This window comes from Peromyscus californicus, unplaced genomic scaffold (genome assembly GCF_007827085.1).
Source record: "Peromyscus californicus insignis strain IS unplaced genomic scaffold, ASM782708v3 Scaffold_10__1_contigs__length_136768540, whole genome shotgun sequence".
NCBI lineage: Eukaryota > Metazoa > Chordata > Mammalia > Rodentia > Cricetidae > Peromyscus > Peromyscus californicus.
Genome location: NW_026294391.1, coordinates 22,274,047 through 23,328,120, shown reverse-complemented (window position 1 = coordinate 23,328,120; position 1,054,074 = coordinate 22,274,047). Strand labels below are relative to the sequence as shown.

The following is a 1,054,074-nucleotide window of genomic DNA, read 5'->3' as shown; positions in this document are numbered from 1 at the left end:
AGTGTATGCGACTATATCCTGTTTTGATGTGGTACAGGGGACCAAACCCAGGGCTTTATTCATGCTTGGCAAGCAACTCTAGCAACGGAGCTACATCTCCAACCCCAAAGGGGCATTCTTAGCCTGAACTGTGTGTACAGTAATACTATCTGCCATCTGTTTCTCCTGTTATCATCCAAGGTGTGTAAATGGAGTTTACCACCTAGAAAAGGTCACATGGGATGCACATAGCCTTTAGAAAAATAATCTTTGTCATCGACATTAACCTAACTCTTAGCTGGGTCTGGTGACACCTGTAACTCTAATACTTTCAAGGTAGGGGTGGGTACTCCTGTGAGTTTGAGGCCTGCCTGGGCTACACAGTGACTTCAATAAGATCCTAGATACTATAGACGAATCCTGTCTCAGAAAACCAAAATAAAACAACAAAAAGAAAAAAAAATGACCTTAACTTCACAAATTCTAGATTGACTCAAAGTTGTCAAGATTTTCTGCTTTCTTCTGAAAATTTAAAAGTTTTAGATTTGACATTTCTGTCTATGATCCATTTCAAGTTAATTTTTGTGAATATGGAGAAGGGTCGATAATTCCCCCCCCCCGAAACTTTTTGGATGAATTGCAACCCTGCCGAACGTAGAATGGTTATCTGTCACTGTGCACTGTGTAGCTGGTTAAATAGACTAAACAGAATGAGGACAAGTAATTGGCCTCGGGCAAGTGGGATAAGGAGCGCTCCCAGTCCAACTTCAGAGAAGGGCTACCTCCTGCCTGGCTGCACTGAATGCTGGTGACCACCTCTTGCTCCCAAGAGAAAATGGGTAGAATTTTTGCCAAACTAGGCTCTTGCAGCTGTGCGCAGCTGAGCTCCATAAACACAAAGAAGCTATTAGTTCGCAATATTCGATGCTGCGAAGTTAAAGAAAGCCCAGGAGCGCTCAACACGTGCGTCCAGCTTCCCAGGCTCTTTGCAACTCGCACACAAACCCACCCTTCTGGATAAGGCAGTACTCAACACCCAAGCTGCTGGGAAGAGTCACCTGAGCAGCTGGCAGCACTCTGATCGCCAGCCGCTGGAAGTAGCATTCGAAAGTTCCCCAAGTAAATCCAGTGCCCGGGACCTGTACAGAACCTTTCCGACCACGCTTGAGTCTGGGTTTCGCCTGGTAGAGACTCGGAAACTGGGGCGGGCGGATCCACAGATGTCTCTCTACCCCCACCATTCCAGGCACCAATGTGATGCCCACAAGCTTCGCCCACTCTCTCAGACGCGCAGTGACTGCACCGATGTCGCCCTTCCGGACTGAGGACACCAGGCAAGGCGGTGCAAAAAGAGGGGCCTGGGGTGCCTAGGGATCGATAGGTCGCCGAAGTCCGGGTGCTGGAGGCCCAGCCCACCAGAGGGACAACAGCGCGCAAAGACTCCAGGGTGACTGGGGGGGGGGGGTTGGGGGGCTCCCTTGCTGCACTTCTTTCTCCCCGGGCGCAGCCGCGGTGGCTCCGAAGCCGCGTTGCTGCCGTCCCGCCCCGGAAGGGAGAGCACAGCGCCCTCGGAGGTTGCCCGGGCAAGCGTTGGCTCCTGCCTCAACCCTGGTGTGGCTCCCACCTGGTCTCCTGGTTGCTAAACTTCTTGGTGACCACCTTGCCCAGCTCCAGGCCCAGGCGATCGGCCACGCGCTGCGACAGGTCCTGGTGAGAGCTGCCGCTGAAGAGCACGATGTTGGGCATGGTGACGCACGGTGGCTGAGGGGCGCGCTGCGAAGGAGAAAGTGATAGCGACGCAGACTGCTGCTGCTACTGCTGCTGCTGCCGCTGCCGCTGCCGCTGCCGCTGCCGCTACCGCTACCGCTGCCGCTGCCGCTGCCGCTACTGCTGCCGCTGCCGCTGCCGCTGCCACTACCGCTGCCACTACCGCTGTTGCTGCGGTGCCCGCTGCTGCTGGTGGAGCGGGAAAACGCGGCGGCGGGACCTTAGGGGGAGGGGAGGAGCTGGGGGAGGAGCCAGAGAGAGAGCAAGGCAGCCAGAGAGGAGGAGCAGCCGACTAGTTGCTGGAGGGTGCTGGGTAGCGGCTGCTGCCCATGCAGGCTGGGCAGCAGGTTGTGAAGCTCTGGGTGGTCCAGAAACACCCAGGTGCGGTTGCTCGGTAGGGGAGCTCGATGCTCCACACTTGACCTCTCTGACTGGGGAGGTCAACGAACCAGATGGAGTGGACAGAGAGAGAGCAAGCGATTGCGGGAAGGGGCCATAGGGGTGCCTCGCAGCCAAGAGCCGCCTTTCAACCCGGAAGCTCAGAACTCAGAGGTGATACTTGGGGTTCAAGTGCACCCAGCGTCCATGTGGGAGAGACCCACACAGCTACCTGCATTTGCACCCGAGTGTGAAGCATGTTTCACTTCATGTGATGGTATACATTACCTTTGAAGCTGGACTAGGAAAAAGGTTTTCCCACCAACGAGAATTCCTTATCTCTCATACATTTAGATGTGTATTTTGAAAAATAAGCTCAAGTATTATTTTGTTTTTTATTTTTTTCAGTAGTAGCTGAATATTCGTTTTCTTTCTTATTATATAAATGCCTACACATACTTCTCTTTTGCCTCTTGGTCCACAAACCCTGAAAATTTGAGCGTCTGGTTCTTAATAGTTAAGTGTGCTGCTCGTAAAGAAACCACTGATGTGAGCCACCATTTGAACCCTAAGCTCAAGTGCAAGGGGGAAAGCCTGTTCTCAGGTGGCCCATTGACTCTACCCAATGGGCTCTGAGTCCTCATTTTTATGTAGATAGGCTAGTCCTCTGGCTCCTTTCACAACACTGTCTCTTGGATTCTCATGAGCCTAACTCCTCAAAAGCTGAGGTCCAGGCTAGGGGGAAAAAGCTAATGCACTATCAGAGCCAATCAATGGGCACAAACCAAAACCAAATGTAAGGAAAGGAGATGCATCCTGAGCTCATGGAGGAGTGGGGCACTGGTGATCCTGATTACCGTTTTTTAAAAGCCTGGAGAGACAGATTAACCTTGTCAGATAAATAGCTGGGCTCTGTAATGTCCACCGAGAATTGGCTTGCCATCCACAGCCAAGGTCACTTGCAGCTGAACTGGAATTGTAGCCTACTCTAAAGGTACATCCTGTGTTATTGGGATTAGGGAGATTGTTCAAATCCTTGTTTTTGTTTTTGTTTTCATTTGGGTCCTTCCTCGTACTTTGTAAATTAGATGTCTGCTTTAGTGATGCAAGCTTTTAATCTCAGCACTCTGGAGGCAGATACTGGTGGATCTCTGTGAATTCAAGGCTAGCCTGGTCTAGTGGAACCTTGTCTTTCAGAACTCCTACCGTCCCTCCTCCCCACCACCCCCCTCGGCAAACCGAAGCAAATTAGATTTACAAAAGAGTTTCTTTTGAAACTCCAATGACCTGCTTACCAAAAAGTTCTCCAAAGCACCATTACAGTTAATTTCTGTCCCCTTTCATTCTGCTGACAAAAGTGTATATGTCCTATTGTATTTTTTTAAAAAGCCAAGGTGATGGTGATATAAGTAATCACATCTATTGGGAAGTTAAGATGGAGATCAAGAATCCCAGGCCAGCCTGTGCTACATAGTGAGACTTTGTCTCAAAAACAACTGCAGCAATAATAATCTACCTACAGTGGGTTTTAAGCTACACCCAGTCATGTGCTGCATAAAGATTCAGATGACAGACCACACCATTAAGATTATATCGTTTAATGATGTAACAGCTGTCTTGGTTCATTTATGTACACTCTACTATGCTTACAGGAGCATGAATTCACTTCATGATGTATTTCTCGAAACATTCCACATGGTAAGTGGCATATGACTGTATTCCATAATAAATTAAATTGTATAATAAATTGCCATCGAAATGAGATTTATACTCATACTCAACCATATGTCTAAAAATTTTATTGAATGAATCTGCTAACATAATTATACTTAAACTCACCTAATAAAATTTACTACCAGCAATGTTACTGTAATTTTTCTGTCCTTAAATATTTGTCTCATAGACAAAATTTATTAATCATGACATGTCTCTAAATAAATACATGCTATCAGGGGGAAAGTAGTTTCTGATCAGTGTGGGGTCCTAGGATTCTTTGATAACAAAACTGACGGAGCATAAAATAATATGTTGAAGTTCCCAATCTCTAGGTTAATTCATAGATGAGATTCTAGAAGCTAAGATTAAGTTGTAACCTTGATAATAGCATGAGATGAAATATCTGTGTTGGCATGACAAGGAAAATGCTTGTTAATAGACTATGCTTGAGTGTTGAGTGTACAGGGGGCAAACTGTGCTTACAATTGATGAGGATACTAATGGGAGTTAGCAAAAAACCATCCTAAGAAGCAGGCTGTGCACAAAACCATCACTGAGGAATGTACAGGCGTAAGAAAACACCTATAGAAAGAAAACACTTTCTTTCCCAAGCACCTTTGTCTTTGATCCACAGGAGGCTGATTGTGGAAAAACGTTCATCTACAACTGTCTCTCAACTTCAGCACAACTGACAGACTGGGTGATTCTTTGTTGTGGGGCTTTCCTGTCTATATAGGATACTCAGAAGCATCCTGCCCTGGTCTCAACCTATGATAAACCAGTAGCCCCTCTCTACCTGTTGGGACAACTAAAGTGTCTCCAGGAACAATTAAATATCCCCTGGCAGGGCAAAATGACCCCAGGTTAAGAACCAGTTGTCTGAGTGAGCCCCTGGACCTTTCCTCCTCCATGTGGACTTTTCCTGGTGGTCATTCAGGCTTCCTCACAATGTCGCTTCAGAGTTACAAGAAAGAGTCATCCGAAAAGACAATCCTCAATAATAAATGAATAAATGAATATATGAATGGAACTGTACTGAGATTCATCTTGTACTCTACCATCAAATTAATTAAAAATAAGATAATCCGTGTGAGCAAGCACTAATACTCTGCTTGTATCTTGCTTGCTGATATCCTGCTGCCCAAAGCAAGTCACATGGTCAAGATCAGAGTCAGTGTGGTGTGAATGAACAAAAGAGTTGCACGTTATGTCCACCAAAGATCCACCACAATCATCTTCATTCCTGTCGGGAGAGGGGCTCCAGGAAAGCACAGCCTCTGCTACTGTTTAAATTTAGAAGCAAAGACTACATACTCTGTGCATATGGGCTTTTAGTCCTTACCCATATTGCACAACGTTTACTATTTTAAGATCGATATATTCTCGGGAAAAATTAAAATGGTGAGAATTCCCATTGCTAGTATGTGACTTCACTTGTGAATGGAGAGGACTGAAATGGGAAAAGAATCAAATGTTCAAACTTAGGGACAGGTTATAACTTGTATTTTCTACTTCATTTATCTGATTTCTTTTCATGTAGTGAGTTTTCTGCATGTTTGCTGAATGAATTTATTTCTCACCTAGGATGAGAAATATATGTATGTAATGTATGGAATAAATATCTCAAAGGTGCATGGCTATTCAAAGTTAGCAAAGGAATCAGAATGTGAGTGTTCTAGCACATTCTTTTTCACTTTAGAACAGTGTTGCCCCAAGTGCATATACTACAAGCTTCATAGATAATTCACATTTTGCAAATAGCACAAAGAAACTGGTGACGTCATTTTAATAATACACATTATTTAATACAAAATATTCAGACTAGTATTACTGTAACATGTAATTAACAAGAAGGAATTAATGAGATGTTCATTTCATTGTCTTGTTGGTTGCAATCCTCAAACTCTGATGTATATATTATACCTATAAATTACACATTGCAATGTGGAATGTGACTTTCCCACACCTGAACTGCCAGACATCCAGGGATGGCTAGCAGCTGCTACCTTTCAGTTATGATTTCTAAGAGTAATCAAAGCCAAGTTTCCCTGACAAGTCTATTCTCTTAGCAAAGAATGCACAGCTAACTATAAAAACACTGAAGCTTATCTACAATTACTTCTCAAAATAACCTAAAGTGGGGCCTCAGAAGATGGCCCAGTTGGTAAGAGAGCTTGCTGAGTATGCTTGAAGACATGAGTTTGGATCTGCAGCACCCCATGTATAAAGGCCAGGTAGAAGCCTAATATATCCACATGCCTATTACCCAGTTCTGGGAGTTGGGTGAGTGGGGAAAAGAGGAGCTCTGGGGCTTGTTGGCTGCCAGTCAAGCTCCAGGCTCAATTAGAGACCATGTCTCAATGGGAGAAAGAGGAGATGACAGACCAGGACATCTTAAGTTCTCCTCTGTACACATATATGCACACCACATATGAGCACTTGCACACACACCCCTGCATATCTCCCGGATATCCTAAAGGGGGCTCAACTTTTCAGCTTTATTGCTCTATTAGTGACATTTTCATTTGGAATCCCAGTGCTTTTCTGATTTTAATTTCTACGTATTTACTTTTCACCTACTACTTACAGATTGTTTTCAATGGAGTTTTTAAATCTATCCACCACATATAGCTTTTGGAACTGTTAAAGTTGTTGCCATATTTTCTTCCAGCTGCTTCAGATGTTCACCTATTTCTTCTAATCTTTAATTAGTGTATGTAAAAAGGATAAGACCATCAAACCATACACACTTGTCCAAAATAGATAAAAGACCTCAACGGAAGAGGTAAAATTATAAAACCCTTGGAAGAAGACCTGTACAAGTCTTCATGACTGTGGCTCAAGAAATGGTTTCTTTGATGACATGACAATTATGTGGTGATACACTGTGTACCCCCAATAGAGCTTACCTGGGGATCAGAGGGACAGAGCCAGCCACTAAATTAGACATAGAGGCCAGACAGTGGTGGCACACACCCTTAATCTTATCACTCGGAGGCAGATATCCCTCTGGATCTCTGTGAGTTCAAGGCCACACTGGGCTACATGAGAGAAACAGAACCAGGCAGTGGTGACACATGCCTTTAATCCCAGGAAGTAATATGGCAGGACACAGAAAGGTGTATAAGGTGTGAACAAACAGGAACTCACTCTCTTGAGGCTGAGGATTTTGTAGAGGTGAGAACTAGTGGCTGACTGTTCTGCTTCTCTGATCTTTCAGCTTTCACCCCAGTATCTGGCTCTGGGCTTTTTATTGTCAAGACCTTTTAAGATTCATGTTACATAACTATAAGCAGCTGCCACTATAAAAATGTATAAACTGGACATCAAAACTGAAATAAAGAAGAATTTGTGCTTTAAAAGATAGCATCAAGGAGGCACAAGAGAACTCAAAGTGTGATAGAAAATGTTTACAAATCCTGTATCTCATGAGAAATTTGTATCTAGAAGGTGGTATGGAAAAATGACCACAACTCAATAACAAAAACAGAAGTCAGTTTAAAAATGGGGCAAAGGAGCCTGCACATGGATTTTTTCAAAAGTTTTGTTCTTTTATTTCACTTGATAAAACTCAGAAACATCTAAGATACTCTTCAGTAGGTGAAAGACTAAGCAAATTATGATATGTCCGGGTGATGGAATACCATTTGTGGATAAAGGGAAATAGATTATCAAACTATGAAAAGACATGGAGGACAGGGTTGAGGATGCAGCTCAGTTGGTGGAGAGCTTGTCTGGCAAGCATGAAGCCCTGAGTTCCATCCTCAACATCACACAAATAGGGTGTGGTATGGAATACCTATAATCCCAACACTTGGGAGAAGGAGGCACCAAGATCGGAAGTTCACCACCTGGTTTGGCTACATAGTGAGACAGAAATCAGTGTGTAATGCATGAGAAACTGTATTGAAAAATTAGTCATGGAGGAAATTCAAATGCATATCACCAAGTGAATATCATCAATGTGCATGACTCCAACTGCATGACAATCTCAAAAAGACAAAACTATAAATACAGTAAGAGGAAAATCAGGATCTGCCTGGGGTTTTTGAGAAAAGAAGGATGAATGAACAGAGGATTGTTTTTAGGTGGGGAAACTATTTCTTACAGTGGATATGTGTCTGTGTAAATTTGTTAAATCCACAGAAGGTACAGCATCAAGAGTGGATTTTAACATCAACTCTGACCATGATATGCCACAGAAGTACATATCATGAAGTGGAGTATTGGGTATGGTGAAGGCTGTGCATATGTGAGAGCAAGGGGTCTACTTTTTTATTTCATTTTGGTGTGGACATAAAACTTCTCTAAAAATAAGCTCCATTAAACAATGGGAAAATACATAGGCAAAAGACCTGATTATATATGTCTCAGAAAACAACAGCTGCAAATGACTATTAAGCTACCCAGTAGGGTAGCAATCATCAAAAAGACAGTTAATCTCAAATGTTGGTGAGAATGTGGAACAACTGGAGCCCTGCTATACAGCTGGCAGGGATGTAAAAAAGTTCATCTGCTTTGGGAAACAGTCTTGCTACTCCTTCAGCATTGAGCACAGAGTTACTGTATGAGCTAGCAATCCCATTTATTGGGATATACCCAGAATAATTGAAAGCAGGCACTCCAACACTTTACATGAATACTCTCAGCAGCATGATTCAAATACAAAAATACAAAAAAAGTGGAAAGTAACCCAAGTGACCATCATGAACATATAAATGAAATGTCATGTAACCATTTGTGATAGTTTGAATGTAATTGGTCCCCATCAGCTTATAGGGAGTGATGCTATTAGGAGGTGTGGCTTTGTTGGAGTGGGTATGGCCTTGTTAGAAGAAGTGTGTCACTGTGGGGGTGGGCTTTGAGGTTTCCTATGCTCAGGATACTGCCCAGTGTCTCAGTTGACTTCCTGTTGCTCTCAAGGTGTAGCAGTCTCAACTCCAGCACCATGTCTACCTGTGTGCCACCATGCTTCCCATCATGATGATAATGGACTAAACCTCTGAAGCTGTAAACAAGCCACCCGAATTAAATATTTTCCTTTAGAAGAGTTGCCGTGGTCATGGTGTCTCTTCACAGCAATAGAAACCCTAATTAAGACACCATTCAATATACTATTCTTCAGCAATAAATATAAATGAAAAGCTAGAGGGATAAGTCAGTGAAGGGATTGCCACGTAAGCATGAGAACCAAAGTTGGAATCAGCCTAGACTTCCATCATTTGGTGGATGAAGATGTGATACATATATACAGTCAATTTGGTTAAGACCTTAAAAAATTACTAAATCAGAAAGGAAGTGGATGAGACCAGAAAATATTATATTAAGTGAGGTAACTCAGGCTCAGAAAGTAGTGCTTGTTCTCTGTCATATGCAGATTGTAGTTTCTATTTTCTTTTCATCTGTATTTGTGTAGGAATGGGTGTGTATAGAACTCAGGAAATGAAACAGCGATTCATGAAAGGAGAAGAAAGATGCTTCCACGAAGAGTGGTGAGATAATAGAATCCTGACATAAATTTGGAAGGGGAATAGGATAGGAAGGATTTAAGCAGGGATGAGGAGCAGGGAGATGGGAGAAGCCTGGGCGGGGGGAGGGGTCAACCAAAACTAAGTATGTATGAGAATGCCATAAAGAAATATGCTGCTTTGCAGGCTAGTTAAAAAAAAGTCATGCATGGTGACACATGATCCCAGTACTGAGAAGGTAGAGGCAGATAGATCCCTAGGCCTGGCTGGCCAGCCAACCTAGACTAACTGTCAAATTCTAGGTCAAGTGAGGACTCCTGTCTCATCAAACTGATCAAAACAACAACAAGAACAAAATCCAAGTTGGATGGTACCTCAAGAATGACACTAGAGATTGTCAAGTGGCCATCAGGTACCTCCATGGACACAAGTGCAAGCAATGCACATGTCCAATAAAGAAATAAAGTTCCAATACATGCTACAGTATGGGTTAACTCCAAAATCAGGTGAGCAAAAAAGATCCAGACACCAAAGACTGCATACTGCATGATCTCATTTACATCAAATGTTTAGAATTTACAAATGTATGGAAAGAAAGTAAATAAGAGGTTACCTAGGATTGGGAGCCTGGCAAGATCGAGGAAGGTGGAACTATAGCAAAGGGATATGAGTACTTGGTGAGGTGTAAAGAAAGTGTTCTGACATTGATCATGGTGCCAACTCTGCAAATAGGCTAACAGCCATCAAATTTTACATGTTAGTTGGGTAAATTGGACAGGAAATGAATTGTATCTCATTAAAGTTGTTAAAAGCAAAGATACTTGTGGTAGTTTGAATGAAAATAGTCCTCATAAGATCGAGTGTTTGAATAAATGGTCCCCAGTTGGTAGAAGTGTTTAGAGAGATTTAAGAGGTATGGCCTTCAAGGAAGTGTGTCACTAGGGATGGGAAAAGCCCACATCATTTCTTCTCTGTGCCTTGTACTGTACTTGTGGATCAAGATGTAAGCTCTCAGCTAGTACTTCCATGCCATGCCTGCCTGCCTGCCTGAGGCCATACTCCCAGCTATCATAGTCATGGACTCTAATCCTATAGAACCATGTACCCCCAATTAAACTATTTCTTTTATAAGTTGCCATGGTCATGGTGTCTTATCACAGCAATAGAAAAGTAATTAAGACAGAATAAACATTATTTTTGTCTCCAACACCATTGATCACAAAGAGTATAACACATGAAACTCTCCTGCAGTTACAGACAGTGAAATTCATTGCTGGTTTTCATGTAACAACAACAAGTTTCTTTCCATTGTAAAGGTGTTTTGAACCTTACCCCACAGTGCAAACTTTCTAATCTTGCCATTCCTTCCTATCTATGGGTATTAGCTGGAACTGCTCAGCAAGGTGCTTCCCTTTCTCTTCTAGTGACAGTTGATTACCCTAATATTTGATTTGGATTAGAAAGGCACAATGCAGGTTTACTTTTTAACCCAGCAAGGTTTATATGCTCTCCTTAAAGGAATATGCTTTCTTTGGAAATCTGGTTGATTCAAGTTCTGGGGCAGGAATGGATGGGATGTGAACCAGGACATATTTTGTTAGCTATCTCAAAGAAAAGAAATAGATCAAAAGGATGAAAATGCCAGTTTATGTCAGTTACTATGATTCAAAAGTAAGAAAATGTGAGCAAAGATAAATTCAAGTGTATCCATGTATGACATTTTCAAAGAGTAAAAAAATTAAGTTGCAATTGCTTAAAACATACCAAATATATAAAAACCAAAAAAGCCAAAGTGCAGTCACTCAAACAAAAACGTGAACAAACTAAGTGGAGATTTTCATTAGATTCAAGTGATACCTAGTTTTGTTACTTTCAAACTAATCGATTTTCATGAAAATTGTTCATTAAAGCCTGTTTTCTTGAGAGACAATGTGAAGGTGGAATGACACCAGTATCTCTGGTTGTTCCACGAAATCGGATGGTATTAATGAGACTGTCATTTTCATGTGAGCTGTGTCAGGCACTTCTGGAAATAAGGTCAAACACAAGGAGTCTGGTGGCCTCTTTTGGCTGCAGATAGCTGGATACAGGATGGCAGTATGCATAATTCACACAGAGGAGCGGAGGCAAGACAAGTAGTATAGAAATTTACAATCTGCATACAAACGGGAGTATAAGCAACATGTATAACAGCCAAGGTAGAAGGTTCTTGCAGGGAATCTCTCACCAGTTTGTGTGTTGGAAGTTTGGTCCCCAGTATGGCAGTGTTGGGAAACTGTGGAAACATGAAGAGGCAGAGCCTTGTGGTTGGTCATTGCAGCAATGTTCTGGGAAGAGGAAGGTGGTTCTTGTGAGACCCTGAGTTGGCTTTCCTGCCACATGGGCTCACTTCAATATGATGCTATCTGCCCTGAGCTTAGTGCAGACCACCTGGTCAAATTTAACTTTAGTGTGAGACAAATGAACAGAGAAGTGGAGGGTCTAAGGTAAGTGAGAACCAATAAAAACAAACTGTCTCAAATCTTTTCTAGAATAAAGTGGATTTTAAGAGGAGGAACAATTAAGAGCCTTGTGATGTCAGAGAGCTCTCCTCCTTCACTTCCTGTAAGTACAAGCAACAGAAGCAATTTGACATCATTGAGATAAAAAAAAGGATTTCTCATTCCTCACAGCAGTGGACTCAGCTTCTAAATAATCTTAATAATTCAATGTGTGTGTGTGTGTGTGTGTGTGTGTGTGTGTGTGTGTGTGTGTGTGTGTGTGTGTGTATGTGTGTGTTGTGCTATATTTGGATGCTCATGTGGATGCATGTGTGTACACATGTGTGTTGAGGCCAGAGGTCAAGCATGGCTGTTTTTCCTCAGGCTCCATTCACTTTTTTTCTTTTTTAAGACAGTCTCTTACTGTCCTCAGCCTCAATGATTAGATGATTAGCCTGAGTTGGCCCACCAAGAATGGGTAGGGATCCATCTATCTCAGCTTCCCAGCTCCCACATCTGGCTTCTTTACATAAATTCTGAGGTTAGAACTCAGGTCCTTATGCTTGAATCCAAAGCACTTTCCCTACTGAGATATCTTCCCAGTCCTCAATGATACAGTTTGGATGAAGATTGCCTTACAAGCCAAGAAATGCTGGAAAGTGTTTCAACACGCTGCTTTGCTCACCCCCGTTTACTGCCCCCTCTCGAGTTCTGGTGATGGAACCTAGGGCTTCATGCATGCTAGACAGGTGCTCCACACCATCCACACTGCCAATTAGCCTTGGTTTTTTAAATTTTGCTCCTTTACAGACTCTTTGATGCCATCAAAGCCCATTACTTAATCCTGATGATTTACTTGTTTATGTCCCTAGCTTACAACTTTTCTCTGAAGGTTACAGTTGAACATACAACTATACTCACAAGGGCTAGCAAACTATGGCCCAAGAGCCAGATCCTGCCTCTACCTTGTGTTTTTTTTTGTTTTTGTTTTTGTAAACCGAGTTTTACACAGGTGTATACCTGCTCACCCACATATTTTCTGTGACTGCGCTCATGCCACCAGGATAGAGATGATAGGTTGGGGGTATAAATCTTTCTGGCCTGGAAGCTTCCAATCTGTGCTTCACTGCCCCCCTCTAGCACATTTAATCTTCTCATCTTGGCTTAGTAATGTCACATCCTTACTCTCCCTGCATACAATTCTCTTTTCTTCCCATTCCTGCCCCGCCTTTTCTTTATCTTATTGTTCTGTGTGTGGATTGCCTTTGTAAAAGTTATCTTAAGTTAGCACTTTCTTGTCTTTCTTCGCATATTGATTGTCTTCACCACTGTGACTGAGATGTGGGGAGCATTAGTCTGGAGATTAAGTACATCTGAACACAGTTTGATCTTCAGAGTCCTACACAGTGGCAGTTGAGACAGTAAATATGCTTGGCTTTGTAAGCTACAGGGTCTCTTGCCACTATCCAAGTCTTCGGTCTTAGCACACATAAAGCAATGGTTGTGGTTGTGTTACTAACATTATCTATGAATACCCAAATTACAACTTCATTTCATTTTTAATGTGCCATGAAATCTGTTTTTTAAATGTATTATTCCTTTGTGGAATTTCCTCTAATCATTAAAAAATCTAAATACTATTCTTAGCTGAAAGACTGTATGGAAGTGGAACATGCAGAATTTGGCCAGTAAGCCATAAGTAGCTTACTGGCCCCTCACTTAGTACCTTGGCAGGCAGATTCACATAAAGTAGTTTCTGTTTTAAATAAAGAAGGCATACAAATCTGGGCAGGCTGGTACATGTCTGTAATCTCAGCTTTCTGGAGGCTGAAGCAGGAGGATTGTGAATTTTAGGGAAGCCTCAGCTGTATAGCAAAACCCTTTCTCTAAATAAATAAATAAATAAATAAATAAATAAATAAATAATCATGTAAAATAAAGAATGTGTGTAGTCAAGAGCTTAAAAATAAGAAATGCTCTTTAACCTTGCTTTTCTGAGAAGGCATAGTACATATTTACATGAAAGCATGATTCTTCTGCAATTGATGTGATGTAGGCAGCATGCAGGAGTTTGCTAGGTGTTTGGAACCTTTGAGACCCACTTCTCATCCCCTGCAGGTGCACCCACACTAATAAATAGTTTAGTTGTAAAGCATCATTGGGACTGAGTGATCCCTAGAAACTCATTAGAGCAGTAAGTGCTAACAGCAGCAAAGCACACCTTTCTGATCATTGTGTAAAAAGGCACATACAACCAAAACAGCACGGGCCTGCCAAGTTCTATCACAAGTGTTTGTCCCTCCAGATCCTGAACTGTCTCTTCTCATATCTCAAACAGAGGGATGGCATGGGTGGGTGTTGAAAAGCACCCCATCTAGCTGGGTTTGAGTTCTGCATTGTTGAGGCTTTATTCATGACTCAGATACTTAGACTGTCATTGTCTCTTCCTACCATCATCAGGTGGTGAGGACTGAGATCATAACCTTGTTTCTCCTTTAGCCCGTGGACAGGATCCTTTGTAACTGAAAGACCGGAGATGCCTACAAAAAAAAAAAAAAAAAAAAAAAAAAAAAAAAAAAAAAAAAGACGTTACTTAGCCAGGCAGTGGTGGCACATGCCTTTAATCCCAGCATTTAGGAGGCAGAGGCAGGTGGATCTCTGTGGGTTTGAGGCCAGCCTGGTGTACAAAGCAAGGTCCAGGAAAACCAGGGCTACACAGAGAAACCCTGTTTCAACAACAACAAAAAACTGGCTGAGAGCGGTGGCGCACGCCTTTAAATCCCAGCACTCTGGAGGCAGAGGCAGGCGGGTCTCTGACTTCAGGCCAGCCTGGACTACGTACTGAGTTCCAGGATAGTCAGGGCTATTACACAGAGAAACCCTGTTTTGAAAAACCAAAAAGAAAAAAGAAAGGAAAGAAAGAAGAAGACATAAACTATAACCAGAAGTGGTAACACATGCCTATAATCTCAACATTCAGGAGGCTAAAACAGGAGGATCATGAGTTCATGTTTGAGTTATACAGTGAGACTCTTTTTCAAGAAAAAAAAGACAACTAGTTTTTATATTAATATTTTTCACCGAGGCATCGAGGAAACACTAAAATCAAGGCTTTCTTAACATTTTAAACTATTTGTATAAAAATGATATTACTTTTTAAACGGTAAATATTTTCTAAACATTAACTCAGAAGGAGGCAGAGGAGTTCAGCGTGCACTCTCTCTGAAGCTTTCTCATCACACCAGAACTGGATTGCACCCACAGTTTGTGAACAACAAAAAATGTGCTTTCCCATGAATGCCAACTAAAAACTGCCTCCGTACCGATGCTGAAAAACAAGATGTAGTTTCATTTTAGAGCTTTTCAAAGAAGGATTAATGTGACCTTATTCAGGCTTGAAAAGCCTCAGCTCAAGTGTCTTTAGGGAAAAAGCCCTGCTTAGTAAATGATTAACTTCCCTGGCATACCTTCAAGGTCATCCTGTCACGGGTAAGAGAAAAATTGGCCAGCCACTACCAGGGATTTTCTATCGGCAGTCTCCTCTCTGCTGCTGTGTAGACCCTCAATACCAGATGCTTCAGATAAAGCCATTAAAGCATATTGTGTAAAATACAAAGGCTAGAAATCATATCAATCAAATACAGTAAAAGATTGATCATTCATTCATTTGTTCATGGATGCTACCCCAAGAAGGGATTGTGGGTCTTATGGTGTGCTAAGCTCCTTTTCTTATGAATATGGGAGTCTCACAGCAGCCTTGCTAGGCATTGCTTCACCAGTTCAAATGAAGAAACAGGCTCACACACAACAACACATCCAAGATAACCTGGCAAGTAATGGAACTCTTTCTTGTTTTACGATTGCTCAGTGCCTAGTATTAGAGAGGGCAGGCTGACCCTAGGGAGCCAGAGGAACTCTAGGTATCTCCAGACATCACTTGGGTATCACTACTTTACCAGCTGTGAGTCCTTTTCTGTTCCAGGGTCCAATGCAGGTTACCATATTGTAAATAGTAGATACTTTTTGCTGCTTACATTTCTTAATTTTATTTTAATTTTATATTTCTTCATTTTGTGTGTGTGTGTGTGTGTGTGTGTGTGTGTGTGTGTGTGTGTGTGTGTGTGTGATGTGTGGGCCTTGACATGGCTGTGAAGGTCAGAGGACAACTCTTAGGAGTTGGTTTTCTCCTTCTACCATGTGGGTCCCAGGGATAGAACTCAGGTCATCAGGCTTTATGGTAGGTGCCTTTATCCACCAAGCCATCTCACCGTGATCCCTGCTTTGTTTCTGTATCCCAGGCTAGTCTTAAACTCATCTTCCTGACATACCCACATTAGGATTTTTGGATGTTGCTTGTTTGTTTTTTATTGCTTTCTGTTTGACTGTCCTTTTTCTTTTTCTTTCTTTCTTTCTTTTTTCTTTTTTCTTCTTCTTCTTTTTTTTTTAGATAAAGTTCTCATGTGGCTCAGGTTGGCCCCGAACCTACTATACAGATGTGGATGATCTTGAACTCCTTATCCTCTTGCCTCCATGCCCCAAGTGCTAGAATTATGGGCCTTCATTACTACATTCAGATATTTGTAAAAGAAAAAAAATTTTGAGGCAGGATCTTACACATTCTAGGTTGTTCTGGAACTGGATATGTAGGTTAGGAAAACCCTGAATTTCTGACACGGCTATGTATATGAAGATAGTCTTGAACTCCTAAACCTACTACTTCTATTTACCCAGTGCTGGGATTAAATAAACGGGTGTACAACATACCTAGCCAGCATTTTTCCTTTAGTATGTCATCTAGAGACAATTAAAAAGAGCACTGCATTTGTGTCAGTGTTTATTTTATGAAGACATCTTCCCTCTAAGACACAGTTAGGAAACCAACTTCCTACACATCTCTCTTCCAGGTCTTCATAGACATGTTTTGTTGTTGCCTTGAATCTGAGCTAGACGCCAACCAGCTTTGAAAATGTGGAAGATTCATATAAACACCAGATCTGTGACTCTTCTTAAAAAGTAGAACCATCTGGCAACCCTGATGCTACCTTCCCCTGCAGCCACGGTAGTCTGCCTGTCCTGTAGCTGACATTGACACCTCCGCCCAGTATAAGTAACATCCTTCCCTTTAGCATCTGCACCAGCAATCTCTACATTAGTTCCACCAAGGCCAAATGCACATTGTACTTGTGGGTTTCAACTGTGCTTGAGCTTGCCCTTGAGCCAGGAACTACCCCTCTGCTTGATTCGTTAGCTCTTGTAGGCATCTGCCTTTGCCTGTGTGCCTCTAAGCCTCGGGACCTGTTTAAATTAAAGGGCAAATAGCTGCCTGTCTCCAATTATGCTGGGCCTGCACTGCAGCTCAGAATGTGCATGTAGCTGGAGGAATGTAATTATCTTCCTGGAAGAGAGGGTGTTTTCACTATGCAATGAAAAACAAACAAACAAAAACTAGAAGCAAACAAAACAACAACCCAAGGAAGGCACCAAGCAGGTTGGAGTAGCTGTTGTCTTATTGAAGTGGTGGTACTGAAGCTTTAGATCATGTACTATCTTTATTAGAACACTACAGCGAAGGTCAGGGTCAGGGATAGACTTCCACAGTGGCTTGGAACCCCATCCTCCTCACCGCAAATGATCTGCTGCCTGACTTGTATCTTAGGTAAGTAAAATTCCCATCTTAGAACGAATAACATAGCCCAGAGAAAAAAGGTAAGAACAGAACTTTGGGCCTTCTGATTTGTCTTTCAGATGCTGCTTCTTGGTAACTTTCTGTTCCATATGAGTTTTAGCTATAGGAAGCTGGAGATTTGCAGGTTTAGCTTAGGGCTCCGGATAGTACTCATTTTAGAACATATGTCTATGTTCATTGTCTTCCAGTGAAAGGATTAATTGAACCATCATGGTTTGATTATTGTCCTTATGATTGGGAAGAACTACAGTGTGGAAAGCAAATGCTACTTATGGTAAAACCTTTAGTAAGAATGAAAACTCACCATTTTACCTCTCCAGAAGAAACTGCTGGGGAATCTGTTTCTTGAAAAGTAAAGGAAATTTAAGAAAATGTCACCTCTTGGTTACATGAGCTCATGTATTATAAACTTGTGATTTTGGAGACAAACAAATGAAATGACTTGTTGTGGATCATGTATTGTATTACAGAAATGAGACATTCAACTGTCCTAATAAATTAGCAGTTGAGGGCAGCTATTCTTCAAAGACATGGGTATACATATGAAGACACGCGCGCGCGCGCACGCACGCACACAAGCACACACACACACACACACACACACACACACACACACACAGGTTTTCTTTTAAGTGAGTCAGCTTTTGAAAAGGAAAATACCTTTTTAATAATCCCTACACCTTTTCATAAAAGAGAATAATTTGAATTGTGCCTATTATTCAGAATGATGAACAATAAACTATCTGGTCATAGGTTCTCTCTAGTTTTCTTCTTGAGAGCTTGTTTGGAGGCTCTAACAGTAGAGCACAGGTACTTGTCCACTCCTCCTCCAGTCTTCAAAGCAGTGAGTGGGCAGCTTCAGGAGGGACACACACGGAAGAGTAAGGAGACATTGTCTAGCCAGATTGCCCTCATATCCCAATTTTCTTCTTGAAGTAAATCACTGAACTCTACTCTATTCAGCTATAATACATAGAGACAAACATCCACTATTTTCATTCATTTTTCAATTAATTCTTATGAAACTCAAAGAGGGATAAACTACTAGATCCATTTTATAGATAAATTAACTAAAGGCTAGAGAGAAAACACTAACCTGATAGGCTTCTGTGGGGTGGCAGAGCTGAGATTTCAACTCAGGATTTTCTAATTTCCCAATCTGTCTGCTGAACCCCTGCACCTACTATCCTTGCTTATTGTAATGGCCTTATGGCTTTTGATTCCTGTGTTAAGCAAAAGAAAAGTAGCACTGTTCTTCCTTCAGCCCCAGACCCCACCCCACTGCCATTGCTGTGAGCAAGAAACGGGGATCAGGGGTCTCTTGGCCTCCAGTCTTCTGGATACCTGCTTCCTGACCAGATCTAAAAGATCTGGAGCTGGAAATATCAACTGTGTGTGTGTGTGTGTGTGTGTGTGTGTGTGTGTGTGTGTGTGTGTGTGTGTGTGTGTATGTGTGTGTGTGCGCGCCTGTGTTTTAATTTTATTTCCATTCCTAAAGGGATTTGGACCAGTTTCAAGACAAACAGTACAAAAATAACCAGACTAAACCCTACTAACATAGATTAAAAATGACCAAGTTGATTTGGAAGAATTATGTTAGAAAGCCAAGTCAGAAGAAAACATTTGAAATGCCAAGCAGCCCCAAGTTTCCAGGAAGCCATGGGAGGCCCAGAAGGTAACAAATGGCTTCATGATGCCTGCTGGTGACAGAGAGAGGAGCCCACAGCCTCGGGCCTTCCAGTGATGCCTTGGGTGAAGTCTACTTGCAGGAAGAAATGAAAGACTCACAAACTGTGATGAATTTAGCACCTATATTCTTTTTTTTTTTTTGAGACAGGGTTTCTCTGTAGCTTTGGAGCCTGTCCTGGAATTTCCTTTGTAGCCCAGACTGGCCTTGAACTCTCAGAGATCCGCCTGCCTCTGCCTCCAGAGTGCTGAGATTAAAGGTGTGCACCACCACCACCCGGCTAAGCACCTATATTCTTTTTTTTCTTTTATAATTTAATTTAATTTTACATATCAGCCATGGATTCCCTTGTTCTCCCTCCTCCCCCCCACCTCCCCCTCAGCCCACCCCCCATTCCCATCTCCTCCAGGGCAAAACTTCCCTGAGGATTGAGTTCAACCCGGTAGATTCAGTCCAGGCAGGTCCAGTCCCCTCCTCCCAAGGCTGAGCCAAGTGACCCTGCATAGGCCCCAGGTTCCAAACAGCCAACTCATGCACTGAGTACAGGACCTGGTCCCACTGCCTGGATGCCTCCCAAACAGATCAAGCTAATCGACTCTCTCACTCATCCAGAGGGTCTGATCCAGTTGGGGGCTCCTCAGCTATTGGTTCATAGATCATGTGTTTCCATTCGTTTGGCTATTTGTCCCTGTGCTTTATCCAACCTTGGTCTCAACAATTCTTGCTCATACAAATATATCCGTTTTACTAGTTCTTTACTCTGTTGGAAAACAAACCCCCAAGCCAGGGGGCAAGATTGAGTCCATTTAATGTTTCTCATATGTGTATGGATTTAGGGCTGACTACTTGGGGTTGGAGAACTCATCGGTGGCCTCATCCCTGGAGGAAAGTGAGCTCTGTTTACAGGAGCCAGAGAGGTATTTGTAAACAAACCAACGCTCTAAAGACCTTCAGAAACAGACTGATCCAACACATGTGAAAAGGACCAAGCTGAATACAATGGAAACCAGTTTTTGCAAGGAACAAAACCAGTGAGTATGACAGTGAAGGTCACTTAATGTTCATGGTGTACATTCGGTAAGTGGGACACTTCAGATTTAGGGTGCAAGCAAAACATGAAATTCTAATATGGAAGAACTGGAAGAAATCTTATTTGAGAAACATACAATGTGGACAGAAGAAATCTCACAAGGCTTCACCCCAAGACGAAGAGCTACAGGTAATCAATGGCTGATGAAAGAGCTTAATTTTCTCCAGGTATGAGACTCTTGATGGTTTCTCCAACCTCAAGTGCTCAGCTCTAAATATATATACATATGAGCAACAGTAAATGAACTCAGTAGATTGTATAAGCATGCATACCCATACAGATGTATGTTTATATGTATATATGCACGGATGTGTATGTAACAATAATAATTGAAGAAGAGATCATAAATTGAGAGTGAGTAGAGAGCGTAGTAGGACTTGGAGGAGGTAACAACATTAAATGGATTCAGTATTATACAAGCATACATATATATATATGTACATGTGTGTATATATGTATATATACATAACAAGAAAAAGTTATGAATTTGAGAGGGAGTGAGGGTACATGGGAAGAGTTGGAGAGGGATAAAGAAATGATGTAAATATAGTACTGGTATATGAAATTCTCAAAACAACAACATAAATTTTAAAAAGTTGTACAAGGACTTCATTTAAAAATCAAAAGAAAGAGATGTCTTTATATGAATAGAGATTTGATTATCTTGAAGCCACCCTAAGTCGAACAGGCTTTAAGGTGATAACTGATTAGTCAAAGCAGACACTGTGTTTCTTCCACGTGTGATAAAGGGTGAGTCAATCAAGACACTGTGTTTCTTCCACGTTGTCAGTCTCACAGGAACCCTACTTTACTGCACACACAAGAATGGGTGATAAGCCATGCAGTGTACAAACTGCTCCCTATGAGCCTAACAGAAGCAGGTTTCTTTGGTTGGCGGGATGTTCCCCTTTCTGCTTTATTATCTGATGTACAGAGAAGTATGGTAATGCAGAAGCAATGACTTAGACTAGACAAATACGAGTGCTTCCTTAGCCTCAACCCAAAAGTGATTGCTGAGAAAGGTGACTCCAAAATTAGACTTTTAGAAATGTAACATTGTTTATTATTATTTTTTGAGACTTTCACAAAACGTATTTCAATCATACTCCCCATATCTTCCAAGATCCACTCCCACCCCTCCACACATTCAGCTTCCTGTTGTCACTCTTTTTCTAAACACAGAAAGTCTAAATTTTATTGCTTAAATACTCCTGGGTCTAGGTCCTACCCTTGACTATGGTTAACCTACCAGGAGTCATACCTTTTAAAAGCCCCGGGTCTCTCTTTCCCTCCACAACCAAATGGCAATATCTTCTAGCTGGGTGTGCTGCTTAGTACCTGAATCCCTAGCTCTATGCTGAGATTTTGTCAGGCTAGAGCTTGAGAAGGTATTGTTCATGCTGTCACAGCTGCTTTGAGTTCATATGGGCATCAGTCCCGCTGTGTCCAGAAAGCACTGCTTCATTGGAGTTCTCTATCACATCTGACTCTCCCAATCTTTCTGCCCCTTCTTTCTTGAGGATTCCTGAGCCTTGGGTAGAAGGGGTGCCATATAGATGTTCCAGAATTTCAACTGGGCTTTGAAATAGATAAGGAGTCAGTCATCAAAAGAATTCTGTGGTGAGTTAGTCCTAAAAAAAGCATTTCAGAAAGTAATCATCCTCAAGTGATTAATTCAGATTTTTCTGTATTGAACTTGGTCCAGGGGAACACTGTTGGAATGCATGGATCCCAAGTCTAGGGAAGAAAGTCCGTGCGAACATACCCAGTTCCTAGCTCTGGCCTCTAGGTGCTGCCAAGGGTCACTTTAAGGGAACCACAGCCTCCACCTCCTTTAGAAAACAAATTTATTTAAGAGGAGGAAATGTTAGAACTGCACATTCTTCATCAGTTTCCCATCCCAGTCATCTTTGGACCATCCACTTAGCATGCCTATATAGAAATTTAAGAGCCACCCGGGATCCTTGAGTGTAATCACAGTACAGGGACTGTACTTCTGTACTTTACAACAGAGGTTAGATGAGATCATCTATGCCAAAAGGCTTTTGTGAATTGGGCAGTTCCAAGCTCATGATCGATCCAATCACATGGAAATAAATGCTAAACACTAAGAATCCAGTGATTCCCAGTGATGGAACCATCTGGAACTTCAAAAATATGGATGTCCTGGCCACTCCTGGAGATTGGGATTTAGGTGGTTAGAAATGCGGCCTAGGCTTTGGGAGTTTTAACAGGCACCCCCGCCCCCGGGTGATTATAATATGTAGATATATTTCGGAAGGACTGCTATAGTTCACCTCCTGCCCTTTACTAGGGCAAACTGGCTTTGAGTCTTTTTTCTTTGGATGATGGCTATGATGATGAAGATCATTAGCATACATAGACAAATTCATGATACTTGTCCTTGTGAGACTTCACAGCATCAGGCATAGTGGTCCATGCCTTTAATCCCAGCACTCAAGTCAGAGGCAGGTGGGATTCTAAGAGTTCCAGGCCAGTCTGGTTTACATAGATCCAGACCAGCCAGGGCTACAAAGTCTCAAAAAGGAAAGGAGGAGGGAGTGCGGGGAGGGGGGGGGAAAGAAAGGGAAGGAGGAGGGAAAAGGGAGAGGAGGGAGAAGGGAGGAGGGGGGAGGAGAATTTCTCTTAGGATAGATCCCTACTGGATTCTTGTGCCCTGATAAAATAATTTAGACATAAATGTTGTCAGACGTCTTTTTTTTAATTAAAATTTTAAAATTCATTCTATATACCAACTACAGAAGCCCCTTTCACCACTCCTCCTGTTCTCCCCCAGCCTTCACCCTCCTTGACTCATCCCCCATCCCCCCTTCCAAAAGGGTAAGACCTCCCATAGGGAGTCAGCAAAGCCTGGTACATTCAGTTGAGGAAGGACCAAGCCCCTCCCCCTGCATCAAGACTGAGAAAGGTGTCCCACCATAGGTAATGGGCTCCAAAAAGCCCACTCATGCACCAGGGATAGATCCTGATCCTACTGCCAGGGGCCCCTCAAACAAGACCAAGCTACACACCTGTCTCCTGTATACAGAGGGCCTAGTCCGGTCCCATGCAGGTTCCACAGCTGTCAGTCTAAAGTTTGTGAGTTCCTATTAGCTTGGTTCAGTTGTCTTTGTAGATTCATTTCCCCATCATGATCTTGACCCCCCTTGATCATATAATCCCTCTTCTCTCTCTTCGACTGGACTCCTGGAGCTTGGCCTGGTGCTTGGCTGTGGATCTCTGCATCTGCTTCCATCGGTTACTGGAGAAAGACTCTATGATGACAGGGTATTCACCAATCTAATTACAGGGGAAGGCCAGTTCAGGCACCCTCTTCACTACTACTAGTAGTGTAAGCTGGGGTCATCTTTGTGGATTCCTGGGAATTTCCTTAGCATCCCTTACCCCATAATGTCTCCCTCTAACAAGATATCTCTTTCATTGCTCTTCCATTCTGTCCCTCCCCCAGCTGGACCATCCCATTCCCTCATGTTCTCACCCCTCATCCCCTACCCTCTACTGGCTCCCCCTCCTCCCCAGTTTATTCATGGAGATCTTATCTGTTTCCCCTTCCCAAGGGAATCCATATATCCCTCTTAGGGTCCTCCTTGTTTCCTAGCTTCTCTGGAGGTGTGGGTTGTAGTCTGATTATCCTTTGCTTTATGTCTAGTATCCACTTATGAGTGAGTACATATCATGTTGGTCTTCCTGACTCTGGGTTACCTCACTCAGGATGATATTTTCTAGATCCATCCATTTGCCTGCAAATTTCATGATGTCATTGTTTTTTTACCGCTGAGTAGTACTCCATTGTGTATATATACAACATTTTCTTTATCCATTCTTCAGTTGAGGGACATCTAGGTTGTTTCCAGGTTCTGGCTATTATGAATAATGCTGGGATGAACATAGTTGCGTAAGTGGTCAGACGTCTTTTTTAAAAACCTTGTCGTGTGTGTCATATGTCAGATCTTAAAACTTTTGGTTGAACCATGCATCAAGCCTTTTGAACAAATGCTCTGCCTTAGTTCACATTCTGCATTAGTTCTGCATTAAAAACTCAAGTTTCAAGGAAAAGATATTTGAGTCCTCTGCATAGACTGGCGAGGTCAAAGGCGATATTATTAATTTGGCCACTAGATGGCAGGACTTTATAAATTAAAATGAACCCAAAGTCCATAAAAAATCCAGAATTCATATTTCAAAACCAAATAAATACCTGCTAGGGGAGGATGAGATGATCTTAGGTAGTATTTTAAAGGTAATTCATCATTGACACATGTAGAATTTTAGAATTGTCTTTCTCCTTCGGATTTCGTTTTTTAATACTAGCAATGACACAGGCGTGTTCCCTTTTCCATGATTTCCTCTGGCAGTCTCAGTGCTCCTGGGGCCCGAGAAGACCCAGGAGAGGAAATCAAATGGCCGACTAAACAAATTACAACAACCCCAGGCCATTTCATGCAAGGCTTGGGTAAATGTTTGTTTGTTTTTCTTTTTCTTTTTTCCCCATCCCTTCAATCCATGCTTCTCCCAGGCAACAATGCAACCAGTAACGTCAGGAAGGGCAGATGGACTTACTGCTACAGGATGCATGCTGTGTCCACTTGTCAGTGGAGGAAGCCAAAGGCCTGTGGGATGGAAGTCCAGTAGGTGCACTGGTCTGGGCGCGTAGACCGCAAAAGTGAGACTGGAATTGCCTCAGGCTTAGGTGTTACAGAGATGGAAAGTAAAGATAGTTTGGGTAATCCTAGATAACTACCTGTCTGTGCTTGCAGGGAGATGTGACCTTTTAAAAAAGTACTTCCTAGCCTCAGGTCAGGTAGGTTTTCTCAGTAAGCCTGCACTCTTGGGGACACTACGCCTTTTTGTGTCTCCTCTTGCTTGTGTTCTTCAGCCCAGCACTTTTGTTAAAAGTCATATTTCTCTTACCAGCAGCAGTTCAAAAAGTTTTCTGCAAATATATATGTACTGATTTTTCGAGACAGGGTTTCTCTGTGCAGCTTTGTGCCTTTCCTGGAACTCACTCTGTAGATCAGGCTGGCCTCAAACTCACAGAGATCTGCCTGGCTCTCCCTCCACAACTATATTTTTCTTTCTTTTAGAGTCCCTTGTTTGGTGGGAAGCCTTGTTATCCAGTGGCAAATGGTGGACGAGAAACACATTTTTGAGGTTCTGAAAGTCTGAAAATGTATTGAGCACATTTAAAATTTGGTTGACTGTAGAAATGTTGATTGGAAATAATTTACACTTATAGCTTCCATTGTGTCTGTTGAGAGGTTCAAAATTAGTTTTATTTTTTATTTTTCCCATCTAGGATCATCTGTGAGCTTCTCTTTCTTCTTAGCAGGTGTCTTAGTGTGGTAATATTTTCCTCCTCCAGACTAGATGACTCTCATGGGACCTTTTAATTCTAGGATAATTTCTTGAATGATGTATCCTGCTCTCACATTTTTTCTGTTGTTTCTGGAATTTCTTTTATTTAGTAGTCAGACCTCCTAGAGCAGCAGGTTTCAACCTGTGAGTTTTGACCTCTTTGTGGGTCACATATCAGATATCCTGCATATCCTATATTTACATTGCAATTCATAACAGTAGCAAAATTACAGTCATGAAGTGTCTTTGAAAATCATTTTATGGTTGGGGTGTCACTACAACATGAGGAACTGTATTAAAGGGTCCCAGCATTAGGAAGGTTGGGAACCACTGTTCTAGAGAGAGAGAGTTCTTATATTGTTTCTAGTTTTTCACTTACTTATTTCTTTCCTCGTTTTCTGAGAAATTTCTTCAACTTTGTGTGTATGGGTGCGTGTGTATATATGTGTGTGTGCACATGAGCGAGTAGGGGCACATGTGGAGGCCAGAAGTTGACATCAGACATCTTTCCACCTTAGATTTTGACACCGTGTTTCTAACAGAACCGGGACCTCCAAGGATCTGCCTGCCTCTGCCCTACCCCAGCCCCCATTACCTGTTTTAGAAGCCGGTAACTCGGCTCAGTTTTAGGTGGGTGTACTGGTTTTGGACTTTGGTCCCCATGCATCCGCAACAAGCACTTTACCCACTGAGCCACCCCCACACCCTCCTCAGTTTTTTATTCTATTGAGTTTTTCATTTCTGGGTTCCTATGATGCTGAAGCATGAAATTGCCAATATTTGAAGATTGCGATCTTAAGAATGGCAATTTCATATACTCCAGACTGATATTTTTAATTTCCAAAAGCATACTCCTGCTTTCCAATGTTCTTCTGTTTTGACAGCATCCCAATTCTTATTGCAGGAAGACGTCTCTTCTCTTATCTCCCAGAGAAGATATTAATGGCAGGTATTTTTGTGCATTTTCATCTTCTTGTGTTGTCTTTCAGCGGCATGTTCCTGCCTAATCATCTTATTCTCTTTCGCATTAGAAAGTTTCCTCAAATAATGATAAAAGCAGATACTCTTAAGTGTTTCCGGTATATTAACTCAATTCATCTCAACACTAGTCCTGTTTGGTAGGGTTTTTTAATACATGAGGGAAGCAAAGGCGCACATGTAGAAGCTGGTTGCCAATAGTCACCATGTGTCTCCAAAGAAAGGATGCCAGTGATTGGGAGTTGTGAACTCGGAGGCTTGCTGAGAGTCAGGAAGATCTCTATACTTGGTAGAATAATGAGCCTGAGGATGTCTATTCCTCAGTCTCTGGAACCCATGAATACATTATCTCACATGGGAAAAGAGGACTTTGCACAGGTAATTAAATGAAGGACTTTGAGATGGGGAGCATTTCCTGTATTACTCAGATGAGCCACATGTAATCAAAAGAATCCTTGGAAGTAAAAGAGGTGGTGTGGCAAATAAGAGTCAAAGAAAACATTATCATAGAAGTAGAGGCTGAGGTGATTTGGATCCATGAGTCAAGGAATGCAGAAAGCCTCTACACACTGGAAGGAAGAAAGAAGGGGGGAACATGAATTCTTCTCATTCTAGGCTTTTGTAGATATAATAAAATGTTTGAAGCTAGGCACTTTATAAAGAAAAGCAGTTTTTTTAGAGGGTTCAGATCAGGGTTAGAGTCAGGGTTTGGGTTCTTCACAAAGGCAGGAGCGTGTGTGTCAAAGAGAGCACATGGCAAAACAGGAAGCAAGAGACTGGAAATAGTCCAGGCTCTCTCTGTAGTCATCTGCTCTCACGGAGCTTCATTTAAGAGTGAACATACTCTTACAAGAACAGCATCAGTCTCTTTTACAGACCCAGTCTCCTCTCTGGTCTGTGGGTGTGGTTCATGGTTAGAGTCTTGTGTTGCTAGAGTTTTCCTGCCTGGCCCACAGTCTGGACAAATCTCTCACCCGCCAGTCCCAAGCCGCTCAAACCCGATCAAGTAAACACAGAGACTTATATTGGTTACAAACTGTATGGCCGTGGCAGGCTTCTTGTTAACTGTTCTTACAGCTTAAATTAATCCATTTCTATTAATCTATACCTTGCCACGTGGCTTGTGGCTTACCGGTACTTTACATCTTCCTTATCCTGATGGCGGCTGGCAGTGTCTCTTCACTCAGCCTTCCACTTCCCAGCTCTATTCCCCTCCTTGTCCCGCCTATACTTCCTGCCTGGCCACGGGCCAATCAGTGATTTATTTATTGACCAATCAGCAACACATTTGACATAAAGACCATCCCACAGTAGTCTTGGCTTAGCATTTCCCAGGCCTTGGGTTCCAGACTTCACAAAATAGAGACCTGAATATCTATCTAACTGGGCTCCTCCCCTTAAAAGTTCCAGATGTTTCTCACTGGGGACCAAGCATCATCACAGGAGCCGCAAACCATGTCCAAATAATGGCATCCAGCTCCGTTGACATCTCGATTTTAGTTCCAGGTCACTCATTGTGCGCTTATGCCCTCCAAAACTATAAGACAGTAGATTTGTGTCATTTTGAAACATTTAATCTATAGTTACAGCAGCAAATGAAAACTCCTATGTGGTACATGTCACAAAAACCCTAATAATGTTGGCTGTTTCTTCTTCTCCTTCTCCTTCTCCTCCTCCTCCTCCTCCTCCTCCTCCTCCTCCTCCTCCTCCTTCTCCTCCTTCTCTTTCTCCTCCTCCTCCTCCTCCTCCTCCTCCTCCTCCTCCTCCTCCTCCTTCTCCTCCTTCTCTTTCTCCTCCTCCTCCTCCTCCTTCTCCTCCTCCTCCTTCTCCTCCTCCTCCTTCTCCTCCTCCTCCTTCTCCTCCTCCTCCTTCTCCTCCTCCTCCTCCTCCTCCTCCTCCTCCTCCTCCTCCTCCTTCTCCTCCTCCTCCTCCTCCTCCTGAGATAGAATCTGGTTGTATAGCCCAGGCTGACTCAGAATTAATGATTCCTCTACTTCAGCTTCCCAAGTGTCAGGATCACAGGCATCAGTATCATTTCACTTGGGTTAGTGCAATTTTTCCGGAAAGAATTTTGAATTTCCCGACTGAATGTACATAAGACTTTACCTTATTCTGTTATTGATCTGGTGCCTTTATCCTTAACAATAGATTGTTTCTGTAAGGGCAAGGAACCTTTTAATTTTCTTAGTTAAGAGCATAGAGCTGGTTCTTCTCCCAGGGCAAATGAGAGGATGTTTCCTGACACCATGATGGAGGGCAGGGTGAGGGCAATCACTTGCTTCCATGAATTTTCCTCATTTTCAATTTCCATCTTGCACTAGTACTCTAGGGCTGCTGTCATAAAGTGCCATAGAGCTGGTGACTCATGTAACCAGAATGTATTTTGTAATGCTTCTGAAGGCTCAAATCTGAGGTCAAGGTGCTAGCACCTTCACCCAGGGGTTACTTCTGCGCTTCGTAATGGATGATTCCATTATAAGCCTTTCTCTGTGGCATACAGTCTTCTTGTCTTTTCTTATTGTCTACCCTATCTATGTCTATACTCAACTCATCTCTTCATATAAACACAACAGTTGTGCAGCCATGCTAACCTGATCATCTCTTTAAGGACCCTAATACTAAATAGGGTTGTCATCTCTGGGACTAGGGGACAAGTTTTTAACAGGTGAGTTAAGGAGCATAGTTCATTATTGCCCTTTTATTTCTGCTTCCATAGGAAACTGGGATTACCAGTTCCTGAGCATTCTGGGGGACCGGCTTCTTGACATCTGCTCCATGGAGTTAGGATTTGGCTGCCTCCAGCTACCAAATCAGTTAGTATTTATTTTTCCATTTTCCCTCCTCCAGTGTTATTTTATTATATTCTCTTCCCCCATTTCCTGTGTGTGGGTGTATGCCTAACAATGCATCCCAATATTTTGCTTGAGGAGACTTTTGAATGGAACAGAAATAATTACTTCATTTCAGTGGCCTATTTTTCACTGAAAGTTCTGGTTATTAAATTGGTATCTGTGTGTCTAGACAGAAGCCAAAAGAAATTTAAAATCTGATTTTAAAAACTCATGTGGCATCCCTTGAAAATGAGCCAAATTAGCTAGATTAATATGTGCTCTGCCTTTGTTTCTTCCTTCTCCCTTTCCTTCCTTCTTAGCCCCCCTCTCGCCTTTCTTCCTCCCTCCCTCCCTCCCTCCTTCCCTCCTTTCCTTCCTTCCTTCCTTCCTTCCTTCCTTCCTTCCTTCCTTCCTTCCTTCCTCACTTCCTTCTTTTCTTTCCAGGTAAAGTTTTACTATGTAGTGAGGCTGACCTCAAACTCTTGGTAATTGTGCCATTCAGTTTCTCCAGTGCTTGGATTATAAGCAAACTCCTGATTTTCCATTTTCTTTAAATAGTTGGATAGAACTCTCAGAAGAGTTTTGAATCAACCTCAATTCTTTGTTATCTTTAAATGGTAAAAAGTATTGGTGATAATTACCTGGAGAATCGGTAGCAAGAAATTATTGACATATCTTAACATATTTTTAAATAACTACATCACTTAGTCTCTGAGAAGTGTAGTTTTTGTTGTTTATATTTTAACTTTTGTGTTTAAAAAAAGTAAATCATCAAATACACTCCCATCCCTCCTCTCCAATTCCTCCTATCTTCTCCACCATGATTCCTTCCCAACTTCATGTGCTCTTATCAAATAAGATCTGGGTCCACTTAGTGCTGCCAGTATGTGTATGTGTATGGAACTAAAGCATAGCATAGTCTCTCAGGGGACACATCCTTTAAGACTACTTTCCCTCTCCCAGAAGTCATCAATTGTCAATAGACCCTCAGCTAGGGGTGGGACTTGTGACCCTCATCTCTCCATGCATGTATGGCTTGATCTTGTGCAGTTCTTGTACATGCATTCATAGTTCATGTGTGCAGCAGTTCTCTCATGTACAGAAAACATAATTTTACTGCGATCATCCTCTATCTCTTATAATTTTTCCATACCGCTTCTGCAATGACCCCTGAGCCTTGGGAGGAAGGGGTGTAATGTAGATGTTCTATTTAGATCTGAGCACTCCAAGTTTCTTATTCACTCCTCATTGGCCAGTTGTGAGCATCTATATTAATAGCCAACTGTGACAAAAAGAAACTTCTCTAATGAGAGTTGAGAGAAGAACTAATCTATGGGTATAAAGGTAACTACTTAGGGGGCAGTTTAATACTGTTTGGTTATAATAATTCTTTGTTTAGCAAATGGTGGTTGGCTCTCCCCTAGGGCCCATGATCCACCCAACCAAGGTTCTTTGGCTTAGTTATTAATATGAGACTTGAGTTTTATCTTGTGGACCATGCCTTAAGTCTTATCATAAAATGGTTGTTTGCTCCCATAACACGGATGCCATCATTGCACCAGTAAGCACATCTTGTTATAACGGTAGTTATTGCTAACTTTCAGAGTTTACAACTGGCTAAGACTGATAATGTGAATTATCAGTGATTCAAGTGATTCTCACAAGTCCATGAAGATCATACACTTCATAGAGATAGATATTTCTAGAAATAATCCTGAGACTCTTTTATGAATTATGCTATGAAAAAGAAACAAGTGTTTCCAATTTCCAATGATCATTCAGCACAAATATCATCTTTTCATAGAATCATAATACAATGTCATCTAGTGATAATTATGGCCATTATATATTTTTTCCAAAAAGATCCCAAGTTCTTGACAGAGAAAAAATATTGCACATATTACAATTGACCCCATTACATGAACATTCATGAAGGGAATTGGCATTCTGTGTAGCAGGAAATCAATCTGACTCAATCTTTCTCAGGTGCTTGTATCTTCTACTATTATCCCTTCTTCTTGAATCTTACATCCAAAGCATGCATCATTCTTGGAAAGCCATGCTTTAGGATACCTACTTTTCATTTTGCATGTATATGTGTATGTGGTATGTAGGTTCACACGTGTGTGGGTGCACACATATGTGGGTACATATACGTGTGTGTTAGGTCTAGGCCAGAGGCTGAAGTTAGGTATCTTCCTCCATTGCTCTCAACTTTATTTTTAATAATTTATTTTTATTTATTTTTCTTTCATACAATACATCCTAACCTCATCCTCCCCTCTTCACTCCTCCCTGACCCTCCCACTTCACCTCTCTCCAAAATCCACTGCTTCTCTGCTTCCCTTCAGAAAAGAACAAGCCTCACAGTGATATCAACTGAACACGGCATTAAAAAGGTGCAATAAGACTAGGCACAAACCCTCATATCAAGACTGGGCAAGACAAGGGTCCCAAGAGCAGGCAAAAGAGTCAGAGACACCCTCACTTCCACTGTTAGGAGTCCCACAAACACCAAGCTAAACAACCACAGCAGGTATGCAGAGGACCTAGCAGCAGATCCATGCAGGCTTTGTAGTTGGCTCTTCAGTTTCTGTGAGCCCCTATGAGTCCTGCTTAGTTGATTCTGTGGGCTGTGTTCACCTGGTGTCTTCAACCCTCTGGCTCCTACAAACCTTCCTTCTCATCTTCTGCAGGCTTCCCTGAGCTCCGTCTAATGTTTAGGTGTGGGTCTTTGCATCTACTCCATCAGCTGCTGGAGGAAGCCTCTCTGATGACTATTGGGCTAGTTACCAATCGGTAAGTATAGCAGATTATCATTAGGAATCATTTCATTGACTTTTTTTTCTGTCAGTCATGTTTGGTTCTACTCTAGTTCTCCGAGCTAACCAGCTTCTTGTTCCTGGCCATCCAGGCAGTGTCAGGCATGGGCTCTCTCTGGTGGCTTGGGCCACTTTATTTACTGGAGCTTCATAGTCTAGCCAGAGGGCTTGCCTTGGAGATCTCCTGTTTCTGCCTCCCTAGCACTAAGATGACAGGTGACCTTCATGCCTTGACTTTTTTTTTTAAAAATATGCATACAAGGGACATGAACTGTGATCCTTAAATATGTACAGCAAGTGCTTTACCTACTTAGTCATCCTCCACCTCCAGAATGTCTACTTTTTCAGACTATTATTAGAGCAGTGGTTCTCAAAGTGTGGTCCGTGGATCAGCAACTTCAGTATTACCCTGGAACTTGTTAGAAACTCAAAATTTCCACCGCTGTCCAACACAGATGGTTTAGAAGCTTGGGATTCAGTTGTTCTGAGCATTCTAACAAGCTCTCCAGGGGTTGTGTTAAACAGCCAGGCATCTCTTTGAGGACTCCAGGATGAACTATTCCAACATGTGACATAGTGCCTGACATACTGAAGATACTCAATAAATTCTTCAGAGAAGGAACCCTAAGAAGCAGTCACTGGAGGGAGACACATGCTGTTGGAAGTGACAGCCTATTGGGCACAGCTTGTCTTTAATCGTCATAAAGAATCAGTAGAAGACTCCTTCATGCAGACAGTCAATGAATATTGCTTAAACATACTTAAAGATATTATGTCTATTTTGCTTATTTAGTGCCAGGTTGTGATAAATGAGCTTACTTTGGAGAAATGTTTGTCTCTGAAGAGAAATAAAAACAAAATTTGTAACCCATGATTGCCAAGAAATTTAGAGCTGTATAATAACTTTCCATTTCCTTTGTCTTCTTCACGTGGGTCTTTTTATTCTCCAGCTACATTCTTATGCTTTTTTCTTGACAATGTGATCAGCCTCAAAGCAGTTGGGAATAAGTAGGTTACAGATTTTAGGTAAAAAGTACCATGAAAGGTTGAAGGCAGCTGGAAAGGCAGAGGTAGACAAAAGCTGAGGCCAGAAAAGTGACCTTTGATCACTGAGTTTTGCAGGAAACACTAAGGAAAATGCAGCACATGGGGTTGTGATCAGTGGCTCCCACTTCAGAGCAAGTCAACTGGGACAGAGCTTCAGAACACTTGCTGAAATGAGAGCGCATGATAGAGAATAGAGAACTAACCAACCAACCAAAACAACAACAAATCTGGAGAAATAACCACCACTAGCTTCTGAAAAGATCCTATATATCCTAATCTGGGGTCTTGAACTCATAGTCTTCTTGATCAGCCTCTTGAGTCCTAGAATCACAGGCTTGTGCCATCTTATCTAGTTAATGTAGTGCTGAGGATTAACCCTGGGCCTTACGTATGCTAGGTGTCTTAGGATTTCTATTGATATGAAGAGACACCATTACCACAACAACTCTTATAAAGGAAAACATTTAATTGGGGGTAGCTTACACTTCAGAGGTTTAGTCCATTATCCTCATGGCAGGAAGCACGGTGGTGTACAGGCAGACAAGATGCTGGAGAAAGAGTTGAGTTCTACATATGAATCATCAGGCAGCCAGAAGAGTGACACTGGGTCTGGCTTGAGCATCTGAGACCTCAAAGCCCACCCCTAGTGACACACTTGCTCCAAACACTCCAACAAGGCCACACCTCCTAATAGCACCACTCTCTATGGGCCTATGGGGCCATTTTCATTTAAACTACCCCACTAGGCAAACATTCCACAATAAATAAGCATCATTTTAAGCCACAAAGTCAGCACGTTTTGCTATGGTAATAGACAGCTGCCACAGGAGCTGACTATATGTCCCTTCGGTGTCAGAATGTCACATTCTTGTTTGTGGTCTGTAGCTCCTTTCTTGCCCTGCCAGTCACTTAGATTAGATAGCTGAGTTCCCTATACTCCTATCCTGTTCTCTTTCCTTTCTTTGTTCTTTCCTGAGATCTCATAATTCCATTCAGAATGAGCATAGTTCAGATAGTCACCCAACAGCCCAGTCTTCAAACAGACAGTGAATTGTTCATGTCTCCGGTTACATCCCTGTGCCTCCAGAAGAGTGGGCTTCTTTCCCAGTCCCAGAGGCCAAACCAGAATCAATGTAAACCAGTCACTTGGTTTGAGGGCATTTCCTCTGGGTCTGCCTAAGGAGATGGAAAGGGAAGTTTTCTCAGAAGTTTCTCTTCTCAAAACAAGACGTTTCAAAGTATTGGCAGTGAAGACCTTTTGACGTTCACCTTTTCCATTCACTCCTGCTTGAAACACAGTTGTTCTGACTGGATGTTTCAATGCCTAAGACAACATGGCCAAGTGATGCAGGAGCTTGCTCTCTGCTTGCACTAAGAGAAAAGGGCCCATGGTGAAGACAGTAAGTTGCTTACACATGGTTCAGTGAGAACAGAGACTACTGTTCAAAAGAAGAGGTTAATATGAGTTTGCCACTAAAATGGCAAAGTCTAGAATAAAAGGAATATGAGAAGAGGGCTTGTAGGTGGGTGTGAAATAACCGAAATAGATAAGAGGGAGAACAGGGCTGTGGGTCAGGGACAGTTACCCCCATCCCCCTTGAGGGTCATATATTAGGCACTATTGTCGTTTATTTTTTTTAAATAATTAATGGTATTACATATACAGCACACACACACACACACACACACACACACACACACACACACACACACACACAGGACATGGGGGCATGCCATGAAACACATGTGGAGGTCTGAGGTAAAAGTGCAGGAGACAATTCTCTCCATCCAGCATGAGTCCTGGAGACAGAATTGAGGTTGTTAGGCTTGGGCACAAGCTCCTTTACCTGCTGAGCCATCTCAGCTGTCCTGTTGTCTTTTCTTATATCCTTGCTTCTACTGCAGCTAATTTTGACAGACTAAGTTATAATAAAGATTACTGCTAAAATTACTATCTTAAAACACCTCACAGACAAGAAGGTAAATGTGAAGTAATCATAATGTGGGCATTCCATGGTCTGGGGTCCTGTTTGAACAACAACAACAACAACAACAACAACAACAACAACAACAACGTGAAACAAAATGAATACTGGCATTCACCTCTTTCTGCTTTTTCAGTGTGCTGCAATGTGCATCAGGGACCTAGTTCTCCTGCCAACACATTTTCTCCACCATGCTAGGTTGTACCTCAAACTGTGAGACAATAAAAGCCTTCCTCACTTTAGTGCTTGGTAGTTATTTGGTCACAGTAATGAGAAAAGTATTTAAAAAGCACAAGGGAAAATTATAAAGATACCTCAATGTTCTCTCCAAATTTGGGGGCTATACTTTATGGATTCTGAAGGCCTCTTACCCAATTTCGGTGCATTTTGCTTCTGATTTTGAGTATCTATCACCTTCATTGAAGGTCTGCCATTGGTACAATATGGTTCTGGAACCAGAGCAATGAGACCATACAATCCATGACAGCAACTGTTCTTCTTGAACAGCAGTGGCAGCAGAGTGATGGGGCAGGAGGAGGGATGTCTGGCTCCTTTCTCATGAAGTAGAACTGACCTGAAGAGGGAATATGCATACCAGAGTCCACCATATGCCCTCACCATATGCCCTCGTGCTGTGGGATGTTCTGTATGGCAAATGTGTTGCTCTGATTGGTCAATAAATAAAACACTGATTGGCCATTGGCTAGGCAGGAAGTATAGGCTGGACAAGGAGGAGAATAAAGCTGGGAAGTGGAAGGCTGAGTCAGAGAGACACTGCCAGCTGCCACGATGAGAAACAGCATGTGAAGATGCCGGTAAGCCATGAGCCATGTGGCAAGGTATAGATTAATGGAAATAGATTAATTTAAGCTATAAGAACAGTTAGCAAGAAGCCTGCCACGGCCATAGAGTTTGTTTTTGTTTTTGTTTTTAACCAATATAAGTCTCTGTGTTTACTTGGTCGAGTCTGAGCTGCTGTGGGACTGGCGGGTGACAGAGATTTGTCCTGACTGTGGGCCAGGCAGGAAAACTCTAGCTACATATGCCCTCAGCTACTAAACAACGAGGAGAATGGAACCCAGGTAGGTTGTCTCCAGGGTTGAAATGCTTTGATTTGGCACTCTTGATCATGTACAATGTACAGAAATAAAGTCTAAACTTTATAAAATTGTTTGGAGATTTATCAAGATCACATTTAAACTTTCAGATGTCCCATTATCTTTGAGTTCTTGTCACTATGTACATTCAGTTTTATATATTTGTATTGCCATATGGCATTTTATGTTTGGAATTTCCTCTGTACATTACACAATACACATCCTTCAACCCACAGTCTTGTATTCCCAATCCTCTACACTTTGAAAGCCATCCTTCTCTAGACCATCTCCACCCCTTCTTAAGGCAGCTGATTCTGCAAACAGGAGGATGGTGTAAGAATGTAAATGCCAGAATTAATATTTTGGCTTTGCTACATCTGAATGGTGTAATTACTTCAAATCTTGAGCAATTTAATTTCTCTGTGTCACATCTTCCTTACCTATAACACTGGGGTCATAATAAAGGTAGTGACCTAATGTGATTGTTGGGAGGCAGAAATGAATACAATTTATACTGTCCACGGCAGAGTGCCTGCAACATAGCAAATGTTCAATATATTACTGGGAACATTACAATTTTGCCCTGGTTTCTCAATGCTATCTTGACTGGATATTGGGTTTTTCATCTGTAATTATTTTTTAACAGTTTATAAATGTTATTTCACTTTCTTAGTGCATGACACAAATATGATAGCCATTATGTAAATTGGTCACTTTCTATATTGTAATATTTAGTGTTGTTTATGAAAACTCTGATGCTAATTTTTACCTTTATAAGTAACATTTTTGTCATACTTTAGACTTTCGTATGTGAGTATATTGTGTGGTGAGGATATTCCTCTCATGGCACTCTCCCTCCTTTCTTGCTTCCTCTTACTCTCCTGTTAGTCCCCTTTCTCCTCCCAGCAGTGGTATATATTTATGTGACTTTAAGGAGCTATATAAAACCTTGGAACCAGAAGTGAGAAACAATGCATGACATTTTTCTTCCTCAGATTCATTTAATTTACTAAGTATGCTTATCTCCAGTTGCATCCATATTCCTGCAAAAGTCTTGACTTGCTTCTTCCATGTGGCAAAAATGTATTCTTTTGGGTGTGTATGCTGCATTTTCCTCTTCTGTCCCTCTCGTTGGACATCTATTATGTTTTGTTGCAGTCTGAATAATGCTTATAAGCTTCCCTCTGTGCTTCCAGAGCTCAAGAATATTATCCAAGTGCTACTACACAAATCTCTCTGATTATCTGGACTTCATTGAGCCTCTTCAGTTCTCAGACTTGTTTTTCTTCATTCCAGGAAAAAAAATCATCCTTCCATTATTTCTTTACTTGTTCACATCCATCCAGGCTCCCTTTTCTTTTCAAGAGCCTAATTACCTGCATGTTGCATTTTTTCCAGTTTGTCTTTTGGGGTTTCGTCTTGCTCCTTCATACTCTGTTTGGGTTCTCTTCTCCAGAACTTTTTCATCTTTTCAAACTGAGTTGTTGTGCTTGCTAAACCCTCTATCTTTCTTCCTCAGCTTCTGAAAAGTACCTTCCTATTTGCTGTCATTTTGAATATCAGCACCGTATGTAAGTGGAACTGTATAGTATCTGCCCTTTTATTGTCTACCATATTTCACATAGAACATCTTCAAATTTCATCCGGGCAGCAGCACGCTCCACAACTACAGTCTTTAAGGTTAAATAACTTCCCATTGTCTGTGTATATCATATCAGCACTAGCCATTGATCTGTCTGTGAACATTTGGGTTCCACCCACCTTTTATTTATTGCAATCAGGACTGCTGAGTTACTGATCTCTGCATATCTGTTCATGTCCTAGACTTCAATGGTCTGGGCGTGTGCCAGAAGTGGGATGGTTGTGCAATAACATAATTCCACATTCAATATTTCGGAGCTGCCATACTTTTTTTTTTTTTTGCACAATGGCTTCAAGATTTTAGATTCTCTCCAGAAATGCCAAAGATTCCAGTTTCTACACATTCTTATGTGTACTTGCTATTTTGGGGGTTTATTTTTTATTTGGTTTGTAGTTTTAGATAATAGCCATACTAATAGATATGGGATTGCTTTGATGTTTTGAATGGAATTGTCTTAATTGTATGGCATCTTCTGTCCACCTTCTCTCGGGTAAACACATTTTTTTCTGAGACAAGTTTGCATGTATCCCACACTGGGTTGAAGGATGTAACAAAGGATGACCTTGAAATCTGATCCTCCTTCCTCTGCCTCCTAAGTGCTGGGATTACAGGCTTGTGCCACCACATCTGGCATAAGTGATACTTGGGATTGAATCCAGGCTTTTGTATGTTAGCCAAGAACTCTATCAATTGAGATACACCCCAGCCATTTAGGTAAAGCATTTCTGGTCTCACTGTCACTTCCATTTCACCCATTGGACTTTATTCACTTAACAATAGAGTATTTGTATCCTTACTATGTGTAATGACCAAAGAGTGAAGAAAATCAATAATTTCTCTTTGACAACTTGGAAATAATTTTTTTAGTTCCAGAAGTCTTTTCCTAAGATAGGAGGGATGATTTGGAGATGGGAAGCAGAGGCAGGTGGATCCCTGGAGCTCACTGGTCAGCTATCCTAACCTATGTTGTGAAGTTTCAGGCCAATGAGAAACTAACACATGGCACCTGAGGAATGATACTTGTCTTAGGGTTTCTATTGCTGTGACAAAACACCATGATCCAAAAAGCAAGTTGGGGAGGAAAGGGTTTATTTGGCTTACACTTCAGCATTGCTGTTCATCACTGAAGGAAGTCAGGACAGGAACTCAAACAGGGCAGGATCCTGGAGGCAGGAGCTGATGCAAAGGCCATAGAGGGGTGCTGCTTACTGGCTTGCTTTCCATGGCTTGCTCAACCTGCTTTCATATAGCACCCAGATCAGCAGCCCAGGGATGGCACCACCCACCATGGGCTGGGCCCTCCCCATAAATCATTAAGAAAATGCCTTACAGTTGGATCTCATTGAGGAATTTCCTCAACTGAGGCTCCTTCCTCTGATGACTCCAGTTTGTGTTAAATTGACACACAAAACCAGCCAGTATAATACTCAAGCTGTTACTTTTATCTCTACACACACATGTACATGCACTTCTATGTATGTGAACACATGCACACACTCATCTACAAGGTAGTCTTCTTCTAGTGTTGATATTGAATTTGTTGAAGTATCTTCTTTGTATGTGGTGAAATGTGAAATTATGGTAAATAATGTTTAGTAATACATACATTATCCACTCTTGCTTCCCATTTTAGGGGTTCTGATTTAATTCTCTTTCCCTGAGTGTTGGGATCCATTCACTGAGAGCTAGCCTGTACAAGCAAGTGAACTGGGGGTGTTGATACAGGTATAGCAAAATGCAGTCTCCACTCAGGTGGTAAAGTTAGCCCATATGTAGGCTGGTTGGGGAGACAGCATTTCTCTGCCAAGATCTCCCTAGTTGTAGCTTTAAAGATAGTTTGCTTATTGTTTGTTTCTTTGTTTTATATATCATAGACAGGCACAACTGGGTCCACCTGAGCAGATATCCCTCACAGGTTTTTTTGGAAATGAAGAGCCAGTGGGCTCTTCTCGGATGCAGCAGATAACACACTTCTCAGGGGAATTCATACATCAGCAACTCCAGAAGAGTAGAGTTAACTCTACTCTCTTTATTAGAAACTACTGAGTGCATCCTGTTTTTGTTAAAGCATGTTTATGTGATATACTTGCAAAGCTTCCTCTAAACCTGAAGGCTTTGGTAATCTGAATTTTTAACCTAATATTCCTCAATGAGCTGTCTCTACTTTCATTGTTTGGTGATGGGTGGGAATGGGATTTTAACTATGGCCACTGGTGAAGTAAAAAGAAGCAGTGGAAATAACAATATTAATAAGAGTGATTGAAAGCGTCCAGTGCAGAAGTTTTAATTTGGTACTTGGGGATGTAGGTGATATACCTAAAAATGATGTGTCCACAAGGATCCCACGTGAAGGGAAACATAACATTATACTTGATGTTATGATGCTACTTTGTTCATTTGCAGCATCCTAAAATGGTTAATTTTATGTATCAACATTTTTTGGGTCATGAGTGTCTGGATAATTTCCAAACACTGTTTTGGGACTGTCAGTAAGGGCCTTTGTGGATGAAGTTAACATTTAAACTCTTCATAATGTTGATGGGCCTCACCCAATCATCCTAAGAATTGGATAAAAAAAAAAAGACCTTATGTAGAGAATTATATTGCCTGGCAGCCTTTGAGTAGGAATATATGCTCTTCTTTATTCTGTTGCATCCTGATGGCTGTTGGGCTCAAAGTGGTGTGTCAGCTTGGCAGATTCTCATGAGCCAGCTCCACACAACACTTTGATATAGGTATTCACACATCTGATTGGTTCTCTTGCTCTAGGGAAGCCTGTGTAATATATACACTCTCCACAGGTATCTGGGGACTTGACCTTGAGCTAGGCAGCTTTATCTTTTGTTTCTTGGTTCACTAGAAGAAAAAGAGTCCTGTGCCTAGGCTGGAGAGATGGCCCAGCAGTTAAAAGCACCAGCTGCTCTTGCAGAGGACCCAGGTTTGGTTTCCAGAATCCCAACAACAGCTCACAGTTGTGTGTAATGCCATTTCCAGGGGATCTGATGTCCTCTTCTGGCCTCCAAGGGCACCAGGCACACATATGGTACATATACATACATACTTCAAGCACTCATATACATGAGATAAAAACAACTATTTTTTTAAAAAGAGAATTCCTTTTTTAAAAAGGAAGCCATTATTTCTTGTGGGACAGTAGACTGTAACTTCCCTTTCAGAAATGGGTTGAATGTCCCTCTCAGTTGAAGGAAGGAATGAATTTACTTACAAATTACATCCATACATCCCTCCATTGGTAAATCAACACATACATACTTATAATTAAATGAGTGAACCACTCTATTAATGTAACAAACATGCGATACAGAGAGAAAAGAATACAAGCACAACTTTCCTCTTTTACTCCAGTTAGTTGTCTTGCATGACTTCTGGGGTGTTTGCAACCCATGTGGTAGACCTGCAAACCTGCTGAGATCTGTCCAGGGCTGAACTGTGGCTGCAGGATGTCTTCCTGATCCTCCTCCTCTGCAGAGATTCTACCTCAAGACATTGATGTCATAAGACACTACATGTAAAGAATGGTTGTCACATGATTTCTACTTTTTTGTCATTATGTCTCTCCAGTCACATAGTAATCTTATCATTATGACAATCTAGTCATGTGGTCATCTTGCTCTCCACCTTAAACTACAAGGAGTTGAGGATCAGAGTGGTAAGTAGATTCTGAAAAATATCATAACTGGGGGCTTGGGCTGATAGCACAGTTGGTAAAGTACTTGCGTTGCAATGAACTAGTGTTCCATCTCCAGAAACTATGTAAAACAAACAAAAATGCCAGGTGTCATGGTGCCCACTTGTAATTCCAGCCCTGTGGAGCCAGAAAGAGGTGGATCCCTAGGCCTAACTGGCCAGTCAGCCTAGATTACTTGGTTGAATACTAGCCAGTGACAGACCTTGTCTCAAAAAAAATTTTTTTAAAAGGTGGGTGGTACTGAATCTGAGATTGTCAACAGGTAAACACACATGTATCCCCCAACATGAACACAATTAAAAAATATGAAATAAAAGAATAAAATATGGGCTGGAGAGCTCACTCAGTCATTAAGAGCACTGGCTACTCTCCAGAGGACCTAGGTTTGATCCCAGCACCCACTTGGTGACTCATAACTAACTGTCTATAACTCCAGTTTCAGGAGATCTAACTCCTTATTCTGGCCTCCTTAGCTACCAGAAATACACATGGTTCACAGACATATATGCAGGAAAATACCCATACACATAAAATAAAATATTAATAATAAAAGAATAAAGTAGCATAATTGAGATTTGATTTTCAACCTCTATAGCTTCCAAGATTCTAATTCCAGGGAAAGTTCAGTCTACTCTATCTGTCAACTGAATTGTTGCTTGGCTTCTTACAGTTTATTAAGGAGCAGACCTGGATGGCCCCTCTACCTCTAGAGTAAACCTGGTCTTTTACCAATTAATAATTTATTAACTGTTTATACACAGCCTATGAGAATATGCAGGACTCAGGGAAGGAATTATTGGTTCCTAAAAATAAAAACAAAACTGGCACATCAAATTTAACTAATGCATTCAATTAAAATGGTCATGGGATTTAATATGTTAACTTTATGTATTATCAGACTTGGTAAAAAATAAGTATTCCCAGAAATTCCTAAATTCTATAGAAATTTCTGTGTATTTTTAACACAATTTAAAAATTGGAGTTTGTTCTTCTTGAAGTACCTGAGTGTTTATGAGAAGAGCCAAGAAATTGTGGTCAAAAGTTAATTGGATGATTACTCACAATAAAACAGTTCCAGAAGCAAATTATAAAAGCCTTTCTTTTAGAATGACTATGTTTGCTTAGTGTGGGAAACAAGTGGCTTCTAAAATTTTGCTTTCCAACTTTTTCTATATAGAAATGTTGGAAGAACAATGACACGATCCCACATATACTCATCACCTAAACTGAGCAATTGGCAACATTTGTCATAATTTGCTTTACCCATTAAGCATTTATGCATAATTTTTGTCAAGACTTGAAAATTGCAGTGATGGTTTTATATTACACATCTCCTAAAATAAGGACATTTAAAATGATATTTTAGTTTATTTTTTGAAAACTTCACACGTGATACAATGTATTTTGATCATATCAATCTCCCTGTCCATGCACCCAACTCTCTCTAATCAGCTCCCCAGTATATCTCTTTTCCAACTTCTTGTCCCTTTGTATTTATTAACTTACTGATTCCAGTTAATATTGTCCATATGCACACAGGTATGGGACCATACACTGGACAATGAACAACCTTACCAAGGCCACTCTCCCAGAAAAAAGAGACTTCCCCTCTTTGTAGCCATCAACTGCCAGTAGCTCCTTTACTAAGGGTAGGACCTCAGAAGCTCCTCACTGATAAATGTTGGAATTTTTACTAGCTTGATCTTGTAAGGGTGTTATGCAGGTGTGATGGTTTGAAAGAAAATGCCCCCAAAGTGAGTGGCACTATTAGGAGGTATGCCTTTGTTGGAATAGGTGAGGCCTTGTAGGAGGAAGTGGGTCACTGTAGGGGTGGGCTTTGAGGTCTGCTTTGCTTAAGCTATCCTCAGTGTGGTAGACAGTTCACTTCATGTCACCTGTGGATCAAGATGTAGAACTCTCAGTTCCTTCTCCAGCACCATGACTGCCTGCATGCTGCCATGTCCCACCATGATGATAACGGACTAATCCTCTGAAAATGTAAGCCACCCCAATTAAACGTTTTTCCTTTATAAGAGTTGCCATGGTCATAGTGTCTCTTCACAGCAATAGAAACCCTAAATAAGACAGCAGGTAATCACAGCTGCTGTAAATTCAAGCATGTAACATCTATGCCCTGTCCAGAAGAGCACTCACAGTCACTCATTCTCAGCACTTTGACCAGTTATGAGTCTCTGCATTAATAACTGCCTACTGCAGAAAAGAAACTTCATTAACCAAAGATAAGATCACAGATCTAGGGGCAGGAACATAAATATTTAGAAGGTAATGTAACAAGACCATTTAGCAGAATAGTCACTTCCCCCTGTAAGGCTTATGACTTCTCAAGCCATAGGCTTTTGACCAGCTTTACAATGTTAGGCATGAAATCCCTCTTGTGGAGAAGGCCTCATATCCAGTCAGAAGGCAGTTGATTACCTCTATAATGGTGTGCCAGTATTGCACCAATGGGTGCATTTGCCTAACAGATCAGAATTGTAACATTTAGGGTCCAGTGTTAGATAAGGGCATTGATGCCTTTTCTCCCCCAGTAGTCTGTTTAGCACCTTATGGTACTATGAAAGCTAGTCATCATGGAGTAATGTAGCATGAGTCTTAAAAGTTCTTATTAATATAATCAAACCCGAGCCAGGTAATGGGGTGAACACTGGAAGGTCAGAGAGACAGAACAAACCACAGCTAACCTCACCTGGCCAACTTCTCAGCTGGTCTTGTTTCCTCAGACTGGAAGCTTCTGTGTCCTCATCTCAGTGGCTCTCAGCTGAACTGCTGCTCGAAATCCTGAACGCTTAACCAGCCAAATGCTTAACCAGGCAAATGTTGCTAGTTTCTGGTCCTCACGCCTTATAAATCTTTCTGCTTTCTACCACCACTCCCTGGGATTAAAGGCTGCTTTCTGGGATTAAAGGTGTGAGTCACCATGCCTGGCTGTTTCCAATGTGGCCTTGAACTCACAGAGATCCAGAGGGACTTCTGTCTCTGGAAAGCTAGGATTAAAGGCGTGTGCTAACATTTTCTAGCCTAAGTATCTAGTGGCTTTTCTGTTCTCTTACCCCAGATAAGTTTATTAAGGTACACAATATTTTGGGGAACACAATACCACCACAGAGTAAGTTTCCCAATCAGTTTGATTTCTCTATGTACTGTAACCAGATTGTGTGGTGTCTTCAGTAATAGAGTATACCATCTAGTTGTGATCGGCAACCATGGACAGAGGCAAATAACAGCCCGTGTTGCTTTGGGTACATCTGAGGCCTCCATGGCCAATAACTTGTAGTGAGCTAGCCTGTGTTGGGCAATGAGGTTTTCCTTTAATAATCTATGTCTTCTTGGAGCAGAATTAAAGTACACAGTTTTACATAATTATTGTACCTAAGAAAAGTAATATTGGCTTGAGAGCATGCAATAGAGTGTATATATGAAACAGCATTATTGTTTCCTGTATCTGTTTTCTATTGCCATGTAACAACACCCCAAAACTTCATACAACACCCATAGCTGGAGATGCCTTACCTCACTCATAAGTATAGGCTGAGTTTTAGTGGGTTATTCTGGTTGCCTTTGAGCTCTCATGTCTTCTGTAGGTCAACCAGGTCATTCTGTTTCTGGAAGTTACCTTTCTATCAAGCAAGGTATTAAGTGCAACTTAATAATTAATTTTTAATTTTTATGTCTCTCTTCCTCTAGCAGGCTTGTCTGAGATTACCCAAGCCTAACTCCTTTTTTTTTGGTTTTTTTCGAGACATTTTTCCTATGTAGCTTTGTGCCTTTCCTGGAACTCACTTGGTAGCCCAGGGTGGCCTTGAACTCACAGAGATCTGCCTGGCTCTGCCTCCTGAGTGCTGGGATTAAAGGTGTGTGCCACCACCGCCTGGCAAGATCCACTTTCAAGGTGATCTTGAGCTTCATTTCTTCTCATGGTGTATCTCCCTCCAAGGCCTCTTTTCTATGGAGCCCTGGCTCCCCAGCCCTGTTTTACAATTAGCTTCATCTTTCCTTTATTATTTCAGTTACCTGTATGGCAGCCACTTGAACCAGAGAAGCAAGAGTGACTTATTAATTATGTAATATTCATGTAATCTCTGCTTCTAGTTTATCTTCTATTTTTTGTCTACCTTTGCACCTTTGGGCAGTTGTGCCTAGCCTTAAGTCAACCAACACCACAAAATTCATAATGGCAAAAGCCAACCCCGTGTATGCATATGGGGTAGTCAAACCTCAACCAGCCAGTAGTCAGACTAGAGCTCATGGTGACATTGAGAGTTACTGAACAGGTCTCCTTAACCCCCCTATTTCTGCTTAGCACAGGATTCTGACCATTCTTTCCCTTCTTCCTCTTTTCCATAGAAAGATCTAGACACAGTGAGTAGTCTCCACAAGTGAGCAAGAAAGGTAGCAGAGAGAATTTTAGTATATTCAAATGAGGGACATTAATCAATACTTGAATTTTCTATTAGAAGATGAATTCCCAACCTGCATTTATCCATATGTTCTAAGTTTCCCTGTTGCATGACATCAAAGACCAGAGTCATGTTTCTTCCCTGCTACTTCCACTTTTCAAAGTCCAGCTCATCTCTCAGACATGAAAAGTAGACAGGACCACAGAATTCTTTGGAGGATTTAAGGAGCATAGTTGAAATACAACACTGTGTGAGCCTTGGAAATCATTGCTAAGACAAGCTGATGTAAGGAACAGAATAAAGCTTGGAAATCTCAACTTCCTTCTGTTTTGTTTTTAAGTTTTTTAACTTTTATTTTGGGTTATATATCCTTGGCTGGCCTGGAGCTTGCTGTGTAGACCAAGCTGGCATCAAATTCACAGAACTCCACCTGCCTCTTTGTCTCCACTGTTGAGTTTTGGGGTTAAAGGAGTATGCCATTACACCAGGCCTGAATCACCATCTGAATTACCTGGAGTGGAGGGAGCTCCTCTTTCTACACTGTCTTAATTAGGATTGCTATTGCTATGAGGTGACAACATGACCAAGGCAAATTATAAAAAATTAGTTTTTATTTGGGGGCTTGCCTAGAGTTTTAAAGGGTAGTCCATTATCATTATGGTTGGGAGTGTAGCAACAGATAGTAAGGCATGTTACTGGAGAAGTAGCTGAGAGCTCACATCTGGTCATCAAGTGGCAGGAAGAGAGAGAGAGAGAGAGAGAGAGAGAGAGAGAGAGAGAGAGAGAGAGAGAGAGAGAGAGAGAAACTGGCCTGGGCCTGGCATGAGCTTTTGAAACCTCCAAGCCCACCAACAATACAACAGTGGCACAAATCCTCTTACAAGGCCACACGTCCTAATCCTCCTCAAACAGTTCCACCAACTGGGGGCTAGGCATTCAAACATATGAGCCTATGGGGATCATTCTAATTCAAACCACCACACACGTACTCATCATAATCTCTCACCTGGCTTGGAAAACAACCTGTCCTTCCACTGATGGAAAGACATCACATATCACAGTCTCCAGTAAATTGTTCCCTTCACTCAACCACAAAGCATTAATTTTTTTGTTTGTTAGAGCTTATTACATAACAGATAGTTTTGGAAAATATCTCTTAAATACTATGCACCACACAAAAACTGTAAAATAGAAACTGTTTCCTCTCTGTCGTACAAATGAGGAAACTGAAACACATTCACATGGGATGCCTCACCCAAAGCTACAAGTCAACAAACAATGAATAAACAGCAACATCAAACGCCAAATCAACAACAACAAAACCAAAGAGACAACTTTGGGCCTATGACTTCACCAACAGCAAGGTGATTCTAAGTGCAAAATAACTTAAATATAAAACCCAAACATCTAACTACAGAATGTTGTTTTCATTAGTGGAAATTTTTGCAACAACAAAAGGTTCAGTTTATTTATAAAAGCAAGGCCCATTAGGACCACTCTCTTTAATAAAGCTCACACTAAAGAGCATCAGTAAAAAACACTTACCTGCAAAAATAATTCTATGTATCATTAAATCTGAAAATTAAAAAAAAATCATTTGGAGCTCAGCAGCCTAAAAGTATATTTCTCTCTGGAGAGTCATATTAAGCACTGAATTATGTATCCTTCATTCCCAGCACTACTTGGTGGGGCATTCTAGCCTAATGATACTTCAAAGCAGCTAAAATGAACACATTTGCATAAAGTCAGGTCCTAAAGGGCTATTGGAGATCAGGGTTTATTACTGTTATTCATTCAACAGTAAACATTTAGTGAGTATCTGTTATTTGCTGTTTACTAAGGGTATCTCTAGTTGTTTGAATACATATATGTGTACATGTATTCATATATATATACATATATATATATATATATATATATATATATATATATATATATACCTATAATTAAAGTACATGTCTGGATCTGAGGAATGCATTACTCAAGAATTAGGATCCCGTGAGTTGGGGGCTCAGAACAGCCTGGGGAGGCAGTTGGGGTACAGAACAAGGCCTGCCTACATGAATGGAGGCTCAGAAGGACAGATGTTTTATAAATAGGAAAATCAAGAGCAGAGAAGCTTTATTAATTTAACCACGAGTGTCCATTTCAAGACTGAAGATTAGAAACCAAGGCTTCATGTAGGGGGTCCAGGAACCCTTCCTCCTTACAATGTGGAAAATGACTTTTGGTATAGTGGGTGGCTCTCACATGACAGATGGTTCCATGCCAGTTTGATGTGTTCATCTAGTGTACCATATACAAGCAGTTAGACTGTGACATCTAGGGGGTATCCATAGATTGTGAATTCTAGGGGCTTGGGAACAAATCTTAAAGTAGTGATTCGAAGAGAGTATGCAATGGCAGGAGCCTCATTTGGGAACTTTCCAGAGATGCAGATTCCCCTGCCCTGAACTGGAAACCCTAGGACAGTAACTGTGGGCAAAACCCAACCGTCATGCCTTCCCAAACGTCCTTGGTGACTCAAATGGAGGAGTGCTGTTTTAGGGAAGTTGACACATGTCAAGGTGCAAGTTGTATATTCCTATGAGTTTTAATGTGATGACAGATGGATAGAACTATATTAATAATTTTAAATTTTATATATCCACTATGCTGGGGATGTGGCTTAGTTAGAGGTGGTGCTTATCTATAATCTAAGTGCTTATTAGGTGGAGGCTAGAGGATCAGAGGTTCAAGGTCAGTCTTGGCTACATTGTAAGTTTGAGGTCAGCCTGAGTTACATGAGATCCTGTTTCAAAACAAAACAAAACAATACAAAAAAACCCTCAAAAATAAACGTTCTTTATCCATTCTTCAGTTGAGGGACATCTAAATGGTTTCCAGTTTCTAGCTATTATGAATAAAGCTGCTATGACCATAGTTGAGCAAGTGTCCTTGTGATATGGTAGAGCATCCTTTGGATATATGCCCAGCTGAGTCTTGAGATAAATAATTTCCTGAGAAACCGCCATATTGATTTCCAAAGTGGCTTGCATAAGTTTGCACTCCCACCATCAATGGATGAGAGTTCTCCCTGCTCCACATCCTCATTAGCATAAGCTGTCACTTGTGTTTTCCATCTTAGCCATTCAGACAGGTATAAGAGGAATCTCAGAGTCCTTTTGATTTGCATTTCTCTGATGGCTAAGGATGCTGAACATTTCTTTAAATGTTTCTTGGCCACTTGAGATTCTTCTGTTGAGAATTCTCTGTACCCCCATTTTTCAGTTGGATTATTTGGTTTGTTGATGTCTAGTTTCTTGAGTTCTTTATATATTTTGGAGATCAGCCCTCTGTCAGACCTGGAGTGTGTGAAAATCTTTCCCCATTCTGTAGTCTGCCATTTTGTCCTATTGACAGTGTCCTTTGCCTTACAGAAGCTTTTCAGTTTCATGAAATCTCATTTATTAATTGTTAATCTTAGTGCCTGCATTGTTGGTGTTCTGCTCAGGAAGTTGTCTCCTGTGCCAATTATTACTCAGCTCCTAATAAAAATAACATCATAAAATTTGCAGGCAAATGGATGGAACTAGAAAAATATCCTGAATGAGGTAACCTAGACCCAGAAAGATAATCATAGTATGTACTCACTCATAAGTGGATATTAGTTGTAAAGTAAAGGATAACCAGGCTACAGTCCACAGCCCCAGAGACACTAGGTAACAGGGAGGACTCAACGGGAGATCATGAGTCTCCCTGGGAAAGGGAAATAGACTAGATATCATGGGGGAGGGGGAACTAGGGGTGTATGGGGATGGGAACAGGAGGGATCAGGTTGGTGGAGGGTGGCAGGAAAGAGTACTGGGAAAAACACCTGGAATTGGGGAGGGTATCTTGTGGATGAACTGGAAACCTAGTGCAATGGAAACTCTTAGGAATCTATGAGGGTGACCCTAGCTAAGATTCCTAGTAATGGGGAACTGGCAAAAACAAGTCAGTGAAATGATCCCCAATGATATCCTGCTATACTTGTAGACAGGAGCCTAGCATTATCATCATCAGAGCAACTGATGGAAGCAGATGCAGAGACCCATAGGCAAACATTAGGTGGAGCTCAGGGAATACTGCAGAGGAGGAGGAGGAAGGATTATAGGAACCAGAGGGGTCAAGGATACCACAAGCAAACCCACAGAATCAACTAACCTAAGATCATAGGGCTCACAGAGATTGAACAGACACTCAGAGAGCCCGCGTGGGACTGACATAGGTATTCTGCATATATGTTACAGTTGTGTACGGTTGGTCTTTTTATGGGACTCCTAACAGTGGAAGCAGGGGCTGTCTCTGACTCTTTTGACTGCTTTTGGGACCCTTATCATCCTACTGGGTTGCCTCATCCAGACATAATGTGAGAGGAGGTGACTAATCTTACTGTAACTTGATATGCCATGTTTAATTGATATCCTTGGGAGGCCTGCCCTTTTCTGAAGGCAAAGTGGAGTGGATGGGGAGTGGATAGGGGGTTGGGGAACTAGAAAGGGGGAGGGAGGGTAAACTGCAGCTGGGATGTAATATATGAGAGAAGAATAAAAAAAAATAACAAAAATATACTCCATAGCAGTTTCATCACTATTTCAATACATAAAGAAAGTCTTAGCATTTCAAACCCTCCTTTTCTGTTTTTCTGGTTTTTTTAGTGACATTTGTCTTAGTGTTTGTCATGTGCTAGGTATTGTCATCAATGCCAGTAATACATGTGAGTAAGAGGTAGATACTCTACCAAGCCAAACGGATTTTTAAAAAGTTAGTATTGTAATAGAAGCATTAAGGACCCACAGCTCAGACAAAGGCAGTTTACTTTTAGGCATGGTTGAAGGGTCAGTCACAAACAGCAGTCCAGTAATCTCAGATATGACTTCAGAAAAGACGGGGACTGGAGCAACGGCTTAATAGTTAAGAGAATGTCTTCTAGAGGACCCAGGTTCAGTACCCAGCACACACATAGTGGTCACATCCATACTTAAGTCCAGTTCCATGTTATCTAACGCCCTTTTGGTCCTCCTTGGGCATGAGGCACACATGTGGTACAGAGACATACATGCAGGCAAAATGGCCATACATCTAAACTATAATAAAATTAAATTAGAAGAGTAGGCCTTCATTAACGGAACAAAGCAGAAAAAGGGCATTCCAGACTCACAATTGAAGGTACAGACACAGGGAACAGCTTGGGGTGTTCAGATTTTTAAGGAGGGAAGGCAGTGTAGTCAAATTTGCATTTCAGAATGATCACTTTGAAGCAGTGATATCACTAGCAAAATCTGGGGCTCCTTGTGTCCCAGTTTGTTTCTCCATCACTGTAAGAAAACACTAACCAAGACCAACTTGAAGAGTAAGGTTTTTTTTTTTTTCAGTATAAAAGGTATATTTCATTGCTGAAGGAAGTCAGGGCTGGAATTTAATGCAGGAACCTAGAGGCAGGGACTGATGGAGAAGCCAGGGAGGAATGCTGTTTATTTTCTTGCTTTCCATGGTTTGTTCAGCCTGCTTTCTTATAGAACCCAGGACCACCTGACCAGGCATGACACTCCCTACAGTGGTTTGGGCTCTCACACATCAATCATCAACCAAGAAAATGCCACCATAGACTTGCCTATAGTTCAGTCTGATGGAAGCATTTTCTCAGTTGAGGCTGCCTCTTCCTAGGTGACTCTAGTTTGTGTCAAGTTAACAAAAATTAACCAACATGCCTTGTAAAGTATATGCCTATTGCTTTCAGAAGGGATGTGTGCCTTCTCTCTAACAAGCAGGAAATGGAAGCTGAAAGGGGGAAGGAAGACAGGAAGAAATTTGATTTTTGGTGTGTGTGTGTGTGTGTGTGTGTGTGTGTGTGTGTGTGTGTGTGTGTGCTCAATCAAGTGCACACATACTGCTTTCATTCTCTGCTTTCTCATCATCCCTCACCTCTAATATATCTTTTATCTTTATAAAATTTTATCTTTTGGACATTTCAAATCAATGGAATTATTTAATATGTGTCCTTTTGTGACTGGTTCTTTCACTTAACATCATACTTTCAAGAGTCATCATGGTAGCATGTAACAGCTTTATTCAGTTTTATGGCTGAATAAAATAGTCCATTGTCTGGATAGACTACTGATACAATTTGGATAAGTGTCTCCAAAGGTCCATGTGATGAGGGTTTTGTGGCACTGGTGGAAAGTGGTCTAACCTTTAGGATGTAGGTATAGTAGGAAGTTGAATGTCACTAGGGGGCATTCCCTCAAAGGGGATTAGGAATCCTGGCCTTTTTCTGCTGTCTTCTACTTTCAAGCTAGAGGTTAATATGTTTCCTCTACCACACTCTCCTGATGCAAGCTGAAATACAATGGGGTCATCCCACCATGGATTGAAACCATCATCACTATGAGCTAAACCTTCTTCTAAAGTTGACTATCTAAAGAATTATGGAAAATTTGATTAATACAGCCACATTAAAAAATTCCTTTATCAGTTCTTCCCACTATTTTTTACTACTATAACTAATGTTTCTATGAACATTCCTGCTCAAATTTTGTGTCATTATATGGGTTTATTTCTCTCCATTCTACCTGTGAGTGGAGTTGCTGAGTTATATAGTAACTACAGTTAATCATTTGAGGAATCACCAGGGTATTGTCTCTGTATTTGAAGTCATGTGAAAGCACTGAGTAGACAGTGGCAAGCTTGTTTCTAATGTTTGCAGTCCCAGGCACAGCAGATATGACACATAGGAGTAGGACTTCCTAATATAACCACATATTCACATCTGCCTTTCTAATGGACACAGTCAAGTTGGAATGAGTTTAAGAGTACTAATACTGGTTCAGAGCACTCATGTAAAATTAGTTTTCCTTCAGATCATGGGTCACTTTGCTACGTTCCTTTTTTGTTGTTGTTGTTTTTCAAGACAGGGTTTCTCTGTATAACAGCTCTGGCTGTCCTAGAACTTGCTCTGTAGACCAGGCTGTCCTCAAACATCCACCTGTCCCCGCCTCTCAAGTGCTGTGATTAAAGGCATGTACCACTACCACCTGGAGCGTGGCTTCATTCTTAATAAGCAGAGTTAAAGAAATTTTGTTCTCCAGGACAGTATATGCCTGTGCTGTCCAATATAGTAAGCATCTGTGAAATGAACAAAAAGTCTAGTTTCCCAGTTGCAAGTATTTCACACCCGCACATACTCAGTGCCTATTAATGGCCAGTTATAGAAATGTGTAGTTGTAGAAAATCCTATTGCAGCCGGGCAGTAGTGGCGCATGCCTTTAATCCCAGCACTCAGGAAACAGAGTCAGGAGGATCTCTGTGAGTTCAAGGCCAGCCTGGTCTACAGAGCGAGATCCAGGACAGGCACCAAAAGTATACAGAGAAACCCTGTCTCAAAAAGAAAGAAAGAAAGAAAGAAAGAAAGAAAGAAAGAAAGAAAGAAAGAAAGAAAGAAAGAAAGAAAATTCTATTGTGGTGGCCGAAAGACTTCTCTCTTGGAGAGAGCCAGCTGAGATGCGTGCGTGTTCTACCAGGTTATTAACTGTGTATACATCATGCCATATTCAAGCCTGGTTTCAAGCCATGAAGGACCTAAGTATTGTGGATTATGTATGGATTCCTGTTTTCTTTCTTTTCGTGAAGATAGTATTTTTATTTTTTTTTAGAATTTCATATAATGTATTTTGATCATATTCACCCTCACTCCCCTCAAACTCTTTTAAGATCCACCCCACCCCCAACTTTGTGTCCTCTTTTTTTATAACCCATCAATTCCAATTTATGTTTTTTTTCCTTCCTTCCTTCTTAACCTTTTTTCTTAACTTAAAGGTATTTATTTTCACACTTTCATTTTCCTTTCTTTTCTTGTATAACTTTTGTTTTGTACCCAGTGCCATTTTCCTTCAGGCTAAACTACTCTACTAATATTTCTTTTGATAAAACCATTCCAGCAACAAATTCCCTGGTCTTGTTTATCAAAGAATGGCTTTGGTTTTGTTTTGTTTTGTTTTTTATTTTGTATTTCACTTCACATTTGAAAGATAGCTGATCTGATCTGGACAGGTCTGGATAAGGAATGGTTAGAGATTGCTCCTGAAAGTTTTGCCACGGCAATCTAAGAGTGACTTGACTTCCTGTCTATCTTTTGGGAGGCTTGTTGTGTTTCTTGAATCTGTAATTATTTTTCTGCTTCCCCTCTGCTGTCATTCTCAGTGGACTAAACAGATGTCCTACAGCCTTCCTTCCTCACCCCCTCACTCTGTCTCCGCCAACATCTGAAGGCACTCTCAACCTGGGCATCCACTGACCATGCTAGCCTGGGAATTAGGCAGGAGATCTTCATTCTCCTTTCTGTTCTCCATTTGCAATTCCCCCAGTCTCATCCTTAGCCCTGTAGCAGGCCACCTGCAGGGGCCTGTCTTCTTTCTCTTCCTTCATTCCCTTGGAACTGGACAGAGTTTCATGGCAGACCCAGCTCTCTTGCCTCCTGCAGAGCCTCTGAGCACCTCACACGCCCAGTTCAGCCCCACTCTTTTGGTGTCAGCTCCCAATACCTAGAAATATATTCTACCCAGGAATTCTACCCCATGGCCATACCCGGCAGGGACTCAGAAGTACTCTATCTACCAAGCAACCCACAGCCACAACAGTCTACTAAGATCCACAGAGGACAATAAAATCAAAAGAACAGAACGCTCACCTAACAAAGACATGACCAGATACCAACACCTAGAATTACAATAACTTCAAATCCAGATGCCTAGATGCCAGCACAAAAACACAACTGACAAAAGCTAGGGCAATATGTCTCCACTAGAGCCTAACAATCCTACTATGGTAGACCCTGGGAAATGCAATATAGCTGAAGCACAAGACAAAGAAATAGCTATAGTGAATATGTCCAAAGGCCTTAAAGAGAATTTGCATATATCCATTAATGAATTCTATGTAATTATTTTCTGCTATATTTTTTGCTTGTTTGTTTTCTGAGACAGTGTCTTGCTGTGTAGCTCTGGGTGCTCTGGAAATAGATATGTAAACTAGGCTTTTCTTGAACTCACAGAGATACAGCTGTCTGCCTTCTGAATACTGGAATCCCCATTTTTCTGAAAGAATGACAAGAAGGCTCTGCAAAAAGCTTCAGACATGCTCCTTGTAAAACAAGTCAACTGGTTTTAGTATGCTCCAGGGCAAAAATGATCAGCAGTGGTTACCCAGCCATAACTGTTAACTCATTTGTAGCATGTTTATGGGCAAGTCTCTGTGGGCTTCTTAATTGCATCATTAAAACAGCAAGCAGGTGCAGTTTTGAGAGGGATTTCGCACCCAATATTTGATGCCTACAGAATATGTACATATATGTAAATTGAAAAATATGTATAATAGGCATAAATTGTTTTCTGTGAAAATCTTGGCACTAGTGGAACTCATTAGAGAGTCTTGGTTTGTTATTCTTAGTTGTATACATAACAAAGAGAACCAATACTTTGAGCTTCGTGCTAAACGTGTTTCAGGTCTATAGAGGAATTTGGACAAAGGGCTTCTCAGCCTCAGCACTTCTGATATTTTGGGCCAGATATTTTTTAATTAAATTTGTTAATTTATTTTGCATCCTGACTATAGTTTCCCCTCCCTCATCTCCTCCCACTCCCTCCCCCACCTTCCCTCTGCCCCCCTCATCCACTCCTCCTCTGTTTCTGTTCAGAAAGGGGCAGGCCTCCTATGGGTATCAACAAAACATGGCACATCAAGTTGTAGAAAGACTAAGAACCTTTCCTTGTATTAAGACTGGGCAAGGTGACCCAGCATGAGGAAAAGATTCTGAAAAGCCAATCAGAGCATTAGGGACAGCTCCTACTCCCACTGTTGGGAGTCACACAAGAAGACCAAAACATACAACTGTCAAATATATGTAGAGGGTCTAGGCCAGTCCCATGCAGGTTCTCTGGTTGTTGGTTCAGATTCTGTGAGTTCCTATGAGTCAGGTTAGTTGTTTCTGTGGGTTTTCTTGTGATGTCCTTGACCTTTCTGGCTCATACAATCCTTCCTCCCTCTCTTCATCAGGATTCCTCAAGCTCGGGCTAATGTTCGTCTATGGGCCTCTGCTTCATCCATCAGTTAGTGGATGAAAGCTCTCTGATGACCACTGGGGTAGTCACCAATCTGAGTATAGCAGAATATTATTAGGCATCATTATGTTGACTTTTTTTCTCCAGTCATGTTTGGTTCTTATTTTTTGTTGGTGTGTGAGGGGCATCTTAAGCACTTTGGGATATTTTAGTTGTGCGTGTGTATTGCATTTGCCCATGTATGTACATGAGGAAGCCAGGGGTCAATGCTGGTGTCTTTCTCTATCACTTTTCACTTTATTTTTGGAGAAGTGTCTCTCACTGACCCTGGAACTTAACAATTTGGCTAGGTTAGCTGGCCAAGCAAGCAGCCCTGGGATTTCAACTGTCTTCATTTTCCAGTGTTCAGAATACAGATGTGTGCTGCTATCCCCAGCTTTTACATGGGTGCCGGCAATTCCAACTGAAATCCTCATGCTTGTACGGGAAGCACATTACCCTGCTGAGCCATTTCCCCAGTCTGCATTTTGAGATTTGAAGCAGCATCCCGGCCTCTACCCTTTGGTATTATTTCATATATTTCAATAGATTAAAATAAGAAATGTTTCTAGACAGTTCCAAGCTTGCTCCAAAGTTGCTTGTGATAAGCAATTATCTCCAGCTGATAGAACCACTGGGCTAAGGATTTCCTAGTCTGAACTGGCACTCAGTTACTTCTGTCAACCTAAATCAGAGGAGAAAATTGACTCTTGGGTGACTTGAGTGTAATTGGAAAAAATTACAAGAAGATATGGAAGATTTGAAAAGAATAATAGAATGGGTAAATTTGATAGAGCCAAGTCAAATAAGAGGTAGAGTCAAATCCTGTTTGTTTAAATCATCGAACACAATATTAAAAATCAGCCATACCATAAAAACTGCATGGCATGTACTTTAGTTTTCCTGTCTCTTGGCAGAACAATCATAGATTCCCAAGCTCTGGCTTTTTGTGGTAGAATCCCTTTGTGTGTGTGTGTGTGTGTGTGTGTGTGTGTGTGAGAGAGAGAGAGAGAGAGAGAGAGAGAGAGAGAGAGAGAGAGAGAGAGAACACCCAGGGAACTATTATCTTTGTCGCCCCCCCCCCCCCCCCCCCCCCCCCCCCGCCCCCAGCACTGAGACCATATAAGCACATACCATCATGCCTGAGTTTTATACCAGTGTTCTAGGAAGCAAACTTGGGTCCTTGTGCTTGTACAGCAAGCTGTCTCTCCAGTCACAGAATCTTTCTTAGAGCTGAGGGCTGGCCATGTGCACTGTTGTACATGAGCAAGTCCAAGTGTATGTGTGTTGGGTGTGTGTGGGGAAGGTGTTGAGAAAATTTTACACAGAGGCTTCTTGTGTCAGAGGCACTTTCCCTTGACTGACTACAGCTACAGAGAGGTTAAACCATGCTTAAAGCCATGGACAAAGGGTTCAGAGTACAAATTCTCTGCTACTAGACTGTCCATCTGGGATACTCCTTCACTTGTCTGGACAGAAATGTATTAATCGGGCCATCACTTAGTGAAATTATGCAGATATGTGCACAGCACCTAGGATTTAAAATAGCAAAGAGAAATACAACTTGAAATAGCTGAAGTCAGAAGTTAGTCTGTGGAAAAACCCTACTAATTACTCAAATGTGTAAGATTGTAAGCAGAGGATTCGGTTATTTTCAGCTACTTAAAATATAAATACTCTCATGTCAGAAATAAACTATTTATTTTAGAATTTATTTCTCAGGGTTTTTATATGAAATTATATCAATTAAGTCATAGAATTTATACTATGACAAGACACAGACAAACTAGCCTATCAATGAGTGTTGTCAACACAGACACAGATACAGACAGACACACACACACACACACACACACACACACACACACACACACAGAGCTACTGCACAAGTACCTTCAAATGCCTTGAAGAGTAATAACTTATATAGGAAATAAACTTGGTAAGTTTTCACCAATTTGACAATTCTCATACTTTGTGTGATTTTATTACTGATGTTTTGCACACGTGAGAAGGTTTTCTAAGCCAAGGAGAGGAAATTTAAGAGTATAAAGCAAAAAGACTGTGGACCAGAAAAGAGGCACTTTAGCAGTTGATTAGTAATTGTCACTTTATGACTTGTGTTTACAGCATTTACCAATGTCCTGAGGGAATTTTGCTGGAATTTTTCTCATCATAAATAAATGAGGCTGTATTTGCTTTTGTTTCCTTTTCTAGTCCATAATGCCTTTAGCAGGAAGAATCCACTGTACTAGTTACTTCCTTCATTTCTATGACAAATTGAGGGAAGAGTATTTTGGTTCACAATTTGAGGGGACAATCGTTTATGGCAGGGAAGGCACAGTGGCAGGAGCAGGAGGCAGCTTGGAACATTAATTACACCCTCAGTCAGGAAGCAGGGAATGATGATCACTGCTGCTCAGCTCACTCCTTTTTATTCAGGTCAGGATCCCAGCCCGCAGGATGGTACCAACCAAATTCAGGGTGGATCTTCTCACCTCAGTTAACCTAATGTAGAGACTCATTCACAGAAGTGCCCAGAGGCATGTTTCACTAGTTATTATAAAACCAGTCAGGGAGATGATAACAATTAACCATTATACCACCAAGCCTCACAAGTCTGGAAAGGACACTGACAGACCCAATCAACATGGAAGACTATCTGGTGGTTGACTTCTTAACTCTAGCCTAGTGAGGGCCACAGGCACAAAGGCTTTTTCAAAGTATCATTATGTGTGCTAGACCTCTTTTAGTACTCCTTATTTACCCAACTCTTCTCCCTCCCAGGTTACATGACCCTCTAGACTCCAACCAAGTCATATCAGACAAAGGTTCACAGTGTCTGTGTTAATGGCTTACCACTGTGACTAGGATGTTCCATGGAGGAATAAAAAGGACATTTGAAAAAGATACTGGGGGCCAATGAGTGGAAAATATAGAAGACTTTGGACTGTATCATCTGTGGGAAGGTAAAATATTTAACCCCAAATATGTTTCTTTGGTATATTTAATTTGGACGATTCAGAAAAGCTACAGACAACTGCAGACAGGATGGTTCGGTGAAGTTGTGCCTTTGTAAAAAGAAATGTACATGTGTCTCTGCATTAGTAAAAGAAACGGTGAGTGTAGATATGAGCTTTTCTTCTCTACTTTCCCCAATTTCTGCCTAGGGAGCTCTTCCCACAGAAAGAAGAGATCGAGTGTGTGACATCTACTCAGATGGAGATGGCCACAGGTGGATTCTACCTGGGAAGACCTCATCTGCATCAGTCAATTCTTGCTGAGTGTGTGTTTTCTTTCCAAGCGTTCCATAGCCTCTGTCACTTTTTTTCATTCCAGAAGTCCAAGGTTAAATGATAGTCAACTTGAGCTGGGGCTATAGCTCAGTATGGAGCACTTCCCCTGGAAGTCAAAGCCCTGGATGTGACCCTCAGTACCACAAAAAAGGTGGGACAAGTATTTGGACCCATGTGAATTTAATACTCACATGCCTTAGAGATGTAATACAGTTTGTGTACTCTGTTTTCTGTCTGTTGCCCAATTATTTCGGAGATGAAAATTACTGAAACATCAGAGGGAAATGAATAAACTTAAAATTTCCCTTGCCAGGAACTAATTGGCAGCCACTCCATGATTTTGAATAAAAATATTCATACACACATGTGAGATAAAATAGTGAAAATGTTTTGATCATGTCAAATTCTTCATTATTATTTGGAGTGGTAGAATTATACTTTAAATTATATATAATAATGTTTTGAATTTTCATGATTATTTGTTATTTCTGTATTTAGTTTTATAAGATATATTAAAATTAATTTTGGTTGAATGTTATGGGAGATTATTTGATTAATTTGATTCTTCTCTGTTAATTTTTATATTTGGCCAATGTGGTTAATAAATAAAATGGCTCAGGCTGAGGTGGTGCATACCTTTAATCCCAGTACTTGGAAGGCAGAGCCTTGCAGATCCCTGAGTTCAAGGCCAGCGTGGTCTATAGAGTGAGTTTGAGGACAGCTAGGGCTACTCAGAGAAACCCTGTCTTGAAAAAAGTAAAGTACATTCAGTTGAAGCAGGTCCAAGCCCCTCCTCCCTGCACCAAGGCTGCACCAAGTATCCCATGGGAGACCTTGCCTTGGAGGAAGTGGGAATGGGGCGTGTGTGGAGGGGGAAGGCTGAGGGGCGGGAGGAAGGAGGAGAGGGGAATCTGTGGTTGGTATGTAAAATGAATAGGAAATCTCTTAATAATAATAAAAAAAGAAAAAAATAAAGTAAAATAAAATTAAAACAACTCAAAGGATTAACTTCCTAAGGCTATAACAATATATAGTTATATCAAATTAAGCCTGAACATTAAGTCTTATGATACTGAACACTAATATATTCTGACCTGAATGCATTTTGCTGTGGTAGTTTGAGAATGTCCGCTGTCAGCTCATTTGTTTCAATACTTGGACTTCAGTTGACAGAGCTGATTAGGAAGGATTAGAGGGCGTGGGCTTGTTGGAGGAGATGTGTCACAGGGTGGTCTTTGCGGTTTCAAAAGACTCATGCCATTTCCCCATTTCAAGCTAGTTCTCTTTACCTTCTGCTTGTGACTTGACATGTGGTTCTCAGCTGTTCCTGCTGCCATGCTTTTGTTCTACCAATCATAGGCTATCATCCTCTAGAACTATATATCCATTTCAGTGCTTTCTTTTATAAGTTGCCTTGATCATGGTGTTCTATCTCAGCAATAGAAAAGTAACGGATACAGCTGTATACTGTGAGTGACACAAAACACTTTCCTGGCAAGTGGTTACTTTAAATTGTAACTAAAAATCAAGATGTGTTGATCAAAAATGCAATTGTTATGATAATCTTATCTTGTGATGATTTGTGTGTTGCTGAAGTAGTATGTAAATACAGAAAAAGATTTAACTCTTCCTAGACCTAACTTAATTTTTATGTCTCCAGTATTTTTCTTACTGTGTCAAGTCTCAATATAGTTGACTGGAGACTGTCCTACATGGAAACTGTACACAGAAATCATACTTTCTTCCTGAAATACCACAAAAAACACTATTAAGATGGTCAGTGAACCATACTTATTACTAAAACATCTATCTTAGCCGCTTTGTGTGTCCTCTGTATAGCAAAATTAAACTGATATTTTTATTTTCATCTATGTTTCTATCTTAACCATGTTCCTTCCTTATATTTAGGGTTGCCAAGTGCTTTCATAAATAACACTATAGTTTCATTTATAAAAAATTGTTTTGATAAGGAAATGAGTACACCAAGGTATTTTTGCTCTTCCCCTTCAACTTTAGTTATAGACTAAATACTTCAAACAGTGTATGCCCAAAGCCTCCAGATCACTTCTGTAGCTGCTACTCAAGAACTTAGGTATCTATTCCTCTCCTGAAGCCTATACTTGACTCTTCTCAAGGGAATCTGCCCTTTCCCCTTATCAAAAGGCTCACTGATTTTGTTTCCCTTTGACTTTAGAATCTGAGTAGAGGTCCCTGAGGCTCTGAAACAAACTCCCCCTGCTTTTCTACCTGCAGGGAACTGTATTCTCTAATGCCAGTGACATTTCTTCATACTTATGAATGGCACTCTGTCTTCAAAGATACATTTAAAAGAAACAAAAGAGAAGAAAACATAGAACAAACACAGACATGATGGTGTGCAACTGTAGTCCCAGCATTTGAGGAACTGAGGCAGGATGACCATGTTTTGGGGGCTAACCTGAATTACATAATGTACTAGGGTACCTGGGGATATAATGCAAGTTCAAGGCCAGCCTGGGATATATAGAAAGTTCAAAACTGAACTGGGCTATCCAGCAAGGCATTATTTTTTGATTTTTTTTCAAGCATTTGAGATTGGACTCAGAGCCTCATACATGCTAGTGAGTTACAACCAGAACACACAGGCTCCATCTTGAAGACACAAAACAAGCAAAAACAACACAGGACAAAATGAAACATATTCTAATACCACAGTTGAGTTTTTCTGAACAGAAGCATCCAATGAGAAGAGGACCACAAAAAAGCTAGATGAAGAGCAATAGGGGAAAATGTCTTTCTGGGTTTGTGCATTACTTCCTTTATGCTATTTTATTTAAGATGCTTTTAAAGGTGACAGTGATATTTTTATATGTCTACTGATATAATTATAACATCTTATTTTCTACCCACTTTTATTGCACAACAGAAAATAATTCTAAATTATCATCTTTCACTCATAACGTGATGATGTGACCGAAAAATAAAATGGCCTGGTTTTCAGAGTCCCATACCTGGCTTTTTGAGGACTGGTTAGTAGGTGGGTTCTGACACCTCACAGAGGGGCGCCTCCAGCCTCCAGCCCTGCTATTGGTCAGGTTCTGACCAATAAGGTGGTTGCTAGGTGCCAGGTGGAGAAGAGACGCCCTGCGACCATTTCGTCTGTGTTTTGCGGGAGTGTAGTCAGGCTGTCAATGGAAAGATACCAGCTCTGGTCACCATGGACCCCACTGGATGAGAACTTGCGATGGCTGCGGCACACAACACCTACCCTTTCCTCCAAACACCCGTTTAGGGTTTCTCCTTGTTTCCCAAAGAGCCCTTCTGACTTTGAAATACAACAATGCTTTCAGGAAGTCTCTGTAGTCTTAGACAGCCCACCGATGGAAACTGGAGAGAGCCCGGAGTTACCTGGCCAATTCCCAAAGCAGGAAACCACCACCAAGAAGAATGAATTGGTTAGGAAGCCCCAGCCCGTCCGTCTCATTGGAGTGGATTCTGTCTTTGGCAGGATTATTACAGTCCAGCCACCCAAGTGGACTGGAACCTTCAGAGTTTCAGACCATTCAGCCTTCAGCAAAATTATCAGCAAGGAACAACAGTGGCCCATTGGTCTCAAGGAGCCTCAGATTGAGATGACCATGGCCATGTGTAAACAGATGCTACGCTCGATCCTCCTTCTGTATGCGACATACAAAAAGTGCACCTTTGCCCTGCAACACTCCCAGTAAAGAGTCCCCATGTGACCCCTGAACTTCACACCACACTCTATGGTATGTACCTGGAACTTACACAGATCTGTCCACGTAACTCAGTCTGTAATATCATGCCTGACATTTTGCTCCTCTGTCAAGCTGTGACAATTCCCCACCCTTTCTCTTCAGAATCAGGGCCAACAAACCTGAGCAAGGAAGAACATTTCTGTGGAATGACATTTAAAAGTTAAACCACCATGGACATGGTCATGTGGTAAAGAACAGTTCAACAAATCACATACACCAGACAATCTAGTGTGAACACATTCAAGCCCCAAAGATAATGAAGAGCTGGGGGCAGAAAAGGAACATTTTTAAAAAGACATGCATGGGCTTTCTGGGTACCAGAAGATGAAGGAATCAAAAATCAAATCTTTGTGTGGGTTAAGGACTAGTTTGAGATCAGGCTTCCATAATCAAACAGATATGACAACAGCAAACCCTAATACCAACATGTGTAAAAATATTAACAAATATTAATCTTTACAGCCTGGCAAGGACGAAATTGATAGCAGCTTCGAGACTGGACGTTTTGGTGGAAGTCAGGAGAGTCCCCATTTTAGTTCCTGGTGTTCAATTTCCAATAAACCACAATTGTTTTATTTGAAAAGAGTTTAAAGTTTCTCATTTCAAACTTTAATTTAGTCCTGAAAATATAATTCTTATACAATGAATAGAAAAAAAACCCAAATGGTAGTTTCACTCTATTGTAACTGGGTTCTGTTAAAATTGTGAGTTTAAAAATTGTCCTACAAATGTTGAATATTCTCTAATTGGAGGCTCCTAGCTCCAAATCTTCAAATGTGAATACATAGCCTGTAGTGAGTATAGAAACCAGGAAAGTAAAATGGGACCATTGCTAGGATAGGAGACTAGCTTTCATGGTACCAGGAGGTACCATGTAAGCTTCTAATGAAGAGAGACAACCAACCATCCTATCTAGCTATAACACCCCTGAACCACATCAGGGGTGGCACCATCCACAATGGGTAGGACCCTCTCATACCAATCATCAATTAAGAAAATGACATGCAGGCTTGCCTACATCCTGACCTTATGAAGCCTTTTTCTCAATTGAGACTCCCTCATCTCTGATGATTCTAGCCTGTGTCAAGTTGACATAAAACTAGCCAGTACAACCGACACATTGTCATCCTGACACACAAACACATCACTGTTGTGCATTCATTTTCATTGAAATCTAGGAAGTCTTTAATTTCTTTATTTCTTGCTTGACCCAGTGGTGATTTAGTTGAGCATTACTCAGTTTCCATGAGTTCATACATATTCTGCAATTTGTGTTGTTGTGTTTTAACTTTAAACCATGGTGAGTAGATAAGATACAGGAGGTTATTCCGATTTTTTGTATCTATTGAGATTTGCTTTTTGATAGAGTATGTGGTCAGTTTTAAAGAAGGTCCTATGAGGTGCTTAGAAGAAGGTATATTCTTTTGTGTTTGGGTTGAATGTTCTATAGATGTCTGTTAAGCCCATTAGAGTCATAACATCTGTTAGTTCCCTTATTTCTGTATTAAGGTTCTGTCTGGCAGACCTGTCCATTGGTGAGAGTGGAGTGTTGAAGTCTCCCGCAATTAGTGTGTGGTGTTTGATGTGTGATTTAAGCTTTAGTAATGTTTCTTTTCTTTTTTTTTTTTTTTTTTGGTTTTTTCGAGACAGGGTTTGCGCCTTTTCCTGGAACTCACTTGGTAGTCCAGGCTGGCCTCGAACTCACAGAGATCCGCCTGGCTCTGCCTCCCGAGTGCTGGGATTAAAGGCGTGCGCCACCACCACCCGGCTTAGTAATGTTTCTTTTACAGATGTCGGTGCCCTTGTATTTTGAGCATAAATGTTCAGAATTGAGACTTCATCTTGATGGATTTTTCCTGTAATGAATATGAAATATTCTTCTCTATCTCTTTTGAATACTTTTAGTTTGAAATCTATCTTGTCAGATATTAGGATAGCTACACCAGCTTTTTTTTTAGGTCTACTTGATTGGAAAATCTTCTCCCAACCCTTTAATCTGAGGTAATGTCTGTCTTTGAAGTTGAGGTGTGTTTCTTGTATGCAGCAGAAGGACAGATCCTGTTTTCATATCCATTCTGTTAGCCTGTGTCTTTTTATAGGTGAATTGTGTCCATTGATATTAAGGGATATTAATGACCAGTGATTGTTAATTCCTGTTATTTTTGTTGTTGTTGTTGTTAGTGTGTGTGTTTCCCTTCTTTGGGATTTGCTGGTGTGAGGTTATCTATTGAGGCTTTCATGGGTACAGCTAAGTTCCCTGGGTTGGAGTTTTCCTTCTATCACTTTCTGTAGGGCTGGATTTGTGGATAGGTATTGTTTAAATCTGGTTTTGTCATGGAATATCTTGTTTTCTCTGTCTATGCTGATAGAAAGTTTTGCTGGGTATAGTAGTCTGGGCTGGCATCCGTGGTTGCTTAGTGTCTGCATAATGTCGGTCCAGGACCTTCTCTCTTTCAGTGTCTCCATTGAAAAGTTGGGTGTAATTCTGATGGGTCTGCCTTTATTTATTTATTTATTTATTTATTTATTTACTTATTTAGGATTTTCGAGACAGGGTTTCTCTGTGTAGCTTTGTGCCTTTCCTGGGACTCACTTGGTAGCCCAGGCTGGCTTCGAACTCACAGAGATCCGCCTGCCTCTGCCTCCCAAGTGCTGGGATTAAAGGCGTGTGCCACCACTGCCCAGCTGGGTCTGCCTTTATACGTTACTTGACCTTTTTCATTTGCAGCTCTTAATATTCTTTCTTTATTCTGTATGTTTAGTGTTTTGGTTATTATGTGGCGAGGGGACTTTTTTTTTTGGTCTAATCTATTTCGTGTATCTTCATAGGCATTCCCTTCTTTAGGTTGGGAAAGTTTTCTTCTATGATTTCGTTGAATATATTTTCTGTGCCTTTGAGCTGGTATTTGCTTCCTTCTTCTATCCCTATTTTTTGGTTTAGTCTTTTCATAGTGTCCTAGATTTCTTGGATGTTTTGTGTTAAGACTTTGTTGGATTTAACATTTTCTTTGACTGATGAATCTATTTCCTCTATCATATCTTCAATGCCTGAGATTATCTCTTCCATCTTTTGCATTTGTTGGTTATGCTTGCATCTGTAGTTCCTATTCGTTTACCCAGATTTTCTATTTCTAGAATTCCCTCTGTTTCTGTCTTCTTTATTGCCTCTATTTCAATTTTCAAGTCTTAAACTGTTTCCTTCACCTGTTTGATTATTTTTTCTTGGCCTTCTTTAAGGGATTTATTGATTTCTTCCAATTTTTGGTTTGTCTTTTCCTTGATTTCTTTAAGGGAATTTTTCATTTTCTCTTTAAGGGCCTTTATTATCTTCATAAAGTCATTTTTAAGGTTGTTTTCTTCTGCTTCATCTGCATTGGGCTGTTCAGGTCTTGCTATTGTAGAACCACTAGTTTTTGGTGGTGTCATATTGCTGTTTATGTTGTTGAATGTATTCTTAGACTGCTGTCTGGGTTTGGGGTAATTATAGGTACAGGTGTTGATTGTTCTTCCAATTAGTGCAGGTGGTGCCTGTGCCTCCTGGGGCTGCTCTTCCCCTAATCCAGTGCAGGTGGTGTCTGTACCTCTGTGGGTTGCTGATGCCTTGGGGGATGGTTAGTCAATGATGATGGGTTCTGTGTGTTTGGGGGGGCAGAATGGGACTTGTAGGTTACAGGGTCCAATGGGTGGTGGAGGTGGTGGAGCGGTCTTGCTGGTCTCTTCTTAATCACTGCTAATTTCTCAGCTTCAATTGACCAGCATTGAGTATCCCAGCAAAGCAAAGGTTTCACTTTAGTAGTTCTGGTATTTTGTTAACCATAGCTGTTTTTTTTTAACCCAGCTAATGAGAACCACAGACAGTTAATTCAAAATAACAAATGGTCTGACAGAGTCTTTAAATTTCCTGTTGAAACTTCCCAAGCCTGGCTTCTATTGTCCTCAATATTCTTATCTTCCAAGCTCCTACAGAACATCTTATCAAGCTTTGAACACTCAGTGGCTTTTGTAGCCCCAAATTCCAAAGTCCTTCCACAATCTTCCTCAAAACAACATAGGCATGTCTGTTACTCCTGGTACCAACCTATGTCTTAGGGTTACTGTCACTGTGATGAAACATCATGACCAAAGCAACTTGGGGAGGAAAGGGTTTATTCAGTTTACTCTTCCACATCACAGTTCATCATCCAAGGAAGTCAGGAGAGAAAGTCAAACAGCACAGGAACCTGGAGGCAGGAGCTGATGCAGAAGCTGTACAGAGATGCTGCTTACTGGCTTGCAACCCCTGGCTTGATCAGCCTGCTTTCTTAAAGAACCTGGTAACACAAGCTTAGGGATGACAGCACCTGTAATGTGCTGGGCCCTCCCCCATAAATCGCCTATTATGAAAATGCCCTACAGGATTACTGACAGCCTGATCTTATGGAGGCATTTTCTCAATTTAGAATCCCTCCTCTGGGATGACTCTAACTTGTGTCAAGTTGACATAAAACTAGCTAGTCCAAATGACATCAATGACAAGCATGGCACAATAACTTTATGGGTGCAACGGCAGCACACATACCTTGGCAGTAACCAATGGCTCTCTGGACCTAAGACCCACTCAACTAGGAAACCATGCCTGGTGCTGGAAACGTAGCCAACTATTCAGTGCTAGCGATCTCATGGATATTGGAGGAGAATCTATAACCACTAATATACTAAACCAGCATAATCCCTAACAACAGTCTGTAAACATTTGTGCTTATACCCACAGATAGGTGTAGTCTTCACCCCTTACCAAGGAAACGACTCTTTCCAAGAGATGGAAATCACTACAGAAACCCAAAAACAATCAATACGCAGAGTTGCAAAGCCCAGTCCTAATGAATACATCTACGAAACACTCCCACTTCTAAATATAAGGGATGATTGTGGAAGAGGGGGCAGAAAGATTGTAAAAGTCCTCTGAGGATCAGGGAATTTGCTTTGAGGTGTGTCTCCTAGAAAAATTAGAGGTTATACTCATAAAGTCTCACCAACATGACCCCCAAATGTGCACCAAACAAGAACACCAAGGAACGTGTCAAACTGGATAAGGAAAAGCTGATGACCCTACACAAAGGACTACAGGCAACTGAGTAAAAATGGGAGCAAGAGAGGAGGCCCTCCCCCATGGAAGAGCACACCAATTGTCAAATGGTCGGTCAGCCCTTGTACATGCATACAAGTAACATATTGACTCCACAGGTTACATTTGGGAATATATATGTATGTACAAATACATATATGGAATGCAATAACAATTGATGAAAAAAAGGAGACCATTAATTTGAAGGAGAGCAGGGAGGGGTGCCTGAGAGGGATTGGAAGAAGGGAAGGGAAGGGAGAGATTTGTAATTAAACTAATCTCAAAAATCAACAAAAAACCAAAAACCTGTTTTAATAAAGCACAAAATTGTTCACTGAAGGCACTAATCTCTTATTGATTGCAGATAATTTTTCAGCCCCAGCTGATTAGCAAACACAGATTCTAAATCCAAAATGTTACCCACACTACCTTTAGTTATGTTTTTCTTTAAGTCCTTGTTTCACTCTGAAACTCCACAAGTCAGGACTCCACAGTCCTCATTTATCTTGGTATTACTGTCTTTCAGGCACCCACTAGAATGCACCATTAAGAGCAGAGCACTCCATGACTTTCTCAGCTCAGAGTTCAAAACACATCTACAATCCTCCTGTAAAACAAATGTTCAGGTCCATTGCTGCAACACTCCTCTTCTCCTAGAATTCCTCAAGAAGAATTGTGAAATGACTTTTTAAAAAAATCTTAGCCGGGCAGTGGTGGCGCACGCCTTTAATCCCAGCACTTGGGAGGCAGAGCCAGGCGGATCTCTGTGAGTTCGAGGCCAGCCTGGGCTACCAAGTGAGTTCCAGGAGAGGCGCAAAGCTACACGGAGAAACCCTGTCTCGAAAAACCAAAAAAAAAAAAAAAAAAAAACTTAGAACAACAATAATTATGCAAATCTTTACCTATATGGTATATTATGAACCTTTCTGTGTTACAAATGAAACAGTGGACAAAATTTACAACTGATATTTTGGGAGAAGATATTTGCAATGTTCCAATGAAGACCTTGTGTCAAAATGCACAAGAAATAACTTGAAATCATCATCAATAATAACAACAAAAGTAGAAAAGTCTACTGAAAATATCATTACATTAGGAATAGGGGAGGGGCTTATGAGGCCACACCCTCCCTAAAGGACAGTTGGCAGTTAACAGTCACTCCAGCAAAGTGTATCATTTTTCTTTAGTGTTACAGCCACTGAAAAGTAGTACAGTCTCACTCATGATCATGCAACCAACTCTAATTAAACTTGTGGACACACAGATATGAAAGTTGGAAGGAGATTTCTTGGAAAGAAGTGTTTTAGTAGAAGTGGGAAGGGAATATGAGAAGGTAATGGGAATTCTTAAAATTCACTATCTAAATGTACGAAACTGTCACACAATAAACAAAGAAAATATCAGGCTAAAGATGAAAGGAAGTAAGGAAATAAAAAGACAAGGAAACTGAAACACTCAACCAAACGAAGAGATACTTGTATTTATCTGTAAGCAGAAGATATAAATTACAAATAATAAAGAAATAGAAATCCATCAAATAGGCAAAGTGATGGATGAATCTGGATGATGGGTAATACTGAACTGTTGTTTGGATAATATGAAGTAATGCTCTGTGGGAATGTAGATAAAGTGAAGCCATTTTGGTCAAGTGGTGTTTGTGTGTCTATATTGTTATAACAGGACTATATTGAGATGTTAACTTTAGTTTTGTTGGAGGAGGAAGTTGAAGGTCATGTAGTTGTCCATCATTGGGAGAATAGTAATGAGGGCAGAGGTACATGATGAAATATTATACATTAACTGGAAATCATGATTCAGCCATGGAGTTCATAGAACAACTTGGAACCTATTTTTTCCAGTAATAATGCGGTGGACATAAAAATTATAATAGTTGAAATGAGATCCATTTTGTTAAGTTATATACACACACACACACACAAAAGCACTGTGTTTTTTCTAAGATACGTTAGATGTTGTGCCTCCTGAATAAAAAAGTTCCTTTTCTTCTCTGGTGCGTCTGTGAGTGTTAGTAAAATTCTACTGCAAATGCTTTTCTATGTTGTTGTGAAAAGTAACAAAACACAAAAATTTCTCATAAAAATAGGAGTTAGGGGGCTGGAGAGATGTCTCAGTGGTTAAGAGCATTGGCTGCTCTTCCAGAGGAACCAGGTTCAATTCTCAGCTCCCACATGGCAGCTCATATCCCTTTGTAACTGCAGCTCCAAGGGATCTGATGCAGTTTTCTGGCCTCTGTGGGCACTAGGCATGAATGCGGTACCCAGTTACATATGTTGGCAAAGCATTTATACATTTTAAGTTAAATTAATTAAAAATAAAGATAGGAATTGGAGAAGAGGGAGTAGGAGTGAATTTGATAAAAACACATTGTATACATTCATGAAATTCTCAAACACTAATAAAACATTTAAATATTTAAATATAAGCATGCATATTTGAAAGCACTTTGGTTTGGGTCAGTATAGAAGAATGCTCTATAGAATAAATTGTTTAAATATTTAATTAGATATATAAATTATATGTATTTTTTTCTGGAGAGAGCAATCAACATGTCTCCATGTCTACCTCTCCTTATAATATCCCTTTTAGAAAGCCTGTCTGCTTTGGTAGCCTACTTAGAAGGGCACAGTAAGAAGGAAAGCCAGCATGATGGATGTAGCCTGCTGTGTGCATTGTTTTGCTTTTGCAATCACCGTGGCTGCTTAGCCCTGTCCAATGGAGGGGAATCGATACTAAGAAAGCTGAAGAAGAGCTATTCCTTTTTCAACTTTCATACCTAGACAGGCATCCTAGTGATGTTCACATGTCTGGACAAAAAACACAGCTACAAGAATGCTTTTTATAGTAATGTTGTTTGTTAGCAAAAAATTGTAAACAGTTTGAACATCCACTAATAAGAGTATAAATTTACTTTGCAATACACTACTATGAAGCAATGAAAATAAGTGATTGCGAACTATGTCCATCAAAAAGTATAGACTAATGTTAAATAATAAACTGATGTTAAATAATAAAATCAAGGGTTGGTAGGATATGTCTGTTTACACACAGTTTTACAAATATGTTTAACAACACTGTATGTTACTAGACGAGCACATAACTTAATGGGGATTATATTAAGAACTGTTTGGAGCTATCATAAAAACAAAACCAAGTGTGTTGATTTCTGAGGAGGGAGAAGCATGAAGTAGGGAAGAATATTCCAGCTCTCTCTCTGATGATGATTTTTATAAAAGCAAGAGCCAAATCAACAGCTGGAAGGATCTGATAAAAGTGATAGGTGTAAACACAGGAACTGATGAAAAAGAATGCATGATTCAACTATGTCACACTGATATCGCAATGTCAACAGATACTCCATGAAGGAGATACATGAGCAGAGTCACCCACGAATCTGTATATGTAAGCCTATATGATGGTCCTGGCTTGATGTTAACACAGGCCATGGCCACACCATAGCTAAGGATCAGAAAAGTGTCAGAGCACAGCTCTACATGCAATAGAGGATTTCATGAAAATAACCTAGCTCACTGCTCTGAATCAATACCTATGAATAACTAATGATTTTCTGTTTGGTGGATACAACAGACAATGGTAAGTGAGAAAAAAAATAAAAAGGAACAGAAGGAAAACAACCTTGAATTAAAGAAAGACACAAGCTTCCAAGGGAAAAGAGCAGGCAGATACCAGGTAAAAAGAAGAAGGAAAATTCTAGACTTCAAAACAGTTTTGCAAAACTGAGACTTTTGAATATCTTTTTGGTGAAGATGGAGAATACCAGTAGAATAATAATAACTCATCAAATTGATGCAAATGGATGCTGGGACAATGGCATTCATATGATTTTTAATTCTGGAATCCTATACATAGTGAAATTATCAGTTAAACATGGGCAAAGCAAAGTTATTTTCAAACTGCAAGAATTCAAAAAAGGTTACATTCTGCATAATTTTTATGAGAAAATTCCTCTAGGTAGTACTGGGTATAGAAACTTCAGGCTCTATTCTGAGAATGGAGGAGGGGGGCAGTTCCACCATAGTATTTGTGCCGATTAAAACCAGGTTCGTACTAGAAATGAAAGTTGAAGGCTCCAGGAAGAGCTTATTTCATGGAACAGATAACACAAATAGAATGCTGGATCATGTTGATGTCTCACATAGCTCCTCAATGGTGTCTCACATAGCTCCTGTTTGCCTCAAAATCTACAGGTGACAAGGATGACCTTGAACTTCCAATTGGCCTGCCTTGACCTCCCCAGTGATTATATTACAGGAAAGAACCACCATGTGCAGTTTTATGCCAGGCTTGGCATGTAGTTGGGTAGAATGCTTTTCTAGTATTTAAAATGATCTGGATTTGATCCCTTGTACTGCAAACACCAGTATGGTGATGCATGGTAGTGAAGGCAAGAGAATCAGAAGCTTAAGGTCATCCTCAGCTACATAACAAACTCAAAGTTAGCCTGGCCTATGGAAAGTACATATGCTCAATTGATGGTGGTTGCAGATTTCTTTTTTCTTTTCCTTTTTTTTTTTTTTTTTGCTAACCCTACAGTTGAGAGGAGAATCATTTCCTTTTGCTTAAAACTGCCTTGCTTTGATAACTCCAAAAGTCACTCAATAACCATCTAGACTAGGAGGGATGATGCCTCAGAGCTTCTGCCTGGCTATCTTGGGATGCTCAGACTGAGATGTTCTGTTTTGGGGAGCCATTCACCATATAAGAAATGCTGGTTTTTCTCAATGCTGTACTGGGAGAAAGCCAAGCCTCAGGGAAATGACCCTAGGTTTGACAGGTTTGATAGATCCAGCTGGTCTTTCAGTCCAATGGTAGCCATGTGAGAAGAATTAACAGACCTGTGTCAAGCTGCAGTAGATTCTGACTCCATCATCACTTGATTGCAAGTCCTTGGGAGACTCCATGTGAGGACTACCCAGCTGAGCCCATTGCTACCCCCAGGAGGCTTGACAGAAACTGATTCTTTTTTTTTTTTTGAGACAGGGTTTCTCTGTGTAGCTTTGTACCTTTCCTGGAACTCATTCTAGCCCAGACTGGCCTCAGACTCACAGAGATCTGCCTGGTTCTGCTTCCTGAGTGCTGGGATTAAAGGTGTGTGCCACCACTGCCCAACTTAGTAACTGATTCTTTAAGCTTCCACATCTTGGGCTGCTTTTCATTGGTTGTTGCTTTTGTTTTGGCAATGCTGGGGCCTTGAACTCAGGGCCTTTCACATACTAAATAAATGCTCTACAGTGTGAAGCTTGATTCTAATTAGTCTTAACAATAAAAACCTGGAGTCAGATATTAGGGTGAAAGTTGAAAGATTAGAAAAGCAGAGCAGCAGCCACTAGAGACTTCTACGAAATCTCAGACTGAATGGTGGGCCGAGATCCTGTCTCTACCCACCTTATATTCCTGTCTCTACCTCCCTAGTGCTGGAATTAAAGGCATGCACCACTACCACCTGGCTCTGTTTCTCTTTTAGACTTTTTCAATTTTCTGTAGCTAAGGGTGGCCTTGAACTCCTGATCTTCCTGCTTCCTCCTCTCAAGTGCTGGGATTAAAGGTGTGTGCCACCACTGCCTGGCCTTTATGGTTAACTAGTGGCTAGCTCTGCCCTCTGATCTCCAGGCAAGCTTTATTTGTCAGAACACAAAAGATCATACAACAATAGCTGAGCAACATCTTTGATCTTTTGGGATGGTTTCTAATGTATCAGTAGATATGCACAGTGTGTTTTCATTTTCTCAGTACAAAAAGGAAAATCTACAGAAACTCAAGGAACACTTTAAAAGCAACCTAGCAAGTATGCATTCAAGTACAAGGAATTAAAACATGCCGTGATTTTGAGAAACTGATATACTTTCATCTAACAAATTAAAATAGCATCAATTATAGTTCAGTTCAATGAACATTATTTTAAATGACCCAGAAACCATGATATTGTGTGTGTAGAATTCTTGTAGCCTAATGATAATCATGACAGAAATATTGATTATTGGACTAAGGAAACCTAAATCAAAGTACAGATGACTCCTCTTTCATCAGGAAAAGGAAAATATTATCTACCTACACATGGAAGGCACCACATAGTCAAACTCTCCATTTGGAAGGAGTTTCAGTTAAGAAGGACTCCAAGAAGCAAGCATACAGAAACTTTGTTAGGTAATATGGTATGGAAAACTGCCTTCCTATAACATATATAGATTAAACGAACTTCCGATTGTATCCCATCTACAGGGACTAAATTCCTTCCTTTTCCCTTCAATCTGCCTTCCTCAAAGTTCAGTGATGATGACACTATGACATGGTCATATCGCAATACCAACACATTTTCATATTTAGGGACAGTTACCACGTTGAAGAATTTCAGTCACAGTAAATTTATGATGGGAAAATATCCACTTTAATTGATTGCCTTATTCAATTGTCAAAGTAGTCTGGAAGATACCTCTTCTGCAGATATTATACACTTTTGTAACTGTCAGACATTGAGGTTTCTTTGGTTGTTTTGTTATGAGCAAATATAAGTGAATTGTCCCCCCACTTACTAGTCACATTCCATCTACTTTGATATCTCTTGTGGAACGATACTGAAATTCTTTTGGAAATATTAATCAAAGTCTCTCTGTGTAGATTTAACTTTTACAATGTAGTTTAAATGATTTAACTTACAAGACAATGTATAATGGCATGAAGGGTCGTGGTTCTTAACTTGTACCTGTTAATCAGTCAGCATGCAAGTCTCTAATTTGAGCATGCTTTAGAATCATGTGGAAGATATGCTGAGTCACAGATGTCTGGATACTACCCAGTTCCTTTGGCTTTGGATGAAGCCCAGTGGTTGTCATAGCCACCGTGTTCCTAGATAATACTGATACTATTAGTTGAGGGGCCACATTTTGAGATCCACTACCTCACAGTAGTCAATTTAGTTAATTGTATTTTCCTTCCATGCCTAGGGCTTTTTGATTTACCCAATGGAAGAGTTCTGGATAACCTCATGATGTTTTTGGTTATTTGTGTGCATGTGTATGTGTGTGCGCACATGGAGATCAGAATTCAACTGTAGTGTCTGTCCTCAAGTGTTATCCACTTCATCATTTGGAAGAGTGTCTTTCACTGCTTTGAAGGTTGCCAGATAAGCTCACTGGGCAGCCAGTGAGCCCCAGAGATTCTGCCTGTCTCCACCTCCCCATTTCTGAGATTATCATGCCCAACTTTTACACTGTGGCTTCTGAGGATTGAACTCAGGTTACCTGGCTCTTTACTAACTGAGATTTCTTCCTAGTCCAACTTCATGGTTTTTTTTGTGAAGGCAATTGACCATGCTGTTTCTCTGGCTGCATTGGTTTAAGTAGACGTTATCCTAATTACCACAGAAAATATTACTAATAATGACAATATTAATTATGTAAATGGAGAGAAATGGTGGCCTAGAATAGAAAGGAGTAAAGAAATGGTGGGTGGAGGGAAGGAGATGATGGGGACACAAAATACTTCATTTCTCATAGGTAAGAAATCAAAGAGATTCCCTAATGATGACTGAACAAAAAAACCAAAAATCTAATGATATAATATGAGCTAAAGAAATAGTGAAGACTATAATGTAATGATGTCCCCATGGAATACTTGTTAGGGGAGGAGAAGATAAAGTGAGGGGTGATATAAATAAGTTATTTAATTATTTTTCTTTTTTTTTTTTTTTTTTTTTTTTTTTTTTTTTTTTTTTTTTTGGTTTTTCGAGACAGGGTTTCTCTGTGTAGCTTTGCGCCTTTCCTGGGACTCACTTGGTAGCCCAGGCTGGCCTCGAACTCACAGAGATCCGCCTGGCTCTGCCTCCCGAGTGCTGGGATTAAAGGCGTGCGCCACCACCGCCCGGCTATTTAATTATTTTTCAAGGGCAATTGTCAAAAATCATTCCAAAGTCAGCAAGCCATGAAGTTGGATTAAGTATATCTATGAAAAATTACACAAAGAAACTGAAGATACAAACTGGGGCCAGGTTGGGCTAGAATATGTGCTTAGCATGCTGAGGTCCTTGGTTCTAAGGCAAGAATCACCAATAAGGAACACTAACAACAAGAAACCAGATGAATTAGGACTGATGGAAGGTGGCTGATTGTTATGAGTTCTTTGGTGGAGTTTGTTTATTTTGTGTGTGGGAGAATTGTGCCGTGGCACGTGTATGTGGGGTTAAAGGACAGCTTATAGGAATCTGTTCTCTCCTTCCACCATGTGGGTCCCAGGGATTGAACTCAGGTCATCAAGCTTGGAGGTAGGAACTGCTGTCCACTGAATCATCTCATTGGCTGGCCTCCTTTTGTGGAATTTAACTGAAAACAACCACAACCTACATACTGGTATTTCTTTTATTAAAAGCAAGTAAGCAGGCTACTGGATTTAAAAATACAAAGGAAAGGTGTAATTAATTTCTTAGACAGTGTCTCACTAGATCACTTGGCCTTAACCTTGCAGCACTTCTTCTGCCTCAAGCTCCTGAGCCTGGTGAGTTCAAATTTCAAGTCTCACTGACATGTATGATTTGGGGGTAAGTTGTTTGGAGTCTGTAGCCTCAATTTTCTTTCTTAAAAGTTGGGAAGGTAATTTATCAGAGATTGCCCTGAGAATTTGAGGTAATAATTATGCATGAATATCATTTAACACAGTATTTAGTGTAATAAAGAAATAATTTTGGCTACTGTTACTATGAACATCATTATAATCATACTTGCAACAGACTGGCAGCTGGATTGGCAGGAGTAGGAGCTATAGACAAAATGGAGGCAGAAAAGCCAAATCTGGTCTTGCATGGCTTACTGAATGACATGCTATAGTATACTTATTTACTTCCTGTGCAGTAGCATATGTGAGTGTCTGGATTACTTTTGCAAATAAATCAAACGAGTACTAGAGATGGAATACTCCTTTTCTGTAAATATGATTCAATAATATACTTAATATAACTTCATCAGGTGTGGTGGCTCACAGCTACCATCCCAGCATTTGCAAGGCAGAGGCAGGATGATTGCTATGAGTTTTGTGGCAGCTTGGGTTAACTATTGAATTCTAGGCCATTCTGGGCTACAGGGTGAGACTTTGTTTCATCTTCCTACTCAATGTAGCTTGATATGATTTTGGAAAATAGAGAGAATAAATGGGCATGGGATATACAAAGAAATGATTCTTACTTCATATTCATCTTTGTTAGATGGTCCATGAAGCACCCTCTCAAGGTACTCATTCTTGGAGTTCCAAGTGGAATCTGTTGGAGAACTGAACTTGAATGTACAGGCTTTGTTTCCAGATGAATAACGTAGGAGCAAGTGACCTGAGCTGACTTCATCCTCCTGCCCCATAAATACTTGAGAAAGGCATAGTTACACTGAAGTTCTGCATCTTCAATAATTCATCTGTCAGGTTGAATTATTCCATCTAAGCTGATCCTGACATTATAACGTGACTCTAAAATGAGTGCAGTGAGAGAAGTCACGTTGCCACAAGAAGCTTACCTATGAATTTAGCACTAATAAAATCCTGACCCACACAGGTCAGTACATCATAATTATTGGACTTTCCATCCCCTGGGCAACTTGGCATGTCAACACAGAAATATATCTAGAGAATGGGCCTGAGCCAGGACAAAGAAGGCCAAAAGACATCCCCTGTGGCCTTTAATGACTCACACAGGGACTGTATTTCTGCAGTAGAAGAAATGTCTCCATTACTCCTTCTGACCAGGAGAATATGTAGTTGAGTCAGTAGTTGAGGCAAAAGCCTTGGATAGCATGCCAAGGTGGTCATCAAGATTTCTGTCCCCAGTGTTTCTGCTCTGTCCAATCCTCTGCCCTGAAATCTGAGTAGGACCTATGTGTGATGTGCTTCTAACTTAGCATAGAGTACAGGAGAAAGTTTAGAGATGGATTTAAAATCCCAAATCTGTTAGCTTTTTAGATGATCTACTTATTTATTTATTTATATTTATTTATTTATTTATGTGTGTGTGTGTGTGTGTGTGTGTGTGTGTGTGTGTGTGTGTGTGTGTGTTAGTATGTGCAAGTGAGTGTGGGTGCCTAAAGAGGCCAGAAGATGGTATTGGATCCTCTGGAACTGTACATATAAGCATTTTTGAGCTGTCTGATGTGGGTGCTGGGAACTGAACTTATATCCTCCATGAAAGCAGCAAGTGCTCTGTGATGGCTATTCTTGGTTATCAACCACTTGAATATATTTGGAAATAAAACCCAAAAATGGAGGGCAGATCTTCAAGGGATTTTTTTTTTTTTTTGCTTAATTTGAAGTCGGAAGATTCACCTCTAATCTGGATCTTTGAGTTAGGAAGGAATACACCTTTAATCCAGATCTTGAGATAGGAAGACACATCTCTAATCTGGGCTTCATGTTCTGCTGGAAGCCTATTTAAAAACATGGAAGAAGGAAGCTTTTGTTGTTTGCCTGCTTGCCTTCACCTTGCTATCAAGTACATTTCTTCATGGGCATTAGAGCTTACTTCTTCCGAATTCCAGTGTATATTGAAGACAGCTGAGACATCCAGCCTTGTGGACTAGGCAACTACTGAATTCTTGAACTATCTGTTCACAGCCAGCCATTGTTAGATTAGCTGAACTGCAGTCTATATAAGTCATTCTAATAAATCCCATATATATATATATATATATATATATATATTCATCCTATAAGTTCTGTTACTCTAGAGAACCCTGACTAATGCATGATCTTAACTCCTGAGCCATCTTTCCAGCCCCAGTTTTTAGAAAACCAAAAGGAAGATTAACATTAGCCTGACATGATCAGATGAAAACCCCTTAAAGGTATTGTTTTTTAATCCTGAGTAATACTCCATTGTGTAAATGTACCACATTTTCTTTATCTATTCTTTGGTTGAGAGGCATCTAGGTTGTTTCCAGATTCTGGCTATTACAAATAATGCTGCTATGAACATAGTTGAGCAAGTGTCCTTGTGGTATGATTGAACATTCCTTGGGTATATGTCCAAGAGTGGTATAGCTGGGTCTTGAGGTAGATGGATTCCCAATTTTCTTAGAAACTACAATACTGATTCCCAAAGTGGCTGCACAAGTTTGCACTCCCACCAGCAGTGGAGGAGTGCTCCCCTTGCTCCACATCCTCTCCAACATAAGCTGTCATCAGTGTTTTTGATCTTAGCCATTCTGACAGGTGTAAGATTGTGTCTCAGAATTGTTTTGATTTGCATTTCCCCGATGACTAAGGATGTTGAAAAATTATTTAAGTGTCTTCTGGCCATTTGAGATTCTTTTGTTGAGAATTCTCTGTTTAGACCTGTACCCCATCTTTTAATTGCATATTTGGCATTTTGATGTCTAGTTTCTTGAGTTCTTTATATATTTTGGAGATCAGCCCTCTATCAGATGTAGGGTTGGTGAAGATCTTTTCCCATTCTGTAGGATGCTGTTTTGTCTTATTGATGGTGTCCTTTAACCTTACAGAAGCTTCTCAGTTTCAGGAGGTCTCCTTTATTAATTGTTGCTCTCAGTGTCTGTGCTACTGGTGTTCCGAGCTAGTTGGAGCTCACTGAATCTGGACTGACAGCTGGGGAACCTGCATGGGACTGAACTAGGCCCTCTGAATGTAGGTGACAGTTGTGTGGCTTGGGCAGTTTGAGGGGCCACTGGCAGTGGGACCAGGATTTATCCGTGGTGCATGAACTAGCTTTTTAGAGCCCATTCCTTTTGGAGGGATACCTTGGTAGGCCTTGATACAGGGGGGAGTGTCTTGGTTCTGCCTCCAACTTGATATGCCAGACTTTGTTGACTCCCTATGGGAGGTCTTACCTTCTTTGAGGAGTGGATGGGGCATGGGGTGGGGGAAAGTTGGGGGTGAGCAGGAGGAGGAGAGGGATGAAAAAAAATTTTCAAGCTAAAAAAAGAAACGAAAACCCTTAAAGGCAGACCAGGGCCCTCTTTAAGTCAGAAGTCTCCTTTAGCGTGTTATACATATATACCCTATAGAATGGTAAGCATCCTCTATGACTTCCCAGAAGACTCAGTTTTTCCAACCAGCAAAATGCCAGGGCCTCATGGAAATAGTTGCAGGGAATATTTTCTTCCAACCACCTGCATGAGCTCAGAAACTGACTCATCTTCCACCACACATTTAGATGAAATTTCAGCCCAGATATAACTTTGACTGAAACCTTGTGAGACTAGCTATGTCCAAATTAATGATTCATATAGAGTTCAATACAATCAATGTGTTTAATTCGAAGCCACTACTTTGCTTTTCTTTTGTGGAATGGAACTGGGAATCAAACTGAGAGACTCACACATGCTAGCTTGGCAAGTACTGCACCTCTAGCCTCCATGTAACGTTTTGTGTAAGTGACAGGAGAAACAAAGGGAGAAAGAAGACAGAGAGAGGAAATAGTTCACCACTGAAGACCATATTTCAGTTGGCATCCACAAAACTCTGAGTACATGTCTTCTTTTTCTCCTTCACACACACACACACACACACACACACACACACACACACACACACACACACACCTCGAAAAACATGTTGGGCTATATCCCCTATATCCCATGAACTTAGGAGTAGTTTTGAATCTAAGATACAAGTTGGATCCAAGAAAAGGTAGAAAGATGAAGTCTAAGCAGAAGAAAGTTCAGGCTCTGAGCTCCTAACTGGTATAGGTTTAGACTGTGTTAGGAAGGATGTGTTTCAGGCAAATGAGTTGCTATGCTGGCTGTTAGGTCTGTATTTTCCATTCCCCACTGCTTTTGTCCATGATTTTGAAACTCAAGTGTACACAAACTTCTATTGCAAATGTTCAGATCTTGGGGAAGAATAGTTATTTGTGCCAATCACACATTACTGCATAAGGCACTGTGAAGAATATTTGAGTGTTTTGAATGTGTGTGTGTGCATGTATGTGTCTGTGTGTGCATGTTTGCTTTTTTGAGAGTTTTCCCAGATGTTTATTTACCTAGGACACACACAGAGCTAAGTAATATAATTTGAGTAAAGTGAACTCACATTGGACCCAATGAGAGAAAGAAAAGTCTTTATCTGATGCAGTCTTCATTAAGTATACCGTTGAGTGTATTCAGCATTTCCTGTGTGAAATGGGTAGTTAAAAATGTCTGGCATGACCAGTTTATGGTTAAATTAATTTAAATTATATAAAGTTACAAAATCAGTTCCTTGGTCAGACATGTTCAAAGTACCCAGCAGTCACATGGGGTTGTTTGCTACCATTTTGAGGATCAAAGTTAGAAAAATGTCTGTTACTGTAGAAAAATTCTTTTGGATAGTGAAGGATACTATTTTTGAAGGCTGGCTTAGATACTTTAAATGTCTGAGTAAGACAGTCCTCAATATTCATAGTTTGATAAACATGGTTTTCACTTGATATGTTTTATCTGATCATTAATGTCTAGCAACATAGTTTGAATTCCCCTTACTATGACATGCTTACGGTCATTGCTTCAAGCCCTTCAATCCAAAATTCGCTATGTAAATAAAAGATGTGTGTGAAGGTTAGCAACCAATCACATCACTTCTTTCAAAGGCTGACAGTAGCTGCTCATTGAGCACCTGCTGGTCAGTTCCTGCACAGAGAGCAGAACCTGTAGCTGTGCTGCCTCCTTTGGTTCCCTGAGTGAGGAGACCCCAGAACGTTTTAGAAAAATGGGATACTGGGAGAAAAAACTAGCTAACAAAGCCGAAAGTGCCACAAAAAAAACAAAAGTGGCTATGCTGGCGGTGGAGTAATTGAAGCAGCAGCTGACTGTGGGGATGACAGTGTCTTCATTTGGGACGTTAGATGTGCAGCCAGAGACAAGCAGAAAAGGATGAAGCTGTCTCAGAGGAAGTGACAAAAAGTCACAGTAAAGGGACTCTTGGAGATATTTCATAAGACTCAAAGCACAAACGCAAAAAATAAATATTGGAAGCTCATCCAAATGTAAAAAAGTGCATGACAATTTCACAAAGCACAGAACTTTTCAAATTACTCTTGATAAGGTTTTATGGGAAAGACTTGTTTTAGTTCTTTAGTTTCTGATGTTCCTTGCTTATTTCTCAAGTGCTTGAGAGTTTTTTAAATTGGTATATATTCATTGTCTGTAGTGGTTGGACTTCACAAAAACAATTTCTCTAAACTATCTTTGAGTACTTTGACCATATTTACTACCCTTGGTTCTTTATTTTCTGAGGCATGGTTTCACAAATGAGCCAAGATTGTGCCTATACCTGGCAGTAGAGTGATTTAAAATACTGGAAAGCCAGGCACAGTGGTGCTTAGATATAATATCAGAACTCAGGTGGATGAGTCAAGAAGGTCACAAGTTCCAGGCCAGTCTGGGCTACTCAGTGAGACTCTATCTTAAAAAACAGACAACCAAACCCTAATTAGTTTCACAAAATTTTCTAATGCCCCTAAACATTTGGAATTAATTAAAGGAAGTGTATTCAAGTTTTGAGAATTTTTTTTGCATAGTTGTAGTTTATTCTGGTCTCTAAGATGGGCCTACACACAAGTCTCAGCTTATCATCTTCTCATCCACATGTATCCTGTAAAATAAAGGCTGTTTGAAATGCCACTTCTCCTGAACTTCTCTTTTGGCAGAGAATGATAAAGTCTTTTGCTCATTCTAGAATAGGCACCCCAACTTTGATGGAAGATTTATCATTCATATTGGTCACTATACCCACACATTATTTGTCCACCATTAGGAAGTTATTCATAGCTGTTGAATGAGCGAATAGAATCAGCCTGCCTTTTTTTAAAGTAGGAGACAGAAAACAGTCATGGATCATTGATGGAAGGACAGGACAGATAGACAACAGACAACAGTGAAAATGGAAACAGCAGAAATAGCTTTTAGTTGGAGGTTTCCAAGGAAGTTAAGATCCCTGGTAGGAAGCTTCTATAGTAGTAGTTTTCCGTTAGGCTTTTTCAAAGGTCTGTGGTATTAGTGTTCTCTCCTTATACTCCCTCATACTACAGGGGAGTAATCACCAGTCTTATCCTGTTGTGACCCTTGTGACCTGCAATAACTACTGGCCTGGCAGGGTATCCCCACTTCCACAAATGTTATGGAAGTAACCAACCGTTTTCTGATTTAATTTAAGGCCCACTCCACAGAATTATGCCTGGTACCATTAACTGGGCCAAAAACCCATGGATGGATATAGTCATAAACCATAGGAAGATGCTTTTATTCTTCTAAATGGATATAGTATTAAACTGCCCCCTATTTCTTATCTCTCTATATAGATACTTTTATTTTGTTGTTGTTTTTTCCAGACAGGATTTCTCCGTGTGGTTTTGGTGCCTGTCCTGGACCTCGCTCTGTAGACCAGGCTGCCTCAAATGCACAGAGATCCTCCTGGCTCTGCTCCACGAGTGCTGGGATTAAAGGCGTGTGTCACCACCACCCGGCCTATATTTATAGATTAGTTCTTCTGTTATAGTTGTTATCTGTTATAGATTAGTTCATCAGAGGATCTGCTTTTTGTAGTAAATGGCTATTAAGACAGGGATCACAATTGGCCAGCATTCAGAAAAATAAGATACTATGGAGTGCTCAGTTGTAAATGGGACAGCTCTATCACACTTCTCCCTGCAAGACTCAAGAGTCATAATGAAAGAGGGGACAGAAAGAGTGTAAGAGTTGGAAGCAGAAGGTGTTTGCTGTGAAACTGTTTTATTGGATACAAGAAGGCTGTCATATAGACAAACTTACAGTAGCTGGGACTATGTACACAAGACCTATATAAGAACAGTGCAGCCAAAATTTCCCCATGAATTTGGAGGGGACTCACAAACTCCTTCTCCTAGTTGGAGAGCTATTGGAAGTTGATAGCTGGTGAGGAAGGAATCAGTTTTCTTCAGGGATAAACTCCCTGAGGGGTACCAGTAGATAGTCCTACACTCGTTCACACAAAGGCAGCGCTAAGTAGACTCTGTGAAATTAAAAACAGAGTACATGAAGGAGAGGAGAGGAAAGTGATAGGGGGTTAAGAGAACAGTTGAGGGAAGGGAATGGGGTGAATTTGGTCAAAGCACATTATATGCATATATGAAATTCTCAAACAATAAGAAAATAAGAAAGGACAAACACCACATGGATCTATGACTATAGTGAATTTTACCCATATATTGTGAATAATATGTCACATATGGCACAATTTTGGTTCAAGCTGTGAAGTGGAAAATGAGAATAAACAAGAATGAAAACAAAACAAATCTAAAGCTCTAAAATGATAATATAAGAGAAAATTCAGATGTAATTATAAATATGGCTGAAAAGACCAGAAGAATCTCAGCTGAAGGCAGCAGTTAATTTTATAAGCTACATGGGATAATTATCTATTTTTTTTCCACCAGAGTACGATTTATTTACTTCCACTATTTTGTGTAGCAACAATATTTTGTAGATAGAATGTTTTTCCATAGATTTCCTAAGTAGAGGCTTTGAAATTAAAAAGTGACCTTTATCAACCCTCCTCCCAAGACTTGGAGAACATCCTGTGAGAGCAGGTGGGAAGAATGTAAGAGCCTGAGGATGAGGAGGAGTGTGATGAAATGCTGTTCTTTGGTCATGATATGGCTCCTCCACTCATGAACTCACAGCAAGTGTGGTCACCTCCACAAGATTAACCCAACTAAAATCTTTCTTCCAGCATGGGTGGCAGAGGGGGATTCGAGACTCTGCCTCTAACTGAGGAGCTATTATGAAGATGGGAGGTGGATGCATTGGAGGGATCTGAGGGGAACCGAAGAGAAGTTGGAGTGGGTATTTTAGTTATATATGTATGAAATTCTCAAAAACTCAGTTTAAAAATATTTTGAAGTTGAGCTAGGTAGCCAAGGGATAACTGGAATAACAGAATATCCGGTTTAGTGATGATGGTCAAGTTGTTATGAATATAAACTCAGTTCAGAAGGTAGAATTCTTGTTCCTTGTTATTCTAAAGTGGAGTAGCTCTTACTGCAATCTGCCTTTAAGGGAGGATTAGGCACATTTACACTTCTTTTTCATATTTTATGTATTATCAGACAGAAAACGAATACTGAAATCCATAAAGCCAAATTGAAAGCTGGTCTCACAGACAGACAGACAGACAGACAGACACACACACACACACACACACACACACACACACACACACACACACAAATTGATCATGTTCAAAGCAAAGACAAAATCAGGCTAGAGACAATGTAATACTCATGTACTTTGATACCCCACAACAATGATTCCCTCTTTGTGTCTATCTCTCATCCCCCTTCAGGCCCCCTTCTTTCCTTTCCCTCCCTTTTCTTTTCCCTTCACTTCTGGGGATGGAACCCAGGGTCTTGTATATGGCACACATTCAGGTTTCTAAATGTTTAGATAAGAAATTGGCTTGAACACAGCTGATTTGTTCTCCTTTGATTTCCAATTTCAAAAAGTTATCAGGAGCCCAATGAGTGATAAAGAACAAATTGCCCCATTTGCAAATCAAGAAAAATGCAGGCAGAAGAGATTAAAGCAATGTTTTGAGTGTCTCAGAAATAACATTAAGGTATATAACTGTAGATCTCATCATCTATTTCTCTGTCGTTGGGCGATCCCTGTGTCTTTCTTAGGGTCCTCTTTACTAGGTAGCTTCCCTGGAGTTGTGAGTAGCAGTCTAGTCATCTTTGTTTTACATCTAGTATCCACTGACGAGTGAGAAAATACCATGTTTGTCTTTCTGAGTCTGGGTTACCTCACTCAGGATGATTTTTTCTAGTTCCATCCATTTGCCTGCAAACGTCATGAAGTCATTGTTTTTCTCTGCTGAGTAGTACTCCATTGTGTATATGTACCACATTTTGTGCAAATTGGGGTTGGGGGCGGGGTAATGGAGGGCAAGGGTCAGGGGAAAGAGAGCTTAGGGGAGAGGGAGGTCCCAGCTGGATCAGGAGTAGTGTGGGAGAATGGAGAGGGAGATACCATGATGAATGAAGACCCCAGGGGAATAGGAAGAAGCAGATTGCTAGAGAGATCTCCAGAAATCCACAAAGATACCTCCACTGTAGACTACTGGCAATGGTCAAGAGAGTGTCTGAGCTGACCTGATTTGGTGATCAGATGGCTGAACACCCTGGCTGTCATGATAGAACTCTCATCCAGTGTCTGATGGAAGCGGATGCAGAGATCCATGGCCGAGCTCCAGGTGAAGCTCTGGGAGTCCAATCGGCGAGAGAGAGGAGGGATTGTATGAGTGAGAGATGTTGAGACCATGGTTGGAGGAAGCACAGGGACAAATAGCCAAACTAGTGGAAGTGCATGAACTGTGAACCAATGGCGGAGGAACCCCCATGGAACTGGACCAGGCTCTCTGGATAAGTGAGGCAGTTGATTAGCTTGAAATGTTTGGGAGGCCCCCAGGCAGTGGAGCTGGGACCTGTCCTTGGTGCATAGGCTGGCTTTTTGTAGCCTGGAGCCTATGCTGAGACGCTTTGCTCAGCCTTGGTGTAGGGAAGAGGGGACTGGACCTGCCTTGGCTGAGTTTGCCAGCTGGGCTGACTCCCCAGGGGAGACCTTGCCTTGGAGGAGGTGGGAGTGGGGGTTGTATTGGGGAGGAGGACTGGAGGGTGGGAGGAGGGAGGATGGGGGAATCCGTGGCTGATATGTGAAATTAAGTTAATTATAAAATAAAAATACTATAAAAAGTATATAACTGGCATTGGAAGTATATGTAAATGGAATACAAGTGAATGGAGAGTATCTTCACCATGAAAGATCAACTTCTTAGCAAAAGGAATCAAACTTTTGTATTGGTATTGTAGTTGGTGGTTTCAAAACTTATTTTCAGCCCCTCTTTTCTGGAAAATGTTTGCCTATGTGATTGGACTCATTCCTGTTGAACACAAAGTTGGTGGTGTCCATGTAAATTTTGACATTTAATGAAACTATATCAACTAGTGGATCTTACTAATGCTGAGATTGTTGTTCACGTGACAACTCTCACTCTTCTGTCAACTATGCTCCTTCTGACAAATCCACTTACATGAAGTATGAAGGAATTGAGGTCCATGTGCTCAGACCAACTCTGAGTTCAAAGTTCAACTCAGAAAAATGAAAACACACACACACACACACACACACACACACACACACACACACACACACACACACACATATGGATGGGGGAAAGAGACAGCAATTGTAGACAATGTCTTTGGAGGCTGGGTTTGTAGAGGACTTTTGTTTTCATTATCATTCATTTCTGTAATTTTTGTTTAATGATACGGAGGAATTGCCCATTTTTGATCTGTGAAGTGACATGGTTATGTTTACAAGTTCTTATTCCCAGAAGATTCTTACTGAGATATTCATGGATTAACCAATGTGATGTCTGGGATTTGTTTCTAAATAATACAGGCTGGGAGGAGGTGAGTAGAAATGGAGAAAGTAGAACCAGTCAGAAGTTGATGTGCAGTGAGTCCTCAATTGGTTCCTTGTATAATTGTGTGCAGTCTTGTACACATTTGTACCTTTTATAATGACTGCTAAATAAAAGTGGTGGGAGATACACTTGGGAAAATTGGCTGGACACTGAATGTAAACAAACTCCAGTGCCACGTAGCTTTACTCTCCAGTTCCACACTTCAAAATTTAGTGACTATAACTCTACCTGTGACAGTATTTTGCATACATGCACCAGGCTTGTTTGTTTGTTTATTTGTTTATTTATTTATTTAAAATTATGTACATGTACCACTGTACTATTAGCCATTATAAAACATACACAAACATAAAAAAACTAGATAAAAATAAACACAAGTATCATTCTAGTATGTTCTTCCTATACTCTAATGGACCTGGACTCCAGTTAGGAGCCCCATGCTTAGAGAAGGGAAGGGGGCCTTTTGAGATTTTTGAATAGTAAAGACTGTTTAGGAGAACAGAAACTTACTGGAGTAGCCACAGGAAATATGAGATTGGCTAGAAAGACCCAGAGCTATTTCCCTGAGGCTTCTCAAAGAACCACAATGGACTAGGAAGTTGTTCTAGCTAGATTTGCAATTTGAAAAAGGACCATCATTTCCTTGTAAGCTTCTTTTCAGTATATGCATGACACATAATGTGTTCTGCACACAGTCAGGATACAATATGCATAGAAAACAAACATCCTCCACATAGTATCTTGGGCAATATATTTAACACAACAATTATGATAATTATAATATCTAACATTGAATACTTATTCTCCATCAGATACTGTGGTAAGAACTTTACAATACACAATTTTACTTAAAACTTGTGAAAACCCTATGGAAATAGATTTCATTACTGAAGTCCATTTCACAATAAGGAAATCGAGACTGCGAAAAAGATAGCTTTCTGAAGATGAAAGGGCTAGTAAATGGCAGGACCAAAATTTAAATAAAGATGTTTCAGACCCCAAGCCCCATATTTCATAACTACTAAACCATAATGCCTCCAGAAGGAACTAATGATAGTGTCCAAATCAAGAGATTGCAGAGATGACTAAATGAGATAATACATGTGATAATGCTTAGCACATTGTCTGACACGGAGCACACATCCTATTATTGTTTGTATTATAGTACACAGAATATTTACTACGATTTTCCACAGTAAACACCACTAATGTCTCTCAATAGCAAAACACCAAATATTTAGAATTGTAATGAAATAATGTTTTATTATTTAATCAAACATTATTTATAATAACATAGTCTGAACCCCTTTCATTGGTTACAATCTATAAATCTGTGGTGTGGCTTTTGCTGAGTCTCTGTGGAATGAATGGCTGACCAGAGAGAAATAGCAACTGTGGACCTTGCTAGGTCTCCTGCATGGCAGGCTACAAAATGGGAAATATTGGTTCTTGCTATACTACTCTTATTCTAAGAAGCCATTTACATAAATAGAATGTGGAGAGCTTGACTACGGAGTGATCCAGGAACTACATATGTACATATCAATTTAACTTATGATCAAAGAGTTTGCCGCCTTTTGTTTTGACCCAAATGTATTTTTAGAGAGATGACAGTTGAGAACATAACTTTTGCATTACCTTAGTTTCACTTGAAATGGTCAAATTTGCCATGTTTCTGTTCAGATTTCATATTTCTATCAGCCAAATGAAGTACTGATTAAATAAATACTACGTTTTGAATCATGGTTCAATTATCAGAGTAGTCATCTCTCCTTGATTTTCTGGAACATTCTAGATTTGAAAATTTGTCTCAGTAGTAGGCTGTCCTTCCATGTTTTGTTGCTAGCATGATACCATAGGAAGCTCTTCTTAGAGCTGAGGGCAAGGAGCTGAAGGCTGAGCTGTGCTTGGTGCTGGTGTGCGGTCTGATTTACAATACTGGGTCTGCACTTTTTGTGATGATTAAGTCTTTTGTTTTGTGTAATTCTACAAACACTTTACTAGGTGTTCTCAAAAGGAAGTCATAAACTTCATGATTGAATTGGAAGAAAATAATGCCTTTGGTTTATGTATTTTGACATTGAGTAGAAGCAGATCTCTCTTTTTCACAGAACAATTTAATTTTGGCATTACTAATTCCATTTATTTTATATAATTAGATAACTTATACCTTTAGCTATTGCCTAGGATCCTGCCCATCATTTCCTCTGTTCTTCTATTTGGGGAAGTTTTAGAGTCTAGAAATACTGTAAAGAGCATTTATGTTGACACAATGGAATCTGTCCACCCCCTGCCCATCTGTAGCCCAAATAGCATAAACCAAAATTAAATATGTGAGAATTCTTGGAAGAAAGCATCCAATAACAAAATACTATGAGCGAAAAGTTAATTTATTATATATATTCTCTAGTAATTCGTAATAGCTTCTTGAATTTTAAATATCCCTTTGCTAGTTCCAATGCTTAAAAATCAATCATAATTTTAAAGCATAAGAACTGTTTTATATACATTTTGGTTTCTTTTCTATTTTTTTCTTTTGACTTTTACTTCTAAATATGAATGATAGGGTCTCTAAGTATCCACTTGGAAGGAGAGGGGATAGGATTCATTGTTTTCCTCTAACATGGTAGAATTTAAAATCTCACATCATATGCCTGGAGTTTTGACTATATGAAAAATAGCCAAATGCCATCATTTTCTCATATATTCCTTTTACATGTAATATATGTATAATATAAACAGAATACATCTGATTAGGACATTTCAAACATTTCATCAATGTAACTTCTATCTCCTATTTTATATAAAAGAACAAAATATACAGAGAGAAGAAAGGAGACATCTGTTCATTGTACACAGAAAGTAAAGAAAAGTTCATGTATGGCTTTGCAAAGGTAGATTATGATGTGACTTTCATATTTATTTATTTAAAAGCATCTTGAGAGAACGTGTTAGTGTGCTTACAAGAGCGGCCATGGTGGTTGAATGTCGCATCGATAGTCCAATACTAGGATCCCCAGTGGTCTTGCCAGTGGCTGCCTCAGCAGCTTTCAGGAGACAAATATAGTTTATGACCACCTCATCAATCTTCGCTACAATTTCCTGCCGCTGTGTTTCAGAGTTCACGACTTTCACTAACCGCATGCAAGCTTCTGTTAGGCAACAGAGCACTTGAAAACTGGAACTCATGGCTAGGAGCATCTCTTCTGGGCTTTTCTCAGCCATTGCCATTTTCCTACAGGCACTTCCCAACTGTCTGGACTCAATGGATAACAGTTGCTTGTACTGAGAAAGTGTAAGGTCATATGCTTCAGGGCATGACTCCTCCCTCTTTGCCTTGGTTGCCCTGACAAGGCAGAGCAGCTCATTGGCATCATTCTGGGCTTCGAGGAACCCATCGGGCATTCCATATGTGCTCGCCTTTAGGGCATTTATTCTTGCAATCCGGGCATCAAAAGCCAGACTGCTGAAATCCAAGTCATCTGGGCCACTGGGGTCTTCTGTCCAGACCTTCAGCACTGGCCCTCTGCATAGTTCTCCTTGTTTCTGCAGTCCAACAACCAGGGATGACTTGCTTGGTTCCTGCATGGCTTGAGTTATCTGTGGTCGATAGAGGCAAGAGACCTGAAGGGTGGCCTCCCCCTCCTCTTCATCCTCATCCCCATCTTCATCCTGTCCTTGGTTCAGAAAACAGTAGCTGAAGGGTCCTCGGCATCTCCAGTTGCTGCCCTCCAGCTTCCGCAAGGGTAGGGTCCTATACAGCTTTGAGTCTTTATGAGACACTGGGGACCTTTTGTGAAACTTTCCCTCAGAGATAAAGTGCATCGAGCTTTGGGAAAAACTTTTGGTGAGCTTCTTCCCCAGTGGGAGTTCTGTTCGTCTTTCCGAACTGGCTTCCTGTGCTTCTGTGATACCTGGATACTTCAAGCTGACTGCACCCTTGGTTCTCTCTTGGAAGGTCTCCAAACCTACGGGTCCTGAGAGGACACTGCTGCTTTGTCTGAGAGCCCTCTGGCTGGGGGGTGTCCTGAGGCTCCCCCCTCTCAGATCCGCTGGCCACCAGCTCACAGCCTCTCCGAATGCCTGGTTTGCTTGGGAGAAATCATTAGGGTCTTGATTTGGGCTTGGCACCTTTGATTCCAAGTGAATATTTGATGGTAGCAGGATGGGATCAGCTTCAGGATGTTGAGACCAAGCTGAAGGCATGCCTCCTTGTCTCTCCTTCCCAGGCTCTGTCAAAGCTACACTAGGGGTAGTAGAAAAACAGAGAGATTCATTAAGCATCTCCTGGGTGAACATTTTCCCTACTGCTCTATGTTTTACCTGCCATTTCCCAAGGGTCTATTTTAAAAGAGCTGCCATTTGTCAGGGCTACCCTGCTTCCCAAAGATTCCTCCCTGATAACTCATAATAGTTTCCAATGTCAATGGATGGCAAGAATTCCTGGAGTTTATTACTTCTGGAATTACTGACCTAGTTAAATTTGTCTAGAAATGTGAAACATTTGTATGGAGACAATCTCATTTCATGAATTTCCTTGTTCCTGATATTTACCTATGAAAGGTTAGACATATAGTTAGTAAATAAGCATTCCACTGCATATATTATTCTAACAGGATTGAGATATTTAAGTTACCATTTTTAAGTGTCTCAATTGAATTCTTGCTAATTAATTCAGCTACTTGTTTTAAAAGGACAACATGAGTTCTGAAGTTTGTTTGGTACAGGGCTTGAGGTCAAGACACTAGACAAGTTGTTCAACTTTCATAGAAAAAAAACTGTCATGTGAAGAAGAGCAAGAGGTAACAAAGGCAAAAGCTCTTTGAGATCCATGGAGGATTAAACGGTATTGTTTGTAATTTCTTTACGGGTGAACATGCAGTCAGACAAGGAGTTGGGTAACGTTCACAGATGATAACTTTCCCAAGGCAGGCAAAGTTAATGGTAAGTTTGGGGGACAACTAGAAAATCTTTTGAAGACTCTTAAAGATATTTTTAAAAGGTAAGACTGGAAATTAACCTGTATTAGATCTCAGTAACCTTTATTGGCCACTATGGAAAAAATACTATTGTCATAACACGAAACATTGAGAGCATCTACTTGGGTCTCCTGATAACCAGCCAACTAGGTCAGGAAGAGGGTGAGCCTGATGGTTTTGGGTTAGGATGGGCAGAGAAGGTGGCTATGTTATTATTTCTACTTGATAGAAATTTGATTTGAGGGGCTCATCATAACTCTTCGTACTCTTCCCAATACTGATGTCCATAGGCGACATGAGACTTTAGGAAGGGTGTCCCCTAAAGGTGAGGGAAGAATCTGTGACTCCACTGAGCAACATAGAATCTTAACAAACCTCCAGTTTCTTAACAAACCTCCAGTTTCCCTCACTGTCTGCTCTATATCCTTCCCTAAACAACACACAGCAAAACTAGAAAGGGGTGATCTCAGCAAGAAGGAAATAAAAGTCCCATGTGACCTTAAACAATACTATCTTATAGCTCGGAGTCATATGGAGAACTCTGTACTCAGAATTTAGAACAAAATTTATGACTCCATCAAATCCTAAAGTAAGAGCAAAGCAAGATTATAATGAGAAAACCCTATTTCCCACATTGTTCCAGACCCAGAAAACACTATTTATTGCCAATGGGTCATTGATTGCTTCTTAACAGCTCTGTGGCCTTTTATCTACCTTTTACTCTATATTTTTAGGTTTGCTGTAAATAAGGTCCCCATGATCCCGGCACATAAAATAAAACCCTAAATCCATCATTGCTGTACCTGTGGTTTCCTTAATCTTGGGCAGTCGATGGCATCCATCTCTCAATGTGCCAAACAGGGGGTCAGCATTAATGGCTGTGTGCAGAGCAGGTACTGTCATGCGCGGACACATCCCTTCCGTCTGTGGGTGCAATTCCTTGAAGGTGGCTCCATGGCTGGGATGGCCAGTGACTCTCTCCTCTGGCGAAATGTAACTCCCACCTTTCCCAGAAGCATCGGGAATCAGGTGCTTCCCCAGGGAGGGGCAGAGGGGCGATTCCACAGGAGTGGCACAGGTACTGCTACCACTGCCTGGGCCACAGCCTGTGTCCACTGAAGAGCCTTGAGAGCTCTGGAGAGAAAAATGGCCCTCACTCTGCAGGGATGACATCCGCTTGGCCAAATGGTAGTCACAAAGGCGGGCCACACTGTCTTCAGTCTCAGGAAGCTTAGTGGCATGGTCACAGGTGGGCGAGTCAGCATCTTCAGGGTTTTCTAAGTCTTTGGCTGAGGCCACACAGGCCATGTCTGTTAGGAAGCGGTCCCCTTGGTTAAGTCCTGAACCTTCATCAGTGTCTCCTTCCACAGTGCCATCCTCCTTTCCTTCAGCCTCCCTGTTCCCCAGACCTGGACCTCTGGGAAAGGTTTTCATGGCTGGTGCTTCCACACCACTTTTCTCTACCACCCCACCATCAGAGGCCACATACCATCTTTGGCTGTCCTTGCGAAAGGCAGTTCTCTCCAGGTTAAAAGTGCTGAGGTGTGGACTGTCTCTTGAAGACACAGTGCCAACTTTGCCTTTGGTGTCCTCCTCCATCTCTGCCATTTTGGTTCCTTGCTGTTTTTTTCCTGGTGCATTCCCACTCAGGGGGACTTTCCCCTCTCCCTCAGCAAGTTTGCTTTTCCTTTTGCTGGTACAGGAATATGCCACTGACCCCATATGCAGTTTGCTAAAATAGTCAGTGACCGACTTGGTCTCCATGGTTTCTGGCTCCATTTCCATGTGGTCTGAGTGAAGGATCTGCTTGGAAGGCACAACTTTGGGTGGGAGGTCAGTCGCTGGGCGAGCAGCCAGGCCATGGGAGGACTTTGGAGGCAAGCCCCCTGAGGGGGCTTTGGAGGTGGGGAACTCTGTCTGCTCTTCTGCAAGAGGGTGATAGCCTTCATGAGTGGCCAAGAACATGCGCGAGAGGCTTTCCGACTGCTTCTGTGCTGCGGCTAGCTCAGAACCCTCTGTCATTTCAGAAGAGTTAGTCTCATTGCCCGAGTCTGATGAAGACTCAGGACTATAAGCCCGCAAGATGGCTACACCTGTATACCATAAAAAACAAGAAGCAGTTAATGGCTGGAGCAGAGGCACTTAGAGACATGCAAGAAAATGTGACTCATTATTATTACAAAAATGAAAACAAACAACAACAATGACAAAAATAACAAAATTTAAAAAAAAAACCAAGATTTTTCCCTTTTTAATAAGGACTCTGATTTTATTGCACAGTTGTTCCAGAAAGGGGGGGGGTGCCATAATTTATTTTTAAACTAGCAACAAAGGAAATCACCTAACGTGAAACCCCCATGACGGTAGATCAGCATGTTTATGAAATGGGACATGTATGAAATGGAGAACATCGCATAACAGGACTCCAGGGACAAATGGCTCAAAAGGATGAGATGACAATGGTTATCAGTGAATAAATGTAACAATGGTGAAAGAACCTGAATTGTCACTCTTCTGTTGTTCTTCTGAAAGAGCTTCTAGGGCTTCCAGTGTGGAAACGACAGCAGGGTCCAGTCCCTTCTCACACTTGCCCTCTGCGCTGGTGGGCACAGCATCAATGAGGGACACAGGGATCTCCTCATTCTGTAGGCTGCTGCCTTGTTCCTTGTCCTCTTGGAAGGATGTTGCCTGGCTCTGAGTGTCCTCCTCATCAGAACTGTCTCTAAAGCCAGGTGGGGGAGCAGCGATGGCCATGTTCAGAGAACGCAAGAGGAAGTCATCCTCATTGTCATCGCCTTCTGGAGGAGGCAGGCTCGTGAGGTCAATGATGTCATCGCTTGACCCTGACAGGTCAAGGATGGCTGGTTGATTCATCTCTCCCACCACAAGGTCCTCCTCGCAGCTCACCTCATCTTCATCTTCTGCATCGTCAGTGTTTTCTGCATAACAGATGTCATGTAAGAGGGGCTCCTCTATCCCCGCAGGGGCCTCAAAGTTCTTCACATCACCTATGTTTGCGTATACAGAATTTGCCACAAACTGGATGCTGTCTGTGTCTGGAGTGAGGTCCAGGTTTTTCATGTCATTGGCACTGCTGATGTAGAGATTCCTCTGCTTCTCCAGCATTTCTGGATTCTCATCTAACAGTCTTTCATAGCCTAGAGTTGGGGGATTCATGCCATCATCCAAGGCAAGATCTCCAAAAATAAAGGACACTTTAGCTCCTCTTGGGGATTCCTGTGCTTTCTTCAGAGTGTCTGGTCCTGAGAGGGTCAACAGGGACCGCTGAGCTAGGCTTCTGTAGTCGGCCTCACAGGGGGTATCACCTGGCTGAGTCAGTGGTTGGCTAAGTTCATCTGAACTGTATGTGTTGTCGATATATAAATGCCGGTGCTCTTTGGGACATAAGGTGCTGTCTGTCATCTCAACTGTCTTCTGCTTAGAATCTATATATGTGATTTGGGCTTCTTGTTCCCCTTCGCCAATGAAGGTGGTCATCTGAGGCATACAGTTCCAATCAGGGCCAAGGATATTATGCTTGCCTTTATTTTCTGTTCCTAAAGAGAAAGAATCAGGTAGATAGGTTACTAAGCTGTCTGGTTTCAGGGATGGTAGAGGTTCTTTTTCTTTCTCTCTTTTCCTTTCCTTTCTTTTCTTTCTTTCTCTTTCTTTCTCTCTTTCTCTCTCTCTCTATTGCACACAATGTATACATATGTGTGTATGTGGGTATGCTCAACCATGAGCATGCAAATGAAAGCCAAATGAATGCCTGATATCGATCTCTATCATCTTTCATCTTATGTTTTCCAGTCAGGGTCTCTCACCGAACCCAGAGCTTGCTGATTCAGTTAGACTGGTTCACTAGTGAGCCCCTGGGATCCACTTGTCTCTGCCTTCCCATTGTTGGGTTATAGTTGCACATCACCAAGACATGGATTTTCATGTGGTTAGTAAGGAACCAAACCCAGGCTTTCATGTTTTCACAAGCATCTCATCCACTCAGTCATCTTCTCAGTCCTGTCTGTGTTTCTTAATTTAATGGATTGTACTATCACTCTTTGAGCACAGTCACCCAACATTCCAAATAGGGCACTAGTTGAGGTAGGCTCCAGGTGTTAGATTCGTTGGTTAGGTGACTTGTCCTTAACCAAATTAATACTGCATAAAATAGAGATGCTGTTTGATAACATGTTATAGCATCTTGGAGGAGAGGATTATATTTTAATTCCCTCTGACCCTTGTTTCTATTATTAGGCCTCAATGATATCCATGAACAGAAATATGTAAAATGACTTTTACAATCTTTAAAGGTGATGTTCTAATGGACAGTTTTTCCAGAATATATGCCATTTATTTTGTGAAGTAAGATCTAACATTATCTACTTGGTGGAAGAGGATAATGGATTTCCTCTTCCTTGAGTTATGAGAAAAGTCAAGGATCTTCATACATCTCTCACATTTATTAGGAAACTAAATGTAGTACCTCTATTTTCAGCCTACTTGTACCTTGTGGACATAATATTTTCATGTATAAATGTCAGTATTCATATCTATATGTATGTATATATGTGTATATAATGTACAAGGTAGATCACTCACAGGACCTCTTTTCAGCTATTTCTGGGCATAGTTAATATTTGGGCTTATTTCAACACTTGTTTGCATTATGAGAGCTTGTGAAGATTTGTTTGATGTTTTTCACCAATTAAAATTGCAAATCACGAATTTAAATATTATTGTTTCATTTGCTCTTCAAGGGTGTTTTAATGTGGAATTTACATGTGGAGATTTACTCTGATATTTAACAAGAGCGAGAAATAGGTCATTCTGTGGCTATTGCTTTGTCAATTCCAAAAGCAACATTCTGAGGAAAATTCAGGGCACTACTAGTTTTTCATCTGCTTTTTCAGACTGTTCCCTGTCCCATATTTGGGGCATACTGACATCAGGTATATGTGACATTTGGAAAGGAAAGTCAGTTTTACTAGAGTAGCTTTTGTTCTTCCAAAATTATGTGATGCTGAGCAATATTTAGTGTAATTTTGCTAAATATTTATATTTTTATAAGCTACAAGCAAAAGACATACTTTTTAGGACATTGAGTTATGTACACTGGCTGTATTTGCATCTTACTTTGCAGTCAGTACACCTTGTGTGACTTCGACACTGTTTCATCAACAATAAAAATTTGATTATGATACTGTCACTCAGTGTGTTTGTATGTGTGCATGTGTGTGTGTGTGTGTGTGTGTGCGTGTGTGTATGTGTGTGTTTGTGTGTGTGTGTGTGTGAGAGAGAGAGAACGAACATGTGCAGGATGGATTGCTGTTCACAGACAGAGTAATGAACAGAGCTTCTTAATTGTAACATGGCCCTAGATTTAGACTAGAATTTGGCAAAGACTTTCTAGAAAGAGTGTCAAATAGGAAATATTTGATGACTCTTAGACCAAGTTTAACACAAAAGCAGCCAGAGATTATAGCTACATAAACACATGGGATTATGGGTTGAATGGCAGTCTCTGAAAGACATGTTCACTTTAAGAATGTTTCTTTTTTGAATGTGTGGTCATATTTGGGAAAATTGATTTGTATATTTAATTAAGAATCTTGATAAGAGACTATCCTGAAAAATCTGTGCAGTTCCTTAATCCCGTGGCAAGTGGCTTTAGGGCAGAAGAGAAAGAAAAGAATCTGAGCCACATAGGGAAGAACTGAAGGCCATGTGAAGACACAGGCAAAGGCAAGAATGGTGTGACCACAAGGAATACTGGCAGTCATCAGTGACAGCAAGATATACAATGCATTTTCCTTTAGATTTGTTGGAGGAAGCCAAGATATGTCTATACCTTGACTTTAGATTACAGCTTGATTTTAGACTTCTGGCCTTCAAATAATGAGAGAGTCTATTTCTGTTTCTTTCTCCAAGCCACTACATTTACAATTATTTGTTGTCAGAACCTCAGAAAAGTAATATAATGTGTATGGTTTAATTCAATAAAACTTTATTCACAAGAACAGGCATCGGCCCATTGGTCATGGTTTTCTAACTCTTGAGTATGGACAACAAGAAAACTAAATAGGGTGGAAAGCTAAGTGCAAATTATACTTATTTAGAGTCTCCTAAAGCTAATAAACACACACACACACACACACACACACACACACACACACACACACACACACACACATATATATGTGTGTGTGGGGTCGGGAATTTTGAAAATGTTTAAAGGCAAAATTCCAAGATAGAATAAAAAATGTTAGCTTATAGGTTCTTATTAGAAGGTTGACTAAAGTCTACCTCAACTTGAGATAAGAAAAAAAAAGTATGTGCTCAATTTCAGCTTTCTTCCTACAATGAATACTGTTTCCCTTCCTGGAATGATTCAGGAGACATAGAAGACTCTAGGGTGGGAGTTGTGGTTTAGTCTTCACTGGACTAAGCATGAAGTGTAATGATTACTTTTCATTGTCAACTTTATTGGTTTTCGAGCCATCAGGAGACACACCTACTGAAGTTGTTTCCAGAAAGGTGTTAACAGAGCAGGAAAGACACAACCTGAACGTGGATGACACCGTCCCATGGGTTTGAGTACCAAGCTGAATAATAGTGAGAAGGTGCTGAATACCAGCACAGCATTCATTACTCTCTGCCTCCTGATAACAGAAGCCATATTCTCAGCTGCCTCAGGATCCTGCCACCATGCCATTTCTGCCATGTTGGACAGTATCCCCATACTGCTAGCCAAAGTAAGCTTTTCCTTAAGTTGCTTTTGTCGGGTATTTGCTCACAGCAATGAGCATAGTAACTGATATCAGAACTTTACTTTTCTTATGTCTCAGGAGACCTTCTAGGAGTTTCCAAAGGGGGAAAGGTGGTACTAGCCATTACAGGATGCTGACAAGAAGTAACTTAGGGGAGCAAAGGTTTATTTTAGGTCACAGTTCTAGGTTACAGTCCATCACAGACAGGAGGAAATCAAGGTGACAGGAATTTAAAACACCTGGTAACATCATATTCACAGTCAAGAGCAGAGAGCAATGAATGCATTGTTAGTTCTCAGCATATTTCTTCCACTCTTATACAGTATACTGCATAAATCCTGGGAATGGTGCCACCCACAGTGGACTAGGTCTTCCCATGTCAATTAACAAAATCAAGAAAATCCTTCCCAGATATGCCCAGAGGCCAGCTTGATCTAGAAAGTTCCTCATAATATCTCCTTGGGTGGTTTGAATAGTAATGGCCCCTATAGGTTCATAAATTTGAATGCTTGGTCATTGGGGAGTTTCACTACTTGACAGCCATTAGTAGATGTGGCCATGGAGTAGGTATGGCTTATTGGAGGAAGTGTGTCCCTGGGGTGGGCTTTGAGGTTTCAAATTCTCAAACCAGGCCTAGTGGCACTTTCTTCCTGATGCCTATGGATCCAGATGTAGAACACTCAAGCTATTTCTCTAGCACTATGTCTGCCTGCATGCCACCATGCTTCCTACCATGATGACAATGGACTAAACTTCTGACCTATAAGCCAGCCACAATTAAATGCTTTCCTTTATGAGAGTTACTGAGGACCCAAAGATGGATGCATGGATCACCCTGGGAAGGGAAAATAGATGAGATCTCCATGAGTAAACTGGGGGTAAGGGGGGCAATGGACAGTAGGGGATGGGGAATGGGAACATAATAGAGTGGTATGGTTGAGCTGGGACAGGGATGGAGTGGGAAAGCAATGAAAGAGATACCATAATAGAGGGAGATATCATGTGGTTAGAGAGAAACCTGATGCTAGGGAAGTTCCCAGGAATCCACAAGGATGTCCCCAGATTAGACTACTAGCAATAGTGGAGAGGGTGCCTGAACTGGCCTACCCTGGTAATCAGATTGGTGAATACCCTAAGTGTCACTATGGAGCTTTCATCCAATAACTGACCGAAGCGGATGCAGAGATCCACAGCCAAGCACCAGGTTGAGCTCCAGGAGTACAGTCGAATAGAGGGAAGAATGATTACATGAGCAAGGGTGATCAAGATTATGATGGGGAAACCTACAGAGACAACTGAACCAAGCTTGTGGGAAATCACAAACTTTAGACTGACAGCTGTGGAGCCTACATGGTCCTGTACTAGGCCCTCTGCATATGGGACACAGTTGTGTAGCTTGGTCTGTTTGAGGAGCCCCTGGCAGTGGGATCAGGATCTGTCCCTGGTGCATGAGCTGGCTTTCTGGAGCCCATTACCTATGGTGGGATGCCTTGCTCAGCCTTGATGCAGTGGGGAGGGGCTTGGTCCTTCCTCATCTGAATATACCAGGCTTTGTTGACTCCCCATGGGAGCATTTACCCTTTTGGAGAAGGGTATGGGGGGTCAGTAGGGGGGAGAAGCTGGGGGAGGAGTGCAAGGAGGGATGAGAGGGAGATCTGTGGTTGGTATGTAGAATGAATAATTTAATGAATAAGAAAATAATTTTAAATTAAAAAAAGATTTTTCGTGATTATGGTGTATTTTCACAGCAGTAGAACATTGACTAAGACACTCTTCTAACAGGCTATTCTAGATTATGTCAAGTTGACAACTTATTTTATGTTCAAGGCCTTAACCACTAGGCAATCTTGATGCAGGCACAAATTGGCAGCGAAAATTGACTATCACACTAAATCCCAGACTATCTACTGTTCCACCATTTTGTTCTTTTGGTGGCTTGTCCATGCCAATATCTGTGAGAGTGAGGAATGTGTATAGAGAATGTATTTGTACTTTCACTCTTGTAAAGTTAAGAAACACCACAGAGAGGCTAAAGTTCTATTCTTTCTCCCAGTAATAATGCCTACAATGACTAAGCCATTTTGCTTCCCACTTTTAAATGAACATCACATCATGTGTCACTAGAAATTGGACGGCACTAAGACTACTGTAACAATTTTTGGAGTGCTTGGTTTCCTTTTGTCCCTGCACCTGTACAATTTCATATCTCATGGGAAAAAGAGGATTTATTTTCTGGGTAAACTTTATGATTTGAAAATAAAAGCCCAGACACTAGTTTTCCAATGTGAAAGGATTGCATTAAATTGCCCAACTGTTCTTTGGAATCTCAAAGGTCATTGTTGAATGGCTGTAAATCTCCCTCAATGAAAAACATGGTTGTAAAAATGTTCACCACAAGACTCTGTGTATGTACTTACCACTTCCTTTTCATTCTGTCCTTTTTTAAATAAGTTTTTTTTTTGTTATGTGGCCCTGGGGATGGAACCCAGGGCCTTGTGCATGCTAGGTAATTGCTTGACCACTAAGCTACACCCTACATCATTTTTCGTCATTTACATCTCTCAGGGCCTCTCGCTGCCTCTTTGTATATTCCTCTCCCCTCTGTATTTATTTGACTTTCATTATTATTTTTGCATCATTTTTTCCCCACCACCAACTATTATTGGAATCACAGAACATCATTTTAAGCATTATACACAGATTTTTTTTTCTAATTCTTACTTCCCAAGCTAAACTTTTAGTAGAATTATATGAATGAGGAAACTCAAACTTAGAGAAATTTGAAAATCCATTAACACTTAAAGTGGCCTGGAAAGCCAAAGCTGCCTTCTCAGCATCTTTTTCCCTTCCCTTTCTTTCTTTTGGTATGAGTACCCCTTATCCATGGCTAAAACTCCTGTGTTTCCCAAATATCATAATAAAAATTACATGGGTCTATATGTACAGATATGTATCTATATACTACAATGAAGATTTATATTTTGGACTCAGTTTGAAAATGAAAGGATGTTTCCTTTCCTTTTTTCCTTTAGAAATAGTGACAATGAATTTGTTCTCAATAATTCTTAATACATACATACATACATACATACATACATACGTGTGTGTGTGTGTGTGTGTGTGTGTGTGTGTGTGTGTGTGTGTGTATGCGCACGCCATTGCAAGCATGTAGAGGTCTGAGGACAATTTGCAAAATCAGTTCTTTCCCTCCACCATGTGCGGCCTGGAGCTCAAATGCAGAATTTTAGGTTTGGCAATAATTGCCTTTACCCACTGAGCTCTCTCACCAGCCCTAGAATTCTTTCTATTATTATTATTATTATTATTATTATTATTATTATTGCTATTGTTGTTATTCTGAGACAGAGTCTTGTTATGTAGCTCTAGCTGACCTGGAGTTTTCTATGTAGCTCAGGCTGGCCTCAGACTCATGGTGCTCCTTAGTGATTTATCACTGAGTAAATCCTGGGTACTTGGATTACAGGTGTGCTACTATGTGTAGCTGGCAGTTCTCATTTTTCTAAAAACAGAAGTCCTATTTGTGGGACCCTCAATTCTAATTTTGTCATTGTTCAGTAGTTCTGATTTGTATGGTAGCATCTATTAGCCATATTTATTGGGCATCCACTGCAGAGAGAAGAAAATAATTATAACTACATGCACTCACTGGAATAGTCAATTTAAGACCTATGGTCCTCCTTGCCTTCTGGGAGAATTTTGTCCTATCAAGTAGCTGGAATGAACTCTGTGATAGTTTTGCCTTATCAATGTCCATATTATGGCTCCCAGATGGTGACAGGGTAGAAGAAATTCCTTTGAGAACTTCCAAGTCCAAACCATGTTTGGTGGCTCACACTGAGAATCCCAGCACTCTGGAGGCAGAGCCAGGAATGCCATGACTTCAGATTAGCCTGGGACATAGTGAGTTCCAGCCTAGCTTGGGCTATATACTTTGTCACTAAATAAATGCTTACATACATAAGAAAATTAGTGTAAATTAGTGAACTCATAAGATGTCAAAGCTCTAGTCTAGGAGTTTAAAGAAAAGAGAAACTCTACAGCAGGGAACTTAGTTCTCAGGGTCCTGGACAATTAACAGTGAGGCAGGAAAGATTTAGTCACAGGACCATGACAGTAGCTTAGTGTCAGAGTGTCTGTCTAGTATGTAGGACTAGGTGAGGACCTGGGTTCCATCTCATAAGCACCAAGAAAAATAAAGAAAAAAGAATAGGAAAAGGACTATCAAGAGTTCACAGCAATAAAACCACTGCCTTTGAAGTGAGTACCTGTCATTTCCAAGTTACATTCTAGGTGCAGTGGGTAAATCGGCATGTTTATTTTTAATAGTTAATCAATGCCATCAGTACTTAACGGCTTTGTTTTATATTTGGATATTATATTTTTTTATAGGTACAGCTCTAGCTTTTCTCTTTTCTTCATAGCAATGGGGATTGAAACAAGTGTCTCACATGTGCTAGGTAAGCACTCTACACAATTTCCATGTGTGTATGTGTGTGTGTGTGTGTGTGTGTGTGTGTGTGTGTGTGTGCGTGCGCGCGCGCGCGTGTGTGATGTATGTGTATGTTCACATACATGTCTGTATATGGAGGCACGCATATACCATGGTATGCATGTGGAGGTCAGAGAACAACTGTAGGTGTTGTTCCTATCTTCTACTGTGTTTACGGCATGCTCTCTTTCTTGTTTGCTGCTGAGCTGTATACTCCAGGCTGGCTGGTCCTCAAGCTCTCCTGGATTGTTTTGTTGCTGCCTCTTATTTTGTTGTAGGAGCACTGGGAATACAGATACATATCATGTGTCTAGCTTTATGTGAGCTCTGAGCATTGGAACTCAGGTCCTCATGCTTGTGTGGAATGCACTTCTCATCTCCCCAGCCCTTGGAATCAGCATTCTTAAGTATAAGACTTATTATTAAGACTATTGAATTCTGTTACTGATTACTATTGTTGGGTGAGTTCTCAAAAGGTGAGTACAAGGGTCAGTCAGCACTTCATGAATTCAGAAAGAAAATACCTGTGTCCTGTGTGCCTGCATTTTTCTTGTTGGCCATGTTAAATATCGACCTTCTGGAGTCCACAAGCAGCCGGTAGTATCCAGCCGTCAGACAGGCCAGGTTCATGGCGTCTGATGACTCCATAAGGAGTGTGATGGGCTGAACAACAAAGAAACACACAAGGAAGAATTTTTAATTAGTCTTCCTGCCTAAAGTATTTATAAATGCTTATGAACTGTAAGCAAAGGAAGTTACTAAGCAAACATTCCGTTGGAGCAATGTAATGAGGGGAGAAACTCAAAGGCAATACAAGGTGCCTTACTGAGAAAACATTCAGGAGACACAATTGTCAACGCCTGCTGCCTTCACAGAGGAGTTGACATAACTGGCAGAAGAGCTCCGAAAGAAGCAGAGGACCTAGCCTGAGCCGCACTGCCACGTAGGGAGGAGTGAATTAAGGGTATTAGGAACATTGGGAAAGGATTTCTCCAGAGCAAATGAGAATGCACCCGTTCTCTGCAGCAGGAAAGGTGACCATAACAGAAACAACATTGAGTTCACATGTGCTCGTTGTGCTTATGGGAATTCATGGACTGAATTTAAAATTCTCTTCCAACTCATTCTGGAAAGAAATGAGTACCAAGCCTCATGAAACATAGATTTTCTTTTACAATAGCTAAATGTCTAAAGAGTAATAGTTAAGGATAAGTTATCTCAGTTACCAAGAATCAAACCCATTACCTGAAATCCTCAGAAATATTAAATTTGAGATTCATGAGATTGGAGAGATGGCTCTGCTTGACAGCTTGTACTGCTCTTCCGGGGGCATCTGAGTTTGGTTTCCTACACTTCCACCTGGTGGCTCACAACTGCCTGTTACTCTAGATCCAGGAGAGCCAATACCTTCTTCTGGCCTACAAAAGCGCACGTGCGCGTGCGCGCACACACACACACACACACACACACACACACACACACACACACACACTTTAAAAAATCTTATTTAAAATGTGGGATTAGTGATGAAAAAGAGTGTTCAAGAGAAATAAAATGCAAGCCACAATTTTTACTATAACTGTAGAAAGTGTCAAAGAGAGCTAAGAAAAGGATGTTTCTAAAAGAAGTTGTAAATTTACACAAACATAAACTAGAGCTGAGAGCTGGGAAGAGCATGCTAACACTGGAAACAATGAGCTCATATGAGGCCACATATCCTAGGTATAGAAGGAAATGCTCATAGGACAACCTTTTTCATTGGCTTGCAGGGATGTGTTCTTGTTGGAAGAAAGAACAAAGGAGGCAGAAATATGGGAATAGAAAAAAGCAGGCAACAAAAAGGCCAAGACAGCAAAGTGACAAGTCTCTACTTCTCACTCTTAGGAGTAGGACAATGGCCAGGTTCCATGCAATTGGTTATTGGAACAACACTTCCCATCCAAAATCCATGAATTGTCCTTTCCACATAACTGAAGTCTCTGCTTAGTCTCTAAGCTACCCATTATCTGTCAGTCCAGAGAGGAGACCATTAGCAGGGTCTCCTCAGTCATTTCTGATTGGGACATACTATTCCTATTACTAGTGACAATATCTAGTTCTCATCCATTATGTCCTTTCCCTACAATGTGACTATTTCTCTCAGCATTTTGGGCCATGAACTAGGAGAGGCACTCCAAGAATCTTGCCATACTTATGTTTGGCTAGGAAGTCAATTGGAGCCATCTAGAATTAAGGACATGACATCCCATCTGCACAGGTGACATGTGAGCCTCCATTCTCTCTGTCATGGTAATCTCTTCCTGCTGTAGAGCATGCTAGTACATTCTGATTTGCTCTGCAGAAACTCATTACAATCACCCCAGTGTCCCTTGATCCATTTCTCCAACTCTGCCATAGTGAGAGTGACTTTAGGGTTGGGTATCCCAACTTAACCAAAGAGAATGAGAATTCTAATGAAGCTAGGGGAACTCTCACTGACTCCTTATGTGAGTCTGAGAAGAAGGGTCTGAGAGATAATGACTTGCTTTTTTGTGCATAGATGGAGAAACTGTGCCCTAAGAAATATAACAACCTATCCCCAAATCACACAGCAATTTAATGAGTACTAGAGTCCCTGGAATGGAATTGTATGGATTTATTTTTTATTTTTTCACAATATATTATCTTTGAGGCCCTGCATATATCAATTCTTTCCAGTATGGTGACTGCCATCAATGTTATCAGAAATGAGCGGTTCAAGCCAGGACTATGGGTCAACATTTGAAAGGCTCACCTTCACATCTAGCACGTGCAACTCCACCCTCACCAAATTCTCCTCTTCAGTAAACATTTCAATCCTGTTGACATGGCTGAAGTCAGCTAAAAGAGCCACCAGATTGGTTTTGGTGTTTATGACATGGCTTATGCCATACCGGGGACCAACCAGAAGAGTCACTTCTGAGCGCTTTTCTGCCTGCTGAGGAAAAGAGAATGACAGAATATTTCAAAGCCTGGACTTCTAAAGCACTATGTAAATCTCAGTCTGAAAGTCTGTTTTCATAAGATCACATTGTTTTCTTTAGAAAGTTTTTCTGGGTCACACTGTACTAAATCATCCAATTAGAAGGACTCATATATGAGTATATGGAGATGCTGATAAATTATGAATAACATAGAAAGTAAACATTATCATGATACAATATATTTATAAACATCAGAAGCATTTAGAAGTGAAACTTGCAAATTTTTCCCATTCTGGCTCAGTGATGAAAAGTCATCATTGTTAAGAGTCCTTTTGATTTCCTTGTTTCTTTGCATTTCTTTTTACAGGGACTGCTACAGCAACGCTATCTGGTTTGAATGTTTCTCAAGCTGTCTTCAGACTATCTTCAGACTTCAATCCTAACCAGGAAAGATTGCCAGACTCTTTGTTTTTGTCACAAGGGACAACTCCTTGAAGACAGCCCATGCCGTGATATTTGCAGGCCTCTGTGGCTCCAGAAAGAAAGAAAGGAAATGCAATTACCACTAACGTTGCCTTGAACACACGGCCTCCATATAGTCGCAGGTCACTGAGGAACTTGAGATAGTGGACCTTGGCTTGCAATGCAGACAGCTAAGGAGAGAAAAAAGAACTCAAACGTGGACTCTAGTGGGTGGGGCCCTTTCTGCTTCGGAAATAAAGGCACAAGAGAAGCATGCTTTTTTTTTGAGACATGGTTTCATGTATCCTAGGCTACCCTCAAGCTTACTATTTAGCCAAAGATAACCTTGAACTTCTGATCCTCTTGCCTTCAACTCTAGAGTGTTGGAATTACTGGTGTGTGCCACCATGCTCACTTCATGCTTGGGCAGAGTCCAGGGCTCTGGGTTGTCTATCAACTGAGTTTCACCTCCAGTCGCAAAGGATGCTTTTATTGGGGAGATGGGATGTGAGAAAGACTCTTCAGTATGAAGGGTAGCAAATTGCTATATCCTGGATTTTCTGGTGTCAAACTGCAATTTGACACAAAGATTCAAGCTTGACTGCTTCTGGAGAAGTGTGTGTGTGTGTGGGGGGGGTAGGTGCATGGGTTAGGCCATTTAACAAGTGAGAACAAAGTAAGACATGACTACCCACTGGGAGGTTACAATAGGCAAGGGACTTTCCAGCAGTGATCGGGGCAAAGGAATGTGGCATGTGGCCTATAAATTCTCCAATAACACAGGAGACTCACCTGCACATGAATTTGTGGGGGTTTCTGAAATCTATGCAAAGTCTTTAACAGGCTTGCTCAACCTCCCCTCTCAAGTTTCTTCCACTCTTTTCAAGTTTCTAGGAAGAATGAACTTTCTGAACTCCAACCACTGGAAAACTGTCTGAGGTTGCTATGTAAATCCTTTTTTTGTTAATTAAACTCTGAAAATCTGTTGAGAATTCTCTGAGTTGAATTACGAATATCCAGGTAGAACCAATTTTTAGAGACTTCAAAATTGTAGGCTTTTACATCATTTTAAAAAAGAGAAATTTGACTAGAAATGTGTCCTTGTTTCATACTGAATGCAAAAGGAATGTTTGTCAGGGTGAAATTTTCAACAAGGTATAGATGATCACTGTTAAGTAGCAAAGATTGTAAAATTCTGTTTTAGCCATGCATGACTTTCCAACTCTTGATAACTAAAATGACAGGTATTGCCCTTTGTGTAGTTGGGATTTTGCACTGTTCACTCACTCTAAGTCTCACCAAAAAACCTGAAACAATTTCTGCAAACCACTCACTCATGGCTAGAAATGCTACTTTTTATAGCAAACACACACACACACACACACACACACACACACACACACACACACACACACACACACACACACACAATTGGTACATGATAAATGATAGAACAAACTAAAATTGGTGGTTGCCAAATTATTACAAGACCAGTAGATAGACCAGGCTTGGAAAATAAACCAAATCAAATTAGTTAACAGAAATCAATTTTGGGCAAATAAGAACAAAAACTGTAAAACTGAAGTGTGTGTGTGTGTGTGTGTGTGTGTGTGTGTGTGTGTGTGTGTGTGTGTGTGTGTGTGTGTGTGTTTGTGAGGGTGTGCATATATATGAGTGTATGTGTGCGTGGAAGACAGAGGACAGCCTCAGGTGTGATTTCTCAGAAGCCAGTCACCTTGTTTTATTGGAGATGGTATCTCATAGGCCTGAAGTTCACTAAGTAGGCTAGGCTGCCTGGCCAGTGAGTTCCAGTGAGCACCAGTGAGCCTCTGTCTATCTTCCCAGCACTGGGATTATAAATGTTAGTCACCACATGGGTTCTGGGATTGAATTCCGGTCTTCCTGCTTGTGTAGCAAAGCTTTACCAATTGAGCAATCTCCCAGCCCTGGGAATCATAAAACTCTTGACCCGTGGTATCTTGCTATTTTTCTGAAGCTAAGTACTCATAGTGAGGTGCTAGGAGACATTTTCCTTTGAAACTGGGAAGGAGAATGTGGCTGAGAGTGTACTGAACTTGATTATATGTTTAAAAAAAGTTTATGGGGTGAAGCTTTATAAAATGACAGAAAATAAGATACTAGACCAAAGAACTACCCACATGGATGGTGAGTTGTACTGGGGTCAGGCAAGTTTCAATAGCCCATATCAGCTGCAATATGTACGCAGGCTGTTTGCTATTTTATAGGCTCAGAGATTTAAGGCTCCTTGTCCTTCTACTTACTGGAATCTTTGCTCTCTCATTACTTCTAAACCATACCTTTCTTTTTCTGACCAACAGTATACTTTTAAATGGTCTTTGTGTGTCTCCTACTTAATGAAAACAGAAATGAATACAAGGATTTTAACACCAATGATGAGTAACAGAAATAACTTTGCTTTGTCTTTCCATTGTAGAATTTAATCCAATGGTTGTCACTGGGAATGTTGGTGGTAGTGATTTTGGGCATTAGGGCATATTTGGTAATATCTGGACACATTTTTGTTTATAATAATTAAGGGAGGGGTGACACTGGCCAGAGTAGATCAAGGATGCCGCTTCATATTTCACAATGCCAAGCATAGCACCCTTATATCTTGGCAAGGAACAACCTCTTACCAAATGTTCACAGCTCCTGTAGAGAGAATCCCTACTGTAATACATACAGTAACTGGCCTGCAGCACCCCTTATTGGCTGTTGTGCATTAAAGTTAGTCTGAGCAGTAACCAATCACAGGATAAAAATGTACAATTATCTTGTGATTTAATCCCCTGACTGTAAATCTCATGTGAACACCCCATACCTCCTGCCCCACACAGTAAGTAGTTTCCAATTTGTGAGAAAGAAATAGATTTCTGGAAGGATTGGTAGTTTTTGTTCCTTTTTAGACATATCTGAATAGTGTATGAAGTTCTTCTTGAAATATGGTGTGCCAAATGTGTTCTTCACAGGCTAATTTTAAATGATTTCTTGAATGCATGCAAGCCTCTCTGCTTAAAATCTAGATCCTATTAGGATGTGACTGGGATACCTTTTTACCCGGTGGTACCAAGTTTTGATTTGCTTTGACAAGGTGGGAAAGTGCTTTCTTGATGTTCTTCTCTTTCATGCTCTGCAGCACAGCAGATGGAAGAAATGTCTCCAGTCCCCATTCTTTCCTGCAACAGAAAGTGCATCATTCGTTCCTCGTTCTTGTGATGATGACTTATATAGGACCAATTGACACTCTGCTGTTTGTTAGAACAAATGGACTCTTGGTAAGACAGGGAGGCAACTTTTAGTTTACATGTAAAAAACACATTATTGGATCATTGATACACATGTTCACATTTAAAAAGAAATGTACATATTCCTCACTCTGTAGAAAGACCACTAACAGCCGGGCAGTGGTGGCACACGCCTTTAATCCCAGCACTAGGAAGGCAGAACCAGGCTGATCTCTGTGAGTTCGAGGCCAGCCTGGTCTACAGAGCGAGATGCAGGATAGGCACCAAAACTACACAGAGAAACCCTGGCCCCCCCCAAAAAAAAGAAAAGAAAAAAAGAAAAGAAAAAAAGAAAGACCACTAACAATGGACATTAAAGAATCATTTTGTTCAACCAATTTCTGAGTCTCTTAAATACATCCTATATTCAGGTATTTCCAATATGCTTTCTTTGCTGCCCTCAACTTGACCTTACTGTCTTCATTGATTGTGCTTGCCTTAGGGATATTTGTGTCTTTATTTTAAAAGACACACACACACACACACACACACACACACACACACACACACACACACACACACACTTATATACATATAACACATATATGGGGGACAGTGCTAGGGCTCAGAGACCTAGGGTAGAATAAAACATGGCTGACCAAAAAAACAATTAAACAACAACAACAACAAAACAAAAATCTAAAAGTCAATGAAATGATTCCTAACAATATTCTGCTATACTCATAGATTGGTACCTAGTCCAGTCATCATCAGAGAAAGTTTCTCTGGAAGCTGATGGGAGTAGATGAGGAGACCCATGCTCAAACATTGGTCAGAGCTCGGGGAACCCCATGGAAGAGGTCAAGGAAGGATTGTAGGAGCCAGAGGGGATGGAGGACACCAGGAGAATACCATCCACAGAATGTACTAAGCAGGGCTCATCGGAGCTCACAGAGACTGAAGAGAATCACGGAGCCTCCATGAGTCTGACCTAGGTCCGCTGCATATATGTTATGGCTGAATAGCTTGGTGTTCTTATGGAATTCGTAACAGTGGGAGTGGAGGCTGTCTCCGCCCCTTTTGCCTGCTTTTGGGCCCCTCTTCCTCCTACTGGGTTGCTTTGTCCAGCCTTGACATGAGGGTTTGTGCCTAGTCTTACTGCACCTTCTTATGCCATGTTCAGTTGATATCTCTGGGAGGGCTGCTCATTTTTGAAGGGCAACAGAGAAGCAGTGGATCTGGGGGAGAAGGGAGGTGGGGAGGTACTTGGGGGACTGGAGGAAGGGGAGGCTGTGGTTAGGATATATTATATGAGATAAGAATAAAGAGAAAATTCAAAATAAAAAGATAAAATACACACGCATATAAAACATATATATATATATATATATATATATATATATATATATATACACACACGCATGGGGGGATGTGCAGCAGTAAGGCAGGAACCAAAGGCTTTATTCATTCCAGGAAAGTGCCCCTGCGCTATATTATTATCTTACATGAACATTTTTCATATCATTGTGTCTTTTAAAATACTTTCTTAGAGAGTTTTCTACAACATGTTTTGATCACAGTGATCCCCACTCTCCTATCTTTCCAGGTTTACCTCCTTCTCTGCCCACCTAACCTCCACTTAACCCATGAAGACTGATTTGCACTGTCCAGACTTTCTCGGACGTGTGTTTTTCCACTACCATATCCTTATGTCTCATCTTTACACTCAGATCACAAGTTCCTTGATGGTTGGGATTATATTTAACACAAATTAGTGCTTTCTACTATCTGATGCAAATACTATATACAATGCTCAATCAGTATTTGATAGAAGATCTGACGGCTATCAACACTGTTTCGAGTGAAGCTAGTTATCTTTGAGAGGCTCTGGTCTACATAATGTTCTACTTGGGAAGAAGTGGCTAGACAGTAGGAACAGAAAGATGTGCTAGTTTTTCTGAAGGTAGGGCCTCTCACTGGCTTAAGACTCACTGATTAAGCTAGGCTTGCCGGTCAGCGAGTCCCAGGAATCCACCTGTCTCTGCCTCACCAGTGCTAGGATTTCATGCCCATGCTACATGGATCACCAGCTTTTTAAGCATGAGTTCTAGGGGTCAAATTCTTGTCCTTATGATTACACAGCAAGCACTTTAGTGACTGAGCTGTGTTCCCAGTCCCCCAAATGCATTTTAGTTGTCTGAATGTTCTTGAGTTGTGTAGGCACCTTTTCAAATGGCAGCCAGTTTTATCTGTACCCAGATAGTACTTTAGATAGTAGAAGGAATATGTGAATGTGTCCACCTGATATTGAGACCTGTTTTTGAACAGACAGTTTCTCAGACTACAGTCATTATGTGTATGCCATGGGGGAAAAGGGATGGACAACTCGGGAGAGTGAACCATATGGGAGGGCTTTTCATTGTTTAGGTGGCAATAGGTACATTTGTAATTGACCAAACAGTGGCAACAAATTGGAGCTGTAGTCTTCCCCAAGCCAGGCTCAAAAGCCTGTTGAGAAAAGGCCCCAGGTTAGGTAGTGTGGCATCATGGTACTTTACAAGCAGCCCCTGGGAAAGTGCCTTTGGAAAATGGGATTGTATTCATTTGTCCATGTTTTGAGCGTGGATGGGGAGAAATTCAAGGCTTTTAGCATGGCGTTGAGATATGGATTCAGTCTGGCCATAAGAACTGACACATGATTCACCTTTTTGTTAGCATAAAGAGCTGCTGGGATGAAGTAGGTGGTATTTGCTTTAGGCTAGAGAATCTCTTGCTGAGAGACTGAGCCTTCTCTCTTAAAGGATGACCCTTAAATAGATTCATCAGCTGGAGGCAAAATAAACCACCTATTTTCAAGGAAAATAGGGTCTTTCTTGGCCAAAGAGGGATGCTGGTAGTAAAATGGCATACTCAGCAAGAGAAGGCATCCAAAGTTTACAAACAAGATAAACTTCACAGAGTCAACTTTGCTGTGTGACATCTTTGCCAGCCACTTCACAGGGTTTTTTTTCCCTACACAGATATCAAGGCACTATGCTTCCTGATTGTGGCATTCTTTTCTTCAAGATTTCTTTTTATTTGATGTGTATGAGTGTTTTGCCTCCATGCTTGTATGTGCACTAAATACATGCTTGGTGCCCACAAATGCCAGAAGAGGGTGCCAGTGTGCACTGGGACTGGAGTTACAAATGGTTGTAAATCACCATATGGGTGCTAGGAACCAAACTCCGATCCTGTGCAAGAGCAGCAAGTGCTCTTAACTACTGAGTCATTTCTCCAGCTCATTCTTTTTTTTTTTTTTTTGACAAGGTCTTATTATGTAACTCTGGCTGGCTTCACACTGGTGATTCCCCTAACTCAGACTGCCTCAATGCTAGGACTATAGGTGTGAGCCACCAGGCCCAGCTCATCTCCTGTTGTGAAGACTCTTCAGAAAAGGTCTCTCTGTAACAGTGGTTCTCATCTTTCCTAATGCTGCGACCCTTTTTAATACAGTTCCTCATGTTGTGCTGACCCCCAACCATAAAATTATTTCATTGTTATTTCATAACAATAATTTTTCACTATTATGAATTGTAATGTAAATATCTATGTTTTCTGATGGTCTAAGGCAACCCCTGTGAAAGGGTCTTTCAACCTCCAAAGGGGTCTCGACCAACAGGTTGAGAACCACTGCTCTATAACCACCCTGGCAAGAGAGAAAGGATTCTAAAGAGGCAATTGTGCCCATCCTTTGTTCTACCAGACTATTAAGACAAAAGAACCCCTAGGAAATGGAATTCTTCTAGGAATATCACACTGGAAGAAGGCAATGGCTGAAGAATCATCCATGCAGACAAGGAACTTGCCTCCTAGGAAGAAAGTTCACCCAGTCCCCACAATTTATCTGAACACCATGCCACAGACAGCAGACAATGATGAAGAAATGGTGAGCAGGACCACACCTTGACTAAGACTGCCGAGTTACATAGAAGACTTGCCCTCTCTTAAAACTTACTTAAATCTAACCCTCATGTCAGGACCCTGAATACAGACTCCGGTCTGTCTTTGTTCCTCTTTTCAGTTCTACCACGTGAAACTCATCTTCTTTCTTCTCTTTTCCTATTACTTGTCTCTTCAATTGGTGTATTTTAGAGGCGTGGCCAAGCCTAACTAGGCTCCAACAACAATTCAGTCTATCACACAAACTAAGGCACAAGAGTAGTCCCACTGCTTGGGATTTAACCCCGTCCCAGCCCCACCCCTGTCCTGTGACTTGAGAAAGTAACAAGGTACTTAATCATTTTATACCTAGTTTACTCATTTATCTTTGAAGCAAGTCCTATGTGCCAAATGTGCTGTTACTAATTTTTTCCTCATTCTGAGATGGGATCTCAGGAAGTTGCTCAGCTTCGCCTTGCACTTAGTCTGTAGCACTAGAACTTGGGATTCTCCTGCCTCCGCTTCATGAGTAGTTAAAATTTCTGGCCTGTACCACCAGGCTCTGCTGTTTGTTCATCTTGGTGTTTTGGGGACAAAATCTTGTTATGTGGTCTCAATTGGTCTTGTACCCATACTTCTGTCTCAGTATGCTCTATTGCTAAAGTTGATGGGATGGCAGGAGTGAGCCATCATTCTGGGGCTTACTTTCATTAAAAAATTTACTTTCACCTTGCCTGCAATTTTCTAAAGGTGGATAAAGTGAGAAATGGATCTTTTCTATTATAAAAGACAAAATATTTGTATATTTTGCCACTAGTTTTTAAATAGTAGACCACAAGCAAGATGAACTCCGCAAACAGATACAAAAAAGCAAAGAAAACCCCACAGCATCTCACTGCATTAAGTGTGAACACTTACTCAATGTATTTGAGGGAGATTTTCTGCGTCTGTTTGGTGGTGACAGTGGCGATGTACATTTGTAACGCGGCCAGCCGCAAGGCAATGTCGTATTTCAGCTCGGGTCCAAATCGCTCCTGAACAACGTCGTTACAACTCTGTGAAGAGACCAGCAGAGGGCGCAGTTCATCAGAGGATGGGCTGTCTCGTGCTCCCCTTTAGAGGAGCAGGTGACACGCATTCCCCCAGTGTTTCAACCTTCACTTCTAAGGCACTGAGGCTAAATGTGGAAACATCTCCACCGTGCTGCTTGGAGCCGCGTCAGTATTTAATTTCACAAACATAGACCACACAAAACATTTAACAGCCATCGACAAGCTGTTATTTAAATATTTAGCTTTTTGTAAAAAATAATTAGGAATTTAGGGATGGAATTGCCAAACACAGGTGCTGCAGCTGAAGACAGAAGCATTGTGGAGGAATGCAGTTTTTGCTGCTGGACTTGGAATCCTGGCTTACAAACTTCATTCATTTCACCTAAGGTGTGGCCTTGGGCAAGTTCCTAACTTGATGGTGCCTCACTTTTCCTTTCTCTAAAATGGAGTGATAGTGTTCTCTAACAGCAGGGTGTTGTGAGGACTAAAATAGTTGAGCTGTGCTTGGAAGCTGTAAGCACACTTTAAAACATTTATTTATGTTCTTCTTATTCTTACTTTGTGTGCTACTGGGGGTTTGCCAGTATCAAAGTCCTGGCTTTGCCAACAAAAGCGATCACATTTGAAATCTTACCATTTATTTGAACTCTTGCCCTCGGTTTATTCATCTGTGAGTGGGGCTCATAGGAACTACTTCACTAGAGCTGCTTGAGGATTATAAGAGGTGTGCTTTATCGCAGGACATTGGTGTATGCTGTAAGGCTAGTTATTAAAACCTTCCATTCATTTCAATGTCTACAGCCCTCCCATTTCAAATGTGTGATTATGTGGGAGTTATTTCACATCTCTTGGAATCAGTTTGTTTAGTTCACAGAATTTGTGGCTAGGGTCAAAATGTCGGCCACGTATGGTGCTACACCCTATAGTTTCAGCTACTGGTGAGGCTAGGATGGGTGGATGTCTTAGCTTTTCTATTGCTGTTCTAAGTATCATGAACAAGGCAACTTATAGAATGGAGAGTTTACTGGGGGCTTACAGTTCAGAGGGTGAGTGCATGACCATCATAGCCTGGAGCATGTCAGCAGGCAGGCAGGCATGGTGCTGGAGCAGTAGTTGAGCACACTTATTCAAAAGGAGGCAGAGAGCTAACTAGGAATGAGGGCTTTTGAAACCTGAAAGCCCACCTCCAATGTCACACCTCCTCCAACACGTCCACACCTCCTAGTCCTGCCAAACAGTTCCACCAACTGGGGACTGTTGCAGGAATCTTAAAGGGACTTATTAATAAAAACAAACCTGGAGCCAGTTGTTGGGGTGAACGCTGGAAGATCAGAGAAGCAGAACAAGCCACAGCCACCTCACCTTACCAATTCCTCAGTTCATCCTGTTTTCTCAGGATGCCTCTGAGTCCTCATCCAAATGGATCTCAGCTGAACTGCTTCTCGAAAGCCTGAATGTTTAACCAGCCTAGTTCCTGGTTTTCACTCTTTATATACCTTTCTGCTTTCTGCCCTCACTTCCTGGGATTAAAGGCTCACTTTCTGGCATTAAAGGTGTGTATCACCATGCCTGGCTGTTTCCAATGTGGCCTTGATCTCACAGAGATCCAGAGGGATTTCTGCCTCTGGAATGCTAGGATTAAAGGCGGGAGTGCCACCATTTTCTAGCCTCTGTATCTAGTGGCTGTTCTGTTCTCTGACCCCAGATAATTTATTAGGGTGCACAATATTTTGGGGAACACAATACCACTACAGGGGACCAAGCATTTAAATACATGAGCCTATGTGGGCCATTTTCATTCAGATCATCACAGTGAACTGCAAATTCAAGACTAGCCTGGGCAAAATCACCAGACTGCATCACAATCAATGAAACTGGCTGAGCATGTGTTACAAAATGCTAAGGTCCCATGTGACCAGACTTGAGTAATGTATTCCTTTCTCTTGTTAGGAGCAAAGGGGGGAAGTAGACGGAACATGCAGACTATGTAAGCAGATTCTATATGTGTGCTAACTTAGTTTTACTTTGAAAACTGGGTTCTAGTAAGAGAAAAACATATCCCCTCTCCTGCATCCTTATTGCATTTTTTGCCTTGTCTCAAGTAGACATCAAAAGGAAACACATGCTGCAATTATTTTTACTTCCTTTCTAAAAGAAGCATGTTAGTAATCACCTCATATACTGATTTTATGAAGTTAGGACCATGTATGTAATATTTAAACACTGCATATTTAGCACATCTTATGCTTTGTCTCTACATACAATGGATGCATATTTCTCAGTCCACTGCTTCATTGCTGAGTCCAATTGTCCTCCCAATCCATCCCTAATAAGGTCTTTCACCTTTGTTTCCCTGAAAAATCTTGATGCTTCCTGGAACACACAGCAGCTCGTATCTGAAATGTGTCTGTCAAGAAACAAGACCTAGCATGGTTGGGACATACCCTCAAAAACAATTTAAAGCTGCCACTTTGTTTTGTTTATTTTGGTTTTCACAATCGTGCCTAAGTGCTTGAGGCAGTCAATCTTGGCTCCAACGTGTTAACAGCCTAGATAAGGTTGTTTTATACAGTCCTGTAAGAGAACTGGAAGCCCAGAATGTGGTGTGTGTTTGTGTATGCTCACATGCTTAGATGCACATGTATGTATGGGTGCACAGGCATATGTGTGCCCATGTGTATTAGGTCAAAGGACAACTTTGGATGCTCTACCTCAAGAGCCATCCACCTTTTTATTATTATATTTTTATATTTAGACAGGATTTCTCACTGGCCTGGAATTTACCAAGGCTAGGTAAATTCCTAGGCTAGGCTAGCTGGCTGGCAATCATCCAGGATTTGCCTGTCTTTACTTCCCTAATGCTGAGATTGCAAGTGTGTGCTGCCACGTCTTACTTTTTGCTTAATGTGGGCTCTGGGGACCAAACTCATGTCTTTCTGTTCTTTATGGACTGAGCTTTTGCCCTAGCCCTAGATTAAAAACAGAAGTGTGTGTGTGTGTGTGTGTGTGTGTGTGTGTGTGTGTGTGTGTGTGTGTGTGTGTATAAAAGCCCAGGTTTGATGGTAGGCTCTGTCAACTATCATTACATTTTCTTTAGCCATGACATGTTAGTTTTCTTATCTAAAAATAGGTGAACTCTGAAAAACAGCTAACTTGAGAGCTAACTAAATTGCAATGTTCCTGTGATAGCTCTAAGGTGGTTAATTCATAAATGGAATGTGTTATATAAACATAAGCCATTATTGTTACTTTTTCTAAGAACTCTGGCCTGAACCATTTTTTCCATTCCTGTTGTACCTTGCTGTGGTGGTTTGAATAAGAATGGCCCCTATAGGCTCATATATTTGAATGTTTGATCTCCAGTCAGTGGAACTATTTAGGGAGGATTAGGAGATGTAGCCATGTTAGGGTAGGTGTGTATCATTGGGGTGGGCTTTGAAGTTTCAAAAGCCCATGACATTCTCAGTTATCTCTCTCTGCTTTGTGATTGTGGATCAGGATATAAACTTTCAGCTGCTGCTCCAACAAAATGTCTACCTGCCTGCCACCATGCACCACACCATGATAGCATGAATTCACTGAAAATATAAGCAAGCCCCAATAAATGTTTTGAAAAAAGTTTTCTTGGTTATGGTGTTTCATCACAGCAATAGAACAGTAACTGAGACACTTGCATTTAACCAGACTTCTGAGTAAATCTTTTGACAAGGCAATTAATCACTTAATTATTATATAATTAGTTAAGAATGACCCTGGAGAGTTAGTGTGCAGTGTGTGTGTGTGTGTGTGTGTGTATTAGAGAGAGATAAAGAGAGAAATTAATCATCCTTTTATTACTCTTAAATCTATTACTTAAAATACAGTCTCACAAGTGAATAGTAGCAACCATTTTGCTAAGTAGAGGTCCTAACAGGCCCCATTGTAGGCCTATAAAAAGTTCATTTGTAATTAATATATGCTTAAAAGGAAAGCAATGCTATTATCTTGTTTAAAAAGATTTTTGGTGGCTCATGGATTATATCCTGTTTATTAATTGGTATAAATAACTTTTTCTGAATAGAGAGTGGACAGGGCAAACATCAGCAAGCATATTATTACAAATTAAAACAGTCTAGATTATTAGAGTTTACTGTTAATATATATGCTAAAATCTGTAAAAGACCTCATGGGCTATTAATGACTCAGAGATGAATATATATTATCACTACTGAAATCTGTTTGCATCTTCATGCTTCATCTGGCCAATGGTGACTGCTCTCATTAGGAGCCTGCTCAGTTAAATTGATTTTGGTTTTGTAAAGTGCTATGTGTGGCTTCTGTTTCCTCTTCTGTTCTCCAGGCAATTTCATTGCATCTTTGTAGTAGCTTAAAAATCAACACAGACACACGGGAGACCCAATGACTTCTAGTAGACAGATGTGTTATTTTAAACGCACTACACATTCTGTGATACAGTCATTTCCAAGTAGAGTCTGAGGCAAAAAAACGTTCATTTCCTATTCTCTGAGGGGGAAATATAAGATGATAGTCACTTGATTTTAGTCTCCATCGCCCATAGTATATGGTTATCCATCTCCCCTGCTGCCTATTCCTTTAAGACGTACATAATCTACCACCCACATGAAAGCCAAGGCAGGAAAATGGAAACATCATCAGTCTTTTTTCTTCCAGTCCCCAGGCAAGCTCTCCAGAAAGGTTGTCTTATTTTGAGTCCAGTCCTCTAGTATAAAAGATGTCTTTCAAATGAGAAAATGCTCCATGCATTTGATTTGAGCAGGTATGCCTTAAACAAAACATAATGAGCTTTAGAGGTACTTCTTGTCTCCCTTCCCCAAGACAAGCACAGCCATGTGTTTTCCTCTTTACAAAGGCAATGGACTTCTTGCAGGGTTTAAACAGAAGCCGAATGGTTTGAAAGCACCATCCTGTTACCAAAATGAGAATGTAATTATAGAGAACAGCCCGTACCTGTATTTCACTGTCTACAGTTTTATACTAACAGGTACCTGGAGCTATTCATTTGGACTAACTAGCTAATAATTGTAGTACATGGTCTTATTGGAGGTGACCTAACCTCTGAGTGATGCTCAGCAGGAGTATGGGGAAGATGCAGTAACCAATAAGCTTAGAATCAAACTCTTTGTTTCATGCAGTCATAGTTGGCTGGGTTTCCTGGCCTACTGGAGAAACAGAAGACATTGTTGCCAAATCAGGGGTGCATATGACCTATATTTAACATTGAGAAAACCCGGAAGACAATAGTCTCACTGTTTAGGTTGGAAATGCAATATACATTTAAATTATTTTTTATAAACAGGGTGTATATACTGAAAGGATTAGACTTATCTTGGAGATGCAGAGCTATCTTCATGAACATTAATCAACCTCTTGAGCTAAAAAAAAAATCTTGTTCAAAGACCACAGAGGTGGAGAAAATTACTGGGCTCTTTTCTGAGGATCCCTACATACTAGAATGTATATTCTGCTTGCATATTCTGCTTCTTTTCCTCTCTGACTTCATTTCTGATCTCTTGAGTTTATTGCTACTTGATGTCAACATACCTAATTTGCCACATCTATCATGTTTTTATCTTTCTTTCACCTGATACCTACTTTCTTAGCTCAGTTTTTCTCCTTCTTTTGTGTATGTGAAGGTAAAAGACATGCTTACAGACACTTGGAGTGATTCTATTACTGTGTACTACACATTAAACAAATAGATCCTTTTTGAGATTTTCTTTTTCTTTTTATGTGTATGGGCATTTTGTCTAAATATATGTCTATATACCACATGCATTCAGCATACATAGAGGCCAGCAGAGGTCATTAGATCCCTTGGAACTGGAGTTACAGGTGGTTGTTAGCTGCCATATGGATGCTGGGAATCAAATTCTGATCCTTCAGAAGAATATTCAATACTATTAACTGCTGAGCCATTTGTCCAGACCCAACAAATAGATTATTAGTGTTTACTTTAATTGCATTGGAAAATTTAAGTGAGAACAATAGGATGGATTCATAAAAGTATAGGAACATCTAAATATTGAATCACATAAACTTATTTATATATATCTATACCAATAATTTCCTCTTAGATGAATTGTCCCAGATACTCACTCCTGGAAGTTTCATTTTGTGTGTGTGTGTGTGTGTGTGTGTGTGTGTGTGTGTGTGTGTGTGTGAATAATAATAAGCTGGACCATCTAGAGAAGATATATCTCTCTTAGAATCTTAAAATTTTGAAAATTATTAATTCCAATATTAATCATTATCACGATGTCTCAGAGAAATTTAAGCATGAAAATGAATGAATAAACATACAGAGAACGAAAAACTTTTATAGTATACCAACTGATCAACAAAGAAGACATAATGAGATTAGGCATATTATTTTAACTCATCATGATAACAATAGATTAAAATAAGAATCACCAATTAATACTATGAATAAAAATTAGTGGGTGATAATTTGATGAAATATAAGATGATAAAAGTCACAAAGTGACTTGCCGCAAATTTCTTATTCATTATCAAAGAAAAGTCATTAATTTTTACAAGGATCCTATCCACGTAAGAGTCAACATTAGCCTCACAATGAAGGGGATAAAGTGGCGCCAGGTGGCTCCTCGTGTGCTGCACTGAGAAGGACACAGCCACTTACGTCATTCTTTGCAAATCCCTAACTTCAATGTAATCATGAGAAAATACTAGAGAACCACAAATGGCCAGATTTCTATAAAATGTCTGATTAGTACTTCTCCAAACTCGATGTTACAGAAGTCAAGGGAGGATAAGGGATGGACCCGATGTAAGGACACTAAAGAAACATGACAACCAAACTACATGCAAAATTAGATTCCACAGTAAATTCTATTCTAGAAAAAAATGATGGCATAAAGGACATTTGGGGGACAACAGGCATCACTAGGATGAAGAACAAAGATGAGACAAGGGACATACATCGATATCCTATTTCCTGATTTTGTTTATTGAACAGAATTTATATAAGAAAATATGTAATATATAATTTATATTGGAAAATACATGGCACATTTAATATAAAAATAATACATGATTCTGGCAATTAGCTTTCATGTGCTGTAGAAAAAATATGTTTGTGTGTGTGAATTTCTGTGATGAAAGAGAAAAGGAATATGTACCTGCATTAAATATAAATTACACTTGAGATAATACTAACAATGAATCTAGATGGAGGGTATAGATTACTATTCTTGACACCTTTATGGGAGTATAAAGTTATGTCAAAACCAAACATAGAAATGTAAAGAGCATCACACACTTATTTTATGTTTCACTGAGCTTTGGGTGGGTGATAGGAAGAACAGCAATGAAGAGGTCACTTTATGTTCACCTCAACATTCATATAGAACAATCTAAATTTTTACCTACCTGAACATAGAGATACTCAAAAGCGACTGGATCTCTCCTTAACAGGTCAATGGGATCCTTTGGGACAAAACTGATCCGGAAAAGACACCTCATCTTATGGGAGCTAGGCCTCTGTGTCACCTGGATAACCAAACACATCATTTAAGAACTTCTTGGTGCTGACTGAGAAAGGGCTGAGAGCCACAGAATCAAAATCCCCTTTCTTTCTACATTAACACAATCTTCAAATTGGCTTTTGTGTGAGGCTGGGGTCCCCAGGTGCAGACTTGGGGGTCAGGGTTTGTACATAACAGACTTGTTATGGGAATGTTCAAAGGAGAGACTGGGAAAAGAAAGAGAAGGCAGCACAGGAAAGGAGAGAAGACAACAGGAGTTTAGACACACAGCAATATCATACCAATTCTTATCCTGCTCTGAGACTAATGGTTTCATTATCCTGCATGGTTCAAAAGTATGTAGCTGCCTTTTTTTTTCAGGATATTTAACCCATTTTATTAGGTTTTGGATATAGAGCATCACAAAAAGTTTTTAATCTTTGTTCACCTAAATCACCATAACGCTTCCCCACAAGGTCCATGCAGTAGGCAGAAGTTTGAGCAGAACTGGAAAGGGAAAGGGAAAGTTGTGGGACTCCCATTAGATTCAGGAACTGGTGGGCTGCCCACATCACTCTACCACTTACTGCCACAGGCTAAAAGGTTATTTATGACATGTACCTGTGACCGTTGGATGGATCAGGGAATTTGAGGAGTCATCAGGCATAGCCCACTATCAATGACAGGCCAACTGATTGCTCAGCACACTCCAGATGAGGAACCATTGACAAGTGTTCTATGCTGCCACTTGGAGCTTTCTAGTAGGATGGGGCTCCAGGTCACATGGTGGAAAGGGCTTAATGAGACATTTCTATTGACTCCCAATTTGCCATATTCCCATTTTCCATCTCCTCCCAGTTTTGATCATGATCTCTCAGGGAACTTCCACACATTCAAGCGTTTGGCTAAGGTTCTATTTCCAGGGGAACATGGATACACACTGAGTTTTCACTTGAGGAGTTGTGAACATAAGTGATGCTTCCCTTATGACAATACATAAAAGAAGCCATCTATTTCTAAGAGTGCTTTGTCATGGGTTATTTTACAAGTGACTTTAAATAAAGCTATGTAGATTTAAATCTGATTGAAATCATAGGTCAAGATTAGATAAAGAAATGGCAATCAATATTCATTGTAACTTTCCTAATCCATTATATCCTGTTGGATTCTGTTAAAAGAATAGGACTATTTGAGGTAATTGATGTGTGCAGTGTTAGGTTTTGATTTTTGTTTAAAGAATTATTTTCAGTTTTAGTTACATATGTACATGTGAGTGCAGGTCCCTGAAGAGGCCAGAGGTGTCAGATCTCCTGGAGTTGAAGTTCTAGGCAGTTGTGAGCGACCTGATGTGGGTTCTGGGAATTGAACTCAGGTTCTCTAGAAGAGCAGAACATGTTCTTAACTGCTGGCCATCCCTCCACCCCGCTCCCAAATACTAGCTTTTCATTACGTATCAAGTTAGAAGCACTTTAGCATGTCCTTCCATGCCCTTGGTGCTATCTTGCTGCTTCAGCTGATGATGTCCCCCGCCACACCCTCTTTCTAGGGTTATCTCTTCACTGAACTTTCCTATGCAAGAAGACGTTGCAGATACTTAGATATTCAAACAAGATGCTCAGCTTGTTTAAAGTTGAGACAAGTGGTGGTGGTATGTTGGATGCAGCAGTAAGAAGTCGGCTTGTCAACCCAGAGAACAGATGGGGGTAGCATCTTTGGAACCAGGAATTGGGACACATCGGTAGATCACATATTCCTAGTGGGTAGGACTGGGGCAGTGGTTGAAGGCTTCCAAAAATAGTCAAAGTCATCTATGTTGTCTTCAGTTCTGGATGACTTTGGTTCATTTACATACCCTTAGGAACAATTTTGTGTTTAATGATTTTGAAGAGACTAGAGATCAAAAGAAGCATTGCAGTAACAGAAAATGTCACTCTGCAGAGCTACATTCCAGTATCCGCCTGGCCTTTGAATGACAGATCTGGAAGGTCTGCAGCAGATTGGCAAAAAGGGGGCTATTGCTTTGAGGTGTCAAGTGCATTATGAAGGTAGTGCTTCCTTCAGGGAGGACCTGGGCGGGGTAGAAAAGCTATAGGGAGAGGACTGGAGGGAGGGCATTTGGAGATAGCACAGGCTCTGCTTCCACCAGCAGCATCATTTTGGGCTTACTTCACAGACCTGAGTGAGTGTCTCCTGTTCATGAAGCAACAGTAGCTTGGTCCCGGCCCCTTCGGTCCTCTGCTCCAGCATGAGAGAGAAGTGCTCAATGCCTTTGATAGACAGCTTCTCTTGCAGGGTTAAGATGACATCCTTACAGAGCAAACAGTGACATGAAGAGATCAAAATCAACACTGTCCCTTTTTATTTTTTTTAACAGACTACCATGACCAGAAACTGGTATATCTATTTAGGCTTTACATTCTGTAATGGAATACTGTCCATTGGTACTGAAATCTAATGGTGTTAAGAGTGAAAAAGCACAGAATTGAGGCCCTTTCTGGTTTCCACCACCACTGAAACTTTCTATGGAGTTCAAGTCTGAGAGATAAGGTAAACAGCTGGAAGAAGAGTTTGGTGATCATAGAAGGTTCTTTTTTTTTTTTTTTAAAAAAAAACAAACAAACAAACAGTGTGCATGGGTGTTTTTCCTGCATACATGCTGTGTAGCCCTTGCATGCTTGGTGCCCAGAGAGGCTAGAAGAGTGCATCACATCCCTGGAAATGAAGTTATAGGCAGTTGTGAGCCACCATGTGGGTACTAGGAATCAAAGCCAAGTCCTCTAGAAGAGCAGCCAGTGCTCTTAACTACTGAACAATCTCTGTAGCCCCTGTGCGAGGTTCTAAATTAGAAAGGTTTTTAACAGAGGGAGGGCTAGTTTCAATCTCCTCTTTTCTAAATGAGAAAACAGTTAAAACAGCTCTGAAAGTGTTCTACCCCAGGGACTGGTAAAGTATAGCCTGCATGCTAAATCTAGACCACCACCCATATTTGTAAATAAAGTTTTATTGGGACAGAGTCAAACCATTTGTTGTCCATGGTTGCCTTATTGTTCATACACTGCATGAACAGAGTTGATCCTGTGAGGCCTGAAATATTCATCATTTTAGTCCTGCCCCCCAATAGTATACAGGCCCTAGCCTGTTCTGAAAGAGCACCATGGTAGTGGTGAATCTCCTGAGACAGTCTGGTTTCTAATTCCAGTCCTCATGCTTCTAAACTTCACAGTGCTGGGTAGTTATTCAACCTCTAAGTATCTCAGTTTCCCTACCTGTAAATTGAAAGTGATAATAATGCCTGTCTTGGAATTGATATAGGAATCAAATGAGTTCGTACTTACAAAGCATTTATTATAATGTCATTTACACAGAGAGCACCACCACAACAGTATATGTTTATTTTACATCCCTGGGGAAGATAAAATGAGCAAGCTATGTCTGCAATCTTTGATAGGATTAAACATTTATAGTCAGAAAGTGTTGAGTACACAAATAGAGGATATACTACAAGGCACAGCTAGTCTCCTCAGCCTTTCATTTGTTCATAGATTTGAAACTAGTAAAGGATCCATCTTCAAGGTAATTTTTAGTCAAGTGCCCCAAGTCCTGTAGAACAGGGCTTCTCAATGGGAGGACATGGTTTCCTATAGCCACATTTGGACATTTTGGGAGACATCCTTTGGTTGTCACAGCAGGGTTAGGGATGTCACTGGTATTGGGTGGGTAGAGAGTGCGGATGCTGGTCAGTGTCCTAACAATGCACAGGACAGCCCTGGCAAAGAATCGTCTATTCCAAAGCCATAATAGTTGGGTTGTTAAGGTAGAGAAACCTTCCCATATATAAAGTTGGGTTTTGATGGACTCTTTTGCTATTTGAGTCTACTTTCTGCCCTTTTGCCATTCCTTCAGGCTTTATTAAGACAAAATCCACAAAAGCCAACTCCATGCCTCTCCAAAGAATAATTGTTCAACCAAAATTCCTTGGTTGTGTTGAATGTGATCTAAAACATTTCCTGCTTTATATATATTTTTTGCATGAAATTGAGGAAAGAGAAACATAATCCAGGTTTTTTGTGGCTCCATGAACTCTATGTGACATTTTTTGTAAATCAGTGCGGCGGGTGGGGGGGGGGGCGGTGGAAAATGACCTCAGTAGTTGCTCCCTATTCTAACTCTGTAACAAGAGTTTTGGCAAATTGCATCCAGCAGCTGTCACCTTCCTTTCATCACTGAACGATTTCTATTTGACGCTCGACAGCCAATGTCTGTTGTGCTAATCAGGCTGCTAGGTACAAGACAAGGTATCTTGAATTTGATGTGAACTCTTTGCACAGCTCTTAGTTTCCTCATTGTCACCTGTAATCCACCAGGAAACCAAACTCGGTCTAGTGTGACTTTGCTACAATAAAGAAGCCAGAAGGAATGAACAATAGAACTTCTTTTCAGTTAGACTGGTTTCTGGTAAGAAATGGACTCAGGTCTTAGCATATGTCTTCAAGTGAGATAGAAGGTGTAACAAGGTGTAGCAAGGAACTGAGCAGTTGAGAACACAGAATAAGTCCATAAGAGCAGAGAGATTCATAGTAGTGTACTTTTGTGCATGGGTTCTAGGGTCTGCAAACAATTGCCCATAGGTCCAACTGGCCATCCTCATTTGCTCACACAAAGTGTATGCAGGAAAGAATCAGCATTGCCTAAAGAGAGATGTGGCTCTGATGTGTCACTCTTGGGATGGACCTCTTAGCTCTTCAGTGGTCTGCTTGGCAGGAGTCATTATGCTGTTGTTAAAGCTCTGGTCCATAGCAGACAGTCTTTGCTATTAGGAGCCCACAAATAATCTTGGGCCGTGCAACATCAATTTGACCTCTAGAGGGGCAAGGCACTAAGTCCAGCCATGCAGTTGGTCAGCTGTGTCTATGTGACCAGTCTCCAATAAAATCTATGGACATCAAGACAAAGGGGAGTTTTCTTAGTAATACTCTGTGTATATTGTTACATCATTCCTGGGAGACTATAACACTGCCTGTAGGTGTCCATAGGGAGGGGACTCTGGAAGCTGTCCTATGGGCTGATTCCCTTGTTGAATCCAGCTTCTCTTCTCACCCTCTGCTATAATGAACTAGAATGTGAGAGGAAAAATATTTGAGATCTAGGTCTTCTCAAGAAGACTATTCACCTAAAAGGTAGTCCTGAGGCCCTCCCAATGCCTCTCTGTGGCTGTTTTCCTGGTGCAACAAAATAATCCAATAGTTCCTACAGATAACAGATGGCCCCAAAGCCCAAAATGGTTACTCTCTTCTTCTTTCCAGAAAGAATTTGCCGACCCCCCTCTTACTTGATTATTAGATCAACTATCCTCTCGTCATACATTGGTATTGAATAGGAAAAAAGGAAAAAGATTTTTATCAGCCATCACCATTTCAAAGTATATATGAAGGGAACTAGTATTTCATCTGGAGCAATTAAGGATGACTTGGTGCTCCTACATCCATCTACTAATATTGTTCCTTCTACTGCCTACTGAATCACCATGTATTTAAGGCAATTTAAACCCAGCTGCTTGCTGATATTATGACAATAAGAATGCACAGCAAGTGAGCTGTGTAGAACTGTTTGCATAGGTGAGATCTACTCTGAGTCCTTTCAAACACAGAGAATTAATGGTTGACTATTGATAGACATTTTAAACACAGACTTGATAGTCTTTTGCTAGATTATGGTACAGATCATCACTAGGTACATTTTTACCTCCATAAAATCTTTCTGACTGTGCCATTTGAAGAAAGCCTATTTTAGGCTGATGAGACATTAGGGAGCAATCAATTTCTGAACATACTTTTGTACAATAAAAGAAGAGGAGAATATGCTCTTTTCTTTTCCAGGAAAGAAGCATGGGGGAAAACCTATACCCTTTGCTATGAAACCTATTATGTAAAACTCACCTATGGCTCAGAAATCATGGGACTGCATGATGGCTCGTCCTTTAACCCCATCCTGAGAAGTAAGCCTCAGTTTCAACTTGTTATGTGGCATTCTCCAGCAATTGGTTAAAGCAACCAAAAGTAAATGTTAACTTTACATTATTCTACCCCTTGTTTTTGCTGGACACCAAAAATGACAGATATTTAATTAATAGTTAATACCCTAATCTTCTTGGTGGTTGACATTGCTAGGAAATCCTGTTGGCTTTGGGCAGGGTGCCAAACCTTCTTGGTGACAGTCATGCTATTTTAATTAATCTGTGGTTGCATGAAAATCATTAGTCCTTGTGTTTCTTTATAGAATGCATGTTATAGTGTTTGTATCGCCAATACAGACAAAAAAACTCCAGAGCCTTTTCTGTTTATGCATTCTGTCTTGGTTTGGTTCTACATACTGAGTACAGGCCCAGAGGTTCAAATGTCAGCTTACCTTGATGGAGGTGCTGCAGTCAAAGCGAAAGGATTTGGTCTGTCCATTTTCCAAATAGACTTTCAAAACATTTGGCATAAAAAGAAGTGAGTTGTCTTTAACAGTTTCCTGTTTAACAACAGAAAAGAGAAATGGTGGCTGTGACGGTCAGTCAAATTAGAGTTTTACTCTTGGCAGTAGGAACACATGTCTATTGTTTATTCTTATCACAATAGAATAATGAACAAACAACCAAATGCTCACAGACCAAATAGGTATCCCTTTGGTGGGATCTGAACTAAGGCGTTCATAGCAATATTGTTTTCCAGCTACAAATAACCCATGAAACTCCAACAAAAGACATTTTTGCCTATCAGAAAAATCAGATGCATTTTTTTACAAAGCAAGATTCCCCAATGGAAAACATTATTACAGACATAATTCCTTTGTAGTCAAGAATCTGTGTCTGGAAACACAAGCCCTGACTTTTGTGGATCAGGATTAAATGAACAAAATGAAGACCATCAATGATGCGGTGTGACAGGAGACTGCTGGTCCCTGGCGGTGGTCATGCAAATGAGTCACAAGCATGAAGGAGCTCAAGGGTAAAGTTATTTTTTAAAACTCTTTGTAACCCATTTAGGAATGTTTCTCATCTCAAAAGGAAAGCATAAGAGGCAAGCTAGTGTGCTAAAAGAGAAAAAGACAGGGTCAAGGCTTTCAGCTCAGTGGTACAGCACTTGCGTAATGTCCTAGTTAGCTTTTTTGTCACTGTGATAAAATGCCATCACTAAAAGTAATTTGGAGAGGAAAGGGTTTATTTTAGTTTACAGGTTATAGCCCATAATTGGAGGAAGCTAGAGCAGGAATTCAAGGCAGGACCTGGAGACAGAGACCGAAGCAGAGACCATGGAGGAATACTGCTTACTACTTTTCTTCCAGGCTCACATTAAATTGCCTTTCTTATACAATTCAGGACTACCTGCCCAGAGATGGCACTGGTCACAGTGCTCTGGGCCCTCGTATATCAATTAGCAATCCAAGAAAACTCTAGAAACATGCCCACAGGCCAACCTGATGAATACAGTTTCTTAACTAAGTTTTCCTCTTCCCAGGTGTCTCTAGTTTGTACCAACTTGACAAAAACTAACGAGCAAACCTGGTATGTGGGAGGGCCCTGCATTCCATTCCCAGTGTCACAAAAAAAGAAGTGAAGTGCTAAGTCAAAGCGATAATGAACAGCTCATAATATAATCTAGAAATAACTCAAACATGATGCCAATTTGAAATATGACCAAGAGTGAACCTGAGAAATGCATTCCTTAGGATGCTTCCTTTAATTGGAAGTCAAGAGAGATGATGAGAGAGATGAAAGAGAGAAGTAGATGCATTCCTGTAAGATCCATGAGTCCTTGGAGGGAACTGTGTTATACACATATATTTGTTTTCACAGAGTCACAGGGGCTTGGGGAGACATAGAAATAGCAAAGCCATATGTCCTTTGGCTTGTAGATGAGGGAACTGAAGACCAGATGCACAGATGTTTATAAGTGGTTTATAGTCTGAGCAAACTCAACCCTTGTATAACTCATTAACTGGTCCCTTGGCTTTCACTGCCCATTTCTTTCTCTGAATTTCTTCTCCTTATTTCTACTGCCATGGCCTTCCTCTGTGACCTTCTTGCTACTTGATTCACTGAGTAAGTCTGACTTTAAATTCAGAAGACAAGCCACCTTGTGGCTGAGAAGAGCATATTACAAAGGATGAGATTCCATGGGCTGAGGGTTAGATGTGCAAGTGAAGATCCTGCCTTTATAGGATCATGGCAAGGCAACAGAGACTGCAGAGAACACTGGCTCTTCCTCAATGTCCTCACATTCCAGCTGCCTCACATGAGCCCAGGTTAAAAAAAAAGGGTTGAAATGACACTGTTGCAGAAGCTTCTAGAACATTATTCTCTCTTTAGATGCTCAGTCACATGCTGAGAAGCCCTGGGGTGGAAAGGTAATTTTCTTATGAAATTTTAATGTGATATACTTATTTTTCTATGCCTAGAATCTTCTGCTCCTCCACTGAGTTGGTGACATGTGGTAACTGTGTGCCTAGATTGATGGAGATCCATTGCAGGGAACAGAGTGCATCAAATTTACAGGTCAGTACAAAATGTTCACAGGATAACAGTGACAGCCTCAGACCTTTTCTCAAAATGCCCCAACAGTTTGTCAGATTGACCAACCATGATACTTAATCCTTATTATCAACTAGTTTTGATTGAGAGCCACCTAGGAGATTAGTAAAGCACACCTCTGGGTGTATCTATGAGGACATTTTTAAAGATGATTGACAGAGGGGAGAAGACCTGTCCTGAATATAGGGGCTGTCATCAAATAGGTTAGGGGTCCAGATGGGATAATAGGGAAGAAAGTTTCAGACCCTGTATGGACACAGATTCTCCTTCTCTCCTTCATATTTTCTCTATATTTCTTTCTTTCCTCTCATTACCCATATCTATCTCAATTTCTCTTTACTTTCTGGATGTTGTGAGCTGAGTAGCCTCTGCTACAAGCTCCTGCTGCTATGATGTTCTGCCTCACCACAGGGCAAGAATCAAAACCCAAGGAATAAAGACTGGACCCTTTGCAACCATGAGGATCCTTCCTTCATGAAGTGGTTTAGGCTTGGTATTTTATCACAGCTCAAAGAGAATTATCACATATTTCAATTCCCTAATCTCCAAGGTGGAAAGTTCTAGGTTGGGCTGGTGATAAGAAGATTCATAAGTGCCTTGCTCAGGATATGCTTCCAGTGTGATCCACAGCAAACAGATCACAAATGAAGGTCTATTCCTGAGATTCATTTAAACATCACCAATAACAGCCAACAACCATCAACAATAAAAATCTGAAATTTCCAAGACCCCCAAACTATTAGTACCCTTGTAAAAACTTCCCAAAACCTAAAACAAAAATGAAAATGAAACAGAATGCATTCTCCTATCTTTGGAAAGTGTAGAAAATGAAGTATCCTCTTCAGGTCTGCATTATCCATGTGGAAGATCATGAAGCCATGCTTTCCATGAAGACCTATTTGTATAGACCTGGTGGATCATTCTTCAGTTCTAGCTTTATATACAAAATCTGTTCTTTCAATGACTTTTGACATTTATACACACACACACACACACACACACACACACACACACACACACACACACACACACAAACTCAAGAGAAACATAATTCTTTTCACAAAATATATAAAAGGTTATTCTGTGGAACCATGCTTAATTGGCACAATAAAGTGGAAATTTCAAAGGAAGCTTACTTTACCTAATATAAATGAGGCAACATTAATGCTACCAGATCAAAGTGAGGGTTCTAATATACCAAGTATCATAGGAATCACTGGGCTAGCTCCTATTCTGGTTGTGTTAGAATTGAGGACAATGAGGTGGTGGTGAGTCAAGTCCTTTGTAGTCAAGATTTGACACCCCCATAATAAGATAAGAACTAGGTCCAGAATGAACATTCTAGTAACATTATTGGCTTGATTCAAGCACAAAGCCTCTGCCTCAGTGATTCTCTGCATAACAACACAGATAATGGTAAACTTACCGACACTTGGCCATTGATGATGACCTCTTCGGAAAAGCGCACTTTGACCGGGTTGGACTTCAATCTTGCCTTTTTTGCAGCACTAATAAATGCTGATTTGGGAGACTAGAGGAAATGGAAAGATTTTTATCCAATTACTGGCATTCTAACACAAACCTTGTGACAGTTTTTTTTCATCTTTATCCTCAAAGGTACGCATCATTGTCGCTAAAATGTAAAATATTCGGTGCATGCCCAATTCAAGGACAAAATGCAAATTATGGATGTGATTGAAACTCTGTCATGACTGTAAATTAATAACCTTGATTTAGTGACCAGACAAGAAGCACAGTATGTCCCATGTTCTTACTATTCACAATCCCAAGCATCTTTTAAACCTTGCTTTGAATGCAGAGCTCTGAAAACAATTCAGAAGTGGGAAGTGATTTTGCCTTAAGCCTCTATGCTTTATGTCTCTACAACCTGGCTTTCAGCCTTATGCTGGTAATCTATGATCTTGGATCTTAATGGGCAGAGTAGGAGGAAACTCTGACTTACAATTAAGAGTTGAACTCCGGACTTCATGGTTTGCCTTATCTTACAAGTGCATTGTATTCTGTGATTCTTCCCTGTTTTTCTTGGAATTAAGGGCTGAATGGCATGGCTCTTCCTTGGAAACCATAAGAGCAATGGGAGCATTTGCTTAAAAGGGTGCTAGGACAAAGGGGATTCCTTGCTGCATGGCCTTGGTCAAGTCAATCCATCTGAAAATCATCCTTATGTAATTTTTGCAAAGCCTAAAGGCAATTGAACTCCCATCTATTAACAGCATCACTAGTTATAAAACAAAAACAACCTTTATTCTCCATTGGATTTAACAGAGAATCGGATGATTGCTGGTTCATAAACTAAAATGGTCAAATATTGGCAATTGCCTAGTGTACAGACTGATTTGCATGCTCCTTATTCTGCAGGCATTGAGACTTTCGTATAATACAATCTAGTAACTGACCCTTGAATCTACATAAAGGCTTAACCTGATGTATATAATATTAGTTTCATGGCCTCCAAACTTATGATCATAATGCATACCTCTTTTTAAAGTTAAATAACAAAAATTTTAAAGGACTCCCAACCTTGCAAAATACACATATTCTGGAACTCAATTAAATAAATAAAAACATGATGGAATGGATATATAAAATATGGTATGTTCATACAATAGGATATTGATTGATGATAAAATCTTGAAAACATGGTATGAATGAAATCAGGTAGAAAAGACCAAATATTGCATAATTGTATTTATGTGAAACAGCCAGAACAGAAAAAAGACAGATTTGGAACAGGGGCAGAAGAAAAAGGAGGAATAAATGTTTAATAGGTATGGAATTTCCTCTGTGAGTGATGAGAAGGTTTTACAATGAGATAACAGTGATGCTTAATAAATCATGGATGTATGTAATACTGCTGAATTGTACAGTTAAAAAGGCATACTTTATGTTTCATATGTGTATTTTATTATAATATAAAATCATTGTTGAGAATATGCAATGACATATATGTTTGGGGGCAGATATTTTTTGTCTTAATATCGGGAGAATACTATTTTTGTTTGTTTATTTTTGAGACAGGGTTTTTGGTTTTTTGAGACAGGGTTTCTCAGTGTAGCTTTTGATGCCTGTCCCGGATCTCGCTCTGTAGACCAGACTGGCCACAAATTCACAGAGATCTGCCTGGCTCTGCCTTCCGAGTGCTGGGATTAAAGACATGTACCACCACCACTGGCTTAATTTCCAGGGTTTATAATCCTTCTACATAACCCTTCCTGGCACCAGAATTACAGGTTTGCAGAACTATGCTAGGTGATGTTTCCAACATTCCCCTGCACACCTTTCTGAACCTATGTGAACTGTGGGCATTATCTTAGAAGCCTTGACAGATGGATGATTTCTGTTCTGAAGTTTCAATTCACCCACTTACACAAGCCATTTTAAAGAGAATGGCTGTTCTTTAAAAAAAAAAACTGGAAAAGCACTCTGGATGAGTGGCCATCAAAAGATGCCAGTGTTGAGCAAGCTCTGTGTGAGTTTTGGAAGTCATACTGCGGTGCTGGAGTGATGTGACAATGGTGTGTTCTCATCAGTGTCTGTGTAATTATAGGCCAAGTTTAGTGATGATTAACGAGCAAATCATACAGGGGTGAGCTCATTTGCTTTTGATATGCCATTTTTTAGCTGAAGGAAAAACATTATTCCCCCTTAGCGATTCTGAATGGCAGTGTTTACATTGTCACAATGAGTTTAGCACAAGTGAAGTGGCTGCAATAAAAATACCAGAACAGACATGACTCATAGGTTGAGATGTTACAAGTAATGTCCGACTTTTCTAGCATTGTTTGACAATAAAATGTTCAACTCATTCAAGGTACCTTATACTCAACTTTGACTTCTCTGTGCATCCTGGTTTTCCAATTTAACAATTTACTGTATTTTTCTAGAATGTTCTACATAATTCCTTGCCTCAGTAAAAAGGTATGTGTATCAGAACTGACTTTTGAGATGTGTATCATTTGATATGATTTTAGAAATAGAATGATGTTACTCAGCTTCATTGAAAACATAGCATGATTTGTCTATGTTATGGTTTGAATATAAAAATTTCCCCATAGGCTCATGCCTTGAACATTTGGCCCTAACTAGTGGTGCTATTTTAGGAGGTGATTGAAACTTAGGAGATAGGTAGGGGAAATGGGTCACTGGGTATAATGCTTAATATTTCTTGTTAATTTGACAGACTCTGAAGTCACCTAGGAGACAAACCTGAGCCTGTGTGCAAACAATTACCTAGATTAGGTTCACTGAGGTATGGAGACCCACCTGCACTGCGGGCAATATAATGCCATGAGTTGTTGTCTTAGACTGAATAAAAAGAGTCAGAAATGAAAGTGAGCTGAGCACCGGCATTTATCTCTCTGCTTCCGGTCTGTTGATACAATGAGACCAGTGGTCTCAAGTTCATGACAACATGATGGTCTGTATCTGTAAACTGTGAGATGGTACAAACCCTCCTTTCCTTAAGTTGCTTTGGCTCAGCAACAGGAAAAGTACCTAATATACTGGGGGTGTGCCTTCCAAGGTTTGAACTGGTTTCTGGGCCCTCCTCTCTGTCTGCTTCCTGTTTGCCATAAGGTGAAGTTTCTTCCTCTGCCACATACTACCACTGTTGTGATACTTCGTCATACGATGGGCCCAGAATCAAAGGACTGAGACCTGCAGACAGAAACCTCTGAAATTGTGAGACAAACTAAACCTTTCATCCTTTAAGTTGTCTCACAGATACTTTGACCTGGTCAGTTTTCTCTCAACTTGACACAACCTAGAATTGTCTGGGATGAGGACCCTAAATGGAGAAAATATCTCTACCACTTCAGCCTGTGGTCCATTTTCCTCATTGATGATTGACATGGGAGGGCCCAGCTCACTGTAGGTGGTGCCATCCCTGGTGGTTCTGGGTTGTATGGAAAAAGTAGGATGAATAAGCCATGAAGAGGAAGGCAGTAAGCAGCATTCTCCTATGGCTTCTGCTTTAGTTCCTGCCTCCAGGTTCCTGTCCTGTTTGAGTTTATGCCCTGACTTCCCTCAGTGATGGACTGTGATGTGGAAGTGTAAGATGAAACAAATACTTTCCTCCCTAAGCTTCTTTTGGTTATGTTTTTATGGCAGCAATAGAAACATAACTAAGGTATAGATCTACAGAAGCTGACTAACATAGTTCATAAAGTTAGTGACTGTAGAGAGCAGGATGTGCCATGCTAGGGATGCTTCACTTTTCTTTGTAACTTTAGCATGTACACCCTGGGTAATCTCTTTACTGTATTAAACCATGTACTACTGACAAACATGGGAATCTAAGATGATCAAAATAGAAATTTGAAGTCAACAGACTTGGAATAAAAGCCTAAAAATCCACCATAAATACATTTTTTTTTTGTTCTGGATTGGCAAATGTTTTATACGTTAGTATGAACTTAAAATGACTTTTTTGGAGCTGTAGAGATGGCTCATTAGTTAAGATCAGTAACTGTTCTTCCAGAGAAAATGGGTTCAAATCCCTGCACTCACATGGCAGCTAACAACCATCTCTAACTCCAGTTCCAGGGGATCTGATGCCCTCTTCTGGCCTCCATGAGCACTGCATGCATGCACGTGGTACACAGACATACTCAGAGGCAAAACTTCCATGAGCATAAAACAAAACAAAAAAAATCAAAACACTTCAAAACCTTTAAACAGCTTTTTGGTGATAGAAACACAAAAAGTCTCCAAGAAGGCTATCTAGTCATTATAACTGGCAACATGGTGCCTTGCTTACTCTGGTGGCTAGAGTTTCAGGTAGATAGGATAGTGCAAACCAAATATAAATGCAGTTCTAGCTGATAATTCTCTTTGTTAGTCAAAGCATATACACTGCACACAGCTCAGAATCCTGGCAAATTAGCTATCAGCAGCTATAGGTGCTGATCATAAGCATTTTATATCAGGTGGCAGAAATGACAAGCAATTAACATTTAGAATAATGAGATTCTCCTGCTGTTAGTTGATTTTAACTATCATGGCCCTAATCAATTCCTGCATTATTTTCCAAATTTGCTATTGCTAAGATGGCCATAGTATAGGGAATATTCTTCTGATTCTTTTAGAAATGACCAGAACAGAACTTGAAAAAAATATACACAAATAAAGGGCTGGAGAGATGGCTTAGTTGTTAAGATGGGTTAGTGGTTAGTTGCTTCTTTTGCAGAGGATCCTAGTTCAGTTCCTAGTACCCACATCTGGCAACTTACAGCCACTTGTTTGTTAAGTTCCAGGGGATCTAATGCCCTCTTTTGGCATCCTTGAGCACCTGCATATACACAAACAGGCTCATACACATATACATAAAAAAGAGTAAAAAAAAATAAAAAACATAAGACAGACTGATATCTGAAACTGCATAATATGGCTTTGAACTTGCAGCCCACGTAGTCTTGGAGTAGCCTATAGCTACTAAGTAACTTGTTTACAATCCTCATAAAGCCGATACCAAGACAAGGCTTCATAAGCTGGTAGGTAGTCTGGGAGGTGCTTCTAAGAGATACAGGCAGGTGGGTGGGAAAAGGAGAAAGGAAAAGGGAAGAAGCCAATAAAGTTTTCATTGTTAAGCAAGGCACCACTCTAGGCAACTGGAACTTATTCCTACTGAGAATCGCTGGGAAGCAAGGCTGACCACATGCCCCAGAGTTACATGGTTCAAAGGACAGAGGCAGGTGGTGTATTTATCTGCCAGCTCTTGTGATCACTAACTGAATAGCTACTCATAAATTTTAAAGCCTTTGTCTTCCTGACATGTCAGCATCCCAACAAACAGGCTCTGAGCACCCAGTCTAGGCAACCAGGTACACCAGTGCAATGAGGTGGTCCTACCACAAATTCTCCTTCATATCCATCCCTGACCTTGACCTATTGATGTCTAAAAATACTAATGTAATTATCTTACACATTTTCTGTTTTTCTCTTCTTCCTCCTCTCCTCCCTACTCCTAACTCTTTGACAGGATCTTGCTAAGTGTTGTCTAGACTGGCCTTGAACTTCTGATTTTTCTGTGTTGGCATCCTGGGTGCTAGGATCACAGGCACATTCCATCACTCCCATTTCTCCTTAACTTTTCTTTGTGTTCACCCTCAATAAATGTACTTGTCCACAGGTCCTCTCTCTTTCTCTCTGTTCCTCACCTACTAGGTTGAACCCACTTCCTCAGTGCTCCCCTTTCATGTGACCCTCCTTTTGATACATAGTGATTGGTCTCTTTAGGACCTGTAACTGTAACAATGGTATTTTCCTGTTTCTTTCTTGTGTCCTCTCTTGTGGATGTATTTGACTGACGATCATCATGAAGAACACAAAAGTCTGCCCTCCAGGAGTGATAAGTCAGCACATTCAGTCTGCTTCAGGAGATCAGCCAGAAAGGGCCCCCAGGTAAAGACTCCCTGGTATACCATCCTGGAAGTTTGACTGCCATGCTTAGCAGGGGATATGGCTTATGCTGTGAAGCCACGTGCTTGCCCAGGAAACTGTAGTGGCAGGGTTTGCAGGGAGAAGGCCTAGCGTCCCTCAGGTGTATGGGACACACTTTATTGGAGCTCATCATAAAGCAGCAAGGCAAGCTGCTTAAGAATTTCTTGCTAGCCAGTTCCAAAAGAAATGTAAGTGCTCTAAGAAACATGAAATGTATAGATTTTTCTCAGACAGAAGCAGAGTCTACAGATCTTCTCTTGTTTGGCTAGGTTATTTGTATTTTTTTTAACTCTATCTTGTTTGTAACAAATTAAACCCTGCTTTTTGCTTGTTTGTTTATTTTGTTTTGAGGCAGGGTCTCACATTGTAGGCCACACTGGCCTGCAGCTCACTAATGTAGCCCAGGCTGGCCTCAGATTTGCACCAACCCTGTTACCCCAGCCTCTGAAGTGCTGAGATTACAGGCTATACCCAGATTGAATTTTTTTTAAAGAAGCAATCTAGAAGGAAAATCCCAATCTTAAGGTACAAGTCAAAAGCATCACAGTTTCTTCTGCCATCTGCTCTTCTCTGTCTATCTAGTGTCTCTGTCTATTTTAGTAACTTCAGGGTATGCACATCCCTGGTTCAGAGGAGGCAAATCATGTTGGAGCGGTAAGGAGGGGCATTAAGGCACTACAGTGGCTCTCGACTGGGAACAACTTTATTTTGAAGGGACACTTAGCAATGTCTGCAGATATTTTTGATTGGCACAACTTGGGGAAAAGGGTGAAATTCGAATCTGCTGGACAGATGTCATCGGTGTTCGCAAGCATCCTCTAATATGCAGGGCCACCCTCAAACAGGAAACTCTTCAGCCAAATGTCATCAGTGTCAGGACACGAAAGCCTCTGGCAGCATTTAGAATCAGGGCTGAACTTTGAACGATGGGAGGATTTGGCTGGCCAGAGGGGATAGGAGGAGTGAAAAGCCTGGTCGGCATCTCAGGAAGGAAGGATAGTTCAAGATAAGAATTCACCTGCAACGATTGGCTAGGGGAAGAATGGAGTAGAAGAGTGGCTATTGGCAATAAGTGTATGCAGCATTCCCTCCTGAATGACATGGCTCACATTGTGTTTCAATGTAGAAAAGCAGCCACTGGACTCTGGAAAACAATCCAGATTATCAAATCAAAGTACCTGGTTTCACTGACAGCAAGGAAATTTTCTATACCAACAGGTCATGAAGACTCAGTTGGACAGAAGAGCTAACCCTTAAATCCTAACCCTCACCTATTAGGTTCCCTTTGAACTTGAATGCCAAATGCCTCTTTTTACTTTTCTTCTTCCTTTTCTGCATGGACTAAAACAGCAATATACAATGTAAAAAAAAAAATCAGCGTCGAGTGATAAAGGTTCTGATTATGTTTTTGTTTTGTTTTGTTTTTCGAGACAGGGTTTCTCTGTGTAGTTTTGATGCCTGTCCTGGATCTCGATCTGTAGGCCAGGTTGGCCTTAAACTCACAGAGATCTGCCTGGCTCTGCTTCCCCAGTGCTGGGATTAAAGGTATGTGCTACCACTGCCCGGCCTGATCATATGTTTTTAAGAAGTTGCAAAGTAAAAAGAAAATTCAGGTAAAAGAATACAAATTTGAGAGATGGGAGTAAAAACAGCAATCAACATCACACTGCACTTAGAATATACATATTATTCTGTGAGGAGAAAACATGGAAGCCATGCTGGTTAGATTCTCTGCCTGTCTATATGAAGGCCCAAAAGGTGGCTGGCCATAAAGCCATTTTCCTTAGTATTTTCTGAATGTATGACATTCACAAGTAACAACAAACCTGTAGAAAGAGAAAAATTAGCAGTTGCCTGGGGTGGATGGTGGTACCAGGCATTAACTGAACGTGGGAATTAGGGGTTGTAGAGGGGTGATAGAGCATTCTGAAATTGGACTGTGGTGTTAACTGCATACCTCACTCGGTTTTGCCAAGACCTTTGTCTTATGCATGTAAAATGAGTGAATTGAACACCATGAAGATTATGTCATCATAAAATTGTTTTAAAAAATCCTAAGAATTGGGTTTGACAGTATAGCTCAGTTGGTAGAGTGCTTGGCTAGCACAGGCAAGGCCGTGGGTTCAAGTTTCAGTACTTTATTAACTAAATGTAGTGATGAATGCCTGTAGTCATAACACTAGAGGTGGAGACAGGAGGATCAGAAGCTCAAGGTCAACCTTTGGCTACTTAGCAAGTTTAGACCAGCCTGAGATACATGAAACCATATCTGACAGACAGACAGACCGACAAGCAAACCAGAAAACCTAAGAAATGAAAGCAGTATGATCATAATCAGTTTCTCCCTCCCAATCAAGGTATCTGAACTCGAATTCTGACAGTGGTATCCCTCTCATGTCTCCTTTGAATCAGGCTTAATTATCTAGTTCTCTACCAAAATAATTACGTGGGGACAAGAATAAAACTTTCACACAACTTCCTGTAATTAGATATTCCCATGAGCCTTGTGATTCGGAAGCTGGCAGACAAGAAAGTCTTAGGTTTTATATTAGTTGCAGATGTGGAATGCTCACAGGCCTGCATAGCTGATTGTCTTTCAGGATATTTAGGGAAGTGCAGTACTTTTCACTCCAGTGAATGGTTTTAGTAACACAGAACACAATAGAAATGATCAAGAAGTTTAAGCTTGCATTGTGAACACATGTTATTTGTCTCCACTGTTATTCATCCTGGTGGCTTTCCTGGAGTGGGTTGAGGAGACTAGAAGTTCAAGAACACTGAGTGGCACTTTTGCTCACAGAACACTTACAGGGTAAGGCTGAATGACAGTGAGCAGGATCGATTCTTTGCAGCTTCTGTAAGAGAGAAAAACAAACAGATTTACACAATGTGCAAAGCACACACTCAAACAGAGACGGGTTTCTTTTGAGAGGAAATGTGTGTGGTGGGTTGGCAAATGTTCTTGGGCTCCCAGTTCAGAAGAAGTCTTCAGACCACAGAGAAAACCCCAGTCAAGGGTTTTCTGACTGCAGCAAACTATCCAATTGACTGGTTCATAAGCAGTTTCTACCGGCCATCTGATTTGTATGACCAATCAGCCGGGGCCTCAGAATCAAACTTGGTGAGGAAAGAATGATTTTAGAAGCACCAAACTCAATCAGCCCATAGACTATTCTTGACTCTGAAAATTGATTCTCCCTTTCTGATTTTCATATAGCCTACTTTTCTCTGCTGCTGAGAATTTTCTGTTGATTTCTTTGAAGGGAGAGATTTTAAAACATTCTATCAGTGCATGAAATGTGTTCTCAGGAAAAGCATCATGGAAGAGAAATGTCATTGGAGGTTGTTTATTTTAAAATAGTAACACCGCCAACATTGTTCCCCACACTGCGCAACTCAATATGTGCAATACCCAGAACCAGAGCTGCTAAGTATTTCTGACAGGCAACAATTGGGAAATAGTGCTCACAGTAGGAAGCACTTCACAGCTAGAGCAGAACAATGGACTAGAATGGCTTATTTAATTTCCTCCAAGTAACCCAAACCCTTGAGGAAAAATCATATTATGGGTTATAATATTCTCTTCCCTCTTCCTTTGTTCCTTTTAAATCCTAAGTAAAAACCACTTGCTATTTTGCTGAAGAAGAGCTACCTATTTTTTACTTTAGATTCAATGAGTTACATGTTTTTGTGATTTATTGGCCAAATGAGTAAGGTGAATTCTGTTCCCTTGGAGAAACCCCTGCAAATCCCATTTCTCTCACTCATGCAACTGTGGGTCAGCACACTCTGTAAGATCACTCTGTAAGATCAGACTGTGATCTACTGACTCCTAGGAGAAGAGTATGCGTCCCTTGAGCTGGAGAAGATGGTGGGGAAGAGAGGGGTCATTGGGATGAGAAGGGAGTCTAGATCTACAACTCCAGCAAGAAGCAGGACACTAAGGACGACAGTGATACTGACTGGTGGCTAGCACAGTGCTGTTGGCTTGACCACTCCCACAATTCCTCAGTTCTTCAGGCTGGCAGAGTGCCCAATCACTGCAGTAGACAGAGCAATGGTATATAATCAAGGTTTCAGTGGGTGTGGGAAAGGATTGTATGGTGGTGGCTGTGGGGAGGAGCCATTAGGCACCATTAGGTTAAGTTCAGTGTTAGAAAAACAAAACAAAACAAAAAAACCCCTATAACCTAGCCAGTACATCCTGGCTTTATTTCACAAGGAATTCTGCTTCTCTCTTGTAAGGAAATGAAGATGACAATGTTGCCTGTACCAGAATGTGTGGGGGTAACATGCTGGAAGCATATGGGGTGTCCATTTTAGCAGGTAGCAGATGAGAAACAAATAAGCAGAAAGCAACCCAAAGAGAAGGAAAGTCTTGTTAGTTTTCACTTCTTGGCCAATGGAAACAATTTATATTCTACAGGTAAGAAATGCAAAATAGGGCCCAGAAGGTAGCTTAGTCAATAAAGTGTTTGATCTACATGCATGAGGACCTGAGTTCAATCCTTAGTAAGTAGAGACATGTAGATTCCTGAGGGTCACTGGCCATCCAGGCTAGCCTACTTGGAGAGTCCAGGGAATGAGAGACCTTATCTAAAATAAAAAAAGGCACTTGAGGATACCTGATCTACATACACATGCATACAACACATTCATATATACCTTTCCCCACAAGAGCACCCACACACATATGAACAACACACATATATGCATGCACACATATAATGAAATAATACCCATAGATCAGTGTATCTCTCAACCCTTATTAGAGAAGCTTCTTTTTACAGTAGACGGTGATTAATACAGAGACCCACAACTGGTCAATGTGCAGAGAAAAAAAGACTATGGAGTGTTTAGCTCTAAATATCACACCCAACCCCCCACCAACGCCCAGGAATCATTGCAGAAGAGAGGGAAGAAACATTGTAAGAGCCAGAGGTAGTGGGAGACTGCAGTGAAATGGTGGACACAAGAGGGTTTTTGCACACATGACCTGGTAGAAGCTGTGACTGCATGAGCAAGACCTGTACAAGATCAAACTGAACAAAATCCCAGCATGGATGATTGAGGTAGCTCATGAAGTTCCACCCCTAGCAGAGGAGATATTTGCAGTTGATGGCTGGCAGGTAGATGGAGAGTCAGTTTTCTTCAAGGATGTCATCCCTGAGAAGCTTCTCATGTTCCAGTAGATGGCACTACACTGTGCACATACCGGCAGTACTAAGTAGATTCTTATGGTTGAAAAAGAAAAGAGCACCTGAAGTTGGCAAGGACACATGTTTGATCAAAACATGTTATATACATACATGAAATCACCAAACTATAGCAAATTAAAACTGTATATATACAAATAGCTTCTAATCCTGAGTGAGGTAACACAGACTCAGAAGGACAAACATGGTATGTATTCACTCATAGGAGGATACTAGATGTAAAACAAAGATGACTAGACTGCTACTCACAACTCTAGGGAGGCTACCTAGAAAACAGGACCCCAAGAAAGACACAGGGATCGCCCAATGACAGAGAAATGGATGAGATCTACATGAACAACCTGGACGTGAGTGGGGGAAATGAAGGGCAAGGGTTGAGGGAAAGAGAGCTTAGGGGAGCGGGAGATCCCAGCGGGATCAAGAACAGAGAGGGAGAACAAGGAATAAGAGACCATGATAAATGAAGACCACATGAGAATAGGAAGAAGCAAAGTGCTAGAGAGGTCCACAGAAATCCACAAAGATACCTCCACAATAGACTACTGGCAATGGTCGAGAGAAAGCCCGAACTGACCTACTCTGGTGATAGGATGGCCAAACACCCTAATTGTCATGCTAGAAACCTCATCCAATGACTGAGGGAACCGGATGCAGAGATCCATGACCAGGCCCCAGGTGGAGCTCCAGGAGTCTAGTTGGCGAGAAAGAGGAGGGTTTATATGAGTGAGAATTGTTGAGACCAAGATAGGAAAAAGCACAGGGACAAATAGCCAAACGAATGGAAACACATGAACTATGAACCAATAGCTGAGGAGTCCCCAACTGGATCAGGCCCTCTGAATGGGTGAGACAGTTGATTGGCTTGATCTGTTTGGGAGGCATCCAGGCACTGGGACTAGGACCTGTCCTCAGTGCACGAGCTGGCTGTTTGGAACCTGGGGCTTATACAGGGACACTTGGCTGAGCCTAGGAGGAGGGGACTGGACCTGCCTGGACTGAATCTACCAGGTTGAACTCAATTCCCAGGGGAGTCTTTGCCCTGGAGGAGATGGGAATGTGGGGTGGGCTGGGTGGAAGGTGGGGGTGGGTGGGAGGGGGGAGGACAAGGGAATCCGTGGCTGATATGTAAAATTAAATTAAATTATAAAATTTAAAAAAGCAAACAAACAAAAAAACAAATAGCTTCTAAAATAGTTATTCAATTCTAATCTATAAACAAAACAAAACTATGGAATGCTGTTGTAGAATATTATTTCAAGATGTCTTACATGTGTTTATGCTGTGGAATATTTATTTAATGATGCAAAGATGTGTTGCATTCTTTTATGTTTCATTTGTTTAACTTTGTGAATCTGTGTTACTCTGCCTGTCTAAAACACTTGATTGGTCTAATAAAGAGCTGCAATGGTCAATAGCTAGGCAGGATAAATGATAGGCAGGGCTGGCAGATAGAGAGAATGAATAGAAGGAGAAACCTGGGAAGAGGAGATAGAGGAGCAAGAGAAGAAGGAGGAGGACATCGGGGACCAGTCACCCAGCCACACAGCCAGCCATGGAATAAAGAAATAAAGATATACAGAAACAGAAAAAATGAAAAAGCCCAGAGGCAAAAGGTAGATGAACTAATTTAAGTTAAGAAATGCTCGATAGAAAAAAGCCAAGTTAAGGCTGGGCATTCATAAGTAATAATAAGTCTCTCTGTGTGTATATTTATTTGGGAACTGGGTGGTGGGCCTCCTAAAGAGCCAAAGAGAGAAAAAAACAGCTACAGAATAGTATTCTATTTAGTTTTAAATTTATAGTCTATTAAAAAGCAAATACATTCACATAAAATATAATACATTGGGACTCCTGAGTGTGGTAGCCAAGTCAAACTTATCTACTTAACGTGGCCTATTTTGCCCAAACTTGCTTCTAGAGACCTCAGTAACAGGCAATGGATCCTGAGGACTCATCCTCTGGGAGCAGCTGATTGTAGGAGAATGTTGGAATGACCCATTCAGATTTCCTCTCTCCAACATTAAGATGAAGACATGGAGACTAAGAAGAGCTAGGAGGCAGGTATCAGAGTACAGGATGCCAATGGCCTGAGTCCCTGAACAATCTTGACTCTGTATTTTCTGAAGGCTGCTTGTTCACTGCTCCATTAGAAAGAAAACAATTGATGTAAAATTTCTCAGTGTGATATCTATCATCATTCTAGGGAAGAGCTTTTACCTCTGTTTTCTCTCATCTGTAAGTACTTAATCATCACCTGCCAGACAAGAAGAATTAACTTCACTCTGTTTCAGATCCCTTAGGATTCTTAACCCAATCTTAGGAAGAAAAAGACAATCAAAGCCATATGTGTTCATGTGCTATAGGATACCAAAATGGATTTAGACAGCTTTAGTGGGGCCCCATGCCAATAGGCACCAGTCTTCTCCACAGGTGAAGGGAGGATGCTGTGAGACATTAACAGGAGATATTAAAAAGCAGAATTTGTAATATTAACTCTTAACTCACTTTGAGGCCTATCTCATATTTTCCTACAACCCACAAACAGGCAACAAGGAGAGACATTCAAAGCAGCACACACCCAGAAAGCAGAAGCTACATTTGTGAAATGTCTGCCCTTCCAACCGAGGTGGATCCAAAAGGTGGGATTCCTGGGGCAATTTATAGGAGGTACAGTGGAAATGTGGGATCAGACCATTTCATGAGGGCTTTCTGATAACTGAACTGCTTCTAGGGATGAGAGGACTTAGCAGAAATATGTGGAAGCTGAGACACTCTAGCATAGCAGCCCTTAGGTTCAGTCTGACCCAAGAAGGATACAACTGCAGTCTCTCAGAGAAATCATCCAGGAATCCACAAAAGCATCCAAACAAGATAATCAATGATGGTTCCCAGCAATGGAGAGGGGAACCAGCACTGAGTCACACTGGGAACAATCAAGGGCGACCTTTCTTTTCTCTCATCACTCCAGTCAGCCTTATTACAATTCCAATGTGTCTAAAGCTAGAAAAGAATGTTAGAAGACAAAGAAAACATTGATGATGTTCCTTGATGCTCTGCAGCTTTCCAAGGCCCCCAAAGGGCACAAAAGAGAACTTTTGTGGAGTTGGGAGTTTAACTATGATATAACAATTGAACACTTTAATTGTACAGTACAAACTGTTGTGATTACAAATGTACTAATGACTGGAGAATATTTCTGAATGTGTTTAATGCGTTTTGGAGACCTTCTTAAGGCTTTGTTGAAGGTTATAATTAGACACAGGGAGCTCTTATGAATGGACAATGATAGGAAAACACTCTTGCCTTGTGATTGTACCCTGTAAGACCTGTTTGGCAGCCCCCTCAAAATTCTCTTTAATTATAAGGTCTTAAATAGACAATTTTCTTTTAATTCCAGCAATTCTTGACTGTAGGCGTAGACCTCCAACAAGGAGTAATAAAAACATGAATATAAGATGAGAGGCTAAAGATCAGAGCACAGGGTGTTGGGGAGATGGCTAAGTGGATAAAGACATGTGTTGCACTAATCTGGAGACCTGAGTTCAACACTGTAACTCATATAACAAAGTCACATGCAGTGGAGCAAATCTTTAATCCCAGAACTCCTATGGAGAGATAGGAGTTAGAAACAGTTGTCCAGAACTTTTCAGGACTGCTAGCGTGGAATACACACAATGCAGCCGTGGAAACAAGAAGAGGGACCCTGCCTCAACAAAGTAAAAGACAAGAACCAGGTCACAAAAGTTGTCCTGTGACCTTCACACATGCACCTCAGCAAGCACATGTGTACCTCTCCCCTAAAAAAGAAAGAAAGAAAGAAAGAAACAAACAAAGAAAGAAAGAAAGAAAGAAAGGAAGGAAGGAAGGAAGGAAGGAAGGAAGGAAGGAAGGAAGGAAGGAAGGAAGGAAGAAAGAAAGATTTTTAAAGCTGGGCGGTGGTGGTGCACACCTTTAATCCCAGCCCTCTGGTGGCAGAGGCAGGCAGATCTCTATTAGTTCGAGGCCAGCCTGGTCTACAGAGCAAGTTCCAGGACAGTCAGAGCTGTTACACAGAGAAACCTTGTCTTAAAAAAATTAAAATAAATGTTTTAAAAAGATCAGTGTAACTCATGAGACAGTGGATGCAGTGGAGGACATGAAGGTAGATGGAATCATAAAATTTGAGAGTTGCTTTACTTTTATACAATACCCAGTGTTACCATATTTATTTATTCTCTCAGGTCAGGGGAGCAGCCATTGACAGATCTAGTGCAGTAGTTGTTAGGAGCAAATGGGAGTCACTAAGCAAAAAATACTGTATTAGCTTTCTATTGTTACTGTAACAAAGTTAGTAGCTTAAGATACAAATTTACTGTCTATCTCTGAAGGTCAGAAGTCAGATTTAAGATTTTCCTGTGCTACATATGAAGACACAGAGCCTGAGGCAGCATGCACAGGGCCTTCAGAGGTCTGCATCAGATGGGGTTCTAGAGCTGAATGTAGAGATGGACACATGCCCAAGTCCTGATCCAGAAGCTATCTCTGATTGATAAACACTTGCAAATGAAAATTTAGTTTTTTTCTCCAAGGGAGTTTCACTGGAGAAACAAATGACTCTTAAGGGTAGGCTTCGTGCCAGCAGGAGGTGGCCAACAGAAAAAACGAGCTCAATGGCAATTTAGAGGTTCCTTGTCTCAGAATGTTGTGTCACGGATTTCCCATTTTGTTTTTGTCTTTTTTAAAAAAATTATCTTATTCTTTTTATTTTACTTTATTTATATATTTTCTCCCTTTTTACCCTACAGGTCCTTTGTGTATATATTATGGCTTCCAGTTTAGTGTTTTTTTTTTTTTTTTATGAGATTCCTGAGTGTGCAAGAGAGTGAGTTTCTGTTTCTTGAGTCTTGTCTTGGGATCTTTCCCTTCTTTTTGTTTGTCTTGACCAACTCTGATGTATTAGTTTTTATTTTTATCATAAAAAAGATTCTCCTGTGCTAAATCAAGGTGCCAGAGCTCCTGACACTCACGGTGGTGTTGGGAAACATGAATTTCAACATGTGGAAAAACGTGAAGCTAGAACCTTACCTCTCACCCTGTACAAAACTTAACTGCAAGTGGATCAAGGGCCTCAACCTAAGACGGGATACTTTAAAACTGCTTGAGGAAAAAGGAGGGGTAGACTTTGCCTTCTAGGCACAGGGAAGGACTTTCTAAACAGACTCAACAGCACAGGAAGTAAAGCCAACAACTAATAAGCAAATCTCCTACTACAAAGTCCTACACAGCAAAAGGAATTGTCAATGGGGTGGTGTGCAGCCAACAGAATGGGCGTGAATATCTTCCAGTTGTACATCCGACAGAGGGTTCCTATATATATTCTAGATACTAAAAATACTAAACATCAAGAAAACAAGCAACCCAATTAACACCGGGTTCTATGTCTGAATAGAAAGTTCTCAAAAGGAAAAATGCAAATGGACAGTAAACAGATTAAAAATATTCTATTTTCTTAGTTATCAGGGAAGAGCAAATTAAAACTGTTCCAAGATTCCATCTCACCCTGATTAACACGTAATATAAGTGACAACAAATGCTGCCATGGTTATGGTGAAAGTGGGCCTCTTATACACTGCTGGTGGGAGTGTAAACTAGCCTAGCCCCTCTGGAAATATGTATTGAGGTTTCCCCAAAACAATTAGAAATAGAACTACAATATGACCCAGCTATAGTACTCCTGGGCATAGCCCAAATGTCTTTTTTATCTTACTACAGAGATACTTGCACATCCATGTTCATTGCTGCTCTATTCACAATAACTAGGAAATGAAATCAACCTGGATGGCCATAGACTGATGAACGGTCAATGAAAATGTGGTTCATATACATAATGAAATATTACTCAGCTATAAGGAAAAACAATTAAATTTGCAGGTAAATGGATAGAACTGTCAAAAAGTTATATTGACTGAGATCATCTAGGCCCCTAAAGACAAACACCACATGTTATCTCTCGACACGAACCGATGTACGAACCGCACTATAAAAGGTGCCTTAAATATAAGGCAAGTGCTTAATGCATATTATCTCTCATAATAGTTTTCTTCATTCAAATCTTACATTTTGTGGGTTTAAAGTGGCATACATGTGGAAGCTAGGGACCTAGAAAGGGGCCATTTGTTTGTTTGTTTGTTTGTTGAGACAGGGTTTCTCTGTGTAGCTTAGGTGCCTCTCCTGGAACTCACTCTGTAGACCAGGCTGGCCTTGAACTCACAGAGATCTGCCTGGCTCTGCCTCCTGAGTGCTGGGATTAAAGGCCTGTGCCATCGTTGCCTGGTGAAAGGGGCCATTTGTATGGGGAATGCATTTAAGGAGGAGAGATAGTAGAATATAGGTGGATACAACTGGAGAAGGGGAGTACTGGGGGAAGAAGGGTTCAGTCAGGTAGTAGCAATGGGGGTGGGGAAATGAGGGGACAGAAGTGTTAATCAAAATGGAGTAAGCATGAAGAAACTGCATGGTAACCTGTGATCTTACAAACCAAATAAATATAATAAAAGATGATAGGAATACATGGGATGTAAAACAAACAGACTGGGAGAATACTGGGAGCTGAAGACCTAAGTGGAGATGGGAGAAATGAGGAGAGCGCTGAGTTAGCCCAAAGGAAAGTTTTATGAAGAAGCTTTATGACACACCACTAATTTGTCTGTTAAAGTACCTTTTAAGGGAATTTAAACCGAGATATCACATCTGGACAAACAATACTGTTCCCAGAAGACATAGATTATTAAACGAAACTCTTAGTGCCAGGAACAGGCATAGGTTACCTCTCTGAGTACTGGTAAAGGAGGTCTCAGAGGTACCTATAACAAGACAGGCTATTATGCTATTGTCAATTCTTTGGGTTGCCCATGTAAACTAGATGGTAAAGCCCTATTATTGAAGATACCACACATTTTAGGACATAGAGAAGGCAATTCAACAGGCCCACTTGCTTCATCAAAGCCAGCAAAAGAGCCAGTTGGCGTGATGGTTGCAATCTTATGTACAGTAATTATTGAAGTGACTTAGAAACAAATCATGGACCCCAGTCATGCTAAAAAAAGTAGGGAATGCACACTATGAATATAAAGAGGCAAGAATCTTAGCCAGTCTTACATTCTGTTTGCTACCTGTCACCAAGTGTCTTAGTGATTTTTCTGATTTCTGTGATAAAGTATCATGACAAAGACAACTTATAGAAGAAAACGTTTATTTGGGCTTATGGTTCAGAGGGATATGGGTTCATAATGGCAGCCAAGTGGTGGTGGCACAAGACTTTAATACCAGCACTTGGGAGGCAGAGAGAGGCAAGCAGATCTTTGTGAGTTTGAGGCCAGGCTGGTCTACAGAGTGAGTTGCAGGACAGTCAAGGCTACACAGAGAAATCTTGTCTCAAAGAACTAAAAAACAAATTTGTAAAAGAGTTCGTAATGGCATAATGGGGGACATGGCAGCAAGGGGCAGGTATGGCTACAGAAGTAGCAAGCTAAGGGTTCACATCTCGAACCACAAGGAGGAAACAAAGAGAGTGAACTTCAAATGGCATGAGTCTTTAAGCTCTCAAAGCCTGTCCTCAATGATGTACTTCCTCCAGCAAGTCCACACCTACTAAACCACCCTAACAGTGCAATCAACTGGGGACCCAAGTCGTCAAAAACCCATGACTATGGGGGACATACCATTCAAATCATCATGCTAAGGGAAACAAGAATGTATTCTGGCTAATGGTTCAAGTGCACAGACCCAGTCCATTGTGGCAGGGAAGGCAAAATAGCTGGTCACATGGCATCACAGTCAGGAAGCAGAGAGCACTGAAGCATGCTAATAATCCTCTTCTCCCTTTTTTCAGTTATCTGATCCAGGATTCCAGCAAGGGAATGGTGCTACCCACACTAGTCAAGCCTTCTCCCTTCAATTAATGCAATCAAGATATTGCTCAAAGGCAGGCCCAGAGACCCTTCTCTCAGATGATTCTAGATTCTGGCAAGTTGACAATCCTAACTATCAAACTTAAGTATCTCAAAAGTGGTTCCTACCCATGACTTCCCCTTACACAGGTTTATTTTCCTGCAAACAACTACAAGAAGTATTGATCTTCACACCTTGTTAACTTGACAATAGGAAACATTAAAAAAATATGTTCATTATGTTTAAGATTTTCTTGCCTGTTGTAATGTTCTATAATTTGCTTAAAACATAACCTAGATTGATTTTCAATTTTACAATTTCAGGCAAGAAGTTACCTAAATTGAAACTAAGTACTCTAAAATAATATTTGTCATTAAGACGGGAGATATGCTTCTCTTGTGTTTTCTCTCATCTAGTCATTATTTAATTACAATCTGCCAGGAAGGAAAAAATAACTCCATACTATTTTGTGTTCCTTAGTATTCCCAATCATATAATCCTAGGGCAAAATGTAAGGCACTTTAAAATTGCTTCAGCAGAAAGATAGAATCAGGAATGGAAGAGCTAACATTTAAGCAAGCAGATAACCTCTTTTTAGGAAGGCCTAAAATAGCTTGAGGCTTTTAAACATCTAGGCAGAAGCACATTTAGAGAAGTATTTCATAATAAATTCCAAGTAAAATTTCTACTGTTGAGAAGTAATTTCAGGTTTATTGCCAATTTTTTACATGTGTGCATTTGTTAAAATGTTGACGTGCCAGTATGGACAGGGGAGATTCCACATAGTTCAACTCCTAGATGAAGAGCTACAGGGGTCAGTAGCTGCTGAGAGAGGAAGAACTGGTTGCATTCAGGAGCAAACTCCTGCATAGGAAGTACCAAGTAGCTATCCCTAGACATATGTACATACAATACAGACAAGTCTAAATCTGAGTAGATTGAATACAAATTGTGTGTGTGTGTGTGTGTGTGTGTGTGTGTGTGTGTGTGTGTGTGTGTGTGTGTGAAACAATAATAATTAAACAAAAGACCATGAATTTAGGAGACATAGAAGGGGATTAATGGGCTGGGGATGGTAGAAGTGATGTAGATACAGTGCTTATACACAAAGTTCTCAAAATTAAAGAAAACAACATTTGAAACCCCGAATCAGAGTGTTGACTGACAGAGAAAAAATAAGTCTTAACACTCCTAGATTACCTTTGCCAAATTTACTCTCAATTCCTCTGTTTTCCTTTCTTTGATGGAAGCCTTGTGTCAGTCTTTCTTGATGGAGAGTCCCTGGAGGCCCGTTTGGGACACCCAGCACAATCATGTGCCTTGCACAGTTTTATTGGACATGATTCTATAGATGTAAGCAAACAAGGTAAAGAAGAACCTTGTATTTTAAAGCAGTACAATGTTCTGTAATCAATCTATCTGACCTACCCTTACTAGCACCAGGGACTGAAATCAGAACCTAAGGCATGCTAGGCAAGTGTTCTACGGCTGAACTATATCACTATTCCTAAATTCCCTCTGAACAATGAAGCTAAGCTGGTGCTCTCAATTCCTTAGAGCAACATAGTTTGGTACCTTTCTTTAACTGCCTTTCCCATTTTATAGTTATACTATTTTAGTTCTTCACTGTGTAATCATATGAGCATGTGCAATTATACATTTCCCTTCTACACCAACTAATTAGATCCCTCGATCCAACTCAGAGACTGATACGAATTTAACTGCACCTACATTTCCATGGAGATTGTGAAAATGAATGGAAATAAAACTCTAACAACAGAAATCAGCAGAAGGACATTGTTTATGAAAATTTAAATGTCTTTCTTTTAAAAAAAATTAAATCCGGACAAGTAAACGATTGGACTTTCAACCTTAAAAGTAGAAGTAATCAATCTGTGGAGGCTGGAAGGTTAAGTTTTAAAAGGCAAATAAAGAGGTAATTTAGTACTGTGGAAGAAAGGGATTTTGTAAATTGTAAAATGACATTTTAACATAACTCATGAGACTGTTCTCTAGTGTTGTTATTTAGAAGGCAATGTGGTGAGACACAGCAAAAGAGATTTGATCTTGCCCTTCTAAGCTAAGCATGCACACACCTAGCATTCTTCTCCTCATACTTCAGAGTTCTTAAAACAGATTAAAAAACTTATTCTTTGCTGCAAGCTAGTGCATACCAGCCCTTGACCTCCCAGCTTGTGGGCAGCCACTGCTGATGGCAACAATAACTGACTAACAGCATTTCTCCAAAGACCTGGCTCAGGAGGGCCTTCCTCAGTCCTGGAAGGACTTCTTGCTTTGAATCTACTTTTTCTATTTGAACCCAGACATGGGAAATAAACAAGAAGATTCTTCTGACCAAATAACCAGTCATAACATAGTGTCAGCCTAATCAGTCACTGACAAAGCTGGAGGAAGTACTGTCACCCTCCACTTTCAGAACAGTCACCAGTGAACTAAAACTTAGAATGGTTTCTAGTGTTCCATCTAGTTGACCTCTACAACAGTCGGAATAGAGACTGTAATTATCCACTGAATCAATTCCTAACAGGTGCTGAAGCCATTACTCAGAGAGATGGAGATGTCCAGAAAATGAGCATGCATTCAGAAAAGGTCAGTCAGTTGAGGCTGTCCTCTATCTTGGACTAGATGAAGCATTCATTCCTTGCCTATTGCTGCAGAAGTCTGCCATTACAGTGATACCAGCCAAGGAGAAGAAGGGGGTTATTCGTCATTCTCAGTTACATTCTAGGATTGGTGTGAAAGAAATGATGCGAAATGAAGCCACCATAGTTATATAGGTAATAAAGGCAGACAGAAACTGGACTAAAGAGTCCACTCGTGGGCTCAGTGGTTAAGAACATCTGTTGTTCTTTTGGAGGACTCAGGTTTGATTCCCAGAACCTCCATGATAGCTCATAACTGTCTGGAACCCTAGTCCAGGGCATCCAACACTTCATCTAGCCTTTGTATCTACTTGGCATGCATGTGGTACACAGTGAATACATGCAGGCCAAACACCCATATACATAAAATAATAAATAAATAAAGCTTAAAAAGACTTCACTTGTGTAGTGAACTATCTTGCTTTTTACTAATTCTTCTGACAATGTCTCTGTTACTACCTCTTTCACTCTTGAGTGAGAAATCACATTGCCAGTGAAAAAGACCACCAGTTTAGTTACCAATGGAAGAAGCAAGGAGAATTTAATGAAGCATCTTTATGAAGCAATATGTTCTCCCAATACTTGATGATTGTCTTATTTATCTTTGCCCATTAAAAATACAAAGGCTTTAAACATGAGTCTTGGTTAGTCACATCTAGTATTCACACCCTTTTGTAGTCTCTACCTCTTGACTCTTAACTAGCCCTGTGACTGTCTTTCACATACAGTGGATTATAGAGAAGGTAATACACAACTTTCAGGTCTTGTTTGGAAGAATTTGAAAAATCTTGTAGCATCCACGTGGGTATCTTAGAATGCTCAGTTTGGAAGAAGCCAGCTACTGTGTGCATAGTCCAACAACCCTGTGACCCCCATGCTATGAAGAAATTAAACATGTAAAGCAATGTGGAGAGAGAGAAAGAGTGAGAGAGAGAGAGAGAGAGAGAGAGAGAGAGAGAGAGAGAGACAGAAAGACAGAGAGCCAGAGAGACACAGACACAGACAAAGACACAGAGACACAGACAGACAGAGAGAGACAGACACAGAAACACACGCGCGCGCACACACACACACACACACACACACACACACAGCGAGAGAGAGAGAGAGAGAGAGAGAGAGAGAGAGAGAGAGAGAGAGAGAGAGAGAGAGAGAGAGAGAGAGATGCCTAGTTAGCCCTAGCTATGTCAGATCTTCAAGATCAGAAACCCTTGTGTATGCTTGGCCCAATCAAGCCTTTAGATAGGTCCTACCACAGCTGTCATTTAACTGCAGCCACATTTGAGAGACCCCACTGAGAACCATCTGGATGAGAAAAGACACTTCATGCAACCAGGAGAGTAATAAATGATTTTATTAAGCCATTATGTGTATTTGCTAGACAGTAGCAGATAACCAGAACATCATTTTCCTCAAAAGAATGTGAAGAGTATATATATTTAAAACAATTAACAATCAAAGAGGTGAAATGGATTTGAAATGGAACACGTTTCTATTATCAAGCAATGAAAAATATCCAAGCTAATGACTCCCCAGTATGTTGTAATTATGAGCTACCTATACTACAACAAACAAAACACAAACCAAACAACTGAACAGAAAAACCAAGACCACCTTAGGCAAACTGTTGCTGTGAGGATCATAATGTTCTTACTGCTGGGGACAGGGTTAACATAATTGTAACGTTAATTACGGACTTTTGGAGATTGGGATTGAAAAAACCTAATAAAATTAGAGAGAGGACAAGACTCCATTAACATCTTTGCCAAAAGCTGTCCCCAAAGAATAATTTGGAGAGCACAAGTAGAATTGCACTGTGGAGAACAGATCTGAATTATAAACAGAAAGGATCAAAGTCCATTGTAATTTTTCAGGTTCAGTCTAAACAGCTCATGTACAATCACTGACTTGAATAGAAACACAAGGGAAACAAGATGTATTTGCAATGAGTTCACATTTTTCAAGATTCCTTTTTAAATGAGTGTTTTGTCTGCATGTATGTATGCATACCTCGTGCATGCTTGGTGTCTGTGGAGACCAGAGGAGGGTGTCAGATCTGCTGGAACTGGAATTACAAATGGTTGTGAGCTGTCATGTGATTTCTGGGAATTGAACCTGGGTCTTCTGCAATAGCACTAGGTACTTTTAACCTCTGAGCCAACTCTTTATCCTCTAATTCACATTTTGCTTGAAGGCATTTTCTGCTTAGGCTGTGATTTTCTTTGTGAAGCATATTAAGGTATTAAGGTTAAAATTCATATAACCGGTATAGTGATTATCAAAATTAACATTTTAATAAAATCATTTCAAACACTTTATTTTATTGATTTTTTTAAACTCTTGCAATAAATTTTAGGATCTGGTACTTGGAATTTAGAGACTGCTGCTAAGAAGGCTTTGTTTACATGTGGTCTGTTTTGGATTGATGTGATTGTTTTGTTCATTAAATTTGTGAGTGAATGCTGTCTTTGGCTTTTGAACTACTCATTTAATTTATGGAGGGAAATGTCACTTACAATGAAGATTTAACAGAGAGTAGGATCTGCTGAGGTAACACTACCTTACACATGTATGATACTGAATAGCTCTCACTTGAATCATCCCTTTAACAAATATTTCCTGAATATCTACTTCAGGCCAAACTTTGGAGAAGCATCACTGATTCTCAATAGGGAGTGATTTCCACCACGGGATCTGGGCATTTAGAAATGTCTGGAAACATGTATGGCTGTTTCAACTAGGAGAGGTGCTAATGCATAGGCCAAGAATGCTGACAAACATCCTCAAATGCTGAGGATAGAACGGGGAAGATCATTTTTTGCAAGCATGAGGGCCTGTGTTCAATCCCCAGAAACCATGTACAAAAAATTTCAGCATGGTAGTGGGCACTTAGAATCGTGGTACTGAGAAAGGGAAACAGAAAGATTACTGGGGCTTGCTGGTCAATCAACTTAGCTTGCTTGGAGAGTTTCAGGCCAATGAGAGATCCTGTCCTACAAAAAATCGGGTGGACAGTGACTAGGATACCTGAGGAAAGACACCAGAGTTTGTCCTCTCGCCTCCACACTCATGGACAAAAGTATACAAACATGTATGCATGTACACACACACACATACACACACACACACACACACACACACACACACACACACACACACACACACAGAGATAATACACATACCATTAAATATTTACAAGGAAACACCCACAGCAAAGTATTCTATGTAGTACAAAGTACCAATACCAAGAATGAAAAATCTTTTTTTAAAATTTTATTTTATTTATTTATTTTTTTTATTTTTTGGTTTTTCGAGACAGAGTTTCTCTGTGTAACTTTGGAGCCTGTCCTGGAACTCACTCTGTAGTTCCAGGCTGGCCTCGAACTCACAGAGATCCGCCTGCCTCTGCCTCCTGAGTGCTGGGATTAAAGGCATGCGCCACCACTGCCCAGCAAGAATGAAAAATCTCTGAGCTACATCATAAATGAAAATAGACAGTGAAATGTCTAACTTGACGCACTTAACCTTCTAGAGAGGGAAAACATTCAATTAAAAAGAAATAATGGAATATCTGAAAAGTCTTCCCTTATTCATTTATTTTATGTTTTGGTTTTTCAAGACAAGGTTCTCTGTGTAACAGCCTTAGCCATACTGAAACTTGCTTTGTAGACCAAGCTGGCCTCAAACTCACAGAGATCTGCCTGCCTCTGCCTCCTGAGTGCCAGGATTAAAGGCATGTGTCACCACACACCACTGTCTTCCCTTTATTCTTGATAGATGTTTCAATTCCCCAGTGGATGCTTAAAACTATGGGTAGTACAGAACCTTATACTACCTGAACATAAACTCCATATAGCCTTGACAACAGTTCTGATAACCAAGACAGATACTGTATTGATTTGAATGAGAAATCTCTGCCCATTTGGTAGCATTATCTGAGAAGGTTTAGGTGGTGCAGTTCTGCTAATTGGAGGAAGTGCATCACTTTGTCAGTCTTTGAGATTAAAAACCTCCCAGCACTTCAAGTTTGTGCTACTTCATTCTTGCTGCTATGTAAGATGTAAGCTCCCAGCTTCATGTCTCTGCCTCCATGTTGGCTACTTGCTGTAATGCTTCCTCCATGATACTCTTGTCCCTCTGTAACTGTAGGCACAAATAAGCTCTTTCTTGTATAAGTTGCTTTGTCATGGTGTTTTACAACAGCAGTAGGAAAGTAACTAATATAACTACTAAGTGCCTAACAGACAGGTATCTTATACAGTGTAGCTCCGTGGGTCAAAGAGATGTGAGCAGGGTAGTATAAGATTTCATCAAATTACTCAGAAGAGTGCACAACTGAACTATTTTGAATTTTAATTTTTGTAATGTTCAATTTAATATTTTTTGACTAGGTTGACCACAGGTGATTGAAACTCTGGGAAACAAAACTGGGAGTAAGTGGGGACATGGTGAACTATATATAATGAGTAGCACTTAAGATGATGTGGCAAAGTCAAGGATCGGGTGCAACTTATTCCAGAAGCTGAGGATATATTTAGCAAACCTGAACATGCTCACGTTAATGGAGCAATATGCTAATAAATGTAGACTTCTAGGAGAATATTTACTACAAGAAAAGCTTAACAAATTGAATGCCTTATTTGAAAATGAGGGACTTAACCAGCCTGAAAGATTCACTTGTAGATCAGTGCCATTTTTGAAACAGAGCACATTCTATATACTATGTATTTGTTTCTTTTGTTCAGTTTTTAATATTTCCATTAGAAACTAACTATTAGGAAAGTTTCCTTTGACATTTTGGAGAAGTTTAATGTTAACCGAGCAAATACTCTATAGCCAATAAAAATATAAAGATTCTGCGATGTTACCCAGTATATATATAAAAAAAGATGACGTGGGAATAAAAATAGGCCATTTGTGCATGTTCAATAATATGGACAAGTTAGATCTCATTTCTTATTAAGAGGTGCAGCTGAGCAGCAATTCAGGAGTTATGACATTTGGCTATGCAGGTGTCTCAAGAAAGAACATTTCAGGAATATGGCATTGCTCATCCAAAGGCGTCAGATAGAGCTATAGGAGAGCAATGACAAAGGAATCTGGGGTGATCTTTATCATGAACTTGTTGTTTTTCTCATTGTTAGGACAAAATACTTGACAAGAAACAACTTAAAGCAGGAAAAGTTCATCTTGGCTCATGGTTCAGGGGAATATGGTCCATCATAGCGGGGAAGGCATGGCAGCAGAAGCAGCAGTGAGAATGTGCTCACCTCAGGGGAGATCAGGAAGCAGAAGGAGGAGCAAGCTGTGCTCAGCATGCTTCCTTCCTTTTCGCATTCTACTCAGTCCACAGGAATGCAGCTGCCTACATTCAGGGCATCTTACAACTCTGTTAATACTTTCAGAAAAAAAAAGCCCTTACAGAAACACCCAAAGGTATAGTCTAGAGTGTTTTTCTTAATTCAATCAATCTGACAAAAGAAATTAAATAGCATACTAACAATTGTTAAATCAGTAACTGCGAGATATCATAGAATGCCCTCCACATGAACCTTGTTTCTTATCATCTCTTCCTTTTTATTATCATTGACAAAATTGCCAACATTCCTTCTTTTTAATTTTATTTCACGATTTTAAAAAATCTTTTAAATTGAAATATAATTATCACCTGGTTTTGTAAACACCATTGGAAGGAACCAATGGAGCAAACTAAAAACACAGAGAGTACATGGATGATGTCTTTAAATGCTTTGTCACGGACAAAGGAAAGAGTACACCAGGGGAAAACCTGTCACTGCACTGTATGACCAGAGTTCAGAACAAGCAATGGGGAAAACAATGGGGTGGTTATCAAGAAAAAGCCAACGGGTTTCTTTTATAAAGAGAAATTCAGTGCATTTGAACTTGTATCTCATTTGTTAACACTTCTCAAACTTTACATCACCTAAGGCAAGATTTCCCTGGTTAACTTTCTTCCTGCCTGGCTCTTTTCTAATGTCCCCAAATATAAGTAGTGACTGAAAACAGTCTGACTGTTTAATCTATTTATTAATGGTTTCATATAGCAATCATACTGATATTTATTCAAGGAATCTTCATTTCTGGTCCTTTTAACATACTTCATTATTAGGGGTAACTTCAATATGACTGACATTCTTTAGCATTTTAGAAATTTCCCTGTCCTGGCAATATGACCATAGGTTTTATCCAGGAATCGCATTGCATGTGTTAATTCAAGATATGTTTGTTTTATGTTTTGAAACAGGGTCTTATTCTGTGACCCAGGAATTCATTATGTAGCCCAAGTTGGCCTGGAACTCATGACAAGCCTCCTGTTCCAGCCTCCTGAATGTTGGGGTTGCAGGCATGATCCACCATGCCCAGTTAAACCCAGGTTTTGATTCTGTCATACAGGGCTGCTTTTCTGTTCTTTAGTGTTAGGAACTGGTCCCTTGCCTGTCTAAATGTAAAGACACCTTCAGCCCTCCAATAATCACAGATTTTCTAAGTGGTGCTGACTACAGCTATCCACTGTAATAGAGCAGAAAGCAAAGAGGCGAAGAAGGGTCAACACTGCAGCTTCCCTAGCTAGCAGAGGTTGGTTTGGAAGAAGGGACTTTGTTTCCTGAGATCAAAGTTCATTTCAGAACTTCTAGTGAGATAAAGGCTATATGAAGGCAGCCTCTAAGATCCAGAGGGTATGTTAACTAATTATTTAATCAATTAAACTTTTAAGGTTAAATATGGACATAGAAACCTATATAAGTCTGAAGAGTACAACACATTACATGTCTACAAATGTAATGTCCACCTGGTAGGCAGACACCAAGATAGTTCCCAGTTGTCTATTCTTGTGGTGTTCAGACTTATTGTGTGGAATAAGGAAGGCTCTGGATGACAGTAGTTAAGGAACTGGGTCTTATAGTCAAAGAGAAATAAAAGTCTGTCTGAAATGAACTCTCTGAACACCAGAGCAAAATGGAACAAGACTCCTTATCAGTTGAGCCTCAGGTGAAACCATAGCCTCAGACAATTCCTGGATTACAGTTATGCAAGTGAACTTGAGCCATAGGTATCCAGGTAAGCAGTACCCAATTTCCAATCTACAGAGAACATGATGTAATAAAGGATTATTGTTCTAAAATTCTAGGTGTTTTTTAGGTGATTTGTTATGTGACAATAGTTAGTTACAAGAGAATTCAGGTAAAGAAGCAGGATATTATCAGAACTCCCTACGCCTTTTCCAAGTGTAACCCTGTATAGTAATCTGATTTCTAAAACCAGGGAATAATGTAATTTCCTTTGAAACATCATATAAATGTCACCATGACATATAAACCATTTTTCCTTTGGCTTTCACACAGAACTGATTCTGAGATCCACTTACATGTCATGTACAGTTATTGATCATTTATTCTCAGTGATGTAGTAACCATTCCATGAAGGTATCACAACTGAGGTACTCTGCCACTGACAGGCATTTGATTATCTCTCAATCTGGGGTCATTAAACAGTGCTACATGCTATTAATAATCTCATATGTGTGTTTGGGTAAATGTGTCTACAGATTTCCAAATTGCACATACCTAAGATTGACATAAATATGAAGAAGAACATTTGTGTGACCCTATTTCATTTGGCTATATCATTTCTTCCCAATCTTGTGGCTTGCGTATATCTAATTGTGTGGACTCTAATAACCTTCCTTTACGTTACTCTTCTATGCCACTTAGCGTCTTATGGAGCCCCATTGATTCCACTGGCTATTAGAATGCATCATCTAAACACTTATCTCTGAGTACACGTGGAGATAAATGCTGCTATTATTGAAAGGCATCATGTTGAATAAATGGTCAATTTATGTTCCATAAAGAAGAGGTTGGAGAAGAATGTCTGTAAATTATGTAAAAAGTATTTAAAGCTTTGTCATCTGACCTGGGGTGCTGAAAATGAGTGTGTATACCCTATGCAACACACTCAAGCTAAGTAGCAAAAACTATATGAAAATTACAGTGATCCACAAGACCCAGTATGCAGGTGGATTAACAGCCCATAATCTCCATGCAGACTTGAGAAGAAGAGTGATTTACACAATGCCATTTATTTGGGGGATGCTGTGATACTTTATATTGATTGTAAATTTGATGGGATCTAGAATAACCTAAGAAAAGAGCCCCTGGGCATGCCTGGAAGTCTGTAGATTAGGTTATTTGAGGTAGGAAGACCCATCCTTGAAGTAGGTAGCAGCATTCTTGGGCTGGGATCCTGGACTGAATAAAAAGGAGAAATGGAGCTGATCAACAGCATTCATCTTTGTCTCTCCCTGCTTGACTGTGGACACAACAGGACCAGTCCTCCAAACTCCTGCTGTTGTGCTGTCCCCACTATGATGGATGTAACCTGGAATTCTGAACAAAAATAATTCCCTTTTCCCTAAGGTGGCTTTGGTCAGAGTATTTGATCACAATAACAAAAAAACAACTTAAGAAATTCTGTGACACATTTCTAGTATGAAGGCTTTCTATCCATCATCTTTGTGCCCATGATCTTAGAGGAGTTATTTCATGAGTTGAACATCAAAATTTCAAATAACGCTTTCTTGAACAGCCAAAGATGCTTCACACCTATATCAATTAAAGTCCATAAAATAAAACAATAAACTCCAGCGGCTCTACTGCATATGCTACATTTGGAGTGTCCAATCTCCACATGTAACTGGGGGCTACCATATTCTATTATTGCAGAATGCTACCACAGATGATCTTCTAGAGAAAGTGTCCTGGAAATAACAAGATGTTCCTATCCCCACAGATTAGCATGATCTCTACCTTATTTGAGAAGAGGTGTGTGTGTGTGTGTGTGTGTGTGTGTGTGTGTGTGTGTGTGTGTGTGTGTGCAGATAGTAACACATTACTGTAAGGCAGACAGGGACAGAAATGGTACCCAAATGCTGGGCCTGGAGGACTCATGCCTATAATCCTAACACTCAGAAGTCTGAGGCAGGAGGATTGCCACAAGTTTAAAGGGGAGTCATGCCTGTAATCACAACACTCAAGGGCATGAGGAAAGAAGAATGCAGTGAGTTCAAGTCTAGCTTAAACTACAAAATGATGCCCTGTCTTAAATAGGAAAGGAAGGAAAGGAAAGAGGGAGAAAGGGAGAGGTGGAGGGAGGAAGGACAGGCATGTGTTCACTTGTTCAAAGACAAGAAACTGTCCTGAACCACCCTCACTGAATAATTCTCACAAGAGCCCATTCTCTTGGTGGAAAACAGTTTTAATAATTTCTCCTTAAGAGAAACCCTGTCTCGAAAAAACCAAAAAAAAAAAAAAATAATAATTTCTCCTTAAAGTTAAGACAGACTGTGTTTTATAAAATTATAGGATGATTTCTAAAGATTTTAAGTACTGATGTCTCACTTTTCCACCAAATGTATTCCCCTATGTCTTCGTAGGTACAAAACTGGGAGAAACTTGAAACACTTGTAACAAGCACTCCATTGGAGAACATGCATTTTCTACATTGCTCAGGACTCCCAGTGAGCCAGTTGCAAGGTACTGTAACCCTCAGTTGGAGATTAGAAACCTTAGATGCAGACAAATTGATTCGGTGACTTTGAATTTACAGTTGAGTAATGCAGAGGGATTACATGGACCCATGCTTTTCAGACTCCACAACAGTATCATTAATGATTGAATTATTATACAGAATTCAGGAATCCGTCTTCTAGAGGAACAATACTTAGAAAACACCATGGTAGCATTTTGGCAATGGTACTAATAATCCAAACATGAGAAGTGTTAATGATACTTAATAGGAGTTTCTGTGCTTCCTATGCATTCATGCTTGGAATATGCTATAGCTATTATTAGCCCCATTTTACCTTTGGGTGATCTCAGACAGTGATCTCAGAGATGCTAAGGACTTTCTCCAAATCCCTACAACTACTAAGTGAGTGGGAGTGTTGACTTGTATTTCATGACCCTCTAATATATTATAACTGTTATAGTTAGCTCCAGCTGTCAAATGGACACAAATCTAAGCATACCTGGGAAGAGGGAGTCACAATTGAGGAATTGCCTCCACAAGGTTAGCCTGTGGGCATATCTATGTGGTGTTTTCTTAACTGCTAATTAATAAAAGAGGGCCTAACTTATTGTGGAAGGTGCCATCTCTGGGCAGGAGGTCCTGGGTGGATTAAGAAACAAAGCAGAGTAAGCCATGGAAAGCAAGCCAAAGAGAAGTGTTCCTCCATGGTCTCTGCTTCAGTTCCTGTCTCCAGGTCCCTGCCTTGAGCTCCTGTCCTGGCTTACCTTGAAGGTGCATTATAATTAGCAAGTGAAACAATCCCTTTCTTCCCCCAAATTGCTTTTGGTAATGGTTGTGGTAGTATTGTGTTCCCCAAAATATTGTGTACCCTAATAAACTTATCTGGGGTCAGAGAAAGAACAGCCACTAGATACAAAGGCTAGAAAATGGTGGCACTCATACCTTTAATCCTAGTATTCCAAAGGTAGAAATCCCTCTGGATCTCTGTGAGTTCAAGGCCACATTGGAAACAGCCAGGCATGGTGACACACACCTTTAATCCCAAGAAGTGAGCCTTTAATCCCAGGGAGTGATAGCAGATAGCAGAAAGGTATATAAGGCATGAAGACCAGGAACTAGAAGCATTTGGCTGGTTAAGCTTTTAGGTTTTGAGCAGCACAGTTCAGCTGAGAGCCATTCAGATATGAGGACACAGAGGCTTCCAGTCTGAGAAAACAAGATCAGCTGAGAAGTTGGCCAGGTGAGGTTAGCTGTGGCTTGTTCTGTCTCTCTGATCTTCCAGTGTTCACCCCAATACTTGGCTCTGGGTTTGTTTTATTAATAAGAACTCTTTAAGACCCATGCTACAAATGGTATTTATCACAGCAACAGAAACCAATCTAGAATAAGAGTATACTTCTGAGTCACAGAAGTGGTGTATATGTGTGTGCACATGCATATATATGGGTAGTTGTATATGAGAATGAATATTCACATGCATATATGTACTGTATTTCCTTTTCATCAGTTCCTTCTCCTTTTACATTGTACTGATAAGCTTCCTTTCATTAGTATATCTGTGTTCCTCACTTGGGGATAATCATACCTGAGAACTATGAGTGCATCCTACTATGGTATATATGTGAATCAAGGGCATATTGAGAATGCAGACAGCAGGTTAAAATAAGCAGAAGAGATTGCCACACGCCAGCAAAGCCACTGAAAGTTTACAGAGCTCAGCACAGTAGGAAAAAGGAGTTAGAAAGAACTTCCACTCTCCTCTCAGCTCCAGCATTAATTTGCTACGTGGTTTGAGGATAAATTACATAAACCAATTAGATTTTATTTGATTTTGAATCTGGAAGAGGAGAGAGCTTATGATACACTAATGGTTTTCAAATTGTGTCCCATGTAACTGTTCCGAGATAGAACCACAAGCAAGTGGGCCAAGCCATGGATATCCCTTTGGCCTTTTAAACAGATCTCCCCTCCACTTACTGGGATTGTGAGTAAGGTATCTCTTGAAGCATTTGGAATAGGCAGATTCATGGACACAAAACATAAAGACTGTAGATTACTGGGTGCCTAGAAAGGAGGGAATGGAGTGTCCTCACTTAATGAGTATACAGTTGCTGTTAGAGGTGATAAAAAGTTTTAGAAACAGTGGTAACAGTTGTATAAATATTGTGAATTTATCCAATGTCATCAGTTATATGCTTTAAAATAGCTAGAGTGGAAAATTTAACACACACATACACACACACTCACAGAAAAAAAAATGTTCAGGAAGCCATTACAATCTTGTCATTATCTGTTAGAAGAAGATAATTGACTGATACAGCCATTATCTAATGGGGCAGCTAGTACATAAAGAGAATTGTCACTAAATAAGAAGAAGGAAGGCAGACATGGGAGTTCTCAGATTCAACATCTGTCCTGTTGAATGAAATCTGTTTATGTCAAAAACAAATTCGGTAGTGGTTCAAAGGAAGAAGTGACTGTTAAGGCAATTAGAAGAGATCATTGGCAAGTGGCTCATGTCATGTCAGAGGCAGTCCCATGGGGAGGCCTTGTTGTCACAGGGTATGTAAAATGACTACAGGAGTTCAGAATGCTGGAAATATTTTTTAGACATGAAAATGTGTGAAGCCAACACAGATTTGGAAGCTGAACTAGTAGAGATTAGAAAGAGACAGATAATGTCACCTGCAAAGTCCTTAAAAAAATACACTTTTATGCAATTCAAATCAATGTGCCTTGACAGTTGCCTTCCATTTCCTTTTTAGCTTGGAAGATGTTTCTGTTTGATTCTGTTCCCTCTCAGCATTCCCTTCGGCTCCCATGCAGCAATTCCGCGGGCTCTCACAATACAGGGTTTAATGCATTTTTAAATGATAAAATTAAGCAGAGGTCCACAAATGGGAGGTGGAGGTTGAAGTCTGTTTTTTGGACTTAGGATAAGGGGCTAAAATTATTCAAGAAATTAAGTGTTAGCTAAAAGACTCAGCAGCAAGACACGTGACTGCAAAATGGAAATAATAATAATGAGGAGGATAATAATAATAACAGGCCTGTTCAGGGGACTGTTATGAGAACAAATTATAGATGAGTGAACTGCTTTTAGTGTCTCAGAAGGAAGGTATTACATAAATTCTAGTTCTTTTTTCTTCTCATTATTTTTCCTTGAAGAGTGCCAGAAAGAAAAAGTCTTTGTGGGTGGATGTGGATAAGAGTGAGAATTGAGGGAGGAGAGAAAATATTTCAAGGAAGTAGGAATAGTGTATTTGAAGTACTTCTTAGTGAGTGCATTTGCTGTAATAAATTTCATCTGCTTTGGTAGACTTCCCCTATCCAGACACTTACTCTGGTCCAGCATGTATCTAGAATCTATGTCAGCTAAGAGGATCCCCTCCTTAGTGGTATGACTATAGCCATCATGATCATCATTGTGTCCTGTAATTTCAACATACACAGAGATTATTCTACTCAACCAAGTATAAATTGGTCTCCAGGGCAGGTGCGGATGCTTCAGGCTCAGAAAAAGAAAGTGTGCAAAGGACTGTATGTGTAACAGTTGTTTTGAACTGCATATTGTAAAAGATAGGTCATTTACAATCTGCATCATTCTGTTGCAGTTTTTAATGACAGACTTTAATTCCTACTTTGACTCTATAAGTAAGAATCCAGTGAGATGAGACAAGAAGCTTATGGCTTCTGTGATAACCAACACATGCATTATTTTTTGAAATTAATTCATCCAACAACTTGGAAAAATAGCTTTTAGGAAGAAGTGGGGTGCCTCTGTCTTGTTGCCTCCAGTCTGTTTAGAAAAATCTGGAATGATTTTTATTAACGCATTGCAATGATCAAGCCAGTCACTTCCCTTGTTGAAATGCTGTGCTGAGAGAGGAAGAGTCAGTTTCCTCCAGGGATGTAACTCCTGAGAGGCTGCCCATGTTCCAGTAGATGGTCCTACACATACGCACATACAGTCAGCACATGGTGGATTCAGTGAGTTTAAAAAAGGAGCATAAGCCGGGCGGTGGTGGCACACGCCTTTAGTCCCAGCACTCGGGAGGCAGAGCCAGGTGGATCTCTGTGAGTTCGAGGCCAGCCTGGTCTACAGAGCAAGATCCAGGACAGGCACCAAAACTACACAGAGAAACCCTGTCTCAAAAAACCAAACAACAACAACAACAACAACAACAACAACAACAACAAAACCACCACCACCACCACCACCAACAAAACAAAATAACAAAAAACAAAAAAAGGAGCATATAAACTGGGAGGGAATAGTGGGAAGGATGGAGGAGAAATGACAGTTAAAAAAGGGGGAAGGGGTGGGTTTGGTCAAAGCACTCATATATATGTATGAAATTCTCAAACAGTAAATATGTTTTTACAAAATACTGGGAAGATTTCTGAGTTTATCATGACTTCAAATGAGAATTCTTGATCTTTCCTTCCATTAGGAGACATTCTTTGTAGTTCTCCAGTTACTTCCTTTATAAGTTCATGCCTCAAAGATTTAACAAGTCCCCACTATCCACCAGACTGTTTGAGACTGTGTAGACGCACTATGTAACATAAGTGAATTCTTGCCCATCTTGGGTTGCCATTCCTAGGAAAGCAATTAGGACTCAGTTGATGGAGAAAAGAATCCCCAAGATGGCTGGAAAAAACCTCTAGATATTTCCTTATACCCCCTAGATGTTTTGGTTCTCATCCTGAAGATGGAGAAACTGGAAAATACTTCAAACCACATACATTTATTTCTTCTAGAAACTCTTTTAATTAGTGAGTATCCTCTACTATTCAAAAAATTTGGTGAAGGGTCTGGAGAGACAGCTCAGTGATGAAAAGCACTTACCCCTCTAGCAGAGGACCCAGGTTTGGTCCCAACACCAACAAAGTAGCTCCCAATCATGTGTAACTCCAGTTCTGGGGGATTTAAAGCCTTCTTCTGATCTTCACTGCCTCTCGCACTCCTGTGGTACACCGCCCCTCCACACACATAGACATAGACACACTATAGGTAAGTATTTTTTAAAGAAATTTGTATAAACTGGTTCCTATGATTTGACATAGTTTGTCCCTCAAATGTTGTTTGTCATGATGATGTGGTAGCTGTATCTCGCAGAAGGTAGTTAGGTCATGGGAGTTTCATGAACAGATTCATACTATCTTGTAAAAGAGGGTTAATAGAAACTTAGCTACTCCATGTCTTGGTCTTATCTGCACCTAAGTTGACTTTCTGCTTCTGTCCCATGCTGTGATGCAGTCAACGAGAGCCTTGCCAAGATATTAGAGCAGTGGTGTTTGGTACTTTCACCCAACAGAACCAGAGGCCAACTTCTTCTTCTTTCTTTTCAAGTACACAGTCTCAGTTACTTTGTTACAATAACAGGAAATGGAGTAATATGGTCATTATTCTAAAGTATTTGACTAAGTATTTTTTTCCAGCAAATAGTCTTTGGAACACTGTCCAGAAAGCACTCATTTTGAGTCTTCCAAGATTACCCCTTCTTCTTCTTCTTCTTCTTCTTCTTCTTCTTCTTCTTCTTCTTCTTCTTCTTCTTCTTCTTCTTCTTCTTCTTCTTCTTCTTCTTCTTCTTCTTCTTCTTCTTTTAGAGTAGAGAAAACAAATTGGGAAAAGAGAGACAAGCTGCTTGGACCATTTTTTTTTTTTATCACAATACAACATTGTAACAAAACCTGCAAACAGCAACCGAAGGAAAGGTTTATTTGGCTCATAGTTTGAGGATACAGTTTATCATAGCAGGGAAGTAATGGCAGCAAGAACTTGAGGCAGCTGTTAATATTACATCCATATTCAAGAAAGGGAGAGAGAAGAATGCTAGTGCTCAGCTCATTTTCTCATTTTTACTCAGTCCAGGATCCCAGTTCATGGAATGGTGTGGCCAACAGTTAAGGTAGGTGTTTCCACCTCAATTAAGCTAATGTATACAGTCCTTCTGAGGCATGCCAAGAGGCTTCCCTAATCTAGAGAATCCTTCACAGGTGTGCTTGAAGGCATGGCACCTAGGTGATTTTAGATACTATCAAGTGCACAATGTGTATTAAGCATTAAAACTACTATGTAAAAGGCTTCACTATAAAAACATTGAGAGGTGTTCAGAATCTATGTGAGGCCAGGCAAAGTTATTCTCAGAGGAAATTCCAGTATAAGCAGTCATTTACTTCATGTCTACTGTAAGTTATGTCCTGTGGAAAATACTTCACCCTCACTATCTTTCATGTCTTCATCTATATATTTGGAAGTTGGTATTAATACTTCAATTCTACACTTGATCTTAGCCAAAAGGCTAGATGTAGGGCAAGGGATGGCCAGACTGCAGCCCATGGCTTCGGAGAGGCTAGCTCACAAGGAGGGACCCTGGGAGGGGCACATGGATAGCCCAGCAAAGTACACGTGGATGGAATCTGCATGAGCTGGCTGGGGGTAGGGCTGTGGTGGAGGGCAAGGAATGGGGGTGAGAACATAGGGAAATGGGAGGATCGAGCTGGAGTGGGGATGGAGTGGGAGAGCAGAGAAGGAGATACCATGATAGATGAAGATATCATAGGAGTGAGAAGAAGCAGGGCGCTGGGGATGCTCTCAGGAATCCACAGGGATGACCCCACCTTGGACTGCTGACAGTGATCGAGGGGGTACCTGGATTTGTCTACTCTGGTAACTAGTCTAGTGAATACCCTAACTGTCATCATAGAGCCTTTATCCAGTGACTGATGGAGGCAGATGAAGGGATCCATGGCCGGGCGCCAGGCTGAGCTCCAGGAATACAGTCCATGGTAGAGAGGAGGGATTCCATGCTGGGGGATATCGCGATCATGATGGGAAGATGTGCAGAGATGACTGGCCACACTGGTGGAGATCCATGAACTGTGGACTAGTGGCTGTGGAGACCCCACGGGACTGGATTAGGCCCTCTGGATATGGGAGACAGTTGTTTAGCTTGAACTGTTTGGGGGACATCCCGGTTGGGGGATCATGATCCATCCCTGGTGCATGGGCAGGCTTTTGGGAGCCTGGTGCCTGTAGTGTGGCACCTTGCGGAGCCTTGGTGTGGCGGGAGAGGCTTGGACTTGCCTCCGCTCGGTGTGCCAGGCTCTGCTGACTCCCCATGGGAGACCTTGATTTGGAGGATGTGGGGGTGGGGGTGGCTTGGGCAGGAAGGCTGGGGGGTGGGAGGAGGGAGGAGGTGGGATCTGTGGGTAGTATGTAGGGTGAGTAAAAACTTTCATAATAAAAAAATGGAGAAAAAATACTTCAATTAAGGGTTGAAAATCAGAGGCTCTAGAGTTTAAAATGTTTTGAACCTTAGATGCCATGAATAAAAAAGAAACCTCATTTATCAAATTTCTTCATTCCTTCTCCAATAGGAGGGGCCTCATTACCATGACGTAATCACAAGATCAATCTATGGAAGGATCTGGGTCCAGTATGGAAGCGTTAAGGAAGGCAGAATATGGGCAATGCATCATACACAGCCTTCAAGGAGGGCTTCATAAATGCTGGTGCCCACTGTTGTTGCTCATTATTAGTAACTATTACTAATTCCTGTCCCTGGAGCACCACAGTAGAACATGCTGTCAGAATACACAGAGGAAAGTCTATCCCAGTGATGGAGTTGGCTCATCTTATTGCCACTTAAGAAACAGCTCTTCTCCCTCCTCACATGTGTGATGCACATTCTCAGAGCTTCTTTCTGAACCCACCATCCTAGAGGTTCCCAGAATAACTTCTGAAGAAGCTGAGATGACGATCTAGACTGTTCTCAGCCATGACTCAGAGAACCCTGGAGTGCACTGCACTGCAAAACAGGATTCTAAAGTAAGATCTTGACACTTGTCCAGGTCAGCAGTATCACCTCCAAGGATAGAATTCTGTCTCACGGGTCTGACAGTCACTTTCTCTCAGGCCTTGTCAAGTCACATAATATTGTCTCCCACCCAGGGTGTTAGTCCTAATCTTTCAGGCTTCTATGAGAATGTTGGGAACTATCTGGGGTCCTGTCATCAGAGCTATGCCAGCTTCCACTTTTTCATTTCTCATGGCTATGCCAGCCTGAGTCAAACTGCTTGATCCTCATCATTAAGATCTAGTTTTTACAACAATTCTGTAAGGCAGGCTTTGTTATTTCTACTTCACTCGTGAGGAAAGACATACTCTTCCAAGAGATTATGCACCTTATTCAAGGTCCCACAAATCATCTGAGGTAAAGGAAGGAGTTTAAACCAGGCCACGAGCACCAATGTTACTTTCATCTGTCCATGACAAAGTTATCTTCAATATTGAAAGTAGCCACTTCCCAGGATTTTGCCTTTATTGATTGTTTTATGAACATTTTGTATTAGCGATACATGTAGCATTAGTTTTTACAAGTTCCAAAGCAGGTTTCTTTTAACCTCTGTAGTGACACTGAAGGGTACCAACCACTTCTTCAATTCGGAGTTCATTCAACTGAGGCATAGACAGGTTAACTAATTTGCCCACTTCACCTAGCAGGCTGGATTTCAGAGTTATAAGACAGAGTTACTACAGATATCCTAAAAGTCAAAAGAACCAAGTTCAACTTGTGGGATATAGAATGGACAGATCATCTTACAGAGGCAGCCTCTGAGCTGGCTTTTGATCGATGGGTTAAGAGTTTGCTGAGGAAAGTAGTTTCTTGGAGTATTAAAGATGGGACACCACACAGGCATATATAAGGTCTAGTTAAGGAAAAGTCCATTTTTAAGAGTAATTTGGATTCAAGATGGGTGGGCCTGGCACTTGTGAGAGATGTTTGCAGGGGAACCTGGGAAGAATTGGGGAAGATCTTGTATATAATTCTGGTGAGCACTGCTCTTTGGGAATAGAGTTCCTACCAAGTGTGAGAATCTTACCCATGGGCCATAACAGTTCAGAAACTATGCCTATATATGGGATAACAGTTAAATGTCAACTGGATGAGTATTATTTGGGCTTTGGTGGGCATCACACAGCAAGAAAGGCTCTACAGTGCCTGTCATCACTAGTAGAATTCAGAAGCCCATCCATCTGTTCAGAAGGAGGCTAGACACAAGAATAATGGTTTTCAAATCATTATTCAAACCACCTTAATTTGAAGCACAGTTATTTACACACTCATTGACTCCTTATTTTTCATTCAATAAACATCTTGGACACTGGACTTATGCTGGGATGTGAAGAACATGACAGGTTTCCTGTCCTCAAGCATCCCATAGTTTAGCTTGATAGGTAAACAGATGAATACAGTGAAGGTGAAATGTAGAGGCATGCATAGGCACATGGAGCATGAAGAAAGAAGGCATCAACATTCCCAGGATATATGAGAAAAGTTATACTTGGGGAAGAGTTTTAGAAGTAGGAGATGCTGTAGTTGATCTTAAAGGAGGAACTTAAATGACAGGCAAAGGAATGAAAGGAATTGCATGGAGTGGGAATGTTGTGGAATATTTAAGATATGTTACATTCATTTATGCTGTGGAATATTTGTTGATGCAAAGATGTATTGAATTTTATGTTGCATTTGTTTAACTCTGTGAAGCTGTGTTACTCTGCTTGCCTAAAACACCTGATTGGTCTAATAAAGAGCTGAACATCCAATAGCTAGGCAGTAGAGTGATAGGCAGAGCTGCTAGGCAGAGAGAATAAATAGAAGGAGAAATTTAGGCTTGAAAGAAGAGAAGTGAAGGAGAGAGAAAAGGAGAGGAGGATGCTAGGTGCCAGCCACTTGGCCACACAACCAGCCACAGAATAAGAAGTAAAGAAAGGTATATAGAATAGAGAAAGGTAAAGCCCAGAGGCAAAAGGTACATGAGATAATTTAAGAAAAGCTGGCTAGGAAGGCATTCATAAGTAAGAATAAGTCTCCATGTATTTATTTAGGAGCTGGGTAGTGGACCCCAAAGAGAAAAAAAAACAGGTACATGGGAATAATATTACTGGAGATAACACAGAGTAGTCAGGGGTTGTGGCAATGTAGTTAACACCATCCTAGAAGATGGCATGGAATAAAGATGACATACAGGTCATCATGACCCAGGTCACAGTGAGCTTTGAATCCAAGGGAGGAATATGAAGGTTGTTTCTGAAGACGGTGCTAAGGTAGTCTCTATAAACCAGATATGGTAAGACTCTGATTTGAGTGGTAGGAAGGAAGACCAAGAGAGTCCAAAGGAAGGTTCAGTGATCATGGAGAAAGGGCTCAGAGAGAGGCGGTTCAGGAATTAGGAAGTTTGTGACATTAGAAGAGATCCTTTCTAAGTGTCAAAAAAAGGAAGTTAAAGGTGTGGAGATAGGAGTTCTTGCTTAAAATAGAATGATGAAAGAGGGGAGCGTTAGGAGATGAATAAACTGAGATGGTGTTCAACCATATGAACGTTTAAATGTTGAAATTAATCCAGTATATGGTAGAGAACTCAGAAGGTGCCAGTTCTTAAATGCATATAGAGAATGTCTTTACATTTTGAGAATTTGTGGCGGTATTGTTAGAGAACTTAAGTAATGAACAGGAACATATTTTGAAGAGGAGTGAAAGAATAATGGCCTCTGAATTAATAATGAGAAGCCAAGAGAATGGCAGCATAAGGTAAAAGAAGGGCAGGTCTCAGAAAAGAGCAGAGATGAAATATTAAGGTCTGTGCATTTTCAACAGAATAAAGATTCCAGAGGGTGCCATGGAAACTGTTCAGACAACTGGGGTTCCTTTCCCACTTCTACTGGCTTGTGAGATCACTCTGCCAAAGTCCTTCCTAGCCATGCATGGTTCAGTGGAAGGGCCAGGGAATTACCTCCCAGAGAAAAACTAGACAGGAATAAAAGTATAAACACCCCAAATCGAGTAGTCAATCCTCAGTTGAGTAACTTTAAGATATTCAACTTAAATAATAAAATTTTCCACCCAAGAAGATGAAGTTACATTTTCTCACAATGGTAAATGGTTTTATATTTTACCATCTAGGCTGAGTATGGTGGTGCATGTCTTTAATCCCAGCACCCAGGAGACAGAGGTAGGCTGATCTTTATTAGTTTGAGGCCCACCTGTTCTACATAGTAAGTTCTAGTTCACTACCTATCGCTTTTTCCTCTTTTCCTTATTTCTTAGAAAATTTCATACATGAGTATTGCATTTCCACCATTTCCACCCATTTATCACAACTCTCCAACTCCCTCTCATATTTATGACCTCTTTTTTTAAATTTTTTTTTAATTTTGCAATACAATTCAGTTCTACATATCAGCCACAGATTCCCTTGTTCTCCCCCCTCCCGCACCCCTCACCTTCCCCCCAGCCCACCCCCCATTCCCACCTCCTCCAGGGCAAAGCCTTCCCCGCAGACTGAGATCAACCTGGTAGACTCAGTCCAGGTAGGTCCAGTCCCCTCCTCCCAGGCCGAGCCAAGCGATCCTGCATAGGCCCCAGGTTTCAAACAGCCAACTCATGCAATGAGCACAGGACCCGGTCCCACTGCCTGGATGCCTCCCAAACAGATCAAGCCAATCAACTGTCTCACCCATTCAGAGGGCCTGATCCAGTTGGTGACCCCTCAGCCATTGGTTCATAGTTCATGTGTTTCCATTCGTTTGGCTATTTGTCCCTGTGCTTTATCCAACCTTGGTCTCAACAATTCTCGCTCATATAAACCCTCCTCATTCTCGCTAATTGGACTCCCAGAGATCCACCCGGGGCCTAGCCATGGATCTCTGCATCCAGATCCCTCAGTAGTTGGATGAGGTTTCTAGCACGACAATTAGGGTGTTTGGCCATCCCATCACCAGAGTAGGTCAGTTCGGGATGTCTCTTGACCATTGCCAGCAGTCTGTTGTGGGGGTATCTTTGTGGATTTCTGTGGGCCTCTAGATGCCCTTCAACTGAAGAATGGATAAACAAAATGTGGTACATATACACAATTGAATACTACTCAGCAGAGAAAAACAATGACATCATGAGGTTTGCAGACAAATGGATGGATCTAGAAAAAATCATCCTGAGTGAGGTAACCCAGACTCAGAAAGACAAACATGGTATGTACTCACTCATATGACTGGACTGCTACTCACATCACCAGGGAGGCTACCTGGAAAACAGGACCCCAAGAAAGACACGGGGATCGCCCAATGATAGAGAAATGGAATGAGATCTACATGAACAGCCTGGACATGAGTGGGGGTAGTGAAGGGCGAGGGTCGAGGGAAAGAGAGCTTGGGGGAGCAGGAGATCCCAGCTGGACCAACAACAGAGAGGGAGAACAAGGAATAGGAGACCATGGTAAATGAAGACCACATGAGAATAGGAAGAAGCAAAGTGCTATTTATGACCTCTTATTCTAAGATTATATTTGTTTTCTGGAGAGAGAGAGAGAGAGAGAGAGAGAGAGAGAGAGAGAGAGAGAGAGAGAGAGAGAGAGAAATACCCTAATGAATCCATTTAGTGTTGTTTGTATTTAAGGGTGGGCACTTGGATGTATGCCAAGGAACGGCATAACTGGACCATACATAGATCTATCTTTAGCATTTTGAGAATTCTGCACTGTGGTTTTTACAGTGGCTGCAGCAGTCTGAAAAACCATCAGTGAATGAGGATTCCCCTTTCTCTGAATTCTCACCAGCACTTGTTGTCAGCTGTCTTTTTGATCTTCCTGCCATTCTGACTGAGATGAAATCTCAAAATAGTTTTAATATATATTTGTAACTGTTATGGATGAGAACACTTTCTGAGATATTTCTCAGTTACTTTCCTTTCTTCCTTTGAGAACTCTGTGTTCAGATTCATAGTTCACTTTTTAATTGGGTTATTTGTTTTCATGATTATTTGTTTATTTAGTTCTTTATATATCCTGGATATCAATCTTCTACTGGGTGTGTAGCTGACAAAGATTCTTTCTCCTCTTTGGGCTCATTCACTCAATTGATTGTTTCCTCTGTTGTAGAAATTTGTTAGTTTTATGAGGTCCCACTTGTCAACTGTTGGTCTTAATTTCTGAGCAAATAGAGTCCTGTTTAGAAAGTCTATACCCATACCTGAATCTTGTAGGGTACTGCATATATTTTCTTCTAGCAGTTTCAGTGTTTCAGGTTTTATGTTGAAGTCTTTGATCCATTTGGAGTTGATTTTTATGCAGTATTATAGATATCATATTAATTTCATTCTTCTACATGTGGACACCAAGTGTTTCCAGCAGCATTTATTGAAGATGCTTTCCTTCATCCAGTGTATGTTTTTTTGGGGCATCATTGTCAAATAGCAGATGGTTGTAGTAATGTACTCAAGTTTGGATTTTCTATGCTTGTTCCATTGGTATATATGTCTCTTTTGTGCCACTATCATGCTGTTTCTATTACTATGTTATTTCTATTACTATTACTATATCATTACTTTGCTAGCATTTTCATCTCTTTATCTCTATTCCTCATCCCCTGAGTTACATTTCCTGTGACTACAATTGGAATCAACTGTTATACATAGAAATGCTTGTCTCAGAGTTGGCTTGTGGAGGGGATCAAAATTAACACAGAGGTAGCTACAGGGAGACTACCAAGTCATAGTAAAGGAAGAACCTGGTGTCATAGAGATGTTGGTATCAGGGAAATCTGTGTCTGGAAGTCTCCCATTAGGAGTGCTGTTTAAGAATAGGTATCACAGGAGTAAGTGAGGTCAAGATCATGATGGGGAAAACCACAGACAGCTGACCCAAGCTGGTGGGATCTCACGGACTCTGGACTGACATCTGGGGAGCCTGCATGGGACTGAACTAGGCCCTCTGAATGTGGGTGACAGTTGTGTGGCTAGATCCGTTTGGGGAACCCCTGGCAGTGGGATAAGGACTTATGCCAGGTGCATGAAATGGCTTTTTGGAACATACTCCTTGGGGTGGGATACCTTGCTCAGCCTTGACACAGGGGGGAGGGACTTGGTCCTGTTTCAACTTGGTATGCCAGACTTTGTTGATTCCCCAAGGGAGGCCTTACCTTCTCTCAGGAGTGGCTGGAGGGGTGGGATTGGGAGAGGTGTGTTGGAGCCCATTTAGGTTTCCTAGTGGCTTTACCCAGCAGGTCTGCATAAAGAGGATGATTGGACCACAGGCCTGAATATCAGGTGTCTGAGATGGTCTGCACTTGGCTGTGCTGGAGGGAGGTCTTTTGCTCCACTCGTTGGCATTCCTTTAAAAACCCTATGGCAGAGACAGTCAGGGCCCGATGGATTAGGATCCAGGCTCTCCTAAGGTTATCCTGTATTTTCTATCTGTTTCTCTCCCTTCTTTACTTCTAATATTTCCTGCTGCTCCTACTCAAGAGTACTCTGGGGAAAAGTGGAGGTGGGATGTCCCCCCCACAGAGGTGGGATGCCCCCCCCACAGAGGTGGGGGCGGCAGGAGAAGGGGAGGGAGAGGGAACTGGGATTGGTACGTAAAATGAAAAAAAAACCCACAACTTTTAAAACAAACAAACAAACAAACAAACAAAAGAATAGGCAGGTAAGAGGCACAAGTGGAATTAAGTAAAACGGTTCTATTTTCTGGACTTAGTGGTCCTATATTCTGGACTTGGAAGTACTGGGGGTTTCCAGGTATTCCTTGGAGTTAATGGTCTACATCATAATATACAAGTACAGAAATTGGAATGATGCAACGCTCTGCGAGGATTGAACTTATGCTTGAATATTAGCCATAAAGGTGGAGTTGGGAAACTCTCATCCTTGTTGGAAACATTCACATGCATGGGGGAAGGGAAGAATCAACAGGGAAGTACTATTTTAAAAGTTGGCACAGGTAAAAATAACGGCCTCAAAGAAGCTTCAGTTCAAAGATGGTAACATGCAGAGCTTTATAAACTGCCACAGGACAGACTGGACTATCTTTTCAGAAGGTGAAAATCAGGTTAAGTAAGAATAGGTGCATAGTTCAAACATGAGTATTCTGAAATAATCCTCAAAATTCCAGAAAACCTAGAAATGCCCTGGTCCTTCTTAAAAGTTAACAAATTTCCAGTAAATCTCTATAATATTTTCACGGCAGGGGGAGGTGGTGGAATTACTACTATATTTCAAAAGTGTGCCTCTCTATTTGAGTTTAGTCTCACCCTAGGAAAATGCCTTATAAGTTGGTCAATGGCTGTACTTTATCCACGGAAAGGCAGAGAGAAATCCTGTTTTCTGCTCTGTTGGGAAATCTGCTTTGAACGTGAATTTGAGCTACACTAACTGAGAACTTCCCATTTTATATTTCGAGAGCTTGTAGTTTGCATTGGGTCTGGCTATGGGAAAAATGAAAGGGTTTCCCTCCCCGAAGCTACGCATGTACTACATGAAAGAATCACAGAAAGATTACTTCTCAACAATAGACACTCACTGGGTCTCAAACCATATATAAAACAAGCAAAGCAAACACAAGTGGGGAAACAGCTTCCTCTCTACAGAACTCAAGAGCATGGCTGGCACTGGTCCCTTACACATCCCCTAAGATAGTAACACATAGCATTTTAGCAGTCTTGTCTTTTGGTCTTTCCACTTTCAAGGCTACATGACACAGACAGTCGAGACTATGTCTTCCAATTTTAGTGCTACTGCAGTTGGCATTCTTGCTTCCAAATGGAAGCTTCAGTGGAAGCTTAGGTCCAGACCAGAGTGAATTACAAAGGATGCTGATCCAAGCACAAGCAATAATCTTTTGAAAATTAGGTGCTAATTTTTGCACCTTAAACAAGCATTTTTTCTTGAGTTTCTTGAACAACTGAGCAAGAATCAATGCTTAAATAGGTAAAAGAGGGAAAATATTCCATGGGAGGCAAGAAGAAAAGAATTAAAAAGAAAAAACTGAGACAAAGGGTAAAGCATCTAAACATCTGGTATGTGATACAATATGTTTTACAAAAAATAGTGTGAGTGCTTGACCTAGAGGGACACACCTGTATTCTAATCATTAGGGAGGCTGAGACTGGAAGGTTGAATCAAAATCAAGATCAAACTAGGCTGAGCAGAGTGTACCAGGCAAGTTAGGGTGCCAGGGAAAGCCTGTCTCAAAAACCAATAAACACCAAAACCCAAGGAAATAAATAAGTAAATCTAAACATAAATTTTAAAAAAGGCAATATGAAATTAAAAAATAACAAGGTCTGAATGAATCACAGTATGCTGGAGGATTCTGCAGTGACATACATTATGTGAGAGAATATTACCACGTGAATTTTATTTTGATGAAAGTGTAAAGCTCTGTTTTTTCTGCTGTTTGCACTATCAATATTTACAAATGCTGTCAGGTGTGATAATAAGACACACATTAGAGATTCTTTTAAAATTTTATTTTTATTTGCCTAGATGAGATCCTAACAGTCCATTTAGGACCCATATGATGCATCATTTAATGTGTCCTGAGAGCTTGGGGAGTCCCAGATTTAATCCTCAGAATATAGGGTGAAGGAAACAGACCTGAAACAACTCCACCCAAACAAAACTCTGTGCTTCTCAGACTGCTAGTAGAAACCTGAGCAGAACAGGTAGTTACTGTGCATAATTTATAACTAACTGTTTATATGCAATTTCTCCATGTAGTTAAACTGTTGGGTTTTTAAAAAAGAAAAACAGGACTCTCCATATAGGTCGCCAAGAAATGATTCCACATGAGTAGCTCTTCAAGTTTCTACACTGTATCAGATTTCAATCCGGACTGGTCCTGTTATTTAAGAGGTGTGGGAACTTTCATATGCAAATCCCAACTTCTAAATTTTGTATGCGTGTATTTTTGTGGAAACTAGAAAGGGGTGCATGGGAGTGTGAGGAAAAGACTTAAAAGACAAAAGAGCGGGGAAGATAATAGAACACATGTGGGGATAAGTGAAAGGGGGAATATTGGCAGCCAAGGTACAAATGAGGAAGGGGAGAGGACCAACTCAACCAAAATTATATATGAAAATGACATAAGGAAGCCCATAAAAGGGAAAATGATAATAAAATGTTTCAGGGGCCAGCTTAGGGCTTGAGATTCCATTCACCATGGGTGGAATAGAACAGACACCCAATGAAGCCTCTTCCTGTCCTCTTAGCTTAGATGAGGTGATTTGATGTGGGATGCCTTGTTAGGCCTTAGCACCCTAGAGCAACTCTTACCCACGCTAAACACAGTACTGGAATTTTATGATGTAAAATGGGACCTGGGAAATATTAGTGTGTGGATCCCCAACTGCTACCATGAACAAACTAAATGCTATGGTGACAGCAAGAGCCCCGTAACTATGTGGAATCCCATACAGTATGTCCCAAAGATGTCACCTGAACAATTCATACCAATGCACATTTAATTTGCATTGAAAGGTTTGCATCAGTGATCTCTAACACTTTTAACTTTGAAAATAAAGCTGAAAATTAGCTTATATATATGCATAATACAAATTACATATAAACTCTGTAAAATGTAAAAAGTACACAAACTCTAAGCCTTTCTGCCTAAAAGACATCACTTTGACTATTGCTTTATGGCTCCATTATAAATCTGCTCCAAACACTGTCAATGAGAAAATGAGTGTTAGTAGGTGTTTTTCAACTGCTCACTGGAAAAAACAGAGACTAAGTTTGCAATGTAGGCACCAGGACTTACAAGCATAGAATTCTGGGGATTTTCTTATACCCTCATGGGCTCGTCTCATAGTCCTGCACTATCACACACCCAGTGGCCAAGCTAGAAGTTCAGGGGCTCCATTCTATTTCTTGATATCTCTCAGTCTCCAGTTCAACTTACACAGTAAAGTTCTAACAGCTATGCACAGATTTTCTTTACTGGTCTGAGCCAGTCTCATCCAGACTCTTTTAAGAAGTTTTAATGGCTTCCTGCTTCACTCTGGGTTTCCATTTTCCACATAGTATATTCAGAATGAAATTATTAAATGTTGACTTATGTTATTTTAGAATTGCATCTGATGTATTGGGGGAGGGCATGGGACTGTCGTAGCACTTGTATGGACACAGAAGCCAGTTCTCTCTTTCCACCATGTGGTCAGGCTTGGCAGCAACAGCCTTTACCTGCTGAGCCATCTCGCTGGCTTGAGTTGCCTTACTGGATTCTATTGCTTAAAACTCTTTTGGCTCCTCTCTTGCCTGGAATAAATCCCAGGCTTCTTTTCATGGTCTAGACAAGGGGTCGACACTCCTTTTCTGTAAGGAGACAGTAAATATTTTAGGCTTTGTGGGCCAGACAGTCTGTTACATTTCATATAATATATAATCATAGAGTAGAGGTAGCCATTGACAATACATGAATGTTGGGTTATGATTGTGTTTTAAGGAAAGTTGATTTATAAACATGGATATCTGGCTGTTGCTCATTTGCCAGCTTCTACTCTCAATACCCTCTCTCAGTTCATTGGCCATCATTTCTCATCTTTCCACACCATGTTTTCATTTGTAGATCAAGAACCTTCATACGGCTCTTACTTTACTTTCCCCAAAGTCAGTAAACATTATTTCCTCCCTTCATTGGCGGCCTGCTTGACTTTTCCCATTTAAACTCTAGACCACAACTTAAACATCATATCCTCATTGAAGACTTCCCTGACTCTCTTACACCTGTACCAATATTACCTTCTTCTCTGGTACCCTAGTCTTTATTTCCATGACAAATACCATAATTTGTAATTATCTATGTATTTTGTTTCACTTTTTAAAAAAGGAATCTATCTTCCACACTAGGTCATACAACCAAGAGAAGAATGGACCAGACCCATTTTATTTGTTATTTCACATAAACAGCACCCACCCTATGCCTGCAACACAGTGGTTGTGTAATAAACAGTTACCAGATGAATACATTTCATCTCTTTGAGCATTATTCTCCTCACTTGTAAAATAAAAATAAAGTGCAAATTTATGCCAAGTAACAATGTTTCAGTCAAAGATAGACTGCATAAAAACCCAAAACAACAAAAAGGGCTGGGTATGGTGGTGCACACCTTTAATTCCAGCACTTGGGAAGCAGAGGCAGAAGGATCTTTGTGAGTTCAAGTCCAGCCTGGTGTATAAAGCAAGTCCCAGGACAGCCAGGGCTGTTACACAGAGAAACCCTCTCTGGAAAAACAAACAAAACAAAACAAAACAAAACAGCAGTAATAACAAAAAACACAATCCCCCCACAACCAGATGGACTACATATACAATGGTTGTGATTACCTTGACTAGTAATGCCATAACATAATTTGTGTAATTATAGGCCATAATGTTTACCCAATGACAAAATTACCTAGTGATACACTCTCCAGCACATGTCCCCATCATTAAGTGATGGATAAACATATTTGCCTTAAAGGACTCCTATGATGATTAAATACACCAAAAACCCAAAGAAGTGCCTGGGACTCAGACTCTTTCCTTGTGCTTGGTTCTCTTCTGCATAAATATAGTATTAATGGATAGGGTAATTTCTTACCAACACCATCCATTCTTTTAATTGGTTGAGTGGTTGATGATCCATCACCCCTGTCAGAACATTCAGGTTATTCTGTTTGCATATTTATAATTGGAGCTAAAGATCAGAAGATCAGACATTACCTTTTTTCTATTTAAATTAATTTACTCCAAAATTGTTTCTCTAGACATAATAGTCAGTGAAGGTGGAATCTTTGCCTAGAAACAAACTCTAGTCTTAAGTATGGGTGGTATCCATTTTTAGATTTGGTACATTTCTAGAAAATGGACTAGAACCAGACATTCTTAATGCATCTTTGGATAAGCAGTCTTTAGAGACTATAGAAGGTCATGATAGAAATAGGGGGAATAGAATTCAAGCAAGTAGAGAGAAAGCAGCATGGGGCAGTCGAAAGATGACGACACATACACTGACCTAGAGTCCTCTCACTCCCAACACCCAGTGTCTAGCGTCAGCTCTTTCCAAGAATTTTTCTCAGATCACTGAGTTTGTGTTACCTACATACATAGTGTGGGTATGGTGAACCTTCAGTCAGGTTTCTAACCGGTGAGCATCCTAGGAAACACTATCCCTAATGGGATCACTCTTAGATGTCACCCAAAGAATCAAGAATTCTCCTGTAGACTCAAAGTTGCCCTCCTGGGACCTTGTCTGATACTACATCTTTGTTTGTCTTCCACCAAGTCCTTCTTCCTACCACCCTAATTCAGTTTTCTTATGAAGTCTTCCCATTGGACTACTTACAAATGGCTTCTGATCTTGGAGTGAGCTTCTAGAAGCTTAACTTAAGACACTGAGCACATTTAATGATTGAAAGTTGACTTATAAACTATCATTTCCCTCCCATCTCTACACTTTGGGTAAAATTTTCTGGAAAATATACATCACCTTATATATATATCTTCATAAACTTATTTAAACCTAAGCTTGGAAATACTTAACTTAATGCCATTCAACAATTCTGAACCAGAAAGAGGAGAGGAAGAAGTAAATAAGAAATGACTGAATTAAAAGTGTAATCTCCCATGTCAGGGCCATACTGGGAACATCTTCTCTGTATCAAAACATATTGAAATAAGCATCACTAATAAGGATCATTCCATGCAAAGGATGACTGGAATGTTCTTTTAAACCAAAGAAACGCCAATCTGCATTAGGCTTACATAAAGATTTCTCTGAGCAAAGAGGTAATTACAGCTTGACAGATGCCTAGAATAGCCTTGATTCTATGTTTCTTTTTCAATCTAGAGGTGGGCAGATAACACCCTAGTGCCTCTCTGAATTAATAGCTTATAAAAGTTAGAAGAAAAAAAATGTAATGAGTTCTAATGTTTAGAGTATATAAGCCTTGCAAGTACCTTCTTACCCCTTTTCCCAAGGGTATTGAACTTTCAGCCCACAGGCTGCATGCAGCCTAGCATAGCTATGAACGCAGCCCAAACCCAAATTAAAAACTAACTTAAGACATTATGATTTTTTTTACTAGTGTAGAATTTTTGGTAACTCATTTGCACAGTTCTGGAGTGTGAACTCTGTAAATGACAACATTGTGTCAAAATGTCACAAGACCGGACAGCTTGCAAGTTTTAATAAATGAGGAGTAGATCTAAATTTTTTTCTTGAATGGTAATGGGTAGAATCTTTTTTGGTTCATAATGGTTTCCAGTTAATTTTCCCTTGTGGGATCTTGGGCTCTGGGCCTTGCTATTTACTGGAGGCATAACCCTGTGAAAATGCCCCACTTCCTGGAGTTCCTCATTTTCAGGCAGAAATTAACAAAGACCCTATGGGTGAATTTAGTATTTTGATCAGGTAAACCACATTGACTACTCAGATTTATTAATTATGGAAGCCCTTATTCACTGAAAATTAATACTGACAGAGATTACAAACAGAAGAAATATTTCCCACACTACTTTGTAGATGCTTTGCTTTGTGGGGAGTCGATTAAAAAATATAGGATAGGCTTTGTCTGATGTTCACAAGTGTAAAATTTCCAACAATTAAAATGTATGTAACCTTTACATGTGCATCATAAGAAGTCTGCTGTTTACTTTCGGGGGGGGTTGTCTCTTTCAGAACAGCTAAATTTTATATGTCCATAAGGGATGATTAACTTGTTCTAAGCTTATGTGAATTACCATTTGCTTAGATTTGTCTGCTTATTGCTAATTATGCTAATTAAAGTTTTAAATGATCATAAGAGATATTTAGCACTCACAAACAATTCTTCAAGGTACACTTTTTTGTTTGATAAAATCTGCAGCCACCCTAGGATTATGGGATGTTGGCAAAATAGGTTGGATCTTTGGACTCTTCATTTAAAAGACAAGGGGTAACTAAGATAGCAAAGCCAAAAACCCAGGAATAACACCACCAGTCAGACAAGATCCCAAGATATTCCTGTGAACTGATGGAGGAAAACTACGAACACTGTGTGGAGGGAAGAGAGGGGCGGGGGCTTGTGGTGTCTCATGAATCAGAAAGCTGCTGGGACTGCTCACAGGTCCTCATAAGAAGTAGGCGATTCTCATGATGGAAATCAACCAGAGCGCAAGCTGCAGATACACACCATAGCTAGCGCAACAGCTGCTGAACCAGAATGGGGAGAATCAGGTACACATTTACCTAGACGACCATGACTAACGATGTATGGGAGTCAGAGACACCTGCATCAGCTTGATTCCGACAGATGTGGATAGAATCCATCTATATATAAATAGGTAGGAAGAAAAAAAGTCTGTGAAGCATAGAGTGGGAAGCTGCTTGGTTTGTACATATATATTAATGTCAACTGGGAATTGAAAAAAACTGGTTCTACACAACTGTTCCAGAAGAGAGGAAAAAGAGCTAAGAAAAGGATACTCTGCTAATTTAAAAAATGTGTATCATAGGAAACTAATAAGCAATCACTCGGGAGAAAAGATCAGATGGAGCAAGGGGACTAAACTATTATACAAATATATTTCTCCGATGACAATCACAAGAATGAAAATATACATCTTTGAAATTTTTAGAAGTTACACATGCATACACACAAACATACCTATTCACCTTTTCTTTATGTGTGTGTATATGTGTAAAAGCATAATGCAGTGGATGCTAAGTATATAGTTCCACAGAAAACTACATGAATAAACACTTGTCTAGTATACTACTGTTTCTAAGAATGGAGAAGAGTTAGATCATATCCTCATATTAAACAATGGGAGATGGAGGTGAGGTGCAATTCAGTGGTAGAGCCATGGCTAGCATGCATAAAGTCATGATTTCAGTCACGAGCAACTTAAAGCAAAACAAATGAAAAGCCACAAAAGAAGACTTCATTGAAAAATGACATTTTAAAATAAGTGAGACATAATAGGGGAACAAGGGCATGATTTGTGTTTCTTTGAATACATATGTTATAGAGTTGACTTAGGAGTTGTGCAAATGTTATACATGATCTTAAGGTTCAATTAAAATTTAAAAAGCAATTCTCAAAGATTGCATGTCAAATGAAATGAAGAACATCCACATCCAGTTGGTGGGATGGTTATAGTTACACATAATTTTAGAAACAAAATTAAATTAAAAAGCTGTCCTTGGGAATTACATGTAAGACAAAATAATTAGATCCCTTAATCCAGTTATTGGCAGAGTGACATAAAATGGAGCTCTCCCAAGTGAGTATGCAACAGTCATATGATACCTTTGAAGCATATGACACGAAGACAAACTGAACCACACTTTAAAAAATTAACTGCTTGGTCTTTTTATTTTCCTTTCACGTATATATATGTGTGGGGCACATCCATATATGTGTATTCACATATGTGGGGGTGTGTGCATATATATGTACATGTGTGTATGTCTTTGCATGCATGTGTAGGCCCAAGGTTGATATTGGGACTCTTTTCTGATTGATTTTTTCACCTTATTCACTGAGGTTGGGTCTCTTAATCAAACCCAGGGCTTGATGACACTGCTAGTCTCACTAACCAGCTTGCTCCAGGGATTCCATGTCTCTGCCTTTGGGGTGTGCAATTACAGGTGAGCAGCCACATGTAGCATCTGGCCTTTTCGTGGGTTCTAGAGATCTGTAGTCCTCAGGTTTGTGAAGCAAGTGCTTTAACCAAAGAAACATCTCCCAGTCCTATCACTGTTTTTGTTGGTTTGATTTGAGACAGAGTCTTCCTACGTGGTTCTGGTTGGCCTGGAATTCTATGTAGCCTAGGCTGGGCTCAGACTGAGTCACTGTGATCCTCCTACCTCAGCCTCCTGAGTGCTGGGATTACAGACTCAAGTTACCAGCCTTGGCTAATAAAAATATTTTTAATGTGTTCTGTAGTCACACTATTTGTGGTATTATTGCTGCTCAGAGGCTGCTGTGTATTTGTGACATAGGATGTAATCAAACAACAATGATGTTAATGAGAATTGGGATTTACAATTTGAGGACAAGGAAAAAAAATAAGGTAGGGGCTGGGATGTATATGAGTTGTCAGAGTACTTGCCTAGCTTGCAGGGGCCTGGGTTCCATACTCAGCAGTCACATAAAACTGCACATGGAGGTGGAGGCAGGCGGATTTGAAGTTCAAGGTCATCCTAGGCTATGGGCAGAGGCAAGATTTAAGACTTTTTGTAAGATTTCATTTTTATTTTTAATTGTGTGTTCGTGTGTGTTTAATTGTGTGTTCGTGTGTGGGCGTGCATGTGTTCATGCCTCTGTGTGTGTCTGTGTGAAATTGAGTGCAGGTGACTGTAGAATCTAGAAGAAGCTGTTGGGACCTTTGGAGGCAGAGTTATGGTTGATTGTGAACCACCCTGTGTGTTTTGGAAAACAAATGAAGGTGCTCATTGTCTCTCTCTTTTGAAAATAAGTATCATACAATCTATTCTGATCATGGTTTCCCATCCTCCAACTCCTCCCAGATCCTCACTCTTTAATGGTTGAACCATCTCTTCAACCATCTGTGTGAGCTCATGGTGTATTGAACAGCATTCATGTACTTTTTTTTAGTTCTACCCTTATCAATGAGCACAACGGCTTTCAGATCACTAAATAGTACTTCCCACTAATGGGAATAATGGGTCCTTGGAGAATTTACTGATTTCAAACATGAAGCAACAAACATACAAGTTGATCCTTGTTATATTTACAAAAACTACTGGGGTTATTTTGAAAGGAAAACAGCCAGCTTAAATAGGCTCCTACTTACTGGAAGTGGGCAAATTTGAGCCGCAATGCAGAAAATACCAAAGGTCTTAAATGCATCCAATATACTTAAATACACTGTATTTTATTATAATGATATTTTCCTTTAAAACACCTTTTTATGGTCCTTTGTTGGAACACTGTTTTGAAAATTGACTAAGTCAAGTGGTTTTTTTTTTCTGTCTTTCACAGGAATTGTTCCTCCAAGTATACAAATAGTTCCTCTTCATAGAGTTTTTCAGCTAGTAATTGCAAAAGAAATGATGGAATCAGAACACTCCCCTTTTGCATGCAATCATTAACAAATGGATGGACCATATCAAGGAGCATCAGAAGATGTTTATGTCTCCAATAGTGACACCTAGTACCACAACCTTCTCCATACAGAAGTATATCAGACTCTTGCAAGACTAATGTGAAATGGCCCCCAGAGAAGCAATCAACAGAACTCAGGCTCTGAGACTGTCTATGAGATAAATAACTTCCAAATAACTGTGGTGGTTTGAATAAGAATGGCCCCTCACCCATGTATTTGAATGCAGTCACTAGGGAGTAGCACTATTTCAGAAGACTAGTAGGATTGAGAGGTATGGTTTTAGCCGGGTGGTGGTGGCACACGCCTTTAATCCCAGCACTCAGGAGGCAGAGCCAGGTGGATCTCTCTGAGTTCGAGGCCAGCCTGGGCGACCAAGTGAGTTCCAGGAAAGGCTACACAGAGAAACCCTATCTCAAAAAACCAAAAAAAAAAAAAAAAAAAAAAAAAAAGAGGCATGGTTTTATTGGAAGAAGTATGTCACTGGAGTGGGCTTTGAAGTTTCAAAAGCCCATTACAGGCTCAGCAGCGTGTCTGCCTGCATGCCACAATGCTTCCTACCATGGCGATAATGGACTAAATCTCTGAAACTGCAAGCCAGCCCCAGTTAAATGTTTTCATTTTTAAGAATTGCAGTGGTCATGGTGTCTCTTCACAGCAACAGAACAGTAACTAGGATAATAACCTCTAAATAAATACAAATAAATGCTTTAAATAATGAAAGAAATGAAAAAAAAGAAATGGAAACTGAAACCATTGATTTAGCAACAATCATGACACATAGACTTTATGTGGATCTGGACTCACATAAAATAAGAAATTATTTTTTGGCCAGGCAGTGGTGGTGCATGCCTTTAATCCCAGCACTTGGAAAGCAGAGGCAGGCGGATCTCTGTTAGTTTGAGGCCAGCCTGGTCTAAAAGCGAGTCCAGGAAAGGCGCAAAGCTACACAGAGAAACCCTGTCTCGAAAAACCAAAAAAAAAAAAAATTTTTTTTTTTCTGAGACCAAGGAAAAGATTTGACTGACAAGATATTCAATTTTGTTAAGAAGATCTTGGTTTGTAAAGCGTAATGGTAATGTTGTGGGAGTTTCTTATGGAAAGGGTATAGGTCCTTTTGGAGATGTAAAACAAATTATTACAGAAGGAATGGTATGACATCTAGAGATTTTTACAGTGTTACCTAAGGTTAAGGAAGCTCCAATTCAAGGACTGTTGAGTTTGGTGATGAGAATACAGGTTGACCATACTATTCCCTGTAATTATGATTCTTTTCATAGTTATCCACAATTAAATGTTTCAAGAAAAACCTGCAGCCATGAATGATAAAGAGCAGTGGCAAATGTTTCTTTAATTTAACCAGGATCCTCTCCATTCTTTTAACAATGCTATCAGAGTTCCTTTGGAGAGCAACCTTCTGCACATGAAGGTGATGGAAACCATGGCAGGGCTATCCTGGATCCCTTTTCCCAGGGACAAGCACAAAATCTATTTCTGGCTGATTCCTATGGTTAATTTTGGGTGCCAATTTGACTGGACTTAGAACTTTCAAAGTGTTACTTCTGAGTTTATCTGTGGGTGTTTGCAGAGAAGAATGTCATGTGATCATTGAACAGAGTAGCATAGGCACTATGCAACAGGATGGAAGTCTAGACAGAACAAAAAAGACTCTCATGTAGCTCTTCCATCTAGAGTAAGATGTTTTCTCCTGCTGTTGCTCCAGTACATGAAGCTCCAGAATCTTTGACCTTTGTGCTCCAGACTGGCCCTAGCAGCCCTGTGTGTCTCTTAGGCTTTTGTTCTTAGCTTGAGGCTTCAGCATGGGCCTACCTACCTCTGAGGCTTCTAGCTTATTGAACTGTATTGGGCTACAGACTTCCCTGGCTTGGTACCTGGCAGACAGCCTTCCATGGAATTTTCTACTTCTGTGATCACATAAAACAGTACAGTTGCTTCCATTTCTTTGGATAACTCTATTACACCCTTTTAGCATATTCCACACCAGAGTGGCCATCATTTATTTAAATGTGAAAGTCACACCATATTGGACTAATAAATGCTCTGAAGAATTGATCTAGTGTATTGATTAAGAAATGTGAAGTTGGTAGAATAGACTCCCTACGTTTGTGTATACTACTTAGAGAGAGGTTACATGGCAATGGGGAGTGAGACCAACATATGAAGAGATGGAAAATGCAAGATTCCTCACAAAGTCAAGTCTCTACACCCAGCTTTCCATGTGCCTGGCCACCTCTGCCTTTCACCTTTTTGCTCTTCCTGGCTTAAGGCATGTCTAACAGTGTTCCCGTTACTTCAGACCAACAGGCTCTTACTAATCACTGCTGTACTACTTTAGGAAATACTGCACATTTGAGAACCCAAAAAGAGGGGCCTTGTGGAGGAAATTATAGGGAAAGGCTACTTTTAAGGGCCTCTCACATATTGTGCTGTTTTGTCATATAATGGAAACTTGTAGCTCACTGTGCTGAAGGAACATAATACAGGCAGGAAATTAAAGGGGATAAAAAACATGTTTTCTAAAAAAAATTAAATAAATCTGCACTTTTAGAAGCTTTCCCTAAATTGTGCATTTTATTATAAGACCCAAGAGGTTTCCTTTGTTACTGTGTTAGGTGATTCAGTTTTGAAATTACCAAGCACCAAGCTACCCAGCTATCCTGAAGTGCTCCACCAGAAAGAACATTCCAAATGTTATTTCTGGAATTCAAAGTGAGCTGATACTGTTGATTGTACTCAATGAAGAACAATCTGTTCCACTTCTAATATCCTTGATTTAACATTAAATATAAATGAAAACACCCCAGGGTAGAGTTTCAGAGCGTGTGATGAAAATTTAGCTTTGACATGCTTCTTGTAAAAATCCAAGAGTGCTCAGCCCACAAAGCAATCCCATCTATTAGACACAGAGATGTGGACTGTTCTGTTCATAAAAATATAAATAGAACAGCAACAAGGTGCTAAAAGAGAAAGATAGGTTTTAACATTGGTAAGTTCCTCCGTGTATGAAGAATAAATTTTTTTTTTATCTTATGGATGCTTCAGTATTTGACACAGATGTGGCAACAAATCTGCCCCCTTAGTTGTTTTAAGTTTGAAATAAGATCAGCCTATAGCAAAATAAAGTAAAAAGAACGACATAAAAGGCAAAGATGATGTTGTTAAAGTGAAATCTCATTGGGAATAATTATATATCACAATTGCTTCTATCAAACGTCAAGATGCACAATTTTTGGTATGTTTCTGTCTCATATATCACTGCACGAAGGAAATGAGTATATGAATTATCTTTTATGTTGCTATCAAATGGCTTATTAACTGCTTTTAAGTATGTGCAATATGGTGGTGTATTATTTCGTGCACTTGAAAAGGACAGATTTAAAATATGCAGATGGCTGATAAGTAAAAATGTTGAACTACAAATGAGTCATATCTGGAATAGGAGCCATTTGATAGACATGAACTCCTATGGTTGTACATGAAATCAGAGTGGATTTAGAGTACAATAGAAGCACTAATGGAAGAAGTTATTTTCTCCATGTTCTGCATTTTATCTAACAGTAAAGCAAAATCACATAACATATCTAGAATATTTACTCCATATTCCATTTAGTCCAAACATCATATTCCATTTCTTGCGGTTTTCCTGTTTTTTTTTGTGTATGTGTGCATGTTTTGCATGCATATGGGCTCATGTGTGTGGGCATACATGCACATAGGTGTGCATGCATGTGAAAGCCTGAGGCTGATGTCAGGAATCACTTTCCATTTCTTATTGATTGAAGCAAGTCCTCTGAATCAAACTCAGCTCTCACTGATACTGCTAGTCTTGGTTTGAGGATTCTGTTTCTGCCTTCTAAGGGTGGGATTGCAGGTGAGCTACCACATGCACTTAGTACTTTAAGTGGGTTTTTGAGCATCCACGTTCTGATCTTCATGCTTATATGGTAAGTACTTTAACCTCTGAACAATCTCCTGGTTCTCATGTCTTTATTTTTCACTGACTGAGTCCTATTTGGGAAGCCCATCTCCCCACAACTAGGGAGATGTTACCTGCTCTCACATTCTGAATGGGTTGTCTAGTGAATAATTCCGACCAGTCACTTCACACTGGTGCACTCACTGAAAGTTAACTCAGGCTGTTTCCAATACAACAAGGGCCTCTCTTTTTTTAGCAATTTCTGGAGATGAAGCTCAGTTCTTTTTCATACCCCACCCCTTGTTATCCCTCTACACAGAACCTCTTACCCAAAGTGTTATATGTATATGGATGTAGGGTTTACTTCATGACCTTATCAAGTATTTCTTAAGTGTCCTTGAAAAAGTTCCAGAAGGTCTTAGTGTAGTATGGAGGTCTATACATCACTTGTCTGCTTCTGTTCCCTCAACTATAAAGAAGGCCAATTACTCCCACTCACAGAGATGTGTAAAGACCTGGTCTATGTTGCCTAGAGGAGAGCTTAATAAATGATGGTTACTTCTTTCCCTGCTCCTCTTCCTTCTCTTTCTCCTTCTCATCCCCAAATTCAGTTCAAGTGCTTCTTTCAGCACTTACTTACATAAAAAGACAAGCTAGCAAAGGACTGGCTTGGGACTACTCAATCCCTTTGTGCATCTTGCTCAAAGAACCTTTTTCTGCCTGATCCTGCAGATATAGAAGCTAGTCTATGGTAGTCTCTGATGTCACACCATCTCAGTTCCCAGTAGGAAAAGAGCAGATCTTGATCATTGGCACCTCCTGCTCTCTGCTCCATTGCTTGAGTACAGGGGCAGAATTTGCATCATTACCTCGTTCCTTTCTCATCAAGCATCTCTGGAATATGCTCCATCTTGGAACATTCCCACCCACTAAGGAACTACCTACCTTTAGGTGAGATGCTTCTGTTATTAATCACAGTATGCTTAAAATGAAAAGTTTTAATAACAATCATTTGTGGTAGTTCTCAATGGGATGAGGGCATATTCTATTAGTGGAGAGCACCACCAAGCTGTAGTGAAAGGGGTCACAGACTTTCTATTGTTTTCCAGGGAAGGACAGATGTGCACAAAGAAGAATGTTCTCAGAGAATTAATATCTAGAATATACAAAAAAATTCAGCTGAACATCAGGAAATCAAACAACCCAATCAATTATCAGGCTGTAGTGAACAGATGGTTCTCAAAGATGAAATACAAATGACCAACAAATAGTAAAAAATGTTCAGCCTAACTACCAATCAGGGAAATGAAAATTAAAGCTGCACTAATATTCATCTCATCCCAGTCAGAATGGTAGTCATATAATAAAAGCATAACAAGAAATGCTGATAAGGATGTGGGAAAAGAGGCATCCTTAAACATTGCTGGGAGGAGTATAGAATTGTCCAGCTAGTGTGAAAGTTGGTATGGAAGCCTCTTAAAAATGAAACTTAGGTGTTCCACATGACCCAGATTTAAACTCCTGGGTATTTATCCAAAGGACTCTAAGCTGACATATCACAAAGATATTTGCACATCAATGCTTACTGCAGCACCACTCACAACAGCTACATTATGGAAGGTATGCAACAACAGAAGAATGGAAAAAGAAACTGTGGTTTGTATACACAACAGTTTTTAATTTTTTAGTCATAAAGAATAAAGTCATCATGTCTTTTGAGGAAACTGGATGCAACTGGAGATCATCATATTAAGTGAATTTATCAGTCTCAGAAAGACAAATGTGTGTTTTCTCTCATTTGAGATGCCTAAATGTTACATAGGTACATAAAATCACCTATGAATATTTGACATGAATGTAGAAGTAAAAGTGTCTAGGGAAAGAAAGGGGACAGGTGGTGTGGGGAAGGAAGGGGAGAGAGGCGTTGAAGGAATACAGTGTCTTGTGTACAGTGAATATACATAGTGAAACATTCAGAAATATATAATAAATATTCATGTCTTTAAAAACAAAAAAGAAAATGGTCTCACACAGAATGCCCATAATCTTTCCTTCCAGCTGTTTGGAGCATGAGATTCTGAAGCTATTACATGTAGTCAAAAAGCTGCTCAGGAAATTCTTAGCATAGAACCAGAATCTTCTCTAGCCTAGAGGCAAGTATCTCCTGAGCATAATGGCATCTTTGCATAATGACAGGAAGTGGATGCAGGGAAATTATATGGCTTAGATAATGATTCAGTTAGGAGAGGAGAAAAATGCTTATCTGTACATTGAAGTAAATGATACACATTAAGACATAAATGTAAACCCCTAAAAGTCCTCACAAAAAGGGCAAGGAACATTGCTGCTTCTAGGAATTGAATTTAATGAAAAATTAGAGTTCAGTAGGCATACATGTGATTCTGCTTATCCTTTGTATGTGATTTGACACAGAACTGGGACAGCCAGCATAGGAGCAGCTGCATTTAAGAATGATGATTTTAAAAACTTACCAAAAATTTCATTTAATGAATGGAGCCAATGGTGACATAAAAGAGATTGAGAACAATAAAGATAGTAAAAGTGAGGCAGATGGAGACCATAGAGTGAATGACACTGATAAAGTGATGGAGCTCTTTGGAACATATGTTATGTCAAGGATAAAATCAATGCAGCCAAGAACACGAAACTAGCAGTGGGCCTGCTTTTGGGTATAATGGCTGAAAAGTAGATCAATTAAATTTGATTTGATTCTCAAGAGAAATTGCAGTCATCTTTTTAAAGGTGAGTGATTTTAAATTGATTTGGGGGTGTTCTTTCTGCAAACATTTCACTCTTTCCAATTTAGAGCTGAGCATCAGAATAGGCACAAAGGCAAATACAAATGACTAAAATAGGAGCAGAGTAGAACACAGCTATGTGCTTGGCAAACCTGAGCCGTGAACTCAGTGGACATTTAGGTGGGCTACATGTAGCTTCCTGAGCAGGTAGAGTCTGGCTGGTTTCTTGCTAATGAAAAGGCAGTAGAAGGCCTTTCTACTCCTTCCACAAACCCCTTCCAAGTCTTTGTATTCTCTTTCTCCTCTGTCAATTTGCAAGGACTAACTGGGAGCTCTGTGTTGACAGAAGCAGAGCTACAAGATGGACAGGGTCTAGATTGTGGTCCTGTATGTTTCCCTTTGAAGGAAAGATATCTGTCTACCAGGAGAACCTGTGACAGACTTTCCATTCTCTATGTTTTTCAGCTATAACTGAGCACTTGCCTAGTTTGGGGTTTGCAGCTATAGTACTGCCCCCATACTGGTTCTTGTCAGTAAGAATCACATAAAGCAGTGACAAAGGAAGACAAGAGTGCAAATAATAACAGGTGTAATACAGATTATAATGACATTGTTTTTACCTCTCAATTGGTAAAGGTATTTATTTCCCTGGAACAATCAGGGAAACCACCACAAAAGTCTGTGTTGTTTATTTGCCTGTTTGCTTACTGTCTTTCCTATTTGTCTACTTTCTATAAAAAGATTTTAGGTAACAGTTTCTTTGTCTTTATCCTTACTTCAACACAAAGTCTCCACTTTATTTTTCTGCATCTGTACCCTCTAATCTTCAGCTCAGGTTTCTGGAAGTTTCATTGAAGACAGTGAACAAGGCCTGAGGACTAAATATGGCTCTTTCATCTCTCTTTAGATTTTTGTATTGCTGTGTTCATTTAATTTTGAATTTTTGTATATTTTTAATTAAAATAGAATGTTATCACTTTCTCCTTTCCTCTTCTCCATCCAGCCCCTCTCGGGTACCCATCACTAGCCTTTTCCATGCTCAGCCCCTATTTTCAAGTTGATAGACTCTTCTTCTTCATTATTATTATACACACACATCTATGTATGCACAACTGTATAAATTTAATCTGATTAACTGATTTTTGTTGTTGGTCTTCAATTTACAGAGATCACCCTCCCTCTGCATCCTGGGTGCTTGGATTAATGATGTGCCCAACTAGGCCCAGCTAGCATACCCATTGACAATGGCCTTGTTCTGGTCTTGTTTATGCAGCTCTTTCTAGGAGAGACTGTTTTCACAGCAAACTTCCTCATATTCTGGCTCTTATATTCTTTCCACCCCCTCTTCCATAATGTTCCCTGAGCCATGGAGTCAGGAGATGCATCCATTTGGCCTGGACTCTCCATGATCTATTGATCTGCACTGTGTCCAGCACCCTTATGGATATCTTGCAATATTGGCCACTATTGTGGTTGATAGATGTTGCAGCTGGGTAGGACTACTCATTGCTTCATTCCCTTGAAACCTTGCATAGTATTTTCTGGTACCATGCAAGCTATAATGCAGGAAGTCTTTCAGGTTGGATCCAGCTTGAATCATCTGATCATGTATCTGAAGCACGCGATGTCTTTAGCAGTTAGGGGCTTACCTGAAATAGCTACTATATCAATAGTTAATATTGTTTTGTGAGTCACTTGGACTAACCTGACCAACCATTCAAAATAATGTTTCCCTCCTTCTCCTACTATACTGACTCCTCTCCCACCTCTGCAGTGGGAGCCCCTTTCCCTTATTCCATTTCTTATTTCATATCACCTATATCCTGCTATTTCTTTCCCAAGCCTCCCTACTCACCTATGGTCCCTTTATAATTTCCTGGTTTCTGAGGATACTCCATGTTGTATAAACACATCTGAAGATTTAGAGTGAGAAATCACAAATGAGAGTGAACATTTTGTGTTTCTTTCTTGGCCTTGGCTACCTCTTTCAATATAATCTTTTCTAGGACTACCTATTTACCTGTAAATTTCATTTTTGTCTATAACCAAACAGTGTTCCATTATGTATATGTACTGCATGTCCATTATCCATTCATTGACTGAATGACATTTAGGTTTTTTCCATTCCCTGTTTATTGTGAATAAAGTGGCAATAAACACTTCTGAGCAAGTATCTGTGGGGTAGGATGTCAAGTCCTTTGGGCATGTGTCAAGGAGTGGCAGGTGGATCATATGGTAGATTTATTTTTAGTGTTTTGAGGATACTCCATACTGATTTCCAGAGTGTCTGAATCAATGTGCATTATCACCAGCAGTGAATGAGGGTTTCTATTTTCCCACACTCCCTCTAACATTTTTTGTTAGTTGTTTTGTTGATCTTAGGTATTCTGATTGGAGAGAGATGAAATCTCAAAATTGTCTTAATTTGCATTTTCCCAATTGCTAAGGATGATGGGTACTTTTTGAGGTGTTCCTTGGCCATTTGTTGTTTCTTCTATTGAGAATTGTTGTTTAGATCCCTATCCAATTTCTTTCTTTCTTTCTTTCTTTTTTTTTTTTTTTTTTTTTTTTGGTTTTTCGAAACAGGGTTTCTCTGTGTGGCTTTGCGCCTGTCCTGGAACTCACTCTGTAGCCCAGGCTGGCCTCGAACTCACAGAGATCCGCCTGGCTCTGCCTCCCGAGTGCTGGGATTAAAGGCGTGCGCCACCACCACCACCACCACCACCACCACCACCACCACCACCACCCGGCCTCCTTTCTTAATGAGGTCATTTGTTTTCTTGACTATTTGTTTTTTGAGTTCTTTGTAGACAGCCTACAAAATTTCATATTCAACATAAGAATTCTAAACAGAATACTGGAAGCAATACTTTGAAGTGAAGACAAGAATAAGCACAGCCAAGAGACTCTAGAAAGAAAACAAATGAAGAAATACAAAGCAACTAAGAACACAAACCAGCAAAGAACATCAAAATAACTTCAATCTACACACCTTTCAATAATAACTAACTCTAAATGTCAATGGCCTCAATGCTACAATCAAAAGACACAGGCTAGCAGAGTGTTTTAAGGAGCAAAACAATGTCTATCTGTTGTTTACATCAAACTAATTTTAGTTTTAAAGAAAGGCTTCACCTTAAAGAAAAATTATGGGAAAAAATATTCCAAGCATTGCCATCATAATAACAGAAAAACAATTGTACTTTAAAACTCATCAGGAGAGACAAAGAAAGAAAATCATTTCATTCCAATCAAGAAAACATCACAATATGAAACATAGATACAACAAACTCTGGTGCATCCAATTTTATAAAAATCCTATTAATGGTGTAGTAGGTGACTTTAACACTATACTTTCTCCAACAGATAGGTCATCTGGACAAAAAAGTAAACAGAGAGACCTCAAAATGAAATGACATGTTACATCTAACAGATATCTACAGAATATTCTACCTAAATACCAAAGAATATGCATTCTACTTAACAACGCTGTCTTAGTTGGGGTTTTTATTCCTGTGAAGAGACACCATGACCAAGACAACTCTTATAAGGGAAAACATTTAATTGGGGTGGCTCGCTTACAGTTCAGAAGTTCAGTCCATTGTCATCATGGTGGAACATGGCTGATTGCAGGCAGACATGGTGCTGGAGAAGTAGCAGAGTATCCTACATCTTGGCATGCAGGCAACAGGAAGTGGACTGAAGTACTGGGTGTGGCTTGGGCATATTGAGACCTAAAGGCCCACCCCCACAGTGACAAACTTCCTCTAACAAGGCCATAACTACTCTAACAAAGCCACATCTCCTAATAGTAATAGTGTCATTTCCTATGACCTTATGGGGGTCAAATTCAAACTACCACAAACACATAGAAGTTTCTCTAAAATAGACCACACATACAAAACAAACTGTAACAAACACAGAAAAACTGAAACAATTGCATATATCCTATCTAACTATTATGTAATACAACTTAAAAATGACAGCAAATAAAACTCCAGTAAGTGTATAAACTCATAGAAATCAACTTATTACTCAGTGATGAAAGGGTCAAAGAAGAAATAAAAAAATCAAAATATTCCTGGATCTAAATGCAAATGAAAACACAACACAAGAAAACCTCTGGGATATATTGAAAATAGTTCTTAGAGGGAAGTTTATAGCTCTAAGTGACTATATTAAAATATCTGGGGGTTGGGGATTTAGCTCAGTGGTAGAGCGCTTGCCTAGCAAGTTTAAGGCCCTGGGTTCAGTCCTCAGCTCTGGAAAATTAAAAAACAAAGAATCAGAATTTAAAAAAAAAAATCTGAAAGAGCACAAATAAATGACTAAATGATACAAACCAAGAATTTTGAAAAATGAGTACAAACCAAACCAAAACTCAGCTCGTGGCAAGAAATAACAAAAAACTTTTATGTCTTTATATGTATTGTGCTTGTATGTGCATAGATGTATAGGTGTATATGTTAATAAAAATCTTCCATGTCTTCATATGTATGGTGTTTGTGTGTATGCAGATCTATATGCTGTATGTATTAAAAAACTTTCATGTCTTCATGTGTGTGGTATTTGTTCACAGATGTATATGTTCTCTGTCTCTGTCTCTATCTCTTTCTCTCTCTCTCTCTCTCTCTCTCTCTCTCTCTCTCTCTCTCTCTCTCTCCCTCTCTCTCTCTCTGTGTGCATGTGTTTATGTGTAGATAAGAGAATTACCTATTTCAGGTGTCATTCTTCAGGTGCTGACCATTTTTTTTAAATTGAGTCTTTCACTGGCCTGGTATTTATCAATTAGTCTAGAATGGCTGGCTATCATGCTCCAGAGATCTGTCTATCTCTGCCTTTCCAGGGTTGGGATGACACCACCACAGCTGGTTTTCTTATGGGTTCTAGGGATAGCACTCAGGTCTTCCCACTTGCAAGGCTGACACTTTACCAACAAAACTTTCTCCAGCACGTTACCTTTGATTTGCTAACTAAAATTTTATTTGAACCTGGAAACAAGTATTTGTTATATATCATTTATGGTTACTTTTTTGTGCTCCAATAGCAGAATGAAGTTGGAAACAAGATTATGGAGCTTGCAGAGGCTGAAACCTCTCCTATCTTGTCCTGTACAGACAAAGATTTGCTGGGCTTTGATTTAGTTTCTTTTAAACCTATTCTGCACCGCTGAACAACAGACTCTTGAATCTGTGTGACAGAACACTGAAGTCATGCTCACTCTTATCCTTGTCACCATGTTGCCACACTGCTTTACTTATATTACTACCCCGTTTTGTTCCCACAGCCCAGCTTACTGCCAAGCATTGGGCTCCAATACCACAGTGCTGATTTCTGGGTGCGTATGTCTCAGAGACTTTTAATCATTACTCAAGCTATCTTTATCCTAAAAGGCTAGATTTCTGGCCAGGCTCTTTTCTTTGGTTTGATTGGATGTTCAGGCTTGTGCTCAAGTTCCCTATCCTTCAATTTCAAGGGCAGTAATGTCAGCCTCTCCTGCAATGACTTAACTGATTACAAGTCACAAAGTGCCCTCCCATTTGATCCTTAGACAAAGGCTTAGAAATTATGGGCACATTTGCAGATGAAGAGACTAAGATCCGAAATTTAAGCAATTTTCTTAAAATTACTAGCTATAGAGATGAAGCTGATGAAAACTTTGATGAGGATAACAACAATCCCGCTTCATTAAGAGCTGATCATATGCTCATAGTCTGCTTAAAGCTTTTTTCCCTGTGGTTTAGCTAATTCATACAATAACTCTGTAAGATATGTCTTTATCTTATAGTCAAGGAAATAAAAAAAATATAAAAATCAAGTTCTTTGCCCAAGGTCACAGACAGTCAACATGTAGGAAGAGGACGCAAGTTCACAGCATTCTGATTTTTATAGCTGTGCTAGTTACTCTAAGTTGTCAGCCTGACTGGATCTGGAATCAACAACAACAACAACAACAACAAAGCACAGGGAAAACCTGTAAAGGATTTTCATGATCAGGTTACTGAAGTGGGAAGACATTGTCTAAACATAGGCTACCACCAGAAGACAGAAGAGGATGGAAGAGAACAAGCTTTGACTTTGCCTACTTGCAATCACGCTCCCTGGCAAGTTCATATAATCGGTTACTGCCACATTCATTTGCTAATATGAGAACATAGCTTCTTTGGCCTTCCAATATGCATTGAAAAACAGCAGCTCTCCAAAACTCCTTCAGGCCTTCAGCAGCAGATAGTTGCTGCTGTCGCACCCAGCCTCAGTAACTGAACAACTAATGAGTTCCCAGTTCTATTGCTAGGGAATCCTGGCTGGTACAGTACCATATGTGTTTTCATTAGGTTAGTAGGATGGTATTTTGAAATACTCCCTATAGTTCCTCTCCCAACCTCATTCTTAAAAAAAAAAAACAAACAAACAAACCCCTCTGCTTCGTCACTTATATTTCTTTTGTATTTATTTATATTTATAATTACAAATATTTATCCCCATTTGGTCAGTTGGATAATACAGTACTTACTGTTTGAGGACCAAGTACTTACAGAAGGAAGTAAAGGACTATCTGGGTTTGAGGAACTCAGGGTAAATCTGGGAAGAAGATCCAATGAAGCAGAATAACACTGCTCCCTACAAAGGGACTATTTGAACAATGGGAAAAATTGGGCATCTCTAGGACAAGCACAAAGGCACAGAGTTCTTGGGGCCTATGAAAGGACAGTCATGCTCCCCATCTTCTCAGAAGCCAATTCTAGAGGAAGAACTAATTAGGAATCCCCAGACAGCCTTGAGGAATTAAAGAACCTTCTTTCCTAGTCAGAGCCCTGAGATGAGCAGGTCCTGGAGGAAATGAGCTCCAGAGATGATTGTATGTCTTAGTTAGGCTCAAGAATGGTGGCTGTGTCTGGCATGACAGAGAAGTGACTGGGGAAGAATTGAAAGCAACAATGAAGAGATTGGCATCATGGCCCCTTTCTTCTGTGAGTGACCAAACACAGAGTGGATGGACACAAAGGTAACTTGGGAAATGCTGGAGGATGAATGATGCCCTAAGGAAAAGATCCTTATAAATCTCAGGTCAGCACTGAGAAAAGTGGAGTGAACTGACAAGGCACAGGGATATGGATATGAAGAAAATGATGGATTATTATGGATTATGTATAGATAACACATTTTAATGCATCAGACTGTATGGCTGTGAGTCTTGCTCACGAGTTCCATCCACTGTGCAACTTGTAAAATGAGCCTCTGGTTTTGAGTTCTTGAGAAGTTCTACTAATCAGCTCTTGGAAAGAAGCCCTATATCCTGATCTTTAGCATGTTCTAACCATAGCAAAAATGTTCACTCTCACGAGAGGTTTATTAATTTTGATGGGTAATCTTAATAGGATTTAGAGTCACCCAGGAGATTCATCTCTTGCAGTGTTTATGAGGACTTTTCCAGAAAAGCTTAACTGAGGATGGAAGACATACCCTGTATGTGGGTTGCACAATCCTATGGGTTGGGGTCCTTGACTGAATATGAAGGACAAAGGCACCAGAATTAATCTCTCTGCTGTTGCAATGTGATCAGCCAAATCCAGTTTCTACCATCAAGGCTAGAGAATATTTCACCACCATACTTTCATGACCAGGATGAACTATATCCTAAGTATGCAGGCCAAAATAAACTCTTTCTTCATTGAGTTGCTTTTGTTGTATACTTTGCCAAAGCAATGAGAAAAGTTATTTATGTATTTATTTATATTTTGCCTTTTCAGCTACTTAGTGAAAGGGCAGGCAATGAGTTATAAACTTACATAGTTCCAAGGGATGACAAAATAACAATTATCTTCTATCATTTTTTTGCTTAATATAAGTAAAATGTTATGACAGTCTTGGCAAGTATACGAGATCATTCAAAACATGCCCTGATTTAAATTAGTTCTGGTTCTTCAAACCTAAACATTCATTTTATACACATGAGTTGTTCAAAAGCTATCATAATAATAGAGAGATTTGATGAGGGAGTGGGAGATGGTCATTAACAAAATTTAAGGGTATTAAAATAATCTAGCTGAAGCCATGTTTCATCCTTATTTTCACCATTATGGGTTGTTATAGCATTTATGAACTATGAACTCAGGTTCCTTTTTCTCATTTGTCCTCATCAGAATATTTTCTCACTCTTTACATTTTCTGGAATCACTGACCTCTTTCTCCTTAGGCTCTGTAATTTGAAATTGTCAGAAAACATGTATACTGCAAGGATGAATTAGGAGAAACCACAATTTGTAATGTCAGCATAGCATGGGGCTGTTTCTTTTGTGTTTTCAGTAAAAGTGCTTGCTGCTCTTACTCTAATAAGGCCTTATTATATCATACATCACCATACATATTTTATGGGCAGGTTGTTCATTAGAGTTCCTTGCTTTGTTATTTCACTAAGTGAAACCATGATGTACCTCAAACCAACTGAAATTAGGCAGGAAGGTGACCTTCTTAATGTATTCTGCAGACACAGTGCTCCTTTGAACACGATGTGATTTGGCTTTCCATTATAATCTTCAGGAAGAGGAACTGATAAAAAGGAAGACATGCTGAGAGCTGATTTTTAGATGGATCCCTTCTAAATGCAACCCCCGCCCTTAATAATCTTGCCAATCTCCCGTTGACTGCAACCAGAAAGTATTTCTGAACACACTCTGTGCTTGGCAAACCTAGAATAGGAGGCAAGGTCCTTGTGTCAGCCCCAAATAGAATGTATTTATGTGCCTCATGAGATAAGACCCCGGGTTATAGAGGCCAATTAGAGCTCTGTTGTTTAGTTGAGCTACCATGTAAGGAGGGCTTAGCATGCTTGGTCTTCTTTAGAACATCAGAGCCTAGTGGTTTGTACTAGATTTCATCTATTTCCACTGTACCTTTTCCTCTTTGCTCTGACTACTAGGAAAGTGCTGTAACCTCGCCCAGCCTCAAGTTCCCTTTTTTTTGATGTAATCACAGTAAACAACACTTGCACACACAGCAGCTGTTAAGAATGTGTATGGGGTCTTGTGCAGGCTTTACATCACTCTGTGCTTCAGTTATCCCATCTTCAGGTTATGGTTAACCTGTAGACCCATGTACCATTATGAACACCAAATGTGTTAATATATAAATGCATATACCCTATTAAAATTAGCTAGTCTCGATACAAAGGAGGTAGACATTTAGCAGGTTTATTGCAAAATAAGGATGTGTTGATTCTCAACCATTATTACTTGCAAAGGTGTCAATATTTTTCTTTTCTTTCTGATATGCCAAAAGCCATCTTTAAAAGTTATACAGAGCTTTGACTTGAAAAGTGGAGGTTGAGCTGAATCCCCAGGGCAGTCCTTGCCCTGGAGGAGATGGGAATTGGGGGTGGGATGGGGAGAGGGTAGGGGGGACAGGAGGAGGGAGGACAGGGGAATCCATGGCTGATATGTAAAATTAAATTATAAAATAAAAAAAAGAAAAGTGGAGGTGACTTGGTCCATTTTTTTTGATTGGGATGTATGTGTTTTAGCCAGATGTGAGTTCTTTAAAGCACTCTTATTAGAATTATTAGATTAACTTTGCTATTCTTAAATAACTGGGACACAGGACACAGGAGATAGTGTGCTAGCTGGACAAAATTTGACACAGCTAGAGTCATCTGAGTGGAGGGGGCCTCAAATTGAGAAAATGCCTCCATAAGATTTCAGCTGTAGGGCCTTTTCTTTTCTTCTTCTCTTTTAATTTTTTCTTCTCTCATACAATACATCCTGAACATAACTTTCCCTCTCTCCATTCTTCCCAGTCATCCCCTCACCTTCCCTCGCCTTTAGATCCACTCCCCATCTCCCCCAGAAAAGAGCAGGCCTCCCAGGGATATCAACCAAACATACAACAAGATACAATAAGACTAAGCACAAACCCTCATATTAAGGCTGGAAGAGGCAACTCAGTGGGAATAAAAGGGTCCCAAGAGCAGGCAAAAACTCTATCCTACTGTTAGGAGTCAAGAATGGTACAGTGGAAGTGTGCTGGGCCTGTAAGGCGTTTTCTTAATTAGCTATTGATTTGTTAGGGATCAGCTAATTGTGAGTGGTTCCATCCTTGGGCTTTTGATCCTGGGTTCTGTAAGAAATTAGGCTGAGCAAAGCCATGGTGAACAAGCCAGTAAGCAGCATTTCTCCATGACCTCTGCATCAGCTACAGCCTCCAGGTTCCTGCCCTGTTTGAGCTCCTGTCCTAACTTACTTCAATGATGAACTGGGAATCTTTTACACACCCCCAAGTTGCTTTTGGTCGTGGTGTTTCATCACAGCAACACTAACCCAAACTAAGACTGATGGTGCATGCATATTATTGCTCAACCAAAGAAGTCAGTAGAATAATGTTTTGGTCTCTCATGAACTAAAATAATAGTCAGTAGTTCACCATTGACTCTTTTTTTTCTCACTTCACTGAGGTCTATTTGATGCATGCACACACAAGCACACATACAACACACACACAGAAAAAATATTCACAATCAACTTAGTTTGTACATCCATCACCTCCCATAATGATGAATGTGGGAGTGAGAACAATAAACTTCTATTCCATTAGCAGATTTCAGCTGTACAGTAGAGTGTTAATGATGATTATCATCTGTAGTGGGTAGCCGTTCCAGCTTTGACCTGGAAATACCACCCCCTTTGAGGCTTTGGTAACTGTCACGCCTACAAGGCGGAGCCGAGAGAGGACCCCTGAAGAACCGGGATCTGGATGGGGGAGCTCTCTTGGTTCCTGGACCCTGGACGCTGGAGGTAGACCGAGCAGAGTTCTCCACAGAACCACCAGACTGCGCTACACCTTTCCCAGACCCTGTAACCTGTCCCTTCACTTGTAAGTTACCCCACAAAATAAACCTCCCTTTTAACTACATGGAGTTGCCTTAATATTTTAACCAATATCCATCATCATGGGTCTTAGTTCACTTTGTGATATTTTGTAACAGAAGATCACAGACTGCTTAATTTAGAATGGACACAAATTTACTGGCTAAAATTTCTAGAGGATGGGAAGTCCAAGATGAAGGAGACAGAATCTAGTAAAGTCCTTCTTGTTACACCACCCCACAATAAGAGAGGAAAAGGCAAGAGAACTCATGATAGGAAAGGTCTCTCTTAAACCTTTGGCCATTTTGCAGGGGCCCTTAAGCCCTTGCAGGAAGGCTTGCTACTATGAAGTAAGTGCTGTTTATTAAAGGTCTTACTTATTATTTATTATGTTAGGGAATAGGCTTTATCTATTAATCATGGAAGGGACAAAAATCACTTGAACATATCTTTCTGCTCCTGGTCCTCCATTTTCCCCTTTTAGTTATGTTAATATTGATTTATATCTAGGTGCTTTAATATTGAGTGCATATATATTTCTTTTCTTTTCTTTTTTATTAAGAATTTTTTATTCATTTTACAGACCAAAAAGATCCCCCTCTTCCCTCCTCCCACTCCAAGCCTCCCCATCCCACCCCACCCCACACTCCCCCCCACAAGAAGGCAAGGCCTCCCATGGGGAGGTACATCCAGTAGAGGCAAGTCCAAGCCCTTCCTCCTGCCTCAAGGCTGCACGAGGTGTCCCATCATAGGTAGTGGGCTACAAAATACCCCCTCATGCACCAGGGATGGATTCTGATTCTACCACTAGGGGTTCCCCCAAGCAGATTAAGTTACACAGCTGTCTCGCCATGCAGAGGGCCTAGTCCAGTTCCTTGCAGGCTCCACAGCCATTGATCCAACTTTCATGAGTTCCCACTAGTTTGGTTTGATCATCTCTGCAGGTTTCCTCATCATGATCTTGATGTACTTGCTCGTAGAATCCCTCTTCTCTCTATCTCCTACTGGACCACCTGGAGCTCTGCCTGGTGTTTTGCTGTGGATCTCTGCATCTGCCTCCATCAGTCATTGGAGAAAAGCTCTGTGATGATAGTTAAGGGTATTCACTGATCTGATCTCTGGGGCAAGCCAGTTCAGTTCAGGCACCCTCTCCACTATTTCTAGTAGTCCAAGCTGGGGTCCGTATATATTTATAACGGTATCCCTTTGATGAAGTATATTTTCTCTTATGAGACATTTTGAGTGAAACATTGCTTTTTCTTATGGAGGCATAGTCATTGCTGCTGTCTTCTGGTTTCCATTAGAATGGAGTAAGTTTTTTCCATCCCTTCAATTTTCATCTTAGCCTGTGGATGAGAAGCTGATGTGAGGAGTCTCTTTATAGATAGAATCTTGGTTTTCTTAATCCACTCAGTACTTAATCCACTCCATATCTTGTCTTTTGTTTGGAGAACTTAAACTCTTTGCATGTATACTCATTACTAATTGGTAAGGAGTTATTGCTAAACTCTTCATTGTTTTCAGACTCCATTATGGTTCCTTTGCTCCTTTCTTCCTCTGTTTCTGATATTGCTTTTGATTTGTTGATGCTTTTTGATAGTATGGTTTGATTTCTATCCCTTTGTCCTTTCTATATTTGCTAGAAGCCTTTCCTCTGCTGTTGTCATAAAGTTTGCAAAACATATTTTACAATTATAGTTTATTTCAAAGAAATACTTGACTTCAACCTTATACAAAAACTCCACATATTTACTTCTCTCAGTACACGCAATGTTCTGCTACTTATATCAAACTTTACATCTTTTTTAATGTAATCCATTAGCAAATTATTATGGATATACTTGTTTTTGATTCTTTTATCTTATTTTATTTTTTTTTGAGACAGGATTTCTCTGTTTAGTCCTTGGTGTCCTGAAACTCACTCTGTAGACCAGGATGGCCCTGAATTCAGATCTGCCTGCCTCTGCCTCCTGAGTGCTAAGATTAAAGGCCTATGCTACCACGCCCAGCTTAATGCTTTTATTTTTTGATTAACTATTTTTTTGTATTTTAAAAATTATTGTTAAAAGTTATTTACACACAGCCATCACAGTGTATTCTAAATTAGAATTTAATTTTTTGATCTTTCCTGGTATAGTTTCTACTTTCATATATTTTCATGAAGTTTAACTGAAAATCCTTTTATGAAAAGTCATAAGACAGGCCTGGAGGGAATGAACTCCCTTAGCTTTTGTTTATCTGGGAATAGCTTTATCACGCCTTCATTTCTCAAGGAGAGCTTTGATGTGTATACTATTTTTGGTTGACAGTTTTTCTTTCAGCATGCACAATACAGTGTCCATTCCCTATGGGCCTGCAAGGTGGCTAACGACCAACTTACTAGTAGGATCATTGAAATTCCCTTGGATATGACAAACTGCTCTTGTCCTTTTGCTTTCAGACTTTTTCGAGTTTGTCTTTTGGTATTCTAATTCTAATGCATCTCAGAGCAGGCTTTGGTTGTCCTTGCTTGGAGTCCTTTGAGTGGCAAGAATCTGGATTTCTATATCCTTGCCAAGATTTGGGAAGTTTTGCATTCATTAAATTAATTTCTTGATCAACTAATTATTTCTCTCATCTTGCTCTCCTCTAACATTTCCATAAGGTATATTTTGTTGAATGTATGATGTGCTTCCTCTAGCCTCTTTTCTTTTCTTCTTCTTCTTCTAACTGGCTAATTTGAAACAACTTGTTTTCAAGGTTGCTTGTTCTGCATAGCTGTGTTATTATATCACCTCCCAAGATTTCTGTTCCATGGTTTCATTCCTTTCTTTTTTTCTTTTTATTTTTGAGGCAGGGTCTAACGTATCCCTGGTTGGCCTCAAACTTAATATGAAACTGAGGTTTTCCTGAAACTCCTGGTATTCCTGCATCCACTTCTTAAATTCTGGAGTTATAGGTGTGTGCCACCATGCTTACTTGTTTCATGTTATTTGATGAAATATTTGTATATTCATCTCCCAATTTTGTTCTTGCATCGTTTTTCTGGTGTCATTTAGTTGTTTGTTTGTGATTGCTTGAATCTCATTAAGAGCCTGCAAGATGACTATTTTGAATTCATTTCCATGCAGTCCATAGAATTCCATTTCCTGAGGGTTGCTATGGAGAGCTTCATTAGTTTTCTTTGATGGTGAATGTTTTCCTGATTCTTTATGATTCTTGTAGGCTGGAGTTGGTGTCTGTGCATTTGAATGAGCAAATACTTCTTCTCATTTTTAGACTGGCTTCAGTAAGCAAAATCTTTTCTTGTTGGTTCTGCAGGCTATCTGGATTACCTCTGGGATAACAGCCAAGTGGCCCTGAAACCACATCCTTTGACTGCTTTGGGATCTGCAGTGTGATACACAGCAGTCCTGCTATAAGGGTCTTTGGACAGTTTGGGTCCTATCTAGACCCATGGTGAACTTATTGTCCCCATGATCTTGGTAAGTTGGGCTGGCATTTAGAAAGGGGTCATCCATAGCTGAGTTTCCAGATGATGGGCGCTGCATGAGGTAGCCTACCAGGTTCATGGAATGGTTCTTACAAGGTCATGGGACAGGTCCTCAGATGAGAAGAAAGTATCCCAAACCATTCTGAGAAGGGCTGGAATTAAGTCACAAAACTATTTTTTAATTTGCAGCTGAGACTAAGATCCTCAGGTCAGCTTCTAGAGACATAGATAGGCCCCTGGGTGAGCAGGGCTGCTCCTGGACCATAGTAAGTGGTAAGAGAATCCATGGGGCACAGTTAATTAGGCTTACCTCTCAAGGTATGCATCGTTCTGTCTACTCCTGATGGTCCCTGTGCAGGCAGAGGTGTTCCCAGATTGGTTAAAAGAGGATGAAGATAAGTCATGTATTACTTAAGAGTTCTCATCTGGGACTGAGGTGAGCAAATCTGTCGGCCAAGGCATGTATAGACATAACTCCTAGATCCCTTGAAAGATGGTGCTAGTGGAAGGACCAAGGCCAAACAGATAAAACTCTAACTAAATCTATAGGAGAACATAGGCATTTCCAGATCAGTAGCTAGCCATGGTCAGTAAGCTATCTAGCTAAATAGGCATAAGTAAATCTATTTAAAAGAAATTCTTCCTCTTCAACCTGGACTCCACTATAGTTTTACCAACCCTATCTGAATTCCAAAGCTCCCACAAAAGTACTTCCAGTTGTGGATGACCACTGCTGATGGAAAATCATCAGAAGGTCTCTTATTCAGCCATCTCACTAACTCCTGGCTAGGGAACTACTATTCTTTCCATTACTGTTCTTATTAAATTAACGTTACTGCACTTGGGATTTATTTCCAATCCCAGGGTATTAGTTAAGAAACAGTGAATGGCTTAGATACCTAAGTTGCCTTCTGTAGCTAAATGGTCATAGCTATAGACTAGCAGGAATAGTCAGCATAACAAATGAAATAAGGCAGATGAATGAGTAGTTAGCTGCCCTCTTACAGAGGCTGATAAAAGCAGGGATATGTACTCTATTTCAGTCTTTTGTCTTCTTATTTTGAGATTGGCATTTCTATTCTTCTACAGCTATGTTAGAGAAGTGACTTGCTCAGTGCTTTTCAGTGTTATCTTCTGTTATTCAAGATGGGGGAGGAAGCAGGAAAGCATTTTCCAAGTCTGATGCCTAAGCTTTAAAACTGGGATTGGAGTCCAGGATCATGACAAATTCTATTATATGAAGAAACTGTGTAGATTTTCCTGGGTGCAGGGAAAAGTCTATGACATTCTTTGGGCTCTGAAACAGATCTCTAATCCAAAAAGATTAGTGCATCAGGTCTGAGATAAGATAGTAGTTTTACAACATTGCCTTGAAGGGCAAATTCTGAGGTTGTGCTTCACAACAGCCTCCTAGGTAATGCATTTGTTTGTATCTATAGGGTGGAAAAAGAAGTATTTGTTGGAAGAGGTTGAGATTTGCAGGAACAAAGGGAAGTGATTTTACAAGCATTTATTCATGCATGAACCTTTCCTTCCACTCAATGCGATGGCTACTCTTCACCTCCAGAACTCCGTTCCTCAACCTGACCTTTTATCTTCTCCACAGAACATTTCTACCTTTTTTTGCAGTCAAAAATACAATTCAACCAATTTGAAGTCTCCACCAGGAGGGCATGGATCATGCCTTCTGTATCTACACATGCTCAGTGTCTTACATGGTGTACATAGTCAGCATTTAATAACTATTGAAGTCCAATAAATGTAATTGGCTTGGCTTTTTTTGGAAGAATGAGGAATGAGTCACAACACTTCTCTGAGCAATTATAGCATGCACTGTTTAAAAACAAAATGTAGGTGATGTTTTTAAGTTGTTTTTTAATTGTGAAAAGTCAAAGACAATGACCTCTGGGTTCTATTATTTTAAGGAAGGATATGGTAATTTGTAAAGGGCATGGATTGTTCAAAGATTTGTCTCCTCGATGATTGTAAGCTATAAGTTAGCGTTAACAACTTAGAAAACTATAAAATGGATGGCACTCATCTAATTTCAGTGCAGCAATTATAGCACTTCTTGAGATGACATGGAAAAAAAAGAAATGTGGTTACTATAGCAGTAAATTGGTCTCCAAGAAATTATTTCATTTTCTTAGGAAAAAATAATAAATGTCTATAATAGAGTAGCCAAATGATAATGAAAATAATCCACAAAAAAGAATCTATCTGAAAACCAAAAAATAATCCAAAAGTAAGTGCTGCAATGGGGGTGGGGTGGGGAGAACAAAGCAAGACAAGCAAAGGGATGCCAATATTTAAGGAGAGAATTTTATAGTGTTATTAAAATGATGAGTGTTTTTCTGAATTTCCTTAGTGGCTAAGAAAATGGGATATTTTATTAAATAGAAGGGGAATTTATCTTGTGTATGGTACAGACATTAAACTACATGTTAGCTGAGGAAACCAGTAAAAGGGATTATTTTTTAAGAGCTAAACTTTTAGGTCAGTACACATTATGGCAGATGGATGACTAAATGTATGGGAAGGCACAGGAAAGTTTTGTAATGCATGAAGACTTTCATTATTGGGAAATCCACTGGTTCAAACTTTTGGTTTAATGAATTTGAAGGTACAGGATACCACTGTGTCATCATGCTTGAATTTATTTTGCTAAAACAAAGTATCCCATTACTTTTACAAAGAAAAATTTATTGTCTGGCCACAAAGATACCCCCACAATAGACTGCTGGCAATGGTCGAGAGACAGCCTGAACTGACCTAGTTGGGTGATGGGATGGCCAAACACCCTAATTGTCGTGCTAGAAACCCCATCCAACGACTGAGGGATCTGGATGCAGAGATCCACAGCTAGGCCCCGGGTGGAACTCCGGGAGTCTAATTAGCAAGAAAGAGGAGGGTTTATATGAGTGAGAATTGTTGAAACCAAGGTTGGATAAAGCACAGGGACAAATAGCCAAACAAATGGAAACACATGAACTATGAACCAATGGCTGAGGGGCCCCCAACTGGATCAGGCCCTCTGAATGGGTGAGACAGTTGATTGGCTTGATCTGTTTGGGAGGCACCCAGGCAGAGGGAACGAGTCCTGTGCTCATTGCATGAGTTGGCTGTTTGAAACCTGGGGCTTATGCAGGGTCGCTTGGTTCAGCCTGGGAGGAGGGGACTGGACCTGCCTGGACTGAGTCTACCAGTTGATCTCAGTCCTGGGGGGGAGGCTTTGCCCTGGAGGAGGTGTGAATGGGGGGTAGGCTGGGGGGAAGGGGAGAGGGACAGAAGGGAGGAGAACAAGGGAATCTGTGGCTGATATGTAGAACCGAATTGTATTGTAAAATGAAATTAAAAAAAAAATAAATAAAAATAAATAAATAAAATAAAAAAGTTTAAATTAAAAAAAAAAGGCAGCGTATTTTAGGATCACATGTTTACTATTTCCATTTTATCCAGACTCCCTGGTTTTTAGCCACTAGAAGAATTCTTTTCAAATGGCCTTTCTTTTCACAATGTGGGGTCTTGTCTTTCTTAATTAACAACAATTGAAATCATTGCTCATAGTACTGTAGATTGCAAGTGTACTAATAGGCTCAGATTTATTTCATTGATCCCTGCATTACCACTATCTGGCTCTGTGTATTATATAGAGCACAAACATGGCATACAAATACTTCACAAAGGAGTGAAAAATTGTTTTCTGGGGCATGTAGTCAATAGCTGCTATTCAAATATTTGCAGAATTTTGAGCTGTAGAACTTGGAGGGACCCACATAAGTCTGTAATTTTCAGAGTATTTTTAAAAACCCATAGAACACACTATCAAACACATTGAATCAGCCAAGCATTGTACAGGGAGTAAGGTATTTTTTCTCATGGAACTTGTAATTCAGGTCAAACTTCCTTCCACATTATAACTGCTTCTCTCTCACATATCCATGGCATATATGCAAATAGATACATGCACTACATTATAAAACAAGAATTAAGTGAATAGGAATCTCTACAAGTTCCAAAGAAGAGGGAAAATGGACTCTGATAATTTCCATCCACCTGCTCAACATCTCTGCTTCTACTTCCTCCGTTTTTATGAGAAATTGATAAAGAATGGAAGAGACAATTGTGGTGCTATCAGGAATTTGGTTGTCTTCTGTGACCTTGTGTTTTCTCCTCAAGTAGCTATCTTGTTGAGTAGGGAGTTTTGTAGTCTTTTTTTTTTTTTTTTTTTTTTTTTTTGGTTTTTCGAGACAGGGTTTCTCTGTGTAGCTTTGCGCCTTTCCTGGGACTCACTCTGTAGCCCAGGCTGGCCTCGAACTCACAGAGATCCACCTGGCTCTGCCTCCCGAGTGCTGGGATTAAAGGCGTGCGCCACCACCCGCCCGGCTTGAGTTTTGTAGTCTTATTCAGATGATCTGGCAGAGAGAGAGAGAGAGAGAGAGAGAGAGAGAGAGAGAGAGAGAGAGAGAGAGAGAGAGAGAGACAGAGAGACAGAGAGACAGAGAGACAGAGAGACAGAGACAGAGAGAGACAGAGAGAGACAGAGAGAGACAGAGAGAGACAGAGAGAGAGACAGAGGCAGAGGCAGAGGCAGAGACAGGGAGAGCACTGAATTCAGACCTCCAAAGAATGACACCATAAAACAGGATGGCTCCATCCATAACCCTATTTTATTTTTTTGTTTTTCGAGATAGAGTTTCTCTGTGTGGCTTTGGAGCCTGTCCTGGATCTCACTCTGTAGACCAGGCTGGCCTCAAACTCACAGAGATCTACCTGCCTCTGCCTCCTGAGTACTGGGATTAAAGGTGTGTGCCACTACTGCCCAGCCAGCACCCCTATTTCTTACCACTAAAATCTTCATATCTGAGCTTCATAGCATAGGCAGTATGTGAGTGTGGGCAATGCAGGGGGAAGGGAGAAAGAAGTATCAGTCAGAAGAGCACCACAGCTTGCTGAGATGATCCTACCAGGAGTAGTGAAATAAAGACGTTAATTTTCTTATTTTCCCACCTGACCTTGATTTCAGAGGGGAAAAGGGGGATTTTATTTATCATATTTTGATTGTCAGATTCATATTGCTATATCAAAATATCTAAGAAAGACAACTTAGAGGGGGAAATACATAATTTAGATCATAGTTCCAGAAGCTTTTAGCTGTGATTGGAGTTTGTGGCAACATAGTACATGTGACAGTAGTGCATGGTGTAGTGGAGTCTATTTGCCTCAGAATAGCTGAGAAGCAAATAAAGGAGGACAAAGTGCCAATAGTCCATTCAAGGGAACGCATACAGTGATGTATTGTTTCTACTAGGTTGTAAAGTTGAAGGAATACCTAGGGTATTCCTGAGACATAGTTTTGAGGTGTGTCTGGGAGGGCATTTCCATTGAGAATTAACTGAGAGAGGAGAGGCAAGCTTGAATATGAGTGGATTGATCCAATGGGCTAGAATCCTGGAATGAATAAAATGGAGAAAAGGAAATATCCAACTGAACTCCCACAGTCACACCTCTGCTCTGCTTTCTCATCCACAAGCCATTCTCACTACCACAGTCTATCATGATGGACTGCATCATCTCAATCCATAAGTCAAAATAAACTTCTCTTTAAGTCACTTCATGTTCAGGATTTGGTCACAGTGTTAAGAAGAGTAACTAAAAGACGCCCCACATCCTAATGGTACCACCATCTACTAACGGTGCTATGGGCTAGTGAACAAACATACATAAATATCTTGGGGGATGCATTTCCATCTATACCAGAATGCATATGATGGTTTCAAAAAGAATGGAAGATATGGTTCAGTAAATCCAAATCTAACTCCTTATTCTTCAATTTCTCAGATTGAGTTTAGCTTGTTTCTAGAAAAAAGAGGAGATGCAGTTTAAATGACAATGTTGGAGCTTCAAATTGGTCATTCCCAAGTGTGAGTGTTTATGGGTTCTGCCCCAGATAATGTTAATGGTCAGGAAAGGATGATTTAATAGCACACAATTGAAGTCAATGATTGGAGAAAAATAGACTAGTCTCAGTGAATTGAAATTGCTCAATAAATACACAGAAGAATGGCAGGCAGGGTGGCTGGCTGGGGAAAATGAGGGACAGGAAAATTGGGAATGTTTTTCAGATTCCTGTCTTAGAATTCTGCTCTACTGGAAAAGCCATGGTACAGTTAGAATGTGTGGAATGGTATGGTAACAAGTTAATAAGTGAGGGTTTTTAGGCCCTTAAAGAAGACTATCTTTGTTATCACAGAGACTTCAGTCCTTGTCAATACTTTGTTTCACTCAAAGTGAGGAAGTTGGAAACATGGATGGCGATTTGATGGTTTCTTCATTGGTAAAATGTATGTGTTCTGATGTATTACACATTGGTCATCTAGATCAAGTACTGGAATAAAATACTCCACAGTGAGAAAAAGAAAGGGAAGAGAACCAAGAATGATTTGTTTAAACATAAGTCTCACACTTCTATCAATTAGAAACACTGAGTGGGTAAGAAACACTTACAGTACCTTCCCCTGTCATTTTGCATGTGAGAATGAGTGTGTATGTAGTGTGTGCATGTGTATGTGTGCACATGCTTGTGAAGGCCCAAGGATAATATTCCCAGGTCTTCCTTGATCACTCTCTATCTTATTCTTCAAGGAAGGTCTCTTGATTGAACCCAGGGCTCGCCCATATGGCTCGTTTAGTTAGCTAGCTTGCTATGGGCATCCCTGTAATCTTCTTCTAAGTCTTGAATTGCAGGTGGGCCACCATGCCTACCCAAAATTTACTAAGGTTCTAGAAATCAAAACTCTAATCCTCAGCCTTGCTGTTCACACAGGAAGAGCTTTAAAATTTCTGAGCTATCTCCCCAGAATCCTCTTCCCGCTTATGGGTCATCCCTTTGCTTTGATTTCTCCTGATACAAGAGATTATAAGCCTCTATGGTCCCAAGTTTATTACGTGAATAACAAATCTTCCCAAACAACTTTCACAGCATAACAGAGACATGGAAGACATGCGTGGTTCACAGTTCAGTGCACTGAAAACACTATCTCCTTATCATGCATGTGAGAGTCTCAGAGAAATTACAATTGCATTATGGAAGAAAGTCTCCTCATATTATTTAGGGCTTCAGTCTAAATTTCGCTTATCCAAAGAAATGAAATACAATCAGGCTATCCTATAAGAGCAGGCACTATTTTTCTGTGAAGGGCCTAATAGAAAGTAGTTTAGGCTTTGTGTGCCACACGATGTCTGTTCATCTCAGCTAGGGAAAAAGCATCCTTAGATAATATGTAAATGAATGAGTATGGCCACTTTTACAGTAAAACTATATTTACAGAATCTGAAATTTGAATTTCATATGATTTTTATGTGCCATGAAATATTCTTCACTTTTCTTTATTCCATCCTCTAAAATGTTTTATTTTAAAGAAAGAAGACACACTGCTATCTCACAGGTTTTGTGAAATTATGTGGCAGTTTGAATTTGGACTTGAAGCTGTTGCCTACCATCTTGTATTCTTAATTGGTTCATTTATTGTTTTACATATAAGTCAGATAGGGTTTACAGTTATGCCATTTTTCCTTGATAGTGCATTAAACAATGAGAAAAAAAAACTTTCTTGGGGTGAAAAAAAAGCTTTCTAAATGCCCGAGGTAAGATTGCTAGGAAGCGATCACACTTTTAGATAGCTTTTTCTCCATCTCTGTCCTACAGCTAGCAATCCAGTCACAGCCAACCCAAACACAGATACATTATGTCTTCTATCCTTCTGCAAGCACAGGAATCAATAGGACTAATCACACAGGTATGTACCCAGAGGAAAACAGAATGGGACTTCTGTCATTAGACATAACGATAGCCCTCCAGGACACAAGCTGATAGAAAGCTCAGCTGGATGAGGCATGTGATGGCACCCACATGCATCCCAAGATATAAGCTATCTGAAATGGCCTCAACCCAGAGGCTCTAAAAATAGTCTTTCCATAGTTCTGCCTTTCTGATCCACAGAAAGATTTGAATCATTTATTCCCAGGTCAGGCCTTATTCCTGATGCAGGGTGAATGTGACACAAGTTTCAGCGCCTGTTCCCATGGAAGAATGCTTTTTGGAGATTTGGATACCCTGTGAGTGCAAGTATGAATTATCCGTCTGGTTGAAAGGTGTCATTATATTTGGTCCAGACTAATGAAGAATGATATAGTCCTTTGAGACTATTGTAGAAAATATTTTAGACAGAGTAATTTATAAATAATAGAAGTTTGTTGCTCATGGGTATGTAGCTTCAGAAGTCTAACAGGAAGGCAACAATAAATTCATAATCTGGTAAAGGCTTCATCCTCAAAGGCAGCACCTTTTGACAGTCTCATATGGCAGAAGTAGCCTGATGTTGTGATATATTGTGGACCCTAATAAACTTGCCTGAGGATCAGAGGACAGAGCCAGCCACTAGATTAGACATAGAGGCCAAGCAATGGTGGCACACACCTTTAATCCCAGCACTTGAGATCTCATGCCTTTGCTTGGGAAGGACACATGCCTTTAATCCCAGGAAGTGATATGGCAGGGCAGAGAAAGGTATATAAGGCATGAGGACACAGTAACTCACTCTCTTTAGGTTGAGGATTTCACAGAGGTAAGAACTAGTGGCTGGCTGCTCTGCTTCTCTGATCTTTCAGCTTTCACTCTGATATCTGGCTCTGGGTTTTTTATTAAAAGACCATCTAAGATTTGAACATCAGCCTGACAACTTTTAATGACATATGCGAAGGAAAGTTCCCAGAAAAAAAAAAAAAAACCCTCCCCAGTGGACTTTCTGCAAGGCCGATTAGCTGATTAGAACTTTAATGACTGTGGAGAGGTTGGGAAATTATAGATCTAGAGTCAAATAACAATTTATCTTGGTCTATCTTTAACCTCCTAAATAGCCATTTCTTGTCCACCTCTGTGTCAGACCTAACATTTTGTGACTAACAGATAAAAATCTTTGGAATGTATTAGCTTAGCAGAACATTAGCTTCCATCAACCAAAAGCTAAGAGAGTCATGAGATAGTATCTGAGGGCTCTAACAGAGGTTTCCCCATTCTGTTATAACTGCTTCTCTGATGTTTCCATCAATGTACTTATGTTGATTTATGACTTTCTTTGTTCTGTTACTACAAAATCTTCATGAAATCACTTCCACATTGGAGCATGGAATTTAAAGTGGTATAAATCTGTGTTCCTGGGCCATGATCTAGTGATATGTATCTATCTGGCTCCAGACTAAACTATTATCGCCTTTGAGGTGAGGGTTTTGTTTTTGCATTTATACATATAATGGTACTTATCCCATTCCTGGAGGCTTCTCCATTATGATTTAATCACTTTCTCAAAGGATTCATCTCTCAAAGCTATTACAATGGATATTAGGCTGTAAAATATGAATTTGGATCTGAGGAGGACACAAATATCTAGACCATGGCAATGACCATCTATTTGAGGACTGACAGAGTTTTCTTAGCATATGGACTTTTTTTTTTTTTTAGACTGGGGTGGTTGGTCACTCTAAAAATGACCACCCCCTCTTTTTCTATTTCTCTGTCTTCTTACCCATTTCCAAAGTCTTCAAAGTCACTTAACCATTCATGACTTCATTGCATAGTAGAAACAAAGTTTGAGAAAAAAAGGGTTTCTTCCAAATATTTTCAAAATACTTAATACTTTTCCCAAATGCAGAGGCACTTTTTGTTCTGAATGAGTTTGCATGCTAGGAGATCTCTTCCTCAGTTTAAAGTGTTGTGTTGTGATAGCTGTAGCTTCCACTTTAATCCTACTTGCTATCACCAAGTTATAATAGACAAATGTTACACCATCACACCTCTTTATTCGTCCACACCACGGTATGAATGGATCTGTTTATGTAACAGGGTTTGCTTCACCTGAATCAATTCTAAAGGTTTCTTTTGCCATTCATTCCCTGAGAAAGAACAACTCAGTGGGCTTTACAGCAGATTCTTGACCAGGATTTGGAAAGTCATATAAAATGTGCTTTTTGATGCCCAATTAAAATATCACATAATAATCTGCATCTGCAATACAATTACACTAATAAAATCATATTTAACATCTTGGCTTTGACCTAATTATTCTTTTGTTTCAGTTGACGATGTCAAAATGAATCACTCAGGCAAGTATGAAAAAAATCAGTGAACTTTATGTTTGTTTATCCATGGAATTATGTATATAAAATTACTCATCACTTTATGCTATATTTAGCTCCTGCATTTTAATGTCCCTGATTACAGAAAAATCGATGTGTTAGTAATTCTGGAAGGAAAGTAAATGCAACATTTGGCTATAGTAATGGAAATAGGAATCATTAAAAGTTTGAACCTGTTTTTTTTCTTTCTTTCTTTTATTATAGGTTAGCATCACTGACATTTCTATAACATGAATGTGTAGGCTCACGATTCTGCCCTGCTTTGGCCCACAGAAAGTTCTTTCTCTACCAGATAAGGCATAAGAACTGTGCATCAGCCTTTGTGAAAGGGCATAATGAGGTACAGGTGAATGAGCATGTCACCTACCTGACCAGGTCGATGACCCTCTCTCTTGGTGCAGCACTGACTGGTTCATCATTAATCATTACAATCTGATCTCCTGGGATCAGCTTGCCTTCTGAGGGGCCACCTGGAAACAGACAAGAGAAAAACAGACAAGTTAGAATTCCTTTGGCCACTCATCTGATTTTCCTTCTCTCCTTCACAGCTCATTTTAAGCAAATGATGCTTTCAGCAAAAACAAAACCCAATAATACCAGGGTGTTCTTTGGGACTACATGAGGACCAGGTTGCACTCTGATTTGTCCCAGAGATCTGATTTGATCTCTGGGAGTGGGACTTTGGCCTTCATGGTTCTCTAAAACTTCAACAGCAAGACAATACTAGACTATCAGTGCTTCCCACATATCTCCCCCTTTCTTTTATTTTATGTGTGTGGGTGTTTTGTTTACATTTATGTTTGTTTTTTTTTTCTTTTTTGGTTTTTCGAGACAGGGTTTCTCCATGTAGCTTTGCGCCTTTCCTGGAACTCACTTGGTAGCCCAGGCTGGCCTCGAACTCACAGAGATCCGCCTGGCTCTGCCTCCCAAGTGCTGGGATTAAAGGCGTGCGCCACCACCGCCCGGCTACATTTATGTTTGTACACCACAGGTGTGCAGTACTTTCAGAGGCCAGAAAAGGGAATCAGATCTCCCTAGAGTTATAGATAGCTGTGAAATGCTGTGTGGGTTCTGGGGATCAAACCCAGGACTCCTAAACATCAGCAAGTGCTCTTAACTTCTGAGCCATCTCTCCAGCTGCCATTTGTGTGATTCTTGAGGAAGAAAGGGATGAGAGTCAAGATATGTCCTCACAATTTAGTAACAAACCAGGCATGGTTCGGTTTAAACAAAATTGCATGCATTTGCTCAAGTATGGAGACAGCACACTCAACCAAAGGGTATTAGAAAAGACTTCTTATAAAACTTGGCTGTGTGTTAAATACTGTTGGGGCAGGTTAAATGAAGTGGGAGGTCGTCTGTAGATTTGATGCTGGCTGGAAGTGGGAGTAGTTTCATCATAAACATCTAAATGATTGCTTATGAGGTTAAATGAAGGACCCATGGGGCTGGGGAGATGGTTCAGTGGTTCAGCGCATTGGCTCAATTCCTAGCTGGTATGAGGAGGCTTATAGCTGTCTGTAATTTTAGTCCCAAGGGATCCAATGCTCTCTTCTGGACTCCTCCAAGGGCACCAGGCACATAGGTAGCACACAGACAGACATGCAGGCAAACACATATACATGTAAAATAATAAATAAAATAAAATAAATGAAGGAAGCATACCTAGGTGTGATTAAGATTTTTAAAAATGAATTTATCCCTATGCCAGCTAGTAGAGGGTATGGTTGGTCAAATTTGTGACTTTAAGTGTGCTTGGATGTGTCTATGCTTACAGGCCCTGATCCATCATGGTTAGTGTTATTGTCTGTTGTTGACATTTGGCCAAATTATTTATGATCAACACAACAGCCAGACCCAAATGTGATGGCCTGATAGTCCTGGATGGCAGAGGGTGTTTCACTTTTTCAGTTGGATTCCTAAGGAGGGAGTAGGAAACTAATGTTTCTTGGACAGTTATGATGACCTGGGCTATGAGTGTAATGCTTTACTTGGTAACCTCACTGAATATTCCTCTGATTCCCAGCACAAAATGAGAGAACTAAGTTCAGCAGTAAAAGAAGGGGCCTGAAGGTACAATTGTATCAGGATGCATCCAAGTTCAGAGTGGCTAACTTCCCTTTTGAACTTGTTCTCACAAAGCAAGACTTAAAGCCACATCTGTGTGACATACACAGCTTTTTTTAAAATATAAAAACCTAAGCAATTACTCAGATTATTCAACTATTTGAATTATTCTCACATGTTCACCTGGGTATAGTTACCTCCAAAATACTGACATGTGTCTATCTGGTACTATATAATTTTCACCATATTTCCAGAGACATAGCACTGGGTTATAGGTGTTGTCAGAATGCTATCTTTCTAATAAGCTCACTACTCCTTTGTTTAACAATCAAAATCAATGTTTCATGATCAAGAAACTGAAAGTAATTTGGCTGTTCTCCAGTCACTGAGACACTTGGTATATGTGCCACTCGATGTGGATCATCAATTTATCTTACTGGGGAGTGAGAGAATAGGGAATGGTAACAAGCACCCATGTAAGTGATAAGAAGCATTCATTTTGTAGATCTGAGAACTGAGAATCAGTGTTTGCACACAAGGAGTTCAGAAAGAGCACTTGAGAAACCTATTCCAACTGTCAGACTATGTGCAAACAGCCGCACCTATTCAGTGAAGCAAATGGTTACAAATCAAATGCTGGTTAAACACAGAAACAATTTCAGAGAAGCTGTTTGAAGGGTGGATATGAATTGTTCAGGTGAGAACACCACTCTCAACCAATTGGACATAGTCTTGAGTTTCACCTATTGGTTTTATGTTTGTTTGATGAGATCAAGTCTTGCTCCATCGCCCAAACTGGCCTGGAACACACTATGCAGCCCAGAATGGCCCTGAATTTACAGTTATACTCCTAAATCAGTCCCTTGAGTTCTGATAGTACTGGCATGGTTTATGCTTTAGATAAAATGGGAATATTCTTGGTTAATCAAGCAATTTGAATCAAGAATTCTGGAAGAGGCAACAAAAATCCTTCCAAAATATGAAATAATTGCCTTCTCCAGAGAATTGTATCATGTCCTTTGCAGTGATGTCTGGCTTGTGTCCTATAGAAAATCTGGTCACATTGCTGAAATCACCTGGGACTTGAGTAGAGTCACTTTGATGATAGTTTATTTGACCAAAATTTTCACTTACAAAAATAACCAGGAGAAGGACTCTTTGACCTGTTTTCACTTCTTTTTTACTCTCCTCAAAAATGTTTGACATTAAGTGTTATAGTGTCTCTGAAGCTAAGAAGAGTTCAGGACACAGAAAGGCAGAAGGTGGGAAGATTCTGATGCTTACAATGTCTGCTTGTGCAAGTACAGAATTCTGTCTGTGCTGTAGGTCCTCCTCATCTATGGGAATGCTGGTTTCCAGGAGAATGAGTTCAGGAGTTCTTTTAGCTTTCCTTTCTATAGTACCACACTGTGTGTGTGTGTGTGTGTGTGTGTGTGTGTGTGTGTGTGTGTGTATCTGTTTGTGTATGTGTATCTATGTCTGTGTATCTATGTGTGTATCTGTGTGTATGTTCATGAGTACATGGGTCTATATTGTAAAACATAAGAAGAAGCACCCAAATTTGGAAAGGATAATCCTCAATGATTTCACAGCATTCACAGAGTCCTAAAATACAATTCACATCCAATAAATTACAAAGCTATGAAGACAGAGTAAGGAACTATGTGGTTGGATAGCTTGGAATGAAAATGCTCTTCTCAGACCCAGTACAAGGTACTCAGTTGTATTTGTAGTGCTTGCCTCAGGCAGGTTATGTCAAAATAATGAAAAATTAAAAATTTAATTAACTTAAAAAATCTATATCACCTCACTAGTCAACTTCTGTTTCCCTTCGTTGCCTGACTAAAAGGCCAAACACTTGAGAATTCAACAACAATAATAATTCAGAAATTGTGGACACATACATCTCTATGTACCTCCCACAGCTTTCTAAGTTAGATGCTATGAAGATCTCCATAACATGGATAACATAGAAAAGCTACATTCAACTTAAATGCAAGGGCTGCATGTGGATATTACAAATATCCTAATGAGGGCCAGAGACAGAACTCAAATTTGGATAGTATAATGGCAGAATCTATGCTCTTTCCTAAATGACACTTCTAAGTTTTGTGTGAATGTGTATGGTGCATGTATGTGTATTGTAGGTATGTATGCATGTGTATGTGTTTGCATACATATGGAAGCCAGGAGTTGATACCTAGTATCTTCTTCCATCATTGCCCACCTAAGTCTTCAAGACAGGGTCATTCACTGAACCTGGATATCTTCTAGTTGGCCAATAAGCCCTTGGGGTCCACTCCACTCCTACCCTAGAGCTAGAGTTACAATGTGTGCCACCATGCTTTGCGTTACAGTCAAACTTTTAAATGGCTATTGGGGATCTGAGCTCAGTCTCTCTTGCTTGTGCAGCATATACTTTACTCACAAAGCCATTTTCCTAGCCTCCAGAATCATCTTATTATGTGAGGACTTCACTATTGTGTTCTGTTACTGTTTTGTAAAATGTTCAGAGCAATGACAGAGGAAAAAGGTGTCTTTTGTCTAAAAACAGGTCCATGTTCATTACAGTAAAGACATAAATGTACATAATAAATAAATAACTAAAAGTGATTGTTTCTGGAAAAGCAAAGTCAGTCTACTGTGTTGATAGTGGGGCTGTATATCCTCGGATGAGTAATTGAGATAGTTCAGTTGTCTATTGTCTAATATATATATAGTCTATTGTCATATTATAGAATTGAAGAGATGTGACATGTACCAGTTAGCATCTGTTGTGTAACCGACCATTCCAATAGTTGTTTCTTCACACATTTGTGAATCGTTAGGATGATTCAAGCCTGGATTAGCTGAGCATATCTGCTTCCAATTACAGACTGGGTTAGACTGAGCTGCAGGGTTCAGGTTAGTTGGGTGCTGCCCCAGGAGTTTATTCCAGAGTTAAGGCTGAAGGAGTAGCAGCCTCTCTGGAAAAACTTCCCTTCTTATGGCTATGGCAGAGTTCAACAATACACATGCACCCCAACCTTCTGCTTTGGTCATATTGACAAATGTGTCATTGGCCAAAGTCATTTACTTGGTCCATGCCAACAACAATGGGGCAGGAAAATTGCCTACCTCTAGTGAGAAGTAAAGGATGTATTTAACAATTCAACTGTCCCACGACTAAATAATACTATAACTTGTGCCCCCTAATAAACCTATCTGGGGTCAGAGAACAGAACAGCCATTAGATAGACATAGAGGCCAGAAAATGGTGGCATACACATCTTTAATTGTAGCCTTCTGGAGGCAGAGATCCATCCAAATCTCTGTGAGTTCAAAGCTACATTGGAAACAACCAGGCAGTGGTGGCACACACCTTTAATCCCAGCACTTGAGATCTCATGTCTTTTCTTGGGAAAGACACATGCCTTTAATCCCAGGAAGTTATGGCAAGAAGCAGAAAGGTATATTAAGGCATGAGGACCAGGAACTAGAAGCTTTTAAATTTTTATAATTTTTAGCAGCAGTACAGCTGAGATCCATTCAAATGAGGACTCAGAGTCTTTCAGTCTGAGGAAACAAGATCAGCTGAGGAATTGGCAAGGTGAGGTTGGCTGTGGCTTGTTCTGTTTCTCTGATCTTTCAGCGTTCACCCCAATACCTGGCTCTGGGTTTGTTTTCATTAATAAACCTAACAATTCGTGTTCCAGTTGGCATTCTCTCTGGGTATGGGAAAGTGTCACTTACGCTTCACAGCCTGAGCACTCACAGAACTGTACAGAAGCTATTCTAACCAGGTGTGGCAGGTAGCCTGTTGGAAGACTAGAGAGGGTTTGGATCCTTACCTGGTGTCACTGAGCGAACAACCACAGGCTTTTCACTCCCTGCCACGAACCCAAAGCCCAGAACAGGGTCTCTCCTCATCTCCACCTTCCGTGGAGCTGGAGGGATGATTTGGCAGCTGTCAAACCGAGGGTCATCATATGGGATTGCCTGTGTCATGTGACTGTAGAAAAAAAATAAAGACGAGAAGAGAGATATCAAGGTGGGGGTTGGGCACTGGCCTTGAAACCACATACTTTCCAGTTTGAAACCTATTGTCTCTGGTAGAGAGTGGGAAAGATCTAGAGACTCAAGGTCATCTTTCATGGTCTATATATTGTTCCTTGGGAACTCTGTAATGCCCGTGTTAGGGCTTTGTATGGACCATTCATCCAATGTGGAATGCTTGTCCTGCAAATATCTGCAGGCCTCACCTCTGCCTCTGTCAAACTTCTGTTCACATATCATCATCTTATAAAAGACTACCTTGGAATACTATTTCAATATGGTTTTTCTAGTTCCCCATGTCACCAAACCACTTCACATTTTTTAATTTTCTCCCTCTACCATGGCACTACTTACATACAAACATACTACAAAAGCATATATTTTTATGATGATTTTTACTGCTTTGCTCTCCACAACAAAATGTACAGTCTTTAAGGACAAAATACTTAGTCGTTGTGTGTGTATAGCTGGGGGTGAAACTCAGGGCCTCATGCATGTTAGATAAAGGTTATATCATTGAACTAAAGCCCTAGTCTTATCAACTTAATTATATTTACTGATTTATTTTAGGACCTAGAACTGTGTCTGACCCACAGAAGGCTCAACAATAAATTGAATTAATAAGCAGGGGCAAAGTTACTTCTTTGTACAACACCATCAAGTTATAGATGAAATGCTGATCTACAGTCTCGTAAAGTAACATTTAGTTGACAGGTAGGATATAGGACACTTGAACCTAGCAAAATTAAAATAATATGGGTAATTTTAGTGGTGATGGGCTATCCTGGTACCAAATACATTCTCCATTCCAAAAAAACTGTTAATTTAGATCTTGGCATTTACTTTAAGGAAAAAGATTTGAATGATTTAAATGAACTTTCTCATTAACACCTCCATTTATGAAGTTTAAGCAACAATTCAAAATTGATTATTCTATAACATTTCAGTGGTGCAGCCCCTGATAAATTGCCATTGTTCCAATAAATAGCCTTCTACTCACACATGGGCAAGAAACTCTAACTAAACTCAGAGACTATGAAGAAAGAAGACATGAAAGTCGAAGGGGAAATTAAGAAAAAATGGTTCCAACAGGAGCAGGAGGGGGGATGAGAGAGAGAATAGGAGATGAAAAGGACTAAAATTCATTATATAAATGTATAAAACTGTCAATAATAAGTAACACTTAAAAATTCAAAATGCAGCCAGGCGGTGGTGGCTCACGCCTTTAATCCCAGCACTCAGTAGGTAGAAGCAGACAGATCTCTTGAGTTCGAGGACAGCTTGATGTAGAGTGAGGTCCAGGTCAGCAAGAGCTACACATAGAAACCCTGTCTCAAAACAAACAAACAAACGAAAAACAAAACAAATCAAACAAACAAACAAACAAACAAACAAAAACCCTCAAAATGCTTTTGGCTCAGAGTCCTGCCACAGAATTGGGGAATAGAGCAGTCATTGACATCACATTTGTCAACAAGGAACTTAAGATCAAAATCATAAAGTATCATCACTCAAGGCTCCATGGCCAATAGGCCAGATAATCTGGTCAAGGACCAACTCCTACAACTCCTAGTGAAGGCTTCATGCATGGCAATTGTCCAAGGCAGCTTTCTTTTAAGGAAGAGTTGTTTGCTGAACACCAGCAATCTCCTTCAAGAAACGCTAGCTCAGATGACGTAAGTGACTGACATGTGCTTAATTCAACTCAATTTTATTTTACACTTATTTAATTATTCTGTGTGTGTGTGTGTGTGTGTGTGTGTGTGTGTGTGTGTGTGTGTGTGTGTGCATGTGTGTTTGTGCACCATGATGTACATGTGTTGGTCAGAAGACAACTTGCAAGAGTTGATTCTCTTCATCTGCCATGAGTGTCCTGAGGAACAAACTCAGGTCATCATGCTTGGCAGCACGTACTTTTATCTGCTGAGTCATCTCTCCAATCCTCAATTCACCTTAAAATATTTTTCTTTAATAAGTAAGAGAACATAATTTTAAAATACCTTGGATGCTGCTGTTCTATATGCCATCTGGATAACATACTGTCCAAATGGAATAAAGAAAGACGGGGAAGGAGGAAGCATGCTGTTCTTCAGTACAATTAATAAGAGTTAGGGAAGATCAGCAGAAACCCTCTGGGATCTGTCTCTTAAACATATATCTGTGCTAGGAAAACACAATTTTAAAAATCCCCTTTAAACAGAATGTAACTGCTTGAGACATGGAACACTAGAAGAAACGGAATGGATAAATGTGTTATATGCTTTGTACTAAGGCTCATCTGTTTCCTGATTTAACACTTGAAGACCTTTCGGTGATGGAAGCTGTTTGACCCTCTTCACAGGCTTTTTGCAAAAGCAATGACAGGAAAACAACTGAATACAAGAAAGGGGCCATGATAGTGTGTGATCTAGACACCAGGAAAAGAAGACACAAATGATTTGGTTGGCATCTCTTATAGTATCCATTGGCAATTAAATTGGAACATTTTAAGAATCTGTGACTTGATTAGCATCTTCTAAGGAAGCAATCAAGCAACAGTATTTAAAGTTTCAATATATCATTCATTCAACAACTCTTAAATTATAATTTAATAACATGACAGTTATTGAACATAAATTTCATACTAAGCATTGCTTATTCTAAATGCTTTCCATATGTTAGTTTGCTTAATCCTTCAAGACAACTCCACAATACTCTCATTTATTCATTTAGTCAATTTATTAAATACCCACTGGGTTCTCCAGTCTGGGAATACAAAAGGAAAGAAAGCAGATAAAAATAAAATATTCATACTAGGTTATGGTTAATGCCAAAGAGAGAATCAGCACAGGGAGGGTAGGCAGACAGCTGTTGAATGAGGATGCTGCAAAACGTTCTATCAGGGGCCAGGTCAACATCTGGATGAGGTGTACTCAGGACACAGGGACCATGAAGTGCAACTATCTCAAGGTACAACGTGCTTCATGAGAAGGGAACATGTCTGGCAACATGTAGAGACCAGTGAGAGGTAGACTGGGGATTTGGAGCAGTGATGGGGGAGTAGAAGAATGATGGTAGCAATTCTATAGAGATTGCACAGGCTCATGCTTCTACTTGGTCTTTTGTTCTGACTAAACCAGGGAGCCAAAGGAAAGTTTGAATGTCAGCAATGTACTCAGCTGCTGTGTTGACAACAGAAAGGATAGTACATGGGAAAAGAGAACCCAGGGGCCATGATACCCCTTCTGACATATCATGATGGCTCACACTGGGGTGAGAGTGACAGAGATGGCAGAAATTGTAGGGCTTTTAATACTGTTGGGAGCCATTCTGATGGAGAAAGGGTCAGCCTCTCACTCTGGAACCTTTCTCCTGCACAGACATTCTCTCCACAAGAATGGACCATGTGTACAGGTCCTGATACAGCTATACTATCGGAAACATGTCTCCTTCCTGTTTAATTAGGAAACAGGTGCTTAGGTCTAAGGTGGACATGAAAACCAGCATGGTTGTTTGTAGTAATACTTTGAAGCCAGATGACATAGCTTTGGGTTCTAATCCCACAGAGGCCTAGCAGTATGACCTGCTTCCTTACTTCATGCATCATTTTGAAACCGATGACAGTAATTATAACAATCTCATTAAAGAGCTGTGGAAAGCAAACAAGACACAAAAAACGCTTACAAAATATTGGGCACATAGTAAGTACTCAGAAAACAATAGCTTTTATTTTTATCTCTGAAGACCAATGAATAGAAGGCAATGAATTTCTGACATGATGAAAGCATTTCATTGTAAAATCTGAAAAACAACTGTGCTGGATAGTTTTATATTAACTTGATACAAGTTAGGGTCATTTTGGAAGAGAGAGCAGTAGTGGAGCAATACAGCCCCACAGAGACACTGCTGACAAGAGAAAGCAGTGTCTAAGAAACAGAGGCTCCCACCCAAACACTTTACAGACTCAATCAAATGCATATTTTCTGTTTGCTGCAAGTTTTAGCATTTGGTATTTATTAAAGATTTTTGATCCTCTTTGTTTTGCTTGTATGTTGAGGAAAAGCTTCTGATAGAATTACCATTTTCTTACTTATTAGGTTATATTTTTAGATTTTAATGATCTAAAAGTTATCAGTTTTTCTTTTTTAGTAGACATATCTGCACTAAAGTATCCCCATACCATGAAATGTCAATCTGATCTTTGTAGTAAATCAAAATTGAGGGAACCTGAACTTGCAAGATTTTTTTTTTTTTTTGGTGAGGATGGTTGAGAGTTTTTATAAGGTGCTAAAAAGCCACATCTTTTCACCTCTTGAACATGCTTCAGTAAATTCTAATGCTGAGACTAGAAGAATACAAGTGATGCGCTACATAAACCTTCATTCCTGCCCCAACGTCCTCCAGCAAACACATATAGATAAGTCAGGAATCTATGACCTGAAAATAGAGGCTAATAATTGAGGTGGAAAATGGGCTCATCAGGATTAACTGAACAATCTTGCTATTTCTTGGGGATTTCATTTCTAAGGGGACAGTGGGACTCTTGCTACTTGGTTTCCCACGACAAAAGGAAAGGAATTTTCTTGAATTCTTGGAGCTTTTGCTCCTCAGCAACAATAAAAAAAATCACAAAAAATGCATTGACTGGAAGAAAGCATACTGGAAGAAAACCTATAATCTTTTCTTGGACTTGATAAACCCATTAGAATCAGCAAGATCCTTTTGTTGAAAATGTGCTGAGATGGGAAATTCTAGAAGGGAGAACCAAATTTAGAAACATCACCTTTGGTGTGAACATTAAGGTATCTGACCAGGCATGTGATGGTTGGTCACCCGGGAGGTTAAGACATGAACCAAAATGGATATAAATAAGCATCTATGCCTGAGTTTAGCCCAATGAGATCACTTTAGTACCAAGAAAATCCAGTGGAGACTTCAGGCGAGTACCAGTCACGAGCATTTGTATTCTGTTCCCATCTCTGTCCTGGGAGCTCTGGCCTGGGTGTGAGGCCAACTTCATTATACTTCACTTAGCAGGATGTAACTTGCCCACCAGATGCCATCCTTCTTTCCACTACTTTCCATTGCAATCAGTGCAATTTTTTCATCGCTTGACTTTAATATCCCTTTGCCCAAAGACTGTTATGTGGATGAACCCAGATCTGACAAGCAGAAGTCCTTTGTGTATTTGGGCAGGTGCCCTGGCTGTTCTGTCACCATAATGAAAACTTCTGACTCTTGAGCCTGCTCTCCAGAATGGACACATGAAAACTAAATCAGAGTCTAAGCCTCCATAGGAAGCCAAGTGTAGCAGAGCTACCTAGCCAATAGGCTAGATTAGTCATGTGAATGAGGGATGATAAATAATGATTATGTTATGACACTGTATTTGGAAGGTGTTTGTTATGCACCAAAACTCATTCACACAATCTTATAGCCAGTGCTTTCAACAGCACTAAAAAAACTCTGATGTTCTGCCTTTCAAAGGGAGTATCTCTATGGACCCATTCCTCACATCTTTCAGAAGTAAATATGTTGTAGTCAGCAACCACAGGAGACACCTGTAAAGGACCTATCCCCTGACTGTTCCTGTAGTCTATTCATTGGGAACTTCCAACACCCATGATAGGCTTTAGGTAGTCTGTGAGGGGCTTAGAATGGAAGCTTTCACTAAAAGTGATAAGCTAAACAAAGAAGACTTCTCCAGCACTGGAAAAAGTCAAATTGGAAGGGACAAAGCCAGCAAAGTATGCATTGTTAAAGTTGGTTGATTGATTACAACAGAAAAATCATGATATAGAGAAGACTCTATGACAAGGTCTCCATCATGTCAACATTACAGTAATACTGTGGCAAAATAATATATCAAAAACATTTTGTTTGCTCTCTTTCCTCATTGAGATTTTTCTCACCCAGTTATGAAATAGAAGACATGTATATTTCAGTTTCTGATTTGGGGGAGATGCTTTCACTAGGGCTCAAATCAAAAGTTGGTTGCAGGCCACTCTCCCTGACCTTTCCCCTCTGAAAGTATGAATGACTTGGTGGAAAAAGATATGGCTGAAGACTCTAGTGAAGCAGCAGAAACATTAGAAGAAGTAGTTTGGTGCTTTGCCTAGGAAGGCAGCAAGACCCACTGGCTGAGTGTAACGAAATGACAGAATCAGTATAATTCAAGGGACCACACAAGTTGTCACAGGAGTGGGCAATTGGAAATGAAGACATTGAGGTCTAATGGGATTTCTGCTCTGCAGAAGACCCTCATACATTTTGAATATTTGACATGATCATATCTGAATGGCCAGCCCATAAGAACTCAATGCAATGGTGACATGTATATATAGCAGACTATAAATGAGAGACATCATATGAAGGAAAGGAGAAATCACAAATTAGAAGAAAAATGGTTAAATGATTATACTCTGAAGGGACATAATGTTAGGAAATTCAGGAATTCCTGCTAATGAGCATCCCAAATCTGCCTGTATCCATAGCTAACTGTTGCTGCTGGTTCTCTAGAAGCCAAGGTGCACAGCTACTTGGACACTTCTGTTTCCACATCCTCAGATCCATCTCCCTTACCATGTACATGTTTTCATATTCAACACCCATGTTCTGAGCAAGTCTCAGTCCTTGGGGATCAAAGGAGCCAAACCAAATCCCTCCACTGGAGAGGAGTTAAAATTTTTTTAGCACAAATAACTGCACATAATGGGTTTTCACTGCACATAACAGTGTGTCTCATGCTTTTTGCCTTCATGAGGAGCATGTATCTCATAGGTTTACTAATCAATTCCACAGGCCACTGTCAGTCAATTCCCACAATGTGTCAGGAGCACTTAAAGATTCAAAGCTGTTTCGTCAAGCTTAGATACTTACATAGTTCTTGAAAGCCAAGAGAATCCAGCATGATTAACCTTAAAATCACAAATAAAAGACTTTTGTTGGAGAATTTCAGAAGGCTTTGGAGTAAGCAGGCTTCTGTGGAATGGGGTAGACTAAATATGAAAAGTTCAGTTCATTCCAAAATAAATTACAGATTTAATGCTGCCCAATAAGGAGATGTGAACAACCTTTTTTAAAGAATTCAACAAAAATGAATTCTAAGTTTTATATGGTATTATAAAAGAACTCTGAGTGAGAAAAATGTTCTGTGTAGTCTCTTACAAAATGACAACTCTTAGAATGCTATGATACTAGCAAAAATACAGAGAACAGAATGTAGCCAAAGGAATTGGGAAGGTAGCTCCATAGACCAAGTGCTTGCCTTGCAAGCATGGTAACCTTAGATCCCAAGACTGTCCATCAAAAGTTGTTCAGCAGGACTAGAAAGACTCCCCAACAGTTCAGAGTGTTTACTGCTCTTACATAGGACCTAAGTTTGCTTCTCAGCACCTACATTGGGTGGCTCACAACTACCTGTATCTCCAGCTCCAGAGGCTCCAACACCCTCTTCTGGCCTCTGTGGTAACTGTGAGCCCACCCCCAACCCCTACACACACACTTAAAATTAAAAAAAATAAAATCTTACAAAAAATACCAGCTGTAGATGATGGCACACACTTGTAGTTGTAGGGGAAGCAGATTCAGGAGGATTGTTGGAGTTCACAGACAATCCAGTTTAGCCTATGTGTTGAGGTCCAGGTCACTGTGTGACCCTGTTTTATTTAAGAAGGTGAACAGCATCTGAGAATCAACACCCAAGGTTGAGCTTTGTCTCCTGCACACACATGCATGTTACAACACCCCCCAACCACAAAAATAATGCAGCCATGGTGAATCAGCACTGATCACAACAAAATGAAGCTTCCAGGGTAAATTTAGAGGTGGCCATTGTTGAAAGAATTCAATGAAACTTATATTAGCAGAGAAACCTAAGTAATTTCACATGCCAACCATGTATTGCTTTTGGAACAAACCAGTAGAGTGGCTAGGGAAATTTATTGTCCTCCAATAGAGTTTGTTGGCTACCAGCCAACAATAAACTTACAGAGTGGTCTTCTCAGAATAAAAGAGATTTTTTTTAATAATGAGTGAGAAAGTATTTTTTCTCCAAATAAACTTAGATTGTGATAAGCATGCAGGGAAACAGATGTTTGGATGTAACAGTTGTCTAATTGTTTTATTGAAAATTATGCAAATATGTACAGATAGAAGCTGCAGTCTTTGAAACATGGAAATGGATTTTTCTAACCTGCTTAGAAAATCTTCCAAGTGAAGCATTTCAGTGGATTGTGAAATCGTTTGTTAAATATAGGAAAAGGCAGCACTTTCCATTTGGTTTGTGAGAACAGTTGACGGGTGTCAAAGAAGTTTCCAGCTGAATTCCAATAAAATCCTTTGCAGAGATGAGAAGGAAAACCAGCCACCGAGTGAGCAGCCTGGCACCACCATTTGTCTGCTTACCTCTTCAGAGTTTTCTGTGGCTCCTTTTCTTTCTCCAATGATTTGATTCAACTCAAGTAAAGAATGAAACTGCACTCACAAGACCCTCCAAATTTATGCAGTGAAGTGATGAAGCAAGAGATTTTTTAAAAAATCACCTCCAGGCACTTTGCTGTCATTTAAGACATTAAATGATTGAATGCAGCAGTGATACCAAAATGATTTTAAGTGGTAAAAAAATATCTACCTCACTTTCACTTTACCTTGCTGCGTTTGTTTTGTTTTTCGTGTTTGTTTGGTTTATTTGGAGGTTGAGTCTTGCTATGAAGCCCTGGCTGGCCTCAAACTTAAGATTTCTCCACCTAAGCCTCTCTAGTATTGGCATTCTAGGGCTATGCCACCACCTTAAGCTTATTTCACCTTTTAAAAAACATCCCATTTTAATACATTTTAAAGATGCTTTAGAATCCTCAATATATTCATGGAATTACTCATATATGACTATAAGTGGGCTGGAGAGATGGCTCAGTGGTTAAGAGTATTGGTTGCTCTTCTAGAGGACCTCGGTTCAACTCTCAGCATGTACAGGGTATCTCATAGACATTTCTAACTCTACTTCTAGGAGGTCTACTGCCTTCCTCGAGCCTCCATGGACACCATGCATGCTCATGGTCCACAGACATATGTGCAGGCAAGTACTTATAAAATTATATATATATAATATATATATATATATATATATATATATATTATATATATATGGCAGTAACTAAAACTTTAAATTAATATTTATCTGTAGTAGTATATACTCAAAATATGTTTTGCTAATAAAGGTATGAAAGTGAATTAGAAGGAGATTTTGTTTTGCATCCTCCAGAGGGTTCCTGACTTACGGTGCAAGCCCTCAGGGTGGCTTACATATTCAATAGTGGGCAGACTCATCTATCTTACAGAGATCACTGCAGCTCTTGAAAAGCCCAGCTTTCACATTCCAATTCAGTGGCATTTTTAGGGACTTAAAAAATGAGGGTAGAATCTGATGGGAAAAGATGCATTTCCATGCCCTATCTAATTCTTCCTCAGCAAGTAAAATGAAGTGGAATGGCCCTGGGTTTGAGTGACTAAGGAACAGATAGATGGATGGTTCTTATCCATGCTCTTTGCTCTGGGCTCCAAAAGATTGAGTCCTTTGGGGGTTAAAAATTCCAATCATCCCAAACAGTTCTAAAGTGTCAATATCTATTACTCACAGAGCATGAAATGCTGCATGGCTGGGCAGACTTTTCTTCTTGATTATCTTTTTTTTAACGTGTAGGAAAATATGGTTTTTGAACAAAAGATTTGATAATAAAAAGAAAGACTTTATCAAGCAAACCCTTGAAACTTGATAATAAGGAACAAAGCCTTTCTCAAACCAATAAAAATAATCACTTTAGGTCCTACAAACTGAGTTCTGGTCATATTTTAGGGCAGGGGTAGGGGAAGGGTTTAAAGAACAGTAGGTTTTCTTCCCATGTCAGATTGTTATATATGTCTCTTATGGTGTACTTGTGTTCTTTGAAAAATATATAATCATTTTATACTCATGATATTATGGTTCAAGCAAATACAAAGTAGAGGAGTATGTGATGCACAGACATTCATCAATTTTGATCAGAGATATTTTATGGAGTTGTCCGGCCACAGTTTTGTAAATTTCCCCATTTTATAATCTGCACAGGAAAGTTTTTTTAAGTGATTATCTGATTAAAGGCCCATTTTGATAAATAAATGCTTCTAGAGGAAGTGAAAAGCAGCTGATAAGAAATCCCAAAATCAATTTTCAAACACTTCAAAGACCTACAGAATATGGCACTTAAAATGTTTTAAGAACTTAGACTTTTCTGGACAGTGAGACACATCTGCTTCTGGCAGCACCAATTTCTTCAAAGGAGAAGATGGACATCGAAGAAACTCCATATGGAGTTTAATTTCTTCTTGGTAAAACTGGCCATTTGGGCAAGAAACTGCTCTTGCCTGGACTTCTTGACAGTATGCTGTATAAACTGGGCATGTAGGGCCCATAGAAATGTGAACACTGAACTTTGCTAAAACAAGGCGAGATGGTCCTTCAGGTTCCTGCTTCACAGAGGAGATTTCCAGACATTCTGCAGGACACAGGGAGAAGTGACTGATGAGCTTTGCCAACAGGTGAGACAATCCTTCAAATTTCCTGCTTCACTAAAAATCTGCCAGAGACTCTAGGCCTGTAGGCTGAAGATGGATGCCCTAATGTTGCAGAGGAACTTTGGGTGGCTGTCCAGGAAGCCAGATGTCTCTGTTATTTTTAGAATTTTGGAAGTCGCTTACAATGCACTTCATGTTTACTTAGGTAATATTTTATCCTTCTAGGGTCTTTGATGGAGTTGAAGACTAGATAGTTATAATTATAGTTTTCCTTAGTCATGATAAAAGATAAATTAGATATAAAAATTTAGACTCACAAAAATAAGATAGATGATAGAATATTTTCTAATTTTGCCAAATACAAATAGATTAGCTATTGTAATTCTTGCTTGATAACTGTTTTTTATATGTAATTTTACTATGTTAAAGTTAAAACATTCATTTTTGATTAGACAGAAAAAGGGGAAGTGCTGTGGGATTTCTTTCGGTATGCTGTGAATAGGTGTTGCTCCCATTGCCTAATAAATAAAGGTGCTTTGGCCTATGGCAAAAAATCTTACAGCCATGTGGGAAACCCGAGAGAGAGAGAGAGAGAGAGAGAGAGAGAGAGAGAGAGAGAGAGAGAGAGAGAGAGAGAGAGAAGAAAGGTGGAGTCAGAGGATCCAGCCACCCAAGAGGGATGATGTGAATGCACAGGTAAGCCACAAAGCCATGTGGCAAGACATAGATTAATAGGAATGGGTTGAATTAAGTTGAAAGAACTAGCTAATATAAGCTGGAGCCATACGTCATATAGTTTGTAACTAATACAAGCCTCTGTGTAATTATTTTATAAGCGGCTGTGCGACCGTGGGTGGGAGAGATTTGTCCAGACTGTGGGGCCAGGCAGGACTGAGAAACATCCGGCTACAATATCTGCTTGAACTTATTTTAATTTCTTAGGTAGGCATGTACTTGTAATCTCAGGACTTGGGAGGCTGAAGCACAAGAATTGCTCTGAATTTGGGGCTAGCCTGGTGTATAGAGCAAGACCTTCTCACAAGTAAATAAATAGGTAGATAAGTAAAGCTAACAAAACTGTATGCCCTCTTAGCCTTTTCTATATTAGAGAATTCATTCTTCCTAGACCTAAAGTTCTATTACTACCTGACTTTGTCATCTTTTGTTTGTGTTTATTTTGTTGCACTTCCTATGCCCATGAAGATAACTTCACCCACTACTCAAGATCCAATGCCTAGATCCTTCTGTGTCTCTCTGCCCTTGGAGTTTACTCTAAAGTAAATCTGGATTTATCTGGCTTCCTATTGTGTTCAAAACTTGGGAAGCACTAGCAGAGAAAACTGGGTGGAAAGAAAGAATCTTGTTTCAACTATTTCCTTTCATTGCTCCTTGAGGTTTCATGGTGCTAACAGGTCTCAGCTGCATTAGTCTTTGGTACCCCAGGGCGACTTATTGATGTCAACGTCTGCTTTACTCTTGTCAAGACTGAACCACTCACTGTGCCTCTCTTTTTCGTGAAACAACTGAGATCCCACAAAGCCAACTTTGCCACCTGATACCACCCGATACCACCCAAGGGGCAGCTTCCTTGATCTGGCTTCTAACTCTGGCTTCTTTCCTGATTCTCATCCAACAGCAATAAATACTTTTCATAGAAAGTAGCACTGACATCAATTATTCAACTAACTTAAATCAACCACATTTGTATACACAAAACCAGTCATGAAAATAAACAAAAAAAAGCAAACAAAAATTCCTATAAAATACACATCCCTTTATGCATGGAGCATTTCCATATATGGATCTTAATTATTTTTATTATTGTTTATTTTGTGTGTGTTAATGTGTACATTTGTGTGTCCATGTGATGTCTGTCCATGTGGAACAAAGAAGTTAATGCTGTTGTGTCTTCTAACACTTTCCTCCTTATTTTTTGAGACAGAGTTAGGCCTAGAATTCATTGATTCAGCTGGCTGATTCATGAGCTCCTAGGCTCCCCCACCTCCACTACTCCCCAACTCCCACACTCCTAGGATTGGAATTGTGCAACACCACTTTTTACCTGTGTGCTGAGTATCTGAACCTAGGTCTTCATGCTTGCATGGCCAGTACTTTACCTTCTCAGCTACTTCTCCAGCCCAGACATGGGGACCTTTAAAAACACTGAAACCATTGTTGTGTTTTTACATTGGCCACTGTGGATTTCATGTCCACTTGTCTCATTCAAATGAAAGAGATTTCCTTTTATCTCAATGTAGACATTTCTTTGCCTCTCTATCAAGCTTTTCTCAATAAATTTTTAACTTTAAAATCATTATTATCCACACAGCAAACTGAATAGACTTACAGTACAGTTTACAAGAATCATCACTACATGTCAGACATGAATGGGTCTCATACTTTAGAAGAACTGATATTCTTATTTGAAGGTTTTTGTCTACTATTTTCACTTGACTTGGTAGAAATTGGCTTTCCAAAATATGTTCAAATCAGTCTCATTTGTTATAGTGGATCAAATCTACCTACTATTTATTCAACAACTATTTAATAAAAATTTTCTTTGTGCCTGGTACTTAACATACAGCTGTGATTTAGACAGACTAATAAGTTTATATTATCATGCAGGGGTCAACAAGTGAAAGCCCACAGACCAAATCTGACCTTGAAATAAAGATTTATTGGAATACAGCTCCTTTAAGCTGCTTTCACACTACACTGGTAGAGTGCAGTGGTTGTGACAAAGACCTCGTAGTCCTTGAAGCCTAAAATATTTACTAACTTAGAATTTACGGAGCTTCACAAACATGACAACCCCCACTCTGCTAAAAAGATGGAGACAATAAAAATAGATTAAACATAAAACTACACCATGAATTTTAGGGCATAATAATGTTGTCTGAAAAAGTGTTTTTGCAATTAGCCCATGTTGGCCTCAAACTTTTGATCCGCCTGCCTCAGCCTTTTGAGTGTTGGGATTACAGGTGGGCACAATCACACCCAGATTTTGGTTTAGAGAGAAAGCTACATCAACACAGAGTGAGGAGGAGAGAAAGGACTGTTTTAACATGTGAGACTGGAGACTTCCATAGGACAATGGAGGCAAGATTGAAACATTGTGAAAGACTACGAGGAGAGACTATCTACAGGCAGAAAAACATCCCAAAAGGAATGGATAAGTAGAAAAGGGTCTTGAGAGAATTCTCTTCAGGCTATTTATCATTTATTCATGCATTCATTTCTTTACCCAGAGAACTCCATCTCCTCCTCCTTTTCCTCTCCTCCAATCTTTTACAATGTTGGGAATAGAACCTAGCATTGAACATGTTATCCAAGTTCCCTACTACTGAGCTACATCTTCTGTCTTCAGGAAAGGTCGAATGAGCCTTTACTATTTTCTGCTTCTGCAAATATAGTGATGTTCAGTATTCATTCACTGCCCTCAAAGAAATTCCAGCTCATTAGGGGAAGCTAGAGATATCAGTATCCAAGCCTAACAGGTTGATAGAGAAGCAGGTCTTAGAGAAAATGGTATGATCCATGGGGGACAAGGGCAACATGTGGGGACCAGGAAAAGCCTGTAGAAGCACAATGGGAACTACCAGGTGGATAAGGAAAGACTGGCCATCTCAATACAAGGAAATAACAAAAACAGTCATAGAAGGATAATAGAATTGGTGTTTAGAAATTATGCCTTGCTGGGTGCTGGCCAGGGTAGAGGCTAGGAGGTAGAGCAGTAGCAGTAGCAATAAGCTTAAAGTGGAAAACTATGATCATGTCAGAACGCTGTCCAGTATCTTCAGTGTGTCTGTCTAAACAACAACACAGCATCACCAGAAATCCCAGAGACTGAAAAACTACCACTTGGCTAGGATCCAGTGCATAATGAAATGAGAATAAAAAAAAAAACCTGAATGTTTCTCCACATTATAGGAGACAAAAGGTGAAGTATTTCAGAAAGCAAGGCTAATAGAGTTCTTTACTATTAACTCAAATGCACATATTATGAATTGTTTATAATTTGAGAATTTTTGGGATTAATCATTTCTAGGATTAGAGTTCAAAGGATCATGGGATTTATGCAGAATCTAGACTTTTTTTTCACTCATGCTTCCAGCTTTGGAAATCGAGATCTAGTAAGTCAGGGATCTATTAGGGTTTATATAAATTAATGTCCAGAATAGGTTCCATTAATTCAAGATCAAATTTATCCTTAACCGGCTCAATTCCAATTGCCAATATCACTATTGAAAACCATTTCTACAATTAGTCTTTTATCAACAGCTAGTTCATCCACTCAGAGAGATTTTTGCCATCATTACAGATGATGAATTTGGAGCCTGGGAAATGCTTATTGACTGTCACTTGTGAATCTAATTGTAGGATCTAAAAGGGCAAGATGTTTGTCAGTTTTCCTAAAGCTACAAAATTCCTACAGCTAGGCTGACAATCAATTACACTAATTGAGTTCAGTTCAATGTGTTTAAGAGATGACTTTTATGCTAATGACACTCTAATGTGTAGGAGGTAATAATAATCAAGTCACATCTTTGGGTTCGTTGAGATGCTGAGCAGAAATGCTAGCTCTTAACCTCATCTCATACCACCCATCAGCTTCAGATATGCATGATGCTGAAGTATTGGGATACCCAAGTATATGGTGCTTCAGCGTGCAACATGGTTTGAAATGTAGGACACTGGAAGGTTCTCAAAATCATAGTATCCTTCTGCCCTTCTTTTCCTTCCTTCTTCCCCCACCTCCACTTATGTCAACAAAACTGGAATCCATCTTCTCTAAAGCTAGCCATAAAACCTAAATAAAACTTGACTAAACTTTTATAACCTTTCTGTGTATGAAGTGGCTATAATGAAATTCTGAGGGGCTGGAGCAATGGCTCAGTGTTTGAGAGTACTTGTTGCTCTTGCAGAGGACCAGGGTTCAGTTCCCAGAATCCACATGGTGCTTTACAACTGTGGAGATATAGACAGAGTCAATGCCTCTTCTGATCTCCATGGATTCCTGTACTCATGTGGTACATAGAGCATGCATCTAGGCAAAACACTCATACATATAAAGTAAAATTAAATAAATATAGGAAAAACTAGAGAAATTCTCTCAGCTGTCTAGTCTGACAGTAGGTCATAAGAGCTTCCTTCCATAAGGAGCCTACCCTAATCCTGGTGTAAGGAATGCTATACAGATAAGCTATGAAGAATTGGAACACATGTGTCTTGCCTGGTTTCTTCATGTCATCCATTGAATTTGATCACACTGCTTTACTCAGTTACACTTCTACAGGACTGTCTATGCTTCATTAAACCTTAGCAAAACAATAGGTCATTCTCCTTAAGTCTTTGGGTCTTTACTTCTGAAGGTTCCGATGTCACATAAAAAAAAAGTAACAGAGACATCAGTAAAGGCTTCTGGGTTCTATTTGGTGATACTCAGTATAATGTGTGCTATTTATTCAAGTGTTAGTATGAACAGTATTCTAGGGGAAGCTGTAGAGCATTTCACTCTTCACTATTAGAACTATTCCTGGAGGATAAAAGAGCACAATCATGTTAGAAAACTATTCAGCAGTAAGCCCAAGTTTGTGTTCTTAAACTTAACTACAGAACCATTGGCCAATTGTCATTTCATGACGCCTGACAGGCAGTGTTTTCAAGAGCATACGCCATGGGCTGGAAATGTTGGTCAGTGGTGAAGATATTTAATTAGCATGCATGAGCCAAGGCATGGGTTCCATGCCCAGGGTGTGTGCATGTGCATGTGTGAGCACACTCACACACCAAAACCAAACAAGCAAAAATAAAAAGAAAACAAATGTAGTTTGAAAGAAAATGGCCCCAAATCCCTAATAGTAGCACTATTAGGAGGTATGGGCTTGTTGGAGTAGGTATGGCCTTGTTGGAGGAAGTGTGTCGCTGTGGAAACAGGCTTTGAGGTCTCATATATGCTCAAGCCACACTCAGCATCTCAGACCACTTCCTGTTGCCTGAAAGTCAAGATGTAGGACACTTGGCTACTTCTCCAGCACCATGTCTGCCTGCATGCCACCATGTCACACCATGATGATAATGGATTAAACATATGAAAATGTAAGCCAACCCAAGTAAATGGTTTCCTTTATAAGAGTTGCCATGGTCATGGTGTCTCTTCATAGCAATAGAAACCCTAACTAAGACACTAAAGCCAGGTAAAACAAACAAAGAAAACTGAATGGACCAGCTTGAGGTGCTGGTAATCAAGGGGAAAATGTGTGGAAAGAAACTGGAAGATTTGATGATTCCAGCCTCATTCAATCAAGGAATGCTTTTTGTTTCAGTGTAGATCAATATATTCTCCTGAGTAATCATAGAAAGTAGACAGGTCAGGATTTTTCATTACAATAAATTTCCCACCATCAAACTTCATTTCAAAATAAAAACATTTGCAATAGTTCAAGTTCAACAATGTGCTTATTTTCCTTAGTATTTTTACCTTTATGCTATTTGTTTTAAAAATTCCATTTTCTAGTTACAGTTTATTTAATAGCCTAAATCACACTTAAATTCTTTATGACTCAATCCAGCATTATCCACCAATCATATTTTATAAAATTAAACAGATTCACTTGTTTTTTATTTTATGAGTATGGGTGTTTTGTTTGAATGTATGTTTATGCATCATGTGCATGCAGTACTCTTGAAGGCCAGAGAGGGGGTCAGATCCCCTGGAACTGGAGTTGTAGATGGTTGTTATGAGTTGTGTGGGAATCCAGGTCCTTTGCAAAAGCAGTAACTGCTCTTAACCACTGAGCCATTTATCCAGCCACCAGAATCAATGTTTTAAATAGGCATTCTGGAAGTTTCCATATCATTGACACTTTTGAAAAATACTAGTCCCATAGAAAACATCCAAGCAAGGAACTCAGCAGGTGAAACAGATGATTAGTGTCCATATATATTGTAATTTTCAGTTATTCTCCTTGCATAGCTGGCTGGAGTGCTTGCCTTTGTTGTATCATCTTAATTTCCAGGGAACTTTCCAGAGAATCTGAGTTATCATCAAGAAGTCTTTACAGGGAGGCAACAGCAATTTCTTATGATAAACAACTTGATGGATTCACGTTTGCTATTACATTAGCATGCATCATGCCTGTTAGAAAGCATATAGATTAGAGATTAAAGGCAAATGTTTCACAGTTCCTATGCTGCTCTGCTCAGAGCTCTCCATTGTCTAAATTTACTTTGCTGTGCCTACTCTTTCACGGACTAGGGCTGAGACTTGAGACAATTTCTTTCTGAATATCCTGGAATCTAGACCAAGGGACCAGTGCTTTTTTAAAAAAATGGACTTTTGAGTATAACAATTTGTGTTTTGATTTACTAAGAGACCTTTAAGGAAACTTTTATTTCATTTTATTTTGCTAGATTCATTTGGATAAGCTCAAAATAGTTCAAACTTTCAGAGGCCATGAATGCTTAATAGCATATTGAAAATTTTAAAGCACTCAATTATTTTGCAGAATAATTAACATGTGTCACCAGTATCTATTTTACTCAATGCAGATTTCTTATGTGCATAATTGATGTTTAACAAAATATGGAACATAGGCGTTTTCAGTGACATATATTTAGTAATTTTATGGATGTCTAATTAGCTTGTCACAATAGTACTCATTTAATTCAATTTAAGGGCTGAAAACTACTTTCAACTTTTATTAGTATGACACTTATTTTCTGGGCTATATAATCGATGGGAGAAACAAATTAAAGGCCCAAAATAAAAATGGCAAAAGATTTTGCTGCATCCATCTTCACTCCTATCTCTCTTGTTCTGCCAATGGAATTCATGCGACACAGGGCCTTGTGTGTTTTAGGTAAGTGATCTACCACTGAGCTATATTTACAGTCCCTACCTCTTCATTTTTTAAAAAAAATATAATTTTATTCCTATCACCCTCCATATAAGTGATTTCCATTTTCATAAACCATTTACTTATTGAGGTTGGGGCACAGCTGAGCTTGTGTGAGACTCTGGGTTGAGTCTCCAATACAATATTATTATGATTAATTATTATTATTAATTTTATGTATTATTTGCTTAACCATGCACTGAGCTTAGCCTTGAAGAAAGGAATCATTTGCTAAATAGAGCAGCTTCTATGAACAGTCACTAAGTTCAAAAAGAGCTGCTGTCATTTATACTTATATGGGTAACACATTTCATCTTCAAAATGAACCTATAGACTGGGTATCATCCTTGTTGTCATTCACAATAAAAAACACTGAGGAACATAGTAACATAACTAGACATCGAACGGCTTTACATGACAGTGAAAGGAGTCCCCACAAGTGATTACATGATGGAACAAGACATTCTTTCAAAGAAATTGATAAGTACTACAATGGAAGAAAAGTCATTCAGAAGCAGGCTGGAGACATAGTTTAGTTGATATAGAGATAGCCTAGTGTGCATGAAACTCCGAGTTTAATTGCCAGCACCACATAAACTGAGCATGGTGATACATAACTGTAATCCTCGCACTTGGCAAGTGGGGACAGGAGGATCAGGAGTTCAAGATCATTGTCATTACCATGGTGAGTTTCAGGGTAGACTTTGCTACATGAAATCTGGTCTCAAAACAAGGTATAGGAAGATAGCTCATCAGCTAAGAGCATGAACTGCTCTCCCAGAGGACCCAAGTTGATTCCTTGTACCTGTACTGGACAGCTCATAATTGTCTGGAACTCCAGCTTCCAGGGATACAACACCCTCTTCTGGTCTCTGCAATTTCTACAGTCATGTGTACAAACTCAAACACAGGCACATGCACACACATATACTCCCCCCCCCCATAATCAAAATAAATAAATAAATAAATAATTTTTGAAAGAGAGGAAGAAAGAAAGTATCCAGAAACAAAGCATAAGAATAATTCAGAATAATGAATAATAATAATAATTCAGAATAATAAGAATAATGAAGAGAAAGAAATTCCCCTTATTTATTTTTTTGAAAAATGTTGTTTTAAATGGGAATAACTATGCTGGAGGTGTGGCAGAGATTTTGTGTAGTATACTTGAGGCCCTGGGCTTCATTTCTAGCACTGAAAAAAATCAAATAAATTAAAATAAAATGATAAATAAAGTATGCTTAGCTTAATAACTGTTTTGAAAGCCACACATCATATATACCATATACAAAGTTATATGTGTGATGTAAAACAATTAAGGTATGAAACAACTAGAAGAAAATATTGATGAACAGGTCTATAGACTTGGGGTAGAAAGGGTATATCAAGAATAATGTAAAGCTCAGAAGCCACAAAGGGCCAAGTAGGAATGACCAAATAGTGATTTTTCAATTGCAAAAAAAATGTACACATAGTTACAAGACAACAACCACTGATTAATCAACAATAAAGATCTTGTGAAACTCATAAAAGAAGGTAATAAAAAATGGCTAAGTATGTGAAAAGGAACATAAAGGAAAATAATACAAGTGGTCAATAGAGATCTGAAAGACACTCATTGTCTAAAAATATAAAGTAAAAATCCTGATATGTCACTTCCTCACCCCCCCAGAAGTAGAAGTACAAATTGGTGTTACTTGTGTTTAAAGAGCCATTGGAAGCTTTCACAATTGAAATGCCTATGTAAGATGTCTTTCCAAAAAGTAGTGCTTAAACAACTACTGGATAGAAACATGCAACTTAGGATGGACACACACACACACACACACACACACACACACACACACACACACACACAAGAGGAACCATTCTAGAAATTAAACATTTAATTCCACACTAAATTCATTAGAAAGCTTGAAAGAAAAGATTCTTAAACTCTTCCATGAAGAAGAAGAAATAAAACAAAAAAGAAAGTGTGGGAATATGAGAAAAGGAAGGAAAATAAGGCAATCATTTCAAAAGATCCAATATACAGTTCACAAGATGTCCTAACATAGAAAGAAAAAAATTAGCAGTAGGGGGAAAGAGGTTTTTTAATGACTCTAAAATGTCTGAGCTGAATGACCTGAGAATCCTGCTTGAGAGCCCTGAGACTGACAACAAAAGTATCTTCACACATGGGATGCCTTTTAATTCTTCATGGATAAAGAAATTATCTCCAAAGGTATAGAGAGAAAAGGATAAAGAAATTATACTTAAAGGTATATATAGAAAAGATACATCATCAAGGACAGAGAAGAGAGAATCCCAGCATTATGTGACCACAGGCCCCAGATGTCCAAATATAATGCAGCTTTCCTAGAAGCTGTAGAAAGACAGAGAAAGAGGTTAGTGCCTATAATCACAGCACCCTGAAGGCTGAGTTGGGAAGGATTGAGAGTTTGAAGCCAGCTTGGGCTACATAGTATAGAACTTGTCTCAAGAGTATAAAAAGAAACATATAAGCAAACAAAGTAACTTCTACAGCACATTCATTTTTAACCTATAATTCTATGTGAAGTAAAAGGGCAGAATAGACATTTCTAGCTATGCAGTGATTTGGAAGGCTTACTACTGACACATCTTTTTGAAGTAGATTATTGCAGGATATGCTTCAGAAAAATGAAGAGAGCATGAAATCAAGGAAATAAAGGATGCACTAGAGGAGAAAAAGGCAGTGTCACAGGATGGCAGTTTTGACCTAAGAAGTCATCAACTCAGCTAAGAGCAGGAAGAATGGAGGACTGAAGTGCATGGATAGACGGTGCTTCCTAAGGTTAGACCCTACACCTAAGAAGGACGAGACATTGAAAACAGATTGTGGGGAAGGAATAAAAAGCAGAGGCTACTAGAAAAACAAGAAAACAAATGAAAATCCCCCTTCCATTGTTGAAAATAAAACTAGCAATTATAAACCACACCATACCACATAATGAATAATGCTTAGTAAGTACAAAAACACTATCCAGTAAGCATTTAGTGTATAGAGTCGACTTCCAGGTAAGGCACCAAAGATTTGGTGAGAGTTCCAGTGTGATGGCAAATATTTTCAAGACAAGATATGGAAAATAAAAGTTGTGAAAGGAAAGGGGGAGGGTATATTTTCATTTTACAAAGTGGTATTACTAGAATCAGACTATGTTGTTCCCAAAGAAGCAGGAAAGGAAGAAAACTGTAGTCTGCTACTCTAGTTTACACAGTAATTGCTGAGCACAGAAACACACTGCGGAGGAGTAAGGTCATCTTTTTCTGACCTCATCACATGAATAACTGCCAACACTTGGACAAACAAAGACAAAGTCATGAGAGAAAATCATAATGGATTAAATTAATGAAAGTTGTACGTGACGTGGGAATCTTCAGAAAATAAGACTCCAAAAACTCAGGGAGAGCTTTCTGTTTCCATGCTCACATTGATTGAAGTAATAGACTGGCATGCAGACATGTAAGTACATAAGAGCTTTGGACCAAATGGTGACGGAGCACCTGGGAAAACCTAGCACAGATTACTCAGACTCCTTTTGACTTGTGCATAGCATTCCTCTCTCTGTGTCAGGGGACAACGCTTCTCTGAAATGGGGGTTTTCAGAGGAAATTTGAAAAGTTACTTTCTGCATGGAATTTCACACACAATTAAAAGACTTGACAACTTGGCACTACTCAATGGTTAATTCACAGAGTTGTTTTGGGATACTAAGGCTGATTGCTTGACTGACTGCAGTGTAAAGTAAATTTTTCCATGTTATTTGGATATCATGAACTACATAGCTATTTGACTTTTAATTCATCCTTTAGCATATTACTATATTATTTTATATTGAAAATACAGACAAAGAAGATGTAAATGAAACTTAAAATGAAAGACATTGTGTATATATATATATGTATATGTGTGTATATATATTTAAAACAGGGTCTAACTTTGTACCTTGTACCTCTGACTAACCTAGGACTTACTACGTAGACCAGGCTAGCCTCAAATTCATAGAGACATATCCTGCATCTTCTTCCAAAGTGCTAGAATTAAAGGTGTGCACCACCATGCTAGGCTCATGTATTTTCTATGATCCTTCCTGTGCTTGTCTCTTTAAGTCTCTTTTTGCTGCTTCTTCTAGTTTCCTGGAATCTGCCCACATACCTTCCCTCATAACTACACACATATATGCATTAGAAGTTCATAACCATATAAGAAGAAGGGAGGGATGAAGACACACACACACACACACACACACACACACACACACACACACACACACACACACAAAACATGTGGCACTTTGTCTTTTGAGCCAGGGTTACTCCACATAATGTAGTATTTTCCAGTTCCATTCGTTTTCATATTTCATAATTTCATTCTTTCTATACAGATGAATAAAAATTCCACTGTGTTATAATATACCACATTTTCATTATCCATTCATCTATTGATGTGCTTCTATGCTGAATCCATTTCCTTGCTTTGTGAATACAGCAGCAATAGACATGAACATGCAAGTATCTCTGTGGTAGGAAATAGTCCTTTGGGTCTATGCCTAGGAGTGGAACTGCTGGGTCATGGGATACATGTAATATGAAAAGTAGAGGTGGGAATCCTGGGGTAGACAGGTATAATGGATATGCAGATGGTTGGAAGAGGTATTAGGGGAAGGTCAATTCCAACTAATAATGTATGAAAATGCCATAAGGAAATCTGCTACTTCATAAGCTAATTGACAGTAAAATGAAGTGAAGAGTACTGTAATTTTTTTTGCTAAGTATACTTTAGCCCCACATGGTACACTGGCAGATGACATGATGTGTAAAGATGGTTGTGTGTTTGTTGCACAAGTAGGAGAGTTAGTGATCATGAAGATTGCTTGAGTTCAGGAAACTGTGGCTGTTTTCAGTTGTTTACCATCCAGCTAGATAATGTTCAAAGGAGGCTGTGCTTTGCAAAGTTTCCATGGAGAAAGTTGTAGTTGCTTTTAAGTTTTAAGAATATGATCATTGATGCAATATGATAGATTAGAATTCTTGGATATGGTAGGGAGAATAAAACCAGGAAAACTTAAGCCAACTCTTTTTCCTTATTTGTCTCTGTGGGATTAATCTTTATAAGGAAGATAGTAAGCTGAATGGGCTGGTGCATGTCAATAATCTCAGCTCTCAAGAGGCTTAGCTCTACCTTTATGGCTTCAAATTTGACCTTTACTCCCAATTAGTTAGACAATAGAGAGTGTGTCTAGATCAACTTAAAGCTAAAAACACTAGAAAACTGTCCACTAAGCATACAGTTTTTAAGCCCATCCTCTGGTAATTCAGATTCAGTGAGGCTGGCATTCAGATGGGAAAGCAGCAATTTCTTTAAAATATTTGTGTATGTATGCATTTTTAAAGATTGTATAAGATATATTAAGTATCCATAATAATAGGACTCAACAACACTTTCATATATGTATATAATATGTTTGGATCATAATCACTCCCTAGTATAGCTTCATGTACCTTCCTCACTCCTGCTGATATGCTCCGTATTCTCCACTAGTCGCTTCTAATTTCATGACTTATTATTTTCCTTTTCAGTATTTTTGAAGCCAGAATTTCTAGGGCAGCAGGAGACTCATTCTTACTCTCAGGAAGTCTGGAAACACAGATCTGGGCTTCCTGAATGAATGAACATTGTATGATGAGGCAGGGTGCATTTTAAGATAGTGCTGCTTACACATATCCCTACAGTAAACAACTGAAGCTTTGAAATATACTGACCTGGGTACAGGAGTAGATAGCCTGGCACTAGGATTAAAATGCTTCACATGAATCTGGAGATAGACAAGTGCGATTCAGTCAAACTTACCTAGTCCATCTGTAAAATACAATTTAGCAATGTTTCATGTGTTGTTACAAAGTGTCCCAGAGATGTTCTGTCCCACATGGATAAATTTTAGATCCATTTCAAATTGGGCTAGTCAACTTTGCCTTCTCTAACTAAAAGAAAAGGAAAGACTACAAATCAAGATTATGAATCAGGGCTAAAAACACCTGCAAGGCTCATTTGGGGCTTTAGAATTACACGAAAAATAATGGGTCTTTTCAATACGTATGAGAAAGACCACTCTAAAAGCTTCTGAAAATATTTTAAGGCAAAAGTCTAAATGTAATGTTGATAATTAGCACTTTTTCAAGCTTGTGAAGAGGTGAGCATATTAAAGGTTCCATTTATTTTTCATTTCAAGAAATTGCCTTTTTTCCTGAAATTGAAAAAAAAAAAGATCCTCAAGATAGCTTAAACTCTTAAAAATGAATAGCTTGTTTGTACCTCAATGCCAAATACCAGCTGAAATTTCATATGCAGCAGCATCATACTTAGGCATGGGCACACTGTGTTATTTGATTATAGATAGTTTCATAGGATAATTATGCAAAGCAGACTTTTGTTCTGTTTCAAGTTAAGACCTGAGAAGCATGGATTCAGTAGGTGGAAGGAATTAGCTGATGAATTCTTGCTAGGGAGCATTGAACACCATTAATCATCACACTGAAATGTGAGTGGAGGGCAAAAGGAATTAAGAAGAAAATTTTCAGTAGAAACATCTGGAAATAAATCTTACTCTTCTTTCCTGAAAAGGGCTATCTTGCAACATTATGCCTAAAAGTGTTATTTTATGGGCATTATAAAATCACGCACAATTAAGAAGCAAATTAGGCGTGGAAAGGTCACAATTCACATTTCACAGGCATGCATCAGCATACAGAGAATATATGAAAAGTACCTGAAAATAGGGATTAGACAACATTCAAGCCACTGGTCCTCAACCTGTGGATAGTGACCCCTTTGGAGGTCAAAGAACCCTTTCTCAGGGGTTGCAGATCAGATATATTGCATATCAGAAATTTGCATTATGATTCATAACAGTAGCAAAATTACAGTTATGAACTAGCAATGAAGATAATTTTATGGTTGGGGGTCACCAAAACATGAGGAACTGTATTAAAGGGTCACAGCATTAGGAAGATTGAGAAAAACTGGTTTAAGCACTTCTCTCCTACCCGAATGAAATGTAGGGTATTGGAAGCAATTAAACAAGTGCTAATCATTTTCATTGTACCTATGTTACATGAAAAGATAAACCCTTTCTCTATGTGACTATTATTGTTAAACAGAATATAGCACCTTCACTATTGAATTAAAGATATATTAAAAAAACCTAAGATAGTTCACACCTACAAGTGGTTTCTCTCCCTACAGAATTTTCCTTGAATTCCTGAGAATTTGTTGAGATGTGACTAAGTAAACAATGGCTTGATCTTTGGGGAAAAACATGACAGCATCTCCATTTCCTGAATATTTACAGTTTTATTCTAAAAAAAATAAGTTAGGTAATAGGTTAATTTAAAACTGATTGGAATTTTTTAAGGTTATAATAATCAAATCTATTCAAATATTTGTGCCCCTAAAATAGTACATTATGAAACAGATCTCATATCACTCAGAAAGTAATCCAAGTTATTTCAGTGGGTTTCAACCAAATATTTAGAAGATGTTGACTTAGAACCCCTTTATCCTATAAAAGTTGAGAATGAATAATGAATCTCAAATATCCTTAGATAATTCATAAGAGAATAAATGCTGCTGGCAGGATGTGTTAATACTATATGCTTCCCCTTTGAAATTCATGTGTATGGAGGCCAAAGACGTGGTTTGGTCAGTAGAAGTGCTCACCATGCAAGCATGACAACTTGAGTTCAGATCCTGGGACCCTTGTCAAAAGCTGGATATGGTAGTCTCCATCTCTAATCCCAGCACTCCTAGGGTACAATGGGAGATGGAGGCAGGAAAATCCCCTGGAATCTTGTGGGCCAGGTAGCTTACAATATTTAGCACAGAAGAAGAAAGAAGAGAGGGCCTGCCTAAAAAAATGTGGAAGGCAAGAACCAACTCCCAAACTTATCCTCTGACCTCCAAACATGTGTGCTCCCCCAAACCCCAAATGCATGTATATGTATAAACACAGCTATACATACGCACATTTGAAACAGGCAGGAAAAAAGTTAAATTAAAAAGCATTTGAGATATATTGCTAAACCACTGTTATTTTGAGTAAATTGGCACGGGCTGTGGAGTGGGCTATTTCATTGTAAAATGAGTACAGTGAATTGTAAATTTATGGGCTTGTATGCATTACATAAGATCATCTGGATTGCTCTTAGTGGGAAAGAAAACAAAGTGAAATGTGAAGTATTGCTGCTAAAGCTTGTGTTCTCTGTAGCTAGGCTCACTTACCTAGTATTTTGCAAATATTCCTTAGAATTTTTGTCAATGATATCACCACTACTGATTTATGTAGTGAACAGAAAAATGCTTTGCTTCCTTCCCTCCCTTCCTATCTTTTTTTAAATTCTTTTTTCCTGTTTTGTGTGATCAGGGGATTAAAACCAGGATCTCATGTATGCTGCATACATACTCTACCAATGTGCCTCAGATGCGGTCCTCTTTTAACCGTCTTTTCCTTTTGCGATACTCTGTAGCCCAGGTAAGCCTCCATACAATCCTCTTGTCTCAGTCTCCCCTGTAGTTGGGATGTCATTCCTGTGCAACCAGGATGGACTGATGTTTTTCACTTCAGATATTGACAGGCAGAGACCATACCTTACCCTAGTCATTGTTAGCACTGTGGGGCCTGCTGTTAAAGGTCAGTAGACTCAGTTTACACCCCTTGAAGGAAGGAAATCCTGGGACCTGGTACTTTGCACTTCATGAAGATCCCTCTGTCATTTGAGTTACCTAAGTCTTTTATCCTCCACTGAACTTAAACACATAATCATTTCATATACCAGATAAGAATTTTTTTTAAATAATCTTGGTGATTCTTCCATATTTGCTCCTAGGTGTCCCCTAAACAGAAGTGAAAACAAGTATTTTTTTAATGTACAAGAACATTGACAGCAACACTACTCACAAGATCCAACAGGTGGAAACAGTCAGCTATCCATTAGCGGATGGAAGGATAGATATGCAAAATTCGGCACACATGCACCCATGTTCATGAACAATTTCAGGCATATGAAGTATTTCCAATGAAGTGTTGCTACAACGTGGATGGATTTTGAGAACATGGTACTAAGTGAAGGGAGTCAGTCCTAAAGGGCCACCTACTGTCGGATTCCATGTACGTGTAATAACCCAAAGTAGTAAATCTGTAGCAGTTTCATTTGGGGGCATTAAAAGTGTTTGGGAAGTATTTAGTGGTGACACATGTAAAACATTAGAATATACTAAATGCCATCAATGCTAAATTTTAAGATTCCTATATTATACCATAATTAAAAATGAATTAAAATATCTCCTTTTGAGGAATCTATTTCCCTCCAATTTCCTACATCTCTCTCTTAAGTTCCATGGGAAATTTCCAAGGAGAAGGACTACTGTTTAAAAGAAATGGAAGCTCCCTCATGAGGTACAAACACTCAATTTTCTGATCCTTTCTTCCCATGACCTTTTCCAGGACAGGGGTTGGAAAGAAGAAGACAGAGGAAGAATGTAGAGGAACCTGAAAGTAAGAAAGATACCATTGGGCTCAGTGTGGCAATACATGCTTCTAATGCCAGTACTTGAGGGGTAAAGACAGCGGGATCTCTATGAGTTTGAGGCCAGCTTGCTCTACATAGTGAGTCCCAGGACAGCCAGGGATACATAGAGAGACCCTGTCTTAACCAAAATAAGAAGCCATTAATCCCAGGTAAAGATTCTTCAGATACGTTTTGGGCAGGTTTTTGATGGAATGAGCTGTGTGTGATTCCAAGTGAGCTATCCCTTGCTGCTGGGTCAGCTTTCAGTTCTCATAGTTTTGTGAATCAAGAAACAAGCAAATGGCAGGGAAAGATGATATTGCAAGTTCTGCTTTCAAAAGCTAAGCTAAAAAATATAGGTCATGGACCCAGATCCAATCTTGTAGTAGGTCACTAGCACTGATGGATGTTAAGTTTAGCAATAAATAAAAACAGCACACTGCCTGGGATGTTGCTCAGTTAGTGTTTTCCTAAATACACAAAATCCTGGGATCAAACCCCAGCACTGCATAAAACTAGTTATGGGGGGGTGCTTGCCTGTAATCTCAGAATTCTGAAAGTGGAGGCAGGAGGATCAGAAATTCAATGTAATCCTTGACCAAATAGCAGGTCCATCCTAGGCTACATGAGACCCCATCTCAAACAAATAAGCAAATAACTGTGGGTTAAAAGAATGTAAGATACTAACACTGTCATTACTTTTAGGCACCACTGGGTTCACCATGGAATTGGGTCCATACTTTGGTAAGTGAGAGCAAAGAATAAGTTTTATGACTAGTTGAAGGTGAAAGGTGACTGTGTTGGAACCAGCTTAGTGATAGAGGTCCTAAGTGCTTGGGCATGGCTCTTTTAGCATCTAATCAAGGTCAGTTTGCCACTATTTAATCAATTATTGTCTCTGGCAATATGGAGGAATAGGAAAGTCACAGTATACAGTGTGACAAGTCCTGGCTTTGTCAGCAACTAGCATCTGGCCTTTAGTTTCTCCTTCCATAATGCAGTGAATATTTCTTGAGTATCTCTAACAGGCAAGACTTTTCTTGAAATACAAAGACGCATTAATACATTGATCAACTATTTTGAGAGCCTTTGATGTTCCAGACACTACATACATATTATTCATAATCATCATGACCTAGATTTAGAGATATTCTCCTTATTATATTATCATTTCCAATTTTTGGAAGACATAGATGGAGTTCAGAGAACAGAATTTACAGTCCAGTGAAGGCTGATTGGATGTATTTATAATTTAAGACATCTTAGAATGTGTTAAGTTACAGAATCAAAGAATCAGTGCCCTAGGAGGGACCAGAGTGATCAAAATTCAAACCTTTAGAATGAAGTCGCTTTTCCAAGGACAAGAGGAGGGAGCAGAACCCAAGTGCAAAGACATAATTAGGAATCAGAAGAATGAAAGGACCATAGGGTACTGAAGCCTCATTGCATCTGAAAATCTTGAAGGATAGTGGAAGGAAGAAAGGCAAGGCCAGCAAAAGGGCCAGCGAAGTCCAACAGAAAAGCAAGGTGTGGCAGTGAGAACTAGAAGAAGAGAGTGAGAATCAGGCTAAAAAGAAGCCCATGTTCTTAGTATAATGTGTCCCCATTCCCAGGGTCCTTTTACCATGCCCCTGTGTCATGCATTCTGGAAACCTCACTCAGCAAGAAACTGTTTTGCCTGTGTGCATATGCAGCTGGAGCCATTTAGGACAAAGGGAATAGCACATGGAGGGGTAAATGGTGCCATTTAATTTAAGTATCTTTTCTCTCCAGATGGAGCCAATCAGGCAGTGTGACCTCCAGTCTCTACTGAGTGTCTCTACAGGGCTGAGCAGAAGTTCCTGCCTATGGAACTCACATTGTAAACTGTGGCTTCTAGACATAAATAGCAATTTCATTTCAGTTATCACATCCTTCCTAGATTGCTTCTAGAGGCTTCCACGTGTGTGACTCAGGACTCAAACTGGAGTAGAGTTTGAGTGAAGGAGGTATACTTCTTTGCTTTCTCCTTTCTGGATACCCCCCTTTCATCTGCTGCTAGAACTCATCAAGCCAAACTCTGCCCCCTTGGTCCTCAGGCAAAAATAATATGGGTTCCTTATTTGGAGTTTTAGCCACTTGATATGGAGCCAGCTGTGATTTTTATACCTCTAGACTCAAAGCCAATGGCAAATCCGTGATCATCTTCCCCTCCTGAGTGTGACCCAGTTCATTTGTGAGTGCCTGGTGATATGTGTTTTAAAATATCTTTTTAACATGCCCAGAAGTTATAGTTATTTTATGTACAAAGAGCAGGCTGGTAGGTTTTCACAGCCACACTAGAAGTAGATACTCATTTTTACTTTTAGACAAATCTGTAATTTGAATGTTTCACCCATTCTAACAGCTGTTCTCCTAAGGGAATGGAGTATTATTTTCTTTTCCAATGACATTTAGTCCCTTGTGTCAACATCTCTGCTTTTAACCTCATCTTTCTTTCCTGGAAGCTGTAATAAGAAAACATTTTGAGTTTTCTTTTGTTTATTGGGACTATCTTTGGGCTGGAATGAAGCATTCATGAAGGAAATCAGATCCAATTCTTCTCTCCAGCAAGTACTGAGAGAAGGCGGTAACTCAATAATCTGCTTTTGCTCCATCCAAAACTGGGTTTTCTCTACAAAGATCCATGAATTTTTAAAAATAAAGTATCAAAAGCATTGTTATATAACAAAGAAGACACCCAGTTAAACAGCCATTGCCAGGCTGAACAGAACATTCCCAGTCTAGTTCCTGATTCAGGGTCACTGCATGTGGCTTCTACTAGGTACCCACAAGGATTCAGAATCAAGGTCAGAATGGGCTGCCCCTGAAGCTGAACTCCTCCAAACAATCCATTACAGATTTGCATCCTGATGAGACCAGTTACTGTCTCATCCAATTAAGAAAACTACGATGCTCTCGAGGGCTACACACTACTAGTCGCCTTGTAACAAGTCTGAGAAGTGTGACATAATTGTTGTATTATCATAAAATTGGAAGGGTGGTCTGAAGGTTGTTGAAGAAAGGCAGAAAGGGAAGAATAGATTTGAGCACTTCAGTTAGCCTTGTTAAAGAGACAGCAATATCTTACCTATTATCAATTTAGCTCTATTTTTTCACTTATGTCAGGTTTTATATATTAGAGTGAGGGTTGGTTCACAGGATTCCTATACTTTGGATGAAATATTCTCAATGACTATTTCATTTACTTTCTTTTGGCTTAATGCTCTTTAAACAGTTTCTGCTCTCTTAGTTTTTCTCCCCTGCCTCCTTCTACTACCTTGACTTTTCTGGTTTTTGGATGAAAGCCCAGAATATGTATTCCCTTAAAAAGTTACTCTCCATTGTCAATAACATTTAATTGGGGTGTGGAGTAGGAATATTGAGAACTGAACCCCAGACGTAGCACATGCTAAGCACATGTTATATCACTTACTGATCTTTCATCATATATCTATATATCCCTCCTGCATACATATGCATATGTTTGCATGCATGAGTGTGTGTGTGTGTGTGTGTGTGTGTGTGTGAGAGAGAGAGTGTTTGTGTGTGTGTGTGTATGTGTGTGTGTGCATGTGCATTATTCTTAATGGGCATAGTGTCATTCCTGAGATGGAAAATACTAGTTGTGAATGGATCTTACCCTTTTATAAATAAAGCATATCTTCTCTTTTATAAATAAAGTCCATATTTATGCACAGTATATGTGGCCATTGTTAGCCTAGAAAATGGAAGAGCACCATAAGCCAAAGAATGTGAGCAGCTTCTAGAAGCTGGAGAAGACCAGGAAGAATGGTTTCCTATAAACCAGTGGTTCTCACCCTTCCTAATGCTGTAACCCTTTAGTACAGTTCCTCATGTTGGGGTGATGCCCAACCATAAAATTATTTTCATTGCTACTTTGTAACTATAATTTTGCTGCTGTTATGAATTGTAATGTAAATATTTTTGGAGTAGAGGTTTGCCAAAGGGGCATGACCCACAGCTTGAGAACTATTGCTGTAAAGCCTTCAGAAAGGAGCCAGCCAGGGCAACAATTTAATTTTAGCCCTGTAAGATGCATTTCAGACTTATGGCCTCCAGAACCATGAAATAATAAATTGAGATTGTTTTAAGTCATTGGGCTTCAGTTAATTTGTTTGCAGCGGCATTAAAAAATGAACACAAAGCCGGGCGGTGGTGGCGCACGCCTTTAATCCCAGCACTCGGGAGGCAGAGGCAGGCGGATCTCTGTGAGTTCGAGGCCAGCCTGGTCTCCAAAGCGAGTTCCAGGAAAGGCGCAAAGCTACACAGAGAAACCCTGTCTCGAAAAACCAAAAAAAAAAAAAAAAAAAATGAACACAAAACACATCCCTATACATATGCCCAACTTCGTATGCATGTCCAAGTAAGTACAGCTGGCTTCCTGGTAAGGACCTCCATGGCATGTTCCTAGGAAGCATTTGCTGCATGGCATAAGCCCAACCCTGTGATTTCTGGTCACTAAAGCTCTTTGTATTCATAGCTAAAGAACTTACTTTTCATTAAGAACCATATTCAGACTTAAGTGGGCTACAATTAAATGTTATTTTTTAATAAAAATCAAAGCTTTAGCTTAAAGTTGGGTGAGGGATTTTTTTTTTCCTTTTTTAAAGTGAAACTAAAATAAGAATTTGAGGTTCAAAGCCAACTTCTAATTCATTATAGTGAAGTGGTTTTTTTTATTTGTTTTTTGCCTTGCTCTGAACAGAACTCCCATTAATGTGGATACCTGAGAAATGCCTGTGTCTCTCTGTCCAGAAGAATTTTTGAATATACCACAGCATGTCCTCAGCTGCTAAAGGCCTGCAGGCTACATCTGTGAAACAAGCAATCTGTCAGTCTATTCCATCACCACAGGACCCACAGGCACTCTTTTGTGGGCATTCAAACAAGAAAACCAAATCCTTTGTCAGGGTTGCAGGAGGCTGACTGATAGTGATGGCAAGATAAAGTGAATGCTATTGCTCCCAAAGGCCTGCTGGATGGTACCCTGGGTGCTGCAACGGGGTTCTTTCTATACCCCCATGGCAACTCACTGCTACAGATGTCATTAAAACTACATAAATCATCTTTATCACATTGTTTAGAAACCAAAAAAGAAACAGAAATCATTGAATCTGGAGAATTCAACTAGTTTTTAGTCACTACTCTGTCTGCAGTAAGGAACTGTGTAGGCATGGGTATTGACTCTGAGGCAAGTTTAATGAGCTATGCCTGTCACTTGGGATGGCCCTAGAGGTCTTTGAGGCATAAGGGATGCCTGAATTCTGTGATGGCTGTCACATTAAACCTCTGATTCCTGTTATAAGTCCATGGACCTGTCTTATGACACCTACAGAATCTGAGCCTCTTGAGGAAAACAAATCATGTCTTACTCATTATTCTTGTACCCCAGAGAATTAAAAATCCTTGTATACAGATGACAATAATGTTTGTTAGTTATTGGAAACAGAGGGTACTTGAATTTTCATTAACAGATACTTATTCATTCCAGTCTTATGTTAGGGGTTCTTATTATTTGTTTTCCAAAAATGTAACAGAATATCTACAACTAGGTAATTTATGAAGAACAAATGTTTATTTAGTTCTCAGTCCTGCAGCTTGGGAAATCCAAGATCAAGGGGCTAGCATATGATAAGGTCCCTCTTCCCATGTTATAGCATAGCAGAAAACTCTCACATGGTGAGAGGAAAGGAGAATTTTAGCCCAGGTCTCTCTTCTTATAAAGCTACTAATATTATGGAAAAGGCCTTACCTTTATGACTTCTAACCCTTATTAGCTTGAAAGGTTCCTATCTTCAAAAAATCTACATAAGAATTTACTGATGTTTCCACAAGTGAATTAGGGGAGAGGACATTCAAACTAAAGAATGTGGCATCCTTAAAGAAATCACCAGAAGCAACTGTCTTTTCTAGAAAAGACTAAACTCTAGTATAAGAGAGTAGACCTTATGCATAGATTTGTTACTTGACCAACTCATAGTAAGCACAAGGCAGATGTAGAAAGAAATGGCGAAGGGCTTTTACAATAGGGAGCTGCTATTTCTAGAGGGTGGTCTGTAATCCTTTTCCAGATGAAGATGGTGAAGGAGATAGTCCACAAAGGGATGGGAGGCTATAGGGGCCCAAATCTCAGAAGCTAGGCTAAAGGTAAAGTGCTGGGTTAGAGGATGATTAGTGAGCTATTTATACCCAGGGCAAGCCAGAAGAGCTGCTCAAAAGAGAATTAAGGCCATGGGCAAGTGCCCATGAGGGATAAAGGATGGGGGAAAAGGCACCTGAGTTTACAAGACCAGGGAACTGAGGAACCTAGAGAAATATGCCATGATAGGGGCTAGGCTTGAAGGTGGGTGGCAAGAAGCAGCAAATAAGAAAACATTTTGTAAATATTTAATTATTATTATTACTTGACAATTTTATACATGAGTACTGTATTTACATCATATACTATGCCCCCTGGAACTTTTTTCCACTCCCTCCAACTTCATAACTTCATCTTTAATTATTATTGTTACGCACCACACACACACACACACACACACACACACACACACACACACACACACACGCAAATACAACATGCTGGCCGTGTTCTTTTAGTGTTGCTTGCATGTGTGAGTGAGTGAGTGTGTGTGTGTGTGTGTGTGTGTGTGTGTGTGTGTGTGTGTGTGTGTGTGTGTGAGAGAGAGAGAGAGAGAGAGAGAGAGAGAGAGAGAGAGAGAGAGAGAGAGAGAGAGAGAGAGAAGTATTTAAGGCTTACCACTTGGGATTGGATAACCTATTAAGGTATTAGAGTGCTCCTGCTTGAAGAATACTGATTCTCCCACTCCCAGCAGCCATTAATTAAATGTAGCTATTCAGCTAAGGGTGGAACCTTATGAGGTTTCTCCCATTAACCCTGGCATGGCATGTCAATTGATAGTATCATTGTTCAGGTCTTTTTTAGGTGACCATGTTGTTGCAATTTCATGGGTACAGCACCCTGTCATATATAGATGACACTATGTTGTAAAGAACACCCTAGTCTTCCAGCTCTTCTTCTTTTTATCCCCCTTCCATAATGTTCTCTGAGCCTTAGGTGTTAGGGTTGTGGTATAGATATTATCAATTGGTAAATGGTTTTTAACCTAACACAAGGATTGTGAGTCTTTATCCATTGACTTGGATACAATCTTACAGTCTTTCACAGTTGGCTAAATAAAAAAAAATTGGCACAAAGGAAATGGGGGAAATAGTCAGCCATTCTTGGCATTTGCATAAACAAAAGTTTTCTAAGGTAAGGGGGGTGGTTATTCTTCTGATAGAAAGGACTCGGACTCCTGGGCATTATTTCCCCCATCACCTGGGGTCTTTGGCAGTTGGTCTCTCTTGATACCACACATCCAGAAAATGTCATTGTTCATTTATGACAGAGTCAGATTACAGAGAACCAGTAACATCTGAGGATTATGAGGACAGTAGCTTTGATAGCGGGCCCCTGTGTAGGTCCTGAGGAAGCCCAGAAGTTCTTTGATTACACTCTGAGAAGCACAGATCTAGTATGTATCTAAGTACTCTATAGACTCCAGTTAAGCAACACCTTGTAGATTATAGCAACTACACACATGGGCTGAATTAAGAAACAGCTGTCTTACAAAGAGCAATTTGACTTGCCTCAGGATGGGTTTTACTTGCTCTAAAGGAAGTTAGTCTTTGGAATGGCAAAAAGCAAGGGCAGGCAGGCTGCTGCAGGCTGGTCAATCCCTTTTATCCTAGCCTTCTGTCTACCTATGAGTAAACTACATTTTTATCCACCCCCCACCACCATTTTTGGGAGACTTTTCAAACTAGAAGAGATTTGCTTTTTTTTTTTAAGTTATTAACCAGTGAACTAAGAATAAAAGTCAAATTCTCCTTTTAGGTCTTTTTTTTTTAATTTATTTTAATTTATTTTGCAATACAATTCAGTTCTACATATCGGTCACGGATTCCCTTGTTCTCCCCCCCTCCCGTCCCCCTCACCTTCCCCCCAACGCCCCCCCCCCCCCATTCCCATCTCCTTCAGGGCAAAGCCTTCCCCACAGATTGAGGTCAACCTGGTAGACTCAGTCCAGGTAGGTCTAGTCCCCTCCTCCCAGGCCGAGCCAAACAATCCTGCATAGGCCCCAGGTTTCAAACAGCCAACTCATGCAATGAGCACAAGAGGTTTGCAGACAAATGGATGGATCTAGAAAAAGCATCCTGAGTGAGGTAACCCAGACTCAGAAAGACAAACATGGTATGTACTCACTCATAGCAGGATACTAGACATGAAACAAGGATGAATTGTCTGCTACTCACATCACCAGGGAGGCTACCCGGAAAACAGGACCCCAAGAAAGACACAGGGATCGCCCAATGACAGAGAAATGGAATGAGATCTACATGAACAGCCTGGACATGAGTGGGGGTAATGAAAGGCGAGGGTCCTTTTAGGTCTTTTTAAACAAGTTGTACAGGCAGAACTATTTTTCTGTCAGATACAAAGCCACAGCCCTTGATCAGCGTCCCCTATGAACACCCCTTAGACTGCCTTCTCCATCACATTAAGACCAACTTCAAATGTTTTATTTTGTTCAACCTCAAATATCAGATACCAATGGGAGGGAGAAAAAAATTTAAACACCTTGTAGTACTGCATGTAGAATACGGTTTATAAGCAACTCACTGGAAGTTCCAAAGCAGTGCTTTCAATGTGACAATCATGTCTTCCAGGGCACATGTGGCACTATCTGGTGGCAATTCTCATTGCCATAACTAAGCATGGAGGTGCTACTGGTATATAGGGAACAGAAGCATCCTATAATGCACAGACAGCCTCATATAATGATAAATAACAACAACAACAATAATAATAATAATACATCTGGCATCAAATATCAAGAAGGACAAGAGAAGCTGTGTTACAACAAATGAGTTTATCTTGGGCTAGGGAGATGGCTCTCTCAGTAAATTTCTTGCTGCATGAGCATAAGGGCCTAAATTAAGAAAAACAAAAAAGCATGTGTAGCCACACATAATCCCGGTATTAAGGAAGTGAAGAGATCCCTGGGACTTGCTGGCCACCTAGACTAGACAAATCAGGCAGTGAATGATGCTATCTCCAAAAAAAAAGTGGACAGCACTTGAGGAATGACATTTGATGTTGTCTTCTGACTCCCATAAGCACATCCCTCCCCTCCCCACACCCACACCCCCCCCCCACAAACACGCAGAGAGAGACAGAGAATACTTTTTTAAATGACTTTACCTCGATTTTAAAATAAATTTATCTTGGAACTCTAGTAATTCTTTTTTTAAAAGTAGTATTTATTGTGCTTTCTTTAATGTGAACTTAATCACTTCTTCACTCGTGCATTTTAAAGAATTTTTGCATGGCAATGTGATTCCCTTAAGAAAGTTAGTCACTAAAAGTTCTGAGTTAAAATAAATAAATAGATAAATAAATAAATAAATAAATAGATAGATAGATAGATAAATAAATAATGACCCAGTGAATTACAAGGCCAGGAAACTGTATTTTTTTTCTTGAAAACAGGAACTGAGTTTTAATGGTTTTTAAAGAAAATTTAAGTCAAAGAGAATTTCTTTTGCTTCTGAAATTCTCAGAGGGTGAGATCTATCACCATCACCATATAAAAGTGGCATTTGAAGAACACAGTCTCTTTTTTAGCTTCCAGTGCTGGGGATAGAACTTAGAGCCTCCTGCATGGCAGGTGAGTGCTTTACCACTCCACCTCCAGGACAGGGACTCTCATTGGGAAGTCATTTCAGGGCTATTTCCAGTCATCAATTTGGAGCAATTGTCTTGGTACATCATTTTTTCAAGACAAATCACTTCAGAATCTTATATGTTAGCAGAAAACCCACGACTTTTACTATTTTTGTCTTGTTAGTTTCTTTAGTGTGGAAATATATTCCTTTCATTGGAAAGAAATAGAAAGCATTATTATTTTATGGCAATATTCCATGCTGACCAAACAGAATGAGTCACTTGGGCAGATCTAGGTTTTGATGATTCTGGGATGAAGAGGTCATAGCTTGGAGGTAGGGGATTTTCAATCAAGTGAATATCAGTAATTAGGAAAGCCCCTTTTTAAATCTTCCAAATCCAAAAAAAGAGTCATATGGTAGAAGTACAGACATAATTGCTCAGAGTGGGATGAATCAAATCAAGAATATTTTACTAGAAGGGGAAAAGAGAAGAGGCCAGTCCTCTGTTTGAGTCTTCCAGACGAGTCAGAATATGTCCTATTCATTGCCAATTACAGAACGGAATTAAAATTTATCATCTATAATTATGGGGCAGAATTACTGTTCTGAGCTATAATCTCCAATTACTGTGGCAGGGTTAGTTAAGATAGAAAGCCTGAAATGGCTGGCAGGAGCAAGGGGAACTGGGCAAGACAAGAAGAGGGAAATTTCACTCTTTGTTTAGCTCTCATGAAACCACACATGTCACAGGCTATGGAAATACACAGTTGTGGAAAAAAATTACTCACAACCCAACTCCATTTAGTGTGCCAATATTTAAAACCCCTCTTTACAAAAACTGCTTCCATAGCAATATCTATCTGAAAAGACCACAGCACATTTCACACGTGAGTTATTGTTTTCTTGTGATCATTAGCTTTCATTGAATTATATCCTAGGCATGGTTGGCTGGAGAATGAATTGTCCCTTGTGGGAGAAAAGAGGTCAGCAGTTCAATAAGATAATGTCAGGATTAATGTTTAGATAGAGAATCTTGACCCTGAAGTTTGGGTATATATAAAGATAGTTTACAGATACCTAAAAATAACATTTATTTGTATTTATAACGATTACAGCATTGTTATGTTTTATACTGAGGTGTTAGGGGAAAATATGCTGAAAGGTAGCTACATTCTCAGGGAGTTACTGTTGTCTGGTCCAGGCGATTAGAAACCAACTGAATGCTGCATGAATGTACCAGTGGGCAAAGGAAAGGAGAGCGAAGTTACTTAGAGATGCTCTAGACTACAATTTCTTGGCCAAGTGCTTTCATCCAAAGGTGATAGTTGAGATAAGAATGTAATAGTCTTAGGCTCCCCACAAACTTCTTAGTCAATCTTAATCTATTATCTGAGAGAGTATAAACAAAGAGTATATAGACAATTGCTGAAAGACATCTAAATTTGCACATTGTATGGTGTATTTCACATTTCAATTTGTTGTTGTTGTTGTTGTTTGAAACAGGGTCTCATGCAGCCCCATTTGCCTGCTAATTCAGTATGTGACTGACATTGGCCTTGAACTCCTAATTCTCCTGCCTCTCCTTCCCAACTGCCAGGACTACAGGCTTATATTACCACATTGCATTTATGTGTTGCTGGAGATAGAACCCAAGGTGTCATACATGCTATAAACTACGTTCCATCCCTAGCCCCACATGTGAAGTCTTTTGTAAGAGATGTCTTCTGATTTGGACATAAGGAAGCTAGAAGAGAAAAGAGAACCACAGAACTCCAGGAGAGTTAGTAGATTTAGATCAAGAAATGGAATGGAGAAGATTATTTTATGATATATAGAAAGAGGAATTCTCCCTCCAATTTTCTCTGCCTCTGTCTCTGTTTCTCTGTCTGTCTCTTTGCTCTGTCTCTGTCTTTCTCTCCTGTGTGTGTGTGTGTGTGTGTGTGTGTGTGTGTGTGTGTGTGTAAGCAAGCCAGAGGGCAACCTCATGTATCTTAGTGGGGCCTGGAACTTGCCAAGTAGGTGAGTGGCTGGCCAGCAATCCCCCCGGGATCTGCCTGTATTTGCCTCCCTGGCTCTGGGATTATAAACATATACCTCCACACTTGACTTTTTTTCACATGGGTTCTGGGTTGAACTCAGGTCCTCATGCATTTTGCTGGTCAAACTATCTTTTGTGCTCTGAAGTAGGGATTCTTAGGCTGTTTGAGAACACTTAGCCATTTGGAGGTATGATATTAAGATTGGCTAGAAGGACAATCATTCAGGGAAAAGCAAAAGGGTTTTGAATAAACCAAACATGGGTTGCAATTACATAGTCTGACAGTGGGAAGTTCGTTCACACCTCTGTTGGCAAGGCTGTAAATTAATGGGCATATAATAAGACAAGTCCTAACACAAATTGGGTACTCAATAATTACCTGGTTTTAGGTAAGATTGATGATATACCAAATTTGACTAATTCTACATGTTTCGTCTTCTGAAATATTCTCCCCTGTTAAGCTATTAAAGAGTATTTTCATTTCCTTTTTTTAAATCAAATCCATTAAGACATGCAATAATTGGAAATGTACACCCTTAAGCGAAAAGAACAAGGATTTTTTAGTCAAAAAGATTCCCACCGAGTTCCAATGTGTGCCCTGTTGTGGACATGGGCAAAGTTTTTGACTTTATGTTTGCACAACTGATATGCTTATGAGGTTTAAATGTGTCATTGGGGCATAAAATTCCAAGAAAGTACTTGGTACACAGTCAACATTCAGGAAGTGACATTTGTATCTCCTATTCATAGGGAGATTATCATAGGATATTCTCACATTAATTGTCATCTGCTCATCTTCCCACAAAAGACAATTCACCAGGCTTGTCAGGGAGTACCAGGCTGGAGATCAGGGGTGGCAAGCTGGTCCTCTATTGTTTGACCACAGAGCAGACTGCAGGGCAGTTATTGCCTTGCCTGGTCACACTGCCCTCCAAATCAGGGAATAATGGTATTCTCTGGCAAAACCCTGACAAATACTTCTGTCAATCAAAAATAGGTCAAGAGAAAAACATTTTCAGTAGAAAACTGCATTGTTCAGAGCACACTGCATTTCTGATTCTGAGGCTATGGGACCTGTTTTGCAAGTTGTGGAAAATTAAGAGCCAAGCAAAATCATTCTTGTCCATAGTTGTGTAAATTCTACCTTGTCCTGTGAGGTTCAACAGACTCCTCCTTTCCAAGCTGGAGGAAGCTAATTTTGTCTCCATTTGCATATTCTTATCAATATTGCCATCTGTTTTTTAGAGTCTCCTTCACACTGGTCACACCGTCATAGCATTATTTCATTAATGGGCTAAGCAAACTCTTCAATATAAATTCATTTTATAGCTACAAGAAAGTCATGGTTTTCCTTGGTTCTGGAATGTGTTTTAGACAAGTGTTTATTAAATACTGTGATGGCTGATGCTAATTTTCAGCATGATGAGATCTAGGTTATCAGTGAAAAGTACAGAATGACTTGATTGCTTCCAACGTGATGACTCTGGGTTATCAGTGAAAAGTATAGACTGCCTTAATGATCTGCAAGCTGGGCCTTGGACATGCCTGTGGTAGATACTTTTGATTATGTTAATTGACACGGTAAGACCCATCTTTATTGTGGGCAGGACCATTCCATGGGTAGAGGATGCTGGATTCAAAAAATGAGAAACTGACCTGAGCCCTAGCATGTGGTCACCTCTTTCTACTCCTGACTGGATATAGTGAACGGATGGTTCAAGATTCTGCTCCCTTGACTTTGCTGCCATGATGGGCTGCACCCTTGAACCATGAGCCAAGATGAACTATTTCTCTCTTAAGTTGTTTGGTTTGGGATATTTTATCACTGACACAGGAAAATAAACTAATAAAATACCTACTATGTGTCTAATGCAATACCAGACAGTGCTATTGATTCATATATGTTGTATTAGTTCATGAGATGCATGCATTTTATCTTTAAAGTTAATTATAAAATTTCTGTGGCTTAAGAGTATTTATTAATACTCAATTCTGTTCATTTACATACAACATGTGTTTAAACAATATAGCAATGTGACTAGACTAAGAGAAACAAAAATCTATATAAACTACATTTTATGCTATAAACAGGGACTCAAAAAGTTAGAAGAAACAAACAGAAAATTAGAAATGTTTTGAAAACTACCTTTTCAGGTTTCTAACTACACTGCTTGCAGAGTTTTAGAAGAAAGTTAAAAAATTGCTTGGCCATCGATAAACAGATCTATTCTCATTTTGTAATTAATAACCAGAATAATGGGGAAGAAAGGATACCGTTTTATTGTCTAATTATCAAAATAAAAAGTTTTAATTCTAGGTTTATTGGCTTGCAGTGTAAAGGCATTTTAATACTAATTACTGCCTTGTATTAATGTGGCTACTTTTCATGACTAAATATTGTCCCTTGCAGATAGTCCATATGGAAGAGCCTGACTCACAGACTAGGAATAAAATCATTCTTCTCTTTTCACTGACAACCTATAGCTATGGAGGACTATAAATGGAAACTAATGACTATGTCAGTCCTGCAACCCCAGGTCCATCATTCTACACATGAGAATACCATTCCACTGTATCTTTATATGAAAATTTATATGAAATATATATTAGAGGTCATATTCACATTTAGCTATCTGATAAAGATCACTTGATATCACAATGCAGTTCTATAAAACATTAAAAAAGAATTAGAGCTAGCATTGTAGCCCCACATCAAGGTGTTTTCTAGCAGAGGTAAGACCCTGGTTTTATCCTCAGCACCCAGAAGCTAAAATCCAGAAACAATCTCAAGATTTAATTAAATAAAGGAAGACATTTTGCCGTTTTTCAGCCATATATGTTACAGGTATTTTCTTAGTTGGTCTTTTAAATTCATTACAGTATTTGCATCTTAATCTATTTAATATGTGAAACAATTACCATTTCTTGAAATAGGTATTTTCGGCTTACAGGCTATCAAGCTAGACAAATCTCTTAGACATGTGCAATGAAAATGAATTGAAGTATGTAACAAGGAGTCAAAAGACTTCAAAAGGCAAGACATTATTGATGGCATGAAATACCTTTCTGTTTTTGTTATTGTGTTTGTTATACACTAATGTGGTTATCTGAAGCTCTGCTCACCACTAATTTTTTTTTTTGCCAAATAAAATGATAAGTGTGTACAGACTGAAGGATATTTTACTAAAGACACTGAGTACAAAATCTAGTTTTCCAGAAATGTTGGTAATCATTTAAATACACACAATTTAGTTGTTTGTAAAGCAGTTTTGGTACGTAGTTGTTCTTAAAAACTGAGACTCTTCATGTTTAAAGCCTTGGCTGGTTGAAAATGAACATAGGAAAAAAAAAACCAGGGTCTTCGGTGTAGTCTACAAAGGCTCTTCAAAACTTTTAATTCACTATCAGCCTATAAAGCTATGTAATAGGATTCTAGGTTACTGATCCAAGCACAGGGAATGCCTGAAAACTGTCACTGGCTATTTATGCTGTTTCTTCTTTCCTCAAATTCTTAGCTTATTTACAAAGAGCGTCCACTATTCACTCTACCTTTTCCATTGTAGATTGTTGTGCTGGCTCAGGAATGACCACATTGTGATGCAATTATTTTCCTGTGTATGGTCACCCTCCATGAGACAGTAACCTCTTCCCTGAAGGATCTACAAGTTTGCTATTTTAACTGTACCTCTTAAAGTGTTGAGGAAATTCATAAGTGTAGCTTTACATGGAAATATAACTCCTTCTCTCCGAAGGCTATGAAAGAAATTGACATTGGACAGATTAAAAGGGAAAAGAATATGTGAACTGACTAGGGGCTTAAACCCACAAGATCTTCGCACTTGCAGTATGACACTCAAAGAAGGTCAAGATGGCTGAACTGCATTAGAACTAAACAAAGAAGTATGGGGGTATGAGTTTTGGGGGAGAAAAGAGGTACCATAAGATATAGAATATGAGGGAAGAGACAGTCAGCAAGGTTCATATATAGAGTCTCTCAGGTATCAGCCATCCTTGGTCATATCTTTCTGTGTCAGGTGTCAGACGCCAACCTCTCCTTGTGGAAAGGTCCCCAAGGCAAAAGGGAGGACACCAGGTAGAAGAGCCTCCTGCAAAGCTGAATTTGTACTTCAGAATGGAGATTTCCCATATAGAAACAAATTTCATTACAATAAGGCAGCCTTTCAGAATGGATCTTTGTCTGCAGAGGTCTGCAGTTTCTCCAAATATCCATCTTGAAATATGCCAAAGAAATATATGAATGGACAGGGAGCTAGGATTTTTCTCTTTTTACTTTTGCTGCATGAGCAGTTCTGTGCCACAGAAACATCACAAAGCGACAGGGATATTTCTCTTGAATCTTGTCTGTATATGTGTGTATATGCGCATGTAGATATGCATGCATGTGTGTGCATGTGGGGGGCAGAGAATAACCTTGAGCATCATTCCTCAGGTGCCATCTACCTTTGTGTTTTTGAGACACTCTCAGTAGTCTGGAGCTCACTGTAGAGGGTAGGTTGCTGGAATCACTGATTTCCACCTCCCCAGTACTGGGATTTCATGTGCAGACTACCACGCCTAGCATTTCCACATAGGTTCTGGGGTTTGAATTTATGTCCACATGCTTGCATGTCAAGCATTTTAGACTGATCCATCTCCCTAGCACCCTATTTCACATTGCATTACACTCTTATCTTGAATTCGAATTGCCAGGACAACCGGCAGCTAGAGGCTCTTGGAGCCAAAGTGTCATGCCAATCATTTTTCCTCAGAGTCCAAGGTAGCAGACATTCCCCCTTTCTTTGGAAAGCACAGACAGGAGGTTTGCAGCTGTCACTTCTTTTAACAATTCAGATGGTGGAAATCACCAACAGTTCAGAGTGTAGCTGTGCATGACAGAAACTAGCTAAGGTAGGAGGATATGGTGGAAAAATGAAACTGTGTTTGCTCTTCGAACTAGGAAAAGAGGAATGTGTGTCATAGGTCACATAACTCTGTGGGAAGATCCTACTGAAATGACAGACAGCAGCACTTATTTCTATTTTCTACCCCCAAACCATCGGGTTACAGACAAGATTCATATAAAACATTCTTTGATTGTGTGGGACACACTATTTTATGCAGCTTTCTAACTGGTGTCCAAATATTCCTCAAACAAAGGTATTCTCCAGAGAGTCATAGTTCCTCAGTCCAGACAACACTGGGAAGGTGAAATAATGGTTTGCAATAAATACTTTCTTACATCTTTTTATTGCCTTCAATTTTTAAGCATTTGAGACAATTTATTTTCACAATCTTTTAAAATTTCCTTTAGATGGGAAAGGTGGTTCTTCTGCCCCTATTTCATTTCTATAAAACAAACAGTAAAGGAATCTATATATTTTAGGTAGTTATGGTAGAATACACTGGTTATCTCAAAACTTGGGAGGTGAAAGGTAGGAAGATCAAAAATTCAAAACAAACCTTGGTCACAGAGCAAATCTGAGTCCACCCAGGGCTACATAAAACTCTATGTCAAAAACAAAACCCAAGAAACCATATGGTACTTTTATGCTATGGTAATTGTGCTGCTAGAGATATGATGAATTAAAGTTCCTGGCATGTCCCAGCTTTTGACATTGTGACACTATGTCATCTACAGTGTTCATGTTCAAGAACTAAGCAATCTAGCAACCAAAACAATTTCAAAACAATTAAATAATGTTTTAAATAAATTTACAATTATATGTTAGGCTACATTCACCACCATCCTTTTATAATAAAAATGTAAGCATGCTAATGTTGAAGATTCAAGAGATTGGATTAGAAACTATACATGTGCATGGGCACATTCACAAACACACACTTACCACCACCACCACCATCACCACCACCAACAACCCAAAGTGCATGTTGCCAATAATTTAAAAATTGTTTGGAAGTTCTGAGTTTTCCATATGTTTGCTGAGGGACTTGAGTGGTCTAAGACAAAGAACACTTGAACTTGAGCACTATCATGGAGATGATAAAGCCTGTCACTGTGGTGGTATTTTACTTGTACTGAAATGTGATTTTAATTGTATGTTAATAAATAAAGTTGCCTAGGGGTCAGAGCTATTAGAGCCATAGCAAGTGCGTGGCGGCTGTGGCGCATGCCTTTAAGGACCTGGAGGGCAGTACATACAGGCAGTGACGAGGCAGTCACATGTTTGGGTTTACAATCAATGAAAAGGCAGAACAGCTAGAGTATATAAAGACATACACACAGGAAGTAGGTCCCTTTCGGAGAGCTCTCTTGACTGAAGAGGATTGCTGAAGCAGGAAGGGTGAGGCTCTTAGCTCTGACCTCTTGGCTTTCTTCTCTGAATCGGCTCTGTGTTTCTTATTTAATAAGACGGTTGGTTGCATCTACATGTCACCATCTTCATTTTTCTGCTTCTGTTTCATTAAATTTCCTCCAGTTCATGAAGATCCATTTTCTTCATAGTTCCCATTAGTCAACAGTAGTTTGATTGTGTGGCAGATGTGGACATTTTATGGAAGACACTGGGCCATGGTCTAGGTGCCACAGTCTTCTGTGCCTCTCTTGTAAATGTTAAGGAATTGTAGCTCTTTGATAGCCTCTATATTCCGAACCATTTCTTAGAGACTACTCTCTGAGCCCCCACTTTATACAATATACCATTGCCTCCAATTACTTGACACATGGTTCTAATATGACAAAGCAAATCTTATTTCAGAATTAAGAGGTTAAAGCTTCATTTCACCAATTTAATAAACTTATTTTGCATAAATTTTAGAGCGGCAGAAAAGTTGCAAGGATAGCATGGATACTTTCTATTTTCTCTCTCTTGCACTTCCTCCATATAAACTCCAGGGGTTTTTTTTGAGACAAGGTCTTTCTGTGTACCTAGGTTGGCCTTAAACTGTAGATCCTCCAGCCTCTATCTCCATAGTGCACCACCACACCACAGCAGTTCCTTCAACTTTTGACATCTTACATTGCCATGGTACCTTTGTTTCAACAAAGAAGGGAACACTGGTACATTAATAGTACCTAAACTCCATTTCACTAAGTTTCCATTAATGTCCTTTTGCTATTCTGGATTACAATGCAGATGTCACCTTGCATTTAGTTGTTAGGTCTTTTTAGTTTCCTTTGGTCCATGGTAGTGCCTTAATTTTTCCTTATTTTTTTATGGCCTTGATAGTTTTGTGATGGACTCATAAAATATTTGATAGGTTGTTCCCCAAATTGGTATGGTCTGACAATTTTTTTTACCTGATTGGAATAGTTATGGAATTTGTGAAGAGTATCACAGAAGTGATCTTCTCCCATATGTTAGAAGTATGTGCCATCGCCATGACTTATCACTAGTGGTGCTAACATCCATTGCTGTGGGATGGTCTGTATGCCAAGTGTGTTGCCAATTGGTCAATAAATAAATCACTGATTGGCCAGTGGCAGGGCAGGAAGTATAGGTGGGACAAGGAGGAGAATAAAGCTGGAAAGTGGAAGGCTGAGAGAGAGACACTGCCAGCTGCCACGAAGACAAAAAGCATGTGAAGATGCCGGTAAGCCACGAGCCACGTGGCAAGGTATAGATTTATAGAAATGTATTAATTTAAGCTGTAAGAACAGTTAGCAAGAAGCCTGCCACGGCCATACAGTTTGTAACCAATATAAGTCTCTGTGTTTACTTGGTCGGGTCTGAGCGGGTGTGGGACTGGCAGGTGATAGAGATTTGTCCTGACTGTGGGCCAGGCAGGAAAACTCTAGCTACAATCCATCACCTGGCCAAAAGAACCCTGACCAACCTTCTCCACTGTAAGTTATTTTGTTATGGAGATCAGAAAGTGCAGGTTGTGGTCAACACAGGAAGGAAGAGACTAAGCTCTACGTCCTAGAGGACAAAAGCATCTACACAAATTGGAGAAAGATGATCTTTCATTAATTTCTTTTTAAGAACATTTATCTATCTATCTATCTATCTATCTATCTATCTATCTATCTATCTATCTATGTGTTGTGAATGTGTGTGTGCCTACATGTATGTATGTACACCATGTCCATGCAAAAGCCAACAGTAGTCAGATCTTCTTGGAACTAGAGTTGCAGATGGCTGTGAGCTGCTACGTAGGTGTTTAATCCAGGTCTTCTGCAAAAACAGTAAGCATTCTTAACCACTCAGCCATCTTTGCAACTCATCCCATGAATTTGTTAGGTTGCTTATTTATATCAGGATAGACTTGTGATTTTTCATTTTTATAGTTGGGTGAGAAACCATGACTATGCCTGGTTTGCTATTGGGAACTCCTTGATGTTGACTTATATGTCCCAATGACACATTGTCTACCCTGTTTTCCTTCTTTCATTCCTTTCTTCCCTCCCTAGCTTTGAAACAGAGTCCCTATATAATCCAGGCTAGCCTTGAAATAGCTCTATGGCTGAGGATAGACTTGAACATGCAGTCTTCCTGAATCCATCTTATTTGGATGGATGTGTTGGGATTACAGGCATGTGCCATCATGTCTGGCTGTTTCCTTGGTTTCTATTACTACAAGGTGCTTGTAGCTATTTTGCTATTTCCCTCTCACAACTACACAATCATCCACTTCTCCAAAGGTTACTGTAATTTTTTATTACAGAATGGCATAAACCAGCGGTTGTCAACCTGTGGGTCATGACCCCTTCAGGGGTCACATATCAAATATCCTGCACATCAAATATTTATATTATGATTCACAAAGTAGCAAAATTATAGTTATAAAGTAGCAATGAAATAATTTTATGGTTGATGGTCACTACAGCATGAGGAACTGTATTAAAAGTTTGCAGCATTAGGAAGGTTGAGGACTTCTGGAACCCTTCAATGTAATAGGAACCTTAATAGGAACCATGTGCCTTTAACTAAAAGTTGATCACACTTAGTGATTCCAATTACAATGATTTATTGGTATAAGACTCCCTTAGTGTACTTAATAAGTGCCTATTATTAGAACTAAATATGTTATACTTTTGGAGTATCAATCTTCCCATTGAAGCAATCTTCAAAGAATAGCACATGGTTGAAGAATTTCTTTTCCAGATGGAATAAACTCTATGAGCTTATGCTTCATCATTTGTAATTATTTTAGCATAAAACAGGAATTTGAGCCAGAGTTTGAAAACTATCATTCAAGTAATCTATAAAAGTTTAAAGCAGAATACCAATCTCAGATCTGGAAAGTAAATCTTATGGAGAGATTATGAGCTAAATGTCAGTATCCACCAAAATTCAAAGGCTGAAGCCAAATTCCCATTGGGATGACATTTAGAGGTAGAACCCTCAAGTGGCTAATTATGTTATAACAATGGGATTAGTCTTTCTTAGGAATAGGCACTGGAGCTGGGTTTAATAGCTCATTTTCTATAATCCCACTCAGGAGGAAGGAGAGTTTGAGATAAATCTGGGCTACACAGTGAGACCTTGTCTCAACAACAACCACGAACTGACAAATCAAACAAAAAGAAGTGTGGGAGAGTTCCTTGAGTTGAGTTCCATTCCAGAGAAGACCAGTGAGAAAATGGCCATCTACAAACAGAGGCAGGTCCTCAATATCCTCCATACCTGCTAACACCTAATCTAGGACTTTTCAGTCTCCACAACTGGGAAAAGGAAATGTTCGTCTTCTTTTCTTTCCTTTGCTGCAATGCCAGGGGTTGAACCCAGGGTCTTGATCATAAAATGCTACATGACTGAATGACACCCCAGCCCTTGATGTTTGTTGCTTAAACTTCAGTCTCTTACATTTGTTATAGAAGCCAGAGCACATATCAAGTACCATCTGGCAGACATTCTGTTATTACCAATGCAGTTCTTGGCCTTGCTGAACATAACTTTAAATAATGTACTTTATAACCATGGTTCTCAGCCCAGTTGTCAGGATATCCTGGGCTTAAAATTACTAAGAAATTATTTACCAAAGCCCTAAATGAATATGTATTGTTTTATAAGGGCATGGCCATGTTAAGGATCAATGCCTCAGCCCCCATGGGAGTGTCAAAGCCTCTTTCCTAGGTGATTGTGTATATGGAAAATGTCCACTATAGCTTTCTCCCACCAGATATATATGGCCTGAAAACCATTCTACAATAGAGATTGCTCCTGGTGAGATTAGCTAAACCTGCCTCCTTGTTCATATATATAATAACCCCAACTCCTTATTCAGCTGTATACCATAAGCCCAGCCTCCTTATTTATTTTTCTGTATGTAATAACTACTTCTCCTTGTTCAGCTGTATGGGGCTCCCTGTTGAACTGTATATAGTAAACACAATGTTTCCAGACTCCTATGGCTTCTTCATCTGAGAGCACACACTCCCCAATACCAGATTTTCTGTCTATGTGTCTGTCATCTCTTTAGTGTGTCCTTTCTTCACTCTCTTGTTGCCCCTACTCAGGATTCTAGGACCCAATCTGTGCAAGGATATGGTACCCATCAATCAGCAGTGAGGAGAAACCCAAGTTTCCTGGATTTTTAGTGAGCAGCTAATGTAGTGTCAATAGTTATGTCCTACTAATAATTTGAAGTTTCTTCATGGTAAGGGCTTTTTCATGAAACAATTCTGGTACCAGGATTAAAAAATGAATGAATCACACCCCTAACAGGCCTGAGGGTCAGCCAGCTCAAACCAGTAATGAGAGCCTGAGCACAAGATACTTCCTGAGAGCCAATCTGTGTCTGCCTAAGGGCCTTAGCAACAGCAGCTGAGACAGGATCTGAGATGACCTGGACCAATGAGAGGCAGCCATGTCACACCAGAAGATGCATATTCATCAGACCTTCCCCCAGGGTGGGGTAGAGGGTATATAAGGCTTGCCTCTTCCTGAATAAACTGAGCTCAACATCCTCCCAGAGTCTGAGTCTTTGACTCTGTGCCTACTTGCCCTCACCCAAAGGGAACCTTACAGGACCCTGCCACAATCTCTTTAGTACAACATCAAGACTTATCCCTCTTTTCCCAGAGAGGATTTCTTAATGATTCAGTGCAATAGTCATGCTAGTCTTGTCCAGAGGAGTGAATGGGATCCTGGGAGGACAGATTTGCCAGTTGTCCCTATAAAGCTTAAGGTTTCATGACTCCAGGATTCCTCTACTGTGGCTCTAAGCCTTTCTATATGTGCTTGTTGTCTCCTAGCCCAAAAGGAACTGAGGCACTGGGAAAAGCTCTGTGATAAACACTCTGTTGCTGCCTCAGAGGTAGGTGTGTGTGTGTGTGTGTGTGTGTGTGTGTGTGTGTGTGTGTGTGTGTGCATATGTATGTGTGTGTGTATGTGTTCACATGTAATTGTGTGTGGTAATATCACAGAAACTTTACAGACTGATTCAATAGCAGAATGAGAGCCAACCTCCAAGGAAGCCCAGAAGTGCCTCCTTGTATCCCCACTGTTTCAGTCATGTGTGCTGTTTTGGCCAGGTGTTTCTTGATTGATCTGCATGCATACTTGAATTGCTGTTAAAATCTTATGAAAATCACCCCCGTTTAGAAACACTCCAAGTTTTTACTCAGAAAAACTACCTTTGACTTTCATGCATGAACATAGGCAAGAGACTAAGACTTATTTCTGTCCAGACAAGCCTCAGGATAGATTGTGAGAAAACTTTAGCTTTGAGTGGTCCTGCACTCAGATTCTCAGTGTATGAGGGCACTTCACGGAGCATGTGTTTATGTGGGTTTTCAAGTCAATTTCCTGTGTGACATTCTGTTTCCTTTTTCCACTTACACCATTTCAGGAGAATGAAAGAACTAATCATAACACTTTGTAGTTTTTTGCACATTTTCTCCTCCCAAGGAGCTAAAATTATTTCACACAGACTTCCCAGAGATCATCAGAAATAAGTCTCTTGAGGTAGGTGGCCAGGTAGAATGCTAATGTCTTTATAATTGTTTGGATGAAGAAAATGAAGCTACCAATGAGATGCTTGCTAAGGTCACATTGCACAGTGGCAATATGGTGGCAATATGGGCACATTTATAGGATAGCACAGTACAAAAATCCAGGAGGTCCTACTCCTCTTTGTAAGACAGTAAGAGGGAAGAGGCAATATATAATGCTTTAATTATAGAAAGAACATGCCTTCATTTCAAACCTCTCTGAAAAAAACCCAACTACCTCCTCTTTCACACACAGGTTCACTAACTAGAATGCCGGTTTTGAATCCTAAAATCATGCATATCATATTCTAATTGTAAAATAGAGATGCAAGCCCTTGGGTTACTATTAATATTATTAGTATTTACTTACATGAGACACTGAAGTGGTCATAGGTAAGATTTAATATATGAATGTGAGAAAGGGATTCACAGCTCTGGATTGGTGGAAGTCTGTCAGAGAAGCAACAATCCCTAGTTCTGTGTTAACTTGTGCTTATCCACCCATTGTCTTGATGGCTGCTTAACATTTCATTGTCATAGAATCTGGGGGCTATTAGAGAATTTTTCTGTTTGTTTATCCTAATCAAATAAAATATACAGTGTCAGGATGGAACCAGGCCTTTACACATGCTAGGTAAGTGTTCCATCTTAGAGCTATATCCTCAAATCTTCTGAACCTAGAACCAAGCTCTTTACCTTTCTTAACCTAGATCCAAACTGGTTTTAGTGGGCAGTACATGACCCTGAAAATTTTGATGATGAGGTCATAACTGTCCCTATTGGAGGAGGGTGGAAGTAATATTTGTTTGAGACATGATCTCCTATATCTTAAGCTGCTGGCCTTGAACTCATGATGAAGCCAATAACATTAAGTTTCTGGTCTTCTTGCCTCCACATCCTAAGTACTGGGATTACACATATGCATCACCATTCCAAGTTTAGGCAGTGCTTGGGATTGGACCCAGGACTTCATGCGTGCTAGGCCATAGTGCACCATGTACAAACTGAGCTTCATCCTTAGCCCCACTAAGATATTATTTTCTTAATAGGCTTCACTCTACCCTTTCAATTTTAATGCCAGTAATATAGTATTTATCTGATGATATATGATATTTTAACTTGTTCTTTGCATATAAAAAGAGAATTATTTTGTCCATAGGAGGCAAATTTTGTTCATATGGGGGCATTATTACCTACCATTGAGAACAGAGTCTCCAGGGTAAAGACAAATCCGAATGCCCAACTTCCTCTGCCCATTGCAGTGTCAATTCTGCTCACACCAGTGGTTAAGTAGGACTATCCCCCAGTACTCTGGCTTCAAATTCACCCAAACAATCAGATAGTCCACTGCCACAGTAATGGACTACTATCTTACTATGCCTTAGGATATCTTAAGACATTTCTCTCTCAGCAATGTTTTCAGAATAGCATGGAGTCTGACTTGGCTGGAGCTTACTTCTCCAAGGACCCAGCTGCAGCCAGTATATACTAGTAAGACATGTTGCTAATCTGGTCATACAGCAGTGTAGATTGTTGGTTTGCCTCAGCAGCACTATGATCAGATCTCCCCACTGGATAAGGGATATTAGCAATAAGGTGATTTTTTAATGCTGTGCTGGGGATTGAACCCAGGCTTTCTTTATATATGCTAGGAACATACACGGCCACTAAGCCACATCCCAGCCCAGCAAGGATGCTTATGGAACAAACATCTAGTGATTTTTATCACTCTTTCTCAGCTGTCTTTTAAGGAACTATACACATCTTCCCACCCACATTCCATGTACACACTGGGGCAAATCAACAAATTTGTTCTTGGGATGAATTTGTGGCTGTTAGTAACTATATCTCACCAATCTTGGACAAAATATTTTTGAATTCACTGAAAACAAAAATACAGGATGATTTGTTCAAAAGCTCTTAAGAATTTCAACATATTGATAGCAGTGGATTAAATAATCACAAGACCTTTTTAAGTATAGGATCCTGTGTAACTGCACAGGGTACACATCCAAAAGGTGACCATCCTTCCAGGACACACAGAGCAATCAAGAGGACTATTGGACATCTAATATTGGTAAGACTATTGAGAAATAGAAGCATTCTTACTATCAGTTCTAAAGCTTACAAGGCATGAGTATGAGACTGTAAGTAGTTGTGATGACTATTTTGAATATAAACTTGTAGGATTAAGAAATGTACTGGGTATTAATGAGGAGGCATAACTTTGAAGGTGTCTCTAGAAAGGATTGGGTATTGGAGGAAATCTTTCCTTGAATGGGAAATACACAGCCAATGGCTAGGGGTTCTGTGTGATAATAGTTTCCCAGTGGGATAGTAGAATTTTCCAAAAGTTACCAATACAACCTTTATTGATAGTTTCATTCGATTGAAATTAAAAAAAAAATCCCAAGGTTTCTCAATAAAATCTTTCTCTGGCTAAATAGATATGCCTGAATATGCGGCATCAGAGAAAAAGGTTTCTGATATTTCCCTCATCTTTGTGCTAGCTCTACCACTAATTTCTTACTCAACTGGAAATTGAGAATCATCTTTACTTTTTGAGGATGCTGAAATGTTAGGTTCAAATACCTAAAAATCCCCCGGAATGTGCCTTGCTTTTAGTAAGTGAAGAACTGATAAATTTTAGTATATTTACTTATAATAAAAATATAATGCAAATACATGGAATCCTATGTTCATCTTGGATGTGTATTTTCTAGAAAACCCCCTTAACTTCAAGAGAAAATAAAACATAAACTTCATAAATATTTTATTTTGTCTCAAAGAACTTGAGGCCTCTGATAATGATATCTATTTTAAACACACGTACCTGTAATTTTCCTGCAAAGTACTAAATGAGCAATTGATTCATGTGAATTTTGTTTTTTAAAGAAAATCACATTTGTAGGATTGTGAACAAACTATTCTATGAAAGGTGATATTCTGGGTCATTTAAAAGATTTTGATATTATTTATTGTACTCATTTTTGGAAACCTTAGGATAAACAAAAGAGAAGTTTTTATTGGAGTGCACATTTTGAACAAAGGAAAATATTAATTATGGGATATTAAAAACTTCAAATCTACATGAACACTGTGTGATATTTACAGTGAGAGTGAAATCAGTGAGTTTTTTTTGTGTGTGTATGTGTGTGTGACTTTAGAAAAACGTGTCTTGAATTGCTGCTAAATGGATTCTGTCATTTCCCAAACGCAACAAATGATGTTTGAATGCACTCTGTAATTGCACAGCATTTACAAGAACACTCTCTTTTTTCCTATCTGAACAAAATCTTGGGTTTCCAGGACTGAAAACTAAAAACAGGGAGGGTCTATTGAAAAGAGTAGACATTTTTATTCTTTACAGAATAAAATCTAATTTGAAGACATCAACGTTTTCTTAAATTGTCAATGTATAATAATTGTTCAACCAAGCAAAAGTCCTCCATGCTGCATAATTTCCTGTAACTAAATGTTCACTTAAGGAAGGTAGATTCTTTTTTTTCTTAAATAAAAGTTTATATGATGATTTGAACATAAGAAATAGTCATGTCCTTAGTACAACATATTTGGGTGCTTTTTCAAAACTTCTACATTTTTGTAACTTTTTCCATTTTACCAAATCTTTTTTAAAAAATAATTCTTTCTGCTGGTGCAATCTTTCTCTTGGGATTTTGTTGTCTCAGGTGTATTACTGATGCACTAGAGTTATATTTATTTCTTTAAAAGCATCATTTCTGTGTGTGTTTCTGTGCATGCATGTTACTGTGAGTGTGGTGAATGTGTATGTAGTGTATGTGCACCTATATTCACGTACATGTGTGTGTCCCTACATGCTTGCATGCAAAGGCCAGAAGGCAATTCCATGTACCCTCTCTATCACTCTCTGCCCTATTCCCTCGAGGCAGTGCCTTTCTCTGAACCTGGAGCTGGGCTGGAAGACAGTAAGCACTAGTCATTCTTCTAGCTCTGCTCAACTCTCCTACAGTGCTAGGATTACAAGCATATGTGATCATGCTTGCCTTTTTTTAAAATTTAATTTAATTTTATTTTACAATATAATTTAGTTCTACATATCAGCCATGGATTCCCTTGTTCTCCCCCCTCCTGCCCCCCTCACCTTCCCCCCAGTCCACCCCAATCCCCACCTCCTCCAGGGCAAAGCCTCCCCCCGTGGAGGATTGAGATCAACCTGGTAGACTCAGTCCAGGCAGGTCCAGTCCCCTCCTCCCAGGCCGAGCCAAGTGACCCTGCCTAGGCCCCAGGTTTCAAACAGCCAACTCATGCAATGAGCATAGGACCCGGTTCCACTGCCTGGATGCCTCCCAAACAGATCAAGCCAATCAACTGTCTCACCCATTCAGAGGGCCTGATCCAGTTGGTGACCCCTCAGCCATTGGTTCATAGTTCATGTGTTTCCATTTGTTTGGCTATTTGTCCCTGTGCTTTATCCAACCTTGGTCTCAACAATTCTTGCTCATATAAACCCTCCTCTTTCTCACTAATTGGACTCCCAGAGCTCCACGCAGGGCCTAGCCATGGATCTCTACATCCAGATCCCTCAGTCGTTGGATGGGGTTTCTAGCACGACAATTAGGGTGTTTGGCCATCCCATCACCAGAGTAGGTCAGTTCGGGCTGTCTCATGACCATTGCCAGCAGTCTATTGTGGGGGTATCTTTGTGGATTTCTGTGGGCCTCTCTAGCACTTTGCTTCTTCCTATTCTCACGTGGTCTTCATTTACCATGGTCTCCTATTCCTTGTTTCCCTCTCTATTCTTGATCCAGCTGGGATCTCCCGCTCCCCCAAGCTCTCTTTACCTCGACCCTTGCCCTTCATTACCCCCACTCATGTCCAGGCTGTTCATGTAGATCTCATCCATTTCTCCGTCATTGGGCAATCCCTGTGTCTTTCTTGGGGTCCTATTTTCCAGGTAGCCTTCCTGGTGGTGAGTTGTAATAGCCAGAACCTGGAAACAACCTAGATGCCCTTCAATTGAAGAATGGATAAATAAAATGTGGTACATATACACAATGGAGTACTACTCAGCAGAGAAAAACAATGACATCATGAGGTTTGGAGGCAAATGGATGGATCTAGAAAAAATAATCCTGAGTGAGGTAACCCAGACTCAGAAAGACAAACATGGTATGTACTCACTCATAGGAGGATACTAGATGTGGAACATGGATGACTGGCATGCTTGCCTTTTAACAGGGGTCCTAGGAATTTTAACTCAGGTCTTCATGCTCAAGTAGCAAGTACTTTTACCTGATGAGCCACCATCTCAGTTCCAGGCATATTTGTTTCTAAGTAAGTCAGCTAATGTAACATTTCTTTTTCTTTTTCTTTTTTTTGTTTTTTGAGACAGGGTTTCTCTGAACCTTTCCTGGATCTCACTCTGTAGCCCAGGTTGGCCTTGAACTCACAGAAATCTGCCTGCCTCTGCCTCCCAAGTGCTGGGATTTAAGGTGTGGGCCACCATCGCCTGGCAAATGTAACATTTCTCAGCCTCAATTTGGTACAGTGAAGAAAACTCAGCTAAAATCACATTTAGGGCCAAAGAATTACCTTGGTCAATGGAAAGAAAAGTTTCAATGAGTTAAATTTGAAAGTCAGTGCCCTAGCTGATTCCTCCTAAGCTAAATGTGGGCATAAAATGTGGGTATAAAATTTGGGTATAAAATGTGGGTATAAAATTCAAGAACTCTTATAAAATAATACCATGACCTGAACTTAAGCTGTCCCCTCTTGCAGCTTCTTTTTTTTAAACATTTTTTTCTTCTGGGAGAGCTCATTTAGTAATGACCTCTGATGCTTTCTGAAGACTCTGCTCTTGTTTCTGCTTCTTATATGCATGGAAAACAACGCAAAACAATTCTATGTGCTCTCCCTCTCCTATCTCCTTTTGAAAGTAAAATAGTTTTTGAAAAAGGTTGACATCCATCTTGCTATAGCAGACATTATTAACAAATATAGCTTATATTTTCAAACCAGATCACTTCCTGGGGATGTGGCTTGAATTGAATCAAAAAGCACCAAATGTCTGTTTTTCGTTGTACCTTTATAGTTTCAGAGACAGATAATATGCATTGTAATTATATTTCTTTGGCCATCTAAAGGTCTATAGGCCACTTTATTTTTTTCATTTTCTTTTACCAATGACTTGTTAGACATAACTCTATTCTTTCCCCCTTGCAGATACCAGAACCTCAGCTTTTGGGAGGGAAACTGTATGGCAGTTTTGCATGAGCAATCAACCTTATGAAGATCAAAGGAAGTAAGTACAGGTTCATTACAACCCCTAAAATGATGTACAAGAAATAGCTGTTATTATCACACATGAATGGTTTAGCTGGTGACTTTGGGGAAGAATGCAGAAGTTGAGCCTGCTCTTCATCCCTGTGAATGGGGTATTTTGCCAAGGGGACTTCGATTTTGGAATCTCCAGTGTTCCCACCAAATCATGTTTTTGCCATATCCTAGCTCTATACCTCAGGCTGGCTTCATCTCTCTGAATCTCTTGTCTTCTTCTATAATGTAGAAAAATGCTGTCAAAATGAAATGAGTTCTCTCAGTGTCACAACATCATGCCCATAGAGATCTTACAGTCATTAATTATTTATTAGCTTCTCCTTCCAAGACAAGCAGGTGCAAACCCTAGTTCATGATGTTATCAGGTCTCTCCTGAATGCAGAAGAGCAAGTCTTTAGTTGACAAATAAAATGAGCCAGGTGTCTAGAGAGATAGAAGGACTCATGGGATAGAACTAGAGAACTCTCTAGAAATAGCTATTCTACTGAGATTTGGGGTGGATTTTTTTTCTTTTCTTTTCGTTTTCTTTATCTTTTTTTTTGAGGCTGAGGCAGGAGAATTACTGTGATTTCTTGGCTAGCCTCACCTACAGAATAAATTTTAGACAAGTTTGGAAGACATAGAAAGATTGTGTCTCAAATTCACAGACATAAATGGTATGTATTTTATAAACCCAGGCTCAAAAACACATAGAATGATGATGAAGTCTCCTAATATCCATAACATGACAAATACAAATTTAAATGAAAAATCAGGGTAAAAATAACTTTTGAGTTACACAGACTAACAGAGTAGTAAAGAGACAGAGGCAAGACATCCACGCAAAACCCTAAGTAAGACTCAGCAGATTTATGACTTAAAGGTGAGGAGTAGGAGTGTAGGCTCATGGGAAGGAAGAGAATAATACAGGATTCTGGGTTTGGGAGTTTTCATTTTCAAAATTAAGGAGAAAAGAATCATAATTTGGGGGGGATGAGGAAAAGTCATAATAAGAAGAAAGAGGCTGTTATGGGTATAGCTTTGGCACCAAAAGAAGAGAAAGGGAGCCACGGAATGGAGAATTACCAATCAGCAAGTGGCCTGGGCTGGGGCCTGGAGAAGAGCCCTTATCGACATTTTGGAGTTCCTCTAACAAAACGAAATGCATTTACATTTTTGATCTAGTGTGCATATATAAACACATCTGTTTATATTGAAAGTGAAAGAAAAGTTTTCAAAAACAAAAGCTATGCCAAATGTCAAGAGCTTTTACTTTCTACTTTGATATTGATCACATTTGAAAATGTTGATTGTGACTTACTGAAGTGACTTCAAGAATCACCATAGGTCATGCCTTCAATTTTTAAAAACAGTGACCTCCACATCTTTGGAAAGCACCTTTGGAAATCCCTTCTTGGCCTATGACTCTCACGGACTGTATGGTAGAACCTCCTGAATGACTCATGAAGCCATGCCTTGAGTATTAGTTCTGGAAGCAGTGACAAATTCCATTCACACCATACCTAATCATATCTAATGTGCCAATGAAGTTGCATAATAAATTTATGTTTGTATGTGGAAAAAGATTTACATCAAGCACACAGAATTTCCTAGATTGTATTTTTGATCAGAAACATAAATTATAATTTAACCCATTCATGAAAACATTTAATATAAATAAAAAACCTGTATCACACATATAGACAGTTTTTCTTTCTTAAAAGCCTTTCTTTGTAAGATTTTTATTTTAACGTGTGTGTGTGTGTGTGTGTGTGTGTGTGTGTGTGTGTGTGTGTGTGTGTGTCTCTGTGTGTGTGTGTGTGTCTGTGTGTCTGTGTGTCTGTTTGGAGGTATGTGCATGTAAGTGTAGTACCTGCAGAGGCCAGAAGCATGGGATCCCCTGGGTCTGGAGTTATAGGCAGTTAGTTGTGAGCTGCCTAATATGGGTACTGGGAACCAAACTTAGAACTTCTGAGAAAGTAATATATGTGCTTAACCACTGAGCCATAGCTACAACATCACAGACAATGCATTCATAAAGCAGAGATAACTACGTGCTAAACTCTCAAATCTACTATTCTGTATTTGTTTTTAGACAGGGTCTTATACTGCACTCCAGTGTGGCCATAGAACTCATTATATATCCCAGACTGGCCTCAAACTCATAGCAGTCTTCCTCCTTAAGTTACTTAAGTGCTGTGATTACAGGCATGAACCACCCAGCCTAGCTTGAAATATACTTTTATGTCTCTTGATGGGTATTTTGATTTACAAATATACAGACTTAAGCATACATTAACAATAAAGAAAAGAGAAACCTCTTTGCTTCTGCTCTTTAAGATTCAGAAATTCTGAAGCATGCCTCTCCCATTCAAGGCTCATTTTTTTTTTAACATAAAATTCTTGCCACCGTTAACTTCATAGGCCAAGTCACTCTTTCTGAGAGTCACCTTAAAAAGTTATCATTGCCAAGAAATATACCTTACAGAAAGCCAGAAACTGTGAGTCAGAGCATTTTTGAAAGGGCATGATGTTTCTAAACATCCTCTAAAATGGAATAACATCAGAGGAATACCATGGGAACATTTGTGAATGTCTTCTATACTAAGACTATAAAACTGGGGTTTGAGATAGGCACGCTACACGTAGACTTGAACTTTGTGTACCTAGAGCGGACTGCTTGCTTTTCATAATCATTCAAAGTCTTGATTTAAAAAATGACAAAATTAAGAAAAAATACCAAGATACAATTTTCTGTATCTGATATGAGAGAGTGATAAATTAGGTAGTAAATTGTGAGGTTAGCAGAGAGGAAATTATAGCTATCACACATCACACTCTCTAGGAGATAAATTCTGAACATTTCTGAAAAGCAAACCATTTATTTATGCAGTCATTTACTCATTTACCTTTGCGATGCCAGAGGCTATCCTGGGGTTTTAGATATGCTTGGCAAACACTGTAGCATGCATAGCTGCTTTGAGATTAGATGGAAATTCCTCTTGAAGTATTCCTTTTATGAGTAAGGGCAAGGCCTTTGTCCATTTTCTGTTGGTATCGTTGAATCCCACAAATTAAGTATTTTTGAAGAAAATAGGGTTTGTTCCTTTTTTTTTCTTTTTCATCTCAGAGTTCTAGAAATCCATGAAGATGGCTCAACTGCCTGTATAGCATGTAGTGAGGGCCTTGTTCTGTTCTATGCATGGTGGAGGGCATCTCATGGGGAAACAGAGCTAGCTAGAGACAGCTCAGTTTTTTTTTTCATTAAGAAATTTTCTACTCACTCTACATACCACCCACAGATCCCTCCTGCCCCCTCCTCCCACCCCTCACCCCTCCCTCCCAAGCCACCCCACATCCCCACATTCTCCAAATCAAGGTCTCCCATGGGAAGTCAGGAGAGCCCGGCACACTGAGCCAAGACAGATCCAAGCCCCTCCTCGGTGCACCAAGGCTGGGCAAGGTGCCACACCACAGGCACCGGGCTCCCAAAAGCCTGCCCATTGTACCAGGGATGGATCCTGATCCCCCCGCCCAGGTGTCCCCCAAACAGTTCGGGCTAAACAACTAGACAGCTCAGTTTTATAGCAAACACATCCTCTTGACAACTCATTGATCCACTCACACATTAATTTGTGGATGGATTAACTGTTCATGAGGACTGACCCTTCATGACACAAACACCTTATAATGGTCTCATCTCTTTCTTTCTCTGTGTCTTTCCATCTCTCTCTGTCTGTCCTTCCCCCTCCTCCTTCTCTTCCCTTCCTCCCTCTCTCTCTCCCCGCCAAGAGGTCAAACCTAGGGTCTCTAAATGCTAGGCAAGCATTCTACCACTGAGCTAAAGCTCTAACCCTGGTATCACCTCTCAATACCTCGCTGTAGAGATTACATTTCCTTTGTTTAGATTTAAATACTAAGTGTGTGTGTGTGTGTGTGTGTGTGTGTGTGTGTGTGTGTGTGTGTGTGTGTGTGTTTTGTCTGCATGCATGTATATGCACCATATGTGTGTCTGGTGCCCATGGAGCCAAAAGAGGGTGTTGGATTTCTAGTTAGAGTTAGGAATGGTTTGTGAACTGCTATGTTGGTGTTAGTAACTGAAAGCTGGTCCTCTGCAACAGCAGCAAGTCTTTTTAACCACTGAACTGAGCTATCTCTTTAGACCCAAGATTAGATGGCAACATGAGTTCTAGTAGAGGTATGCAAATCCTAGAGACATGGTAATGGGCTTAAGTGAGACTTCAGACTTCATAGAGCTGCTGCTCATGTCATGTAGCAGGACTGAGGTCTGTGTGCACAGTTTAGATAGGATGAGGGGAGCTGGTGTAAGGACATGGGGGGCTGGGTAAGTGTAATAGATCCAGGGCCCCACAGAGAGGGCTTTAGAAGAGAAACTAAATGTTATATGACTTATGTTCTTGCAGTTTAAAGTGATGGTCCAGATTTCATATTGGAATACAGATGGATCTCATAGAATCAGTGCTGTATGGGACAGTGTATAGGAACATAAAACTAAAAACAACTTAAAAGTCCACTTGTATCTATAGATGCATAAAGGAATGACAATTAATTGGGAAATGATGAGAAGTGGGAAATGTAAGGTGTATTAGGTATACTGTTGTTTATTTACAGAGAATGATATATACCTAGATATGTATGGATATATGTGTGTGTGTGTGTGTGTGTATGTATATGTCTGTCTGTTTATCTATCTATCTATCTATCTATCTATCTATCTATCTATCTATCTATCCATCCATCCACCCATCTATCTATCTAAAAATAATGATAAAACAAAGTAATAAGACCAAAAGGCAAAATAAGTCACATTTTGTATTTTTGGAGAAAGGAAATAATTCTGAATAGTTACAGATGAAGAGGAAAAGATGAAAGATTTAAAAAGATGTATTCATAAAGATTAAAGTTAGAAAAATAAATGAAATTGGAGTTGAGAGAATAATAGAAATGTAAAAAAGAGGGAATGTTTCAACTAAATTTAAAGCATAGTAATGCAATTAAACATCATTGGAAGAGATTTGGATGACAAAAGATGTACAAAAAGCATTTAACAATTGCCAATATGTTTCATATGTTTGGTTTATTTTCAATTTACTTATATTTGTGTGTACATGAGTGTTTTCCCTGAATGTATTTCTGTGTACCATGTGCATGCCTGGTGCCTTCAGAGGTCAGAGGAAGTCATGGGATCCCCTGCAAATGGAGTTACAGATGGTTGTGAGCTGCCATGAGGGTGATGATAGCTGAACTCAGGTCCTCTGGAAAAGTGTTTTTAACCACTGTGGGATGCCACCAGGGAACACTTAGACTGTTCCTGTTTGTCATATTCTGAGAAAGACGCAGATGTCAGAGCAATGAGGCTTCTCTAAAAATCTGAGCCTCTGGGCCAAATTAGAAGCTTGAAATCATAATATATTTTCTTATTTTTTAAAAATACTGGCTTTCTATTTATGGAAAAGATCTCAAATAACATCTATCCTGGCAGTACTTAGTAATTAGTAATTGCTAGGTCCTAGTATTTTGACTGAGACACCATTTTCTATTGAAGGCCATCAGGACTTATTAGAGATATGGTTGATCCTTGAGATAGGAAATGAATGAACAATCTCAAAATGCATTGTTTTAGGAGAAAGAATCTTCACAAGGACATACAAAAACATTGCTGATCACCTTGGGGAATATTAGGGCATCATCTTGTTCTTTTGACAATTGGTACATAGACTAGAAGCTACAGGCATTTATTTTATCTCTTCCCCCTCCTCCCCTAGTCCCCTCCTCCCCCTTCTCCTACTTCCTTTCTTTTCTTTCCTCCCTTCCACTCTCCAGGGGATCATATTCTTATGTTCTCCTTCATACAAACTGTAATCAGTGTAGCAAACACTTAAACAGAGAAAGCTTTTCCATATGGAACTGCTGCAGGGAGTAAATGGAGATAGGTGAATAGAATACAACAGCATCCCTTTCTACCACCTGGTGAATTGAAGTTCAAAGAAGGATCATCAATATGGCTGCTAACATTCACACAAGGATGTCATATTCCTCTAAATAGGAAACACTCAGTACCACCAAGGAAAGATTCTCCCCTCACAAACAAAACCAAAATCAAACTAATTCCAAATCCCTGAAAACACAGAATAAAGAGTTTCTCTTCTTTTTTGGTTTTTCCAGACAGGGTTTCTCTGTGTAGTTTTGGTGCCTGTCCTGGATCTTTCTCTGTAGACCAAGCTGGCCTAGAACTCACAGAGATCCTCCTGGCTCTGCTTCTCAACTGTTGGGATTAAAGACATGTGCCACCACCACCTGGCAGTAGTATGTTCTTATTCATTCTTATTCATCCCTCATTTCCCTCTCATAACTCTAAGGATAAGGAGATAGATGTATAAAAATGTCATACTGAAACCCATCTTTGTATGCTAATGAAACTTAATAAAAGTAAGAATAAATTAAATAATACCATGGGCACACAGCAAACAAAATTCACAATATAGGTAAACATATACAGTAAACATTGTTGTCAATGCATATATGGGAAGTAAGTCAAAGTACAGAGATCAGAAGGGATTTGGGGCATAGATGAACCAGGGACTGTGTATGACTCCTGTTTGTATAGTAATTTACTCAGGTATATGAGAAGACTCCATGAGATATTAAGGAATCACTATTTTTCATGGATATGATGGCTGTAATGTAATGAACTATTTTAGACACATATATTTATTCAATAAAGTCAGAGACTGTCTTCAGCTTACCTTCAAGTAATCTAGGTGGGACAGGAGTGTGGAAGGCACAGAAGAAATAAAGGTTGGCCAAGAGTTCCTAACTGCTAAAGTTGCAGAATTGGTACATACAGATTCATTGTACTCCTCCTTTATTTCATACTTGACTTATGCCTCTCATTTTTCATTTTTAAAATTACAAAGATTTAATACTAAGTGAGAAACTAAGAAATGCTAATCTATTGTTTTTATGATAAGTTGAGAAAACATACTCAGGGGCTGAAGAGATGGCTCAGTGGTTAACAGTACTTGCTGCTCTTAAAAAGGATTGGGATTCAATTCCCAGCACCCACATGGTACATCACAACTATTTGTAACGCCCAGTTCCAGGGTATCTTATGTTTTCTTCTGACCTCTGTAGGCACTAGGAATGCAGTGGTGCAAATGCATACATGCAGAGGAAATACTCATACACATAAAATAAATATTTTTAAATCGACAATAGATGGGAAATATGCTCAGCATATAATATGTACATGTATGAAAATGCCCTTATCTACCATAGTACCATGTACAATGAATATATCCATTGAAAACATTTTAAAATACCTCTTAAAAACAAAAAAGAAAACATGGTCACAACATATATTTTGCAAGGATATATGTGTGTGTGTGTGTGTGTGTGTGTGTGTGTGTGTGTGTGTGTGTGTGCATTTATATCTCTCTTCGTATATAGGTATATATGAAATATTCAGGAAATGTTTTTTTCCAGGAGATAGAAAAATAGAATATACATAATGTGAATATATTCATTTAAACATTTATAATATATACTATATATTTGTATATTTATATACAATACAAAAGGAACTATAATAAACACACATTCATATGGATGTAATATATATTCTACAGGTGAATAAATACAGGTATCTGAATCTAAATCCAAACATGAACCTATTTGCTAAGAGGAAGCCTTATGAGAATAAAAGATTATAATGTTGTATGAATTGGGGAGTATTATTACATCAATCTTTTGTATCCAAGATTCAAAAAAAACTAGTGTACATACAGAGAACAGATTCTTGCTACATGATTTGGCTCAGAAAATGAATTCTTTTAAATAAATGAGTTTGAAAAGTGCTTTCAGAATTAAAGCTACAAACACAGTACAATATTTCTTGTGACTGTCATGCTATTCTGAAATATTCAATAGCAGTCCACCTCAGTGAATCACAAATAGATAATTCCATGAAAAATAGCAGCTATAATGCTTTATGTTGTTGTTCATAAGAGTCTTATTCTTCAAAAAGATGCTAACATCTTTAAAGTCATTAAAATTCTGTCAGCCTACTGCATTTTGTTCTTTCTTCCCTTTGACTTGGTTAATTTCCATGCCCAAACAGAACTCGGGAATATTAATAGAACCTATTGTCAATTTTAAATAATTTAAATATGGTTAAAAATTCCACGTGTCCAAACCTCTATCTCTGCCATTTTCCAATGTGTAATTATGCATAATTACTCCCCAGTTAGAAAAGTAGTTTCTCCCAGTCCCAAAGTGTCCATTTAAGAAATAGATTATTTCTCTTGAGTCTAACTAAAATGGATTCTGTCACATATTTAAAATCAAATGCTAAGAAGTCATCGAATTTCAGGTTAGGAGATATAAATCTCACTACAGATACATTAGTCTCGCCAATAATATTGTAATACACTGACCATGTCTAAAATTATTTTATGTGCAAATGGTATATTAGGGAACTATGAAGAGTAGATACTCCTAAATGAAGAAAGGTTTTGCTGTGCCTCCTTTAAAACAAATTTGAAGAATGTTACTTTGAGCATATGAACTTTTTTTAAAATTTTTCATTTCTTATTTTATTTTTTTATTTATATTTATTGTGCTACTGGAATTCAAACCCAGAACCTTATACATGCTGGCCAAACCTTCGATACTAACATACACCACAAAGCCTTTTTAAAATTCTTTTTATATTTTAGTTTATTTTTCCATTCTATTCTACATATACTGATCATGAGGATGGCAAGTCTCCAGAAAAAAAGGTAGAAAATAAGGCAGTGTTTTCCTTGACACAATTTCCTTTCCCAGAGCTTTGTTTTAGATTAGTGTTTGGTAGACACAGTTTGGGAAATGTTGTTGGCACCTGGATACTGCCAACAACAGCAGCATGAAGCCCATTAAACCTTGTTGTAGCTGTGATTTAGAGCTTTCATGTTCTGAAACAGATGTAGCAGTTGGCAAATTTACAGAAGAAAATTATGACCATCTATGAAGACACACTCTGAGGTTTTGGATTAAAGGACCATTATACAGAATAGCAACTTCTGTTGGGAAGTAATCGAGGAGAGGTACATTAATTTCAGCTATAGGATATAAATGAAGATAATCTTCCATTTGAATAATCTAATTTTTTGGGAAATTAAAATAGTCAATATCAGTTAAGAGATAGTATTTGTGCACATGTTGGGTATGTGACTTGGAAAACAAATAACATTTATTTCCTCTCAAGAACTTGTGAAGAGGAGTCTAGGTTGTTAGCACCTCCAAGATGGCTCAAGGGAGATGATAGCTTGGTATTTCTCCACTGACACAAAGAAATCTGCTGTGGTCCTTAGTTATGTCGATACATTTCATGCTTCAAGTGATAGAAGCCTTATGTGGTAACCTAGGAAATCTTGTTCATGTGGATTTCCTTAGAAGAAAGCTTATTTTGCTAGTCTTGGATCCTTTGTTTCTGTGCAGCACATAGAAGTCAGAGAGAAGGAAGTTTTTCAAATATACCCAATAAATATGAGAGACATGGAGAGGGAGAGAGGAAGGGAGGGAAGGAATGAGTGAGAGAGAATGATCAGAAATTGATTCTTATGAACCAAGAAAACTGGAACCAGAATCCACAACTGGAGCACTGGAGTTTGTAGCCCAAAGGCAACTGTTCTTTGGTTGAGGTGAGAGAGAACTCAATAACCTGGGCATCCTAGGGAGCCAAGAACATTCAGAAAGCTGTGCTTCTGTCCAAAGTACTGAACCACCTCTGAAAAACTCATGATAAAGGAACAAATTCCATTAGCTATCAGGAACATATGTTTCCTTCTTTAGCCTAGATTTTGCCTCCCAATACAGGCTTATCTAGAGCCAGTGACTTTCTCGAATCATGTCTATCTGGCATGATTGATACCACACTGCCAGACCCAATCACTCAAGATCTTGTCTATTGCACCTTCAGTGGTTGACTGTCATGCTTGCCATGAGATATCCAGTACCATTTCTAAGTTGATTAATCTTTACTTAGGACATTCACATAGAACTGAAGCAAATATAAAAGTGGGATGCTGTGGCTTAGTGACATCCTTTAATGAGAACCCCTCGAGACTACTCAATGGCTTCATGTTAACATAATGCCAGGCAGTTAGGAAGCAACACTTTAGAAGAATTAGGGATTATGTTAGGTTATAGTGTACAGCAGTCATGTAACTTTGGGGGTGTTAACTTTTCTAAACCTCGGAACTTAGAAATCATGAAGCTATAATGCTGCAGTGAATAAAAGGCATAAGGGTGTTTTGTTTTTGTTTTTGTTATTGTTGTTTGTTTTACTTTTTAGCATAATAAAGTAGATATAGGGGGCATATCCATGAATGTGAGACCAGTCTGCCCTATATAGTGAGTTCTAGGATGCCAGGGATGCATAGTGAAATATATAGTCTCAAAAATCAATCAAAGAACAAATGAGTGGAGCAGATTTCTATACTTGTAAAAGAACATAATAACCTATTAACACAAGAACTCTTTCAAGGATCATGATACACATTTAAATTAATTTCCTCCCTTTCCTACAATACTTAGATAACCACGAGAATCCATTTTCTTTAGTTAAGATTTAATGAAGCAATACCTTTCAAACATCTTACATTCTAATAGTAACATAGAATGGTATAACCCAAGGGAAACAAATTATGTAACTATAACCACATTAAGAATGTAATTAGGGCTGGAGAAATGACTCAGTGTTTAAGAGCCCTTGTTCTCTTGGAAAAGACCCAGGTTACATTCCTAGTACCCATATGGTAGTTCACAACTGCCTATAACTACAGTCAAAGATCCAATGCACTTTTCTGGACTCCATAGGCAGTGCATGCATATAGTACACATTTAGACAAACAGGCATAACACTTAGAAACATGAAATAAGATAAATCTTTTAAAAGAAAATAATCTAATATGATGTGACAAAATATTAAGGTTTGTAATACTAACACGTGGGAGGCTGAAGCAGGAGAACTGTGAGTTCAAGGTTAGCTTAAGTAAGGTAGCAAGAGATTCTGTCTCAAAACAAAAATAAGCCACAAGAGGACTAAGGAGGTAGGTAAGTGTTAGAGCACATGCCCCTAGCATACAGCAGGTGCTAGGTTCAATTCCTAATACTAAAAAGAATGTAACAAAACAGTCGGTTAGACTTGATCCTAGAGTTTTTCATTGAACCTCTATTTACTTTTGCCATTAGAACACTTTTTGTTCTTTTTTATTCTTTGGAAATGTACATGTATATCGATCATTCATGCCCATTCACCAATAATCCCTACAACTCTCCCCAGTCCCCCCAAACCCACTCTCCTTCATATCTTACTTTTTCTTGTTAGAAATAACTCCTTAGGTCCAAGTAGTGCAGGATATGTGTACTACATCTCCTATTCTTTGAGAAATTAATCTATCCTTGTGGCATTTTGTGTTTGATTGAGACTTGCCATGTGGCTCAACCTGACCTTGGACTTCTAATTCTCCTACCTCAGCCTATAAGTGCTGGGATCATATGTGTGTGTCATCACATCTAGAGATTTAATTAATTAATCTTGAAAGCTACCTTTGCTATTGCAAAAGTTATGCCTGATCATTATAGAAAAGGTCAAAAATAGAGATTTTTCCCCAAAACCATTCCTTTGCCTACAGCTCATTATTAATTATTTTGGATATGTTCCTAGTATTTTTTCTTTTTAAATATTTTGTATAGATTAGTAAATCATATTCCTATATACTTTTTGTAATCATCTACCATTGTATCACAAATTATTCTGTCATAATTTTTCTGAACTAAAAAGTAGCTATAGGAATTATGTTTTAACTTGATTTTATTTATAGACACATTACATTTTATCATTGTTTATTTGTTATAAAATATTCTTCTTGACATCCAACCCTTCAGAAATAGTAAAAATCATTCTTAGCTCTCAGCCATGCAATGCCAAGCAGTAAACTGTGAATTGGTGATCCAGCACTATTATAACAAAGAACACGGCACTGGAGCCAAGCCACTTGATTTGATAATGCTGTTTCCTAGAAATGTAACTTAGAGCAAGAACACACCCATTTGTAGGATTTTTGAGGGGGTGACTTGATCAGTAAAGGCCATGTAAATATTTAATAAACACTATTTTCCTGGCATTGATCATGTCATTATATGTCCATGTATATCCCATCTTGATTTGAATGGCATAGAGGAGAAGGGTCACTGGCAGGTGAAGAGCCACTGTACCAAACTCCTTGAGTTCTTCTGGGTGGACTCTTCCATCACTTCTATTCCTGGGGTATAGCAATACTTCATGAAATGGATCATAATAAATTCATATGGAAAAAAGCCCTTTGTATTCCCAGCTATGGTTAAATTACATGCTGACCAAATACCTTTTGTGGAATGTCCTGGAATTTGGCCACCACTTTTCACATTATTTCTATAGAAAACTGAGTTCTGTGTTCCAATTTCTAGCTTATAAACTAATAATTGGAAAATGCGGTGGTCATAAGAAAGACTGCTACTGAGCTGCCTATGAATGACTAAAAGAACAAGAATAAAGGCAGTTGTCAAGAAATAATGTTCTCACAATTGGGGACTCAATATCTTTCACCAAATGATGGCTATTGAAAAACTAAAATTCATTAGAAAATGATGTGTCAAAACTTGGACAGCTCGTTCACTGACACATTGAAACCATAGCTCAAAATGATGCTTTGAAAGGGCACTGTTTCCCAGCTGCGATTTTTCTAGCTGTTCCTAGCAGTGGTTTTTAGCAAAGCTGTTAACTGTTACACAACAAAGCCGTGTCAAGTGGCTCACTGATAATGAGGGAGTTTTCACTTCTGCTTCTAGATACATGACTGATTGGAACTGGTGCTCAGTTTTTCAAATGCCTCTTCAGCTGTGAAGCCTTGAACTGAAAAGAATGCTTTAATGAAGGACTGCCCCCTACCTTGAAGTGCAGAAACAGTACTGCATGCCACTTCCCTTTCCTCCCCACTTGCCTTCTTGCTGTTCACCAAAAGGCATCATTAGCTCTCTCTGTACTAGTGATTTTTTTCATTGCTGTGACAAAATAGTGGACAAAAGTAAATTAAGGAAGGAAGGGTATATTTGGGTTCTCAATCTAAAGGGAGACACTCTGTCACGGCAGGGAAGGCATGGCAGTACAAGCATAAGGCAGCTGCTAACACTGTATCTATCCACAGTCAGGAGGCGGAGAACAGTGGATACAGATGCTCAGCTAGCTTTGTCCTTTCTATTCAGTCAGAGACATCAACCCATGGTATGGGGCCCTCTTCCATTAGAGAGGGTCATTCCTCCACAATCAACCTAAACTCTCTCATTAACATGCCCAGAGAATTGTTTCCATAGTGATTTTAAATCTCATCAAATTGACAATCAAGAGTTAATCACACACTCCTTTCTCAGTCAGCTGAAATTTGGGAGGCTGTAGCTTTAAGTTAGTCCTTGGCTCATTAACACAGCAAGCAGATCCTATTGCCCTTTATTTAGCAGCATGTGCTACCCAATTTCGAAGGAGTTGTGTCCATTTGAATTAATTTGGGAAACCTGTGGAGTTTTCCCTTTTTGTACTTGGTTCACAGCAATTGCCACAGGCCACATCCCATCCAGGGAGACTTTGATGTATCTTTTGGTCCTGATGACAGGGAGATAGAAATGAGAAAAGCACTTATTCGGCTATGGATCCACAGGGAATGGCTGGGTTTGACACAGCTATGGAGCATATCTTTAGAATCAACAAAAGTCAACAATCCAATATGCTGACAAATTAGGGTGACAGACAAGACATCAAAGAGTTCGATTGGATCATATAAAAATATTCCCAAACACACTCAGTCCTGAGAATAGAAATGAAACTGTATTTTCCAAAGTTAGATCTTCAAAGTGGGTTTGGGGAAATGGTTCTGTCAGTAAAGTATCTGTCATATTGGCATGAGGACTTGAGTTCATATCCCCAGACCCACACAAAAGTTGGGTATGGTGGTGTAGCACATCTGTTTCTTTAGCACAGGGAACTGGAGAAGGGACACAGAGACAGGTGGATCATTCAGTGCAGTAGCCAGCATGTCTAGCCAACTGTTGAACTTTGGGCCTATTTAGAGACCATGTCTCAAAACATGCAATGGAAAGGAACTGAGAACGACAACCAACACCCAACACATGTGCACTTAAACACATATGCACACACAAGGTATTAAAATTACACAGAAAGGACATTTAGGCAGATCTAAAAATATGCAATACCCAATTACTGGGTCTACATGTGTAGCTAGAGTTTTCCTGCCTGGCCCACAGTCAGGACAAATCTCTGTCACCTGCCAGTCCCATAGCCGCTCAGACCCAACCAAGTAAACACAGAGACTTATATTGCTTACAAACTGTATGGCCGTACCAGGCTTCTTGCTAACTGTTCTTATAGGTTAAATTAATCCATTTCTATAAATCTATACCTTGCCACATGGCTCATGGCTTACCGGCATCTTCACATGCTGCTAGTCATGGCGGTGGCTAGCAGTGTCTCCCTCAGCCTTCCGCTTCCCAGAATTCTCCTCTCTCCTTGTCCTGCCTGTACTTCCTGCCTGGCCACTAGCCAATCAGTGTTTTATTTATACAGAATGATATCCACAGCACTTCCCTTTTCTTTTTTTTCAAAAAGGAAGGTTTTAACCTTAACATAGTAAAATTAGATACAATTTGGGAATTTGGGTGTAGCTTTTCTTACTACTTCCTGCTGGAGGGGGGCACTGTATCTCATGGGGACATAAAGAAAATTTTAGGATTATGGAATAGTCCATGAGGCTGTATTGTCTGAGCCAGTTGTCTTGAAACCATTTTGGATGTTGGATCATCTGGGCCATGGTGTCATCGGAGACCTTTCAGGGGGTCTTGACTGGTAAAACCTGATGTATCTTAATCTGGAACAAATCCATAGCCTTTGGCTTTCTGTGGGAACAAAAGCAGAGTCTCCTTTCCAAAGTAACATATATTTATATCCAAATTTTGAAGTCAAGGTATCTTTAAAATATGTATTTTGGCATAACTCAACAGCTTTTACAATCAAATGTTTTTCTGCAGTTAAAAGTCCCAAAGACAACACAATGCAGATTCTCTGTGTAATATCCATTTTTACATGGCTTATTTTTCATACTACCGTTACTGTCTCTTTAAAGACTTTATTTTTTAAAACTATGTATTTGTTTCTATAACTCTATATATCATCTTTTTTGTCTCTTTCAAGCCTACGTATCTTTTACACACATTGTAAACTATTACATCTGAATCTGTCTTATTGTGAATTTATTGCTTTAAACTGCAGCAGCTGTGGCTGCTGGCTCCGCCCACCTCAGCTTCCCAACATGGCGTGGTACTTTACCGCCAGCTCTGGGAGCTATCGTGGGTCTATGCTTTTAGCCAAGCAGCGTGTAGCCCAGAAACCTCTTTTTTTGTTTTGTACTAGAAAAGGCTAAATCCACCATGCAGCTTAATGTGCCACTTGCATAGGCCTCATTCCCGCCATACTGCAGGTTGAGCTTGCACGATAGGAACCCGCCAGTAGCTCAAACCGGCAGCTGCCGCTCATTTGAGAGAGACAATTAGGAACTGTTTTTAGCTCCATTTTAGAACCTTTTTTGTCAGTTTTTAGATGGAAACTCTTGCCACCATGTTGGACGTCATTTGTAGCTAGAGTTTTCCTGCCTGGCCCACAGTCAGTACAAATCTCTCTCACCTGCCAGTCCCACAGCTACTCAGACCTGACCAAGTAAACACAGAGACTTATATTGGTTACAAACTGTATGGCCGTGGCAGGCTTCTTGCTAACTGTTCTTACAGCTTAAATTAATCCATTTCCATTAATCTATACCTTGCCACATGGCTCGTGGCTTACCGGCATCTTTACATGTGGCTTGTCATCATGGTGGCTGGCAGTGTCTCTCTGACTCAGCCTTCCACTTCCCAGTTTTTTCTCCTCCTTGTCCCGCCTATACTTCCTGCATGGCCACTGACCAATCAGTGATTTATTTATTGACCAATCAGCAACACATTTGACATACAGACCATCCCACAGCATACATGTGTTTTGAAAATAAGAAAGGATTAAGTGTTACATTCAATCCACATCCATGAAGCTGGGTATATACCCCTGGAAGGCTATGGACTTACCCATAACTCATTAAGTTTCCTGAAACAGGTGAGCTTTTGGCCATACATTTCAATCATTCAATATCTCCAGCACAGGGAGATGTCATGGAACAAAATGACAGTTTGTGTGAGATGAATCCCCTTGGATGGATGTCTACTTTTGCAAGTGGCAACCCCTAGTTGAAACACCTGTTGGGAAGTCATGTTAGTCATCACTTCACTTCTTCAGGGGCCTTTTAACCATGGGAACATAGACATTAACTCTAACCAATTAACATTTTTTTCATTAAGGTGACTGCACAAACTTGGAGCTATCTATGCTTGGATAGTTAAGAGAACTATGGCTTATTTAAATGATAGCTTGTGACACCCAGATAAAGTACATAATTGATTGACTGCTTCACCCTTTTAGTTTTCAGTTTAAAATTTAATCTGTAGGCACAGGAGAATATTTTGAAACTTGCCATTGTTTTATATTTTAAACTTAGCTTATTATCTTCTAAGATTATTTAAAACCTGGGAAAGTTTTGTTAATTAATTTAGATAAGAGCTGTACATTACTTAAGTATTAAGTAAAAAGAATAAAAATATACTTGATTAAAATGTTTTAAAATTTTGAGGTTATTTTGATTACTGAAGATATAAATTATGTTAATTTTATTTTTAAAGCCCCTTACCACAAATTCCTAAAATAGGCTGAACTCTACTTAGAAACTGAACTCAAAGTCCAGAGAGAACTGTGGATGCAAATCATTGGGTAGAATGTTTGTCTAGGTAACATAAAGCCCTGTGCTCTCTCTCCAGTACTACATGCAATTGGGTGTGGTGGTACATGCCTGTAATCCCAGCTCTTTTGTTGTGAATTCGGAAGGATCAAAATTCAAGGCTATTCTTGTCTACATAGTCTATTTCAGGCCAGCCTATGACTCGAATGAATGAATGAGTGAATGAAGAGACATTAATTTGGAATTTGTGATTTTATTGTATTTGTTGATAACTATGTTACAGAACCAACACCCTTGTTCGATATACAAAGACTTTTTAAATCAAAATATGAAAGATGACAAGAATCTTATAAGCTTGGTCATCCTTGAGTGATTCCTTCTTAAGTAAATATATTTCTATTACAGCTATTTCCCAAAACATATATGCGTGGTCTGGGACTAGATCTCCTTTGTTCACTCCTCACTTGGGAGTTTTTTTTTTAAACATGTTTGTGCCTTTGGTAGTTTGACTAGATCACAGACCACCTCAGAGAAAAAAAGTTTATAAATACATAAAATGACACATATAGTATTACAAAGAAATTGATCAAACTAAACTATACATATCAAAATATTTTGTAAAGGTTATGGTAGATCTCTCAGTCTTAGCACTAATGACATTTTGAACTAGAAAATTCTATTTGGGTGGGAGGGCTGTCCTGAGTCATACCCCTCTACTGACTAGACATCAAAAGAACAACTCCTTTCTCTAATTGTGACAATGAAAAATTTCCCAACACATTGTCAAATATGACCCACAAGGCAAAACTCCTTTAATGAACAGACACTGTGCTATAGTTAACAAGTATAATGAGACAATGTAGTAGAGTCTTACTAGTTCCAAAACTTTGAAGTAGTAGAGAACATAATGATATATCTCCAAGGCTTGAGAGATGGTTCATCCATTAAAGGGTAGGCTCACAACCAAAAATGATACATCTCCCCAAACCAGAATGTGACATTATATGCATGGCATGTCATTTCTACTGGTGACTATGTCATAGGGACTGCTAATATTATCCTACTATGTTGCTCACAGTCCTGATTGAAGAAATTACTCACTAACAGTCAAAAGACAGAAGGGATATAAATGAAACCACCCCATTGAAGCTCATAGTCTTTGAATTGTATTCACAAAAGTCTTAGAGATATAAATAAGTCATGTTAGGGCATTCTTGGTGAGCTTAAACATATCATAAAGGTGTGAGGCTAAGTTGGGCTTTATGTCATTAATTTTAACAAACCACAGAGGTCACCTAAATGCAATGTGCTGTTTTACAACTGAAAAACATTGGCTTAGGAAGAGAAAGTCATTTCTTCAAGGTCATGCAATTGTTTACTGGGAGGAATGGGACTTAAACTGCCTTGTGTCCAGCTAAGACAACATTCCTCAGGGACCCATACTGACAGATTTTCTCATTTGTTTTTCCTGACATTTGGCTGACCTCACAAACTCTGCAAATTCTCAGATCACAAATTCTTTCTCAAACAATAGTTGTGATCCTTGACCCCTGAACCTTAATTGATTGTGAATGTTTGAAGACTTTAAGGACTGAGAGACTAAGAACTAAACCTAAGGGCTGTAAACAAAGTATTAAGCCAATAAATGGGGAGGGCAAGCCAAAGGGGGTAATGAGAAGGTCAGATCTAACACCTCCATCAGGGATTTGGATGAGGGCAAAGACAGCATCATATTACAGCTACTGTTTAATACTATCATTAAGATGGAGGAGTTAGAAGTATCAGAGAAGGAGCAAACAATATAAGATCACTCAGTGAGACCATGAGCAAGGACAGGAGATAAATGGAATTTGAGTTTGGAAGACAGCTGACAGAATGCCATCAATACCAGTGCTATCAGCTAATGCTGATATTGGTATCAGCTAATGCTGATATTGGTATCAGCAGTATTAGATGATATGTTAAGATCCTTATAACTCAATCAGCAACATAAATACATCCTGAAAGTTTCTGTAAAATACCAAATCTCAATCCCCTTTCCAAACTTTAACACCAGAGCCTACATTTTGATATGTCCATGATCCCAAGTATACTGCAAGCTAGCACCTTGAGAACAAGGGCCAGTTTATCAATCATAGCTATACACTGGTGACTAATGTGCTGGATGATTGATAAGTGTTTGTTAAACAAAACATGTATTGGAAAGGCAGTTTCTAACATGGCCTGTAGTGACCCCTGTCTCCTATTATCCACTGCCTTGTATAATATCACGTCCTTTAGTCTGCTTTTACCTAATGGAATATGGCAGTATTGAAGGGATAACACTTCCATGATTAGGTTGCAAAAATGATGATTTCTATCTGCTACTCTGTCTAGTCTTTTTAGGTAGAATATTCTCATGAAATAAGCAGTAATGCTAGAAAGGCTGGCTTGAGAAAGAATTTGAGGGCTGCCTCAGAACAACTGTTAATAAGGAAGAGGGCCCTCTCTAAGTGCAATAACGTTAGATTACACCAGTCACTACCAAATGATGATGGACGTATGTATTCCCCAGGGGTTAATTTTCAAACACCCCATCCCTCTCAATCCTTTGATTGTAGGCTTTTGAGAGAGCTTGGAGTAGAGCAATCAGCCATACTCAAATCCCTGATCCATAGGAATTATGGAATAATACACATCTATTGTTTTAAAACACAACATAAGTTATGTTTTCATCTTGCAATGGTCAATGTTGATTGTAAACTTGATGATATTTAGAACCAGAGTGAAAACATATATCTGGTATATATGTTTTGAGAGGTATAGTTTAGAGTGGGTTAACTCAAGTTGGAAGACCTACCCTAAATGTGAGTGTTGCCATTCTGTGGGCTAGGGGTTTGGACTGAACAAAAAGGAAAAGGTGAGCTGAGCACCAGCATTCATCACGCTCTACTTCCTGACCATTGCTGCAATCTGACCAGGTACTTCTATGATTTCTTGCCATGATGGATGAATTCTTGGAGATATAAGTCTTAAGTCAAATTTTGTTGCAGCGATGAGACAGTCACCTAACACAAAGATTGTAACAAGAATATCTAAGAAAAACACTGGGAAGGGGGGAAGGTTTATTCTGGCTCATGGTTCCACAGGTTTCAGTCCAAGGTCTCCTGGATGAATTGCTTTGGAATTAGGGTGAGTGAGAATATCATGGCCCTGGGAGAATGTGGACAGGAATTTGTTTACTTCATGGAAGATAAGACGCAGAAAACAGAATAAAGAAGGAAGCAAGCCTTCAAGGATTTTCCCTAAATGACCTGCTTCTTCCAACTATTCTCAACCTCTGAAATTTTCTACTGCTTCACAATATTGCTATCATATTAGGAATCTATCGGTGGATTAATCCATTTTGATGAAGTTGAAACTCTCGGGGTCTGCAATGGTTAGTGTTGTCAAACGGAAAGAATCTAGATTCACTTGAGAGACAGGTATTTAGGTATGTCTGTGGGGATTTATATTGATTGCATCAATTGAAGTAGGAAGACTTTCCCACTGTGGGTAGCATCGTTTCCTAACTGGGATCCTGAACTGTCAGTAGCTGCTTTGAGCTACTGTTGCCTTGATTCCTTTCCTTGATGAACTGTACCTTGGACTGTGAGCTAAAGAAACAAAGAAACAAAACACACACACAAAAAAACACAAAAAAGCAAAGAAACAACAACAAAAAATCCTTTCTCCCTTAAGTTGTTTTTGTTAGATTATTTGATTACAGCAACAAGCAACAGGAAAAGAAACTAAGACATGGTTTAAACATTTTGTAAAAGCCTATCATCTCTGAATTCTGTATTGGGAAGAACAATTTACCACATAAGAATTGGAGGAGATTTGTTATATGTAAATCATATCAAGTACAAAATGTTGCTGTAACCGGTTATTCCACAACAGATAAATAATACAATGGGAGAACAAACATAGACAGGTCAATAAATGAGTGAGTTGGGGTAGTCCTGCATGATCTTAAATGCCAGGCTAAACAAGAGAAAGAAGAGTCCTTTAAAAGTGAAGTATACTTAAAGAGTCCTAATTTTTGCTGCCAGTGTGTGTAGACTGCACATACTATCTGTTAGAGCAAGGGTGAAGAAGCTTCAGTCGTCTTGTGCAGAGCAAGGCTACTATCTTTCTTCTCAGCCTGAAAAGTGTTTCTCCTATGGGGAACCCAGTGCTAGCCAGGTCAGGCCATATAGGCTTTATAATCACATCAGGAGTGAAAGAAGTTACCAGAAGGTGGACAACAATAAGGAAGAAGAGATATCTTAATTTTGCCAGGTACTTCCACCTGAGGTCTCTGTCCTAGCTTTAATCTCCTGCTTCACAGCTGTTAAATATTTTTGTCATGTTATTTTACACTATCTAGACTCTGTGCATGGTATGTACTATATAATTAGTGAACACTATTTTGGCAAGTGAAAGAGTGAGTGAATTAAATAAGCAAATTTGAACTCATCATAATGAAATGCAAACCCTTGAGATCAGGGCCACACTGGGGACTTTATCCCACTTCACATGGTATGTATCACAGAACATGGCATATAATCATTAGCTAATAAATTTCTGGTCATTCATTGGTTGATTGGTCATAACAGAAAGGTTTTCAAATGACAGGGATTATTGCATATGAGAATATTTAATTTCTCCCATCAAGCCAAAACCATTTCTTCAGCTTTAGAATGCCTTTAGAAAGAGAATTTAATAAACCCTGTGTAAGATTTGAGGAAAAAATCCAGCGATGGCATGTCATCTCTGTAAGGGGCTTTTACTAGTAGAATACAACGCATAAAAACAGCATCTGCATTACTGTGGTTGGGGGCCACACAGTCAGAGGTTACCTATTCTGTAATTTCATCCAGTGTATCTACCGAGAACACATTACACTTCTTGCTTATGAAGCTGTCAAAAATAGGCAAAAGACATTTATGCTGAATGGAAGAATTCTCATAAATGCAAAGTAAAGGACTTAAGTGGTAGCTCTGTGGTTAAAGTGTTTGCCTTGCAAGCTTGAGGACCTGAGTTCTATCCTTAGAACCAATGTTTAAAAAAGCCAGGCATGATGGCACACATTTATTATCCCAGTGTTCAGGAGGTAGAGAGAGATGTCTGGAATTTGCTGGCCACCATGTCTAGCTGAATCCACCACTTCCAAGCCTGTGACAGATCCTGTCTCAAAAAACAAGGTGGATGTGTTTAGAAGAATAACACCCAAGGTTGAACATTGTTCTCCACATGTGTGCATATATGTACATGTTCATCTGCAGATAAACATGTCTTCCCATTCCCATTCTACCCCTATCAACCCCTACACAAAACTGAAAAAAACAGACACTCAGATTCTAAGGGCATGTGAGGAATGATTCTCTCTCTCTCTCTCTCTCTCTCTCTCTCACACACACACACACACACACACACACACACACACACACACACAGGATTAACAAGGATCATTTACATTAACAGAAATTTACAGTAACAGAAGCAGTGCCTGTAAAATCAACAGAAATGGAAAGCAATTTGGATGAAATGAGGATGAAAGCAATGGGCATAGAAACACCTCCGTGGAGTTCTGTAAGTGAGGACTCCAGCAGACAGAAGCCAGTATGCACAGCATTCTTCAGTAACTGAACAGGCAGGCACAGCTTTAATAACAGAGTGTAAAGAAGGTGGGGCTTCCAAAACTACTCAACCAGTATCTGTCCCTCAAGGGCCATGCCAACTACAAGTTTACAGTCCGAAAGACAAAACAAAAAACTGCATCTTGATTTTCTTAGGGGACTGCTATATTTTTTCCCCTGAATTTCAAATTTTGATCTCAGCATTTCAAACTCATGAACCTGGCCGGATGAAGTAGATACTGTGAAACTACAGCATATTCTCTTTCTTTTCTGACTTCTAATTGTAGGTCTAGGACTCCTGGGACTCCCAGAAGGTATGTTATAATAGATGGAGAATTTCCCAAGTGCCACCTGTGAGTGGCTCCACTTGACAAAATGTACACATATGTGCAAAATGACACTATCTGAAACCACAAGGCATGGTTTTGACTTAGAGATAAAATCAAATTGTTTTCTCACAGAACTTCTAGTGGCAATTAAAAATCTTCCTGGTATCACTGTCTCTCCTGGAAACATTAGGTCTTCCATTAATTATGATTTCCATGATGCTGTTAAAGGCACTTTCAATGTTTGACCACCAGATGGCTGCTATTTGCCCAAGAAGATTGAGAGGGTGTGTTATATAGGCTGCAACAAAAGACAGGGAAAGGTATCTCAAGGGAGACAGGAGATGAGTGAAAGCAATACTGAGATTACTTCCTGGTCCTTCAGAAATGGTCTCTCTGGGGTTCATAGATTCTGTACCCTATCAACTGCTAATGATGGTGCTTGGCCCAAGGGGCACTTGGTGGCTGAAGAGGCAAATCTAGGCATGGATTAAGAATAATCCCTCAGGGAAGGATGTCATTGCAAGCTCTGTCACTCACTCAGGCTGCTCCAGATTTCAGGAGCAAATGTTAGTATTGAAGGAGCATAAAATTAAAATTCAGAGCAGATAACAGCTAATGTCAGACTGCACTCAGTTTTTGCTTCTGGGACAGTAGCACATGAGACTATACTTTGATGAATTGGTCACACCAAAGGAACTAAGTCATGGGGTGGGGCTGTATAGGTCTCTATATGCTTGTGAGGACTGTTAATCAGTGGTGCTTCTGCAGGGGCACATTCGAAAGGCCCTTCAATTTAAAATTGCCTCCCCTGTAACACTCTAAGATTGAGGAGGCTGGAGACTATAAAATCTTTTAGGAAATGAGAAACAGAAATTTTATCTAAAATATACAGGGAATTCTTGCAACTTGTGAATAAGAAAATAAAGGTCCTGATTTAAAAAGAATAGGGGGATTTGATTGGTTGTTTCTCAATAGAAGTGCTGCTGCTTACCGGGGCTGAAATATGGCCCCCTCATTCAATTACATCTTTAGCAATTTTTTGTTTTCAATGTTTTTTCTTCAGTGCCTAAGCTTGGCTGTTCTGGAACTCACTCTATAGACCAGACTGACCTCAAACTCAGAGATCCACCAGCCTCTGCCTTCCCAGTGCTGGGATTAATGACCTGTACCACCACAGCTGGCTCTAAGCATTTTTTAAAATTCCTTTTCACAAGTGGGAAACTTAGCTGGGTGGGATCTTATCTTGAGGTCACCATTTCTTAATCTGTTTATCTCCTTGAAAATAGGACTTAGCTACATTCCAATTTCTTGTGCTTTTTTTCTCCTCAACTTTTACATTTTGTATTTTTCTTGCTCAGCTGGCTCCTTTTCATTATAAATCTTTACTAGAGTTAACACTAATAACCATACAACAATGTCTATGGTAGGCTGTTTTGAGATTTTCCCTGCCAATGGAATTAATCCAAAACTCTTCACTTTAGCTTTAAGCAGACTCTAAAGACAAGGGTAAAAAGCAGCCACACTCTTCCCCAAAATATCAAAAGAATAATCTTTAGAACATATATTAATATCTTCTCCTCTAAAACCACTTGAACAAGCCTCCTACAGTTCATCATATCACACTCAGCACCACTGTCTTTCATGCTCCTACTTGCATGGTCCATTAAGCAGCACTGAAAGCATTCAACTATTTTTCTAATCTACAGTCCCTAGGTCCATATTCCTTCAAACAAAAGCATGGTCAGGCCTATCATAGCAATACCCCAACTTATGGTTTACTTAGGGTTTCTATTGCTGTGAAGAGACACCATGAGCATAGCAACTCGTATAAAGGAAAACATTTAATTGGGGTGGTTTACAGTTTAGAAGTTTAGCCCATTATTATTATGGTGTGGCATGGTGGCATTCGGACAGACATGGTGCTAGAGAAGGAGCTGAGAATTCTACACTTTGATCTAAAGGCAACAGGAACTGAACTGACACTGAGCAAAGCTTGAGCATATGAGACCTCAAAAGACCATCCCTACAGTGACACACTTCCTCCAACAAGGCCATACCTATTTCAACAAGGCCACACCTCCCAATAGTGCCACTCCTTATGAGCTTATAGAGGTCAACCACATTCAAATTACCACACTAAAATAATTATAATAATCATGTGTACCAAAGTTATCTAAACTTGTGAAATTCCTATTTTGGGGATTTTCCAGTTGACCATAAGCAACTGAAATGGTGGTATTAAAAGTACAGAATGTGCTAACGGTATCTGGACAGAAACTCAAAAGCTGCCAAAACCCATTTGAGCAGATCCCTTCACAATTTCTTCTTTTCATTGTAGGACAGATCACTGCTCTCCAATAGCCCTATGCGTTTTACTTTTTCCAAGTCATTTTCTTTTTATCTGCCTCCAGACATCCAGCCAAACTAGTTCTTTACAGGGATTTATAAGCTTCCTTGCTTAACTTCTGGTTGCTCCTTACTGTTCAGCTCTACCTCCCTTTTCTCTCCTCAGGGTTAGCCTCTGACCCTGAAGATCTTTAAGTCCACATTTCAAATACCCCAATCATTTACATAATGGCACTCTGTCCATTGGCTGGAAGATAAGGCCTTTAAGAAATATATCATTCTGAAGACAGTTCTAGTCTACTAAATATTTGAGCTAGAAAAAAAAGATACTGCTAAAAGTGAACAAAAATAGAAGAATTGCTTAGCAACATGACAGAGCTTGAACTTAACTCTATAAACCATGCCAGCAGAGTTGAAGGCATATCTTTAATTTCCAATAATGGTGTGTATGTAGGGGGAGAGAATCATTATCTTTAATATTTAAGTGTTCTATCCAGCATTTCCCAAGAGTCTTATGGCAAACAAGATATTATATCAATTTGGTGTACAAATGGAAAGAAAAGAGATTTTTATGACCTTCCCAATGCCTTGTTGCAAGGAAGGTTAAGGATTCTGAGCAAACAGGTCATCTCAGGGTCATCTCACTAGGAGTGATAAGGAAGCCAGGAATGAAGGTGACCCAGGTAAAATTATGAAACAAAATAATTACTGAGCTAAAAGGCATTTGGAGAGCTTATGCAAATTACAACCCATGGGCCAAATCTTACCATCCACCTGTGAGCTAAGAATGGTTTTATTTGGGGCCAACACAGTGGAACACACTGTCCTCCAGGCATGTCACAGCTGTTACCATCTTGACACCAGAATAGTTGTGATTTTGTGCAGGCACAGGAGACTTTCACAAGATTGGGTCCATTAACATTCCCTCATGGAGGGAAAACAGACTTAGGTGGTACACAAAAGGCTTAAGGGGAGCTTATCAATCAGCACAGAAGGTGTGAGAAGTCCCCCCTATCCAAGGGTACACAAAGTGCTTAACAACTGCAAGGAAGAGAGAGATTTGTCTTCCATGGTTGGGCTGACCATAAGTTGACCATGATCCTCTAGGTAACCCATCATTCATGCTCTTGTAAGTGACATTGATTATGCTTACTGGCCCACCAAGCTTGACTTTGACAGAACTACTTTGGTCTGTGTTGACACCCTATCTGGGGTAAATAGATATTTGTTCTCACCAGGCAGTACCCATGCCAGAGACTGAATCCAGGGTCTTCTGGGTTGTAACTGCAGCCTGTTTTCTTTGGTTTTGTATTTTTTTAAATTCAATGATTAAAAGAAAATAGCCCTTTACAATGAATGAAAATTATACAAAATTAAAATTTCAGTGTCCATAAAGGCTTATCGGAACACATCTGAGCTCATTCATTTCTTTAACGTCTATGGCTGCTTTCATTAGATGGTGGCAAAGTTAAATAGTTGAGAAAGAGATCAAATGGCTCACAAAGCCTCAAATATTTACTATCTGGATCTTTACCTTGGAATTTGCTGACTCTTAGTCTCACTACTTCACTTTCAAGTGGGTTGGGCAGGATTGATTCTATACACACTTTAAGGGTGGGCACTTTTGACTTAGGCTAATCCACACCTTCTATACACTTCTGGCCATAGTGATTGGTTCAGTATTTGTGGCTAACATAATGATTACATAAAATATCCTTAAGTTATTAGATTCTGTTTTCAAGTGACAACTGTACTGTAAATCTCTGCTTCTATGACTTTACATTATAGAAGTTGTAAATTACTCCTTCTATACTATATATATATATCCATTAATATAATTATTGAATTTTTAGCATTTAAATTCTATATATGTCACAAAAGTACATTAGCATACCCAAAATATGTTAATATAGATTACTGTCTACCCATTTACTTTTTTACTGGAGATAAGCTGGGATCCTAGCATAAGTGGTTTCACTTTAATTTTAGTACTTTGTTATTTGATGCCATTTGTTTAAATCCACTGCAATCACACTTGTCTGAGAAAGATGCTTTCATTACATCCTGAGTTTTGAAAAGGTGGTAAATAGTCATCCTAATTTGTGAACCAGTAATGAGGCTTTAATGAACTCTTGGTGTCTTATTATAGAATGTAAGCTTTACGAAAATGCCTAAATTGTGGTAGTGAAGCATCTGTATGTGTAAGGTATGGGGATTGCTAATTTTCCCTAAACCTAAATCACTTGCTGATTTTTTCACTAATGTTCCAGAAATAGTCCTATTGCTCCAGCCATCTAATCACATGCTTATACATGCATCCATATAAATGTCTATACAACAAACACCTTTCGTTACTTTTACTGCCCAGAGAATATTCTAGGAAGTGCAAGCTAATCATCATGGGTCTCCTTTATCTCCTAAAGGTGAACAGTTACAATTCTCTGGTAAGTTTTGGACAGAAGTCAAATACTTATCCAAATACTTATGGTCAGGAATTCTTTACTTTTTTTGTAGGATTTAAGGAGAAATTTTGACCTGCTAATGTTGGAAATGAAATGTTGAACTGAAAAGAACCAGCTGAAGAAACTTGAAAAGGAACTTCCCATGAGCTTGGAACAAAACGGGGAAGGCGTCCTAGAAACTGAGAGAACAGCCTGGAACAGAACATCACCCAAAGTGATCTGGGAACCTTTGTGCTACAGCTTTACAGACTTCCAGGAGGGTAATAAGCAGAATTTCTTCCAAACACCATGGACAATTAACTTTTAGAAAGTACAATGGGGCTGTTTCTCTGTAGACCATTAGAAAGAAGAAGTTGCTATGTAATTTTCATCTCCCTAATAATTATTTGCACTTGACTTTAGTATGCCATTGTGACTGGGCTGCCCTACTGCTATCATTTCCTGTCCCTCCAGCACCCTCCTATGAAGGTGCTGCTTGGATGTATGGAGCAGCTGTGAACCCTGTGATCAACAGTTCTCCTCCATCTGAGCACCCACCAAAAGCAAGAGGGGAGAAATAAAGCAGTTGCAAATTAAACATTTCAGTTCTCTGGTGAACTGTGATAATATTCCTAGAATACTCTTTGGAGATAGGTCAGAGATGCCCCATGCAAGAACTGACGGAAGACAAATGGTTCATTTTTTGCTTTCTGAATATGCAGAAAAAATAACTTTCCTTACCACTGATCTAGTCCCTTTCACATACAAAGCATGTCGCAGTACCCCCCTCACTTCAGATGAGATTTTTGAAGATTTATCAGTTGGTGAATTAAAACTCTGAGAATGAACTCAAGTGCAGCATATTCTATAGCAAAAGTCAGCAAACTACTACAGTTCATGGGTCAAATATGGACTCCAGTCTGTTTCCATCAATAAAGTTTTATTAGTACACACCCACATCTGCTTGTTTACATATTTCTTGGGTCTACTTTTAACACTATAGCAGCAGAAGTACACTAAGATGTGCCACAACAGATGACTTCCAAATCCTAAAATACCTACTATACAGCTGTTGATAGAAGTAGTTCATGGACTTGGACTAGAGAATTCAGGGTGGGGCAGAGGGAGAAAAGTGTGAATCTTTTGGTGAGACAATATATTATTGACAGGGCATGAAGACTGAGTTAACAACCAAAGCGATGTTTTTCTTTGCCATGCCTTTATTGAGACAGCCATATGAAATATGAATTTTGTAAAAATTATGAATTGAGGTTGCAGGAGAGGGACTGAAGGCCATTTAACTTTTAATATATGTGGCCTTCTAAGAAACATAGACAAGCGAGGAATCTTGTCAGACTCTTTCTTAGTCATACATGTCCTTGTGTTCACCAACTACTACACTGAACATGATAGCAGAGAAGGAAAATGAAAAAAATGAAAGAGCAACTCAGAGTTTTTTTTTTTCTTCTAGATCTTCCTCACTAACTAGCAAAGTCAATGGGGGGAGCATGTGCTCATTTCAAGAACTCAAAACAAAGTTGAGTATGGCATTGAATGCATCCAATCTCAGCAAACAGAAAACTCAGGGCACGAAAGTCACATGATTAAGGCCAGTCTCGGCTATGTAGTGAAAGCCTGTCTTGAAACCACAACTAAAACAGAAACAGACATGGGAAGATGGCTCAGTCAGTAAAGTAAGTATTTGACTTCCAAGTATGAGGACCAGAGTTCAACCCTCAGAATCCATGAAAAAAGCTAGGTGCAGTGATGCACACTGACTACCCCTGACTCCCAGGTGCTTGGAATTCAGCCTACCCTAGCATGGGCAAGTTCTAGGCCAGTGAGACATGCCGTCTCAAAAAACACAGTGGGTATTGTTCCTAAGGCATAATACCCAAGGTTATCCTCTGTTCTACACAAAATATACACACACGCATGTGCACTCTCATACACACACACACATACACACGCACACACACAAGGCTAAAACAAATGAGAAACAAAGCAAGGACAGTCAAAAACAGCCCGCTTTGCACCATCTCCAGCATTCTGGTTACAATGAAAGGCATCCACATGTGAGTGCTGTGAAATGAGCACATAATTCCACTGACTCACAAATGAGGTAGGTAACTGTTCTCACACATGTACCTATGTAACTTGTACTGTATAACATAAGGATGCCAAGGGAAATTCATGCTAAAAAATCAAAATGCTCATTCTTTTACTCAGAATGATGCTAACCAGCAAATTAAAATCTACAAAACAAACATTACAGGCTCAAAAGGAACAGCTTGACATCGAGTTCCCTTTACTAGCTAGCACCTGTATCCTGATTTTTCTGCTTTGTAATGGGTCTCCCAAATTATGCAGCCTCTGCCTTATGTTCAGTGTCATCCTTTAATACTGAACTGCCCTCATGCTAGGGAGTCCTCCCAGCCTTTTCAGTGTGAGCTTTCTTTGCCAAGACTGTGCTCTGGGAACACAGAGTGAATGGCCTGCTCCATGAGATTGGAGGGCATGGAACTCTTTACTTAGATTGGTAAGAGTGTCCAATGGCACAAAACACACCAGTGTCTTTCACCCTTCTACTTGAAGAGGCTCTTTGCTGGGAATTGACCATTGAAAACAGGGCTTTATTCAGGCTTTGAGAGAAGTTATAGAATAAAGGCTTGGCAGGGACTAGAGCCTCCCATCATTTTGGGGGAAACAGTGAGGTACTCTGTCAGGACCCTCCTCTGTCACTTGCTCTCCATCTCCTTTAATGAAAGAGGGCAAACAACAATGGAAAGCCACCTGCCACAAAGGTGATTCTCAAGTTCAGCTAGTCCATTTTGCCAGCAACACCCACTTGGAATTTGGCACAGGCCAGCATTTCTGCATGTGAGCCAGACATAGGCAGTGACATGAAAATTTCTCTCTGCAAGGGCTGGCTCAATCCAGGCAAAAGGTTCAAAGGTGAGTCAAGGAATCAAGGGTGCCAGGCAGCCCCAAGCTAGGATTTCAATTACAGGCTGTGATAGAAACCTGCTTGCCCAGGTGCTTCTTCTTTTCACAGGTCAGCCAGCCAAATGGACTTGGTGAGCCTCCTTATGTAGACCCCTAGGGCTACAGTCAGCATAGGAGAAGAAAGAGGTGACCCCGGGCTTGGAACTAACCTGTTTCTCACAGCTTGACCCACACATGTGGGCCCCAACTCTGCTGTGGTCAGGTGGCCCCAGGAACTTTGAGTAATTAAAATACCATGTGATCCTTTGATCTGCTAGATAAAAAAGCCAAGGGTTTCAGGCATTTGTCCTCAGTGAAGGCCACATCAAGTGCACTAGCAAAGTTTCAAGACAAAAATGAAACAAGCTGGGTACAGGAAAAGTCTACTTAGGCAGAGCTCCTGGCCTCTATGCCAAGTTAGATCTGGAATGATAGTGTCAATTCTGAGCCTTCCTGTTAAAGCCCTTCCATTGGCTCAGAAAACCTCCCTTCCAGCTGGGAGCACCAATTATTAACTCAGCAGATAGGTGCTTTGTCAGATTCAGAAGAAAACAAATCTGCTCCTAGGAAGGGAATCAGCAGCCTTAATCGCAGCCCCGGAAGCATGTGCATTGAGGGAACATAATCACCTTTCATTTCATGTAATGACACCATCACGTTGACTTTGTTCCTACCGTTCCCAAATTACAGTATGCCTCCCTCCCCGTGACTAGATGCTTGAAATCCTAAGGAATTTGTTGAACAGAATGCCATTTGTACTTGCCATGAGGCAATTATTGACTTTCTCGGCAGAACTCACTGTGTATGCTTTGTATTCTATTCCATAATTCCTCATCAAGAAAGAGAGAAAGGAAAAAGGAAGGAAAGAAAGAAAGAAAGAAAGGAAGGAAGGAAGGAAGGAAGGAAGGAAATGAAGGAGGGAAGGAAGGAAGGAAGGAAATGAAGGAGGGAAGGAAACAAGGAAAGGAAGGAAAGAAACAAAGTAAGGAAAGAAGGAAGAAAGAAAGGAAGAGAAAAAGAAAGAAAGCCAACAAATCAACAAATGAAATATAGAAGTGTAGTGCCTCACCAACAACATATTGTTAGTTCTTCTTTTTATTTTGGTATTTTAAAACTTTATACAATAACACTCAGATACCATAAACAATTCTCTCTCTCTCTCTCTCTCTCTCTCTCTCTCTCTCTCTCTCTCTCTCTCTCTCTCTCTCTTTCTGTGTGTGTGTGTGTGTGTGTGTGTGTGTGTGTGTGTGTGTGTGTGTGCCTGTGTAGGCCAGAGCTTAGCGACTGATCTCTTTCTCAGTCACTTGCCATCTTGATTTTGAAACAGGCACTCTCACTGAACATGAGCTCACAGTTTGCCTGGAGTGCTTGTCTCTGTCTCCCCAGCAATAGGATTACAAGTGTATACCAACACACCTACACTCTGCTTAGTTTTTACATGGATTCTGGGGATCAAATTTGGGTCACCATGCTTGCAAGGCAAGCACTTAGCCTATTGACTGAGCTATCTCCTCAGCCCCACAACTTTCTTAATTCCCTCCAAGGGTACGACTTTTAATTTCTGCTGAGACCTCCAGAACTATGTTGCCAGAAACTGAGCGTAACAACATGTGTAATCTAATCAGATATATTTGGCCTTTGTTGGGTGTTAAACATGTAGGCTTAATATAATAAGAAATGAATATCTGCATTACATTGAAATATATTACAGTACGGAGAATGGCAACAACTGTATGACTTAACTCTGAACATTTGACCGTAACTTTTATACAGAGAAAAGTTTAAGGGCATTTATCACAGAGTAACAGGGAAAGAGCTCAACCACAAAAAAAGTCAGAATCTTATAAAACCTTGGAAGAAAAATATTGCAAGAATAGCCCTGCAGCTACCAAATAGTGTTTGAAGACAATCAATTACTTCTTCTCTCCTTGGAATATTTGAATTAGAACAGGTAAATTCTAGAGGGAAGGCTGGGGGCTTTCATAGATGCATGAGGTGAGGTCTCTGTTTCTGATTTCTGTGATGGCCGAATCCTATTTTCTTGAGTTGGCCATGTTCTGCTGGAATCGATAAGAAAGAAGGGAGGAAATACAAGCTACTTGCATTTATTCATATAATGTTCTCCTGGAGACAGATGAACTGAAAATACATTTCCGTTGACCAGTGGAAAGATAAAAGATTGCCAGATAGGGATGGCTCAACAATTTCCAAGTTGGGCCAAGCCCAAACTGGAGAACAAAGTGGAAGTTTCCTCAGCTCATTACTAACTCCACTATTCAGGATTCAGAATTGAATTCTATTGCATTAAGGAGACAGTAGTTCTGTTTAATTGCCCACCATGGGAATTGTTGGTAGAATAATAGAATGGTGTGTCTTATCCAATACATACACAGAGAGACACTATTTTTTTTTTTGCACATACAGGGTGAAGGTGACTAGAAAGCCAAGGTCCATGGGAAAAAGTCTCCTGAATTTGAACTTATAAAACCAGCCCATATATCATATAGCTTGGAAATGATTCTTTAGTCTCTTCTCCAACCTCCTATCTCAACTGACCGCTTCAACTTCACTCATGGTCCTTTATCTTGCCAGCTGACTCGTATTTATTTTGTTTATGCTTTAATATTTTCTCCTAGATATCCAAACTAAAGTACTAACTTTATGAATCACTCATGCATTAAGCTTTCCAACTTTACAGTAGTCACACAAGCTTGTTCTTACTCCATTAAAAACTAAAGGGAAAATAATATAAAGTACTCCCTCCCCATTTGCCATGAAACTTAAGTATCTGTACAGAAACTAAAGTATTCACGGTTCCATTGAGAAATGGTCAGACTCTCAGGAGAGTGAAGGCCTTGTCAATAACTTTCATTTCTGTCATCTCCATCAAAAAATCCTACATTCATCCCTCCTTGGGGGCCTCCATTGCTTCTAAAAAGCCAGATCTGTTATTATCCTTTGTATTTCCACTAAACTCTGAGGTTCTCTGGAACGACAATTTGTCTTACATGTCTAGGCAACTTTAGCAGTTATTGGTGCTTAATAAATACTGAGTATAGCCAAGGAAATCTTTAGAAGGAGGCATGTAACCAGACATTTAAGTTTATGGGTCCAGGCTGCTGAATGGGGAGGGGTATGTTTTATACAGATGGAGGTAAAATCAGCTGAGAGCAAATTATCACACTTAGTTAACCACCAGAGAGGGAGTCAAAGTCATAGGATACAGGGACTCAAAGAACTGAATCCTTAGACTCTAATGGTATGGGTGCAAGCATGAATTTGAATAGCAATAAGATATGACATTCCAGTTCCTGAGACCCTTAACTTTTTTTGCAAGTGAGAAAAAGAGTCTCTGTTGGCATTGACTTCCTCAGAGGACTGGTTGTCAATTACATGAAATCTTATACCATAGAAGAATATTCTTAATGTTAGTAGTGTGTTATTTAGAATAAATTATCTTGTTTTATTCCAACCAGAATACTCTGAGAGTAAAAAGAGGGGCTACAAGTAAGTAATTATTTTTAAAAAATACCATAAATGAGGAATGAGTCAGCACAAAATGGCGGACAGTGGATGTCCAAGGAACCGAAAAAGTAAACAGTCATATAATATGTTATATACTCATTTCTATTAGACTGTCTTTGCCTTTGCCTTGGACAGCTTGCTTGTATCTGTCTGTCTGTAGGCTTGTGTGTCTACCTCCACTCAGCTTATATGACGGCCTTCATGTGTGCCTGTGCCCACCTGTACCTGCCTGCCTAGTGATTTGCCTGGAGGGAATAAAATGTATTTTATCTGCCCAAGGCTCTTCACAATCTTGTCCATCTCCCAGCCTTCCATGAGCCTCTTGCTTTCTTTGCATCAAAGCATGCAACCTCACAACATGGCTGGTGGTTTATGTTCACTGACTATAAAACATCTATATCTATATTTTATACATAAACCAATATATATACACAATATATATCTATATTGTATCCGTCTGCATTGATTTCTGTGTCCATATCTATATTCACAACTATATATGTATCAGTACCCATCTCTACAGACACCTAGACTTATGGATCATTGATGCTGTTATAATGATAATAATTTCAGCTATCTTGCTTTGTTCCTGTGTGTTTCTTATTCTATTCACCTTTCCCTCTCTTAGCCAGTTCTCACCATGATATATTGTCCTAAGCTTCTTTCCTTTCCATGTAGTTTCTAAATTCTTTTATGCTTCTATCCCATCCTCAGGCCTGCTCTCTCTCCTAATTCGTAATAATAAGTATGGAAAAACTTTTGTTTTGTATTGTGTCAAGTTTCCTTCAAGTTTGTGGTTTTTGGGGACAATGCAGGCCTTCCACTCTATTCCTTTTGCCATCACCTCCCAAGTGTTGAAATTACAGGCACTTGCCACAGAGCCCAGCTTGTCATATTTCTTTAAAAATGCTCTCTGTTCCCCAAACACTGCACTTCAGGTTGGTGGTGCAGCTCTGTGGTAACATGTTCACATGTATGAAAGCATAGATTCCATCATTGGTACCACTAAAAAAAATCTGTAATTCAAATGTCTCTACGAATGTAGCAATGAAAGTGGTCCTTTCTAAACACAATGAATTCTAATTCAGCAAATGTATGTGCTTTTGGAAATGCCACATGATTAGTCTATGTTTTATCACCAGTGCTGAGGCCAAATAAAAGAATCAGGTGCAGAAAACTGCTTCAGTGTAGCTGCCATAGCTATTCTGTGGAATTATCTGGGTGCATTCTGTTTCCAGACTTTACCCCAGGCTCAGGCATCAGGATCTTATTGCTTCTTAAGCTATTCTAATATGTAGGAAAGGTTAAAAATTACTAGTTTCCAAAGTATGAGGTGCCACACAAGTGTCTATGTGAATCAGTACCCTTCATTTTGTTCGTTTTACCTTGTGTGTACTGGTGTGTGCTTGCATGTGCGTCTGTGTACCATGTACATGCCTTGTGCCCACAGAGGCCAGAAGGGAGCACTGGATCCTCTGCAAATGGAGTTACAGAAGATTGTGGGCCACCAATTGGGTGCTAAGAATAAAATCCATGTTCTCTAGAAGAATAGCAGGTGTTTTCAACTACTGAGCCATCTCTTTAGCCCCTTCTTCATTTTTTAAACCCATGGATCAATAAGTCCTTATAGAAACTAGTCTGTCATCTCTGTTCTAAATAATGGGAAATTACACATGTAGATGCAACTTAAAATTTGTAGTATCTTAGGCCATGTACTGCAAGACTCATAATGAAAGAATTCTCTCATTATTTAGCTATCAGACTGCAACTTTGAATACACAAAGCCTGATTCCTCCTACCATTTGGTCCATCACTCAGTGAAAGCAACTGTCTGATGCAGATATTATATGCATCCTAAGAAAAGATTAAAAAAAACCCAATCTCCTTCAAAAGATATGTAAACAAGTGAAAAAAATAAATGCAAAGGGGCTAATTACTAACCATACATCAGTTTCCCAGTTGTCCTTTTAACTAAGAATGCTAATGAATACAGAAATACTCTGTATTGTAAACCTGGGCTCTCCAGAAACTGATAATTACAGCTTCTCCCTGTAATGGCCATAACTCAGTAGGTAGAGGAATTCTCATTATTTATCAGACTCATTAGTGATAGGGAAAGAACAAGCACTTTCCAGAGGAGTATTATGCTAGACATCTTATGAATTCCCTGAAAGGACTATAGAAGCTTACTTTTTAAGAAAAAAAATAACACTACTTTGGGAAAATGATGCTGATGGTTTTGGTTTTCAAATCCAGCAACAGCAGTCAGAGCAAGTTCTTTGAGTAACCACTTGTCTCTTATAGTTTGACAGCTGACCTAGAGCAGTAGAAAGCTTAAATTGACACATGATCATCCCATATAAATGTTAAATGGAGCTAATGACAATTCTTAAGGTAGAGCTAGCTAGCCATTATTCCCAGAAGCCCTCACTAGCAAGCCACAGTTTGGGTTACTACCTTTTGAGAGAGTATCTGGAATGTATGTAACCCCCCCTAAAAGCCAAATAGGAGAAAAGAAAACTAGACATTAATCATAAAAGTCTGAAATATACCTTTATAAAGTCCCAATTCATGCCTTTAAAAAATACATTTCATTGCCTCATTTTTTTCCAGTTCTGAATGCAAATATCTGGATTACTTTATCTGAACCAACTGAGTGCATCTGTAGCCATGTTGGAAAACAGATGGCATATTATAATATCATACATTGTCTTAACAGAAGAAAGGACTTGGACAAACTATGCAAAACTAACAGTTAGAATCCAGGGTGTGAGACAAACTACTGGTCTTTTTTCCTTGTCTTTTGAGTGTTCTAAGACTAGGTTCCAAAGACCATACTCATGCTTCTTTCTCTGTGAGCACAGCCTCCAAAAGGCATAAGGCACTTCTATGTTCCCTGGCATGGGTAATGTTTAAGGGAAACGCAGGTCTTCCTAAGGTGCCCTCAAGAGGCAGTTCCTGGGTTAGCTGTGGACCCAAGAGAGGAGGTCTTCTTCCCTCTGTAGCAATTAAGGAGAAGAGGAGGGATTTGGGTTATAAAGACTAGAAAAGCAGCCACAACAATCAATCCTGTGAGTTTTTACCCTGCTGGCTTGCCAGCAATCCTCACTTGGTGTGGGCTTGAGTAAGGAATAGAGAAGACCCCAAAAATCTAGAAAACACCTTTATAAAAATGACCCCCATTCCCATATCATCTTATACTTGCTAATAAATGCATAGGCAGCTTGGCTGAAACAAAGAAAACAGCCTGTGGTAGGAAAAATAATTTTTCCCTTCCTCTCAAATCTCTACTCAATTATAACTGGACTCTTGCCAACTGTGCTTCCTGATTCCAAATCTATTTCACTAATTTCTTGTAATTAAGAATATTTCAGTAGTGTTGGAGAACAAAGGCTCTCTGTTTAAAACACACACACACACACACACACACACACACACACACACACACACACACACACACACACTGTAAATGCCCTTCTCACCAAACTGCAAAACTGTTAAAATCTAGATGATGACAGCTGCTCTGGAAACCACTCTTGGTAGTGTCTTAAAGAGTGAAGCATAGAATCGAACTTTGATCCATCAATTGCATATGGCTCTGCCATTCCAACTCTGGTGTAGACTCCAAACAAGTGAAAACAGGAAGAAAATGTGTGTGTGTGTGTGTGTGTGTGTGTGTGTGTGTGTGTGTGTGTGTGTGTGTGTGTGTGTGTGTTCAACCTAGGGACTTGTACGTGCAGAACAAACACTATCCTCAAACTATACCCACATCAGTGAATCTATTCAACCATGTTCATAGCAGCTCTGTTTAGTAGTCGAGAGGTAAAAGCAATGTAAGTATCCTGTGACAGATGAATTAATAAGTGTGGTATATACATTCAGTGGACTATTATCCAGCATTAAAAAAGAATGAATTCTAACACATAATATGGATAGGTTCTTGAAAACTTTATGTAAAATTAAACCAGCCAGATAGAAGAGAACAAATATTGTATGATTCCACTTAGATGAGGTTCCTAGAATAAGTAAATTTATAGAGATAGAAAAGAGACTGGGTGCTACTGGGAGATAAAAGCAGGAGAAATAAATACTTATTACTGGACATACGCAACTTACCAGTGGCCACATCCAACTTCTAGCTTTGATTTGCTTAGGAGAATGAATACAATTAAAGTGGGAACTCAAAGGTACTTGGAAACCATTACTCAAGCAGTTCAATCCCCTCCTGTACTTTCTATATCTTGTGACATTGGCTTACATTGTTCTTAGGCAGACACCATCTTAGAGCAGCAATGCCCTGCTTAGGAGATTTCTTTGAAGGGTTGTGTTGTTTGCTTTTGTCAACTTGGCACAAATTGGAGTCATTTGAAGGAATAGAATGTCAATTGAGAAGACACTGTCCACAGATAGACCCGTAGGAAAGTCTACAGCAGCATTTTCTTGACTGATGGTTAATGTGGGAGTACCCAGATTACTATGGGTAGTGCCATGCCTGGAAGGTGGTCCTGGGTTGTGTAAGAGAATATGCTAAGCCAACCATGGAGAACACTCCAGCAAGCAGCTGTCCTCTATGGTGTCAGCTTCAGTCCCTGTTTCCAGGTCCCTGCTTGAGTTCTTGCCCTGACTTCCCTCAGTGATATACTGTGACCCAGAAGTGTAAGCTAAATAAACTCTTTCCTCTTCCAAGTTGCAAACCTTCAGAGCGGTTTAGTTTAGTGCAGCAACAGGAAACAACTGAAGATAAGGGTGATACAAAAGTCATTCAAATGGACAGTGGTAAGTGCATAACACCATGGATGCTACTAAATAATACATCCAAAATGGCTTAAGTAGGAAATTCTGTGATGTATATTCACTTAACACAACCAAAATAAGACTATCATAAAAATCTGAAATCTAAACCAATATATGAACAAAAATTTATAGCAAGAGGTTAAAAAAACACATAATCCTTTTAGTAGATGACTCAGTAACATTCTTGACCCTTCCTTGAAAATGTTTGAAATAACCAGATTCCACATCATTCTTCAGTTTCAGACAATGGATGCAACTGACCTAATGTTTAATAGTGCACACTTCTGCTGTGAGCAAGAATTGCCATACTATGGAGGTAATTACCAGTGATCCAGTTATCCAGTCAATAGTCCCACATACATGCACATGTAAGCCACCCTAATTAAACTCAGTGAGTTACTAGAAAAAGAAAAAGATACAAAAGTAAGAAGGGGACATGTTGAGAAGAAGTTTCCAGAGGGAAAGGGCATACAAGAGGGAAATAGAGGGACAATATGATCAAAAAACATTCTATACACATATGTGATAATCAAAGAATAAATAAAACCCTTGCTAACAAAACAAAACTAGAAGAGCATTGGCCAAATTCTTTGGTGTCTTTTTAACCTACTTGATGAAGTAGTCACGGCCATCTCGGTTTGTCATCATCTCCCATCCATAGGGTGGTACCTGGTTCAAGGCCCAGGTTCCTGAGGGAGGCGGCCAGCCCGAAGACTTGGTCCTGTGGCTGGAAACAAAGAGAACATCATCACCTCTGACTCTTGAACATACTTTGAGATCACTGCACAGAGTTAATGTCTTATTCCTCTAAATTGTGAGCTGTGTTCATAACTGATCATATACCAACTGTAAAGAATGTCTTTGCATCAGATAGCATGCTAGGCATTTTGCATGCAATAGAGCACTTATTTTCTATAGAATCCACATGGAAGTATACTCATATACTATATGCATAAGAAACCAATGGGTTAGTAAAATTAAGTAACTTTGTTATGGGAAGCTTTGATCAAAAGTTCTTTGTAGATCTGACCATAAGAAGCATATTAGATATGCTAGATATTTAGGCAGTTCAGGCACATACACAGAGTTCACGTTGTCATATAAAGCAGCACACATGAAGATAAGTCAAAGTTTTATATTTTTATGAAAAAAAGCAAGGTGAAGTTTCCTGGATTCTTACAACCAAAATAAAAAATGTATATTCACAGTAAGCACATGGCAAACAAAGTCATTCATAGAACGGTAGAGAAACCCTCACTGTTAAGATGCAACAAATATTCACACATTATCTTTTCCACTTTCTAAGGCCCCAAAGTCAATTTGTCTGTCAGTACAGTGAAATATTGAAGAATATTATATATATATATATATATATATATATATATATATATATATATATATATGTTTTCTAAAAGCAAAAGAAACAGCCTATCACTCCTATGACATTGTGACAGGCAGCATTGCATAGTCACAGTCCATAACTGGAGACCTGTAGCCAGTTTCTGAAGTGATCACCAAATGCTGGTTTGTATTCTTCATCCCTGCCTTCCCACAAATGCTCAACACTTGTTCAGTCCTTACCCATGATACTGGAAGGAAGCAAGGAATGTCATTTTAACCTTAGTCCACATCCCTCATCAGGTGGTGCCTGAGATCAAAGAGAAGTAGCTCATTTGATAGCCAGCCTCTAGGATCCTTCAGTGGTTCCAAACGCCAGACTGTCACCAATCAAAGTGAGCAGGTAAAGAGTGGTGAGGATGTTTGCAGGGGCTCATCGTCAGTGCAGCAGCAGCCACCAGAGTCCTTTACACCAAGAAAGAAGCTCTTTCTCTGGTGTGATGAATGAAGAGCAGCCTAGAGAGTGAATGCAGGCTGACTAGGATTCCACTTGTCACCTGCCTCCCTGGCTTAGTCGTCTTGCATAGGGTGCAACTTGCGCAGCCTTACATGGTGGCTTTCATGCAGCCTTTTGCCCTTTATGGTGAATATCCAAAGCAATACTTCTCTCTTCAATGCCCTTGCTCCGCCACCACATCTGTCCAACCAGTGACTCAACCTGTGTCAAGAGATGCAAGCCCATTTCCTGTGACTCCTCTGCAGGAGAGGAAGATCTGCATAATTTAAACCCATTTCCATTGCTTTTTCTTAACTTCATTTCAGTATTGTTACCTCCTCCAATAAAGAGTGAGGATTAAAAGTGTTCACAAAATTAATAGGAGTGGTAAATTTAGAATGCCACTATAGCGCCATTTCTTGCTCATTGACTATTAAAAGAAAATACATGGCCACCTCTTTTGTTTCCCTGGCTTATGCAAATGTCAGCAGTGGCAATTTCCTCTGGTGGTTTTGAAGGAAACAAAAAAACTGCTGTTTCCCCCAGGTGAGAGCACACATGAATCTGCTACCCTGAGGTACTATAACAAACAAACAAACACACAAACAAATCCTCACAGCAGTTCCCTTTATGCCAGCAGGGATCACCTTTAGAAAGCTTTCTAAGATGGGACCAAGAAAATAAGCTCTTAGAGGTGGGAATACAGTCAATATGGTTGTTTAAAACTTTTCCCCAAAGCTGGAATAGACTTAGAAGTGACACAAAGACTATTCTTGACTTTGGAAGGGAGCTTATTTACAGAACGTTATGATTTATTTTGGAATCCTAAATTATATATTGTGTTCCTGCTAACACTTTTCCTCCGAGGGACAAACACAGGATGCCTTTTTCCCCCTTGGTTTTCTGTCCTGGCCCTTTTCCACACACACAACATGAAATACTAATCACCTAAGGAAAGGCACAGGCTCCCTAATACAATTGAAATGTCAAACACAGCATTTTAATGAGGAGCTACAGGAAGCTTGAATTCTATTTTATTTGCTGAATTTTATTATATATCACATTCTGTCCTGGGTAGTATGTCCAGAGTGTAGCAAACAACCATTCAGCAAGATGTTTTCAAATAAAGTCTCTGCCTAAAATGAAATGCCAGCACCAGAACCCACTGCTAGACCGAAAATCACTGCTAGACCAGAAACTACCACCAGAACAGAACCACCACACATACTAACTGTGCTTCTCTAGGTCAAGGAGCATCAAAACAAATGATGGACTAATTAAGATCAGACATCGCTACATCTGCCTGTTAATGAGTTGACTTAAAATATGTAGGTCACAAAGGCTTCAGTAAAACCCAGCAAATTAAAAGTGGAAGGAGAACAAACCAAGACTCTTGTAAAGTATCTATCCATGACAGTCTTGAGAAAAAATCAAGAACAGATGTCAGAACTAGGGAGGGGCTCCTGTGCAGTATGGTGACTGGGAGACCTGCTTCAGTAGATTGTATCACCTTGGGAGATAGTGAATCCTCTCTACTAGCTGGAGCAAGGCTCTAGAGACCTCCTTCCTCTGCTCTTATCACAAGGGGTTCACTATTCCCAGGTGGCCCATTCTTTCACTGCTAGCACAACCTTTTCTAACCAGTATATTTTGTTTTGTGTATTTTAAAACAGGATCTCATTCTATATCTCAGGCTGTCCTGGAATTCATTACGTGGCCTAGGTTTATCTTGAATTCACAGCAATCCTTCTGTCTCATCTTCCTAAGTGCTGGGACTGTAGGCATGAGCAAAGAATGGTAAGAGGTAGCCCTTGTGGGACACCAGAGTGGCTGTTTTGCTTTAACAAATTCAGAAATCCTGTTTAGTTCCTTAGCAGGGGCCAGGCAGCTGTGGTAATACTGCAAAACTGACACTGTTCTGGGCAGAAATCTTCATTTGGGGCAATAATGGTCCATGTGGGTGCCTATGAGAGACTCATATCCTTCTTCTTCTTCTTCTTCTTCTTCTTCTTCTTCTTCTTCTTCTTCTTCTTCTTCTTCTTCTTCTTCTTCTTCTTCTTCTTCTTCTTCGTTCTTAGGCACAATACCAGGGGCTGGGGCCATTGTACAATCTCTTCTCTTTGAAGGAGGTTTTACTTTTCTTATCCAAGGGCATCTCAAACTCAAGATTGCTCCTGACCAGCACTAGGCAGGACCCTAGCAGTTCTGTAGAACTTCTACCAGTGTTGCTGATGATGGGCCCACTGACATAATTTGTGGTCTGGCATCACCATTTGCAGGACACTATATTAAATTATAAATTTCCATAAATGATTTTTAAGTAGACCTATATCTCATATAACACTTGGGCAATATTGATGTACACTAGAGGTTAAGAATTGCCAGGTGACAAACAGACTCTTCCATTTATTGTCCATAACCTTGAACAAATCACTTGACCTGCCTATCCTCATCAAGACCTGTTTCTCTCCTCTGTAAAAGAACTCATGTTAGTGTAAGAATATTAACGCTGTGTAGTAAACTATGTAGCATGGTGCCTAGTACAGAGTCTAGAGAAAACAACATAGGACTCAGAGTGGAAAAAGAATAAAAGACTCAATCAATTTTCCTTCCCAGTCTTGCAAGAAGAGGCTGAAACAAGTAGTGATCTTTCCCCATAAACTTAGAAGTTGATGAGCTCAACTACTCCACGGCAGAAGGAATGACAGATTTTTTTTTAATCAGAAACTCTGTGATCTAGGGTACAGAGGGCCAGTTTCTTCTTTTTCCAGGCAAATCCTTGAGACTTCTTGCAATTCTAATGTTCTGTAACTCCTATCTGAGATCATGGCTGTGTGAACCACTTTCAAACACTTACCTCAGCCTTAAAAATAGCGACCTACATTGTCAGGGCTATTTAAATCATTCCAGAAACTCCTCTAGACTGACTGAACTGGTTTGCAACTTTGAGCTTCACTCATCCATTGTTTGCAACAGATAGAAACTATCCATGAACAAAAAATGATCTTCGTACTTTTTTTTGAAATGAGAACATCTATGTATGAATGGGTCAGGCAAAGTTGCAGAACTATTTATGTTAAGATGACTGGTAGAAGTAACTGATGCTCTCCTGCTGTGTGTCTGTCTCTAAACTCTGGACTGAGTTTCCATGGCCAGTCCATCCTAAGAGTAGTGAGCTCTTAGAAACCACCAGTGGGCAGCCTAGGCTATCTGAATTTCCTTGGAACAGCTCAGCAGCTCATCATCAGAAAGAGGGCCTGAATGGCTCTGAAATCAGGTTCCAAAGATTAGAGTCAGGAAGATGTAAATCCTGCCTCTTACAAGAATTTACCCTCTGGTAAATCTAAATCTACCTTGTTTTCCTCATCTGGGAAAACAATTTATCCTGCACTCTATTTCTCACACTGGGGTGATTTTATCTCCAAAGTAATTTAGTAGTTTCTGGAGACAGTTTTGGTGGTCATAGGTAGGGAAAGGTTGTTTTGTCTTTTTTAGTCTAGTGGCTACAGGCCAAGGATGCTGCTAAATCAGGCTTCCCTATGGCTAGAGAGATGACTAGTGCACTAAGAGCACTTGCAGAGGACCTACGTTAGCTTCTTAGCACCCATACAGCGGGTCACAACTACAATTTGTAGCATAATCCCTCAGTGCTTTCTCTGTCTCCTGGGTGCAATGAATACAGGTGTGAGCCAAAATACTTTCCTGGGAAACTAGATCTCTGGGCAGACACCATGTTTTATACAGACTGTCTGGGCACAGAAACAGGGGCTGTAGGTTAGAGCCCAACTGGAACCATCCTGAACAAAATGGCTGCTGGCATTAAATAGTGAGTTAGAAGAATGCTCAAGACTGACCCCTGCAGCTTTCTACTCCAAGGTCTAAAGGAGTGACAAGAGCTTCCTTATATATTCAGTAATAATCATATAAGATTGGCAGCTAACATTAATCTCATCTTCGAGACTGTGCAGAGAAGTGAATTATTATGTCTGTTTCAAATATGAGAAAACCAAAGACTTATCTATTTGATTATTCATTCTTGTCATTGAGTGGCACTATGAAAACACAACAAAATAAACGTTGACCGAGAATTTGATCATTCTTACTTTTCTGAACTCACAGAAATTATTTTCAGATGAACCCAAGGTTATGCAGTTACATACAGGCTCATAAAATGGGAAGCATTTTCTCACCTATTTTACTGTCAGGGTTAGTGGTTAGGCACTGTGTAGCTATGTCCTCCAAATTAAAACCTTCCCTCCTAGAGGGAGGAAAGCAGCTCATCAAGACTCGGACAGTAGATGAAACTTATACGGCCCAAGAAGTAAAGAAAACTGACAAGTCTCAGGGAGTTCCTAAAACTTCTAAGGTTTCCAAGAGCCTCCCTGAGGTTACATAAGCAGTAACAATTGCCAGAGAGGGGAGACACTCTGATTGGTCACATGGATACAAATTATGTATGAGGCCTAGCATGGTGTACTCTATTGTGGTTGGAGAAGAATCTTTAGTATGACCCTGAGGGAGGCTTGTCCTGTAGTATGTTATCCCCATTGTGTGTAAGGACATGACTAACAGGCCTGCTAGATGCTGTTTATCACACTATCCACACAGACATGGCCTGCATTTGATTGTGTTGTCCTCTACTTCCAAACATCACTGTCTTCTTATGAAGCCTTCAATGTAGCACTAACATATTTTCATTTTACACATTAGGTAGCAGCTTGCTTTCCTATGATCCTTTATGGGTAGGCTTTGGTAGGTGCACTTGAGAAAACCTATGCCATTGAGGTGACTAGAACATCAAAGCCATCCAGACAGAGGCATCCCACCAACCATTTAAAAGATGTTGCTTCTGTTGTGACAAGGAGGACATGGAAGTACAATTAAGAAGTAAAACACAGCTTTAAATACTAATGTCAAGCCTTACAATAGGACATTATCCCCAAGTATACTCATCACAAAGTCACTTTAGTTAAGGAGAAATTTATTATGACTCAGGAGCTTAACTACAGTACAATGACATTTGAATGTATATTCTGACAATGGCATTAAACATTTTTCCTGATTAGTTTCATCTGCTCCATTATATGATTTACCAGCCTACACAATCAATGTGAGATGACTTTCAGATCAGACCTCTCCCACCCTGTTGGGTGAGCTATGTCTTCTAATCAACTAGGAGAATGAAATCCAGGCTAACTGGTTCTCCTTCCAAAAATAGATGCAAGCAAACCTAAGACTCATTTGGTTTTGATAGGGTCTCTCCCTTTAGCCCAGACTGGTCTGGAATGTCTGGAACTTACTTTGTAGCTCAGGCTGGCCTTGAATTATTGGTGATCCTGCTGCCTCAGCTCCATGAATGCTTGTATTACAAGTGTGAGCCACCATGCCTGATACTAAACCTTAGTTTGATAACATTATTATTTCAGGCCCAGGAAATCTGATGGGACTGAGGGCAGGTGTCTGGAGGAATTGGATATCACACACAAGAGTCATTATTCAAGTCACATACAGTTCTACCTTGGATTAGACTTTGGCAAAGTACACTCGAATGTTTTAGATGGCTGAATTCTTCAGAATCTAGAAAGATGGTTATAAGTTGTCTTAAATTGTATGAGAGACCAGGACAGTCAGGTTTCATTGCTCAAGGAGTAAAATATAGGAACAGCAGCCATACCAAGTCTTGAGTTCCATTTGCTAGAATATGGTCTGTACCTTTTCTTGAGTTTATAGTTGTAACCCCCCAAGTAAAAATTTGATGCCAAGTGGATACACTAAGCTGCATAGTCACTCTGTGAGGGCAGCGATCATGGTCATCTTTGATGCTGTGTTTCTGAGTAGTGTTTAAATGTGAATAGAATCAACAAGGAAACACACGTTCTCCTGTGATGTGGTCATAGAACCTTATGCATTAAGACTATAGATTTTGTCTTATGGACAATAAAAGCAGGTAGGGTGAGAACATCAGGTTTACAAATTGTTGCTTGATAGGCATTGTGGCAGGCACATTCATAGGTTATTGCTTCTTCCTTGTCACAACAGTTAAAAAGGACATGTTAAAAGCTTAATTATTAAACAGGAGATACAGCCCACCCACCTACATATAAAAGATCCAGGTTCAATCCCAGTACTACCCTCCCCCAAAAGTTAATTATTAAGGCTGGATATGTAGCTCAGTTAGTAGAGCATGATCTAGCATGCAGGAAGGCCTAGGTTCAATTCCCAGCACTGCATAAATAGCATGTGGTGGTGTTTGAATGTAAATCATAGAACCCAGGAGGTGGAGATAGGAAGCTTGGGGGTTCAAGGTCATTCATAGCTATATAGTAAGTTTGAGAATAGCCTGAATTAAAAAAAAATTATCCTTGATAGAAATTTTCACCCATGAAAACTGTGGGCTATATTAAGCATTATGTTGGGGTGTGGTAAGGACCACTGTAATTTAGGTCATCAAAGACAGTTGCTATTATTACTTTTTTCATGGATATGTTAACACCTGTAACAAATATTGAATGACTAGTTTATACCACATGTAGTTCTGAGTGCTGGAAAATTATGTGTAAGGAAGTGGGCTGGGGAGATGTCTCTGTGTGTAAGAGCACTTGCTCTGCAAGCATGAGGACCTGAGTTGGACTCTCCAGCACCCACATAAAAAGCCAGGCACGGGATTGCCTATTACCCTAGGACTGGAGAAAGGAGCTAGCATAGCCCAAATGGCAAGCTTCTGTCCTGTCAGAGACCTTGAGTAAGGAAAACAAGGTGGGGCACAATAGAGGAAGACTCCTGATATCTTGCTCTGGCTCTGGTCTCTGCGTGTATTTGCACAAGTGCACACACCCACACACTCACAAGTATATACCACACACCATACATGTATATATGCCCAAACACACAAACACACAGGAATCAGAAAACAAAATAGAAAAGGAAAACCAGAACTGCTGACTCAGAAAATAAGCATCCACAATCACCTCACCCAGATTTTCCCAGCCTAGCATCCTCCTGAGTTTTTATAAAGCTACTTACTGACCTCCCTATCATTCTCTGAACATACACTTTCTATGTCCATGTTTTCAAGTTTTTGGTCATGCCATTTTCTTTCACTTGAATGCTCTGCTCACCTACACCAACCTCCCTATTTCATTCCATAACTGTTCAAAATTGATGCATCTTCCCAAATCCTTATGAAAGACTCAAATGAGCAGAAAGCAACTTCTGAATATTCTTGTCCTCTGGTGATGACCTTTGTGCTCATGAGTAGTTTTGGTGTTCATGATGGTAATAAGGAGGGAGCTTCTACCTTATATAGTTACTGAATACTGTGTGTTCAAGCCCTGGAGAATAACATCAAGAAAAATGTTTCCTGCACTTAGCAATGCTAGGTATCTGCTTGTCAATATGTTCATTGTAACAACTTCAGTTAGAAAGATTTCTTTTGTGGCTACTATATCTAAATTAGAGTCACCTGGGAGGAGAGAACTTTAGTTAAAGAAATATCCCTATCAGATCAACCTATGAGCATTTTTGTGTGACATTTTCTTGATTGTTGATTGATGTGTGAGGGCCTGTCCTTCTGTGGGCAATACCACTACTGGACAAGTGGTCCTGCCTGGGTGGGGTAAGAAAGCAAGTTGAACAAGCCATGGGGAGCAAGCTAGTGAGCAGCATTCTTCCCTGGTTCCTGCCTCTGCTCCTATTTGAGTATCTATTCTGATTCCCCTTAGTGATAGACGGGCAATGAAAGAGTCGTTAAGATCCAGCAACAATAACCCTTTAATTTTCCTTGTTGTTAACGAATGACATCTGTATCTTTGCTAGAAGAGAGATCACAGATGGACATGAGACCTCCCATGATTCCTCACCCTTAAGTTCAGCAATGGCCAACCAACTCTAAAACAGCTACTCCTTTTGACATTAATAGCATGTGTAGGATTTGGCAACTGAACACAGTGCAATAATAGCACTTGTTTGAATGAATGAGTAGCTGTCAAGTTGATGGAATTCTTTAAGTAGAGCAATATGACAGTGAGCAGGCAGGCAGATCTCGGATTTTTAAGCCTACAAGGCTGACAGTGTGCTCAGTAGAACACATTCCTAGAAGCCCCTTGCTGTTGTAAAGATAACAAGTCAGAAATCTCAAGGGAAATAAAAGGATTCGAGTCTAAACCTTAGTAATGGTCAACTTTTTGTGCTGACCAATTTCTTTGATGTAAGGTTATTTTTGTTTTGATAGCTCAAAGTACTTGAAGCAGGATATGGCTCTTCATAGAAAATGAGTTCATAGACTTAACTATACCTGCCTGTTTCTCCTTATTTTGAGAAATTTCAATCACATAGAAACATTAAAAGCAGAGTCCAATAAACATCCTTGCTTTTTTGTTTGTTTGTTTTTCCCAGATACAGAGTGTCTCTGTGCAGCCATGGCTAGCCTGGGATTCTTTTGTTTGTTTGTTTGTTTGTTTGTTTGTTTGTTTGTTTTTTTGAGACAGGGTTTCTCCGTGTAGTTTTGGTGCCTGTCCTGGATCTCGCTCTATAGACCAGGCTGGCCTCGAACTCACAGAGATCCACCTGGCTCTGCCTCCTGAGTGCTGGGATGAAAGGCATGTGCCACTGCTGCCTGTCATGACCTGGGATTCTTTATGTAGACCAGGCTGACCTCAAACTCAGAAATCTACCTTTCTTGTTTTCCAGAGTACTGGAATTAAAGACATGTGACACTATGCCTGACCAACAAACTCTGTGTTCTTCAGTCATGATCTCTGTTTCTGAACTAGAGTGATGTCTTAGGAGGGAAGAGGGTCTTGCTGCTCTTCCAGAAGACTAAATTTTGGTTTCTAGCACCTATATCAGGTGGCTTACAATCACCTGTGTTGATATTTTATCTGCGTACCCTAATAAAGTTTATCTGAGGATCAGAGGAAAAAGCCAGTCAGTATAGTAAACATAGAGGTCAAGCAATGATAGCACATGCCTTTAATCCTATTATTTGGAAGGCAGAGATCCATTTGGATCTGTATGAGTTCAAGGCCACACTGGGAACAGAGCCAAGCATGGTGGTATATACCTTTAATCCCAGCACGAACCATAGAGGTCTGGAGTTCTGTACAGACAGACAGGAAGTGGTGTAGCTGGGCTGAGAGAGGAAGTGAAATGCAGAACAGAAAGGCATATAGGCATTGGTATACAGGAAGTAGGTCTCTTTGGCAGAGGATCTCCAAGTGGTAAGAACGTGGCTGGCTTCTTTCTGCTTTTCTGATCTCTCAGCTTTTCACCCCAATGTCTGGTTCTAGGTTTTTTATTAATAAGACCATTTAGCATTTTGTTCTACAACCACCTGTAATTTTAGCAGTTTAGGTAGCTTCAGGGGCTCTCACACTCTCATCTGGCCTCCTTAGGCACCTGGACATATGTACACAGATACACATATAGACAAACATCCGTGTGTGTGTGTGTGTGTGTGTGTGTGTGTGTGTGTGTGTGTGTGTGTGTGTGTGCATGATAAATCTTCATTTTTTAAAAAAGATCTCTGGTTCTTATGGGGGATGATTTTACACCTCCGACCCCAGGACCACCTGTCAATGGATAGTGGGTCTTAGTGTCACTCCTGGTGCCAATTAAAGAAAGACAATGATACTGATAATTATCTTATAGAGCACGAAGTGGCTCCTCACAGGAGAACCCTCCTGCTCCAAATAACAGCAGTGAAGAGCCTGAGCAGTTCTGACCTACCAAATCAATGGTAAAGACAGTAACACATGTACCATATCCCCTTTCCTTATTCATTTAGCTTCTGTTTCTATCCCACCCCTCACTCCTTTAATCCCATGTCTCTACCTGAAACATCAGATTGGAACCATAATATGTCACTCTGAATCCATAGGATCAGTCTCCTTTAAAACTGCAATAATACATCCATTAGATTATATATTGCTATAATATTATTGAATGTATAGCCATGTCCAAATCTTCCAATTACTCTAATAACTTTCTTTTGAAGTGGTTGTTTGAATCAGCATCAAATCAAGTTTGATGCTTTGCATTTATGTGTCTTGTCTCTTTCTTTAATGATGTTTTAAAAGTGCAAAGGTATTATAATCTTAAAACTTTATGAAGTAGAAATGTGGTCTTGTCCTTCAAATACCAGTAATGATGATGATGGTTTGTAAACCATGAAGTGACAATGAACATTTGTAAACCATGGTTATTCAAAAATACATACTGAAGCACACTGTGTCTGCCAAAGCTAATTGTCAAACATCTACTGTTTGTTAATGGAGCTAATGTGCAAGTCATTAGAGTGTTTTTATGCAAAGCACATGATAATTGTAGATAATACAAATGGTAGGAAAGGGCCCTACAGATAACACCCAGAACTGTTCAGAGGGCATAATTCAATGGGAACATAAACTGACAGTACATCATCATTCAGATATGGAACATGTGATGGTCAACATTGACTGTGAACTTAACAGGATCCATGAAATGAACCTCTGAACAAGCCCAGGAAGAAATACATTTACTAAGTTAATTTAGGTAGAAAGAGACATCTTAAAAGTTGGTGGCACCATTCTCTGGGTTTGGGTTCCACAGGGAATTAAAAGGAGAAAACTAATGGGACAAGCACATTCATCTCCCTTGGCTTCCTGGTTGCAATGCCATGTGACCTGCTAGCTCAAGCTTCTGCCACCATGCCTTCATCACCATAATGTACTGAACCCTGGAACTGTGAACTAACGTAAACCCTTCTTTTCTTAAGTTGCTTTGGTCAGAGCATTCTATCACAGCAATGGAAAAGTAACTAATACTGAAAAGAAGGATCCTAGTTTTTAGAATGATGAAGTGGATCGAGTAGAAATCAAAGAACACCCGCAGCAATTTGGTGCTTGTGGAAAACCAGCTGGACAGATAAGCAAGAACAGTAGCAACACAATATAGACACTAGAAGAAGGTGTTTGGTCTTGAAGAACAGTCTACTCTGACTGCAAAGCCCCTCACAGCTGTCTTGATGAACATGGATCCCAAAGCACAGCCAGGCAATGCTAGTAAATGCCAGGTACCAATCTATCTCTCCTATCTTTCTTTCTTCCAGAAAAGATCCAATGTGGAAAATGAATCTCTTGCTAGGTGAATTTGGTTTGACTGATGACACAAGAGAAGATTGGGCCATTTGAGTTAAGAGAAGATTCCAAGTAGAAACAAAAGTATTGTGGAGGCCAAGCCTATACAGAGCTACTTTTCTTGCCGTCTCCAAGCATCAACTGAAGAGTGAACTTTCTCAAGGTTCTAAAATGATGCTCATGTATGACCTTGTAACACTATGATGTTCTGTCCCTTGGATGTGGGCTGGATATAGGCTAGAATGATTTCTAGGATGTCTTTTTCTCCTAAGTATCTCTTACCTTTAAGATACTACACTCATTCAGTAAATCATTAGACAATGGTGCTAGTCATTATGCAAGGTAGAGCTGTGACAGAAAGAGTGCTTATCTTCATAGAACTTAGACTATTGTTGAGGAAGGCAGGAATCATGGCTCACCTGACCTGGACATTGTCCCAGCTCTGGAGTGTTTCTTGAAGCTTGGACTTAATCAAATCTCCTCAAAAGCGCCTTTGTGTATTAGGAAGAGGTTAATGCAAATACCCACAATTGGTCAAAATGTAGAGAATAAATGTCTGTTGAGTGTTCAGCCACAAATGGGACATACATATCACATCCCTTCTCCAAAAGGCTCAAGGACCACCACAAAAGAGGAGATGGAAGATAATTTAAGAGCCAGAGGTAAGGGAGAACTTGGGGGAAACAGTGTCTTCTGGATATGACAGGGGCTCTGTATTCTTGAACTCAGGGCAGCTGTGGTTGCCTGTATAAGATCAATCCAGTTAAAAAAATCCAGTATTAAGTGGGGAGGGGGTCACCATCGCCATCCATACCTGAGGAGATATTGACAGTTGATGGTTGCTAAAGGGTGGATAGTTAACTTTCTTTAGGGGTGTGGCTGTAGTAGATAGACAGTCCATGCTCCAATTATGTTCTAACACCCATGAGCATATGGGTGGTAGTAACAGGACTTGATAGGTTGTTTAAATAAATAAATGAATTTAGATAGATAGATAGATAGATAGATAGATAGATAGATAGATAGATAGATAGACAGAAAGACATGAAGTTGGGAGAGGGTTTGGGATATAGATCTGGGAGTAGTTAGGTTAAGGAGTGGAGCGGGAATATGATTAAGGTAAATTGCATGCATGTATGAATTTATCAATGAATTAATAAAAGTATTATATTTAAATTAAAAACTTATCAGGAGTTTGACATAGGAAGAATGAGAAGACAGGGATATCTTTCATTTCTTAAATGATCTCACACAGACAACTTCTAGTTCATCCCAATTATGAAGTGGATTTTCCTCTGTCCTAGAGGGTCTGGCCTTGTATTTAACTGCAATATGGAGCTTGAATATGCTCCCAGAACCCACCAAGTTCATCATGTCTCAGCCTTGACAGTGATTGCAGGATTCATGGCACACAGCATTGGTTGAAGATGCCAAATGGCCTAGTCTAATTCTTAAATGTGTTGTTAAAACACTTTTACAACCACTCATCATCTTGAGGGCATTCATCTTTGTGTTTCACTTGCTTATGGAGGACTTAAAACCTAATACTGCTACTCACAGAGATTAATCAAATGCAAGGCATTTCTTATTGAGTGGGTATGTAGAAAATGCAGACATTTTCTGACTTAGCTAACATCCCATTTTCACTTTGTCAGAGACATGCACATATTAATCTATTGTCATGTTTTAGTTTTTGCAGTTTAACATAGGAAGTGTTCAGATTATATAGTTCACTTTATCTTCTTGGCCTTGCTTCTTGGTTTTCAGAGTCCTAAATTTAAAGTATATTTAAAAAAAACTTTTTAGAAAAGATGTATTTACTTTTGAAGAGGATGAGGCATGCACATAAGGGTCAGATGACAACTTGTGGGAGACAGTTTTCTCCTTGCACCATATGTATTCTTGGCATTGATCTGGTGGCCTCAAGCTTGGTGGCAAGCACTTTACCCATTGTGCAACCTTGCCAACCTCAAAGCATTTTTATTGAAGAGATAGCTACCAGTTCATCTCACTGTTTTCTGGGCAAGAGAAAACATTGGAAGTTGGAGAGTTTAGATTTACAGCACTTATGTAAAAGCTAAGCATATTTATGGGTATGTTCCTGTGAGCCTAAGACATGGGGAGGATGGTGGAGAATAGGAAGATCCTGGTCTATCTAGCTCAAACAGTGAGTTCCAGATTCTCAGAGACCATATCTCAAAAAAAAATAATAATATAAAAATTAGATGAAGAAGAAATAGATGAACCCTGGTGTTGACCTCTGACCTCCACATATGCACACATGGACAAGCGAACTCCCACCACTCACAAATAAATGCATATGCGTATACAATGTGTGCAAGTGTGCTCATACACACACATAGAGTCAAAATACTTTTTAAAAAATTATCCTATACCAGCTGCAAACAAGGATAAAAGGGAGGCTTATTAAAAAGAAGAAAGGATATAGAGAGAAGGCACTGAACTATGTATATACTTTTTGTGAACTAAAAGTAAAAATGGGTAGACATGAAAGAACCCTGGCCTGGAAACTAGAGGCTAAGTTCCAGGGCTAACTAGTGTCCAAGGCTCTTTTCAATAAAACTTTATTTGCACAAAAATTCATACTTGGCCATCAACCTGTAGCTGCCAACCTCTGATTTATACTAGAACCTAGGGAAAACCATTTATGTTTTCCTTCTTTGGTTTCCTCCTTCATGGAGTGAAAGTGCTAGAGTTCATGATTTTTGATGGGCCTTTCAGGTCTAAAATGTCCACCTTCATCATTACAACAGACCTCTTTCTCAAGAGCTATAATCTTTAACAGGATTGAAAAAGGTCCAGATGCATAGATTCTAGGGCGAGGGAAACCTTTTTTATCATCAGGGTAACAGTTCACCACTCAGGGGAAATGAATAAACTTTCTGTTTGCCATAGCATTTGAACCAGAGATGGACTGTTTTCATTGAGTGTATCACATACCTGAATATTTATGGAACATTTTAAATCCCTGAGACAAGTGATCTCTTATAAATAGATAGGCCTATGATTTGGATGAATGGCATTCCAAATATGCACAGTAGTAGCTGCTTTCCAAAATTCATATCAAGATTCCCTGGACCCAGAGTAACAGAAGTGCAAGCTGGTGTGTGGAAAAGTTTTCAAATGAGATAAGAGTCTTTCACAATCAAGGGGTATGGTGCATAATAATGCCCATCATTATTTTGACCTTGTTTGCATTTTGTTAAATTACAATCACCTAGCTAAAATACGCCTCTTTCTTTTCATCTCAAGCACAAGTTGTATCTGGCCTGCTGTCTCAGTGTCTGCTGGGGATGCTTTCTCTACAGTTGCTCACAATCATAAAGAGCAGATACTTAGAGTAAACCTGTGGGTTTCCTTAGCAAGGCAAGGCAGAGAGTGAGAGCATGCCTGAAGGTGCTGCTGCTAACTGGACCACTTCCTTCCCCTCCCAGAGTTTGTGCATGTTTGTGCTATTTTAATAGGTTGTAGTTAATGCAAACTAAACATAGAAACCTAGTATGCTTTGCTTTGATCTAATTCTAGAAGAGTTCTATTGGATTTCATTTGGAATTTTGAGTAAAGAGACTCGTGCCTTTAGTCTTGTACTGACCTGACTTTCTCTGCCACAATCCTGAAGCAACATGCAGCCCATGGTGCTCCAAATTTTCTGAAACAGTTAATATAAAAGTACAAATGTGGACTCACTACGAAATGTGGAGATAAAAATGATTTTCAATGCTGTCAGTCTAAATGTCAAGGGGAAAACACAGCATTTCACTAAATCCCTCAATATCTGCACATTTCCAAGGTCATGAAAATGTGTAGAAATAGAGAGTAAAAAGGCCTCACATGGGATACAAATATATATACTTGAAAACAGGTATCTATCACTCGGGGCTTTTCTTTCTAAAATACTTGTATTAGTTCTTTTTGAATTTCATACATTATATTATGATCATCCTCACCATTTTTTCTCCCATCTCCTCCCAGATCCACCACCCATTCCATACCCACCCAATGCTGTATTCTCAGGTTTTTCTTTTTGAAACCTGTGGAGGGCTGGAGAGATGGCTCTGATGCTGAAAGTACTTCCTACTCTGGCAGAGGGCCTGGATTCAGTTCTCAGAACCCACATGGTAGCACATAACCATCTGTAACTCCAATTACATGTGGTGACACACTCTTTTACTTTCTCAGGAGCCAGGTACAATGAGGTATGCTTGCATACATGGAAGCAAACACTCATACCTGTAAAACCCAAATAAATAAATCTTTAAAAATATCATCAAGTCCACTAAGGGCATTCTATAGTCTTCCCTACCACTTCAAAGAAAAGCTATTATAGGAATATTTGAGAAGGTTTCAGTGATGCTGGAAGCCAATTTGCACATACTTCCCATGCATAGTCACCTTCATATTTCCTTTTGCTCCATTCATTTGAACTTTTTCCTTGAGCAGCATTTGACGAGTAAAATTGTACCAGGTAGTTAAGCTCTTTCCCTCAAAGACTGAACCATCTGCTACTAAGCAGAGAGAAGAAATGGGGCTGCATATGGGCTGAAAGTAGAAGTATTATACCTTGGCTGTCGGCAAGGAAAAACCATAATTATGCTCTATGGCTTTGGCAAATTCTAGAGGCAACAAGAAAGGCCCATGCTTTAAAGGAAAAAAAGTTACTTTCATAGTTCTCTATTCTGACCTCATATTTCCACTACAATTCTGATAACAATTATTTCATTCATGACAATTACAATAGAAACGGCGCAAGATAAATGGTGCTATTAGTAACCATGTTAGACTTCCTTAGTTTTCATCCATCTTCTGTGACTTCTATTCAGAATTTACTCATATTTTTTTCATTCCATCTGTTCCACCTGTAGGCATATGATCATTGCACACAAGGAAAGATCTAGACTCCCCTTGCCTTAACTCAAGAAAATGCTACAAGCTCCATCAACTTTATATGTCCGAACATAATTATTTCGTAAATCATGGCCAAGCCAAAACATCATGTACTTTTTCTAAAATGTGTCATAGAGACAAAATGAGATGAATACACAGGGGAAGGCAATAAGCTTCCTATAGTTGTACATCAAGGAGTAATTATTTCCACAGCAAAGAAGACATTTATTTACAAACTGCAAGGAAAGAACTCTGTTGTAACAATATGTGACATACAGTAGTTTTTATTAGACACATTCTAAAAATCTCCTCCTCCATCTGACAATAATAATGTATCTATGGCTGTGAATGTTTCCAGGAAAGAGATTTTAGCAACTAGCTGACACATTTATTAGAAAAGTGCCTGAAAGCCTTTCATAACACAAAGGGCCATACACAGCAGCTTCTGAACCAGCAGGCTTATGGGAATGTTCAGGACTCTGTTTCTAATGAGCTGTCAGGTCAAGCTGATGATGATGGTCCAAGGTCCACCACTGAGTAACCAGCCTAATATGATACTGAAATAGAGCATAAACCTAGATGCTAGATATTTTAATTTGAGGTTTCAATAGATGGACAGTGGCTGACAGGTAAGGCCAGCGAAGGTGGCCTGACAGGGGTGTGCCAGGGTAGAAGTCAGTACCCACTGCTTATCTTTTATTGACATTAGGATTCCCTGGTCAAGGGAAAAGCGTCCTTGAGAACTTGTTTGAACAGGCAAAGTAGGACAAAACATATCCATGGTTATTGTAGCTTCTGATGTAGAAGAATCTTGATCACCATTCAGTGGAGTTTTAATTTACCCCCCTCAACAGTAACCAAGAACATCCACAACAGTTGATACAAGAGTTCCTTTCTCCCAGTGGAATCCTTCTTCTAAGTGTTTTCCTCAGAAGTTCTGTCAGTATCCAGAACTCCAAACCCACACCCAAGACCTGCTTTGTCCTTAATCCTTGTCTTTGGCTTTAGCTCTTTCCCACAGCACATTAAAATCTCTGTGGAGCTTTTCTTGACACCTCTGTTTTATTTTTATCCAAAACAATGAATTGTGTACACAGGGTATCTCAGAATTCACCTCAAATCTGCAAGATCACAAAGTGATCACTTGGTCCCAGTACAGAACAGCTAAGTAAAGAGACACAGTACGTAAAATTAGTTGAAAACAATCAAAATAAAGTCAATTGAAAAATATAGAGCCCTTCAGAAATATACACAGTACCAATTTGGGTACTATTTGTCACACAGTAATACTATTTTCTCCACCTGTTCTTCACCCCAGGACTCAGCCAACTCTAGTGCATGGACTTGGGCCCAGTGTTTGGTTTTTTTGTAAACAAAGTTTTATTAGAAAATGATTTGCCACAACTGTTCATCTAAGTATTGTTTAAATCTGCTTTCATGCTTTAAAAAAATAGTGGGAGGTATTTCTCGTAACAGAAGACATATGACTTCCAAAGCCTAAAATATTTACTGCTTGGACCTTCTTTCTAGCAACTCAAATGCATCATATATTGTAGCCAACTAGAGCTAGATCAACGAGTAGATGAGAGAGTGTGCAGAGATATATACAAAACCAAAACCAAACCAACCAAACAAACAAAAGCTACGTTATCACCAACAGTGGTGTTTGCTTAAACTTAGAGCCCAATACTCGGAATCTAATTAAACTAACCCTGGGGTTTTTCTAGGGCACAACTGAAGCCTTGATATTTAGGACAGGGACATTTCTGAGAGCCATAAGCAAAGACACGATCATCCCTGAAACTAAATTACTGGAAAACATGGTCCTTTGGGCAGCAAAATAAGTGTTTCTTACAGCCATTTTGTTTGATAGGGATTTTACAAGAGGCTCCATGGTGAACAACAGCCATAAAATAGTTGATATTAGTTATATTGATTCTTAGTGAATCTTTACTTCCAAGTCTAGGAGAGATAAAGTGCACACTAGGACCCCTTCACAACATAGCTGACCCAGAGGCACAGGCACCTGCATTGCTGCTTTACAGGCTGCATGCTTCTCCTTCTCCAGCAGCCTCATTCGTCTGGTATTTTTCAATCTTAGCCAGACTCCAAGGATACAGCAGGAAAAAGAGGTAGAATTGAATTTTGTAAGCAATTACTTGGTTCTTTACTTTAAAATTAAAATGTCTTCCTGTGTATTTACCTTCCTGTGAAATACAAATGTATCTATCCCATTGCCTTTGGAGAGCAGACTAATTCAGGTATTTTCCTATTATGTCCGTCTACCATGTGGTTTAATTCTCAGCATTGTATTCACAGTCTGTTCTTCTACCAGTTCTCCATGTTCAATACTTTTGTAACGTTTTGTTCTTTGTTGGTTTGTCCGAAACAGGGTCCCATTCTATAGCTAATATAGGAACTCACTTCGTAGCCCAAGCTGGCTTCAAACTCGCAGCAATCCTCCTACCTCAGTTTTCCAGCTGCTGGAATTATGGCATAAGCCATCATATCTGACTTTCAACACTGTAATTTTGAGTCTCATAAACTCAAGCAGCTTCTAGAAATTGGTAGGAAAAATGACATAAGAACTGTGTTCCTAAGAGGCTGATGTGTTTGAGGCCCTTTAAAATGAACTTACTCAAAATGAATGTTTACAATTATAATGTTTTCTTACATTTGTTTTCCTCCACTAAAAATATAAAAATGTAGATTTCATCCACACTCAGATTTCATATTAGGGTTTTACATCTAAATTTAGATGTTGTTTTAATAATTTGGGTAAAGAAGACTCTTAAGTGTGGTGCTTAAATTGAATTTACATGACGTGGGCACGGCTTACAGTGAAAATTATGCATTTCATGAATAATCATTTTCAGTAGCTTAAAATTCATAAAATTCTCCTAAGTCACATAAAATAGATCTTGATTCTATGAAGAATGAGAATACAAATATTCTAATGAAAGGTCTACATCCTATATCAACATGCTGTTCTGGCATAGCAAAAGTCTAATTGTTTATAGAAGATAATGAGGTGTGAATGATACATGCAGGCAAAATTGGTACTCATAAACTTTTGATGGTTCCGATAATTAACTCCGCTATGTCTGTTCCTCTGTGTAACCTACACCCCCTGCAGAGTAAATGACATTGGCTATTCATCCTCTCAAAGGCTGATTAAACTGTCATTTTCTTTCCTGAAAGTTCTGTGCTCAAGTAATGTCCAAGCTGGGGGTCTCTGAATGCCTGTAATATTTTTGATGCCATCTCAGGCTTCCATTTATGATAGGTACCTCTGAAGCGACAGGGGCGTATATCTTCTATGTGTGAGTGTGTTTGTGTGCCAGTGGGAGTCTGCATAAGTGTGTGTGTGTGTGTGTGTGTGTGTGTGTGTGTGTGTGTGTGTGTGTGCAAATGCTCAGTGGAAGCCAGGTCAGAAATGGGTATCCCCCTCATTCGTTTCTCTACTTTAACTTTTGAGACAGGGTTTAATACTAAACTTGGAGTTCACCAGTTGGATAGACTGGCTGGCTAGCAAGTCCTAAGGGTCCTCTGGGTTCTGCTTCCCTAGTGTTGAAATTATAGGTTTGTGGCTACCTATAATATTATATGAGGTTGCCTATAATTTTAAATGTAATCACCTATAATTTTATATGTGGCCACCTCTTAGATTTTATATGGGGATCCAAACTCTGTTCTTCAGGTTTGTTTGCAAACACTTTACTGACTGAGCCATCTCCTCGATCCCAAAAGCTAAAGATTTAGCACAGAATTCTTAGTTACCACCCCCAATTTCCTCATCCTTACTTCTGTAGCCTTATCAATGGCTACCATTTAGTGCAAGGGCATCTACAAAGAATTACATGCATTTCTCTTCTGAGACTGCCTTCTGTAGCTTTACAGGGGTTGAGCTGGCTAGCCCTTTGAAGCCACTTCCATTTAGCCTCCAGACTAAGTGCTTATCATTCTGACTTAAATTCATTCCTCATGAAGCTTTCTTTGCAACTCCCCTTGTTCAAATAAAGTAGCCACTCTTCACATGCAGTTATACTAAACACTGGAAGTGTAGACAGTCTGAATCAGGATGAGCCATAAGTGTGAAATACACAGTAGAATTTAAAGACATAATAGGGAAGAGATACAAAAATATTATTAATATGTTTTAATACATTTACATGCTGAACTGATACTATTTTTCACTAAGCAATATATAGTAAAGGTGAATGGCATCAGTTTATTTGGGTTTTCAAATGTGACATTAGAGAGTTGGACGTGGAGGGTGAAGTCTGTACTCCCAGCACATGGAAGGTGGAAGTGGGAAGACAAGAGAGTGACTCCAGTATGAGCTGCACCATGAGATTCTGTCTCAAAAGATGAAGAGAGATACTAGAATAACAGACAACTTAAATAACCTATAGCTCTCTTGGGATTTCATTAGACTGAGCTACTCTGTAACATTGGGACAAGATTAGGTACCCCTTTCGTAGATTTCTTTACAATATCGTTCTTTCCCCTTTGTTAATTTGCCTGGAGGACTTGTCTATTTTTCTGGGCTCTCTTGATTGCCTGAAGTAGACAACTTAATATTTTGTTCAGGATTATACCCACAAGCAATGCATACTGGACATTTGCATATGTTAGCTAAATGAAAGTAAGAACTACACTGAGAATCCAGAGACCAGAATCACAGTATGTTAGGTCACAATTAACATGGAGATTATGCCTGGCAATGCTTCTAGTTTCACTGACTCCAAATATCTAACACAAGTATTTAAAAGAGGCTCTTTTCGATCATCATGTTTTCATATTTTTCAAACAAGTCATATATATATATATACTTCTTTTTGCACCTTCCTCTGGATTTTATAAAGTCCTCATTAATGAATCCCCACAACAGTCAGGTAAACAATTGTTGCTTCCAAGTATTAGTCTTTAAAATATAGCTTTACAATACTATAACAGATTCCTGAAATAATCATCTTATTTAAAAAAAGGTTATTTGGCTTGCAACTTTGGTACTTCTAGTCCATTGTCAGGGGTCTCCATTTTGTTGGGCATATAATGGCACTTAAGAGGGGGAGTGTGTGGTAAAATAAAACCACTCACTTCATAACCAGAGGAAAAATGAAAGGATACGGAATCTACATGAGTCCCAATTGCCTCCTTGAGGAAGCATCTCCACTAATCTATCTTCCTTTAGCTAGTCTGTACTTCTTTTATTTATTTTTTTATTTGCTTTTTGAAACAGTTTCTCATGTATCCAAGACTGTCTTCAAACCCCCTAAATAGCTTAAGAGGACCTTCACCATCTGATAATCCTCACTTTGCCCACCAAATGCTGGGATCCTTGTGTGAGCCCTCAAACTTGTTTCATATGGTGGTGAGTATTCAACCCAGGGCTTCATGTATGTGAGGCATGTGCTCCACCAATTAAGCTACATCCAAACCCCTCACTTCTCTTTTTTTTTTTTTTTTTTTTTTTAAACAAGGTTTCACTATGTAGCTTTAGCCTGCCTGATGTTTCCTGTATAGACCAGGCTGGTCCCAATTTTGTGACAATTTATCTTTCTTTGCCTCACTAATTGCTAGAATTGTGAGCGTGTGCCCCACCCAGCCTTAGTATCCATTTCTTCAAAAGTCTACCACATTCTAATTAGCACCTAGCTGGGACCAAGATTTTAACATATGGTCTTTGGTATGTCGTCTCAATATCTATAGCAGTAAATTTTATGGGGCCAGGCTAATACAAGAGAATCAATGGACTTAGTGCCATTCTTATTACAAGAGGGGTACAGTGTGGGCATATGTAGAAAAGGTGCTGTGGTGGAAGATGCCTCTCTGAATCCTGATGGTAAAAGGGTAAAAGAGCTGCTTCAACCCTGTGGGTAAATTCCTCACAGGCCATACCAGCCAATACACATCCTCCCTGTCAACGTCCTCTTTCAGGTATTAAGGAACAAGCCAAAAAGAGGGGCTCCAAAGTCCTAGGTATTGTTACCTTAGCTCTTTAACAGGGTCTGGAGCACCCAAATCACCCATTCTGTGAATCCTTAGATGCTCATGCTTGCTCTTAGGCCTTATTATTATTTAAAAATAATCTTATACACTACAGGAGTTAACATTTATGTGCTGCCAGTTCATATTAGTGTTACTGCTGTGATAAGTGTTTCTGATGTAGACTCTGGAAGTCATTAAGCCCATTTGCCTTATTTATAGAAAAAATGCCAGTCATCCATCATGATGCACAAGACGACCTGCTCCAGGCTTGCCTCGGTTTAGTAAAAAGGAGTGAATTGAGAGTTGCTTCATCCAGAGCACCAGAAAACGAGTTGAAAAGAAAGGAGCAGTGACTCCTGGAAACATAATACGCTGCTTAGGTAAAAGCTACAAAAGACACAATTACTATTTATATCCCATGTGATTTCTGCCAGTGATAACTAATGGCTAATATAGCTGAAAAAAAATCTCGTCTGGGAAAAGAAAGTGTCAAAAATCCAAAACTTTCTGGAAACTTGACTTTCCTCATTTCATGTCTTTTTCTTTTCCACTCTTTGCTCTTTCCTGAGACTGGGTCTAATATATCCCAAGCAGGTCTTGATCTTGGTATGTGACTGAAGATGACCTTGAACTTCTGGTTCTCTTGCCTCTATCTTCCCAGTCCTGGGATTATAGTATGTGCCATTATGAATGGCTTATGGATTTCTTGAGATGGAACCCAGGGCACTGTACATGCTAGGCTAGCACTCTACCAACTAAGCTACATTCTCAAGCTATCTCCCTCCCTTCTCTTGTCTCACTCTATCCTTCCTCCTCTTTTTTCCCTTTTCCTTTCTTTTTTGTTTTTTTTTCTTTTCTTATCTTACCTTTCTCTTTATGTAGCCTGCTAAAAAGTTCTATTTTGGAACCTCTCTGATCACCCCTAGAGAATTCAACATGCTAAATCTCAAAGGTTTTTGTTGTGTTTTTCTTCTCACCCACTGCCAGCCTTGCTTTAAGATTTGGCCATGTGTCCTTGAAGCCAATCTGTTTATATAATTGTTCTAATTTCTTTCTTGTAATTACTCTTTACCTATTTCTTTTAAGCCTCACCCTTTCGTCCCATTTCTTTTTCATCTCTCCCCCTTGGAGAATTTCTTTTTCTGGCAGGCTCCCTTGTTCTCTTTGGCAGTGGTTCATGGAGGCACAAATAGTCATAATGATGAAAATGTGAGGTTGCAGGGGGGCCTCACCTAAGGAGATGAAATTGCTCTGCAGACATTAGCTCATCAGTTTCCCCTCAGTTCTACAAAGGAAGGATTTGTTTCCCAGGAGCGACATGCAAGGGTGAGTACAGCTGTATTCTGCACCTTAATAGAACTATGAGCAGATACTTGCTCATCACAGTCCACCCAGCATCTGGAACTTGTATGTTCCTAACCCTACCTTCTGGACATCATCTTTAACTTTAACACAATTCCTCCTCTAAATATAGCTTTAAATTTGCTACTTCCAAGTTGTTAAAGGGGCACAAGACAAAGTAACAAACAAAACCACAAAACAGTTGTGGTCTGTTTCATGTTCTATTTCCAGTTGTGTTCTTACATTCAGATGCTACCATACCTGACCTTTCATTTGCTTTCAAACTCTTTTCCATGCTGAAGTCACTGGAGTGACTACTTTCTCCAAGGTGGAGTTTCTTCAGGCTTGTTTTTCCTGTGAACATCTTAGAATAAATGCTCCCTCCATGACAGCAGTTCTAAACCAGTGGGTCACAACTCCTTTGGGGTCAAACGACCCTTTCAAACACATGGGTGGCCTAAGACCTTCGGAAAACATTATGATTCATAACAGTAGCAAAATTAGAGTTATGAAGTAGCAATGAAAATAATGGTTGAGGGTCACCACAACATGAGGAATTGTATTAAAAGGTCACATCAGGCTGGGCGGTGGTGGCGCATGCCTTTAATCCCAGCACTTGGAAGGCAGAGGCAATCGAATCTCTGAGTTTGAGGCCAGCCTGGTCTACAGAGCACGATCCAGGACAGGCGCCAAAGCTACACAAAAAAATCCCTGTCTAAAAAAGAAAGAAAGAAAAGAAAAAAGAAAAAAAAAGGTTGAGAACCAACACTAGGGCTCACTGCAGAGATTGCCTCCTTACTATGAAAAAGAAGCACCCACCAAATGACAAGTCATGCTCAAACTTTTGTTTTAAGCTTCAAATATATGTTGGCTCCAGGCACAATGGAATTCTGAACCAAAGTGTTGCCAAGGCCCAGTGAGAGCTGAGAACCTAGGGTTCTGTCCCCATATCACAACAGAGTTCTGAGTACTTCAACTTTGGAGGGTGTATTTCCTTAGGACAAAAGGCCCTAACCATGTTAGAATCCTGCAGAAGATTCTATGCAAATGTGTAATTCTTTAAATTACTGTTTATAAGTAGAAAAATAAAACAAAGCACTGCAAGCCCCCCAACATTATTTTGGCTGTTTTTTAATCTATGAACAAACATGTTTATAGACATATATATGATATTTATATATGATATATATGATATTTACATATATAACATTTGTAGATCATTCATAGTATAAGCATAAATTTCATTATTAATATATATCCATTGAAAAATTATATTTGTATGTAACAAACATGCAGTAAACATTTGTCAACAAGTGTCTGAAATGGCAACTCATATTTGTGGATAAATATTTACTATGATGAATTATTTTTAATAATCTCACATGATCCCTAATCTCAATGGAGTTAATTTGTCTTTGTGGATGGTGGGTACAATCCAGTTGGGAAGACTACCTAGCAGTTCTTGTCACACTCACAGCATGAACACCTTTTCAAATCACAGAGACCTGGATAAAAGCCTATGCATACTAAGACCAGTGTTCTCAGGCTCTGTGTTGACCCCTCAATACAATATTTCACTTGCAAGCTGCCTTCTTCCGTAAGAACTTCTGTCAAAACGATTGTTTGTGAGGAAAGGGGAACGGTCTGTAGGAAATTTGACTCATCCAAGCTTAGTTTTCACGCTGTGCTCTAGATTCTCTTGGGTAGTTCGGAGTGCAGGTCCCACTAGCCTTATCACCTAGCTTCTCACCATAAGGGAAGGCAGATAGATTGAAAAAGACATCACTGGACAACAGGGTTCATCATGAAGAACTTGGGGAGTGAAGTCAACTTACCTTGGCAGGTTACCAATGGCCAGAGGCCATTTTACTTTTATAGCAAGGAATAAAATATAGGTCTTGAATTTCCTTGTGTGATTTCTTATTGCTCTTCGGGGGAGTCAACTGTATACAGTGCAGTTTTGACTGACAGTGAAACTCTAAAGGTTGAAAACCCTGCTCTAAAAGGAGTATATAGAAAAGATGATAGAATGTGATCTTCAGAGTCAGTAACAAAACTGCCTTATCTAGGGTGTCATAGTAACTCATGCTGAAATCCTATGGCAAGAGGATGATGATGTGGCTTGGATATTCTCTTCATTTGCATACTATTTTGGGTATGCCCATTGCTTGAAAGCCTAAAGTTACACATACAGCAGAGCATAGAAGGTAGTTTAGAAAATTAAACAACTTCATTTAAATGCAGATTCCTTTCTGCAAGAATGTTTCCACTCTAGGGCTGGGGAGATGGCTCGGTTAGTAAAGTGCTTACTGGGCAAGTATGAGGATCACAGTGCAATCGTCCAGAACTCACATTTAAAAATGTGGAAGTGCATCCCATAATTCTAGCTCTGAGAAGGCAGAGACAGGAAGATCTCTGTGGCCAGCCATTCTACCCAAATTGATACTCTCCAGATTCAGTATATGGAGTTATCAGTGAAGAAATTTCATAAAGGTTAATAAAATATAGAGGTGTAGAAGAAAAAGAAAATAACATGAAGAGTGATTGAAGAAAAAGCTAATGTTGGCCTTCACAAGCACACATGAGCACTTATACACATACATGTACATAGACACACTTACACAGCATATCTACCACCCTGGTTCTGCATAGGACTTGACAACAGAGACACAGCATGCCTCTGATTGCCAGGCTTAATCCTCTCTTCATAGCAGCCCTTAACAATAGTGACTTGGACTTGGTGACACTGCCCTACATAGTCCTATGTTACTCTCCATTTATGCAATCATGCTCATAGGCTTTGCTGCTCATGTATGATCTTTTTTTTGTGTTTTGTTAAAAAAAAAGCTTCTTCATAGAAGTACAATTTGTTCTAGCTCTTTGATACCATCTCATGTAGATACAGCTATGTCTAAAATCATTTGTTTATTCCTGACCCCCCCAATAAATTACACATGTTTGCTGACAATAAAGAAATGTAAACCCTCCTTTTATTTACTCAGTAAACAGAGATGGAATAAATGTACATTCCCAAAGGCAAACATGACCAATGGGATAACACTAGTAACTGAGATTTCTCAGTAAGCCATGAAAATTAACTAATTCTTGTGAATTCACTAATTCACATCTTCATGTATTATATTTTGGGCACTCCATCTTCAGACATCTGCCTCTCATTTATTGCTATGTGTTCTGCCCCAAACAAACCTGTAGTGGAAAATTAGAAAGCAATGTTTGCTAGGAGAAGGAAACCAGGAGCATGTCGGTTCCATTGGATCCTGTGGTTTTTCATTTGTTTTATTTTGGGGAGTGGGCTGGGGTAGCTCTGACTTACAATCAATTTAAACCTTTTACTCACTCTGCATTCAATTCCTCTAGGAGACATAACCCATAGAAAAGATCTTCCATAGAAAGCATATGTGTTTTCCTTCCTCCTTGTTTGCATGAATCTGGAACAAATTAACTTAATGTTGCATGAAAATAAGTGAAGTGTCATTTTAATTAAAAGATAGAAGTACTATATCCCTTGGCTGAGCCTTAGAAGGCACTTCCCATTGCTTAAAAGTAAAGTGGGTAATTTTCCCCTATGGCTCATCAACTAGACTTTTATCTTAATCTATTTTGATATGCTGGACTGGGAATGTTTGCACTGAGGACTAGCTATTCATCATGTTGAGAATAAAGCCACCATGTTTTGACAATTTCACAGCACTGAAGCTGGTCCAACAGGGATACTAAGTTAAAACATCATTTGGAATGGTCTTCTGATACTTGACAAAGGACAGTCCTCAGGGAACACCACTTTCTAATAAGACAGCACCCAATTCTGGACTTCCTCAAGGTACTGTGAGTTTAATTATTGAGCTTTTTAGCTTGTGGGGAAATATGCTCTTCAAGTTGCAGAGGGAAAGTGCTGGGATTTTATTACAAAGAGCTATGGCATAGCACAAGTAGGTCTAGTACAATGACACTGAGGCAAAACTGTCTTGTTGCTCCTTCTATGTTTACACAAAAGTGTAAGAGCAAATGGCTTTTTGAAAAAAAAATAGACTATACACTTTTATTTTGAATTAAATACAAAGTGTTATAAGTAAACCAAAAGAACATTGACAATACTGGATGGTTTCTAGTGTAGTGGCCAACCGCTTTTGTTGTACTATTGGTAAACTTCGGAAGTCAGGGTGAAATGGTTTGTTCACTCGTTTGCTAACAGCTGCCTTAGGGCAACAGAAGAATATTCCTAAGGAGGAGGTTGTGCACCCAAGTAGCACAAATGGAAATTACTGCAGCAAGATACATATGCATACAGATCATGCACCCACTATTTGGAGACTGATACACGTTTGTGTTCAGAAACAGAAAGAAGGCAGAGCTAAGTAGACCTCGGCCAAAATAAGTAGGCTACAATACATCAACATTGCTAAAAAAATAAAAACAATGCTTGTTTATTTATTTGTTTATTTGTTTTACTATTTGAAGCAGAGTATCCCTCTGTAGCTCTGGATAGCAATTAACAGTACATTCATAGAAAGCCTCCTGTCTCAGTAAGATTATATGCATGGTCCACTAAGGCCTGAGTCTTGTGCTCCTTAAATTGATTCTACATTGCCCAATACATTGCATGAGTTATTTGCTTGCTTTTTCCATTACTCTTCCCTTAGGAAGGAGAAATCAGCTTTTCAAATTACTGGGCATTCACTGCACACTCCCTTAAGCATGGTCTTTGGGCAGTGCAGAGGAGTATATTTTCTAGACCCCCCCACTGAAAGGTTGTTGCATTCCTCAGTGATTTAAGACAGCAGGCATTCAGAGTAGATGCTCTTTTTGAGTCTTAAGGAGTCCCAAGGAAAGCAGTGTGATATCACAGATCACAAAAGAGTAAGATCAGGTGGCAGGGGGTAAGAATGCTTTAGGAAGAGATAGAAACCAAACCCCAAAACTAGGAAGGAACTAAGCCCATGAACACATCTGGGGAGGCAAAGGAAGCTCTTAATCATGTGGCATCGAAGTATGACCCTTAGCCTTTGTGTTTTGCATTATAGGTATTTATACAGAGACCAAAGGCAACAGTGGATTCTCCCAAGTGTTTCCAAGACTGTGAACCAGAAAGTCTTGTTCTCAGATAAACAGTGCATTTCCACCTCTTTACACTGAAAACACACCAATGGTTTTTATGTAAAATATTATTTTAAAGTAACTAGGTTAATTATTAGTCCTACTTTGGTCTTGGAACTGTGCTTAAAGTAGTAAAATTATGGCTTTACCCATGTATATATATCTTAGCTTTTATTCTTTTCTCTTTATAATTGTTAAAATGTATTCTTTAATAGTTTCATACATGTATATAATGAATTTTAGTCATTTTTACCTCCTAATACTCTCTGTCATCACTCATCTCCCTCTTCCACTGAAACTTTTTCTCTCACTAGTAGGGAGAGAGAGAGCACATACATGTAAATAGGCAGAACATTCATACACAGCAAATAAAATAAATGAATCTTCAAAAGAAATAAACAACAGACCCGTAGAAAAGCTAACGTCTACGTGTTTTAGAGATTCCCAAAAAACCTTTTAGGACGAAGATTCAGCATGCTCACTGGCCTATCTCAAGAAAACAAAATAAGGACAAGAGAGGCCACAGCCAGAAAACCTGAGTTCTAATCTAACAGCCTCTCTGTATCCTTTCTGTAGTACCAAATAGATAAGACAGCTTGCATTGAGAAGAAGAATTTTAATGCTAGAAGCTATTCTTTCCTTTGCTTGACTTGTTATCTATACTAACTGTGGGAGCCCGTTCTCAGCTTCCTCGTGGCTTTAACCAGCAGGTCCGCATAGAGGATGATTAGACCACGGGCCTGAGTGCAGGTGTCTGAGATGGTCTGCACTTGGCTGTGCTGGGGGAGGAGGTCTTTTGCTCCACCCCTTGGCGTCTCTACAAAAACCCTGGGGCAGAGACAGTCAGGGCCCATTGGGATAGGTTCCAGGCCCTTTCGAGGCTATCCTTTATTTTCTATCTGTTTATCTCCGCGATATTCTCCGTAATAAATCCTTCTATCTAATATTTCCTGCTGCTCGCACTCAAGAAAACTCTGGGGAACTGTGGGGGTGGTTGGGTAAACGCCCCACAACTAACAGCCTGTGGTGGTTGTGCATTCTAGGCACACTGCCTTGACTGTTCATTCCATCCTTTCATTTAATTTTAAAGCTTACAACTTTTCTCAGTCAATGCTTATTAAAACTTGAGTTTTCCAATATTAAAAGTTGATCATCAAAGATGATTCAATTGAACTTATAAAACCTCATTTCAAATCCAACAAAGCATTTGTTTCGTGATGCAGAGGGCAATGGAACATGAATGTTTTTAAAGCCACAACCTCAGAGTATTCAGTTTATGGTTTCGGCAGGTTTCTGTTCTCAATTGTTTTATGATAAAATCTAGCTTAACTTCTACTTTTTTGTCACAATGACATTTTGCCTTAGTGTTTCCAAGCTGTTAACTAAGCATTCATATATATATATATATATATATATATATATATATATATATATATATATATATAAAATTTTATAATTAACTTAATTTCACCCCTCCACTGTTGGTGGGAATGCAAACTTGTACAGCCACTTTGGAAATCAATATGGTGTTTTCTTAGAAAATTGGGAATCAACCTCCCTCAAGACTCAGCTATACCACTCTTGGGCATATACCCAAGGAATGCTCAATCACACCACAAGGACACATGCTCAACTATGTTCATAGTAACTAAGCATTCTTGAGGATCACAACCCACAGAGTGAAATCGTCAGGCACTCCTATTACATCCCTCTCAATCAGCAATTCCAAGAAGGGAGTTTTCCCAGATTCTGTCATTTCCCCCAAAGCAATGACTGTCCTGGAATACACCCATGAGGATGCTGACAATGAGATAACCAGTGTATCATTCCTAGGCCACACCAGAGAGGATGTGCACAACATAAGATTCAATCACATGACAGTGTCCTTGTAACTCTGAATTTTTTCAGATAGTTTACCTCTGTTTTACAGAGACAATTGACTAAACGACATGCTATCCATATAGATTCAAAATATTCTCTCACTGCTGGGAAAAGTTAATACACTTACTAAGTGGTTATTATGCATGGAAGAGAATATAGTAGATAGATCATTGGTCTTAAACTCTCATTTGGAGGAATTTTACAGAATGGAGCTCCATTTCTTGAAATCTGTTTCTCTCTTTATTTTGGCTCCATTGTGTTGCCTACTCTATGCATTCCCCTCTATCTCTAGCTCCCATGTGGTATGATATATAGCACCTAACCTAACCTACCTGCCATGCTTACACACTCCCAATTGAATATCTTTCTTAATTAGATTATGGAAATAGCTACAGTTGTATACATAATTACTGATAATGAGCATCTAAAGCAACATTAAATGGCAAATTGCCCTTCAAGGAAATATTAAGTTCTATATAGCTTGTTTGCCCTTGCTATCATGTACATAACATTATCTAGGAGATCTTAGTTATAATGGGGCCCCAACAGCACTGTCCCTTGGTAGCTAATGAGTCACTTCTCCTACTTCATCAAATTGTCTGTGAAATTTAGTGTCCAAAATTAAGCTCAAAGAAAATCCCCTAGTGGGTGCATGTGTACTCACATGTACATATATGTGCCCACATACAATCTCAAAATTCTTACTAATAGATGCCTGGGAGAGCCAGAATATTCCAGTTAATAATAAAGGGGAAATAATGTTTTCTTATTGGACCAAAGAAAAGATACCCTGTTGGGTGAGAAGTGGTTAGTTTTCACAGGCTACTGACACTACAAGCTCCTTTAATGCCTCAGTGTAAAGGAGTACACATTGAATACTCTATGAATGTATCAGTGGTGGATAGTTCTTGTTCATTGGCAGTTTCACCTCAAGAGGCCTGGCTTGAAAGTCTGGGAACTTTTCTGTCTGAGAGGCTCCTTTCAAGTTGAATAAATGCCATCTTGGTGCTAATTAAAATATACTTGACCTATGGCATAGGGCTGCTGAATAAATCCTACAGCTCTTATCTTTAAAACGGCAAGTTTGATCAAAGTTCAATTTCAGGGGTTGGCAAACACGTTGAGGAATAGGCCAGGGATAGGGGTGTGTGTGTGTGTGTGTGTGTGTGTGTGTGTGTGTGTGTGTGTGTGTGGTGTGTTGTAGACATTTCGGGATGTGTGTGCCCACTCGTGCTTACACATGAAGGCCAGAGGTTGCATCTGATAACTGCCTCTAGCACCTTTCACCTGAACCTGGATTTCCCTCTTTTGTCTGGGCTAGATGACCAGCAAGTTCATGGGATCCATCTGTCTTCACTACCTGTGTCAACCCTGGGGTTATAGATATGCACCACTGTGTCTGGTTGTTCCATAGGAGCTGATATCCAAATTCAGGTCCTGATCCTCAGTGAAGCACTTTATTCACTGATCCGTCTCCATAGCTCCTGGCCCATGCATCTTTTCTTTTGGGTCATGTGGTCTCAGCCACAACTACTCACAATAGCACAAAGCAGACCTAGCCATACCCTGAACCACTGGTTCTCAGCCTGTGGGTCATGACCCCTTTGGGAGTCATATATCAGATATCCTGCATATCCTATATTTACATTATGATTAATAACAGTATCAAAATTAGTTATGAAGTAGCAATGAAAATAATTTTATGATTGGGAGTCACCACAACATGAGGAACTGTATTAAAAGGTCACAGCACTGGGAAGGAGGAGAACCACTGCAGCTAAAACAAATGGGTGTTGTGTGCAATCAAACTATATGAAGAACTGACCAGGTTTGGCTCATCGTGGCTTTCCTTTCTATTTGACTTCATAGAAATTCCCTCCTGGTCTTGGGACCCAGACCCCCACTCTGATACCCTATAGGATCTCCTTTTGCTGTTTTGTTTTCCTGTCTTTCCTTAATTCTTCCATTGCCTTACTCCTGATTCCTTACTCTACTACTCAAATAAACTACAACTACCACTAACCACTTTTTTTGCCAGTGAAAATAGTACATATCCAGGTACAGACATATGCTTAGTGTTTGTTATCAGAAGTACTGAAGGAAGCTGTCATAATGAAATGTTGCCTAATGGAATTCAGGTTCTGGTATCCTTTTGGAAATAGATGCTTATAAGAAGATGAAAATGAGGATAAAGCAGCAACTTCAGGACCTGGGTTCATTTTAGGATGAGAATAAATTGCCTAACCTTTGGGCTCTGCATTCCATAATCACATTTGCTTAAGACAAATGTGCCATGAAGTAGCATATCTACCAGGAGAGGCTCCAGGCAAGGGAAGAGAGTCCTGGCAGGCTCCTTAGTATTGCTAAAGCAGTCCTTGAGCTGACTGAAGCTCCACACTATTCTGACAGGCTTTTCAGTATCTCTAGGGCACTCTGGTAAGAGATGGTCTACACACATTTTCAAAATCAAGTGATCAGGGACAATGAGAATGGCTTCACATAGGGTAAAGGGATGCTTAGTAGTTCCCACAATCTTTTTTTTTTCTTCCTCAGCTTATCACATTCCTTTTCTGCATATTGTCATGAGGTGACTTGCTTTGGACTTTGCCCCTACTTTCTCCTTACAGTACTAACATGGTAGAGGGAAAAAAGTACTGCTTTTCCATAAAAGATTGCTAGACAGAACCTTAACAGGGCCAGTGAGGTGGCTGAGATGATAAAATAGCTTGCTGCTCTAGTCTGATGACCTGGACTCATCTCTGGAATGTACAGTGAAAGGCCAGAACCAACTCTTGGAAGTTGTCCTCTGAACTCCATACATGTATGCTGCCATGCATGTGTCCCCACACTAGTAACAAATAAAATTTAAAATTATTTGGTCTTAACAGCAATCTGAGTTTCTAATAAAAGAAGATTTAAATTAAATATTTTACTCATTGAAACCCAGATGGGACATTGTATTGGGTAAAGATCACTTTAAAAGAATATATTTGTCTGCTTAGGTTTACTGAATAGTGGAGACATGGAAAACAGGCAGATATTTGATGAGTATCTTTAATGACATTGAGAGATTTGTAACTATATAAGAAGGTATAATGAGTTTGCTAATCCTATGGTCAAATATAAGTAGCTCTATTACAGCCCAGTCCTGAAATTCCCAAAAGGCTTGTTGTTCATTTTTCATTAAAAATAATTTTAAAAATGAATGTTATCTGTTCTATTCGTATTTTCTCTAGGGAAAAAAACACCTGATTTATATTTAATGACCAGCGGAGTCATACAGTTTTGGATTTCTTTTTATTACTTCTTGTGTTTCTTCTTTGTATTCCATTCCTTTTTTCATTTACAAAACTCAAAAATGACTTATTATCTATAAAACATGAGTAGTGGTTTGAAACACTGCATTTATTTTTCAGGATGGTCTCCAACTTGCTATGGAGTCAAGAGGTTCTTAAGTTTCTGATCTTCCTGCCTCTATATCCAGACTGTAGGGATTACAGGTGGGCATACCACTCCTGGATCTTTGCTGTGCTGAGGATTTAACTTAGGCTTCTGGGCAAACTAGGCAAGCACTCTACCAACTGAGCTGCATTTCCAGCCTTGAACTTCATTTCTTATTCACTGTATGTATAAATCATCTCCCCATTAGCAAATTTCTGCCTCATCCCATTAGTGCTAGGACTGGAAAAATCACTAGCTTGGGCCCAGCCAATAATACTCTTCTTTTAGAGAAACAGCCACAAGCTTGGTGTAGTGGTATATGCTTGCCATCCCAACTCTATGAAGACCAAAGCACAAGGATCTCAACTTCAAAACTAGCCTGGTCTACACAATTACATCCTTTCCAAAAAGTCAACACACACACACACACACACACACACACACACACACACACACACACACACACACACACACACACACACAAACACACACACGGCAAATAACCAGTGCTACAGGGTGTGAGTTGGTAATATGAATACTGGTTTAAGGGCACAAGTGTAGGATACACCCAGGCCAAGTTTGAAATTCACCCTGCACATTTTGTTTATTTTTTTAAATTAAATTAAGTATCTTCTTCCACTGTGCGATCCTGAAATTCAAACTCAAGTCATCAAGTTCATGTGGCAAGTGCTTTCAACCCCTGAGCCACCTAGTGGCCTCCATTGCCATTTTATTGGACTAACTCATACAGGTTATTCCACCTCTCCTAGTCTTACACATATCAATCTCGGCTTGCTGGGTTGTCGGAAGGAATCACTGTGATAACATTTCCAGGTGGTGTAACACAAACTAGAGTCCCCATCATGATCTTGATGCCCCTTGTCCATAGAATCTCTCTTCTCTTTCTTCAACTGGACTCCTGGAGCTTGGGCTGATGCTTGGCTGTGGATCTCTGCATCTGCTTCCATCAGTTACTGGATGAAGACTCTATGATGACAGGGTACTCACTGATCTGCTTACTGGGGTAAGCCAATTCAGGCACCCTCTCCACTATTGCTAGTAGTCTAAGCTGGGTTCATCTTTATGGATTCCTGGGAACCTCCCCAGGAGCATCAAAACCATGATGGGGAAATGTACAGAGACAACCAAATCCAACTACAGGGAACTCATGAACTTTAGACCAGCAGCTGTGGAGTCTCCTTGGGACTGGACTACTAAGCCCTCTGCATAAGCGAGACACTTGTGTAGCATTATCTGCTTAAGGGGCCCTCTGGCAGTAGGATCAAGATCTATCCCTGGTTCATGAGCTGGCTTTTTGGAGCCCACTACCTATGATGGGACACCTTGCACAGCCTTGATGCAGGGGGATGGGCTTGGACATGCCTCTACTGAATGTACTAGGCTCTGTGGACTGGACTCCCCATCAGAGACCTTGCCTTGTTAAAGGGAGGAGGGGAGTGGCGGGGAAAGTGGGAGGGGCAGGAAGAGGGAGGAGAGGGACATCTGTGATTGATATGTAAAATAAATTTTAAAAATTCCTTAATTAAAAAAAATGAGAGCAATCTAAAGCTATTTCAGAAACAGACGATTACACTGCTGGTCTCTCATACTTCTGTCAGCTGACCTGAATCCCTTTGTCTAAATCTTTGAACTAATATATCCCAAAGACTGAGAACTGAGAAACTCTCAGATGCAAAACAGTGCTTACTATATTAAATTGTAACATCCTCAAGCAGCAGAAGTGACTTATTTGTTGTAAAAAGATATGCAGAATCTATTTTCCTTCTCTTGAAATTTATGGATTTCACAAAGCTTCCCTTTCCTTAAAAGTAATACAAAGACTATGGCTGGGTGGTGGTGGTGCACGCTTTTAATCCCAGTATTTGGGAGGCAGAGCCAGGCGAATCTCTGTGAGTTCAAGGCCAGCCTGGACTACAGAGCAAGTTCCAGGACAGGCACCAAAACTACACAGAGAAACCCTGTCTGGAAAAACAAAACAAAAACAAAAACAAAAACAAAATTAATACAAAGACTCTTGTTACATGCATATGTCACATATCTGATTGTGGAGAAAAAAGAACAGCAATGATGTGTAGTATGATGACAGACCCGATTATTACTATTGGACATATATAGGCACATTAAAAAAAAAGATAGTTACAAGAGCTATCAAGTCAACCACTGAATTAAGAGAGAAGTGTGTTGTGATGTTTGAGGCCATTTCATTTTGGAATGATTCGGGGTATTCAAGTTCATCTCTGTGTTTGGTGATTAACTAGAAGGACTCGTTCTCAATATATATTAGTTCTTACAGTGAAGATTTATCATGATAATAACATGGCAAATATTCCTGAGGAATTTGTCTTCCCATACTATCTTCAACTCATGTAATTGTTACACAGAAAACATTCTCAATTGAAAGCTGTGTGATGCTTTTGCCCTTGCAATTCCATTGGAGATTTAATAGTTACAGTTTTAATTAGTTGGTAATCATGTACCCTTAACCTAATCTCTTCACATATTCCAGACTCTTAGGGAGAAAGCAGGTAGTAACTAATATCATATCATCTCTGGAAACATTGAGAGTCACGTCTCCAAGTATCAGCTACCATCCAAGCCTGATAGTAAATCCTTTTAAAAGAAGCACTTGCCAGCTTGCTTGGATAACTCCCTGAACATCCCAATTTCTTTGAAGAACAGTCTCCCCTGTCTTCTAGGTTTGCTCTGAGGATTAAGAGACAGTGATAGTAAAGCACTTTGGAGAGCCAGCTGTGAAATACACAGAATGATCAGAAATCACTGGAATTTGGACAATTCTTTGACGTTCATAAGCGTCATAATTTTCTGATGTCTCATCATCTGCAAAAAGAAACTGCAGGACAGTTGTTAAATATATTCTCCAGGAGGTTGGATCCTAGTTTCACTGGTTAAGTACCATGTTGTCAGGTTATTTGAGTCCTTTGTGTCTTCATTATTCACCTAGTGATAATGAAGTGAGTATGGACATGAGGATACCTATAGCACATCAAGTACCTATGAGGATTACATGAGATAGAATTCAATGACATGCTTAACAAAGTGCCTCACTCCCATTGCCAGATGCTCTGTCAGGATGTTTTTCTCCATGATCTAAAAGAAATAAGAAATGTGAGGACCAGAATCTATGGTGAGTGGCATGGTAGTCTAATTAATTGAGTCATTCTTCTCTAAAAGGTACAACTGCCCAGCCTCACTTTGATTTTCCAATAGACCTCTAGAAGAAAATAAAATGCTCTTTGAGATTATGCAAGCATCTCCTTTAGACTCTGGGAATAAAAAGTGCATGTCTATTTTGTCAAACACACACACACACAAGAACAACAAAACAGCTGTGAAACTAGCCCAGCTATAGGTTGCCAATAGTAAAAGAGTTTATTGACTGACAAACTATGGAGTTTAGATGGATTACTGTCTCAGAGCAGCTGTGAACTTTATTTCTGGCGCTCTCAAAAATTACTATAGTTCAGAGTCTCCTTCAGTGAAGTCAAATGTCTGGAAAGCCCCAAATGGGGTTAAAATCTCTCAGCATCAGAAATGACCTGATGGGAACCTGATGAATGGCAGTTTCTAATCCTGACACATGAGGCAGAGATGTACTCTTGGAAGGGGCCAAATTCATTTAATTGTGAGGACAGTCTACACACTTGGAACCTTTCTTAAAACTCCAAAGCATAAATAAAACATATGCATATATATGCAGAAAAAATCCTACATTGCTTATGATTATCACTAATTATTTTCATCTTTCATCTACCTCTTGATTTTCTTCCAGTAATTTTATACAGAAAGAGTAACTCTTATTTAAGATAATTTGGCTTTTTGAATTCAAGATCAAGAAAGAAAAACCTGTAATGCTTCTTTTCTGAGTTGAGTTTTCTTTGAGCGAAAGGGAAGAAGTAAGGAGCAGAAGAAACAGCAGTCAGTGATATGCAGATAAATGGAATCCAAACCAACAGTCCTATTTGTAACCTATGTTGATTTCCATAGTGTAAATATTCACATCACAGAAAATTTCATGTTCCTGGTGATTAATCAGTTTGCTATCATCAGGGGGAGTTAGCTTCAGCACCACTAAATGAAGGTATGAAAACATATGACTTGAGCAGTTATAGGAGCATAAAGTTTTGAAGTTCTTACTATGTGCTTGGCAAACTACCATGATTGTTTCTATTTATATTCCTATATCTCAATAGTATTGTTTTATGTCCATTTGAAAATAAAGAAGCACAGACACATGTAAGTTACTAACATGCTTCCACTTTATGGAAGGATAAAAATGAGGCAGCTGAATTCCTGTCCTTTCTTTCCAAATGAAACATTTACCATCAGGATATTAACACTGACCCTAGATGCAAGCTCACATTCTCACACCCATAATGTGAGCTGGTCTAGTGATGGCCTAGACCAACACTTACTTTACATTGTATCCTATAACAGCAATCACTATATATCTGGAGTCTCAACAATCACTCCTCTATTCCAAGTAGAAGCCACTGAAAAGCATATAAGAGAAGTCAAAGGCCCTGAGTGGCATCAAGGAAATGTTTTATCCTAGACAAAGCAACACATAGACTAAATGAAACTAATGACAGAATTTTACGTGCTGGGCCCTAGGGTTCTTTACAATTAGCCTCTCATTTTATACTGTATACAAACAAGGCCATCATTAATGAAACTACAACTAGTTAATGGATTTTGTGTAACTTTGTATATCCAAGTTTAACTATTTACCAGATCCCTAGCTGAGGTTCTTCCAAACATGTATACCGTGGATGGGAGGATGCCAAGACATTCCTAGACATTAGAAGGCTAACACAGTCATCTCATGGGAGAGGACTGGTATGTGTATACATATGCAATGTTTTAAAAAAACATCTTTACTTTGGAAGAATTTTAGGTTGTAAAGTTGTAGGAATAATACAAATAGTTCCTGTATATACTTTACCCAGTTTCTCATACTAGACCTGTTCAGCAGAGCAATATCTATGATATATTTCCATTAACTTAATTCCAGGTTGCATTCTAATTTTCCTGACCTTGTCAGAACTGTTAATCAAATAACAAGACAATGTGTGTAATGTCACAGGCTCTGTAAGTTGTTTTACTTCATAAATGTCCCTTTAGGGCCCTTCATCAACTCTGTGAGACTGGAAGGGTAGGGACAGTTCACAGAAAAAGATGAAGATGAAGTTTGGTGTAGTTCCTAAAGATGTAAAAACCTGGCTTCCTAACTGCAAATCTCAAGCATTATTTTATTTTATTTTATTTTGATAAGCTTTGTTGTCTTAGTAGGGTGAGGGGAGATCTACTATACTAGACCAATGAACTTCGAGTAAGAAATAAGAATCTCCAGCAAATCTCAGACCTAAGTTCTTCTTTTAGAATTTATTTTAGCAATATGTCTTGATTTGTTGGTTTGCCCACCCCTTCTTATTATAACAGTACATTGTTGGAAATAGTCTTGATCATCAAAACTTATAAAACAGCTTATGGCAGTCCGTTGGCACTCAATAGTCTCTGCAGCCCATGATCACACCCTTCTTTTATGTTTGTAACTATTCTTCTTTCTTTCATTTTATTTTATGTGTATGAGTGTTTTGCTTTGCATGTATGTATGTGCACCACAGGCTTTTAGTGTCCACAAAAGTCAGAAGAGGGCATTGGATCCCCTGCAACAGGAACTGTGAACTATCTCTTGACACTCATACACATAAAATAAAAAGAAAGAAAGAATACAACTCTGGTCCTCTGAAAGAGCTCTTAACCTACTGAGCCATCTCTTCAGGCCCATGTCCTTTTTCCAAGTTGCAAACTGAACACAATTTGAATGCCAATTCATTGGTTTGGTATATTCTTATATCAGCCTGGGAGCTATGGAGCATTTAAGTTCAGAGGTCCACTGCATGATTAAAAACAAATAAATAAAATTGGAATCCATGTGGATCATTAATTGTTTCAGATCAGAAATCAAAATTTCATGGAACTAGATTTCAGATGCCATTAGCCGAGCTCTCAAAGTTACATTCTGAATTCATTTTCTTCTGCCACATAAAGGGCTTGATGTTTGGCTCTGAATAACCACATGAGAAACAGGATACTGGGCTGAATGCTGCCTATGAGACACCCCAAATTCCTAGAGTACACTGTATGGTCCTTAACATCAACATTACTCAACTCATTTTGTGGGATGGCATCTTAACAAATGTTCCCATTGTCACCCTTTCTCTCCCACCAACAACAGCAAGCAAATACTTGGAGTGACTAGGAAATAATTTGCTGCTATTCTTTTCATTAAACAAACATCTTAGTTAAGTTATTAATTTTAAAAGTAAACACACAGAACAATGACAATTTTCAGAGACTAAAGCAATTTTTTTGTTTTATCGTTACCACGGGTCTCTAATAGCTACATTACTTTGGAAGTGGATCTCTTTTTCAAGGAGTACAATGTCTTATTGTTTGAACAGTTGTCAAGGCTAATTTTCTCCTTTACTTGCTTAATTTGTTCTATTCACTGTAGGACGTTTTGAAAGAAGAAAATGAGATAAGCCCATGATCTGAAAAGGGGCATCAAAACTCACCAACCATTAGTATGTTTCCTTACTATTTACCTCTAAGTCAACAATGACAAATACAGGGACTATTTTTTTCTGTTGGAGTAATAACAGTCACATTATATAATTACATAGTTGGGATGTTCTACTGTACCTTCTGTGGTAAAAACCAAAAGTAGAGATAATTACATCCCTACTGAGCTGGAAGGCCAGCCTTGCCATGTGGAGGTCCCCGACAGTGGCCATCAAGTCTTCATCATGTCTGACAAGAAAGCCAGGGCAACTTGGAAGGCAGATTGGAGGTGGTAATTCAAGGAACTACAGGAAGCCTTCACAGCAGTGTGTTTTTAGAACTAGCAATTTTAGCCTCATCAGTGGTAATTTACAAGTGATTTAATGGTGCTGAATCATAGGACTGCTTCAACATTTATGAGTGGACATAAAAGTTATGACAGGTTTTCAGTGTAAGATGAATATTAATATTAAAATAAGCTTGCTTTTAACTGATATTCAATTTGTGAGATGTTCACATTTGAATTTGGGGAGCAGGGACATAATTTTTTAAAATACAAACCCGGGAGAAGATGTTAAGAGCTGAAGGAACAAAGGGAGATAAGAGTTCAGGGTCCTGACAGTGCTGACCTCTGTCATGTTGGGAAATTGGCTTTGGCTAGTAATAGGAGCTGTTTCCTGTGGATTGTCATAAAGTCTCTTAGTAACTTTTCCTTGTTTTCCCTATCTAGCTGTTTTAAAAGATGTCCAGACAGGATTTGTCATCTGGAATATGTTCCAACTATTAATCAAAAGTCATTCTATGGCCAGCTGAGATGGCTCAGTGGGTAATGGCACCAAACCTGATGACCAGAGTTCCATCCATGGACTCATATGGTGCAAATACAAAACTAACTTCCTTCAGTAGTTCTCTGACCTTCACAATGCACGTGATGGTATCAATGCATGTGTATACAAGCACACAACACAATCACTGCTGTCAGGGCCAAGAACTTGTGACTAAATAGGTCAGATGCTTTAGAGGAGAATCTACTACCATTACATTGCTAGATGGGCATAGTATTAAAAACCAATCATAATGGCTTGCTCTTATATCCATAGATTAGTGCAGTCCTCAACCCTTATCAGAGAAGCTCCATCTTGCAACAGATGGCTACTAACACAGACACCCACAACTAGTCAAGTTGCAGGGACTGAGAGACTGTGTGCAATTCTCAGCCCCAAATGGGACATTTATATCATACTCTCTCTTCTCAATAGTCACAGTTCACTGTGAAAGAAGGGATAGAAAGATTGTAAAGGCTGGGGGTAGTGGACAACTACAAAGTAATTATGTTTTGGGGGCACAGTAAAGCAGTTAAACATTGAAAATTACAGCATTTGTGTCAAGCTAGACAAAATCCTTAGGTGATGTTTGGGAACTAATAGCTGCTAGGAGAGTAAGAATCATTCTTCTTCAAACTGTGGGCCCTCATAGGACTTCAAACCATCAGAAGGCAACATATCTAAGAGTATATGAACAGCTCAAACTATGTTTGATGATTTTTCTTTAAAAAAAAAGACACAAATTTGGGTGGGTAGGGGATGGTGCTGGATCTAGGACAAGTTGGGGAAATGGAGTGGATTTTATAAAAGTATGAAATTTTCAAAGAATTAATAAAAATGGGAAAAATAAAACGAATTTTAAAAAGAAAAAATAATTACACTAAATAACAGTGTAATACATGACAATTGATCTATATCCAAACCCATCCTTTCCTTGTTGATCATTCTTTTTTAAGTACAGCAGTTTTTGTTAGTATTGCTTTTGCAGTTTGGGTGCTGATTGATTGACATAAAATCCCTTTAGTGAGAGTCAAAGAGATGCAGCAGAGGAGAGAACAGTCTACTGAGAATCACATAATTAATAAATGTTCTTACAGTCTGTGTATTTGCCTTCTGGTATAGTTGCTGGAGGGTGATAGAAGTCTAGTGGGCAAAGAAGTAAAAAGAGGAGGCATAAAGTTGCCAATCATAAAAGCAGGAGAGGAAAACATGTTCCCAGAATGACATAAAGTAACTTGTGAGCCTGTGCTTTGCTTGGTATGATAATTCTGGGAACCTATTCGGACATAGAAAAGAAGAATGTAACTGAGTACAAACACACACACACACATACACACACACACACACACACACACACACACACACACACACACACACACCACTATAAATCAATAGTGAAAGGTACAAGTAATTTAGAATTTGAAGCAAAAATTGTTACAACCCAATGCAAGAAATGACAGTATAAAGAGCTGGAAAACTTTAGAGACAAACACAAATAAAGATATTAGGCATTCAAATGGATGACTTTCATGTTAAGGTTATATATATATATATATATATATGTGTGTGTGTGTCCAAATTTTAGAGAGATTTTCCACCTTTCACCCTTTCCTTCATCATCTGACAATTCTTTGCCACTTTCTATACAATTAAACAGTTGGATAATGCATCTGATATAAATAAAAACAACAACAACAAAATATCTATGAAAAATTCAGAGATTCTTCAGTCATCCTACAAACACAATTGGGTGTTGTCTGACAAAGTGTCATTATATATCTGTGCTTATTGAGGAGGAGTAAATTTGAAGTAATGTTCTAGGTACTAGGGAAAAAAAAAACAGAAATCAGATGGGTTTGTTTGACTCTTTCTGTGGTCAAAATAGATGAAGTAAATTGTGATCTTTTCACAAGGCTGTGGAGAACTGTATAAAATAACAGCTATGGAAACCCTATAAATAAATTATAAACATTGTTATTAGCAATGGCATGATGTGTCAGCATTGTATTTTGCTGCATTATTTAATCATTTTAAGAAAAAATTCTGTTTTATCATACAAGTCTAGCCATGCAGATAATCCAATTTTAATAACTAAAAATAAACAATATTTCCTCCTATTATACCTGTACAACTTCCAAAGCAATTTGAGATGTACTGCTGACTCAAATCCAACACATGATTACAAGGTAGCTGTAATGGTTCCTCTTAACACTGGAAGCCAGTGAAGATCAAAGAGTCTCAGCCACATCGCCACTCTTACCCAGCTGGGCTGTCAGCAGTGAGGTCTCAGAAAGCTCAGGTGCTCCACCTTGAATTGGTTTATCCTATGATTTTAAGTTTCTATCCAAATATTATATCAGAAATCAGATGATTAGCCACAGTTTGACTGAGAGACAGACTGACAAAATCCAATAACTCTGAATTGCCAGTAGTGTGGCTCACTCACGGATTTCTGCATGTGAGAACTCATTAGTCAGGGAAGAGATTGATAATGACTTCCATTAAGTCCTGTTATCAGGGTGTCTGGTTATGAGCCAACGTTCAGAGCAGAGGGGTATATTCAAGTGGTGTCTTAAGCAAACATTCAGAGATGCACACCTCACCCCAACTCCACATAGAGAGGTTGGTGGAGTGTGTACTGGGTCAGCTACTCTCCGCAAGGGAAAAGACCAGCATAAAATCTGATATGTCTTCCTACACTCTTTTTAGCAAGGTTTGATTAACCCCGACCATATCACTTAACTACAAATTAAACATACAAATGTAGAGTGTATAAAAGAGAAGCACATTCATTGCAAGACACATGACCTTTGGCCTCTCTGCTACCACAAAGACAGCAGCAATTCCTATTAGTCTTTCATATACAAAAAGGAAGCAAACCCATTTGCCTGGGTAATTTAATATTTCCTAGGCATATGCTAGGAATGTGATTTCCTTTCCAGCGCAAGATTTCTTAACTAAATCAATGACAGAAATAATAAAATTCACGAGAGCCCAAACTGCATTTATTGGTCTTGAAATTGCCTAGTTCACGCTATACTTCTTTGTGATTTTTATTTAAAGAAAAGGAACTTATTTTATTGGTTGAAGTGTTTCTGATTCAAGAATTATATAGTTGGTTTTATTGATTGTTCATTTTCAATTCAAAGTACATAATCTTATTGTTAGCCAACAATATGCATTCTAAAGAATACATTTCTATTATTCTCAGCTCTAAGGGCAGTTACCATTAATCAGGTCATTTTGTCTACTGGGAACGGTACCTTAGTGAACTTTAGGGGGAGGCTGATATTGCTTAGCAATAACAAAATGCTTGCTCTTTGATTAACTGAGTACACAAATGTTCTGTCATTCTCTAAATGTGCACAATCAGAAGAGTCTAAGGAGATCAAATCAGTATGTTGTGTAATATTTTGTTTGTGATCTGACAAATAAAGCTTGCTTGGAGATCAGAGGGCAGAGCTAGCCAGTATTTAACCATATAGGATAGGCAGTGGTTGTACACACCTTTAATCCCAGCACTTGGAGGAGGAAGCAGGAAGACCAGGTGTTCAAGAAGATTGAACTAGACTAAAAGAGAAACAGAGCTGGGCAGTGGTGGTGCACATCTTTAATCCCAGCACTAGGGAAGTGGAGACAGGAATATAATGCAGGTGGAGACAGGATCTTTCCCCCCCCCCATTCAGTCTGAGGATTCATAGAAATAGAAGGCCCCCATTTAGTCTGAGGATTCATAGAGGTAAGAAGTTTCTAGTGGCTGCTGCTTTGGTTCTCTGATCTTTCAGATTTCACCCTCTATATCTGACTCTGGGTTTTTATTGTTAAGACAAATTAGGATCGCACTTCAACAGTACTTGCTGCATGAAATTAATTACCATTCTACAAATAAAACCTTCCTCCCTCCCTCTCTCCCTTCCTGCCTCACTTCCTCCCTCCCTCCCTCTCTTCATCCCTCCCTCCCTCTCTTCCTTCCTTCCTTTCTTTTTTTGTTTGTTTTTCTCAAGACAGGGTTTCTCTGTGTAACAGCTGTGGCTGTCCTGGAACTCACTCTGTAGATTAGGCTGGCCTCGAACTTAGAGATCTGCCTGCCTCTGCCTGGGATAAAAGGTGTGCACCACCACCACCTAGCTGCACCTTTCTTTATAAGGACAGTTAACTACCCGTGGCACCACAGTCCAAGTAATTTCTCAGAAAGTTGAAAGCAGGAGTTATGTGGAGAAGACAGTTCCATGTTGTGAAAGCAAGTACCAGAAGGCAGCACTACACACGGTGTAATGAGACAGAACAAAAAGGAGGCAGATGGAAAATTTAAGGGTACCTGGCAGAGGGGAGACATTGATTTTTTTGTATGCTATTTGACAATAACTGCAAGTATGATACTGATACACATCTCATGCATTGCCTTTATTCCTTAAATACAATTTTAACAGGAACCCATGAAGGCTATAGTTTATTCTTATATGTCACATATAAATAAACAGAACAAAGCCCTTAATTCATGATGAAACTAGACTATAACACAACTATCTAGTCTTTATGTCATAACCCTGAGCAACAGAAGTACAAGAAGCATGAACCTAGGGTTGAGGATATAAGTCAATTGACAGAGTGCTCAAAGACCAACATAACTGGACTGGTGATACACAACTGTAATCCTAGCATTCAGGAATTAGAGGCTGGAAAGATCAAAATCATCCTTGGCCACATGGTAAATTCAAGGTCATCCTGGCTGGCTTACTTAAGACTTTTGGGACTTTGGTGTGGGCAGGGGGAGCATGAACCTAGCACTTTTAAAGACAATAGACCACTACAGAACTTCATTGATTCCATTTGACTACGCAAAGGTACAAGATATGCTTACTCCAGGCAGACTGCTTGCTATCACTTGAAATTCTATTTAAAAATTCAGGTCCCTGAGATTGTTCAGTGGGTAAAAGTGTTTGTCATACAAGTCATTATTCTGAGTTTAATCTCTGGAACCCACAGTGGAAGAAATGAACGTATTCTTGAAAGTTGTCCTCTGACTCCTACATGCTTGCAATGGCAAGAACATTCCTGTGCTCACATACTGATGAGGATGATGCTTGGGGTTCTTGTATGACTTTGGATTCTTGGTTCTCAATTGGGATGACTTTGCTCCCTAGAGGACACTTGGGGAATTTGGAAATACTTTTTCTGGTCATGACTGAGGCACCAGGAACAGCACTTACAGACACCGTTGTACTACAAGCTCAGTGATATTGCTGAGCACCCAGCAATGCCCAGGGGTGCTCAAAACAACAGAAGCCAAAAATGATCTTACTTGATACATCCATTGGGAAATCCTAGGTTGAGTAATCATTCCTTGGTTAAGTATGTTGCTTCCTTACTGGTTTTCTTTCCATTGTTGAATTGGGACTGAGATATTGATTTATCATTGCTAAAGCATAGAAGCCCCATGTAGGAGACCTGGGAGCCAGAGAGAGCTGACAGGTTACTCATGGTGTTTCTCCACTGGGGTGCTATAGGCACACTGGGAGAAACTAGCTTAGCAGTGTGGGGTGACTCCAAGATCCTTGCCACAACTGGCTTATGAACCCTCAACTGCCAAGTGCCAGTCATGTTCTTTGTCATTGTTATAGCTACACTAGACTCACAATCATGTTCAAATGCCCTGAGATCAACCAACCCTAGAGAGGAACCTCCTGGCCTGCTCCTTCCTATTCTGAGTTTGTAGACTCTAAACCTGAGCAAGGGCTTTGGGAGCTGAAAACTACTTTTCTATCAGATTCAGCTCCTTTCATTATCTTCCCATCTGAGGAACATTAACTCCAGGGACTCAGAATTTTCCATGTGTGCTACAGGTTATGTTCAATATTGCGAGTTAGTATACTGATTAGTAGGATACAAAAATTATTAGTGGACTGGTTACTCATTGCGTTTCTCCTCTGGAGACCTACAGGCCCATTTGACAAACCAACTTAGCAGTGCAGGGTAACTCTAAGCTGGAGACACACACTGAAAATTAGACTAAAGCAGCTAATATCAGCATTCATTTCACATACTTTCTAGGTCACTACTAGTTGGGCTATAAAGATATGGATATGTGTGCCCCTCAATGTACTATGACACAAGTTTTAGTGGTAGATTTGAATAAAAAGAAATTAAAAGTTACTGGTCTAGGGTACTAGGTCTCGTCTCCAGAGCCCATGAAAGTAACAGAGCTTAAAAGAAAATTTCCTGTCTCTATCTCTCATTTTATCTTATCCTTGAGCTCATAGACCCAAGTTATGTGAACAGTAAGAAATCTAATCCATTGAGCAATGTTTAGGATAAAGTGTCTCCCATTTTCATTTTGCAGACAAGCAAGGTCATTAAACATGAGGTCTCATGATGTTTCTATTATTTTGTTTGTTGTATTATAGTTTGAAAATCTTTTAAGTAAATCTGACATGTACTGTTAAAGACTTTTTAGTGGATAGGGTCTGAATATCATCTAAGAGAGCAGGAAAGACATAGCAGTCATCCAATACTTTCCATAAACAGGGAGTGTTCATAGTTTAGATAACAACAGTGCTAATCATGCCACTCACCAATGGTTCCATATTCATTCCACTCTACCTCTCTGGGCACTCTAGCTAAATGGAATTAGATTCAGTTTCATTGACCTTGGGTTCACTACAGAACTTCTTGAGGCACACTGTCAGTCTCTGTAAATGACCACATAGCACTGACCTTCAGGTTGGTAAGGACTAGAAAGAGTATACATATAATATACTCAAAGAATACCTTACACATCCTAGACATTCAATAATTGACTTATTATTCCTGATTGAGTTTTACACATCTTTTCTTTCCTTCAATGCCTGGAAATTTTTTCAGCTGGTGTTTTTCCATTATTTTAATTCATGTTTATTTTCAAGCCCCTCAAGCATAGCAGGAGGCAATATCTATGTGATATGAAATACTCTACACCAACATTCTCCAAATTTGGCTCACATTATGATCACCTAGAGGATTTCTTAAAACATATTTTCTGATTCAGTATATCTTGGGGAAGGGCTTATAATTTTTCCCTTCTACCAAGTTCCCAGGAGATGCTGCTGATGCCCAGCAGGGGGCCACTCATTGAGAAACATTGCTGTGCATGGACTTCTATGATGACTAATGCAATGCCCATTGGAAGAGGAGCTAAGTCATCTGCCTCTCACTCACCACAAAAGCCCAGGAGCTTGATTCTAGGAGAGGTAATCAGAAAGTTCACAAAGAATAGGGCATGAGAAGCCCATCATAACATCCCTGGTCCAACTCAGGTTGCAATGATTACTCCCAGAATGAGTGTGATACATCCAGGAGGGAAAGAGGCATAAGATAAAGCTGTACATTTGTGTACCAAGAACACCCATGAATAGTACAGAAAGAAAGCATCAAAACCCCATGTTTCCTTTTTTTGGAGCAAGCAGCAATGCGAGTTATCTTCTTATTCTCCTAAGAAAATATCTTCATGAAGCTGTTGTTTATTCTCCTCTTTCTGTAGACCTTACCAACCCTTTTATTCTCAGTTGTCAAAACAAACTGATTCATTGAAATTAATGTGAGACATAATTGTGCTTTTGGTCAGGCAAGAAATTTTCTTTCAGAAATTTCTTCTTTTCTTTGCTTCTTGGAAAACATTTGGCTTTATGAAAGAAACATCTTATTTATCCACAGGCTATTTATGTTTTTTCCTTATCTCTATAAGTTCATCTAAATATTACCAAAACCCCAAGATTTCTCCCTGAAATAAGAGGATGGTCAAGAGATGGCCAGAATACCACAGAAGGGGTTATGATGTATTCTGTGCTGTGCTTTGGAGGTCAAAATAAAATCCAACATATGGGCAGGAAATTAGAACGTGAAAAAAAATCAGGACCTTTTAAGTTAGATTAGAGCTGCCAAAATGATGGCACCAGAGTAATGGCTCAGTCAGTCAAAAGCTTGTTCTGCAAGCATGAAGACCTGAGTTCAGACCCCCAGAGAGTCCATGTAAATAAGTTCATTCATGCAGCAATTATGTAAAAAAGCAGGTGTCATGGCACACACCTACCATCCTACTGCTAGGCAGATGAAGACAAGAAAAACTTTGGGGCTTGCAAGATAGTCAGTCAGTCTAGCCAAATCAGTAAGAGACCCTGTCTCAAAAAATAAGATTAAGAGTGACTAAAGAAAAGTCTTGATGTCAACATCTGCCCCGTGTGCAGGTGTGCACATGCACGCATGCACACACACACACACACACACACACACACACACACACACACACACACACACACAAAGTAGCAAGATGAGCACAGTAGGCTGACTCTTACAAAAATGGAGAAATAATAGGTACACTGAAGTTTTACAAAGTAGACCACATGAACAGAACATCCATATCTGGGGGATCAAAACAAACATGGATGGGTTGAGTTTATGTGTGCGCTTGCTTTTGTCTTAAAAAAATCCCCAAACATCTGTATCCCACAGTTACTTTGACAGCACAATCAGTAGTGTAAGACAGCATAAATAAGCTAGCCCTAAGAATAAACGAAACATAATTAAACTACACTTTCATTTGTCTCTGTTTCAACTAAGCTCATGCTGAAGTTTAGTCCAATTCAGCCTTCAAATGTAATCTTATTATATACGCAGGACCCAGAAGCTTGCAGCTATTCATAACCATTAGTTAGACCCACACTGCCCACTATAGTAACTGCTGATCCCATGTGGCATTGAAGCATCTGAAATACGACCAATCTGCAATGAGATGGGCTAAGAGCATAAAATATATACTGACTTTTCAGGAGATAGTAGAATAAAAAGAACATGAAATACTTCACTAATTAAAAAAAATCAATGGTATGTTAATGCAGCATTTTGAATATATTTAGTTAAATAAAATGAATCATTAAATTTATGAGTCTGCTTTTTTTACTTAATGTATTTAAATAGGAAATTTACAATTACATGTGCTGCTGGCATGATAAGTATAAATTACAAATTTATTAAAATGTAATTCATATTCCATACAATTTATATTTTTAAAGTGCACATTCTTGATGGGATTTTAGTACACACAGGGAGTTCTGTCACCATCACCATGTTGCATTTTCAGAATATTTTATCAAACCATGAAAACACCCCTTCACCCATCAGCAGCCATTCCCCTATATTCTTCTAGTAGCTTCCTTCAAACCACTAACTTATTTTGTGTCTCTTTGGATTTGCCAATTCTGGGTATTTCTGACAAAGAAAATCCTATAACATGTGCCAGAATTTCATTCTCTATGTGACTGAACAGTATTCAGCTATATGGATATATTATATTGTATTTATCCCTTTATCAGTTGGTGGCCATACATACTGTCATGCTGTCATCAGTATTTAATATGCATCTCTGTGTGTGACACTGACAAATGGCCCACCAAATTATTCTCTAACGTGGATCTACCATTTTACATTTCCTTCATTGGAGAGTCAAGGTCTCTACATTCTTATAGACACTTAATTCTGGATCCTTTCATACTGTGAAGAAGCAGCACCTTAACATAGCTTGTGTTGCATTGTATTTTTTCTAGACAGCTCTGAACTAGAGGATCTTTACAAAGGAGCTTACAGGAATTTAGATTTGTCAAATACACAGGGAAAATCTGGCTGCAGGATTTCTCTCCATGATATTGAGTTTTCTCAGTTCATTTCCTCTCCCACCAAAGACCCACTTGTCTCCACAGCAGTGTCCGTAATCATGCTGTGCCCAGTGAGCAGAGGTCCCTTAACAGGACAGGGCATATCACATGTCACACACAGCAAGTGATAATATCTGTGTGGTAGACTGGAAAAAATGTACGAGGCTGTTCGCAGTGTGAAACAAATGGCCCTATGACTCAAGCCACCCTGAAGTCTGGAGAGATGAAAATCTAAGCATACACATAACTATATATTTTATATTTTACCATTACCATTTATCATCTAAACTGGGACAATGATTCTACTGAAAGGAGATGCTATTAATAATCTCACTGAGACTACAGACTTAAACCAATTCAGTCCCAGCAAACTGTGACATATGGTTACCTTGCCTATATCCTTTTGTGACACTCTGGTTGGATGTTCTTCTCCAGAAAGCTGTAACTCTCTGGCTCAAGCTCATTATGCCATTCTTGAAAAGTCCCATCTGCCCAACTCTTGTGGCTAAGAGCATAATGGGGCTCTATGATCCCAAACTATTTCAATGAGAAATGTTTCCCGGTCAGCCAGAAAATTTGTGTCATAATAGTTGCCATAATTGGAACGTGTGTGTGTGTGTGTGTGTGTGTGTGTGTGTGTGTGTGTGTGTGTGTGCGCTTGAGTAGGTGGGGGTGCACACATATGTCTACACATATGGAGGTCAAAGAACAACTTTGAGTGTCCTCCCTCACGTGTCATCCATATTGGTGTTTTTGAAGTGAGTTCTCTCCATTAACCTGAAGTTCACTGAGTAACCTAGACTGGCCATCTGGCAAGCCCCCAGAATCCACTTGTTTCCACCTCTGCATCCCTGTGATTACAAGCACGCACCACCTTAACAAGCTTTTTAAGTGAGTTCTGGGAATCAAATTCAGATCCTCATGTTTGCCAGGCAAGTACTTTACTGACTGAGCTATCTCCCCATTCCCCACAAAGTAGAACTTCTTGGAAATAGGAGGACAGCAATTAAAAGTAGACAACTTTCCACCTTTAATTGTGACAGCTTTAGTACCTGGCAGCTGTGAGAAGTAGTTCTCCACTGAGTTGAGTAACCTTCAATAATTTGTCCCTCCAGAGCTCCTTTCTCCCCAATGCTCAGTCCCTAAAAATAAATCCTCCCATGCATCTTGCCAAACACTCTTCCTCTTCGCCCAGCTTCTCAGTTTGCTCCTTTTCTCATCTAAATAATGCACAAGGCAGTGGCAGAATGCCTTGCCTTATCCACCTATCATTTTGCATGCTGAGAGTCTCATGCACAAAGGAAAGAGAGTGGTTATGATAGGAGAAAATCCTTTTGTATGGAGGCATTATTTGAAGGAGAGAGAAAGAAAAAAATAAATGATTCCAATAAAAGTGTTATTTTCTAGTTGTGTATTTAATGATTTTTATTTTAATATTTAGAGTTTTATAGGCCAAGAAGCATACACAACCTCCTAGGGAGACTTCCTCTATACTACAGATTTTTTTAATGTGCAATTTGGGCATCAGTCGAAGGCCATTCAACGCCTCACCATTATTTTTAGACAAAGCCATGTAGCATTTCATGGTGTTTCAAATTATGCCCTGCAGTTTCCCCACAACATGCCCTTCAGGGCTAGAAACTGGATGTTTATAGCTGTTTCCAGCTGTGCTTTCAGCAGCGTGGTAAAGAGAAGTTGCCCTTCCATTCTCTCTGGACTCAAGCAAAGCTCACAGATTTTATAGAGGCATGCAATAGCCTACAGAAGCAACAACATCCAATCTCCTCAATGCTAGCATCTGGTAAAGAACTATTGGCAAAATCATGACATTTATCATTTGGAGTAGTGGAGGCCACTATCCCTTTGACTTTGTCACTGAGGATCCTATCTCCCAGAGCACTCCTCCATGTAGAGTACATGGTACTCTATAGGATTTAGAACAGTGTAGCAAAAACAGTTTAGAGCACTCTGCCCTGGTTTCCTCAGATCCCTTCTTTATTGTTTCTGCCTCTGCTACTCACCCACCCTCTCACTTGCAATCATTAAAGAGAATGTGTAGATCCTCTTTGGGGTCACTGTCTCAGGGCCCTTGTTTCTGCCTTTGTGGGTTACTAGAGAGAGCAAGAATGATTTCTTAAGAAATACTAAGAGGGCAAGAATGATTTCTTAAGAAATACTAAGAGGTAGAATTAGCCAGTATTATTGTAACTACAAAAAAAAAAAAACCTGACAGGGTGCTGGGTGGTGGCAGTGCATGCCTTTAATCCCAGCATTCAGAAGGCAGAGAGAGGCAGGAGGCAGAGGCACATGAATCTCTGAGTTCACGGCCAGCTTGGTCTACAGAGCAAGTTCTAGGACAGCCAGGGCTACATAGAGAAATCCTGTTTTGGAAAAGCCAAATTAAAAAAAGTAAAAAAGTACCTGACAGAAACAGTCTTAGCAAGGAAGATTTTTTTTTTCCTCATGGTTATAGAAGTTCGAAACCAGAGGTCCATTTCTGGTTTCAGGGTGGGGCAGAGAAGGCATATGCAGGGAGGAGACTCTCATGGTGGTCAGGAAGCACAGAGAGGACTAGAAACTTGGCACAACATTCAAAGATATGTCCTTGTTGAACTACTATTTCCAAGTAGGCTGCCCAAAATTTTCATCACCTTCTAAAATGCCAACCCACTGAGGGACGATGGTTCACCGCATGAGCCTGTGAGGAGGGATGTTTCCTATTCAAATAATAAAGTGAAACGAACATCGAAGCTTAGCTTCATCTGCCCTGGTTGAGATACATGCTTGTCATAATCTGTAATTTAAATATTAAGGAGATATACTGTATTTGTATTTTTTCCAATCTTGAAACCTTATCTCTAAGATCCCTTCAGTCACATTTTGAGACGCTTATTTCTGCTTGGTTGAGTTAAAAAGTGAAAGCCTCGAGAAATGTGGTGACCATTCAAAGGTTACACACAGGGTGGCAGTTCTATGAGTCACACTTTGGATCTTTTGGAACTGGTTTTGGTTGGTTTGTCTAGTCTTAGAATTCTGAAGTTCTGAACGTTTCTTGGGAAAAAGCCTAGTTGGCATGTTGAGGGTCTAATGCTCAATGACCACTTTGCATTTCAAAATAACCCAAAGCATAGAATTTAACAAGATACCCTAATTTGAAAAAGCAAGCTGCTCCCAGCAGAAGTATCTTGTATGCTGACATGTAATATTCTTGTTCCTTATTTGGGACAAGAAGCCTATTTCCTTTGTCTTTGGATAAACCTGGCTATCATTTCAAGGGTCAGAAAAGAAAATGGAATTAGCCAGATATAATAGGATGTCCATTCTAGTAGAGCCTGTCTGTTCCCATGGGAAATGCTACCAAGTGACAGTCAACAGTGCTGGCTTTAGGCTTCATCACACATGGTTCAAATGCCAGTATGCCCTAGGCACATGGTTTTGAGCACTGATATATGTAAGAATTGTGGTCAGTCTGAACTTTGATCCACTTATGAGCTAATGTGTCAGTCTGCCACCTTTTCATGCTGACTTACAGAAAACATGAGACACCCAGGCCATAGAAAGGAATTTGCTGCTTATAGAAAAATTGTCATTATAATGTCAACACCTGTGCCACTTTCAGAGTCCTGATTCTCATTGAAGGGCACGAAGTATCTGTTGACACCTGTACCTCATGAGTTATAGGAATCCTAAATATTGAGAAGTTGAATCTTTCTTAAAGGACCCCAAAACGTGCTTGAACTTAGTCCATGGAGGGACCTTCATTTTACAATAAACAATCCTCACTTTTGCTCCATTCCTCGACTATCCATGTTTACCTACCACACAATAGCCTTGCAAAGATAGTGTCTAAGAATGACTGTTGCGGCTTCTGTTTGCAAGACATGCAGAAAGTTGAGAGATATCCAGAGAATGGTCTCCAAATCTGCCTAAATATCCAATAGCTTTTACCTCCTATACTTCCTCTTCACGTCCATTTAGAAAAATTCCTTATGCTAATCCTTTCACTTTCTTGCCTCCTCCATGATGGCTGTATAGTTCCATGAGACCAACGGCAGACATGAAAGGAGAAAGTGCCTTCCTTGGGTGTGGCATCAGAACCCTGAGTTTTGTAACCCCTTCATTAAGCAAATATATGCACGGAACACCTGCCACCTACAAGGCCCTATGTAATGTACTGGATTAGAACCAGGCTGTCAGGATAAATCCCCTTTTTCTTCTTTGAGAGGCGTCCCCAATCCTTCTGAGGCTTCCTTTTCTCTAAACTAAGAAGAAAGCTTTCTCCACACCATTATTAGGAATGATTGAGCCATTTCTGAAATTATCAAGTGATACGCTCATTCAGTTTTCTCCCAACACTATCTTTTCAATATGAGCCTGGCATAGAACCCTACACAAATCTACTGTTGCCCAAATTCATTACTGGACCAGCATGTTTAATGAACAGCCAGGAGTGGGGGAGGAGAAAGGGTAAAACAATTTTCTCTCTGATCCAAAATTGTAAAATGGATGACAGAAAAATTAAGGTCGCTTCATTAATATTCTGTTCTTGGATGTCTCATTTCACAAAACCTTTGTGTGCTGTGTCTGCTTAAACAGACTTTTTATACCTTGACTAAAACAGCTGGAATGGTTTCTATCGTAAGGTCATCTGAAAAGCTTTTGTGGATTGGCTTACTGATGCACTTAGCTGTTAAATAATGCACCTGGATACAATCCAAATAGCTTTTAATTCTCTTTAGGGCTGGAAAATCACAAAATAATAAATCTCTAAAGGCCAAAGGAATGGTTGAGTTATCTATTTCTTTCCTTTATTTTCTAGGTTTAGGTTAAGAAGAAGACAGAGAAGTGTCAATAAATCTTGATGTATGATCTTAAAAAGAACTCATAGGACTACCAATTAGCTGTGGGACTTTGAATGCCTAATAGGACTTGCTTCTTCAGAAATCCTTGGACATGATTCATACTTCTAACCTCATAGGAAAGATGTACTTGTGTTTCAGATACTTCTTTGTAAAATGTCAGAAAACCAAGTACAATGGGAAGAAAAGGAGGCAAAGACAGGCAAGCTAGGAGGCATAGCTGAAGAGGTATTGGTATCAGAATTCTCATCAAAGGAGTAAATCCCTAGAAAAGAAAAGGCCTTTGAATGGTTTTTAAAAGCCAAGAAATTTCTGAGGGGAAACCACACAGAACACCAAAATCAACATTTGAGACTAAGAATTAAATATGTACATTTTCATATGCACTGGATTGCAGAAAGTTCCAGGGTGAAAAAACATAACTCAGGAGGAAGGGTGCCTTTAGGCCCCATCCCAGCCTAACTGGATCAACAAAAAAATGGGTAATGAGAGAGGAATACTTGTTGAGATCTTGGGTTAGGCTGAACTAAGAAGTTAAGTATCATGTTTAGGAGAGCAGGGAGTGATGAATTTTATATTTTCCTTGGGGAAAAATAACAGTGTGCACATGGTTGCAGTTGAATTGCAGTAAGTTCAGTTAGCCTCAGTTACACAGTGAGTTCCAGGATCCATCTCTCTCTCTCTCTCTCTCTCTCTCTCTCTCTCTCTCTCTCTCTCTCTCTCTCTCTCTCTCTCTCTCTGTCTTTCTCTAGGTGTGTGTATGTGTGTGTAAAATGTTAGTTATGAAAAAGGAAATAATAAACTGAATAACTCAGGAAGACACTCTTTGTGTATAAGTAGGTTCAATGGTGCGAAAGAGTCAATTCTTGTTAAGGCTGGTTTTCACTAAAATTCCATTCAGTATCCTGCTATTTAGTTCTGTTTATCCTTGAACTCACTGTCCTCAAACTTGCAACAGTCCTCCTGCTTCAGCCTCCCCAATAATGGATTAAGGGAATGCACCACTGTTCCTGGTTCTGTGACTCCATATTGATGTCAGAATGCACAGAAATCTTTCTATGTTAAGAGCAAAGCCAAGGGTAACACAGAATCCATTAACCCACGAGTTCATTCACCCACTGAGAAAAGCCAACCAAAACCCCTTCATGTGTATTTCTGAAATTTGTAATTAAACAAAATTATCTTCATGTTACAAAGAGTTCTAAATATTCACACATTTTCCTCAAATAGCAATATCTCAAGAACCTTCAGAATATCATTTAGCTTATACAAATAGAGACTCAAGAACTGGTGGAACACACCCATAAGGAAAAGAAAAATGATTGTAAGAGAGAAGTGTTGAAGTGGTCCACCATGAACTTGAGAGTTGGTCTACTCATGTCAACCTTCAGCCTCTTTCCAAATGGGAAAACTGCCCCTACACACTTGTATTTTTCCACAGTGCCAACTTTTTCATACTCTTGAGCCTTGGTACCCACGGTGGAAGTCCCCTCCTTCTGTCCAAATTAGAAAGTTATCCTCATCTCAAAAAACCCACGTGAGACTTCCCTGCTCTTTTCCAAGCTATCAATTTTCTTTCTTTTTTTTTTTTTATTTTGGTTTTTCGAGACAGGATATATCTGTGTGGCTTTGTGCCTTTCCTGGATCTCGCTCTGTAGACCAGGCTGGCCTTGAACTCACAAAGATCTGCCTGCCTATGCCTCCCCAGTGCTGGGATTAAAGGCGTGCGCCACTACCGCCCGGCTTATCAATTTTCTTTTTAAAAATGCCTATGTAAGTAAGGGTGATATCCCTTAGCTGGCAACTGAAGATGGGTTGCCAAGTGGTCCTTCTTCTATCATGACTGAGATCTTTGATTGTTCCTTGACTTTTCAAATATTTATCATCTTCCTAAACAGTTTATAAGGGATTTGAATACAGGACTTAACGTCATACTTTTATAGGACTTCATGCTTTGAACATGGTAAGCCTTGTGAAGATAGTTAACTAAATTTGATTTCTTTAGCATGCTTCTTTTGTGTCTGTATGAATATGTGTGTGTTTGTGTGGGTGTTGGTGTGAGTGTGGTGTATGTGTGTGTGCCATAGTCATTCAGTGTCAATCGTTAGGTCTTATCCAACTTGGCTATGTGAGACATAGTCTCTCATTATACTAGAGCTCACCAAAGAGGCTGATCTGGCTACCAAGGGAGCACCAGGGTTCACTGTCACACCTCCCTAGCTCTCACATAACAAGTTTCTTCATGTGGCTTCTATGGATAGGAGGCATGTTCTCATAGCAGTGTACTGAGTTGCATGCTCAGCCTTAGATCATCCTTCTTGAGCCATCTGATTGCTCTAGCTCATTAATATATCCAGCTCTGATTTTCCCCTGACAATTTTTCACTTGTTTCTGTATTGCATAGCCTGTCCACATGCTTCGGTCCATTAACTCAGAAAACAGAACTGTGGTTTTGGCCAACATCTCTGAAGAGTAATATCTTCCTAGCAACAAGAGGTCTATTCAATCTCCACATTTTCAAATCTTTGGAAATCATTTGTAACCTGGGACACTGCTGTGTTCATGGAAGAGGAGATGAAAATCTCTAGGTAGTATTTATAGCTTAATCTTATCCATCTTCTTTCCATGTAAGTAGAAATAGACTGTTTATTGTTCTGCACTGTTTAGTTCTGTCTGTGACTTTGTTTACAAGAAAACAAGCTCCAAGAGAACAAACTCTTTCTGTGTTCTTGAAAGTTTAGATAGAGCTTCAATAAATGTTTCAGTACTGACATCTACCACAGTTCAAAAGGTAAGACTTAAAACATCAAAGGGCAATGTAGGCTACAATAATATTTTCATAACTCTTAACACACTCCTTCCAGAAACATTGTTACAATCATTGCTGTGGCTATTTGCCATCCTCTATACCACAACAATGCAGTTCCTTTGCTTTAAAAAATGTAGTCAGGAATTTACTAAAGCCAGAATTTTGAAAAAGACCAAAAATGAGATTTTTAAATCCCTATTTACTCACAAAGTGCTCATCAGCAAGCCAATGTGAGGTGGGATTAAATGATTTAAAAGATTATTTTCAGGTTTCATTTCCAACAATCTCCATATTCTTCATTAAAATTTACTTTATGAGGTAAGTAGGTATTTGCTTAATTTTTTGCCAAAATTTATAAATGTTTTACTGTGGAATGAGCTTGGAGCTATTTCATAAAGCAGAAAGCAAAGCCTTCGAAATTCAAGAGAAGACATTTGTTAGAACAGATTCAAATATTTGTGTCTCCCTTCATTTATAATAAGCAGTATTCCTTTTTATTTCCACCTCACTTCCCTTCCTCCCTCCCTGTCCACTGTTTTTTCAACTTATTGCCCCAGCACAGTGTTTCTTAGATACATGTCTTTTTGGCTGCCATGTCTTGGAGAACTGGTTGGTAACATGTGCTGAGTAGGAACTGAGGCTGTTACAAAATAGTCTACAGTGTACGGGGCATCCATGTGTATCCTGTCAAGTATCAAGATAGTTATTCTGTCTTCACATCAATTGTACCAAGGTTGCAGAACCATACTTGGCATCTAATATAGAAAATACCATCTCATCACTTAAATATACTTAAAATACACTCCTCACTTTACATCAAATGGAGACCATCACAGAAAAACAGAACAGGAAACAATGTAGAGACCAATAGATGGTGATTATCCAAGACCAAATGTATACATCCACATAAAATTCCCTGCATCTAGCCTTAACTGGCCATCCCCTGTGATCTGGTTGGTGACTACCCTGGTTGTAATCAGAGAGCCTTCATCCAGTGACTTATGGGGGCAGATTCTGAGAGCCACAACCAAATACTGGGCCCACGCTGTGCTCGGGAGTAATGCTGAAGAGAGGGAGGAGGGATTATAGGAACCAGGGGGTGGTGAGGGACACCACAGAAAAACCCACAGAAACAGCAAGCCTGGCTCATAGAAACTCACAGAGTCTGAAGCAATAACTAGGGAGCCTACATGAGATGACCTAGGCCTTCTGCATACATGTGACAGTTGTGTAGCTTGGTCTGTTTGTGGGACTCCTGGCAATGGGAGCAGGGGCTGTCCCTGGTGCTTTGGCTGGCTCCTGGAAACATATTCTTCATGCTGGGTTGCCTTGTCCAACCTGAATAAATGGAGAGCTACTTGGTCTTATGGTGGCTTGATATGTCATGCTTTGGGGATATCCATGGGAGGCTTGCCCCTTACTGAGTGAATATAGAAGAGGGGTGGATTGAGGGGGTGTGGGGGAGGGGGAGGGAGTGGGAAGAGAGGAGGGAGAGGAAGATGTGGTCAGAATGTAAAATAAATTAATTAATTAAAAATTTTTAAAAAGTTCCTCCATCTATGACTCAGGGAACATTGCAGAAAAGGGTGTGGAAAGACTGTAAAAGCCAGAATACCAAGAAGTCTGCTGTGAAACAGTGTCTCTTAGAAATGACGGCATATGTAAGACCTAATCAATGGCAATATCAATGCACATGTTCACGTGGGAGGAGGAAAATTTCATGGGTTCCCACCTTCTGACAAAGAATTATACATAACTAATGATCTCTGGGAGAAAAATTAGCCTCTCCAAGGATGATACCCTTATTGGTTGTCCAATGCTGAGTGGTCAGCCCTGAACCCATATTCACACAAGTAACAAAAATGGACTCAGTTGGTTGTGCTTATATATTAGTTCATATAAAAGCAACATATATATATATATATATATATATATATATATACACACACACACACATGTGTATATGATAATGATAATCAAAGAAAAAGAGGTGATCAACTTCAGAGTCGGGGGATGCATGGTAGGGGTTGGGGAGAGGGAAACAGAGAGGCTGGAATAAGGAAAGGGAGATAAGTGATATAATTTTATTTCAATGAAAATATATTTTTAATAATAAAATAAGTATTTTAAAAATGTTTTCAAAGAAAGAAATGCAGAGTCTGGGGCCCCACAGAGAAACACAGCAATAAGAATTTATTGATTTCATTAACTCTCAGGAAGTTTTAAACAAAGCTATATATATATAATATATATATATATATTATATATATATATATATATATATATATATATATATATATATTTATACCAGAGAAGAGATTAAACATGGCTTCTCTTTGACATGTGTGAATTGCTAGCATCAGCACTCTTGTACTTTGTGGTCATTATTAAGTACAATAAAGGTTATTTGAACATAAGCCTGGTACCACTGGGACACTCAATCTGATAACTGAGAAAGCTTTTAAATGATTAACAAGTATGTAGTATATACAGCATGGATATGCTGTAAAAAGGAGTGATTCATATCCTGAGAAGGAAAGAGATGGTTAGGACACTTTAGCGCACTCTTTGGGAATCCTATGCAATTAAAAACTTATGAACTGTTTATTGCTGTAATTTTCCATGTAATATTTTCTGGACTGTGGTAAACGAATACTCAGGACATAAAAATGCAGTTACAAGGGAGATATTGTATTTAATGTTGGTAAGGAACTATGAGGAACATAGTGGAGAATCAAGAAGTAAAGAGAATTTTCTGCAGAGCAATTTGCCAATGTGTCTCAAGAACATATAAGCCTTTCGCTCTGAGGCATTTCAAAGAAGGTATAATAAAAGAGTAATCAAAGTCATGGGAAACACTTCTACTATTACTATTTTTAATAGTAAACCATTGAAGACAGTCAGTAAGTCCAGAAATGTTAACTAGGACACTATACTATTATTAATTTTAAACAATATGTAATAGTTAGAAAAAATACATGTTAAAAATAAGAAAATATGCAAAAATATATAGTGAAATATATTCTCGATTTTGTTTTCATTCTTTCTCTGGGGCACACATAAAAATATGCACATACATACACAAAAGAACAAAAATTAAAACATAGAGCACCTGCTGTTTCACTTTAAAAAAAATTTTAAGATAGAGTCTCATGTATCCCAGAATACCCTCAAATATGCTATAATGTAGCAAATACCCAGTGACCACTCTCTCTAAAGCAGTTTTGGAGTGCTTCATGTTTAGCCGTAAACTGACAATCATAGACCAATGGGAAAAGGCAAAACCCAAGACAAATTAAAAGGAGAAATGACAGGTAGCCAGTAGAAATTTCAGGAAAATGAAGTAAAGTTAACTTATTTCTAAGAAGATTAAGGAAAACCTATAAAACAAGCACAGAATGTTATAAAATGGGACCACCAGAAAAACAATAAAAAATTTAGAAAAATATGTTCTTTAAAAAAAAAAAAAGCAAAGTCAAGGAAAGTTCCTATAGTTTCTTTTTGGTGAAGCAACATCCAAAGGCAGAGATAAAGAAAGTAAAGCAGATAAATAATCTGCAAGTTTCAACAGTCATGGAAGAAAAGTGTCAGAACGAAAGAGCAAAATAAATACAGAGGATGGAATTATCAACAGTCCTAGGGGATATGTTCAGACTATTTTAGAATAAAGCCATTCACATATATTCTGAAATGTGACTGATGTTTCAGGAAAAGTGTCTAGAAACATCAATTACATTTTGGGATATACATGCTCAATAGAAAATACTAAGGAGAAAGAAAAAAAAATCACTTATAAAAGAATGCCATCTAACAAGCATAAGACTTCTTATCAATAATGATGATATGATGTTATAATTCTACAAACAAAAAACTCTTTTAATCTACAGTTCTATACTCTACCAAACAGGAGGACAAAATAGATTTCTACAAGGATGAGAGAGTTAACTTCCCATTCATCTTTTCCTTTAAAGTTACTTAAGAATGTACTCAAGTAAAACAAGAGTATAAATAACAAAAACAAAGAGAAAATGCAGTGACTAAGAAGCAACACCAGTGGATGGAGGAGAGTCTAGGACAGCTTTTCCTAAGGCCTGCAACTGGTTCTGATGGAATGAAAACAAAAGAGGACATTCATAAGATGATACCTTGTAAAGATAGGTGCACTAATGTATTATCAAGGCAAGTATCAAGAGATACTCTATTAGTATATAAAATAATAAAGAAATGATTAAGCATTTATTTAACAATTGAAATTGCCAATAGAGATTATAGAATGTGTCTCTAACTCTATTACATTCACAAAAGTTCAGGAAAAAAAAAACATGATGTGGTGATGTAAGAACTCACTTTCCTTATAATCTTAAGCCATGGAGTATGAAAGAAGACAGTATTTAAAAGAGGAAAGGGGGAGGGGAAGGGAGAGAGAGGGGGAGGAGAAGCAAGAGCTAGGGGGAAAGAGAGGGAGGGGGAGAGAAGGGGGGAGGAGGAGAGGGAGAGGGAGAGGGAGAGGGAGAGGGAGAGGGAGAGAGAGAGAGAGAGAGAGAGAGAGAGAGAGAGAGAGAGAGAAAGAGAGAGAGAGAATAAGAACACAGAAGAATCCACAGAAGTTCATATCATAGACAGCTAGCCTAGCATATACAGTGGAAAAGCAACAAAAAGAACCAAGAGACCCTGTTTCAAACAAGGTAGTAGGTGTGGACTGGTACCCAGGGTTGTTCTCTGACTTCCATGCATGTTCTGTGGCATGTGCCCACACTCATATACACAAACAAGCATACACACACACACACACACACACACAGACACAGACACACACACACACACACACACACACACACACACACACACACACTCGTGTGTGCACGCATGTACATTGTATACACATAATGATAAATAAGAAATTAAAGAGGCAACTTCCCAGAAAGGCCTTCATTGACAACTTTTGTAAAAAGTTGGAAGCCCCCATGCCCATTCTCTGCCACCTGGAAAGTTCCTTGTCATCTTAATTTGTTTCCCTAAAGTACTTGATATACAAAATACAATAGCTTTCTTACTCATTACTGAGTAAAAATTACCCTAAAACTTGGATCAAAGTCTCAAGAAACAGTGACCATGAAACTAAGGTCACAGTCATCTCAAGATTTCCCTGGATCTGGATCTGCTTCCAGGATCACTTGAATGACTACCACCAGGATACAATTCCTCTGTGGTTATTGGACCAAGAGCTTTTCTCACTGTATTGGCTCAACTCCTTCTATAGGCAAAGAAGCCAATAAATGATGAAGCTAAATCTATCTTGAACAGACTTACATCCAAACTGTTATTCAAAAAGTAGAGAACATGACCATCTCTTTCTTTCTTTTTATTTTCTGAAACTGACTTTAGGTATCATAGTCCTCCCCTGAGACACTCAACTCATATATATGGATATATTTTACTTTATGCTTTTGCCTTCTTAATTTCTCAAAATTAGAGAATTGAGATTATTCATGTATATATGAATATATATGAATTCACATATATATGAATTCACATACACATTCCATAACATCCTATAAACTGCTTGGAATTTAGAAGGTTTTCAGTAAAGTCTGCATAAGTGAACAGGTACATGGATTGAGGATACATCTCTAAAATGCAACATGGAAAGCTATGTCTCTTAAATATCATGTTTAAAAGCAACTTGATTTGAAGCTCAACACAAAGACTGAATCTTTCTGTGCAATTTGAATATAAATACTCCTCTGAACTCTGGTTGTTACTGATATTTTAGTCTGGAAAACTAATAGCAGGAGTGCTTCAGAGAATGTTTGTCATCTTAAAAAAATGAGACTTCAGTAATGTCATTTTCTCCTAAAAACAAAGTTATATCTGTGTGGGAGATGTTAGAAAACGTTTATCAAACTTAGAGATGAAACAGAGAGACTGAGTGTATGTTCATTGGCCATAAAATAAATATACAAAACACAAAGAGGTAATTTGTTAATCACACAGAGGACTCAGCAACTTGCCCACCTATGCCCTGTCATTTAGAATCATCCATTTCCAGCTCTTGAAATTGGCCTTGGCACTAGAGTAAGAGATAAAAGTAGGCATGGCACAAACATGAAGATTGCCATTTAGATAGCTATCATCTAAAAGATACGTCATTCATCTATTTGTTGACCATGTATTAACTGAGTACCTATGAGCAAGGAATTCTACTATAGTCAAGGGCAGACAGACAAATGAGGTGGTATCTTTTCCTCAAGGCTTTTCCATTTCCTCTTGGAAGACAACTGTGTAAACAGATAAAAAATTTTATTACAGACAAAGCAGGAGTAAATATCAATAGCTAACTCCAATTGGGATGGGAAACTTGGAAGAGGCATATATTTTCCTCAGAGTCTCAGTCAGCAAGGGTGTGAATCACAGAGAGATAAGGAATACCTTAGTCATTCCGTACATTTGGGAATATTGTTTTCCACAGAATACTTTTATTGACATAGAGCAGTATTATGGATGGGATGAAAAAGATCCCTAATGACTCAAGTGTTGAAGATTTGCTTCTAGGTGCAGTAGAGGTAGGGACTGTTGGGAGGGAATTGTATCAATGAGGGTTCTGACTCCATTGGTAGTTAGTTATAATGCCAATGGATTCTTTCACAACATGATCTCAATCTGGGGGGAAGGTAGTGGATACTTAGGAGATAGGGTCTAGTTGGAGGAAGTAAGTCCCAGAGCATATGCCCTAGAAGCCTATCTATGGTACCAGGCTCCCTCATCATTCTCTCTCTGCTTGCTGGCTGCTGTGAAGGGAGGCTGCATTACATAGTATTGCCTCAATACAGGTCCATAAACGATGTAGGCAAGTGTCTAATGACTGAAACTGTGAAGTTGTGAGTCAAAAGGCAATCCAAATCTTTCTGCCTTTGAAATTGTTTCCCGTCCCATCTTGCTCCTGACTTCCCTTTTGGAACACTGACCCCTGGCAGACCCTGCAGTCTCCACGCCCTGCCCCCACGCCCATCCGCCTGAGCCCCAAGCCTCTTCCTGAGACTTAGAGGCCTGCCCCCAGCTCCCATCTTGCTCCGGACTTCCCTTTTGGAACACAGGTGAGTGCCCTTCCTTGCCCCGGACCCCATCCCTGGGCACCAGCCACTCCAGGGAAGACCTGCCCAACTCGGCCCCAGGTTCTGGCCACCGGGCAGGTTCCCTGCTAGCCCCACCGGGAAGGATCCCTTTCTCCAAGACCCCTGGCAGACCCTGCAGTCTCCACGCCCTGCCCCCACGCCCATCCGCCTGAGCCCCAAGCCTCTTCCTGAGACTTAGAGGCCTGCCCCCAGCTCCCATCTTGCTCCGGACTTCCCTTTTGGAACACTGGTCTGTCTGAACCAAGTGTGCGGATAAGGCCAAGAATGAACCACAAGGAGATGGGCAGATGTCAAGGCAGAAACATATACAACAAAATGAATAGCAATACAGCATCACCAGGCCCTAGCCCTCCTCCAACACCTAGACCTGAACATCAGAAATTGGAAGAAGAAGAAGAAAACAGCCTTATGAATGACATCATGAAGAAGCTAGAGGCTTGTGTAGAGGAAAAGACAAAAAAATGTGAAGAACGCTGTAAACAACTAGAGGAAAGGGCAAACAAATTAGAAGAAATCAATAAAGTCCTGGAAGAAAACAATAAAGTACTGAGAGAAAATCAAGAAAAATCAATGAAACAAATGAAGGAAACAGTCCAAGACCTGAAAAGGGAAATAGAAAAAATGAAGAAGACACAAACAGAGGGAATGCTGGAAATAGAAAATCTGAGAAAACGATTGGGAACTTCAGATGCAAGTATAATCAACAGAATGCAAGAGATGGAAGAGAGGATCTCTAGCGTTGAAGATACAGTAGAAGAAATACATTCATCAGTCAAAGAAAACACTAAAGCCAACAAAGTCATGAACCAAAATGTCCAAGAAATTTGGGACACCATGAAAAGACCAAACCTAAGAATAATAGGGGTCGAAGAAGGAGAAGAATACCAACTCAAGGGCACAGAAAATATATTCAACAAGATCATAGAAGAAAACTTTCCCAACTTAAAGAAGGAAATGCCTATGAAGATACAAGAAGCTTATAGAACACCAAACAGACTAGACCCCCAAAAAAGTCCCCTCGCCACATAATAGTTAAACAACTAAACGTACAGAATAAAGAAAGAATATTAAGAGCAGCAAAGGAAAAAGGCCAAGTGACATATAAAGGCAAACCCATCAGAATAACACCCGATTTCTCAATGGAGACTTTGAAAGCCAGAAGGACCTGGACAGATGTAATGCAGACACTAAGAGACCATGGATGTCAGCCTAGACTAATATACCCAGCAAAACTTTCAATCACCATAGATGGAGTGAACAAGACATTCCATGACAAAGCCAGATTTAAACAATACTTATCCACAAACCCAGCCCTACAGAAAGCACTAGAAGGAAAATTCCAACCTAAGGAAGTCAGATACACCCTCGAAAACACAGGCAACAGATAAAGCCACAGCAGTAAACCCCAACGTATAGAAGTACACACACATCGCCACCAAAAAATAACAGGAATGAACAATCACTGGTCATTAATTTCCCTCAATATCAATGGACTTAATTCACCTATAAAAAGACATAGGCTTACAGAATCCATACGAAAGCAGGACCCATCTTTCTGCTGCATACAAGAAACACATCTCAAAATCAAAGATAGACACTACCTAAAAATAAAAGGCTGGGAAAAGACTTTCCAATCAAACGGTCTTAAGAAACAAGCGGGTGTAGCCATCCTGATATCCAGCAAAATAGACTTCAAACTAAAATCAATCAAAAGAGATCAAGAAGGGCATTACATACTCATCACAGGAAAGATCCACCAAGATGAAGTCTCAATTCTGAATATTTATGCCCCAAACACAAGGGCACCCACATATGTAAAAGAAACATTACTAAAGCTTAAATCACATATAAAACCCCACACATTAATAGTGGGAGACCTCAACACCCCACTTTCACCACTGGACAGATCTCCCAAATTGAAACTTAACAGAGAAATAAAGGACTTAACTGATGTCATGACTCATATGGACTTAATCGATATCTACAGAACATTCCATCCTAACAAAAAAGAATATACCTTCTTCTCAGCACCCCATGGAACCTTCTCTAAAATTGACCACATACTTGGCCAGAAAACAAATCTAAACAGATACAAAACAATTGGAATAACCTCCTGTGTTCTATCAGACCACCATGGTCTAAAGTTGGATTTCAACAACAACAAAAACTACAGAAAACCTGCAATCTCATGGAAACTGAATAATACCCAACTGAATCACCAATGGGTTAAGGAAGAAATAAAGAAAGAAATTAAAGACTTCCTAGAGATCAATGAAAATGAAGACACCACATACCCAAATTTATGGGACACTATGAAAGCAGTACTAAGAGGGAAATTCATAGCACTAAATGCCCACATAAATAAGTTGGAGAAATCTCACACTAGAGACTTAGCAGCATACCTGAAAGCTCTAGAACAAGAAGAAGCACAGTCTCCCAGGAAAAATAGACGCCAGGAAATTATCAAAGTGAGAGCTGAAATCAATAAAATAGAAACAAAGAGAACAATACAAAAAATTAATGAAACAAAGAGTTGGTTCTTTGAGAAAATCAACAAGATAGACAAGCGGTTATCCAAACTAACCAAAAGACAGAGAGAGAGCATCCAAATCAACAAAATCAGAAATGAAAAGGGGGACATAACAACAGACATTGAGGAAATCCAAAGAATCATCAGGTCATACTTCAAAAACCTTTATTCGACAAAACTGGAAAACCTAAAAGAAATGGATAACTTTATGGATAGGTACCACATACCTAAGTTAAATCAAGACCAGATAAACTATTTAAATAGTCCAATAACTCCTAACGAAATAGAAACAGTCATTAAAAGTCTCCCAACCAAAAAAAGCCCAGGACCAGATTTCTACCAGATCTTCAAAGAAGAGTTAATACCAATACTCTCTAAATTGTTCCACACAATAGAAACAGAAGGAACATTACCAAACTCCTTCTACAAGGCTACAATTACCCTAATTCCTAAACCAAACAAGGATACAACAAAGAAAGAGAACTACAGACCGATCTCCCTCATGAACATTGATGCAAAAATACTCAATAAAATACTGGCAAACAGACTCCAAGAACACATCAAAACAATTATCCACCATGATCAAGTAGGATTCATTCCAGGGATGCAAGGGTGCTTCAACATACGAAAGTCCATCAATGTAATACACCATATAAACAAACTCAAAGAAAAAAAACATATGATCATCTCACTGGATGCAGAAAAGGCATTTGACAAAATCCAACATCCCTTCATGATAAAGGTATTGGAGCGATCAGGAATACAGGGAACATACCTAAACATAATAAAGGCAATTTACAGCAAGCCAACAGCCAACATCAAATTAAATGGAGAGAAACTCAAAGCAATTCCACTAAAATCAGGAACGAGGCAAGGCTGTCCGCTCTCCCCATACTTATTCAATATAGTACTTGAAGTTCTAGCCAGAGCAATAAGACAACATAAGGAGATTAAGGGGATACAAATTGGAAAGGAAGAAGTCAAGCTTTCCCTATTTGCAGATGACATGATAGTATACTTGAGCGACCCCAAAGATTCCACCAAGGAACTGATACAGCTTATAAACACCTTCAGCAACATAGCAGGATACAAGATCAACTCAAAAAAATCAGTAGCCCTCCTATATACAATGGACAAAGAAGCGGAGAAGGAAATCAGAGATACATCACCCTTTACTATAGCCACAAATGACATAAAATACCTTGGGGTAACACTAACCAAGCAAGTTAAGGACCTATATGACAAGAACTTTAAGTCCCTGAAAAAAGAAATTGAAGAAGATGTCAGAAAATGGAAAGATCTCCCATGCTCATGGATAGGCAGGACTAACATAGTAAAAATGGCAATCTTACCAAAAGCAATCTACAGATTCAATGCAATCCCCATCAAAATACCAACACAATTCTTCACAGACCTGGAAAGAATAATACGCAACTTCATATGGAAAAACAAAAAACCCAGGATAGCCAAAGGAATCCTGTACAATAACACAACTTCTGGAGGCATCACGATCCCTGACTTCAAGCTCTACTATAGAGCTACAGTAATAAAAACAGCTTGGTACTGGCATAAAAACCGACATGTGGACCAATGGAATCGAATTGAAGACCCTGACATTAATCCGCACACCTATGAACATATAATTTTTGATAAAGAAGCCAAAAGTGCACAATGGAAAAAAGAAAGCATCTTCAACAAATGGTGCTGGCAAAACTGGATATCAACATGTAGAAGGCTACAAATAGATCCATATCTATCCCCGTGCACAAAACTTAAGTCCAAGTGGATCAAGGACCTCAACATAAATCCAGCTACTCTGAACCTGCTAGAAGAGAAAGTAGGAAGTAGTCTTGAATGCATTGGCATAGGAGACCACTTCCTAAATAGAACACCAGTAGCACAGACTCTGAGAGAAACAATCAATCAATGGGACCTCTTGAAACTGAGAAGCTTTTGTAGAGCAAAGGATACGGTCAACAAGGCAAAGCGACAGCCTACAGAATGGGAAAAGATCTTCACCAACCCCACATCTGACAGAGGACTGATATCCAGAATATATAAGGAACTCAAGAAATTAGACATCAAAATGCGCAACAGTCCAATTAAGAAATGGGCTATAGAACTAAACAGAGAATTCTCAACAGAGGAAACTCAAATGGCCGAAAGACATTTAAGGAATTGCTCAACATCCCTAATCATCAGGGAAATGCAAATCAAAACAACTCTGAGATACCACCTTACGCCTGTCAGAATGGCTAAGATCAAAAACACTGAAGACACCTTATGCTGGAGAGGATGTGGAGCTAGGGGAACTCTCCTCCACTGCTGGTGGGAATGCAAGCTTGTACAACCACTTTGGAAATCAATATGGCACTTTCTTAGAAAATTGGGAATCCATCTCCCCCAAGATCCAGCTATACCACTCTTGGGCATATACCCAAGGAATGCTCAACCACACCATAAGAGCACTTGTTCAGCTATGTTCATATCAGCATTGTTTGTAATAGCCAGAACATGGAAACAACCTAGATGCCCTTCAACTGAAGAATGGATAAACAAAATGTGGTACATATACACAATGGAATACTACTCAGCAGAGAAAAACAATGACATCATGAGGTTTGCAGACAAATGGATGGATCTAGAAAAAATCATCCTGAGTGAGGTAACCCAGACTCAGAAAGACAAACATGGTATGTACTCACTCATAGCAGGATACTAGACATGAAACAAGGATGACTTGTCTGCTACTCACATCACCAGGGAGGCTACCTGGAAAACAGGACCCCAAGAAAGACACAGGGATCACCCAATGACAGAGAAATGGAATGAGATCTACATGAACAGCCTGGACATGAGTGGGGGTAATGAAAGGCGAGGGTCGAGGGAAAGAGAGCTTGGGGGAGCGGGAGATCCCAGCTGGATCAACAACAGAGAGGGAGAACAAGGAATAGGAGACCATGGTAAATGAAGACCACATGAGAATAGGAAGAAGCAAAGTGCTAGAGAGGCCCACAGAAATCCACAAAGATACCCACACAACAGACTGCCGGCAATGGTCGAGAGACAGCCTGAACTGACCTACTCTGGTGATGGGATGGCCAAACACCCTAATTGTCGTGCTAGAAACCTCATCCAACTACTGAGGGATCTGGATGCAGCGATCCATGACTAGGCCCTGGGTGGATCTCTGGGAGTCCAATTAACGAGAATGAGGAGGGTTTATATGAGCAAGAATTGTTGAGACCAAGGTTGGATAAAGCACAGGGACAAATAACCAAATGAATGGAAACACATGAACTATGAACCAATGGCTGAGGGGTCCCCACTGGATCAGGCCCTCCGAATGGGTGAGACAGTTGATTGGCTTGATCTGTTTGGGAGGCATCCAGGCAGTGGGACCAGATCCTGTCCTCATTGCATGAGTTGGCTGTTTGAAACCTGGGGCCTATGCAGGGTTGTTTGGCTCGGCCTGGGAGGAGGGGACTAGACCTACCTGGACTGAGTCTACCAGGTTGACCTCAGTCTGTGGGGAAGGCTTTGCCCTGGAGGAGATGGGAATGGGGGGGGGGGTTGGGGGGAAGGTGAGGGGGACGGGAGGGGGGAGAACAAGGGAATCCGTGGCTGATATGTAGAACTGAATTGTATTGCAAAATAAATTAAAAAAAAAAAAAGAAATTGTTTCCCTCAGATATTTTGTTACAGCTATGCAGGTATGATTATGACAGATAGTTATACCTCTTTATGGAATAGACTGTATAATTCCATGTGTGTATATAATGAATAATGATTAAATCTGGCTAATACGCATTTCTGTGTCATTACATATTCATCATTTCCTTGTTCTGGGAACATTTGAACTTTTCTAGGAATAGTTTTCAAAAATAACTGTCAGATGTTTTATCTCATTTACAGTTCCTAAATTTTATATACTCATATAAAATAGTGTGTGTAGATATTCAATGCAAGTACCAGAGAAATTATCCATGAGAACAAAAGGGGACTAGAAAGAGTGGGAATGGGCATCAAAAGGCAGGGAAAGGAGGAATCTCTTCAACACACATTTAATTGGGTTTAAATTTTAAATGAAAACAAAGAGGGACTTTACATGCTCAACTACAGAAATAATGGCTTGGCTTGGGGGACAGAATCTACACTTCCTGTCTTCAAAGAAGTTTACATATTAATGAGGTAATACCACTTCTGACTCGATGTAAGGGGGATTATTTGTAATTTATGTAGCTCTTATGACAAGAGGTGCTCAGAAACACTTTTAGACAACTAAAACATGTTGGGGGCCTTTTTGTTTTCTTGAATTGACAAAGAGCATAATAGCTTTCCATTGGGAAAACAGGGCCTTAGGAGAAGACACCATTCAACACACGTAGGCAATAAGTCTGATTTGGAGTCTGGGCTTGCATTTACCTGATTGGTTGGAGTTGGATCTGTAGGCTGGCAGCATCTGTATGAGCTGGCAGCTTGGGTGAATGCAGAAGGCCAGTCCCCACCCAAACTGGAATCAGAAGCTGTGTTCAATAATGTTCTCATACAATAGCTACGATCAGGGGGCATTGAGAAGCTAGGGCATCCAAGTTTACCATCCAAGGCCATATTTTATGAAAGCTTTTGTGGTAACCAAGCAAAATGGATGTGAAAATGTTCTTTTTCAATACTGGAGAAAAGTCTTCTAAAGTAAAACTCTGATATTCCAGGAATGTTGGTACACAAAATGACAACCAAAAGGAATGAGAACAATAATGAAGTGAAGCTCTCACTGTCGATGCTTGGTCTAAGAAAGGCTTGGTCTGGTTCATAGTTAACATGACATAGTGAACATCTACCTGAAAAGAAATGGCAGGGACCACATTAAAAATTGAGAGTGGAAACACTCTGTGACCACTTCCCACACCCATGGTAAATACTGTCTACCTTTTCTTCCCAGGGACATGTTTCTACTTTTTCCATGAATATAATGCTGTGCTAGGATACTGATATTCACAAATAATTAACAAGTAACTGAAACCTGAAGATGGCCCTTTAAACCAAAAGTGAACTATACAATTTAGTTGAGAAGTATCTCTCTTCTCTCTGCCTCCTCCTCTTCCCGCCACCCTCCTATTTATTGCCTTTAATTGGACCAGTAGCTTGTGATTTGAGACTACTAGGTACACCAAGCCTTGCTGGGCCTTGTCACCAGTCCTCAGCTGTCAATATCCTTAATTGACATTTCTCTTCTATTAAAGTGAGGAGTCAAAGTTCAACACAGAGTAAAGAGTCAGCATAAGTAGCAAGCAATCTGTTCTATACATGAAAAACAACATTGTGCCTTGTGTAATTAAAAGACAATTAGATAAACCTATTCAAAATATAACAAAAATAAAGCCAATCTCAGTATTACAGAGAAAGACATTCCAGTTGTAACTGGTTAGTTTGTCCTTGTTTTCTTTTTCACCTTACTTGGTAGCAATAACACAGTAACAAGAAATATCTCAGAGAGGTGGAAGTTTAGAAGCTTAAAACTCATAATCTGTGACATGGCAGCCAAAAACATAATTAAGGGAAAATACCCATTTAAGTTTCTTTTCCATCTGAAACCTAATCTCAAAGTTTCCCCTGAAACTCTGAGGAGAAGCTAAGATTTGAGGTCAAACTTTGAACAATGGTAGATTATTGCTAAGCAGACCCCATGACCTTATTCAGAATGAAATCACGTGCTCAGAGATTTCAGAAGTCAGAATTGTTAAAAGGCATTTTGCTCTCCCAGAGCTGGTAAATAATCCTTTCCTACAAGGACATCAGGAACATTAGGTTATTGCTGTGTTTTTTTGGATCCTACTGAGTTTCCAGAGGCAGGATCTTAAATACCCAGCTGTCAAGTAAACTCTTGCCCTCAAAAACCTGGATTAGTATGAACAAACATGACATATATATCGCCCTTCCCTCCCTCCAGTAAACAAGAACATTGAAAAAATGGAACGAAGTCAGTAAGTTGTACACACACACACACACACACACACACACACACACACACACACACGCACATGCACATGCACACGTACACACACACACACACACACAGAGAGAGAGAGAGAGAGAGAGAGAGAGAGAGAGAGAGAGAGAGAGAGAGAGTCATATCTTTCCTTGTGTTTGAATTTATTCTATCTGTTTTTGAAGCACAAGCAGGAACCAAGAAACAAACCAAAACAAGTGTGATAGGAACAGCTGAAGCTCCTTGGGAATGAACCACTCTTGTTAACAACATATCTAACTGGAATGCCAGTGTGCTTGCTACCTTGATACTGAAGTGATGTAGCCATTCCCCACTTTCATTGAGATGCATTCCAACATTTCTTTCACGGCAATTTGTTTCCCTCTTAACAAAGATGCAAAACAATTTTCAAGCTCATGTTGCAATCCTGAGGCACTGGCCATACCCTTTAATTTAATGGATATTGTCTTTCCTTCTTTGCTTTCTTCCTTCCTTTCCTTCCTTTTTGAGACTGAGTCCTATGCCCCCAAAGCTGTCAACTGGCCTTGAACTTCTTAGGTAGTTAAAGATGTCATTGAAACATTGAGCGTCTGGCTTCTGCCTCCTGAGTTCAGGAATGACAGGCATGCACCACCAAGCCCTGTTTATGTGCTAGGGACAGAACCCAGGGCTGCATATCAATAAGCACTCTAGCTCTTGAGCCGAAGTCCCTTCCTTCACACCTGAAAATTCTGCAATACAGCTCTGAAGGCCATATTTAGCTGGATATGGTGGTGTAGGCCTGTAGGTTTAATAATCAAGAGGCTGATATCAGAATATTCCCCCAAGTTTGTGGCCAACCTGGGCTATACAGTAGGTGCCAGATCAGTCTGGAATACAGAATGAAACTTTAAGACTTCATACTATTTTGCATAGTTCAGTTCACAGCACCTGCACCAGGTGACTCCAACTCCAGGGGGATTAGACACCATCTTCTGGCCTCCATGGACAATTACAATCACTTGCACATACACAAAACCCCACATATATTTCTGTGAGATGGTATGTATGTCAAGTGTGTTGCTGATTGGTCAATAAATAAATCACTGATTGGCCAGTGAACAGGCAGGAAGTATAGGCGGGACAAGGAGGAGAATAAAGCTGGGAAGTGGAAGGCTGAGTCAGAGACACTGCCAGCCACCATGATGACAAACAGCATGTGAAGATGCCTGTAAGCCACGAGCCATGTGGCAAGGTATAGATTTATAGAAATGGATTAATTTAAGCTGTAAGAACAGTTAGCAAGAAGCCTGTCACAGCCATACAGTTTGTAACCAATATAAGTCTCTGTGTTTACTTGGTCGGGTCTGAGTGGCTGTGGGACTGGCAGGTGAGAGAGATTTGTCCTGACTGTGGGCCAGGCAGGAAAACTCTAGCTACAATATATAATTAAAAAAAAAATAACGTCTCTTTAAACTTTATACCTCACATATCCACATAAACAGTCTGTCACTAGCAGTCTGTAAAGCACTTGTTTCCAGAAGATGGCAAAAAATAAATTGGTTGAACAACACTGACTCATAGAGTAAATTACAGGCTTTCAGCTCTTCAGGGGAAACACATCATAGGAGACATAGGAGTGAGTGGTCATTCGCTCTTTTCCTTTCAAATGGAACAAAGCCAGAACCATAGTCACTTATGAATCCCAAGACTAAGCAATTTAAATAATAAGGTTGTACAGGAAACACTTTCCATATACACTTTGATTTCAGGGGCTTCACAGCTTGACACCTAAGAGTTCATGGAAATGAAGATGAGAGGCAGTGCCCTCAAGGGTGGTATGAGAATGGGGAAAGTGGAGAGGATATTGCAAGATGAACAGGAAGCAATGTGGAATGCCTTTGTGACATCGATCTTCCTATGTGATGGACTATTCATGCTTCTTTTGGAAAAGATAGGAAAAGGCCTTTATTTCAACTGCCAATATTTAACTTTTCAAGAGATTTACATAGAAGTCTTTTCCCTCATACTGTGTAACCAACCAAATATTTTAGTAGAGCATATGTCACTGGATAAATTCTATTGTTTTGTTTGCTCATTGATGTGATAAAACAGAAGAACTTTTTTATATTATTATATAATATATTATAATTTTATAATAAGTTTTTTTAAGTAAGTGAAGATCACTTGGAGGAAGGAATTAAGATAAATCCCTTTTAATCCTCTATTCATCTTAGAATAGATTTTTAAAAAATCAGATTTCCATCCTCTATATACCTTCTTCCTTGTGTTGAGATAGAAGTTGTAATCTGGTTAACCTATTTCAGACTCCCACTGACACCCAAGATACAGGCCTTGCTTCTTATAACTTCCTTGCAGGCAATTAAAATTATACCCAGGTAGTAGACTCTAAGCACTATTGTTTGTGTTACTATAATAAATACTTGAGATAATTAATAGAATAAGAACAAAGGTTTACCTTGGTGCACAGTTTCCAGAGGATGCAGTCCAGTGAGGAAGCAACTGCTTGTGGCAAAAACACAGGCTAGAGCAAAGCTGTTCACCTCAAGGTGGCCAGAAAGTAATAGAGAAAGTGAGGAAGAGTCCCACACTCTCCTTGGAGGGGCCCCACCATGACCCTTAGACTTAAAACTATCCACATTTCCCAAAGGCTCCACCACTTCTAAATGACACAAAGCTAAGGCTTGGGACACTGGGTTTTTTCATGTGCATATTCCAGACCCAAACAATAGCAGCTTTATTTTTGTAAGCATCAAAATTACTGCTTTTCTTTGCTCAGTCTGCTCTTTGATTGCCTGACAAAAGGAAGTCAGTAAAATCAGTTTAACTTCAACATAAGAGATCAATTTAAAAATGTAGCTTCCTCATTCAGTGACTAGGCATGGAGAGTTTGGTGTTGTGTTGCAAAATTAGACACTGCTGTGAGGAGTTCATAGCAAATCAGAGAGGAGATGGTTGTCTTCCTGAAGGTCACACCAAGCAAGTGATTGCACGTATGGCCTCCCAAATGTTATCAGAGAGCATACATGGGATATTGCAGAAAAACCAGATGTGGGGCAGAAGGTAAGAGATGAAGATGGAATAGAGACAGCTAGTGTGATTCAGTCAGCACAACATGTATTTGAAGTGGGAAGAGGTGGGTAGTGAAGGGTCAGGTTGGTGGCACAGGGTGAAAGGTCAGGATTTGGGAGGAGTGTAGAGAAAGCAGTATAATTGAAATTCAATGGATGGTACACAGTGAAGAGGGACAGGATGTGATAAGAGTTGAAGCAAGTAAGAGGTGATGATCTTCTGGTAGGGAGACTTCATGTCATCTCAGAGCTTTGAGAAAACAGTGAAATGAGATTTGTACCTTGAAAAGCTGACTCGGGTGCCATTGTGGAAATCAGATTAGCAAAGGGTCAATTAGAAAGCGCGCTGTAATCCTCCAGGGCAGAGAGAATGGGTCCAAGTGAGTGCAACAGTGACGGTCAGAGAAGTGAAGATTACTTGGAGGATTTCAAAGATGGATGACACTGGGTTTGGAGAGTATATGGCAAAATATGCCAAAGGAATAACTGGAAAAAGGCTTCAGGAAAACAGATAGATGAAGGAGTAGGTAAGGTCAAGAGAGATCTGCTCAGTCCACCATATATGAAATGAGGTTCTGCTAGAAGGAGCAAGTACATATGTTGGAGCAGGCTCCTCAATATCTAGGCTCACAGGAGGAGGAAAAGACCATGGCTGAACACTGCCGTTCCTAACCTGGAGATGGTAACAAAAAACAAAGAAGCAAAGAGGGTGGGAGAGAGTGGGGGTGGGGAGAGTCTAGTGAGTGTGGAGTATTGGAAGAGATGAGGCTCCTGAGGAATTTAGGGTCACTAACCTTGAAGACTGGATAGAAGAAAAAAAGATCCATGAAGGAGATGGACTGGGTGTGAGTATAGGTTAATGAACAGGTTTGAAGACAAGTGGCTGAGGTACTTGGGATCCAGTGGGTTCTACCTTCTCTACAAAATGGAATCCTGAGGTAGGAAAAAGGAGGGGTCAGTAATTTTCACTTTCAAATTTTTTATTTCATTCTTTTTTTTTTTTTTTTTTTTGAGACTGAGTCTCACTATGTAGCTCTGGCTGTTCTGGAACTCACCATGGAGACCAGGCTGGCCTTGAACTCACAGTGAGCTTCCTGTCTTTGCCTCCCAAGTGCTGGGATTAAAGGCATTTGAGACCATGTACAACCAAAAGGGTCAGGAATTTTTAAAGCATGGGCACTATTTTAACATATGCAATCAGGAATAACCATGGAATAACATCTCTTTGGATAAATATACCTCATGATTAAAAACAATATCAAGAACAGTGTTTGTGGTGTTGGCAAAATTGTAAGGCCTCTGAGAAGCAGAAATCCATGCAGGGCTATTTTGAAACAAACGACAACATAAATTCATCCTCTTTGCCTTTCTAAGAAAAAGCAGCAGAGCTGGTGTCTATTTCCAGCTCCGTGTAAGCTAGCAATAATAGCATCATCACAGAATGCAATGAAAGCAGTACATGGTTCTGTCTCAACTCAACAGCAGCTTTCCTTTCTGCATATCTCCACCTTGTCACATAGAAATAAATACTGTTTACAAATACAAACACTGATGGATGCTCCAACCCACAACTTATCAGTGCTGCCTATCACAAAACTCAGTGACTCCATTTCTGCTTTTATTTTTTCTTCCTCAGCTGGAGGCTACAAGCTTTCCCTGTGCTGATAACCAATGGGGTCATAGCAAATAGCTAAGCAGACAGCCATGGGGCAGGGGCACAAAATCCCTTCTGAATCCTCTCTGGAGTATATCTGAAGCATAGTCTGGGTTGTTGTGGTAGAATTGTTAACCGTTTCTGTGCCAGAATAAAAAGTTATCTCCAAATGCTCATATGTGTTCACTTAGTCACCAGCTGGTGGCGCTATTGAGAGGAGATTTGGCTCATAAAGTTCTACTTTTATCAACTCATCAATCCATGGATGAGTATGTAATGGAATAAGCCTCTAGAAGGGAGGGTTATTAAGAAAAAGTGAGTCACAAGTCCTTATCTGTCCTTGGCCCCTCCTCTCTCTTTCTTCTTCCTGGAGGAATGAGATAAGCAGTGTTGTGCAGCTGTGCCCTCTCTACTATGATGTTTTGCCTCAGCACTAGGGCACAATGAGCAGGACACATGGCTTTGGACTGATATCTCTGAAACAGTGAGCCCAAATAAATCCTTGCTCCTTTAAGTTGTTTTGCTCAGGTGTTCTCTGAGCAATGCCTCTAAACAAGCAAAATCCAACTTTGTGGAATTATAAAGGAAGCTAATTATACTACAATATCACTATCAACATATCTTTACAAACTATATCTATACTTTAGAGTATAGAAACATGTGCTTCTTGGATAACACAGTAAGTAGAAAATGTCACAATAGCTGAAGTGTTACTAGTGCCGCATGCATCCAGTATGGTAGTGTCTCCTGGTGATATTATAATCTAATTGGAAGGCAGGTCTACAGATAAGAGGGACATACTGAAGAGATATGAAAGTAGAAGAGCAGGCCTACTGGAGAACAGAAAGGAGTATCCAATGGCTAGAAATGGTGTCACAGAGGAGATGCTGTCCATGCTGAGTCTAAATCCTATCAGTGAATTAAACTAAACCATTTCAACTAAAGAGGGATGCTGCCTGGATGACAATGAGATAAGGAAAATGTGAGAGAAAAACATTATTTCTAATGTTCCCAAGACAGTTTTTGTTGTTGGTATTTTATTTAAACAAGGAGTAATTTTTTTTTTAATTTTGCCTACAACTTATAACAAAGGCAGGAATTCAGTCCAGGGCAGGAAGTCCTTCACGAAGAAGCATTTTCTTAAAAGATAAACGAGGGCTGAGGATATGGCTCAGTAAGTAAGAGCAATTGTTATACAAGCATGAGTTCGAATTCTCAACACCCATGGAAGAAGCTAGATAGGGTCACACAGATGAGCCTATAACCCCAGCTTTAGGGTGTAGTGATAGCAGAGATGGGAGGCTAGCTGGAGCTTGCTGCCTACCAGCTTAGCTCCAGATTCAAAGAGAAACCCTATCTCAAGGGAATACAGTGGAAAGTGATGGAGCAGGACATCTCACTGGCTCCTCAGCCTCCACATACAGACACAAAAAGATAAAAAAAATGTAGACCTGACTTGTAAAATGATTAAGGACAATCCAATTCAAGAAAAACAGGGCACAAATACTTTTTATTTTAAGAATCCAAATAACATTTTGTTTGGATATTGTCCACAGAGGAGACAAAGTAGCACATCCCCAAGTCCCACCTCCAAAGCAATAATATATTAAAAATGATAGATTCATAAGACACCAATTAAAATAGCCTCAGACCAAAATCCTTTTTCTGAAAATCAGCATAGAGAATTGAGTCTCATGAAAATTCATCATGGAGAGCATGCCAAAAGCATTAAGGTGAAAAGATCTTATGTCAATCTAAAAGGTGTTGATTATCCCTGCTGCAAATTTCAGAAGAAGGAGAATGTGGGGGCTGTGGGACTCAGAGCTTCAAAGCCTTCAGTAGACAGGCTGTTAATTACTGTGTAAGGAAGTACTGGAGTGAAGGGAGAAATTGACCTCTAGGAGGACCAGGTGAGGTCAACCAGGCTACACAGGCTTTGCAAGATAGGAAATCCACTATCACTGTCACTGAGATGAGGAGAGAAGTGCTCTCTGTAAGGAATTGAAGAAGAGAATGTTTTTTACTTTCCTTACTCACTCACAATGTTTTATATATCCAGAAAAGAAGAAAAGAAAAGAATGAGAAAAAAAGGAGGAAAGATAAGCAGGGAAGTGGAAAAAGAGAGGGGAAGAACCAAAGAGAGAAGGAATCTTAAGGGGCCAAGGGTTGGGGGAGGCATTAAGAACAGAATAGATGCTTCATAAACAGCTTCATAAAACTTCCTTAGCATTCTGCTCTGAACAGCTCATCATTCTGCAGGAAGGCAGATTAATTCTACCTCTTTAACACTGTATATGTTGTCCAATGGTCTCTGGTTTTCCTGGGGAACTCTAAATCATTACATTCCCTGAAAGCCCAGTGTCTGCCAATAGCTTGAAATAATGTAAATATTCCATGGCCTTGAAATGAAAGGTATCATCAACAATCACCAGAGTGAGGAATATATATTCCTGCAAATTCTAATGAACAGTTCTGCTAGATGAGCAAGAAACCAGGGAGTCTTTGACCACCTCTGCACTCAAGACTGTGAGTTATAAGCAAACATAAGAAAGAGCTACCTCCATATTTATAGTCACAATATGTAAAATGGCAGGTATGGAATATGCATTACATTTCACTATTGCAGAGAGCCTTGGTAATCAGCCTTATTCTTTATTATGGCAGTCCAAAATGAAATGGTAAGAAAGATAGAAATGCTTAAACAGGGGTTGGAAGATGCATTCTGAAATAAAATCCATTAATCAGATTCTTTCCAAATATATTAATTTAGTTAATTGCTGTCCTCCCACTAAGAGCTAAAGAAATGAGATGTGTACCAGTTGGAGAGGAGAAAATAGATGAGAAGCTGGGGGTTGTGGAACTCAAAGTTATCTCTGTGAAAACAGCATACACAGCATAGCAACATTAAATTTTCTGGTGCAACTTTGGTTACCCTCAGAGATGCTCAAGAAAGTTGTATTTCTAACAAAGACCCCTTAGCCTCAGGAATGTGGATTTATACTAATTTAAATGGGAGGCACCCCATTTGCACATCAGTAGTGTTAAACCTTGAATAAACCAAGGGTCCATTGTATTTTCTCAAACAGCTTACCTGGGACCCTCAGCCTGCAGTACTCAGTAGGTTCTCCCTCAGGTCACTTTTGTAGTGTCCACCACCTAAATAACTGAGCAACAGCAGCATGAAATATATATCATTTCTGTCCTGATGACACAGAACAGACCATCAGAAAAATCCCACCTGCCACATGGTTCCCGAGACTTTCAGTACAAGCTGGTAACTGGCTATAGAGACAAAATGATGGAATCAGATACATATTTGAAGAATTTTAAAGCTGTTCTTGTAACCAACTTGAGAAAATGAATCTTGAATTGACTTCTTCATGGTTTGGGGGAAAAATCAGTGATGTGTGAGGTAGCCCTGTAAAGGATCAGAACTGAACAAGTTTTCTTTGCATTGGGCTTTCTCCTCCATTAATCTCAGGTCATCTTCTCTAAAGTCCCAAGGTATATGGAAGGTTTTCAGGGCCTGGATGAACTCTCAGCCCTCAAAAGCCTCATATAAACATGACTTGGCTTCCACAGCTTTCTATAAAAGGGAAAAGAGGAATCAATATCCAAGATGATCCATTGTAAGACAAAGCATTTTCAGGGTGACATCATTATTAATTTGAAGGCTTAATTATTTTTGTCTTGACCCTGGGATCAAATAACATGACAAAATGAATCAACTGAGACTGAGAAACAATCTTTTCCACTTCCTAATAGCTTTTTACGGAATTCAAATAAATCTTTGACTCACAATCAAATTTCATGCTGAATCAATGATAGACATTTTAAACCACAATCTTCAGAAAATTGAAAACAAGCAGATAAAAGTTTCATCAAGAGAAATCTGTTTCAAAACAGTGGTGTGGATTGTGGGGAGGATTATCAAAGGCCTGCCCTACTTATCTGTATGGGCACACTAACCTAGAAGGAAGAAATGATACATAGAAAATGATCCCAATGCATTTTTGAATGGATTCTTAGCAAAAGTTTTAATGCTTTTCACTTAGCCAAGACATATTCATATAAAACTATTGAAAGCCCTATTTATAGTCACAGAGACCAATGTTGGTTTAACAGAAAAGGCCATCATGTCACAAACAGTAAATCCGTTGCATTTGGGCTTTAATTAAAAGACATTTATCACCCAGACACTAACTGAATTGGAAGGAAATAGAAGACCAAAATTCCACCTTTTAAACTATTGACGGTTCTGGAGAGCTGTTGGCTAGGACAATCTCACATATCCCAAACAGCACCAGAATTCAAAGCAACCTTCCAAATGGCTTAATTGGTGGGCATATCAATCAGATCCTCAAAAATGAGACTTTGCACATTTAAAAGCTGCCACATAATATTGCATGTAGTAGAGTATGCATGTACCAGTGTGCATATCACATTCTCTTTGTGTCCAATACCTGACATTTCTGTGTGCGAAAAGTAACAATCAACAGACTTCAAGACAGACTTCTCTACTAGATCTTCGTCCAAGAAGAAACTTCCTGGCATTCCTTTGCTTAACTCCCAGAACATTTACTTACTGTAAAGTGCAGACTCTGCAAGCAGATAGATTTGGGGCGTGTTCAAGCCCCACCCCTGCTGCTTCCTGTACCTCTATGTGTTTCCTGTAAGATAAATGTAGTACTAGCATTCACTTTGTTGATAGGGTTGGAGTTACTTTTGTTTCTCATAGAAGCAAACTTCAAGCCAAAGATGCTAGAACAAGGACAGTAAACTCTGCTAGAAAGAGAAATCTGTGGAGGGGATTCGGGGATGACTCATTGAATAAAGGACCTTCCAAGCAAGCATGAAGACCTGCCTCCAAATCCAGAGCTCCCACATAAATGTCTGGTGGCAGCATGTGCATGGTAACCCCAGCATGGGGTGGAAGGGGCAATGGAAACAGAAGGTTTTGGGGAGCTCACTGACTAACTACCTAGCAGAATGGATGGACTCCAGGTTTAATAAAAAACCCTGTCTCAAATCAAAGTGAATGTGATCAAGGAAGACATTTAACTGACCTCTGGCTTCCACAGGCATGGCCACACATGTGTACAAAACCATTAAAAATGTACCTATACCACAGACATATAGACAAAAAAAAAGAAATAAACAGAAACAGAAAACAGACAATGAACAATGAATTACCTAGCATGGATGGAGCTTGGGTAATTAGAAGTTAATCTTACTACATGAGTCTGGTAAAGATGGAAACCTTAAATCTCTGAAATAACAAGGAGCACAAAAGCTGAGTGCTTAGCCACAAAATCTTATAAGTCATTTTTGAAGTACTCACAGATGAAAAGCACAGCAGCCTTAAACAACCCAAAAAGAACTCAGAGATGCAGACAGCAGCTGCTGGAAACCAACTCATGCACAGTACCGTGGTAGGACAACATGGGCAGGGATGAAGGAATGAACGTGTATACCATGCATAAAGCAGTATAAGGCACACAAAAAGGAGCCTGATAAATTTTATTCCCTCTAACTACAAGCATCATATCCCACTACCAGGACCATTGCAGATGTTCACAGCAGAAGCTCCTATTTTATATAATTTGATGATCCTAATTCTGATGACTCAAGTCCACAGAAGGGCTCCCTCCATTTCTCTTGTCCTTATCAGGTCTGGCTATGAGAACGTCATGGCAGGAAGGACTTATTTAATCTGAATGCTCCAGGGTGATAATCTTAGAGAACCATCCAAGAAGTACTAGGCACATCCCCTAGAATAGCCTTCTTAATGCTGTGACCCTTTAATATAGTTCCTCATGTTGTGGTGTCCCCCAACCATAAAATTACTTTTGTTGCTATTTCATGACTGTTGTGAATTGTAATGTAAATAGTTTTGAAGATAAAGGTTTGTCAAAGAGGTTGCGACCGACAGGTTGAGAACCAATGCCCTAGAAGTGTCCAAACACCTGTCAGGCATGGTTTAAGAGTTTCTCAAAGGAAAGAAAGTTGCTCAGAAAATGTGCTCTCTCAAGCTATGACAGTTTTGAGCTTCTTTGAGTTCAAGAAGGAACCTCAGACATCAGATCAGCTGGAGGCAACCATCAATGAATCAGAAATTCCAGAGAAGCAGGGTGGCATCAAATCCATATATGCCACATACACTGTGAGTAAGATAATTCAGATAACAGTCAATGGTGTAGGCAGTGGTGTAGGAGAAGTGACTAAGATGGTGAAGGCAGAGCTGCCTCAAGGAACCTGTAGGCTCATCAGGGAAAAGCCACTTTGCCACATTAAACAGCAATTGTTACATAGTCTGGATTACTCTTGAATCACATATGATGAGAAGAGTAAAACATGCAGATTTGTCATAAAACCTTCTACAATGAATCATCTTATGATTGAAATTAGGGTGGATGGCTTGTGAATCAGGACACACATGAATTGAATGTTTCAAAGGGACACAGTGAGGCAATTCCTTCTTGATTTTCCAGTGTATACCTTCTTGACTTTAGCATCAATGTCAGAATTTTTTTCATAGGAGTACACTTACCCAGGGATGAGTCTCTAGCATTCCCTCAGTATCTTAGAATTTCATTGTTGTGTTAAGACGTCATGAGCAAAAGCAACTCGGGGGAAGAAAGGGTTTCTTTCATCTTACAAATCTCAGCTCATACTCTATCACTGAAGGGGGTCCAGGCAGGAACTCAAGAACCAAAGCAGAGGTCATAGATGAATGCTGCTTACAGTCTTTCTCTCCATGGCTAACAGGGCCTACTTTCTTTTATCATCCACCTGCCCATGGGTGGCACTGCCCACATGGGACAGGCCCCTCCCATATCAATCATCAATCAAGATTTGACTACAGGCTAATTATATAGAGGTATTTTCTCAAGATTCCTTCTTCGCAGATAATCCTAGCTTCTTGAAATAAAAGTTAGCCAGCACAGGCAGCCTACCTTCAAAAATGCCATAACTTGAAAGTTCCTTGGTCTTTGATGGCTTGCTTTCTTCTTGTACAGAGAGTATTTGTTACTTTTCTCATTGTTGTGATAGCATACCTCACAGAAAGCAACTTAAAGAAGGAACTGTTTATTTTAGTTCACAGTGCAGGAAGACCTGGTAGTAGAAGTATAGGGTGGCTGGTCATATTGCATCCACAACCAGGATGCAGAGAGAGATGAATGCTGGTGCCCATTGCTCTCTGTTTAATTCAGCTCAGGACCCTAGCCTGTAGAAGTGCTGCTCACCTTTAAAGTTAGCATTCCTATCCCAATTGACCCAATCAAGAAACTCAGTCATAGATATTCCAAGGGCTTGTCTTGAGGTGACTCTAGATCCCATCCAAATGACAGCCAATATTAACAACCATATGCAGTTTACTGGGACATATTGAATCGTAAGTGACCTTGAAAATGAATGCTGTGTGCTAAGCATGCAAGAGCAGAAGGGGGAAGGAGTTCAAGCCTTAGGCGGATATGGAACCACATACTGAAACTTCAGTGACCCCATCTGCATTTGTCTTCTATAGGACACATATTTTGTTTCAAGTAGGATGAGTCTTAGAGTCAGTGGTGTTATATATTGCTCTCCACTAGGCAGGATTTGCCTTACAGAGATATAAGCAATGGAGTGAATGTTATTTATGTGGTCTATGTGCTGACAGTACATATGCAAAGTTGAAACCCCATTTAAAATGTCTTTCCAAAGGTTCCAGCATGGTTTAGTATTGAATTTGAAAGTCAGTGGTACATAGAAATACATGGAGATGCAGCACTGGGGTATAAGGTTCATATTAAGAAAGCAAATATTTGGCTAAAGGACTGAGAACATTTCACATTTGCTAGCAAAGGGACAAATGATTTCAGGTTCTGTGAAAGGAAAATAACCAAGCAAGCAGGTGAAGCTACTTTATATCGTGTACTATCAAGGTGCTTTTAAAAAAGTATTGCCTATAAGAGATCAAATGAGAAAAACTCAAGTGTCAGGACTTTCAGGTTAGGTGTCAGGGGGCTAGCAGAAAATCTCCATGACAACAGTCCTGAGTGTCCTGAAAAATATTCCATCCTTAGGGCTGTTGATGACAGGAACACTTGTATGAACAACTGTTCTATGGCCAAGCATGGGCCTCAGCTTCTCTGACTTAAAAAGGCATTCAGAAGGGATGTTGAATGTTACCCAGGTTTGGAACTACCTTAACTGATTCATTTTGCTCTGAAATTCATTTTGATATATTGTCAGGAGTGATGCGCAGTTTTTTTCTAATCCTAAGCAAGTCTGAAAGGCCTCCAAAAGAGTCTAAAAGTGACAACAAAGGAAAGAGAGATGACTTGAACTGTAATGTTTTAGTGGCAGATGGGGAAAGGAAGTGGCTCCGTGAAATTATAAGCTAACTAGTCTTTCATTAGATTTGGGGTTTAAGGAAAGTAATTTTTTTCTTTTAGTGGGGTGGAAAGTAAGACCATTTTAAAGGACTGTGGGTTGGATCAATCTGGAGAGACCTGAAAGGTATTTTAGCTGCTCTTTACAGATCTTAGCTTTTTTCTGTCCTTAGGCTTTTAGGACTCCATTGTGAAAAGGGCAAAGGCAGAGTGGCACATTGTGTATAAAGTGGTTTTCCCTCAGAAGTCAAGCTAACTGCACACCGTGGAGTAGGAGGGTCAGAGAAAATCAAGACTAGAGAGGGCAAGATGGATGGAGCTTGAAATTCTGCCATGAAACATACTGTGCAATAAAATATGTGCTGTGGTGGTATTGTGTTCCCCAAAATATTGTGCACGCTAATAAACTTATCTGGGGTCAGAGACAGAACAGCCACAATATTTAACATAGAGGTTAGGCAGTGGTAGCACATGTCTTTAATCCTAGCATTCCAGAGGCAGAAATTTGTCTGGATCTCTGTGAGTTCAAGGCCACAAGGATACAGCCAAGCATGGTGACACATGCCTTTAATCCCAGAAAGTGAGCCTTTAATCCCAGGGAGTGATGGCAGAAAGCAGAAAGATATATAAGGCATGAAGACCAGAAACTAGAAGCTTTTAGCTGGTTAAGCTTCAGGCTTTCAAGCAGCAATTCAGCTGAGAGCCATTGGGATGACGACACAGAAGCTTCCAGTCTGAGGAAACAGGATCAGCTGAGGAATTGTCAAGGTGAGGAAGCTGTGGCTTGTTCTGCTTCTCTGATCTTCCAGCATTCACCCCAAAAACTGGCCTCAGGTTTGATTTTATTAATAAGACTCTTTAAGATTCGTGCTACAATATGCAAATGTCTATAAAACACTAATATTGACTTGCAACTAATACATGTAATAATATCTATGTGGAACTCAAAAAAAATTACCTGGGTATATAAATGAGAGTGGCATTGGGGTTAAAGTGGAATGAATGATTTGGTTATTTAATCACATAAGGGAATCCTTAAACATCACTCATGATCATGTGCAAGAAACTGATTAAGTGATTAATTCAATCTGAATCCCTTCCCATAAAAGTGTCCCTGTATGTTGGATATGTGAATTGGCACTGTCATAAGCCTTCACTAAGATATTTTAGAACTTTATCTTTTGAAAAATTTAGAAGGCAGGGGAGGTCTGGTGAGATGGCTCAGAGGTTAAGAGCACAGTCTGCTCTTCCAGAGGACTCAGGTTTAATTTCCAGGACCACATGGCCACCCACAACTCAAAACTGTCTGTAACTTGAGTGCTAAGAGATACTGCACCCTCTTCTGTCCTACTTAGGCACTGCATGCTTTTGCTGCACACATGCACACATACAAACACACACACTCACATTTAGATATATAAAATTTAAAAAATCTTCAAAAATTTTTAAAAATTCAAGAGAAGAAAAAAGAAGTAACAGTTATATGCTATAGAAATATTAGAAAGAAAAAAGAAAGAGAAAAACTTAATAGTACAGTTTAGAATTGAAAAAAATACCTGAAATGCCATTAAACTAGATAAGTTTTGCTAGGTATGTTTTCTTATTTCATGGACTGTTTCCTACAGTAAAATTGGAGGTGGAGACCTGACAAAGCTGATTCATTTTAACTGAACTTACATGTAACATACTGTCATTTATGTTGTAAGTGTGTGTATGAGAGAGAGAGAGAGAGAGAGAGAGAGAGAGAGAGAGAGAGAGAGAGAGAGAGAGAGAGAGAGAGAGAGATGCATGTAGGCACACATTTCATGGAGTGTGTGGGGAGGTCAACTGTGGAGTTTTTTTGCTCCTTCTGCCTTTATGTGGGTTCCCAAGATTGAACTCAGGTTATCATGCCTAAACTGCAAATGGCTTTACATGATGGCTGTGCCATCTCACTAACCTTATTTTTAAATATTTTCTACTTGACCATACACATATTCTGCATTGCATTAACCTGGATGTATTCAAATTTCCATTTCTTCTGCTTATTTATTTTTGGAAAGTCAGATGCTGGGTTAACCTCATAGGAAGGAATTTTAGAAGTGAGTCCTCTGTGTTCTGCTTCCCTGCATCACTTCATTCTGAATTTCAGAATCTCCTCAAAGTTCAGTAGCCTTCAATCAAAGAAACAGACTTAAATTTCCATTAAATGTGATCTATAGGTATGACTTGGAATGTGGAGCATGGAACAAGGAATGGATTCACAACTGGAAAGGGCATATTTATTTTAGCTGAATAAAAATGAAGACTACATCAACAGAACAAACCTATCTACAATACTTTATACTAGGTTTGCTTATTATTACAGTATTGACATTTTGTGCTGGATAATACTTCTTGGTAAGGGGGCTATGCTACACATTGTCAGATGGTATGTTTCACACATGATCACGAGATGTTAATTGCCACCTGATGCAAAGATACCTTTACAAACACAGAAAGGTTACTTTGTTGAGAACAACTGCTGTATACGCAGAAAGGGTCACAGTGAAATCCAATAGTTAGAAAGGCTAGTGACTTAACTGATTTTATTTATAATCAAAACATTCTCATTGTTAATACATATCAGATTATTCACATGCCTTCTTTGGTAGAAAGTACATTTGCATAACTTTTTTGATTTTGCCTCCTTGCAAGTGTACTTTATATCTAGAAACTAGCTTTCCATAGCTCCTTACTACATTATGTCTGACCTGTTCTTCAAGTGAGAGCCTCCTAATATTTGAAACTGGAAGACATTCTGACTCATCACTGGAAAAAATGAGGATGAAGCTTACAAGATGAAGGCTTCCAACCTCTACTAACCAAGGGTGGATACTGTCTCCGACACAGCTAAAGCAACCTTCTGGAAGAATCACTGTCAAGCGCTTCAGAGTTGTGCCTAATTAGCTTTGCCAGCTGCCCGTGTTCTTGTCCCTCCTGGCATTTATCTCGTTTTTGGTATCTCCATATCTCTTCAGCAATTTCCTCTTGAGGCTAAATTAGCCCTTTGAGACTCTTCTCTTTGCACATACCATTTCCTGAGGTCAAGCATGGAGTGAGCTAATGATATATCTCAGGTACCCTTACTCATGCTCAGGTGGTATTGATTGATTTCCTAGTAAATGATGTGCTCTAGTGTTTTGTTTGTTTGGTTTCATTTTTTCCTTCAGACAGCATCCATAACCCAGGTTAGCCTCCAATTCACAGTGATCCTCCAGATTCCTGGTAATTTTCCTATCTTGGCATCACAAGTACTGTTATTACAGGTTTGCACCACCATACCTTGCCTTCTTACAGTCTTTTGGTGGTACTCTGAATAAAATACAGGACTGTGAACATGCTAGACAAGCCTCTTCCACTGAGTCATGCCCTAATGGCTAGCTCTCAAGAAGAGGGAACTTTTCTTTTCTTTTTTTTTTTTTTTTTTTTGGTTTTTCGAGACAGGGTTTCTCTGTGTAGCTTTATGCCTTTCCTGGAACTCACTTGGTAGCCCAGGCTGGCCTCGAACTCACAGAGATCTGCCTGGCTCTGCCTCCCGAGTGCTGGGATTAAAGGCGTGCGCCACCACCGCCCGGCTGAACTTTTCTTGTTCTGGAAAACAGAGTCAGAGTTATGAAGCAAACACTTCATTTGAGCTGATGGGAGCATCACATCCAGTCATTTACCTTTTGTGCATAGATAATGTTGATTTCTCACAACAGTAAAACTGAATGGTTGTGATAGAAATTATACAATCTACAAAGTCAAAAATGTTTACTATGTGGTCCTTTACAAAAAGTTTGCTAGCTCCAGATTTATCCTGGTTAATCCTCATAATATCCTCCTGGGTGACAATTGAGGAATTTTTGTGTTCCTGGTGTTATGTTTACTGTTTCAGGAACTTTACTTCATCGGTAGCCCTCAATGATAAGCCTTCAGGGTATCATTGGGATATCCATTTGGGCAAGGTAGGGTAATGTTTGCATGGCTATGCAGCTTGTGGTTGATGGAGTCTGTATGTGAATCCTTGTCTTCTGTTCCTGGAGCATGGAGCTTGATCTTTCTGTGTAAAAAAATAGGCAAAAAAAAAAAAAAATCCTAGAGAATAGCATAACTAATGACCTATTTGGTCCCTTGAGAGATGGGATATGGAGAAAAATACTTCCCAAAGATAACTATATCTTGATCTCCATAGTCCTAAAAATGGTGACTCACGTGGCAAAAGGGCTTTTGGAGCTATAATCAAATATACAATAACAGGGAGATTTTCCAAGATTGTGTAGATAGACTCAGCGTCATCAAAACACCATGACAAGTGGGGCTGGGGATGTATCTCAGTGGTACAATGCCTGCCTAGTATGTGTGAGAGGGTCTGGGTTCCATCCTTGACACCTTTCAAACATAGCCAGTAAATGAGGAAGGCAGGGACAAAACAGAGCAGAGTAGAAATGTGATGATGGGACCAGAGACCCAAATCTGAACTAAGAAGCAAGGAACAGCAGCAGATTCTTGCAACTGGAAAAAAGTAAGCAAATGCAGTCTACCCTCAAACTTTCAGAAGCAAACCAGCTGACATTTTGATGTTTGCTCAGTAAAACTGCCAACATTTTAAGATAATTCACTTATGTGTGCTTAAGACAAACTAGACTGTGGTAATTTGTTACAGCAGCCATCAAAAAACTAATACCAGACCACATCTTATTTCCATAGGCTAAAGTTTATTTCACACAAAGCTGCAATAGCAGGAAATGTGGTTTTTTTTATTTTTATTTTGCAATACAATTCAGTTCTACATATCAGCCACGGATTCCCTTGTTCTTTAGCTTGAGTTAATAACTGGAGTTTCTCAGAGCACTACAAGCCCAGTTGGGTGGTATTTGAGTGGAGAATTAACTGTGAGCACATTATGGCAACCTTGGAACAGAAAGGGGAAATTCAGATACAAATGCCTACATCTATTGCAATAGGGTCTTATTCTGAGCACAAGAGATAGTGGTAAGGATTTTTTTCTTTAGATTTTTTTCTTTACCTCATCTAAATATCAAGCTTTTATTTGCAGATACATCAATGTCACCATGCTCTAGTTTTTTGAAAAATAGTTTTGTGGGGCTGGAAAGATACCTTAACTGTTAAGAGCATTTTTGCTCTTGCAGAGGATACAAGTTTGGTTCCCAGAACTCACATGGCAGTTCCCAACTGTTTGTAACTCCACTTCCAGGGATCTGACACTCCCTTCTCAACTCCTTGGCCACCAGATACACATGTGGTACTGGTAGGGTGGTTGTCTGTGCTTTACTCCTGAAGCACCGTCCCTAGTAGGCAGCAGATAACTACTAGGTACCTCTGCCCCCCCAGGGGGTGTGGCCGAGAGGGGACCCCTTAAGACCTGGGATGTGTATGTGCTTGCTCTCCTGGCTACCTCATGGTCTTGGTTGCTGGATGCTGGTGCTGTGGATCAAGGCAGAGTTCTCCAGAGAACCATGATGGACCACACCCCACCCCTCCTGGATCCTGAAAACAACTCCCTTATGCTTATCATGAGTTAACCCAGAATGAATCCCTTTGATTATCAGACAGACTACATGGAATTTTCTCATTATGGGACACATACATACATGCAGGCAAACACTCATATACATAAAAGTTAAATCTAAAAAAAATCTTCAAAATTTTTGTGACTTCATAGATCTCAAATACCAATCCCTTTAAATACAAGAGAGACAAACTGTATATGTGTCTGAATGGATTAGGGTAACTGCAGGATTCTCATTCCTAGCACCATCCACACTGGGGACTGTACCATTCTTTTCATGATGAGCTGGACTGTGTATTATAGGATGTTGAACTATGTCCAAAACATCTCCCTATTAGAAGTCAGGAGACATTTTTCCTCTAGTATAACACTCAAAAATGTCTGTGGACATTGACAGATAATCTTTAGGGGGCAAAAGGCAAAGTGATCCCTAGTTGAGGACCATTAGAATAATTAAACACAAGTTTTGCTTTTTACTTCATTCCTACTGTGCTATTAAGCACTTATAGTATCTTCCTAGATCCCCAGATTCCCTTCCACAAACCTGAAGTAAATAAAAAGTGAAAAATGGCATCTTGTAGATAACACTGCAAGAGAAAAACCGTAGCAAGTGTACAGAACCTAACCCATTGTTAGGTTAGATTTTTATTGTTGATTTGTTTGGTTGGTATGTTTTTGTTCAAGTGGTTCTAGGTCTGGAACCCAGGGCCTTGAACATGGCAGGTAAGCATTCTACCATTGACCTATGCTCCCAACCCCATAGTGCTCTTTAGATTTCAGATTTCCATTCCTAGTTTATTATGGAAAGAAAATTGAAGCAAATAAAATTTGATTATTCATTTGCCTTTAGCCACTAACCTGTTAATTTGAGTAGAGTAAAAGGAGAGAGAATATGAAGGAACAAAGACTGTTGTGTGTAGGCTGACATTGTCCACTACACTCTAAACTTTATACTAATGAAGGAGAGAGAATGTTGTAAACAGCTGACTATAAATGGACTGCACCTGCTGGTTCCATATAAACTTTGAACCAATCAAAATCTGTTCAGAATTGGATTCAATGTTGGTCTCTACATTTTTTTAATCAAAATCACCCAGAAAGCCCTTAAAATATGAATACACACAACATGACTCTGTGTGTGTTGGGGGGGTCATGGCCATGTGCCACACTATATAGAGGGCTTGTATAGAGAGCAGAAGACAGACAACCTTGAGTTCCTTACCTTTTATGTTTTTTTGAGATAGGTTCTCTCTTTCGTTTTTCAGTATGTATGTAAAGCTAGCTGCTCTGTGAGATTGAGCTCCAAGGACACTTTCCTGTCTTCACTTCCTATTTCCTCATAGGAACTCTGGGATTACAGATACTCATGCTGTGACAAAGGCTTTTGCGTGACTTTGAGGATTCCATTTTATGCCCTCATTCTTTAGTGCCAAGTTATTTAACATATTGAGCTATTTCATAAGCCCAAGACATGGCTTCTTTAACCAGACATTAGTATTGAATAAAGGACAGGCAGTGGTCCTAAATCAATAGAACACCCCCCCCCAACCACCATATCCAACAGAAAGTGGGCCACTGGAAGATTACGACTGGGAAAGACATTTTGGGGAGAAATTGAGAAGGTTTAAATATGAACTGGATATTGCAGGACTTGAAGATATTGTTAATTTATGTTGTTATGACATTGTGAATACAGAAGAAAATGTTTCTTTTGTAGTTTCAGCTAACATATTTAGGGTACATGAGCATATAGGTATAGATATGACAAGATCTCACATATTGTATGCTGGCCTTGAACTCCTTATGTAGATAAGCATTACCTTAAACTGCTGAACCTCCTGCTTCCCATTATAGATATAGTATATACCTCACTAATGTTGATAGGTGTCTCTGTTTCTCTCTCTTTGTCTCTTTGTCTATATGTATGTATATCTCTCTGTCTCTGTGCTTTGGTTTGGACTAAGGACCTTAAACATGCTAGCCAAGCAGACTAACTGCTTAGCTTCACGTCTAATCTTCATTGTACTATTTTATGTGCCTCCATGCACGCTTACAAATAGCAACAATGATAGCTCTGACAAATGTTTACACACATGCAGAATAAACTGTGCTAGACTGAAGTCATAAGTATAGAATCCAGCAGAGAAATGCAGTCAAGGATAGTTGCAGCAATAATCTAAGTAAGGTGAACATGCGTCAAGATAGGAATAGAAAAAAGCTTGACAAGACTAGAAGAGCAAAGCAAAATGGCCAGGGGAAGCTGAAAGTGTAAACATCTAGCAGGACTGGGGTGCCTGCTGTTCTACTAGCCAATGGTGAATCATCACACATCTAACACAAATCAACTGAGCAACCAAGATCTGATGAAGGAAGTAAAGGAGTAAAAGATTGTCTGGTTTGTTCACAAAAGCATGAACTGCAGGGATGTTAGTTGAGACATGAAGAAAATTAAATGAAATAGTTGCTTCTATTCCTCAGGTGGAATGTGGTGCCTAGTCTGATAGGATAAAATGCTTGAGCCTGGATAATTTTCCTGTGTGTGTGTGTGTGTGTGTGTGTGTGTGCAAGTATGTGTGTATAGAGGCCAAATATCATGCGTTCTCCTCAATCACTCCCCACATCAAACCTAGATCACATGATTCAGCCAGACAGGCTGGCTAGTCAGCCTCAGGAATCCGTCTGTCTCTGCCATTGTCCCCAGTGTCCCCAGTGAAGACTGTAAGTTCAAACTCAGGTTCTTATGCTTGCATGGCAATCACTCCCCAAGAAGGCATCTCCCCAGCCCCCAAATGGATAATTTCTATGACAAAACAATTCATTTCTCACAGTTCTGGAGGCCAGAAAGTCTAAAATGAAGGAGCTTCCATGTTCAGTCTCAAGTGGGGGTTGTTCTTTGTTTTCAAAATGATGTTTCATTGCTTCAGCCTCTGGAGAGGACAATGATTGGAAAGGCCTAAACTAGTTCCTTTTCATTTATTTTTATTTGAGACTGTAATCCAGGTATCCTAGAACTTGCTATAGAGCACAGGCTGACCTCAAAATCACAGATATCCTCAGATAGCCTCCTGCTTCTGCCTCCCAAGTGCTAGGATCAAAGGAATAAGCTAACACATTCTCTTGAGTCCATTTATAAGGTGCCAATCTACTGACAAAGGACAAGCCCCATGACTTAACCACTTCCTGAAAAGCTCCACGTCTGGATATCATCATGATGACAATTATATTTCAAGAGTTGAATTTTAAGGGACACCCCTTACAGCAGAAGAGGACCTTGGTTAATTGTGGGCTCAATGACGTTGTTAATAGATGTCAATTCATTAAAACTGTGCAGGAGAGAAGGGAAGCAAAGGAACACCTCAGAGCATGACTGAGCATGCTGGTGCCATTTACTGAGATGGGAAGTTCTCTCAGTCCAACAAGCATTGTTATGTCTTAGAACCCATGGAAGTCCTTTCTGAGTTGAAAGACATGGAGTTCTTCTGTTTCCTTTCTCAAGTGTTCCATCCTCATATCTCATTTGGATCTCATCTGAAATGTTACTTGTATAGATACGTACTTTCTGACTATCTTTATACACAGTGCAGTAGAGGACAGTGACTGACTTGGTTAGAGAAGGCAAAGGTTATGGTAGACTTAAGAGTAGTCATGGGAGCTATTACTTCCTCTCTACCTCTCATCGTTCTTATGGCTTTAATCTCCTTTATGATCACACTAGAGACCTACCTTTATGTCTCAGCAGGTCATAAGGAGCCATGGGCTTTACCACTGACCGTACAGCCAGCTATCTGTAGAGTGGTGCTGTCCTCCACTCCATGGGCCCAGAATAACCTCATTCTCAAGGTTATGCCTAAATACAGAGAACTTGATGTTCCTATACAAAGTGAGACTCTGTAGTTAGTTTGCCCTTAAGCAACTAACCAGGGGCCAAATCTCTGACCCTCTCATTTTATTTCCCACGGCATCTTAATACTCTACTTTGTCAAAATAAATAGATATATTTGACTTTGCAAGTAGACAATTTGGGGGATGGATGAATCTAATTATTGGAGCCAATGAATCTCAGATTTATTATAGTATCACACAAATCATTATTATATCTAAGAACTGTCCATATGATAAGACAACTCAAAACCGACTGACTGTCTTCAGAAAACCAATATACTTTAATCCTCATCTGTCCCAATTTAACTAACATATTTAGTCATCTTTTTTTGTTTCTACATTTATCTCTGGCACATTTGGTTCTCCAAAGACAGGGAGTGTTGGAAGATAAGAATAACAAGAAAATCTGGAACATGATGAAGACCAGAAACGGGGAGCAACACAAGCCAAAAACTATTAGAAGCAACTGTGCTCAGACTGTCCTCACCCAACCTTCTAGGAGCTGCCAAAATAAACCAGCATCTGTATGGAGATTTATCTTCTCGGTATGAGAGAGGGGAGGATGGAGGAAGAGGGATGAGAGTAGGCAAAGAGGAGAGAAGGAGGAAAGTGGAAGGGAGGAGGAGAGAGGGTGGAGGGTGGGAAGAGAAGAGTGCATTCACTTAACTCTCTGTTCAAGTCTTATCACGATCTAAGAACATACCATCAGCTGATGAATTGATTTCAATCTTATTTAAATTGCCCATTTTCTCCAGAAAAAAGAAAATCACATGAGAATATGTTTTGAATGTTAGGCTTGTTTCTAATGACAGATTTTCTTTAGCTAAGATTTCACTTAAAATAAGGGATGCTCAATTTAGCTCTTTGATTCTCATTCTATTCCTCAAAGAAAATGTGAGAATTAACCCTTTTTGTGAGTCTCAATAAAAGTGGAACTATGAAATGTTTAGTGTTAAGATTATATACAGTATAATTCTTGGCCACTGTATCAGTTGCAAGTGTTGTCTCTAAAATGTTTCAGACCCTTACATTAGCAGAAGAGAAGCAGTAGCAAGATGGACTATAATGAAATAAAACTCTTCATGAAGTCAATATTTGGCCTGAGTTTGTTTGAAAGCCAAACTGCATATTAAATTAAATAGGCATAAAGGTCATATAAATTAAAGTGGCAGTTTGGCATCCATCCTAAGTCACAAAAGACACCAAAACACTTCCAGAGCAGGAATTAAAATATAAGAGAGCAATGCTCTGAAAAAAATCACACTTTATGGTTTTGAAATGACAACTGTTCATGTGATTTTACCACAAACCAAAGAAACTGGATTCATATATGATATGGTACTTGTCACATCCCAACATGTACTGATATTCAGGGGAAACTCATTAAAATTAATACTCCTCCAATAATTTTAGGCTAAGCACTGCCAGTTGGCATTTTCTCTCAGCTTTAGGCAGATTTCCCAAAAGAATACAGTGGCTGACCATTTTCTAATCAAAAACTATCCTGGTAAATTAAATATGACAAATATGAAGGATCAGATGGCTCAACTTACTTTCTAAAAAGTTCACAGAAGGTTAATTTTCCTAATTATTTCACATGAGTACCTCAATTCTCTATGGGGCAGGGTGTGCCTATGTCACCTTCACAAGACAAGGCATTTACTATCCATGTGTCATTTCCTTTTGTCTGTCGAAATAGAAAAGGTTTTTAAATAGAATCATTGTTGTGAGTGTGTGATGGGGAGGATGGTGTACATGTGTACTTGTTTATTTATGTATGTGCACATGTATATGCAGGTGCACATCTATGTGTGCAATTATACATGTTAAGGCCACAGCTCAACATCAAGTGGCTTCCTCAGTTGTTTCCCATCTTTAATTTTTGAACCAGGGTCCCTCATTGAATCTGGTGTCCTAGTGATCCACCTGTCTTTGCCTCCCACCCCTGGGCAGGACTGGGGTTACATACAGTACTTGATTTTTATATAGGGGTACCAAGAATCAAACTTTGTTCTGCATACCTGTACTGCAAGCACTTTCTTGAGTGAGACATCTCTTCATCCAATACATTGTGTTCCATTGATGGCTATTCTACCATAGACTGTCTTTTGGGTAAGGACCTGAGATCTGATATGGTATATTATATCTCAGGAAAGACTGGGAGAGTTGTGTACTCATGCACAAATGATGAACCAAATTTCCTTTGTCCTATCACCACCTGTTATCATTAAAGTGGACTGTCATACCACAGATATTGAGGATGACATTTCTACTGTTTTCACACTTTGCGGTGTTGAATATCTAGTTACTTGTTGTTATTAAAATGTGTATAAAATATTTAAAATAAATATAACTATATCTCTTTCTGTCCATAACACTACCATATATAAGTCCACATGTATGTTTATATGTCAGGGACAAAACATGAACCATGGAAAAGTACCAGCTAGGACTGAGAACAAGCCCCTGCCCTAAACCAGATGCCCCCAAAGATAAAGAACAGGTCAGGCAGGTCAGGTAGCATAGCAACAGAACAATGGGCCCTGACCAGTGGCCTTATCACCTAGCAGCCTCACGACTTGCACGTAGTCCTTCACCTGAACATCTCCCTTCACCTGCATGTATGGCACGTCATGCACCCCTTCCCTCCTTCCTGCCCCCTCCCTCTCCATATATAAGCCTTGCTAAGGAGAATAAAATTTGCAGCTTGATCAGAACACTGTCTTGCTGTCTTTCTTTCGTGTCTCCCCCGTCCCTTTCCTTCTCTCCCGCAGGTGGGTCTCCCCCGTTGACAGCCCGCTGGCCAGGGCATTTATATACGTGTCTACAAGGAACCTACTCTGTCTGGAACTGTTCATAGGACAAAGCACTTAATGAACAAGCTGGAAGCTCTATGGACTACAAGTTCTATGTTCCACTCATTGCCCTGCACATGGAATGGGAAGTAAGGACTATGTACTAACACAGCTTTGAGGAAGGCTTATGGATACATTTGAACAGAGAGGACTGAGACTACAGAATATTTGGGACATGGAAAGTAGAAAGGAATATAGTTATCACATATAAAATAATTATACCCTAATACACATGCAGATTACAAAGAAATAATTTTGATGTTTGCCATATCCTCAAAATGAATAGTAAGTACAGAGACATTTCTCAAATCCCAGAAATCACAAAACAATACTCATAGTATAGCCCATAGTCCAGAATGACACGGTGTATGGAAGCAAATTATTATCCTTGCTGTATTATTAAAAATGGGTGCACATCCTTTTTCTTTATTCCATGGAATTAAGAAGAAGGAATTAGCAAAAGTTTTCTCAGTTCACATGGAATTCTTCTGTGATGGTCTTTGACCTTATTCATCATTGGATAGATCTAAGTCTCTTGACAGTAATTACCAGTATTTTGAGAATACAATTATTCCCCCATCATCCTCAGAAATTTGCATTCAGTAATCAACATTCATTTAATCCATTCATTAAAAATTAATAAGTTTTCAAAGCTAGAGAGATGTGTGAATGGTTAAGAGCACTAGCTACTCTCCCAGAAAACCAGGGTTCAATTTCTAGCACCCACATGGCAGCTCACAACTATCTGTAACTCCAGTTCCTGGGATTCTGATGCCCTCTTCAGGCCTCTGTAAGCTCCATGCACAAAAGTGATGCACAAATATACATGGAGGCAAAACACATAAAATTAAATTTAAATTTAAAAAGATTCATTTTCAAAAGTAGTCAAATCAAAAGTATGATTCTGATAATTACCTAATTTATCAGAAGAAAGCATCTTCAATAATTAGAGAAACATCAAGAAATGATGTCTGGTCTCTTGCCTCCTACAGCCCCTACAGCAAATATTTCTGTTAGACCAATAACTCCATATATGTCTGTTAATTCATTTAGCAAATATGTATTGTCCTTGGTATTGCTCTAGTTGCTGGGGATACAGCAGAAAATGAAACAGACATAGTTCCTTGTCCTCCTGGCACTTACATCTGATTACATTATATTGTTATTGTGAATAGCAACCCAGCAGCCAGCCATTTGGGCAGGGCTTGGCACTTTTTCCAGAAGCTTTCACTGTGCAGTCCTCACTGAAGAATTACCTCAGGGTTAAAGAGCAGCATAAGAAACAGAGAAGAATGAGAAGCACCCCCTCCCTATCTCTCCTACTTGCCCATGGCCACAAAACATGAAATCTGTGGCCTGAAAAGAGGTTGACTACATAAGTAAGTAGTTAACACCTTTAAACACACACAAATAAGATCTTCCATCATACTGAGAGCAGCTATTATTTTTTTCTATAACATTGCTATAATAGAAACATGCCCTCTGCACCTGTTTTACTCATTTTACAAAAGACTCAAATCTACTGTTTCATCATAATATGAAAACAATTGAGCATTTTCATCCCTTGATATCCACAGCTTATTTTCTTCCTTTACTCAAATGGTTTTGATCCCACTCAGGCATACTAGCCTGCTGTTACCCGCTGTGCATCTTCTAGAACTAGACCCACAGAAGGTTGGTAATAAGGGATATGAATTTGTTTATCAATTTCTGATTTATTTTTGTTTTTTTGAGACAGAGTTTCTCTGTGTAACAGTCATAGCTGTCCTAGAACACAGGCTGTAGATCAGGCTGGCCCTGATCTCACAGAGATCCCCCTGCCTCTGCCTCCTGAGTGAGTGCTGGGATTAAAGGCATTCACCACCATCTCCCAGCCAATTTCTGATTTTTTATCTACAATGGTTCTCATAATATTCTTCACTTTGTGGGGTTACAAGTGTGGGGTGCTGTTGTGTCATGCTGGTGGTAATAGAACTGTCCTCTAAACATGTCATTCTTTAGGAATGATGAGTTTAGTTGTGCCAGAGAAAATTATCAAGAGACAATCTATCTCTCCAAATTAGGCGTGTATGTGTATGCAAAATATTTTTCTTACATGAGCTGAAGATACGTCTCAGCAGTTAATAGCACTTGATGCTCATGCAGAGGACCCAAGTTTGGTTTCTAAGACCCACATGGTGGCTTACAATTATCTGTAACTCCATTTCCAGGAGATCTAATACTCTCTTCTGAACTCCCTGGGCACGAGACATGAACATAATGCACATGCATACATGCAGGCAAAATATGCATATACATAAAATAAATATAACTAAAAATTTTCCTACAAATTATTTTCTGAGTAGAGGTATGAAATTCTTAACAGTAGAGTTACTTGAAAACACACATACCTGACTGTATGAATCTATACGCACAAGCAGACAGTGGCCTTCTAAACATGATCACAGCATTTTGATGTAGTGCTGTCTGAAGTAACTTATTTCTTACTCTCCAAAACATACAGCAGTGCACACAGATATATTTCATCCAAGACTTCATATGATAGCAATACTGTGCAAGAAATTTAAATGTTCAGTACGGGTTAACAATGAAGGAAAATGTCGAACATTCATAAATGGAATAAGCAATAATTATTATAAAATGTGCATTAAGCAAAGAAAATAGTGACATGAAAATATATATAATCAAGCATTAAAAGAGCAAAAAAGTTGTATTGATTGTTTAAGGGTAATTAACTTTGAAAATCTCTCCAAACATGAAAAAGATAGGTTATACAATGTGTATGACATGAAAGTAGAAGCAGGGTTGTCTGAAAGAAGAAAGGAACAAGCCACAGAGGTGGGAGGGCGCATAAATGGGTAGTGAGGCAGGGGGATGGATTAAAATAAAGTGTGATGACTGATGTATAAAAATGTCATAATAAACCCATTATTTATGCTCATTCAAAAGAGTAATAAAAAAATCCTTTTGAAAAAGAAATGTAGGCAAACACTGCCATTGATTATTCTGGGGACAATGTAGATAAGTGCTTTCTTCATTCCTTTGTGTCTTAGCTACTTTCCTAGAGTTGTGAAGAGACACCATGACCATGGCAACTTATAAAAGCATTTCATCTGGAGCTTGCTTAGAGCTCTAGAGGGTTAGTCTATAACTACCAGGGAGGGGAGCAAGGCAGCAGGCAGGCATAGTGCTAGAGCAGTAGCTGAGAGCATATATCTCAATTGATTCACAAGCAAGAGGCAGAAAGAGATAACTGTGATTGGTGTGGAAGTTAACTAGGAATGGGGAAGTCTTTTAAAACCTCCCAGCCCATCCTCAATGACATACCTTCTTTAACAGGGCCATACCTCGTAATTACTCCCAAACAGTTCGACCAACTGAGGACCAAGTATTGAAATATGTGAGTCTATTGGGAGTATTCTCATTTAAACCACCACACTTTGCTTTTCTAAGTTTTTGTTACTTCTCTAATGAACACAAATTACTTGCATAGTTAATAATAAATATACATAGTTGTTTTTTTTCTTTCTTCCATCAGCCAGTATGTGTATTATTGATAGGAATATTATAGTAGACCACAGAGAAGACATAAAAATTGTATGGGTGCCAGGTGGTGGTGGTGCACGCCTTTAATCCCAGCACTCAGGAGGCAGAGCCAGGTGGATCTGAGTTCAAGGCCAGTCTGTTCTACAGAGCAAGATCCAGGACAGTCACCAAAACTACACAGAGAAACCCTGTCTCGAAAAACAAAACAACAACAACAAAAAAAAAATAGTATGGGCCCTCTTACCAAACAGGAAAACATACAACCCTCAGAAGCACTAGTTAGATGAAAATAACAATAAGCTTTCACTAGCACAAATCAGTTTTGCTAACATTGTAAAGGGGGAGCCAATGCCCCAACTGGATAGCATATGCTAACAAGTAAAACCCACAGTACCAGGAATAGTTTACATATTGTTGAGTCATTGGTCAAGAAGGTTGGTTTCATAGACTCCTCCCTGTACCCAAACATCACAGGCTATTATTAAAGGTTATTAGTTACTTGATAGTAAGGCCTTATTCCTGAAGACACCAACTACTTACATCACAGAAAGTAGAGAAATTGAGCTTCTACCCAACTAGAAGCTTCATCCCTACTGACTAGCATTCATAATGCTAGAAGCTGCTATGAAAACTACCAGAGGGTAAAGGTAATCATCAATCTCACTTAGCTATCAGCCCTGTTACCTACAATAGTGACCTGCCTATAAGATACACCGGTACCATAAAGAAACACATAAACAAAATGATTCCTAAAATACTACTATACTCATAGTTCAGTGCCTTGCTCAGCCATTATCAGAGAAGCTTCTCCTTCCAGTAGATGGGAACTAACACAGAGACTCACAACTGGATAATGTGCAGAGTGTGAGAGACTTTAGAGCACTCAGCCCTAAATGGGATGTCTTTACAAACTCTTCTCCTCAAGGCTCAGGGACCTATGAGAGAGAGGAGGTGAAAAGACCACAAGAGCCAGAGGTGGTAGGTGACTCCAAAAGAAACAGTGCTTTCCAGACATAACAGGGCAGATGCACATATCAATTCAAAAAGACTGTGCCAGCATACACAAGACCTGCACCAATTCTAATCAGATAAAATCCCAGCTTGAAGAGGAAGTGAACACAAAGTCTTACCTCTAACCAAAAAGCTATTTTCAATTGATATCTGCTGAGAGAAGGTTAAAAAAATCACTTTTTCTCCAATGAATTACACTAGGTATATCAACCACACTCCAGGCAAGCCCCATGCTCAGGAGTAGTTAACCAACACAAAATGGAATACATTTTTCAAAGGTGCTTTGCTGCTGTTTATAATGTTTAAACATGAAGTTGGATGGGTAATGAGGTGGGGTATATTTGAGAAGACTTGGGGGAAGAGAAAGAATATGATCAAAATAAATTATAAGAGCAATTTTAAAAATAAAAAGCAATGTTTTAAAAAAGTAACTACCTGTCTACCAAAAATTTATGCCCTCTCTTTCACAGTGTAAAGTTTTTTGTTGGACATAGCTTGCCAGCCAGGAACTACATTTCCCAGGTGTTCTTGTATCTGGGGATGGTATATGGCTGAAATCTGGCAATGACATATGAACAAACTCATGTGTACCACTTTTAGGCCATACCCATAACACCTCCCTTGCTTTCCCTTTCCCATATGCCAACTATCAAAACCTAGGACAACTGAACAAACAGGTATTTTGAACAAGAAAGAGGATTTATCAGCTTTAATGATTTCGTGATTGAATGCCTTGCTCCCTGCTCACACTCAGCCACTCATTCGATTATACGAGACATAAACATTTAGTGTTTGAAGATACAGATATTTGGGAGTATACCCATTAAAGATGCTTTAAGTAAAATCCCATCCATGTTTATAAATTAATGTTATTCAGTTCTGTTGTACATAGAGGGAGTTGTACAATGAAATATTGAATGTTAAATGAATATGTGCTACTCCAACAGGTGTGGCACAGAGAAGACTAAAAACATTGCTTCATTTCAAGAAGTTCCAAAATTGTTTACCACAGTCTATTCAGTCTCACATTTTGTATTCTTACAAAAGCATTGTCAAAACTGTTCCAGGTTCAAGTTCTGTGTTGGCAACTAGCTGAATATGTGGCCATACTGCCTCTAAAGCAATAGTTCTTATCCCATGGGATTCAACCCATTTGGGCGTCACATATCAGATATCATGCATATCAGAAATTTACATTATGATTCATAACGGTAGCAAAATTACAGGTATGGAGTAGCAACAAAATAATTTTATGGTTGGGGTTACGACAACATGAGGAACTATATTAAAGGTTCACAGCATTAGGAAGGTTGAGAACTACTGCTCTAAAGTAAAATGGGGATCAAGGTAGACCTGAAATAAATCTCCAAGGGCATAATATCAAAGAAGCATGATCAAAAAACTTGATAGGTCCCAAGTAAGAAGAATAAAACTCTATTAATAATACACATATAATTGTGACAAATTTTATGACATTCATCTTTTATTGGACCAATAGCTGGAAATTTTTTCCCATTAATTGTGTGAAACCTTTGTAAGTTGTGATAGTTTGTATCATAATCCTTATAGTGGAAGAAATAAAACAAGAGCAACAAATACATGTAGGGATGACTTAAAGTCATTTATTTCCTAAAAGGCAGTTCTTAATTCACCAAATCAAGCCAGCCCTGTGAAATGGTTTTGTTGGCAGCTAGCTCCCTTATCATACACAGTCTCTCAGTTTCTAGGTTCTGATCTCTTGGGAATGATAAATCTGCTGGTATGCTTGTCAATAAAGCTTAACTAATTCTACACTATGCGTCACACAAGCAGTTGGAGGCTATAATTGTTATTGGTCAGTGCCCAACACCTACGCCAACAGATGTCTGTTAGTTAAATTTGTCAACACTGCCAGATAAGAGGGAATTTCATGCTTCAGATGTGGCAGGCTGGATTCACATTGCCTCGAGTCCTGGAAACATCAAACAACAATACTCTGGAAGCACAAAGGCTTGCTCGAAAAACTGTTCATCTTGTGTCCCAAACGCAAATGATCCTAGATGTATAGGACATTACTCTTCCTACCCCAGTCTTTGAAATGAGGAGCCTTAGACTGTGTATTTACCATGGAGCAGTATTGTTAGAGCGCAAATGAATTCAAACAGGGGGCTAGAAGTCATGAGTTTGTCACAGCTCTTCCAGTCTGTTGCATGTTACATCAGGAAGATAGAAGAAATGACTTCTGCAACAGGAAGGGGGAGCATGGACAGGGAAGGAGGAAGGGAGAAAGGTGAGGAAGGGAGAGATGAGAGAATGAACAAATGCGCAAAAGAGAATGAGAGGGATTCACTCTAATTGGCATTGTTTGTCCTTAGTAAAAATTTTCAGTTGTCAAAGAAATTAGGGATGAGTAGCAAAACTTACAAAGAATAATATCAGCAGTGAAAGCTACACTTGTCTATGGATAAGAGGCTATGTATTTAGAAAAGAAGTTACATGGCTTTAGGAAACTGGCAGTAGTAGGTTGTTCTCTTAGGTCTATGAGCCTTTATCTGGTCAAAATGCAGAGAATAAGTGACTATGGAGAACCCAAGCCCATTGGATACTCCTGCATGCCTTAAACCTAAAGATCAGGAAAAAATAACAGATGAGGAGGCTGAAAGATTGCAATAGGCAGAGGCCCCAGATACCTGTTGATAGATTGTACCCCCTAGATACAGCAGTGAAAGTGTATCCATGAACCGTTGCCTGAACAAAAGCAGCACAATGAAATGGCACTTGGCATTCTAAGGACAGACAGCAGAAACTGCACATAGTCCCATCCCTAGATGAAGAGCCACAGGAGGTCAGTGGCTGCCGAGAGCATCTCTAATTAGTTGTCTCCGGGGACAAACTTTCACATAGGTTGTCTAGTCCCAAGTGGTCAGTCCTGGAAACATGCACACCCAAGCATACACATGTAACAATTATAATTACAGCAATTGTCATAAGTTCGGGAGAGGGAAGAGTTGAAGGAGGGAGGAATGGGAGGAGTGTAATACAGTGCTCATGTATAAGATTCTCAAAAACTAAAGCTTTGAATATATATGCAGAAAGGGCTAGAGAAATGGCTCAGCTATCAAAGGCTCAGGCTCACTACTATAAAGTGTTAGGAACTGCCTCTTCTCCTCTCCTCTCTTCTCTTTACTTCTCTCTCCTCTTGTCCATATTGCTCTACGGACATGGAACCCATGGCTTTAAGCATACTGTGCAAACACTCTACCACTCAGCTACATTCCCATCCTAAGGGGACTTATATGTTTGAAATGCCATGAAATGAATACCTAAACTAGAAAGAAAAGTTCCTAGGAGGAGGACAGGAGATTACATGATGAAGGCCAAGAGAAATTTCTTTAATAGGATCCACCATTTAGCTTCATTTTTTAATGTACTTATTTAAACTTTCTCCTTTTACCACCTCTCAGCCTCAACACGGAGATGCATGGCCCCTTCATACCCTGACATTCTGTGTTTCCACTGTGAGTCTCTCTACATAAAGGGTTGTTACTTTGGTTTCTGACAGCCATTACAATGATGCCAACATGTGTCGGTCATGACATTTCCATATTGATGTCCAAACTACTCTATACCCCTACTACCACACATACATGATGATTTGATCTCAAGTTTTACAGGATGGCTATAAGCTGCTGTCTTTCATAAGTGGTTGAGTATCTATGATTTCCTTAAAAGGCACTGACTTTTTAAAAATGCATCCATTAGACCTGTCGGGAAATATTTCATTACCTTGTACTCCCTCCGGGGTGAAAATGCTGTCTTGACAAATGGATTACCTGAGAAAAAGATTATGTGCAGATCTCCAATCTTTCTGGAGACAGACATTTGTCAAAAGGCAGTGTCTTCTGTCATTTTCCTGAAAAGCCAGGTGTGGTTTGCACTAAAAAGACAAAGCAGGTCAAATGGGAGCCCTGTACATATAGTCTCCCACCCCCAGACCAGTTGTCAGAGGAGCATGAAGACTACAAAATCCACTGTTCTTTGCACTTCAGTTCAATCGCTCCTTAATCCTTTTCTGGTCCGTAGGACAAGACAGGCCAAGTGTGTCTTAATTTAGATAAATTTGGACTAATAATGTGCCTTCCTTTAAGATATTACCACTGGGGATGAAGAAAATCCTGTTAAGAAAATGTGAATGAAAAGGAAATATGAGGAAAATACCGCTAAGATTTTCTTCTTTTCTTGCTTTCCTGTTGAGACAACAGAAACACAAGCAGAACAGCTGTTTTCAACACATGAAAGAGGCTGCCAGGTAAAATACGGAGCACTCAGTTATATTTTAATTCCAGATAAATACCAAGTCATCCTGTATTTATTATTTTTCCTTCTAACTAAATCTGCCAATGCTATTACTTATCCTTTGTCTTTCGGAACTGGAGAGATTAAGGCACCCAGTGAGGCTATTGAAGTTAGCAGCAAAGTTTTCAAATAGGCTTTGCTGTGCATGCTCTGCAGACTGCTGATACAACTCATATGCATCTTAGCCACAAAGTTTTCTGTCTGCTCCTTCCAAAGCCGGTCATTTGTGTTTATGTGTATAACCAACCTCAGAACTCAAGAGACTGAAGCTGGAGAACTGTCACACGTTCCACTGAGACCCTAGATGGAAAACAAAACAAAATAACCCAACCCAGGCTAGGATACAGCTCAACTGATACAGTGTTTGCCAAACATTGCTCCTCAGTACTGCCCAAACTGGAATGGTGGTTTGTGCCTGTAGTCCTAGTTCTCAGAAAGTAGAAGCAGGAAGATTAGAAGATCAAGGGCATTCTTGACTACATTGGAAGTTTCAGGCCAGCCCAGGCAACATGAGACCTTCCTGTGCCCTCCAAAAAAATGAACAAATAAAAAACAGGAAAAAGAAAAGTGAGATGGCATAAAACTTAATCATTTTAAACCCTTTTCCATGTTTCTGCTTCATTTAGCCAGAACTGTGTTTGAGCAGTGTTACAGGCAATGAGGCCACTGGGCACCTGCTCTACCATAGGATAGACTCTCCTCCCAAGTCAAAGCAGCTGACTTCACAGCCCTTTGCCAGATCTTCAGACACTCACCTCTATCAGTATTGCAGTTTTCTCATTTTTAAAACAAGAAGAAGATGCTGAACGTTGCTGAAAGGCTCTTCTGTCTCCCAAATGCTGTGATTCTTTGAATGAGCAGCAAGGAGAGACCAGAGACCAGAGTCCTGGTGAACTGGAGTACATTGAGCAGTTGACTCACATGGCTCCTTTCCCATTTTCTTGCAGCCATACTGAACCATCAACCCCTGAGGAGCTGTGAAGGGGCCTGTGGCACCCCATGGATTCATTTCTTACATTGTTTGGCAGGTAGAAACAATTCTTGCCCAGGAAATTGCCCTTGGGAAACAATTTCTTCTTTCTAGAGAAGCAGAGATTTCAGTGCCAGGAATGTGATTTATTTTCTTTTTTCTTTTTTTCTTTTTTCTTTAATTATTATTGTTACCAATATAGATAGATATATAGATATGTAGGTGTAGCTATAGATATACAAAACCTTCCAAGTCTGTTTAGTGTTGCTCATATGTACCTGTTTGGGGGGGATGATACCTTGGTACTAGATAGTCGATTAGGGAGCTCATCCTTGGGGAAAAGTGATTCTCCTTTTTTTGGCAGTCATTAATTGCCTATAGCTATTCATCCACATGTGGGGGCTTATCAGATTTCCCTAGTTCACACTGGCATGTCAAATATTGCTGTCATTGTTCAGGTCCTGTTTAGGCAACTATATTGCTGAGATTTCAAGGGTGCAGCTTCCCTGTTATACATAGAAGATACAATCTCACAGCAGATATCTGGTTCTCTGGTTACCAAAAATCTTTCCATCTGGTCTTCTTCAATGTTCCCCAAGTCTTTTGTGTCAGGGTTGTGTTGTAGATATATCAAATGGGGCTAGGCACCCCACAGTCAGTTGTTCTCTACATTTTCACCATTTGTGGGTTTCGGTAATAGCAAACTTCCATATGAGAAAGGCAATCAATAATCCTACAAAGCTGTGATACTTACAAAACACAACAATGTTGAGCATAACAAGGTATCCCCAAAGGTGAAACAGTGGCACTTATTTCTTGAGGGTAACCAACAGCTATCTGATTGAATATAAGACCCACCCACTCAATTGGAGGGAATTAATGCCTGGTATTGTAAGCCTAGCCAACTACTCATGTTTGATTAGGTCCTAGAACACAGAGGCAAACCTCCTGGTGTGTCTTTCCTAACCCACTCTAATTTCTTACTACATTCTAAATACTTACCCTTCTTTATATCTACAGGTAAGTATAGCTCTTTCTCCTCATCAAGGAGTGAGAAGTTTTGTTATGATCCTCTCCCACCTCTCTATGTTGAACCATCTGAATGAGGTGGGGGCACAGGAGCGCTGACTCTTAGTAGGGCTATTATTCTCTTGGTTGTTTTCCTTATTACAAGATTTTGAAACTCTTCTCCTAAATGTCAGTGAGAAGTTTCTCTTTGAAGTTCAGAAAAGACTAAGATGCCAAGTATGGTTTGGACTGGAGGACTCATCTGGGCCTTCAGCTCCCAAAGGCCTGCCTCTATTCAATACTAGATTTGTAGCATTGACATCAGATAGAAAAATAAAAAACATACTAATACCAAAATGAAACCCATCATTTTGTACAATGAATGTGATGATTTGAACAAAAATACATAGCTACATACACAAAATATCACTTGAACCTAGATGCTGCAATCAAAAAAGTATGAGCAGAAAGAAAATAGGAGAGGATTTCTAAAAGGTATGTAAAATATATTGATTGATTCTAAAAGTTTATCATGCTATTAGAGTGACTCATCCTAGATCCAGAATCAAGTGATTAAAGTGGCTTTGTCAGACTTTGTTCTTGATCAATGGAGCCACCACGAACAAAGAATTAAGTCCTTAGTGGACACCAAGTCAATCATTTATCTAAGTCCCCTTGCAATTTGACTTCTTCCCCAACCACAGTTCTCTGGACTCTGATGGGATCAAGTTAAGTCTCAGCATGGGTGTGCATAGTATAGTTTCAAAGGGGAATTGATTCTCAATGTTAATCCAGAAAATATGAATGAGACTGCATATGCTATGAGTTTCACGATGAATAACTTAGGAAATACATATGATGAGGCCCAGCATGTTAAGTGTTTGCAAGCATCTCTGCTGCCATTCATTAGATATAATTGCGTACTCGCACATCAGAGCTCCTTTCTTGCTCAAATAGCCAACTCTTCTGTTAATTTAGTAGAGGATATCTTCTATATTTTTCACATTATTATAAGTTGACAATTATGTATATTAATAGAGTATAAAGTGATGCTATGATTTTAATATAATGTAGAATAATTAAATCAAACTAATGTGGCTATCACCTCCATTGAAGCTGTTAACAAATGACAAGATGTCTTTCTTTTAAAAAGCTGGTTAGCATTCCATTATGAATAAACACCACATTTTCTTTATTCCCTTACACATCTGTTGATGATCACTCAGTTAATTCTCTAAGTTGGCCATTTTTATTCAAGCTGAATTGAACATGGTAGGACAGATGTCTCTTATCATATTGATTTCCACTGTTTTGGGTAACTATTCAGACATAGAATTGCTGGATCATCTGGCAAGAGGTTTTGATTCTTTTTCATTTTTTATTATGAAGGGTAGGGCAATGGTTTTAGTGTGTAACTTCTGCTGGTCTGAAATTTACTAAGTAGACTAGATTACCCCTGAACTTGTGGTAATCCTCCTGCCTCTGTCTCCCAAGTATGGGAATTCTGAGAATGTGACTGTGCTCATATTGTAATTATTGGATTTTCTAGAATTCATCTTGTATTTAAATATGTAAGTCAGTTTATAAGCATATTTATTAATGTGTAACAAATATAATAAAGTTCTTCATGTGTATAGATATGTATATGGCCATGTGACAAGTATGCATGCCATTATATAGAACATGAGAGACCTTCATAAGTTTCCATCAGATGTTTTCCCAGTTGGACCTCAGTAGTAATCATTCCTCTGATTTCAACAACAGGCTGGATTAATAGCACCTGTCCTCAATCTTCAGAGAGATGGAATTATGAGGCATGCACATTTTACCATTCAAAATACCATGTCTTCAAAGCAATAGTCCATTCTTTGTACTGCTGTATATTATTTCGGTGAATTACTTATCCACCCCCCACCTTGAAGACTTTTATATTCCAGAGGTAAAGTAATGCCAGCAATGGTCAGCCTCATAATGGCACCCTAGCAGGTCAATGCAAACTGACACCACAGACAAACCTGAACACTGGTTATCATATGTACTAAAGCCACAATCAAGATAAAACTATCGTGGCCATGGGGAAGAGTAGAGAAAGAGAAAGGATCGGTAATAATTTATGATCTCAAAATTTATTTGTTTTTCTAATGTTGAGGGTTTTTTGGCACTGGAACCCTGGGCCTCATATATGTAAGGCAAGCAATCAACCACTGAGGTATAGACCCAATTCTCAGAATTCATTTTTTATCATGCTATTTTATGCACCTAGTCCTCAGAGACTTAAAAAACATAAACAGAAGTTTTTCCAACACATGAAAGTACAGCAACTAAGGAACAGTAACTTTACTAATATAATTTGCATGAAACCTCATAAATAAGAAGGATTTCCAGCAAGATGATTTTCCATGATAAATTCATTTTAATTATGTTTTTTCTTATTTACCTGATTTAAACTTCTCTCTTAAATCATTAGCCCTTATTAAAAAGATTTCTTCATAGACATAACTTTCCTTCCTGCCTCAGAATGAGATTCATTTCATTTTATAATCAATAAACCTTGTGTTCCATTCATTGTGCCTCTTTCAAGCAGTTGCTTTCACATTATTTAATCTGCCTCAGAATTTTCTAAAGACTTAGATTTAATGTGGTAAAATAGAAATGAACAGCTTTTAATCATTAGATTTGACCAAAATGACGCCAACCTAAGTTTAATGTACCCAAGGCCCTAGGAATATTTGTGTGATTAAAAAGATTTAAAAAACAGTGAAAATATTTATCAAGGTTTTCGTTTGCAAATTTTGCTCCTAAGACACTTGCTGGCATTATTACACATATCACACAGGAACAAAGAAAGGATGGCTTCTGTATTGTCTTATGATCTTCCAAACCTGGTAGTTACAAGCATAGAACAACTTTATGAACACAAAATGGACATTAAGTACAGTACAGAAAAACAGCCTTCGGTTGGGCGGTGGTGGTGCAAGCCTTTAATCCCAACACTCTGGAGGCAGAGGCAGGCAGATCTCTGTGAGTTTGAGGCCAGCCTGGTCTACAGAGCAAGTTCCAGGACAGGCAGGGCTACACAGAGAAACCCTGTCTTCAGAGGAGGAGAAGGAGGAGGAAAAACAGCCTTCAAATAATTTTTAAGCTTTCCTTTATGCATTCTTTGTTGATAATTGCACGATTTGTTCTCTTTCTAGTATAAATTCTGAATGCTCAGCAAATGTTTTTTCTGCTGTCTTAGATAATTAGAACAAAACAAACTATAATAATTATTTAGGGTTACCTTCCTTCACCCAATTCCATCCTATCAGAATAGCTCAGGCACTTTTTTGTAACATCCTTCCTCAGTGAGTTATTTCCTATCTTTCCATTTACTTATCTCTGTCTCCATTAATGCACTTGATGAGAGCCTTTTGTCCTGTGAGTTCTGCCTTGCCCTTCTTTTCTTCCACATCAAAGCAACCTCTTTATATTCTATGGCATACATAACTATCAGTATTTTTTTTAGTGAAGATGACAATGGTTTTGGCTATAGTGAAACAATAAAGGCTCAAGTAACTTATTCCATTTCCTGAAATCAAATGGAGCATGTAAAGAATGCACCAAATGAATGAGTAGTTGTCTATAAGGCATCAATTCTGAGCATCTGTAGACTCCAAAATGCTGGGAGGGGCCTATGTAGCAGACACACGACTCAACTACAAGCATTAGCAAAAGGCCTTCCTTCCTAAACCTTCCATCCACGTAAATACTCTCTCCTTGGTGGTTCATCAGTGTGCTCCCATTCACCCAGTCCATAAACTGCGTCATGCTTTCTTGGGTGCCAACTCTCACAAGCTCCTCTCCTTACATCATTTTCCCTCCTAACTTGGAAGACTCACTTCGTTTGGTGGCAGTTTCAGCTGCACTGAGCTCCTGCTTGATGCTTGGTTATACTTTGAAGCATTTGGGGTTTGTTTTTAATTAGGAAGCAAAAACAAGTATTCCTCATCTGAGTTTCTAAGTAAGGGTTTGACTCCAGAGAATTTGAAAATCATCAAGTTCAGGGGAAAAAAGTGGAAGAGGTAAGTCGTGTTAAAGTCCACCTGAAAGCAGAGTCCTAATTATCTGTGCACATTCTAAATTGACAAAGACAGCACCCCAAATTAGGTTAAAAGGCCTTGGGCTGCAATTAGGACAACAAAAATGATGTTTTGATTTGTTTGTCACATTAAGACTGAAAACTCATCCCTAACCCTACTCTGGTGATCTTTACTTAGAGGTTAGGCTGAAGATATTTATCTGGTGGTGGGACTCAGCCACCCTTCTTCTTGGTTTAACTTCTTTTTCATTGTTGTTAATTACATGTTAAAGTCTTTTCAAAACTCACCTAAGTTTCTTTTCTATACATATATTTGTGAAATGTACACATTTTTGTATGTGAAGACTTTATAGGTGAAGGATAATGTTTTGTCGGCTTCCTATTTACAGAATAATTTTCTTATAAATTCAAGTCAATCAAAACATTGGCCTTGCAACAATTTTACATAACAGTTCAAAGACAGACTAAGGTCCTTGGTGTGATGAAATACTGTCTGAATTTTTAGGTGCTTAGAATTATCAGGCAGCAAGTCCAAAAGTAACGTGGTTTCTATATAGGCTTTTCTCACCTAGGTTAGGATATTTTTTTAAAGTATCTAGTCCCACCATTTTACTTGGTTCTGTTAAAATGTTGTACTTAAGGTTCTGGAAGATCCTATGCAATATTGTTGATAACAAAGTGTGTTAGTAACTTTGAGTTCAGTTTTCCTACTTAATGATGCATCTGTACCAATTTCTAAAACACTAGTAACAGCACAAAACAAACAAACAAACAATCAAACAAACCCCCAAATACAGTGAAGCTGTAAATTTCAATGGGAAGACTGCATGCATAATAGAATACACTGGTTCAACCTACTTAAGAAAGCTTTTTCAAAATGACATATTAGGGTGTCGGGGGACAAGGCCATCCAACAGTCCTCCTAAAAGTCCCTCTGAAACCTAAGCAGGGATGTTGCTTTTCTTTGACTTAAAAGACTGAAAAAAGAGGCCGAGTAGTCTTCTAAGTACACTCTGAGGAACGCTGCTGTATAACATAAATGAGCTCTCAGTTACTAAGCTTTGTAAAACTTGAGCAATTTCCCTCTCAGAGAGGGAGAGAGAGAGAAAGAGAGAGAGAGAGAGAGAGAGAGAGAGAGAGAGAGAGAGAGAGAGAGAGAGAGAGAGAGAGGGAGAGAGAGAGAGAGAATGCATTCCATGTCCTTTGGTAAGCAGGCCTGCTTATCTTGGTTTACTCTTGCAACTCTGAATGTTATCTGACTGTGTAAACATGTTTTCCACTAATATTCCACTTAGGAAACACTCTTGTGGTTGGAAAGTGAAAGGTTCCCCATAGGCTCATGTGTTTAAAGACTTGGTCCTGAGTTGTTGGTGGTGTTTGAGAAGTCCTGAAACCTTAGGCATCTGATCCCCATTAGAGGAAGTGGGTCCTTGAGGGCAGATCTTGAGGTTTTATAGCTTAACCACACTTCCTATTCAACCTCTGCTTTCTGACCTTTAATGCATGTGACTAGCTGCCCTCCTGCCACCATGCCTTCCCTGGAACAATGAGCCATAATTGGCCCTTCCCCCCACCCCCAACATTGCTCCTTTTCAGGTATTTGGTTACAGCAATAAGAAAGGTGACTAAAGCAACTCTCAGAGTGAAAAGGAATACAGAGTAGAGAGTTCCCCATGGACTCATCCTACATCCTGGACCCCATCCTGCATCCAGCAACCACAATCTGCATCTTGGACACTCATCCAGTGTCTTGCACCCACATCCTATATCCCTGGAACCACATCCTGCATCCCAGTTCTATGACTATAGACACAGCTCCAAATCTCAGATGTCTTCTCTCCTCTGTTTTGCAGAATACAAGGATTTATTAAATGCAAAGTTTCTTCTTGGCCTTGATTTAAAGTTAAATTGTATGGCAGCATAAACATGATTTCTATGTGTTCTATTCAGTTCTATATTGGGGGTGATGCCCTATATGATGGCAATCCACTCTGTGCCTCTTTAGGACTGATTTGTATATAGCTTAGTATCTCCATATGACATGTTAAGACTCTGAGTTGAAAGAATTCTACTCCCAAGTTTTGTAATTGAACTGTGAGAACTTATTGTGGGGGGTTTACCCACCAACCCCACAGCTCCCCAGAGTTTTCTTGAGTGTGAGCAGCAGGAAATATTAGATTGAAGGATTTATTGCAGAGAATCTTGCAGAGATAAACAGATAGAAAATAAAGGATAGCCTCGAGAGGGCCTGGAACCTTTTCCAACGCCCCGACTGTCTCTGCCCCAGGGTTTTTATAGAGACGCCAAGGGGTGGAGCAAAAGACCTCCTCCCCCAGCACAGCCAAGTGCAGACCATCTCAGACACCTGCACTCAGGCCTGTGGTCTTAAACCTCCCTTGATTTTAGTAGTTTCTCTTCAAATTTATGAGGTTGAGATGAATGACCTTTCAAGTCCCTTTCTTTGTTAACACTTTATGACACAAGGCCCAGACAACTTTTGAATAAAGACACAGCTGCTGTGCTTCTGAAACTTGTCATTGACCTTATTGATTATTTAATGTCAAGGCCTTGATTAGAAATGCAATTTCTAATTATAATGTTGTTCCAAAGAGGATACTAGAGCACCTTTCCTGGCATCATTAACATTCATCCATTCATCAATTCAGCCATCATTTATTAAAATCCTAATACAGTGGTTCTCAACCTTCCTAATGCTGTGATCCTTTGATACAGTTCCTCATGTTGTGCTGACCCCAACTGTAAAATTATTTTCATTGCTACTTCATAACTGTAATTTTGCTACTGTTATGAATTTACATAAATATCCATGTTATCTGATGGTCTTAGGTGACCCCTGTGAAAGAGTTGTTCAACCCTCCAAGAAGGTCGCAACCCACAGGTTGAGAACCACTGGTCTAATAATATATGTCAAGTGTGCTGCTGAACTCAGCTACACAAATATGAGCAAGATTAACTTCTGCTACCAAGAACACACAATTCAGTGGAGAGAAAATAACAAGAAAACCATTGTAAAATAACAAGCTATGGATTTTATTTGAAATCAGATTTTCCATCTCCGCACTGTTGAGATCTGGTGTCATCCATGGGGGATCACCCTATATAGTTAGGCATTTTGTGTCATCCTCAGCTTTTAACCACTAGATGCCAGTAGCTTCCCCACTAGATATGACAACAAAATCACCTTTGATTGAGAGCCACTAGTTTCAGTATATTCTTTTATTTATGAAGAATGTTCCAGCTAAATGAATATCACTATAAATTTGAAAGGAAGACAATCATGCCATACATCTTTGGGAATAATCCTGTCTGTGTTACATCAAGTGAGTAGCTTCCCACAAGTTTACTGTAACATCTTACTCAGTGAGAGATTTTTTTATTCTTAATAATATGAATTCATTTACTGCCCTACAAAGTTGTCATCTTCTTTGAGGAAGGTATAAAGAAAAGAGTTTAAACAATGCCAGCCATGTGGAAAAGGTAGCCAAATTGTGTGATGGGCTGAGATGTTATTACGGATGAGTTTACCTATAGGATGTATCTGCCCAAGTCCTCCCTCTGGACCTGTGCATTAGAGGCGTGGTTAGGATGACCAAGTGCAGGAAAGTCTCAACTGTTACAGCATTCTCATGCATCTAAACAAGTGACTTCCCTAAAGACTCCAAGTCAACAAATTACAGAGATCCTTGCACATCACTGTTTATTGGAGCATTATTCACAATACCTGAGCAATGGAACTACACTGGGTATCCTTCAACAGAGGAATGAAATATGTCATTTGTAGGAAAGTAGATGAAACTGGAAATAATGGTATTATGCAAACTAAGTTTATCTCAGAAAAATAAATGACATATTTTATCTCATTTTTGCTTCCTAGGATACGAAGGGAAAGTGGGTAATAAAGGAGGTGACTAGGAAATTGGAAAGGGAGACAGTAATGGGGTATAGGGGGACATAGGGTTAAAGGACACTATATTTTTACATTAAATGGACTTATTTACCCCTTTATAATACAAATTAAATGTATTAAAAGAAATAGAAAAACAAGAAGCTGGATTGCAATTGTTTTCATGTCTATTAGCTAACTTTCATGTATGTGAAATCCTTTTCTTTTTGGAACTGAGATATAATGGAACTTAAAATAAGCACTTAACAATCTAGAGAAAAGAGAATGAACAAGGCTCTGTGAATGTGTGGAATCTCTGCTCTCTAATTTCTTAATAAATTTAATTCAACTTTGATCAAGCTTGTCCTGCTCCCAGGCCTAGGAGCTGTTGGGCTAATGAAAGGGTGCTCTGACATATTTTCATTGTCAAGTGTTCAAAACAACATCCTGACATCCTCTTGCACAGCTGACAGATTTTCAGATAGAGAAGATCCAAAGTATAAATTTGGGAGACATATATGTCTTATTGCTTTCTGTACTAGTTGTAATGATGTTGAATGGCATTGACTAATTCAATGACATTATTTTCACTGCAGAGGACTTTTGGAGATGTCAGGCAGGTAATGGAATCCTGTAGCCACAAGTGTTGGAATAGGGTCCTTGAAGTTAGGAGAAAACATAGTTGAGAAACTCAATATACATCATGGTATGTATGGTAAGTTGAGATAAGATGGTCCAAGAGACAAGGGCCCTGGCCTCATCTGGAGTCATGTGTCAGATATGTGCCAGCATTTTCCCCAGTCATCTTGACGAAATCACTTTACCTCATGTCTCCCCATCATTTCTACTGCTCATTGGAGATGCTGCACACTCTCTTTCCTTCTGACGTGCTCATAATTAGATAATGTCCAAGAAACACTCTGAGCTCCTCAAACGGGTCACTCTGCAAATGTGAGTTATTGAAATTGCTTAATAAATTACATTAGGAATGAAGTCAGGCACAACTGGCTCCTGACTTGCTTTGTGGCAGAATTCTTCTTAGCTGCTAGAATAAGCTGGGCCCTCAAGGAAATGAGTACTACAACTTCTAGTCCCATTAAGACTCTGGGAAACTTTCTTGAATGAGCCAGATACTTGCTCTTAACTTAAGCTAAATGGTTCACAGGACACAAACAAAATTGCTTCTTTTCTCTCCTTTCTACTGTTACAAAGATGGACATTATATGATGAAAGATAAGATGATAGATTTAGATTCCAATTTAACATAAAGAAAAATTGGGATGCACCCTCTGATGCTAGGCCCTTACAGCTTGCCCTTTTCAACTTCAGAGTTTAGTCCAATATGTACTAGACAAGGCTGTGCTCCTGAAAAGGTACATGTTATGAATTTGATTTTTACTTTGGCATCCTGGTATTAAAATGCCAATGAACTGCATATTTATAGCTTTAAAAATCCACTGAAAAGTAAAGATAACATACCCTAAACAAGAAATTAAAAGGACACACACACACACACACACACACACACACACACACACACACACACACACACATCTTTCTAAACTCTAGACTCAAAGCAAAAATTTTGTCATAAGTCCATACTGTATTTCCTACCAAGTCATCATCTAGTTGGCCCCTAGTGACAATATGGATTTGATTAGTAACTGTCACTTCCAATATCAACTTTCTCGGGGGACTTTGCATTTCCTTTTCTAAAATTTTTGTCCTGTCCCATGGCCTCACAACCTCAGATCAGATACACAGTTTCTGGTGCAGAAATAAGAATCTACAGGACATACCTTGATGAATGTCTAGGTAACCTCCAGCATTGTTTCCAAAGTGAAACACTGTTGAAGGATACATACTTGAGCATCCCTCTGCTCTTTGACAACCAAGAAAACTTGATGCTGTTACAAGTCTTGTCACCTCTGCTGTTGACAAGTTATCCTGCTCCCAGTCTAACCTCTTTAATAAAATCTTCTGAAAGATACACATACACATGCACACATAGGTATGGGTCAATAAATGAAAGGCATATATCTAATGGATACATAATAGGTATGTCTTGATAACATCATCAAGTACCATTACTAGTCTACTCAATTTGATTGCTAACTGAAGGAGATATTCAGTAAACTCAGTTGGGTAAGGTAACAAAAGTAAATATCCCCCAAATATAGAAGACTAACTTTTAAACCACAACTCATATGAATGCTTTATTAGAAACAACAGACTCTTATTGTCCACTTCATTTCAGCTCCCTGAGGGCAAATCCAATAGCTGGATTAATTAAAAACATGTCCTTCTATTTTTAATGCAGTGTGTAAAAGATCTCAGAGCCCTGGACAAGAGATTTACTAGGAACTAGTTAAATTTATAGTCACAAAAATCCATCCATTCCTTGTTTGGAATGCACATCACCAAAAGACACTGCCTACACCAGAGCTTTAATTTAAACACAGCACATGTAAAATGTTTTACAAGAGACAGTCCTACATTTTGCTAGGTATAAGACATGGTTTAACTCAGATCTTCCCCATCTCCTCCAGACCCTTCCCCAAGAGATGATGGCAGGTATGTGTGTTTAGAAAAGATCGACGACAAATTCGGCATTTCCATTACTCTTGTGCCCTTGAAAGCCATAGATTATTAGATTAAAAAAACAAACAGAAATTCCATTTCAAGCCACTGATTGAATTCTCACAGTGAGATTACACCTTGAAAAATACACAGATGACAAAGAGTAGATTTATTCATTCATGTGACCCAAACTTTTTATCATGACTCCTACTGAGAACACATTTCAGGGAGAAAAAAATACAAGAAATATTTGGGTACTTGGAGCTGAGAAAACATATCACCCTGTAGAGAAACAACCTGTAGACTATCCTAAAAGTGAGAGGCAAAGCAAAACCACTTCCTTTCTGTTTCCAAAGCACTGGCTAAGAAAATCTAAGCAACATATCATTCTCCAATTTGAGAGAGAGGTAACTCTCCCACTTCCATGCAATTTCCCTTCATGTTCCCACAGACAGCATACATTCATGGCTTACCTTTCACTTACTGGAGTGTGTTAAGGGTCCTTCCTGGCATATCCAGCAGGAATGCAAGATGATGCGTGCTCTTCACCCCCAAGTGGCATTTGACTCCACTCCATGCAATCACTCAATGCAGTATGGATGAATGGGCTAAGTTCAGGTTCACCGCCCGCCCTACAGTGTCTTTATTCCTCATAGCACAGAACTAGAAAGCCAGTGAGCGCTGGCTGCTGCCGCTGCCACTCTCCTCGTTTTCAAACTAATGGAAAAAGTGGGCTGCAGAAAGCTCTCTCCTCGCTCCCTCTCCTTCTGCTTGCTGTGTCAAAGTTAAAGCGGCAGCATTGAAAAAGAAGAACAAAAGGAAAATACAAGGCAAGCTGCCTCTGTGGAGGAGTTTTCTGTTCCAGAAAAACATTATTCAAGGCAGATTTCAGGGTAATATCCAAAGCCTGGAACCTTACTGACCCAAAGCCCTAGAGCTAAATTGTATAGGTACCTGGACCAGGCAGGCATTGGTCACCCCGTCAGTGCCTCAGCAACATACCTGAGGAGTGCAGTGAGGCCAGCAAATAAACATCCAATAACCAGCAGAGAATGAGGCCGACAGCTTAACCTTGCTCCTGCCTTCAATGATGCCAAAGTGTTCTGTTTGCTCAGGACTCTCCTTTTACCAACATTCAATTTGAATGAGCCAGGGCAAGTGCACTGCGCTCGTCAGCTCCTGAGAACAGGATGCATTTATGTGAAACACGAGGAGAATGCCTAATGCCAAGCCATCCTCTGCATTCCCAGGAGCTATTATTACAGGGCTAGCTTACATTGCACTGCAACTTCAAGCCAATGTTTCCTGAACACACTCACACACACCTCAAATGTTGTGATTGTTACATATTGAGGGAAGCACTTTCAAAAAGTTGCCATCTGCTCCCAGGAATAAGATTGGGAACCCTACTTGGAGTGAGCTGACTACCATTGTTTCTCTTCCATCTTTCCATCAGTGACTTTTTAGGCTGAGAGAATGCCCTGTGGAATGGCACGTTTATGCTGAGGAGGAACTGCTTTCTTTATTAGAAAAAAATTCCTTTATTAGAAAAAAATTGCGAAAAACAGAGGACCTTGGCTTTCATCCATCCTTGACATATAACATTAAGTGGAATCTTAATAAAAACATATTATCCAAAAAGGATGTGATCTTATATAACAATATAGCATGTGGCCACTCAGATACACATGGTTAACATAGTAGTGGCTTAGAATGACCTATTTGCAGCAGCAAGGGGAAGCAGCTCTCCTGGTGCAGTTAGTTTTACATTTTTTCCTTCTCTGAAGTAGATTGAATTGCAAAGAGTTCATTGTTATGGTGGTTTCTTCCATCTTAACATTGCCCAGCAATTGGTTCAAAGATTCTGCTTTCTTCTGTGGGTCAAGAAACCATTGTCAGACTGACAAAATGACTCAGAGTGAAGATTCTTGATAACAGACCTCAAGACTTGAGTCCCTAGGGTCCAAACAGAAAGAGAGAACCAACTCTTGAAAACTGTCCTCTGACACCCACACTTGTCACACACATGGACGTGTGTGTGCATGTGCACGCGCACACACACATTTAAAAGAAGCAATTGGCTCACCATACTCAAGGGGATGCAAACTTACTCCGGACACTCAAGAGAGAATGATGCATGAAACCATCCTGGTTTCATTCTTCCAGTTGGAGTGATAAAACACTCCTGCTAAAGCTACTTAAAGGGAGAAAAGGGGTTTTGTAGCTCACAATTCCAGGTGACAATTCATCATGGCAGAGAAATCAAGGTGGCAGTAACTCGAAACAGCTGGTCATATGCAGAGTCAAGAACAGAGAAAGAATGGGCTCATGCTTGTTTGCCAGTGCTCAGCTGGCTCTCTCCTTTTCGCTCAGTTCAAGGCCCAGCATAGGAAATGGTGCTGCTCACATTCAGAGTGGGGCTTCCCACCTCAATTAACATAACTGAGGACATCTCTCACAGGCCAACTCACCCAGACAATCTCTCAGTGAGACTCTCTTGCCATGTGAGTCTAGATTGTGCAAAGCTGACAATTAAAACTAACCTTCATATAAATCTTGTTAGGAAAGAGAAATAGGATAGATATGGATGGAAGGGAGCTGAAATGGGAGGATCAAGTAGGGAGAGGAAGGGGATGGGGGCAGTGGGAGAGAATACAGAGAGAGAAAGCTAAAATTAAGGGTCATTTGAGAGGTAGTATGGAAACCTAATACAGTAGGAATTTTCAGTACCAGGATTGTGTTACATCTAACTGACTTGTTGGTCAAAGGGTTCCTATGCAAATTCTCAAACAACCCAGGCTGTTGCCAAGACTATAGGTTGCTCTCCACAAACTGATGGCAAGGCTCCATTGCTGAAGACAACACCTACACAACTCACTGAACATGGAGATGTCTGGCTGGTGCTTACATAGAGCTTTCACCCTTACATTCCAGCATCCTTGGTACAGGAAGGTACTCTGCATGATGTTAAAAAAGAAACATAACAAACCAAGCTAGCCACAAACCCTTTATCTACAATGGTGTACTACCTGCAAGATATGCTAGCACAATAGTGGTACAAAACATGTGGGAGTACCTAACCAATACCTGATTTGACTTAAGCACCACTCCATGAGATGGAACCCATACCTGATACTGCTTGGATGACCAAGAACCTGAGACTAGATAGCCCAGGCAACTAGTGTAAAACAAAATAATACTGGCCTAAATAAAGAAAAAAAATGGAGTGATAAAATGACTCCTAACAATATTCTGCTATACTCATAGATCAGTTCCTTGTTCAGGCATCATCAGAAAAGCTTCCTCCTGCATCAGATGGGAACAAATGTAGAAACTCACAGCCAGAAATTATGCAGTGAGTGAGAGACTTTGGAACACTCAGTCCTAAATGGAATTTCTCCATCAAATCCCTTCTCTCAGGGCTCAAGAAACCCTGTGGAAGATGAGGCAGAATGTAAGAGCCAGAGGGGATGGAGGGCACCAAGAAAACAAGTTCCTCTAAATCAACTGAGCAAAGCTCATGTGAACTCACAGACACTGAAGCAGCATGCCGGGGACCTGCACAGGTCTATAACAGGTACTCCGCATATATATTAAAGCTTCCAGTTTAGTGTTTGTAGGTGACTCTTGAGTGTGTGAACTAGTGACTATATGATTCTTGTGCCTTCTCTTGGGTTCTTTTCCTTCTACTGGTTTGTCTTGTCCAATTTTAATGTTGATTGTTTTTGTTTTGTCTTATTACATTTTATTTTGTTATTTTTTTTAAAAAATGAATGAATGAATGAATGAATGAATGAATGAATGAATGGAAATCTAGTCACCAGGGTAAAGGTTACCAAATGAACTGTCATTTATACCTGCTGGGAAAGGGAAAATTAGTTTTCTCCAGTAAGAAAATGAAGTATTTTTTACCAACATATAATGAATTTCAAAGGTTTTTTTTCTTTGTCTGCATGTGTGTGTGTGTGTGTGTGTGTGTGTGTGTGTGCTTTTTTATTTGGTTACAGCTTGGTGTGTTTTTCTTGGCTGGGAGATGGTGTTTTATTTTGTTTTCTTGGTTTGGGGTTTTTTTGTTGCTGTTGTACTGGGTTTTTGTTTTTCTTGAGATAGGATTTAAAGTTGGGTGAGTCAGAGAACAGAGAGGGGATCTGGAAAGACTTCATGATGGGGAAGAATATCATCAAAATATATATTTTTTTTTAGAACAATGACATGGTTTGTTTATGGAAGTATTTAAAAATAAAATATTATCATCATAATAAAGGCAGAAAGATCCTAAAGGTGATTGAAAAAGTTCATTTTTAAAGAGAAAGGGGAAATTAGGGCAAAGTCAGTCCAGGTGGAAAGCCGTTCCTTTCAGTGGGAGAACTGCCTACGGTCTGCCGTCTTCTTGCTGATGTGTTTAAAGATCTTGGACTTCTCCACTTTCTTTGTTTTCTGGTAGCCGAATCCACCACCACCTCCTCTCTTTTTAAGCTTGCCATCATGGCTGCTCACGTTCAGATCCACGAAAGGAGGGACCTTAAAACCAAAAGACAGAGCGACCTGAGGCAAATTTAAGTTGTTCACATTAAAGATCTGCTTGAGGGAGTGCGAGTCATACGCTCGAATGTAGGACTTGTATGCTTCCTGTGCAGACTTATGGAGAAAGTAGTTCTTTTCAATCAGCTTTTCCAGCTGAGACTGAATGTCAGAAACTTTAGACCAGGAAAAGTCAAACTGATTCAATGGAACCTTGGATTGCTTCAGGTAACGAAGGAAACCCAACTCTTCAGGGCGTAGGATGAGCAGCGCGTGCCCTCTCCCATTCAGGCCCCTGGCCGTTCTACCCACACGATGAATGTATTCCTTGGGGTCATCGGGAGGGTCATACTGAACAATCCAGTCCACTTCCGGGATGTCCAGCCCTCTGGCGGCCACATCTGTGCACAGCAGTATCCCTGAATCTGCATTGCAGAATTGGAAGAACGTGGTTGTTCGCTTATTCTGCTTTTGCCTTCCATGGATGGCCAAGACAGGCAGGTCAATGTAGTTCAGTAGCTCATAGTGGTACTTCACAGACATACACGATGAAAAGAAGACCATCACTTTCTTCTTCCGGTTCTTCTTAAGGAATGTGAAGAGCAGAAGGAACCTCTTCTCAGAGGGACACACAACATATCCCTGCTCAAGCCCATCCACCGTGGCAACCTCTTTATCATCATCAACACCCACATACAATGGCTCTTTTTTCAGAGAAATTCTTGCCAAGTCTTCAACTTTTCGAGTTTGTGTGGCAGAAAAGAGCATAGTTTGCTGCGTACTGGCAAAAGTTTAATAATTTGCTTTAATTCTTCCTCAAACCCAACATCCAAGATTCGATCAGCCTCATCAATAACCAGACACTGGAGGTTCTTGTACATAAACCCTGGAGTACTCTGCATGTGGTCTAGGAGCCGGCCTGGGGTGGCCACGATGATGTTGATGCCATTGACAAGCTTCTGCGCTTCAGCAGACCTGTTACTGCCACCCATGATTAGCCCATACGTGTGAACATGGTGCGTCATCAGTTCCTTCAGAACACCGAAGGTCTGCATGGCCAGTTCTCTGGTAGGGGAGAGAATCAGGACTCCTGTTCCATTCCTGGGCATGAACTTCAACTTGACAATGAGCTCGATCACAGGGATGAGGAAAGCAAGGGTTTTGCCGCTGCCTGTTTTCACAGCTGCCAGAAGATCCCTGCCTTCCAGAAGTGGCCTGATAGTTTTATGTTGAATCTCGGTCATGCGCTTGAAGCCCATTTCTTCTATAGCCTTCAGAGTGTTTTCATTGACGAGGTTCGACAAGGAAGCAAATGAAGTGTCTTCAAAAGCACCTGTCAGTCCGAGGGGCAGACTGGGCTCCTCCCTGTCATCTGGCTCCTCCACACCATCTTCTGCTTCCTCGTGAGCCCCAATGCTTTCTTCGGTTTTCGGTTTTTTGGTGTCAGGCCCAGCATCATTTGCCATTTTCCTCTTTTTCTTCTTCTTTTTCTTCTTTGGTTCTGAATCAGGAGAAGGCAATGTTTCCCCATTGGTTAAAGTGGTAGGCTTTTGGGGTGATCTTTTAGCTTTCGAGTTTTCCACTGTCTCTTCAGGCATGCCTCCACTTTGTGCTTCTGCTGAGCCCACATTCACAGAATGTTTCATGGCTTTCTTAACTTTTCCGACTCTGACTTCTTCTTTAGGCCCATCTCCGTTTTGGGGCTGTGACAGGCTTGTGTCTGATGCTCCTTGCAGCTTCAGGTTTCGCTGCAGCAGCTTGACGTTCCGCTTCTCGAGCTTCTTGCGCAGGAGTTTCATCTGTAAGTGCGACATGTTGCCCGGCTGCACTAGCAGGCTGCGCGGAGCAGCGGGTGCACGTGCGCAGTTGGACCAAAATATATTTTAAAAATTGTTTTAAAAAATAAAAAACTAACCATCATAGAAATAAACTATAATTTGAAAAAGCTAATTAACCCAATAAACAATGTGTGACAAAGGAAAGGTATTTCACATGATCAAGACTTCCATATGTAACTCTTAGGCTTCCTGAAATTCTCTAATGCTTTCCTGGATCCAGCTACTAAAGAGATAACTTACTATTATGATTATTCCTGGTAGACAGAGAGACATTAATGAAAAAACTATCTAGTCCACAATCAACATCAAAGAGAAGTTAACAGGATTATGAATATGATAAAATATATATGTATAAAATTATTCTTAAATTTAAATTTGTATTTCATTTTTATATGTATGGGTGTTTTGCCTGCATATATGTCTGTGTACCATGTATGTGCCTGTGCCTGGTGCCTACATTGGCCAGAAGAGGGAATCAGAAACCTTGGAACTGTTGTTAAAGATAGCTATGAGTCATCATGTGGGTTCTGGGAATCAAACTTGGGTCCTCTGGAAGTTGAGCCATTGCTCCTAATCACTGAGCTGTCTCTCCAATGTCAACACCACCCTCCAGTTTTTAAAATTACTTTATGTTAACTTCTCTTTGAAACTATAGCCAATTTCCCTTCTATGAACTAAGAAACTGTGTACAGAACAGAAGGAAGTTGAGGAAAATGGAGAGAGAGAGAGAGAGAGAGAGAGAGAGAGAGAGAGAGAGAGAGAGAGAGAGAGAACTAATAGTATAGGAATGAGTAAGTATTGAGTTACATAAATCTCATACCAGTGTCAATGAAAGATAAAAATGTCTGATTAAGAGATTTTATAAATAGTTTTTAAATCAACAGATTAAAAATAAATTCTAGTAGAGTCTTAGACTCAACACAAGACCTAGTATACACAGAGGGTTTCTAATCATAGCTCAGACATCTGAGGCCATTAGTATATGCAGGGAAGTATGAGTGGTTTTGGGAAGGAGAAACAGATGCATATGTTAGCACCCATGATTAGGGTAGAAAACATTCAGGCAAATGTTCCCTTGAGCTCTCTCAGAAGAGAAGCAAGGTTTTTGTGATTATGATTGCTCACAGATAGCTGGGACAATTGGATGATGTGTTCTAGCATTTTGGAGGAATGTAGAGGCAGCTGGTAGGAAATAATAACTAAAAATATCAACTCAAAAACCCCAAATGGATGATGTTCTGGATGGATGGATTCCTGTATACTCATATAAGCATTTCTGAAGTGCCTCTGGTAGACCATGCTCAGTGCTGCATGTTGGGGGATATGGGAATGTATAATAGGTCACACCTCCCAGACCAGATGGTACTCCAGGCAATACAACTCAGGATGCTTTCCCTCATTTTCCAAAGAAATGACAATGGAGGACTCCACAAGAATTCCTGCTTGCATCCAGCAGAAATATCCCAGTGCTTCAAAACAGCTGGTACCTATCTGGTCAACTACATTGGGGAAAGGATCAGCGGAATAGCTAAGGATGGCCAAGTCCTAAGGCACCAGCCCAAATAGTGCATACTGAGCTCTCTCCCTGAGAGTGGCCAGCTGTAGCTGTGCCCATACTGGTCCTCAGGACCCTCACACTGGTGTATTGCCTTTGGTTTCCTTAGATGGCAAAAGCAACTGTTCAGGTATAATCTAGATTATCAGTCAGTTGACCTTGCCATTGGGAGGTTATCCTGGATAACCTGAGTGGCCCTAATGTGATCACCAGAGCTCTTTTTTTTAGATTTTTTTGTGGTGGTATTGTGTTCCCCAAAATATTGTGCACCCTAATAAACTTATCTGGGGTCAGAGAACAGGACAGCCACAATAATAAACATAGAGGATAGGTAGTGGTAGCACACACCTTCAATCCCAGCATTCCAGAGGCAGAAATCCCTCTGAATCTCTGTGAGTTCAAGGCCACATTGGAAACAGCCAGGCATGGTGACATACGCCTTTAATCCCAGAAAGTGAGCCTTTAATCCCAGGGAGTGATGGCAAAAACAGACAGATATATAAGGCATGGAGACCAGAAACTAGAAGCATTTGGCTGGTTAAGCATTTGGCTGGTTAAGCTTTTAGGCTTTTGAGCTACAGTTCAGCATCATTCTGAATGAGGACTCATTCTGGATGAGGACTCAAAGGCTTCCAGTCTGAGGAAACAGGATCAGCTGAGGAACTGGCAAGGTGAGGTAGCTGTGACTTGTTCTGCTTCTCTGATCTTCTAGCTTTCACCCCAATAACTGGCCTCAGGTTTGATTTTATTAATAAGAACTTTTAAGATTCCTGCTACAGTTTTTTTTTTTTTTTTTTTTTTTGAGACAGGGTTTCTCTGTGTAGCTTTGCGCCTTTCATGGACCTTGCTCTGTAGAACAGTCTGGTCTCGAACTCACAGAGATCCGCCTGCCTCTGCCTCCCGAGTGCTGGGATTAAAGGCGTGCACCACCACCGCCTGGCCTCACCAGAGCTCTTGAATGCAGGAAGAAAAGGCAGAAGAGTGAGTCAGGGTGATGTCAAGAATGAGAAGAATTTAGTCTACTGTAGTTGGCTTGGAGATGACAGGGTACTCATCACCTGAATCCAGACCTTAAACCTACCTGTGTAAGGAACTGGATCAGCCAACTACTGGTAAGCAAGGAAAAGCATCTGAGCACTGGAACCTGGAAGCCTAGGCCCAGCCAATGCATTGATTCCAGCGTGGTTAAACCATAAGCAGCAACCCTAACCACGACATACCATAGTTTTGACTTAGAAACACTGTGACATGGTAAGTGGGTTTGCCTAAGGTATTAGTGACTAGATTTGTCTCACAGCAAAACATAAGCAAGTGGCCCTGCTGTTTTGCAGATGTTTTCCATTCATCTGGCTCACTGACAGGGAAGGAGATCCTGACCCAAGTCACAGATGTCATAGGGAATGAGCAAGGTGAGCCTAGAATGAAACTGATTCAGTATGGGGACATTCAGAGATGGGGTACTAAGTAGATGGCAAAGCAGAATGAAGTGAGGTACCAGGAGTAGAGGAGAAATGTAGGGACACAGTGGGGTGACGGGATATTCAAGCTGCCAGAGTAATGTGTATACCATCCCTAAGGAAAACTCTGCCCCATCAGCTCTCAAGATGTCAATGACTATATGAAGATGAGATCTGCCCATTCCTCCTGTGACACTGTTTATACTCCTGACTCGATTTCAGTACTCTTGTATTTCATCTTTCTCCAAAGTAGTGATGCTTTTCTCTTCTTGGATTGTATTCTCCCCTCATTTTACATTGTGCTTTACTAGTTATGCAGATTATCGTGTATTTGGCACTCCCTACACTTTTGCTCCTCAGGTTAGGGTGTCCCCAAACTGGTGAACTTGCAAAACTGGGTGGACAGTGAGGGCTCAGAGGAGTGATGTAGCTCAGGACACATCAGGGAGTTACTCAATCCCAGCTAACTAATGAGTGTTCGAATATGGATAGCATAGGCTTCAAGAAAATGGGGTCATTTTAATTCAGGGGCTCAATAGAAGAGCTCTCATTTCTCTCCAATCACAGACTTCAATATAAAATGGTATAAATAATGGTGTGTCTGTATAAATTGGTAGCTCAACTCCTAAGCTTATCAATGGAAAAAATTAATAAAGTTGCATAAAGATTGATGAAAAATCAGCTTTATGTTCTCTCAGCCTGTCTGAAAATACTAATCCATTCTGATTCATACCACTTGGGAAGCTAAGATGGGAGGGTTGGCAAGAGTTCAGGGAAAGCCTGGGCTACACCTCGTTCCAAGACAGTCTGGGCTACAGGATGAGATCCTGTGCCAGCAAACCAAAATAAATAGACTAATTAAATAATTAATAACTTCATCATTCAATTCAAATCATTTCATTGTACATGTATCTCTAGAGCCTTTACTTTGGGCATCCATACAGCTATAAAGAAAGCCAAACTGAGCTTAAGGCTTTGGTAAAATTCAGGGAAAAATAAGTGAACATCAGGAGCTTGTTAGCCCAGTGAGGTCAAATGACTTCTGCAACTTCCAGCAACAGTCATGCACCTTTCAGGGACTACCAACTAGCAGATGTGACACAAGTGACAGAATGGTCACAGAAGCCTTTGTTCCTCCTTTGAAAGGCTACCACCTTTGTGGACTTCATTTTCTTCCCTGATAAAGTGACACTGGTCTCCAAAATGGTGCTCACAACAAAACAGCTCCTAAGTGGATGACTTCAGATTGAATTGGATCATTTTTACCCTACGGGGGATTTGTTTCCCCTGGAGGAGAGCACATAGTTTGGGTTTGGATTATTTACAAAATGATTTGTCCCACAGGCTTCTTTGCTTTGTTAGCTGGAAAATAATATTATTCTATTGTCAGATGGGGGCTAATTCCTTCTCTCTGTGAGAGACTTGACACAAAAGGTATTCCCAGGGCCAACTGAAACCAGCAGGTAAAAGGAAAGAAAGAAAGGGGGGAGGGAGAGAGGGAGGAAGGAAGGAAGAAAGGAAAGAAACGAAAAGAAAAAAATTAAGCCAACAGGGAAAAGCTGTTACAAACCTTGATCAAAACAGAGGAAAAGTATATGCCATTTACTTTGATAAACTTGCAGCATTTATTATCTGGTACTGGGGTATTTAAAGAGCAAACACTTGTTAGAGTTTAAGCAATCAGCCTCTGATTATTGCTTAATGACTGAACTCTCTCTTGAAGGCTCCATAATAATTAAAATGCAAAAAAGGGGGAGGGGAGGAAATGTCATAGGAGAATCTGAATTTTTAAACACCCGAGTGTTTAAAAAAGCATGTGAAATGTAATATTCTGTCTGCAAAATGAATTATTTCCTTTTCACTAAGCAGTCAGTTAAAACTCCACTAATTCAAAAGAGCAAAGTGTGTGAGTCAGCCCACCCCATGAAAACATGAAGTCATGCATATTGTAATAATGCACTTGATTTTACAAGTTCAAGTCAAAATTATTCAAGGTTTTTATACTCTGCACCTGAAGAAGACTAAAATGTAAAGAAATTGTCCTGTACTTGCAGGATCATCGGGTGAGGCAACTGCTGAAGAGAAGCTGTGGAAATGTTCTCTCAGCTCTAAAATTCTCGCAAACTAAGTCATCGCTGTGACCAAACATCTGACATTAAGCAACCTAGGGGAGGAAAGATTGTTTGTGACTCACAGTCTGAGGGCAAATTCATAATGAAAAAGCTTGGCAGCAAGAAGAATTTTCAGCTGTGGTAGCAGGGGTGTAACGCTAGTTGCTCATAGCTTGGTAGATCAGGAAGCAGACAGCACAGGACTAGAAGCAAGGTCCACTTCCAGCAACCTACTTCTTCCAACTATGTCCCACATGTCAAAGGATTCACAACCTCCAGAAACACTGTCACAAGCTGGGGACCAAGGGTTAAACTCTATAAGTGTAAACTATGGGTGATATTTCATACCCAAACCATAACAATATGGTGGCATCCGATGATCAAGGATCAGCCTATCAGCTCTCTGCCTCTCTGAGAAATAGTCCCAGGGAGACAGTAAGGTCCCACCATACTTTACTTCAGCACAGATGCCTTTATTTCATAGAATGATGTCATTTTCATAACCTGGAGCTCAGTCTGTTTTGAAGACTGATGTCAAACTTGGTTGACAACGAGTCTGGCTCTCTGGCAGCATAAAACAAAAGGAAAGGAGCACCCTGTCTGAGCTGAGAAGCCAGCATGCCCACTTGATCTTTACAGCTGTACTGAGATCCAAACACTGTTACCACTGTTACTGGACAGTAACAGATGCCTGTGGCAGGACACAGAGGAACAGCACTGTAGTTGGATCCCTGGGAATGACACGACTGCATCTCAACCAAGGTTTCAGCCTATTATCCTGGCTGGAAGGTCTCCCCACATCTGCTGTAATGGAATCATGCTGGATGCATTTAAACCCCTAAGGTCTAGTCCTGATGCAATTGGAAGCAAGGTTCACCTGTGACCTGAGCATCAGGATTTAAAAACAAAACAAGCCAGGTGGTAGTGATGCATGTCTTTAATCCCAGCCCTCAGGAGGCAGAGGCGGGCTAATCTCCGTAAATCCAAGGCCAGCCTGGTCCATACATCGAGTTCCAGGACAGCCAGGGCTACACAAAGAAACTGTCTTGAAAAAACAAAACAAACAAACATCAAACAAAAAAAACCTTTTTACATATTGATTTGCCTTTTTTTGTTTTCCTTTTTTTTTTTTTTTTTGCTTGTTTTGTAGAGTCAGATTCTACAGGCCAGATTGGCCTCAGTAACATGACAATCCTCTTGCCTCAGCCTTGAACATGCTAGAATTACAGGTGTGAACCACCATGCCTGGTAATATTATTTTATCCCAAGTGGTGCTAATATTCAGAGGAGATTGAGAACAACCAGAATAATACTGACAGTTTTCTGACAAGTTCCAGAAGTTAACAAACATCAAACATTAGGAAGTTGTTTTGTAGCTATTGTTAATATAACCACAATACAGGAAATTTATATTTAATAAATAACAAAACACTGACTCAGGCAGGGTGTTCCTTGCCTATAATCTTAGCACTGGGGAGTCAGCTATGTCAGATGACTGTGAGTTCAAGGCTATCCTGGCCTACATAGCAAGACCTTGTTCCCCTCTCCCAATTAACTAATTATTTTTAAAACAGTAACTCAGGAAATATCAATGGAACTAAGGATTGCTTGAGATACGCATAACACGGTGAGTAGGATAAATAATTATTTGATGAATAGCAGGACTGAAGGTTGGAGAGATGGCCCAGAAGGTAAAATGCTTGCTGCTTAAAAATAAGGTCTTAGTTTGGATCCGCAGCATTCACATAAAAGCTACGGGGATGAGTGCCTGTAACCTCAGCACTAGTAGCAGAGAGGCAGGTTCCCCCAAACAGTGAGCTCCTTGTTCAGTGAGAGATCCTGTCTCGAGAAATAAGGTGCACACCAGGTGTAGTGGTGCACACCTTTAATTCCAGAACTAGGGAAGCAGAGGCAGAAAGATCTCTTTGAGTTCCAGGACAGCCTAGCCCTACAGAGTGAGTTCCAGGACAGCCAGAGACACACAGTGAGACTGTCTCAAACAAAAAATGAACCAAACAAAAAATAATGTGTAGAAATGATTGAGGATCTGACATCAACCTCTAGCTTCCACATGTATGTATGCTTAGGCAAGCGTGCGTACACACACGTAGGAGACATGACTACACATATAGACACACACACACACACACACACACACACACACACACACACACACACGCACACACACACACACAAACCACATTTTTAAAAGAAGTGTAAGTCTAGTCCTTGGAAAGGATCTCAGTGTTTATTATATGACACCATTCCACACTTCTTAATATTTTGGTTTGCTTGATAAAACAGAATGTTCAGTTAAATATGAATTTATGATAAATAATAAACATTGTGGGTCCATGCATACCTTAAAAATGTATGTTATGTCCCAAATCCTGCATGATTCATATGTATACTAAAATTATTTACCTAGAAATAAAGTTCATCCTGTATGCTGTATTTGTTTGTTTGTTTGTTTGTTTTTCCAGACAGGGTTTCTCTGTGTAGTTTTGGTGCCTGTCCTGGATCTCGCTCTGTAGACCAGGCTGGTCTCAAACTCACAGAGATCCGCCTGCCTCAGCTTCCTGAGTGCTGAGATTAAAGGCGAGCACCACCACTGCCTGGCCTGTATGCTGTATTTTTATTTGCAGTATGTGGCTACTCTGTTCATAATGTATCCTGAATCCTGCATGTCCCCAGGAGCTCACGTGTTAGCCACTATGCAAACATTTGGCAAAATGTGGCACATTTAATTTTTTCAGAAACTACTGCTGAACAGATCTGGAGGTAGCCTCTGGCGAATAATAAAGAGATCTTAAATGGGTGCAATCTTTACTATCCTGACATTCTAGCAACTTGCACACAGGAAGTCTTTGAAATCTCATTTACATCCAGGAGTTCTGCAACTATGGATTTAATCAACTCGGGATTAAAAATGTCTACAAAATACCCCCGAACATTCAAAAGCATCACAAAAGCACAATTTGAACTGACTGTAAGGTGAGAACATGTAGACAAACCTTGTTCTTCCCTCTCACAGCCCCCCACCCAATCTCTCTAAAACTTACCCCAGCACCGTTTGCCTCGAGTCTAGTTTGTGTGCAGTGTAGCCAGGCCCTACATAGCTGCCTCTGCATTGAACACATATCAAGTTTATTGTCATTATTCCCTAAACATGAGAGTATAGCAAGAATTTACATAGCATTTAAATTTTTTACTGGGTATTATAAGTAAGCTAGAGATGATTTAAAGGATACTAGAGGACTATCGCAAATACCACACGACTTTAGAATACACCATGAACAGCGGCCACTTCAGAACCCGTGGGCTTTGGTATATTTGAGGGAGTCCTAGAAGATATGCCCCACTGATGCTGAAGGATGACCATACTCAGACTAAAAGAACAACAACAACGAACCAGAACCTGGGGAGCTGGCGCAGTGGGTAAAAGCATTTGCTATGCAAACTTCACCACCTGAGTTCAGATCCCTGGAGGCCAGGTCCAAAGCTGGCTGTGCCCACAAACATCTGCAAATTTCAGCACTCCTTCAGTAAGACAGAAGATGGAGACAGGAGAGAATCACTGATCGGCAAGCCTGGAGTATGCTGCAGAGTGACAGAAATAAGGGACCCTGCCTCAAAACAAGGTAGAAGATGAGAACCAAGGCCAAAAGTTGTCCTCCGACCTCCACATGTATGCCACAGCATGATCACACTTGCACACACAGAAAGACACACGCACACACAAATAAAAACATCTTTAATTAAAGAAAAGCAAAATAAACTCAATATAGGAGTCAAGAAATTTTGTTTCATGGATAATGGTTAATTGGGGACATCTATTCTAATGGAGAAGGGAGTAAGGGAGTTTTATAACAAAACTGAAGTTGAAGATGGCCAGTACATGACAATTTAGTAGAAAGCATGACTAGAAATGGCCTAATAGCTAAGATGAAAAGGTAAACAATCTTTTTCTTGGTTCTTTATCTAATAATAGCTGCATGATTTCTTAGAGAGGAAATACCCCACCTGACCACGGGAATGAGATTCATGGTTTTTTGTTTGTTGTGGCACTAGGGATAGAAGGACTTTGCAGATGGTAAACAAACACCCTGCCATGGAGCAATAAATCCCAAACCCTTCTTTGCCAGTGTGTTAATTAATCAATAAGACTCCTGGGACAACATAGGAGACCATGTCATTGAAAACAACAGAAGCATTCAGAGTTACAAATGCCGTCCGGGATTATACCGTAAAGCAGTCAAGAAGCACATGCTAAGAATATGTGTGAGGAAGAAAGGCTGGCCTCTAATAGTTTTAGAAACTTTAATGGATATAATTACAGCCTATTGTTTTCCAGGATCTTTTTTTGTTCCTAGGTAATGAATGCATTTTCCCATGCTTCAGATCACTTAGAACATTTCTCCCAGCAACTTCCAGTCTGTTTTTCAGGGAGGTGATTTCCCTGAGCACAGGGGCTGGAGCCTGAAGAGGCATTGCTCTGGACTCCTTCATGTAGCTCCAGGCAGCCCTGCCTTTGCACTTGCTCCATCTGGCCAAGGCCAAGGACAGAGGGGAGCAGCCTTATCCTGTGAACAATCTAGATGAAAGAGCCAGAATAACTTCCAACTGCTTTGGCTTGTGCTTTTTGTTACCCTTTTCATTTGCTTTCTCAGTTTGAAATTTTTAAATGAAGGAAATGATTGGAAGCAAATACCCTCTGGACTTGCTGTGTGGATTGTTTTTATTAGTGAAGAGAATAGAGAGGTTTGTTTTTGTTTGTTTGTTTTTCCTTCTTCTTTTTCCCTTTTAAGAAAAGAAAAGGGGAAGTACTGTGGGATGGTCTGTATGTCAAATGTGTTGCTGATTGGTCAATAAATAAATCACTGATTGGCCCGTGGCCAGGCAGGAAGTATAGGCGGGAGAAGGAGGAGAATAGGCGGGGAAGTGGAAGGCTGAGTCGGGGAGACACTGCCAGTCGCCATCAGGATAAGGAAGATGTAAAGTACCGGTAAGCCACAAGCCACGTGGCAAGGTATAGATTAATAAAAATGGATTAATTTAAGCTGTAAGAACAGTTAGCAAGAAGCCTGCCACGGCCATACAGTTTGAAACCAATATAAGTCTCTGTGTTTATTTGATCGGGTTTAAGCGGCTTGGGACTGGCGGGTGTCAGAGATTTGTCCTGACTGTGGGCCAGGCAGGAAAACTCTAACAACAGTTACCCTTTTCATTTGCTTTCTCAGTTTGAAATTTTTAAATGAAGGAAACGATTGGAAGCAAATACCCTCTGGACTTGCTGTGTGGATTGTTTTTATTAGTGAAGAGAATAGAGAGGTTTGTTTTTGTTTGTTTGTTTTTTCCTTCTTCTTTTTCTTTGGAAAGTTTTGAGGCATCTAAAAAAAGTTGCTCAATACTAGAAAATTCTTTTACATGCAAAAGTTTAGGCCAGTTGAGAATACTTCCTTTAAGGATATTGTCAAGAAAAACAATGAGGTAATAGGGAAAGGAGAGAAACTATGTTCAATAAACAATACATACATATACAAAAGCTTGCAAAAAACCAAATTGATAAAAGAAACAAACATAAGGAAATAAATGCTGATGAAGATGCAGAGGAAGCGGAACCCTTATTTACTATAGGCAAGAATATAAACTTGAGCACCCAGTATAAAAAATCAGTATGGAGGTTTCTCAAAGAAATAAAATAAGCATATGAGCCAGTTATAGCATGAATGAGGATACTGAAGGACTCTAAGTCTTCCCACAGAGAGACCTGCACATTCATGTTTACACATGCATTATTCACAATTGCAAGAGAATGGAACCATCCTAGAAGGTCATCAACAGATGAAAGGATAAAGACATTGTGGTACACAAACATGAGGGAACTTTATGTAGCCACAGACAAATATAAAATCATGCCATTTTCAGGATGTTGGGTAGAAGTGGAGATAACTGTGTTGAATGGAATTAGATAGACTTGAAATTGTGCGTGTGTGTATGTACATGTGTATACATGTGCATGTATGTGTGTAGGTTTTGAAACCAGAAAGAAGATCTTGTAGGGGAGGAAGAGACCTTAAGGGAGGGGGAAAAAGAAATAGTAATGGAATTGATCTGGCATGAAAGCTGAAAGGGCAATTAATTGGGGTGAGGAAGGGAACTAGCCAGAGGGGAGCAGAGGGCACTAAGCAGGTCAGTAAGGGAGAATAAAATGAGAACAAAGTATAATAACATACACATATATATGGAAATATGTTATGAAACCCATTGTTTGGCATGCTAACTTAAAAACTTTAAACATACTCATTTAGTCTTAAAGACAAGAGGAAGGTTAGAAAGATAGATAGATAGATAGATAGATAGATAGATAGATAGATAGATAGATAGATAGATACATACATACATACATACATACATACATACAGATAATTATGTGTGCATACATGTACATATGTATATAACATATGTAGAGAGCCGTGCACGGCCGTGCCTCAAAGATGGCGCCGGCGTCCGGCTTCTGCCTTTCCGATGGCAGGTGCTCCTTATTTGGCTAAGGCTAGGATCTGGCTTACTTCCGCACACCTGGACCTAATCTGGCTTGCTTGCGTATGTCTGACCCTATCGGCATTGTCCACGTGGCACTATGGGGTTGATTGCCCAGTGGCTATAAAGGGCGTGGGCTGGCTTTCTCCGAGAGGAGATAGAAGATCGGAGGAGATCAGAGTGAGAGTGAGAGAGATTGTGAGAGATCGGAGGAGGAGAAGAAGAAGATGGCTTTCCCCGGGGTCAGAAGATTGTCTCAAGGTTCCTGAATAAACTGCTTGGAGAAGAGCCTGGCATCGCGTCTTCCTTGCTGGTCGAGGCGGACGCGACTATCATATATAAAATATTGTGTATATTTGTATAGAATAGGGAATAAAGACAAGATGTCTGCATTGATTCAGAACATTACCTATAAGTAAGTCCATACTGAATAACTTGGTCTGTTTGAACTTGCCTTCATCCTCCAATCCCAGTCTCTAGTTACAGCTCACATCAAAATGTTTGTTGAGCCTATCAGATATCATACATGTTGGGGAACTTTTCTACAAGAAGAATGTCCAGGTGTGACTCAATTATCATCCCAAGGTCCACACTGCTTGCAGGTTTGCGCTCCAGGGTGGTAGTGTTAAGAGAATTGAGAGGTAGGGAGCATTAGGTGGTCCTTAAGTGTCACCTTCAGAAGACACTGTGGGGATCTTTGGTGGTTCTCATGAGATCCCACAAGTTCTGGGAAGCCTGTTGTTACATGAGCAAGGCTGACACCTCCTGCTCTCTCTGCTTCTTGGCCCCAAATGTGACCCATTACTCTAACATAAGCTCCTGCCAATGCCATTTACCATTTTCTGGGAGATTCTCAATAGAACTGTGCTAATGCGAGCCCTGTGCCCTAAATCCTCCAAAATGGTGAGCTAAATAAATCTTTTCTCTTTGTAATGCTATCTGCCTCAGCTACTTCAATACAGTGATGAAATTCTAATAAAATTTCCAGTGACCACATAAATTTCTCCACAACTATCAAATCCCTGCTTTCTTTCCAAATTCAGATTAAGCACCCAGTAAAGTCTCCCCAGAATAAGCCAGGCATGGATCTTAATCAATATGGACTTTTATACATACCTATAGCTCTTTCCACAGTGTATGACTCTGTTTCCTATTTTATACTACATAACTTTCATTCTGACTTTTCCTATTTGGTTTGAGATGGGATCAAGCTCAAGTCCAAAATGAGTTGAAATTTAAATCAACTCAGATAACAAAGGAAGTCTGATATATTTAAGTGATACAACTTACCCTTTAAAACAGTATTTCCCAGACCTCATTTGGAAACAAGCTAGCAGAATTTCAATTACCTGTTTGTTAACACACACTATGAACCAATTCTCAAAATAAGTTTATTTTAATTCGATAGTCTCCAAATCAGAGAATGAAGATTTGGGGCTATGCTTTTCTGGTTCTATTTTCTGGTGGCTCTGGTGGGTTGGGGCGGGGTGAGAAAGAGGAAGGGGGGGGGGATGAGAGACAGAAAGTGTTTAAATTAGGTCCAAATTTATTGCACTTTTTGTTAAATGCGATGCTAACTTACAGCTTTTATTACATATTGGGTTGTTTGTAGATAATAGGCCATATTTAAATGCTTTTACTCTATTGATTTGTAAAAAAAAAAGTATCACAAAAAACACATTCTATTGCCAAATTGTAATCTACAAACCATTTTTTCACTTTTTTATTTCTCTCTCAATTTACTGTAAAGAAAAATATGGTATGAATAATTTACAGCAGCTGATTGTTCTAACTTCAGTGGAGCCTATACTTGGTCTGTTTCTCCCTGGTAATTACTGTCAGTTGTAAAGGCCAAATCACTGGAATGTGACATCTTCACTTTATACATTTCGTTTGGGTTAGTGCTAGTCTCTGAGTACTGTGGTGGGGAAACGAAGACACAGAGACATCCATTTGCTGAAACATTGGCATTGTGGACAGAGTAACAAATTGGCCTCTAATTTTCTATCTTCCTGTCAATTAGTGCAGCTCTCTGACCTCATCAGATAATTTTTTGTGCAGTTGATGTTGGTAAACACAGAAAATCACAACTGGTCAAAATGCAGAGAATAAGTGTAAGGGGAGTGTTCAGCCACAAATGGGAACATCTATATCACCCTCCTTCCTGGAAAGGCTGGGGGACTACTGTGGAAAAGGGGTCAGAAAAATTGTGAGGGCCAGAAGTTGGTGAGGACTTGGACAAAACAGTGTCTTCTAGACATAACAGGACCATGTACTCATGAACTGACAGCAGCTGTGGTTATCTGCAGAAGACCAAGCCACTCAACATTCTAGCATAGAGTCTCCACCCCTACTTGAGGAGCTATTGACAGTTTGGTAGCTTCTAAGGTGAGAAAGTCAGATTTCTTTAAGATTGTAGCCTTTGGTGGGTCAATCTCAATCCAATGGATGGACCCATACCCAATAGTTTAGTAGCAGCACAAATTGGACACAGTGAGTTATTAAAAGTGAAGAAGATGTTGTGAGGGGGTGGGGTACATTGTAGGATTTCATACATATGAAATTCTTTAAGAATAAATTAAATAAGAATAAATTAAATTAAAATAAGAAATTTTTAGAACAAAAAAGAGTAATGAGAGGATACAAGGGTGTATAGAAAGCTGTGTGTTAGTCTTGGAGAATGGCTACACATTCTATTCCCTTCTTCTGGGCTGGTAAATGAATAAAAAAGGAATGTGGTATATTACCATGTTCTTTTGCTTGTTCCCCTGTGGACAATTGCAGACCAAAACCAACAAAAGCTCAGTCTCCTGGTGGCCCGGGGATCTCTCTGAGAAACAGGAGGACCTGTTCTCCTGTCTGGTCTTATTTACTTCCTGCCCTTGCCATCATGCCAGTCAGGTTGCCCTACCCAGGGTCTGAGTAAGAAAGGCCAGAACAGAGGTCAGCTCTGACAAAGCCAGCAGTAACTAGTTCTTGCCTTTTGCAGTCCTTTACTCCTACAGGATCTCTGTGTGTACACTCTGGGAGTTTGCCAATGCATATTAGGTCCCCTCTGTCTCTCAGTTCATATGGTACTAGCTCATAATTCTTTCTCAGTGTTAATCTTCAGTCAGTGCCTTAGGATATGCTCTACAGTACTCATAGGTTTCTTTCAATGCTGCCCAAGCTACTGATTTAGCCACTTAACTTGTATACCCATTGGACCTAATGTCTCTCTCCTACCAGACTGCATGACCATTGTGAACTATTCCTGAGTTATGTTTACATGCCATTTTATTCTCTTACCTAGTATAGAATCCATCTCACGCGAACACTAGGTGAGGGTACTTATACTGAGTACCTATATCATTTCTGGAAAATGCATAAATGTATACAACTTGCTAATGCCTTGCTATAGTTACATGATTTTCGTGTATATTTGGGCCAACTGTCACAGCTCCTCCCTGGACTCTGTGCACTCACCACCCCTGAAGAGTCATCAAGGCTGAGTTTGCCCTATATAAATCCTGCCTCATCTGTTCATTGATCTCCTTGGTTCAAGCCCTTGCTTGGCCCCAATAGATGCTCACAGCTTGTCTTCAGGGTACACCTGAACAGATAGCCATGATAATGATATGGAAGGGTCTTCATTACCTAGTTACACTCCTCTGCAGTGGCCTCTAGGCCTCACCCTTTGAGCCCACCTATACTCAATTGCTCTGGAAGGCTGATCAAACTCTTGACCTACTGAAGTATCTTTGCCCCATCTCAGAGACATAAATACCCTAGAATCCTGCAGATCAAGATGGGCCCTTGTTTTCGTTGAAGTTTCCTGAACCCCAAGGCCAAGTGTAACCTCGAGGATACAATTTCCTGCTCTGTATTTCTAGAAGTCTATATCCAAACCTTTACCATCAGATGAAACACATCACGGTATGCTGTGTAGGAATTTCTACTGAATGGTTTCATTCCCTTCTGTAGACTCATGGGGCTTAAAAAAGAAATCTTGTAAGTCTCAGGAAGTCCCTGAAACTTACAAGATTCACAAAGCCTCTCCCAAAGTTATACATACAAAACAATTGCTGAGGAGAGGAGACTCTGACCAGCTGAGCTTCCTGTATGGCTTGCAGCAAGCTCCAAGGATGCAGCTTTTGCGAATCATCATTCATCCTGGGGTAGATGCTTTGGATTTGCTGCTGTGTTTGAGTCATTCATGCTCCTGTAAATAATCCTTCTCCTATGCTCTGGAAGTCAGCCCAATAAACCTATGTTTCACTGTGGTGATATTTTGTTTGTGATCTAACAAATAAAGCTTGCCTGAAGATCAGAGTGAGGAGCTAAGCCACTAGTTAGCCATAGAGGCCAGGCAGTGGTGGCACACACCTTTGATCCCAGCCCTTGGGATCTCATGCCCTTAATCCCAGCAGTAGGGAGGTAGAAATAGAAAATTATATGGGTGGTTGGAGAGAGGAATATAAGGCAGGAGGAGACAGGAGCTCCAGCTAGTGGCTGGCTGCTCTGCTTCTAAGAACTTTCAGCTTTTACCCTGACATCTGACTTCGGGCTTTTATTAATAAGACCAATTAGGATTCGTGCTACTGGTGGAAACAGATGTACACCCACAGCCAAACATTAAACCGAGTTTGGGGAATCCTGCAGAAGAGGGGGAGAAAGGATTGTAGGAGCCATAGGGGTTGAGAACTGCACAAGAAAACTCACAGAATCAACTAACCTGGGCTCACAGAAGCTCACGGAGCCTGTACCAACAACCAGGGAGCCTGCATGGGACTGACCTAGGCACTCTGCATATATGTGATAGTTGTGTAGCTTGCTCCTCTTGTGGGACTCCCAACAGTGGGAACATAGCTGTCTTTAACTCTTTTGCTGGCTCTTGGGAATCTATTCCTCATACTGGGTCACCTTGCCCCAGCCTTAATAGAAGGGGAGATGCTTAGTCTTACTATAACTTGATATGACATGTTTTGTTGATATCCATGGGAGGCCTGACCTTTTCTGAATAGAAGTGGAGGAGTAGATGGGGGTACAGGGGAGTTGGTGGGGAGGGACTGGAAGAAGAGGAGGGAGGGACTGTTGCCAGGATATAAAATAAATAAACAAATACATTTTTTAAAGAAAGAAATCAGGACTGAAAGAGAGAGGTGTGCTTGTCAATGAAGAAAGTACGTGTTCTATCCCTTTCCCACACCTCAAAAAGATAGATGGAAGGGAAAGAAAGGCTGGAAAAGAAAAGAGAGGATGGTAGGGGTAGAAGTTGTCTCCAAACTTCAGATTGTTGCCAGCCAAGCAAAGTATTTGAAATTTGTCACATCAATCTCTGTGACCTGTGTGACTAGGACAGTGGGGTTCCAATATGGCTTGTTATTTTTCCTGATTTCTTATGTGGGTAAATATGGTTTTCTTGTTCTTATAGTAGTGAGAAAGTGTGTGTGTGTGTGTGGGGGGGGTGATGGGGTTACCATGTTTCTAGCTTTAGTAAACTTAGTTCCTTCATATCATAAAAAAGGTTTACATGCCTAAGTCACCCGGTCTTTCCACTGCTTCTTTTGTGGGCCCAGTCACTCTTGAACAGCTCACTTCCTCCACTGGGTGAGTTTTTCAAACAAAATCTACCCAACCCAGACACCACACATCCAACAATCACTTTTTCTGAGCTCCCCACACCAGGTCATGAGTCACCTACACTCAGCACTACGTGGCCAGGAACCAGACAATTAAGGACCGTATCTGTGCCCCAGTGTCCAGAGTCTGGCCACTCTGCTTGGCTTGCTGCTTCCCAGGAGAAACGTGAAAAACACTCTTGCTTTCACTGGCCCCTCCTTGCCTGCCTCCTCGCTGACCTTGGTGCTCCCCCTGGTGGATCCAAAGGGAGAGTTTGTCAGTCTTCAGGAGGGCCTTCAATAATAAACTCTTCAGAGACCTCACTACCAGGTCCATCTGCTTTGCTAGACTTCAGTGTTTCTGAGTGCCTTGTATCTCAGATGGATACTCATGTATGGGGTCTGAAGAGTGGGGAGTGGGGGTAGAGATTTTGATTGTCTAGTTTTCTCCAGAGAAAATGGATTCTAAACATAAACAAATGGGTTTTTTTGGAAGGGCATGTCAACTTGCCATATATATATATATTGTGTGTGAGTGCATCTTAGAAGCTAATGCATTCATTGCATTCCCAGGTGTTCTGAGTCACCTAATGTGCTTGCTTGCTTCTAACCACGTGGCACTAATATCACCTTCCTCTCTACTTGCAAGCTATCACTTTCTGGCCTGTCATGCTGGCAACTTGTCACCACACTCCCTTAAAGAGGCTGTCAAATTCTCCTTTAAATTATACACACAACACAGCAATAGACTTACAGTAACAAATTCAGAGGCTCTGAGTTGTTTCACTACCAAATAACTTCAGTGACAGATGTCCTCAAAACCATTTGGTCAGCACCTTGACTTGGAATGTTATAAATCCTGGGGAGATGCCCAGGTTTCTGGGTTAGAAGGCCCTCTCATTCACTCCTCACCTGGATCCTTCTCTTCTTTTCCTCTCATCCACTGATGCTGAAGAACACTAGAAAAATTTTTTGGCATTTTGTATCTCCATCATGTCAGTTGATTTATAAGACCTCATAGCCCTACCTGTCCTAGGACTCAAAGAGAAATACAGACATTAAGGTGACATTTGACATCTTGCCTTAAGAACTAGACTGTTGATGTGGCAATTATTTTCAGATACAAAATGAATCTACTTATAGGAATAATTTTAATTTATAGGTTACTGCTCAGTAGGATAAAGAAAGTTTCTGCATGACAGGCATTCCTCGATATTTTCAGAGATCCAGATAAGATTAAGGTTGTCTCTATGGGCACCGAACATGGTTTAGCAGGCAAGAACACTATCTGTTCTGGCAGACGACCTGGGTTCCCTTTCAGCACCAACATGGTGGCTCACAGTCATCCATTGGCATGCATGTGATATACATACATACATGAAGAAAAAGCAATCATACACATAAAAATTCCAAAAAAGTTTTTTTAAAGATTGTCATTATGGCATAACATATGAGAGGAGACATGTTTTTATTATGGTTTAATTGATTTCAGTATCTGCAGTTGAATTGTGCTTGCTTCCACCCATAAGATATTCTAAGCCCTTAATTTCAGTAGCTGTGAATGAGACCAAGGTATCTAAGGATGTAACTTAGAAGGCTTAAGGCCCTCAACTTTCCTAGTGCTGCAACACTTTAATACAGTTCCTTGTGTTGTGGTGAGCCCTAACCATGAAATTATTTCGTTGCTACTTCATAACTGTAATTGTGCTACTGTTATGAATCATAATGTAGATATCTGATATGCAAGATATCTGATATGTGACCCTCAAAGGGTCACAACCCACAGAATGAGAACTGCTGGCTAGGGGTGTGGCAACAGCCTAGTAACAGAGTACTTGCCTAATACACATAAGGTGCTGGGCTCTATCCCTAGCAAAGACAAATCAAGAAGAAAAGGAAGAAGGTGTGTTAAGGATCTTGGTCTGAGCTCATTATGTGTTAACAAAACAACAACAAAAGACTGGGACAGAAAGGACCACATAGAGGGGACTATTGAAGCTGTAAGTAAAGAAATGGCAGGATTCAGCAGAATTTAAGGAGGTGAGGAAAAAATCTCCCCCAGAACCTCCTGTAGGACCACAATTCTGTCTGTCAAATGCCTTGATTTTAGACCTTTTATAGAACTCTGAGAATATCTTTTGGTGGGCTTAAGCCTCCCAGTATTTGACATCAGACCTAGGAAACAAATATACTGTACTATGTACATTCAATGTCCAAATAATGATGTCAATCAAATGTCTTTGTCTCAAAATGTTTACAAATCACTGTGTTGAACTTGCATCTGGCAAGTTTTATTTAGCGCTTTTCTCTGTAAGCATACAAAGTTAAGCGGCAGCAACCAAATCTTATGGGACACCAAATGGAATGGTATCCACAGAGCCTGGTGCTGCATCTGTCTTCTCCTTGGCATCATGATGAGCTTGCTCCCATGGTTTCCACATTGTCACAGAGTAGAGATAACAAGTTCAGCTTGGAACCTTTCCCAAGTTGGCAGACACTTTAGTCTCTCTGACAAATTTGTTGATTGTGCCTTTGTCCAGAGAAGGCATCCTTTGATAGTCCAATAGAAATTGCATTGCTCTGACTACTTATGAAAGCCATCTCTTCACCAATTCATAAGCACCCTTCTAAATATTCTTTCCAAGGCCTGGGGAGGCTGACACAAAAGGGTCCCTAGAGTTTAAGGACCTGACAGTCTAGCGTAGTCAGTGAGCACCAGGTCCCCATGAGAGAGCCTGCCTTACAAAATGAAAGACAGACAGATGTGCTGAAGAATGACACCTGATGCTGACTTCTGGTCATGTGCACATACTCCATCAATGTGCATCTGCATATATACACATATGCACACATATGCACACACACACACACACACACACACACACACACACACACACACACACACACACACGCCTTCTATGCTATATTAAAGATTCAAAAAAAATGCACCATCAGATTTTATGGTCTGCCGTATTTCAAGAAAAACATGGTTTGTGCTACTTTTGAAAACAGGACTATTATACTCGGCTAATATGCTAAATTTCCTCTTATTTTTCTCCTAGAGTAACTCCATCTTCCTTTAATGATTATAAGCTGACAAAACAAAGCTAATATCAAATGATATCTAAGATCATTTGCCAACACTTTTTCCATTTGGGTCTCCAGAGTTCAAAATACTGGTTTATTTTCATGAGTTGAGATTGTTAGCAGATGAACCCAAGAGTTACCTCTGAGTTTCTCCCAAGTGATTAGGAAAATAAATGATTATATAAAGAAAAAGTGTTGACAGTAAGAAAACTGATTTGTTCAAACACCAAATCATTCTTAATAGATTCAGTCTTGAAGTCCATTTTCAAAGATGGGATTGCCATCTCCATAGAGGACCACACAACATGGGCTGAGCACTTGCCAACCTTCCAGTTTTGAATGTGGTGAAGAAATGCAGCAATTAACTAGAGCATGAGGAAATTTCATTACCTAGTTAATTTGTTGGAGGATGAAACAGAATTTTTATCAGTTGGCTTGCGTGACTCCTAACATCTCAGGAAATTAGAGACTGACAAGAGAGTGACTCAGACATGTTCAAAATGGGTATTTCAGTAAAAGGACAATGTCACATGAATCATCTTCCCCTTATTTCCCCCTACATGTTTGGTGTTGATATGAAAAATAATCAAGCTGGAAACATCAAGCTTACCAATGTACATACATGGATGGTCACCCTCCACTAAACCATCCCCACAGGTTCTAGAGGAAATGTGTATGTTTCAGCTCAACTCACTGACTGGTTTAATCTTGTAAAAATTTACAATTATTAGAATTTGCTCTCAATGCATCCTGATCCCTACCATTCTGAACAGAATCACATGATCTAATTCATACTAAGGCATCCATGCCTGATGTCCTTTAGTATTGAATCCCCTGAAGTGTTAATGGCTATTGGCACAGTCCATAAATGGAACTCTGTTTGTTTCATCTGGCCTGGTATTTTTCCAGAAATAGAAAAAATAAAGCAAATATTGAATCATCAAAATAAATTCTTAAAGTAGAAAAAGGTAGCTTGAAGTCTAAAACTGAATCTCAGAGGGAGCTTCTTGCCTAAGTGTGACTAGGAATCTTGGTCAAGTCCCCGACCTGGCCCTAAATGTCTATGGTGGGAATTAACAGATGAAGTAGAGACTTCGGTGTCATGTATGAGACTCTGAGTGCACCCAGTCTTACCCTGAACGAAGCTATACCTGAATGCATGTGAAAGGGAGGAAGAGGGAACAGTGGCTCTTCCCCTCCGATGACCCTTCAATAGACCCATGGCACTTTACTGAGAATATAGCAATGATTTTTGAATAGAAGAAAAGGAATAGAAGCTGTTGTTCCCAAGAAACACTTCCAACCAGAAAAGCAACATTGGCTGAGGAGATGGCTCAGTGGGGTAAAGGGCATGTTCTGCAAGCATGAGGATTGGAGATCCCTGTGCCCATCTTAATACCTGACAGTGTCAGGACATGCTCAGTATATAGGAAACAAGGCCGAGAATCCTCAGAGTAAGGTAGCTATCTAGACAAGCTAAATAGGTGAGCTCAATATAAAAGTTGAAGAACAGAGAATACACCTGATATCAACTTCTGGCCTCTACATGCACACACACACACACACACACACACACACACACACACACACACACATCCCACATCCCACATACACAGGCAAAAAAGGTGACATTTACATTCTGTTTATAATTATAATATTTTATAATATTTACATTCCATGTATATGTATGTACCTGTGCCCTTCTCCCAGCATGGTAAATATTCATAAGGAAACGTAAATGGGAAATGTGCCCTGGCTTCTCATCACTTCATTTGGATCCGTGTCTATTTTTACAGCTTTTTTAATTTAATAAATTGAAGGTCAAAAATCAACTCTGGGCTATGAATAGATCTCACAGCAATCACTTTTGCAGCATCATGGAAACAGACATCACATTGTCTCCATCAAGCATTGATGATAGCTTCCAGCATTCTGTACTCTTGTTTAAATATAAAAAAAGGCAATGGTTCCTTCAGGGCAAGCTTTGAAGCATCTTTTACAATATTGTTGAATATTTGAAAATTGAGTTAAAAAATCATTAGGCTTGCCACATTGGAGCAAACAAAAAGAATTGAAAGTGTAAGGAATCAAGCAAGGGAGTAGCTGCACTCTGGATACTTTCAGGTGACGGTCTTCTACTTGCTCTTAGAGACAGCCAGCACTGAAGTTTTCAAGCTATCCCTTTTCTGCCTTAAGAACTATAATGCAATTCTCTTTCTCTATGTTTCATAATCTTTTCCTCCTGATGTTTAAACCATGGTAAGTAAAGACTTCTCTCAGAGGCTCCCAGTGACCTGAGCCAGGTATTAAAGATGGAACTGCTACTGAACTGCCATGGCTGTCAGCTCTTCAAGACAAAATCATCAAAGCTAAAAGATCCCTGTTATCTCTTTGCAGCCTCCCGAGACAAAGTAGCTAGAAATGGAGAGTGGGCCAAAAAGATCAATCTCTCTCTCTCTCTCTCTCTCTCTCTCTCTCTCTCTCTCTCTCTCTCTCTTTTGATTTATTGTGAGAAAATACATACAACATAAAAAACCATAAAACTTGCCATTTGAAGCTCTAACTAATTCAGTTCACTGGCTTTAACTACATGCACAGTGTTGTATAACCATAGCCACCATCTAGTCCTGGGATTTTTTTTTATCTTCCCAAACTGAGTCTATTATACACTTCCCAAATCAAATCTGTATCTGTTAAATAACCACTCCTCATGATTTCCTCTCCTAGGTCCTGGAGACCACCATTCTACTGTATATCTCTACGAATTTGACTACCCCAGGCATCTCAGTTAAGGAGCACTTGATGTTCTGTAAATGGAACATTTCATTTAGCCAGATATCTCAATGTCATCTGTGTTGTGGCATATCAGAACCTCCTTCCTTTTTAAGCTTGAATAATATTCTATAGTATGCATAGACCAAGTGGTGATTATCTATATCTCATGCTCAAATGGTGATGACTAGAACATTCCCTGGCCACTTCGTTTTAATAGTGGCTTTCATTTTGCAACTTAGCACATTGGGATCCCAGACTAATAGACAGGTTGAAATTCCTTCCTATAGAGGGAAACTGAGACCTTATTCCAAATGAAAAGTGCATGGGAAGGACTAAACAGTTCACCTATTCACATGCTTCTTGAAACTTTGTTTTCTGGAAGAGGATAATCTAAAGATTTTTGCACTTTTCCTGATGCAGCTAAAATTATGAAAAACCTGCTGTTTACCACACTTTTATTAAAACATCAGTTAGCACAAGAAGTAGATACTACTTAGACATATATGAAAGTGCTTGTACATTTATTTAGAGTAACACTTCTCTAGTACATAATACTATGAATACATGCCTCAAATGTAAAAAAATGTATCTGCAAGATACTAGGTACATATTCACTTCCTAGGGGAAAAATTCTGTTTCCTTGCCCTTGGAGAAAAAGTACCAAGTTACCCATTCTATAACCCATACAAAAGACTTTTCCATTTATCAAGAAAAAACCCAAATGTGAAAGTCCATCACATGTAGAAATTGAATGCATTAAGTAAGATTCACTAATATTCGCCCAAGCCATCTTTTATCACAGGGTATTTTGTTCACTGTTCCTTTAGTGGCATCATGGGGAGGCAATGACATCTTATTCAGCCACTTGACATTAGTGGATAGATTTTCTAGATCCGGGCAGAATTCTCTTGCATTACTTAATGTGATCTTCAACAGAACAATTTATATTACTGATTAAATAGCTACTTGAAAAAAAAATGACAGTGCACCAAATTTTCAAAAAACCAAGAGTGTCAGGAGTAGTCTCTTACAGTGTAAGTAGGAAGTAAAAAGTGTGGAAAGACTTTCATTAGCTAACAAAGGCACAACATCTTGGCCAGCCCGAAGCTAAAGATTAACTTTACAGATGCCATTGCTCTGACATCTTTGTTGCAGAACTGAATGATGTGAGACTGAACATCAGAACCACAGAAATGGCCTCCACTTGGTTTAGGCTTTTGTGGAGTCAGTTCTCCCAAGGTTCTCAAGATCTGCAGGTGACCTCAGTTAAGCTGAATACACAGCACTGCATTGACACTGCATCCAGCTGTCCTGTTTTGGCTGGCAAAGAGTAGCTAGCCATGTGTGTTTGCCCTCTCTAAAATGACAGCACGCAGAGCTTACTTGCTCTGGATTTTGTCCACCACATAGAAAAGGCCAATGAACGCGAGGCATATATGTAATAAACTTGGGTCAGATATATTTTCTTTTCTAACAGAGAATGCACCTATTGGGGATATTTGGGGATTTGGGTGGATATATGTTTAGAAGATTTGAGATAGCTGACCACTTAAACATTTTATTAAAGTATTTGTAAATGCAAAACGCCTCAGCTCTCCTACTTTATGAAATATGACCTAGACAAGCCAGTTGTGGTAGGACATGCCTTCAATACCAGTACTTGGGAGCCAGAGCAGGCAGATCTTTGTGAATTCTGAGCCTGCTTGGCTTACGTAGTGAGTTCCAAGACAAACAAAGCTGCATAGTGAGACCCTGTCTCAAAAAATAAAAACAAAAACAAAAACCAACAACAAAAAAAGCAAGGGTAATAACAGTGTCTTTGCTCCAGGAATGTCAAGAACATTAAGAGAAATCCTGGTGAGATTCACAGCTACAGCAAAATGAGTACTCAGTTAATAGTGGCCACCAATCTCAGTAACTCAAAACATTTCACACTAATTGTAGCCTTCTGTCACAAAGAATCTTTAGTCCAGTCAATTTCTGCATTCTCATCAGGAGACACATAAACAAACTCAGTGAAGTAATATGAGAAACATCTATAGCCAAGTGCTAAGTCAGGTCACTTGGGACCTGATATTTATAGAAATTTTGAGTGGGACTTTATAAAGAGAAATGTTATAAAATGAAGTATGTAAAATTAAATGAGATACAAGGCCTTATAGGGGTCTTGTTAAAGTGAAATGCTCCAGAGCTTAAGGGACAGTAACTAGCAGGTGAATTTACCTCTGCATGGCTTTCCGATAAGCTACTCAAATGGTGAGCTTCCCTTGAAAGGTCCAGTGGGATTGATTCTAGCTTTCCACAAGGGTGAAGTGACTCACTCTTCTGGAAAGAATGGCTACTAGATGGCTAGTGGGATGGAGCGATGGAATGCAATTTTAACAGTTAAGTGGTCTGGGGACTCAAGACGGACAATTACTGACAATTTAGCAGTGGTTAAGGGCTGACATCCTTCTGAGACACATTTCTCCCTGTGCCATCGACCTAGAATTTTTTCTGTTAATCGTTACTGGGTTGGTCCATTTTCTGATCCTAACTAGCCATTCTACTCACACTCTTGGTGGCCTTGCAAGAAGCCTCAAGCATATGATCTGTGATTCTTGTGCTACTCAGGTTGGCCAATTGATTCTTTAGTGATATTTAGAATATCACTCTATAACTCCTCATTCTATTTATAACTGTGTGTAAGAAAAATAGAAACAACAGAACAAGCTGAGTATCTAAGCTCCACTACTTTGGTTTACGTTAAGCTAGATAACAAAACCACAAAATAATATGTGTGTATCCAGAAAACAGTAAACATGCTAATATGGACAGGGAGCTCATAAGGCCTCAACTCTACACAAAGAACTAAGGAATGCTGAGATCAGGAGATATAGTCTTCACCAGGGAAGACCACACCAATTAGTTATCCAATAGCAAATGGTCATCCCAGAATATATATATATATACAAACATTATCACATAGACTAAACTGGTTATATTTATGGAATATATATGTAAATGAAATAAATATTAATAAAAAGAGACAATTAATTTGAAAGAGCAAGGAGAGGTATGTGGGAGAGTTGGGAAGGAGGAAGGGAGGAATGATATAATCATAATCTCAAAAAATAGAAGTTCTTAAAACAACTAACAACTAAGGTTTGTGTCATGTGGCAAGGGATACTTTTATGTTGTCATTTCTTCAACATTAACTACATATAAGCATAAAAGATTAAACATTAACTAACTTTGCCAAGTGTCCTATTTGGACATTAATACTCCATAATTTGCTTACCCAACTGCCCCTTTTTTATAAATGCAACAAGAAACCACAATGGGAGTCTACTGTGAAAGGCTTCAGAATGGCCATATGGGAAAGAGAGAGAGAGAGAAAGAAAGAGGGGGGGTTCACAAGCTTTGAGGAAAGATGGAAAAGCAACTGGGAGTCTCATACTCTGCAGAGAAGTAGGCACCTCATACAAATGCTTTAGAATACTGGAAGTCAGAACTAAAACTGAGCATGTTTGAAACACCTTTGGGCCAAAAAAATTACTCCTAGAGCGATGTTCAACATAAATACACAGATTCACCAAAGGGTGTGTATCAAAGTGCTCAGATCAACACTATTTCTCATAGCTCATTAATGAAAGCAACGCTTATAACCACCAATCAATGAATGGCTAAAGGGTTTGTGATATAGTCATTCAATGAATTTCTACAGCAGTGGAAATGAACTGCAACTATAAGCCACTAAACAAATGAAACAAAACAAGAACAAAAGTTTTCAAAAGTCATCACTATTCAATGGCCTACTCATGTTAATTTTCTTGTTCTGACTATAGCCGCAGCATGTCGATGCTTACATTGTAAAGATTATTTGACTTCTTCACATGCATGTATAGCACTTTCATAAAAAGATGATTTTCAAATGTTCTGTCTTTGTTGAAATGATGGAAACTGTCAACATGGTGGTATCACAACTTGAGGAACAATGGTACAAGACTATGCAATTCCCAAATCTGGAAACCAGGCTGCTGAGAAAGTCACACATAAAGAACCAAATGACATCTTTGTTATTTATGGGGGGGGGCGGTGTAGCATATAACCATGAAGTGACAGAATAATTCACAAGGAATGCTAGTTTCAGAAATAGCTTCAAGATCAAAGTATTTCAGACAAATCTCCACTACACAAATCTCCCTAGAAAGAAATGTAGTATTATCAAATTTAAAATAAACACATTTTCTCCAATGGTCTTTCTCATTTCCTGCCCTTTTCTACTTTGCCACATCCTGCTGTGTCATGATGTCCCCTCTTGCAAGGGCTTAATCAATACACTTAAGAACACTTATTCAAGAAGAATTTTCCATGAACCCTTTTCTACAGAAATTTTCCTTGCTCACCTCCAGTTTTCATTTCCTGTCTCTTGACCTGTTTTGAACTTATTACAAAGTTCATTTGAAATGTCTAACCTGATGCAACATGGAGTCCATATCAGGGTAGTTTTAATCAGAACCATTTTGAAAATGTAATTAAATATCAAAGTGTTTATCTATAGTCCCAAATAACTCTCCTTTTCAATAAAGATGAGGGCACAATGACCAGGGCTGATGTGAAGACCTCTATGAACAATCTTCAAAGATAAATTTAGTGGTTCATTTACGGAGACCTGGCAAAGACAACGGGTCAGGCGTTCCATGCTAAAAGAATACAAAGAAATGAAAAGAGAAATTTGAAGAGAAACAATACACTCAAGCCCTACAGAACAAAGCATTAGGGAATAGAAGACAGAAGGAAATGTATTTTGTCCTACCTCATCTTTCATAATGGAATCATACAATAACATGGGTCTGCATTGCTTTTGCTGGCAGTGGTTTGGTGTGGTGTTTTATTTGTCTGTTTGTTTGGTTTTGGTTTTTGGTTTTGTTTTATTTTTGATGTGTGTGTATGTGTGTGTGTGTGTGTGTGTGTGTGTGTGTGTGTGTGTGTGTGTGTGTGTGTCTGTGTCTGCGTATGTCTGTGTGTGTGTGTGTGTGTTTGTGTGTGTGTGTGTGTGTGTGTTTGCCACACACACTCTACTTGAGCCACTCACAGGAAGGACTCCTGCAAGCAGGAATTCGTTCTTGGTGTCTTCTCTTTCTAGGAGGACAGAAACACCTATTTCCTGGTAAATCCCAGCACTTAGGAGGTAGAGGCAGAAGGATGGAACCATTACAAACATACATACATAAATATGGCTGCTCTTCAAGGACACTTACTGGGCCTTTTATAACTGCTTACATTTATGGAGGGCTCTTGCCTAGAGTCCCCTCAGTTTGGGCCACCTTTCACTGAGTGTAGCCATCCTTGTCATAATGAGCAATTTGGAGTTGAATACACTTTCATAGCTTGCTCCCTTGGCTGCACTAAGTTTCTGGGATTATTTCCCCCTTTGCTTTATACTGTCTGCTATTTTCCATTATCCTATGAGAGGCAATGGGAGGGGTAGTCACAACATTTTAACTCTACCCAATAGCTCCTTTCTGCTTCCCAGCATTATTGTTTTCATTGCTGCTGCTGGTGCTGCTGCTGCTGCTTCAGTGAAGACCAACAAATCCTCATTGAAGATGTACTTTTTTATTGTTTTTTTTTTTTTTCAAGAGGACTTTCCTTTAGCATTTGATTAGCAGAAAGGGGATCTGGGGTAGTATTTTGTCTTCTTACTCCAGGAAGTGACAAGAAATCATCCCCCTTCCCCTTACTCTACCTTGGCACATAATTGAATTCCCAGAGATCTCCAATTTCTTAATTATCTCCTAGCACAAGAAAGAAAATCGATCACACAAACCATCTTCCTTCTCTATTTCCTTCTCATCCTAAAAAGAAGATACATAATGGCCGTTTCTTGCCTATTTTACTTACCATCTGGTCAAAGTAAACTCACAGGTTGACTTAAAAGGATGGAGAGTCTGCAGCTTCTAAAGAGGGCATCAGCTGTCAGCAATGAAAAGTTCCACGTGAAATCTAAAAGCTTCCTTTCCAACTGTACTTCGCTGTGGAAAGAAGTTACTCCCTATACAATGCAGAGAGTTATAAATGCTTTCAGATGGTGATAAATTACTTCTAGAACTGGAGAGATGCTCAGTGGAGAAAAACACTTGCTACACAAGCATGGGAACCTGATTTCAGATCTCAACAGTTCCACACTCACACAAAGAACCTGGGCAGGCCACATGTACAGCAAGCAGTAACTCCAGTGCTGGAGAGGACAGTCAGAGACAGGAGGATCTCTGGGGCTTGATGAACACCAGCTGAGATCCAGGCTCTGTTAGAGACCTTAAAGATGTTGTAATAGAGCAGAATGTCCAATATTCTCCAATGGCCTCTCTGCACGAATATGCAGGTGTGTGCCTAGACCACACAGATATAAATCACATTCACAGACACACAAATGAATCAACTTATGTTGTGAAGGCGAATGAATTTCATCAGATGAAACTCACCCTAAATATTTTGAGTGCTTCCTCTAAATAATTGTTTGGAATATTGATGTCCTTCAATAAGAGAAAAAGTAGCCCAGTGTTTATTACATGCATATTCTTCTTATAAATTGAAATATTGCTTAAAATGAAAACTAATAATGTTTATTTAAATTAGTCCATCATTAGGTTTGAGAAAATTTGCAGTAATAATCAAGTATCTGTCTGTATATTATAATATGAGAAAGCATTTAAATAAATTAGAAATCAAAATTAAGACAAGGCATGTTTCACAGTAATATTACAAAAGAAATACTTCCATTTTGATAAGATATTTAATTTCTAACAACTTAATACAATGGCAATACAATTAAGCTGTAAAATAAAATTCACTATTCTGAAACTAATGTTTATTTGATGCTGTATTCATGAATTTAGTCTCTTAATTTTGTTTGGAGTTATAAAGCACAGTTTACCACTGAAGTTAAGAGCAACTATGAAATATTTAGGAAGAGTAAGAATTTATTTTCACTATTACCTGGAAATTATTAAATATTTCTTCTAAAAATATTTATTTATAATTTCACATGGTAAAAAAACTAAACGTGGAACAAAATGTTGTATCTATTTCATATGGTGCATTTTAAGATTCTTCATTTTAAAAGCTGGTAAGTAGTATAGAGATTCTTTTACCAAATGACCATGGATCATACAAATAAAACATTAAAGATCTGTTTTCAGGAATGCAGTCTCTGTAGCTTTCTTGGTCAAAGTGTCTATCTAGTAAAGACATATTTTCAAGAGAGAAGGAATATAATTTAAATGGATATCACATTTTTTCTGTATTCTTATTCCCAAAACCAGAGGGAGCAGGTTTTCCTCAATAGAATTATAGAATTAAACCAAATATGCACAACCAGCCTGAATCACCATATTATCATAGCTATCCTCAATTAATTACCTGAAAAGAAAATGACACACTTTCATGGCAATAAAAAAATATTACTTATGTTAATTACTTATCTCATAATATTGGATAAAACATCCCACATGCTGTCATATCCTGTTTGTAAATGTCAATTCTACTATTATGAATTAATGACAAAGTCTCTAAGATTCTTTTCTAGAAGAAGGGGATATTATATTATTCACAGAAATAATGAATGCAACTATTTTAATCCCTAAGATTTTAATTATTTGAACAAAAATTCTCTAAACAAGGGGGGGGCGTGGAATACCATGAAACTGGTTCCCTTTCTCGACAAACAAAGAAGCAAATCAAGACAACTGGAAAAAATACACATGCCAATTTTGTCAGAATTAAGTGGCAGGCTATGGAACATTTGTAAGGAATTCTAAGTTTGTAAAAGGGAGGAAGTATGAATAAAGGAATACATGGTATATTGGTTTGAATGAGAATGGTCCCCATAGGTTCATATGTTTGAACACTTGGTCCCCAGTTAGTGGAACTGTTTGTAAGGGATTAGGAGGTGTGGCCTTGTTGGAGGAGACCTGTCACTGCAGGTGGGCTTTGAGGTTTCAAAAGCCCACAGCATTCCCAGTCTCTCTGCTTGTGGATTAGGATATAAACTCTTAGCTGCTGTTTCAGCAGCATGCCCACCTGCTTGCTGTCATCTCCCCATCATGATGATCACAGACTAGTGCTAGGGAACTGTAAGTAAATCTCCAGTTAAATGCTTCCTTTTGTAAGTTGCCTTGTTCATGGTATCTCAGCACAGCAATAGAACAATAACAAAGGAACATATGTAATATTTTTAATCAGTCACACAGCAGTTATCTATAGTGGGGATAAATCTGCAAATTTTATTGACATGGCAATCTAATCAAAGAAATTAAGGATATACCCTTGCAAGGTTTCAGCAGGAATGTATGCTCAGTGCAAGATGAGTCTGAATTTAGGCCAAGGACTGTGTCTATACCTTTTCCTAACTTCCTTCACTTACATTCTCACAAAGTAATCTCAGTTTGTTTTGTTGCTTGTAAAACTTTATTATCTAAAAAAAGACTTACTACTTATTCTTGGTCAATCATAATGATATTTCACTCATAACTTTCACCATCACTGTTCTCATTCTAAGAGCATAGCAAATATCTGTTTACTGGTTTGTTTTTCTACAATTGGCTTCAAATTTTATAATGGTGGGAGTTACTCATATACTTTCAAGAGTTCAGATTTTTAAAATTTTTAAAAGGGAAATATATTCCAAAGGCAAATTATACTCAAAGCTTAAGAGACGTAGTAAAGGTATTTCCTTTTCCTTAATAATTTCTTGTTCATAAAGCAGCTTATTAAGGTATTTGGAAGAGTTCATTTTTGTTTTCTAGTATAAGGAATTAAATGGAGGGTTTTGTGCTTACTATGCAAGCTTTCTACCAGTGAAGTGTATATTCAGCCTTTAGCTAATAGTTTTTATAAATTCAGAGAGAAAGTTACATGACAACTCTTTGTCAAATTTCTAAGCTTTAAACATACCATAGATTGCTATATTCTGAAAGGCTAGAAAGAGTGACAGTGTTTTATAAATGGGAATAGATTTAGTGTTCAATAAAGTATACAATTAGCATGGTAGAGCTAAATTGGCTGAATAAGTGAGGGATTTGCTGTCAATTTTCCAAGTATCTGACTACACCACAAACCATATATCTGTGTCACAAAATGTAGACTTAGCACCTAGGGAGCTGGCAAAGGCTAACAAAACTCAGGTGCATGGAGAATCCTGTAGCTTTCCCAGTTGTTCAAGATTTACCATCATTAGCTTTGATCATGAGCACAGAGAAGCCTACTGCTACCATCACCTGAGTCTAATTTATTTGGGAAACTTACTGGGCCTTCCTACAACTGATGACAAAGAAGTAGGGGGGAAAAGGGAATGCTTTCTCAAACCAATATAAGGTAGAATAGAAAGGCAAGCATAAAGGCATTCATAAGCAGACCACTGGAATATGTCCACCTCTTCTGCTCACATACTATTGGGGACCACCTCCTTGCATACACTCTATCCCCACACTCACAAATGAGTCCACCCATGCAACTTCCATTGGCTCACTAGCTATCCACTGGGAAGATATCCGACATCTTTGCTACTTATTTTAACCAGGCTTAACTCTTCACATGAAATATCAAGAACATCTTTTTAAAGGAATTTCAATTACTATTCCCCCATCTTGTGTGAGCTGGGGAAGTAGTCGGTCAGAGAAGAACTTCTGATACAGAATTACTTGACCTCTCCACTACACTCTACCAGAATGGGTAGATGACTACTCAGACACATTCAGCATTTTGGAATCTACTAAAGACAAAAAACCACACACACACACACACACACACACACACACACACACACACACACGTGTGTGTGTGTGTGTGTGTATGTATGTATGTATGTATATACATATATATGTATAAATATATAGTTGTGTTTACTGTAAATGAATATATTTGTTTAAAAGCCAGAAAGAGACTCCATAGGAAGTCAGCTCCCCCAGTCTACAAAGGTCAGTAAATTCACACAAAATCAGAAAAAGATAAATGCATGCTCTTTTGCCAAGAATCCACTGTACGTGATTTATTGAAAGAAGTTCAGTTCTAATTTAATAATTAGCATTAGGAAATCAATAACTTGGTGACAAGGACAAAGTATAAAGTGTCCTCCTCCTCCACTTCCTAATGAGGATGGATAATAAGGAACAGTGTTTGGTTTTGACAAGCCTCACAAGTTGGGATGTCAGAGAGAAGGCAGAGAAGATGAAAATGAAATATCAAATGATAAACTAATGCACTCTAGGGTATATAGCTGATCAAGAAGAAGGACAGGGTAGAAGAAAGAGAGAGAGAAGGGGACAGAGAAGAAGAGGAGAGGGAGGAGAGAGGAGAGGAGAGGAGAGGAGAGGAGAAGCAAGGAGAATTTTCAACATTTACTGGAATGAATGGGAATTGATGATAGTGTATTTAATGAGAATCTGTGAAAATTTTGACAATAGAACATGACACACATACACCTCTCCTGCCAAACACACACACACATCACACATATCCATACCTCTTCAAGGCCTTCAACAAGGACCTACATTGTTTTTGCAAGGCTCCTTGGGATTGCATTTGTGATTTCTTTAATGGCATCACCTGCTGAGGTGAGCCTTCAGGCAAAAGTAAACAGCCTAGGCAGACAAGATGATGTGTGCTAAGAGATTTCACAGCAATAAAAATATAAATAAATAAATAAATAAATAAATAAATAAATAAATAAATAAATAAAGTACAAATGCAAACTATTTCATTTTTTTCTCTGTTTCTGTCTGTCCCCCTCTCTCTCTTTCTCCCTCTACTGTGTGTATGTGTGTGTGTTTCTGTGTGTCTGTGTCTGTGTGTGTCTTTGTGTGTGTAGATGCACATGTGTGGGAATTCTTTTTTTATTTTATAATTAATTTAATTTTACATATCAGCCATGGATTCCCCTGTCCTACCTCCTCCCACCCCCTAGCCTTCCCCCCCAACCCTCCCCCATTCCCATCTCCTTCAAGACAAGGTCTCCCCTGGGGATTCAGCTGGGCCTGGTAGATTCAGTTGAGGCAGGTCCAGTCCACTCCTCCCTACACCAAGGCTGAGCAAAATGTCTCAGCATAGGCCCTAGGTTCCAGAAAGCCAGCTCATGCACTAAGGACAGGTCCTGGTCCCACTGCCTGGGGGCCTCCTAAATAGTTCAAGCTAATCAACTGTCTCACTGATCCAGAAGGCCTGATCCAGTTCCATGGGGACTCCTATTTTGGGCAGTTGCTCTTAACATCAGTAATGTACTTTGCTTTAGAATTCCAATTAAAATTAAGTGACTAAATGCATGAATAAAATGGGAAATAATAGCACTGTAATTTTTCTGGAAACATACAATGTTCCTTACAAGTGAAAATGACTTAGGAACATGGGGAATGAAGGGAAACCTGCTTTTAGGCTTTGCATATGAACTTAAGGAAGAATGAGCCTACTGTTGAGATCTTGACACTACACTCATTTGATCCAAAGGAATAACAAATGTAGAAAACCAGTAAATAGGCATCATTAGGGCTCACCACTGTGACCTGTGATGAACCAGGTGCAGGTAAAAGACACTGATGTGTTTTTCACTCCTATAGAAGGTCAGTGACAACTTCACAGATCACAAAATGTATTAAGTATGATACAATGGACCTAAAAACTGCAATAAGCTCCTGGCAGTCTCATTATCAATGCTGAACACTTTCTGGGAGCAGGCAGATGGTTTTATTGTTTCTTTGATCAGCCTTCTCTCTTTGCTCCTCTTCCCCTCTGGACATCCATCCAACCTCCTCTCCAACTTAGCAACAGATTCCACTCACATCCCTGGGCATTTATAACCTTGACCTCTTTCCTGAGCACCAGACCCAGATTTCCCACAGGCTTGCTGGGTCCAGACAGATGGATGCCTGTTGGCACCTCCTAGTCAGCAGGGCCCCAAATGAATCTTTTTGGCAGAGTCTGCAGCATTCCCTCAAGCTCTTGTGAATGAGGAAAGGAAAACACATGGGTTAATTCTCTAGTCTAAGGTCACTGCACAACCATTAATACACAAAGTCAGAATTTGAACCCTGAGCTCCCACTTCCAAATCTCATACCTGTTTCATTGATCTGTCTCTCCTCAAGCTTACTCATTGTCTCTGATGCCATCTTTCCATAGCTCTAACACAAACAGAGAAGGTGATCTAAACTGCCTATCATTCCTCACTCAACTTTTCTTCCTAATGTTGCCATTCATGGTTCCCTAGCTCACTTAGAATGGAAATACCACCGCACTACCAATAAATAGCAAGTAAAACAATAGGCTCTGGACCCAGACTTCCTTGATCCAAATCTCAACTCTAACTTCTATTAGCTGTGTGGTCTAGGAAAGTTTGTATTTGGTTTTCCAGTCTATAATATAATGCAGTTGGTTATAATGATACATAGCTTCACTATAAGGAAATGAGTTAATATGTGTAAAGGGATTTATCATTCCTATTATATGAAAACCAGCTTGCTCTGTTTTGGCTCTGTGTCCCTCTACAACCTGACACTTACCTTCCTATTAACCATAATTCTTCAAGTACAGAGACCCCTACCAGATTGACCTGGTACAGCTCTATGAGTAATTTCTTTCTGTCCTCATGCCTCAGATATTTGCCCAAATATTTCCTCAGCTTGGTAGAGCTTTGCCAGTCTCTATTTCTGGTGTGTAGCAGAGAAAGTTGCTACAACCAGATCCCATTTAAAAACCTCATATCTTAGACTGGCCTCAAACTAGCTATGCAGCTCAGGATGGCCTTAAACTTCAGATCTTTCTACCTCCACCATTCCAGGCCTAGGATATAGATATATACTAGAGTGCCTGGTTTATGTGGTGCTGAGTACCAAACCCCAGGGCTTCATGCATGCTGGACAAGCACTATACCAATTGAAATACATACCCAGCCCTTTGACTTCCTAGTCAACTAGCATCCATTGATGACCCTATCAAGGGCACTGTTATAGTTTATGATGCCTGAACTTGAATTTTCTGCTCTTTCCTGTCAAGTTGGAGCCCATTTAGCCTGCCTATACCTAAATTCCTGGTACGCATATAAACTCACAGAGACTGTAGTATCCTGCACAGGGCCTGCATAGGTCTGCACCAGATGGGATTTTAGAGCTGAAAGGAGAAGTGGACACATGCTTGCATCCCTAACCCAGAAGCTACCTCCCAATGATAACCACTTGCAAATGAAACAGTTTTCTTCCAGGGAGTCTCACTGGGGAAACAAATCACTCTTCAGGGTAGGCTATACATCCAGTAGTAGATGGCCAATAGAAATTGAAATCAATGACATCTTTGGGAGTTCTTTGTCTCATAATGTTAAGTCAGGGTACTTTTTTTTAACCTTTCAGGTTCTTTGTGTATATATTATGGCTTCTAGTTTTATATTTTTATAGGACTCCTATGTGTGTGAATGTATGTCCATGCATCTATATGCATTTCTTACACTTTTTCTTTGGCTCTTTTTGTCTGGTTGCTTTGTCCTATTCCAATTTGTTTGTTTTTGTTTTACCTTATGTTACTTTATTCTTGGTTTTTAGATGCCTGTTTGTTTTCTAAAGAGAGACAGAAAAGGTGTGGATCTGGATGGCAGGGAAGGTGGGAGGAACTTGGAGGAGTAGAGGGAGGGGAAACTGTAATCAGAATATGCTGTGTGAAAAAAAACTATTTTCAATAAAAGAAAAAATAAAATAAATACTCCTGTGTGTGTGTGTGTGTGGAGAGAGAGAGAGAGAGAGAGAGAGAGAGAGAGAGAGAGAGAGAGAGAGAGATGAGAAAGAGTGTGTGTGTGTGTGTGTGTGTGTGTGTGTGTGTGTGTGTGTGTATGCCGTGTTGTACCTAAACTGTAGTAGATACTATTTAAAAGTAAGTGGCCTGGAACACAGTTCATGAATGCTTGCTTTAGGTAGAGAAACTTTATGCTTTACTATATTGGAAATTCATTATAAAAGATATAGATTTGCCAAAATCCAGAGGCAATATCACTTCTTTGGTAACTAATTACTTTCTTTCTATTTATTTAGTCTTTTTTCTCTTTATATGGTAAGGACAGAAAGCAATTCTGTGTGGACTTCCAGACTTAGTTCTGAAGGTCTGTGACATATTTATTTTTAATTTCAAAACCCATCAAAACACCAGAAAGGGGACATTATTTAAAATCTCCTTGAATCAAGGCCTGCTCACTCCATTGTTGGAAGACAAGAAAGGTCATCGGATAGTGTGTGGAAGAGTCCTAAAAGCCAACCAGCCAAAGCAAATGGAATAAAGAATTAAAAGCTTAAGGGTAAGAGTCAGAGAGAGTTCAAATCTTGGAGCTGTCACTTACCAGCTGTGTGACCTCATGCCACTGAACTGCTCTGTGCCTCAGTTTCCTGAACTGTAAGTAGGGACACTAATGCCTGTCTCATAAAACAGCAGAGTGCCTGTAAAATAACAAATACTTAGTAAATGGCGTATGTTGGTAACAAAGATAGCAACAATAATAATAGCTTGGGAAAACAACTTTGACCTTTTCTACAGCATCACTCATCAAATTGCATTCTACTTGGATTAGAACAGAATCTGAAATTTGGCCATAGAGGAAAAAATGAAAGCATTTTAAGACCACTCTTCTTTATGCTTCCCTCCCCTGCATCCTTTCCTTCTGATCCGTGTTTTAGTTCATTTCCTAAACTAATACATTTCTTAGATACTGTTTCATGACTTGACAGTGAAGCAAGATGCTTGGAAAGGGAAGTCTTCATGAATAACAGACCTGGCCACAGAACAGGACGATGATAGAACTTGAAATATCAGAGCGACAAATCTAGTTGTTTCACAGATCCAAACAAAAAGTAACTTGAGAACCAATCTCCCATGACCCATCTAAGCTGAGAGCTAGAGCCCTGAAGCTCTGGAAGAACTTTACACTGTAGAGGAGTAAACACCATGCCCTAGCAGTTATGTCTGACCTTTCAGGGTTATAGCACATTGTCATCTACAAAGTGCATATTGAGAACTGAGTGATCAGGTCACAAAGAAAAAAATCTAAAGATGTTTTGTGTTTGGGGCAATGGCTCAGTAGGTAAAGTGTTGGCTGCTGAAGGGTGAGTATCTGAGTTCAAATCCCAGAATCTGCTTAAAGCTGGACATGGTAGCATACATCTGTAATCCCAGAGCCCCCGTGAGGAAAGGAGAGGCACAGACAAAAGAATCCCTGGAATGTTTAAAGCCAGGTTAGGCCTTTATATACAGTGGGAAAAGACAAGGGGCCCTCTCTCAAATAAACTAGAAAGTAAAGACTAATAAACTAAACTAATATGATCATTGGCCTCCGCACATATGTTGTTGTATGCCAATACCTACTCTCATACAAATGAATGATTACACACACACATTCACATACACACACATATAAAGATTTAAAATATGTAATAATGTTCCACAAGTTTATGATTTTGTATTGGGCTGCATTCATAGCTACCCCGAGTCACATGTAGCCTGCAGACTGTGGCTTGGCTGCACCTGAAAATGGGCTCCAGTGCTTGAGGCAGCAAGTTGACAGTCAGAATTGCTGCTCAGCTTGACCGTGATGGCAGTGTTACATGACTTGAAAAGGTAAAGAAACACACACTGGCCAAGAAGGTTTAGAGTCCACTGGATTTCAATGTGAACGTGAACATTAGGAACCCTTACATTTGCAAAAAAAAAAAAAAAAAAGTCAACAAGCCAAGACAGTATTAGCAAAGAAACGTTCTTGAAACTATAAAATGCAAGCAATTCAGAGAAGAGAGACTGTGTAGACCTTGTCTTACTAAGGTATAGGGTGGCTGGGAAGATAGTTCAATGAGATAGCACTTGTTGAGTATATGTGAGATCATATCTACTTCAGTTCCCAGTGCTTTGGGGGAGGTGGTATTATGAAGGTAGGAGACACTGGACAGTGGTTGACTTAATGAGATACAATCTGTCACATATGTATCTCAGCTAAAGCCTGCAGGGTTTCCAAAGACCCTTCAGAACAGAACTGGCTTTCTTTCTCAGCCCCAGTTAGTCTACTACAGCCAAAATATTCACTTTATCCTCTTTGCCAAACAATTTCCCCCTCAAATGGAAACCAACATTCACTTCTCACAGATGCTTTCACCCTCCTTTCTCCTAGAAGTCTACTTTTTATCTTTATTCTTCATCAATATTTACAGACCTTTTGTTGTAACTAAATGTACATACAAATAACACAGCATGTCTAAAAACTGTTGAGTATTGAAATGTCATATGCTCTATTACTGGAAAAAAAACAAACCTTGTGGGATGTTTGTTTTGAAACTAATAACTTTCATAGCACACTCAACACTGTGTAACCAATAACCCTGTGCTGTACACTGTGACATACTTAGCAATCTGGGAACTGGGTCCCTGTGTGCCACAATCAGAAAGTTTGATCAGAGAAGCACATGAAACACTATAAAGCTGCAGTTGGTCAAGAAGAGTAATACCAAGGAAAGTTGGAATACACTCTTGGAACAAATGGAGGGAGGCAGAGACTGGAGGATACGGGTGAGATCCTCCAGCTCGATAGCAGAACCTATCTTGAATGAAGTGAATGCTGTTCCTGAGGATGATATTCAATATTGTTCTCTGGCCTCCAAATGCATATGCATGTACTCAGGTAGTCACATACATATGATGACTCAGAACACCACACACACACACACACACACACACACACACACACACACACATGCACACTCACACTCACACGCACACATACAGGCATACACACACAGAGTCAGGAGATCTTTGTTGTGAAGTTATAAGCTGACACCCATGACACAATAGCAGAAAAGAAATAAAACCATGAAAAACTACTTTAACCAGCTATCATGATTGACTTTCGTTCTTCAAGCCCACAGATCTGCTGCTGACATGATCTGAGTTGAGGTTGTAAGTGACTCTTGCAAAGCACTTGTGTAGTCATTAAGCTCAAAAGCAGATTTGGTCATGACAGTTTCTTTATATTATGTGATCTATGTAGTCCAAGAGAGTGTATTTGATTTTCCTTAAACCCATTTCCTAAACAAATTCCCACAAAACGTATACTTAAAATATGGCATAACACACTCCTAGAACTTATGCATTCCTCTTAAACCTAGCTGTATTTTTCCTAAGAAGATACATGTGATTTCCCTCTGGGTTCTTGATTGACAACTCCATATTGCCCAATATTTCTGGAGAATGGCAGTGATGATAATTTTCATTTGGTGGGCTTTTTTTGCAGTTAGAAAGATATTTAGCTAACAGATGAACATTAACAGAAAAGTCTTTTAATGAATAGTTGCCTACAAAAAGATCATCTTAATTTTTGAATTAATTATGAAACAAAAATTGTATACTACATGGATTTAATGATATTATTCATTTATTTGTGTTTTAATTGCTCTGATTGCTTCCTTGTTGGTCAAAGTGTCTGCAGATTTTCAGTGTTTCAGTGAATTCTGCACATGCTGACCTTTTACAATCCTGTCATCTCTCTGGTACCCACTTGTCATCCCCTCTGTGATGGTTAATATTGGTAAGCTCTAGAATCACCTAGGAGATAAACCTCTGGATATGCCTATGAGGGATTTTGTACTTTCAGGTTAATTGAAGTAAGAAGATGTGTCCTAAATCAGAGTGACACCATTCCATGGGCTGGGGAACTGGACTGCATCAAAAGGAAAAGAGGAATTAGCATTCCTTTCTCTCTGCTTCCTGACTGGACCAGTTGCCTTATTCCCCCATGGCCAGAACTTCCCCACTATCATAGATTGTATTCCCAAACACTATAAGCCAAAGTAAATCCTTCATCTTTTAACTTCTTTCCATCTTGGGAGGGTCACAGCAATGAGAAAACTAATGAACACACACACACATCCCAACTAGCATTCAGTTAACATTCTAACACTGCTGGCATGCATGTTTCGCATCACTCCAAAGTCCCAGCCTGCTCTTCTTCCATTTTATTCATCTTCTAGGTTCAATCCACTGCTATGCCCTACCAAAAACTAAGAACAGTCACAGCTCCAAAATCTCAGAACAGTCATAGCTCCAATGCTCACCCCTTTGAACCCCCCTTTCTCTCCCTGAAGAAAAAAAAAAGCTTGGCTTTGAAGTTGCACATTTTTTCTCTACCAGCTGTGTGACCTTTCAGGCTCAGCATGGGATTAGTTTGTTCATCTAAATCCAAAACGTTGTCAGTTCTCAAAAGTCCATCAGAGTTGGTATAGGGAAAGCGCCTTTGGCCTTTTCTTCTGAGATCAGTCTGCTAGTGCAAAATATTACAGTTCTCTGTACAGTGTCTGTATGCTGACTGATGGGGCTCCTTTTGAGAATCAGACACATGTCAGGTACCTCTCTGGGTACCAATTCCAGGAAAGATGTATTCTCTTAGCCCTAGTTGGTAAATACTTCCTCCTCCTGGAAGAAGGGCCTGGGACAGCAAAGACAGAACTCAGCTCTCTGAATCCCAAACCTCATTATTCCTTGAGGAGGCCCCAAAGTGGCATAAATCTCCAAGCACAGAATGGATGAGCATTGGCAAGGCCACTGCTGTTGCTGATATTTGACCAACCACTAGCCGAGACACCAACTGCTAGATACAAAGGATTTCGAGGACTGTTATAACTTTCCTACTGACATTTGGCCCCTGAAATGCCTTGTGCACTCCACTAGCCACTGTAGAAGGAGATGAAACAAGATGCAATGTATTATTATTCTTTGAATTTGAAGATGCCCATGACTCTGACTGAAATTGAGATGGGCTGTGATCCTGATCTCTGCCATATTTTTCCATTTTATAAAGGAAAAAAAATTAGAGAAAATGAACAGTGTTTCTGAAAACTAGATCATGAGAGAATAAAGTGTTTTCATTTGGAACCCCAACCAAGCAAAGACATCTGTATCAAGATGCACATTTAAGCAAGTCCATTGGTTCCTCTGAATAGACATACCCAATGGCTTTGTGCCAGTTAGACCTGCAAGGTTGGTAACTAAGACAAGAAAATCATGATGTTAAAGCTGACTGTTAAAGACTTGAGCGGAACCTGTGATAGTGCAGAACTAGCACTAAGCACAACACAATAGAGAAAGTGAGAGCAAGAGGGGGTGATTGCTCTGAAGCAGCTAGAATCTGCATACTAGCCGCCCCCCTCGGTAGAACAGGATTTTGAATGCTAGCCAAAGCATCTTGGTAGGGGAATAGGATAGACTTGGACACTATGGCCACACAACCCTGATCTCCTCTGATCTCAGAAACTGGGCAAGGTTGGGTATGGCTAGTACTTGGATTGGAGGGCAGATTAGAGATGTAGTAGAGCAGAGGCTTATGTTCATCAACACTTATGTTGGTGATGAAATAAAGTTATAGTAGAGTGTTGCACACCATAAAAGCACCTTTGTGTCCAGCAAGATGGCTCAGCAGGTAAAGGCACTTGCTGACAAGTCTAATGACCTGAGTTAAATTTCTAGGACTTTTGTGGTGGAAAGAAAGAACCAATTTCTTTAGTTGTACTAAGACCTACACACACACACATGCATGAACATACACTCATAAACAAATATAATATTTGTTTAAAAAATAACTTTATAAAAAATGAGGACTTTAAAAAGGCAGCACACCCTAACTGATCTCCAAATCTACAACTAGTGCCTGCTGCAAAAAAGCAGAACCAACTCCTTGGGTTGGTTGTAAATGAAGCAGGTGTGGAACTTGGTGATTTGCAAAAAGTTCCTTGACCTCAATATAGCACCTACATATCTTGAATTATACTAGAGATGTTTTGTGTCTCTTTCTCTTTGCAGGCTGTGAGCTCCTTGAGGGCAGGTGCATCCTATCTAACACCACAATATAGCTGGCACATAATAAGTGTACAATAAATGCCTCTAACATTGCATATCAAGAATTAGAACTCTTAGTTAATAAGCACAAGAACCAAAACAATTTTTGCAGCTACCTATCTACATATAAGTTTGTTTATTAACCCATTAGTGAGAGTATTGCAGATACTATTTTTATATGTACAGCAGAGAAAAACTAAAGTCAGAAGATGGAGAAACACATCCCAAGAATACATGCTTGATTTAAAGTACATACTTGGAATATGTTTGCATAGCATCAGGTACTTTCCTTGTACTTAGAACACTACCAACATTAAGGAACACTGCACCATCACCAAAACAGGCCAGTAATGGACAATGATTTCTGGCCCCAAATACATGGCCTAGTCTTCACATTAATTTGAGGAAAACAGGGGGTGGGGGAAAGAAGAGCTGGAGGCAATTCTATTTGCATGCAGATTCAATAACTAGGTTAACATTAGATAGCTCATATATTTAAACTATTTTAATGCAGACTTAGTCTCTCCCTGAAATAAAAACATGGGACCAAAAATGAGGATACAGCGTACTGTCAAACATACTTTGCACTGAAAGATGGTAATGATGCCACAATAATACTATACAGTTTAAAGGTTCTAAGAGGGCATGGTACTTTCCACGATGTCCCCTAAGAGTATATGATTATATAATATACTCATAATATACTCTATTATATGCGTATACACAAGGGATGTTTTCATGTGAGCAGATAACATAAAACCTCAGACTGGTTGTATCTTATGTATCAGGAAAGTCTCTCCATTATCTAATGATCTGAGAAAACATATCTACCAACTCTATATTCTTAAAGATTTATTTATTTTTATTTTACATGAATGTCAATGTTTGCATGTAGGTATGTCCACCATGAGTGTTCCTGATACCCACAGAGGCCAGAAAAGGGTGTTAGATTCCCTGGAACTGGAGTTAAGGATGGTTCTGAGACACCATATGGGTGCTGGGAACTGAATCAGCATTCTCTGCAAGAACAGCAAGTGCTGTTAACCACGGAACTATCTCTCCAATACCTGTGTTCTTGAAAGTGAGTATCACTATGGTTCCCTGCCAAAACCATTTAGATTTATAGATAACCACCACGCCCTAAATTTGTTTCCTCTAGCCAGGTACACATCACAAAGATTTCTCAATCATAATTAAATTTCACCCCAATGAGCTTTGTCTGATTAGCTTCTTAAGTTATACAAAGAAGGATGATGATTGTCATCTTTCTTCTAGGAGATTATGTTGACAAGTTTACTGTACCCAAATACAGCAGAGTAAACAGAAGAAATATAGTGCAACAAGGTTAAGATATAGCCTGGATTTAATTCTCACAACTAGTTATACTTATCCTTGAAGCATTTCTTTTTCTGATAATTTGAACAGATGAAAATTTATTTTGTTGGCATGGTTATGTATACAATGACCTTTTCCCATTTGGCATAGTGGTGCATGCCTTTAATCCCAGTACTCAGGAGGCAGAGTACAGCAGGATCTATAAAAGTTTAGTCTACATAGTAAGTTCAAGTTTAGCCCGAACTACATAGCGAGATCCTATATTTAAGAAAGAAAAAATAAAGGTTATAGAGCTTGAGAGATGGTTCAGCAGTTAAGACCACTAGCCATTTTCCCAGAGGACCTGAGTTCTGCTCTCAGTACCCATGCCCCAGCTCACAACCACCCGTTTCTCCAGTTCCAGGGGATTTGATGCCCTTTATTAGCCTTCCATGCACTAGACATCATACACAGGAGGCACATGCAGACAAAACACCCATACACGTTAAAGAAACAAACAAGCAAACAAACAACAACAAATGCACTATCTTTTATCATAGTAAAAACTACTGCTTTTTATACTCAAGTTGAATTCAGTTACTTTTCATCTTGACCACACTTCTGGAACTAAAAGCTCCAATCAGAAACATCTGCTAGTAGCTCTCTCCTTATAAAACATTTGAAATGTAGAATGCTCAATGCACCTCAGGTAATGAATCATACATGCTTGCAAAATTTCAAGTACATAATTGCCTGTCCATAATAATTGTTGAAAATTAGCCAATTTCTGGAGTATGTACATATGGTTCATAAAATGTCACTTTTTTTTCTGTGATTCATAGGCTTTATTTCAATGTTAAAGCAAACAGATGTTTATCTTTAAATGAAGTAGAAAATATAATGCTTTAAAAACTTTTGGTACGTTTATTATGGTTAAAAATGGCACACATCTGTGGTTAGGAAAAATATACTATGGTTCCTTAGTCCTATGGGAAACCACAAATTAAGAGTTGACAAGTTGCAGGTACTTAAAATGTCTGGCAATATTGTCATTCCATATAAAATAGGGAACTTAATCGGGATCGTATTTACTCTGTCCATATGTTGCTTTTAGGCTGCAAGGGCACCTTGCTTTGTGAGGCAATGCTTTAAGAGTAAACTCTTCAAGACAAACTACACATAAAAAGGTCCAATTCATAGCTTTCATTTTTATCTACAAATGATAAATTACGTTGCTAAGCAATTTAAAAATTATATTTTTAAGAACTGCCAGAAAAATATACTTTCAGCATTCTCAATTAAAATGAGCCCAATATTTTAAATTTTAAGCATTAATGCCAATTCAAGTTTTGCAAAAATAAAAGAACTACAATCTAATTAATTTGGATAGAAACATAAAAGTGACTTAGCCAAGTTTTTAGGAAGTATTCACATTCCACCTATCTACTGTATACCCGGTGAGAAGACTTGATGAATACACTTATTTCCTTAGATCTATTGAGCTATAGTTCCTAAGGCTTGGCTGTTTGAAATCCAGGAATACTAAACTGTAGGATAAAACACATTATCGATGCCAGGGAGTGGTGGCGCACGCCTTTAATCCCAGCACTGGGGAGGCAGAGCCAGGCAGATCTCTGTGAGTTTGAGGCCAGCCTGGTCTACAAAGTGAGTTCCAGGATAGGCTCCAAAGCTACACAGAGAAACCCTGTCTCGAAAAACCAAAAAAAAAAAAATATCAAATTTTTCAATTCTTGTAAGTCTTTTTAGATCTTTCTTTAATTTTTTAAAATTTTATTTTACATGTACAGGTGTTTTGCCTACATGTATGTATGTGCCCATGTGCCTGTCTAGTGCTCAGGGGGTCAGAAGAAGGCGTTGAATCCTCTGGAACTGGAGTTATGGGTGGTTGTGAGTCTCTGTGTGTGTCCTGGGAATCCACCCTGGGTCCCCCACAAAAGCTACCTGTGCTCTTTCTTAATGGCTGATCAATTGACTGTCCCTTTTTATTTTTAATGTTGAAACATTATATTTATTAAATGTTATTCAATATTGAGTTTGCTGACAAAAAGTTCTTTCTTTTCCTTTTGATAAACCTCACAATACAGCTGAGCTGAATTTGAAATCACAATCTTCCTGCCTCAGCTTCCTGAAGGCTGAGAGTCAGGTGTGTGACATCATGCCTGGCAAACCACTAGAGATATATTAAATACATAGTAATGCTTCTTAAAAAGAATAAATTAGATGGATGTTGTTGTTGCTTTGAATGAAAGTAACTTTATGTATTCATAAGTTTTATTATCACTGTGACCAACTAAATACTTGACAAGACACAACTTTTGGCTCACATTTGAGAGGATAAAATTCATCCATCCTGGTGGGCAAAGCATAGGAAAGTTCAGGGTGGCAGGAACATGTAGGTGGGACTCCTCATATCTCAGAGGCCCAGGAAGCAAAGAAAGCTTGGAGCAGAAGTAAGGCTACATTAAAACTGTAAAGGACAGACACACAGTGGCCTCTTTACCTAGGCCTCACCTAAAGGCTAAAGGTTGTATCCAATAGAGCTTCATCAGATGAGGATTCAGTGTTGAGACACATGATCCCGTGAGAGTCATTTCATATTCAAAACATCACACCTTGCATGTAAGGATGATTCAGACAGAAATGTATTCCTATTTTTGACAGCCTTACTAGCTTTGCACTGATAATGATTCCCTCTTTAGTATCTGGACAAGCTCTTCATTGGACTACAGTTATTATGTTCTTAAATATGTCTCTGATGGTATTCCACTGAGGCTGGTTTAATAACTTACAGTGTTGTATCATTTCAAGAACAGAGTGAACAAGACTGTCTTGTGTTTGTTTGGAAAACTCCTGAAGCAGGAATGGTGAAGTATGCCTATAGGAATTCTAGTCCAGCCTGTGCTATGGAATAATGCCAGGTATCAAAAATCAAAACAACAACAGCAAAAGAAATGAAAGAATCCTAAAAGATTTTCTCTTTAGCCTTTATAAACACATGAATTTAATTTCTGTCAACTCAGGGATCAGTAAACTAAAGCTTGAGGGTTTCAACCAATTGCCTCGTGTTATAAATAAAGTTTTATTGTACTACATATATGCTCATAGACCAATGTATTGCCTATCCTTCCTATAACTGCTTTGGTACCAGAACCAATGACAGACTAGAGTAGTTTTAATACAGATTCTAAGGCTCTGGAAATCATGAATAATTACTTACTGTCTGTCTTTTTACAAAAACACAAGTGGCAAACCCTGCTTTGAATAACAGTTTTTCTCTTAGTCATTGGGTTGCCTCCATAGGGAGTATGCACACTTCTACTCAGGATCCAACACCTATGGGTACAATTCTGAAAGAAGTGAAAACATCAGTAGTATGAGCTTATACTTCCTGAAGAAGGATGGGGATTAAGGCACTGTGGTCATATGAGTGACACCAACATTATTTCTGACATACAAAGAACTTTTTATGTTAGTCTATGATATCTCAGCATTGTCCATCCATTGATCTACTGAACCCAAGGAAAAAGCCACTTACTACCAATGGTTCCTGGATCACAAAAGAGCTTGGCCACCAAAGTGACTCTACAAATATTATTCTCTCAAAGCTATGCATGGTAATACATGACTGTAATCCAAGCACTTTGGAGGGGAATTAGTGAAGATCAGGAGTTCAAGGCCAGCCAGAGCTACATAGTAAATTCAAGGACAGCCTGGGCTACATAAGACCCCATCTCAAAAACAAAATATTCTCTGTGATTATGACTTCTAATGTCAAAATTTCTCATACTCTGTCCTCAGGAGTTTTGTCTAAACTTATGGGTGCCTTTAGCTAGTGTGTTTTCTGAAGTTTGCTTACTAAATTATCTAAACCTTCTTGGACTATTCCCTTGGGACAAGGAAATAAATAAAAGTAGATTTTCCTCCCCTTGAGACTACTGGATCTTAACTTGCAAAACCTTGTGACAATACATGGGTATGCTCAGTTGGGTTTGGGGACATAGGTTCAATTAAAAGTATCTATGACATAATGATAGGCTGTGGCTAGTCTTTGTTTCCCTGGTGTAATTTGAGAAAACAGAGGCCTAAGTAGCCACAGAGCTTGGTTGCAAATTTTTTTTCCCTTGGGAATGCATAAACAAGATCTACTATTTCTTCTAGAGTCCCAACAATAGACCAAGGGGTGATTCCACCAAGTTCTCTCTAGGGAACCAGACAGTGTACCACATTTAATTATAGATGATGACTGAAGGGTTACTAGCGGGAGCATGGGTAGCCTTAATACAACCACACTGGAAGGTCTGCACTCAGCAGGGATTAGATTCTCCAATGGCTTTGTAGATGGGGTCTCTTCCCCTATATCCTCTAGCCCTTCCCAAAGTCCCTGAGGATACACTAATTAGGGCAGAAGCACATACAACTAGTTAGCGGGGGGGGGGGGGGGGGGGGGGGGGGGGGGGGGGGGCTGGGGGGGCTGGGTACTCAGATGAGAGTCTCCAACCCCTCCTGCAAAGATGGAATGTTAACAATCACTGAGCCCAAAAGTGTGGTGACCTTGAGCAAGAAGCCCAGCCAAACACCTGAAGATGGTGGCACTTTGGCTTGGAGGATAGTCCTATGCAAGATCAAGTGGGGTGCCTGACTTCCAGGGGGTGTTCACTGTTTAATTAATAACACTTGCAGTTTTTTTTATTATTTCCTAATTTCTAGGCACTTGTAGTAAGAATTCTGCATGAATCACCTCGTACAATCATCACACAGTTCTATTAACGTACCCCATTTTAAAAAGAAACAAATTGAAGCTGTAAAGATGTAATTGATTGACAGTTAGGCTGGAAAATACTCTATCTTTATCTCTGCAGATGCTGCTAGATGCCTGGCTTTTTACCCTTAGCCAACATAAGGGTAGTGGGATTAAAGGGATATGTTTTGGGGTGAGAGACTTCCTGGCAGCCCCCTAGGTCAGTTTCTTCACTGATAGTTCTTAAGTGCCTTAATTGGTTCTGCAACACTGGCTTGACCATGACCAAAGGGATTAAGGAATGGTTTCCACAGAGAAATGCTCTGACCTCTCCCTGGGGTAAAGAATGCCCCTGCAGATTCTGGCTCCGTCTGGCCCAGTGTGCACAGGAAAGGGCCCTGGGTTATTGGACTATCTCCCAGACCCTAAGGGCTTATTGCACCACAGCCTTGATCTTTAAACAAAGGCCTCATGTGTATACTCTGATGAATAGCAGAATCCCTCCTAATACATGCCCTTGGGAAATTAATACTTAGGCTCATGCAATTTCCCTGCTGAAGGTGGCATAGCTTAAAAATTGTTGCCCTTCAGCTGACAACAGCAGGATGATTCTAGACTTCATGGTTACTGTTTACAATCAGGAATGTTGTTACCTTCTGCAAAGGAAGATTAAGAGAGAAACCGAACATCCAGGAAAGGGATTGCCAGGGTATAAGTTCGCATTATTCAACTCAGCCACCCAAAGGTGCCCCTGGTTTTGATTCTCTATTAAAGTTTGTCTTTATCACATGACAAACTATCCTGAAATATAGTGGCTTAAAACCACAGACATATACAACTTTCTCAAATGAGCTCAAAACTCTGCAGGCTGGCAGTTGGAAGGGGCCCCAGCTGGGCAGTTCTAGTCTAAACAATGCATGCTCATACATCTATAGTCAAATGCTGGTTGCTTAGGACAGATGGCCTGTTGTCTTCTACTGGTCTTGCCCTAGTTTAATTTCACAAGTACTAAGCAGTGTTAAAAAAAAGCCAAACAGATAAGAAATGTGCAGGTTCCCTTCAGAATGTACCATTCCTGTCTGTGCAAAAAGTCACAATGCTCAGAATACAGAAAAGGCAAAGATAGAAAGGTGTCTGATATGCACTATGGCACAGTATGTCCTAACAGAAGCACTAGGCTAGTTACAATCTTTTTTATTTGCTATATGTCTCTGGGAAATGATGAAATATCCAGATGAAATTTTAAATTTTACATTCCTTCCATGCACTATCTCAGGGCGTACATTCCAGTCAATTCTCCAACTGACCCGGACTTTCTCCCTCTAGCAACAGTTACTGCATTCAATTGAATAAACGGCAAATCTGCATGCCACAAATTCAGGAAATAACCAAATAGAAAACAAAGTTCAATAGTTGAAACTGACTATTTTGATGATTAAATAATATACAGTCGTATTTCTTAGGAGAATAAATGAATTAGGTTTGATCTGACTGGGGAGATAGTGGAGGTTCATCACTACTCACACCAAACTGAGCAGATTGCCAGCTCTCCTCTTCACAGGACAATCACATTATTGGGCCTGACATGTGATGTACCAGCCCTGGGCATTAGTTGCAGAGATCAAGTGATGTATTTATACATATACATATATATATATATATATATATATATATGTGTGTGTGTGTGTGTGTGTGTGTGTGTGTGTGTGTGTGTGTGTGTGTGTGTATGTATATACCATGTACCAAATAATGAAAATGAACCAATAGGAAAGCTTTGATTACAAAGAAGATTCCCAAACTACAAAGTAGGTGTATTTTTCCCCAATTCTCTCTGTATTGCTTTATGAAAACCTTATGGTAAGTAGTTTTGGTTCAAAGTGCCACATAGATAACACATATTCAGCTCTATTTTTCCACTTGAAATCACTTAAAATGTAAAGAAAAAAGACATGGAAGGGGAACCTACAGGAAGAGCAGGCTGGAGGACAGATGGACACCTAGGAGAAGACAACAAATGTTGAGAGGATTCAGGGTTAATGAGGGAGAAGTAGGCTAGGGGTACTGTAGGTTTCACTGTGTGTCCCCAGATTCTTATTTCATTAACCACGTGGAACATGGAATTGGTATGCCACAGTGGAGGGAAAAAGAGAATGCAGAAGACTAAAGACCTGTCCTGGCCTCTAGTTACACTGAGGCCACCCAGGAAGGCACAGATTGACCAGCATCCTAATAATTCAGTAGATACCAGCTAGGGGCAATTTTGTCCATTGGAGTACATATGACAATGTCTGAAGGCAATTTTGGACATTGTAACTGGCAATGGGGACCACTATTGGCATCAATGAGAAGAGGCCAGGGATACTATCAAGCATCTTATAGTAAATAGGTTTCCCCCCACAGCAAAGGATTACCTGGGCCCAATGCTGACAATAACAAAGCCAAGAAATTCTGTTGAGTTAGCCAGTGGCCAAACACTGAGTTTCAAAAGCAAGGGAGTTTCCATTACAGCTACAGAGACCTCCAATGAAAGGGTCTATTGCTCTGACTCGAGGAATGAAAATGCAGTTTCAAACATGCCAGGTACAAATTTGGGTAGCATATATCATGGGCCAACAATAGAAGGGATATAATACTTATATAAACATGTATATATGAAATAACCTACCCCACCCATTCCTCCAGACTCAGAAGTATCCATAGCCAACATTTTCTAGAGCAGGAAATTAAGAAAATCTTTAAATGAATAAAAAAAGGAACAAATAATCTAAAAGGAGCAGAGCAGGAAATGGAGGTTACTGTTGACTCAGATAAAGAGCCCCATGATTTTGAAGGCCACAAAGAAGCAGCGGGGTTGAAACCAGCTAATATGAAGCCTCAGAGTTATCAAATACTTAGTTCAAAGAGCTACCTGAGAAGTGACTACTTACTTCACTTTGAAGAGTAGTTTAGAACAGAGCACTTCTAGCTTGAAGGAGCCTGTGAGTCTGTCAGATGATCTTGTAAAAATACAAAGTAGATGCTATGTTGCCAAGGATCCTTGGGAATACCACTTTCTACTTCGAGAACCAAGGCAGCAGGTCAAATTCAGCTGGAGTCTCTTTTGTAAATAAAGTTTTATTGGCACACAACTACATCTATTTCTTTACATGCCGTCTAACTGCTACAATGTGAGGACATTGGTGTCAAACTCAATTTTAAAGACTACTTCTCATAAATTGAACTAGTAGTCAAATAATTCAAAAAGTGCTGCTGGGTTACATTTTCTACAGAAGACAAGACAGAAATGTCGTGTATGTTTGTATGGCGGTGGTCAAGGTGGCCTCTGCATCCTAGATGATATCCATCAGTGTTTTCCTTCAATGTTAAGACAGTCTCTAAGTGACATTGAGTTACTCAGTTCAGGTAGATTTTGTCTTAGTTAGGATTACTATTGCTACAATGAAAAACCATGACCAAAAGCAAGTTGGGAAGGAAAGGGTTTATTTGGCTTATACTCCCATATCACTGTTGAGCATTGAAGGAAGTTGGGGCAAGAACTCAAACAGGGTAGGAACCTGGAGGTAGGAGGTGATGCAGAGGCCATGGAGGGGCACTGCTTACTGGGTTGCTACTCATGGCTTGCTCAGCTTGCTTTTTTATAGAACCCAGGACCACCAACCCAGGGATAGCACCACCCACAATGGACTGGGTCCTCCTCCATCAATTACTAATTAAGAAAATGACTTATAGTCCGATCTTATGGAGGCATGTTCTCAACTGAGTTTACCTCCTTTCGGATAACTCTAGTTTGTGTGTCAAGTTGACATATGACTAGCCAGCACAGATTTCAACCTCAAAAGCCAACTATGTAGATACTCCAGTATTCATTCAACAATATGTCTCAAAATATTGACTCTGATATAAAAGTAGATTATAAAACTGTTTGATACATTATTTGACAACAAATGATATCTTTCTCTAAAGGAAAAGGGGAAACAGACCATATTCGTGCAGAGTACTTTCCTCTTCTAACATATCCTACTTTCTATTTTGGGTGAGAGAAACAACACAGAATGAAAGCAAACCCAATGGAGATTCAGTTGAAGAGTTTACTGCCTGAGGAAGCATCAGGAAAAATTGTTTTCTGCCTTTACATAATTTCATTGGATCTGTACAATTTTTCCTGTCCTAAAAACATTAAAAGACTGTAAAATACCAGTTTGTGTCTGGTCAATGTTGATTTCATATATAGTCATACCTGTTTTCTTACTTACTAAGCAAATAAATTAGTGATAGCAATTACCATCTAAATATACTGACTACAGAAATGTCAATTACTTTGTATGCCTCAACAGCTGTGCTTATGAACAGTCTCAGGTCAGTAAAAATTTGAGTGACATACAATCTTGTAACTTATTATATGAGAACAGAAAACACTCTACTTGTTAACACATAAGCCAAAATAACAAGAAAAAAATTAACAAATTTCTCTTTATTTTCAAACAGCTTTTTAGTTCACTGGCAGGAATAGTCCTCACAATACATTAATATGGTGCTTAAAATCTAGAGTTATCCTTGAAAACAACAAAGAAACAAACCAAATGTGTTACCTTGTTAAGCCCAAGAAATACCTTTTGAAGAATAAAGTGCACACTCAAGGGCAGAAACTGTGTCTTACACACAGAATTAGGTAAAGCACAAATTATCACAAGCTAATTTAGTGGTCTTAGAAAGCCTTCAGTGATGTGATTAATTTTAGTCATAATCTACTGACAATTAATACAAAGCATATTCTGGAGTACATGTTAGCAAAATGATATGTTTTGACTAAGTTCAGCTCCTAGGGAAAATGTTATGCAACTTGAACTGTGCATCATTGTCAGGCTGAAAACAGGATGTTAGCAATGATGGAGCTTCATGCCACCTCAATCAGGAAAAAACGAGTCTGACTTTCATCTTTTCTGTGGGCACTGGAGAAATAAAGGCCAGACACTGGCTGACAGAGCTTGGAGAAGGGAACAAATACTGAGCTTTGCTTCAAAGCTGTGACACAGATTCCTGAGTTTTTCTTGTATTTAGGTGGTTCACGCCCCTGTGGTCATTTGTACATGTTAGCTTTTCATCCTCCTGGGAGTGAGATATTGTAAGCAGTCTGTGATCCCAGCATGCCCACCCTCCTCTTCCTACCCAGAGGTTCAGCCTTGTTGCACAATGAATATTATTCAGATTTAGATTCTACAAACACTAACAGACACTGGGACTCCAGTTGCCCTAGTTGCTAGTAGAATCTTGGCCTGACTCCCATGTAGGCCCACAGACCTAGTTCTTCCTGACATAGGACCCTCAAAACAGCCTGATGAGCTTTTTTACTGAGCACATTTCCCCAATACAAATCCTCTAAAAAGGTAATTAAAGATCACAATGAAAAGAGCTATAAAATGATGGGGCCTGTTAAAAAGAGACTATGGGGTAATCTCAGAACACAGACTACTCCTAAAGTGGGATCCTCAGAGCCAGACCAGTGGATTCATGTTACTCAGCATACTTGGACCTGGTTCTTTTTACAATAGACCTTGGTAAACACTCCTGTATCCATGGACCACAGAAGACCAACACTTTACTAATGATGGATTGTCGACCAGAGCATATGCCTTGAAGAGCTTCTGGCCTTGCCAGGTCTCAGAATTCTTTTGTCCACTGAGCAGTCCTCCATGCCCCAGTTACACTTGACTGTAGTTGCCTAAGGCTGTAAGCTTGATCACACTTGTCTGATCTAGTTGTTATGGCCAGCGTAACAACTGAATTGGCTCCCAGAGTCCTTCACCACAACTTATTTCACCGAGGGAGAGAACTCAGGTGCTGTGGGATGGTCTGTATGTCAAATGTGTTGCTGATTGGTCAATGAATAAATCACTGATTGGCAGTGGCCAGGCAGGAAGTATAGGCGGGACTAACAGAGAGGAAAATTAGAGAACAGGAAGCTGGGTGGGGGAGACACTGCCAGCCGCCATCAGGACAAGGAAGATGTAAAGTACCGGTAAGCCACAAGCCACGTGGCAAGGTATAGATTAATAGAAATGGATTAATGTAAGCTGTAAGAACAGTTAGCAAGAAGCCTGCCACGGCCATACAGTTTGTAACCAATATAAGTCTCTGTGTTTACTTGATCGGGTTTGAGTGGCTTGGGACTGGCGGGTGAGAGAGATTTGCCCTGACTGTGGGCCAGGCAGAAAAACTCAAGCTACACTCAGGTGTTTCTTCAGATCTTCTAAGTAAAGAGACGTGACAAGCTTTGAACAAGGGTGGCTAACTAGCAAACAGCATCAGAATCTAGAGACAGTGCAGACATGGGTCACAGATTTGTTTCCTGACTGAGACAAAGAAGGCAGAGGGCCCTTCCTTCTCATCCCCTGGCCCCTACCCTGATATAGTAAAGACTAGGAAAAACTCCTTCTGGGGCTGGAGAGATGGCTCAGCAGTTAAGAACTCTCGTTGCCCATGCAGAGGACCTGGGCTTGTTTCCCAACACCCAGATGGTGGCTCAAAAATATCTATAACTTCAATTCCAGGGGTTCTGACACCCTCTTCTGACTGCCACCAGGATAAATGTGGTGCACATACATACATTCAAATACACATAAAAATAAATTAAATTAATCCAAAAATACTTTTTAACTAAGAAAACAGAAAAGAAAAATGACTCCCCAATTCACGAGGCAGAGCTGCTTACATTCCAGGCTAATAAGGGGAAATATGTAGAGGGGATTCTGGGTAATCCTGTTAGCAGCCCCCTACATTCCCAAGATCTTTGTTTCCAGTGCACTACACACACACACACACACACACACACACACACACACACACACACACACACACCATAGCACATCATCTTCCCAGACCTCCCAAAAGCACCATCTAGAGAAAAGGGACCAAAGAGAACTTACATTAACAAGTGACTAGGGTATGTCATAATAATACACACTTGCCGTCCACTTGGTCACCAATTTTCCATACCCACCAAATGTATGAGTGTAGAGAGTTATTCAGGGAGACATGCTACTTCTCAGAGATTTCCTAATGTTTCCTCAGAACATTAACCACATCTGAAATTATTTAACTGGTACTATTTATTGTCAGATTCCTTCAACTAGACTGTAAACCCCATGCAGACAGAGATCAAGTAATAATAAAATTCACAATATAATTAAATTGTTTTTTATCTCCTGTTGCATCCATTCAATGAATTCAGTCCATCTCTAAATGAGAAATATCTCATATTTACTCTCATTTCTTGCTCCTAAACATTATATAGATAAATAATAGTATATGTGTGCTGATGACATAGATGTAGAGTGAAACTATTGGGATTAACAGAAACAGGGAGGATGGGGGGGCAGTGAGTGAAGGTGGAGAATATGGACCAAGTACATTTCTTACTTGCATGAAAAGGGCTTTATGTAACCCTGTATAATAACAAAAATGCCTGGGGGACAAAATAATCGAACTGAACTCAGAGCTGATACAGGAAGAGACGGAGAACCAACCCTAGGGATAATGGAGAGAGGTTTCCAAAAGGGGGCAACACGAGGCAGACCAGGCACCTGGCGTGCTGAAAAATGCTGCACTGTGAAAGTTCCCAGGGCAAGCAGGAAAGTAGACAGGCACATTTACAGAATGCTTGATCCAAGTCACTTAAAACCCTATAGGTTGTGAGGTAGGACTCCTTCTGAACACTGACAGGAAACCTATGCAAATCTCTAAGAATGAGTGACCCATATTTTCAGATTATAGTGGATTATATATGTGATATAGTGGAATACACACACACAACACACATATATGTCACACACATATATCAGATTATATATTGAGCCACATAATGGATAAGTAAATCAATTTGATTAGTCACAATAAGCATTTCAATTTGATGAGAATAGAACAGAACATATAAGAGCACTTTACTTGGAATGGGGTGCTTCTAATGAGTGTACACTGGTGGGTAAAGCACCGTGTGCTATAGACTTCTCTGTCAGGCAATATGCACCCACTGATGCAGTAGTGGCAAGCTGTTTAGGGGGTGACAACCATTTTCAGAAGGGCTTTGAAACCTGCTCCCCAAGAGGGAACAGCAGTTTGGAACTGCAAACCTGGTCAAAAACCCCTGGTTACAGTGGTCACAGCCCCTAAAGGGAACTTACTACTGATATTTCGGTAACTGGGCCTGGAGTCAAACTGCCTTCTAAATACTGATGTTTATACTTATGAACTTTTGTAGCTCTTATCCTGGGTTGGAATAAGTTTCTTTTGCTGTGGGAGTGCACAGACTCATAACTGCTCCAAGTACTGAGAATAAGTAGCTGTTGAGTGCTGCCCCCCAAGCAAACATCTAAATCAGCCACTCCAAGGCCCAGGGAACTGAAGAGGGCCAGAAAGAGAATGAGAGCTGAGGACGAAAAGGAGCATTATAAACCTCTGTCTCTGGCTGTTACAGTCCTGAACTCACAGCATCTGGGGCTACCTGCATAGGACACACACACACAGTGACATAAAAGGAAGAGGGAGGTATGTATGCTGGGAAGAAGGGAATCATCCGGGCGGGGTGGGCAGAAGAGAATAATGGGGGTAAATATGATCACAATATACAGTGTGCATGGAAAAACGGTCAAAACTTAAAAACGAATGGTTAAAAACATAAAAATAAATGTAAAAGCACAATATATTGCCACCCACTAGTTCTAAAATTTATAAATCATATTTCACACCTTTATCCAGTAAGATCCCACCATGAACATATTTAGTCATCTAGTAAGTGGGTAAACCACATGTAGCAGTTGTGTTTCCAGAGTAAATATGTCACCAGACACACTGAATGTTTGAAGCCAGGTGTCCATATCCTTAAAGCATCAAAACAATACACTCAGTGGGCTGGAACTTTTAATGACCAGATATGGCTCAGTCATAGTTGTAGAAGGAAATCTGTCCTGCTACCTTAGAACTTATTCAGAGAAATGTGAGCCTTGTTTGATAATTGATTTTCTAGCTTTGCCTCAGGGACACTGTCAAAAGTGTTCAATGTGATTAATACAGGAACAGTTCCCTGTGGGTACTTGGTCTGGAAATTAAAATTTTAATAAACTCCTAACAGGAATTACAGGTACAATGGATTAAGTTGGGTACATTTCTGTTTTCCTTGAATTGGCTAGTCAAGATTTGTTTTGCTTTTTTTTAACTTTTAAAGGGCTAATAAATGAAATAAGCAATGTCACCATGTGCTCCATTACATCACTAAGAATGGAAACAGTTCATGAGCCCAGGCTGCTGGAGAACTTTGCTGAAATTAATTCTCAGCTGGTTGAAGGCGCCTACCTGGAGTCCCCGCTTAATTTTAAAAAGCAAAATGTCTGCTTCCCAATGGATCTATTTGCATTTTTCCATTTCAAGCAAAATATATTCATAAAGTTCGAAAAAAGTTATCCTCAAGGAGGGAGCAGCAATTTGCTCTAGTGTTTCACTACAGACATCCGCAGAGGGTGGTCCACATTTAGCTTGTTGCATGGGGAAGAAGTATTGAGCTGGGACGAACCAGTCAGTAGAACTGGGAACCTTGACTTCCAGTTCTCAATGGCTTTTGCCTTGCTGTACAGTTTTGATGAAGTCCCCTGTCCTCTTTTTGCCATTTCCTTCGTTTTCTCATTTACAAAATGAGAACAGTACCTGGCTGTGAAAATTAATGAATCAATCATTTTAAATGGCCAAGATAAAAGTGCTTTAGATTCATAAGACGTTTTATAGGATGTAAACTGCTATCTTCTGAATGCCCCATATGTGCCGACTCTATTAAACTAAAAAAAAAAAAACACCAATGGTTTCACAGCAAATTATACTAAGTGCTTATAAATTCCAGAGGCAAATGCTGATAAAGGTTCTATAAACAGTGTTTACAATGACAGTCATGCAAAGAGATACAAAATAACACTCCACACCAGGTTTTCCAAACTAGGATTATTACTGAAATAATCTTTAGCTCCTAAACTGGCATGCAGGAAAAGAAATCAACCATGGTGAAACTTCTAGAACTTGCAGATCATCTTCCATTGACATTTGAATGTTAGTTCACCAGGACTTTTGCCAATGGGTTTTCATTGTGCCATGATAAAAATAGGTACCGCAGAGCCAAGAAAAGCTCTGAAAACACAGACAATAGAAGGCCATGGGTTTTAGATTTCTTTCAAGTCTGGGAAGCAGTGCATTTTGAAGCGGCAATCTCATTTCTTCTGCGCCCTGTGCTGGGGAGGTTGAAGGGTATGTATGGTTTGACAATGAGTCCTAACCTCAAGCCTGTCCTCTTCCCACAACATCTAGGGTCAGTCCTTCTGAAATGTCTTTTATTCATAGAATGTAGGTAAGAAAAAAGTTGCTTGTAGGCAGACGGACACTGAAGGACCTACAGTGTACCCCACACTTACCCCTTCAGAATGCCTGTGGTTGGGCCATGTATCAGCCTTTTAAAAACCTCTCTAGACTGTTACAATGTTGGTTGTCTGTGAGAAGCAGTAGAAGGGCATTGAGAGAAACATGGCCTGCATGGGAGACAGGGCAGGTTACCTCACTTTCACTGTTGCCCTAGGAAATAATGCCAGGAGTCAGCAAACTTGATGTATAAAAAGATACTTTTGAGTTTTGTAGGGCCATAGGGTCTCTGGCTCAGCTACTCAACACACTTCTTTTGCAGCCTGAGATAATGAATGTATGATATGCCTTGCAAGCATGAGGACCAGAGTTCAATCCCCACTGAAACCACATTTTGAACAAGCCAAGAATGATGGCACACAGGTGTAACTCCAGCACTGGGTGGTGGAGACTGGATGATCTAGTTCTGTGGGACTCTCTTGCCAGTCAACCTAGACTACTGGGTGAGGACCAGACCAATGAGAGACCCTGTCTCACACACATATATACACACCAGTAAAAGACCCGGACACTTATAAACAAGCAGTAAGTAAATGAAGGGAGAGTGGCCAGATTAGGTCCCCGAAACAAGCTTTGACATCCCAATGTAAACTCTACTAAGTTATTGACCTATCTTATTACACTGATGTACGTGCATAAAAGCCAAGAGTTGAAAATTTGCAGGGGATAGAATAAATGGATCCTTTAAAAGTGCTTTTTTTTTTTTTTTTTTTGGTTTTTCGAGACAGGGTTTCTCTGTGTAGCTTTGCGCCTTTTCCTGGAACTTACTTGGTAGCCCAGACTGGCCTCGAACTCACAGAGATCTGCCTGGCTCTGCCTCCCGAGTGCTGGGATTAAAGGCATGCGCCATCACCGCCCGGCTTAAAAGTGTTTTAATATTAATCAATGTTAATCATATAGAATGTAGTCCTGGGGAACCCGTCCCATTACAAGTTTTACAAAGAGAAGTTTCTTTGAATATGCCTGATGAAGTTTGTAAATGTTAGTTTTGTGTTGTAGGATGCAGCCATCTGCACATCTGGCACCAAGTCTCCTGCAAAACAACAAGCTGTGGCTGTTAGGTGGGAAGAAAAATGATGGAGAGGTGTCAACCCACATGTGAACTGATGGAAGTTTCTAACCTGTGACCCTCTGTTTCCATCTCATGCCCACTAATCAGCTGTCACTTTTGGTTCTGAACCACCAAACCAAGTAAATTCCCACCTTCCCAGGCACTAATCAGTTGTCTTGGAAACTAATTGAGATTTGTTAATTTACATATTTTAATACGTAGGTTTAGAACCCACTGAAACCTTCAATCTGGGAGCTCTTTCAACAGGTGATAGCATTCTGCATCCAGGATTCCAATCACACAGCTCTGAGAGTTTTGACAAGGAATACCTATCATTTTCATCAACAATATATTTATTTCAGAATATGTTACAAAGGACACACTGACAAATGCCCATTTTCAAAATGGCCCAGGATTACGTAACAGGAGGCTCTTGAGAAGCAGTTATTCATTTGCTCGTTGTTTAATATTTTAACTTGTACTAACAAACACAGTCTATTGATGCATCAAAATCATCTGCTTGAACATATACAGTAATCAGCACTACCTGTACTTATCAGAAAAGAATTTGCAGAAACTAACAAGTAGCTTTTAAATTTCAGAAACACATTGGAAAAGTTGGCAAGAGAAAAGGAACAGGCCTCTGCATAAAGCAAAAAAAAAATTGTATCTGTGTACCATGTTAAAGTACAATGAAAATTATACTATTTAAACAGTTGATTTGTTTATAAAAATATTATTATTACTGTGTGTGTGCATGCATATGTGTAGATGTCAGAGGCCAACTTTATAGAGTCAGTTCTCATCTTTTACCTTTCCTTGGGTTCCAGGGATTGTACCGGATTGAACTCGGGTCATCAGGCTTGCATAGCAAATGCCTTTATCTACTCTGGCCATGTTTTTGAGCTCATGAGACAGCACTCATGTATCCCAGGCTGGCCTTTTACTCACTATGGAGACTAGGATAGCCTTGAACTTAGACTTCTTATCCTCTTAACTTTACCTTCTGAGTGATGAGATTATATGTGTGTGCCACTATACCCAGTTGCTACGGTGCTGAGGGTATATAATACGGGGCCTCATGCACTCTAATTTAGTAAATAATGCTAAAATTAAGCTAGGCCCAAAACTATCACTCTTAGGAAGAAAATGATAACATACTATGAAACACTAAAAGGAGAACAGGACATGAGGTTCTGCACAGATGGCTCAGCAGTTAAGAACCTTGCTCCTGAGTTCTAGTCCTAACACCCATATAATGGCTCACAATAGTCTGTAACTCAAGTCCTTGGATATCTGATTCCCTCTTCTGGCTTCTATAGACACCCCATGAACATGGTGCACAAACACATTCAGGTATAACATCCACACACATAAAATAAATACATTTTTAAAAAGGAGAATGAGTGATAGTATCATTGACAACCCTCCCTGCTATGAAACAGTCATATACTCCCCATTGGTGACTAAACATGAAATATGACCAGATATCAGAGACCCAAAGCAATAGCTTCAACAACAATTCACCACATTATTAAGGTTTATTAATTTCCTTTTGTGAATGTGGGAAGCAAAGATGAACACTGCACTAGAGCACCACATCACTTCTGGTGCTCACTGCAGGCAGAATCAAAAGACAGAGAAATGAGAGTAGTATGTTGAGGGGATCTTCACATCCTTCTTCCTATACTGGAGGCTGACTCTGCTTACCAGAGTTCTCCTCAGCCTTCAGGCCTTTTAGCCAACTACTATCAGTCAGCCAGCCATGGGCATGAGATGAAATACCTTCCTCGTTTTATCTCTTCTTCAGCTAGGTACGATTTTATGCCTAGGGAGTGAGGTGGGGGAGAAGAGACCTCAATATTTGGAAGGCAAACTAAACAAACAGAATCATCACATTCTCTTCCCAAACCACACAGACTCTTTAAGAAGTGATAATAAAAAAAATAAAAAAAGAAGTGTTAATAAAATGGCACAGTCATACCCATCACAACTTTCAAGTTATCTGTCATTTCACCTAAACATTCTTGACATCTCCTCCTATGTTATTAGTATAAAACAGAATAAAGGAAATCTGTCTCTCAATAGTGACAAGACATACATATGTCTTTGCCATTGACTTGAAATCTAAATTATTCAGTCACAAAAGATCTTAAAATTCAAATGGCTTCAGAATTCAGATCTGAAAATGGCAATAGGAACTTCATTAATTCAGAACTAAACATTCTTCACTGAATATAAATTTTAACGATTTTAGTAACATTAAAAAATGTTAAAGCTGTGCATGCCATTTTCAATGTTCATCGTAAGTATAGATTTTCCCCTTCTAAGCCAGATACTGTGATCAGTGCATCCCAGCGGCTATGAGTCTGGCTTTCAACCAGTCTCTGTAACGTAAAGGAGAATGGTGCCAAAGAACCCTGAAGGCATTCTATGGTGCTCTTCATAATGCTAAAAAGAATCATGCCACACAGAGGACTTAGTTGGATGCCCTTGGGATGGGACCCATTTGGAAGGGGGTGTAAAATAATAGGAGGAAAAGGGAAATGTAAATAGTACCAACAAAATTTATCACTAGACTAAAAGGGAACAAAAATCAGTAACTTTTTCAGATGAGTTTAATAAAGAAGATTATGTTTGATCACCTTCAAAGGCCTAATGATGGAGGATAGTTTTAATTTTGCATTTCACTTGAGAAGGGAGATTATACAATTATCATTGAGGTTGGTGCCTGTTAAGAATTCTGGAAATGCACACAAATTGCAGTAATTCACACAGCTTACTAAAGCTAACAGATGGCATTTGTGGTCTATGCTTGAATCCCACAATGACCCTGCTTCCTGTCAGTCTCATGGCTAAGGAGGTTGGTTAGTCAGTCTTGGTTCTGTGGAAAATCAGGCCAGATAATTAATTGTTGTGGAGCTTCTCTGGGCACTGTGGGGAAGGGGACCCAGAAAACAACATACATAATGAAGCTTCAGACCTAGTATGCATCACCCTCTCTTATTCACCTGGCTGATCTTCATTATGTCCCAAGGCACACCAAAGAAACCAGAAGTTGCCTGCTCAAATGCTGATCATAGAAACCAGAAACACTTTCCTCCAAAGACAAGATGAAAATGGAAAGATACTATGCTAGGACAGGGAGATGGAATGCTGCTCAGGGGCCAAGAAGACCCTGAACAATGGTTCTCTGCTGGGTTCCCCCTCAGTCTATTACTATCAGCCTACTTGGCCAATGATGTTTCTACAATGCTGCCCATGCTTTAGTAAACCTACATGTGAAAATGGAGAATTCAGCTTGAGTCTTCAGTATGATGGCTCCCCTGTAACAGAAAACTATGAATCCTCTCAAAAAATGTTAGCCATATCTCCCATTTATCTGTCATTTGTCATAGGTACATGAGCCCTGCCACTTTATGATGGGTAGGAAAGGAATCACTCCTCTCACTTTTCTGCTTCTCCAAATGTTAAAGTATTGAGCAGTGTGCCAGGCTTCCACCTACTAAATGTCAGTTCTCTCTGTTAAACCCTCATTGTAACAACAGAGAATTGATATGCGTCTATAATCCATGCACTTGAGAGGTAGAGGTAGGGGGATAGGGAATTCAAGGCCATTCTCCCTTACACGGTGAGTTCGAAGCCATCCTGAGCTACAGGAGGCCCCATCTCATAAAAATAAAACACAAAAACAAGGGCCAGGCATGGTTGTGCATGCCTTTGATCCCAGTGCTCAGGAGGCAGAGATAGGTGGATCTCTGTGACTTTGAGGCCAGCCTGGTCTACAGAGCAAGTTCCAGGACAGCCAAGGCTATTACACAAAGAAACCCTGTCTGGAAAAACAAAAGCCAACAAACAAAAACTCAAGGAAGTAAAAAAAATGTCCCCAGACTCAGACCATCATGGCTATTTGTCCTCAAAGGGACAATATTCCAAGTTGATAATCACTTCCAGATGCCCTAGTATTTTATAATCAGCATCTTTCTGCATATCAGCTTTACACAGCTGGATTCTATCTGTAGATACTCAGCTTTCACTGTCATTTGTCCTCTGTGTCCTGCCTTATGCTTTGCACTGACCTCTGGCAGTAATCTCATTCACATGTCTTGCCTTCTATACCCTTGGACATATGCATATTTTTCTATTTCCAACTTACTCATCTTATTGTCTGGCACCCATGCACTACTGACCATTTTCAGCTTGCTTTCCCATACCAGTCACTGCCTTTGGTCTTTGCTACATCTTACCTTATAAACTCACTATACTAGATGAAATGACAATGCCTTGGCAGTGTGTCTTTAATTCATGTTTGGACACATTCATAGGAACAAATGGTCAATGAATAATTATGGCTACACTAATCCATAGAGAATTAACCAAATAGCCTTTTGTACCAAAAATTAAAATGCACATATGTACACACATACTTTTTTGGAGTTTTAAAATAAAACAAGGTTTCCAGGTTTCTATTTGAAAAGAAAAATGAAATTCAATTGAACAGTCTTTAGCCAAATTTTCTGGTATGCAAACTCTAAACTTAATCACACAAGACACTAAATAGTGTATTAGTCACTCGGCACAAGTTAAATTTGTAACTGTTAAATCTAGAAAGCCAGAATCAGAGAAACGACGGAATTTTAAAGCAGAATTAGTAATAGCATCTAATAAATATGACATGCAAAATGTGAGCTATAGAAAGCACTGATCCGTGGTATTCACTCAGATGCCTGCGCCGTAAAGATAAAGCATTTTCCTTCCTTTAAGAATTCATTAATTGTGGTACATTTATGTTTCTTTAGGCAACCCAGCAGCTGTAGTTCCAAACACAAGCCTTTGAGAAATACATCTAAATGAATATTTATAAACTTTCCTCTAGCAATTATATTTAGCAACTATAGCAGATGCCTTTGCTTTCCCAGTGTTAGCTGTGTCGCTAATTAGAGTCCCTCTTTAATCATGCTGTCCTCCAGTCACTTGTCTCTCAAGTGGACCACCTACGCACTCAGGAGAGAGAGATACACACAGATCTAACAGACCTATGGCCAAGTTTAAGAGAAAAGTCATGAAAGACGCATGTATAAGCCACGAGTGCTCAGTGTTCACAACCAAGCAATGATTGGTGCATCTGAAATTGAGTTTGAGTTGTTTTTTTTTTTTAAATGTTGCAAGCATCTCCAAGGGATGTTATCTCATTTCCCACTGGGTAATTCTTGTTCATCCTTTTCCTTCCCAGTTACTCAGTGTAGGGTCCACAACCACCAGACCAGGGCCAAAGAGACCTCAGCCTCAGCCCTAAAACTAATTTAGAAACTGAGCAGACAAGCTTAAAAATGCATATTTTATTCTTTTTTAAATTCAGTTTTATATATGTGAGTGTTTAGCCTGAATGTATGTATGTACACCATGTGTGGATGGTGCCCACAATGAAAAGAGAGGATCAGATCCCATGGAACAGGAGTTACAGATGGTGCTGAACAGTCATATAGGTGCTGGGAACTGAACACAGGTTCTGTAGAAGAGCAGCAATTATTTTTAACCACTGAGACATCTTCCAGGCCCCCAATATACATATTATTGATATGACCTCCAGGCAGTATGTATAGCAAAGATTTTCTTTTTGCCAATTCAGAGCTTCTTCCTCTAGGACAGCAGTTTTCAACCTGTTTTGTGGCTTACAATCCCTACAGGGGTTACCTATCTGACATCCTACATATCAGATATTTACATTAGGATTCATAAGAGTTGCAAAATTACAGTAATGAAGTAGTAATGAAAATAGTTGGGGGTCACCACAGCGTGAGGAACTGTATGAAAAGGTCACAGCATTAGGAAGGCTGAGAACCACCGCTCTAGGAGGAACTCTAAGCTAACTCCAGGTTGATGGAAATGCTTGGCTTTTGTGTTGCCAAGGTACAGTGGGTTCTCTTGTATCCAGGAGTACTTGGGATGTTTGTTTCCCTTTCATTCTGAACTACTGAATCAATGTGTCCTAGATCTATGAGTTTTTCCACTCCTGATGAAGAGAAGGTGATTAATACTTAAGGGAATACTGCCTGCTTTCTCAAAGTAAAAGGTATATGTTTCTGTCTTCTAATTTGCCCTGCACTTCAGACATAGTCACAAGAGCTCACACATCAGCAACAGCCACAATATTTATAGACACCTTTCGCTCACTGGTCCCGATTTCCATTTTCTGCTTTAATATGTTTTCACATTTCATTAACTTCTAGAAAGGCTCTATTTTAACTTTTGGAGACCAGGGAATTTTGAAAACTTCAGCGATCTTGAGAAGAACACAGAAATAAAAAATGATGGGAAGTCAAAGTCAGGAATAAGATTTATATAATACAAAAAGAACTATAATCCACGACCACCGTAAACACTACCACCACCCACGTAAGCTAAAAGAAAGCAGTTATAAAACAGAAAGGAGAGGAAAGAGCCCACAAGCTTTATACTTTCAAAGGGCTCCAGTTTTTCACTGCACTATGTAATTTACACAGAGAATAAAAAACTCAAGCCTTGGTCTTGAGCCCTCAAGTTCTTTTTGGACTCAGAAATTCCGTTTAATCCCAGTACCAGCCATAGAGACCTGGAGGTCTGTACAGACAGGCAGTAACAAGGAAGTGAAGTAGCTGGGCTAAGAGCCAATGAGAGGGCAGAACAGCAAGGCAATAAAAGCCTGGGTAGACAGGAAGTCGTGGCATTTATTTTAGAAGTTACAGAGCTGGAGAGGTAAGGTGGTTGGTGGCTCTCACTATTTCCCTGATCCCTATATTTGGCTCTGTGTTTTTTATTTAATAAGACTGCTTAGAAATTTGGCTATACTTGAACTCCGTTTTTTTTTCTTTTTTTTTTTTTTACATCTAGACTACAGTTTCTCCCTCTCCTCTTCTCCTCTTCCTCCTCCCCTCCAACCCACTCCTCCTCTTTTTCTGTTCAGAAAGGGTCAGGTCTCCCATGGCTGCCAACAAAGCATGGCATATCAAGTTTAGGAACGACTAAGCACCTCCCCTTGTATTCAGGCTGGACTATGCAATCTAGTATGAGGAATAGGATCCCAAGAGCCAGCCAAAGCATTAGGAACAGCCCCTGCTCCCATTGTTAGGGGTCCCACAAGTAGACCTCAACTGTCACTCATATGTAGAGGGCCTAGGTCAGTCCCATGTAGGCTCCCTGGTTGTTGGTTCAGATTCTGTGAGCTCCCATGAGGCAAGTTAGTTGTTTCTGTGGGTTTTCTTGTGATGTCGACCACTCTGGCTCCTACATTCCTTCCTCCCTCTCTTCAGCAGGATTCCCTGAGCTCAGCCTACTGTTTGGCTGTGGGTCTCTGTATGTTTCCATCAATTACTGGATGAAGCCTCTCTGATGACATTTGGATTGAGTATTCACCAATCTAATTGCAGAAGAGGGCCAGTTCAGGCTACATACCACTGTTGGTAGGAGTCTTAGGTGGGATCATCCTTGTAGATTCCAGGGAGTTTCCCTTGCATCAGGTTTCTGAAAATCCTCCCTTTCTAGTCATCTCTTTCAGTACTCTTCCCCTCCACCCGCCCTACAATCTGGTCCCTCAAGTTCCCATCCCCACCCACCCCCAGTCCACCCAAGGGATCTCTTTTATTTCTGCTTACCAGGGATATCCATACATCCCCTTTGGGCCCTCCTTGTTACAGGATGTTCAATCATACCACAAGGACACTTGCTCAGTTATGTTCATGGCAGGTTTATTTGTAATAGCCAGAACCTGGAAACAACCTAAATGTCCCTCTCCAGAGGAATGGATAAAGAAAATGTGATGCATTTGCATAATGGAGTATTACTCAGCTGTTAAAAACAATGGCATGAGGAAATTTGCAGGCAAATGGATGGAACTAGGAAATATCACCCTGAGTGAGGTAACCCAGACTCAGCAGGACAAACATGTTATATACTCACTCATAAGTGGATACTAGAAAAAGTCATTCTAAGTGTGATAACCCAGACTCAGGAAAGCAAACCTAGTATGTACTCACTCATAAGTGCATATTAACTGTGAAGGATAACCATGCTACAATCCATAGACCCAGAGAGTCTAGGTAACAAGAAGTACCTTTGAACTTCTAATGCTCCTGCTTCTGCCTTATACCTGCTGCAATTTCAGACACATACCACCATGCTCAGATTCCTGAATTTCTGTAGATAGCAAGCTTGAAAATAAGGCACAACTATGTTCTACTAAAATGTTTACAAAAATACGCAATGGCTTAGATCTAGCCTGCAGGCCATCATTTGCCAGCCACTAACACAAGCTCATCAGGATGCTGCTAACTCCATGCTTCATCCTCAAAACTGCAAACCCTCCATTTGTCATTCCTCTGTCTCAGGAGTCCTGCCTTACATAACTTTGGAAATTGTTTTCTCAAAACCTATTAAAGTCCACCAATCTGCCTGATCACACATGTTCCATGCTCTTAACCTTTCTGTGTTCCCAGAGTGCAGAGAGCTCAGTAGCTTCTGATTGTTTTATTTATTTTAAGATGTGTTTATTTTTTATTTTCTGTGTATGAGTGAGGTTTTTTTTCTGCATGTATATACTAAATGCATTCATGTCTACAGGGGCCAAAAGAGGATATTAGATTCTCTGGAACTGGAATTACAGGTAGTTGTTAGCTACCTTGTGGGTTCGGGGGATTGAAAATGGGTCATCTGGAAGAAAAGTCAGTGCTCTTAATCACTGGATTACTCTTAGCCAGCTCCTGGATTCCAGTTTTTTAAGCCATTTAATTTTTTTTATTTTTTTTAAAGAAATCTTTACCAAACAGTGTTTTTCCCCCTGTATTTTCTTCTGTTTTATAGTTTTCTTTCTTATATTAGGTATATGTTTCATCTTGAGGTTGTTGGGTTTTGTTTTATATAAAGTGAGGTAAAGGTCAAAGTTAGCATTTTCAGTTACCACGACTGTTTATTGAACAGTTGTTTTTGGAAACTGTTGTTTCTGAAATCTGTTGCATTCCATTGTTTGTCTTTATGTCATGCTGTCTTGATTATCATGGTTTTTAACTCTTGAAAACAGATACTGTTCCTGTTCCAACTTGGTACTATTTCACAGTTGTCTTGCCTACTCTAGATCCTTTATTTTTTATTTTTTATTTTTATTTTTTTGGTGAAAAGTATATGGGAACTATCTGTCCCAGGTTTTTTTTTCATTTTTATTTATTTATTTATTTTTCTATTATCAGCTTGATATAGTATAAATTCTTATCCTAATAGTGATAGTGAAATGTTTCATTGAGGCTTGCCCAGTAATTGAGTAAATTATTACTTTCCTCTTCTCTTCTCTTCTCTTCTCTCCTCTCCTCTCCTCTCCTCTCCTCTCCTCTCCTCTCCTCTCCTCTCCTCTCCTCTCCTCTCCTCCCTTCCCTTCCCTTCTCTCTCTGTCTCTGTCTCTGTCTCTCTGTCTCTCTGTCTCTCTGTCTCTCTGTCTCTCTCTCTCTCTCTCTGTGTGTGTGTGTGTGTGTGTGTGTGTGTGTGTGTGTGTGTGTGCCTGTGTATGCTTAGGAGGAGGAGATCAGAGGAGTATCAGATCATCTGGAGCTGGAGTTACAGGCAGTTGTGAGCCTAATATGAGTTCTAGGAATTGAACTCAGATCCTTTGCAAGAGGAATGTGTGCTCTTAACCACTAAGTCATATCTGTAGCCCTGGATTCCAATTATAATGGGATTTTAAAGTTTTTTCAACTTCTCAGTGTTTTTGTCTTTTGGGTTTTTTTTCTTTGCCTTTCTTCCTCTACCTCTCCTAAGAAAATCTAATTATTTTCAGATCTCAGCCTTCCCCTTCCTTTGTGATGTGTCTTACTCAGGGAACTCATCCATGTTCTATACCTCCCTCCACAAAAAAAAATAAATAAAATAAATAAAACCTTCCCTAAGATCTTCTGCCAGAATCCTAGCCCTGGGCTTCCTCCTTTCCTTTTCTGCTGCATCCTCACTGCATCCTCACATCACTGATGGCTCTTTGGCCTGAAGTACCACACTCTGGGGAGGCAGAGTTACTTTATAGAGTAAGGCCAACATAGGAAAACATTTGGTCTCTTAAAAGCATAAATAATTGCAGATAGTCTGTGATTAGGATGAAGAAATCAAAGACCTAATGATGCTGCCCCTCCCAAAGATGAAAGAAATGCATAAAGCAAAAGCAACCTATTTCCAGTAATGAATTATTCATCAGTTTTCTGGATAAAAATAACTAGGCAAGCAGAAAAAATATTAGAAATCTTGAATTGACCAGAAAGAGGAAACCATAGAAATTCGTGGAACATATTTTGGGAAAAAATAAACAAATAAGAATTATATAAATGAAAATATCCATAGTAAACCATATTAAACCATGGTTCTAATACAAATTAGACAGTGTACAATAAAGAATTAGTAAACTGAAAAATAAATTGGAAGAAATAATTGAGACTATAGCATAAAGAAACAATATGTTGGTTAAATACAGAAGAAAGGGTCAAAGATACTGTGGTGGTTTGAAAAAAAAGTCCCCAAAAGGGAGTGGCACTATTAATAGTTGTGGCCTTGTTGGAGTAGATATGGTCATGTTGGAGGAAGTGTATCACTGTGGAGGTGGGCTTTGAGCTCTCATTACATTCAAGCCATGCCCAGTGAAACAGACCACTTCCTGTTGCCTGCAGATCAAGATGTAGAACTCTCAGCTCCTTCTCCAGTACCACATCTGCTTGTATACTGCTGTGTCCCACCATGATGATAATGGACTGAACCACTGAACTGTAAGCCACCACAATTAAATGTTTTCCTTTGTAAGAGTTGTCATGGTCATCGTGTAGCTTCACAGAAACAGAACACTAAGACAGCTACAAAGAGACTAGCTCAAGGATTTAACCTACATTTACTAGAACACTCAGCAAAGGGAAAATATGAATAAATAATATTCTATCCTGATATGACAAAAGACCATAGTCTCAAGAAGTACACAGAAATTAATGAAAAGCAGAAAGTGCTGACTAAGCATTCTCCATGTAAAACATTTTAGACCAGATGTGTTTTGATTATGATTTTGTGGGGCCTGGGGGAAATCTAAATCTATATAATGAGATATCCTAAGGATGGGAAGAACTCTAATCATGAAACTCATAGATGTTTCAGACACACCTGCATATACAGATTGAATACACTATTTTATTTTATTTTTATTTTGTTTTTTAGAGACAGAGTTTCTCTGTGTAATTTTGGTGCCTGTCCTGGATCTCGCTCTGTAGACCGGGCTTGCCTCAAACTCACAGAGATCCGCCTGGCTCTGCCTCACGAGTGCTGGGATTAAAGGCATGTGCCACCACCACCCGGCTTTGAATACACTATTTTAAAAGTTTGGTTATGTAAGAAAGATTATGGTATTTTGATGGGGATTGCATTGAATCTGTAGATTGCTTTTGGTAGGATTGCCATTTTTACTATGTTAGTCCTGCCTATCCATGAGCATGGGAGATCTTTCCATTTTCTGACATCTTCTTCAATTTCTTTTTTCAGGGACTTAAAGTTCTTGTCATATAGGTCCTTCACTTGCTTGGTTAGTGTTACCCCAAGGTATTTTATGTCATTTGTGGCTATAGTAAAGGGTGATGTATCTCTGATTTCCTTCTCCGCTTCTTTGTCCATTGTATATAGGAGGGCTACTGATTTTTTTGAGTTGATCTTGTATCCTGCTATGTTGCTGAAGGTGTTTATAAGCTGTATCAGTTCCTTGGTGGAATCTTTGGGGTCGCTCAAGTATACTATCATGTCATCTTCACAGACCTGGAAAAAATAATACTCAACTTCATATGGAAAAACAAAAAACCCAGGATAGCCAAAGGAATCCTGTACAATAACACAACTTCTGGAGGCATCACGATCCCTGACTTCAAGCTCTACTATAGAGCTACAGTAATAAAAACAGCTTGGTACTGGCATAAAAACCGACATGTGGACCAATGGAATCGAATTGAAGACCCTGACATTAATCCGCACACCTATGAACATGTAATTTTTGACAAAGAAGCCAAAAGTGCACAATGGAAAAAAGAAAGCATCTTCAACAAATGGTGCTGGCAAAACTGGATATCAACATGTAGAAGGCTGCAAATAGATCCATATCTATCACCGTGCACAAAACTTAAGTCCAAGTGGATCAAGGACCTCAACATAAATCCAGCTACTCTGAACCTGCTAGAAGAGAAAGTAGGAAGTAGTCTTGAACGCATTGGCATAGGAGACTACTTCCTAAATAGAACACCAGTAGCACAGACTCTGAGACAAACAATCAATCAATGGGACCTCTTGAAACTGAGAAGCTTTTGTAGAGCAAAGGATACGGTCAACAAGGCAAAGCGACAGCCTACAGAATGGGAAAAGATCTTCACCAACCCCACATCTGACAGAGGACTGATATCCAGAATATATAAGGAATTCAAGAAATTAGACATCAAAATGCCCAACAGTCCAATTAAGAAATGGGCTATAGAGCTAAACAGAGAATTCTCAACAGAGGAAACTCAAATGGCCGAAAGACATTTAAGGAACTGCTCAACATCCCTAATCATCAGGGAAATGCAAATCAAAACAACTCTGAGATACCACCTTACGCCTGTCAGAATGGCTAAGATCAAAAACACTGAAGACACCTTATGCTGGAGAGGATGTGGAGCTAGGGGAACTCTCCTCCACTGCTGGTGGGAATGCAAGCTTGTACAACCACTTTGGAAATCAATATGGCGCTTTCTTAGAAAATTGGGAATCAATCTCCCCCAAGATCCAGCTATACCACTCTTGGGCATATACCCAAGAAATGCTCAACCACACCATAAGAGCACTTGTTCAGTTATGTTCATATCAGCATTGTTTGTAATAGCCAGAACATGGAAACAACCCAGATGCCCTTCAACTGAAGAATGGATAAACAAAATGTGGTACATATACACAATGGAATACTACTCAGCAGAGAAAAACAATGGCATCATGAGGTTTACAGACAAATGGATGGATCTAGAAAAAATCATCCTGAGTGAGGTAACCCAGACTCAGAAAGACAAACATAGTATGTACTCACTCATAGCAAGATACTAGACATGAAACAAGGATGACTTGTCTGCTACTCACATCACCAGGGAGGCTACCTGGAAAACAGGACCCCAAGAAAGACACAGGGATCACCCAATGACAGAGAAATGGAATGAGATCTACATGAACAGCCTGGACATGAGTGGGGGTAATGAAAGGCGAGGGTCGTGGGAAAGAGAGCTTGGGGGAGCGGGAGATCCCAGCTGGATCAACAACAGAGAGGGAGAACAAGGAATAGGAGACCATGGTAAATAAAGACCACATGAGAATAGGAAGAAGCAAAGTGCTAGAGAGGCCCACAGAAATCCACAAAGATACCCACACAACAGACTGCTGGCAGTGGCCGAGAGACAGCCCGAACTGACCTACTCTGGTGATGGGATGGCCAAACACCCTAATTGTTGTGCTAGAAACCTCATCCAACTACTGAGGGATCTGGATGCAGAGATCCATGACTAGGCCCCGGGTGGATCTCTGGGAGTCCAATTAGCGAGAATGAGGAGGGTTTATATGAGCGAGAATTGTTGAGACCAAGGTTGGATAAAGCACAGGGACAAATAGCCAAATGAATGGAAACACATGAACTATGAACCAATGGCTGAGGGGTCCCCACTGGATCAGGCCCTCTGAATGGATGAGACAGTTGATTGGCTTGATCTGTTTGGGAGGCATCCAGGCAGTGGGACCAGATCTTGTGCTCATTGTATGAGTTGGCTGTTTGAAACCTGGGGCCTATGCAGGATTGTTTGGCTCGGCCTGGGAGGAGGGGACTAGACCTACCTGGACTGAGTCTACCAGGTTGACCTCAGTCTGTGCGGAAGGCTTTGCCCTGGAGGAGATGGGAATGGGGGGGGGGGGGTCGGGGGGAAGGTGAGGGGGACGGGAGGGGGGAGAACAAGGGAATCCGTGGCTGATATGTAGAACTGAATTGTATTGCAAAATAAATTAAAAAAAAAAAAAAAAAAGAAAGATTATGGTGTGGCGTTTTCTACTTCACTGTTCAGTATGTTTTGAACTTTGGAGCATTTCAACTTTGTGATTTTTAGATTAAGTTTCTGAACCTATATAAATGAAAGAATATACCAAAGAGCATAAATGAAATGAATATCTAAAAATATACATATTCCTAAAATTAGTCTGAGTAAAAGAGATAGGATCTTCAACGGAAATATATAGTTACACTTGAAGTTGAAGTTGACTTCTCCACAAAGGAAATCACAAGCTAGTGGAATAACACTCTTATGAGCTGAGAGATAATTACCAACTTAGAAAATAATCCATGAAATATCTTTCAATGGGGAAAGCTCAATGTGGCTCAGGGCTAGATTGTGCCAGACACTAGGATGAACCTCTAATACCACCAAAAACGAAAGCAAACAAATAATTTTAAAAATAAGTAGGAGGGCTGGGAGGGAGACAATCAATATATTTGTCTACTAGTATGAAATTGTCAGAGAATAAATGCAAAATATTTTTAAAATTTTAAGAAAGACAACAGGGCCAAAATAAAGACTTATAAAGCAAATTAAAGTAAAACGTGCTCACTAATAACAAAGGAAGGGAGAGAGGGAGGGAGGGAGAGAAAGGAGGAGGGAGGGGAAAGGAAAAGGAGAAATAAGGAAGAGAGGGAGAGGAAAGGAGAGCAGCATTGACTCATCAGTAAAGATTGCTCATTCTTAGTTCCATATGAATGCAATTTTACACTGACCATATATCCAGAGAGACTACTGATTTCAGCTTACGGTACTGATGTTTATTCATTGGAACATGGGCAGATGGGATAGTACCAGATTCTGAATTGTCTTTCCCTTGTTTCCTTTCATTCTCACTGAGCAGACTGACTAGGATCAGAACCAGGAAGGAATTATGTTGAGATTGTTCAGGTCATTATGCCCAAGGACAGTGAAGGCTAAAGTGTAACACTCCCTCTGTGAGTACCAGCTTACATCCCTGATCTGATCAATGAATCCTCCATGAGGGTAACAGTGAGACTGAGTGAATAGACCAGAGAAAATCTGTGATGTGGAGATGCAGCATGTGGACGGCTTGCCTGAAGGCTGCTCTCAGGCATCAAGTAAAGCAACAGCATGGTTTGTCTACTGGAATTGGAACACAGTGGTTTGTGTCCAAAGCACATACTCTCAAATATCTGGCCAGAATATCTGAAGACTTTATTCCTTAATTTATTCAAGAAATATGCCCTGACTGTCCAATGGTTCACCAAGAAGATGCTCTCCACCCTCCTGATATATAGTCAAAAACAAGGAATCAATAATGAAGTCAGCTGTGTGTGTCTCTGTGTGTGCATGTATATATATGTGGGTGTGCACTTACCATAGAGCACATATGGAAATCAGAGGACAACTTTAGATGTTAGTTCTTACACTTGGTCTTCTTTTGAGACAGGGTCTCTTTGTGAGCTTCCAGAGATTCTTCTGTCTCTGCCAGCTACCTCCTCATAGGAATGCTGGGATTTCAGATGCTTGTCCCATGTTTCAGCTTTTACATAGTTTCTGAGGATTTGAACTGTTCTCCTGCTTGCACAGCAATCACTTTTACCCAGTGAGCCATGTCCCCAGCTCCAAATCGATTACTATTCTAAACTTTTTTCTCACTTCAAAAACATCTTTATTGTTAAACAACAATAAAATGCAAACAAAGGTTGAAAGACTTAAAGTAGAATAAACTGGTAACTTAGATATAAGAGGGGAAAATCCTATCATATCTCAAGCCTTAACAGGTCTTATTCATGGCCACTTGTTTCTATAAATAAAATTTTATTAGAACACTTTTACTTATATGCCTACCTATTATGCTACAACAGCAAAACTAAATAGCTCTAATAAGGATCATATAGTGCACATTGGCATACATGTTTGCCTTTTTGGTCCTTTCCAAAAACTTTGCTCTAGGATATTAGGGAAGGATTATTTCAGATATAAGTATAATGCTTATAGTTTCTTTTCTAAAAGATTTTATTTTAGTTTTAAATATGTGTATGGGGGGGGGGGTGGACAGGCATGAGCATATGAATGCAGGTGACTTCAAAGGCCAGAGGCGTTAGATGCCCTGGAACTAGATTTACCTAGAGCTGTGAGCCACCTGATGTATGTGCTGGGAAGCAAACGCCGATTCTCTATAATATCAGCATGCACTCTTAGCCACTGGATCCTCTCCTTAGCCCCTCTGCTTTCGACACACAGCCAAATCTTGAAGCACTAGAGGGGAGACAGTGCTTTGGTATCTGGGGTACAAGACTGCCTCCTACAGCTTGCTAGGTAGTCACCCAGTGCAATTTTTAATAAGACTAAGTATTTATCTTTTTTGTTAAGCCATCCTTTTCCTTTTAATTCAGTGGATGCCAACATGGCTTCTCTGCCATCTGCACTGCCTTGGAGAGCCAGGAGTAGAGCGTTGCCCTGAACAGTGTATGTTGTCCCCAGTTGTTTGCTAATAGCCAGTTGCCTTCCTGTGGGAGTCTGGTCTCTTTCACCCAATCCTGTACTGTCTCTCATTGCACTCTACTGTTCTATCAAGACACCGAGAAAGACTGCCAATAGAGCCACTCCTTCAAGGATGTATGTTAACATTCAAGTGCAAAAGCAAGTCCTCCTGCACAACCAGATAGAAAAGCACATTCCATAGGACCCAGCAGCACAGAGATGCTGAAAAAGTCATAGAAACAGACAAATGCAGTTGGCCCTCTGTATCTGCACATCCCACTTGGTAGTCAACCAGACATAGTATGGAATATAAAGAAGACACAAATGTCTATACTGAGCATGAATAGTTTTTTTTTTTTCTGGAGTGGCATATGACTTATTTCTTAAACAGTACAGTATCACTTTTCATGTAGGATTAGGTACTAGGAGTAACGAAGACATGGTTTGAAGTATATCGCAGGATTTGCATGAGATATGCACAAATATTACACGCTTATATAAGGCATTTGTGCATATTTGGGCTTCCATATCTGCGTGGGTCCTGGCGCAAATTCTCTGAGCACACTAAGGAGCAACAGTATCTTGATAGAATAGTTTTAGTAACAGAATCCAAATGACCTTGCAAAATTAGTTAGCAGAGATGAAAATTCTCTGACCATAATGAGCCTAAAAAGAGAAAAGCAATCTTCCCACAACTACAGACTTAGGAATCTTCTGGGAAAAAGATGATTTCTATGTAAGCCCTACAGTGACCTTGGTGATAATGGATTTGTTTCACTTTCTCAGGGTGGAGGGGTAGCTCTGTATAGAATGCAAGGGGGATGCTAATGAGATGCAGAGGAACACAGAATACAAAGCATACCCATGTTGATTCCTTGTATTGCTGTGGGTGGGAGCAAAGGAAGCAAATGTGTAAAACATCTGAGATAACTGTTAAAGCTTTAAACACTCGTGAAAAGCATATCGTATGCAATACAGTATGATTGTGTCCTTCTTTGAAATACTATAGTAACATACATATACACATGCTCTCATGCTTACCTATACTTGAAATCTCAGAAGGCTTGCTAATACCTCTCTCCCCTCATTCCTCATCCATTGTTCATAAAGCTCAAGGTTCTGTCTACCTCTCATGTGCTCCATATTTGTCTCTCAGCTATCCCCAGTGGTCTCAGGGCTGGCTCATCACCCTTCCACAAAATGATTACAAAGATTTTCTTTTAGCTTTCTTGGTTTTTGTCCCATTTTTGTCTTTGTGGTGCATCCATGCTATGTAGTGTATCAGTCTTAAGTTTGTAGGTCAATGAATTTTTACATGTATTCAGACTAGTTCCCAATGACCCCAAGCCACTTCCCTGCCAATATAACCTCCACAGGTGGCCCCAGCAATTAATTTACACCATTAGTTAGCTTTGCCCCTTTTTGAACTGTATACAAATGGTATATTTTTCATCAGACATTTGCTCTTTGCATGTCTGTGACTGTCACCCAAGTATTATTACAGGGAAATAGTATATTACTTTTTCTTTCAGCTATATTCATGCAATGGAACTATGCAATTATTTGTCTATTTTACCATTGATGGATATTTAAGTTGTTTGAAGTTTAGGGCTATGACAAAACAGTCAGGGGTCTTTTATGTCTCTAACTAAATGATCTCTGACTTCTCTTCTCTCTTTCATCCCTACTTCTCGCAGAAGCCACCAAATTACTATGTCTATGGAAAAGCTGTCACTATAGGACTCATATACACAATAACTTTTTTGCTGGCTTTTAAAATAAAACTAGCATTCTAATTCCAATAGTCAAGTGTTTTCAGAGCTGGGCAGATAGCTCAGTCACTAAAGTGTTGGTGGCACAAGCATAAGAATGTGAATTTGATCGCCAGAACATATAAAAAAAAAAAAGCAGTCATGGTGGTGTACACTTGTATTCCAGCACTGAGTAGGGAAGCGGAGACAAGGAGATCATTGGGGTTCACTTGGCAAGCCCCAGGCCAGTAAGAGACTGTGTCTCCAAAAAAGTGGTAGACTGTCTCCATATACAAATGCACTCATCTACATGCACCAATACCTTACAAGCATAGAGGGGGGGGGGGTTAGCAGTTTGCAGCACAATACTGATTCCTCTGCTTTCTTCACCATCAATATCTGTGGAACTTAATGAAATAAAAGGCACACATTTCTTCTCTTTCTTTTTTTGTTCCTGGAATCCCATTTGGAAAGTAAATATTTACTTTTGTTAATTATTTAATGCCTTAACAAGTCAAGGATTTGTGAAAGACAGAAGGAAGAAAATTACTTGGATGATTTTCAGTTTGGGGTTAATTTTAATAAAACGGGGATTTAAAGGACATTGACTTTTGTGAGCTTAATGAATGAAAGAAAAGAATTAATAAGAAAGGATCAGCACACATTCTCATAATAAGTCACTTTATTCTTTTCTAATACATGCTGGTCACAGCAAAATCTTATCATAGGATCTATGTGGTAATGAGGAAATCATTGTCAATACTCTGCACCTTGCTCTCAAGGACCTTATAGTCTGGAGCTGAGACGGTATCTTAGTCTGTAAAATGGTTGCCGTACAAGCACACAGGGCTTAGAACTGATCCCTAGAACCCACATAATAGCCCAGTGTGGTAGCACAGGCTTGGAATTCCCGCACTGCGGATGCAGAGCCAAGAGGATCCTTGGTGCTAACTGGTTAGGTAGCCAACTCAGCCAGCCCTAGGCTAAGTAGAGACCCCATCTCAGTGAACAAGATTGACAATTGACTTTCACATACACATGTGCACACATGTTCATGTATTCTCCTCCACCCATACATGTGAACCAAAATACACGAGCATTCACATATGTAAACATTGTAAATGCAGGCACACGCATGCACACACACACACACACACACACACACACACACACACACACACACACACTGGGGGGTGGGGCAGAAGTCCAGAATTCAGAATGGTGGCACATGCCTTTAATGCCAGCACTTATGGGTAAGGCTGGAAGATCAAGGTCAAGAACAGCCTGGGCTACATTGTAAGACTCTCAAAAACAGCAAAAAACAAAATAAAGCCAAGAAGGAGGGGGAGATGAAGAAATAAAAGAAAAAGAAAAAGCAGGATAAGAATAGAATAATCCATGTAAAAAGTGTGTGTGTGCGTGCATGCATGCATGTGTGTGTGTGTGTGTGTGTGAGAGAGAGAGAGAGAGAGAGAGAGAGAGAGAGAGAGAGAGAGAGAGGGAGGGAGGGAGGGGGAGAGAGGGGAGAGAGAGAGAGAGAGAGAGAGAGAGAGAGAGAGAGAGAGAGAGAGAGAGAGAGAGAGAGAGAAACACAATATTCTAATTGTGGAACTTTCTGTAAATACATTGCCTTTGTCAATCTATAGCTCACAGTAGCATATTATTAGCTTACTTCTGATGGGTTAGGTGTTTGTTTTTTTTTTTGAGTTCTAGAAACACAATGTACCAATAAATGATCTAAACTTCCTGTGAGCATATGAAGCAGAGCTTCAGCTGGGGACCTTAGGTTCCCATATCTTCTAATTCCTACACTTTCCAAGCCATCTTTGTCATATATTAAGCAGCCCTATGCAGGTGTTTGTAGACATTCTTTTAGATAGAATTAGGGAAATATTTTAATCATTGAATCACTTCAGAGCTGATGAGGACACTTCCACACATCTCTAAGGATTTCTGTAGGGGAATTTTGACTGTCCTTCTCTGGGGGACAAATTTGGGATAATTTCTTATGTTTATCTGTTCAATATATCTCCAGAGCCTCCATTCTGTCATATGAGGATTCCCTTTAAGCATTTGCTTCCAAATCTGTGTAAAAAATCAAGCAAAATTCATTATATGAACTATTTTCCTGCAGAGGAATTATATTTAAATTTGGATTCACAACAAATCTTTCTATAAATCATGTTTCCTAACTCCCCAAAACTTTGCAATGGGCTGCAACTAATTAGTAAAGTGGCAGAGTAGGATCTGATGTACAATGTTAATATTTTATTAAGAGCTACCCAATTAATAGGGTTCTCTATGGCATATTGTATTGTTCTACCAAAAATTATAACATGACTTCACCATGAATAATTCATTTGGTATGACATGCATCAACTCGATTCAAAATTGCACACCAGCCATCTATATTTTATATGTAACTATAAAATAAAATTCTCCCAGGGTGGCTTATTCCTCCAGTGAATGAATGACAGGAAAGACAGAAAGGCAGCATTATAACAGCTTCGCAGGACAGCAAGAAGCAATGGACTGCTCTATTACTACCAACAATGAACTATAATAGGAAGTCTATACCTCCCTTCCCCATTCTGACTTATTTTCTTCCCTGTGATGTCTTTGGGGCCAAGAAGGGCATGAAACTTGTATTACTACAGGCTTACTATGAAGCAGTAGTTCTCTACCATGGGGAATTCTGCTCTTAAGTAATATTAGGCAATGTCTAGGGACAACTGTAAGGAGGGAACTGGTATCTGGTATGTAGGAAGCAGATATGTTGCTAAACTTCTAGCAGCATTCAACAATCTGGAGCTGTCAGCACTGAAGCCAAGAGCCTTATTAGTACCAAACATTGGTGTTTTCATTGTGCAAGGTTTTGGCATAATGAAGCACAAAGTCATTCTTAGTGTCCCATTATTAAAAGTAGCAACTTAGGACATGGTATGTTATTTAGGGCTGACAGCTTGGTAAATTGGCATAAATTCTGTAGCTGCCTATATGTATGAATAAATAACTCTCATATCATATTCTCAGGGTGTAGATGTAGAGGCTTTGCTTTCTACTTACCGATAATCCAGTTCAGTTTTAACTGCTGTGTAGACCTTTCTGTTCTTAGGATTGCAGTCAGACTTGTGGAGATTTGAACTTGAGTGCACACATCTTATCTGGAAAATCCTGAACTTTTTTTTTTGTTCTTTGATGCTGCCTGTTTAGAGTTTTACTCTGGCTGAGAATGCTTTCAAAATTATCCTTTCCTCTTCAGTGAGCAGAGCATTGCCACCATCAGCTTAAATTACCAAAATTCTTCTCTTTTTAAGAAGAAAACTATCTCTTCTTAAACACCTGCTTTTATTTGGAATTATTAACATTAAGCCAAGCAACAAAAAGGAACAAAATAACAATTGATGACCTAAATAATATTTCTTTAAGACTATTATTTCACATGCTTATGGTGTACTAGTTAAAAAACAGAGAACAATCTAATCTACATATACAAATGTGCGTGTGTTTGTATTTCATCACCATCAAACATAAACACAATTGATGTGCGATGGTCTATATGTCAAATGTGTTGCTGATTGGTCAATGAATAAATCACTGATTGGCAGTGGCCAGGCAGGAAGTATAGGCGGGACTAACAGAGAGGAGAATGGAGAGAACAGGAAGCTGGGTGGAGGAGACACTGCCAGCCGCCATCAGGACAAGGAAGATGTAAAGTACCGGTAAGCCACAAGCCACGTGGCAAGGTATAGATTAATAGAAATGGATTAATTTAAGCTGTAAGAACAGATAGCAAGAAGCCTGCCATGGCCATACAGTTTGTAACCAATATAAGTCTCTGTGTTTACTTGGTCAGGTTTGAGCGGCTTGGGACTGGCGGGTGAGAGAGATTTGCCCTGACCCTGGGCCAGGCAGGAAAACTCTAGCAACACACAATTTAACAGTTTCCCTAAATTTGAGGGTACTATTTTAATAAGCACATATACCACCTTCTTCAGGTAACTAACTAATAAGAAAGAATACACCAAACCTATGGTCTTATTATGTATTAAATCTCAATTAATGCCATCACTACTATAACTTTTTAATTCAGCCTGCCTTCATGTATGCTGCCTACCCTGCTTGAAATCAAATTTCATTTTGTTTCTCTAGTTAACGTCTTTTGGGAAAAGGTTTGACTTCAATTTTAATATACATAATATATTTTTATTTGTGTTCCCCTGTAAGAGTCTCGAATCTTGAATCAGCATTTTATTGCTAGCATTGAGGAACAAGATTGAAATTCTTTATAAAATGAGCCCATCTGTTTACAGAATCTTACCCATGGGACAAGCTGATTCTCATAAATGCTGTTCAGAAGAAGGTGTCCCTGTAGTCTTCCTCCTTTCCTAACATCTTACAGTATATTATACAGGACTTTGAAGACCTTTATCTAATACATATACATCCCTAGTATATACTAAGTAAGTAAATATTACTGAATATTTTATGTGCCCTGCAAAAATATGGTTTGGTGCTTACACATATGTATCTAATGGCTACATGCAATAATAATAACAACAATAAAAATAAACTATAAGTTATGATGAAAAATTTGAGTTTGTGAAGCTTTGGATATATTGCATACTCCCCAAAAGCCTGTATGGAAAGTGTGATGGTTTGAAAGAAAATGTCCCCTGTAGGGAGTGGCACTATTAGGAGGTACGGTTTTGTTGGAGTAGGTATGGCCTTGTTGGGGGAAGTGTGTCACTGTGGAGGTGTTTTCCTTTATTAGAGTTGCCATGGCCATGGTCTCTTTTCACAGCAATAGAAATTCTAAGACTGAAGTTGGTACCAGGGACTGGGGCTTTTGTTTTGTTTTGTTTTTCAAGACGGGGTTTTTCTGTGTAGCTTTGGTGCCTTTCCTGGAACTCACTGTGTAGCCCAGGATGGCCTCAAACTCACAGAGATCTGCTTGTCTCTGCCTTCTGCGTGCTGGGATTAAAGGCATGCACCACTACCCGGGCTGACTGGGGTATTCTTATGACAGACCTTACTGAGCTTTTCTTTGGAGGAATTTGGACTTTGGTATTTTGGGTTAGGAAAACAGTGGAAGCATGGAGAAGAATTTGAGTATGTTGCCTAGAGATCATTCTTGTGATATTTTGGTGAAGAATAGGGCTACTTTTTGCCCTTGTCTGAAGAGTCTGCCTGAATCTAAAGTGAAGAGATTTGGATTAATTCCACTGGTTTATTAGTGTTAACTCCAATGAAGATATATAATGAAAAGGAATAAGATGAGCTAGGAAAAATACCAAATGTACAACTTGAGAAGAAAAGGAGCACTAGGAAGTAGAATGGAGCTAAGTCTGGTGTTCAAGGAGATAAACAAATTAAGAAAGGGAATAAAGAGTGTGGTAACCTTAGGGCAAGATCCCACCCAGCTAAACTTCCAACTTATGAAAAAGAAAAAAAAAGAATTAAAAGAAATAAAGGAAAGCTTAGAGCTGGGTATACTGGTTCATACCTTTATTCCCAGCACTCCAGAGGCAGAGGCTAGCAGATCTCTGAGTTTAAGGCCAGCCTGGTATACAGATCCTGTTTCAGGACAACCAAGCTTGGACAGTGAAGGAAACCACAGAAAACAGAAAGCTGGTGAAGATGTAATTGAACGAGGGGGCCATGTTCCAGCCCCAGCAAGCAGCAGAACTTGGCAGCTTCAACCATGTGGTTCTGAATTTAGAGTCAAATATTGAAGAAAGGGGCTATAGAATTGCTGTCTATGACTAAGAAAAACCACTGAGGCCAGGCATGTGTCAGGAGTGTCCCTGAATGGAGGCCTAGAGAGGTCATTGTGTGAAGCTGTGAAGTTGAAGCCTAGATTGCCTTAGAGACCCCAAGATGTTAGAGATACCAAAGTCATGCGATACCTCTCGAGGAATGTTGCTAACAGGGAATGGAACCAGCCCAAGAGAAAGAAGTGTGTTGCAGTCAATAAAGCTGAAAGGAGTTGGAGATCTGAAGAGTGCTTTGACATCAGACATAGAGATGCACAGTTTGAAGTTTGCCCAGCTGGTTTTCAGTCTTGCTTTGGTTCAGTATTTCCTTATTATCCTCCCTTTCCTCCATTTTGGAACAGTAATGTATATCCTGTACCATTAAATGTTGGAAGTATGTGATCTGCTTTTTTATTTTGATTTTATAGGGGACTATAGTTAAGAGACTGTATGAACCTTGCAAGAGACTTTGAACTTTAGATGTTTAAATAAGTTTAAGACTTTTGTAGACTATTGATATGGCTACAAATCTATGGGGGTCAGGGAGTAGAATGTGGTGGTTTGAAAGAAAATGGTCCCCATCAAGAGTGGCACTATTAGGAGGTGTGGTTTTGTTGTCATAGGTATGGCCTTGTTGGAGGAAGTGTGTCATTGTGGGGACAAGCTTTGAGGTCTCCTATGCTCAAACTATGCCCAGTGACACCTTTCACTTCCTGTTGCCTATGCATCAAGATGAAGAACACTCAGCTCTTTCTCTAGCACCATGTCTGCCTACATGCTGCCATGTCCCACCATGATAATAATGGACTAAACCTCTGAAAATGTAAGCCACCCCAATTAAATGTTTTCCTTTATAAGAGTTTCTGTGGTCATGGTGTCTTTTTACAGCAATAGAAACCTTCAATAAGACAGAAAGGAACTTAAAAATGATTATATAAGTTTATAAAACTGTAATAAGTAAGCATTGACATCTCCTTAAACAGTTTTTAAACATACATTTTATAAGTTTTTCAAATATCATTAATATTTATTAACTTGTTTGAAACTATGTGACATATGACACAGAGATAAGGAATAGACTTATCGTACAAAAACTGTACATGTGACCCCAGTAAAAAGTGAGTAACATCTGGACGTGAAGATAGCTCATATTGACATCATCCTTCTATACACAAGAGAAGCCCCATGTGTACACTTCAGTTAGTATTTCCTTAACTCTAATAAGAGAGTGGTATTTCATCTAAGGTTTTGTGATTATCAAGTGAGACATGTTAAATATAATAGATGTTATATGTTGCCCCACGACCTAACACATATTAGATAGTCAATAAATGCTAACCACCACAACAAATTATCTAAAAATAAAGGAAACAAATATCAGTGAGTAATGGAGTTCATAGGCAAAACAGTTTAGAGAAAATTTCCAATCATCATATAAACTGAGTCAAACAAGCTGTGTTAAATGTGTAACTATGGGTAAGGAAACCAGCTCAGGACAAAGTGGTTCCAACCAATATCCCAAAGAGTTAACATCCTCCAAGTAATATGCTCCTATCAGAAACTAATGGGATGCTCAACTTCCCTTCTAAACTGTTAGTGATAGGAGAAAAATATATGGAATCCTTGTGTTGTGTGTGTTGTGTCTGCTTTCTTTTTAGCTGAGTCAATTTTGGTGGCTTCTATATGGGCATGGATCTTATTCCTAATGTAAGTCATGTTCTGCTACATGTGGGAGAAGCCAGTGGGCACAAACCACACACAGTAAACTTCTCGTGTATAAAAGTCATGATAAAATGTGCCGTGTTCATCCCAGATGAAGGTAGCTATACCTTTAGCTCTCATCCTAAAGCTGAAAGGATCATATTCAGCCTCAATTATTACAAATCTGTAGGAGGTATAGCGCTTCTTACGGATATTTAACAAGTCAGCAGAATTTTATCTTGAATAGTTCCCTTAGTATCCACTTACAGCAGAACTATAAGTATCATTTTCCCAGTGGGCAAATGTCCTTGAGAAATGTAACATGTGAAACTAACAATTAAGTAAACACAGTACTGCAAGGGGTGTGTGTGTGTGTGTGTGTGTGTGTGTGTGTGTGTGTGTGTGTGTGAGAGAGAGAGAGAGAGAGAGAGAGAGAGAGAGAGAGAGAGAGAGAGAGAGAGAGAGAGAAGAAAACAACAAGAAAATTCTGACAAAAACTTCAGCAATCATTGGTTGGAATGTTTTGAAGAGTTGACACTGGTTCTTGCAAGCCAGACCAATGGAGGAGAGGAGGAGAAAGCAACCTGAAGAAGAACCAATGCTGAGAACTGGGGCAGAACATCTGTGTCTTCTTTGGGAAGACTGTGGCAGGGGATTGGTATGGAGGCATTGGGATAAGCCAGGGAAGCAGGGTGGATAATGAGTTCTTACAGGCTCTGCCAAGGAGTTCAGACTTCACAAGAAACCAATGAAAGGCCTATGATGGTTACAGGAAGGGAAGCATACTCAGAACTGCTCGTCGGACCAGTATGCTGCATGGCTGTGGGTAAGTGTGTCTCTACACTGAAGCCAAAATCAGTCATTGGTAACGGTGGAACGTGCATACACAGCAGTGTGCACAGACCAAGAAACCTTTACAAGGTGAAGCTGCAGGCCTTCTAAGCCAGTGCAGTGGAGGAGAGAAAGCAGATAAGGACCATTAAGGCTTTGGCTAGTGGAAATCTAGAGGATAGGAATAGCCCTGCTACCTTCATGGAATGCACGTGAAGTAGTACAGCCAGGCCAGCTAAGGGCATAGCTCAATTACAAGACAGGGCAGGGCAGCAGGGCTGGAGGAGGCTGCATGATAAAATGTGCCATGTTCATTCCAGATGAAGGTAGCTATACTTTTAGCTCTCATCCTGAAGCTGAAAGGATCAGATTCAGCCTCAATTATTACATATCTGTAGGAGGTATAGCACTTCAGGTTGCAGTTCAGAGCTTCCAGTGGCCCTGTGGCCCTGGCATCCGCTCATCCATTCCAAATCAAAAGTAAAATCAGATTCCATGTCACTGCAGTTAGAATAGCCATTATGAAAATACTGATAGTACTTACTGATGGAGATGATGAGAAAAGAGAACCTAGCTTTAGAAACTGTTGGGAAGGCTACAGATTAACAAAGATACTCTGAAAAACAATGTGGGGTTCTCAAGAAACTAAAACCAGAACTTCCTTGTGATCCAACCATACCATTCCTGGATATATCTGTGAAGGAGATGAAATTGGTATGTGAAAGAGACATTGACCCTGCCATATTTACTACAACACTATACACAGTAGCTAAGCTGTAGACTCAGCTGAGTTCATCAACAAATGAACTCAGTCAGGACCATGCAGTACATATATGAAGTGGAGCATCTATTTTATCCATAAGGAAGACTGGGATCCTATCATTTGTGACAAAACAAACAGAAATGGAGGAAATCATATGAAGTGAAGTCAGAGAGGCAGGAAAAGGGAGGCTCATAAGACTCAGGATTACAAATCTAAGGAAGATCCTGCATGAGATTCAAAAGCCCTTCCCCAAGCTTATGCAAACTGTAACAATCCTAGAGATGAACTGCCCTGCAAGCCATGCAGAAAGCTCTGAAAACGCAGCTTTCATGAGTCAGCACTCATGCTAAGGTAAACTTCTTGGTGATGCAGATGCTTTTGAGTCATCTATGCTCTTTTTAAATAACCTTTCACCAATACTCCTTTGAGTAATCTCAATAAACACATTAAGCTAGGCATTGCAATTGTTACTTTGGTCACTCATGAATGCTCTATCTCAGGTAAATAGTCATTTGTTCACATCTCCCTAGGAAAGTCATAAAACTCAATGTAGAGCAGAGAAGATTGACATGAAAGGGAGAACAGTACAATCTTTGTTCTGAAATTATGTGCAGCACTCAGTGGGATGCCCTGGACTAAGGGATACCTAGTAGATGTGCCTTCCACAATCCATTGCTGTGGGATGGTCTGTATGTCAAATGTGTTGCTGATTGGTCAATGAATAAATCACTGATTGGCAGTGGCCAGGCAGGAAGTATAGGCGGGACTAACAGAGAGGAAAATTGAGAGAACAGGAAGCTGGAGAGGGAGACACTGCCAGCCGCCATCAGGATAAGGAAGATGTAAAGTACCGGTAAGCCACAAGCCACGTGGCAAGGTATAGATTAATAGAAATGGATTAATTTAAGCTGTAAGAACAGTTAGCAAGAAGCCTGCCACGGCCATACAGTTTGAAACCAATATATAAGTCTCTGTGTTTATTTGATCGGGTTTGAGTGGCTTGGGACTGGCGGGTGAGAGAGATTTGTCCTGACTGTGGGCCAGGCAGGAAAACTCTAGCAACAAATGGCGTCCAACGTGGTGGCAAGAGTTTCCACCTAAAACCTGAGAAAAAAGATTCTAAAACGGAGCTAAAAACAGCTTCCTAATTGTCTCTCTCAAATGAGCGGCAGCTGCCGGTTTGAGCTACTGGCGGGTTGCTGGCGTGTGCGCTCGACCTGCAGTATGGCGGGAATGAGGCCTCTGCAAGTGGCACATTAAGCTACATTGTGGATTTAGCCTTTGCTAGTACAAAACAAAAAAAGAGGTTTCTGGGCTACACGCTGCTTGGATAAAAGCATAGACCCACGATGGCTCCCAGAGCTGGCGGTAAGCATACTGCCGCCATGTTGGGAAGCTGAGGTGGGCGGAGCCAGCAGCCACAGCTGCTGCAGCTTAAAGCAATAGATTCACAATAAGACAGATTCAGATGTAATAGTTTAAAATGTGTGTAAAATATACGTAGGCTTGAAAGAGACAAAAAAAGGTGATATATACAGTATAGAAACAAATACATGGTTTTAAAAAATAAAGTCTTTAAAGAGACAGTAAAATTAATATAAAAAATAAGCCACGTAGAGATGACTATTACACAGAGAGTCTGGATTGTGTTGTCTTTGGGATTCTTAACTACAGAGAGATGTTTGATTGTAAAGGAAGCTGAGTTAAACCAGTATGTATATTTTAAAGATACTTTGACTTCAAAATTTGGATGTAAGGATATGTTGCTTTGGAAAAGAGTCTCTTTTGTTTCCACAGAAAGCAAGAGGCTATGGATTTATTCCAGAGTAAGATACATCAGGTTTGACCAGCCAAGACCCCCTGAAAGGTCTCCGATGACACCATGGCCCAGATGATCCAACATCCAGAACCGTTTCAAGACAACTGGCTCAGATGATACAGCCTCACGGACTACTCCATGATCCTAAAATTTTCTTTGTTTCCCCAGAAGATACAGCGCCCCCCCTCCAGCAGGAAGTAGTAAGAGAAGCTACGCCCAAATTCCCAAATATACCAAGCTGACTTTGGAGATGTGTAAAGGTTAAAACCTTCCTTTTTAAGAAAAGAAAAGGGGAGGTGCTGTGGAATGGTCTGTATGTCAAATGTGTTGCTGATTGGTCAATGAATAAATCACTGATTGGCAGTGGCCAGGCAGGAAGTATAGGCGGGACTAACAGAGAGGAAAATTGAGAGAACAGGAAGCTGGAGAGGGAGACACTGCCAGCCGCCATCAGGATAAGGAAGATGTAAAGTACCGGTAAGCCACAAGCCACGTGGCAAGGTATAGATTAATAGAAATGGATTAATTTAAGCTGTAAGAACAGTTAGCAAGAAGCCTGCCACGGCCATACAGTTTGAAACCAATATATAAGTCTCTGTGTTTATTTGATCGGGTTTGAGTGGCTTGGGACTGGCGGGTGAGAGAGATTTGTCCTGACTGTGGGCCAGGCAGGAAAACTCTAGCAACAAATGGCGTCCAACGTGGTGGCAAGAGTTTCCACCTAAAACCTGAGAAAAAAGATTCTAAAACGGAGCTAAAAACAGCTTCCTAATTGTCTCTCTCAAATGAGCGGCAGCTGCCGGTTTGAGCTACTGGCGGGTTGCTGGCGTGTGCGCTCGACCTGCAGTATGGCGGGAATGAGGCCTCTGCAAGTGGCACATTAAGCTACATTGTGGATTTAGCCTTTGCTAGTACAAAACAAAAAAAGAGGTTTCTGGGCTACACGCTGCTTGGATAAAAGCATAGACCCACGATGGCTCCCAGAGCTGGCGGTAAGCATACTGCCGCCATGTTGGGAAGCTGAGGTGGGCGGAGCCAGCAGCCACAGCTGCTGCAGCTTAAAGCAATAGATTCACAATAAGACAGATTCAGATGTAATAGTTTAAAATGTGTGTAAAATATACGTAGGCTTGAAAGAGACAAAAAAAGGTGATATATACAGTATAGAAACAAATACATGGTTTTAAAAAATAAAGTCTTTAAAGAGACAGTAAAATTAATATAAAAAATAAGCCACGTAGAGATGACTATTACACAGAGAGTCTGGATTGTGTTGTCTTTGGGATTCTTAACTACAGAGAGATGTTTGATTGTAAAGGAAGCTGAGTTAAACCAGTATGTATATTTTAAAGATACTTTGACTTCAAAATTTGGATGTAAGGATATGTTGCTTTGGAAAAGAGTCTCTTTTGTTTCCACAGAAAGCAAGAGGCTATGGATTTATTCCAGAGTAAGATACATCAGGTTTGACCAGCCAAGACCCCCTGAAAGGTCTCCGATGACACCATGGCCCAGATGATCCAACATCCAGAACCGTTTCAAGACAACTGGCTCAGATGATACAGCCTCACGGACTACTCCATGATCCTAAAATTTTCTTTGTTTCCCCAGAAGATACAGCGCCCCCCCCTCCAGCAGGAAGTAGTAAGAGAAGCTACGCCCAAATTCCCAAATATACCAAGCTGACTTTGGAGATGTGTAAAGGTTAAAACCTTCCTTTTTAAGAAAAGAAAAGGGGAGGTGCTGTGGAATGGTCTGTATGTCAAATGTGTTGCTGATTGGTCAATGAATAAATCACTGATTGGCAGTGGCCAGGCAGGAAGTATAGGCGGGACTAACAGAGAGGAAAATTGAGAGAACAGGAAGCTGGAGAGGGAGACACTGCCAGCCGCCATCAGGATAAGGAAGATGTAAAGTACCGGTAAGCCACAAGCCACGTGGCAAGGTATAGATTAATAGAAATGGATTAATTTAAGCTGTAAGAACAGTTAGCAAGAAGCCTGCCACGGCCATACAGTTTGAAACCAATATATAAGTCTCTGTGTTTATTTGATCGGGTTTGAGTGGCTTGGGACTGGCGGGTGAGAGAGATTTGTCCTGACTGTGGGCCAGGCAGGAAAACTCTAGCAACAAATGGCGTCCAACGTGGTGGCAAGAGTTTCCACCTAAAACCTGAGAAAAAAGATTCTAAAACGGAGCTAAAAACAGCTTCCTAATTGTCTCTCTCAAATGAGCGGCAGCTGCCGGTTTGAGCTACTGGCGGGTTGCTGGCGTGTGCGCTCGACCTGCAGTATGGCGGGAATGAGGCCTCTGCAAGTGGCACATTAAGCTACATTGTGGATTTAGCCTTTGCTAGTACAAAACAAAAAAAGAGGTTTCTGGGCTACACGCTGCTTGGATAAAAGCATAGACCCACGATGGCTCCCAGAGCTGGCGGTAAGCATACTGCCGCCATGTTGGGAAGCTGAGGTGGGCGGAGCCAGCAGCCACAGCTGCTGCAGCTTAAAGCAATAGATTCACAATAAGACAGATTCAGATGTAATAGTTTAAAATGTGTGTAAAATATACGTAGGCTTGAAAGAGACAAAAAAAGGTGATATATACAGTATAGAAACAAATACATGGTTTTAAAAAATAAAGTCTTTAAAGAGACAGTAAAATTAATATAAAAAATAAGCCACGTAGAGATGACTATTACACAGAGAGTCTGGATTGTGTTGTCTTTGGGATTCTTAACTACAGAGAGATGTTTGATTGTAAAGGAAGCTGAGTTAAACCAGTATGTATATTTTAAAGATACTTTGACTTCAAAATTTGGATGTAAGGATATGTTGCTTTGGAAAAGAGTCTCTTTTGTTTCCACAGAAAGCAAGAGGCTATGGATTTATTCCAGAGTAAGATACATCAGGTTTGACCAGCCAAGACCCCCTGAAAGGTCTCCGATGACACCATGGCCCAGATGATCCAACATCCAGAACCGTTTCAAGACAACTGGCTCAGATGATACAGCCTCACGGACTACTCCATGATCCTAAAATTTTCTTTGTTTCCCCAGAAGATACAGCGCCCCCCCTCCAGCAGGAAGTAGTAAGAGAAGCTACGCCCAAATTCCCAAATATACCAAGCTGACTTTGGAGATGTGTAAAGGTTAAAACCTTCCTTTTTAAGAAAAGAAAAGGGGAGGTGCTGTGGAATGGTCTGTATGTCAAATGTGTTGCTGATTGGTCAATGAATAAATCACTGATTGGCAGTGGCCAGGCAGGAAGTATAGGCGGGACTAACAGAGAGGAAAATTGAGAGAACAGGAAGCTGGAGAGGGAGACACTGCCAGCCGCCATCAGGATAAGGAAGATGTAAAGTACCGGTAAGCCACAAGCCACGTGGCAAGGTATAGATTAATAGAAATGGATTAATTTAAGCTGTAAGAACAGTTAGCAAGAAGCCTGCCACGGCCATACAGTTTGAAACCAATATATAAGTCTCTGTGTTTATTTGATCGGGTTTAAGCGGCTTGGGACTGGCGGGTGAGAGAGATTTGTCCTGACTGTGGGCCAGGCAGGAAAACTCTAGCAACAATCCATCTCCCTTTTTCCATTCTTGAGTTCACCAGATGACCACAATTCATTTGGTTTTGATGTAATTGAAGAGAAAAGAACTTTACTAGGGACATTGGGGTATTAGATGCCAACAGGGATTCCTTGAGAAAGGATATTGGCAGGGTTAGTTGAATCTACATAATTCACAAAGTTAAGCAATTGTGAAACAAGTGAAGTAGGTAAAGAGCTACAAACCTGAATTTTCAGAATTTCCAGAAACAAAGCTATAACAACTTGGAACGATCTTGAGCCTGCATGGTAGATCTAACTCAATTCTTCTATACCAGAAGTTTCCTCTTGTTTGATGCTGTACTTTATAATCTAGGCTTGCTGTCTTGGGAGCTTCAAGAAAATTCTTTTCTTTCTTTCTTTCTTTCTTTCTTTCTTTCTTTCTTTCTTTCTTTCTTTCTTTCTTTCTTTCTTTCTTTTTCTTTCTTTTCTTTTGTCAGAGAGCTAAGTTAGAGACACATGCCATCATGTTTTCTGAGTATCCAAACTCAGGTTGTCAGGATCACATGGCTGGATATTGTATCTGTTGAGCCATCTTCTCAGTTTAAGGAAAGGGTTTTTATCCACTACAATTAATTTATATGTATTTTGTTCCATGTGCCACATAATCTTTCAGTCACTGCACATTGTTATCTATGAATGAAACATCCTTGCAAAAGCCAAACATATGAAGATTCTATAAACTAACTGACTAGAAATTCATGATTGTAGAGAGTTGGAATACTACAGATGAAAAGCCAAAATTATCTTGTGCTATCTTTAGTTCCCTCAATGGCTATTTATTTTCCACTTCTGTTTCTGATGGAACATCCTTTCAACTACCAATCAAAGCCATTGAAATGTATTAACCTAGCATACCAGTAGTCTACAGCACCCCCAAAGCTGTGATTGTTATCACATAGGATCTGGGACCTATAGCAAAGACATCCTGGCTTTGGTGTAGCACCAACATATTTGGAAAATGCATTACTTGGTGAGGGTTTTTTTCCTGTGACTATAAAAAGTTAATGTGACCACTTCCATAGTAGTCATTAGTGTCAACCTGAACCTGTGTCCCCGAGCCATGATCTCTCATATCTGACTCTGAATAAACTATTCTTATTCTTTTTGAGGTGAAAACTGTGCTTTGTGTTGATGCAGCTCTTGATCCAGTGTGGGACAGCTACCCACCAACCCAATAATTCCCCAGAGTTTTCTTGAGTGAGAGCAGCAGGAAATATTAGATAGAAGGATTTAGAGTGTGGAGATAAACAGATGGGAAATACAGGATAGCCTTGAGAGGGCCTGGAAGTTTTTCCAATGGGCCCTGACTGTCTCTGCCCTAGGGTATTTATAGAAACTCCAATGAGTGGAGCAAAAGACCTCCCCCCAGCACAGCCACTCAGGCTCGTGGTCCAATCATCCTTTCTATGCAGACCTGCTGGTTCCATTATGAACCTGAAAATGGGATCCCACAATCCAGTAGGGAACAAAACTTACTGTACATTCAGATGCTAAAGTAATGTCCCTACAATCCTTAAGACATTGAACAAAGGGACACTAGTATTTGAAAGTTAAAGTTCCAGGGCATTGGGAGGGTGGCTTAGTTCATAAAGTGATTTTTGCACAAGTCAGCGCCTGAGTTCAATCTCTAAAATCTGTGTAACAAGCAAGGCACAGTGTGAATCAACAAGTGGCACATGCTGTGATCTCAGCACTAGAAAGCTTGGGATCGAAGGAATGCTGGGGCTCAGCCTAGCTGAAATGGTAAGTAATGGTCTCAGTGAGACACTGTGCTTCAAAAATTCAGGTAATTAGCTCTTGAAGAATGACATCTAAGGTTAACTTTTGAGTTCCAAATGCACGTGTGCATGCACACTTCATACACAGTCATTCATATACACATACATTCACATATAAACATGTACAAACACACAGAAACTACAAAGAGCTAAAAAATTAAAATGAAACTTTGAAATACATAAACAAAGAATAAGATCAGATAAATACCAACTGCCTTCAAAGAGGCCAAACCTTGCTAGTTTGATGAGAAAGAGCTAGACGACGCCAACACATGCACAGAGAGACAATGTAAGGCAGGAGCTTGTCCTCTGTGATTGACATGAAAGTAAGACATGAACAAAGTGAACAAGAGCTAACAGCCACACATATATTTAAACAATAACTAGGTGTAGGTTTGGCATATGCTCACAATGTCTATGTCATTTTACCTTCATGAAAATTCTCAGAATCTGTTAACAGCTCTTTCTCAAAGGTTCACTACAGCCAAAGACAAGTCTACAGTGGCTATAGAATCTAGGGAACAGTCTAGAGTGGTACACAGCAAACCAGATGAGCCAGGAAGCATCCCAGTCTCACACACTCTGCTATACATCAATTGTTGTCCCACAAAGATGACCAGGTCTCTTGTATATCCATAACAAAAGAGCCTGGTGCAATTAAATGTTCACGTGAGACTGCAAATATGCCTCATTCAGATTCCAGGCTCGCAGAAGACGGCCTTTCTATTATTTGGGTTCTCCTGTAGCTTCTCTGCAGGGAGCAGGGAGCAGGTCAAGCTGATCTGAACCTCCAACTGATTGCAGAGTTCTCATTAGACTTCTACAAGCTGGAAGTCTGATTATAATTTGGCTTCTCACATACTTTACCTATAGGGAAAATAAGTATTGACATAAGAAAGTAAACATCTCAGCCTATATGAGGATGGTATGTTTTTTATGGTCAAGTCATACAATGGCACTTCAGTAGAAATCTATATAAATAATTTGCACGTTTACATAAATAAATGAGATATGTAAATTTGTACTTTAATTCCATGAAGTTGATTAACAGGATTCCACCCTTGGGAGGCCAATTTATACTCAGGCAGAGGACCAATTCTGATTCTCACATTACGAATTTGAAGGCCCATTGCTTCATTAGGGCTATCACCCAGCCCTTTGTATCTGCTTATTCATGAAAGGATGTTTACCACAGACTGTATCAGGGAGTGGGGATAACTAGGAGAATATGGTCCCTTCTCTAGTGGAGTTACCTTCTCCAGTGGGGAATATCCTCTATCTTATAATCAGAAATTAGAGCAAGGGCAAAAGGGTAATTCACTATCCTGTAAAATATCTCTCTCTCTCTCTCTCTCTCTCTCTCTCTCTCTCTCTCTCTCTCTCTCTCTCTCTCTCTCTCTCTCACACACACACACACACACACACACACACACACACACACACACTCAGAGTTAACAGACTCCAAGTAATGTGTATGTGTAATATATATAACATAAGAAACACCCATTACAATTTTTTTCTCTTCTTCCTCCTTCCCCCACCCCCCGTGTGTGTTTATATATTAACAGTTAAGGATTTTAACTACATTTTGCTTGAGTGTTTTCTCTTTACAACATATTCCCAATGATGAACAAATTTAATTACCTACACTAGACCATACCATTTGTTTTCTGACTCCTATTGTGACACTTGCTTTTCAAAGAGATATTTTGTTTGTTTATTGTTTGATTTTTAAAGACAGTCTCACTATGTAGTCCTAGTTGGCCTGGAACTTGCTCTGTATACTAAATTGGCCTCAACCTCAGAGATTCACCTGCCTCTGCCTTTCTAGTGGTAGGATTAAAGGCCTGCATATCACATCTGGTAGGTTATTATAATGTTATCATGGGCTTTACAGCTTACTCTAAGGGATTCCAGAATTCCAGGGCTTCACTTCAAGGATATCAAACAGAATGCCTTCTGAACCCTACCACTAATGTCTGTTTCCAACAGAGCAGTTGGAAAATAGCCTATTTGAACAGAGAATGCAATCCTGAGGGGAAGAAGAAGAGAGAGACAAGGGTATAGAAAATGTGAAGAGAAAACTTGACGGTTCAAACAGATTCTACCACCACATATCAGTACACATCTGCAGACTTACTAGCCTCTGCTTTCCAGAAGTTCACTGCACCACTTTTTTCTTTTCTTTTTTTTTATTATTAAGAAATTTTCTGTTCATTTTACATACCAATCATAGGTTCCCCTTCTCCTCCCTCCTCCTGCCCCCCAGCCTCCCCCCCCAACTACCCCCCTTTCCCACCTCCTCCAAGGCAAGGCCTCCCATGGGGAGTCAACAGAGCCTGGTACACTCAGTTGAGGCAGGTCTAAGCCCCTCCCCCTGCACCAAGACTGTGTAAGGCGTCCCACCATAGGCACTGGGCTCCAAAAAGCCAGCTCATGCAGCAGGGACGGATCCTGATCTCAGTGCCAGGCGGACCCTTAAGCAGGTCAAGCTAAACAACTCTCTCGCCTATGCAGAGGGCCTAGTGCAGTCCCATGGAGGCTCCACAGCTGTTGGTCTAAAGTTCATGAGTTTCCACTACTTTGGCTTGGTTGTCTCTGTAGGTTTCTCCATCATGATCTTGATGCTCCTTGCTCATAGAATCCCTCTTCTCTCTCTTCGACTAGATGCCTGGAGCTCAGTCTGGTTCTTGGCTATGGATCTCTGCATCTGCTTCCATCAGTTACTGGATGGAGGCTCTATGATGACAGTTAGGGTATTCACCAATCTGATCACCAGAGTAGGCCAGTTCAGGCACCTTCTCCACTACTGCTAGTAGTTTAATCTGGAATCTTCCTTGTGGATTCCTGGGAACTTCCCTAGCATCCTGTTTCTCCCTGTTCCCTTGATGTCTCCCTCTATCAAGATATCTCTTTCCTTGCTCTCCCACTCTGTCCCTATACCAGCTCAACCATCCTGTTCCCTTACGTTCTTGTCCCCCATCCTCTACCCTCCGTTGCCCTACCCCACCCCCAGTTTACTCATGAAAATCTCATCTATTTCCCCTTCCCAGTAAAGCAAAGGATAACCAGACTACAATCCACAGTTTCCCAGAAGCTAGCTAACAAGGAGGACCCTCAGAGGGACCCACTGTATCACTTTAAGGGCATCTATAGTATTCTTCTCCAAGAGACTATTAATGGAATTGAAATTTATTGACAAATGAGTACAATGTTAAATTAACATTATGTATGGAACACAACTAGGTTTGTAAAATAATTTCTATGTTGTTTAATATAGGATACAATTGTAGAAACACTTAATTTATAGCACAATTACTACTAAAGTATTACATAAATTTATAAGCATTTCCACAGGGGTTCTCAAGGCAGATACTTAAAAAGTACAACAGATGGCATGCCCTAAATTCAAACAATATTATTTAATATTAATTCTGAAGTCAGTAGCCTGGCCTTATGTAACACAAGGCAGTTGATCTTAATTTATTAGTCTTTCTTGCACAACAGTAGCCACCCCTGGCAATAAGAACAATTTAAAGAAAGTAGAAGAATTAATTCACTGTAGAAAGAATCCAGGTTTCAATGTGTATTAGAATGGACAGTGACACCACTAGCAAATTAAGGTATAATTCTCTCTTACCATTTCAAAGAATTAACAATTTGCACACTTATGTTCTGGTCTCCAAGATGAGTTGGATTTCCAACCGTCTCTCTTTTCCAGACAGTAATTTACATCAGATACAAACTGTAACACTACAAATGGACTCTACTGAAGTCTATTTTCCAGATCAGCCTCTCTACATAAATCCTATTATTTATCTCCAGCCATGTTTCTTTTAACCCTATATTCTTATTATTGCAAGCACAATGCTTAGCCTAAATGTTTCAACGTTGTGGAAGTATACACTCAGATTAACCAAAAATAGAATTACAATTCTCATTAACAACAAATAATGCTCAGTAATCCTAGCATACATAGACACTCATAGAGAGAAAAAATATGTATTCACAGTTACTAGAAAATGTCATCAAAATTATATTCTACATCCCACAGTAGAATAATGGGATATGCAGAGGAGAATGTGTCCAGGATGAAAGAGATACCAGAAAGAGTCCAAGGGAACTCATCCAATGGAAAAGAGTGGGAAGAAGAAAGCAGTCCCTGACATCCAGAGCTCTGGGCACTTCCAGTTGGGACTGATATTCTTGTGAGCATATTCAGACACCAGCATCAGACAACCTGACTCATTTCCTTAGTAGATCAAGACAAACAATAGCACTCTGTCATCCTGACCAAAATCAGCAAGAACATTGTCCAAACCATATAAATGTGCAAAGATCACCCTAACTGGCTAAAATGAGTGACTGCTGCTTCTTCACTGAATAACATTGGGCTTGATTCATTATTCCTCCTCATAGATAAGATTTATAGGTCTATTTGTTATTCCTGTCTATAACCATAGAACAGCCTCTACTTGCTAAAATATCCAATCTAGATCCAAGTGTTATTTTATTTAACTCGCCACAATTCATCGATCCACAGTTCAGAATCTAACTTTTGCATTGCTTTTTTCCTGAGACACCCCATGGTTCTCTGTGCCCTGTGTTCTCCCTCATTGCAAATGGGCGATACACCCAACCTGCTCATCTCCAGTCGTGTTCTTACTCACTCTCTGAAAGCATACTTTTCTGCCAAACAAAGGCTTATGAATTTTTTATTCCCTAGGCAACAGAGAGCACAAAGAGTTTTTTGGACAGAGAAGTAAAATAATAAGTGTGGTTTAGGAAACTAGCTCTTAGAACAATTCAGTGATGTGTTGAGTTAGAAAGCTGCTGGTATTCAGACTGAGGAGGACACAATGAGCTGCAGCAGAAAGGAAAAGTGAAGAAGTCAGGCTGCAAGTGCCATCAGGAGGGAAGGAGACTTGTGATATGTGTCCAAGGTAGAAGTAAGAAGTGATCAGTACAGCCTTAGCTATGAGAATAACTGATGCCTATTGAGAGAACTGGGTGAGCTCTGTCATACTGACTGAGCTCTGGGGTGCAAACTATAAGAAGCAAGGCTGGGGATGTGACTCAGCTGGCATACAGCATGTACAAAGCCCTATACTAGAAAAAATTGGATATGATGGTACATGCCTGTGATTCTAACACTCCAGAACTGGAGATTGGAGGTTCAAAATTTCAAGGCCATCCTCGTCTGCATAACATGTAGTCAGCCTTCATGAGACCCTGTTTTGAAAAGACAGAAGAGGAGGAGAAGAAAAAGGATAGCCTGAGGAAAAAGAAAAATTAGGGCTAGAGAGACAGCTTAACAATTAAGAGAACCCATTGCTTTTGCAGAGGACCCAAGTTAAATTCAGGTGGCTCACAACCACTTACAACTCCAACTCTAAGGGATAAGAAGTCTCTGGGCTCTGAAAGCACCTGCACTTAAATGACATGCTCAAATAGACACACCATGCATACACCAATGAAAAATACAAAAAAAAAAAAACTTTAAAAAAGATAATTAGTAAAACTTACCATTACAAAGTTGATATTGCTGTGGATTATCTATATAAAATAATGCCCTGAATTTGAAAACATAGATATGGAAAGTAGAAGGAAATCAAATGCCAAAATTTCTAGAGCAATTAGCATATAAATGACATCTGAAGCCAGGATGAATAAGATCTACCCAGGACAGAATATACTATGAGACCCTAAAGGGAGCCATACACAATCCTTGGGGGAATCATACCAGCAAAGAACAGTATGAGAGTGCAAGGAAACATAAGATAAAGTGAAGAATGGAGAAACCAAAAGACAGAAGGAAGGATTCAAAGAATAATCCAGCAAAGCACAATACTAAAGAGTCCAAGGTAAAGTGAAGAGACAGAAATCAAAAGGACAGAAAGTTCCAAGACTTAGCAAATGACAGACAGTAAGATGTGGTTCAAGGAAAATAAGGATAAGAACCTGGTCTTTGGACTTGTTAAAGAAACTTGGTAGAAAAACCTTTCAGATGATGTGTAACAAAGGGGATAGGAAAATATGAAAGGCTTTTCTTTTCTGATGCAAGAGGTAGTTTAATCATGTTGACTGGCCATGGGGATACAGAGATCTAGAAAGATTATGCATTTGGGAAGACACATGATAAGTAAAGTCATGAGATGGCAAGAAGAGAATCATCAGAAGGGTTAGCATCATAAAACAGAGGCTACTTTTTTCCAAAACAACATGTAACAAAGTAAAGAGCCTATCTTGATGTGTTTAAGGGAAATTTTTCCTTCAATTTCTCTGTGAAGTATAAGGCTATCTGTATGCACATGTGAGTGTGAAGGGCAGTAGAATGGGGAGAGTCAATATGAGATCACATCAAGCAGTGTCATATAAGCTACACATGCATCTTTCCACTTGAATAAAATTAAGTCTTGAGTCATTACCTGAATCCTGTTCAGAGTTAGGATCAGATTAAATCAGGCAGTTGGTAAATTCGTTATCACCTCAGTTGCTGTATCACATGAAGCCAGTGAGTGATAGCTCTGTCTTGCTAATGCTAACACTGACAACCGCTTGATTTTCCTGAGGGAAGAGCCTCTGTTTGTTAACTGTCACAGGCATCTCCCATGTCTGGGTACTTCTTGGATACTATGTAGAAATGGAATGCTGAACTTGAAAGAAAATGGCCATTCAAGAATGTTGGCTCCTCTTTCATATCAAAATATGAGTGCTGAGGAGTTGGCTCTGTGGTTAACGACACTTGCTACATAAGCTTGAGGACTGAGCTTGAAAACTCAATACCTATGTAAAAAGCTGGCTAAGGCTATGAGTGCCTGTAACACCAGGGCTGGGAGTAGTCAAGTTAAGACAGTAGGATCTCTGGGGCTTCTGGTTGCCAACCTAGCTCAAGTTTCAATGAAAGACTCTATTTCAAGTAAGTCTGAGAATGATAGAGTAAGACACCCAATTTCCTCCTCTGGTATCAGCATGTTTGCTCTCCTCCCACACATGTTTATATTACATGCATATAATACACATACATGAGCATTTTCTACTACCTCTCAACTCTGCATTATGCCAATTAATGTCAGGGTCTCCTTATCAAGACATGGGTGTACATGTTGCTTTTAAACTTCTCTTAGGAAATGCTCTAGATATCATAGTTGAGTCTTGGCTGAAGATCACCACATCTTCAGTGAGACATGGGGTTTGTTTAGTGTTAATTTGAGTCTTCTCGTGGGCTGAATGAGGGATTTCTTCTCTTTTGTACAACATTCAATTGATATACTTGGGAAACTGTGAAAATAAACAACTTATAACTATCTACCCAGCTTATGGAGGTCTTCCTAGCACTTTGTTCAATTAGTTCCTCTCCAAACACACCCTTCAGGCATCACCACTGGAGACACATTCCAAGACACTTGTCTGTTAAAATTAGGATCAGAATTTCTGTGCCATACTAGCCAATATCTCTGTTGCCCAGGCTTTCCTCAGGATTTAGAAGGGGACAAACATCAATGTGTGTGAATAAATTACTCCATGGATGAGAAATTAGTAAAATATTCTTTTTTAAATGAAGGAAAAAGAGTGTTACTCACTCAACCCTAATAGAAATAAATGCTTTTCCAAGTCAACTGATAAAGCACAGCATATTCTGCCCAGTATTCTTTATTCATTACCAAGGAAGACTGCTCTGGAATATAATAGAAATGTGCCATCTTAGCAGAAAGGAATTCTAAAGAAAGAAGGGGGAACTCCTGTGTACAATTAAAATACTGAGATGAATTTGGAAGCCAAACTGATAGTTTTCCTAGGGTAGTGGGGCTTTCACATTGCTTCCTTTTGGTACCAGGGAACAGAAACTGTACATCTCTATGATGTAGTTGATAGTTATGACCAAAACTCCAGCCAAGATGCCCAAATGTTAGCATTATTTTTAAAAAGGGGGAATAATCTGGATGGAAATGTCTGCTGTTTCAGAAAGAGATCCTATCACCCTTCATTTTCAGTACCAACTGCATCTTAAGGCAGTCTCACTTCTCCAGGTGAGAGGTGATAGTTTTGGAACACACTCTTGGGTGACTTCTCCCATGGCTAGATTCCCTTTCTTCTCTGTTAATAGGATTTTGAGTTTGTTCAGTATTTGAATGGCATGGTACTCATATTGTGTGTGTGTCACAACTTGGTCTAAAGCAGTCACTGTTCAAAGAGATACTAGGAGTGTTAAGGAATGAATTCTGTGAGAAGAGAGACAAATGAGGAGAATCCTACTCCTTGCATCTGAACTTGCACTTTGTCACAGGTAGGCATGTTCTTCAATGGATGGTAGCCACCTGTGCTGAATTAGAAGCTACATACACTTTTGAAGCTCTGATGTCACTGAGCAAAGTAACAGTAACCTCTAAGTTCCTCAGTAATTGAGACAATGAAAGTTTTTAATATTTTTCACAGCTAACTGCATTCTCTTTGTATGAAGAAAAAAGGTCCCCTAAATGATACCACGTTTTGCTCTATTAACAGTAAAATATTATTTCTAAGTCCTCATCTAAACCATACCTTCAAAAGTTCTCAAACCCATCTTTTCTGATCGTCCAGTAATCCAACAAAATTTAGATCACCTACACAAACATTCCAAAAGACTAAAACTTATGGGCCCACACACTTAACAGGTGGTTCCTAAGTCTTGATTCCTAGTAGTGCAATTTTGTGTTTTAAAATCTCTTAGAGTATGGTATTTCTCTGCTGTTCGAACTCAACATGCATACAGAGTCCTCACAGAGGGGCATTTGATGATCTCTAATTATGTATCTAGTTACTGTCTACCTCTGCCTCCTGATAAGGCTCTGAAATGTACCATGAATATCTTTGTCTCTAACTTACATTTTTTATTTTGTCAGGGCATTTCTTCTACTGACCAAACCCATGTACAACAGGAATCTGTATTTGTTATGTGTCTTACTGTTGTGATCAAATACCTGACAAAATCAGCTTAAGGAAGGCTGCATTTATTTTGACTCATACTTCTAAGTACAGTCTTTGTGCTGGGGAATTCATAGCTTCAGATGGCTAGTTGCATTGCAGCCATAGTCAGAAAGGAGAGGGAGATGAATGCTGGTTCTCAGCTCACTTTCTATTTTATTCACTCTATGACTATCCATGGAATGATGGCACTGACAGTTAAGGTGATTCTTCCCACATTAAGTAATCTAATCTAGAGCATCATTGACAGATATATCCAGAAGTTTGTCTCCTAGGTGATTCTATATACTGTCAAGGTGGCAGTTAATATTATCCTTCACTCAATCCTTTGGGCTTTGTGATTCTCCTTTGTCACTAGTCTTTATCTACTAGTGCCAGACCAGCTTGTCTCTCCTCATGGAGTCCATACCATAGTGTTCTCTCTTTAACTGTAAAATTATGCATTTTAGGTCTTCTCCCAATCCTCCATCCTTACCACAATCATCTTCTTAAGGATGAGTGTGGTAAACTTGGTGAGTATTGAATAAGTGAACAATGTTAAATGGACAAGAAAAGTAGATGGGCATATTTACAAATCCTGCCTCAACTGAGAAGCAACAGATCATGTGAAAATGACCCATTCTCCCACGTGTTCTTGACTTAGGCCAAGTCAGAACTGATGCATCCAGGATCCATGGTTTGCTATGTAGGATTCAGGTTCCCAGAAGTCAAGTTCATCACAGCTGTGTAATGTCCCGAAAGGAACCACTATAATTTTCTGTGTTCATACAATGAAAACCATATCAATGGAGCTTTTGATTTCATTGTTTAGAGGCCATCCAAATGGAACACTTGGCTTTCTGAAACCACTACATTCATTAGTTTTCCAACCAACTCACTTTGACAGTGTCTACATAATAACAAATTCCCTAACAATGACCCCCAAGCTAACAATCTAAGAGAAATTTTATCAAAGGAGTAAGAAAATAAAATCCTTCATATTGGACTGAAAAGTGCAGAGAAGTTTGTACACATATCCCAACATACTGCTCAACACAAAGTGGCAAACTTATTTTAAAAGTGAAAAGTGTGCTTATTAAATGTTATGAAAACATCACAGAAGTCACAGAGTTCAAAGAGACCTTTCAGATTCAGTGCCTCAGTTTGGGAACAGATTGTGCACTGGCACAATGAGGGTGCTACTCATGTTTTAGATGAGGAAACTGGCTTGCAATTATGACTAATATATGCATACATGTATTCATCATGAAATGTGTGTAGATATGTTATGCACATACACATGATTCAGATGAAAATAATGGTGAGAATGTAGTACAAAACAATAATCCCCCCAGAATGCAAACAATTACCCCAATAAACCTGTCAGCAACACTTGTCCATCTCTCTCTCTCTCTCTCTCTCTCTCTCTCTCTCTCTCTCTCTCTCTTTCTCTTACTGTGTATGTGTGTGTGTGTGTGTGTGTGTGTGTGTGTGTGTGTGTGTGTATGTATGCGTGTGTGTTTGTGTGTGTTATGTGATATATCCAAATGTCTATCCCACCACAGGTTCATGTGTTTGAATACTGGTTCTACAGGTGGTAGCACTTTTTTGGAGGTTATAGACCCACAGAGACACGGGACCCAGTTAGTAGATAAAGGCCACTATGGGTGTACTTTTTCACATTGTAGCTTGGCCCTGCTGATACTGTCAAGATGTGAGGAACGGCTACCTCATGCCACTATCAACAGATCTGAGACTTGACATGATGGACTATACCACATGAAATGCTGAGCCAAAATAACCTTTCCTACCTTGTGTTGATTTTGTCAGATATTAGATCCCAATGAGGAGAAGTGTGTGTATGTGTGTGTGTGTGTGTGTGTGTGTGTGTGTGTGTGTGTGTGTGTGTTTTACTGTTTCCTGCAAAAGATCATCTTAGTAGGAAAAGGATTGTTTATAATCTGTCTCACTCACAGGAAGACATTTATAGGTTTATTTATTTATAGTACTATTGACTATAAAGACCAAAATAAGAAATTTCTCATATCAGAGTCATTGTCAGCATTATCCCAGATATGAATACATAGGATGGTGTGTGAGAATTAGTATCTGATCATGTGCTATTCATACCTGGCTGGTACTTTGGCTGCTGAATGCTTAACTTTTATAAGAATCAAATAGAAGGAAAATGATTCAGAATAGAGAATAAAAAGCTACTGAACATGTATATGTTTTTCTATTATCTTTCTTCAGAATTGTATTACAGGGTCCCTTATTTAAAATATTTAGGTAATCATGGCTGGAGAGATGGCTCAGCAGGTAAGAGCACTGGCTGCTCTTCCAGGGGACCTGGGTTCAATTCCCAGAACCCAATATGGCAGCTCACAACTATCTGTAACTCCAGTTCTAAAAGATCTGATACTATCTTCTGGTCTCCTTTGGTACTACATGCATGTGATGTATAGACATATATGAAGCCTAAACATTCATGCAAATAAAAAAAATTTTAAGAAAAGATTTAGGTATACAAGAGCCTACTGAACTCCATATTCTTTGGCCAATTCTTTATAGCTGAAGGGGCTAGCTCTATACTCAACCAGTCTTTCCTTTCCCTGTATATTCAAAATGCCTAAGCAATTCACACACACACACACACACACACACACACACACACACACACACACACTCCCCATATCACACTAACTGCCTGAGACAGTTTCTCTCATGTCCATTTGGACAGAGATTTTGCAGAATTTCTTAAATTGATGCTAAGTAGAGATTTACAACAAAGGTCCTAAAAGCACACAATTTTCTATGTGAATTTGCGGTTTGGTCAAAGAGTTATTTACCAGACTGATCAGTCAATGAGAGGAAAAGTATTAGCAAAGAAGCAACAAGTGTTTATACACTTACAGACACATCCAATGTATTTTACCTTTTAAGTATTCACTAAGGCTATTCTGACTCTGAACTTTCAACTACAACAAAATGAAAATTTTTTAAAAAAAGATGATAGTTATGTTAAGCTGCATTTGTTAAGAGCCTGGCACTTGTCACGGGCTGTCCCCCTGAAAGCTAAAATATATCTCTGTACAATGAAGTAAGTGTTCTAATGGCTCAACTAAGATTCAAAAAGACATGGTATTTTCCCACAAGTGGCAACTGATCTCAGAGACTTGAGAAACACTCATAGAAATAAGGATGTGCTAATTGCAAGCCTCTCTTATCTTTTCATTAAAATCAGTCTGCCCACTTGGCTCTCCCTTACCCTCTGTAGACATATTCATCCTCACAACACCAGAAGAGACATTGCAAGTGCAGCTTTGTTGCTTCAGAAGCCCACTGATGCTTCCCTTGGGGCTCTGTAACTTAATATTGTACTCAGTGAAACCAAAAGCCAATAATCCTAAACAAGCTTTTAATATGGTATGGGCCAGTGTAGTCCAATAGAACTTTCTACAGTGACAGATATTGAGTACTTGAAATGCTGCTCAATGTTAATGAAGTTATATTTAAATTCAGTAGTCACCTGTGGCTTATGACTGTGAACAGTGTAGGTACAGACCTGGGTTTGTTAGAAAAGTCTGGACCTCCTCATTACAGACATGTCCTGATATTGGGAAGTATGTAAGCTCAGTGTATGTGTGGTCAACTGCTGAGCCAATGGTAAGATGCTGTAGACCATGGAGGCAGCTGTAACATAAGTGGTCCCTGCCATGTAGGTATTTTCTGATTCCTTGAGTTTGATGTTGGCCCCTTGATGTCATCCTTTACACAACTTAAATTTCCCCAAGCTCTACTCTAGTAGAGCTCAAATGCCAAGAAACATTTAAAATAACAGATAAGAACTTGTTTAAGGTTAGTTTTTCTTGGGAGGCATATATACTTGTGTGTATTTGTGCATGTATATGGAAGCCAGAGAAAGATACCAAGTCCTGCTCTATATTGTTCATCTTACTTCCTTGAGACAGGGCTCTCACTGAACCTGGAACTAGGCTAGTAGTCAACTAGCTTCAGGGATTCTGTTTTCTCCAGCACCTTAACAGTCATGGGGTCACAGTTTCATGTAGCACCACACCTGATATTTTTACATAATTGCTAGGGATTTGAATTCAGGTCCTCATGCTTGCACAACAAATGCTCTTTGCTGAGCCACCTCCTTAACCCATGAAGTTAGTTTTTGATTCAGCCATTGGTCTTATCTGTTACATGCCACATACTATCCATAGACTCAGAGCAATTTTGCTGTGTATACTCCATCATAAATGCAAATTTTCAAAAATTATATTTTATAAGTGCATTAAAATTATAACAAATATCTTCATTATATATTAATACCTTTGTTATAGCAAATTAATTCAACATTGTTTTGAGTGCTTGAAAGAATTAAATGTATTGTGATCATCTGTCCTTGAGATTGTCAAAGAAGGTGGAGCTGGCCACTTGCTCTGTCCACTTCACTTGGGCCTGGGCCTCTAGTTTTCTGAGATCTGTGATTTCTAGTAGCCCTTAGAGATGAGTATCATGGAACACCCTATAGTCATGAAAAGGTGATAGAATTTACAATGGAAGAAAGGACAGCTAAAGATACTTGATATGGGCAATAAAGTCCAACTGCTAACATCTGAATTAATTTGTTTAAAATGTAGTCACCCAAAGGACTGAATATATCATAGCAATATTTCCACACTGATGTCTATTGCAATATCAGTCATAATAGCTGAGTTATAGAGTGAATCTGGGTGTTTATCAACAGAGGCATGAGTAAAAGTTATGTGTGTGTGTGTGTATGTGTGTGTGTGTGTGTGTGTGTATGTTAAATTCAGTTATAAAGAAGAATACAATTACATATTTACTTCAAAGTGGATACAACTAGACATTATCATATTAAAGGAATTAAGTTAGGCAGAGAAAAACAATAACCCAAGTTTTTTTTCATTTATAGAAAGATATATAAAATCATGTATGTACATATAACAAAAAAGTAGAAGTACAGTTGAATGAATGAAGGCGATGAATGGCAGAGCACATGAGAAAACAGAGAGCATGTATAGAGGGAGGGAAGAATGTTGTAAAAGTATATTATATATGTTTATGGAAATGTCATAACAAAACCAAGTACATTGTGTACAATGAGTATATAGCACATCATTCACAAAGAATACTATAACATCCACTTCTTGGGCCTCTTAACTCATGATCACATCTATAGTAACAGTTCATCATTATCTACTTTGTAGGTAATACAATGTATGTTAATCAAATTACAGACAACATAGGTAAATATGAAGCATGGTAAAGAGACTACTCAATCCAATTAATTCAAATCCAACCCTTGGTTCTATAATTAACCAACTTAGGAATACTACTGAACATCTCTGAACCCTAATTTCCACAGAACTATCTGAAAGTAATGAATATATAAAATAAATGAAACTGCCTCATCAGTTGTGATGATTAATAATATGATGCATGCAAAGTCAGAGATGTCTTTCACATCAGAAATCCAGATACTAATTTTAAAGCCAACAAAAATAACAAAAGGTTACTGGACTGTAAGAGACATGCATTTATAAAAGAATCAAATGATTTGGAGTGATTAGCTTCAAATGTAACTCAAGATGGCTATAGTTGATTCTTTTGTGCAGTTTCTGGGATTAGGAAATAGAATTTCAAAAGAAGATAATAATTCAGCCTGCAATGGAACATTCTACAGAGGACAGAAAGAGGGACAGAAAAGCACTCCTGTCCCTCAGACATCTATGTCCCCTAGAATGGATGATAAGTACTTAGGATTAAAAGCCAGGACAGGAGATAGGTTTGTTTCTTGTTTACTTTTGTTTGCGATTATAATTTAATTATATTTCTTCTTTCCCCTTTCCTCCTCAAAACCCCAGTAATAGTTGGAGCATATTTTTGTTCTCCCTCTTACTGATAATGAAATAGAAGCACAAGGATGCCTCATGTGCTAGAACCCATAGACCCCAACATGGGAGAATCTCTCTGGGCTGCTCTTTCCACTATGGTTATGGAGGGGGCTTTTAAGGCCATTGTGATGTCAATGAAGTAAGTGACCATTTATGAGACCATGGGTTAGTTCTCAAGTACCCTAACCCCTATACACTACACATAACCCCAATACACACACACACACACACACACACACACACACACACACACACACACACACACAGAGAGAGAGAGAGAGAGAGAGAGAGAGAGAGAGAGAGAGAGAGAGACAGACAGACAGACAGACAGACAGACAGAGACAGAGTGGGACAGAGACAAGAGAGGAGAGAGAGACAGAGAGAGACTGACAGAGTGGGGCAGAGACAGAGAAAAGGATGAGGAGGAGGAGGAGGAGGAAAAGGAGGAAGAGGAGGAGGAGGGGGAGAGAGAGAGGGAGATACCATTAATATTTACTGGGAAGGAAGGGCTGGCTTATCAGGAATGGTAGCAGGATTATTCCAGGTTCTTGGTGGCTGTTCAATTTCAAGCCCAAGGATACTAAGGCTCAAGTTTTGCTTCTCTAAAGACTCATGCCAGTCAATAGCACAAGTTCCCACACTGCAGCCACCTCTGGTTCAGCATTTACATTAGTGATATGGCTCCTCAGATAGCTTTGCTTTTCATTTTTCTCTCATAAACTTGACTGTTTGTTCCTTTTTGTTGGGGGGCTGCCCCATGTATTATGTAGCATAGAAAGCAAAGGTCTAGAGTAAAATATCTGACCAGTTAAGGCTAGTTGTTACTATCAAGAGATTTAAGAATATGCATGAATATGTACATATATATACAAATACATAGATATACTAGATAATAAGTAAAGTATCCCATATGAACTACATGTTTTAATCTTCTGAACAAACATATAACATAAGTCATGTTGTTAGTTTCATTTCCTAAGTAGAGGAACTGCAGCACAGAGAGGTCTGTTAGGAAGCATGGAGTGTTGGTATTAGGATGTGATCCAAGGCAGTGTTCCTATGTTCATGGTCTGGGCTTGAGATTGTTGTGCTCTCCTTCAGACTCTAAGAGAAAACTCAGGGGAGCATAGCTATTCTATCTTGTGTCTTACAGAGCAGCAGTTTACCGAATATTTGATTTCCCACGCTATCCAGTTGAGAAGCAGAGAACTCCATGTACCAGACCTGGAAAGACATGCACCTCTCATGGATGAGAAGGTGTTCTCTGACTCAGACCCAAGGGAACATACCTCAGTTGGATTGAAAGAAGCGTGTTAGAGAAGGTTCAGCTGAGCTTAATACTGGGCAAGCTCTACAAAAGAGACAAAGCTCTGTGAAAACTACAAATCACTGTTCTGCCTGAAAGTAGACTACTATACTCCCCTCAAAAGAGGTTGGTCTGAGTTAAGCTATTCCAAGAGTGCCTAAGTCAGGGGGAGAATAGCAAATATTGTGCTATCATTAGGTGGAGGAAGTAGAACTCCTAGTAGAGAGGATGCCACATAAGCACAGGAGGTGAGAGGAGAAAATTGGATCTAGCAAGAAGAAAAGTAAGGTTAACATGGGATTCTACTGAGGAAAAGAATTTAGAGAAAAGATTCTTCATTCCATATATCAATCACCCTGGGCTAGCTCATGACCATTATTGACCATTAGGATGCTTATAAACACAAAGCATCTTTTCCCTTCTTTCCTATCTTCTTTTCTTCCTTCTTCCTTCCCTCTCTCCTGCCTCCTCTTCCTTTCTTCTTTTTCTGAGACAGAATCTTACACTGCAACCAAGGCTGGCCTAGAACTCACTGTGTAGCCCAACTTACTATGTAATTAGGCTGATTAAAACTCTCAGTAATCCCCCTGCCTTGGTCTACCAGGTGCTGGGACTACAGGTGGACACTGCCATGTCTGGCCAAAATGTGCTTCTAAGCAACACTGGCAGAGGTGGGCTACATAGGTTGAGTTCCCTAGAAGCAGAGTTGTCATATCCTGTCTGGAAGATGTTATGGGGAGCTCTGAGGAGGTAGAAAGGGGAGACAGGAAACAGTTCATTAAAAGCAATGTTAATTAGCAAGTAACTGCAGTGGCCAACTGGAGCTCAGTCCAAGAAGGCTTCTGGGAGTCTGTAGACCTCAACTCAGAGTTGTAACATATTAGTGTACTCCCCACCACCTTCTTTTCATTAGCTAAGAGGGCCTTGCTACTACCAGGGATGAGAATTCACACTTGGGTCTGCCACATGTGGGAGTCAGCCAGAGAACGCTCAGCTGGTTCAGCATCCCAAGTGTTTGCAATAGGGGTCCGCAGCATGTCTCTGTACAGAGAAGAACAGGATGGGGGAGGGTGCTATCCTAAAGAAATGCAGGAAAGATGCCCCTTACCTGGGACCTGGTTTGCATTCATCTCACTCAGAGTCAAGAAATGTCCACAGAACTGTTAAAGCCAAAATCACCTACAGAGATAATGTTTGTTTCCCTAAAGACATCTCAAGACTGCTAAATCAACTAATGGGGCCTGTGAGATCACTCAGAAGGTAAGGGAGCTTGCTGATAACCTGAATTTGATCCCTGAGCCTCCACGTGCCTGCCATCTAATATGTGTGCCCACAAGCATATATACACAAATAAATGTAATAAAGAAAACAAACACTCCTATCTCATGCCTAAATCTAAGCAATGTGCCTCCAAACACCACTCCTTTATAAAAGAAAATGATTCCAGATAAGAAGTAAGCAGGCTCATATGATTTGACTTAATTTTTCAATCCTACTTAAAAATTAAGTTTGGCTTAATCTTCCAACCTTGTAAATTACAACCTTTGCTCAGTCTAACAACAAAGCTACAGTGCCATCTACACAGCCATTGTGAAGACCCTAAGTGTGACGTTCCCTCTTGAGCAGCCTGTGCTCATGTATTAGCAGTGAGTACTGTGCTCTTCCAATGTTCCTTCTGTCTAGATACTTAATCCACTCACTAATTTTGCTTCAATATGAGTCATCCAGAAAATTTTTTCTACAGCAGAATAAAGGACCCAGCTTAGAGGTCCCTTAGGAAGACGGGAGTCCCTCAGGCTGCTGGTAGCACTATTGGCTTTTTCTCCCTGCTACAGCTGACAGGCTCAGCTATAGAAAGTCCAGAACACATGACGACAGCCCTCTGCTACCTTTGCCTTCCCAGTAAGAATCAAATATCTCCCTTTCCCTCAATTGTACCTTCCAGGGTTGATGTGCAGGCTGGATGGGAATTTGCTTTGGAAAACTTGACTGTGACTTTGTTTTCTTGGCTGGATAAAAGCAAACCATTTCAAACTGAATGGCTCTAATAAATGAGCAAATGGAATAAGTGATGGCCAGAATCTGCTTCACTCAATATCAAAACAAATGGAGACAGCAGTCGGGGGAAAAAAAAAAAGAATGCATTCAGAGAGCCGGTGGCTGGAAGCATCTGTAACAGAAAGTGGCAGCGGAAATAGGTGAAAATCAAATAGAGACTGGGGAAACAACATTCCTTGCTATTTCCTGTCAAAGAACAGGCTTTGTACTTCTCTAGAAGCTCTTTTGGTATTGAACCCTGAATCTTAGATGGAAAAAAATATTGAGGAAAAGATCTCACTGCCTTTCTGGACCAATGGACACTGTCTGGCTGAATTTGTGAAACTTTCTTAAGAGTCAGAGAAATGAACCTGAGGAGCAGTACATTTTTACTAAGGGTACATGTGTGAGTGGGAGGTGTACAGGCACGAATGCAAAAATGAAAACAATAGGCTGGCAAAGAACGGAATTCTGGAGAGAGGTAAAAATCTACTGAGAGAAAACTACATTTATCTCAGAAAGCAGTGGCTACATGGTAGGTGACACACCAAGGTTTAGGACCACCTCACTATTCACATTTCCATCAGTACTGACTAGAAGCTAGAGCCATTTATTTAAGACTAAGATTTTCACCGATTATAGAACTAACGTTCCATGTAAACAAATGAAATTAAAGTGTTTTAAGGTGTTCCACTGGAGTAACTGCCAGTAAAGTACGGATGCCGATGAACAAAGGAAAGAATGAGGAGGGCACTGGAGATTTACGAAGGGTCCTCTCTCCAACCCTCAATGAGCAAAAACAAATGAAATTAAAGTGTTTTAAGGTGTTCCACTGGAGTAACTGCCAGTAAAGTACGGATGCCGATGAACAAAGGAAAGAATGAGGAGGGCACTGGAGATTTACGAAGGGTCCTCTCTCCAACCCTCAATGAGCAAATTCGAAGAGGCTGTGCTTCCCACAAAAGTCTGACTTTGCTGAAAAGCATTCAATTATTTCTTGTGATTCTTAGCACTAATTATATGAGATACGGGTTAACATAAGGAGAAAATGAAATGTCATAGTGGAAATTCAGACATCTCTCTATTTCTGTTATTGGGTGTGTGTGTGTGTGTACAGTTGCATGTATGCTATAACCACAGTTTTCAGTCCTTGACTTGTTTGAGACAGAGTCTCTTGTAGTTAGTTCACTGCTGCATACCTCTATGAGTTTTGGGACTGTCTTGTCTCTGACTCCTATTTTACTGTAGGACCCACACTACTGCAACCATCTTGAAATGTGTTCTGTGGATCAGGACTCAGTCCTCACTCTTGCACAGCAAGGGCTCTACCCACTGAACCATCTCTCTTGCCCTAGAAATCTTACTTTTTCATGCTCAGTCGCAAGTTTTGTGCTTATGCTGTCCAATATGGTACCCAGCAGCTTCACATAGCTAACAAACTCTTATATTGGGGCCAGTTTAAGTAGAGATGTGCAACAATTATATAAGACAGTCATAATATATACGTGCTACATTTCACTTTAATAATATTTTACATTGATTATGCATGATATGCAATCCTACAATGTGCTACTTTGGCATAAGAATTATTTTGAAGGACAAAAAAGGGGCTTTAATAATAGCAGCAAGTTCAGGAAGGGCACCTCCTTTTCTTTCTAAAAGCAGGAGATAAAGCTAGTGCTGTACCAGAAAGAAAATTACATTCACAACACCAGAGACAGGAAGGCAGGGTTGAAAAAAACCTTGGAAAACAAACCTTGTTAAGCAACCCTATCTTCTTAATTGCTTTTCCACCATGAACTCTCCCGGCCCAAGCCCCTTGTCTTGTCAGGTTTTCATAATTTGCTCTTCTTTGTCCAATTTATTATATGAGTATTCAACTCTAACTGCTTCTTTGGTTTTTCATTTCCTTGGGAGGGTTCCTGTGTCACATAAAGCTCACATTAAATAAACTTGCCTGCTCTGCTCTCATCAATCTGTCTTTTGTTATGGGGGCCCCAGCTGAGAATAGAGAAGAAAAAATGATTTTTTTTTCTTTCTTACAATTACATGTGGAAATGCTAATGTTTAGGATCTACTGGGTTAAATAAAATATGTCATTAAAATTAATTTAACCTTTGAAAATTTTATGTTGCTACTGAAAAAATTGCTTATTGTTTACATACTTCACATACATATATGTGCATTTATTAATATATATTAATATATATTTTAAAGTGCTTAAACATTGATACTTGTGTTCAAATAAATACCTAGTATTTTAGCTAGTCCCTGCATGTTTCATCTTATCCCTTTTTACCCCCTTTATATAAGAATGGACCCAGTTTTGTGGACTAAGTGAATGATCCTGGTCCATAATGTCTTGGTGACAACAAAGGGGAACCGCATAGAGACCCAAGAGGAGGTCCCATCTAGCATTGTAGTCACAGGAAGCTGCTGCCTCTTCTGGGTCCTGATTTATCCATCTGCAGTTCGAGAGGCTGAGCTATAGTCATCTCCAGAACACTGTAATACTGTCCCTCAAAAGTCCCTAGTGACCTCCCTGCTAGGCGATATAAAGGAAAGCTTTACTAAGCCCTGCCCACTGTCCTTGGCAGAGGGCCTTTCCCACTTCCACTTCACGTCCCTGCATCTTTGCCACACAGATCTCTCTTGTTGTCCTGCAGCCCACTTCAGAGTTTGCATTGAGTCCTTTGCTGGGATGGCAGTTCCACTGCATTTCCACACTTGCAAATACCATCCATCAAAGTCGCAGTGAAATGCTACCTTGCCCATGAAAGCTACTATTTCCTCAGCTGGCAATGATCTCAACTTCATGTCTCCCTACCTCCTAAAAGGAAAGTACATCCTATTTGGGCCTGTGGTTATTTATGTGCATGTCTCATCTCTATGAATTGTTTGTGAACAGCAGAGCCCACTATATATCACGAATAGACCAGGCCCTATGCTGACAGCAGAAGGACCTGAGTCCTTCCTCCTCCTTGAGTCTTTCTTCTAACAACTTCCCAGAGGCAATCCTGGGAAGATACAAAAGACAGCTGTCTTCAATGGATTACTTAGCTGCACATAAAAACTGAAAAACTCAATCATGTCTGTTGTTTGCTTTATTGTTCTATCAGCATTATCTCTTTTCTATAGAAGTGAAGAATGGATGTGCATTTCTTGAGAGTGAAGTGGCCCGCTTTCATTCTCAAGTGGACTGACTGTGAGGCTAATGATGTTTCCATTTCAGGGCCTTAATTGCAAGGATTCTTCCAAGGCACTGGGTGGAGTTCTGGTAATTTATGTTCATGATTTTTGTATTCTTACCAACAATGGTTTCTTAGGTTGTAAATGTCTGAACCCCTTAAAACTTGGATCTTTACCTAATTTAAATTCTCTTTTATTTTTTATCCTGGTGAATTCTCTCAATACTAAAAAAATAATAAACAAAGAAGCCAGGTGGGGTGATGCATTCCTTTAATCCCAACACTAAAGAAGTAGAGACAGGTGGGTTTCTATGAGTTTCAGACCAGCCTGGGCTACACAGTGAGTTACAGGACAGCCAGAGCTACATAGTGAGAGCCTGTCTCAAAAATGAAGAAGAAAAAGAAGAAGAAGAAGAAGAAGAAGAAGAAGAAGAAGAAGAAGGAGGAGGAGGAGGAGGAGGAGGAGGAGGAGGAGGAGGAGGAGGAGGAGGAGGAGGAGGAGGAGGAGGAGGAGAAGGAGAAGGAGAAGGAGAAGGAGAATGCTGTGGGATGGTCTGTATGTCAAATGTGTTGCTGATTGGTCAATAAATAAATCACTGATTGGTCAGTGGCCAGGCAGGAAGTATAGGCGGGACAAGGAGGAGAAAAAACTGGGAAGTGGAAGGCTGAGTGAGAGAGACACTGCCAGCCGCCATGATGAGAAAGAGCATGTGAAGATGCCGGTAAGCCACGAGCCATGTGGCAAGGTATAGATTAATGGAAATGGATTAATTTAAGCTGTAAGAACAGTTAGCAAGAAGCCTGCCACGGCCATACAGTTTATAAGCAATATAAGTCTCTGTGTTTACTTGGTGGGGTTTGAGAGGCTGTGGGACTGGCAAGTGAGAGAGATTTGTCCTGACTGTGGGCCAGGCAGGAAAACTCTAGCAACAGGAGAAGGAGAAGGAGAAGGAGAAGGAGAAGGAGGAAAGGAGGAAAGGAGGAAAGGAGGAAAGGAGGAAAGGAGGAAAGGAAAGAAGAAGGAAGTGAGGGAGGGAAGAAGGAAGGAAGGAAGGAAGGAAGGAAGGAGTAATATCCTAGAAGATATTTAAGAGCGCTAACACACATAAGAATTTAACTCCACATTCTGTATTCTTAGAAGGGCTCCTTGTACGGGAAAGACCTACCAGGCTTATAGAGTCTGTTAGTGGATGCCTAAATGAATGAATAAGCACATGAATGAAATTCCATGACATCATAGCATTACATGAGTGAGGACATTGAAGCTTTACAAAAGTGGCATAGCAATACAGAAATACTGTCACCTCAGAAAAAGAAAACAAAGTGTGGGTGATCATATAAGGCAGAGACATTTCAGTTAAGGAAACAAATTAAATCAGATGCATTTTTGAGCCCCAAAGATACAAACACATTGCAAAGAGGATGTGTTCCAAAAGCACTTCCTGCATGCATATATGAAATAGTATAGGGACTTGGACTTTCATGTTCCCCTAGGCATACATACATAAAAGCAAAGCATGTAAACTAACATTGATTACTGTGGTCCATGATCTCATGTGTATCTGCTAAGGCATCATCTCAAGTAACGAGAATGATGGTACAAAGCCTTGAAAATTTCCATGCTCAAACAGCACCATCAGCTCAGTGTGTCATATGATCGATCATTTGCTATATTTTCCCAAAATATCATTTTCATTCCTTTCGTTCTTGGAACAATGTGGATCTGGGAAACAATCCAGGTTAACCTTCATTTTTAAAAAAAGCCTTTTTCTAGTGTCTTTGATTGTGTAGGATTTGAAAGTGAACTGTGGAGGCCCACAAAGGTTTCCTAGTGAGATCTGAGCTTGCTTTACCCAGCAGAGCTGCATTAGAGGATTGGTTGACCACATGTGTGGTTATCAGCTAATTGGAAAGGGTCTGCACTTGGTTGAGCTAGGGGGATGTCTTTTGCCCCACCCCTTGGCATTCTTATAAATAGCCCTTTAGATGAGCCAGAAGGGGCCAGTGGATAAGGGTCCAGGCCCTCCTGAGGCTGTCCTGTGTTTCTTTCTGTTTCTCTCCCCTCTATCCTTCTTCCTCTATATTTCTATCTAAACTTCTTATCCCTCTATCAAGAGTTCCCTATTATAAAAAAAGTGGGAGCTGGTCTCCCACAGTGAACAGAGCAAAAGTGCTTCTTAAAACTCATACTGTACTTTGGCAGAAGATAGAAAATGCAAACAAATTCAATACGATGAACAGCAATCTTATTTAACAATTTTAGATATTGACATGAATTTTCAAATTCCAAGATTACTCAGTACATTCTTAATGTTTTTAAGAAGCTGGTTTATGAAAACGAATACAAACAACAAAAAGCATACTATCCTGTCAAATCATCTTTATTTATAATAACATGATTAAAATTAACATTCCTTGAGTGACTCAGTCACACTTGCAACTATAACAACAGTCATTTCTCCTTCATTCAGCTGTGGTCTCACACAAGACCTAGTTCTTTCAACAATATATTTGGCCAATCTACTTATTTTCTTTCATTATCCCCCCACAAAAGGCTAATCATTATTAGGTAACAATTATTATATGCCTCACAAATAGGCCAAGGTGAAGTGCTAAACTAATGAGATAATTTTATAAAAAGAGGCAAGTTAATGACAGTGCAAAATGACCACACTGCACTGTATCTTAAAGACAAGGGCCTTGAATAGAGCAACTCACTGGTGTTACACAGGTTTCATAGACTGTGATCCCAGGCACCCCACTTTGTTGATTCATGTTCTGACATGAATCAACTGACCTCCATTGTCACCCAAATGCCATCACTAATATTTTAGCCTCAACATTTTCAGAAACATGGACATACCTACTTTGAAGATCATGCAAGTGTAAATTCAATATCAATGAATTATATATACATATATATGTGTGTAAAAATTATATACATGAACACATATATAACAAATCTAATATATATAACTTATCACACACACATATATATATATACATACATATATATATACATACATATATATATTTCAGAAGAGCCCAGTTGTTGAATAATGACAACGATGGCATTTTCTGAGTGCTTACCACATGTTAGATAGACATTGTTTGGATGGCTTTAGGATCGTGATGTTATTTAACTCTTACAAAACCCAATTCCATTTCCCCCATTTGATAGAAGTGTACACTGAGGTCAGAAAAGACAAGGGGATTCAAAGTCCACAAGTATCTGGCAGAAACATGACTCAACCTCTACAATCTAGCTCTTTGGTCTTAATTTCAGCCACCACACATTGCTGAACCCAAATAAGAAAATGCTTCCATCACTATGTTCCAAATGTATTCTTTGAACCTACAACCTCAGTATCAGTGGAAGATAGAAAGCAATACAGAATCTGTGGATCCCAATGCAGTTCTTAAATACAGATCTACTTAGTGTATGGAATTCTGCATTGTTAACAGGTTGTCATGGGAGTCTAATGTTCACTGTTTATATTTGGATACACAGCTCATTCATGATAAAAAGATCAATACTGATTTAAGAGTCCCCACTCCCTCTCTCCTTCTCTCTATCCCTCCCTCTTCCTCTCCCCATTCTCATCTTTGAGACAGAATTTCACATAGCTAAATCTGGCCTCAAACTAGCTATATAGCCCAAACTGGCCTTGAACTCCTGATGCTTTCCTCCACATTCCATGTGGTGGCATCATAGTCACGCATCACCACACCAGATTAAAGACTTGACTTTCATATTGTAAGGACCACTAAAGCAAACATTAAAGGTCCTTCATGTAAAATACTTGAAGGTGTTCAGCTCTGTCCTTGTTTACTTTAGGTGGCACAGGTAAGCAACAAAGGGGACAGAGGAGGCTCTTCGACACACTGTGAAAATGGAAATATCTCAAAAGGTAGAGTACAAAGCCTGTGTGACTGAGCAGGGGAGGAAAGGCATTCTCATTTTCTCTGTACCAAAGTTAGAAACAGGCAAGACAAATCTGAGTTTAAAACATTCACGCTATGTTTCCTTCAGTAGTGGCAGGACCCAGTTAGGGACTGTAAGGGCCAACATAGGGATGGGACAGACTTTGGGTTTCAGTTTTATTTTGACTACTAATCTTGGAACTGATCCCATAAATGTGTTCAATTTGTCACCTTCCTTCCATAGAATTAGTAACTTTGACTATTCTGTGTGCACATTTCATGCCCATAAAGGTATACATAAAATATATTACTATAAACATTATCACTATTTAAAGGATCTATAGCAAATATTAAGAGTTTTGTATACTAGAGTTGTAGGAACCATTATTATCTGGATTAATTAAATGCCTGGCCCCAAAGCTCATGTCTTGGAACTTGGTCTCAAGCTGATGGTACTATAGACAATCAGTTGAAACTTTATGATATGAGGGCCTAGTGGGAGAAAGGCGGTCACTGAGGATGTCACTGGGAAGGGTACACTGGGACCCTTCTTTTTAAATTCTCTTTCTCCTCTCCTGCTGTCTCTTCTTCTTCCTCACCTTTTTCTTCTGTCTTTCACTTTGCCTTTCCTCTTTCTCCTTTCCTCTCCTCTCCTCTCTTCTTCCTCTCTCTCTTTACTTTCCCCTTCCCTCATCCCTCCTGGCTGCCAGAAGGTAAATATCTCTGCTCTACCAGATACTCCTTGCCATGATGTTCGGCTTCAACACAGACCCAAAAGAACTGATTCATGTAGCTTTGGGTGAAAGCCTCTTAGACTGTGATTGAAAGTATATATTTCTCCATTATAAATTTGTTACTTCAACTATGTTGTCACAACAGCAGAAATCTAACAGACAGAAAATAGTATAAATAATATGATATTTTTCAACAAAAACATACGTGTGCTCCTTTTATAGAACTGTTTATATGCCTGTTGTAAGCATCCAAATTATTTTTAAAAATTTTATCTTAAACACAAAAAAATGAAAATAAGGCATGGAGTTCCCCTGGACCCTTCACTCAACTTTTCTGAGCAATGGTGCAATCTTCAAAAAGCACTCTATACTATCATAATAGAGAAATTAACATTGGCAGGATATTATTAACAAGATACTCTACTGTGGGTTTCTAGAAAGAATATTCAATCTTAGCTGCAAATGTTATACCTTGCAGCCCCTTTCACAAAATGACAAAAGAAACAATGAATAAATAAGTGTAACCAAATGTGTTAAGTTTAAACTGCTAAACATTATTTTCTCTAAATAACTCATAATAATGTGCAGATGTGTGCATATAAATTTATATAAAGGTATACAAATCAATCACTCTATGTATTGAAATTGAAAAGTAAAACAATCATTGAGTAGACTTGGAAATTAACTTTTCTTTGGACATAATAACATAATTTGATCATAGTCCAAGTAATTACTACTCTATGAGGGATCTATAGTTTCCCTTCCTGCAACTCCTTAAGGGAAATTAACAAACTATAATTTTTAACAGCTATGAATCAACCAGATGGCAAGAGAGTTTGAAGAGGCTGGTAAATTGTTTGATATATGGCTTGATTAAGTAGTTCATCCAAGATGCACTAAAGAAGATTCATTGTTAAACATTTTTTAAAAATCAGTGACATTTGGCATGCTAACTAATATTCCACATCAGAAAGACAGTATAAAGGGTATCTCAAGGGCAGGAAAATATCAACTAATAAAACTAAAGCAAAAAAAATGTAGGGAACTCTACATCTGGTGTAGTGCTATTCATTTTTAATCTCAGCATTTGAGAATCAGAGGCAGGTGGATCTCTGTGAGTTCTAAGCCAGCCTGGTCTACATAGCTAGTTCTGAACTTGATATTTATAGCCACCTTCTCCATATTTCTCACTCTCTGTATCCATGTGGAACTCTAATAATTCAAATGTCCATTTCTTCAAGAAACATCCCCTCATGGCAATGACATGAAGTTGGCGACTCAGAGCCTTCACATTGCATCTCCAATGCCATGTTTCTAGGGCTTTTCATTACTGAATGTGTATTGATATTTGAAGCTTATTATTTATCTCCTGGCGATGAAGTAGGCTGCCCTGTGCACTGAAGGAAGAGTTAGGAGTATTCCTGGTCTCCACCCACTAGCTGTCACTAACATTCCTGATACCTAGCTCAACTAGGAAAAGCAAAACTATCTTCAAATGATACAAAATGTCCCTTGAAGGCAGGGGTGCAAAAATCACCTCTCCTCTAAGGGGTACTTTCATATCAATACTAATCCCTTTCCACAAGGAACCATGGCTAGAAATAGCAACTATCCATGACAGAGGTGGACCCAAAATATGCCCCAAGCTTTTAGACCTTTTCTCAGCACTGCCAGTCAATTAATGTATAGAATGAAGCCTAGAGCTCGAGCCTTCTACAGAATCTTCCAAGATCACCTTTGATTTTTATCAATAAAGGACTCAAGGTATTAAAGGATGTGAGTATTTTTCCAAACCTACCCAGTTACCCAAGTTGTGTGCTTTCTGGTCTAGTGTTCTGCCCCCAGCCTGGGTAGGTTCCTCATTCCTCTCAAACTCTTACTGACATAAATTAATGTAATATTTATTTTAATCAGAATATTAATTATATTATTATACAGTATTTCTTATTGTTAACCAGCAGCTATAGATTACTTAGCTATGTGACATATAAAACAAGCCATGATTCTAGCATCTCCACACTTGAAAACAGTAGAATGAAAACAGAAAGAAAGATACAAGAGCAAAAGGAAATAGTCAAATATTTTACACACACACACACACATACACACACACACACACACCACTCATTATTCTAAAGAAATAGCTTTATTCTAACAGGAAAAACCCACCAGATAGCTCGCACAGAGGTAGCAAAGTAGGTTTAGTTATTGAAAGTTCTTTACCTTAATTCACTTCTGGTTTTCTATTTTATGATAGAAGGGAAGTATAGTATTTGAAAACATGTTATAAACAAATGGTAAGGAGGAAACCATTGAAGCTGATTATTTTTTTCTTAAATAAACCTAGGAATCTTTATTCTCATTCAGAAAATAAAGCTCCGAGTGACATTTGTATGAAAATTCCTTCACTATTGCGCTTTGGGTGCTCCAAATTAGAAATATAAATTATTATAGAAGGCTGTGCACCCTAGAAAGCTAATGATGCACTCCTCTTGTCAATGAAATGGAGTACTTTTATTTGGAAAGGAGCATCACAGGAAATTACAGGGCCAACCTGGCATTGTGGAAAAGATGGGAGAATAGAACAGAATGACATGGGCTGTGGATGGAGCTCAGTTGGCAAAGTAATCACCCTGCCATACACAAAGCCCTAGGTCTGTTTCTTAGCATGAACTAGGTGTGGGTCAAAAGTTCAAGGGCATCCTTGGCTATGAAGCAAATTTATGCCCAGCCTGGACTACATGAGACCCTATTAAACAAACAAAATAGAATACAACAAGAAAAAGAACAGAATTATAATATTTGTTGAGTAATGTTCAAACTACTACCCCCATTTGATCCTCAAATCCATCTTGAGAGGTTGTCATTTTCGTTTTAACAGAAGGAAAAATGAGGGACGTCCCCTAAACTGTGTCCAAGTGCAAGCTTGAGATTTGAATCCAAATCTCCTAATGGGACATCCACTGTTCTCATTCAACACTACAAAATGTAGAATAGAATATTCTGCCCTTTTGGGTACTGGTAACATTTGTGTACCTGACCATGCTTGTATTGGAACCTGCTATAAGTCATGGATACTCATGTGTTTATCCTTCTCCTGTACAAATAGGAGGTTGTTTTTCAGCCTCTCTTCCAGCTGGCTATAGCTGGGTGTGGTGGTATCGTGTTCCCCAAAATATTGTGCACACTAATAAACTTATCTGAGGTCAGAGAACAGGACAGCCACAATATTTTTTTTTTTTTTTTTTTTTTTTGGTTTTTCGAGACAGGATTTCTCTGTGTAGCTTTGCGCCTTTCCTGGAACTCGCTTTGGAGACCAGGCTGGCCTCAAACTCACAGAGATCCGCCTGGCTCTGCCTCCCGAGTGCTGGGATTAAAGGCGTGTGCCACCACCGCCCGGCAACAGCCACAATATTAAACATAGAGGATAGGCAGGGGTAGCACACGCCTTTGATCCTAGCATTCCAGAGGCAGAAATCCATGTTTCAAGGAAACAGCCAAGCATGGTGACTCATGCCTTTAATCAAAGAAAGCGAGCCTTTAATCCCAGGGAGTGATGGCAGAAAGCAAAAAGGTATATAAGGCGTGAGGACAAGAAACTAGAAGCATTTGGCTGGTTAAGCTTTCAGGCTTCTAGCAGCAGTTCAGCTGAGATTAAGAAGCTTCCAGTCTGAGGAAACAGGACCAGCTGAGGAATTGACGAGGTGAGGTAGCTGTGACTTGTTCTCCTTCTCTGATCATCCAGCATCCACCCAAATAACAGGCCTCAGGTTTGATTTTATTAATAAGACCTTCTAAGATTCCTGCCACAGCTAGGTAATGAATGCAATCTAATGCAGTGAAAGAAGTGAGCTGCTGCTCACACATCTAAGTAGTTTAAAGCCTCCTTGCTTTTCTCCCAATCTACCAGCTAACTGGAAACAATAAACTTTTCATTGTATTACATCACTGAGACTTGGATAAAAATATACACATACATTTTCCAAGAAGGCTGGGCACCCTAAGGGGTTAATGATTTACTCATATTTTACTATTTTTATAAAAGAGACAACTAGGCTAGCAATAAACCAGGGGAACTGGAGTCTAGCAGATTGTTAAGGTACTTCAGGGAAAATAGTTGCAGGCATGCCTTGCTGGGATCTCCAAGGGCAGCCTGCAGATACCTTGAGGAAACCTAGTGGACCTATGCACATTAAGAGGAAGCTTTTTCTGCCTCTACTCAAGGGTTTTGCTTTTCAGGGACCTTGGTTCTTCCCTGCCTCTTTGGCAAAAACTCCCAGTGACAGCTTGTTTTTAAAGACAGGAACAGCAGGTTTCATAACAAAACTATGGGAGACCCCATGATCTTCAAGTGAGATTCCCACCTCCTAGAAATGGTTTCCATGCAGAAAAGTTCATGGAAACCAATAAGACAACTAACAGTTTGAACATCACTTTGCAAATAGTAACTCAAAAGTAAACCAATAATTTCTTATTGGATTTTTCAAGATCTCCATTAATAACCATGCTTCAAGATTTCATTTTCAAACACTGCATCTGTCTTTCAAAAAGCGAGCTATTTGTAGAAGTAGACATTTTTCATGTTATAAAGGGGAGGGGGTAGGCTGTCATAATAACACAGCTTAGTAAAATTACCAGTGCTTAATATTCTAGAAGAAATCGGGGGAAATTACAAGGTGTATTTGAAATCATGCTTAAAATATATTGCTGCATCTAATTAGATATATCTACAATGTGAGGGAAAAGGATAAGGAAAGGATTGTCTGGGCATCTGATTCAATCTCTCAAATGAGCTATCAGGTACTGTGAATATAAAAGCCTGTAGCAGAAGCAACTCATCACCCCTGTTATTTGAATAGAGAAAGATTAAAACATGAAAGCATTCATATACCATCTCACTTCATTTCAAAAGTATAAAAACCTTCGGCCTGGGCATGGATGGAGCTTAGTAGTTTATTTGCCTAGCTTGCACAAATCACCTGCAAGGTTTGGTAGTGCATGCTATAATCTCATCCCTCAAGAGATAGAAATAGAAAGATGAAGAATTCTTGTTCATCCCTGGCTACAGAGCAAGTTCACAGCTAGCCTGGTCTACATTCCAAAACTAAACAAGTAAATAAATAAATATATGAGTTGAATATAAGTAAAAGTAATGATCAACTGGCATAATAGAGTCCAAGTATGGTCCCAGGAAGAGAAACTACTATAAACTCTGTGAAGGATCTGACCTCACCCACTGTTTGTTTTGAGGTTTGGTAACAGAGACTCCAATCATGTTGGCTAGTAGAATAAAGCAGAAGGGTTAACTAATTCACTTCTCATGCATTTCCCTTTGTTCTCTAGTGCTTCGGGCATCATAACCAAAGTCCAACAGATCACAGTTCACCTCAGCTAAACTGTGTAAATTCAAGGGAAGTAGTGGCTGTCATCTGCAATTTATTTGTAACACAACCAGAGGTAACAGCTACAATAAGCCACTCACTTTTTTTTATTTTTTTTTATTTACCATTAATTGTGGCATTCCCCTCTGAAAGTTGAAATAGAGTTGCAAGATCTTCACAAGACTCTCCCCAAACCCTCCCCTGAGATCTTTTCACCACACCCCTGCTTCAACTACATGTAAACTTGGAAATACTGAAGTATATAAGAGGTTAGAAGTTGATTACCGGAGGGCTGGACAGTGTGGAAGTTTTAAATGCTGCTGCAGCTTCCTTGCCCATAGTCACTGGTGACACCGGAAGTAACTCCAGCAAACTCATTTCTTTCCAAAAGCTGCCTCTGACTGAATGTCCTGCCTATCCCCTCTCTGTTAGGGACAAATACACATTTCTATTATGTCTTCATGGAAGACACGGGTGTTATACCACAGGTTCTCAATTCAGCTGTATGTTTAAATCACTTCAAGAGACTTTTTTTTTTAAATCCTGATACCCAAGACAAAGCCCAAGCTAATTACGTCACAAGCTTTGGGCTAGAATCCAGGTATTTTACGAGCTTATGAGTACACTGTTTTTTGTTGCCAAAATAAGGGGAACTCTTGCTTTTCTATTAAAGTAAACTTAATACTTTCACTTCTTCCACTGTATATTAGCATGGTTATACACTGCATTAAGTCTTAATTTTCCTCTACTGAATACTGGCTTAACATTATATCTCAACTCTTTATCCTGAGACTACTTAGGAGACTTGAGGCAAGAAAACAGCCAATTTCACAATTAGATTTTAGAATTGTATTTCATAGCAGATTTCACTAGACTCAATTCAACCCAGCTCCATGTTTTCCCATCTTCAAAAGAGAATTTATTCAAAAAGCAATTCAGAATAACTTCAAATAATTTTGTGTTAGGAAAATTAGTCAAGGAACTCTTTTAAATCAACCAAACAGTACCTCCAGGCACACTTCAAAAACATAATATGGTATAATCAAACATCTCTTGGTATTCAAAAATTTGTTATGTTAAACTAATAGACACATTCATTAAATTCTTGTGGGAAAACAAACATACGGTAGCCTACGCTTATATTGCATTTAATTCCAATCAACACCTGTTCTAGAGAGATGGACTTATTACCAGATAGTATTTTTAGACATAATAATATAGGAAAGAATTGTAATAATGCATTTACAGAAAGCAGTCATAGTGTGAAAGAGACACAGAGCCACTCTGGTGTGAGCTGAGAAAGGGGAGTTTCTTGAGGCCTCCATGCCAACACCTATCCTTCTCTCCTCTGACTTGAAGATTTCTGGATCTAAATGGAACATTGTTAACTGAAGATCTAATCAGCATTCCAATTCAACTTTCCATCTTTCTCTAAGAAAGTGTTTTTGTTTTCTTTCAGTCTCAGGAAGTGATAATATTTCTCCTTCAATAACTCTACAAAGAACAAGCTGATGATATGGTTTAGTCTGTAAAATGCTTGCCATGCAAGCTTGGGGACATAAGTTCAGAACCCACATAAAATCTCAGGTCTGAAGGCACATAACTATCATGTCAGTGCTGAGGAGTTAGAGACAGGTGGATCCCTGGAGCTTATTTTCCAGTCAGCTTGGCCAAATCAGTGAGCTTCCGGTTCTGTTTGAGTCTGTATCTTTACAAAAGTAAGATGGGACTGGAGACATGGCTCAGCAGTTAAGAGCACTGACTGCTCTTCAGAAGACCTGGGTTCAATTTCTAGCAACCACATGGCAGCTCACAACTGTCTATAATTCCAGGATCCAACACCCTCACACATACATACATGAAGGCAAAACGCCAATGCACATAAAAATAAATTATTTTTTTAAAGTAAGATAGAGCCATTCTTTCTGCCTGTTCATGTAGCTGAGGAAGCACCACTGAAGACTTTCATCTCCCTACCTTCAAATATCTCAGCTAGAAACTCCCAAGGAACCCCCACTATTGTGGTAATACTTCTTCAAGGATCCCAGATTCTAAAAGACTGCTGAGAGTCTGAGGAACATTTTGAGCAATGAGAAACCCTCCACCAAGTGTTCCAGCAGTTATAGGCACTTGCACCACTGTGAGCTAAGTGAGTGAAGCTATGAATGGAAGGCTATACAGGGTGGATGGAAGGGTTACGGATCCAAAGAACTGTATCAAGAGAAAATTCTCAAAGACCAGGTACCCATTTCACTGTGAAAATGACCTTTGTTGGTGTCATTGAAGAAGACACTGGAGAACATCACCTGCAAGATTATTTTGAAGTAACTGAAATCATGACTGAATCACTGAAGTGACTGAAATCATGACTGACAGAGGCAGTGGACAAATGAGGAGCTTTGCTTTTATTACCATGGAAGATCATGTCTCTGGATAAGACTGTCATTCAGAAAGACCATTCTGTGAATGGCCACAACTCGGAAATAAGAAAAGTCCTGTTGAATCAAGAGATGGCTAGTGCTTCAACCAGCCAAAGAGGTCAAAGTCATTCTGGAAATTTTGGTGATGGTCCTGGAGGTGGTTGTGCTGGCAATGACAATTTTGGTAGAGGGAGAAACTTCAGTGACTGTGGTGGCTTTGGTGGCAACCATGGCTGTAGTGGAAATGGTGGAAGCCAGGAGACAGCTTTAGTGAATTGGGTAATGATGGAAGCAATTTCAGACATAGTGAAAGCTATAATGATTTTGGCAATTACAACAATCAGTCTTCAAATTCTGGGCCAATGAAGGGAGAAACCTTTTGAGGCAGAAGCTCTTGCCCTTACAGAGGTGGAGACCAATATTTTCTAAACCACAAAACCAAGGTGGCTGTGGTGGTTCCAGCAGCAGCAGCGGCAGTAGCTATGGCATTGGCAGGACATTCTAATTACTAACAGGAAACAAAACTCAGCAGGAGAGGAGTGCCAAGAAGGCCAGGGAAGCTGATCTAGGCACTACAAAGAAGACGTGTTTTAGGCAATACTCATGTGTATAGGCAAAAACAAAAACAAACAAAACAGAGCAAAAATCCTCCAGGGCTATATTTGTGATTAATTGTACAACAGGTTATTTTAGTTTCTGCTCTGTAAAGCATTCCAACAAAGGGATTTAATGCAGACTTTTTTTCATCCATGTTGTTGATTGCTAAATGTAATAGGTTGATCATAAAGCTGAATAAACGTGTCTTTAAAAAGAAGTAAAGGATTTGAGGAAGATACCTAATGTTGGTCATTGCCTCACACTCACACATGTAAGAGTACAACCACATGCACACAACACACACACACACACACACACACACACACACACACACACACACACACACATATGGGAGGAGGGAGGGAGAGAGGGAGAGAGAGAACGAGAGAGAGAGCACTGAAGATCCCCAATGCTTCTCATTCTTTCTCTCCATATGCAAACTCAAACACAACCTGAAGCTCACTGCTTCTCACTTGCACAAGAACCACAAGGCAATTGTTCAAGTCTCTGTCATCTTGTATCTGGGTCACTGTGTCTGCTTCACAAGTAAATTGCCAGTAGCTTCCCCAAACTGAAGAATACACAGTCCTAATGTGTGAGAGCTCTTGTCACTCTGATAATGATCCTCCAATAGCTTTCTATTTCATTATAACACAAGGCTAGTTTGATGTGGTTTCTGAATATGCTATGTTTGTGCTGACCTTATCTCTGGTCACTGCTCCAATATGCTCCTGTCTAGCCACACCTCTCTGCCTGCTCCTTCTCCTGCATGCGAGGTGTACTCCCATTTCTTATAAGGTTACCAAACATCATGGTTGAACAGGGCACTGTCTTAGCTAGGTTTCTAACACTGTGATAAAACACCATGACCAAAAGCAACTTGTGGAGGAAAGGGTTTATTTCATCTTACTCTTCCAAGTAACAGTTCATCACTGAGGGAAATCAGGGCAAGAACTCAAACAGAGCAGATACCTGGAGGCAAGTACTGATGCAGAGGCCATGGAGGAGTGCTGCTTTCTGGTTTGTCCTTCAGAGTTTGTTTTCTTGTATATCCTGGGATCATGAGCCCAGGGGTGGCACTTCTACAATGGGATTTTTTTTTAATATCACATTAAAAAACACTCAAGAAAATCTCCTACAGACTTGCCTATAGGCAAATCATATGGAGGAATTTTCTCCATTCCTTATTTTAGAATGGCCTGTGTCAAGTTAACATAGAAACTAAGCCAGCACAGGAACAGAGGTGTTTTAGCTTGGAAGATATAAGACCTTGAGTGCTAAAACCAGGACGTATTGGGAAACCCAAGACAAGTTCATCATCCTATTTTTCCCTCTGCCTGGATACCATCATTGGTATGCTTCCTCTGTCTAGGTTATGGCTTTGCACTTCCTCCCTCCCACATATCCTTTACCCAGTTCCTACTTCTTTCTCACCTTCCCACACCATCTGTGTTACCACTCAGCTCTACATTTTATTGTATGGTTTCGTTTCTGACCCCTCTATGAGAAGGTAAGCCTATCAGAGCTAGTTTGATTGCTTCTGTCATCCCCCAAATTAGAACAATGCCTGTCACACGGGTAACTAAATACAGGCTGGCTGAAATAATTCTGTATACTACTCAATAACACTCTTGGAAGTATTTATAACTCAAGATGACTAGATTGGTTCCAGGTAGTTCTAATTAATCAAATACCATTCCTTTTGATCTTAAAATCAATAAGATGATAGGGAAATCCATAGCACATATAAAAGTTCGTGATTCTAGAAGAGAGGGAACTTGAAAAACCAAAGCCTAGTAAGAAGAATAAGCTGGAAATGGGCAGTTATTGTGACTGACATAACATTCATTTTGCTACTTGTGCATGTATTAATATGCATTATAATCAATTCATACTTCTGAAAGGCACACTGGGGTTTATCCTAAGCATTATACCAATCAGTTATTGTAATATGCCCACCATCCACATTCCAGTGATACAAATAACTCACCCGAGAGCAAGGGGAGAGGTTCAATAGATTTTATGATTATTAAAGATTGGCAGTATATCAGGTATAGCAGAGATCAGAAAACACAAAGCACCTCATTTCCTTCACAACTGGTTTTATAAACAAATTTATATTATTGCCAAAACGTGCTAGGGAGTCCTAAGTAACTGTCTCTTGTAAGAGGCAAATGTTCACATCATGAAGATAAATGTTAGAATTCCTAACATTTTTCTTCTTTTTGTAAAAGAAATCACTTTTTCTTCTTCCCTCTTATTAATATGAGCTTCAAGTTCCATGTCTGGATGTATTTTGCCATTCAGAGCTTGCTTTTAAGGTTCAGGACCCATCAGCATTATACCAAACCCCTGTGTACCAAAATCCTTCTGCCTGAAAAGTAGTTGCTTTCTCAAGCTCATCAGATCCCTTACCCTAGAGTGCCTTGGACTTCTCCATACTTCTGTGATTCTAACTATGATCTAATGGTAATCTGATCCCCTGCCTCTACATAGCAAAACAAAGAAGGCCAAACAAATCACCCATCCTTTTAAAAGAGAAGAATCAATCAAGCACATGCACATCCCATCACTAAGTTAATAAAAAGATATAGCTACTAATTGGAGGTACAGTATATCCAGTAGACATGGAAATGAATTAAGAGATAGCCCTTGTTCAGAATTCACATATACATTTTCACAGAAGACTATGTGCTAGATGGTGATACATGCTCCAAGGATACAATCACTTGGTCTTTTTTTTTAACAGTATTAGTTTGAGGGGTTGGTTATGTTTCATTTTGAGACAGCTGCATATATCCCAGGCTGACCTACAACTCACATAGCAAAGGATGACCCTGAACTCCTGATCCTCCTGCTTCTAACTCCATAACACAGAGGTTTGTAATATGATATCACACCCAATTTAGACAGTGTTTGGTAATTAGAACAAGGACCATGTGCTTATGTAACTATCAACTAAGCTATATCTCAGGACCAATGCTTTTAGTTGTAATAGTAAAAGGTTGACATACCAGTCTCATGATCTGAAATTTGTTAGAGGGGGGAAAGATTGCTCTGGGACAAAAATGCATTTTTATAAGGAGGCCTTGATCTTCAAAACTGAGAACTAGACTCCAGGCTGCAGCAAATGAGCCCATTTTCAGGCCTCCTGAATACCAGCCAGCCACAACTCTACAAAGATCCCTGAGTCAGATCACCAAATGAGAGTCCCTGAAAGAACACACTAATAGCAGCAGCCTACATTTCGCCAACCTTTCTCATGTCTTAAGGCTTTTTCATCTTCATTCCTTAAAAAGGTCTCACACAGAGGGAGCCATTATCTTCCTTTGACACTGAAATGGGCCAGAGGAATGAATTACTGCTGTAAGATCCGAGGTGAAATAGCTGTAGCCCAAAGACAATTGGTTGTTCTGACTCCAGTACTACCTCTGCCATCACCCATGAGGCTAGTGACAGTAAAAATGATGCTAAGAAGGCTTTCACTAGGTGAGCATAGAGAGAACTAAACCCCATTCTCAGTGCTTCCCATAGAGGAACATTCATGCCTCAAAGTTATTTTCCAAGTTGGACCTGACTTTCATTCTTATTTCCCAAGATAAATGCAATCTGAGGGTAACTAAGTGACTCATCAAAGGCCACTCAGATAATAAGAGGAAGCTCATGTTCAGAATCAGGGATGGCAAACTTTATCTGTAACAGGCCAGATAAAACTGTTTTAAGTTTTATGGACTAAATGGACTGTTTAGCTTTTTTTCTCATGTGTTTTACTATGGAAACTAAGCACACACAAGGCACACAAAGAAACTGTATTGTTATAACATAAAGCAAATAAAATCTGATGTTTCATAGTTATATTACTAATTTTATGATGGAAATCCTTTGTACTTTTGAACATGTAAGGTTAGTGATTCAATTTTACCTGGTGTGGGGGAAGAGAAATAAAGAATGCCTAGGTGCACAGAGGATTCAGAAATGGCTGGGTGATGTGAAGGGCTGTATTACTATCCCATTTACCTATGTTTGAAATTTTTGTCATGAAGAGTTCAAAACATGAATACACGACTCATTGTTCAATGATTGATAGTCACATGTAGTGGTGCACACCTTTCATTCCAGCACTTCAGAGGCAGTCATATCTTTGTGAGTTTAAGGCCACCCTGGTCTACACAGAGATTTCCAGGTCAGCCAGATTTACATGGTGAGACCTTGTCTGAAAATAAATAAATAATAGAAGTAAATTAAAGAAGAGAAAAAAAAGAAAAGAAAAGATATTTGCTGACAAGCTTGACTACCTGGGTTCTATCCTTGAGGACCATATGATAGAAGAAAGAACCAGCTTCTGAAATTTGTCCTCTGAGCTCCACACAAGTATACAAAAGAAATAAAAAGTCAGTAAATATGATAAGATTTTTAAGACTGTCAACAGGATCTGATTCAACGAGGAGTCAAGCCTATGGACACACCTATCAGGGATTGTCTAGATCAGTGGTTTTCAACCTTTCTAGTGCTATGACCCTTTAATACAGTCCCTCATGTTGTGGTGACTCCCAACTATAAATTTATTTTCTTTGCTACTTCATAACTGTAATTTTACTACTGTTATGAATTGCAATGTAATTATCTGTGTTTTCTGATGGTCTTAGGTGAACCCTGTGAAAGGGTCATCCAACTCCCAAAGGGGTCGAGACCCACACATTGAGAACCACTGCTCTAGATAAAGTTACCTGAAGTGAAAGATTTGTTCTAAATGTGGATGCTACCATCCCATGGGCTAGAGTCCTGAACTGAATATAAAAGAGAAAATAAGCTGAGCACTGGCATTTATTACTCTCTGTGTCTTGACTGTAAGTATAATGCCATCATCTGTCATTAAGATGGAAATGACCAGATGTGATTGATATATTATGCACCCCAATAAACTTATGTGGGGGTCAGAGAACAGAACAGCCACTATATTAATCATAGTGGTAGCATACTCCTTTAATCCTAGCATTCCAGAGGCAGAGATCTGTCTGGATATCTGTGAGTTCAAAGTCACACTGAAAACAGCTAGGCATGGTGACACACACCTTTAATCTCAGGAAGTGATGGCAGGAAGCAGAAAGGCATATAAGGTGTGAGGACCAGGAAATAGAGCCTTTTTAAGCTTTTAGCTTTTAGCAGCAATTCAACTGAGATCCATTCAGATGAGGATTCAGAGGCTTTCAGTCTGAGGAAACAAGATCAGCTGAGGAATTGGCAAGGTGAGGTTGAATGTGGCTTGTTCTGTTTCTCTGATCATTCAGCATTCACCCAAACACCTGGCTCCGGGTTTGTTTTTATTAATAAGACCTTTTAGAAGTTCCTGTTACAACCAGATAATAAAATAACATGAAATATATTTGAACTCAAGATCGACACATGGAAAAAATACTGAAAATTTAAAAAAATGTGTGTTCTCGTGTGCACATACATGTGTGTCTATGTGTCTATGGCAAGGCAAAGAAACAAATATATTACCTACCTGTAATTTGTAATGTGAAAAACCAGGGGTGTGCACATAGGAACCACAAGTACAATGAGCCTAAGATGAGAATTCTAGTCAAAAGACCTTGTCGAGGCTCATGGGCCTGTTGAGTTTGCAAAGAAAAGTCACAAAGCCAAATACTGGTGAAAAAAAATGACTTACAAGTACTAAATAATTATAGCATAAAGAAAATGTAAGTGTTGTCAAGAGACACTAGGCCAGTGAAACCAAATAAGAGATATTAGCTCTGAAGTATCAGTTCACCTAATCTGATAATAGATACTTAAATAAGAAGTCAGAAGTTATTTCTAATGTTTGACAATGAACATCATCTTTAGAAAATATTTTTAGGGAGTTACCACACCTCCTTGGTTGTTAAATAAATGAGAATACTAAAATCTTATGAATATTTATTGACAATGGTAGTAGAATATTTAGAGAAATAGAAAATATCAAGGAATAATTTACAATGACAAAGTACACTGATAAGCTATGCATGAGTAAGAAATGGTTTGTAGTATTTAACCAGAGATGTCAAACTAGATGTCTTGCTTTTTTATTCGAGAGCACAGCATCACACTCGTTAGCCTAGAACTCACATCACAGTCCAGGCTGACTTCAAACTTGTGGTAAACCTTCTGCCTCAGCCTATAACATACCCAAGTCCCAAGCAGTCATTTAACCAGTGGGAATCACCTAGGACAAATGGATGCTCTAGGTCTTTCCCTTCTGGTACAAATAACTTCACCCACTTCCTGGGCACTGAATGTCTCATGACCTATAAGAGTCAGGTAAAAGTCACACACACACACACACACACACACACACACACACACACACACACACACACACACACACACAGAGAGAGAGAGAGAGAGAGAGAGAGAGACAGAGACAGAGACAGAGACAGAGACAGAGAGACAGAGACAGAGAGACAGAGACAGAGATGCTGTAACTGTCAACAAACAAGAGTTTTATAAATAGGCCATTTTTTTCTGTGCTTACCTATTTCTGCTTCTTAATCACACTGTTTGAGATCATCCAAACTTTAAGACCAATGAAGAATGCCTTTCCATGAGGGCCCATGACTTAGCATCACTCATATTTGACCAGGTACAAACTTGTGCTTAGCCTCCCAAGGGTTTAGTGATCACGGTTCTCAGTTACTAGCAAATATGCCTACCTGATTCACAATAAGCCCTAGCTAGGAAAGCACCTCCAGAAGGATCTGCCTGGTGGTACATGATATAAATATGACATCTTTGGTGCCACCAGGCTCTTCTGTTCAGCATAAGTGGACTGGCTAGGACACAAGTATCTTAGAATGAAATACAAAGACGTCTGAGATTTATTTATGTTTCCTTTGCCACCACATAGTTTGTTAGGGTTACACCAAGGATTTGGGTTATAAATCTAGAAGTCAAAGTGTTCTGTTTACTGCCCCTGGATATGACCACTGAGATCCTGAATTAGAACAGCTATGATCACTCTGTTAAGACACTTAAATATCAAGGCTATTAATATTCCCTCATGGAGTACAGTCCTCAGAGTCCCCTGCTTCTTGAATATGCTAGCAAGTGCTCTACCTCTGAGTTCAACCCCAAGCCCCACATTTTTTATTTGAAATCTACCAGCTACTTAAGTCCCAATAAATATTTGGACATGATAAATATTCAATAATTATACATTTGAATGTTTTTTAAAGCCTGAGGAGAACAGAAACAGAATTAAACTGAAGTCATATGAGAAAAGACATTTCATAAATATTTTCCTCTGCTAATGATACAGAAATGAGAAACTGCCATCTATACTTAATATCCTCCCCCAATCCTAAATCTATTAGTTAATTTTCAGTGGCTGTGACAAAACACTATGACCAAAAGCAACTTAGAGGTGAAAAGAGTTTATTTTGGCTTATGATTCCAGAGGTCCAGAGTTCATTGTGGTAAGGAAAGCTTGACGGTAGAAGTTTGTGGTCAGCCTGAGAGCAAGTCAAGTATAGAGATACTATTTCGTCCACACACAGAAAGCAGACAAAGGAAGAAGGCAGGGTACTATAAATCCTCAAAGCCAATTCCCAGTGACATACTTCCTCCAACAAGACTGAACTTCCTAAAGGCTCCTTAACATCTCCTAATAGTGCTACCAACCGGGGACATGGGCATTAAGGGATGTTTCTCATCCAAACCACAACACTGATCATGAGTTGCTTTCTAACTCTTATCCTCCCAACCCTATACCATTGTAGACGCTAGATCCAATGTTGACTGAAACAAAAGTTTTTTCTTTCTTTATATTATCTATCTATCTATCTATCTATCTATCTATCTATCTATCTATCTATCTATCTATTTGTTTGTTTTGGAGTCAGGGTTTCTTTCTGTAGCCCTGGCTGTACCAGGTTGGCCTCAAACCAGGAGATCAACTTGCCTCTGTCCTCCAGAGTGCTGAGATTAAAGGCATGCAGCACCACTACCAGGCACAAAGGTTTCTTAAAGTCAAAACTGTTGCTATCTCTTTGGTAATTTTTGACAAAGCAGAATTAAATAATTTTCTGCTTCACTGAAGGCAAGGGAAGGCTGACTTATCAGTGCCTGTGTAAGGCATGGGAATTAGAAAAGCAGAGCCTGGATCTCAGTAAATGTGAACAGGAAGCTCTTTAAGAAACGGCATGATGGTTAATCATCATTGTCAACTTAACTGGACCTGGAATCACCTAGGAGATTGGTGTGACCATATCTGCAGGTGTGTTTGCAAGGGCATTTCCAGATAAAATTAACTGAGCAGGGCAGACCTGTTCGGACCATGGCCAGCACCATTCCAGGGCGCTGGAGCTCAAATAGAAAGGAAAAAAAGCAAGCTGAGCATAAATGAAACAGTCTAGAAAGTTAGGGAAATTATGGGGACATGAGGAGGGGAGTTCTCAGAGAAGAAGCCTGTCATGGGAGAATTTGGTTGAAGCTTCTTACCAGCTGAGACACAAGAATTCCAGCATAATTAACAACTGTTTAAGGGCTGTCGCCCTCCATAGATGAAAGCCTGTGGTTTTTCAGGACTCCTAAGAGAAACCCCTTGTGCAATCCTAGTGGCTCCTGGTTTTGCCTTACCAGATTATAATTATAAGATTATAATCTTACTCAAGGCACTTCTGGATCCACAAAGAGATGGGGGTGTTTCTTAACAACTCTTTGAAATGTAACCAAAATGGTATGTTTGAACCACCAAAATGGTATATATATATATATATATATATATATATATATATATATATATATATATATATATATATATATATGTCTAATGCTAAGACAAATGTGATTTTCCCCTTCAGAAGCCTGCAGCCCAAATAACTGTCTCTTAACCTCATGATTAAATTTTTCCTGTTGATAAACAGCAAGTCTTCTTTGAGACACCCACACCCATGTTGGTGGGTATGCTTTTATTCTTTTCTTAACTGCCTTTCTGTCATTTAAAAAAAAAAACTATTCTGCCTCATTTCAACTAGTCCTGAAATGTTTTACTGCATCAAAGCCACAAATCCTGGTTTTATGTGTAGTAGGGTATCTAAGAGATGAAGAGAACTCCTTGGGCTGCTGAGAGTGACAGCATGGAGTTGTGGCTCCATTTCTGTCTGGCTGACACTGGCGATCCCTTCCCTCCATTTACTCCTGTCTGCCTGATGTGAACTAAGCTGTTCTGCCATGCCTTCCCTGAAACTATGGACCATGATAAACCTTTCTCCTTCAAATTTTCTGTGCTGGCTATTTTGTCACAGTAACATGAAAAGTCACAGATGGGAAGGGCAGAGGAAGCACAGAGCTGAAGCTATATGGAGTGGGGAAGAGCAGACTTCCCCCAAAGAGGCTACAGGAAGGACCCAAAAGCCAGTAAAGAAAAAGACCTGGAAGGGGGAGTTAGATAGCTCAGTAATATACTGGCAAGGCTTGAAAGTAAGAATGTTAACACACAATTGCTATAATGTTGACTGTTCTCAGTCCACAGAACTTCAAGTCAGCTAAATAAATGTCGGTGTGAATAATTTTGGTTGAAAATGATGTTGCCAATAAAACAAGACTCATTCCCAGATCTGAGGTAATAAAGAAGAAGTCACATGGCAATAAAGCAAGTTCTGAGCAAATTCCATGGAAGCAGAAATCAAGAAGGAGATGAGCTGCAGAGAGTTTAAAAACCTGTAGCTGAGGAGACAGTTCACTGAGTAACATGTCTGCTGCAAAAGCCTGAAGACCTGAATTCAGATCCCTGACACCAACATAAAAGCTGGGCATGATACCATGCACCTTGAACTCCAAAGTAAGGGCGGGAGAAAAAGATAGATCCCTGTAGCTCACTGGCCAGCCATTTCCAGCCAGTCAGTGAACTAAGAATTCAGAAAGAGGAGGCCCTATTTGAAAAATACACAGAGAGTGATAGAGGAAACCTGTTGATCTCTGGTTTGCAAAGATATGCATGTATGCACACATACGAGCATGCATAGACATACACACTCAAACATACATATGCAACACACATATAAACAGTTTTTAAATATGAATTTACACACCTGCCTCTGTCTGCCACCCCTGTCATCATAAATCCATAGAGACAGGGATGGCAGTGGTTCTTCCCCTGTGTGACAATTAAGATTTGGCATCATTTCCTTCGACTATCACAGCAAGTGGACCAAGCTGCCAGGCACTTTACACAAATATGCTAAAATACATCACAGGACATCTTCCTTCACCTGCACAATTCACATGTATTTTATAATCACCAGTCTTAGAAACTAATTAACGGCTTTGTCCCCAAATCTGCCTCTTGTCTCTTTCTCTTTCTTTCTTTTCTTTTTCAACACAAGGTCTCGTGTAACCCAGGCTGGCCTTCAACTTTGTGTATCAAAAAATGACCTTGAACTTTTAATCTTCCTTCTTCCACCTTCCAAGTGCTGTGATTCCAGGCATGGCCTCATCACATCTGAATGCAGCGGTACTGAGGTTCAAACCCAAGGCGTAGGACATGCTGGGAAAGCTCTCTACCAGATGTGTTGCATCTCCAGTGCTGTCTATATGTCACATGACCAAAAATCATGGACATCTACTTGTGAGGTCTTGTTGGCCTGCAGGCGTCTCCTCCTTTCTCACATCTCTTCAGACATCAAGTCCAGTCAAGTTACCACCTGCTTCTCTACTTGTTCCAATTTTCTTCCTGTCATGGCAAAATCATTGCAGTGGCCTACAAAACATTATCTACAGCCATCCCAGCCCTCCTCCAATCATTCTCCCTCTCCCTATCTCCCTCCATCTCTAATACTAGAAAATCCTGTTTCTTCCAATAAATTTACATTCAGACTTTTGGGCCCATACCACTAGGACAAAAAACAACTCATCACTTGATGAGTCCCTCTTTCTGGGAAAGGGAAGGAAATGAAACACTATTTTAGGACCAGCAAGATGACTCAGTGGGTAAAGGAAAACTATGGTAGAAGGAGAAAAATTATTCCCAGAAGTTTTCCTCTGACTTCCACATATGTGCCATGGCACACACTCTAACACACACACACACACACACACACACACACACACACACACACACACACACACACACGATAAATAAATAAATGTAACTTTAAAAAATAAACATCGTTTTACATGTCGTTCTCCCAATAGTGTACTGTTTCTTAGGGGACCTTCTTCAATTCTTTCATGGTCAAACCTTGGAATAAAATCTCTGGCTATTTTTTTTTTTTATTTTTTGAGACAGGTTTCTCTGTGTGGCCCCGGCTGTCCTGGAACTCACCATGTAGACTAGACTGGCCTTGAACTCATAGAGATCCACCTGCCTTTGCCTCCCTAGTGGTAGGACTGAAGGACTGCGTCATCACTCTTGCTTTAAAATCACTGGAAAAAAGACTTTCATTGCAAGGCACACTTCTGCCCTTTGCAATGTTTTTCTGCAGATAAAAATACTGCTGTAGAGCCTTCACCTCATCCAATCATCCAATATCTCCTGCCATCGATGTCTCCTTTTTTCTCTTTTCCAGCACTTGGATAATACTATTGCATATTATCCAGTTATTTTAACTCAAAATGTTTGGAGTAGTTCTGTTCATTGTGGTATGAGAAGTAATATCAATCACTAATTCTTGTTACTTGTAGCAGAAGGCAATGGCATTACCTGTAGTGCATTTGACTTCAAGACCGAGATGACTCCTTCAGTAGATTCATATATTCAGAAGAACAGAAACCTCATGACATTTTAAACAATCTTATTAAGAGCACTGATTATCTTTAAATTATAAGAACCACAAATGATTATGGAAAGTAAGATAAAATATTCATGGAAGTTGGAGAGAGGCAGGTTTCTCTAGACCTTTGAGTAATACCTTTGATAAGTGGGAGGTTCAACTAGTGAGGGCATCTCACACAGTATTCCCAGTAGAGCTGAAAGAAAGCAAACATGCTCTCATGTCTCCCCACTGTCTCTTCTCCACCTCCTGATTTCTCATAAATGCATAGAGTATCCTCAACCTGATGGCCCAGAATCCTCCAGGAAATTCAAACATAATTTGAATTCCTTTATATATTATTCAAATTCATTTTCCACCCTTGATCTTGTCATCTCAACTAGTAAAATACAGTCACATTAATTCTATTATAAATTGAAGACTTGACTCACATGTACCCTCTAATGTCAGCCTGAGAAGGCAGGGTTTCTTCTACACATTGAGAGATCTAACACACCTGAGTTTTTTTTTCTTTTTCTCCTAGTACATATGGTTTTCCATATGTTTGATCTTAACTTCTTTGGGACTAATTAACACATACATGGATGTAATCATATGTAGATTTATGCACATGACCTTCACATTTCTCATGTGATATTTTCAAATTCCCAGTCTCAAAGGCTTTTGAATACAGCATCATCTCAGATTTCTCATTTCCTCCAGATGAGGACTCAGTACCAGAGATAACACTCATTTAAAAGGAAAGAAGAATTGCACTTAGTGAAAGAGGAGTATATATATTGTCTGAGGTATTCACAGAAATATTACAGACAGATTCCTACGGTGTTCTTCATTCTTCCTTTCCTTATGGCCTACCTATCTTTATAAGATATTGTTTCTGACCATTCAAACATCAAGCTCTGTGTGCATACATGTGCACGTGTGGGCGTGCGTGCGTGTGTGTGTGTGTGTGTGTGTGTGTGTGTGTGTGTGTGTGTGTGTGTGTTATGTTACTTTCCTGTTGCTATGATAAAATACTATGACCAAAAACAAATTTTGGAAGATTTGATTGGTGCTTATTGTCCCAGAGGAAGGGTCCCTAATAGTGGGGGAGGCATGGCAGCAGGCACCTTGAGCACAAAACCAAGATATTACATCTTCAATTCCAAATACAAAGCAGAAAGATAGAACTGGTAGAACTGTAAGTAGGGTGAGACTATGAACTCTCTAACCCCACACCAGTGACGTACTTCCTCTAGCAAAGGCCCCCCTTCTAAAAGGTTCCATAACTTCCCCCAAACAGTGTCAATAGCCAGGGACTATGTGTTCAAGTACATGAGCCTATGGGGAGACATTTTTCATTTAAAGCACCAAAGTGTGTGTGTGTGTGTGTGTGTGTGTGTGTGTGTGTGTGTGTGTGTGTGTGTGTGTGTGTAGAAACCAGATGTCAATGTCAAATGTTTTCCTCCATCATTCTCCATCTTATTTTCTAAGATGAGACAAGGTTTCTTACTAAATCCAGAAATCACCAACTGGCTAGAAAACAAATTCTTGCACTCCCCCTTTCTCCACTCCCTATTTCTGAATTACAGACACATAGTCATGTCTGCCTTTTAGTGTGAATACAGGAGATCCAGTATCAGGTACTAATGCTTGCACAGCAAGCATTTTACCAACTGGGCCACCTAGCTTCTTAGGTACATTTTATTACTAGAGATCAATATGTGAGTTGGTTCTAAAAACATATATCCCAGATTCCAGACAACTAGATTCCATGCAGATGTGCCCTGCTAGTCTGAAGCATCAGGTTCTAGTCATGCCCTATGAACTATATAGTGTACTATATGGTCACTTTAATATCTCTGTTTTTATTTTCTCCCCTAAAAAATGGAGTCCCTCCAGCACTCTCTCTTAAACCTTTTTGGGTTGCTATAGAGCACTGTCTACACATAAAGATGCCTTTAAAACTTATAACTGAGATTGTTTACAAAGTTTTATTATCATTATCATTATGACTTTTGTGTATGTCACAGATACCTCTTGGTTGTTTGTCTTGTAAGAAATTTATTTTATATGTCTGATTGTGTTTCCTACATGTATTATAAATACCACATTCATGCCTGGTGCTTGAAGAGGTCAGAAGGGGGAATTGGATACTTTGGAACTAGAGATTCAGATGGTTGTAAGTCACCATGTGGGTGCTGGGATCAGAACTTGGGTCCTCTACAAGAGAAGCAAATGTTCTTAACCACGGAGCCATCTCCCTAGTCCCATGATATTCTTCATGGGAAGCTTTGGTCTGATCTCACAGAGGACCCAGGAGTATGCTATGCCTCAAGAGTTGCCTTGATCATGGGCAAAAGATTCTGACCTTGGTGCCCTAGGACCAGCCAGGTATTGGATGATCAGTTCTCATGTATCTGTGAGTAGGAGTGGAGAAAGAGACTCTAGGCACTCCATTTTAGTTGGTTCAGATGGTCAAAGGGAATCACAGGGGAAAAAGAGTAAAAGCAAATCTAACAGGGTCTAGAAGACAGAAAAACAGTAAAAATTATAACAAGGTATCCTAAATAGACCCCAGCATTGTCTACTGTACTGGAAAAGAAAGACCATTCACCTAACTCCAAACCTCCATGCCACACAAATACAAATAATTGCTCTTGGGTTAGTTGAATCTCCCCAGTGTTTGCTTTTTGTTGTGGGTGGTTGGTTGGTTGGATTTGAGACAGGATCTCACTATGTTTCCCTGACTGGCTTGGAACTCACTATGTAGACAAGGCTGGTGTTGAACTCACAGAGATTCTCCTGCCTATGGCTCCAGGATATGGGGTTAAAGGCAATCCACTGAGACATTTTGAAATTTCAATGAAATTCACCAAATCTTCAATTTCATATGCTGTATTTGGGATTTGTCAAGACCTTCCTAATGGATCAGCTCTTGTAGAATGGTTAGCATTCCAAAAAAACAACAAAACTTGGTTCTGTGCTTTACAGCCCTGGAGAGAAGACCTAGGAAGGCAAGCCCTGAGCATGGCTGGACAGATGATCACACGTGGCTACTCCTCAAGCAAGGCAAAATGGAACACAAGACTCTGAGGACTGCAGACAAGGGGCTCTGTGTCAAGGAAACTCCAGCAAGGATGCTTGAGACACATTTGTTTTCCAGATTCTTGATCTGTTGTATTAAATGTGAAATGTCTTCTATATAAATTCATACACTGGAACACTTGTCCCTTAGTTGATAGTGCTATTTCCCAAGGCTGGGGAATCTTGGAGAGGTAGAGTCTTGCTGGAGGAAGCAAGGCTTTAAGGAGTAGGCCTTGCTGGGTAGACCAGAGCCCTCTTCCAGTTTACTTTCTGCTTCCAGATCCAGGCAGATGGAAACAAAGAGCATTGTCCCCCTGCTGCCAGGTCATGAGCTACTATTATCATTGTGCCTTCCTGACCATGATGAGCTGTATATGCTCAAACCAGGAGCTGAAATAAAGCCTTCTTTAAGTTGCTTTTTGTGTGGTATTTGGTCACAGCAGTGAAAAAATAAATAAAAAAAAAAGATGTCCTACAATCAATCTACAATTCCAAATCTCTGCCTGTGAGGGGCTGCTTCCATCCAACGTCATCCTTCTACCTAGGTTTTGCCTTCTGTGTTAATGGCAGCAAGGCACATTGCCTTGGGGAAAAATGAGGATTGTGGCTGTCTGGTTGAAGATGAGAGAAGTTTGTGTTTTAATTAGTACATTACCCTTTTTAGTTTTTTTTCTTTTTTATCACAAAACTATGCATCCTTTTTCTGACCTGGAATTCACTACATAGACAAGATCGCCCTTGAACTCAAAGGTATCTGCCTGCTTCTACCTTCTGAGTACTGGGATAAGGGTGTGAACCATCATACCTTTGCTGCTTTTGTACACTGATTCAATAAAACAATGATTGGACAGTAGCCAGGCAGGAAGTATAGACAGGATAAGTAGAAAAGGGGAATTGTGGGAAGATGAAGGCTGAGTCAGGAGACTCCAGCTCGCCATCCAGGGATCAGCATATAATAGTACTCAGATAAAGCCACGAAACATGTGGCGACATATAGATTAACAGAACTGGGCTGATTTAAGTGTAAGAGCTAGTCAGTAGTTAGCCTGAACTAATGGCTGAGTAGTTTTAATTAATATAAGGCTCTGTGTGTTTACTTGGGTCTGAGCTGCTGCGGATCAGGTGGGACACAGGAAAACTTCCAGCTACACACCTTGGCCTAATCTTTTTAATAACAATTCAAGGGAAATTTAAAATTTGACAATATAGTCATTAACTTAAATAGACTTTAGTTGTTTCTATACTTAAGTAACATACTTATTCCCTTTCCTTAAGGCAGTCAATTTAACTGGGCTAAATAAGCTGTTCACTTGAGATGTCTATACTATTCCATATTCTGTAAGATTAATTACTTAACACGCATCATTTCCCCTAAAGGTCTAGTCCCTTCATTATGTTGCTCAGAAGTAAATTTTACTATAGAAATATCTAGTCAAACTTTGGAATAATGTGTTTGTTAGAGAATACTTGCACATGATACTTTAAATGAAATTAACTCAAGAATCCATAAGATGTAGGTAGTGGGTGTAGTTTGATGGTAGACTGCTTGCCTAAAATGTGGGAGAACTAGGATTCAGTTCTCTGTACTGTAAAAAAAAAGAAACTAGGAAAGGTTTCATAAGATGTTCTAAGTCATTTAAGTTTAGATAAGTTTGTGATTGCTTTAGTGTTTTATGCTATGAAAAGGATTGTTGTTCCCTGATTATGTTGAGAAGCCACCACTCTCCAGCTGCATTTGAATATGGTAATGGATACAATTATATGGCCAGCCCTGATTTGCTGCACAAACAAGATGTCTCCAGTTGGCCCTGTCCTATCTTTCTAAAAACAACCTTGTGTAAAACAATCACTTACAACCTATGGCAAACAACTTGTTAACATCTTCTGACAAACCTAAAGTATTTTGTTTTGCCCTGGCTGGCCTCAAACTCATTTTGTCACCCAGTCTAGCCTCACACTCAGTAATCCTCCTGCCTTAGCTTCTCAAGTCAGAAAAGTTTGGGGAAAAATGATTTTTATAGTTTGAGTCTCCACAAAATACTTCTCAAATGATCTTCTTTTTCTCTCATTATACTTCCAGCTATTACACAGATACTATTAAATGCACCCCACTTACCCCTAAATACCACTGTATAGATGCCTCTAAATCACATTGCATGGATGCCTATAAACCCCATTGCATAGATGCTAGTCAATCGGTGCATGCTAGGAATAATGTTCATGTGTTTCTTGTTAATGAAAATATGATTACATAGGAAGCAAAAATGGCTTCTCTTTCCCCTGGTTGGCCAGAAGCAACAGTAGCCATAGGGAATAGGAGTTCATCTTTCTTAGATTATGCTTTGTCATCTTCCTTTGCTGCTAGCCACTGCTGTCCAATCATCTCAATCCCAGACTAACTGGTCTCTTAATACTAGGTTAGCCAAACCTTTGCCTTGTGGAACTTGCTCAGAACTGTGAACCCTCAAAATCCAAAGTTTAGGCTTCCATCTTCCCTTTAATTTTCAAAATTAGATGCCACAGCATGGAGCAGGGTATGGGTGGCATTACTTGTAACCCCAGCATTTGAAAGATAGAAGTAGGAGGATGTGGAGTTTGAGTTCATCTTATCTATACAGGGAGTTTGAGGCCAGCCTGGGTTAAAGAGAACTAGTCTCAAACAAAACATAATTAAACAAACAACAACAAAAAATTGAATCCCACAACGATCTCCAAAAGAATGCAATTCAAATACACAAAGCTTCCTAATATGTGACATAAATGGAGTATATTTGAGCTATGCACTGAGACTTTGTCTCAAAAGGCAAAACAAAATCTTCTTCCTTAAGTCATGGCACAGAAAAGTGCTAGCGAGTTCTTTGGTACAGGTTACAAGTGATATGTTGGTTTTACATGATATTGTTTACAGAAAGATGGGCCAGAACCAACTGGAGACAACTTGATTGCACAGCAGCTCAAGCTAGCCAGGCAACTGACCATGCAACTGGAGAGTGGTGGCTTCTCAGCATTCTCATCAAACACTCATTTTTGCAGCATAAAAGATGAAAGTAATCAAGAAGCTTAACATAGCCAAATATATAATGATGCTAGAAAGCTCTCATGATTCTGTATGCTGAAACGTCCTAACTGCTAAGAATCCAATGTCATTTTTCTTTAATATATGTATATTAACAGAAAAAATCAGAAGGATGATACCATGTCACCAATAGTCCTGCCTGTGCAGTAGAATTTCCAGTGATCCACTTTACTATGTGGGGTTTTACATTGCTTCCCCAAGTGTTATAATATCAATATAAAAAGAGCAAATAAAAGAATAATTCCATTGCTTCTAAATGTAAACCATAAATAACTCTTACCACCTTCTAATTTTGGCAAGGTTGCTACCATGACACAACACTACTTAGTATCTCTGTAAGAAATTAGGGAATCAACAATCTACCATGGTAGTTGCTTACACTCCACAAAAATTAACAGAGTGTCTACTGTGCAGCCCATTGTGTTATGGATAACACATGCAATTATTGTCCTCACATTCAGGAAGCAGAGGTAAGAGGATCACTAGTTCAAAGCTAACCCAAGCTACATATTGAGACCTTTATTTCAAACTAGTGGTTTGAAATAAAATGGCCCCCAAAAGGAGTGGCACTATTAAGAGGTGTGGCCTTCTTGGAGGAAGTGTGTCAGTGTGGAGGTGGGCTCTGAGGTCTCTTTTGGTCAAAATATCACCCAATGTCACAGACCACTTCCTGCTTCCTGTAAGATATAGGACTCTCAACTACTTCTCTAGCTCCACGTCTGCTTGCACACCGTGTCCCACCATGATGATAATAAACTGAACCTTTGAACTGTAAGTGAGCCACTCCCATTAAATATTTTCCTTTATAAGAGTTGGCATGGTTATGGTGTCTCTTCACAACAATAGAAACCCTAAGACAGAAGTTGATACCAGGGACTGGGGAATTGCTGTGATAGACTGTCATGTCTTTTTTTTTTTTTTTTAAGAATAGTATGGACTTGGGGAATTTGGGTTAGGAAAGCAGTGGAATGCTTTAAGCACTGCTTAAGGGCCATACTAGTACAAGCCTGGAAGACCATTGTGCTAATAATGATTTGAACTGTCAGGGGCTGGATCAAGAGGTTTCAGAGGAGAAGAATTTTAGTATGTTTCCTAGAAATCATTCTTGCAGTGTTTTGGTAAAGAAAGTAGCTGCTTTTTGCCCTTGTCTGAAGAGTCTGCCTGAGGCTAAAGTGAAGAGTTTTGGATTAATTCTTTTGGCAAAAGAAACTTCAAAACAGCTTGATATAGACTGTTGTGTGATTATTAGTGGTAACTCTAATAAAGATTTATAATGAAAAGGAGCAAGCTGAGCAGGGTAAATTACAAGATGGAAAATTTGAGGAGAAAAAGAACAGCAGGAAATGTAATGGAGCAAAGTCCTGTGTTCAAGGAGACAAATGGATTAAGAAATGGAATAAAGGGAGTGATGACCTCAGGGCAAGATCCCACCCAGCTAAATTTCCAACTTGTGAAAAGGAATTAAAGAAAAGCTTAGAACCAGGTGTGGTGGTACAGGCCTCTAATCCCAGCAGTCTGGAGGCAGAGACTGATGGATCTCTGAGTTTGAGGCCAGCCTAATCTACAGATCCAGTTTCAGGACAGTCAAACTTAGGCAGTGAAGGTAGCCATTGAAAACAGAAAGCAGGTAAAGATAGAATTGAACAAGGGGGCTATGTTCCAGCCCCAGCAAGCAATAGAACTTGGCAGCTTCAGCCATGTGGTTCTGGCTTTAGAGTAAAGGAATGGCTAAAGAAAGCTGCTGAGGCCAGGCATGTGTCAGGGGTGCCCCTGAGTGGAGGCCCAGAGAGTCAATTGTGTGAAGCTGTGAAGGTGAAGCCTGGATTGCCCTGGAGACTCCAAGATGTTGGATGCCAGAGTCGTTGGATATCTGCTGAGGAGAGCTGCTAACGGGGAGCAGAACCAGACCAAGAGAAAGAAGTGTGTTGCAGTTAACAAAGCTGAAAGAGTTGGGAGATCTGAAGAGTGCTTTGACATCAGACATGGAGATGCAGAGTTTGGAGTTTTCCCAGCTGGCTTTTGGTTTTGCATTGGTCTGGTTTTTCATCTCTATGTTCCCTTCTCTATGTTTTGGAATGGTAATGCGTATCCTGTGCCATTATATGTTGGAAGAATGTGATCTGCTTTTTGATCTTGATTTTATAGGGGATTACAGTTAAGAGAGTATATGACTCTCAGAAGAGACTTTGAACTTTAGACTTTTAAATAAGTTTGAGACACTTATATGACACTATGGGGACTTTGAAGTTGGACTTATTGCATTTTTGCATTATGATATGGCTACAAGCTTTTTGGGGACATGGAATGGAATGTAGTGGTATAAAAGAAAATGGCCCTCAAAGGGAGTAGCACTATTAAGAGGTGTGGCCTTGTTGGAGTGGGTGTGGTCTTGTTGGAAGAAGTGTGTTACTGTGGAGGTGGGCCTTCAGATCTCATATGCTCAAGATACCACCCAGTGTCACAGACCATTTCCTGTTGTCTGTAAGATATAGGACTCTCAGCTTCTTCTCCAGTGCCATGTCTGCCTGCATGCTGCCATGCCCCACCATGATGATAATGGAGTGAACCTCTGAACTATAAGTGAGCCACCCCAATTAAATGTTTTCCTTTATAGGAGTTCCTGTGATTATGGTGTCTCTTCACAGCAATAGAAACTCTAAGACAGAAGTTAATACCAGCGAGTGGGGTACTATTGTGACACACCCTTTAAAGAATAAAATAACAATGAAGAATAGCAGGAATGTTCCTTGTGTGAAAGGTTGCTTTGGGAAGTTGCCCAAAGACCACTCGGCCATCATGTCCTGGGAAAAGTGAGCTGTAGGAAGCAGTGGCTTATGCTCACTTTATTTGCAATGAGAGAGACCTGAGACTAGAAAGGGGTTTAATAAACAGCAATAACAGAATTCTGATACCCAACAGAAGTTCCCTAAACTACAGGAAATCTCAAAAATACATATGTTAGTTTCTTGGAATTTCAAATATTGAGACAAGGATGCTACTAGGCACCTTACAATGCACCAGACAGTTCCCACAGCAAAGAACAGACCTGCTTACAATGCCAAAGGAGCTGAGGTTGAGAATGTCTGCTCCAGAAATCAGGAGGCAGACAGAACAGAGTGAGAAGTCCACAGCAAACTTCACCTACTCTGTGAATCCCCTTAGGAATCCAGCTGGCACACTGCCCCTATACACAGACATATGCACAAAATTGAGAAATCAGACATGGAGTTATGAAATTATGGATTGTAGTAGTTGAGTTTTTTTGTATGGGGTTTTTATTATTTTGTTTTCCTTTCAGAAACCAGCTTTACCAACATTTCTAATTTTAAATTATAAACTTAAGGTTACTAGATTACCACTTTTTTCATCTTCCATTGCCTTTTTTTTTAAATTATGTGAACCCTATCTGTTGGCGGATGTCATGCTCCTCAATGGTCATCACACCCATGGAAATCTAGGACTTCATTTTAAGGTAGCCAGGAATGATTGCCCTAAAATGAGCACTTAAAAATGCTAAATTGCTTCAGGAACCTCATGTAGTATGTATCTTCTTTTCTGTGCATCATTTCTCATCAGTATTAAAAAAAAAAGAAAGAAAGAAGAAAGGAAGGGAAATTATCATAAGAATTATGCAGAGAAAAATATATGTATTTTCTGCCTATGACTCTTAAGTGGTTTAACGGGATTATCAGGGAATATGAAAACTACTTCCTTAAAAATATCCTTGTGGTTAGTCTTTCTCCACCTTAAACAAATAGACTCCAAAAAGTCGTGGAAATTAATCAGCTCATCTTGGGAGCCACCATGGCTTCATAGCAGGTCACTCACTGTGTCCTAGGGCAGTAATGAGTCAAGGATGCTACAGGCTGACATATCCTGCAAGTCCCTCTCAGCCACTTCAGCATCTTTGTGTGCTAAGAATGTAGTGTCCACCTTTATGTATCGGAATCTGGAGGAAGACTGCAGCTTTCCATTTCAGTTAAGTGTAAGAAGCATCAGTTACTAGAAACAGTGGATGGATCTCCTCTGATTGCAGCACAAACCCAAACTCCTTGACTTTTAACAGAGCAGTGATCCAACTGTGAAGCAGTCTCTGCTGAAACCCCATGAGGTCCAGGGTTCAGTAATTTCAAGGAAATGAATCCCAAGAAGCCATGCTTAGCTGTCAAAACATCTGTTGGCAAAACCCAGGGGGTTGGGGGAGTGGGAGGAGAACACTACTGCCATCCCCCTGCTGGATCAGAAGGTTCTACAACAGTAATTCCAATGCAGGCAACTCTGGAGCAATTCATCCATGGTGATTTTATTTGGACACCCTCTATGAGTGTGAGTCAGAAACCCCAGGAAAGGAAAGATGAATACCAGAGAAAGGAGACCAAGAAGATTAAGCCTATGATGGTTAATGCTCTATGAGTAAACTGAAGTTTGCTAACAGAGGAAGCCTCAAGGCTGGCCACAGATACAACCTCTTTGTGAGGAAGGCATCCACAACCCCCCTTTTTCCTTTTCCTTACTGTTTTGAGGCAAAGAGGAAGACAGGAGAGGTTAACGAGGCTGTTTCTGTCAGGCCAGTCTCTGCACACAGATTACCTCCATGTAGTTATGACCACCCTCTTTTGGGTAGGCCTGCACTGCATAGCTCCACATCCAGGAATGAACACAAATGAAGGACCGTCTTTTCTGTGTGTAGACATGTAAGAGATTTGAATCCAGCTGATAATCCAGAAAATTCAGTTTACACTCTACCCTACTCATGGACAAATGCACTTTCATAACAATATTCAAGGGAAGCTTCAAATGAAAAGTTTTGCATCCCACAGAGTGTCACCCACAGTGACATCACATCATCCCAGAGTCCAATCCATAACCTGCTCCTCCTGCCTTCACTGGAGATCTATGGAGACACCTGAACGCTCTGTACTCCACTCATCCAATGAGCTCCATGGGACCATTCCTCACTATGGCCTACCCTTAGGAGCCCTGAAAGTATTCTTAGAGCTGTTGGAGCAAGCAATATCTGAATCCCAGGTACCCAGCTAACGCTCTGTACTAGGGGATGGTAAAGTCTTATGCAGAAGCCATGTTATAAATGAATGTACTTTATAAGCTTTCACACAAGTGTATTTCACATGTTGAACATATTCCCTCCATTCTTCTAGACTTTCCTCTTTGCTCCCTTCTCCCTTCCTTTAGACTCCATTGTTCCCTTAGACGGCTTTGTTTTTGCTTTTTAAAATTTATATTACATATATCTCTTTATTTTGAATGGTGGGGACATGCAAATACGAATGTTTATCTCTAGATATCAGAGAGAGTTGTGGGAGTCAGTCCTCTCCTTCCAACATGTGGGTCCTGGTGTTTAAACCCAGGTCAGCATACTTGTAAGCCTTTCCTCACTGAGCCACCTCACCTGCCCAGTTTCACGTCTGCTTTCATTTCATGTGTATATACATGGTTTCGTGCATCTACATAAAATCTAGGAACCACACAGGAGAGAAAACACATGACATTTGTCTTTCAGAGACTGGCTTAATTTACTTCATATGATGATTTCCAGTTGTATCCATGTTCTTGCAAATGACAAAGCTTTGTTCTTCATTAGAACTATAAAAATTCATTGAATGCATTACCACATTCTCTATGGACACCTATTTGAGTCCACAAATAGGATACTGTGAATAGTGCTGCAGTCGCCATTAATGCAAAAGGGTCTCCATAATATGTTGGCTTGGAGTCCTTTAATTAAATGTCAAGGAGTAGTATAGTGAGGTCATATAAAAGTTCTATTTTTAAGAGGTGTTTTTGGTTTTGGTTTTGTCATTGTTTTGTTTCATATTTTGTTTGTTTGCTTGTTTCAAAAACCTCCATACTGACTCCATAGTGGCCAGCCTTGTTTATAATCCCACTGGCAGGTTCCCTTGTATTCACATATTTGCCAGATTTCCTTTTGTTTTCTTTTTTATGTATATTGATTGTTTTTGTTTGCATGTACATCTGCAATGTCAGATGAGAGCAGCTGATCTCATAGACAGTTGTGAGCCACCATGTGGATGCTGGGAATTGAATTCAGGACCTCTAGGACAGCCTTTGGTCTCAACCTTCCTTCCCTATCAAAAAATAAATAAATAAACAACAACAACAACAACAAAACCAAAACCAACCAAACAAAAAAAGCCCACACCCACTACCTCAGGAGAAAGGATAACTCGAGTGGAAAAAGAAAACCCTCCTTATACTTATTAAATAGCAGAGTTCACTAGTTTGAAGGAGCACATGCCTATCTCTTCTGGCCCTGAAAGGAGGTGAACTGCCAGGAAACTGAGAAACTTAACTGAGCTTAAGGCAGCATCTTCTGATTTGGGCAGGACTCAAATGATAGCCAGCTCCACCAATGATATGCAACTTTTAGTCATACCTCATCTTTGGATCCCAGGGATGCTATTTCTCCATGTCACCTGCTCATACCTGCTGTGCACTGTAGCATAAGGGATGGGTGTGCAGGGAAGCTACATAGCTACTATTATGAGTCATAGAGAAAAAATTCCACCACCAAAACAACCTAGGTGTGTCCCTATCTGATGATATTCTAGAATGCTACCCAAAGGTAAGAATAGCCCCCATGCTGTAAATTAGAATAGCAGAGTCCGTAACACATCTCCCTTACCTTCCACGTGCATGCTGTGATAAATTACAAGGTCCTTACACTCGCCACTTGCTTTCAAAACTGAAGACTTGCCATAATGAACCTGTACACACGAGGCAGTGAGAATGCTGAGCGCTCATCAGTCTAGAAGATTGATAGAGATTGTATTGTGGTCATTGGGGAAGAATACAATCCGTGCTGTGGTGTTTAAATATCTTGTGCATAATCCTCATAGTTGCCTCTACATTATGACTTGAAAGTGCTTTTTAAGAAAGTGGAAAATTCCATCATCAAAATAGGGGAGCCAGGAGACTTAAAATCTCATGTGTTGGTGCATGCTGTGGAAGTGGAAATTCATAGAAAATAGGCAGACAAACAGAAAGTAGAGCTATCAGCCATCCCTGTGCCTTAATACATTCTGCCTATATGTCAATGCCATGCTATTAGTAGGAATCCCAGCTAACGAAGAGAAGATCTCATCTGTACTCAATACTGTGTAGCATTCTACATACTGCACATAAAACCACTGACATATCTGACAAAGGTTAAATTATTTGGCAATTTTGATTCCTTATGTTTTATGTTAGACAGAATTCTATTGTGGACTATAACAAAGCATATCCTTGATATTTAGGGGAAATCATTTCAAGTTTTGGGTAGATCAGAGATTCATTATATTTCCTCTTTAATGTTAATATAACATTAAATAATATAACATTATTATGTTACATAACTAATGTAACATAAGTTTGTTGTATGTAAACTCACCATCGAACTCTAATCTTTAGAAGAGGTCCATTTGGAAATGGTGCTAAGAATTGGTAAGCTCAGATGACAGCAGATTTTATGAGAAACAGGACGAATGGTTGGTTATTCAACTACAAACACACTGCTTTTTGATTTATCAGTCCTGTGGAAGAGTACGATGGATCTCCTTAATCACAAGGTAGAAAATGCCTTTAAAATATAGATATATTCATATTCAGGCTCAGCCAGAATCTCAAAGTCAGATAATAAGCTTGAAATATATGGAGAACTTCTAAAAATATTCAAGGAAATGGAACATCATCAAATGCCAATACGCCCTAGCAACCTCTTCTTTTTCTTGCTCTATGGCAGATGTCTGACACTCCCCAGAGCAGGTGCAGAGGTCAGGGATCAAATTTCCTCTGGTAGCACTAGAGAAAGAACTCAACGTGAAAGCTAGAGGTATGCTTTCAGTGTATAAATCTCAACTACTGGGGTAGGCAGTATCCTTTTCAGTTTTAGCATTGACAAAGCTGAAAGTACAGAGGAGGTGTATATGTCAATGCTCCACCTCCCATTTTGCATCCTATTCTGACTTCTCCAAGGCCTTCTAAGAGCTCTCATCAACCCAGTATTATCAGTATGAGTGACCCACTTCAACAAGGCAAGTCCCTCTTATCACAACTTGAGGCCCAAATAGGTAAATTTCTGGAATGCAGTGAGTTGAACATCAGTGCTGTACATTAGTTTGTTGTTGTTTGGTGGGCTGAAAAAAATGTCTGTCTCTTCTCTTGTGGTCATCTTTTTAACAGTTATTCCTGTTGTCAGAAACTTTCCACAACTTTTTCTCCAAATTCAAGGACCCTATCAGGTTTGCTTATGAAGGATTTCCCTTGAGTAATTTAAAAATATTCTTTGGCTCTTGCTTCTGTCTTAAAGGAAAAATCTGGTTGGATCACAATCTTTGCATTTAGAGGAACATCTACTCCCACATGAAATGCATACCCAGTGAAGCATTACTCATTACAGGAAAAGGGCCCATTTTCCAATAACTCACAAACATCACCAGGTGCAATCAGACCCAAAAAGGACAACAGGAGTCAGAAAAAGAAAACATTGCTTTGATGGATATTTCAAAAAGCTCTTGCATGACTAACTCCATAAATACACAAATGAGCCTGTCAAACTCAACTCAATTATTAGACACCCCTGCTGCTTCTATCACATTGCTTACCTTGATCTTAAAAAGGGGGGGACCTAAAAAACTAGAAAGAAAACAAACAAAAAAAAACAGGGCCAAGGAAATAAAGTGTGATGAGCTGAAATAATGAGGGTGTAGAGCGAGGGAAGAAAAGAACTTAGATGCCTTTACAAAGTTAAGATCGCATTATATCCTAGTTGAACGCAAGGCTCAGCACTGAAACCACACAAATAAACCTTGTACATGATGACTGACATCAACAAATGTCCACTAAGACCTGTGTGGTCTTATATACAGAAGCTTGTTAGACTGAATCAGTCAGCCTTCCTGACAGCTTCGTGGGAATATATGTTTGAGTTTGGGATAACTGTGCAGTTGGAGCCACACATTAGATTTGCCCTTAAACACTCTTGACAGGGGCTTCTAGTTCTAGTTCAAATCTTTAGAACTGGAGTTATCAAACTTTCTGTAAATAGAAAACGTGGAGACCAAGTATATGGTCTCTGCCACAATTACTCAACTTGGCCACTATAGCTGTAGGCAGCAAGTAAAGTAAATAATTACATATATCTGTGTGCCGCAAAACTTGGGAAAAAAATTTGAGTTGTAGGTAATTTTCATGTGTTGCAGATTAGTATTTTTTTCAAACCACGGTATGTTTGTAAAAATGCATGTGTCACTGACTACATGATAGTATCCATCACCCCACCCCACCCTGTTCATATATTGAAATCTTAATTCCCAGTTTATTGTTAACTATATCATGAAGGTGAAAACTTCAATTACTAGGATTAGTGTCCTTATAAAAAGAAGCCCAAATGATTATAGGGCACTTGCCTTGCATGACCAAGACCTTCACTTCCTCCCCTAGCATCACAAAACAAAGTCTCTATTTCCTCCTAGGCTAGGTGTGGTAGTTTACTCCTATAATACGAGCACTGAGAGGCTGAGTTCTAGGCCAGCTTTGGCTACATAGGATAGTGTTAACTATGCAATGAGTCCCTATACAAACATAAATAGATGAATAAATAAACCGGCCCCAGAGACTTCCCTTAAGTCCTATCCCTTTCGACCACAGGAGGACAGAGTGAGATGATATTATCAGTGAACCAGGGATCAGCTCTCAGTATAAAGCAGGTCTGCCACACCTTGATCTTGAACACCCAAGATTTCCAAACTGTAGTTTGTAAGCTAGTCTAGAATTTTCTGGTAGAGAAGCTTAAATAGTCTAAAATGCCATGCATAGCCGATAAGCCACAGTGTAAGTCTGAATGTTGTATAACCAGAGGAAAGGAATTCTTCCCTCCACCCCCAGCAAACAGTGACATAAGGAAAAACTAGTTTTACCATGTGGTACTTCTCAAGATTTCATAGAGAAAGCTCATCTAAATGACAGTGCATATCTTGAGCATCGTGAAGCATACATATACCCCACAGCTTTTTAGAAAAGAAAATGCTCCTTGGAGAATTGTGGCTCCTTCCATCTGGGTCTTCCTGACAAGCCTTGTCATTCTCCTGATTTCCCAGAAGTTGAAGGCTCATTTTCAAATTTTTAGTTTGTCCTGCTTTGTCCCCCTTTCCCTCATTTTTAAACATTTCCCAAGAATCATCTCATGGGACAACTCTGTAAGTTACTGGGAACAAATCCACACAATGACATGTTTTAAGTCATAGTGTTCTGGTTTGCATTCTATTGCTGTGATAAACGCTGTGACTAAAAGCAACCTGCAGGAGAAAATGGTTTATTCAGCTTGCTACTTCCAGATTACAGCTCATCACTGAAGGAAATCAGGGCAGAAACTCAAGCTAGGAACCTGGATGCAGGAACTGAATCAGATACCAGGAAAGAATGCTATTTACTGGCTTGCTTTCTATGGCCTTCTCAGCTTCTTTTTTTTATCTTTTTTTAATTTTATAATTAATTTAATTTTACATATCAGCCACGGATTCCCCTGTCCTAACTCCTCCCATCCCCCAGGCTTTCCCCCCAGTCCTCCCTCCATTCCCACCTCCTCCAAGGCAAGGACTCCCGTGGGGATTCAGCTCGGTCTGGTAGATTCAGTTGAGGCAGGTCCAGTCCTCTCCTCCCTACACCAAGGCTGAGCAAAATGTCTTAGCATAGGCCCTAGGTTCCAGAAAGCCAGCTCATGTACTAAGGACAGGTCCCCGTCCCACTGCCTGGGGACTAAGGAATATCTGTCCAAGGGTGACACTACTCACAGTGGGATTGGCCATCCCACATCAATCATTGATTAAGAAAATGAGGGCCGGAGGTTAAGAGCACTGGTGGTTCTTCTAGAGGACCTGGGTTTGATTCCCAGAACCCATATGGCAGCTCACAGTCCTCTGTAACTTCAATTCTATTAGGTCTGATGCCTTCTTCTGACCTCTGCCTGAAGGCATCAGGTACACATGTGGTACCCAAATACATATCAAGGCAAAAAATTCATACACATCCTAGGCAACTCCAGCATACGTCAACTTGACAAAAATCTGATGAGCAGTGATAGGTACCTGAGAGCAGAAGTGGTGCAGAGTCTTAAAAAATTAAAAGCAAGTAAAAAGTATTACATATAAAAAAGTAGGCAAAATAAAAAATATGTTCCTGAAAAAAGTTTTTCTGAGTATCATATTTAAAAAGCCACCTTTCTTTCCCTTTACCAAACTTTTAATTTTACAAATCTTTGTGTTATTTAATGCTGTTCAGTTTTTGAAGATCAATCACTCTCATGCTGAAAATTTTGGAGGGAATATGACACTTTGCATGGACCCCATAACTAAACAGAAAGTACACAGCTTTCTTTGTGTTAGGGTGGGAGAGAAAGCATGGGCTGGGGAGAGGGCTCAGCTGGTAAAGTGCTTGTCATGCAAGCTTGAGGACACAAGTTTGGTCCCCAGGGCCCACATCAAAAGCCTGAAGTGTATGGAGGTATATGCCTGTAATGCCAACATTGACAAGGCAGAGAGGAGAATCTTTAAGTGCTTACAGGTCACCCTAGCCTACTGGGTGAACTCCAAGCCAATGAGAGATCATGTCTCAAAAAAAAAGGTGTATACCAACTAGGGAGATGTCCAAAACTGCCCCATGCACATACACTCACAAAAGAAGGCACAATTCAATTCAAGGAAAGGCATTGATTCCAACTTAGTGATGAATTCTTAGCATAGAAATAATTCCCATGCAGTGACTTATATAGACATGTCATTTTCTCACGTGCACATACAACCACAACAAAGAGCATTTCATGTAAGGGGTGAAATTCTTTTCTTTTCTTCAAGCCTTATTATCCTGCTATCTACAGAATGCACTAGACACTGTTTTCAAGCCCTCCACTGTTCCTGATTTCCCAGCTTTTATAACTGCTTTGCTAATTCGTAAGGGAGTATTTAAGGGTAGTAAAGCTGTGTAGAAAGGATTAATTATGACAAAGCTTGGTTGCTATCTTCATGTTTATTCCACTACAGTAGCTCGAGAAAATGTTTCTCAATAATTACTTTTTAAATTCAATGATTGAATTCAGAGAATGTATAAAATGTGCAACTTATTTGAAATATAAAGAAATACAGTGCTACATTGTGATCAAATGATAAATAATAAATTATTTATAATACTGATGTTTAAATGTGTTTCTTAAATTACCATCCATCTTAAGCATGTTAGAGATGATGATTTTTTATTTTTATTTTATGAGTATAGGTATTTTGCCTGCATGAATGTCTACGCTGTGTGTACCTGGTGCCCACAGAAGCCAGAAAAGGGCATTGGATCCCTTGAAATTAGAGTTACAGATGTTTGTGAGCCACAATGTAGGTGCTAGGAATTGAACCCAGGTCCTCTGGAAGAGCAGCTAGTTCTCTTAACTGATAATCTGTCTCTCCAGACCATATAGGTAATATTTTAAAAAGCTTACTCTTATTCTGTTAAAATGGAAGACCTTCAGTGGAGTTTTGGTTTTATGGGCCATACAGAATGTGCCTGTACATACAACCACTCACCTTTGATGAGGAACAAAGGCTATGGGTGGTACATATAAGTACCTGCACCTATGAGCCAATAGAACTTTCTGTCCAACAGAACCCCACCTTCAAAGTAGTTTGCCAATTCCCATTGCACTGCGTCCCAAGAGGTGCCTAAATGCTTTCCTGCTCTCTCTGCAACCATTGGTATGCATATTGAGAGGTAGAAATCTTAGGACCTGTACGTTTTGGGAAATGCATACTGATTTCTTTTACTTTTCTTATCTGTTTCTAGACGTCTTGTTTCAAGCAATGTGCTAGCTTTGAGTCACTGTAACAAAACACCCGAGAAAAACAAACATAAAGATGAAGTATTTATTTTGGTTCACAACAGAAAGTTTAGTCCATAGCCATTTCCTCCAGTTAATTTCCTAGCTGTTTCTGCCAGTTACTAGGCCTGTGATGAGACTTTATACACTGGTAGAGACATGTGACATGAAAGCTGATCACCTGACAACCAGAAAGCCCATAATGAATAAGGAGCTGGGTGGCACATACACCATTTGAGGACACACACTACACAACCTTATTTCCTCTTTCACAAGGCCCCACCTCTAAAGGTATTACTCTTTCAATAATGTCACACAGGGAACTGAGCTTTTAACACATGACCTTTTAGATAACATATAAGATTCAAATAATGATAGGAAAAATATTTAATTGTTGGACCTTAACTTGTTCTGGACAGAAATATTTGAAGAGAATTTCAAAGAGATGAATAGTAGAAAATATTTTAATGGAGAATTTTTCAGAATGTAGCTTAAGAGAGAATCTTCTAGAAATGTTCATACCATCTAAAGATTCCTTCAGTTTCTGGATGTATGGTCAGGTACGAAAGTTATATAATACAAAAGTGAAGCAGAATATGTTGGCACTAAGACTTGAAATGGAAATTTAATTGGAAATATTCAAATGAACCTTCCTTTCCATGAATATGGAAGATATTTGTTCAAAATGCTGAGAGCCCTGCTGAAACAGACCAAGCCTGATTGCCAGCCTGAAGTGTGATATGAGATGATACTTCTCTGGCAGACATCTCACTCATGATAGGAATAAATGGGACACAACCAAACATGCAAAATCAGCTCTTTTCTCAAACAGCTGCAGAAGAAAGCATAAAGAAACAGAAGATAGTTCACGATATGTACATGGACATCACAGGAAGGACACAAATATACTTCTTAAATATAAAGGAATATTTTCAAATTGTTTTTACCATGTGTTCACTCATTACTGTAAGAACAAGCTGTTTGTAAGAAATGGCCTCAGGCTTGGCACTGTTAGCAAGGTGCTTACTTCATAAGCATGAGGACCATAGTTGGAATCCCCAGAAAGCATGAAAAAAATCTAGACATAGCATTATGCATTTGTGATCCCAGCACTGGGGAGACAAGAGTATCTCAGGGTTCACTGGTCAGGTTGCCTAGCCAAATCAGTAAGAGACCCTGTCTCAAAAATTAAAGTGAAAGCAACTGAAGAAGGCACCCAACACCAATCTCTTGCCTTCACAGGCACAAAATTACACATGGACCCACAAATACATGTGGGCACACATAAACACACATACTGAACATACACATATATACACACACATGACAAAAAGGCTACATACAGTATATATTAATTATAGGGAATAAATGCTCACCCTTGCACTTCTAATTGGTTTTCTCGCTTTGGGCACCACTGACATTTAGGACTGGACCAGATTTTATTGGGGAAGATCCCCCACCTGAAAAATCTTTGTTACAGACATAAAGAAATAAAACTAAAATAACTACAAGACAGGTGATGCATATTTTATCTGCTCAAACATAAAACAAAAAAAAATCATCTTTGGTTGGCTTGTGTACAATGCACAGTCCATACTTGTGTTAAAATAGATATGTGTGTTACCTTTGAAAGTTGGTGTGTTTTCAGAGCAAGGGGACCAGACACCAGGTAGTCCAGCATCACAGACTACTCCAGCCAGGACTTCAGATAAGGCCTACATTCCCATCACACCAAGACACAACAGCTAGCTCTCCCAGGACTTGACCATTATCCTAATTTTCTCAGGGTCCCCCAAAGGTGTCAGTACACCCAGACAACAGGAAGCAGTCTAGAGAACATAATGGGGTGGGTGGTTTTTGGTCATTCAGTGGGTTATGGATATTTGTCATTGTTTAGGGGGTTTGGTGACAAGTTGTTATTGGTAATGGTTAGGAAAAAAGCTAAACAAAGATTAGAGTCAGAGATCTTGTTCTGAAAAGAAAAAGTGGGATATATAAATGATAGGATAAAAGGGTAAGTCATTGAATCTACTTTTAAACTAAAAAAACAACTACTAGTCTTAAATATTTTACATTGGTATGGATTTTTGTATATTCATACAAATTTAAGGTTATTTTTGCTATACTATATATATGTTTGTATTCTTGTTTAAGGTATTTTTGTATATTGTTACAAATTTAAGGTTATTTTTGTTAGAGCATACTGTACATACATTTCTACTCTTGTTTAAGGTATTATACCTATGCAGCTCATTTAACAATGTAATGTAAATTTCTATCCTTGAAAGTTATTATTACAAACTATTTGGGATAATAAAGAAATACAGGTTATTAGTCATCTACAACAATCGAACTTGCAGTCATGTTAGGTATGTTTTCAAGGTCAAACAGATATATTTTAGACAGGTAGTCGTCAAACACTTCAAAGGTCTACATAATATGGTATTTAAGATATTTTAATAACATAAAATCCTTCATGATAATGAGACATGTCTGCTCCTGGCAGCACCAATACTTCAGAAAAGATGCTGTGCATCAAAAGAACCTCCATATGGAGTTTGCTTTCTTTGTGGCAAAGTTATCCACTGGGCAATAAATTGCCATCGCCTGGACTGCTGATGGTATGCTGTCCAAACTGGACATGCAAGACACAAAAAGAAGTGACTACCAAGGTTTTCCAAGACAAGGTGGGATGGTCCTTCAAAATTCCTGCTTCACAGAAAAGTCTTTCAGATACTCTAGGCCTGAAGGCCAAAGGTGGATGCCCCAATGTTACAGAGGAACATTGGGTGACTGTCCAGGCAGTCAATTATTTCTGTCATTTCTATAGTTTTGTAAGTTCCTTGCTCTGCACTTCCTGTTTACTCAGGTAATATCATATCCTTTTCGGGTGTCTGATAGAGTTGAAGACCAGGTAGTTATAATTACAGTTTTCCTTGTCACCAAATTCAGAAAAGGAACTTACATAAGAGGTGTAAAGTTTTTAAGGCTGAGAGACATAAAAGCTTAAATTGTTTATCTATGAAAATGTTTTGAGATCTAAAAATAGTTTTGCATTGTTAATACAAGTTAGGATAGAAAGTGAATTAGGTACAAAATGTTTGATTCACCAAGATAGGATAGATAATGAAGTATTTTCTCTTAATTTGCCAAATGCAAATAGACTGGACATCGTGAATGTAATTCTTACCTGATAACTTTTCTTATTGTGTACAGTTTTTCTGTGTCAGAGTTAAAACCTTCCCTTTTTATTTAGACAAAATAGGGAAATGTGGAATTTTCCTTTACACTGTGTGAAGATATGTCACTGTGATTGGTCTAACAAAAAGCTAAATGGCCAATAGCTAGGCAGGATTTGGAGGGCAGAGAGAATGCTAGGAAGAAGAAGGTGGAGTCATCAGCCAGAGATGGAAGAAACAGAAGGACAGTAAGTATGTAGATGAAGTAAATGAGCCTTGGGGCAGCATATGGATTAATAGAAATGGGTTAATTTTTAAGTTATAAGAGCTAGCTAGAAACAAACCTAAGCTATCAGCCAAGCTTTCATAATTAATAATAAGTCTCTGTGTCAGGATTTGGGAGCTGGCTGGAAGGACAGATTATACTTGAACTCACTATGTAGCCAAGGATGCTTTAAACTTCTGGTCCTCCTGCCTCTACCTCCCAAGAACTAAGATAAAAGAATGTGTCACATATCTGTTCTAAGTAGTGTTAGTGATTGAACATAGGGTTTTGTGCATACAAAGCAAGCACTATGACAAGAGAGCTACATCTCTAGCCTCAAGTCTTACATTTCACTCCACTTGACAGTTTTCAAAGTCTTTGATCATACAGTGACATTAGATTCTGGGATAATATTGTAGAGTTTGACAATATCCACTTTACAGATAAGGAAGTAGATGTTTAGAGTGCCTTAACCCATCCGTGAATGTAGAAGTTATTAAAAACACAGAAAGTCTCTGCTGTGGTTAAGCATTTGTATACTACAACCAGCACTAGTAACTTCAAAACCACAGAGAACTTCTGGCTCTGGATTCCAGTTTGAGACTTCTGGGAAAGGACTGGGATGCAAGTAGCTGCAACTAGTGGAGGAAAAGAGGCCAAGGGGATGTGTGGTTGAACATGACTGATTTATTCAACTTCTGCTCCAATCAAAGAGCTACAAAGATGTCATAGAACTCCATAGCAACCCTCTATCATCATCACAACTCTTGTCACTATGGGGGAAAGTGCTGATACTCAGAGAGGTTGAGTCACCTGTGCAGACAAATTAGCAACAATAGCAGCCTTGGCCCTTTGGTCTCTTTCAGGTAAAAGAGCCATGTTATCTCTGTGAGTCTCCTTGAATATCTAATTATAGATATTGAGAAATGGCTCTAAATTTGTGAGATTGGGAAGAAAAGCAGGATACTGAAAATCATAGATTAAACAGAATGCTGAAATCTAAGCACTGGCCTTTAATTTACACTTGCTTACAATATATTTATTTCATCTTATGTGTGTAAGGGCTTTCTGGCATACATGTCTATACACCATACATATATCTTGTGCCCACAGAGGCCAGAAGAGGGCCTTGAAACAACTAGGACTGAAGTTACAGACAGTGTGAGTTGCTGGGAGGGTACTGGCAGTTGAACCTGTGTCCTCTGGAAGAGCAGCCAGTGTTCTTAACTGCTGAGCCATTTCTCCAGTTCCTACAGTTACTTTCTAATCATTCGGAGTTAATCTTGTAAAAAAGCTTAACAGCACTGATGATAGCATACATGATAATTCATTCACATGTTTCAAAAAGGGGTCTTATCATCTGAAGTTCAACTCAAATTAAAATTTTTACTTGGGAAAGAACAGAACTGCCACAATTCCTCACTAACGCTGGCCCATTCATTGGTAAGAATGTAGACACAGAATAGAAGGCCTGTCTTCCCATAAGTATAAATTCCTATTAATTAAAATGAAATTTAGGCTGTTAAACAGAACGAAGATTCACTCTTTCTCTTCTTACTTCTCTTTGTTTGCCTTGAAGTTACCATAGTTTATTTCCTGCTCAAAATTATTCACTTAGAAGGGATGTGCAGTGTCCTGCCCACCTGGGCTCTAAATGGTTGCTATTGGATTGGCTCAGTAGCCTGTAACTGCTGGCAACAACAGCATTCCAGAAGCCAGTGCCAACCAGAATGGCATCTGAGGACTGGATGGCATTGCGGGAGTGTTGCAATAACCTATGACAAACTTAACCTGTGTGCTAATAACTATGGTACTTAGGATGGAGTTAGTGTGCAGAAAGAACATGAAATGGAGGAAGGGAGAAGGCGAACTAAAATAAAGACAGAAAGATGAAGAAGAAAAAAGAAGAAAGAGAAAGAATAGAAAAGATAGAAGGGAAGAAAACAACAGGGGGAAATGGGGGAAAAGGAAGGAAGTGGGGGGAAGGAAAGGAGGAAGGGAGAGTGGAGGGAGGAAAAAACACAGCTGACCAGGATTAGATGCCACAAGGACAGGTCACTTTTCAGATGACAGTTGGAGAGCAGAGATGGCTTCCCATTCATCTAATTAAAGCTAAATGTGGAGGCTTCCTTTGCTGCCGCTTCCTATCTCCTCCCAGCAGTGACAGATCTCCTCACAAATCTTTAGTGTGTTTTCATTTTTCCCAACCTTGCAACTTGGAGCATAGCTGCCCCTTAGCTTCGCCAGGTTTCCTAACACTCGGTCACGCTGCACTGAAAAGTGTTATATAGACTATAATTGCATTTTAAATGAAAGTGAATTTAATTTTGTTTTTGGATATTTCTTAACACCCTTGGAGGTGGCTGGTGGTGTTCCAGGAGGCTATAAAGCACAGTTGTTACAAAGTGAACAGGAGATGTGAAAAAGTGTTGCTGGGCACAATTGTCTTGCCATGGTGTCTGGATACCCCTCTGCTTCTGCCACACACAAAAAAAAGAAAAGAAAAGAAAAAATAAAAAGTCTGACATGCTCAGTGTATGCCAAATATGGATTTTGTAATTTACCTATGCTTTGGAAATTCCAACGAGAAGTTCTATTAGAAGATGCTACGTAATAATGTATCCTTAGCACAGTTCTCAGACTTTTTCTGTTACTCCCACAACACAAACTCACTCACATTCTTATATTTTGCCATAACACTAAAGTATCCACATCATATTCTGACACAGAATTTAAAAATCAATGTGGCAACTCACACCTATAATCCCAGCCACCTGGAGACTGAGGCAGGAAGATCACCACAAGTTCAAGACCAGCCTGAGCTACATAAGAATTTAATGACAGATTGAGCTGTAGAGTGACACCTTGTCTCCAAAAAGCACAAAAATAAATCAACCAAAAAGAAGCCCTCCAATAAAGATTTAATTATATGGCTTTATGACATGAAGGCATAAAGTTGGAGGAAAGAAAGGGGTCAGTGACACTTGAAAAGAGGGACAATGGAAGCGGCAGGGGTGAGGCCAAGATGATATAAATGTGAAAATTTCACAATAAAAACATAAAATTAAGAAGGGAAGCTCTCTGCATAGCTTAATGGGTTGTGCAAACTCACACATACATATTTGCACACTTGCACTAATCTACACAGAATGTCCTCAGATTGCTGGGCTGGTCCATGATCTCTTCCTGCACCTCTGCCTAAACCCATGTGGGCAATTTGCAAACCTGGTGAAGGGAGCTGTGTGGTTTAGAGTTCCCAGCTGATGGGGGACTAACTTCCTTTGAAAACGTGTCTTGTCTTCAGAAAGACTGAACTTGGGCCAGACTTGCTACCAAGTTAATAATGTGTCTTGAGACGATTAAAAGCATGTAGTCAATCTGCTATCCTATTGTGTGCTCAGGCTGTTGAAGTGTAACTTACCTTTAAAAGAACAATGCACCCAACCTTACTATGCCTTGGATTTCCCATAGTGCATAGACTTAATCTTAAGTTATGTACTTTTCTATACACCTCACCAAAATAATATGTACATGTTTGCATGCACACATTCATGCACTGTGGTTAGCATTTGGTGAAAACAGCCAACAAGTTGAAAACAACCATAAATAATAAATGTCCCCAAAATGTTGAAAGCAACATGAAGACATAGATTAATAACTATTTGCAATTTTGGGGTGTTATTCTGGGTCAGTTGGAATAAGTAAAATAACCTCATCCATTGTGAAACTGCTAAAGATTTCTTTACAGTGTAAAGTATTTCTCATCTCTTTCTCATACCATGTTTTCTATGCTATTCAATAAAAATAGAGCAAAGTGCCTTGCTGGGGACAGGCACAACAGATAGATCAGGGACATGAGATGCACTCAAAAGGCCAGTAACCACAGAGACAGATGGAAGACACAGAAAGAACTCAAATTTGGACTCACACTGGATCAAAACTTCTCCAAAAAAGGTCCCATTTTTCATTCCTTAGTACAATATTTAGGGATGTTGGTGCCTCCTGTGAGGAAGATGTTCTTTTTTTGGTCCTTGATGCTCTATGCACACAAGCTAAGAACTAGACCAGGTGACTATTTCAACCCCTAGTGGATTATACAGAAGGGAGAATTAAGATAGCCCACTGGCACAGGTGATTTCATTCACCAACTACTTAACTTCTACCTATTTTAAGACTTCTTTGGAGCCAAAATGAGTACAGTACAAATCTTACCTTTGGGATGTTTACCAGTCTTGATTACAGGTCTCATGGCTGTGTGCCTCCATTTCCACATCTCCCTCTGATTTCTGCCCTCTAAATCAGACTCTGCAGCTTCTGTCTGCTTTCTATAGAAGACTCAGCTGAGCCCCACTGCTTCCTGAGAAGCTATCCAGGAGCACATGTTGGTGCTTCAGACTTCCCATTTAGCAAAGTCACTGTGCTCTCTCATTCACTTTTCCAACCTCTGTGCCTCCAGGTCATGAACTATACCAGGTAGAATGCAAGCTGATAGAAGGAACAAAATAGTGTCCCTGGGGGCATGGTAATGGCCAGCATTTTTTTTAAAGTAAGACTATATAAAAGAGTTCCAGAAGGTACTCCATTCAAAAATAACTCCCCAAATATGTGGGATTGCCATAATATCTCCATTTGAATTTCAGATAAACAATGAGCAATGTTTAGCATGCCTCAAATATTGCATAAGACATACCAAAAATAAAAAAAAAGCATTGTTGAACTGAAATCTCAAATTAACTTGGCACCTTGGATTTTTGTTTGTTAAATATAGAAATTCTCTAAATATGTCATTTTAAGAGTCCATTGGGTTAAAGACACCTAATATTTGAATTAAAAATACTCCCTAAGACATACCTTGGCAGTAACCAACAGCTCTCTAATTAGACTTAAGACCCACTGAACAAGAGGGAAATCATGCCTGGTTCTGGAAAGCTAGCCAACTAGCCAGGGCTAATGAAGTCATGGATTTCAGAGGAGAGCCTACAACCATTTTTTTACTAAACAAGAATAATCCCTAATTATAATCTATAATCATTTGTCTTTACATCCAGAGTTAAATATAGTCCTCCCCACTCAAGGAAACTTCTCTTTGCAAGAGTTGGAGGCTATTACAGAAAACCACAACCAATCAAAATGCAGAATTGTAGAGCCTAGTCCCAATTGATAGATCAACAATACAACTTGTGCACCTAAGTCTCAGGGAACATTGTGAAAGAGGTTGTGGAAAGATAGTAAGAGGCAGAAGATAAAAAAGTTTACTGTGAGAGCATGTTTCCTAATAATGTCAGAAGCTATTCTGATAAAGTCTCACCAACATGACTGCCTAAACATGTGATGAACAAGGACAATACCAACAGAACACGCCAATGAGAATAGAGGAAAGCTCATGAAGCAACAACCCTACCTCAGGCAAGTAAGTAATGCTAAGTGTTAGAGAAATAGTCTTTTCCAGGGACTATTATAGTCTTTCCTGAAAGCATGTACATACAAGTAACAGTGTAAGACAATGTAAGTTGTATCTGTGTATTGAGAAATATGTGCATGCATGCATGCACACACATGTATGTAGCAACAATTAATGAAAAAAGAGACCACAAATTTGAAAGAGAGCAGGGATGTGTATATGGGAGGTTTTAGAGGGGGGAGGAAATAGGTAAATGATAAAACTGCATTATAATCTCAAAATATAAAAAATTAAAATAAAAACAAAATAAACCAAAGTACTCCATTAGAGGACCACATCTTCATCTTGATTTTTAAAATTGTATTATTTTATATGCATGGGTGTTTTGCCGGCATATATGTTTGTGCACTACTTGCATGCCTAATGCCTGTGGAAGCCAGAAGGCTGTGAAAAATCCTTTGGAACTGGAGTTAAGTATGGTTGTGAGCCACCATTTGGTGCTAGAAGAGTAGCTGGTGCTCTTAACCACTGAGCAATCTCTCCAACTTCCATTTTGATTACTTTAAACAGTATTTAATTGCTAGAAAGTAATAGAGTGGACCAATTTAAATTTTATACCTTAAAACATTCATGTCTTTCATTTTAGGTAAAGTTATATAGAATATAGGGGTATTAACTTCATTCAGATAGGAAAAATGGGCCATCAAAAGTTATGTGAGACAGTCCTGATTTATGTCTATGATCTCTGGGTCATTATGAATGGCACTCTTGTCATTCTAAGAATGGGCCTGGATTGAGTGGTCATGTAACTCATAGAATACTCAAGAATTCATTTTAAATAGGCAAGCAGCATGAACATACTTAAAAGAGCACACAAATGTCTTACTTTGAATGCCCATGCTAACAACCACCACCACCATGACTTTGCTCATGCGTGTACTTACTCCATGTACATATTGTTTCTCTGTGCTATTTGAGAACTAGAAACTGGAACAACAGAACAATATGGTGGAAAGTGTAGAGTTACTGCATCCAAAAAACAACTAACCATTGTTAGAAAATTTCAAAAGCACAGAGAATATTCCCTAGGAGGAGAGTCATACTTTCCACACTACAGTAGTACTCTTTCCATGCTCACTCCCTGTAGAAGTGTCTAACCTAGAAAATATGGCCTTGGCCAAGATACCTGACATTTTGAAGTAAAGCAGACTTCCATGCAAAGGAGTATCAAGCATCTGCTAATCCCATCTACTCACATATGGGCTATTTGTAAGGCTTAGATGTTTAGAAGATGAGCCACATGAGAGCCTTGTGTGTGAATCCAGGTCTGGCAGGCATTTCACAAATGCTTTGTCAGACCACAGAGATAAGGGAATAGATACACCACTAGGAAATGCACTACCTGAGGAAACATCCAAGTCATGTGCTAACTACTTTTCAAGCACTGTATCATTTAATCATTTTTCAGGGAGGAGGCTGACACTAAAATGATCAACCTGTTCTAAGATGCATCTCTAGCAGAGGTGCTCAGATCTAGAGCAGATCTGCAGTCAGAGGCTGAATGTTCCCCCTGGACCCTATATATACAAAGTACTTATTTGAAATACTATAGTAATGCCTTGCAGATGGGCCTGGCTCTGGGTTTGGGCTTTATATAACTTTATATAGATTAGAAGGGACTAGAAACTTTATTTTGGTAACAGAAGAGAAACAGGACAGAAAAAATTCTTCTTCATACCCTGAGTTCATACATTCATCAGGCAAGCCTCTCTCAGGGTTGACCAGCCCCTTGGAATTATCAGATCCTCATATCATCACACCTCATATGATCGGATCCCACAACATGGAGCCCTCCACACCTTAATTCAGAAATATTCACTTTAACATATATAGGATTTCTACACTTGCTCTCCCCTCAAACTATGCTTTAGTGATTTGGATCAAAACAAAGTTGGATACCCTGTAACAGTATTGCCTACTCCATGTACCTACAAACATAGTCTGAATAAATTGGGTATCAATCAATTTGCCTGTTTTCTGGCAAGGGCCTTATAAGGATATATCTTACATACTTAAGTTTTGAAACAATTAATGTCAGGAGGATAATGACAGTGCCTAAACTTTACCACAGGCAATTTGGCTGGAAAAGATAGCCCTCCACCACCACAGTCATTCCTCAAGTGATAATACCATGGGAAGAAAGAAAAAACAGCTGGTCAGATTCATCTGAGAACAGAATTTAATCCTACTGAATTGCACAGTGTGGGACAGAGTCAATGGGTTATGGAGAATCTTTGTGTAAAACAAGCACTAGAACGAAGAAAAATCATTTTTAAAAAGTCTACAGAATTTCAGGAATCAGAAATAGAGCAAGCACAAGGCCTAGCATGCATGAAATTCTTGGTTCCATTCCCAGCATCACATAAGCCAGGTAGAGTGGTACACACCTAGAATGTCAGCACTCAAGAGATGGAAGTAGGTGGTTCAGTTCAGAAATCCAAAGTCATCTCCAGGAACATAGTGAGTTCAAGGCTCGTCTGGGCTAAAGACACAGAAGAGGGGACAGAAGGACTCAGAAGACACATGGTCAATGTAAGACCAATGATTTATTCAAGGAGGGGTTACAGGAATCAAATGCAGCAGAAAAGCTTAGAAAAAATAGATTTGTGATCAATCTCACAGCAGCAAAATTGTGATGTGCAGCGGTTGTTTTTCACTCAAGTCAGGGGGGGTGAAGGACATTTGTGTTTCAGCTCAGAGATAAAGGGAAGTCAATGAATTCTTCAAAACCAAAAATGTTTCTTGATGCTCGACAGGACAGCTGCATCAGGAAAATAGAAGCACAGGGAATGAAGGACGGAGTGAGTACTAATGGAGCAGCTAGCATGGGCAACACATTCAAAGACTTTGGCATTGGAGTGAAGAGGAAAAGTCAAGGGAAAGAAAATAGAGCTAAGGCATTTTCAAGATGAATGAAACCCATTTAGGACAGAAGCTTGGGAAGAAAGTCAATGGAGAGAGAAAGAGTGGAGGTGAAGTTGAGGAAGCACTTGCTGGCAAAGAAGGCAAGAACACTAAGTGACGCGGATGAAGGGATAAAGAACTATGCAGAAAGATGAAACTGGGAGGAATCTGCTTGGAGCTTAGTTAAGAGGTTGCAAGACGAGGGATTTTTACAGGGTGTTAAGGAAGTTTGGGAAGACTAAGAAAAGAACATGCCAGGAGCATGTATTGAAAGCCAAGGAGTCTGCTGGGCCTTTCAAAGCCAGCATTCCATTTCATGTATGTAACAACCTATGATATAAGTATATTTCTCTTTGAAAAGAGGAGAACATTGTGGTTCAGGCAAATTAAGGGGTCCCAAGACGGATCCTGAGTTGAAAGGCAAATGTTCCTCATCCTTCTGACTTGAACATGTATGCAAGGGGAAGGGGACCAGTCACAGAAAAGCAACCTTTGCCTGCATCACAATTTAGGTACTGTGAAATATATCACAAAATCCAGTGTGAATAATTGAGAGCATTCCTTTCAGAACACCTCCTATCAATTCTGCCAATTTAGTTGTATCTCACTTCTTGTTTTCTTTCCTTTTTTGTGAGATAACTATAAAAGGAACAGCTTTCCTGTATAAAGTGTGATAGGATTTTTGCCAGCAAGAGATAAAAAACCAACTTCTCTATTTAACATAATGAAAAGTCCCCAATAAATCTTGCAATTCAGATAGCCTCCTAAGGCTGAAAACCAAGGCTCTATCAAATTCTGAACAGCTTTATATATGTGGCAGCAGAGCAGAGAAAAACAAAAACCAACCAGAAAGACCTAAAAAAAGACATCCTTTCCCATGAGTCTCTGGCTTTATCTTTTGCTTGCTCAAGAATTTCAGAAATGGCTGATTGTAAGCAAGTTTTAACACTCTATAAGCTGTTAAACAGTGAGAATTTACCTTCAGGACTGACTGCTCAAGCTTCACGGAATGCCAAGCATTCTTTGCCTTTGAGTAGATTCACATCCATCTTCTATGGTTATGGCCTCAATTACAAGATAAGATTAACTACTAATATCAGTATGTAAATTCTAGAACATGTCTGGACCTAACTGCTGGAGTGGACCTAACTGTTGATGGGGACAAAGATTGAAATATATTGACTTCCTATTGATCTTGGAAAAAAAAGCACAAAGGGATACTCCACGGGTACTCCAGAGAGCCTAGATAAATGCACCAAATCTTTCTGTGCACCTTGATTGTAAGTGTGAGATAATTATGTTATTGTAAAATATTTTCTCTAGTATGTTCACCAAACCATCATGGCTGGAAGCTCCTTATGAAAGAACACCCTATATGCATAACTAAAATTCTCTAAACAGGTAAATTAAAGAGAGATGAGTTTAAACAAAGCACAAGAAAAGCACTGGAAATAGGCAAGATAAAAAAGTCTTTAGAATTATTGGAGATGTAAACACCCAAAGGACTAGGCTAACATTCACCATTTTCATAATGCATCTGGACAAAGGTCCTTTGTAGCACATATCTGGAAGTGTATAGTGGATTTCTGCAAAACACATTTGGGGAGTACTGCAGTGATCAGTTGTTAAAAACCTGGATCAGAAAACTAGTGGAAAGGGGCAGATCATTTTGTTTGTCATCAATTCACCATTATTGTTTCCTTTATGCCACTAAATTTACACACACACACACACACACACACACACACACACACACACACACAAAATATAGAGAAATATTCATAAAAGATAAGAAGTAGAAACCATTCTCAATGCAAGTCATGCTCTCTTGAATCTTGATATCCCTTCAACCATCAGACAGTTCACAGTTCATTACAGCTACATTGAGTTACTTCTAAGAGCATCAGCCAATGTCTCTAGATGTTCCAGAACACCTCCTGCCAGTGTTCTGGAGGATCCACACCTATCCCTCTCATGCCTGAACATCTGTCTGGAGATCCCTAGCTGCACAATGTTAGAGAGTCTGCTGCTGGTTTTGTTGATACCACCCTGCCAGGTACCATAACCCTCGGAACTACCATTGACCCTGCCTTTTTAAATGCCATATATTCTTAGGAATCATAAATGTGTCACAGCTACTGTCTTTATATGTTGGTGTGTATATGTGCATGCACATGTATGTGTAGGTATATTTGTAGATTCCAGAGGTTGTTGTCTGGTGTGTTCTTGAGTTACTCTCTACCTTAGATTTTGGTTTGGATTTGGTTTTGTGACAGAGTCTCTCATTGACTGTGGAGCATACTAATTAGACTAGACTGGCAGGTCAGCAAGTCCTAGTGATCTTATCTCTACCTCCCCAGCACTGAGATGGCAGGTACATTCTGCTAAGCCCAGCTTTTTAATGTGGGTAACAGGCTTGTCTTGCAAGCACTTTACTGAGACATCTCTCTAGACCCTGTCTTCCCTTCTGATGTTACATTTTGTCACATAATATATCAAAAGCAATGTTTCTTCATGTATGCCTCTAGCTTTTAAATGTAAATACAGTTTTTAGGTATTATAATCAAGGAGGCAATTCGCTAGGACCAGCTTGTATTTCTATATATCCTTTGAGCAGAAGCCCTGTGTGTTCTGGACTAATTTTGTCAATGACGTTTGATTATAAATAGACAGCTAAAATGGAGTGCTTCCTCCAGGAGAAAAGGGCAGATCTGCTTACAGCCCAAGAAGACAGAGATAATGCATCTCTAGGGAGCCAAGGATAGATGTGATTACTGTCCATTACAATCTCAGGGCTCCTTTCCTGTAATGACAACCACTATACATCAGCATCTATTTGAGAAACCAAGGTCCAAAAATTTTACACAGATGCTAATCCAAGTGCTTTTCTGTGAATAATGGGCTTTATTTTGTCTCTGACTCACATGGCCTGTCTTCTACCAGACTCTTGAGACTATGGTAAACACCCTCGCCAGCCAGCTTGCAAAGTCCTGTACCATCCCTCTCCCTCTTTAACCACATTTTTAATCCCATCACTCAGGAGGCAGAAGCAAGAAGATCTCTGTGAGTTCAAGGCCCACTCTTGGCTCTATAGTAAACTCCAGGCTAGCCAAGGCAACATTTTCTCTCTCTCTCTCCTTCTCTCAAAGAAAAAAAAAGTTGCCTACCAAGCTTCTTGTGATAAAAGCATTAATATACATACATATACACATATATATGTATGTATGTGTGTACATGTGCTAGAACTTGGGTTCTTAGTTCTTTACAAGGCATAGAAATTTTCATTTATTACTCACAAAAGCCCAGAAGGTATTTACTGATTATCATTGCAGCTTGGGAAGGCTGAGTGCTACAGTACACTGAATCCCCCAATCCCATATGCTTTTACCACTTAAGTGGGGTACAAACATGCTTCATTTTTATTCTCTCTGTCAGTTATATCATTCCTTATTAACATCTGCTCAATGGAACATATTTATGAAATGCTATGAACTGCTAATAAAAAATCAAAATAAAAACATTCCAAAAGAGAATGAGCCTTTTCTTTGCCCAAAGTCCTTCAGGTCGAGCTACTCCAGAACATTCTACCCTTGGTCATGTTCTATCTGTATGTAAAAGAATTGGAGCTGCATCTACAAAAAACAAACAAACAAACAAACAAGACAAAACAAAAAAAACTTGTAACCAGTTCCATTTGATGTCTGTATTTTTCTTGTTGTTCCATTTTGAGGTAACCACAAGGGAACTCATAAAGGAGGAGGGCAGGAAGGACTGTTCATTATGCTTGAATGACACTACTTTCTTAGAGCACTCAGAACCCTTAGAGAGAGTGCTATTGATTAAGTACTAGCTGCACTCTGTTATGTAAAACACCATGAGAATAGCCATCCATCTTTCTCTGGTTTTGGTTAAACAACATCGGGCCAATTTATTATCAATGGTGAAGCTGATCTGCCCTCATCTCATTTGCTATAATCTCTCCTTCTACTTCCTCTTCCCTTGGGTACATTAGGGCTCACTTATACACACAAACTTGCAGCTAATAAAAAAGATTTATGTGCATGGAAGATTTTATTCCTTCCATCAAATGTTTACTTAAGGAGGCTTTATTGCATAAAATAACATCCTTACTTGGCGCACAGTAGATTTATCTTTTTTAAACCCATTTTTTATCATTTTATATTTCAAGTCTTAGTCTGTCATGGGGATTTTATTTTGCAGAGCAGTTCTGACTTAGCATATTGCCTTCTTTATAGACAGGATGCTTAAGAAAAGAAAAGTATTCGATTATTACTGTTAGAAGCTTAGAAACTGGCAGGGCAGCTTCCCAAGGAGGAGAGGGGAAAATGGTTAATTCAAACACTGTTTTGGGTATAATAAGGCCTATAGAAATTGGAATTGGTCTTTCCCCAACTTGTGCAAGTTTGGAAAACAAAGATAACACACAAATGAAGTCCATAAAATGTAAGTTAACCTTTCATCTCAGTAATATGCTACATAAGTATTTATTGTAGGGAAACATTTCAAAGTAAGAAAAATACAGAAATTTTATAAACAGTGCAGCAAGACTGTAAGACTTACACAAGGGCACAAAAGTCAGCGATGAACTAAGTAACTCACAAGAGGCATGTGTAGACTTTCTGCTTAGCAAGAGACACTTAGAGATAAAGACGAGAGGACACACAAAAGAAGACTATAAAGAAAACAGGTTACAGTCCTCAGCCGCAATCTCAAGCACAGCAAAACTCTCTCAGCGGCAAAACTAATCATGAGAAAGGAAATGCATTTCCAGATGATTCTCCCACTTCTTCCTTCCTGTCTAAATTCAATTCACTCAAAACACCTAGGTGCCACTTTAACTACTTACTTTATAATCCATACTTCTTTGGAGTCTATATCAATTTGCTACAGCATACAAGTCTCAACTTAGGGTGATTCCATCTGCCTGGTAATTCTTGGTAAAATCTGTGGTTGGTGTGACAGGATGTATGCTGCTGGCATCTACTAGGCAAAGGCCAAAAATAAAGCTAATTATCCTACAATACACAGGATATCCCCCCACAAACTAAAACAATCAAAAATGTCAATAGTGAAGAGGTGGATAAGCCCTATAATAGGTTATATGATTATGTAATACTTAAAAAATATTTTGAACCAGAAATAAAAACAGGCAACATATCTGCAAAGATTCCTCTGGCCATTAGTTATCAGGGAAATGTAAATGAAATCACAGGATAGTACTGCTTAAGGTGCACCAGAACAGCAAGCATCAAAAGTGCAGATAAATGCAACTGTTGTTTAGCACGCAGAGGAACTAGAACTCTGTACACAGGTGATAGAAAGAAAACTGTGGAAGAGTTTTGCAGGATTTTAAAACATTAAACCATAAAAAAATGACTAAACGCTTCCACTTAAGTTATTCGCCTAAGAGATGTAATGCTGTACATCTACACATGTAATACTAATTATTAATAATCGCTAGTTTCTAGAAATAACCCATATGTCCAATATACAGACAAATAAAATAAGTGAGAGAAAACCTAAGATGTGGTACTTCTGTATAACAGACTAATTAAAAGAACGTTGTACTTTGAATGAAATACACATTCCCACAGGACCAAGTGTTTAAACACATGGTTCCCATTTGGTGTCTCTATTTGAGGAGGCTAAACTTTTAGGGCTTTGGAGCCTTGTTGGAGGCAGTACATCACTGGGAGAGGGCTTTGAGGGATTATAGCCTTGCCCTGCTTCCTGTTTTCTCTCTGTGTTTCATGTGTGAGGAATAAAAATCATCACCCAGTTTCCCACTGGTGCTGCCCTTGTCATTATGGAACTGTACACTAAAATAAAATTTCTCCCTTAAGTTGCTTTTGATTATGATATTTTATTGCAACAAGAGGGAGGTAACTAATAACAAAAAACACGTTACTGACAGGTTAAATGATCTAAGTGAACATTAAAAACAAATAGATGTTGGGTGTAGTGGTTCATGCTTTCAATTCTAGCACTTGAGAACTGAGGCAGAAGGATTACTATACCCTCCAGGCCACTACATAGTGAATTTCAGCCCAAGTAGGACCCTGTGTCAAACAAAACAAAAGAAAAAAACAACAGGATATAAAGGGAGATAAACCAAAAGATCGTGTTATACCTATAAGAAATTTCTAGACAGAATACAATTATGGAGACAGAAAGCAGATCAATGGATGGATGGTTGGGTCTGGAGGTGGGTGTAAAAACTAAAACCTAAAAACAAATACATTAAAAAACTTTTTAAGGAGATACAAATCATTAGAATCAATAATCTATAAATTTATGGTCTTATTTCCAAAAGATTATCAACTTTAAATGTTGGACAAAAACTAAAAAGACAACTACCAGTCTCACATGTCAAAGAAACTTGATCTCATGATGTGAAGGAAGATTCATGGTGGTCATATTTATACCTGGAGCCTACAAAGAGTAAACGCTTATTACCCAAATAGTTACTGTATTCAGCATGTATCTGAAAAATGAAATAACCCTGGAAAGTCATATTTCCATGTTTCTCTAAATTAGCTCTGTAGAACAATATTCAAATATGTAGCAAAGAGGGGGAAAGTGTGCAAAGAATCATTAATATAAATATATAGCTATTTGGGAGTAAATTTCATTTCTACATAAAAATAATTATGCAAATTAAACCACAGTGAACTACCACTTAAGATCCACAAGAAAGAATGTAAAATTTTATTTCATTTGCCAGAGCAATAAAAAAGCAGAGAAAAGTATCATTATTTGGGCCATGAGATCAGGCTGTGCCTTATCACAAGAACAATACACTGAAGAATCCCATATATCTGTTCACCACAATGTTTCCCTTCCATCCTGGATGGGGTGGGGACATGAAAATGCCTGTGAGGTTACTCATCAGGTAAAAGCACATGCTGCTATGCCTGAAGTCCTGAGTTCAATCCCCCGGGCCCACTTGTAAGAGTGAACTCACCCCTGCAAGTTGTGTCCTCACTTCTACATTGGTGCCGTGACGCTTGATCTGTGTTTGTGTCTCTCTCTAGCTCTCTGTCTCCATCTGTCTCTGTCTGTCTGTCTGTCTGTCTGTCTGTCTGTCTGTCTCTCTCTCTCTCTCTCTCTCTCTCTCTCTCTCTCTCACACACACACACACACACACACACACACACACACACACACACACACACACATACTCACACAGTGTTAAACCGTAATGTCAGAAAATTTTTAATGAAGTGGGACGTCTGATTACTAAAAAGCTCCTGAACAGTCAAGGGGACATTCAATCAGGTAAAGAGAAAACCCACAGAATGGAGATAAAAATTTCCAGCCACATATCTGATAGAGGGTTAATAGCCAAAACCATAAAGAATATATACACATATTTAAAAAAAAACCCTTCAACCCATTAAAAAAATCATCCTGGGGCCTGAACAGAGGATTCTCAAAAGAACAGAAAATTTTGCTAAAACCATTATCTCAAAAAGCGTTCATCATCCCTAACAATTAGGGAAATGAAAATCAAAACAACTTTTAGATTTCATCTTACCCTAGTCATAATGGCAAAGATCTATAAAACAACCTACAACATATGCTAGAACAGCTGTGGGGGATAAGAAACCCTCACTCACTGTTGTTGGGTTTGCAAAATGGTCCAGCCATTGTGGAAATCAGTGTGAAGGGTTCTCCAAAAGCTAAACTTAAATCTGCCATATGATCCAGCTATACCAGTTCTTGGCATGTACTCAAAGGACTTGACATCCTACTCCAAAGATACTTGCTCAACCATGTTCATTGCTGCTCTAGTCACAGTATCTAGGACATAGAAGCAAATGAAATATTCTTCAGTTGATGAATGGATAATGAAATGAATACTATGCAGCTATAAGAAAAAATGAAATCATACATTTTTTTTTCAGGTAAATTGATGGAACTAGAAAAGATAACATCAAATATTCTCTTTCACCTGAGACTCCTATCTCCAAAACCTGCAAATGTAAGTATATATCCTGGACTAACTGCAGAAAACAGGAAAGTAAAAGGGGACCTTTGCCAGGGATGGGGGTGAGAAGCAGTAGAGAAGGAAACAGCAGGATACAAACGATCTAAAAATGGGAAAAACTGAGGAGGTCCTAATTAAGGAGGAAGGAGCTAAATACAGAAGGAAGGAAAATGGTAACAATAAGAGTGTCTGAAAAAGTCATAAGGAATGATACTATCATGTATCTGCCTAAAAATAACTATAGCACACATAAGTCAATGTAAATATACATTGTTTAAATGAAAATTTCCCATCTGGACTAACAATACACCCTCCAAGAGTCAAAGACTATCTAACAAAACCCCAATACCAGGCATGAGATACCTATCCTCTTGAATTGTTGGCCAGGTCTGTCCAAGGGACTCTCCCAAATTACAAGCTGTTGCTACTGCTCTTGGTTGCCTTTCACCCCTTCCTGCCATAGTGGAAGGTTAAATACCTATTGCTGAAAATACCATGCACTTCGGACACAGAGCCCAGAGGCCACTGAGCTAAAACTGACTTGAAAGCCTCCTCCTTGGGTACTAGCTTTCATGGTACCAGAAGTCACCACACAAGCTTCCAAATGTCAGGATCACCTAATAGTTCTACACAGCTATAATGCTTATGATCCACAGCAATGACCACCATGGCATGATAACCCTAAGGGTGCAGAAGTGGAATACATACCTTGATGGTAACCAACAACTCTCTTATTGGACTTAAGTCCTTCTCAACAGGAGAGAAATCATGCCTGATACTGGAAACCTAGCCAACTACCCGGGCCTAGTAAAATAATGAATCTTGGAGGAGAACCTATAATCCCCATATTTACTAAACTATTATGATCCCTAACTACATTCTAAATATTTGTCCTTATACCCCTCATCAAGGAAAACTCTGTTTGCAACAGAGACCATTATAGAAAATCACAACCAATCAAATGCAGAGTTGTGGAGCCCAGTCTGATAAATCTACAATACAACTCCCATACCTATAGCTCAGTGATCATTATGGAAGAAGGGATAAAAATATTATGAGTCAGAGAAACAGGGATCTTGCTGTGAGATTCTGTCTCCTAGGAATGTCAGAAGCTAAATCCATAAAGCTTCACCAACATGACTGCATAAAAATGACCTCAACAAGGACAGCAAGAATAGACATGTTAAAGTGGGTGACAAGAGGCCTCAACTCTAGACAAAGAACTATAGGCAACTAAGGAATGCTGAGAGTGAGAGAAACTGTCTTTCCCAGGGAAGAGCACACCAATTGGTTTTCCAATATCAAATGGTCAGCCCTGAAAACAAACAAGTAACTTTATACAGACTGAGCAGGTTGCATTTATGTATTTAGGAATATATGTGTATATAACAGCAACTAATGAAAAAGAAGACATTAATCTCAAAGAGAACAAGAAGAGGTATATGGGAGGGTTTGGAAGGAGGAAAAAATGATATAATTCTACTATAATCTTAAAATATAAAATTAAAAATTGTATTTCTGCATATGGCTGAGGTCTACACATCTGTGTTCTCCCCAAAGGAATATAGTAGAAAGAGATAAAAAAAAATCACATTTAAATTTAAACTAAAGGGAGAGAAATCCATCTGGTCATACTTGCTGAACACTGGAAAATATTGAGAAGGTGAATAATAGGTGTCTTTATATAATCTGTTTTTATTTTTAAACCTAGATGCTATTTACAACAATGTCCTGTGTTGTAAAACTTCATGAATTGCACACTCACAGTCGACCATGTGTCTGTATGTTTATCATTTCATTTACTAGCAAGTCAAGTCTGATTTTATTACCTTCTTCCCCTTTCATGGCCATGTTTCTAAGTAATAAATTCTGTGAAAGGAGTGGTTCACTGCAGAATGCCAAAAATAATAGACAAAATAATTGTCTAATATACTAACAACCTTTAAAAATTAATTTTTACTAATTTTTATGTGTACCAGTGTTTTTGCCATCATGTATGCCTGTGTATCACATGTGTGCTGGTGTCCATGATAGCCAGAAGTTGTCAGAAAATCTGAAGGTACAGTTACAGATGGTTGTGAGCTGCCATGTGGGCGCTGGAAATTGAACCTGGATCCTCTAGAAGAGCAGCCCATGTTCCTAACCTCTAAACTATCTCTCCAGCTCCCAACATTTTCTATTTTTGGATAGCGTTAGAACCAATTGAAGACACAAATGCATAAACCCGTTGCAGATGAGTTTGACACCAATGGCCCCCTATGTGAAATACTGTTACAAATTGAGCTTTAAGACAAGTCCTGAGGTCCTGGTCCCAGCTATCACACTATTATGTACACTTGTCACATTGCTCTAGAGTGGCACTGCATGCTTTGAAATGGAATTTCTGTGCACTCTAAAAAATAGCAATGAAGATTTTTAATCCTAGGATAGAGTGGAGGTCCTACTTAGATGCATGGCAAAAAAGGAAGCTATTTTCAGATCACAAAGTTTGGTTCAGACTTAAGAAAACAAATAAGCCAACAAATACATTTCTAATAACCCAAGCAGATGAAACCAAGTTTGAGGCTGGGAGTATTCCTCAAGGTTTACTCAACATTAAAATATGAAGTTTTCTACTAACAAAGGATGAAGGAAGTGGCATGAAGATGATTACTAGATATTCAGATCAGCAAAAGTTTCAGAAATGAGGTAGACAGGACAGAGTATTTTTGAACCTGTGAGTTTCCTGGTTAGGATCTGGGCAGATGGGAACAGGTTTAGTATTATAGATAGGAGGATGGTTGGGTGGTAGGGTTTACATGTCAAAGAGAGTCACATTGTTCTATGTTCTACCCCACCTACTCTTCCTATAATGTGACCCACTGATAGTGGTGTGTAGGTTATACCTAGGATGAACCTTGTATGGAAGTAACACTGTATATCTACTAGGACTTCTTGAAAAAATGCACTCCCATTTGCTTGGACCTCTCTGAGGGTATGAATTGAGACTTGAAGCTTCTACACATTTGGAAGCCTGAGATACCATGTTGAGCAAGCAGTTATAGTTACTAGAGTCAGAAAGTACACAAGGGCTTAGGAAATTTAGTCTCCAAATAGTAAGACACACATGTGGCTCTTCAGTGGAGTGGTCATAGTGTATGCCTTACACACAGAATGTTCAGGGTATGAACCGTAGTTTTTTTTTTTTTTTTAAGAAAAGAGGAAGAGAAAGAAGAGGGGGGAAAGGGGTAGGAAAGAGGCAGTAAATATTTGAGGATTTTCAGACCATATGGTCCTGATCACAATTATTACACTCTGTTGTAGTGCCAAGAAAGTGGTCACAAGACAACCTATAAGAGAATCCTGTTCCATGTACCAATCAGACTATTTGCAAAAGCAGGGACAGGGGACAGGTCTGTCCTATAAGATGAAATTTCTTCAGCTTTCTTCTAGACAAAGGAATGACTACCCTAATGTTTCACCCAGGGATTAAAATTTGTGGTGTATTCTAGAAATATTAGCAACTACTCTGGATGCAAAATAAAGCATGTACATATGGTATGGCTTGATAGGTAAGCATATAGACCAGGGATCACTACTTGGGCAACACGGCTACACTCTCTGATCCTCAATATTTTCATCCATATAAAAATATAAGACAACAGTATTGTCTATATTTCAAGTCACTGCAAATACTAAATATATATGCAAGGCTCGGATACCTAGCACATGGTAAGCACTATTCTAATGCCTGAAACACTTTTTGTTCAGGGTAACTGGGAAAGTAAGGCCAGAAAGAAAGAAAGAAGAGGAGACAAAAATGAGGATTATGGCAGGATGGGCTAGGGAGGTATGCCAGTGATAAAGCACTTGCCTAGCAAGTATTGAGACTCTGTCAGTCTCTATACCTCTTCCCCATTCTTAAAAGTATGGCGGTAAAAAAAAAAAAAGGCACTGTACCATGCTACATGCAAAGCATGAGAGAAGAAACTGGATTTGAGGTGTTCTTGGGAACAATACTAGTACTAGGCTTGGAGAATGCTTACACTTGGACTTATCCTTTGTAACTTGTAGGCAACCAGAATGAGCAGATAGTAGTAAGAAAATGATGGAAGAAAGTGGAGGCTGGTATTTAAGTTTTATATAACAAGTTTCTTCTTAACTTTTTTCCTAAAAATTGATTTTATTGTGTATGGCTTTTTGTCTGCATGTGTGTCTGTGCACCACATGCATGCCAGATACCTGAGGAGATCAATGAGGATGTTGAACTTTCTGGAACTGTCATTATGGACAGTTGTGAGCTGCTATGTGGGTGCTGGGAACCAAACCAGCATCCTCTGCAAGACTAGCAAGTGCTCTTAACCTCTTAGACATCTCTAATCCCTCTTACTCAAGCTTAATGGTAATGAGTGCACTTCATAAAAACCCTGTATCATAAGGTAAAGTTCACTGAGAAAAATCTCATGTACTCCCACAGTATAGAAAATGGCCACTTTGAAGGTCCATAAAAAGTTGAATATTAACAATATCATATTGTTCAACATAGTGTTATAATGCTTGTCTTCTGATACAACATACACATACCTATAAATACAAACATGCAGGTGTACATATCAAGAGGAAAAATAATTCATGTAGAGACTGCTTGTTTATGTGTGTTAATGAGTTAAGTGTTTTATTATATTTTAGAATAATTATTGTATAAAATGAGGAAAATATAAATATGTACCAAAATAATGGATTACAAATTTGTTTACTTCAATGTGCTTTATGGAGCAAATTCTCATATAATTAAGATTGGTTTTATAATAAGGCCATTTGAAGGATACTTACTGCCCCATCAATTCATTATTGTAGGAGGTGGAATGTATTATTAGATGAACCCCAGTAGGTTTCTCTGAACCTTGGAAATATCAAGAGTTTAGAAAGGACATTTACCATGACACAATCTCTATTAAAAGGCAGCAAAAATGTTTTAAAGTCCTAGTTTTGTTTTTTGTTTGTTTGTTTGGTTTGGTTTCGGTTTCAAAATCACTTTTTTGTCTGAGGTTTCTTTTGACACTTTTCTTGGCTTTCTTATGAACAATATATTTTATATTCTGATTTTAGCCATGGCTCATTGCAGATTAGATGATATACAACATGTGTGATGGTTGATTTTAATTGTCAACTTGAAACAATCTAGCTCTCCTGGGAACAATCTCAGTGATACTGTATTAACCTGTGGGTATGTGTGTGGAGGATGATCCTGATTATGATAATTGATGTGGTAAGACCCAGCCTAAACATGGGCAGCACCATTTCCCGGGGTTGGGTCCAAAACTGTATAAAAGAGGAAGGTAAGCTGAGCATAAGCATGCATTCATTCTCTCTGCCATTGACTGTGCATAATGACTGGTTGCTTTGACTTTCCAACAAAGAGGGACTGTAACCTGGAACTTTGAGCTAAAACCTTTTCTCCCCTAAGTTGCATTTGTCCAAGTATTTTATCACAACAACAGAAATGGAACTAGAGAATAGAATATACATCATAGCAGATGTGAAAGAATGTAGTTGGGAATATAGATCAGTTGGTAGAGTGATTACCCAACATGCACAAAGCCCTAGGCTCTATACCCAGCACCATATAATTTAGACATAATAGTACACAACATAATCTCATCACTGAAGAAAGGAAGAAAGGTCAAGAAGATGCCCAAGGTCAACCTATGCTATGTAGCAAGTTCAATTTAAACCTGGGACTCCTCACAAAAATATCCATGCATTAAGTTCTAATTTATTTTCCTAGTTTGAGAACTTGATATCTTACAAAACTAAGTGATATAAGGCTTTAAAAGGGGGGTTGGAAAGATGGATCTGCAGTTAAGAACACTGGTTACTTTTCCAGAGTACCCAGGTTTGATTTCTAGCACCCAAATGGCAGTCCACAACCTTCTGTCATTCCAGTTCCAGGAGATCCAATGACCTATTTTGGTGTCTGTGGGGAAAGATACATAGCACATAGTGCATAGACACACTTGCAGGCAAACACATCTGTAAACATAAAATCCAATAATTAAATTCTTTCTAAAAAATACATTAAAAATATAATGTAATGATTGCACAGTGGGAAAGGGTCTCTTACCCCAAACTCAGAAACACAAAAGCTACATGTTCTCTCATAAGCAGCTACTAGCCCATTATGTATACATGTACGGATATATGTATATAGGTATATATGTGTGGTGTAGATATGGATGTAAATGTGGGCAAAAGCTAAAAAAAACAGCTAGAAAGAAAACCAAGAGAGGATAAAAGGTGTAAGGAAAGGATAGTGTGGGCAGAAATACATATGAGGCATGAAAGAGGAAAAGAAAATGAGGTAGCTAGAAGAAATAGTTAGGGATAGCAGACTTAGGAAGGTGAGGGAGCAGGAGAATTTACTAGAACACATTTTGCTCTAAAAAAAGACATACTGAAATCTGACACCTTGTGTGCTAATTTTAAAAATAAAAATTATTATATTTTAAAAATGCCAACCACCAGGAACCACAAAATCAAAAACATCAACCATCCATTGTGGAATTTTTTAACAAGGCAAAAATGTGTTCCATTTGTTTATGCTGTGGAATATTACTTTAACTATATGAAGGTGTGTTACATTTATTTAGGCAGCCTTTGTTAATAATGTAAAGAATTGTTGCGTTTGTTTCACCTTGTCTGCCTCAGGCACCTCATTGTCTAATAAAATACTGAATGGCCAATAGCTAGGCAGAAGAGGGAAATACTAAGGTAATATAAAGGGGGGAAAGCCATGTAAAGATGCAAAATACACAGGGAATTTGGATCCTGTGTGGTGTTTTGTTAATTTTGAATTTTTTGAATGCTGATGAGCAAATGACTAACGCTGACAGACATGGGATTGTAACAGGGGCTACCGAATTAAAACAGGCTAGATACTTTAGGAATGCCTTAACTTTAAAATGGAAGTCAGAGGATGTATTGCTTTGGGGAAGAGGTTATGCTTTTTGTTTGTTTTGCCCACAGGAAACAAAAGTCTTTGGTTTTATTCAAGGTTGGTAGCAATTATGTTTGATCAGGGGAGACCTCCCAAAAATCCTGACTACAGACATAAAGACATAAACCTAGAAAAACTACAATACACATTACATATATTTTACCTGCTCAAACATGAAACAAAAAAATCATCTTTGGCTGGCTTGTGTATAACATACAGTCCTTACTTGTGTTAATGCAGATATGTATGTTACCTTTGAAAGTTTGTGTGTTTTCAGAGCAAGGGGACCAGACACTAATGAAACTGGTGACCCAGATGATCCAGCCTGGCAGAGTGCCTCTGTTGCAGTTTCATCGGAGTTCTGCATCCAGAACAGCCTTAAGCCTGCTGGCTGAAATGATCCAGCCTCACAGACTATTTTAGCCAGGACTGCAGATAAGCCTTGCACTTTCCCATTGCACTGAGACTGGGCAACAAATGTTATAGCTAGTTTCCCCAGGACTTGACCATTATCTCAATTTTCTCAGGTTCTTTAAAGATGCTATCACCCACAGACAACAGGAAGCAGTCTAGATGCCCACATTCCCAAGAGGTAGCATGGATGGTTTATGGTTATTCAGTGAGTTATGGACATCTGTCATCATTTAGGGGGATATAGGAATATAGAATAAAAAGACAACTATTAACCTCAAATATTTTACATTGGTATGTATTTTGGTATATTGATACAAATTTAAAGTTATTTTTGTTATACTGTGTATATGCTTTACTCTTGTTTGGGGTATTGTGCTTATGCAACTCATTTAAAAATATAATGTATAATTAAGAAATGCAGATAAATAGTCATCTATAACAATCAAATTTGTAGTCATATTAAGTATGTTTAGGGTGTAACAGATAGATTTTAGATAGATTTTGCAGGCTCACATCTGTAATCCTTGCATTTCTATAGCTAGATTGGAGGCAGAGACAGGAGAATCACCTGGAAGCTTGTGGTCCACCTAGGCCAGAGCACACAGGGCAGCCAAAACAATAGACACTATGATGTCTTCAACAAGGTGAAAGAACCCTAAAGTTGTCCTTTGATCTCTACACACATCATGGCATGTGTGTACCATGGCACAGGCATGCTCACACTCACACACATTCATGCATATTATAAAAATAAGTAATACATACATACAAAGCCATTTTAGCAGAATGTGTGAAAACATTTATTTTTAGGACTTCTCATTGTATACAGATTAAAGTTAGTCTTCCAAAAATCACATGTAGTAACACAATGAAGTGTCTCTAAATATGTAAAATCTACACTCTTAACATTGAAATGCAAAACAGTTTTTAAGGAATTCAATAGGTCAATGCACAAGTATTTAGACAAACCAAACATCCCCCAGATAAAATGACTAAGTAATATCATTTACATTGCCAATGCTATGTTGTTGATAAATATGACTAAGCGATACTATTTGAGATTGACAACACAAACTGAGGTAATTCAAGCAAAGCTGGTTCAGAGTGCTTCTTTGGGGTAACACATGTACCTACTTCTGCATAATCAAATAATTTCCATAACTATTAGATATTTTTCACTCATCCCTCAACTTTTATGTATGAAATAAATCAGTTTAATCTGCTAAATCACAATTATATAAAATAATTGCATTTTTAAGGCTAGAAATGTGAAATGCTACCAAATGTTATAGCTTTATTCTATTGTACAAAAGCATCAGGAACAAAAGAATTTGTTTCAAGTTTCTACTATACACCAGGTTATTTGTCTTAATAAAAGCCTCTTATCCCGGAAAAAAAGGTTTGGGGAAGATTCTGTTCTAGAAAGAGACTGGCAAACTGGCCAGAGCTCTAGAATCTGACTTGTCAGAGTAAAGTGTCAAAAATGAGGCTCAGAAACAGAGGGTCGATGAAGAAAAACAACTATGGCAATGACCCTATCATCATTCGGGCTCTGGGTCTGGGAAAGAAGGAAGACAAGAGAGAGATGTGTTCTGGAGGCCATGGAAACGAAGTCCCGCTGTGTCTCCCTCCTGCTGAAGTCACAGTGTAAACATTGAGACTGGAAGGTCCTCACAGACTAATAGGCCTGCCTCATTAGGAGAGACCAGCCAAACAACCAGCACAAACCAATGTTTGAAAACAGTCATCAGCTTCCTTAGAAATCTATGTGGAGAATTATCAAAGTACAAGAAAGTTCCTTTTTCCCTGCCTTCCTCCTTTTTCTTCCCTTTCTTCCTTCCTTCTTTCCCTTCTTTCTTTCTTTTTCTTTCTTTCTTTCTTTCTTTCTTTCCCTTTCTTTCTTTCTTTCTTTCTTTCTTTCTTTCTTTCTTTCTTTCTTTCTTTCTTTCCTTCTTTTTTCTTTCTTTCTTTCTTTCTTTCTTTCTTTCTTTCTTTTCTTTCTTTCTTTCTTTCTTTCTTTCTTTCTTTCTTTCCCTTTCTTTCTTTCTTTCTTTTCCTTCTTTCTTTCCTTCATAATGTTGGGAACAGAACCTAGGGACTTGAGGTATGAATCCTGTCCACTTAAAAAATTGGTTAATGAAGAAACATATTTGAAAGAGATTACAGCAACTTAGATGAGACAGGCACTTATCCCTGTCTTGAAGAAAAGAGTTTTATATCTCTACACTCTTCCAGGAAGTTGTCAGAGTACTATGGTGTCTTCCAAGGCTGTGTAGCCCAGGCTCCCTCTACACTGTCATTCTGCCTTCCCCAGGGTGCTTTGGACTTGACTCTAGCCTAAGACAGGGTTACTCTAGCTCTGCATTCCATCAGAGGCAAACAAAGAACACAGAAATGAGTTACATGGCAGCCTAGCTATAAGATAATCTGGAACATACACAACACAAAAAAAATGGAAAGGTTTTAGGGTTCCCAAACAGGGATCAAGAACCCATATTTACAGGCCAGATTTAGCCTTACTGACTGGTTTTATAAAGCCATACAGGAGGTTAGCGGAGTTTCTTTATATCTTTATCTGAGTATTTAAAAAATGACAGAGGCTAGAGTTTAAAAAAAAAAAAAAAAAAAAAAAAAAAACTAGCTGCTCTTACAGAGGACCTGGGCTTAGTACCCAGTACCAATATGTCACCTCTCAACGATCTGCAATACAGTTTGCAGGGGATCTGACACCCTCTTCTGGCTTCTGAGGGCATTGCACCTACCTCGGGCACTTGGCATATGTGCAGGCAGGACACACATAGACATAAAAAATTTAAAAACACACAGAATAATAAAAAGAATATTAAAGTCACAACCATATCCTGCTATGGTGGCACATACTTTTAATCCCAGCACCCAGGAGGAGAGACAGGTGGATCTCTATGAGTTTAAAGCCAGACTGTTTTACATAGCCAGGGTTACAGGTCTAAAAAAAAAAGAAACCCAGCTGATAGAGACACTATGTGGGCTACAAAGTATTTACTATCTTGCTAAAGATTGTCAAGGCCTATTTTGGTAGAATGAAAGAGAGGATATAGTAGAGCATAGGAAAGCAAACAGAAGTTTCTACCACAGTGATAAATGGCTTAACATTAGAAATATTTAGTATCACATAAGCATTTAAAGGAACACAAACTTGCAGAACTAGTCATTTTTAGTTAGGTTTGTGAATAATATTTATATAATGGATTTAACATACTCTGACATATTAGTCTTGGTACTAAGCTGAAGAGAATAAGAAAATTGATGAACTTAGACAGAATTTAGAATGTTTCACAGAGTTTGTCTACTCTGTAAGTTTAATGTATCATATGATTTTCCCATATAGCCCATGCTATCCTTGAATGTATGGTAAGCCTCTTGTCTTTGCCAATACACTCCAACACTAAGAGTGATGTTAGAATACATGCCCTGATTGTTTGAATATTGAGGTGTCCTACCAGATCACTGAAAGTATGTGAAAGGAAAATATATTAAATGTGTATCTGCAGGATAAAATAACTACCTTTGAAAGTATATCTGATTATTTAAAAGAAAGTAGAATTTGTTTGATTTGAATGAATTAAATACTAGCTAACAAACAAACAAGCACAAAGGGCACTGTACTTCATTTTACTACATTTAAAAGTAGAATAAAGACTAGGTGTGGTGACAAGGTGTGCTAACCTCAGTACTTGAGAAGTACAGGGAGGAGTATCAGGGGTTCAAGGTCATCCTAAGCTACATAATGAATTCAAGCTCAATCTTTGCTACATAATACCCTGTCTAAAAAGTTCTCTCTCTCTCTCTCTCTCTCTCTCTCTCTCTCTCTCTGTATGTGTGTGTGTGTGTGTGTGTGTGTGTGTGTGTGTAAAAGTTATATCCAGAATTTCGAAAACATGATACACCAGGATTTTTGCAACTCTAACCAAGTAAATATAAAGTGAAAAGCCACGCTGGTGTAAACAGCCTTTGCCATATGCAGAGGTTTTTCTCCAGATACCAAACTGAGCACTGGCTAGGAAACAGCCCCATATGTAAGCCAAAATGTGGCAAAGCAATAAAAAGTCACAGGAACCTAGACAGAGCAAGCAGGAGGCACATCCAACTTTAAAGAAGAGTTGAGCTGTTTTGCCCAATCTTTTATATGATCATTTTCTTCCTAGGTCCTTGTGGTGTGCTTAGCAAAGAAATTTCAGAGAACTCAAGCTATAGTGGGTCCCATACTGTTAAGAGGAGCTACAGAAACACCACTCAGTCCAACTGGCAGATGCCATGAAGCTGCTGCTCCCAAGTCCTTACAGAGGATGGAAAGGAAATGCCAGATATACAAACAATCAGCCACTGAATTCATACACCGTTTCATCTTAACAAAAGTATCTTTCAGAGAGACATTCTATTTAATTTTGTCACTTTGAAATTCTATCTGCAGATTTTTTTGAAAATGCCTAGTTTTGACATTTTAAAGCCTTCATATTTTGGGAAAGTTCAACATTTTGCTGTTTGATATTTTAAAATATAACTTACCATTTAATGTTACCTCTTTAAATCTAGTGAATGTTAAGGCTGTCACTTTTTGTCTCATACATCTAAATTCAAAGCCCAGGTTGTCTGGTTTTCTGTTCTACCTTTCTTAGGATACTGGGGTGGTCTGTGGATTTCCTGTACTAACTCACGAGAACTGCAGAACAACAGATCTGCCTGCCCACTGGGAAGGAACACTGCCAGGCTGCTTTCAAATGCCTGGCAAGACACTCCTCCTTGCCTTTTGGCAAGAAGAGACATCCCTTGCTCATCCTTTCTGCCTTGTCAGCTTTCTTTACCAATCCATATCTCAGAGGAGTGTTTCTAATGGCAGGATCTCAGAAGAATCTGCCTTTGAATCTACCCTTCTATTTCTGACCTCTCTGAAAAATGGTCAACTTGATTAGGGGCAAAATTTGTCATAAAGCTGCATACCTCACTGTATGCTCAGCAAAGAATCTGGTGCAAAGTAGGGTCAGGAAATGTTTAGAGAGATTGGAGTTGGGGCAGGTAAGTGGAGCCCTAGTCTCTTTTTCTGTGGCTGTGATAAAATATCCTGACAAAAGCAACTTGGTAGAAAAAAAAAAGGTTTATTCACTTTACAATTCAAGTTTACAATCCACCATTGTGGGAGAAGTCACAGAAGGTAGTAACATCTACATTCAGTGGCAGAGAGAGAATGCATGCATGCATGCTTATACTCAGCTCATATATATATATATATATATATATATATATATATATATATATATATATATATATATATATAATGTGTGTATGTATATATGTATGCATGTGTGTACACACACACACACACACACAGAGTATAGGACCTAAACCCAGAAAACAAGGTTGCTCACTTTTAGGATGAGTCTCCTACATCATTATTTCCACATCATTCACACATTAACAAAATCAGGACTACTCCCTCCCACACAGACATGTGTACTGACCAACCTGATATAGATATAGAACAGCCCTCCTTTTTTTTTTTTTTTTTTTTTTTTTTTTTTTGGTTTTTCGAGACAGGGTTTCTCTGTGTCGCTTTGTGCCTTTCCTAGATCTCACTCTGTAGACCTGGAACTCACAGAGATCCGCCTGGCTCTGCCTCCCAAGTGCTGGGATTAAAGGCATGCACCACCACCGCCCAGGTTGAACAGCCCTCATTAAGATTGTCTACCTAGATGATGCTAGATTGTGTCAAGTTGAATATTAAACCTAGCCATCATAAGGAGGAAATGCAACTGAGTAGAAGGAAAAAAGTAAGTGGTAGAGAGATGCTAATTGAGGGGTTCCAAGTACAATAAGCCTAGCCCTGAAGCATGGGGAGTTCTTGGATGTCCACTCAGGTGTAGGCTAGCTCTTGGCTTATGCTTCAGATAAGAATTTGGGGATGAGTCACTAGGAAACAAAGAGGTTATTAAGAAAGAACAAGGCTATGAAGGTACCAAGGTGGCTTTATGGGACCTGCTGTCAAAACTAACAATCTGGGTTCAATCCTGTGGATACACATGGTAGAGGAGAAAACCAACTCCTACAAGTTGTCTTCCAAACATGAACACAAGTACCAAGGTATGCATGTGAGCACACGCACAGACACACACACATGCTTTCACACAAAATAAATATGGAAGAAAAAGAAAAAGGGCAGTGTATACCCAATGAGTACATGACAGCTCCTCAAGGGAGTCATACATGAAAGCCTTGACAATAGCTCTTTGTGTGTGTGTGTGTGTGTGTGTGTGTGTGTGTGTGTGTGTACACTACAGATGTGTTCATGACTTTTCAAGTTACATTATGCAATGGATTGGGCAAAGTTTAAAAGTTAAGTAAATAAGAGGACCTCCCAGTGGCAGGAAAGAACCCAGAAGAGAGACATTGATAATCCAATTATTGCTGATCTGTCTTCATCACAGAAGTTCCTGTTTGCAGTGACTGCTAATGCAGAGATTCAAAGTGGGTCAAAGGGCTGAGAATATGTGATTATTGAGTGCTCATCCCTTAGCACTGCATCTATATCACCCCCCTCCAAGGGTAAAGGAATACCAAAAAAGGGGGTACAGAATGTAAGAGATAGAGACTGGGGAGAAGTGCTTTGAAATACTGTCCTATGGATATGATGTGGCTGACACACCCATGAACTCATAGCAGTGGTTATCTGCACAAGATCTATACAAGACTGAACCCACCAACATGCCATTATGGATGACGGAGGGGCTCATGTGGCCCCATCTATCCTAGAGGTTGCTTGGAAGTCATTTCTTTGTGTTTTGGCCTCTGGTAATTTGCCTATGCTTTGGTTAGTAACCAGTGAAACATGCTCATGCAAGCAACCCTAATTAACTGCAGTGGATTACCCAAAAAAGAGAGAGACATGAAAGTAGGAGAGGCACTTGCTGGGAATAAGAAGGGATTTGGAGAGAGGTGAGGGGATGTATGGAGGAGATATAATCAATGAAGATAATATAATACACTTATATATATATATATAACCATAAAAGAATAAACTTTAGAAATAAGTAAATAAAATATGAATTAGTTTTATTTTTCTTAAATAATTTTGTTTTGCAAGAGAAACTGCACATTCATTTATGAGGTGTACTGCACAGGTTTCTGGGTAAGAAAAAAGCACTGATGTGTGAAACTCAAAAGTTTCATATGCTTTGGTCTAAAGCATAGTTCGATAGCTGTTTTCAGACCCATGTTTGAAGTGAGTCTCAGAAAGGGCCTCCTTGTCTCTATATAAGGCAGTCTGCACAGCTGCTGTGATTCTGTCACTTGTGTCCAAGTTTCTGACTCTCCATCAGGGAGCACTGTGTAGCAGTTCTCAGGAAATGAGTTCTTCCTTTCTCCTGCCCCTTTAATTTTCCCTGTCTCTCTATTCTGACATAGCTTCCTGACAAGTAAGTGGTAGAGGCTAACTATGGTTCTCCATTCCAGCAGCTCTCTATGATTTCTGAAAGGAAGCCCAAACCCACCCTGTCTTAGTTATGATTTCTATTGCTGTGAAGATGCAGCATGACCACATGTGTCTTACAAAGAAAACATTTAATTGGGGTAGTTCACTTGTAGTTTCAGAGGTTCAGTCCATTATCATCATGGCTTAGAACATGGTGGCATGCAGGTAGACATGGTACTAGCTAAATCTTGATCAGAAGGCAACAGGAAATGGTCTGTCTCACTGGGCGTGGCTTTAGCATATATGAGACCTCAAAGACTGCTTTCATAGTGACACACTTCTTCCAATAAGGCCATACCCACTCCAACAAAGCCACACCTCCTAATAGTGCTATCACTATGAGCTTATGGGGGTCAATTATATTCAAACTACCACACACCCGTATACATACACACATACACACACACACACACACACACACACACACACACACACACACACAAGCACACACACACACACACACACACACAAACACACACACACACACACACACACACACACACACACATCCATAAACACACATGCCTGCTGAGAAAGGTTGTGGAACTTAGGTCATCTTAGTCCAAGAAGCCCTTTGTCATTTAAGCTGCTTTCTGCTAGTTCATGCTAGTTGTCTGTCCTTCTTTCTTTCCCACTCTAACTCAACAAACACACCCCTTTGTTTTGCCTACCAGGAGGACAGCAATCCAATTTAAAATTGCATGTCAATCAAAAGTGAAGTAGTTTGAATAATACATTATATACTAAGACTTAACTTCACACTGTCAGTGTTTTTCACTTTATATATTATCTTGTTTTGTAGATGTAGTCAGAGAAATTTGAAATCTTTTTCTTGAATCAGGTAGGATAGAAACATATTGATAGGCTCAAAGTCACAAGAGAACTACTCCCTCACAACTCCCGTAAACACACAAGGAAGACCAGCTGTTACTGCAGAGCAACCCTGGGGAAACACAGACGCAGCTTCCACATTCTACACTAGCAGCATACTGCAAAAACACACCTACTAATAGTAGAAGTAAAATGATTTTAAGAAATCCAAACGAATAATCTTTATCTTCTTCAATTCATTTTTTTACATAGCCTTCTAGTTAAAAGTAGATTTTACACTGTTTTCTTCATTTATTTACTATTTTGAGAGTGAAAACTGTACTTTATCTTATGTATATCAGTACAATTTATATGTTAAATAACACTAAAATAGAACAATTTCATGAAGTTTTTGAGTTTTGTTTTTAAAGATTTGTGTATTTTTTGTGTGTATAAGTTTTTTCCTGTATTTATATCTATGCACTATATGTATGCCAAGCCTATGGAGGCCAATAGTGGGCATCAGATTCCCTTAGAACTGCAGTTACAGCTGTATGCCACCATATGGGTGCTGGGAATCAAATCTTGGTCCTCTGGACCATTGAACTATCTCTTCAGACCATTTTTACAGTTTTATTTGTTTGTTTAAATGGCAGAGCTTCACTGGGTAGCTCTGACAGGCCTCTTACTTGCTTTTTAGACCAGGCTGGCCTCAAACTCATAGATCCAGCTGCCCATGCCTCCCAAATGCTGGGATTAAAGGTGTGTGCAACCACACCTAACATGATTTGATGTAGTTTTAAACAAAAAAAATTCAGTTAATAAAATCCCCCCTGCCCAAGAACAAATTTTTTAAAGTCATTTTTTCTAAGTGTGTCAATTAGAAAATGTCTTCATTAACAGTCATATCTAATCCCTATTGCAGTAATGGCCAGTAAAATAAAAAAAGAGAAAGAAAAATACTTTCATAAATACTGCTTCAAAGGAAGAGTGCATGTTGGATTCTTCTGGATTGTTAAAAAAAAAAAAGATGCTTTTTTGCTACATCAATTCCATGAGTTGAATTCAAGTATTCACCACAGGGGAAAAATACGACTAAGTTGAAACTAGAAAATAAAATAGCTTTCTATCTACTTTCATGAGTCATGTGTCCTTCCTCGCCACTGAATATCACCCTCTCCACGTATCTCTTTAACCCGAGTTAAAACAAGGGAATGGAAGTGATTCACCATCCTCAGTAAAAGACAATTAGCAAGGGTTCTTTACCGGAAAATTAGAAATCCACTCTTCAGAAAGTACCAACCCATTGTGGACTGGTGAGTAAATTTTTACTAATACTTTACATGGATCCACAGATCCACCAAACCAAATTTAGCAAGCCCATCCTCTGCACTGAAATCCATTCACACAATAGCAAAAGTTTTCAGATGATAGTTTGTAGATTTAGGTTTAAAAAAGGGTGTATGCAATATTTTGGATTGATATGAAAAATGAATAGTTATAAAATATCTATAGGTTTTTCTTATATAGGATTTCAGGTTTTCTGAATATCATGGCTTACTGGTATAGTATACAATATTAATGAATGACTGAACTTTCCAATAGATAGCATAAAAATTGTTAATTGAATTAGTGTTGATCTCAAACGTATAACTCTTAATTTATCACTATACAGCAAAAAAAATTACAAAAATATGGGATATTTACTTTTAGATCCATGGACCCCAGGTTAAAATATCTTTGTGCTATATTACACATATTTAAAGAATATTTGTTATGGTTAGCTATACTTAATTTATATGTTGATTCAAAATCAAATGTACTAACTCACAAAAGGTTGAAACAGTGATACTTTGGCAACTATACAAATTTTAAAAGTAAAACATCCATTAAAGGTTAGTTGTGACCATTCATTTCATGAATACTTCTTGCCATCAATAGTTTAAAATCAGCAAATCAAACACTTTATTAAAAGTCAGCTTACTGCAAGGTAGTAGTGGCGCACACCTTTAATCCCAGCACTCAGGAGACAGAGGCAGGTGGATCTCTGTGAGTTCAAGGCCAGCCTGATATACAGGGTGAGTTCCAGGACAGTCAGAGCTGTTACACAGAGAAATCCTGTCTTGAAAAAACAAGATAAACAAACAAAAAATAAGAACAAAAAGGCAGCTTACTTCAGTTACCCAATTCTAATTGTGATTATTTCTCTACCAGATTCATAACTTTGCAAAGTAACATGACCAAGTATAATTTTTCTCTGCTTCTACTCTTTTCTCTTCATAGACAGATAGTAAATAAATATTTGTATTTAATGGAGGGATAGAAAAACTTAATTAAAAAAATTTTCAAATGTGCTAAAAAATTACAATGAATCAGGGCCAGAAATATGTCATAGTGTAGAACAGTTGGCCAGCATTGTGAGGTTCTGTGTTTCACCTCCAGCACTACACAAAAATAAAAAACAAAAGCATAGATATGAGCTTTAATTGTGGATTTTAAAGGTTGTTTAAATGGGGATATTGAAAGTCAAGAGAGGGATTTCGATCTCTTGAACCTGGAGTTATAAATGGTTGTAAGCTGCAACATAGGCACTGGGAATCAAACCTGGGTCCTCTGAAAGAACAAAAAGTGTTCTTAGCCACTGAACCATCTCTCTAGGCCCATCAGTCTTAATTGTAAATATTGCTAAGGATTTATTATTACCATACATTATGCTCATTTACACAGATGCTCCTCTGCTTACCATGAGGTAACTTCTCAAGAAACTTACTGTAAACTAAAAATAAAGTAAAAATGTGTTTAATACATTTGACCTAACTCACATCATAGCTCAACCCAGGCTATCCCAAATGTACTCAGCTACTTCAAACAAGTAGCTCGGCTATACAAGCATATCATACCACATCTCATTAGCTCTGTAAAGACCAAAATCCACAGGAGAGTTTCTACCGAATTCACTATTATTTTCATGCTAATGAAAATACAGAAAATAATATTTAGAACAATTGTAAGTTGGAAACTATCAGTAGTAACATGTTATCTGCCTATTTTATATGATTGGCAAGAGAAAATATGAATTTATGGATAAAGAGATCTTTATCAATAACTAATCAGTAGCTACCAAGAAATAATTCTGTTTGGCATTAAAGCACTGGAAAAAATTCAAGAGTAAAACACCAAAGATTTCATTCTTAAATACATTTCTCTCATAGGTTTTCTAATTTTCTTTGTATGTTTTTGCAATGCTGTGGATGAAAACCACAGTGCCATGCATACATACAGGCAAGCAATCTACAATTGAGGCACATTCTCAAGCATCTCTCTTTGGTTTTTTATTTTTTATTTTACTTTTTTTCTGTCTCATGTTATTTCTCATCTTTTTATCCATTATATTTATACTTTTATACAAATTTGGAGTCACATTATAGTTGTTCTTTTAAATTCCTTGTCAGCTAGTACCAATGTGTAAATAACATGTATTCATTCAGATATCAACATTGTTTCTTGATTCTGGAGTTGTTCTTACATGGCTTTTACTTGTCTAGCAGTATGTGATTATAGACTGGGCATTGCTAATGATGTATACATTCTGGATGGTGTTGTATTCCCCAGGAGAACATTGAGTTTTGTCTTGGTATACATTAATATCACTGAAGGATGACTTCAATTCTTAAGATGGATCTATTTAAATTTTACCCTTATTTCATAGGAAAGTACTCATTGCTGGGACATGGTTCTTACTGGTAAGGCTACTTGGAGACTCTAATTCCTAAACTGTTCAACAAACTTCTATTACTTTCCAGGATATGAATGTCCATATGTATCTTCGTAGCACATCATGAAATATATGCCTTCATCCCCTACCCAACTCCACTCCACAGAGCCAGGGGTCTCATGTCCCTGTGTAGCCAAGGAAGATCTTGATCCTCTCATATTTGGATATTACATATCCATGCCATCATGGATGCCTTTGTTTACATATTTATTGTTTGTGTGCTCATGAATGTGTACATATGTGTGTGAATCATTAGAAAAATAACATAACTTGCAGGAATCAGTTCTCTCCTTCCCGTAGATGGATCTCAGGGATCAAACTCAGGTCCTCAGGTTGGCAACAGGACCCTTTTACCAACTGTGCTATCTTTCTAGCCCCAGATTTCTGCTTTAGTCTTAACTTTCCAACTATGCCTTCTCTATGTTACCTAGACTCACACCTACAAATGGAATTTTAGAGGTAATCACAGAATCATGAGTAAATTTGGAAGTGTCCCATTTACACAATTGTCCTCTAGATTTCCAAGTGTTTTAACAGTCTTAGATTTTGATTTTTGTCCCTTCTACTGAACAAGAATATCATTCTAAGCTTGAATGTCATCTTTGTGTTCCACACAAACTGAAAAAAAGGACAAATGGAAAAGCCAAATATGTTATTCGTATATAATGCGATCTTCTTTCAAGGGTCATAACCTCTGAAGATTCGACTTATTTTATCAATTCCTAGGGTGGTGGTTTGAATGAGAATGCCCCAAAGGCTCATATACTTGACTATTTGGTCCCTAAGTACTGGAATTGTTAGGGAAGGACTAAGAGGTGTGACCTTGTTGGAGGAGATATGTCATTATGGGTGAGCTTTGAAGTTTCAAAAGTCATTCCCAGTGCCGGGCGGTGGTGGCGCACGCCTTTAATCCCAGCACTCGGGAGGCAGAGGCAGGTGGATCTTTGTGAGTTCGAGGCCAGCCTGGTCTACAGAGCGAGATCCAGGAACGGCGCAAAGCTACACAGAGAAACCCTGTCTCGAAAAACAAAAACAAAAACAAAAGTCATTCCCAGTATCCCCTTTTGCTTTCTGTTTGTGGTTTGAGATGTGAAATCTCAATTCCTGCTCCTGCCAACAGACCTGCTGCTTGCTACCATGCTACTCCACCACAATGGGCTCCTAACCCTCTGAAACTGTAAGCCCAATTTGACACTACCTTTTATAAGTCGCCCTAGTCATGGTGTTTTGTCATACCAATAGAAAAATAACTAAAGCACATAAACAACTTTTAAACCATTGTCTTCACAGTTGATAACTTTGAGTTTATAATTATTAGCAGCAAGATACTTAATGCAATGATAATGATTTTACTACAATGCCAACACCAGAATGAGAACTTGAGTGATTTCTTCTTGGTTAACAAAAAGAAACAAAGACTGCCCCCCTACCTTTTATCTATTTCACAGTCCTGGTTAAAACATTGAAAAATTTGCTGTCTATTGCAAAGAGCTTTGGGGTTTAATAGTCATGTTTTAAATAGAATATTAATGAAGATCAGGGAGGCAGTTTTTCTTGCCAAAACCAGAAAATTTCTGAATTGTTTTCTATATGCATATGGTATTATAGGTCTTGGAAATGCTATAAGGTACATCCATCTCCCTGTCATGCAGATCTAGCATCAAGAAAATGGAAACTCTGGTACACTGTTATTATTGTTACTTGGATAAGAAATGAAACTTGATAGTGAAGGAAGATGAAGAAAGTCCAAAGATGAAAAATGCAAACCAATTGAAAGGAGATAATTAGAAAAATCTATTTGACCTAGAATGAAACTGTTTCCTTATTTGACAGCATAAAAACATCACTGTATAATGAAACAAGATCACTATGATGTTTATCACAATCTTTTTATGTGTCAAAAGTTCTAGTTGCGAAAAACACAAAGAGAATCCAAAAAGTATTAATTAAATGTGTTTGAAGGAATTGAGAGATAGCTCAACAGTTAAGAGCACTAGCTGCTCTTCCAGAGGACTTGGGTTCAATTCTCAGCAACTACTTGGCACCTAAGTACTGTTTGTAACTCCATTCTTAAGGATCTGACACCCTCTTCTTGCCCCCACAACACTGAATGCACATAGTATGGAGACACATATTCAGGTAGTCATACACATAAAAATAAATAAAATCTCAAAGATAGTGTTTGGTTATTCACAGTAGCTATTCAGCAACATCAGCACTTACATGTGAATCTGAAGTACACAGGGCCAGCATTTGAAGTCAAATCATAGATAATGAAAGTAAGCATGCTAGATTTGCCACCACTGAGGTCAAACACTGAAACCTGCACCCTACAAACCAAGATGCTGGATTGAACTGTCTATGGTAGAACCATATCAACTGTTACCAAATACTAGGCACAATGGCTGCTACCACTCATAAGTCATCCCAGGAGCAGATAAAGAGATAAGGTTATGTTGTAATTCTATAATGCCAAGCCATGTAATTCAAGGTCTAGTGTTGTGTCTTATTGGACAAATGCTCCTTGGACAGATACACAGAAGGATGTAAAGGTGGGTCTGTGCTATATTCAGATGTCATAGTATGAGTGCCTCTTCCTCATAACATGCAAATAATAGTAGTCTCTTATGATATCCGTGAGCCATCAAAGAGACAAGACAAAAATATTTTAAGTACCTTCTAATATGGGCCATTTGCTTAACACTGTTAGATGGGATTGTTTCATGTAATTCCATCACTACAATCTCTAAGGCCAATTTCTTTCCATTTGCAAGAGTTGATTCTGAGGTTCCTAAAGATCACACAGTGATAAAGACCAGATTTGTCACCAAGCTTACCTAGCATCAGGGTCACATGTTATTGAAGAAGCCTGCCTTAAAGCATATTTACTGGAAAGCTGTGTACCAAATACTCCCCCCCCCCCCCCGCCCCCGTATCTTACACAAATGCCTATCACACAGGCCAGAGCCCTTTCTAGAACTTCCTTATTTACATGACTAAATTCTCAGCTCAAGTCCCTGGCAAGGCAAGACAGAATCTTCTCTGAATCTATAATTAGCCTCCATGGTACCCAAGCACAAAAGAGAGGCCCAATCCTTGTTTGCTGAATAAATTGTAAGAATCTTGAAAATTCATTTCTGCAGTTGAAAGGGATGATGCTGAGGTAAACAGAAATGCCTGGTAAAGTTGCATAATTAAACAGCTGCCCGCTAGGATATGAAGAAGGAAACAATACAATTCACCATTTTAAAGCAGAGAGTTGATTCCTTTCAATAAATAAATATCCCAATATATAAGTCATCTTAAAACGGCTTTTGGCATTCTAAGTCAGTGGTGCAGTAACACCCCAAGAGTACACAGAATGAATTAAACTATTTTTCTTACCTCACACAATCTATCGTCTTTTCAAGACACTCATTTAGCCTGAACACCAATCCCCTTGCCGAAAGTTCTGGCTTAGCAGTTCCTTCAGACAAAAATAAAACTCCTCTTAATGTGAAGGGGAAACTGTGCTATATAAATTTCATGTGTATAAAGAAAAATTTAACTTGTATTTCAAAATGCATTACTCCATATTTTCACACAATGTTGATTTCTTTAGCAGTGGTGGAGGGAGACGATATGGAAGAAAGCATTTTCTAACAGTACAGTTAATAGCTGGAACAGGTAGTCAGATTGTTCTCTCTGGAAATCTTTGAAAATTGGATAGATCCCCATCTATATTGGATAATTTAGTCTGTCTTGGTATACTGGGAACAGACTTTGTGGCCTTCCAAAGACCTCTCCAGCTTGAGTTATTATCACCTCCATCAGTCAAAAGCCTTTCTTTAGCATCTAATTAGCTGTGATATTGTGACCAGCTTGGTCAGGGAATACTGTGGGGACAGTCTAGGGCAGCCAGAGATGACATTCATACAGCATTCAGCAATAAAACAAAGAAACACGACTGCTAGCTCAATTTATGAATGGAGCATTTAACAACCTGTTCACATTTGAAATAAATAAAATGGACAGAGATAGGGGATGTATGCAAATGAGCAGGGTGAGGCTTAGGGAGAGGAGATTTCAGTGGAAGCAGCTCAAGGATCAAGAAGATCTTGGCAGAGGTCTGTGACTGGTGAAGGTAAGAGAGAGCAGGAACCTGGAATGTGATACAACTCTGGAGAAGGAACTTCAGAGGCCAGGGCCAAGCTGACAGATGCGCTGTTCTCAGACCGAGGGGGAAGAAGGTGACTTTGAAGGACAGGGAATCTCCAAATGGAAGGAAACCAAATTGCTGGGGAGAGGGAAGGGACAGGGAGGCACCACCAGCCCCTCCATTCCACGTTGGGAAGCCAGGGGGAGCTTTGACCTCAGTTTTCAGTGAAGTGTAGAGGTCATGGAAGATAATATCAGTGGCATCACTAAATCCCTGAAAGCAGGTAGTTCAGGCAGCAGGCCAGAACCAAGACAGAAAAGACCAGCTCAGAAAGGAACACAAAAATAAAAATATCTTTTCACTTTTTTAACCCTAAGCACCTACAGAAACAGCATGCCATATCTCAGAGGCAGTAGTATTGGGTAGTGTTGGGTGGGGCTTAGCAGTTCTTATGGGGAAGGGGCTGCCCTGTGCATTGCTCAATGTTAAGCAGCAGCCCTGACCTTGACCCTTGTAGTATCCTCTCAAGATCATCTGCAGACATTACAAAATGCCCTGTTGTAGAATATTATTTTAAGGTGTTTTATTTTTGTCTATGTTGCATTTATTTAACTCTGTAAAGCTGTGTTACTTTGCCTGTCTAAAATACCCAATGGCAAGGCAGGAGAGAGAAATAGGCAGGGTTGGCAGGCAGGGAGAATAAATAGGAGTGAGAGAAAGAGGAGGAAAGAAGAAAAGAGAGAAGGAGGAGGACATAAGGGGCTAGCCACCCAGCTACACAGCCAGGTATGGAGTAAGAAGGAATGAAAGATATACAGAAATCAAGAAAGGTGTAAGCCTAAAGGCAAAAGGTAGACAGGATACTTTAAAGTTGAGGAAAGCTGACTAGAAACAAGCCAAGCTAAGGCTGGGCATTCATGAGAAAGAAAAAGGCTCTGTGATTTATTTGGGAGCTGGGTGGTAGGCTTCCCAAAAGCATAAAAAACAAACAAGAACAATGCCTCCTGAGGAAACCAGAGGAAAGTTAAAACTGCTTCACCAAAACTACAGTAACATGGAATTGACAAGAATGTGCCTCATTTGAATCTGTTCCTTTTCAGAAAAAGTAAATAATGTAATTATGAAGCTTAAACTAATATTTCAACAAATCCATAAAATTACATTAATTCATAAGAATACATATTCAAATACTTCATCACAAGGAAAGCCTATGGAAATTCACTTAGAGAACTGGCAAGTGACGTTCTCTGATGGGAGTCCACAAAGCTGAAGTCAGCAAATAAAAATGATGAAAAGGTAAACAGAAACTTAGAATCATAAAGCATTTTAAAATAAATTATATCAAAGAAGAGATCAAAACAAATTTAAGGTTATCATATATATTTTTATATAATTTGCTTTTATTCTTTCCTAAGTCCATGTGTTTTGATCAAATTCATCTCCTCTTGAGATCTTGTCAGTCTTCCCTCCCAACTTCTTGTGTTTCTTTTTTGTTTTGTTGAAACAGGGTTTCTTTGTGTGTAGCCTTGGCTGTCCTAGAATTAGCTCTGTAGACCAAGTTGGCCTGGAACTCAAAGAGATCCTCCCGCCTCCTGCCTCCTGAGTGCTAGGATTAAAGGCATGTGCCACCACTATCCAGCTGTTCTCTTTTCTTAACTCATATTGTATTATTGAAATCTTTGCATTGCTTTAACTGGAACAACCAAGATATTCTAGACAGACACTTGTGTCTCTCAGTCTGACTACCTGACTATCAAAACAATGGATTCCAAAGAAATGGCATTTTCCTGGGAATCTCATTATGAGAGAAGGAAGGGACTGAAGCCAAGGGAAAATTTGTCTCCAGGACAAATTTTACACAGTTCTAACCACCTTACCACATGAAATTGAAGCCCAGACAAGGATGGGTGAATGGTGGTTGGAACCACACTGACCTGGACTATTTAGACGTGCATATTCTTGATTCTCTGTTTGCCCTTTGACCTCACTTCAGAATCAGGAAGATGGACTTGAAGGGATCTCTGGCCACATTGAATAAATCTCAATTTTCTGTTTTCCATTTTTAATTTGGCTCTTTTAATTGACTTATTGTAAACTGGTGGCCAGAGATGTCTTGGGGGATGTTTTACCCAAGTTCAGTAACATTGTTACCTTTTGTTCTATTTGAAGTTGTTGGCCTTATCCAAATGTTTATTTAATGAAAAATTCCTGGTGTATCGCTATTCCATTTCTTTATTTTGAAACATTTACTGTGTTTTATTTAATGTTTTTGTCTAATATGTACACTTGACTAAATTTTGTAAAGCTGAGTGCTTTCATCTGGGAACAAATGATGTCTACCCTCCACCGCCAGGTGGAAGACTAATAAAGTCAAACATCTTTACTTGAGCAAAAAGAAAACTGAAGGAGATTAAAATTCTGAAGAGCTGGCCAGGGAGATAGGTCAGCTGGGAAGATGGACAAAGACATGCACTTCTAAGCAGTACTGGTCAAGGAGTGGTCCCACCTACCACTGATCCAGCCTTGTCTGGGCTTCAGTCTCATCCTGTAAGGTGGTCTGACAAGTTGTTAGAACTGTGGGAAATCACTTTCTGGAAGACAAGTTCCCTTTCTGTCTATCTTTTCCTTTTTTCCAGCATGAGAGTCTTCAGGAAATACTCATTTCTTGTGGGTTCATTGTTTCAACAGGCAATAATAGGGGAAAGTGGAAGAGGGTACTTACTTACTGTGGAAAAGAACACTGGGAAGAACAAAGTTCCATGGTTCCAGTCTCTCTGGCAAGGCAGTCTCACAACCTGTGTGGAATCTCTTGCTTTGAGGGAAGTTACTATTTTGGCTCGTATCAGGTTCCTTCCCCCAGCATGAAATCCTTAGAGAAATTCTCATGTCATGGGGTGTTTCAAAACTCTCACAGCCAACGGAAAATCACTAGTGTCTCTGAGCATCTTTACAGCTGCCAGCATAGTTACACCTCCACTCCAATGGAGGCTAAGCCCATAAAGTGAAAATCACCATCAGAGACCTGATTGGGGAAAACGACCAGAAGCTAATACTGATGGCAGGTAGAGTCAGCTGTGTGGGCATCAACTTATGGTAACATGTACAAAGTTTTGCTCATATCTTAAAAGAATCTTTCTGAGAATGATCTCATTAGGTGCTGGAAGCTGCTAAGACTCGGGTGTCAATTTCTTGCCTTTTCTACATGTCTTGAGTTCTTAATACTAGCTAGTTTCTCTCACCATCTTCAATTCCTCCAAGAGACTACCACAGGTAATTCTCTGTACTCAACCCCCTCCTGCTCAACATACCTAGAGTGGTTTCTGTTTGCCTTCCTAAGCCTTGATTTATGAATAAAGTTAAAAGGACAAAATATTCAAGGAATCGTAGACAATAAAGCGAAAGGGACTGGGAAGAGGCACAGTGGTAAAACATTAGCCTAACAGGCGAATGGTTCTGGGTTCAACCCTTAACACTGAAATAAAGAAGCAAAGCAAAAGAAGACCGTTGTCACAAAATTGGAGGGCATTGTAATGGTTTCCTATAACTGCTATAAATGATTTCAGACAAGTAACTTAAAACAGTAGAATTTTATTCTCTCACAGTCAAGGTAATTTTGAATGATGCTCCTTCCAACTCAAGAAAACAATTTTAAGAACAATCATTTTTCCTCACTCTGCCTAGCTTCTAGTGGTTGCCAATGATCTTTGGTATTTCTTGCCTTGGAGTTCCTTACTTCAGTCTTGGTCTCCAATGTTACAATGCACTTTACACCATGTGTTTCTATGCCATATATTCACAAGTCCTTCTTATAAAGATAGCAGTCATTAGGTCGCAATCTGCCTGATCCAGTATGGCCTCATCTTACCTTGATTACATCTATAATGACCCTATTTCCAGATAAAGTCAACACAGGGACTAAGTGAACAAATACTTTTGGATGACACAACATCTCTGCTGCTTCTGTTTTTCTCAAAATCCATTAAGCCCTGACATTGATTGGAGGGTGTTTTAGTTGCTTTTCTATTGTTGTGATAAATACTATGACTAAAACCAATTTAGGGGAATAGGGGTTTATTTTGGGTTACACTTTCCAGTAACAGCCCATCACTGAGGGGAGTGTGCAGAAACTAAAGGCAGTGACCTAAAGACAAAGACCACGAAGGGATACTGCTAACTGGCTTGTGATCATCCAGATTTCCTATACAACCCAAGAACACTTGTCCATGCATGGTGGGCTCTCCCCCACAAAATCAACAATGAAGACAATTCTCCATGAGCATGGCCACAGCCCAGTCTGATCTAGCAATCCCTATGGTGATATTTTATTTGTACTGAAATGTGATTTTATTTGTATGTTAATAAATAAAGTTGTCTGGGGGTCAGAGCTAATAGCAAGCCATAGCAGAAGTCTGGCAGTGGTAGCACACACCCTTAATCCAGATCACATGACAGGCAGATCTCTGTGTGTTCAAGGATACCACCAGCATGGAGACACATGCCTTTAATCTCAATACCAACCATAGAAGATCTGGAGGTCTGTATAGATGGGCAGTGACAAGGAGGTCATGTAGTTGGGTTTACAACCAATGAGAAGGCAGAACAGAAAGTCTATAAGAAGACAAACACACAGGAAGTAGCTCTCTTGCTGAGGAGGACAGCAGCAGCAGTGAAGGGTAAGGTTTTTAGCTCTTAGCTATTGCTCTGACCTCTTGGGCTTTTTAACTCTGCAATCGGCTCTATGTTTCTTATTTAACAAGACGGTTACATCTACAAATCCCTCACTGACACTCCCTCTTCCTAGGTGACTCTAGGTTGTATCAAAATGAAGATAAAAGCTAACCAGGACAGAAGGAAACCAGATACTGGAGGAGATGAACGCAGTTAGAAGTGAACTTTCAAATCACATGTGGATACTGCCCTTTCCCCCAATAGGTTTTAGAGGAATTGATTCTTTTTGAAAGCAAAATATAAAAACAGCCACTCACAGCAATACTCAAGACAGAAAACAGTTTATATCAAGCAACGCTGTTTATTCACTCAGCAAAGCCATGTGGGTATGAGTACAAGCCACTACTTGAGCTAAACCAAAGGACACAGAACAGATATTCAGCTAATGATGTTATTGCAATCACTGTGATACAACAAGGTATAAAGATGAATTTTGAGGGTTTTCCCAACTACAGCATGTGTCCTGTCAATAATATACATAACTTGGGGGCTGGAGAGATGGCTCAGCAGTTATGTGCACTGGTTGTTCTTGAAAAGAGGCTGGGTTATTCCCAGTACCCATGGCAGCTCACAACCACCTGTAACTCTAGTTCCAGGAACTCTGACAGCCTCTTCTGACCTCCATGGGTACTAGGTGCATAGGGTACACAGATTTCCATGCAGGCAAAACACTCAACATATAAATAAAAGTAAATACATATTTTTAAAGATGCATGGCTGCACTGTGGTAGGGGCAGGCTCTCTGAAAATCTCTTGTCAGCCTAGGTGAGAATAAGAAGGGCAACATGAGACCCAGAAGGAGCTACGGTTTGGCAGGGTTTGAGGAATTGAGGACTATGTCAAAAGTATCATGACACAAGATGGACAAAGAGGAAAATCATCAGGAGCAGAGCAAGGCAAAAACTCTCCAGATAATCACTCATACCTTGGCAAACACTCCAAGAATCATATAAGCCATAAAATGAGGAAAAGACTTATTTAATTTTTCAAATCTGTCCTCTAATAAGCATATGAGGGCATGAGAGGGGTGGTACATGAACCCCAAAAGCTTCAATTTGCTCATCTCTATTCACACCACTATGGGTCCACTCTCCCTTCCACACCCCATGCCAACCACTGCTGTTCTCCCCTTTCCCTCCAGGAAAGTGTTCATTAGTAAACAGGGTTTGTTTCCTGGCTTGCCCTAAAAAGGCACAGAAAACGCTAGGAAGTTACTGGCACAGCGTTTACTGAGTATTAAAGCTTAAAGAACCTAGCATGGAAACTCACATTTGATCAACTTCTCTGGTAAGTGGAAATATTTAAATCCTGAGTACAACGCAATCTATGGCAGACTCACCAGAAGTAGGTCAGCAAGAAAAACATTGACCACCCAGACTCCAGCCCCCATTAACAAGCAATTATTCACACTACCTATAGGCAGCAGGTACATAGCATACTCTCTGGTCTTGTAAATTGATAAAATCATGTGGTGATTTGTAATTCTTTTTCAATAGAGAAATGGTGGGATGTTTTTAATCCAACTACAAAATAAAAAGATAATTACATTCTCTTTTTTTTAAAGTATTATTAAATACAAATAAAAACAAAGACAAAACTAACACAAAATCTACATACATAGCATCACATTTTTGTCCTCATTCATATATATATACATACATACATACATACATATTGGAAAATTTTGTGCTTCCGGGGAAAACTGCCTTGCTTAAGATCTAAACCAGAGAACACACCTTTCCAAGTTGCCCGCTTTTGACTATATGAGGAATTTGTGCTTTTAGTTCCCTCTAAGATGTTTTGTAACTCCATGTTTTATTTATTTATTTTTATTATTTTAATTGTGTGCATGCACGCACACACACACACACACACACACACACACACACACACACACACACACACACACACACACACGTATAGGTACCCACAAAAGCTAGAGGAGTAGGATCACCACTGGAACTATAGTTACAGGTAGTTGAGAACTACCCAATGAAGGCACTGGGAATCAAACTTGGGTCCTCTGGAGGAGCAGTTCATGATCTTAAGCACTTAGCTCTCTTACCAGCCTCTCCAACTCCATGTTTTTTAATGTATTATTATTGTGATGTGTGTGTGTGTGTGTGTGTGTGTGTGTGTGTGTGTGTGTGTGTGTGTGTGTGCATCTACTGTGGTACTTGTCTGGAAGTCAAGGAACAGCTTTTGGGAGTCAATTCTTGCCTTTCATCATGGGATCCAGGAAGGGAACTCAGGTCTTGAGGTTGTCTTGCTTGGTCAGTGCCTGTACCTTCTCAGTCATTTCACTGACCCATGACTCTAACTTTTAAGTAACCAGTAAACAGTGTAAAAGAACATCTAGAGACCACCAAACAAATTCTATAAGATGAGAATTACAATGAATTCCATTTCCTGCTGTTCAAAGAGCTACATTTGCAACTATTTGCAAATTCACTTCACCATTGCTGATTTGTAAATATTTCTTTGTTTTTCATTCTGTTGTCCTAGCTTACCAGTTTCCTGACTAAGTTAAGTAAAAATCTTTAATGTGTTCATTGTATGTCTGTAGAAGAGCCATGATTTTACTTTGCTTTGAAAACCATAAACACGAATTATTTATTCATTTGCAGTAATAGATTCTACTATAACAACTTTTTGTATTCTGCTGTATTTTTTTAAACAATATACCATGTAGCCTTTTTCCATGATGATTAATCCAAATTTGGAATGACCACATAGTCTTCCAAATGCCTGATTGACTGATGCTATTTTGAAGATGCCACAATGAATGTCCTTGAACAAACCTACATACCAGTGGAATTAATTATTTCAACAGACTTCTAAAAGGAAAATTGCTAGGCCTAAGTACTTGCAATTTTAAATACAGCAAACTACTACTGTCGGATGTACACAGTGCACTTCCATGGACAGGATGGGAAGACTCAATTCTAATAGGGTGGTATAACAGGTAGGTAGTTATAAACTGCTTTTGCTAAAGATCTATGACTCCTCACTTCAGTCCTCAAGGTGACTAAAAGTAGGATGATAGCCTCAAATCAGTATTTTCTTTTCTTTTTCTTTGAGACAGGGTTTCTCTGCATAGTTTAAGAACCTGTCCTGGGACTCGCTCTGCAGACCAGGCTGGCCTCCAACTCACAGAGATCCACCTGCCTCTGACTCCCAAATGCTGGGATTAAAGGCTTGTGCTACCACCGGCCTGGCTCAGTATTTTCGTTTTGCATCTGTGTCCATTCCTTTGAGTCACCTACTTAACTCTGAATAAAGGCCTGTTAATCACCCGTGGCATGCCTCTCTAGACCTGTGAGAACTAACCTGCCTCATTCCCCTTCAAGGATGAAGGCATCAAGAAAAGAATAACAAAGGTTTTAGTTAATGTTCTATTTTAGACCTCCAAAAGACAGATAAAGTTCTCCTAGTCATTGTCTTTAATCTGAGTGATCTTGGACTGGAATAATAGAGGAGTCTATGGGACAGATCACCTTCATATGAGGACAATCAGCTAAATGGTACCCTAACTGGGGAGCAGAAGTAATCATCTCCTGAGAAGCAGGTCACTCTCTTTGAGTTATAAGTGTCATAACAACTTCTTTGGACCACCCTGCAGACTCAGGAATGAAATAGGATTAACCCATTACTACCCCTGAGATGAGGGTAATTGCCTAAGATGCTGAGGCCACATCCTGGAGTGAAAGTGAGCATGCAGTAGAAACCAGGTTGAAAAATCCCCTCAAGCAAAGACAGCAATAAGGACTTCTAGTCTTGCAGAACCAGAACTGCAATGATGCTCAACTAGATCACACTTTGATCAGGACGAATTAAGTATACATACTCCTTCCTGCTGTCCCTCATCCCAATTCTTTCTTTCTCTACTTAAAAAGAAAGGTCCAGGCAGTGTCCCAAAGGTGAACTAAGGGTCATCAGAACCCTTCATCTGCTCGTCTTCTATACATGTTGTCTGCTTTTCATTATTACTTGTCTCTGTGATTGGCATATTGGGACAGGTATCAGATCATAGTTCTTTGAGATCCCAGGATCTGGAACCTTTGCTCTAAAACTCTGCCTACAGTGTTAAATGTAACCACTCACAGGTCCAGGCTGGTATACATGTCTTTGGTAAGATCATGGAGTGATGGATGGCCACAGAACTGATAAGACTCACTGCTTACAGACTCCAATTAGTCTCTCAGCATCACAAATATTCAGAAAAGAAAACACAGGAACACACCTGTATACAGGTGCACAAATAAACACAGACACAGTTCACCTTAAAATTGAAATCCTGTTTAATTGAGGAATGCAGTGTTAGTGAAAAAGATGGCTGGGAATTTGCTAGATTAACCTAAAGCCTACATATTGTATGAGATCTCCTGCTTTTCAGGTGTTTGATGGGGAAAATTCAGCAAGTTGTATATCTGGACAGTAATGACTCACGGGGATAGGTATGATGCTTCAGAAAGAAAATTTAAAAAGAAAGAAGAAACAATCCTGCTATCAATCAATACTTAAAAAAAATTGTTTGAAGGGCTGGAGAGATGGCTCTGAGATTAAAAGCACTGTCTGCTCTTTCAAAAGACCAGGGTTTTATACCTAGCACCCACATGGTCGGTCATAAACATCTGTAACTCCTGTTGAAGGGGCTCTGACACCCTCCTCTGTCCTCTGAGGGCACCAGGCACACACTAGACATACAGACAGACAAAACACATGAAAAAATAAAATAAATAATTTAAAAAATTGTTTGAATGCAAGGACTAACTTTTTAAACACTATATTTTATATTCATGAAAATTCACATTTACCCAATACAGTTAAAATTGCCACTCTGGCAACCACATAGTCCATCCTTTCTCATTTTGTTTTCTCCAGGTGAAATGCTCTATGCATTTATTTCAAAACAATTTATTTCCCTTTAAATGAGTCAGAGTAATTTAAATCTTCAAGGGTTCTCTTTAATTTTATGACTACCATGACACAAAGCCTGGAGAAGTGTGCATCGTTGCCTAATGAAAATGACATTTGAATGTGCTAAGAGAGTCAAAGAAATGCAAAACTAATCAAACTGTGAAGGAAGTTAAACATCTCAGTGGGAAAGAAGTCATCTGTGAGCAGACTGAAGAAGGATGTTAAATAGCACTTGAATCTGAGACCTCACTAATCAAGTGTGGTCACTATACTAGCAGCATGCGAACCTCCTGGAGTTGAAAGTTAGGTCACACAAGTGCACATGCACACATGCCAGCACGCACCCCTAGGCCCTACAGAATTCAAACCTGTTTTCAAAAGAACCCCCCAGGTGGCTTCTGTGTGTGTGAAAGACTAAGAAGCCCTGGCTCAGAAACCATCAGGCTATTAATAGCAATTTTGTTTCTCTTCAGTGTCAGTAGGTGAATAAAAAAAGACCCAGCCAACATTATGATGTTTGCATTAAGCTTATAATTAATCTGTACACATTCGATACTATAAATATTTTATATTACTTAAGGGAATTTGGCATAATAATAGCATGCCCTTGGAATTCTAATTTAAAATGGATATTTGAGTAACTGCTTTAGATTTGGGGACTGGCTTCCTAACTGGAAAGATTTGTAAGTAGGACTGAAACATTTAAGAGAACAAAATATATCCCTTAGTCAGGAACATTAGCTTTCTAAAAGTAACTGAAATACTTGGAAGGCTTTGGCAGACAACGGGCTTGAACAGAAATATATAAATGTCATTTAAATGTTTAAAGACATTTAATAACATTAGAGAAAGTCCACACAAAAGTGAAGGTAACTTTGCTTGGTTTATAAAGTTTTTAAAAGGAAGAGGATCTTGAGTATATAACTTGAACATGCTTTCTATAAAGTCTGTCCAAAAACTGCCTTTAAATAACCTTCACTGTGTATTAAAGTCACGTGCCCGGAGAGTCAGCTTTCCAGCCAGGTGTTACATACAGCAAGGTGGTTGAGAGAACACAACAGTGCTATTGTATAAGGTCACCCTTCCCCCTCTATTTCAGGGCTCCCTTCTCTTTTCTGCCTTCTACGAACCTTCCCATTTCCATTCATAAATCACTCAGTGCTGAAGAGATCAAATTAACAGGAGCAGAAATCTTCTGGGGGATGGGAGCTTGCAGATAAGTGAGGGCCATTGGGATGAAGAGGGCTGTAACCTCTAGCATCGAGTTACTATTTTACAGGTAGCAAACCAACCACTGTCTTATTGAGTCTATGGAGTTTCTTTGGGCACCAACTGGGAAAAACGTAGTGGTAATTTTTCACTAATATACACAATTGAGCTGGAGATAAAGCTCAAGGTTTAAGAGCACTCCCTGCTCCTTCAGAGAACCCAGGTTCTGTTCCCATCACCTAAACTGTGGCTCACAATCCTCTGTAACTCCAGTTCTGGATCTAACACCCCTTATCTGACCTCAATCAATACCAGGCAGACATGTGATACACAAACAAATACACAGGTGAAACACCCATACTCATGAAATAATAAAAATCAAGTAAAAAAATTAACTGTACATAATTGAGGCTGATCATGGATGTACATGCCTGTAACTTCAGCACTAGGAAGGCAGAGGCTGCAGGATTGCCATTAATTTAAGATCATCAGGGTCTACACAGCAAGTTCCAGGCCAGATACAGCATTATAGTGAGACCCTGTTTTAACAAAACAACAGAATAATAAAAGAAAAATAATGCATACATAACTGAATACATGCATTAAAAGAGACATGATACATATGATATATATACATACTAAGTTCTGTGAAACCAGATCATTTATTAAAATATTTTTGGAAAGTACCTGTGCAGAATTTCTTACACATTAGTAAACAGTTCACAGGTTAAATAAGATCCTCATTCTTTTTTTAAATATTCATTTATTTCATTTTGTGTGTGTGGTATTTTGTTGGCCTGCATATATATATATATATATATATATATATATATATATATATATATATATATATATATATATATATATATATATATGCATCATGTGCATGCCTGGTGCCATGGATCCCCTGGAACTGGAGTTACAGGCAGTTGTAAGCTATCATGTGGATCCTGGGAATTGAACCAAGGCCCTTTAGAGGAGCACCCAGTGCTCTTACCCACTGAGCCACTTCTCCAGCCCCAATCCTCCACTTTCTTAATGATTCAATTCGATTGTCAGCATGTTTCTCCCATGGTCAAATTGTAGGTAATTACATTGAAAAAGAAAAGGACACACATATATTCAAATGTCTTCAAATGCTCTGTTTAGAAGTTTTATTTCATAAACAATTGGTTTGTGTACATCTCCTATGCTCCTACAGTTACTGATATGTATATATGCATACTATAAACAAACACTTAAAGGCATGCTATGACTTTAAAGCCAGCTTATTACTGCAACAATAAGTGTTTCCTGCTTCAGCATCAATCACTCTGTAATTGGCTCTTTTGTAAGGGGCCTGGCAGCAATGAAGATATTCTAAAGAGACATTTGTGTCTCTCAATGTGACTACCAGACTATCGAAACAAAAGAACCAAAGAAAGGAATGTCCCCAGGACTCTCATGCTGGGAGAAGAAAAAGGCATCTGCTGGAGGGGAACTAGTCTCTTACTTAGAAGGAGATTTCACACCATTTAACAACTTGTCAGATCACCTCATAGGGTAAAAATGAAGCCTAGAAAATGATGGGTCAATGGAGGGTGGGACTACATTTTTACAGGGACTGCTCAGACATGTACATTCTTGGCCCTCTATCTAGTTAAACTTTAATATCATTTCAAGACCCAGAAAACAGATTTGGGGTGGGAGCTACTGGGTCTTTTTATCCCTCTTTCAAAAGTTGTCACATTGAATAAATCTCATTTTCTGCTTTCCATTATTCATTTGGATCTTCTAATTGGCATAGTGAGGACTGGTGACCTAAATTGGCTTGGAGATCAGGCTATGACCCTTTAGTTTGATAACATTTTTAAGAAGCACACAAGATGAAAGAGATAGGATGTCTATACCGTGCTTGATTCAGGCTTCTGCAATCAAGAGCTTCAACTGACCCAAATGTTAGTAGGCCACCACCTTATTCTCTTATTTTCTTTTTCAGCCCTATCACGGTTTCTGTAATATTCTGTGCTCAATGAAAGCTCTTCCCTGATACACACTTATTCCATCTTAACTAAACTCAAAGCAGAGTGCATAGTGGATTCAGGGAAATGGGCAGCTCTGCCAATGGCCAGTGAGAATGTAAATGCACTCTCTAGCATGGCCACCCACTCACCCCTTCTCATCCTGGAAAATTCTCGTGATCACTGCTCTGCAACACTGACTTGGAAACTGGAAATTACACAGGACAGAAAGTATTTGGCCATTAGTCCAGAGAAACTAGAAATGGGGTAATGTAGACATCATTGAGGCCAGGCTATAATTTTTTGTTCAGGAGGTGAAAAGTTTGTCATTTAAAAAAAATCTAATAAATATCCAACTTTCAACTTACAGACTGGACAAAGATCCACTTCCCATTTGCTCATTTTGGTCTACAAGTCATTTCTACTTTTAAGGAAACATGAATGAGCAATCCAGGGCTTCAGCTTTCAAAGATGCTCTCCATCAAACTTACTCCTACCAAAATTCTTTTACCAAAAATTACACGATTCTATACTGCAACAGTACTAGGAGTGTAAGCATCTCAGCAGGGCACTGCCAAGCCTGTAGGGCCAAGCTGGTATCTGTACAAAGGTGAGGTACAGCACTGGCTCTTGGCTGGCTTCTGGGAACTCAGCTCCTGAAATGTTCTTCATTGATGTCGAGTTGTTGTGCCCACATGGAGCACTACATACCTACCGCCCTTTTTCAGAGTCTGGGATTTCAGTAACTGCAGCTAGTTGGGGTAATCCTGTGATCAGACTCCAGGAAAACTCCTCGGTTCCGAACTTCAGATTTGTTTTTCCTCTTTCTTGCGGGGGTAGGTAGGAGGACTTGGTGTAGCCTCATTCAGAGACAATGGGGCAGTCTTGGTCATGGATTCCTCTAGAATTATCTATGCTCTTTTCCTTAGGAAGCCCACCACATACCTTTGCTGTGTAGTGATAATAAATCAGAGTATAAGTACCACATACTGAGTTCCATGGTTCCCTCTAGGAAAAAAAATTACTAAAAATGTGGGTCATCTCTATGAGCACTAAGACACTTTTACTATCTCAATAATTTACTATTTAAACTAGTATTTACACATTAGTAGCCTTTCCAGTCCACAATTTTAAGAATTTAGAGGGGTAAAATAAAATTTCAAATTCACTGGCATAAATGTTACCTTTGACTTCTCAATAAAGACAAAACAATACAAAGGAACAAACAAACAAATAAAAAGAACAGAAATCTAGACAGTATTTAACAGGTAACATACTCAATACATGTGCTACATACTAGAGTTTTGAAGTTTGAGCTGAACATCAAATGACATAAAAAGAAAAGACAGAATTAAGCCAAGGGCAACATGACTTCTATTAACCTTTCAGCTACAATCCTTCGCTCACATTCTCTGGCAAATTGAATGATCTTTGATGAAAGGAGAAAGCCGGTATTGGGAACTTCCATTTTAGGTTGACATTGTTTTCAATAATTAAACTCAGGGCTTGCTATTAGCATTACCCAAGTGTTGTGCTTAGAATAGAAAAATGTAAAGGACCCATCTGACTCTTTCAGCAAACCTGTCCTCTTGTTAGTTTTTGTTTTGTTGTTTTTTTTTTTGCATTAGAGATTATAAAACCTTTGGTATTCTAAATGGAATCAGAAAACACTACAGTCATTTGTGTAACATTTTCCTAAAAACCCACATCAAAACACAAACATCCAAATTTATAGTAAAACAAGTCAGTAAAGAGCAATGACCAAAGACATGTGAATAAGGAATAACAATCATCAATCTCTTCCTTTATGTTCAATATCTATAACAAAACTTGATAATGAAGCATCACGCCCAAATCATTGAAGTCCTTCTGTGACTAACATGAAGGACTTCTCACCTTTATAAATAGAACAAAACTGTGATATACAATTGGATATGTTCACTTATGAGCCCATCTTAACACATACCCTAGAGAAATGTGGTCATACTGAAAGGCCCCAATGAGATAGCCACACTTCAGAGGTAAACAAGGCAAGCACATCAAATTCATTATTACTAAATATGTCCTGATGTGCTGGTAAGATGGTTCCGTGGCTAAAGGAGTTTGCTGTCGAGTCTAATGACCTAAGTTCATCCCTGTGGACCCACATGGTGGAAGGAAGGTACTGACTGCTGCACATTATCCTTTGACATTCCCCATACACACATACATCATGGCACACACATGCACAAGTGTTTGCATGCACACACACACACACACACACACACACACACACACACACACACACACACACCACAGAAATAAAAACTTTAAATGTCAAAAGATATATATTAGCCGGGCGGTGGTGGCGCATGCCTTTAATCCCAGCACTCAGGAGGCAGATCCAGGAGGATCTCTGTGAGTTCAAGGCCAGCCTGGGCTACCAAGTGAGTTCCAGGAAAAGGCACAAAGCTACACAGAGAAACTCTGTCTCGAAAAACAAAACAAAACAAAAAAAGATATATATCAGAGGCTTACTGATTAGCATAAGCGCCTAAGAAATTATTTTCATTGAGGATATGAGTGGTGTTTCAGAAATGTAGATTCCTTCCCTTACAAGACTACAAAATCTTTATCCTGAAAAAGTACTAGAATTGGGAGAAACCAACAGCTAAACACCTAAGGGTATCTGAATTACAGTATTCCCCATCATTTGTACACAATCTTCACTCTCACTCAGCTGGGGATTCATGACAGATCTAATAGCCCATATCTACTCCAAAGAGAACTCTTTGGCCAATTTCTGATCTCCTAAAGATACTACATTTGTCCTTTTCCTCTTTCTTTTTTTTTCTTGTTTTCTTCCCCCTTTTAGGCTAGGTAATTTGTTGTGTTAGTCAGGGTTTTCTGAAGGAACAAAACTGATATAATGAATATATCCAAAGGGGATTTATTAGAGTGGCTTATGTGCTATGGTCTGGCTAGTCTAATAATGGCAATCTCTCAACGGAAAGTCCAAGAATCCAATAGTTACTCAGTCCACAAGGCTGGGTATATCAGCTGGTCTTCGGTATATATAGGAATCCCAAAGGAGGCTCTAATATCAGTGAGAGAATGCCTTAGCAGAATGATAGATGAACTTGGCTATGATTGAGGGCAAATAGACAAAAAGCAAAAGCTTGCTTTCTCCATGTCCTTTTTTATAGGCTGCCACCAGAAGGTGTGGCCCAGATTTAATGTGGGTCTTCCCACTCAAATGATCCAATCAAGAAAATGTCTTTACTAGTGTGCCAAGCTGCTTGGGTTTTAGTTAATTCCAGATGTAGACAAGTAGACAATCAAGATTAGCCATCACACTCATTAATTATGTATTCACACCTAACTGTGACACATGTTTTCATTATCACATTGGAAAATGACACCCTCTAGCTAGGTTATGTAGAAAAAAAGATGAATCGCATCTACATGTTTTTGGTTTCCACATTATCCAATGAGCATAAGTCCATTTGCTTGTCATTGTACACTCTCTGGAGCGCTGTTCTATCCAAAGGTCTCTATGTCTGCTTAAAAAACAGAATAGTTAGTACCTAAATGGCTTTGAAATCCTGTGCATATCAGATAATATTTTGTAGGAAAGAAGAAGACTTCATTACCAACCATACAAGATGGGCATCCAGTTGTGTATAGAAAATGACAAAGGTTCAAAGTCACAAGATTGATTTCTGCAGCTTCACATGTACTCCATAAAGAGCTGACAGCACAGTATGGAAAAGAAGTCCATCTGATCCCCAGATGAACAATGCTTTGGTTCGTATTTTTATCGACTTGACACAAGCTAGAGTAATGTGGGAAGAGGGAATCTCAACTAATGAATTCTCTCCATCAGATTAGGCTGTAGGCAAGTCTACAATTGGGAAATTTTCTTGATTGATGCTTGATAGGGGAGGGCCCAGACCATTGTGGGTGGTGCCATGTCTAGGCAGGTGGTCCTGGGTTGTCTAAGAAAGCAGGCTGAAGAAAGCCAGGAGGAGGAAGACAGTAAGCAGCATTCCTCCATGGTCTCTTTCATTTTCTGCCCTGACTCCCCTAATTGATGGACTGTGACATGGAAGTTTAAGATGAAATAAACCCTTCCCTCCCCAAGTTGCTTTTGGATATGGTATTTATCACAGCAACAGAAAGCAAACCGAGATACACAAATAGGAGTAAAAATATATAACCTGATTTGCAACAAAGAAGCAAAAGTTCCTATTTTTCTTATTTGCCCTGCTTTCTACCTCAGGCCTGCTCTTTGCTTTTAATTTAAAACACAGTTGCCAGTGCCTTAAAGAGAAATCAAGGGCTGGGAAGACGTCTCCGCAGGTAAAGCACTTGATGAGCAAAGATGAGGACCTTAGTCCAGATCCTCAGACTCCATGTAAAGTCAGACTCGGAGTGTGCATCTGAAATCCCAGGATTCTTATAGCAAGGTAGGAGTCAGAGGCAGGAGAAATCCCCAAAAGGTCACAAGATAGTTAGGCTCCAGAGTGAATATGAAATTTTGTCTCAAACCAAGTAGAAGTCCAAGTTTGATACATGAAGCTGCCCTCTGACCTCCACACATAGAGCACGGCATGAATGTGTGTGCCCACATGTATACACACACACACACACATGCACACACACACACACACATGATTAAAAAACAGTACAAATCCTGAGGACCCCTCCCACACGTGCTAAGTTAGAGGCTCTTGTGGTAGTGCCCATAAGTCTGCTTATAATAAACCCTGCAAGTACTTTTGAGGGACACTAAAGTTTGGATGGAAATCAATACTGGACATACACTAAAACAACAGAACACTGATTCCAGACATGCTGTATTCTTTAGGATGGCAAATGGATGGGAAGGAAATCAATTATTTTGTTATACTCAATTCACAAGCCCAAGAAATGATCTTCAAAGCGCCACACAACCTTCCACAGCACATCAGACCTTACTCCAAGGACAGAACAGTTGCCATCTTTGCATATGCTCTGATTATCAGATCTTATTTTGTTGATAGTTCTAAGCACACCTACAAAGCACTTATTAGTAACTAAACAATACCACATTTCTTAAATATTACAACAGGAAAGAAAAAGTTACAGTCATCAAATCATTGCAGACATCCATATGATGTTCATATGATGCCAATGGTATAGAGGCTTGTCACAGCAGTACCAGTATGGGACTCAGAACAACACTTTGGTCAAGATGCCAAGAATGTGGTTCTGTTTTCAGTGTGATACAGTTGCTTCAGCCAACAGAGAAACAACAGATTATTTAAACAAAAACTGAATCCAAAGCAAGCTAACGTTTATGGGAAAGCTCTTTAGTAACAAGAGTTAGTTCGTAATCATCCAATCATTATTGCATAGGCTTTACCTATTCAAGTAATTATAGGTACGTTGGAAAACTGAATGGAAGGTAGAGAGATATCTACATACTTACTATCCCCACACACATTGAGTCTTTTCCATTCATAAAACCCCATAATACTATCATAGTATATTTATTACAATCAACAAGCTGGCATATTATCATCCAATGCCCAGAGTTTACATTAAGGCTTACTCTTGGTATATAACCTATAAATGTGGACAAATGCATAGTATCTGTCCATCACTGCAGTATCACACAGAATAGTTACTTTGCCCTAAAAAATTCTGAGTTCTATGGAATTTTCTCTAGCTTCTTCTCTATAACAACCAGTAATTTTTTTTTACCATGTCAACACTTTTGCATTTTCAAGAATGCCATATCATAATGATGCAGTATTATAACCTTTCCAGATGAGCTTTTTTCATTCACCAATATGTATTTATGATTTCCCATGCCAATTCATTGTTTGTTAGCTCATTTCTCTTTAGGTGTAAATAATATTTCATGGTCTCTATATACTACTTTACCCATTCACATTCTAATTTTACTGCACCCAGATTTTAATCATTATAAATGAAGATGTCATAGACATCTATGTTCAGGTTTTGGGAGGCACACAGGTTGTTAACTCCCTTGAGTTAATACTAAACAACGTTATTAGGTTCTATGGTAAGTGTATCTTCAGCTTTGTAAGAAACTATCAAACTATTGTCTGAGGTGGTTAAACAATTTGTTGTTCCCACCAATAATGACAGTTCGTATTGCTGCATGTCCTTATCAACATTTGTGCTGTCAGTGCTCTGAATTTTGTCTATTCTCATAGTGTGTAGCGGTATAACATTGTTATTTTCATTTTCATTCTTCTGGTAACATTAACTGGTCTCATATGCTCATTTGCTATCTGTCTTTTTTAATGTTCATTTATTTATTGGAGGTGTGTGTGTGTGTGTGGAGGCCAGGGGATAACTTGCAGGAGTTTGTTCTCTCCTTCTGTGTGGGTTCCTTGGCTCAATCTCAGATCATCAAGCTTGGCAGCAAGCATCTCTTCCCCCTAAGCCATCTTGCCGGTATTCTGTCTTCTTCATTAAGTTATTTTTGTTGAAGTCCTTGGCCTATTTTTAAAATTAGGTAATTTTCTTATTGCTGAATTCTAAGAGTTCTTTGTACATTTTAAATAACTGCCCTTTATCACATATGTCTTTTGTAAATATTTTTCCCTGCCTGTGGCCTGACTGCTAATTATCTTGATAGTGTCTTTTACAGAAAAGAAATCATTAATTTAAATGAACTGTAACATCAATTTTTCTTTCATGCATTGCCTTTGGTGTTGTTTTCTCTTCACCATACTTCAAATTACCTAGTTCCTCTAGCAGACTTACAGTTTTACACTTGTTGCTGTTGTTGTTTTTTTGTTTCTATTGAAACAGAGTCATTGTTGTCCTGGCTGGCCTGGAAATCACTGTATAGATCATGCTGGCCTCTAACTCACAAAGATCTACCTGCCCCTGCCTTTCAAGTGTTGGAAACAAAGGCATGTGCCACCATGCCCAGCCAGTTTTTCATTTAATGTTTAAAGTCAGCATATATTTTTAGCTGCTTTGGTGAAGGATATAAAATTCATGTTTAGAAGATATTTTTATATGTGAATATGCATACATCATTCATATAAATAAATGGAATGACCAGTTTTGCTGTATGCCATTGCTTAGCTTCTTTGTCAAAATTCAGTTGACCATATTTATGTGGGTCTATTTCTGATCTCACTTTTCTGGTTTGTTTAATATCTAATTTGTTTATTCATTTGTTAGTACAATATTGTCTTGATTGTTGTATCTTTGTGCTAAGTCTTAAGGCTGAACGTTGTCAGTCCTCTGACTTTGTCCTTTACATTGGGGCTTTTACCTTACTATATAAACTTGAAGACATTGACATGCAAGAAATAATGTGCTGGGAATCAGAATGGTCTGAACTGAATCTACAGATCAAGTTGAGAACTGACATCATAATAACATTGAGTCTTTCTGGGCATGCACATCAAACATCTCTCCATTTATCTGTTCTCTGTTTCATCCACAGTTTGCAGTTTTTTCTCACATATATGATATTACAACATTAAATATTATACTATATATTAATAGCACAATTTTCAAATAGTACTTATTCATTGCTGATTCACAGGGGCAATAATTAACTTTCTCATACTAACCTGATTACAGCAGTCTTTTTGCTGATTCTTTGGATTTTCTAAATAGATAGGTGTGTCACCTGTAAACACAGACTTCTTTCTTCCCGTTTTTCTTGTCTTATTGGTTTATCTAGGACTTTCCAGCACAGTGTTTAAAAGTAGTAGTGGAAAGGGACACTGTACTGCTCCTGATCATAGTAACAAAGCAGTAGGTTTTAAAAATGAACATTACTTACTGAGTTGAAAAAGTACTCTATTTCATTTTCACTGAAATTCTTATCAGGGATGGGTTTTGTATTTTGTCAAATACATGTTTTATCTATTGATATGATCATATAATATTATTCATTAGCCTGTTTATTGTGATAGATTACATTAATTGATTTTCAAATGTTGAACCTGTCCTGCATAGCTTGGATAAATCCCATTTAATCATGGTGGATAATTGGATTTATATAGTATTTCAACCTGTTGAAACTTTGTTGAGGATTTCTGTATATATGTTGATGAAATACTGGAATGTCATTGTGTGATTTTGATACCAGTCTGTGACCTCACTGAATACATTATGTATACTTTCTGCTTCTATTTTACTGTGTGCACATGAGATATGGTTGAATCCCTGTGATCTAAAAGAGCATCAAATCCAACCCATAAAAAGTAAATAAAATCTAAACTTGAAATCAATAGAGTGGATGATCAGAACTTCTGAAGTATTCCTTCCATAACTCAAACCTAATCACAAAATCACTACCTTTTAACTCTTAGTAGTTTTAACAATCAGGAGGGAAAAATGCTTTGTTTCATACAAGACAGATGCAACTTTTTCAGATGCTTCAGAATGCTTGTTGGCATAACTATTACCCCTGCTGTTGCTGGGATATAGAGAAAAGACTGCAGGGGAAAAACAACAAGATGTGCCAAATATCCTACTCTTTCTAAAGTCCAAGAAGAGGGAACAGTGTGAATAGAGAGGGTGAAGTGTACACTAACTCATAATACAGAGTGTCTCTGCACACATTACATTGCTTTCATAGCATGACTAGGATTCTAATTTTATTCATCATGTCATATGGCAAATACACATTTTAATTTTATTTTATTTAGTGCTCTTGTCAGAAAGTCACTCTGGACAATCTGGAGTAGACAAGGCATCAAAAATATATTCATGCTGTTTCTCTTCCTGTCCTCCATCATGGTATAAAGTTAAGGTGAAAAAGAACCGCATGTGGGAACTTCGTATCAGCCAGCTCTGCCTCTCAATATCTGTGTGCGGGAGAGCAAAGACAGAGCCAGGCAGGTAAGGTTTTAGAGCAACTCACAGGCCAGACTAAGGTATTTTCCAAAGCTAGATATACCACCAGGTCCATTGGCATCAGGAGAAATGAAAATAAGGCCATTCCCTGAATAGTACATGGAGCCAAGGCAGAAGAAACCTGGAGAAAGGTCTGAAAATGTGTGAGTATGAGTTATAGGAAAACTACTTCTCAGATACTGGAAACTTGGATTTTGAGATTTAAGAACACACCAAACATTGGGATCTATAGCCTTCCTGGACTTCTTTGTGGTGCTAGGTAGGCCAGGTTTCAGTATCACAGGCAAGAAGTGAATGATGGACTGCATTGGGGCCATACACAGAGTCAGCAAAGAGGAGGATATGTTCTAATTCCAGAAGTATTATGGGATCAACTTCTCTGGAAAATAAATTTCACCAAAAGGCCAAGTGTGTGTGTGTGTGTGTGTGTGTGTGTGTGTGTGTTCTGTTATCATAAAAAAATACCTAACTTCTCTCTCTCTCTGGAATATTATTGCTTTAATACATGACCTATAATAAATAAAATAGAAACAACACTAACAAGAACTTTTTTAAGGTGCTGGATGTGGTGGTGCAGCCTTTAATCCTAGCACCCAGGAGGCAGAGGCAGGAAGAGCTCCATGAGTTTGAAGCCAGCCTGTTCTATATAGGGAGTTCCAGGCCAGCCAGGGTTACATAGTGAGACCTTGAATTAAAACAAAACCAAACAAGAAAAAAATCAAATAGCTATTCATAAGAGCTGGGAGTATAGTTATGTTGCTAAAGTGCTTGCCTTGAAAGCAAGAGGATCTAAGTTCGATCCTCCTGAATCCACATTAAAAATACAGGTGCTGGGGCCTGGAGAGATGGCTTAGAGGTTAAGAGCATTGACTGCTCTACTAGAGGTCCTGAGTTCAATTCCCAGCAACCACATGGTGGCTCACAACCACCTAATGAGATCTGGTGCCCTCTTCTGGCCTGCAGTCATACATGCTGTATACATAATAAATAAATAAATCTTTAAAAAAATACAGGTGCTGCAGACAGTATTTCTAATCTAAATCCTGACAAAGCAATCCTGACAAAGCAGGCACAGAAGGATGCTTGGAACTCACATGAAGGCCAGTCTAGCTGAATGCAGGAGCCCCAGGTTTAGTGAGAGAGCCTGTCTTTAAAAAAATAAGGTAGAGAAGTGACTGAGGAAGATACCCTGAAGCGTCCATACACACACACACACACACACACACACACACACACACACACACACACACACACACACACACTACATGTGTGCACACAACACAATAATAATAATAAAGTGAAATAAATAAACACTTAAGTAAATATATAGGGACATTTTTAAAACAAATCCTCACAGGCATTCTCACATGGAGGAAGTAGTGACTATTACCTCTTCTTTGTGTGATGAAAATAATAGGTTCCAACTTATTAACAGGGAGTGATCTGCCACACGAATTTGGTGGTTATGAATTTGGGAATGACTGGTTAGTTTTTGGTTTTATTTTTGTTTTTTGTAAAGGATGTGAAGTAGAGAGTTGTAGCACCTTTGGGATAGAGGCCATTCATGAAATTGCATGCAAACAATAAAAGACAGGAAAAATTCACATCACCTGCCATTAAAATTATTTATGATACAGGCCCCTGAAAGTAGATCTATGGGTTTCCTTTTATAATCATATTATCATCATTAGGATGTGAAGTAATGGGAGGAAAAAAAAACCCATCATCTCTAAGACCTCCAATCATCTGTCATTCCCTTTAATCAAACTAGACTTGACAATCATGATTTCTTATTAGAAGGGGTTTTATGACCCTGGGTAATAGAATTCAAAAAACTGCAAAAATATAATGATTTCTTGTGAATATGCAATAAAGTTGTAGTAGTATTTGATGATTAGATCCCCTAGGAATAAATTGAGCTCCGTAAATTATCGCCAGTATTAACACTCCATGTTATTCCTTTGTTTCTTATGGAAGGCCAAAGCTGCTTACATTTGCAATGACGTTTTAAAAATGACTCAGTGAACAGTTTGTCCCTCTGAGGTATTTTCTTTTCTGGGGATTGTGGGAGTGAATAAGCCAATGGCAGGATGGCCATTTGTGGGTGTAGAGGGACGTGCCTTGGTGTGAGATCTGATGCTATAGAAAGTTAGTGGACTCCTGTTGCTGCAATGATTCTTCATTAGATTCATGTATGGGGTGAAATCATCAAATCACTAATTTAGTGGGCATGGCGTACAGCCTCCACAGTGAGTCATTGTCTACCTGTGTTCAAAATGACTTCCATGAACACATCACATCTTAAAATTTTGTTTGTTGGGTTTTTGCTGTAGTGTTGGGATTTTTGTTTTGTTTTGTTTGGTAATTTTGGGGTTTTTGTTTGTTGGTTTTGTGTGTTTAAGACAGAGTCTCATTATATAGCCCCAGCTGGCCTAGAGCTTACTATATAGAATGGGTTGGCCTCAAACTCACAGAGATCCACCTTCCTCTCCCCTACAAGTGTTGGGATTAAAAGTGTGCATGTACCACACTATGCTGGGCTCTTGCTTTTTGTTTTGAGGCCTTGCAATATAGCTCTGACTAGCCTGGCATTCACTATGCATCACAGGAAGTACTCAGACTTCAGATCTCCCTGCCTTAGCCTCTGAAGTGCTATGATTATAGATATGCACTTAAGATCTGAATGGAGCTTTTCAAGCAGTTTCTGAGAAGTTAAATGTTGCCTTACTTGTTTGACGATGAAATGTCCCTATATCATCAGACCTTCATTAAAGAAAATATTTTTATTAAATTTAATTTATTTATCTATTTATATGCCTATGGAGGAAGGGTGCACTTAAACCACACATAGCTTATAAGTGGAGGTCAGAGGACAACTTGCAGGAGTTGTTTTTGTTGTTGTTGTTGTTCTAACATCTTGGTCTAAGGCATTGAACTCAGGCTTGGGAGCAAGCACCTTCACTCACTGAGCCATCAGGCTGGCATACACTTCCAATTTTGGGTGAACATTTACTGTAGTATATGTGTAATGATGACATACTCTATGGCTCATAGAAGAAAAACATATTGGCAGATTTTTTACTGTGATTTTATATAGCTCTGATGCTTAATATTGCAATGTATTTTAAGGTTGAGTGTGTAATATGAATTGTTATCCCTTTCAGAATGTGTGTGTGTGTGTGTGTGTGTGTGTGTGTGTGTGTGTGTGTGTGTATGTGTGTGTGTGTGTATGTGCACGCGTAACAGAGAGAGAGGAAAGGAGAAGGTGGGGGAAAATGCACACCAAACTCAAATCATTTGAACTATGAAATTAGTCTCAATTATTATCTATCATATAATGACTGTCTGTCTGAAAATCCACCAGCAGCTCAAAGTCATCTCTATGCCAAAGAAAGCAAATGTTTCTCAAAAACCTTCCTCCACAATGCATTTGTTTGCTGCTCAGGATTTGTATATATTTCTATTCCATAAAACTACAGTATATAGTTTTAATGTTTATTCATTTCTTTTTTTTATATGGCCCTGGCTGACCTCTAACTCACTATATAGACCAGACAGGCCTCAAACTTGCAGCTAGCCTTTTGCCTCTGTTCCTGAATGCTGGAAATACAGGTGTGTGCATCTTGCTTGGTAGTATAATTTAAATCGGAGTATTTCTGTAGGTAAAAATGACAAAATAGCTTGAGCTTCTTAAAAATTCCAACTATCTTTGAAACTCTGTTGCTAGTGGATACAATCATTAACACGTTCCTTTCGCTTCCCTCTATTTCTGTTATCTACCTAGATGATACAATCCACTTTCAATATACAGTCCTACTAAAGAATAATTGAAAATTATCAGAAAATTGTACCTTCCTGATTTTCAGGGAATTTAAAGAGAATCTTTCTTTGGCTTATCCTAGGAGACCCACCATTTCAGAGAAAACCCTGCAAGATTTAATGAGCCAAAGATAGGCACCTCAGCCCGACTTAATTTCTCCCTTGGTTCAGAGAAGTCAATTTAGAAAGCTACAAGAGTCTTCTCAATGCTTCTATTTATATTCTGAAGAACACTAGACTGGTGTGTATGTCTTTAAAAGTCACACCACCTATCAGATAGCTTCCTCAAAGCTATCTCTGAGGAAGAAAGACATCAAGGAGATTAAACCCTTGCACTCTAAAATTTATATGAAAATCCTTCCAAACTGGGGTCGGAGGTGTGGCTTGATGATAGGGCACTTGGCTAATATTTAAGGACTTGGGATCCATCCCCTGCAACACAAATTGAACCTTCAAAATGAACCAAAGCTGAGCACAAAAATCACAAAACACATACTGGAGGAAAGAAGACCTTGGTGGAATCATCAGGACATATTTCAATCTCTGGAAGAAAATAAGAATTTTCCTTTGCATTGCATTTCTTTTCCCCTAAGCATCGGCACTTCTTGATTTCATGGAGGACATTTATTTGAGAAAGATGCGGGGGCTAAGGGGAAGGCAGCAAAGGACTATCAGCTTAGGTTTTAATTAATGTAAATGTGTGCACAGTGGATTTGTGAATGATGACCCATGCTAGTTAAGAACGCATTGCTGGTGGAACTTAGCCGATATTAATGTATGCCAGTGTCTGCTGCTTAGCCAAGTATTTAACTAATTGATGGCTCGTTTATGTGAAGAGGTGGCAAGACAGCCTCACCTCACTTTCTCCTCTGCTTTCTTAGTTGAATGATACAGAAATGTGTACCCTGTGGATCTTGGCAGGTGTGGTTTGGTGGGGGGCATTTGCTATTATATTCAGGTACAGCTCTTCTATATAGGATTGTAAGCTGTAATGACATTTAGCAGATGAAATTATGAAAGCTCACAGCTGGGAAAACAGTTTAATTGGTAAAGTGTTTGCTGTGAAAGCATGAGGACCTGCATTTGGACCCCCAGAACACACTCTCTCTCTCTCTCTCTCTCTCTCTCTCTCTCTCTCTCTCTCTCTCTCTCTCTCTCTCTCTCTCTCTATCAGAAGACCTGGGTTCAGTTCCCAGCATCCATATTGGGGCTCACAAACTATAACTCTGTAAATCTGTAACCAGGATTTCAGGGGATCTGGTACCCTCCCTGACCGCCAAATGGACAGAGATATATGCTGGCAAAATGCACACAGACACAAAATGAAATTTTTTTCATATATAGTTTGGGGGCAGGTACCCTTGTAATCCAAGAGCTAGGAAGGCAGGGACAGGTTGGTCTTTGGTGCTCAGGGTCGGGAAGCTTACCCTACCCAGCAAGTCACAAGCCAGGGAGATATCGTGTCTCTAATAATAAGGTTTTTGTGTGTCCCAGTTCTCCAGAAAATGCATAGAGCCACTAAAGGAGCTGACTGGATTGGACTGTCATTGTCCCTCCTTGATAAGCTGGCTGATATATTATTGTCTGTTTATTCAAGTTCCCACTAAGTTTTAGACTTGAAAGAAAATAGCAATGAACATATTGGCTGAACTAATTCCCATGCTGGTGAATCCATTACATTTCTGCCTCTATGTGGTCCTGGTACTAGCTGGTATAGTAAATATTTCCAGGAATTTCATGCACAGTTTCACCAAAAAAGTCAAATTTTTAACACAGATAATTAAATAATGGACTGGTTCACCAGAAAGGACAGAAATCTCAACACACACACACACACACACACACACACACACACACACACACACACACACACGCATACACATATACACACATGGGTACACATAGATACATAAATATTTCCCCAAAGAAAATGGAAGGTAGTCATGAAAAACCTAAGTAGGCTCTAGGGAATATTGCTCATTGACTTAATATCAAAAGAAAGAAATGATAGATCAAAGAATCATGATACACAGTTTTTAAAAAGAATACGCAGAACACAAAAAATTGTATTAAATACACATGCCACGAGAAAGTTGTAATACATACTTAAAAAGATGGCATTTAACATTGAAATGCATTTTATATTACCAAGATGCCAATATGAAGCTATTTTCTTACAAATGAAATCATAAACTTTGCAGGTAAAATAATGAAACTAGGAAAATATCATATTGAGAGAGGTAATGCAGACCCAGAAAGACAAATGTCCCATGTTCTTTCTCATTTGAGGATCCTAGTGCCTAATCTTCAGATGTGAGTACACAGCATGGAGTAATTTAGAAACCAGGAAAGTAAAATAGAACCTTTGCCAGGGTGAGGAGGTTGGACAGCAATAAAGAGAGGAATCTCAAGGTATAAGTGATCTGATCGTGGAAATGTGGAAAGGGGGGCCTCCTTGGGAGAGGGAAGGGAGGTAAATATCGAAGGAGAGAGGAGTGTAAAATCACAATAAGGGTTCTGAAAAAGCCATAAGGAATCACACTATTAACTTGACAAAAAATCCCCAAAACTATAATACATGTAATTATATATAAATATACATACAGAGTTTTAATGAACTTTATTCATCTGGGTTAGCAATGTTCCCTCTGAGAGCCAAAGACTACTTCAAAGATATGAGGCACCTCTTTTGAATTGTTGGCCAGGACTGTCCAAGAGACTTCCAAAATATACAGCCTATTTCTGTTGCCTTTGGTTGCTCACCAGAGGTGGAAGGTAAGTCCCTATTGATGAACACACCATGCTCTTCAGAAACAGGGCTTTGAAATCCCTGAGCTGAAAGTCTCCTCCCTGAGGAGTAGCTTTTATGATACCAAAAGGCACTGTGCAATCTTGCAAAAGAGAGAGGCAACCAAAAGTCATATCCAGCTAAGACATCTGTAAACCACATCAATGACCAGCATTGTACCATACCATAACTCTAAGGGTGTAGTAGTGACACTCATACCTTGGCAGTAACCAACAGCTCCTTAATTGGAATTAAGACCCACTCAAGAAGAGAGAATCCATTCCTAGCACAGGAAATATAACTAACTACTCAGTGAGAATGAAGTCAAGTATATGGGAGAAGAATCTATAACCACTACTTTACAAAACCACAATGATCCCTAACAACAATCTAAATATTTATCCTTATACCCATAGATAAGTGTAATCCTCACACATCATTAAGAAATATCTCTTTACAACAGAGAGCATTACAGAAAACTACAGCCAATCAAAATTCAGAGTTGTAGAGCTTAGTTGCAATGGATACACCAGCAGAACACTCCCATACCTAAGGCTTAGGGGTCATTGTGGAAAAGAGGGTAGAAATATTTAATGAGCTGGAGGACCAGAGAGTTTGCTGTGAGATTGTGTCTCTTAGTAAAGTCAGAAGGTACACCCATAAAGTCTCACCAACATGACTGCCTAAACATGAGCTTAACAAAGATAGCTTGAATGGGTATGCCAAAGTGGAGGGGGGAAAGCCCACAAGGCCTCAACCCTGCACAAGTAACTACAAACAACTAAAAAATGTTGGGATCATGAAACATAATCTTCTCCAGGGAAGAGCACAAGAATTGGTTATCCAATACCAAATGGTTAGCCTTACAAACACACAAGTAACGTTATATGGTGTGAGCAGGTGATATGAAGGAATATGTATGTATATATGCATGCAATAATAATGTAAAAGAGGCAATGGATTTTAAAGGAGAAGAATGGGTGTATTATGGGGTTGGAGGGAGGAAAAGGGATGGGATAAATGTTACAAATATATTATAATCTCAAAAAAATTAAAGACATTTTCTTAATTTGAGTTAGATTTGCTAAACAGAGTAGACATCAAGTACTGGACCAATTCATCCTTCTTTTCCCATTTTCTTTTATGTGTAAAGGTGTTTTGCCTATGTGTATGTATGTAATCCTTGTATATATGATGCCAAAAGAGGCCAGAAGAGGGCATCATATCTCCTGGGACTGGTGTTGCAGTCAGCTGTGAACCTCCATGTGGGTGCTTGAATTGATCCCGGGTCCTCTGGAAGAGCAAACAGTACTCTTAGCTGCTGTGCCACCTCTCTAGTTGCGACCCTCATTCTTCTTTAACATAACCCCACCCCATTTTTTCATTCCTGAACTGAACTAACATTAATTTTTCTATTCCAGCTTGTTGGGTTAGAACCCAATCCAGCCCAAACAAGCTGGAATAGAAAAGTGAACTTACTTATAATCTCAACTAGAGAAACAACAATTTAGATGATTATCATCTCAACCTGTACCCAATCCTAGAACAAACTATTCAACCAGCTCATGAGGAACTAGCGATCCTTTTTACAAAACCCTTGGCTTGTAGAAAAGTCACTACTTTTTGAGGTGGTCCATTTTGAAGCAAATGTAATAATTTTTCTAAGTTCTCCTTTCATATCTATTAATTCTAGTTCTAATTTCTAGAATTACTCATTTATATCCTACTGCCTGCCACATGATAGACCTTCAAACACTTAGACATTGATATTCACATCTGCTCAAAATTCAGCACTGTTGTTAGACTCTGTTTCCTTCTAGTCTCACTGTATTCACTTTGTAGAATTTTACTACCTCAGGCACTGCTCAACTCAACAATATCCAGACTGAGAGATGAAAATATAGCTCGGTGGTAGAACACTTGCCTAGCCTATACTAGGTCATAATTACTATCTGCAAAATCATCATTATCTTTATCTTCATCATCAATCATCATCATAGTCATCTATATTGAATTCACACACTGACTGTGAACTCAATGGACTTTTGCCAAAGCATGTCTACTAAGGGAGAGTACATACTACTTAAATTCAAATCAAACTTAGATGAGAGGACAGCATGTACAGTACAACACAGTAGATGCCATCTAGAAATATATTGAGTTTTAATTATATTACAAATTCTTCACTGAGCATATTAAATCCCTGTGTGGGGCACTGAATATAGTGGGTAAGACAAGTGATTGAATGCCAATTTGGTGTCAAGTTTCTATGGACTCACTTTAGAGTGTGAGGTTGAATTCAGCAGCCCATAGTATACAATCAGCTTTGTTTCACTATGAGGCTGAATTTTCCCACCCATGATTGTAGGATAACTGTATCTTAGGTAATTAAATGCCATTTTATTTCAACTGGAATAAAAGGAAAACTACTCTCTATTTTTCATATTGTGGTGTGTAGTCAGGATTTAGCCTCTAACTGTTTCCTTGATAACTTTCAACTTTACAGTGGCCAAGTTACTCTATCGAATTTAGAGAAAGCTATGAATCTGTGACACATTCAATACATGACTATGGATTCTTCCTAGTTTGTGTGAGAAGATCCCATGCAAGGTGATTTCTTGTTCCTGTCATTAAATGGATGAGTCTACTTCCCAGTCGCTTAGGTCCAGGCTGGCATTGTGGTAAAAATGATGTACTGTATCTTTAAAAGCTGGGGCCTAAGAAGACACAGTTTTACACATATCACCTTGCTAACTATCTGGAGAAAATCCTATAAGAAATGAGGCCCATCTACTGTGTTGGAAGATCAGAGACCATTTGAAGAAGTGTTCATATCTGGAAACCACTACCAAATATGCCCCTGAGATTTTCCAGACCTTTCTGATGAACTGTGTCCCAGATGAATGCAATCAGATGAGAAAAAATGCAAAACCAACATTGGAACTGTCCAGAAAAGCCACTGAAATGCAAGAAATAATAAATTGTTGTTTTTCTAAGCCATTAAGCTTCAGGGTAGTTTGTCATGCACCAATAGATAACAGAAAATCCAACTGTCTCCCATATGTCTGCACTTGTATAGCTCAGAAGCACATCAAAATTTATTCCGCAATTAAATGTACCTTTTCCCCCTGTAGATTCCTATTCCTTGCCCTCAACCTGCATGAGGTTCCTTTGTTCAAGGATTCTCCACCTACAACATAACAATATTACACTATTACACACTCCTACTGCATCAGTTGCTTTTCTCATTGCTGCCACAAAATGCCTAACAAAAGCAACTGAACAAAGGGAGTTGAAGGATACAGTTGATCATAGTGGGGAAAGTAGGGCAGGAACATGAAGTGGTTGGTCATTGTGTCCACACTCAGGAATCCAAGAAGGAGGAATGCTGGCACTCAGCTTGCTGTTTGTTTATTTGTTTTCATTTTCGTCCTAGACCATGGACTGGGTCTTCTTAGCTCAATTAACTCAATCTAGAAACTATTTCACACACATGTCCAGAGATGTACCTCTTAGATGACTCTAGAGCCTGTCAAACTGACAATCAATAGAATCACCACACATACCTTCTCCTAACTTTTAGACCATACACAATATTTTTGTTTTACACCCTGCTTTCATTGCTTATAAAATAGTTCTGAGCACACAGTAGGCACTTTTATAAACTATCATTAATCGAGACATCTTCGCTAACTACAAACAAAATACAAGTGTCACTCAACTAGCATCTCAAAAACTTCCACAAATGGTAATATGTTGCTAGAGTTTTTCTGCCTGGCCCACAGTCAGGGCAAATCTCTCTCACCCGCCAGTCCCAAGCCGCTCAAACCCAACCAAGTAAACACAGAGACTTATATTGGTTACAAACTGTATGGCCGTGGCAGGCTTCTTGCTAACTGTTCTTACAGCTTAAATTAATTCATTTCTATTAATCTATACCTTGCCACGTGGCTTGTGGCTTACCGGTACTTTACATCTTCCTTGTCCTGATGGCGGCTGGCAGTGTCTCTCTGACTCAGCCTTCCACTTCCCAGCTCTATTCTCCTCCTTGTCCCGCCTACACTTCCTGCCTGGCCACTGCCAATCAGTGATTTATTCATTGACCAATCAGCAACACATTTGACATACAGACCATCCCACAGCAGTAATATGTCCTATTTTATACAAATTTATAACAAACCTGTTGGTCTATCATGTGGATCAGACTGACAATGACCTAAATGCCAGGTAATAACCCCTAGAAGTTCATACAAAGTTGGGGGGATGTAGGGAGGTGAAGGTAGATCTGGGAAGAGTTAAGGCAGAGAGTAGAAGGTAAGTAAAATCAAACTATATTGCATACAATTCTCAAAGAATTAATAAAATATTACAATGTTCAGGGTAGCTATTATGGTCCTTTTTTTTTTTTTGGTTTTTCGAGACAGGGTTTCTCTGTGTAGCTTTGCGCCTTTTCCTGGAACTCACTTGGTAGCCCAGGCTGGCCTCGAACTCACAGAGATCCGCCTGGCTCTGCCTCCCGAGTGCTGGGATTAAAGGCGTGCGCCACCACCGCCCGGCTTTATCATGGTCCTTTTATAACAAAAAGCCTTGTAAGGGGTAATTTAAAAACAACAAGATTATTATTAATTTTTTTTTTGGTTTTTCAAGACAGGGTTTCTCTGTTTATTCCTTGCTGTCCTGAAACTCACTTTGTAGACCAAGCTGGCCTCAAACTCAGAGATCCGCCTGCTTCTGCCTCCCAAGTGCTAGGATTAAAGGTGTGCACCACCACCTCCCAGCAAACAACAAAATTTTATTGCTCCCAGTTCTGGAAGGCCAAGGTCAAGCAAGGCATCAGCAGCATCTGTATCTCTTAAGGTATTGCTCTGTTTCAAAGATGCTGCTTTCCTGCTGCATCCTCAGGTGGAAGAGAAGCAAACATCTCCCTTGGGCCTCCTTTATAAGGGCACTAATCCCTTCATTGCAGGTCCTACCCTCTTGATCAAATCACCTTCCCAAGAGTTTACCTCTTAATCTATCTTGGGGGTTATGTTTTGTGAAAGAAATAGGGAAGTGGCCAGAAACAAAGTCCAGTCACTGTGTTAACCCTAACAAGGAATTAATAGTTGGGAGATTATGAAGAAAGGGTCCTCACTCCTAATTCCCTGATAGTGGATAGCACATACAAGAACCATAAAAACAGAGGCTACCACAATCTATACAAAAGTAGTTCTACAAGAGCTACAACTATCTATTCAACCTCAGACACATACCTCTTGTGTAATGGATTACTTTAGCCAAGGACAACAGTTTCAAACTCTCTAATATAATTGCTTTCACATTGCTTTTAAAACTGTCCTCTGCTTTCACACCTTTAAACAAGCCCATAGTTTGTACACTCCCATCACAATACTCTGCCATTATCTCCAAAGTATCAACATTCTTTTTTTAAAGAAATTATGCATTATTTATTTTTAATTTACATGTATATTTTCCTGCATGTATGTATACGCACTGCATACATGATGTGCTCACAGAGACAAGGAGAAGGAGTTGGGTCCCCAGGAACTGAAATTACACATGGTTGTGAGCTGCCATGTAAGTAGTAGAATTGAAACTGGGTCATCTGCAAGAGCAGCAAGTGCTCTTAACCACTGAGCTACCTCTCTAGTCCCAGTAACAACCTTCTTTAGATAATCTCTCTCACACATTTTTTTAAGTTAGGTTGATAGATTTAACATGAAATTGGTGGGGCACAAAGAATCAGACTATAGCAGTAGACACTTGCTGCTCTTATAGAAGATGGAAGTTCAGTTCCCAGCACCCACATAATAGTTTACAACTTTCCACATATCCAGTTCCAGGAGCTCTGATGCCCTCTTCTGACCTCTGTGAGTACCATGCATGCATATGATACACAGACATACATGAAGGAAAAACATGCATAAAAATAACAAATAAATTTTTAGGTGCTTTTCTGAATGTGGGCACGAATGAAGCTACCTTCATTCATCTGGGAAAAATGTGAATATGGACTGGCAGATAAGTGGGTTAAAAAGAATCTATTTTTTCCTTGTACCTTGCAAGCTGGAACAGTCTCCTATGTTTCCACTTTTGTGGGGCATAACAGGTATAAAAGATATACCTATAATGAATATTTAAAGGGATTTATGGAAAACTTAAAGGATACCCAAGAGTAGAGAGAAGTCAATTCACTTCCATGCATCCACATATATTATCCTTCTTTTCATATTAACATTAATATTTCACAATCACTGGCTTAAGAGCAACTGAATCACTATCACCTATAATCTAATAGGTGAGGTTCCCAGATTTATTTGTGTTTAATGGACACTAATTAACAGCATCTTTGTATTAAGTGATGATTTCATCTAAGTACATGAAAAATAACCTACTCTTAATAGCCTTTTATTTTTACTCATCCACAAAAAAACCCAAATGTCACATTAGAATAAATGATTCATTTTAGCTTTAATCAATTACGTATTTGTTGCACTTATTAAGCCATTATGCTTTCCAAGGGTGTGAGAAATTGCATTTTCCAGGCATGACAATGGCAAAACATAGAACAGAAAAAAATCACCTAATAGTCTACCTTTTACACTAAGATTAAATTTTTTAAAATGCCACACGTCATGATATTTTCTTCTTTTAACAAAATCAGACTTCCCAATTGTTGCTAATTCTGCTATTCAGAATACAAAACACTATTATTTTAACTTTAGGTACTGAGGTGGTTTGAAAGAAATGGCCCCCAAAGGGAGTAGCACTACTGGGAAGGGTGGCTTTGTTGGAGTAGGTGTGGCCTTTTTAGAGGAAGTGTGTCACTGTGGAGGAGGGCTTTGAGGTCTCTTTGGATTAAGCTTCACTCAGTGTAACAGACCATTTCCTGTTGCCTGCCAGATGTAGGACTCTCAGCTTTATCTCGAGGATGAAGTTGGCCTGCATACTGCCATGCTCCCTGCCATCATAATGGACTGAACCTCTGAAACGCTAAGTAAGCCTCCTCAATTAAATGTTTCCTTTATAGCAGTTGCTGTGGTCCTGGTGTCTTTTCATAGCAATAAAAACTCTAGTAAGACAGAAGTTGGTACCAGGGACTGGGGTATTACTGTTATAGGCCTGACCATGCCTTTGTTTGAAGGAATATGGACCTTGGGACTGTGGATTAGAAAAGCAGTTGAATGTTTTAAGTGTTACTTAATGGGCCATACAAGTAGGAGCATGGAAGACAATGGTGCTGAGAATGATTTGAACTGTGGGGGATGGTTCAAGGGTTTTCAAAGGAGAATATCAATATGTGGACTAGATATCATTCTTTTAATATTTTGGGGAAGAATGTGGCTGCCTTTTGCCCTTGTTCAAAGAGTCTGCCTGAGGCTAAAGTGAAGAGTTTTGGATTAATTCCATCGGCAGAGAAAATCTCAATACAGCCTAGTATAGACTCTGTCATGTGGTTATTAGTGGAAACCCTAATGAAGATTTATAATGAAAAAGAGCAAGCTGAGCAGGATAAATTACCAAATGTAAATTCTGAGGAGAAAAAGAGCACCAGGAAGTAGAATGGAGCTTAATCCTATGTTCAAGGAGATAAACAGATTAGGAAATTGAATAAAGCAAGTGGTGACCTCAGGGCAACATCCCACCCAGTTAAGTTTCTAATTTGTGAAAAAGAACTAAAGAAAAATTTAGAATCTGATGTGGTGGTACACATCTTTAATCCCAGCACTGGGAAGGCAGAGGCTGGTGGATCTCTGAGTTTGAGGCCAGCCTGCTCTACAGAGCAAGTTCCAGAAGAGCCAAGCTTAGGCAGTGAAAAGAACCATCCAAACCAGAAAACTGGTGAAGATGTAATTCCATCCCCAGCAAGCAGCAGAACTTGGAAGTTTTGATGACCAACGTGCTTCTGGCTTTAGAGTGAAGGATAGAAGAAAGGTGTTATGGAATTTGCCCCCAAGATTAAGGAAAGCTGCTGAGGCCAGGCCTGTGTCAGGGGGGGTTCTGAATGGAAGACTAGAGAGGCCATTGTGTGAAGCTGTGAAGTTGAAGCCTGGTTTGCCTTGAAGAATCCAAGATTTTAGAGATGCCAGAGTCTTTGGATACCTGTCAAGGAGAGCTGCTAACAGGGAGTGGAACCAGCCCAAAAGAAAGAAGTGTGTTGCAGTCAACAAAGCTGATCAGAGTTGGAGATCTGAAGAGCATTTTGACATCTGAAGTGGAGAGATAGAGCTTGGACTTTGCCCAGCTGGATTTTGGTCTTGCTTTGGTTCAGTATTTCCTCACTATGCTCCCTTCCCTACATTTTGGAACAGTAATATATATCCCATGCCATTATATGTTGGAAGTAAGTAATCTGCTCTTTGATCTTAATTTTAATAGATTGCCATGAGTCTCAGAAGAGACTTTATACTTTGAAACAAGTTTGAGACTGTTATAGACTATGCAGACTTTTGAAGTTGGACTATGTGCATTTTTGCATTATGATATGACTACAAGCCTTGGGGAGCCAGGGAATGGAATGTGGTAGTTTGAAAGAAAATGCCCCCCAAAGGAGTGGGACTACTGGGAGATATTCCTTTGTTGGAGTAGGTACGGCCGTGTTGGAGGAAGTGTGTCATTGTGGAGGTGGGCTTTGAGGTCTCTTTTGCTTACGCATCACTCAGTGTAACAGACCATTTCCTGTTACCTGCAAATGTAGGACTCTCAGCTACTTCTCCAGCACCTCATCTGCCTGTATGCCACCATGCTCCCCACCATGATGATAATGGACTGAACTGCTGAAACTGTGAGCCACATCATTGAACTGTTTTCCATATATGAGTTGCCATGGTGATGGTATGTCTTCACAGCAATAAAAATCCTAACTAAGACAGATACCATGTTAATGAAACATTTTGGAATATCCTAGACCAATTTTTACAACATACATAAAACATTAATAACTTCCATAAAGTATAGTATTGAAAAATTATCTCAAACTTATGATAAAAAAGTTAAATGACTGCATGAATGTTATATCTCATTTTAATTTTATATATTTGGCTTTCACATTTAGTCTTGTGTTTCCACAAGCATATTTGAGGGGAAATTGGGGAAAGTACAATTGTCATAATATTCCTACTCAACTATTCCTTCTGGTTTGAAAAAACACTGACTTCCCCACAGAACAGGCTTTATCACTGACAAAGTACAGAGGTAATTAAAACAAAGGAGCAAGAGTTACCTTTGCTCAAGAGTCACCTTTGCTCACTGTTGGGTGAGATGGATTTTGCTCATAACAAATTCATTTCTATTCTACATTGGAGTTACCTGGTATGGGAAGGGAATGGTAACAAATCCTGAGACTCAAGTCACAAACTAGATCAATGAGTCTGAAGCCAGATTGTCACCTAAATCTCCCAAGAGCTGGCAGTCTGAATGTCTTCCCAGCTCTGTTCAGGACCATTAATGTTTGTAGCTTCACACTGGCAATAGTGGGAGTGTTTACAAGACTAAAATGGGCAAATACCAACAGTTAGGACTCTTTCCTTCCCAGGAAACCAGTTAGTAATGATTCCCAGAACATTGCCTGGTGGGACATAGGCACTTCCATTTTTTGAAATTCCCTATGTAGTTTCAGCACGAAACTAAGTTTGAGGAGCTTGTTAGTCTTACAATGGCTTTTAAACTTAAGTTTTTGTGTTAGAAAGTACTAGGTATAGGACTGCATAGATGGCTTGTCAATTAAGAGCACTTGCTGCACTTTTGAAGGACCAGGTTCAATTCCCAGCCCCGGCAGTTCAAAACTGTCTGTAACTCTACTTCCAGGGAATCTGGTACCTTCTTGACTTTGCAGGCACCAGGCATTCATGTGTTGCACACATATAGATGCAGAACAAACCACTCATACACATAAATAAAAATGAATAAGTCTTTAAACTTCATCAGTCATTGGAATTACCTAGAGAGTCCAGACACAACACCAACCAGTTTTCTGATTCAGTGGGTCTGGAGAAGTTGCACATGAAAATGATGCTTATGAAACTAGTTGGAAGTCCACAGTTTGAGAACCACTAGTCCACAACACTTAATAGGTGTCAACATCAACCATTTCGAAGTAAGAATTGAGAGGAGGAGAAGCAAACCTACAATATATCACTAATAGGAATAAAGCTGGAAAAATAAGATAACCACACTGGAAATCTCCATCAGTGCCTGTCATTTCCTGCCCATTCCAACATGTGTCTGTCAGTCTTTGGGCATATTTTTCACTCCTAACTACCATCTTTAATACATGTCTGGCATTACAAAATATATGTTGGAAACAAAAGTTCAAAAGACACAAAAATCCAATCTAGAAGCTTCCATTTTGATTATGAAGACACATAATAATCAACCAAATGTCTTAACCAGGCATGGTGCCACACACATGTAGTCCCAGAACTTGAGAAGTAGAGGCAGCAGGATCTGTAGTTTAAGGCCATCCTCAATCACAAACTCAATCTGAAGATATGCTGTACTTTATGCATGTTGACTCAAAAAATTATAAAAAGAAAAAAGACCTTCAAAGCAACAATAAATGTGCATTATCTGACTCTTTCTAGAGAAGCTTGCTCACCCATAGCTCTGTAAAGCCCCAGAGCTGGAATGAGTCTCTTTGAAGGTTGATAGAGCAAAGAGGAATAATGTCCCAGGGGAACTGAAGGTCACTAGACTGGGTTCAATGGACTGTAAGTACAGAAGTCCCCTGTGGGCATGCTCTCAGCCACAGAGGAGGTAGCAAATGTCTTCTGAGTCTATCTAAGTGGTAGCATAGAAAAGAGTTTTGGGTGCTTCAGGGAACATCAAGATGCCAAGCTTATCAGGGACAACTGAGGATTGTAAGGGGTACCCATCTTCTGGCGCTTTCTTATATCATAAGTGCCTTAGCAACAGCAGCCATGATGAATGGAGACCAAAGGGACTCTCAGTTCATATTGCTGGTGTACTTACTCCCGGGAATTCTCAACTTTTCCTATGGGATAAACAAGGACCCTCTCCCCTGTACATTTCACCTGCCAGGCATGTAGTGACTAGGTCAGATTGAATTTGATTTAATAAGAGAACTAGGAGATTTCTCAACACTCACGTTCTTACTTCAGATCACCTCTTACTCTCCTCATTTGGATCTTCCTGAATTAGAATGTGAAATCCATTTTTTTCTTTCTGGCTTTAGGGACTTGGGAGCATAGGGCAAAGCTAGTGATGCCTGGAGCAGAATGCATAACCACACCTATAGGCTAAGTCCTGGCATTGCATCTTACTATGGTTGGTTGAAAAGAAGCAGCCATGTCATGTCCCAAATACAGCTCCTGGAGAACAAGCTGCATTTAATTTACTATTCCAATGTACAAACAAGATCTGGTAATCTATTTTAATCACCTGCCTTATCCAGCATAAGAAGACATTTGAGGCTTTCTCATCATAGAGAGCTATCCACTTCCAGAGATTTCTGATTAGAGCACTTGAGCCCAGCTTGGTCCAAGGTTTGGGATTTTATATCCTGAGCACCAAGGGCTGTAGCAATTTGAGGTTCTTCTGGGTAGAAGATTAATACAGGTTTTGGACAGAATATTACTTTTTTGGCAAAAGTTGCTTGAATGGGTCTTTAAGTCATGTAAATGGGAAGCAGACTATGATTAGCTGATGGATGAGAATAAGAATATAATTATAGTCAGGCAGTGGTGGTGCATATCCTTAATCCCAACACTTGAGAGGAAGAGGCAGGCAGAGCTCTATGAATTTAAGGCCAGCCTGGTCTACATAATGAGTTCTAGGACTGCCAAGGCTACACAGAGAAACCCTCTCTCAAAAAACCAAAACAAACCAACAACAAAAATCAAAAAAAGATTGCAAATGTAGACAGTCACATTCAAGCAGATGTTTAACTTAAAGAAACTTTTCTTTTAGCTTTTGAAATTTTCATTCATTCATTCAAAGACTTACTATGTTATCTGAGATAGTGTTGAACTCATGAGCTCAAGAGATCTTGTCATTTCAGCCCCACCCCCAGTAGCTGGGACTGTAGGCCTTAAGCTGTACCAGGTATAAAGTTTTCTTTCCATAACAGATTTGACTATCCTCCTTCACAGCCTAGATGCCTTGACTAGCAGACCTTGCCTGACTAGCCACTCTGAGTCTCTTTCCTCTCTAAATCTTCAACTCCTCATTCTCCTTTTCTTCTTGGTTCTCAAACCAGAGATTTGTGTATTTGCACACAGCCCCCCAGAGGGATTTTTCTACCCATACAGACAAAAGAAATTCAGATAGTATGGCATAATGTACTTTCCAAGGGCAGTAGACTAGAAGAGGCATTTACATTATGCCATGCTATCTGAACTTTATTTCACCCAGAAAAGACCTTAACAAAGGAACTAGGTCCTGCTGGCTCAGCATCGACCTAATCTAGTCTATGGATGCCCTGTGTGTGGCAGGGCAATAATGGAGGGACATAACTCTGTATCAGCTGAAAATGCAGAGGAGAGGACAGAGCTGTGTGACTTGAGCACAGGCTCTCTCTCTCCCTCTCTTTCTCATATATATATATATATATATATATATATATATATATATATATATATATGTGTGTGTGTGTGTGTGTGTGTGTGTGTGTGTGTGTGTGTGTGTAGACACATATATAATATTTATATGTATGCACATACATGTGTGTTTATATATACATATATTTATATACACACACACACACACACACACGTGTGTGTGTCGCTGATAGCAGGACCATCAGGAATTCCATCCCATCTTGTTATAATACCAAGTGACAAGGAGGGAGTCTCTGGGACCAAGCTGGTACTCAGAGAGTGGCCCTAGCTAAGGATAGGCAGCTCTGGTTTCACTATTCTGTCTCTCCTTTCATCCTCAAGTCTCTGGTAACTATTGATATGACCTTTCTTGTTTCTACAAGTTGATAACCCTAAGTAACCTCCTGGCTACCCTAAAGTTGTAGAGACTCTGGGGAATGCAATGCCTCAATATACATCAGTTTTCATGGAAAACAACTCCACCAGGTTTTGGATTCTGTCTACAGTGCCTTTTGCTTAGTTTGGTTTTGACTTTGAAAAAAATTGAATCTGTAACCACTACCACCCTGCAACCTTGGCTTTTATCCTGAGTTTTCTTTTTTCTTTTCTTGTCAAGTTATAAGGTAGCTCTTCAACCTGAATAAGCAAGAAGCACACACATCAAGTTGTACTCTAAAGTGCAGCCGATTTTGTGTGTGTGTGTGTGTGTGCGTGCGTGTGTGTGCGTGTGTGTGTGTGTGTGTGTGTATTTTTTCCGCATGCAATATCCTGATCTCTTTAAAAGGTCTCTAGGATCCCACAAAAGCAAAAGATGAGAGAATTGAAATCTTCATGTCTTATTTTGAAAGCTGCTTATATAACCATGTCTGTCATGAAGCAAAAAATAAATAAATAGAAGTAAAAATAAATAGAACGTATGCTCCAAACTGGGATGTATAATGATTAGAAAGACCTTACAAAGACACCCAAGTCTTACCTGCTAACATTTCAAAGCCAATGGCTCTTGCTTGGCCCCAGCTTGTGTGGATCTTTTCTTTGCCTGTTTTACTTTGTAGAAGGCCCATCCCAAAGGAGAGGAAGAGAGTTATGAGGTCTTATCCCAAATCTCAAAGAAATAAAAACAAGTTTCTAGATCCTAAAAAGGCTAAGGTACCCTAAGATGAGGAAGAACCAGGTGTCTTAACAGATCCTCAGATGTTTTGTAATAAACCGTGGAAGCCTCTCAAAAGCACAGTGCTATAGCCTAGAAGTCATAGAATAAGGGGAAACCCCTGGTCACTAGGTCTGGGTCTGCCAAGCAGACCAGTGACATAAAACCACTCAATGAAAGAGCTTACCTTGTGAATCCAACTCTCGAGAGACACCGGTGTTGCATGGAGGCAAGAGGAGAGAGAGATGAGTGAAGTGCTAAAGTCCACATGGTACCCAGTGGCTATAGAAGCAGGAGCCTAGCTTTGACTTCAAGGTCAGATTGCTGGGTCTTCAGGAATTATGTTCATCCATCTCCTCCAATCATCACTCAACCAGGCTGACTCACTGGGGCTTCGAGAGATGCAGTACAGCTTGGGAGCCAGAGATTGATGATGAGCATTCTCATGGTATTTTATTATGTGGTATTAACTCTATTCATAAAGAGGAAACAGGAGATTTTCAAGCACACAGGTAGTGGTGGGCCTAACGTAGACCGGCTACTAGATTCTTTCTATCTTCTCTCCCCTTAGTTAAGAAGAAAGTAATCTGTTCCATTCACTGGGAAACACATGGGCTACCTTTCATAGTTCATGGAGTCCAAACTGTTTATGCCCTTCAGAATTTGAATATCTCTAGGATCCTGGATAGATGTATAGCTCAATAGGAGGGCCCCTGGCAAGCATACAGTGAGGCTGTGGGTTCAACTGTCAGCACTACAATTAAGGAACAAAATCTCCTGGTTCAGCTTCTAATGAGTTTGTAAATCTCTGCTTTCTAAGAGCAGACATGAATGGTTTGCCATTCCTCAGTTGCTGACTGACAACCAGAACTCCACCCCCCTTTTCAGGCAGCCACAGTTGTGTAACTCCTAATAGTGGGGATACATTTTGATAACTATGTTGTTGAGTGAGTCTATCATTATAAAAACATCACAGATGTACTTACACAAACAAAGATGGCTAGAATATCATAGGTGATAATCTCTAGAGACCACTGTCATATACACAGTCTGTTATTTACTCAAATACCATTAAGCACTACACGACTATATTTAAAGATTATCTGAAGAAAGAGTAAGAAGCCTGTTCCTACCCTGGAGAAAACACTTTGGTGAAAAATTTCTAGAGAGATCAACTGCCTGCCTCAAATGGGTTTCAGCAGCTTTTAAGAAAATGTTGTGGACCCAAATGGAATATGCAATCAAATAATGGGGCATCACTGATGCTTTTCATGAACCTATTGACAATATTTTCTGGAAAATCATGGTTTTGATTCCAGTCTTGAATCTGCACTTGAATGTTATCCATTTAGGTCAAGTTTCATATTTGTATAAAAGTTTATGGTTTATGGGGCTAGAGAGAGCACTCAGTAGAGGGCTTTCATGAGGACATGAGCTTGAGTCCTATATTCTATGTGCAAACAGCTGGGCATGGTGATGCACACTGGTAATTCTAGTGCTGGGGAGGTGGAAACATGTTTGGGCTTTCTGTGGCTCACTGGCCAACCAGACTACTTGGCAAGTTCTAGTCCATTGAGAGACCATGCCTCAGAAAAGAAAAGAAAGATGGGCTCTAAGGAATTACACTCAAGATTGTCCTCTGTCTTCCGCATGCACACATGAAACTATGCATGCAAATAAACATATTAAACACATACAAATGAGTGTGTGAAGCCATGTACACAACTAGGCACAAAAAACATAGCTGAAGAAAAATACACAACTAGGTTGTTTGCTTATATATAACCCACTCTTTTTGTATGCACAAAATGTCATCCAATTAAAATGTATGTTACCTTTAAAAATTAACTCCATATGTAAAAAGATTAACTTTGTCAAACTTTTCCTGGTAAATTATAGACCATATAATTTCTTTTGTAATAATTCTGCTGATGAATCAAGAAAGTGGATTTATAAATGTAAATATGCATGTCTTTGTTCATCTCCAATTACATTAGTTTTTGTTATTACTCTGTATGTGTGCAAGCACTTATGCCACAGTGCAGGTGTGCCAGTCAGTATATGAAGTCACTCCTTATCTCCATCCACCTTTATGTGGGTTCCAGGGATCAAACTCGGTTTGTCAGGCTTGCATTATTGGACAGCAAGAGCTTTTACCTACTGAGACATCATGCAAGCCCAATTTATTTTTTAACTCCCTAGATTTGTTGAGTATTTCATACATGTCTACAGTGTATTTTGATGATATATATCCCCCATTTTCCTATTGCACCTTTCCCCTAGTCTTCTCCATCAGCATGTCAATTTCCTAACTTCATGCATTTCCACTCAGCACAACCCTTTTTTCTAAATAAAAACAGGAAGTAAAGTTGATTTGAATTACAATACAATTTGCAAAGTTATAATCTAAGTGACAAAATGGTCTAATATATGTAAGATACACATGAAGATACCTAGCATTCAATGGCCTCTTCAATCCCAAAAATGAGAATGCATGCCAGTAACACTGGCATTGGTCAATCCTGGGAAATAAACAGACTTTTCAAGTTCCTGTGGTGGAATAATCTTTTTGTACACTGTGAGGATTTGTCACTCAGATTGATTTAATAAAAAGCTGAACGGCCAATAGCTACACAGAATTTTCAGGCATAGAGGATGCTAGTAAGAAAAAGGGTGGAGTCATGTGGAGATGCTATGAGAGACAGAGCGAGCAAGATGGGAAGTACATAGACGAGGTAAACAAGCCTGGGGCAGCATATAGATCAATAGAAATGAGTTATTTTAAGTTTTAGAAACAAGCATAAACAATTGGCTGAGCTTTCATAATTAATAAGAAGTCCCTGTGTGGTTATTTGAGAGCTGGCAGGTGGGACAGAAAAGTCCGCCCACAATTTCCCACCATTTTTTTTCTTCCCTACTTAGGGGAAATCACATACACAAAATGACTAGAAAGCTATATTCAGGTATGAATTAAAATGTGAGTCTCATCAAAAATGATAAGTATAATCACTATATTAGAGCTATGCTATGTCAAAGAAGATGAAAGAAACACTTTGAAGTGAAATAAAACCTAATAAAGTCAGTGCCTTTATCTTCTAAAAAAAAATCTCACAAGGATGTTAAGTGACTTTCAGAAACTTACTCTTATTTTCTAATAAGTCTATTTCCCCTGTTTCAAGCCCCTCTCTTCCTGTTTACTGGCCATACAACTAAGTTGTCTGCATATTGCATTCTGTAATACTGTGCTTGATGGGTTTGGTTTTGTTTTAAAGAGGGGGTCTCATGTAGCCCAAGCTGGCTTCAAGCTTGATACATGACTAAGGATGATGCTGAACTTCTAATCCTCTTGACTCTACCACTCAAGCACTGGGATTACAAACATGCATCATCATTCACAATTTCTAGGGTGCTGGGGATTGAACCCATCCATGGCTGTGTGCATTCTAGGCAAGCTTTTTGCCACCTAAGCTATATTACAGCCCTATGCTGCTTTTTTTATTTTATTTTATTCTTTTTTAATCTGGCTTACTTTTTTTTTAAACCCAGATACACAACAAAACAACTTGGAAATTTTAGGAGATCCCAGTTGAAGTTGACTTTTGTTCATTATTCCAGTCCAGTTAAAAGATAGTAGGTGGAGAGGAGAAACAGGAGGATATCCATGAGTTGGAGTCAGCCTGGTTTACAAGCAAGTTCCAAGCCAGCCAAGACTACATAGAAAGACTGTGTTAACAAAACAAAACAAAAGATTCAGAAGAGCGGGGTATATTGCTTTCTAAATTCATTCAAGGTCTCATACATCTTCCATTTGTGAGTTATGCTGGTTTCATATTGTTGGCATTGCTAATTTTAGGGGCCAGATCATGCTTATGTATGTGTGTGTGGTAGGGGATATCCTCAACACTGTCAGATATATACAACAGCCAACTTGGTCTTCACTCACTAGATGACTTGGAACAACCCCAAATAATGTCTTCATATAATGTCAAGAATGACCTCTGAGGTACAATTCTTCCAACTTTCCCTGTATTTAAAAGTAATAACTCACTCAAAATCATTATGGCCATCCATAAAAGATGATGCATTTCTACATGCTTTGAGAAGCCTAGTTTGTTTACTTTTAAAGAATGGCTTGTATTGTTGCTAGAGAGATAACTCAGCGGTTAAGGGCAATTTTTGCTCTTACAGAAGACCCAGGCTGGGTTCCCAGCACCTAAATGTTGTTCACAACCATCTGTAACTCTAATTCCAGGAGATTCAAGTACCTCTTCTGGCTTCTACAGGCACCAGGCATACACATAATACAAATAGATAAATGTAAACAATCTTACATGTAAAATTGTATGTTTTTATAACATTATCTTTGTCCATGTAGTACACTTGATACAGAGTCCAAATTGCCATTAGCTATTGGGTACTTTACCTGTAACGTCTGTTATATCTTGGCCCAAAATTTCACAAACCTTGCCTTTTCCCCAGCCCAACCTCATATTATTTATGCAAGCATTTCAGACTTGTTCCATGTGACATAGGAACAATTTCTATGCTTGAATTGTTGAAGTCTTTAAGAGTCCAAGTAGGATGGGTACCCTCAGGAGTTTCTACAGTCTTCAATAGCTATCAATTGAAATTCTCAACTTCTCTTTAAAAAATCTCTCCATACTACTAGCTTCCATCAAATGGAAGGTGATGATGTGTGCATGAAACTACTTACTGCTGCAAGAGAAATTAAATCCTATGAGAGTGTAAAGGTGGCTGTTTTCTTTGCCAAATCTTGGGACCCCAGATAATTATTTCAAAGATCCCAGCTCCCTTGAAACCATACTATTCATTTTTTTGATGATGTAAGCTTAAAAGTAGTACCCAAAGAAAGGCTTGTGTCATTTGTATGTTTTTGTCAACATTTCATGGTTGCTCAAGACAGAATAATTTAATTAATACTGGTGGTGTTTTTCCTACAGTTTGCCCATGATGGTGGCCTCCAAGCTTTTATCTGGTCAGAGCTGGCCTCAGAGGCAAAACGCATGTGATGGGAATGGTAAATACTAACATGTACAATTTGTCTAGGTAAGAGGTTCTAAGGTAAAGGATGGTATCAACTCAAACTTTAGTAAATCCAAGTCTAAAGCGCGTTTTTTTTTTTTGTTTTAGTTTTTGAAAGATCAACTGGACCAAGAAAAGAAATTGTGAAAATGTATGACTATGGAGAATAATCAAATGACCATGGGCTTTTAAACAGAGGGAAAAAAGAGGCTCAGAGTAGGTAAAACCTCAACTCCAGAGAAGGAAAAGAAAAGATTGGAATAGTTTCTCATATTCAGCATGCTAGGAGAATATCACCACAATTTCCATTAGGTCTTGAACATGCCTGTTTGGGCTACCACAATCTGGGGAGGCTAGAGTCCCTAACTAGAACTTAATGGCTCCATTTATAATCAACATCCATCTTCAGACATCCCAGTATTCCATTTTCACCTCCACACAAAAACTGTGCCCTCCTCTCCTCTCCCTCCATTTTTCAGAATGCATTTAAGAAGAAAATATGAAAGTTCCATAAAGTGCTTGTCATGCAGGCATGAGCAACAGTTAGAGCCCAGAACCTGCATAAAAATGTCAAGTATGGTAGTATATGTTCCTAATGCCAGTACTGGAAAAATGGAGACAGAAGGCTCCTTGGGACTCAATGGCCAACCTGCATCATCTACTTGGCAAGTTCCAGGTCAGTGAGAGACATTGTTTCAAAAAGCAAGGTAGTTCCTAAGGAACTACTCAAATTTGACCTCTGATATTTATACCCATTCCCACACATGTGCAGTTGTACACAACACAAACAGATAGACAGAGATAGAGAGAGAGAAAGAAATGAAAAGAAAGAAAGAAAGAAAGAAAGAAAGAAAGAAAGAAAGAAAGAAAGAAAGAGAAAATGTTGAAAGATTTTATTAACAAAATAGTCATAAGATGAAGGAAAATTCCTATAGAACACAGTCTATCTTGATATTTCAATAATGAAGAAATTCCTCAAACTGAAAACACAAGTGGGTAAGCTCGACATCCCATCCTAAGATTTGAAATTAGAAAGAAAAGACTGCATCAGATGACACCATTTTGTGACATTCGCAGATTGAACATTAGATTAAGAAGGAATCTCCTTATCCCCAAACGCCATGTTTGCCACAAGAAGGGGCCATGCCACCCACCTGCTTGGGATAGAAGCAAGGGAATGGTTCCAGATGCTTCTTTCAGGGTGCTTGTAGTGGGCAGTGAAGCTGAAAGCATATGTTATCACTACTGTGACTCATTGTTACACAGACTAATGCTCCCTGGCACTGTGATCCTCAGTTTTAAGAGCACTAATTCTAAATGTCATTGAAAAACGATAAACAGGAAGCAACTAACCTTTTTTCAAGTACATCTGCTTATAGAATAGTTGGGATTTAATTTCCTGCTGTGTTCTGAGTGGGGGATGTGGGGATGTGGTCTCCCGAGCACACTTCAGGCAGCACATTTGTTTAAGGACGAAGCCCCGCAGTCCTCTTCAAGCCTCAGTTCCTGTTCCTGGGAAATCTCAGCAGCTTCCTTGGGCTCATTCTTGGTCAGCCATTTTGGAAAACCCAATGTTACCTCAATGAGCTTTCATCTGCACATTGTCAAGAATTAAATGAGCTGGGTTACATGCAAGGAACCTGTTCCCACCCTAGACTTAATTATTCATGCTACTGAAATTTAGTAACCAGACCCCATGATAATTTCTCCAGGAGAAAAATAATTACAAGCATTAAGATTGGCCTATACAATGTCGTCCTCCTCCTCCTCCTCCTCCTCCTCCTCCTCCTCCTCTTCTTCTTCTTCATCTCTGACATCTGATGATAACTATTTTTACAAGCAAATCACATTTAATTCTGGAAAAAAATGTACAAAGGCATTATGGTTTCAAAAGAGAGATGGGAATGATTAATGGGATAGTTATCTAGGAGGCTTTTGGCCTTCAAGTTGCTTTATTTCCTTTGGTAGTGGTGATAAAAAAAATTATGAAAAAAAGGGAAGAGTTTGAGATGTAGCTCAGGTTTAGAGTCCAGGCTTAGCAAGTACCAAGCCTGGGATCCATGCTCAGTAGTACAAAAAGAGACAGGTAGGTGGGGGTGTGATTCAGTGGTAAAGCAGTTGCCTAGAATGCATAAGGTCCTGGATACTATCCTCTGTACTTTACTCTAGGAGACATAACATTATTAATGTAAAAGGCAGGTCATATGATCCCGAAAGGCAATGACTGACAGCATCCCTGAGTTGCATTAATTCCTGCACATACACAGAGGCCACAAGTAGAGACTCCACTTTTTCCATGGATAGTGATTGATTCCCTCTGACCCTCAGTGTCCTAACAGAACTAATGATAGAAGCTACCCGATTGGATTTTTCGGAAGGTCACAGAGCAGAGCTACTGTATATAAGATGCTTATCAGAACTCTGGGGACACAAGGAGACATAAGAACACTTATCATGAAGGTAGGAATAGCAGCAGCAGTAGCCGTGATACCAAGATGAGATGGTGGTAGTTAGAAATAATATCATCCATAGATTCTAGAAGTAGAAGGAAGTCATCTTAGCAACTAAGTTTATAATAGTAATACTCAAATGAAAATTAGCAGCAATTCTGATCTGATTCTTGTAAACATCAACACATCTAATGCCATATGATAAGCAATACAAAAATCGCTGCAATTACCAGTATTCACAATAACACAAATATGTTAAGCTCTCAACATCCTTGCACAGTCAATTAAAATACAATGTAAAACTGACCTGTTTTGTATGAGAAATTATGGATGCACAGGTACTGTGAAGAATGTGATGCCCTTCTATCTTCCTCTCAAGGAAGGTAACTGCATCTTGGCTCAGTTTAAGGAACAAAGAGGAATCTGAAGATTAAAGGCAAGGAAAGCCACAGAGGACCCATTGAAGTAAGGGTTATTTATGGTCTGTGTTGATTACCAATGAGAAAAAAATGCTACTCTGCAAAGAATGTAGAGGAACTTGCCCTGAAGAGAAAGAAATCAGCATATTACTCCAGCAATAGCAGCTTTCAAACTGCCCATTCATTTTTACCAAGAGGTAGATTACCTACTTCTTGAACATAAACATGGTGCCACAAAATGTACAAATTACAGCTTAAAGTGTGTGTGTGTGTGTGCGCGCGCATGTGCGCGCACACACACATGCACCTCTACATATAGATGCAGATATGCTACAGTTCACATATGAAGGAAACCAGTCCCAGGATTCAGTTCTCTCCTGCCACCTTATGCGATCCAGAGATGGAATATACATCATCAGACCTGCATGCCAGCACCTCTAACCATTGAGCCATCTTCCCAGTACATGAATCAGAAGTTCATTGCATCACATGGATACAACAGTGTGCCTACTCATAATGAACCACACTGTTCTGGTGCAGTGAGTTCAAGTGTGACACTTGTTTTATAAATTGAATTTCTTTCAGTGGGACTAATCTGTGAGAAATGGATTTGAGCACAGTGCATATTTCATGTTTGCTTATGCATGTGTTTTCCTGAGATGCAGTGTGGACTCAGAAAACTGCACGTTGCTGGATGCAGCTTCATAGGCACACACTAAAAGCACACATAATTATACCCGAATGCTCCTTCTCACATTACTGCTACCTTAGTTGAAGGCATGGGAGGAGCCATATCTCTTCCCATCTGGTATCACAGCTTCCCCTCCCACTTCAAATCTCTCTGCTTCCTCTTTCCACCCCACCACAGCAATTTAGAAGTTGCAGCTCTTCCCACCCCCATTTCCCCAAGCAAACTCCACATTTGAAGGGAACAGGACATGTGCATGATAGGTATTTACATATTTCTCAAACATTCTATGTATGTAGATGCATCACGAATCTTAAATGGTCTTATTAATAAAAACAAACCCAGAGCCAGGTATTGGGGTGAATGATCAGAGAAACATAACAAGCCACAGCCAACCTCGCCTCAACAATTCCTCAACTGATTTTGTTTCCTCAAACTGGAAGTATCTGTATCCTCATCAGAATGTATCTCAGCTGTACTACTGCTAAAAGCTAAAAGCTTAACAAACTTAGTCCTGGTCCTCACATCTTATATACCTATCTGCTTCCTGCCATCACTTCCTGGGATTAAAGGCATGTGTCCCCATGCCTGGCTGTTTCCAGTGTGACTTTGAACTCACAGAGATTCGGATGGATGTCTGCCCCTGGAATGCCAGATTAAAGGTGTGTGGACCACCATTTTCTGGTCTCTATGTTTGTTTATCTAGTGGCTGTTCTGTTCTCTGACCCCAGATAAGTTTATTAGGGTGCACAATATATTGGGGGACACAATATCACCACATGTAGACCTGTGTTAGCATTTATTGGCCTCTTGTCCTTCCTTCAAATATGTCATAACAAAATTTTTGGGGTACATTAAATATTATGTCCCTCCCCTATTGTCCCTGTAAATCCCGTGTTTTCTTAATCACACAGCATTGCTTATGTGGTATTCTAAGCCAAAGCAACTATATCTTTCTCTAAATCATCTCCAGCCTAAAAATGATAGAGTCTGCTGCCAAACTCCACTAAAAGAACATAGAGCTCAGAGTCATACTGTGATGGCCTACAGTAATGGTTGCAAGGAAATGAATAGTGTTCAAGGTGGAGACCTTCAATAGCTCTCAGAGGACAGAGGATTTAGAGCATAAACTTAGGCTACTCCAAATGCAAAGAAGGTACTTTCCCACTGAAGTGTTGTCATAGAATCAGTACTCCAGGTCTGATTCTCACTGGGACTCAGTCTCTCTGTATTTTACTAATAGGTGTTACTTAGAGTCCATTTAGGGGGGGAAAGCATCTTAGCCTATATTGAAAAATAAAAGAGGCTAGAGAGATGGAGCAATGGTAAAGATACTGGCTGTTCTTCCAGAGGACCCAGGTTTAATTCTCAGCACCCACACAGTGGCTCACAACTGCCTGTAGTTCTAGTTCCAGGGAATGCAACTCTCTCTGGCCTTCAGGAGCACAAAGCACACATGTAGCACACAGACAAATATGCAGGCAAAACATCCACACACATAAAATAAAAATAAATACATCTTAAAAACAAAGATCAAAACAATAGTTTGTGTAAACAAACCTACCAAAAGGCATGCTGGCCTCTGGCATTGTTAGAAGCAGAATTCTAATGCTATGGTGCCTCTTTTGGCCTACCCCTCACTAGATACTGGCACAAGGTCTCCTGGAACTGGCACCTAAAGCTGCAGGAAGCCTTGGACTGGCATTCCTATAAGGCTTGTCGCAATAGAAGAACAAAGCTGTTCTTTGTCAGCTAAAGTTCAAGCTTTCTGATCCAGTATTCTCATTAGGTCAGGCGAGGTCCCAAGCTTTCATGACAGCAGCCGCATCTCTATAAATAAATGGCATAGAAGAGAATTCCCTAAGGAAGAAAGATCATGTTAAAAGATGAGGAAAAAACTCCCAGAGAGAAACCATGGGCTGAGATTTATGGAGGTAATTGGAAAGAAATTAGCAGGATTAATAATATGAAAAAGTATGAAAGCAGAGAAAATCAGATTGTGTTCGACTCTACTAATATTTTTTGAAACTTCTAATTTTTTTTTTGACAGGGTCATATTATGAATCCCGGGCTGGCCTAGAACTCACTGTTTCAATCAGGCTGACCTCAAACCACAGAGATCCATGGGATTCTGTCTCCTGAGTATTGACTGGGATTAAAGGCTTATGCCATTACATTTGCTGAAATTTCTATTTTAATGTTGTTATGTCTACATGTATATATGCATGTACCCACATGGCCTGTATGTGTCTGCTGTGTAACAGTGGAAAACAAAAGTGTGTGTGTGTGTGTGTGTGTGTGTGTGTGTGTGTGTGTATTTTGGGGGGAGGAATAGACATATTTGGGGGGTATGCACATGTGTCTATATCAGTGGTTCTCAACCATTCTAATGCTGAGATGCTTTAATACAGTTTCTCATGTTGTGGTGACCCCCAACCATAAAATTATTTTCATTGCTACTTTATAACTATAATTTTGCTACTGTTGTGAATTATAATGTAAATATTTTGAAGACAAAAGTTTGTCAAAGGGAATGCAACATACAGGTCGAGAACCACTGTCCTATATGCATTCGAAGGCCAGAGGATTATCTCACGTGTCTTCCTCAGAAACATTGTCCTTTTTGTGTTTGTTGTTGTTGTTAAAGATTATTTATTTTTGTGTGTATGAATATTTTGTTTGACTGCATGCATGTGTACTATATGTGTGTGTGCAGTGCCAGAAGAAGCCAGAAGATAGTACTGGATCTTCAGGAAATGGAGTTACAAACAGTTGTGAGTAGCCATGTGGGTGCTGAGAACTGAACCCAGGTCCTCTACAAGAGCAACAAGTCCTCTTAGCCACTGAGCAATCTCTTGAGCCTTAGACCCATTCATTTTTGAGACTGTGTCTCTCAGTGTCCTAGACCTCACCAATTCCACCAGACTGGCTAGCCAGCATGCTCCAGGGCTCCTCCATCTGTGCCTCCCTGCCCTGGGATTGCAAACTAATGTCATGGTGCTAGGGATTGAACTCAGGTTCTCAGACTTATACAACAATCATTTTACAGACTAAACCTTCTCCACAGCTTCAAAAAATACTTGTTACCGTGATTTTTGACAAGAAAAAAAGAAATTAGAATAGTACAATCATTAAACATCAGATCCAAGTGTTACACCTCCTCATTCAGGGGAATAGCAAGTACATAGTTCAAATTCATCACCATGCTCTCATTTAATATATTTGTGGCTCCAAATGCAGTTGTGGCTCCAAATAGCAAAAATGGCATAACTGGAGCTTTTTTGTGAACTGTTGCACCATATCCAATTGATTAGAAATGCTTAGGAACAAAAAACACATGGGTGTGAATCCCTTTTCGATATGACATCCAAACAACAAAGCTGCCTGCGAATTTAATTGGTTTTATTATAAACACCAAGAAAATTATTTTAATTACTTAATTGTTTATGATGATCCTTAAAAACTTCCTTTCAGTTGTATGATTAATGCATGCTTGTTAGAGATAATTTGTTCATTACAGAAAAAGCGGGAAAGAAAAGACCTCTTCAGTTCTTGTAAACTCAAATGCGGCAGTACACAGGACACAGGCAATCACATTTGTCACTCTATGAAACTCCAACATTACGAGCTGTTCCCTATCAAAGGCAACCACTGTCATCAGGCAATGACTCAGGCTATAATTATCAGGTACCCATGGAACCATCCATTCCAGATATCAATTTAGCAAATCCTCTCTGCTCTCCAGAACCAGTGCTCTTGATTGCTTAACCAAAAGTCATTTCCTCTTTCCTCCCAGCGTCTCAATTTGGCAGAGACAGCCTCAAGTGGCCATGTGTGGGGCCAGTGGCATGATGGGGGTAAGGGAACCTGAAACTTGGTCTTACAATAAAAGTCCAGTCTTACAGAAGCCAATGCTTGTCAATGTGAGACTTCATTGCTATTTTGAATGGAACAACTCTTCACTGTAGAAGGATGTTTTGCTTGTGGCAAGATACCAAGAATCCCCAGTCTCCTTTTACCACTTGCTCATAGCCTCACCCCCATCCAACATATGAAGAACTGATAAAAATACCCATCGGCACTTATTAGTGCTCACCTAAGGGTTAGAATCAATAGGACCCTAAAACAAGCATTGGCACACTTTTTCTATAATCACCAGAAAGTCATTATTAAACTTCTGTAGACCCTATTATCCAAGTTACAACTGTGCAAATCACCCCTTTTCATGTAAAGCTCAGCAGTGAATGTGAATGTGAATGTGAATGTGAATGTGAATGTGAATGTGAATGTGAATGTGAATGTGAATGTGAATGAATGGACAAGACCATGGTCTAATGGGCTCAGTTTGTCAGAATCTACAAATCTTGACCAACCATGAAGGTTCTACTTGCCAGGTAGACTTAGGAAACATGTGGGATAGGATGTCAATTTTGAACAATGAAAAAATTGGAGGACTCTGCTGTGAGATGAGCAAGGAACAAACCCTGGTCACCATTGGTCTTTATGTGTGACAGTATGAGATCTGTTGAGGACTGAAGCTATTGTACACCCACAAGGGGAAACCACCATGAAGACATGGCACCTCAGTAGGCCAGCAAAAGCAGAGACCAGGAAGCCAGTTAAGTTATTTGGAAATGGCCCTTTCTCTGTATTTCTTATGGGCCACCATCCATTGTCCATCTTCCTCAGCTATTTTGTGATGTTTTCTTCTTGCTTTACAGTTTTGAGAATAAAATTTGGAGCCTTAAGCACTCTACTGCTGAGATACAACCCAGCGTGCATGGGTTTGTTTTTCTGTTCTGCTGACAATGTTCCAATGCATATACTTTCAACTTGACCACAGAAAAAGAAGGATAACATATGATAACGTATTCTACCAGAATATGAGTGTAGAGTTCAGATGAACATTTTTAGCTACCACCCAAATTCAAGTGTTTCATTTTCTTACTTTCCAAATTCATCTCTAGTGCCTCGGATGTAGCTCAATAGTAGATCCATATGCTCTATCTCCAGAACTAGGAAAGAGCTATGGGAGAAGATCATGTAGATCCCTGAATAAAATGGCAGTTACTGGAAAGCAGTATGTTGAATACTTCCTCAACTCCTCTTCCCTTTTTCTTCTGTTGTACTAGAACTCAGATTTTGATTGCTAGCATCTCTGGAGGGGTAATTCAGAAATGACCATCTCTTTGCTCTTGCATGACATTTTAAAGGCAAATTCTCAGTTTCTAGAAAGAAATGTGCTTCCAAGCTAACAAAGAAAGCCATGCAAGGGGAAATACTTACAAAGCCCCAGCTACTCCCTGCTCCCTGTCTATGAACTCAACCAGATAATGACATGATGCCTAGAGCTGATGTAACCACTATCCTCCCATGAGACCATCAAGCTTAAGGCTGAAGGAGCAGAAAGAGAAGTAGCCAGTATGCATGTTGACCTTTCTGGGTCAATGAACTGCAATTTAGGAATCACCTATGTCTAGCAATATACTGTTTAAGCCACTATTCATGTAGTATTTCCTTCTTTGCAGCTTAAAGCCCCCAAAATAAGAGAATAATGATTGTTTCACTGTAAAACACAGAAGCTATTCAAGTTAAACATGCACCGATAACTAGTGATGTCTCAAAATAAAACACCATCATTTTATTGGAGGGCTGCTGATGTTAAAACTCCATGAAGTACATACACATCAACTGGATAACCTAGTAGGGTGCAGCTGGTAATCCATGTGACACCCTTTTCTATATGCCCTCTTAAGCCAGCCTATTTTTCCAGCTTGTTTTCCCACATTAGCCTTGAAGGCATCCACTGAAAAAAAAATGACCAATTGTCAGGAGGAACAGTTTATCTGCACCTTGCTTATTTATTTATTTATTTATTTATTTATTTATTTATTTATTTATTTAGACATGCTGGGGTGGGGATGTAGTGTGTGGGTGTATTTACATTATCTGTGGGGAAGGAGAGCAAGCATGTAAAGAGAATATAAACATTGAAAATACAATTTCTGTTTGAGTTCTCCAAGATCTATTTGTGCAGAGAAATAATTTTTATGGTAGGAATATTTATATAGAAGAAACACCTGGTGCAGGGATGTAGCTCAGTGTAAAAGAGCTTGCCTAGCACCTGCAAGGCCCTAGATTCTATCCTCAGTACCAAAGGAAAAAATATACACACAGAGAGAAGCATCTGTACATACAGAGCAATATTATCTAAATCCCATTTATGCATTTTATCTCACACACATGCACATACACACACACATACACACACGAGAGAGAGAGAAAGAGAGAGAGAGAGAGAGAGAGAGAGAGAGAGAGAGAGAGAGAGAGATATTAGGGTCCAGCAAGTTTTCTAAATTATAGATTATAGGCTCTGGACCCTTCATGGTCTCTGCCAGTACTACTCATTTCTGCTGTTTTGCCACAGATAATATAGAAATGAATAAACATTACTGTGTCCTCCCCCCTAAAAAAACACTCATAGATACTGAAATTTGAATTTTATAAAATTTTCACTTGTCATGAAATATTATTACTATTTAATTTTCTGGAAACATTTTCAAATATTAAAACTATTCTTAGCTTAATACATACATACACAAGAGGTTGGATTAGGTCCACAGACAAGACTTGCCAATCCCAACCCCTTGATTTATGACACAGCAAAAGTGAAATGACTTCTAGATGATCATGAAAACTAGGAAATGTGTCAAAACTACTGCTCGGGTGATCATTTAAAAATGTTAATGTGTCAGGCTCTAGAGTGCACACCTGTAGCCCCAGCTCTCAGAAGGCAGAGACTGTAGGATGGAGTGTTTGAGGCCAGCCTAGGCTACATAGCAACTTTGTCTAAACAATCTAAGCTCAATGTTAAAGCACCTGCCTATCATGTACAAATCCTGGAGTCAATCTCCAGCACTGATCCTAAAATATTACCATGTATACCTATAACAGCTAGGCTGTTTAACACATCATCCTACTGTAGAGAAATGTAAGTTTACAGAGTTTTCACAACTCCATTAACACTGAAGGGAGACAATGGAAAGACTTAGGGAGGAAAGAAGGATCAGATGGTTTATTGTCTCCAATGTTTTTCATCAATTTGGTTAAATTGTTTTGTATTTTCCAGCCTGTCAATGTGATATCAATTAGAAAACCAAATTATGAATTAATGGCACTATAATTATGTTAGAGAATAAAAAAGAAGCATCCATCGACATATCCTCAGAATATATTTCTTCAAAAATTCACAAAGTTGTTCCCTTTGGTGAATGGGAAAAGCATCACATAAGACTTTCAATATTTCTGTCCAAAATTAATAAAATTTCATTTTAAAACCTTAATAAGTTATACATAATTAACAAATTATATATATGTATATATTGTTTTTATTGTACAGAATAACAACAATATCAAATGCATTCCCTATATTTTTGTTTATACTCCCATATTCCAAGTACTTAGATCATGTTTACAATAATCATATGATCCTGATCATCTAGCTTTACTTAATTTTCTAACATCATTAGAAATATTATCATTAAAATTTCATAGATTTGAAATTATATTATATTTTATGATATAGAGAAATCTGCCTGACCTGGAAGTCTATAATTGGAGCACTTGGGAGGAAAATCAGGAATTCTGACTTATCCTGGACTAAATAATGAGTTCAAGGCCAGGCATGGGAACATGACTATGTCCAAAACAAAGAAAGAAAACTAAGAAATTATATACTATACTTGCCTGGGTTAGTAATTTATATGTTATCCAAGGTTTATGTTTTCTATGCTGGACATTCCAGGGCTAAAGTCTAGGTTTCCCATGTAGCCAAGGCTATACAGTTTGCTGATGGGTTCAGCTTTTACTCAATCTTCTTAGTGGTTTTCATTTGTTTGCTTGTTTTTATTGTTGTTTTATCTAAGTAGATTTTTTTCTGCTTTTCCTATCCCTTCATCATTCCAATAAAACTTATAGTATTTTCTTATGTCTCTTCTCAGTATTTTAATGTAAACTTAAGTGTATTTACTGTTGTATACATTAATATCTTTCCTGAAGGAATGTATTTAAGAGATCATTTTCTATCACTACATAGAATGTTCCTTTACTGTTGCTTTTACAGCCATACAATGTCTCATGCTTTTTTTTATTTCTCGTATATGAAATTTATTGTTTTAAACATTTTTTTTTATTTTATGTGTATGTATGTGTGTGACTGCCTTAGTCTATGTGTACCACATTGTATGCAATGCCTATTGAAGCCAGAAGAGAGTAGTGAATCACCTGGATGTGTAGTTACAGACAATTGTGAGCCTATAAGTGGGTGTTAGGGACCAAACCCAGGTTGGCTGCAACAATAGTATCTGCTCTTCACTGTTGATCTGTCTCTCTAGTCCCATAAGAAATTTCTTGAAACTGTTTTTCTTGTGATAAAAGGATAGAATTTTTTAATGAAATGAAATCCCAAAGGAATAACACATAATTTTCCATGATACATATAAGGAAACAAAAGGTTGTCTGATTTGCTTGAAAAAAATCTACCAAAAGTACCTAGGACCACTATCTGGGTATCCATCACCACCAACTATTCCAAGTCTTATCATTAGAATAACTTGCATGACAAATACTGCTTGTCAACTGTAATATCTCTAAGCAACTAGAATGTCCACAATTTTAGCAACAACTTTAAATATCATTTTAATAGTATCTCAAACTACCTTCTGATTTTTATGGGTTTTGAAGTATTCAGTAAGCCATTATTGGTGTCATAAAAAAAATCTGTCTATGGCATCCAAAGAAGTTTCTGTAAAAAAAATTCATCACATTGTTATCCAAAGCAATACACTGAAAACAATCTAAATGTTAATGAAATAGAAAATAATTAAGTAAATGCTGCTTCATGTGGTTGTTAAAAGAGTGGTTAATGACATGAGAACATAATATTTTTTGAAAACTTAAGTATATTTTTGTGTTTATATAATCTATGTGAGACAAATAGAAAACAGAAGGCTAAATGATTATGTCAAAGCTATCTTTTCCTTTGGGTATTCTTTTTTGTATGTATATGGGTGTTTTGCCTGCATGTATGTCAGTACCACATGCCTATCTGGTGCCTGAATAGGCAGAAGAGGGCCTTGGATCCCCTGGAACTTGAGTCACAGACAGTTGTGAGCTACCAAGTTGGTATAGCAAATCAAACACAGGTCCCCTGGAAAAACAGCAATTGTTCTTAACTTCTGATTCATCTCTCCAGCCCCTCATCTGGTATTATAAAATTTGAAGTAAGATCTTTATTGTAAAAGTCTTGTTTTTACAATCAGAAAAAAGCGTTAAGAATATATTGTTAGTGTGCTCAATGCCTTGGGTTTATGTAGGTACTCCATTAACATCTTTAAAATCCAAGTTTATTGGTAAACATGTAACATACTCCTTGGATTCAAAATCAAATTTAAAAAAACATAAAAAGTAGCTTGGAATATGAAGCCAGTGGCCTCATGTCTCCTACTCCCTTACACAATACTCTGAGTACTACAGCTTCACAAAGCTAAATATTGTTAGTAATATTTTATATATCCTTCCAGACATTTGAATGCAGTCTTTTAAAGCTGATTCATACCTTATTGCTTTCACGTAGCAATAAATGTACCTGTAGCTCTTTCTACATCACAGCAAGCAGCAATGCTTTCTTATTTTCATAGCTATGTCATATTTCTTATTAGTGTTTAAGCAAGTTTTCATAATCCCATTTGTTCCAATTTGTTCATTTGGTGCAACATTTTAAAAGAGAAATAAGGAAACTAACTCTGAGTCAAACATAAGCAAAATAATGCCTGTTATCTGGAATAGCGAGTGCAGCACTTCATTTTCTGGTCCTTTACTTCATTCTCTTGCTATAGTATATACAAAATATTAAACAATATGCTTTGTAACATTATATTTCAGTACACAAACCTCTTATTATCAAATCTTCAAGTATTGTATAAGCATGATTTAAACTTTCACTTGGCAGTAAAGATAGCATGGTTTACAATAGAACTGTCAAGACTAGAAGGAAGGAAAAGAAAACAATAATGAGAATGACAGAGAAGGCCCAGATGTAGGGCTGGGTCTTGAGCTATAGATATAGACAGTGGTTCATTGCCAAGTGTTCAATGAGTATAATATACATGCAGTGGTGTTACACTCTACTCTGTTGAATGAATTCCCAAAGCAGGAATATCTGTGATAAGTAATATTTGACAGTATAGGAACACAGTAAGTCTTTACCCTAATTCATCCATAACCTACCAAATATTATGAACAAAGGAAGTTCCAAACAAAGGGGATTTACTCTCAAAGAGCTCATAAATGGAACACAACCTAAAATCGTACTCATTCATAATACCATTAACCTTGAACAACCACTGGCATCACGAAGCCACATCTATGGCATCATAGGAAAGGAACCATCTGTTCTCATGTTTCCAGCTTTGCCAGATGGTACTCCTCAAGATGAATATAGCTTCTGGGACCAACAGGTCAAACCAAGCCAAGAAGTTCTTCATATTAGAAGCAATAAACAAATGGGCAACAAGGTTGGCAATGGCTCAAGGGTAAACTTCTTGCAATGCAACCACAGTGTTTTAGTTACTTTTCTATTTATGTGAAGAAACACCAAGAATAAGCCAACTTATGAAAGAAAACATTCAATTGGAGGTTTATGGTTCAGAGGGTAAGTCTATAACCATCATGATGGGGAACATGGCAGCAGGCAGGCAGGCATAGTACTGGAGGAGTAGCTGAGAGCTAACATCCTTATCAGCAAGTAGGAGGCAGAGAGAGCTAAATGATAATGGTATGCACTTTTGAAACCTCAAAGCCTAACTCTAGTGACATACCTCTTCCTACAAGGTCGCACCTCCTATTCTTTCACAAATAGTTTATCAACTGGGGATCAAATATTTGAATATATGACCCTATGGGGGTCATTCTCATTCAAACCACAATACGTGGTGACCTGAGTTTGATGCCCAGAACCGATATAAATGTGAAAGGAGAGAATAAAATCCACAAAGCTGTCCTATGACCTCCATACACATGCAGTGACACACATATACCATACACATACAATAATAATAGATAAATAGTTTAAAAGAAACACATAATAAAAGCTTTCTTCTATTAAAATGGACATTTTGTTTTGTGACCCCTACCCGTGTTCCAATGACCAAAGAAAGTCACTGGACCAAACCCAATGCAATGGAGCAGGAAATATACCCCAACTCTAGTGAAAGGAACTGCAATGCCACATAGAAAGGCTTAAATTCAGGAGAGGTTTAAGAGGTTTAAGAGCCAACCATGATGGCCCATACCTTTAATCCCAGAACTCAGGAGACAGAGGTAGGTAGATCTCTGTGACTTTTAAGCCAGCATAATCTACATAGTAAGTTCTGGGCCAGGCAGGGCTACATCCTATGATCCTATCACAATGATAAAAAATTAGGAAAAAAATGCAACCTACCACATAGTGAGTAAGTGTTATGAAGAGGCTGGGATGTAGCTCATTCAGTTGGTAGAATGTTCGCCTAGAATGCATGAAATCCTGAGTTATATCTCTAGGTTGACAAAAGCTAGGTATAGTGACTCATGCCTGCAATTCTAGCACCCAGGCAGTCTAGGCAGGAAGAATAGAAATTCAAGGTCATCTTCTGCTATGAAGTGAGTTTGAGGCCAGTCTTGGATACATGAGACCCCCTTTCAAAAAAAAAAAATATTATGAAAAAGGAAGGGACCAGCATGTCTAGGAATGACAGGATATACAACTAAATGAAATTCCACAGCTTTCCACATAATTAGATGTGTCTAGAGCTCTGGATATTTGAAAATGCGTAGAAGGATGAAGGGCTTTAATACAGACCATAACCCTTCAAATCCTTCTACCCTGTCTTTTATACATCTCCCAATCTATCAACTATATAGAATCCTACATTGAGGATCAGGAAGCTTGTATCTTCCAGGTTCCCCCAAAGACTGTATGAGTAGAACTTCCAAACCCTGTCAGGACCACTTGCATAGTGTTAAGTGTCCAAGACTTGTAGAGAGGGTTGGCAATGCTGATTCAGGGAAGGTGCTGATGCTCCCTCTCCTTAGTCAAGCAGATTACACCACGCACATGGCTCTAGCCCTAAAGGGAACTGATACACTGGGTAGGGAAAGATCAAGGAAGGACAGTCAAATATCATATTTGTGGAAAGGGCAGGTAGATCTCATAAATATCGTGGGCCTTAAAAGTCTCATGGTCTCTGCCTCAACTTTGGGACACCCCCAAAAGTGGCCATAAATAATACAATCAGTGGGTACTGGGTCAGGCTGAGATTCAGTGAAACTCTGCTTATGAAAACGGATAGTTAATGTATAATAAGTAACAAAAAGTCATGGTAAACAAATTAAGTGGTCCTTTGTTTGTCAACTTGGGCCCAGTGCCAGAGATGAGGGCATTGCCCTGAGCCACAATTCATTTATACATGTGACTGGTTTGGAACAAACTGCTAGAAGCCACCCCCTACTAATCACTCCTGTACCAGGGTCAAGAGTGGTAGAGTGGACCATGCACGGCGTAACAGAAAAGCATTCAACTCAAGGAGCCCTTGTGAAACCAGCATAGCTAGACATGTGACCCAAGGTAGAACAGACAGAGACACTCAAAGTCAACTTGGCTGTGAGTTCCCATGAAGTGAACAACTGTGTCAACTAAATAGACTACTGTGTGCAGTCTTATATTTACTGGGCAAATTTCAACACTAATTTTGAGTGTATCTGTCAGATAATCATGTTTTATTTTCAACTAAGCAGAAGATGTCATAAAATTTAAGGACATACAAAAAATAACCCAAATAAAAACCACAACCCTGCAGTAAATGGTCATTATAGGGAGATTAATTTCCTTCTTCAAACCATTTTTCCTACAATAAACACCTAGAAAAATTAATTTTAATTCAATTATAACTTTGGTCACGGAGATGATATCAGCAAAGCTCAAGTTTCTTCTAGGCCCAAGTTGATGACATTTTACTCATTGATCATACTGAGGAAAAAAGTTAAAGTTTGCTTTCTGAGACCAAAGTCATTTATTTTATTTTATTTTAAAGATTTATTTACTTATTTATTTTTATATGTACAAGTGTTTTGCCTGAATGTATGTCTGTCTACATTCAACTTGTATGTATCACGACCCAGTTGACTTTGAGTGTCTCTGTCTGTTCTACCTTGGGTCACATGTCTAGCTATGCTGGTTTCACAAGGGCTCCTTGAGTTGAATGCTTTTCTGTTATGCCGTGCATGGTCCACTCTACCACTCTTGACCCTGGTACAGGAATGATTAGTAGGAAGTGGCTTCTAGGATTAGTTATATATACCATGTGCATGTCTGGTACCTGCAGAGGCCAGAAGAGGGTGTTAGATCCCCTAGTACTGGTTGTGAGCCACCATGTGGGTGCTGGGAATTGAACCCAGCCACTATTCTTAACTATTGAGCTATCTCTCCAGACCTCAGGCCATTTATTTTTAACACTTCAATATTTGCATTTGTTAACATTCAAGAAATACCAATTGTAGTCATTGTTTAGTTAAGCATATATGACCACTGATTTGCAACTTGAATTAGACTGAATTGTATACAACTTCATTCACTTCTTATTTAGTATAGAGTATTTGCCACATGCCAAATATGTAAACCCTACTTGAAAATGTCACAGTTCAGTCAGGAAATTCTTCTTTTCTCTTTGCTAGGAAAAAATTGGGAATGTTAACTTTGTTATCTAAAACCAAGGCTTAGATTTCTTCAAGATAACTCCCCGAGCCTAAGTGCATAATGACCCTAATTACTAAAGAAGTGAGCTGAACAAAGTGGTATAAAAAAGGTTTTTCACTCTAAGGCTCTCTGTGTGTGAAATTCTACAAAAGTGAAGTTCGGCTCAATTCCACGTTGATCCAGCTTACCTGGATTCCTCTGCCTACAACGAAATCTACTTATCTAGCATTTCCTTTGGAAACAGATTAATGAAGGCCACTTGCCATTAGGATCAGATGGCTCAAGTGTACTGTAAGGAAATCCTAGCATTCTCCCATTCACTCCATCACCTGGCACATGCTAGGGGAAGTTTTCCCAGAATTATTGCCACTCATTTTTCATCCAAGTTGAACTATAAGTTTAAAAGCCTCTGAAAGGCCATTGATACTCTGCAGAGCAATTCACCAGTCCAAAGAAAACAAGCAAGTTGAGTGACCAAAGAATCTGCATGATTAATGTTCCCAGGTACAACCTGTGGGAGAACTATGATCATTTGTGAGGGCCAAGTTCAAACAGCTAAAATATTGAACATCTTAAGTTTTAATAAAAATAAAGTTTAGATTAATTGTGAATATATGTCAGTGAATTTGAATACTTAACATTCTATATTGTGTGTGAGCACATGTGTTTACATATGTCCAGACAGTGACAAAGAAAGAAAAAAAAGAAAAACAGGAAAAACTACTAGAGCTGGGTGTAATTGTGTACCCCTGTAATTCCAGCACTTTGGAGGTAGAGGCAAGAGAATTGAGAGTATAAGGCCAGCTTGAGTTATATAAGACTCTCTCTGTGGCCAGGTAGGTTGTCACAGGCCCTAGGATAGAACCAATTGATGTTTTTGTTTGTTTGTGTTTGTTTTTGTTTTGTTTTCCTCAATGGACATAAGTATTAAACTGACTCTTAATGATATATCACTATACCCACAGATAGATGCATCTCTCAACCCTCATCAGAGACACTTCTGTTTGCCCTAGATGGTGATCAATACAAAGCCCACAAGTGATCCAAGTACAGAGAATAAGAACCTGCAAATTTCTCAGCCCTCCCACAGTTCAGGCATCATTGTGGAAGAGGGGACAGATCACTGTGAGAGCCAGAGGTGATAGAAGACTACAAGGAATCAGTGTTCTCCGGACACAACAGGGCAGCTATACATATAACACGTATCTATTGTGACAGCATATACAAGCCCCATACAACCTCAAGCCAGATTAAATCTCAGCCCAAGATCTATGTGCTGTCCTTAGCTGCTGACAATGGAAGAGTCAGTTTTCTTTAAGAGTATTGTCATCAGTAGGTCAAAGATGCTCCAGTAGGAGGCCACACATCCATGAACATATGGGCAGCACATATTGGACTTGATTGGTGGGGGGGAAAAGCACACAAAGTTGGGTGGGTAGGAAAGGAGAGGTATATCCAAGAGGAGCAGGGTGAAAGGATGCATACAGTCAAAATTCATTGCATGAATTCTCAAAGAACAAATAAGACATTTAAAAAAAGAAAAGAAAAAGAAGGAAAGGAAGGAAGGAAGAAAAAAGTAAAGTTTTCTATAAGAGACAGTAAACATTTTAGACTTTGGGAAACAGCATTTCTATGGCATGTTTTCAACTTTGTTGTTGTACAGAAAATTCAGGCATAGACACTATAAAACGAATGAGCATGGCTGTGCTCCAATAAAACTTTATTTATGGACACCAGAATTTTAATTTCACATTGTTTCTTTTGTTTTGTTAAACCATTTAAAAATAAGTTCATTCTTATTTCCCCAGACTGTCCCATAATAGCAAGCCAGATTTGGCATTTAAATCATATTTTTCTATCCTGCTGGTTTAACCTTCTCATAATTCTCTCTTTGATATGATAAGGTTCCAGATCATCTCATAGGGTTAGGGATTGAGCTCAGTGGGGACAATACTTGAAAAACTTGCATGAAGACCTTAGTTCGATTCCCAGTACCACATAAATCAGGTGTGGTATTTTATCCCTGTAATCCCAGCCTTAGGAAAAGGAGGCAAGAGTATCAGAAGTTCCAATGTCATCCTCAGCTACATAATGAGTTTGAGAACAGCTTTAACTACATGCCCTCCCCCAATAAAAACAAAATGATATTAGCAGAGAATGTGTTGAATGCCTTTCATCCCAGCATTCAGGAGCAAAGGCAGGTAGGTCTCTGAGTTCCAGACCAGCCTGGTCTACATAGAAAGTTCCAGGCCAGCCAGAGCTACACAGTGAGACTCTGGTACAAAAAGAAACAACAACAAAAGAAGTACTTAACGATATATGAGGGTGGTGAATTCCAGGACTACATGTATGTTTCAACAATCTTTTTTAAAGCCTCAATTTTTTCTACTATGTTAAGAGAAGAAATCAATGTTTTCAAGATGGTTCCATAAAGATAATGTATTTCTAGAGGCTAGGAGTATTGTTCAGGAGGAGCATGCACAGAGTCTTACATTCCATCCCCAGCACAGTAAAAAGAAAAAGAAAAAGAAAGGAAAAGAAAAAGCATATGGATCCATGGCTTATCCACTAATAATGCTAAACTACTATGGCAAACTGAGTGTGTGTGTGTGTGGTGTTATCTGTATGCCTCTGTGTGTCTGTATAGAAGGGAGAGAATGACCAGCTAGCTGCAAGAGCTATAAGCAGAAAGCAAAAATTTCTAGGACTTGTTTTTAAAGTACAAGTTTCACCATCACCACAGTTTATATGGGAAAGACAGAGAGAGAGAGAGAGAGAGAGAGAGAGAGAGAGAGAGAGAGAGAGAGAGAGAGAGAGAGAGAGAGAGAGAGGAGGGGAGGGCATTGTAATGGCAGGGAGCATGAGCTAGATGCCTTCTCCCTAAAGCTGAGTGACTAGACTCATTCAGTGCACACTAGCAGCCCCTGGGAAACCAAAGTTAAATATTCCTAAAACAGGAATCTAGTTCTGTTATGAAACTCTTCATCATTTCACCTCCTGACAGCCATAGAAGTCAGCAGAACCAGAAAGGACTCAGAAGACAAGCAAGCAGCATCTTTAATAAAATTCAAATCCAGAGTCTTCAGGGTCTTTCACTGCTAATCTCCAGAGCTCACCATTATCAGTGCCATTGCCAAAATTACTTGGGGAAAAATAGAGGAGCCTAGAAGCCTCTACTCTTTTGCCTCCTTCTTTAACTTCCCTCTTCCCCAGGAAGTGATTTATTCTGGATAACGTAAAGGAAAAACAAAACAAATTTCATTGTATCTAAGTAAGTTTTCTATCAAAAATCAAACTATAAATGAAAACATTTCACTCTTCTTCAAAAGTTAAGATATTTGCAACAAAATTAGCACTTTGTTATCACACATTTTAGTCACTGCTACATACCAAAATAATAACAACGGCAAAGTAAAATAATTCATGAAACAATTTAAAAATGTACAATATAGCTTGCTGTGAATTTTCTTACTGCCATAATGAAGAATCTTCACATCAATACTTGTGACCTTACCATCAAATAGAAATGAAGTTTACCACTCAATTCATGAATGCATTGCTCAGATTAATAAAACCCCTATGAATTCGAGGTATCAACTCACCTCCCTCAGGCAAAAGTGGAGTAATCGTATGTTTTTCTACTGAACTGTGTTCTTCTATAAACATTTGAGAGTGCATCTGCTTTACAAATGAAACAGTCAACACTAAGAGCAGTAACAATAAAAATATAGGCCTATTTTTATGCTATTACTGGGTTATAAAGCAATCATCTGTAATACTCTCATCTACAAGGATGGAAAAATGATATATAACTGTTACCAAGGAAACAGTAAAGTAAAAACTGCATGTAAACTATCAGGCTGTTTAATAACCAGAAAATTAGAATACGAAAACATCTTCGGACAGAACCATGACACAGTGTGCCACACACAATGAATGCAATCAAGGGCCATAACTCACACAGATGGCTTAAAGGGTCACCACTACTTGCTAGCTAATCTAGCTTGGCAGTATTTGTTTTAAATGACAATGATAAGGTGGTACTGGGTTCTTGAGGGGTAATTAGAACTTTGACTTTTCATGTGAATAAAAAGGCACCAAGTCAGTAGATGAATAGTTAAATGTAGGCGTCTCGTAAAGTCAAAGCACTTGGCTTATTGATTCTAGCATAGATTAATATTCTCTCGGAATGCTCTTTAATGACCACTGTCTTTACTCACAGGTCGGACACTTGGCAAATATCAGTTACAGCAGCTGCTTTCTGAATCAACATTTCAAAACTGAAGTTCCTAAGAACCAAGACAAGGCTAAGAACCAAACCTAGGGTGACTGTGTGTATTTGCCTGTAAGTCAGGAGAATGTGAAGCATTCAAGGCACCATACTGATCAAAGTTAAATCCTTTAGGAAGATTATTCACTCTGAAATCAGGGAAATCCTGCCGTGTAAGCACTTTTATACTTCATTTTTCTAACAGTGTTTGAAGTACACACACACACACACACACACACACACACACACACACACACACACACGTCTTCTTTGAAGGGCAGAAGCAAACAGCTGCAGACCCCTTAAAGCCATCCCTGTTCCAGTTTGAGGGCCATCCTGGAGCTCAAACTGAGCAAAAGAGGCACTCCAGTAGGCTGTAAGGTTTCTCAGTGGGCACATTGGTTCAGAGCATAAGCGCTTTCTCCCTTTAGAACAAACATTCCAGTGGATGACATAAGGACAGAAAGTAAAATTCATACTCATTTCCTGAATTTTAGACTCTTCTTTTAAAAAAGATTCTAATCCTTGCATCTGTACACACACACACACAGAGAGAGAGAGAGAGAGAGAGAGAGAGAGAGAGAGAGAGAGAGAGAGAGAGAGAGAGAGAGAGAGAGAGAGAGAGACTGGCCTGGATTTTTATAAAACCTCTGACTTGTGGAAACCACAAAGATACATTAGAATCTAGCAAAAATAGATATAATACATCTTTTCATTGACATATAATACTGACTTTCCCAGGGATCCAAAGTTTAAGGACTACATGGAGTCTCTAGATGTTTTGTGAGTCCTGCTGGTTTTAGCATGAGGCCATCCAAAATTCTGTTACTTTAGCCCATACTCTCAACTGAACTTTTCTCTCCCCAAGTCTCATTTCCATCTATCATACAGAGGGCACCACAGCATTCCAGAATTGGGCCTTAGCTCTTATTTGATAGTTGTCTATTATCCAGTCATAGACAGAAGCATACAGGAAGTTAATAGGACAGTGGTGTGAAGCCATGATCCTTTAAATATCAACATGAAAACAAATAATTTGCCATATTACAGCCATTGACTACTTCACACATCTGTCCTCTCCTGTGCAGGGACCTCTCATGGGCAGTTCGAAGATATATATTTCACTAGCATCCCAGAATCTCCAATCTACGCAGAGTAAGTTGCATGGTGATCCTTTCCCTTGTGAAATCTACGCCTGACATGAAGGTTGACCCATATGGTTGAGGGCATATGGGGATGTGCAGGGAAAACAAAGAGCTGTGGGTTTTCGCAATATCCAAACCAAAGGGCTGTGAGTGCCTCAAATAGGGATGGGCAAATCGAAGTCAACATATTTTTCTGCCTCAGGTTTTTGAGGTTGTTCATTCTTGCTTTATACAATCAACACATTTTGCTCTTACCCGAAAAAAAAAAGGAAAATGTAGCATGGTACTCTCCATATTGAATTTTTTTTTAAATGCCTATCTCCTAGGGGCTACTTCCCCAGTCCTCCAGGGCAGAGGGCTACCTCTGCCACAGACTTGGAAGGAAGTGGGAAGGCATGGTTTTCCAACACCTCTCCTACCCAGCTCTCTCAGTTATTGCCCCAAGCACAAGACATGACTTGTTGGGTTCAATGAAGCCTTTGGAGGACAGCAGGGCAGGGGGTAGAAGAATATTCAGACCAGATACTACTTCGCTGGCCCCAACGTGGCAACGTTCCTTACTACTCTCTCATCAGCACTGCTGGCAAAATCGCCTGATTCGATGATTTGTCTTCAGTTTCAATCATAACAGCTACTTAGAAGCACATTTCTACATCTTTAAGGCTTTAGATTTCCACAGTTACTCAAAGAATGGCTGAAAGCTTTTCTCTTCTACCTCCATGACTTTGCCATCTGGGTCACTGCTGGAGACATCCGGGTCAACCTTCAAACTGACTTTTCCAGAGCATGGAGGTCTATTTTAGAGGTGGGAAAAGGGGGGACACTTTGGGTGCTTGCTGCTTGGAAAGCTCCCAAGCTCCAAGTACTTTGGGCTTTCCTAGCAAAATCGATTACAACCATCTTCTCTTGGCCCTTAACATATAGTGTGACCCCTAAACTCCACTGGGGCTTTTCCTAAAGGAAAGCAAGCTGCTCTGACTATCGTGTGTGTGTGTGTGTGTGTGTGTGTGTGTGTGTGTGTGTGTGTGTGTGTGTGTGTGTTTGCTTTATGCTTGTGCCTATAAAGCCCCATCAGAAAGGGAGAAATAAGTTGAAGGCAGCAGCCTCTGGTCCTCTGGTTTTGGTCCTACCTTAAGCCAGGCTGCTCTTTTAAGCTTTTGCTCTTTCCAGCCCCCAGAAAAATAAAGCACCAAGTTTACGCGGCGGCCCTAGGTGCAAAGAAAACACGCGCGGTCCCTACCTGGAAAGCTTTGCAATCTTCACAAAGCTGAAGACATCCATGCAGGTAGCTGGGGATCCCAGAGCCTGGCGGCTCGTTGCCCCTTTTCACGCCAGCAAAGGCAGTCTCAGCAGCCCCATAGCCAGGACCTCAGTGCGCCTGGGGCTTGAGCGGCAGCAGCGGGTGGTGGCAGAGACCCAGGAGGGCCGGTACCTGGAGGCGGCGGCTGCTACCCCCCTCCGGCCGTGAGCTGCGTGTGCATCCCCAAGCAGGACCATTGATGGGCGCCCGCTTCGGGAAAACTCAATGGAGAGGGAGCCAGGCTGGGCGCAAGCAGCGGGGCAGAGAGCGCGGCCCGGGTCCTGCGCCCCGCCCCAAGAGCTCTGGCCCTGAAGACCGCTAGGCGCCCAGAGGACCAGAGGCCAGGGCGAGGGGCGCCGCTCCTGCTTCCCAGCCCCTGGAGCCCTGTGTCCCACGCACTGAAGATCGCAGACTGAACCAGGAGGCGGCGGGCAAGCTTGGCACACGCGCACGCACCCCTCACAGCACTGCAGCTGCCTCCCTGCCTCCTTCCCCAAGCCTAGTCCCTTTCTCTTTTCCCTACCCCCACCCGCCCAGGGGGAGGGGGCACTCTCCTGTCACCGGCTCCCGGAGCCTCCAGATCCTTCAGATCTGCTCCAACAGTCCTTAGCGTGCTGCAGGACCGTAAAACACCACCTCCAGTCTCCAAAAAACGTAGGGAGAGCAGTACAACCGCAGGCGGCCCTAGGCTTCCGTAAACAGAACTAGGGATCGGAAAAGAGCGAGGATGATCAAGACGGGATCGTTAGTCAAGGGGAAGGGAAGGGAGATGCCCAGTGGAGTGGGTTCGATTTGAAGAGCTCAAGAGTTCCCTCTGCTTTCCCTGAACCACTGGAGCGAGACGTGGCTGCTGGGCTGGCTGGAAAGGTGTGTTCTTTGGACAGCAGCACCGCGGCAGCGTCGGTGAAATAAGCACAGGGTGCATTTGCGGGGTGCGGGGATAAACACAGCTGCTCCTTACTAGAGGAGAAGAGAACTCAGGGTCCCAGGAGCTGGGGTGGGGGCGGGGTACAGGGCTAATTAGGAGGGGCTGAAGATGACTGGGAAGAGAAGGGTTGCAAGTGGGGTCTGGCGGGCGGAGCAAGCTGCCTTTTCAAATTGAGGGTGGGCAAGAGCCGGAAAGGGGAGGGGGAGAGAAACCTTGGCCAAGAAACACGAACACGAACACGAACACTGAACACTCACCTTAGACAGAGTAAACTCCAAGTTGCAGCCATTTAGAACTCCTTGGCTTGCTTCTCTTTTACATAATTACCTTGGATAATCACGCCTGTTCCTTAACTCACTGCTATCTTTCTTGGAGGCTCAGGCTTCTTTCAGGGTTCCCCCTTTTTTTTCGTCTTTCTCTTGGAGTCTGAAGGAGTCTTCTCCCAGACCCTTCACCGTCTCTCCCCAGAGTCTGTGAAGGTCAGCTGGCCTCACTAGGGTGCGTACTCCCACCGGCAGACAGCTTTCACCTGGCGACAGGGCCACCGCAAAGAGCCAATGCCTCCTGCGAAAGATTGGAGGCTCTGGCTTGGAGGCTCCAGCTAGCCAGTGTCTCTCTCTCTCTCCCAGGGATTAAGGAAGAGGAAATAGGTTTAAACTTCCCAGACTTCTGCTTCTGCTGTTATATTTAAAGTCTTCAGTATTCAGACCCAGTACTTCCATGTTATTTTTAAGGCATTTCTCTCCAAATTAAACATAAAATCACTAGCAATCTGCACAATCTTGATGAAATAAAACTTAGGCATAAATTACAGATTTCCTTTTGAATAGGCAGGGCAATTTTCCTTTAGCTTCTTATAGGCAGTCTAGTTTAATGTAAATTCTGTAACTTCTGGAGCCCAGAAAGCAAGGAAGACATTGGCTTTTGAACACCCTATTGTTTGCATAAAATAATCATAGTTTGGGGATGCTTTATAATTTTTAAGGCATTTGTGCATTTGAGTCTCATACTAACTCTGTCATAAGAGGCAACATGCTGAAAACAGAGAAATACTTTCTTTTTATGTCAGTCTATTCTCAAACACAGATTAGAAACGCACACACACACACACACACACACACACACACAAAAAAAAAAAAAAAACAAAAAGAAATCACCTAAAACACCATGAATCAGAAAAAGGTTACATATCTGAACTAAACTGCACAGGAGTTCTCTATTCTTCTTTAAGCCAAAATCTCTGTCCAACAAGGACCAACAAATCTCTAAAAACTGGGGGACCCTCTATGTTCCAGAACTTCTCTCCCCCTCTCTCCCGTCCTCCCACCAACTCACCTGGTTCTAGCAACACTGGCCTCCTTGCTATTCCCCCAACTTACCTTCCAACCTTAGGCTTTTATCCTGTTACTCCTCTTTGCATTGGTTACTCTCTGAGCCTAGAATATTCTTCCATCAAGTATCTGTATGGTTGGCTCTTCATGCTGTCAACTCTTCACACGAATACTACTTCCACAGAAACCTGGACTCCAGGAACCCATCAGCTTGTCATTGTTTTATGTTTTGTTTGTTTTTCCTGTTGCTATAGCACTTATCACCTGCTGACATATTATATAATTTATTTTTTATCATTTGTGCTTTCTGAATCTTCCACTGGCATAAATGCTGCACAAGGACAAAAATCTCTCTTTGGTTTTGTTTGGGTTTGGTTTTCACTGCTAGATCCCAATGCCTAGAACAGTTACCTAGATATAGAAACACCTTAGTAAATAATGTTGAATGAATGACATGCTCCTTAAATTCACAGCCAAAGTCGCACATCCCAGGCAAGTACTGTTGACTCTGTGACCGCATGGCTGATGTTTATACATTTCCAAGCCACTGTCTTTCCCCTTACACCCTCTGTCCTCTTTTGGATTACTAATGATGGTGGTGAAGGCCCTGTCACATTCTCCAGTTTTTTTCCTCTTTGGCACTTCTAACACTGCCCCCAACAAAGTGGAGACCGACATCTTCCCTTCATCTGTGTTCTAACATCTGATAGCAGAGGATCAGCTTAACATCTATTGGCAGCAGACCAATTCTATGATGGGATAAGGGGAAAATCAAACAATGCTTTTGGATAATGTGCTCTGAAAAGTTGTTTCCTGGGCTGAGGATATAGCTCAGTTGGTAGAGTGCTTGCCTAAAATGCAAAAGGCCCTGTTTTCCATGGTTAGCACAGAATAAACCAGGTGTAGTGGTACATGACTGAACTCCAGAACTCACTTAGATGATGGAAGCAAAAAAATTTGGGATTCAAATTCATCCTCAACTACATGAAGAGGTTGGGATCAGCCTGGGATATATGAGGTCCTGTCTCAAAAAAGAACCATTGTTGCTTGTGATAACAGAACTATTGGAAAACTTTTAAAAAAAGAGTATCCAATTAAGGAAGAATTAGTGTAGGGTTTAGGGGTATAGCTTAGGGGTAGAGCACTTGCCTAGCATGTACAAGTTCCTGGGTTCAACCCCCAGTTTTGAACTAAAAATCTATTCCAGATATTACATAGCTATTTATTCATCAGTGAATGTGTCAGGAAATAGGCATTTCATGTACTTGTAGAGAAAGCCTCTCCTCAAGACATCTGGTCTACCTGGAACAGCTGGCATTGGGGTTTCTTGCTGTGCCAATTTCTGCACTACAATTATGAATGGTACAGATGCCTCCTCTCCACAGCAAAACAGTACCAGGGGAAATGACTGGCTTTTCCAGGCCTTTATTCTCCTCCAATAGAGTAATTGTCTGGTATGTTTTCTAATGGATTGATAGCATTTTCTAAAGCAAAGGGGGCTCCCCTCCCCACACCTTTGTTTCTTAACTCCCCTGAAACATGCTAACACAGCCAGTTTATACCTCTGAGCCAGCCTGGCAGCCAGGATGAGATCTGAGTGGCTGGTCTGTCAGCCCCATCCCTCTCTCTGTGCCAGATGTGTACAGCAGAGAATCTGGGAGAGATTTCTTTGTCTAGCACGAAACAGATCTGTCTAAAGCAAACAAAAGCCCCAGAGTTGAATCTTGAGGACCTCTGTGATTTTCTGAAGATTGAGCTCCAGTCTGAATAATCTCAAAGGTCCTTCTAGACATTGTAGAGTTACACATCAGAAACTATTTCCTAGCCTTGTGAAAATAACTGCTTAATTTGCTTTACTTAGAATCAACAGACATTCTGACAACCAGCTGTACTGTCAAACTCTGTTGAATACATAAGCAATTCAGCCATCAGATTCAGTGTAAGTTCTGTATATCTTCTGAGACTCAGTTTCCCCATGTCTAAAATGCAAATAATAATACAATGCTACCTTCCTAAAATGACTTGAAATTGGGCTCCATGGGAATTGAGGCACATGGCTGCTAACTCCAGAAGGATTTCCACAAGTGTCTTGACCCTGGGCAGTACTGTTAAGAAAAGTTTCTTCCTTTAAGTGTACAACTATAAAGTTGAACAGGGAGTTGTGCAGGAACTGACCAAAGGAGAACATCACTGCCTACAAAAACAAACACAGTGGTGAGGCCAGTCACCAAGGCCCTGAATCATTTTACATTTTGTGCTCTGGGAGCCTCTCAGAGGCAAGAGGGAGGAATTTCTTCACCATTGTTGAGGCCCTATCTAATTGTTGGGAGTCCACTATGGGGCTAGGTTAGAGGCTGAGGTATTTTTTTTTTCCTGTATCCACCAATTTGTGGAGATTCTCCCATGCACCACAGATTGTTCTAGGCAACAATGTAAGATTCTGCTCACATAGTCAGCTCATACGGGGAGTAGCTTGTGGTGGTTTGAATGAGAATGAAAATGACTCCCATAGCCTCATATATTTGAATGCTTGGTCTCTAGTAAGTAGAACTGTTTTGGGAAGAATTAGATGTGGCCTTATAGGAGAAGGTATGTCACTGGCTTTGAGGTTGCAAGATCCAAAACAAGGCCCAGTCTCACTCTCTCTGCCTCCAACTTGCTGATTGGAATATAAGATCTTAGCTACTGCTCCAGTGCCATGGATGCCTGCCTGCTGCCATTTTCCCCATCATGATGGCTCACTCTCTGAAACTGTAAACAATCCCCAACTGAACATTTTCCTTTATAAGTTGCCTTTCTTATGATGTCTCATCACAGCAATAGAAAAGTAACTAAGACAGGGATAGAAAATAGGCAAAAAGAAAAAGAAAAAAGAGGAAGAGGAGAAGAAAAAAGAAATAAGAAACGACTTTAAGCATGTGGGATACCCACTCCCACTTTTACCCCAGGGTACTCTTGAGGAAGGAGAAGTGGAAAATATTTAGATAGAAAGAGATACCAAGATGATGAGAGGAAAGACAGAAACACAGGATAGCCTCGGGAGGACCTAGGTCAATACCCAACAGCCCAGAACTTTATTTAGAAGGGCTTTTTATAACAATGCCAAGGGGCAAGGCAAAAGACCTCCCCCTTGCTTGATACAACAAAGTGTAGCCCCTTCCAAACACCTGGTACCCAGGCCTATGGTCCAATCATCCTCTATGCAGCCCTGCTGGTAAAGCAAGCTCAGATCTCACTAGGAAACCTCTGTGGGCTCCAACATAAGTGAGAAAATAGACAATGATGATGTATAAAGATTTAAAGTTGCTTTTATTACAAAAGAGTGAGCAGGCAAGTACCTAAGATATAGTAGAGAGGACTTCTTTAAGGTAACATTGAACCAGAGAAAGGATGAACAGAAGCTGCTCTAACTCAAGGTTCATGATGAAGAACACAACACATAGAAGAGACAAGGACAAAATAAGCACGGAGGCCCTGAGGCAAGAACAGCTGGGGTATGCTTGAAAACTCAGAAGGCTGTCAGTATGTTTGTCTTCAGACTACTGTGTTTGGGGAATGAAGAGGTCGCTCAGCAATTAAGAGCACTGGCTGCTCTTCCAGGGGACCCAGGTTCAATTGCCAGAACCTACATGTCAAGTCTGTAACGGCAGATCCAGGGGATCCAATACCCTTTCCTGACCTTCCCATGCACTGCACACACATGGTGCACAGACAAAATGCATCGAAAATACCCATAAACGTATTTTTTTTTATCTAAAAAGAGTACCATGATTTAAAATTTTTAAGAAGAGCAAGTAGTAGCCAAAACCACCTTTAATCCCAGCACTCCAGAGAAAGGAACTGGTGGATCTCTGTGAGTTCAAGGGCAGCCTGGTCTACACAGCAAGTTCCAGGACATCCAGAGCAATATGGAAAGAGATATAGTTACAAATAAACAAGCATATATTTTAATACTATCTCTTAGAAGCCTGTTCTTTTCTAATGAGAGACAGAAAGGAAGTGGATCTGAATGGGAGGAAAGGTGGGGAAGGACAAGGGGGTGTAGAAGGAAGGGGAACTGTAATTTGGATATATTATGTGAGACAAGAATATATTACAAATAAAGGGAAAGATATTAAGGGAAAAATGGAGGAATGAATGGAGCATAGGCATTCATTGTTCTCTACTCCTTGATTGTAGATGAGATGTGAACATCTGCTTTAAGACTGCAGCTTTGACATCTCTACCATGATGGATTGTACTCTTGAACTATGGCCAGAATCAATCCTTTCTCCCTTTAGATAGATAGATAGATAGATAGATAGATAGATAGATAGATAGATAGATGACTGTATAGAGGTTTCAACAGTTAAAAATATGTATTGCTCTTCCAGAGAACTGACTCCCAGCCCCCACATCAGACAGCTCACACTACTTGAAACTGTAGTTCCAAGGAGATCTGACATCTCTGACCTCCAGTGGCACCAGCACTCACATGCATACCACACCTATACATGTAATTTGAAACAATTACAAATAACCTTTTTAAAAAGATGCTGGAGAGATAGCTCAGTGCTTAAGAGCACTTTTTGCTCTTGCAGAAGACTGGGGTTCAATTCCCAGTACCCACATAGTGGCTCACAACTATCAACTGCAGTACCAAGGGATCTGTGTTTGTTCTCTATCAACTTGATACAAGTTAGAGTCATTTGGAATGAGAGACTCTCAACTGTAAAATGACTCCATGAGACTGGCCTATAGGCAAGTAGGTAAAGCATTTTCCTGATTGATGTGGAAAGGTCCAGCCCACTGTATATACTGTCGACCACAGACATGTGATCCTGAGTTGAATAAGAAAGCAGGCTGAGGATGCTGAAAAGATGGCTCAGTGGTTAATAGCACAGGATGCTCTTCCAAAGAACTCAGGTTAAGTTTCCAGTACCCACACAATGGCTCACAGCTGTCTGTAACTCCAGTTCCAGAGGATCTCAAAACCTCTCTGGCCTCCAAGGGCACATGGTGCAAAGACATACATGCAAACAAAATATCCATACACATAAAATAAAATAAGTAAAATCTAAACAAGAAGAAAGAAAGCAGGTTAAGCAACCCACGGGGAACAAGCCAGTAAGCAATATTCCTCCATGGCTTCTGCTTCCAGGTTTCTGCCCTGCTTGAGATCCTGCCCTGACTTTCCTCAGTGATGGACTGTTACCTGGAAGTATAACATGAAATAAAACCTATCCTTACCAGGTTGCTTTTGGTCATTGTGTTTCATTACAGCAATAGAAACTCCAAATAAGAAAGGATCCAACACCTCTTCTGACCTCCTCTGGCACCAGGCACTAAACATTACTCACATACATATATTCAGACAAAACAGATTGGATAAATCTAAACACAATAAAAATAAAATGAATCTTTAAATCTTTTTTTAAAAGGTGTGTGGATAAAAGGGATGGAAAGATGATTCTGTGGTTAAGAGCATTTGCTGCTCTTTGCAGAAGATCTGGGTTCAGTTCCCAGCACTCACATCTGTAACTCCAGTTCCAGAGATATCTGCTGCCCTCTTCTGGTGCTTTGGGGCCCTTCTTATATGCAGTACACAAAGATACAGGCAGGCAAACACTTATACATAATATCAGAATAAATAAAATCTTAAGAAGAGTATTGTGTTAATCAAATAGAAGAATGGATATAGAAAATAGGGTACATAAATATACACAACTGAATTTTATTTAGCTTTAAAAAAACAAAATTATGACATCTTTAGGAAAATGGACAGAGATGGAAATAAATTCATTAAGTATTAATAACCAGATTTGGAAAAATACCATCATATTTTCTATTGTATTCATAACCTAGATTTAAAATTATATGTACAGGTAAGTACATGGGTGGAACATGAAAACAGAAAGAGGACTATGAGGGAGAAGCATAAGGGTAGGGGGATAAAGAGAAGGTAATGCAATATATGTGACATAAAAGCAGAAGGAATAACTATTTGGGGAAAGAAAGGTTCAGCAAGGAGAGATGAGGTGAGCAATGGAACAATTAATTAGAATAAAGATTACACACACACACACACACACACACACACACACAAACACACACACAAACAAACATCTCACAACAAAATCAATTATTGAGTCTGGAGATATGTCTCAGGGATTAAGAGCACTGGTTGATTGCAAAGAGGATCTGGTTTAATTCCCAGAACCCACATAGTGGCTCACAACCATCCATAACTCCAGTTTGAGGGGATCTGAAGTCCTCTTCTGAATAGTGCTTATACATACATAGAGGTATAACACTCACTCACATAAAAAAAAAGATCTAAACATTTTTAAGAGAAATTTTAAATGTTCAAAGTAATAGCAATAGCAACAGCAATAATGAAAGAGGAGATGAGGACTCTATTGAATGAAGTGAGAATTGGTGACTTTGCAGGGGACACAGGTAAGGTCCAACAGGGTATCCATGCCAGAAGGGCTGCCTGGTCCAGCTGGGGAATGAAGGAGGACATTTTCGCACAAAGCAGCAAGGGTGCATTTCTAAGTTGTCCTGTATTGCACTCTTGAATGAACCAAGTGTGTGTGTGTGTGGTGGTTGGGGGGGGGGGGACGACAAAGTAACTTTGATGCCAGATTTAATCATCCAGGTATGACACAGAAGTGGCATTGAGCACAGAGAGGAATGGGACAAGGAAGTAGTGTATGATAGCCATGTTCAAGGAACATGCCAAACATGATCTGTGAATAGATAGGATATAGGAGGCAGGGAAAGAGGCAATGAGCAGACTCACTACTGCATGGTATCGTACAACAAAATGGTTTAATTGTGTGTAGCATATAAACTGCGAAGGTTCTTCTATACTTCTTTGCCCAAGTGCTCTGACATCCCTCTGCTCCTTGCCAACCCCTCATGACACACCAACCCTCCAGGGTGTGATCCTTAACTCTGTGGCCTGCTCAAGGCCCTCAGCACTTTCTCTTTCTTCTATGTCTGCATTTTTTTCCCTAAAATGCTGGATCATTTCCATGTCCCTTCAGATATTCAGCTCTTTATGTAGTCTTGGTTGTTTGTTTTGGAAAAAGATTCATGTATCTCAGGCTGACCTTAAACTTGGTATATAAGCAAGGATGACCTTGGATTGCTGATGTACCTACCTCTCCTCCCCTTAGCTTAATTACAGACATGAGTCACCCCAACCATTTTATACAATGCTTGAAATTGAACCCAGAGGTTCTATGTATGCTGGGCATCCTGGTTAGTTTTTACTGCCCACTTGACACAATCAAGAGTAGCCTGGGAAGAAGGAGTCTCAACTGAGGGATTGCCTAGAGATATGGGAGGGCCCTAGAGATATGGGAGGGCCCAGCCCACTTCCGGAATTGCCACCCTGGACAGGTAGTCCTAATCTGTATAAGAAAGTTAGCTGAACATAAGCCATAGTGAGGGAGCTAGTAAGTAACATCCCTCCACGGCTTCTGCTTCAGTTCCTCTTCTCAGGTTCCTGTCTTGAGTTCCTGCCCTGACTTTCCTCAGTGATAGACTGTGACGTTGTCACATTAACTGAAACAAACACTTTTCTCCCCTGAATTATCTTTGCTCATATCACAGCAGTAGGAAAACAAACTAGGACACTAGGGAAGCACTCTACCAACTGAACTACAGTCCCAAACCCACACATTCTTTTAACAAAATCTCTTAGCACTCTCATCTCCTTCAGCAAACCCCCTTTGTTCTGCTGATCTTCATTGCCAGACTTCTCTGAGAAGTTGGGTTTGCTTCCTCCCACCATGCTCTGAATCTAGCCCATCTGTTTTCTTATATTCAACACTGTGTTGAAACCATTCCTGGACACGTAAAAAAGGGACATCTGTGTGGCAAATCCACCTGCCAAGGCTCAAATCTAATGCTGCTTGACTCAGCTGACCATAGCCTCTCCCTGGAAACGCTTCTGTCATATAGCCACCACATTGTTCTGGTTGTCTTTATTTCCAGCTGCTTATCCTTTGTCAGTATCTTCCTTGTTACTCTTATCCCTCTCTTCTCCATCATGTTGACCTGCTGACTTCAGACTTTCAGCATTTACTTCTGCTTGAGTGCCTGTGCTAGCTTCTTAGGTGATCTCATTATCTTTGGTGATGTTTAACACCATCTACAGGGGACAGTTCTGGCCTGGAACTCTCATGACCTCCTTAAACATATCTGTGTTTGATGTCTAATATGTACCTCGAACTTTAGGTGTCTTTAGAGTAATTACTATAGAGAAGACCCTACTGTATCCAACTGCTAATACCCACTTCATCCTTCTTTCTGCTTCATTCCAAAATCTAGAAGTCACCTTTGCTGTTTTTTCCTTAAACCTCACCTCAAACCAGTCACCCAGTCTTTCAAATCTACTTTTGAAATTGACCCACACTTAATCTACTGGTAGCATGTGCTTGTGATCTCAGCATTCAGGAGCATATGGGAGTCAGAGGTAGGGAGGTTGCCTCAATTTTAAGGCCAACCTGGTTACATTGCAAGCTCCAGGCCTGCTAGGCCAAGCTCTGGAGACTTTGTATAAAAAAAAAAACAAACCACAACAAAAGAAAAAAATCCAAAACATTTACTATCTTACACATCTCACTCATTTAATCATGGTCACATACCCAAACTACCATTGTCTCTGGCCTAGATAACTACAATGGCCAACTATCTGGTCCCTCTTCTGCCTCCACTGGTCCCTATACTCAATAGGATGTGCTGTGTCTTCCAGGAAAGTTCTACTTAGTATCCAAATACAAAAATTCCATTCTCACGCATTTTTTGTCATGTCACTTCTGGGGATTAAACCTAGGACCACAGGCATGCCAGTCACATACTCTGCCCCTGAACTCAATCTTTCTTCTGGTTTTCTACATTGCACTTCATACCATATGATCTTTTTAGTTTGTTTTGATTTAGTGTTTTCTCTACCAGAATATATGTTCCATAAAGTGAGGGTTGGGGGATCAAGGATCCAATGAATGAACTATGTTTGATAAACATGAAGTGAACTGCTTAGAGTCATGGGTGGTTAGCAGCAGGGAAAGGATCAGAATCCAGAGTCCTTTGCACTCAGCTGGATACTGTGTCTCAAAGCTGAACTAGTACACAGTGCAGAGCAGGTTGTCAGAGAGGAGCCAACCCAGGGAATAAGGGAAGACTTCCTGGAGGTGGTAACTTAGATTCAGGAAAGGCACAGTTCATGTCAGTACTCCAAAGGCTTCCGTGGGATTTTGTGACTTAGGTATAATATAGTAAGATAATCAAAGGAAGAAAGCTAACCTGGGTGTATAAGAAAGTGGTTTGAGGCTTTCTTCTACAGGGAGAAGATAAGGTAGACTGATGATGCTTGACAGGCAGGCGTAGGTCATGGCCACTCTACGGTTCATTGCACTTCCAATTTTAACAGAAAAAAAAATGGTTCCCAAAGCCACAGCTTCCATGAATTCTGAAGCAGGAAGAAAATACAGAATGATAGTCCTCCATGAGAAGAAGGAATAGAGACCTAACCCAAAGGCTATCTCTTTGACCTCCCAACTAAGACATCCCTGTGAGCTTTCTCTGAACCTAGTGTGAGAGCTGAACCATGATTCTAGTCTTGGGGAGACATGGAATAGTTTGAAGTCAAAAATGTATAGTGTATAGTGGACAGTTTAATTAGAGCCTTCTGGTGACTGTTGGAAGAGGACTGGAAATAAGAAACCCAGTCATAAGAAGAGAGGCTCTATGGCAGAAACAGGAGGAATAGAGAACTGGGGCTGGGGTGCTGACTCAAATATTAAAGCAGGTGTGGCAATGTACTTGTGATTCCAGCACCTAAAGACAGAATGGAACAGGCTGGCTGGCTAGATTAGCCACATCTTTGAGCTCCGGGTTCAATGGAAAGATATGCCCTAAACAAACAGGGTCGAGAACAATCAGCATTGATACACATACAACCACACAGCAATATGAGACTACATATATTCAAACATGCATGTGCACACATATACACATGAGAGGGTGGGAAGAAAGGATGCAGAATTGAGTTTGAGGTAAAAATTATCAGAACTGAGTGTTTGGTGATGTATGAAAACAGTTATGGTTGGATAAGAGAATCTACTAAATGTCAAACTTAAAGTCCAGGCCAAAGGGGATGCCCCTGAGACAAGGTTTTGAAGAAAAAGACAATGTGTTCACTTTAAGTTCTGCAGAGGGCTTTGGTGGTCCATAAGGAAGCAATGTTTCCAGTTGTGGGCTAAACAGCTAAAGAATGGGGTTCATAAGAGGCTAGGTAGATGAGAGAGAGAGAGAGAGAGAGAGAGAGAGAGAGAGAGAGAGAGAGAGAGAGAGAGAGAGAGAGAAGGAAGGAAGGTATTTTTTCTTCCCGTTCTCTTGCCTTCCCTCCTTCTTTCCTTCCTTCCTCTTTGTTTTTTATCTTTATGCTCATCATAATATTCCACAGAGGTGGGAGGAAAGACTAGAAATTGGAAGGCAAGACAAGCTCTTTTTTAAAGATTATTATTTTTATTGGTATTAAATAAGGATATGACTCATACTGTTCATTTGTAAGGTTTGATTTTTCTAAATGCTTTTGTTCATTACTCCTGCAAATCACCCTGTAAGTTAGACAAGAAAGGTATTATTATCCCATTTTAGGGATGACAAAGGGGTGAGACCAGAAAAGCTAAGTGGTGACAATAATTCTTATTAAATATGAGGATTATTATACTATGAGAAAGTAGCACTGTTTCTGTGTGATATATCCAGCACCCTGTAGGGAACTTACGAATATGGATTTAGGCCAGAAAAATGTCTCAAGTTCTACAAATACAATTCCATTTTTTCCCTCTTATGTCTAATTACCTTAAAGGAGACTTGAAATTATTTAAATGGGAGCCATTATTTAAATGGCTCCGCATTTGGTAAAAGGGCTTGGTGTACAAGCCTGATGACGCAAGAGCAACCCACAGAATGGGCATGGAATGAGCGAACCTACTCCTGTAAGTTGGGCTCTGACTTCTACATGCCTGCATTATTTGGTGATGTATGAAAACTAGTATGGATGAATACAAGAACACACACATATTGCCATTAGAAAGAACAACAGACAAGGCACGAGGATTTTGAGTCCATTCCCGAAGTGCTTCTATAGCTGGCTGTGGGGGGGCCCAGCTGCAAGTCCAGCACTCAGGAGACTGGGACAAGAGGATCTGGAGCTAGCCTGCGGCACATAGGAATACTGCTGTCTCATAAATAAACAAATAAGCAAGCCAATAAACAAAAGTTACTCACATGCTACGTGCTTGAATATTTCTAAGTGTTCACACCTTCATCTGTATGCTTTATAGGGACAATGAGCTGCCATGTCCCACTTCCCTTCCACTCCCCATGCAATAGAGACACACAAGTGGCTCTTCCTAAAGGCCAAGAGAGGCAAGATGTTCTGAGAGCCCATCTGCTCGGTAGCTTTGAAATCCAGAAGGAACAGATTCAAGATCTGAAACTTACCAATCTGCTGTGCATCTATAAGATGAGAGAAAATGAATAGCTCAGCTCACTGGCAGATGAACTTTATTCGAGGTTAAGAACTACATTTGCTATACACACCTTTCACTAGGCTCATTAAATCACCTAATTCCTTTTATATCTTTACCCCTGCCCTCTTGCCCATAGTGTTCTAGAATATACCAAAAGTCAGCTAATGGAGGATTATAATTACAACCTTCCTCCTGAATCTCCTCTAGTGTGATGAGCTACAGGAAAAAAAAAAAAGGAGAAGGGGTCATTTTAAAGATCCTACAAATGCAGGTTGTCATAATATGAATCTTTACTGTGACATACCATGTAATAATATTTTGAATTCTTATCCAATGCTTAAAAAAAAGAAGAAAATAAAAAATCATAACGCCCCATTTGCCTGAGAGCCATTTTAGCATTTTGGACTCATTTTAAACCTCTCAGATTCACTTTCACTTTTATGCTGTCCTTCTGACATACCAAAAAATGTTCCTGCTCTTTGGCCCAGGCCTAGACAAAAACTAATCAAACCACTTTGAATAACAGCACTTCTGCTTGATGGATAAATTGCTCCAGGCCTGACGACTATTAGGATGGTGAACTTTAAGTAAGATGCATGGACAAAACTAGCTGACTTGGAACGAGTCGTTCCAGGTTTTTGAGTTCTCCTTCATGTATTGATTTAATACTTTACTGATTAATTCACTCAATTAATATTTATTGAGCCATTTACCACACACACACACACACACACACACACACACACACACACACACACACAGAGCATGGCAGGAAAGGAATCCTGTCTGATTTATCTTCATTTTGAGGGCTGGAGCAGACTTGTGTCGCCCCTTCAATAAGACTGCTTTCTCCCTGTTTTCACATCCCCTTCCTCAGACCTTCTAATAGGACTAGTCCTATACTGGGAACCCAGGACTAATATCATCCCTCACTGATTCCAGTCTCTAAATGCAGCCCTCAAATCTTGAACTATAGCTATTATCTTTTTTTATTAAAAATCTTCAAAGGAGTGGGAGATATGGCTCAGCAGTAGAAAGTATGTATTACTGTTCCAGAGGACAGGAACTTCATCCCCATCACCCATATCAGGTGACTAACAAATACCTGTAACTCCATCTCCAGGAAAATATCTTTGGTCTCTGAGGGCCCCTATACACAAGGGGCACTAATTCACACACACACACACACACACACACACACACACACACACACACACACACACACCTATACACATGCACACACACCTACACCCATACACAATTAAAAATAAAGTAGACCTTTTAAAAATCATTGAAAAGTTATTTTACTTTTTTACTCATTTATTTAGTGTGTACGTGGGGGTGGGGGTTTACTTGCATGGGGTGGCTGGGATGGGGTGGCTGGGTGCGTGTGGTATATGTGAACACACGCATGCACCCGCCATGGCAGGCCTATAGAAGTCAGGTTTCAGTCTTATCCCGTCTCTAGAGAAAGGGTCTCTTTGTTGTTGTTCCACTGCATGTACCAGGCTAGCTGCCTGCAAGTGTCTATGAATGTCTTGCCTTGCTTGCCATCTCTCTTTAGTAATACGGTACTAAAGATGCTTGTGCCTCTGTGCCCAACTTTTACGTGGGTAGTGGGGATTCAAACCCTGGTCTGCATGCTTGTGTGGCTTATACTTTATCCACTAAATCGTTTCCATATCCCTGCAAGCTATTTTCTTGAGACATGGCAATAGTAAGAAATGGAGTAAATAACGTGAAGATTGTAGCAGCGGGCTGGAGGCTAGAAGAAGTTTGGCTCTGAGGATATTGTTTTCCTGAGACAGCCTGCAATGTTGACCTTCACATTGTCATTTTATAAAAAAAAAAAAAGAGCAAGAGAAAATTTACATTTTATAAGATAATGGAGTCTCTTTCTCTTTATTTTGTTTCTTTTTCTTTTTGCTCTAGTCAATGAATACCTGACTAATTGGTACAGAGGATCAGCTACTAGTTGAGGCTAGAGGACAAAGCTGTTTTCCAAATAACTATAAGAAACTTACTAAGACAACAGTACAAATAATTAGAGTGCAAGCTGGACAATGGCTATGAGACCCCACCTTGAGAGCAGGCTTCTCTGTTTAGAAAGACCCTTGTACAGCCCTGTGGGGTGAGGGTCATTATCTGCAATTTACAATAACACTATGAAGCCCTGGGATGTGGCATGATTTGCCAGTGATCACACAGCCAGCAAACTGGAAGCAACAGTCCTCATACAGCAGCATTCTAATCTCTCATTCCCTGCTTTTCCCTCGGAATAAAGGCTGCTCACTGGGCACAATGGCCAGGGGACCTGAGGAAGCCAGGAAGGGTGAAAATGAGAGACAGGGAGGGGCTAACTGCAGTTGAAGGAAACAGACGGAGCTTGCAAACCAAACTCCTGAAAATGGGGTGGGACTCTGAACTGGGCCTTGGAGAATGGTGGGGGTATTTAGAAAAATGTTCTGGAGAAAAGATGCCCCAGAGATAATGTTCTGAAGATGCAAATTGTAGAATATATGGAAGAAGTCTTTCTTTTTCTCAAAGTTTCAAGCAGGTTTTGATAAAAAAAAATGTATTATATCCAACATAATGCAAATGCTATGTAAATAGAGTATTGAAGAAATAATAAAGAAAAGTATACATGGTAAGTTCAAATATAGTCTCTTCCATGCTCATCTGTCCATCTCTTCACTTCCTTTCCCGACTGTATATTTCCACTCACTCATATCCCCTTTCATAGCTCATGTGGAACAAGTGTTTCTATTGGAGGCCTTGAGTTAGAGATACAAAAGCTGTAAGAGACAAACTGTTCCAAAGATACCATTTTAGCAGGTGATGGGGCCCCATCGGTGACTCTAGAACTGAGATAGTGGAGAGAGTCGCAATAGAAAATTTAGCTTAACCCACTGAGCTCTGGAAGGATGAAAGAGGGACAGGTATGCCAGGATGCAGAAATCAACAGTAGTGTGCTTCTCTAGAGTTCACGCCATAGCACAAATGAAGGCGGGACATCCAAAATGGCAGATACAGTTAGAGGATTGGCAAGACTTTGGAAAGGAGGAAACAAGTGCCTCTTAGAGGAATTCACTCAAAACAGAGACAGAGCTCCTGGCTCCTTGGCATCCCAGGAAAAAACTCGTATTTTGGGTTGGAAAGATGGCTCAGAGGCTAAGAGCACTGACTGCTCTTTCAGAGGTCCTGAGTTCAATTCCCAGCAACCACATCGTGGCTCACAACCATCTGTAATGAGATCTGGTGCCCTCTTCTGGTATGCAGGCATACATGCAGGCAGAACACTGTATACATAATAAATAAATATATATTTTTTTAAAAAAACCTCTCATTTCATTCTGTCTAACTTTCCTTTACGTCTAGAACTACCTAGAGCAGTGGTTCTCAACCTTCCTAATGCTGTGACCTTTTAATGCAGTTCCTCATGTTCTGGTGACCCCTAATCATAAAATTGTTTTCATGGCTACTTCATATCTGTAGTTTTGATACTGTTACGAATCATAATATAACTATCTGTGTTTTCTGATGGTCTTAGGTGACCACTGTGAAAGGGTTGTTTGACCCCCAAAGGGTTCACAATCTACAGGTTGAAAATTGCTGATACAGAGTATGCCAAGAGACCCATAATTTACAAAGGGAATGGATCTTTATCAGAAAATTTTCACAATAGACAAACCTGGTCCAGGAAGCATTCCTAATAACACCATAAAAGAATAGTGGCTTTCATTTTCTCACTGCCCCTGCCTGTTTCTTTCTGGGTGAGGCTTTAATAAAATTGCCTTTTTCTCTTCTGGCCCAAATAGGATACATTCCGTTAGCACCCACAAATTCTTTAGCACATAAAGATTTCTCTTTTGAGCCACCCTTCTAGCCTGTTTGGAAGATGGTACCTATCTGTTACTCTTTCCACATCCATCATCAAAACCCTTAGCTTTCTTTGTGAGACAGTAAGAGCTGTCACTCATGGCTCCCTGGAGGAGGATGGAGGGATCTCTGTGATCCCTTTATTCTCAGGGCACCAGTTTTGGTTCTGATGGGAAGCCATGGTCTTCTGTCCACTATGGCTTTTTGCTAATATTACTGTTATCATGTTATTCATTCTGGCTTTCCTTAGGGTGTTCCCTCTCAATTGGCAGGCAGATGTCCCTCTCTATGGTGTTTCCTGGGTCCTGCTGTGTCACTGGCTAGTGGCAAGCTGTGGCTAAGTTGTCAGCTCTCTAATTACAGGACAGTCTAATTACAGACATGTTACACTTGCAGGGCATTATTACCCAGGCTCTGTCTACCGTCACTGAGAAGTAATCTAGCAAAATGTTAGCTACAATATTAAGGGGCTGATGAAATCAGTGATGTAAATTTTCTCATTTACTCCTGGTCATAAGGATGCCCTTGGATGGTAGGAATGGATAAGCTGAGCACAGCTGAAAGAGCTAGAAGGAAACACTGGATAGGATTCGAAGGTAAGAGGTCAAGAGAATGGGAAAAGAAATGGGCTTTTCAGTGAGACAAAGCAGAATTTTCTGTCTTCCTCATCCCATCCAGTTCATGGGAAAAGGAAGCTTTGTATTTATTTGTGTAACCCAGTAACACTGGGACTATTGCTACAAAAGACTCTGAATGTTGGCAAGTGAGGAGTCTGTCCTTTGATTGTTCCTTCCTGAAGTAACTCAAGGATATACATCTTTCCATGTACTGGACCAGAACAGAGTGTGGAAAGACAGTTTTCATACATTTAACCCCAAGGTGCCTACCAGAAAGGCCCCAGAGAAGGACCAAGAAGAAAAACCATTAACGAAAGGAAGGCCAAGAAATGGAAACCTCCCCATTTCCCTTGGAAGGCTGACTGTCAAGATACTAAGAGTTCCAGAGAAACAATGCTGGGCACCATCCTGCGGTTCCTAGTGTGCTTGAGATTAGTCAAAGGGAAGAGCACTTTCTTTCTAGCAACACTCACAGAAAGCCTTCCATATGTGGTCCCCTTGGGCTTTTGTAAAACCTGAGGAGGTACCTTTAATTTCAACGCTAGGTGCCTAATATCTCAGAATGTCTAAGCTACAGGAGAATGTTCCAAAACATTAGCTGAAGGCTGTATTTTTCTAAAATGCTTCAGTATTATTTTTCATATTTTTTCTGGCAAATATATAAATCTATAATAAATATTATGTAGATGGTATCTTCTAGAGTTGTGCAGTATACAATCTGCCTAACTATAATAAGGGTCTACCTTTGAGCTGGCAAAGGGCCTCCCACCTGTTTATACTCTAGTTTTCCAAGATTCTTGGCCATCATGCTATAATGTTCCCAGAAACCAAGAGGGCAGTACCCACCATGGTGGTTCTCACTGGGTAATTGTCCTTCCTATCTTGACAGTTTGCCTGTCACAGGAAATGGGCTTTTCCCATAGGTAAGTCCGGTGAAGCTCTCCAGTTCACTTAAGTATGCTTGGGTGGGATCATTTCTTTTTCTGTCACTAGTACTCTATTTAGGGTAAAAAAAAAAGTTGGTTCACATGTCTTCAGAAAAGTTTAAATAACAGATGCCTGTGTTTAATTTACTTGGCCATGTGCTCATTTTCCTCACATATAAGATTAGGGTAACAATTACACCTAACTTGCAAGTATATGTTGAGATCCCATATAATGAAGGGCCTCCAGCAATGCCTTAATGTCATATGGCTCGGTACTCCATTGTAGCTAGAAACAGAAGAAGGCTTCTAAGCACACAGAGCCACATTTTGGCACCAAGTCTATACCTTCCCAAGGACCCTGCCTTCAGCCTGAACCCCACTTATTTTGTTGACCCAGAAATGAGTTACCTCAGAGAATCCCCACAGAATAAGAATGGGACATGTTGCAAGGCTTGAATGTGACTTTGTTTCCTAGGGAACTAAGCACACAGTTCAGCTTCATCTTGTGTCAGTTTGGGACAGATCCCAAAGCTGTTTACTCTGACAGATTCTCATGCCTGTCCAACTGCCTACTATAAGACCAAAGGAAGAGGAAAATGTTACAATATGCATGCATCACCCTATGTGAAACCATGTTGCCTAGATGAAGTTGTAGCCTACTGAATCTCAAACAGATTCCTTTTCAGAACCTCCACTTACTTTTAAAACAATGTAAGATCCCCCAAAATCTCCTGTTTGTATAATCTATCAAATTTATTATGTTAAAAAATCTATTTAGATAACTACGATTTTTACAAATAAGAATAAGGACCAGAGAGGTGGCCTAACATGCATGGATACTTGCCAAATAGCCTGCGGATCTGAGTTTAAAGCCAGAATCCACAGTAGAAGGAGAAAAGTGACTCGTAAAAGTTGTCCTCTGAGGACAAGTATGGCATAAATCTTTAATCCAAGCACTTGGGAGGGAGAGGTAGACAGATCTCTATGAGTTTGAGACCAGCCTGGTCTACAGAGTGAGTTCCAGACCATCGAGTTAAACCTAAGAACCTGCATCAGAAAAAAAAAGTTGTTCCCTGACATACACTAACACACACACACACACACACTAATAAGAATGAAATAAAAAATAATCCTAACATAAAAAATAATAATGACAAAAACGATTACTTATTAACATAAATAGCATTGTAAGTGAAAAATAAAAGCTCTCTATTTCCAAAAGAATAATAAGGCGGCACTGCTTCACATTTCTGTAAATGTCTTTAAGCTCTGGCTTAAAGAAGGCAGCTGGAGTCTCCTATCTGCTTCGCCATTCAATCTGTTGAGATATCACACATCACACAGCCTCCGGAAAACTCCACAGACACTCACAAGATAATGAGACTGAAAAAAGCCAAGTCTTAGTCTGACTAGGAAAATCCTTTTTGACCTTGCATCCCTCCTAAATGAATCTTGATGACCCCAGGATTCCCAGACCACCTGTGAGGAGTTACTGGAAGTGGGAAACAATATACTTCAGCTCTTAGAAGGTCTCACTAGTGGGCAGGAGGAGCTTTACTTATGTTGTCTTTTAGGCAAGCTCATCATACTGTATCCTAAGGTAGGTTCAGTATTAATACATACATTATTCTCATGGCTAGAAGCAAGAAAGCATTAAGCAAGAATTCAGATGCTTTATCTGGGCTCATATATTGGGAATTGAAGTCTCGGCATTTTCAACCCAGTAAAATTTCTTACTATATGGAGATGGCTGGGTAAATGAGTACAGATGATCACACAAAACACACAGAATACCTTGCAAAGGCAAACCCCATCTCATCTGCTCTCACCTCAAGGCTATATTTGGTATTTTTCCAATTTTCCTTTTACTTTATTATTTTATGTGTATAAGTGTTCTGCTTGTGTGCATGTATATGTGTGCACAATGTGTATGCCTACTAATGGTTGTGAGCCTTTATGTAGGTGCTGAGAACAGAACATGGGTCCTCTGCAAGAACAGCAAGTGCTCTTAGCTGCTAAGTCATCTTTCCAGCCTCTATATTTGATATTTTTGATGCATAGAGACACAATTCTATGATCCAATAACAGGAGATCTGTGCTTTATGACAACTTTATGGAGAAATTATGGGGTAGACTGATTGAGAAAGATAACACACCATATAACCCTTATTTAAAAAAAAACAGCTATGTTCACTAATTTGAAGTCCTGTCAATGTTCCCATTTCCGTTTCTGGTACCCCATCTCTTCTTCCTGTCTTTATCATGGTCACTCAGAATTTTCCTCAGTTGTACAGGAAAATTTAGCTTTCACCCTCAGTACATACTTCCCAATTTCAAAAGAAAACTCAGTGACTGAAGAGTATTGCTTCTTACTTGAATGTGCTATAAAGAATTCCCTTAATTAATTTGGTCATATCTGGAATGACTCATTAAGAAATAAGAATGCATCTCTGCATCCAGATCCCTCAGTAGTTGGATGAGGTTTCTAGCACAACAATTAGGGTGTTTGGCCATCCCATCACCAGAGTAGGTCAGTTCGGGCTGTCTCTCGACCATTGCCGGCAGTCTGTTGTGTGGGTATCTTTGTGGATTTCTGTGGGCCTCTCTAGCACTTTGCTTCTTCCTGTTCTCATGTGGTCTTCATTTACCATGGTCTCCTATTCCTTGTTCTCCCTCTCTGTTGTTGATCCAGCTGGGATCTCCCGCTCCCCCAAGCTCTCTTTCCCTCGACCCTCGCCTTTCATTACCCCCACTCATGTCCAGGCTGTTCATGTGGATCTCATTCCATTTCTCTGTCATTGGGCGATCCCTGTGTCTTTCTTGGGGTCCTGTTTTCCGGGTAGCCTCCCTGGTGATGTGAGTAGCAGACAATTCATCCTTGTTTCATGTCTAGTATCCTGCTATGAGTGAGTACATACCACGTTTGTCTTTCTGAGTCTGGGTTACCTCACTCAGGATGATTTTTTCTAGATCCATCCATTTGTCTGCAAACCTCATGATGCCATTGTTTTTTTCTGCTGAGTAGTATTCCATTGTGTATATGTACCACATTTTGTTTATCCATTCTTCAGTTGAAGGGCATCTGGGTTGTTTCCATGTTCTGGCTATTACAAACAATGCTGATATGAACATAGCTGAACAAGTGCTCTTATGGTGTGGTTGAGCATTTCTTGGGTATATGCCCAAGAGTGGTATAGCTGGATCTTGGGGGAGATTGATTCCCAATTTTCTAAGAAAGCGCCATATTGATTTCCAAAGTGGTTGTACAAGCTTGCATTCCCACCGGCAGTGGAGGAGAGTTCCCCTAGCTCCACATCCTCTCCAGCATAAGGTGTCTTCAGTGTTTTTGATCTTAGCCATTCTGACAGGCGTAAGGAGAGTTGTTTTGATTTGCATTTCCCTGATGATTAGGGATGATGAGCAATTCCTTAAATGTCTTTCGGCCATTTGAGTTTCCTCTGTTGAGAATTCTCTGTTTAGTTCTATAGCCCATTTCTTAATTGGACTGTTGGGCATTTTGATGTCTAATTTCTTGAGTTCCTTATATATTCTGGATATCAGTCCTCTGTCAGATGTGGGGTTGGTGAAGATCTTTTCCCATTCTGTAGGCTGTCGCTTTGCGTTGTTGACCGTATCCTTTGCTCTACAAAAGCTTCTCAGTTTCAAAAGGTCCCATTGATTGATTGTTTCTCTCAGAGTCTGTGCTACTGGTGTTCTATTTAGGAAGTAGGCCCTGGGTGGATCTCTGGGAGTCCAATTAACGAGAATGAGGAGGGTTCATATGAGCGAGAATTGTTGAGACCAAGGTTGGATAAAGCACAGGGACAAATAGCCAAATGAATGGAAACACATGAACTATGAACCAATGGCTGAGGGGTCCACACTGGATCAGGCCCTCCGAATGGGTGAGACAGTTGATTGGCTTGATCTGTTTGGGAGGCATCCAGGCAGTGGGACCAGATCTTGTGCTCATTGCATGAGTTGGCTGTTTGAAACCTGGGGCCTATGCAGGATTGTTTGGCTCGGCCTGGGAGGAGAGGACTAGACCTACCTGGACTGAGTCTACCAGGTTGACCTCAGTCTGTGGGGAAGGCTTTGCCCTGGAGGAGATGGGAATGGGGGGGGGGTTGGGGGGAAGGTGAGGGGGACGGGAGGGGGGAGAACAAGGGAATCCGTGGCTGATATGTAGAACTGAATTGTATTGCAAAATAAATTAAAAAAAAAAAAAGAAATAAGAATGCTCACAATATAGCTTTGTTTCTGTTTTCTGTTTCTGTTGAGTGGCATAGGACAGACCTCAGTGTCAAGGAGCTGGAGGCCATCTCCACAGGGTCCTCTAATTCTTTTCCTACACCTGTGATGATACATTCTGCTCCTCCCAGTTCCTTTAGCTACTATATACACAGGGCAGTCCATGAATGGCTCCAACTGCATTCTGTAATGGTGGGTTTCTGCTGTCATTAAAGCCTGGATTCCATTGTGCACAATTTCTTGACAACAGAGATGAGTTCTGTGTGACTCTGCTTCTGCTTCATGTTTGAGGAAATTCCCACATCATCATGCTGTCTTTTCTTCTCCAGGCTAAACAAGCTTATCAACGTCCTTAAATTGAAACTCACATTTCATTTTCTTTCCCTTTTATCATCTGCTTAGCTTTCTGTTGGCCCCCCTCAAATTCTTCCATATGCTCTTTGAAGCGCACAATCCCAGATTGCACCAGCCTCTTATGAGGTTGATTTTTAACCAAGTAACAGAAAATAAAGATTAATTCTTATTTTTTTTCCCCATCTCATACTTGTGACATCGTGGTTACATGTTAATTTCAGAATTAGATTTGTATGTCTCTTTGTATAACATGGTAAACTGGCCAAGAGAAATACAAGGAAGCCATGAACCAGTCTTAAGGTGTTAAATTCTTTTATATGACTCACCGGCAAATCTCCAGTGCATATAGCATGCTGAACTTTTTATGAAGCTTGGAAAGTGCTATGGTTTGAAGGTGAAAAGACCTCACAGGCTCCTGTATTTGAACACTTGGTCCTCAGCCACTGTCCTTGTTTGCAAAGGTTTGGGAACCTTTAGGAAGTACAAGTTTGCTAGGGGAAGTGGGTCACCGGAAGGGCTCCTCTTGTGTTCACACTCCCAGGATGCACTGTGACTAGCTGTCAGCAACTCCTCCCACCACGCTTTCTCTGCCTTGATGGACAATGTCCACTCAAACTGTGAGCCCCAGTGCCCTCTCCCTCAAAAGTTGTCATGACAATGAGAAAAGTGACTAAGGCAGAGACTAATGGGAGCTTCTACTCACAAACTTCTTAAAATGACTGGACCAAGTGTTTATTTTTATGACATATGACCCAATTCTGGATACACTATTATGGACAATGATTGAACACTTGGCCTAAAGTCATCCACCATCATCCAACTAAAAACAGGGAAAAGCCTCTCACCTGAGACCCACACACAGTACTGTTATCAGTGCTGGCTTCAGATCTAGAAGAGCATGGGTATGGGATCCTTCTGAGCCCTGTATATGCAGCCAAAATTGTTAAGGAGGAGAGCCTCCAAGGTGGCTCAGCATCAGGGAAAAATATTTGCTGTGAGAGCCTCACGACCTGAATTCCATCCCCAGAACCCACAGTGGTAGATGAGAACTTTGGAAAGTTTTCCTCTCGACCTCCACATGCATATCATAGCACATGCTCCTGCATGTACACACATACACACTCACCAATAATAATAATAATAATAATAATAATAATAATAATAATAATAATATTTTTAAAAATTAAAGATTGTTGCCCCAGAGAAGAAACCAGGCACAGTAGAAATGGGAGAGGTCTTGTCAACAGAAAAGGAGAAAAGAGAAGAGGAAAGAGCTGTCAGATGAGGTGACTAGGTTTGTGTCACTCTCATTAAGGTTGTACACATTAGGAATCACAAATCTGAGTGATTATGTGGCTTAATGTACCACCAACCCCTTCTTCTCGTGAGCTCTTTTGAGTATATTTCAAATTCTTGCCACCAGATGACTTCCAGGCAATATCCTTTCACTACCAGAAGGCATGGGCATGTCACAAGCTCAGCCACCCTGCCCCCACCCCATCCTCAGTAGCAGGTGTTGTCATTGAGTTCCTGCAGACACTCACTGGGGGGCCTTTCTGCTTCCATTGACAATGACAGTGCCCCAACAGTGACTTGGATATGGCTTTGCTCATTACTAAGTTTGTTAATAGGCAACAGTGACCTACTGTGGACTTTCATTTTTTTGGACAAAGTATTTAGCCATTTGGTATATAGAAGCAAGGAAAGTAGGGGTGAAAATACTTCTGAGCACTGTTGAGAAATGTCTGGATTCTCTACAGTCCACTTAAGTACATGCTTAACAGGTTTCTCAATAGCTCTCAATTAAGAGAGTTCCAGTGGATAATTCTACTTACTAGTATGTTGATGAAACGTTAATAAACTATAAGAATTGAAATTAGGAAAGAGTGAGTATTTGAGTTAAAGAGATTTGAGTATGCTTTTGGGAAGAGGTAGGTTTTAATATAGTATAGTACTAAGGGTTTCTAGGAGTTAATAATAATTAAAAACATATTTTTGAATACTATATAATTTTCCCTTTGCTATTTTTCAAAGGATCTTACTGTGTTCTAGTAAAAATAATTTAAGCACTAATGAACAGTAACAATAGAATAACCCATATGAAACAGGGTGAAAAACAAATAGGAAAACAGAGTATTAGGGTAAAAAAACAGTGACAGATACAGCCAAGTCTGATTGAGAAACAAAACAGTTTGAACATAGACATTGGTAAGAATATTGAATGGAATAAGATGAATAAATCTTAAAAAAGAAATCAGTGATGCAGGCTGAAGGAAGGGGAGAGGTGATGTCTGCAGTATATGCAAATAAACCTACAAGCCCATCTGAGCTGAAAGCAAGGAAAGGAGGCATGCTGGGTAGAGAGAGCAGGGCCAAATCACTGACACCTTGAGTGCCAGGATCCTGAGTTCTGTGCTAACCTGGAAGCCAGTTGGCATGTTATGTGGAAGTTAAATGACAGCGTGTCCTTTGCTTGGGAGGGGGCCACTTATCTTGGTTCAGTATGACTTGAAGGGGACAGAGTGAAAAGGATAAATGGTGACGTTGAAAGGTGACAGCAGTCAAATTGCCTTCTAAATATTGATGTTTATATCTATAGACCTGGGCTGTGCTCAGCCTTCGTCAGAGAAGCTTCTTTCTGCAGTGGGCACCAGTCAATGGACAGATGCATAAGAGGTTAATGTGCTGAGAAGAGACTGGGGTGCTTGGGGAGAGGACTCAGTGCTATCAGTTCCCAGCACCCATGTCAGATGACTCACACACACCTGTGACCCCAGCTCCACAAGATCTGACACACTCTTCTGACTTCTGAGGTCACAGGCACACACATGGCATATACTCATATAGACACAAAGACAAACCTGCACACACACACACACACACACACACACACACACACACACACACACAAATGAATCTTTTTAAAAAGAATAAGAGTCTGAGTTCTCAGTCTTAAACAGGACATCTATATTAACCCCACTACCACCACCAAGGCAGAGGAAACATCTTGGAAGAAGAGGAGAAAAGAATGTGTAGCTTCGGTAACTGTAACTGTCATGCCTACAAGGCGGGGCCAAGAGAGGACCCTGAAGAGAGGACCCTGAAGACCCGAGATCCGGATGTGCAGGCTCTCTTAGTTCCTGGACCCTGGACACTGGAGGTAGACCGAGCAGAGTTCTCCAGAGAACACCGCCAAAACTGTGCTACACCTTTCCCAGACCTTGCAACCTATCCCTTCACTTGTAAGTTACCCCACAAAATAAACCTCCCTTTTAACTATGTGGAGTGGCCTTAATAATTTCACCAATACAAGGACTTTACCACTGAGCTAAATCCCCAACCCCCATGATGTGGGTTTTGTACTCATAAACTCACAGTGGCAGTGGTTACCCATACAAGAATTGTTCAGGACTAAGTCAACCCAAATCCTAGCATAGATGAGTGAGATGATCTCTAGGCCCTGCCCTAACTAAGAAGCTATTGGCAGGGAATACTTGCTGGAATAGGGAGAATCATTCCTTTCTGAGGATAAAAATGAAGATTAGTGTGTGGGGTGAAGAAAAAAATGAAAGAACTCTAAAGGTTAATCAATAATCAGCGAATGAATATATGGCAATAAATATTCTCAGATGTCATTTTATCAGAAATATTTGCCACCTACCCACATGACATCTGTCTATGCTATACACAGAATTAATTTATAGCCAGAATACTAGGCACTCATGGCACCCATGAGACGTGGAGGATCAAGCTAAGAAAATGGCCAGAGCCCCGAAGGCAGAGCACAGGGGCTAGTGAGATGACTTAGCAATTAAGAGCACTTGGGGCTCTTTTAGAAGACCTGATTCAGGTTCCTGGCATCCACATAGCAGCTCACAACCATCTGTAAGTCCAGTTTCAGGGGACCTAATATTCCTTCTGACCTCCATGGGCACCAGTTATGCACCTAGTACACAGACGTATATGCAGGCAAACACTAAACACAGAAAAAAATAAATAAATGGTTTGAAAAATTGTCAAGAAGCAAGCAGCCTTTCTGATCTGAACTTCATGAGAAAAGGAAGTTCAGCCACTGTGCGGCCTGTATTACACAGGCTTTCCTCCCCTACTACACAGCCAAAGTGGTGAACTGAACAGCAATGGCTGACAAAGTAGAAGAAACTGTCACTGGAATCACTTTTTCTTTGGTTCCAATGAAGCAACCGAGTGGAAGGACTGCCTAGTGGCTAAGCAGGAATCCCCATGGCAAGGTGGTGTCCTCCACACACCACTTACTGCCAACAACCTTATAGGACTGCCTCACCTGCTCAGGAGTGTGTGTCAGGAACTCTACAAGAGTTCAGTTCAAGTATATGGGAAGTCTTAAAGGCAGACACTGGAAAAGATCAGGGAAACCTTATAAGAACATCTGACCCCCCCCCAAAAAAAAAAATATAATGTGCAAAGAGAAAAGGCTGATCAATTTGACATGTTGAAGAAAAAGTGAGAAGCCAAGAGGCTGAGACTGGAAGTAGATAGAAATTGAGGTGGAAAATGTGAACAGGCCATGGAATAGTCTAACAGGAGTCAGACAATACAGAGAGACCCAACCGTCACTGAAATTCATAGAGTCTGAAAGTGATATGACAGGACTTGTTTGCCATAATAGGAAGTGTTAGGTCTCACAAAAGCCCTGGACAAATGGCTATCTGGAGTGCCTATTTGACATACCAAAGCTGACGCTGCCCACTAGTACCTGTTATAGTGTCCTGGCTCTTCTCAGCACTTCTCACACAGCCCCACATCTCCTACCCTAACCCTCTCCAGCCCCTGAGCTTCACTTCCCCTCTCCCAGCTTCTCTTTCTTATAACTCAGCCATGTTGGATACTCATTCTAATGGTTCTTCTCTTGGTCCTCGACTCCTCTCTCCTCTTCTCTCACTCTTCCCCCCTCTTCTCTCCTCTCATGGTCCAGTCTGTTCTGCTGGTCATGTTCAGTCTGGACTCTCTTAGACACCTCTGGCAGTTCTCTCCCTCATATCTTCAATAAAAGCCTTCTCCTCAACCATACCTAGGAGCAGTCACATCCTCATTTTCATTCAGGAGATTGATGGTAGTCAGAAGGGAGCACTAAGAAAGAAGGATTAGAAGAGGAGAGAAACTACCATCTAGGGCATGTCTCAGTAGCACTGAGCCGTTCACTCACAAGCTGACGGATAGAAATGAAAACTCAAAGATGTTTCACTAACTAGGTTAGTTTTTATAACTAGGCTGGAGAGGCACAGTGGGCAAGGGAAGAGAAGGGATGAATGAATGCCATTGGGAAGCAGGGATCCACACAGGATTGAATTTACATCATATCAAGCTATACCTGATAAGGCCTGCAGTGGCTAGGAGGGGGATTGGGAGTCATAGCAGGGAAGAAGCGATACCGTAGGAATGATGACAAAATCCAAGGTAAGGGATACAAGTTAGTCTACCATCTATTACCTTCCTCAGATTTGTGTAACACAAAGAATGACAAGAGGTTAGGACCCTTAGAATTAGGAGAGAGCCAACACATGGACCAGGGGAACAAGACGACAATGTCAAGAACACCATGCTTTAGGTGATCAGGTACAACATTGAAAAAAAGGGGCCACTCCTTTAGGAATGGCTCAGCGATTCAGGATGTTTGCTGCATCTTCCAGACTGAGTTCAGTCCCCAGATTCACCATGCATCTCACAACTGCTCATAACTATAACTCCAGGGAATCCAATGCCTTCATCTGTTGTTCTAGGTGCTTTTTTTTAAAGTTTAGATTCATTCACTTTATTTTTTATGTGTGTGCTTTGCTTGAATGTATGTAGGTGTACCACATGAGTGCCTGGGGCTTACAGAGGAGTGCATCAGCGCTCCTGAACTAGAATTATGGATGGTTATACTGGGTATTGAACTTGAGTCCTCTGCAAGAGTAACAACTACTCTTAATCACTGAGTCGTTTCTCTAGACCCCATCTTTTAAAGAAGATTTATTTATTTATTTATTTATTTATTTATTTATTTATTTATTTATTTATTTATTTATTTATTTATTTATTTATTTATTGTATAACTGTACCTGTGTAAGTTCATGTGTATCACATGCATGCAGGTGCCCCAGGAGGGCAGAGGGCATCAGATGCCCTAGAACTGTCATTATAGGAACTAGGTATGGATGCTGAAATCAAACCTGGGTCCTCTGAAAGAACAGCAAGAATTCCTAACCCCTGAGCCATCTCTTCGGCCCCTAGCACCACCCCTTTCCACTCTCCATGGGAATTACATTTGTATGCACATACTTACATGCAGAAACATACATAGATATAATTGAAGAATAAAATAAAAGTCTTTTAAAAAGAGGAAGAAAAGGGACAACTAAGAAAAAAAATAAGTAAGCACAACAACCAGAAATTCTGAGCCCAAGGAAAAACATCTAATTTCATTTCCCAAACATTCTTCAGATTGTAGTCTCATAAAAAAGCAAACAACACCCAAATGTTCTCTCTGAAATCCTGTTCATATGGCACAGAATAATTCCATGTTCTTGCTTCTTTTATCCAAGTATTATTGGCTTATTCCTGATTGCAGAAAAGTAGAGATAAAAATTTATCTCCATGAGCTGCCCCTGTCCCTCGTGACCCCATAATCTACGCATGAGAAAGCTGGTCCCACTCCTGATGGGAGAGAGCCTCCCCACCCTTGGGAAAACTGGCCCCACCCTTCATCCTCATCACAGGCATGGGAGAGCCGGTTCTACACCTCACTTGAGGAAGGTGGTCTCAGTGGATACTCCCCAACATCTACCCCATCTATGACCCGCTGGAGCAGGTAAAAGACTGGTCCTGTGGAACCATAACCACAGGATCTCCATGATTCAGGAATGGCTGGGGTCTAGTATTGATGATGTACCAGAAGCCAGAAGCCTTGAACCTGATGACCTACAACACACTGCAGATTGAATATTTGCAAGTAATTGTTTGGACAAAGTGGCATAGTACATGATACACAGTAGCTCCCAATCCCACCAAGATGAATGAAGAAATGATGGAGACGCAGGAGAGATGGAGGAATGAAATGGGTTTTTTTGTTAGTTTGCTTTTTGTTTTTTTTTTTTGCTTGTTTAATTAATATTCTTATGTGCATTTTTATTTATTTTATTTTTTAATCTTATTTTTATTATTTTGTTTTTAGTTTTCCTTTGAGAGGACATTACAAAGGTGAAGGGCAGATATGGAGGGACTGGGAAATAAGTGGAATTTGGATGCATGATGTGAAATTCCCAAAAAAAATCAATAAAAATTATGTTAATAAAAAAATTATCTTCATATTGCTGGGCTGGATCAACTGAATCTATCCCAAAGAATTTATCCCAAAGAATTCCTTTAAATGATTGAAAGTGGCATGGCTCTATTACTGTGGTGTGAACAAAGTAGAAGACAAAAATTTTTTAATCAAAAAAATTAAGAATGAGGCATAGAGCATGTTCTCAGCATGTACAAGGCTCCGTGTTTAATCTCTAGCCCCCAAACCAAAGCAAAGAAGGCAGAAAAGACAGCTTAGGGGTAAGCAAAGCTGGGGTATAGTTCAAAGCACAAGGTCATAGCAGTAGCCTACACTGTAGATGCATAGAAAAACTCATACAAATTAGGGGAAGAGAAAAAGTAAATTTGGAAAAGACCAGAAAAAAATGGAAGTGGTCATAGAATCATACAGATAATTAAGATTATATTTGAAAAATGATTTTGTGGCTTTACTATCTGTTACACAGTTAAATCATTATTTTTAAATGGTTAAAATGTAATAAAAATGTAAAAGATGGTTATTTCTGGCATTCTAGTTCAATAAGAAAAGGGTTTCGCTTGTTAGAGTAAATTGTCATAGATAAAATGTTATAGTTAAGTGCCATTCAGTAAATAAGAAGCTTACACAATGTGGTTTTATGAGCAAAAAGTCAAAATGGACTGGCGAAGTAATATTTCAATTTTAAAAAGATGAGGTCGAAATATGCATGAGTATTTAAAGACTAAAAATATTATTGTATAAGCTTTTCAGGAAAGTAATACAGGGTATATTATTTACATAAAACAGCAGAGAAAAAGGACAGCTCTGCAAGAGAGATTGATTCTCTCATTTATGGTAGAATGGGAATTCATGTTTATTTGATGCAAGTCATGAGAATTATCACAAAGCATTCTGTAAAAATGGAAGCATGTGATTTAAAAATTTTTTGAACTATTTCCTGTCCCTAAGGATGGAGAGAAAAACCAAAAATTCATAGAAAGAGAACAAAGTAAAACCATTCAAGTTTAAGAAAAGAACACATTTTGCTAGAGAGATGGCTCAGCAGTTAAGAACACTTGCTGTTCTTCCAGAGGACATGAATTAGGAACCCAGCAACCAAGTTTGCTGGGGCTCCCAGTGTTCTGTAACTCTAGGTCCAGGGGTCCTAGCACCCTCTTCTAGCCTCCATGCACAACCACATATATATGGCACATATACATGCATATACATATTTTTTGAAGAAATGTAATACATAAACATTTTGGAAAACGAGAAGAATGCTGGTTGAAAGAAAAGAAAAAATAGGAGGAAAAATATGTGGGAAAGTTCTTAAGTATATGTCTGGCTACAAGAAGCAAGATATTTAAAGGTGAACTTGAGTGAGAACAAGGCTATGTAAAAGAAAATTCCAAGCCAAGAGTGGTGGCATATACCTTTAATACCAGCATGAGGAAGCAGAGGCAGATGGATCCACACAGGGAGTTCAGGCTACCCACAGCTACACAGTGAGACCCTGTCTCTAATAATAATGATGATGATGATGATGATGATGATGATGATGATGGTGATGATGATAATGATGATGATGGTGATTATGATGATGAAAATTCCCAGTTGACTGAATAATAAGTAATCATATGTATACTTGAGACAGGGTCTTACTGTGTAGCACTAGCTGGCCTGGAAATTGCTTGGTAGATCAGGCTGGCATTGAACTCATAGAGATTCACCTGCTCACACTAGTGTGAGCTACATAAGACCTTGTTGCAAAACAAGCAAACAAGCAGAGATTAAGGGAAAGGAAACTATTGGAGCCATTTAAATTTATGTGTATAATAATTTTATATTCTTATAAAAATTCTTAAATGTTTTAAAAATAAAAAACCCTTCATAACTCCAAATATTTATGTAAAAGTTTTTTGGGGGCTGGGTTGTAAAATATTTGTTTACACTGTGACAACGTGTCTTTGCCAAGGTGCCTTCTAACTGGTTAAATAAAGAGCTGAATGTCCAATAGCTCGGCAGGAAGGGGTTAGGTGGGACTTCCAGGGACAGAGAGGACTCTGGGAAGAAGAAAGTTAGAGACACCAGGAGACACAGAGCAAGCAGGATTTACAGGAGGAGAACTAACAGCCACAAGTCATGTGGCAGAATGTAGATTAATATAAATGGGTTAATTTAAGTTATAAGAGCTAGTTAGGAACAAGCCTAAACTATAGGCTGAGCTTTCCTAATTAATAAGATGTCTCTGTGTCATTATTTGGGAGCTGGCTGGCGGGACAGAGAAAGACTCATTACAGGGCCCGAGAAAGTGCTCAATAGTTAAGCACACTTACTGCTCTTGCTGAAACTTGAGTTCAACTTTCAGCACCCACATGGTGGCTCACAGTCATCCATAACTCATGATCCAAAGGGTCCAGCACCTTCTTTTGACTTCTGCAGGCAATAGGCATGCATGTGGTTTACATATATACATTCAAGCAAAAACACTCATAAACAGAAAAATAAAATAAATAAAAAATTAAAAGTTTATCTTTCTGTAATTTCTAAATTTCCAAATTGTTCGGTTATCTTATGGTTGTCAATAAAGAGTATTTTTCTTCAGATATTTGGTTGTAAATGACAGTATTACAAATCAGATTAGCCTAAACCATAAAGGAGTGCATGTGCTCAATGGTGGTGTGATGACTAATGCTCCCTGACAAAGACATTCATACAAAGTCCCTTATAACTGAGAAAACAGCCTCAGTAGAACAAAAGACACATGGTTACATGAAAAGAAGTCAGAGGCACAGAACCCTAAGCAAAGGAATGAAGGAAATGCCCCTAGTGGCCAGTAAGAGCAATGAAATGGGTTTTCCCCTATCACCTCCAGAAGGAACACAGCCATTTGGACTAAAAACTACAAGGCAATGAATTCATTTTTTTTTTTAAATAACACTAAGTTTGTAGTACTCTCAATGAGTTACTAAGAAGCTCAAGAGTCTACTGGGGACCCAGAAGATGGTGTAAACCTGTCTACTACAAAAATCTCTAAGCAATAGTTTCACTACATTGTTCTCACTCCCAGACAGGTCCTTCCATGCAGTTCAAGGTTTTCCTTTTCCTTAATAAATAGGAACCTCTTGATTGAGGCCAGATGATAGACAAGCTAAAAGATGGCAACCTTAGAACAAAAGCAAGAGCATTTTCCATCCCAGACACCTGAAAAGCCTAAGGAGAAATCTAATTGTCTTGTCAGAAGTCACACTTTTTCCCTGAAACTCTCATTTAGCCAGGAGGATATGGTACTTTAATTGGTCAGGTTTGGGTCATGCCACTTTTGTGCCTAAATTATAGGGATGGGAAAATGGCCCAATGGGTTAAGAGCTTACCACAAAAGAATGAGGGCTCAAGTTTGGAGCCCTAGCATGCACATAAATAGACAAGCATGGGGATATGCATATGTAACCCCAATACTGGACAAGCAAAGACAGGAAGATCCTGTCTAGCCAGTCCAGCTGAATCAGCAATATTTAGGCTCAGAGAGAGGCCCTGTTTCAAAAAATAAAATGAAGAGTAATTGAGGGAAGGCCTTTGACATTGAAATCTTGCCTCCATAAGCATACACACACACATACACACACACACATGCACATACATGTATGCATGTACATAACACAAATACATGCAAAAAGAAGTGTAGGTATTTGTAGATTACATTATAACATACTAGTTCAAAATTATATGCTCAATATTTGATAAAATTCAATATTGGACCTTCCTTTAAATAGTATTTTAAAAATACAATTTTAAAAATAATATAAAATGAAAACAATGCTAAGTTTTTATTATGTTTTTTTCATGAATATCCTTAATTCCCACCCTTAACTATGAATATTGTACTAACATAAAGTGGCCTATTTTATATTAACAAATGACTGGAAGCTCAGCTGTTAGGAAGACAATTATTAATAGCCAAAGCAATTACAAATTTCCAATGTGCCCATGGCATCATATTCAAGCCAAGACAAATTTGCTTTCATAACATGATCATGTTTCAAATGTCCTTGGGGTACTGGGGTAGCAGAATTCTGGAAAGCTAGTGGTGGGTCAACTCAAATGTAAGAACATTAGAATTCTTCTAATAGGATGGCATTCCTTCCTCCATTTATTAATTCATTGTCACAGAGCCCTGTCTTCCTGCTTAGAAGAGGTTGATCACACCCAAAGAACAGTGGAGGCAGTGGTCAAAGATTCCCAGAGTGCAGTGGAGACTCTGAAGCTGAAACAGGGTGTCACTGTCTTACAGAACAATGAGACTGTTCTCATTCTTTTCAAGGTGAACTCTAGTGTGAACAGAAGAATGGGAAAAGATTTTAATTCACACGAAAGATTTACTGAGTAGGATGGAATGCTTGAAAACAGATCTGTTATCTCTTGTGGGGTGGGGGGCAACTTGCTTATAGTTCTATGGGTCACAGTACTTATGGGGAGCACAATAAATCAATACTGGATGAATGAGCTGGCTTCCCACTGCTGTCCCTTCTCACTTGGAGGACATAAATTTAACTTTAAGGCTATACACAAAAAAGACACAGCTATTCTTCTTCATTCTGGTTCGATATTTGTATCATCAGCAACATGCCTTTGCTGCCTACTGCTTTCAGACGTCCCTGCTAAGGGTCTGAAGTAAGGGATAAGTGGACAATCAAGGGGGTTATAAGAGGCAATGCTTTTGACATTACTGCAACTGAAATAATAATAAACAGACATATTGCACATGATTGTACACATACATGCCTCTTCCACACACAGGATACTCAAGGTAACAGAAATTCTAAATGTTAATGATAAAGTAGATTGGAATGCAGCCAGAAAAAAATGTCATTCTCATCCTTAATGGAAAGATTAATAAGTCAAAACCATGAATTATATATGAAGTCTCACCCAGGATCTTGGTTATTTTTAGCACAAGTGAGTAACACGATGCTGCAGGTAGAGTTTGTGCCAGCGCCATAACCAGAGGAGCAAGTGCCAAGGAAAACAGGGCTAGGATGTCTCAATCAAGGAAAGCAGAGACAAATACTCAGCCTCCTCCAGAAGACAGCTACAGCTTTGCTCATGTGCAAAATCGAATGGCAAATGGGATGGAAGGAGTCCCAAGTGCATAAAGGGAACTTCTCCAGCATACAGATAGTTATGCAAATAACCAAGGAGCTGGGTCTGAAGTGTACCCTGCTTGTCAAGACTAGAAAGGTCCTGCAGGGCTGGGATTCTCACTTCTGGGAAGGAGGGAGGCCACTGTCTGTAAACAACAATGAAGGTGGCTAATTAGCACTTGACAAAGCTACATCAAGCATGTAGATGAAGGTCAGTACACAGACAGTCTGGACTTTAGATCCTTGGTCAGGTCCTACACTTACTCTGTCTTGTCTTGGCTAAATATGTGAACCTCTGCCTTTGGCTTCTTGTCTGTAAAATAATAGTTACATCTCTTTCATAAGGTTTTTAGAAGGATTTGGTGACTATGGAGTTGAGTAAACAGTAGAGCCTCAAAAATAATTAATTAATGTTTCTCAGAGATGATTATAACCAAGAACAAACAAGATGGTGTATATGTCCCGGTAGATTCATTAGAAAAAAAAATTAAGCAATTTAACTGTTTTTACATGTGCATGGACAAAACTTATAGGATATGGGTAAAAAAGGTTTTGCATATTAAATACTCTTGGGACAATAAGAACAAAAGTCTTTTAAGGGGTCAGCTATGAAAATGAAGAAAGATAACTCAGTAAAGAATAAATCTGTCAGGTATTATGTCACGGCCCACTACCAGCCTTCTGTGTCAGAAAATCTGGTCCCAGACACTAATCCTACCCACTAATGACCTTTTAAAAAAGATTTATTTTTACTATTTTTAATTATGCATATGTGGGGGTTGGAAGAGAGGTGTGTGCATGTGAGTGCAGGTGCCAGAGGAGGCCAGAGGTGTTAGATCTTCTGGAGCTGGAATTACAGGCAGTTGTGAGCTGCTCAACTTGGGTTCTGCTAACCAAACTCAGGTCCTCTGCAAGAACATCAAGCACTTTAAATCTCTGAGCTATATCTAACCAGCTTATAATTAGATCTTTTGTTGCTTTGAGAGTGGTGGTCACATTTACCCAAGGCTGGCCTTGAACTTACTACATAACTGAAGATGATCCTGAACTCCTGATCCTCCTGCCTTTAAGCTCCCATGCCTGATTTCTTATAAGTAAATTTTAATGTTAAAAAGCCGATCACCAGGCTGGGCGGTGGTGGCACACGCCTTTAATCCCAGCACTGAGGAGTCAGAGGCAGGCAGATCTCTATGAGTTTGAAGCCAGCCTGGGCTACAGCGTGAGTTACAGGACAGGCTTCAAAGCTACACAGAGAAACCCTATCTTGGGAAAAAAAAAGCCAATCACCAATAAGTTATTTTCCAAGATATTTACAAAGAATACTAAATATCTAAGTATCAGTGTTAGAACTTAACAATGCTCACTTGCTGATTTTAAACAGTATTTGTGGCCAGATGTGGTGGCACACAACTTTAAGCCCAGCTTTTAGGACACAGAGGCAGGCAGATGTCTGTGAGTCTGAGGCCAGCCTGGTCTACACAGTGAGTTCCAGGATAGCCAGGGCTACATAGAGAGATCTTTTCTCAATTTAAAAAACAACTCTTTGTTTTACATCTGAGTGTGTATGATATGGCATTAGCAATATGGTTCAGGCTGAGGAGATAAATATGTATTATTAAATGAGACCCAAAGTAGTCAAAGATTATATTGATTTAATGACAAATAAAAGAAATCAATTAAGCTTTTTTTTCCTGCTGTAATTCTGCATCATGTTCAAATTAAGATCACAATTCTAGAGTTTGAAATGTAAAATAAAATGTTTTGACCTCATCTGGTAGTATTTTCTCAAAATGAATACCATAAGATAAGCATTGAATTATTACTTCCTCACATTATGCTGGAATTTTATATAACAATGATAAAACAACCATTCAATTCTAGAAAACACTCAATCACTCAGCTTCAGTCTCTCACTTATAACATATTGAAAATAAAATGTTTCAGGGCTCTTAAGAGCAAAGTACTAATTAATATGGTAATTAATGTGTAACTAACATATTAATTATATATTATGTAATTAGGTCATAAGTAACTATATGAATATGCAACTCTGTACTTTAACATATATAAGCAGAGAGTAGAATATCTGCTGTACAGTAACTATTCTTTTGTTTTCATTGTGAAGATTATCATTGCTGTTCTTAAATTTCACAGGGAAGATAGCTTAAGAGTTGAGTGCTGTGTCCAAGGTACACATGTCCATGTGTCCATGTGTCCATGTACACGTGGGAAGGCTTGCAAGTTTCCACCAAAGTATTTGCTTTTGAGGTGGGACACAGGCTCTACTTCTCTTTCCAGTGTTTTTGGTTTTGCTCTGTTTTGTTGTGTTGAATTAGATTCACCCTGGGTTAACTCAAGATCTGAGGCAAGAAGAGAAGCCAGGAAAGCCAAGTTTGAGATCTATATTCTTAACGGTGAAGCTAAACTCTTGAGCAAAAGAGAATGTCTCATTGCATGATCCAGGATGCCTTAGGCCTAAGGTTGTCTACACTAGAAAAAGACAGAAAGGAAAAGGATGGGATGGGGAGGGGAGGGGAGGGAGAGAGGGGAGGGGAGGGGCAAATAAAGAAAAGAAAGGCAATGAGTACTTTGTGGTGGGAATGGGAGAGGGGCAGGAACCTCAATCCTTTCAAGAAATACCTTAGGTAAATAAAAAAAAAAAAAACCAAACAGGAGAAGGTAAAACTCAGTGATAGATGAGTTGAGTAGATCAAGAAGGGAGGAAGTAAAGGAGGGAGGGTGGGAGAGAGGGAGGAAGGAGGATGGATAAACTGGGTAAAAGAGCACTGTGAAAGAAAAAAAAACACCTTCCTTATATAAATAAATTATGGATACACCATGAGGTGACTCATATAGGCAAATTCCCCCTCTGTATTCCCAAATGGCAGCCTCCTATTAGGCACTGTTTCACCATAATGGTACATAGCTCTGCAGAAGCCCTTTCAGGAAAGTTTTATTTAGTAAATAGAGTACTCATCATAGACCATAAGAAAATGTAGTGTGGTCCTGTTATGATTTATATCTAAAATGTCTCCCCAGAGATTCATATATTGAAGGCTTGTAGCTGATGCAACAATGTACAGAGGTGGGGGTCTTTGGAAGGGGTCAAAACATTTAGGACATCTAGATGAAGGAAGCAAGCAATACAGGTATACCTTGAAGAGATCTTCTCTCCCTGTTCTACCCCTACAGCCACAAGACAAGCCCTTCACTATTTTGTCCCCAATGAGCTTTCTGTCATGTTGTCTTAGTTTATCACAGGCCCCAAAGCCACAGAGCCAAGTGCCCATAGGAAGAAACTTGAAAACCTGTAAGTTAAAAATGAAATCTTTCCTACTTTTAAGTTGCTCATATTAGATGTTTTGTCACAGTGACAAAAAGTTGATTAATGCAGATCTTATTTTCAAGAAAAATATTTCAACAAGAGCTGGAACTAAATTTTCAGGAACCCATAGATCATTCTCTTTTAAAATGTCCACTAACTTTGAGGCATCTATGACCTCAGATTAAGAACTGTTTTTGATGATGAATAGTGTTTTCCTCTACTATAATTCTTACTAAACTCTCCTGCCTCTTCCAACTGTGCCTTCACTTCAGAAGTTCTTAATGCCTTTCAAAGTCCTTGGCATATTTTTGTGTTAGCTACCAAGCCTTCAATATAGGAACCTCTGCGGAAGCATTTTAGACACAAATTATAACAGGGACCACACGAAATTTTCTTAAGGTCCATGACAAGTATTCTAAACAGTAACAGTCTTACACGGGATGACTAGGAATGTGAAACACATACCCTTACAGCTGATAAACCATGCTGTTAAACTCCTCAAAACACTCTGACTTATATGCAAAACACAGAAAAAGTCAAGATCAAAACATATCCTGTATGACCTTGAAAGCAATATATATGGAGGAAGAATAGAGCAGGATAACATTGAAAATGAGGTGGGCAAGGCCTGTTGGAAGTATTCTTACTATCTGTACAAAAATACCTATATAGCGCGCGTGCGAGCACACACACACACACACAACACACATGCATACACACATGCACACACACATGAGAGCACAACTGCACACAAATCAGGAGACAACTTGAATAGAACACGATGCCATCTTTTCTTTGAATGTTTTGACCCATCACTCCTGTGTTTTCTAGCTTAGATCTGTATGTCACTGCCTTTGCTAGTGCTGCTCTCTCCTACAGAAGATCAATTAGAAGTGTCAAGGAAAACCTTGATTTGAGAATCAACTAGATTAGGTGAGTTTCAAAAACTCTGTTCCATGAAGAGCAAGGGGAGAAGAAAGATAGAATGAGCCACCGTATGCTCAGTTCTATCTGAAGCTCTGTGATGGCTTCTGTCAGTTGCACTTTGAAATGGGTATAGATCAATTCTCATGTATCCACAAGATAGAGTTAAACACACAATATATATTTTCTATAGGATAAATTTTAATTTAATTTATTTAATTTAATTTAAAATATAAATTTTCTATAGGATAAACTATGAATGCAAAATCCAGTTACAAAGCTGAACAGACTCGAACATCTAATTTAATATATAAAGGCATGCCTGCAAACAGACATCCACACAGTGCAGAGAGAGAACTGGTGGATCAGTGCCCTCTGATCCTCACACAAGTGCTGTGGCCAGTCAAGCATAAAGACCACATCTTTAAACCCAGAACTGGGTAGTCAGAGGCAGACAGATCTCTGTGAGTTTGAGGTCAATCTAGTCTACATAGGAAGTTTCAGGGCAGCCAGGGTTACATAGTAAGATCTTACATCAAAATAAAATCAGACCAAAATGAAATAAACAAACAAAAATAACCCACAAAAAAATATATTCAACAGAGCTTTGAGACATGTCCTACTTTATGACAGTAGCTCTTCTTGAGGGACCACATTGTATCATAACCTTTGAAAGCAGCCACATTGGGGGCCATTAATTTATCGGGCTTCTTTCTCCCATCAGCTCAGCTAAGAAAGATAGGGGAGTGATGGGAAGGAAGGAAGAAATACAAGACCAAGTAAGAAAGGAGCAACAAGGATGATAAAGCATATAGACCATTCAGGAAAGCAACCAATGAATGCAAATAAATACTTCTGAGAAAACAATTGATAGCAAGTATCTGAGAGAAATAATGAGAAGTCTCATCTACCTGCTTAAAATCTAGCAATTTCATTTTTAGATTTCAAATACTGTTCTGTAAAATGTGAGGGTTTTCAAATCTGAAGAATGGGGCGGGAGAGATGGCTGGAGAGCATTTGAGGCAACTACTGTTCTTGCAGAGGAACTGAGTTCAATTCCCAGTGCCCATATCATGTGGCTCATAATTGCCTGTGACTCCTCTGGCTCCAGGGGTGATTCTGATGACTTTGGCCTTGCCCTGGTTAGTGTTATGTCAACTTGACACAAATTAGAGTCATCTGAAAGGAGGATACCTCAATTGAAAAAATGTCTTCATAAGATCTGGCTATAATGAAAAAGATACCATGATAGAGGGCGACATCATGGGGATAGGGAGAAACCAGGTGCTAGGGAGGTTCCCAAGAATCCACAAGGATGACCCCAGCATAGACTACTAGCAAGAGTAGAGAGGGTGCCTGAACTAGCTTTCCCCAGTAATCAGATCAGTGAATACCTTAACTGTCATCATAGCGCCTTTCTCCAGTTACTGATGGAAGCAGATGCAGAGATCCACAGCCAAACATCAGCCCAAGCTCCAGGAGTCCAGTTGAAGAGAGAGAAGAGAGATTCTATGAGCAAGGGGTATCAAGATCATGGTGGGGAAACATACAGAGACAACCAAACTAAACTAGTGGGAACTCATGAAATTTAGACCAACACCTGTAGAGCCTCCATGAGACTGAACTAGGCCCTCTGAATAAGCAAGACAGTCTTGTAACTTGATCTGCTTAAGAGGCCCCCTGGCAGTAGGATCAGGATCCATCCCTGGTGCATAAGCTGGCATTTTGGAGCCAACTGCCTGTGGTGGAACACCTCGCACAGCCTCGAGGCAGGGGAGGGGCTTGGACCTGCCTCTACTGAATGTCCCAGGCTCTGCTAAATACCCAGGGGAGGCCTTACCTTCTTGTAGGAGGGAATGGGGAGTGGATTGGGAGGGAAAGGCTGGAGGGGCGGGAGAAGGGAAGAGAGGAATCTGTAGTGGGTAGCTGTTCCAGCTTTGACCTGGAAGTACTACCCACATTGAGGCTTCGGTAACTGTCACGCCTACAAGGCAGAGCCGAGAGAGGAGCCCTGAAGACCTGAGATCCGGATGTGCCAGCTCTCTTGGTTCCTGGATCCTGGACTGAGCAGAGTTCTCCAGAGAACACCACTGACTGCGCTTCACCTTTCCCAGACCCTGTAACCTATCCCTTCACTTGTAAGTTACCCCACAAAATAAACCTCCCTTTTAACTACGTGAGTTGCCTTAATATTTCAACCAATAGAGATCTGTGATTGGTCTGTAAAATGAATAAAAAATTTCTTAATAAAAAAAGATCTGGCTGTAGGGCATTTTCTTAATTAGTGATTGATGGGGAGGGCCCAGCCCATTGTGGGTGGTGCTGTACCTGGGCTGGTGGTCTTAGGTTCTATAAAAAAATCACTTTCAAAAATATTATAGTTTTTCCCATAGCCAGCATCCATGGGTCCAGGAATCAAATGGTAAAAAAGGGAATAATTCCATCCCTAGCAATCTACTAGGAAAAATTTGCTTCCTGTTCCTCATGACCTTAACTTCTGTTGGCTTAGAAGTTTTGTTTGCAGAGTGGGAAGCACTCCTGCCAGGAGCCACAATGAACATTTCATCGTATTGGAAGCTCAGACTTCCCCCTGGCCACTTTGGGCTTCTGACACCCTTAAGCCAACCTGCTAAGGAAGGAACAACAGTGTTAGAAGGGGTGATTGGTCTGGATTACCATGGGGAAATTGAATTGCTTCTTCACAATGGAGGTAAGAAGGATTATGTCTGGAGTGCAGAAGATCCTTTAGGGCATCTGTTGGTGCTACCATGTCCTGTCATTAACATCAATGGGAAATTGTAACAGTCTAATCCAGGCAAGACAGCAACGGGTACAGACCCTTCAGGAATGAGGTTATGGATCACTCCTCCAGAAAAAGAGCCAAGAACTGCTGAGGTACTTGCCAAGGGTGGAGCCAGAAGTGACCCAGGCCCTTGGACAATTCCAGAAAATTGTGAGTGAATCTCAGCTATTGGACATTGAGTGATATCCACTGTTGGATTTTGGTTTTATTTTTATCTGATTTTGACTGATCCTTGGTTCCTCCTTCTTGAAGTAAGGAAGTATTTAACTTATTTTTGATTTGACAGAAGCCCACAGTTGAAAGACCGATTTTTTTTAAAGAGATTTTAGGTTTTAAAAGAGACTTTGGATTTTTTTTAAAAAAAATTGAATTCTAAAGGGTAGTCCATGAAGAGGTACACTACACTACTAAAGAGCTTAATGATTTTGCTAATTCATTCAATCAGAAGTCTGGAGAATATGTGTGGGAATGGATTTTAAGGTTGAGGGATAATGATGGAAGGAACGTAAAACTGTATCAGGCTGGGCTTATTGATATGGGCCCACTGAGTAGAAATTGTAGATTTAACATGGAAGCTCACACACTTAAAAAAAATGTGTCAAAAGTTTGTTTGAATGGTTGGTTGAAGCATTTGTCTAAAGATGGCCTACTGAAAAGGAGCTGGAGATGCCTGACAAGGGCTTAGTGTTTGTTAATGAAAGGATTTTTAAGGCCCAGGGGAATTGCAGTGCTAGAGCTCATACCTGTGTAAAACCTAATCCTCCACAATGGGAAGGCCCAGAAAACACTCCCTTCACTCATTTTGTAAGACATGTAACAGTGAGAGGGGCACCAGCACATTTGAAGAGCTTTGTTGTCACCCTTTTTCTTAGGGTTGACAGATCTTAGGGTTGGAGATAGTGCTGCTCAGTTGGATGCAATAAATACAATGGATTTAATTGGGCTCAAACGTAGCAAGGGCCAAATGACAGCACTGAATCACCAAAGGCAAGGTGATCTTAGTTATCAGAATGGACATCATAGACAAAGCAATGTCCTCAATGGTTTGACCCATAATGGTCAGCACAGGCAAAGGGAATTCTATGGTGGCAAGACTCACAAGGACCTTTGGTACTGGCTAATCAATCATGGTGTTTCCAGGCATGAAATAGATAAGAAACCTAATGAATTTTTGTTTGATCTGTATAAGCATAAACTTTCTTGAACAAATGAAAGAACGGCTACATTGGATTGTGGCAAAAGGGAATCTCAGCAGGTGACACAATTTCCAGACTTGAGCCAGTTTGTAGACACAGAACCCCTCAAATGAAGGGATGTCCAAGTTACACTGAGGAAGGACCTTGACAAAATACCTAAAAGTTTTACTGTTTGCCTTTTTCCAATCCTTCCCCGCCAGCAGACCTATAGCTCTTTACCAGGGTAAGTTTATACTGGGGGAAAGGAAACAATCAGACTTCCCAGGGACTACTGGATACTGGTTCTGAATTGGCACTGATTCTAGGAGAACCCAAGAAACACTGTGACCCTCCAGTTAAAGTAGGGGCTTAGGGAATTAAGGTGATTAATGAAGCTTTGGCTGAAGTCCAATTCAGAGTAGGTCCAGTGGGTCCCTGAACTGATCCTGTGGTTACTTTCCCAGTCTCAGTATGCATAATTGGGACAGATGTACTTAGAAGTTGGCAGAATTCTCACCTTGATTCTCTGACCTGTTGAGGAGGGCTATAATGGCCGGAAAGGCTAAATAGAAGCCTTTAGAGTTGCCTCTGCCAAGGAAAATAACAAATCAAACACAGTATCACATCCCTGAAGAAATTAAAGAAATTAGTCCCACTATCAAGGACTTGAAAGATGTAGGGGTTCCCACCACATCTCCCCTTTAACCCCTATCACCATCATGATGGATGGTGAAGAATGACAGTTGAGTACTGAAAACTCAATCAGGTAGTGACTCCAATTGCAGTTGCTGTACCAGATGTGGTGTCTTTACTTGAATAGTAACACATCTCCCGGTACATGGAATGCAGCTACGGATCTAACAAATGCCTTTTCCTTGGTACTTATCTATAAGGATCACCAGAAGCAATTTGCTTTGTTGGCAAGGGCAGCAGTATACTTTCACAGTTTTATATCAAGGATATATTACCTCTCCTGCCCTGTGCCACAACTTATTTCAAAGGAATCTTGATTGTCTCTTCTACAAAATATCACGTTGGTGTACTATATTAATGGCACTATGCTGGTTGGACCAAGTGAGCAGGAGGTAGCAACCACTTTGGACTTGTTGGTAGCAGGCTTCCACAGAGACTGGCACTCAGGTTTACATACCCACACCCACCCCACACACATATACACAGAATTAAAAAAAATAAGTAAATCTTTAAATGAGAAGAAAAACTAAAACCACTATTATATTTGCATTTGAGTATATATGTCACACACACATACACACACATGTGCACACTTTCATGTGTATGTGTGCATGTATAGGGAAGCCAGAAGAAGAAATCAAATTTCTTAACTTGATTGCTATCTCATTTTATTTGTTCATAGTGAACATGTGCGTGCTTGTGTGTGTGTGTGTGTGTGTGTGTGTGTGTGTGTGTGTGTGTGTCCAATTTATCTTTTGAGACAAGGCTTCTCACTGAACCTGTAGCTCATCAATTTAGCTAGGCTAGTTGGTGAGCAAGCTCCAGGGATTCTCCTGTGTCTACTTCCACAGAGATGGATTACAGACACTGCCATGTCTGACTTTACATGTTGGTTCTGGGAATCAAACTCAGGTCTTCATGCTTGTTTAGTAAACTCTTTACCAACTGAGCCATCTTCCCAATCCATTATTTCTATTTCATCACCGGCTCTCCTAGTTAGCTGTGTGACATTGAGAGAGTTAATCTCTCTGAAGCTCTTTTTCATATATAGTGAAAACAATAATATCTAGGTTCTTGTGACACTGAAATATCCTTTTATATATAGGAGTTCACAGTGGATGTTGAGTGAAAGCTAGCCTTGTACAATTATTGGTGTTTATGTTATTCTAAATGTGAAGTCCTACCAAGTATCTGAGTCAGACCTCTGAGTGACCATCTTCCTGTAAAGACCAGTTTGTAAACATTTTAGGCTTTTCAGGCAGTTTCTGTCACAACTCAGTTCTGCAAAGTAATGTGATATGGAAATGAATGGACATGGCTATGTCCTAATAAAACTATTAATAAAAGCAGGCAGCCATCTGGATTCTGGGTGGTACTTTACTGATCTCTGTGCCATGTAACATCCCCAAATAATTGCAGAAACTATCACTTTGAATCTTGAGAGTGCTTGCCTTGGGACACACAGCTCAAAAGCAGCAGGCTTGGGATTTGAGCCTAGGAGTCTCTATTTTAGAGTGCATGTTCTTTCCCCCACATGCTGTTCTGTGTTATTCACATAATACCTTCTCCAGCTCTTTAGATGCCGGGTCGATGGTTCAGAAGAATGACTCTGTTCTATAACACAGATGGTCTCCAAATACCTCAAGCAGAACACATCAAGATTCCAGGGCTCATGCTCATTGTGAAACTGATAGTCTTAGAAGGATTTGCTGGTGTTATTTCCAGTGAGAAGTTGGTCTTGCCAAAATCAAGCGGAGAATCACAACACGAATGTCAAAAAATAATTTTACCCTGAATTTCCTGGAAGACACTAGTAGATATTTTCTTATTTAAGCTTCAATAACTCAGAGGTTTGCCCTAAACAATCAGTGTGTTGCCATAGAGAAAGGAACTGAGTGATTGATTCTTTCCATAACAAGAAACAGAAATGAGAACATCCACTCTGCCAATATATTAATGCTGAACCTTAATTTGGTTTAAAGAGATCACAGGAGATACACAATATTTACAACACTTTTGTGTGTTTTGTTTTATTTGAGACAGGGGGTCAGGTAGCCCACGCTGACTTTGAATTTCATATACAGTTGAGTCTGGCCTTTTACTCCTGATACTTGTATCTCTGCCTCCCAAGTGCTGGGATTACAGATACATGCTACAAATCTTGGATTGGTCTCATTTTTTTTCATTTCCAGTGCTGAGGATCAAGCCTGGGGCTTTAAACATGTTAGTCCATCCTAGATCAAGAGTAATGTGGTTTTTTTTTGGGGGGGGGGGGGATATGAGGAATGGCTCTGCTTAAGATCACTGTTTGCTCTTGCAAAGGACCTGAGTTCAATTCCTAGCCCACAAGTAACTCACAACTACCTGTAACTCCAGTTCTCCTGACTTCCATGGGAGCATGGCATACATACATTCACACAGGCAAAGCATTTATACACATAAAACAAAATAAATTTCATCAGGAGGTAGTGGTGAACACCTTTAATCCAAGCACTTGGGAGGCAGAGGCAGGGGGATCTCTGAGTTTGAGGCCAGCCTGGTCTACAGAGTAAGTTCCAGAACAGTCAGTGTTACACAGAGAAACCCTGTCTCAAATAAAATAAAATAAAATCTTAAAAAATAATGGTTTTGAATTAGATTAGAAAGGAGACAGGGAGTGACATAGACAACTAGAAATCCATCCACAGCATCTGGGCTAGCCTTTGCCCTATCACTCCCAAATTCAAGATGCCTAGATGGGGCAAAGAACTTGTCTTCTGGACTTATATAAGGGGAAGCAGTACTTCAGGTGATGCTAGCATTGAAGATGACTCTACTGCATCTTCACAAGCATCCATTCACACAGGGGCTCTCCACTTCTGTACTCCCGACACTGAGTGCTGGAGAAAGCTTTATGGTGGAGCTGCGTGGGATACTGCAGGACGGATCATCCTTGGCTTCTCCTCTACCTCTTAGATGTCACTCACGTGACATTTTCTCTCAACCATGACAATAAATAAATGGCTCCAGACATGCCAACAGATCATATGGAAATTCAAATCACCTTGAGGGAGAAGCACAGTGTTAAGATAGTTCCTGTCTCATACTGACTTGATTTTATTCAAGCTTTTTTGGTTGCTGTTTTGCTTTTGTCTTAACACAGGGAACCATTCTATAGTCCAGGATGACCTTGAATTCATGGCAATCTTCCTGTCTCTGCCTCCTACATGCTGAGATTACAGGTGTGAGTTATCATACCTGGATTTTCTCACATTCAGTCTTACACACACACACACACACAAAGAGAGAGAGAGAGACAGACAGACAGACACAGAGACAGAGACAGAGAGACCTATTTAGATCATTCTTTTTCTGCTTCACTCAAGATGCTAAGAGCTGACCCAGAGCCCCAACTTTTCGCAAAAGGGTATCCATTCCCGTGAACCTTTGAAGTCAATGCAAGTCTTAAACATACAATAACCAGCTTTCTTGATGTGACTCTCAGTCTTAAACATATAATAATGAGCTTTCCTGACATAATTCTCATAATGTTAAATGTCACTTGTCATTAGCTATACTAAGTTTCATGTCAGCTTCAATGCTCTTAGGATCAACAGTTTACACTGATTTGTTTCACAATGTTTTTCACACATTTGAAATAAAATTTGTAGTTAATCTTTCAAACTATCTATCACTACTAGCTTTCTCTAACTAGAATTTAATTACTTATAATATGTAAAACAATAAAAGTAACCCATATTTAAACAAATGGAATTCTAGTATCAATTAAGGAATGACCTGAGGGCTCTAGATGTATAGATTAGTTGGCACAGTGCTTGCCTAGCATGCTCAAAGCCCTGGATGGCTTCCCTAGTACAACGTAAACCAGATGCATCATGCCTTTTATCTCAGAACTCAAGTGGTGGAGGCAGGAAGATCAGAAATTCAAGGATGCCCTCAGCTACATAGCAAGTTTGAGGCCAGTCTGGGATACATGGGACCTTGTCTCATAAAAATACATACATATGCATATAAAATGTGACCCAAGCTTAGACAAGAACGAGTACTGGAGATAGGAATAAACTGGAAATGTAGTAATTGCTAGTGGGAAGGTAAAATGATATAACCCCTTTAAAAGACAAGTTTGCAGTTTCTGTAAAGTAAATCACAGTTCATTATCAGTCTCAAAATATATCTACCAAAGAGAAATAAAAACATATGTCCACACAATAATTTGTGTCCAAATGTTCATAATATTACTCATAAAAATAGTCAATGGTAGTTCACTGTGAGTGGATACACAAAATGCAGTATCTCATACAATGGAACACTACTCAACAAGAAAAAAAAAAGAAAGGACGAAAAAGAAAGTAGAATACAGCCTGGATAAATCTTGAAAGTATTATACTACTTAAATGAAGATGGACACAAAACATCCCACAATGTGTGATTCCACCTCTCTGAAAGGTTTCATGCAGGCAAATCCACAGACACTGAAATTAGGTTAGCCAAACTTGAGTGTATATGTAGGGATAGGAATAAAAAACGACTGTTAATATATATACGGAGGTTATCCTTAAGAGTATGAAACTATTCTAAAGTTAGATCTTTATGATGACTGCACAATTCTATAAATAAACTAAAATCATTGAATTGTATGCTTTTGAAAAGAAGACTGTTATGATAGATGATTATATTCCATTAAAGCACTTACAGATATTTTGTTGAAGCTTAGATGAACCTTTTTCTAAATGAAAAGAATCAGTCTGTAAACTTCCACTGCCTTGCAGTTTTCCATCCCCCAGGCCCAAATGAAAATATGAACAATTAGAGACCAGCCCACGTCTCTACACTCCTTGCAGTTCTAGCCTTCTCTTCATCCTCTAAGTTAAGGAGACTGAGACAAAGCCACAAGTCTCCCAGGCTCTCATTCCATTGCTGCAGCAATGTACAACAGAATCACAAATCAATTTTCTCATTCACATATTTGTATATCAGTTAGAAGACAGCTCCTCCTTTCAGAATAGGGCAGGAGCTTATTTCTGGAGGGTACAGAGGCATTTCAAGTCCTCACACTCTAAAGCTTTCTCTTCTCTGGTTTATCCCAATTCTTCTTAGTTCTTTAGACTTAGACACTGATTCTAATAGTTCCTGTCAAATGTATACTATACAAAGTGTTTTGATTAATAGATTTTGATCAAGATAGAGAGAATATGCCAGTGGAAAGCTCAGGACTGCACTGTTATCAACATCACTGAAGGCATGGATTCAAGAGAGCAGATAATGGTAGATTTGGCCCAGACACACTTTTACTGGAAAGCAACCTGAGTGGAGATGCTCTGGAAACAGTGAAGCACAGGAAGAGGGCTTGGCATGAAAGATATGCTGTGTAACATCAGTGATGTGGGCTTGTATGCATGTGGTATTTTCATGTGAGTGGAGACTCAGAGTAATATTTGCTGTTCCTGATGTAGAATAAAACCTGGACCAATAAAAGATATCAAAAGGAACAGACTTTCTATGCAAATATTGGGAATAATGTCCTCTGATAGCAGGAGGCATGGTGTGATGGCTAGCTTTCATTGTCAACTTGACACAACCTAGAATCACTTAGGAAAAGCGGGATTGCCTACATTGGGTGGGTCTGTGAAAGATTGTCTTAATTAAGTTAACTTATGTGGTAAGACCAAGCCTACTGTGGGTGGCACCATTCCCTAGGCCTGAAATGTATGTGACTGGAGAAATTGAACACAAGCAAACAAGTAAACATGCGTATACATTTTAATTGCTCTTTGCTCTTGATTGTGGATATAAGATTACTCATGAACATCACTCATGTAATTAGATATAATGCATGAAGGTGCTGCCATCTTGACTTCCCTGCTATCATGCACTATAGCCTATAATGTAAGCCATAAACTCCTTCTCTCCTGAGTTGTTTTTTGGGGGGAGGGGTCCAGGATAGTTTATCAGAGCAACTTGAAATGTCACTGAAATAGGTGACTTCATACAAAAGTGAGCTCAAAAGTCATATTCAGACTGATGGTCACTTTGCTGGACTAGATAAAGGATCAGCAAACTCTTGTTCTCAAGGACCATAGAGAAACATTTCAAGCTTCATGGGCAGTATTATCTCTGAATACCTAACTCTGCCATTACAGCAACATAATAGCAACAGATAACATATGAATGGATGCATATGGTTGTATCCTGATAAAACTGCAATTATGGGCTCCAACTTTTGAATTTCATATACTATAAAAACATATCATCCTTCTAATTTACTTTTTCCTGTAATTCTCAGGCCACAGACTGTAAAAATACAGCAGTGGGCCAGATTTAGCCCAGGCACCCTTGGAACTGAGAGTAGTCTGAGTTTGAGGAAATCAGGAAAGAAGAGAAACGTCCTAGGTTTTCGTTTCTTTAAAATTATTTATTATAAAAGTGTGTGTATGGTGTAGGTGGCTGTGGGTTAACACATGCCTCAATAAATATTTGGAGATCAAGGGACAACTTTGTGGAATTGGTTCTTTTCTTCTATCTTTACATAAGTTTCATGGATCAAATTCAGGTAGCCAGGCTTTTGTGACATGCACTTTAACCACTGAGCCATCTCCTCAGCCCTCAGGATTTGTCCTGTTGAACTTTTCATAACTTTGCAAATAATTGCAACTATAGGCACACTGAATTGAAGCCACAGCACAGAGAATATTTTTTAGTCACTAAAGATGCAAACTGATTCTTGGGCCCAGTCATCCAGGTTCTGGGATCACTTTTGTGTGTATCCTATCAGTTACTCTAGGCACTAAACCTCCAAGACGGGCATCCCTGAGCTATAAGAAAATCGATACACAGCATGTGAGTACTTGGGAGCAAAGTTCAAATTCCAACAGCCTGACCCAGGTTGATACATGATATCCCACTGACTGCTAGGAAACTGGTATAAAGAATGGAAATATGGAAATAGTTGTTGACAATTTAGAACTACAGATACTGGGTAAACGAGGAAATGCAAGGGGCAATAAAAGAAGTATCTATACAAACAAGAAAAATTAATTCTCTTCCACAGTTTGGTCAGGGCTAAAGCTCTGTTTCAATTTCTTTCTCTTAAATGAAGTGCAGTATTAACATCCAACAGTGTCACCAAAGGGGCTGAGTAAATTCACTCATGCGAATGAACTGCATGAGGCTTTTAGACAGGAACAAAAATAAAGTCAAGAACAAGAACCACAGGGCACCAGTGTGTATTTATGTTTGTATATTTTTTACATTGTCACCCTCCTGATCTTTGGTAGGCATTGTGAATAAACAATAGTGCAGCCATTCCAGTCAAGAATATTGATATCACTCTGAGAAACCAAAGCACAATCACAAGGGACAAAGTTCATTACAACTGGGAAGATTTGGAACACCAAAGAATAGCAGGGTTTTTTTTTTTTTTTTGAGAATTTTCCCAGCTTTTGTCCACTTACAATTCTGTTAGAGGAATGACAGGATCAACTCAACCTCTTTATTGTCTTTTTTTTTTTCCTAAGTAAATGGAACACAGAGTCCCAGAACTTAAGAATTCTCTGGGCATAAAGGTAGTCCCCTACATCCTACAAAGCACCATGCTTTAAAAAGTAGACAATAGGACACATGAGGTAAGAGAGTGGAAGCAAAGGCTCCAGCCTAGGTTAAGTAGGACCCAAAATTTTGGACCCCTTGCATAGCACATGAGCAGTACAACATAGACTTCTTCCCTCTTACATATGTGTTCTAGCTAATTTTTTTTTTTTTTTTTTTTTTTTTTTTTTTTTTTTTTTTTTGGTTTTTCGAGACAGGGTTTCTCTGTGTAGCTTTGCGCCTTTCCTGGAACTCGCTTTGGAGACCAGGCTGGCCTCGAACTCACAGAGATCCGCCTGGCTCTGCCTCCCGAGTGCTGGGATTAAAGGCGTGCGCCACCACCGCCCGGCTAGTTCTAGCTAATTTTTAGTTGCTGTGATAAAATACCATGACAAAAAGAAACTTGGGGAGGAAAAGATTCATTTAAATGGCTTACAGGTTTTACAGCCCACTATGGAGAAAAGCAAGCAGGAACATGGAGTCATGAACTGAAGTTGAGACCACAAAAGAATGCTGCTTACTGACCTGCCCCTCTCTGTTCTTTGCTAGCCTTCTTTGTTTGCTTAATTTTTCCAATCATTTTATTATATATATTATTTATATTATATTATATTATTTATTATATATTATATTATAATTTATTATATATATATTATTCAGCCTGCATGTTTGTCTATGAACAATATGCATGCAATGCCATCAGAGACCAGCAGAGCATGGTAGAACCCTTGGGACTGGACTTAACAAACCATTATGAACAGCCATGAGCCATGTGGGTTCTGGGAATCAAACCCCAGTCCTCTAAATGAGTAACAAATACTCTTAACTGCTGACCCATCTCTCCAGCCCCTCTGATAGATTTGTTATACATCCCAGGCTAATCATCCTAGGAATGACACCCACAGTGGGCTGGACTTTCCCACATCAATCATTAATCAAAACAATTTACCATTGACATGCCCACAAATCAGTGTGAGGAGGCAGGTAAGATTCCCACTTCCTAGGTGGCATGGTCTTGTGTCAAGTTGACAAAATCCAATCAGTACAATACTCCATTTTAAATTTACTCACTTGTTAGGTGTGGTAGCACATGCCTGTAATCCTAGCACTCAAGAGTTCAAGCTCATCCTCATCTAGACAGTGAATTAGAAGCCAACCTAGTATATATGAGACTGTGTCAAAGCTGCTCTACTCCCACTGCTGCCCACTTTCTCATCTAGTAAACTGGACACTCTTCTTTGTCTTGATATACTCTGCAACTATTGCAAAGCCAGTCAGGACATGGGTTCTTGACATTGAATGATAGTAAACAATGAAGGACTTGGGATCTACCCATTTAGCAGAGTGCTTGCCTAGCACACATGAGGCCCAGGGTTTGATCCTCAGCATTGTACAAACTGTTTTGTGGTGATGCACATAATTTTAGCACTGAGGAGGTGGAGTCAGGAGGATCAGAAATGCATGGCTGTATTTCAAATTTGAGGTCAATTTAGGATACACCACAAGGTCCTGCCAGAGAGAGAGAGAGAGAGAGAGAGAGAGAGAGAGAGAGAGAGAGAGAGAGAAAGAGAAAGGATAAATGAACTTTTCTTGGTGTACTCCTGGAGAGAGTCATTAATGTCTCCTCTTGCCCTGAGATAGCAATAAAAAGCAACTCTCCAGCTCCTAAGCAGTAGATTGTCAAACAGCCAGCTACTCTTTGCCTTAAAGGAAGAGCAGAGGAAAGTGTCTCCAAGGAGGAAGTAAGTGGATAGCCTCTTCTAGCTGTGACTGATCCATTTCCAACAACACAGCTCTCATCAGTCTGCTGAGAACCCTCCAAGTGAGTCCTTGTCTTGTCCAAACTGATAGTGACAATCCTGCCCATAACCTGCAGACACTGAGACATCTGGAACTTTTCTCACATTCCTGTCTGCTGTGGGATGTTCTGTATGTTAAATGTGTTGCTCTGATTGGTTAATAAATAAAACACTGATTGGCCAGTAGCCAGGCAGGAAGTATAGGCGGGACAAGCAGAGAGGAGAATTCTGGGAAGTGGAAGGCTGAGGCAGAGAGACACTGCCAGCCGCTGCCATTAGAAGATGTTAAGATACTGGTAAGCCACGAGCCATGTGACAACTTATGGATTAATAGAAATGGGTTAATTTAAGATATAAGAACAGCTATCTAGAAGCCTGCCATGGCCATACAGTTTATAAGTAATATAAGCATCTGAGTGATAATTTTATAAGTGGGCTGTGGGACTGCTGGGGCTTGGCAGGAGCTGGAGAGAAAAACTCCAGCTATACCTGTCTCACCTCTTTTCCTATCCAAATGCAACGCAGACATCATGTTCCTTTACTGCTCTGGCAATTTACCATTTACCTTCCACCTTCACGGTTTATTCCTGCGATAGTCAGACATTCATCACTGTGTCAAAATACGGAAGGGAAGAAAGGTTTATTTTGCTCATGGGTTCAGAGGTTTCAGTCCACAGTGGTGGGGAGGATGTGGCAAAACAGAGCAGCTCAAATCACAGAAGCCATGAGACACAGAGAAAAAAAAAATGCCTGCCTAGGCTTTCTCCATGTTCCCCATTTACTCAATCTGGGCCCCAAGCCTGTGTTGATAATCACATTCAGCATGCTTCTTCTGCCTTAGTGAATCTTCTCTGGAAAGGCCTTCAGAGTCACACCCAGAGTTGTGTTGTACTACTTCCTAGGGGCATCTCAATCCAATCAAGTTGATGAGCTCAAGTACTGCAAGTCTTTGTCATCTTGACTCCAGAGCACATCTCTGTAAGCCACAACAATTCACTTGTGGTTGCCTCTTGCTGCAATTTCCCTTCCCTGGATATTCTGATGGCTTGTCCTCTTGCCTCTTTCAGATCTACCAAAACTGCCATAGACCTATTTGAGTCAAACTGGCAGGGCCTGATCAAATTCATTTTATGTCATATAGAGGGTATTAGCTTTCAGGCTGTGCAGCCTTGTATTATAAATTTATAATCTATAATTTCATAAAGTAACAGCCTTGACCTGAGTTACTCCATCTTGAGTATGTGCCAAGACAGAATGACTCTACATCTTGTTTATACAAGAAAACAAGCACTACCTTCTGGTATACTGTGAGGAACAAATTGCTAATTATTTTACAACAGTAAATAATGACACTTGGGAATAATTCAAACAATATCAGAAACACCAGTCACATGAGCTTTATCCATCATACCAGTTGTAACTTTCATCTGGGGCTTTTCAAGAAGGAGGAACCCAAGATCAAAATAGGGTAGACATGCTGACCCATCACTTGGTCACTTACCATGAGCCTGAGCCAGGAGAATGGCCATGGCAAAGGGCATCTGCCTTTGGACCTGGGCTCCCCCTCAGTACATTTTCTTCTATGCATGTCACTCAGCCCATATCAAATTGAGGTTTTTTTTATCCTCCTGCTACCCAGACCTATACCTGATAGCTCTACACCTGAACATGTGTGCATCCACAATGCTTATCTAGTCCCCTATAGACGTTTCCTTATGCCTGTATCAGAGCTCTGCCCCTCTGACTTCAAGACAGCGCCTCTGAACTCTGCATTGTGTTTAGCCTTTTCTTAGCCATTTTGTAAAGTATGTGCATGTGTGTGCATGTGTGTGTGCTTGTGTGTGTGAACAGTATGACCTGACAATTAGTGTCAATAATTATCAATATTAATATCAATAATTAATACTGGAATAAATGAACCTCTGTGTACCAATGGCCAACTATCAAGTGAAATCAGGATTACCTAGCAAGCAGAGTAATTACAGCCAAAGAGATTGTCAGGATTTGTTGTTGAAAACATTCTTACATTGTGGAAAGACAAAACATGCCCATCTATGATTCTGACAGAAGACTCTCACAGCACAAGTCAAACCACCTGACTGACTATTTCAAATCCCCCAGATTTCCCTATCCCTTTGCCAATGCACTTTCTTTTCTCTGGGGATTATTAACTTTTACCAATGCCACAGAAGTTACTTCTTCTTTGGGGGCTTTTGGAGATGCGGCTTTTCCTGGTTTGGTTTCTATTGATGTGACAATACACCATGACCAGAAGCAAATTTCGGGGGAAAGAATTTATTTAATTTTATAGTTCACAGTCCATCATGAAGGGAAGTTGGGGCAGGAACTCAAGGTAGGAACCTGGAGTCAGTAACTGACACAGAGGTCACAGAGGAACACTGCTTACTGGCTGGCTTCTCATGGCTCACCTAGTTTGCTTTTGTAATACAACCTAGGACCATCTGCCCAGGGGTGGCACTGCCTCCAGTAGGCTGGTTCTCTCCCATCAATCATAATCAAACAAAATGTTCCAGAGACTTGCCTATAGGCAATCTAATGAATAAATTTTCTCAGTTGAGGCTGCATTTTCTCCAATGACCCTAACTTGTGTCAAGTTAACAAAACAAAACTAAACTAAACAAAAAGCAAATAAAGCAAAAAAAAAAAAAAAAAAAAAAAAAAAAACTAACTAGCCCAGGACTTCTGCTGGTTCAAAAACCTAGACTGCCAGCAAGCATGTAGCATAGACTCAGTGAATGTTGGATGAATGCACAGAACGAAGGCATGACAATGCTAATAAGAGAAGCTTTGATCACACACCTCAGCCCCAAGACGTTGCCTGGTTAGCCTTTGAGTACAGGCTCTTATCTCACATTCATTCATGATGTCCTCTGGAGTCTACAGTAGTTATGTTTTTCTAGCTCTCTCTATTCAACCTCTGTCCTCAGGTTACTCCCTTCAAGACAGGGGGAGTTCCATCCCCAGGCAAATTAAAGCAATGAAAAGAGGACATATCCGCATGCACTAATGGAAAGTAAAACTACTACTAACAGGGGAGGTATGGGGTTGACTGCTGACTTTATTTCCTGATATGGAAAAAAGACCAAACAAAATTATCAATGCCAGACACTTGCAAGAGAGATTTTTGCACTAACTGTGGCTAAAAAATCAACTCTACAACTAAAACTGAAATGTACATGGCCAGCACTCTTTCCTAGGCACAGCTATTCACAGAGGCTGTCTGGCTTTGGACATCCTTTTGTATAGGGGTTATGACCAATGACGTGATTCATTATAAGATGTGGGATAGAATGTAAAGCAAAATCAGAATACCTATTTATGAACATATTTTGAGATGAGATGGAGGATTTTAGGAGTAGTATATTATATGTAGTTATAATAGATATTCAGTTGATGCCAGCTGTTGCCCCTACCACCATCACATTAAGTATCATCATAATTATTTAGAAGTGATGATCTACCTAGGAGGCAATGCAACTACAGTACTGCTACACACAAAGAAACATACAAGGGAGTGCTCCACAAGATGGAAAACCAAGTTGGATTCAATTCATTTAAAGTTTCTCTAACCTGGCATCACTAACATTTGGGACTTCATAATGTTCTACTATGTAGACCTAACATACAGGATGTAGCATATTTAATAATGTAGATGTGTAGCAACTTTCTTCATCATGATAAATAACAATGTTTCCAGACATTGCCAAACACCCCCTGAAAGTCACCATCACCTGATGTTGAGCCCTAATGATATCTACCAGATAAGATGAAAAGAAAATCAAATTTTTCTTAAATTTTGTGCCTAGGGATGATCTATCATTCTGGTTAGTATCAGGAGTAGCCATACCATGATACATTGGGATAAATCTGTTGTGTCACTTGTTTGTTTAAGTAAAGTTTTGTTGAAACAAAATCATGTTCATTCATTCACATATTGCCCGTTGAAATGGCAAAGCTGGGGTCTTCAGTAAAGAGTGAATGGTACACCAAGCCTGAAAGGTCTGATCTCTGGCTGTTCTTAAAGTTTGTGGATACTTAGTGAACAGCACAGATACAATGTGAAGTAGAATACTTGTTTTTAATGTGAACTCCTTGGTGCTTCAACTTCCTCATCTGTCAATGGGGCCAATAATAATGGTAGCAAATCCATAGGGTTGTTATGAGGATTAAATGAATAGACACCGGATGTGCTCAGAATATTAAGAGAAAGGCCACCGGTTCTCAGTAAATGTTTTCCATTGTAGTAGGATACAGAAACAAGGAAAGCCCAACAATCTTACATATAGTACATATATTACATATATTACATACATGTGTGCATGCATGCCAAAGCTCTTCCTAGGGTCTGCAGATGCAGTACAGTGAGAGAGAGAGAGAGAGAGAGAGAGAGAGAGAGAGAGAGAGAGAGAGAGGTGTGTGTGTGTAACGTGTGAAAGGCCTGAGGGTTCCATTCTCAGAAGAAAATAAGAACCAAACAAAAATACTCTGCCCACAAAAGAATAAAATCTCCATGCTCAATAAACAAAAACATTGTTCTTCTTCAATCATCTTTTATTACTATTTGATGTGGTAATTTCAAAGAAAGGAAGAGGCTTTGAAAAATATGAGCTTCAAGTGTCTGAAGGAAGATCAAAAACAAGCAAAAAAAGAAAGAAAGAAAGAAAAAGAAAGAAAGAAAGAAAGAAAGAAAGAAAGAAGGAAAGAAAGAAAAGAAAAATTCTAATCTTCAATGAGACAATAGAGCTGGATACAGTGGTGGCAAGGTGCCATTTCAGATCAAGAAAAGCCGTGCTTCTGGTTTTCTTTGGTTTCATTATCTAGCTTTTAAACTCCTCTGAAGGAATTTCAGGTGATACATGCATTGCTATGGGTGTGCAGGCATACACGTGCAAATCACAAATTGTGGCCTAATCAGTTTTAGGGCTCCACTGCTCAGGAGCATTTGCAATTCATGTCTGGCCCCCTCACATTTGCACACCCTTGCTTTCCCCTTGGTGCTAGCTTAGGTATGGCACCTTTTCCTATGGCCTTGACATTCTCTCTAGACTATTTCTTCAAGTGGAGCAGGACTCTGAGGATTTTAATTCCTCACCAAGGCATACCATGCACCAAACGCTTGCTGTTACTCAAGAGCTTCTCATGTGCTTGCCTTACTTCCCTACAAAACTGACAATGACTTGTGGCAATGACCTTGATTTGCACTTTAAAGAAATGTGCATACACATGTGTGCCTGAGTATATGCAAGGAGCATCATGTTCATGCAGGAACCTACAGAGGTCAGAAAAGGGCATTGAATCCCCTGGAACTGGCAGGAGTTACAGGCAGTTGTGAGCTGTCACGTGGGTGCTGGGAACCTGGGTCCTGAGCAAGATCACAACCAGAAAGGGTTCTTTATCCCTGAGCCATCTCTCCAGCCCCATGTACTTTCATTTACTTGTTTTTTATCTATCTATCTATCTATCTATCTATCTATCTATCTATCTATCTATCTATTACTAATTTGTTTGTTTGTTTATTTATTTGAAACAGAGTCGCACTGTGAAGCTCTGGCTGGCAAGCAACTTGCTATATAGTTGCTATATAGACCAGGCTAGTCTGAAACACACAAAGATCTACCTGCCTCTTCCTTCCAAGTGCTGGTATTAAAGGTGTGCACCACTATAAAATGCCATGAACTTCTTATAGTCATCTTCTGTTGCACTATATTTAAGAGAGGGAACTTTTGTAGACACCAACCATATTCATTGATGAAAATTATTATGGGGACTGGAGAGATGGCTCAGAGGTTAAGAACACGGGCTGCTCTTCCAGGGGATATGGGTTCTATTCCCAGTACCCACATGGCGGCTCACAACCATTTTTAACTCCACTTACCCTCTTCTGGCCTCTAAGGGCACAAGGTATGCATTGCTGCACAGACAGACATGCAGGTAAAATACCCACACATATAAAATAAAACAAATTTTTTTCTGACTGACACCATACATACATACATGGAAGCACTCACACATATATACACATAAATATAAACATATGTAGATGAAGATATTCCCATAAAGCAATAAAAACAACAACAACAACAAAACCATCAAAAGGAATTGCTGAGCCCAGCATGGTAGCACATCTCTATATAATCATAACACTAAAAAGGCTGATGAGGGGGATTACAACGAGCTTGAGTCCAGCCTGGACTACATGGCAAGTACACAGCAAGACGGTCACAAAACAAAAGCCAAAGTAAATGGTAGAAAAGCAGACACACCACAAAAGCTACTGAAAATGGCCAGCTCTCAGGAATAGATCTTCAACTGAATTAAATCTCAGAGAAATGCAAATTAAAATCTACTATTGAGGGCTAAAGAGATGGCTCTGTGACTAAGAGCATTTCTTTCAGAGGACCTGAGTTCATTTCCCAGCATATATGTCAACTGACTCACAACCATCTATAACTCCAGCTCCAGGGCACTGATGCCTCTGGCCTCCGCCCTGCACTTATATGTACATATCCACATGCATATACAAACTCCTACACATAAGTAAAAATAATACAATTAAGTCTTTTTAAAAAAAAATCTACTGTTGGCTGGGCATGATGCCCCATATCTTTAATACCAGTACTCGGGAGGCAGAGGTAGGAAGATCTCTGTATGACAGCTTGGTCTACATATCAAGTTCCAGGACAGTCAGGACTGAATAGAGAGACCTTGTCTCAAAACAAAAGAAAGTAGTATACTGTTGATATCAATTATACAGCCTCTAGAATGTCTACACCAAATATGGTACAGAGTAAACTCTGATGGAGTTCATGGGACTACAGGCTAAATCAATTTTGGAAAAGCATTCAGCAGAACTCACAAATTCCTAACGTGAATGCATCCTGTGACTCACCAATGTGACTCCTTAGTTTATCCTCCAAAGAAATGCATATACATATTCATTATAAAGCAGATTTTAGAATAATCACAGTAGTTAAAATCTAGCAACCACCTAAACACTGACTGTCAGTAGAACGAATTACAAGGCATCCACATCCTCTGAATGGAATGGGACTCAACAATGAATAATTACAATATTCTCATCAATAAGAGATGCAGACTTTACAAATAAAAGGTTGGGGGAAATGCCAGGCAGAAAAGGCACACAAGATACTAGTGATGGTTCATATCTGTAATCCCAGCACTTAGGAGGTTGAGGCCAAAGGCCTGCAAAATATTGAAAGCTGTCTCGAGCTAGCTACATGGCAATACTAGCCAGGGCTATGTAGCAAGACACTATTTTAAAAATCCATAAAAATGAAAGCGAGGGGGATGAGGAAGGACGGGAATAGGACATAGGGAAAGGGAGGGAGGAGGAGATGGAAGAAGACAAGAGAGAGGAGACAAGGAAAGATGAGATGAGACTGACCCAGGCTGTTAGAAGTTAAGACAGTAGTTATTGTAGAGAAGAGTATGAGGAGGTCTTCAGGAGGATGATATTGTTTTACCTTTTAATCTGAGTGTTGGTTATATGGGCTTGTTCAGTTTGTGAGTAATGAGCTATGCGATAAAAATATGTGTCCTCTGCCTTATGTAGACCATTTAACAACATAAAGTTAAATTTTTGGTTGACTTAAATGCAACTAAATAGATTTCAATTGGTAATATTATGCTTTGTTTCCAGATAGTGAGTTCTGGTTTGCACACTATGTAGATAACAAAAGCCATCATTCCCCAGAGGGAGAAATCTCTAATGAAAGAACAGCTGGTCTGCTCAAACTGTCACAAAAACTCTTCAATTCGCCAGTATCAGTTCACCACCTCCAGTCTTCTGCTAAACACACTGGAACATGTCATTCCTTACACAGAGTGTAGAGCACTTGAAAACTGCAAAGAAACACTTTTATAAACAGGAAAACAGACTAAAAGTAGTCTTGTTGATTTGAGACCACATACTCCATTCACAGTGGAAGGTTGCAAAGACCCCAGTGCTGATGTGCCACCCTCTCCAACCCCAGGCTGAAATCCTAGTTCCTAAGAAGTTGCTGCTGGGTGAGAACTGGGGTCTTTGAGAGCTGGGAGAGTGCCAATGAATGGATCAGTGTCTGTGGTGGTTTGAATGAGAAATGTTCCCCATAGGCTCTGGCATTTGAATATTTGAATCGCAGTTGGTGGTACTGTTTGGTTAGAATTACATAGATGAGGTTCATCACTGGGGGCAGGCTTTGAGATTATACAGCCTTTCCATACTTCCAGTTAGCTCTCTCTCAGTTTGTAGCTTCCACTGCCATACCTGTTGCCTGCTGGTATACCTTCCTGCCACGATGGACTCATTCCTCTTGAACCATAAGTCAAATGGTCTTTTGCTGTGGGATAATACTTTTGTACACTGGTTTAATAAAACGCTGATTGGCCAACAGCCAGGCAGGAATTGTAGGTGGGGCGAGTAGAAGAAAAGAATTCTGGGAAGAGGAAGGACAGAGTCAGGAGTCACCAGTCAGACACAGAGGAAGCAAGATGACAAGGCAGAAGTGAGAAAATATACCAAGTCAGGTGGCTAAACATAGATAAGAATTATGGGTTAATTTAAGTGTAAGAGCTAGTCAGTAATAAGCCTGAGCTAATGGGCATACAGTTCGTAATTAATATAAGCCTCTGTGTCTTCATTTTGGTCTGAGCGGTGGGACTACAGGGCTGCAGGAGCTGGGTGGGACCAGGAAAACTTCAGCTACAGTCTTTCTTCCTTAAATTGCTTTTGGTCATGGTGTTTTATTACAGCAACAGAGAAGTAACTAATATAGTGTCCTAATGAAGTCCCAGACAACCCCCTTTCCTGGTTTACTTTGTGGAAGACACAAACTCATAATCTAGGGACCAAAAAGTAGGTATTAGCCAGAAGTCAAATTGACTGGCCTTTATCTTGGACTTCCCGTCCTTGCAAACAGTGAGAAACTGCTGTTTATAAGTTACCCCTGTGGTTACTTTGTGACAATGAATCAAACACACTAAGACAAGTGGGAATGTGGCCCTGATGTCACTCTAAGCACACTTCTGCTTCCTCTACCTGTAAGGAATGAAGAAAACAGAATAGATAGACACACAGTTCCCAAGACATCTCCAACTCATAGCCCATGGCCTGCATGCAGCTGGGTTAGCTATGAATACAGCCTAACAAAAACCACAGCCTTATTAAAATATTATCAGACTTTAAAAAATTATTTCTTTTGTAACTCAATTGAATGTTCCTCAATACTAAACTCTGTAAATGGTAATGCCTTATTGCCATCTACAATGTGAAAAGGTTGGAAACGCCTATAAGCTGACAATCCAAGCATCCTCAGCAAAGGAAGCAAGGATTCTCCCATCAATAAACCACTTCTGTGAAAGCTTGACATGAATCCAACGGTGGGGGGAGATGTTTATTAATCTTCTTTGGGGCCAGTTGTGTCCTTCAGAATACAAGCATGCACTGATTGCTGCAGTGGTACATCAGAACTATAACTTAGCACTTGCTTCGTAATTATACAGTGTATTGTGTTGTTCTCTTGTTACAAGCTTTTGGTGGAAGAAAGAAGAAAATGTTACAAGTCCTAATTCTTTGCCGTGTCATTTCGAAGGCAGAAAAAAAGTCTATATTTTATATTCAAGGAAACATGCTTAATGATGTGGGCATTTTCTTATTTGTTTGTTTCTCCTGGAACAGGGCTTTTGTATCAATTCTCTGCTTAGACAGAGACAGGCAAAGCTATCAAAGAGGCCCACGGCTTATATAACAGAGCCTAGAGAAAACAGCCTGTCTAGCTGGCAGCCCTCCTGAATCCCAATGCTGAGCCTGGGTGATAGCAATGCTGGAGAAGGGATTCAGAAAGGAGGGTTCTGAGGGCATAAGCTTGTACCTCAGATATAGCCCAGAGAGCAGAGCAGAGCTGAGCATAATTATAAAATAGCATGGAAAGCACCCTCCATTTTCTGACCTCTTGCCTCCCTTTGATTTTCCTATCCACATCTTTGGTAGGCACATATTGAGGTGTTCTCTAATGAGCTTTGTATAATCCTTTCCCATCAAGTATAAGACCTGAGCTTTGCTTCTAATAATCTAGCTGCATCCAACCTGTGGCCAGTGGCCCCAACATGACTGTAAATAAAGCTCAACACCAAATAGTAAACTTGTTAAAAATTACAGGGGTTTTTTTTTTGCAATTTTTTGTTTTTGCAATTAACTCTATTGCTGTTTTTTTAGTGTGAATCTTGTAGATGACAACATCATACCACTGTGTCAAAAGGCTGGACACACTTGTTAGTGTATGCCAAGGTAGTAGGATATTTTGGAGGACTCCATATTGGCAGGTGTCATGAAGGCTCTTTCATTGGGCCTTTAAAAAGCAAACTGATACAAAAATAAATGAATCTTGTTTTAAAAAAACAGGGATTGGGGTTTCAGTAGGTGACTCAGAGGTTAAGAGCATTTATCGCTCTTGCAGGGGACCCAGGTTCAGTCCCCAGCCCCTACATGGCAGTTCACAACTCTATGGATCTCCAGTTCCAGAAGATCCAATGCCCTCTTCTAACCTGTGGGGTGCTAGACATATGCATCATATACATAAGCACATGAGGGCAAAATACTCATACATATAAACTCAAATAAATAATTTTTCATTTTTTAAATGAATGGACATGTTGTGAGAAGACCTTGGGGGAGCCTGGAAAAGGGTGGCATGGAAAGGAATGCATGAGGCCTCTTGGAGTTACAATGGTCCCAATTAAGAAAGAAAATCTATGGGTCTTGGTCCATAGAATGGCACCCAGAAACACAGCTGCCTACACCAGGGGAGCTTTGACAAGGATTGCAAGATATGAATGCAATGCAAATAACATATTCAAGGCATCTCCTTATCTTGCTGCTGTAATTTGGACCTGAAATAGCCCATGAAGACCCATGTGTTGAAATCTGGTCCTCAGCCTGTGGTACTATAGGGAAGTGGTAGGATTGTTTAAAGGATGAGGTCTAATGAAGGCCTTTGGGGACCCTTAAAGGACATTGTGAAATTCTCTCTCTCTCTCTCTCTCTCTCTCTCTCTCTCTCTCTCTCTCTCTCTCTCTCTCTCTCTCTCTCTCTCTCTCGGCTGTCATGAATTGAATGACTTTGCTTCACCATGTGCCCTTCACCATGGTATTTTGACAAAAGCATGGACTACAAAGGTCTGCCCAAGCATGCAAAGCAATGCTCCAAACTATGAGCCTAAATCTTTCTTCTTTTTACATTGATTGTCTCTTGTACTTTATTACAGTGATAGAAAGCTGATTAACACTTGTTCCATCTTTGAAAGTGAGATATTCACATCACCCTCTTTCTGCAGACGGCTATATGCTGATTTCTCTAGAGCCTTAAAGAGAATTGCTTATTACTGTCTGATAATTTAATAACAAAGCAGTAATGACCTTAATACACTCCCATTTTAGAAACATTAATGTTCCACTAGAAAACATCAGTATTTCTCAATCTGTATTTCTGAATTGCTTATCATAAGGGAAAACAAGAAACAGTCACAAAATCATTCAGTGATAACATGTTTGGGAAATGTGGACAAAAGTAAAATTAAGTAAATTTCAGTACTTCAAGAGTTTTAGAGACTTTAATACTGTAAAGAACTATTTCTTCTCCATTTTATTTTATGTATGTGCTTTGTGAGTGTGTGTGTGTGTGTGTGTGTGTGTGTGTGTGTGTGTAATCTCATGGTTTATGCATTTTAGAGCACACAATGAACATTTGATACATATATACATATATGTGGGTGTGTGAGTGAATAGACGATACTCAAACACAAGGTTGTCTATAAATCATAGTAGTTACATCCATAATTATTACATAACATTGGGCATAAAAGTGAATTTTTTCCCTAGTTTTTAATATTTATAAATGATGTTTAAAATGTTATAAAAATGAAGTCTAGCCAGCATTTATCTAAATAAACTCAATTGATAGTTTAATTCATTTAAATAATTCATAATATAATCAGAACAATTAATCTTTCAGTATTCAAATGATACTGATATCCACAGGTTTCCGTAAGACAATATCCTCCACCATATATTTTTAAAAATTAAAATATACATCTTTACCTCTTTAGTTCCGTAATTGCTGTGTGATAGATCCACAAAAAAACCTTTGTTCAGCTGAACTCTGAAGTCACATTTATGAGTAAAATTTGCTATTTTTAAGCAATAGTATCATAATCAAGGTTAATTACTGAACTTAGATCAATGTCAAACCGCCAAGCTCTACTTTTAAATTTAATTTTATTTATCAATTATTTAAGAATTTCATAATTTATGCATTGTATTTCATCACATCATTCCCCACCTCCAACTTCTCCTAGACTTCCCTTCTCACTCTCCTCACAAACAGGTTCTCACTATGTACTCCTGGCCATCCTTGAATTCATGATCCTTTCATTTCCCCCTACTTCCTGTGTACAGGGAATATAGCTTGCATGTATTCCCACATCCAGTTTTATGATTTCTTTTATCCCTAGCACTAAGCTATAAAAATACTAGTTTGAGATTATAATCATTTTATCCATGTTAGATTTTACTTTATATTCTCCTACTAATTGTGATCTTCTGATGATATCTAAATAATTACACTTTTTCCAAATACTTTTCTTTCTCTGCCAAAATTTCAAAGACACACCTGAATTTTTTCATAAAGTTTTTTTCATTCATTGTTCATGTATATATTCTCTTAACCAAATCCACGTGTCATCAAATCTACATACCAGATGTTTTACACTTGATTCTCTATCTGTGATTGTTAGTGTTAGTTGCCAACTTGACAGAATCTGGAATCATCTGTGAGATGGGGATCTGGGTATGCCTTTGGGGTATTATCTTGATTTCATTAACTAAGTTGAGAAGACCTGCTCACTTTGAGTGGCACTATTCCCTTGCTGGAATCCTGGACTGTATAGATAGACAAAGGGAAGAAATGATGATGATGATGATGATGATAATAATACCCTTATTATTAATGTCAGGAATTTCTCCATTCCTCAGTTAAAGTACCAAAATTAGTATATTTCACCTATTTACTCATTCAGAAATATAGGCTTTTTGCAAAAAAGACAAAGCCACATTTCTAAAAACAGATATTTTCTGAATAAATCAAGAATCAATTGCATCTCAAATTATTATACCATTTGACTATAATTTTATTTTGCTTCACTAGTTAATCAATCTCCTATAGATAATCTTTATGCTTCATTTATGAAATGGTAAAGAAAACTAAAAAGATCATCATTTGGGCTATGCCAGGTAATTTCAAAAGTATAAGTTACTAACTGTCTGAATAATGTCACAGTGAGAGGAAAGAATATTTATGGTGACTCTTTTCTCACATCATAAATTTCACAGGAATGAGGGAATTCCTTTCATATATAGCAGAGGATGTTGATGAAATTTTTAGTGGTAGAAATTGTCAATTCCGGTGACATTAGGAGATTTTGAGTATAACAAAAATTGAAAAGCATAACTCCTTAAATATTCTGTGTCATATATTTCTCCTTTCCCATTAGGATCTCAATTTATACCAAAAGAATTAAACAGAAGAAATATTATTTTTAAAATGTATGTGCATACTATGTATTTATGTTAGCATATACCACATGAGTGCAGGTGAACACAGATGCAAGAAGAGGGCATTGGATCCCTCACATATGTGGTTACAGGAAGTTGTGAAACACCAGATATGGGTGCTAGGAACAATACTCAGGTCTTTTGAAAGGGTAGTGTGCATTTTTTACTATCCAGTCATCTTTCTAGCCCCAGAAATTAATGTTCTAAAAGCAGCCGTCTATGTGGATGAGAAGGAAGCCATGGAAAAGAGAAGTAATATAGTCATGCCAAGTTGCCCATGGATAAAACTATGGCCTGACAACGTCTTGACCAAGACTGGTTTGCCCACATGCAACTGGAAAGAAATACATCCAAAGAGCTCCCAGTGTACATAGCTTCTGGGGAAATGTGAATTGAGAAAGGAAAGATATATTAGTCCAGAAGGGAGGAAAACATTAGCATTAACCTCAACTTAAATACAACTCACTGGTGGTGTCTGCAAGCAAGGAAAAAGTGAGTGCAACAATGAAACACTTACTCTTGTTCTCAGGGGCTTTGGCATATGAGGAACATGGTTCCTGCTGGGAAGAAGAACAGTTCAATCATGTATGACTCTGCTCTGCCTAAGATGGTTTCACTCTTGAAATGAAGCAATGTGAGGGACTGGATAGCATGGAGGGTGGGGAAGGGAAGTTTTAAATAAGCAGACATTTAAATAAGAAGAAAGGCAAACAACTACATTAATAATTCACAGAAATTAAGACTGTCATGCTTTTAGGAATACAATCAAGTGCTATATGCTTTGCTATTGCTTAGCTAGGCTATTCCAGAACTTCCAGACAATAGTATATTGGCCTTCTAGACTTCCTTAGAAAAGCAGTTGGGTCCAGGCATTGTAGCACACTCCTTGAATCTCAGCTCTAAGTAGACAGAGGCAAGTGGATTTCTATGAGTTCAAGATCAGCCTGGTCTACATAATGAGTTCCAGGCCAGCAAAGGCTACATAGTAAGACCCTGGATTTCTATGAGTTCAAGATCATCCTGGTCTACATAATGAGTTCCAGGCCAGCAAAGGCTACATAGTAAGACCCTGTCTCAAGAAGAAGAAGGAGGAGGAGGAGGAGGAGGAGGAGGAGGAGGAGGAGGAGGAGGAGGAGGAGGAGGAGGAGGAAAGCAGTCAAAGTACATCCTAAAAGGAACATGTTCATACATTCTATTCAAATTACCGTTCTCACTATGTAAATAACTTCTAAAAGTTTCCTCTTTATCTTTTTTAAACATTGACTGTCCCTCCCATTTGCTCTGCTCTTTTCTTGTGGTCTCAGAATACACCAGACTTTCACCTTCATTAACATGTGTTAGAAAACTTCCCCAGAGAGACCTGTGTAGTTGGTTGTTTTTTTACTCTTTGTTCTTTGGGAGGGGGGGCACAACTCATCTCTCAAATAAATACACTGAGACTTATTCTTATTTATGAATGCCCAGCCTTAGCTTGGCTTATTTTTAGCCAGCTTTTCTTAACTTAAATTATCCCGTCTACCTTTTGCTTCTGGGATTTTATCTTTTTCTATTCTATATATGTTTCTTTCTTTTTTACTCCGTTGCTGGTTGTGTAGCTAGGTGGCTAGCTCCTGATGTCCTCCTTTCCTTCTCCTTTTCTTGATCCTCCATCCTCTCTTCCCAAATTTCTTCTCCTATTTATTCTCTGCCTGCTAGCCCCACCTATCCTTTCTCCTGCCTTGTTATTGGCCATTCAGCTCTTTATTAGACCAATCAGGTGTTTTAGGCAGGCACAGTAACACAGCTTCACTGAGTTAAACAAATGCAACATAAAAGAATGCAACACATCTTTGCAACATTAAACAAATGTTTCACAGTATAAACAAATCTTCACATCTTCACATCTTCAACTAATATTCCACAACAGACTGGTGTGTAGCTGATCTCCTCTAACAAGTGTCCATGGGTTATATTCTCCTCTTTTATTTGCCTTTTTTTTTTTTACCATACCATGAAAACCACCATTGTCAGTGCTGTTGTCAGTCGTAAACAATAGCACTCCCTGCCATGTCATCTAAACAAAACCATGGGCATCTTCTTAAAACATCACATATATAAATTAATTCTCCAAAAAAGGAAAAAAGGTATACATTGTTAAAAGAAGGTGAACCGTATAAAACATCATCAAAACAAGAATGCTTTGAAGAAAGGATGCAAGAGAGATGGAAACATGGCTCAGTTTGTAGAGTATTTGACTACCATGCACCAGGCCCTGGGTTTGAGCCTTAGCACGTGATAAAATGGGCATGGTGTTACATGCCCATCATACCACCTCTTAGAAAGTAACAGCAGGAGGATCACAAATGAAAGGTCATCTTTGGCTACACAACAAGTTCAAGGGTAGCATGGGCTACAAAAACAGATGCACACCAGGACTGTCAGCGTTTATGGCCATTCTAGGTAGTAAAAGTCATTCGAAGTTTAAGGCAAGTCTGTGCCTAAGTAACTGGAATGAAGGAGGAAATAGAACTTGCTAACTAGCAGAGGGGAGAAAGATGAGTCACAGAAATGCTAAATGATGTTGTTGCCTGCTCCTCACTGAGCTCAATGCCCTAATTTTTGTTGCTCTCAGAGAGAGAAACACATCACTGATTGGAAGAATATGGTGCATGATCTCTGTTTCCAAAAATAATTGGTTCAGGAACAATTTTCAAATCAAAAGAACGGAACTTCTCCACAAACGTGTTCTTGGTCTCAATAGCACATTAAGGTATCACACATCTTTGATTTTACTTTGCATTTAAGCAGTGGAAGTAAAGGAATTCACAGTTCCAAGCTGATTTCTATTGTAGAAAAAGATCATTGTTAACAGATCTCTATTTTAAGACCCTAGTTGCAGAATATATTTCAATTCATATGCCCAACATCAGAATGACCTCAACAGGGAAGTTCAAGACTGCAGATGTTTACAAAATCAATGAAACCATCAGGTTGTGACTGAAGAACTGGCATGGCTTAATCCTACCTCAGCTTGAAAGAAAAACATTACACAATAAAGCAAAATAAAGGGAAATAATTTTTCACGGGTGCCAATGATTGAGATGTATGAGGTCATCTATATAAACCTCAGTGTCTAATGGATTGAAAAACATGTTCCTTTCCTGCTGTATACATTTTACTATAATTTTGAAGGGCTGAGAAACTGGAGTTTTATGTTCAAGTACAAAAATGGACATAAACAACTCTCTTTAAGTGAATTTTATCTTTCAAAATAGTTATCAGGGAGGGGCTAGAAGTGTAATTCAGTAGTAGATTATGTACTTAGCATATTTGATGTCATAGGTTCAAGCCTCAGTATCCTCCACACCCCCAAAAAGAGATTTTTCCAGACCATTATATATGTTGTAGAATTTTATTCATCTGTAAAAAGAAATATCCTGAGACTGGCAATGGTAAGTGCAGTTATTTCAACAACCAGATACATTATTAAGGGAGGAGGAAGGGGAATTTCTGTGGATTAGGAAGAATTTTTGAAATCAAACCACTGTGATTAGAATACACTTATCTTACCCATGTGTGTAAACTAAACCTGTCTTAACAGATGAAGCAACCCAGACATCCAGAAGTTACAATCAAATGTGGAATCCTTTATCAAGCTGCCTAAAGCTAGTTTTCAGTTATTCCATGCCTTAGGCCACCAGTTTGAATGAAGCTGGAAAGTCTCAGAACTGTGCTCTTACCAATTTCGCCCTAAATGTGTTTCCATCAAATGACACTGCACAGATTTCATTACAATCAGGAAATGTCCACTGTCTCTGCCATGGAGAGCCATGGAAAGACCCTCGCTAAACATATCTCAGCTGAGACCAATTATGCACAAGAGATATTTGGCAAAAATGTCTGGAGATATGAACCTGCTACAAGCACAAAATTGGAAACTCAAGTGGCATCTGATGGGCACTAAGCCAGGGATGTTGCTAATCATCCTCAAAGGCATATGACACATCTATGACAAAGAATGAACCAGCCTCTAAGGACAGTGCTGAACTGAGAGATACTGTGAGAGACCTTCATGTGACATTTCCAAGTGATTGCACAGGACGCAGTCAATCATTTGATAATTAAACCAATGTAATTTATATTGATGCCAGTGGACTAGATGCTTTTACAAACTCTTTTCAGTGGGAAGGGTGTGCATCTGTAGCTTGTGGTCTCTATGGAAAGAGCTGCTGTGTCTTTGGAAGATGGTTTGGTATAGGAAAAAAGGAAAGGAATTCTGATGAACCTTGTTAAGAAGACATGAGTAACTTCTGATTTTTCATGGCCCAACAATTCACATTCCTATAGAATCCATTCTTCTTTAGTGTGGATGGAAAATATGACTTATTTCTAACAACAGATAATGGAAACGTTGATGGGATTACTTTTATTGCAACATCACATTAAGACTCTGTCTTTACAAGACTGGTGAGATTACTGCTGCTGGTGATGAAGAAGCAACCTGCCTTACGGTGTCCTGTATGTCTATCAAGCCACATGTCTGGCAACTTTGGGAAGCTTTCGTGGCTTGAGGGGAGCTTCTTCTCAACAGTCAGTAAGGCACCAAAACCTCAGTGATAGCACTGAAAGGAGATTGGCAGGACATTCTTTCTCAGCCATAGTTAAGATGAGACCAAAGCCTAGACACACACCCAAATCACAGGCTTATGAAGCCCTGAGCAGAGTACCTAGCTAAACTGAGCTCAACAATTGGTGTGTTTGTAATAAGCCACTAACATTGTGACAGTTTGTTATTCAGTGACAGAGATGAATACCTCCCAGGGAAGCGTGTTTACAAAGCTAAAGGAAAAATGTAGAGCTGTAACACTCTTCTTTGTTGGCCTGACTTCCTAAATGACACACACAGAGAAAGACAGAGAGATACAGAAGTCTGTGAGTGATGTTCAGAATTAGAAGCACTATACAATGGCATCCAGAAGCTGCTTGGGTGCAATGAATCAAAGGAAATTCCAAACACAAAATGTCAAATGGAGGTCTACAGGACCTCCAGATCTCATGCCCACACATTTTCTCTATAAAGATCTCAGATGACCCCTTAGTGTTATACATATGAGGTTCCTTCTCTTTTATAAAAACTTTAATTTCGAGTTGGGTGGTGGTGGTGCACACCTTTAATCCCAGCTCTTGGGGGACAGAGGCAGGTGGATCTCTGTGAGTTTGAGGCCAACTTGATCAACAGACTGAGTTCCAGGATAGCCAGGGCTATATACAGAGAATCCCTGTCTCAAAAAATAAAGGACAAAAAATAAATTATGTATACCAATAGATGTGTGTCTGTGTGTGTGGGTATGTGTACATGAGTACAGGTTCCCATACAGGCCAGAAGTTGGTGTTAGAATCCCTGTAGCCCAAGTTACTGGCAGTTGTAAGCAGCCCAATGTGGTTCTGGGAAGCAAATGCAGGGCTTCTTCAAGAACAATATATGCTCTTAACTGCTGAACCATCTCTCCAAGACCTGAAAGATGCCTTTCCTTTCTTTTTCTTCTTTAAGGTAGATCTGATTCTGTAACTCAGACTGGCCCTGAACTCATGATCTTCCTGCCTCATCTTCTCAAGTGCAAGTGATGTTTTTCCATAAACAATAATCCAGCTTTCCACAGACACTGGAATTGGTGTAGGGCAGTGGTTCTCAACCTTCCCAATGCTGTGATCCTTTAATACAGTTCATGTTGTGGTGACTCCCAACCATAAAACTATTTTCGTTGCTACGTTATAACTGTAATTTTGCTACTGTTATAATTCATAATGTCAATATGTGATATGCAGCATATCTGATATGCAACCCCTGTGAAAGTGTTCAATTGCAGAGGGGTCCTGACCCACAGGTTAAGAACCACTGGTGTAGTGTTTTCACAGGGAAGGAAGGGAATTTAAAGAAAATCAGTTTCTCAGTGTCTAACTGCAAAGCCCCCATGTTCTTTCCTGGGGCCCTTGGGGTATCCAGAGCCTGAATACAAAATAAAAAAGTGTAACACTTAACACTGCATTTAGGTTTCCAAGGGGAAGATACAAAGACAAACTAAATCAAATGAAGAAGACTTCTGTCAGTGCTACCTACTGTTAAGGAAAGTCAGTGGATACTGGAGAGAGGTGCAAACAAGAGACCCCATCCAAAGCACACAAGCAACAAAACACAAGCAGAGGGCTTAAAGAGAAGTGTTTGTAGGAATACATAATAAACAGGATGGAAAAGGCATATGAAGACAATAATAAGGAGAGTATTTACTTAAGTAAGCAAAATAACTCAAACTCTGATGGAAGTAAAAAATTCATAAATTCTATAAAATCCAAAGAAGGGACTGAACACAGTGGTTCAGTATGCTCAGTATGCATAAACACCCATGTTCCATCTGTAGCACCTAAATAAATGAATGGAATCATAACAAAGCTTGTTTAACATACGCAAAACCCTGGGTTTATTCTCCCACACTGCCAGAAAAAAAATCAGAAGAAAATGAATTAATAAGAAACAAAAGGTGAAGTCAGGCACGTGGGTCAGACCTTCAATCTCAGCACTTGAGATCTTGAGGCAAAAGGGTTGCCTAGAATTATGAGACAGCCAGATAGGATATAACATGGGGGAAAGGAAAAAACAAAAAGCAGGCTGACAAGAAGATGACGTGAGTTCAGTCTCTGGAACCCACATGGTAGAAGGAGAGAACTGACTTGATTATCCTGTGACTGCCACAGGTATACCATTCTATATGCACATATATACACAGACACAATAAATAAATACATGCAAACATATTTTAAGGGCCCAATCCAAAATGACAACATGAGAAACACAGTGGGAAGAAATGAGTTCTGGTATTAAGAAAAGTGCTGTCTTGTGAACTAATAGAAGCAGAGTTGAGGCTACTGTTGGAGAAACTTTTCTCAAAGAACAGAACCTTGAAGTGACTTGAATTTACCGAGGCTGGTGGTGGTGGGGATAGAAAAAGGATAAATACTGGTTTCAGAAAAGAGTAGAAGGAGTGTAGAAAAAAACCCTTCAGGGATGGGGGTGGATTGGAGGGGCTGGGGAGCGGGAGGAGGGATGAGGGGGATCTGTGGTTGATATGCAAAATGAATAAAAAATTTCTTAAAAAAAAGCCCCTTCAGAGAGGTAGGGGGAAAATGGGATGGAAGCTACAAGTTTCCAGAAGGAAGGCAGTTGGGGTCAAGTGCTAAGGTCAGGTGACAAAGTGGAGAAAATACTGCTCTCTCTGTGGTGGAAGGAAATCCAAAGGCCTGCATTGTGGCACATTAAGGATCCTCTATTGCTAGGGGCTGGAAAATGGAGAATAGAACTTTCCAGGTGGAAGTAGGAATTATAAGTGATTTCAACTAAGACTGTTTCTTATAAGTAGCATTTATTTATTGCGTGAGCATTTGTGTGGGCATGTATGTACCACAGTGTACATGCACATGTCAGAGGGCATCTTGAAAGAGTAGTTTTTTCCTTCCATCATATGGTTCCTGGGAATCAATCAAATTCAGCTCCTCGGGCTTGGCAGCAATGCCTTTACCCACTGAACCATCCTGCCAGCCTCTCAACTAAGACTGTTAAACTGCTAAAGAGGTCACAAACACCCTTGCTTCTTAAAGATGGAACATTTTTGAAACTAATCTGCATAGCCTTTCCAGTAAAGTTTGTCTGAAGATGTCAGGCTATCTTATAAACCTTTCCAACACGCCAGGATGCCCCTCCCCTATCTGGTTAAGGCACATTCATGCTTTCTCCAGTATTACCCTCATCCAAGGAAGAGTGATTTGCCAAGGGAAAACATCAGCAGATCAAGACTGATGGTGTCTACAGGCCTGCTCTCACAATTGCTCTAGAACAATGGTTCTTAACCTGTGAGCCATGACCCCTTGGGGGTCAAATGACCCTTTCACAGGTGTCAAATATCAGATATCCTACATAGCTGAAATTTACATTGCGATTAATAACAGTAGCACAATTACAGTTATAAAGTAACAGTGAAGATAATTTTATGATTGGGGATCACCACAACGTGAGGGTCACAGTATTGGGAAGGATGAGAACCACTGCTCTAGAGGCTGAGGCAGGAGGATCCAAGTTCAAGTGCTTTCTGGGCTACATACAGAGTGAGTTCAAAGCCAGCCTGGTCAATTTAGTGATACCCTATCTTAAAATAATAAGTAAAAAGAGACTTGGAGTTACAATTCAGTAGCATGCTTACTAGTGTGCACTGGGGCCTGGGTTCAATTCCCTGTGCTGAAAAGGAAAACAAAGCAAAACAAACGAGTCACAAAAAGCCACTAGTGCTGCTTCTCTAGAGAGGCCAAGCACAGTGACGACAGCACTCTGTCTTAGGGACCAAGTCCTTTATCCATGGCATGCATGTGATACGCTTCAGCCAATGTTCATAAAATTGAGAAATGGTCTTAATTCTCTGCCCTGAGTGCCTATTCCACACTCGGCACAGACAAGGAAGTAATAAGAAAACATTCCTTATGGTTACATTTCCAAGAGCAAAAACAAGCAAACAGTTTCAAGAAAGATACCAAGAATAATTTTCTGAAATATTCAATAGGAAACCAAGGCCAAAACAGGGGTGAAAATGAGAGAGAAAGGGGAGAGCTTGAAAAGTGAAGAATGTCTTATTTGCAATTCCATCTCCAGTCTCCCAGTACTATTTACAAAAAGACCTACAGGGAGCCCAGCTCAGCTCAGGCTTAAACCAGTTCAACAACCTCTATGGTCTGTGACTGCTTTGATGCTAATTTTCAATTATGAATAAAATCTAGGAAGCACCGTGCCGCTCAATAATTTTTTTTTACTTTCTACTTTTACATATTTTTCTTTTTTATTATTAAGGATTTTTCTATTCATCTTACATACCAATCACAGATACCCCTCTCCTCCCTCCTCCCTCCCCCCATCCTTTCCTCACAACTCACCCCCTTCCTACCTCCTCCAAGGCAAGGCCTCCCATGGGGAGTCAGCAGAGCCTGGTACATTCAGTTGAGGCAGGTCCAAGCCCCTCCCCCTGCACCAAGGCTGTGTAAGGTGTCCCACCATAGGCACTGAGCTCCCAAACCCCGCTCATGTTATAGGGACAGATCCTGATCCCACTGCCAGGGGTCCCTTAAACAGGTCAAGCTAAACAACTGTCTTGCCTATGCAAAGGGCCTAGTCCAGTCTCATGCAGGCTCCACAGCTATTGGTCCACAGTTCATGAGTTTCCACTAGTTTGGTTTAGTTGTCTCTGTAGGTTTCCCCAACATGATCTTGATGCCCCTTGCTCATAGAGTGTGGGGCGTTTACCCACCACCCCCACAGTTCCCCAGAGTTTTCTTGAGTGTGAGCAGCAGGAAATATTAGATAGAAGGATTCATTGCGGAGAATCTTGAGGAGATAAACAGATAAAAAATAAAGGATAGCCTGGAGAAAGCCTGGAACCTATTCCAACGGGCCCTGACTGTCTCTGCCCCAGGGTTTTTATAGAGACGCCAAGGGGTGGAGCAAAAGACCTCCTCCCCCAGCACAGCCAAGTGCAGACCATCTCAGACACCTGCACTCAGGCCGGTGGTCCTAATCATCCTCTATGCGGACCTGCTGGGTAAAGCCACGAGGAACCCGAGAACGGGCTCCCACAATAGAGTCCCTCTTCTCTCTCTTCGACTAGACTCCTGGAGTTTGGCCTGGCACTTGGTTGTGGATCTCTACATCTGCTTCCATCAGTTACTGGATGGAGGCTCTGTGATAACAGTTAGGGTATTCACCAATCTGATTACCAGTGTAGGTCAGTTAAGGAACCCTCTCCACTATTGCTAGTAGTCTAAGGTGGGGTCATCCCTAGCACCCCGTTTCTCCCTATCCGCATGATATCTCTTTCCTTGCTTTCCCACTCCATCCCTGTTCCAGCTCAACCTTCCCATTCCCTTATGTTCTCATCCTCCATCCCCTACCCTCCATTGCCTCCCCCACCCCTAGTTTGCTCATGGAGATCTAATTTATTTCCCCTTCTCAGGGCGATCCATGCCTCCCTCTTAGGGTCCTCCTTGTTAGCTAGTTTCTCTGGAGCTGTGGGTTGTAGTCTAGTTATCCTTTGCTTTACATCTAGTATCTACTTATGAGTGAGTACATACCATGTTTGTCCTTCTGAGTCTGGGTTATCTCACTCAGAATCATATTTTCTAGTTCCATCCATTTGCCTGCAAGTTTCATAATGTCATTGTTTTTTACTGCTGAGTAGTACTCCATTGTGTACATGTGCCACATTTTCTTTATCCACTCTTCAGTTGAGGGGATCTAGGTTGCTCCAAAGTTCTGGTTATTATGAATAATGCTGCTATGAACATAGTTGAGCATATGTACTTGTGGTATGATTAGCTGCTCAATAATTATCAATGAATTCTGGCCAGCAAAGCTAACTTTCCAGGTTGTGGATGTATTAACAGCTAGGTTAGTAGAGAATTTGCCTAATACCCCAAAGTAGCAAGCACCTATATTCCCAGTGGCAAAAACAAGAGGATCAGAAGTTGAAAATCATTCCTGGCTATAGCAAGCTTAAGGTCAGCCTGGTCTACATAAGAAAAGGTACAGAAAAACAGAGAGGGAAGGAGGGAAGAGAGAGAGAGAGAGAGAGAGAGAGAGAGAGAGAGAGAGAGAGAGAGAGAAGCTTTCTGTTGATGCTGATGCTAGGTGGGCAGGCAGCAGAGTCACCAGCCACCTGGTGCAGCCTATTCATTTTACCCACTTCTAGCCCCTCTCCCTTCTTCAATCTTATTTAAGAACACCTTTAGAAGGAGCTTGAGAGAAAGAAGGCTTAGTGGCTAGGAGCACTTGTTGCTCTAGCAAAGGACTCAGATTGGGTTTCCAGGATTCACAAGGTGGTTCAAAGCCATCTCCAACTCCGGTTCCAGGAGAACCAACAACCTCTTCTGACTTCCACATGAAGCAGGTAAGAATGTGGTGCACATATATACATGCAGGCAAAACACTCATACACATAAAATAAACGATTTAAATTTGTTAAATATTACGGCTCACACCTGTAATTTCAGCATGTGGGTGGCTGAAGTAGTAGGATCATGAGTTTGAGGGTGTCCTGGTCTACATAGTGAGTTCCAAGCCAACATAGACTGCAGAGTATAATCCTGTCCCCAAAAACCAAACCAAACCAAACCAAACAAAATAATGATAAAAGCCCCAAACACTCCATCACTACTAACAACAAAAAGAATACTCTTAGGTTTACAGTAACATAGAAAGACATTAAGATTCCTGACATACCTGCTTCTTCCACACACCCACAGCCTCCCCATCACTTGCATCTGCCACCAAAGTGATACATCAAAAGTGCTGAAGATCCTACATTAGCACACCAGGATCAAGTAAAACCCAGAACATATGCCAGGGTTCACTCTCCTGGTGATTTGCCTTCTGTGAGTTTGGACAAATGTCACATCAGCAACCACAGTTACAGTACTTATCATATGGTGTATTTTCATTGCTCTTCAAGTGCTGCCTCTACCTAGTCATCTCTTCCTTCTCCTTAGAACTAGTTTGAATTCTCCAGAAGCACAGGACAAGTATGATGGCTTTGAATTCAGTTTGATAAGAGCTCAATGGTTGACTCCAACTGGAGCAGATCAAGGGTTCTGATGGTTGCTAGCTGTGTTTCCTCAGGCAAGTTTCTTTTTAAGATTGATTTGATCAAATTTATATGTGTGTGTGTGTGTCTATGGGTGCATGTGGGTGACTACAGAGGCTAGAAGAAAAGTGAAAGATACCCTGGAGCTAAAGTTACAGCCAATTGTGAGACAACCCCCTCCCCATGAAAGTGTTGGGAACTGAGCCAAGGTCCTTAGCAAAAGCAGCAAATGCTTTTAATCTCTGAGCCATTTCTCCAGATCCTAGGCACATGTCTTAAACCAAGCCTTTTCTTCCTTGGTTTTTAAAAACAAACAGGCTAACATAAAGCAAGGATGAAATGAAGAAGAGCCATTATGCCCACTTTAAAGTGCTATGAGCATTAAATAGCATATGTTTGGAGGAGATACAGGGAATTACATCCCACAGCCTTGCATATAATAGGCAAGAACTCTACCAAAGAGCTGCATCCCCAGGTTTAAATATCATCTTCTTTGCTATAGTGCTTAACATAGTCAGTATCAATACTTTATATTGTTATTATTATTACTTTTAATCTTTTATTTTATTTTATGAATGTTTTTGCTTGCATGTATGTTTGTGAACCATATGTGCAATGCCCACAGAGGTTGGAAGTGGGTGCTGGATCCCCTAGAAATGGAATTACACACAGTTATGAGCTGTCAAGCTTCCATGGCCCACCTTAAGCTATAAGATTCATGGAGGAGTTGTCTCTTTCTATTCTGGTCCTCATACAGAATTTTTAGCATGAGCATCTAATGCCTTGCTCAGATTCCACTTTCCATGTCATCCTGGGAACTCTTCTTCTCTCCTTTCCTTCTAGGACTCAGGCTGGATTCTTCCATACACTCATCCCCTCAGACTGCTGCTGTGGGATGTCTTTCTGTATGCTGTGACTATGTGTTGCTCTCACTGGTTGATAAAGATGTTTGGCCAATGACAAGGCAGAATAAGCTTAGGTGGTACATTCAAACTGATGACGGAGATGAAGAAGGGGGAGTCATGGAGACACTGCAAGCCACTGCCAGGAGAAGCAAGATGCGAGAGAACAGGTAACACAACAAAGCCATGTGGCAATGCATAGATTAATAGAAATGGGCTGAGTTAAGTTGTAAGAGTTAGCTAGCAAGAAGCCTGAGCCATAGGCCATACAATTTATAATTGATATAAGCCTCTGTGTGTTTACTTTATAAGTGGGTATGGGACCATGGGTGGGGAGATTCATCTGGGAAAATCTCCTGCTACAGGCTGCCACCTTGCGACATTCAAAATATCCTTGGCCCAGAAGGAGAAAAAAATCTGTTCTGATCTGCCCCATAAAAACACACTTAAATTATATAATTTTGCCTTTTCCTCTATTGTCTTAAGTTGTACAATTGTTCTTTTCTTATGTGAAGGAAGAAAATTACTTCCACTGTGTTTTATCAAGAGGTTTTGGCTTCTTCCTACATCTCCTTATCTCTATTACATTTATACTCATTTATTTTTTTCCCAGGCATCCCTTGAACTCTTTCTGAATCAACATTCCTGATGCAGTCTGACAGACATGTACCACCATGTCTGTCTTTTACTGACCTCTTTTTAAAAATCTACAAGTAGCTGTCTTTGGATGACTCAATTGCAGCTCGTATCATTCCAGACCAGAGTATCATGAAGAGGGGAGGTGGACCAATGTGCTCTGTAAACACTGACACATAAAAATAGTTTCCGATATAAAAGATAAAAGTGAGTGTTGTTGTTCGAATGTGGAATGTTCCTCTTTGGCTTGTATGTTTGAACACTTGGTCTCCAGCTGTTAGCACTATTTTTTAGAAAGTTGTAGAATCTTTAGGAGGTAGAATCTCACTGGAAGAAGTGGTCACTAAGAAAACAGATCTTGAGGTTTTATACTCAAGTCCCACTTCCTGTCCATTCTCTACTCCCTGACTATAAACGACAATGTAACCAACTGCCTTACATTCCTACTGATATGCCTTCTCTACCGTGAGGGACTGCATCCCTTCAAACTGTGATCCAGAATAAGATGTTCCTCCCTTAAGTTGTTTCTTGTCAGGCATTCAGTCACAGCATTGTGAAAAGCAATAAATGCAGTAGAGAATGAGCTGGCTCATTTTGCATGCAGGCAGAGGCATGGACTGCCTCCAGGATGCATCCATTCTCACTCCCTGGGCTCGAGGGTGGATTCCAATCACAGCCAGCACAGGCATCAAACCTACTCAGCCTCCAGCTTCTGACATGATCTGGCCAAGGAAATTGCCTTTTGCCGCCTGCAAGCTTATTGCTCTCCAGCTTCTTTCCCACTGATTACAACCCTCCTCCCACACAGGCTGCAGGATCCTTCTTCCCTCTACAATGCTGCACTTGTCTTTCCAAAGACCATAATTTAAAGCATTTGGGGAAAATATCCCTGAATGTTGTTATAAGAATTATAGGATAAAAGAGATTATCTTAATTATGTCACTCTACGTGGTGCAAGACCCATGCCGAGCAAATGCATTTGCAATCGCATGTCACTGGAGAAATGCTAGCACAACATATAATACATTTCTGGAATGCTCCCACATTCTTATTATCTCAAATTTCATTAATACAACATATGAACCATACGCCAAATCAATAATACGTGGTGTTGAAGTAATAATCTCATTTGTCTTGCACTGGAAAGGCAGGTCTACAACATCCAACTAGCTTGATTTCAGGGAGTCAAGAAAATCCTCTTATTTTACTGACTGGTACCTACAATTTTGTATCAGTCAATTAATCCCTTAGATTAAGAAATTGATCTCTTTGTTTGGGGAAAAAACTCTAAGCAGACATTAGACATTTGCATCCAGTAGGATCCAGGCATCAAGATTTAACAGAACACAGACAAGAGCAAGAATGGCAGAGCTCAAGAGGGACGTAGACCAGTTGAAAGGAAGAGACCTTGAAAATTGGTAAATGGGCTCACCTAAGACAAGGGTAGACCCTTTCTAAATTTTGGAGCTTCAACAGTGGTGATGGCCTTTTTAATGGATATGAATAGCTTCAGAGTAAGTAATTTAACCTGGAAATTTCTTTGATATATAAAGCACTAACATTAATAAAATAATGATGAAGTTTTATATAAATGATGGCAGTACATCAAAGACATGCCCAAATCTAAGACACAACCAACATGATGCTTCTATTTATCAAGAGATTAGTGTACAGATTATATAAAAAGACAAATAAGCAAGGAAAACAGAGCAAACAACCCAAATGAAAACCTGAATGGATAACTAACAAATTGATATGAAGTGAAATAAAGAAGCTAATAAACATACTGAATGTCCTCTGCTAATCCTGAATTAATAGAAAGATGAACTTTTTGATTTATCAAAAAATCCCTATTAAAATAAAGCTGAGACATCATTTTCCATGCATCTTCATTCCAAAACTGACCCCATCAAGGGTAAGTTAGGGAGGGTTACTGGGAAATGTGGGTAGTTAAATTTATTGTGTAGAATAAGCTGACCCTACCTCATGAAGTTGGAGTTGCCCTTGGCACAGTAATGCTACCTCTAGGTATATATCCTAGAGCCAGGGTCAGCAAATTATAGTCTATGGGCTGAACCTACCTCAAGGGTTTATCATTGGGGATGTTTTTCATACACTTTTAAATGGTTGAGGAAACAATGTGAATATATATCCATCAAGAAGTGGTTGCATAAATAAACCACAGTGCATTTATACAATTAAAACAGAAAAAACAGACCTAGATGTACCAACTTAGATAAACCTCAAAGACTCCATCGGAAAAAAAATAAAAGTTCAATGCAAAAGGGTGCAATATGAAACTGCTTAGATACATTGTGAAAAACACCCTAAATGAGATCATTCACAGTGTCTAGACATACAAGGGAAAGAATTAAAATCTAAAAACTAGGCAGGAAAAGCTCATGCTCAGGATGCCAGTAATTTCTGCAGAGAGGAAAGGAGGTTGGGGCAATCTATCTGTATCTATAATGTTTTGTTTTCCTTAAAAAATAAATGCTTGTAGCTAGATAAAAAGAAACTCAATGTGTTCAATTTGAGTATATGTATGTTTATTACCACAGGCTCTATATCTAAAATGTATGAAATATTTTCATAATAAAAACTATACTTCAGAGTTCCAAAACCACCATGATAGCTATTATTTCTATTGTCTGTACTTTAGCTGACCAGGGCCTTTTCAGAAAATGCCCTTTGAATTACACAACACTTGGGGAAAGACATCAGGCAGGAGGTTGGGCTGGTGTCAGCCCTGTATTGTTGGATGCTAGGCAATTCGTGCAAGCAGGCATGATTAATTACATAGTCCATAAAGCTGTGTTATCTGACTATACACCTAATTACAGTGAACACTATAGGGTATGGGTGACAAAATAATTGCTCTAACCCAAGATAAATGCTTTATGAATTTTGGAACAGAGATGGAAATGGGAAAGAATTAAGTAGCAGTAGATTGTGTGAGAAGCAAAGTATCTCCCAATCAGCCCTAAGTTAACACAGAGGGATCCTTTCCCAAGCGTGCCTAACACAAAACAGCTTCCATTCCAACAGCAGCCTCTAGATGATAGAAATGGACCATTCTTGGCTATTAGTCGAGAGGGACATTGCTATAAAAATGATTAAATCTTAGTGAGAATGATGTCATCTGTGACAGGAATCTTCCATCTGTTTGATCGTCTAGAAGTGTTAGAGGTTCACCAAGGATGGAGTGTACTCATGGAAGGCTGTTTTCTTGTAAAAATCAATGCTGGCTCATACATGGGCCTAACCATTTCTGGACCATCCTTGACTGATACAGGGAGAAGTAGAGGATTGGAAAAGTTTGGAGTACTTTGTAAGACAAAGTTGATGGGGAAATGAGAGTGACTTGTCAGGCTGTCGAAAGCCTTCAAAATCTTTTTATCTTCACTAATAAGTTAAAAAGCCAGATCACAAGGCACGATGAAAACAGGACCAGGGTTTCTTCATCATCACTGCTGTATATGCAAGCCCAAGGAAGCTCTATGAAACCTGAGTATCTTCATAGCCAAATGAATCAAAGTGTATGTTAAGGCTGGAGAGACAGCTCAGCAGTTAACAGCTGTAGCTCTTGTTGAGGTCCCAGGTTCAGAATGAAATTATGTGTGATAAGAGGAAACATTTACTTCACTGGGTCTTTGAAGATTTTATAGCAGGACTTCTGGAACAAATAAATAGTTTAGAAAGGGTTACATTCTGTAAAGGCATTAGATGTTCCACCACATGCTTTCATTCATGTACTATGCCTCTTAGGAAGGTCATTCCCATGAATCTGGATGGTATGTGTTCTGGTTCATGTAATTGACAAGGAGGAAGTAGACGAGAGAAAGGAGGCTGAAATGGAGGGAGGTAGGAGATAGAAAAGAAGGGGTGAAAGAGTGGTAGAAAGACAAGGTAGGAATGATGATGGAGAGATAGCAGGAAGTGGAACAAGAGGGAAGGAAAGTCTATCTAAAGCCCTAACTGGAAACTCTGGACCAGGTCTGATCAATACTTCCAGACTCATTCAATCAGCCCTATTTCTGGGTTCTGGGCAAGTAACTCAACCATCATCTGATTGTCTCCTGTAACGTGTAGATAAAAGTAACCAGTCTTTCCTAATTGCTGTGAGATACCTTTCCAAGACTAACACTTGGCAATCAAAAATAAGCCCCAAGGGCACACTTCCCTGAAAGATCTTACTAAGCAACACAGCTGCACAATTACCGTGATGAAACCGTGCTTTGCCATGCAAATATCCAAAAAGCTTGAAGAAGCCTGGCACTTTAAATGATTTAGTAAATTGGAGCTCATCTTTGAAATGGCTGCTTCATTACTTTGAAAAAAGTATATATGGAGAGAGAAAGAGATAGAGAGAAAGAGATAGAGATTCATCCCAATGAATAGACTGTCTTTTGTATGAAATGGTGCTGACATAATGATATTTCCCCCCAGTTTAGAGAGAGCTCTGCAATGAATTAACCCCATGAACTCATCCTCATCTGACCTGTGTTTATGTGGGTGGCTTCAGGTGTGGTTCAGCATAACTGAACCATCAACTGTTTAAAGGAAACACATGTCCACTGTGTTAGAGACCTGAAGAACTTCTGAGTAGTGGGATTCCAAGTGTCTCCTCCTCCTCCTCCTCCTCCTCCTCCTCCTCCTCCTCCTCCTCCTCCTCCTCCTCCTCCATCTCCTTTTTTGTTTTGTTTTTATTTTTTGTTATTCTTTGTTAGTTTGTTTGAGATAGGGTCTCTCTCTGTAGCTTTGAATGTCCTAGAACTATGTTGACCAGCCTTGAATTAACAGAGATTCACCTGCCTCTGCCTCCCAAGGGATGGGATAAAGGGCATGTGTGGTGAAATATTGGGTACCCTAATAAAATTTACCTGAAGATCAGAGAACAGAACAAGTCACTAGATTAAACATAGAGGCCAGGCAGTGGTGGCACACACCTTTAATCTTAGCACTCGGGAGGCAGAAATCCATCTGGATCTCTGTGAGTTCAAAGCCATCCTGGACTACATGAGATTGACTCAGTCTAGGAGAGAAAACAGAGCCGCGCGTGGTGGTGGCACACACTTTTAATCCCAGTGCTGGGAAGCACACATGGCTTTAATCCCAGGAAGTGATGGCTGGGTGGAAAAAGGTATATAAGGCATGAGGAGACAGGACCTAAAGGCTTTTCAGCAGAGGCATTCCTTTCAGCTAGAGGCTTTTTCGACTGGAGCCTTTCAGGTGAGGACTCAGAGTATTTCAGAGGATTCATGGAATTAGTGAGGTGAGACATGGCAGTGGCTTGTTCCTTTGTCTCTCCGATCTTTCAGTACTTACCCCAACATCAGGCTACGGGTTTTTTATTAAAAGACCATGTAGCAATTCACGTTATATGTGTCGCCCAATGTGGGGTACCAGATGTTGCTCAAATCTTAAACAGGCATGACAACTATGCGCACCTCTAGGTGTGTTCTAATAAATGATGACAACTAATCAGATGTATGTAATAATAATCACACAAGTAAATCATTGTTTGTATATATATACATTTTCTAAGACAGTCTAGGTTTTTATATTTTTCCTGTTCTATGGCTTTTAAATGGTAAAATTTCCTACAAGCTCTGTATTTCAAGACCATTTTGACATCAAATCTGCATTTCTGCTTACTTACTCATACAAGTAAATAAATAAATACATGAATAAGTGAATAAATAAATCTTAAGCAAAACCATGTGTCATGCTAGGGATATATCTGTGTAGGTAAAAATGTTTGCCTAAGTTCAAATCCCCAGAACCCAAATAAAAGACAGATGCATATTTCAAGCACCTGTAAGTCCAGCATTTCTATGGGGGGCCAGAAACAGAATTTCTAGAAGCTTGCGGGCCAGCTAACATGATTGGTATATACGGTGAGAAAGCAACAAAGAGACCTTGTCCCAGACAAGATGGAAGGTGAGGATCAACACCCAAAGTCATCTTCTCATCATCACATGCATGAATGAACACACACACATGCAACTCACACAAACAAATGCAAACATATGCAAACACACATAAAATATGCCACCATTAATTGTTTCTAAAACAGAAGTTGTCCCCTTGTTGCTCACAAGGCCATGCTTTTCCCCTGCCTTCTGATGCTTGTCACTTGATCAACATCTCCTGTCTCCTTCAGCTTCAAGTACCTGCATTTGGGCACTGCCAGCTACATTCAAAGTTCTGCAATATCTTCCATATTAAAAATTAAAAGCCTTTTTTCAGTCCCATATTCCAGAGTCTGGCTCACAATCAGTTTCTTTGTTTGCAATCACAACTCAATTCCTAGAAAGGTATGACCACCCTCAGTGTCTCCACTTCCTGTTTTCTCACTCTCTCCTGGCCCAATGCAATCAGGTCTCTGTCTCCATTAGCCTATCAGATTGTTCATTCAAGGTCATCAGTGATTATTTCTGTGAGGTCAAGTGCCATCAATAATACCTCTAGCTTAATCATTTTAAATATATTTTTATTAATTCCTTGAGAATTGCATGCAATGTATATTGAACATATTCACCACCCTTCCCCAGCTCCTTCTATTGCTACCCTCTCAACCCTCCCATCCCTTCCCATCCATCCTTGAGATTTGTAGGAGGTATAGGGTTCCTTGTGCTCACAGATAACCATTAGGAGAACCAGGAACGCTAGCATACAGAATTGTTCCTTCAAGGGAATTAATGCATAACCTGTTATCTACCCAGAAGCCTAGGAGAGGATGTTTTCTATCCTGGTGACCTTTGCACTATTTATGTGGCTGGAGACCACACTGGACCCCTCCCCCGCTAGACCCTTATCATAAGCTTGTTTTTCTCAGCCAATTTATAGAATCCATCTTTATGGGAGATGTCACACATACTTTACAAAGAGTTTTGATGTAGTCACATCTGATCTTTATTTAGCTTATTTTGTTCCTTGGGGAGATTTGTGTATGCTTTGCTGTGCAGATGGGATTAGGTTAATTATCACCAAAATAAGTTTTCACCAAATTGTGATTTGTTTAAATATGCCTAAAAAAATCACTTGGAGTCAAACTCCTAAAATTTAAAATAGCATGGGCTAATTATTAAGTTGAACCCAACTGACGTCTTATCTCCCTCAGATCATCACTCTGCTGACTCTGGATGTTATATTTTTTCTTCTTTCTCTATCAAGTCCAGTTTTTCTTGAGATTAGGACCTGCTCTTGGATGTGGACAGCATACCAGGTGTCACATCATAAAAAAACAAAAACAAACAAACAAACAAAGTACAATTCCCTTCCCAGCAGCTATCAACTGCAATGTTCAGACAACAAAGGATGGCGGTATGTTGAGCCCTAAATCATGTCCAATGCACTGGAATCTTTTTAGAAGAAGGGTGAATAGTTTAAAAAAACTATTGTCTTCCAGACACAACAGGGCAGATGCACATTTGAACTCACAGTGATTGTGACACCATATACAAGACCTGCACTAGCCAGACCAAAACAACAACAACAACAACAACAACAAACAACATAGAAGGGGTGAGGGAATAAGGTGAACATGTAAACCAACTTTACCAGCTTTTTATCATGCTGACCTCTCACTGCTCTTTAGAATGATTTCTTCACACATGTTCAGGACACTACACTTGATTATCTCCTCATTTCTTTATAGTTCCCTCTGAGCTTCATTTCTTCTACCTCAAAGCACTAGGGCACACTGTGAGTACAGACTTCTGAATGTTGCAGTCACTCCTTGAGTGGACTTATCAGGCCCCCAGTGCACTAAAACTTTCCATACACACACCATCTGGATCACTTTTAGGAATTTAAGACTCATATCCCACATCTCAATCCAATCCAGTAGAATATCCTACTGGCATCGACTGAGACACATACTTACAGGACAGTGACTTCTCATCACCTCTGTCATTAGAAGTAGGATTGGTGCTGGCATCATCACATCTTGCCTGGATTCCAATTCCCTTGACTTTCACCCTTGCCACATGCAGTCTAATCTCCATATCGCAGTCAGGGAATCACTTTTAAAATGTCACATCACTGTGCCTCCTAAAGTCTTGTCATAATAGTCACAGTAAAAATCCAAATCTTAACCATGGCACCCATGACTGCCACCAGCCTCCTTCTGCAGGTGCCCTTTGCATTGCATTGAACATGTCAAGTATTTTCCTGGCTTAAGACTCATGCTTTTAGCTGACAGAGCAATGTTGCTCACTTCTTCATTTGCTTCAGGGTCTAAACAAATATCAGCATACTAGAGCAGCCTTTCCTGCTTCCTTGCCTGAACAACATGAACCCAGCTCTCTTCAACCACTCTGCCCTTCATATTTCCTCAAAGCACAGATCCTTACTGGGAAGAATGTACTGTGTTTACATGCCTGATTTGTCTGTAAATTGGCTGTGTGTTATCTCAAGATGACAGCACCTCTAAGCAGGTACTTTCTCTTCTTTTGTACCTACACTATGCTTAGAAACAAATCAAATACACAGTACACACTCAACAAATATTCTTGAAAAAAAAGATAAATTAGATATGAAACCTTAGACTCACAAATATAGGATAGATAGAATATTTTCTTTAAATTTGCCAAATATAAATAAACTAAATATTATAACTGTAATTCTTGCTTGATAACTGTTTTGCTATATGTAATTTTACTAGGTTAAAGTTAAAACTTTCCTTTTTGATTAGTCAGAAAAGGGGAAGTGCTGTGGGATGTCTTTCTGTATGCTGTGAATATGTGTTGCTCTGATTGGTTGATAAATAAAGCTCTTTGGCCAATGATGAGGCAGAATAAGGTTAGGTAGTACATTCCAACTGGAAAGAGAGGAAGAGGAAAGGAGAGGTGGAAGAGATGCTGCAAGCCACCACCAGGAGAAGCAAGATGTGCAAGCACTGGTAAGCCACGAAGCCACATGGCAACTTATAGATAAATAGAAATGGGTTAAGTCATAAGAGCTAGCTAGCGAGAAACTTGAGCCATAGGCCATCCAGTTTGTAAATAAAATACGCCTCTGTGTGTTTATTGGGACTAAGCAGCTTTGGGATGTGAGTGGGAGAGATTTGTCCTGACCTCAGGCTGGGAAGGACACAGGAAAACTTCAGACTACACTCTGAGGCAGGGACATTCTCTTCTTTTGTACCTACACTGTGCTTAGAATCAAGTCAAACACAGTACACACTCAACAAATATTCTTGAAACATTACCTTTGATACCCAGTGAACATTCATAGACTGCTGGTTTAATAGCATTCCAATCATTAATCCATTAACCAATGAGTCCATCCTCTAATGATTGGGAAACTAGTGTATTTTAAGAATGCTTCAGGAGGCTTGGAAGATTGGTCAGTGGTAGAGTACTTGTTCAGTATATATAATGTCCTGACTTCATTCCCTAGACCATAGACAGACAGATAGATAGATAGATAGATAAATAGATAGATAGATAGATCAGCTTTATACTTAAAGGAGAAAATTAGAAAAAGTAATCTCGTTCCAGAGTTCAATTCTAACATATTATAGCATAATGCATTCATTAGACTTGGACAATAAGAAAGCAAAGAGAAGTCAGACATAATGATGTCATAAAAGTAATCTCAGTACTTGGGAGGCTGAGATGGAAGAATTACGAGTTCAAAACTTGCATGGATTACATGATGAGTTATAGGGCACATAGGGATTTGCAGCTATTTAAACAACAACAACAAAGCAGAAAAATAAAACAACTAAAAGTAAGCAAAGTGAAAGTGTGCAGGTTCAGGGTCAGAAGGCTCTAATACAGAGACGTTGTTCAGTTGTCCATAGTGCAATTGTTCCCTCTATACTTGTGGTAGTTGGCTTGATTGTCAACTTGCCAAAAATTAGAATGACTTGAATAGGGAGTCTCAGCTGTGGACTTGTCCTATTGTTGTCAATGATGAGGGAAACCATGCCCAAAATGTGTGTAGCAACTTCTGGTAGCAGACCAGATAAAAAGGGCACGACATAAGATCATTCTTCTTTTGCTCTCTTTGCCTTCCCTCTTGCCATCAAGTTGATTTACCCTGTCACTGCTGATTCTTTCACTAGTATTAGAACCAGCATTTCCAGGCTTCTATCATTCACTGAAGTCAAGAAGCTCTCTAAGAATCCTCCAGGTTTGTAGGGACAGGTTGAGACTCCTAAGGTATGTGAGTGCAGGTGCTCACAACACCCAGTGGCATTGGATCCCTGGATCTGGAGTTACAACCTGTCCAACATTGGTGCTGGGAATCAAATGCACATCTTCTGAAAGAGCAACATGCATTCTTAGGAGCCAAAACATCCCTATGGTCCCTATATTAGTTTCTTATTGCTGCTATGCAAGAATCACCGTAAACTTGGTTGTTTAATGCAACAGCAATTTATTTTCCCTCAATTCTAAAAAAAAAACAGAAATTTATAATTGTTGTCACTGGTATGAATGCAAAGGCAAAGGGCCAGTGGCACTGTGTTTCTCCAAGAGGCTCTTGGAGCATCTGTTTCTGCTTTCCAGAGGCCATCTGCATCTTCAAGCATTGCCCGCTTCCTCTCTTTAAAGCCAGCAATATAGCATCTTCAACCTCAACTTCTGTTAATGACCTCATATTTCTTTCTCTATCATTACTCTTCCTGCCTCCCACTCCTAAGGACCTTGATGATGACATGAGACTCACCCAGAAAATCCAGGATATACTCCTGACCTCAACTCCTGAACTTAATCATAGCAGTGGCCTTTTTGGCATGTAGGCATATTACAGGTTCTGGGATTAGAAAAGGGCCATCTTTGGAAGGTCACTATCTTGTCTGCAACATTCATCTATTTTAGTAATTGAGAAAAGATACAGTATTTGGAGTCACCAGAACAATATCTTGTGTGTCAAAATGGTAGCAGAGAGGTGAGGATGACAACACATGCCCATTATCCCAGCACTTGGGAGGCTGAGATGGCAGGCACATGAGTTGAGGATGGTCTGAGCAACACAGGGAGACTGTCTCAAGTAAAAATGACAATAACAACAACTATAGCAAAATCTGAGACTAGATATATTATTTTCAATCAAAACAACTCAACTTGGTAGCTTAAAGTGAATGAGGTCATGCAGGGTATGGCAAGCCATGCATGAGTCATATATATATTTTAAGGACTCAGATCCTTCAGGTAAGCCAGGGGAGGGGAGGATTAAGGACGTGGTGGTCACCTTGTGCTCTTCTAGAATGAAAGGTGTTCTCTGTGTGACAAACTTATAGTAGAACTTAGTACTTCTCTAAAATCTTGGGGCACTGTTATACCTACGTTTTGTTTTAATATCGGTTTTAGGTATCTGCAGTATAATTGACAGGAAACAGAGTTTGACTCTTAAAATAAAACTCCCCCCACTAAATACCCAATGTATACTGCTTCTGTAGGCAATTGTAATCTAGAAAATTTTTAACAAATATTAAAGCAGCATGAGACACTTGGATGTTTTAGGATATAAAAAGTTCAAACATTTTATTGCTCTTCAAATATTCTAAATACTCAAAAATCTAAATGTTCTATAATTAAATTCTTCACTCTTCATAAACATGACCCAAGTACTTATAGTTGCTAAAGGGCAAACAGCGCTCAGGTTGTTTAAAGGGCAAAAAGCAGGAAAGAAATGCTGACTATCCAATCAAATGTATTTGCTTAATTGACCCTTTCAATTGTGTCTGGGCACATCATGCTTACAAAATGATGTGTTCCTAGGAAGTTTAATTTCAAGGCTTCATCTCCAACCTTCGTGGAAGATTACAGAAAACACAGACTTGGAATTTGATTTGTTTCCTTGGTAACACCCCTTCAAATCTGGTATCAGTGCCTCATCATTTTGCTCCTACACATGGATGAGGATCCTGAAACTCCATAGTGTAAAGTTCAGGAAGAGAAACTGACTTGAGCAGACAATCTAAAAGAAGGATCTAGGGTGGGTGTTATTCTGGAAGAAAATTTAATTTACTTAAGTTAATAAAAATAGCAGGAGAAGAAACAAAATTGGAAACTTACTGGAATTTAATTCACTGCAGGATATTGTTATCTAGCAGGTTAATCTTGAGCCCCAAGCAAATGATTGAAGTTTTTGAAACACACAAAATAGCTCAGTGCTTCACCTATAAATGATACAGTTCACAGGAGAGAAATAGAGTTAGCTTTACAATGTTTGAAAAACAGTGGATGGGGCTCAGGAGACTCTTTAGTGAGGTAAAGTGCTTGCTACACAAGTATGAGGACCTGAGTTCAAATCCCCAGCACCTAGGTAAAATCCAGATGCAATCTCAGCACTGCTATTGGGAGACGGGAGATGAAGACAGGGGAATCCCCAGAGGCTCTTGGGTCAGCTAACCTAACGTCGACAGCAGAATGAAAACAACAAGCAGAACCTGTTTCCAACAGGGTAGAAGGTCAGGAATGATGCCTTATGTTGTGCTTTGACCTCCATATGTGCACGCTGGCGCACACACACACACACACACACACACACACACACACACGCGCGCGCGCGCGTGTGCGCGCGCGCGCACGTGTGTGTGTGTGTGTGTGTGTGTGTGTGTGTGTGTGTGTGTGTATGAATTCTAAACCTTAACACTGGGTGAGACTGAAAATACAGCATGAGACCCATGTCCAGTGACTATCACACACAATGCTAAGGTATAAATTTGAATAGCTAAATGTATAAATATTAAAATTACCTTGATGAAAAGAGTACCTTCCTTCCAAAACTGTGAGAACATAAGGAGTGTCTATATTCCAGTCTGAACCATTGGAACATTAATATTGAAGAAATCTCCCCAAAATAACCATCAGAGGTAGTCTAGAACCAAGTCAGAAGTGAAACACACATAGCCACACTAAGTAGGTTGCCACAGCAACACAAAACAAGAAGAGCTAGCTACACTGGTTCAATGTGCTGCTCAGTAGTTGATAGGGAATGTTAGGAAGGAGAAATAGGGCCAGAAGGCCAGAAGTTCTGCTCCAGCTAACTGGCATCTTTATAGGGAATTGTCCTATGTTCTAAAACAACCATCTATATAGGCCCACAGTCCCCCAGAATGACATGCAGGAAATGTAGGTTGTCACAGAGTCACAGAAGCTGTTCTCTTCTACCACAAGTCACCATGCATTTTAGCTCCCTGCTTATCAGAGTGGTTTTGATTCTAAGCCTGGCTAGGGTAATCTCTGAAAGGGACTAATGTTGAGTATCAGGAACCACTAGGTAAATCTCTTAAAAGGCTTAATCATTTATTTCATTCTAGTAGCCCCTGCCTTTTTGAAAAGAAATAGCACTCAGTTTGAAAACTGAGATTTAAAATTTAGTAGTATTTACCAATGGAATCTTGATACTCTTTAATAAACCCCAGAAGCCTAATTACTCTATTTTTATGTTAATTGCCTTCACTTTCTTTTGTAAATACATATCATTAGTTATGCACACTGACATTCAAAATCATACAGACTCTGTGTACATATTAACAGCTTGAAATGATCAAATACTTTTCCTTCCTTTATAAATTAGCCCATTATCATTAAAAAGAATAAAACTTTTCATAGTCTTTATTAAAAATCATTATATTAATCCACAGAAATTAATGTTTCCCAACTGTCTTAGGACTCAATGAATTACTGTGTTTAGCTCTACAAGGAAGAGATGGTTTGGAGGTTAAGAGTACCTGTTGCTCTTGCAGAGAACCTGGGTTCAGTTCCCAGGACCTACATGATATGATGGGTCACAATCATCTTTAATTCCAGTTTCAGGGCATCTGATGCCCTCTTCTGACCTTTATGGATACCAGGCCCACACATAGTACCTATACACACATGCAGAAAAAACACTCATCATGTAAAATAAATAAATCTAAAAATGAAATTTCCCCAGGGATATATTGATTATATTGTCAGGAACTGGCATGACCTTTTCCTTTGGGTTGGCTTATGTGTCTAGTGTGCATTTGCTACATGTGTGTCAAAGTGTGTATGTGTGTATCATCATAACTTTTCTATGGCTGTGACAAAACACCATAACCAAGGCATCTTAAAGAAGAAAGTTTCTTGGGCTTACAGAGAGTAAGTCCATGACAATAATAGTGGGGAGTTGGGAGCATGGCAGCAGACAAATAGGCATAGTGCTGGAACAGTAGCTTACAGATCATGACAACAGGTATGAGGCAGAAAAAGGGGGAGAGTGGGGTGAGAGAACTAACAATGATTGGTGTGGGGCTTTTGAAACCTCAAAGCCTACCCTAGTGGCACACCTCCTCCAAAAAGACCACACCTCCTGATCCTTCCCAAACAGTCTAATAGCTGGGAACCAAGCATTAAAACTTAATAAGTCTATGGGGGCCATTGTCATTCAAGCTACCACATTGTGGCTGCAGACCAATCCTAGGGCTTGCCTGCCCCATATACCCAAACCTGGTTCCTTTCCTTAAAGTGAGCATGGGGGGAAAGTTGGCTTATCAAGGTGGATGATTGATTTCTTATACTTTTATAGATGAATTTCATTGCCCCAGTTATCACTCAACTGTCACTTTGATGATCAACAATCTAAAGCTCCACATTCAAGTATTTTTAGTAATAGACATAAAACATACTTCTATTCACTTCTGGAAAAAGACACTGACTAGTTAGTCACACATTAACTACATTTCTTAGTCAAATATTGGCTTGGCTCAAAACAAGCCTAGGGAACCATATTCTTGGAATATACCGATTTATCTAGACCTCTGAAAACACCCATCACAATCATTTCCATGCCAATGATAAGGTGATTTTCATTATAACTGGCAATGACAGATTTGCAAATCTAGATAAACTGAATAGATGTCTATAATACATAAAATATCAAAGTAAAATCAAGTAGATAAAGATGATGTAAATTATCTAGTAACCAAAAGGTAGTTAAAAATCAACTCCCAAAACACAAAATAAGGTGTTTTATCAATTCTTCTCATGTATTATAGTTTATACAAGAATACAAAGAGAACATTAGCAAAATTCATTCTGTAGGTTTGGTTATCTGATAGTTGTACAATTGACAGTAGGAAATACATAAGTGAAATTCACTGCATTATTCTGTTAAAGCAACAAAACAGATTGTCTTTGCAACAGATAATAGAAACAAAGGACATATCTCAGTTGGAAGAGTGCATGATTCCCTGGGTTCCATCCCCAGCACCTCATAAAACCAATGATGGAAGCCCAGGCCTGTAAACTCAGCAATTAGGGGTTATAGGCAAGAAGATTGGAAGTTAAGAGATATCCTCAGCTACACAGTGCATTTGAAGCCAGTCAGAACTACATGAGATCCTATCTCAAAAATCTAAAAGGAACCAGCATTTGATAAATTTCAGGTATTGTTTTTTGTGTTTTTTTGTTTTTTTTTTTCTTTAACAAAACCCTAAGTAATACAGGAATGGCCAAAATATGTTTTGGTTTTGGTGTTTTGTTTTGTTAGGTGAGGGTCTCACTATGTAGCCCAGGCTGGCCTTGAACTTGTAGTCATTCTTCAGTCTGAACTTCCTGAGTCCTGGTATTGAGTATGTACCAGCACATCTCTCTAAAGCCATTTTTGTGTTTTGTTTGATTTTGCACATTTCTTTATTTTATGTGTGTATGTGTGGAGGCATGAGCATGCCAGAGCAAGCTGGATTGGGCAGAACAACTAGTAGGAACCTGTTGCCACTATGTAGGCTTCTTCCACCATGTGGGTTTCAGGGATCAAATGTAGGTGGCCAGGCCTGGTAACAGGTGTGGGTTTTTACCTTTTGAGCCATAATTAGAATTATTCATTGGAAATCTTCACTAAATGTCATTCTTGTTGGTAGATTGCTAACCATAAAGCCATGAGGAAGGCAAAGATAACCCTCTTCACCTTAACTCATCAACAATGAAATTTAAGTCCTTCCTCAAGACCCAGCTATAGCACTCTTGGGCAAATACCCAAGGAATGCTCATTCATACCATAAGGACACATGCTCAACTATGTTCACAGAAGCTTATTCGTAGTAGACAGAACCTGGAAACAACCTAGATGCCCATCAACTGAAAAATGGATTGAGAAAATGTGGTACATGTACATAATGGAGTACTACTCAGCAGAGAAAAACAATGACATCATGAAATTTGCAGGCAAATGGGTGGAACTAGAAAATATCATCCTGAGTGAGGTAACCCAGACTCAGAAGGAAAAACATGGTATGTATTCACTCATAAGTGGATACTAGATGTAAAGCAAAGGATAACCAGACTGCAACTCATAACTCCAGAGAAGCTAGCTAACAAGGAAGACCCAAAATGGGACACATGGATTGCCCCAGGAAGGGGAAATAGATGAGATCTCCCATAAGTAAACTGGCAATGAGTAGTTTGCAATGGAGGGTAGGGGATGGAGGATGAGAACATAAGGGAATGGGATGGTCGAGGTGGAACAGGGATGAAGTAGGAAAGCAGTGAAATAGATGCCATGATAGAGGGAGCCATCATGGGGATAGAGAAAAAAACATGTGCTAGGGAAGTTCCCAGGAATCCCCAGGGATGATCCAAATTTGGACTACTAGAAACAGTGGAGAGGGTGCCTGAACTGAACTGACTTGCCCCAGAGATCAGATCGGCAAATACCCTAACTGTCATCACAGAGCTTTTCACCAGTGACTGATGGAAGCAGATGCAGAGATCCACAGACAGGCACCAGGCAGAGCTCCAGGAATCCAGTCAAAGAGAGAGAGAAGAGGGATTCTATGAGCAAGGGCATCAAGATCATGATGGGGAAACATGCAGAGACAACCAAACCAAACTAGTGGGAACTCATGAAAGTTGGATCAATGACTGTGGAGCCTGCATGGGACTGGGCTGGGCCTGCTTCATGGGGAGACAGTTGTGTAGCTTGACCTGCTTGGGGGGCCCCTGGCGGTGGGATTAGAATCCATCCTTGGTGCATGAGCAGGCTTTTTGGAGCCCACTACTTATGATGGGACACCTTTCCCAGCCTTGAGGCAGGGGGAGGGGCTTAGACTTGCCTCTACTGGATGTGCCTCCCCATGGGAGGCCTTGCCTTCTTATAGCAGGGCATGGGGGAGTGGGTTGGGAGGGGGAGGCTAGGGGTGTGGGAGGAGGGAAGAGGGGGATCTTTGATTGGTGTGTAAAATGAATGGAAATTTTTTTTAATTAAAAAAAGAAATTTAAGTCCTATGATGTATAATGGATAAAACCCACATATAAGTGTGAATATTAGGAAATGACAGGAAAATTTCTTTTGACTAATTTGTATCACAACTTTCTGATAAAAATTCAATGAAAAGCCTTCAGCTCCAGTATTCAGGAGGCTGAAGTAGGAGAACTTATTTGAACCTAGGGCTTTGAAACCAGCCTAAGTAACATAGAAGGATTCTGTTCTCAAAAAAGGAAAAGAAAAAGAAAAAGGAGAGACAGAGATTACAGTAGCTCAGGAGAAAGCAAAACTATTAACAGCTAATATCAGAAGCCTGTGAGGTAAAAAGAAAAACTCTATAAAATCAAAGTTCTCCTATACATCCCCATTAACAAATTACAGACAATCATAAGACAGTTTTAAATAACAGCAGAAACAAATGGCTAGATTCATCTACCTACCCCCTCACCTGCCCATCAGTGTGAAGGAAAAAAATGTGGAAAAAAAATCTCATCAACAATTTAACGGCAACAACAAAAATACAGAAAACCTATAGAAATAGAATGACAAAGCATTGCTAAACCAGAAGCATGGTGTATAGGTGTCCAGGTTTTGTGTTTCTTGAAAAGCAGTAGCGAACAGAGACAACTGAACCAAGCTAATGGGAACTCATGAACTGTAGACCAACAGCGGTGGAGCCTGCATGGGACTGGACTAGGCCCTCTGCATAAGTAAGACAGTTGTGTAGCTTGGTCTGTTTAAGGGGCCCCTGGCAGTAGGGTCAGGATCTATCCCTGATGCATGAGCTGGCTTTTTGGAGTCCATTACCTATGGTAGGACACCTTGCACAGCCTTGATGCAGTGGAGAGGGGTTAGGTCCTGCCTCAACTGAATGTCCCAGACTTTGTTGACTCCCCATTGGAGGCCTTACCCTTTTGGAGGAGGGGATGAGGACTGGGTTGGGGAAGGAAGGCTGGGGGGAGGGTGAGGAGGGATGACAGGGATGAGGCATGCTCTGGGGCAGTACCAGGAATGGTCTTTTTAGGTTTCAAGGACGCATAGTTAGCTTTCTGTTACTTACAGTCACTGTCCTTACCTCCCTGCCTCAAAAGCATAGTGATTAAGAAAGAAACTGGCCAAGTTCTTTGAAGGAAGGTTTTGACATAAAAAGTAGTATTTCTCAACTCCCAAAATATACATTAATGTTTAAGTCTGCTGTGTGCATATCTGGAATACTAGAAAGCTTCAAAACTCGAAATGGGCTTTTAAGCACTAAAAAAGACAAATATCCATGATAACTGTCTTGTGAAACAAAGGAAATCTCCCAGAATGATTCCATTAGATCCTTCCAAAAAACAAAAATTCTCTCTGTGTGTATTTGTTTGTGTGCAGAGACTTCATGGAACAACAGCATCCTGAGCTCTGCTGTACAAATCTTAATGGTCTTATAATAAAAACTCAGAGCCAGATATTGGGGTGAAAGCTGAAAGATCAGAGAAGCAAAGCATGTCACAGCCACCACCTCTTACCTTACCAACTTCTCAACCTGAAAGAGCATGAGTTTCTGTCTCCTCTTGCCTTCTATTCCTTTCTCTGCTCAGCCATATCACTTCCTGTCTCAACTTTCCTAGTGCTGGGATTAAAGGTGTGTGATCCCAAGTGCTGAATTAAAGGTGTGTGCCACCACTGCCTGAGCTCTGTGGCTAACTCTGTGGCTGGCTCTGTCCTCTGATCTTTAGGCAAGCTTTATTTCTTAGATGACAAACAACATCACCATAGAGTTCAGTAGTACAGTAGGTAGGAGGAGGCCAGAAAAACAAATTTTACATATATTTTATAGTATACATATATATTATCAATGATTAAATTCTTGATTTTAAAAAATTTGTATGTGCAGCATGTTGTATATGTATGTGGTATGTTAGGTGTTAATGGGTGTGTGTGTGTGTGTGTGTTTGTGTGTGTGTGTGTGTGTGTATAGGCCAGAGGTCAATGTCTGATGTCTTTCTCCTATTGCTCTCAATACTTTTTTTTTTTTGAGGAAGCGTCTCTCAGTGAACTTGAAATTCACCGATTTGTCTAGGCTGGCTGACCAATGAGCTTCAGAGATCTTTCTGTCTTTCTCCTATCCCATATTCCAGGTTAAAGGCATATGTTCCCACTCGCAGATAGAGATTGCAGGTACATGCTGCCAACCCTCAGAGTTTTACATGAGTGCTGGAGATCTGAATGCAGGTCCCCCTGTTTCCATGGCAGGCATGTTACCAATTGAGCCATCTTCCTAGCTCCCCGTGGCATATAGATCCTCAGATTTATTTCAGGGCCTCACAGATAATAGCCCAATTCTATGCCACTGATCTATATGCCCAGGCTTGAATTTACATCATCTCATTTTACTAAGTAAAACTTCTAAGGATATTAAAGGTAATAGGGGCTTATTTATTGGCTTCTTCAAAATGCTTTCAGATACAAACTGTGTGTTTTAAGAGTACGAGAACATTGGTCTCAAATTAGGTTAAAATAGATGTTAGTGAAATTCGAATCTGTCAACTTAACACACATTAATATACAATAAATGTTAAATCTTGAGCTTTGGAGAAACAAAAAATATTCATCAATACAACAGAAAAAGAAGGATGTGAAATTAAGTAAATCATTTTTAAGCTGATTTTTTAATGAAAACATCCCTATTATCGCATTTGTTCTTCTGAACTAACATTTTCAGAAAGAAAGAAAAAACGCCCCTTCTATGTTAAGGATTGTACATAGCTGATTATCTGATTAGATTATCCATGACAGTGGTAAGCTAGAATGTTGCAGATCCATAACTGAGCTAACCTGGACTATCTTTAGTGCCCTTAGTAGCCATTCATTGCCTACCTCTGTGCTTGACCTAATATCCAATGACTATCCAGGTAAATCCTTTTAGACTATACTAAGGAACCACTAGCTTCCATCAATCAAAGGCTAAGAAGATCATAAAATACTGTCTAAAACATATAGCAGAGACTTCTCCCACTTCGCTATGGTCTGTCTCCCTCATATTGACATCAGTGTGTTTAGTAAATACCTCCATTGATGACTATTTTTTGTCAGTAACTGTAAAAATGTCATGGAACTGTTAACACATAGAAACACGATATTTGGGCAAGCTGAATCTTTGTTTCCAGATCATGGTCATTCATACTTACCTCCAGAATAGACTACCCCTTCTGCTCTTTGAGATGAGACCTGTGTGTTTGTGTCAACACTATACAATGTAAAATCTTCATTTCCAAGCTCCCTCTCCCACCAAAAATCATCTCCTTTTACTTTGCAGCAATCATAAATTTAAATGCCATTTTTTTCTCTTGGATTTGACTTGTATACTTTTTGTATTTCATCCTAATTGTAGGCCACTATTTGGCTATTCCAACCTTGATATCTTTCAATTTGGTGAACCCCATCTATTTTTTCACTTCCCTCAAATCTTGAGTATTACTGGAGGCCAAAGAATGACACATCACCATAGGCCTCTTTTGCATGAAGATTATTTTGAGACACCAGAAAAACTCTAAAAAGAGATTAGAAGTCATAGTTAGGGAAATTTATATTCATAGAGGAAATCCTCCATTTTTAAGGCTGCCTCCTTCTTCCAGGCTGATCTTTTCTCTTTGTTCTGTCTTCTGTGCCCCTGCCATCTCATCATCATCTCTTCCTTTGGTAGTTCTAGCATGCCTCGTAGAGGTTGACACATTCCCCTGAGTATTTCCCATGTGTACGTAAAAAACACATGTTAATAAACTTGTATTTGCCCCAGTAATCAATCTTTTGATACAGAAAATGCTGAAAAGAATTCAGGCGGGTAGAAGGAACATTTTTTCCCCTCTCCTTCAGTTTCCCAGTCTTGTGACTAATGCCACAAGGTTTATGCACTAAAATACAGAATTGCCATCATTCCTAGGCAACAAGCAATCAGAAAGATTGCAGTAGCAATTCAGAGAGACAAGGCACATTAAATTATGTGTAAAATAGCAGTAGACACTTAAGATCAGCTTTTGCTAAAGAGCATCAACTCTTCACTTGAGCCCACAGGTGACTAAAAGCAGGAAGAATGCCTGATGTCCTCTGCCTTCATGTCCATTTGTCTCCTTTACTTTGACTGAAGACTCAGAGATAAATCATTGCTCTAAACCAGCAGCCACCCTTGGATTCCAAGAATAACAAAGTCTCACAAGATAGGAACCCTCCCCCAGAAAAGGGTAAGGCTGTACTCTGGAATAGAAGTGACGACCTTGAAAGAACTAGATTGATCTCTTCATATTATGACAGCTATATGGAATTCTTTGGACTACCCTGATGAGCAGGAACTGAGATAGTGTTCAAAACCATCAAAACATCACTGTGGTTGCTTCATGATTTATATTTCTTGCCTTCCCCCAATTCCTTTTCAAGTTCAGACTAAAGTTTATCTCAGTAACCACAAAATGGACTTGGGGTCACTAGACAACTTTATCAGTTTCTCTTCTCAGTATGGCTGCATTGAGGAATTCTCTCTCTGCTTTCTGCCATCACCTGTTATGGTGGTTTGGATAGGAATGACCCCCTTTAGGCTCACAGATTTGAATGCCTTGTCTCTAGAGAATGGCACTATAGGAGATGTGTCCATGTTGGAGTAGGTGTAGCCTTGTTGGAGGAAGTGTGTCACTAGGGGTGGGCTTTGAGGTTTCAGAAGTCCAAGCCAAGCCCAGTGTCTCTTTTCTTGCTGCCTTCCAATCCAGATGTAGAACTCTTGGCTTCTTCAGCACCATATCTATCTGTGTGCTACCATGCTTCCTGCCATGACAATAGTGGACTAACCTTTGAACCTGTAAGGCAGCCCCAATTAAATGTTTTCTTTTCTAAGAGTTGCTGTGGTCATTGTGTCTCTTCACAGCAATAGAAACCCTAACTAATATACCTGTCTTTTAAATTAGTGTGCTGCTGATAAGTGGCTGAGCCTGACCTATTGGGGCCAATGGAGACCTAGCTTGTGTCCTAAAATCTCCAATCACATAATCTCAACTTTTTACACAAGACAAAACACTTTTAACTATATAGGAGAGTCATGGCTATAGAATATGCAAGCTTCATGTGGATTTTTAGATGAGGTGGGAAAGAGGAGGGTGGCTCTACATAGCAGGTACAGAGAGGAGTTGGAAGCTGAAGCCAGGAGCCTTCCTAGATCTATGCATTCCCCCTCAGCATGATGTAATTTTCTTTGCTTAGTCTCATAGATAAGGATAAGTCTGATCCTTTAAAGATACAAGGATAGGCAGGAAACTATACAGTGGGGTCTTTTTCCACTGTATTGGAATCACATTTCTAATAGGTTTATAGTCTTTGTTTTGTTTAGTTTAGTGACATTGGAGTGAGGTTGGTTGATTTGGTGTTTTTTATTTTGCTCTTGTTTTGAGACAGGTTTTCATGTATTCCATGCTGGTCTCAAATTTGTTACATAGCTGAGGATAACTCTACATGGCTGATCCTCCTGCCTCTACCCCTCAGATGCTAAAACTCCACTTTTAGGAAAAGCTACACTGGGTGTGATTTATGTGGAACCTAAGGCTTTATTCATTGTTTGTCAAACACTTGACAAACTAAAACACACCCCCAGCTCCCCAGTTTTTTGGGCATGACTTTTGAGCATTAGATAATGAATAACAGAACCCTTGGCCCCTACTTGTGAGTGCCAGTAACACCTTGCCCTTCAGGTATGAGATTTTAAAATTTTCTCCAGACACATCCTAAAGCCTTCCTGGGTGAGAGTATGCAAAAGTGTTCATCTGTGAAAATTCACTGGCTTAGTGAAAGAAAGAACTTTATCATTTATCCCTTAGGAAAGTCTCTAAATACATCTGGTTTTGAGACATGGTTTCAGTATGTAGCCCTAGCTGGCCTGGACCTCACTGTGGAGACCACTCTCACCTTGAACTGAGAGATCCACCTGCCTCTGCCTGCCAAGGACTGGGATTAAAGGTATGCATCACCTTACCAGACTCTAAATACATCTTTTAATGACTTTTATAATTTGTTTAGGAACAGCACAATTGCTCTGTGGTTAAAGGTGCTTGCAGCACATGCCTGGCCAACCTCAGTTTGATCCTCTGAAGCCACATAAAGGAAGAATGAGGGAATAGATTCCACAAAATTGATGACCTGAGTTCCATCCCCTGGTCCTACCCACAATAGAGGAAGGAGAAGGTATCGACTCCTGCAAGGCTGTCCTCTAAATGATATGCGGGCACATGCGCACACAAACACACACACACACACACACACACACACACACACACACACACACACACACACACACACACATACATACATACACAGAGAGAGAGAGACAGAGACAGAGAGAGAAAAGCAGAGAGAGAGAGAGAAAGAGAGAGAGAGAGAGAGAGAGAGAGAGAGAGAGAGAGAGAGAGAGAGAGAAAGAGAGAGTAGATAAATTAAAATTAAGAAAAAAAATAAAAGGAAAGTTGGGCCTGGACTCATGGATCAGCAGTTAAGAACACTTGGTCTTGTAGAAGGCCTAGGTTTGGTTCCCAGCACCCACATGATGGCTAACAGCCACCTGGAAATCCAGTTCCAGGGATTCTAATGCCTTCTTCTAACCTCTGCAGGCACTAGGCATATAAAAAATAAAATCTAAAAAATAAGATTGAAAGAAAAGTGTCGTACCCTGTCATGGTGTACTGTTTATTTAATGGCATTTATTTTTCCTGCTTTCAATGAGCTTAGATTCATTTTATTTCCTGATTGAGTCTCACATGAAATATAATTCGGTTTTATGACAATATTTCATGAAGCAATTTCTGTTGTGAGTGACAGGTGACACCCTCTGTGTTCCCTGTGTAATTTTATTTTACTGGCCTTGAACTTATTTCTGGGAAAGATTGAAACTGGAAAGAGAAAAAACAATTTAGACAGTCTACGAAATACTGTGATAGGAAACAGACATACATGGTTTGGAAATGTCTCTCCCTCCAGCCCTAGAGTCTGAGGCTATCTAGAAAATTTAGACTCAGAAAAACAACTCTAGAGCAAATGGAGAAGTATAGTCACCATGCTGCAGGAGCTCATTCCCAAATTATGAACTGTGGAACAGCAAAATCTAGGAACAGCTATCCATAAATTCATTTGTACACTTGCAAAAAAAAAAAAAATAAGTGAAGTCCAATGTGGTTTGGAGGCAGGACAGAAATACAGAGTGATTATGGGGACAATAGAGGCAAAAGGAGCACTTTACCCTGGAGTCTGTGTGAAGCCTGTTGCCAGCTAGGAAGAAAGAATTCCAATACCATGAACAGTTGCTGAAAGGCCTTTCTCTCTTCTCAGACGTAAACATGGAACCTTCTAGACATCTTACCAAACTCCTGTTTACAGTAAGAGGAAATGTCCCAACCCCTATGTGTAACTTCAGTATCTCCTACTCTTACCTTGTGCAATTGCAATCCCATCCAAACCATCCTATAGTCTCAATTATTGAAAGAAGGGGTAGGGATAGAGGAAGAGACAGTCCCAGAAAAACTGGGTGAACAAGGAAATTCCTGAAACCTCCAAAATCCTATACCCAGTCACTGCTAGGACACATGAAGGCAGCTCTTCTCTCAGAAACCTACTCCTACAGTCTTTGGGGCATATCTTACATTCCTCTCTTCTTCCATTAACCCCTGTGCTTATCATGTATGTTACAAATATCTTTTAATAAATTTCAACTCTGCGTCATAATAGCTTGTCCTGAAATTATTTCCTCCAGTAAAATTTCCTCCAATGAAGTCAAGAATATGATTTTACCTGTCCCTAAATGATTAAGAGAGTTCCTTAGGCTTCCGGCAGTAGAACAAAACAGTATCTACACCCCAACATTGCTGGCAGCTTGTTTATGAAGGCAGGCATGGTAGCAGATATCTACCACAGCCAGCTACTTGGTAACAGCTAAGAAGAGGACTAGGGAGAACAAAAGGTACAGTTTTTAGCCATTGTTTGAGGATACCCGAATAGAAGACCATCAGTGTAGCAGATGACTAATATAGACTTAAGTTCACTCCTGTTTAATGGTCAAAGCATTGCAGATCTGGGTTGAACACTTAGCTCTATAGGTCATGCACTTCTCTATCATGAAAAGTTCTGGGTTTGATCTGCCAGCATTCCATAAAAACAAGCATGGTGACACATGCCTGTAATCCCAGCACTTGGGAGACAGGGACAGGAGGATTGGAAGTTCAAGGTCATTCTTGGCTACCCAGGGAGGTAAGGCAGCCTGGATTCAAGAGACTCTGTCCAAAAAAATCACAACAAAAACATTATAATAACTAAAACATTAACTTCAATTTATTATATCTGGCAATTTCTCTTAAATAGTTCATACCCAGATAAGACTTGGTGAAGGGCACAACTTTTCTGTATTTCACAATTTCTTAACATATACCATTAATAATAACCTCATAACAAATTTACAACAACCCGGGAGGTAGACCCAAATCTAAATTTATGTTGTAAATATTTAAATTGATTCTATTTCAGCCAAAAGTAAGAAATGACACAAGAGAAATAACTAAAAATAGTAATTCTGATTTTGATTCTTTTCAGTCATGCTGATGAGACTAAATTATGCTCTGTTCAAAAACACCGTCATCAGTAATGTAACTAATTGACAAGTACAAACAGAAGCGACATCTGCCAAAAGTTGGGTAATTAAAATAGATGCCCATCTTCATTATGTTCACATTCAGTTTATCATACAATTATTGTATGCTGTTTTTAGTTTTTGCTCCAAAGCATTTTACAGCACTCAAAGTTGTTTATTTTTAAATCGTGTGTGTGTGTGTGTGTGTGTGTGTGTGTGTGTGTGTGTGTGTGTGTGTGTGTGTTTGCACGTACATACAGATCACACGGAAGTCAGAGGACAACTTTTGGGAATCAGTTCTGGCCTCTCTCCTTGCTGAGATAGGGTCTTTCTTGTTTCTGCTGCTGGCCCTTGAGCAGCAGAAGTTTCCTTTGTTTCCACCTCCCAACTTGCTATGGGAATCTTGGAATTACAGATGTATCCCACAACATCAGTTTTTCACATGAGTTTTGGGGATCAAACGTGCCATGCATGCTGTCACTTTTACACAGAGACATCTTCCTTATACCCCCTTTTTAAACGAATGTATTAAATTGAATTTACATAGTAGGAGAAAAAGAAAATATAATTTACTCTTAAGTGAGCTTTTAACTATTTTAAACTAGCACATATTTTGTGAGTCATTTGGGTAGATACAAATACATAATTTCTAAAAATACATAAGAATGATAATTATAGCATTACTTATTTATAACAAAAGAGAAATTCCTCCCTACATATCCATCAATATGGGTACTGTCAAAATATATTTTGGTATATTTATTTGATAGTACCCCTATTGATGGTGGCATGCACCTATAATATCAGCACTTTGAAGGCTAAAATAGAAGGATTACCATTAGTTCAAGGCTAGCCTGAGCTACATAATGAGTTTCAGGCCAGTCAAAAAAAAAAAAAAAAAAAACAATCAACCAGACACACAAACGAATTTGAAAGAAAAGATAACATTAGAAAATGGCAATGCAGAGAAGGCAGGACTTAGAAATTTTTACATATACATCATTCACTGAGATTCTCATGGATTATGTAGGCCAAAGTTCAATGAAGAGAATGACTGTTTCACTGTGTCACTTCTCAGAAGAGAATGTTGCTCACTGATAAGAGAGCTTGCCTTGCATGCTTGAGACCCTAGGTTCCATTTCCAGTGAAAGGAAACATGTCATTTCTAAAATGTATAATTATACCTCTTATAAATATTCAGTCAAGTCCTAAATCTTCCCAGGCCTCAAACAAGAACAATGCTCCCATCTTGTCCTAAAGTGCTAAGCTGCCTCCTTCTCTGGGTCCTTGTACGCACTAAAAACTAGAGTGGGGTGTTTAATAATCTACCTATCCCTCCTTCAAGCCTGTATGCTTCATTTTTCCTCTATCTATTCCACACTTTACTACAAAAATCTTCTAACAATACCCCATGGATTGAATCATTAACCCCTTACTTTCTTTGAGTCAATTTTGAGAGACTAGAAACACACATACATTTCAAAAAACATTTTTTCCTCAACTGTATTTGTTTTTCTTTTCTGAGACAGAGTTTCATTTATTCCAGGCAGGCCTTGAACTGGCTATATAGCCAAGAATGACCTTGAAGTTCTGATCTCTTGCCTCCACCTCCAGAGTGCTGGAACATAAGAATGTTCAGTATGCCTAGATAATGCTGTAATGGATATCAAACCCAGTACTCTACCAACTGAGCTACTGGAGTCTTAAAGGTATAACTGACAAATAAAAACGGCACATATTTACAATGTACATGTTTTGATGTACATTGTATGGATGTATTGCAAAACAATTAAACCAAACTCGTTACCATATCCCATACCTCACATAGTTCTCAATGGAAACAGCAACACATTAATCAACTGTGACTCACATCATATTACTATCATAATTTTCTACATTAAATATGATTTATTTAAAAACTGACAAGTATTATTCATTTTCATTTGCTTAGCATGAATCAAATATATATGCCCAATAGTATATTTCTATTTTCATCTTGTCAGAGTTAATTAAGTTTAATTCAACAAGTATACCTTGATTAGTTGTTGACCAAAATAAGAACAGTGACCAGATAAAGATTTGTGCTCTTGAGGAGGTGATATTTTAGCAAGAAAAAGCAAATGCTTCAATAGAGAACAGAACATGTTACTAAATTAGATATAGTGCAAAAGCAAGAGGAAAGGGAGTTGTAAAAGGGGGTGGGGTCAGGAGAGCACAGCAATTTAGTTTGCAAGAAACTAAGCAATCAAGCTATTCATGGTGACACACACCTGTGATCCTAGCACTTAGGAGGTGGTGGCAAGAAGATCATGAGTTCTAAGCCAATCTGGACTACACAATGAGATTCTGTAAAGGGGGAAAAGAGAAAGAAGACAAGAGTGTAATTAACAAGAATATGGAAAGACTGAAGAAGCAGGAAAGTCCCTGACCCAGAGGCCTGCCATCATTTCTCCTCAAAGTGGTCATAAAACCTATGAAGGAGGGAAGAAGTCATGAGATTCTCAGTAAGAGCTGCCATTCCTGTACCCAGAGGAAAGGAGCATCCTTTCTGAAGACACAAGGGCACAGAAAAGCATCTCAAAAAATTGGCCATGCTAAGTTTCCCCAGTTCGTTCCTAGGACATCACATGCTGTGACCAATTGTATTTCTCCACAACAGCTGGCCATTCATTTACCCTAGCAGAAAACTACGCAAGTTCCACTCTACTTTCAGGTCTGTCTTCTGTCCTTTCTAAGACTTATTTTGTTTTTAATTATGTATACATGTGCATGTGTAGGCAGTGGAGGTTCACACATGTGAATGTAAGTGCCCATAAAGTCCAGAAATGGATGTTGATTCCCTGTAGCTGAAGTTACAGGCAGTTGTGAGCTGACAGACATGGGTTCTAAGAACAAGTCTCTCCAGTCACTAATCTAACTCTTATTTTATCTATCTATCTATCCATCTATCTATCTATCTGTCTGTCTGTCTGTCTGTCTATCTATTTTGAGATAAGGTCTTATATATACTAGGCAGCACTCAAACTAACTACTGAGGATGACTTTGAACTTCTGATCTTCCTACCTCCACCTCCTACATGCTTAGATTACATGCTTGTACCAACCAGGGCCTCTTGCATGCCAGGCCAAGCACTCTACCAACTAAGTTGCATGCCAAGTCTGGGTCTACCTTTCTTAATGACAGCTCATGTGCTCTGTCAAGCTCATAGTAAACAATGCCTGTGTTTTCCTCTTAGTAATCCTCCTTTTCTTGTAGAGGTCCCAACCATGAGCCTAGAATGGGTAACCAAGCTCAATTTGCTATCTTTAGCAGATATTCAGCCATGTTTCCCAAATATCACGACAGTTTGTCCACCTGAATGCTGTATTCTCCCACTTTTCATAGTGATAGGTAGGCAAGCCTTCATTGAGTTTGCACCAATATTTCTCTTAACATCTTGATATCTTTGTAATTGCCCTTAAATTGTGCCTTAATATTTTTAAATTCAGGAACTGTGATTAATTTGTTCTAGGTGGCTTTGTGTGAGTAAATAAAGCCATAGAGAGAACCCCTACAATTTACCAGTGGTAGACTCAATAACACAAACTGATTCATCACTGAGGGGCATCAGAGTGGGAATTCAAGCAAGAACTTGAAGCAGAAGCCATAGAAGAGGGCTCCTTTCTGGGTCTCTTACAGGCTCATGCTCAGCTAGCTTTCTTTTTAAATATCTACTTAAATTTGTTCTCATGGTACTCTTACTTCGTGTAAGAAGCATTCAATTTACTAGAAAACAAAGATTAAGGCAATCAGAAGATAATTGAATAAGACAGAGCAGAGACTGGCTGTGAAAACACCTTTCACGGGAACTTTTGATATGATTCCATTGCAATTAAAGAAAACGGTTTACTCAAAAAACTGGGTATTCATTGGCCCAGGTATGTCAAATGTGGAACATATTAATGTTGAGCAATCAGAATGATGGCATATATTACCTCTGTGAGTTCAAGGCCAGCCTGGTCTATAAGGCCAGTTCCAGGACAGTTAAGGCTGTTACAGAGAGAAACCTTGTCTCGAAAAACAAATACCAAACCAAAATAAAGCAAAAATATAGCTTCATTGAAACCATCTGCCATCAGACTTTACTTAGTTACCTACTGCAGAGTAAAATATAGGAAAACATGTTCTCATTTGTTTTCATTTGTTAATAGTATGCACTCAGAACTGTTCTAAGATATGAATATATTATACAAATGTGGATAAACTACACTTTTATGGTAAATACAGATACTTAAAGTATTTGTTAATTTTCAAAAATCATAGGTATTAAAATTCATTATTAATGATTCATGGTTGTTAATAATTACTTACCAGCAGAGTGAAGAGCACACTTTACACTAACATGCATCAATAGGAAATATTTCATGTGAAATTTAACATGGCTAGTATCATTCTTGGTAAATATTTTACACCCCTCTCACTGTGGTGCAATATAAATGCCCTGGGATTAAAATATATTTGAACATGTTATACAACCCAGTTTCCACATGTATTTTCAAAGTTAGCAGCTAACTTAGAATGATGATGGATTTAACAGTGGTAGATTCAATAGCAGAAACTGATTCATAACTAGATTAATTTTCATAAAATAGGAATTAACATTTTCTTGTGTTTTAGAAATAATCTAAAATATTACTTGAATTTTACAGAGGAAATTTGATTATTTCCTTTACTTTGGAGAATATAACACATCATGATTTCCCCCATTCCTTTCCTTCTTCCAAATCCTCCTATATATATATATATATATCCCTTCATGCTCTCCTATAAATCCATGGCCTGTCTTTTCATTAATTGTTATTATATGTATATATGTATACATATAGAATATCTATTCCTAAACATACCTTGGTCAGTCTGTATGATATTAATCATTTGTATGTTTTGAGGGCACACAATCTGGCACTGGACAACTAGTTGTCATGCAACTTCCCTGGGTGTGGTGATTTAAATGAGAATGGATCTCATAGGCTCATATATTTAAATGCTTTGTCCTCAGTGTATGAAACTATCTGGAAAGGATAGGGGATCTGACCTTATTGGAGGAAGTATGTCAAAGGCACACAATATTCTCAAGGTGTAAGCTCTTAGCTACTGCTCCAGTGCCATGCCTTCCTGCCTACTGACATGCTCATTACCATGATGGTCATGGACTCACCTTCTGGAACTATAAGCCCCAATAAACTCTTTCTTCTATAAATTGTCTTGGTCATGGTATCTTTTCACAGCAATAGAAAAGTGACTAAGACACAGAGGAAGACTACTTTCCCTACTCTCAGCATTTCTCAGTTGCCTATAATTCTTTGTGTACAGTTGAAGACTTGTGGGCTTTCCACAAGTCCACATTAGCATGTCTACTATTGTTCTTGTATGGTTCATGCTTAGGATATCATGTTGGTGAGATTTTGTGAGTGTGGTTCTGACATTACTAGGAAACACAGTCCAGTACCTGATCCTTTGGCTCTTACAATCTTTTTAACTCCTATTCTACAAAATTCCCTGGGCCTTATGTTTGGGGGTTGTTTTGAAGATGTAACCATTGGGACTGAAACATACAGCTCTGAATATTGATTGGTTGTAGTTTTCTGTTACAAAGTGATCAGTCTCTGTTACAAAGTGAAGGACACAATGAGGGGCAAGGACTACATTTGCCTGTGGGTATAAAGACAAATACTTAAAATGTATTTAGGGATTATTTAGCTACCTTTCTTACACATCCCAGGACCACCTGCCTAAGTATGCTGATATTCACACTGGGTTGGATCCTACTGCATTAATTAAAAATCAAGACAATCCCTTACAGATATGCTTCTTTTCAGGTAATTCTAGGCTGTGTCATGTTGATAGTTAATGCTAACTTGGATAATAACCAAAATTTCTCAGTTACAAAATATCAGGAATCATTCTACCCATATAATATTGAAGACAGCAGCCCAAGTGACCTAGATACTTTTTGTTTCTTTGCTGAAATAGAATAGAATTAAACAGGCCTCAAACTTGTTACACAACTAATAATGACCTTAAACTTTAGAATTTCCTTTTCCATCACTTGAGTCATAGAATGATGGGTTCCTGCCATCATTCCTGTTATATGTTGTGCCAAACATAAGGATTAGAACATTCTAGGCAACTTCTCTACCAACTGAACCACATCTGAAGCCCTGACTTTGGTTTTCAACTCAGGATTTTCTACTACTCCCATTTTGCCATGGATATTCTTGGCCCACTCAAACACAATACTATAAAGACATTATTGGAAAACTAAGATGTCATTTTTCTATCATTCCCTTCCAACTTTCTCACTGAGTGAGATCAAAGCAACAACCCCATAAATTTCTGTGATGTGTCCGTTAGGCTATCAACACAGTCAACTCTAGACAGAAGACAAAGTATATTTAATGGCCACAAGGAATAATTTTACAAGCTTCTCTTCTCTATAAATCTGACACAGTGATTTACAAAGGATTCATTTGCTTCAACCTTTGACTGGAAGAAATTGACTCAAGAATATGAAGCCTAGTAAAATGCTGGTGTCTTAATTTAATGCACATCTAAATGGCAGTGAATGCCATTTGACCTTATTATCATATTTTTCAGCAATTCTATGATTTCAACGATTCAAAAATATCTTTGAGGTACATAATAAAGTATATATAAAGGATTAGGAAACAAAACTGTTTCAATTGATGAACATGTGTTAGTTGAGAATAGTGACACACTTCTAATCTCAGCATCTTGTTCAACACTTCTGGTAGTTTGATACAATTGTGAACCAATGTTAAGTAAGATTGGAAGCACATGGCCAGAAGATGTGCCTTTGGATGTGTTTGCAAAGTGGCTCTGCAAAATGATAACCCCAATTTCTAGGTCAACAAATATGTGAAAACTTTTTGTTGTTTTTTGTTTGAAACATAGTCTTATACGTCCCATACTGGCCTGGCTTTGAACATGGTATGCAACCAAGGATGACTATGAGATATAACACAAATTGCTAAATGGTCTTATTAATAAAAAAAAAACCTGGAGCCAGATATTGGGGTGAAAGCTGAAAGATCATAGAAACAGAACAAGCCAGACACATTCTTACATCTCTGAAATCCTCAGCCTCAAGAGAGTGAGTTCCTGTTTCCTCATGCCTTATACACCTGTCTATGCCCAGACATAACTTCCTGGGATTAGAAAAGCATGTGTGCTTCCCAAGCAAAAGCATGAGATCTCAAGTGCTGGGATTAAAGGTGTGTGCCACTACTTCCTACTTCTGTTTCTCTCATGTAGCCCTGGGTGGCCTTGAACTCACAGAGATCCCAATGGATCTCTACCTCCCGAGTCAAAGGAATTAAGGTGTGTGCCACCACTTCCTGACCTCTATGTCTAATTTAGTGGCTGGCTCTGTCCTCCAATCCCCAGGCAAGTTTATTAGGGTACACATTATATCACTACATTTCCCCTTTTTTGTCTAAAATAATGAAAGATTATAACTAATATATGAAAAACTATATACAATAAGCACAATAAGTATATACAATATATACCAAAAAATTACATTAACAATGTCCTGTCCATTAACATTTGACTGATTCAGAGAAAATATTCCATTATTTATCCTATTTTGGTGAGTCCAAAATGTTGTACCTAATTCATGTTTTATCCTAACTTGTATTACCAAACAAAAATATCTTTTGATGTTTTTCAATCTTACACACTTTATACCTCTTCAGTGAGTAACAAAGAAAAATATAAATATAGCTATCTAATTTTCAACTCCCTCAAAAACCCAAGAAGGAAATAATATTAACTAAGAAAGCAGGAAGTGCAAACAAGCAACTTCTAAAAAATGTGAGAAATGACAGAAACAGCTGGCTGTCTGGACAGTCACCCAAGATTTTTCTGCAATGTTGGGGCATCCATCTTTGGTCTATAGGCCTAGCATATCTGACAGACTCATCTGTGAAGCAGGATTTTCTAAAGGGCCTTCCTACCTTCAGCAGTCCTTTCTTTTGTGTCCTGCTTGTCCAATTTGGACAGCATACTGTCAGCAGTCGAGGCAAGGACATTTTCTTGCCCAGTGGATAACTTGCTACAAAGAAAGTAAACTCCATATGGAGTTTCTTTGATGCCCATCATCTTCTCTGAAGTAGATTGGTGCTGCCAGGAGCAGACATGTCTCATTGTCATAAAAAATATGTTATTAAAACATCTTAAATGCCATATTCTGTAGATTTCTGAAGGGTTTAAAGATGGCTTGTCTATCCAAAATATATTTCTGTTTAACCTTGAAAACATACCTAATATGACTACAAGTTTGATTGTAATGACTATTAACTTGAATTTCTTTATATCCTAATTAGTGGGTAATAATAACTTTCAAGGACTAGCATTTTTCATTACATTGTTAAATGAAGTATATAGGTACAATACCTTGAACAAGATTAGAAATATATATACAGTATTTTCTAACAAATCAATCTCAAATTTGTATCAATATACATAATTTGTATAAAATATATAAAAATCCTATCCAATGAAAAATAATTAAAAGCATTATTTGCCTTTTAAAAGGAGGTCCAATAATGTACTTTTTTATCTTAACATATCTATGTCTTCTTTTTTTCTTTTTAGAGTAGATTCAATAATCTAACATTTATCCATCATTTCTATATCTTTTTTTTTCAGAGTAGATTCAACAATCTACCTTTTATCTTATCATATCTATATCTTCTTTTTTTCTTTTCAGATTAGATTCATAATCTACCTTTTATCTTATGTCTATAGTTATCTATATCCTCTTTTTTTTCTTTTCAGAGTAGATTCAATAATCTACCTTTTATCTTATAACTATACCCTCTTTTTTCTATTTCATTTCTTTTTTTAAATAAGAACCAATTTAATCTCCTTGTATATCTTTTTTTCCTGACCATTACCATTTAACAACTTGTAACCAACCATCCTAAACACTGACAATTATCCATAACCCATTGAATAACCAAAAACCATCCACCCCCCCCCCTCTTGGGAATATAGGCATTGTTTTCTTAAAATTACTGTCTGGGAGCAAAGTCATCTTTAGGGGATCCTGAAAAGAAAAATTTGGGGTTAATTGTTATGTCCTGGGAGAGGTAGCTGTATCATTTGTCCAGTCTCTCCATAATGCGAAAGTGCAGGGCTTGTCTCAAGTCCTTGCTTGAATAGTCTGTGAGGCTGGATCATTTCAGCTAGCTATCTTGAAATCATCCTGAGCAGTTCATAGTCCAAAGCCAATCTTTGGGTGGTGTTTGTCAGCTTGGTGGTATTATCATTGTACTGATAGAATTGTCATTGTGGGGTTCCATTATCTTTTTGGAGACTTCAAAGATTGCATTGGGTCAGACTATTCCTCTTCTTGGTAATTTTTCCCACGTAGTTCTCCCTTTTTCTTTGGATGCTTATTTGTTCAAAGGTCTTTAAATTCTTCAAGATGGTTGTTTTTATTTTCCTGAAAGACAAAAACTAAACCCTTCCCCAACCTTAACTTTGGGGAGTTTCCAAATCTAATCTTTATCAATTTTGATTTATGGTTTTTCCTGAATTTTTGTTTTATTTTTTAAAACTGTTCTATCATCCAGAGCAGTATGTTTTTTTACAATAAGCATTAGATTCTTTAATTGCTCTGGGAAGGGGTTTCTTCCATGATGGCAGGAAAGAACTGAACAGATTTTGTCATGCAGGCCTGCAAGAGGCCCCTCAGGGAGTTTCCTGATGGCAAAGGCAAAGGATTACCTTGTCTGTCCCTTGTTTATCTGCATTTGTTAGTCCAATGTTTAGTTTACCATATCTTCTGCATAATCCATAAGGGAATGGTGTTCTGTTGGGGTTATTCCTTGAAAAGACATTGTTTCTAGGAATGTGCCGTTTACAGTCTCATTTTAGGTGACCTTGCTTACCCCATTTGAAACATCCGACATTACTATTTTTTCTTCAAACCTCTGGAAATCACCTCTCCTATCCAAATATCATCATGGTCATAAAATTCAATATTAATTATATCTGGGATCCATTCCTCCAAGGGTGTTGATCTTGCCTTTAATGGTCTAGTTACCCTTCTGCATTATGCATTAGCATTTTCAAGAGCCAGAGCTTCAAATATTATCTGTCTAGCTTCTGAATTTGGTATCATTCTATTTAATGCTGAAGACAGCCTTTGTAAGAAATCAGTAAAAGTTTCTTTTGGGCTCTGTATAACTTTTGTAAATGATTCAGTTCTATTTCCTACTTCTTCAATTCTGTCCCAAGCATTCAAGCCTGCCATTTGGCATAAAATTAGGGTGTGGTCATCATATAAAGATTGTCTTTGTATATCAGCATAATCACCTTCTCCAAGAAGTTGATCTTGAGAAATTTCCATACCTTTAGCCCTACATCATTGTTCAATTGAATTAGCCTCATCTTTCCACCAGGTCCTTCATTGTAACTGTGGACCAACTTCTACGACAGCTATAACCAAATATTTCCAGTCTTGAAGGATAATTCTATTACAAGTTGACCATGAGTTTAACATCTGCTTCACAAATGGAGAATTCATACCATATGAGATTATAGCTTCTTTAAATCTCCTCAAATCCAACATTTGCACAGGAGTCCAATCACCTCATACATAGCCTTGAGTATTTGGCAGTATGGTTACTGGATAGACTAAGGTTGGCTGTTTGAAAGCTTTAGGCTGTTTGTCTGTAACCATATAATGCAATGCTGAGACTGGTTCACCTTTAAATTCTTCTGTCTGAGTCTTAATTTCTCTATGATTTGTTTAACAAGTTTTTTCTATTTTTTTATCTGGGTACTCATTTTAACCAAGTTTTTTAATGCTAAAACAGAAATTATAAAACAAACAATATTTATAATTGACATTACATCTATCCCATTGACATTAATTATCCTCTCATTAGTTGTTCAATTTTTAGACCACCTAATGTGTTTTCAAACAGAGACCAACACCCTACATTGTAAAAATGTTTCCCAGCTTTTGTTTGTTTTTGAGATAGGGACTTGCTATGTAAGTCTTGGAAGACCTCAAGCTCAATCTTCATTCTTCTGCCTCCTGATTACTGGGATTATAGGTATGTGCTCCCATGCCATGCTTCTTACTGTATAGTCTTTAAAATATAGATATTTAATTTTTAAATACTTTTTGTCTCATTATAAAACTGATTTACTATTAAGTAATATCTAGTGTGTCTTCTTGCTTATGCTTCTCCAATGTGTGATATATCTGTATATACACATTTATGAATGGGCATGTATATACTCATGAATATGCATATATGATTAAATAAATATTTTTAGATTATATATTTTTAAACATGATGCAATAAAATTAGAAATCAGCAACAAACACCTAAATTCTCTGCATATGTAGAAGTAAAAATATATATTTATATTTAACCCATAGATCAAAAAAGGAATTATAACAGATCTGTTATAATTCAAAATTCATGGGACATAACTAAGGTTTGGGGAGAAGCAAATTTATGATTGTATATTTTTAGGATTATAAAAAGAAGAAACTTAAAACCTAAAGATCGAGGCATTCTAGTTATGATCTGAAAATCAACCTAAAGAAGTGAGAAAGAACTAATAGAGGAAAGAAGTAGAATTCAAAAATATGTGAGGGGAAAAGTTAACACAATGAAATTTCATTATTTGATAAGGATATATTTTACACACTCATACATCCACACATACATACACTTTTTAATGAGCCTGTTTTTTCAGGAGACATTTGTCTTTTATGATTCCAAAATGTCAATACATAGTCTTGCTGTACTTTTGTGATGATAATAATAGCTTAGAGTGTCATGCTTGCAAGGCAAGCAATGTTCCATTGAGATGCATTCTCTAGCCTAATTTTTATCTCTTTTCACACTTAAAAAATGCATTTAAAAATATCCTAGACTTGATGAGCAGTGGTGGCACATGCCTTTAATCCCAGTACTCAGGAGGCAGAGGCAGGTGGATGTTGGATTTTGAGGCCAGCCTGGTCTACATAGTGAATTCCAGGACAGCCATAGCTATATAGAGAAACCCCGTCTCAATAAAATAAAATTCTAGGCTTATAAGCCACTCAAAATCAGGCAGGAAGTGGACTTACTTGGTCTACAGTCAAATGTTTGCCAGTCTTCAGTTTGAAACCTTTTCTAACATATAGGATATAATGTTTATATTTTCTATTATTAATAAAATAGAGGCTGGGTGGTAGTGGCACACACCTTTAATCCCAGCACTTGGGAGGCAGAGGCAGGTGGATCTCTGTGAGTTCGAGGCCAGCCTGGGCTACAGAGTGAGTTCTAGGAAAGTCACCAAGGCTACACAGAGAAACCCTGTCTCAAAAAAAAAAATAAAACAAAAATAAAATGGAGCAGAATTAATATTTTTAATTTTAAATTAATATTTCTGCTTCCATAGCAATTTTCTCAGCAAACTCACAAAGAGAAGGTAAATCAGAGGGCAAATAATACATGGAATCACAATTTTCTATGTATTACTCTAATAAAATAATTAAGTCAGCACTGATCTGGGAGGACAGAATTTAATAACAGGATTTGTATAGTTGGGATTAGAAATGATTTAGTGACTTGATCACAGTCTAATCTTCAGAGAGTGGCATGCAAAGCCCTAGTCATTCATCAAAATCCAACTGTGAGATGGTAAGTTACCACTGTGGATAAAACACTTGCCACACAAGTATAGGATCTGAGTTCAGATCCCTAGAACCAACAAAAAGTCAGGTGTAAGTATCATATATTTGCAATCCCAGCAGTCTATGGCATGTGAGGTGGAGACAAGAGAATCCCCCAAAGTTCCCAGGCCAGCTAATCTGGCATATGATGAAGAGACCCTGTCTCAAAAAACGTGGATAGTTTTGGACTGATAGACATAGTTAACCTCAGACCTTCCCACAGGTGCCATGGTACATGCATGCCTACATTCATATACATGAGAATACATATATACACTACACATATATACAACATACACATTCCCACATGATTTTTTAAAAATCTAGATCAACTTGGCCACTTCCTCACACAAGCCTCCTCTGAACTGTCCAACTTAAATGTATCTGTCACCTGGACTCATTTTATCATTGACACATATGCCATAGTATGCTGCAAACTGGTTTTCTCCCTCATTTGAAATTTCTACATGTGCCTTCCTAATTCTCATATCTGGAATAATCCAGATCACTCATCTCCTGATTATTAAAATTTACATATTTTCAGGATACAAACAACCAACTATTTAAAAATGAGCCAGCTTCTTATCATCTAACTAATACAAGACAAAAAACATGATATATAAATCTTTTGTATATGCATCTGAAGGCCAAGATCTTTAGAATTTGAGTACTGTAATAAAAGCATGAAAATTATATGATTGTGAATCTGGATTACTCATTATAAAAGCATCTAACTATTGTTAAATTCATTTTATTTTTAATTTTGGAGACAGTTTTATGTAATGGAGACTGGCCTTGAACTTTCTATTTAGCTGTGGATGAATTTGAACTCCTGATCCTATTGCCTACACCTTCCAAGGGCTAGAATTACAGATGTGAACCACCACTCTGACCACTCCTAAAGTAACTCATTTTTTTTAAACCTTTAAAAAATTGTATATGGTTAGGTGTTTTGCCTGTGTAGTATGTGCATGCCTAGTGCCCACAGAGGCCAGAAAAGGGTGTCAGATCCCCTGAACTAGAGCCACAGACATTGGTGAGCTCCATATGGGTTCTGGGACTCAAAAGTGTTCTCTAGAAGAGCAACTAGTGTTCTTAACCACTGGGACATCTCTCCAGCCCCCACTAAATTAATTTTAAAAGGAAGATTTAAGAGCTAGGCTGATATGTGCTACAGTGGTAGAATATTTAACTTAGCATGCATGAGGCCCTGGGTTTTATCTCCAGTACTCACACAAAAAGGAAATAAAATATCCCAAGTGTGCCTTTTCCAATAAGCCCAAACAAGGTTTGATCATTCAGAAAATTGGAAAAAAAAAACCCTAACTCAAATAGCTAAATTACACAGAAGGGAAGCAGCAATTCATTTTTTTCTTGTCAGTTTTACAGAAAAAGCTTTTCTCATGAAGAACAAACTATATTCAATTATCATAAAATGATATCTTCTCTTTTAAAAAAGTGTCTAAGAGAATGAAAGGGAGAAAACATTTATTTTATTTCTTGGGAACTACAGTAATTTTTCAAAAAAGCTACAGAATAACATAGAGGGGCATGTTTTTTGCTAAATATGAATGTGGTAGGTGTATTTCTCCGTTACTAGTCATTAGTGGCATCTCCCAGATGAGATAGGACATTTTAATGCTAAATGTCGAGAAAAAAATGATGGTGTTGGGTAAAATATAACCTTATAAATGAAATAGATACGGGTTTGTGAAGATGAATGCTAAGTTTTTGCTTTTTTTTAATTGGAGTGCAGATCAAAGAACACAACTTAGCCAGTGTAAAAAGTGCAAGCCACTCACAGCCCAGTGTATGGGGATACCTAGATTAGAATATATCTGTGATGTCCTTAGGGTCTGAATTTTTTTAATATAAGCAGATTCTGATTATGTACTACCGTAAAGTATTTCACGTGTGATGCCCTTCACTTGTGTGTGCCAGACAGACAGACAGAGAGAGAAAGAGAGAGAGAGAGAGAGAGAGAGAGAGAGAGAGAGAGAGAGAGAGAGAGAGAGACAGACAGACAGACAGAGACAGACAGAGACAGAGAATGAAAATGAAACTTTTGGCAAACTCCTCTCAAACGTACAACAAGCACATATAAATGTAGATAAACTGCTCGCAAACAACCATGTCAAAGCTCTAGAAAGAGAATAAATGTGAGCAAACAGACCAGAGCTTAAAAAGCTACAAGAACTTCTGGCAAAATCCCCCTTGTCCATGGCCTACCTACTTATGTGGAGCTGCACATCCCAGTGCTAACTTCAATGAGTGATGAGGAGGGAAGACCCACGGGAAGGTGAGGAGCATTGTGTTGTGGACTGGGGTCCTGGGTGGCTGAATTAGAAAGAGGAAAGCAGGGAGACAGCTGAACACCAGGGTTCAGTGCTCTCTGCTCCCTGCCTGACAGTGCAATGGAACCCGCTGCTTCCATCTCCTGCCGCCTTCCCTGCCAGGATGGACAGTATTCCTTCTTCAACCTTGGGCCAGAATAAACCCTTCCTTCCTTAAATTGATTTCCTTGGGTATTTTGTCACAGCAACAGGAATACATAATTAATACCCTGCCCAAGAGGATGGACTTGATATGAGGTGCAGCTGGAGAAACCACGCCCAGGAGTACTGTGAGGAGAAGTGGCAAATTCAGTAGGAAGCATACTGTGGATCCACAGCCTTGTTCGCTTGAGCTTCCAGGGCCAGTAGGAAGCCATGCAGAAATTTAACAAGGGGATAGAACTGGAAATGAGATCTTCTGAACCTGGAGCTCACTAATTAGTTGAACTAGTTGGCCAGAAAGCCTTAAGGAAACTTGCATCTCTCCCTTCCAGGACTGGAGTTACCTGCTGCTTTTGTACAGGTGCAGAAGTTTTGACTTGAGTCCTCACACTTGCATGGCAGGCATTCTACCCACTGAGCCATCTCCACAGACCTTGTTGTGTGTCTTAGTTGTAGTGATGGTTGCACAGCTGTATACAGTCATTGAATAGCCCCAGAACTACCTAAACAAACGAGCAAGTAAGAACAAATAGGGAAAGAAATTTACAATTATAATGCTCAAGAAAAAACACAGGTAGAGAACTCATGGTAAAAAAAAAAGTAGGTAATATAAAAATTACATATATATGGCTGAGCTGAGATCATTGGAAAGTTACCTGAAAATTCCATGAGTGAGTGCCTCGTCTGTGTGAGATGAAGGTACGTATATTTTAAGTAGAGTTTCAGTGGTCAGTAGAGGGCCATAATCTCATAGCTGCTCACCAAATATTTATATAACCCTATGGAAAGAAATGGATTCTAACAAAGGTACTTAGTCAAGCTCAGATCTTCTCCAGTGGAGTAATAACTGATGATGTATGAAAACAGAGAATTCTATTAGTTAATATGATGCTCCATATTACTCTGTCAATGGTTACTGGGTGACTGCCAGAGATTCTTATACACAACAGTACTGCCAAATCAATAAACAAATAAACATCCTTTGAAAGGATAAGATATAAAGGAGATGTCTTTCGAAGATTAAAACAGATCAAAACCAAGAAACTTTACGCAAATATTAAAATTCTTCATAAGTAAAGAGTTGATCTCTGAGGTTAGACAGTACCTGTGCTGAACCAAGGTTTGTAATGAACTCCTTTCACTGGCCACAGGCAGAATGTCTGATTTTGGTGGCATTTTTAAACAATGAAGCAAACTCAAAGGACTCCTGCACATTTGTCTCTACTCAGCTCTAGACTGTAATCAAGATAACATTTGAATAATTTCTTATTACTTTTTAAAATTAAACTTTCTTTTTATTTATTCTTTGTGTCTTTCATATCATCCATCTGGATCCCATTTATTTCCCTGTCCCTTCATATCTGTCCTCTGCCCTTGCTACCTCCCCCCAAAAAAGAATTAAATTTAAGAGAAAAGAAGGAAAAAAATCTCATCATGGAAGCATTATTTCTTTTTTTTTAAAAAAGCCCAAAATGTTCTCATTGTTTGCAAAGTTGTTGCTCTTTTTTTCCCTTTTTCAACTTTTAATTTGCAAATTTTTCTATTAATATCCTTTAGGGAGGTGCGGGGGGGGGGGGACGGGGACGGGGGACTGGTATGGAGCGAGGGTAAACTGCAGTTGGGTTGTATTGTATGACCTGAGAAAAAAAATTTCCATTACAACCATTTCCTTTCTCTGATTCAGATGGAAGACACAGTATTTACTCATCTGGGCTCTTCAGATTCTGTTCATTTTGGTGCAGGTCCCCTGGCTTTCTATGTATTTCATATCCTGTTTATTAATGATGTCATTAACTTTGTTGTAGAAGGTCCCTTGGCCTGGGTTTAATCTGATTTTGTTTTGTTTTGAGACAGGATCCCATAAAACCTAGGCTATTCTCTAATGTGCTATGTATTGAGGATAACTTTGAACTCCTGATCTTCCTGCTACCACCTTCCAGGTACTGGGTTAGTATCTGATATTTCTTAAGATTATGTTTTAGTGTTGAGGTAGGTATCCCACAGACATGACACTGTACTCTTCAAGGTACATTACACCAGAATGCCATGTGTTCTGTTACTGGAATGTATAACCAGTAAACATTTTGACTTTTGGAAGTTTAAAAATTTTTATCTGTATGGGTGTTTTGCCCATATGTATGTCTGTAAACCATGTGTGAATGGCTGGTACTGGTGAAGGCCAGAAGAATGTGTAGAATTCCCCTGCATTTGAAGTTACAGACAGTTGTGGCCTGCCATGTAGGTGTTGGTAGTTGAACCTGGGTTTTTGACTTGAACCCGGATGAACAACAAGTACTCTTAGTTATGAGCTATCTCTTCAGCCCCTTGTCAGATTTCTTTATGGTAAAAAGGATTTTGACTTATTTCTTTAGAGACAGACTTTCATATATCCCAGACTGGCCTCAAACTTATCATACTGCTGAGGGTGATGTCCACTCCAATTTCTACCTCTTGAGTGTTGGGATTACTTGCATGCACCACCATGCCCAATTTATGTGGTGCAGGAGATCCCAACCAGGGCTTCCTGAAACATTTAACAACTGAGCTACATCCTCAGCCCCTAAAGGAGAATTATCACTCTTTATAATTAATAAATAACCCATGGAAAATATTTTGATACATTTCAATTTTTTTCTGCTATACACATCTAATATTGGAACATTATCACACTGTAAAATAGAGTATCCTTGAAAATGAACATATTTAATCATTAATACTTCATTACAAGTAGTTTAGAAACAGAAGGATATGTGTATTTATTATGTAGGCTTTCATAGAGTATTACGATAGTTTTTTTTTTTTTTTTTTTTTTTTTAATACAGGGTCATGCTGCATATCCCTAGCTGGCCTAGAACTCACTATTTAGGCCACACTGGCTTTAAACTCCCAGAGATATATGTGCCTCTGCCTCATGAGTGCTGGGATCAAAGATGTGTGCCACCATGCCCAGCCCTAATACCAACCATGCTTAAGGCATAGTTTTGAGTGGAAGTCAATAGAAGGGCTCTTCAGAAAATGCTCCCTTTTTTTCTGTGCCAACATGAGGCTTTGTGCTCAGGAGTGGTGTTGAGCCATTTCTTGTGTTTAAAATTCAAGAGCAGTGCTCTTCATTCTAGAGGAAACAGAATATTTTGCCAACAAATGCCCCATCTCACCAAATATCAAGAAACCCAAGAGGCCAGACTGGATCAATAAATAAACGTCTAGCTTCTGGCCCGATCTCCAATGATTTAGTTCCATTTATAAAGCGTTAACCTTGAAATACAGCCTGAGATCAAGTTGAACACACTTTATTATGGTACAAAGTGGAAGTGCACAGGAAACCTCATTTGCTCAGGGTTAGCACTTTATGACAGAGGGATCCCTCGAGTTTCAGACAACCAGTGATTTTAGCTTAACTTTATCACTTAAACTGGCCTTTCTGAAAATCCCTTTATTCATCTTTAAGTCAAGGCTCAGAGAACAAACTCTGTGGGGTTGTAGGAGTAACAAATCATATTATACATGAAAGGGCTCTGGAAACCATAAAGCACTTACAAATGTCAGCCAAAAGTGGGGAAGAGCCTTCCCTCACACAATTGTGCTGGTATTGCCTACATGGAGGACTACTCAGCTTGGATCTGATTGCAAATAAAAATCCATTTATTAAAGAAGTATCAACACTTTGGGTATCTGATAATGGAGCATGTGAGTTGTATGAATGAAGAGAACAGACTTTTAATTATGCCAAGAATCAGATAGAGTACTCCTTCCTATGCAGAATTCACAGAGCAAAGTATCACTTGAAAAGAGTAGCTGCCAACTTGTGTGTCAGGCCACTACATCCTTCCCCAGTGGGGTTAGAGTTGCTTGCATACAAACATTTGTTTCTCTGATTAGTTCCATATAAGTGTATATACCATCATTCAGGCAAAGAAACCAATCCATTTAACTAAGTGTGACACCCACAAAATAAGGCCTTGGTGCAGCTCTTAATGAGTTCTCCAAATCAAATTCATTAACGATGAGATGACAGAGAGGGTGACTGAGTGTGCTTTCCTAGTGAAAGAACCAACTGCACTAGAGACAAATTGTCTGTCTGTATTTTTAGGGCTATGAGACTCTCAAGAGCTGAAATAAGTTATGGGAAACTCAGGGACTTCCCCTGGAAGCTTCCTGTAAAACAAGAGTTGTGCACCAGATGAAAATCTTTTCAGCTATGTCGACTCCCAGCAGAAGGAAGCCACAGGAAGCAAGAGCAAGATGGATTGGAACTTAGAAGGATGGATCAGCAGGAAGAAGGCTGCTCAAACTGGCAGGTCAGGTGATAATGGCAAAGGTTCAGCAACTGGAGTCTGAGAAGAAGTAGTTCAGTGACCATCTGCATGTTTTCTTGGCTTCTATCCAGCTTCCACTCCATCCTGACAACTGTAGTCCTTGATCAAAGATTGCATTCCTTTGCATCAGAGCTGTCATCCCACTTGGACCAATTCTTTGCCCACCTGCAGCACAATCTTCGTAGTGTTTTGGCAGTGGTTGCTCAGGATGGTGAAATCACAGCTCATTTCTTTCCTTCTCTCCCACTCACTCTCCTAAGTCCTCTCAGGTGAAGTCTGCAGTCTCCTCATTTTATAAAGAGTATGGAGGGATGATCACAGCTCTCATCTTCTCTCCCCACAAAGCTATTTTTGCAAGTCTTCATCCTGACCCTTGAGTTAAAATACCATCTGTGTACCTGGTGCCCCAAGAGCTGCTTTTCCCTGCTCATCACACTTTCAGCTTATTCACTCTCAGCAGTACTTGGCTGTTGAACCCAGATTATTGGACATGCTAGGAAAGCACTTGATCAGTGAGTGACATCCTCAGCTCCACTACATTTACATTGCTTCCCAAATGGATTAGATTGTTTGACATAGCCAACCTTAATGGGATCTTAGGATTCTTTTAAAAAGTAATTGCCCTCCTTTAAAAAGTATTTGTTTTTATGAATATATGTGCACTATGACTTGGTGCCTACAGAGACTGGAAGATGTTGCTTGATCCCATTGAACTGGAGTCATGAACTGTTATAAGCTGCCACATTGATACTGGAAATCAAACCTGTGTCCTCTGTAAGAACAGCCAGTGCTCTTAACCACTGAGTCAATTCTCCAGCCCCATGTTGCCCTCATTTTGACTCCAGTAATACCTCTTTTCCAATTTCAACAACAGTATTTCAAACTTGTCTTAAATGCCTCAAAATTCTTACATTAATCCCACCATTTCTAGGTAACTTTGTCTTTAGCTTCTTACAGGAGAAGTTCTCATTCACTTGTCTACTTACCACTAAGAAAGTCATAAACTCACAACTTCTGCCATGTTTTCAATGATACCACATGGTCTTGCTTCTAAAGCTAGTTTCTTTCATTTGGGCTTTGGGGCACCTCTTCTTTATCCTGTATTTCCAAACTTTCCATTCTCAGTTGGTGCCAGCTTTCAGCATTCAAACATGTTTTATTTCTCAATACTTGTTGAAATATTTCAGGGGGTTATGATAGTACAGTCCTATTATGCTAGTACTTAGGAGGCTCACATAACAATGAACGTGAGTTTGAAGCCAGCCTGAACTGCTGTGGGATGTTGTTCTGTATCTGTGAATATGTGTTGCTCTGATTGGTTGATAAATAAAACACTGATTGGCCAGTAGCCAGGAGGGAAGTATAGGCAGGACTAGCAGACTAGGAGAATTCTGGGAAGAGGAAGGCTGAGTCAGGAGTTGCCAGCCAAACACAGAGGAAGCAAGATGACAGGACAGAATGGAGAAAAGGTACCAAGCCATGTGGCTAAAAATATATATAAGAATTATGGGTTAGTTTAAGTGCAAGAGCTAGTCAGTAATATGTCTGAGCTAATGGCTAAGTAGTTATAATTAATATTAAGCCTCTGCATGATTATTTTATAAAAGGCTGCAGGACTCTGGGTGAGAGACAGGAAAACTTCTGTCTACACTGAACCACATACTGAAATTCTAGTTCCAAAAAGGAAATCTAACAAAAATTGTCTGTTGTACTATGACCCCTGAACCAGTGTATTTTCTGTTATTAAAACTAAATGCATCAAAACTGGGCATCAAAATACCGAACAATCCAATTAAAAAATGGGCTAAAGAGCTAAACGGAGAATTCTCAAAAGAAGAATCACAAATGGCTGAAAGACATTTAAAGAAATGCTCAACATCCTTAATCATCAGAGAAATGCAAATCAAAACGACTCTGAGATACCGCCTTACACCTGTCAGAATGGCTAAGATCAAAAACACTGAAGACAGCTTATGTTGGAGAGGATGTGGAGTAAAGGGAACACTCCTCCACTGTTGGTGGGAATGCAAACTTATACAACCACTGTGGAAATCAGTATGGCAGTTTCTCAGAAAATTAGGAATTGATCTACCTCAAGATCCAGCCATATCACTCTTGGGCATATACCCAAGGAATGCTCAATCATACCACAAAGATACATGCTCAACTATGTTCATAGCAACACTATTTGTAATAGCCAGAACCTGGAAACAATCTAGATGCCCGTCAACTGCAGAATGGATTAAGAAAGTGTGGTACATATACACAGTGGAGTACTACTCAACAGAGAAAAACAATGACAGCATGAAATTTGCAGGCAAGTGGATGGAACTAGAAAATATTATCCTGAGTGAGGTAACCCAAACCCAGAAGGACAAACATGGTATGTACTCACTCATAAGTGGATTCTAGATATAAAGCAAAGAACAATCAGACTGAAACCCTCAGAACCAGGGAGGCTATATAGCAGGGGGAACCCTAGGATGACTGTGGCTTATAATAAGTTTTAGTTTTACTCAATCACTGGGCAAGCCTCAATGAAGCTTTTCATAATTAGGATAAAAATTTATACTGTATCAAACAGATAATAGGAAAACAAACAAACAAACAAACAAATAAATAATTAAATAAAACTAAATGCAGCCAGACATGGTGGTACCTGCCTTCAATCCCAGCACTTGGGATTGCTCTGTGAGTTCAAGTCCAGCCTGGTCTGTGTGAGTTCCAGGACAACTGGAGCTAAATAGTGAGATCCTGTCTCAAAGGAAAGATTTTTAAAAAGTGTGTTGGGTTGGCTAGCTTTCTAAGGAAGGCTGTTTCTTTCACTTGTGGTTGAGCAGACCGATGGGTGTGGTACCAACAACAGCTCAGGTCCAGTGAGTACCTCATGCTGAATGGAAGAAGCATGGGAGAAGGACCATATAGCAAATCAGGAAGACAGAAAAGTGACTGGTGTCCCAGTCCTTTGTACAGGCACTCAGTTGAACTAATTAACTCCAGTAGGTCTCCACATCTCACAGTTTCATCACCCACTATTGCCACTCTGAAAATCAACCCTTCAGTATATGAACTTCTGGAGAAAAAGTCACGTGCAAACCCTACAAGATATGTAGTCCTCTCTGTTTTTTGTTTCTGTTGTTTTTCTCCTTAAGGTCAAATGGTCACTGAAACTATTGTCTCTGTTAGCATGAATGAAAACTTTATTACTAAGTTATTGAGTATATCCAGTTAGATATTAATTATTGCCAAGGACTCCCACCTTTAAAACATAATCATGGAAGTGCATTATGCAATATATTTAGTACATGCGCAGTGACACCTTCTTCTCTTTGGAAGTTCCTCTTGTCTACTCATCTTTGAAAAGCTAGAGCTTTTTCTCTCAGTTAGTTCTCATTACGATCACAGTATCTATGGCTTTAGTTGCTCTATGATGTTAACTCCTAAGTATATGTGTCATTTAAGGCACTTAGTCATGTTTCAGATTCTTCCCTGAATACTGGGTTATGCCGCTGGAATCCCTGAGTATGCATATCAAACTAAGAATATTTAGTTTGTATATTATTTTATTCCCATCACACTTCTCTTGTCTTAGTGAATGACATCAAAACAATACTCAGAATTAACTTCAGAATTCTACTATGCATTTATCAAACACTTCCAACATAATCTCAAATTTTCCTGGATTCCATTACCTAATTTTAATTGAATATATGTTTGTTATCCCTCCTGAATGCCCTCATACCATAATTCTAGTTCAGAATATGGGTACTCCTTGTCCTAAGGAAGCTAGCTACCTCTTAAGAAGTTCCTGAGCCCAGGTTAGCTCCATTTCAGTCTACTCTATACCCTGAAAGCAAAGAGAGCTAAAACACACCTCTGAGTATGTAGTTACCTTTCCCATAACCATAAAACAATAGCCTATTGTTCTTAAGGGTCCAAACTCCAACCCAGCTTGGATATGGACAAGGCATCTGGCTATATGTGAAGGCATATCTTTTCTTCAACCATCCTCCCATTATTTCCTTGCACATCCCACTCAGTTCGTTCTATTCATAACAGCTTTCATTCCTCAGAAGTATTGTGCCTTTGCTCATCACTCAAACCATATCTTTTACTACCCTGAATGTAACAATCTCTGCCTGTGTACTTCGCCTTTTACTAGTGTTGTGCTTTGGAGGAGAAATGCCCTCTCATAGGTCCATGCATTTGAATACTTTGTCCCCAGTTGGTGGCACAGTTTGCAGAGGTCATAGAACCTTTAAGATATATAGCCTTGCTGGAGGAAGTACACCAGTGGGGGCAGGCTTTGAGGGTTTATACTCTCACCCCTCTTCCTGTTCTCTTGTTCTGCTTCCTGGGTGTGTTTGAGATGTGATCTCTTAGCTTCCTGCTACTTGTTGCCATGCCTCCCTGCCAGATGTACACTTCTTCCTCTGGAACTCTAAGCCAAAATCAACTCTTTTCTTCTGTAAAGCACTTTTGGGTACTAGAGAACGTACTAATATGACTAGTCACCTTTTCAGACCTCAGTTTGGCTACTATGTTCTCCATGACAATGTTCCTAAACTGCTGGGCTGTATCAGTACACCTTCTTTGAGGACACAGTCACTTTGAAGATTTTTCACCTGGGGAGCACATGTTCACGCGTGCACACACGCGTGCGCGCACACACACACACACACACACACACACACACACACACACATGCTCTCAGGTAAAAAGCTCAATGTGAATAGAAAGACTATGTCAATCTTTTTCTCAAAAGATTTCTGAGAAATCACTGCTATGTCTGACACCCGAAACATAAATTTAATGCAAAAGTACATGAATATAGAAAGACAATCTCACAGTATATACATAAGAAATCTATGTCACTTATATTAAGTATGATTAAACTCTTCTGACTGACTGCCTATAAGAAAGTCATATCTGACAGAATAGTCACTGTAAAAAGAAAATCATAACCAAAGGAAATAAAGATATACAACTTGGAGCTTTGTGTTTAAATGCTCAAAAATGATGACAGAGCTTCCAAATGGTACCCCAAATTTCTTGTCCACTTCAAGCAAAAGAGGGAAAAATCTATTACTATGAATGTTACTGAATATGTACTAAAAATTTCCAGCTAAGTATATACTGTTTCACCAGTGAGGAAATGATGGTTAACTATCTCACAAGGCCATGCATATTTTAATTATGACACTTAGTGCTGCCTTTTGACAAAAGGAAAAGGAAAACACTGTATTGTGACTTTGTAGCTCACTCTAGAAGCAATGAGCAGGCACCATGGGTGAATCATACACCATATACAGGTTCAGTCTCATCAAGTCACAGAACTGAAATGTCCATAACAGGGTTTCACAACCTTGGCATTATGATACTCGGGGCCAGATGATTCTGTGTCAGGGAGGCTGTTGTGTTCATTATAGGACACATTACAGTTCACTGGTCCCTGTTTACCAGATACCCAGAGCACTGCCTCTCCTTCCCCAAGTCGCAGTAACAGAAAATGCCTGTAAAAACTTCTAAATGTCCCCTAAGGGGCAATTTCACTCCTGGTTGTAAACCATTGACCTCTCAAGTGATAATAAAAACAAACCAAGCTTCTCAGCTCTTATGCTCGCAGCATTCCATCACTCTGATTATTTCCAGCTTCCACTGGAAGAAGAAAAGGAAAGGAAAAGAAGCCCAGCCACAGATATCATCTCCTTCAACCCTCTTTGCTAACTCTCCTCTAACTCTCCAAATTTCTTTTCACCTTTCCCAGACCCCTGACAGATTTCACTTTATGAACAATTTTTATTAGTACTGAAAATTGAACCTAAGTCTGTGCACATGCTAGACAGGGATTACAGCACCAAGCTACATCTCCAGCACAGTTTCCACATTTTCATTTGAAACAGGAGCTCACTAAGTTGCCCAAGCTAGACTTGCACCTGATGTCCTCCTGCTTCAGACTCCCAAGTAGCTGGGATTACGGACATGCACCACCAAACCCAGCCTTCTATAAAGCAATCATTTGTTCCTTGCAGCACTCATCACACACCACCAGTGATACATATCTATTTTCTACAATATCTACCAATACCAGGCATGGTGGCACATGCCTTTAATCCTAGCAGATCCCTGTGAGTTCTCGGCAAGCTTAGTCTACATAGTGAGGTGGCAGTCAGTCAGAGCTACATAGTGAGACCTTGTTTGTATTGTCACTCTTCTGTCTATGTCCTCTCATTAGTTACAATAAACAATAGCACTTTTACCTCATCCTATCTCCTCCTAGAGAAATAGCACTGAATACTAATCCAGCTCATCAAAGAATACCACATGATAGCATTGCTTAAGTGCATTCCTTATATGTCAGGCACTGTGGTAGGTGTTTCACAAACATCAATAGTCCTCCCCAAATCCATTCATACAAGCATTATTGACATATTGAAAAGCTATCCTTAGTTAGACTGCAGATAATAGGGGACACACTGGAGAAGAGGGAATGTCTTTTATCAAAAATAGCTCTTATTCCTTGAGCTTGTACTTTATTACAACTAACATCCTTTCTTCTTTATCTGTAATAAGCTAATGGCTATCTCTAACTTGCTTTTTGGTTTTACTTTTCCCCTCCCTATTGGGGGCGTTAATGGGCAATTCCTTCTCTAATAATGTTCATACACATTTGTCTTAGAATGGCACAGATTCTTGTAACGAAGGAATTGTTTGTTGCTTGTGATCCATTGCCATCCCCAGATTTGTTATGAAGGATGTTCATTCTGTTTTGTCTATCTACTGTAGCAACTCTACTGAACTTCCAGACATTTCAGTTTAACATGAAATAAAGTCTGTTTTGACATTTTTCCCAGTGTGGGGATTTGAACCCATGGCCTCATGCATGCTATCAAACACTCTACTACTGATTTATAATCCCAGCTCAAGACCCTCTTTGACTAGCTCATGATGAAACATTTCACACTGATGGCCAATATCAAGGGCTCTTGAAACAATTAGATGAGAGCCCCCTGAGTACCCACAAGTCTACCTAGGTAAGGTGTCATGTGGAAGTTCACTCTACCATCTCAACTGTGGATGTGCTTGCTTACCTTTATTTTGAGGGTGTTGTACTGATGAACTGGAAGGGAAATGGAAGAGAAGTGGCCATGAACATACTCTTTTTCTCTGAAAGTTAAGTTTCTGAAATGATCTAGAAGGCAGAGAAATTTTCTCCCAGGATTCCAATGTCCCATATGGAGACTGAAAGGTTTCTTACAATTCTATAAGCAAGACTGGTTTGTGTCTTTAACATGGTAGATTAAACAGAAAGACAGATTCACTTGCTGGGAGGGAGATACCTGCTACAGCTCTCATTTGTCAGATGATAAATGTGAGGGTCAGAGAGGTTATGACCAGAATTATCATAAAGAATGTGGTAAGCTGAATTCTAAGGTCTGCACAATTTCTAGGCCCAGATTACATGCCCTCATCTGCATAGACATGATCTGTAAATATGATGGGAGAGGCACCCTTATGACTAGGTTATATTATACAGCAAGTATTAAATGATTTTGCAAATAAAATTCATCAAAAGGTGATATCCTGGATAGAACTGATGCAAAGAGATGAATGTTTTAAAGGGTTCCTACATACAAAAAAGAAACAACAAAAAGCAGAACACAGGCATTATATGTTTCATAGAAATTAACTTAAAATACATCACAGACCTGCATGTTAAAACATAAAACTGTTAAACTCCTCAATGACAGCAGGGGAAAAATCGAGAGGATTTGAGGTTTGACCCAATCTGTGAAAGAATTGATGGGTTGGACTTCATTAAAATTAAAAATAACTGTTCTGTTAAAGAACACTGTCAAAAATAGGAAGGCAAGCCACTAATTGGCAGAAATTTTTTACAAATGACATATTTGATTTTTTTTAAAGTTATAGAGAATATACAAGAAACTCCCAAAACCAAAAAATAGGAAAACAAATCAAAACAACTTTTAACATGGACCAAGCCTCTTAAGAGATATCTAATCAAAGAAGATATTTATGTAAAAGATAAATACACAAAATGTGTTCCACATCGTATATAATCTGGGAAATGCAAACTGCATCATCAATGAAATAGCACTATATACGTATTAGAATGGCTCAAGTCCAGAACACTGACAATAGCATCAAGGTTTGACGAGACTGTGGAGCTACAGGAACTCCTGCTCTGTGCTGGAGGGAAAGCAAAGCAGTCCATCCACTTCAGAAGACAACTTGGTAGTTTCTTAAAAACGAAGCATACCTTTACCAAAATGCCCTAATAACACATAAAGGAACAAAAACACAGACTTCCTCTTGAGTTAGTTTGACCAAGAGTGAGCCAAAATTTGAATTCTCCACTTCTGTCCCTGTGTCTTCTGTCTGTCCCTAACAAAGAGCTTTGGTCTGCATTATTGAATAGCACAGAAAACATGGTATGGGAAAGAAATGAGGGATGCTTCATAGAAATCTTCACTAAAGATTCACAATGATTTTACTTTGTTGATGCCAACTGATCCAGAATAGCACTCAACACTGCAAATAGATGTTTTTGATTTATATGTACATGTTGCATCTGATATTTATGTGGTTATTTATTTTTAAGGTTGTTTCCAACCTGTTGGCTGCTTTCAGCAGATGTTTATCACAACACACACATGCACACTTATGTCATTCTGGGTCAGGAGAGCACATAAGAGTAAAGCTACATTTAGCTTGGTCCTAAAAACCAATTATATGGGAAAGCCAAAATCGGTTACATTGTTCTATAAAAGGTTGGTTAAACTTAACAGTACTGCCTATACTAGATAGCAAACTAAGTACATAATCTTAAATAATCTCAAAGCATATTATTAACTTGACTGCAAGGTCCAGCAGATATTTTGGAGTCAAAAGATACTTTAAAAAAATGTATCACTACACACCAGATGACTCAGTAATTGCACTCCTTGGTACTCACTTACCCAAAGGAGCTAAGAGCTTATGGCCCCCCAAAAAACTTTAACATAATCGAGATGAGTGAATAAAGAAACTGTGGTTCACCCAAACAATGAGACACTGTTCAGCACTAAAAGCGAATGAGCTATCAAGTAAAGAAAAAATATCTAGGCAACGTAAATGTTTATTACTAAGTGAAAGAAGCCAGTCTGTGAAGGCTATATATTGTGTGAATTCAAATGTACAAGATTTTAGAAAAGTCAAAACTATGGTGATGGGAAAAAGAACAGGGTTGACAGAGTTAGGGGAGAGGAAATCGACTTGATATGCCATGGCTGGTGGATATACATGGGAGGCCTGCACTTTTCTGAAGGGAAGGGAGAGGGAATAGATGGGAGGGAGGCTGAGGGGAGGGACTAGGAGGAGAGGAGCGAGAGGAGCGAGGGAGGGAGGGAGGGGAAACTGTGATCGGGCTGGGAAAACTCAGTTGATAAATTAATTTAAAAAAAAAACAAGAAAAAAAAGACTTATAGTCTTGAACTGGAGAGGTGGCTCAGTTTTTAATTCCCAGCACCCACATTAGGCAGCTCATAACCACCAGTAACTCCAAATCCATGGAATCCATGCCCTCTTCATGTCTCCATGGCCACCTATACACATATGGAATACATTTACACAGACAAGGACATATACAAACACAAACCACATAAAATAAAATCCCTTTTTAAAAAGTTGTAACATATAGGAGATTACAAGGTGTCAGAGTAGGTCTAACTGTAGCAAATGAACCACGATAATGGGAGATGTTGTGTGGGGGTGAAGATAAAAAATATATGGGAAATTTTTCTTGATTTTGTTATGAACCTTAGTTGCACAGTAATGTTTATTGTGCTCTCTTCACAATAGCAAGGAAATAGAATCAGCCTACTTGTCCATCAAATGAGGAAAGTATAATTAAAATTTGGCATATATATATATATATATATATATATATATATAAAATGGAATTTTATTCAGCCATAAACAAAATTAAGTTATGAAAGTTACTGGAACATTGATGAGATAACCCAGGCTAATAGAGACAAACATTATACATTCTTTCTCATATACAGATTCAAGTTTTTAACATATGTGCATGTATGTGGGAGTGAGTATGTCTAGAAGTAAGAAAACTAGATAGGGTACATGAAAGTGAGAAAAGAAGAGGGAATAAAGCCTTATAAAAGGAAAGTGGAAAGGGTAATAAAGAGGAATATTGGAAGTGGAAGGGTAAAAACAGGGGAGGTTGTGTATGTGGTGGAATGAGGGTATGGAGCAGGCGGAAAAGATCAACCAAAGAAAATTGTATGAAAATCCAATAAGGAAGCTTGATACTTTGTAGACAAATTAAAAAACAAATAAAATAATAAAAAATAAATAAACTGAGAAAAAAGTATAGAGGGTGGGGGAACCACCCACAGGATCCTTTCACATTATTTTTTTCAAAAGGGTCCAGCCTTCAGTGTGATTCTCCTGCTGGCTCTGAAGCAGCCAACTGCCGTGTCCTACGAAGGTCAAGAGTTACAGAACTGCAGAGCTGGCAGGAGCTGAAAGCAGCTCTAGCGGACAGCCAATAGGAAAGCTGTCCCTTCAGTCCCTCAACTTCAAAGGAATTCTGGAATCTGCTAACAACCACATCACATCCATCTGCTTGAACTGCACTCAGCCTGACTGACATCTTGCTCCGCAGCTTCTGCAACCCTAAGCACAGAAGCCACCTAAGCTGTGCATAAGACTCCTGGCCCATGTAAACTGTACATATTTTCAACCCATAAGTTTATGGCGACTTATTATGCAGCAAATGAAAACTAACACATCCTGAATGTTGGTACATAAAATGGAGTGGTTGACAAGAGAGGGAGACTAATGACCTACTTAATGAATGTGTTTCTTTCATCTTAAAGGAACCTCAAACATGTGGGGACAATTCAAACACTAGACAAGAGAATTTTCCATGGCTCATAAGCAAATAATCCCTTTCTATTTAATACTTCATTGGCCATTTGTCAGGAATCATTTTATTGGCACAGATATTAGTTTTATTATTTATTTCAACTAGGAAAAGAAGACATAGATTAGTTCAAAATATTTCATTTGATAGCAATACATACTTTATGAAGTCCAATTTAAATCTTGGCATGAGGGCACAATCCTGTACTCCCAGTACTCAAAAGGATGAGATATGAGGATCACTAAAATTTGAAGGACAACTTGGCTACCTACTCAGTTCCAGGTTGGTCCGTGATACAGGCAAAATGACACCCTGTTATGCTTTAAAAAAAAGTCAAGAATACCTTTATTTATTTGTCACTTATTTTCTTTTATATTATTTTTAAATTTTATTTCATTTTATGTACAGTAGCATTTTGCCTGCATGTGTGTGTGTGTGTGTGTGTGTGCAACACATTCCTGCAGTGCCTGTGGTGGCCAGAAGAGGGTGTCACATTTCCTGGCATTGGAATTATGAATGGTTGTAGCCATCATATACATACTGGGAACTGAACCAGGGTCCTCTGTAAGAACAACAAGTGCCCATAACTGCAGAGCCACCTCTATAGGCCCTGGTTGCCAATCTTTTTATTTATACTCAGTAACTTTGCACTCAGAAAACAAAGAGCAAGGGTGACAAGTGATTCTGTGGTCACTTTGGTTGATTATTTGGTCACCTTCCATGTAGCAGGAAGGAATTGTTTCAGATTGACTCTAGATTCCCTCACATAGGTTGCTCATCCATGTCACACAATGGCATCAAGCACCTATGTGGCTAGGAAAATTCCAGTTTTTCACAATTCAAGATTTGAAGACTTTCTCTTGCCACAGAAAATCTATTGAACTCAAGTGTGAACAAATTGGGTTAACTTTGAACACCTAAATACAAAAATCTAAAAAGCCTGAATCCTAAGGCATTTAAGGCTTTCTATTCATATAAATTTGCAAAAGAAGCAAAATCTTGGTTACCATTACCCAGTTTTGTCAGAATAAACAGGCTCAACAGAAAAAAGTCAAAAGGAAGCAGCGAGATGACAAGAAGGCTCAGTGGGAAAAGCCAGTTTCCACACAAGCCTGGAGACCCACATTTGAGCCCCCATAACTCATGAAAGATAGGATGAGAGAACCGACTCCACCTTCACATGTATGACATGACATACCTACACCCATATTCAGCCACACACACACACACACACACACACACACACACACACACACACACACACACAAATGATGATGATTATGATGATGATGATGATGATGATGATGCTTTAAAAACATAGAATTCCAAGAAGCCACAGCAACTTTATCCTTCTAACAGTTACATGAGCTGTCTTTTGAAGCTGCTGATCGACAGTTACTCCGAGTGACTGTACAGACGTTGTAGGATCACCAGCTTTTAAGGCTGAAGAGCAAATCCCACACTTCAGCAAAAATGAACCCAACAAAAGTAGAAGTCTCCATTTTAGTTCTGAGATTCCAAAACTAAAATGTGATATATTACAGAACCTCTTCCACCATTATATGCTTGCAATGGAACAGCACTTAGGACATACATATGTATCTTATATCATACAATACGTCATATATATTATAATAGTAACTCTTCTCATTACATATAATTCACCTGCTTTGTGGGGGAAATACTTTCCCCTTAGGTATAATGTAGTCTTTCTGGTGGAGAAGCAGATTAAAATACCCAGACAACATTTTTAGTATTAGAGACAGCATTCTCAGTCATTCACACGTGAGAAGGTAAGTAAAGAAGGAAAGAAAGTCATCAGTCAGATGATGGCATGTCATTTGAAGTATTACAAATAACTTCTGCAGTGATAGCTTTCTACACGATTGTATTGGGTAGCAATAGAGAACAATGTAGTCTGATTCACAACAACCCGTTGTCTCTTGAGAGAATTTTCTCACTTCTCGGCTAACATCTCTCTCCTGTATTTTATTGCAAACTTCATGGTTTACTTTGGGAACATATTAACATTCTTCATCAGTATCTCTGGTACTTCAAAAAGGACCCTGGTGATATATAAAAATGCAGATAGGCAAATAAATAAATAAATAAATAAATAAATGGAGGATAGCTGGATAAAATACCCTTGATATCCTTAAAGGACCTATATAAAAACCACTCATTTTTCTCCCAAGGTGAGAGATGATAGTGGCTTGGCCTAGTATTTTTCCATGGAGATAGAAAGAACTAAACATATATGTGCCATACTTTTGAAATAGAAGGTACTGCATTATCAAATGATTTGTTGTAAAGAATGAAGAACAGGGTAAGGAAGAATTTAAAAAACTGAATAGCCAAGTGGATAGTTTACTGACATGAGGACCCTGGGAGATGAACAACATTCGTATGAATTATCCAATGTCCTGTAACAAATGACCCCCAAACTTAACAGATTAAAATAATGAACATCACCCCCTAGCTTCCATATTTTTGAGAAGTGGTCTAATGCAGCACATGCTGGCCTCCAACTCATTATGTAGCTGAGGTTAAACTTGAACTCATACTCTTGCCATTACCTCCCAAGTGCTAAGATTACAGATGTGTGCCTAGTTCAGTATCTCATAGCTTCTGTGAGATCAGCATTCCTTGTTCTTCTCTGCAATCTAGTAATACTCAGGAACAAAATTCTTGGGGTTTTAAATGTTTACAAAATGATCTTTCCAAAAATGACCCACATAATCAACTAACCAGGGCTCATAGGGGCTCATAGAGATTGAACCAACAATCAAGGAGACTGTAAGGGTCTGACCTATGTCATCTGCATATATGTTGTGGTTATGTAGCTTGGTGTTCTTATGGGACTCCTAACAGTATGAGTGGGGGCTGTCTATGATTCTTTTGCCTGGTTTGGGGACCCTTTTCTTCCTACTGTGTTGCCTCTTCCAGGCTTAATGTAAAGGGATATGCATAGTCTTGTATCTTGATATGCCATGTTCTGTTGATATTCATGGAAGGACTGCCCTTTTCTGAAGGGAAATGGAGGAACAGTGGATCTGGGAAAGAGGGGGGAGGGACTTGGAAGAGAGGAGGGAGGGGAAATCACAGTGGGGGTGAAATATGAAAGAAAAATAAGTAAAAAAGAAAACAGAAACTACAGCTAAGTAAGTAAGGCACAGAATAAGGAAGGAAGGAAGGAATAAAGGGAGCGAGGGAGGAGGGAGGGAGAGAAAGGGAGGAAGGAAGGAAGGAAGGAAGGAAGGAAGGAAGAGAGAAAGAAAGAAAGAAAGAAAGAAAGAAAGAAAGAAAGAAAGAAAGATAGATAGATAGACAGATAGATAGATAGAAAAAGAAAGTGTTTCCAGGAACCAATGGATTGAGCTTTGCATATTTTGGAATAAATGAAAGTGGGCATGGAAGGATTTGCCTAATAAAATCTTGGCTTGCATAAGTTGTGAGGAATGGAATGAAACTGGAGCAGTAATTTGAAAGTATACATTGTGTTAGTGACTCTTCTCATGGCTATGACAAAATAGCTGACAAATGCAACTTAAAGGAGGGTTTGTTTGGGCTTACACTTCAAGGTGATACAGTCCATCATGGTGGGAAAGTCATAGCAGCTGGCATGTGAACTAACTGGTTGCATTGCCTCTCAAGGACGTAGAAATCTATGAAAGCTGGTTTTTAGTCCCCTTTCTCCTTTTCATACATTCTAGGACCCCACCCCATGGAATGGTGTCATCCACATTTAGAGTTAGCGTCCCACTGTAACTAACCTAATCTAGATACTTTCTCATAGACATGCCCACAGGATTGTCTCTCTGGTGATTCTACTTAGATCCTATCAAACTGACAATCAGTTTTAACCATCACATATATGCACTTGTTTAATGTTTAGCTTTGATTCTTTAAATGTTATTAAGCTAGTTTAGGACTAACTTGAATGTATGCTTAATATCTTATGAAAGTAATTATCAGTTGAGTCTTGCATATAAGCTATATAAGCCAAGAATATATTTTAAGTAAGAGAACTATTTAGATTCCTAAAATTCTCAGCCTTATCACATACAGATAGAAGAAAAATGCAAGCATTTTCAATAAGTCATTTGAACATTATGCTAACATTTCTCATTTGTGAAATGAAAAGAAATGGGTTAAAGTGGTAAATCTATTATTATTTTCAGTTCACTAGTTATTGGACAGGTTTGAGGCTGGCAAAATAAAAAGACTGAGCCAAATAGCTTCCCACTGCATAAGCCAGTCAAGATGAAGGGCATTTTAAGTAAACAGATGCATTGACTCATGAGTGTGTGATTATTTTTAAATGGACGAATAATCTCTTAGCATCAACCATGAAAAGACTAATGAGATCAAAGCATCCCTGAATGGCATGTGTCCCTAGGAGATGCCTCTGCAAACCTCCTTATGTCAATACAGATTCTAGAGCTGATTAAATGCACTACATATTCGTAGGTAAACAAGAGAAGTACAGTGTGTAATCTGATTTTACCAGGATTTTTAACATAAAATTTCCCTATGTCCTGAAGCCAAAGTAGAGAGCATGGATTGCACAACAAGAGAGTAGCCTCAAGGGAGTTGATGAGGTAACTACAATGCTGTTATGATGGCTGCAGGACTGTGACATGATGAGCTCCGATATATGCATTCTCTGTTCAATTGTCTTCCTGGACACATACACACTCAGCTGTTTGACATTTCTCAATGCCCTTTGTAACACAAGTGACTGAGTTCTGGTATACAAAAAAATGATCTCTATTTCCATGCCCAGCCCACAAAACCTCTCATGTTCACTCCATGAGTGTCTTTCCAAATGGCTAGAAGGAAGACAACCATAGGTTAACCTTGAAACTGAGGTGATAGAAAAAACAGTTTAGACATAAAACAAAATTCCTGAATCATGGATTTGAATGTAGCTCTTAGTTGGTAGAGTGCTTGTCCAGCATGCACAAAGGCCTGGGTTTGATTCCTAGCACTGGGTAAAAACAGGCCCAGTGGCACATGCTTGCAATGTTGGCACTTGGGAAGAAGAGGCTGCAGAAGACAAGAGTATTTGTAGCCAGCCTGAGTTATATGGACCCAGTCTCTGGGGAAAAAAAAGAAAAGAAAAGAAAGGAGGAGGAAAGGGAGGAAGGGAGGGAGGAAGGAAGGGAGGGATGGAGGGAGGAAAGAAAGGAAGAAAAAAAGAGAGAGAAAGAAAGAAAGAAAGAAAGAAAGGAAGGAAGGAAGGAAGAAAGAAAGAAACACACACACACACACACACACTAACCCTGGGAGAGGAGTCATCCAAGCAGAACTACCTACAATGACTACTTGTGTTAACAAGAAATAAATCTTACCACGGTAAACAACTACAATTTCAGAGTTGATTTGTTACCACAGGTTACATCACCTTTCACAGAAGAAAACTCTTGCCATGTACTAAGGAGGATGCTACGTATTATGGGAGATTCAAATAAAAACACAAGAAACTTTAAAGATCTAGATATGGAGATAGGTTTTATAACTCAAGAGACAATGATATACTAATATAGTAATACAATAAAATAGGGATAATATAGTAACCTATATGAGCAGGGCCTTGGAGCTAGAAGCCACATGTTCAAATTGCAGATCTGCCTCTAACCAGGCTATATGATTTTGAGAAAGTTACTTATTTTCTTTGACCCTCAGTCTCTTCATCTGGAAAATGGAGCTACATACATGACTTCCTTCATAGACCACTGAGATGATAAAACTAGTACTTGCAACATGCTATACACAATGTCTGACACACGATGAAGTGCTTAAAAGATGAAATGATGTCATATCCAACACCATGGATCAAAGAAGACTCCCTGAAGACGTGATCTGAACTTGGCCTTGGTCAGTAAGTAGAATCAGGATTTACAAATCATGGCTTCAGCACTGTGAGAAGCATATACATCATGGAATCAAAATAATGAGCAGTACCGTTGGATTCTTCAGAGATGGTGACCTGTGTGACAGAAGCACTAAGAGGTCTCCAGTGGACTTGGGGTGATTCAATAGGCAATGAGGAATGACCTAAGGAATGGCTTAGTCCAAACTGCAGAAGAGGAAGATGTGCCCAGAGGACAGAGAGAGCACAGAATAAGCGCAGTTGAAGATGGCTGGGGAAGCCATTGGACAGGCTAGGAAGTTATACATGTTAAAATAGGAGACAACTTGGCACCATGGAATTAGGTGGAATGGGATAGAATTACTAGAAAGAGTTCCAGAGCTATGGAATTCATGCATTGGTCCAGAATCCATCATGTGATATTCCAACATAAAAAAAAAACAAGTTCCTAAATTGAAAGTTAAGTCATAATTCATGTGGCAGTAAAGTGTGACTTGATGTGATGAGGTTGTGTCAGTGGTCTTTGCCTCACTTAGTGTGAATTTGGTTGATATTTCTGTAACTATAATGTAGTATTTGCATTCCTGGTACTGCTGCGAGTGTAATGTAACAGATGGTGCATGCCTTGTGCTACTTTTCTATAATCTGAACGGCTCTGGGTGAACTGCCCAAAGAGACTCCATTTTTGTCCTCATTTTGGCTAACTTCATCTCCTGCTTCACCCAACTGCTCCCCAGCCCCCACTAACTTCACCCTGCTGAGCAGAACATTCTCACACAGCCACACCTGCAACTACGGGAGGTCCATTGTTTTACAACATAAAACAAATGGTTTTAATCAACTGAACTGAAACTTTTGGAGCTTGGGTTATTTCGCCTGCCTCTGGTATGATGTAATTATACGGGTTTTAATTTAGAACTCCTGTCCTGCTTCGCCAGGGTCAAGAGTCCTTTCTGGGGTGAGCCTGCTCTCCTTCACCACCAAACAAAGGACTGCTAATCTGATCTTCATTAAGGGGCATTCTCGAGTATAACACTGGATTCTAAAAGTCCCTGGCCAAAGGATTTTAGATAAGAGATTGATGTGTGTTCTGGGGTTGAATTATTTTCTGAAAAGATATGTTGAAGTCCCCCCGCCCATACCTGTGATAGAGACCTTATTTGGAAATAGGACCTTTTTCAGATGTGATCATTAAGATGAACCACTAGGGTGGGCTCTCATCTAGTATGACTGGTGTTCTTATCAAAAGGGGAAATTCTTACACAGAAATAGACATGCGCACAGAGAGAAGAACATCACTGAAAGGGGGACATCTGAGTTTGTGCCTGATCATAAAATAAAATTCCAGGGACATTTCCATTCCCGTCTTGCTGAGAGATGGATGCTATAACACAGGACAGGCGGGAAGTTCTGTTGTGTGGTTGAGAAACATAGGAGTTAGAGACAGGTTCCTATAAACTTCCTGCTGAACAACCCTAACTCTTTCTGCATCTCCACTTTTAACCCTATAGAAAAATTCAATGTGTGGCAGGGGCCGAGCCCAGAAACCCAGGAAGCAACACCAGGAAATTAGTTGTTGACTAAGGAAGCACTAGAAGAGAGAGCAGAAGATGATGGGAATCATCAAGACAGACTTGTAAAGAAGCAAATACAACTACCAAAGATCAGGGCAAGTGAGGATTCCTAAGCTAGGTCAATCAGCAAGAAGCAGGAGGATATAAATAGACATGGTATATGGGGCAAGCACTATTCTAAAGCCAACAATAGCCTAGTGAATGGAGAAAATAAAGGAATAGTGTAAAAGCTCAGGAGGTCAGACGCCAGCCCTGGAGAAGTGAGATCAAAGTTTGCTCTGGCCTGCTCTGTGGGAAGGCTGTGTCTTGCCCTAGTGTAGAGGATCTGAGGCCAGACCTGGAATCCTTAAGAGAAAATCTCCCTGGAAAAAGGAATAGGGTGGAGAGTATAAACCAAGGTGTTCCCTAACTTGAACAGGACTTTGGCCTACAAACCTCACCCTCCAAAGGCAGAACTCCCCTTTACCAGCATGGAGAAACAACTGAACTGAAATAGTGGATTTCAGAAGAACACCTTGCAATCTTGATATTTTTCTTTAGCTAGCCTTTCATTACTTCACAAGCAGACATATAGTTCTCAAGGTCAAGTGAGCATGCTAAATAATCTATACCACAGATGAGAAGGGATTGGGTAGAATAACGCTCCCCCAGCACAACAGTTCTTCCGGAGAAGCACATTTGCAGAGATGCATTAGTCATTATTTTCCAAAAAGATGGCAGCAGGCAGTCGCATAAAATCAATTCACTCTATATTTAATGCACTCTGGTCTGCTTAATGCACGTAATGAGTGTACTAACCACATTGAGCCTCTTTCCTCCAACTCAACCACATTTAATACAATACATTGCATTAGACAGCCCACCAACACTCGTCATTTCCCGCCCATTTCCTTCAGCTTCCCTCATTCAATGAGCAACACTCCCATTACTCTCTAGTGATATCCTGACCTCCTGCTCAACTTTCTTCTCTCCAACTGACTTCTCCAATCCTACAGCCCCAGGAAGAGGGACAAAACTCCCTGTTATACAGTCCACTGAAACAGTTTGCTTCTCCAGGTAAAACGGTTATAACCTCATTCCTTCTTTGTTTATTCTTCTTGCTGCTTCTTAAAAAGAAGAAAAACTTGAAAAAAAAGTAATGAAAGTCAGCCAGTGCTTACTACTTTGGGGTTGGTTTTTGTTTGTTCGTTTGAGACAGGGTCTCTCTGTTTATCCCTGGCTGGCCAGGAATTCGCTATATAGAACAGGCTGAGCTCAAATTCACAGAAATCTGCCTGACTCTGCCACCCAAGAACTGGAATTAAAGGCTTTTGCCACCACAACCTGCTGTTTATTTTTCTTGTGTTAACTTTAAGTCCCAAGAAGCACGTGGTTCTGTGTGTCACTGGAGAACTCCTTCATCAACTCTCTTTCCACTCAACCTAAATGAAGTGTGAGGCTCTCACCTTCCACTTGTTACCTCATGGTGACAAGTGGATGCTTCTTTTCTAATATTATGACTGTGGCCATGCTGGAAAGAATAAGGCCAATAGGTACAAATATGCAAATCAATTACATTTAGTGCCGTTTTAAAAAACATCTAGCCGGGCGGTGGTGGCACACGCCTTTAATCCCAGCACTCGGGAGGCAGAGCCAGGCGGATCTCTGTGAGTTCGAGGCCAGCCTGGGCTACCAAGTGAGTTCCAGGAAAGGCACAAAGCTACACAGAGAAACCCTGTCTCAAAAAAACCAAAAAAAAAAAAAAAATCTAAAGCAGTGATTCTCAACCTTCCTAATGCTGTGACCCGTTATTAGTTCCTCATGTTGTGGTGTCCCCCAACCATAAAGCCATCTTCATTGCTACTTCATAACTGTCATTTTAATACTCTTACATATGAATCATGATGTAAATATTTTTGGAGGTTTGGCAAACGAGTCATAACACACAGGTTCAGAACCACTGTTCTGAAGCCCTATCATATCATTTTTATTCCCCCTCTCGCTCCCCCCCCCCCCCCGTCTCCCAACAAGCCTTAAACTCTTTGTGTAGACAAAGATGACCTTTAATTGTGATCCTCCTGCCTCCACCTCCCAAGTATTGGGATTACAGGAATATGCCACTGTGCCCACTTTGTGTAGTGCTATGGATTGAACACAGGCCTTCTCAGTCTATGGGATGCTGGAGATGGATCCCAAGGCTTTGTGTATACTTGACAAGCAATTGACCAACTGAGCTAGATCCCCCGCAATTTTTATCTACATCTTAATTGTCAGAGTTGCGTCATGGGGCCTGCTAGACATGCATAGGAGTCCAGGAAATATAGATTTTAGATAAGGATATCTCTATCACGAACAAAAGAGGGTTACTTTAGGTGAAATGAAAAGGGCAATAAACATCAGCCAACTGACAGTGGATTTAAAATAATTATAAAAGTATACAATGGCAAGCTTTGGTCAAATGTAAAATGAAAACAGTATAGGATAATACAATACAGAAGCATCCAGGTAGGCAATGAGATATAAGGAAGGGAAGAGGAAGTGATCTCGAAAATGTTTCCTGGTAATGGAACTGGATAAATACATAGGAATTAACTAATTGAAAGCATGGCTTATTCTAAACTAGGAAGACAGCCACTGAGACAGGTGCAGAAACCAAGCTTTTCAAATCTACTGGAAAATCAACTATAATATAGGTTAGGGAAAGATGCATTGTTAAATTCTTGAACCTGTAGAAGACTGTGTATGTGTGCACTCAGGAGGCAGAGGCAGGTGGATCTCTGTGAGTTCGAGGCCAGCCTGGTCTACAAAATGAGTTCTAGGACAGCCAAGGCTACACAGAAAAACCCTCTCTTGAAAAAACCTAAAAAAAAATCAAACAGCACTAGATGTTATATATTTGCAGTAGCTATTCAGGCAGAGCTATCTTAATTGAATTTATACACACACACACACACACACACACACACACACACACACACACACACACTCCAATATGTTAAAAGTTTTTCAAAAGATTTATTATTTTATGTGTAGGTGTGTGGGTCCAAGTATATGTATGTGCACCATGTGGAGTCCAAAACAGGGTGTCAGATCCACTTGAGATCTGAGTTACGGCTGATTGTGTGCCTCTGATGCAGATCCTAAGAACTGAACTTGGGTCCTTGAAAAGAGCAGTAGCAGCTTTTACATACTGAGCCATCTCTCTAGCCTGACATATTGCAAAATTTATTAACTTGCTTCATTTTGGTATTATGAATAAAGCCCAGAATCTTATACAGGCTAGGTTTATAGTTTAGATATAAAACAGTCCCAAAGGGCTGAGCATGGTAGCACACATTTTTAATCCCTGCACTTGGAAGGCAGAGGCAGATGTGCTGTGGGATGTCTTTCTATATGCTGTGAATATGTGTGGCTCCCATTAGATAATAAATAAAGCTGTTTTGGCCTATGGCAAGAAAGCTTACAGCCAGGCAGGAAATCCAAGCAGAGATACAGAGAGAAGAAGGGTGGAGTCAGAGAGACACCAGCCTGCCACCAGAAGAGCAACGAGATGCCAGCAGACTGGTAATGCCACGGCTACATGGCAACATATAGATTAATAGGAATGAGTTATTTTAAGATGAAAGAGCTAGCTAGCAAGAAGCTGAAGCCATAGGCCATACAGTTTGTAATTAATATAAGTGATTCATCCGGACTGCTGGGCAAGGCAGGACCGGAGAAATTTCTGTCTACAAGATGAATCACTGTGAGTTCTAAGCCATCTTGGTCTACATCAGCAGTTCTTGATCTGTGAGTTGTGACCCCTTTGGGGGTCCAAATGACCCTTTCACAGGGGTCACATATCAAATATCCTGAATATAGGATGTTTAATTCATAACAGTTGCAAAATCACAGTTACGAAGTAGCAATGAAAATAATTTTATGGTTGGGAGTCACCACAGAATGAGGAACTGTATTAAAGGGCCACAGCATTAGGAAGGTTGAGAACCACTGCTCTATAAGGTATTGTATACATGGTACAAAAACACCCATACTCACAAAATAAATAAATGAAAACTCTGAGGAAAGAATACTGAGTTTTGCTATATTTCTCACTTTCTACAATAACTTGTTTAATTATTCTATACTTGCACTTAGGGCAGACTCAATCAAATATTCTAGCTTGTGGAAGGAAGCTTTCATAGTCATACAACAACCAGAATATATTACTAAAAATAATCATGTATAAGCTAGGTGTGATCCCTGCCTTGGAAATCTGAAGCAGAAGAACTGCCATGAGTTTGAGATCATCCTGGGCTGTACAGTAAACTGCGTGCCAACCTGGGCTATAGGTGCAGAGCCTATATATAAAAAAAATGTAACTACTAAGAGAGGTAGAGTCACCTGGCTTTATAAAGTCCACATTCTGTAAAAAGTTAGTTTAGAACATTATGGTGCATACCATGAGTTAGAGAGAAGGGAGATTGGTTCTTCATGTTTGAGCAAGAAGAGTCTGGAGAGTATCCTACTCTGTTTCTTTCCTCTTTTTCTCCCAAGGTTTACTTTCATTGCTTATGAATGTGAATGTAAGTAGGTATGTGTGAATGAGCGTAGGTACCCGAAGAGGCTAGAGGTGTGGGATCCCCCAGAGCTGGAATTACAGACAGTTGTGAGCCACCTGATGTGGGTGCTAACTGAAATTGGGGCCTCTGGAAGTATATTAAGTACTCTTAATAACTGAGTTATCTCCCCAGCAGCCCCCTCCCCACAACCTCTATTTCTTGTTGCTGTCAGTGACATAGTAAGGCCTGGCTGTTTCTCCACTGCCAGTTCTGGAGCCAGAATCCTTTAGGTGAAAATGGATATAAAGTAGGAGCAGATACCTCTTCATTCCTGGTGCGGGTTCTTCTAGAAGAAAATGAGATTTGGCTCTAGTAAGGCCTTTGATAAATAGAAACAATATTTTCCAAGAACACCATGCAGATATGTGTTAAAAATATGCCCAATTTGAGGCTCGTTAAATGAGGCCTTCTAACACATGCACTGTGCTGTGTTGAGTCCATGAAAGCTTGTCTTCAGTACACCATGATGCTGGCTTTGTGATACAGGCAATGAATTTAGAGACTATATAGAATATATGGTTGAAACTCAGAGAGGCAAGAGTTCTGACAAGTTGGAGAATTGTATAAATACAAATCTGGAGCCATTCAATGACAGCATACCTGAATTAAATAATGAAGGAAGAGAAGGGTGGCCATGGCCCACTCCTTTAATCCCAACATTTAGGAGGCAGAGGTAGGTAGATCTCTGTGAGTTTGAGGCCAGCCTGGTCTACAGAGTGAGTTCCAGGACAGCCAGGGATACACAGTGAAACTCTGTCTTAAATACAAAACAAAAAAGGAAGAAGAACAAAAGGAGTAACCTCAGCAGTTGACTACACCAGGGACACATCTGAGTGGTGACTATAAATCCAACAAGGCAGATCCTGTAGAGCTGACTAATGAGGGTTGTGAAGTTCTTAGTTGACACCAATTAAGATGATCTAGTGCTTAGGAAAAATAGGAAGTTGTCTCCTTGGGATAGAGCCAGGGACAGCTCCAGCTTCAATGAAATGTCTTTCCTCCTTTTCTTTATCTCTCTGTGTGTGGATATGTGGGGTTTTGTGTGTGTGTGTGTGTGTGTGTGTGTGTGTGTGTGTGTGTGTGTGTGTGTGTACACATATATGTATAGCTTTGTGAGAAGGCCAGAGGTTAATTTTGAAACTGTCCTCCTCCTTTGAGACAGGGTTTTGCACTGCCCTGGAGCTCACGGATTAGGCTAAACTAGCTAACAAGGCAATGCTGAGGATCCTCCTGTCTCTGCCTCCCTAGTGCTGGAATTACAACAGAACCACCACCCCAGTAGTTTTTAATGCGGGACCTAGGAATGAACTGATTTTCTCATGTTTGTGTGGCAAGCACTTTTTACTAACCAGCTATACTTATACCACATAACACATCACTCTCAAATGACTTAAAAACAATCTTACTGTCATGTGGTGATATTGTGTTCCCCAAAATATTGTGAACCCTAATAAACTTATCTAGGGTCAGAGAACAGAACAGTCATGGATGTTAAACATGGATGTTAGGCAGTGGTAGCACACGCCTTTAATCCTAGCATTCCAGAGGCAGAGATTCACCTGGATCTCTGTGAGTTTAAAGCCATACTGGAAACAGCCAGGCATGGTGACTCACACATTTAATCCCATGAAGTGAGCCTTTAATCCCAGGAAGTAATGACAGGAGGCAGAAAGGTATTTAAGGCGTGAGGATGAGGGACTATAGCTGGTTAAGTTTTTAGGCTTTTGAGCAGCAGTTCAGCTGAGATCCATTCAGATGAGGACTCAAAGGCTTCCAGTCTGAAGAAACAGGATCAGTTGAGGAACTGGCAAGGTGAGGTGGCTGTGGCTTGTTCTGTTTCTCTGATCTTCCAGCATTTGCCCCAATACCAGGCCCTGGGTTTGTTTTTATTAATAAGAACTTTTAAGATTCGTGCCACACTGTCATTATCTCATAGTTCTATGAATCGGTGATCTGAGTATGACTTGCTCTGAAAGGAAGCTTAGGAGTTAAAAAGTCCATTTGGTTATGACAGAGCACCTGGGTTCAGTTCTCGGTAGCTACATGGTGGCTCACCTGTGAGTTCAAGGCCAGCTTGGTCTACATAGTATGTTCCAGGACAGCCAAAGCTACATAGACAGACTCTGTCACAATAAACAGGAGGAGGAGTCAAAACAGGAGGAAGAGATGAAGGTTAGTAGAGGGAGCTGTAAAATGCTAAATGTCTCTGAAAGAAAAATTGGGCAATGAAGCAAAGCTCCTCTCCAGCCACAGACACAGGGTAAGGGGTTAGAACCATCATCACTAGAGGTTAAGAAAATATTCTGAGTCAGTAAATTGGCATGGCAGCTAAATCAAAATAAACATGAAACTGTCTGGATACAGAGAGCAATACTTAATACACAGGCCCTGGGGTGATATTTACCATGTTCTCTGTAAGACAAAGTAGAATCTCCAGCAGACACTTAAGTTCATCCTTGGCCTTTGATGATACCTCAGAACATAATAGAAAGTGGAAATACAACATAGGACTGCATTGGAATACACTGCTCAACTGTTGCTTTTGAAGAAACAGAGAGCAAATATTTGGTTGTATCCATGGATAATTTCATTATAATGGAACAATTATTTAATGCCTCCTTCTCAACTGCAAGACAACTCTGAACAACGAGATTACAAGTCTTGGTACAGAAAATCTTGTAACAACTGAAAGTGCTATGGGAAGACTTCTAGGAACCATACACTAATTGTTAAAACTAGAAAAGATGCTGTAGTCATGTGTATACACCAACTCAAGGTCATCAGTCACTGGTTCCTGATGATTTCATGACCATTTCTACTCTTGTGTCTTTGCTCATGCTGTTTCCTAAGGTAGAGAGTATTCCTTTGCTGATTTCTACCTTCTCTTCCTCTGTCTGGTCTTTCTGTCTTCTTCCCTATAGCAGGCTAGCACTATGTATTCTCCAGATGCTGAGAGGTCGCTCAGCCATTATGAACCTATATTGTTTTTTTTTTTTTTTTGGTTTTTCAAGACAGGGTTTCTCTGTGTAGCTTTGCGCCTTTCCTGGAACTCACTTGGTAGCCCAGGCTGGCCTCGAACTCACAGAGATCCGCCTGGCTCTGCCTCCCGAGTGCTGGGATTAAAGGCGTGCGCCACCACCGCCCCGCATATATATTGTTCTTAAAGAAGACCGAAGTTCAATTCCCAACACCCACATCAGGCAGCTCACATCCACCTAAAACTCTAACTCCAGGGGATCCAATACCCCTCTGACCTCCTCATACCCAGTCATGTACACATTATAAGTAATAATAGAAACACTAAAAATGCCATTTATTCCCATGTCAAATTAATAAGTTATGAACACTAATGCTTATAAGGTCTTTCTCCCAAAAGACAATGTTTATCTGCAGTAAGATGCGAGCGATGCATTGCTTCTTTAGTAGTAGCTGTAATGTGGGTATAGTAATGGCTGCATCACATATATAAAGTACTGTGTCTGCCCTTTCTGGTTGCCAGGTAAGGGAGGTACTTACGGTAGGCACAACCAGTCACATAGTTTGTTTTCAACACAACAAGGAGGTTAGAGGCAAAAAAATAAGTGAAGAGATGAGAAAAGGTGATTTTTAAGAAAAAGCTTAGCAAAGTAAAGCAAAGACAACACACTTTCATGATAAAACACAATGATAGCAACATACTCAAGACAGAAGGACAGCTGTCCTCAACCTAATAAAAAACAGCTGAAGACCCACAGCTACTACTAGACTTCATGGTGAAAGACTGACAGCTTCCCACCCAAGACCAGTAGTGAGACAGATTTTTGCCTTTAATATACGTATTCACCACTGTACCAGGGGAACTCACCTGGACTATTTGGCAAGAAAACAAAATAAAGGGCATTCTGATTGGAAAAGAAGAAACAAAATGATAGCTATTTGCAAATGACAGGATTTTGTACATAGAAGCAAGCATGGAAATTGCCTTAAGGCACAGAATGCTACCAATGAAATGAAAGCAGAGCTTTACATTCATGTGTCACTCAGCTACCCAAGAACAACTCACTCTTTTAGACTTATAACCACCTGCAGGGTGTGCCCTGCTTTTCCCACATGTTACAGATGACAAAAGCAGCATCTCAAAGGTAAAAATACATGTTACTGGATGCACAGTTATTAAACGTCGGAGCTGTTACCAAAGTCTCCAGCCCCAGATTTGGAGCCAGTCTTTTGTGCCTTTCTATTTCTTAAGAGCACCACAGTCCAACAGAACTTTTTTGTGAAAATGTATTCTCTTTATGTACTGCTCAACAGAGAGGCCACTAAGTGCCCACTGAAAATATGAAAAGTGGAAAGTGTGGCTGACTCATAAACGTTGAAATGTGATGGAAATGTACATAGTCACATGAGGATAGTGACTATGGGGTTGAGCAGTGTAGTTTTAGAGCATCTGTTCCCCCACTGAATCAGACATGTCTCCTCATGGTTCTGTCTCCTGGGTGTCCAACCTCCATGTTCTTCATCCATCAGTGAGTGATATGTATAGCTTTGTGAAGGAAAACAAAGCAGCCCTGGGAGTGAATACAAGTCCAGCATATCCTTAGAAATATCTAAAGGCAGTCTACAACATAGAAAGATGTATAAGCATTCTAACCAAACCTAGAAGAAATGCTTTCCTCATAATTGCAACTCAGCACTCACCACGAGGGTGGGGCAAGTACAGAGGAAATGTTTAAGTGGCCATATGTTGTTTTCACTGCAAAAAAAAGTTTTGATTCCAACTCAGTCTTCACATTGCCCAACTAATTGTTATTCCTTAAATACCTTCTCCATATTTCCAACCGTGTACCTTTTCTTGTTTGATTGGAAAATAGTCATGTCCATAATTTTACATATTATCATAATGGCTGCTTTTATTTTACAGTGGCAGAGCTGAATAGAAGCAACAGAGACAAACTGGTCATCAAAGTTAATGTATTCTTTAGCTATGTCTTCACAGAAAATATTTGTTGAGCCTGTATTACCGTGAGCTTCTGGAATATGTTACAAAAGCTGTGTCTGATTTATTTATTCATTTACTTTGTTGTGCTGGGGATGGAAGCCAGGGGCTTGCACATGCTAAGCAAGCACTCCACCACTGAGCAACATGCATATCCCTGATTTATTCTTTTAAGTGTTCAAAAAGCCTAGAATATTGCCCTACATATGACAGTAGCATCATAAATATTTTAATTAGATCTTACACTTATAGAGATTTAATGCTAATATCTGCCCATGCATGTCAGTTTTCTATCTGTAAAAAGAATTACAACCAATTTCTCATTTATTTATCAAGTTACTTCCCAACACAGAATAAACAGATGTCACTGTTCACATTCTATACCCTTAGAAATTAAAGTGTAAGAGACTTGCCTATGGTCATACTACAGATAAGGAGGTACAAAACCACAAAACAGTGTCCTCAGTCTTCTGGATTCAACCCAGTACTAACTCATTCTGCCTCCCCAAGCTATGCTATGCTATGTTCTTTCATTTAAACAAAGATGCCAATGAAACCCAAAATAAAATATGCATAGATGTAACCAGTAAATTAGTATTCATTGCCCAGGCAAGGGATGTTTAATAGCAATCCAACTATTTTTATAAGAACCAGGCATTAAAAATACTTTTACCTTGGGACTAGAGAAATGACTCAAAAGTTAAAAAACACTTGCTGCTTTTGCAGAGTACCTTGGTTGGGTTCCCAGCACCCACATGGTGGCTCACAATTGTCCATAACTACAGTTTCTGGGGGATTCTCTGCCCCTTTCTTGCCTCAGAGGGCATTACACTCATGTGCACTTATCCATACACACACACACACACACACACACACACACACACACACACACACACGCACACACATATAATTTAAAGTAAATAAATATTTTTTAAAAGTAAACAAATAGTTTTATCTCTCTAAATTTAAAAATGAGGTAAAATAATTTTAAAATTTTAATTAAAAGTTACAAAGACTTACAAGGAACATCCCCTTCCTAAAGTAGGAGTGTTTTATTCACACACACACTCCAACGTCAAGTATTACCTGCAATACAAATTTTTCATATTGGTCACACCAATTGGCTTCTGTTTGTTCTTCATACAAAGGGAGCTGATCTCTCTCTTGTTTAACATCTTGTGGTATATGACTTTAATCCTGGCACTCAGGCAGCAGACGCAGATAGAGCTCTGTGAGTTCAAGGTCAGCCTAGTCTACAGAGCTAGTTCCAGGACAGCCAGAGCTGCAAGGAGAAACCCTGTCTCAAAAACAAAACGAAACAAAACAAAAACAAAAAAAAACAAAAAAAAAAGAGTGTTGCCTTAAAGTTAGGAGCCATCAGATTAAACCATAAGAAAAAATAACATGACACAATGGTGAATTCAATCTACTCAGAACAATTTTATCTAACTGAAGTCTTCCATTATCAATCTGCTCAGGGGCACCTCCTTATTAGTCTTTATTGATTGTTTACACAGCTGATATGAAATATTGGGGGAAAGCAGAGTGGGGAGAATATAGGCATCAGTTTTATGCCTTATGTAAAAGTTATCTGACTTTCATCTGAATATATTAAATACTACACTACAATATTTGAAATATGTTTGCATTTATATTAAGTAACTACATGTTCTTGATACGCAAATGAGGTTTTTCAAAAATACCTGTTTCTCTGAAATGGGTCGGGTTTGTTTTATTTGACTTATTTTGTTTAGTTTTACTGAACAGTAGCTGACAAGTAAAATGTGGTATATATTTAAGGCACAAAACTTGATGTTTGGATATAACATGCACTGTGAAATAATCACCATAATCAAACTAATTAATATGGCCATCCCCTCACCTAGTTACTATTTTCATTTCTGTGTATGTGAGAACACTTAAGACCTACTGAAATGGGTCACATTCTTTACAATTACAGAGAGGCTACTTATTTCTGCCCAGTGAGAAGGAATAGATTCATTTTCAAGGCTCTTTAAGGTGTTACAGTCAGTTTAAATTATGCATGCAATTTAAAGCAAATGAAAGGTTTCAACAGAAGCAGGTGGTTCTCTGAGCTGGAGACTAGCCTATTGGCCAAACAAATACCATGAAGTATGCATCCAGCTCTCTGCAGGAACCCAGGAAATGTTTAGAGACAAAAAACATCTGTATCTAAGTTTTTTAAGCAAAAAAAAAATTAATATTTTTCCAATCTACTAGGATAAGGGCTATTAGAGTTTCAGTGGTATGGTAACACATATCTAATATAGATGTGACCTAGTTTCCTGGCTCATCACAGCAAATTGGGTATTGACTACAATCATCTACTCTGCCATTCAGGGCTCTGCATCTCTGTTAAGGAAAGACCACTGGACTAGCTGGAAAGTGGGTGACCCCCTAAATCAATCTCGTGTGTGTGTGTGTGTGTGTGTGTGTGTGTGTGTGTGTGTGTGTGTGTGTGTGTGTGTGTGTGTGTTCATTACTGCTGGGGCCACTCTCCTTCTATTCTATCTTAATTCATATTATAGAGAGCAATGCATTTTCCTTACACTTTTCTTTTGCAATTTGACTTTTGTGTTTGCTTAGTAATACTCTATCTTCTTCTGATGACTTTGAGCAGCCTGCAAAGGCACATATGATCCACTGGAGATGACACTGTACTTAAAATAAGACAAACACAGCACTTCTCAGTGCAATTCCTCTGGTGCTTGACAAGTGACAATGATTAGAAGTATACTGTAGGGGCTGAAGATGTAGCCTAGTTGGCAGAGTGCTCGCCCATAATGAGCTAAGCTCTGAGTTCAATACCCAGTACCACGTAAACTGGGCACAATACCTCACACCTGTAATGCTGGCACTCAGGAGATGGAGGGAGGCAGAAGGATCATAAGTTCAAGACCATTCTTGACTGCACAGTAAGCTCTCTGCCAGCCTAGGCTAGATAAGAGTCTGTCTCACAAAGAAAATTCTGTTGTGAAACTCAAACTAGACTCCATGAAGCTCTGTGCCTAGAGTCACAGTATCAGTCAAAGCTGGAAACAAGCTTCTGAATTCTGGTAACACCATACATTGTTAGTGACCTTAGCCAATGGTCTTTTCTTCACTACACATCAGTTTTCCAAGGCATAGGTCAATATACAAATAACAAACATTCACCTTAATTCATAGACAGTGCCACAACAATACCTGTCACAAAGCCCCAGTATGCCAGAAAGTAGAAGCAATGTCAGTACTAGTTGCAGCCATGATTCCGCATTGGCCCAGCAGTGACTCAAAACAGCCTCAGCCAAGCAAAGCTAATCTAAAGGTATTTCTGATCCCCTTCTCATTTCCTGTTTCCTTCTGCATAGCAATTTTCTTTTTTCCCTCCAAGAATTCCTGAGGGTATAGTTTCTACCCTGTGGTCACAGACAGGTCAATCCTTACTCTTAGCTGACTGCCATCAGTCCCTACTCAGAGTTTAACAACAGTACAGGCCAGGCATGGTGGCACCAGCCATTACAGTGCTAGGAAGGCAGAAGCAAAAGGATCAGCTCCAAGGTTGGCCTGAGCTACATAATAAGTTCTAGGCAAACCAGGGATATTCAACAGGACCCTGATGGAAATGAATACTATCACAGATTTTTTTAGCTGTATCTTAGAGATATACTTATGTCTCTTAAAGGAAGAGCTAGAGGACTGAGCCTTTGGTACTAATGAAAACACTTGCTGTTTGTATGATGACTAGCAGTGAGGTCAATGTCACAGTGTATATCCTGTTCTTGACTTAAAACAGCTATCTCGTTAATCAATGAGCTCTGAGGCAGGTGTAGTGGCATTTCCCTGTAATCCAGAAGATGAAGTAAGTGGATCCTCATAAATTGGAGACTAGAACAAGCTGGGCTGCATAGTAAATCCCAAGACAGCTTAGGGCTACAGAATGAGACTCTGTCTCAGTGAAAATGATGAGTGAAATATGAGCAAGAGTGGAAGGAAAGGACAGAGAGCAGTTTGGATGGAGGCTTCTGTCAAGGAAAAGCACTGACAGTCTCATCCAAGGTTACTCTGGCTTGGCAAATTCTAGCAGGACATTGTCTGCAAGGCTGTGACAGTGGAGTTCCCATCTAGCTGTTGTGTGGACTAGAAATGGAGGGTGTTAATTACTCTCAGGATTGTTACCACATGAAAAATGACTTCCAACCTTAGCTTAAGGAACAGCTATCATTTATGCTCCTTCTATATCTGCAATGTGGACAGGGCCAGTGTCAGCAGGGTACTCAGTTGTAACACAGCTCATTCATGGCTCCCAAGTTGGTGCTACTTGTCTGCCTTTAGTTTCTCCTGATGTGGGCATTCACAGAGAGTTGCTGAGGCTTCCTCATAACCTTGAGTTTAGGTGCTAAGAATGAGAGCTCCTAGGGACATGAATTTCTAAGGACAAGGGTCTCTGACCTTTTAAGGTCTAGACCAAAATCAATATGTAGTCTTAGATTGTGTGTGTGTATGTGTGTGCATATGAGAGAGAGAGACAGAGAGACAGAAAGAGACAGAGAGAGACAGAGACAGGGACAGAGACAGAGAGAAAGAGAGGGAGACAGAGAGGCAGAAACACACACACACACACACACACACAGAGAGAGAGAGAGAGAGAGAGAGAGAGAGAGAGAGAGAGAGAGAGAGAGAGAGAGAGATCTAAGTACATAGGCCAGGCCTGGCTAGCCTCAAACTTGTGAACTTCTTGCTCCAGACTCTCAAATAACTGAGGTTACAGGTGCATATCACCCCACCTGATTCGTCATCCATCATTTCTAATGTGTGAGCCATCCCTATCAACACTAAGATTCAAGTGAAGGACACAGGACATCACCTTCTAATGAGAGATATGTCAAAGGATTTGTGACTGTCTTCATTTGTACATTTTAAGTAGAAATGGGAACACTTAAACTAATAATACACTGACTCTTCTCTGTCTCCTTGGTCAGCTCAGTATAGCAGAGATGGTGTGTTGGGTACCTTGAAATGACAGGTCTCAGTCTTAAGACCACAGAAACCCCTTGGACTGTACTTTAGAATTTCTTCCCTTTGGCCTTCTTGTATGCTTTTCTAAAACCTACCTTCTGCTTCTCCCTAAGGTTGATGATCTCAGTCTTGTTGGATAAAATTCAATTATAAAATGAGAATTCTACAGCTGGAGCAGGATGGATGGATGTAGTGAAATGTGCTATGTCTCTCCCGGGGGATGGCTGTGCCTTCTCAGCCACCAGGTGATGATGAATTTTTGATGAGCTTCTAATTGATGACATTTCCCACCACACATTTACAAATACAATTTAAATAAAAGCAAAATTTGGCAACTTTTGGTGGCTTGTCTGGCAGTAAAATCATTTACCACCCCATGTATTTAGCTCAAGGTGATGCAAGCATCTTTAAAAACAAAACAAAATAAACTGGAATTTAAAGAAATCTTGTTTTCTGCTTTGGTATCAATTATATATATATATATATATATATATATATATATAATACATATATACATATGTATACATATCACATTCTTTTATTTTTATAGAAATTTGTACATACCTAAGCTAGAGGATTATTTTGCTAAGAATCAGCTTCCACTATGAGATTTTTTATAATAGGCTTAAAGGGCAAAAGTTCAGTGTATGATAAAATTAGTTTTCAAATACTAGATTTGAAAAAAATTATTTAAAAAAATTATCAAATCCTAGATTTGAAGGACCTAGAAAAAAAAAGTCAAAAGAATCAGGGAATTCTCTAATAAGTTGTGAAAGATAAAGTTGATTTAGATGTGAGGACCAAGCACTTCTATGGAAAATCTGCCTTTGTCTGAAAAAGATGCCTCATTGTACAAAGGCTATAATCATTTTACCACTTCTTCTAACAGCCTGAAAATTTTCTTATAAAGAATCGAGTTCTTAAATTTTACCCAAGGGGTGGGGGAAGAACCTTTGGAGAGACTAATGACTAATGATTTCTTCTCTAAAAATAAATCCTACTTTTGTATGTGGCAGCCTGAAAGGAGACAGGATCACAAGCCCACCTTTTCTCTAGTCGGCACCAGGGACAGGGTTTTCTGTCATATGCCTGGAAACCCTCCCAAGTCAGAGTCACTGCACAAGGGACACATGGAGCCATCAGCTCTTGCGGGACCCAAAGGCATATCAGTTGTCTCTGCAGAGCTCAGAAGGATGACATAATGCATTTGGTAAGGGCTCACATGTCTGTGGAAAGATGATTCATCAGGGTAAAAACTAGGACAATAGAATTCTACAGAGTGCTTCACATCTCCAGGTGCTTGGGGATTAAAAGCAACATTGGAATGAAATGGACTTGGTCGAGATTGGAAAGAAAAACATCAAGGAAATACAAGCAAATGATGATTCCCCCTCAACCCCAGTCACAGAGTCTTTATGATGGGGTTCCTAACTAATTGTCAAGCCGAAGTTCTAAGGTAACCCATGAAGCTAAAATGAAATATTTGTAATTTAGGTTACCACTACTAAAAAGTATGGCCCATGAACCAGGAGCATCAGCCTGTCTGGGAAGTACATGTGAAATTCAGGTTCTTGGGTACCATCTCAAAACTACTAAATCTGAATATGTGGGGGACTCAGACATCCATGTGTACAGAGGAGGAAAAGAAAACGTGAAGCAGAGGCTTAACAACAAAATCAGAAGCTAAACATCTCTATTTCTGCTTGTTCCATTTGCAGTGGGCTGACATCAAGCAGATAAGCAATATAAGGATTGGAGGGGCCTGACTTGATTAGGTATTGGTAAACACTTGAGTGTGAGCTAGATTAAGTCTGAAGGTCAATACAATTGCCATGAAGGTTTAATGGAGATGAATGTAGAATTGCTGATCAGAGACCATTCTGCAAGTTGTTTAGTATACTCTATTGGTATGTCCACAACAAAGGAGCCACTACTTGTATATTCTACAATGATGACTAAGCAAACCCCAAGCACCCGCTCAATCAGAAGAGAGCTGTAGGTTAGCAGCAACGTGTGCTTGAAATAGATGAGTGAACACTGACCCAAGGTAAATATCTTCTATCTGGTCGATAACTAAAAGAAACTGTTTTACAACAAGACTACTTCAATCTCTGGAACGTCTTTGAAAACTTTTATTAGCTCTTTGAGTTTTATAAATATTCTTCGCTCTACTTTGACTCTTTCCAGATCCACTCCCCTTCCCTACCCTAATTTGCATCCTTTTGTTTTCTTTTTCAATCTTTCTAGTCCGACTTGTGCTTCACAAATTTTCTTAAGTGTGAGGTCTTCTACTGGAACATGGTTGGCCTAAACAGGGGCTATGTTCTTAGAGAAAACTGGCTCCCTCTCCCAGGAGCTAACAATGGCCAATATCCACAGCTAGGGGTGCTGCTGTATGTTCAACTCCTCACTTTTTTGAGATGGGGTCTTACGATGTACCCAAGGCTGAGCCAGAAACTCATGATCCTCCTGTATCAGCCTCCTCAGTGGTGGGGTTGCACCAGTGCACCCAGCAATCTCTCGAACTTTTAAAACATGGTGAAACAGGTTGAGATTGATCATATGGCTGAAGACGGGCCCAAGGAATGGTCTCAGGACACTGAGCAAGTGATTCCATTATATAGTCTGTAGTACAAAGGAAGAACAGGTAAAGGAAGGAGAGAAAAAGTCTACCCTGGCTCAGCTTGCCCTTGAGGAGTTAGAGAGAAGGGAGGATGGGAAAGATTCATGACGGGAAGCTCCACTGAGCTAATTATGTTAGGAACCTGTGTGGCTGCAATACCCCCATGCAATCAGTTGTCTGCAGCCTGAGATAAAGTGTAATGAAAAAAAGGTGCATTTCATATTAATGATGTCCATTTGGGTGAATGATGGGTAGATTTTTTTAAGGCACAATGAAAGGAACTGGAGAAAGAAACTGGGTGACAAATGGGAATGGAATATAGCAACTTTCCAGCAGAACCCTAATATATACTTACCAAAGCACATTAAATTAATGGATGCTTCCATGCAAGGAGCGTAGTAAGGTATAATATGTCACTCTGCCTAGTTCCCTGATTGTATCTATTAATCCTATTACATCTCTACTTTCTAGATAAAGAGATCAAGACTTAAAACAAATAAGGAAACTCAGAGACAGAACCCCAATTCCATCCTCTGGACTCTATTACTACTCCAGTACCTCATGTTAGAACAGTGGGAAGAGCATGGCTGATTCAGTCTTATGCTGTTACTCTGGATCATTACAGTTTGGGCTTTGAGATGAGTTTCTGGATTGAGCAGGACGTAATGCCAAAGCAGCTTCTAAAATAGATGGTGAATATTTCCTCTGTGTCTTCTCACTTTACTGAAGCCCCACTTGATACTTTCCCAGGGTCCAGGGCTATGAAGGAGAGATTCCTATGTGATTGTAATGCATGTCTACTGTAGCAGGTCTACTTAACACATGTCAATGTGTCTACAGGGTCACCAAACCCTGTCTCCCTTGACTTGACAAATTTAGGAATACAAGACTTACCTTCACACTGTTACCAGTATTATGAGACATTTAATCACTGCTTAATAATGGTCTGATGTATGAATGAACTGTGACAGGGAAGGAATGCAAGGATTCCTCCCCCCATTTCCAAAGGATTGTCACAACTTGTTTCACATTGAGGAACTAAAGGGTGTCATGTGTCCCTTCTGGGAAATGAGACAATGAATGCAAGTAAAGGCCAGAAAGTTATCAACTCCGCTGTAGTAATATTAAAGACTTTTAATTAAAAACTATTAGGAAAAAGATACAACAAACAAGAAAAAAGTATAGTTGCACTTGACTTGGCTTCTTCATCACATGCTTGTTTTAAAACACTCCCTGGCATTACTCTGTGGTTAAAAACACATCTCGAGGAGCATTTCTTGAAATCACTGACCTGACATACAATCAAAAATCGCCTGCCTCTGAACAAGCCTTGGAAAATAACTGATTCCCCATAGCTGTGCAAGCAGAAGCAGGCAGACTATTGTTCCTGTAGATCATTGGAGCCATGTGAACAGAAGTGAGGGGTCCAAGAACTCACTGGAGAGACAGAAAGTTAATTAAAACGCATCTTTCATTGTCTCGAATTTGGATAATAAATGCTCAGTGGAGTGCAGTGAAAAGAAGTCCAATGCTCTGTGGTCACATTTTGCGTCTTCCTTTTTGGCCTTATGAGAATTGGCCTCCAAGAAAACGCCCATTCCTGTATTTAAGACAAAGCATTGTGCACTGGTGGATACACTGTAGGCCCTCAGGAAGAAAATGAGCCACAGTCATTATTATTTACTGCCTAGCCTGGTTACACACAGACATCATCATGTCCATGCCTCACCCTGTCTCATCTTTTCTGAAAGCCTGGGCCTGGGTTGTAGTCTGTGAAAGATGGTAAGTCAATCTTTATTCAAAACCAATAAACTCTGAGAAAAAATGATGAGCTTATTAATTCAACGGTCATTCAAAAGAATTCACTTACAGGGACACATTCCAATAGTTTTACTCAATTACAACGATTAAAAACCTGTCAGTTTTGCAGGTCAATTGTTTCTAGCAAACCTCTTATGAATCAAGAATTCCAAATAGAAAAATGTATTCAATGCAAGACTTTACTAGCTCAAGGGTCTGAGGCTTTGATTCCCCATCCCTCATAACATTGCCTGTTTCTTTGTTCCAGGCACTCTGGATGGAGGGTGTGGTGGAACTATCTTTGTTTCTTAAATCAATATTAATCAATTCTCATAAAGTATCTAAGCAGTATATGGTCATTTATATAGTCTCTTCTTTCGCTACTAGACTTCCTCCTTAATTTAAACTATCTATCATCTACCACTTTCCTGTATTTCCAATTAAGCTTCTGTGTAATTGTCAAGTAAATCATCAGAAAAGGCAATTGAAACTCCCGCGCTTCCAACTCACTCCACCTTTGAAGGGATGCTAGGGAGCAAATGATTGATTTGACTGTCTCTTGGTCTTTGTCATAGCTACTGGCACTGCCAACCTTAGATAATATAAATACCTGCTCACTCGGTGCCAAGCACTGTACCCAGGAGTGTGGTGGTTACATACAGATCCATCCACCTGTCTTTTCTTGGGAATGGAATCCATCCTTTTTCTTCTGCTTTCAGACAGGTGAGATATGCATTCACTCCCTATTACATAATCTGTTGGCAGAGTCACAAACAGCTCCTTCTAATCAGGCACATTGATATTTCTAAAGGTAACTGTATGAATATTCATACACACTGGACAAAATAAAGACTATAGATTCCCATCAGCTGTTAAAGTGTACCCAATAAACAGACAAATTATATCAAGTCCAAGGGAAGATCCACTGCTAGTCTATAGGCTTCCTATGGGCTCATGCCTGTTATCCTAGGCCTCAGGAAGCTGACGCCGGAAGAAGCTCACAGGTGAGTCACACACAGTAACAGGGTAGGGAAACCAGCCAGAGGATGTCATAGTCACACTGAGAAAGGATGCGGAATCTTATATGAGGGATTTGGAAGCTCTTCATCCTGAATAGTAGGAACCAGTTTCAGAGAAGGAAGAATGGCCAAGGAGAACATAATCTAGGCAGCTACTGTGAGCAGGAGGAATGGGCAGGAATGGCTCAGAATGCAAAACACTAATCTCCATTCTATTATCAAATTGGCATGATTTTCCTCTGTTAAGCTGCATGCTCATATCCAAGCTGTCTTTATTAGAGTGATGCTGGACTTTCCCTTCATTTCTCTTGCATAATTCTAGTCACTAGTCTAGAGATATCTAAAAGTAACAGTTGAAATCTAGGTACATTTCTTTGCCATTTGTACCATCTCCTCTCATAATCTTCACAGATTTTTTTTTGCAGCCCTATAGTCTATGCCAAATTAAATTGGGGAAAAGCAATCCAAATTTGTACCAAAATCTACAGAAAAGACATCATGTGTAGGAGCTGAGAGAGGTGGGATGGAAACAGCAAAAAGAGCTCAGTAAACACAAATCCAATAGTGTCTGTTGTTTACATTATCACTAGAACACCTGATGGGCAGTACTTGTAGTTCAGTTGCAGAGTGCTTACTTAGCACTCATGAAACCCTGGGTTCTGTCTCCAGCACCACATGAGTGGTAGTATAAGCCTGGAATGCACTCTCGAGGGAGAAGTAGAAGGATGAGAAGTTCAGGAACATCCTCAAATGCACATTGAGCTTGAGGCCCGACTAGGCCTGTCTCAATAGCAAAACAAGATAAAACCCAAACTGGGCCACAAAATAAGAAATCGGGCCAAAGTGCTTGCTGTGCAGGCCTGACGAGCTGACTTTGAGCTCTGGAACTCACAGTGGAAGAAGAAAACAGCTTCTGAATATTGTTCTCTGACCTCCTCAGGTCATGTGTGTACCTTAACCCCCACCCAACCCTCTCTGTCTCTGTCACTCTCTCTCTGTCTCTGTCTCTCTGTCTCTCTGTCTCTGTCTCTGTCTCTGTCTCTCTCTCTCTCTCTCTCTCTCTCACACACACACACACACACACACACACACGCCACAAATAATAAATTAATTAAAAGTTTAAAAATCTGAATGTAACTTTTAAAAAATTAATCAGAGGTAGTATACTAGCATATCCCTGAGAACTCATTTCTAGAGCCTGGGCCTATGAAATGTCAAATTGAGTTCTTTTCCTCAAAGAAGAATGAAAAGCACAAAACATTCTCTCTCTCTCTCTCTCTCTCTCTCTCTCTCTCTCTCTCTCTCTCTCTCTCTCTCTCTCTCTCTCTCTCTCCCTCCCTCCCTCCCTCCCTCCCTCCCTCCCTCCCTCCCTCCCTCTCTCTCTCTCTCTCTCTCTCTCTCTCTCTCTCTCTCTCTCTCTCTCTCTCTCTCTCTCTCTCGTGTGTGTGTGTGTGTGTGTGTGTGTGTGTGTGTGTGTGTGTGTGTTGACAAGGGAAAGTTCATGTTTGTCACTCTCTGAATAAGGCTGATAGGCTCAGTCAGCCTCAGTCTGCACAGATGGTCTCATCATTGCATGAAGAGGTGTTCAGTTGGGAAGCTGGTGTGTTCCATTTGCAAATTGCTTCCTGTGCCTATTTCTCTATAATCTCCCATTCAGACTTGCCTTCTGCCTTTTAAGAAGCTCTGATGTGATCAGCATTGGAAGAAGCAAATCCACTCTTCATGAGGTTGTTACAGGTGCACGCATTTCCATGCTAACTTATCTGGCCTTGGTGAAATTGTCAAGAAGGGCTGTGACTTCCTTGATTAACTTCCAAACATGCTTTAATGTCATTGTCAGGGAGGAACTGTCGCCCACCCAATGGTACTCATCTTCACATCTGCAGTTTTGGCAGAGTTGCTAAATATCCATTTATTCAACTTGTAACTTTTCTGATCCAATGCTTAGCATTCCTATTTCATTATTAAAACTACATTCATTTAGAGTATATGGGAGTTGGAGATGTAGCTCAAGTGGTAGAATGCTCAGTAGGCATGGACTGGTCCCTAGGTTTCATCCACAGTACCACATAAATCAGGAGTCAGTGGCTTGGGTTAGTAAACCCAGTACTCAGTAGGTGGAGGCAGAAAATTGATCTTTAAGCATTTTAAGGACATCAAGTTCAGTGGGTAGGGAAGAGGGGGTGGATCTGGGAAGAGTTGGGGGAGAGTGGTAAATATGATCAAAACCCATTGTGTGAAAACACTCAGAGAAATAATTTTAAAAAATATATAATTATACCTATAGATTATACCCATTGATTCATGTAGCATTCAGCCCTCTGGGGGGGAAAAAAAAAGCTCTTAGTGCCGTGGACATCAGTTAACATAGAGACTCACACCTAGTCAAAATGCAGGGAATGAATGAAAGTCATGTGCTTATCTCCAAATGGGACATCTTTATCAGCCTCTTTTTCCCAAAGCTCAGGGAACATGGAGGAAGAGGGGGTGGGAAGATTGTGTGATCCAGAGGTAGTGAAGATTGCTGTGAAATAGTGCCTTCTGGACATGAAAAGGTCAATCCACTCATGAACTCACAGAAGCCTTAGCTGCCTGCACAAGATCAAGCCAATCAGCTTCCCAGTACAGAAGTAGGAGGGGCTCATGAGACCCCAGCCCTAGCTGAGAACTATTAGTGGTCAATGGCTGCTAAGGGAGAGAGAGCCAGTTTAATTAGGAGTATGGCTGCTTATACACTGCACATCCTCCAGTGGATGGTCCTATACCCATCACATAGGGACAGAGGTAATTAGAGGAAGAGGAGGAGGAGCAAAAAGAAGAAAAGGAAGATGAGAAAGAGGAAGAGAAATAAGTTGGGAAAGGGATGTGGGGGGCAAGACTGAGAAAGTTGGAAAGGGGAGGGGTAGTATGATCAAACTATATTGTTTGTATATATGAAATTCTCAAAGAATAAATAAAATATATAATAAATAAATACATTTGGAGAATTAGATGCTGGGTCTCTTATCTCTTTGATTGCCTTTAGAATAATTCTGGAGAAGTCAGAAACTGAAGTATTCCATTTGGGTGCCATACTGCTTACAGTATTTTTGCTGCTTCTCTATTGAGTGGTCTATACTATACAAATATGATAACTGCCAAGGGAGTCCAATGGATATGAGCAGAGTCAGAGGATGGGCTCCTGGGACAAAGTCAGATGGTAGGTGAAGCAGTTCTCAAGCCTTCGCTACAAGGCAGCACATGAAAGGGCTTTCTAATGACATCTGGATATGACAGCAGTCAGATGAGCAGTTATAATTTGCTGTATACCTCACAGACATGTGAAATCCTCCAAGAGCCAAATAGCTCACTCAGAAATGGCTCCTGAACTATTCCTGCAGACTTCATTTTTTCTTATTAAGTGAAGGAAAAGCATCTTCCCATTCAAACTGAAAAGTACTTAGTCAACTTGTTTACGTGACTGTGCAGCTGTTCCTGATGTAAGCTATTAGGAAAGACAAGTTGTTTTCTAAGGCTGCATTCAAAGTTTTCATAACTTTCTCAACATTAAAAAAAAATCAGACTTTTGGTGCTGGGTTACATAATGTGATGGAACAATCATTTCTCTTTGAATCTAAACAATCAAACATTCTTATCTTTTAGATGTGACTTGTGGGTTGAGTGCAAATGAGTATTTCAAACACCCCCGTCACTGTTTGTTTGTTTTTTGTTTTTGAGATAGGGTCTCAACTATGCAGCGCAGTCTGGCCTTGAATTCACAGAGATCCAGCACCTTCTGCTTTTGAGTGCTGGAATTAACGTGCCACAATCCCTTTGTATCAGGTACTTGTCTCCTTGGCAACAAAAAGCCTGACAACACAATTTAAGGGAGAAAGAGTTTACTCTGGCTTACAAATCTAGAAGGATACTCTTCATCCTGGCAGGAAGGCATGGAGACAGGAGTAGGAGGGGAGTCAGTCACATTTCAACTGCACACAGGAAGCAGAGAGAGAGAACAGCAAGTGGGGCTGGGCTATAACATTTCAAGGTCCACCATCCAATAACTCACTTCCTCCAGCAAGGCTCCACCCTCCTAAAGGTTCCATGGCCTTCCCAAACAGTACCATCAGCTGGGCACCTGTGTTCCAACATGTGAGCCTATATGGGACATAACACATCCAAGTCACAACACTCCTTGTGTGGCAAGACTCAAAATCATTATTTCAGAAGGCAATGAGACAGGAATGACTGTATAGACATGGCCAAGATTTCAGTACAGGTTTAACATAGATGGTTTTAACGTTCATGTAAGCAGGGACCACCTAGAGGTTTTAAGGTAGATGATCTGTGCAGTTGTACTTCAAAAAAAGGTCATATCAGTTATGAGTATATGCATATTTGCTCCTAAAATGCTCACCTAATTTCTGTTCTTGAAATAAGTTAACTTCCCTACCCAATTAAACCAGGCTTTGTTGTAATAACTTATGCTGACCAAAGGAACAGAACTCAATCTGAAACTCCAAGTTCACTTGCGCAAATTGACTTGACCTTTGACCTACCTACTATACCACAGAGAATAGCAACCTTAGTTAACCCTCATCCCTTCAGCTTAAGCCTAGAGGTTAATGGAAGCTTGGAGTTCAAAACTTAGAACCAATCTCACCATGTTCTAGAGAAGACTAGAGCCATTCCATATAACTCAAGGCTTATGAATAATAAAATGAAATGTTTTGTTTTGTAAACCATGGAGCATAGGGGCAATTTGTTCCAAAGCATTACTACAGGAATAACAGATTCATGCATACATTCTAGGATATATGACGTTTCTGCCTCTGTTGTTTCGAAATTCAAACTATCCAAAGGAGTTTTTTTCAATCCTTTGTTGGAGTTGAATTAGTAGAACAGCCTTCTAACCAATACTCCCAAGCCTCTTTTGGCTCAGCTCCCTTCCATCCTAAAGTATATGTAGGTTCCTCTCAAATACTACCTTCAGACCCTATCTTATCCCTTACTCCCTTGTGCCATTTCTGATTTGAATTTGGCCTTGTTTCTAAACACTAGAGAGTTTTATCACTTCACTGTTTGTATCCCTAATTTTTCATGCCATATATTCCATTCAGGCAGAGCACCCTCCTCCAACGTGCCTGTGTTAATTTCTTTTCCTGTTGCTATGATACACAAAATACCTTGACAAAAGCCACTTAAGGGATAAGAGGTTTGTTGTGGTTTACAGGTGAAGGGTACATCATGGTGAGGAAGTCGGGGCTATAGCACCCCAAGGCAGCTGGTTACATCATATCCACATCAGGAAACAGAAAAGGATGGATAAATGCTATGCTGGTGTTCAACTAGCTTTCTCCATGTTATACAGTTCAGGATCCCAGTCAGGGAAGAGTGCCATCTACAGTGGGTGAGTCTTTTCACCTCAATGAACTTAATGTAAATAATTACCCAGGACCATGCCCTGAAGCTAACTTAGCCTAGACCATCTTTTGCTGGAGTGTGCAAGCTTGTCTCCTAGGTAATTTTAAATCCTGGCTGGTTCACAGCAGTATCTATCAGAAATATTCAGCACCAAGGTTACAGACATACACTTCCACACCCAGATTTTAAGGAGGTACTGGGTATCCAAACTCAAGTTCTTATGCTCAAACAGCAAAAATTTTATTCACTAAGCCATCTCCCCAAGACCCAGTTTCACATTTTAATTTTTTTGAAGTGGACCCATGGCCAGGTTTCAGACTCATTTGGCAATGCTAATAAAATTCTGTTAGTGTGTTCTGTTTCATTACATCTTGTGATATGTATTGGCTTTTTTAAAAAATCAAAGAAAGAAGAAAGAAGAAAGAAAAACAAAAAGAAATGAACCATGGACTATGTCCTCAAGGGGCTTTACAATTAATAGCAACAACAAATAAATATACCAAAGGAAGCATTAGAATTTCCAGAGGAAGGAATTTCATTTCATTTGTTGCATATGATTTCAATGTTTATCTAACTGGCAGACTTAAGAGCTACAAGGCAAGCATGAGAGATGCAGTTCCCACAATCACAATCACATCTTCCACAGAGAATTTCCTTAACCTAATTGCCACTGCTCTGAGAACATGACTGCCACTCCTCATTTATTTTCTTTGCAGAGGCAGTAAGGAAGGGCCAAAGGGCTTCTGGGGAAGGAACCTTCTGCTGAAGCACACCAATTCCATTTTCCATAGTTTACCGGAAACAGACTTGAAATGTGCTTTCTTAATTTCACTCTTGCCGTTGGATAGACATGTAGCAACGCCTATCAACTATCAGTATGTTATAAAACCTCAGGATCAGGATTCTCATTTCTAAGTGCAGTGCCTAATTCTTCCACCTTTTTGTGAAAAATTCTTTTTTTACTTTTTTCTTTCTTTCTCTCTCTCTCTCTTTCTTTCTTTCTTTTTTTCGAAGAAAGGATATTAGGAGTTGAACCCAGGGCCTTGTGCATCCTGGGCAAGCACTGTGTCACTAAACTACATCCCTAGTCTCAATTTTTTTAACTTTTTTAATACATTTATATATATTATTTATAAATAATGTGTGTGTGTGTGTATGCACATGTGTATGTGGGTGGGTGTGCTCATTCATGTAGAGGCAGTGGACAACTTTAGGCATCATTCTTATGAATTCCATCCACTTGCTTTGAGATAATGTCAGTGAGCCTGAAGCTCACCAGTTCTGCTAATGCCAGGGATCCTTCTGTCTCTGTATCCTCCAGCACTGCGATTGCCAGCATGTTCCATCACTTCCAGAATTTTGACTTGGGTCCTTGGGATTGAAGTGCTCCTATATGTGAGGCAATCACTTTTACTGACTGAGCCACAGCCCACTGCCCAGCCCTCTAGTCCTGTTCTTAATTATGAAACAGAAGTTACTAACAGAATTTTATGGTAACATTGCCAGAAGAGTCTCCAAAACAAGCCTGGTACACTTAAAGAAATGTGAAATGCACTTGAAGATGATGCCCCCCCCCCCCCGCTTGCCCCCCCAAAATGACTACATTCAGTACACATAAGGTTGCAGTTCTGGAAATTTCTAATGCAACTTCATACTAATTGTTGCACTGGACTTTCATTCACACAAATGAATCCTTTCCCCCACACTGAAATATAAGGCAAAGATGGTACAAATTAAAGAGAGATGTTAGATGGGAAGTCCATATTCCAACTGGATCAAATTTTTCACTGACCAGGATGAACTATGGTAATGATTGATGTTGATAGCTACATTGACATTTTGACAATTTGAATGAGTTTGTTTTTAACACTCTAATCATATGTTCAAAGATCTTACCAGTGTGAACTAAATATGTAGTTTGCTCGGTAGAGTGTTTGCCTGGCATTTTTGTGGCTCATATAATTAAATCCCCAGTACTGTGCAAATAATTAATTATCTAACCAATGAAAGTCTATCAAAAAACTCTTGGGCTTTGGAGATGACTCTGTGGTTAAAACACTCACCTCACACACTTAAGGACCTAAGCTCAGCACTCCAGAACCCATATAAAATTCTGGGTGGGCTTTGTGGCTCATCTTTAATTGCAGCCTTGGAAGGTGGCAGACTGAAAATTCTCAGAGAAAGTTGTCTAGCAAGACTAGCCATATCAGTGACCTCTGGGTTTGACCAAGAGACCCTGCCAAGGTGAATAGGTAGAAGAGCAATGGGGGATGATTCCAGACATCAACCTCAGGTGTTCATATGCACACACATATACGTGCATCATCACCACCAGCAGGCATCACCATCATCGCATATGTATGCCTGAAAACATGCACCTATGCACACACTACACAGATAGGAAGATGGAAAGGGGAGGGCAAAGAAACCTTACTATCTTCATTTTTAATCTTCAATTTGAAGTAATGTCTTTCAAACAGAGTAGACCTTCACTGTGTCTATTATTAAGGAAAAGAAACCTGAAATATGGAGGATTCAAGGATATTCACAGCTCAGTGGCAACCAAAATGGGAAATGCTAAGAAAGTAAAGATAACAGGGCCCAGGCAAGAGTTGGGAAAGATTGGGATGACAAAATTAAATTTCTCTGGGACATCTTCCAAGCTGATCTGTGACTGGAAGGAGAAAAGAAAAGCTACAGTATGGAACTGTGAAGGAACAGATGTCAGGAAACCCCAATTTTAGGGGATGCTGTGCCTGGAAGAACATTCTGGGTGACATTCTCGGTAATTGACTGTGTTCCTCAGTTCACTTTTGAAAGTTTCTGCTTTCACTGTGGTGAACTACAATTAAGCATGGAGAAACATGGGAGTATGCAGGCAAAGTACATACTCTGGAAAATGGAAAGACTGAAAACCCACGTATTTGAGCTGTTCTGGGAGAAAAAAGTAACAAGATGCTCTAAAATGTTTCGGAGCCTTCAGTGAAAACATGAAGGAGAAAAAGTGGTTTAAAATTATAATAGTATTTCACATGAAGCTGAACCTACTCCAGCACAGATCTGATATCCAGTAAGCAAAGATTAAAACAAAAAAGACAGATGGGGCTGGAGAGATGGCTTAGCCATTAAAAGCCATGTGTTCTTCCAGAGGACCTATATTCGATCCCCAGCACCCATGTGGCAGCCTATGACTATCTGTAACTCCAATTCCAGAGAACTGAACACCCTCTCTGGCCTCCATAGGCCCCAGGCATACATGTAAGCAAACAGTCATACACATATATTAAATAAATAAATAAATAAATAAATAAATAAATAAATAAATAAATAAAAGCACAGCAGCATAATCAGAATAAAAGGCTAAGCAGAGGGTTCCCTACAAAACTGATACCTTCTAGAAGTCTATGGATTAATGCAAATCATGGGTTGCTTCAGTTATTGGATGAGTAGAGCTCACCACCTGAATAACTATGAAGTGATGATTCATCTTTTAGAAACTATTTTAGATTTAATCTCTCTCTTAATCTTTCTCTCTCTCTCTCTCTCTCTCTCTCTCTCTCTCTCTCTCTCTCTCTCTCTCTCTCTCTCTCTCTCACACACACACACACACACACACACACACACACACACACCTACCATAGTTTGCCATTTTGTCTTCATGTAAGCCTAAGAGAAATGCTGAAAGTACCAAACATGAGGAAAAGAGGCAAAGGATAGATTTCATTGCCCCTCCCCACCCCCCAGCTTCTCCCTTAATCAAAGAGTTATTTTTAAAAATCAAGATGCCATGTTTCTAAGGCTGGCCTCTAATTGACTATGTACTTGAAGATGACCCTGAACTTCTTTTTTTTTTTTTTTTTTTTGGTTTTTTGAGACAGGGTTTCTCTGTGTAGCTTTGCGCCTTTCCTGGGACTCACTTGGTAGCCCATGCTGGCCTCGAACTCACAGAGATCCGCCTGGCTCTGCCTCCCGAGTGCTGGGATTAAAGGCGTGCGCCACCACCGCCCGGCTTGACCCTGAACTTCTAATCCCACTGCATTCACCTCCCCAGTACTAGGATTATATGTGTGTCCCAATCATACCAGGGTTTACATGGTACTGAAGATTAGCCCCCAGCCTTAGTGCATGCTAGGCAAGCACTCTACCAACTGAGCTATAGCCCCAGCACACTCTTCTTCTACCCTCCAATATACATCCCAAAGATGCTCTGTTCGGAATCTTCTCATCGTAAGAGCTAATGCTCTGGAATGTCCTGACTCTTACCTAACTTCATATTTTACCTACTCCAAGATGCTCTGCTTTTGAAAAGAATGGAGTGAATAATATGTGATAGACCCAAAGAAACTCCCACAAGCCAGAAGAGGAGTGATTTTTTTTTTTTTTTTGGCAAAAAATATTTTTCCTCTGACTCCAGATCACTTTATGTAAAGAACCCCTCCTTTCCCACACATCTCTGTCAGGGATTTTTCAGCTTTGATGTCCGGGGCCAGACAATGTTTTTTGGGGTTTTTTGTTGTTTGTTTGTTTGTTTTTTCTATTTGGGGCTGTCCCATGGGCTGCGGGATAATCAGCAGCTCAGCCGGTGAAAAGGGCAGCCCCTCACCCAGTTTTGAAGATCAAATATGTACAGACACTGCCAAATGTCTCCTGGAGGGCAAAATCAGCTAGCCAAGATCCATGGAACTATGGGAAGAGAAACTTATTGCCAGCACCAACTCCCCTCAAATGCCTTGCCTTGTATTTTGTTTTTACTATTTGGCAATTGTTATTAGTACAAAAACCTTTCTTGGTGGGGGGACAGAAAACCTGTTCATCACAAAAATAATTAGCAGAATTGGACTCTAGTCAAGAGCTTTTGTTGTTGCTTTAAGAAAGTAAGTGTTACACATGAATAATATTCTGAAGGAAAGACTTGAGCATCTGCATATTCTCTGCCCTCTGCCTTATTTATAACACTTGCAGATGTACTAAAGAAACCACTGAATGCATTCGCTCAAATTCACTGTAGCCCTTGGAATTGATGCTTCATGACACCCGATGAAGATCTTTTAAGAATATAAAAGGAAGCAAAGCTTTCTTTCACAAGATTCTAATATTAGATCTCTGGTTTGTGGAACACAGGTCTTGGGCTCAAGATGTAATAATTCAGATATTGATCTGAAATCTCTCCTCTTTTTTTCGTTTTTTTTTTTTTTTTGCTTGTTTGTTTGTTTTTGTAGTCCTCAATCTCATTTCTTAAGGTTTCCTGAGGCCAGTGTTTCTCAAGTAGGGTCAATTTTGTCTCCCAGGGACCTTTTGTTAATGTGGAGATATCTTTGGTGGCCACACTGGTTTGTGTGTATGTAAATGGCATCTAGTGGATAGGGGCCACGCATGCTGCTAAGCACTCCAGAAGGTACACAATAGCTCTTCACAAAAGAGAACTATTCAGCCCCAAATAGTTATGTTGCTTAGGCTGAGAATCTAGGTCTACACACGTGTTAGAATGCCCAATCACAGAGCTTAATTAGGTTATAGCCGAATGATAATACCCAAATTTCCCAATGTTTTAATGCCTTGTGATGGTTTACATGATGCTATATCCATTGAAGGATACAAACATGCATGCATACTCAACACACACACACACACACACACACACACACACACACACACACACACACACACACACACACTGGAGGAAGGAAAAAGCTTTAACCTTTTTCTCTTTGGTTAAATTCTTGCAGAAACAAAAAAATTAAAAGTCCTGTTTTAAAGGAGATGAATTATATAATTTGCAAAAAAAAAAAAAGAAAAGAAAAAAAAAGCTCAAAACAACAACAAAAAACAAGGGTCAGGAAAGCCAGATAACTACCACTGATTATGCTGGACAACAGTATTTGTTCAGTAAGCATTTGAGCCTGCAGGGGGAGCTCAAGGCTCTCTTCCTCAAAATCCTTCCCTCTCCTACCTTCATCTTCCACCAAGAGGAAGTGGCAAACAGAGGAGGAATAACCTAAGTGTCTGGACAGGTCACCAGGAGGTAACCATGCTACCAGGTAAAGTAAGTACTGGGCCATAAGCAGAACTGGGGGGCAGGGGGGGATAGGGCTTGAATTTTCCTCTTTCTTTAAGTCAATTTTCTATCTTTTTTCTCTTTTATAGCTCTTTTCTGGAATAACCAACTACAATTTCTTAATGAGAATGCTGCTTGGAATTAATTTCTTGTTTTAAGTATATACATAAACTTTGCTCCAAGTTCAAACAACGATAATGAAAAATGGTGAGGCAAACAAAATATTAAAGGTCCAAGATGTGGGGGTCCTGGTGAACTAGCCAAGGGAATGGAGATATCTACATCTTGAAGCTACAATGCATTCCTTTCCTGAGTCACTAAAACAATCACAAATAACATGTTAGTTTTCTTAATTGTCTTTGAACATGTATAAATAAACCAAATCGCTGTAAATAGAAATCCTGTGAGCTCTTCTTGTGATTAAGAATTTAAAGCAATCTTCTCTTGGGCTTGAAGACTTCAAGAACAAAAAGTTTTAAATGGAACTGGAAAATGGTTAGATATTACCAATGCACCCATATTGCTCATGGAATATTTATGAGTCATGGAATGATCGCTCTGATTATTCCCAGCTGATTTTAACAAGGGATTTTTTTTCCCTCTCTTAATTACGTGCCTGCGTGCAAACAAAAAACTATTATAGGACCCCGAAAGAACACACTGAATAAAATTAGAGCAGATCCATCTTTGAAATCTTTCGATAATAGTCTAGATATAAAAATACAATGGTCCCCTTTGATCTGGATATAAGCACACTTGCAATAAAATTTCAATACAAGCCGAAAGTCATTTCAACTCTTCTGCATACTTGTAATGCTTCTCAATGAAAATACAGGTTTCATTGCCATCAGAGACATTTCGATCTCCTGGTTCACTTGAGAAAGGACATTTTTATATGTTCTTAGGTGACTATAAAGCCAATGACTGAAATTTAAAGGTAATTACTTTTCTTTATTGCTCAAGAACAAAAGAAAAATTCCAGTTTTATAAAGATGTAGGAAGGGTGGGGCTTTTAGATAGATCGATGTCCTTGAGCATGACATTAAATGTCTATTTGATGGGTCTGAGGCTGTAGCTCACTGAACAGAGAACTTACCTATCTATCCCTAGGACTTGTCTTCTATCCCTAGGATTATATAATTCTAGGTTATGGTTCACACCTGTAGTCCCAGCACTTGAAAGGTTGAGGCAGGTGGATCATGGTCATGGTCCCCTTTGGCTACATAGTAAGTTTGAAGGCAGTCTGGGCTACAGGAGACTCTTCCTCTTTTATTTAGTTTTTTAATGGTCTGTCAATTACCATCACTGTCTAAAATTAAAATCTCTGTTGTTGGAACAGAGGCAAAGGACTAGAATTCTGTTGTAGTATACACCTGTATACCATCCTTATTTGAGGCATCTTCTCACCAAATTCTGTGAGATTTTCAAAAAAATCAAAGATGAAATATATTTAGAGGTACATGATCTCTGTGGGCAACAATATGGGACAGGTTCTTTGTTTCATGTGATAATCTATGGAATCATAAGTTAGTTGAAAGTTTTATATCAGAAACAGTGAAGAATTCGACCTGAGGCAGTGATCCTTCCCCATGATTCTTACCTCTTGGCATTCATACAAATCAGCATGAACAGAACCTAGGAGTTGCCAATGAAAACCAGAAGTATCTGGGCTGGGAGAGGGCTCAGTGCTAAAGCATTTACCTGCAAATTTAAGGACCTGAGTTCAGAATGCACATGAAGTCAGGCAAGGTAGCACACATCTGTAATCCCAGCTCTTTCAAGGAGACAGAACACCAGAAAGTTCACAGGCTAGCTAGCTTGGTTCATCCACCAGTAAACAAGAGATCCTGTTTCTAACAAAGTGGAAGGTAGGACTAACACCTGAGGTTGTACTTTAATCTCCACGTGTGCCATAGCAGCATGTGCTTGTAGGGGTGTGGAGATCAATTCAGCCAATAAAGGCAACTCTTCACTAGCCATGCCTTCAAATGAGAATACATCCAGCCAGTACTTTCACTGCAACTTGCTAAGGTGGCATGGAGGATATAACACCTTCATGCTCAGACTATTGGCCCATAGAAACCGAAGTGACAAATTGTCTTAGTAACGGTTTTTATTGTTGTGCAGAGACACCATGACCATGACAACTCTTATAAAGAAAACATTTCATTTGGGTGGATCACTTATAGTTGCATAGGTTCAGTCCATTATCATAATGGCAGGTAGCATGGTAGCAGGCAGGCAGATGTGGTGCTGGAGCTGAGAGTCCTTACATCTTGATAGGCAGGCAACAGGACGTCAATTGACTGTCACACTGAGTGAAGTTTGAGAAAAAGACCTCAAAGCCCACCCCCACAATGACACACATCCTCCAACAAGGCCACATCCACTCCAACAAAGCCACACCCCCTGATGGTGCCACTCCCTATAAGCTTATTGGGGGCCAAATACATTCAAACTATTATACAAATGTATCTTGTTTTAAGCTACTCAGTTGCAAGTTATTACTTGGTGCGAGGAAATTATTATAGACACCTAGAACACCATTAAATAGGATAGCCAAGTTCAGTGGGCCAAGATTTAAAAATCAAAATTTAAGTTTCCTAAATATGTGCCTGCAGAAAATGAGCCTAGTATTTTCTCTTTTTTTTTACATTTATTTATTTATTTTGGATGGGTGGGTGGGTGCATATGTCACCATGCATGTGTGGAGGCCAGATAACTTGCAATAGTTGGCTCTCTTTATCCACCTTGTATATTCTGGGGATTGAACTCAGGTCATCAAGCTTGGCAGCAAGTGCCCTTACCCACTGAGCCATCTCACTAGTTTCAGGGTTTCTGGTGTGGCACAAATGTTTAATCAGTTTGGGGAGGCTCTATATTTTAACCATATTCCCTTATATTTTTAAAACTTTTCATTAATTTGAGGTGAGATTTATATAAATTAACCATTTTAAAGTAAGCAATTCAGTATGATTAGTACATTCACACTATTGCATAGCCAGAACCTTTATCTAGTTCCAAAATATTTTCGTCATTCCCAAAAGGAATCTGTACCCATAGAACAGTCAATTCCCATTCCCTGCTCCAAGAAATCATGAAAATTATTAATCTACTCTGTCCCTATGGATCTACCTATTTTTGCTATTTCACAGAAATTAAATCATGCAGTGTGATCTGTGTCTGGCTTCTTTTACTTACTAATGTTTTAATGGTTTATTCATTGTGTTGAGATGCTATGGTCTTCGGTGGCTGAGTAATATTCACTTTTTTGGAAATCACCAGTATTTAGTAAATACCAACATTTACTTATCTAGTCATCCACTGATCGATCCATCCACTGTCCATCCTGATGGACATTTGGGATACTTCTGCTTTTTGGCTATTGTATATAATATACTGTTACTTTGAATATATTTGCACATGTACTTATTTGAATATGTTTCCAACCTAGGGGAATACACACTTAGGAATAACATTATTGCATATTTTGATATTCTGCATTTTTAAAGACCCCTTGCATTCTTTTCTACGGTGGCTATACCAATCATATTCCCACCATCAATGGACAATATTTTATTTTCTCTATATATTCACCAAATTTATCATTTGTTTTCATAGTTTTGACAGTAGTCATACCAGTATGAATAGGTGTCTCAATTATTTTCTTTTTAAAGTATGTATGTGTTTGTGTGTATGCAGGTGGTGAATGTGTAGTGTTGGCATGTATATGTGAGAGAATACCCTTATAGAAGCCAGAGGAGGATGTTGGTTGGGTATTTTGCTTTATAGTTTTGCTTATTCACTTGAGGCAGGGTCTCTCACTGAACTTGAAGCTTGGCTGGCAGCTGGCAAGCCCCAATAATCCTCCTGTCTCTACTCCTTCCCTCCATAGCTCTGAAGTTATAGGCACACATAATTAATATTTAGTGTGTTTTCATGGGTATGTTGGCTATTTGTATGTCTTTGGGAAGCTGTACATTTTCATTGTTGAGTTGTAAGAGTTCTTTTTAAATTATATTTTGTATTATAAAATTACTGGACCATTATCAGATATATGATTTATAAATGTCTTATTAGGTAGACTGTGTTTTACTTTCATGATAACAATCTATAATACAGAATATTTTAATTGTGATTAAGCCTAATTTACATATTCTTTCTCCTTATGCATGTGATTTTGGTTTCATATCTAAGAATCCCTTGGCAAGTCCAAGGTCATGAGGATTAATGTTTGTTGATTTAGCGCCTTTATGGCTTTTGCTCTGATGCCTATGTGATTAATTAAATGTGAGTTAAGGTTTGTCAGTGGTGTTTAGCAAGACTTTAAGAAACTTGTAGTAGTAACTGAGATATCACCAGCTTATTTTAAGATTTGTAACCACTAATTTTCCCCTGGATTGACCATTTCCACAGAGACTTGGGGAACAATAGATATGTGGAATAAACTTAAACTTAAAAATTCACAGGCCAGTGTATTTATGTCTGTGTATAGCATGAGTGTGGGTAGTTTATGCATCTATTCAGATGCCATGCCCACACAAAAATGGGAAGCCAGGGAGGATGTTGGGAATCCACTTCCATTGTTCTCCACCTTAGCCCCTTGAGACAAGCCTCTCACTGCACCTGGGAGCAAGCAGGTTTTTTTTTTTTCTCCTGGGCTGGTGGCCAGCAAGTCTCAGTGATTCTCTTATCTCTCCACACGTATCCGCAGTGCTGGAATAGCAAGCATTCATGACCATGCCCAGCTTTTTTGTTGACTCGAGGGACCCAATCTTCTGGCCTTATGCTTGCACATCAGGCACTTTTACCCAGTGAGCAATCTCTGTAGCCCTGGTTATGTGCAAACATAATCCTTAATGATTTTTTCCCATAAACTGTATTTTACTGAATTCCTATCTTATGGTTTCATCACTGACATTCCAATGTTTAGTAGTCTCTTACTTTACAAACTTTAAAGTAAATCCAAATCAATGAAAAGCCAAGGGACTGACCAGCAGAATTGTTCTTATCACAGTTCCAAGAAACAGAAGATCAATCTTGTGGCTGCAGGAAGCCAGTGTTACAGACAGGAAGGGACAGGGCTTCATCAACGTTTTGCCCATGATACTACTTACAAAACATTATTCGGCAAACATGACAGGAACTGGTTAGATGTTTAGAAGAAAACAACAAAACAACCAAATCAATGGCTTACAATCTCCCAGCTACCTGAGTTCAAAGTAAATTTCTCTTTAATCGAGTCTAGAACACGGGTAATAAAGATTCTGTCATGCCAAGAAAAGTATTCCAACATTTATGATTTGTCCCAAGCATTTTCCTGGGAGTAGCAGTGGAAAAGTTAGAGGTGGCCCTGTCCTCACCTAGCTAACAAGGCAGAGTAGGAAGGGAAGAAACCAAAGGATTCAGCTTTATGCTCAGGAGTCTTTGCTGAAAACAAAGGATTCAGAAATCCCACCAAAGTACAGTAAAAAGAAGGACAGCAGCCCTTCCAAGATAAATAATGAAACAGAGTATACAGGCCATTCTTTCCCTAAGTGCCCATACCACTCCTTGTGCATATCAGGCTACCTACCTCAACCTATAGATGATGACACCTTTTGGGTTTGAATGATTCTTTCACAGGGGTTGCCTAGGACCATCCAAAAACACAGATATTTACATTATGATTCATAACAGTAGCAAAATTACAGTTACGAAGTAACAATGAAAATAATTTTATGGTTGGGGGTCACCACAATATGAGGAACTGTGTTAAAGGGCCGCAGCATTAGGAAGGTTGAGAACCACTGCTGTATATGAATTAAGATAGCTCGGTTTGCATAGTGTTTGCTGCACAATCATGAGGAACTGAGTTTGATCCCCAGCACTCACAGAAAAAGCAGAGTATGGTGGAGCAGGTTTGTATTTCAAGAGCCAGGGAAGTAGAGACAGGCAGGTCCCTCTGGCTAGCTGACCAGCTAGTCAATCTATGTGATGAGCCTGAGGTCAGTGAAAGAGACTGTCTCAAGTGGGTGGATAGTGCAAGGAACTGATACCTGGTGTTTTCCTCCAACCTCTGTATGTGCAAAAACACACCTGCACGAATACACACACACACACACACACACACACACACACACACACACACACACACACACACAAACAGAGTCCCACCACAAATAAGAAGTCATCAAATACTTGTTAACTTTAGTGTTAGGAAAAATAAATTCCCCTAAGTATGTTCAATACAGTTGGAAAATATGGGCTTGCTGTTGTATTTCATGTTGCTAGTGTGAGGTGAAAAGCTTTAGGTTGGAAATTGAATTAAGGATGACCCTGGGTTGGAGGTGCTCCTAGGTGACTGACAAGAACAAACATGGATATTTTCTGCAGGACCTTCATCTCACCCAGACATCAAAGAATGAGCACAAATAAATTTCCAAAGTGCATGAGCTCTAGTGAAAACAATAAAATTGACAAAACATGACCCAGAATCAGCAGCAGGCTCAGGACCACAAATACATCAGATGTTAGAATTAGCAAACTCCAAATAAAAAAAAAATAACAGTTTTATTTCACACACACACACACACACACACACACACACACACACACACACACACACACACACACACACCAGGGTTTTATGTAGCCCAAACAAACTTCTAATTTACTAAGGATGGCCTTGAACTCCTGATTCTCCTGCCTTCACCTCTCAAGTCCTAGGATTACAGCTATAAACCACCCATGCCTATGTTTATATAGTGCTGGGGAAGGAATCCAGGGCCTTCTGAATGAATGAAAAATACCTACTACATAAAACAGCCAGTTTGGCATAGCTCAAGAACTATCTGGAGGACATTTGAGAAATTGTACAGAAAATAAGGAGTTGAAAAAGTCAAAGTGTCTGTAAGCATGATAGATAACATTAAGACATTTCATTCATCTACTTGGGTTAAATGGGAATCATCTGGAAGGAATGAGTGCAGATGACTATAGGGTTGGAATTTCATAGAACTGGTGAAAGACATCTCAGTCTGGGGACCAGTGAGATGTCTCAGCAAGTAACAGTGCTGGTCATCAAGCCTGATTACCTGAGATCAGGCCTCTGGTAGAAGGAGAAAACAGACTTTGACAAATTGTTCTCTGAGGTCTACCCATGTACCACAGGACACGAAGCCCCTTCCCACAAATAAATATGTACGTATATAAACAAAGTAAAAATGTAAAAAGAGATCTCAACCCTGCAGTGCAGTAATTTCAAAGAATTCCAAAGAGAATAAACAAACAGGAATTCATTACAATAAAATCATTGTGGAAATGTGTAACAGCAAGTAGAGAACATCTAAAAGAAAACAGAAAACATAGCTCATTTGCTAACAACTGCAGTTTGACTGATGGATGCCTCATTAACTACAACAGGATCCAAATGACACTAAGAAAGAAAAGTGTTTTCACTTTGAATTGTATACCTAGCAAAACTGCTTTTCAGCAATACAGTGAGATACATGGACATGCAGACAAACAAATAAAGAGGATATGTTCTCATCAAATACTCAATAAAAACACTCTAAAGCACAGATATTATGGGAAAAGGAAAGGATGGAAAGTCTAAACTACAGAAATAAGTAGTACTATATTTATGAAGAAATGTAATGAAACCTTGAATATATCTAAAAGTGACCTCTAATTTGGAGAGTTTAGAAGATAGATTGAAATACCAAACACTGTGACATAGAAGTTTGGAGGAATGATTAAAAAAAGATTTCTAAATTCCATTTTGCTTTTAGCACTTTGCCAAGACATTGGTTAACTTTGCAATGTTAACATAGTAAAGACCCTGTTTTTTTCTATAAAAGTTCTATAAGTTTCTATATACTTCTATAAGTTTCTATAAACATAGAACCCATAACTTAAAGTTTCATAGAGGGCAAAAATATTTAAAATTTAAAGAATAAAAAATATCACTGTAGGAGAAAAGAATGTGTGGCATGGGGGAGAAACACTCCAGAACGAATATATGCATTTAAAAAGTACCCAAAAAGATCAGTCATTCAAATTCAAACAAATGAAGGAAATATAGACTTGTGTGTTAAGAACCAAAATATGTCAGGAAGGATCCAAATCAAAAATCAATCTCATACATTGTTTAAAAGCACATCTAATGGGGTCGAACACGGCAGATGACACCTGACCACACACCAGTAAAATCTTCAGAGAATAAATAAATAGGGGTAGTTGAAGAACAGCCATTCCAGGATTGACCATGGAAAAATAGTTTCAGTAACAAAGAAGGGAAACTTGGAAAGCAGAGAGAGAGTCATTTCCAGAATGAGAGAGTCAGTTCCAGAGTGAAAGAGAGAGAGAGAGAGAGAGAGAGAGAGAGAGAGAGAGAGAGAGAGAGAGAGAGAATCAGAGTCAGTTCAGAGTGCCTAACCCTGATTGAGGAAAGTTGTACTCCCAGAGTACGTGCAACTGCAAAGGGTTAGCTCCAATGAGTAAAACAAAGAAGTAGAGGGGAAGGAAGGAGAAAGGAGAGAGGAAGAAGGGAAGTAAGGAGGGAGGGAGGGAAGGAGAGAAGGGAAGAGAAAGGAAGAAAGAACAAAAGTTGTATGATACATCTTATAACAGCAGAGGATTGAGGATGCATACTGGTAGTCCCAGCTACTAGGGAGGCAGTGACAAGAGGATATCTTGTGGCAGGAGTATGAAGTTAGTCTGAGCATCAAAAGATAGAATGCAAAATTGGCAAAATGTTAAGGAGATTACATTATAGTGAGAGCTATTCATTTCTTAATTATAGATCAAGCAGGCAAAGGAATCAGCATTATAAGTCATTTGAATACCATTATTAACAAGGCTATTTGAAAAGGAAATATTTAGGTAAATTCACTTAAGATTCTTAAAATAAAAAAGCTACAATAAAAATCAAACTATTTCAAATGGTATAAAAAATAGAAATCCTCCAAAATAAAATGTTTGAGATGAGTTTCAGTTGATACTGAAATGAGTGTGTTCATCTGTGAAATATTTCACCCAGTTATAAAGGTATGAGGTCTTCATCTTCTTATGTATATGCTTCAATAAAAAGAATAACAACATATTTAGCAAACATACAGACACACACATGATTTTTTAAGGAAGCAATAATGATTCTATGAAATAGAAAATAAAACAAAAATAAGATCAATAAAACTTTAAGTTAGTTCTTTGGATAGATTATAAAATTAAAAAAAATTAATAAAGAATCCTCATGTGTTGTTTGATATTTTGTTTGTGTTCTGACAAACAAAGCTTGCTTGGAATCAGAGGGCAGAGTTAGTCACTAGTGAACCATAGAGGCCTGGAGGTCTGTACAGAGAGGAACAGGAAGTGATAAGGTGGGGCGGAGACAGGATCTCAGCCCTTTTGGACTAGAGGAGCAGAAGAGGAAAGAAGCAACTGTGGCTGCTCTCCTGCTCCTCTAATCTTTCAGGTTTTATACCCCGATATCTGACTCCTGCTTTTGATTGATAAGATTAATTAGATTTATGCTTCACTCATGCTACATAAGATCTTTCAAAGAGGTAAGGTCTCCCTGCTTACTTCAGGTTGACCTTGAGCTGGCAACCCTCCTGGTTCAACCTGCAAACTGCTAGGAGTGTGCCACCGTGCTCTGAAAGATTTCACACATGAAATCTAAAACTGTAAAGGAATGCTTGTATTAAAATCATTAAGAATTTTAATTTGGCAATAATCATTGGAAGGAGAGTGAAAATGCAAACCATAAACCAGAAGTGGACATGTGCGACATTTAGAAGATACAAGTTTATTATCTATAAGAAGATCCTCAAAATCAGTAACACAATTAGCAACTACTTAGAAAAATAGAGCTGACATATGAAAAGGCATTTCTAAGAGAAGTAATTCCTACTGAAATATAAACACTAAGTATGATTACCCCAAAAGCAATCAATGGGGGTGGAGGATGCAAACCATCATGAAATAGCATTTGTGTTCCCAGACTGGCAGAAAGAGAGAGAGAAAGAGAAGGAAAAGTTGAGATGATGACAAGTATCAATGAAATATGTATGGAATTTAACTAAGGCCATTACAAAAGAGGAAGATTTCCGGAAACAGTTGCTACTTTGTAATACAATCTGGCCTTAGGTTGTGTATGTGCCCAACTCCTTTTGTATAAACTAGAACAGTTTGCAACTGTACTCTAGGAGATGAGCAGAAGGGCTCAGAGAAAGTAACTCATTAAAAGGGATACAAATGAGGAACAAATGCTTGTCGACTTGAGGCTGAAGAGAAGGCTCAGTGTCTGTTCCCAGTAGCCACATTAGATTGCTCACAGGTGCTGAGCAATCTAGGATCAAACATCCTCTGTGTCTCACACACATAGCACACACACAGTCACATGCACAAACACATATACATACACACACATAGATACACATGAATGCACATCAACTTTTTACAACTGTGTCAACTTTAGAATGGACAAATGATACCTATATTTTCACTGTTACATGGATTCTTTTGAACATTTGACTTCTTTCACCATAATTACTTTAAAAAAGACAATGATAAAAAGCTTAGTACTACAGATAATCACTGTTGGGCACTATTAAACAGGGACTGTGCTAGAGGACACTGTTACTGGGGACAGTGGTTGGAGAGTGAAAAATAGAATGTTCCATTTCTACATATAATGAGTTGTGAACACACTTAAAAAAAAAACAGTGACCCTAATGTGAATTAAGTTCTTAAAGATGTTCTTTTCTTCCATCCTCTAATTTCCTAATTGCTTCAAAATAAAATTTTGTATTTGTGGGGTGTGATTTATTCTCTACCAAGTGTCTACTCATTAAAATTCCATTTTCTTAGCAGCCCTGACTTATAGCGCTCATAATAAGCATTTCATTACTTTAGTGATTCAGTTTAGACTTCTCCTGCAGTAATTACCAGAAGGATTTCTTTTTCTTCCCCCTAAGTCAACGAGGAGCATATATTCTTTGAATTGGTTTCCAAATGTATATTGCTTTGTGTTTTTTTTTTTTTTTAAAAAAAAAAACAGGCCAACACACTAGCAGTTTCAGTTTTGCCAAAGCAGACATGCTGTGATATTCTTGGCTATGGTTCTCTTCTGAAAAGGAGTAGCCATTGCCTTCAGGCTCACAGAGGAAGACATCCACCTTGGGGCTTTTCAGGACACACAACCAGTGTGAAGCCTCAGTGACATCAGATCCTTTCAACTATGCATGGGAGCATTAGAGAATCAAAATGCATGCCCTGATGGATGTCATTCATACCAATGCTGAGTACATTCTGTTTCTAAGACCCAGAACCACGTTGGATTCATTCTAAACAGCAAAATAACAGAAATACAGACATTTTCTCCGAGTCTATTTGCAACAGCTTCAACTATCTTTCTTAATAAGAAGCAGCAAGCAATGTGCATGGACCCAAATGCCTTTGCAACAGTTTTTCATTGTACATGAGAAAAAACACCCCATTAGCACCATTTCCATGAAGCAAATTTCATACTTTTTGTTTTGTTTCTCACAAAAATAAAGCTTTTGTACAATAAATATTATCTTGTACAAGGGAAGATTAAAGTAAAACATCTAATGCAATTTTTTTTTCAAACAAAGGGCAAAAAGTGAAACTGATCACATACCTGGTCGTATCAAAGTCATGACAGGAAAGGATGAAGGATCAAATCTAATGAAGACCTCTGAATCACAGCCACTCTGAGCAAGGTTTGTCTCTTCAATTGACCAGTCATCAGGAATTTGTAAAGGCATTAATTCTCTGTAAAGCAATAATCTAAACCAGAGTGGGTTTGTTGGTTACAAAACTGTGTGATCTGTAAAATGGCATTATGACCGATCAACTAATGTGCTATTAAAGCTATAGCTTCCCATTCATTTGACAATTGGCACCATCATGTTCAACGGCCCAACCAGATGAATTGTCCCTGCAGGAAAATGGAGTCTTTCCATCCCATTTAAATAAAAATCAATCTATTGCCCAAAGCTCACAGGTTACCTGAAAATAGATGTGCAGTCAAGAATGCTGTATTTTAAAAGGGGTTTTTTTGAACAAAAGAAGTAGTGCCAGAACATCAAAGCTGCATGACTTTTTTTTTTTAGAAGAAAAGCTTTTAGTGAAAACACTTTTATCTATTGTACCATTCACTCTCAAAAGGACAGTGGAGCCTTCTCATTCTTTCATGAGAAATTTGTCTTTAACTTGTGTGTGTGTGTGTGTGTGTGTGTGTGTGTGTGTGTGTGTGTGAGAGAGAGAGAGAGAGAGAGAGAGAAACAGACAGACAGACAGACAGACAGACCAGTTAAGCTACAGATTATTCCAATACCTCTCTTTTTTGTTTTGTTTTTTTTTCATTCATTTTACACACCAAAGATCCCCCTCTTCCCTCCTCCCACCCCCAGCCTCCCCATCCTAACTCAGCCCCCACTCCCCTCCACAAGAAGGCAAGGCCTCTCATGGGGAGACACATCCAGTAGAGGCAAGTCCAAGCCCTTCCCCCTGCCTCAAGGCTGCACAAGATGTCCCAACATAAGTAGTGAGCCCCAAAATGCCTCTTATACCACAAAAATTCCAGGTGAGACAAATCCCCTTTGCCCACTCCACAGCAGAAAAGTACAGGAATAGCCAGACAGAAAAGGGGCTCTTCCAGGAATGTCAAGTTCAGGGAAGGATGGGGATATTATAAAACCCTCCCTGTCCCCAAACTGCTCTCCCCTAGACCTACCATTGCATCAAATAATCCTACTATAAGAGTCACAGCTTTGAACAGTGGTCTTTCTGGAGAGCCTGGTTAAAATGCTGATATCTTGTCTGGACCGGGCTGGCTACTAATTTGCCCCCACCCACTAACTTCAATAGCAATTGTCTTTATGTATAATTCACCAAATAAATAACAGCTCTTTGATTTCAGCTGAAATGTTTGCTGTCACTTTGCAGACAAAGATTTTCAGGGCCACAGTGAAAGAAGCTGTGCTTATTTGGTAGCATGGGATCTGCCCACTAACTTGGAAGTGGACAGGAAAAGAGCTATTCTAGAGTGTATGTTGTATGTTGAGCTTCTAGAGAGGGTTCTCTCCATTAACAATGTGCTTCACAAAGGAAGACATCTGTCCTCATTTGTTACCCACTAGAAATGGAATGTGGATCTTCATGCAATAAATGCAAAAGGAATAATGCAATTTCCACAATGAGGCCATCATACAGAAAGTGAGAGATCAGATAGCAAGCATGATTCATTTTTCTTCTCCTTTATTATTTAGTTGCATCTCGTCAAGTCCCTAATGTGTGTTTGGAGTTATTATGCTAAATGTTCCATGTGTTTTAAACCTTGCCAACAATCCTGGCAAGAAATTAGACCTTCTCAAATTGTCTGGAAATTGTGTGGGGAGTACAGGAACCCTGAATGAGTGAAGTCCTGAAAAAAATGTGTGCTATTAACATGGCCATGTTCATGTCAAGGACTCCAAAGCCTCAAACCCATGGGGAAATAGCAAAGCTTCTCCCTAGTCCATGTGTGGACATTAATAGTGCATGCAAGCCTCAAACCCATGGGGAAATAGCAAAGCTTCTCCCTAGTCCATGTGTGGACATTAATAGTGCATGCAGAAAATATCCACCATAGTTTTCTCCCCATCTCCATGTTTACAGCCTAAAGACTGCTCTCCAACAGAGACCACTTCTATCAAAATTAGCCAAACCTGCCTCCTGGTCCAGCTGTATACCATAAACCCTGCCTGCTTGTTTATCCCTGTGTAATAGCCCTGTTTCCCTGTTCAGCTGTATGCAATAACCCCGCTTCTCCATTCAACTCTATTTAATAAACATGCTGAGCTTCCACGATGCTGCGGTTTCTCCATCAGAGAGACCCATCTGCCTGACCCCAGCATTTCCGTGTTCATGAGTCTGTTTATTATTTCTTCATTTCCTCACCGCCCCCAGTCAACTCCAAGTCCTGAAGCTGTGCATCTGGTCCCCTGCCCAAACTATATCAGAGAAGCCAGGACACTTTTCCATTAACCCTTCTCACTCCAGCTTCTTTAAGCTGTCGTTTGAGTCAACAGCTTCTGGGTAGATAGGCACCTCTCCCAACGACCCACTCTCTAGATGCCAGCCTGGGAGTCATTTCATAATGGCTTCAGATTCCCAGTGAGCCACGTGGAAGACACCCGCCAAAAGCACCTCACTGAACGAGAAATGAGCCATTCTCCTCATTCTGGGGTTGATGCCCTTTGGTTTTTATCTCTGAAACTCTCAGGAACCTTCGGGTTCCTGATCACTGCTTTTGACTTTTACTACCTTTTTGAGAGCTTCTCTTTGCCTAGTCCTCAACCCAGTGTTAAGCAGTGTGCTGCACTCCAGCTCTGTAGCTCAAGCTTGACTTAAAGGTTTAGCTCTTCCTAGGAGCTGCTCTGCCAAGTCCTGAGCTTTGCCCTGTATCTGTCATCCCTGGCTTCCTTTCATCCCAGGGCCCAAGGGAGTCTTTGATCACTGGCAATGGCTGCAGAATCTAATCCTGGTTCTCCTCAAGATCGAGGAGAATTAATCAGCTGCCATCTATACAGCCGTTGAGCTTCTGTGGCAGAAGCTATCTTTTTCTACCTGTTCCTAAAGTTACAAGCATCCCTCATTGCTAATGGCTCTCTTTTTTCCTTCTGCTCTTAATAAATGGTTGCTTTGTCTCCCAGTGACAAAAGACAGAAAAAAAAAAAACAAATAATGAACACTTATCAGCATAAAATCAAAGCCCTGCTTTCAATCAAAAGATGAGCTTTACAGTCAACTCTCTACCTTTGTCCAAATGAGAGACAGGCTCCTTATACTTGTACAGCTTATTCAAAGGGCCTGTAAAAACCATATCCTGCTTCTATAGAAGAAAGAGAAGGCTGCTGAGATTTTGCATTCCCAGCAAGGTCCCAGGTGATGTTCAGCAACATCAGTGAGATCTACTCTATTAGTTATCTTTCTTTTGCTATAACAAAACAGCATGGTCAAGGCAACTTACAGAAAGAAGGGTATATTTAGGCTTGCAGTCTCAGAGGGATGAGTCCATCCATCACTGTCGTGATAGAGAGGCATGGTAGCATGTAGGCATTGTGGCTGGAGGAACAAGCTGATAGCTCACATCTCAATCTGCAAGCATGAGTTATCGAGAACATACTGGGAATGGTGTGAAGCTTTGAAACCTCCAAGCCCACTCCTAGTGACATACTTCCTGGAACAAGGCCACACGTCTTAAATCAAACCCAACAGCACCACCAACTGATGACCAAGTATTCAAACATTTGAGCCCATTAAAACCACCATATCAATGTAGGTTGTAGTGGCACAAGGCTGTTGGGGAATATTATTTTAAGCTGTGTTACTTTTGTTTATGTTGCAGTTGTTTAACTCTGTGAAGGTGTGTTATTGTGCCTGTCTAGAACACCTGATGATTTAATAAAGAGCTGAATGGCCAATAGCAAGGCAGGAGAAAGGATGGGTGGGGCTGGCAGGCAGAAAGAATTAATAGAAGGAGAAATCTGAGAGAGGAGAGATCTAGGAGTGAGAGGAGGAGGAGGACATCAGGGACCAGCCACCCAGCTACACAACCAGCCAGCAGTGGAGTAACAAAGGTTTATAAAAATAGAGAAAGGTAAAAGCTCAGAGGCCAAAGATAGACATGTTAATTTAAAGTTAAGTAAAGCTGGCAAGAAACAAGCCAAGCTAAGGCCAGGCATTTATAATTAAGAATAAGCCTCCCTGTGTGATTTATTTGGGAGCTGGGTGGTGCCCCCCCCCAAGAGAGCAAAAACAAACAACAATATAAGCCTTTAATTCCAGCACTTGGGAAGCAGAGGCAGGTAGATGTCTACATAGTGAGTTCCAGGACAGCCAAAACTACACAGTGAAACTCTGTCTCAAAATAACAAAAAATAGCCGGGCGGTGGTGGCGCACGCCTTTAATCCCAGCACTCGGGAGGCAGAGCCAGGCCAGGCGGATCTCTGTGAGTTCGAGGCCAGCCTGGACTACCAAGTGAGTTCCAGGAAAGGCGCAAAGCTACACAGAGAAACCCTGTCTCGAAAAACCAAAAAAAAAAAAAAAAAACCAAAAAATAAAAAATAAAAAACAAAAGCAAACAAACTACCACCATATCTACAAAATGAGTAACAAAGTCCCATATCTATGGCTACCTACATATAAATATATACTTGGTATGGTGGTTTGAATGAGAATGGCCTCCATAGAGTCATATATTTTAATTCTTGATCACCAATTGGTAGAACGGTTTGGGAAGGATTAGGTAGTATGACCATGTTGGAAGAGGTGTGTCAGTGGAGTGGGCTTTGAGGCTTCAAAAGACTTAAGCCATTCCCAGTATATCTCAATCTTTGCCTCATGATTATAGATGAACATCTGAGCTATCAGCTGTTCCTACAAGTATGCTTTTACTTCACCATCATGGACTCTAAACTTCTAAAACCATAAGCCCAAATTAAACACTTTCTTTTATAAATAATCATGGTATCATATTACAGCAATAGAAAAGTAACTAAGACACTTGGTGTTTCCCCCTTATGTGTGTGCATACATGTGAGAGAGACAGAACATATGCAGAGGTAGGATATATTGAATAATTTTGTCTTGTATTTTGAAACAAGTCTCTCGGTGTGGAGCTCACTAAGTAGGTTAGACTGGCTGGACAGCAAACCTGTTACTGCCTTCCCAGTACTGAGATTACAGAAATACATCACCACACCAGGCTTTTTACATAGATACTGGAGATCTGAACTCACATCCTCATGTTTCTATTGCAAGCACTTTACTAAAATGAGCCATCTCCCCAGCCCTCCTGGCTTCCTTCTCAAGCAATCCAACCAAGATTAGGTTAGCCTTGGGATCTAATTCAGTGCAGAGCCCTTTTCTTGAGATCAAAGCATTTTATAGTACTTTTAAGCAAAACCAAATGCTTTAAATATAACAATGAGTTATGTATTGATAGTTGTGGAAGAGAGCCCAAATTAATAGAAGCAAGTTACTTATTGTTGTTTTTGCTTTTTGGGGGGCCTGTCACCCAGCTCCCAAATAAATCACCCATGGCGGCTTATTCTTAATTATGAATTCCCAACCTTAGCTTGGTTTACTTTCTAGCCAGCTTTCCTTATCTTAACTTATCCCATTTACCTTTTGCCTCTGGGCTTTTCCTGTTCTCTTACTTCCATAAACCTTACTCTTACTCCACAGCTTGCTGGTTGTGTAGCTGGATGGCTGGCCCCTGATGTCCTTCTCCTTCTGTGGCTGCTAGATCCAAGAACTCCTTTTCTCCCCAGATTTCTCCTTCTATATATTCTCTCTGCCTGCCAGCCTCACTATCCTTTCTCCTCCCTTGCTACTGGCCAGTTCTTTATTAGACTATCAGGTGTTTTACACAGGCACAGTAACACAACTTCAGAGTTAAACAAATGCAATATGAACAAAAGTAACACACCTTAAAATATTCTACTACGGTTACTTCTGTTAGCTAAAGGAGGAGAAGGGACACAGTGTGGATTGGAAAGAAGTGCTGAAGTGGAGGTTACTGGGCAACCAGGCAAAGAAAAGCAGTTACTCGATTCCACTGCTGAAAGATCAGAAAAGCGGGTGGGGGAGGGAGGCAAAACCAAGGCTTCTGTTTCAGAATGATGCCCTGGACCAACTCTAGATGGAACTTTCCATCATCTGGACACTAAAATCTAGTTGCTCTGCTATCCTCTTCCCTAGCTCCTTTTATTGATAAGGAACCTCTATATCTGTGCTTTTGCATAAACTAATCTTTTCCTCTGTGCTGACATGGCTAAGGCCACCTGATGACTATCTCTTCAATGTATGGCATATACTTAAAAATGACTTCTTTGGTTTTTGTTTGTTTGTTTTTCAAGACAAGGTTTCTCTGTGTAACAGCCCTGACTGTCCTGGAACTGTGTCTGTAACCAGGCTGGCTCACAAACATAAGCCACTATGCACAGGCTGAATTTTCCTCATTCATTCTTACTGTGCCCTAAGACAGTATGCCCTTTGTGGTATCTCCCTATAAGATTACTGACCTAAACTAGTCAGGAACTCTCTCAAGAGCTACAGTGGCCCCAGCTACGGTCCCAGATAGCATACTGCTATTTCCCACAGAGAAGGTAGGCAAAGAGTAAAGAGTAAAAGTGTTCTTTACATTAGTGACTACATACCAATTGCAGGGGTCTGATAGTAAAAAGCCATTCCTTTTTTATTTACTAAATGAAAGCAGTTGTGGGATGGCAGCTATGGAGCTGGTACTTTTCAAGGTGCTATAACATAAATGATTAATGAGACATAGCTCCTGCCTTTCAATGTCTCATATGTTCCTTGCATTTCAATTGGTAAATTTCTAGAAACACATGTTTTGATATAGGCTATAAAATTATAATGTTGATATTGTTTCTGAGTAAGGCTCTACAAATAATAATCAAATGATTATTTGATTATTGATTAATGATTATTGATTACTTGATTAATGATTTCTATGGCAAGGCCATAGAAAATGTCTAGTGGTTACCTTCAAAAAGCCTGATTTCTGACCCTGACAAAATCTGGTGCATATAAAGCAGAGGTCAAGCCCTCAGTTACAGAGTAAGACTGGCAGGCCAGCTTACAGCTTGGACATGCTCAATGACAGATTCCAGGAAGACAGGAAATAAAGGAACCCTGAAGATAGTATCATGACCCACAGAAATCTGGAACATCCAATAGAAAAACTCCCACTGAACTGGGACACCTTCCAGCAGGTGACACACAAAAATGATCTGAGGAGAGGACGAACAACTCTCAGCTTCAGAGGCCACCCACTATCCTAATACTTTATTTATTTGGGGGTGACTTAAGGTGGAGAGCAACCTAATCAAAAGGCAATTAACTTCTGCAAGATTCTTGGGTGGGAAACATTTCTCTGCCTCAGCTGTGTGTTGGAGGAGCTAAGCGACAGGCATTTGTATCAGAACCTGAGGTCAAACTGACTCCATTAGCAAAACCAGCAAGTGCTTCAGGCAAGTAGCAAAACCTTCCAGGAAAATTCATTGTGCATAGTGGAAGGGATTTGCAGTCAGCAAGAATGTGATTCCCGCCCTGGCTTCAATACCTATTTTCTGCTCAGCTAGATGTGACTCTTCTTCCTCTTCCTCCTCCTCTTCCTTCTTCTTCTATCTTGTGTATGTGCACATGTGTGAAGTGTACCCACATTCGTGCCATTGCACCTGAGAAAGGGCAGGGGATCACCTCGAGTGTCAGTGCTGACCTTCTTTGTTTGAGGCAGGATCTCTTTGTTATTTGCTAACTATCCTGTACACCAGGCTAGGAGGCCCACAGGCTTCCAGAGACAATCCTGTCCCTGCCTTTCATCTCACTATTGGAGCACCTGGAGTCAGGCATGCTCTACTTTGCCCAGCTTTACAGGGGTTCTGGGGGATCTGAACTCTGATCCTCATGCTTGTACAGCAAGTAATTTATCTGTTATGCCACCTTGCCAGCCCCTCTGGCTCTTCTTACATAGCATATATCGATGAAAGGCAGTGACATCCTTGAGTTCATTTGGTCTTGAAGCACTGTGAGTTGATTTGTGTGGTTCAGACATAGTTTGCTAGTGATCATAACAAACCCTTTCCCCTGTTTTTCTGTATGGAGTCTTTAGCCTCACCATGACGCATAGATGCTGGACAATGGAAAAGGAAAAAGGTAATCCAAAGGTTTTCCAACAGTATGGCAAGCCACTGACTCCATTTGGGAATGCAGAGATAATGGCTGCAATCGTCTATCACAGAGTGCAAAAAGCTAAGAGACAATCACAGAATGGGACTCAGGAAGAGAAACACATAATACTACAAAAAAACAAAAAAAAAAAAAAAAAAACACTTCCCCATCAGTCTCTCTGAACAATTACTGCTTGTTGTGGGATGAAGGTTGTTATGGTGACAGAAATGATGCAAGTTCCAAAGTTCAAGAGGAAATGCCCAAGAGCCTTAATAATATCTTTGACCTGGGCAGGGGACCCAAACTGCCACAAAATGAGCTGCTTCCAAATAGATAGCACACTGTCTCTCACTGTATCTGTCTCTGCTTTGGCTACAGTATCCTAGTAACTCCACCCCCACCCCCAGCAAATACCACATCTACTTAAGCTGAGGAGCCAACAAAGGTTGGTAAGGGAGGCATTATTAGGGACTAGGGAGAGGTAAGGTAAAGGTGCTCAACATGGTCTATGATACAAATTCTTCTGTATGATGTAGAGTGAATTGACTGGCTGAGGATGTACCTCACAGATAAAAGGCCTGTCTACCATGTGAAAGGCTCGGAGTTCAATCCAAGGCATCACCAATAAAAGACACCTTTGTAACATTTTTTTAAAGATTTTTTTTATTTTATTTTGTGTGTATGTGTGCCTGCCTGCATGTATATATGTGCATGACATTTGTGCACAGTGCCAGTGGAGATCAGAACAGGGTCTCAGATACCCTGGAACTGGAGTTTTGAATGGTTGTGAGTCACCATATGGATGCTGAGAACTGAACCTGGGTCCTGTGGAAGAGAAACCTGTGCTCTTAATGACTGAGCCATCTCCCCAGCCACCAGAAAATATATTTTTAAAGAAAAAAAGGATATTTGTAAGGTTATACAGATCTCAATCTTCCTTTGTCCCCAAACTCAACTATCCTGTCACAGACCTCATCATTCAAAGGGAAACATTTTTAGTGGGCCAGTAGCAGGATGGCCTGCTCCTAAATGGTCCTAGTGATTGCTGCAATTTTTCAAGGCAACTTTAGAACTGAACTCAATTTCCAAGAGATAGGGCAACCCCTGCCCACTACCTTAAGGGCCCTTAGAAATTTTAACACCTGATTCCTTCGTTCTGTTAAGCATGTCAAAAATGAATGTCTGTTTTTAGACCTAAGGCCACACCCCCATGGAAAGTCACCGATGCCTTCATACTTAGGACAGCTTTGTCCTGCCAGCCATGTGCTTGCAGTATGCATATCCAGGGTGGAATTCACAAAAAAATGAGTAGGATGTTCAGCAACATGGCCTGGCTTCAGGGCAGGAATTAGAGGCTTTGTTAGGGGTTACCCAAGAAGATTTTGCAAGGCACACAGGCCCAAGAAGAGAGCTGGGAAGGAAAGGGCACCTCTTAGTGGGGCAGTTTCAGAGAGAAAAGCAAATATGAACAGCCTTTGTACTCCATCAAGTTGCCAGGAACACAGGGCAGCAGGAGATAAGAACAGATCCCCTAGACTGTTAAGGCCAGAGCCTTCACACCCAATGGCCTGCCTAGGATGGAGCATGGTCTATTTGCCAGGCTTCCTCTGGGTGCAAATAGTTAGAAGAGACAGCTTTATTATTTCCTCACACTATGAAGGATGGATGGCATAGGCATGCAGAATAGTTGAGTAACACTGTAGCTTATTAGGTGAGAACACCAGTGCTAGAGCCAGGATAATTGTCCTAGAATTGTCTCTCCGCCAGCTATTACCGATATGTGATAGGAAACAGGGTATTTAACTTGTCAGTGCCTGGATTGCCTTATCTTAGAGAAAAGAGAGGAGGGGGAAACACTAGCATCCTCACAGTGGGCAGTTACAAATTGTAGTACAGGCCCTGAAACAGCTTTGTTATGATGGAGATCCAAGATTCAGCCAAGGGGCTGGTGTCAGGGAAAGTGTGAACTTCATCCCTTGACATTCCTGTATCTTTTGCTTTATGCAACTCCTGCAAACAGGCTTTAGCTCCATAGCCTCCACCCTTCTCTGAGTCCCAGATGCTATTCGTTCATGCTGTCAGAAGTCAAAGATTCCCCTAGCTGGTCATAGAAAAAGAGAATGCAAGCCCAAGAGATGTTAGAATGGAAAGAATTGGCAGGCCTCTAGGGTCAAATCATTAGGTTGCTAGTTAGATAGCGGCAGGTCTGGAGGTCACTGGGGATACATTCTTCCCTCACAAACAGCGGCTTGTAAAACAGAGAATGGAAACTCCCAGACTCTAATTACAGGTCGAAAGAATGGAATCTAAGCACTATCTCTGGCCATGGATGGAGATGACACACTACAATGCCTGGAAGGCCATTCATAGATGATTGTCTAAGGCTTACTGGAGTAATAAATAGAGGGAGGCATTGTGATGAAGAACAAGGACACAGCATGAAAGTAAAACCAAATGGACCTGTCAGTCACCTGGTCCTAAAATGTAGATGGACAGACACAGTGGTCTCTGCTTTTGTCCGTTGTCACTTTTAAAAGAACTCCACACTATTCTGTAATAAAGTCTACCTATCTTCTTTACTGTGCTGAGTATGCCATCTAAATTATTTCCACAGAGAGCGTAAGGACCAAAGAGTCAAAGGGAATCTCTGTGTTGTCCATTTCTTTGTGTTTCCAGGCTCCTGTTTAAATCCCAGTTCTGCAAGCTGAAGGAAGCTGGTGAGCTTCCCCTCCATTTCAGAGTCAGGCCGGGATCCTCCAAGAAGAATGTGAGCTCAGATACTCATTGTAAAAATGCAAATGATCAGTCCCTGATGTAAGTAAGGGCTCACAACACCAAACATTTACAAATTCAAAAGCAAGGTACGCTAAATGCGCTGTGCAAATCAAAGCTACTCAGGGATGCGGAGGCATAGTTCCAGCTGAGGCAATCATAGTAACTCCGATACTTAATAATTTTGAAAAAGCATGGGTCAGGACCTCCCAAAACATAACCCAAGAACCATGTTATCCATGCATAGGAGTTCATTGCAGTCTGTGTTCTCAGTAATAGCAGGTGGAAGAGCTGGTTAGGGACATAAGCTCCAGCATGCCTAGTATATATTTACATCTAAAGCATATGCACAGTTCAATCTCAGGGAAGGCAGTTGGATTTTCCCTTTTGCTTGTTGCCATGAAAAGTGTGAACAAAATCCAGAAAAATTAAGTCATTTCCCAACCATTGGTGACTGAAGGTGGGGGTAGAGTGAAGTCCAAAATCAGCACATTTCAAAGAGTATTCTCCAATTTTATCTACATACATGTAGCCAGCATAATTTTTAAAAGTCAGTTGCATTCATACAGCCTAGTTTCTGAAAAATAAAATAAACTGTAGATTGAAGAGAAGAAGCATTCAGGAGAATTTGGGATCAAAGTAAAAATCTGTATAAACAACAACAAAAAAAAAACCAAAACCTGAAACTGGGCATGGTGATGGAAAGTAAAGGCAGGTGGATCTCTGTGAGTTCAAGAGTTCAAGTCCAGACTGGTCTACCGAGTGAGTCCCAGATAGCCAGGACTGCACAAAGAAACCTTTTTTTTAAGAAAGAAAGAAAGAAAGAGAGGGGGAGGGAGGGAGGGAGGAAGGGAGGAAGGGAGGAAGGGAAGGGAGGAAGGGAGGAAGGGAGGAAGGAGAAAAGAAAGGAAGGCAGGCAAAGAAATAATCCTGTCAATTGGCATTACTAGAAAGGTTAAATATAGAAAAAGTGATACTCAATTAAATTGGATTTACTTACAGATTTGCTTTAAAATTTATTAAACTGGAGAGAAATTTTAAAATCTTGGTTAAAACACCACTTTGAAGTCTCTGATGACTTTTATAAATGACTATGCTACCTTTTCAAACATTGATGTGGCAAATTGAAGATCATAACTAAGGTTACAATATTATTACATCCAGCTAGAGCATATGGCTGGAAACTTAATCCCCAGCGGATGTGTTGAGAGGCAGAGCCTAATGGGAAGTACTCAGGTCATGAGGGCTCCATCTTCAGGAATGGATTGAAGGTCTGGAGATTGAGTTCTGTCTCTTAATCCTTCATATACGCCTACTTTATTTTTGCCTTTCACATGGAACAATGGGCATCTAGACTTTAGACTTCTTAGCATCCATAAGTATGAGAAATAAATCTCTGTTCTTTATAAATCACCTGGCTCAGGAATTCTATTATAGTGATACAAAATGAACCTAGACGATATCTTAATCCTTTGGAATCTTGTAACAGAATATCAGAGAGAGCAGTGAATCTAGAAATGTCAGAAATTTATTGTTCACAGTTGTGAATGCTGCAGAGTCCAGGATTAAGGCACCAGCAGATTGTGTCTAGTAACAGCTCACTCTTTGCTTCAAAGATGATATTTTTGGCTTTGTCCTAACATTTCCTCTGGGCTCTTTAATGGGGGCACTAATCCTGTTCATGAGGTCAAAGCCCACATAGACCTAATCTCTGACCAAAGGTTATACTTAACAATGGATATTAGATATTAACATATGAATAAGGGGACAGAAATATTCCAACCACAGCATATTATTAGTTGCAAGTGCTTTCTATGGCCCATCAATCCTACACTTTGTATACATGTTCTTACATTCCAGTATCTTTGGAGAGCAGCTTAACATGACTGAATCCCAGTTGCAAATATATTTGCATGTATTTTCCCAAGATTTTCAACCATATCTAGGCAAGGTTTATCTTGTAAACGCCTTTTATCGAACATGATACTTAATAAATACCTCTTTGATTGAGTCACTAATAGTATTCAGCAAGAATTGGAACACTGTGAGAAATACAGGAAAACCATTATTTTCCCCATTGTGGAGGGAAAAGAAGTTTTTGCCTCACAAGATTATAGAATATAGTCTTGAGAACAATAAAATCAAGAATCTATTCAAGTTCCACACTTGGATGGAAATAGCGATTCCTGTTTTCTTTTGCAGTCATTGGTTGTTTTGATTTTTTTCTATTTAAGAAGCTGAGATAATGGAATGCAACAAACAGGAAGCACATCCTACTGACACAAGAATGTTGCTGTCTATTCCCAGGAAGAGTGAGGAAATGAAACAGCAAGATGATTTTTTTGGATGTGTGTTCTGCCAGAAATTGCAGGGACTGTGGAAGTAGTGGTTCATTTGCAATGAGGAACAGAGGGCAATGGCTACCACAGTGTGTATATTGATTTAAATAAACAGGAAGAATAGCTTTTGTACATGAAGATGAGTCAAAGTCAATTTGTGTGTCAGCTTTCTAATTCAAATGGCTTTGAAGTATGAAATAAGGAAAATGAAGGAGTCTTTTTAGAAAGCTAAGGAATAAAGGTGCTTTCACACAGCTTTTAGCCCAAAGTCACTCATTCAACAATTCAATTCAGCAATTAATTACTGAACAACAATTCCTGCAACCAAGTACTTTCGTAGTTAAAAGGAAAAAAAAAAAAAAAAAAAAGACCAGGCTGCCCTGTGGTCTTAAAAATCTGATTTGGAAAACAGGTCAAAAGGTATATCCAGTGATGGCCTAGGCCCCCAAATCTATGATGAATGTGTTACACAAAACAAAAGTTGTTAACAGCTTAGACTGGCTAATCAGCTCACCTTACAACAGGAAAATTAGCTTCAGTTTTGTGAGCAGGCCCAGCACTGTAACAGTCCTGAGAAACAAAAGTGAGGGACAGAAAAGGGCCCAGGAAATGCTAGCAGGAGTAGGGCTGAGCTTGCCATTGATGACATCATGACTGAAAAAGGAAGCTCAAACTGAGGAATGTGGGCTGCCCTTGAAAGGCTGGCAGGTGCAGGAAAGGGTGCTTCTCTTCCCAGCCTGCAGGAAGAATGAAGGCTGAGAACACCCGAGAGCCCAGTACACACTTTTCACCTATAGATCTGTAAGACTCCCTCGAAACTTATAGTAGCTTGCTGTAACGTCGGTAAAAAAGAAACATGAGATGCAGCCAGAGATACACAAGTCCTTAGAATGGTAACTGCCTAGAGCCAGGTAGATCAGGCCATCTGTTTCACAGCCCATTAGAATTGAGGGAGAGCCTCATTCTCTTTAGGGTCTTGGGGGTGGTGTGGGGAACCCTACTGTATTTGACCTACAGTAAGGCTACAAAGCCACAAATATTATCTGAACGTTCTTGGGAGACATCTTAATACTGAGTCCCAAAATTGCAGACATATGCACTAATTCCTTCCAAGAGGAGAAACAAGGAGGCGAGCAGATGTCATCAGAGAGAAACTGGGAGCATTTCCAGATTCCTTGGGGCCGAGGACAGACAGAATGGCCAACACAAATAGGTGAAAATGCCAGTGTGCTACAGGATCAATTTGCATCCTTGCCAAGTGAGGACACCAGGCCTAGCCCACAGCACTCATACTACTCAAGGAAGTTTTCTCCCTCTTATACTCAAGCCTCTAAACACTTAATCCCTGGCTGGTGTCACTGTTTTTAAAAGTTGTGGAACTGTTAGGAGGTAGGGCATCACCAGAGGAAGTAGATTATTGGGGGTAGGACCTCCGGTTTTATAAAATGACTCCACTGTCTATCTATTCTCTGTTTCTGTTTTGCCAAAGTATGAAAAGGCAAGAGGTCCCAGCTGCCACCACGGAGCTGCCTGATCCCACACCTTCCCCTCTGTGATGGACTAATCAGCTCTAACTGTAAGCCAGAGTAAAGCCTTCCTTCCTTCAAACCCTCCTTGTTGGGTATTTTGTCACATCAATGAGAAAATTCTCATAGAAGGAGGAGCTCCATAAGAGGAATGGAAAGAAAAGCCATTCCGGCACTGTATTAGGTACTTCTCTGTTGCTGTGACAAAATACCATGACTAAGGCAACTTACAGAAGGAAGACTTTATTAGGGCTCACAGTTTCAGAAAGCTAAGAATCCATTTTCAGCCCTGTCAGAGGTGGCGCAGGACTTTAATTCCAGCATTTGGGAGGCAGAGGCAGGTGGATCTCTGAGTCCGAGGGCACCCTGGTCTACAAAGTGAGTTCTAAGACAACCAGAGCTACATAGTGAGACCCTGTCTTGGGGAGCGGGGCCGGGGAGAATCCATCATGGCTGGAAGGCGTGGCAACAAGCAGCAGACATCCCAGCAGGAGGAGGAAGTTGAATCACCTCTTCAACCATAAGCACAAACTAAGAGAGGGAGCTGGAAATGAAGTGAGGCTCTAAACTCTCAAAGCCCATCCCCAGCGATGTACCTTCTCTAGCAAGGCCACACCACTTCCCCAAAACAGCATGGCCGACAGGGGACCAAGTGTTCAAATATGTAAACTTATGGGGGACATTTCTCATTTAAACCACCACAGGCACTCTGCCCTCAGCACCCCTATCAGCATAGGCTTTTGCAATATGACACTTACAATTACTGAACTGAGACTATAAGGTGCAACCCGAAGTGGCTACAGAAAATGTGTACCAAAGAGCAGCTAGAAAACTCTAACAGAGCAGAAAATAACTCCAGGACAGCTTTAAAGGATACAAAAGAAAATTGCTCTATGATTCTATCGCGTAAGTCATTTTGGGTTCCACAGACTACCAATAAGGAGGTAATCAGAAGAAAATAAGGTAAAAAGAAGGAAACAAGGCTTTGGTAACTGGCTGAGGAGTCTGGACTTATCCCATTAGAGAGAAAGAAATGAATTCAATCCAAGTCCAATATGTACCAAGTATTGTGAGAGAGTGAGAATGTCAAAATGAAAAGAATGACGCGCGGCACCAAGGAGGCAGCAGATGCAGAGTTGGAGTAAACACACTGTGATGAATGTGATAATGAAGATGTACACTGAGTGCTGAGTGGACAGTACGAACAGAAATAGTGTTTCATAAAGGAAAAAAAAACTGGACTAGGGCTGGACTTCAATTGGTAGAGGTCTCTTCTAGCATGGAAAGCCCTGGGCTAAGTCCCCAGTATCAAGTAAATGAGGTAGAGTGGTACATGTCTGTGACCCCAGCACTTAGGAGGCAGAGGCAGAAGGATCACAAGTTCAAGGTCATCCTCAGTTATATACCAAGTCTGAAGCTAGCCTGGGCTACAGGAGATTTTTGTCTCAAATGATCATAAAATAAATTAGAACAAACTGCAGGATTATAATAGAGAATAAAGGCATACAAATTCAGGGGAGACACTACATCCATCCTTACTTTATAATTATATTATAATTTAGATCTTCAGCTATATGTGTGGATATTGAACTTCTTAATTTTATTTTGAGCCAAGAGTATCTCTAGAAAGTTGTGCCAGGAAAGGAGGCAACTGGCAATCATCTTAAAATATCAGACTCTGATATGAATCCAGTGCCTCTGGGCTCCAGGCTGCCTCTCGGACCCTCTTTGGCAGCAATACCTATCCTTCCCAAGGACAGACAGACGGCAAGGACACTCAGAAGAAGGAAGCAGCTGGCAACTGATGAACAGCAGGTGAGAGAGACTTATTTTTTTAGCTTTGAAAAGCCAAACAGTCCCAGGCAACACACACACACACTGGCAAGGAAAGCTGTGGGGTGGGGTTGGGGGGAGCAGGGGAGGGAAACCCAGGAAACCCTGCATGCCCTGCATGAGCACAGCTCTGTATTGACATATGAGTCCCTAACTGTGTAATCATCAGCACCGTAATATGCTAGGCCTATTCTGGGATACACACCCCAGCTGCTGGAAAGGCTAACACACCTGCTACTCACTGGGCATGCTGTTCCCTTTCAATCCTTATGGATGAGGAGTTCTTGAATTCATCCACCGGTGCCCTATCATCTAAGACACTGGAGCCCCCAGTAGGGCTGACTCTGGCATCATTGATTACTGTTTGCTGCCGCTGTATTTTTTTCCCCTCCAAGAAAGCTCATGTCAATTAAGAGCTTTTATATCCTTTGTTGAAAGCAGTGGGTTGGGAACAAGAAATGTCAGCTTCATTTATAAAATAGTTTTAAGAAATATAAACTACAATAATATGCAGCTTGTGCTTTTCTTTTAGTGTTTCTGGTTAGGACACAAACTGGATTGTGATTTAGGAGGTTTACAGGATTTTATTATTGTTGTTTGATTTTTTGTTTATTTGAGTTTCTTGATGGATTTTGGTTGCTGTTGTTCTGAGACAGAGTCTCCTGAGGCCCAAGCTGACCTATGTCACTATGACCAACTCACTATGTAGTCAAGGATAGTCTTGAACTCGTGATCCTCCTGTCTCTGCTTCTGCTGAGATTACAGGTGTGCACCACCACACCTTGCAATGCATTTTTTCAAATTTCCATTAACTTAATGGAGTCCAAACACAACTATCTCACATAATCCTACACTGACAGGTTGGATTTTACTGCAGAGCGAAATGTGATCCTCCAGGTACTAGTTCCTTTTTTGCTGCTATGATAAAATACTGTGACCAAAAGCAATTCAAGGGACAAATAGTTTATTTGGCCTTACAGTTCCAAAGGGCTAGAGCTCTTTCTTGATGATGGGGAAAGTGTGGCATGTCACGAGGCATTCCAGCAGGAGCAGGAAGCTGGATGACCACATTTGAAAAATCACAAGTAAAATCCAAATTAATTTTCTGTTTTTCTAAAACTGCCTTTTGACATTCTCATGTCTGGAAGTCATCTTCAACATGTGAAAATTCATGTGCCTCCACCATCCATAATAATATTCAGTTTGTCACCAAGTCATGTCTCCTGTAGCCCAACCTTCCCCTCCATCAAATCTGCTATTTCCTCCCTCGGGGCTCCTTTGTCTTTGACCTGAAGTGTTTCTTGGTGGAGAATGACCTGAGCCTCCTGCTTCCACTTCCTAGATGCTGAGATCACAGGCATGCCTAACATGTCCGATTTCAGATAATGCTGGGAATTAAACCCAGGGCTTCATGTATGCTAGGAAAACACTCTATTGACTGAGCTATATATCCTCAGTCCAAAGATGGGAGTGCATTTCGTTAGAACTCAGACCTGACCCCACCCAACCCCTGTAGTCTCTCTCCCTTCCCAGCTGCTTTGAAAAGCTGACCTTCCACATCTAGTTCCTGAAGCCTTTCCCCCTTCTCAGCTGTCACAAAGACCCAAGTCCCCAACAAGACCCAAGTCCCCAACCACACCTACTGCCAGAATGAGAAGCAGCCTGATTTTGGTAACACAGAGCAAGTCACATATTACGTAAGCCTGCTTTCTCCTGATATGGGACCTGAAGATGACAGGTGTGTGTGTGTGTGTGTGTGTGTGTGTGTGTGTGTGTGTGTGTGTGTGTGTTTTAACAGTATGCCAAAGATAAGAGAAATCAGTTCTACAAATGTCTTTCAGGAGAATGATTGTCAGTGAAGAAAAGATATCTTGCCAGCCATGGTGGCACACCCTTTAATCTCAGCACTCAGGAGACAGAGGCAGGCGGATCTCTATGAATAGGAGGCCAGCCTGGTCTACAGAGTGAGTCCCAGGCCAGCCAGGGTGACATAGTAAGACCCTGTCTAAAAACAAAGACTGAGAAAGAGAGATGTGCTATATGATCCGTACCTATACCGATGGGGCAGGGATAGTGAGGCAATATGTGTTTATTTCTAATTAGTCTGGCTGGGGATGTTCTATTAAAATGTGGCCTTTCTTTTTCTAATAAAAATTATCTTTTTATATAAATTATTCCATAAAACATGAAGTCCTGCGCCACCACTGACAGGGCTCATAATGGATTTTTAGCTTTCTGAAACTGTAAGCCCTAATAAAGTCTTAACATTGTCACCATTTCTTATTAACTACAAAAGCCTCTTTCATTTAATAATGTAAAAATGTTTGAATAAATTATTATCAGTATATTATTATCAGTATATTTAGTGAACATAAGACATGATTTATATCAATCATAAAATCTGTATGGGAATAGACCTGTGCAATCCCACACCTAGTATGTTATATGTACTCATTAAATCATATCCATAAGGACGAGAGAGGGTATAACAAGTTTGCATGAAAATCTGGAAGAAGCAGAATGACTGTTGGGCATCTAGCCTGGGAACAGTGTACCCTGGGTAGGATATGACATTCTGGGCTGTCTGGTGCCACTCCTCACTTTGTCTGCGTTAATTGTGATAGCTGAGAGTGGTACAAAACAAGTTCTGCTCATAGATACATGACTACAACTACAGCAGGCACTTAGAAGAAGCTGCTTTTGCTCAAAAAGCAATGGCGCACCTCACCTGGGCCCACAAGGTAATAAAAGCCAGATGGGAAGCCAGCCCCTCTGCTTTCATTTGGGGTCCATCTCCTTTACTTTGTGTTAGATTCCTGCTGCATACTGCAGACATAATAAGTCTTCTGTCTAACCCATCTCATCAAAAATAAGTCCTGGTCATAAACCTGTAGCACCTTAGATGCCAAGAACAAGGAGGACCTGGCAGGAAGGACCACACTCCCACACGAGGGCAATTATCTATGACAGGAGGCTGCACCCTGGAGCAGGACTTGATTATCTCAGAAGAATCGGATCAATCCCCTCCAGCTATGGCTAGGATAATGTCTTAGATCACCCGGCTGAACCAGAGCTAATATAATGATTAACCAGGCCACACTTTGACCAGGGCTGCTTAATTATACAGACCTCTTGTTCCTTGCCTCAGACCTTCCTCTATGTAAACCTAAAGCTCTTGTCAGTACCCTGAAGCAGACTTGAGAGTCATTGAACCCCTTTATTTGTTTGTCCCCACTGCAGCCACATTGAATAAATCTCCACTCTGCTTTTCACCATTTCTCATCCCTTTAGTTGGCATATTGAGATGATTGTCTGAGCCCCCCTTGTCAGAAATGCAGGAAACTGGGGCTTTTACATTAAAACACTGGTTATGAAATCTGCCTGGTAGCATTTCAATTGATCCTTCAACCATATCTCTGGAGGACAGGGCCATCACCAGTTTATGACCACTTGTAAATTCACCTCAATAATCTTTACTCTACCGAAGTCAATGCTTCATTAACTCTACTTGAACTGGCTATAGTATGGTTTGATTAATGAGTTTCATCAAATATTTTATGAGCTCATTTTAGATTTGCATGAGATGCATGGATTTACCCTTTGTTTTAAAGCTATCTTTTGGGGCTGGGAATACAGTTCAGGCAGCAGAGTGCTTACCTAGGATGCAGAAAGCTATAGGTTCAGTCCCAAACACCATGCAATGAATGTGATGTAGAACCCTTGTAATCCCAGCATGTTAGAGGTGGAGGCAGGAGGATCACGGGTTCAAGGTCATCCTCAGCTCCATAGTGAGTTCAAAACCAGCCTAGGGCAGGGGAACAGGGAAGAGAAGAACAGAAACTTTAAATTTTACTCAGGAAGCTGTGAATATTCAAGAGATCTACAGACAGATGATATCAAAAGTAGAATTCACCTAGGTCTTTCTGGTGGCTCACCAAATCGCCAAATCCCACAGCATTTCCAGAAAGGAAGAGTGGGCTATGCAGTTAAAGCAAGTATTCAAATGTTCTTGAAAATCAGAGGTGTCAGTGTAAACAAATAAACTGCTTCTGTGTTCATAGAGCAGCTCTTGGGAGTGGGATAAGGCTTCACATGTGGGCTGACTGTCTCAGAGCACCACACAGTCAGGATACACACACACAGAGAGAGAGAGAGAGAGAGAGAGAGAGAGAGAGAGAGAGAGAGAGAGAGAGAGAGAGAATCCACACTACAAACCTGTGGATGAGATCCTGCAGCATATGTTAGTAGCGAGCTTCCTTCTTTCTGTGAAATTCTATCTCAGTTCTAACTTTAAGGTGGAAAAAAAAATCTTAATGCTCTGAAAATGTTCTAAGTTTATTTAGTGAAAGGCCAAGGATGAAAAGGAGAAAGAATAAAGATGCTATTTAAAACCAATGCAGAGGCACGTTGCAAAGAATTCTCTAAGCCAAGAGGCATGTGAAGGCCACAGGAATTGCCAACGAATACTAAAATATTAGGCAGTTCTAAAGGCTCGTTTTAGTTATTCATTTATTCAAGTTTTCTCAAAGCCATCCATAAATTCCAAGTCTTTCTGCCTCCACCTCTCCAGTGCAGGGATTATAGGCATATGCTACCATGCCTGGTATGCTGTGCCAGTAAAGGAACTCGGGGCCCCATACATGATAGGCAAGCACTCTTCCAACTGAGGTCCAGTTCCAGCCCTAGAGGCTAATTTTTAAAGAGCATGTATTTATCATGGGATCATAGCACCCAAAATCCCACCAAGGGGTAACCTAGTTGTATGCTGACTGTGGTGTGAGCACCTTCATTATTGTATTGGTGTCTCTTATGACTGGTTTTATGTATGTGACTAATTCATGGTCTATAAAGAAGTGGTCTCTTTGCCAATCTTCAGATACGTTGTTAACTGAGTGGATCATAATGCTCCCTTTTGGAAAGCAAGAACACAGTGGACAGAGTCATGGTAACCTCCAGTCAGGGCCAGGCATGCAATAGAGAAACAGAAGATGCAAGTACCAAGTCAGAGCCCTGTGGGGATGTGAGACTTAGAGACAGCTCCATTGTGGTGGACACATCAGAGATCAAGCACACAGTGGTAAGAAATTTAGAGCTGTTTTCCAGGGACCATTCTGCCTGCTTGCCTGCCTGCCTGCCTGCCTGTCTACCTGCTTGCTTGCCTGCCTGCCTGCCTACCTGCCTGTCCACCTGCTTGCTTGACTGCTTGCTTGCCTGCTTGCCTGCCTGCCTACCTGACTGTCCACCTGCTTGCTTGACTGCTTGCCAACTTATGTCAGAACTGACTCCATAACTTATCAGAGATGAGCATGAAAGGCAAAATCATGGAGTCCATACTTCAGAGATGCTGGAATCAGAATTCTGTCTGTGTAAAACGGGACTCCATTGTTCACTGTGCATTTTAGACATTTCCTAAAATGATTGGATTTAACCTTAAATAAAATCAACCTAATAAGGTACATTGGGGCTGCAGAGATGGCTCAGATGGTAGGAGTGCTTACTATGCAAGTATGAGGACCTGAGTTCAAAGCCTTATCACCTATATAAAATCTGGGCACGGCCACACATGTCTGTAATCCCAGCTTGGGTAGGTAAAGACAGCTAGATTCTGGTAACATGCCAGCTAGCTAGCCTTGTCAAATTGATGAACTTCAGGTTCAGTGAGAGATCCTGTCTCAAAGCAACAAGGCAGACAGCAATAGAGAATGATACCCAATGTCTTCCTCATGCACAGACAGGTACGCAAATCTGCACACCATTCCTAAAGAAGAATTTGCAGTTTGTATAACCAACTTGTGGTCCTATATTGTAGGACACAATGATAAAGAATAATAGTGCAAAACTATCTACCACTGCAGCAAGATCCCAGGATAATATTAGAAAGCATTTATTTATTTTTATGTGTGTACTGGCTGGCTTTGTCTGACAATTTGATGCAAGCTAGAGTCATCACAGAGAAAGGAGCCTCAGTTGAAATGTCCCCATGAGATCCATCTGTAAGGCATTTTCTCAATTAGTGATCAATGAGGGAGGACCCAGGCCATGGTGGGTGGTGTCATCCCTAGGCTAGTGGCCCTGGGTTCTATGAGAAAGCAGACTGAGCAAGTCATGGGAAGCAAGCCAGTAAGCAGCTCCACTCTATGGCCTATGCATCAGCTCCTGCCTCCAGGATCCTGCCATTGGAGGTTCTGTCCTGACTTCCTGTGATGAACTATGATGTAGAAGTGTAAGCCAAATAAATCCTTTCCTCCCCAACTTGCGTTTTGGTCATGATATTTCATTGCAGCAATAGAAATCCTAACTAAGACAATGTGCATGGGTATTTTCCTGCATGTATGTCTGAGTACCACATGTATAACTAGTGTTTAAAGAGGCCAAAAGAGGGCATTGGATCTCCTGGAACTGGCACTAGAGGTGGTCACGAGCTGCCATGTGGGTACTGTGAATCAAACCTGGGTCCTCTACAAGAGCATTCAGGGTTCTTAACCTCTGAGCCATCACTCCAGCCTCTAGAAAGTAATTTTATTACTTTATAGAGATGAAGTCTGCTGGCCTTCACAGAGGACCACAGCACTAAACCTTTTCATATTTTAAAAAAGTGGGGTGGGACAATTGGTTTAGCAATTAGGAGCACTTGCAGAGGCCACAGGTTTAGTTCTCAGATTACACATTATGGCTCACAACCATCTATAACTCCTCTTCCAGGGGCTATGACACACTCTTCTGACTTCCATAGACAACAGACAATGCACATGGTATACATACATGCGTGATGTATGCAAAACACTCATGCAATAAAATAAAATCAGTAAATCTTTTTTTAAAATTAATTAAACTTATTTCCCTCTAACCTCTACTTAAAGTTTCCCTGTCCTTAGTAGCTTTGTTTCTATTATGCTTTCAGCATGGGAAAAAAAGGAAACACTTCAGTCATGGTGATTCTTTAGAGGGTGCTAACTTAACTGTACTTGAAGGGACGTAGTAAAGAAACTGCCAACATGACTCCTCCATGATAAGGTTGAGGTTTTTATTTTAGAAAAGAGAAAGCAGAGAGAGAAAGAAGCAAACTGGATATGGCCAAGGCTTTCTGAAACAGAAAGGAGAAATAGCAAGAGCTAGGAAATAGAGAAAGGAGAAAAAGTAAGAGGATAAGAGAGCGAGGAAGAGAGAGTAAGTGCAGGAATAGTAGAGAATAGTGGGTTATGGCGAGTGTGAGTAGCTAGGGCAAAGGAAAGGCCAGGAGACTGGCATGGGAGCTTTGGGGTGTATACAAGCACTTGTGAATAGGGACTGAGGGAGCCTGGAGGCTAGCATGGGCTTTGATCTACAGACACAGGTATTTGTCAATGGAACCATATGTTCCTTCTGCCAGAGGTAAGGGAAATGACTCCTTCTGGTAGATGGGAACCAGTTTCACAAGTTCTGAGGAATGCTGGCTTTTATCTAACCACCAGAAATCCTCCTACAGTCCAGTTTTAGATCATTTCTGGATATTTGGACAGCCTGAGAACTAACAATAACAACTGGTGTGCACCTTCTCAGCTCATTATTCTCTTATCAGTTCAACATATTGTACATACTAGATTTACAGTCACAGAGAAAAAATACTTATCTTTTTCAGTTGCAACTCCTATATTCAGCTTTAAGTAGTTTGCACAATTCAATCCTTGAAGTATGTTTGTTATACTACTACTACTACTACTACTACTACTACTACTACTAATAATAATAATAATAATAATAATATCATTTTTAAATCTCTGGGTACTCAAGAAATGGCTCAGTGGTTAAGAGCTTGCTGCATAATCATAAGTTCAAATCCCAGCACCCACATATCAAGCCGCTTTCCCTGCAAACACCTATTAACTCCAGCTCTGAAGGATCCAATACCCTTTTCTGGTCTCTGCATATGCATACACATATGCACATATACATAAACACAAATAAGAAATTCTTCTTTTCAAATCTGTAACACATTTGTATGTGATGAATGCTAAGTTTTGTCATGACTTTCCTAAAAGAGAGGTTCAGCAATTAACTAATGAAACCAATTCTCTTTAATTACAAAATAGATAGGTTAATCAAATTAAAGTCAACAACTTTGTTTTGTAATTAGAGAGAATTGCTTTATTAGAGAAATGCTGAAAAGTTTGTGTTTTAACACTGACTGTGGATTGGAGTAAGTCACACCTATGTTGAAGGTTCTACAGACTAATGAAGTAGGACTTCCCAATTGTGGAGTGTTAGAATGTTTTTGATGTACAGACAAGTTTATCTTGAGCTATTTCTCGTAAGAATCATTTAGTCTGCACCTCTATGTCTTATCTAACAAACCCCTTTCAACTATCAGGTGAAACCTTTTCAATGTATTACCTTAGCAGATCATTGACCCAAAAGATTATGTCATCAGACAGCATGTGAATGCTCGAGTATGTGTGTGCACGTACGCGCGCGCGCGCGCGCACACACACACACACACACACACACACACACACACACACACACACACACCACATGCCCTTGTTCATGTAGGTCAAGGCCAGATACAGGCTTTTCAAAGTTCCATTTGTGATCATAAGTGCTGAGCTGAAATGTCTGGCTATAACCACTGACGGACCATTCTAGACAAATACCTATTAACACCACCAAAGTGCCCAGCAAGCAACTCCTTGGGTGTCCATCTGGAGAACTGGCTAGTGATGAGCAAAGCCATTTCCTTCTCACCCTGCTCTGCATAATTGGTTCTTTCTAGCCTTGGTAATGTGAAAGAAGGTTCCTAGAAAGGAGCCAAGCCTGCGCTGAATAGTCTCCCAAGGCCGATTGACTGATTAGAATGTCAGGGATTGTGGCGAGGTTGAAGTGCGGCAGCTCTAGGCCTGAGTTATTTCAAGCTATCTTTAGCCCCGTAAAAGCCATTCATCGCCCACCTCTGTGTCTGCCCTAACATCCTTATGACTATCACATGAAATCTTTTGGGATCCATCAACTTAAGAGACTCTTAGCATCCACCAACCCCAAATCTAAGAATGTCATCAGATAGCATCTGAGGCCCATCGCAGAGATTTCCCTGCTTCCCTGGAACTTAACCACCTGGTGCTTCCACCAACGTATTGGAAATGTATGTTGATTTCTGACTTTTCTTTGTTCTTTTACTATAAAAACTTCATAAAACTGCTACCATGTCAAACATGAAATTTGGGGTAATCTAAATCTCTGTTCCCAGACCATACTCATGCATGTTTGGCTCAAGAACGAATTCGTATTTCCTTTGAGGTGAGAGCTGTGTTTTTTACATGCTCACTAACTTCTTCAAAAAGAGCGTTTCCATCTGCCCAACCTCTGGGATGCTTGCAAATCTTATGGTCTGCCTAGTTTCAGCCACTAACTTCCCTCCTCCACTGCAGCTACCCCCAGCTCTTACCATATTAAGCCTCTGAAGACAGGGTTCCTTACCTCGTTAGCTCAACTTGGCTTGCTTTTTTATTCCACAGTGGGGATCTGGGCCAGTGTACATTCATGAACCTTAAACTTCTCTGCCCCCTTGTCAGAAAATCCCACCCCTGATATGGGACATAGTTAATGAGATTTGTCATCAAATTAGAATTCTAACTCTAGGTCAACTTGCAGGGTTAAAAGACATTCGCTTTATCCTCTCCCCACTATTTTTTTTCATCTTTTCTGAATCAAATATATTTGCAGTGAAATTTACATAGAGTTTCTTGAAGGGAGCAGGATATTATCCAAGGATAAAGCAGCTGTAGGTGGTTGAGGACAGGAGGCAGTTATTTTAGCCTGGATGAAGATGCTACAAATTGTGGGCATCTCAGGCCATGCCCAGATGAGCTTCAGGGCTTTTGTTTGGACTGCTTATCTCTCTCTGTTGGTGAGTCACTAGAACTCAGAGCTAACTTTCAGCACTCTTTTATTATGCAATCTAACTACTCTGGTCGGGATGAAGATATTCTACAGAGACACCTGTGCCCCTTCCTTTGGCTATCAAACGATGGACCCCAAGAAATAGACATTTCCCCCAAGAATTTCATGCTGGGAAGAGGAGAAAGCAGGGAGCCTGATAACAACCAAAAGAGGACTGCCTCTCCTAGAAAGAGATTAGGCACAGTGATACCAGTTTGTCAGACCACCTTGTCAAAGAGAGTACAGGCCACACAATGATGGATCAGAGATGGATGGACCCACACCTAGACTAGGAAGACTTAGTTATACAAACTTCCTGTCCTCTATTTAAACCCAAGCCTCTTGTCAGGACCCCAAAGATGGACTTGGGGGTGTACTCACTGGACTTCTTGTGTTCCTCTTCACAATGTGGCCCTACTGAATAAATCTCTTCTCTCTCAGCTTTTCACTATCCCTTGTCTCTTTTATAGACCTGTTTAGAACTGGTTGAGAAGCCTATCTTGTCAGGACTCACAGGACTCAGGTTCTGACTCTAACCACTCTAGTAACAGCCCTACTTGATCAGGAGTCTTCTCCATGAACTACAAATTGTAACCACAGCCAAATCCCCTGGAGGACTTTTCAAACCCCTAAGCCCTTCTGATTTTGGTGGTAGCTCATCGATGCATTTCTAACAAGTTACTAGGTAAGCCAGGTGTTGCCGAAGATCGAGCTGAAAAGATCTGCTCATTATCTAGCCATATCTGGCCAGGGCAAGCCAGCCAATCCCCCAAAGAGATATTTGTGTATGTATATATATATATATATATATATATATATATATATATATATATATGACATATATAAGGGGATGAGTGATGGCTGAAAATGGATCCCCAGGGAGACCTTTGTCCTTCCTAGCATCTCGGAGAAAGGTAACTAATAGAGCTTACTATTCCCAGTCTCAAGCATCTACTTCCTGAGAAGGGAGGAGATGACAGGCACTGCCTGGCAGCTGCCAGGTCCCAACATCTTTCAAGATTGCAATTGAGCTCTGGGGAAGACACAATTGATTTTGCTCCCCTGAGATGCCAACTGCAGCATTGGAGATAAGCTGAAGGAAGTGGTTACTCTGATACCCATGATGTCCCGAGACAACTCTGGAGATTCCACTCTCCTCATTTTGCCACGTCAAGAAATAAATGAAAGTGCTGGTCTTGCCTGAGACTGACTTTGTAACCCTGTGCTAAACACCAAGGAACTGCACACTATTAAAGTGGATGGATTTTATGCTCTTCAACTTACACTTCAGGTTTTGTTTCTCTTCTTTCTATTTACTGGCAACAGGGTCCTCCTGTCTCTGCTTCCTGAAAACCAGGATTTCAGGCATGTGCCACTACATACAACATTTTTAAAGCACGAAAACTGTCTGCAGTAGTTAAAAGAGGGAAATAAAATCAAGGCTGGAGAGATGTCTCAGTGGTTAAAAGCACTTGTTGCTCTTGCAGAAGACCCAGGTTCTGGACCCAGGTTCTGTTCCCAGCACCCGCATGGCTGCTCACAACCATCTGTAACTCCATTTCCAAGGTATCCAATGCCTTCTTCTGGCTTCCTCCAGCACCAGGCACACACATGATACACAGACATACATGCAGGCAAAACACTCATGCTCGATAGTTTTATGTTAACTTGACACAAGCTAGACTCATCAGATAGGAGGGAGCCTCCATTGAGAAAATAGCTCCATAAGTAGGCAGCCAAGCATCAGGCGGAGCTCTGGGAGTCCAGTCAAAGAGAGGGAAGAGGAATTATATGGGCAAGGTGGGGGCGGTCAAGATCATGATGGGGAAATCTACAGAGACAACTGAACCAAACTCGTGGGAACTCATGAACTTTAGACTAACAGCTGTGGAACCTGCATGGGACTGGACTAGGCCCTCTGCCTAAGTGAGAGAGTTGTGTAGCTTGATCTGTTTGAGGGGCCCCTGGCAGTGGGTTCAGGATCTATCCCTGGTGCATGAGCAGGCTTTTTGGAGCCCATTAGTTATGGTGGGACACCTTGCTCAGCCTTGATGGAGTGGGGAGGGACTTGGTCCTGCCTCAACTGAATGTACCAGGCTTTGCTGACTCCCCATGGGAGCCCTTACCCTTTTGGAGGAGGGGATGGGGGGGCGGGGGGAGTGGGAGGAGGGGACGGGGGGGAGTGGGAGGGGGAGTGGGAGGAGCGGAGGGATGAGAAGGGGATCTGTGGTTGGTATGTAAAATGAATTTAAATTTTTTTTAATTAAAGAAAAAATACAAAAGAAGATTGGCTGTAGGCAAGCCTGTAGGGCATTTTCTTAATCAGTGATTGACGGGGGAGGGCCCAGTCCATTGTGGATGGGAACACACTTGGGCTGGTAATCCTAAAATAAAAAAGCAAGCTGAGCAAACCATGGGGAGTAAGCCAGTAAGCAGCACCCCTCCATGGCCTCTGTATCAGTTCCTGTCTCCAGGTTCATGCTGTGTTTGAGTTATTTTCCTGACTTCCTTCAATGATGGAGTATGATTTGGAAGTGTAAACCAAGCAAACTCCTCTCCAACTTGCTTTTGGTTATGGTGTTTCATCACAGCAATGAAAACCCTAATTAAGACAAAATCCATACACATAAAAAATAAATGAATCCTCTCAAAGAATTTTAAGAGGGAAATAAAAGCATGTTGATCAGAAGTACACAGTGCCAGTCATGTCAGGAAAGTGCAGAAATGTACATCAGAACACAAGGACTAAAGAGAACACTCTATCTTATTCTGGTAATTAGCTAAGAGTACATTTCAGGTGCTCTCATACAATACAGTACAAAATGTAATATGCAAATGAGCTAATGTATGCAATGATTTGCTTTATTATAGTCGTGTGTGTGTGTGTGTGTGTGTGTGTGTGTGTGTGTGTGTGTGTGTGTGTGTGTGTGTGTGTGTATGTGTCTAAGTATGATTCAGGGCACATTTTTTAAACATGTATTTTGATTTTATATGTATGGGCATTTTGCCTGCGTGTCTTTGCACCAATTGTGCTTGGTGACTGTGGAGGCCAGAAGAATCACTGGCCATGTCATCAGCAGAGTGAGTAGTACTGAGTAGGTGAAGGTTTCCATTTTTGTGTTCTAGTAAACTGGTTTAGGGAAACGACATCTGATAACTTGGCCTCTGACATTTTGAGTTTATTTTCTCCTCCTCCTCCTCCTCCTCCTCCTCATCATCATCATCATCATCATCATCATCATCATTTTGTGTGTGTGTCAGCTCTCATGCCAAGGCAGTCATGTGGCAGTCAGGGGACAGCTTTCAGGAGTCAGTCCTCTTTTCCATCATATGGGTTCTGGAGGTCAACATTAGGTCTTCAGACTTGATGACCCACTGAGTCAGTCACCTTGCTTCCCCAACATATCTTGATTTTTAACCCTTGGTGCTGAAGATCTCTCTAAAATATAGTAATCCAGTGCTTTTCAAGTTTGTTTTTATTGAAAGAAATCTCTCCTCAATCAAATCCTAAGTGGAGGAGTTCAAGTTAGGTGATGATTTAGGCCTTGGAACTGACATTTCACCAAGAGCTCTGACATTCCTCACTCAAGGTGCTTCAGAATCTGTATGTGATAGCCACTTAGGACCTTAGGGTCACTATTGCTGCTAGATAGCTAGACAGACATTAGCCAGCTAGGAGACCCCTTCTTCCCAATCCAGTTCGTGTCCCATTTCCCATTTTCCTGGTAGCACTACAAAGGAAAGTGTCACAGTTGCTTCTCCTTAAGCTATAAAATACCAAATGAGAAGGCAGAGATTTCAGGGCTCTGTTGAGCCCCATTAATGGAAAATTCCTTGTTCTTGGTCAAAAAAATGAAATCCAAGTTCTACCTCTGGCCCTGGATGAAGACATGGCATTCTGATTTGCCCCAAAGATTAGAACATTACTTACTGTCATCCCCTCCCTTCAGAGCTAATCCAACTGGGACTGTCAATCACCTGCCAAAAGAAAAACCCTCAGGAAGGAATTTACTTGAATACTTGTTAAGGAGATGGGAGGAATTATCCCCTTAATGAGATAATGTACATGCACTCTCCAGAAGCTTCAGTGCTAAGCCTGCCTGGTTTTCTAACTCATACTCATGCCCTGGGTTTTAACTCAAAAAGCATAGCTTTTCTTTTCACCCTTTTTATCTCTTCTGTGGATATCAGCCAAAATCCTAAGAACGCTTCCCCTAACCCCCTGTTCTTTGTCACTGTTTTTCTGAAGACACCCCAGTCACCCTTTCTATACAGCTACATGCCAACTAAAAGCAGGGATCTGAAGACAACAGAGATGGCTCAGTAGCTAAAAGGGTATACTTCTCTTGAAGAGGACCAGTTTGTCTTCCAACACCCATCTCAGACAGCCCACAACTGCCTGTAAGAACAGTTCCAGAGCATCCAAAACCTCAAACATCTACAGGCACCAGCACTCACATAAGCATACCTAAATACACACGCAGACACACACGCGCGTGCACACACACACACACACACACACACCACTTTAAAGTAATAAAAATACACATTTTTGTGGATTTCTGGGGACCTCTCTAGCACTTTGCTTCTTCCTATTCCCATGGGGTCTTCATTTATCATGGTATCTCTTTCCTTGTTCTCCCTCTCTGTTCTTGATCCAGCTACGATCTTCCGTTCTCCTAAGCTCTCTTTCCCCCTGACCCTTGACCTTCATTACCACCACCCCCCTCACATCAAGTTTGCTCATGTAGAGCTCATCCATGTTCATAGCAGCATTGTTTGTAATAGCCAGAACATGGAAAGAACCTAGATGCCCTTCAACTGAAGAATGGATAAATAAAATGTGGTACATATACACAATGGAATACTACTCAGCAGAGAAAAACAATGACATCATGAGGTTTGCAGGCAAATGGATGGATCTAGAAAAAATCATCCTGAGTGAGGTAACCCAGACTCAGAAAGACAAACATCGTATGTACTCACTCATAGGAGGATACTAGATGTGGAACAAGGATGACTGGACTGCTACTCACATCATCAGGGAGGCTACCTAGTAAAGAGGACCCTAAGAAAGACATAGGGATCGCCCAACAACAGAGAAATGGATGAGATTTGGAACCTAGGGCCTATGGTGGGACACTTTGCTCACCCTAGGTGAAGGGAGGAGGTGACTGGACCTGCCTCAACTGAATCTACCAGGCTGAGCTAAATCCCCAGGGGAGTCCTTGCCTTGGAGGAGGTGGGAATGGGGGGTGGATTGGGGGGAGGGGGCGGGAGGAGGGAGGACAGGGGAATCCGTGGCTGATATGTAAAATTAAATTAAAAAATACACATTTTTTAAAAGTAGATTTTCTAGGCTGGGTGGTGGTGGTGCACACCTTTAATCCCAGCATTTGGGAGGCAGAGGCAGGTGGACCTCTGTGAATTCCAGGCCAGCCTGGTCTACAGAGCAAGTTCTAGGACAGTCAGGGCTACACATAGAAACTTTGTCTTGAAAAAAAAAAAACAATAAAAGTATGGCTTTCTCTTCTTTTGTCTATCTCCCTCCTCCCCACAGCTGCTAGGATTTATAGCTTGCCTGCCCTGTATGTTTTCTTTCAAATTCTAGTAAAACATTCCTTGAGGTTCTTCCTTCTGATTCCATTTTTAAATTATTTTATCAACAAGACTAAGAACCACAAAAGGGAACCCCAGCTACCAGGTACCGTAACAATATGCAGTGACCAGACAACCTGAATGCAAAAGTCACAGCAATTTATTCCTCATAAGACTGGAGGTGATCCTTTTCATTCAGCCACTTAATCCCAGTACTAGTCTCTTCTGGGAACACACTCAGACACAATCAGAAATACTTTGCCAGCTTTTAGAGCATCCCTTTGTCCAGTTAAATTGACACATAAAATTAGCCATCACACAAAACAAACACCATCAGGAGCCTTTCAAGCCAGTGATCCAGTGGGAAAGTGAGCTCAAGTTAACTACAAACTATCTTTTAAATAATACTTTAAAATGACATGTGTCTGGGCTGAAGAGATGGCTCAGCAGTTAAGAGCACAGGCTGATCTTCCAGAGGACCCAGGTTCAATTCCCAGCACCCACATGGCAGCTCACAACTGTCTGTAACTCCAGTTCCAGATGATCTGACAAGCTCACACAGACATATGTGCAAGCAAAACACCAATAAAATAAAATTTAAAAGATGACATATATCATGTCTGCTAACATTACCCAAATCAGTCATCGAATGACCATTGGTAACTTCAAAGGAGGAAGGGAAATGCAACCTGACAAGCTGGAAATAGTTTTGTACAACCCTTCAAATTTCCACAACCCCAACAAGGAGTAGTCAACACAGTAAGTTAATGTTTATACTCAGTGAGTTATAGGACGATTATGATGGCCACATATTGGTTCCCTTTAAGGTTTGTGGGCCAATGAATTTGGAGATCAAATTTATAAAATTCTGTTTTCCAAGCCTTTCAAGTTTGTGTGTATGTTTATTGAAACAGTGTCTCACTTAGTAGCCTAGGCTGGCCTAGAACTTGGTAAACAGCCAAGGTTAGTTTATACTCAAAAGTCTCTTAGCTCAGCTTTCTGAATACTTGGATTGTAGCTATATACCATCATTCCTGGCTAGGTTTGGGATTCTCACATTGCAGGAAGGGGATATGAGCTTGAAGTATGTTCAGAGACGTGAGTTTTTACTCTACCTTATTGAAATTTAATTCTTTTCTACTAAGTCATCAGCCATCTGCAAAATTAAATAAAGAAGCAGTACAGCTATGACCTGAAAACCCGGGGATGGATAGTCTACTGGCTCCTCAATGTAGTTCCTTTCTCTCATTTTAGAAATTAACTTCTTGAGGGCTGGAGAGATAGCTCAGCGGCTAAGAGCACTTGCTGCTCGTCCAGAGTTCAATTGCTAACATCCACATGGCATCTCACAATTGTCTGTAACTCCAGTTCCAGGGGATCCAGCACCCTCACACAGATGTACATTCAGGCAAAACACCAATTCACACAAAGTAAAAATAAAGAAAGAAATGAACTCTTTCATACCTAACTTTCTTTTTTTAGTAAAAATATTAAAATAACAAACAATACTTCCCTTATAAGGATTGATTATGATGATTCAGTGAGATAATATATGGAAAATATATAAAATAATTTCTGAATTGGAGCTATTATTTATTAAATGGTATCATTCTCGTATGCTTATATTTTATTTTTTTTTAATTTTTTTATTTTTATTTTGCAATACAATTCAGTTCTACATATCAGCCACGGATTCCCTTGTTCTCCCCCCCTCCCGCCCCCCTCACCTTCCCTCCAGCCCACCCCCCCATTCCCACCTCCTCCAGGGCAAAGCCTCCCCCACGGACTGAGATCAACCTGGTAGACTCAGTCCAGGTAGGTCCAGTCCCCTCCTCCCAGGCCGAGCCAAGCGACCCTGCATAGGCCCCAGGTTTCAAACAGCCAACTCATGCAATGACCACAGGACCTGGTCCCACTGCCTGGATGCCTCCCAAACAGATCAGGCCAATCAACTGTCTCACCCATTCAGAGGGTGGGACCTACTGACTGAGAATTGTTTTGTGTCCTATTGCAAATGTGTTAAATAGTTCAGGATTTGAAGATTATCAGTGGCTCTTGGGGACCTCAGTTCCAGGTGGGTGTCAGCAAAACATCACTTCCAGATAATCAAAAATGCCAACTCCTGATAGCCAGACTGCTTTTCTCCCCAGATTTTTCCAAGTCAGCATCAAACACCTACCACATTGACTAAAATCTATGTTTCATTAATTTTACATGATATCACAAATGTTACCATTCCACCAATCACTACTGTGAAAAAAAAAAAAAACCTTACTCGTCTTAGATATTCTACATGTGTACTGAGTGAAAGACAGAAACAGGTGGATCTCTGTGTGTCTGAAGCCAGTCTGGTCTACATAGTAAATTCTGGGTTAGACGGGGCCACACAGTGAGATGCTGTTTCAAAAATCCAATCTCTCTCTCTCTCTCTCTCTCTCTCTCTCTCTCTCTCTCTCTCTCTCTCTCTCTCTCTCTCTCTCACACACACACACACACACACACACACACACACACACACACAATCACACTAGGTTTTACAAGGTTGACTGACTGATTAATTTTATATTCTATTATTTATTTAGTGTTTATGGTGTGGGCACATGAGTGCTATGATACATATATGGAGATCTGAGGATAACTTATAAAAGTTGGTTCTTTCCTTCCACCCTGGGGGTCCCGGGGAATCAAACTCAGGTCATTGGGCTTGATGGCTGGTGCCTTTATCTACTGAGACATCTTGGCAGTCCCTGACTGTTTAAAACTTCTGTGAAGCAGAAGACTGATGAAAGGGCTGGAGAGATGACTCCGTGCTTAAGAACACTTGCTACTCTTGCAGAGGACCTGAGTTGAGTTCCCATTACCCACATAATGACTCACATCCATCAGTGACTCCAGTACCAGGGGATCCAAGGATTCTGACCTTTGTAGACATAGGCACGAACATGATGCATACATATTCATGCAGACAAAATACTCATGCATGTAAAATAAACACATCTTTTTTTTCAGTTATTATTTTAAAGAAGCTTCAAGGCCAACCTGGGCTGCATGGCAAAACCCCACCTCAAAAACCAAACACAGAACAAATAAAACCTAACCACATTTGCAGTCATGTTCAGACTTTTGTTCATCTGGCTAGTGTATCTTCTTGTCTCCACGGCACAGGTGCTCACATCTGATGAAGGACAACTGATAAGACTTCTACTAGGCTACCAAATACTAGCTTGGATATCCATGCCGCTTTAGGAAGGAAGAAGACAACCTGATGTTTTAAGCACAGCAGAAAAAAGCTTTCCCACTTACAGATCTGGAAAACATGTCCCTCTATGATTTCACAAACACAAAAAATTATTTCCACGCTTCGGTCTTTCTTGTCTAAATCTTTTAAACTACAAGATAAATCTACATGCTTGCTTGAAGCTGAATGGATTTCTTCAAACTTTGAACAGCTGATTTATCACAGCAAAAACACTGCTTTCCTTAAGCTTTTAAATACTTGAGAAAGAACTATTTTTTTCTTAAACAAATGAAACTCTGTCTGTGTGCCTCCTTTCGGAATAAGCCATTATATATGAGAGCTGTTTTTCTTCTCCAAGGGGCAGCAATATGTAAGCCTGCAGGGATTAGGTGGTATATGTCTAACTGTGGGAAATAAGGGGCAGAATGGATCCAGATTTCACCAAGCACTGGCCACTGTGGAGAATGCAGTTACAAGCAAATACCACAATGACCTAAAGGTAAAATTATGGCATTTCTTGTAATAGTCACCACTTAAAACCTCTCAACAAAATTAAGAAAAAAAATCACCAATATTTTATGGCCCTGGTAGAAATTCAGTGTCTGGAATGGCCACAGTTAACTGACAAACTGGCAAAGAATTCACCAATTGCCTCTGTTATATAACTTGTGTTTTTATAGTACATGTGATATGGGACAAATATTTCTTTCTCTATAAGCAAGTTAAATCAAACAACAAACAAAAAATGATCTGTGGTAGTAACTTCCACTACCTTCAAGGATAGCATTTATTTGTTCAGTATTAGACTTAAACATACACAATTGGATGTTGTTCATTTATCATTCGATCTACATAGAGTTCTTGTTACTGTTCATATGCTCAGCATTAAGTCTCTATATAGTATTGGATAGCATTCATTTATCTGTCATTTGACCTCTATACTTTCGGATATCTTTTATTTGTTAGCATTAATTCTATGTTTATCATTGAGAGTTTCAGAGATACAGAAGTGGAAGAGATAGACACTGATCATTACAGAGTTTATAATCTCAAAGGAATATAGACAACTAATTACAAGCAAGTGATTGTTTTAGAAAAGACAGGGCCTCCTGTTCAAGTAACCATCTCAAAATCTAAAGTAGCTCCCAATTGCCTTTGATAAAAACACAAGGACAAACAGTAGTTCAATGTAGTAAGTTTGAAGCCAGCCTTGACTCCATGAAGCCTGAATCCTGACATAAAAAAATCAAAAATAAAAATAAACCCCACCTAAGAACACCTGTCAAGGCATTTTGAAGACTTCTTGTTTCATTCTTAGGTCCTTTGGAAAATGTCCTTTAGTTCAAACAGGAGAACAATACTTACTTTGAACATTTCACACCTGTTACACTATTAGACACATTCAACTCAAAATGAATGTTGAATAATTCATAGTGCAGTGCATTGCCGGCAATACTTTTTATTACATGGCTATTTGGACAGGTGACAAAGCTCTTAATTTGAAAAGGTTTTCCACAAAGTGATTAGCCTTTACCCTCAGAATTTTGATATGATTTTTGTGTAACTGGTAGTGTTTGTCTTAATATTCAAATTACAATATTATGTTGTTATTGAGATAGAATCTTGTTTCATATCCCTGTCTGACGTGGAAATCTTTCTGCCTCAGACTCCTGAGTGTTGGGCTCACATACACATGACCTTTCCTTTTCTTTGGGGGTGGAGCAGGCTCTCTCTACATATCCCTTGTTGGTCTAGTAATTGGAATGTTAGCCCAGGCTAAGCTTGAATTCAAACTTGAGGCAATCCTGCCCAGTCTCCAGAGTGCTGGAATATTTAGCAATATCTTTTTTTTTTCTAGTGCTGAGCACTGAACGCAGGGCCTTATGCTTGCTAAGCAAGGCCTCTACCACTGAGCTAAGTCCTCAATTCCTAAATAGTGTCTTAAGTTAGAAAGTGTGTAAATTTCAGAATTCCTATCACAAGAAAGATAGAAGAACAAATGTTAGGAAAAGCTAAACAACGAAAACAAGGTAACTTATGAGTGAAGAATTCTTCATGAAAGCTGAACTGAAAATATTGACTTAAAAGCTTTTAATTTAAGGTGATTTCTATATGATTATCTCATCTTCATTCAGACAGACCTACAGGACTTTGCCTGCTTTATTACAACTCATTAAAAAAAAAAAAAAAAGAGCCAGCAGAGGCGGCAGGTAAAGGTACTTGTCACCAAGTCTGATGACCTATGTTTGATCTAATCCTTGGGACTCACATGGTAGAAGAGAATGGACTCTCACTAACTGTCCTCTGACTTCCACATGTATGCCATGGGATATGTGCAGGTGCACAAGCACACACGCGCGAGTGCACATGTGCGCACGCAAACACACACACACACACACACACACACACACACACACACACACACACACACACACACACACCATTCACGCAGATATACACAATCAATTTTACAGCAGAAATTATAGTTAATATTTCTTTGTAATAAGATTTCACACTAAATGACAGAGGAGAGGATTAGCACAGAGGCTTCCTGGGCTCAGCATTGTGAAGTATGTACACATTCCATGATTAATAACATGACTTAATAACACCACACCAGGCTGACATTAAGCTCTTAATGAGCCTCGGAGCTTCCCTCCTCTTTTCTTTTCTTTTTTTTTTTATTAATTTATTTTGCAATACAATTCAGTTCTACATATCAGCCACGGATTCCCTTGTTCTCCCCCCTCCCGTCCCCCTCACCTTCCCCCCCAACCCCCCCCCCCCCCATTCCCATCTCCTCCAGGGCAAAGCCTTCCCCACAGACTGAGGTCAACCTGGTAGACTCAGTCCAGGTAGGTCTAGTCCCCTCCTCCCAGGCCGAGCCAAACAATCCTGCATAGGCCCCAGGTTTCAAACAGCCAACTCATGCAATGAGCACAAGATCTGGTCCCACTGCCTGGATGCCTCCCAAACAGATCAAGCCAATCAACTGTCTCACCCATTCGGAGGGCCTGATCCAGTGGGGACCCCTCAGCCATTGGTTCATAGTTCATGTGTTTCCATTCATTTGGCTATTTGTCCCTGTGCTTTATCCAACCTTGGTCTCAACAATTCTCGCTCATATAAACCCTCCTCATTCTCGCTAATTGGACTCCCAGAGATCCACCCGGGGCCTAGTCATGGATCTCTGCATCCAGATCCCTCAGTAGTTGGATGAGGTTTCTAGCACAACAATTAGGGTGTTTGGCCATCCCATCACCAGAGTAGGTCAGTTCGGGCTGTCTCTCGACCACTGCCAGCAGTCTGTTGTGTGGGTATCTTTGTGGATTTCTGTGGGCCTCTCTAGCACTTTGCTTCTTCCTATTCTCATGTGGTCTTCATTTACCATGGTCTCCTATTCCTTGTTCTCCCTCTCTGTTGTTGATCCAGCTGGGATCTCCCGCTCCCCCAAGCTCTCTTTCCCTCAACCCTCGCCTTTCATTACCCCCACTCATGTCCAGGCTGTTCATGTAGATCTCATTCCATTTCTCTGTCATTGGGTGATCCCTGTGTCTTTCTTGGGGTCCTGTTTTCCAGGTAGCCTCCCTGGTGATGTGAGTAGCAGACAAGTCATCCTTGTTTCATGTCTAGTATCCTGCTATGAGTGAGTACATACCATGTTTGTCTTTCTGAGTCTGGGTTACCTCACTCAGGATGATTTTTTCTAGATCCATCCATTTGTCTGCAAACCTCATGATGCCATTGTTTTTCTCTGCTGAGTAGTATTCCATTGTGTATATGTACCACATTTTGTTTATCCATTCTTCAGTTGAAGGGCATCTGGGTTGTTTCCATGTTCTGGCTATTACAAACAATGCTGATATGAACATAACTGAACAAGTGCTCTTATGGTGTGGTTGAGCATTTCTTGGGTATATGCCCAAGAGTGGTATAGCTGGATCTTGGGGGAGATTGATTCCCAATTTTCTAAGAAAGCGCCATATTGATTTCCAAAGTGGTTGTACAAGCTTGCATTCCCACCAGCAGTGGAGGAGAGTTCCCCTAGCTCCACATCCTCTCCAGCATAAGGTGTCTTCAGTGTTTTTGATCTTAGCCATTCTGACAGGCATAAGGTGGTATCTCAGAGTTGTTTTGATTTGCATTTCCCTGATGATTAGGGATGTTGAGCAGTTCCTTAAATGTCTTTTGGCCATTTGAGTTTCCTCTGTTGAGAATTCTCTGTTTAGTTCTATAGCCCATTTCTTAATTGGACTGTTGGGCATTTTGATGTCTAATTTCTTGAATTCCTTATATATTCTGGATATCAGTCCTCTGTCAGATGTGGGGTTGGTGAAGATCTTTTCCCATTCTGTAGGCTGTCGCTTTGCCTTGTTGACCGTATCCTTTGCTCTACAAAAGCTTCTCAGTTTCAAGAGGTCCCATTGATTGATTGTTTGTCTCAGAGTCTGTGCTACTGGTGTTCTATTTAGGAAGTAGTCTCCTATGCCAATGCATTCAAGACTACTTCCTACTTTCTCTTCTAGCAGGTTCAGAGTAGCTGGATTTATGTTGAGGTCCTTGATCCACTTGGACTTAAGTTTTGTGCACGGTGATAGATATGGATCTATTTGCAGCCTTCTACATGTTGATATCCAGTTTTGCCAGCACCATTTGTTGAAGATGCTTTCTTTTTTCCATTGTGCACTTTTGGCTTCTTTGTCAAAAATTATATGTTCATAGGTGTGCGGATTAATGTCAGGGTCTTCAATTCGATTCCATTGGTCCACATGTCGGCTTTTATGCCAGTACCAAGCTGTTTTTATTACTGTAGCTCTATAGTAGAGCTTGAAGTCAGGGATCGTGATGCCTCCAGAAGTTGTGTTATTGTACAGGATTCCTTTGGCTATCCTGGGTTTTTTGTTTTTCCATATGAAGTTGAGTATTATTTTTTCCAGGTCTGTGAAGAATTGTGTTGGTATTTTGATGGGGATTGCATTGAATCTGTAGATTGCTTTTGGTAAGATTGCCATTTTTACTATGTTAGTCCTGCCTATCCATGAGCATGGGAGATCTTTCCATTTTCTGACCTCTTCCTCAATTTCTTTTTTCAGGGACTTAAAGTTCTTGTCATATAGGTCCTTCACTTGCTTGGTTAGTGTTACCCCAAGGTATTTTATGTCATTTGTGGCTATAGTAAAGGGTGATGTATCTCTGATTTCCTTCTCCGCTTCTTTGTCCATTGTATATAGGAGGGCTACTGATTTTTTTGAGTTGATCTTGTATCCTGCTATGTTGCTGAAGGTGTTTATAAGCTGTATCAGTTCCTTGGTGGAATCTTTGGGGTCGCTCAAGTATACTATCATGTCATCTGCAAATAGGGAAAGCTTGACTTCTTCCTTTCCAATTTGTATCCCCTTAATCTCCTTATGTTGTCTTATTGCTCTGGCTAGAACTTCAAGTACTATATTGAATAAGTATGGGGAGAGTGGACAGCCTTGCCTCGTTCCTGATTTTAGTGGAATTGCTTTGAGTTTCTCTCCATTTAATTTGATGTTGGCTGTTGGCTTGCTGTAAATTGCCTTTATTATGTTTAGGTATGTTCCCTGTATTCCTGATCGCTCCAATACCTTTATCATGAAGGGGTGTTGGATTTTGTCAAATGCCTTTTCTGCATCCAGTGAGATGATCATATGGTTTTTTTCTTTGAGTTTGTTTATATGGTGTATTACATTGACGGACTTTCGTATGTTGAACCACCCTTGCATCCCTGGAATGAATCCTACTTGATCATGGTGGATAATTGTTTTGATGTGTTCTTGGAGTCTGTTTGCCAGTATTTTATTGAGTATTTTTGCATCAATGTTCATGAGGGAGATCGGTCTGTAGTTCTCTTTCTTTGTTGTATCCTTGTTTGGTTTAGGAATTAGGGTAATTGTAGCCTCGTAGAAGGAGTTTGGTAATGTTCCTTCTGTTTCTATTGTGTGGAACAATTTAGAGAGTATTGGTATTAACTCTTCTTTGAAGATCTGGTAGAATTCTGCGCTGAAACCATCTGGTCCTGGGCTTTTTTTGGTTGGGAGACTTTTAATGACTGTTTCTATTTCATTAGGGGTTATTGGACTATTTAAATAGTTTATCTGGTCTTGATTTAACTTAGGTATGTGGTACCTATCCAGAAAGTTATCCATTTCTTTTAGGTTTTCCAGTTTTGTCGAATAGAGGTTTTTGAAGTATGACCTGATGATTCTCTGGATTTCCTCAATGTCTGTTGTTATGTCCCCCTTTTCATTTCTGATTTTGTTGATTTGGATGCTCTCTCTCTGTCTTTTGGTTAGTTTGGATAAGGGCTTGTCTATCTTGTTGATTTTCTCAAAGAACCAACTCTTTGTTTCATTAATTTTTTGTATTGTTCTCTTTGTTTCTATTTTATTGATTTCAGCTCTCACTTTGATAATTTCCTGGCGTCTATTTTTCCTGGGAGACTGTGCTTCTTCTTGTTCTAGAGCTTTCAGGTATGCTGTTAAGTCTCTAGTGTGAGATTTCTCCAACTTATTTATGTGGGCATTTAGTGCTATGAATTTCCCTCTTAGTACTGCTTTCATAGTGTCCCATAAATTTGGATATGTGGTGTCTTCATTTTCATTGATCTCTAGGAAGTCTTTAATTTCTTTCTTTATTTCTTCCTTAACCCATTGGTGATTCAGTTGGGTATTATTCAGTTTCCATGAGATTGCAGGTTTTCTGTAGTTTTTGTTGTTGTTGAAATCCAACTTTAGACCATGGTGGTCTGATAGAACACAGGAGGTTATTCCAATTGTTTTGTATCTGTTTAGATTTGTTTTGTGGCCAAGTATGTGGTCAATTTTAGAGAAGGTTCCATGGGGTGCTGAGAAGAAGGTATATTCTTTTTTGTTAGGATGGAATGTTCTGTAGATATCGATTAAGTCCATTTGAGTCATGACATCAGTTAAGTCCTTTATTTCTCTGTTAAGTTTCAATTTGGGAGATCTGTCCAGTGGTGAAAGTGGGGTGTTGAGGTCTCCCACTATTAATGTGTGGGGTTTTATATGTGATTTAAGCTTTAGTAATGTTTCTTTTACATATGTGGGTGCCCTTGTGTTTGGGGCATAAATATTCAGAATTGAGACTTCATCTTGGTGGATCTTTCCTGTGATGAGTATGTAATGCCCTTCTTGATCTCTTTTGATTGATTTTAGTTTGAAGTCTATTTTGCTGGATATCAGGATGGCTACACCCGCTTGTTTCTTAAGACCGTTTGATTGGAAAGTCTTTTCCCAGCCTTTTATTTTTAGGTAGTGTCTATCTTTGAATTTGAGATGTGTTTCTTGTATGCAGCAGAAAGATGGGTCCTGCTTTCGTATCCATTCTGTAAGCCTATGTCTTTTTATAGGTGAATTAAGTCCATTGATATTGAGGAAAATTAATGACCAGTGATTGTTCATTCCTGTTATTTTTTGGTGGTGATGTGTGGGTACTTCTATACGTTGGGGTTTACTGCTGTGGCTTCATCTGTTGCCTGTGTTTTCGAGGGTATATCTGACTTCCTTAGGTTGGAATTTTCCTTCTAGTGCTTTCTGTAGGGCTGGGTTTGTGGATAAGTATTGTTTAAATCTGGCTTTGTCATGGAATGTCTTGTTCACTCCATCTATGGTGATTGAAAGTTTTGCTGGGTATATTAGTCTAGGTTGACATCCATGGTCTCTTAGTGTCTGCATTACATCTGTCCAGGTTCTTCTGGCTTTCAAAGTCTCCATTGAGAAATCGGGTGTTATTCTGATGGGTTTGCCTTTATATGTCACTTGGCCTTTTTCCTTTGCTGCTCTTAATATTCTTTCTTTATTCTGTACGTTTAGTTGTTTAACTATTATGTGGCGAGGGGACTTTTTTGGGGGGTCTAGTCTGTTTGGTGTTCTATAAGCTTCTTGTATCTTCATAGGCATTTCCTTCTTTAAGTTGGGAAAGTTTTCTTCTATGATCTTGTTGAATATATTTTCTGTGCCCTTGAGTTGGTATTCTTCTCCTTCTTTGACCCCTATTATTCTTAGGTTTGGTCTTTTCATGGTGTCCCAAATTTCTTGGACATTTTGGTTCATGACTTTGTTGGCTTTAGTGTTTTCTTTGACTGATGAATGTATTTCTTCTACTGTATCTTCAACGCTAGAGATCCTCTCTTCCATCTCTTGCATTCTGTTGATTATACTTGCATCTGAAGTTCCCAATCGTTTTCTCAGATTTTCTATTTCCAGCATTCCCTCTGTTTGTGTCTTCTTCATTTTTTCTATTTCCCTTTTCAGATCTTGGACTGTTTCCTTCATTTGTTTCATTGATTTTTCTTGATTTTCTCTCAGTATTTTATTGTTTTCTTCCAGGACTTTATTGATTTCTTCTAATTTGTTTGCCCTTTCCTCTAGTTGTTTACAGCGTTCTTCACATTTTTTTGTCTTTTCCTCTACACAAGCCTCTAGCTTCTTCATGATGTCATTCATAAGGCTGTTTTCTTCTGCTTCTTCCAATTTCTGATGTTCAGGTCTAGGTGTTGGAGGAGGGCTAGGGCCTGGTGATGCTGTATTGCTATTCATTTTGTTGTATATGTTTCTGCCTTGACGTCTGCCCATCTCCTTGTGGTTCGTTCTTGGCCTTATCCGCACACTTGGTTCAGACAGATCAGTGTTCCAAAAGGGAAGTCAGTGTTCCAAAAGGGAAGTCCGGAGCAAGATGGGAGCTGGGGGCCGGCCTCTAAGTCTCAGGAAGAGGCTTGGGGCTCAGGCGGATGGGCGTGGGGGCAGGGCGTGGAGACTGCAGGGTCTGCCAGGGGTCTTGGAGAAGGGGATCCTTCCCGGTGGGGCTAGCAGGGAACCTGCCCAGTGGCCAGAACCTGGGGCCGAGTTGGGCAGGTCTTCCCTGGAGTGGCTGGTGCCCAGGGATGGGGTCTGGGGCAAGGAAGGGTACTCACCAGTGTTCCAAAAGGGACGTCCGGAGCAAGATGGGAGCTGGGGGCCGGCCTCTAAGTCTCAGGAAGAGGCTTGGGGCTCAGGCGGATGGGCGTGGGGGCAGGGCGTGGAGACTGCAGGGTCTGCCAGGGGTCTTGGAGAAGGGGATCCTTCCCGGTGGGGCTAGCAGGGAACCTGCCCGGTGGCCGGAACCTGCCCGGTGGCCAGAACCTGGGGCCGAGTTGGGCAGGTCTTCCCTGGAGTGGCTGGTGCCCAGGGATGGGGTCTGGGGCAAGGACGGGCACTCACCAGTGTTGTAAAAGGGAAGTCCAGAGCAAGATGGGAGCTGGGGGCCGGCCTCTAAGTCTCAGGAAGAGGCTTGGGGCTCAGGCGGATGGGCGTGGGGGCAGGGCGTGTTCCCTCCTCTTTTCTAATCTCACAACAGTGTCGCTAGGCAAGTGTAGTACCTTGTGCTTCCTCGAACACATTCTCTTTGTAAAGGGTCTTAGCACTTCTAAAACACTGTCGCCTCTTGGCCAGGTTGGCCTGCCTGCATCCATTCAATCCATTCATCAAATGCTTATTGAATGCCTATAACATTTGCTCTGCTTGAAGAACAATGTCAGAAATGCAGCTGTTCAAAACTAGCCTCAAGACGGACAAATGATGGCTGCCAAGTCTTTGTCCTTTCCCATCAAGAAACCAAAGTTTGTTTGGTGTGACTGCTCTACCCAATAGAATGTAGCAGACGTAAAGGCTGTCCTGCCACTGGGCTAGCTTTTAAGAGTACTAGAGGATTGTACCTACTTTCTCTTTGGTTGCTCACATTTAAGGCCTAAGTAAAGAGTCCTACTGCCTTCTGAAGGGACAGCATGAGAAATTCACATGGAGAGTGGAATGACTGGGACTACATGGAGAAAGAGAGAGCCACAGTCACCCTAGTGTCCCAGAGAGTTCCAGAATATCCCCAGAGCCATCTATTATCAACTACAACTATTAGAAACTCCAAAGAAGGCCTACATACTGCTCAACTGAGCCAAGTGGCCTTGCTGATGTACAAAGCAGACCGTATCAATCCCATCTCTATGTGTGTGGTGTGTGTGTGTGTGTGTGTGGTGTGTGTGCATGATAGTGCAAGTGTGAGGCCAGGGAATGCATGCAAATGCAATGGATGCCACGCTCAAGCAGAGCAGAAGCTTCCAAAGCCTTTTGTCAGCTCAGCCACACTCGTCCAACTGACACCCTCACTTATCTATCCCCAAGCATGGCTATTTTTACAGATTTCACTTATTTTTCTTTCTTTAATTCATTATAATCTGCTCTGTTCCATGATTTTTGGTCAAAAGAATGGAATCTGAGTCTGTATCTCTTGCCCTGGGTGAAGACATGCCCTTCTGACCCGCCAGGAAGATTATACAATGATTGTCTGGAAGGACAGTGTGTGGTAAAGAAAAAAGACATACTACTATCTCCTCCCCTAAGAGTTCGTTTAAATGGGCTTGTCAACTATCTGGGCAGGAAAACTCCCCTCAGGAAATCTGTCTCTGCTCCAACAACTTTTTCTTTTGCATTTAATTAATTATTTATTTAGTGTGTATGTGCACTTGTAAGTCAGAGACAGCTTGTGGGAGTGGTTTCTCTCCTTCTACTGTGAGGGATCCTGGAGAGAATTCAGGCCATCAATCTCAGCAGTAAGTGTCATCATGCTGGCCCTGTTCTAGAGACTTTAAAAAAAAAAGCTTAGCCGGGCGGTGGTGGCGCACGCCTTTAATCCCAGCACTTGGGAGGCAGAGGCAGGCGGATCTCTGTGAGTTCGAGGCCAGCCTGGACTACCAAGTGAGTTCCAGGAAAGGCGCAAAGCTACACAGAGAAACCCTGTCTTGAAAAACAAAAAAAAAAAAAAGCTTACTGAACTGTCTAGTTCAGTGTTAGGCTTTTCCGCGAGGGAGAGAAGTGGAGGGTCAATGAAAACTTGAAGACAGATATCCTTTACCAGGCACAAAGGTCCTTAATAATGTCAGCTGCACAGGAAGGCTCTGCAGCCGAGAGTTTTAGGCCTAAGAAACAAAACAAAGTGTCCTAACTTCAAGGCTTTCACTGGAAGAGAAGGTCCTGTACTACAAAGAAGCAAGCTCGGTTAACATGTGACCTGTGCTAAGGGACAAAGCACTGTGAGAATACTGGGGTATCTCTGAGAATGAACACCTTTCTTGAAGAGCTAGGGTCCTGGAAACTTGATAGCCACTAAAGCCTCTGGCATTCAAGTTTTTGTCTCTCAAATTTGATTCACAGACTTCAGAAGGTGAGTTTTAGAGAGAAGTATATTATAGATTGTGAATGACAAAAGGAGAGGAAAGGAACATGGCTGCTTATGGTATGGTGGAGGAGAAAGTTTATTGTCGATATGTGGGAGAGCATAGCCAGAGCCAGGGACATCTGGGAGAGTCCAGAGTGAATGTGACCAGGATGAGCTGTGCCATGTAAGGAGAGGGAGGGAAGCCAATGGAGACAGGAGAGAGGAGAATCAGGTTCAGCAGCTAGGAGGCTCAAAGGTACAAAGAGAGCAGGTAATCAAAATGGTTGGATTATATAGGGAAGGGCAGCCCAGCTCCCTGGGCTGGAGAGTTCAGGGTAGGGGGCAGGATATGCCAGCCAGGAGGGCCTTATAATAGGTAGGAACTAAGGCATGCAGGGAGAACCTGGAGGCCAGGTGGGCTTTAGCATGTTAGATAGGCACCTCAGCCATTTGTCCTGGGTTCGAAACCTAACAGATTGGTAGTTGGGAGCTTAAGACAGCATGCACATGAGAGAGAGAGAGAGAGAGAGAGAGAGAGAGAGAGAGAGAGAGAGACTGTTTGAGTTAGGCATGTAGATCAACCCCATGGCAGATAAGCAGCCACAAATTAGGGAGGGGAGCTATAGATAAAGAGGGGGAAATTCCAAAGTATCAGAGAAAGTACACATAACCACTGACCAGCATCCAGAAAGAAAGACAGAAGAAATGGAAAACAAAAAGTTACACCTGACTTAGAAAGGCAAGAACCTCATGACAGCTCACAGAGACCCTCAATAGGAGGGTGGGAATTCTGGGAAGGAAAATTACCTTCTATTATTGAAGCGATAGGGGTAAATATTCCTCCTACCTTTTTAGCATGTCTTAAGGTGAACCTGCTTTCCTAGGGATGGTCCCTTGGCCAGATGATTGACCTCCAAACTGGATTAACTCACATGGGAGGAAACAATGGAATGTCTCCATCAAGAGGTACATTCCTTTCTTTACTATAATAAAAGGAGCAGGACTTTAGGCTACATGACAGGGATACAGAAACTTTTGATAGATTTTGGAGTAGGATATGGTTAATGCTTGACAGCAGTCAAGTTTCCCAACATGCCCACAGCCCAAACTGCTTAGTGCCTAGTTAACCTGGAAGGCGTCAGTTTTTTAACAGTTGGCTCAACGGTATCTCTAGCCATTGTCCACTCACACTCTGTAAGAACATTTTTCTCTGCCATGGCTTTTTTGAACATTGCAGACTCTCACCTTGTAAGAGTGTTGTCCTCACCTCAGCATGGTGTCGCACACCTTTAACACCTGCCTTTTAAAACCCTGTCTCAATAAAGAGTGTTGTCCTCTACCATGGTCTCTGACCATTGCCCACTCTCACCTTCATAAGATTGTTTTCTCTCGCAATACACTCTCTGGCCGTGTTGTTGTCATAGCTCTAGTAAATTCCTCTCCCAACCATGGAGAGGTGTTGTGGTTTGAAAGAAAAGTAAGGGTGGACTTGTTGGAGGAAGAGTGTCCCTGTAGGGGGGGGGGGGGGCGGGTTTTGGGGTCTCTTTTGCTCAAACTTCGCTCAGTGTAGCACTGAGATCATTTACTGTTTCCTGAAAGGTGTAGGACTCTCAGTTACTTCTCCAGCACTGTATCTGCCTGCACGCCATCATGTCCCACCATGATGATAATGGACTGAACCTCTGAAACTGTAAGGCACCCCAATCAAATGTTTTCCTTATAAGAGTTGCTATGGTCATGATGTCTCTTCACAGCAATAGAAACCCCAACTAAGACAAGAACCATGACAGGCTACATGGCAGTGGATAAGGATGAGAGTCCTCTTCCATAGTAGAGTAAACGACTGAGGTCAGTTTGACACCAGTGAGCTGAGGCTTCTTGCTAAAGCTCCTAGCTAGCTTTATTTTGCCTTTTCAGAGGTCCCTAGTAAGACTCATGCAGAAAAGGAACAAGGGTGAGGACACCAAAGATAAAAGAGGCCTCTTGCCCATCTTTTCATGATTACTTCCAGTTTGAGAGCTCATGGAATGAACAATGGCTGTCCCCAGTAGGAAGACACATGTTTCATAGCTCCATTACTTTGTCCTTGGGCCTAGGTTTCAGCATTTACCAGAACTGTAGTCTTGGCCAAATTTCATTCACTCTGTGTTTTAACTCACTAGCTATACAACAGGATTATGCTTCTCAGTGTTGTTTTTTAAAAAAAAATAAATGAAAGAAAGTCCTGGCATGTGGGAGGTTTTCATTAAGGATGTTTTGCTCTTCATATTCTCTAAGACTATATTCATACTTCACTCTGCTAATGGATTTCTCTGAGCTACTGAGGAGGAAGGCAAGACTCTGACCTTGGTGTAAGTAGAATCCTGCTTCCCTGCTACACAAGGGAGTGGTACTTAGAGAAAGGAGAGTCCACCTTCCAGATAAAATGAGATAACAATAAAAGAGGAAAGAGAAGCTCAGAGAGGAGGTCAACCACCTGGCCTGAGGGGCAAGACGAAACTTTGAATGGATTGGCTGCCTTGCTTTTCCCTTCCTATGGAATCTTCTAGCTAAAGATGAGATGGGAGACCAGTTTTTAGGATGTTAATCTACCAATCTACCATCTTTTCAGATTGCCATCTCTCAGGGTGGGGTGGGGAACCACAGTTTAAAGATCCAATTCCTAGTACTTGCCTACATGTCAGGTGGCATGGACAGATTACACTTTCTTCCTAGGCTTCTTTAGAAACTGAAGAAATTCTTGCTGAAGGGAAGTACAGCTTCATGTTTCATGTTTTGGTCATGTTGAGAGAGCTTTTCTCCTTGGTTCCAAGTGTCAGACCTCAAACTGGACCCATCCTTCAGGAGTCCCTACCATGCCCAAGAGAGTGATTATCAGTCTGTAAGCTGCACAGAATGGGGAGGGGAGAAAGGCTGCTAGAGAAAAGAGTGGGGTCTGGAGTCCAAAATTAATTATATAGAATTAAAAAAATTGTTATTAGAAGATAGTAAAGAGTAAGCCAGAAACACCCCTCCCCACCAAGTCCCACCATGGTGCAGATACGAAGTTACTCTAAAATGCCTAAAGATAACCTATGATTCATTTATACAAGAAAACATAACCCTTATGTGGAAATTTTCAGATGCTAATGAGACATGCAATGAATGAAATTATATGTAGGATTACATGTAATAGCATATATAAGAAAGCCATGCTATGTGGAGGGGAATCCCACTATATGCCATAAAAGCACCCATCTTTCATTCAGTAGGCCATTTGAGCTACCAAGGGATTTCTTTGCATGAGCCCTTAGAAGTCTACCTTTTCCTAATAAACTTTTTGATTCTGAAGTGAAGTCATGGCTTTGCTTCATTCTCTGTTCTAGAACCTTGCAAGCCATGCCAACTAAATCCTGATTATCAGGATCAAGCTGTGTGCAGGAAGAAAAGTTGGCTGCACTCATGTTCAGGTTCGCAGTACAGCTAGCAGGAGTTCACTTACATAGGAACACTGATATTAAACCAGGTGTGGAAGTACTTGCCTTTAATCCCAGCACTAGCCTAGTCTACATAGCAAGTTTCAGGCCATTGAGGGATAGACAGTGAGACCCTGTCTCAAAAAAAAAGTTGGCATTAAAATGAAGATGTTAGTGTTAATCACCCATTATTAAAAGCCCCACATTTCCTGCAAAAGCTAAAGAATCACTGGACATTCCATTTTATTTTTTTTCTCTATTTTTCCCCTGGTCTTAGCACTATAGAATCTTTTTTCAATTAACTTTTAATTTTTTTTACTTTCTACTATTCTAACTCTCTCTCTCTCTCTCTCTCTCTCTCTCTCTCTCTCTCTCTCTCTCTCTCTCTCTCTCTCTCTCTGTGTGTGTGTGTGTGTGTGTGTGTGTGTTATGGGGGCAGGACATGTATGCCACAGCGGGCATGTGGACATTAGAACACAACTTTTGGGAGTCAGTTTTCTCCTACATTGGGACTCAGAGAATGGCCTCTGGTTGTCAGGCGTGCACAGCAAGCGACATTACCCACTGAGCCATTTCATTGGCCCTAGACTTTGGATGGTTCAGAATAAAAATTCTCTCTCTCTGTTTACTAGAAGCAAAAAGGGGGGAGCAGCAATCTTGGAACTTATTTCAAGAATTTAGAGGATGGTAGGGAAGAGAATTTAGTGTGCTTGTCTAGTGTTTCATAAAAGAACACCAGCTGTGTTGTTTTTCATTCAGGAATTATAGGACTAAAAAGAGATTTACTCACTAATAAATATCCATTCCCTTATTCTTCACTGCCATATTGTCCTTCAGCAATTCATTACTAATTCCAGAATAGTTTAATACATAGCTATGAGACAGCAAGCAGTGCTGCCCCAGATCCTGAGCTCTTTGCCATATGTAAACTGACACTTTAAAGAGGAGCAAGGAGGGGAGGGGAGGAGAGGGGGAGAACAGGAGAGGAGCTTTTAGAGGCTTGAGTATGAAAGGGAAACTGTTTTTCTCCATATAACTCCTGTTTGACTTGGGGAGCCTTTCCCCCAAACATCCATCAAATAAATGGGCAGGGATTGTCATTGGACCCCCCAAAGCTAATCACCAAGTGCGACTTCTGTCCCCTATATTTCCAGTGGAAGTTTCTGGAAGTAGTTTAACAAGATTTTTCCTTCTCCCACAGCCCTCATAATCCCTGTATGTGACAACTTCTCTCACATACCCTGTCCTCTGTGCCACCCAGTCTATAAGGCTACAGATGAGGTTCCAAAGGACTCACTAGTGGGTCACAGCAGATAGTGGTGTGGTTATATAATTTGTTCTTTTTATATTTTAGCATATAACCAAAGCCTTTCTCTAGAAATGTTATTTGTTTGTTTAGAAATAGGGTCTTCCACAACCAAAGGCTAGCCTCAAACTCATTATGAGGGCAAGAGTGACCTTGAACTTCCAATCCTCTTGTCTCCACCTCTTAAGAACTAGGATTACAGGTATGTATCAAGATAACCAGTACATACAGTGCTGGAAATCAAACCCTGATCTTCTTGCACACAAGGACTCTACTAATCAAGCTATATCTCCAGACCCAAAACATTGTTCCTGACTGAAGGCAGCCTCCTGGGTAATATTAAGCAGTGTCTGCACATATTTGGGGTCGTAAAATATCTGGAGGTGGACATGGATGCTGTTAAGCACTCCACCATGTACAAAGCAGTCTAAAATGCCACCAATGCCTGCCCTGGGAAACTCTGATGAAGATGGGTTAGTGCGATCCCATAGCAGGTAGCAGAAATGCTGTTTCCTATTAAATCAACTTTGTTAAAAAAAGAACAGGAGTTCAAGAAGAAAGGCCACTGGGAAAGAATTCACCAGGAAAACATCCATGGTCACTATGTGGACAGAGGAAGAACCTTCCCAGGTTTCCTACATTGCCTTCCCATTCTGCAAATGTCATCTTTCCAGCTTCCATCTTTTTCAGTGTGACTCCCTCATGACTAAAGTCATATTGATTTTAATACTATCTGTCTTCCCTTTTCTGAAAAAAAAAAAAAAAAAACAACTCTGTGGCCAACCTCTTTAAAATTGACCTGCCCATGCACTACTTAGATGACCTTACCTGCCCCCACTGCTGCATTATTGATTTGCATATATTGTGGGAGTGGCTAGAACACGAAAGCTGTCAATTCAGTCGATTTCTCTCCAAAGTCACTTTCATTCCATCTATGTGCCTTTATCTCAGAGACATAATGAACCAGTCAAAGACAAACCTTTCACTCTGAGCATCCACAACTTCCAATTAGTAAGTCTATTTTTTACAACTGAAGTCAGATAAGCATCTTAGAAACCAAAGGAATATGCTTGCAGAAGTGCAAGCACTAGATACATGATCCTTTCATTTGTTAAGGTGACCTTAGCTGAGGTAAGAGAACCCAGAGCCAAGGGGGCTGCAGAGTGAAGGGAGAAACAGGACACAAAGAATGGATCCTCATCCTGTCCTGAGCCTCAACAGCTCAGGGATGAATCCCTTCTAGGACCTCATCACTTTTGCTTAATTGTGACAAGATGGCAGCCACATCTCAAATGGATCCAGTTGCACAGAACCATGTATTAAAACAGGAAGGGTAGGAAGCTTCCTCTTACTGCTCTTCTTCTGGTAGGGGATCAATCCTCTGCCCAGCTCTAGTCCCACCAGTTCCTCAGTTCACATCAGTTAAGCAGAACCCTGAATCCATTCCTTATATGCAAGGAAAGCTTGAAATAGTGACACTTTGCACTTTAGTGCTAGTGGAGGACTGTTTACAAGAAAGAGGGCATGATGGCATCAAACTGCTTCTTGACATTTGTGTTCATACTCACAGACAAATTCGATGTTTACCCTTAATCAGAGAAGCTTTTCTATGCAATAAATGACAGTGAATGCAGAGACCCATGGCTCTTCAAAGTGCTGAGACTAAGGGATAGTTTAGCATTCAACCCTAGTAAGGACATTTACTCCTCCCCTCAATTGCCAAGGCTCAGAAAACACTGAGGAAGAGGGCACAGAAAGGTGTAAGAGCTAGAAGTTAGGGAGAAGGGCTATGAGATGCTATCTACTGGACATGACATAGACAGCAGCATGGATTCACAGCATCTACATGGACTGGACTTATCAACAGTCATTGCTGTATAGAGCTACAGGGCAAGACACAAAGCAAGGAGTTGTCGGCACTACATAGTAAGGACAAGGAACATTCTCCTGAAGTCTTCACCTAACTTAGAAGCCCAAGGAGTTATTTTCAAAACTCCTCTTTCCCCATATGTAATTCACGCATCTTCACATCTCTCTCCTTCCTTTTGGTTGCTGGACATTCATTTTAATCCATCTTCCACAATACCACCACGATGCTCTTTCCCAAACTTCAATACTGCAGTGTCTGAAACTTTCACTAGGTCTTTGTGTTTTTATAAAAGCCAAAGCTGTCTCTTTAGGCTGGCATATCAAGTTGAGGCAGGACTAAGCTCCTCCCATTGTATTAAGGCTGGGTGAGTTGACCCAGTATGAGGAATAGGTTCCTGAAAGCCTGCCCAAGTGTTAGAGACAGGCCCTGCTCCCACCACTAGGAGTCCCACAAGTAAATCAAGCTACACAACTGTCACTCATATGTAGAGGACCCAGGTTGATCCCATGCGGACTCCCTGGCTGTCAGTCCAGAGTCTGTGAGCTCCTATGAGCCCAGGTTAGTCGTTTCTGTGGGTTCCCTTGTGATGACCTTGACCCCCTTGTGGGTCAGGCATTTTTAAAGGTGCTTCATGTGGGGGTTGGAGAAATATCACAGTGGTTAAAGTGTACTCGCTGCTCTTGCAGAGGGCTGAAGTTCAATTCCCAGCACCCATGTCAGGCAGCTCACAACTGCCTGTAACTCCAGCTCCAGGGAACCCAACACATTTTTATAACTCTGTGGGTACCTGCACTCATATGCACACATGCATGTGTACACACACACACACACACACACACACACACACACACAAATAATAAAAAAATATTTTAAGTTCTTTATGTGAGTTTTAAAGTTCTTTATGTGAACCCATTTAAGCTTCATACCATCTCTCTAAGAGATATCCCCATTTGACGGAGGAGGAAAACCGGGGCAAAGTAATCTTAAGGAACTCTTCTGAGCTCACATAAGTGGAAAGTTCTACATTACCTATCCAAGCCCCATCAGTCCAACTCTAGAGGGGAGTTGAACCCAGACCTGTCCACTGGAGCTTCCTGGGATATAGAATTGACATGAGGCCAGTGTGACTAAGGAACTGAATTATCTTTTATTTTGTCTTAGTTTCTATTGCTGTGAAGAGATTCCATGGCCATGGGGATTCTTATACAAGAAAACATTTCATTGGGGGTGGCTTACAGTTCAGAGGTTTAGTTTATTATTGTCACGGTAGGAAGCATGGTGGCATGCAGGCAGATAAGGTGCTGGAGAGATTGCCTAGAGTTCTACATCCAGATCAGCAGTCAGGAGGAAGAGTGAGTCACTAGGCCTGGCTTGAGCTTCTGAAACCTCAAAGCCCAGCCCCTGTAAAATGCTACCATAAGGGCACATCTAATCAAGCAAGACCTTCTAATAGTGTCACTCTAGGGGCCTATGGGGTCCCTTTGCATTCAAACTAACCCATCTACTATTGTTGTTTTTGTTTGTATGGGAGGTAGTATTTATTAGTTTGGTTTTTGAGACAAGGTCTTACACTATTAGCTCAGGCTGCCTTCCAACTCCATACAGTCCTCCTACCTCACTCCTTGCCAGTGCTGAGATTATAAGCCTGAGCCACCATACCCAGATAAAAACTGGATTCTAAATACTAATCAATTGATTGTTAATGTAACCAATTAATTGATTTTTAATCTAGTCAACCATATGTGGCTAGTGACCATCACATTTAATAATGTATTTCCATGCAATGTGCTTCCCTGTGGGTGGACCGGGACTTCTTGTAAACCAGTTATCTCGAGGACCCAGCCTACATGTTGGTTCAATTAAAATAGCCATTTTTATTTACTTTCTTACCACTTTAACTGAGGGGCAACTTTATTTTGCTGAATCACCACTTTGAAGCACATGCTGAACCATCCTAATTATTAGAAATTTGATTTAACTACTCTACTTGAAAACGCTTCTCAAAAAAAATATTTGAGAGGTAGGAGAAGATCTGAGAGGAGTTGGGAAAGGAAAGAATATGATTAAAATATGCTTTATGAATAAACGCAATCATTTCTTTAACAACATTTTTCTTTCTGTTACTAAAACAATTCACCACCACATTCTGAAATAAAATTTCACTTATTGATGATTCTTATTTATATTCACAAGGTCATCATCCAATAAACTTTCTAAGGTCAGCATATTAAGCCACGTAATAGGAAATAAACGTCAACTGTAGTCAAGGGAAGTACATCCACAATGTTCTTTGCTTCATTTTATGTTACTAGAAAGTTTTTTTCTTTTAACTCTAAAAAGTATACTTTCTATGGAGATTTATCCCTAGAAACTTTAGCAGATATCTGTATCAAAAAGTTAAACTAATTTAAATTTCTGAACAGTATTCAAAACTCAATGCAAAATCGTCTAAGTGACAAAGACAACATATTTTGTGTCTACAGCATGTTATTTAACATATACATGAAAGAAAATGTTTCTTTTCCTCCCACCTGGGACAGTACACAGAGAATAGTAATAGCCATAGAAATAATTTTCCCATATGTTTAGCCACAGCTGCCACAGTTTAAAAGGCTGTTTGTTTGTTTTCTTTCTCGGGGGGGGAAATGAGCCTGGAAACAAAGAAGCATTTTTTAAAAAGCAATGACAAATTATCAAATAATTCAAGGGTTTGTAGCCTTAAAGCTAAATAATACAATCCTACAACGGGATGCTCGAAGATTTTAGTGGTCCTTGAATGAGTTTCTTCTTCCTAAACAGCATTTTTTTAAGATATAGGTGTGAGGCTGGGGTGTAATTCAGTGGTGGGGTGCTTGCCTAGCATTCAAAAGGCCCTGGGTTCAATCTCCAGCACTGTAAAAAGTAAAACCAATAAAATAAAAGATATGTTTCAATAGTTTCCAACAAGACTCTCTAATGTCAAGATTTTCCATAGGGCCCATCTCTCTTTATTTTGTAGTGATAAGGAGATGCAATTGCATATATTTATGCATGTGGAGGCCAGAGGTCAATCTTGGGTGTCGTTTCTCTGATGCAGGGTCTTGCCGAGTAGCCTATGCTGGCTAGAAAGCCAGCCCCAAGGATCCTCTGTCTGGGATTACAAATGTGAATCACCGTGCCTGGCATTTTTATGTGTTGTGGGGATAAAAATCAGGTCTTCATACAGTTGGTAAAACAAAGCTTTCCAGCCCTTCCTACATATCTTATATCTGTTTCTATTCATTTCTAGTCAGTTTGCCAGCATAGAGTTTGACTGGCATTTGAATTTTCAACTCTTGTTTAGGAAGTATTCTATTAGAACTCAGAGCACTCCAATGATTCTCCATTCTAGTAAGTAACCATTCAAATGACATCATTATTGAAGGACACTGTGCAAATACTAACCAGATGGATGCAACATGCCATGTGTTTTCCATTGAGTCTTTGCACAAGAAGGACAAATTTATTTCCTGCATCTATCATGCTTCCATTCATCTGGAATTAATTCATCCAAGAGATATTTACAGGCTTGTAAGCTTTAGACCATGTACATTCTTCAAGTTACAGAATTCTCATTGAATAATAATAATTCCTGGACATATGGCAACCTCCACTGTCTAGCTTCATTAAAAGACTACTACAATCAAATCTAAAACCACGAATATTCTCTTTCTTTTCTGTTTTCTTCAGCTTTCTGGGTCTGTCACCGAAACAGGAAGCTTGACAAGGGGCAGAATCCATTCCTCAACACGCACTGCCATCTTCACCTCATGCCCTTCCCCAACTTGGCCTCATAGTTTCAAGAAAAAGTCATATTTTGTCTTGTTTTGCTTTTGTGATCGAAGACATGGACCCCACAGCCTTACACCTGATAAGCAAGTACTCCACTGTCAAGCTACAGTCAGTCCAGCTTCAGAGAAACTCTGGATCACTCTAATGTAAATGCTAAACCAAACTCAGATTCTATGAAAATGGAATTTCATTGTTACTTTCCAAATTTCAATTCTACAGTTTCTGGTGTCAACTAATTTTCTTATAAGATCATCTGTCTAGAAGAGATCTGAAGGTTCATACTTCCTCCAGGAAGCAAGTGACCATCTATCACTCAGTGATGACACTGAGACCAGAACCAGTGGAGCCAGAAACTCACAACACCCTCTGTCCATCAGATCAACTGTGTTAGAAGAGACAGGATTTCAGATTCAAATACTAGTTATAGGACTCTGCTGCACAAAATTTGAGGCAAGAGGTCAAATATTGGTAATGGGCAACCTTGTAGGTGATACACTGAATGCCAGCATGGAGACATCTAGGTCCAGACTAGCACCGTTGTGTAAGGCTAGGTATCAAACCCAGAAGGTATGCCTGGAATACTGGGAATTGATCACCTAGCTCACTGAAAAACAGCTGCACTAGGATTTTAAGGATTGAGACCCAGCTATTACTCAGTTCTCTCAGAGATCTGTGAGTGCTCTAAACACAGCCATGCACTAGACAGAGTACAGAATATGAAAGGAAGACTGACTTTGGAGAGAGATAGGCATAGGAATATAAATCAGGCCACTTGGAAGCTGTAGAATCCTTTACAAGTCACTTTTCTGGGTGGAGCTGGAGAGAGGGCTCCAAGGTTAAAACCACTTGCTGTGAAATATTGTGGACTGGAGTTTGCATTCCCAGTACTCACAGAACAAGCTGGATGTCCTATGAATGACTGTAACCAGAGCTCAGATTGGGGCAAAGACAGAAGGATCCCTGGGGTTGCAGGATTGCAGCATAGCTTAAAATAAAAGAGCAAAACACAACAGAAGCAATTGTGACCTCTAAGTTTAGGGAGAGACCTTGCCTCAAAGTAATAGGTAAAGAGTGAGAGGGGAACAGCCAACACACTCACCTACACATGTGCATGCCTATATTCACACAGACATGTATACAAATCAGGAAATCTTGTTTTAAGTCAATTTATTAATTTCCTTTAATCTACCTTCCTTTCCTTCAATCTTTCCTTCTCTTGCCTTCCCTTTCCTTTCCACCCTTTTTCTTTCCTCTCCCTTCCTTTCCTTATTTCTTATTTGTTTTATTTTGAAGATTTATTTACACTTATTTTATATGTATTGGTGTTTTGCTTGCATGTATGCCTGTGTAGCATGTGTGTGCAGCATCCACAGAAGCAAAGAGAGGGCATCAGATCCCTTGGACCTGGAGTTACAGACAGCCGTCATGTGGGTGCTAAGAATTGAACCAGGTCTTCTTTAAGAGCAGCTAGTACTCTTAACCACTGAGCCATCTCTCCATCTCCTCTTCTTTGTGCTTTTGTAAGAGTTTTTAAATTTTTTTCAGGCAGGGTCTGGCTATACAGCCCTGGGGGGCCTGGAACTCACTATGTAGGCCTCCAACTCATGGAGCTTGCCTCTGCTGCCCCAGTACTGGAGTTAAAGGAGTCTGCAACCACACACTGGTTACTGATAAACATTTTCAGCAATGTAACTGGATACAAAATTAACACACACAAAATCAGTAGCTTTTAGATATACAAATGAAAAATGGACTGAGAAAGAAATCAGGGAAACAATACCTTTCACAATAGCCTCAAAAAGAAAAGAAGAAATATCTTGGGATAATTCTAATCAAGCAAACAAAAGACTTGTATAATAAAAAATTTAAGACATTGAAATATCCAAATGAATAAAACATCAGAAGATGGAAAGATCTCCCATGTTTATGGATGGGTAGGATTAATATAGTGAAAATGTCCATCCTACCAAAAGAAATCTACAGATTCAAGTCAATCCCCATCAAAATTCAAACAAAATTCTTCACAGAAATTGATGGGACAATTCTCAAGTTTATATGGAAACACACACACACACACACACACACACAGAAGGAGAGGGAGAGAGAGAGAGAGAGAGAGAGAGAGAGAGAGAGAGAGAGAGAGAGAGAGAGAGAGATTGAGAGAGAGAGAACAATGCTGAACAATAAAAGACTGCTAGAGGTATCACTATCCCTGATCTCAAATTATACTGTAGAGCTGTAGTAATAAAAACAGCATGTTATTAGCATAAAAGCAGATACATTTATCAAGGGAATCAAAATGAAGTCCCAGACATAACTCTACACACCTCTAGACAACTGTGTTTTGTTTTTGTTTGTTTTTATAAAGAAGCAAAAAATAGCCGGGCGGTGGTGGCGCACGCCTTTAATCCCAGCACTCGGGAGGCAGAGCCAGGCGGATCTTTGTGAGTTCGAGGCCAGCCTGGTCTACAGAGCGAGATCCAGGAAAGGCGCAAAGCTACACAGAGAAACCCTGTCTCGAAAAACCAAAAAAAAAAAAAAAAAAAAAAAAAAGAAGCAAAAAATATACACTGGAGGTGGAGGAAGGCACCATCTTCAACAAATGGTGTTAGTCAAACTGTGTGATTGCATGTAGAAGAATGCAAATAGATCCATACTTACCATCCTGCACAAAACTCAAGTCCAAGTGGATCAAAGACTTGAACATAAAACCAGATACACTGAACTTGACAGAAGAGGAAGTAGAGAATGGCCTTGAACCCATGGGCATAGGAAAAGACCTTCTGAACAGAACACCATTAGTGCAGGCACTAAGAACAACAATTAATAAATGGGACCTCATGGAACTGAAAAGCTTCTGTAAGGCAAAGGACACCATCGGTCAGACAAAGTGGCAACCTACAGGATGGGAAAATATTTTTACCCCCTACCTATCTGATAGAGGGCTAATATCCAAAATATATAAATAACTTTAAAAATCCTGAACATCAAGAAACAACCCAATTAAAAATGGGGTACTTAACCAGACAGAGAGTTCTCAAAAGATGAGACACAAATGACTAATAAACACATAAAGAAAGGTTCAACACTTAAGAGTAGGCCCCATGTTCAGCAGTAGATGTCCAACACAAAATGAACTCAATGGTATTTTTGTAGACATTTTGTCTCATCTAGCTTTGCTTGGGCATTTTTTTTTTCATCTTACTGGTCTTTTGCTTGTGTATTATGGTTTATGATTTTGTGTTCCTATGGGTTTTGTTGCTCTGTGTGTGTCTTCTTTTTTGCCTGTTTTTTATTTATTCTAAAGCCAAAAGAAAGAACATTGTGTAGTTTGGTGGTGAGTGGGTGGGGAGGATCTGCAACAGTTGGGGGAGGGAAAACTGTGATCAGAATTTATCATATGAAAAAATTTTGCCAATTAAAAACTGATCATTTTTAACTTTAGTATTATTGTATGAGTGTGTGAGTAGGTGTGTGTACATGCATGCATGCATGCTGTAAGCATCAACACACATGCCACAGTGCATATGTGGAGGCCAGTGGACAACTTTATGGCCTGGCTCTCTCCTTCCACCTTTATTTGAGTTCAGATGACTGAACCCAGGTCCTCAAGCTTGTGCAACAAGCTTCTTTACTCACTAAGCCATCTTGCCCCTTTTGCTTAAATATTTATTTCATTATATATGTGTATACAAACACACACACAAGCCCCCCCACACACACGTACACAGGAAAAGCTGAGTAAAGAAGAGAATACCAGACTCCATGCAGCTAGAGTTACAAGGGGTTATGAGCCAACTGATGTGGGTGATGAGAATGAAAGTCAGGTCATCTGCAAGAGCAGTATATACTCTTAACTCTTAAGCCATCTCTGCAGCCTCCTCCATCCTTCTAACACACACACACACACACACACACACACACACACACACACCACACACACACACACACACACACACACACACACACACACACACACACACCACATGCATGCATGCACACACCCCACAGGATTTTTGCTATTGCTGCTGTTTTGTGACATACAGTCTCATGTATCCCAGGCTGGCATCAAACTTACTATGTCCTAGGATGACCCTAAACCCTGGACCTTTGTTACTCCCACCCCACATACTGGCTGCCACTGCGAGGGCTATGGGAATTCATGACCATGTCCAGTTTTGCTATACTTTCTTAGTGTCTATACCAGGAAGAGTCATCATTGCTCTCAGAATTAAAAGAAATAAAACAAGGTTATAAAACTGCAACCCTCAATCCTGTGCCCTGGTGAAGAGTTGTCAGTCTATACATTCAGGTCCCCATTTTTCTATTGTCTGGAAAAAACTACCACCCTACTCAATCCCGCCCCCCAGTAATCTCATTTACTCTTCTATAAATATCAAGAAAGCAGCCATTAGTTCTCATGTCCTACAATTGTGGTCAGACAGCAAAGTGCTTCTGCATATTTTTAAAAAATTGGACATATTGATGGGGCTTTTAAACGCTGTCTGTTTTGACAAAAAGGTCACCCACAGGCAAAGCTCCAAATCTTATTTTGTCACCACGCGCATATAGGATATTTTTTTTCTCCACGGGCTGAGAGAAGTTCAGTAGCTTTTGAGGCCAGCAGACTCATCTGTCAGTGGCATTTTTGCCCTGGGAGAGATTTGAGCCTTTATGTTTCTTTTATGTGTTTATTATCCCAACAAACCATTTGCTAGCAAACTTATGAAAGCACTAGTTTGCTAAAATTGTCTGTTCATTGTGTCGATCATTTAGATGGAAGCCAGGGAGGAAAATACATTTCAGTAAATGATCTCTCCTTTGGTCACTAAGGAAGATAAAAGCGTGAGTTGCTGTTTCCAAGGGTCACATCCCAAAGCTGAGCTACATATAATGCTGGCAGACCAACCCAACATCACTAAAACTTCAAAGTAAGAAGCAAAAGAAATATTAAAATATTTTAAAATGTTGATTATTTTTATGTGTATGAGTGTTTTGCCTGCATGCATGTCTGTGTATCACATGTGTGCCTTGTGCCCACAGAAGACTAAAGAGGGTATCAGATCCTCCTTAGTCACTGAGCCATCTCCCCAGCTCCAGAAACATTTTTCAACCCACAGGCTAAATTAAAACCACCATATGTTTTTATAAATAAAGTTTTATTGAAACAGAGTAGTGTTTAGATACTGTCTATGGTTGCTTTTGCAATACAATAGCAAAGTCAACTAGTTGGAAACCAGACTGCACATTCTACCTTATTATTTAGCCCTGTACAAAAAAAATGCTTGCTGACCTCTGGACTAGACTAACAGCAATAAGCCCAAAATAAGCTGTCAGGACTCTAAAGTAGAATTGAAAATGGGGGATTCTGGCAACAAAATAAAAAGACCAATTATATACAGAGTTTTCCAGAAAATTGAATAGGATAATGTCCAATTGATTTTATGAAATTAGCATTATTCAGATACTAAAACAAAGATACAATAAGAAAATAAAACTAGAATCCAGCATCACTTGTGGACACACATAGGTAAATATTTGATAAAATATTCACTAAAGAAAATAGGGAAATATGTTGGCTGTGGTGGCACATGACTGTCATTCCAGTACTGGGATGGCATAGGTAGAAAGATTGCTACAAGTTTAGGCTGTCTGATCTTCCTAGTGAGGTCAAGGACAGTCAGTACTACATAGGAATATATTGTCAATAGAGAAATAAATCAATAAGTAAATGAAACAATAATGCCAGTTATGGTTATATAGGTCTGTAAATTATACTACTTAGGAGATAGAAGTGGGAAGAGCAGGTGTTCCAGGGCAACATGGACTACATAATGAGTTCCATCCTAGCCTGTACTACTTGAGACCTTGCCCCCCAAATACAAATAAAATAAAAATAATTAATTTAATTAAACATGACACCCCATAACAGGACTGTGTGTCATAACCAAGTACAATTATTCTAGTGATGAAGTATTTAATAGCAAAAAAAGGACTGTAAAAGAGAGACTTTCAATAACACTAGAGTAAAGCAGTCAGGAAGTCTCTTCCCCCAACAATTATAAAACTGAACAAAATTGCCAATAATTGCGATTTCAAGGCTTTCAAAACAAAGCAGAGGTAGACAACTTTAGATATATTCATGAAGAACCGGTAAATCTGGTGTAAAATAGTGACATCTGGGGCCTTATTCACACACACACACACACACACACACACACACACACACACACACACACACACACACACACACACACACACACACTGCCCCATCCACCCACCCAGATTATTAGGAAAGTGGTACTCCGTTTTATTCTAGTGGGCTAACAGTGGAAAATCAGATTTGCCGCTAGATGGAGCTATATTGACTGGGAGCAGAGGCAAAAGGCCTCTGTGGGACTTGGGCTGCCAGTAAAAATAGCAGAGTCTACAGGAAACAGAAAGGGACTGTCCACCGCTCCGTATTTGCACTGGGATTTGATTTGTATACCAGCTGGAAAGCCGTAAATGTAACAGGTAGATCTGGGAATTGGAAATCCAGAGAGGGGCTCTACACAGTCCCCTGGCTAATAAGGAGGATGTGAACCGGCACAGAGCAAACAGGAGAGAGTCCAAACTATCAATGAAGATTTGTGTAACTGGGAGATGGGTTGCAAACTCAAGGAAACACTGAGTGTAGAGGAAACAGTTCGAAAATGACAACTTCTCGGTTGTGGAGGGTGATTCTATGCTCACACCCAAATCCATCATAAAATCCTCACTGAATGGGTGGACATAAAAGGTTAAGTCATAGGAACTCATGTTTACAACAAAACAAGAAGATAAACAAAAAATGAAACAGCAGAGCCGTCCCAGCCCCCAAACTGGGGACTGAGGCAAGTGTCGAAATGATCCTAGACTGATGGAGAACAAGTTATCAAGCAAACCAGAAAAAAAAATCATCAAAAACAACCACCAAATCCAAACTGCCAATGTGATCATTTTTTAGAGGTTGATTGAGCCTTCAGCAAATAATTATAACATGGTGGCAAAGTCCTCATGAATAGAACAAAGCCCTTATAAAACAAGCTCCAAAAAGCTCTTCCATGAAATCACTTTTTTTCTCTCATGTAAGACTGGAAAGATGTCAGTCTATAGGCATCGCCAGAACCCAACTGTGCTAGCACTCCCATCTAGCATGGACTTACACCTTCCAGAACTGTCGAAATAAATTTTATTATCTATAACTTATGGAGTCTATTGTGCTTTGTTACAGCAAACTGAACGAAGAAGATCAAGAATGAAAACATTCAACTTTCAAACTAGATTTCAATAATAAAATGATACAAAATAGCAGAAAAGTGTAATTCAACAATCAAGAAAAGGAGTTTTGAAATAGCTAAATTACTGGCTCTGAACAGATCTAGTATCTGGATTCAGCAGCCTTCAAGGCAGTTATTATAAATGTATATAAAAACTTAAGAAAAAGGCTGGAGAGATGGGTTCGGTGGTCAAGAGCTGTGCCCAATATTCCACAGGACCCATATAGTGTCTGTAACTTTAGTTGCAGGGGATCCAACACCCTCTTCTTGCCTCCACAAGCACCAGACATAAGGGTGGTGCACAGACATACATGCGAGCAAAACACTCATGTACAGAAAATAAAATAACCAGTCAATAAATAAAAATTAAGGGGAACTGTTTCTCTGAGACTTAAAGAAAGCTATGATGACTGTGACTGAATGGAGACTATGCATATAATAACAGAACTATACTAAAAATGAACAAATGAAAATTTTGATGTTGGAAAGTGCAATAACTGAAATCATAAACTCACTGGTTCTCAACCTATGGATTGGAACCCCTTTGACAAACCTCTATCTACAAAAAATATTCATGTTATGGTTCATAATGGTAGCAAAATTACAGTTATAAAGTAGCAACAAAAATTTTATGGTTGGGGGGGTCATCACAACATGAGGGACTGTATTATAGGGTCACAGCATTAGGAAGGTTGAGAACTACTAGTAGCAGAAGAATTGATATAACACACAGATTTGCAAACTTGAGCTAGAAAACTGAATTACAAAATCTGAACAAATGAAAAAGTGGCAGGAAGAACAAAAGAAAAAAATGTCTACTTACAGGCTTTTCCTCAAAAGTCTTACCCTTATATCTCATTGGGCAAAAGTCACATGGCTACCTACTTTTTTTTTTTAAAGATTTGTTTATTTATTATGCATACAGTGCTCTGCCTGCATGTATCCCTGCAGGCCAGAAGAGGGCACCAGATCTCATTACAGATGGTTGTGAGCCACCATGTGGTTGCTGGGAATTGAACTCAGGACCTTTGGAAGAGCAGCCAATGCTCTTAACCTCTGAGCCATCTCTCCAGCCCCTGGCTACCTACTTTTAAAGAAGGGCTAAAAAGGAAGTATTTCTCAAAGGAAAATGGAATTGTCACACATTGACTTAAAGTATCAGTTTAGAACATTGATTTAGACTCATCTCCTGGGGATGCACACATTACTGCCTACATAAAATTGAGCTTTCTCTGGTGACAAGAGAAAAGTAGAAATGTTACCATGGATTCAACCAAATCCACTACAAAAAGCAATACAAAAACATAGCCTTGCTATTTGGGGGTGATTTCCATTATTACCCAAACTAAATTTATTTTCTACAAGACAATAATACTGTTGTCTCATTAAAAAGGAAACTCAAAGCAAAGTGCTAGAGAGGCTCACAGAAATCCACAAAGATACCCCCACAACAGACTGCTGGCAATGGTCGAGAGACAGCCTGAACTGACCTACTCTGGTGATGGGATGGCCAAACACCCTAATTGTCATGCTAGAAACCCCATCCAACGACTGAGGGATCTGGATGCAGAGATCCATGGCTAGGCCCCGGGTGGAGCTCTGGGAGTCCAATTAGCGAGAAAGAGGAGGGTTTATATGAGCGAGAATTGTTGAGACCAATGTTGGATAAAGCACAGGGACAAATAGCCAAACGAATGGAAACACATGAACTATGAACCAATGACTGAGGGGTCACCAACTGGATCAGGCCCTCTGAATGGGTGAGAGAGTTGATTGGCTTGATCTGTTTGGGAGGCATCCAGGCAGTGGGACTGGGTCCTGTGCTCATTGCATGAGTTGGCTGTTTGAAACCTGGGGCCTATGCAGGGTAGCTTGGCTCGGCCTGGGAGGAGGGGACTGGACCTGCCTGGACTGAGTCTACCAGGTTGATCTCAGTCCGTGGGGGAGGCTTTGCCCTGGAGGAGGTGGGAATGGGGGGTGGGTTGGGGGGAAGGTGAGGGGGGCGGGAGTGGGGAGAACAAGGGAATCCATGGCTGATATGTAGAACTGAATTGTATTGCAAAATAAAAAAAAAAAAAAGGAAACTCAGCCAGGCATGGTGACACGCACCTTTGATGCCAGCACTCAGGAAGCAAAGACAGGTGGATCTTGGTGAATTCCAGGCCAGCCTGGTCTGTGTGACAAGTTCTAGGTCAGCCATGGCTACATAGTAAGACTGAGTTTCAAAATTAAATATATGTATTTAATACATATCTATTTAAATAATAAATTAAAATATAAATTCAAGATGGTACCAACACTTCCTAGTCTCAACATTAAAGTGAGAAAAGCTATCCAATGATCAATAATGATTTTGTCCTTGTGTGGCCACTGTTGATCCTAAAAGGTAGTCGATGAGTATTGGCCTCCCATGGGACTCAGGTTCAGGCTGACGCACAGTCAATTCTGGCTTGCTTCTTGAAAGGGGTGAAAAACATGAAGCTCAGTATTTGTTAGAGTTAATTGTGTAAACCCACTTGACTCTGTGGGGGAAGAACAAGATGGAATGAGAAAACCTACGCCAAGCTCTTACCTACTAACAGCCAAGATTCTAATAATATTGCTTGCCCTTCAACCAACATGAATCAAGATCAAATTGGCAGGTGTAATAAGGAGATACTGCCTGCCCCTCCTTGTCTTTAAGCTCACTGGCAGTTGCTCACCCAATAAGGTACACTTTGTGAAGTCTACCTTCACCAGGGAGGATTCTGTCTAGTTGTTCTTGACATAGACACTGGGGCTGGAAAGATGGGTAAGTATGTAGTGTATAGTTGTTTTATTTGTTTTTGTTTTTAATTTAATTTTATTTAAATAATATTTCTTTTCCATTTGTTTTACATACTGACCACAGTTTCCTCTCCCTCCTCTCCTCCTGGTCCCATCTCGCCCCACCCCCAGCTTCCCATCTACCCACCTTCCCCTTCTACTCCTCCTCCATCTCCATTGAGAAAGGGGCAGGCCTCCATGGGCTTGAACATGGCACATCAAGATGAGGCAAGATGGAGCTCCTCCCCCTGCATCAAGGCTGGGCAAGGTAATTCAGCATGAGGAACAGGTTCCCAAAGCCAGCTAAGGGCTAGAGACAGGTCCTGATCTCACTGCTAGGAGTCTTACAAAGAGACCAAGCTGCACAACAACTGCACACATGCACAGGGCCTAGATTGGTCCCATTGAGGCTCCATAGCTGTTGGTCCAGAGACCATGAGCTCTCACAAGCTCAGGTCAACTGTCTCTGAGGGTTTCCATCATGACCGCTCCCCCGACCCGTAGGATCCCTTCTCCCTTTATTCAGCAAGACTCCCGGAGCTCAGTCCAGTGCTTGGTTGTGGATCTCTGCAAATGCTTCCATCAGTTACTGGATATAGTTCTATGATGACAATTAGGGTAGACACCAATCTGATTACAGTTCAGGTATTCTCTCCACTACGGCTAGGAGTCTTAGCTGGGGTCATCCTTGTGGATTCCTGGAGGTTTCCCTGGCGCCAGGTTTCTCCCTTACCCCGAAATACCCTCCCCATCAAGATGTCTCTTTCCTTACTCTCCCACTCTGTCCCATCCCCAATCCACCTCCTGCACCTAGCCTACCCAATTCACTCCCTCAAGTTCCCATCCCTCCATCCCCTGCTCAGTTTACCCAGGACATCTCTTCTATTTCCCTTTCCCAGGGAAATCCATGCATCCCTCTTTGGACCCTCCTTGTTATCTAGTCTTTCTGGGGCTGTGGATTGTAGGTTGGTTATCCTAAACTTATGAGTGAGTACATACCATGTCATGTTTGTCTTTGTGAGTCTAGGTTACCTCACTCAGAATGATTTTTTTTTCTAGTTTCATCCATTTGCCTGCAAATTTCATCAGGTCACTGTTTTTTACAGCTGAGTAATACTCCATTGTGTAAATGTACCACATTTTCTTTATCTATTCTTCAGTTGAGGAGCATCCAGGTTGTTTCAAGATTCTGGTTATTACTAATAATGCTGTTATGAATGTAGTTGAGCAAGTGTTCCTGTGGTATGATTTAGCATCCTTTGGGTATATGCTCAAGATTGGTATAGATGGATCTTGAGGTAGATTGATTCCCAACTTTCTGAGAAACCACCATACTGATTTCCAAAGTGGCTGTACAAGTTTTCACTCTCACCAGCAGTGGAGGAGTGATCCCCTTACTCTACATCCTCTCCAACATAAGCTGTCATTGGTGATTTTGATCTTAGCCATTCTGACAGGTGTAAGATGGTATCTCAGAGTTGTTTTGATTTGTATTTCCCTGGGTAAGGATGTTGAGTAATTAATTCTTTAAGTGTCTTTTGACCATTTGAGATTCTTCTGTTGATAATCCTCTTTTTGGATCTGTCCCCCATTTTTTAATTGGATTATTGGATATTTTAGTGTCTAGTTTCTTGAGTTCTTTATATATTTTGTAGATCAGCCCTCTGTCAGATGTGAAATTGGTGAAGATCTTTTCCCATTCTGTAGGCTGCCGTTTTATCTTATTTACCATACCCTTGGCCTTACAGAAGCTTTTCAGTTTCAGGAGGTCCCATTTATTAATTGCCAATCTCAGTGTCTGTACTACTGATGTTATATTCAGGAAGTAGGTTTTTTTCTCTTTGTGGGCCCACCACCCACCTCCCAAATAAATGCAGAGATTTATTCTTACTTTTGAATGCCCAGCCTTAGCTTGGCTTGTTTCTAGCCAGCTTTTCTAACTTAAATTAACCCATTTCTCTTCTTCCACATTTTGCCTCTGGGCCTTTTACCTTTCTTTATTCAATATATCTTTCTTTCCTTCTTTCTCAGTGGCTGGCTGTGTAGCTGTGTGGCTGGCCCTTAGAGTCCTCCTCTCCTCTCACTCCTCACCCTTCTCTCATCACCCTTCTCTCAAGCCTACATTTTATTTTATTTTATTTATTCTCTCTGCCTGCCAGCCCCACCTATTTCTCCTGACTAGCTACTGGCTGTTCAGTTCCTTATTAGACCAATCAGGTGTTTTAGGCAGGCAAAGTAACACAGCTTACAGAGTTAAACAAATGCAACATAAAAGAAAGCAATGCATTTTTGCATCATTAAATAAATACTCCACAGCATAAATGAATGTAACACATCTTAAACTAATATTCCACAACAGTAGTGTTTCCATGTAGGCATGGGAACCTCAGTTCAGATTCTTTAGCATCCATATAATATCTGAGTGTAGTGATGCACACCTGTAAGCCCAACCTCTGGGGAGCTGGACAAAAGTAGATCCCTGAAACCCACTAGCCAGCCAGTATATGTAAATTGTATAGATCAGGGTTCAGTGAGAGATCCTGTCTCAAAAAAAAATAACAAGGTAGAGATTAATAGAGGAAGATGCATGAGTTCTCTTGTACACTTGTCTGTCCATACACACTTATTTTTTAAGAAGTTTTAATAGTATAAGGTTTTTTTTTCTTTTATTTTATAGTTTAATTTAATTTTACATATCAGCCATGGATTCCCTTGTTCTCCCCCCTCCCACCCACCCACCCGCCTTCTCCCAGTCCACCCCCCATTCCCATCTCCTCCATGGCAAAGACTCCCCTGAGGATTGAGTTCAACTTGGTAGATTCAGTCCAGGCAGGTCCAGTCCCCTCCTCTCAGGCTGAGCCAAGTGTCCCTGTACAGATTCAATGCAATTCCCATCAAAATACCAACACAATTCTTCATAGACCTGGAAAGAATAATACTCAACTTCATATGGAAAAACAAAAAACCCAGGATAGCCAAAAGAATTCTGTACAATAAAACAACCTCTGGAGGCATCACAATCCCTGACCTCAAGCTCTACTATAGAGCTACAGTAATAGAAACAGCTTGGTACTGGAATAAAAACTGACATGTGGACCAATGGAATTGAATTGAAGACCCTGACATTAATCCACACACCTATAATTTTTGAACATATAATTTTTGACAAAGAAGCCAAAACTGTACAATGGAAGAAAGAAAGCATCTTCAACAAATGGTGCTGGCATAACTGGATATCAACGTGTAGAAGGCTGCAAATAGATCCATATCTGTCACCGTGCACAAAACTTAAGTCCAAGTGGATCAAAGACCTCAACATAAATCCAGGTACTCTGAACCTGCTAGAAGAGAAAGTAGGAAGTAGTCTTGAACGCATTGGCATAGGAGATCACTTCCTAAATATAACACCAGTAGCACAGACACTGAGAGAAACAATTAATCAATGGGACCTCTTGAAACTGAGAAGCTTTTGTAGAGCAAAGGATACAGTCAACAAGGCAAAGCGACAGCCTACAGAATGGGAAAAGGTCTTCACCAACCCCACATCTGACAGACGACTGATATCCAGAATATATAAAGAACTCAAGAAATTAGACATCAAAATGCTCAACAGTCCAATTAAGAAATGGGCTATAGAACTAAACAGAGAATTCTCAACAGAGGAAACTCAAATGGCTGAAAGACATTTAAGGAATTGCTCAACATCCCTAATCATCAGGGAAATGCAAATCAAAATGACTCTGAGATATCACCTTACACCTGTCAGAATGGCTAAGATCAAAAACACTGAAGACAGCCTATGCGGGAGAGGATGTGGAGCTAGGGGAACTCTCCTCCACTGCTGGTGGGAATGCAAGCTTGTACAACCACTTTGGAAATCAATATGGCGCTTTCTTAGAAAATTGAGAATCAATCTCCCCCAAGATCCAAGGATACCACTCTTGGGCATATACCCAAGGAATGCTCAATCATACCATACACACTTACATCCAGAGAGAGAGAGAGACAAAAAAAGTAAAGTCGCTGGGCATGGTGACACATGCCTTTAATTACAGCACTGGGGAGGCAGAGGCAGACAGATCTCTGTGAGTTCAAGGCCAGCCTGGTCTACAGAATGAGTTCCAGAACAGTCAGGGCTGTTATACAGAGAAACCCTGTCTTGAACCTGTCCCCCCCAAAAAAAAGTAAAGATAGAACTGCCTTAAATTATATGGTAAACATTTGCACTGCCTGTTTGAAAGCAAAAAATTCAAAAAGTTGTGAGGGTGGGTCCTTCACAGTAAATTGACAATATCCTGATGTTTAACATAATATTCTCAAAATCAGACACAAAACTATGTTAAAATGCAGTAGCAGTAGCACAGGCTTTAAAATAATAGTCACTAAAGAAGGGGGAGAAGGGAGAGAAGGAGATGGAGTTATTTTTAGCTAAAGAGTTACAAAAAGTTTTAGGGGGTGTTGACTGGAGAATACATAATTTAAATTTACACCTATGATTCAAGCATTAGGTTTCTAATAAACTCAGTGACTCTAACATTTTTTTTTAATTTAAAAATATTTTGACTGCAAACAAGAAAGCTTGGTATTTAAAAGACAGAATTTGAGAGAAACAGATTTGTTATTTTGGCTTAAATTGGAAAAGATGATAGGAACTAGAAAAAGCTGAGAATGGATTTCTTTGTACTTTATATTAGTATTGCACAGCTGCACTGAATGTTTTGATCATCTGGCTCAAGAACTTTGCATTGTATGCAAATTCCAGCTGCTTTAGTTCACACTTAAACCAAAGTTTTACCTAATTTGATCTTCACTAAAGGTATATTAGTATAAATATTAAAATTGAAAATACTACCATTTAGAAAAGTTTAACAACATAGTCTGTCTGGGAGTTGAAATCTATATTCCATACTGACACGTAAGCACATACTACTTCACCTTTCCAGCATTACTCATTTACTAGAAAGATGTGGAAAGTATCCGGTGGTGGATTGGATTAGCAATCTCACTGACAGACTGTGAACAAGATAGAAAAAGGTGTCTGTCTCCTGCTGACATTTCATTCTGCTGAATCCTGCTTTCTTATGATCCCTACTACAGTCTTCTGAAGGCACCCTGCATTTTTCCTGTATTTCAGGCTAAAATCCTTTCAGTTACCTGTGATCTATAGTTATTAAACTAGTTACCTTTCTGGTTGACATAACAACATACTTGACAAAAGCCACTTGGGGAAGAAAGGGTTTATTCTGTCTCAGAGTCTGAAGGGAAACAGACCCTCATGGTAAGGAAGTCATGACTGGAGGAGCATGAGGTGGAAGATCACATTGTGACACTGTTAGTAAACATAGATAGAGGAATGCTCACCTGGTTTTCTCCTCCTTCTCTTATTCACTCTGGAATCCAGACAGTGTGCTGGGGCTAAGTTCAGGGTGGTTCTTCCCTCCTGGATAAAATTTCTCTGGAAAAATACAACTAGAAGTGTGTGTCCTACATGATTTCTAGTCCAGCCAAGTTGACAGTGAAGATAAACATACCATAGTTATCTAGCAATGATGTGGTTTGAATGTGAAAATCTCCCCATAGGATCTGGGGTTTGAACACTTGGTCCACAGTGGGCTGATGGTGGCATTTTAGAAGTCTATGGAATCTATGAGATCTGCTGGAGGAAATGAGTCACTTAGGGACACTGTCCCCACCCCACTTCCAGTCAGCTCTCTGCTTCCTGATTGCAGATACTGTGTGACCAGCTACTCATGCCTTCCCCTCCATGACAGGCTGCAGTGACAAACTTTCCACCTTTAGGTTTTGTTTCATTGTTTTGTTTTTTTTTGTGTGGGTTTTTATCTTGTTTTTTGTTTTTGTTTTGGAGGTGGGTCAGGAATTTTGTTGCAGAAACAAGAAAGGTAACTCATAGAATCCACAAATCTTATTAGGCCTCCACTTAAAACAGATCCAGAACCTACAAACTCACAGGCAGCTCAGAGGTCCCAGCCCCCAATACCAGTCTTCCAGGCCTCACTTCTGCTTCTTGTATTTCTCATGTCAACAGCCGCAGAGGAAATTTTTAAATGAAAGTTACATAACAAATATCACTGAAAGGCAATTGTTAAGGGCTAAATAGCACGTCTTCCCCCAAGTTCATATATTAAAGTATTAATAAGTCATGAGGACGGGTTCCTATGATGGGCTTGGGAATGAGGAGATGGCTGTCTAAGATCCAGGACAGCGGTTCTCACCATGAATCAAATATGCTGTAATACTGACCCATGTACTTGCAGACTCTAGAAATATGAGAAATACATATCATTTAAACCACACAGCCTATGATCTCTATTATACCAGTCCAAACTGAATAAAATAGCAACTTAATGTCTGTCAAATTATCATATCTTTCATATAGAATTACTTATAATTGTACAAAAACACAAAAGAGGAACAAATAACTCACCTCCTGATAGACACAAAAGAAACTACAGAAAATTGTTTAGAAGGCTGGACCTCTGAATCACTAATAGTTGTTTTTTTTCAAAAACCACACATTTGGATAATTTGTTAATATCCAATACTTTTGTATTGCTGTGGGGCCATGATAATAGCAGAAAATGACTGGAAGAAAGTATAATGGGATACTGATAGTGAATAATACAATTATTAAAAAGGAGAAATACAGCCCACTTGGAATTGTTCTCTCTGCTGCTGGCACAAAATAACCCAGTAGATGACCACAAAAACTATTACAGATTAATAACCAAAGTAACTGAACATGCACTTCTATTCATAACTTTTATAAATATGAAGGTATTCTTAGATAATTTGGTTCCAACAACACTATCATACTCTATTATCTATCATTTAAATTATAAATCATAGCCCTTATCTCTCATGAGAAGATGAGGAGAAAAGCTAACGAAATGACAGTGAATTGCAAAAGCAAATAAATAAGATTCGAAGCTGAAGGTGCAAAGTGTAAGCTATGAAGAAAGTCAACATCACTCCCAAGTCATGGCAAGAGAAAATTAGATTAGGATGGATGCAAGGTTTTAGGTTACAATAAACTCTCCCACCATTTTATGCTGTAATAACAAATTACTCTGCAACATCTCCCTTGCTACAGCCACCAGTCAACGCTGGAAAAGAAGCAAACGTATTCTCAATCATCCAGGTGCATCTTAGGCATGAAAAATTAGGATACCATAGAGAAAAATGGAGAGCATATTGTCATTACCTGCCAACATCACACAAAATGACCTGCAAATTTACAGTTCCATCTTCCTATATTTCTCAATACCTTTTCAGATTTGATCTGATGGAAAAGCCATTTTATGGTTTTTAGAAAGCTATTGTATAGACATAATGCCTGGATTTAAGGAAGTTGATGTTATATTCACTGCAGAAAGGAGGGCTTATGAAGCCATCTTTAAATCCTCACCTGGATACTCTTAGCAATCTTCCCATATCAAAGGCAACTCCACCTTTCCATTTTCTAAGGCCTCAAGCCTTGGAGACATCATGCACTTTCTGTCACTTCCATAGCTTACCTTCAATTTGCTAGAAATCTAATTACACTTTTCAAATAATTAGAATCACCTCCCCACCTCCACAACTTCCACATTTTCTCATGGTCTCACATTAATTCTTTATATATGTATTAAACACACATACAATGACACAATTTGAAATGATAAAATGAAGGTGGTATGGTGGGTATGGTGATGCATACCTTTAATTCCAGCAGCACTCAGGAGGCAGAGGCAGGTGGGGTTCTGGGAAAGTAAGAGGCCAGCCTGCTCCACATAGTGCATTCTAGGCCAGCCAGGAATACATAGTGAGACATTGTCTCAAAAAACAAACAAGCAAATAAATAAATAAATAAATAAAGCTATTGAGCACATCTATCACCTACTTACCTGCCATTTCTAGGTTGGATTATCAATGGAGAAGACATAAGGTTCCTCCCAGTTGTTGCTATTGTTGCTGTTGCTGCTGCTGCTGTCTTATTTAGAGTTACTATTGCTGCAATGAAACACCATAACCAAAAGCAACATCAGGAGGAAAGAGTTCATTTAGCTTACATATCCTGAGTTACAGTCCATTGAGGAAAGTCAGGGCAGGCACTCAAACAGAGCAGGAGCCTGGAGGCAGGAGCTAATGTAGAGGCCATCAAGATTGCTGCTTACCAGCTTGCTTAGTTTCGGAGGGTTAGTCCATGAGCATCATGGCAGGGAACAGGACAGAAAGCAAGCAAGCATGGCACTGGAGCAGTAGCTGAGAGTTCATATGTCATCCACAAATTTCAGGCAGAGAGCTAGCAAGATTGCACCTGATGTGGGCTTTTGTAACCTCAAAACCCACCCCCAGTGACACCTCCTCCAAGAAGGCCATGCCTCCTAATCCTTTCAAAACAGCATACCAAATAGGAACCAAATATTCAAATATATGAGCCTATGGGGAGAATTATTATTCAAACTACCACATGATCTAAGAACTGCACTTGGGTGACAGGGCTTTAAAGTTTATTTCAAAGTGAAGATGTTTTGAGTGGAGGGGTGAGCTAGAAATGAGGAGGGTATCCTTAACTACATGGGTATGGAGAAATGCATATCCAGTACATGAGAGGGAAACACAAGAGACAAATGAAATGAGCACAGTAACCAGACCTCGTGGTCCCCCTCCCTCCAGCTGCACCCTCTAGAGTCTATTCTCAAGCCAATAGAAAGGCTACACCACCCTGATCAATGTAAAAGCCAAGGTCAATGCAGTAACCAAGACCCTTCTGCATCCTACTTCTTTGCTCATTCTCATAGCCCATACATACTGTACTGGCCCAAAGGTAGTAATACCTTCTTCCCTTTGGTTGGAACTTTGGACTGCTTCTGCTTGGAGCTTTCTTCCTGATAACAATTCTGTGTCTAAAATGCTAAAATGCTGTCAGCTTGGCAAGATTTGGAATCTTGTAGGAGACACATCTTTGAGCATGTCTGTGAAGGCATTTCCAGGTAGACTTAACTGAAGAGGAAAGACCCACTCTGAATGTGGGTGGCACCACTCCATAAACTGAGGTCCTGGACTGAATAAAAAGGAGAAAGTGAGCTGAGCACCATTATTCATCTCTCACTAGTACTCAACTGCAGACACAATGTGACCAGCCATCTTATCCTTACATCTCTGTGTCTTCCCTCTCACAATGGGTTGCAGTCCTTAGAACAGCGTGCCAAAATGAACAGTTCCTACCTTAAATTGCTTTTTTGCCAGGTATGTGGTCACTGAGACAAGACAAATAACTAATACAAATGTTCAGTTGCAGTTTGCTACAGGGACTAGCGTGGTCCTTCATGAAGACCACATTAGTCACTTTGCTTCAGAGCATAAAACAGCTGGTTACATCATATCTGGAATGAGAAATCACACTAACATGAATGCCAGTGCTCAGCAATCTTTCTACTTTTTGTTCAGTCTGGGAACACTTCTGTCTTAGTTAGAGTTTCTATTGCTGTGAAGAGACACCATGACCACAGCAACTCTTATACAGAAAACATTTAACTGGGTTAGCTCATTTATAGTTCATAGGTTCAGTCCATTATCATCATGATGAGGAACATGGCAGCATGCAGGTAGGCATGGTGCTGAAGAGGTAGCTTAGAATTCTACATCTTGCTCAAGCAACAGGAAGTGGTCTATCTCACTGGGCATGGCTTGAGCATATATGAGACCTCAAAGCCCTCTTCCACAGTAACACTTCCTCCAACAAGGCCACACCTACTCCAACAATGCCACACCTCCTAATAGTGCCACTCCCTATGATCCAAACATTCAAACACATGAGACTATGGGGGCCATTCCTATTCAAACCACCACACCAGCTGACAAGATGGTGCTGCTCACATTCAGACTTTCCACCTCAATTAAAACAATACAGAAAGTCTCTCAAAGACATTCCCAGTAGTATGCCTCCTATGTGATTCCAGGTCCCGTTAAGTTAGCAATCAGTAATAATTATCACAAAGACCCACCTGGAGTCCTCAATGCCTCAAGAAGCCTCCCTAAGTCTCACCTCTGCTACTTCCACTCCTCCTTGGCATTTCTATTGAATACTGTGTTGTATTTACTCATTATGGCAATCTGTCTCCTAACTCTACAGTGCATGCATCATGACTGTAGGGCTGTTTGGAACTTTTATTCCTTGCTGCATATCCATTGTGAAAAGTAATCTATATTATGTTAATGAACAAAAGAGTCTTAGATCATGCTATCTCCTCTGACACTCACTTAAATCTTTTACAAGAAAAATTAATGTCAACATTGTCTCCAATTGATTTGCTTGCAGTTTGGGTCTAGAAGTATTCTTGCATATGCAGAAGTGGAGAATGGTATGCTTAAGCCACACACTCAATATCCAGCCAATACACTCAATATCACTAATACACAGTTTTGTTTTAGGTGTAGTTGCATTCATTTTCCCTCCTGGGATATCACTTTGAAGTGAGTGACAGAATTCACATCATTTATTTGTAAGTATACCCATATTGATTCTAATCATTAAGGACCATTATCACTCTTATCAAATTTAGACAACTCCATAATCAACAGAAATCCCAACCGAAGCCAACCACTGATCGGACTCTGTTACTCTAGTTCTGGTCAATCTTAGCTTTTCACAAAATAGGACTGGGGACATAATATACTTGTCTTGGAATTATAATAAGCTGAATTCAATCCCCAGAACCCACATTAAAAACAGAAGCAAAAAACAATAACAACAAAAAGGCACGTTGTGCATCTTTTTAAACCTAGTGCTGTAGGGGCAGAGACATGCAGATTGCCAGAGCTTGCTAGTCAGCAATTGTAGCCTACATGGTAAGTTCCAGGTGAGAGACTTTGTCTCAAAAAACAAGGTGGATGTCCCCTAAGGATTGATGCTTCAGCTTGACCTATACATGAACAAACACAAGCATGCACTCTAAAATACACACACACACACACACACACACACACACACACACACACACACACCACACACACATCACACACCACACACACACAGAAGCAAAACCATTTTCACATAAATAGAATCATCCCATATATAATGTTTTTGGAATTAACCTATGTTTCAGACCAGAATTACAAAGTAGAAAACTTGAACAGTAATTATCCAGGTTTTCCAGGAAAGCAGGGTATGCTTGTTTCAATGAGAATGGCTCACATATAGTTCATTTGAATACTTGGTTCCCAGTCAGTGGAACTGTTTGGGAAGGACTAGGAAGTGTGGTTTTGTTGAAGGAGATGTGTCACTGGAGGAAAGCTTTGAGGTTTCAAAATCTGACACTGTTCCCACTTAGCTCCCTCTGCCTCCTACTTGAAAATCAACATGTAAGCTCTCAGCACACTGCATTAGCGCCATGACTGCCTGTCTGGTGCCATGTTCTCCACCATGATGATCATGGATTCTGTAACAATAAATAACAGGAATTTATGTTTCACAGTTTTGGAGTCTTAGGAATTCTAAGATAATGGTGAGGGTCGCAATTTTTGGATTGGGCTGTGTTCTCATCTGATAGATAGATAGGGCAAGGCAGGTCTCTGAGATCCCTTGTCTAAGGGCTCTAATCTCATGTATAAGCATCCAACATCATGACCTCATCACTTTCCACAAACCTCAACTTCTAATACTATTGGTGAATAGGTTTTCAATATCTGAATTTTGGAGGGACACAAACATTTAGAGCATGGAAGCTTGATACCTTTGCAAATACTAGAGTTTGACCTACAGGCAAAATGATAAGGAACCCCAAGGAGGAACAACTAATGGGGTCATGTTTGAATTTCCTTCTTTAAAACACTTCACTATGACTCTCAGATTGAGGAAAGCTAATTGGATTTCCTGAAACTACAGCAGCCTGAAGAGCTTAAGGGTGTCTGTGCAATTACACAGGGGAAATCATTCAGAACTCATAGCTGGAAGCCTGAAATGGAGACGCCCCATGCAATAGTATCGGTATTGGGTAGTTCCTTTTAAAGAAAAGAATCCTTGCGCTCTCCTGTATTCATCAATATCCAAAAGGGGAACCTGATTAAGGGGGATTAAAAGTGCAGGACAAAAGATTCAGAGAAAAAAATAACAACTGCTAAAAGAACTCCTCCTCTTAAAGTTTTAGGCGGCTCACATAACTCTGTCAGAGGTGTAAACACTGCCCCAGCTGCTGGAAGAAAACAACTTCTGTGAGGTGGGGCTCTGCCTATTACATGGTTGGCAGGTTTCTAGAACAAGGCACATAGGCCCTGGGTAGGCAGCTAATGGAAGACTAAAAGGCAGGGGACTCCCTGGGTCTTAACACAGTGTAAAGGGAATGCGCACACTGCAAAAGTCAGGCTTCTTACCCATCTCTGTGAGGCTCTTGTCAGCAGCACAGCAGCCCTGCTTCATCTCCTTCAGCAGAAAATGCAGAGAGCTTTTGACTGATTTTAATAAGCTTGTTACACTTGGATGACCTCAATGCTTACTCTCATTTTCTTTCTTTCCATTTTAATTTTTAAGTGTATGTGTGTTTTGCATGTGTGTATGTGAACCACATGTATGCCTTGTGCCTGAGGAGGTCAGAACAGGGTCCCTACCTTGTTGGTGCTAAGGATCAAACCAAGGTCCTCTGCAAGAGCATCCAGTACTTTTAACCACTGAGCCAAGTCTGCAGCTCCTATTGCTTCCATGGCATTCTGCCCATTAACCATGTGTTCCTGTTCTACAGAACAGAGACTGCCTCTGCTATTCACCCCTCTAATAGTCTGCATGAATTCTCTGTTTAGAACTCAGCAAAACAGCCCTATATTAACAGGAAGCTTACTTCAGAGGTTCTCAAGTGGAGGCAATTTTGCCCCACCCAGGCACTGCATGTGCTAAGAACTCTTATCAATGAGCTACACCCAGGAGAAACAACAGAATATAGTGCTATGCAGCCCTACAGCAATGGTAATGAAGCCATGACAAATCAAATCAAAGTATCTCTCTGTCTCTGTCTCTCTGTCTCTCTCTCTGTCTCTCTGTTTCTGTCTCTCTGTCTCTCTCTCTGTCTCTCTCTCTGTCTGTCTCTGTCTGTCTGTCTCTCTCTCTCTCTCTCTCTCTCTCTCTCTCTCTCTCTCTCTCTCTCTCTCCCTCTCCCTCTCCCTCTCTCTCTGTCTCTCTCTCCTCTCTTAAAGCAAAAGAAAGAAATCCCCATGTAGCTCAGGTTCAGACCAGCCTTCAATCCTGCCTCCCAAGTGCTGGTATTGTTCCTTTGTGCTTTCTTCAACTGTGAAAAAACCCATGCCACCATCGCAAAACTCAGTGACTATGAGAAATTACTTCCACTTTCACTCACCAGACTTCTATGTTCGATCCCTACTTCTTTCTGCTCATCGTCTTCCCTCTATCATATGTGAAAACAAAGGAGCTACTTCCTTGGCTGTCACACCTCAAGACCTTGAATGAACTAAGATGACGAGAATGATAAGACACTGCTCAAGAATACTATTCTCTCCGTAATCCCAGCATTTGAGAGGCAGAGGCAGGAAGATCTCTGAGTTTGTGGCCAGCCTGGTCTACAAACTGAATTCCAGGACAGCAAGGACTACAAAGAGAGACCTTGTGTCCTAAATAAATAAAAAAAAAAGATAGATAAATAAATAAATAAAATTGAGATTTTTTTTTTTTTAATTTGAAAAGGAATACTGCTCCCTCACCCAAGAAAGACTGTGGTATGATCGCCCCAATGCTCAATTGGAACACAACAGTGACTGTGTTAGCATTCAGACTCCTCCCTAGCCCACCCAGTGCCCTGACAACGTCATCTTAGTAAATTCCTCTTTAAGAGAAATCTCCTCCCCTTGTCTCTCTCTCTTCCTTCCTCCCTTGCCATGAGGTAGTACGCGTCTCCTCCCTTCCTCTTCTTCCCATTTCTCTTTTCCCTTTACTTCTCCTCTCCTTAGACCTTGCCCGTTTTATCTTTCTTCTCCCCTTCTTTCCCCCTTAATAAAACTTTCCACGTGGGTGCCCCGTCTGCATGGTTATGAGTGACTTTCTGCCGTACCCCCTTGGCCACAGCCCACCTTGTCTGCGTGGCGTGTCTCCCTCGCCTGTCTTGGGGCCCCTTGGCTCCACCCCTCAAGGCTGCCGCTGCGCCGTTTTTTAAAACACAACAAACTGCATTGATGAAAAACCATCTCTAGACTCTCGAGCAGAAGGACTGCACCCAGGGCTCAAGAGATGGCTCAGAGGTTCAGAGTAATTGTAGCTTTTGCAAAGGACCCAGGTTCGGTTCCCAGCACCCAGGACAACCATCCACAAGTCCAGTGGGATCCAAGTCCTTCTTCTGAACTCCTTGGGTTCCACACATACATGTGGTCTATAACAAGCATGCAGGCAAAACATGAATAAATATAAAATAAGATAAATACATCTTTTAATTACAAAGCAAAAGGCTGTACCATTTCACTTCAAAAAGACCTTAGATAACTACCCACATTCCTCCTTTTTACTTTGAATCGGGAAAGGATCTAGTTAAATTTAAAACAGGATTTTGAAAAGAAAGACAGGAGAGGGAGGGTGTAGAGGAAAATTGGTTTATCATTTATGACTAGCTAAGCAACTCTGAATAAATTTCAACTTTTTTCTTTATCAAAGATTTATTTTTATTAATCTGTGTGCCTACATGAATGCACATGCATATGTATATATGTGCAAGTGTGTGCAAGTGCCTACCAGACCTGAGACCCTGAAACTGGAGTTACAGGCACTTGGGAATTGCCTGGTGTGGGTGCTGGCAACAGAACTCATGTCCTCTATAAGAACAGCAAGCACTCCTAACTGCTGGGCCAGCTCTCCAGCCCTTTGACCAGTCTTTCTAACCCCCCATATACACACTTTCTACTTACACTTACACATTTGTACAAATTACCTAAGTGCTCAACTCTCTACCCAGCAATTCTCTGAGGAATCCCAAGAAAAACCACAGTATAGAACTCGTTTACTGACAGCCTCACTCATTTATTCATTCACAAAATAATTGGGTCCCACTATATCCCAGGAACTAGTTTTGGAGAGGACAAGACAAGGTTTCTACCTGCACAAAAGCTTTAACATCCGTAACTAACATTGATCAAATATATACTGAATGCCAGCATTGGGTTCTGTAATCCCTTTATATATATATATATATATATATATATATATATATATATATATATATATATATATATATTATTCCATTTATTCTTCCTTTAAATCCTATAAGGAGATAAAATTGCTTCCATTTTCCAGATGAGAACCCTAGGGCTTAGGAAGCTCAAGTCACTTACCCAAAGAAAGTGATAACCACAGTTTTAATCCAGAGAGAGGAACGGCAGTACCTGGGCTGGCATTACCGCACACTTGGTGCAAGATGCCAACTGTTCATGTCTACTGTGTTGGCTGAATGTGCTGATTGGACCAAAACAAACATAAACACTGCTTGCTTCCTTTCTGATGCAGAAGAATTCTTTCTTGCTGGGCCCTCTCTCTCTCTCTCTCTCCACAGCTTCTGGGTCTGGGAAGAGGAATGTCCTTGCCTTATACTTGGTCCTTGTTCCTCATTTCTTCCTCTGTCATCCCTGGACAGGAAACAGCAAGGAGGAAATTGCCTTTCCAGCCCACACACAGCTGTCAGAAGGAAATCCTGGTGGGTGCTAAACTCTCCCAAAAGAGGGGGTTTGGGAGGAGCCTCCCCTGCTCCTTCCTTTGGCTCCTGCATTTTTCAGTAAGCTGTATGCACATGGCACCTGTTATGAGCAGTTCAGGGGTTGGCATTGGCTCCCTGTCACAGCACAACTGGGGCTCTGTAGCCCAGGTGGAGACCCGAGAAGAAGAGGGAAGATTTTTGTCAAAGGGGAAGCAGGGAAAATGTTGGACTGAATTCTCTGAAATTGAAATGGCCTTTGGAGACACCCCAAGAGGCAGCTGCCCAACTGGCACGGCCTGTGTCAGGCAGCTGTGCACCCAGGAACAGGGAGCAGCACACATACGGCAGAGTGGGGTTGTGCCATCTGTCACACACCCGTGCCAACCTCTTCACTTCAGGCAAGTTAGGAGTGGGAGGCTTCAGGAGGGAAGTGACAGCTCACCAAGGCAGCCACATGCCACAGCTTCCCACTGACAGTCTCTTCCTCCAAGCATTTAGATTCTTTGACCAGTGGCAGTTGCTAATGGCTACCATATAGTAACTATGAGACTGAGGTCCTCAGTCTTTCTATACAAGTGTAGGTAACCCCGATAAGTTATTTGACCTGTGTCTGAGCAGCCATTTCCTATTTTGGAAAATGGAAAACGTGATGACTCATGCATGAGGCCAAAGTAGGAGGAGGACGGTCATACATTCAAGGCCAGATTTGGCTACCAAGTGAGTTCTCAGCAAATCTGATGTGCAATATGAGACCTACTATCTGCTAGACAGTGGTGGCACATGCCTTTAATCCCAGCACTGGGGAGGCTGAGGCAGGTGGGTCTCAGTGAATTCAAAACCAGCCTGGTCTACAGAGTGATTTCCAGGACATCCCAGCCAGGATACACAATGTAGTGGGTAGCCATTCCAGCTTTGATCTGGAAGTTCCAACCCCCATTGAGACTTCAGCAACTGTCACGCCTACAAGGTGGGGCCAAGGGAGGCGCCTGGGGATCTGAGAGCTGGATCGGCGGGCGCTCGCTCTGTTGCGGGACCCTGGACTGGAGAGGTGGACCGAGCAGAGCTCCAGAGAACATCGCTGGACTGTGATACACCTTCCCCAGACTCCGCGACCTACCTATTCCTTAATTTGTAAGTTACGCCATTAAATAAATCTCCTTTTAACTACGTGGAGTGGCCTTAATAATTTCACCAATAACACAAAGAAACCTTGTCTCAAAAAACTAAGAAAGGAGAGAAAAAAACATAGAGAGAGAGAGAGAGAGAGAGAGAGAGAGAGAGAGAGAGAGAGAGAGAGAGACCTACTCTCAAAAAAGAAAAAGGGAAAGAGAAAAAAGGAAGGATAAAAGAAGAGACAAAAGAAATCCAAGGCAGTGGATGTGGCTTCGTTAGAGAGTGCTTACCCAGTATGCAAAGGCTCTGGTTTTGATCCCCAGCACTGCATACACTATAATCCCAGCACTTGAGAGATGGAGGCAGGAGGATCAGTATATCAGTGTCATCCATGGCTATATAACAAGTACTGGGTAACCTAGGCTACATCAAAACCTATCTCAAAGAACAAAAGTATATAAAGAAAGAAAAAAGAAAAGTAAAGAGAATTATTATCACAACTATTCACACTTGTTATGAAGAGTAAATTAAATAGCATTTGTAGATTTAAAACAGTGCTTTCAAATGTAATAGAGAATAAGGAAAGTAAGGCCTTTTACTTGCTAACTCAAGTCTCTGACTGCATCATGCCTTTCTTTGGTTGGCAGTAAGCTTCCTCCTATTGTTTCAGGAGTAAAAACAGCGCAGGCATTTCCATGACACATTAATGTGCATGCTGTGTCCCTGGGGATGTTGAGGAGGGCAGATTCAGATTCAGGGGTTCTTATAAATGAGTTCCCAGTGGTGTAGATCTTGCTAGTCTGGGAACTGTGTAGATGGGTGGTTTAGGAAACTAGCTGTGGAATACTGAGCAAGCCATTTCACTTCTCTAAGTTTGTGCTTTCTCTGAAGCAAGTTTTTCAACTCGTCTAAATCATTTCACATTCTCTTCATGCTACCATGTTGTGATAGATTATCTGACAGAGAAAAAGGCTGCCGATCCTTCCACTCCAATGTCCTTGTGCAATGTGAAGCTGTAGCTCCTCCAGCAGAGAAGGGACAGCCATCTGAGTTGTCCTAGAGCTTTGTGGATCAGGAAGCTGTGGCAGACATCCAGCTGTATGGCTTCCAGGCCTTGTACTTAGGAAGCCTAGAAACTTTCTTGAATTTTTTTTCCTTTCTTGGGATTCAGCTATCCTAGCCTACTTAACAGAATAAAAAGACTGACTCAGTCAGGCCACAACTCTGCCAGACACTGATGTTAAGGAGCCAGACATGTAAGCATAGCCATCTCAGACACTGCAACCCAGGTACCACCTAGTTTTATGTAGATGAATCATCCTCCTGGGTCCAATTCACAGAATTATAAGAAGTCAAAAATCATCACTTTAAGTTATGGTGTTTGGGATAGCTTTTTAGCACAGTAATTGATAGCTGGTATACACATTCTACTCATAAAAGATAACAGTTGTGGGACATAGGATAATGGGGGAGTGGATATGATCAAATTATATAAGTGTATGAAAATGTCATAATGAAACCCATTATTATATAATACATGCTGTCTGAGTTAGGGTTTTACTGCTGTGAAGAGACACCATGACCACAGCAACTCTTATAAAGGAAAACATTCAATTGGTGCTGGCTTACAGTTCAGAGGTTTAGTGTAGCAGGCTTTCTTTTGGGACACAAACCAGCTCCCAAATCATTACCTGGAGACTTATTAAGTATGAATGCTCAGCCTTGTCTTACGCTTGTCCTACTAGCTCTTATAATTCATTTTAACCTGTTTTTCTTCATCTATGTTTTGCCTCAGGGCCTTTTACCTTTCTTTCATTCTGTATGTCCTACTGCTTCCTCCGTGTCTGACTGGCTGGTGGCTGCCTGGCTGCCTGGCCCCAGGTGTCTCCCTATTTTTCTCCCTCATTTTCTCTCCTCTCATTCTCTCCTCCTCCTATTTATTCTCTCTGCCTGACAGCCCTGCTTATCCCTCTACTGCCTAGCCATTGGTTGTTTAGCTTTTTATTAGAACAAACGGGTGCCTTAGGCAGTCAAGGTAAAAAAGCAACACATCTTTACATAAGTAAACAAACACAGCATAAACAAATGTAACACATCTTTGCCTATTTAAACAAGTGAAACATAAACAAATGCAACATACCTTTATATAGTTAAAGTAATATTCTGCAATATAAATAAATATAACACGTCTTTACATAGTTAAAGTAATATTCCATAGCATTTCCCCCATTTTGTCTAAATAAAAAGGAAGGTTTTTAACTTTAACACAGTAAGACTATATACAATAAGAAAAGTTATCAAGTAAGAATTACATTTACAATATCCCTTTGCATTTGGTAAATTTGGAGAAATCACTCTATTATCTATCCTATCTTAGTGATCCAAAGTATTGTACCTAACTTACCTTCTATCATAACTAAGGGAAACTGTAACAATAACTATCTAGTCTTCAACTCCATCAAAGACCCTAGAAGGATATAATATTACATGAGTAAACAGAAAGTGCAGAGCAAGCAACTTCCAAAACTATAGAAATAACAGAGACAGCAGGCTGACTGGATAGTCACCCAAGTTTCCTCTGCAATGTTGGGGCATCCAACATCAGCCTATAGGCCAAGAAGATCTAGCAGACTTTTCTATAAAGTAGGAATTTTGAAGGACTACCCCATCTTGTTTTAGCAAAGTTCAGCAGTCTTTTTCTTTTGTGTCTCACATGTCCAGTTTGTATAGCATACTGTCAGCAGTCAAGGCAAGGGCAATTTCTTGCCCAAATAGCTAGCTTTTCCCCAATGAAAGCAAACTCCATATAAGGTTCCTTGATACCCATCGTCCTTTTATGAAGTAGATTGGTGCTGCCAGGAGCAGACATGCCTCACTATCATGAAAAGCCTTAGGTTATCAAACATCTTAAAGGTCATATTCTGTAGGTCTTTGAAGTGTTTGAAGACCATCTATCTATCTAAAATACATCTCTGTATGATCTTGAAAATATACCTAACATAACTACAAGTTTGATTGTTATAGATGACTAACTACTAACCTGCATTTCTTAATTATCCTAAATGGTTTATAATAATAGATTTCAAGGACTAGAACTTTACCTTACATTTTTAAATTAACTGCATAGGTACAATACTTTAAACAAGAGTAGAAACATATATACAGTATGATGTAACAAAAATAATCTTAAATTTGCGTCAATATACAGAAATCCATACCAACGTAAAATATTTGAGATTAATAGTTTCTTTTTAGTTTAAAGTGGATTCAATAATCTACCTTTTTATTTTATCATTTCTAGTGTAGTCTATTATCATCATGGAACTATGGTGGCATGCAGGCAATCACAGGTAGCAGTAAGAGACAGTGAGCCACTAAACGTGGCTTGAGCTTCTGAGACCTCAAAGTCCACCCTCAGCAACACAGTTCCTCCAGTAAGGCCACGCCTACTGCAACAAGGCCACAACTCCTAACAGCATCACTCCCAATGAGCCTATGGGACCATTTTCATTCAAACTACCACACATGCTAATAAAAAAGTATAAACTATAATAGAAAATATTAAAGCCAGAATACTTAGAGGATTCATTAAGAAATGTGTCTCTGGGGGCCAGAAAGATTGTCCAGCAGTTAATAGCACTGACTCCTTTTCCAGAGGACCCTGTATAATTCCCAGAATTCACATGGTAGCTCAAAATCATCTGTAACTCCAGTCCCAGAGTCCCAATTCCCTCTTTCAGCCTCTGCAGGCATTGAACCTGTGTGGTATACAAACACACAATATATGTAGGCAAAACACTCATACCCATAAAATAAAATAAATAATTTTTTTAAATAAATGTATCGTTGGCTGGTGGTGGCCCACACTTTAATCTCAGCACTCAGAAAGCAGAGATAGGTGGATCTCTATGAGTTCAAAGATAGCCCTGTCTACAGAGAGAGTTTCAGGACAGTCAGGGATACACAGAGAAACCCTGTCTCAAAAAAAATGTATCTATCAGCTAGAGAAATGACTTTTCCATCTATATAAATTTTTATTGAAGAATTCTCTTTAATATTCAGTTTGATTTGATAAACATTTACTTAACGCTAATGGGAATGTGAAAAAAATGGAGGCATATTTCCAAGAAACTTGGAAAAAAGGGCCTAAACACAGTCTGCATACCCACCTCAGCCAAGCATGGGAAGTGATCATGATTTTCTTGTTCCACTGTGGGAGTGGTCACACATTGTAGTCACCCTTGTATGACCTTTCTCTTAGTTTGTTCTACTCATTTTGAAAGCTATTGATCTAGTAATTACTATTTTTTATGCTCTGGTTACGTGATTAGCTTATTATTTACCAAGGACCCTTGCCTTTACTTCTTCCAGGAGTGAACTCCTGTCTGAAGGTGATTAGGAGGCTGGAGAGATAAGCTGCCTCAAAAGGATATCAAATACACTAGGTATTTAGCAAATGTGGTCAAGAAAAGTCCCTCCCAGAAATAGACATTGCAGCAGATAGAGTGAGGGAACATTCCAGGAAAAAGTAACAGTTCACATAAAGTCCTGGCTTGGGAAGCAGGGTTAGTACTAAGATGTAAATACCAGATAAAAGCTAAGTAATCCAATAAAGGAGAAAAAGGATATAGCATAAAATATAGCTAAATGAAAAATAAGAGTGCAGGTTGTAGCTCAGTTGGCAGAATGTTTGCCTAGCATACAGGAAGCCCTGAGTTCAATCCCCAAAACAACTTAAGCCAGGAATGGTGGCCCATGACTGTAATCCCAGAACCTGGAGGGTGAAGACAAGAAGACCAGAAATTCAAAGTTATCTATAGATTGCTACACAGTGAGTTTGAGGCCAGCCTTGGCATTAGGAGACTCTGTCTCCAAACATTAAATTAAATTTAAAATTGTGATACCTGGAGACAGTTTTTTTGTATGTGAATGTGCATATATATTTCTTGCACTGGGGCATTGAATTCCAAAGTGGGGATAAAAGATGGTCTTCCACAGCAAATATATTAAAAATACAGAATTTCTAATCCATTAATTTTAGTCCTGTGGGAAGATTGTGTTCAGTCCCATCAGCACTTATCTCCAACACAAGATGCTATTCTTCAGTTAGGAATGGGCTAGGACAGGACAAAGCCCAGTCACTGACAAAGGAGTGACTTAAGGTGTTATCAAATTGCCTGGGGAAAGACTTCTTGACATATAGGTTTGCTTAGCTAAAGTACCGCATTTGTCTGGGCTTTGATACAAGAGAAAAGGGTCTGTCTATATGGATCTCAATCTCATCTCCAAATTCCATTATATTTCCTAGTTATTTCTCACAGAAAACTATGGCTGTTTTCAGAAGATTTTACGTGTGTGTGTGTGTGTGTGTGTGTGTGTGTGTGTGTGTGTGTGTGTGTGTACATACAAGCAGGTGTCCTCCAAGACCAGAAGAGAACATTGGATTCCTTGTGATTGGAGTTACAGGCTGTTGTAAGGCATGCAAAAATGGGTGCTGGGAATCAAACATTAGTGCTCTACTGTCAGAACACAGTCTAAGAATGGAGTCATGCAAAAGGAATTCTGAGTGCTTGTGAGAAAACTCTAAGAAAACAAGAGAAGAGTCTTGTGACCTTAGTTTCCCCAAAAACACAGAATTGTTCTTTGAATATGCTTCCATGCCCCTCCCAGGTGCAGCAAATAGAAATGAGTTTACTTTAGATTATTCAATACAACTGGCTATTGTTATTTGTTTATATGCCTCTATGGAAAAACATGTTTTTGCCACAGTTTGAACTCGTGAGAACTTTACTCAGATGACTTTTCTTAATCCTCATGGTATAAATTGTCTCATGCTCTGAATAAAGTTGGCAATGAGACTTTAGTCCACCTCTTTTGGGGCCTCCATTCTCCCAGGTTCCAACCACCTTAAGAGTGGTAAATACTCTACAAGTATTGCAAATGCTCTTAACCACAGATCTGTCTCTCCAGCCCCTAAAATACATGTATTAAAACATCAGAAACCTCCCCAATCACTGCTATGGTGTGGTTTGAATAAAAATAGCTCCCAAAGGCTCATCTATTTGAATACTTAGTCACCAAGGAGTGGCACTATTTGAAAGGATTAGAAGGATTAGTAGGTGTGGCCTTGTTGGAGTAGATGTGATCTTTTTGGAGGAAATGTATCACTAGGGGTTGGCTTTGAGGTTTTAAAAGCCCATGACAGGCCCAGACTCCTCTCTCTCTCTCTCTCTCTCTCTCTCTCTCTCTCTCTCTCTCTCTCTCTGATTGAGGATCAGGATGTAGTTCTCAACTACTTCTCCAGCACCATGCCTGCCACGCCTGCTGTCATGCTCCATGCCATGATTATAATGGACTAAGCCTCTGAAACCACAAAAAAGCCCCAAATTAAATGTTTTCTTTTTATAAGAGTTGCTATGGTCATGGTGTCTCTTCACGGAAATAGAACAGTGACTGGGGCAACTACCTGAAAATTCTTCTGAAAACTCGAGTTCATATCACAGAAAACTGATGAGTAGCAGTGGTAGGTGGAGTTTGAAGTATCAATTACCATTGGTACAGCTTTTTGGTTTGTGTGGGGAAAGCTGAGAAACTAACAAATAGCATTACTCTGGGGTTTGCACAGACCCTACAGAATTAAGGCATAATCTAACATTGGCATCTCCAAAAGCTGCCTTGCTTTTGAAAGGATTTTCCTATGAAATAATAACAGCTTCTGAAAATATAGATGGGATAATAGATAGCATTAATGAGCCTTAATAAGATTTTCCTTTATTTGGGTATGCATTCAGCTCAGACCCTGGAAATAATAGCTTTTATGTGCATTTAATTTAATAAGGTCTATATGCACTGTTAATTTAATATGGTCTGTTGAATAGAAGCAATCTATTAGGCAACACTTCTAAGCCTATTTTTATGGGGTCAGGGAAGAGGAATCACATGGTTCTTTGAGAAACTGAAGTGATGAGCGCTTTCTACCAGAAAAAGAAAAAATGCTTTAATAGATAAGAATTTGTATTAAGGGGGATGGAAAGATGGCTCAGAGGTTAAGAACACTGCTCTTACAGAGGATCCAGGGTTTCATACCCAGCATCCACATGGCAGCTCATAACCATCTGTAAGTCTAGTCCCAAGGGTTCCTCTGGCCTCTATGGGCATGGCATACACATGGTGCTCAGAAATACATGCAGGCTAAACACCCACACCCATAAAAAATAAAGGGGAAATTTTTTGAAAAGAATTTGCATTGAGTTTTGTCTTATTTGGGGATTTACTGCTGTGAAGAGACACCATGACCAAGGCAGCTCTTATAAAGGAAAGCATTTAATTGGGGCTTCTTTGAAGTTTCAGAGGTTTAGTCCATTATCATCATGGCAGAGGAGCATGGTAGCATTCAGGCAGACATGGTACCGGAGAAGGAGCTGAGAGTTCTACATCTAGATCCATAGGCATCAGGAAGAGACAGAGATTCTGGGCTTGGAATGGGCTTTTGAAACCTCAGATCCCAACCCCAGTGACATACTTCTCCCCAAGGTTATACCTTCTAATCCTCTCAAATAATGATGCTCCCTGATGATGAAGTATTCAAACTTATGAGTCTATGGGGAGTGTTCTTATTCAAACCACCACAAGTATCAAGGAATTGATAGATCCCTTCAATCTACCGTTGAGCTCTCTGCCTTAAAGAATGCAAAGAATATGACAATAGCATCAACTCTGATCTTTATACACAAGCAGTGCATGTTAATACAATGGTTTTTTAAAAAAAATATTTAAAATATATATTGTGGTAGAGGTGGGAGATAAGACTCAATGGTTAAAAGAACTTACTGTTCTTACAGAGGACCAGATTTTGGTTCCCAACACCCATACAGCATCAGCTCACAATTGCTTGTAACTCTAGATCCAGGAGATCTGGTGCCCTCTTCTGGCCTCCTAGGACACCGGGCATATATGCGGTACATATTCGTACATACATGCAAGCAAACCACACAGATAAAATGAAGATATTTTAAAAGCATATTGTGGTAAAAAACAAACAAACAAAAATTAAAAAAAAACTTAACACAAAATAGGTCTTAGTCATTTTTCTAGTGAGAAGTTCAGTACTGTTAAGTTTATTCACATTGCTGTGCAACTGATCTCAATAACATTTTCATCATACAAAACTGAAATGTTCCATTGAAATGAAAATTACAATGAGTAATTTCCCACCTTCCCTCCGACAGTCCCTGGAAATCACCATTCTTTCTGTTTCTTTTAAACTGACTACATTAAATACCTCATGTAAGTAGAGTCATACAGCAGTTGGTTTCTTGTGATTGGCTTCTTTCACTTAGCATAATGCCCACAAGATTGATCCATTGTGTGTATATAACTCATCATGTTTCCCCATCCACCTGTTGATGGACACTTGGATTACTTTCAGCTTTTGGCTACTTTGAATAATGCTGCTAAGAATATTCATGTATAAGTATCTTTTCAGACTCCCTTATCCATGATCTCTTTCCAGTTTCAGCTACTTAGCAGTTCTGAGTTATGTCCCTTGTCAAAAGGGCCTCACAAATATGTGAAATTGGTATCTCACTGCCAAGCCACCCATATGGAAGACACCCTTGATCCTTATTCTATACTTAACTTCTCAATTATGCAGATTTCACTTTCTCCTTTAGTCATTACAACGTTTTTGAATTTTTACAAGTATGAATTAATTTTACAATAAAAGGCAATAAAGGTTCTTTTAATGTCTATTAAAATGAAACCTCAGAGAGTATCTCAACTATCTCTTAAAACTACCAATTCAAAGACAATTTATAATATGAATATTGATGAATGGATATTTTCTGGTGAAGAACTGATAGAGATGTATCTGAAGAATAGAATCGCTATGCAGTATGCGGCTGAGAATCAGGACACAAAAGTTCTTCTTCCCCTTTCACACTAGACACTAGTGGAATGCTAACCAATGAAATTGAGTGTAATGAAGAAGCCTTCAAGACAGTAGAGATGGCTATACCCTCCATTGTCTCATAAAAGGGATTAATGCTATTATTAATCTCTTACTGTGTCTAATGAATAACTTAAAACTTTACTATAACACACACATTGTCAATGAAAAATTACAGATCTTACCTCAAAGGAAATAAGAAATAGTTAATTCTGGAGCCAAATATGAGTGATCTTGGCTGAGAACCTATAGATTCAGGTTTCCCCAAATACTGTGCTCCACAATGAAAGTAGTTACATGAGATTTGATTAGTTACAGAACAAAGAAAGGTATAAATTAAAGTGTTTGCCAAATATATTGGTGAGGGCCACAGGTAGTTAATTCACACCAAAGCAGAGACAGCTCTGCTATAGGTTTTAGATGGCACTCATAGCTTTTGGGTAGATGAAAGGTAGTGGTGTATTAACAAGGCCAAATCTTCTATTAAGAAGATTTTGATAGTTAGCGAAATGTTAGATCAGACACAGATGTGGCCAGCGTGTGACTTCAAAGAGGATAAAATTAGATAAGACAATTTGGTTCTGGTCTGCAACATTCTAACCCTCCATAATGTTGAAGTTCAGTCCCATGGCCTTGTAGAATCTTTATCATGGCTGCACCTACCTCTCTCCCTCCTTTGGGGAACTTCAGATATAACAGATATATAAGTGAATACATACACACACATACACAGTACTTTTGATACTATCTGAGGCTTTGAGCATTCAATACTTAAATAAGTGTGATTCTTCACTAAATGTAAACAAGTAGATCCATGGTCATTTTAAAGGTGAAATTAACCAACATGATGTGTAGACTATTAATTTGAGATCTCTATGGCATTGGAAAGAATAAACAATTATTTGGCATAGAACAATCCTTTATGAGTGGAAGGTAAAAGTTAGCATTTTATTCCCTGTCATGGGTAGTTGGCCTACCAGATGTTTCCTCAACCCTACCCTGTACCAGCACTTCTCAATCTCACTTTGTTCCAATTCCATTACAGAGAATATGAGGCCTTAAGATGCAGAAAACACACTAAAGTTAAAATTTCTTATTAGCAGAAGAATTGGAATGTATTTTTATTTTTTCATTGTGTGTGGATGCATGTTGTATATGTGTGAGTACACTTATGTGGAGGCAAAGGTCAACCTTTTGGAGTCAGCTCTCTTGTAGGGTTTCTTTTATTGTTTCTGCTAACCATGTACTCCAGGCTATATGGCTCTATGACTTCCAGGTGAACCTCCTACATATGTTTCCCCTCTCCCTGTAAGAGTGTTATGAATATACAAGCATGGTAGTATATGTTTTCAATCCCAGCACTCCAGAAATAGAGGCAGGTGATGTTGAGGTCAACCTGATCTACATACCAAGTTCCAGGCCAGCTGTGGCTACATAGTGAGACCCGATCTCAAACAAATAAACCACAAGAATGAAAATAGAATGCTGGGATAACACTACAGGTAACTTTTATTTATTTTTTACATGAATTTCATGTAAACCTGACAACTTGAGTTGTCAAAATAAGTGCTTTTACCCAGTGGGCCATTTTGGTGACCTTGCTTGCTTGCTTGCTTGCTTGCTTGCTCATTTACTAGCTTGCTTGCCCATCGTGCTGAGGATTAAATACAGGGCCTTGAGCTTGCTAGGTAAGTGAGCTATACTTCCAATCCAAAAGGCAGAAATTGAATGATTTGTGTTTTGGGTTACCTCAAAATGGTGGCAACAATAGTTATTTAATGATGGTTGAGTGCTTATCCCTAAACAAGACATACGTTCTACCCCCTCACAGAAGTGGGAATTGGAATGAATGTGAGAGCCAGAACAAAATGCTATCTTCTGGTCATGACAGGGCTATTGTGGAATATTATTTTAAAGGGTGTTGCATTTTTTCCTACTGCTTTTGTTAACAATTCAAAGATGTGTTTGATTATATAAAATTCAGCTGAGACAGGAGGCTGAGTCAGCAAGTAGCTGACAGGAAGTGATAGTGAGGAAGCACATGTAGCTACGGTTTCTTAAGTGGGGACTGAGAGAAGGATGCTGGGTTTTTTGGAAGATTCCAGCAAAAGGAGAATATTAGCTACTTGCTATTCAGCCTCTCTGAGCAAGCAGAATTCTGCATCAGCCTTTGAATCATGAGTTCTTTAGATAGATAGAGATCTAGATAAAGTTTCCCTTAGTAGCTTTGAAAGAGTTGGTGGCAGAGGGAATGGATTCCTTTCAGGCTGCAGCCCTTGAAGCCAAATCACAGCTGGTAGCAGGAGAATTACAGTCTCTGATTAGGGCAGCCATTGCTTAAGGGGCAGCCACTGTAAATAATAAAAAAACAGTTAACAACACAAGGCCATTGTAGTTATGAACTCACAGAAGCTAAGGTTACCTGCAATGGGCATGCATAAGATTGACCCTAATAACCATCAGTCATGGATAGAGGAGTAGCTGAACTACTAGGTACTGGTTGATTTCTAGGATAAGGTAGAGTCATTGCCTTCAGTTGTGTATCCACTGATGAGCTCACCAGATTCCACTGGATACTTCCAAACCCATGGTCACACAAATGGCCCTGGTTGAATTCAGTGGGTCACAAAATAGAACAAAGGCACATGAATGTGGAAAAGGGGTTTATAGGGACAAGAGAAGATTGATAGGTGTGGTAGAAATCTACCACATTGATAAGTGTGGTAGAGAGAGTGGGGGAATAAGAGTAATTAGGATGCATTATATACCTGTATGAATTGGTCAAAGAACAAATTTAATTAATAAAGAAATTAATACTTACTTAAGTCATAATATCTCTAACAACATAGCTGTTCAAATTTTTTTCATTGAAAAAAAAACTCTTCAAAACATCATAGATCCATCTATATTATTCAAAGTCAAACTCAAGACTTTGGCATTTGTCATTGAAAGTTGTTGTGGATTCACATCTTCCCAAACTGGTTCAGAACATGCTCCTTTGGAAAGTGTTCTTGTCCAGTGCTTTAGAACACTGCCTGTGCATGTATGCAGGAAGATGGTATTTTCTAAAAAGCCTAGATTTTCTGATTGTTTCCTTTTGATTATTCTCAAGTACCATGGGCATTCATGAAGTATTCAGAATTCATAATTTCTTATAGATTCTGTAAATGATTTTTAGATAGAGACCAGGTCTACCACGTATTTCCCACTTGTACTCGAACTTAGGAAATGGTCTGCATGTCAGAAACATTTGTTAATTTTGAGACAGTCTCTGTTAAAAAATTAAAATGCTAGTTACCAGGATGTCATTTTTTTTAAGGAGGAAGGTCTGGAGAAATGTCTCAAAGATTAAGAATGATTACTATTCTTGAAGAGAACCTGGGTTTGGTTCCCAGCATCATCAGCTCACAACCACCTGTAACTCCAGTTCCAGGGGATCTAGGGCCCTCTTCTGGCCTCCATGGCACCTGTATGCACATGGTGCACATAAACTCCTGCAGGCACACATAAATACACACACATACATATATACACAAGTAAATAAACAAATGAATTTTTAAAAAAAGTGGATAGATGAGCACCCTTGACATTATAGCATGGATTTGATCCATATTTCTTCTCACAGAAGGACTGGTTCTGTTGACAAATCATTTTTTGGAGATGGGATAGAGATTAACTTAGTTAACTGATTTCTAAGGCTTAGTTTTCTATCCCTGAGCCAGAGTCTCTTAATCTGTATTTTCATCATAGACTGCCACTCTTCACAGCTGCCATCCACCAGGTGCTGTTAACATGGATGTTTCAGAGGTCATTCACACTCTAAATTTCCCAAAGCCAAATTTCTCACTTATCCCTGAAAATGTTGGCACTGGATCTTTGTTTTGCTTTCTATTGGATTCCCAGGTTAAGAGAATAGTGATCTTTTCAATGAAAAATAATGGATAAATGAAAAAAAGACAAGCAGAATCTTCCATTCATGTCACAAAAATTGCTAAAGAGTTCTGTAGCATTTGCCAGGTGGGGTGGTTTGAATAAGGATGCCCCCACTTGGACTCATATATTTGAATGCTTAGTCATCAGGAGTGACATTACTCCAGAACAAATAGGAGGTGTTGCCTTGTTGGATAAGGTGTGTCACTTAGGGTTAGGGTTTCAAAAGCCCAAGCCAGGCCCAGTGTCACTCTCTTTTCCTGCTGCCTGGGGAACTGGATGTAGAACTCTCAGCTCCTTCTCTAGCTCCTGTGTGTCTCCATGCTCCCCACCATGATGACAATGGACTAAACCTCTGAAACTGTAGTTGAGACCCAATTAAATGTTTTCTTTCATAAGAGTTGCCTTGGTCATGGTGTCTCTTCTCAGCAATAAAAACCCTAACTAAGGCACCAGATAAAACCACATCTCATTATCTCTTCCCTCCAATATCCTCTCTCTTTGATCAAATGGCTGTCTCTGGGTGCCTCATCTCCACCCACCTCTCAATTTGCTTGGAATCAATTATCACACAATTTTGAAATGCTTCTAGGTCGCTGTCATCTGGAAACCTGTCCACAATACCACATTTATTGTTTTTGTTTGTTTTCAGATTGATTTATTTAGAGTGTATGAGAGAAAAAGAGAGAGAAAGAAATTGAGACAGAGTCTGAGACTGAGGTGAAAAGGGGTAGGCAGGTACTTGCCATGGTGAATGAACTGTGGAGGTCCAAGAACAACTTATGAGGAGTCGGTTGTCTCCATCCACCTTGTTTCAGAGACAGGGTCTCTCTTGTGGTTTGTGTCACTGTGCTGAGGGTGAACTTCCAGCAGATTCTCCTGCCTCCAGTTTCCATTTTGCTGTGATTACATATGTAGAGCCACAACACCCTGCCTTTTATGTGAGCTCCAAGCCTTATACTCAGGTCCCAGTCTACAAATGTCTTCCTACTGAAATGTTTACCTACTGAACCATCTAACTGGAATGTCTTTTAGTTATTTTGATTTTGTTTTATTGCTTTTTTTGTGGTAGGATCTAATATACCCCACACTGCTCTTGAAATTTGTTATATAGCTGTTCTGGCATTGGATTCCTAATTCTCCTGCCTCTACTTCCCAGTTTCTGTGATCTTGAATAATCTAGAGTTTCCAACTTGTATACCACTCTTTTTACTTTTCTGTGCCTTTTTTAGGAGATGAGTTACTGAAATATATTCCCTGTTCCCTGGAGAAGACTTTTTTAAAGGTTTATTTATTTACTTTTTCACATACTTATGTATTTATTTGGTGTAAGCCGAAGAAATGGCTCAGCAATTAAGAGCACTTACTGTTTGTTAGGCATGGTAGCACAACTTTTAATCCCAGCACTTGGAAGGCAGAGGCAGGAGAGTTCTTATGAGTTCAAGGCCAGCCTGGTCTACATAGCTTTTACCAGGGCATCTAGTACTACACTGTGATAAACTGTCTCAAAAAAGGACACAGATCTGTTACCAATACCTTCATGCTGACCCATAGTTATCTACAATTCCAGTTCCAGGGTTTCCAATGCCCTCCTCTTCTGGCCACTGCATGTACTTCATGCACATACACACATGAAGGCAAACATTCATTCACATAAAAATAAAAATAAATAGCTGGTCTCCAAAGCAAGTTCCAGGAAAGGCGCAAAGCTACACAGAGAAACTCTGTCTTGAAAAAACAAAAAAAAAATAATAAAAAATAAAAATAAAAATAAATAAATAGGACTTTAAAAATAGATTTATTTTATTTTATGTGTATAAGTGTTTTGCTTGCATGTATGTATACCATGTGCATGCATGCCTATTACCTGTGGATGCCAAAAGAGGGTGTCAGATCCCCTGAAACTAGAATTGTAGATGGTTGTGAGCTACCATGTGGATGCTGGGAACCAATCATAGTTCTGCTACAAGATCAGCAAGTGCTCTTAACAGCTGAGCCATTTCTCCAGCCACTTGAGAAACTTTCTTTACTGTAGCTTCCTCCTTCTCCTCATCCTTTATCTTCCAAGCTATGTGTTACCTCCACAATGAAGTCTTTCTTTGGTACCCTAGACAACTGTGTAGTACATCTCCTCTCAAATGAAAAACTGATGAGTGAACTCATTTAACCCAGCTTTTCCCAAACAGTTTAGGTCTTAGAAAACAGAAAAAAAAAATAAAGTCAATTTTGGTAAGAGTTGCCACAATATTCTAGACAGAGTTTTGTGATGGTTAATATTGTCAACTTGACAGACTCTAGAATCACCCAAGAGAGAAGTGTCTGTGAGGAATTATCTAGATTGGATTCACTGAGATGGGAAGACTCACCCTAACTGTGTAGCACCATTTCATGGGGTGAGATCATGAACCAAATAAAAGGGAGGGGGGGCTGAGTACCAGTATTCATCTCTCTGTGCTTCCTGACTGTGGAAACAATATGAGCAGTCACCTTGAGCTCCTCCTTCTATGACGTCTCCACCAGGATGGAGACTGTGAGCTGAAACGAACCTTCCTTTCTTTAATTTGCTTTAGACATGCATTTTTGTCACAGCAATGGGAAAATTAACTATTATTGTGTTTTATATTTACTCCAGTAGATTTCCAGGAATGAAAACATGTGGATGTTTTTGTTTGTCTATTATTTTGTTTTGTTTTGTTTTTGAGACACCACCTCACTGTGTAGCCCTGGCTGATCTAGAACTTAACTATACAAATCAGGCTAACCTAGAACTTACTATGTATACCAGGCTAGCCTCTGACCTCACAAAGATCCACCTGCTTCTGTATCCCTGGTGCAGGGATTAAAGGTGTGAGTGAGGCAGCATACCCCAAGTAGGATCTTACAGAAAATATATGTTTAACATTATGAGAAACTGCCAGACAGCCTCCAAAGTAGCTTTGCTGTTTAGCCAGCAAATTATACTGACACTATATGAGAGATTTTATCTTTTTACATCCCTGGAAGCACTTGAAAGTGCCTATATTTTTATTTTAGCCATTCTAGTGGGTGTGGTATTGTGTCTTTTTATTTGTACCCCAGTACTTTTGTACAGTGTTAGAGTCTCACTGAATATGTACTGAACTGAAATAAACTCATCCCATTTTTACTTCTGTCTTGTTCCGTTTTTATTTTTTATCCATGGTGGCAGTATTGAGGATTGAAATTAGGTCTTTGCACCTGCTAACCAGATACTCTACCACTGTGTGCATCCCCGGCACTTACTTCTGTTTCAAAATCCACTAGTAATGGGCTCAGTTTTTATTATTCTTTCAGTAGGATTTGCATTAAGAAAAAATACAAAGAAACCATAAAGCACAGAAGTGTTAGACTCCATCTTATGCTCTCATTCTCAATGAATCACCCACCATATTAGAATAGGGTTATAGCAACATAACCTCTAAATTTGATAAGAACCAACTGAATGAACTTGAAGGCTGTCAACAGAGTATTTATGAAATACTCTACTCTTACTGTTACTGGAATTAGCAAGAATCACTGTCAGTAGTCACAACATTGAGTGAGCTAGGCATTGGTTAAGCAGCTGTCCCTATAGGTCACTCATTCCTCCAAACTCACTGTGCAAAGGCAAGCCTGACATTTAATAATGCTGGCACACTTGCCCAAAGTCACACAGTCAATATGGGAAGGCAGCAGGTTACACACCCAAGTCAGGGTAATACCCAGAACCTTGTTCATAACCATTTTATGCAGCTGATTGACTAGGCAAAGGGACTAGCTGCTTGTGTTAATCAATGCCAACACCACTAGGTCTCAAAATGTTTTAATTCTGGGGAGGTACAAAGTTTCAGGAAAGCAAGCCTTGTCTCTCATGGATGTTGGCATGACTTCTTCAGATGAGCCAAGAGGCACGTGGATGGAGGAGTATCGGGACATTTGGTCTAGGAACCCTGCACTGCCTGACAGGAAAACCAGCTAAAGATTTCAGGTCTTATTCTCAAGAAGCCATCAGCACAAGTGAGACTCAAGTGAGCAAGCTGGCATCCTTGAGAAGATCCTCCCCTGGAGCCTGAGCTGAAGTTATGCTACCAGTAACTTTCCATGTTGCTTCATAACAATAGAGTTGCATTTTACATGTAAAAGAGAAAGCAAAGCACTGTGGTGCATGCCTGTAATCTTGGCATGTGAGAAGTAAAGCTAGGAAGATCAGCTGATCAAGGTCATCCTTCCCCACAATATAAAGTGCAAAGCTAGCCTGGGCTACATGAGACCCTCCCCCAAGGCAAAAACAACAACAAAAAACCCTCAACCAATCAAACAACAATAACAAAAATTAAATTAAAATAAATAATATACAATTAAACACATGCAGAGATAACAAAGAACTCAGACTTAAGAGACAAATAGAGCTCTAGTAAAACATGACGAAACAAGATATTTCAGTAGACACAGGCAGTTAAAACTGTGGCCCACAAAGCGCCGCAAGGGAATTCAGTGCTTTGGCCTTCATCATTTGATTTCAAATAGTTCTTAGGGCTTTTGTTACCTACTTTCCTCCCAACCTATTAAAACTATGCTTCAGTGAGCTTAGAGCTCAATCTATTTTTTGAATATTTTTGGCTGGGAAAGATAAGAAGTATATGTGCCAGGCTCCCGTGTTTTAAGTGATCACTTTCCATAGCCCAAATATCCAATTATTTCACCCTTCAACTGTGAAATTAGGAAGAGAAAGAGTACTAGAAAGAAAAATTAGCCAATGAAATTATGTCACAGGAAAACAGTCGTTTTGGGGGATCACCCAAATAAGTTCCAAAATGTCAGATTCACATATTTTAGTCTCATAGAAAGACAACATCTGTTTCTAAATTTTCTGTACACTGAACTGCATAGCAAAAAGAGGTTTCACTTCCTTTCATCTCAAAATGATTCTAAACAAATAGTGCCACCATGTAATTATTGTCGTAGAAAATTATGGCAACTCTAAGGACATTTGGCTCAAGCTTGCAAGTAAAAAGTCAAGGGAAATGATTTTTATGAACCTGGAGAGCTTCTCTTAGGTTGGGGACGTCCCTGCACACTTGGACCTGCACATAATGTTCTTATTACAATATTTAAACACTCAATAGTCACAGAACACACTGAAGGAATCTCATTTAAACAAATTCATAAATGGCTTACAATACACAGTGCCAGTGATTAATGAGAAAACATTAAGTAGCAGAGTGACTGGAATCCTTCCAGTCAGCATTCCCAAGTGGATGCATTACTGATGAGTCTCTTACACTTGAAAGTTAGACAACTCTAAGGAAAAAAAATACATGTTTATAAAAATTAGAAGCCGCTCAGCAATCATCTGAACTTTCTATACAACTGTGTATTTTTTCTTTCAAAGGAGAAAAACTTATTTAACAAGCCCACAAAATAGAAGGAAGCAATTAAATACAAACCAGTTCACATAGCCAGCATCTTACTGCTTGTTCAAATGTCAAAACTTTTCATCCTGACAGGTACATTTGTCCTTGAGAAGACACCGTTTTTTAAAGCAAAATAAAGAGAGCAAGCCTATTTCCCCAGTAAAAAGTGCTGTCAAAAGTTTACTGTGAATTATAGCCGATTATTATACCATATATAAGAACAAGCAGCTAAATTTCTCTTCTCCCAAAAGTGCCTCCAGATATTTACTCTTAAGAAATAAAACAGTCAAAACAGTTTTTGTTTTGCTTGCTATTTTTAGCTAACAGTTCCATTTTTTTCTCAACCTGAGCCAAGCTCTGAAGTACCCCTGCCCCTGTTCTATTCAAGGTATCATTCTCGTATGATTTAGAGGCATGGCTTTCAATCCTTGTTCATATAGACTCATTCTACTGAAAAACATCTCAGAAAACAGAGATGAGACTCCAGACAGTCCCACCTGAAGACCATTACTCACCGGCAACCATGTTCTCCATTATCCTCTGCTGCCTGGCCGAAGCCCCAGGGAATGGAGAAGTTCGACCAATTTTCTCCTTCAAGGTCCTCCTCCATAGTAGAAAGCCAAAAGAGACCACCTTTCCTGAGGATGGAAAGAAAGAGTCCTCTTCTTTAGTGTTTCATAAGAAGAATGACAGTCTCATAAGAAACAACTGCTATCCAGGGGTGGGGGTGGCAATCAATACTAGCTGGCCAATCATATTTCATCACTTGGCTACTTGGAAACCAGATATGCATAAACAATCACATGTTCTAGGAGGGGTGAGGATACAAAAGAGGAACAGCTCTGCCTTTTGTAAATTATTAACAGGATTTTTTTTCCCTCTGATCATGATCAAAGATACAGAGGGCGCTCCTTTCAGAAAGAAGCCATCAGGGTTGGCATGGACAATCTCAAGAGGGGAGCTCTCTGATGGCTGTTCTGCCACTGACCTCTCTGTATCAGGACAGCCTCGTGCAGTTGAAATCCAAGTGATGTAACACTCAGAGTGAAATGGCAGCTTCTGGAGGTCTGAAGAGGCCAATCTGCAATTTTAGCATTTGCCTCAGATGAAAATGAATACTTGCTCTTTCCCATGGGAGAATTCACTATGGGGTATTTGGCACTCCAAGATGGAATGAAGCCACCTGCACACATTTCTCACATCCTTCCTCGATTTCCAAGTGATGCTGCACATCTCCTCTGGCATTCTTGAGCTTCATCCAAATTTGAGATTTAACACATCTACCTTGGAGCAATTTGAAAGCTGCCAGTTTGAATGCTAGACCCTACTCAGTAATTTTAATTCCGTGGGAAAATGCTGATCCACAAAGTATTTAGAAAGTACCAGCTTCCCACAAGAGGAAACATTTCAGTTATACTCTGTTGGGTGATAGGCAATGGTTCCTTTTATCTGAACCCAGACCTTTTACCCTTGGCAGTATTCGCAGTGTAGGCTGGATACTCCTCTCTCTCTCTCTCTCTCTCTCTCTCTCTCTCTCTCTCTCTCTCTCTCTCTCTCTCTCTCTCTCTCTTTCTGAGGGGGGCTGAGGCAGTCCTATGCAGTGGCTGTTCAGCAGTATCCCTGCCCACTCTTCAATACATGACAGTAGCATCTCCCTGCTTGTGACACCAAAAATGATATAAGCATTGTCAAATCACTCCCCCAGCCCCTGAGAAGAAGTATCAACTTCTAATGAAGCCACTGCCCAGCCTGCTTTCTCTAGTTCAGTTTGTTCCAAGGAAGAAGAATGTCACTGTGAGAGCCTTATATCTGAGATAGGTTTGCGTCAAAGGCAGATGGTAGGCAAGCAGTCAAAGCTTGGGGTGAAACACGCGACTCATCTGTCCAAGTGCAGGTGGCTAATTAGACTTGTCAAAATAGAGACACATTTAACATGATGGAAAAAATCCATTCTCCAATGACATTTGCCAAACCTCTTGCTATCATAGCGTGGAAAACCAGATCTGGAATGTGTTGAGTTCTCCTTAGTTCTCTGGTCATTATTTTACCTGGTGGCAGTCATCTCACTGCAAAGCTGGCTTGTTCCAGAGAACTCTTCCTAGCTGATCTTTGACAGCAAAGCAAATGACAGCACAGATAATGAGGAAAGAAATCCTCTGCCTAGTTACGTAACCCTTAACCAACCCCAGTTGGGATGTTTCCTTGAGAACCTTAGATTCTGGCACAAAGGGTTTGGGAGAAAAAAATCTTTTCAATTAAATACACTATCAGCAGTCTATCTACACTGTGAAAATTAAGTGGATGGTGTCACAAGCAAAAGCACATTTCAGTGAACACGCACAGTGCTGGCACCTCATTATAAAGAATGGTATGCCTGAGGGAGAACCAGTGCAGAAAGTTTTCTTAAGAATGGGGGTGATCAAATTAAAGGCAAGTTCCGCAGGTGGTCAGCTGTGTCAGCACTGCCTTCTGCTCACGTCAGAGGCCACTGTGGAGCTCAGCCATGACTTTCCACCTCTAAATGTTTGTAGATTTTCAACCCATCGCCCACCTAGACGGCCATTTTCCTTCTGCTTGATTGAGAGTCCACTTCCTATGATGCCTTCCACTTCCTCCAAAGGAACACATCCTCCTTTCTCAGTGCCCCTGAGGGACTTCCCACTTCAGGAAAAACCACTGTCACACTCCTGCCTCCCATCACAGTTCTCTGTGTTCACCATTTTTGAGAGAGGACAAGCCCAATGAGAATAACAAGTTTTAGTTGTTGGATTTTGTTTTGTGTGGGTTTGTTTTTTGTTTGTTTGTTTGAAGGGGACAGGTTGTTGAGTTTTTTGTTTGGTTGGTTGGTTGGTTGGTTGGTTTTGTTTTTATGGTTTTTCTGGTATGTGTTTTGTTTTTGTGGTTTTTCTGGTGTGTGTTTTGTTTTGTTTTCCAAGACAGGGTTTCTCCGTGTAACAGCTCTGGCTGTCCTGGAACTCTCTTTGTAGTCCACGCTGGCCTCGAACTCACAGAAATGTGCCTGCCTCTGCCTCCAGAGGGCTGGGATAAAAGGCATGTGCTACCACACCCTGCAAGAGTTGTTGTTGTCTTTGTAAGTATACAAAGTATTAGGTTTCATTACTGCAATTTTCAGAATGTTACCCTTGTTGATTCTCCTCTGTCTCTTCTCCCCTAACCCTGCGACTCCTTGTACACTGGTCACCTCCTTTCTACTTCAATGTGTTCTTTTGCTTCTCTCTTCACAGCCTATGGCCAACTTCCCACCAACTTATACATACATATAAACATTAAAAATGAAGATCCACATATGAGAGAGGATGAGCAATTTTTGTTGTTCTGCATCTGGGTCACTTTGCTTTCTACAACACTTTCTAAGTATGTCCTGAAAATGATATAATTTCATTTTTCTTTGCTGGTGAAATCTGGTATCTGTACCATATTTGTTTGTGCCAGTGGTTCTCAACCTGTGAGTCACGACTCCTTTGGGGGTCAAATGACCCTTTCAGAGGGGCCACCTAAAACAATCAGAAAACACAGCTATTAACATTATGATTCATAACAGCAAGAAAATTACAGTTATGAAGTAGCAATGAAAATAATTTTATGGTTGGAGGTCATCACAATATGAGGAACTGTATTAAAGTGTTTCAGCATTAGGAAAGTTTAGAACCACTGCTTTATACAGTCATCTGTTCATGATTGCGTTTACAAATGCTGGTTGCATTTCCTTACTATTTTTTGTTTTTCTTACAGTTTTTGGTGTTGTTATTTGATTTTTTAGTTTGGGTGTGTGTGAGTCATTTCATGCATGCATGCACATGGAGACCAGAGTTGAATCTTGGTGTCTTTCCCGATCACTCTCCACCTTATGTTTTCAGACAGGGTTTCTCACTGAACCTGAGACTCATTGAGTTGCCTAGACTGGCTGACCAGAAATCTCCAGGATCCTCCTGTATCTGCCTCCATAGTGCTAGGATTATAGGCATGTACTAACATATCCAGTGTTTTTCACACTTTTAGGGGTCCAAACTCAGAACCTCATGCCTACATGGCAAGTATTTTATCAACCGAGCCATCTCTCAAGCCCCCTCCTTGTTGTCATTGTGAATATTGCAGCAATAAGCATGGACATGCACCTGTTTCCATGGTAGAATATACAATCTTTGAGGTTTGTGCCCAGGGAGGGTACCACTTTGCCGACTTTGTTCATGATTATAGCCCAGAACACTGGACTTCCCCATAGCAAGCTTTCAATTATGAAATCCAGAAATAAGTAAATTGCTTTCTCTCTTGTTCAAGCACAGAGTCTTTAAAGACAAAAGAAAAGAAACAACAAAAGCTATCACATCAGGCAGGGGAGTCCATGAATACCTGAGCTTGAGCCCTAGAACCCTTGGAAAAGCTGGATGCAGTGGTGTACTTGTAATCCTGGTGCTGGGGAGATCCAGCACTTCTGGTTTATACAGTGCTAGTGACCTAACGTAGGGTTTCAGACTCTACTAACTGAGATGCATCCCCAGCTCCACTGATGGTGATTTATCCTTGAACTTGAACACACACACACACACACACACACACACACACACACACACACACACACACACATGAAAGATTACTGTTACCCTTTCCTAACGGAGAAAGCGATGAAAGTGCATTTTCAGAGCTAAAACAGGAGTGATAGTTTACAGGCTAATGGTCATAAAACGGAAAAACATCCACCTCCAGCTCAAAGGCCAATTATGGTGACTTATGTCCCACACGTTAGTATACCATGCCACTTGGGTTTTAATCTCATTATTATAGGCAGTGTCTAACTCAAAAACACCAGACTTTGGAGCACTGATTCTCAGCCTTCCTAATGCTGAGACCCTTTAATACACTTCCTCAGGCTGTGGTGACTCCCAACCATAACAAGATTTTCACTGCTACTTCAAAACTGTAACTTTGCTCCTGTTATAAATTGTAATGTAAATATTTTTAGAGACAGAGGTTTACCAAAGGGCTTGCAACCCACAGCTTGAGAAGTGCTGTTTTGGAGCATCCTTGCCATTTGTTCTTGTCCCTAGCACACCTGAATGCTCTGCTCTGTTTATCATACTACTTCTGTTATTTTTCGTGGGTGTATTTGCTCTCAATAGATTTTCCTTCACAAGGCATCTTTTTTTCATTGAGTTGTACTCATGTCAACTGAATTAGAAAAAATCCTTTATATAATCAAGATACAATTCTTTTGTTGAGTACATGTTTTGCAAATATTACCTTCCAATTGCTTTTTCATTTGCACAAGTATCTTTTGAAGTGCCACTATGAAAATGTTGATCAAATCTGATTTTACCTGGTTTTCCTCTTCAATAATTTCTTAGCAAAATAAATAATTTTGTAGCAAAAGAAAAAAAAAAAGCTTGCCAAAGCCAATCCTGCAAGATTTTCTCTTATGTTTCCTTCTTTCCTTCCTTCTCTTCCTCCCCCTCCTCCCCTACCTCCTTCTTCTTTTTGATGTGTGGGGGTGGGGATGGTAAGGAAATACATAGGAACTCCCTATGCAGACCTAGCTGGCATGAATTTGTTGTATAGACCAAACAGTCCTCAAACCTGTAGTCATCTTCATCTGCCTCCCTAGTGTTGGATTTCGAAGCATATGTCACCATACCTAGTCTCTTCTACATTCTCTTTCAGAAATTTTGTAGCTATAAGACCCATGTGTCAGCCTATGTTTCTTTCTGAGGTTTTTTTTTTTTTTTGGTATTTGTATTTGGTGCACGGTTGGTACATGCACTGATAGAGATCCATTTTGTTAAATACGGCTATTCAGTTGGTTCAGTCTCATTTTTGAAGATATTGTCCTTTCCACATTGAATTTCCCTGGCCATCTTTGTGTCCAAAAAAATAATTAATCATGTATATGTATGTTTATGTTGGAACTTAGTTTTATTCTATTTAACCCAATATGCCTTCCTAGTCACCAGTCACAGTGTTACTAGGGAAACTTGGGTCTTTTCTTTAGGTTCTTGATGTTGTTAATAAAATAATTTAAGACTGGACTCATTTTGTTAAAATTTCAAAGAAAAAAAAAACACTGGGCAGGCAACCTGCCAGGAGGAGAGAAATGAAGAAGAGGAAGAAAGAGGATGATGGGGGGATGTTAGACTTTTTGTTTTTATTTTGTTGTTGTTTTGAGACAGGGCTTCTCAACGGAGTGCTGGCTGTCCTGGAACTCACTATATAGACGAGGCTGGCCTTGAACTCATGGAGATCTGTCTGCCTCTGCCTCCTGAGTGCTGGGATGAAAGGTGCGTGCCACCACGCCCAGCATGGCATTTTTACGTTGGGTGTAAAGATTGGGCAAGCAGCCACATAGCAAAAAAGGAGTGGCTTCAGAGAAAGAGTAAAAAGTGCCAAAGTACCAGAGAAAGCATACTTAGACTCTTGCCAGCAACCAAAAGAAACAGAATGAAAAGGAGAAAATGAAAATGTTATACCTTTCTGAACCTCAGAAGGCCAGGCTGACCTAACAGAGCCACCTCATGGTAGCTCCATAGCAACTGTACACACAGCAGGAATGCTGGGAAGGAAAAGTTCATTATTTCATTACGGAGATAATTATTCCTATCTCTTTAGCATGGCATTAGGTCAGCTTGCTTTTCTGAGGAGCAGTCATATAGCCAGGTAAGTGAGTGGTCTAACTGATGAGCTCTTATACTGTGGGTAGCAACAACTTTCCCTTAATGGGCTTCGATAGCACCCAGATGGAGGCTACCAGAGTAATGAAATACCTGGTAACTATATCCTAAAAATCAGTTGTTCTCTTAAGTTGGCTTTGACTATTACACATGCTTTATATTTCCATATGAAGTTTAAAATTAGCTTATTAATTTCTGCAAAAGAGACTGATGGATTATAACTGGGATCATGCTGAGTCTGTAACCAGTTAAGAGTAATTAACATCTAAACAATAGAGAACCTTCTGATTCATGGGTAGAGTGTGTGTAGTATATCTGTTTGTGTGAGCAGGTCTTTATTTCCCTCAATAATATTTTGTAAGACTCAATGTAGAGATGTGGTACATCATTTGTTAAATTAATCTTTAAGTATTTCAGATTTCTTTGGTCTTGTTTTGGTCTTCAAGACAGGGAGCCTTGACTGTCCTGGAACTTGCTCTTTAGAACAGGTTGACCTCGAACTCACAGAGATCCTCCTGCCTCTGCCTCCCAAGCGCTGTGATTAAGGGCGTGCACCACCACCACTGGCAGTATTTCATATTTCATGATGATACTGTCAGATGTAATTCTTTTAATTTAATTTGATTTATGATGGTTCATCACTATAGTAACCCCGTGTCTGTAATTTTGAGAAACTCACTTGTCTTTGACACGAGTCATCCAGTCAAGTCCAAATGAAATCTACATTGCTTTTTCTTATTCCAGCCCATTTTCTTTCTTGCCTTGACACAAGGATCAGAACTGAGGCAAGAGAGCAGAAAATGAGAGCCAGAAGCCTTACAAAAAGGCTACAAAATTAGCATATGAAAAAGAAACCACTGGCAAAGAGAAAAATAAGAAAGTCCTGCCCTCTCCATGTAACACATAGAGAGACCACATTCAAAAATGCTTTTCTTCTGAACAATCGGCTTCCTCCTTTGAAATGTAGCTTTTTATAATAAGTTGCCCCTGCTTCTGCTGCCATTCATATATCTGTCCAATTCTTTGTTTGGCAACACAAGAACCTACAAATCTTGGTGGGTTTCCACTGAACCCCAATATTTGCTCATATCAAGAACCCTCCAACCATGGCTGTGTACAAGTGGCAAAAGCCTAAGTCTCTCATCTTAGGGGAGAAGCATTCTTAAATAATCCAAAGAATTGAAAACTGAATTTAAAGGAAAAGGTTTAAAGCATGCAATAGTGAGGCATATTTTAAGCATATACCTACATGCAGAAATACTGTTTCTAGGAATTTTAATGATTGGTATTTTGAGGAATCATCAAACTGCTCACCATTGTGGCTGCAAATCTCTCTACAGCCTCACCCAAGCCGTATTGTTTTACTTTTTTGTGCACTTTTGTGTTTTATTCAGTTTAGCAATCATATACTTACCGAAGAACTGAATGAAATATGTATGTATTTGTATATATCACAAGATTTGGACTGAATAATAAGAGCCTGCCCTGATACCTATTGTCACCCTTTCAAGTGGTTAACAGATGGTATTAACCCAAATAAATGTGTGGATTTTAATGACATCTGTACAATAAATAATCTTAAATTGAAGCTACCAGTTTAGGGAGCAGTATTATTGAAGTTTTGTAAAGACATTTTTCTCTGTTAACAATAAAATCTGGCATTAGCAAAAGTTGGAGATTGTAAACACTGTGGTTGTATCTACATACGGTCATTTGCTTTCAATGTCCCTTTATTTTCACTTTAAAAGAGTAAGGAAAATACCACCTAACTTGCTGAGAATAAAACCAATCTTTTCAACTCTGAAGTTACAGTTAGAATTAATGAACATAGGATGAGATGTTATCCCCTTTCCGCTTCTGGGAGAGAGAAAAGGACATGCCATTAAAAATACAAAATTGATTACAGTCTTCTGAAATTGAACAGGAAATTTTTTGACTAAACTTTCTATCTGAATGCTTCAGAATTTTTTTGTTCAAGGTTCAGATAAGTTGGTTATTAAATAAATTAGCTTTGAACATACAAGTGGCGTTCAAAAGCCCATTTAGCTAAAAAAGATTTAAGTTCTATTGTACCTGCAATGAAAAATGAAGACAGTATCAGGACAACTCATTGTTTAAAATTCATATACCGAGTTATACTTTCTATGCACCTGTAATCAGATGCAAGGTGTTGCTCAGAAAGGCCCTATAAGTTTTCAGGGGACACCATTTTCCATAAAACCTGCATGACATAATTTTGTGTCTCCGTCATTCTTCCCTTCCTGTGGTTCACTTGATGTTTACTGGAAACCAAAAACAAATCAGGGACAGTACTAGACAGTAAGGCTAAAGAAGTCAATGATGCCTGTTCAAAGTTCTTAACTGCAGCATCTCCCTCCCCACATTCTTCTTAGAGCTGTGTATAGCTTGGGCACACCTGACATTTGCCTCCCTGATTGATCTCTTGGAATTGATGTGGCTGGACAGTGAGGTCAGAATGAACACAAAGAAGAAATCAGAACGGAAACTCTTACCCACCAAAGTGAACATGTAACAGAAGTACCCACTGTACAAATTTCCAAATCTACTGGACACTGGCTCCATTGAGTCTTTGGCCTTTCTCCAGCTCTCCCATTCACCCCCATAAATGCCTTTGTCTCATAATAAACTACCTCTTCTTCTAACTATTTACATGCCTCTGTCCAAACCTTGTTCAGAGATATAATAACCTGGAAATATCAGTGGGTACCCACTGAACCACAATATGACATGTCCTTATCTTCCAACCCATCTATCATTTATTCTTTTTTTTTTGGTTTTGTACAGGGTTATATGTAGCCCAGGCATGTCTTGAACTTGCTAAGAAGCATACAATGACCTCAAACTTCTTATAATCCTGCCTCTATTCCTTGCAAATATTGAGATTCCAGGTATTCACTACCATACCTGATTATATGAGGTGCAGGGTGTTACACATAGTAGGTAAGCATTCTATGGACTAAGCTACATTGCTGCCTCTACTATTTGTTTCTTTGTGGTTTCTTTGTTTCAAGTTTATGGATATTTTGCCTTCATGTATGTATGTGCACCATGTGCATGCTTGGTCAGAAGTCAGAGGAGGGTGTGGGATCTGCTGGGACTGGAGCTTGGTGGTGAGCTACCTTGTAGGTTCTGGAACCCTGGTCCTCTGGAAGAGGCTCTTAACCACTGGGCCATTTCTCTAGTAACTACTGTCTGCTTCTCGGGGCTCTGTTGCTTAGAAATGATTTGCTTTGCCCACTGCATCTTCTAAGCCAATCCCAGCTCATCCTCCATTTCCCCCAATGTGGAATTCAGCCACACTGCAATGCCCACTGTTCTCAAAAGAAGTTGGAATTAAAAAACAACAAACGAAATGCCAGACTCTCATTATATTTGGTTTTGTTTTGATATTTCTTATTTTATCATGAAATAGGGCCCGACTATATAGCCCAGGCTGGACTCAACCTCTCAATCCTCCTGCCTCAGCCTCTGTAGTATTAGGAAAACATGAGGGTACCAACATGTGCTCTCCATTACACTTTAAACTTCAAGTAATGAATTTTTAGTATACCTCACACAATATTGGGATAGGGCATGTTGAGAAGTTACTTAGAAACTAGTAGCTTGAGGATCACTGATGTACACCTCCTTCATAATTAGCTTCAAGCTTCCACCTCCTGTGTCCCTGTTAACACACACACTCTTGGTAAGGAAGTAAGGAAGCAGGAAATGTCCTAACTACCACTGCTTACAATTTAAAACACCAAGAAAACGGCCAAGAGGATCATAATTGCCTGTCCTTAAAATTTAAAACACTGGGGCTAGGGACATAACTCAATTGGTAGAGTACCTGCCTAGCGTGATGGAAGCCTGTGTGGTAGTTTGGATGTAATTAGCCCCCATAATCTCATAGGGACTGGCACTATTAGGAGCTGTGGTTTTGTTGGAGTGGGTATGGCCTTGTTAGGGAAGTGTGTCACTATAGGGGCAGGCTTGGAGGTTTTCTATGCTCAGGATACCGCTCAGTGTCTCAGTCGACTTCCTGTTGAGTGCAAGATATAGGACTCTCAGCTACTCTTCCAGCACCACATCTGTCTGCATGCTGCCATGCTTCCTGCTATGATAATGGACTGAACCTCTGAACTGTAAGCTGCCACCTCAGTTAAGTGTTTTCCTTTATAAGAGTTGCTGTGGTCATGGTATCTCTTCACAGCAATACAAGCCCTAACTAAGATACCCTGGGAACATGGAATGACCCCAGGTGTATCTATGCATGCTTATTATCCTAGCACTTGAGAGGTAGAGGCTGGAGGACCAGCAGTTCAAGGTTATTTTTGGCAAGCCCCATGTCAACCTGGCACACATGACATTTATGCTGAAGCAGGTTAGGGTGGGGTGGGGTGGATATGTGTGTGTGTGTGTCTACCTACAAAAGATAGCTACAGATCACACCAAAGAAAGGCACATGTATCAGGGCTTTGTTGAGGCCTATTAAGGGAAGGCTATTTCTACTTCCTAATACATAGTTATTTTTATAGAATTATTTTCATTTTTCTATTTCTTAATTCTACTTTTTATCTTGTCTGTGTGTGCATTCAATGTGTGTATAAGTGTAAGTATATGTGTTCTTATGTGTAAGTGCAGATACCTGAGTACCACAGAATACATGTAAAGGTCAGAAGACAACTATCTCCATTACTGTTCTATTGTTGTGAAAAGAAACCATGACCAAGGTAACTCTCATAAGAAAAAGCATTTAATCGGGAACTTGCTTAGAGTTATATAGAGTTAGTACTTGATCATCATGGCAAGAAGCAGACAGGCATGGTGCTGGAGCAGTAGCTAAGAGATTTACACTCTGATCCGCAAACAGCAGACAGAGAGACTGGACCTGGCATGGGCTTGTAAAGTCTCAAAGCCCATATCCAGTGACACACTTCCTCAAACAAGGCCACACTTCCTGATCCTTCCCAAACAGTTCCACTAACAAGGGACTAAGTATTCAAACATGTGAGCCTATGGTGGGGCCACTCTCATTCAAACCACCACAACAAGCACGGGTGTTGGTCCTCACCTGGCACCTTGTTTGATACAGAGTCTCTTGTTTTGCAGCTGCTTATACCAGGCTATCTGACCTACAAAGCTTCCAAGGAGTTTCCTGTCACTGCTTCCAACCTCATGGTAGGAAGCATGAATAACAATCATGTGCTACGATCCTCAGCTTTCACATGGGATACAGAAGGTTGAACTCCAAACCTCATGCTTGCACAGCAAGAGATTTACCCTCTAAGCCATCTGTCCAGCCTTTTAACCCATCGCTGGATACTATGTGGGTTCTAAGGATTTGAACTGAGGTCTTCTTGGACAGACGACATTTTACAAACTGAGCCATCTTTCTAGCCCATTAATTCTTTTTTTTCATTTTTTTAAATTATTCTCTGTGTTTTTCACATCATGTATCTTGATCACATTCATTCCCCAACCCTTTGCACCCTCCCACTGCCCCTGCAGCCTCCCCAATAAAACAAAACTCAAGAAAAAAGGGAAGAAAATAAAAAGAAAAGAATAAAAAAGTCTCGTCATAGAAGCTGCAGTGTGACCCAACAAGTCACACCATATACCCCTTTGTCCATACATCTCTACTTGCAAGTGTTCATTGCAAAGAGTCATTGGTCTGGTTTAAGTCTCTGGTCTCCCCTACACGTTTGATGCTGGGCCCCCACTAGGACTCTTCATGGATATCTCTCTGCTGCCCTGTGTTGTGGAGATCCTGAAGCTTTGGGTCTGTGAGTCAGGTCCCTTCACATGCTCCAGCAGATCATAGATGGGGTGGATGTTGGGGCAGGCCAAGTCATAACCCTGGGTCTGGGCCTAGGCAGCTATAGGACTGGTCTGCCAGATGGGAAATGGGGACAGCTCTCTCATGGTCACAATTTCGGGGCTGGTTCTCCCACACCTGCACTAATAATGTTGGCTCTATTGTGCTGCTCTGGTGAGGTGCAGGACCTGCTCTCCTGAGTGTTGCAGTTAGTGGGCGTCAGGAATGGCTCTCCCTCTCTTATGACCACAGGGTCATCTCTCTCACCTGCCTACAGCACTGATGGGCAGAGGGGGGCATAGGAAGGCACTATTCCCCTGCCCCGGTTGCCATGAGACAGAGTCCATTAATTCTTTTTCATTTATTCCATTACATGACTTTTGTCTCCTCCCTTAAGAGATATTCCAAATGGGGTCTGAAGAGATGGCTCAGTGAGTGCTCTTCCAGAGGACCAGGATTTAATTCCCAGTACCAACCTAATGCCTCACAACTGTCTGTAATTCCAGTTTCAGGGATATGATGCTGTCTTCTGGTCTTCATGAATGCTGCATGCGTATTGTACACAGACAGATATGCAGACAATACACACACACACACACACACACACACACACACACACACACACACACACACACAAAGAAGTTAATACAAATGGGCCTTCAGTCACCTAAACAGGAAGAAAACAACCATCAGAAAAGCTATTTCTTTGAAAGATTTTAAGAAAAATCATAAAGCCTATTTTAAAATGTAAGTTGGGACAATGGTCCTTTTGGCCATTGTCCTTTCTCATCCCTTGAGAATGTTTTTTCCACAACAGTCTCTTTGGCCACTGCCCACCCTCATGCCTCAAGAGTGTGCCCTATGCAGTGGTCCTTCTGGTCACTATCCATTCTCACCCCCATGAAAGTGTTTTCTTCTGCAGTGGTTCCAGTGCCCACTCTTACCCACTTTGCTCTAGAATAAGCTCTACACCACACCTATGTACCTGTGTGTCTTACCTGAGATCACACAGACTGGGCACAGCTGTGGGTGCTTGGCAAAGAAACTTAGGGGAAACCAGAGCAAGATCCCAGTACCAGAACATACACTAAACAATGAAGGACTTAGCTAGAGTCCTTTATTGTTATTGCTAAATCTGGTAACCCTTCTAAGGACATATAAAACATTTTCCTTAGAAACTGGCCCCTGGGAATTAATGTAAACCCTACTAGATGAATCTGGAGAGCATTTGCTAGGGCCTGGTCTTCAATTGCACTTTGTGGGTATAAGCCTGAGATAGAGATGTGAGTACAAATGGGTGATTTACAAGCTTACATGAGGGGAGGAAGAAAAGAGAGCCAACAGACTGCAGAAACAAACAAGTTATTTCTGTGGGTGGGTGAGAAGCAGCTAGAGAAGTGTCTCCCAAAGGACAGCATACTGCGTATCATTCTTCGACTCGCGTTGTGGTATTGTTTAAACATTGTGCTCAGGGATTTGGACTCCCCTGCATTTCCAGCCAAGCATGTCTTGGAAACAGATGAAGGGCTCTGGCCCAGTCATGCATGCTTGCAGTGAAGCCAGAAGAGATGGTGAGTGCCAGGGGACAGAAGTAGACACTGCCATGACAGCATCTGCAACCATGAAATCTCTAGAGCATGAGCCTTGCATAAGTTGATTATCATCTGAGAGTCACATAGAAGTCTAAAACCATGGAAAGTGAGAACGGAATGAAACTTCAAAGATATGAGACTGGAGAGTTGCCTCAGCAGTTAAGAGCACTGGCTCCTCTTCCTGAGGACCCCAGTTTGATTCCCCCCACCAACATCATGCTCACAAACTTTCTGAAACTCTAGGTCCAGGGAATCCAATGCTTTCTTCTAGCTCCGTAGGCACCAGGCAGGCAAGTGGTGCACAGACATATATGCAGACAAACACCTACATAATAATAAAATTAAATAAATGGAAACAAAAAATACTTCAAAGATAATGTGATCCAATTCCCTTATTTCATATATCAGACCCATCTTACATGTCAAGAGAGTTTCTGCTCCAGACAAAGAGTCACCCATTGTAAATCTAAGATTCTATTTTTGCTACTGTCAGGTCACCAGGGAACAGTGATGGTTAATATTAGTTGACAATTCAGTTGGATACGGCGTCAACTACTGGGCAGATCTATAGGAGTATGTCCTAGAAGAATTAACTGAGGGTAAAGAGTGGGTGTCACCTTCTGGCAGTAGGCCAGATATAAGGAAGTCCAAAGGAAGGATGTTGCTTTTTGCCTGCCTTCCTTCTCTCTCTGTTGGTGAGTACATCTACCTCATTGCTGCTACTGCTGCCATCCTTTGCTAACAACAGAACCCATCTTCTTTGGGCTTCCAATATGGACTGAAGACTTACAGCTATCCAGGAATGCTCAGGCCTTCATCACCAGATTGGGACTGCTGAGGTACCCAACCTTGTGTACTGAGCAGCTACCATATTCACAATCCCTCCAGGATTCAGATGGTCACTGTTGGACTCCACAGTCAGAATCACGTAAGTCACTCTAGTAAATTCCCTCTGTAATACATTTTCATTCTATGAATTCCATTTCTCTGAAGAACCCTAAGTGGAACACACATGTTTGCAAAGAATGTTCACATTTCATAGGCCCATCTCTCTACCATTCCACACGTAAGGGAAGGTACCTGTGAGTTTGATTGTGAGCGGGGTATTGAACTAGCAATGGGTTAAACTAGCACTGAATTTATCCACAGGGACCTCTTTGACTGTGGGCAGAAAACCTAGTATCCTGATTGCAACAGAGATGGTCAGAGCAGTGCACGTACTAGAAATCCAGCCTCTAGCATGCAGAGGTTATTTTGTCACAATGCAACATCGGCCTCATCCCCCCCCCATCCCTCCTGCCATGGATCAAGACTTGAGCTCTCAGCTCTTCCTGACACCATGCCTTTGTTGAACCATCATGGGCTCTAGCCCTCTCAAACCATAAACCCGACTAAATACATTCTTTTTGAGTTGCCTTGGTCATTGTATTTTGCCACAGCAATAGAAAAGTAACTAAGACAACAGGGTACCTGACTTATAACTTAGTATTTAGCCCCACATAAAATTTTAATGTATTTTACTTCTTTTCATGCAGTTCCTGAACAACCCTTGACTACATGACTTAATGGGAATAATCATAATCTGTGACCTGTGATACAAGGTTGGTCAATAGTAATATGGAAGAAAATGACAAGTACAGAAAAAATAGCCAATACAAATTTTATAAACTGAACAAAATTTTTGCAGATCTAATTGTGAGGATTTTATTCACATTAACATTTCTAACAGAAAACCAAAATAAGAAAACCAATCAGCACCATATCATTGATTGTCACTTAATAGAGATTTTTCTACCACAAGCTAATTTTTCTCTGGATATTAACTAATATTTTTCTTATCTGGCCCAGTAAGTCAACAAAATTCATTTAGGACTTTAAAGACATATGAACATTACTTTTCGCTCAATATGCCTGCCCACACAGAAAGCATTATAAGTTGTAAAAGAAGCCATTTATTAGAGTCCTCGGAGCTGCTTTACAACTATCAAGGCCCCTGAGAACCACAGGCAGAAGATACTAAGCTGATCACTCCAAGCACTTAAATACCAAACCACAGAAACACACTCAATCTGGAATGCCTTGTGTCTTTGAGATCTATGTGGTACAATCTTTAGGTCCATTTAATAAGAACATAATTTCTCCAAATCATGTTTCTGAAAAGTGAATATAACCTTACGCTGGTATCATCTTGAATTTGATTATAGACACAGTGTCTCAGACTCTAGGGCAGTGATTCTCAACCTTGCTAATGCTGTGACCCTTTAATACAGTTCCTCATGTGGTGACCCCCAACCATAACATTATTTTCATTGCTACTTCATAATGGTAATTTTGCTACTGTTATGAATCATAATGTAAATATCTGATATGTGCCCCCCCAAGGAGTCAAAACCCACAGGTTGAGAACCACTGCTCTAGGGAGTCCAAATGAGATCTCTGTGGAGGATCTAATGTACTATTAACTCCATTTAACTCATTTTACTAATGTTAAAATCAATGCCCAAAGAATTTGCGTAAGTTTCTCTTAGCACTGTGGCTAAGGTACTTTTCCTGTAAGAGCCATAGAGGAAACATCTTGGGTTCTGTGGGCTATTTATTCTCCAGTTCACCTATTCAGCCCTGCTGCTATGCTGGGAAAGATAATATTTAGACAAATGAGCATGAATGTGTTCCAAAAAGCTTCAGTAATCTGGATGGAAAACACTGCCGAGGAAGCTCTCTGTCCTAGAAACACATAAAAAGAAGTATAAAACCTACTTAAACCTTGGGGTTGACACAATGGTCTTTCTGCCCTTTATCCACTGTCCCTTCTTAAGGGTGTTTTCTGCTATGATGGTCTATCTAGCCGTCACCCACTCTCATCCCATGAGTGTTTGAGTGTTTTCCTTGCCAGTGGCCCCTTTAGCCATTCTCACTCTCTTCTCTTGAGGGTATCTCAATTTTCTCTGTAATAACCTCCATTTTCTTCACCATGCTCTGTGTATTTCATGTGAATTTATTCTATGAGAATCACAAGAACTAGGGAGCTAAGTTGAAGATCAAAAAGGATTTACGGGGATTAGGCCAGTCATGATGGTGCACACCTTTAATTAAGAGGCGAAGGCAGGCAGATGTCTGTAAATTTGAGGCCAGCCTGTGCTACGTATACTGTGTCTCAAAAAGGGTAAGTTTAGAATATGTGGTGAAGGTGATAAATGGCAATAAATTCAGTGAAAAGGATAAATAAACAAAAGAAAGTAATGGAAGCTAGGAATGGTGCATAATGCCTCAAATCTCAGCACTTGTAGCGGGAAGCAGGAGAATAAAGAGTTCAAGGTCGTGCCAGCTATGTAGAAAGTTTGAGGTCAACATGAGCTACATAAGAGCATGTCTCAAACCCAAGTGTCAGCCTAAGCTACATAAGAACATATCTCAAACCCGATACTATTGACAGGGGCATTGCCTATTGTATATTATGAGAATACATTTGCTCATCATTCATTCTGTAGGAAGAAGTCTCCACATATACTGCTTCTCTCTATCTGTCATCCAAATGATGGCCTCAGTGGACCTTCCTCCTGCTATACAGAGAGAGAGGGTCAATGATGAGAAAATCACCAGCACAACAAATCTCTGGTCAAGACCGACCAGCTGACCAGAGAGGAGAGACTAAACTTCCAAATAGTTGACTGCCTTTGTTTCTCTTTCCCATATATCAGCAGGCTGAAAATAATAGGTCATTAGAATCTAATCCACTCTGTTCTCTAATTGCTGACACTCTATACAAAACAGCTTAAGCATTCAATTCCTGGTGTTTCCTGCATCACAGGCAGCATGGACTGCTTAACCTAGTTCTCAGCAATTCTCAACCTGTGGGTTACACAACCCTTTGGGGATCGAATGACCCTTTCATGAGGGTCATCTAAGACCATCGGAAAACACAGATATTTACATTATGATCCATAACAGTAGCAAAATTATAGTTAAGAAGTAGCAACAAAATAATTTTATGGTTGGGGGTCGGTCACCACAACATGAGGAACTGTGTTAAAGGATTGCAACAATAGGAAGGTTGAGAACCACTGATCTTACAGATCTGGCTACAACCCATGCAGCTTTTCTACTCTCCAACTTGCTGGAAGGAACTGACTGCTATGACCCTGCAGTCACAAAGGACCACACCCTTTCCCCTGCCACCCAACACTCAGAGGCAACCTGACTGTAGTAGGAGTGATTTATGAAACACACCTGCAACGTGGTAGCATAAGACCTCCCCTTTCCCTTTGAGAGAGGGAACCTTGCTTTTTCTGGTGGGGGACTGAGCTCTGTTGTTTCAGAACCCCACCATTATGTAGGAAGTGTTCATAGCAACCCTGATAGGTCCAATGAGATGGTTCAGGGGGTAAAGGCACATGTCATTAAGCTTGAGTTTGACCACCAGACCCAATATGGTTGAAGGAGAGAACCAACTCCCAGGAGCATAAACACATACAAACAGGCATGCACACTAAATGAATGTAAAAAAGAAAGTGCACAGAAAAAGAATTCCCCTAGTAAAAGCTCTCACCTAAAAGACAATTCATATTAGTACCTCTTTTTGGACCACCTCTTATCTTTTCCCAATTTATTTACCAAAAAACACCAAAGAGAGTGTTGCAGTAAATATTTGGGAACTGTAGACAGACAGAAGGGATTCCATAGAAAAACATAATCAGAGAAGGACTCTAAGGGAGTGTATTTTGGGGAAAGTCATGATTGGCTGTTAGCACCTGGACAGAAGAGCTAGAGACTCAGGGTTTAAGGCTGCCTGTGGGTAGATAAGTATAACAGAAGCACCTGGACAGAAGAGTGGGGGACTCAGGGCTCAAGGATGCCCGTGGAGTAAATATGTGCAAGAATCCATCATGTGGAAGGACAGTCATCAAGGTATCTGGGAAGACACAGGTGCAGGAGTTTAGCAAGGCAAAGGGGTGGGCATATATCAAGAGGTCATAAGTTCAGCTTAAGTTGAATGTTTGCATGATACATTAGGCTTACATAAGGTATGGAGACTTAATAACAATGTACGACAATGTGGCCCCTTAACAACAATGCGGCGCCTGTTTTGGTTTCGTACTAGTCTTAACTCTACAGGACAATGTTATTAGAGATTGAGAGAAAAACAGCAAATCAAGAAAACTACCAATCTCAACAGCTCAGAAGAGGGAGATGGGTAGAAAGAAGAAAGAAAGCCAGACCTTTTGCAATAGAGATTGGCAAATGGAGCTGCCGTGGAAGGTTATGTTGGGTAGAGTGTCTTCAAAGTAAGAGATACATTCTACAGACCCTGCCCAAGATAACCCACTGAAAGGAAAGATAAAAATGCATTTTGTCTAACAAATAAATGAAAGAGAAAGCAAAGAAAGAAATTCAGCTTTCATAGTGAGGTCATAGAAAGAGTGCCACTGAATGCTTTGTTAGTTAGGATATCTAGAGATCATGAACAGGTGTGTTATAGGAAGAATGAGGAGGAAGCACTATAAAATTTTGGTTCTGTCATAGGTATGTGTCTCGGTGAATGAGTTTTCAGATTACATTTTCTAGGCATAATTAAGTGAACCCCATACAAAAGTCACATGGCTTAAAAAGCTCTGTGAAGGCTGTGGAGAGAGCTCAGTCAGTAAAAGCATGACAACCTGAGTTGGGGTCTCCAGAACTCACAGAAAAGTCAGGCATACCCCAAAAGATACACAAGAAAGTAATAGACCCCTCTGGTCTCCATCCTCCATATAACACAAACCATGTATGCACGTGCACACACATATGCACAGCAACTCTGTATAAAGAAACCAAGGACTGAAAGTAATGCTAATCAATGCCAAACACAAAGAAAATAGCACATTTCTCCTCCTAGCATCAACAACTAGAGGTTCTGAGGAAAAGGAAAAAAAAAGGGGGGGGCCTACTTTACAATTTCAAACGGATTTTGTAGTAGTGGTAATTGTGATTTTATTTTGAGACAGGACCTTGCTATGAAGCTTTGGCTGGCCTGGAACTCACTCTGTAGACCAGGATGACCTCAAATTTACAAATATCTTCTTGCCTCTGTCTCCTGTGTGTTAGCCTTACAGGTATGTGCCATCACACCTAGCTCTTTCCAGTGTTCCTCACATCTCATGATATAATTTAATATGTAAATATATACCGAGATAAAGGCCTGTAACTGAAATAAGAACTCTTCAAGCAATACTCATTAGGAATATACCATAACATTTGATCTTTCACTTTATTTTTAAAATATTAATTATTAATACTATAATCCACTAAAAGATCATTGTGGTTTACAGTTGGAAACACATGAAGGAGAAATCAGACACATACACACACAAAAAAAATTAAGATGGTAAAATGGTTTAATATCCATTACTGCCAACCACTAATTTAACCACAAAAATGTATTTCTCCCTTAGAACTTGGCTAATGGTAGTATGAACTCACCACAATTTGAAATATATTTTAAAAACTAAACATCAAGACTATGGAAATAAACCACTAAAATGCTTCCCAGTGATATTAAAAAAATAAGGTAACTTTCATTTCTTTACTTTACACAGTTTTACAAAGCTTGAAATTTATTGGCTTATTTCAAACCTTTTTCCCAACCCGTCCCCCTAAAAGCAACCTTTTATCAGATCTTGTAATATATTAACTAAGTAATAGAAGCATACAATTTATAAAGACATATAATTGCAGATACATAAGGACATCCTATTTGTATCATTTTGTTGCTGTTGTTGTTTTCTTTCTTTGTTTATTTACAAGGCTAGCAATAGAAGAAGCCAGGGCTTTGTGCATGCTCGGCAAACACTTGACAACTGGCCTATACCCATAACTCACTATGCTTCTTTTCTTACTGAGCTAGTATGTAAACAAGTATCTGAAAGGTCACTACTACTGCTCATAAAACATCTACCCTGGATCTCTAGAGGTTGTAGATTTCTAGAACTCTACATAAAGAACTTCTGCATCTTCTCCTAGTTTCTCATGCTACCATCTAAATGTACTGTTCTCAGTGTTTTCTCACCTGAAGTTTATTAAATAAAATACATGGGAGTCCATTGATTTGAACTGAGCTACCATAAGAGGTCTCAAGAGATCAACTTCAAACGCAGTCACTGACAGGAAAGTTTTACATCCCTAAGCTAAAACCTGGGAAAATCTGACATTCCAAGAAGTGAGGAGAAAGAAAATAGCCAAACCACATTATACTAGCAAGAGGTTAATTAGCTTTTAAACAACTGATTGGTGCTGGAGATGAGATGTGGTTCAGTTGGTGCTTGTCTAGCATGAAGGAAGTCCTGGGTTCTATAATAAAAAGAAATAGAGGTTATGGGGATACTTACCTGTAATTCCAGTACTTGTGAGATGGAGGCAGGAGGAAGTTCAAGGTTGGGTGAAGGGGTGATGCCTCAGTGGGTAAAAGCACTTACCATACAAGCCTGATGACCTGAATTCAGTCCCTGGAACTCACATAAAAAGCCAGATGTGATGGATCACATCTGTAATCCTAGTTCTTGTATGGTAAGATGGAAGGCAGAGATAGAAAGACCAGTCAGAAGCTTGTGGATGAGTTAATGAAGAACCAGCCTGCCTCAGTCTCAGGCTTAAGAGCCATCTCATAGTAAAGACAAACTGGGCTCATTTTTGTTTGTGATTAAACCTCTGTTTCTCAAGGATTGGGCTGTACCCCACCTGTAACCTTAACCATAAATTGTTCTTTACTGCCTGTTCCACGAATGGCAGTCATGTCTTTGTTTCAAAAAGTTGTATATAACCATCTTGAAACCCTACATTTGTTCGAAAAGGTTATATGACCACCTATGACTGACTACCTTTTCATGATTATGACTACTTTGTTATGCCTACCTTGCAACTGTGTCTTTGTTTCAGAAGGTCATTATGACTAACTTGTTACGCTTATATTCTACTTCTGTAACCCCACCTATTTTGCCCTCCAAATCCCCCATTTGGAAAACCCCTGCCCCTGAGCTATAAAAGCCTTGTCTTCCTTACATCCAATGCTGATCTCTAGAACTCTGCCTTAGGGGAAGGCAGCCCATGTATGTGAATTTAAAAAAAAGCTTGCTTTAATTAATTTGGCCATGATGATTTGGGTCAATGGTCTTTCTCCTCCCTTCTTTTGGATAAACATTCGCCTAGTGTCAGGTCCAAAGGAACCTCCATTTTTCCAAATTCCAAAAAGCAGAGGGGACAAATGGATATCTGTTGTGACTACTAGCATAACAAAGCATATGTTGGTCTCCATCCCTCAGTATCACAAGTACCTGTTAAATGTTCCAAAATCCATGCTAGCATCCTAGCTTTTCTTACCTCATCCTCTACCCTAAACTTCCCCAGTTCACAGGCTTCCCTACACCCCAGCTACTTATTTTCACTGCTATTTTGGGTTCTCTCTCTCTCTCTCTCTCTCTCTCTCTCTCTCTCTCTCTCCTCTCTCTCTCTCTCTCTCTCTCTCTCTCTCTCTCTCTCTCTCTCTCTCCCTCTCTTTTCCTCATCCTTCTGTTCTCCTCTGTGCTCCCTCTCTCTATGTCCCTCTCTTTATCTCTTTAGTCTCCTCCTGCTTCTCTCCAGGCTAGATCCAGTCAGCTGGTCATGCTCAGTCGACTACTTTCTCTCGGCTCTGGACTCTTCCAGATGCCTCTAGTAGTTTTTTCTTTCATGTCTACAATAAAAACTTCCCCTTTAACCACACCATGGAGTGCTCATGTTATCAGTTTATACACCTTGAATATGTTGAGCCGCAGAAGGAACAAGAGACTCCCCACCCCACCCCATCAAGTGGAAAGCAAAAAAACAACTCGGGAAAGTTTTCCTCAAACTGTGGCATGGGAGCCAATATTACTGTAGCTTTAGAGGTCATTGAGGCTTTGCATCCCCCCTCACATTTCACTGGTAACACTAGAAAGGTAAACATCAGCTTTGTTCAGCCATAGAATTTAAACCATCATCTGAAAAAAATGGAGGTACTTTGTTAGAGTCTATTAAGGCAAATCTACTTTCTCCAGGTAAAATGAATGGAATCCTGGTTCTACTTCTAGCCTTGGGTGGAGACCTGACATTCTAAACTACCCAAAACATTGCATGTCATTGTCTTTTGCTTTTGAGTTAATCCAGCTAAATCTGTAAACCACTTTGCCTCCCCACCCAGCACCCCCAGGAAATCTGATTCACCCTGAAACATGCTAAAGAGAGGGAAGATCCATCTCCCTATTCTGAGTTACTGAGATTGACAGCTTGCATTCTTTGTTGATTTTCTTTCAAACTCTAATAAAATTGTTATAGGAATTCCTTTGAAGTCCACTTCTAAATTCTTTTATTAATGAAACTGAGAACCAACAAAAGGGAATGCTTATGTCCCTATCAATACCAGTACATACAATTAATACATAACTTAATTTTTTGAGATTGGTGTTCATGTATCCCAGGCCTGCCTTGAACTATGTAGCTGAGGATGACTTTGAACTCCTGATCCTCCTGCCTACATCTCCTAGGTAGGTTCCAGGCCCATATCATCATGCCCTGCTTCCCATCTAGCATTGCTTTGTAACTTTTAAAGACTAGTATTGTGATCAGAAAACAGGCATGCACCACCACAGTTTATATAGTGTTAGGGATGGAACCAGGGCTTTCTACATGCTAGACAAATACTCTATCCACTTAGTTACAGTCTCAATACCTAATTAACTAATCTTTGAAAAAAATAAGTCCAAAGTCATCCTCAGCTACATAGAAAGTTTGAGGCCAGCCTAGAAAACCCGAGATTTTTTTCTCAAGAAGATACTAATAGTTGCCTGATGAAAGATTACACTTCTTAGCTTCCCTTGCAGACTACAGAAGTCATGTCCACCCCTATAAGGGGCCATAGCCTATCTCTTCTGTAAGTATTTTGGCCATACTCACACATGGGTGAGAAAGATGCCCCTTCACAGTGAATAGGCATGCTCCCACCTAAGGCAAGACCACGTCTCTCTTTCTGCCTTCTGTCTCTTTACAACTGCCTTAAATAATCTAACATAATGGTGCCAAAACCCAGGAAGGCATCTAGAACACCCACCCCTAGCAGGCAGCTCCAAGCCTTTACTCTAAGACCTGAGGTCCTGGCAGGGCCACCCATTTTTGTAAGCAGCCTTTTGTTTTCCCTCTGTCTCTACCCTTTCTCTCTTACCTTACTGTCTCCTCCTGAAACAGTCTGTCTTAGGTGGGAGGCCACACTGCATTTGACCAGAACACACATGCAATACAGCAAAACAAAGGGACAAGGCAATCCACTGAACCTAACTGAGAGGCCCCCTAGTTAGGTCTGGGAGCTCACTGGAACTTTCTTCTTTAAGACCCACTTGGTCAAATGCACTGGAGACCTTCTACTTCCTGCAAAACCCACTTGATCATCCAAAGGCTCTGAGAACCTTCTACTGGCCCTATGATAGCTTAATCCTGGAATTTTACTAGTTGTGGGTGCCCCATCACTTCCTGGGTGCATATGGTCATTTCAAGAGGATGCTCTAAGCAACTGGATATTGACCTCTGTTTTTCGCCTTTGTCCCTCATCCATTCCAATTTTTCTGAGACACTTTCTCCTTCAAAGATTCCAAGAGCTTTCCACTGGCTAAGATTGGCCAAGAATTCCTGGAATTCTCCACTGGCCCATAGCCCAAAACTCTGAGAACCTTCTACTTGCCCTGTGATCTTAGGTCTGGGATTCACTGGATCTCCATAATTGAAATGGCTACTGCTGGCCCAAATTCAGAACTTTTGACTTTTTAATATGTAGACTAATTTAAATAATCCCTAAGACAGGATGGAAATGTGGAGGAGCTCCCAAAAAGCTTGACCACACAATCGCCATGACAGGCTTAGGGGCCCAGACACGGTTTCTGTGACAGGCTTACTGGCAGGCAACACCCAGATCCAGGAAAAGCCATTAGCTGACACCACCCAGGGATCCACCCAGGGATGGGGAAGTAACTAACATCCCAAACATTCCAACCATTAGATAAGGTGGTCAGATGTCTCTGAGTCTAGCACACACCTATTTTTGCTTTACAGATACCTCTAGACAGATTTCAGCTAATCAGGATCCTGAAACCTGGAAATCCCCTCACCCCAACTTGTGCGATGATACAAAACAACCCCACCTGCGCTCAGGGATCTCTGCTCTCACTGCTGTGTGGAACAGAGAGACCAAGCCCTGGAGCTTAAAAATAAAGGCTTTTTGCTTCTACATGCGGGATTCGGTCTCTGTGGTGGTCTTTTGGTGGTCCCCATGATCCGGGCATAATAGAAACATAGTCCAAAGCCTCTTTTCCCATAAAACTCTCAGCTAACTTAAATCTTTATCAAGGTTCTGGCCTGCAAACATGCCCAGAGCCAGAACTCCTGCCTGTTTCTGCTGAGCCTCCACACTTGTATCTGTTCCTACCTGAGATAACATAGAACTCTTTCACATCATGCTTTTGTCCTATCTGTGCTTCTTGCCTCCTGGGCCTGAAAAATTCTGCTTGTATCTTCTGTAGATAAATAGTGAGAGCATTTCTGGGGGTCTGCTCCCACCTGCAGACACACACAAACTGGTTATGGACATCTAGATCTTAAAGAGCGTCAAATGTCTTTTGAGTACAGATCATATTGAAAAACTTGTTTCATGCTGTTCTACTCTACTGAGAAGGTTGGCTCTGGAGTTAGAATTTGGCCTGTCTGCTCCAGACCCAAATATGTTTGTTTAAAAGTTTCCACTCAAGTCTCTGTCCTGGCTCAGACTGGCCACCTGACTCTGTGATAGGGAGAAGGGGAATAAAACAGGAAGATACTTTGAGCTTGAGAACAACTAAAAATTAAACTATTTCCCATATAGCATGGTGTTTAACTCTCTAAATCCTACCTCCTTTTTTTCTAGGTTTTGTTTACTATCTTTAAAGCTTTTGATCAATGTTAACTTCCTGTGTTCTAGAATTTGTAAGTTCATTGAGTATGATTTAATAGAAGTATAAAATCTGTAACAAGAAGTTATCTTAAAACTTCTAACAGAAAAGGTTGATAGTTAAAAATAATCTATACATAGGTAATCTTAATTTGCTATAGCATGCTTGTACATAACTTGAATTCAACTCCTGTTTAAGAAAAGTGTGTATGCCTGATGGGTTGACCTTGGAGTACCTTGTGGCTTGCCACCATTTTGGCTGATGACCTAGGCACACCTTGGAGTAAATAACAACCATGTGGCTTGCCACCATCTTGACTCATGACCTCATCAGGATGGAAGCATGTCACATGACTTTACTATGATCTTAGTCAAGGTGATCACATGGTATCCCTCTACTTTTCATTGTATTCCCTTTTTGAGACTAAGAGGAAGACCAGGCTTCTAAGATGGCTTGTTTTAAAACTGTATCATACAAAATTCTATGATATTTTTGCTATCTGTTCAGCTTTAGCTATTTGGATAAACTGAGTCATATAAAAAGTGGCATTTTGTAAAGGTACACTGAAAATGGACAGTCTCTTTGTGGACTATATTGATGGTTTAAAGTTTAATACTGAAGTATTTTTTAACTCAAGAATCATAATTTTTTTTTCCCGGCAGGGTTTCTCTGTGTAGCTTTGTGTCTTTCCTGGATCTCACTCTGTAGACCAGGCTGGCCTCGAACTCACAAAGATCCGCCTGGCTCTGCCTCCCGAGTGCTGGGATTAAAGGTGTGCGCCACCACCGCCCGGCTAAGAATCATAAATTTTAAAGCCCAAACTTAACAGGAATAAAATTATAAAATCTTAATCTCATAAAATTGTTTACTAATTGTAAGCTATTCAAGACAATTAAGATATACAAGTTAATGGTCAGTCATGCTAAGTACATATGTAATTTATTTACAGAGACAAACTTGGAGGGAGAGACCAATTCTTATTTCCTATCATAGAGTCTTCTCTTATTTCCCATCATATAGTATTCTGTAAATGTTGCCAAAGTCAAGCCTGAAACAAGTAAGTCTAAACAAATTTAAAGTAAACTTAAAGTTTGCTTAATGTGCTGGGCAGTGGTGGTGCATGCCTTTAGTCGTAATACCTGGGAGGCAGAGGCAGGTGGAGCTCAGTGAGTTCAAGACCAGCCTGGTCTACAAAGCGACTTCCAGGATAGCCAGGACTGTTATACAGAGAAACCCTGTCTCAGAAAACCAAAGAAAAGAGTTTGTTTCATGTAAAATAATATTCAAAATCAGGTATATAAAGATTGCTTGAGTAAATAGGTTAAATTTACCATACATTTGCATGGCAGGAAAACCCAGGCTCAAATAGCTCCCTTGGATGCAGCACAAGTTCCACGGGGTGGAGCACCATCCCACCAGAGGAAGTTGCAAGCATTTCAGTCTCATTACAGGATAAGTATGCATGGGAAATAAGACCCACCAGAAGTCTGCTGCTACTGCCTCTGACTGTGTTAGCCAGACCAGCTCCAGCCATGTAGGCCAAACCAGAAAAAATAAAACTCCTTACCTACAGAAAAGATGAATCACTCCTCATGTCTCACATAACAGGGAGATGGATTCTCTTGCCCAATGAAGGATCTTAGAGTCTGTAACCACATCCTACATGTCTCAAACAACAGAGAGACAAATAGCAATTACTCTGCTCTCACTGCCTTCCAAACTGATTTATGAGGATACTGGGAACAGAAGAATCTTGTACATAAACTTTCTATCCAACAGGTATGGGGCCTGCACACTAGTTCAATTGGTCATGCCCTTTACCTTGACATTCAGTTCTTCCTCTTAGCAGAAGCTAATTTCAGGGTGTATACCTTAACTACCCATGTTCCCTCATCAAAGAAGGATGCTAGATACTCTGTCATCAAATTTACAGCTTTGAAAAGTTATTCAGAATATCCAAGCAGTATCTTTGACAGTTGGTTTTGTATCTGTAGAGTTAACAAATGATTCTATTAAGTGATACCCCAAGACCTAGATTCTTCATGAGGAGGTGACTTAGATGAAGGGTATTTCCTCCAACCCAGGCCCACCTATGATGCTTTGAGAATATAATCTGGTCTCTACCCAAATACAGTGGTCCAGGGCTATGCCTGCACTCTCGCCTTGAAGCCTACAAGGAGTACGCAAGCTTTGACAGTGATGCTTGTAGATGTTTTCTAAGGAAATCCAGAAGCCATTATTCATTAAAACTCACTTATTTGGTTATCTCGCTTTATAAATTATCCCTCTAAATAACCAATCTATTTTAAAATAAAATGATATTAAGTAATATGCATATTGCTGTTGGTATATAGTGACCTAGAAACTTGTCCATTGGCAGGAGTAAAGAGCTGGCTTTAGCTCTCTTTGTCAATTTAGTCTATGTTTCATGTAAGTTTTTTATTACAGATTTGACATGACTGACTGCTTTCATCCTTCAGTTGTTAATCGAGCATATGGAATGCAAATGTAGAGATTTTTAAAAGCTTCTGTTAATAGGGTTAATTAAAAAAATCTTCTGGTTGTTTGGTGTCAACTTTGTAAAATGAATCATTTGCAAAGGAGCCAATGTCTCTGGGAATGTATTTCTTTTTAATTGAAAATTGAAAATCATTTATTTTTCAGAAATACAACTTAGAATTAAATTATCTGTTGGAATGTAGGTATAACAATTTGATGTTAAGAAAAATATGTAGCTGGGCGGTGGTGGCACACGTCTTTAATCCCAGTACTTGGGAGGCAGAGGCAGGCCGATCTTTGTAAGTTCGAGGCCAGCCTGGTCTACAGAGCAAGATCCAGGAAAGGTGCAAAGCTACACAGAGAAACCCTGTCTCGAAAAATCAAAAAAAAGAAAGAAAGAAAGAAAGAAAGAAAGAAAGAAAGAAAGAAAGAAAGAAAGAAAGAAAGAAAAATATGTATTGTCATGTTTTCAAATACTAGAAATGATCATGTAAGATGTCAATTTTTAAAATTTTACCTTATCAAATTGTTTCTAATGAAAAGTTGCATTTTACTTGAGATTCTCTGTTTTTGTTCATTAAATAACAGATGACATTGTTAGTATTTGAAACAAATATATGAAGTTCATCATATGTGGAAGCAAGGAGTATCACTTAGATGCTTTCTGTTCAGATTCATTCTTTAATATTTTCTTTAACTGACTGGCCCATGACCTGCCCACTAGTCCCCTTTCAGAGTTCACCTGAACTGCTTTTAGGGACTTGGGGCACCAATCTTTAATGTAACATCTTCAAGGCTGACAAAAAGGCAACAAAGTGAGCAGCAAGTAGAGTGCCTCAGAAGAGGTTCTAGCCAAGGGGCCATGACAAAACTTAACAGTTGGCAAAGAGTTTCTAGCTGCTTGTTCCTTATGCAAGAGTCTGATGTAAACAAACAGCTAATTACAGTTACCTTATCCTTCTATAGAGCTCTGGTACATGCTCCAGAAAGTTGTACAATTACATTTAACCATATGTTATATTGACTGATGTCACTTTTGATGTAAAAGTTTTCCTCATAGAACTTTATCTCTTAATGTTCCCCACAACGGTGTAGTTATTACCTCCTGACTTATGTTCTGGATCTTTGCCAACTGTTAAGTTTTGTCATGGCCCCTTGGCTAGAACCTCTTCTGAGGCACTCTACTTGCTGCTCACTTTGTTGCCTTTTTGTCAGCCTTGAAGATGTTACATTAAAGATTGGTGCCCCAAGTCCCTAAAAGCAGTTCAGGTGAACTCTGAAAAGGGGACTAGTGGGCAGGTCATGGGCCATCCAACTCATCCCTCTTCTTGCCACTCTAGATACTGTTTTGGGACTCAGAACTAAAACAGCTGGACTGAAACTTTCTTTGCATCAATTAGCATCTCTGTCTCACGAGCTCATATCAGGCTAACATCCTTCAGGACCAGCTCAACTCTTTGACCACTGCAGTACTCCAAAGTTTAAAAGGATTAGATCTGACTGCTGCTAAGGATGGTACTTGTGCCCTACTCAAACATTGCTGCTTCCATGCCAACAAATCCTAGTGGGTTTGAAATGGGGCCTAAAAACACAAACACTGGACAAAAAATGCCTTCTGGTTCCCTCCCACTTTGCTTCCTCCCCTTGTTCATTCTTTCCTATTTATTATCCTCATAATTAGGTTTTTTACTCTGTCTTTTAAATGTTTTACTTACAGAACTTCACCCTATACCCAAACAAATTGTGCCATGCAAGCTCTCCCAGTAGCTCTCACTCCACAACAGCTCCATTTGTTCCCCATATACTAGAAAAAGGCATTTAGACGCAGTGGAGAAAAGGGCTAAAAAGGACCTTCATCCCTTTCACCCTGGGCCAGATACAATTCTTTACATTAGTCCCCTATTTTCTCCTCTTCCCTTCCTTCGAGGCTCTGTAGCACCCTGTTACTTTTGCTTGCTCATTTTGGTGCAACAGTTCTGGTAATGGGACTAGTCACTGTCACCCTGAATCAACTCTATCCCCTCTTCCTCTCACTGGCCCACTCCATTTCTCCTGTCTCTATTCCTCCCTAGTCCTCAACATTCCCAGAAAATCTCTGTTTTACTCTGTAACCAAATCATCCGCTTATAGCCCACTAATAATTACTTTCCAAATCTCTTCAGGAACACAGAATGGTAATGGCTTGATTCATCACAGCCGATCATGTTATGACTCTCCACCTGCTACATGACGAGTATACACCTTGCTTCAACTGGCCCAGAACTAGCCCCTCTGACAAAGACCTTCCTCAGCAGAAAACAGCTCTAACCCCCCTGCACTACATTTTTTACAACCTTTCAGAGTTAGGAATAAATGTTCCTGCTGGAAGACTATACTTTCCAACTTCCCTTGTGGACTCATTTCTGCCCCTATTAGAGACCATAACCAGTCTTCTTCTGTAGGCATTTTGGCCATCCACACGCATGGGTAAGAACGATGTCCCCTCACAGTGAACAAACATGTTCCACCTAAGACAAGACCAAGCCTCCCTTTCTTTCTGCCTTCAGTCTCTCTATAACTGCCCTTAAATAATATAACAGAAACAAAGCAACCAGTGTGGTTGTTCTTGTTTCTGCTTCCCTCAGCCTTTCCTGCCATCAAAACCTACACTCTGCTCAGCTCACAGCGTTCCTGGTTATTCTGCAGAATGGATGGTGTTCAGTTCATAAACTGTTAATTAAAAAAAAAAATCTTTAAAACTCAATGTCTTGACATTTTACTTATTTTTTCAAAAAGATTAATTTGTATGTGATGAAGAGTTGGCTCAGCAGTTAAGAGTAATTACTTCTCTATCAGAAGACCCTGGCTGGGGTCCTAGCACCCATCTTATGACTCCCCACTACCTGTAACTCCAATTCCATAGGATCCGATACCTTCTTCTGACCTTTGAGGGTTCCTGCATGGAAAAGGTCCACATACATACACTCAGGCACACACACATGAATAAATAAGTACATATTTTTACAAAATTTATTTTTATTATTTTTAATTATGTATGTGTGTGTGTTGTGTATGTGTATGTGTGTGCTGCTCATGCTTGTGAAGGTCGAATGAGTAGGATCACTAGGATCTGGGGTTACAGGTGGCTGGGAACCACTAGATGTGGGTAGCAGTAACTGAACTATGGCCCCTCTTTAATTTTTGAGATAGGGTTTCAGGTAGCCCAGCTTGTCCTTAAACTCATTATATAGCTGAGGATGTCCTTGAACTTTTGATCCTCCCATCTCCACCTCCATTACAGGCATGTACCACCACATCTGGTTTGTATAGTGCCTGGAATCAATCCCAGGGCTTTGTGCACAGTAGGCAAGCACTACCAACTTATCTAGACATCCAGCCCCTTATGCTTTAACATATCAGTTCACACATGTGTTGAGGAATAAGAAAATAATGTGAATTTACTTACGCTTGTGAGACAGCGCCCATCAATTTCTAAGCCAAAGTGGCATTGCTGCCTTGGCCATTGTCTGCTTCCTAGTCAGTAGGTCAACTCGCAGGATAAATAAAAGCACTTGCCTATGTTTCCAAAATCGCCGATGAAATAGAAGGTCAGGGTTTCGAATTTTGTACTTGATTTCACTCTGTAACTTATAGCCAGGTCATTAAATTATTGCTTTTTTTCCTCTTCATTTCTTTCCCATACGCCTATAAAACAAATAACACTTAGTTTTCATGATCTCTGAATAAAACGTTACACATTTTGATGTAATACTATCATTTATCTACTAATTGCAAGATTTATTCCACAAGAATAACATGGATGGTCTTCTGATATTTCTATGTCTACTGCCTCCATTTAAATAATGACTCACTTTATGAAACTCCTGACAAAGAAGAGTTGTATGAGCTTTTCTCCCACATTTACTAGAGAAAAGCCTATTTTTGCTGCAAAGGAAAACACATTTTACCATAATCAGAAGTCAAGAATTGCCAACAAATCGAAGAGTTAAAAGGTCAGTGGAGTGTGTCCATTACACTTCGATTTTGGAATGCATCTTTGTTCTTGGTGGAAAAGCAGCTGAGTGGAAGTCATACTGAAGAAGCAGAATGTCAGTTCTCTAAAACACTTGCATAGCACCTGGCAGGCTAGTTTTACATGTGGGGATCTGACTACCCTTTCATTTGCAAAGTGCTCAGTCTCTCAGGAGGGAGTAAACAATTCCCCCTCCCCTTCCATTCACCGCATTCTTTCTGGATTTTCTCTTCTGGGCTCTGGTGCTCCTCTGCTGTCTTCTTCTGACTTTGCCCTTCCACATGTCTAACCACACTTCTTTAATGTTGTCCATGCCCTCTGTCTACAACAAGGCTCAAGTATGCTTGCATCTCAATTCCTTCACTTTTGCTAACATTCCAAATAGTATCTTTCTTTTTTGCAGCTATTTCCATAAACGATGTTTTCATAGACCTATGCAACGTATGTCATTTGCCAAGACTACAGCCTTTATGGAAATTCATCTTCGCCTTCCTCTGCCTGGCAGCCTATTGTCTCCTGTTCAAAGCTGCAGCAAAGTCATAGCTTAAGGCTTTGACATTACCTCGATATCCAAAGCAACCAATTGCAAGGTCCTATATGCAGATTAACTTCAACAGGAGCCACAGAAGCTTAGTAAAAGGCTAATTAAGGTGTGTGTTTCAGCAAACATCTTTATTCATAGTGAACTGAGTCAAAGACAGGGCTGGCTGTCAAGAGTTGTCGAGTTGTCTCACAAATTAGGGTGAGTTCTTACATAATTAGTTCACATAAAAAGAAAGAGTATTGTAAGTTAAATTGTAAGTCCCTGCCATAATTCCTGATAAAATATAGTCAAAGCATTCTGAGAGGGGATAAAAATGGAGACAAGAATCCTCTTAGGAAAAAACATCACTGGGTGAGGTGCAAAGCAGTGGTTCACAACCTTCCTAATGCTGTGAAACTTTAATACAGTTCCTCATGTTGTGGTGACCCCCCAACCATAAAATTATTTTCTTTCATTGCTACCTTCTAACTGTAATTTTGCTATTGTTATGAATTGTAATGTAAATATCTGAGTTTTCTGATGATCTTAAGTGACCCCTGTGAAAGGGTCATTCAACATCTAGGTTGAGAACCACTGGTGTAAATACTTGAAGCAGGACAGAGGAGAAAGATGGGAGTGGGAGAGGTTTGGTAAGGGCGGAGAGGCCTTCAGAAAAAAACAATGAGAATGCTAAGTGTTGAGGAAACATGCTTATGCTTAGGATTTTTGTTGGTATCCAAAGAAAAGATAGAAAGTGGAAATGGGAAAGTTATGCTATTGAATTAGAACTAAACTCAGAAAAGGAAGCCGCTGCTTTTGTGTTGGACAGGATTTATTTTCACATACATACTCCTGGCTGGCCTGGTACTTAGTATGTAGCCCAAGTTGATCTTGAACACAACAGCAATCCCCTTGTCTTAACCTCCTGAGTGCTGCTAGAAATGATTTTCTCAACTGACATCTAGAATCTAAGCTAACAGTTCTAATCTAAGCAGTTCTGGGCTAAGGATGCACTACTAGGTTGGTAGAGTGCATGCTTAGCAATTACAAAGCCTTGAGTTTGAGTCCCCAGCACCACATGAACTGGGTAATCCTAATATGTAGGTAATGGAATCAGGAGGCTCTGAATTTCAAGATCATCCTTGGCTACATAGAGAACTGAAAGCCATCATAGTCTACAGAAGACCCTATGTGAAAAAAAGAGGCATCAGTTGTGGTAGTTTGAATGAAAATGACCCCCATAAGCTCACAGGGAATGGCCTTTTTTGAAAATATTAGGACATGTAGCCTTGATGAAGTAGGTGTGGCTTTTCTGGAGGAAGTGTGTCACTGTAGAGGTGGGCTTTGAGATCACATATGCTCAAGCTTGGCCTAATGTGGCAGTCTCTTTCTGTTGCCTGTGGATCAAGACATAGAGCTCTCAGCTCCTTCTCCAGCACCATGTCTGCCTGTATGCCACCATGTTTCTCACCATGACAATAAGGGACTAAACCTCTGAAACTGTATGCAAGCCCCAATTAAATGCTTTCCATCCCCAATTAGATGTTTTCCTTTATAAGAGTTGCTGTGGTCTTGGTGTCTCTTCACACCAAGTAATAGAATACTGACTAAGACACTAGTTCTTCCAAAATCAGAAGCACTAAACTAAAAGCAGAAATTATTATTTTAAGTTAACTTCTGAATTAACTAGTGTTGAAATTACCTGTTTTCTGCAGTCTTATATATCTTTAACATATTGATTCTTGTAATAAGTCAAAAACTTAAATGACTTCCAGTTGGGTAATAGCCCTGGGTCATGAGAAACTGGGTCAAGCTGTACAGGGCAATAGCCCTTAGCCATAAAGCATGGCTTAGCCCCAACCAGACTGACCTGCTCCACTTGCAGAAACAATATGCCTGGGTGTTGAAAACAACTTGCCATGCTCCAGTCTAATCACAAAAATAACTGTAACTTTCTGGTAGCTAACTCTGTATGTTCCCCAGCTTCTAAATGTGCTCAACCTTCATCCAGAGGAAAGGTTGTGGCTCACTGTTCAGATAAGCAGTCTCAGCTTGTTGAGATGTTGAGATAGAGTCTGTTTGTTTTCTCTGCCTTCCCACAACCAGCACCCAGAGTAGCCTAAGAAGTGCTGTGACCCTCTAAACCTCTACTAGTACTGCTCACCTCTGCAGCTTTTCTCCAGCATCCATGTGATCCATATGTCTAGCTTTCCTATAGCTCCATGCCCCCACCCTATATGTAGGGCCTTGCATTTGGTTACCCTGGATAGCCAGGGTAATTGCACAGCATTTCCCTACTCTGTACCTCCAGCCAAATTGCTATCTGTAATAATTAGTGATGACTACCAACTTGAGTCCCCTAAGAGACAAACCCCTGGGCATGTCTATGAGGGAGTTTCTAGACTGGGGTTAAACAGGGTACAAGATCTGCCCCAAATGTAGGCGATACCATTCCATGGGCTG

At 39.9% G+C, this 1,054,074-nt stretch overlaps 2 protein-coding genes and 2 pseudogenes across 10 annotated transcripts; 2 read left to right on the top strand and 2 right to left on the bottom strand.

The window, feature by feature from the left end:
• Positions 1-62,734: 62,734 nt before the first annotated feature.
• Positions 62,735-63,855, top strand: LOC128114566 (FANCD2 opposite strand protein-like). The gene has a single exon (XM_052744674.1). It carries the CDS (start codon positions 62,735-62,737, stop codon positions 63,269-63,271), a length of 537 nt encoding a protein of 178 aa, XP_052600634.1. The 3' UTR covers positions 63,272-63,855.
• A 24,298-nt stretch (positions 63,856-88,153) lies between these two features.
• Frmpd4 (FERM and PDZ domain containing 4) lies at positions 88,154-1,019,200 on the bottom strand. 9 transcript variants are annotated; one of them, XM_052714478.1, is made up of 19 exons: positions 728,032-728,944; positions 719,088-719,151; positions 490,628-490,724; positions 324,540-324,656; positions 226,717-226,877; positions 221,187-221,289; positions 142,119-142,164; positions 133,275-133,379; positions 129,682-129,789; positions 125,452-125,583; positions 123,182-123,301; positions 115,638-115,774; positions 110,624-110,750; positions 107,655-107,744; positions 106,923-107,105; positions 104,674-104,812; positions 95,371-96,429; positions 93,676-94,965; positions 88,154-92,134 (listed from the first exon to the last, which is right to left on the bottom strand). In XM_052714478.1, exons 3-19 carry the CDS (start codon positions 490,642-490,644, stop codon positions 90,813-90,815), a joined length of 5,256 nt encoding a protein of 1,751 aa, XP_052570438.1. In that variant the 5' UTR covers positions 490,645-490,724; positions 719,088-719,151; positions 728,032-728,944; the 3' UTR covers positions 88,154-90,812. The 9 variants fall into 9 exon arrangements, with proteins under 9 accessions (XP_052570438.1, XP_052570355.1, XP_052570526.1 ...); XM_052714395.1 differs by lacking the exons at positions 719,088-719,151; positions 728,032-728,944 and adding an exon at positions 1,019,046-1,019,200; XM_052714566.1 differs by lacking the exons at positions 719,088-719,151; positions 728,032-728,944 and adding an exon at positions 729,277-729,625.
• LOC128095689 (ATP-dependent RNA helicase DDX18-like) lies at positions 451,006-453,180 on the bottom strand (annotated as a pseudogene).
• On the top strand, positions 678,579-679,063 carry LOC128095824 (60S ribosomal protein L11-like; annotated as a pseudogene).
• Positions 1,019,201-1,054,074: the final 34,874 nt, after the last annotated feature.

What these genes read in the sequence shown, in the direction of transcription:
- LOC128114566 (XM_052744674.1), top strand. Translation starts at nt 62,735, where the DNA reads ATGGAAAGATACCAGCTCTGGTCACCATGGACCCCACTGGATGAGAAC.
- Frmpd4 (XM_052714171.1), bottom strand. Translation starts at nt 728,072, where the DNA reads ATGGATGTCTTCAGCTTTGTGAAGATTGCAAAGCTTTCCAG. An exon ending in TGTTCGCTCAGTGACACCAG is followed by an intron (nt 221,290 to 226,716) that starts GTAAGGATCCAA and finishes GTCTGTTTCCAG; the next exon opens with GTGGCCCCTCAGAAGGCAAG. An exon ending in TGTTCAAGGCAACGTTAGTG is followed by an intron (nt 107,106 to 107,654) that starts GTAATTGCATTT and finishes TCTTTTCCTCAG; the next exon opens with CAGGCAGAAAAGCGCTCAGA.